This window comes from Rattus norvegicus, chromosome 3 (genome assembly GCF_021556685.1).
Source record: "Rattus norvegicus strain SHRSP/BbbUtx chromosome 3, alternate assembly SHRSP_T2T, whole genome shotgun sequence".
Lineage (NCBI taxonomy): Eukaryota > Metazoa > Chordata > Mammalia > Rodentia > Muridae > Rattus > Rattus norvegicus.
Window position 1 is genome coordinate 20,405,127 of NC_141536.1, and position 1,153,433 is coordinate 21,558,559.

General features: G+C 42.3%; 10 protein-coding genes, 4 long non-coding RNA genes, 3 other non-coding genes and 3 pseudogenes across 107 annotated transcripts; 10 read left to right on the forward strand and 10 right to left on the reverse strand.

Annotated features, from left to right (window-relative positions):
• Window positions 1-1,548: 1,548 nt before the first annotated feature.
• On the reverse strand, window positions 1,549-11,099 carry Pdcl (phosducin like). Of its 2 annotated transcripts, none has more exons than XM_087654239.1 (4): window positions 10,134-10,459; window positions 9,211-9,387; window positions 7,665-7,846; window positions 1,549-3,899 (listed from the first exon to the last, which is right to left on the reverse strand). In XM_087654239.1, exons 2-4 carry the CDS (start codon window positions 9,380-9,382, stop codon window positions 3,348-3,350), a joined length of 906 nt encoding a protein of 301 aa, XP_087510365.1. In that variant the 5' UTR covers window positions 9,383-9,387; window positions 10,134-10,459; the 3' UTR covers window positions 1,549-3,347.
• Window positions 11,100-12,175: 1,076 nt separating this feature from the next.
• Nme2-ps2 (NME/NM23 nucleoside diphosphate kinase 2, pseudogene 2) lies at window positions 12,176-14,187 on the forward strand (annotated as a pseudogene).
• Window positions 12,918-78,219, reverse strand: Rc3h2 (ring finger and CCCH-type domains 2). 7 transcript variants are annotated; one of them, XR_015683112.1, is made up of 24 exons: window positions 77,985-78,219; window positions 74,568-74,603; window positions 71,052-71,348; window positions 68,558-68,675; window positions 65,780-66,013; window positions 59,802-59,977; window positions 54,832-55,032; window positions 54,121-54,253; window positions 53,880-53,998; window positions 52,409-52,521; window positions 43,032-43,337; window positions 38,600-38,814; window positions 36,292-36,725; window positions 35,219-35,386; window positions 32,023-32,169; window positions 31,468-31,681; window positions 31,022-31,106; window positions 30,691-30,772; window positions 30,470-30,604; window positions 30,049-30,156; window positions 29,801-29,949; window positions 28,492-28,516; window positions 26,105-26,165; window positions 23,260-24,526 (listed from the first exon to the last, which is right to left on the reverse strand). XR_015683112.1 is itself a non-coding variant. In XM_087652771.1 (24 exons), the coding sequence occupies exons 3-24, from the start codon at window positions 71,280-71,282 to the stop codon at window positions 24,524-24,526; spliced, it is 3,438 nt and encodes a 1,145-aa protein (XP_087508897.1). In that variant the 5' UTR covers window positions 71,283-71,348; window positions 74,568-74,603; window positions 77,985-78,219; the 3' UTR covers window positions 23,260-24,523.
• Snord90 (small nucleolar RNA, C/D box 90) lies at window positions 54,340-54,450 on the reverse strand. Its single transcript, XR_015685121.1, has one exon. It is a non-coding gene; the product is annotated as a small nucleolar RNA SNORD90 (small nucleolar RNA).
• A 2,350-nt stretch (window positions 78,220-80,569) lies between the features above and the next one.
• On the reverse strand, window positions 80,570-85,599 carry Zbtb6 (zinc finger and BTB domain containing 6). 2 transcript variants are annotated; one of them, XM_087653539.1, is made up of 2 exons: window positions 85,063-85,574; window positions 80,570-84,450 (listed from the first exon to the last, which is right to left on the reverse strand). In XM_087653539.1, exon 2 carries the CDS (start codon window positions 84,439-84,441, stop codon window positions 83,170-83,172), a length of 1,272 nt encoding a protein of 423 aa, XP_087509665.1. In that variant the 5' UTR covers window positions 84,442-84,450; window positions 85,063-85,574; the 3' UTR covers window positions 80,570-83,169. The 2 variants fall into 2 exon arrangements, with proteins under 2 accessions (XP_087509665.1, NP_001102423.1); NM_001108953.1 differs by having other exon boundaries at window positions 82,113-84,450; window positions 85,520-85,599.
• Window positions 85,600-85,643: 44 nt separating this feature from the next.
• On the forward strand, window positions 85,644-97,727 carry LOC108350365 (uncharacterized). Of its 3 annotated transcripts, none has more exons than XR_015684288.1 (3): window positions 85,644-85,732; window positions 90,907-90,975; window positions 96,252-97,727. It is a non-coding gene; the product is annotated as an uncharacterized LOC108350365 (long non-coding RNA). The 3 variants fall into 3 exon arrangements; XR_015684289.1 differs by having other exon boundaries at window positions 85,644-85,903; window positions 96,252-97,480; XR_015684287.1 differs by having other exon boundaries at window positions 85,644-85,779; window positions 96,252-97,480.
• On the reverse strand, window positions 86,797-99,406 carry Zbtb26 (zinc finger and BTB domain containing 26). 3 transcript variants are annotated; one of them, XM_087652775.1, is made up of 3 exons: window positions 98,902-99,361; window positions 98,028-98,150; window positions 86,797-91,475 (listed from the first exon to the last, which is right to left on the reverse strand). In XM_087652775.1, the coding sequence occupies exon 3, from the start codon at window positions 91,463-91,465 to the stop codon at window positions 90,143-90,145; it is 1,323 nt and encodes a 440-aa protein (XP_087508901.1). In that variant the 5' UTR covers window positions 91,466-91,475; window positions 98,028-98,150; window positions 98,902-99,361; the 3' UTR covers window positions 86,797-90,142.
• Window positions 99,407-99,490: 84 nt separating this feature from the next.
• Window positions 99,491-217,564, forward strand: Rabgap1 (RAB GTPase activating protein 1). Of its 6 annotated transcripts, none has more exon segments than NM_001107841.1 (26): window positions 99,491-99,677; window positions 123,459-123,657; window positions 126,282-126,504; window positions 127,291-127,495; window positions 129,568-129,742; window positions 131,036-131,193; window positions 134,442-134,552; window positions 134,877-134,943; window positions 136,998-137,100; window positions 138,879-139,048; window positions 147,523-147,697; window positions 153,641-153,734; window positions 158,738-158,888; window positions 184,201-184,314; window positions 188,641-188,715; window positions 191,741-191,866; window positions 192,327-192,470; window positions 193,845-193,886; window positions 194,128-194,256; window positions 206,619-206,711; window positions 207,079-207,189; window positions 212,050-212,154; window positions 212,653-212,736; window positions 213,170-213,241; window positions 214,407-214,604; window positions 215,831-217,560. In NM_001107841.1, coding segments are annotated over 25 exon segments (3,198 nt in total). In that variant the 5' UTR covers window positions 99,491-99,677; window positions 123,459-123,507; the 3' UTR covers window positions 215,954-217,560.
• On the reverse strand, window positions 136,162-175,295 carry LOC147995439 (uncharacterized). Its single transcript, XR_015684293.1, has 5 exons — window positions 174,984-175,295; window positions 173,380-173,722; window positions 155,411-155,486; window positions 143,693-143,807; window positions 136,162-136,458 (listed from the first exon to the last, which is right to left on the reverse strand). It is a non-coding gene; the product is annotated as an uncharacterized LOC147995439 (long non-coding RNA).
• On the forward strand, window positions 166,802-170,505 carry Gpr21 (G protein-coupled receptor 21). The gene is given in 2 exon segments (NM_001396821.1): window positions 166,802-166,875; window positions 167,222-170,505. A coding segment is annotated over 1 exon segment (1,050 nt). The 5' UTR covers window positions 166,802-166,875; window positions 167,222-167,598; the 3' UTR covers window positions 168,649-170,505.
• Strbp (spermatid perinuclear RNA binding protein) lies at window positions 194,042-360,398 on the reverse strand. Of its 11 annotated transcripts, none has more exons than XR_015683443.1 (19): window positions 358,665-358,803; window positions 306,143-306,312; window positions 300,328-300,548; window positions 296,220-296,385; window positions 290,363-290,507; window positions 280,571-280,662; window positions 279,418-279,513; window positions 278,138-278,249; window positions 277,434-277,531; window positions 277,119-277,230; window positions 262,441-262,533; window positions 261,602-261,801; window positions 254,632-254,790; window positions 252,566-252,700; window positions 246,792-246,932; window positions 241,023-241,146; window positions 236,305-236,349; window positions 230,489-230,622; window positions 194,042-194,243 (listed from the first exon to the last, which is right to left on the reverse strand). XR_015683443.1 is itself a non-coding variant. In NM_001429553.1 (19 exon segments), coding segments are annotated over 17 exon segments (2,019 nt in total). In that variant the 5' UTR covers window positions 306,146-306,312; window positions 350,087-350,164; window positions 358,665-358,817; the 3' UTR covers window positions 232,943-233,821.
• Window positions 230,997-242,739, forward strand: LOC147995440 (uncharacterized). The gene is made up of 2 exons (XR_015684292.1): window positions 230,997-232,943; window positions 240,877-242,739. It is a non-coding gene; the product is annotated as an uncharacterized LOC147995440 (long non-coding RNA).
• On the forward strand, window positions 311,704-311,833 carry U4l1 (U4 spliceosomal RNA like 1; annotated as a pseudogene).
• Window positions 360,399-385,196: 24,798 nt separating the features above from the next.
• On the forward strand, window positions 385,197-385,724 carry Rps16l1 (ribosomal protein S16 like 1; annotated as a pseudogene). The gene has a single exon (XR_015683456.1). The product of XR_015683456.1 is annotated as a ribosomal protein S16 like 1 (transcript).
• Window positions 385,725-418,658: 32,934 nt separating this feature from the next.
• On the reverse strand, window positions 418,659-425,232 carry LOC120101537 (uncharacterized). Of its 5 annotated transcripts, XR_015684297.1 has the most exons (5): window positions 425,001-425,203; window positions 423,552-423,716; window positions 422,152-422,312; window positions 420,575-421,421; window positions 418,659-419,616 (listed from the first exon to the last, which is right to left on the reverse strand). It is a non-coding gene; the product is annotated as an uncharacterized LOC120101537 (long non-coding RNA). The 5 variants fall into 5 exon arrangements; XR_015684296.1 differs by lacking the exons at window positions 418,659-419,616; window positions 423,552-423,716 and adding an exon at window positions 424,004-424,655 and having other exon boundaries at window positions 421,176-421,421; window positions 425,001-425,191; XR_015684298.1 differs by lacking the exons at window positions 418,659-419,616; window positions 425,001-425,203 and adding an exon at window positions 424,004-424,264 and having other exon boundaries at window positions 421,176-421,421.
• A 7,787-nt stretch (window positions 425,233-433,019) lies between these two features.
• Window positions 433,020-455,796, forward strand: Crb2 (crumbs cell polarity complex component 2). Its single transcript, NM_001135761.2, is given in 13 exon segments — window positions 433,020-433,192; window positions 439,405-439,728; window positions 443,412-443,607; window positions 443,691-443,830; window positions 444,234-444,419; window positions 444,596-444,709; window positions 446,881-447,753; window positions 447,839-448,347; window positions 448,804-448,969; window positions 449,856-450,633; window positions 451,129-451,245; window positions 451,967-452,093; window positions 453,196-455,796. Coding segments are annotated over 13 exon segments (3,852 nt in total). The 5' UTR covers window positions 433,020-433,095; the 3' UTR covers window positions 453,421-455,796.
• On the reverse strand, window positions 441,951-442,057 carry LOC120101933 (U6 spliceosomal RNA). The gene has a single exon (XR_015685188.1). It is a non-coding gene; the product is annotated as a U6 spliceosomal RNA (small nuclear RNA).
• Window positions 442,668-442,774, forward strand: LOC120101945 (U6 spliceosomal RNA). The gene has a single exon (XR_015685199.1). It is a non-coding gene; the product is annotated as a U6 spliceosomal RNA (small nuclear RNA).
• Dennd1a (DENN domain containing 1A) lies at window positions 455,669-943,714 on the reverse strand. Of its 50 annotated transcripts, none has more exons than XM_087652783.1 (26): window positions 943,462-943,714; window positions 886,427-886,497; window positions 802,399-802,442; window positions 783,639-783,690; window positions 779,622-779,671; window positions 769,918-770,037; window positions 695,732-695,801; window positions 689,613-689,693; window positions 686,156-686,209; window positions 670,280-670,390; window positions 653,848-653,948; window positions 633,639-633,684; window positions 612,485-612,586; window positions 593,526-593,651; window positions 545,590-545,655; window positions 514,390-514,494; window positions 514,040-514,127; window positions 512,063-512,103; window positions 509,939-510,010; window positions 508,407-508,463; window positions 500,875-501,006; window positions 478,162-478,218; window positions 472,360-472,448; window positions 461,079-461,207; window positions 458,137-458,395; window positions 455,687-457,943 (listed from the first exon to the last, which is right to left on the reverse strand). In XM_087652783.1, exons 2-26 carry the CDS (start codon window positions 886,466-886,468, stop codon window positions 456,711-456,713), a joined length of 3,327 nt encoding a protein of 1,108 aa, XP_087508909.1. In that variant the 5' UTR covers window positions 886,469-886,497; window positions 943,462-943,714; the 3' UTR covers window positions 455,687-456,710. The 50 variants fall into 50 exon arrangements, 48 of the variants coding, with proteins under 48 accessions (NP_001421158.1, NP_001178676.1, XP_087508909.1 ...); XM_087652781.1 differs by lacking the exon at window positions 783,639-783,690 and adding an exon at window positions 915,910-916,046; XM_087652784.1 differs by lacking the exon at window positions 783,639-783,690.
• A 61,433-nt stretch (window positions 943,715-1,005,147) lies between these two features.
• Window positions 1,005,148-1,035,522, forward strand: Lhx2 (LIM homeobox 2). Of its 10 annotated transcripts, none has more exons than XM_087651510.1 (6): window positions 1,005,224-1,005,768; window positions 1,019,219-1,019,421; window positions 1,019,984-1,020,041; window positions 1,020,350-1,020,753; window positions 1,025,790-1,025,995; window positions 1,034,611-1,035,522. In XM_087651510.1, exons 2-6 carry the CDS (start codon window positions 1,019,388-1,019,390, stop codon window positions 1,034,896-1,034,898), a joined length of 990 nt encoding a protein of 329 aa, XP_087507636.1. In that variant the 5' UTR covers window positions 1,005,224-1,005,768; window positions 1,019,219-1,019,387; the 3' UTR covers window positions 1,034,899-1,035,522. The 10 variants fall into 10 exon arrangements, with proteins under 10 accessions (XP_087507633.1, XP_087507636.1, XP_087507630.1 ...); XM_087651509.1 differs by lacking the exon at window positions 1,005,224-1,005,768 and adding an exon at window positions 1,016,972-1,017,798; XM_087651512.1 differs by lacking the exon at window positions 1,005,224-1,005,768 and adding an exon at window positions 1,017,956-1,018,123.
• The last annotated feature ends 117,911 nt before the right edge of the window (window positions 1,035,523-1,153,433 follow it).

A 1,153,433-nucleotide genomic window follows, 5' to 3' on the forward strand; every position in this document is an offset into this window, starting at 1 on the left:
AGAGTGAATTCCAGGACAGCCAGGGCTCCACAGAGAAACTCCAAAAATCTCCAAGGCCACCCCCAAGGGACACACTTCCTCCAGCAAAGCCAAATCTCCTAGTCTTCCCAAACAGCTCCAACAACTGGGGACCAAGTAGTCAAAAACTTTGAGGATTATTTCTCATTCAAAACACTGCAGACCTCATGGGGCTGTACCACATGCTGCTACTCAGCACGCGACAGAAAGAGTCCAGTAGAGGGGAAGACATGTTGTCTATCTATTGGTGCGTCCATCAGGCTCCAATAGTTAGTCCCAAATTCAGGATCACATAGGTGCCCCCAATTAAGATCTATGGGACACTAAACAAAACCAAAATTAGTTAACAGGGGAAATGATTGATGAAGGTGGGCCCAGCCACAGTGGGTGGTGCCACCCTTAGGCAGGTGGTCCTGAGTTGCACAAGAAAGCAGGCTGGGCAAGTCATGGAGAGAAAGCCAGTAAGCAGGGTTCCTACTTCAGCTCCTCTCCAGGTCCCTGCCTTGAGTTCCTGCCCTGACTTCCCTTAGTGATGGATTATAAAGTGAAAGCTGAAATGTACCCTTTTTCCCCCAAGTTGCTTTTAGTTGTGTTTACTATAGCAATAGAAAGCAACCTATAATGCTATTAATGCTGTCTTCTAAGAGGCTATGTCATGTCTATCATATCACCTTCAAATATTGGTGTTTGTACCCATAACTCCATGCTGCTGTCAGCCTTAACCAGGTAAGCTCCTTTTTTTTTTGCAGCGGGCACCCATTTCTGCAGAGATTCACAGCTAGTCAAAGGGCTGAGGAAAAGGACTGACTGTTCTTTGGTCAGCCTGATAGGGCATCTACACTTCCTCCAAAGCTCAGGGAACAGACTAGATGGGGAGTCAGAAAGAATGAGTTAAATGAAGGAGAAAGGGTGTGGAACACTGTCTTCCTGGACTCTTCCTGTTGCATGCAGATTAGCAGCATGAGTGGGAGGGTAGGGAATAAGAGAAGATAATGGGAGAATATGGTCAAAATGTTGTTTATATATTTTTTATATATGATAGAATAATTATGTCATGGATGGAAGAGGGGCTCATGAGGCTTCACCCCTTCCTAAGGAGCTATTGGCAGTTAATGGTTGCTGAGGAAAGGGGAGACATTTCCTTTAGTAGTGTAGCCGTAAGTTGCCCAGATCCAGTCAATATAATCCCTTACTCATGTCCACTGAGTTTAGTGGACTGTAACTAAACTCAGTGGATCATCCAAACTCAAAAAGACCTCAAAGTGAAATAAGAACTATTTGGGAGAAGGAAGATCAGCAGGAGTGGAAGTCAAGAGAGCAGTATGGTAAATATAATCAAAATGTATTATATCTGTGTATGAAATTATCAAAATTATTTTGTGAAGAAAAAAAATTTTAAGTGTTTCTGCCAATTTTTTCAGTGACTCTTCTAGACATCTATACTATGAATGATGCAAAACACAGTGCAAATCACAAAGATGTTAAACGCTTTAGCAAAATGCTGGGAATTTAAACATCTGATATACAGGCTGAGTCAATATGGTATAGTTTATTTAGATGGTGAATTATAAAGCAACTGATTTATTCAGAACTTTTACAATATACCAAAGTATTTTAGTATGCACTGCTACGTAAAGTAGAACACAGAATTCAGTAACTATCAATGTTATTAAGAATGGGGAAAAAAACTGGAAAAAATAAACTAGAATATTGACATCAGTTGTCTCTGCTCCTATGATTGTCTTCACTTCTACAATGAGCTCCTTAGTCAGAAAATGATACTGTTTTTGTTGATTAACTCCAACAGGTACTTTCAGGATTCATTTCCTGCTAGCTTCTGAGCAACCAAAAAACTCATGTGTAAATACTAAAGCTAATATTTACTTCCAGATTCATTTCTTTTCCCAATACTAGAACATATAAAGAGTAATCAAAAGGAAGAAAAAACTTGAATGATGATGACTTTTATAAATACACACATACACATAAAGCTAGAAAGAGATCTGTAAAAATGGTGACAGTAATTATCAGTAGTAAAATTTTATGGCTTTTAAATATCTTTTTAACTTAATTTTTATTGTATGTTCTATGATAAACATGTTTCATAATAGAAAGTTTATAATAAAAAAGTTTGCTATCTTTCTAAAACCCAAACACCAGATTTCAGCAAATCAATGGAATATCAACAGTTATTAAAATATTACAGAAGAGTATTTAATAGCATGAAAAACTTCTGTTAGTAACTGATCACACTATCTGACAGTATGCTCAGAATGATCCCAATGTCATTTAAAGACAAACCAAAGCCTATGAATCCATAAAAAAAAAACCCTAGAATACATTAAAAAAAAAACCCTATATATGAATGGTACCAAAACATACAGTATTCAGGTGGCAGAATTATATTTTTAAACCATTTTTGCATCTGTATTTTGGCCAATTTTCCTCTAGTAAATATGAATTTTTTTCTAATAGGCAAAAAAAGCTTTTTAAAAAGTTAAAAAGGTTAAACAAAGCATTACCTTGCTAAATAACAGAGGAAAAGATGCTGATGAGCAGGATACAGAAAGGTCCTCCTACTGAGGTTTTCAAGCTCTATACACACCAGTGTCAGTCAATAGGATGCCTGCTTCCCAACATCATGACAGCAGTCAGCAAGAAAACATCCCTTCCTGTTCATACTTCATTATGCTGGACTGGACCAGTGACTCCCTCAGCAGAGACCACTGCTAACTACAGCATCAGGCACCATCTGGAACCTTTAGTTTTGACAGTGCTGGGTGGGAATCAGATACCTTGGAGCTACGTGTATGCTAGGTTAAGAGTTCACCACTGAGCTATATTCCCAACCTTGTATGGACCCTGGTAGAAAAGGATCTGGAGAAAATAAGTACAGTCTGATTGCAAGTAAACATGATTTGCAATCAAGTGATTATGGAAATGCACTGTTTACACTGCACAGAACACACTCACTAGGGAATTCTACTCTCAGACCTGGTGGAATTCTGAGGTCATCAGAAGACAATTTTCAAGACATTGCCTTCAAGGGTGCCATGTCAATATTGACTGGAAACAATTTCAGAGATGTCACGCTAGAGATGTAAACAGCTCAAGAACCCAGCTTCCTGTCTATATAATTAGAAATCGCTTTACTGCTAGCCACAAAGTGAGTCAGGATTCTGATTTAATCTGAGTTTCTTGACTTTCCACATACTAAACCAGACTACAAAGAGCAGCTGTAAAGCCAGAAGACAGGAAGGACAGAAATAAATACAGACATGTGTCCTCTAGCCCAAACAATGAGACAGCTACAGAACTGGATTATCAGTTCAATCTATTTCTAGATCGCTGTCTTCACTGTGACAGGTGGCAGAGTTTCGCACAGATGTCAGCACCAAGACTTCCTTTTCTGGGAGCAATCCAAATTCCTGCAGGAAAGCTTCAAGGTCTACAGCAAAGAAATCTTCGCCCAGCTGGTCAGTGACACGAACAAAATTGCCAATCAATTCACCCGCCTTGTAGATGAGCAGAGCAGGAAGGGCATTCCGGGTAAAACGACTGCTGGCCCCAATAACCGAGCTCCTCACTCGGCAGAATTTGACAGTGGGGTACTCTGCGGCAAGGCAGATCATGCAGCCATTCATGGCTTCAGTCCCTGGGACACCATCTTCATAAATATGAACCATGATAAGGGTGCTTTTCTGTTCTTTATCAATCATATCTAAAAATCCTTCTCCACTGGGGATCTCAAGCACTTGCTTGAATTGGGGCCCTTTATGAAGCTGCTGCCGCATCTCGTCCATCCTCTGCTTCCGATACTGCTGCAGAAACTCTTCATCATCCAAATTCTTGTCCATCATACCACACTCCTTCAGAGTCATCTGCAGGAAAACCAGCAGACATGGAGAACCAAGACAGACACGGAACATATGTGACTGATGTAGATATGTACCCAGTACTTAGAAACATGAGGTTTCACACTAGTGTCTTATTCATATTATGTCATCTCTCTTAAAATTTGTATGGATAGAGGTGTATTTTATGTGCACCAGGTGTATGCTGGAGCCTGTGGAAGCCAGAAGGGGGCACTGGCTCCCCAGGAACTGCAGTTACAAAGGTTGTGAGCCACCACACAGGTGCTGGGAACCAACCCTGGATCATCTATAAAAACAGGTACTTTTAACAGCTGAATCTTCTTTCCAGATCGTCTTTGAAATGTTTTCATTACTTTGACTTTCAGGGGAAGGGAGCATGCTCATACCATGCTGCTCCTGTGGAAGTTAGAGGACAACTTGCAGGAGTTAGTTCTCTCCTACCATGTGGTGCTTATGCCCTTGGCCATCATGATTGAAGTCACCTATGACTGAATTCTTGAGTTAATCTCATTGGAAGAACTTTAATAACTCCATTTTGTAAATGTAGGTATTAAACCAAAGATTTTACATTATTTGCACAAATTCACACAAGTATAAAGTACAAGACTAGGATTCAAACTAGAACTTTTAAAGATCTCTTTTTATCTTTTAATTATGTGTATATATGTATGTGTGTGGGGAGGTATGCATGTGCCTACATAGTTCAAAAGAGGGTGTCAGATTCCCAGGAGCAGTTGGAAGTCATCTTTTGAGTTCTGAGAACCACACTAGGGTCTCTAAGAGCAGTGCCTATTCTTATCCACTAAGCCATCTCTCTAGCCCCTTAAACTAGATTTTAGAAACTTAAGTTTGAAACTTCAATACCATTTTGCTTCTCATTCCAGTACAGCAGCACCACATAGTACCATGTCCCCTCTGAGCATTTCTGTCAGTCTAGACTAAGTTCTAGTCACTCTTACCTCTTTTTGAAAAGACAACATAATTAAGGAACTTCCAAAGGAACACAGCTCAATCCACATGACACATGACGAGTGATAAATTGCACTTTAAGGTTTATTCATTTTATGTGTGTTTTGCTGCATATATTTATGTGCACCAAATGAGTGCTTGGTGCCTTTGGAGGTCAGATCTCCTGGAACCGGAGTAATGGATGTTTGTGGACCACTTTGTGGGTGCTGGGGGATCAAACCCAGGTCCTCTGCAAGAACATGTGTTCTTAACCATTGAGCCAGCTCTCCAGCCCAAAATTTTTTTTTTCAATTTTGAAACAAGGTTTCCCTATGTAGAACAGGCCAGCCTGGTTCTCACTATGTACTCCAGGCTGGCTTCAAACAAACAATCCTGAGCCTGTCTTAGCCTACCATGTAGTGGAATTAGACATATACTACCAGGCTCAGCTTTTTTATTGCCAGTTAGCTGACTGTAGCTGTCTTACTTGTGCAGCAGCAGCTATGGGTGTCTCATAACCTGCTTTTGTCTCTAGGTAATGTTAACTACCTTATAATGACTGAGCATGGTAGCTCTCCACCCCTTTAATCCCAGCAATCAGGAGGCAGGGACAGACGGACCTTTATCATCTACAGCCTGGTCTACACAGTGAGTTCTAGGCCAGCACAGTGAGACTCTGTCTCAAAAGAAAAAAATAATAATAATTTATAAATATTTCCTCATGCTTCAAAACATTTTTACAAATTGATATACATAGATCATACTGACCTTCCTTCAGCCTCATTTCTGTCAGGCAGACAGTTTCCAGTTCTAGTCTACTATAGGTGGCCTAAGAGGACAGGGACAGAATCTCTTACAACTGACCTGTGGTCACATGACTGCTGCTTCATTCTGGTGTCTCTGCTCAACAGCTATGAGCAGCAGGCACACTATGCTATAGCCAGCTTCCCTGACAGATCTTTCTCCTGGCCTGGTGCAGCAAAACATCTCTGACTAACCCTGTAAGACTAGAGGTGGTAAGCAGGGGCCACACTAAACTGGAACACTGGATCAGAAGTGTCATAACCAGCATCCTTCTCAATTCTCTTTACCAATCTTCTTCCCATTGCTCTAAGTTTGGCTGATTTGACTGCGTCTTTTAGCTAGCCTTTGTCTAGATTTTATGCCCTGAAATCATTCCCCAGTCAAAGTGATCGACTCAGTTTTATCTGCACCCTCATGTTGGCTGATATTTTTAAATGTCAACTTGTTCTTGCTTGCTGAGCTCCAGTTGAAGGAGAAGAGGGGGTAAGTAAGGAGGTGCCCATACCATGGCTCATACAAAGCAGACTGCCCGCCAATCTACTGGAGGTAAAGAACCCAGGAAACAACTGGCTACAAAAGCTGTTCGCAAGAGTGCACCCTCTACTGGAGGGGTGAAGAAACCTCATCGTTACTGGTACTGTAGCACTCAGTGAAATCAGATGCTATCAGAAGTCCACTGAACTTCTGATTAGCAAGCTCCCCTTTCAGCGTCTGGTGCGAGAAATTGCTCAGGACTTCAAAAAGACCTGCACTTCCAGAGGGCAGCGATTGGTGCTTTGCAGGAGGCAAGTGAGGCCTATCTGGTTGGCCTTTTTGAAGATACCAACCTGTGTGCTGTCCATGCTAAACGTGTAACAATTATGCCATAAGACATCCAGCTAGCACACCGCATACGTGGAGAACGTGCTTAAGTGTCCACTATGAGGGGAAACATTTTATTCTCAAAAAAAATTTTTTTTCCTCTTCTTCCTGTTATCAGTAGTTCTGAATGTTAGGTATTTTTTCCATGGGGTCAAAGATACCTAAGTATATGATTGCAAGTGGAAACATAGGGGACAGAATCAGGTATTGGCAGTTTCTTCACGTTCATTTGTGTGTGAATTTTTAATATAAATGCAAGATGTAAAGCATTAATGCAAGCAAAATGTTTCTGTGAACACATTTCAACAGTTCAACTTTATAACAATTACAAATAAACCTGTTAAAATTTTCTGGGGGCTGGGGATTTAGCTCAGTGGTAGAGCGCTTACCTAGGAAGCGCAAGGCCCTGGGTTCGGTCCCCAGCTCCGAAAAAAAAACAAAAAACAAAAAAAAAAAAATTTCTGGACAATGCCAGCATTTGGATTGTTTTAAAATAAGTAAATTTCCTATTGACAGCAAAAAAAAAAAAAAAAAAAGTCAACTTCCTGTTACACTGTGTGCCTGCTCTCCATGCAGATGGAGGTCAGAAGACAACAGTGGAGCTAGTTCTCTCCTCCCTCCTTTACATGGGTTCTGGGGACTGAACTCAAGTCACCAGGCTTGTCTAACAAACTCCTTTCCCCACTGAGCCCTTCTTCTGGCCCCAGTGCCTGACAGCTTTAAGTCACTGCTAACTGATCTGAGGCACTCAGGAACACTTCTTCCATAGTCAGAAGGAACAAGAGAGACCTTTAATGCTGATAAGGTAAGAAGGTGTCAGGGACCTGGGCTCAAGTATCTCCCTGAATGTCTATTCTATTTACTGTCTCCACAAAATAATCATGAACACAATTAGGAAACTAATATATGCTCCAGAACGCCAGAAAGATAAAGATTATGACCTCATCTAGCAAATGAAAGCATAGGCTCAGGAAGAGACTTTGCTATAACAATGTACAGCTGAGTTGAGAGCAAACCCAGATGCACCCCCAAGTTATGACAGGGCTCCCAGCTTTGCCCTGCATTTCAATGCACCTCAGGAGCCAAATCTACTTTCCTCCCTTCCTGAATCACCAAGCCCATTTCCAGCAGCCAGGGAAGCCTTGAAGAAGCCATTACCTTCCCACTGATTTTCTCCTGGAGGTCCTTCTGTTTCTGCTGCTCCTCCTCTTCATCCAGATGGGACCTGCAGCTCATAGACAGCTTTTTGATCAGCCGCTCCATCTCCCGGCACTGCTCCTCCCTCTGTTCTGTCTCCAACTGCTTGAAGCGGCGCCAGTCATTGATCACCCCTTTTGGACCTGAATAGGACAAGCATAACTGAGAACAGACCAGGGGCTTTGGGCCGCTGACATCTGTGACAGGATTCACATTGGCATGGAGCCTGCTGTATCTATGACACAGTTAGCAAGGGCCTCTGTATAGCCTTACGTGGGGCACAAGGAGGTCTACTGCAGCGCACTTTGCAGGAATTAAATGGCCAACCTAATGCTCAACATTCTACAAGTTATGATTCATCTACTCGAAGGTAAAGAAGAAACATGTAGAAAGAAGGGAATTTGACACAGAGAGGTCCTGGTAGCCCACATCTGCAACATCAGCATTCCACACTGGAAGATCACATGTTCAGCCTGAGTTACAGTAAGATCCTCCCTCCAAAAACCAAGGGCTATGAATACAGTTCAGCTGCAAGAGTACTAAGCAAGCATTCACAAAGCCGTAGATTTGATCCCCAGCACCCAAAGGCAAGAAGGGGTAAGATCAGACAGTTCTACATATCTTGACATAAAAGATACTGCAAAAATAATAATAAGCTAGGCATAGTGATGCATGCCAGGAATCCCTACTGAAGAAACTGAGGATGGAGGATCATTTGAGATTAGGAGTTCAAGGCCAGCTTGAACGACATGAGACACTATCTCTAAAAAGGTGGCAAAAATTTCAAAACCTGTTAAACATAGTAGGAGAGAAACTAAATGAAAAAATACTGTTGCTGGCTGAACTACAAGCATTACCTCAACCTAAGCAATCTGACAATATTAGGATGTTACAGTGGGTTGGGCTGTGGACTGTGGTAGAGCACTTGCAAAGCATGAACAAAGCCCTCGGCCAATCCCCAGAAGTAGAAAGTTACAAACTAAAAACAATACACAGTAGTATAAGAACCACTGAGATGACTCACCACACAGGGATCCTACAGTATAAGCCTGGAGACCTGAAGTAGATAAATCCCTGGAATTTAACTGTGAAGATGAGAGAACCCACTCCAAAAAGTCCTCTTCTCTCCATACTGGTATCCAAGCATTGTAACCAAGCATATAGGCCATGCATATACATACAACAATAAAACAGACTTTAACTTAAGAAAACTATCAGTGTAAAAACGACATTTCTAGGAATCAATCATATATTAACCAGTATACTCATATACACGATTTACGGGTTGTCAAACACGCTCCAGCAAGTTCCCTTCCATTGCTGATATGCATACAGATTTGCATTGCACAGAGAAAGGGCAGAAGCAAGCACAATGAAGGACTACACCATGTTATCTCTGGAAGGAAAGTGGGACTGGAGTTGGAGAAAGGAGAGCAGGACTTCTAACAAATATACATTTCAAAGGCCACTTTTCCAGCCCATTTCCAGAGCTCAGAGCCTTCAGTACCTGTATTGACTGAAATGCCTTCGCCTGCCAGCTCAGCCTCCGCAGGCGTGGAACTACTGGCTGGGGCTCCCCTGCCTCTGTCTTTGTCTTCATGGTCACTGTCCTCATCCTCACTGGTGCTGTAGTAGTACTGCAATTTCTCCCCCAGCAACTTGTCATCCAGGGTTGTCATGGCGCCTAGAAGAGAGCAATGTATCTGGCTGGAGCAAAGAAGACACGAACCAGACAAGGTACACTTGGACTGACTGACTCCCCACAACGTTATACGACTCTGAAGGTGTCTTCATAAGCAGAATCTCAGCAAACCCCAACCCTGGATCTATGCCATAGTTTACCAGGCTTTTGCTAGAGCAGGCAAAACCAAGACTTAGATAAGGCACATTCTTTGCTGAGCTCTGTCACAAACACTGGAGCTGTTAACAGGCCCACAGATGTGTGATTCCAGAAGCCTTAGAGGTACATTACTGTCTACTGGTGTGGACTGGGTAAGAGGAATTTACTGCTCATGGTTTTTACTCATACACACTTTTAGTTTTAAGACTGCTAGCTAACAAATCAGGGGAAAGTCCTCAGGGAAAACCTCAAAAGAGACTACCAAGGGCAGGTATACCATTGAAACTAAGTCATTCACTCCTTCCTTGCCTCACTAAGAGCCTAGATAAATGGTCTCAAGCTGGACCAAATCTGACCAGCTAAAGCAAGTCTCCACAACAAAATTTAAGTAAGAGTCAGATGTTTAAAGAACACCTAGGACCCAGGTATTTTGAGGAAAGATTCCATTCAGTGCTTTAGAAGTCTGTTTAAGAATCCAGCAGGAATGACTAATCAAAAACAAAAACAAAACGTCCTTCCTCTAAGCATCCCAACACTGGGCTGCCTTCAGAAGAGACTTAGCACATGGTATTTACACTATTACAATGTACCTCTCTCCCACACAGTCAGGATCTCTGTGCCGGCTGAACAACAAACAATCAAGAGGACAAGGAAAGGAAGAAAACTTTTGAAAGCTCCTTGTCAGGGATGTGCCAGAGGGCCACAACTCCGTCCAAGAAACATCAGTGCTGTGCAATGGGTGAAACAGGGCCAGAGTGGAGTGTACTAAGGAGGCTGGGCTGCTGAGAGGCGAGGAGGCCAGCACACTGGCAAACAAAAGTGGCATGCATGCGCAGAGCAGATGGTAAACCTCAAGTGGGGATAGTAAACTTGAAGAGCTGGAGGATCGTGAAGAGGGTGGGAGCAGCAGTGAAGTGAGCTGGGCAGGGCCAGTGAAAGGCTTGCAAAAGTGTTAAAAGAAAGTAGGACAGTGAGGAGGGCGGGGCTGAGCAGATGGACCAGAGAAGGGCGGGGCTAAGCTTCCAGGAAGGCGGAGCTTATGGGACAAACGGGCAAGAACAGAAGGATAAGTAAAGCAAAGCTAAAAGGCCAGGGTGGAGAAAAACGAAGCCATAAGGAAGGCGGGGTTGAGGAGGCGGAGCAGTGAGGAAGGCAAGGCTGAGGAGGGACGGGCTGAAGAGGAGCAGCCTGGAGAATGGAGCGGGAGAAGGGCGGGCTGAGGAGGCGGGGCAGCGTGGAAGACGGAGCTGGGTAGGGCAGATGAGGAGGGCGGTACTGATGAGGGACGCTCGGAGTCTCGAAGGGAGTTTGAGACGCACGGGAGAAACTGGAATCCAGGAGCCCGGAGGCAAAGTAGCTCGCCCAAGGCGCGCAAACCCCTGTCCCCACCCATGTCTAGGCCCGCCGCTTCCTCCCGCCGACGCCTGTGCACTTAGTTACCTCGCTCACTCAGTCTGTTCCTTCTGGACTAGCAACTCGGGTCACCAACAAAGAACGCTCGCTTAGAGAAAGAGAAGTAACCGAAAGCCTTAAGCAACAGAGAAAAGCTGCAGTGGACTCTGCGGACCAATCACTCGGCCTTCCGGCGTCACGGCGGACGCACGCTGTCCAATCACAAGAAACTTATCTCGGCGTCTGAGGAGAAGCTACGGGTCTTAGCTTAGGACAAAACACCTCGGTGTGTACTTCTACTTTAAAATAAGAAAACTTTATTTCTGTTCCAAGTTTCTAGAAAAGTTACACATGAATATTGAAGCGAAAAATAGCTCAAAAACATTAATTTCTTCAAGAATAAGTAATTCAAAGGGCAAAAGTTGTATGACAGCCTGAATTGGATTATTGGACAAGAAACGGGCGTGGACAACTGAAGAAATTTGAGTAACTCGTATCAACTAATATTGGTCAAATAGTTGACTCGACAGTTTACAGAGTACTTCAGTTATGTATCGTGATAACCTTTGAAAATTCTAGAGATCAAGGAAACTACCCTATTTTTTTTTCTTTTTTCTTTTTTTTTTTTTTTTTTTTTTCCCGGAGCTGGGGACCGAACCCAGGGCCTTGCGCTTTCTAGGCAAGCGCTCTACCACTGAGCTAAATCCCTAACCCCGAAACTACCCTATTTTTGAAAACTTTTGTTAAACCTCAGATGATTTCAAACTGCTTAGTTGGGGTGTCTAGTATACAACTGTGAAATTGCTCTTAAAACCGTGTGTAAATTAAAACATATGATATGTTCGATTTATATAAAATACAGGGCTCTTAATTTGAAGAAGGAGGTTCTCTATTCACGTTTCTAGGACCACCTATGTGTTACTGCAAATTTGTCTACGTGCACGTTTTCATCAGAAGCTATTTGTTCAGACTATGAGAGACAGCATCCTCCAGTCCCCGCACCCCCAACATACCTTTAAAACTGAAAGACCCCAGCTTAGCAGCAGTAACGCCATTTTGCAAGGCTATATTTAAGATGACTGGTTCAGAGAAAGGTTAGAACACTGAGTACACAGCGGCTGCCAAACAAGATGTGTTTGGTTGAAGGCCTGGCAACAGGAGGACTGCCGTTGAGCACCTGACAATGAGAAAAGCCCCGGGAGAGGTCCCACACCCTGGTGGGGGGGCCGAGTCAGCCGTTATGTTCCAAGAAGGTAGCTAAGAAACTTGCCCCCAGGCTGAACCCTTGGGGGGCCGAGTCAGTCCTTATGTTTCAGGAAGGTAGCTAGGAAACTTGCCCCCGGGCTAAACCCTTGCCATATTAAAATCCACCAATTATATCCCTGTAACCATGCATCTGCTTCTGTATGCTTGCTTCTGCTCCCCAAAATCCTATAAAAGCCCATCCTTGGTTCCGTGGGGCGCGCCAGTCCCCCGAGTGACTGAAGCGCCCGCAGGTGCCTGTGCCTGTGTATCCCGACAATAAACCAAATCCTCTTGCTGATTGCATCCTGTGGTGTCTCGGTCTGGTCATTGAGTTGGAGGGTCTCCATCCCGAGGGAAAGTTCTCCCTGAGAGCTTTTCAAAAACAATTCATTTTAAAAGCTCCTATGGGAGCTTTTACATTTTTGCGTGAAAGATAAATAAATACCTTACCTTATTCAGCTGTATGTGCATAGTAATGTTATGTGTGTGATCTGCTTTAAATGGCACAGCCGGCGCTCAGAAAGAGTGCCTCTGGGCAAAAGAGATCCCTATAAATATTTTTTTTAGTGAATATTTGAAAGCCTGTAAAATGACTTAGCCAGCAAAAGTACCTTGGGTCCTGAGTTAAATCCTTGGGATGTGCATGGCGGAAGACAAGAAGTGACGTGACTCTGGAAAGCAGTCCTCTGAATTACACAGGGTCATCCCCCACCCCCATGTAATAAGTAAATGTAAGATATGTTTCACATATACATTTAATAAATGTTTTGGCTTTGATTTTACTTTTATTCAGTTCTCCCTAATATGGCAGTCTTCTTCACCCTCTGCAGTCCTTGAAAGTTCACCTCAGTGCCGCCCAGCAAGCCTCCATTTCCCTGGGCAATTTCTTCTCTCACTTTCAAAAAAACAATTCATATCTTTTCTCTCAAATTTCAATACCTCTTCCACTCTAATAACTCTGACTCTTTCTTCCCCCCGAAAAGCAAAAACACTCAGAAGAGACCGGCATTTGATTAAATACCCAAAATGTACCCAACATTCTCTTACATCCATTTACTAAATGAATCACTGGTACGGGAGTTCCCAATTCCTTGAGCTAATAAATAACACTGTTCCTCTCTTTCTCTCCTGCTTTAACAGGCTTCTTTTCTACAGCATATTATACTTTCTCATCCTTAAAAAATATAAGACACTTTTAAAAGTCTAAAATTGAGGGATATCTATCAATATTATAAAAATGTATATCTTGTAGTCTAATCATTCCACTTACAGATTAGCCTATCCTACAGATAAGATGAAGGTATGTATATATTGTTACATTTAATAATGGGGTTTTACTTTATTAATAAAGTACTTAATAAGAAGTATGGAGGCTCATGCCTGCTCATACTCAGAACGTTGAAAGAGAAGAGTCAAGTTGGGCAAAAGAGACTCTACTTCAAAACAATAAAATAAATAGATCAGTGCCCTCTCCCCACGCTGGCTGGTGGTCGTTCTAGTCTTTTTGCTTCCATTGCTCATCGCAGGCACCAGCCCACCCACCAGCTTTCGGACTGTGGCCAACTTCGAGCTTATCTTCCTTGCCATCAAGCCAGATGGCGCGCAGCGCCGCCTGGTGAGCGAGATCATCAAAGGATTCGAGTTGAAGGGGTTCTGCCTGGCCGCCATGAACTTCCTTCGGGCTTCTGAAGAACACCTGAAGCAGCAGTACACTGGCCTGAAAACCGTCCTTTCTTCTCTAGGCTAGAGAAGTACATGAACTCAGGGCCTATAGCGGCAGTGGTGTGGGAGGGGCGCAATGTGGTGAAAACAGATGATGCTGGGGCAGACCAATCCAGCGGATTCGAAAACAGGGGGATTCGTGGGGATTTCTGCATTCTAGTTGGCAGGAACATCATCCATGGCAGTGATTCAGTGGAGAGTGCTGAGAAAGAAATCGGTCTATGGTTTAAGCCCAAGAAACTGATTGACTATAAGTCTGGTCCTCATGACTGTGTGTACAGGTAGACATGGAGAAACCAGAGTCCTTTTCAGCACTACTGATGGGGCTCCTGGACACCGCTCTTCATCCCACTGACTGGATGGACCATCTTTTCTAAAATGATAAAGACTTTGGAACTGGTAAAAAAATAAAATAAAATAAATAGATCAGTATATATCAGCCAAATTTCTACATAAAAAAAATCACACAAACAACATTATATATACATAAAGACAAAGATAGAAGTCACTAGCAAATATATAAGACATAAGAGTTATCTTTGCAGAGCAAATGAAAACCAGTAGAAAGAACACTTTTACAGTTTTTATATGCTATTTTAATCATTTAATGAGCATTATCTGTTATAATATTGTCATAGTTATGGTTCTATTGCTCTGAAGAGGCACCACGACCAAGGCAACTCTTAGGAAAAAAAGCATTTAATTGGGCAGCTTGCCTACAGTTTAAAGCAGTGATTCTCAACCTGTGGGTCATGATACCTTTGGGAATCAAACAACTGTGGTCAAATCATAGTAATGAAGTAGCAAAGAAAATAATTTTATGGTCGGTGGTCACCATAACATGAGGAACTGTGTTAGAGGGTGCAGCATTGGGAAGGGTGAGGACCACTGGTTTAGAGGGTTAATTCATGATCATCGCAGTCCTGCATGGCGCTGGAGCAGTAGCTGAGAGTTCTACATCCTGATTCATAGTCAGAGAGACACTGTGCTTGGGGCGAGTTTTTTTTTAAACTTTTTATTGATTGATTGTGAATTTCGCATCATGTCCCCAACCCCATTCATCTCCCCATCCTTCATATCTCATGCGCTCGCCCTTTTTTTATTATTATTCTTTAATCTATTTTTCTCCCTCCTGGTCCACCCTCTGACACTTCCTTGTCCTCCTCCCCTGTCTCCAAGAGGATGTCCCCACCCCCGACCCCACCCCATCAAACCTCCCCCTTCCCTGGGGCCTTAAGTCTGAGTGGTCTGTGGCACTTCCTTCAGGCTTAGAAATCAGAATGAAGAGCCTGATGACCTATGGACAGCAGTAGGAACACGTAAAGGGAACTGATTATTTCAAGGATGCTATACTGTCTAGTTTTGTGTGTCAACGTGACACAAGCTGGAGTTATCACAGAGAAAGGAGCCTCAGTTGTGGAAATGCCTTCATGAGACCCAGCTGTAAGGCATTTTCTCAACTAGTGGTCAAGGTGGGAGGACCCAGCCCATTGTGATTGGTGCTGTCCCTGGGCTGATGGTCTTGGGTTCTATAAGAAAGCAAGCTGAGCAAGCCAGGGGAAGCAAGCCAGTAAGTAACATCCCTCCATGGCCTCTGCATCAGCTCCTGCTTCCTGACCTGCTTGAGTTCCAGTCCTGACATCCTTTAGTGATGACCAGCAACATGGAAGCAAGCTGGATAAACCCTTTCCTCCCCAACTTGCTTCTTGGTCATGATGTTTGTGCAGGAATAGAAGACAGATGGCCGTGGTGGTACCCACCTCGCTACGATTAAAATTAGATTTCTCATTGTCACAAAGAAGCCTTAGCATCTGTGGCCCCTGACGAAGGGTTTATATTGCAGTGATGAAACAGTCTGACCAAGAGAGGAAAGGGTTTATTCAGCTTGCACATCTATACCACTATTTATCAACAAGGAACTTAGGGCAGGAACTCAATCAAGCAGGGCAGGAATCTGTAGGCAAGAGCTGATACAGAGGCCATGGAGGGATGCTGCTTACTGATTTGCTCGACATGGCTTGCTCAGCCTGCCTTCTATAGAATCCACAACTACCAGCCCAGGGATGGCACCACTCAAAATGGGCTATGCCTTCCCCCATTGATCACTAATTGAGAAAATGCCTTATAGGTGGATGTCATGGAGGCATTTCCTCAACTGAGGCACCGTCCTCGCTGATGACTAGCTTGTGTTGAAGTTGACACACAAAACCAGGCGGTTCCAGGAATTTGGAATAAAAACCTTTTTTATCTTCCAACTTGTTGGCTTGTTGCTAATAATGGTTCTACCATCAATTTATCTATTAAATTATTGGCTTTACTGTGTGGCACTGGAACGAGGCCTGTTACAGTTATGTGATGTGACAACCCACTGTTAAATGTTGGGTTTTGCAGGTGTAATTAAGGTTACTAATCATTTGACTTGAAAATAAAGAAATTATTCTTGTCAGTGCAAAAATACAGTTCTCATTTCAAAGGGAATAAGAAGAGAGTTTATTCTGGAGCCAAATATGAGTGACCATGACCCAGGATTCAGGCTGTCACAAAGACCACATTCAACAGTTTCATGAAGACAGCATAGTTAGAGTAAAGAAAACCATTCGGGTTAGCAAATTATAGCAAAGCAGGGAAATCTCTGCTATAGGCGCCAGGCACCACCCAATGACATTTGTTGTTTTTGGATTGGTAGATTCTAGGGCTCTGTAAATATATTTCAAATAGCTTTGCATGATAGTCACAGAATGTGAGGTCAGACAGGAGGTAAGTGAATGGCTATTAAGGGTGCTAAGTATAGTCTCTAAGATTATCTGGTTCAGGATCTACAACATTCCAACTCTCTACATCATAACATCCTAACTAACCAAGTAACCTTGTAGCACATTTAAACATGGGCATTTTTGTTTTGTTTGTGTGTGTGTGTGTGGGGGGGAATTCTAGCATAACAGAAGCCAGAAATCACTGACATATATGAGGAATTCAATAATATTGGTTGCTGGTCTAAATTTGAAAAGGAAACTATGTGAAAAGGAATTGGACAATATAAATAAGCAAAGAAACTCAATGTTGGTGACCTGCAAGACAATGGGACTTGTGCCATATTGCGAGGAGCAGAATGAGTGGGTAGGTGGATTCTTCCTTGAGGCTCCAGAAAGGAATGGACATTGCTTTTGGATTGGTGGATGTGAAGGCTCTGTAATAGCCTCACATACAGACATCTTCATTTCAGTCTTAGAGTTTTGGCTTGCAGAAAATGCGAAATAATAAACTTGCATTGACTGGGCATGGTGGTACATGCCTTTAGTCCCAGTACTCAGGAAGCAGAGGCAGTTTAATCTCTGAGTTTGAGACCAGGCTGGTTTACAGAGTGAGTTCCAGGACAACCAAGGATACACAGAGAACTCCTGTCTAAAAAAAATTAAGTAAACAAACAAATAAGTAAATAGTAAACAAATTTGTATTACGTTAATAAAATGCAGTCATAAAAAAGAGGGAAATGTGGATTAATGTCTGTATGTAGGTGGAGGCAGGCACAAGATAAGACAAGGCCTGAGATTGGACAGTAGAAAAGGAGAGTGGGCACAGAGTTTTTGTGAGGCGGGAGAGATAGAAGAGAGGAGGAGGAGGAAGATGGAGGAAAAGCAAAAGAATGTCCCAGATCCATGTGGCTTTAACAGACACAGGTAGCTATGAATATCTTATAAGGGATGGATAATTACGAGACAACTTGTCTTATCAAGATGGGAAGTTTATATTAATATCAATTGGCTCTGAGTTTATTGTGTGTACGTTTTGTGGGGTAAAAATTTACTGATATAAATCTGATTGATAAATTAAAAGAATACAGTCATTTGTTGTAACAAAGAAAAATACTGTATAGATGAGCCCAGAAAAAAACCCACTACACACAGGTGTGCACATAAATTCATAAAGACAAACACATTTTTAAATGTTTATAAAAGATAGAAAGTAACTGAGGAACACACCGGTTGCATGCACACATATGTCTACAGGCACCAATATGCACATATGTACATATGAACATTCGTAGAAAGCTGTTTTTGTTGATTTGGTTTGATTTTTCAAGGCAGGGCTTCTCTGTATAGTCCTGGTTGTCCTGGAACTCACTTATCTCAAACTCCCAGACAAACAGCCTGCCTCTGCCTCCTGAGTGCGGGAGTAAAGGTGTGTGCCACCACAGCCAGCTTTCCAGGCTTTTGGAATGACTGGACAACCAAGTTTCCGTTGAACAAATAGTATCATGTGACATAAAGATTTATTATCCTTTTCTGTATATTAGTAAAATATATTAATGGTATTCTCTATTTAGAAGAATAAAGGTCATATTTGTTTTGTGATGATGAAAGAATTGGCATTAGCAAGAAACACTTCAATCAGATTTACTATCACTAAACAAATTTAAAAAATTTGAAGTAAATAAGTAGAAAAAAAATCATTCATAAATGCTTAGATTCACTGAGGGGGTTTCAAAACTTGCTCTGCTCGAGTTTTCCAGTGAAACAAGATTTAGCTTTCTATCAAATTTCTTGTTTTTTTATAGTGTTTATATATATTTATAACAAGTCTTTGTCTCTTATTTTGTTACATAAATTTAGCCACTTTGACTAATGAAGGACTGTGTGCATGTATGATGGAGATCTGACCAAGATGATATTGCCTGGTGACTCATAGCTTTCTTAGTTTGCGGACATACACTGTATGATAGATATGTGCTCCAAAATCTCCTAGCGATGTGTGCCCCAGAGTATGTCCTGCTTTCAGTAATACAAGACTGTATTTAAGGTCTACCTATAGTTGAATGACAGTAAGCAGTATGAGGTATGCTTGAAATATATAATCTAACTATCTGTGACCCCCATCACCTGTGCCGCGCACACATGCTTCTCTCCCTGTTCTTTTTCACCTTCTTTTTATTTGGGCAGGAGGTTCCATTAGTTACAAATTAATGTCTTTTTTTAATTTGAATCCAGAAAAAACAACCTTAAAATGGTATCTTTGGTATGGGGTTTAAGTGAAATATTCTTTAGATGTTGTATTATCTTAAAGCAATAATTAAATTTCTGAATATATCGTGAAAAAAAATCTCACAATTTTGGTTTCATAACTTTAATACTACTTTCACTAAAAATATAAATAACTCACATCTTAAAAATGTAAGGGTAATATCTCATTTTAAGTACATTTCTGGGCTGTGATGGTTCAGCTGTTAAGAGTATTTGCTGCTCTTGCAGAGGACCTGGTTCAGAAGTTTCCTTAAGCACAGGCACACACAAGCTGCACATACTTGTACTCAGGCTAAACACTTACATAAAATAAAGCTTTGATTTTTTTATAAGACACTCGTGTTTTCCTTATTTCTGTATATGGCAATTATAACAGAGCTCCATTAAATTTTAAGAGACTTGGGGCTGGGAGAGATGACTTGGTGGTTAAGAGCACATACTGCTCTTGCACAGGACCAGAGTTCAGCTCTCAGCACCCACCTCAGGCAGTTCATAACTGCTTGTAAGACCAGCTTGAGAGGATCTGACACCTTTGCATGCCTTCACAGATGCCTGTATTCATATACTAACAGGGCCCCAGACCTTGGGACAACTGACTGAATACAATTCCATGGTGGAGGTACCATTTAGGCTGTAAAACTCAACACATTGACAGCCTCACTTGCCAAAACTAAAACAAAGGCCTAATCCATCAAAGTCCATCGTTAGGGGAAGTCTCTATAATGTACTAAACTTTCTTTTTGCCCTCTGTAGTTCTGCTTCTGGGTAACTGTTCTTGTTAAGCGAAGTATATCAACCCAGAACGTGTTTTTGCTTAAAAACTCACCCTGAGAAAGGTTCAGGGCTATGTTGGGATTACAAACACCCAAATGTAGTTACTGGCCAGCTAGTAAAGACCTCCTGTTGGCTTAAACCCATATTCAAGTAGTCTTCTCTGGTGAATACCCCCACAATAATATGCACACATCCCCACAGAGAAATATACACAAATATTTTTAAAAAAAATTTAAGAGACCCTATAAAAGAATATAAAATCCTTAGTCTGACAACCAAGCTCATAGGGGCCTACTGAACTGACAATCAAGGAACTTGTATGGGTCAGACCTCCTCTGCTTTACAGTGACACCAAGGTATTTATCTTCTCAGTAAGGGGGCACTCCAGGAACACCTCCAAACAAGCTTGCCTGTAGCCACATAGCAGGCCAGTGATGGGGACATGAGGATACGTTTGCTTGCTCTTAGATGAGCCAATCTCATCCAATCTCCTACCATGAGACATCCCACAGAGGCCCATCTGGCAAGGAATGGACAGACTGGTCTCCAGCTAACAGCCAGCAAAAGTATGAGGCCTTCATTCCAAAGTTCTTAAGGAAGGAAATGCTGCCGACCATCATAGGAGTGAACTTGGAAGCCTATCCTTCCCCCACTGGAGCAGTGAGGTGATGGGAGTGCCAATTAACTTCTGGACTGCACTTTCTGAAAAGACTTTGAGGATCACTTTAAGTCACATTCAACTTCCTAATGTACAGAATCTGTGAGATTCTAAGTGCTATTTTGTTATTGTTTGGGTGGTAATTTATGTGACAGTAGAAAACTAAAACAGGAAACTATTTTTATCATCATGTATACATTTTCACAAACTCAACTTTCTAAAACTTTGTGTGTGTGTGTGTGTGTGTGTGTGTGTGTGTGTGTGTGTGTGTGTGTAGGTGTTTTGTCTGCTTCTGTGTCTGTGCACCCTGAGTGCCTCCTGCCTGTAGAGGCCAGAAGACATCAGATCCCTTGGGACTGAAGTTAAGATAGTTGTGAGCTGTCATGTGGGGGCTGGAAAATTAAACCCAGGTCTTCTGGGAAAGTAACCCATGCTCTACCCACTGAACAATCTCACCAGTCCTGGCAAATTGAGTTTTTAAGGAATACATCTAAGTTGAGCTTTAGAGTACAAATCATCTTCTTCAGACTAGACAAGAATACCAACCTATTTGCTCAATATTTCAGAAATAAAACTATATCCACACAAAAGCATTTATAAAAATGTTCATAGCAGTTTTATTTGTAATAATAAAAAATCAAAACAAGTTAAATGGCTTTTAATGGATGATGGGAAAACAAACCACGGTATATCTATACCACGGTATATCTATACCATGGTATACTACTCAGCAAACAAACTATTAATACATGCAACAACTTGGATGGTGTTCAAGGTATCTGCACTGAATTCAGAAAAAAAAAAGCCAGCTTCAAAAGGTTACATATGGTATAATTTCATTTATTATAACATTGTCACCATGACAAAATTACAAAGATGGAGAACAGGGTTCAGAGTATGGGAAGAAAAACAATGTGAATCTAAAGGGCTAAAAGAATGAATGAGAGAAAACAGTTCTGTTGTCTTAGCAAATTTACACTTGAGAAAACTGCCCAAGAACCACCTATATTCCTGACTGCTTGAGTAGGCATACACAGGTAAGTACATACAAAACCGAGGATCTGGTTCTGCTATTACTAGTTGTGTAAGATACTACCATGGGACAAACTATGTAAAGGGTATATGGTAATGTCTGTACTTCCTGTAACTTCCTTGGAATCTGTAACTATTTAAAAATAGAGTTTAAAAAAATACTTCTATTGATCTCCATTCCCTTGGACTTAGTTATCTATTTTAAACTACACCTTTCCTTACTTCCCATCTGATCCTCAATGAGGTTGGGTTTTTTGAGAAAAGACCTGGTCATATGGGCACCTGAGCTACTATTAAGCATATAATTTTATTTATTTATAGACAGATTTCTGTGAAGCTCTGGCTGTGCAGAAACTCACTTTGTAGACCCAGGCTGGCCTCAAACTCAGAGATCCACCTGTCTGCCTCCCAAGTGCAGGGACTAAAGGTGTGTACCACCACTGTTCTGCTAAGTATATAATTATTTCAAGAGGTACTAACTATAAATCTCCCTGAAATTTCATTTCTTTCATAACACTTCCTTTCCTTGCTAGGTGTTAAAGGTATATACCTATGACCTCAGCACCTAGGAAACTGTAAGTTCAAGGCCAACCCGAGCTACACAAGACCCTTGTAATAACTCCCATCCTCTGCCTGGATCACTTCTTCGTGGCTTTTCTCCTTGCTATACTCTGAAGTCACACTGTGAAGTCACTCAAGTCTACATGTAACAATTATGAGACTGCACGTAACAATTATGTCTGTCCTGAGTTTGTAATCTTTAAACAAATTTCAACCCCTAATAATGTATAGATGCCTTTTTTTTTCCGCACAGCAAATGTGTCAGTTGTCCTTCACCATCCTCCACCTCTGCTTGATCATGTAATCAACACTTCTTACCTACAGTATTGACCTGGCCTCCTTGCTGGTCTATCTCCAGCTACATCTTTTACATCACTGCCAAAGTATCCTTTCTAAAATCGTAAAATCATTCACTTATGTAACTTCCACAGTACTCAATGTCTATCTACCTCTTCTAGCAGTGTGAACTTGAGCAAATTCTCAAAAGTATCTGTCTTGTCTGGAAATGGTGACAACAATCTACAGTATAACACTTAGAACTCCGAGAAGTGGTTGTTTATATTATCAGTCAGTGAAGCCCTATCTCTTAATCACACTTTCTACTTAGGTGAAAATGATCCTACTACCATCACTATTACCTTTTTGAGAAACAGAAAGACAGCAGAACTCTGACTCTATTACTTTTTGATTTTCCCAAATTATATAACATCTCAAATATAAAACAATTAAAATATCAAGTGGGTCTGGAAGGTAATCTGAGACTGGTAAAAAGGTTAGGCAGGATTTGAAGTCTAGCCAAAGGTTGTCTCATAGAGAAACACTTCCTCTTGCTCAACGTAACTACAACTGGCCCTTTGGTTGTCTTTCCCATTTCTACACTATGAGCATCCAGGGAAAGTGCTCATTTCATTGACCTATAGTCTTAAAGACCAGCACAGACAGGGGCTTAGGACATCAGCTGGGTGATAAAGGTACTCTGGAGTCAATAAAAATGGTACTGAGATTTTAGGTCATCCTTAAGAACTTCTCTGAAGCCTACAGAATACATCTCTCCTATCTGTCCCAAAGACTGTAAGTTCAGTATTATCTATTTTACACCATCTCCCATTTAGAAAGTGCTCTATATTGAATGAAATGTCAGACATACATTTCAATTTCTTTGGGTCTATTTACTTCCCAATGATATACCAATGAAATAGGTGATTAATTAAGGCCCTAGTTAAGGAGTGGCTTTCCAGCTTTATTAAGATATATCAAGAAAATCAAGACAACTAATACATACCATAAACTTAACATTGACACTAAGCAAACAACTTTTAAGGTGGACAAATAATTTTATTTTGTGCATGCAAATACATGTCAAGTACTGCAAACTTTTTCCATCAATTTTCTCTCAAACACTGAAAATCATGATGCTCTATTTTGTGAACAGCCAAAGCTAATATCTCTTCACTTCAGTGCTACAGCAAAAACACACAGAATTCACTCTTTGCTATTCACTATCATCACAACCCTCATTGTTCCATCTCTGCCCTCCCCCCATATACAGGCCTTATAAGTCCTAGTCTTCCCCCATTTAATCCTATTCCTATAGCACAAAGGGAAACATTACAATTTGGAAATTCAAATTGAAATAAATGGAATAGAATTTATTCCCATATATATTCCCCATTTCATTGTACAGAATTATTTTATAGTTTTAAATAGAAGCTGAGTATATGCCTTAAAAATGAGCATTAAATCCATCTTAGAGATGGTGCCTGCTTTTTACATGATGGGTGTACACCATCTTTAATTTCATTTACATTTCAATCGAACAATAGATTTGCAAAGAAAATGTCTAATACAGACGTAAAAATATTCACACTAAGCTTCACAATCGGTTGTACAATTGACAAACAGGCCTCTTTTCCCAAACTTTCCAGCTAAGCAAATTTATAAAATGTAATCAATGCAACAAGAAAAACATTTCTTTCACTTCCAGGGAAAAGAATTTGCAATAAACAGTATAAATGCAGACGGCAGTTGCTGCAAGCTAACCACGATACTCCCAAGTGGCTGTACAGTGGGTATGTGCAGTACAAATAAAAGCCACGTGTGTTGTATCACAACTACAGTATAATTGTTTGCCCAGCTAAGAGAATGCATGCACTTCCATGCCTTGGGTTATAAAGTGAGGCCTAATTCTTGACAGGTTGATGGAATATATGCAAATGACCTTGGCTCTTGGCAGTACTAAGTGCAGCCAGTGTCTGTTTTCCACTGGTTTGGGGGATATTTTTAAATTTTTATGTAAGAGAAAAAAAATAATTGCCAGTTTCAGACTTGGGGGAATAATTCCCCTTAGAGTAAAAATAAGTCTCCACTCAAATGTGGGGTGTTCCGATCTGTGGTTTGACTCCTTGTACTCCCTTGCCAGCAAAGGGATACAAAGAAATAGCTAGTGTAAAGGAGTTACTAGCAAACTTAATCTCTAGAAAACGGGATACTCCTTGAGCATGTTCATCTGCGTTCTGCTTGCAGAAGGGGCCATTCAGTAGACGGAGTTACAGTAAGTGATCCCATTGGTACTCTTCATTCACTAAAACACAAGAACAGTTCTCAGACATCAATATATATCTGCAATGCAACTTTTCTCCCTAAAGATTAGTCACCAACACTGGTGACAATCTGCTTAGAAAATGACTCAAAGATGTGAGGGAAGAAATACTCAGATTCATGGCTGAGATTGCATACTGAATCTGATGGTTACAAGTTCTATCCCTGGCTAAAAAGATAACATGGGCTTGATCACATCTAAAATTCAAAAGTTGGGTAGATGATTTTTAAACAATTTTTTCAAATAGTTAAATGATCCCACACAGAAGACCTACAAATTACTGTATTCTGTAATCTTCTGCATATAAAATCAGGATGTGCTTTGTTAACTTAGCATCAACTTGAAATCTGGGTCAAAGTGACTGGGATCCATACAACGGGAAATTTTTAGTTTTTGTTTTTGTTTTGTTTTTTTTTAATGAAGTTTCATTGAATTCTCTTACTAGAGTAAGTAGCTATGAAAGCAAAGAATCAGTGCCACTGGCCTTAAGAGCTACCTTTTCTTGAAAATTACAATGTACAACTGTTCCCACATACATTGACTCGTTGCATGGCACTGAAATAAGTCATAGTGACAAAGTTAAGAGAATCTGATTTGTATAGGTACCAACTAGAAGTACAGACAGAACTCTCAGAATTCATAAAATGAAAGGAGCCCACACAAAACTAATGCTATGATATTCACAGCATCTGAATGTGGCATAGACTAGGAATTGGGACTCAGAAAACTGGCAAGTTAAAAAAAAAAAAAAAAAAGGAGACCTATACTATTTCCCTGCCTTTTCAGACTTCATATTACTTTTTTCCTGATTAGACCCAGAGGCAACACAAGTAGTTTAGATACCAACATTACAGAGTTTCTTTCTATTGCCTCTAATCCCAAATGTTTCCATGCCATCTTGAAAAAGGGTCTAAGAGATGATTGCCCCAATTTAAAAAGCCACATTCTAGGTCTATTTGTACTATATTCCACTGTGACATCAGCAGGTACCATTTTGAAGAAAGGTCAGATGAACTGTTCTTTCTTAAGTGGCAGAGATCCAATAGCCTGATTTCAAATTAAATCACTAAAAAGAGATAATAGGCTGTCACCACATAAAAGATGCAATACAGAATAATGTGAACACAGAAACAATTCCTATGTTGTTAGTGAGAAAGAGTAGACATTCAAGAATGAGAAGTTATTGTTTTGTGGGATCATCTGCTGAAAGACAAGCACTATAAATGTTTGAGACACACCAAAAAAGTTGGCAGGTGTACACATCCACTGATGAAATGTAGTTTACTGAACAAGTAGGCAAACACCTAAGCATCCCAACCCCTCCAGCAGAGCACAACCACGTTTCAAAATCTCAACTTTAAAATTAAAAAGATAAGGTTAAATACACAAGATCAATTTATGTAGTATATAATCACCCTCAGAAAGTGCTGAAGATGTTCGTGTAGTTTTGTTGCACAGAGGGCTCTTTCCCTGAGGGCACATAAGGAGCTCTCAACTGTTAATAGGTCTCTATTTTGTAACAAAATAGCAATTTTAAAATCTTAAAAAAAAATACATTACCTTCAACATGGAAGATCTCACTATTAAATATCCATGAAATAGACAGACTGGTTTACATAACCTTTTTGGAATTACAAACAGAAAAAAAAAAAAAAAAGAAAGAAAGAAAAAAAGTACATTGGAAGCATTTCAAATGTAATAAGCTCATATTTATAGAAAGGTTCTGATATAAATTATATAATAATCATGTTCCTGTAATACCCTAGGCTAATTTATAATGTCAGAAATAAGTTAATGTAACATGGTTTAAAACTCTTGTTCCTCTTCATTTCAGGTTACAGAGTGAAATAAATAAAATGTCTTTGTAGGGATGGGGAGCACTGGCCATGGCAAAAAGGTACAGTACTAACCAAAGGAAACTAAGTCGAGGCTACTGTGCTGTTATGTTATAAACAAACATCTCCATACACTTGAGTATTAAATAAATGTGTAAGATCTTCCATACTGACACCAGAATATCAAAACTACCCCTTTGTTTCTCAGGTATTATTTACAACGTATCAGTCACCTTATGAGCATGTTCATTAAGACAGGTATCAAACACCAGTATTTACTCATTCCAATCAAGAAATTTCAGGGAAATGTTAACCCTCCCACCCCTGGAAATGTGCACAAAACTTTTATCAAAATCTTCTCTGATACAATGCTGTGGTTTTTGTAAAATAACTAAATAGCTCAGACGACCAATAACATGATCCTGTTTAAGCATCTTGCTAGCAGGAGAAGCCCTTACATACAGTACACCTGGTGAAAGATCAGCTTGGCTTAAAATATTCCAGTACAATTTTCAGAGTAAACAACTTCACAGAAGTTAATTAAAAAATAATAAAAGTCAAACTAATCTTAAAGAAATGGAGGAAAAACAAAAAGACAAACTATTAGATTACTACCAGAAAGGAAAGCCCAGATTTTAAATACTGACTGAAATTTCAGCTTCAATAAACTACCACCCACACCTCTGGGGCAGGGCTGGTTGAACACGTTGAACATACTGCATACTTCAGATGCCAAGTGAAAACTTCAGTCACATTATGGCAGGGCAGAAATTATTCATGTTTTTAACTATGGGTAATGTTAGCCAATGTTCTACTACTACATGGTTCAAAGTCTTATCAACTTAACAGTCAGAAAACAAAAAAAAAAAATTAAACCCAACATGAAGTAACAATAAACAATATCTAACTAAAATAAAGCAACGAACACCCAAATTAATTTCTTTAAATTAAAGACCCAGCAATACCATCTTGTTAGTCAGTGCAAACGCTACATACAGGGTTTTCTCAAGAAAGCTGAAAGCACCTGATTCTTTTGCCAAGTCATCAGATTCAATAATGTACAGGCTTAAATCTGCATTTTAAAAAAATTGCCATTAAATTAGTGCATAATTTATCAAAATTGTAAAAACGATTCTGCATAACTTAGGAGAATTTAATATCTAGTACATCAGCTGAAAGACTTAGGCACTTGGTTATATTTTTAATTAATTACTTCAACAAGTAGCCTGTGTATAAATATTAACAAAGCAGAAACTATTCTTGAAAAATGGAAAATTAAAAAACTAAATGCTACAGATAAAAGCACTGCACCACACTTCTACATATAATGCAGTAAAGAAAGCTACTATATAACCCTGTAAAACTCTATGGTAAGAACATCTAACTCCACTCTCAAAAAAAAAAAAAGACAGAAAAGAAAAAGAAAAAAAAAAAAAGAAAAGAAAAATCCATGCAAAGTCCAGTGAAAAAGATAAAGAAAGCAGCTGGAATGAGATGGAAACTTCTCTCGGTGAAACATAAAATAGAAATAAGTTAGTTAATTAACTCTACTTTCACTAGATGTATCACTGTAGGATCCTGCTAGTTTAATAACTGAGTTGTTAATTTACTGTAGAAGCCATTTAAAATAGGAAATGGCTCAGTTACTGCACCGGATTGCTACAAACTCATAAAAAGCTGCTTGAAGCTTAAGTTAAATGTTGTCCAAATTCCAATAATTTCTGGAAAGTGAACATTACCCTAGTAAAGTAAATCTTCATTTTTTTTCATAATGCTAATGCAAGAGGGCTTGAAGTATCAAAGAGTCCACAGGAAATGGATGCCCCCAGTAATATCTTTTTTTTAAAAAAAATATACATTATATAATATATATTATATATATAAAAAGCTAGTGTAAATGCTTCCATGATGTGGTCACAGATTTGAAAGATGAGCCTCCTTTCAGCTGTTAACCATCTTCCCATTTGCAATAGGTTTTAAAAAGTCGTTTTTCTCTTCAGACATAACGTGAGTTTTCAGAATGAGGTTGCCAACACTGACAGATGTGGTGATAGGGAGGCAGCTTGCACTGCTAATAGACACTGGGCGTGGCTGGCTAAAGCAAGATGTTACCGGCAGAATTGGTTTTTGCTCCTCCCTGAGAGAAAATGATAGTGAAAACAAATTAACTATGAGTACAATTTAAGAGCTATCATATTTGTTCTCTGAAAGCTATTTCAAACTCTAACCCCACAGAAAAAGCCTATCTTCTTTTTTTTTTTTTTCCGGAGCTGAGGACCGAACCCAGGGCCTTGCGCTTGCTAGGCAAGTGCTCTACCACTGAGCTAAATCCCCAATCCCAAGCCTATCTTCTTTGTTAAAAAATGTATTAAATAGGGGCTAAAGAGATGGCTCAGGAGTTAAAAGCGCAACTGCTTTTCTTCCAGAGGACCTGTGGTTCAATTCCTAATATTATGCAGCAGTTCACAACTGTCAATAACTCCAATCTCAGGGGAAGCAATGCCCTCCCTGGCCTTTCTGGCCACAAGGCTTGCACATGGTGCATAGACATATATGCAGTAGTCAAAACACCCATACACATAAACATTAATAAATAAAAATTAAATAATTTTAAAAGTAGATCATATTCTCCAAATTTATGCTAAAAATTACACTTGATAATTTATGTGTCATCTAATCAGTATTTCAAGATCAGGGCCAAATCTTTGGCAAAAGTAATAGTCAAGAACATCATGATTTTTAAAACAAGGAACATTTAACACAGGTTTTTTTGTATGCTTTAGTTTTTAAAATAAGATTCATTTTATGTATATAGTGCTTTGCATTCATGTATATATGTGCACCACATATGTACAATGCCCAACGCCCGTGGAGGTTGCAGGAGGGGGCTGAATGCCCTGAAACAAGAGAGTCATTCATGGATGATCATGAGCTACCATGTGGGTGCTGGGAACCAATCCTTGGGTCCTCTACAAGAAACAAGTGCTCCTAACTGCTGAGCCACCTCTCCAGCCCCTTGTGGGTTTTTTTTTTTTTTTTTTTTTTTTTGTCCTGATATGGACTCCATTGACAGCCTAGAAAATGTGAATAGCAGATGCTGCTTGTGCTTTCCCAGAGTTGAAATAATCTAGGACTGAATCTCTTATCCTAAGAGCTTCAGGTTTGGTCAAATTGAAGAACTATATACCGTGATGTTAGAGAGAACAGAACTTTCATCCCCAAATTAGGTTTTGGCTTTAAATTAAACTGCTTTACTAGTTCAAATTTCCTTAAAAACACAGATTGATCAAATCATTAGTTTATTATACAAGGTTTCCCCCTAAATAGAAAAAGGCAAAACAATGAATCTAACAGCACATCTACCTCTCCAAGTATTTATCCCCTATGCCCTCTAATTATGAAGGGTCTGTCTAACACTCACAGAATCACATGGTCTTCACCTAAACTCTGTCTCTTCTGCTTTACGGGGTTCTTTTGGTGCTGCTGGACAGGATGACCATTTTCCACTGCAGTTCCATTTAGCAACTGATCATTTTGAGAACTGATACCAAGTTGTATGTCCAGAATTTCCTGAGGAAAAAAAAATGTTAATCCTTCATTATGACAGTATTTTATGCATTTTAATTTGCAACAAAACAAAACCACTACTTATCCAACTATGGCACTTACTTCAATTTGTTCACTTTGGCCATCAGGCTCATCAGTATCAAGGGCTGAAAGTTCTAACTCAATATCTCTATCAGGCTTGGTATCTACAGTGTCTTCTGTGTAATCATTCTGTAAATAAAGAAAATATTAATTTTATACCTGCACAATCTCTTTTAAATTAAAATAAGAAGCATAATGATATGGCTAAAGAATTAGTTCAGAAGTCTGAGAGTGTATGTATGTATATGTGTGTGTATATTTCCCCCCCCCCCCCCCCCGGAGCTGGGGACCGAACCCAGGGCTGAGAGTATATTTTTATTTCTACTCTACTCTTTAAGTAATCAATCACTCATTAGAAAAATCCAAGAAATAGTATACTCCAATACATAGCTGCAGAAAACAAAGACATTAAGTATGAAGCTGGGAGGTTCAGTTTCCTTACCTCTCCATTTCTCAGTTCAATTTCCTTGCTTAGGAGATTTAAAGTAAGATGACGGCCTTCATCCAGGGAATTCCACTTTTGTTGCATGGCCAGAGCATTAGCTTCCCTCTGAAGAAGTAATGAGTTACTCTTGGCCTCCATGAAGAGAGAAAAAAACATAGGCTTAGCTTTCAATAATTATTTTACTTTTTAAAAATCAAAGCTAAGTAGATAGAGCCTACCTGCTGAAGCTCAAGGCTCAAGAGGTCTCCGGTACTGGAGTGCTTTCTATGACCAGATAAATCGGTAACAATGAATCTGTCCCTTTAAAAAGAATGAGGTTTACTGTAGTTAAAATGAGATACAAAGCAACCAAAGCATTAATGTTCTTTGAAACTATCAACACTGAATGTATTTTAGTCACTATTCCAAATGTGGAATTTGTTTCAGAAAGTTTTTACACAGCTCAAATAAGCAAGGCTTAATCCATGGACAACCAGTAATGGCTTCTATATTTTATAGTTCATGTAAATTTGAGAGTAAAGCAGCTTAAGGAAATGAGAGTACAGTTACCGTTCAATATAGTGTGCTGATGATGTGGCATCGTTACCATATGAACTCCACCTTGAATCGACAGCATTAACATAAGGGACATAATCTGCAGGAGACCCAGAGAAACAATTATTAGGAAGGCAGATAATAAGCCAGACAAAGCGGTACACATCTGCAATCCCAGCACTCTATAGAGGCTGAGGCAGGAGCACTGCCACAAGTTTGAGACCAGCTGGGATAGAGTGAGACCCTGTCTCAAACAATTAAAAAGACAAAAGAAAATTTAAAAATCAATACATAAATATATACGTTTTAAAATGGCAATGCATTTTTTTCCCCAGTAGCCAAAAGTTCTGTTTAAACCATTTCCTTCTCATATTATTCCAGTTATTAAGTGAGTTCTCTACCTCACGGGTTAGGAATAAAAAGTACATGGTATTAATAGTCTTGGTATTAAAATGGATTACCTGATACACTGATGGGCTTAGTTGCACTTCCTTGGGAAGCAGTTGCCTGGACGGGATCTGTTGTATGATAACCTGTTCGGGAGGATCGGGAAATTGCACCCCATTTTGAGATAATGGGTCCGTCACTAAAGGGAATAATTGGGTCTTCTTCTTTTGTCCTTCTCTGAGCTTCAAATAAATGCACTCTTCTCTTTACATCACCACTGTCCAGGTCCTACACAGACCAAAAAATACCCATGAAAGAGCTGCTGGCAATTGCTATAGCTATTGATAAAGTATGTTCTCTAAACACATAATTAGGCTTTTCTGGTCAATTTTATACTAACTTTAGAATTCAATGGTATTTAACAACTATATTAAACTACCAAACTATAGTTAAATAATTGAAACATTACATAAAATTAGTTTTGTTGAAATATTACCCTGCTACTTATAGATAAGTTATACAGCCAGAAAAGACTAAAGTATACATTTTAAAACTTCAGATACCAACATTATTATCCCTACTTCCAAACCCCCACCCCCAACCCTTTTTCCCAATCAAGCAAATCATACCATCAGCACAGCATTTGAATTGGCAATTACATCTTTGGGCTCTGAATCAATGGCATTTATACAAGAGCCTATAGTGCCACAAGACCAAGGAGAATAATGGGAAAGATGGTCTTCCTCAAATTTTGTGCCACTCCCACTCTCAGAGAACTGATTAAAAAGAGAAAGAAAAAGAAGGTAAATTAGCATGAAACCTAACTTTACAAGCTTGTAAACTAACCAATACTAAGTTACTACCATACAATTAAAGAATCATGTAGATAATAATAAAAATCTTTCCCATTACTAATGTTGGGCGTGTTGGCTCACTTCCATAATAAACATTATTTGGTCGTCTAAGACATGGAGTTCAAGGTAAACCGGAGAGAAAAAAAAAAAAAAAACAAAAAAAAAAAAAAACCAAAACACTGTCCAGGGAGCTTGGGGATTTAGCTCAGTGGTAGAGCGCTTGCCTAGCAAGCGCAAGGCCCCGGGTTCGGTCCCCAGCTCCGAAGAAAAGAAAACAAACAAACAAAAAAAACAACAACAAAACAAACAAACAAAAAAAACAAACAAAAAAACCCCCAAAAAAACAAAAAAAAAAAACGGGCTATATATTGAGTTCCACTCCAGCCTGGCTGCATGGAGCAAAACTTCTCTCAAAAGGAATGAAGCAAATAAACAAATCAGCTCTAAGCAATAATATTCATATATAATAGAAAATATCACAGCCTTTCCCCCTTTGTCTTGTAAGTTATTTATTCTAAACTTTTACTTTTGTCCTATTTAAATTTTAAAAAATTATTTAAATGTTATTTGAAGTATTTATTTAGTATGTATGTACACAGGAGTCAGGATGTGTCAGTAGAAGCCAGAAGACAACCTGTGGGAGTTGGTTCTCTCCCTCCACCACGTGAGTCCCAGACCTGCTGCAAGCACTCCTACTTACTAAGATTCCTTACTGCCTTAGTCCTCTTGCAAAATCCCTGACTAGTACTATCACAATCAATTAACACTAACATGGTGTGTGACGCTTGAAAAAAAATATAAGGAAAAATAAACACAAAACAGTTTATATCCAAAAGCAGTCTGTAATTCTCTTAAGACCATGTAGCAAATAAAAGAACATGATTAATACATCGTACAATATTAAACAGCAAAAGGAATTTAACGGCAGTTCTGAAGCTAATAAAGGGGGGAAAAGGCAATATAGTAATATTAACAGGACCCTAAAGGAAGAACCATTAAATCTAGTTTACTAATTATAGAGATAGAGAAACTAAGGAAAAATCAAACATTTTGACCTAATTAATGCAATCTGTCAATAGCAGATCTGACTATCAAAGAAATACTTCTTAAAATATACTGCATAAAATGAAAATAGATCCTTTAAAAATGATCTCTATTCATCATTGCCATGCTGTTTACTTGATTTGAGGCAATCTGGTTTAGTGAGATGATTATGAATAGATTAAAAATGCATTGTTTTATGACACACTCATGAACACAGGTATGACTCTAACCTTGTAGTTTAGCTTATACCTGCACATGCAGCACAAGGAAGGCTAATGCAGGAAAATTACCATGTATCTGAGGACATCCTGAGCTACCTAGTGAAACTGTCTCAACATACAAAATCAGGGGATGGAGAAAGGCTCAGCAGTTGCTGCTATTCCAGGAGTGGTTTGGTTATCACCACAGAGGGGGCAGCAAACAACCTTCTCTAACTCTGGCTGATGTCTATGGGCATCAGTGCACGTGGCATTCTCTCTTTGTCTTTCTGTCTCTCTGTCTCTCTCTCTCTCTCTCTCTCACACACACACACACACACACACACACATACACACACACACACACACACACACACTTTAAAAAGTAAAAGAAACAACCACACAAAAAACGAAACCGGAACAAAACAAAATCCATCAAATTAAAAACAAATATGCATGTATACCTAGAACTATGACACAACAACCCAATGGCAAGAAGTACAAATGAAACAAATTTGGGTAATAGATAATTATGGAAACGATACGATAATTATATGCAATTAATGTAAGTCTTTAAAATTTTGTATGTCTGAAGCTTTTCCTAATGAAAGAAATTTTAAAAACTGTTTTTGTTTTCTTTGTACCAGAAACACTAGAGGTCAGGAATAAATCAGAGAGAGTGTGTGTTAAAAAGTTTTTCTTGGGCTTAAGAGATGGCTCAGTGGTTAACAGCACTGACTGTTCTTCCAGAGTTCTGAGTTCAAATCCCAGCAGTGTGGCTCACAACCATCTGTAATGAGATCTGATGCCCTCTTCTGGTGTGTCTTAAGACAGCTACAGTGTACATATACAATAAATCTTTACATTCTCCAGTCAGATGATGGTGGCATAGACCTTTTAAGAATGCCTGTACTTGGGAGGCAAAGGCAGGCAGATCTCTGTGAGTTCTTGGCCAGCGTTCTCTACAGACACAGTTCCAGCACAGCCAGGGTTTCACTGTGTAACCCTATCTTGAAAAACTAAAAATTAAAAAATATATTGTAAAATCTGTAAATACATTGTATTTAGAGAAATGAAACACACATGCAACATACAATAAAAGAAACAGGTAGAATAGAAATCATTCTGTCATGGCCTTGTTTTCATCTTTTGTTATAACAAGAATAACTGACAGGAATATAAATAGCAGAAGTAATACAGCAGGCATTTCTCCACTTCTTGTGAAACAGAAACAAAATATTAGAATTTAAATACTAGCTTCTTATAAGCTGAAAGAGCTTACTCACTTAAGTAATTACATATCCTCCCTGGATGATAACCTATAAGACAGAAATAATACTCAACCCTCTAAGGTTTTTGTGAGAATTAAATAAAATAGCATTTTTAAAGTAGTTACTAAATGTAAGGTAGGTTTAGATTTTATTTGGAAGCATGCACCAATCAGGGGTTAGGATGAAGCTCAGTGGTAGAGGATGAGCAAGGCTCTGGGTTTGAGCTAGCTTAAATCCAAACAGCAAACATAACAATAGAAATAGAAAGTATTAAGTCTACTGGTGCAAAGCTTTTGGAATTCTGGTAAAGAACTCTTATCTTGAGACTCTCCAAACATTTAGCCATAGTCTAAATGTTTACCAAACTAAATTAAACTCCATACAAAACCATTCCAAAATATCCAAAATAGCCTTAGTTAAAGCTGTTTGACCAGTAGGTTAAATAAAAACCTTTCTTACATCCGATCTGAAGTCTACACTGAACAAAGGAGAAGGTGGTGTTGGTGACTGTGTTGCCACAGGAAGAGTTGAAGAGACAGGTGTCTTCTGGGTATGATACTGTGTCCACTGATCTGGCTTTCTTCTTAACTGTTCCTCACAACTGCTTTTTAAATGACCACAAGGTTCCTAAGAGGAATAAAAGAAAAAAAGTTGGTCACCTGTAGAGTGGTAAATAAATTTAACAATGGTGTAAGAATAATGTAAAAAAGTTTGATCTTGTTCACACACACACACACACACACACACACACACACAAAAGAAAAACTGCCTTAGTACCTAGTGTTTTCTCCATTCTCCATATACTTGACAAAAAAAGGTTAACATATACTCAGCTGATGTCAAATAAAATGTGAGAACTCATATATGTCAATCTATTGAAAAGAGGCCTTGTTTTAAAATTTCTACATCAGTTCCTAATTAAACAAAACATTGAACATTGGTATGTATCAAGTCTAGACCTAGGAGCTTTATGGTTTTTAATTTATTTCTCACAACAGCATAACTTCAAACATGAAAAAACAAAAAAACCCGTGCCACGCAAAGGTCAAGTAACTTCTCTAAATCACACAGTTAGTAAGGGTCTATCTGCTTTGATTTTTTTTTTAAAGATTTATTCATTTATTATATATAAGTACACTGTAGCTGTCTTCAGACACACCAGAAGAGGGCATCGGATCTCTTTACAGATGGTTGTGAGCCACCATGTGGTTGCTGGGAATTGAACTCAGGACCTCTGGAAGAGCAGTCGGGTGCTCTTAACCACTGAGCCATCTCTCCAGCCCTATCTGCTTTGATTTAAGGCATGACGAGGATCTTAACTAACACGATAGCAACATTTCTTTTTTTTTTTTTTTAAATTGGGTATTTCTTTAATTACATTTCAAATGTTATTCCATTTCCCGGTTTCCTGTCCATAAGCCCCCTATCCCTTCCCCCACCCCTTCTTCTATCTTCTATAAAGGTGTTCCCCCACCACAACCCCCCACACACATTCCCTTACACTGGGGGTTTCTATTTTCAATATCACTCACCCTTGGTAAAGGCACAGTTGTCCTTGGGTCATTTGGTGGCTGACAAGTCACTGAATAATAACCATCTAATGAGTTGTATCTTTCCCGTAAAGATGTCTGATAGACAGATGAGTGCATCACATCCATTGGAGGTAAAGAATTGCTTCTAATAATGTCATCTCGCTGGTACATAGCTGGGCGCCAGATGCGCCTGCTGTCATACACAGGAGCATACATCCCAGAGGGTACTGGAGGAACTGGTCCATACTGCTGCGGAGGAGGAGGTTGGTAAGGAGAAGAATTCATTCGATCTCGAGGGGAAAATGTACTGTAATGATCAGCATATGGCATGGAAGCAGGTGGGAGGGAGGACTCTGGAACATTATTGGACCTCACAAAGCGAGGAACACAGGGAGTCACACCAGCTGGTACCGTTGGAGGTGGTGGGTAGTATCCTTGAAAATTGAAAAGAGGAATATTCAATATAATACACCTTAGTAAAAACCAACATTTTAAAATGGTTTAAATCTAAGGCAGCCTTGAATGTGGGAAAGTATAATCAGCATTGATCTTTATCTTGATATACAAACTGTATTACTGTTAAGATACCATTATATTAATATGAACATTCAACATTGTTAGAACTGTTCCTTAAAAAGCAAACTACAGTGAATTTGGCAAATGGCACACTGATTTCCATTTAGTGCATCTTTTGCATGAAGTTTCTAAATAAGTAATTATATAATTGATGCTTATGAAGCACTTTGGATTCATAGGTTAAAAGATCTTTCAGAATTTATATTATTCATTTTCTTTTCGAATTGTACAAAATAAAAAAGTGTGGTGGTACTCTCCTTTAATCCCAGTATTCAAGAGGCAGAGCAGGTGGATCTCCTAAATTTGAGGCCTAGCTAAGTCTATGATGTTCAGATCAGTCAAGGATTTATATAGTGAGACCCTGTCTCAAAATAAATAAAAAATATAAAAGCAGGGTTTTAGAAATGGCTCAGTGGTCAAGAGCAGTTACTCTCTGTTCTTACAAAGAACCAGAGTTCAGTTTCCAGCACCCACAGAGCAGCTTACAGCCATTTGTAACTCCAGCTCCAACAACACTGCACACATGTGTTACACATTTATGTAGGCCAAAGCTTATATATATAGGAGTAAAAATAAAACATTTTTAACAATGCATAAAAATCAGTCATATTTTATGCACCATTTCATCAAGGTCATTCATAGATTCTGTATTTGATTCATACAAATGACAACTATTAGTATAGTATCCAGGCAAAAGAAGGAAATAGGTTCTACCATTTATAAAAATCAATTCTGTATGGATTAAAGGTTTCTATGTTTCACCCTGAACTATAAACCTATTAGAGGCAAACACGAGAAATACTTTAAGGTACTGGAAACATAAAAACAAAGGCAAATCAGGTAAGCAGAACTATATAAAATCATTGGAAAAAAAAATCATCAGGCTGAGGAGACAACAACCCAGAGAATGGGGAAAACTATTTGCAAGGTACACATATGACAAATGCGATTAAAAACAAATCAACTTGATAAATATAAGTAGTAAATTAAATAAATATCTGTCAGAAGACATTCAATGGCAAACCAGTATAATAAAAATGTTTAACATCAGTAATATTTTGGGATACAAAATAAAAGCCAAAACGAAATATCGCCACACTACGGTAAGAATGGTTATTACAAAAAAAGGGCCCAAACAACAATATGGATCAGTTGGTAACAGCACCTATTATGTGGACATAAGTTTAACCCAAGTTCAATCCTAAAACCCCACATCAGGGAAAGAAAAGAACTAACTCATAAATTGGCCTGTGACAACAGTATACACACTGTGTCATGCATATACTCCCTTTATCTTCCTCCACCTCTAACAAACACACACACAAAAACCCCCAAAGATAATAAGTATTGACCAGGATGCATAGTAATCCCTGTAAACTGCTGATGCAAATGTAAAAATCTTATTCGCTTAGGTACATTAATGGTGCACATGTTAATGAAAATATACCAGTATTAGAATAGCCTTTATTGTTCTGTTTTGCTTTTTTGTCTGCCGAGACAGGGTGGCCTTGAACTCACTTCTGTAGATAACTAGCTTTGATTTCTTGATCTTTCTGCTACCATCTGCCAAGGGATAGAATTACTAACTAGAATCAAAGATTTCTTAGAGCAGGAAGAAAATTCATAGGTCACGGAGTGAAATTAATTTATTAATGTAGATAGTCTAGACACACATTTATTTAAGGTAATAAATACACACATTTGCTTCTTAGATTTGACTAAAATTACTTGCCTGTTTGTGGGTATTGTGGGACTTCAAAAGGTATCTGAGTCCTTGGATCTTGAAAATACTGGATGTTTTCAGAATGCTGAGGATATACTGGAACTCGAGTTAGAAATGGGCTGGATTTGGGAGGCAGGGAATTCAGCTCTGTTCCAAAATTAGAGGGCCCAGCGGAGGTAGCTGCTGCATTACTTACAGGAGTCTTGGGTGGAGAACCAATTTTACTGGAAAGAAAATATAACAAAAGCAAAGGATAACTTACTGTTACCACTGAGTCTTCCTTAGAAAAAAATTTCATAAAATTATATGGCAAAACTATCAACAGAAAACATGTCAGGTATTTCTACGGGGATAAATAAATATATCTGGCGAAAAATTTCTCTGCCACCTCATACTGTAATTCCCAAAACCAAATAATAACAGATCTCATGTTTTGGTGAGAGTGACAGGATACACAAATGAACTCCAGGTGCTACAGTAACTTTTCAGCTGATTTGACTTATTCTTTTAAAGATTTTTCCTGTTGGAAAATAAAAAAATTAACTAAAAACCAACAATCACACTTAGTAAGTTTAAAAGGTAAACAATACAGACTTTAGGGATTAAAAAAACCCAAAAATTAAAAAACAATTTGATTAGCTAAAATATAATCCAAGAAAAGCCAACTTTTGTCTATTTTGTTAACTCTTATGTGTCTGGCATCTAGAAAACAGTTCCTAGCTTGGAGGAGGCACTAAGTAAACAAATAAAATATATCCCAGCACAAAGTACTTAAAAATGTTTGTTGGGAGGATATAATTTTTTGTTTTATGATAAAAAGATTTTCTTGTTTGAATAAGCACATAATGATCCCCAGATAATCTTATCAGGATATCCTTGCTCACTTTCGAAACTTTAAAAACATTGACAGAGCTTTAAAAATGTTTTGTCCAGAGGTAATGTTGCTAATTATATAGGAATTCAATGTATTACAAATCAATCACATTAAGTTTTTTTCCCAAAGTAGAATATATGGGCTGCCTTTGAATACAGCACAAAAGACTCATCTAGCAAGAGCTTCAGTGGTAGTCTGTATCGAAACTAAAGTGTAGATATCTAGAAAGTTGCGCACTAATGTCTTGGCTCGGAGTTCAAAGATAGTCTTTTAATAAATTAAACACAACGGTAAGAAAACTAAGGTTTCCTTATAAAACAATGAACATTTATGAAGCTATTACTGAGTACCTAACAGACCCTAGTCTAATGTTCTGTATGTTTTACCCATTCTTTCCATGCCACAATGTTATATACTATAAAGCCTAAGTTAGTACTTTGAAATGGCAGATTAACTTATCAGAAACCAGGTACTAAAATTAAGGACAAAGTAACTTAATTCATAGGCTCATGAAACCATCATGCAAGCCATCATAAACATTTGGATGTAAGGGCAAAGTAAATCTGCCCTATTCTTAACAGGGAACCAGATGACTATGATTTTATTATCCTATATGGCTTCTGAAGTCCAGGCCCTCTTCCCAATAGGTGCTCCTCATGTTCCCTCCATGGTTTTGTCTGTGCTGCTTCCTCTATCCGTGAAGATCTCCATGCTATTTATTACCCATACTTTCAGAAACAATGCAGTTACCAGAACTTCATCTTTAAAAGCCTCTCACAGCACTTCTTTCAAAAGAATTGAGTACACATATTCCTGTATACAAAATCTAAATGAACAAGTAGTTTTCTTTTATAATTTTAAAAATATTTTATTACATTTAATTTACTCATGTGTGCATACACATGTAGAAGTCGGAACAACCTGTAGTACAGTCTCTCCTTACAACACTATGTCATCAGGACCAAATCAGTTGTCAGACTTGGCAGATTTCTCCTTGTCAAACCATCTTACCAGCACATATAAACACTTCTTTTCCCCCCAATCATTTATTTTGTGCTTATATGTATTCATGATACGTATATGGTAAAGAGTACATATGAAGAAGGGCAGCAAGAGACTTTATCAAAACACTCAATCATTTTACCAGCCCTGTCTATTTCTTAAGTGGTAGAGCCGGTACTTAAAATGTAGAAGTTCCTGGGCTTGATCCCAGACCAAAGGAAAAAAAGTTAAAAATTCAAACTTTAACTATAATTCATTTAACTATAACTATAAGGTATGTATCACTGCCTTTTGATATGCCCCTAAGGTCTTCTACCTAGCATTAGAAACCTCAACCCATTAGCATTCACTTCCTAGTTCAATTCCAACCTTAGTTCCCAGCAGTGACTACTGCATTTGTTTCTGTTTCTATAGGTCTGCCTATTTTAGACATTTCCCCTAAAATGGCATTTTGTATCTACCTTCTTTTAGTCAAAACAAGTTTTTTTCTCTTGGAGCTAGATATTGAAAGTGGACCTTGCCCTATATATCCATGACCCATTTTTAACATTCTTCTCCATTGTTTTTCTTTTTCCTATTTTTTTTTTTTTGAGGTTGGGTGTATGTGTGTGTGTGTGTGAGACAATGTCTTACAACTTTGTCCAAGCTGGCCTTGAGTTTACTCTGTACCCTAGGCTAATGTTGATCACAAGATCTTTCTAACTCAATCTACCAAGTGCCTGAGACTACAAATATGTACCACCAGGCCTGGTATAGCATATTTCCAGAGTTAATCAACATGTGGAACATAAGAGTACATTGTTTTTATGGCTGAATAACAGAACCCATTGTATAAGGTTTTATAATCTTACCTTGCCAAAACCTTTAGTAAGTTTCCATAGGGCTAGTAACAATCAATATTTGTAACCTTATATTAGGCATCAGTCAGTAACTTAACTCTTCAGATACATAAATATCTGTCCGGTGTTAGGGACCAAACTCAGGGCATTATGAGTGCTAAGCAAGCACCCTAGCAATGACATCTAACTGCCAAAACATTCAGTTCTCTATGGCTAGCCCTAATACTTTACATATTCACCAACAAGCTTAAACCACATTGGATTTTACCCTCAAAACTTTCATACTACACTAGAAACATACAATACCCTTATCTTTTAACTAATGTGCTTCATTTGTGTAAATGCTGTGCCTATATCCAATAGCAATATGAGTCTGTAAAAGACAGAGATACCTATTTTTCAGCTATGTCTAACAGTGCAAGTGACAATGTTTAGGTACTCAGTAACACTTGTGAAGTAGTCAATATTTTTGACGTCTTTTTTCTCAAATACCTCCCACTGAACATCATCCTTTTAATAAAAAAATTCCAATTATAAACTGAACTATTCAAGTTGAAAGTATTATATTTAATTTATACAATCTCTATAACATTAAGTCACTAAAGTTTGTTGTGGGAGGACAGGTCCTTGGTCCTGTAAAGGCTCAATGTCCCAGTGTAGGGGAACGTCAGGGAGGGGAGGCGGGAGGGAGTGGGTGGTGAGGGAGTACCCTCATAGAAGCAAGGAGAGGGGTAATGGGGTAGAGGATTTCCAGAGGGGAAACCAGGGTAACCGAGATAATATTTAAAATATAAATAAAAAAAAATCTAATAAAAGAAAAGTTTGTTGTGTGCCAGACATGATGCTTTTTTCCCTAGTAGGCATATATTAGTACTGACAAACTTACTCAAACACAATGAAATCTGAAAATGCTTTAACTTCAATTTCTAAATTGAAATTTCTAAATTTGAGATTTCTAAAATATAAGATTTCAAAGCTGGGAGTAACTTCAATTATCCGAAAGTTTCAATACTTTTCATAAGGTAAAAAAATTCTGCTGATTTTTTTTTTTTCAAATGAAAGTCTAATGTTGTCAAGCAACAATAAATAATGGTAAAAATGAAGCTGGAATTTACTGAGTGGCTGCTAATGGGCAAGCACTGTTCAAATTTTAGTACAGTATTAATTCAAAAGTTTCACAATTAATATAGGAAGTACTTGACCACTGAGCTACATTCCTAGCCCATGAAGAAGATATTGTAATTTTTTTAATACTTTGAGGTAGGTAGTCTGGTTTAATATCAAATAGTAGGAAAAACTGAGCCATAATCCGAGCTCAAAGAGCTCTGCCCTTATTTATATACCATGACAGAGAATGCCACAGCAGGTGACTAAGACAGGACTAGTCATTCAAGCTCCTTATCTGTTCAGGCTTCTACTTAGTTCCTTTTTAAAATCCCTATGGAATTAATACTGACACACTACAAAATAACTTATGGAAACCCTAATTTGGTCCAATCTTAATAAATGTACTTGAAGAAAACAAAATTCAAGAGTCCAAGTTTTCAAATTTATAGAACTAGTTAGCTGCATGGTAAGGATTAGAACTCAAACTTTGTGGAATTTGGTGTTTTCTTCTTTTACATGAAATACATAAAAATTTAATTTACTATTGTACCTCAGAATGAAAAAAGGAGGTCATTTCTAAAAGGGATAAAGAACTCCATCATTTTTACCCAATACCTACTTTTCAGACACAGACTCTGCAGAGGGCCCAGCATTCTGACCATTAGTGCCAACTTTCCCAACTTTCTTCACAGTCTCCAAAGTCCTTCCTGCACTGTCAGCACTTCGTGGGATTAGCTGGGAAACACTGCTTTCTGTATTTGAAATTCCATTTGTACTTGGAACAATTTTCCCAGTTGTTTCAGTACTTCCTATGACAGAAATGACATTTCCGGCTGTGGTTGTGACAGTGCTGTTTACAGCAACTTTATTCAGAAGAGGAAATGTTCTTACAGTCGCGCTCATCTTTTTGTTCCTTAATCGGTACCTGTTTAAAAATAATCAGCATGTTTGTAATACTGCTCTAAATTTTAATCTGAAAGTATGTTTAAAAAAGGAAACAGCTCTGAGAAGTTCTTCAGCTAAATACCAAATATTCTACATGTCATATATACACGTAACATACATACAAGTACAGGTACATAATTATTATAGCAAGCCAACTACACATGCACTCGAAGCTTTCTGAAGAGTGGGGTTTTATTTTTATGTGGTACAAAAAAAAGTACCAAATTCTGAAAGTTCCATAGAACAAACAGGAAAGAATACAAGAGTTAAAAGAATTCTCTGCTGTTATTAAGTTACACAGAGTATAATTTTAAAAAAATAATAGCTCAAACTTGTATCTAAATTTTAATACACCAAAATATAGAAATTTTATATTATTCCTAAATGAGTTTGTGTCTGTAAGGGTCACAGATTTTTCTGATTTTACATTTATAATATTGTAATACACAAAGCAATTTGATCTTGGATTTCATATAAAAATACTTCCATTTGTATACTAAAAAATTTATTATGGGACTGGAAAGATGGCTGAAGGTGTTAAGATCACTGGCTGCTTTTTTAAAGGACCCAGATTCAGTTCCCAACACCCACATGACAGCTCACAACTGTAACTCCAGTTCCAGGAGATTCATCACCCTTTCCTGGCCTTTGCAGGCACTGCGTGCAAGTGGCACACAGTAACCTAACAGTAACCTAGTAAGCAAACACTCATACACCTAACAGAATTACTTAACTTAAACAAAACAAAACTCATTATTACATAGTCTTAGTCCTGGCCCTTCCTTCCTATATAATGTTCTGTCAATATTTCTAAGTGGTCAACACAACAAAAACCATTTGGCATCACTATGCTTACTCTTACTATCACATTCCAACATGGTGATCATGATGAATAATCATGTGTTTAATAGTTTCTTCACCATCTATAAACAGCTCTATCATTTAATCCTTTCACTGTCTCTGGCTCTCAACATACCATTAGAAGAAGACGACTCAATAAAAGATGAATACTCATAGACAAGACTGGATAATGGAGGAACAAAATAAAACAGCAAAGACAAAAAGCAAAAAGTCAATAGTGACTAGATTATACACTCTACAGGTATCGGGGGTCAGAGGCCCAGAAAATAGTTCTTAAAGGAGGAGCATAGACAGACTTATATTTCAGAAAGGCAAATTGTTACCACCAAGGGGTTAAGGAATCCCTGTTTCTTTAATATATTCTCTGAAATGTCTTTATTCTACTCTTCAATGTTCTTAAAGAAATGTCCAGTTACTTCTTGCTTTCCAATTTCAAAATTCAATTACACATCCTCTCTCTTTTCTCTTTAAAATTATGTCTGAGCAACTGGATGCATTAAGTATGTGTGAGTATGTCTGTACACATGTATCAGCTAGGCTCAGTTAGTTAGAAAGCCTGAGCCATAATGCTATTGCCTCCGACTCTCCTTAAAGCTGTGGTACAGGCAGCTGCAGGGATACTTAGTTTGTTACACTAGTGTTGATATCCAAATACTGGTCCCCATGATTCTAGAACAAGCACTTTCAACCAGTAATCCACCTTTCGAGTCCTGCAAGTCAATATTCTTAAGGGTGGTCAAACAAGCAACAAACAAAATTTTGTTTGTGAGACTCTAAAAGGAGGGAGAAGTAAAACTATAACAAAACATGCTAATGTGTGGAGAAGGTATATGTACAGGTCTCCTGGTCCCTCGGGCCATGGATTTACAATCTAAGCCTCACATTTGAAAAGGCCAATTCTTTTTAAATTGTTGATAAGCACCTTCAAGTACTGCCTCATTCATTTTATGAGCCACTACCAACCACTAATCCCCCCTTGTATCTGACTCCCTAGGCATAGAATGTACAAGGAATGGTTCCTCCTTATAGAACCTATCTAACAAACTCTAGCTCTATTACTTTGTATTTGTTCATAAACAACCAGCTAAATGTTAATGTTGGGGGGACACAACAATCATGTTGTAATGACCAAAATTTGCAAATTTAAAGTCACCAAGCAATTCATTGATGTATTTCTTTTCTAAGTTTACTTTTTCATCTTTAACATCCTTTCTCCCCCCCAATAGCTCCTCCAAACCAGACAATACTGCTTCCTTGTTAACATAGAAAATACTATGATACAAAGAATTATCTATTACCAATTCCACTTATTTCTTGTACTTGCAACAGTACATTCTTCATAAGACAAAGGAACAGAGTTCCAGTTCCTAAAGTCAATGTACTTGTGTTCCAGGCCTCAAGCCTATCTGCCTTCTTAAAGACTTCATTCCTGTAATTATTTTTATTTCTCTCTCACACTGCAACTTCAGGCCTGTTTTAATGGCATATCCTCTGAAAACTATTTCTGGAATATCCTATAAAAAATGTCTATCTACTAGATATGTTTTCTATTTATTTGCTGTATTTTAGTCTCTAATGTAAGCCACCCAGGACAGAGGTTTTTGTCTTTTTCCTACATACCTCTCAATTATATATATTGATACACTGTGCAAACCAGATATTCCAAGACACATTTGTTACCTTAAATGAGTGCTCAACTTCAATTTTTGTACGGCCAAGAGAAGTACAAAGTTCTCTGCCCTAATGCCTGCTTCACTTAAGTAAACAATACAATTCAGTTATTTCAAATAGACAACTTGGAGTCACTGTTGATTCTTTTAGGAAAATTAGTGGCTTCTGTTCTTAAAACATTTTTTCTGTCTCTCTGTGTACGTGTGTGTGTGTGTGTGTGTGTGTGTACACACATATGTGTGGAGATGCCCACAGAAATTAAAGGATGAGGCTGAATCTCCTGGAGCTGGAGCTATAGAAAGAATATCAAATGCTCTTAACTGCTGAGCCATCTCTTCAGCTCCCCCCGACCCTCCCCGCTCCCCATCCCCTGATGACCCAGACAAAGTTTCTCTGTGTAGCACTGACCTTATGGAACTTTGTAAGTTTTGTAAAACCAGGCTAGCATTAAACACAGAGAGATCCACCTGCCTCTGCCTCCCAAGTGCTGAGATTAAAGGCATGCACCATCACATCTGGCCTGTTATTTGTTGGATTTTTTTTTTTTTTTTGAGCAGATAGTTAATATATCCATCTTGTCAGTTCTACTTTAAAAGTAAATTCTAATAACAATTTTTCATAATTCCTATTGTTATAGTCCCAAAACTTACTTTCCAATCTTGTACCTAGACCATCATAAAGTTAAAGCCATATACACATTAGAGCAATATTTCTTACTTTAAATGAATAAAGCTCTGTAGTAGCTTTCTACTATGACCAGAATACAATACAAATTTCTTACTATGGTTGCTAAATGTCTGAAATCATTTATTTGCATATTTACCATTCCTCTCTTGATACTGAGCATATAGCAATCTATTATAAATACTTCTTGAATTAACTATCTTAGGTTTTTCTATTTCTCAGAAGGCAGTTTTTAGGGACCCCCCCCCCATTTGTAGCCTTTGCTGGCTAACTTAAAACTTGCTAGGTAGACTAGGCTGTCCTCCAGCTCACAGAGATAGAGATGCACCTGCCACTGCCTCCTATGGGTTGAGACTTAAGGTAGATGGCCCCATACTGACCTACAAGGACCCAAAACAAGGACAGAAAGACTCTTGGATGTCTACATTTTATCTGGCTGAACCAAACTGTTAAGACTGGATTCAGTGAGAGACTCTGACTTTAAAAATTAAAAATGGAGAGGTACACAAGCACACACATACACATACACATGGAATACACCTTCACAAACATGTATACACACAGGGACATAATAGTTTCACACATATAAATCTCAGTGAGGCAGCAACATATAATTTTAAAAAGTCAACTTGCTTTTTACATTTATACATTGAAATATATTGTTTCTTTTTTAATCCTTTGTATGACTTTTTTTGTTTCTTTCAAATGCAATACAAAGAATAAGACTATAAATATAAACAAACTGCAAAGTATCTGGTTCTTCACAGTAAACATTGAGTTTACATGAGAGAGATTGGCTAGCTACAAGGAAGATAAAAATGCATAACCCAAAAGATAAATGATATCCAATGAAAATACACAGATAAATGAATAATTAAGAAAAAGCAAGTTAGCTGAGTAGTGGTGACAAGTCCCAATATTGTCATGAAAAACCAAAATAAAAGAAAAAGAAAAAAGCAAATTTATAACTATTAGTAACTGTGTAAAAGAACATTGCTATTTCAATGTGTTCTTCAAAGTTCAAGGTTGGAATTTTTTTTCTAGACAGAGTTTCTCTGTGTGGCCCTGACTATCCTGTAACTACTCACTCTGAGGACCAGGATGGCCTTGAATTCAGAGATTTACCTGTCTCTGCCTGAGGAGTGATAGGATTAAAGGCTCATCTTACCACCCTGGACTTAAGGTTGGAATCTTAATCCTCAATAAAAGTTTTAAGTGGTGAGACACCCTAAATACTTGGTCAGGAAAACCAATATGGTACAGGCATTTTCTCAATTGAGGTATATCTTTTCAAATGACTCTAGTTTACATCAAACTGACAGAAATCTTACCAGGACAATGGATTAATACCTTTATACCATGAGAATTGGCTCCTAAAAAGAAGGGAGAGTTCAGCTCCATTTTTTTCTTTTCTCTCTTCCACATATATTGTTTTGCCCTTCTAGCTTCTACCTTTGGAAACTCTGTAAGAAGGCTCTTACCAGATATGGCCCTTGATTCCTAAGACTTCCCAATTTACAGAACAGTGAACCAAATACATTTTCTCTGTTATAAACTAGCCACGACAAAGAGATGAAGACAAGTGCTTTGGCAACGTGCTGACAGAAGGAACCAACACTGCTCAGGCAAGTCACAGAAGGAAGCCTACAGAAGCAAGAGGATACCTGAGTATGATTAAACACAGACTGAAGGGAAGATGTACAAGAAGAAAAACTAAAACAAATGCACACCACAGGGGGATGGTTAGTATAAATTGCCAACTTTACAGAGCCTAGAATCACCTAGGAGACAGCTTCTAGACACATCTGTGATGAACTTTTAAGTAAACTTAGGTGGGAAGATACATCCAATGGTAGCTGGAATTATTATATAACCTGGGGTCTAGGACTGAATAAAAAGGAGAATTTAAGATTCACTACTCTCTGCTCCCTTACTGTGACTGCCATTATGATTTGCCATCGTGATGAAATGTACCCTCAAGCTGTGAGCCAAAATAGTCCCTTCCTTCCATAAATTGTATTTATTATTAGTACTTCATTATACCAACTACTGCTACTTCTTACAGAAGATTGAGATGACTTGTATGATATGCCTAGATCATTTGTTTTTTTAATGGCCTTGAAACAAGTTTGTAGGAAGAATATGATAAAGTTTCTAACTTTGAGCGAGCCAAGTCCTAGAACACTGTTAACAGGGATTAAAAGGCCATTTTAGTAGAAATTTGTAAGACCACAATGCTAAGATAAATTTCAACAATGAAGGCTCAGTTTATGAGGTTTCAGAGGGAAATAAGAACTCAGATAACTAGGCTAGAGACCCTGTATATGATATTCTGGCAAAGAATCTAGCTGTATTCTGCCCAGGTATTATGAAGTAGACTTAGGTTAATTCAAAGTAATGGACTAATTTGTTTGGAAGAGAAAATTTTAAAACAGGATAGTAACCAGATTGCAGCATGGCTATTTTTTTTTACTGCTCCCAACCAGGTTTTTTTTTTTTTTTAAAGATTTATTTATTTATCATATACAAGTACACTTCTTCAGACACACCAGAAGAGGGCATCGGATCCCATTACAAATGGTTGTGAGCCACCATGTGGTTGCTGGGAATTGAACTCAGGACCTCTGGAAGAGCAATCGGTGCTCTTAACCGCTGAGCCATCTCTCCAGCCCCCCTTCTTACTATCTTTAAGTAGAAGATAGTTTAAAACAGCAAAAGGTGGAACTGAAAGGTATGAAAACTGAAGTTTGCTGAGGAAAAGTATGAATTTAACCTTACAAAGCAGCAGCATGGTTAAAGAGAAACCTGGTGCTCTGTATTGGTTCAACAGTAATGGCTTCCTGACAATAAGCTTCCACCTACTAATGTTGAAGTCTTCACCTTCTCAAAGTCAAATTGTAGGAAGAAACAGACGAAACAGAGAAGACGAGCTAAAAGGACCTCCTGCTCCTTCATAGCTACTGCCCAGGGAGGTTATTTCTCTAGGGCTACACACACAGAAACTACTACTACCATGGTCCCAAGGGGCCAGGCTGCATCCTTCCAGTGTCACAGAGTTCAGTTAGTCATTAGGGCCAGGCACTGTAATTTTAGGAATTTTTTTCCTTTGAGTCAGGATCTCTGTGTAGCCTATGATGGTTTAAAATCTGCTGTGTATACCAGGTTGGACTCCAGCTCACTGAAATGCAACTGACACTGCCTTCCAAAGATGAATTTCCTGTAGAGAGGATGGATATGGCCATTACATGAAGCAGTGAAAATGTAAACAAAGTTGAGATAGAGACACCAAGATTTTGGAGTTGCTAGGACAATGGGTAGCCACTGTTGGGTATCTGAATTTGTTTGATGAGCCAAATTGGTATAGAGCTGGCCCAAGAAAGTGGCTCTCTGCTGGAGCTAGACAGATGGGACTACTCAAATCCTTGGGAGTCCACAGGATTCCTGTTAAAACCCCAGATGTAGAACATGCACCTATAGGTTTGCCTGCTGACTTTCAGTTTGGTTTTCCTTGACCTTGTAGTGACCAACCTCAACCTCTCTTTTTGGAGTGAGACTGTTTACTTTGTGTGACTAGGTTGAATTTAGGTTGAAACTACTTGACACATTTTTTTTTTCTTTTAGGACTCAAAAGGGGCTGAAGAGGTGACTCTGCAGCAAAAAACACTTGCTGTTCTTGCAAAGGATTTGAGTTCAGTTCCCAGCACACACAAGAAGGCTCAGTTACCTATAACTCTAGTACCTAGGGATCTAACTCCTCTATGAATACTGCACACATGAGGTACATATACATACATGCAAGTAGAACATTCATATACAAAAAGTAAACAAATTTTTTAAAAAATGTAATTGCCTTAAATTCAGATGACACTTTGAAAATTTAAATAGTTGTTGGAGTTGTCAAAAAACCAAGGGATCCTTTAAAGTTGAACTGAATGCACTTTACATTATGAAACAGTCACAAGCCTCTAAAAACAAGGCTAGGTTGAGGGTTAAAAATGATCTGTTTCAGCATCAAACTGGTAAGAGAGGACTCCTGACGGTTAATATTGACTGAAAGCTTTACAAAATATAGAATCATTTCAGAATGTCTATGAGGAACCCTGACTAATTGGGTGGGAAGACTCACCATAACAGCAGGTGGCACCATAACATGATGTAGAGTCCCAGATTGAATAAAAAGAAGAATGCAAGTCGATTCAGCATTTATGTCTAAGTGCTTCCTAACTGTGGATGCAATGTGCCCAACTGTGTTTCCTCATGACTCCCCCTCCATGATGGTGAACTGTACCTCAGAATTGTACAGCTTCCATCCTCCAGCAGCATTTGTCGCATAATGTATTACATCACCAAGGGAAGGAAATAAGACAAGTAGTACATAATGCTTTATTGGCATATTATCTAAAAGATGAATCATGGCTTTCTGAAAGGAAGGATTGAACCAAATTGTGTAATATAGTAAAGCATCATCTAACAATTTAAAAACAAAAATGGCAATAACTAGAGAGTGCCTTAGAAGGCATTTTCAGTAGAAATGGGAAAGTTTGGGTAACATAAATAGATGAAGTAGTAAAATGGATAAAATGAGTTGATGGGTTAACTGAAAAGTAAAAATGGTACCTAGCACAAAATATAACCAATAAATTGGGTCTTATAATTATTGTTCTCTCTATTACTGCTATTGTAAGATCAAAGAGACTAAAGATCAGAGAGCAGAAAAGAGAGGATAACTGATTTATATGTATATATATACTTAAAGCTAAAAAAAAGTCCATTTCAGTTATTGATAAGCTGGATATATTTCCTAGAGCATTAGTTCTCAACCTGTGGATTATTACCCTACAGTTGAATAAAATGTTGAATAACTCTTTCATAGGGATCATCTAGGACCACTGCAAAATACATATATTTATGATTCTTAAGAGAAGCAAAATTATAGTAGCAGTGAAAACAAGTTTATGGTCGGAGGTCATTACAACATGAGGAACTGCATTAAAGGGTCGCAGCACTAGGGAGGTTGAGAACCACTGTCCTAGAACCCCCCCAAAAATGGCGTAATTAAGAGCATTTACTGCTCTTCCAAAGTTCAGATCTAAGTATCCACTCAAAGAGGCTCACAACTACCTGTAACTCAAGCTCTGAGGGCCCTGTGTACTCTTCTGGCTTCCATGGACATGCACACAGAGATACATTCACATATATATGTAAAAATTAATATTTAAAATTTGTGTTGATATGAATTCTATACACAGAGAGCTTTCAAAATCCAGCTGTTTTGGTTTACCTGGCCCTTTTGTCTACCCCTTACTTTCCTGGCCTCTGGGTCTCTTGGTTTCCCATCCCCTCCCATCTCAATATAAGACCTGGCTCAGGGTCATGTTCACTCTGGACTCTCCCAAATGTCTCTGCCTCTGGCTAGACTCTCCCATTTATCTACAATAAAACTTCTCCTCTACCATACCTAAGAGCAGTCATGTCCTTCTTTTTACTTTCTTTTTATTCAGTAACTTATAGGAAAATGTTAAAAAGAGCAATAGCAGAAAAAAAAATAGTCTATATTAGCATTTTGCCTGAGATTTTGCTGGTATATTCAACTGAACTTGAGCAAATGAGACTTTCATTCCACACAGGTAAAAGAAATACAGATTCCAGCTATTAAACAGTGTCTAAATGTGACTCTTTTCAAATATGACCCTTTAATATTAATCTTGTACCTAGTTTAATCTGATGGGTTCATAAAAATGGCTATTTTGCAATTCACACTGCCTGTATCTTTGAAACATCACAATATAGGGCTCCCTCAATAACCCTACATGAAAGACATTTTTCCAGACTTACTTTTCAAGCTCTTCCTGAGAATGGGCAAATGTACAATTTGTTCCTCGTGGACAACCCCCTTGTTGTCGTAAATCTCGGCACATACTAGTTTTATACTTGCTGTTTGGCTGTGGCTACACAAACAAAACATTTAGCAGATGGAAAAGGTATCAGTTATTATTCACTCTTTAGACTTCAGAACTTAAAAGACTTAAGTCTTTTTCACATCAGACACGTAATTCTCATGCCGAAACAAGTTCTATCCATTATTTCCTACTTTAAGAGTGGTAGATATCCTTGAGGAAGCCTTCAGGTCTTCTTTCTGAAGGTTATCTGAAATTGATATATTTCTTACATTTTTGGTTGTGAGCCTAGCCTTTAACGGCTGAGCCATCTCTCCAGCCCATCTATCTATTTCTTAATCTTCGAATTGTGAAAACAAAATTAAATAATTTTTAAAGGTATTTAAAAAAATGGAAACTATGATGATCTTTACCCATTTAAAAGCTTCCCCAAAACAGTTGGAGTAAAAAAATTATTACTTTATAGTTGACTTCCATGCACAACTCTAGTCACAGGCAAATAGTGAGGGAAGATATAAAAATGCACTATTCAACCCTGTGGTAGTGGTGCATACTTATAATCCCAGCACTCAGAAGGCAAAGGCAGACAAATCTCTGTAACTTCAAGACCAGCCTGGTCTATAGAGAGTTTTAGGACAGCCAGGGCTATACAAAAAAACCCTGTCTCGAAAAACCAAGAAAAAAAAAAAAAAGGAAAAAAAGTGTATAATATGTATCAAACTCTTAGAAAATTTTATTATTGTGACCTTAAATAAAAATATTATTCATTTGATATTAAATACTGTGGTAGTCTAAATAAATTAAAAATTTATTTAATAAACTAAAAAGTTAACAGATTTTGGAGTACTTTTGGCCCTACCTTGTTAGATATTGATAGCATAACTTTTAATATAATATTTAACTGAACAAATGAAAAGACATTTGGATAAGGGATTGTATTTCCACTTCTCCTTCTAAAGTACACTACAAATATTGAGGAATTTCAAATTCCATATATATTACAAAACAAATTTATTTGAGAGACAGCAAAGGAAAAAAAGAACTTCAGCTGTAAAAAGGACTAGACAAAATGTGTGGAAGAAATCAATGATCAAACATCTTGAAATTCAGTGAATTCATGTTCAAAATACCTCTAAACTCTTTATAAAATGAAATGCTAACCAAATACAATAAGAAGGGAGTTTCTCTCAAGAGTACAGAATAAAAATTTGCAAAGGCTATGTATGTCACTCAGTGTCAAAGTCTGTGCAGCTACACATGCACATACACATGAACATCCTCCTCTCACACACAACGTCTAATAGGAAAGGGTTAGAATCCAAGTCCATTTGCCAATAAAATTGTTAGTATGTTCAGGATGAAGCTGTGTTGGATACAGCAGTAGTTAGAAGTGTAATAAGTCAACTTACCTGGGGTGTCTCATGACCTTTCCTACTATAATTTTGTATGAAGTCCACAAGACCATGAACCACTGTTTTAACAGCTACCATTGCATTTTCCAGTTGCTCCCAAGTTGGTGAAACAGCATCTAAATTACGAACCAAAGGGATGGGGTAGGGGTTGAAAGAGACAACATATCAACAGACATTCCTTGAGCTATTTCCCTCAGAGTTCCATAAAGTACAAGCACTGGCACCTTTCCCCACATACCTGGATTAGGATCTATGTTTGCAAGAAGCTCTAAATGAGGCCTCAGTCTATTTAAATTAGCGGGGTCACCTGTTCGTTGCAAAACAATTGTCAATTCTTGGACACTCTTTGCAAATGATTCTGGAGACTGTAGCTAACAAACGGAAAAAAAAAGAGTGGTTTTTACTCTAGATTTTGAACTTATTTATATTCAAATGTTTTCCAATAGATCACCTTACTTAGTTTTCAAGTGTCTTCAGATTTCATAATAGGACAATCAATGATGAATTAAATTTTCACCTCAGAATCTGCCCTATGAAATTCATCACTAGACACTTAGAAAACATTATTTATCAGCTATACTAGCTCTCTGGGGTCACAATATAGTTATAAAAGATTTCAACTTTACAATGCTACAAAAACAAAATATATTCAGTAGAAAGTGTTCCACATTTTATACTTAGTTTCCTCCAGGGGAGCGATGTGAAGTACACTAGTCACATCATGAGACAATGGCACTGACTTACAGCTCTCAGTGAGCACATAAGCACGAGGGTAAAAGCCAATAGTCCACAAAGCCCAAAGTACACAAATGTTCTAAGTCATCATGCTCACTAGGTTAGATATGGGTATTTTCTACTCAGATGGGCATTAGGTTATTAACAGAGAAGGGTCGGTCTATGCTATAGTATTTTCTGAGATAGGAAGAACACAAAATCTAATCTTACCAACCTTATCAATGATAGACTGCATGTGTGATTTATGAGCCAAGTCCCCATATAGCAGTGAAGACCACTGCTCAGGTGAAATACGGAGTCCTGCTTCCATGGCAATATGAACAATTTGGGCATCATGTTCTCTGCGTAGTGCCTCATAACTCCGAAATTCCTCCTTCAGCTGCATCAGGGAAGAGTCTTCATCCCTTTTAGTAACCTAAAAATGGGAAGAAGAAAAAAAAAAATCAAACTCATTAGAATTGGTCTGCTTTTTCCTCTTATCCAGTTCATTTACTTTGGGTGTGGGGATTGGGACATACCAGATACCACAAAAAGTAGAAAATGCCAATACAAACTCCTTTTCAGAACAAAACAGAAACTATATAATTACATACGCAATCCTTTTCTTGAGTTCATCAGCATTTGGCAGGAAAGAAAGACTTAGAAACAAAAAATTACAATAAGGGTGGTGTTATAGGCTCTATGGTAACATAAACAAAAGGCAATTAAATATGACAAGTAAACAGAAATTTTTCAGAAAATGTTTTCCTTAGCTGAAGACTATGTGGCCTACATCTCTAAAAATAGAATTTCTTTAGGAAAAAGGGGAAAAGCAAATTCTAAAAACCAAGTGGTAATGCCAGGCAGTGGTAAAATATGCCTTTGATCCCAGCACTCCACTGAGGAGGCAGAGGCAAAGCAATTCTACACAGTGAGTTCCAGGACAGCCAGAGCTACACAGAGAAACCCTGTCTAAAGGATGGGGAAAAATAACAAAACACCAACCAACTAAACAAACAAACAAATCAACCAACCAACTACCATGAATGAACAGAGGACAGAGTTAAAAGTTATAATATATATAAGAAGACTCACAAATGCTCTTAAATACTATGGTAAATTAGATAGTAAATCCTGAAGGGAATGAAAAGTCACTGAGAGTTTTTACAGAAGCACTATTATTAGGTACCTGTCTCTAAAACATCATTTTCCTTGCTTAGAAAGTTTTTTCTTTCTTTTTTTTTTTTAAAAAAAACTGTTTTAGTGAAAAAGTACCGCTTGTTTGGGGAGAAGCACAGGCTGAGTATATCACATCTTTCTAAGAGGGCTGAAGTAGATTAGTAGGAGCAGTATTTACTGTGGTTCTTTGAGAAATGAGAGAGATATTGCAGTTTCAGAAAGTAGAATACTATTTCTAAGGTTGAGAACTGTGTGCCTAGAACAGTGCTATCTGAAGTAAGTGTTCTTTTAATTCTGACTAAGTCTTTGTGTGTGACGACCGTGGGTAGGTCAAGAGGACAACTTTAGAAGTGAATACTCATCTTCCATCTTATTTGCTTTGTCTTCCATCCATCACTGAATGAGCTCTGAGACTTAAGACTCAAAGTACATATAAAACCACACCAAATTTTGAGATTCAAACTGGACAAATCATTTATCAATTCAAAACTCAAAATTCCCTGCTGCGCGTGATGGCATATACCTAAAATAAAAAGCATTCAAGAGGCTGAAACAGAAGAATCATGAGCACAAAGTTTGGCTTGTGTTATATAACAAGATCCTGTCACAAACAAGCACAATTTTGTTTTCCTAATTGGTAAAAGAAAAACAAAACAAAACAAAACCATCCAGCTACCTTAGTGGTTCTGTGTACTGAGCGGGTCTCAATCACAGACTCAAAACTGCAGAAATACCCTTGTCTGAACCGCCCAGATGCTAGGAATATGGGGTATAGGCTTCTATGTCCTGCTTTAGTAACTATTTTTATTTCTGCTGCTGGCATATCAGACAGTGGCAATATACCCCAATAACATGAGACAGAAAAATCTATCAGAATAGGCCATGAACTCTTTGGAAATCTATAAATAGGTATGTGTTTGAGATACTCAACGTTGTAATTAATATATTCTTTTGTTTATTTTATGTGAATGAGTATTCACCTGCATGTATACATGTACATTACAGGTGTGCTTTGTATCCATGGAGGCCAGAAAAGGGTGTCAGATTCCCTGGAACCACCATATAGATACTGAAAACCAAACCCAGGTCTTCTTCAAGAGCAGCAAGTATTCTTAACCACTGAGCCATTTATCACACCAGCCCCAATCAATACTATCTTAAACTTTAATATGAATGTGTATGGGGTGGTGGTGGACGTAACTTAGAAAGTCGGTATTCTTCAATAACCTACTTTATGAGAACATCAGAAAATAAAAGAATCAATTATTAACTTAAATAGGAGGGGGAAAAACTATCATAGCACACACCTAACCACCATATAGTGTACAGTGTATACATTGTGCCCCATGGGTAGCCAAAGCACCTAAGCAGTTGAAGACTTGGGTAACTAACAGAGCCTGAGCCATTTAAAGTACTAATAATGCACAGAGATCCTGTGTGAAGGGCTAAAGTTGTAGCTGAGTTGGTGGAGGGCTTCCCTAGCATGAACAAAGCTGGAGTTTGATCTCCAGCACCACATAAAAACTAGACACTGCAGTGATGCGCACCATCATCTCAGAAGTTGGGAGGTAAGAAGAAGAGGATCAAAAGTTTACAGTCATCCTCAGCTACATCACAAGGTCAAGGTCAATCTAGGATATAAGAAAACCTGTCTTGAAAAACAACACAAAACAATCAGACCTATTTATGAAGCTTTGAAAGATATACTCTCAAATCTACTGAATAAGGATTCCTGGTATTAGAGCCCAAAAACATAACATATAGATGCCTCGAATGCTGTGCTTTCAGTTGGGAACCACTACACTATGCATGAGAATCATTAATTATCCTTGTTCTAATTCCATGTTCAGTAAGCAAACAATCTGTACAGAAAAGGATCTATCCATATATGAATATTATTTATTTGGTATGTATATATGTGGGCATGTACGTGCCATGCATATGTGTGGACGTGAGAGGAAAAGTAACAGTCATCAGCACTCTCCTTCTAACATGTGGGATTCAGGTTTCAAACTTGTCAACAGGCTCAGTAGAGAGCATCTTTATCCACAAAGTTATTTCACTGCCATGTATTACAATTCTTATTAGAAATTGCCTGATGGGGTTGGGGATTTGGCTCAGTGGTAGAGCGCTTACCTAGGAAGCGCAAGGTCCTGGGTTCGGTCCCCAGCCACGGGAAAAAAAAAAAAAAAAGAAATTGCCTGATGATCTGCTGTATTTGATCATGATTATAGCAATCTTAATCCCGAGGAAAGATCATACAGGCACAAAAACCTAGTTGCTAAGTTGGTAAAGGTGATTGAAGGACAATGGACAGTGATGGCTGGACTGAAATTAGTTTCCTAAAATTAAATGTCATTTAAGTGGTATCTTTTGGCCCTTAAGTTTGCCTATCTTTAGCATCTTAAATTGTATGACAGTAAGGATGAGATGAAAAAAAATTGAAACACATTGTAACCTAGTGTGATGTAAACACTGGGAACTATTAATATGTAACAATCATAAACCAAAGAGTAGTTTGATACCAAGAGAAAAAAAAGGGTTGGATATTTCAGTGAAAAATAATGGGAAAGCCTAGTCAGTCAAGTGAGAATAACAATGATCTCTATAACTTGGCTACTTTGTGTAAAAACATGATGTTTGAAGAACCAGAGCATCACTTAAATCATTACCTCCTTTAAGGACATGAACTCAAGTACCACAACTATCAGGTAAAGTATGCAAACTTCATTAGCAAAGGTAAATAAATCCATCTGAACATACTTCCATCGTCAATCACCAGTTCTCTTAAGTAGAATACTTTCAAAGGAACTTTTTAAATCTTAGAGCCTTAAAATTAGCAAAGGAAGGTTGACACTTGTGATTTACTGTCACACAAGCAGTGAGGTGTGAGCTAACAACTCACACTTGAATAACTGTTCAGGTTTGCTCTTTCACTACCCATGTAAAGCTAAATACTGGCCCCCAAGGCCTGGCTGCTCATGGGGACCAAAGAATTCACACATACAATGTGACCTTGCTTCTTAATCTACAACTGTGGTTAAATAAAGATTCCAACAGTCAAGAGTTGTGCACAAGAGACACTGGCAGGCTTGGGGTCTGAGAACCACAGGAGGGATAGAGAGAAGGTGTTTTCACACCATGGGTAACGTGAGTCATGGCCACAAGGGCAAGCCAACTGAAGTTAACAGCAGCCCAGATGGAACATGGCAAATTATAATTTGGAGTTATTGATGGGGAAATAGATTTTAATGTCTTAGAGGGTAGATGTCTGCCCAGCTCTAGTGCTTATTCTTTTTTCTTTCTAATATATGCATAGCTGTCTTCAGACACACAAGAAGAGGGCATCGGAACCCATTACAGATGGCTTTGAGCCACTAGGTAGTTGCTGGGAATTGATCGCAGGACCTCTGGGGGAATTGTCAGTCCTGTCTTAACTGTCTTAAGCCCTGAGCCATCTCTCTAGTCCTTTTAAGGCTTATTATAATATTAAAAGTTGTATGTCTTTTCTCAGGGAACTGAATAATCAAAGACAGGGTGGAAGCCCCTGATAGAGTAAATGTTTTCCACAACTGATAACAGATGGAAAACAGGGATTTAGGTAGCTCCTCATCTATCAGTGACCTAAAATTCCATTTTAAAATAGTTTTCACATGCCATCAAACAAAATACCATAGAGCATGCCAATCTTCTCAACTTTTGAATTTTCTGTGGACTAATTTTACATTGAAGACTTTCATCAGTACATGAAAGACAAAGAAAACAATGAATTTCAAATACTTCCTCTTCTTGCAAAGCCTACAATGTGCTTTGTTAAAGCAACGGATATAAAGAAGAGAGGTGTCTCAGTTCATTTTTACAAGTTCCTCTAAGAATCTAAAGTTAGGATTTTACATATGTTCAATTCAATATTTCTTCTTTAGAAATAGTCTATTTCTGAAGGTCACTAGACTGGTAACATGGATTCTTAGAAGCCTCCATCTCAGGTATAAACCTGTAGTCTTCAGATAGTTGTATAGTGCTTACCTTAAAACAAGAAGCTCGGTACAGTAGCTGCACAACATGGCCAATACTTGTTTTTGATGCCTGAGGAAATCTTGGTTCTAGTCTTTGCACAACAAAAAGTACCAGAACTTTCCTAGAGAGAGCAGAACCATCTTCTAATGCCAGCAATACCAACTTCAAGGCTTCTTCTTGCATAGCTAGAAACAGTAAAGGAGCAAAATTATATTTGGGTATCAACTTATGGTGGTATAATCTATGGCTAATTAGAATGCAAAGAGGAAATCAAATATGTAACATCAATCAAGTGTCAGCAAAGCAACTCATGAGGTAAAGGTGTTTGTTGATCAAGGCTAGCAACCTGAGTTCAATCCCCAGAACCCAGGTAACTGTGGAAGAAAAGACTCCACAAAATTGTCCTCTGATGTCCACTCATGTTATGATGCAGTTAAACAGATCCAACATACACACATACAAAATTAAGTTTGTTGCTTTTGGCTTTTCAAGGCAGGGTTTCTCTGTGTACCTCTGTCTGTCCTGACTCAATCTGTAGCCCAGGCTGGCCTCATACATAATTGCTTGCCTCTGCTTTCCAAGTGCTGGGATTAAAAACATATGTCATGCCACCATGTTCAGCTCACAATATTAAACTTTTTAAAAAAATTTATACTTATGTGAAAAATTTCCCTACATGTGTGTGCATGTTCCATATGTGTGCCTTGTGTCCATAGCAATTAGAAACATAGGTGTCACAGGACACCTAAAAGTGGAGTTTACAGATGGTAAGCCACTATGTGGATACTAAGAATTCAACCTGAGGTCCTTGGCAAGAGCAAAGAGTGATCTTAATCAGTGAATCACCTTTACAGTCATATAAATAAAAAATTTAAAAGTTACCAAGGGGGGATGAAAGGGGAGACATACATACTTTGCACTAATCAATTAGAACACAGATGTGAACAGAACATCCTTTCTTTTATTTTTATTATTATTTTTAAGATTATGTATACCTCAGCCTGAGTCTATACATCTAAGTACAGATGCATTTGCATTATCAGGCCAGAGGTCTGATCACTTAAGAGACTTGAGTTACAAATGAGTCACTGGACATAGATTCTAGGATTCAAACTCTATAATAGCAGTAACTGCTCTTAACCACTGAGTCATCTCTCCAGCCCAGGGTACAAAAATTTTAATAAAATATCTTCTGTAGGTATACAACAATCAATTAGATAATGATTTTGATGAGAAAGTAATTCATGAAAACAGAACTACTTTGACAGTGATAATTCTTAAGGACATACAAACTTGGTTTATGTACAAGACAGTTTCTGTGCCTGTCAAAAACTATTATGTCTATAATTTAAGTAATACTGGCCTTTAGGTAAAGTACCTAAAGAAGACATTAATTTCACTTATACTGCTTGCCTGCTTGCTTGTTTGCTTGATTTATATCAGGGCAGACAAGTTTGAGGCCTGCCTGATCTACAAATCGAGTTGCAGGACAGTCAATTCTACACAAAGAAACTCTGTCTAGAAAAAACAAAAAGATAAAACAACAAAATAGGCTTATATTATCTTAGCCATAGAATTCTTTCTTGCCTATTATAATACAAGGGCCTTAATTCCACCCCAGCAATGTAAAATAAAAAGGTGGTTTGCAATATCCAAAGGCATTTAGTACATTCACAATGTTGTACAACCATTAACTGTACCAAGTTCAAAGACATTTTTCACTGCTCTAAAGGAAACTCATAATCATCAAGAGCTCATTTCTGGTAATATTTTCTCCTCGCCAATCACTCATTTCCTATCAGGTTTCCTACAAGTACCACAGTATTTTCAAACATCATCTACAAGCAGCATGTATCACTCCACGGATATAATCAAATTTTGGTTTACATTTCTTTACATGGTTAGACAGTACTCTATGAACACATTATGCTTTGACTATGCCTTTATTAGTTGACTGACAAAAAAACTTTTACCTTTTCTTTACTATAAAATAAATGGCCTATATTCAAGACTATCCCTATCGAGATAATACAGGGAAAAGTTCCAGATAAAAGAACACTAAAGATCTTTGGGAAGGTGGCGGGGGGGGGGGGGGGCAGCGATTGGGATGTAAAATGAATAAATAAATAATGGGGGGAAAAAAGAACATTAAAGACCAAAGCACGGTGGCACATTAGTGAAATCAACACTGAAGGTCTTTGAGACAGGTCTTGAAATCCCAAGCTGGCCTCTAACTCATCTTTTTACTTGATCCTCCCAAGTGCCTAAATTACAGGTATGAACAATGATGACCAGCTTGTGCCCACCTTTTAATTATTGTAAATATTACTATTATAAACACTTGTGTCCAAGTATCAGAAGGCCTAGTAAACTCCTTAGTAATGTTTAATTTTAGGAGGCTTGCCAAAATCTTATCTGTACAGGAAAGCAACATTTCCTATGTCATATTTTCCGCATCATTACTAACTTGTCAGGTGGATTTTTGGTTTTAATTATGACAAATCAAACATGTACTAAGTAGCATCTCGTTATGGTTTATTAATTTTGTGAGTGTGTGTGTATGTGTGTGTTGTAGGGTAACTTCGGTCATGGTCTAGCAACAGAGCTGCTAAATGGTGGTACATGCCTTGAAGCCTAACACTTGGGAGAGCAGAGGCAGGCAGATTTCTGTAAGTTCAAGGGTGGCCCGGTTTATAGAGCAAGTTCCAGGACAGCCAAGGATGATTTACATTTCCATACTAACTAAAGACTTTCAGTATCTTTTGTAGCAGTGGTTCTCAACCTGTGTGGGTTATGACCCCTTTGGTATCGTTTCCCAGGTATCCTGAGTATCAGATATTTACATTATGATTCATAACAGTAGCAAAATTACAGTTATAAAGTATCAATGAAATAATTTTATGGTTGGGGGTGTATGTGTGCTGGCTAGTTTTATGTGTCAACTTGACACAAGGTGGAGTTATCACAAAAAAAGAAGCCTCCCTTGAGGAAATGCCTCCATGAAATTCAGCTGTAAGGCATTTTCTCAACTAGTGATTGGGGGGGGGGGGTGACCCAGCCCTTTGTGGGTGATGCCATCCCTGGGCTGGAGGTCTTGGGTTCTATAAGACAGCAAGCTGATCAAGCCAGGGGAAGCAAGCCAGTAAGTAATATCCTTCCATGCCTTCTGCATCAGCTCCTGCTCCCTGACCTGCCTGAGTTCCAGTCCTTGCCTCCCCAACTTGCTTCTTGGTCGTGATGTTTGTGCAGGAATAAAAACCCTGACTAAGACGGGGTGGGGAGGAGTGCGGGGTGGAGTCACCATACATGAACTGTATTAAAGGGTTATAGCATTAGGAAGATTGAAAACTACAACTATAAAGGCTTGTTTTCTATCCATCTCTTATTTACATGTTAAGTCTTTGATACACTTTTAAATCAGGCTTTTGTCTCTTTGAGGTACAATAAGAAATATTTGTACTACTAGTACTTTTACAGATAAAAAAATAAAACAAATATCCAAAAGAAACATCCTTAAATTAAAACCATAAAGAATGAGGTTTTTCAACTTTGTACTGTGCAAGATTTAAAGCATATCCAAAATAGAAAAACATGTTAACTCTTACTACTGTAACTGCTTTCAGAAAGGTTTGTCTACTTTTTCACTTTTCTAGTTTATTTTACTTGTTGTGCTTTGATGTAAGTCCAAGACAAAATATTACTTTACTCTTAAATACTTCTAATAGGTGATGCTTTTTAAATTTTCAAAATAAAATCATTATCACATCTAACAAAAGTAACGAGGGGTTGGGGATTTAGCTCAGTGGTAGAGTGCTTGCCTAGCAAGCGCAAGGTCCTGGGTTCAGTCCCCAGCTCCGAAAGAAAGAAAAAAAAAAAAAAGTAACGAATTTCCTTAATCTTAATATCTAGTTCCCATTTTATTTTTCCCATCGTCTTAGAAACATTTGCTTACAGTTGATTTAAGTTTTCAAAGATAATTAAAAAGGGCCTAATTCTTTGGCCATATTTCATTCCAGTTGTCTTAATGTTTCTCATTAAAAATTATTTCCTAAGGAATGGATACAGAAAATGTGGTACATTTACACAATGGAATACTATTAAAAAACGATGACTACGTGAAATTCTTGGGCAAATGGATGGAACTTGAAAATATCATCCTGAGTGAGATAACCCAGTCACAAAAGAACACACATGGTATGCGCTCACTGGTAAGTGACTATTAACCCAAAAGTTGGGAATATCCAAGATATAATTTATAGACCAGATGAAGCTCAAGAAGAAGGAAGACCAAAGTGTGGATGCTTCAGTCCTTCTTAGAAGGAGGAACAAAATACTCATGGGAGAAAATACAGGGACAAAGAGTGGAACAGGGACTGAAGGAAAGGCCACCCAGAGATCATCCTACCTGGGGATCCATCCCATATGCAGCCACCAAACCCAGTCACTATTGCTGATGCCAAGAAGTGCTTGCTGATAGGAGCCTGATATGGATGTCTCCTGAGAGGCTTTGCTAGAACCTTACTGATATAGATGAGGATGCGTGCAGCTAACTATCAGACTGAGCACAGGGACCCCAAAGGAGTTAAGAGAAAGGACTGAAGGAGCTGAAGGGGTTTGCAACAGCAATTATCAACCAACCATAAGCTTGAGCTCCCAAGGACTAACCCACCAAAGAAAGAGTACACATGGAGGGACCCATGGTTCCAGCTGCATATGTAGCAAAGGATAGCATTGTCCAGCATCAATAGCAGAAGCCCTGTGAAGGCTTGTTTCCCCAGTGTGCCAGGGAATGCCAGGGTGTTGAGGTAGGAGTGGATGGGTGAGAGTGAGAGCATCTTCATAAAAGCAGGGGGAGGGGGAGAGAGAGGGAAAGGGGATTACACCTGAAATGTAAACACATAAAATATCTAATAAAAAATAAATATTAAAAAAAATCCTAATACTGTCTCAAAAAAACAAAAACAAAATAAAAGTTTCCTAAGAGCTGAAAAGATGGCTCAGCGGTTAAGAACATTTGCTACTTTTCCAGAGGTTCTGTGTGTAGTTCTGAGCACCCCAGTCAGCTCAATATTGTCCATAACTCCAGTTCCAGGATATCTGATAGCCTCCTCTGGTCTCAAGTACCTCTATATGTGTGACATACACTTACACAGACAAAATTAAATCTTTACAGAAAAATGTTTCCCAGCTGAGACAAAAGTAATACAAAGTTGGAGGCCAGCCTGTACTATTCACAAAGTACTCTAGGCCAGCCTTAACTGTTTATGAGACTTATTAAAAAAACAACAACCAGGGGGCTGGGGATTTAGCTCAGTGGTAGAGCGCTTACCTAGGAAGCGCAAGGCCCTGGGTTCGGTCCCCAGCTCCGGAAAAAAAAAAAAAAAAAAAAAAAAAAAAACAACAACCCAAAACCATCCAAACAAAATTTGTTTCTTATACAAATTCTACCCAAATTACAGTTCTAAACCAAGAGATAACAAATCTCCAAGAAACAAAGTACTTCATAACTTGGCATAAAGATTGTTTTAAACAGGATATACATAGCATTGATCATAAGGGAATTTCTTGCTGGTTTAATATTTTTAATGTTTTCCAAATATTAACTATCAATTAAAGTTTATTATTTCTATAATGCATCCTCCCCCAATACTTTACCTTCCTTCACATACTACTATCTGTAGAGTTGTAGGCCCCTTCTTAGATCAATTTAATAATTTGCAAATTGGAGATGAGTCCTTTCTACTATCTGTAGAGTTGTAGGCCCCTTTTTAGATCAATTTAATAATTTGCAAATTGGAGATGAGTCCTTTATCTCACTGACGCCTAGGGATTAAATGAGAAGTTTCTTCCAAAGCACTGGCTATAAGAATAGACTATGAGTCACACAATACTATGTCAGGATATGCAGGATTTTTACTTGGCCCTAAAAATTGGCATCCTCAAAGTCTGATAGCCAATAAAAACACTAAAATGATGATCTATTTTACCTGGCCCTAGAAACTGGCATCCTCGAGCCCTGACAGCAGCCCACAGGTTGGCAGACAGCTGCTGAGGGTTCTGGTGCTGCAGTATCAGTTCTGTCACAGTTCTTTCTCCTAGTGAACGGGCCGCTCGCATAGCTCTGACACGACCTTCTTCCTCCACCAGTTGACAGTTTACAAGTGTAACTAGTTTCCTTTGCATTGGACGGCTCAGGGCACTCTGGTTCAAACTAGCTACACCTTTAACAAATGGAGACATAAGAAACAACATTTTCAGTTAAAATAAAGACAATTTTTATCATCTGTATTTAATTATTAAATGATATTTTATTTTTTAAGTGAATATTCTGTCCCTGTTTATTACCATTTCGTAGTAATAAAGAACCTAATTCTTTTTTTTTTATGCCCCCTCCCCCCTCCCCCCCGCACCCAAGAACCTAATTCTTAATGCTTCAGATTTCATTTCAGTGCCTCGTTCTATAGGCTTGATCTGTCCAAATCTATATTGGAATTTACCTTACTCTATGTTTATAGTATAGTTTAATAAAGAAACTAGAGGTAAATTTACAGACAAGTGAATACAAGTTTTAACCTTAAAAAGTAACAATAATAGACATTTTTAAAAATGAAATTGCCCAGAAGAAATATGCAACACTGTTTAAATATAGTTCCCTTCCTTTGAACCTACAACGGGGCAGTACTCAGAAATCCTCCACTCTTCTATATCATACATTTCTTCCCCTACCCTGCCCCCGTCCTGTTAAATCATTTCCTTCAGCAAATTACATTAGAACAAGTGTGCTACCATTTCATCTGTCTTAAAAATGGAAATAATTTTTTTTAAAGTATTCTTTTTCCTTTACTAGCTGTCTTATTTCTTTACTTCCTTGTATAGTAAATCTTCTATTATCTGCCTTCCTCTCTCACTGTTCCCTTTTTTGAAGACGAAGCCTAGACTGGTCTCAAACATGCTATGTACCCATGCTGCCCTTAAACTTCTAGTTCTTCTGCTTTCAGCCTGGCTATCTTGTACATTTTTCTATATATACTATTTTCAACTTCTTGCTTCACAATCTGGAAAACCTGTTCCAATTAAAGTTTTGCTACACTACCTCTTACATCAAATTGCTCAAGACAGTTACATGCACTTTACTAAATCCACAGTTAATCCTCAACCCTTACTTTGACTTTCCAGTAACTTTCAATATAAATTACTTTACTCTTTAAAGCACTTTGTTTTGGTTACCAGAACATTCCATTTTCTTAGTTTTTTTCTATCTAGCATCCTTTGACAGCAGTTTTTAACTCTTACCCTGATCTACCTACTTAAAGAGACTTACTTATAAATGCATTACTTAAATGATCTCATCTAGTCTTATTGCTCTAAAAAATTTCATATCATAATAATCCCCAAAGTTACAGACCATGCACTTCATGCTTATTCAAAATTCATACATCCAGTGGCATAAAATACCATCTAAGTCAGTGATTCTGTGGGTCACTATTTCTTGGGGGTCAAGCAACCCTTTCACAGGGGTCACATCAGGTATCCTGCATATTAGATGTTTATAACATGATTCATGAACAAAATTACAGTTATGAAGTAGCAACAAAAAATAATTTTGTAGCTGTTGCTTACTGTAACATGAGAAACTGTGTTAAAAGTTAAGTGTTAAGAAGGTTGACTGCTCTAAGTGAATCTTACATGGCTCAAATTTACTAAAACCAAAATTGACTAGAGCTTTTTATTCAAACCCGATCTACCCAAAAGCTGTGCCAAGCCTCTTTGCAGGTGCTCAAGCAAAAACTTCAGGAATTGCACTTGCCCCTTCTACTCTGTCTCTCAAACTCCAAATCCAGGAAACATTCTTAGGGAAATATTCTTGCCTTACCTTCAAAATGCATCCAAACTTGGTACCAAGCTCTACTTTTATTAACTGCTCAACTGCTTCCTAACTCTGTGCTTTTTACTTTTGTCCTTCTACACAGTCTGAAGAATAAAGTGACCCTTTAATATCAGTCAGATTATGTCATCACTCTGTCCAATACCACTTCCCAACTTCATTAAGAGCAAAAGCTCAAGTCTTTAAATAGTCTGAAAGTCAGCACATGTTCTTCCCTCATGATATTTTACCTCAACTTTCCTTGAAACAGTCTCCTCACTCATATTACTCCAAGCACACTCCTCTTGCCATGGGAACAATACACTGAATGGCTACTCCTTCTGCCTAGAAAACACTTTTCCAGGAACTACATGGGTACCTATTTCACTTCTTTTACCTCAATTTATTTTCAAAAGCCACACTCTAAACAAGAACTTCATTAGACATTCTTAAAATCTACAGACTTACTTAAGAGTCTTTATCCTTTCACACTGATATTCTAACTCCTATGTATTTTTTTATATAAATTATCACTTACACTATATAACCTAATTCATCATACTGTTTATTATAGTTTTTCCTTTTACTGAAATACAAGTTTTACATGTAGGTCAAGAATGTATATTCATATAAAGTATCGAAAGCTTCCCAAGCCCATGTTCTATTAACAGGCACAAAATAAATATTTGACTCATTCGAAAACTATTACATTTATAAGGAATAGCTAGCTAACCAGAAAAAAGTGATAAACTACAATTCTGCTTTTGTTAAAGCAATTAATTATTATACTTGCATATCCATCCAATAGACTGCAGACTCAGTGACAGGCAGTGACTTGAGCTCAACATTTAACACTTAATCAGGTCTCCCACAGCAATACAAACACTTCTTATGAACTTACCTTTACCTCCACTTAGTGGTTTTAAGTAGAGTGCCAAATCCTCCACACATTTTTTTGCCACTTCATAGTGTTTATTCTCACCTAGATTACTTAACTTTATTGACTGATGATCTGGTACCTACAGAAAAAAAATGCAGAGATACATTCATTCAGTTCATGCAACTTCTCTTTATGGTGGCAGACATCTTTTTTTTTTTTTTTTTTTTTTTGGGTTCTTTTTTTCGGAGCTGGGGACCGAACCCAGGGCCTTGCGCTTCCTAGGTAAGCGCTCTACCACTGAGCTAAATCCCCAGCCCCTGCAACTTCTCTTTATAAATCTGCTAATAATCTTAAAATAAAATTGTAATACAGAGATACTACATCAAAGCCACAAGTGAACTTAAAACAACGCTGAAAAGTTAACAGTATTTTATAAATGCTAATCTTTTAGAGTTCATAATTGTCATAATTATAAAAGATGTTAATATGAGGTGGCTGGAGAAGATAGCTTAGAGGTTAGGAGCATGTATTTCCTTTCCAAAGGATCCAAGTTCAATTCCCAGCACCCACATTGGGCAGCTCACAGTCACTTTTAAATCTAGCTCCAAAGGATCCAAGATCTTTGGCATTTTCAGGTACTATACTTAGATGCACATACGCACATACAGAAACAACATATTAGATTAAAATTTTTCAAAAGATGCTAATATAAGAGGAAGTTGTGGAACCAATAAAGTTGATACTACTTTATTTGATTTACCTATTAAATTTATAATTTATGATCTATCTGTCCTTGGTATAAGTACCAGAGATGTAACTCATTGATAACAATTCGCAACTAGCAAACGTGAGGCTCTCAATTTAACCTCTACCACCAGAAGAAGGATAAAAATAAGATAAAAAATGTGGGTAAACTTGCCATTAAAAAATTTAATTGATATCAAATTCCACATCTGCAAAATAAAAATAACTACATGTTTTATAATGTTATTATAAAAGTTCAATTCAGTTCCATAAACACCAACAAATATAGAGTATTTCTCATGTGTTTACACTATGGATCCATCAATAATCCAAAAAGAAAATGTCTTGTTTCAAAGAGTTTAAATACTAGAGACAAGCCAATAAATAAATGAATAAACAAATACTATGTTAGAAGGTGATCAATGAAAATACAATACAACTGTTGTAAACAGAATGAGAAATATGGAGACGACTAGAAAGATTGCTTGGCGGTTAAGAGCCCTTGCTGCTCTCCCATATACTGTAGGTTCAGATCCTAGAACCCATGTTGGACAATTCATCAATAGCTTTAACTTCAGCTTCAAGGAACTCAAAACATCTTTGGAGCATCTGTGTGCACGTGACATTCACGCACAGAGACACACAAAAATAAAGATAAGGATTTAAAACTGTGCATATCCCTACATACAGACACATACATGGATAGACACAATGACACAAGAAAGAACTGGAGGTAGGGGCTGGGGATTTAGCTCAGTGGTAGAGCGCTTACCTAGGAAGCGCAAGGCCCTGGGTTCGGTCCCCAGCTCCGAAAAAAAGAACCAAAAAAAAAAAAAAAAAAGAAAGAACTGGAGGAGGGTTGCAATTTAGTGGTGTAGTCATCATAAACTTCATGAAGAACTGCAACATTTGTAATTTCTTCAAAGTGGAGAGGAAAGAATCGTTCTAGGCAAAGACACTTTCAAAATCCCTATGCATTAATACACATATCTAAGAACTGGTCAGGAGAGCAATATAAATACAGATAGTGAAGAGATGAGCCTGAAAAGATTTGTATTACAATGCACAGATCCATAGGTTATTTTTACATACTAAAATAACACATTTATTCAGAAGGAACACTAAGACTTCCTGAGCTATAGGAGACAGGCAGTAGCTATCGCTATTGCAAGAAAGAAAGTTATTTTATTGAACTTTAAAGTGTGACTGTTGGCAAGAGAGCATTATTTTATGACCCAGTAAAAAAAAATATGCTTCCAATTAAGCCATGACCCTACTGATTACAGAATTACTGCTAAGATTCTAAAACAGTGAAAATAGATATTGAGCATTAGTAGGACAACTTCACTTATCAAGATATTAAAGAAATAAACACAGTGAGTTATTACATTTACCAACTAAAGTTACAAATAAAACCAACGAAGTCACCATCTAAGAGCTTTAGTCTTTTTTCTATCTAAGCCTCTGATTTTATTTCTTTTCATGATCTAACAAATAAATATGGTTATTCATACACAAACAGTTTCTCAACTACCAAAGTACTTATATACCTAAATTCTGGACTTGGTATTAAAACCAGAACAAAGGAATATATAACTGTAGTGGGATTCATTATTTTGCTTAAGAATTTAATTGGTATCTTTGTAGGAACACACCATAAAAAGTAAATACGCCTTTTAGGTTTCAACTACCATTCAACATACACTGTACCAGCTAATGAATTAATCTTGACAACTGATACAATAAACCAGTAAAAATACTAGACACCTACCTGGGCTCCAACTAACTGAAGAAGTGCAAAGTTGACAGGGAGCACATCAATGTCTGTGTTTATGGCAGTCTGGTCAAAAGGACACGCTTTTCGGTGAAGTTTATTCAAGCAGGTCTTGCAAACAGTGTGTGAACAACCTAAACTGATGGGTTTGTGCACATTCTCATCAAATTCATTATAGCAGATTGGACAGGACAGAAACTCTGTCCATTGAGCGGCCTGCACAGGCATTGTGGAAGCTGATGCTCGGGTTAGCAGACTAGCAGATCATTATTTTGCTGTGTAGTGTTTTTTAAGCTGCAAATGGACAAAAGCAAGATTTAACAATATAGTTATTAGTCATTCACTTAACTGTTAAAATCAACTACTCTAGAATCTAAAACATTTCTATATATAGGATTTAGATGTCTCTATAACAATAAACAACAAAATAGATGTTGAATTACATTTTGCAAATTTACCCAGAGACAATTTATTAATACTATTCCTTTCAAATAAATTCTACTGGTTGTTCATGCAATAGTAATCAAAATTTTTGAGTATTTTTCTTAGTGACCAGTACATTCTATTTTTATGTTCTACGTTTTTATTTTGCATGAGTATGTGTTCATGTGTACGTATGTGGGCCCATGTGTGCATGCTAGTCAGTTCTCTCCTTCCACCATGTGGAATCTGGGGACAGAGCACACAGATCATCTGGCTTGGCGGTAAGCATCTTTACCACTTCACACACCCCTTCCTCTATTTAAGAACACAACTATGTCTGGTGGTGGTGGCACATACGCCTTTAATTCCAGCACTTAGGAAGCAGAGGTAGGTGGATCTTTGCAAGTTCAAGATTAGCATGTCTACAGAGTGAGTTTCAGGACAGCCAAGACTTGAAAAACCCGGACTTGAAAAACCTAAACAAATACAAAACAACAACAACAACAACAACAACACACAAACTACTGGACCATTAAAAGTTTGAAATGTTTTCCTTGGATAACCACTACCTCAAAATATACTGATATGGCTTAACAGCTAGTAAGCATCACAAACTATTGATCAAAATAATATTGTATGGATGGGGCTGTAGCTCCGTCAGTCAGCTCAGCAGTCAGTATTTTTCAATTCAAAACTTATGTTAGTCTGACAAAGGCCATCAGGTAAACAACAAATCTAGGTATTTAGGGTAATTAAACCTCCAAATGCTTTCACATAAATGCTTACAAAATACATTAGATGTACAGAATGCTAGATGCTTAGAAAGAGTAGTCAGTATCAGCAGAAACATATTAACAGCAGCACTCTCCAGGACCCCTAGAGACAAACAAAACTTTAGTGGCCTTTACAGTGCTTTAATATTTAATTTTTTTTTCCTTTAGCCAGGCAGGAGTGGTACATGCCTTTTATCTCAGCACTCAGAGGCAGAGGCAGGGGGAATTTCTGAGTTCAAGGCTAACCTTGAACAAGAGCAAGTTCCAGGACAGCTAGGGCTACATAGAGAAAACCTTTCTTAAAAAAACTTTTTTAAAAATTAAAAAAAAATTTAAAGTTTACTTGGTAAACATGAATTACAGGTTGTAATATACAAAAAAAAAAAAAAAGAATCCCATACAATGTATAAAGCTTTATTAACAGCTCTAATGAGGAAAAAATTATATATCAATATCAACATATTTACTTCTAAGCAATTCAGATTTGTCAAATTATAAATTATTTTTTCACTTTATCCTCAAACTATAAAGCTGATTAGAGCCACCAATCTAAAACCAGTCTACTACCAACTGTAGAAATTGCCAATAAGCAGGTGAGCAAATATTTTTTGAAACTAAAATATTTGATGTTCTACTTTCTGGCTGTAGAATTATAAATCCAGGCAGAAGATGAATTAAAATCTACAACTAGAACTCTGAATTAGTAACATAAAATGGTATTTTGCTAAACAGACACTTGTGTAGAAACACTAACTCTACTGAGTTAGGGTATCACAAACTACTTGGCAACAGCAAAGAACTAACCCCCTTAGTTCTCCAAGACCACTGGGACAGCCCTCTAGACGCACCTGACAGCTCTATAATATATGTGTGTTTACATACACACACACATATACATGTACATATGTTTATCTAAATAAGAGCATATAATACTAATTCATATTAGAAACTAAATAAATGCCTGTAAAATGTAAAGAACAACTCTAAATCAAACTAACCACACTATCAATTTTGCCCCCTGTTATATCCCAGATTCCAATAGCAAACTTACAAACTAAACTTTCCTTATATATGATATGATTTGATTCCTAAAGATCTTTTCCTTTAGTATTGTGGTCAATAAATTCTAAGTTACTCAAATAAAAACTGAACATTTTATCCAAAACATAGAAACGGGCATAACCATTACAATATTTAATTAGTGACATAGAAATTTCAACTCTCTATTTAAAAGTTTATCTACAAAATACTTTTACAATTACCCGAAACTATTCTTTTAAAACAGGGATTCTCTGTCCTGGAGCTCGATCTGTAGACTCAGCTGGCCTTGAACTCAGAGATACTCCTGCCTCTGCTTCTTTGGTGCTGGGGCTAAAAGGCCTGCACCACCACCATCCAGCCCCTCTTTTTTTTTTTTTACACCCAGACTCTTACTATCTTTATAGTTTTAAAAGCACATACATAAACAATGCAGAGCTCAGTATACTAATTTATAGAACTTTTAGGCATACAGTGATATATTTTAACAATGACTCATTTGATTCAGTAGAAATCATAATTGCTGCTAACATTAATAGTGACTGGTAAAGCACTTATCCCTAAATATACTTCCCACATGTTTCAAGTTGCGATACAATGGATTAAAAGGCCCAAAAGTCTAGATGCCTACAGAGACTGAGAAAACATTCTCACTTTGTATTAACTAATTTCCGTACCTAGTTTTTAACACCAAAAAAGTACAAGATAAAGCACAGGAAGAGAAACACTAAATTAGAGGCAGAACTTAAAACAGGCTCAGAACCCCAAGCTGTAAGTTCCTTGGTATGAGTCCAAATTCACGATATACAAAGAGTAATGAACTTTTTTTTTTTAAGGGAGGGAGGGAGAGGGGGAGAGGAAGGGAGGAGGGACAGGGAGGAGGGAGGGAGAAGGAAGGTGGGAGGGAGGGACGGAGAGAAAGTGAGAATTGGACATGTCTTATAGATGCAAATTACAAACTTCTTTACCAAAATAAAAACCATACTAGCTAAACACTTTCATTTTCTGTTACTTATATTACACAGTCAGTTCAGGACCATGACCCTTTTAAAAAGTCAGAATAGAGTATATGCCTTTTTCACTACTTTGTGTGTAAAACATAGTAACATAACACAGCATTTTATAATTTCTTATAAACATACACTTAAGAGGTTGGTTCTGGTAAACAATCATTATTTATATTTGAGTACTATATTGGACTACATTGATACTTCCCCATATTAACGTATCAAAGTAATTAGCTTTGTTCACGGATGTAGCTCAGTGGCAGAACACTTGCCTAATGTTTGTGAAGCTTTAAATTCAATCCCCGGTACTGCAAAACAAAACAAAACAAAACACAGCTTTAGATTTAAAGTCATACTAAAAGCATCAGAAGTACAATGTAAGATTTAACTTAAACAACAAGCAAACAAAAGCTAATGGAGATTTCTGCAAACTCTACAGCTCAGCATTCACGTACAAGAGATTGTGGAGACAAAACCAGCTATACCACAACTGTTGCTTTGTTTCAATTTATAAAATGGATGAGATCAAATTTTACTCTTCAAATTAGGGGCTGAACCCAATTTTTAAAGTAAGAGAGAACTTTCAATGCATTCTAATAGGGAAATAACTTCCAATTTTAAATAACAAAGTTATGCCTCGTTAGTGATGGCTAGCTAAGACTGAACTTAGTTATTCTGCCTCCAGATAACTTTATCTTTCTTTTCTTTTCTTCTTTCACTGTATGTAGCCTGGCTGTCCTGGAACTCAATCTGTAGACCAGGGTGGCCAAAAAACCACAGAGATCCACCAGTCTCTGTCTCCCAAGTAATGGAATTAAAGGCTTGCTTGCGCCAACATGTGGCTAACCTTATCTTTCTTATTACTAAAGCTTTTAGTACTCTAATTATTCTGATTCTAAAAGGAAACCACTGGGAAAGTTTTGGGTTCCGTATGTATGTATGTATGTATGTATGTATGTATGTATGTAGTCACTGTATGGCAGTTGACGCTATAGATACTAAGGAAGCTCACGGCAAGAGGACTATTGGCAAGCTAAAGGTTACAGGCTACACAGGGAGTTTGAGCCTAGACTGGGTTAGAATGAGACCCTGAATCAACGAATAAAAAAACCAAAAACCAGCCAGGCGGTGGTGCCTTTTATCCCAGCACTAGGGAGGCAGAGGTAAGTGGATAGCCGTGAGTTCAAGGCCAGTCTCATCTACAGAAAAGAGTTCTAAAACAGCCAGGATTACATGTTTAAAAAAAAAAAAAAAACTGTCTTGAAAAAAAGTTTAAAAAAAAAAAGCAAAACACACACACAAAAAAAATTACAACAACTTCTGGTTTTCAAATTTTTAAAAAAGAAAAAACATAGCTGAATCAATTGTGGTATATTTTGTATAAGCTAAGTGAAATATCATTTTAACATGTCATCATGTAAAAACTTAAACATTAAAATGTATTAGAGTTCTATTAAGTCTTTGAATTGTAGTATATATTTTGCATTTAACAACACATTTCAAATTACACTAGTTTTATTTCAAGTCCTTAGCTATCACATGTGGCTATCAGGTATACAGGTAAATCTAGACAAACACGGTAGAACAATACTCAAGATCTGATTTTTTATTGGAAATTGAAGTAAAAGTCACACTTAAGAACTTAATGGAATTAGAAAACTCACAAAGATGTATGTAATTGACAACACTTACAAGATTGGGTGCAATTCATTTTTAATTTCCAATCAGTTTTATTTTTAACCATAGACTTCCCTTTTCCATCTCCAGGAAGTGAAATTTCAACCCAGTTCAACCAAAAATAATTAAGTACTTATTACAACCTTGTTAAGTAAGGGATGGTGGTGCACACCTTTATTCCCAGTGTGCGTGAGGCAGAAGCAGGTGCTGTTCTCTGTGAGTTCAATGTCAGCCTAGTCTACATAGTGAGTTACAGGACAGTCAGGGCTATTTGTAGAGGGGAATCTTGTCTTAAAGGACAAAACAAAACAAAACAAAAAACAAAACAGACAAATCTTGTTACAAATTTACAGCACTCTTACCAATCACACAATGTACAGATTCTAGTTTTAACTATAAAATCCCGAGTGTAAAAATAATGCCTCTGCCAACTGGAAGGCAGAAAATTGCAAACACAGAAACTAAATTAGTGAAACATGAACAAGAATGGTAAGTCCTCTTGCGCGTCATATTAACACAATAACCAACTGGGGTGATTCAAAGGCCCGACTACTGAATTAGACTTCAACTCAACTCAATTCTCAAAGAATAAAAGTCTGTTTAATATGGTACCTGTCTTCTCTAAACAAGACTAAAAAATATATTAAACGTTTTGTCCTTCTAACAGTTCTCCAAACTCTGAAATGCTGGGAAACATGAATCACCAAATCAACAAAACAATGGCAATCTTGGAAAATAGCCTTTAATAGGATGAGATAGTCTCTGGTTTTTCAAGGACCATGTTAGTGAACAATTTAAGATATGGATTTTGATGTCAGAATAGTGATGTAGTTTTTTAACTAGATAAAGGTAGAAACAGGAATCTACAAACTATTCTTAATGATTCCAAGTCTTAGGCTGTGTAACCATAAAGAGACTAGATCCACCAACTAAAACATTCGCTTCTTTCCTTCTGTCAAATAATATCACTTTAGTGTCGTTATTAGCTTTCTCTGGTTAACTAAAAGTTTTTACTCTAAACTGTGACTACCAAAAATGACAATAAGATTAGTCAAACACTTTAACACTTTATTTCGAATTTTAAATCAACTCTAATTACAGTGGTTGAAGGTGAGAAGAAATTCCTAAGGGTCTTAGGTAAGAGATTGGGATTAAAAAAAAAAATCAAGGTGGAGCTTAAACAAAAAATCTAAACAGATTGAGAATCACTGAATTTGATTACTTTAAAAGTCTGTGATTACTTTAAACTATTTTGGTCTGAAGGCTGTGTCTGCCAGTATTACTCCAGTAATTTCAAGAATGGAAATGACAGCTACCCTTATCTCCTTCCTAAAGACAGAAAAGTACAGCTGTTTCTCTTAGAAACAAAGATGCTTTCTACCATTCTCCTAAGATGGTGGAAGTCTCCTTATGAGGCTCCCCCAAGCAAAATAAGAAGAAAGAGGGGAAGAAAGCTATAGCAGAATTCCCTGGCTGTGCTTCATGCCATCGCTCCTAGTCACATCCCCTGGTCCAGCCATCTCCCTCCAGGGAGGTTAAGCCCTCCCTGGGCATTGTTTGGCCAGGGTTCCTATTTACACCACTCAGATCGCCTCCACCATCCCAGCGCTTTGGTCTCGGTAAGCCGGGTGGCTGAAAAGGAAACGCTAAGACAGGACCTGATCTCGGGGACCTCCTCGAAAACCCCTCTTCCTAACTGGGGTAAGCAAAGAAGGAAGCCGGCCTCCGCTCGGGTGGGCTCCTCAGTGGTGAGAGGCGTCCCTTCAGCCGGTGTCGGAGAAAGGTGGCCATTTGAGCGTTTCGCTTCGCATCAAAAAGCCCTACCAGAGCGAGGGGCCTCCTCGGGCCCCAGGTTCCGCCGTGTCAGGTGCGGCCCGCCGCTCCCAAACCTCGGGGTACCGGCGGCGGCCACGGTGCACAGGCCGCCGGGCAGAGACAGCTCCCCGCCCCACCTCTGGGGACCCGGCAGCCGGGCCAGGGCCCCAGCCGCATCTTGTCCGCCCCCGCCCTACCTGAGGGGCCCGGGCGGGGTCGCTAAGGGCCGCTCCCGGGGGCCCCGCGACGGCGCGGCTCGGCGACGGAGGCGCCTCGTCTCGCCGGGGCAGAGCTCGGCGGCGGTTTCAGGGCCTCAAACTCCATCGGGAGCTACAGGGACAGCCCCGTTGGCGGCGGCGAAGGCCGCGACGGGGCCTCCTCCTCCTCCCTCCCTCCGCCTCCTCCTCCTCCTCCTTCTCCTCCTCCTCCTCCTCACCACGGAGGCGGACCTGGAGGGATCCCGATTTAGCTCTCGCGAGAAGATACTGTTCACTTCACGCGAGATTACGCAAGCCCGGGAGTTGGGTTGGAAGGGAAGCGTAGTGGCCGCGCCACCTAAACTGCGCATCAGTTTCCCTCTGAAGAAGAAAGCCACCTTCGTCACATGACAAGGGAACCCCAGAGTACTGTGGGAGATGATGCGAGGACTAGGCAAGACGAAGGGCCTTATGGGAAACTCCCTGTACATCTAAGCCTCGAGCCAGACCAGCTGGATCGAGCCAACGTTAAAATTATCATCCATAGATACATCTATGTTACATCCTACTTTACTCTCTTGTAGTGAGATAGTAACCAGATTAGCAAATAATTCTCCAGTTTACAAAGATCAGGATCAAAGTGAAAACGTTTGGCAAACCCACCTACGTCATCTAAAATCCCAAATGCCTCAAAGGAGGAAAAGATGAGAATTTACAAGTTTTGGAATTGTAACTCAATTTTTTAGAGGACTTATGGCAAACTGTAAGGTAGGAATTATCCTTTATGTTCTTATAAATGAAGAAAGACTGGAAATAAAGACAAGAGAAGCAACAATTATGAACTACTATATGCCAGGCTGTATAACTGATATTTTTAAAGGATTGTAGTCTTATAAACTACTAGATGCCAGGCTGTATGATAACTGATATTTTTTTTTCCTTTTCTTTTTTTCGGAGCTGGGGACCGAACCCAGGGCCTTGCGCTCGCTAGGCAAGTGCTCTACCACTGAGCTAAATCCCCAACTCCGATAACTGATATTTTTAAAGGATTGTAGTTTTATAATTAATTTACTTATCAAAGTAATCCTAGAAGGTTGATACTGTATATCCTTTGTTAATGATGTGCAACTGAATGTGAAAATACTCAACATCCATAATAATGTGTACATAAATTAGAATATGGAAAAGAAATTTAATGAGGCTTTAAATATATATGCATTATGATCCAAATGTTATGGTACATCCCTGTGAACCCAGCAATTGAAAGGCTGAGGCAGAATCAAAGAATGGGCTGCACTGCAAGAATTCATCTGACTCCTTAATATTTGTATACACACACATACACACATGCTCCATAACCACAGCAGCTCACATCTGCTTACAACTGCAGCTCCAGGGACACAAAACTTCTGGCAAGTGTGACAAGAAAAGATCAGGATTTATTTTTTGTATTTTGTTTAGCATTTTTTGTGAAAGATCCACCTGTTTGTTGTTTTGTGGTATATGCACTTAGCCTTGATTGTCCTGGAACTAGCTCTGTGGACCAGGCTGACTTCAAACTCGGAGATCTGACTGTTTCTCATGCTGAGATTAAAGGCTTGATCCACTACCATCTGGCAGCCCTACCAGCTATACTTCCACTCATCATCCATTTCATCCAATTATGCTAATCAAAGAAACTTTCCCAACAATCAGGTGTACATTTTGGTATCTTCTTGTTTGTTTGCTATTGTTTCAAGATAGGGTTTCTTGTGTAGCCTGTATACCAGGCCTCCTGGAACTCAGAGATCTGACTGCCTCTGCCTCTGGAGTACTGGGCTCGAAGGTGTATACCACCACTACCTGGCACATTTCTTCAACTGGACAGTGATGAGTAACTATACACACACACACACACACACACACACGTTCCCTAACCTACTGTGTGTGCATTTTCCATTCTACTTCTATTTGATATACTTTTCCATTTCACATAGGAAACACTCCCCAAACATGGAAAACCACATTAAAATGGCATCTTCGTTTCCCTACTGTTTTTTTAGACAGGGCTCAAAAACCCTGTATAGTCTTGGCCGTCCTGGAATCACTCTGTAGACCAGGCTGGCCTTGATCTCAGGTATCTGAACACCCCTATCATTTTTATCCACAGAATTATTTTTCCAAATTGATTTCAAATTTCTTACCAATTGTTTGTTTACCTCCACTAAAACACAAGTCCTAAGATAGTTGGTATTCTTTGTTTACCTAACTTTTAGTACAGACATAAACCCAGTAGGTAGTTCTACAATGATTAAATAGTCAGGAGAGACTGAGTCTTTGGGCTTCACAGATGGCCAGGTGGTTAATGTAGCTGACTACTCTTGCACAGCAACTGTGTGCAGTTCCCAGCTCACAGCTGCCTGTAACTGCAGCTCCAGGAGAGCCAAAGCTGCTAGCAAGCACATGGCCACACACATACACATAACTAAAAGTATAATAATAAATCATATGTACACATACCCCCCATACACATAATTTAAAATAAATTATTACTAAAGAGAAAATGGTTCCTTTAAAATTCATGGAAATACACAAGCCCAGAGTTCTCCATTCTCACCTCCAGTTTACTGTTTCATCATTAACTCATAATTACATCCAATGAAAAGAGCAAAGGATTCTCTCTGCAACAAAGTAACAATACCTTCTCAAGATCTTTTACACATATCAATGCAGTACATACAAGGTTCAACCCAAATATACTGCTTTTTCTGTCATATTATAAACAAACAGCTAAAAGTATCTAAAATGAATAAATGTTACCCTTTACTTTGTCATACCTGCTTATCTTTACAGATTCTACTTCGCTGAATTTTTCAGAAATGTCATGCAAACTGATACTCTCCCAGGAATTTTTTTTTGTTTTACTTTTTTGTTGTTTTTTCCTAAAACAATGTATATGAGGCTGGCCTCAAACTTAACTATACATAAAGAAGGCTGGCCCTGAACTGAATTTCTTGCCTCTATCTCCCAAGTGCTGGAATTACAGGCATGTGCACTTTGCCCAGCTCCTAGGAATGTTTTGAAACCAATCTGTCCATGAAATGGAAATAAATAGTATAAATAACAACCACTTTATAAAATACCCTCCCCACAAGCAAAACTTTCAAAGTGCTCACAAACTGATTTTACAACACTCTTACAAGGCACGAGTAAAACTTAAAACACCTTCAATCAAAATGTTCCAAACACTAATATAGTAGATGCCACTTTCTAAAAGAAAAAAAATCCATTGTTTACTATATAGTTTACCCTCTCCACCCATCCCTAGCCCTCCCTTCCAAAATTCAATTCAGGAAGCAAAAATAAGAGAAGTACTTCAGTCACAAATTGTTTCTCTGAGGGAAATATGTTCACAACTATAACTGACCATTCTTAAGTCATGTGGGAAAGGAAATTAGCCACTGAATCAGTCCATTATCTGGTGGAACAAAATGTTTACCTTAAAAAAGTTCTGTTTCCAAGAGAGTATTCAAATAGCAATGTTTGTAAAGACATAAATGTCTACTCTGTTCACATGAAGAATATAAATTTGTAGAAATTTAGACTTAGAAATAATTCTACAAATTATGAAAATCAAAGTTATTTTATATAAAATTAAGAAAAGTTGAAGGACAGGTGACCTGCTCAATGTCATTAATTAGTGACTTGGGTTATGAAGTAACTGTGAGACTTAAATTTTTTAAAGTCTCTCCCAGAGTTAAAAATTCTATGTAGAGCATTATTCCCACAAAAGTATCACAAAAATTATATATAACACCTACATGATTTTCACAAAACTCTTATATAGTACAAAGTATAGTACATGTTAAAATACAGAAAAGAGTCAATGAAACTTAAATATAGTAGAAACTCTACAAAGAGCTGAGTTATGTATAGAAATAGGACAGCTCAAAAGTGAGTTAGTTCTTCCTATGGTCAGGGAAGGTGATTTGCCCTGCAGTAAATTTTGCTCTTCATCATTAAGGGCAAAAGTTTTGAATGTACAGGCATTCATACAAATGAGACATTATAACTAATTCTAATAACTTTTGAAAATTAAACTATTCACCTGGTAACTGCTGGAAAAGAAAATGCATACATAAGCAATTCAAAACAAAAAAATGGCCCAGACATAATCTCAGTGCTCAAGAATCAAGGCAAATTTGAGGCCAGCTTTGGGCTACACAAATCATGCCAAAAGTAAAATAAGAGATACAAAAAAGTAATGACATAAATCAAGCTCAACGGCATTATGTTTAGTTAAAAATATCTAAAGGGAATATAAGGTTCCAGTTTTATATCACCACAGATTAGAACAAATTATACTGATGAAGAAGTCTTAGTAGAAATTAGAGTTAGAAGGGTTGAACTACAAAAAAAGCAGCAAAGGGAATTTTGAAAGGTGATGGAACTATTCTGTGTCCCAGTTGCAGACAGTAAGATACGTATTAAATTCATAGAAATGTAATTCTACATAGGAGGTCAATTTTAGTGCATGTTATCCAAAACAAATGAAAGAAAAAACCCTAACAGTACAATAATGTCTTCGATGAAAGAGGGAAATTTAAGAAAAGTAACTTGCCAATCTTTGCCAAGAAAATACTTGCATTGGCAAGAGTTCTTAATCTAATTATATTATACATAATCAGGAAAAGGGTCTAATTACATATTCTTTTGGACATTTAAGTAATGCAATTCTATGAACATTCTACTGGTCCCATGTGAATCTGAATTGTGTTTCTTTAGTTTAGGACAGTATTTTGGTGTTCTGGTTATAATTCAAGAACACTGGTTAAATTTTAAAAAGAAAATTGCCAGTCCTATAATAGCAATGTGCAACACTATGCTTCCAAATCTATTTGCCATCTTACCTCATTAAAGTTCTATATAGTTCAACATTAAATCACTTATCTAAAAACTACAAATCAGAATCTGCAATTACTGCTGAACAGAACACAGTGTTTTTAAGACAACGTAGAATCTCATAAACTTAATCACACCATTCACAACTTTGGAATTTTTAGAAGTTCAGAATGAATAACATGAAAGAACAAAAATCAATGATTCAGATTGGGGGGGAGGGGGTGATACACTACAAATACTGCATTTTTATAAACAGATGTATCTAACAAAGTGATTCCATTCACTTCAAAAGTCACTGATTTGATTACAGTAGATTCTGGCATTTGAGATCAGGCCTAGACAGTTTTTCACCACTGCTCCTGCCATGAACAGAGGTTAAGTGCTTTTTGAGAGCAGATTTGTGTTTGAAATCCATATCACAACAATGACATTTATATGGCCGGTCACCACTGTGTATGTTCAAGTGGTCCTGAAGTGTGCTTTTGGCAGTAAAGGTTTTCAGACACACAGTACACTGAAAGGGCCGTATACCCATGTGTCCTCGAATGTGCCGGTTAAGATTTTTCTTCTGTGTAAATGTTTTCCCACACTGCAAACACAAAAACAGTTTATGCATCTTAAGGTGGCGCAGATAGTTTTCTACATGAAGAAAGCCCCGGGGACACCGGGGGCACTGGTGCCTCAAGGAAAAATTCTCATCCAGATTCTGAATCTCATTTATTGTACCATGACTTCCGTCAGAATTCTCAGAAAATAACCCTTGATTTGTATTTCCAGGAACTTCTGTCACTCTGTTCTCAACTGTAGAATTGATCACTGAATGTTGTGTTTCAGGGAAATACATGCCTGCGTTGGATGAGGTACAGGGCTGTGGAAACTGCCCGTTTTCTATATCATCTGTATGGATGGATTCCACATGAAGGATACAAATTTCATTCTCTTTAAAGCCACCATCTACTGTTGAGAGCTCTGGTGACTTCACTCCCCTTCGCTCTGATGTCAGTGTCTCTGCAGCAGATTGTAATGCATCGCCTTCCTCCTCTTTGACAGGAGGATCTAGGTTTACAGGACTATCTTCTGAAATTTCAATGATCTCACAGTCTTTATCAGAATTTTCTTCTTCATTCTTAACATCTGTATCTGAAGATTGACACAAGTCAGTGTGTTGGTTATTTTTCATAGAAAGATCAATTTCCAAATACTTTGACAAAGCTTCTGTGCATTTTTCCACAATGTGAACCATCTGAAGGTAACTGGCAGCAGTCAAGTATTTCAAAAGCTCTTTTCTTTTTACTTCAAGTGCTCCAGTATAGCAGGACAACAGCAACTTCCTGCCAACTTCTGCACTCTGCAGAATGGTAATTCTGATGTGTTTTGACTGTGTGAGTAAAAACTGATCTCTCATAAAAGTGGAGCAAGCAGCCAAAATCACCTTGTGCCCCTGGAACTCAGTATCGTTAATATAAATCGATACATCACAAAATAAATTCTGCTGTCTCAAGAGATTCATTTTCTGTAGGACCACATCTCCTTGCTGTTCAAACTGGAAGTGTAGAACCTCAGACTCAGCAGCCATGGTGACAATCTATGTAAAACAGAGCACAAGCATTAAGAAAGGATAGGCAATGTTTTTCCATGTTATTATGGTACAGAGTCCCCCACTTCCCAGCATGTATTGGAAAAATGAAGACCCAAACTCTATTTTGAGGGCCAGGAGTGAAACTGTTCCCAAATCACTATCTATAAATCCATAAACTCATAATGCATTTCTGTATCATGGCACGTAAGTTATTAAATACCAGTAAACAGCAGTGACACCAAAAAGTACACTTAACCCCTTAAATTAGAAAATGCAATCTTCAAATTGTCCCACCGCTATTATTAATCCCCAGTCTTGGCCATTGTAATGACTTCCAACAGGTCTCCTAGCAAAGCACTCTTTAAGTATTCTGAATTATCCTTTTAAATTCCCATCAGAATTAACATTGATTAAAAATGAGGAGGAAGAAAGAAAAAACACTCTGAATTATCCTTTTAAATTCCCATCAGAATTAACATTGATTAAAAATGAGGAGGAAGAAAGAAAAAACACTCTTATGCTTATATCGTCCATCTCCCCCCCCCCCCCGCCCCTTCCTAGACCGCCTTTCGTTCTTAAAAAGAATGCAAATTCTTTCAGGATTTCACCCTAACCCACCTTTTATAGATTGATCTTGGTCCGTTTTTCATACACCCAGCTCCTTAATGTTAAATTGCTCAACATTGTACAGATAAAACACGGGAACACCCATTTGCCTATCTATTACATTCACGCTTCCAGCTCCATTTCCCTACTCCGTTAGCTCCGTTGAGCCCAAAACAGAGACTAACGTGACTCCTCCTCTCCCAGGGAATAATTTTCCTCCTGATTCTGTGTTCACCCAGTGGGCAAAGCGGCCCACACAGCAGGAGGAGCTGACGGGAATCTAGACCGCCTGCCTGCCAACTCCCTCCAATGAGGACCACGGTTCCCACGCCGAGCCTTCCGGAGTCCCGGCCGGACCGGCCAGGCGGGTGCGGCGCCAGGCTAGAGCTGAGGCCACAGCGGGGTGTACTCCCACGCAGCGTCGTCCTTCAGCCTCAACCCCCGGCATGTCTCCGTCACTTTCACTTACCGACTCGCAAAAATGGCTTTGAGGCTTCCGCAGCAACGGCAGCCCAGGCCGGAAGAAGGACTTAGCCTGGGAAAAAACGCTTCCGGAGTCAACCAGCTTTATTCTTAACGGAGATTGTCTGGACGCCCCGGAAGAACATCCTGAGATGCTCTTTCTTCCTCACTTTTTGAGCTGCAGGAAAGACAGAAAAACGGCTGAATACCAGCGAGCCAGGTATTTTTCTGGCCATTCCCTCTCGCTCCGGTATGAAGCTGGTTACGGTGAGTGAAGAACGCTCAAGGCCGGAACCGCCCAGGAGTTGAGGGGCGGAGCCGAAGGAAAAGACCTCGCTGCTCTGTATTGCAGCTGGGCTACTCAACATCAAGACCTGGCCCTAACCTCTGGGTACAGCTCCACCACTCTATTTGCCCTCCTCTCCTCTCCATGTCGCTTCCAATGGCATCCTCTTCACCCTGCTGTTTTAGACAGCCTGTCGCTATAATAATGCCATTATGTGCCCTGCTCCTAAAGGATTCTTTGGGTGATGGAAATTAAACAGAAGGCTTTGTGAAACCTTCCCAATTACCCTGTTGGCCATTCCACTAAGGCTCCGCCCAACAGCTGCCTAGCAACAGTTTGCATAGCCATCAGCCAGGTACCAACCAACCTGACCTATAAGGGCTGCTTTCCCTCTTTCTCCAATCTCCATTCTCCGACCATCCCAGCCCATCACCAGGTCTTCCCGCAGGCCTCCTCTTCTCTCCTTCTCTGATCCCCTTCTTTCTCTGCATCTCCCTTTTCCAGGTCCCCCTCCCTTCCCCAAGTAAACTTCCTTTTGTACTAGGCCTGTATCATGGTAGTGATTTCTCAAGGTCGTTTCACAAAACACACTTCCATACTAGTTTATACTGATTACACGCTATTTCCAAGTTGCACCTCAATTCGTTGGGATCCAGTTGGAAATGATTTCTTCAAAACTGCACTTCCATACTCACATCGAAATATATGCCACACAAAGGGAGAGGGGATTATTTAGGACAATAATTACCTTTCTTTGCATTCTCAGAGTTTATCATTCAGTAAGTCCCTATTTGCAAAGTGAAGGGATGGCTGACCATAATTTTGTACCTGTTGCTTGGAAAAAAGCCAGGGCTCCAGAATGCTAGGCCAGGGGAAACGCTACTACTGCATTTTTCAGCCCCCTGCCATCCTTAAGATGTATTTTAAAGAATTTAAATTCAAACAACTGAGAAACAAGGAGGGAAGGGAATATGAAAATAAGTCAATGACACCACAAGTTAATTGTCAAACTTTTATTAAGGAAACTTCCCCATTAAGTAAAGAGGTAGTTCAGAGTATGTCTAACATACAACAGATTTAGAACAGCCATTCATGAGCTGAAATAAAATGTTCTAAGTTGTTTGTTTAGGACAATATTTTAGAAATGGTAACATTAGTCACCTTTCACTTACATATTTTCTAAACTAATGCAAAAATCACACCTGATTTACCTCAGAGCCACTTCAGTTTGGAGCTTGTTTTCATAATTAAATAACATAATAAATAAATAACAGTAATTAAAAAAAAAACAAGCTACAATAGCTTCCTTTTGAAGTTTTCCTAGGAATCCTTATAACACACTGGTATGGTGGCACATACCTTTGATCCCAGGCCCGGGGAGCAGAGGCAGCAAAGGCTACATAGTAAGATCCTGCCTCAAAAAAAAGGGAAAAAGAAAAGGAAAAGGAAAAGAACCAAACCAAACCAAATGCCGAGTAGCTAAGGTTCACCCCTGCTCCATATAATCACTAGTGTTAGAAAGCCTTCTTCTTCCACAATAAAACATTTGTGCTTTCTCTTTGCTTTAAAATCTGGGAAACATGTAAGCAAAGAACCCAAGTCCACCAAAATTAAATATATCACCAAAAATAAGGCCTCTCCAGCCAAGAACTGGAGATCACAAATTAGTTAAGTGGTTTGCACTTGCAAATAGAACCAAAAATTTTACTAACAAAAAACCCTAAGAAAGCCGACTTTAAGTCAGTGGTTCTCAACCTTCCTAATACTGTGATCGTTTAATACAGTTCCTTATGCTGTACTGACCCCAACAACAAAATTATTTTCATCATTTCATCATTTTTGCTACTATTATGAATTATAATGTAAATAAATCATAATGTAAACAAAAAATTCCTATGGTCTTAGTTTAGGCAACCCCTCCCCAAAGGGGTCACGATCTACAGGTTGAGAAACACTGTTTTAAATGATGAAAAAAAAAAGGCAAATTTATTCTAGTTAGGACATAAACTCGAGACCTCATCTCACTAAAATCACTTGACACTGTGAGCCCTATAAGAACAGGGACTATAGCAATATTACCTCCCATTTTCAGAATATAACATAGTACCTGGAAATTCCAGTTGGTTACCAATATTTCTTAAGGCTGTGGGAGTAGCTTGGTACTAGAGTGCATGCTTAACATATATGAGGACTTGGTTTCAAACTCTCCAGCATTAAAAAAGGGGCAAAAAAAGCGCCTCTGAGTGACTGAAATAAGTCAAGAAATAGCCTCCAACCAAGCAGAGAGACAAGTATTATTTGAATCCATGCTGTTTTTAAGTCTTCAAACTATGAACAGTAACTGGACAAGAAAAAGCATATGGAACCCCACCATCTTAAAATGATGTTCAGAGAAAATATTTTAACCATTGAATGAGTAGAGTCTCATTGTTGCATAGAATTGGTGCTCTTTGGATGAATCATGAAAAAAATCAGAATGCTAGGAAGCATTATTAGGCCATTCATTGACTAATTTTGGACATAAAGCACCCAGCAGTCATATTAGCTGACTGTACTCATATTTAACTATTTAGTGGAAATTATACCTCAAATCTGAGCCATATGTAAATATATCAATTATGTTAATTTTAATTTTTGGATTATCTGTCCATGTACTCTCATAGCTTAGAAATAAAAACAGAAGGCCAGTGGAAATAACATTTCTTAGACAAAATCAGTTTCATATTTGGACCATTTTTACATTATTCAAACTTACCCTTCCTTTAATAGCCAAAACAGTCAGTCATTTAGAAATAGTATAGTCACTGGGTTCAACTTCCAGCACCACTACCATAAAATAACTGTATTTATTTAGGTCTTTTGAAGGAGGGCCTCAGCCTCACTCTATAGCCCAGGCAACTCTCCTCTAACTTTGTAAATTCTGAGATTACAGGTACAAGCCACCAAAATAAAATAAAGTTTAAAAAGTGATTCTCACAAGTCCTTCTGTGACATCATGTTGGTGAAGTCTTGTCTGTCTCTAAGTCAAAGGGATGAATATACAATAGTGGAACAAAACGGGAAAGTTTCTGTTAATGTGTTACTGTTCCCATCTGTTAAAGCCAAGGTATAGTGGAAGAGATGTACTGGGGATAATGATTCCTATTTAGTCAGGTATATTTGGGTCAGTGGTGGCCAGCCTACCTGTTTGACTCTAAATGCCCCTATTTTAAAAAATAGAGATAGTATAAGCCATCTTCTGAGAGTTTCTAAGTTCTCCAGCAATCATATCACCTCACTGTAACCCTTGGGTAAGAAGCAGGCTCAAACTAATGTCTAAAATTTACTTCAAGATAAACTATCACAGGTAGCAAAAGTGGACAGTGTACTGTGTACCTCTAAATGCAAAATTTCTGGTAGTTCCTCTGTATCACATTTAATTTTTTTCATCAATTCCAAGATGAAGGTACACGTGAAAAGACCAGAGACATTAACTCTATACTGGACAAGTAATGGCCGAACGTACCTTTCTTATGTATAGTCATAGTTTAGACTCCAACATAGTCCATTATTCTTTAGCGCACATAAGTATGCCTAAAGCACTTCCAATTACAAAAGCATCAACAGGACACATATGCAAGCAGCTGGCCTCTTGTTAGGTCCTAATACTTAGGAAGCCTTCCATTTACCCACTGTGTTTTATTACATTTCTCTCATTTACTGATTATCCTCCCCATGGCAGTTCCTACTTTATTTGCAGAAGTTGCTGAAAATATTGTATTCTGGGTTATAAGGAAATTTCAGTGGGCAGTTAGTGTTTAAAGTACAAACCTACACACTTTTCCACAGCAGCTCCAAAAAAGTACAAATGCCAGGGAGAAGATTCACTCGTCAGCCTTAGCTGAATCACAGCAGACAAACAGAAACCCCATCACATATTTAGGTCAACAGCAGTTATCACCTCCTATCCCAGCCTCATTCCCCCCGCCCCCAAGGAAAAATATTAACTTTCCTAAACACAGCATTTATTAGTAGGAAGTAGATAATGTTATTTGTTGGTACCTTCAGAATGTGCTTGGTAAAAATGTAAAATAGTGTCAGTCTAAGACATATATCAACACTAGGTAGACAAATGGAATTATTCCTTCGAAAAGGAAAACAAACATCACAGGTTAAATAACTCAAAAGAGAACCAGGAGAGGGCCAAGGGAAAGCAAAGCCACAGCACCTGGTCTGCTAGTGCTTCAACTCACTCACTACCACCTGCTTGGAGGCTTTGTAGAAGAAACTACCAAGTGACTTCTAAAAAGGCTCAGAGATTACTGCCATACTCTGTCAGCTCTGGCTGTCAGCACTGAGCCCTGTTCAATTTACACATGTACTGTCACTCCTTAAGCTGAGGACAGCTTGGGTCAGTTTACCTGCATCCAGGACCTGTGTTGCATCAGGTTGTGGCTGACAATTAGAGTCTGTGACTGTTGTACATGCAAAAGAGTCAAAATCCACTGTGAGGTCTTGCACACTCCTCTCATTGGCATTATCAAAGCTGTTTTTGCCATGCAACTGTTTAAGGTGTTTCCTCAACACTGGCTTATGTGCAAAAACCATGTCACAATAGTTACATTTATGGGGCTTATCTCCACTGTGAAGGTTAAGATGGTCCTGTAAGGAACACTTCTGAGAAAAGGTTTTCCCACAGATTTTACACTGGAAAGGTTTAATTCCGGCATGTACACGCATGTGTCGATGAAGATTGCCTTTCTGAGTGAAAGTCTTGCCGCAGAGTAGACACATAAAGAGTTTGTGCATTTTTAAATGGTTGGCGTAGTTCTCCAGGTGACGGAATACCCTGGTACACTTTGGGCATTGGTGATGCCACTGTAAGCCTTTGTCTACACCTCGAATATTAGGCCCAAAGACATCTTTTGAGGTCATGATGATGTCATCATTGCCTGTGTAAGAGAGGGCGTAATTGTGGAGATGGCTCTGGTCTAGTTCATTAACTCTGTTTTCCACAGTTGAGTTTATCAGGGAGTGCTGGGGCTCTGATGAATGTAAAGCAGTGGGTTCAGAAGAAATGTACTGGTTCTGATCTTTTTTACTTCTATCCTCTGATACATCCCCAATAGATTCTACCTTAACAATCTGAATATCACTGTCCTCCATATCCATACTGTCTTCAGATGGATGAATACAAGGTAAGTCCTGTTTGGGAGAGCCTCTGGCATCTCCCTGCTGTTCTTTCGACTGGGGAGAAGCACTCTGTGGTTCAGATCCCTCTTTACTATCCATTGGTTGTTTTGGCTTTATAAACTTCCACAGCGCCTGTGTGCACCGTTCTACAATGTGGCTCATCTGAAGAAAACTTGCAGCAGTCAAGTAATTTACCAGTTCCATCTCAGGGAATTCCAGCACACCACTATAACAGGATAAGAGTAATTGTCTCCCCACTTCAGAACTCTGTAATATGGAGATTTTCACCTCTCGGGAATCATTCAGTAAAAATTGGTCTCTTAAGAAGGGGGAACCTGCAGCAAAAACAATTTTATGCCCCTGCACCTCAACATCATCTATGAGAACTGTAACATCACAAAATTTATTCTCTTCTCTTAATTTGTTCATTTTTTGTAACATTGAATCTCCATAATTTTCAAACTTGAAGTGAAGGAGATCTGATCTTTCAGACATTTTGGCAGACCTAAAGGACAGAAATGTAAAAAAGGTGGAATGTTTAAAAATTTAAACAATTTAGAAACCTGGATTTACCTTTCAAAACCAAATGTGTTGTCATCCCTGTTTTGTATGTCTCCAAAAAGCTATGATAACAGCCTTCAATGGCTGTTAAATTTACTGCTTACCATTACCAGGTGTCAACTGTACCCAAGGAGTAGACATATAGAAGTGTAACTACCTGGGCATTCACTCAACCTTTTAAGACACTTAACACAAGAACAATGCTTGAGTTAATCCAAAAACTTTATTTTCCACTTATCAAATGAGAATTCTATTCAAATGAAAACTCCAGAACCCAAGTAACAAGAAGACATTTCTTTTGCATAAAACATGTTTCACCTGCTTTTTCCTAAAACAAAATGTTCTTTTCCTCTGTTTCCTATTATTATTATAGTACTATGATTGTTGTTGTTTGTTTGTTTGTTTTGCTGTATGTATATATGTGTATGGCTGCTTTGCCTGTATGCATATCTGTGTGTCATATATGTATCCCCCAGAGGCCAGAAGAGGGTGTCAGATAAACTGGAATTGGAGTTAGAGATGGTTGTAGGCTGCCATGTAGATGCTGGGATTCGAACTGGTGTCCTCTGGAAAAACAGCAAGTGTTCTAAAACACTAAGCTCTTTCTCTCCAGTCCCTTGCTTTCTATTTTAAAGACTCTACAAAGATACTGCTTACTGAGAACCACCATATTTGGTATGCATTTATTCATATAACCGTTTCTGTGATAAAAGTCACAGACTTTTTAAAGAGACAGTTTTGGTCAATGTCAAACACAATTCTTTATCCTGTGCACTATGGATAAATCTAAATGGAAAATAAAACAATGACCTAATCTGTGATGGTATGAGTGGGAATAAGGTATAAATTCAATACTTATTAGATTGTTCTTTCCTTCTTACCCCTATGTGTCTGTCATTTTTCATCATGTGGACTACTAGAACTGATTTCTAAATGTTCTCTTTGTCTTTTAGCTCCTCTTCTTTCAAACAGCACATTTCAAAAATGCTAGGCTAGCCTCTTGGTTATAAGTCATTTAACTGGGGCTAGAGAGATGGCTCAGAGGTTTAGAGCACTGTCTGCTCTTCCAGAGGTCCTGAGTTCAATTCCCAGCAACCACATGGTGGCTCACAACCACCTATAATCAGGTCTGGTGCCCTCTTCTGGCCTGTAGTTGCATACATGCAGGCAGAAAGCTGTATGATGTATACATAATAAATAAAAAAAAGTCAATTAACTAAAACTAATAATGGTAAATAAGGGTATAATACAGAGGTCCCTCTGCATAGGGTTGAGAACATATATAGCTTAGCAGTAGTAGATAATTTACCTCGCCACATGTGAAACCCTGGGTTCAATCCACAACACTGTGAAAAATGGGAAGGATGAATTAGCCAAACCTACACCATAATTCTAGTCTACTATCCACTAAAAGTAACTGGTACTCTCCTTTTATAAACCCATCTTCTATCAGGTCAATAGGTATATCAACTCTGTCTTTGAGAAACAGTTCTATAAACTCCCCCCACCCCACCCCCCGGAGCTGGGGACAATAGGTATATCAACTCTGTCTTTGAGAAACAGTTCTATAAACTCTTTTTTTTTTTTTTCCCGGAGCTGGGGACCGACCCAGGGCCTTGCGCTTGCTAGGCAAGCACTCTACCACTGAGCTAAATCCCCAACTCTATAAACTCTTTATGTTAGGAAATCCAAGCTGAATTTTGTATAGTCAACAGTTCCACATAGTCAAGTAAGACAACCAACTTTTCCTGGTCAAATCTAGATTTTCTTTTTTTGAGGCGAGGTCTCTCTATGTAGCCCAGGCTGGTCTAGAACTCAGAGATTCACCTACCTTTGCCTCCTGAGCACTGGCATTAAAGACGTGCTTACATCATTATGCCTAGCATCTCAATCTAGATTTTGAAGCACAAAATTCATCATCTTAATTTTTCACAGAGTATCAAGAGTCCAGATGTTATTCTTATTCCTCTGTGACGGATACGCAATGCATCTACTTGCTCTAAGCTCCTCACACATTACACTATTCTAGAACACTGCATTCTAGTCAGCCTAGCTCTCTAGTTCTGAGAGGCCCTTGTCTGTCCACTTTGAGAAAAGAGTTGTCTCTAAGGCCCTCAGCACAGTACTTCTATATATAACACTCACACTGCTTCATCAAATACTTCCTTCCTGTTTGAATTCCCTGGCATTAGGCAGCAACATCCACATCCTATTTCTCTTCTATTCAAAGTGGTGCAGACTATTATCACCTAATACCAACACACAGGAAGGCTCAGTGTGCAGTAGTTAAGCCTACAGTGTTAGGTTCACAATATAAATAACTTTGTTAAGTAGAACAGATTAATATCTATGGAGGCATTACAGGTTTGGGACCACAAGGGCCTAGAAAGAAATGAAAATACTATTAAGAAACAAGCAAAAAATAGAAAAAGGTATTTCAGAGACTTCGATAACTAATAATGAACAGAACATTAAAAACAAAAACAAAACCTCAAGCTAGGCACAAAGGCACAAACCTGTGCACACAGTACTCAGAGGCTGAGGGGGTTAGAATTCAAGTTCCAGGCCAGCCTGGGGTACATAGTGAGATCCTACCTCAAAACAACAAATTCCTAAATCTCACAGTTTAGCTGAATGTTGTAGAAAGAAGTAAACTTTAGGAGGGTGGGGCATGTTCATGTTAATAATCACAAGGTATAACTTTTTCTCCTGTGTGGCGGAGAAATCAATGAGTCTCAAACATCAGGAATATTACCTGTATTTTGAAGCATCCAAACTATATTACCATTTGTCAGTTTTAGTGGCAGCAGCTTTAAAATATTCATTCTGTAACTGGGCCAGTGAAGGTTAGAGGTTCCAGTTCAGAAAGAAAGAATAAAAATGGGGGTTGGAGATTTAGTTCAGTGGTAGACCGCTTGCCTAGCAAGCGCAAGGCCCTGGGTTCGGTCCTCAGCTCCGAAAAAAAAAAAAAAAAATGGCCGTTATGTCAAGTGCCCAAACAAAAGTGCCATTCTTTTTTTAGAGTTGAGCTGATCTTGAATTCATTAAGCTGACCAGTATTTCCCTAGTCATAATCAAAAGTGAACATTGTTTCCAGCTAGAGTGAGGTAGCACTCAGAATGTTTTATGACAAATGTATTCAGTTTGGAAACTTGGCCCTTGTTTCTCTACAGATGAACTAGAGTTCAGTTTCCCTTGCATCCCACTCACAAGTTCTTATTATCAGGAGCAGCCAAAGAGGCATCTCAAGAAAAAGTCTACTTTTTAATCTTTCTACTGCAGTTCAAAAAAGTTAGAGAAGTTTGTTTACTTTAGAAAGTTCTTCCTAATTATCTACTGGCCCAACTATCCCTTTACTAATCTAGTCCTAGGTTACACAACTTTAGTTATGACCTTTCCCAAGAGGTCATTACCTATTTGAGGACAAGGATCAACTGTTCATTACACTTTATACAACTCACTAAACAAAACACAACATTACAGTGACTCCTTGATATTCGCTATGAAATTATTAATGGCCTTTAATAGAGATGGTTTTCAATATCAAAATATCTTCTTTGAAGATCTTGAAAACTCTTTAAATCACGTAGGACCAAATTTGCAATACCTTTTTTTTTAAAGAAAAAAATCTATTAATTAACTAATTGCTAAGTAATAGACTGTGTCCTGGGTCTAATTCCAGCACCATATGTATTTGCACAATATGTAATATAAAAGTAAATGCATGTGTACACACTCCCAAACAATATAAAAGGATAATAATCATTTAATAGGATTAATTCCTTTTACAGAATGATACTTAATTTCTGCTGAATTTGTGTCATATTCCAAATATACTGCTAGGTGCTTTATCTAAATTAATTCACATAGTCCTAAAAATTTCTACTGGTAGGTTAGTATAACCCGTATAGGAAAATAAGCTGAGAGAATATAAATAATATGATTAAATTAAAAGAGATAGGAAATGCTGCTAGTCAGGTAGTGGTGGTGTTCACCTTCTATCTAGAACTTGGGAGGCAAAGGCAGTGGATCTCTGTGAGTTCAAGGCCACCTGGTGTACAGAGTGAGTTCCAGGACAGCAAGAGCTACAGAGAAAAACCCTGACTTAAAAAACCAGAAACAGGGCTGGAGAGATGGCTCAGAGGTTAAGAGCACTGACTGCTCTTCCAGAGGTCCTGAGTTCAGTTCCCAGCAACCACATGGTGGCTCACAACCATCTGTAATGGGATCTGATGCCCTCTTCTGGTGTATCTGAAACAGTGACAGTGTACTCATATACATGAAATAAATAAATTTAAAAAAAACAAACAAAAAACCCAGAAACAAAAAGGCAAAAAACAAAAACAAGAAAAGAAAAAAGAAAGAAAATGCTAACTGTTAGAGCTGAAATGTGCTCAAGTTATGAATCAATATATGAAATAATGGAGCATTACATTATGATCTGAAGACTTTAGACTTTTGGGTCTTTTAGTTATATTTCAGCAAAATCTTTATGTCTAAACACAGTAAGTACACACTAAAACCAAATGTCTGTTAAGTGCAGAGGGCTATAATGACAAGCCACTTATATACTGACTCATACCACTGGTATTATTACAAGAGCATTTATTCTTGACTTTATCTCATGCCTTTATCCTACTATTACTGATCTCAGGTTTTGTTTTGATTTTTTTAGGGACTTATTTTATTTTTATTAATTTGTATGTGTGTCTGTCTGCAGGTACATATATGTGCATGCAGGTGCCAATAGAGAACAAAAGGGATCCCTGGAGCTGGAGTTGTAGGTGATTGCAAACCGCAGGGCAGGTGCTGGGAACCAAACTCCAGGACTCTGCAAAAGGAGCAAACACTTAACCACCGAGACACGTCCGCGGCCTTGGTCGGTTCACAGCCATTTTCTGGTTGGTTTCTGAAGCATTACTAAATTGTGCAAAGGTAAATATAGTCTTAAAAGGTCTGGTTTTGGTTTGTTGCTACGCTTCTTCCAGATTTAATTCCACAGAAAAGCCTGTCTCTTTTCTCGGTTTCATTTCCTCCCTGTGGTATGAATTCCTAAGTCTCTATCATAATTACTAAATTTAACCAACTTCAACCTCAACTTAATACCCTCGGAAATACGGCTGTAGGAATTTAACATTTAAAAATGATGATAGCCAAAATGCAGCAATCTGAAGAGAAGAATATATAGGGAGCAACGGACTGAATGACCTTTTACCATTCTAACAAATCAAAACAGAAATGACAAGACTGTGACTGTATGGAAACATTCAAAAGAGAAGTTAAAACAAAGAACCAGCTAATCAATGTTCTTGCTCACTGAAGTGAAGAACAAGAGAGAAATGATCAACTCTACGATACTTGGCTTGAGTGGCCGGATATCTTTGTGCGTCCTTCAGTTGACCTAAAGACTACAGAGGGGATGATTGGAAGGCTGCTCATTAAAATCCGTCAAAATAGCCTTCGTGGCCCCAGGGTAGCTGGTTAGAAACACGTCTAAAGCTGGAAAAGGAACCTCGCTGAGATAGTAAGTAGATTGTAAATGAAAACATTAGAGTACAAGAGGTACACCTAGGTTTGCATAGAGCAGAAGGGGACCTTAGGACAAAAGAAAGAAAAAAACATATACACGATATAACATAAACTCATCACTTACCTCTTCTCACCCTCACTATCCTTGCAGGTCTCCTTTCTAATCAAGAGGCCAATTTTTCCTTACAATGTCCCACTCCTTGACTCCCATCTAGTCACAGCACAATAGTACAGTGAGTCTAGCATGGCCTCTGGAATCGTATTTCTAAGGTTAAAACTCTGCTCAGCCACTTACTCAGGGTTATGGCCACAGGTCAACTGCTTATCCAGTCTGTTTCAGGATTCTTTTCAACCAATAATAAATGGTGCTGCTAAGGAAAATTAAATAAGCTCATCATTAAAGAAGACTTAATTGTTTTATGAGTGTTTGTCTGCATATATGTATGTGCACCACTTGAATACCTGGTACAGGAAGGTCAGAAAGTATGATATCTCCTGGAACTGGAATTATGATGGCTGTGAGACACCATGTGAATGCTAAGAACTGAACCCAGGTCTTCTGTAAGAGCTACAATTACTGAGTAATCTTTCCAGCCCATTAGTTCATTTTCAAAAGAGCTTAGAATGGTACCTGTTATGTTTTCTTTAAACATGTGTTGGGGAAATAACAAATCTTTCATGTTTCTTCAATTTAATATCAAACTAATTGAGGCTTCTGATATTTTATATTTCATTACCTCATCTACTAAAGTTTTTTTTTTTTCTAGTCCTAGTAACAAAAAAGATACTTTTCTTTTTTCTTTCTCATTTCCCAGTGGCTGAGAATGATCCAATGGATTCTCTTCAAAATTCTCTCTGATATCTGGGTCACCCTAGTTGCTTCAACCCTGTGTTCTTTTCTACCTCTTACTGATGGACCCAATTTGAGTTCCTGCTTCATTAATGTAGGCATCGTCCTTTGAATTACCTTCTTTTTCAGTGCTCCCTCTATGATGCCAACTCTTCTCATGGCCCACATGCCACGAAGCTTAGGCTGATCTCCACATTTGAGTTTCCAACTCTTACGCTGGACAGCTGCCTGTGGCTATCCCTTTAGACGTAAATTCAAACACAAAAAATGATTTTGTAATTCTTGATAGCTATTCTTCAAGTGTCAACTGCCTAAATTCTAAGACCTTTTCTTCTCTTTCAAAGTATGACACATTAGCACTTGCCTCCTTTCTTGGAACAATACCATAACTCTATTTTAGATTTTATTGCATCTCACCAGGATGTCATTACTTTTCAAAATAATCTCAAATATAACTACCTAGATTTTAGCTAGGAGAACCCAGAGTCCACTATTTCTATTCTCCAAGCTTCCCAGAGAACTTTCTGAAGTAGGAATCTGACTATATTAGTTTCCTGCTCAAAGAGCTTCAAAAAAAGATAACCCATCTCCTTTAGGATTAATTAAACCTTTCACTATCTAGATTTCACTTTACTTATCCAACTCAAATTCCATCTTATGTACACAACCTACCCGTCCCTATTCCTTCTTCTCAGACAATACATAGTCTGTTATTTCTCCATACCACTACAGCTTTTCTTTTTTCGGGAAAAGTACTTTCACATGTTCTCTTTATAAGAAGTAGGATTTAGAGGCCACTCTCTTTCTACAGGCTTCCCAGCAACTGTCCTTAGAGCAGTTGATGAAAGTAACTACTATTGCATACCCTCCACCCTCATATGAGCATCAATTTGTTATTAATACAAATATCTATATATGTATATGATTTAAAAGGTGCTGTATGTAACTGGCGGCTGAGCACGGGTAAAACCCATCGAAACCTGGCACTTACAGTAGTCTCGCGGTTGGCACTGAAGGCCTTGCCTTGGCTAGCTCCCGCCGTTCAGTTTTCTGCCGGCCTTAACTGCTGCACTTTTTACAAAATGCCAGAGTCTGGCTTCCTGGCCAGCTACAGGGCCGTATGTACAGGGTCCCAGGAGGCGGTCCCTGGAGCATCCTGAGACTCCCCACTGCAGATTCGGGAAGGGAAAGAGGGTAGGATGCAGCATGGGCCAAGTCCAATGGCTCAAGAGTCCGGGGGCCTAGACCTGCTCCTTGGCTCCCATCCCAGGGCAGGTTGCGGCCGATCCAGGTCCCCACGGGGGCTCCATTTCCAGAGACCCCGCACCCTAGCCCCGCTCTCGGGTCGCCTCCGAACTTACAAACCCGGGGGAAAGGCCGCCATCCGGATCTGGCAAAGCCAGGAGCTCCGGCCCCTCGGGGCTCCGCGAAGGGGGAGGGGCAGACAACCTGAGCCAAAGGGGGACCCAACGGAACCGGAAGGGCAGCCCTGGCCGGACAAAGACAACTTCCAGGTCCCATGGTCATCTCCGCCAATCGGAATGCTCGCAGGACGACGGGCCCCGAGAGGGACTTTCCGCATTGTGGGCGGGGCGCGGGGCGAGGTTGGGGAATCCGGCCGCGGAGAGTCGGCTCTGTGAGCTCCGCAGTTGCGGCTCTTCTGTAGCAGGTGGGCCAGAGCTCTGTTCTTCGCGGCTGCAGTCACGAAGGGCTCCCGCCGGCCGTTGTCTGCATGGGCCTGAGCAGCCTGTCTGCGAGCAAGCCGTGGTAAGTCCCTCCCGCCTAGGGATGTGGACTCGCTGCTTGGGAGCCTGGAATGCAGAAAGCTGTTGGGTACCCCCTCCCTTGTGAATATTGGTGTTTCTTAGGAAATCTTCCCTTTGTGTTCCCAAGTCAATCTCTTGCCTTCCTTGTCTTTGGTTACCCTAGCCGTTCACAAATCTGTCGTTAACCTGAATACCTTTCTTGAGCACCAGAGCCAGCCACTTAGACCGATTTCCTGTTGTCGGGTGTTTAGTGTGCCTTTCTGTAACAAGTTCACGCCCAGGCCTACCCAGCTATAGTACTTGGTTGGTGAAAAAATCATACAGGTCCTCTTCCCAATGAGAATTTCTGGAAATCATTCTGAATTCCCTTTGCTTTGCCAATCCACTTGCTTATTGCGTTATATCTTATTTACCGTTTGGTGGCGTTATTATGAGAAACAGAAATAATTATCAGATTTTAATCTTTTACCAAGCTAAGTGGCTTTGTACAATGTTGTATAACCACTATTCCCGCTTTAATTCCTTGTATTCTTTTGTGGATATCCACTTTCCGTATTATCTGTTGAAAAGGTGAACTTTTTGCCCATTGAGTGGACATTTTGGAAATCACTTCACTTTATGAGAGTTTCTTGCTGGGCTGTCTACAGTACTGTGATCTATGTTTATCTTTGTGTTAGTATCATACTATACTGTTTTAATAACCAAACCTAACTTTGCAGGCAGTTTGGTATTTATTGTGAGTCCCCCATCTTTATTCAAGACTGTTTTGGTTCTTCAAGATGTTTTTCCCTTCCATTTGAATTTAGTATCAGGAATTGGACCTAAGGGCTTTTCACTCTATGCAAATACTGTACTACTGAGCTACATCTTAAGCCCTACTTTTGTATTGATTTGAGGATTGACTACCATTTCTTGGGAAACAACTGTTTGAATGGTTTTTTGTTTTTTAATTTTTTTTAATCTGTAAGTTGCTTTGAATAGTATTAAAATTTTTTATGTTTTCCGACCATAAACATAAGATGCCCTTCAGGCCTTTTATATTAATTGTTTTTAGAAATGTCTTCTTAGTTTTCTGCATTCTTGGTCCATTCACACATTTTTATCAGGATCTGCCTCCTTAATGTTCTTTTCATATTGCTTATTGCTAGTGTCTAAAAAATACTTTTTAAAAAAAAACTGCTTTTTTTTGTTTGCATAGCCCTTGCAATTCATTTATTAAATTGGTTAGCCCTCTTGTGGCCTTTTTTGATTTTTTTTATTACACAGTGGAGTAATCTATGCAAAAATCATTTACTTCTTTTCCAACAGGATGTTTTTTTTTCTTGTCTAATAGGGCAAATAGTTTTGATAGTGTTGAACAGGAATAGGAATGGACATCCTTGTTTTAGACTAATGTGAAGAGGAATTTTTTTTTTTGGCTTTAAACCATCGAATATATATGTTTCACTATGAATTTTTCATAAACACCTTTATCGTGTCAAAGAATTTTCTGCCAATTCCTAACGTTCTGCAGCAGGCTGTCTTGAATAAATGCTGTCTCTGCATCAGTTGAGATGATCAGATGCCCCACTCTTTGTACCAATGTATTCCTTAAATTTATTTTGTTGAAACACTTTGCATCCTACATTAGGCTGAATCCTATTTGGTCATGGTAAAATTCTTTTAATATGCTCTTGGATTTAATATGTTTATATTTTGTTAGTTATTTTTATATCTACTCTTCAGTGATACTGATCTATATTTTTATGTAGCTAGAATGCATTTGACTGGTTTTCTGTGTCAGCAGTGCTGGATTTACAGAATGTGTTAAGAAGCATTGATTCCCCAAATTTTTGCAAACTCTTCAGGAAAAAAACCCTGTTCATTCTTTCTTTAAACATTTCATAGAACTCACTGATAAAATTGTATGATATGAGACTTTCCTTGTTGGGAAATTTTGGTTGCGAAGACAGTCTTTACTTGGTATAGGGTTATTGAGATTTTCTCTTTTAGAACCAGTTTAGATTGTTTATTGTTTCAAGAAATGTGTCCGTTGCTTTTTTGCTAATTTTTGATATATAAATATTACAATAGTCTCATTTTTTAAAACTTTTATGTTGATAGTGATATATCCCTAGTTTCATTTCTTCTTATTTGTATATTGTTCTTTTATAGTCTGGCTAAAGGTCTGTCACTTTTGTTGGTCTTTTCCAGAATTTTTGTTGATTTTTTTTTCCCTTGCTCTTTTTAACCTTTTGTTTGTTTGTTTGTTTGTTTCTTTAATTTCCTTTTTTAATTTTTGTGTTAGCTTTGGTTCTTTGTTTTCTTTGTTTTGAGACAGGGTCTCTATTCTAGCTTGGCTGGCTGTCCTAGTACTCACTGTGTAAACCAGATTGGCCTCAAACTTACAGAGATCCACCTCTGCCTCCCAAGTGCTGGGATTAAAGCCATTGACCACCATGCCTAGCTTGCTTGTATGTGAACACACACACACACACACACACACACACACACACACACACACACACAAACACACATACACATTTTTGTAGATCCTTGAAGTGTAAGGTTTAGGTTATTGATCTGAGTGTTTTGTTATTGTTGGTTTCTTTCTTTTATTGTTATTGTTGGTTTCTTTCTTTTATTGTGTTTTTTAATTAGCCAGAGCTCAGCCTTGAATTTGTAATCCTCCTGTTTCTGTCTTTCCAGTGCTGGGATACAAGTATGTCCCTTCTACTCTACCATATCCACCTCTGAAAATGTTTTTTAAAATGTAGACTTAGAACTGAATTTCCCTCTGACGATTGTCATAACAACAGCTCATAAACTTAGCATGTATGCTATACTTATTTCTGAGTAGCTTAATAATTCCCTTTGGCTTTTTTCTCTCACCTATTTTTTTTCTACATGTTTGTGAAGTTTATCTACATGTTTGTGAAGTTTCCTCTTCTTGATTTCTAACTTCATCTTGTTATGTTGAGAGAAGATTCTTTATGTAGACTTAAAATACATTGAGGCTTGTTTTGTTGACTAGCATGTTGCCTCTCTGGGTGACTCATAAGTTCTTAAGAATGTTTATTCTGTGGTTATGGTATGGAATGGTCCGTACATGAATGATAAATATAGTTGGGGTTTTTTTCTTTTTCTTTTCTTCCATATGTCTAGTCTACCCATTGTTGAACATATAATATTGTAATTGTTTGTTTTGAATTCTTATTTTGGAAAGACTTATCTTGGTTTCAGAATTTCCAGTATGTCATGACCACCAGGACGTGACAGACCAGAACAGCCAGAAAATGAGTACTCTTTCTTCTAGATTTTTTTTACTTCTTCCAATGTTGGGGATTGACCCAGGGCCTTGTATATACATGCCCCTTATTGTTTCTTTTGTTCACTGAGGTGTAAGTATAGCCTAGCTACCATTGTTTAACTCTATTTGGACAGAATTTTTAGGAATTTTAAGGGAATGCCATCAGTATTGTTTCCCTTTTTTTCTATTTGGAAACAAAGATTAGGACATTCAAAAGCAACTGCTTGTATGGAAAATAGATATCTACTGTGTATAGTCAGGGAGAATACAGGTTCACAAAAGAGCCTGGGAAAAGTTTTTCCGAAGTTCATCCCAAAGTCCAGCACAGAGAGAATTAATATGTCAACCAATCAACCAAAAAGATTAAAACTAAGCTGGAGAGATGGCACAATCATTTTAAGAGCACTGGCTGCTCTTCCAAAGGACCTGGGTTTAATTACCAGCATCGCAGCTCACAGCCATCTGTAGCTCCAGTTCCAGAGTGTCTTATGCCTTCTAGTCTGTGGGGGCCACTAGGCACACAGGTAGTACACAGACTGTCCTACCTAAAAACTAGTTAAGGGAGACTTTGACTTTCTATAATAACCACATATGATTTAAGTGTCTTAGTTTTTAGTAACTTCAAATATTATAAAGCAGGTTCGGGGTGTGTGTGTGTGTGTGTGTGTGTGTGTGTGTGTGTGAGTGTATGTAATGGCACACACCTTTAATTCCAGGACTTGGGAGACAGAGGCAGGCAGATCTGGCAGCATGGTTTACAGAGTGAGTTCCAGGACAGCCAAGGTTACATAGTGAGACCCTGTCTCTTAAAACGAAACAAAAGAAACAAAAAAGCAGGGCTGGAGAATTTAAGAACACGTGCTGTTCTTCAAGAGGTCTCAGATTCAGGTCCTAGCACATGGCACCTTATACAACTATGTATAACTCCGTGTGCTGGTTTCATGTCAACTTGACACAAGCTAAAGAGACTGGAAAGAAAGAAGCCTCAATTGAGAAAATGCCTCCATAAGATTGTGCTGTAAGGGGCTGGGGAGACCGCTCCCCAGTTGAGCACTGGCTGCTCTTCCAAAGGTCCAGAGTTCAATTCCCAGCAACCACACAATGGCTCACAACCATCTATAATGAGATCTGATGCCCTCTTCTGGCATGCAGGTGTTACATGCAGATAGAACACTCATATACATAAAAATAAAATAAAAAATAATTAAAGAAAAAGAAAAGATTGCTCTGTAAGCAAGTCTGAAGAGTGTTTTCTTAATTAAAGGTTGATATTGGAGGACCTGGCCCACTGTGGGTGGGTTACCACTGAGCTGGGGGTGCTGGGTTCTAAAAAGAAAGCAGGCTAAGCAAGTCATGGGAAACAAGTCAGGAAGCAGCATTCCTTCTGGCCTCTGCATCAGCTCCTACCTCTAGGTTCCTGCCCTGTTTGATTTCCTGTCCTGACTTCCTTCAGTGATGAACTGTGATGTGGAGCAGAAGCTAAATAAACCCTTTCTTCCCCAAGTTGCTTTGGTCATCGTGTTTGTCACAGCAATAGTGACCCTAACTAGGACACTCTAGTTCCAGGGGATCTGATTCCTTCTTCTTGCCTCTGCAAGCACCAGACACACATGTGGTGCATTTAACATTCATGCAAGTAAAACCAAAACTCATAGAAATAAAGATAAATACATCTTTCCTTAGAAATATAAAGAAAACATGAGGACTGTAAGGAAATAGTAACGTATGGCCAATTCCAAAGAAAAAAATAAGTCCACAAATTGCCCAGGAAATATTTAACTAAAAATAATATGGGGTGTTGGTGTTGATCAAACCTAATGACCCATGCAGTTCAGTCACATCTGTCAAAGACTTTAAAACAACTATGTTGTGGTTACTCAAAAAATTGGAGTCATGAATGAAATCAATAAAACAATAATGAACAAAATGAGAATATCATGAAAGAGAAAGAAATTATGAAGAGGAGCCAAAATAAAATTGTGGCTTTGAAAAGTACAGCAATTAAAGTAAAATACTGATTGATGGGATTGGGTAAGTGGTACACTCGTTTGTTCAAGTGCTTGCTGTGCAAGCAGGAGGACCCAAGTTCAGTCCCTAAACAAATAAGCCAAGCCTTGAATGCATGGATTCCCAGTGATGAGGAGGTAGCGTCTGCTGGATCCCTGTAGTTTGATGGCCAGCCAGTGAATCCTCATCAGGGAACACCAGAACAATGAGAGACACTGTTTGCAAAAGCAAGATGCACAATACATGAGTAACAATATGATATCCTCTGTCCTCCACAGCACAACTCACATGTATGTACTCTTATACACATATGTATGCTCCACACACAGAGAAATGGTTGGAGCACTTCTAAGGCATATTTGAGCAAGCAACAGAAAGTTATCAGGAAGCTTGGAAGTTTGCATGGGGTGTATTTTAAAAACCCTAGTTCCTTCTTCCTTATATTTAACTTTTTTGATCCTACACCAGCCCCCAGAGTCTTACTTTACCTCCTGTTTTGCCTACCAGTATCACCAGAGTTTTCTCTTGAAAACCCCAAATATGATATTGTTACTGGCCCTGCAAAAGGCACCTTTCCATCTGTAGATTGGGCTGTATTTCCCTCCTTTTGAGCATTCAGAGAGCTCACTGTTCTGGCTCTTGTTTACCAAAGTACTTTACCTCATAACAGCCCCACATTCTACACATACACTGTACTCATACAATATGAGGTTTCACAAAGCCACCTGCTGGCAAAAGCTAAGCATATGCAACACTCCAAATGAGTGTTCTGTGAATGATGCTACTCGGTGACATTGGTACGTACTGAAATAGACTAAAGCCTATGTTTACATGGTGCCCCTGTCTTGAAACAGCAACAATAAAAAGACTCTACAAGAGCTGAGAATTTAGCCCAGGTGGTAGAGTGCTTGCCTAGTAGGCTAAAACACCCTATGTTAGATACCGCACACCAAGGTCCGAGGTCATCTGCTAAAGTGAATTTGAGGCTAGCTGGGAGTACATAGAAAAAGAAGAGGTAGATCTGTAACAAGCATGGTTACTGAATCATCTCATGCTACACACAATAAGTAATACTGTGTTAAATAATTTGCATTGTATCTAGTATCAGGAAACAAGTCTAGCATAACATCTTCAGTGACATTCATTGAACCTTCTGGTACAGCTTCTAGTTTACAAAAATGTAGGGTTTAGAACACAAACTCGGTGACTTATTGCACACTTTTTGGAGCAAATATTCAAATCCAGGATTTTTTTTACTTTCATTTTTTTTAGTTATCTGAAAAGAGCCATTTATTTTCAAATTGCACATTTTAAAAACACTCAACGGCATAACTAGATGCAATTGATGGTCTAATAATTAAATGTAGTAATCACAAGTAAGGTAAGTGTTATTAATTGAAAAAAGAGATTACCAGACTGGAATGTTATTCCAACATTTGGGAGATGGAGGCAGGAGGATCAAGAGTTTGAGACTAGCCTAAGTTATATGAGGCCCTGTGTCAAAAAAAGACATCAGATTATTTAAACCGATCTTGTCAACTGAAATGTTAACATTGGTAGTGAAATGTGACATTCCTAATTTGTTTCTATTTTTAAATTCTTTCTCCAGACATACTGATTATGTAATAAAGTTTTATTTAAGAAAACTTAACCTACACATGTACTTTGACTATACTTATGAATCAAGAAATACTTGGATGTTGACCATCAAACTAGTAAACATTGTTAGGAGTACATGAGATTATACTTTCTTATATTATTTGTATACTTAAAAATGGGTGCATATAAGGAAAAGGAAATATTACTCTTGTCCCACAGGAGTTTAGGTGTTTTGTGAAGGACAAGTCACAAAGGGAACTGTAACAGGGAAGGTTTTCTTTTTAATTGCTTTCCTGGTTCACGTTGTAAATGACTCACTAGGGAAAGAGTGTACCACGTTCAAATAAAGAACAAGCAGCTTTAGAAGTATAAATTACTAAATCTTGAATGGCAGCAGTGCCTGGCCTAGCAACAAAGATCTGTAATCCTAGCTACTCAGGGAATCAAGACCAGAGGATGAACAGTTCAGGGCTTACCTGCTCTACAAAGTGAGTTCAAGGCAGACAAAAGTAACTCAGTGAGAACCTGTGTCAAAATTAAAAGTAAGTCTGGGGTTTAGCTTTGTGGTAAATGCATGGTGTTAGGTTCAATCCTCAGTAACAACCAAGTAGTATCTTTCAAAAAACTTGCACACCTGTTTTGTTCTCAGCTACATTGTGTGTTCATTCCGAACAGGAACTTTAAATAAACTTCGCTTTATTGCTGTTGCTTTGTATTCGACTTGTAATACTTTTTCAAATAAAATTCTCATCCTCCAGTCACAGACTGAAACAACCTTATTCCTTTCTAGTTTCCTCAGTACCTGAAACCATACAGTGGTATGGAGTCTAAAAGTTTGATTTATAGATCGGATTCGGTCACACCTTCGCAAGTTTGAAGTAAAGCTGAACTGAGAGACATGTTTTTATAAAATAAATTATCACAATCCCTGTTCTGTGCGCCTCAGTAAAGGTTGGAGTAGTTGACTTGGCGTTAAGTGCTGCCTGGCAAACAGGGCTTGCTTCAGAAAGGTGGACACAGACGCTTCCCTGCCCTAAAGCTACGGGTAGGCTACTGTCCTAGTGGTGGCTGAGTACGAGCCCTGCGCGCAAGCGCGGATCCTCCGGCAGGCTCCGAGCCCAGGTGGGGCTGCGGGAAGGAAGCTCCGCCTCGCGGGAGGATGCGGGGCCTATGAAGTGGGGCGGGGGGCGGGCCGGAGGGCGGAAGGAGCCGCTTCACGTGAGCAGTGGGGTGGGCGGCGGGGAGGCCCTGGCGGCGTAACCTCCCGGACGGCGCTTGGCGACAGCAGGTCCGGTACAGTCACGGTTCCCCTCCTCTCATCCTGGTCTCTACTCCGGAGGCCCGGGGCCCTTCCGCCGCCCCGGCTAGAATCCCGCTGCCTTCTCTCCCCGCCGGGCGGGGTCGGGCCGAGGAATGCAGGGGTCTCCCTCGACGGGCCGAGCCCTGAGGGAAGGGGAGCGGAGATTGGGTGTGGGGGAGCGGCCACGGAGGGCGGATGGCGCACGCGCGGGCCCTACTCCGCCACCCCCAACCCCAGGAACCCCTGCCCAAACCGGTTCCCCCTGTCTGGGTGGGTGTCTCCAAGCCTTGCAACTGCTGCTCCCTTATGCGAGATCTCTCCCCTCCCAACAAAGCCAGTTTCTCTTCACTTTTATGTTTTCGTCTTGGACTTGTTTGGAGATCTGCCAGTGTCCTCTGCCTCAGTTTCTCCCGTTGCCCACTGTGTCGGTGTGTATGTGACAGAGATTGCCTTGGGCCTCGGCTGGCTTCCTCGGCTCGCCTAATTTGAAAGACTTACGCTCTTTCAGCGCCGCTCTGCTTTCTCTGACTGGTATTTTCTGCCTCATTCTCTCCACCTGCGTTTAAAGTGTCTCTGGCATCGCATTCTTTCAGTCTAAAAGAAACATCTGCCTGTTCCTGCCTTGATTTTCAGCACCCTTCAGGGTTATGTCTTAAGGCTTTCTCCAGCCTTCCAGGGGTGCGCTGTTCATACCCTGATGGTAGTCAGGTCCATAGTCTTTACTAATACCTACAGTCATGCTCATACCTGTGGTACTCGAAGGAAAAACTTGGAAGCAGGTGTCCTAAACAGACTGTTAAACTCATGACCATGCTTGTATCGCTTCTTTTAAAAACCGTGCTCCAACTTGAATTTGAGACTGGGGGCGGGGCGGGGGAAGTGGTCTGTAGGGCATGGGTCCCCCTACCACAGGAGAAGGATGTCAAAGACAGAATTTTGCAATGTATTCGATATTTTCATTTCGATCAACACCTATATTTACATTCTTGTGAATAGAACGTGATGTAAGTATGTGGGCTTCCAGCTACTTTGTTTATTTAGGCAGAGAAACAATGGACGATAGTGAAATTGTCAAACTGAAAAGTCATTTGGAAAAAAGGCTCTGGTGCCAAAGAAGTGCATGTATAACTTTTAATGTAAGTGAAGGACCTGTTGTCTTAAAAGAGTATATTCATAATACTATAGATTATATTGTATATTGAAGATTTAGCCAAAGCTTAGTTAGGAAATGAGAATGAACAAAGGATAGGATTATTTATGATCTTCCTTAAAGGTCGGAATTTGAATTAAAATTTGAATGATTAATTTCTATGTATATACATTTTAATTTACATGACATGCTCAGCAGCTGAAGTAGGAGGATCATGAGTTCATGGCTGGCTTGGGCTACATAGCAAGACCCTGTCTCAAAGAACAACCACAAAAATAAATAAACAAACAAACAAACTTACATGTTTGATACAAAATATCAGATCAACTTCATGATTAAAGTTACCACATTGCTATGTTGTGGTTTTTTTTTTTTCAGTTTCTTCGTGTGTGTGTGTGTGTGTGTGTGTGTGTGTGTGTGTGTGTGTGTTTGTTTTAGTCAGTATGACTAATGGTGCAATTCTGTGATCTACCACCAAGATACACTAAACTGTACAACCTTGTTTGATTTACTTTTTAAACTCAGTTTTCACTTAACTCATTGGCCTTACTAAGCTAAATCTTTGGGAACTTATCAACTGTGTGAATTTTGGCATGGTATTTTGTTTACAACTTACAAGTGATTAGCAGCAATAGTGTGACTTTAAAAAAAACCATTTATTTATTTATTTATTTATTTATTTATTTATTTATTTATTATGTATACGTCATACAGCTTTCTGCCTGCATGTATGCACCTGCAGGCCAGAAGAAGGAACCAGACGTGATTATAGATGGTTTTGAGCCACCGTGTGGTTGCTGGGAATTGAACTCAGGACCTCTGGAAGAGCAGACAGTGCTCTTAACCTCTGAGCTATCTCTCCAGCCCCTAGTGTGACTCTTAAATATGGGATTCTTCCCTTTTCTCCTTCGTATTGAGAAGTGTATTGTGCACATTATCCACAATGGAGGCATGATTTTCTAAATAAGTGAACTTTTAAAGTCATTTTCTTTAGTAAATTTCCAGCTAGATAAAACCTACTATTAAAGATAATTCCCTAGTAATTGTTATAACAAGTCACTTTTGAGGGATTATTTTGTTTAAATTGGGGCTAATGTTGAGTATTTTCATGAGAACACTCATATCCTAATGTTATGACAGGCTGCCCATCTTTGCAACTTCTCAGGTATATCATTAGATTTTTTTTTTTTAGCAAGTAAATAAATAAATAGACAAGAGTCAATCTTTTTCTGGAATTAAAACATTCATCTTCAGGTCCTTGTTTAACCATGTACCTAAATCATTTTGGTACTTTGTATGTATTGTTTTCTCTTTTTAAACCAATTATTCATAGTTAGATCCTGAGGAAAGAAATTTCAAAAATAAAGAATAGATACCCATGTAAATTTCCAAAAGGAAAATCTTATCTCACCTAAAACTGCTTAGGAATGTTTTCTTGATTTTGTTTTTTTCACAAACTGGTTACATGGCCATCCTCCTCTACTTCTGTCCTCTCCTGGTATTGTTAGTGTTTTTAAAAAATGTAAGCAAATCAATATTAGAATGGGTATTTACACTTAGATTGCAGCCACTGTTGATGACTCTTAAAAGCCTTGTTTCTTGTGCAAAAACTGACCGAATATGGAAGTGAACAGCACATGAACATGTTACTTTATACAGTCTGGCTTGGAGGTTTCCTTTCTCTATCAACATTTACCATAATACTCTGAAGATTCTTCTTCAGAGTAAGAGTTTTGTGAGGCCTAATACTCCCATCCTTTCTTTCAGTAACTAAAGTAAAATCAAACCCCAATTCTGTCTTGTAAGTTCATGATGCTTGCTAAATAGTATTACCTTGACAGTAAAATATCACAGTAGATTTTAATAGTATAGCTATGTTGCCAAATTTAGGGGTTTGTACTTTCCTAAGGACCCAATGCATAATTGTTAAGGATTTCTGGTTAAGAACTTATCAGATCAGTACTTACATCACAAGCCAGTAGTCTCTCTCTAGGTCAGTGTAGCCCTGGTCTTCTGTTGGTTGCTGGAAATACTAAAAGGCATCTCACTGGAAGCTTTTGTTGGACTTTTTATGCTATATTAACTATGAGTTTCTGTGATAAATTTAACATAGTGTTACTCAAAGTTTAACAGTAATTTATTTTTGAGCATTCTCTTCTCATTTCCCATTATCCATTTTGGGAATTACAACCTACAGTGTACAGTCTTGATCTACTTCTAAGGATGAGTCTTGAGTTATGCAGACTGAGAATGGGGTTTTGTTGTTGCTGTTGTTTTTTGACATAGGGTCTCACAGTCACACTATGTAGCTTTTGCTGTGCGGGACCCCAGTATGTAGTCCAGCTGGCCTTGAACTCAAAAGGATCCACCTGCCTCTGCCCCTCAAGAGCTGGACTTGATTAAAAGTGAGCCACTATGGCCAACTCAGCTCTGGGGATGTTAGAAGTATAGTAAGTGCATTAGACTAAATGTTGAGTACATGTACAGTGTATATGGAAATGGCCAGTAATTTTAATATTTTTGTAATGAGCTCAGTTCTTTGAAGGTGTCCTGATTAATGAACTGTTCAATGACACAGGACTTTTTTTTTTTTTAAAGATTTATTTATTTACTTTATGTACAGCATTCTGTCTGCATATGTGACTGCAGGCCAGAAGAGGGCATCAGATCTCATTACAGATGGTTGTGAGCCACCATGTGGTTGCTGGGAATTGAACTCATGACCTCTGGAAGAGCAGTCAGTGCTCTTAACCACTGAGCCATCTCTCCAGCCCGTCACAGGACATTTTTTTGTGTCTAGACCTCTGATTACTTGCAGAAGAAAAATTATTATCTATTGTAGTGAAATACCTATTACATCCTCTGTATATTGAGGTTAAAAAAAAAGGCCGGTTTCTGTCAAATCTTGAAATGCTAATAGTTAATCGGTCCTTTGCTTAACAATATTCTAGTTTTGGTCTTAAGATAAGGTTTTTTTCAGATAGATTTAATACATGAATGGAAGTTAAATATTTGTGAATTTTGTATCTTTTTATACAAATGCCTTTTATAGTAGTGTGAGATGCTAATAAACTCCCTATCATGTCCTTGGTACACATCCCTTTGTCAATATTGACCAGACATTCAAACATTATTGGTCTGCTTTCAACATAGTCCTCTGAAAAAACAAGTTTTACAGAAAAGAGAAACTTTGTTACATTGCTCTTAGGTTTTAGCCTTCTACAGAATGACTTGTTTGCTTGATATTAAGTTCACAGTCAGTAAAGGGAGGTGAATGATCAGACGTTTCAGATCTCTTTAGGTGGATATTCTAAATGTAATAGATTAATTTTCTTAATTATGCATAAGGACGAGTTATGTTGACTAACTAAAAGGGTAAAAAATTTTTTTGAAAGGCCTTGCAGTACTTTAAAGCATTTGTTTTTTTATATTTATACAGTGTTAAATTATGTTATGTAAATTATATTATGCTTCTAAAATCTGTTCAGAAAAAAATGAAAAAATTTGCTAGTAGAGCTTGGAAGAATAAAATGACCTTGACAATAATTCATTAATATTAAGCTAATTTTCCTATTGTTTCTGGCTATTGTGAAATGGCTTTCAAATAGCAATTTAAATATTTAGTTTTAGAGATACTGCTTTGAAGTGGTCTGAAGCCAGCAGCATATTTAGAGTTGTAGAGAGAAGAAAACTTAGTTTTCTGAAGTAGCCATAGGAACATCAGAAGACCATTTTGGCCTTTTATACCTTCAGTATCAGCATTATTGCATTCAGCTAATGAACACAGGTAAAAAATTGTCATATCGAGGTATAGTGGGAGGATTATTAACTGTTACAAGAGAAAGACATGGATATCCCCAAATCTTAGACTTAATTTAATATATGATTAGAGATAAAGCTACTCAATAAATTTGAGATTCACTTTCTCCATTGATTAAAATGGACCTACTTAATATTGTAAAGTACCTGGTGTTTTCTCCTTTCTTAGATAATTCATAAAATAATAGGATTCTGTCCCCTTATTTTACATAGCTAAAATCACAATATTGTGTAAGGTTTTAAGGAAAAAAATCAAAATTTAAGTCTTACTGATTTTTTTTAATCTATTACATTATTACTTTTAGATAAACAAGAAGGCTTGATTACTCATTAGAAAATGAAAATATTGACTTTCTGTAGGCATTATTTTTTTTATATTCATTTTGTAAGGGCATTGTTTAATTGCCCGTCTGGTCCCTATAGAGGACAGAAGAAGGTGTCCAGGGGATGTGAGAGGATATGGCACTGGGATCCCAAACCACATCCTCTGTAAGAACAATAAATACTCTTAGCTGATGAGCCTTCTCTCTAGCCTCTCGATTTGTGAATTTTCAGAATGTTAGCCTTGGTGATATAGATAAATAAATTTATATTTGAGTCTTGTGATTAAGTCTTTAAACAAATCCTTTTTCTTAAAAATAAAAGTGATGCATGTCTTCTACAACATTGACTTTGATGACATTATTGTAATGAAAGAATTCACCTTAAAAAAAAGATAGATATTCTGTAATCCATTGCCTAAGAGGTACAACAGTCATGGACAGAAGAAAGAATGATGGCTGCAAGAGACTAGAGATGAGAGAAATCCTAGATGGTGGCGGTGTGGATGGGCTTAGTGCCACAGAACCTGACACTTAAACATGTCTCAGACGGTGAAGTTGTGGCACATTTATATTTGACTGTGATGGTAGAAAGGATTGCAACTTGTGGAACATTTAGAAAAAAAATTTTTTTTCTCATGAACTTTTAGAATTTTTTAATTTTCTTTTCTAATTTTAATTTCAAGTATACCCGAGATGTCTTTTTGTTTTTAAATTTAAGCTGCAGTTAATGAGGCTTACTTTCACATGATCCTGTTATTTCACTTAACTTCAAAGCAACAGCCCTAAGTTAAGAGTCAGATTTTAAACAAAGTCATACCTATTGTTTAGCCATAGTGGTGGAAAATAGTCTATATTTTTAAAGATGGGGGTGGGGTGCCCTTTTCAGTGGGTAGGCTGTGAGAAATGCATGGGAAAACTGATGCAAGAAAAACAAGTTTAAAACTGACAATGCAGAGAGCAAAGACAAATGTGTGTATTTCCTTGTTACTCTGCTTATTCAGTTTTAGTGTTGGGGACCAAACCCAGAGCCTCACATGTGCCAAGCCTGTGCTCTGCCACTGAGCCCACTGTAGAATAGACCCTTACTGGGGTTTTTGGGTCTGCGTTTTGCATGTGCCTGTGGAAGCTGGAGGTGAACACCGGGGTTTGTCCTCATTGCTTTCTTGCATTCACGTTTTAAGGTAGGTTCTCTTGCTGACCCTGAAGCCCATCAGTTAGTTACCTGGTCAGTGAGCTTCAGTGTTCTCATTGACCCACACCCTGGTGTTGGGGATATGGGCACATGCCACATTGCCTGGCTTCTTTTCTTTAAAATGAGCCAAAAGGATCTGAATTTGGGTCCTCTTGATTGTCATGGCAATTAATGACATTTGCTGCTGACCCATCTACCATTACTTATTTTACTTTAAAAGATAAAAACACTGTGGGAATTGGCCTTATAGCATCTTTGAGTATTGTTTTGTTACTTTGTGTTTTAGTTCCTGAACCGAAAGTAATCTTAACCAGAACTGAATTTTAGAAGAATATAACTGAGAGCAGCACAGAGGACAGGCTGGAATACATAAAGAATGGAAATAGGATCACCAAGGAGTGAGATGCAGCTCAGAAAAGAGCAGAACACCTAGGTGCCTGGCTTAGCACCAAGTTTCATAATTTCTCTGTGAACTAAAGCAAATTGCCCAACCTATCTTAGCTTTGGTCTGTCTTACAAAGTTAATGTCCATCTAACAAGGTTAGTGTGGCACTGACAATAATGTGTTTGAGTGCTTTTTAGTTCCACGATGGGCCTAAAATTGGCACTTAGTAATTAATACATATTACTTTCTTTTTAGATTTACAAGGTGCTTTAAGTATCCTCCTTAAGATCCATAAAGCTAGACTCTTTTGCTTATTGGACAACACAGTTTACTTACTGAGCAATGAAAAATGGTGGGAAGTAAGAAGGAGGTGATGAGTGTGCATGGTCCATAGGAATCCCAGGGTATATTTTGAGGCTCAGTGTTGTTTAACTGTCTTCTTGGCCATGACATTTGAGGTTTTGATAGAGTCAGAGCTGATCTAGGGTAGTAGCTGGGGTAATCCTAGCACCCTGGAGGCTGAGATAAGGACCTAGGATTTTAAGGCCAGATGGGACTGGCTATGCCATGAGATTTTTTGTCTCAAAAGAATGTGCTGTTGTTGGATTTGGGTTTTTTATTAGTCTTCTGTAGCAATATTTCCAAGTACTTGCATATAGTGTAGTGTATTGATTATTTGTCTTCCTATTACTATACCTAACAATTACACTCATGCAGTAGTTGTTCCCCAGTATCTTACAGTGTATAAGAGTCAAAGACCCTTGTGAAATTGGTATTTGCATATTATCTGGACAGCCTTGCTTTTCCCACATACTTTAACTGATCTCTTAGAATACTTGATACAATGTAAATACTTTTGTTAATGCTGCATTTTTAGGTGCTATGAGGGCAAGTACATGTTGAGTATGGGTGTGATTTTGTTTTATATATTTTTGATCCTTAGTTGAATGCATAAGTGAGGAATACATGGATTTGGAAGGTGGTGTATCAACCAATCAACTTTACTGAGCTTTTCTTTTTTTTTTTTTTTATTAACTTGAGTATTTCTTATATACATTTCGAGTGTTATTCCCTTTCCCGGTTTCCGGGCAAACATCCCCCTCCCCCCTCCTCTTCCTTATGGGTGTTCCCCTCCCAACCCTCCCCCCATTGCCGCCCTCCCCCCCATAGACTAGTTCACTGGGGGTTCAGTCTTAGCAGGACCCAGGGCTTCCCCTTCCACTGGTGCTCTTACTAGGATATTCATTGCTACCTATGAGGTCAGAGTCCAGGGTCAGTCCATGTATAGTCTTTAGGTAGTGGCTTAGTCCCTGGAAGCTCTGGTTGCTTGACATTGTTGTACATATGGGGTCTCGAGCCCCTTCAAGCTCTTCCAGTTCTTTCTCTGATTCCTTCAATGGGGGACCTATTCTCAGTTCAGTGGTTTGCTGCTGGCATTCGCCTCTGTATTTGCTGTATTCTGGCTGTGTCTCTCAGGAGCGATCTACATCCGGCTCCTGTCGGTCTGCACTTCTTTGCTTCATCCATCTTGTCTAATTGGGTGGCTGTATATGTATGGGCCACATGTGGGGCAGGCTCTGAATGGGTGTTCCTTCAGTCTCTGTTTTAATCTTTGCCTCTCCCTTCCCTGCCAAGGGTATTCTTTTTCCTCATTTAAAGAAGGAGTGAAGCATTCACATTTTGATCATCCGTCTTGAGTTTCCTTTGTTCTAGGGATCTAGGGTAATTCAAGCATTTGGGCTAATAGCTACTTATCATTGAGTGCATACCATGTATGTCTTTCTGTGATTGGGTTAGCTCACTCAGGATGATATTTTCCAGTTCCAACCATTTGTCTACGAATTTCATAAACTCGTTTTTGATAGCTGAGTAATATTCCATTGTGTAGATGTACCACATTTTCTGTATCCATTCCTCTGTTGAAGGGCATCTGGGTTCTTTCCAGTTTCTGGCTATTATAAATAAGGCTGCGATGAACATAGTGGAGCACGTGTCTCTTTTATATGTTGAGGCATCTTTTGGGTATATGCCCAAGAGAGGTATAGCTGGATCCTCAGGCAGTTCAATGTCCAATTTTCTGAGGAACCTCCAGACTGATTTCCAGAATGGTTTTACCAGTCTGCAATCTATCTATCAATCAATCAACTTTACTGAGCTTTTCTAGTAAGCAAGCATATGAAGATAATATAAATAAAACATAGTCTCTTGCCCACAAATAGTTCAGGTATACTGCATTGTGACCATGTATTTCCAGTGGGTTTATAGTTAATATTTACTTCTACAATGACTACCTAGTAAATAGAGTATATACCATAATTCTTGCGTTAAGACGTAAAAGCAAACAAAAGAACTTAGAAGCACTAGCAGGAAATAATGAACATTTTAGAAGGAAAATGAAGGACTGACTTCTTAACTAGGTCATTAAATTTTATTGGGGGGGAAAAAGCTCACTGGGGAAATAGAGGCACATTCCTTACTTAGGAACCACCATGTACAAAGACTTAAGAGCCTAAAAGTTAGTAAACTATATGAAAGATTTGATTGTGGTATGATTTGATTGTATGGTAAGATGAAAATGATAGCTGGGCTCAAGACTTTGAAGACTAAGTGATTCAAAGTTATTGGGTTTTGTTTATTTTTTCTACTTAAATTTTTTAAATTTGTATGCGTGTGGGTGTTTTGCCTGCCATGTATGCCTGTGTACTACATATATACCATTGAAGCAGGAGGAGGGCATTAGGTCCTCCAAAACTGGAGTTATAGATGGCTGTGAGTCATCAGGTGGGTGTTGGGAATTGAAACTAGGGTACCCTGGAAAAGCAGCTAGTGTTTGTAACAGTTGAGCTATCTCTCCATGCCCATTTTATTTTTATTTTGTTTTCATTAGAGAATTTGTTAAAGTGTCATCTTAAACTGTAAGAGTGTCTGTTAAACATCACAATTAAACATGCCAAAGGAGAAGCTGCATGCATGTCTGTGTACCATGTACATGCTCGCTCTATCTATCTATCTATCTATCTATCTATCTATCTATCTATCTATCTACTTATTTTATGCATGCATGGAGGTGGTCAGATGACTAGTTTTTAGGGTCTGTTCTCTCCACCGTGTAAGTTCCTGAGATCAATGCAAGTACTCAGGTAAGGCAGTAAGTACCTTTATCCCCTGAACCACTTCACCATCCCTCATTCTATTTCCACTCAGGAATTAACAGGGATTTTGAGGAAAGTGGAGAAGGATTAGCTATAGGATCATATGTAATATTTAGAAATTCTGTAACTCAGAAATTAACAACTAGAGAGTCTAGAACAGAGGTTCTCATCCTGTGGGTCGAGACCCCTTTTGGGGGTTAAACAGTCCTTTCACAGGGGTCACCTAAGACCATCTGAAAACTACATTTACATATTTCCATTATGATTTATAACTAGCAAAATTAGAATTACAAAGTTGTAATGAAGATAATTTTATGGTTGGGGTAAGCACAACATGAACTGTATTAAAGGGTCACAACATTAGGAAGGTTGAGGTTGAGAACAAGTGCTCTAGAGAGTGAGACTTTTAGAAGAAGGATAGATGAGGGTATCAGACAGTTGATAGTGAATAGAAAGATAGAAACAATAACACAAATGCTTATGTGGAACTCAGAGAAAAGATAGGTATAAGTAGTATCAGTGTATAATGAGATGAGCCACAATTCCTGGCATCTGTGTATAGTTTTCTAAAAGGGAAAATTTAATAAGAGTGAAAAAGAAAATGTTTGGAGGTGTTGCTTTTTAAATTTTGTGGTTTCTTGTTTCGGGAGGTGGGATGTTATCCATGTTAGCTCAAACCCTGTACTCAGGTAGTCCTCTACCTAAGCCTCTTGAATAACTGGGACTATTGTGTATGAGCCATTGTACCTAGCTCGGAAGTCAGGGTTTGGTTGGTTTTTATGACAAGGTCTTACTATATAGCCATACATAGCTGTTTTGGAACTCATTATGTAGACCAAGCTAGCCTCAGACTTACAGAAATCCACTTGCCTCTGCCTCCCAAGTGCTGACATTAAAGGCCTGTACCACCATGGGTGTCCACAAGTAAATTCACTCTTATTAGGTAAGATTACTTTTAGAAACTAGAAACAATACAAATTTTTAATTTGTATCCAGAAAATATTAATAGTTCTTATTGTAAGTACTACTTTCCTTCAAAATACACTAATGGAATCTATAAGAGATTGAGAATGAATGTCCATCTTCATTCAGTGAGAGTTAGATTCATTTGATTTGTGTGTGGAGGGAGCCACGATGCATGTAGAAGTCAGAGGGATGACTCCTGAAGTTGGTTATTTTCTTCCATTAGTTTTGGGAATAGAACTCAGGAACTCAGGTAACTAGGCTTAGTGTCTACCAAACACCATGACACGGTGCTCATGTCGTGTATATTATATAGAGATGGGAGGCCTGGGGCTTTATTTCTGTTCATAACGTCCATGTATGGCATGCATGCAGTTTGGGATTTGGTCCATAACACTTTATAAACCAGGTGTTGCACCATTTGTATTCCCAGAAGGGTGCAGGGGTGTGGTGGTGTCATAGTTATTCTGTGCCACAAAGTGAATTAGTGGCCAGCCTGAGCAACATAGGACTCAATTGCCTACAGTGACAACCTATTGCAACAAGGCCACACCTCCAAATAGTGCCACTCCCTGGACCAAGCATGTAGAAAGGATCATTCTTGCCATGTTCCATCTAGGATTAACACCCAGACCTCCAGGCCATGTTTTCATGACTCACTTACCCCATGGTGGCTTTTCCTTTCTCCACCTTCTGTCTCTCCTCCTGTCTCCTCAGGTCCTCTTCAGACCCCAAGCCCAGGAGCTGAAACCCCACTTACCTCTCCTCTGCCCAGCTATAGGCTGTCAGCATCTTTATTCAACCAATAGTTAAAGAGAAAGGTCATAGCATTACTTGATATAAGTGAGAATTCTCTTGTCCCTGAGGCAGCCAGGGCCAGTATTTAACATTACAGTACATAGCAATAGACCAACTCTCAATAAATGTGCAATTAAGAAGTCTGTATGTTTTCTTTCAGTAATATGTTGTCTAAATTAGATTGTTTAAATTAGCTAATGAATTTTAAAAAGCTTTAATATTTGAGTGCATATAATATTTTGTATGTATATACATATATATATGTATATCTTCACATAAAGCCCTTACTCAATTTACAGTAGCTCTGTGACATAGATATATCATTTCTCTTACAGAAGGTGTATAATTAGACTGAATAATTAAGGAGTAGTATAACCAGTGTACATAGTATAATTGATGTGTGGTAAGTTTTTTTTTTTTTATTGTTTTGGTGCAGGGGGATCAAACTGCATCTCTCATATGCTGTGCAAGTGATGTTCCAGTAAGCTATAACCTCAACCCTAGGTCTAGTATTCTAATTTGGATTTTTCCTAGCTTCAAATTGCAAGCTTTACTGTCACAGATAAGAACAGCATTCAGGTGGTCATAGGTTTGAAGCAAGCCTGGATTATATAACAAGACCTGTCTACATTCCTCCTACATCTCCCCAAATAAAATGTAAATAGTGTTACCTTCTCACTGGGTACCCATGTCTTTTCTCTTTATCTGGTGTTTATCCTACTTGTTTAATAAACATTTAAACATCTACATTATTCTAGTAGCTAAAGGTAACAGCCATTAATGAAATAGGAAAAGAAGCTTGGGTTTCAGTTTACATGGTATTTAAAAGCAAAAGAATAAAATATATTAAATAATGGAGAGGTGTCTTATAACTGATGAAAACAGAATTTTGGAGAAAAAATTAGTCTATAGTATCTTAAGATAAAGCTGTAACATTATACCTACACATACACACACACACACATATACATACATACATACATACATACATACATACATACATACATATATACACACACACACACCAGAAGTATATATCACTTTCTGTGGTGCCTCTTTGTGGTGGATGCTGGGAAGGTTCTTACCTCCTATCAATGGAGACTGGAGAGAAGGAGTCTCTTTTCCTGTGTAGTGTTTCAATAAACCACATTCCTGCTGAATGATAGTTTTAGACAGTTTTCCTAGGCCTCTGCTATTGTTGCACTATTAGCTTCAATTTAAAATAGACCGTAGATTAATTCAGCATGAAAACTAACTTAAAATACAAGCTCTAAAAGAAACTTCTCAGCATTGAGGCATTAGACATTGAACAGGCATGTTTGTCTTAATAGAGCTCTTTAGGACCTATAGATAACAGTATAGTTTTTGTCAGTTACAGTACTTTGACCAAACTACACCACCTCACCCATGATTGTTTTGTTATCTGTAAAATAGCAGTGTGAAGATTAAATTAAGGTACATTCACCATAACATTAAAAAGCAGCATATTGTTAAAACAAAAATTTTGACTGCAATGGGGACATCAGTAAGGGAAGCAATGCCTTTGACTCAAGTAAAAATGGACAAGTCACCTGAGAAACTCCTGAAAGTAGAGGGAACAGGCTAATTGGGGCTGATCATGTTCAGAAGCCAGGAAACCACTGTAGGGTGGAGTTACTAAGTCAAATCCTGAAGGTACTGGTCTGTAGTCTCAGCAAAGCTCTAGGTTAATGCTTATCCAACATGTCTCTTAATTTGGTACCCTAAATCTACATCTATTTGGCTGTATAAATTTGTCTCTCTGCTAAAGTTTTGATTTATTTTCCTAAGATTACCTTAAAGATGTTTAACTTGCATCCATTCAGTGGATGAATGAAAACATCTTTCTTTTGGATTTTCAGAAGACTATTTAAAAATACTTGTCAATTTCTGTAGTCTTGGCTACCCTGAAACTTGAACTGTAGACCAGACTGGCCTCAAACTTATAGATCTGCTTGCCTCTGCCTCCTGAGTACTGGGTAATTTTCAGTCTTGTACTATGTATTCTTTGAGGTTTTTTTTTTTTTTTAATTTTTAAAAAATTTGATTCATATTTTTGAGTGTTTTGTCTGCCTATATTATGTATGTACACCATATATGTGCCTGGTACCCACAAAGGCCAGAAAACACAGGGTCCCCTGGAACAGGAGTTGTAGATTATGAACTACCATATGCATGCTAAAAAGAGAGCCTGAGTCCTCTGCAGGAACTGAAAGTGCTCTTAATCATTATACTATGCTCTTAGCCACCTCATTTGATCATTTTTGTAACAGGGACTTACTACATACCCAAGTCTGGCCTCAAACATACAACCATCCCCCTGCTTTGTCATCCTGTTAGGATTATGACTGGGCATCACTCTACCCTTCCTAACTATAAATTTATATTTGGTCTTGTAAATTATATTCTATTTATTTCTTGAAACAGAGTCTACCAGTGCAGCTCTGGCTGGCCTAGAACTCCACTACATAGACCAGGCAGTCCTGGAAAACACAAAGATCTGCCTGATTCCAACTCCAGAGTGTCTAGTCCGTCTTTGTTTTCTCCTTTCTTTCTTTTTTTTGTTTGTTTGTTTGTTTTTGTTTTGTTTTTGTTTTTCAAAATAAGGTTTCTGTGTGTAGCCTTGGCTGTCTTAGAACTCACTTTGCAGACCAGGCTGACCCAAAAGTCACAGAAATCCACTTGCCTCTGCCTTCTGAGTGCTTGGATTAAAGGCATGGACATTGTTTGGTTCTCAGTCTTTAATCTTTAAGCAGGAGAAGAATTACTAAAAGACAACAGGATGTCCAGAATAGAGTTTATCCTTGTCTGTGTCATTAGCTGGTTAAATGATTTTCCTTGGGGTTGCTATTTCCTTATGTTCAATATTATTGGTGTTTTTTGTTTTTCTGCTTAAACTTAGGAATGGTGCAATTCTAAATGATAGGCATTTTGGTTAAGCTTTAGAAGAGAAAATATAATGTGTGCTTAGTCAGTATATATTCAATTAAAAATTCAAAGCCCAGGTTGGAGCAATGGCTTATAGTAGTTAAGAGCATTTACTGCTCCTGGAGAGGATCTGTATTCAGTTCTCAGTGTCTATATGGTAATTTACAGCCATCATCAACTTCAGTTCCAGGGGATTTGAAGCCCTCTCCTGGTATGCACACATGTGTACACACACAAATAAAATGATAATCTTTAAAAAATTCCAAAGTGTAAGCCAACACTTCAGTTGGGAAGGTTAAACACTTAGCTTCATTGATGTGGTGAGCACAGAGCTGTAGCTGTTTCTTTTTATCATATTTATATTGATTTAAGTCTAAGAAATTAAGATATAGGAAGATTCAATTTTTAATAGAGAATATTTCCCAGTTGTAGTTTGTCTGCTTTCTCTGTCTTGAATTTATCTCTTTGTATTAATGTGAAATATAGTTTGCTATACCATCCTAGTACTTTAAATTTCAGTATTGATAATGTTAGGAAACGTAATTATTACACTTATACAATAACCAAGTGTTTTAACTTCATTTATGTATAAAGCATTACAAATTAAAGGCCAGAGTACTGTTGAGTTTGTCTTTTCTTCTGGAAGCCAAGACCTGAGTTGCAATATGTGCCAAAGGCAGCCCTATAAGTAGGTGGGGTTATTGTGAAAGGAGTGTTTTGATTATATGGAATCTGAAATACCTTGACCTACATAGCACAGAATGTCCTTATCAGAATGAATGAAAAGCTTTTTTTTTAAGAGCATAACTAAATATGCGGCAGACATTTTATATGAATCTTTATGGTTTGTGTTTTTCAGGCATTTAAAAAATTTTAACCATTCATGAGTTGAGCCTCATTCTTGAGTTATGGATGACAAGGCCTCTGTTGGAAAAATCAGTGTCTCTTCAGACTCAGTGTCCACTCTTAATAGTGAAGATTTTGTCTTGGTTTCCAGGCAAGGAGATGAGACACCATCTACAAATAATGGGAGTGATGATGAGAAGACGGGACTCAAGGTAAAGTTTGACAGCCTAAATGTGACTTGCTAAACCTTGTGTATAACTTGGAGCTAATAAAAGAGTATGTTGGGGAGAACACAGGATTGATACACTTTACAATGGTGTTGAATTTTGTGTATACTTAATGAGTTACTTTTTATTTTAAGGATTTTTATTTTGATTAGCATATTACATTTTTTAAAAGCCCCATCAAAACTCTTTATGGTATAAACTTTTTAAACTTCAGGATTGTTCCCTTTTCCCAGTACTCAGGAGGCAGAAGCAGGCAGATCTCTTGTTTGAGGACAGTCTGATCTACAAAGTGAGCTCCAGGGCAGCCAAGCCTGTTACACAGAGAAACCCTGTTTTTTGTTTTGTTTTGGTTTTTATTGTTTTTAAAAAGATAGATGGCGGGGGAGAACAGGAACAGGAAGGCGGAGGGTGCCGTTTCTGGTGAGTCTGAATGACATGAAGAAAACTGTAGAAGACAGGAAAGATTTCCAAAGGCAGCAGCAGATACAGACACCAAAAGGGTGGAGGCTCCAACAGAGTATCCTGACCTGAAGACTGGCAAGCCTCTTGCATGCTTGCTTCCGTTGGAGCTTAGTAGCAAACTTGAACTTTGTTCTAAATTTTACCAGTTTTGGAAGTTTTGAATAGGAATATGATCTAATTTACATTTTAAAAAGCTTAACTTGCTAAGAGCAACTTCCATCATGACAGCATAGCCTACTCCCCAGAAACACTATGACAATTATTAAAACAAAAAGAAAAACGAATGTTAAAGTCTTACATGAAAAGTCTTCATCATGAAACTCTGGTAAGAATCTCTTACTTTAAGCATCCCCAGGGCTGGAGAGATGGCTCAGCGGTTAAGAGCACTGACTGCTCTTCCAGAGGTCCTGAGTTCAATTCCCAGCAGCCACGTGGTGGCTCACAACCATCTGTAATGGGACATAAATAAAGTCTTAAAAAAAAAAAAGCATCCCCATCTTGTTCTTCCTCTCTTACCTGACAGACAAAAAACTATGTCTGCTCTACAGACTTGCATAATCAAGAAGATGGCCAGGGTGGAATGAAGGAATGGTACCAAAACATACTGTATGGAAAAAATTAATAAAATAGAAAGAAAATGGTGTTCGGGATGGTCGTCTTCCCACTCCTAGTTCCAGAGCAGTGACTCACAGTTCTGCCTTAGGCACTGGAGAGCCATAAAACAGCTCTGTGTCTTCATTGTCAACAGATATAAATAAGAAGTCCTGAAGTGGGCTCATCAGGATCCTGAGTCAGTATAACATCTTGTCTACAGTGTCTAAGTTTCCAACCAAAAACAACAATGGTAAACAACAAGCAGACAACAGAAACTTCTAGTCAATGACCATTGAATTTAACTTGCAGTGTTTCTAGACCAGCCAGAGCTACAGAGACAAAAACCAAACCAAATGAACTGTTTCAAAGTAGTCTTTTGTGCTATGACCAACAAATTATACAACATCATGCTTCAGAACAGATGTGTGTATAACAATGACATCAAATACTACAGATAATAAGGAGGGCTGGAAAGATGGATTAGCAGTTAAGAGCTCTGGCTATTCTTGCTGAGGACCCAGGTTAGATTCCCACCATACGGGTGTATGGTGGCTCACAGCTTGTCTGTAACTTTAATTCAGAGACTTTGCCAACCTATTTTGGCCTCTCTGAGCACTAGACAGGCATTCAGGCCAAACAGGCCCTAAGGAGATAAAGAGCTGAAGATTCCAGAGCTAAAAAGTATGATAAGCATAAATATCTGGTGATGTTGCCTTCAAAATATCCTCTAATGCAGCATGGTCTTTTAACTTTTTCTAAATTTATTATTATCATCATCATCATCATTATTTTTTGTATTTCGTGAGTAACCAGTAGCAATACTTGGTTTTGTTACTTGTTTTTTGTTTTTTTTTTGTTTTTTTTTTTTTTTGGTTCTTTTTTTCGGAGCTGGGGACCGAACCCAGGGCCTTGCGCTTCCTAGGTAAGCGCTCTACCACTGAGCTAAATCCCCAGCCCCTTGTTTTTTTTTTTTTTTAAACGTTGAACAGTCTTACTTGGATTTGCTCACTTCCTTTTATGACCAACTAAATGATAAACTATTATAGCCCACAATATAACTTAGTAAAACCCAAAAGAAACAGAAAAATAAATAAATAAATAAAGTAAGTCATTATTGGAATACAGTGCTTTTATTCCTCAGCCCTCCATTGACCGCTTTACTCATATGTCTCAGCACTTTGAAGGCCAGTTCATATCAAGTAAGTCTTCCCAGAAATAAAGGAGACTTATTTATAGGAGTAGTCATAAAATTTATGTGAAACTTTACTGTAGCTGACGTTTCTTTTAACTTTTAGAAGGGAGAACATTTCTTTAAGAAAAGCTATTAAAAAGACAATATTAATGTTGGTATGTTACCTATTTATGAACAGTACTTTTAGGTTCGTTGTATTTTTTATGTAAAACAGCATCTGTGGTCTTTGTTGCAGATCATCCATTTAAAAAAATTCAGAAGATATCCTTATAATTAAAGAAATGGTGATACTTTGCTTTAAAACATGAACTCAAACTAGTCCTGGCCTCTCATTTTGCTGATTGCATGTATTTGTGCTTAGATTGTAGGGAATGGGAGTGAACAGCAGCTTCAGAAAGAGCTAGCAGATGTGCTGATGGATCCTCCCATGGACGACCAGCCAGGGATGGAAAGGTCACACCTGGATGGGGAAGGAGATGGGCCTCTTTCTAATCAGCTCTCAGCTTCATCCACCATTAATCCTGTGCCCCTGGTAGGGCTTCAGAAACCAGAGATGAGCCTGCCAGTGAAATCTGGACAAGGAGGTTAGGATACTACATTGCTTGTGTAACTTAAGATTATTGTTTTTAATACTTGTGTGTCTTCTGTTCAGTACTAGATTCAAGAACAGAATGAAAACCATTGTAAGTGCTGTACAGCTCCATATTCTAGATTTGAGATGTTGTCAGATGAATATGACGTTCTGATTTTTCCTCTAACTGTATTTCTATTACAACAAAGAATTAAAAACAGTAGTTATAGGATACTGAGAAGGAAGTCTATCCTTTTTTCAGGTGGCTTACAGAGTCTTCCAGGAAATTTATGATGAGTTCAAATCCAGCCATTAGTATAAAACCTTGTTTCAGAAAATCAGAAACAACCAAATTTTCCAGGAAAGAAGAATTTTGATGACGGTGTTAGCAATAGATGTTTGCTCCAGGCATAATCTCTCAGAAAGCAAGTTGAAAATGGAAGGATACAGAGCAGGTATGCAAGCTCATCTGCAAGAAGAGCTCATTAACTTGGAACTGGCATTAAAGGAGGTAATGCAGAAGCTAGCAGTGTGTTGGAAACATTGTAGCTGCAACCAGAAGACATCAGCACTTTCAGAATACTTGGATACTACACGTATATTTGGTTTAAAGATAAATTATAAAATCAAAATCAGTAAGGAGATGGAATCAGGAGTCATATCTGACTCTTAGGTCGCATTTTGGTTTGTAATTAACTTCACTTTGTAAAAATCGTGGTATTAGAGTTCTAGTGTAGATTGCTCACACTGACATGCTTGCTGTTCTTATCAACACTATTATTTTTTCTGTTTCTTTCAGATTCTGAAGTGTCAAGTCCTTTCACACCAGTGGCTGATGAGGATAGTGTAGTTTTCAATAAACTAACTTACTTAGGCTGTGCCTCAGTAAATGCTCCCCGGAGTGAAGTGGAAGCCTTGAGGATGATGTCTATCTTGAGAAGTCAGTGTCAGATTTCTCTGGATGTAACCCTCTCAGTGCCGAATGTATCTGAAGGAACTGTGAGGTAAGACTGGCCCTGTTGAGTGCTCTGGCACAAGGAAGCACTGGGAAATCCTGTGTGCCATACGACTCTTCTTGAGTTGCAACCCTCATGAAAAAAATGCTCACATCCCAATCCTCAGTGGAGTATTAGACGTAAATGACTTAGGGATAGTTGAACCATAGTAACCATGAAAGATGTCCCCTTCTTTTTTAAAATGAGAAATGAAATCAGAGACCAGAGAAGTCCTAGAAATGGGTATTGCTTATACTAATTCAAACTAATCAAAGATAACCAAGTCAGATGATTGCTACCAACCAGTTAAAAACAAAATTGCTGAATAATTATAGAAAATGTGTTTCAGAAAAATAACAAAAATAAAAAAAAACCCTCTTAATTTTACTTTCTTCTTGATAAACAGAGTCAAAATCTTGGCTCATCAATACTTTTTTTTTTTAAAAAGATTTATTTATTTTTATGTATGTGAGTACACTGTAGCTGTTGTCAGACACACCAGAAGAGGGCATCAGATCCCATTCCAGATGGTTATGAGCCACGATGTGGTTGCTGAGAACTGAACTCAGAACCTCTGGAAGAGCAGTCACTACTCTTAACCATTGAGCCATCTCTCCAGCCCCTCATCCATACTCTTTATACAGGCTGGGGGAATCGCTGTGTTATCACAGGGATATATAAATTCAAAGCATTGTGACTCTTATAATCCCAGTGCTGGAGAGGAAGGGACAGGTGTATTGCTAGGGTTCACTGGCCAGACAGCCTAGCCTACTTAGCAAGTTCCAGGCCAGTAAGTCAGTGAATCTCTGTGGGTAAATGTGTCTTACAATCTCTCACTTGCTTGTACTTAGGCTTGTGTGAGCACACACACACGGTTATAAATGTCTCAAGAGCAACAACATTGAAGCTGTCTCACATACACAAAAAAACTCTTTGTGTATAACTTGTGTATAACTATGCTCACTGAATGATTAAAAAGAGGAAGTATTCATTTTGACAAGTAGTTTCAAAGGTTTCAGTCTAAGATCAGCTGTTCCAAGTCGTTAGGTGTGATGAAGCAATATATCACAGCAAAAGGCCTTGGTTGAGGTAAACTTACCTTATGGGAGCCATTCAGTGCAGAGAAACCAAAAAGTGGCTGAGAAAAGATGGGCATGCCCCAGTGACCTATTTCCTCTAGCTTTGACCTATTGTTCAAAGGGTTTACTGCCTCCTAAAGTAACAGCAGCTGCTTTGTACATGAATCTGGGAACACAGTATATACTAAAATGATATAGTGTATATGTGTATGTCTGTGTATGTGTTTGTGAATATATGTATACATAGATCTATGATTCAGTCAACATTTTTGCTCGCAGTGAAATTACTCCATTTAGTTTTATAGTGAGGAAAGTACTAATATTAGTATCAGTTATTGTATAGGCATTTCAGTGCTTTATAAGTGGGTAGTTCGCTGGATCTTTTATTTCTTTAGGATAGATTCCTAATACACTTAGTGGATCAAAAGCCTCCCTATTATTACTGCTTTTGTCGCATGTAGAAATAATTGACCCAGTTTATCCTCTGGTCAGCGATTTCTATGTTTTTCAGTACTCTTAGAAACATTCAGTGCTCTGAACAGTGTCTATAATATTGTAGCTGTCACATGTCACCAGAGGCCAGCCTGGTCTACAGCGTGAGTTCCAGGATAGCCAGTACTGCATAGAGAAACCCTGTCTCAAAAAAAAAAAAAAAAAAAAAAAAACTAAAAACAAACAAAAAGAATCAGATATGCTGATATTAATACCTTTCTGCATGTCTCTCTCAAGCATATAACTGTTTAGATTTTGTATCATGGAATTATGTGATGAGTAACCTCAACATTCACATGTGACATATATCACATCAACATGGCTACTATACTAAAAGTGACTTATATAATCATCTTTCTGGACAGATATCCTAATACTAATATAACAAATTTATATATATATATATACATATATATATTAAAATATAATGAATAGACAATAAAAATAAATAAAGTCCTAATATAAATACAAGTTGCTCATAATTAATCTCTTCCCTTTTTGTCTGGGTAGACTTTTAGATCCTCAAATAAACACTGAAATAGCAAACTACCCTATCTACAAAATCCTCTTCTGTGTTAGAGGGCATGATGGGACTCCTGAAAGTGACTGTTTTGCATTCACTGAAAGTCACTACAACGCAGAGCTCTTCAGGATACATGTCTTTCGCTGTGAAATACAAGAAGCTGTAAGTTTTTTGTTTTGTTTTGTTTCGAGACAGGATTCCCTGTGTACCTCTCAATGTCCTGGTACTGATTTCATGTCCAGGAAGGTTTCAAAAAAGAGAAATGCAAATGAGATTTCACCACTTTCTCTGTTGCTACAAGTGCCACAGGACAGGGAGATGGCTCAGTAAATTAAATGCTTGCTGCACGAACATGAGGACCTGAATACCATTCCCAGCACCCACACTAAAAAGCTAGTCATAGTAGTACATGTCAATAACCCCAGCATAGGTGGGTCCTTGGGCTTGCTGACCAGCCATTATAACCTAAACAGTGTTCCAGGTTCAATAAGAGACTCTGCCTCAAAAAAATAGAAAATAGGTAAAGACACCCAACTGCACTTCTGACCTCCGTGAACATATACATCAGTGAGCACACCTGTGTACGTACGTTCACATGCTCCAGTAAGCATGTGAACACTCGTGCCTTTGCACATACAGTGCAGCAGAGGGTGTGATTTCTTGGTTGGAATAGATTCACACACTTATCCAAACAGGGACACGTTTGCAAGTTGTTCTGTTACGAGTGGGTCCTAAACTTGTTAGACCTTGGTCCTAAACCAAGCCATGCTTGGTTATTAAATTGTTTTTACATAAATTCTAGCATTTAGGGACTTTTTTGTTAGGTTTCTAATATTTTTAACTTTGGTTTTTTTTTTTTATTATTTCTTTTTGATGATTTTGTTTTAGAAACCTAACAAAGTAGGTAATTGACTAAAAAAATCTGTAAGGGAAAGACCTTCTCCCAAGTAAATAAACATTTGACCTTAATAAAGTACTTTCTATTTATTTTTAGATATTTGTTATAATTGCATGTTTGTGTACATGATGTTGTACACAAGTTAACAACTTGGCATTGGTCCTCTCCTTCCACTGTATGGTGTTTCAGGGATCCAGCTCCAGTCAGCAGGCTTGCTCCAGAAATGCCTTCACCTGCTGCATCACTCATTGACCCCAAAACGGACTCTGTATAAAGTGCAGACCTCCTCAATAGCAGCCTGGATGAGTCTACCGCTTCCCAGATCAACAGACAGAGCATGCCTAGCATTCGGGAATGGTCCCTTTTGTACCACCCCCCGCCCCTGCCGCCCCACACACACACAAAAACAACTGCTGTTCTGAGCTGTATCCCTAAAAGTTGATTTTGCTTGTTTCATGTGAAGGAAATCTAGCAGCAAATACTTTCGTGAGTCACTGACGGGAGAGTGTTTTCTGTCTTAATGATAACAGCCAATTTCCTGACATGTCTGCTTATAGGTAAGCCGGATACTTTACAGTTTTGCCACCGCCTTCCGCCGCTCTGCCAAGCAGACCCCACTCTCAGCCACAGCTGCACCACAGACTCCTGACAGCGACATCTTTACCTTCTCTGTGTCTTTAGAAATAAAAGAAGATGATGGTAAAGGTTATTTTAGGTAGAGCATCTCAAATTATTTATTTTGCTGAATTTTAGTACACTATTATTTGTGGTACAGAACAAACTAGGTCAGATTAGATACATTTGATACTTAAAATGGATACTACTACAGGGAGTAAGTTGATGGCAGTAATAAAGGGACAAAAGATAGATTTATAATCTTTTTTATTTTATTTTAAGGTTTTGTTTTTGTTTTGGGTTTTTTTTTTTTTTGTTTGTTTGTTTTTTTTTTGGTTTTTTTTTTTTTTTTTTTTTTTTGGTTTTAGGGTTTCTTTTTTAGCCCAGGCTGGCCTCGAATTCACAGAGTTCACCGCCTCTTCCTCCCACATGCTGGGATTAAAGGCATGCGCCACCACTGTCTAGCTACAGTGATAATGTTTAAAGCATTAAAAAAGTTCATCTTATGAGTATCTTTTACTATATTATTTTAAGTCAGAATGGCTGACTGACAGATGATAAAAATTATGTCCCAAGATGGCCAAAGTTAAGTAGACAGGGTTACTGTTGCTATGGTGACCAAAGCAGCTTGGGGAGGAAAGGGTTTTTCAGCTAGCCCATCCACATCACAGTTTTTATTACTCCAGGAAGTCAGAACAGGAACTCAAGTAGAATAGGAACCTGGAGGCAGGAGCTAAGGCAGAGCCCATGGAGGATGCTGCTTACTAACTTGGTCCTCATGCTTACTCAGCCTGCTTTCTAATAGAACCCAGGACCATCAGCCCAAGGGTGGCACCACCCACAATGGGCTGTACCCTTTCCCATAAGTCACCAAAGAAAATGTCCTACAGGCTTGCCTATAGCAGATTTTATGGAGCCATTTTCTTAATTGAGGTTTCCTCATACAATTTTAGCTCACAACTTCCACTCGGGTCAAGTTGACATGAAACTATCCAGCACAATTTGTCTTTATTAATTCATTCATTTATCCTTTGAGAATGAAAGTCATTGTGTAGCCCAGGCTGGCTTAGAACTCAGAATATAAGCTAGCACTTGGGAGACAGAAGTAGGCAGATCTCTGAGTTTGAGGCCAGCCTAACAGCCTGGTCTTCAGTGACTTCCAGGGCAATCACAGCTAATCTGAAAAAAGCCTGTCTTGAAAAACCAGTGGAGACCAAAAAAACCACCACCACCACCACCACCACCACCACCACCACCACCACCACCACCACCACCACCAAAAAAATCCCACCTCAGAATGAAGCTCAGGCCGGCCTCAAATTCATAGTAGCCCTCTAGTGTTAGCCTCCCACGGGCTGAGATTATAAGTCTGAGCTGCCATGCCTGGCTGGTTTGGTTTTAAGTAAAATATTTCTTTGAATAACAGGAAGGACACTGAAATAAACATTAAATTTTTTGTTTAATTGCTGCTACTTTTAACAGTGTGGCCATTTTGAAGTTCATTCCCTCTCCAGTGTATAATTTCCTTATTTGTAAAATACAGTGGCTACATGCAAATCCTTTGTATCTAAAGTTGAACTATGTTTGCAAGATGACTGTTTTTTCTTCCATGTAGCTCAGATCATAAAATGAGTGGTCATAATTAATAATTGCATATACAGATCTCTATGTCATCAAATGGTTAAAATCAAATTATGAGAATATATGTGATCTCTAACAATCACTTTCCAGTGAAAAAGAGATAGTAGCTGACTAGTTTTGTCTGAAACTGCTGTCTTTGGAGTTGCAATGCCATCTGGTGGCCAGTTTTATTACTTGAAAAAGAAGTCAGTCTTACATTGTTATAATTACAAAGCAACTTATAAAAACTTACTCCTGAGAAACTTTCAAAATGATTGGTTCTTGTTGTTTGCCTGTCTGTTTACTTGCCTGCTTGATTGATTGATTTGGTCTCATTTAACTTTTCAAGCAACCCAACCAGATAAAATTGTGCCTCAGCTTCCCAAGGTTAAGTTTTGATAATCTCTCTCTTTAAGGTATACAGTGAGGATTAAATGTAAAGGTAACATAGTTTCAGGACGAGAAATACAAATTGGCCCTCAGTAGTCAATAGAGTGAATGCTCACTGATTACACTTTCCATTTTGCTTCCTATTAATGCATCAGGTGACTTTTATTGAGTAATATTGTTATATGGCACTGAATAGTAAACCCTGGGCATATTAGGCAAGCACTGTACTTCTGAGTTGTAATTTACTTAGCTCATCAGTGTTTCAGACTGCTGAGAGAGATTGTTTACTTACACTTAACTATTCTTAGACCATAAGAGAATACTGAGGTATTCTTAGACCATAAGAGACTACTGAGTGCTGGCCTTCTTACAGTGCTGTTCCCAAAGACAAGGACAGACAGTGCTTTAAACTGCGCCAGGGTATCGATAAGAAGATTGTCATCTGGAGAGATGGCTCTGAGGCTAAGAGCTCTGCTCTTCCAAAGATCCTGAGTTCAATTTACAGCAACCATATGGTAGCTCACAACCATCTATAATGAGATCTAGTGCCCTCTTCTGACATGTGGGCATACATACAGGCAGAAAACTATATTTTTAAATGTTAGAGCCTAAAACACAGCTGAAAATGAGGCCTGTCTGCCAGAAGTATTGAACAGTTTGGAGTGTAAGATTTTTCTTTGAACGGGTTTATCATTTGTAGATTCCTTTGCTAGGATTCTTTGCTGTGTAATGAGTGTTACAGAATATTAGATGGGCAAATAACACAAATGCACATGCACTTCAAGGTAACATCCAAGTGATAAATACTTAACACTTTTCAGATACTCGTTATTTTATCGACCAATAGTTCTGTTGCCATTAAGTTAGTATTCTAAAATGATTAAGACTTGCTGCATAATGGCTGGTCACCTCTGGCACGGTTAACTTTGAGAAAAGTGCTCCTAGAGTTGGAGAGTATATGGGACATTAGGTGACTATTTTTGTAAAGTGGCTTTTTAATCTTTATTAAGCTGGTATTTTTTAATTGGATTTTTTTATTTACATTTCAAATGTTATTCCCTTTCCTGGTTTCCCCTCCATAAACCCCCTTCTTGTTTTATTAACAACAACATTAGTATTAATGTAAGGTCAGCACTACCTAAGAGTAGTAACTTCTCATGCCTAGGCAATAAGAAATTATTATTTTTTCATCCTGTGATTCGCTTTCAGTTCTATTTTTCTTTTTTATTATTACTTGTGAACCAGAGGAAAGAATCAGAAATTTAAGGTCTTTGTTATCATCGTATCTGAGAAGATAACTATTAGCAATATTAATGAAAAGTGCTGGCCTTCTTACAGTGCTGTTCCCAAAGACAAGGACAGACAGTGCTTTAAACTGCGCCAGGGTATCGATAAGAAGATTGTCATCTGTGTGCAGCAAACAGCTAACAAAGAACTTGCCATTGAAAGGTAAACATGTCCTTTATGTTTACTTTAAATAGGAGTTCTGTTTTCTTATCTGTCTAGTAGAATAGTCATACACTTTATTAAAATTTTACCTGTAAAGTATATCGACCTCTTGGTTATTCTTTTGTACTTATCATAGTGTTTCTTACTCTTGAAATCACTCTCATAAATCTTTAATACTGCTGATCTCTAGTGTGTGATAATAAAAGACAAAATTGGCTTAGCTCAGGTAAAGATAATTATGATGACAATATTGGTTTTATTTTAAGTTATGTTATTAGTTTTATCAAAAATTTACATCAGTCTTTTTCTTTTTCTTTTAAACAGGTGCTTCGGTCTTCTCCTTAGCCCAGGAAAAGATGTCCGAAATAGTGATATGCACTTGTTGGATTTGGTGAGATTTTTTTGTTGTTGTTATGTGTTCTTTTGGTTGTGATTGGTTTTTATTAAAGTCTATAATCTATTTCTACTCTATTAGTATATTATTTTACTTTATCACATTAGACTCAAAACATGTTTTATATATATAAACACTTATATAAAAGTGTTCATGTAAGCTATAAAGCAGTGCACAAAGATGAGGGAATTTTTTTATTCCTGACATGGGATTTACAAGTCTAATCTTGAATATGTAGGTCAGCCTTCATGTCTTGACCTGTGTAGTGGGAATAATATTTTTTATTAGTTAGGATTGATGTAAGAATCAAACTGTCACATCCTTTATTTTACATGTAGGAACCAGGCACAGTGGCACATGCATTTAATCCAAGCACTTGGAAGACAGAGACAGGCAGCTCTGAGTTTGAGGCCAACCTGGACTACAGAGTGAGTTCCAGGACAGCGAGGGCTACACAGAGAAGCCCTGTCTCAAAAATTAAAACAACAACAACAAAAAAAAACCCAAGTAGGAGTAATTGTAGCATATGCCTGTAATATCCCTTGGGAGGTAGAGGCAATCACATAGTATAAGACCTTATTTTAAAAGAAAAAAATCAAATTTAAAAAAATGAAATAAAAAAATGCAAGTAGTAGGAGGTATTATTATTGCTACTATATGAAAATCATTATTTGCAAAACTAAAAATTATAAATTTCACCAATGATTTATATGTATTTATCTTATACATAACTTTAAGAACAGTTATGCAAATAATTGATGTGTTAATCTTAGCTATAATCATTCACATGCATCTCTCTCTGCCTTTAAACAGATCTCTGATACTTGAGCAGCTTTACTCAAGGCTACATACATCAATGCCTTCTCTGTTCCATAGCACTGTTGAGTAGAAGGCTGTTTTCTTCTCTTGAGTTTCAATATAAAATATGAAACAAGATGCCACATGAAAAGCTGTCTACACTATGGATGGTGCCTGTAGTAATAAATGATGCCTTTGATAGTGGATAATCCATAAATCTAATTGACTATAGTGGCCGTGTTTATTTGGCTGTTGACATTGTACATGTCAGGAAGAAAAGACATAGAATTGAATGCTAAACACCATAAATTATTGATAGCATAAAATATTAATAGTTAGAGTCATTATTAATAGCATAGGAGTCCAGAAACTAGTCTTGAATCATGTCCTCCACTAATCAAATTTTGTACTCCAGTTGCTAATATGAAAATTAGGTTTATTTATTTCAGATCATCAAGATAAAAATGAATATAAGGTTTTAGAGGGCCATTCAGATTTCATTAATGGTTTGCTGTTTCATCCCAGAGAAGGCCAAGCAATTGCAAGTGTGAGTAATTACTGTATCTGCAGTGATGAACTTGAAGGAAGGCAAAGAACTCATTGTGTTCTCTCCTCTGGAAGGAGTGTGCTGGCATCCTGAAGAAGTTTTAAGTTGATGGTTGCAGAGGCAAATGGCAGTAGTCTGGTTTTATGCTTTTGCAGCATAATTTGTCCCTTGAATCAGAACAGATACCATTAATGTCAGTACACTGGTACTTCAGAAACACCCTCAAAGTTGAAGTAATTACAGGAAGCAGTTGATTAATTTGGGATATAACATGGTCAGATATACTTTTCACATGGACCACTCTATTTAGTTATTTTCAGGTGGTCTTCAATTAATAGAACTTGGTTGAAACCACTGCTTTTTCTGGTACATGTCAAATCAGTTTCAAATCACTCTGTCTTCATTGATTTTGAGACATTGTCATCCCCTTCTTTCTTAGCATAGAACTCTCCAACAGTGTGCAGTTTGGAAGAGACCACAGCAGTTGTTGTGGGTAACTTGAAACGTAAAGTCTTTGCTGCACTTCAGATTCCTGTATGCGTTCAGAAAATTCCGTGACACACACACATATATAAATATACTATAAACTCTAAAAAACCAGTTCAATCCTTATTAAAGTTATGTATTTGAACTCCTAGTTTTTAAAAGCCTCAAGATGAGGGTTATTTGACTTGGCATTAAGGTCTGTGTTTACTCTTTCTTTTAGGAGTCTATGGGCAAAAGTTCAGATGGAAAGTCATATGTTATTACTGGAAGCTGGAATCCGAAGTCCCCACATTTTCAAGTTGTGAATGAAGAAACTCCTAAAGGTAGTGCAGAATTTTTTTTTTAGGACTTATTTATTCTTATTTTAATGTATGGATGTTTTGGTTACATGTATGTCTGTACAACACCTTCATGCCTGGTGCCAACAGAGGTGAGAAGAGAGGGTCAAATCTCTTGAAACTGCAATTACAGATAATTATGCTGCATTGTGGGTGCTGGGAATTAAACTTAGGTCCTCCAAACGAGTATCAAGTCCTCTTAAACACTGAACTGCCACTGAGATCATACTGTTTTGTTTTAGTTTAGGATTTTGGGTTTTGAGACATGGTCTCTGTGTAGCCCTGACTGTCCTGGAACTTACTAGGGTAGTCCAAACTTACCTCAAATTTGCAGAGATCTCTTGCCTTTCAAGCACCAAGATTAATGTGTGTTCAACCACCACACCTGGACTGGCCTTTGACATTTTTGACATACACATTTTTTTAATTAGGAAATCTTGATGAAACAATTTAAATAATTCTTGAGGTTCTTACTAAATTTAACCTAAAAATCGTAAAATTTTTGCTCATTTTTCTTTTCTTCTCCTCTCTTCCTTTTTCCCTTCCCTTTTTTCATCATATTTATGTATGTGTGTGGATGTGTGTATATGTATGTATGCATGTATGTTTACGTGTTGGGGAGGGGAGTGTTAGCCAGGGTGCATGTGGAGGTCAGTGAGAGTTGGTCCTCTTCAAGTATTGATCTGGGAATTGAACTCAGGTCATGAGCCTTTTCCTCCTGAGCCCTCACTGATGGCATCTCTGATTTCTTTTTTTTTTTTTTTTTTTTTTTTTTTTTTTTTGTTCTTTTTTTGGAGCTGGGGACCGAACCCAGAGCCTTGCGCTTCCTAGGCAAGCGCTCTACCACTGAGCTAAATCCCCAACCCCGCATCTCTGATTTCTTATAAGCAGACTTCTAAATTTAGTTTTATAGAAATAAACCCTGTATATATGGTTAAAAATTCAAAGGATTATATATAGAGAAAAGTCATCTGTCATAGTTCATTCCCACAAAGAGAATCTATAGCTGTTTCTTAGGTTGCTTCAGAGATAGTTTCTGCAGGAATAGTTTTCTAAGTCAGCCTACTGAATACTGCATAAACAACTTTTCTCATCCAAGCATGGTAGTACACACTTTTAATCCCAACACTTAGGAGGTAGAGGCAAGTAGATTTCATAAGTTAAGGGCCAGCCTGGTCTACAAAGTGAGTTCCAAAACAGCCAGAGCTCAGAAAATAACCTTGTCTTAAAAAATTAGAAAAGAAAGAAAGGAACAAAACAAATGAAAATATGATGCTATATGTAACATTCCTGAATGTTGTTTTTTAGTCATTATGTTATTTATAAATGGATAAAGGATATAAGCAGCTCTAAAGAATGGAATGCCTTGCTGGGTGTGGTAGTGCACTCTGGAGGCTGAAGCAGGCAGATCTCTGTGAGTCTAGGTCAGGCTGGACTATAGTAGTGGCAAACTGTTTTTTTCAAAAGTTATTATTAGCCACATTTAGGACTTGAGAATTTACAGTATTTGTAAAGGTGACTAAGAGACTTACAGCACTTTTGCAGATACTCTGGCTATACATTTTCTACTACTGTACTACTACTTCTAATCCTACTTCTGGGATACTACCTAGGCTCAGAGTTCTTAGTGGAAAATGATTTCAGTTACTTGTCTGGTTTACTGACAGTATTTTTATTGTTCATCTTAAGATATCTTGAATACTTATAATAAGAACAATTACTTAAGTGATTACATATGTTTTGTCTCGTTTCTCCCTCTCTAGATAAAGTGCTGTTCATGACAACAGCTGTGGATTTGGTGATAACAGAAGTACAGGAACCTGTTCGATTTCTTCTAGAGACAAAAGTTCGAGTATGCTCACCTAATGAAAGGTTATTCTGGCCCTTCAGCAAACGGAGCACTACTGAGAACTTCTTTCTGAAACTGAAGCAGGTACGTGACCAGGGTGCCTAGAGGATAAGGAAGGAGGACCACACCTGAGGCTGGCTGAGGACTTATTGTTAGAGCTTCCAAACAGCCATATGCCTTTTTAGTGTACCAAGAAGGGAAATCAGTTCTTAGCTTTTGTTCACATTGTATAATCTTCACCTTTCCTGAAGCTGCAGGGTTCCTTATATCCTCATTGACCTGATTCTGAAGAATATTTAGCATTCCTCAAGTTGTGGATATGAGAAAAGTATGTCCTTATATGTCTTCATACAAACATCTTTTTCATTTCATTCAATATGGTGTTTTACACTGAATGTAGGGTTCTTTTTACTTCAGGCTATTGAAGGGGTTTTTGATTTTTGGTTTTTTAATTTTATACTTGTATTTTTTCATTTCTGGAATTTCCAACTAATTCTTTGTTGTGCTTTTCTTTTGTTTAGTGGGATTTGTTTTCTTCTAAAATTTTTGTTATTGTTATTTTTTGAGCAGATTTTCTTTGACACAATTGAGCATAACATACAATAGCTCCTTCAAAACTCACTGAATGATCCTTAAGGAACAATGAGTAACATCTTCTTAATTTGTCTGTGTTGTAATTTCAGATAAATTATGTGTGACCATTTACATTGTGTTGTGTTCTTGTTTTCTTTTTTTTCTTAGATGCCAGTTAACTTTTACAGGAGTCAATTGCTCTGTCTTTTCTGCAATGGCAGTAGTTGAAATATGGTGTGTTCTTTAGCCTTACTTGGCTCTCAATTTTCCCACCATACTTTAGTTCTTATTTTTTTAATCTCTTTGTGGCTACTTCTGCTATTGCTATTATCTCCTTGTACCTCTCCCCCTCCTCCTCCATTGTTTCTCCCTTATTTCTTTTCCTTTTCTTCCTTTACCCTCCTTTATTCTTGTTGAACAATTACTCTTCCACTGACCCTCAGCATCAGCCCCACCTCTACTCTACTTTTCTGTGTAGCCACAGTCCTGGGAAAAAGTCTTGGTCCTAGTTGACCTAAATTGCTAATTTGAGTTCTCATCTCTTTTTACCTTTCTGCAGCATTTGACATACGTGATCTCTTCTTTCTCATTAAATATCCATTCCTCTCTTCATTTCTAGGCCATCTCAGACCTACCCCACCCTCAAAGGTTATACTTACCTGCCTACCTTTAGTCTTGCAGTTCATGGCTATTATCAAATAGTTTCTTAGGGCAAGAATTTTACTCTTATTCCTTCTGCCCCCCGTATCTATTGTTTGAGGATACCCTGTTCACTCTCAAGGCATACCCTAAGTCTGACCACTTCTCTGCACCTCAATTCATTGTCATCATTTCTCACGTATGTCATGCTGATAACCTTTTTAGTCATCTCTCTGTTTCTGTCTTTGTCCCCTATGATTTATTCTAAACATTCCTGCTTTAGGTCAGATCATTTTTTTTTTCTACTCCAAACACCTATTCTTTTTTTTAATCCATAATCCTTATCAATTATTATCCTACTATTAATCAGATTGTAGCTGACGTGCTGCTTCCTAGGTTCTGCAAATATGTCTTTCTCTTCCTTTTCCTGGCACAGTCTTCTCTAGGCATGTTCTCGAGGACTCAGTCTTCAGCTGTTTCTTGTCAACTACTCCTTCCTGAAATGCTTTCCTCTGGATTATACTGGGTAATGCTCACCTCTGCATCCTTCTCCCCCCCCCCCCCCATTTAGTACAGTGAGCAAGCAAGTGAGTGTGAGCATGTGTGTGTATTTGTAATATGACATGTATATAACCAGCAGTCATTTTTTATGCTATAGTATATATCATGTAATATATTTTGTGTTTCTTGGCCATTTTATAATCTCTACTAAAGCAGTATTCACTGATTTATCCTAAGGACTTAGAACATAGTAGTTCTCAGTGTTGGGGTCCAAAACAACCCAGGTAGTCACAAGAGTCCAGCTAGGCAGCAAAACTTACACAAACATAGACGCTCACTGTATTTTTGAGCATTCATCCTGGTAAGTATTTAAGCAGATGACAGATGTGTATGGAACTCAGTCCCTTACTGATCTATCAGGGCCACAAAACAGACCTGGGAGCGGAACTCTGACCCTGATCCAGAATGTAGTAGCAGTGTGTTTTAAGCTCAAAACCTACAAGTGTCTCTGCCAAATCACAGCTTTTATCAATCAGAATCTTTGTCCTTTCGTTGTTAGAAACAGTCATTATGTTTGGGGAACAAAAAAAGGATGAGGAGGGGCTAGCCATCTGGAAAGCTCTCCTAGAGCTTGGAAACTTGAACTTAATTTCACCATATGATCAAAATGGAGTCTGAAAACAAAATGACAGTACTTAAGATAAGTCTTACTTGTTTGATCCCAATATCAGTAATTATTTTTATTCATTTCAGTATTTGATGAATTGAGTTTAAATACTTGTAACTTTGACTTTCTAGTATACAAAATTCAAATTAAAATATTATGTGTGTTTACTTCAGAGTACAATGTGCTATGCATATAAATGTTGAATCTATTATATCTGTCTTAGTTTGGGTTTTACTGCTGTGAATAGACACCATGACCAAGACAGTTCTTATAAAGGACAACATTTAATTGGGGCTGGCTTAAAGATTCAGAGTTTCAGTCCATTATTATTAAGACAGGAGCATGGCAGCTTTAAGGCAGGCCTGGCACAAGAGGAGCTAAGAGTTCAACATCTTGTTATGAAGACAAACAGGAGAAGACTGGCATCCTCAGGCAGCTAGGAGGAGAGTCTCAAATACCACCCCCACAGTGACCCACTTCTTCCAACAAGCCACACTACTCCAACAAGGCCATACTTCTAAATGGTGCCATTAGCTGGGCCAAGCATATTCAAACCACTACAATATCCAAATTAGTTCTGATGAGTATATTTAGACAAAATCAAACAGAGTTGGAACTGCGTTTCTTTCCAGCATTGTCTGTTTCCATAGGAATAAGAGATTAGCATAAGATCAGCCATCTAGGTTTAACCAGTGGCTAGCTTTATGACTTGAACACCTTTCTTCAACTTTGTCTCTTTTTACTGAATTCTAAGTTGGCAACAATAATAGAGTCTACCTCATACTATTACTGTGACAATTATGGAAAGTCCTGTCAAGTTTGGATTGGAGATTCACTGCATTTTGGTTGAGATGTAGTATGAACCTCTTGGAATGTGACTAAACCAGAAAACTCTGTTGTAAAATGATAACATTGTTTAACACTTAATTATTTACCCATTTGGAAAGCCTTATTCCATTGAGGCCAGCCTCAAACCCACAATCCTATCTGCCTGAGTTACCTGAGTGTTGTGAGATGCAGTCTGTGCCACACTACCAACACATGTTTAGATGGGAGAACAGCACCCAGGGAGTCAAACCAGCTCCCAAGCATTATTGCACATTTAGGGAGTAAGGGGGAATAGTTCCTAAAAGGTCTACAGTGACTCTAGAGAAATGTCTCAGTACTTAAGAGTACTGTGTACACTTCCAGAGGATCTGAGTTCAATTCCTAGTACTCACATGGTGATGTCTAACTATCTGCAAGTCCAGTTACAGGGGGTCCAGCTCCCTCCTCTGGAATCTCAGTCACTTTGTACACATGGATTGAAAAAAGTGTCTGGAGTAAGAGGCAATAAATAAAAATTAATTGCATTATGGGTTTGTTTGTTTGTTTGTTTTTTTGCATGAATTTATGTTTGTTTTAAGTTTCTTTAAAGTTCTGGTTTATCAGTCTTACGTTAGTGGACATAAAGTAACTCTCCTGATTCTGCATTTTCTTTTCCTTGGGATTTTTCTGTTGTACTGAAGTTAAGAACTGCATGACCAGCTGGGATGGAAAGATGGCTCTGTGCTTAAGAACACTTGTTCTTCTTTTTTTTTTTCCCGGAGCTGGGGACCGAACCCAGGGCTTTGTGCTTGCTAGGCAAGTGCTCTACCACTGAGCTAAATCCCCAACCCCCACTTGTTCTTGCAGAGGACCCGTGTCCACTCCCCAGCACCCGCATGGAAGCTACAGCCACATAACAATCCATAACTCAGTTCTGGCTTCTGTGGACACTAGGCATGCATGTTGTATTACATATATACATGTAGGCAAAACATTGAAAATTGCAGATGTTTGTTTTAAAAGACTAAGTTTCCAGGAATATTATTCTTTTGGTTGGATATAGACTATGTCTTCATGGAATTTTTTAACTCTATGAAGAGATTAAAATATATATTTTATGTTATTCTAGTGCTGTTAGCTTAACTTTTTTTAAGCTATAATGACGAATTGTTAGGATAAATTGGCCAGAATTATACCTATAAAATAGTTTAATGGATTATTCTATGCTCCTCTCTGAAAGTTCTAAAGAGAAGCTGAATTTCCAACATTTTCTTTGTGAAAAAGCAGTTGTGAGAAAGCTGATAGGGTAACAGGAAGTTCTTAATACTTTGTAATTTTATCCTTTTTGAATAGGTCTATCTGATGTGGTGTGGGGTTGTCAGGCAAAATTAGGAGTGGGGAAATGTTGGTAGATGGTAAAGAATTGGGACATTTTTCTGTCTTGCAACCCTCATACCAAACTGTTAATTTTATGTGAACTATAAAGATAACTTTAAACATGTTTTATTGTATTAAATACTTGTAAATAATATTAATCTTACCTTTTATAACTTCATATTCCTGTTAGAGCTTTACTGGCTACTGTATGTAGTGTGTACCTTTGACAGCCATCTAGTAAGCGTATGTACCATTCGCATGGAAGAGGAAACTGTTGCCCTGAAATGTAAAACGACACAGTTTACAGAATGGTTCTGAACACAGTCTTCTTCAGCCTTCTGAGTGTGGGCCAGGATTCTTCCACAGAATGCTAGTTTTGTCTATTTAAAAATAAATAAATATAAATATATGTAATTTTAGGGAGGGGGGAGCTGAAGAAATTATTCAGGGTTTAAAAGCTCTGTCTACTTTTATAGAATATACCTGGGTTGGGTCCCAGCATCAATTCGATGATTCTCTGCTAACTGTAACTTCAGTTCTGGATGATCCAATACCCTCTTCTGACCTTTGTATGTACCAGAATTAGGGGTCTAGCAAGATGTTCCAGCAGGTACAAAGCCTTCCTGCACAAACAAACCTGAAGACCTATATTTGATGACTGGATACCATGTAAAAAAAAAATCCCAATGTCATTGAACATCTGTAATCCCACAACTAAAGCTAGAGGGGAGAGGGACAGGAGAATAGTCCAGAAGCTAGCAGTGTGGCAGAAGCCACTAGATAGTAGGAAAAAACTGACTTCTCAAAACTGTCTTCTGACTTCAAGATCTGCACTTAAACATAATAACAATTTCTTTATTGCCAGATAAACTATAGAGTTAATCTTGTACATAATTGTTACTTTGCAAATGAAGTTAGAATCGGCAGAAAACGTCATAGAGATAAGTAATTAATATAGCCATAACTGATAACCTGATCTGCTTGTTCCTATTATATCTGCCAAATTTGGGGATTGGGAAGATGGCTCAGTGGCTAAGAGTACCTGCTGAACAAGCATGAATATCTCAGTTTGAATTCCTAGCACTCAGGTAAAATGGTGGTCATGACTCCCACACGCCTGTAACCCCATGTTTGAGAGTATGAAGCAAACCTGGCCGAAATGGTGAGATTCAGGTTCAGTGAGAAAGCCATTTTCAATGAAATATGGTGAAGAGTGATAGAGCAGAATGACAAGTCCTGTTCTGAATGACCTCTCTCTCTCTCTCTCTCTCTCTCTCTCTCGCTCTCGCTCTCGCTCTCTCGCTCTCTCTCGCTCTCTCTCTCTCTCACATATACAAACACATACACCACACACACACCACTTTCATATACTTCACATGTATACCACAATACAACACATGTTCATGCATGTCAAACATGACACATGCATATAACACACATATACCACAGGCATAACATATCATATACCACACACACCACACACATACATATACCTCAGACATGACACATTCATATACTATACATATGTAACACACACACATACACACACACGTGTACACACAAGTTTATAAAACAATTTTTTTAAGAAAGAAAAAAGTACATCTTATAATGTTTTCTTTTAGTGGAGTCACTGATGTGTGAGATTTTGTTCCATTCTCCACATTCTCTTTCATTGCCATTGTCACCTTAAAGATTGGCTGAGTCTAAGGTTAGATGGCCTGTTTCAGGAGAAGGCACTTAAGAATCTCGGTGGTACAGTGGTGACTATGGCAAGTTTTATCTTCTATTAAACGATGGCAAACATTTCTCATGTCTAATGGTAACTTTCCCTTTTTTGTGTATTTCCTATTAACATCATTTAGTTATTTTTTTCCTCTTTATTTGTGTGTGTGTGCATGTGTGCTCACATGCGTGTGAGCATGTGTTTAGATACCATCTCAAACCAGGGTAAACTCTGCCTTCTACGTACTGGGGATTATAGGTTATTTATGTATTTATTAGGTCAACCGCTTTAGATATGGTATTTCCCCCACTTTTACTAGTCTTTAGTTTTAGTGAGTCTTCTAGAGTTTACCATATAGTTTCTTTTTATATATTTGAATTTATCAAGTTTTCCTTTTAAAGCTTCTGAATTTGGCATAAAAATTGGAAAGTTTAAAATACTTTTCACACTTTCCTATTACTGTCATGATGTTTCTAGATCTCTGATTTATTAGTGTAGTGATCCTCTGTACAACAGTAAAATGTGGGTCTGACTTTCTCTCCTATGGGCCATCTAGTTGTTCATGTGAAATTCATTAACTATTACACTGTTCAGTGGTTTGTGATGCACCCTTTATTCAGTTTACTTCTTGGTCCATTTAGTAAAGCATTGGTGTCAAAGACTTTATGTCCTTGTATCAGGTAGGTCACCTTTCATTCAGCAGATAGTTCTGTGTTTATGGGCTTTCCTAGTAATATTTGTTTTTCAGATAAACATTACCACTAGGGGGATGGACAGACAGTCCAGTCAGAGTCTCAGTCTGTCTCTCTCTCTCTCTCTCTCTCTCTCTCTCTCTCTCTCTCTCTCTCTCTCTCTCTCTCTCTCTCTCATCCCAGCACTCAGGAGGCAGAGGCAGGAAGATCTCTTGAGTCTAAGGCCAGCCTGGTCTACAAAGTAAGTTCCAGGACAACCAAGGCTACATAGAGAAATAGTATCATGGGGAGGTAGGGGAGTTGCATATCTCCTAGACCTGTAGGCCACTTTGTAACTGCACAGAGCCAGAGCCCTTTACTAATAATAAGCAGCTGTGTTAGAGACAAATATATTTGTCTAGAAAACTAAGCAACCCTAGAAGCAGTTGTTAAACTAATCAGATATTCTGCGATCTGGCTTGGCAAGGTGTGTTGTGCTTACTCTGTGGTCGTGCTTGGCCTCTACTGGCAATGCAACAGGGACTCCTGACCTTTAGGCTAAGACTTCAGGATGATGGGAAAGACCATATTGCTGTCATCTCAGCCTTATTCCTAAGAGTGAAGTAAGGCTTCTAATGGAAAGCCAAGTAGAGGTCAGGGTGGTCTGCTCCAGTGTTCCTGTACCTGTAGATGTCCTTGTCCCCCACCCGTCTGCTAGGCTGTGTGCCTTTCTGTGCTGTCAGCACCCTTTCTCATGCTTCTTGCAGGGTACCTCTACCTGTCCTCCTCATTCACAGTTCATTTTCTCTTCTCCAACTGACAGTAATAGGGATAGTAAGGTGCTCAAAATATGTATTATGCTGACAGAATTGTATATGTCTCTGATTTTTTTTAATCAAGCCCATATAGACTGTTTGTGGTGCTTGCCTAAAAGTAAAAGCCAGAGTGTAGGCTGAGGTTACTTGGCAAAAGTTGTTGGGAATTTATTGATGTCTTTCCTGCTGTTCATCTCCACATACTGTCCTCCTACCCAGCTTTGGGGTTAAGGAAATCTTCTGCATACTGTTGGCACTAAGCAAAAGAAGGAAAGGATTTTCTTAGTACTAACCTTTTAGAATGTAGTGATGATTTTGATATGTGGTTTTAAGTAGGAAACTGAAGACACCTTAAATTTATTGGAAAAACACAGGACATTTGACTTTCACATTGACTAAATATTGGTGATTAAATATCTGATGATTTATTTTAATGACAGATAAAATTATAATACGGCAATCTCAGTTAAAATGTTTTCTTAAAAGGTTGGGTTTTTTGTTTGTGTTTTCCTGGTTTTAGAGACAAGACCTCTATGTAGACTGGCTGGATTTGAACTCACAGAGTTCAAAGCAGGGAACAGCCTGCTTCCTGTTCCCATATGCTGGGATTAAAACTGTCTACCACCATGCCAGGGCCTTAACTTTACTTTTCTACTTGATAAAGGTTATATTTAACTGGAATTCAAGAAAACGCCATTTATTCTTGCATCCAATACAAAACTAAAAGTGATAATTAAAACAATACATAATACATTCTACATAATACATTCTTTTTTGTCCTCAAGATAAAGCAGAAGGAGAAGAAGAATAATGCTGACACTTTATATGAAGTTGTGTGTTTGGAAAGTGAGTCAGAGAGAGAGAGGAGGAAAACTACAGCCAGTCCTTCAGTTCGCCTGCCACAGTCTGGATCCCAGAGCTCCATGATCCCCTCTCCTCCAGAAGACGATGAAGAAGAGGGTAAGTGTAGAGAGGTTGGTTTGTATATATAAGAAGGTCTGTGCATACTGCTATAACTTCATCTCTATGGGGGACTGGCAGTGGGATGTGGTGTTGGAACTCAGTGAGCACTTATTAGAGGCTCTCACAGGCAAGCAACCAGGAGAAGCTAGAAAATAGTTGCATTATCTGTTCTCTATTCCCACCCCACTCCCAACCCCAGCATTTATTTTGTGTGTATGTTTTATATTTGCACCACAGTGTACCAAAGAAGGTCAGGACAACTTGGTAGGAACCTGCTCTTTCCTTTTACTTTGTGGGTTGAGGGCATTACCCTGAGGTCAACAGGCTTAATAGCAAGCACCTTTCCCAGTGAGCCATCTCACCAACCCACATTTGGGCATTCTTTAAGATACTCGTAATTAGATTTGGAAAATTAGATTTTATAATCTGTTGGTCACTATTTAAAGATAATACAAAGAATTGGGAGCTAGAAGGAAGTTTTTGGCATAGGAAAAAAGAGAACATTTCATAGTGATTGTCATAACAATACAAGGGTTTCATTTTTTTGTTTGTTTGTTTTTCCTCCATCTTTATTAACTTGGGTATTTCTTATTTACATTTCGATTGTTATTTCCTTTCCTGGTTTCCGGGCCAACATCCCCCAACCCCTCCCTCTCCCCTTCTACATGGGTGTTCCCCTCCCCATCCTCCCCCCATTACTGCCCTCCCCACAACAATCCCGTTCACTGGAGGTTCAGTCTTAGCAGGACCAAGGGCTTCCCCTTCCACTGGTGCTCTTACTAGGATATTCATTGCTACCTATGCAGTTGGAGCCCAGGGTCAGTCCATGTATAGTCTTTGGGTAGTGGCTTAGTCCCTGGAAGCTCTGGTTGGTTGGCATTGTTGTTCATATGGGGTCTCAAGCCCCTTCAAGCTCTTCCAGTCCTTTCTAAGATTCCTTCAACAGGGGTCCCGTTCACATTAACAAAAATAAAGAGATTCAAGAAATGATTAACTTTGTTTAAAAAGATAAATACCCATGATTGTATGTACTTTTTCAAGATGGGAATAAGCACTGACTTTTTTCAGTTCTCATTTTTATTTTTTTATGTAAATCCTACTATCTTGTGATTAATCACCTTATGGTCAGTTTTTAGGACTATTAATTTATAATTTCTAATGATTAAATTAGAAATGATTAAATTATTGTGTAGTAGCAAAATGCATGATTCTCATAATCTTCACAGTAAGCCTGAAAACAGAAATTATTATTGTCCTTGTTTTTTCATATAAAGAAGTAGAATAAGAGATAAGTAAATTTGCCAGGCTACACAAATAGAAATTGGCAGTCATAATGTGAATCTGAATTTGTGTGCTTTGAATCTGAGTTGAAGACTGTTATCATCGTCTGCATTTGGCTCTCATAAATCAATGACATGCATAAAGACCCGTGTATTCTTTTTAAAGTTAGATACACTTTGGCATTCCCCTGCCAAACCATTCCAAATTGTCAGCCTGCCTGCCTGCTTTCTTTCCTTAACTTTCCTTTCCTTTTCCTCTTCCCTTTCTTTTCCTTTCCTTTCTTTTAGATTTATTCATGTATTTTATGTATGTATAAGGGTGTTTTGTCTACCTATATGTCTGCACACGAGAAGAAGGCATTGGATTCAAGTTATATAGATGGTTATGAGCCACTATGTGGGTCCTGGGAATAGAACCCAGGACCTCTGGCAGAGTAGCCAGTGCTCTTAACTGCTAAGCTATCCATCCAGCCCCTCAAATTGTGTTTTTCATGGGGACATAGACTATTCTCACTGTTTGAGATTTTATATATCTGGTAGATTTAAAACTTGCAGTTCTCTTTTAGGTCAACATCTTCTACAATGGAAGAATAGGAAAATGTCTACATAAACTTCAATGAGAATCAGCAGTACAAACAACTTAGATTTAAGAAATAATGACTGTCATGCAAGGAAAATGTTCAATCTCCTTTCCATAGAGTTTGAGAAATAAATGCTGGGTGAAAATAAATGTTGGGCCTAGTAAATAATGACATCAGGACTGATAATACCCAACACTAAGTTGTGAAAGAGAGATTCTAGTTCTTTTTTTTTTTTTTTTTTTTTTTTTTATTAACTTGAGTATTTCTTATATACATTTCGAGTGTTATTCCCTTTCCCGGTATCCGGGCAAACATCCCCCTCCCCCCTCCCCTTCCTTATGGGTGTTCCCCTCCCAACCCTCCCCCCATTGCCGCCCTCCCCCCCACAGTCTAGTTCACTGGGGGTTCAGTCTTAGCAGGACCCAGGGCTTCCCCTTCCACTGGTGCTCTTACGAGGATATTCATTGCTACCTATGGGGTCAGAGTCCAGGGTCAGTCCATGTATAGTCTTTAGGTAGTGGCTTAGTCCCTGGAAGCTCTGGTTGCTTGGCATTGTTGTACATATGGGGTCTCGAGCCCCTTCAAGCTCTTCCAGTTCTTTCTCTGATTCCTTCAACGGGGGTCCTATTCTCAGTTCAGTGGTTTGCTGCTGGCATTCGCCTCTGTATTTGCTGTATTCTGGCTGTGTCTCTCAGGAGCGATCTACATCCGGCTCCTGTCAGTCTGCACTTCTTAAGGACTAATGGCACCTGATAGTCTATGGGGAAGGTTGTGAATGCTAGAACATACATTCTGCAGAGAAACAGGAGTCTGTTTGCCCTGTGCTGTTTCCCTAGTGTAGACCACAATATCTAATATGCAGTGGGTACTCAGATAATACAGGCGGGAGGAGTTAAGTCCTAGGATCCACACCTGTAACAGGAAATTTGTGACAAATCTGGAGTGAAGGGATCTTGACTTTCTTTGATCTTCAATCAAAATCTTTCCAGTTCAGCTTTCCCACCAGGAATGCTATTTGCCCCTTTGGAAAAAATGACTATTCTCCACAGAGGTTTCTCACCTAGAGTATATCTGACAAGAAAGCTGAACTTAGAAAGCAATATTCTGACACGTGAAATAACTTCACATTCCCTTTCTCTACCCATAGCCCATGTACCTACTTGGGATTCTGATGACAGATTCCATGGTATTACTGTTGAGATTTATTCAGAGTCCAGAAAGTAGGAGAGAATCGTGGAAGATAGATTTTTAGACTTACCACACCATGTAAAATGTAAATTTTTCTTGACATTACAGAGATTTCATTGTATAAATAGGTTCACCAGTGACACCCAGCACATTTTAGTACATTTTTTATGTCTTCTATCACAGGTTGTATGTGGTGGATGTTGTAATAAATGAGAAGTTACATAGTAGTATCGTTCTGGCATACGAACGAATTTGGTGGAAATGGTCCTTAGTGTCGTGAGCCTTCGTTATTCACTTACAGAAGTATTTCATTTATAGTCAGTCTGTCTTCCCCTTGTCTCACGATCAAAACTATGAAAGTATCCAAAATACTAACAGTGTAGGAAGTTTAATAATAGGTGTCAAACATTTATGAGCTTCATTTTAAAGTTGCTGCTTTGTAGTAGTTCTGTCTGAAGGGGGAGTACATGGTAAATGCTCTTCTCACAGTTTTGCTCAGTGAGGAGGGAAGAGGACAAGTACTATAGTACCCAGTTAATGAGAATGTAAATTTTTAGAACTGTTTGAAAAGACCATTGGCTTACAGAAGCTTTGTAATTTTATGAGGTCCCATTTGTCGATTTTTGATCTTAGAGTGAAAGCCATTGGTGTTCTGTTCGGAAAATTTTCCCCTGTGCCTATGTGTTCAAGGCTCTTCCCCACTTTTTCTTCTGTGAGTTTGAGTGTATCTGGTTTTATGTGGAGGTCCTTGATCCACTTGGACTTGATCTTTATACAGGGCGATAGGTCGATTTGCATTCTTCTACATGCTGACCTCCAGTTGAACCAGCACCATTTGTTAAAAATGCTCTTTTTTCCATTGGATGGCTTTAGCTCCTTTGTCAAAGATCAAGTGGCTATAGGTGTGTGGGTTCATTTCTGGGTCTTCAATTCTATTCCATTGATCTACCTGCTTGTCTCTGTACCACTACCATACAGTTTTTTTCACTATTACTCTGTAATATAGCTTGAGGTCAGGGATGGTGATTCTCCCAGAAGTTCTTTTATTGTTGAGGATAGTTTTTGCTATTCTGGATTTTTTGTTCTTCCAAATGAATTTATAAATTGCCCTTTCTAACTCTATGGAGAATTGAGTTGGAATTTTGATGGCAATTGCATTGAATCTGAAGATTGGGGAAAGACCCTTTACCAATCCTACATCCAATAGAGGGTTAATATCCAATATATTCGAAGAACTCAAGAAGTTAGACTCCAGAGAACCAAATAACCCTACTAAAAATGGGGTGCAGAGCTAAACAAAGAATTCTCAGCTGAGGAATACCTAAAGAAATGTTCAACATCCTTAGTCATCAGGAAAATGCAAATCAAAACAACTCTGAGATTCTACCTCACACCAGTCAGAATGGCTAAGATCAAAAACTCAGGTGACAACAGATGCTGGCGAGGATGTGGACAAAGAGGAACACTCACTCCTTCATTGTTGGTGGGATTGTAAGCTGGTACAACCATTCTGGAAATCAGTCTGGAGGTTCCTTAGAAAATTGGACATAAAAAATTGGACCTGAGGACCCAGATATACCATTCCTATATATACCCAATAGATGTTCCAACATATAACAAAGACACATGCTCCAGTGTGTTCATACCAGCCTTATTTATAATAGCCAGAAGCTGGAAAGAACCCAGATGCCCTTCAACAGAGGAATGGATACAGAAAATGTGGTACATCTACACAATGGAATACTACTCTGCTACTAAAAACAATGGCTTCATGAAATTCGTAGGCAAATGGATGGAACTGGGAAATATCATCCTGAGTGAGGTAACCCAGTCACAAAAAAACACACATTGTATGCACTCACTGATAAGTAGATATTAACCCAAAAACTTCGATTACCCAAGATACAATCCACAAACCACCTGAAGCTCATGAAAAAGGATGACCAAAGTGCGGATGCTTATGTCCTTCTTAAAAGGGGGTACAAAAATATTTATAGGAGGATATATGGAAACAGAGTTTGGAGCAAAGACTGAAGGAATGACCATTCAGAGCCTGTTTCACCTGGGGATCCAGCCCATTCATATACATACAGCCACCAAACCCAGACAATATTGCTGATGCCAAGAAGTGCATGCTGACAGGAGCCTGATATAGCTGTCGCCTGAGAGGCTCTCCAAGAGTATGACAAATACAGAGGCAAATGCTAGCAGCCAACCAGTAAACTGAAAATGGGGTCCCCATTGGAGGAGTTAGAGAAAGGAGTGAAGGAGCTGAAGGGGCTTGCAGCCCTGTTAGAAGAACAATACCAACCAACCAGAGCCCCCAGGGATTAAACCACCATTCAGAGAATACACATGTCTCCAGCTGCCAAGGGTCAAGCCCTCAGTGTAGGGAGTGTGAGGGCAGGGAGGCAGGGAATGGGTGGTTGCAGAGGGGGACACCCCCATAGAAGAATGGAGAGGTTGGTTCTTTACTGTTTTAGATAAAAGTGTTACATATTTTTGCATATAAAACTGCTTACTGGGGTTGGGGATTTAGCTCAGTGGTAGAGCGCTTGCCTAGGAAGCGCAAGGCCCTGGGTTCGGTCCCCAGCTCCGAAAAAAAGAACCAAAAAAAAAAAAAAAAATACTGCTTACTTTGGAAAAAGAACATTTCACATTTTGAGTTCTCTATTTTATAGATAAATTAATTTTCTATGATTGACATAATAAATACATAGAAAGAAGAGAGAATTAAACAGGTTATAAAAGCATTGTACCTGAGATAGGAATATTGACATTGTGTATAAATACTAAAGACATATAGCTCTATTTTCCCCATAAATGTTTACATTTGTCCTTTATATTCCCGTGTTTGTTCTCCCCCCTCCCTAACCCCCCACTTGTTACAGATAATGATGAGCCTCTGTTGAGTGGATTTGGGGATGTATCCAAAGAATGTGCAGAAAAAATTCTTGAAACATGGGGAGAACTGCTGTCAAAATGGTGAGTTATAGTCTTGCTCTGCTTCAACCTGTCACTTCTTACCTAATTTTCAATCTGGAACCAATAACTGAGATATCTCACTCAGTAATCTCTTAGACATTTATAAGGATAACAACAAACACATGACTCAGTCTGAGATCATAGAAACCTAACAAAGTCTCACTGATAAGAAAAATGTCCAGACACGAAATTCATAGGCAGAGAGGAAGAGAAAGAGAAAGATCAGTTGGTCCTGTACATTGGAGAAGGTAGGAATGACTGGCTGGTTGTTTATAACCTACAGAACTTGCCACCTCCACCTTCACTCTTTAAAGCCAGAGCTGCCTCTTGCTTGCCAAGCTCTCACTGAAGGAGTATAAGGAGTTTTCTCTACAGTGTCTTTGTGCGAATGAGACTGCCCCACAAATCTACTTTTTGGGATTGCGCCCTCCACTAGAGGGAGGGGTGAGGAAGTGACCTGATTCTGTGGTTCTGACATTACATGCAGTCAGACATCTGTTGATCTGCAAATTCAGACATCCCTACAACCGCAGGTGCGAGAAATTCTTTAGCGTTTCAGATATATACTTCTAAAGGGTAGCTTTTGTGCTATGTAGGAGGCAGGTGAGACCTGTCTTGAAGATACCAACCTCCATGCTAGTCAGACCAAATGTTTAACAGTTAGCAGGCTACACACGTGGTGAACTGGCTTACAAATCTACCATGATTGGAGATGGTTCTTTTTAGTCTGTTTCCCTCTCTTCCAATTATTAGTTATTAGATTAATTAATAATTATTGTTATTAATTATATAATAAATAATAGTTAATTGTTAATAATATAGTAACTATTAGTTCTTAGATAGTTTCCCCATGGAGTTTAAGGATGTCTAAGTAGAAAAATAGGGGACAGAAGGACAGAAATCAGATACTGTCAGGTTTTTTTTATTGCCATTTGTGTGGGAAATTTTAATATAAAGGTAAGGGGGAAAAAAGCATTAATATAAGTCAGAGTGCTTCAATGAGCAAAACACCTTTATAGCAATTCTAAATATGTTAAACTGTTATGAAGAAAAATAATTGTTAATATCCAGTAATCAGAGGAATTTAGAAGATAGTCGCTGTGGGGTGTGTGTGTGTGTGTGTGCTTTACATAGTAGAGACTTTGAGTAGGGTTTTTCCTTACCTGTGATACATATAATACCGGAAATGGCAAAGCTGAGTGTCCTGAGCATGAGATGAGTGCCTTGCTGTATCCATCATTTTTACTACTAAAATAAATAGTTTAGGCTTAGGCTGGGAATATAACTCTGTAGTGGGGCACTTGCTGGGGCCATGCTTGAGGCCCTCAGTTTAATCATCAAAACTGCAAAACAAAATGTAAGTGATTCCTGCACATGTCTCCAATCTCAGAGGTAAAATGTGGAAGGAGGAAGATTAAGACTTCAAGTCCAGCCTGGGCTATATAGCAAAATTGTGTCTCAAAACAAAGAGTTTGCCCAAGTGTGGTGCCTTTTAAATCCCAGCACTCGGATGCAGAGAGAAAGGATCTCCCTGAGTTGAAGGCCAGCCTAATCTATAATGAGTTCTAATCCAGCCAGGGATACACAATTAGACCCTGTCTGAAAGAAAAACAACAAAAGAGTTTGACAGTAGTGTTAGGAAGCACTATTCTTTAGCCTGCTTACAAACAGTTTACCTTTGAGTGCTGATAAGCAGAACTTGGGAACTGGTGAGACATATATACCATATCTTTTCTTCCTTGATAGGATGTCCTGGAAGGAAAAAGCTAAATTTGAAAGTGATCTGATCATGTCTCTGCTCTGGTCATTAAAGTTCCTTATAGGCCTTGTACATTAAGGTTTTTTCTCCCCTTACAAGTTTTGACTATTAAACTTAACTGTATTTTTGTTGTCAGAAGATGTCATGCCGCTCAGGGTTAGCATTACACATGGACATCATCTGCTCTGATACTGACAGTGCTTTACTCTCTGGACAAAACACTGCATTGGGAAATGTCAAATATGTATAAAAGAAAATGGCAAACCAAAGCATGTGTTGTCTTTAGACACACAACTGTAATACATGAACTGTGCAAAAGCCCTTGGAAATGTCTCTTCTTTAAATCTTTTTTTTTTTTTTCCCTATTTTTAGGAGCTGGGGACCGAACCCAGGGCCTTGCGTTTGCTAGCAAGCTCTCTACCACTGAGCTAAATCCCCAACATGTCTCTTCTTAAATTTTGATTTCGTTACTAATAGGAGACAGGATTGCTGATACTTGTCAGTTTCAGCTCAGTGAGCTGGAGTGTGTAAACTGCTGCAGGAATTTTATATGTGTGAAATGTTTCTTAGCTAAACCAGCATTATATTGTATTATACTGTATTGTAATTCAGTGTTGACAAGATTTCATAATAAAATAGTTAAAAGCCATCTCTACAGTGTTCACAGTCCAGAGCTCATTTTTGTCCTGGGGTTTATTCTATGGACCAGGCTGGTCTAGAACTCACAGAGGTCTGTAGGCCTCTGCCTCCAAGTGCTGGGATTGAAGTTATGTGTCAGCACACCTTGTTAAGACCTCATTCTATTTCTATGAATCCAGCCCATTTTGTATAATGGCTTCGTTTGTTTTGTTCTCAAACTTTGTTACTCATAATGTGTCCTCCCATTCTTTTAAATATAACTGAATTCCCATCTGTTTCTGCTGCCCTAAGATTATTTCAACTGCTTTTGCTTGTTTTTTTATGTCTTCAGATATATAATAATCTAGTCTGTTTCATCCATCTGAACATTCTGCCCATCCTATATGTTCTAGGATCTTATGGTTGTAGTGATGATAGTTTAAACATTTACTACACACCTAGCACAGCACCATATTGTGTGCACTCTTCCAACTATAAGAGTATTACAGACTTGTACATTTTTACATATAGGTTAGGCATTCTAATAACTAACCTGGCAAACCCAGACTTTGTTCACATAACAAGTCTAATCCTGACACTAAATTTATTTATTGAAAGTTTTTTTTTTTAATTATTTTTATTGGGCTGGAAAGAAGGCTCAGCAGTTAAGAGCACTGACTGCTCTTCCAGAGGTCCTGAGTTCAATTCCCAGCAACCACATGGTGGCTCACAACCATCTATAATGGGATCCGATGCCCTCTTCTGGTGTGTCTGAAGAGAGAGACAGCGTATTCACATACATAAAATAAAAAAATTAAATCTAAAAAAATGATTATTTTAACTATGTGGGAGTGGGCAGAAGTGTCAGTCTGATCCCCCTGGAGCTGCAGTTAGAGGCAGTTGTCAGCTGTCTGATATGGATGCTGGGAATTGAAGTTGGGTCCTCAGGAGGAGCAGTATGTGCCCTTAATTACTCAGCCATCTCTCTAGCCCCCTCCAAAGTAGATTCTAATAACAGCACTAGTATCTATATGTTATTCTCCCGGCTCATTTACATGTGATCCTTAGAAGATAGGAGCACCAATGTGCTCAAGTATAAAATAGTACGCTAGTTATATGTAGACTTAATAATGTCAGTGGCTAAAATTATTCTGAAAGAAATTTTACTAGTCTAAGTTATGGTCAGCAAATATTTCTGTGAGGAGTTAAATAGCATATATTTAAGACTTTGTGGGCATGATAGTCTGTCACAACCATTTACCCTCTGCTATTGAAAAATCAAAACAATCATAAATAATAATTAGAAAAGGACACATAATTGTGTATCAGTTAAAGTTTATTTACCCCAAGGCCATAGTGTTTCAAACTTTTAATTAGTAGCATAAAGACTAATACTATTTTTTGTAACTCTCCATATACGCATATATTCAAGGAAAAATTTATATGAATTGCCCTTATCTCTCACATCAGGATACAGAATCATAGAACAAATAACAAGCAATTTTTAAATATACTATTTATTATTCTCATAGAATTTGGGTGATGTTAAAAACCTCAGACATATTTGTAATGTACCTGCGGTTCAGTGACAGGAGCATTTCTAGATCAGGAACCTACTTTAGTAACTCATTAATGGTGGCTTTCCAGTCACAGGGGAGCCGTGTGCCATGTCTCAGGCTCACCCGGGCCTTCAGTGAACTGACCAGCCTCCTTGACCTCTTTGCATTATGGATTCAACATGTGCCTTTATGAGAGGATCAGTTTAAGACTCAAAGCACTGAGATCATGCCAGTGTTTAAAGACCGGCTTTATTTTGTTCAGTTTATACATGGAATCTGAAAACCAAGGCTTTTGTAACTTGTATTATTGCAGTAAGAAAGTTCTTAGCTGCCACATATATTCAAGCTGTTATTTGAAGAAAGAGACATAAAGTCTACTGAAAACATACCTGAAATATTGTAACTGAGAATGTATAAATATACAGTTCATAGTTGCTGTTGTTTTATGCTCATTAATTGCAATTTTTTGAGGATTTTTTATTTTTTCATGTGTATGCGTGTTTTTGCTATTTGTGTGCAAAGTAGAGGTGGGCAGAAGGGAGAACTGAAGTCACACATTTGTGAACCAGGTGACAGTCTCTGTGGGAGCAGCAAAGCATTTCTCTAGCATCTAATTATAGTTTTACCCTAACTTGTACATTAGCCGTAACCAAAAAACGTCTCTCCAGTTTCCAGTTACTTTTTGTTTGATTGGTGGGTTGGTTGATTGGTTGGTTGGTTGATTGGTTGGTTGGTTGGTTGATGGGTTGGTTTTTCCTGACAGGGTTTCTCTGTTTGTAACCCTGGCTGTCTTGGAACTCACTCTGTCGACCAGGCTGGCCCCAGACTCAGAGATTTACCCGCCTCAGCCTCCCAAGTGTTGGGATTAAAAGTGTGCACCACCACTTTCTAGCTTCCAGTTCTCTTTTTTAGGTAATGATTTAGTGGTTTACAGGTGCCATGTTAAGGCTTCATTTTTTATTATTACTGTGTTACCTTCTCATATTTTGTAAACTATTTATTTTCATTAAAATATCTTTCAGAGCCTCTTTCTTTGCCAAAGTAATGAATTACGGCTTTATTTTTAGGCATCTCAACTTGAATGTGAGACCAAAGCAGTTGTCATCCTTAGTGAGAAGTGGTGTTCCTGAAGCTCTCCGTGGAGAAGTCTGGCAGCTGCTAGCAGGCTGCCACAACAACGATCACTTAGTGGAAAAGTACCGGATTCTCATCACAAAGGTCAGAAAGTATAAAGTTTATAGTGAACGGTCACATGTTTTATACTTTATCTTAAATAAGTATAAAGATGTCTTTCTGTTGACACAAAGATAAATGCCCAAAGTTTACTTCCTCGGTTGAGTTTATCTCAGTGGGAAATGTCCTTCCCACCTGGATTAATGTTTTGAGCCATTTATGCAATGCAGTGCTTACAATGTTTAATTTGGTTGGGGTGGACTTTTGTTTACTTGTTTTTTTCTTATTTTTCTTTCTTTCTTTCTTTCTTTTTCTTTTTTTTCTTGTTTGTTTGTTTTTGAGACAAGGTTTCTCTGTTTAGCTAGCCCTAGCTGACCTAGAATTCATTCTGTAGATCAGGAACTCAGAGATTCTCCTCTGAGTTTGCCTCCCAAGTGCTGGGATTAAAGATGTGTATCACTAAGCCATGTTCTTCGTTTGTTTGACTTTTTTTTTTTAATTTTTATTTATTCATTTATTATATATAAGTACACTGTAGCTGCCTTCAGACACACCAGAAGAGGGCTAAACTGCTGGCATTATATATATAGGCCACTGTACCCAGCTATAGGTTTATTTTCCTTAAAAAAATAAATATGAAAATAATCTATAACCCTACATTTAATCTAGTTCATTTCTCTAAAGTGAGACACTTATTTTCACAGTATCCTCTGCTCAAATTAAGGCATTCTTCAAAGTTTCACAAACAAACCACAAAAAGAAGTACTCCATGTATAGCATACAAAATATATACATGTATAGAATGTAAATGGTTTCTTACAAGGTTAGCTGTTGTTGTAAAAAGATAAAAGATAAAAAAGTAAGGTTGTCTTTTATCCCTCACTAGGTCTATACCGCAGTGCCCCAAGATATCTGCTGGATATCTTGCCAGAAGCACACATCCCAACTCCGTGGTGGCCCAGACCAGCCAGCAGCCCCACACTCCATTACACGTAAATCTACACATGAAAGAACACACAACACAATAACCTTTGACCCAATTAATAAGATATAATTGCCGACCTAAACATACAGAACCCAGAACCACCCATCCCTTAAGAACATTAATAACCTCTTGCCTTCTCCCTCCTGTCTCTCCTTTTTCGTTCCAGTCTCCTCCTCCTCCTTCAAACTCTTCTCCCCCCACCCGTCCTTCTCCTCCAATGACAGGCCTCCTTCTATCCTGTTCCTGCCCTCACCTGTACTTTACAAATACTTGTGGGGAGAAGGTTCTGAAGTCACCCGAGTTCTGATTTGGCAGCTGTCCTGGGGGCAGTGGAATTAGCATCAAAATACGGATAACTCCAGGGCAAACCACAACAGTTAGCCAGTATTTGTGCCTTTTGTACCTATATTACTAGGTTTGGTTTTAGTTTTCTAAAAATTGTGGTAGTTTCTCTTCTAGGAAGCAGGTTCTCTGATAGGTAATAGATACATTTGAACCTGGATTATGAAGATACAGATTCATTTTATTATTTATTTTGTGTGAGTATGTGGGCATGCTAGTACCCTCATACATGTGTGGGTGGGGGCAGAGGAAAATAGTTAAGGGTCCATTCTCCTTATCTGTCTTTTCGGGGGCCCAAGTACCACTCTTAGGTTCTCAGGCCTAGGTTCCTTTAACCACTCTGTCCAACCTGAGAATTTTTGATAAGAGAAAGAGGTAAAGTAAAATCTTTATAAAGAAAATATTTAAATTTTATGGGGAGTTATTTTATTATCTTTTTGGAACTGTTAACATATCTTATAAAAAAAAACCCAACATACTGAAAGGACATCTGATCTTCAAAAGAAAATGTTATGTCCAACATAAACAGAACTGTGGGCCTAGGAAGCCAAACTGAAGAATGGTTGAAGTTCCTTTATTAAATATGCCTGACAAAACACAGTGGGAGTCAGAAAGGAGTGGTAGAACCATGGAGTGTCTTTTTATCTCTGGTGTACAGCTTTTGAGACAGGTTCCAGAAAAGAGTCTGTTTCTATCACCACCTCCAGGGCTCAGGAAACGCTGCAGAAGATGGGGGTGGAAAGGATCTAGGAGCCCAGAGGGAAGGGATGGAGTACAGTGTCTTCTAGGCATAATGTAGCTCTTGAACTCTCTCAGCAGCTGAGAGTCGGACCATCTGCCCCAGACCGCACTTGATCGTGGCCTTGTGAATTCATTCTGTCAGGTAGGGAGGAGACAAGGTCCTATTCCTCCTTGTATCTGTGGCACTTAAAGATCACTGAGGGAGACTCATGTTTTCTTCAGTGATGCAACTACTGGTATGTGGCCCAGCTCCTGAAAATAACCCTCTTCTTGTGCTCCTGTAAGTGACTCTAACTTAATTTGTTGGTTTACAAGAAGAAAAAAAAAAAAGTAGAAAGGCCATAGTAGTTGAGAAGAAGAAAGAAGTCAACAGGAATAGGAATAGGAAATAAACGATAAGATACGGGAGGGTAAATATGTGTATGACAATGTTTGTCATTACATATAATCATATGTGCTCATGTACCTGTAAAACAAAAGTATTGTAGTCAATAAGTTTTTATAAAAGGTAAGAATCGCTGGGCGCTGGTGGCACGTGCCTTTAATCCCAGCACTCAGGAGGCAGAGGCAGAGGCAGAGGCAGGAGAATCTCTTGAGTTCAAGGCCGACCTAGTCTACAGAGTGAGTTCCAAGGCAGCCAGGGCTACACAGTAAAACCCACTTTCCAAACCCCCTCCCCGAGAAACAAAGCAAAACAAAAGCAGTAAGAATCTTTGGTGCAGGGTCTTCCTGTGCTATTGTCTGGTTACATGGAAAATCAAGGACTGCCAACAGTGTAGCATACTCAGTTGCACACCCTGGATTATATATTGATTGTACTTTTATGATTGTTTTAGAGTGTGTTCCTTGTACTTATAAACTCTTGAGCCATGTATTGATAGTTACTCATGTAATGCCAGCACTAGGTATGTATTGATAGCTTACTTGTTTAATACCAGCACTAGGTATGTGGAGGCAGGAGCCATTCAAGTTCATCCTTAGCCACAGAGTAAGTTTTCAAGCTAATCTTAGGGTGGGCTCCCTGTCTCCATCCACTCTGCATACAGTAATAAAGCCCCCCACCCCCCAAAAAAAGAAAGAAAGAAATGTTAAATGTTACCAAGGCTTAAAAAAAACAAAACATGGAGTCTGTTATATAAAATATGCCCTTAAGGTTGTTTTGTCTTTTGAGTTGTTTTTTGTTTTGTTTTTGTTTTTGTTTTTTTTTTGGAGACAGAGTCTCACTATGTAGCCTTAGCTAACCTGTAGACCAGGCTGGCCTTTGAGAAATCCACCTGCATCTACTTCCCAAGTTCTGGGATTACCACACCAGAACAAGCACTTAAAGATTCCTCCTAGTCTCAGGAAGTGAGTCCCTCAGCCTGCTTCACTGCCTGTCGTCTCATTACTGTGTTTGAATCTGGTAACATGTCAGCTGGAGTTTGGCATGAAGGGAACAGAAGGCATTTTCTTTCCAATTTGCAGATTGCAGAACCTTCCTCAGTGCCTTCTGTCTCTGGCTATGTTTTTTAATATCTTACATTTTATGTCAGTACCTCTTACTGTTCCTTTTGATTTAATGTTTAGTTTTCAAAATTTATAGGAAAACTGCCTCTACAATAAATTCATTTTAGAATGAGTGACTAGTAGGTCAACAGCACACCTCGACACTCTCCTTTCCACCCACTCGCTCCTTCTCACTGTGTGTCTCCTCTGTGCTGAGCTTTAACGCCAAGTGTAAGGCTTTGCTTCAATTACAAACTCACATCTAGACCCTAAACTAGCAGCACTTGTATGTCACTAGTATTTTATCTTTAAATTGCTTGTGCAGTAGAAACCGTGAAGGCCCCAACCACATCTCACAAGTCTAGAAATAGAACGCACCAATGACATGTCAGCACTGAGCAGATTGTTTCCTTTTTAAATAAAATTATCTCTCTGGAACTTCATAGGCAAGGACTGGAATCACAAGAATGCATCTCTGGGCACTCAGCAATGGAGGATTGTCTGTTCAGCAGGAAGCACATGGAGTTAGCAAACCTGAGCTAGCAAACAAAAAAGTCTCACACTTCCATTTATAAACTCAAATGAGGTTCTTCACCTTGGACCAGTCATTGGAATATCAAACAAGCATGGTTTCCATATTTTTTAATTCTATATGCACACATTTAACCATCAGTGATAGAGATCTATCAACTTTTCCTTATCTTTATTTCCCAAATATAAAGTCTAACAAATATTTGCTTAACATTTACTTTGTATTATATATTATAAGTAATTTACAAAGGATTAATGTATGCAAGAGTGTTGTATATAAATACTTATCCCTCCTCCAATGCTGGAGATTGAACCCAGGATCTTGGTCATGGTAGGCAAGCATCCTACCATATTCCCCATTTCCCTGCTGCACCATTTTATCTAATGGATTCAGCATCCATTTTATATCTAATAAAGATCCTGTAACCAATTTTCCTTGGATACTAAGATACCATTCAGGCTTCGCCTCCCTGTCATATCAGCATGATCAGCCTGTGATCACAACCATAGATCCTGGGAGAGGATGGCCAGGAGCAAAAGAGACCTCGGGCAAGCACTCAGAACTGACCCTCAGGCAGCTTCAGTGAGACAGCTCATTTTAGTTGGGGGAACAAAGGGGATTTAAACCATTGAGGGGTGAGTAGGGGCTATCAGGGTGAGTGTATATCATTGTCTGTCAGGAGCCAGGGTGCTGGGGATGCCTCATTAATAGTAGGCATTCCAGGTGCTGCTAGACATGGCCTTATAAGGCAACAGGAAATAAACCTAGTTGTCAGGCTCTGTGACCTCCTCCACATATCTTTGTGAAAATATTTCCATTCCATTGAGTTTCTGCATGTCAAATCTGACTAAGAAGTTCTAAGGTTTCCTGAATTCCAAGAATGTGAATATATTGTCTTGGACATTTTGAAGTTGTTAGTATTGGGGTAGGTTGGTTGATTGGTTGGTTGGTTGGTTGGTTGGTTGGTTGGTTGGTTGGTTGGTTGGTTGGTTTAACCCACAGAAGTTTTATATCATTTAGCCTGATACAGATTGAATATCCCTATCTAAAAGCTTGGGATCAGAACTGTTTCAGATCTGGGGTTTTCTGTTTCATGGTGGTGGTCGTGGTCCTGGTGGTGGTGGTTTGTCTTGGTTTGATTTAGTTTGGATTATGTTGACTTAGCAGTTACACCACCATCATATGACGATTGAAGTGCTCTGAAACCTTAGGCTATTGCAAGTATTTTAGTGCTTGCTTCTAGGTCCTGAACTTAAAGAATAGGAATGCATACCCAGTTATTTAGCTTCATTTAAAAGCTCTTGAAACCTAAAAACAGAATTTTTATTGTATTTGGCTTGTGTTCAGGTTTTTTTTTTTTTTGAAGGATTGTCTTTTTCAGTCAACTATAAACAAATACAATTTCGTGAGAGTTTTAGAAGAAAGTACATAACTACTGAATTCAGATGGCATTGATGGTTTCTCATCGAAGATTTCTAAAAGATCTTGTCTTCTGAAGTCACTCTGGAGGTGTGTAGTCTGTGTAGATGTGGGAGTGTGATGCTGCAGGTGCTGGGAAAGAGCTCTGTTCAAATATGAGAAATGTGGGGTGACTCCACAGTGATACTGAGGTGAGGCTGGAAGCCTACGCTAGAGGCCACATCTTAGAAAGTGACATTAATGGTTTTGTGTAATAGGAAAAAAAGAATTGAATCATTTTATTTCATGTTTATTTTACAGTTTGTTTTTCCAGTGCTGGCTTTATACACACAAGGCAATTGTTCTACTGTTCAGTTGTGGTTCCAGTCCCAACTAAAGCCATACATTTAGGTTTAAACATCAATATAACACACAGAGGATGTTGGTGCAGAGGCAAGCCAGTATCTGTGAGTTTAAGAGCAACCTGCAGGGTTGGGGATTTAGCTCAGTGGTAGAGCACTTGCCTAGCAAGGCAAGGCCCTGGGTTCGGTCCCCAGCTCCGAAAAAAAAAAAAAAAAAAGAACAAAAAAAAAGAGCAACCTGCTCTATATAGTGAGACTCTGCCTTAAAAATTAAATAAAATAAATAAATGCAAATTTTAAAAAAGCATGTAACAAGGTTTCATGTATCTGACAAAAGGCAGGCTGTCTTGCTTCAAATCCTAGCTTCACTGTTTTCTACCTGTTTTTGTTGGGCAGTTTAATATTCCTAGGCATAAAATGTGATAATAGAAACTTGCTTATGATGATTAGTATTAACAAATATAACATAGTCATATTACGTGTAAGCGACTGCCTATTTACTGTTATTTACTTACCTATTATTTTAGTTTTATAATATTATTTTGGTTTCAGTAAAACCTGGCAAAAGGTGTGGCTTGAATTGGGGTGCTGGGATCACTTTTCAAAACCTTTAGAGGTGCTTAAAGCATTAGATAGTGCCAGGTCTGTAATTATTTTACCTACTCCTTACCTTAAATAAAGTATAACTTACAAAGTAGGCATAGGGAGAAGTTAGAAATAATAGATAATCATAAAATAGCTATAGTATGTTTGTCTCAAACTGTAGGACTTTTCCATTCTGTGTTTTCAGACTACAGCTGCGCTAAGGTAATGGAGTATGCCATTGGAAATCAGGAGACTGCTGTACTGTGTAAAAGTACTCAGAGGCAGAGTCCTCAGCATGCCTCCTGCTAGTAATTTAGTGTGCAAAGGCACTGGGAGGGGGAGGAACAGGAGTCACCTTAATTTATCTGTGAGTGACAGTGATTTAAATACAAAAAGCTCTGAGCCAGGAGGCTGTCCCTTCTGTGCTGCTGTTCTCTGCTTTGGTCTGTCACATACTGTTACTAGTCTCCTTGAACATGTTTCTGGGATCCTTACTTTCCTGAAGTAAAGTGTTCATGCTTCACTGAACTGTGATTGTAAGCATCCTTTGCCCACAGTAGGAAAGCATGTATAAAATAAATAAATAAAAATTCAAGTTGGATCACATAGTGCTTTGTTCAAGTATGTAGATCTCCTGGGATTATTACGGTTGCCAGCATTTGTTTTCTTTTACTCTACTGAGGGAGTGAGACTTTATTCAGGCAAAATTATATCATTCCCACAGTACCCAGTTATTAAAAAGCACCATTTATGACATTATCCAAAAAAAAATTAGTGTTATTTCAATTTGCATTATTTTAGGTAAGTAGAGACAAGATTGCACTATAAGATGCAAAGACTTGTACCTGAATACCTGTGTGCTGCCTCAGGTTGTCACTCCACTCAGGTGGAGCGCCTGACTGAACTGAGGGAGAGGCAAAACAGCACCATTTCCTAATATTATCCAATGTCCAATAAATGATCAAAGAAAATTGAGGCCGAATATTGTGTTTCAGCTGTAACTTCTTGTACAGCTGAATTATAATTCCTCGGTTGTCATGTACTGTTAACAAGCTTACTTTGTAGAACACTGTTCTTTGTTCTTGGGGAAATGGTACACAAAAATAGGACTTTCCCTCTCTCTCCTCTGGTACTGTGCTTCAGCCCAAAGCCTGACTCCTCCCTCTCTTCCCATCCCCTCCTTTTCTTCCTCCCTCTCCATCCCCACCTCTGCCCATTTTTCTTAATGGCAATCTGAATTCTGCTCATTTACCTACGAGGAAGATTCTAGACTGACAAGCAGCTTTCAAATACTGCACTGCAGGCACACCAAGTCAGTACCACTGTGCAGTCGGGAACGCTCCTCTCTGGGAATGAATGCTAATGAGCTGTCCAAGATGCTAGAGTGTATGTGCTTGGGCACACAGGTTTTCCTTCCCTACCCCCTTTCGTCCTTTTCCTAAGCCCCTTCTCTGTGCTTTCTCCTCCTACTTCTTTAACCCCTCCCTCTGTGCCTTAGTTCTGCAGTAGGCAGGCTTTAAGCAAGCACATTCCTGCATTGCAAGGCTTTCTGATAAGGATGTATTGTGGCTTTTGTTTGGATTTCAGCCTGCAGAATCACAGGTAACATTCTGAAATTGAGCTAAGCAGATAAATTATATTAAGGTGTTTGCAGAGATAAAGTAGTACATTGGAATTAGTGAAGAAAATTAATCTTGGTTAATTTTTTTCAGTGATAATATAGCCAAATGTTTTCAGGATTACCATAAGGAGATTCTCCTACAACAGGTTAAATAAAAGAAAATGAGGTTGGGTCTGTAATTTCTTTATGTTAATCTTGGAAATCCCCTTTATGGAGGGGACTGCTTAGGGTAAAGTGGGAGGGGTGCTGGCAGTCAGAGCTAGCTAGGTTCTTTGTCTAGGTTGTGGAATGCAAAATGTAAAATGCTCTTTCATTTTCTTCTATCAGCTGTTCAGAGGAGACTCATTACAACTCCTGCTGAAGCTCCTAATCTTCCTCCCTCTGCCCCTCCCCCACCCTCGTTTGCCCGAAGACACAGTCCCCAGTTTGCCTTACTTCCTTGCTATGTGTATGGTCAACCTGGCAGTGTGGATGCGTCTGGGACTGGCCAGACAACTGCTGTTGTCTCTCCCTATTCCAGGAAGAATTTAAAGGGGAATTGTACAGCAGGCAGTATACCCAGCACAGCAGCAACCCCAGGAACCTGGTGACTAGGGCTCCTGGCTTTGTCACAGGGATGCAAAGCTGACTGCAGGGACAGTAGCTACTCCTGGGAACAGCAGCCAGGTGGTAGCATGAAGTGAGAGCCAGTTCCTGAGCACGAGATGAACTCCACCTGGGATGGTAATCAGAGCAGCCATCCTTTCTGTCTTCTGGCACTGGGCTACTTGGAAACTGTCAGGTTCTGTCTTTTGGAAGTGCTGATCGTTGTCTTTCTAACTGTATTGATTATTTCTGGCAACATCATTGTGATTTTTGTGTTTCACTGTGCACCTCTGTTGAACCATCATTCTACAAGTTATTTTATCCAGACAATGGCATATGCTGACCTCTTGGTTGGGGTAAGCTGCCTGGTCCCTTCCTTATCACTCCTCTACTACCCTCTTCCGATGGAGGAGGCCATGACTTGCCAAGTATTTGGTTTCATAGTGTCAGTTCTGAAGAGCATCTCTATGGCTTCTCTGGCCTGTATCAGCATTGATAGATATATTGCCATCACTAAACCTTTAACCTATAATACCCTGGTTACTCCCTGGAAACTACGCCTCTGTATTTTTCTGATTTGGCTGTATTCTACCCTGGTCTTCCTGCCTTCCTTCTTTCACTGGGGTAAACCCGGATATCATGGAGATGTATTTCGGTGGTGTGCAGAGTCCTGGCACACCAACTCCTACTTCACATTGTTCATCGTGATGACGCTGTACGCCCCAGCTGCCCTCATTGTCTGCTTCACGTATTTCAACATCTTCCGAATCTGCCAGCAGCACACAAAAGAAATCAGCGAAAGGCAAGCCCGATTCAGCAGCCAGAATGGGGAGACTGGGGAAGCCCAAACCTGTCCAGATAAGCGCTATGCCATGGTCCTATTCCGAATCACCAGTGTGTTTTATGTCCTCTGGTTGCCGTACATCATCTACTTCTTGCTGGAGAGTTCTACTGGCTGCAGCAGCCGTCTTGCCTCCTTCCTGACTACCTGGCTTGCTATTAGTAACAGTTTCTGCAACTGTATCATTTACAGTCTCTCCAACAGTGTTTTCCAACAAGGACTAAAGGGCCTTTCAGAGTCTGTGTGTACTTCTTGTGCAAGTCACACCACAGCCAAGGACCCTTACACAGTTAGGAGCAAAGGACCCCTTAATGGATCTCATATCTGAGGGGGACTCATATATTCAGTCTCTCTGTTTTCAAGGAGAGAGGATGGCTTTGGTTCACTTTTTCCTTCCATCTCTGTGCTCCCAGTTCACTGGAGATGTAGGAGCAGCTACAAACTGTCCGGAGAACCTTCATAGTTTGCAGAAGTTGTTTTCTAAATGAGATTTAAAATTAGAAGAATCAGGATGATGGAAAAAAATCAATCTTGATCCAGTCTTTGAAATGTCATGGAAGTGACTATAGTTCTAAGATTCAAAAAGAGTAAAGCCATAGTTGATACCTCTCTCTCCCCTTTGGCATGCCTGAATCTGGATGTAAAAAGAGTCAGCATGTTTAAAAAAAAACAAAAACAAAAAACAAAAAACATTTTGTTGCCCCTTTATGGATTATTTCATGCAAGTTGCAATTTATATGCAATTCTAACAGGAAATATTAAAATATATTGATGAACTAGCAAGGATTTTCTTTATCTGTGCCAAAATATAACTGTACTGCAAGTTTCAACATTCATTTAGACAGTGAAATGTTTCGTTTTCTTGCCTCTTGAGAGAAATCTCCATAGGATAAATAATGAGAGCATTGGACATTGTTCTGTAGAGTTTTGAAATGGAGCAATTGTGCAGTGAAGTCACGCAGTGAGATCCAGGTGCTTTCCCCCCGTGTTTCTGAGCATTGTGAATGCGTGTGCAGCAGTGACAGTGCTCTTCCAGGGCTTCTGTCTGTGAATACTGAGAATCTATACACTGAGCTGGGTTTTTAATGACAAAATATTTAATCTAAATAAATAATAGATGGATAGCTGCCCAATTGTAATGTGAAAACATTTTTTTAAAGTGACTGTAGTGTTTTCTGTTCTTATCCAAAGTCTTCAAGGAAAACCGAGTTCGCTGATGCAGTCAGCCCAGGGTCAGTGTAAACTTGTCTGCCTTCTAAAGAGTCAGCTACTATCACAGCCACCAATTCATTTTGGAAAACATTTTTTGAACCCTATTAAGGAGACCTTGGAGAGGAGAAGGGGGGATTCTAATTGGGCCAAGTCTCCTTCCTGCTATCCTCTTTAGAAAAGATCCTTTGACATGTAGTTCTTGCCTCACTTGTGTGGTTTTATTTTGTTTTTCCAAAGCAAATGTATAGAATATTATTGTTTAGAATTAGACTGTTGTGTGTTCATATGTAGTGTTAACTTTTTAAACGTGACTATCTTGAAAACGAGAATTGTCTAAAAGAAGAGAAGGCTGTTGGCAGCTAGTGTCAGAATCTCCTCTACTTTGTGCTAGTTTTCATTTTTATTGTCAGGAAAATTAATTGGCCTCTGCCTTTGGCTAGAGGTTGTAGTTTGCATACAACAGTTATATGTAATGAAATGCACAATGGAGGAAACCCAGGGGTTGCTGGTAAAACTGGATTTCCAAATCCAAAAGGACACACGTATTTTATAAAACAGGCTGATATGCTTCAGCCTTTCACCCTGATGTTAAAAGACTGTTCTTTTTGAAAAGAAGACATATTTCTTTCCTTAGACAAACAGACACACACACACACACACACACACACACACACACACCATTCTGGTATTGCACCCTTGCAAAAAGGCAAGTAATTTTTACTTGCATATCCATAGCAGAATATATTTGTTGTGTTTGCTGTGTATCCCTGACTTTCCTAAAACTCAATACTTAGACCAGACTGGCCTTGAATTTACAGAAATCCACCTGTCTCCACTGGGATTAAAGATCTACCATGCCAAACTTCCAGCCAGTTTTGATTTTATGTTTTAGACGTTGATTTTATTTTAACCTCAGATATGTTATGCTTTAAATTTTTAAAAGAACATTTGAACTTCAGATTCAAAGTCCTAGGGGTTGGGGATTTAGCTCAGTGGTAGAGCGCTTGCCTAGCAAGCACAAGGCCCTGGGTTTGGTCCCTAGCTCCGGAAAAAAAAAAAAAAGTTCTAGAGGCAGGTTGATCTCTGTGAGTTCAAGGTCAACTACTCTATATAGGGAATTTTAGAACAGCCAGAGCTACATAGTGAGATCCTGTCTAAAAAACAACAGCAACAAAAAACAGAAAACGAAAATAGATTCTGAGTTCTCCAAATCTTGCTTGTTCTTTATATGTAGTATTAACAAGTTTGACTCTGATGTTTCAGAATTTAGAACTCATGCTAAAAATGTAGGGTTAGAAATAGCTTTGGTGGATATCTGCTTCAAGGAGAAAATGTTTTCTCCCGGATTCTGAAAAACGGTTTGTAGTATATTTCTTCTTGCATTGCAGAGCTGAAAGGTTAGCTCTATAGATTTGGTTTGGATGTGTTTCATTTCCTTCTGAGTAGTCTCTTATAGCTCATGTTGGCCTCCCCTAGTTCTTCCTCCCCCTCACAAGTGGAATTACAGATGTGCCACCACACCAGCTTTCTTTTTCATATATGCTAGGAAATTTAATCTTTTCATATGAGCATTGTGCTTATGAATTTTTAGTTCAGCAAACATGGGGATCTTGGAGATAGTCTTTATTAAAATATATTAAAACTGTAGTAAGAGCAGACTTGACTCTTTTTTTTGGTTGGGTTCCATTTCGTAACAGTGAAAAAGAAAAATGTTCTGGTAATATCTAAGCTGATATGTTAATCTAAACTTGCTCTTTACATAAGTTTTTTTTTTAACAGTTGCTTAGTTTAACTAGTATTAAGTTCTGGTTTTATTAAAGACTTTTTTTTTCAAAGTAGAATTTATATTGCTTTTTGAGGCACAGACCAAAGAAGAAACTAAGTAAGGTGTACTGGAAAACATCCATCTAGACCCTCTGTACCATAGGTACTAGCAGATGTCTTTTCAGATTGTCTCATCTTCATTGTGCTATGTCAGTGTTTAGGCTTATGGAATCAGTTCTGTTGCTCCACTCATTGTCTGCATGGCCATTTTATTTTTAATTTTTGCTGGGTAAGAAGAGATGAAGGGGGGGCAGAGTTACACAGTTTTGTGGAGGGGGCAATTCTCTACATGATATACTCAGAAAGTTTGTGTTTAATCTTTTTATTCTGCCACATTTAATGCAACATTTGATGACATTTTTTTGAATACCAATCTGACTAGTTCAGAGTCAGAAAAAAATACCTATTTTTAGACTCATACCTCAAATAGCTCATTTAACTCTGTGGTATGTTACTAGTGTCAGAATACACATATACTTTTAGAGATAGTGTAAAATTACTGCATACTAAAGTTTGAAGTAAGATCATACTAGTTGTTTAACTTGAAAATGAATTGTGTTTTTATAAAGTAATTTCAGTGAAGATGTTTGTGCCTCTTAGAAGTGAGGAAGTAGCTGCATGTGAGCCAGTGCCCACCTCAGAGAGCACTGAGTAGCCCAAATGTGTACTAGAATTAATCACAAGCTTGCTTCTTCTTACTCAAAGTCCTATTTTGGGCAGGTTTTCTTTTAGCCGTATTGCTGGATAAATTCTATTTGAGCCTTTTATAGTGACTTTCCCTTTGTACTTAAATAGTTTATTTAATATTTTTAGGATTGGAGAATCTTGAACTTTCATACTATAAATGAACTATCTCCTTGAGTGAAATGGCTCAGATGGTAGAGTGATTTGGGAAGGGTTTCCTCAGCTTTTCAAACATTCATTTGGAAAATGTACAGTGACTTTGTAGGGAATGTCTTAATTTCATTGACCATGTACTTCTGTATTAAACAAATCTGTGAAATAAATTATTGGCAAACCAAAGTTTATTGTTATATGATCAGTTTGGAAGACATTGGAAAAACTGTAGCATCATAGTTTTTTTTAAGCCAATAAGTCATGGAATAATACGGAATAATTATGTAGTTTTGCATAATTTTCCTGTTTCAGATTGGAGAAAAATCAAATGTAAAGATTCTAAACTATACATAGTGTTGATACATATTGTTGATATAGATTCTACAAATGAGATAGCTATTTCTTATGACTGACTACAAATGAGTCACTGGCATTTCTTTAAAAATTTGGGTGGTAAAAGGACATCTGACATAGTAATAGTGAACTTTGAACTAAGAATGTAGAAATGTAATTAGCTGGTAAAATAGAGAGAGAAAGATGCTTAAAAGTTCTTTCATCCTTCATAGGGCTCCATAGAACTGAGTTAGATAACAAATGTGGACAGACCATGAAATGCTTCAGGAATAAAAGTTACTCTTGTATGTATCTGCCTTTGTTTCACATTTAAGCTGTATATTATGGTGTGCTTCCATACATACCACTCATGGAGGCTCAATGTTAGATCACTACTCCATGCTATTTAGCAATCCCTGAAAACCATATGATGACTTGATACTTCCTTTATTGTCTGAAAATGTAGTCCCTGCATCCCCAAAGTCTAACACAGAACCTGCTCCAGAGCAGTAGTCTTGGTAAACAGCTAAATAAGAGTTTTCTAGGTCTGTCTGCTTTTCCTGGCATTGAGGGTTTTGTTTCCAGAAGAGGACATTTCCAGTGAAGTGTCATCTCTGTCTTATAGAAATTTTTATTCTTGAGATGTTTTGTATGGGAAAGTCTGTAAACCTGTGAAACCTGAAAACCTGTGAGGTTTTCAAAGGACCTCACAGACAATTAATTCCACCTGGAGAAATTGAACAAGGCATCCTTATGAGACACATGGTTGGTTTTTTTATCTGGGGTAAGTTTATATAATGGGAGTCTATTTCCTGCAAGTATATCATTAAGCACACCTTGTGCAGATGGTTACCTGGTGTAGATAGACGTTCACAACATTGTTCTGTGATGTGAAGGATCAACACTGTGATTGCAGAAGCCTTGCCATTCAGACACAAGAAGAATCTGTGGCCAGTGCTAACCTGCCTGTGCTCTATTGAGCACTGTTTTGCTTTCATCGAAGTTTTTTTGTCACTTGTCTTCTCATCTGACCCCTGGAAAGTCTTGCTAGCCTTTGAATGTCTTCTTTTAAGATGGTTTTATGTCACTGGTTTATATTCAACATTTTGCAGCTTTCTGTTTTGTGGTGATCCAAAGAGCAGCCGATTTCATTTTGTTTGCTTCTGGGGCAGTTTGCACCGGTCTTGACATAGTGTCTATTGGGAAAAGCAAAGGATATGGAATCTCTTAGGGAAATTGTGGTATCATTTGGGCACTGGTGAAATAGATAAGCCCATAGGGTCATGTGTAACAAAGAAAAGAAGGGCAGTAAAGGATTAGAAGTACCTGTTCTTTTTGTTTTGTTTTGTTTTGTTTTGTTTTTAAATAGATGTTCTTATTCTAACATTTTACATGGGAAGTGAGCCCAACTGCTATTGTGATCAGGATTGCAATGAGTTGGAATTTAGTTTGAATGGGCCATCACCTGGACATGCACAGCAATACATGTGCCTAAATCTAGTCATAAGGAATATAAGCAACAATTACATGTAAACCTCAGGCTATTAGGTTTTGGGAGAATTTCATAAGCACCTTATTCAATCTGCTCAACACGTTGTAAATGCCCAACAGGTTGTACGAGCAAGTGATTATATTTAACCTTATGTAAAACAAATTAGGAAGCAGAGGCTTAAATATACTCAGCTTCTACGTGGATGGAGGATCTTGATTATAACCCAGGCCTTTCTGACAGCAGTGTCCAGGTGGTTACTTATTTATTTCCCAGGGGAACCTAACAAGTATTTGGTTAATTTCCTTCTTTTGTTGGTCAGGAATGTTTAGACTTAGACAGGTTAAGAACTTGCATAGTTAGGAACTTTCACAAAGTAAATGAAAGCACTTTACCCACTAAGCCAACTTGCTAAGTATATTTGCCATATATATTTTGCCCTATGTTACCCAGACTGCCCTTTAATTTCTGCCTCAGGCTCCTGGGACTACTACAGTAACTGGGACTGTGGGTATGCACTTGTGCCTGCTGCTTCTCCTTTAATATTACAACTATTGGAGAAGCTTCTCGGAAAGTAATCAGAGGCAAAAACAAAGATGTGGGCTTCCTAAGGAGCCCTTGAAATTAAACTCCAGCTGATACAACCTGAAAAGAATTTGCATTCATTACTGTAGAACAAGGTACAGTTTAAAACAAACAAAAGTTCTGAAATTCAAGTATAAAAGATACTTTAAAACATCTGACAATGTACCCACATACATGAAATAAAATAAAAACATCAGACAAGCTCGAAAATAAAACTAAGTAGAGATAGCTAGTAAAATAAGAAAGGCAAAAAAGGGATAGTAAATGAAGAGAAAAACAGGCTCAGTTAAGGATAAGGGACTAACACAGTGTAATGAAAAGGCAGGCCCAGGGCAGACATAGGGAGACGGCATAGTGCTTCTCACTGAAAAATAGCAACTCACAGAGGATGGTGAGAAGTCCTAAAAGCTTGGTGTGAGGGAGGAAGTCAGAATTTTATGTCCAGATATGTCAAGTGTGAGGATAAAATAAACCCACTTTATGACACGGTGTATTTGAATATATTCACCAGCCTTACACACATTCTTAGAGTTTTCCTCAGAATGAGAAAGGAACAATATGTAAAATCCAAGGAAATGTCTCCAGGAAGGAAGAATTCTCACAAGAAGGGAAAACCCTGGGGAAGAGGCTGTTGAGGTGAACTAGAGAGTAGCTGTCAGAGACAAGCAGGGAAAAGGCATATTAGTTGGAGGTCTGTTCTTAAGGAGTGGATACTGGGGTTTTGGTATTGTGGATATAAGGGAGCCTCGGACATTCCAAAGAGAACTGTGTATTATTACTGAGCTGTACATCATGAATGACAAAACAATACACTATCACTAAGCTATATACACCTGGACTTAAGACTCTTTCAGGCTGAGAGATTATAAACTGATATTTGCATAGTATAGATGGAGAGAAAACCAGGATAAAGGAAAATAGGACAGCTTATGAAAAGAAAAAAAAGCAATAAGGCAGAATCATAAGATGTACTCTGACTTATTATAAATTATACTGACTTAGCCAAAAGTGGTAGCAAAACTATTGAGAATTAGAGGGAATGAACTTTTTGAAATAAAGTTGAGTATTTGTTGAATGTTTAAAAGAAAACCATTTTAGTAATTCTAATTTAATGGATTAGGTTATATAAAAATATAGCAAGGAATATAAGAATTGACTTAGACTTTGTATTATGTACTGTGCAATGTATGATAACTGTTTTTATCCTTTGTGTGCATTTGTGGGGGAATGGCAGGAGTATAGAGGTCAGAGAGCAGTCTGTAGGAGCTAGTTCTCCTTTTCTACTGTGTGAGCCCTAAAAATTAAACTGCGCTGGGCTTGGCACCAAGTCTCTGCCGAGCTATCTCACAGAACCCAAGGTTTTTAGTTATTTAGTTGTTGGTGATGGTTGGTTGACTGATGGAGATGGGGCTCCCACTTTACAAGTCTCACTCCCTAGCTTGCCTGAAATCCACTGCATAGACCCTGCAAGCCTGGAACTCATAAAGACCCACCTTCCTCTCTGACTCCTGAGTATTGGAGTTAAAGTCCATACAGCACCATATCAGGCCCAAGATTTTGTGATGTATGTAAAATTTTAATCATATACTTCCAACAATATACAGTAATGCTAAGTTGTTGATACTAAGAAAATACTTACTTGATGTACAGTTGATTTGGTGATAGAAATGAAATTGAAATAAGTGTTTAGAAGTATTTAGTTACCAGAAACATTTGTTTACATTATGACTTTGCACATAATTTTGTGCCTTCTGATTTAACTCATAACTTGCTACCCTTACCAACACCATCCCAGTTTTACTCAGAATGATTCTCTGCCTGTTCACTTTCATCAGCAATAGTTTTTAGATTGCCTGGTCCTTGGGCTCTCCAGATGTATTGCTATGCAGGAAAATCAACAATAGCCAAGCAGGAAAAGGTTGAGCACACTGTTAGCATTTATGCCTTATCTACATGATTTCGGGCAGTTTTGCCAAACATTGGCCAGTTTTCCTGTGGGAAACGCGAGCCCTAAAAGGAAGTGGACATAGCTAAAGGGCTACATGCCACATGGGACAGACTTATTTTTAGAAAGGCATTATAATGCCATATTTGGTTTGAAACAATGTGACAACAGTCCATTATTTTATTAAATATAGATCTGGCTTTTCTGGAGTCAGCCACTTTCCTCTTACATTGTCTATCATAGATAGATCCATAGTGCAAGGATTTTTACATGCTCATCCAGTTGGTGCAGGTCTAACTGGACATGCAGATTAGGTGCTTCTTGTGCAGATATTTCCACAGAGGCTTGCTGTGCATATTTTATAGTTAAGACTCTGGTCACATTACGTGGTTATTTTTTGTGGGGAAAGTTGTTTATTTTACTGGATGTTTGGGAGGGGAGTGAAGAGGCAGAGGCATATGAAGTTTACTGTAATTGTCTTAAAGGAAGAACTCATTAAATGAGACAGTGATAATAAAAAATCTGAAGTGAATCAGATTTGAAGACGGGTTTAAAACAAAATAAATCTAAGCAGCAGAAATACTTGCTCTTGAGCACTGCAGTGTTTGGATCAGTATGATTCGTAGGTTAAAACAAAAACTCTTATTCTATCATTTGTATTTGAAGTGTCAAGTGTTTCTGTCTTCTTTTCCCTATAAATTAAACTCTTATTCTATCATTTGTATTTGAAGTGTCAAGTGTTTCTGTCTTCTTTTCCCTATAAATTAATTTAATTGTAATAAAGTATGATAATGGATTTCTGAATTGCTTTCTGTCTAATTACAGACCTCCTCCTTCTCTCTAGACCAGGCATACATCCCAAACAACACAACATGCCAAATACATATTTTGTCTTTTGGTTTGTCTGCCAACATTGTCTATCTCAAATCTGGTAGGAAGGGGTTAGCACTGATGTACTAGGCCTTGTCCCTAGTACACTTTCTTCCACATAGTGTTTCTTCTTATAAACCCAGGCAAATAGGCTAGGCTTATAATCAGATGGTTAGAAATACTTCAGGGTCTAGCTTGGGTAAATGAACTTCCCAGGGTTGTGAAAACTAAATTTAAAAAAAAAACAAAACAAAAACAGAGACACACACAGACTTTTTTTTTCCTATTCTTTTTATTTTTATTTATTTATTTATTTATTTATTTATTTTTTTTTTTTGGAGCTGGGGACCGAACCCAGGGCCTTGTGCTTGCTAGGCAAGCGCTCTACCACTGAGCCAAATCCCCAACCCGCTTACTATAGACTTTAAGATCTATCCATTTTACTGTTGTCTAAGGACAACAACTCCAGAATCCACGGGGTGGCCTGATTTAGTACTTCCAGTTACCTATATGTTTATGTTCATAAAAGGTATTTCTAGGCTGTTCTGTGTTTTAGGTGATTGAGATTTGGAAGGGAAACCTTTAAAACATTAACTACTGAGTGCCTTCATAGTGTTTCATATATTTAAATATGTGTAGATCAACTAACCTCTCTTTGGTTCAGCTTTTAAATTGTGCTGTTAACTTTAAATTGGTGGCAGTTTTATTGTCATCATGGGTTCCCCCCACCCAGCCCTCTCTGAAAGCAATTCCCTTAAATATATGTGAAAAGCAATCTCTACTAACAATTTTCTACTAAAATCCAACAACTTTGATTTCTACCCAAATCCCTTCTCTTGTATTAGTATAGAAGGATAACACTATAGGACAGAAATCCCATGGTTCCTAGTTAAAAAGCAAGTAAGGACTTGAAGAGCAATTTTGGCAGCCATGAGGGACCAATAATGTATGTGTTCAGTTCTTGAAAGCTCAGATCAACCATGGAGGTGTTTTGTTTTTTAGCTTTTTATTGTTATTAAATGAAGTCATTATTTATGCTTCTTTCTAGGATTCTTGTTTTGACATTGAAAAGATAATAGACATTGGCTCACTCTCCATGGAGTAGAAAATGCTTACAATTCTTAGACATGGACATTCAGTAGTGTGGTAGTTAGTGTTCCCACCTCCACAAACGTAAAGGTTTCTAATCAGTGCTACCTTTTGCCCCTCCTTTCACTCTCTCCTTCCCTTCCCTGTCCTCTCCCTCTGTCCCTCCCTCCCGTCTTTACCTTCTTCTTTTTTTCTGTCAATAGTCTCAAAGCATCCTGGAGCCATAATTCAGTAAGATGGTATTGTGAGGACTAAGATAATTATAGCCTAAAAACATTTCAGTAATTATGATTTAATGAAATTTAAAATGTTCGCTTCTAAACTGTGGTGTTTTCTGACTGACATTACATGGCAGGTTCTTATTGTTAAAGTATTTGGTAATTTCTTTATATTTCTGTGAAATTTTTTACTTTTCTAAGTTACATTACATAGATTTTATATTTTAAGAAGTTTTTCTTTCTATTTTTTGTTTCATGTGCATTGGTGCTCTGCTTGTGTGTATGATTGTTTATATGAGGCTGTCAGATACCTGGGGACTGGAGTTATAGACAGTTATAAACTGTTCTGTGGGAGCTGGGAGTTAAACCTAGGTTCTCTGGAAGAGCAGCCCGTGTTCTTAACTGCTGCACCATCCCTCCTACCCCTATTTTATGTTTTCCAATGTACTTTTTATCAAATAAAATTTTTGTGTATATTTTACAGTTTTAAAATAAGTAAAATAAAAGTACATCTGCCTATAGTCAGGCCAAATCAAAAAGTAAAATTCAAAATACTTAAAAGAATACTGATTTTTTTTTAACATTGTGTGTATGGGTCATTTAATCTGTGTGTAAATATGTGGACCATGTGTGTGCAGCAGTTTCAGAGGACAAAGGAGGGCATTCTTTAACCTGGAACTGAAGCTATATGTACTTGTGAGTGGAAATGGAGCCCAGGGACTATGGAAGAGCAGCCAGTGCTCTTAACCACTGAGCCATCTCAGCAGTCCAAGTACACTAATTTTTTTTTTAAATGGATTTTTTTTCTTTTAAAGATAATGCCTAGTCTTCTCATGTCCTCCCCTAATCACTTATAAACAAGCCACATACATGGTAAGATTTTTACCCACTTTGTTTTTATGTTTAAAAACTTATACATGGTCCATACTCAGGAAGCAGAGGCAAGCAGATCTGAGTTCGAGGCCAATCTGGTCTGCAGAGTGAATTCCAGGCTACACAGAGAAAAAAACCCTATCTTGAAAATCAAACAACTGGACTGGAGAGATGGCTCAGCAGTTAAGAGCACTGACTGTTCTTCCAGAGGTCCTGAGTTCAATTCCCAGCAACCACATGGTGGCTCACAAACATCTGTAATGGGATCTGATGCCCTCCCTGGGTGTCTGGATACAATGAAAGTGTACTCACATACATACAATAAATAAATCTTAAAAAGAAAAAGAAAATCAAACAAAGACAGAAAGCATTGTACTTACTATATAGTAGTTTAGGTTTGCTTTTGTTAACTTGACCCAAGCTACAGCGATTTAGGACGAGGAAACCTCAGTTGAGACTATGCAGAACTCTAGGGGTTCTTCACCGTGATTGATGTAGGAAGGCCCAGCCCACATTAGGCAGTGCAGACCCTGGTTGCTGCTCCTGGATACTGTAAGAAAGCAGGCTGAGTATGAACAAGCCAGCAAGTAGCATTCCGTGATGGGCTCTGCTTCAGCTCCTGCCTCCAGGTTCCCACCCTGTCTTCTCCTCTGTGATGGACTGTAACTGGAATATCTATCTCTTTTTGCTTTTGTTCTTGTGGTATTTACCACAGCAATAAAAGAGAACATGTTATTAGGGGAAGGTATAAGGTTTGGGGTTTTTTCCTATTTTCATAAATCTTGATAACTTTTATCTAAGTACTTCATATGATTACTGTACATAACTTCTATTTTTTAGAACTCTCATGATACATCCCTTAATGTAAGTATAGTATTAAGACATTAATAGATAAAGGTGTTACAACTAGTAGTTTTTCTTTATTTTTCAATCCCATCAAATTATAAAAGCTATTATATATTTTTATATATATAATATAAAATTGAAATTCAACTTGAAAATATTTAATATTTTTGATATTGCCAAATATTATAACATCTTTGTTTCTTTCTTCTTCCTTTTTTTTTTTTTTTTTTTTTTTTTTTTTTGGTGTTACCTTGTTTTCTCAGTCAGCAAGGCAGGTGCTGTATCACTGAGCTGTAGCCCCAGTGGTCAGCCCTGCTTCTAAACATACAGCAGAATTACAAGTTAGAAGATGCATGGGCAGTCCACAGAAAGAAGCTGTCTGTCTTCAGTACCACTTAAATTTTATTAATTTTTTTTCTCTTTGGGCTTTTATCCCATCAATTTACATAGAGAATTTTAAAAATATATATTTTAGAATCACTTTTAACAGCTATAGTTCACTTTTTAAGACAGAGCTGCAGATTGAGGAAATAGCTTAGCAGGTAAAAGTTAGGCTTTAGATTGGCACACAAGGCTGACAGCCTGAGTTAGCCCCTCAGATCTGCTTTTAGAGGTAGATGCAATCAGCTATAGTCTAAGCACTTCTGTGGTGAGATGGGGGACAGGGAGAGACAGGAGAATCAGCACATAGATCTCAGGACATCTAGGTTACAGTGATAGTACATATGAATGGCGCTGCCTCAACAGTGTAGAAAGGAAAGAACTGACTAGAAAAAGTTTTCCTGTTTCCACATAGTGTGCTGTGCTACATGCTTTACTTATATTAACACAAACACACGTGTGCAAGCATTGGCATGCACACACACACACACACACACACACACAACAACAACAACAAACAAGATTATGCAACCAGTATAATACACTTTATTTATGAAAATACATTTTAAAGATAAGACATGGGCAAGGTATGATTGACACATACCCGTAATTTCACTACCCAGAAAGCTGAGACCAGCCTGAGCTCTATAGTGAGACCCTGTCTCATGGATAAATAATGTATCTGAGTGGGTTGCTTTTCTATTTTATGAAGTGTTATATACAGTTTTTTGGCATTATTCTTAAGAACTTTTGATTTGGGCAACAAACTACTTGGGAAGAACAATCCCATCACTTGTTATTTCTCATGGCAGCCTTCTGCTGCATTTTCTCTGTTTGGGTACTTTGCTTTTCTTCCTGCCATTCTTAGCTTTCTATTTTCCAGATTGAGTTTACAAAGATTATGTATTCAAAGCACTTCCTCCAGTTCCCAGAGCCTTATTAATCTTGAGAAGTTACCCAGTTGCCCTATTCTCACAGTAAGGTATAAAAAATAGACAGCCATACCACTGTGATTTGAACTAAAACAATTTTGATGTGGGAACAAGAAAATACCACTTACTATAACTTCCTTAAATTTTAATCCACAGACTGCCTTAAAGGGGCCTTTCTCCCAGTCCCACCACCACATATGACAGAGCTAAGGATGAATCACTAGAAATGAGCCACATCTAGCTTCTAGATTTTATTTAGTGACATGTACTAATGAAAGGAACACGAACTGTGTAGTGGTTTTAAGGATACTGGTCAGGCATTTCGTACAATGCCCTTCAAGAAATTGGTATTTTTCTCCTGAAGTGATGAATTTGAAAGATAAAGATAAAAAGTAAAAGCCATTTTTGTAACACGAGGAGTGCCTGCTAACAGAATGACTTCCCACTGTTGATGCTGATCTTGGTTGTCTTTGTGAGACCAGGTTTCTGGGTCTCTCCCCTGCATGATTACTCTTTGTACCGAGCCCTCATTCCATACTGTACTTTCAGTCCTCCGGAGGAAGTGTGTCCATGCTTCTGATGGAGTATTGCACTCTCCTTCCTTGAGGACATAGTGTGTACTCAAGCTATTTGAAATTAGCCTGCCTGGGTGGTATATCTCTTTACCCCACTTATTTAATCCATTTTATTTTTAATGTAGAAACTCAAAGGTATTTCTCTCATACTCAGGACTATAACTTAGTATTACTTTATCCCTTCGTTGCTTAAATTATTTGGCTTAAGTCATTAGGAGCATTTTCCTTGTCTGTCCGTATCCTTCTGACAGACTCATCCGTGTAGGCATTGTCTTATGGGTAGCATTAGTGTTATGGGTTACTTGGCATGGTTTGTGGTAGTAATAAAAGAAACCTGCATGTTTATTTTTCTCTTTTTGTCAATACAAAAATGCTGCATGGTTTTAGGGAAGGGGTGTCAGTCTTGATTTCACCATGGAGCTCTTGTTCCTTTTATTAGCAAATAGTAAACTTGTAGATGCTGACTGTGCTGTGTAATTTACCAAAGTGATTGCAGGATGGTATAGCCTAGTCATTATGTGTGAGAGATCCAGTTGTTGTATTACTTCACCAAGACTTGGTATTTTGATTTTAGCCAGCCTATTGTGTGTAGTTTCTGAACTATTTAAACTGTCTTATTTTGTTGCTTAAAATACAAGAGACAAGATACAATTATTTACAGTTTCTTGATAATTGTAAACTGCAGCAAGTATTTTTTTTTTTTTTTGGTTCTTTTTTTTCGGAGCTGGGGACCGAACCCAGGGCCTTGCGCTTCCTAGGTAAGCGCTCTACCACTGAGCTAAATCCCCAACCCCAGCAGCAAGTATTTTTAACACTCATTACTATATGAAAAACCAAAAAGACATACAGGTTACAGCAGGATCTAACATTGTTTCTGGGCTGAACATACATAAACTTCAGTTGACAGCAGCAGCAGTTAGGTGAATTTAAAATCATTACATAAATCTTTCTGGTCACATTGTGAAGGACATGGATTTGTTTTCAGAACTTTGTGAGATTTGTAATGTTACTATTCTGACAAGAACTTATTGAACTGATCATTAGAATTTTGGTGGGTGGGTTCATATGGGTTGCCAAATCAAATAGATTAGTTCCAAATTCTTCAGTATATTTTGCAAGACCAAGTATTTTAAGCCAGTGGTTCCCATGGGACTCTAGTTTGTTATCATTTTTTTTTTTAGCAGGTTTCAGAGATTTACCATGTGAGTTCTCATTGTCAGTTCTCATGATCCATGGGCAGGGGCAGTAGTTGGTTGAAGACTGTTAGGGAGTTTGGACACCTGCAAGCATTACTGATACCTGCTCACTTTTGTTGACTCAGAGACCATTTTTCTCTTCTGGAGGAAGAAATGGGAAGTTTCCTGTAGGGCGTTTGCACCCTGGACCCTTGTTTGGTCTTCTCTTGCATTCTTGTGCAGAAATTCTGGTTAAGGGCCTTAGCTTTTCCATTTGATAATGTGCATGTGAGCTTTGTGTCAGAGAGTACATTAAGTATTACTTTAGCTCGGTTTTTCATGATAGAAAGCACCTTGCCTCCTCCTTGTGGAAACTTGAATGTTTTTCTGTGGAAAACTGATTTTTTTTTTAGCAGTTCACTTTTCTTTATACAATAGAAAAGTCATTAGCTTCACTTGTTTGCACTGCATAGGGAATATAGCATCAGATATGTGCAATGAAATGGCACTTTTCTTCCACCTTATCCACCACTATTACTCTTACTTATTAGCCCCCTGAAAAGGTAATAAAAAAGTACAGGCATGGATGTGTGTTATAGCACTTGAACTACATAAACAATGGGACCCTTTTACACAGATCCAAATAGATATTCATCTTATTAATGCTCCCGGTCCCCTCTTCCTCTCTTTCTACAGGAGTCTCCCCAAGACAGTGCTATCACCAGAGATATTAACCGCACATTTCCAGCTCATGACTACTTCAAGGACACAGGAGGAGATGGACAAGATTCCTTATATAAAATATGCAAGGTATTTTGCATTAAGTATTGGTATTGGTTTTGAATGGCAGTTCTGCTTCTTTGAAATTATATAAAAGACAAACTACAAAATGTAATTTGGGGGCTTGTTTGAGGGGTTTTGTTTGGAAGGCTTTTGGGCTTTTTGAAACACGGCTTCATGTTGTCTAGACTGTCTTCGGTGTCATTATGTACCAGAGGCTGGTCTTAAATTTGTGTTCCTCTTGTCTCCAGTTTCTAAATCATTGGGAGTACAGATGCATTTCACCATGCTGTCTACAATGTGTAATTTGTATTTGATGTTGAGAATTGAAAAAGAAAGACAGCAAAAGAGATGATCTGAAAGCCAAAGATAACACAATTTTAGATCATCAAAAATCAGGAAGTAATGAGGCTGGAGAAATGACTCAGTGTGACAGCATGCACTGTGCTTCAGAGGACTGAGCTCAGTTCCCAGCACACACACCTAGTGCCTTACAAATCCACGATCTCTGGCCCCACAGAACCCAATGCCTGTGGACTCTGCAGGTACCTATATCTGTGTAGGTCACGTTGTTATGTTGAAAATCGCTCTCAAACAGGTAGCGTTTTTTAAGTGTAACAAGGAAATAAATAGAAAAGAGGGCAGAGAAAACAAAAGAAACAGAAGGTAGAATGAAGGCCATCTACTGGGTGAGAAAAGCCATTGCATTATGAACTCAGAACCACTGGGTCTGCACAGGATTGTGTCTATCAACAACTGATCATGGATAGGACCCTGGTCCTATGGGATCTTATTTTTCCCTACTAAACTTTTGCTTACTGAAACATTCTGGGAGAGTCCTCCTCAGTTGTGTACCCACTGGTGAGCCTACCAGGCTCCAGTGTAGAGTTTCAAATCGAATCCCAGTTAAAGTAAATGGATCACCAAACCAAAAATGTATAAATGTGGGAAAGGGATTTGTCACAGTGTTTGTTGACAGGTGTAGAGAGGAGTAAGAGAAGTTGAGTGGAAATAATTAGAATGTATTATATACACGCATGAGACTGTCAGAGAACAAGTTTGGTAACCAGAGAGAGACACGGAATAACTGAAGTAGTCAGTATAGCTAAATGTGAAGCTTAGCAAGACAAAGGTCATGAACTTTCCTTATGTAGTTCTGCGTTTCCCCAATTCTTGATAGTACATATTTAGATTTTTTTCAAATTTGGTGTGTAAAGCACCTAGGGAGCCATAGAATGTTTATACACATTGTAAGTGCAGGAGTTGGCTCCATGGATACACCCAACAATAGTGCCAATGCCTGTTCAGACGGGTTTGTAGCACTGCGGCTCAATGAGTAAGTGATGGTAAATACTGTGAAAAAGACCAATGACTGAACACTATGAAAGCAATAGCCTGTTCAGTTGTAATCTACTTTAAATTATATTTATTCTCATCTTACAGATAAAAGAGTATAAGTAGCATACATCAGAGCTACAGAGTTAAAAGAGGTTGGGAACAGACATTTTTAGCCTTGTCCTGACTTCAGAACCAGTCTTTGATATTTTTCTTCTCAGAGTAAGATAGTTTTTTTGTAGTGTGTCCAGGCAAGGCTCAAAATGTGTTCTTAATAAACCTCTACTTAGGATTAAAAAGAGAAAACTATCAGCTAGTTTTTAAGATAGAATTCCTGAGAACACATTAGATGATTTGAACTATTGGGACATTTAAACTTTAGAGAAGTCATTCTTGAGTTTATAGTTTTAATTTCTCCAAGATACTCAAAGCTGTTATTATGTTGTAATTTTCTTAGGTCCTTTAGCAGTTTCTTGGTTTTATCTTTCATACATTGCCTCCAACCATTCCTCACCATATTGCAGAATTCTCAGAAAGTGTCCCTGTGTTCAGTGTCTCTGCTTCATATTTCTGTGTCTACTTCCCATCCCTTGATCTTCCACCTCTCAGCCTCACCAGTAACTTTGCTCTCTTTCTTTCTGCCTGCCATACCACAGAGACTTTCCCAGGAGCTCAGATGGTGGTTCCCCATCTCTACATGGTCCTCTTGAGGTCCCTCTCACTCTCAGACTAGCAGCTCTCAATACTGGATAATGTGCCCAAATCTGCCTTAGCTTAAGGTCTCAATTCCTAAGTGCTAGTTAGTCTCTGTCATAGCCTTGGAACAAAGTTGGACTTTCCAGTTAATTTAAAAATGTGTTTATTGTGAAAACTTCCCAACATAGAGAAGTTGATTATTGGGATGAATTTCTGTATATTCCCTTCATGTCCATCTCTCTCCACATTGCTTCATCTGTCTTTTAATACTTGAAAGTGAACTGTTGTCCCTCTCAGCCCTCTAGTGCCATCTCTATATCCAGAATTCCATAAATACCTTCACCCAGCTGGCGGTGTAAGAATCCATGAGGACTCTCATCTCAGTTGCTGCAGCCCTTGATTGATTAACGTCATCTTTTCCACCATTTCATATTCCCAGGTTGTGTGATATGATGGTTAATGACCCTTAGAGTTGTGCTCTGCCTCTGTGCTTACTCGTAAGCTCATTGCTTGCCGCCTTATGTTGCTGGCAGTTCAAAAAGAACTGCTTTGAATTCGTAGCCCAGCCTTTGGGGTCTAGCCTAGTTTTGTGCCATCTCAAAATTTGCTTCATGTTTACCCCAGAATTAGTTCATTTGTATAGCTTCCACCAAAATCTGACTAAGTACTATAGTCATAACACAGTAGAATGAAATAAAACCCCTTATTCATTGGTGACATGAATGTGCCTGTGCCTGTGTGCATTCATTTACTCCATCATGAACTCAAATAGTATATTCCCTTCTGTTCTCTACCTATGAAGGTTCCATATATATGTATTTCAGCCTGCTACATAAAATTGCTTAAGCTATGCTAAGCCCTTTGCCAGAGAAGACTAAGTAAGGATAATAATAAGTCAATATTATGATATTAGCAGTTTGTGTAAGTAATATGAACACAATCTGACAAACACAGGCCTCTGACTTGTAACTGCTGTTTTCCAGAGAACTGTATTAGTTATTAGCCATGATAATTTTCAACATACGCCTAGCAATATTGGCCCTAACACTAATTTTTATTGTAAGGTGTGGAAAGTGGTATGCTTCCTGGTATTATAAACAGATTCTCTCTGAAACCTTCTTTTTGTATCTTTGGAAAAAAATTATACATGCTTCTCATCTTGTAGCCCTCTCATCAAACAAGATGTGATAAGGAACCCTAATAAAATGACAGTGAATTCTACCCGAGGTTATGAACAGAGGACTGTTATCTGTAAAGCTGTGGTTTCTCTAAGCTAATGATAAAAACTATCCTGATAAACAGCCTGAAAGACATATTCCAAAACACCTAATTTTAAATTCCTTTCTCAGGATATAGGAACCTTGGTACACAGTATTGGGAAAATAAGGGAAATTTCAACAGAAACAAATTTATCATAAAGGAGATAGAAACCATAGGATCCTACATCATTACTTTATGACAGTGGTTCTCAACCTTCCTAATGCTGCGACCCTTTAATACAGTTTCTCATGTTATAGTGACCCCAACCTTGCAATTATTTTCATTGCTACTTAATAACTGTAATCTTGCTATTGTTATCAGTCATAATATAAATATGACAGGTTGAGAACCACTGCTTTATGGGCATCCCCCTTTCTAACCTAGCTTACATGAAAAATACTATTGGTAACCCAAAAAAATAAAAACAATAAAAAGCAAGTGGAACAGAGAATGGACTGTGGGGAATGTTAGGTGTCAGTGTTCTAGTCAAAAGAGTGTTCACAGGCAATGGGAATACTCATCTACCGCCAAGGAAATTAAAATGATTCTAGAGCCATCACTCTTATCAGAAAGGTTCTCACTGTCTTCACCGAAGCCTCTTATACAGATAGATGATTGAGTAACTAATTAGTGCCTAGGTGAAGAATACATTGTCCCAGCCCTCAGAACACTGTAGAGTCGTAGAGAAGATGGGCATTTAAAATGTGGCCTAGTAGATGCTATGACAGCCATGCATGTTTAGCAAGAACCTCGGAGTCATGAGGAAAAGGGAATTAGAATGCTTTGGGGGACTAGAACTAGGAGCTGTTAGAACCTGATTAATGCTCTACTCATTTCTGGTAGACTTTGTCCTTGACCACAGGAGGCAGTATGGTGACAGTGCCTTTTACCATAAAGACAACCCTGGGATTGGAGAGATATATTAGCTTCATTCTTTCAACCTCAAAATGTTTCAGTGAAGCTTGTATAGCATCCCCTTGGTTCCTGTCTTCAAGGTCTGAGAGAGAGCAGGCATGGCCCATGAATGTCTAATTCATTTAAGCACCCTTTTTTTCCCTCATGCAGGCATATTCTGTGTATGATGAAGAGATTGGTTATTGCCAGGGCCAGTCCTTCCTCGCGGCTGTGCTGCTTCTCCACGTGAGTAGCTGGGTCTGTGTCACTGATCCATGTGCCTGACTTAAGCAAGGCTTAAGGTTGGGCTTAGCCACATTCTTAGACGGAATCTTTAGCTTGTGTGTTTACAAACTTACTTTAACCTTAATGGCACTATGAAAAGAGATAGAATGAGGATAAATAGCAGTGTTGAAGGCTAGTGGAAGCTTAGATTTTTCTCAGGAGATTTAGATTTCTGCATTGGTTGACCCTTGGGAACATTCTGTAGTCTGTAAAGTAGCCACTATCATTAATATCTGTTTGGAAATGTATGTGCTGGGAAGAGAGCATGAATTTCTTTAGTATCATTTTATTCTTGGATTCATTTAATAAAGACCTTTACTCTCCTACTTTTCCTTTTTTTATCATTCATAGAAATGTCAGCTGAACAGACATATTAGTCTTCGTTTGACTTCCAGCTACTGATTTATCTCTTTGTCTTCATTTTTCATTTCAGCAAAAACAACTTAACTATCTTTTAAAAGAAAGTAGCAAACATTTGAGCTTGTGTCTTATAAGGACCAGGGCATTCTGCATCATAATTGTAATGTGATCACATCCCACACTGATGTCCTGCCTTGCACTCAGTCCACAGTCAGTGCCCCTCCTCCCAGTGGACATATACTTCATTAGCTATTGGTTATTCTGTTGCATCAAACATACTAAGTTGAGTGTTTTAGCAGCGAGCTATATCCCCTGTCTATATGTGGTTCCTTTACAGCCATTACTCTGACTGTGATCCAGCAACAAGTCAGGTGCTGTATTTGTTTGTCTTCTCTCCTTATACTTTTTCTAAATCACCCTAATATCTCTGTTTGTTTCAAGACATTCACTTTTTAAAAAGAATATTTTAACCCTATCGCCTCATAAAATGTGTCATATTCTTTTTTTTTTTTTTTTTCCTTTTTCTTTTTTTTGAGCTGGGGACCGAACCCAGGGCCTTGCGCTTCCTAGGCAAGCGCTCTACCACTGAGCTAAATCCCCAACCCCGTGTCATATTCTTAATTTTCAGTGTCATTAACCTTCTTCTGTATAACGTTGCTTTGGAGGTACTTTAAAACCATGAAGATATAGTAGAACATTGCTGTTAGAGGGATTATATATTACATGGAAGCCGAAGATTTTCAAATGTATGGAGTTTAAAGAGACATAAGTGTGACTACAGTAGGAGGAGAGAAAGAGACAACGAGGGAGGAAAACAAGGGCTCACCTGAGAACAACCATGCTAGCCAAAATAAAGTCCACGTGTTTGCTCTGAGAGGGCAGGGACTCTTAGGATTTTAAGCCATTTTGTGAAGATGGCTTTTTTACATGTAAAAAAGAAAAACACTATTGTCTCTACTGTAAACTCTGCTTGGAGGTGTGTGTAGCAAGCACAGCAGAGTTAGGGAGAAGAGTGGGGTTAGTTCTGGGTGACTGGGAATATACTAACACTGTGACATTGATAAACAGGTCAGGTTCTTTCTTCTTTATCATTTGTTGTCTTTGCCAGACTTTATATCTGTCTTGCACACCTATGGGGTTTGTTTGTTTGTTTGTTTGTTTGTTTGTTTGTTTGTTAAAATGGCTTTCTCAAATTTCGCTCCTGTTTAGAACTCCTATTTGCCTTAGTTTTAAGTGTTTGTTTCCCTGTAAGGGAAATGGGCAACCCACCATCAGAAACGCCACACATATTGAGCCACTTTCCCTCACATGTGGAAAGGGGAACCACATTCCACAGCAAAGATATCAGAAAAGCTAGCATTTTGCCCCAAATACCCTGTCCTTTCCAGTAAGAATCTACTAGGCTTTGTCTTGTGTTGCTCTTCCACTGTGCTTGCTTCTCTCTTGAGTCCTGGGTTCCAGCCACCTCCAATGCCATAGTCCACAGAAGCACAGCCACCATCTTGATTTTTCTGAACCTTGCTACTGTCAAGTAAAACCTTAAAAACATTGCCAGTGCTTTCCTTCTATCTGAAACCTAGACATCTCTCCATATTCTTGGAAGAATGTTCCATAAAGCCATGGAAGATGCACTTACTCTTAGGTGGATGTTTGTAGACAGAACTGCAGGAGCGCCTTGGGTCATTCAACACCACTGCCACCACCGCTGTTGCTGCTGAGCAGTAGACTGAGAATGTGGTGGGGAGGGGGGCTCTTCCAGAACAAGCTAATTTTTGCCTTGTTTTCTGAGACAATCTACTTTTTAAGATTTATTTTTGATTTATGTGTATTTGTGTGTGTCTGTGTGTGCCTATATGCATGTAGGTGCTTACAGAACCTGGAAGAGTACAGTGGATCCCCAAGAACTAGAGATAAAGGTGTTTGTGAGCCACCATTTGAGTGGTAGGAGTCAAACCCAGATCTTCTGCCAAGAGTAATAAGTGTTCCTAACCACTGGACCATCTCTCCACCCTCACAGCAGTTTTACAATTATTTCCTATTATTTACAATAATAGGAAAAACAATTTGCCAGAATGATATTATGGCAAGGGAAAGAAAAATAATTGAACAAAGGCCTTATGAGTTCAGAAAGCTGAAACATAGCATGTACCAGACTGTACCCACCTCTAATCCTGTGTTCCCAGAGGGCCTGTTCTGTTTTGGTTTTGGTTTATATTGTTTTGTTTATATTGAGACAGGGTTTTTCTATGTAGTCTTGGCTGTCCTGCAACTTGTTCTTTAAACCAGGCTAAACTCGAACTCATAGAGATCTACCTGCCTCTGCCTATCAAGTGCTAGGGTTAAAGGAATGCGTCACCAGCAATCTGGTTGATGGGCCTATTCTTGACTCTGTGCAGGAGGCACAGGCTTTGCTGTCCTGGGCACTTCCAGTGGTTCATAATTCATCGCTACATTCCTGCTTTGGGAGAGGCAGTGGCAGAACAGGCGTTATTAAACATTCCTAGCCTGAGTCAATTAATGCTGGGTTTTTGTACACCACTCCATTTCCTGATAACACAATGGAGTACAAGCTGAAGATACTGAGATAATTGTTTTGTTTCCTACCCCTTCACTGCCTCTGTTACAGATGCCTGAAGAACAGGCATTCAGTGTTCTGGTCAAGATCATGTTTGACTATGGTCTCAGGGAACTTTTCAAGCAAAATTTTGAAGATCTACATTGCAAGTTCTACCAGCTGGAGCGCCTCATGCAGGTAAAGGGAACTCAGACTGGATTGGATGAATAGGTGCAAACTAGTAACAGAAGGACTGGGAAACACGGGCTTTTATTCCTGTTTTTTCTCACTGTGTAATGAGGATAGGAATCTTATGTGTTTAAGTCAGTCTTAGATGGAAAGAAGTGTTCACCAAGGCTACAAAGGTATCTGTTTAAGAGTCCCCTACCAAAGTCAAACAAGCTTTCCAAAAACATTTCACCACTTGGAAATGAACACTGGCTTTCCAAATCTTTGTCATTATTCTGGGGGAATTCCTCTTTCTTTCGACTAGTTTGTAGGCTGAAAAGAACTGATAAGTGCTATGAACACTTAAGAGATACTTAGAAAAACAGACGTATATGGTTTTTCTAGGCTACTGCTGGCAGATTTATGAACCTCCTGAAAAATAATAGCATAATTGCATATGTGCCCAGCACTAATAAGTTTGATGTTTCAGGAATATATTCCTGATCTGTACAACCACTTCCTGGATATCAGCCTTGAAGCACACATGTATGCCTCCCAGTGGTTCCTTACACTGTTCACTGCAAAATTCCCTCTCTACATGGTCTTCCATATCATCGACCTGCTCTTATGTGAGGTATGTATCAGAGGCACAGGACCTAGACTTGGGTATTGAGTACACTTTAAGTACTATCAAGTCTCCTGTCCTCTGTTTTGTTTTGGTATTTCCAAGTCTGGGTTGAGGTGGTTATTCCTGAGGCTAGTGTTCTGCTCACCTTTGTCACAGAGGCTTTCTGCTAAAAAGACACACGTCCCACATGGAGATGAGATAGATTTGGTTTGGCTCTGAGACACTGAGTAAGTGAAACAAGAGGTTTCTTTCTTGTGTATAGGAAGACAGATTGACAGTACCCTGCTTTCTTACAGTCTTAGCATTAGAACTAAGCCACAACTCTCAAACCTGCATTTGCATCAGGAGCTGGTACTGTATGTGTATGTTGGTTTGTTTAGGGTTGTCTGGATGCAGAGAGTGCCGGTGTGTGCCACATCTCCTGCCCTGAGACTTTGCTGGAGGTCTCATCCACCATTTCCATGGATAGGGGTGGGCTGAGTTACATGACCATGCTAGCTAAAAGAGAGATGTTTTGAGGCTGGGTAGGAATTTGCTAAAAGTAGAGCACTGTCACTAAAAGGAACAAGGCAGTGTGAAAATGCCCTTAGCCATGACATAGCTTGAGATTTGAGGGGTCTATATGTTTAAGAAAGGAAAAAACAACTAATTATAAATAACGTGCTTATGGCAGAAGCTTTAGAAAATGTGATTAAAAACTATTGAAAATAATTTAGTCACACTGTCTCTACAGTTTACTTATAAAATTTTGGCATATATTCTTTCACCATTTTTGCTTTACAGAGCTGGACCTAAAGGAACATTTCAGAAGAAAATGAATTTAAATGTATCACAGATCTATTTTTATAATTTGAAACAAATCTGTAATTCCATCACTTAGAAGGCAGAGACTTCAAGTAGAGCTCTTTGAGTTCAAGGACAGCCTGGTCTACCGCGAGAGCTCGAGGACAGCCAGGCTTACACAGAGAAACCCTGCTCAAAAAGAAACAAAGAGAAAGAAAAACATACTAGTTATAGGAACCAAGGCCCAGACACTGTTAGCTTGAGTTTAGTTTTAAGACAGTTGTTAACATCTTCCCTCACCTGTTCTTTACCCCACTATTGCCATTTTGTTCAGATAAGGAAGACAGATTAAGAGACCTGTAGGGAAATTCAGTTCTGGGGTACATGGGGTTGCCATATTTGTAGGCTACTATTTGGTGTCATGGACTATTTCGGAAAAGCATTCATTCTTCTGAAGTGTGAGGATAGGGCTGGTAAAGGTCTTCTCTGAGGAAAATTGTAGATTGGGTCTCCTTTAAGCACCTTTCCTTGAAGGCCCTGAAGCTAATTGAACAGAGCAGGTACAGAGAATAAAGCTGTCTTGTTCTTCTCTTTCAGGGAATAAGTGTCATCTTTAATGTTGCCCTTGGATTACTAAAGGTACATGTCAGTGGTGAGCCAAGATGTCTGCTGTCCTGCCCTGTGCCATTGTGTGTTTAGATTTCATCTCACGCTAAGAGGTTGTGCTTCTGTGATCTGCCACTTTCTTTGATGGAATGTGTGCAAGTCACTCTACAAAGACTAAAACATACTGCTGGGATTGTAAAGTGTTTTTATGTATCTTTCTAACAGACTTTCCCCCATTACATGTGGTTGTTTTTTTTTTCTTATTTTCTTCAAGACTTCCAAGGATGACTTGCTGTTGACAGACTTTGAGGGTGCCTTGAAGTTCTTCAGGGTTCAGCTCCCTAAAAGATACCGCTCAGAAGAAAACGCAAAGAGGCTCATGGAGCTAGCCTGCAACACAAAGGTAAAGCAACATTTGCATTAACTTCCTTTTTCAGTCGATGTCTCAGGTTTTCTGATAAAATTGTTAATGCTTATAATATATAATTGATAGTTCACATAAAGTGCCCCTTTTTCTAAATGTTTGCTGCCAGAGTATTTTGGAAATTATTTGGCGCTTTTTGTTGTGTTCGTTGTTTTAGTGGGAGTAGCATTGTTGCTGTTTTTATTTTTACTGAACAAACCTGGCGTTAGAACTCAAGTATACTACTTTCCAAATTCATGTGTATTTTATATGTAGCTCATATACACAGCCTGAAGATAATACAGAATGTTTTTGTATAAGTGTACTTGTGCTTTGGCTGTGGTGTCTCATGGAGTCAGGTGTGATGTCATGTCGGTAGTGAAAAAAAAAAAATCGTATTCACTGAGCTTGGCGATATACACCTGTAGTCTCAGCACTTGGGAAGTCAAAAGGCAGGAGAATCCTTAGTTTCAGGCCTGCCTGGGCCACATATGAGCTCCAGGCAAACCTGATCTATATAGCAAGACTAACTCACAAAACCAAAATAAAATAGTGACAATTCTTAGAGCAAGCAGTATCTCCCATTCTCAGATTATGGAATTACACCCTGTAATAAGGATGCTGTGTTGTATACCTTGTACCTTTCTGTTTTCAAAAAACCTTCATATACACCTTGGCTTTTTTGTATCTGTGCATTTCTTGTATATGGGTTCAATCAATTGTGGATTGAAGATATTTGGAGAGAAATGCATGTGTGTAATTTTTCCCTATTTGTCAATATTCCCTAAATATTGTATCTAGATATTTTCACTAATCTAGAGATTGTCTCTCTATGTGTGGTAGGATGCATGCACGTTCTGCACGAATACTTCATGACATGCTCTGATTTACCTGTCTAAGGGTTTCCTGGACCCAGCTCTCTGTGGACCCTGAGGGATGGCTGTATCTTAACATTTTTGAGTTGTTGAACCTCATTGGCCCTTATGATCTACACTGTAGGAAGAGTGTTACTGTCCAGTTTAAAGACAGTCTGAAACAGAAGCTCTTTAGACTTTGACCTGGTCAGGGACAGAATTTCATTTTCTTGACTTCCACTGTACTGTCTTCACCCTTTGACATTTATGGAGAAGCCTCATAATCTTATAACTTTACATGGGGCTACAATTTTTACAGGTTTATTTTATGGTCAAAAAAAATGATTCCAGTGTACTAATGTTCTAATAAGTTTGTATTTTCAAAGCTGTAATTCAGAGGCTTTAATTAGAAATTTCAAGGTAGAGATGGGGTCAGAATAAAGACTATGTATTTAGGTTCATGTAAAATGTGGTGCAGAGTTTCATGTTGCCGTGTGTGCTGAGTGTCACTGTCTGTAGACCAGGGTTGGAATGGCCTTCTGGTCTGCTTCTGGAGTGAAACAATTCATCTTAGCATAAGAAAGGCAATGCTTTCTGATTGTTTACAACATGCCAGATGCCCTAGCTAAGTGTTTCTGTGTGTGGGTTACCCACGATAGTAACTGCCTAACAATTATAAAATGTTCAAGAAATGATGACTACTGCTAGAATTTCTTCAAACAGATACTGTACAGTCAGGTGTGAATGCCAAACACCCATTCAAGCTCTGACACTGAGAATCACTCATGTTCCTCATCATGGTTCAGTATGTGAGAAGGCCACATCCATTCTGTTCCCTCTGTCCCTGTCTTGATGTTCTTGGGGGCCTAGGACAGAACAGTTCTTCCACTTTTGATTCCTCTTATTCACAGCCTGCATCTTCACACTCCCCAGCCTGTCACAAAAGTATACACTGACTGACCACCTCACTACCAGTGATCCTTTATCTGTCGTTTCAACCTTTTTCCTTTACTGAAAACTCTTAAAGGCATCTTATCTTACCACAGAAAGCAGACTGGGGTTCCTGCCAAGATTCCAAGGTCTCCCACGTTCCTACACAAGGCCTTGGCACGCAGGCACGCTCTCGCGCTTTCCCTCCCCTGACCCCCCTCTCTCTCTCACCTTACTTTCTGCCTGAGACCCTACTGGCTTCCTTGTGTTCTCAGACTTACACTAAGCATGTAGACCCTCCATGCTTTACACCAGCTAATCTTTCTGCTTGTGCTGGCTATGTGCTTTATCCACCACTGCTCCATCCAGTCTTCACCTCAGACATGAGAGATGTCTTCTCTAGTCACAGTATCTAACAGCTTCCTTCCCAAAGCTCTTCTGGCCTTGTTGAAAGATCAAGTGGACAGCAGAGGGGAGACTAGTTCTTGCTGAGTCCTTACTATTGAGAGTAATGTCTGACATATAAATACTTCTTGCCTAGGGCTGGCTGGCTGGCAGGTTGATTATGCTGTTGATTTTCAACCTATTCTTTTACAAAGGTTTGAACAAGTCTTAGAAAGAGGTTTGCACTCTAAGTGCCATTAGCGGAAAATGTCAGTAAACTGATATTTTATTTCTGTAGTTCAAATAAGAAGGGACCTATGTCTTTATCTTTGCCTATCCATTTCAGTGAAGTAAGGCAAACACCCTCCTTTTCATTTCCGATATGAAAGTTCTTCCAGACCTGGAAAAGTCTGCACGTTTGCGGCATATTTTGGATGGTTCCCCTTATTTGTACTTACTTTAAGTGAGGCTAATTTTTCTTGAAATTCATTCAGCACAGGAAGCCTGCAGTTTCAACAGGCTGCAGGAAATAAGGCTTTTCTGCTAAAAGATGGAGTAAAGTATACACAGGGGTAATCCAGTCTTGCTACTGTACTGAGGAAAACAGAGAATGGTTGAACTAAGCTATTGGTACAGTGGATTTACTGACAAATTCCTCCTGAGCCCTGTATCCTGTGCACTACCAGTGGGAGGAGGCCTGAGGTAGCACAGAAAATAGACACAATGCTCTCTGGTATTGGACTCCACTACCATTCATTGATATCCTGTTATTTTTAATGTTTAAAATTGTGCTTTGTGTACTGGGTTGTGCCTCCTGATTGATATGAACATTGTCCCATGTGCCTGCAAACAAATACTTGTGCGTTACGACATTTCAGTTCTGTGATAATGCTTTTAGAATCTCTGTAGTTAGTTTACAAGCATCTTCCTCTCTACAGATTAGTGTTGGGTAGGGAGGGCAAGTGCCATTGTTGGGACAATGACAGGAGGCCTCTGACCCTGCATTCCTGACACTCTCTTACACTTCCTTTTCTTCCTGCAAAGGGGCAAAAATACGTTTGATAGGACAGCATCTGAAATGGCCACAAGATGGCTGTATTGCTTAAATAGCATGAAGAGCCCCAAGATCCTTAATTTTCTCTACATTTATTCTGGGCATATCCATTTGGTTTCTTGATCATTTTACTCCCCCAACCCCTGTCCTTAGATGAGCTAGCTCTGGGATTGAAGTGTTTTGCCTTTTGAGGAGTTAGAGCCCATGCTTCTAGTGTTATGCTCAGCTTGTATCAAGGCTTACTCACCAACTAGTCCACCAGTGAGTTCAGTTTGTTTATGAGTCAGAAAACAGGAAACTGTCCCCACTACTATACAATATCTTAACATTTGAGGGTATCCCCCTCATGAGTTTCCTAGGAGCTCCATGATACTTTCATACTTGTAAGTGTATCCTGCATAATTTTTAAGAGTAAGGGAAGTGAAAATAGTTTCTAGCCCTTTTAAGTTTTGATTCAAGAAATATGAAAGGGGTAGACATCAGAATTAGGAGGCTAGAGGCAGGAGGATTCCTAGTTCCTGACTAGCCTTGACTAAGCTTCATAGGTGTTACTTGCTGTGGAGGGAGGGAAGGAGTAGGGTCCCAATAAGTGTGAGGTGTAAGACTAGTTTAGGTAAGAAAGTCATGCTGTGTGTGAGGTGGCTCAGCTAGTCTTTGAGGTAAAGTGTCAACACTGCTCCTTTACAACAGAATCCTGCTTTGGCAGCATGGAGCCTCATGAACTATGTATCTGTGGAAGTTGACCTTTCAGGCATGACATGAGTGTGCAGGACTAAAGGCTGCCTGTAAGAAAAGAAACCAGTGATGATCAGCATCTCCATACCAATGAAATCTTAGCCATTTGCTGTTGGGAAAAACCCTTTAGCGTGCAGGAGTTAGTTACTCATGAGCTGAAAGCAACACTAATTTGTGCTTCATTCTCTATCCAGATCATTTGTGTGGTTATCTAGGAGTGGAACTTTAAGTATTATGTGTGCAGTGCCCTCAAAGCACCTACCCCACCCTTTTATTTGCTCACATACTCTAAAAGCATAATGCTTCACATAGTGAAATGAATCTTCAGGGTAAGCTGTAGGGTCTGTTTAGAAATGCCTAGACCAAGGATCTCAGTAAGTGATTAAGATTAGAACTCAGGCTGGGGATTTAGCTCAGTGGTAGAGCGCTTACCTAGGAAGCGCAAGGCCCTGGGTTCGGTCCCCAGCTCCGAAAAAAAGAACAAAACAAAAAAAAAAAAAAAAAAAAAAAGATTAGAACTCAGATCTGGGTTCTAAATAGGACTGACCTCTGTCAGGGTGAAAACTCTTTGAACACTGTACCCAAAGTCATACTACCCTCTAAGACTAGGTGATTCATACATTTTAGAACTAGATTTTTATGAGAAAATGTGTGCATTTCTAGCGCCTCTTTTCTCCACAGTGAGCCCCCCATGCTGCTGGGTAGTGCGGGCAGCAGCGCACTGGCCTCCTCATTTAACAGAGCCAGCCTTGACTGTCTGCTCTTGGGGCCTTGCCTACTGATTTTTTCTTGTTCTGTAGAAAAACATTCAGATGAGATTCAAAAGCAAGATTCTGTCTCATGATCTTTAAAGGAATCTGAGTATGAATTATTTGAACAAATAAAAAGTTAAGAGCTTTAATGTAAAGGTTAATTACATCAGATATTCTAGACTGCCAGCCTTGGGCCTCTATCTGCTTGTGTGATGCAGGGTAGATTAGACAGCAGTGTTGTAGACAGATAAAGATACCATAAGCAGCCACTGTACGTGACTCTTGTGGCCTGCCTAGCCGGTCTCCCTCAAGTGAGGTGTTAGCACATTCATGATGTTAGCTCAGGTCAGCACAGTTTTAGTTCTTCTGAGGGATGAAGACTGTGTTCAGTAACAAGCATGTTACAGAGATGGCAGGAAACAAGAGTCACCCAGACTTTTCTTGTGGTGTTGGTGAATGCTGGATGTTTATACGTGTCACAATTGATAGTAAAATGAGGTGATAACATGTACCCCTTCCATCTCCGAAAATTGTTTTCAGGCATAAAATAGTAGGATTGGAGGCATCTCACCATCTATCTAGAAGAGTCCGTGTTAAGTCAAAAGCACAACAGTGCCCTAAGCATCCTCTAGCCAGAAGGTGGACCATTGCCTAATTTCCTGAGTTGTCTTCACCAACCTTGCAGCAGGGTCCCTCCTGCACCAGACAGAACCCTTGTTTGTTCCCCACAACCCACCTGATCGCCCAGACACTAGGCTTCAGTCTGACTGTGTAGCTCTCTAACAGTCAACCTCCTACCTTTACCAATCCCTCTGTGTCACACATACGCATGCACGCATACCTCTTATCTCTGTAAAACTTCCTGAATGCATTCTGGAAACCTTTTCCAGAGACCAGGCAACCTCATATGTCTCTATGTAAATGGACTTTATGTAGTTTATGTATGCAGTGCTTACTCAGAGGACTGCTCTGCTTCCTAATTCAGATAGTATCTTAGGGTTTTGCTGCTGTGAACAGATACTTTGACCAAGGTAAATCTATAAAGGACAACATTTAATAATTGGGCTGGTTTACAGGTTCAGAGGTTCAGTCTATCATCATCAAGATGTGCATTACCATCTAGGCTGGCATGGTGCAGGCAGAACTGAGAGTTCTACATCTTTATCTGAAGGCTGCTAATGGAAGATTGGCTCCCAGGTGGCTTTGAAGCCCACACCCACAAGGCCACACCTACTCCAACAAGCCACACCTCCCAACAGTGCCACTCCCTGGGCCAAGCATAAATAAACCCTCACAGATAGGTTGCCAGATAATAACTGCAACAGCAAGGAATAATTACTGTTTATTGAAAAGAACAGCCTATCGGCTTCAGAGCCTTCTGAGCAACGAACATGACGGTTTTTTGTCATGATATCCTTTTAACACTCAGAAGCATTATTAGTAATTCACAGATGAGTGACTCATCAGCCAAACCAAGACTGGAGCTGTGGTGTGTCACTCACAGAGCTAATAAGCAGGCTGCACCTAGAGACCAGGTCAGCAGCTACTCCCATTCTGTCTCCATCTGCATGGGCCTTAATACCAAGAACCAGCCTCATTGGGGTTATATTGTATAGCATATATTTATAGTTAAGAATGCATTATTCAGTTCTCGTGACAGATTAATGAGAGGTATTTAGGACTACATTGGAACTTACACCAAAACACCAAGCTGGGGGACATTGAGATAACTCCGCAGGTAAAGATGCTTGCCACCAAGCATGACAGCCTGAGTCCAGACCCCAGAATTCACATGATAGAAGTAGAAAGCTAACTCCTGAAGCTGTCCTCTCACCTACATAAGCAACACATGGTGCACATGGAAATGGCATGCATGGGTATATGTGTATATACACAGAAAGAGTGTAACTAAATAAATGGAAACTAAAAGAGTTGGTCTACAGAGTTTGACTGAAGGGATGAGTGCAAGGCTCTACCACCTCTCAGTGGTGCTGCTTCTCAGAGCCACGTGCTGACATGAGCTTGCTCCTCTTAAAATACAACCCACACTTAGTCCAGGAGTAGTTTGGTTGATTTTTCTTGAAAGAAACTTTAAACAGAGCAAGTGTTCAATTTCAGTCTTGCTGAGGGTAATAGTACCTCTTTATGTGACCCTTTAATGTTCAAAGCCTTCTGATAGGAGTTAGCTACCAGAAACCTTCTGAGCTCTGGAGCAGAAGGCATAACCCATCCTTTCCTGAGTTTAAGTACAAGAAAAAAGTGAGTCTAGATATTTGAATGGAGACCGTGTCTCTGTTGGTTAAGTATTTTAGTGCTTACTGTGTGACAGAATTTTGTAAAGAATAGTGTTCTGTCTTGGCAGAATTTGTGCATTTGTATCTAGTGCTTTGCAAAAAACATGGTTTGTGGCAGACTCTGAAGGCAGACCTGATCCTGTTCAAGCATTAACTTGGCACTGGTGGCATGGTGGCAAGCAAAGGAGACACAGAACACAGCACAGTAAGGATGCAGTAACTAAGAAGCTGTGGACTTGGGAGGCTCCGTGATGGAGCCGAGTTGATGCTTTAAGGACATAACGAGCTAGCCTGGTATGTGTGAACTGTTCCTGCTTCAAGGGCTTCTGCCCTTCAGTTAACAGGGGAGCCAACTCTCTTTCCTGGGAGCTGGGCTCTAAGGGCAACCTGAACACCAGTAAGAGCTAAAAGGAAGTACATGTGTCATTGGTGGAGGAAGTCACAGTAAGGCAAGAGTGTGTGGGAGAGACAACAACCGAGGCTGAAGGATGGGAAGAGACTGAGCTGGTAGAGAGATTGGAATTTTAGACCTGGAAACTCCAGGGAAGGTGGGAAAGGCTTTGTGTGCATCTAGTTCTAGATGGGACACCTTGGTGATAGACTGAGTAAATCACATCATCATTAGACAAGAAACAAGCATCTTAACCCAAAATAATTCTTACGGTACTTTTTAATTATAAAAATAAATAATAAAAGTAATTCATGCCTATGCAGAAAAAATACTGAAGAGCAAAAAGTTGCATGCATGAGGTAGACCCAGCATTCACCACACTCACTGGACACTGAGAGTGCTGAGTCAGCCAGCTTCAATCAAAGATGATAAAATATAGGAATTATTTTGAAATTAGCCTTTCAAAGTATTGGTTATGAAGAAAGTATTAATTCTTTCTTGGCCTTGATTGAGGGTGAAACATTGAAGTCTCCTGGAAGTCTGTGAACTTGAGGAGATCTGTGAATACAGAAGCTGGTGTCTGCTCTTCTTTCAGAAGATGCTCAGGGGAGACTGTCTGTGCTGTCCGCCCTCACTTCTTCTTTTTTTTTTTTTTTTTTTTTGGAGCTGGGGACCAACCGCCCTCACTTCTGTTTGGCCCAGACTACAAAGAGCTCTGAGTAGAAGAGTATGCTGCCTGCAAACCTCAGTTACTTTTCTGTTTCATCACTGTCTTATAGGATAGGTACATTAATTTACTGATCACACAGATGTTTATGTAAGTGTGGTTTCTGGTTTGTGTATGTGTTTGTGTGTGTTTGATGTTGATAAGTCACTTAGCACAATAAAAGTTTCCTCTCAAATTGGGTAATACAGAGATGTGTGGTAGAGAGGGATATACATCTCCAGCTTGTGGTCTGCTGTATTTAAGTATGGGCCAAAGCTAAAGGTTGTGCCCCGGCCAGTGGCTTTAGGAGAGCAATGCCAGACTCCAGGAACAAAGCTCCAGTTCAGGCACATCTGCTTCCAGCCCATGCGGAGGACCAGAGTCAGTGACAAGGGCTCGAGGACCCACCAGGTGATGAGCTAAATGAGACAAGGATGACCAGGAAAATACACAGACCTGCATCCAGCTCACCCACTCTGCTTAGATTTGTCTGTTCTTACCTGTACCTGTGGGCCAGAAATTGACTAGAAAATAAGTAATTTAATGTTGGTAACTAACTGATGGTCTGAGAACAAGTCCGCACGAGGCTTGCAGTCATTTCTAAACTGAACGTCTACTGTGTCATGCAGACCAGACATAGCTCCTAGTTTTTAAACTATAGTGTTCGAAACAGAGAATGAGTTAGTTGTTTAAAAGGAATTGAACAAAGGAGAGCTGCATCCTGAAGGTTCACTCTTTTTTTTTTTTTTTTGTTCTTTTTTTTGTTTGTTTGTTCTTTTTTTTCGGAGCTGGGGACCGAACCCAGGGCCTTGCGGTTGCTTGGCAAGCGCTCCACCACTGAGCTAAATCCCCAACCCAGGTTCACTCTTCTAAAAGAATTTCTTTACATTCCAAATGTTGCCCCCCTTCCTAGTCCATTCCTAGAGTTCTTCACCCTATCCACCCTCACCTCTGCCTCCGAGAGGGTGACTCCCACCACCACCTACCCCTTTTCCCCCAAACACTTTCCCCCACCATCTCCCTTTCCTATGGCTCTACAGGATCAGGTGCATCCTTTCCCCCTGAGGCAAGACAAGGCAGTCCCTAGCTACATATGTGCTGGGGGTGGGGGTGGGGGACCTATGGGAGCTCCCAGGAGTCTGGGTTTCCTGATACTGTTTGTCTTCCTCTGGGGATGCCATCCCCTTCAGTTCCTTCAATCTTTCCCCTGACTCTTCCATAGGGGGAAGGTTCACTCGTAATTGTGGTTAGAATTGCTAAAAGAGAAGTTCATGTCAGTTCAGAGGGAACTCCTGATAGGCATGGGAAGAAAGCCAGAAGAGAAAGAATGAAGATTCTCCAGGAAAAAGAGAAGTGGTTGGTCCTGGTGAAACATGAAAATCTAGGGAGAAGTAGGATCACCGAGGATGGAAAAGAAGCACAATTGCTTCAGGAAAGTGGAAGGTTCCAGCTTGTGGCTTACAAGAGGAGGAAGCTTGAGAACTGATGATGGTGGCACAGTGAAATCTGTTTCTAAGGGTAAGAGAGAATTGTGCCTGTTGGAGGCAGCATAGAAGAGGCCAGCTAGTACTGTGGAAAGGGCCTAGGGAACTTTAGAAGTTTAATGGACTTGGGCTTTGAATGGAATCCAGTGGCTATCCATTCACGCCCTGATTTACTGATACCGCTTTTCTTCCTCCTCTTCCTCTTCCTCCTCCTCCCCTCTTTCTTCTTCCTTTCCCTCCTCCCCTCTTTCTTCTTCCTTTCCCTTCTCCCCTCTTTCTTCTTCCTTTCCCTTCTCCTCTTTTTCTTCTTTCTTTATCCTTTTTTCTTTCTCCTCTTCCTCCTCCTCTCTTTGTTTTGTTTTCAAGATAGGGCTTTCCTGGCTGGTCTCTGAGGTCCACCGCCTCTGCCTCCAAAGAGCAGGAACTGAAGGTGTGTGCCACCACCACAGGCACTGCAGACTCTTCAGACACTTCACTCACAAAACAACCTCTTGATCACTCTCTCGGGTGATGACTGAGGCTAGGGTTGTATCTTGGGTTTAGCAACACTACTGGTATGTCCCACAGAAAATGGTGGCACTGCTGCTGCTACTGCTGCTGCTGTGACAATGAGTACTAGAGACAAATAGAGCCCCAAATTCATGTGAGCAAAATGTTCTGTAGAACACTGTTGTAGTGAGAATTTTGGAATTTTGGTTTCTTTAAAAAACAGAAGTACTATAAGAACTCGTTTTTGTTTTAATACCAAGTGTGGGATACGGGGCTGCTTCATATTGTCCACAGCAGTTGACTATAATTTGCCTAGTGCTCTAGCAAGGTAATGATTTTGCCAGCTGCAGATAGTTTCTGCAATTATATGACATTTGAGGTTCTGGGGACTTTTTAGAGGATATAAAATCTAGGGTCCCAAGAGCCACCATGGGTTGTTGGTTGTTGTTGGTCATGGTTTGTTAAGTAGTTGCAGAGAAGAAGAAGAAATTAGATACCCTGACAATGAAGATCAAAGTTGCCTCAAGGAACTCAGCACTCCTAGTCAGCAAGTCTAACAATATCATCACCCTATCTAACCCTTGACTTCACTCAGGGATCTCTTTGCTTTCCTTTCTCTCCTTTTATTCTCCTATCTTGTGTTAGGGAGTTAGGTAGGAGAATGGTAGAAAACAAAAGAACCTACAAAGTAGCAAAAGACAAGTGGCACCTAATGTGGCAGAATGGGAAATTTGATTTCAAATGCCATGGAAAAAATTGCAGGGGACAAAGGAATGGATATTTTTTTCAGGATGCCATCAAAAAAATTTACTGTGGCTGCTACTGCTTTGCTCCCAGAGTGGATTTCCTGGTAGTTGTTTGTTTGTTTTGTTTTGTTTGGGGGTGTGGTTTTGTTTTTGTTTTGCTGTATTTTCTTTCAAAGAAGGTTCAAAGAATGGCTGTGCAACTGGAAAAATTGAGGGTGAAAATGGAGGGGCCTGGGAAACAAACAAAAAGGTTGAAATGGTACAACAAAAGGATTCACTAGAATTGGTTATGCAACTGGAAGAAAATATTGTGGTGGAAATGGAAGCTCTAGGGGTGCAAGGAGCACCAGAAAAGGGAGCTTGAAAAGGCTCATTGCCCGTGACTGAGCAAAAGAACAGAAGTTTCCTGCAGGGGGAAAGAGAGAAAGAAACTGGGCTGGTGGGCAGTTGGGTCCAGAGGAAAGCTGAAAAAGTAGGAGCACAATCTGATAAAACAGCCTGCTTGAAAAGAATGGGTTAATCTTGAAACAACTGTGCTACCACAGTGAGAAGAGGAGTGACCCAGAGTTATGAGATCACCATCAACTTTCCCAGTAGCCTTATAGCATATGCCTGCTAATGGTGTGGAACAAGGTTATGACAAGATAGGGTGGCTACTTATAGAAATGAGGGTGGTTTAAAGAGGCTCTGCTCTTATATGGGATACATTTGCCTTAAGTGAAACAAATTCTAAATAACTGGGCTACTCGAAATAGAATTATTCCCCAATACTGGAAGGAATTGGTGTGACAGCCATACTAGAGGCCAGTCTACATTTCTGGAGGGAAGAAGCTGTAAATATTGAGCAGTGAAATCTAGTGAGGGGAATGAATACCGTAAAAGATCAGTTGCTGAGTGAAAGGCAGTACTCTTCAGACAAGAACAGATTCAATTAGATGACCCTACTATAGAACAGTGTCACTTATTGGCTTTAAGAGCTTGGAATAAAGTCGAGGAGCCCAGGAAATATATATCTTTTTTACAAAAATTTTACAGGCTCTGGAGAAGCCCTCACTGATTTTTTTTTTTTTTTAAATAAGGATTAGTCTTACCAGTGAACAAAGCCATATTAGATCCTGACGTAGAGCAGGTGTTGATCGATACCCTGGCATATGAAAATGGAATACCTGATGTGAAATGTTACTAGACCATTAAAGGTGCAAGCAGTGCCTGTGGGTAAGGAGTGCAGGCAGTAGTCTAAGGAGACACGACCGTCTTTCTGACCCTTCCCTTACTTTATTCAGGTATCTCTTTCCTTCTCTATCCTTTTTGTATTCTCTCCTCTATAGTGTTAAAGGGTTGAAAGGGTGGAAGAAAGAAGAACCCACAAAGTAGCAGACCAGTTACACAGTAACCATATATTCCTGGCAGTCTTGGGCTTATGTTTGTCTATGAAAATTTCCATCCAAAGTAGTAAATGCCATGGCACATTGATTGGGTCTGCCCACGTCATTAGGCACCACCATGGTCAGGCTCTTCATCTGTGCTGTGACTTCCTTGGCAGATTAGCCAAAAGAAGCTGAAGAAGTTTGAAAAAGAGTACCATACCATGCGGGAGCAGCAGGCCCAACAGGAAGATCCCATCGAGCGGTTTGAGGTTTGTTTTATGGCCTTTTATATCATCAACTTATGCCCACAGCTAGCTTTATTGGCTCTTTTCAAAAATTCAGTTTCACTGTTTCAAGACTGGTTTTCCGAGTTTCCAAAACGTAAGTAAGAGCTGTTTTGCTGCAAACCAGCTACCAAGGTCGGATGCTCTCTCCTCAGTCAGTCAGAGACGGCTGCTTGATGAAAGTGTCAGTTAGACTCTGTGACGAGACAGAAAATTAGAAATTGCTTGTTTAGAAACATGATTGCATGGGCCATGTCTCTTTATTCCGTAGGACTTGAAGACTTAATTTGAACTATCATTTCCATTTGATTTGTTTTTTATGTCCAAAACTGGCTTTTTTTCCTTCATGCAGCGGGAAAATAGGCGGCTACAAGAAGCCAACATGAGGCTGGAACAGGAAAACGACGACTTAGCCCATGAGCTGGTCACCAGTAAAATCGCACTGCGGAAGGACCTGGATAATGTAAGTGTGACAGAGCTCAAGAGAAAGCTCACGCCAAGGACATCTGAGTCCTCCCTTGAAGTTCAGTGTTGACTGCTGTAGATGCTTATCAGCCCTTCCCTTAGAATCCAGCTCTTTTGTCAGCCTTTCTTTCAGAAATACTTCCAGTGTGCCGTCCTCCATGTGTTCACTTCCTGCCTTCCCAAACACTGAGAAGGTGTGCTGGGCTCTGTGGGGAAGAAGGCATCTTTCACCAGTTCCCATGCTATTGACTAGCAGCAGCAGTTGTTCAAGCTTCCTGGATTCCACAGGAAGAGGTGCAGAGGTTTCTTTTATTTCTCTTCCTGTTGTGAGCCTTCTGGGTTTCTGCTCATGGGGATTCCATTCAGTGCTGAGCAACCTATTACATTTTGTTTGTATTCCTGATCCTGACAGAATGACTGTCTGCTTTGTGTACTGCAAGTTTCTGAAACTTCAGAGGAACTAGTCTCATTCATGACTTAGGATTGACAAACTTATTCTGTGGCAACATAGGTTTTGAGGGCCTGTATTCTCTATTGCTACTATGTGATTCTAATGGTGATAAACAAAAGCAGTTCACAGATAAATGAGTGAATGGCTGTTTTTTTAATAAAAATTCACTTATATAAAAATTGGACTGGATATTGTCCCTGAACTACAGTTTTTGCAAGCCCCGGGATTTAACCTCTCAGTATCTTGAGATGACGTCTTCGTTGGTTTGCCAGGATGCAAGCAATATACTTAGGCTTCGAAGACCTTATAAGCTTCTCGCATTCCTATATGCATTATATCTCTAGAAAGAATATGAACTTCAGAAAGTCCTTGACATCCACCCAAGTATTTAAATCTGTGCATATTATATTTCCTTGGAAAACATGTTCTCTTATTGATTGCTCAGGGTTGTTAAAGCATTAAAGAAAAATATGGCTGTATCTACTGGTTCTTTACATTATCTCAGAAATTAAAATTTTCAGACAAACCTAGTTTGTAAACCTAGTCTGCTTTCCTAGCCAACTGGATACTGAGATCTAGGCGGGAGTAGAAATAATGGCTATGGCACAGGTATAGTTCAAATTGCATAATTTGGCATGCTGTACCAAGAAAGCACCCCTGCTTATCAGACATGACTGAGAAGGCTTCTGTCTCCAGCCATCGTGCAAGGCCATTAGCTCTCCGTGACTAACACCTGGGCTCTCACTGCCCTTCTAACTAACATACGCTGACTTGTCAGGGTTAAGCTTCTTCTCCCTGTTTAGAAACCTTGAAACCTTGTTCGCACTGCTCAGGCATTTCTGCCTGGAGCATAGGGAAGCTTGTATAAATAGAGCAGAGCCTGTTTGAATAGAGCTCCAGAGTTCATCTCACAGTCCCCTCCCGGCTGTGGATGGTAAGGAAAGGCAGTCAGTGTTTAACAATGTCCTCAGTGTGCAGCAGCAGCAGGTTGGCCATTGCACTCGCTGGGTGCTCAGCTTAAGAAATTGTATTTTCTCATTTGTAAGAACATGTGGTAGAAGTCATCAGTAGTTTGAGGTAGTCTTGCATTGTTGTTGTTTGGTGTGGGAGAGTGGGGGTCTTTTTTTGGGGGATTGTTTGTTTGTTTTAAAACAGGGTTTCTCTTTGTAGCTGTGGCTGGCCTTGGACTCTGTAAACCAGTCTGGCCTCGAACTCAAAAGATCCTTCTGCCTATGCCTCCCCAGTACTATGATTAAGATGTGGGCCACTGCTGCCCATCTTAGACTTTTGATTCATGAAACCTGTCCCTGAGCAGTGTCAACCTTTTTTTCATGTTGGCTCATCTAAAACTGTAATCATAAAAATAGGTTACATTCCTGGGCCCTGAAGTAGAAAAAAATGCAAACTGTAGCAGTCTGTCCTGGTCCTGGTCCTGTGGCACCAGGCAGATTACAAGTATTTCCCAACTCAGTTAATCCTCATTCCCTCCTTACCAGGCAGAGGTAAGAATAGCTTACTTTTTTTTTCCTTTTGAGACAGGATCTTACTATGGAGCTCCCACAGACTTAGAATTTTCTATATAGACCAGGGCGGCTCAAATGCACCACTACACCAGGCTAAGAATTTTGTTTTTATTTTAATAAGTATGAGGTACTGAGGTGAGGAGTGAAAATACCCAGAAAGCTAGACACATCTGGACCTCACTGGATTGTCTGAAATCCTTTCTGTGATACTATACAGTTGCCATTATAGACAAGAACCAGTCAAGGAGATATGATTTGATGTTTTAACTACATGGCAAGCACAAGCGAAGGAAGGTTAGTGAGTCTGACCTGTGAGAACTAGCATGTTTTTAGCACTGTTGGGTGCTAGGCACTGTTCCAAGCACTCTATAACACCATCTTTGTGAACCTTCAGAACAGGATCATGACTCCCTTTCACAGATCACAAAATGGGAGCAAAGCAGGTTGACCGTCTTAAAGAGATAGGTTGTCCAGCTAGTCATTGAGCAAACCCATCACAGTGAAAACCCAGATGGCCTAAGTCCAATGCTTACACTCTCCAATCAAGAACACTGCCAAATAAGACTCAGGAGCACCTGGCCACCTCCCACAGTTCTGAGTAGACTCTTCCAAACCATTACTGAAGACGATAGAAAAAGAAGGTGGGGTGCTCTCATATTCTTTTAACTTTCAAAGGCTCAGTTTTTAAAAGAAGTTCATTCTTTTTATTATTTCCTCACATCTGAACCCTCTCTATCACTTTTGTTGTCTTCTGCCTCTCTGTGCTATTGTTTACACAGCTGTAGAGAAATTTCCAGTCACTTAACTCCTTGGTGACCCCAGAAAAGCTTTCTCCTCTGTGCGTAGGGTAACAACTGGAAGTAACATTGGGGCTATAAGGAGAAGCAGCATATAGAAGGTATCAGTCCCCTGTAGCTTGGTTGCTCCTCTGCCTTGAGACTGTTTGTCATTACAACAAAAAACAGCACAGCTATTTGATGGGTCCAGCAAGTTGCTAGACTTCTTTGCACTACAGTTATTAAGTCTCTTTGCCAAACATCAGCTGACTCTGCATGGGTTGGCCTAATTGACATTCTAGGTGCTCCATCTCTATGCCAAGACATACGGATGTACAGTGTCTTCATTACAGGAGCTTTATAATGAATCTTAAAAGTCATTTAAGGCAACTGGCTCTGTTGTTTTTAAAACTCACTTGGCTGCTTTGATGGGGACTTTTACAGAAATACAAAGGACTTCTTCTCAGAACAGCCTCTGAGCCCCCTGCCCGTGGCATGTCCTTTGTGTTAACATGTCCTCAGCACCATTAGTGGTTTCAGTTGGCAAGGCTGGCCCCTGTTTAGTCTCCTAGAAAACGGTGTATTCTAAGTTGCACATTCCAGTTGATTACTAATCACTGAAAAGGGGTTTTGTGCAAAACTCTGTTGCCTCTGACCTTGTCAAAATCTTTGATTAATCTAGCTGGGGTGCATTTGTTTTCAAGGTCTTTAGACCAGACTTAGACAGTGATGGCATCATTGTTAGTTCCTCAGGCCACTACAGTAGTGAGGATGAAACCCAAGGCTTCACACATGCCAGGCTGGCCCTCCCCTAGTGAACTGCAGCTGAGCTTTCATTTTTTGGTTTTGAAATAGGGGTTCTTACTAAATTGTTCAGGCAGGCCTTGAACTTATGATCTAATGATCTTAGTCATGAGGCTTACAACCTAATTTTCAGGATATTAGGAGTTGACTTCCTGGATAATGGAACTATACAAATTAGAGAATGTCTCTAATTTTTCACATGACAACTGCTAGAACTTGTTTGGATTTGTTTTTAAGACAGTCTCAATGTGATTGGTTAGGTTGAACCTGGCTAATCTGGAGTTTAAGGTGGTCCCCAGGGGTCTGTTACCCCAAATGCTGGGATTACAGGTGTACACCACCTAGCTGTTCTTTTTTAGGAAATTGTCTTTCCCCACCTTGTCCTTGATGACCAAGTATGTATCTGAAGCTGCTTGGGCTTCTTTGCTGGTGTCTACATATCTAGCAATGTCCCCTTTGCATTCCTGGTACTGGGTTATGCCCACCTCAACCCTACCCTTGTCACCTAAGTAGATGTTTTCCAGTAAAATTCTTCTTTCCAAAGCCAGTGGTTTTTTGTTTTGTTTTTTTTAACTTATTTTTCTGTAGTATTTGTTCTGTTAATGTTTTAAGTTATTTCTTCCTACTTTGGGAGAAATTTAGTGTGTACTTTTTTTTTTACTATCTTAAAAATTCTTATAATTTATTGCAAAGCTTTTTAAAAATCAGTATCTGAAATTCTGGGTAAGCACTGTTTTTATAACAGTCCTGTTTGCTACTTCTCTAATTTACTTCCAACTTTATGAAGTTTGGTTTCACATCATGGGAGCATCCACATGTATTTCTATATGTGTTTCCTTCCTTGTGAGATAGCCCTAGAAGTCACATCTCTACTGACCAGACATTTGTGTGTGCTAGAAAAGACTATGGCCACTTAAATTTCAAAGAAAGTGGTTCTTCAATGGAGATTAAATAACTAACAGAACACATACAAGACTAATCAGATGCATGTAAGAAATACAAATCATTTATTTGGAAGAGAAAACAATGACTAATACAATTCAGCTACCAGGCCATGGTTCATGCTAGCATAGGCACTGCACTGGATGGAAAGGGGCTCTGTAATTTATTCAAGTAGCACAAGTCACTCAAATAATGGCGACTGCCCTGTACTGCACACACTGTGAGTAACTAGCCTAGGGGTGACCTTAAGCGTGCCATTCCTCTGTCTGGACTGGCTCACTCTGCCATCTTACAATAGGATCCTGACCTTTCAAGGTCTGAGCTCATGTATGCTTAGTAATGGCATCTTCTTGGTGTCTCAGGCAGAGGAAAAGGCAGATGCATTGAATAAGGAGCTGCTAATGACCAAGCAGAAGCTGATTGATGCAGAAGATGAGAAGAGAAGGTTAGAAGAGGAGTCTGCACAGGTGAGGGGATCCTTTCCCTCTCCCATATACTTCTGGATTTTGACAATACTGGTGGGTTCTGTTAGAGGTGCTTTCTTGATACTAGAGAACCTGGAGACAGTGGCTTCAGAGACCATTTTAATTTCCTCCATAAAATGTCATGGTTCCTAAAACCTAAAGCATAAGTTAGTATATCATTGAGGTGGGACAAGTTCCTGTGTTATCAGCATGAAAAGCAATGGCAGGATGATAGCATCTGCAGGAGAGGAGGGTGCATCTGAGAATGTCTAGTCCTCCCTCCCTTGTCCTCTCATGCCCCTCATAGTATACATGATGAGAGCCATGGGTGCTATGGGACCCAGGACAAGCTCCCACCCCTCTCCCTCTACACTTGCACAGGACCTTCACAACTATTCGTCTCAGGTAGGTCGAGCCAGGGTGAGCCTGAAAAAGCACTAACACTGCCATCTTCTTCTTTTCCTGGGCGTGAAAAAAAAAAAAACCAACAACCATGTGCAGTTAAAGGAAATGTGCCGCCGTGAACTTGACAAGGCAGAATCAGAGATTAAAAAAAACAGCTCTATCATTGGTGACTATAAGCAGGTAAGTTTCCATTTCAGGGGCTGGGCTGGGCACATAGTGGGTAGTGTGTGCACTCTGGCTTCAAGCCCCTGTTCTTACCTTAGTCTCACAATAAGGAGGCTTAAGTTCTAACTAGACATGCATGCAGAGTGCCCAGCATATAAGAGGTATACAAAAGCCAGCATTATTTAAGATGTCAGGTGATGGAGTGTGTCTAAATATTGACAAGCTACTCCCTCTTTAAGGCTGGTAGAATTTTTGCAAACAGAACCAGATTGATCTCGCTTCTTCTATACGTGGGATCTCACAGTGGTCTGTAGACCACTTTGTAGGTTGGTTCCTATTTGTACTTCCGTCAACCTCACCTATGCAGTTAAGAGGATATTCTTTCTGCTGCTGGAATAACTTACGCAGATGACATTGAGCCAAAGTCTCTGGTTTTATATTTGTCTAGATTTGTTCTCAACTGAGTGAAAGGCTGGAAAAGCAACAGACAGCCAATAAAGTGGAAATTGAGAAAATCCGGGTAAGACTTACTAAAGAAATTTCATACCCTCTAGTTCAATGTATAGCCTATCCCTCCTGACATAGCAGGTACAAGGGAGCCAAGCTAAGCAGTCTGTAGGCCTGGCTCAGGTTCAACAGTTTACACGACTGTTTCTCTAATAAGACCAAATGTGCTATATCTAGTTTTATATCTTGCCCTTGGGTGCCCAAGAGTGCAAGCATCACTGGAAAAGCTACACTAAGTGCTGCTTGAGGTGGGGTTCTGAAGCCAAAGATCCCCTGGACTCCTATCTTCTACTCTAAGGGATCTGAACACAATCAGTATTTTTAATATTTTGTTGCAAATTTGGGGGCTTTTTGTAACTCAAGGTTTTTTCCTCTCATGGATATTGAATTCAGGCCTCCTTACACACACTAAAAAGCCCCTGCTGAGTTAATCCTCTTACACCACGTTTAACATTGTGTTGCATATTCTTCAGTCTTTCCTGATCTTAGACTAAGATATAAAATTATATTCACTCTGGGCTAGGCTTTCGGTAAACATTTCTATTTCTAAATTTGGGATTCATTATTTTTCTCAGTGGCATCCTGTTTTGGTGACTTTGGGAGGGGTGGGGATTGTTTTACATACCTTTTTTGAGGATTTATTTTTAATGAGTTATGTTTTTGGAGGCAGATGCTTATGGAGGCCAAGGATCCCCCTAAAGCTGGAGTTTTGAGCAGTTGTAAACCACGTGATGTAGTGCAGGGAATCAAACTTAGATCTCTTCTTTATACCATCATTAGTATTTATCCATTTTTCCCTATTATTAAAATGTTTTCATCCAGTGTTTAGAACCTGGAAGCTCCCCTGAACAAGCACAGACCAGCATATCTCATTGTTCTAGTTGGATACTTTCTCTGTATGCCAGCTAATGAGTGAAGACCCTTGGATATGACCTTTTGATTGTGTATAACTTTGTTTTCTTAGCCTAGAATTCCTCTGGTGTACAGTGGACCAAGGGGATATTTTTATTGCTTTTGATATAAAACACCAGCCAGGAAATCTTCGAAGTAGGTTGTCTGACATTTTCCCAAGGTCACCAATCTTTTCTAGTACTCACAAGGGACACTAAAGCACATGCTGTAGCATCTGACAGGGGTGCCATCTTTTGGGATCTCTTCACTTCTGGTGTTCACTTCAGCAAAAGGTAGATGACTGTGACCGCTGCCGAGACTTCTTCAACAAAGAAGGGCGAGTGAAAGGTGCCAGCTCAGTCAAGGGGGTTTCAGATGAGGACACAGACGAAGAAAAAGAAACACTCAAGAACCAGCTGCGGGAGCTGGAGCTGGAGCTGGCACAAACCAAACTGCAGCTGGTAGAAGCTGAGTGCAAGATCCAGGTAACAGCAGTGCCATGTAGGCACACACACTCCCAGAAATGACTTGTGGTTTGGGATGTCATATCTCTCCCACCCCCCAACCTCACCACCACTTAAACTCTGACCATTCCTCCTGGGGAGAATACTTATTACCTACCAGAGTATGTTTAACCATTTCAACATACTAAGAATTAACAACAGAACTTAAGTCTTTTTAATACAACATAGAGCAGTATTTAAAAAATACCTCCCCTCAATAAAATCCAGGGTGTAATCCCTCTACACCTTAGACTTCTGGTGTCCATATAGAAACATGATTCTTAGACCAGTGCCACCACTTTTAATCCTAGCACTTGGGAGACAAGCAAGTGTATCTCTGGGAGTCAGCCTGGTCTAGAGAGCTAGTGCCGGGACAGCCAAGGCTGCACAGAAGAACCCTGTGTTGAAAAACAAAATGGGGTGAGGGACGGGGAGAAAAATGGGAGTCCTAATCTTTTGTCAGGTTATATTGAATACTAAAAATATTTATACATGACGATGGTAACTTAACAGAATGCAAACCTTTTTCTTCTAACACCCATCACTAAACTCATTTTGTGACCTTATGAGCCTCCAGCCATCCTACTGGGGCACCATGAGTGGCAGGAACCTGGATCAGGTCTAAAACCTCAGACCAGCTTTCCCAAGCCAAAGTCCATTACTGGTGGACACATCATCCTCTTTTGTCTGGGTTGTACTAGGTACTGAGAGAGGGTTTGTAGGACTCCCCAGTACAATCAAAATAAAAGCAAAACAAAACCAGCATCATCAAGATAGCAGTATCTAAGCTATGGTCAAAGAATGGACAGACAGAGAGCAGCTATAGAAAATCAAGATCAGGGGTTGGGGATTTAGCTCAGTGGTAGAGCGCTTGCCTAGCAAGTGCAAGGCCCTGGGTTCAGTCCCCAGCTCCGGAAAAAAGAAAAAAAAAGAAAATCAAGATCAGCATTCTGGCTGAGGGGGCAGCTCAACCCCAACCAAAGAGACGAGAGGCCTGCCTACTGAGGAATCTCAGAAAAGGGATAAAGACAGACACCATACTAAATGTTTTTGACTTAACAGGTATATTAAAGTGCTTTAAAGTTGCACGAGACAGTGACTTAAGAGGCTCCAATTTCAGATTCGAGTTCCCAAACCTTTTGGCACTGTATACCTGCCTCAGAAGAACAGATAGATGCCAAAAATCCTGACATTTGTTATTTTCACAGGACTTGGAACACCACTTGGGCCTTGCCCTCAGTGAGGTGCAGGCTGCCAAGAAGACCTGGTTTAACCGAACACTGAGCTCCATAAAGACAGCAACGGGCGTGCAAGGGAAAGAGACGTGCTGAGAGCAGCTGCTGCTTCCACACACCTCAGAAAACACACCACCTTTTGTTGCCTTCTTTGGCCAGATGTGTGATTCTGTGATATGTTGCAGGACCAGAATGTACTAGGTCAGAGCTGTATAGTATGTTGGTAGGTCAGTGGGCCAGGGCTCCTGCAGCAGGCTGCCAACCCAACTGACGCTTTGGGCATGCACCAGAGTCCTTCCTCCTAGTGCCATTCAGGCCTCTTTTCTGTATAGGAACACTTCACACAGCCAGAGTTAGGGTATCCCCCAATGTATTGGGTTTTCTTTTTAAACCCTTTAAAAAAAATTGTGTGTGTGTGTGTGTATGTGTGTACATATACACATGCAGACACTCTGCCCTTTTGAGTGGGGAGCAGGGATTCAGAGATTAGAGTAATTCTCATCTGTCATTGCCAGCAAAAGCTCCCAGAGACATGAAAAGCACTTTGAGTAAAGGGTCTCGTAGTCACAGGTCAAGTCACCTAATTTTGTTAACTAATATAGTGCATAGGTTTTGATTTGGAATTATTCACATTGCCGAGCAATTCTATGCAACTCTCATAGTCTTATTCCCTTCCTCCCTCCCTTCCTTCCTTCCTTCCTTCCTTCCTTCCTTCCTTCCTTCCTTCCTTCCTTCCTTCCTTCCAAAAAAGCATTAGCTGCCAAAACTACTTCTATAGGCTGGAATGGGCCACATGACTGTGAGACTGAATCAATCATGACATGGACAGCTCTTTGTTAAAGTGTCATGTGTGTATATATGTGTGTGTGTGTGTCTGTCTGTCTGTATATATGTGTGTGTGTATATAAATATATAAATATATATATATATATATAAATACCTTTCCCGGCACCCTGCAGTGACAGTGTTTAAGTCCCAGACAACCTGCTAATCTACCACTGCCATCTGTGGTTATGGGGCACTTCCTTTCACTCAAGGTTTATTGGGCTCTGGTCTTTAAGAGCTCCTTGACCACTAATGTTTTGCATAGCAGGTTGTTCAAGTAAGGAAGACTGAATACATGAAAGTATGTACACACTGTAAGATCTTCCTTTCCTGGCTCAATCTTTGTCAGGCCTCTGAAGCCTCCCAGAGTAGCCAGGTATCGATCTCACTGGTCAGGTGATGGGCTGTGGATTCTCACCTTAAAGCTATGAAATGGTGGTTTTAGCACCTTTTTAAAATTTAAAAAAAAAAAAAAAAAAAACCTTTTGACTCTTAATTTATATGCTGACAAGCAGTCTCACAAGTGGCTCATCTTCTCTGCTGTATGGTCTGCTCTGTGTGGAGGTAGCTTGGGTTTGTATATAAGGACACGAGTTATTTCCTCTTCCCCTGTTGGCTTTACTAATGCTTGATGAGGTCATCTACAGTGGGGAGATAATAAGTGGCCTGCTCTTCCCCAGACCATCCCCTACCACTTCCAGTATCTGTCCTATTCAGTTAACCCAAATAGCTGTAAGCCCATCTAAAACTAGGTGTGTGGACATTATGTGCTAGGGTAGTTTGTGCGTCAACTTTATGAACTGAAATATAAACCAGTAAAATTGTATTACTATTTCTTTTGTTTTAACAGCATATTCATTAAATATTTTGGTACAAACAGCATTGCTTTGTACAAAAGTAGTTTATTATGATTGCATATTCCTTTCCCATCCATTCCCCAGAAGCCGTCAAAACCAGCATTTGTCCATATCAGGCAGAGCAGAGATGTGCCAACCACATAGGTTGTGCTATGCAAGAGATGGGTACCCTCCCTGAGAAGTGTAGTGCTATGGTTGACGGGTAAGATACCCCAGTGCTTAAAATATAAGGAAGGTTTTCACAAGAATTAGAATTAGGCTTGGAAGGTGAATTGTCTAACCTGTCAGAAGATGGGAGAAAGAAGAGCAAGAGCTGGCAGTGTAAGAAGAGAAGCAACTGAAGGCAGTGCTAGCTCAGGCACAGGGAAAGCAGAAACGAAGGTTCTTTTCTCTCCCTGGCTGGTCCTCTCCACGTTTCCACGCCCTAGGTATACAGAGACCCAAGGACTAGCACTTTTTGCTCCACCTCCTGTTTCTGAATCTGTGTTGCCTTCTAACCCTGTCCCCTCTCCACTTGCTGTTTGACCTGCCTACCAAAACCATCTAAAACTGTCTTAGAAGTACGCCAGAATCCAGACCTGGTCAGGTGATCCCTCCTGACTTATACATATAAATGCTGTTTTTAAAAGAGTTATTTTATGTATAGGATTACATTGTGGCTCCACAGAATCCCTTTGCAGATGATTGTGAGCCACTGTGTGTTTGCTCGGAATTTAACTCAGGACCTCTGAAGAGTAGTCAGTGCTCTTAACCGCTGTTATACGCTCTTATAAGGGCCAGAGAAATGGCTCCAGAACACAGTTCACAGGGTGGAGGACATGCTTCTGGGTTCTCCATTTGCTGGCTGGCTCTCGGTAAGGGTCCCACGTTAGGGAGTGTTATCTTGGTAGAAATTTCCATCCTGAAGCTATACACCACCATCCAAAGGATGGGAACCCCAAAGGAATCCACACAGCAGTCAATCTTGGCCTAAAACAACTCAAGGTACCAAGATCCTGAATTGGGGATACACCTTAATAGGACATCATGGTAAGGGACGAGAGCCACTGGCTCAGAGCACTAGATGCTAAAACACTTGATTTTCTTCTAAGATTCACTGAGGGGAGGGAGCATGGACATAAGCTGGAACAACGTGATTAGAACAAATTGACTGGGATGCTGGCTTAAAGAATAAAGGCACAAGTGCTAGGTTCTTCACTCCCTAATTTATAGGTAAAGGAGGGCCTGGATAAGGTCACACAGCAGTCATGTTGCCCTACAGTTCTAACTCCCAACAGACAGGGTTGAGGATTACTTTATACCTGCCTTTTGCTCAGGTGATCTCTTCCCTATATGTACATTAAATGGAAATGTGGACCCCTAAGAAGACACAGCCCTGAACATGTAGTATACTCAACCTTTCTCTGCCTGCCTGCCTGCCTCATAAGGGTTGCTGTCACTGCAAGAGACCCTTAACTCCTGTCACGTATTTTTCATCCTCTCTTCCCTTCCCTAGTTCCCCAACAAACTTTTTGCTGTGGACTGAGCCCATTACAAAAAAGAGTGCACTCTCAGGCCCTGGGAATGCAAATGCAGTAGAAACAAGCTGGCTCTTTTGAGTCCCTACCAGCAAGTCTTTTAAGTTCAAGCTGATAGTGTGCAGAGAAAACATGGAGCCCTAAGTTTTAAGGAGCTTCAAGACAACACCCAGTGCAACTGTCTACTTACCCAGCCACTGAACCAAGCGTCACAGTAGTCTCCAGAAGGTTTCCCAGAGCTGGCTGCTGGAGGACGAGCTTCCCCACCTTTGGAGTCAATTGCTTGCTGCTGCCCTGCAGATGTTCTACTCCTGTTTCTGGTAATGCTTGCATCTTGCTAACTCATGGGACAGTTAGAGTGAAGGATCTAAAAGGTTTAGACTGAGCACCTATGCAACATGACAACACCACTCAGGGCCAATTGTAAGTTTGAAACTACACAGGCCCCCAAATCACTGACCATGTAAGGACACATGCACACATTTCCTCTGTATGAAGTGAAAAACCTCCAAGATGAGCTGAATTTGTCTGAGGAAAGGGAGTGGGGCTTGCACTTGATTCAATTTTATTGGTATGTCTGTATGTGTTTGGGTAAGTAACCATGTGTACAGGCCAGAAGAGGGCATTGGATCTACTGGGTGAGTACTAAGGCTGAATTTAGGCCCTCTAAAAGACCAGTGAGCCCTTTTAACCCCTGAGGCATCTCTGCAGCTGGCACTGTAACTTTTCAGTAGAGTGAGTCCTGCACAGAATAGTCCAGGCCATTCCTATTTTACACAGCGTTTATTTTTATTCATCCAAATGGGAAAGAAATGCAACATGTCAAGGCATTACAAACCGCAGCAGCCAGACAAGGAGTCTATGGCAGAGTCCAACATATTCCACACAAAGGAGCCGCAGTGTGGGTGCTGCTCGCAGGGTCCCTTTGGATGAAGGCCAGGCATCTCTGGGCGAGGCACTGATGATAGTCCACACATGCAGGCTGCTGCTTCAAGCACGTTGACACTTGGAAAGTCCAGAGTCTACATGTCACCACAGGCCCAGAAAGCATGGGGCAGTCCGTGGTGCTTGTGGTTTCCAATGTTTAACAGTATACATCATGAAATTATTGCCAAAGACTTTGTACTGCAAATTATGCTATTTACACTGTATACTTGGGAAAACAGTAAATACAAATGGGCATTATAAACAGACTCCTAAGCACTAACTTGGCCAACATCAGACCCAAATAAGCTAAAGCCAGGAGAAAAATGCCACCTGTAACTCTCCAAAAGGCAGGTTTTCTCCTGGACAACAAAGTACTTGTTTTTTGAGCCTTGGTGTGCTTCATGAGCCCAGTGCTACTCCCAGTTCCTGGGATACAAAGCAAGGACCCTAGACAGGCTAAGGATGCTCTGGCCAAGTCCGGCAGTTTCTGCAACTAAATATGCTTTTCCAGAAACATGAATAAGGGTAGGTAAGACCACCCACACCACTACCGTGGGAGTGGGCTAGGAGGAAAAAACAGCACTCAACATCCTTAGATTCTTTGTGAGGAGTGAACACTACCTGATGGCACCAGGCAGCCTGAGCATAAAAGATGAATGTTAGAGAAGGGGCTTCATGCATATGGTAGCAGCAACATTTCTATCCTTGGGTCAGGTTAACAGTAGAGTACTTGTGGAATGTAGGCTCATGGGGCTCACATCCAAATCTTTCTTCACAAATGGATACCACTGATACCTTGAGGGTCAGCTGGTACATGACTATGTTCAGGGGACAGGTTTATACTTAGATCCTTGTGTCCTGTTTCTGATTCACTAAACAACAGCCAAGTTCCTTGGCCAGAGTGGGAAGGTACACTCAGCCAGGAAGGGTGGAGCATATCAACCACTCAGTGAAAGGCAAGAAACCAGAAATTAGAATTGCAACTTTCCACGTTACAGGAAGAACCTGAAAGACAGTCTTTATAACTACCTTAATACTCCTCTCCTTACTCTTGATTCATTTCCCTGACTGACTGACTGACTGACTGACTGACTGACTAGGAATAAAAACATTTTTCTGGCTCCAAGTACAGTGTAAATAGCTAAGGGACATAGATTTTTATTTAAAATGTTGACCATCATCATGGCATTAAGCCTGTAACTGAAGGCTATGATACAGTCAACAGGCAAAGGTCTATCATTGGCTGATTCCATGCCAAGTGACAAAAACCACCCTATGAGGCTATAGCGCTTTTCAGAACTTGGCTGCCAAATAAAAGAATATTCCTGAGCCGAATGTGGTGGTGCATACCCTGTAATCCCAGCACTCAGGAGGCAGAGGCAGGCAGATCTCCATGAGTTTGAGAGTAGCCTGGTCTATAGCTGGAGTTCCAGGACAGCCAGGCATACACAGAGAAACCCTGTCTTGAAAAACCAGAAAGAGAATATATTCCTAGTATCAGCTATAGACAGACTTGCACACTATCAAGGCAAAGCCAGACTCCCTTCTATTCCATACACAAATCATCTTCCCTCCCATGAACCCAGAAACTTCTCTAGAAAATGTTGAGGAATGCTTCTTCTATCACCAAAAGAGGTATCCCATATCTGACCAGGCAGCAAGACCCCTGTGGCATGATTCATAACAATAGCAAAATTGTAATTATGAAGTAGCAAAAAAAATAATAATATTCTCCTGGTTGCGGTTTACCACAAAGTGAGGACCTGTATTAAAAAGATAGCAGCATTAGGAAGATTGAGAACCATTGCACTAGAGGGAGTGAAGACAGGCTTGAGACACCCAATATGTCTCCTAAGCATACCACCTTGCAGAATGTCTGCAGATGACAAAAACTGACTGAAAGCAAGCAGTTGTTGCTGAAACTTTCTAAATGAAAGCTGCTTTCAACCTGGCTAAAAGCTGCACTGAGGAAATTACCTGGAAGAGAGGGTACCCTCCAGGCCAGGATGCACCAGGACAGTAGTCAGCTGTCAGTAGAAAACTGCAAGGACTGGCTTTAAGTGTGTCTACATTCCATACAGCTTTCTTGCTCTGTGATTTGGTTCTAAAGGGGGTAAGGATGGGGATATGTGTTCACAATTTTACCCTAGAAACACCGGGCCAAAGCCAAAATTGGCCTGGATACAAAAAAAGAGCAAGGTTGTTAGTGATATCTAGGCTCACAAGAGAGAAAAGGCCTGAAGAATTGTCATGTGACACCACTCATTCATCACGAAGGCATCCTGGCACAAAAACCTTCCAACATTCCAGCTGTACTTTTCATCATGATTCTAAGAGTGCCTCACCCCGTACACATCTGACCCACACTAAGCAGAGTTATCATTTGTAGTCACAGGCATGTCTACCATGATCAGAGTGACATTATTCAATGTAATGTGGCTGTGGTCACTTGACCCTCCTAAACTCATCTGTCAACTACCCACCACCTAGAGAATACTCTGCACTCCTCAGCCTGTCGTCACCCCCACAGAGGTTGTAGCTGAGACACAACCTCTCTACCATCTGGACCTGTTCTCTTGGAGAAACCGCATCATCCTCTAGGTCTAACTACATAGCTGCTGCCTCCCGTGGGCTTTCCCCAACGCAAACATCTTCCCTACTCTGGGAGCTCATCATGGACCTTCCTGAGCCCTGCTGTCTCACTCTTTGCCCAGCAGTGTGTACCTGTCGCTTCCTGCTGATGGGATCTGCACTTTCCTGTGCATAGGAGAGCTGGAACCTGCCAAACGGCAAATATAAAAGGGTAAATAATCTTCTACAGTCTAAGGCCAGGGCTAGCTTCTGGCCTGGTATGTAAGTAATAAGTGATTAGACCCTGCCACACAGACCAACGCCTATACCATCTGAGGTAATTTCATGCTGCAGAGTTTAGAGTGTGGTAGCAACTGTGTGCCCCACAATGCTCACTCCACCCATCCAGCTCTTTACCATTCTCCAATGTGGTGAGTAAATTCTGGAAGGATTCTAGAAAGGAAAAGGTTGTTGGCATAGGGTAGGAGGAGAGCTCGCAACAGATTTTCATTGTAACAGATGAGAAGATGACATCTATATGGCCCTGGAGTTCTCACTGACAGATTTGGTATCACAAATACCTTTAACTTTTCCAAAGTTCTGACCTAGGGCCTCCAAATAATAGCTACCTCCAGTCTAGTCCCCAAAAGAGGTACATAAATTCAGTAGCACAGAAATCCATCCTGATTCACTCACTGGTATAGTAGCAGCCTACTATGTAATAGGCCCTACTTTTGAAGAGCATGCGCGCGCACACACGTGCACAGACACACACATACACATTCCCAGCACTAAAAAAAAAAAAAAAAAAATGCTCCTTGTGATTCCCACCTGGTTTCCTGTCCATGACACCCAAGAGACATGGCTAGATGGACATTAACCCTTTAGTAATCACATATCTTTTTCTTCCTTAAGAACCTCTATAGAGAAAATTGCTTTCCAATGGCTAGCCTATACTATACAGACACCCCAAAAGGCACTTGCCCTTACACAGGCTAAATTTTTAAAATTAAAAAAAGAAATCTAAATGAAAGCAAAAGACTCCAGTATAAGAGAATATCTAGTACCTATCATGTTGTAATGGGCAGACCCAGCCTTGTTAAAAATAAAAGGGGTGGGGCGGGGGGAATGCCTGATGCCGTCTTCCCACAGCACCATTGGAGCCCTTGCTCCACCCCAGGGGCTCTAAACATGACCTTCCTGGTCTGAGGCAGCACCACCCTCCTGATAGGATGGCCCATCACATCTACTTATGAAGAACAGACGTGGCCCTCCACAGTGCAATGGAGCAACCAGACCTCTGAGCAGAGACTGCTGCTGCCCATCTCTGCTACAGCTCTGGCAACTCCCTCCATCCTTACTGGGCGTGGCAACAGCCCCCTTCTCAACAGTCCAACCATGAGGCTCTTGGCTGGCTGCTCTTTCACAATTTCCCTACCACACTGAAGAATAGTAATCACAAAACAGCACCCAGGGCTCTTCAAAAGGTGGTTCTGGAAAATAACTCCCACCTACTATCTCACCCTATTAACCATTTCACGAGACGTAACAGGCTGCGCCTTCTTCTGGTCACAGACATCCCTGCCAAGGTCCCCTCCAGAATCCCCTCATTGCTCTGTGCTATACCATCTGAAGGTCTGAGTCACTTGGACAAGGACTACTGCAATTCTGACTCTGCCCTTCCTATGCTCTAAGTCAACTCACCCCATGGCTCTTCTTCCCATGCTCTTCAAAACTGAAAATGGGCCTATTAGACATCAACCCTGAAACCAGGAATATGATCCCTATGAGCAGGTAGAGCAGAACAGCTGGCTTTGGCAATTCTACTACGGAGAACAGCTCTGATTCTGCTTAGACCTCCTGACCTCCCTTTCCTGCTCCTTACACCTGGTCATTTGTCATTGTTCAGTTCTCCTAGGCTGAAAACCTCATCATGTGGCATTCCCAACACTGAGCACAGCCAAAGTAGAGGGTTAAGAAATGGAGTGAAGGTTTCTCTCAGCAAGTTTATATGCTGAAGAAAGAGGAGCTATTTCCAGCAGTGTAGCCCAGTCCTTTCACAGGTGATTAAAATGGACATCCCATGGCACAATTTCTTCTACACCACCCAAAGCAACTAGCTGTGGTGTTGCTTTTGACAGGGTGTCACTGCACAGCTAAGACTATTATGAACTCAGTCTTCCTCATGCACCACCAAAGGCTTCAGCATATGCTATCAGCATCCCACAGTCACACTTCTTTCTTACCTTGTGTTCTTCTAAAGCACCTCACCTGCACTCCTGTAGCACCTTCACGTCAAACTGTCCACTAGTTGTCTTTACCCTTCTTGAACCACATATAAGTAAATAAAGATCCTTTAAAATAACTGGTAAGACTATCCATGTTTGCCTAAGGCCACCCCTTCATTGGCCTTGACATCCTGGTCCTTTGACCTTGTTTCTAGGTGACGTAAGCTTTTCTGAGTTCCTCAAGTGACAATCTCCATATTTTGTTTTAACATCTCAGAGGAGGATATCCATTATTTTTTCTTAATGTAGACTCAAATATGTAGGACAGATTCTACACATGTGGACTAGCCAACCCCCCCCCCAAAAAAATAGATCACATTTCTAAAAGCCCAGAATTTCTCCAAGCGCATCCACTAAGATGTACTTCATTATATACGGTTTTGGTAACATTACAAGACTATTAATATTCCACTGTGCCACTAGCAAAAAACCAGGCTTCCTAGCTTAGAGCTGATTAGCAATCCATTTCCACAGGAATCAGGGAGAACATGAGCTAGGGCAGGAAAGGGAAAAGAAGAGCTCGATTGGTTCTGTTTGTTCCATTTTATAAGGCACACACTGTATAGTCCCCAAAGTCTAGAAGAAGGATAAGTAGAATGTGCCCCAAACAGAAGAAGGACACATATCAAATGGCCTTTGGGAAGTAGGGTGGTGAGGAATGCACAGGACCAGCTGAGCAGGACACAATCAAGAGCATGCAGAGCCTGACACCAAGCACTATGTAATTGAGTAAAGTCACTTTACTAATAAGAGCAAACTTCTAGGTCCTTCAGTTGCAGGACTCAAAGCTAATTCCTAGTGGAGTTTCTGTTAACCCTCAGAGCAGCACAGAAAAGTAATTTCCTCTGTGTGGCTCAATACTCACTAATTAGAAGCCACAGTGTTTTGCCACAAATAAGCAGGGTGGTTTGCAAAGACCTCTGAGGTTTTAGTTCCATGAAAAGCATTCCATGCATCACTACATCTGCAGGACTCAGAGCAAGAAATGGAGCACAGAAAAGGAAAGTGCTACAGTGCTCTGGGTTCTATCCAGATCTCTGTTCCTTTACACTGTGATGCTCTGGAACTTGGTTAGAATAAGAATCTTTCTTCCAATTCCCCCACTGGAGCACAGCATGCTTTGCAGGAAAAGTGTCAGTTGGCAAAGATGATAGATCAGGGGCATAGATCGGATCCCCACATTTTCCTGCCCCTAAGCAATTGGATGAAGTCGGGAAGTAGCCTGCAAGCATCATGATGAGAAACAAATACATCCAAAGACCCTGCAGCTCTGAAGTCATGTTCACTGAACCTTGGGCCTAAAATGGAGGGAAGACTCACATTCCAAACTGTCAAGTACCATTCAATCAGCATGGGTCTTTTGATGTGCTACCTTACTATATACCTAACCAGGTCTACCTCTCTATATCAGACACCATGAGCAAACCCCTCAAACTCCATGATCACCTTTCTCAAGCATAGAATAATACGTTCCCAGAAAGAAGAGCTAATGAGAACTCTTGGTACTTCATACAAATAGAACAAGCTTTAGACACAAAACCTTCCTCTGTTCAACAGCCCACTTTTTCTTCATCCTATGTTTGTTAGATATCCTTTTATCATCAGTGACCCCTACCCCCAAAAAGCAAAAAATTCCTGTATTCTGTTCTGCTCAGAGATATGCTTAATACAGGCGGCCTAGAAATCAGGGCCAGTGTACACTGCTTATTATAATTTGTAGCCTACTGAGCAAAAAAAGGAGCTTTGGTACAAAAACACAGATTTGATTCATTCCTGTCTCTAGCAGTTAACCCTGAACATTAGATTCATGTCTAGATCAGAAATAACAGCACCTCCAAGAGGGCTGCCTCAGAATTAGGAATGTTCCAGTGCCACACATGCCCACAACACCAAGTCTAGCAATGTTCCTTTCTCATTCCCATTCTGAGTTGTTAAATCTGCTCACTCTCCAAAATAGATCTTCTGACCCCAATATAGTTCCTGTCAATTTTTGTGGTAGTTATACAGTTGTCACATGAACACTGTAGATGACAATGTTATAATGTCAAAATGTTGGCCAAGCCTAAGTCCTACACAAAGGCTGCCTTTAACTGAACTATTTAGGATAGTTAGTTGTACAAAGGAAACTAGGAAGAATAATCTCAAACAAAGAAGCGGGCCAGCAATGTCCTAACTGCCACTGTGCTGAGGTCATGTACCACTGAGCCATGCAACAGCAAAGACAAGACGCGGACCATCCCTGTGCACCGCAACAGTGCAATTGTTACAATGCCCCTTTGTGTAGCAATGCAGCCACTTGCACAAATGGGTAAAGTTCTAGGAAGAAAGGCCATGATCCTCCTCTGATAACTGGTCAGGGTTGTTTTGTTGTGGTTTGGTTTTTTAGATTGTCGTCGTTGTTGTTGTTGTTGGCAGGGGTTTGTTTTGTTGATGGTTGTGCATGCATGCCTACTTTAACAACCTTTCTTCAAATGCTGGCTAAGTGAGATGAAGAATCTAACAACAGTTTCAGCTAAGCAGGAATATGGTAACTTCTACTAGGTAACAAGTTTAACTCACCGGCCTCCTTAAAGGTGATCAATCCTTGACCACAATTTTTCTAAAATTACAGCATCTCGGAACTTTCCACTTAACTCACCTCCTACCAGCCTGGGACTCAACCTGTCCACCCTCTTCTTCTGAGATCAAGTCTTTGCAAGCATGTGTGAGCCAGCACTTCCATAGTAGATAAAAGCCCTTTATTCAGTTCAGCAGCAGCAATTTACCAACAAGACACGTGTCCTTGTATTAAATAGAAACTTCCCAATTGTATCCAAATAGGTAGATAGACAGATACAGGAGACTAGACTAATAGTGCCCTAAGTGTGTCAGATAAGAGGAAGGCATCACATGCTGATGACTGCCGATGTGTTCCACTGAATGTCCAAGCATGAAACAAGAACTCGTCACAGAAAATGAGTCAACAGAAATTGTTAGTATGCTTCCTATGATAATTTGTTCTTTACCAACAAACACAAAAGCGTTGAAAACTAGATTCTGGCCGTTGTGGGTTTTGTAATTACTACAGTGTGGGTAGGAAACTGGAATTGGCAGGTAGATGGTCTAAGTTCAGCCCTTGTAAAATTCTAAGCACCCATAAATCCTAAACAAGTATTTATAAAACCCTGGGCTGCAAGTTGGCTGATTTAACTGCTGCAGCAGAAATATGAGCAAACCTGTTCTGCCAAGTCTGGCCTCAGCCTGGAAGCTGCCCAAGCCTATGAGCACAAAGGAGTACGCCCAACTCTACCCTGAGCAGGCCATACGCCTGCTGCTTAAATCAGCATAGACTCACCTCCCTCATACCCATCCTATCACCTTAACCAGAAGAACAGAGTCAGTGTTCAGAATACTTGCTGTGTGCCAGGTACCATTAAAAGCTTTGAATATATAAAGTCATGAGATATCCAAGTTCCACAGAAATGGGCTGGAGTGAGAGAAATGCTTTGGCCCAGATTCTCATATGGTTTCTATTCTATATCTCTAACTATGCTGTAAATCTTATATAACCCAAATTTACATTATGGTTCTATTTTTAAAAACTTCCAAATATCAATGCTTCAAACATTAATGGAAGCTGTAAGATCCCCAATTGAAATAATAGTAGGTGGAAAAGGATACTTATTTATATAATTAATCCAACATGAATTCTTTACTTAAAATAGTCTTCTGCCAAATACTATTACGAAAAGGGGAACTCATCTTAAATCGGCTGTACTGTGCTCTGTAAGTTAGGTGGTACAGAAACACACACCAGTGTTGAAGTTCATCAAGATGCCAGGTACTTGAGTCTGCTGTTGTCACTGACAAACCACCCATCTCCCTCCCCAAGCCTCCTAGTCACACTAAGAAATCATGATCCCTAGCTATCTGACACTAGATGTTGCAGAGAATAAAGCTAAATGCAATAGCATCTGTCTGTCTCTGGGTGACTTGAGGCATTAAAAGAGTGGAAATGAAAGGCAGACCATTCAGAGTGGGCTGCTTTCACATGTCACCCTTACAATGTCCCTGGTTACAGGTTCCAAACAGTTTGGGAAGAAAAACATCTCTAGCTCATTTTCCTAACATATTACTGACTCTTCTCCTCCACTATCATTAGTGAAAAATAAAAACCAGGACAATTACAGCAAATGGTTTCTTATAATGATAACACTCACCTGCCACTGAAAGAATGTAGTAAGGGTTTACATTTCCCATTGAGTTCTTTGCAGGACTATATAAAGAGCTGCCAAAAGCAGGGCTGCAGTGGTGCTGAGCTTCTCATTTTCTGACCACACACTTGGGCAGAACATGAGTGGCATAACCAAAGCAAAGTTCAGGCATAACCAGAACAAGAATACCAGGGAAATATGCTACCTGAGGAAATCCTCAAGTAACACCAATTTCTGTGGTATTGAAAAGCCTACAAATATTCAGTATTTTATAATTAATCTACTAAGTGAATTAATAACTTTTGCCACCGTTAATATACTATCTCCCAAAGTAGGGTATTTATTTACAGCAAGGCCAATTCCATCAGCAAGGAAACATTCAGTCTTAAGATGCTTCCACTGGTCAGAGCCTCTGTTCTGATCCCCAGTCCCAGAAAAGGACCTGGCATCAGCAGGCACAGGACTGCAGTGCACTGCTCTTCTCTGCTCTGCTTTGTACAGCCTTTAACAGAAGCCGACCTCATGAACTGCAGGTTCTGTGTGGGAACAAAGTTCCAGCAGCCTTAATGCTAGCGATGAACAGAAACTGCTATAGAAAGAAACGTAAAACATAAAATTCATTTATGCATGCACGCACACACACAGCTTTAGCATATAACAACTAACAAACATAATGAGGTTTATTTGTGGGGTAAGGTTTGGCCTAATCCTTACAACCTTTTAATGAACTCTGTTCATGACTGAATATAAGAAATAATATTCTAGCTACTCAACTTAAAAAAGACAGACAGATTCCTTAAGCAGATTTGGTTTCTGCAGACTCAGTATTTGCTTTTCTTAGCCTCACTCAAAGTGATTCTTTAAATAATTAGTTTAACTCAGTCAATTACATATACTTCCCACAGTTTATAGTTTTGTCTTTGATTCTCTATTGCTTTTTTTTTTTTTAATGGCTTCTAGCTGTTGCTGTATTGAAGCATGCAACACAGGTCAGAGAAGGTTATCTTCTTGAGAGATTGGCACTTATACCCCACAACCTGTGCAGCAAATGCACTTGAATTCTACAGCATGTCACCAGCATTACTGCTTCTGATATCATAGCTCCATGAACAAGAAGAGAGTGCCCTGTCGTTTTAACTCTCCTTAGATAGTGCTCCTACAACTGAATTCAAACAGGTGCTTCTGTATGTATAAATTACATATACATTATATCCTACATTTCTATCCACATGCACTTGATTCAGTGAATGTGAAATGTTTCTCTTGAATATAAAGCATTTACAATACAAAAAAAAAATGCTGGAAATTACTATTTTACATTTAGACCATAAAAATTTAAAGTTAATGCAAGTGACATAAGACCTAAGAGATCAAATACATCATATGATTGTCATATATGCAGGTTGTGTTAATTGGTTACTGTTTTCTTTAATCAGAAAATAAAAGAGCTTACCTTTGAATACTGAGATCACAGCTTACAGTCACTATATCTCAGCCTATTTTATACAAGTGATATGGCTACGGAGGTCCGAGGAGAACGAGAATAAAGTGAGATAAACGTGCTGAAAACTGCTTAAAAGTATTAACCTGAAATACACAGAGGGTCCAACACCAGTTTTAAAAATACATTAACAAGGTATTCCCAGCTCTTCAATTAATTACGGTGACTGATTCATGATTTTTCAAACATTCACCCATTTTTTTAAAAAAAGAAGAAAAAAGAAAATGCATATCCAAGTAAAACCACTAAGTATTTCATTCCCAAGGGAAACAGTTTGAGAGATTACAAACTATTTCAGGAGCTACTTAAACCCAACCCCTTACTTCGCCACACTATGCACCGAACCTCATCGGCATGAGGTATGTTGGAAATCTATGGAGCCAATATGGGGCACAAGAGATGCAGCACTTCTGCAGCCTTAAGGGGCACAGGTTGCCAGCCACACCTCTGGTGAAGCGCCGGCCCCCACCAAAAGATATGGCTTAAGGAGGACACCTGTCTCAGATTAATTATAATACTGTTAACTGGCAAAGTCAGAAAAGTAAAAGCTCGAGTTACATGCTAAAAACGATTAAAAAGTGTCAGACGATAGCACAGCTCACAGATTCTAAGTTCTACATTGATCTGTAAAGTCCCTGACAAGAGCTACACTGAAGGGCTTACATCTAGATATTGCTACATGTCCAAAAGGAGAGCTTTAAAACAGACATCGTGGCTTTGGACAAAGTATTGCTCTTCATTAAAATTCTCAGTCATTGATTTCAAAAAGGGTTAGAGTGGTGGATCTGAAAGCTGGAAAGCCTTAGGGGTCACATTGCTCTTAAGACCAAGATATAAAATTGTCATTCAAGCCAGACAACCTGATGGTTCTAGAAGTCAGAGAAGAAATCTTGAGGACCCAAGTGAATAATAAATGGTGCGACGCTCAGAGGCTGGCAATAGGGGCTGTCAATGAAAAAACCACCTACAGTGGAGAAAAGAGCAGAGAAGCAGAGCTGTATGTTAATCTCACACAATTGGAAGAAGCTAAGAGCTTCATTTATATTTCTCTGCTCTTTCAACTGTAAGTGGAATTTTCATTACAAAATGAAGGGTTGGGAAGGGCAAAAGGTGGGAGGACACTTAATTCATTACAGAATTTAAACAGTTGAACTTGCATGGTTACCACTTCTAACATAGGTCAACAGCTCCATTGTTTTAAGTAAAGCAGAGAAATGTAAAAGTTTGCAGCAACTGGGCAGGTTTACAACATGGTTAGTAACTTCCAACAAACAACAAAATTAAGAAAGGGAGAAGACTTGGTAGGAACCATTTGAAATGACGGCCATCATGTTGGAGAACAGCACAGCTTCCTCCTCCATCAGAGAGGGGGTGAGTTATGAAGCAGAGTCACAGACTGCAAATGTCTTTTCTAAAGAGAAATCTCAAGGCAGATTCCAGCCTAGAGTCCAAATTTGATGAATAATTTTAAATAACAATACAACTGCAACTGCCAATTAATAGTATTTCAAAAACAGGACCACTGTAAATGTTTAATTAATAAAAACTGGATACTAGCAGCCATGCTTTTTCTTCTCAGTGATGGCTCTGTTTCATCCATAGGTCAGCAAAACAAATCAATGAACATGAAAATTCCCAGCTGAAAGGGGCCCTGCTCCATTATGTCTTGCCACTAACACACATGATGAGAATGACAAGTTAAAGCTATTTTCAGCAAGTGACAAGGTTTTATTAAAGTATCACCCACCACTAGTAGAAAACAAAGGTCAAGGAAAGGAAGAGATGATTGTATAATACACATTTGAGCAGCGATGCAGCACTTGTGCCCCCAGGCTCATCTTGCCTTCCTTTCCCAGGGAGCCTGATACATAAGTTTAGTAAGACCACTGTCAACTGATGGGCACTGCTTGGTTTTGAAAAGAAATTTGACAGAAAGGTAGTTACTTCCTAAGTCATTTTTAAGAATAGTGACTTACGTCTACAGTGGACTACATTCGTGCCTGAATGGGGGTGAGTACCTTAATGAAACCATTACCTTCTAGTAACATCATCAGCTTTCCAAACACAGTGAGAATGCAAGTGAGGACTTGGGTCTGCACCCTTCACAGAACAGCACAATGTTACTGGCTCCCAGTTTCCACCAGTATAATCAGGCGTCTTAAAAGTAAATGCTGACCCATGGCTGAAACCTGTCACTTTTCACAGCAGCACTCAACAAGAACTGGGACAATCGGAGAGCAAGTTTTTATGGGGATCCTGTTGCTGCTTTAGATTCTGATATCAAAGAAGAGGAAAGGAGACCCTTCAAGGATTCCAAAACAACTGCTAATCATCTATCTACATGGAAAAAGTCAAGGAGTGAACACAGAGTCTTACAGAGTGAAGAAGGCCACAAGAACAAAAGAGGGTGATTGATTAATTTATTTTTTTTTAAACTTGGAAATTCGTAAACTGAGATAATCACAATCCTCCTTCCCCATCTTTGGATGGTGCCATCATTTTAATAAGCAATGCTGGGATAACAGAATGTAACCTTATCAGGGGATGCCCTTGTACAACTGGAGTACATAGAGCTTACAAAATGAATAGATTGAGAAATCATCTTTGCTTTGTTTTAGCGGCTTGCTTACAAATAAATGGGTTTCTAGGGCCAAGTTATTACTAGTTTTCAATTCCTTGAAATTTGATAACAAAACAAATCAAAAATAATAAGCTAAAACAATATTCAAACCCATATTTTATTGGCTTTAATTACACACTTCGTTATTTACAAAGTAAAGGTTTAAATGAAAAGTTTCTACTTTATTTAAAAAAAAAAAAATAACTACAGCCCAAATTCCAGTGCCCTGGAGCAAGCACATATCACTCAGATACCAATCAGTGACTGCATCAGGAACCAGGCAGTACTCTGTGTTACAACAAAGCAGTTTATTGTGATCAGTGTTGAGACTCTATACATCCTTCACAAATTTAACTTTACATAATCTGATACTCTCTTAAAACGTCAACTTTGAGCTGCTAGACTTCCCTACAACGAAGGGGCTGGTATAAATTATTTCCAGGAATGAGGTACCGTTTCACAGAACTGGTTTCTTTTGTTTGTTTTCAAGTTTTAGAGAACTGGATTTGCATTTGTTAAAATCAAAAAGTAGGAAAGATGTTCTTTACAAATAATTTTGATCAAGTAAGTATGTGTTCAAAGAAAGCAGGATAAAAAGGCTTTTTTCTCTAACATTCTGCATTGTACTGTATTGTTGTTCAATAGGAATGAGCTTCTGTCATTTGCTAAAAGAATGAGTAGTGGGGAACAGGATATGTTGGGAATTTCATAACGGGTAACAGAACCATTCTCTTGGGCAAACCTACAGAGAAAAGAAACGGAGAGGACTCCAATAAAAATTTCAGGTTAAGAATTCTTACAGTAATTATCATTAACCATTTCCAGATTAGTCAGCCCACTTCACACCGTTCTGGAAGAGGCCCACAGGTCTCTCACAATCAAGTGCTCTTCTATCTTAGACATGATGCTTTCTGCTCTAAAATAAAAGGCCTGTGCCATAGAGTGACATCAGAATGACATCCGAGAGAGCAGGCATGAATTCTAAAAATCTAAATCAATGCCAGTTAAACATGTGTGTCCTAAAGTGCCTAATGCATATGGCACATGACATATTAAAGGAAAAAAATGTCAGGATATAAGGCTTTCTGTGTGGGCCTCAACTCTCAGAAAGACAGCTTTAATCAAAGCACCACCAGGTGTTTGTCTTCTCAGTGGCTACCATTAATTTGGCATGGCAAATCTGGAAAGATTAATTGTTTACTTAATTTGTAATTAATACGTTCTTGTGGCCTCGCAAACTCCTGCATACTAAGGAGGATTTGAAATCTACCCCTGCCTTTATGCTGATGTTTGCCCTAGGAGAAATCACAAAGCAGCAACAGCAGGTATTCAAGAGCACCAGATGATCAGAGGGAGATACCCCACATGCAACAGCTTTACAAAGGCCAAAAGACATATTTACCTTACAGCCAAAATAAAGCATTGTTTTAGTAGATTTGCATCACAGTAACATTTAAAAACCATATCTTTTATGTGAAAAATGGGGCATCAAATCACACCAGCTTTGGAAGTCAGTTATATGGCACATGGAAGAGAGGCGCCTTCTGAGGCTCAGAGGCCACAGGGTGAAAGAATGTTAAGGAAAGACCAGAGAAGAAAAATTAAAAAGACTGAGGAAAACATGAATGTAACTGAAAGTCTAAAAACCAAATTCTTTAAAGAAAAAGTCTCTAGCAATGCTTTAGTAGAATTCATCTTGTTGTTTTCTGACTGACACACAGACTCAGGCATAGCAAATAAGTCAGGTGTGCTCCATCTGGGTTAACCAACTGGCCCCAATTTGTTAGGATGAGGCATTCAGGACTTTAAGAAGCTACAGAAAGGGCAAATGCCAAAACAAAAAGAGCCAGTCTGAATTCAGAAAGAAATATAAGTAAAAACAAATACTTGATCTAGTACTGAAGTATAGTTCACAATAAGGAGAAGCCTGGGCCACATGAATGTGCCAAGAGATACAACCAGGCAAAGGACTTAAATCTAGGCTCTGCATTTTTACCCAAACAAAACTTCCTGCAGACAATTGAACCTTGCGAAACTACTTAAATTCTAAACTTCAGTATAGCAATGTCAGAAGGACTTAAATTGTCATCAAAATAAAAATGGTAAAGCTGAGGTGTGAAGAGAAAAAGGCACAATGTGAAGGTCTGAGCTCATGTAGAGGATCCATGCCACAAATAGCAATGCAGGAAGGACCTTTGCCTTCTGTGTGCATGCACACCTAGCTGGGGCTGTACACACACACACACACACACACACACACACACACACACACACCACACACCACACACCACACACACACACACACACACACACACACACACACAACCTTTGCTCTCTTTTCTCATTGACAAGCATCCTATAGATGATGGCTGATTCCGTAACATACAGCACCTGAGTTACGAGGAATGTCTAAGAGCATATCACTGACTCCAAACCTACTGCCTCCATTGCCACATAAACCTCATTCAAAAGTTATCCAAAGGGCCATTAGGGTTCATTCACATATCTACTGGTATTTTTTATTTTGACCAAAACCAAAAACAAGAAACAAAAACAAAACAAAATAAAACAAAACAAAAACCTAGCAATAGGCCTAGGAGTTTCTAGCATCAGTTACTGACTTTCTGCATAACATTGGCGATGAAACCCATCATCTCTGTGGGACCAATGACATCTATCTAGTCCCAAAGCAAAAGGCATAGCAAAGACTAATGGGTACAAATTTGAAGGGATGACTTTCTTTTGACTCAAATCACCTACATTCATAAAGTTCTATACACAAACTAACACTGTGGCCATGTAACTGGCAGGTGGCTGGGCTAGAAACTGGGGTGTGGCCCTTCAGTAGCGTTTGAATGGAGTATAGGCTGGCTGTAAGAAGAATTACTTGGAATATTTAATTTCAATATGGTCAGAAACAGGCAATAAGAACAAGCAGTTCTCCAGTCAGGCAAAGCAGAGAGAAGAGCAACTTAGACCAAACCAAGAACCACAAGGTTGTGGCATTTTCAGAAGGAATTTAAGTTGGGACACTTGAATGAACTGTGAGATCCTCCAACTTGTTTACTGAAATCCTGGTTACAAACTATGCTTTGAGTTGCTGTGACAAATTTCCTAAGAGGAGGAATCAGTAAGAAAGTGTACATACCATATGCAGGGGCAGCTGTGCTGTAACCATATGGAGTTCCATAACCTGGTGTTAAAGAAGAAGGTGGCAATCAGTCCAGGCCCAACTGTCAAACACTTGGAGATCTGCAGACTCTAGAAAGCTAGGAACACCCTACAATTGTAGTCCTGGTCCTGCTTAGTTGCAGAAGCCTCACACTATGACCTACTCAGATCTCCTTAATTTACTTAACTTATCCTCCTCCTCTGCTCCTGCTTTGTTCATCTGTGTGTTCTCTCTCTCTCTCTCTCTCTCTCTCTCTCTCTCTCTGTCTCTGTCTCTGTCTCTCTCCTCCCTTTCTTCTTATTCTCCCTCCATCTGTACTTCTACATGAACTATAATCTATCTACTTGCCTCTATGCCCCACTAAAGTGGCAAAAATCAAATCATATCTTTGCATCACCTATACCTATCATAATAAACAACTGTTAACCAAAATAATTCTTAGAACAATTGCAATTATCAATTTCCCAAAGACAGAACACAGGACTTTTCCATGGCTCGTTTTAGAAAACAATGACAAAGCATGCTGTAGCCTGAAATGCCACTAAAGTGAATGCATGAATCAGGCCATGAGCCTAGTAATAAGGTACATTATTTAAAGCATCTGAATACCAAGCCACAACACAAAGTCTCTCACTAAAAGTTGGTAACTTGATATATCAGTCTCTCTCTCTCTCTCTCTCTCTCTCTCTCTCTCTCTCTCCCTCCCTCCCTCCCTCCCTCCCTCCCTCCCTCTCGCTCTCTCTCTCTCCCCCCTCCCCCCCCTCACTCACACACACACAACCTTGATTATTAGTAAAAACTACTAAGACACAAACTTTTTTGAACTAGTTAATTCTCACACTAAATGCTTATATATCCTTAAACAAAAGAGGACCTAATTTGCCATATTCCCATCTTTTAAGTTGGTAAACCCAAGCTTCCTTATAGTGTTCTAGTAAGGTTTAACTACACCGTATTAACAGAAACTGCAATTTTCTGGGATCTTTCTGAGAAAACTTAAAATTATATAAATATGAAATGGTTTGGTCAAGTCCCAGGGGAAACATTAACTTGTCTCTTAACTGTGACAAAGTGCACAATAGTAATCCAAGTACCACAAATGCTAAGGCAAGAGGATCCAAGTTTGAGACCAGGCTGGGTAGGCTTCATGCAGTAAGATTCTGGGGCATCTTAGACTGTAAATCCTGTCTCAAAATAATATACAGGAACAAAGCAGGCTGGGTATGGTGGCTCACATCTTAGTCAAAGAGTTGGGAGACAGAGTCTCTGTATATTCAAGGTCTATAATTTAGCAAGTTCCAGGTCAGCTAGGGCTATAGTGAGACCCTGACTCAAAGCACAATACTACATAAATCCTTACTGAAATCAAGATTTTTCATTTTATATCTCAACTGTTTGTTCTAGAACTATTTATGCTTATACTGATCAGAATAGCTTATCATTGATACTGGAATCAAGTATCAACTCCCCAGGACTACTGCCACCTCTTTTCCTCTATATTGGATTACGCTCAATCAAACATCAGTTTCTTGCCACACTGACTGGACCACAGGCTAGATCTTAGTCACCTTTGCTCAGTTTTTATGAAGCACTAAAGTGTATGCCAGAGGGATGACCACTTTTTACTCTGCACTCTGTTGTCGTACACCATCTGTTGTTGTATAAATATAAAAATGAAAAAGTAAAGTTTTCTTTTACCTCGCTAGGTCCACACCCCAGTGTCCCAAGATATCTGCTAGATATCTTGGCGAAAACACATCCCACTTTCCTACACTCAAACCCTCACATAAAAGAACACACAACACAATAATCTTAGATCCAACTGATAAGATATAATTGCCCACTTAAACATATAAAGCCCGGTACCATCCATCCCTTAAGAACATTGATAACAACCTGTAAATACACAGAGCAGAATCTTAACGACACCAGCCATGTTGTCCTGCCAGGACTTCTTTGCCCCTCTCTCCCTCCTGTCTCTGCCTCTCTCTCTCTGTCTCCTCCTCTTCCTTCAAACTTCTCTCCCACCCATCCTTCCTTCTCCTCCAATGACAGGTCTCCTTCTATCTTGAACCTGCCCCTCACCTGTACTTTACAAATTCAATGGGGAGGTGGTTCCAGTAGAGTCACCTGAGTTGTCTAGACCTCTGTCCTTGGGGCAGTAGAATTAACATCAAAATACAAATAACTTCAGGGCAAACCACAACAGCACTCCATTTAAACTATTAAACTTGGTGCTGGTACACTCAATCACAGTCCACACTAAAACTGTAGATTTGAAGAGGATGCAATAACAGCTAAGGTATACATAAGGAAAAGCAAAGAGTAGTTAAGTTGGCCACTGATCAGTCCACTAAGACTGTCCGAGCCTCAGTGTTAATACATAGCAGCTAAATGGGCAAGAAAGTTAAAGTATATGTAAATAAAAAAAAAAAAAATCTATGCCAATCACTGAAACAAATCAAGGTCTAGATTAACCTAAAGTTAATTTCTTATTCAATTAAAGAACTATTTTCTTTCCTTTTTTTTTTTTTTTAAAAAAAGCTTCAGGAGACAGGCCTTGTACATAGGTCAAAGTAATGGTTTAAGACAAAAGCCATTTATGAACCAAAGCTGACAACCAGGAAACACACACACTCCCTCTCATCATTACTGTACTAAACACAGCTGCATAACCTTCAGGCAGGAAGCAAGTAACAGAAGATCTGGCAATGGTAGATGTTACCAGACTGAGACTGAGAGGAACACACTATCAAAACACAGGCTCACCTCAATAAGTAACCAGTGCCGAATAAGGCTAAAGCTAATAATTTTCAATAAAGTACGGAAAATTATCTTAATATTAGACACAAACTGAATCAAAGTCCATGCCCATTTCCTTTCACACTTACTTTACTTTATCCCACAAAAAGGCACAATTGAACACCTAGTTCATCTAGCTAAAAACAATGACAGCGCCCTTCAAATTTTTTATTCTTCAGTCTAAATACCTCACCTATGAACAATGCTGCTTCCTGTGAACTGTTGACCCATCTTTTTAACCCATTTACCAGTTTCCACTATCCATTATACAGATGACCCATCTACAACAGCCTGCCAAGCTTGTGCCTTTGTGCCCACTACACGCTTACATCTGCTCTTTATCCTAGAGGAGAAATATTTATAATTCACATCTAATTTTGCTGTTCTCTCCTTCAAACCCTTGATGACTTCCCACTGTTCTTAAGATTTAAAGACCAAATCCAAACCATGGATCAGAATCTAACTAAACTCATATGGGAAATAAAGAAGCCAATCTGTATAAAGTACTCTGAAATGTTTAGGGGTTTCTGACATTTAGGAAATTTCCAGGAATTGTGCTAGCGCTCAATAAACTATTGCCTATGAAAAGGCCTCACTTCTCTAATCAAAAGCCTCTGATAGTGGTCTCTGCACACGCAGCTTGCTCTTTCAGGCCAGCCTTCTCACTGAACACCTACTAACTCTCCACACTGCCTTCCAGTGTCAGTTCTCCAGGGAAGCCTCCATGGACCCACTAGATCATCGCAGTACTCCCTTACATTCCCGTGACATTAGTGTTCACTATCCTCCCTCAGACTTTTCTCACATTTAAGTTTAATTGCTTGCTTACCATGCCTCACCTTCCACAATATAAGCTAGACAAGTGTAAACTCTATGTCTGGTATGTTTCAAAGCAAGAAGACTCTGTAAGACATTTCGTCCAGGTATGCAAACGGAGTAAACTAGTAATTCATAAGTGACATCATTCAGAATACTTCCGAAATGGCAACAACATGCACAGTGAAGCAATTCTAAGGAAGAGCTTACACTAGATAAGACCTAATATTCATATAAACCTCATCTCAGTCAAAAAATACAAATGGCTTGTCAAGTGAAATTTTTCACTCCATCATTGCAAAGAATGTCACTTCAACAAGCCACCTGGACATCCATGACTAAAACAACATATGGATTTGAACGTTAGGCAGAGAGTGGGCAGCTTTCTGGCTCTCCCTCAAATCCATGTGGTAAAACAAAAGCTCAACAGCTTCAGGAATACTATTACCTGCATTGAAGTCCTTACTCTGCTGCTTATTTCACCCAGACCTGTCAGCCTTACCTGTAAACTTCCACCCAAGGAAACACTGAGAATTAAGCACAAGTAAAGTAAATTATATGGAAATACTTGGAATATTACAGGCTCTCTATAAATGAGTTTCATCTACGCCATACCCCCTGAATACACACACACACACACACACACACACACACACACACACACACACACACGCTTCTCTTTTTTGTTATTGTTGTATTTCTTTCCTTTGACTATTCTCAAATACTGAATTTCATAAGGCTAATTTAGTCAGGATTCATCTCTATTAAGAAACTTGAAACTCCATAGCAATTCTGATATGGTATCCCCACAGAATACACTCTTGTTCTGCTGCCTAAACACAATAATTTGTAGAACAGCTTTTAGAGACTTCTCTGTCACAATGTGTTCACCTATCCAAGGTCAGTCACGACTCTCCCTTCTCCCTCCAGTTACTCAGCAGACGACTTCTGAGTTCTACTGACTCCTACAGATATGCAGTATTTCCAGGACAATACAGAGCTCTAGAGAATGAGGAAATGCTGTTGCTCAGGCCTGGAATCAAAGAGGCCATTGATCTGTAGTAAGTGGTACCAACCTGGAGCTATATATCCAGGAGCTGCTGTAGCTCCCACGAACGCTCCCCTTGTCAGAGTTCCTCTTCCTCTGCCTCGAACTGCCTGGACTGCTGCAGATACTGCCGTATTCACAACACCCTTTGCCTGTAGTAACAACAACAATAATTCCATGATGGAGAGAAAGAACTTTCTGCCTCTCATCTACTGTGAAGCTTCCGCTGAGACAGTAAAGCATCTATGGTTAGACTTCAGTTGACCATCTGCAAAACAGATATGGCACCTACCTTAAAGAACTATACTGAAGAATGTGCTAATTGTATGAAAATATTTGAGTAACTTTGTTTCAACATCTTTAGTCATAAGGGAAATGCAAATCAAAACAACCCTGAGATTTCACCTCACACCAGTGAGAATGGCTAAGATCAAAAACTCAGGTGACAGCAGATGCTGGCGAGGATGTGGAGAAAGAGGAACACTCCTCCATTGTTGGTGGGATTGCAGACTGGTACAACCACTCTGGAAATCAGTCTGGAGGTTCCTCAGAAAATTGGACATTGCACTACCTGAGGATCCAGCTATACGTCTCTTGGGCATATACCCAAAAGATGCCCCAACATATAAAAAAGACACGTACTCCACTATGTTCATAGCAGCCTTATTTATAATAGCCAGAAGCTGGAAAGAACCCAGATGCCCTTCAACAGAGGAATGGACTCAAAAAATGTGGTACATCTACACAATGGAGTACTACTCAGCTATCAAAAACAATGACTTCATGAAATTCATAGGCAAATGGAATGAACTAAAAAAATATCATCCTGAATGAGGTTACTCAGTCACAGAAAAACACACCTGGTATGAACTCATTGATAAGTGGATAATAGCCAAAAAGCTCAAATTACCTAAGATGCAATCCACAGACCACAGGAAGCTCAAGAAGAAAGATGACCAAAATGCAAATGCTCCTACTCCTTCTTAAACGGGGCGGGGAGATATTCATAGGAGGGAATATGGAAGGAAAGTTTAGAGCAGTGACTCAAGGAATGGCCATTCAGAGCCTGACACACATGTGGCACATATACATACAGCCAGCAAAACTAGATAAGATTGATGAAGCTAAAAAATGCATGCGGAAAGGGACTGGATATAGATCTCTCCTGAGAGACACATCCAGAGAATGTCCAATACAGAGGTCAATGCTAGCAGCAAACCACCTAACTGAGAATAAGACCCCCTTAGGGGGAATTAGAGGAAGTATTGAAAGAGTTGAAGGAGCTTGCAACCCCATAAAAACAACAATGCCAACCAACCAGAGCTTCTAGGGATTAAACCTCTACCCAAAGACTATATATACATGGACTGACCCAGGGCTCCAACTGCATATGTAGCACAGAATAGCCTTGTTGGGGCACCAGTGGAAGGGAAAGCCCTTGGTCTTGCCAAGATTGGACCCCCAGTGCAGGGGAATATACCCCTATGGAGGAGGGGGAAGGGAGAGAATGGGGGCTTATGGACAGAAAACCAAGAAGGGGAATAACCTTTGAAATCTAAGTAAAGAAATATATAAAAAAAATTTTAAAAATTAAAAAAAAAGACACAGTCTATATCCAAGTAATGAAAGTAATCAAATTGCAGAGTGACTCAACATAGATCTAATTTATGTTATTACTACCAGACTCCATTGGCTAATTAATAAATACTTTAACCTAGAATAAACATTAATTTATTTTGTAAGAATGCTGTTCATGCATGCTTATGTTTCTCTGTGTCTCTGTGTGCTTGTGTACACACTACATGCATGACTGGTGTTTGTGGAGGTCAAAAGAAGGCATCAAGTCCCCTGGAACTGGAGCCACCAGGTAGGTAGTGAGAAACAAATGCAAATTGTTTCTTTAAATAACAGCGTCCCCCAGTAACATACAGAATGGCTGTGGATCGTGGGAACAATACTAGTCCTCCTTGTCTATAAGACAACTTAGTTGGATAGTGGTACACGCTGGAAGGAACTTAACCAACAGGGAAAACTCTACCAGTAATCTCACTTTAACTACAGTTACTAAGGCTAGGCAACAAAGGGGGGGGGGGGGAAGACTGGTGATTGCCCTCTTTCTATGACCTTAGATATAGAAGATCTGCTATAATCTCAAAAAAAAAAAAAAAAAAAAAGCTAGAGAAACAGTTTCTCCCTGTTAGTCTTTCTTCTGTAACCCCAGCACTATCTAATCATCTAGAAATAGTTATAGAGGAAATCATGACTAACATCTAAGAAAAAGAGAAAAGATCTGAGAATGGTGGTGCATGTCCAGAATTTCAGAACATAGGAGACAGAGGCAGCAGGATAAGTTAAAAATTGGCCTGTGCTCTGGAGTGAGAACTTGTCTCAAAAACTCCAAAGGCAGCCACACAAGGCAAAGCTAAAAGAAGGGGGGGTGGGAGGAAGAGGAGGAAAGATTTAACAATGGGGAACTAAAGGAACATGCAATTGCTTCCATGTTTTTCTCAGTTGTTCTCTTACATTTCAGACTCAGATCACAAGACTACAAAACATTCTCAAAAGCATCCTATGCTCCTTTTTTTTTGTTTAAATCCCTAACATATTTGTTTCTAACACACAATGTCTTCAGATTAGTATCACCACCAGCACTCAATATGAAGAAGACAATTTGTCTTATATTTTACTCACATTATTATCTCTTCCCCTCATGTCTAAAAGTATCTTTGTGATACAAAAATGAAAGGGTGGAAGAAAATCTTGTGCTAATGTATATAGTTATCTGCACACACTCTGTCCTTTCTCATCCTCCCCACCCCACCCTGTACAAGGACATACCACTATAATGCCCAAATCACCGCCATTCTTCACTATACCAACAATGACTTCACTCCCCATAAAATTATGGGCATAAATCAAAAAAAAAAAAAAGTGCACTGAAAAGAGAAGTATTGTCTTAGTATGTATTATTCAGAACCTATCCCAAAGAAAAGGTGCTAAGTCACTAAGAATAAACAATTTCAGTCAGGTGCTAGTGGCAGCTGCCTTTAATCCCAGCACTAAGGAAGCACAATTCAAGGCTGACCAGGTAGGTCTACAAAGAGGTAGTGCCAAAACAGCCAGGGCTACACAGAGAAATCTTGCCTGGAAAAAGAGTCAGTAAACAAACAATTTCATAAACAGTTAAAGTGACACAAAAACAAATTTGATGGCAGAAATCGCAGGATCACCTTAACAAATACAGAAAGGGCTTTTGAAAAAGTTGAACATCTCTTCATGATTTAAAAAAAAAAAATTCCACTTTACTTGCCTTGGACTGAGACCTCTGGCTACTGTGGTGAGATCAGTCATAAGAAGGTCTCTTCTCACCAGAGGCAGCACTTGGAAAGTGCTGGCCTTACTAAGCTGCCCCTGGTCCTGTCTGCCTGCTGTGAGGTAGTAGCCTGTGAAGTGGTGCAGGTATGAAGGTGATGCTCACCCCCCTTGCCACCTGCAGCAATCAAGAGAGTTGGGTCACTGGGTCATGAAAGCAAGAGGTCCTGTACCTTACCAGGGCAGCACAGTGGCACTGGCCCTGGTGGAGGAGGGACAGGTAACCCAGTCCCAAGGGTGACCAAGCATGAGAGACCTGACCCTGCCCTCTGACTATGGTGGCACTAAGGTGGCCTAGCCTGGGCAGTGATGGGAGACGTCGCCCTGTAGTGTAGATAAGGGGGAGCTAGCAAGCTGACAGGCTCAGCTATCATCTGACACGATGTCTACATCATCTATGAACTATTGAGGCTTGTGAAAGAGCCAGTCCTACTGTTACAAAGCTGAAGGTTTTCCACCACATAGGGCAACAACAGGATAAACAGGAGGAGGCTGGGTGAGGATCTAATATTGACAGTGTGATAGAAACCTCAAACAAGATTGATGACTCATTGCCATGAACATTCATAAGTGAAGATATATGGACAGGGTTATATCATAAGACGAACCGTGACACATGACAACTTCCATGATTGATTGAGATGTTTCCTATACTTTGGTTTATTTTGTATTTTACTTGGAGGAACTTGCAAGGCAGAAGGCAGACATGAGGGGCAGGGAGATGAGTGGGACTTGGATATAGGATGTGCAACTCACAAAGGAACTCCAATGGCATAGTAAACTAAATAAGGAAATAGGGCTACATGAGATCAAAAAGCTCCCACTACAAAGCAAAAACACTGTCAAAAAAATGGTGTGCAAAATAAAATGGGAGAAAAGTCTTGGTCAATTATATATCAGACAAGGAGTTATCAACAATTTGTAAAGAACTCTAAAATTTAAATACCCAAAAAAAAGTACTCAAAAACAGAGGTTAATAAATTGAATAGACAACTGTTAAAGAAAAAATATAAATGGCCATAAATGTTTTAAAGAATGTTCAACACATCCTTAACCATCAGAAAGTAACAATGAAAACTACACTGAGGTTTCATTCATCTCAACCAAATCAGAAAAACCAATGTCAAGACAACAGGGCTACAAGAATAGATAAGTGGTATTGTTTGCGTAGTATGCCCAAGGTTCTCAGATTTATCCTACCAGTACTACTCTAGCACCCTAACAACATACAGAGAAACAATGAATTCTAGCAAAGATATAGATTAAGAATCCAACTCATGGGGCCTGAAGAAATAGCTCAGCTGTTGGGGGCACTGGCTAGATCATCCAGATTCATTCCCAAGGTCTTCATGGCAATTCACAATTACCGATATCTCAGTTCCAGGGGATCATGGTGCACATATATATGCACACAGGCAAAATACTCATACACTCAAAATAAGTATTTTTAAATTAATATTTATTCACTGCTGGTTATAAGTTTGGTAGCTACTATGAAAAATCATATATAAGTTCTGCAAGAAATTAAAAATAAAACTACAATATGTATCACACCTATACCATTCGTACAGGTATAGTCCCAAATGATTCTAGATTCTAAGTCTGTACGCTAAAAAGATACTTATACATTTATATCTATTGCTAGAGTATCTACAATAGTCAGGATACAGAATCAGCATAGAAGGCCATCAATAGACTAATGGATAAAGAAAATGTGATGGGTGTATGGGTATGTGTACAGGGATATTATATTTAGCTGTAAAGAAAACAAAATTAATTCCAGAAAAATAGAAAGAAATGGAGATCGTCATGTTATGCAAAATAAGACCATTTGGAAGAAGGTACCAGTCAGGGGGAAAAGGATTGGAAGAGCAGAGATGGCAATGGGTTGGAGGAAAAACAAATACAATGCCAAATATGTGTAAAAATGTGATAATGAGGGGTTGGGGATTTAGCTCAGTGGAAGAGCGCTTGCCTAGCAAGCGCAAGGCCCTGGGTTCAGTCCCCAGCTCCGAAAATAAGAAAAAAGAAAAAGAAAATGTGATAATGAAACCCATTACCTTATACATCAACTAAAAATCTGACAGGGATAAAAGAAATGGCTCACCTCACTGCCGAGTTTGGTTCTCAGTATCTACTTCCAATGTCTCACAGCTGCCTATAACATATGCAACTCCAGCCCACACCCTATTCTGGGCTCTGTTAAGTACCTGTTCAATATGGTATACATTCAGAAAGACAAAAATAAACGTGTAGCCCTGGTTGGTTGGAACTTGATACGTAGACTAGGATAGCCTGGAACTTAAAGGAATCTATCTACCCACCTAACTTCTCAAGTATTGGGTTTACAAAAATAAAATTTAAAAAGTAAAGGAGGAAATGAATGGAAAATTCGAGATTATTACAAAGATTGCTTAATTCATACCTGAGGAATGATCTTCTTTTTCTTATTATTTGCTGCATTGGGTCCAGAAAACAGCTTTTCCAGGGCAGCTAGCGCTGCACTTGCCTTGGCCACTTTCTTGTTTGGACCTGCACCTCTGAATTTCTGTCCATCTACTTCTACCTGAAATTAAAAACAGCATTTTACACTTATCTCTGAAAACTCCCTCTGTGTAGTTTTAATTTAAAAACATCATAGGGCTGGAGAGAGTTCAGCTATTGACAGCACTTGATGCTCTTGCATAGGACCCAGGTTCAATTCTCAGCACTCACATTGTGGTTGACAACCATCTATAACTCCAATTTCAGGGGATCCAACTGGCAGACCAATGTCATATACATACACGCAGTCAAAGCATAAAGTAAAATACACATATTGGAACAATGTAAAGTTTTTAAAAACCACATCATAATGAAGAAAATATTTTCAATCAAAGAGTGTTCTTAATAAAGGCTAAAAAGAAGGTATATTCTTTTGTTTTAGGAGGAAATATGCTATAAATATCTGTAAAATCCATTTGGGTCATAATTTCTGTTAGTTTCACTATGTCTGTGTTTATTTTCTGTATGATCTGTCCATTGATGAGAGTGGTGTGTTGAAATCTCACACTAATATTGTGTGAGGTGCAATGTGTGCTTTCAGCTTTAGTAAGGTTTCTTTTATGAATGTAGGTGCCCTTGCATTTGGAGCATAGACATTTAGGATTTAGAGTTCATCTTGATGGAATTTTCCTTTGATGAATACAGTGTCCCTCCTTATCTTTTTTTGATAACTTTTGGTTAAAAGTTGATTTTACTGGCTATCAGAATGGTTACTCCAGCTTGGTTCTTTGGACCATTTGCTTAGAAAGCTGTTATCCAGCCTTTTGCTCTGAGAAACTGTCTGTCTTTGTCTCAAGTGTGTTTCCTGTATACAGCAAAATGCTGGGTCCTCTTCACATACCCAGTCTCTAGTCTACATCTTTTTATTGGGGATTGATCCATTGATGTTAAGATATATTAAGGAATAGTGATTGTTGTTTCGTGTTATTTTTGTTGTTAGAGGTAGAATTATGTTTGTGTGTCTCTCTTCTTTTGGGTTGCTTACAAGGAGATTACTTTCTTGCTTTTTCTAGGGTGTAGTTTCCCTCTTTGTATTGGAGTTTTCTATCTATTATCCTTTGTAGGGCTGGATTTGTAAAAAGATATTGTGGGGGTTAAGGATTTAGCTCAGTGCTTGCCTAGCAAGTCCAAGGCCCTGGGTTCGGTCCTCAGCTCAAAAAAAAAAAAAAAAAAGATATTGTGTAAATTTGGTTTTGTCATGGAATATCTTGGATTCTCCATCTACATTAATTGAGACTTTTGCTAGAAAGAGTAGCCTAAACTGACATCTGTGTTCTCCTAGGCTCTGTATGACATTTCCCCAGGATCTTCTAGCTTTCATAGTCTCTGGTGAGAAATCTGGTGTAATTCTGATAGGTCTGCCTTTATATGTGACTTGACCTTTTTCCTTGCTTTTAATATTCTTTGTTTTGTGCATTTGTTGTTTTGACTATTATGTGATGGGAGGAACTACGTTCCTGGTTCAATTTTTATGGAGTTATGTAGGCTTCTTGTATGTTTTGGGCATCTCTTCCTCAAGGTTAGGGAAGTTTCCTTCTATAATTTGTTGAAGATATTTACTGGCCCATTAAGTTATCTACTCCAAAATTGACCACGGTGTTGGTCACAAAACAGGCCTCAACAGATACAAGGAGATTGAAATAATCTCATATATCCTATCAGATCACCACGGAGTAAGGTTGGTCTTCAATAACAACAATAACGACAGAAAGCCCACATGTGCATGGAAGTTGGACAATGCTCTACTCAATGGTAACTTGGTCAAGAAAAAAATAAAGAAAAAATTAAAGACTTTTTAGACTTTAATGAAAATGAAAGCACAGCATATCCAAACTGATGGATGGGACACAATGAAAGCATCACTAAGACGAAAACTCATTGCTCTGAGTGCCTCCAAAAAGAAACTGGAGAAAGCATACCTTTGTTTGACAGCATAACTGAAAGCTCTAGAACAAAAAGAAGCAAATACACCCAAGAGGAGTAGAAGGCAAGAAATAATCAAACTCAGGACTAAAATGAACCAAGTAGAAACAAAAAGAAGTATACAAAGAATCAACAGAACCAGGAGCTGGTTCTTCAAGAAAATCAACAAGATAGATAAACCCTTAGCCAGAGTAACCAGAGGTCACAGAGAGTATATCCAAATTAACAAAAACAGAAATAAAAAGGGAGACATAACAACAGAATCTGGGGAAATTCCAAAAATCACCAGATCCTACTATAAAACCTATATTCAACGAAACTGGAAAATCTGGAGGAAATTTTCTAGACAGATACCAGGTACCAAAGTTAAATCAGGAACAGATAAACCATCTAAACAAGTCCATAACTCCTAAAGAAATAGAAGCAGTCATTAAAAGTCTCCCAATCAAAAAGGACCCAGGTCTGGATGGGTTTAGTGCAGAATTCTATCAGATCTTCATAGAAGACCTCATAACAATACTGTCCAAACTAGTCCACAAAATAGAAACAGAGGGAACACTACCGAATTCCTTCTATGAAGCCACAATTACTCTTATACCTAAACCACACAAAAACCCAACAAAGAAAGAGAACTTCAGACCAAATTCCCTTATGAATATCAATGCAAAAATACTCAATAAAATTCTTACAAACTGAATCCAAGAACACATCAAAACAATCATCCATTATGATCAAGTAGGCTTTATCCCAGGGATGCAAGGACAATTCAATATATGGAATCCATCAATATAAACCACTATGTAAACAAACTCAAATCTAAAACCACATGATCATTGCATTAGATGCTGAGAAAGCATTTGACAAAATTCAACACCCCTTTATGCTAAAAGTCCTGGAGAGATCCGAAATTCAAGGACGACACCTAAAAATAAGAAAATCCATATAGAGCAAAACAGTGGCTAACATCAAACTAAACGGAGAGAAACTTGAAGCAATACCACTAAAGTCAGGGACTAGACAAGGCTGCCCACTCTCTTCCTACCTATTCACTACAGTATTGGAAGTCCTAGTCAGAGAAATTAGACAACAAAAGGAGGTCAAAGGGAATGTATTGTATAGGAATCTAATATGTATTGGAAAGGAAGAAGTCAAATTATCACTATTTGCAGATGATGTGATAGTATCCTTAAGTGACCCCAAAGTTCCACCAGAGAACTACTTAACCTGATAAACAACTTCAGCAAAGTGTTGGGGTATAAAATTAACTCAAACAAATCAGTCGCCTTCCTCTACTCAAAGGATGAACAGGGTGAGAAAGAAATTAGGAAAACGACACTCTTTACAATAGTCACAAATAATATAAAATAGCTTGGTGTTACGCTAAACAAACAAGTAGAAGATCTGTACAGCAAGAATTTGAAGTCACTGAAGAAAGAAGTTGAAGACCTCGGAAGATGGAAAGACCTCCCATGGTATGCATTGGCAGAATTAATATGGTAAAAATAACCATTTTGCCAAAAGCAATCTACAGATCCAATGCAATCCCCATCAAAATTCCAAGTCAATTCTTCATAGAGTTAGAAAAAGCAATTTGCAAATTCATTTGAAATAAAAAACCCAGGATAGGGAAAACTATCCTCAACAATAAAAGAACTTCTGAGAGAATCACCATCCCTGACCTCAAGCAGTATTACAGAGCAATCATGATAAAAACTGCATGTTATTGGTACAGAGACAGGCAGGTAGATCAGTGGAATAGAATTGAAGACCCAGAAATGAACCTACATACCTGTGGTCCCTTGATCTTTGACAAAGGAGCTAAAACCATCCTGTGGCAAAAAGATAGCATTTTCAACAAATGGTGCTGGTTCAACTGAAGGTCAGCATGTAGAAGGATGCAAATAGATCCATTCTTATTGCCCTGTACAAAGCTTAAGTCCAAGTGGATCAAGGATCGCCACATCAAACCAGATACACTCAAACTAATGGAAGAAAAAGTGGGGAAGAGCCTCGAACACATGGGCACTGGGGAAAACTTCCTGAACAAAACACCAATGGCTTATGCTCTAAGATCAAAAATCGACAAATGGGACCTCATAAAACTGCAAAGTTTCTTTAAGCAAAGGACACTTGTCATTAGGACAAAACATTAACCAACAGATTGGGGAAAGATCTTTACCAATCCTACATCCAACAGAGGGCTTATATCCAAAATATACAAAGAACTCAAGAAGCTAGACTCCAGAGAGCCAAATAATTCTATTAGAAAATGGGGTACAGAGCTAAACAAAACATTCTCAGCTGAGGAAAGTCAAATGGCTAAGAAGTACCTAAACATCCTTAGTCATCAGGGAAATGCAAATCAAAACAACCCTGAGATTCCACCTTACCCCAGTCAGAATGGCTAAGATCAAAAATTCAGGTGACAACAGATGAGGCAACGATGTGGGAAAGAGGAACATTCACACCTCTATTGTTGGTGGGATTGCAAACTGGTACAACCACTCTGGAAATCAGTCTGGAGGTTCCTCAGAAAATTGGACATTGCACTACCTAAGGACCCAGCTATACCACTCCTTGGCTATTTCAAATAATGCTCTAACATACAATAAGGAAACATGCTCCACTATGTTCATAGCAGAATTATTTATAATAGCCAGAAGCTGGAAAGGACCCAGATGCCCTTCAACAGAGGAATGGACTCAAAAAATGTGGTACATCTACATCAAAACAATGATCTCATGATATTCATAGGTAAATGGATGGAACTAGAAAATATCATCCTGAGTTAGGTAACCCAATCACAAGAAAACACACTTAGGATGCACTCACTGATAAGTGGATATTAGCCCAAAAGCTCGAATTACCCAAGATAAAATCCACAGACCACATGAAGGTCAAGAAGAAGGACAACCAAAGTGAGGATACTTCAGTCCTTCTGAAAAGAAGGAACAAAAATATTCATAGGAGGGGATACGCAGCAGATACCGAAAGAATGGCCATTAAGAGTCTACCCCACCTGGGGATCCAGGCTATTCATATACAGGCACCAAAACTAGATAATATTAATGAAGTCAAGAAATGCATGCTGACAGGAGCCTGATACAGCTGTCTCCTGATAGCCTCAGCCACAGCATGTCAAATACAGAGGTGAATGCTAGCAGCAAAACACTTAACTGAGAATGGTGTCTCCCTTGTAGGAGTTAGCAAAAGGACTGAAGGAGCTGAAGGGGCTTGCGACCCCATAAGAACAATACCAAACAACCGGAGCTCCCAGGGACTAATCCACTACCCAAAGACTACACACTGACAGACCCATGGCTCCAGCTGTATATGTAGCAGAGGATGGTGTTGTTGGGCAACAATAGAGAAAGAGAAGCCCTTGGTCCTGCCAAGGCTGGATTCCTCCCTCAGTGCAGGGGAATGTCAGAGGAGATGGGAAGGGGTTGTGGTTGGAGAGGAGGAACACCCTCATAGAAGAAAGGGGGGCGGGGATGAGATAGGGGGTTTAAGGCTGGGAAACCAGGAAAGGGAATATCATTTGAAATGTAAATAAAAAATACCCCCCAAAAAAATGTACTGAGACTCTCTAAAGATAATACATTATAATCTCAAACATAAGAGAAATAATTTAAAAATAATAATAAAAGCTATTGGCAGTCTAAAATGCTTTTTACTATCTGATATGTCTATGGGGTGAAAAGTAAGGTGGGCACACAGATAGGTACACACCTCCATTACAAAGCGCTTGTCATGGCTTCCACCAGTTTCTGAGATGAGTTCATACTTGAGACCTCTTCTTTTTTCATTGAGCTCCATCACAGGATTTTTGCCACTTGCTGTGAGGATAGGACCCTGAGTTCTTACCTAAAAAGGACAGGGAAGAAAGGTTTAACACTGAGTATCTTTTTAACATAATTATGCTAAAAAGTAAACTCATTAATTCTACTTTAAAACATTAAAGGCTAAAATGAATCATCTGATAGCAAAACATCACCATAGATGAGGAAGATTCTGTAAGGGGTGGGTAAATACTGTGGTCACCTGAACAGCCTGCCTTTGAAGTAGGACTGCTCCATTTGAACTACGTTCTGAGCTGTAACTGTTCATGTCCTAACATGGCAGGTAACTAACAAAGCAAGACAGCAACAGCAATTTGCTTGAAGCCTTGAAAGTTACTTTTCATCTTTATGAATGCAAGAAATAATCTCAGTTTTGCATGTGGGAGGCATTGTTTCTATATGCCTTTTGGTCCCTCTAAACATATCGGAATACACCTAATGAAAAAAACAACAGGCTATAAACTATAGATTCTAAAGAACCAATATAAGGCTGGAGAGATGGCTCAGCGGTTAAGAGCACCGACTACTCTTTCAGGGGTCCTGAGTTCAATTCCCAGCAACCACATGGTAGCTCACAACCATCTGTAAAGAGATCTGATGCCCTCTTCTGGTGTGTCTGAAGACAGCTACAGTGTACTTATATCTAATAAATGAATAAATCTCTTTAAAAAAAAAAAAAAAGAACCAACACAGGCACCCATTCCCTGGATCGTCACTGTGAAACTATATATGTTACAGATTAGTTGCCTGCTGTAGAAACACAAGAGAAGGGATTGACTTCTGTTTTAGGCTGTTGAGGTGAAATCTCACTTTGCAGAGTTTTACTCTGTATGTCTGCTATATGTCTGTTTTCTCCGCCCACCACACCCCCCAAAAAATTCTTAAAAATATAAATGTGAGCTCTTGCTATTATTCTAAAGCCAAGTCAAGAGAATACAGTCGATTCTCTTCCTGTATATATATTTTACATATTCAATACTTACATTCATCCCATTCTATTATCTGGAATCACTAGTGCACCATCCAGGACTCATTCTTATTCTGAAATACACAGTGGGCAGTCTACACCCACTATGGGATTCACACATTAGTGAACTTGTGTATCTTACATACCCAAGCTTGTCAGACACCTCAAAAAAATCTGTTTCCTACACTAGACTTTGTAAGGTTTTATCCTTCGGTTAATAGTGCTAGTCTTGCGGCTGGTGAGTTGGCTCAGCGGTTAAGAGAACTGGCTGTTCTTCCAGAGGTCCTGAGTTCAACTCCCAGTACCTACATGGAGGCTCACAATTTGCTATAATGCAATCTGATGCCCTCTTCTGGCACACAGGTGTACATGCAGATAGAGCACTCATATAGGTAAAATATATAAACAAATCTTTTTTTAAAAAAGTGATAGTCTTGATACATCATTATGACATTCTGTAAGTATTTTCCTGGCCAGTATGTGTTTTAAATTAAAGTTTATCTATTTTTTATAGGTATGCTAACAGATTCTTTTTAAGAATTCAGTAAAAGAAGATCAATATATAAAGGTACATGAAAATGATTACCTTCATAAATATATTGAAAAATAAATCTGGCACAATTAAGGCCAAACAAGCAGATATGGCAATCCTCCTATAATTCCAGCATATGGTGGAAGCAGGAAGGTTACTAGTTAGTTCAATGTCAACCTCCGATACACAGTGAATTGGAGGAGACCAGCTTGGACTACTAGAAGCCCAGTCTCAAAACAAAAAAACATGCAGAGAGCTCCAGCCGCGACTCAGTGGTAGAGTGTTTGCCTAATGTGCACAAGACCTAAGGTCTGATAACAAGCACCATCCAAAGAAATAAAGCAGAATATCAGTAATATATGCCTCTATGTGAAAAAGCTTATTTTTTTCCACATCTCCAAGGTTTCCCAGAGTATTCACACTATTTATTCTAAAGAAGAAAAGGACGCATGTATACCTCTAAGGTACTGGAGGTCTCAGTTGTACAATTTCCAGTATTATTGCTTGAGTTTGAAGATACTGTATCATTTTTGCTTTCATTATCTGATTTTTCATCGGAACTCATACATTCAATATCTGCATCAAAACCTGTTGGGTATCCCATTGCCTGTAAAACCTGTACAAATTCCATTAAAACATTTTTATTCAGTTACCAAAGATGAAAAAAAAAAATAGCTGAAATTCTTTAACAATTTACTAAAACACCTGTAAAGAACAAGAATGATGCTACATCTGTAAAAGCAGCCCACACTCCCAGGTAACACTACATGAAGATGGGAACACATACTCAAAGTACCTAGCCAGAAGACTTAAGAAATGCAAGCCTATGGGCTGGGGAGATGAGATGACTTAGGGGTTAAGAGCACTGACTGCTCTTCCAAAGGTCCAGAGTTCAATACCCAGCCACCTGGTGGCTCAGTACCATGGGATTTGATGTCCTCTTCTGGTATGTCTGAAGATAGCGATAAAAGTTTGGGGGGGGGGGGGTGCGCCAAGGACAGAGACACAGAGAGATCGACAGAGCTTGATTTAAAATTAAAAAGGAAGAGGAGGAGGAGGAGGAGGAGGAGGAAGAGGAAGGAGGAGGAGGAGGAGGAAGAGGAAGAGGAGGAGGAGGAGGAGGAGGAGGAGGAGGAGGAGGAGGAGGAGGAGGAGGAGAAGAAGAAGAAGAAGAAGAAGAAGAAGAAGCAGCAGCAGCAGCAGCAGCAGCAGCAGCTTGCACCTAAAGTTGCTGCTGCTTCATTTAACCTGGAGATGAATAATAAAACATACAGCACAGTCAAGCTCACCCAATGAAAAATAGCACCTGAAAAAGAAAATTAAACTAGAAAGAAAAGAAGACTTGAAAGCCACCTGGAAAAGACTTCATAAATATTTGGATCTGGGGTTTCTCAGTTTTCTGAAACGAGGCTTTCACATGCAGCCTATTTGTGCTTGCATGCAAGCATGTGTGTGCAAGGCGCATGTAAATCATTGTTGAGCTCTCTTTCCATATTACACTCCTGTTAAAATAAACAAGGCAAGCCTGGACTACAACCCTAGTTTCAAAACTACACAGAGAGAGAAACCCCGTCTCCAAAACCCAAAAACAAAAGGGGAAAGTAGATACTGTATCACTCAAGGAATAATTACATTCACTAGTATGTTTTTAAATCTCTTTCAAAGTAGGTTAATACTATTTTGAGTTATTAATTAAAACCTTTCTACTTTATTTCAGGGCCTTGCCAGGCTACATAAAATGCTCACAACTGAGTTATTCTCTTAGCCTTTAATTAAAGCATTATGTTCACAGATAATGTCCACAGATACAAGGTTAGGGGGAAAAAAGATCACCTTTTAGTTGTTGAGTATATAAGCAATGTCGTACTTCTCCACTATATCAACTATACTTAACAGGTAACTCAAAAAGCTGTTAACAGTGGGCAAATTAAAAAAAAAAAAAAAGCCTTTGTAGAAAATAGCATCTGAATATAATATTTTATCCGTATAGATAAAACAGTAATACTCCAAACAAAGCAAATTTGAAATTAACTCATCTGGTTCATATATGGAGGACCTAGCATTCTCATCATAAATGAATTCCTTGTGTTTATTTGGCATTAAAGCCAAGAATTCCTTTTGGCATCTTAGGTTCTAAAAGTGCTCAGACAGCACGTTACATTAAGTCCACTAACATCACTTGGTTAGTGACATCAGTATTTCATAAATAAAACACCTGCTCTGCTGAGTCCTGCTAATAATGCTCTCCCTGAGAAACCTAAACCTGGACAAGAGCCAACAGTACAAAACTACCATTAATAATGCCTACCACAGGTCAAAAGCCAAGTACCACAAATAACAGGGCTTGTTTCCTGTGGTATAAAGGCATATAGAAGGGTGTGGCTCAGAGCTGGAACACTGGCCTAGAGATTATTAGGCCCTAGATTCAAATATTAGAATCACAAAGCATGGGAGAAAAGGATGCCCACCTTAACATAGACAATTTAAATGTGCAATGCTAATCATTTAATACCACTTCTTTCTTTGCTTTTCTTCACTTGTCCTAAGTCATTTACTTATTATTAACATAAGTTACAACAGCAACACACTTTAGTACATAAAAGTGATATATTACCTCTTGAGGGATACAGTATCTACTTTCCTTTTTTATTTGTTTTTGGTTTTTGGAGACGGGGTTTTTCTGTATAGTTTTGGCTGTCCTGGAACTAGCTCTATAGATCAGGCTGGCCTCAAACACACAAAGATCCACCTGCCTGCCTCTGCCTCCTAAGTGCTGGAATTAAAAAAGTTATGTACTACCACTGCCTGATTCAGTATCCACTTTCAATACATAGAGGTACCTAGTAGCTTTTAAAATTACAGATAAGGGGGTTGGGGATTTAGCTCAGTGGTAGAGCGCTTGCCTAGGAAGCTCAAGGCCCTGGGTTCGGTTCCCAGCTCCGAAAAAAAAAAAAGAACCAAAAAAAAAAAAAATTACAGATAAGGGCTAGAAAGAGCTTCAGCACTGGCTGATCTTGCAGAGGACCTGAGTTAGGTTCCCAGCACCCATGTAATGGCCTACAACCACCTGTAACTTCAGTTGAAGGACACCCAGGACTCTTTTTGATCAACTTCAGTTAACAGCAGACATACATAAACACAGGCAAAACACTAAATAAATAAATAAATAAATAAATAAACAAACAAACAAATAAATTCATTCATTCATTCATTCATTCCTAGGATAACTAATAAAAGGCAGACATGATTCTGAGTGGAGCTCTTGCCTGGCATATATGAAGACCTTGATTCAATCTAGAGGGCAAGTTGACAGAAAAGGGAAAGGACTAATAAGAAATTTCAAGTTATTTCCTATCATGCATTTTCTTAGAATATAAGTGATAAGTTCTCAGCTCTCTATAATTAATAAAACTCTTCTTGACTAAACTCTAGCTCAGATTTTCTGGGCTTTTCTTTTTTTTTAAATTGGGCTCCATCTTTGATCCTTATTCTCAATATTCCATTGTACCAGGAATCCTGCTAAATTAAGCTAGTTTTGTTCCTATCTAATCATTCACAGCATCCAACCAAATCTTCTCATCTAACAAAATCTCATATATGATGCCCAATTACCCTGGCCTTCCTTCAGAAAGAATTCTGCTACTTAAGGGTTGAACAGATGGTTCAATAGTAAAAACTCCTTGCTGCACAATAGTGAGGGGCCTGGGTTTGGATCCCAGCACTCATGTTACAAGCGCAGCATTCTACACATACCAGTAATCTCAGCTCCATGTGGGGCAGTGCAAAGAGGAATGGATGGAATTTGCTGGCTTCAAGCAAAGCCCAGAATAAGCAAACCCCAGGTTCAGGGATACATTCTGCTTCAAAAGAATAAAGCCGGGGCTGGGGATTTAGCTCAGTGGTAGAGCGCTTACCTAGGAAGCGCAAGGCCCTGGGTTCGGTCCCCAGCTCCGAAAAAAAAAGAACCAAAAAAAAAAAAAAAAGAATAAAGCCTAAAGTGATAAAACGCTTCTGGCCCCCACATATACATGCGTAAACATTTGTACAGACCAACACATGCACGCGCACAGACAGACAGACACACACGCACACACGCACACTCACACAGATGCACTTTAAAGAAAACAAATCCTTCTACTTTTGTTGTAGTCAGAAATCCTGCTTTATTGCCCCTGATGTTTTCACTTAGTAATTTCCCAACCATTCACCCCTCTCTGATCCTTGGTAATGAATTTTGGAGTGAAAATTAGGTCCAATTATTATATACTGAAGCATTTTTCTTACCACCACCCAAATGCAATATTTCCTGTGTAAAAGCTATTTTTACCTACTGAACAACTGTCATACACACTGAGACCATGTCTTTAAAACAAAAAAGTTGTCACTCCTTGTCCCCTTCATGTTATCCTTTATCCACAGCAATCACGTTTATTTTCATGAGAATAATTATTATGTTAGGTATAGTCTCTGTCAGGGGCTTTCAGGAAACAGAGCTGCAGGAGGAGAGGGAAGCTGGAGCTGGGGAACTAAGTCACACTAACATGACAGTGACAGATTTCTACTTGGTATTTTGGTGTGGTGTGGTGTGGTGTGGTGTGGTGTGGTGTGGTGTGGTGTGGTGTGGTGTGGTGTGGTGTGGTTTGATTTTAGATTCTGGAGAGGTAAAGTTCCCATCACAATGCTAATGAAAAGAGAAGTGAAGGACGGACTACAAGCTTTATCAAAAGATCGGTCTTCATAAATGGCAACACTGTCTCTTAAACTCACTAGTAAATATGTAGACAGCCTTCAAGGATAGCATTTGGCAGTTTATTGCTGATACCTAATAGGATTCCTGATACATTTTAAATGAGTTATCCATTAACTTTGACCCAGTAATTCCATCTCTAGAATGGATCTTAAAGGATAATCAAACAGATCAAAAACATAAAGCAAAAAACTGAAATATCCAAAACAATTACTTCATGATAGCTTGATAAAAATGAAATTTTCAGCCACAAGTTAATAGTAGAACCACGTTTGATAGAAAAATAAATGTTTAGATGAGCAAACCAACAAGAAATAACAATATATACATTTGTATATACAACATATTTATACTGCTCTTAGAGCCGATTTGATTTGAGAATTAAGTTTCCATTTCCAAAATCCAACATAAAACATACACCAGATTATTTTTTGCCAAACCCAAGTGAATCCTCAAGTACTGCCCTATATTCATATACAGAAAGATTAAATGGAATAAAGGCTAAAAATAGCTCTGCATCAATTCAGCTTGGGTTTTTCTACCCAATTAATACAAATTCCATGTTTACATCAAACTTGGTAAACGTTCTTGAATTGTGGAATAGCAACCCTAAGTAAAAATAAAGCTTAGGGGAAAACGTATCTACTATACTTAATGTAAAATCATTACTATTATTTCTATCTCTTGGAATTAAGGATGTATCGTGCATTCTCTAAAGTATAATGAACACACATCACAAAAAGAAGAGAAAAATAGCCAACTTTTACAAAGCAAGATGTACAATAACAAAAACTCCCTGAAAAACTTGTACTGAGCTTAATCCTTGAATTCCATAAAGTAGAAAGAGGACAGACTCTTGGAAGTTGTCCCCTGACAGTCGCTCACACCATCACATGTGTACACCCTCCCCAACATACACATACACACATACACACACACACACACACACACACACACACACACACACACACACGCAAATGTTTTTTTAAAAAAAAAGTGAAAATTTCAGAAAGAACTCTTTGCGCCTCATTGTTCAACATGGAAAGCAAACTCTAGATAGAATACAGCTGCCCAATAGTGTAAGAATGGGGAAACCCAGAAAGGACCACAAGCTAGTTCAGATTTACTACTGAACTGTACATTCTACCCAAACTCCAATTAAAGAGAAAAAGTATGAAAGCCATCTACTTCTAAAACACAAATTTAAAAAAAGAGGTTAACTCTCTCTGATCAAATGCTATTAGATTTATAACTGATGTTTCAGATGTGTGCATAAACACCCCTGAAATGTGTAAGAAAGCAAAATGAAAAAAAAAAACATAAAGGCTATACAAAGCCCCCTCAAACCCCATTTACCAAAAATTAGGTTAAAATAGTCCATCATGGTATATCACTGCATCAAATAAAAGTAGTTAACATCTAATTCACTGCATAAAAAAAATTGTCACTATACCAAGACAACAGCTATCAAAGAAGAAATGCCCACACACCAACACAATGTGATTCTCAGAAATCAACTGGCTGTTCTTATATCATAGACAGTGCAGAATTTAGCTTTAAATTTGTGCTTCATTCTCAGGGTATACACTACAGCTCCTTTGCACTGGTGAGTATTGTTTTTGTTTCCATTTTGTCAACTTCAGTCAAGTTTATATCATCTGGGTAGAGTGAATCTCAATTAAGAAAATGCCTCCATCAAGCTTAGTCTGTCAGTAAGGCTTTTTATTTTATTATTACTAATGTGGGAAAGCATAGCCCACTGGGAACAAGGCCACTCCAAACTGAGAAAACCTTAGCAGCATCCTTCATGACTTAACCTTTTTGTTTTCCCTCCAGATTCCTGCCTGCCTTTCCCTTTATGATGGATTGCATCTAAGCTGTACACTGAAATAAGCCTTTTCTGTCCACACTGATTTTGGTCATGGTCTTTATCTCAGCAATAGAAAACAACTAGAGCAGTTCTCAAACTCTGTCTCCTTTTTGTTAATCTTGGGTTCGATTTATAGTCTCATTTTAAACTCATACCCTCATCATACTTAAGAACCGAACATGTAAACAAAGCAGAATATTTTTCATGCTATTATTTTTCTACAGTTCTAATCACTACCTCACATACAATACACTTTCCATATGTGTGCTAACTATGTCTCCATCTTATCCACAATAAACTCCATAAACTCTTACCTTAGCATCTAGCATAGTGCTTGTTCTAATGTCCATGAAAACATACTAAGTCTGTTTCACACCATATAGTCTTACAGGATAGAATTTAAGTATCAGTCTTCAATGCACCAGCATGATCTGTGACATGTTGGCATTTACTTTACAGTAAATCAAGTTTATTTATTTATTAAGGTATTTCATTACTTAGAAATTGTCCATTATTTAGAATTTTGTTCCAAAATCCTCAAAATTATACCCTATAAGAAATATTCTCTATTCTAAAGAACAGAGCATCACCACGAACAATGTGCTATGTATAAATATCTTTGACTCAGAAATATGATTCTAACATATCTGTTTTTTCTATTTTCTAAACTGCATATTATATTACAACAACAAACATGACCCATAGGTGAAAAAAGTTTCTTTGTTATTGTCCCTAAAGCTTTAAAGACACAGGTAAGAATGCTATAAGAACAAAACAAGAGAGATACTGATCAGTAAAAGAATACTGTACCTTCACTGCCACATGAAGCTTTGCTGTTTTCTTGGATGGTCCTGAGGCTTCGTATGTTGTGCCGTCCACATCTACCGACATTGTGAAGACTGGGGCATGGACCGGGCCAGACTGCGACAAAAGCTTATACTGAAGCCCAGGCCTGATCTGATTTAATCTCATTAGTGCATTCATAAGGTCTATTGCTTTACTATCCAGAACTATGAAAGAAAGAGAAATTAAGATTAAACTAGAAAGATTAAAATTAAACTAGAAAGCCTTTTGCTTCAAGCTATACATCTGTTGAACCTATTAACCCCTATAAATTCCCTATGTGATGATCTAAAAAGATGGATCAGCACTTAAGAGCACTTGTTGCTCTTGCAAAAGGTCTGGTTTCAGTCCCCTGCATCCACATGGAGGCTAATCACATCTCTAACTCCATTGCTAGGGTACCTGAGGCCTTCTTCTGATCTCTGCATGCACCAAACATGCACAGGTTACAAACACATACATGAAGGTAAAACATTCATAGACATAAAATAAACAAATCTAAAGAATGTTTTTACATTTCTCATGTGTTTACAAATGAGAAAACAAATACAAATTCAATCTATAAATCATCTTTAAATTTTTTATACATTATAATAGGTTGGTAAAAAATAATGTCACATTAATTTCTATTTGTCAGCATTGATATCTTAAGCAATGAAATTTAGAAGCTCGAAGTCCTTCAATTGCCAATTTAGTTGACTAAGGTCTATTCTTAAAATTCAAAGTCAATACAATTCTTCCTTTCTTATTTTTCTGAGGCTATAAACCTTCTCCAGTTCCCACCATAAGAATAAGGATTTACGTACTTTTCCTTAAGTTTCGTTTCATCTTCTTGTTGGGATCTTTATCATCCCCTAATCCATCTTCAAATGGCCTCTTTAGAGCTGAAGACCCGGCACCTACAAACAATTACAAGAATTTCAATGTCAGTTATAACCATGATCCTTATTTAATGTCTGAGTGGAAAAAACCTCAAAAACCACAATAAGATCACTCAAGTTCTTCAGTGCTCAATTAAAATACGTATTTATAATCTAGAGTGTGCAATGTTCTTTTGAAACCATTAATTAACATTTTTGCAAATATCTATATTTGTTCAGTTATGCCTATGCTTATATCTATGCTATGATATGGATGCTTCTACACTAAAACTTATATGCTGAACCTTAATTCCCTATTCAATGATGCAGTTGAGAGAGAGGTTATGTGAGAGGCCAAACCTTAATAAACATTAGTGAACTTGTATAAAAGATGCCTGGAAGAGACTACCTCTTCCATAATGTGAAGAGATACAGTAGGTACCATCTGGAATCAATGAACTATTACCAAGTACTAGGCAGTGATGGTGCAAACCTTTAATCTCAGCACCCAGGAGGCAAAGACAGGCAGATCTCTGTAATTTTGAGGTCACCCTGGTCTACATAGTGAATACCAGGACAGCCAAAACAACATAGTGAAACTTTGTGTCAAAAAAACACACTACCAGACAACCAAACATGAAGTCTGCTGGGCTCAGCCTTAAGCTTAGACTTCCAGCTTGCATAACTGTGGGTAATAACCCTTTATCATTTATAAATTACCCAGTCTTAGGTCCTTTAGTAGCGAAACCAAACAGACTAGAATGGCATATATTCACATCTATTACAAACATGAACAGAAAGTCTGTCACCTATGTATCAGATGATTAAAAGTAGTTACCATTATAAGAATTCTTCTACCCTTTTAATTATTTCTAAATTGCTTTTATCAATTGTAAATATATTAAAACCTTAAGCTTTTATAAATCTGATCATCAAATTTTAAGTTCGTTTGCAATTATGAGTCTTCTGCAAGATTTTATGCAGTTTTCTATGAGGCTTTTCTCCCACTATCAACTTCCTACTTGACCAGAAGAACATTGTGTATTATTGCCTATTTGCATAAACATTTTATGTGTCTTTAACTGCATCTTGCAGTTCAAAGGTATTTTCTCTTTGTCTTCTATTTTATAAATAACCTTCTATTTCAACAAGACACTTAGGAATAACATAATAGAAAGAAACCGAAACTGATTGATACTAACACAAATGTTGGAGGAAAGAACACTTAGCAACGCTCCCAGGTGTCACTAGGAGCTTTGCTGCAGGTGATCAACCTGTCTATTTAAAAATAAGTTACTTCAAGGAAAAACATGTAACAGTAAAATTCTCTATTTCAGTATCAAGATTTATTCTCCCTTGGCATAATCACTGAGTTCAGCAGTTGTTTGAGTCAATATCTTATAATCAACTCAATCTTGATATTCTCCAACAAAAAGCAATGTCTGCTTAGCGTTACTGTCTCGTCTGCATATAACTGTGAGCTGCCTTCTAGAACTTTAAAAGGGAATCATGTTTATCCAAGCTTTTTCCCACTCATTACCTTATATTAAAAGCAGCTCTTTAACTGACTAGAAATTAAAAGCTGGTTGAATTCATGGATTTAAGTATTCCAGCTACGTGGAAAGAGCTCTGTGGCGTCATCTTATCAACCCTGCCACTGGAAAAGAGCTCATGATCACAGTGATCAGGAAAAACACAGCCTTACATTTAGCAAGACATGTTAACCTTCATGGTCTAGCAATGAAGTCACTTCTGAGGCAAAATATTTTTCATAAAATGTAAGTGCTCACCAACAAAGGTCTGATACCATCCCCTTAAATTTACATGTAGTAACTTAATCTTCATAAGCACTCAAAACCCAGTACCTCTTATCATTCCCACTATAAACTCATGACTGCATTTATTCAATAACAAATATCTTCAGCATTTACCGTGTACAGGCAATTTCAGGTATTTAACATGTAACAGAGACAAACACGCCCTTGTTCTCAAATAGCACAGTGGTGGAGACTAATTACCACATGCCATATAACAATGATGCAGGCACAAAGAGGAGACTGTTTCAGTACCAAGGGCCCCACTTGGTGTTGTTTATGCATACACTTACACACACACATGCACTCACACACACCTACTAATGATGTACTTGAAAGGCTAGTTTCTTTACCTGTACATACTATGTGTACAAATCCATCTAGAAACATTGTACTTAGAAATCTCAGAAAACCTTCAAATTCCCAAACTATACTGGGCAACATGTACTCCCATCTCTGAACCGGTTTAAATTTCACCCCTAGTAGCATTCAAATAAAGACAGTTTCTACTCAAGTGTATTCCCAACGTGTGCAACTGACTATGCATATGTTAAGAAAAGAAAAGCAGATTCAGCCTGATTAGGTTTGGGTGCCAAGTGAGGTAAAAAACTGTGTAGTAAACTTTTAGGGAAAATCATTGTATTACCATTATGCTATGCATAAATGTATGGGTATTTGATTAAAATTAGATGCATTATTGGAAGGGAAATGCACAGTAGAAAAAAATAAATGACCTAATCTATGAATCAAAACACAGTACTGCCATTTATAATCAAAATCTTTTTCTTGAACCCCAGAAAAACCCCAAACAGTAACTGGAATCCTTAAATACATTCATTCATATGTCAATTTTGACAGTGTAGTCCTCTGATCTGCACTACTGTTTTGCTCTAAATTATCTTGCTTCTTTTGCTAGTCTGTGTGAATCCTTACCTTCAATGAATAAGAGATCAAGAACCTTAAACATTTGGCCCAGACTCTAACCACCTATAAAAGTATAATAAAAAACTGTAAGAAGTGTTCTCAGTAATCAGTAAGAGAACTCAAAACTGACTCAATGAATTTTGGCCAAATATAGAAGATGGAAAATGTCCAGTGCCTGGGAAAAAAGAACAGACACAGAGGATGAAAGTGTCTAGATTTTCAGAGCTGAAGTGATGACTTAGCAATTAAGAATATGGGGCTGGGGATTTAGCTCAGTGGTAGAGCGCTTACCTAGGAAGCGCAAGGCCCTGGGTTCGGTCCCCAGCTCCGAAAAAAAAAAAAAAAAAAAAAAAAAAAAAAGAATATTGGCTGCTCTTCCAGAGGACCTACGTTCAATTCCCAGCATTTATATGGGTGGCTCAGAATCATCTGTGACTCCAGTTCCAAGGGATCTGATGCCCTTTTTGAACCTCTTCAGGTATCAGGAACATACATGGTGCATAAGCATACATGCAGGCAAAACACTCATGCATATAAAATAAAAATTAAGATTTTTTTTAATTTAATTTTAAATATCTTAGGTCTGAGCTGTTATTAAGCTACAAATTCATGTGATGGTGATGAAAAGGCACTGCAGATTGAAGGCATAGGAATCAGATAGAAGTACAAATTTAGGGCCATTTTTGGTAAAAAGGAAATTTGAGACAGACTAAATAAATGGTAAATTAAGACAAAAGGATGAGAATTGAATGCTGAGACATTTTTAATATTAACAATTCAGAAAGTCAAAGAAGAACAGATAATGATTAACTGGTACTAAGGCCAGAAGAGCCAAGAGAAAATAATCATGTGATACCCAAATGAAAAGTAGCATTTCATGTCACAAAAGCATCCAGTAAAACCAAATGATATGAATAGAAGTCAGCAAATATCATACTCTGTTGGAGGAAAGGTAAACTGGTATACTGGACAAATGTGTAGGCCATTTGATACCTATAACATTTTGAAGACACTTCAGAAGCCATGCATGAAACTACTTGTAGCAATTCTATGGGTGGCTGAAAACTACTAAATAACTTAAATATTCTTCAAAAACCAGACAAATAAATCATGACATATTCAAAATAGATACTATAGAGCTATTAAGATGACAAACTAGTGCAACACCTACAATTAATCTCAAACAATACTGGGCAAAAAGACTAAATCAACAAAAGATTAAGCTGGTACAACTCAATTTCTAGACAGGTTAGGGCAAATTAAATTACCAAAGAAAGCACATGCAGATGTTACAGCTAGAAAATCTAGGAAAATACTGCCCAAAAATCATAATTGATAGTTCACATAGCAAGAACATAACAGGATGGTACCTGAGGAACAGACAATATTGTCTTAACCATGGCAGTGATTATATAACTTTTAAAAATAACTCTTTGGAGTGCTAGAGAGATGACTCTGTGGTTAAGAGCACTAGGTGCTCTTCCTGAAGACCTGAATTCAATTCTCAGCATCCACACAACAGTAAATTATTAACTCCTGATCCAGGGGACCTGAGGCCTTCCTTCTGGTCTCAGCAAGCACCTGGAATGCATATGATGCAGACATAAAAGCAGGCAAAACAGCAGTATACATAAAACTTTCTAAAGTACTCACCCATGTCAAAGTTGCAGCAGGATATGGGTTCAAAGCAAACCACTGAATGAGGTAAGGGAAAGGCCGCAGGAATATCTGACTAGTGATAAGGAAGAAAGCTTCACAGAACACGCTCAAGTCACAAGCAAAAGTGCAAAAGAGAGGAGGGAGCTAAAAACAGAGGCTGTTGTTGCCAAAAGTGGTGTTTTTAAGATCTGAGAAATGGAACTCTGTTGAGGAGTAGAAATTAAGTAAATTTACTTTGGTTTATGAAAATAACAAAGAGATAACTGCTAAAATATCCATTCATAGAGAAAGAAGATACGCAGGCAGAAAGACTGATCATCAAATAAGATGCTACACAGACAGTAGACTGAATGGTGAGAATGTATACACGTTACTGTACACATTATTGCTCTAAAATAAGAGGCGGTAACAGAGGAAATATGAAATGAAAGGTGTTCAGAGAATGTCTGAGGAATCAGACAACTCTCACAGATAGTGCCCATGTGTTTTTCTGCAATCGTGGTTCAGCAGTGTGCTATGGCTAGAAAGTAGACTTCAGCCACAGGCCCAGTAAGAAGGATAAAGAACCAGAAGCTGCACTCCAGGGAGTGATCATGACGATGAGCCACAGAATACGGACTGAAGACAGAATAAGACCATGAAGAGAATTCAGGGACTATCACTGCTCAAGGTGAGCCAACACAGTCTCTCGAGCAAGGGGCCAAGGTGCAGAAAAGATGGCGGGCAATTGGAATATGAAAGAAAAACATTGTATGAGTGAACACTGAAATTAAAAATTATATAAATAGAATCCTGTCCCTGAAACCAGCCACCCCAGCCCTAAGCCAGCCTGGAACCACGTGATGTACAAACCCAGAATCTACACCAGAACTCCAGATAGACACTCCCAAGGCTAATCCATTGACCTTCCTAACTGACAGCTACTCACCTGATACTGGGCCTCAGGACAGATTGACATGCAACCTAGGATTCCATCTAAGTGTACCCAGAGCCAATTCCAGCCTACCCATCCACTACCCCATTCAGAATGAGTGGCCCCAATACTGAAATCCACGTACCATTCAATGGTTCCACAACAAGTTAAGAGTAAACAGCAAAGATCCAAACACCTATCCAACAAAGGAAAGACCAGGTATCCTAAACACCTCAAACAGACTAACTCCAGCTGCCTAGACATCATCACAAAACCACAAACAAAAACAACACAGTATGTTCCCTTTAGAAATTAACACCCCAACATAATATTCCCTGTGAAAAGCAACTTTGCTGATGCACAAAACAATGACTTTAATATGGCATTATAAATATGATCAAGGAGCTCAAAGATGATATGAATAAATACATGTCTAAATAAAATGTAAAAAGTAAAACAAAGATTTGAATGAAAATAAATATGAAAATACAATTTAATGTGTACTCTCTGGAGAAAAGACATACAAATAAAATTCCTTCAGTGAAAAAGCTACGGAAAAAGCCCACCAACAGACTGAATCATATGGAAGAGAAAAATAACATGTCTCAAAAATGAGGTAGAAGAAACGAATCACTCAGCTGGAAAAAAAAAGTTAAATCTAAAAACCCAAAGAACAAACTATCCAAGAAATGTGGGATACTATGAAAAGACCAAACCTATGAATCCAAAGTATAAAAGATGGAGAAGATACCCAGGTCGAAGGCACAGAAAATGTTTTCTAAACATAGTAAAAGAACATTTCCCAAACCTAAGGAAAGAGATGCTATCAAGGTACAAGAAGCATATAGAAAACCAAATAGGAGGGCTGGAGAGATGGCTCAGTGATTAAGAGCACTGACTGCTCTTCCAGAGGTTCTGAGTTCAATTCCCTGAAACCATCTGTAATGAGATCTGATGCTCTCTTCTGTTGTGTCTGAAGACAGCTACAGTGTACTTAAAAATAATAAAAAGATCTTAAAGACAAAAAAAGAAAAAAGGACTGAAGAAGTTGAGAATGGGGATAGCAAGCACACAGACTGTCCCATAATACAGTGATAAAAACACTAAATATATAGAACAAAGAAAAGATATTAAGACCAAGTCACATCAAAGGCAGGCCTATCAGAGTAACAAGTTGTTTTAACATAATTTAGTTATTTTATTTGAAGTTTATTTTATTTTATGTGCATTGGCATGAGGGTATCAGATCCCCTGAAACTGAAGTCACAGACAGTTGTGAGGTGCCATGTATGTGCTGGGAATTGAACCCAGGGCCTTCTGGAAGAGTAGCCAGTGCTCTAAACCATTGAGCTATCTCTCTGTCCCATTAATTTTTCAACAAAGAATTTGACAGCAAGAAAGACCTGGTCTGATGTTCTACACATTCTGAATGACTACAGATGTCAGCCCAAACCTATACTCAGCAAAATGATCAGTCATAAACGAAACAGAGGGCTGGAGAGATGGCTCAGCCTTTAAGAGCACTGACTGCTCTTCCAGAGGTCATGAATTCAATTCCCAGCAATCACATGGTGGCTCACAACCATCTGTAATGGAATCTGATGCAACAGTGTGCTCACATACATAAAACAAATAAATAAATCTTTTTAAAAAAATGAATCTCAACATTTAAAAATAAATAAAACAGAAACAAAATTTCACAATTAAAACAAAGTTAAGGAATTCATGTTTACTAAGTAAATTCAACAGAGGATACTAGAAGAAACAGTTTGATCTAAAGAGAAGATTAAACATACCCAAGAGATAGGAAGAACAAAAAAAAAAAAAAAAAAAATCCCAGAACAGTTAACCATAAGTCTAAAAATAATCAATTACACCAAAACAAAATAAACAAAACTTAATAAACACAACTCAGTAGTAAATAGCAGCAGTCTCAATTCCCCCAATAAAAACAGACTAACAGAGGGATTAGAAAACAGGATGAGCCTTTATATTGCCTACAAAAAACACACTTCCCCATATTAAAGACAGACACTTTAGGGTAAAAAGATAGAAAAAGATATTCAAAGCAAATAAAACAAAGAAACAAACAGGCCAACAATAGACAGCCTAACAAACCAAAACTAGACAGAACAGATAGGAAAGGCAATTTATACTCATTAAAAGAAAAATTCACCAAGAGGATATTACAATTCTTAACACTTACACAACAAACAAATTCATAAAAGAAACTAAAAACTAAAACCCACACACTGACCCTAGCAATGAAAGTGTGTGACTTTAATACCCCACTTTCACCAATAGGTTATCCAAACACAAACTAAATAAACTCTCGAGTTAAATGACATCATAAATAAGTGAACCTGACAGAAAACTCTATGCAAGCACTAAAGAATTCACTTTCTTCTCAGCAGTTCATAGAACATTTCCTAAAATTGACCATATATTAGGATACAAAGTAAGTCTCAACAAATATAGGAAAACTGAATATCCTGCATCCTATCTTATATCAAAGGTATGTTCAACCCAATACAAATGGTGAAAAATAGAAAAACTCATGGAAACAAAATGACACGATATTGAATGAAAACTGGACCAAGTGAGAATCAAGAAGGAAATATGCTGGGTGGTGATAATTTGTGCAAATTTAATCCCAAAACTTGGGAGGCAGAACTCTGAGTTCAAGACCAGTCTGAATTACAGAGTGAGTTCCAAGGCAGCCAGAGCTATTTAGAAAAACCCTGTCTCAGGGATTTTTTTAAAAGGGAGGGGGAAGAGAAGAAGTGAAAAGGGGGAAAAAAGGACAGGAAGGGGGGAAAGGGGAACAGAGAAGGGATAAGGGGAGAGGAACATGAGCAGGGTGAGAAGAAGGGGAAAGGAGAAAGGGACAAGGGGAGAAGGGGAAAGGGAAGGAGGGTGAAGAAGGAGGAATGAAGGAAAAGAAAGGGAAAGGGGAAAGGGGGGAAGAAGGGGAACAAGGGAACAAGGGGAAAGGGGAAGGGGGAAAGAAGGAAAAAGGGAAAGGGGAAGGAAGAAAAAGGGGTAAAGGGGAGGAAAGAGGGGAAAGGGAAAAGGAAAAGTAAAGAAAGGGAACAGAATTTAAGCCAGGCGGTAGTGGTGCACACCTTAAATCCAAGCACTTGGGAGGCAGAGAGAGGCAGATCTCTAAGTTTGAAGCCAGCCTGGCTTTGTTCTACAGAGAACTCCAGGACAACACAGAGGAACCCAGGGGTGGAGGGGGTTATTTAATTGAACCAAAATAGAAATATAACATATCAACATACCAAAACAGTATGATACACTCAAGGCAGTCCTAAGAGGAAACTTCATAACACTGTGCCTACCATCCAGAAGTCAGGAAAGATCTCATATTTATAGTAAATGATAATACACTTGAAAACTTAAGAAAAACATGAACAAATACCCAGAGAGTAGAGAGGAAGAAATAATCAACACACAGGGCTGAAATTAATGAAACAGGAAAGAAAAACATCAATAATCAATGATATAAAGAGATGGTTTGAGAGGTGGGGATAGGGGTCAAAAACAACAAGATTGGCAAACCTTTACCCAAATTAACTAGAAAGAAGAGAAGATCCAAATTTAGAGATGAGGGCTAGAGAGACAACTCAGAGATTAAGGGCACTAGTTACTGCTGCAAAGAACCTGGATTCATCATTTCCCACACGGTGGCTCTTAATAATTACAATTACAGATAATCCAATGCCTTTCTCTGGCTAACACCAGGCAAGCACAAGATACACAAACATACATGCAAAATTAACACAAAAAAATAAGCACTCATACACATAATATAATTTTAATTGTAACTAGAAATGAAAAGAAAGACACTGAGCAAATTCAGCGAATCATAAGGTACTATATCAATATCTCTCAAATTGTTTCACAAAATAGAAACCAAAAGAACATTTAAAAATCTTTTTAAGGGACTGGAGAGATGGCTCAGCGGTTAAGTGTACCAACTGTTCTTTCAGAGGTCCTGAGTTCAATTCCCAGCAACCACATGGTGACTCACAACTATCTGTAATGGGATCTGATGCCCTCTTCTGGTGTGTCTGAAGACAGTGACAGTGTACTCACATACATAGTATGAATAAATGTTTTTTAAAATTAAAAATTTTTTTAAAATCTTTTTAAAAAGTCAGTATTTCCAAAATCAGGCAAGGATCCAACAAATGAAGAAGACAATAAGTTACTATCTCTGATGGGCATAGATGTAGAAATCTTTAATATAATATTTGCAAGGCAAATGTAGGCATATATCAAAAAGATCATCAATCATGATCATCCCAGAGATGTGGGTATAGTCCAGCATATGTAAATCAATAAACGTAAGCCATCATATAAATAGGCTAAAGGACAGAAAACACATGGTCATCTACCTCATTAGAGGTAGAATAGGCCTTTAGTAAAATCAAATATCCCTTCATGATCAAAGTCCTGAAGAAAACTAGGGTTACCAGGGACATATCTCAACATAATAAACTTACAACAATTTACAACTAACCCAAGAGAAACTACAAGTATTTCCACTAAATCAAGTACAAGATCGCTATCTCAATTGTCCTTCAATATATTACTCAATCTTAGCTAGGGCAATAATACAACTGAAGGAGATCAAGAAGATTACAAATAAAGGAAGAAGTCAAAAAACTAAAAAAAAAAAAAAAAAAAAAAAGATGTATGTGCAGACAGTATGATTTTATACATAAAAGACTCTAGAGATGTCACCAGGAAATTTCTACAGATCAGAAATATATTTTGTAAACTGGCAGGATACGAAATTAACACACAAATCAAGCGACTTCCTATATCGAAACAAACATGCCAAGAGAGAAATAAAATAGTCACTCACACATGCACACACACAAGATCTCAGAATGTCTTAAGTATGAAAGTAAAAGGCATACAATAAAGACATTGAAAGGGGAATCATATGGGCTGGGGATTTAGCTCAGTGGTAGAGCGCTTACCTAGGAAGCGCAAGGCCCTGGGTTCGGTCCCCAGCTCCGAAAAAAAAAAAAGAACCAAAAAAAAAAAAAAAAAGAAAGAAAAAAAAAGAAAGGGGAATCATAGACAATACTAGAAAATGGAAAATCTGCCATGCTCATAAATTGGTGAGGTAATAGTGTGACAATGACTACCCTACCAAATATAATCTACATATTTAATATAACTCTAAAAAAACCCCAACATAATTATTCATAGAAAATAAAAAATCTTAAATATCATATGCAAACATAAAAGCGCAGGATAGCTAAAACAAAGAACTAAACAATGACTTTATGAAATTCGTAGACAAATGGTTGGAACTGGAAAATATCATCTTTAGTGAGGTAACCCAATCACAGAAAAACACACATGGTATGCACTCATTGATAATTGGCTATTAGCCCAAATGCTTGAATTACCCTAGATGCCTAGAACAAATGAAACTCAAGACAGATGATCAAAATGTGAATGCTTCACTCCTTCTTTAAAAGGGGAACAAGAATACCCTTGGAAGGGAAGAGAGAGGCAAAGATTAAAACAGAGACTGAAGGAAAACCCATTCAGAGCCTGCCCCACATGTGGCCCATACATATACAGCCACCCAATTAGACAAGATGGATGAAGCAAAGAAGTGCAGACCGACAGGAGCCGGATGTAGATCGCTCCTGAGAGACACAGCCAGAATACAGCAAATACAGAGGCGAATGCCAGCAGCAAACCACTGAACTGAGAATAGGACCCCCGTTGAAGGAATCAGAGAAAGAACTGGAAGAGCTTGAAGGGGCTCGAGACCCCATATGTACAACAATGCCAAGCAACCAGAGCTTCCAGGGACTAAGCCACTACCTAAAGACTATACATGGACTGACCCTGGACTCTGACCTCATAGGTAGCAATGAATAGCCTAGTAAGAGCACCAGTGGAAGGGGAAGCCCTGGGTCCTGCTAAGACTGAACCCCCAGTGAACTAGACTATGGGGGGAGGGCGGCAATGGGGGGAGGGTTGGGAGGGGAACACCCATAAGGAAGGGGAGGGGGGAGGGGGATGTTTGCCCGGAAACCGGGAAAGGGAATAACACTCGAAATGTATATAAGAAATACTCAAGTTAATAAAAAAAAAAAAAAAACAAACAAAAACAAAAACACGTCCCATAGTACAACTGCTGCACAAACATCATAGGAGCAAACAACCTCTTTTTAAAGTTTGATTGACAGTCCACTGTACAAAATGGATCCCACACCTGACACTATTAAAATGGTCAAGAACCTGTGGCTAGACAGGTACAAGCCCTAACAGAAAACATCTTACTAATATTCTGCTAAATGGACATATAAGTAAAACAACTCCTAATGATTTGTTGCTATACCATCAGATCAACGCATTGTTCAACTCTCATCACAAAACTTTTTCTGCACAGCCATTAACACAGAGATAGACAACTGCTCAACATGCAGGCACTTTGAAATTCTTGGCCCTAGAACGACCTATTATCAAAACCCTCCACTCAAGGCTCAGAGATTTGTGTAGAAAACAGGGTGGGAAGATTAGAGCCAGAAGTAGTGGATGGCAAAACATTGTTCCAACTATAATAAGTCAAATGCAGATTTGAAATTACAGGGATTATGGCAAATGTAAATAACCAAAAGAACAAGATAAAGCCACACAAAATCTCAGCACAGAGGAAAGAAGGTAGGCATGAAGCAATTGATTGCTGCTGGCAGAAGGAGAGTCAGCTTTCTCTAACGGTATATAGACAACACTCCTGTGCAGACCCTACGCTCAGGAGTAGTCAGCCAACACAACTGGACTTGAAACAAAGGGAAAAAGGGAAACAGGGAGATGGGAAGGGCTTGCAGGGAAAGGGAGACAAGGAGACAGGAATAAAGGGATGGAGAGAGAACGAATATGAAAGAAAGCATGAAGTTGGGTGGGCAAGAAAAGTGAGGGAAGGTCTCACTCTCAAGTGGGATGGATATGATCGAAACTGCATTCTATAAAATTCTCAAAGGATTAAAACATTATTTTTTAAAAAAATATACTTCATGTGAAGAGAAAAGGAATTCTAGGAACAAACAAATGTAAATGTCAGGAGACCTGGTGATAAAAGCATTGAATTGTTCAACCAAAGTACAAAATGTTTAACTGTTTCACCCAGTCACATAGCTAAACAACTGACAGCTAAGATAGAAACCGCTTCTCTGGTTCTGTTTTATGTTGTGAATTGAGTATCACGCATTTCTTAAATTGAGATTAAGATCTTTACATTTTAAAACAAAAAAACCCTAAGTAACATAACAATAAAAATATAGTTTTACTACCTGCTAGAGGGAGAGTACTATTGTGAATAAAGTGAAATAAAAATTTGCTCTTAATCATAAATAATATACTTGAATTATTTTGTTTATAGAAAATGTCCGATGTTACACTGGACATGTTAAGTTTTTTTCCAATACTTTCACCAACAATGAAAGAAATAAGTGTTGGCCTCCTACAGATTGTACTGAGCACTTCTTTCCTCGGGAGCTTAGGATACAAAAGGCAGTGGTTCTTAGACTTCTTAGCTAAGGACCGTCTATCTGTGTGCTTGAAGAGTTGCTAAGGCTCAGCGCTTCTTTTTTATTATGAGTCTGCATGAAGTATGATAGAAATTGAAACAAAAGAATATTCCAGTAGCCAAGATAAATCATATATGATCTCCTAGAAAGCTGTGTTTTCATGAAAGGCATAAAAGGCACAAAAGACGCCCCCCCCCTTCCTTCAAAACTTTTATTTTTACATAACAGCTTTGAATTTTGTTGTTTGTTTTTGGAGACAAAGTGTTGCTCTAAGTTCGGCTGCCTTCAAATTCGCAAAGTACTTGCCTCTGCCTTACAAGTACTGGGGTTATAGTAATGTGTTTCCACAGTCAGCTAAGCAACAATTTTGATCTTGTGGACTAAGAAGACTAGACTGGACTATCTTATCCAAATAAATACATCGGGTATTTATTTTTGTAATGGCATAATTATTATGATAATATCAATTAAAGGAGGTAGGCTATATCTTAGATAAAGAATATCTAGTATCAAATAACCTGCCCTTTTTATGACTGATGAGAAGATAGAAAAACATTTGGGGACAATGAGGGCACACCGGGTATATAAATTCACATTTGAGTATGTATTCTATTCCAGGCCCTGTGTTAAGACATTTTAACCTGACACCAGTCTTTAAATAAAGTAAAAAAGATGGTAATATCCCTACTGAGAAAAACGGTCAAGGCCAAAAATTGGGACATAACAGAGAAATAATTAGAATCCCACTATTAAAATTGGCCATTTTTCTTTTCAGAGTAGATGCGTTTAACAGTCTTCTTCGGGATTAAACCATTCCATCCAGCAGTGAAAATCCTTAAGCAGGGAAGATGACGACGACAACAACAAAAAAAAAAACAGCTTCAAGAACTCCCTGAAACTGACCAGATTCATTAGAGCCCTTCCCTTCCAAGGTAAGCAAAGCCCAACTATAAAGAAAACTCTTGGACAAAAAGAACTAACTGCATGGAAAAAATTTGGAAAAACTGAGGCAGCCAAAAAGACATTCTCTAACCCACTGAGTTATCTATAGGCTGTGCAGTATGCTCCAGGTTCCCAGCTTTTATGAGTTGTCACATGTGTTGGGGTGAGCTTTGATGATGCAGCTGTCTGAGTTATCTTTGTTCCTGTAAGTAACCCTTCATCAACATTACCATATGTAACCCCAATAAAACTCATTGGTTCACCAAGCTGGACTTTGGTAGTATCCATACTTTGGTCTGTTGTGGTCTCTCTGTCTGTGATAAGAAGACAAGTAAGTTTCAACTACCCAAGAAGTTTTCTCACACAACAAATGAGTACAAGCACACAAATACAAATGGAAGGTAGTCATGAATTGTCCAATAAATTTTCCTCATCCCCTTTGTTTTTTTCTTCCTATATGAAAACCTGCAAGCTTCAGAAAGTTCATCATACTGACCAGTGACAAAGATAATATCTCTTCTTAGGTTATGATTTATCTCCTCTCCTTAGACCAGAAGCCTAAAATATATATGGTCCTTAAGTCTATGTAGTAACAAAATCTAGCAAAACAGGAAAATGATCTGATCACTAAGACAAACAAATGAGACAGCCAGTTCATGCCACTATTGTTTGGGATAGAAGCCAACTAAGTTAAAGAGAAAAGCAGTGATTTGGACGAACAAATACTTTAAGTTCCCAAAACAAAGTACACACCACCACTATCAACTCTAATTACAAAAACAAAAACAAAACTTTCATACTCACCTTCTTTATCAGTAACTGACCAGGAATACTTCTGAAAAGGCTTACTAGATGGAAGAGGGTCCATCTCCAGTACTTTATAAATCTGGCCAAAGGCTGATAGTCTAAGTGCATGCTAAAGAAATAAACATCATATTTAATCAAATCTCAATAAACATTCTAGCTTATAGGACATCTAACTCAAATGTCATTCATTACATACTGATGTTATACTGATAGAATTCCCTAATTTAAGCATATAAGAAAAGCAACCTCACAATTCAGAAAACGAAAGTTATAGTATCTTTCTAAGCAATCAGTAATATACTAGCCTCATACCTGTGCACTATGGGTGATATCTTCTTTTTGCTGAGTGGTCATGTAGCTTAGAGCATCGGTTGGGTCTCGCTCACAAGGATCATGAAGACCAGGACCACCTTTGGCCAAAGAAAGGAAAAATAAAAATTTAGAACTGAGTTTAGAATATAATAAACAAAAGAGAAGGGGAAAAGCTAAAGAATTAATTAAAAGTCTGCTCAATTAAGGACATTCTTTCATTCACAGTTTTAGCACTTCACTGTCCTTATTTTATACGAAAATAACCTAATACCAAGTTGAGTCATACTCCAAGAATTTAGAATATCATTGAGGAATCATCCCTGATCTGTAAATGGATTTTATATTTAGTTTTCTGTAAATGGATTTTATATTTAGTTTTCCCATATTTAATACTGGACTGCAATTAAAACAAAATTCATACTCTTAAGGATTTACATTTCCAAATTCTGACTTCCAAGTAAAGCAAATTCAAAGCATTTCTATTAGTACTTTTTATGTTAGTACATATAAAACACAAATTAGAATTACTGAAAAAGCTTTACAGCACTCTTCCACACATAAACATTCTAGTTGCTGAAATTCTAAAGGACAGAACTCCTACACATCATTCTCCCCTGCAGAGGACAAACATTTAGCATATGGTTTGATAAATTAACTAAAATGAGATTTTTATTATTCTTCTGCCTAGAGTTTGAAACCCTTACCAGGAAGTAGTATTCCAGATGCCAAACACTCCATTACTCGTCTCAAGGCCTCCCCAGCGCCCAAAGGTCTATTACAAGTACCTATAGACTTTTCACATATAAGCTCTAGTGGCTAGAAGATATTAAATTACAAATTAGTACATGCACCAAGTGTTAAAAGGATTCCAGTTAAACGTGAGCTGACAATTCTATCTAAAAGAGAAGCCAAAAAAGTGTAGACAATTTAGCATTTAAGGAACATTTAACCCTTATCCCATGATTATCTACTCTAATCCAACCATTTTTTTTTATATTTTTAGTTGTGAGCCTAGCTTTTTGACAGCTGAGACATCTCTCCAGTACCCAGTTTTTAAACCAAGTACTTTTAGATATTTTCTAAAAACATTTGAGAAAACAACCTTATTTTTAATTACCCTAATTTTTTTTAAAAACCTAAAGTGATATAATAATTTACAATTAACAAGTTTTAAATCCTACTTAAGTTAGGAAACACTCAACTATAAAAAGAGTTCATTCAAACAGCTTACTTCAAGAGCAATAATTACAATAAACAAAGAAACGCATCTCTACATTAGATAAAATGAAATTCATGATGCTGTACAAATAATCATAGTTGTTCATTATTTTATGAATGAGCCTTTACAACATTAAATTATTTTTATAAATTTTAAAATTCTAGTCCTGACTGGGTCAGGCATAATTTCCAAATTAAGTCAATGTTACAATATATGTTATGTCCATAATTAGTAATTAGTATCAGGAAAACACTGCGCTTAACTTAATGGCAGACATACTTTAAAGTATATATTGTAACACTGCACTTGAATTAACATGTTAGGATTTGTGTCTACATTTCATGAGAAATTCAAAGGACACCATTCTATCAAATAATCTCCACACAAATGGAACAATACACTGAGGGCAATGGGTCATCCAAAAAGGCTATCATGAGCAACGAGTGATCCATGAGTGATCAATGATCCATACAGAATTCAAGGAAGAACAGCACCTACTTCTAAAAAGCATAAAACCTTTAAGTCAGAAACAACAACGACGATAATGATAATAATATAGATTTTAAAATTTATATACATATCAGGTCTAAAACAAATGACAAAAGAGAAGTTATATGCATAAAAGATTTCATAAAACTGAATATTTCTAGGTCAAAAACAGACAACATTTGCCTTAACTAACTCAGAATATAGTAATAGTAATGACATTTCATGAATTTCATCTGGTATAGCTTCATATTTTTTTAGTCACATTTAAGTACTTACCCATCCTTTCAATGGTGCCCATGTGGGTACTCTGTTGCACAAATCACGCAGAATGCGGAGGACAATTACACATGATTTTAATCCATTTGCCCTTGCCTAAAACAAACAAAATAATTCCAATATCCCTGTAGCAATCCATTCCTCATTTGAAACTCACTGATCATAGAAAACATTTTTTTATAGGAGATTTATTTATTTATTATATATAAGTACACTGTAGCTGTCTTCAGACACACCAGAAGAGGGTATCGGATCCCATTACAGATGGTTGTGAGCCACCATGTGGTTGCTGGGAATTGAACTCATGACCTCTGGAAGAGCAGTCGGTGCTCTTAACCACTGAGCCATCTCTCCAACCCCATAGAAAACATTTTTAGAGTAATACCAATTAGCAAATAATTTAGTGGTATTCAAGCAAACCAAAAAAGTGAAGTTGTGAAAAATAGCAAGTTAATGGTTTAGAAAGGCAGGTTTTTAACTAAAAGGAGAATAGAAAAATTCCTTTTGTAAACTCATGGCAACCCTATTCCAGGCACTATATTAACATTCATCTTTTCTGTATATTTTATAAGCCACCCTCTACTACTCAGAATAGTAAGTCAAAAAGAATTACATGATAATAAAACAACATGGAGAGACAGCCAGTGTATAAACTGCTTCCTATGCAAGAATGCAGATTTGAGTCCAACACTCAGAACCTGTGTTTTAAAAGTCACTTAGAATCACAGTATTAGAGAAGCAGAAATAGGAGGATCCATGGACTTGCTGACCAGTCTGACTAGCCTGTGTGGGGAGTTGCAAATCCTAGTGAGAGACCTCTTCCCAAAAATGGCAAGGTATATAACTCCTGAGAAATGACACTGAAGTTGACCTCTACTGCACAATGATACAGACAGACACAGACACAGACACAGACACAGACACAGACACAGACACACACACACACACACACACACACACACACACACACACACACACACACACCAATGAAAGACACTGTACCCAAAGGAACTGATTTACTCTGACAGTAACTCAATGAACTACAAACTATTCCCATTTCACACAGCACACACATCGAACTAAGTTGAAAGTAGTCCACATATAATCTACACATGGCTATACAGAAACAGTAAAGAAATAACAAAGCGCCAACCTGAAACCATTTGGCATGTCGAAGAGAAGCCAAGGCATTCAGGCATTTCTGCCTGTCCAATAAGTCCGGAGGGTCTTTCATCATAACATTTTCTAATAGTAAAATGGGATAAAGGAAAACAGAAAATTTTGAAAGGGTGTTCTTAAAAAATTATCAGTCACAACTTAAAGCACCATGAGTGAATTTATAATAAGACTCCCAGAAAATTTTGTAATGATTTTGTTGCTTCTTTTTAAAATTAAGTACACATTATTTACAGTCATCAGATTCTGTGCAAATGTGCAAGGAAAAGTAAAGGAATTCATTCAGCAAAGGAATCAGTAACCACTACTTCTTATAATCAATCTGTGATCTTATTAATGAACATGTGCACCATCATAGATAGCAAAATAAATACAAGCACTGTTTTCTTTGGCAAGCTACAAAGAACAATATCTATGAATAGTAGCAATAAAAACTTTTTAATAGAAAAATCTGAATAATTGATCAGGGTCTAAAAGAGTTGGAACTCTTATACAATAGTAAAGTAACCAAAAATAGAAATTTGCTTCTAGACAAATCCAGTCACTAGAATGACAAGACTAGTAATGAGATCTCAAATGTTACTTTGGGTTCGTTCACTATTTCTTTTTGAAGCCCAAATTTTAAAATTACAAATATAAAATAGAAACATTTATTGATCTCTCTTTTGTTTTAGGGCAACTCATAATAAACTGCTACCTAAAAATGGCCTTTTGATTTGCCTTACTATTTCACAATTGGTTGAAGTGGTCAAAAGCTGCAAAACTTAATCATGATTAACAATAAAGCCCACATACTTGAAATGTTACATGATACTAAATCCAAGGTTTCATAATCAAATTCATTTCTGCTGAGCTATGGAAAAGTGGGATTTTTAATTTTTTAAGTTGTGATGCACTACTTCAAAGTATAGTTTGGGCTGGAGAGATGGCTCAGCAGTTAAGAGCACTGAGTTTAATTCCCAACAACCACATGGTGGCTCACAACCACATGGTGGCTCACATCCATTTGTAATGAAATCCAATGCCCTCTTCTGGTGTGTCTAAAGACAGCTGCAGTGTACCCACAAGCATGAAATAAATGAAAGCATAGTTCCACAAATGGATGCCTAAAAAAAGTTTCTCTAACCCCTAAAATTTATTATTCTCTCTTAGGAATGCTCTTAAGCCAGGCAATGGTAATGCACACCTTTAATTCCAGTACTTGTGAGGCAAAGGCAGGCAGATATCTGTGAGTTTGAGGCCAATTTTGTGTACAAAGTTAGTTCCAGGACAGCAAGAGCCACACAAAGAAAGCTGCCTCAAAAAGAAAAAAAAAAATGCTTTTAAATATAAGTGTCCCAACGCTTCTTCTCAATATTCTGCTAACAGTAGATATTGAATACACTGCATGGTCCAAGGGATGTAAATACTTTTAAATGGTATACAAGAGTATGGATATCTGTTTCTTTAGTTATCAGTTACTCTACAGTGGCAAACAGTGTTTATTCTACTAGTTAAAATGTTACTACATCTAAAAGCATAATGCCCAGCTAAAACAACAACTGTAACAGGAAGAACTGTGGGTTCCCCACTGCTGCAACATTAAGGACTAACTGTTACACGGTTATTTTCTGTTAAGTGAGCTCCACAGCAGATGTCTACATTGTTTCCCATTAACAACTGCCAACAAAAATCACAATGGTGAATTTCATTTCATTACTCAGTTCTACTCATAAAATCAGAAGCCTCAAAAAAAAATTATGAATCATACAACTGAGTCCTTTTAGTGTTTTATCATCAAATTGTTTTAATAGAATCTCTTAAAAGGTAGATTCCCGAACAAAGGTTGACTAACTGTTAAGAAACACAATCCAAATGGCTTATTTTTTTACAACTTCAATATTTAAATTAATAATAAAGCAAGGTAAGTTTTATTCTACCACCTTATGGAGTCAGGATGAAGGGAAACAAAAGAAGAGGTGCATAGGAAGAAGAGACAGAAGAAAAATATCTGGGACGCCAGAACTTTTCGTTCACCTCCTAGTGTTTTATTCAGTGGTCAGAGATTATAAGTACACCCCCTAATTGTGACAAGAGAAAGATAATTTTGATGACTTCTTTCATCACAAAATCAGATTATAACCACAAACTCTAACTGGAAATAAAATCAAGACATCAGCTAGCTACAGACAGCCAACATTTGGAAACAACAGATTTTACTAAAATGAGATGAAAAAGCACTGAGGACTTGCAGCAGACTCCTTTTACATCAACATCAACATCAAAATGGTCATGTTTCTTCATGTTCTGACAGTCAAAAGATCCAAAATGTTTCACTATTCATGAGGTTGGAAACAGCAGGGGTGTAACAATACATTTATTTTATCTTGAACAATTTTTGTATGATGTGATACATAAGCATATGGCACTACAGTGCTACTTACCAGTCCCTTATATGGCTAATGATGTAGTTTTATATATTTTCACGGATTTAAAAAAAAAATTCATTCATGTGGTAGTCACAAAACCACTGCTGGGAAAAAAATGCCACTCTTGATGGAGCCTTAATACGGTGTGTAGTATTGTATGTGTTTCTGTGTGTTTGTATATGTTTCAACTTTATTAGGCTAGCAAAGATTTTCTTTTTTTTTTAAAAAAAAAAAGTCATTAAATTAAAAACAACAGAAAATCGGGAGCAGGTAGATGGATATCTGTGCATTCTGGATCAGCCTGGTCTACAAAGTGAATTCCAATCCAGGAATGCATAGAGAAAACCTGTCTCAAAAAAAAAGGAAAGGAGGGAGGGAGGGAAAATTTAAGTATACAATTGTGATCCATTTTACTTGCTTTGTAGAAAACATATGAAATAGCACAGGAAGATGAACAACTATTAACAAAAATGCAAAGAAAAAATGTTTTAAATGTTTTTTAAATTACTTGCTTTGTAGAAAACATATGAAATTGCAGAGGAAGATGAACAACTATTAACAAAAATGCAAAGAAAAAAATTTAAAAATGTTTTTTAAACCTACCATCAGAGTATGAAGGTACATGAGCATTCTGAATAATGGAAACATTAGAAAGAGGTCTATTATGCCTATCCTTGCTCATTTGGTTAGATCAGTGACCAGTAAACACCATTCTGCTGCAGATGGTTGTCTTTTCTCAGTATCCTACATTCCAGGCGTGACTATATCTATATACATAGAACCTGGCCATTCAAAAGCAGAATAACTGAGCTGGGTTGTCATGGCAGGCTCCATGGAAATTTGCATAAAGCTGAGTTCTCACCTCATCCTGATATAATTGTTTTTAGTATGTCTGAAGAAATCCTGAAACCTCTTTTCTCTCAATTCCTTGAAGCTTTCTGAAAAGACATTATGCCTGAACTATTATTGTTCATGAAAAAATATAAGAACACAGTAATATGAACAAACAAATGCAGCAATAAAATGGAAGCAGGAAGGACTGTCCTCTTAACTTGTCTAATTATGCCACAAACACTATCAAGCAATGGAAAGAAAATGACCAAAGGTTTGCTCTGCACGGTGCATTTCTAGCACCAGGAAAAGGCAGAAAAATAAAGCCTGCAGCACAATTATGGACTGTAACAATCTACTACCCTGAGCTTAGTGGGACACATGTCAGTGAACTTCTGCAAAGAGTCAGAAGTTCAAGTTGACATCAACAGGTGAAAAGGAACCAAAGCTAAGAAAACTTCTCTATCAAGCTCTGAATCTACTTCAATACAAAGAACAAAAGTTGATTTTAGTATAAGCCAGAAAATGCTTTATTTTCACCATCTGCTTGGTTTAAAACTACAAAGCAAACATAAGTTTAGAAACAATTTATCACACCCCAAATAGCAAATACATTTCTAATTTAAAAATTGCATCCAAAGTTGAGGCTGTGTAATTTAAAGAAAACAATCTGCTAAATCGTCCCTGCTCCAACTCTATAGACAGGAATGGGAAAAAGAATTCTATACTAGACTGCCAGGTTAGCTAGGAAAATGATATATTCCTGCTTATAATAGAAAAAATAGCTATCTCCTTCCTAGGGCCACTGTGAGGTTTTTTTTTTTTTTTATTTTTAATTTATTTTATTTATATGAGTACATTGTAGCTGTCTTCAGACACACCAGAAGAGGGCATCCGATCCTATTACAGATGGTTGTGAGCCACCATGTGGTTGCTGGGATTTGAACCTCAGGAAGAGCAGTCAGTGCCCTTAACCACTGAGCCATCTCTCCAGCCCCACTGTTGAGTTTTTAAATAAACTATATATGAGGAAAAACGTTTAAGACAGTAAGTCATAAAAAACCATAATAGAAATATTACTCAACGAAGATGTCCCGCACACCTACCCCCAACCCTACCAGACCTCTCCACCCCCTGGGTCCTCCAGTCTCTTGTGGTTAGGAGCATCATCTCTGACTGAACCCAAACCTGGCAGTCCTCTACTGTGTTGGCAGCCTCATATCAGGTGGTTTATGCAGTCTGGTTGGTGGTCCAGTGTCTGAGAGCTCTCGGGGGTCCAGGTTAATTGAGACTGCTGGTCTTCCTACAGGGTTGCCCTCCTCCTCAGCTTCTTCCAGCTTTTCCCTAATTCAACCACAGGGGTCAGCAGCTTCTGTCCATAGGTTGGGTGTAAATATCTGCCTCTGATTCTTTCAGCTGCCTGTTGGGTATTTCGGAGGGCAGTCTTGATAGGTTCCTTTTTGTAAGCATTCCATACCATCAGTAATAGTGTCAGGCCTTGGGGCCTCCCTCTGAGCTGGATCCCATTTTAGGTCTGTCACTGGCCCTCTTTTCCTCAAGCTCTTCTCCATTTTTGTCCCTACAGTTCTTTCTAAACAGGAACAATTATGGGTCAGAGTTTTAACTATGAGATGGCAACCCTATCCCCTATCTCTCACTTGATGTTCTGTCTTTCTGCTAGAGGTGCATTTTTTTTTAATACACTGGACTGCATTTTTCTGCTGACTGAATATTCACTGAGCAGACTCATGTGTGATATTCTCTGGTAACCTACTTCTATATCAGGTATCATTCTAGGTACTTAGGATAAAGGATAGGGGTAAGGGGAGGGAAAAAAAGATACCTGCCTTCTAAGGAGCATAAGTTACACAATAAGTCAACTCATTATTAGTACCACAAAGTATCCTATATACTCATAATTCTGGATTTCAAGTGTGGTTTAAAATTTAGGTATATGGACAGGGCGTGGTAGGGCAGATCCGTAATCCTAGCACTCAGTATACTTAAGCAGAAAGATCTCTGTGAATTCAAGGCTAGCCTGTTACATCAAGCTGGTATACATAAAAGAACTAAGTTCCGGGCCAGCTAGAACTACATAGTAAGTCCTTGTGTCAAAAAAATAAAATAAAATACAAACAAACAATAAATAAATAGTTTGGCTGTGTTAAGATTTGGCAATCTGAATCTAGTATGCCCACATTACTCTCCTTTTAGTAGCTGAGGGGTTTCTGCTTTACTACTTTGAATGTAGTTGTATACCTCACTGTATATAAATTCTCTGATCGAACCCTGCAAACAACTTGCTATTTCTGTTTTCTATACTCTGAAATTAAGAAGCTTGACCAATGTCACACAGCACAATAGAGTGAAGACCTTAACACACACATTATGCAGCAAGATCTGTGCTTTTTCTTCTATGCCTTTAAAAAAAAAAAAAAAGCAATGCACAGTAATAGAAAAATGGTCATTCCACAAGGCCTCTTAATCCTAAATAAACCCTAACCCTAACCATATTGAAGGGTTAGATTATGTAAACACAGCATAGGAGAACTCTTACTTGTGACATCATTCTTTTAAAAAGGGATATTCTTTATGTACTCTCAATAATTTAAAACATAAATGGTGGTTTGAAATAAATAGTTATATACACTACTCCACAGAGAATACTGAAGATAATTTTAATGCCCTACCCTAGCCCAGTCCTCTGGCTCTGAATGTTCCCAACTTGCCTTTATTCTCATTTAGATTCAGCCAAAATCATTCAGAAAGTTAAGAGAAGAGAGGGAAGAAAAATAGTTGACTTGTGTATCTACTGTAAACTATGTATTCGGGAGTGGTATAAGCAAGCCACATTAGTATGACAAAAAGTCTCGGGGTAGAGGACAGGTGCTCCAAGATATTAACTTTGAAAAAGAAAATGTATGGAAGGGAAGAAAATGCTATCTTTCAGTGCCAGGAATCCCTGAAAGCTAAATGTGCCTTGTGTTTCCATAGATGCAGAGAATTACATCAGAGAATGGTGTCTAAGTGAACAAACACTGCATAATCCAGACTGCAGATATCCAATTATGCTAGATGCTCCAAACTGCACAGGAATATATCCAAAAAGGTATCTATGACAAAGCCAGATTAGACAAAATGAATAAACTGTAAAATACCAAGTTGGTCACCACAGCTGGGATATTAGGAACAGCACCAAACAATGGAGTACTACTCAGCTATTAAAAACAAAATGACTTCATGAAATGCATAGGCAAATGAATGGAAGTAGAAAAATATCAATCTGGGTGAGGTCATCCAATAACAAAAAAACAAACCTGGTATACACACACTATCAAGTGGATATTAGCCCAAAAGCTCGAATTAACCAATGATACAATTCACAGACCACATGAAGCTCAAGAAGAAGAATGACCAAAGTGTGGATACTTCAGTCCTTCTTAGAAGGGGGAACAAAAATATTAATAGGAGTGGATACAGAGACAAAGTTTGGAGCAGAGACTTAAGGAAAGGGATCCAGTCCATATACATATGGCCACCAAACCCAGACAATATTGCTGATGCCAAGAAGTGCATGATGACAGGAGCCTTATATAGCTGTCTCCTGAGAGGCTCTGCCAGAACATGACAAATACAAAGGTGGATGCTCGAAGCCAACCATTGAACTGAAAATAGGGTCCCCATTAGAGGAGTTACAGAAAAGACTAAAGGATCTGAACAGGTTTGCAACCCCATAAGAACAACAATACCAACCAATCAGAGCTCCCAAGGACTAAACCACCATCCAAAGAGTACACATGGCTTCAGTTGCATATGCAGCAGAGGATGGCATCAATGAGAGGAGAAGCCCTTGGTCCTGCAAAGGCTATACCCCCCAGTGTAAGGGAATGTCAGGACAAGGAGGTGGGAAGGGATGTGTGATGGTTTGCATATGCTTGGCCTGGGAGAGGCGCTATTAGAAGGTGTGGTCTTGTTGGAGGAAGTGTGTCACTATGAGGGTGGGCTTGGAAACCCTCCTCCTAGCTGCCTGAGGGTACTCAGTCTGTTCCTGGTTTCCTTTGGGTGATGTAGAACTCAGCTCCTCCTGCACCATACCTGCCTGGATGCTGTGATGCTGCCATGCTCCTACCTTGATGATAATGGACTGAACCTCTGAACCTGTAAGCCAGCCCCAATTAAATGTTGTCCTTTATAAAACTTACATTGGTCATGGTGTCTGTTCACAGCAATAAAACCCTAATTAAGATAGGGTGGGTGGATGGGTTGGGGAACAGTCTCATAGAAGACAGGGGAGGAAGGATGGGATAGGGGGTTTATGGCCGGGAAACTGGGAAAGAAGATAACATTTGAAATATAAACTAAAAAAACCCAAGGGGGGGACAACACCAAAGCAAATCTTTTTGCCATCAAAAGCACAATTAACAGTAGCTGATTCCTTAGTATGACCTGATCTCACCAAGCTCTTGAGAGTCAGCACATAAGTTCTTTAGAACCTTAGTAACTTAAAACACCTTAAACAAATATTGTGACTATATCATAAAAATCTCATTCTATGACTCCAAAAAGGCACAATACACTAAAAGCCTGTTTTCAGCTTCTCTGAACCAAAAACAACACATTAGGCCTGAGGGAATCAACACTGAAAGCTATTACAAAATCCCACACAAAAACACATAAGAAAAAAAAATCTTTATATTTTCCTAATACCTTCAAAGAGGTAAAGGAAGAAGCAGATACAAACAACTCTGAAAAGAAAAACAGTGTTTGGTAACATCTATAATTACAAATGTCATAGAAATGCTTGGTTTTGTACTACAGGTTCAAAGAGAATGTAGCTTACCAGAATTAACGCTTATTTTGATAAACCAGAAATCAGAAATCATTCATCCTCTGTTTTAAAAAATTAAGCCATTTAAGAGAACAGTTCTTCTGAGTTACCTCAGACGTCTATACAAAGAGTAAAGTACAGGCATTAAACCCAATTATAGATGGGATGTATTTTAAATATGACTCAAAAACGTATCTGGTTTCTGATAACTATATTAGCCTCCTGACACCCCCATGCACACACGAAGACATTTTTTTTAAAAAGGGTGACCATCTATTTTAATTCCAGGATTCTGTAATTCATGTCGAGAAGCCAAAAATCTACCACAGAGTTATGTGTGCCTTTTTCTATCCTTATTAGCAATTTGAAAGAAACTACAAAAATGATCTATACTCCTTTCCGCTTTAGTGGTACTTATGATAAAGAGGTATACAATGAGAGATATGCTGGAATCGGACAGATGGAAATTAGCAAGTATCCTACTGGCCATCTACAGTGTCTCTAAATGATTTTAACAGAGTGGCCAGTTGGTCAAGAGTCCAACAGTGAGAAATGTCATGTGGCACATTTCTTTGAACAAGACAGAAAGTACAAACAAGATAAAAAACATAGGAAAATGAAACTCATCACATGTTCACCAACTTCTCAAAACTATCAATAGTTAATTTATCAGTCTACATTTATGAGGGTGACAATGTGATAAACCAATTCTTTTAAACATATATCTTATTCAAACTGTTAACAGGGTCAAAAGCTTCTCAAGGGGTTGGGGATTTAGCTCAGTGGTAGGGCGCTTGCCTAGCAAGCGCAAGGCCCTGGGTTCGGTCCCCAGCTCCGAAAAAAAAGAAAAGGAAAAAAAAAAAAGCTTCTCAAAAGTTTACTGAAGGCAAGCACATTGGCCCATACCTTTAATCCCAGCACTAACAAGTTAGAGGCAGGCAGATTTCTGTGTTTGAGGCCATCCAACTCTACATGCTCAGGTTCAGGTCAACCAGGGCTATGTAGTGAGAACTATCTCTAAAATAAAAATATCTGTGCGTGTAGATGTGTATGTGTGCACATATATTGTATTATGTGTGCATAGGTATATGTACACTTTGTATTATATGTTCATATATGTTACATGTTATATACATTTTAAATCACACTTTGAAGATTGAAAATTATGAGTAAAATATATTCACTAATTCTTTTCCTTTATTCTATAAGCCCAATCTACATACAATACAACTTACAAGGGTATACAATTATTAGAAGTCTAACACAAAATGCAAGAAATTTCAAAGTCCACAACAACAAAAAAAAAAATCAATAAAAAATTTTGAAAATAATTCTGGTTTGTACTACATTTAATCCTGAAATCTGATCACTAAGCCAGTATAACAGAACAGCTTAGCTGACACCAATGACTTGAAGTTATAAACAAAGGAAAGCAAACAAAGAAAAAAGCAGATCACTAAAAATGATAGAAAATTTAAAGCATAGTTTTAAAAGCCTACATGATAAACGCAGTTATCTGAAAGTACAAAATACACTCCAAAACAATAACTCTAAAATATCATAGGTGGCTTACACAAGCAAATTAAGTCTATGACCTCCTAAATCCCAAGGCAGAGTTAAAACAGTACTGGAAAAAAAACCATTACATGAACAAAATGAAACATAGATATGTATGTATGTGTAGATATATACACACATGTACCTCCATCCTTCTTCTCCAATTCGTCCCTAATTAGAGGGGAAGTAAGTATCACCTTCAAAGTCAGTGTTGGCTCTTTCGTGTTCCGAATTATAATGGACGCTTCATTTATACATTGTTCCACTTGGTATTTCTCTTCTGTTAGTTTCTGAAAGTCACCAAGATTTCAAAAACAATCACATTAAAATTTCTAAAAGGAAATACTTGAGCTAATTTAGTGACTATTAACAATCAGTATCACTGAGTATATAAGACCCACAATTGTAACTAGTTCCTTACTTTGGAGATAACTTCTCTTTCAACTTAAGCAAACCCATTCTCAATCCCGCATAAAGGGACCATAATGTCAACCATGCAGACAATTATATTTAAAACCATTTTGCTTCCATGTAAAATGTGAATAGCAGTGTAAGTGTAAGTGACAGTAAGTGTAAGTAAGTATACTTGAAATGATTACAGTAAAGTATCACATAAATATGAGTAGCTGAAATGCTCTCTGAAAGAATAGTGCTGTTGGCAGAACAATCTAAACTACTACTTGCCAAAGGACTTATGAATTCAGACAATATAAATTTCTAATGTAAACAAAGAAAAGTATGAATGAAAAAGATGTCTGCTTAGTCACATGAAAGAATCAGTATAAACAGTTGCCTTGTATAATTAAAATAATCTCAGCAATCTTTCCATTGAGACTTATCATTATGAAATAAGCCAAGTAACATCCACAGGGGATTTACATTGCAGAGTTTCTCCCTTCTTCCTTCTTCTCCTCCTCCTTCCTCTTCTTCCTCCTCCTTTTTTTTATTTGTTGAGACAGGGTTTCTCTGTGTAGTCCTGGCTATCCTGAAATTTACTCTGTAGACCGGGTTGGCCTCAAATTCAGAGACCTGCCTGCTTCTACTTCCCAAGTGCTAGGGATTAAAGCTTGTGCCACCACCACCTGGCTGCACTGCCTGTTTAAATAATACAATGATAATAAACATATAATCCTTGGACTTTCATAAAATATCCAAAATCATAAACTGAATATTAGACATTAAGTATATAATTAAATAAATCAAATAAAGTGTTTTTCTTTTTTCTTCCCTTGTTTTTTTTTTTTCCTTTTTCTTTTCTTTTTCTTTTTTTGGGGGTTAGGAGGAGCACAGATTCAAGAAAAGATTTCTATGTGTAGCTCTGGCTGTCCTGAAACTTGCCTTATAGACCAGGTTAGCCTTGAACACAGAGATCCACCAGCCTCTGCCTCTCGAGTGCTCAAATTAAAGGTGTGCACCACCACACTGAGCACAAGGCATTTCTTAATGATCAAGCTTTAAATTAACTGACATAAAATAGCCTGAAGAAAATAATACAAAGTATGCTCTATTAAAACTGTCATTTATTTTAAAAATACCATTTTAATACTAAATACTTCAAAAAAATCGAAAGAAAGAAAACTCATTACACTTATGTTGAACAAAAGTCAAAGAAAGAAAAGAATATATACCATGAATGAAACAGCCAGAAGCAAAATAAACAACAACAAAACTATTCACATTCATTCTGCCAATGGGGGAAAGAACATTAAAGTTATCTACTAGAGGGATGGAGAGATGAGTTTATTATAGAGTGCTGATCACACAAGCAAGTAGACTCAAGTTTGATCCCAGCACTCACATAAAACAATAGATAGGTGACCTGGCTCAGGGGTTAACAGTACTTACTGCTCTTGCAGAGGCCAAGGGTTCAGCACCCAGCACATAGGGTGGCACACAACCATCAGTAACTTCAGTTCCAGGGTACCTGAGACCCTCTACTAGTTCCTCAGGCATCACATATATGGTACACACAATATAATACAAATAATAACAGGCAAGTGGCATGTGCCTAGAATCCCTGAACTGGGAAAATGGGGACAGATGGATCCCCAGGGGCTTGATGGCCAGCCAGCCTACCTATCCTAATTAGAGAGCCCCAGATCACACTGAAAGATTCTGTCTCAAAAAACAAGGTAAAGAGTTCTTGAGAAAGAAAAATACACCAAACTCCTCTGATTTCCATATGAAAGTGCTTGCTCACACACACACACACACACACACACACACACACACACACACACACACATTCTCTCTCTCTCTCTCTCTCTCTCTCTCTCTCTCCCTCCCTCCCTCCCTCCCTCCCTCCCTCTCTCTTGAACTTGGATAGATGGCTCAGTTGTTAAATCACTGGCTGCTCTTCCAGAGGGCCAGGGCTCACTTCCCAACATCCACATAGCTAGCTGCTCACATGTTTCTATAACTCCAGTTCTAGGGGATCTGACATCTTCAAACAGATATGAATGTGGGCAAAACACTAATACACATAAAATGAAAATAAATAGGTTTTTTAAAGATATCTATTGGAAAATTAAAATTTCCAATTATAAGATATATCCAAAGTTATAAATATAATGAATTTGGTCTTGACTAACTTCAATCACTAACTTCGAAGACTACTTGTCATTCTCCGCCTCCTTTGTTCGGAGAAGTTCTAAAATCAACCTGGAAAAAGAGTACAAAGAAAAAGGTGCATTTCCACCTCAATGAGGATAGCAAATAACTGAACTGTTCCTATGTAGTAAGTGTTAACCTGTAGGAAAGGTCCTTTTAGAAATTATTATTTTACACACACACACACACACACACACACACACACACACACACACACACATCACTAAACTAGTATAGTAGGAAATATGTGAACACTAAAATTTATTTCTTGAAATATTATAATAATGCATGTGTGTTTTGATATACACAGAAGGAAATGTGTGTATATGTATATAACTGATTCTTAACATCAGTGGAAAATTAAATGGCTACTTTCCAGTGAAATGTACCTTCACCCAGATACAGAAAATTCATTGTTGGAAAATTACAATGACTATTTTAAATTGAAATACATGTCTCATAATATCCACCACTGGCCCTAAGTGTTCAAGTCTCTTTCATCTCTTCTAGAGATTAAAAAAAAGACCTCAGAATTTTATATCGTTTTAGTCTTTGCTAGTCTGGAAAGCCCAAAGTTCCTAAAATTTGAGTTGGTCTGCAAAAATCTATACTCTCTCTTGGGATTTTCCCTTGAAGATTTACTAGATCAACAGTAACATTTTAAAACTGTGGTGCACAGAAATAAAGATTCTCACTTGAGAAAGAAATCAAGTTCAACCTACATAGAGAAAGCACTAGTATGTAGACAGAAACTATCAAATCTGCTGTATCTTCAAAGCCACAGAAAACGATGCCAGATGGGTGGTTGTGGTGGCACTTATTTTTAAACCCAGCACTCCGCATGTCAGAGATTGTAAGTACCTCACCCTAATACATAAGAGAATATTACTCAACAAGTACTAAATTATATCATTTGCAAGGACATGGATGGGACCAGAGAGCATCATGTAGGGCAAAGCAAGCCAGGTTCACAAAGACAAATAATACGTGCGCTTCATTTTTTAAGGTTTTACTTATTTTTACTTAGTGTGTATGAAAGGTTTACCTGAGTGTCTAAGTCTACCACATGTATGCATTACCCATGGAAGCCAAAAGAGGGCATCAGATAGCCTGGAACTGGAGTTACAGATAGTTGTGCAGTCACCTTGTGAGTGCTGGAAACTGAACCTAGGTCCTCTGCAAAGAGGCAACTATTCTTAACCACTGAGCCAGCTCCCCAGACCCACAACGTTTCTTTCTTCCTTCCTTTCTTCCTTTCTCTTTCTTTCTTTCTTTCTTTCTTTCTTTCTTTCTTTCTCTCTTTCTTCTTTCTTTCTTCCTTTCTACCTTCCTTTTCTTTCTTTCTTCCTTTCTTTCTTTCTTTTTTCCTATGTCCCCTTTCTTATGAGACAATAAACATTAAAAGTGGGACAACAGCAGGGAGGCTAGATAGTTGAGTGACTAAAGATGCTTCCTGCCATGCCTGAAAACCTGAATTCAAGCCTTGGGAAACTAAGTCTTGCAAGTTGCCTTTTACATTCCACAGCAAGCAAATAAATAGTTGAGGAAGGGGTTATTTGTTTGATTTGAAGATGTGAAACCAAAGGGCAGACTATTTAAGAAGGGACCAGGAGAAGAGAGAGAATAGCAAAAGAAGGAAACAAATAGGTGAATAGGATAAAAGTACATGGTCAATATGTATCAGAATGACCCAATACAATGAATATACACTGATTTTTTATATTTTTTAACTTTAAAGGGCTAGAGAGATGGCTCAGAAGTTAAGAGCACTGACTGCTCTTCCAGAGGTCCTGAGTTCAATTCCCAGCAACCACATTGTTGGCTCATAACCATCTGCAATGGGATCTAATACCCTCTTCTGGCAGGCAAATATATATCAAGATAGAGCTCTCATATACATAAATTTTTTAAAAAACTTAAAAATAAAAAAATTCACACCTAAATTATTCAAAACCAAAACCACTGACTTTTTTTTTTAAGGTACCTGCCTCATTTAGAAGAAATACAAATTTAGAAAGAAACAAAGGAGGGCTAGAGATGGGTCAGTGGTTAGGAGCTACTCTTCCAGGCCATCCAGGTTCAGTTCCCAGCATCCACATGTCAGTTCACAACTATCTTTAACTCCAGTTCCAGAGGATCCAATGCCTTCTTCTTGCCTCTAATACACACAGGCAAACACTCATATACATAAAATAAAAATTTTAAAATACATCATATTTCAAGAATAAAGAAAGCAGAAAGCAAGCATGGACAGTCTGTGATGATTTGAATATGCCAGGCCCAGGGAGTGGCGCTATTAAGAGGTATGGCCCTCTAGGAGTAGGTGTGGCTTTGTTGGAGAAACAGTGACAAAGAGAGCTTCCTCTTAGCCTCCTGGGGATGTTAATCTTCTCCTGGTTCCCTTCAGAACAAGATGTAGAACTCAGCTCCTTCACCAGCAGCCTTGCCTGGCTGGATGCTGCCATGCTTCCCACACTGACAATAATGAACTGAACCTCTGAACCTGTAAGCTTGCCCCAATTAAATGCTGTTCTTTATAAGAATTGTCTTGGTCATGGTATCTCTTTACAGCAATGAAAACCCTAACTAAAACATCACAGAATGAAAAATGACCAAGAAACTATAATCCAATTAATCACAAGTAACACATAACTGAAATGAAAGACAATGTCAGCTTCCTAATCAGTGGTGCACACATCTCTAAGACAGGTTAGCAAGTTTATATTTAGAGTAACCAGAGCCCAAGAGCATGGCAGCATTAAAACTTTTTAAACTCAACTCAATGTGAAATTATTTTGGAAACTAAACAGGAATAGTGACTTCCCATAAACTTAGCAGATTAGTGACTTTAAATTAACTATGACTTGCAAGAAGGTTCAAAAGGTCAAAGTGTTTGGCATGCTAACTTCTCATGGGGTTCAGACCCCAGAACCCACATAAAGAGAAAAGGAGAGAACTGGCCCCACAAGTTATCCTCTGGCCTCACATCTGCAAACACACAAAAAAATTAATTAATAAACTAAAAACTTTAACCAAATCTTCAATTTTTTAAAGTATCATTAAAAAATTATCTACTGGTTTTTGGACTGTTTTTGATCTTTCAACTTTGTCATATTTACCAACTCTTCCAAAAGTTGTATAAGAGACATACATAGTCTAGAAGTGAGGAGATACAGAATCTCACCAAGACACACCCGAAAGGTTTAAGACTATATGTTAATGGCCTTATTTTGGTAAATACATCCTGAGTATAAGTCACCAGAAATATGGATCCCTCAGACCAAATTCTTTTTTGAAATGTATCCCTGACTTACCAATTCTTGTTAACAGTCACCAAGGTAACTGTTTCTTATCTCTTTACAAATTCTCAAATACAGTTAAACTATTCTTACCTGAATTTGAATAGGAAGGTTATCTTTCACTGTATTTAGCAGAGTTTCTGTGGGTTTGTCTTTACACATTAAGACCAGCTCCAGGTCCATGTCATCTTTAATCAGCAAGCCTTTTGCAACCAAGCCAATCCTCATTACACCACACAATGTCCGGCCACCTTGATCCCTACAAATAAAAACTTATATTATTACTTCTATAACATACTTCCCAAGCTACAATTAATCATTGCTTGACTTCCTACATAAATGGATAAACTATTATATACACCCAAACATCCAAATATTTACAAGTTAAAACAGATTTAAGGCCTACATGTTTAATTTTTCATAATGACTGAACACAGATCATTATTACACACTACGGGTATTTTAATTCATTATGTAATCTCTATTACTTACATATCCCAAGAATATTGAAACCCCACAAACATTTTTTCAAACTGTACTTTTTAAATTTCAGTAATTTTGAAAAAAAGAAAGACTAATGGAAATGGCTCAGTGAGGAAAAAGTATTTGCCATACAAAACATGATGACCTGAAAGCTAATCCCAAAAAAAAAAAAAAAAAAAAAAAAAAAAAAGCTGAATACAGCAGTCCATGCCTGTAATGCCAATACTGGGGAAACAGATATGGAACCATTCCCTGGTGATTGCGCCAGAGAGAACACATGATACCCCATCAGACTCTGGTCCCAATATGTGAAGTCTACACACCATGTATTCATGCATGTACATATATACATCATACTCCCACAGCCCCCACCACTACCTCAACACACATTCTAAATAAGTTTATTTTTTAAAAATATGTTAGTTGGCTGAATAGCTAGATGGGAGATGGCTAGATGGGAGAAGGGAGTATGGTTTAGAAGCAGTTAATTCAAAGTAAGGTAAATTGAAAAAAAAAATATGGTGGTACAAGGAAGACAGAAAGTTATAAATAAGTTGCCATTCAGAGCCTGAACCATCTTGAAGATTCAATAAACCTTAAGCCTATAAAGACAGTGCAAGTGGACATAGAGATAAGTGACCCAAGAATACAGGCAAACATTAGAACCCATCAGTCATCATACATTATTTCTTATTCTATTGCCTTATCCTCTCTGGCTCCCTAATGTGTATAGTCCCTTCTCCATAATCATCCTCAAACTTTGCCTTCAAACTACTCCGTTCAAGTTCTCAATACATCATTTCAATAAATCCTTCCTTACCAGCCTTACCTCTACCACCTTTAATCTACTATATATATAGAATACTGCATAATCTCCTAAAAACCGCAATTTTGGATGGCACTCCACATATTTTCCTGTCATGTCCCCATGAACATTTGGACATTCAACATTATAAATACTTGACTTCTTTGAGCCTGTGTCCCCATCCATAAGACAAGACTAATCTATTTCTCATATAGCTGTTCTGATATAATTTAATGTAAGCAATGAACTTTGAACTTTGGCAGGGTACAATGTACATTAAAACCTCAGTAGATAATTGCTGTTTCTTAAACAGTACCTATATTTATTTCACATCTATACCTCTGCTTTTGCCCTCAATGTTACCCAGCAGATCCTCTGAGCCATCAAAATTCTACCTCCTTAATAAAGCTATTTATTTTTCTTTTCTTTAGGACAAAGTTTCTTGGTATAGCCCTAACTGAACTGAACTGGCTATCTACACCTTAAACTCAAGAGATCTTCCTGCCTCTGCCTCCCAACTGCTGAGATTAAAGGCCTGCCCCACCACACCAGGCTCGTAAAGCTTTTTCTGATTACTAGAAACAGCAGCACTTTATCTCTCCCTGCTCTGTACTTTAATTTACCTAAATGAAACTGAGGTATAGTTAGTTAAATAAAGTTTAGCTCAATGGTAAACAACTAACATGTTCAAGTCCACTCGCAGTTTAGAGAAGAGAGAACGGGAACCTGAGGGTACAAGGTGCAGAGACTACTTTTGCCAACATACACACATTCCATATTCATTCATATTCTTTCTCTCCCTTTCTCTCTCTTTCTTTCTCTCTCTCCCTCCCCCCTTCCCCTCCCTCCTCCTCTCAGTAATCTTCAAGCTAAAATTCACTAATGACTCTGAGTTAACTCTCTTCATGAGCAAATTTGAAATGATGAAAATTTAATAAGAAAAATGTAAGCAATAACAGACTACTTGATTTATTGAATCTAATACAAAAAATAACATGGAATAGCAGTAGGCATACAATAAATATAAGTAGCTATTGTTAGTTCACTCATTAAAATTCTCAATTATAATCATGGTGTGTTTGATCTTATCATTTACACGTAAATGACAGCATGATTGAGCAGGAAAACTAAGTTCAAATTTAAAAGTGCGGAAATTAAATAGTGAATTTGAATATAACAGCTACTGGAAAACAAGCAAACTAATATAATTACTTAAAACAGTAGCAATATTCCCAGTGATATAAAGTGGGACACCTATTGCCATTGATTTGATTTCAGAGTCAGTCTATAAGACAGGAGCTGTGCAAAAGTGCCTAGTCTCATATATTTATGCTCTTTGGAGCACTTAGGATAGACCAGGAGCCTAAATACATGTTATCTATGGAACATAGCTATAAACCTGAAAGACACGTTGGCCCCTGGTTTACAGAGAGAAAAAACAGATCTAGTCCGTACTCCTTGAGTTCAACCATGTAAGAAAAATTACAGACAACCTTGCAAAAGAAGAAAAAACATCAGATGATGCCAAAGGTATAAACTTCTAAGAAATATATAATCAAAAATAATAAAGAGTAGGGAAGGGCATGTTGTATATATGTGTATATATACAACCAAAATTTTTCAAAATTTAGAAAAAGCAACATAAATACTACAATTTCAATCTGGAAACCATTAATAACTTAAACAGAAACTATAATATATACAGAGAGATCCAAGTATACACTACAACAACCACTGAAAAATATTATTAATTAGCATGAGCTCCAAATTAAACAATTACTAATTTAAACCATCACAGTTGAAAAAAACTGAGTACTTACAAGAGCCCACAGTCACTCGCCATGCTCGTCAACAAGACGCTCACTTGCTGAAGATTGCTTGTCTTGAAAGTGAAGGGGAAGACTGCACTATCTTTCTGTATAGACCATTCATTCATCAATCCTCTCTTATTGTTCCTTGTCTACTTAACACAATAATATGTAGACAGAACTGAAAGCTGGAAGGAAATTCTGGAACCTATTTTCCACTTACATAAGTCATAGCTAATGCAATGTTTTTAAACCTATAAATACAGTATAACCACTAAAATAAACTTCATTTTCCAAAGTAGGTATAGAGTTACTCTAATCACAGTAACAGTGCTCAAAACAGTACCTCCAAACTGGCAAGACATAAAAATCTCATGATCTGATTGCAGGCAGCACTGTGGTTTCATTTATGTATAACTACTATTACTACCTCACAACACTTGTCTTGCAACTGTTAGCTCTGGTTTCCTTATTAGAACAAATACACAAAATGTATATTACCAATATGCTACATAGATGCTGATATGTACTGTGAATTTACAAGGTAAATACTGTTAATGCTGCAAGTACATTTTCCTGTACTCTTCCTATACACGATACCAAATGTCTAATAGAAACAATATTTTTTGTTTTGAGACAGGGGCTCTCTTGTCTGACCTGAAATTATATAGAGGAGGCTGTCCTTAAACTCAGAGATCCACTTGCTTCTGCCTCCTGCTAGGACTAAAGACATATGCTACCATGCCTAGCTAGAAGTATTTTTATGACTTCCTTAAAATAAAAAACATTACTGTTTATTTTAGAATTAAGACACTGTGAACCAACACAGCAAATGATATAATTCTCAACTATTAGAATATTATCAAAAGGTCATGAAAAGGATTATCTTCTTTTTTTGATGCTACTCATTACTCCTGTTTTCCTATAAATTTAACTCAGAAAAAAAAAACAAAGAACAAACACACACAAACAAAAAAATCATGAAACATTTACTACCTTGGTTATGTCACATATAAGATTCAAAAACAGCAAGCACACCACCAACTCAATCCAGAGGGTCCATAAGCTCTTCTGGACAAAGCTGGACAAAAGCTTCAACACTCACTTGGAATAGTTTTCCACAGCGTCATCTTTCTTTACTTCTGTCTCCCCCTCAGGTTTTGTGCCTTTGTTTGTTTCGTCCAGCCAATCTGAGACATGTTTAAGAGCACATTCAACAGTAGACACCATATTTTGCACAGCTTCAAGTTCCTCTGGAGAAGGATAGATTGTTGAATGTTTCACCATAACATGGCGATCATCATTGGCAAAAGATCTAATAGATCTCTGTCAAAGGGAGGGAAAAATAAAAAAAAAAAGAATGTCATCTCCTAAAGTATATTTTAAGTCAACATAACACCAACTGATAACCACTATAAAGCAGTTAATGTTCAAAGAATAAAAATAGGTTCATGAATGGGAAGTAAACTCCTATTTTATTTAAATAGCATATCCCAAAATAGAAGTTATTTCACATGGTAGGGTTCATATCAGTCACACTGTAAACACTCCGTCTTTCAGCTCAATTTGTGGCTTTCTGATTACCCCTTCCAAAAAAAAAAAAAAAAGTGCTAGAAGTTCTCACACCATTCATTAATACAATATAACATAGAAATAATACAAGACACAAATTTATAATATGAACCATAAAACAATATAATGTGTAGCATTTGCCATCTAAATGTAGCATTTAACATCCAAAACCTTAGGTAGAAACAAGAGCATTCCAAATTTCATTAATAGGGAAAATACAAATTCAAAAGCAATCAACTTACCCAGCTAATTTGTACTGCATTCGTATCAAAATCACTAAAAAAATTTATTCAAGTAAGCTCCAGATAAACACATTTAAGTATTAAAATAATTAGACCAAAACTATACAAAAAACAGAAAAATGATCAAACGAATCTTAAAACTCAGAAGCAGCAATGAAAAAGAAAAATGAATCAAATTATATTAAAACAAAATTTTTACAAACATCTAAGCTTAAATCTAAAAAAATAAACAGCACATTAAAGTTTTTATGTATTTATATATTTACATACATGTATGAGAAGTCAAAGATCTATAAAAATTAGTTTAGGGAAAGCTATATTATGCAAAAAGCAAGTAATTCACCAAAAAGACAACACAAGTCACATTGTGTTTTTCTATATTGCACAAAAACACTAACAGGAAAAAATCCCACCTTAACATTTTTTCAACACTTTGATCTATACTATAATAAAATTTCATTTCCATAAAAGCAAATTGACTTGGCAAAATTTTTACTATTTCATTTTAGTTTAGGTTAGATTTAGTTTTTCAAGACAAGGTTTTTCTCTGTATAGCCTTTGCTATCCTATAACTCACTCTGTAGACCACCCTGGCTTTGAACTCAAGAAATCTGCCTGTCTGTGCCTCCCAACTGCAGGGATTAAAGACATGAACCACCACCACACACATGGCTTAGTAAAATACATTTGGAAGTAAATGAACATTTAAAAATTCAACATATTTGCTAAACAATACATTTTAAAATACACTGATAATTATATTTTGGGCTTTTTCTTCTAATTTATAATGCCTTTTAAAATCCTCTTATTAGGGGAAAAATTTATAGAGTATCCTCTAGGACCAAAACATAAAGGGGGGAAGGGGAGGCATCAAATCTCACCTAGGCACCAGGCCAGTGAGATGGCTCAGCTGGTAAAGATGCTTGCAACCAAATCTGACAACCTGAGTTTGATCTATGGGACCCACACAGAAGGAAGAGACCCAACTTCTCTAAGTTGTCCTCTGACCTTCATATATATGCCATGGCATACAAATTTATGTGTGTGTATGCACACACACGCGCACACACACAATATAAAAATATAATTAAAAATTTTAGAGGAAGGAGAGGGAGAGAAGCCATGGCAGGTGATGTTAGGATTGTCACCGCTCTGTGTATTTACAGGTTGTTATTAATGTTCTTAAGGGATGGATGGTACTGGGCTTTGTATGTTTAGGTGGGCAATTATATCTTATCAACTAGGCCAAAGGTTATTGTGTTGTGTGTTTTTTATGTGACAGTTTGAGTGTAGGAAAGTGCGCGGTGGCAGGAGGCTCTGGGCTGCCAGGGAAGTTGGGATGTGTTTCCACCAAGATATCTAGCAGATATCTTGGGGCACCGCAGTGCCAGACCTAAAGAGGTAAAAGACAACCATACTTTTTTTATTTTTTATATTTTTACAACAACAGATGGCAAACCAATGTGACGGGCAAGAATCCACTAGTAATCCTAAGAGTTGAGAGAAAGTTTTTATTTTCTAAGAGGAGGCCAGCACCATGTTAAGTCATGTGATAGCTCAAGCACGGGAAATTTAACAAAGAAACAGGGAAGTAGCCTGGGCTGGCAGGCTGTAGGTCCCCTGCTGTATAAGTAATGGCAGATCAGAGAGTTAGAGATTAAAAGCTGCTTTTTAAAGAAAGTTGTTTAGGGGGCTGGGGATTTAGCTCAGTGGTAGAGCGCTTACCTAGGAAGCGCAAGGCCCTGGGTTCGGTCCCCAGCTCCGAAAAAAAGAACCAAAAAAAAAAAAAGAAAGTTGTTTAGAAAGTCTTTCTGGGATACTCATATTCCTTCTAACATGGGCTCCACGGGAATTTTGGGTTGAAATCCTAGTTAGACATGCAACTCCTTAATGACAGGTATTATTAAAAGGTGATTAAGTTTGTTTTTAGAAAGAAGAGAGGAAGAGATTACCTAAATCAGGTGGGGATTTTCACCCATGGTTCAGAACTTAGGGAAAAATTAGTCACTAACTCCAAGTAGAGAGTTATGATGAATGTTTATAACACCAGGCGGAGTGAATGCAGACATATATTGTAGAAGTTATTAAGGTTAAATAAAAATCTGTGGCTCCGGGTAGAGAGCTTAACAGATGGATATATTTTGAGCTAAAGTCCTGGTTTGATAAGTTGCTAATTGGTATTAGAATTGATAGGTGTTTAGTTTGTTTTATGAATTACCCCACTAAAGACCACATGGCTTGTTGATGCTAGCAAGGGTTTGTGGTTACTTTTGATATTTACCACAACAGGAAGCTCAGATTCTCTTAACATGGGCTCCACAGGAATTTTGGGTTGATTTCTTGATATCACAGAGTACAAAAGCCTATCAGGCTCATTGTTTAGCTTACTTCCTTTTTAAAATTGTTTAATCTTCATAATGGGTGTGACTGAGTTTTTTGGTTATATTATTACTCTGGGAGAGAGTGCAAGATACAAGCTTTTCTGGTTACAGACTAAGGTTTTGTCTTTGTGTTTTTAAAAAGTATGATTAGGCTCTGGAAACCTCGGAGTCATACTGATGAGATTTGATAGAGGTAGACTGCCTAAAAAAATTGATTCAGGAGAATCAAACAAAAAGTATTTCGATTCTAAACTTTTGTCTTGAGAGTTGTATTTTACAGAGTGTGCCTACTTGGATTCCTGGTCTCAAGAGCTTTCAGCTGGGTTCAGTCAGGACACATCAGCTACAGCATTTGCTTCATTCTTCCTACCCCCTACCACCTACCCCCAAGGATATCTCAACACCCATGTACATCTTGAAGAAGTTATGGAGGAGTCGTCGTCCCAAATCCCTGGACTTTTAGGGGGATGAAAGAGGTTATTCCAAAGTTGTTATTATGAGGAATTTAAAGTTGGTTGTAATTTAACAGGGAGGAATTGTCTGAGTTGTATAGTCATAATCTCATTTGGTAACTAAGCTAAAATCATATCTTTGCTTTGGTGTAGAATTTATTTGTCAAAAAAGTTTAAAAGTACAAGGTTCAGAGCCAGTCCTTCTATTGATGTTATTACAAACTTCTGAGTTGATTACTACACATGTGAATTAAGGGCCAAATAGCAAATTCATGACTCTGACTTTGTGAGAGTACTTTCAAGATAATATTAAGATATAAAGACAACAGTCGAGATTGTCTTCTATAGATATATGGTTTCCAAAAACGTCAGAAATCCACAAAATTTGAGATTTAAAGTTATTTATCTTTTGTTGAGACATATCTGCTCCTATCAGATCCCCTTTGGCAGATTTAATGAAGAATGTGAACATCTCGACCTCCAGGTGAGGCAATACTTTGTGGCTAAGCAGCCACTTGACAAAGCTGCCTGTTTCATCTGCAGACTAATACTGTCCAGAAAAGGACAAATTATGCAGAATAGTTGACTGATAAACTCTGCCAAGATAGGGTGATCAGCCCTTCAAAATCTGCATTTCAAGAGTCTGTCAGTTGATTTTGGGCCAGAAGGCTGAAGACTTCCCTCACATGTTGCTAACAGGGGACTGTGCTAGTGGAGAGTGTTCTCTACAACCTCTCAGTTCTGGAAGCCGAGTTAGATTTCCTATGTGTGTAGTTATTTGGTCATTCAAAGATTTCTGACGTGTTTGAAGCCTGTTAGTCTCATAAACAACCCAAGCTGTTTGAAGAAAGATAGTAAATTTGAAAGGGTGGTCTTTCAGATGGCGTACGATCTGTATAAAATTATAGTCTTTTAGGATAGGTGACAAGGTGCGTTAGGTAATGGGCAAAATTGATGGACTTGGTGTTGAGTGTGTCTTATGTTTTAAAAATTGTAGAATGGTAATAATTGTATTCAATTTATATATAAGTGAAAAGACCTTTTAACTGGACAAAAAGGGGGAAATGTTGTAGTTTGCCCTTGAGTTATCTGTATTTTAATGCGAATTCCACTGCCCCAAGGACAGTCAGGTACTCAGGACTTAAATCAGGACTTAAGTGACTTCACCAGAACCGTCTCTCCTTTGAATTTGTAAAATACAGGTGAGAGGCAGGTACAAGATAGGAGGCCTGTCGGGGCTGGGGATTTAGCTCAGTGGTAGAGCGCTTGCCTAGCAAGCACAAGGCCCTGGGTTTGGTCCCCAGCTCTGAAAAAAAGAAAAAAAAAGAAAAGAAAAAAAAAGATAGGAGGCCTGTCATTGGAGGAGAAAGGATGGGTGGGAGAGAAGTTTGAAGGAAGAGGAGGAGATTGAACAGAAAAAAGGAGAGAGACAGGAAGAGAAGCCATGGCAGGTGACATCAAGATTCCACTCTGTATTTATTAATGTTCTATTAATGTTGCTATTAATGTTCTTAAGGGATGGATGGTACTGGGCTTTGTATGTTTAGGTGGGCAATTATATCTTATCAATTGGGTCAAAAAAAAATAAATTAAAAATTTAAAAGACCAAAATACCAGAGATAATAACCTCATCTACTACCATGAGTTCAAAGTCTCACAAAAAAAAGCCTTCCTTGTTATTCACTTTAACACTCCTTAGAATATCCAACGAATAATTCTATTATCCTAAAAGCATGTTAAAAGTACCTTTCGAGTCAAACCTGCTATAGAAACTTCTCTATCATTCATGTCACCAGAAAAGGCCCCATACAAATAATCTAATTTTCATGAGAAAAAATTCTGAATTTCATGTAAAAGTCCAGTAGAACTTAATTAATTTTAAGATCATGATTACTGAACTTTTGTTGGCTTGTTAATGCCAGTTTTATTATAAAGTATTAACAAGCATTCCTTCTCTTTGTTACTAATGAGTTATAGCATATATTAGCATAGGGCTCCAACAACGTGGTTTCTAATCCTTTTTTTAAAGATTTGTTTCGTATCAATTTTGTATATAGGTGCTCTGCCAAGGAAACCAGAAGAGAACACTGGATCTTTTGGAACTAGAGTTACAAATGGTTGTGAATCACCATGTGATCCCCAGCTCCCTCCAATCTTCTCTTTAACAGAAGAACAACCATATTTATCTAAGGTTTCTCGTACTCTCACTTTTAACATTTGCAATTTTACATTATATAATCATTTATAACTAAAAGATAAAAGTCATCACTCACCATGGTTTCCTATGGTATTTTAGCTTCTTTTTACGATCCTTTTCTCTCTTTCTTGTCGTCTTCACTAGACACTGTTTTGGGTAACAGTACCTCCTCATATGCCTGAATCCCCTGACTGCTCAATGTCAAATATAAGCAAAGATGTTTGAAAATTGCTCTCTGGAAAGCACCTGCAAAAAAATAAAAGAAAAACAAATGTTCAAATTGTGTACAGTTAGTTTCAAATCTAAATATGGAACCCATAAATATGATCCATGTTGACTTAAATTAAAAAAAAAAACTTTACAGAAAAAAAATCACTATATCTCTTTTTTTTTTTCTTGTATTTTTGTGTGTGTATGTGTGCGCCCATGCGCTTATGTGGGTACTCAAGGAAGCCAGAAGATAGAGCTGGAGTTATAAGTAGTTCCAAACTATGTAGATGATAGGAACTGAACATATTTTCTCTGGAAAAACAATACTTGTTCTTAGCCACTAAGTCATCTCTTAAGCTCCTTTACTCTTTTTTTTTTTTTAAAGTAATTACATTATTGCAAACAAAATTTGGCCTAGGTCTAAAAGTCAAAGTGATACCAGCAGAAAAGCAACTTTCCTGGCAGTTACAGTGTGGCAACTAGATTCCTTAGCTCTCCTTGACAAATGTATTACTTACAAGGGAAACCATCTAGAAAGGCAATACTGCTACTGATGGTAACAATGCTTCAACTAACCTTAATCAAATTTACAATTAAAAATCGGTACTTTGTCTGACCTACATGAAAATTCATGCATAAAGTGGCGGCAATACCACTGATTTACCATGATGCTTTTCCACTTAATACTGTCATTAGACTGACAGTTCATGTTAGCATATATGTTTACCCTTTGTTTTTAGAATTAATTAGGACTGGCTTTCTAACTCTGTCCCCTTAACTCCATAAAAATCCTTAAGCATGCCCTTTACCTGTATTATTATTCATGTCCCAGACTTAAAAATTCAGACAGACAGACAGATCGACACACACATACACACACACACACACACACACACACACACACACACACACACGGCAGACACAAAGATACACACATACAAAAAAACAGAATCCTGACCATAGACTTGCCAGTTAACCTGCACAAAGAACAACTGCTCTGCATGCACGAGAACCTCTGAGAACTTCACGTTTGACAACATAACACAGTAACTCAGAATAAAAGCATTATCTATAAGATCATATTGGGGGAGGGCATAAAATGAACTTACAAATCTCACTCAACTTCAGTTTATAAATGAAATAAAATATAAAACTGAAGTCACATCACTAACCAGATACAAGGAACCATCTTACAGGCATGTCTACATGGGTAACATACAGCCTGTGATAGCTACAATTGAAGCCCAACAAATAGCCATGAACTTCCTTTAAAACATTAAAATTTAGTGAATTTTTTTCATGACTCCAATAGTATGGTTTCATTTTCAAGCATAAACTGTGTAAATCAGAACATGTCACAATGTCAAAAGATTGGGTGCATTTGATAGAATCTCCAAGGTTTTTGCCTCACTTTATCAGTATGATTTTAAGGGGAAAATGGCATTAGGAGAGACAAGATAGATTAACAGATAAGGGCACTGGCTACCTTTTCAAAGGATCTGGGTTCAATTCCCAGCACCCGTATAGTAGCTCACAACCATCTATAACTCTACTTCCAGAGGATCCAATGCACTTTTCTGGCCTCCATTAGCACCATACATGATCATGATGCACAGACATACTCTCAGGCAAAACACCCATACACATAAATATTTTTTTATATAAAGTCAAATTATATTTAGTACACTGAGACAGAAAAAAAAAATCCAGGACTACACAGAGATGTCTCATTGATTAATTAAAAGTATCAATTTAGGGTTGGGGATTTAGCTCAGTGGTAGAGCGCTTGCCTAGAAAGCGCAAGGCCCTGGGTTCAGTCCTCAGCTCCGGAAAAAAAAAAAAAAAAAGAAAAAGAAAAAAAAAAGAAAGAAAGAAAGAAAAAGTATCAATTTATATAAGACTCATGTTTATTGATTAATTTGTACTTGGTATGTTATGTTTGGTAGAAAATACAAAAATGAATCAACTCAGAACACCAAAGAGCAAATGCGCACAAATTTATTATCAACTCTTAAAAAATTAAATTTTCTAGACAGAAACATTAAGTTTCTGTATGATATTAGTGTACAGAGGATACAAATATCAGTAATTTTCCTCCTTGAAGGCATGATTAAGAATAAACACTTTTTTAAAATCTGTAAGTTATAGCTCAATACAGAACATGACAAGGTACAAGCAGACCTAGCCCTTCCCGCATTCTCTCTGCCTTGCTAAACAGATTACATTCCTAAAACCTAGTCTACCTAGGTCTATTCCTCTATTTGGCCACTCCCCTTCCTTAGTCCTAAGGCTATCAAGGTCCAGCTATCAAAGTGTTAAGTCCAGTCCCACTTTGGCTCATCTAATTAATATGCCCAACCAAAACAAACCAGCTATTCCTAACACATTGTTTCCCTTTTTTTCTTTATAAACTTTCATTTGCCTATGAACCATGTCTGTGTCCTCTCCATCCAGAAATAGTCTTTTGCATTCCTTAGAGCAAATATAAATATCCCTTATCCCCTTCTTTCTCCCTTACCCCTTTTCTCTCCTCTCCCTTGTCTCCTAGCCCGTCTTCATCTCTCTGGGGCAAAAAGGAAAATAAAATAAAAAATAAAAATCCCCTTGTGTTGAGAACTTAGTCTTGGCGTGTCCTGTGCAAACTCTGGTTTTTTCACTTACTTATTTTTAAAAATCCAGCTGCATTCTCCACCAAACAGACAAAGCAAAACTTTTCCTCTAATGATATGAAGGCTTAATTCCATTACAACACTGGACAGAAGCCTAAAGGTCCTTTCTGAATTAACAATATGAACAAAGTACAGCAAAGGCTGCCATGCTAATCTGAAATACACCATACAAGCCAATGAACCAATGAGCAAAACAGATAAAGATCTTCACATCACAAAAGAGGTCAAGAAAGTATATTCCTTCCCTAAAATAGTCTCTCGCCTTTTCCAATACTTGGCACACCTTTCTACATTTGACTGAACAACTTTCAGCCAGTGATATATTTTGCTTTAAGGAAGCATCAACATGTCAATAAATTTCAACAAATATTTATGGATCATCTATAACCCAAGCACTCTCCTGAGAATTTAGAAACATGTCAAAAAAAAGACAAAACGAACCAGTTGTTGCCCATGTACCAAGTTCAAAGGAAGAAAACTGAAAATGACAAATATAAAAATAAGTAATTAAAGCAGAATGCTAGAAAGTGTAGAAACTCAAAAAGGACTGAACAAGCAGGAACATTCAGAAACACAAAACACAACCATCAGGCTGCACAAAAAAAGGCAGCACCAAACAAGGTTTTCAGGGATTATGTAGGTAGTCACAGTTGGAACATACAGGACAAAAGTTAGCAAATATGTTTAAAAGAGTTAACATTTTATGATTTTCAGACTAATTTTTCAGCTACTCGACTCTACATAGTACAAGTGGGAGTACAGAAAACATGAATCAATAGCTGTATTCCAATTAGATTTTATGAACACTGAAATTTCTAATTTTCACATCACAAAATATCAAGTTTTGTCAGGCAGTGGTGGCACATGCCTTTAAATCACAGTACTTGAGACAGAGGCAAGTGGATCCTATGTAGACCTGGTCTACAGAATGAGTTCCAGGACAGCCAGAGATACAGAGAAACCCTGTCTTGAAAAAACAAACAAACAAACAAAAAAAAAACCAAACAAAAAAAAAAAAAACAAACAAGCTTTTAAAAACTCAGTGTACTGGTCATATAAAAGTACAATGTGCCAGCCAGGTCCCAACAATCAGGAGACAGATCCAAGAAGATCATCCATGAGTTTAAATTAAGGCCAGCCTAGTCTACATAGCAAATTTCAGCCAGGGTTATACAGCAAAATTCTGCCCACTCCCCTCCAAAAGACGCATCAAATAAAGACAGCTGGGTATGGTAGTATAAACATAAAAACTTATAATCCTGACACTCAGGTTTGACACAGAGAGTTCAGGGACACCTGAGCTACATAGTAGGACCTTGTCTTTAAAAAAATAGAAACCGGGGTTGGGGATTTAGCTCAGTGGTAGAGCGCTTGCCTAGGAAGCGCAAGGCCCTGGGTTCGGTCCCCAGCTCCAAAAAAAAGAAAAAGGAAAAAAAAAAAAAGAAACCATCACCAAGTATATGGCAAATCTGAGTCATGATCAGTCTGTCCTAATAGGGAGTCCTCTCCAAAGACTGTGTGTGTGTGTGTGTGTGTGTGTGTCTGTGTGTGTCTGTGTGTGTCTGTGTGTGTCTGTGTGTGTCTGTGTCTGTGTGTGTCTGTGTGTGTCTGTGTGTGTCTGTGTGTGTCTGTGTGTGTGTCTGTGTCTGTGTGTCTGTGTGTGTGTCTGTGTGTCTGTGTGTAGTATAGAGTTTTAAGCATGAGAAATGACAAGCTATGATTCCTGTTATAAAAAGCTCTTTGATGTCTGGACAGATGGCTCAGAAGTTCACCCTGGATTTGGTTCCCAGAATCCACAGCAGATGGCTCACAACCATCTGTAATTCCAGTTTCAGGAGATCTGATATCCTCTGGCCTCCAGGGGGTCCTGCAAATATGTAATACACATAAATACAAAGGCACAATACATACATGCACATAGCTTTTTTTTTTTTTAAATAATCTTGTGGAGGACAGAAAATGGGAAGAGAAGACCACTTCTGAGACTTATTGATCAGTCTAGCAGTACAGTGACTTCTCAGTTTTAGGGAATTGTTTCCAGGAAACACTGCCTTAATAACAAAAGCCACAGACATTAGAGTCCCAAGGATAAAGTGATATAGGGTATAAATGACCTATACACAGCACTCATACACTTTAAATCACTTCTAGATCATTTCAATATCTAATAAGAGATGCCTTATAAATCTTTATTATACTGTATTGTTTAGGAAATAATGACAAGGAAACACTCTGGACATGTTAAGCCTAACTTTTTTCTTCAACTTCAAAGGCTCTGACCTGTGCAACTAGCTTGCACATAATGTGCAAGAAGCATAGAATTTAGGGTAAAATCAGAAATATAATTTTGGACATACTTTGGGATATTTATTATATATCCAAAGTAAGCAAGCTGGATATGGACACAGATTTAAGAAGTCAAAATTAGTAAACGTGGCAGTTTTCAGTGAAACCAGAAGGTTCCACAAAAGTGGGTATACTAATGAGTGGGCAAGAAAGGAGACAAGATAGAATTATGGGGGTGGGGGTGAACTAAGAAGTAGAAAGGAAAAATGTGAACTGTACTGCTCAGAAAATCAAGTAAAGAAAACATAGAACACTCAAGATCTAAAAGGAAGACAATGAATGCAGCAGATGAATGGAATTCCTGAAGTATGTGGATAAGTGTGGTCTCCTTATACAGTTTCCTGGTCCTGGTCCAGGTCTTTGGTTCTCCTGCCTCAGCATACCAAGTACAAAGATTACAAAGTGTACACAAAGCTTTGCGCAGTGGCAGTATCTTAGCCAATGAGGTTTATCCGAGGCGCGATTATTGCTAATTGAAAACAAAGTGTATATACAAAAACACATGGCTTAAACCCAAATTTTAGTCTGTTTCCAACTATGGATGTCTATCAATTCAAAGATAACTCTTTGGAAGCCCTATATACTATCAAATAAAGTAGTTTTACCATAAACAGGAATTCAGTCTTCTATACTACTCAATTCCAACACTTCAGTCCATGCTTGGAAAACCTCAGGTGTCTCTTCAAAACTTCAATGACTTTTCATTTCCTAAGTAACTGGGATCCACTCAGTAAGAATGGCATCTAACCAAGGTCTTTTATGATGGAATGCTTACAAAATTCTCTACCCACCACTTCTCATACTGCTGTAGTTCCAGGCCATACAGGGAACAGATAAATTCAGATTTACATCAAATCTGTTTTTCCATAAATTTAAGTAATTCCTGACAATATAAGGTGTTTCTTCCAAAAACCTTTTAAATTCTTTTATGACACTTCTATTGCTGGATTTTAACTAAAATTGCTTGCACCTCTATCTTCATAATACCTAGGTACATCTTATACTTGGGGGACTCCTAAGATCTAGTTATCTTTCCTTAGAGAATGCTACAATCATTCAAAGGATGAATTTGAAGGACAGCATTACCCATAGTGCCTTCAGAAAACTTTTGACCCATCCTCCATCAGTACAAATCACATTGTTTGACTTAGATAAGTTCTCTGAAACCTCTTCTCGCTGCCCCAGGATAATATTTAGTAATTCGTTGATACATATTCAACTCTATTCTTGTCACAAATCTCGGAATTTAAAAAACACAAAGATGGCCCTTCTAAAAGTCTAGCCTGTTATTCTAAAATCCTGTCCTCATTTTCTTTCCTATTTTACATAACTACTCCTCACTAAGTCAGGACGTATAATCTAACATGGCTACCATTTTTTTTCCACAGTTCTTCCTCCCTTTTCATACCCTCACTCCTAACCTTACCCAATTCAATTTTTATAATCATCATTTGAAACTCACATCAGCAATTCCTTTCCTCGCCTGACAAAATAGCAAGCCTGGTTAAATCCAACCCTCTAAGCTGACAGTAACCTTAGGCAGCTAAAAATGGGAAGAACAGGAGTCTCACCAGCAAGCTAGTAAGAAATGCATGTGCCACCACTGTCTGGCTACTAGTGGGTGTTTTAGCAATAAGTTTTAACTTTCAAAGACTCAATAAGAAAAATTCCCCTCAAACAGGTGGTGCTATACCCCAGGGGGTATTTAAAAAAGCTAAATCTGTGGCTGGAGAAATGGCTCCAAGCACTGGCTCTTCTTAAAGTAAGACTGAGGAATTCAGGTCCCGGTACCCACATCCGGCAGCTTACCCACAAGTAACTCCAGCTCCAGAGAATTCCATGCCCTCTTCTGGCCTTCATGGATACACACATATATGTACATGTGTACATACATGGGCACACACACACACATACACACACACACAGAGAGATATACACACAGAGACAGAGACAGAGAAATATAATTTTGGACTTTTTATATTTATTATATATCCAAAGTAAGCAAGCTGGAGTTGTTTTTTGTTTTTGTTTTTGTTTTTTAAATAAAATGCTAAGTTTCCTATTGTACTATCCTGGTATTAGGAAAAACAAGATCTTTGGTGGTTACCAGCAACCTGGGGCTCTAAGATATGCTCCAGTGTTCAAGGACTTCCCCCAGCTAATTGGCAAACAAGAATCTTACTGAAAAAAGCTAAATGTTCAACTTTTTCACTTGTTATTTTTATTAATTTTTATTTTGTGTAAAGGGGAAAGGAAAGTGTACACATCCCACAGCACACATCGGAAAGCCAGAGTTGAATCTCTCCTTCTACTATATGGGTTTTGGATAGCTGAACTTTCTCACTCTTAATTGTTTCTTCATCTCTTCTCTTGAACATGGAAACCTCTTCCTACCATCCTGCATTTAACAAGTTACCCTGCTTCCTATTTCATTCCACATGCCCAGAAGCAGTACTTTTTAAACCATGTATTTTTTCCCTTTCTTCCTAGTGTTATGAACTGCCTCCACTCCTAATACAACCTTCTGAACTTCAACCCTACTAGTTTCCATCCTTTTGTGTCTACAAAATGAGCCTAACACTCCTGTCATTTTCTCCACTTTCTTTTTTTTTTTTTTTTTTTTTTTTTTTTTTGGTTCTTTTTTTTCGGAGCTGGGGACCGAACCCAGGGCCTTGCGCTTCCTAGGCAAGCGCTCTACCACTGAGCTAAATCCCCAACCCCTTCCATTTTCTATTGGACCACCTTCTATCAGCAATTCCACATCATAATGGCACCCATCTTTACAATGAAAATTTCACAAATCTTGCCCTCTTGCATGGTTATAGCTACAAACCAATTTTTCTCTTCCCCTTTTAAGGGCCCAATTTTTTGAGCTTATACTTTTGACTTTTTCCTCCCTTCATGTTCCTCTAAAATCCACCCCAATCAACTTGTAGCCACAGTACTTCTACAAACAGGTCTGGCCATGATCCCCTAGAATTTGCATAATGTTCAGTGCTATAAATGATTTAATTCTCTTGGTTGACATTTCAGCAACAGGTGACAGAATAGACTGTCCCTTACTTGTCTCACTTTTCATCCCTTAGCATCATCCTTCTTCCATCCAAGATACCAGTCAGTCACTCTATTTTTCTCCCAACTTTATAAACTATTCTGTCTTATCTTTAAAACCTTTGAGTCAATGGTTCTCAACTTTCCTAATGCTTCTGCCCTTTAATACAATTCCTTATTTTGTGGTGTCCCCAACCATAAAATTATTTTGTTGCTACTTGGTAAATGTAATTTTGCTACTGTAATGAATCATGTAAATATTTGATATGCAGGATACCTGATATGCTTCTCCCAATAGAGTAATAACCCAGCAGGTGTCTCAGAACCCAGCGGCTAGAGTCCTGTAAATGCCATTTGTACACTAAAGCCTCCAAAATTTCTATCAACCCAAGTTTTAGACTCCAAGACAAGCACATAAACAGAGAAGTCTGGATGCCTAGTAAACAGTTTAGTGTCCCAAACAACTCTACAAACACAACAGAGTCCATTTCTCCTATCTTAGGCCTCAATAACTCCTCCTCCTCCTCCTCCTCCTCCTCCTCCTCCTCCTCCTCCTCCCTCTTTCTCTTGTCACTTCTTGGTGACAGCTACTCAACAACTCCATCCCTCTAACTGCTCAGGATAAAAACAAAGAAATAATCCATAACTCTTCTCTTCCTTCCACATTCCACATCTGATTCATCAACAAATCCTTTCATCGTTACCTTCTGGCTCTCTAAAATCCTAGCAATCGCATCTTCCACCACCAAAATCCCTCATCTGAACTATACTATTGGTTCCAACCTGTCTTAAGTTCCCACATAGTATTTGTTCTGAGCACAAAGTTGCTTCTTTTAAAATCTCAAATTAAGCTATGGCATGGCTCTGCTTAAAACTTTCTAACAGCTGCTTCATATATCAGAGTAAACACTTGTTAATAATTAAAGCTATCAATCTCCAGAGGTCTGACTCCCCATTTTTGCCTCCTGTCACTATCCTCACTTGCTGTGTTATATCCACAGTGCAATCTCTGCTAATGGTTCCTACCCTCAGACAGGTATCTTTGCTAGTAGTTTATCCTTTGTAACCATGTAATTCCATCCTCCATTGTCTCAGCAATTTGCTCAAAAGCACATTATCATAAGCTCAACTCCTTAACTACAGACAATAAAATCACCCTTCAACATACATCTGCTGTATTAGTCTCAAACAGATATATCATTGGTACATGAAAGCTTTATTGTTTACTTGTTTTCTACCACTATAATAGTTCCTGGCACAAAGGAAAAATTAGAATTTATCAAAGTATTTTCTTATATGGCACTGTATTTAGTGCCCACAAAAGTACTGAAAAGTAGTGGGAAAAAATAAATAGCATAAGTGTATTTTATAATATGAAAGCACAGATACACAAACATTTTCAATGGCCTTTCTACAACCACAATGTGTTGCTGGCAGAGCCATCCCTGCAACTGATGTCTCTAGAATCCTGAGTTCATATCAAATGTTTCCAGAAGTATATGAAAGAACAAGTGTGCATTTAATTTTGCATAAGAATCTTTAAAAGCTCAACTTGACATCTTTTCCTTTAAACTATACCTGAGCATGAAACAGCAACTTAACTGTGTAAGCCACAGCACCTGTTTCTTCTCATTAAAAAGCTGGGATATAGGTCATGAGATTGCCTTTAGAATTTACAAGATTCTGTGAAAATTCTGACCAAAAGAAAAAGAGTATGTGTCGACAAACAGTTCAGTGCTACAGTATTAACTGTCCCCTGCACCTGATGCATCACACTTATTCCGGACATCTTGGTAAACAAGCCAACAGTATTAATTCTCAAAAAATCTTCTGCTGGCATTCTGCAGAACAGCATGACAAACTATCTGAAGATGAAATAAATACAAATATCTCTCTTAATTAGGCAGCTTTGCAAAAATGACTCAAGAACTGCAATAAGGCTAAATTAGCAATTTAAAAGAAAGAATTATTTTGTTTACACCTTGACAAAAAAGGTTTCATTTATACAAAAGTACTGAATATTAAGAAATGTTATTAGACCATTCAATAATACAACTTAACTTCCAGCTCTTGTCAGCAATCACTCCCCTTGCCAGCACTGCTCATCAGGTTAAAAGCTGTGAATCTGGGTCAGAAAAGACAGAGACCTTTTCAGGACAACTCAGTCTATCTCCAGCTCATGTGTCAGTATGATACCCCAGCCTTTCCCCAAGCCCCTTTTAAAATGAATTATGACATAAATCACAAGGTTAGCACTACTAGGAATCCATGAAAAGCCACAAGAGAGGAAAAAAAGTTGAATACTGTCAGATATAAGCAAAAGAAAAATATGACCGACTATATAATTAATGTAAAAGCAACAGATTTGTAGTGAGGTTTCATTCTAGCTACAGTTGAGGAATGAGCTAGTAGTTCTAAACAAAACCCAACTTCTTGGAGTCTCAATTTCTTCATTCATAAAATTATAGAGTGAGATTATACGATGGCTCAGCAGGTAAAGGTGTTTGCAGACAGCCTGACAACCTGAATCCATCTTTGGAACCCACATGGTGGAAGGAGACCAACAACTCCCAAAAGCTATCTTCCACAGATATGACCTAATATATACATGTACATGCATAAACATATACAATAAATAAATGTGATATTTTTTAAAGTTAGACTATACTGGGGTTGGGGATTTAGCTCAATGGTAGAGCGCTTGCCTAGGAAGCGCAAGGCCCTGGGTTCGGTCCCCAGCTCCGGAAAAAAAGAACTAAAAAAAAAAAAGTTAGACTATACTAAAATTTCTAAATTTTGATGGAGGAATTCCTTACACTTATAGTTCTCTCTCCAAATCCATGTGTGCATGAATATTCCATTCAAAAGTTTCCGGCAAAGAGTACATAGCTCAGTTAAACAGCTTGCCCATCCCAAAGATTCCCTGGCAACATAAAGATAAGTAGAGTGAAAAAGACCCATAGAGAGGGAAGAGGGAGACAAAGAAGAAAGGGAGAAAGGAAGGCAGGCAAAGCAAGAAGGAGGGAAGGAGATCTTTGTGTTCAGAACTGAGATGAGTTGTTTTAGGCCTGGAAAGGCAGGTGACACCTATCAAAAGGATATAGTATCAAGGCAGCAGATGATGATAATGGTGACAGAACAAGTTGGTTTTGTATCAGTATCTGTCTTTTCTCTTAAAAACAATGATGAAGGCTCACTGAACATATAATATATTCTATATTAAATGGGTGCAGTTTCTGACAGTACTTCTAAGTCATATGTGCCAGTCAGAAGCTATCTAGATTTTTATGAAAAGAACCTGATTGATGAAGGAATTGCAAATGAGGCAACATATAAAGATCATGACACATAGATGTCAGCTACAAATGGAGGGGCTAAAGAAAAAGTTTACAAAGTTGGACTTAAACTGAGAAACAGTCTCTTACCATTTCAAAAGTTGTCCAAGTGTGAATAAACCGTACGGATGAAGAAATAATCTTTAACCAAGTGCTTCTTGTGTGTTAAGCAAATACTCTACTACTACACTGTATCATTAGTCCCAGTCACTTTTTCATACTGGTACCATAATTTTTAAAATATAAAATATCAAGGTCAATTAACACTGAAAAAAGGCCAAGCAGTAGTGGAGCACAACTAGCACTCGGGAGGCAAAGGCAGGCAGATCTCTGAGTTCGAAGTGAACCTAGTCTAGAGTGGGTTCCAGGACAACTACGGCTACACAGAAAAAACACTGTATTGAAAAAAGAAAAAGAGAAAAGCATCTGTTTTAAGATAATGATCCACTACATGCATGTAACCACATAAGATCACTAAGGATTAACGTGGAATGTTTTCTTTATTATTATCTCCAAAATAATTAACTGAAATGTAAGCTAGAAATGATATATAGTATGCAATTTTAAAATGCCAATGGAACTAGAAAGATAGCTCAGAGGTTAAGAGTACTGGCTGAGGGGTTGGGGATTTAGCTCAGTGGTAGAGCGTTTGCCTAGCAAGCACAAGGCCCTGGGTTCGGTCCCCAGCTCCAAAAAAAAAAAAGAGTACTGGCTGCTATTGCAAAAGACCTGGATTCAATTCCTAGTACCTACATAACAGCTCACAAATGTCTATAACTCCAGATCTAGGGAATATGACACCCTCACACAGACATACAGGCAGGCAAAACACCAATGCCTATAAATTAATAATAAATTATTTTTTAAAAGAGATGCCAATGTAGTATGGAAAGACTCTAAGTGGTTATTTACAATTACATCACTATTTACAGTTAATCCAATTACATGGTATTACACTCCACATTAGGTACAAAGATGAAAATAAAATTTGGTTAAAATATGTATCCTTTATACATTCTGCTAGTCCTAGATTTGTGATTCCCCATGTTGTAGGCAATGGAATGAATTAATGAGCACTTAATTACAATAATAATAACACATTAAGTAGAATACTATTGGTTTACTATGTACTTGGCATTATTGTAAACAGACTGAACACATTAATCTTCACAAAATTAAGAGGACTTTTAATTTTCACAGACCCAAACTCAGAGATTTTTATAATAATAATGGGGTTTAGCGAGATGGCCCAGTGGTTTTAAGAGTACTAACTGCTCTTTCAGAGGACTTAAAATTCAGTTCCCATAATCCCATAAGGCAGCTAGCTCACCTATAATTCCAGTCCAGAGGATCTGGTGCCCTTCTGGTTCCATAGGCACCAGTTTACTAACAAAACACACACACACACACACACAACTAAACTAAAACTAAAAGGAGGGAGGGGGAACAGGAGGAGAGAGAAGACAAGACAAAATTATCCACAACAGCCAAGTATGGTGGAAAATAACCATGTATCATCCCAAAATGTGTGAGGCTGAGACAAGGTTGCTAGTTCTTAACTAGTCAAAACTCCCAAATAAGTTTAAAAAAAAAAAGTAATTACCCACAATATAAGTAAGAAAGTGGCAAAGTCATAATTTGAAAGTTCTATTGGAAAGAATTCCGCATTTAAAGAGAGCCTCCTACTCTTGCAAAGGACCTAAATTCAGTTCCCAGCACCCATGTTGGATAGCTCACAATGCTTTATAATTTCAACTCCAGGGGAATCCAATGCCTCTTCTTGTTTCCATGAGCATCCATCCACATGCCACATTTGTTCACAAATACACTTACAGAGATTCACATTTTAAAAAAAAACTTTGAAAATTTTTAGAATTTTATTAATTATGTGTATGTGAGTAGAAAAAGTATATGCATTTAAATGCAAACACATGCAAAGGCCAGAAACATCAAATCCCTCCGGATCTGGAGTTACAGGTTGTTAGCCATTTAGCCTGATTGATGTTAAGAAACAACAAGAATAACACTCGCTCTTAACAGCAAATGTCACTCTGAATAGGTCATCTCTGCAGCCCCCTAAATTAACCTATTTTTAAAAATCTTTGTTAAGCTGAGTGGTGGTGGGAGGCAGAGGCAGGCAGATCTTAAGACCAGCATGGTGTACCGAGCAAGTGTCAGAAGACATGAATTCAGTTCTCAGCACCAACACCAACAGTTCACAACTGCCTATAAATCCAATTTCAGAGGATCTAACTTTTGGCCTCCACAGGCACTTACATACATATGGTCCATATACAAAAAAGCAGGCAAACATACATATACAGTTAATACACGCCCTTAATCCCAGCACTGGGGAGGCACAGGCAGGCAGATCTGAGTTCAAGGCCAGCCTAGTCTACGGAGCAATTTCCAAACAGCCAGAGTTACACAGAAAAAGTCTCCAAAAAACGATTTTTTAATATATATTTTATATATGCATATATTAATGTAAATGGAAAAAGGAAAGCAGCAAGGTGCGGTAGCTTTCTTGAATCAGGACAGGGGAATCAGAAGGTCAAGATAAACCTAAACTGGGGATGGGGATTTAGCTCAGTGGTAGAGCGCTTGCCCAGCAAGCGCAAGGCCCTGGGTTCGGTCCCCAGCTCCGAAAAAAAGAAAAAAAAGAAAAAAAAAAAGATAAACCTAAACTAACTACATATTTAGTTGAGGAAAGCCTAGGTCATAGGATACTTTCTCAAAAAAGTAAAAAACAGAAAAAAGAAAAAAGAAACAGGTGGGGGGTGGACAGGGGCACCCTGAATTCTCCGGAATTCAGACAAAAAAATTAAAGGAGTTAAGAACTGCTATATTTCTGAATAAATTCAAATATTAAGTTTTAACATTACTGCATATCTAATATTTAAACTTTTCTTTGTTAAATATTGAATATATAATCAATTATACAACTAAAATAGGCTATAAATTACGAAGAGGGCAAATCACTACATAATCAATCTATATACTGTCCAAATTTTAAAGGGCACGTCATACCAACTAATATTCTAATAAAGTCAGAGATGTAAAACTTTTTTTTTTCTTTTGGAAAATAACCTTAAAAACTTCCAAAGAAACTAAGAAGAAACCACATCTCCCTGGGTGAGGTGGGGTGGAAGGGTGTTACAATGTCTATACTTTCAAACTCAGAAGTTGTAACTTTTAAAGTTCAAAAGGTCAAAATTTAGTGGGATTAAGTGCCTAATCCAAGTTTTGCAGCTAGTAAATAAGGTCAAAATGTGAAATCAGGTCTTCTTAGTTCTAAAATGTATATTTCAATGATAATCAAGTTCATTCTTGGAGAAAAATAATCAAGTGACAAAAAAATTTAAAAAAATAGAATGATAATGAGTATTTAGGTTAGAGGAAGAAAAAGACATCAAAAGGAGTTAAACTAAGCAACATCTTGGGTCTTCAGTCTGTCCTCTTGCCTCTTTCAGGTCAGATCATCTCCTCCCATGTGGACTGTGTAGCTGTGACCTACATTAAATGTGCCACAGTGAGAGGTGTCTCCTATAATTCCAATGAGTTCCTCTTCCCTGAATCCATCTCTATCCCTTTGCCTGTGTCCTATATACTGCCACTATATACTAAGTCTCCATGGGTAAGTGAAAATAGTAACATGTTACGCCCTCAGTAATCATTTGTGTTTAACAAGTTTCATCTCCATAGACCTTGGCTTCCCCATATATAAAATGAGAAGTTGAATTAAATAACTTTTAAAGATAGTTCATATCCATGTTTTTAAAACAGATTTTCTCCAATTTAAATTTATTTTCAATTTTTCAATCTTTCAGAAAAATGTAAATACATTACCATCTGTACACATTTCATTTAACTTCACTAGGAGCTATTTCAATATTTGTCTGTAGCAACCTTTATAAATGAGCTCCTGTATCCCTCAGACCACAAACCACTAGTAGCTCCTTTGTTTTTGACAAAGAGATAAATAACACTATTACTGGTCACAATCCACAAAACACACTCCTAAAACCATATGCAAATGCCTTAATCCAAATGCTGAAATCTCATAACACTAAAATCTGATGTTTAAAATCCTAGAAATCATAATGGCAAAATAACAAATGACCTCTACACACACACACACACACACACACACACACACACACACACACACACACACACTTTACTGGTGGAGATAAGCAGAAAAAACTTAGTATGACTTTTAGATATTATTGAATTTATTTAAAGATCAATGAGATGAAACTCTATGCCTGGGATCCCTTAGGTAGAAAATGAGGATTGAATCCTGCCAGTGGTCCCCTGACTTCCACATGTGGGTTGTGGCATATGTATCAGATCAGTATGTGCTCTGTCACCCAACTGAAATACAAAAAACTAAATACAATGCTAACAAAATGTTAAACATACTTTACAAAAGACAGGTTAGAAAGAGGACAGTAAACTAGCGTTTCTATGCTAAATTGGAAGCACCTAGTAAATTAAGAGATTATTGCCACTAGTCACAACTGCCTCTACAATTTGTGGTGAACACTCTTATCATTTCTTTGGGTAGTCATATCTGAAACCCAATCTTAATGAGGCAGAGCCAAAATTTAGATGGTGATTTAAACGCTAGTTCAAGTACAGCATAGTAGCCCAGGGCTGAGGAAGTAGGAAGAGAAGTTGTTCATGCCTAGCCTGGACGGCATAGCAAAGCATGATTTTAGAAAATAAATAAGCTGGTGGGATGGCTCAGCAAGGACTGTTACAATTTAGCAAACATTTTGAAGGTAAGACCACAGGATTTTCTAGAAGACTGGATATAGGATGTGAGAAGAACAGTTATTGAAATGAACAACTAGTGGATTACATTGCCTTCCTCACACATGAAAAGACCCATGAGTACAGTATATTTTTAATGGAAATCTGAACCAGAAAGGTCACGCATTGCCTATGAGACTATAAAATTATACAGTCATTTTTTGGAAAAGACTGATTTGCAACCATGTTCCACTCTAAATGTTTATTAGACATCCTAGTGATTAGGCAGTTGAATACACGACTTTGAATAAACATTCTCCAATTGAAGTATCTCAGCAAGAGATACTAACTTATAAGCCAAGGTAAATGCAGTTTTTGAAGATAATATTTGAAGACATACAAGTCTAGATGTCCTCAATAAGCTTTGAAGTTTTAAAACGAAAAAAGAAACATGTGAAACAACAAAGGAAAAAGAAACTGATAAGGATTTGTCAATAAATTAAGAAGTAGGAAGACAGAAGGTAGACAACACTTCATGCTGAAAGCCAAGAGTACTTAAGGAGGTATGAGGGGCTGGGGATTTAGCTCAGTGGTAGAGCGCTTACCTAGGAAGCGCAAGGCCCTGGGTTCGGTCCCCAACTCCGAAAAAAAAAAGAACCAAAAAAAAAAAAAAGATTAGTATTCGCGTCATGTAACTTAAGGAGGTATGAGAGTATTCAACTGCCAACTGTTGTTTTTAGATCAAACGAAATGACTGAAAACTGACTAATAAATGTAAGCATGCTTGTGTTACACATGACCTTGTCTAGGACACTTTCAGTTGAAAAGCAGAAAAGCCCTGATACAAATGGGCTTGAGAACATGATGGAGAAACTCTGAAGTAGTCATAGGAACTATAAAAGGCCACTGGAACTATGAAATCCTGCAATCATTTCTGCAAAATAGATTAAATAAAGTTCTTCAAAACATCAAATATAATTTATGTGACTGCTCAATTATATTGCTAAGTATAGACTCATACACATTTTTAAAATATGATCCAAAAAATGTTGGGTGGTAGTATATGCCTTTAATCCAAACACTGAGGAGACAAAGGTGGGTGGATCCAAACTAAAGAACAGCATGGTATAAAGAATGAGTTCTCGGACAGCCAGGGCTACACAGAGAAATCCTGTCTCAAAAAACCAAGAAAATTAAAACTTAAAATAATAAAATTAAACATAATAGTCTTCATAATAACCAAAGCATGGAAACAAGTCTAATGTTATCAACTAAAGAACAATTAAGCAAAATGTGGTATATGTATATAATGGAATATTATTACCTGGTCATAAAAAGTAACAAAGGATTGATAACATGTAATATGAATGAGCCTGAAAACCTCCTAAGGTTTCAATATAAAATGTCCTTCATAAGATCACAGTTTGCAGGCTGCAGAGATGGCTCAGTGGTTAAGAGCACTGACTGCTCTGTCAGAGATCCTGAGTTCAAATCCCAGCAACCACATGGTGGCTCACAACCATCCGTAATGGGATCTGATGCCCTCTTCTGGTATGTCTGAAGACAACAATAAATCTTCAAAAAAAAAAATAAATCACAGTTTGAACACTTGGTCACCAGCTGATGGCTTTGGTTGGGAAGATTTTGGAACCTTCAGGATGTCTTGCTGGAAGAAATGAGTCACTGGAGGCAAGGCCTTAAGGTTTTATAGTCTGGTCTCACTTTCTGTTTTTTCTCCTTCCTGAGTATGGACACAATGTGTGAGACCTGCCAATTTCCTACTTCCCTGCCTTCTGTTCTGTCTTCTCTACTACGATGGACTATACCAACATGAAACTGTATGCCAAAACCAATCCTTTCCTTCTTTAGTACAAGAATATTAAACAAAAACAAAATTAGGCAAAGAAATCAGACAAAGACCATGTATTACATGATCCCATTTATTTAAAATGTCCAGAACAGGTAAATCCTATAGATGTGGCAAGTTGATCAGAGTCTTGAGAGGAAAACAGACAGAAAATGCCCAGGGCTTTTATAATAAAAATAATAAAATAAAAATGTTCTAGAATCAGAGGTAATGGATGTACAAGGATGAAATACACTAAAGCACAGAATCATACCCTTGAATTTTATATACGGTGTCTTAAGTGTTCTATTGCTGTGAAGAGACACAATGCAAGGAACGCATTTAACGCATTTAACTGGCACTTGCTTACAGTCTCAAAGGTCCATTATCCTCATGGTAGAGAGCATGGCAGCAAGCAGGCAAACAAGGTAGCTAAGAGTTCTACATACTGATCCTTGGGTAGTAGGAAAAGTAACCCTAGGCTTGCCTTGAGCTTTTGAAACCCCAAAGCCCACCTCCAGTGCTCTCTTTTATTACAAAAGAAGCAGAGAAGGCAAATGTCTTGACTTAGAAGCCAGCCTGAACTACATAGCAAGCTCCAGGCCAGCCCAGGCTACATAGTGAGACCCTGTCTTGAAAGAGAGAAAAGAGAAATGGAAGGAGACAAAGAAAGAAAATGACAGAAAATGGTTGCTTAAATGTCAGTTAAAGTGAGGTCAATTGTGGGGTTTTTTTCTTTGTTTTGATTTTTAAGAATTATTTATTTACTTTATGTATATGAGTACACTGCTGCTGTCTTCAGACACACTGGAAGAGGGCATCAGTTCCCATTACAGAGGGTTGTGAGCCACCATATAGTTACTGAGAATTGAACTCAGGACCTCTGGAAGAGCAGTCAGTGCTCTTAACCCCTGAGCCATCTCTCCAGTCTTAGAGGTCAATTGTTTTAACATAAGATAAATTATCCATTTTATGGAGAAACCCTGTCTAGAGAAAAGAACAAAACAAAATATGGTGATACAAGAAAACTGAGTAAGGGGATTCCTACACCACTATCCTAAGTAGCTAGAAAGGGGATAACAGGTAGTACATAAGAGCTTGATTTGATAAAAGCCCAGGTAGTTCTACAGTTAAGAGGAATGAGGGTGGGGATGGTAAGATAACTTAGAGGTTAAGAACACTGGCTGTTTCTTCCAGAGGTCCTGAGTTCAACTATCTATAAAGGGTTCTACCCTTCTTCTGGCATGTAGGTGTCCAAGCAGACAGAGCACTTCTACATTAAAAGAAAAAGGAAAAGAAAGAGAAAAAGAACAAGAAAAGCATCAGTACATAGTACTTCATTGTCTTTAGTAAAGTAGGAACAAGTTTTAACAGGTGAATGGAAGTGAGGGTGTTACTGGTTTAAAAAGAAAGAAAAACAAGTCCATTTGTAGTGTATAGCTTTTCCCTATAAAATAAAAGAGAGAAGAGGCAAGATGATCTTAAACTAAAGGTCAGCTTGAGTTATGCAATCTGGACTGTATGTAAGGCAGAGAAAGAGAATCTTGCAACCCAATTATCTAGGAGAGTGATAGTGTGGACTGAGTGTTGACTGACTGGCAGGATTAAAGGCCCACCGAGATTTTTAATCTCAAGAATTTGAAAATATGGTCAGTCAGCACAGTTAAGTTGTCTATCTGTGTTTCCAGCTATTTTCCAATGCATGGTGCTAGGAACCAAACCTGAGTCCTTTGCAAAAGTAACAAGTGCTACTAACTACGAACAATCTCTCCAGCCCTCTCCTACTTCGTGTGTATGTGTGTTTGGGGGTTGGGGGTTGGATTTCCAAGACAGTGTTTCTCTGTGTAGCCCTGATTGTCCTGCAACTAACTCTGTAGACCTGGATGCCCTAAGAATTCAGACCTGAGATCTGTTCTGATAGGATTAAAGGCATGCAACAACACCACCCAGTTCTCCTATATTTCATTCCAATTCAGAGTCAGAAGTCAGAAGACCAGGAAGCATAATCTTAAGATTCTATCCACTCCCAACATCAAATAAAATACTAAGTACTGAACATTTAATATACAGAGCTTTCCCCTCTTTTTCACATGGCCTTTTCCACCAATGCAATGCTCTCAAAATCTGTGCCTATCCTATTTGCCTCTAGAAGTGAATACAATGAAATGATCTGTTTACTTTTTGTAGATCAAACTGGCCTAGAAATCCACCTGCCTAAGCCTCCTGAATTCTGAGATTAAATTCTGAGCACAACTTAAAAATGATCCTTTCTCGTTGGGGATTTAGCTCAGTGGTAGAGCGCTTGCCTAGGAAGCACAAGGCCCTGGGTTCAGTCCCCAGCTCCGAAAAAAAAGAACCCCAAAAAAAAAAAAATTGATCCTTTCTCAAAAGAAAACAAACCTGTCACCTTTCCCCTTTCCTAGGCTAGGGCTCCGCACGAATTAGCCCAATCTCGCTGTTTCTCTGCACTCTACCAAAACCATCCTGACAAATGTCTCTTGCAAGTATACAGGCTTGCTTACATTTTTAAGTTACCAGAACAAAGCACACCATTCTCCTCCTTTCTTCTGTTGTGCTTCTATGGGGCACATAGCTCCTTCACACTGCTGCACTTGATTTTCGTCTTTCAAAAACCCAATTCAGCTACCCATTTTTCCAGGAAGTTATTAACCTACTCCAACCTAAATAGTGATTCATCTTCTTCCCTTCTATGCTATTCCTATACCCTGGTCTTTTTTTTTTTTTTTTAAGATTTATTTATTTCATGTATGTGAGTACACTGTAGCAGTCTTCAGACACACCAGAAGAGGACATCAGATCTCATTACAGATGGTTGTGAGCCACCATGTGGTTGCTGGGAATTGAACTCAGGACCTCTGGAAGAGCAGTCAGTGCTCTTAACCACTGAGCCATCTCTCCAGCCCCCTATACCCTGGTCTTATCTAGAAAATTATCACACATGTAACTAGAAATGGTTTTCAATGTCTAGGGAGCTTAAAGAAGACCATACACAGATACCTATTCTGGAATAGTCTCTTTTACCCTTCCCCAACCCAAAGACACCTCAGAACAACCACAAAATCCAAGCTTCCATCAGGAGCTACTGAGGAAGGACCGAGCCAATCAGGATCTACCTCACAGAAATAGACATTAAATTAAAATAGAAAGTTGGTATATTTGTGTGGCTGAGAAATGTTAAGACAAAAATAAAGGCTGTGAGAACAGTCACAGGTTTTTACTGGAAAGAAAAGGCAAGCAGGTCCTCAAAAAAAAAAAAAATCCCATCATGAGTGGGCAGAGTGAAATGGTTTAATAAGAAAACACAGTATTAAAGGCCTTTGGACTGTTGCTTTAGTCCCACCTAAGCCTCTCCAAATTCCTGCCAATACCATCTGTAAGCAAGACCCCTATTTCTATTATTCACAGCTAAACGTTCCAAATGGTATTTTACTGAACTTTCCTATCTCTCTTTCCTACTAGCAACATGAAGGCAAGCAGTGTCTTATTCATGTCTTCATCTACAGGACTAGCAGACCCTTAAAAACATCAGGTGCTCAATGACCATCATTAAGAACTACTAAGACATCCTAAAAACTGTGTATTTTATATATAAATTTTATCAAAAATATATAAAAACATACTGTTCTTTAATTAAAGAATGATGAGATGAGGAGCTGGAGAGGTGGCTCAGTGTAAGAGCACTCACCACTCTTGCAGAGGACCCAGGTTTAATTTCTGGGACTCACATGGTCATTCACAACCACAGGCAACTCCAGTTTTCAGGGATCTACCACATTCTTCTAACTCCATAAGCACCAGGGACATGTGTAACACATATACATACATTCAGGCAAAACGGTCATAGACATAATATAAATCTAAAACAGAAAACAAGAATAATGAAATGCTATGAGAAAAATTGTTTTGTTTTTCAAAACAGGGTTTCTCTGGATAGTCCTGGATGTCCTCAAACTAGCTCTGGAGACCAGGCTGCCCTAAAACTCAGAGATCCACCTGCCTCTGCCTCCTGAGTCCTAAGAATAAAGGCATTCACAATGCCAGTCAAAATTAATTTTTAAATTAATCAAAATAGATGAATATAAAATTAAGACTATAAATAGAATATAAAATAGAATGTAAAAAGAAATAGGCTTGGTCAGGTGTGGTAGCACACACCTTTAATTCTAACACTCAGGAGGCAGAGAAGCAGGCAAATTTCAGTGAGTTTGGGGATAGCCTGGTATACAAAGAAAGTCCAGGATAGTCAGGGAAACCCTGTCTCAAAAAAAAGAAAATGAAAAAAAGAAAAAAATTGATAGAAAATGTGAGAAATAAAAGGCAGGCAGTGTCTTATTCATTCACTTAGATTTGATAATTGATGTATATTGATTGTAGAATATATACATAATTATTTCAGTTTTTTTAATATCTAAGATTTTTATAACAAATTCTGAGAGAATTATAATAGTAATAAATTGCATTGACCTATACAGAAACAACTTACATATGAATATACACTCTGTATAATAGATTATATATGTGGCCCTCATCCTTACAATGAAAATTCAAAAGAAACTCAACTGGTATAGTTGGCGGTAGGTTTTCAAAGTGCTGACTCCACTTTCTCATTTAGTTGTTTCTTCTAAGAGTGACACCATGAAGCACTCATGGTTTGTTTAATCCTAGCACACAGTCAGTAGAGGTGGGTCAATCTATTTAGTCAAGTGAATTTGAGGCCAGCTTAGGTTACATAGCAAATTCAGACCAACCAGAGCTACATAGTGAGACTACCTCAAACGAGCAAAGAAAAAGACAATAATGAAACACAAATAAATACAAAACCAAATAATTTCAATTTCATGCCTCCTTTAAAACTAGTTTTATGGGGTTGGGGATTTAGCTCAGTGGTAGAGCGCTTGCCTAGCAAGCTCAAGGCCCTGGGTTCAGTTCCCAGCTCCGAAAAAAAGAAAAGGAAAAAAAAAAAGAACTAGTTTTATACAGAATAATCCATATCAAGACTTCTATTATTCATCAAAACAACCAAAAAAGATCTTGAAGCTTTATGCTCTTAATTTTCTTCACTAGGAAAAACAGACATAACCACAGACTTCTAAAACTGGTCAAAAAGCCAAAAACAACATTTCTCAAAAAAAAAAAAAAAAAAAAAAAAAAGAGTGGTGATGTTTCTAGCAAAGATCACCAAACAAATGATTTCTCTGTTAACATTGCTCAAATCCTAGGCTTATCCAATGTTCTTTCTGTTGTCTGTACTTGTTTTTTAGTGGATTTTTTGTTTGTTTTATTGTAGGGAGTGGGATGTGATACATGTACATGATTCCTACATATCACACACAAAGGCCAGGACAGAGCATTGATGTCCTACTCTCTGGCTTCAGGCAAGGTCTCTCACTAAACTGGAAAGGTCAGCATGTCACCTAGGCTGATTGGCCAGCAAGTTCCTGCTTCCCCCAATGCTGGAGTTGCAGGCACACACAAGTGCGCGCACACACATACATACATACATACACACACACACACACACACACACACACACACACACACACACACACAGAGCAATGTTTTCTTTTTCATGGGACTGGGCATTTGTGGTCCAGTTCTTATGCTTGCATAGCAAAATACTCCTGATCCATCAACCCATTTCCCTAGCCTGTCCTAGCTGGTACTTAACATTTTCCTCCCCTTTTCTCAGAGTAATATTATACCAAGTACTAACCTTATCTAGGCAAATAGTTTGCATCTATTTAATGACTTAATTTTTATTTTTACTAGACATTCATGTTATTAATACAGGTAGGAAATCACATTATTGCCAGGATTCAAATGATGTTATCTTATTACTAGTAATAGCTGAACTTTATTAAAAGGACTTAAAGATTATTTCAGGCAAATAGAGAGGCAATAACAAAACATTCTATTGCTAGCCAATGGTAGGACAAATTTTATATGTAGGTTTTCTTAAATCTAGTTTTACTTTTTAATTCAATATGCATATGATAAAATAGCAGGCCACATAAGACTTGAGTAACTACATTCTTGCCAAACCATACAAAAAATGGTAGCCTGAATGATGCAAACCTCAAGCTTCAGAAAATTTATGACATAACCTACTAATTTATTGAGCCTATCAAACAAAATGCAAAAACTAATGCATCTTCAGTATCTGTGTATCCTAAAGATTATAGGTCATAAACAAGGTACAAAAAGAACAGTTCTTGTGGACTTGGTTATAGCTCAGTAGCAAGCCAAGCATGCAACAAGGCGCTGGGCTTGATCTTGAAGAACACATTGACATGGAGAATAAAGATGGTATTTGTTTCTCTGATCTAATCCCATTAATAGCAAAACTAAGCCTAAAAGGTACTTTATTATATACAATAAAAAATAATGATTCTATTAAAATTCAGCTAAAGTCATCTTTTCTGAAATAAATTAAAAAATCTCTAACAAGATAGGGTTCCAAGAAAAATAATCAAAAACGTTTAAAAGAAAAAAAAATAAAGCTTGCAAAGTTTAGTATGTTAAAATGGAATATACAGACATGATGGCAACTTTAATCCTAGCACTCGGGAGACAGAGGCAGGCAGAGGCAGGCAGATCTCTGTGGGTTTAGGGACTGCCTGATCTACCTACATATACCAAGTTCCAGGCCATGGCTACACAGTAAGGACTTGTCTCAAAAAGGAATAAGGGACACCCTGAAGTTCCCATGTTATTTTCTGATTAATAATCCACCTGTACACATACTTAACATTCTGCAACAGCCCAGGATTTCCAATACCTAATATTCAAATTACCAAAAAGTCTGGACTGAAAAATATACTCTCCACAATACTTTAATAGTGAGGAAAACTCTGGATGTGGGGGCACATGTTACCTAAGCACCCAAAAGGCTGAGGCAGGAGGATCACTACTAGTTCAAAGCCAACCTGGACTACATAGCAAAGACACTGTCTCAGACATTAAAGAGCTGTGTTAGCTAGCCCGCACTTTTAACTGTAGCATTTGAAGGCATAGGTAGGTATATCTCCGCAGGCTTGAAGCCAGCCAAACCTACAGAGCCAAACTCTGCCTCAAAATAAACACTACTTCACAAGAAATACATTTACTAAGAACCAATGGCTCATGTCTGTAAATCAGAACTTGAGAAGATCATCTAAAGTTCAAAGACAGCCTGGGCTACGTTGTGGGTTCCAGGTCAGCATTTAATAGGGGACATTTAATTGGGACTAGCTTACAGGTTTCGAGGAGGTTCAGTCCATTATCATCAAGACGGGACCATGGCAGCATCCAGGCAGGCATGGTGCAGGAGAAGCTAAGAATTCTACATGTTCATCTGGAGGCTGCTAGCAGAATACTGGCTCCCAGACACCTAGGAGCCCACACCCACAAGACCACATTTACTCCAACAAGGCCACACCTACCAACAGTGCCACTCCCTGAGCCTAGTGTACACAAACCATCACATTCCACTCCCTAGCCCCCAAAGGCTTAGTTCAAACCTAAGTCTGTGGGAGGCCATTCCTAAACATAGCATAATGCAAAATACATTTAGTCCAGCTTCAAAAGCCCCCACAGTCTGTAGCAGTCTCAACAATGTTAAAAGTTCAAAGTATCTCCTGAGATTCATCCAATCATTTAACTGTAATCCCCAAAGCAAAACAGGAAACCAGCTGGGCCAACTCCAAACTCTGCATCTCCATGTAGGTCAAAGCCTCCTTTTTCATCATTGTTAATTGCAACAAACTTCTTTCTCCTGGGCTGGTCCCACTCCCTGGTAGCAGCTTTCCCCAGCAAATAGCCCACAGCTCTGGCATCTCAAACATCTTGGAGTCTCCAAGGAAACTTCTATTTTACAGTTTCTTGTTTTAGTGTCTGGGATCCACAATGATCAGAAGATCATTCAAAGGACTAGTGACACTTCTCCAGCTCTGCCCTCTGTAGCACTCTAAGCTCAGGTTGACTCTACTCCACTGCTGTACTTGGTGATCATCCCATGGTACTGGCATCTCCATTACATTGGGGCCTTCCACTGCAGCTAGGCCTCACCAATAGCCTCTCATAGGTTCTCTTCATGGTGCCAAGCCTCAAATCCTCAGGACCCCTTCATGTATGGACCTGAATTTAGCTGGGTGGGATCTTACCCCCAAGGTCACCACTCCCTTAATTCTATTTAATATCTTTGAACTCAGGATTCAGCTCCGTTTCACTTCCTGATTTCCTTTCTAACTTTACTATGCTTATTCAAAATGCTCTGGAGATTTAACCTGCGAACAAAGTCTATGATGGGCGTTTCCAAGACTTCCTTTGTCAGTGCAATTAATCTGAGTCTCTTCACCTTAGTCTCAATCAGACTCTTCAGACAAGGGCAAAAAAATAGACATGTTCTTCACCAAACTACAAAACAGTCTCTAGCCAGGCCACACTGAAATCTCCACTAAGCAGTACTGGGCCAGGTCTACACAGTTCAAATCACTCGCAAAGTGATTCCATATTCCTACTAGGATAGCCCATTAAGCCCCACTTAAAACATTCCATGACTTTCCAAATCCACATTCTTCCAAGTGAAAACATGGTCAGACCTATCACAGCAATAACCCAGTCCCTGATTTCAACAACATCTTAGTTAGGGTTTTACTGCTGTGAACGGACACCATGGCCAAAGCAACTCTTATAAGGACAACATTTAATTTGGGCTGCTTTACAGGTTTTGAGGTTCAGTCCATTATCATCAAAGTAGGGAGCAGGGCAGTTTCCAGGCAGGCATGATGCAGGAGCAGCTGAGAGTTCTACATCTTCATCTGGAGGCTGCTAGCAGAATACTCTAAAGTGTAATTTCTAAGGAGTTCAAGTATTCCATTAGTTGATATATCTAAAGAATTGTCTCATTTATGAATGTAATGATTATAAGGCAATGCAAATTCCTAAAATACTTCCTGAATCTTTAAAATAAGACCAATAAATAAGTCATATTTTTTCTGCCCCCCCCCCAAAAAAAGAAAGAAAAAGAAAAATCACAAAGATGTTATATATACTGTTTTGGCTTTGCAACTTCCCAGCTAGTTTCCTGTTTTATGTCTGAATCTCAGTTGTCTTGTGTGCAGTAAGAATACTACCACCTACTTTATCTACTTACTTGACTGAAAGAACTATAACAAGAATCAAGAGTTCAATGTGTATAAAAATACTCTACAAAGTGAAGCAGAACTGTTCTAGCATTTGTTTGGTTTAGTTGCTGGTGTTTTTAAGATAGGATTTCTTTGTGTAGTCCTGGCTGTCCTGGAATTCACTCTGAAACCAGGCTGGCCTTGAATTCACAGCAATATACCTGCCTCTTTCTCCCTGGTGCTGGGATTAAAAGTGTACACTACCACCAACTCTATTCTAGCATTTTTACTGAAACTATTATAGCTTTTCTATAGACTGCCACCTTTACACCAAATTCTGCTCTCTATTACTTCCCAATGGCACCTGCAAAAATATCTCTTTCTTACATTAAGATCCTATAAGTGAATTATACTAAGTACTAAGAAATGGAGTTATCGGAGCTGGAGAGATGGCTCAGCAGTTAAGAGCACTGACTGCTCTTCCAGAGGTCCTGAGTTCAAATCCCAGCAACCGTATGGTGGCTTACAACCATCTATAATGGGATCCGATGCCCTCTTCTGGTGTGCCATAAAATAAATAAATAAAATAAATTTCTAAAAAAAAAAATGGAGTTATAAATGATCCTATGCAATGTTCACCTCACATGCTTCTAAGAAAATTTCTTGTCCCACATTTCCAATAAGAAAAACCATGGGGAATGCACTGAAGATAGAATCCCCAATTCGCTTAGGTCCCTAAATGTCTTTATAAAGGACAGTCATGTGCTAATGTGAAATACCTGTCCTAGGCTATTTAATTCATTGAAATCAGGGAGTTTACTCACTGTATTTTCAGGACTATTTAATAAAGCAGGTAACTAACATACTGTGTAAGAAGAGTACAACTATAGAATCCCTAATAGAAGCAGGTTTCTAACATCCTCATACAGAAACTTATAAAAGATACCTATGCTGACAGTTTTCCAAACATGTATTATTTGAGGATAGAGTAAAGGATAGTAAGAAAGTAAACAGGCTCTGAAGCCAAAATAACTCAGGTTCAAATTCCTACTTCACCATTGCTAATTGTGTGACTTTATAATGGAAATTCAACCTCTCTTATCACTGGTAAGGATACTGCGCCAAAAGTAGGAATGAATACAAGCAGTATTAACACGTCACCAAGCTACTGTGTTTAAATTTAAACACATGATTTAAAGCTGCTCAAAAGAATGCACGGCACCCAGCATTTAGTAAATATGAAGAAGTTCTTATTAAAAGCATAGTCTACCATGATCCTGCAGAGTTTCACAAAGCCAATCATGTATCAGTGAAGCACTAAAATATTACCAAAGAGTACCCTTGACATAGTGTGATATGATGTGTTCTAGGAAACAAACAAATGTAGATTCCCCTACAGACAAACTAAAAGCCATCTAATTGCCAGCAACAAAAGCAGAGAGTTACTTAAAAGATGCACTTCGTAGGTTCTGGCTATTTAATCAAATCATCATAGCAACAAGCAGAATTGTGCAGAAAAGCCCAATTTTAACACAGACTGTCTTAACCTCTGATAGAACTGGTTTTCAAGACAAAAATGTATCCTAGCATCACACATATGCACATGGATTTGTAAAAGAACTAATATTCAATTAATCCAAAGATGTGAAAGGAAACTACCAAAGAAATTTTCAGAAATTTTTACACTGCCTCCAACAATAAATCATAATGCATAAAAATCAAAAGAACTTCATTAATTTACACATATACAACAGGAAAGCCACAAGAGCCATGTCTGTCATAAAAACTCAAAAAAAAAAAAAAAATCTGCCCTAGCTTCATTTCTTTTGCTGTAATAAAACAGTTTACAATTCCAAGTTATAGTCCGGTAGCAGGGGTCTTAAGCAGCCAGTTTTATCACATAATAGTTAAGAGCGGGGAGAAATGAACGTATGTTAATTTCTCGCTTACTTGGGCTCAGCTCAATTTCTCTACTGGAACAGTGTAGTACCCATTTGCCTAGGGAATGGTGCCAATATGATGAATCATATCAATTAACAATTAAGGCAATCTCACAGGCCAACCCAAGGAAGACAAATCTCCAAGTGTATCTTCACAGGTGAGTCCACCTTGTGTCAAGTTGATAATTAAAATTAATCAGAAGAAGGAGGGGGGCAGAGAAGGAAAATAGGAAAAGAGCACTGGTTGCTCCTCTATACGACCTGCATTCAATTTCCTGCACCCACATAGCAGTTCACAAACACCTTTAACTCCAGTTCCAGGAGACTGGACTCCCTCTTCTAGCTTCCTTGGGCACCAGGCATCCAAGTAGTACATAGATATACGTGCAGGCCAAACTCTCATACACAAAAGTAATTTTTCTAAATTTAAACAAAAGTCTAGTGTGGTGGCAGGCACCTCTGAGTTCTAGGCCAGCTGAGGCTACATAAAAAGACCTTGTCTTGGGGTTGGGGATTTAGCTCAGCGGTAGAGCGCTTGCCTAGGGAGCGCAAGGCCCTGGGTTCGGTCCCCAGCTCTGGAGGTTTAAAAAAAAAAAAAAGACTGAGGAAAAAGACCTTGTCTCAATAGATTGATGGATGGATGGACGGACAGACGGACGGATGGATGGATAAAATGTCTGCAGCAGAGGCAGTCATATTTATGCTTTTTTACCTCTAAAAACAAACAGTATGGAATGTTTTCTTAGTATGAAGCCATCTATTGTGGTTTTCCTAGATTACGTTTATTCTCACTGATAACATTAAGTATTCTGACTTTACTTGTATTCATACCACAAATGGAGGGCCAATAGCCCACATTTTACTTTTTATAACAGCATATGTCTTGTGAATATGGCTTGAAGACGGAGAGAAGAGCAATGACATTTTTCTGATATAACATTCTTTTAAGAGTAAAGTAATATATCTCCTACAATGAACTAGGAACCATGTACAATTTTAGAAGTCATCAAAATGTGATTTATTATTAAATATCTGAATTATTAAATATTTTAGTAAAGTATCCAAAGCTCTCTTCTAGACTTTTTTTTTTTCTTTTTTTTTTTCAGAGCTGAGGACCAAACCCAGGGCCTTGTACTTGCTAGGCAAGCGCTCTACCACTGAGCTAAATCCCCAACCCCTCTTCTAGACTTTTCAAGACACCAGGCACTCATATGGTTGAATATATATACACCTAGGCAAAATATTCATACATATAAAAAATAAATCTTTTCTAAAAATAAAGAAAAGCATCAAAGGATTCTAAGGGACATCTAAGGTCATAGAACTAGTAAACGACTGTCCTCACTCAAAACCAGATCTTCTACACAGTATTCTCCTGCTCAGATTGGCTCAAGTCTTCAAGTCCTGCTCTCACTTCAAACCTTCCTCCACAAAAATCCTCTCCAATTATTCCTTTGGACTTCTCTTCACACAGAAGTTAACTAAAAGTAAGGTCTATTAGGTCTTACACTCCAGTTGTCTACACCAAATTCAACAGTATACTAGACCCATTATACTAGACTAGAGCATTTTGATGCTTTTTGTTTTGTTTTGTAGATTTATATATAGGGGTATTTTGCCTGCATGTTATGTGTACCATGTGCACACCTGGTGCCTGTTGTGGTTTGCCCTGGAGTTATCTGTATTTTGATGCTAATTCCACTGCCCCAAGGACTGCAGCCTAGTCATGTACTCAGGAACTCAGGTGACTTCACCAGAACCTTCTCCCCATTGAATCTGCAAAATACAGGTGAGGGGCAGGTACAGGACAGAAGGAGGCTTGTCATTGGATGAGAAGGAAGGATGGGTGGGAGAGAAGTTTGAAAGAAGAGGTGGAGACTGAAACGGAAAGGAGGAAGAGACAGGAAGGAGAGGGGGAGAAGCCGTGGCAGGACACTATGGCAGGCTACGTTAAGATACCACTCTGTGTATTTACAGGTTGTTATTAATGTTCTTAAGGGATGGATGGTACTGGGCTCTGTACATTTAGGTGGGCAAGTATATCTTATCAATTGGGCCAAAGGTTATTGTGTTGTGTGTCCTCTCGTGTAGCGATTTAAGTGTAAGAAAGTGTGTGGGCCGCCATGGAATTGGAATGTGTCCTTCTGGCAAGATATCCAGCAGGTATCTTGGGGCACTGCAGTGTGACCTAGAGGGATAAAAGACAACCCTACTTTTTTTTATTTTTTATATTTTACAACAACAGGTGCCTGTGACCAGGTGACAGGTTCTCTGGAATTGGATTTATGGGTGGTTTTGAGTCATCATTTGAGTTCTGGGAACAAACCCAGGATCTCTATAAGAGCAGCAAATGAGCCATGGCTACCTCCAGCCTGTTTTTTAGTTTTTGAAATAAGGTCTTCACAGGTAAACCAGGCTGTTCTTAAACTATTTACGCAGCCCAAGCTGACCTCAAGCTAGCTTTGAAAGTTCAATTCCTGTCTCAATTTTACAAGTGCTTGGGACTACATCCAATTCTATGTAATGCTTTCTAAATAAAACCATTTTAGTGTTAAATATTAAAATCCTAACTGGAGTCTAGAAGGTAAATCAATCAGTAAAAGTGCCTGCCACACAAGCTTGAGGGACCTAAATTCAGCTCCCCAACATTCACATAAAAACCAAGAGTGACAGCACATATCTATAACCCCCCACCATGGAAGAGGAGAGACAAATGAAAGCCTGAAGCTCACTAGCAGCCAGTTCAGCTGAAAAAATAAGTTCCAGACTCAGTGAGAAGCAGTCTCTAAAAATAAGGAAAATGGTGAAGACACTTGACCTCCACATGTAAGTAGGCAAGTAGGCACATGTACACACATACACACACACACACACACAACCACCTTTTTCAAGCCACATTAAAATCAAAGGAACCCTTCATTTTCTTTAATATTATCAAGTCAATGAATTGGTGGAGGAGTAAACAGGAACCCCAGAGGATGTAACTTTATAAAGAGTTTAAAGCAAGTAACACTAAGCTCATTTTCTAAATTACATTCTACTTTTTCACTCTCATTTGTTCTTCTCCTGGTCAGCACAAAATTCCCTTCCATTTTAGAAGGCACTTAATTTCTATATCCGTATCTTCCTGTAACTTCTGCCACAAGCACAGTAACTATCTTAATTACTTGCCTGCTAGTGTGATAAAATATTGTGACAAAAGCAACTTATGGGAGAAAGGGTTTAGTTGGGTTGCAGTTCCAAAGGAGATACAGTCCATCACAGCAAGGAAGGCATGGCAGCAGGAGTATAAGCCCAACCCATGTGGTATCAGCTGTCTAGAAGCTGAGAAAAAGCAGAAAATAAGGACAGGCTTTATAAACCCTCAAGCCTGCCTGCCTGCCCTCAGTGACATATTTTCTTCAGTAAAGTTCAACTTTCTACAGATTCCATAACTTCCCAAAGAGCACTGGGGACCCAAGTGTCCAAACACGTGAGCCTGTGGAGGGCCCTTTACATTAAAAAAAGTAACCTCATTAATACATATTTATTGAGCTCTGCTGCCTCTACCTCCACTAGAATGTTACACTCAACAACTTAAGGGATCATGTCTATCTTATTCAGAACAGAAAAACCCTATCTCAAAAAACAAAACAAAACTGCATATTTCCATTTCAATTTGTATACAATTGCATATAATTCCAAAATTGTAATTTCATTTCAACATTTCAATGGAGGTAGGGGCAGCAGAGGCCAATAAATTTTATAAATTAGAAATGTTACTGTTGAGGTTTGAATGTGAAGCATCCTTTAATACAGTTCCTCATATTGTGGTGACCACAATAATAAAATTATCCAATTGCTACTTTATGACTATAATTTTACTACTGTTATGAATCTTAATGTAAATATCCGATATTCAGGCTATCTGATATGCAACCTCTGTGAAAAGGTCTCAAAGGAGGTAGGACCTATAGCTGGAGAACCACTACCATACATTTATATAATTCTTAAAATGATACCACAAAAAAGGACTTATTATTTCTTAGGTAACAGCATGAGACACTGTACCTCAAAAATAGAACTTTTGTAAATTCCAAAGGTGATAATATATCCTCTGAAATTAAGTACCCTCTCCCCTTGAATGGGCTTATAGACTGGATTCTCAGCCTCAAATTAACATTGGTATTACCTCTATTACCTCTAAAACTCTATGTTTAGGAACCATAACATCAGACCAATTATATTACAATCCCTCAAGGAAAAAAAACAACTCAAGCATCTATGGTTTTTCTATCTTTCAAGTAATTCCAGTGCTCACTTAAGAGTGAGACTGAACAGCCTCCAGAGCTGGAGAGTGTACGATACATTTCAATAGCAAGCCCTGGAACCCTGAGAACTGATGACCTGGGCCCAGGAGTTGAAGGGACAGGTAGACAATACTAGTGAAGGGAGAGATCCTTGACCTCATCAACAGTTTCCAAATATCCAGCTACTAATATATTTGCAAAAATCTTAGTCTCAGATTTCATCTGTCTTCAAAAAACAAAAAGACTCAAAGAAACCTCCAAGAACATAAAAATGGAACTATTCCTTTGGCTTGTCAAAATCTTTCAAACAGAAGGGATATTATACCCTATTTAGTTAGCCTAGAATCAAAAGGACTTATTCTCATAAATTTAACACATAATCCATTAAGTACATAAGGAAGCTTTTCTTTTTTTTTTTTTTTTTTAAGTTTTATATATATGAACACTCTATCTGCATGTACACCTTCGAACCAGAAGAGGGCATCATATCCCATTTTAGAGGGTTGTGAGCGACCCACATGACTGGAGGGAATTGAACTCAAGGCCTCTGGAAGAGCAGTCAATACTCTCTTCACCTCTTAGGGGCCAACTCTTCAGACCCTAAAATTATGTTTTTCATGAATATCAAGTATGTAGTTCAGGTGCAGTGCTCTTTTCCATCTGCATGGAGAAAACAGTGACAGCAGCAGAACAAAAAACAGTTGGGCAGAGTTAGTATAATGCCTTGCCAGGCAGGAGGCAGGTATCTCTGTCTGAGTTCAAGGCCAGCCTGGGGGGTTCTTGTTTCTCTTTCTCTCTCTCTCTCTCTCTCTCTCTCTCTCTCTCTCACACACACACACACACACACACACACACACACACACACATCTGTCTTGAAAAAAAAGAGAGACAGATATTAAAATGTACAGAACACTGAACAAACCCAAGCAAACCACATACCACAACTTAATTCAACACATCCAGGAAGCAGTGGGTAAGTAATGAAATCTCAGGGATTCTACAAGGATTTTATTAAGTAACATAGACACACCTTTCTTTTTGTCTTTAACTGTGCCTGTGACTTTACTGAAAGTGTTTTTGATTTTTAAGACTGTTGGGAATGGGGGATAGAGGGATCTAATCATACTACATAAATTATTGAGTTAAAAGAGATTGTCAGCCCAGGAAATAAAATGCTATAATGTAACAAATATCTGACAGTTACATGTCACTTAAATATTAAAGTAATAAGGTCATTTTTAAATATGTGTACTCTTTTTACAAGTTCAGAACAACCACAAATTATGGGGCTACAAACCACCAGTTTTTCTAAGGAAAATTGTAGCCTATAAAATACTGGCTGCCAGTACAAATGAGTTTTTTCCTCAAGCTTTGTAAACCACAATAGTCTTTCAAATGTGACTATAACCATATTATTCAATCAAGAGGCAAAGCTTCTAGATGGCAATGCTTGGCCTAAAAAACATTTGTATAACCCTACAAACTGCTCCATGCTGTCACTTTTGAAAAGAGATCTCGAATTTTTTAACATTACTATTTTACCACGATTTTCTTAGGTAATTAAGTGCTTTTATAACTTTTTTGAAGTCCGTGTTAGGGGCCAATGAGATGGCTCAGTGGATGTACGTACAAGCAAACACGACAACCTAAGTTCAATCACTGAGACCAACATAGTAGAAGGAGAGAACTACCAAAAGTTGTTCTCTGACTTCCACAAGTGCATCTATAAACAAGCAGAGATGTAGAGATGGATGGATGGATGGATGGATGGATGGATGGATGGACGGATGGACGGATAATATAAAGAAAATCAGCTTTGGAACTCAGTTATCAATTGCTATTTTTTTAAAAGAGAGAAAAATCACCATCCAACATGTCCCCACATACAGCTATCCCTCAAAAACTGCAAAAATTCCATTACAATCCAAAAAATATTTCCTTCAATTTATTGCCTAAGTAAAAAAAGTAAAAGATGATCCTGATAAAAGAGCAGAATAGATTTAATTCCCAGTTCTACTTCTGCTGTTCTCTCTCTGAACTTGGACAGAAAACCAACCATTCCTCAGTGTGATCATTTATTAAAAAGAAATACTTTTGTTACTTCATGGTGAGGTTTATGTCATAGATATGCAATATACATAAAGAAGATTGGCACAGTACCCTAAATATATCCAAAATATTAAGAAGCCTACATGTCTTGTGTAAATAGTGTATCAGAGATAATACTGATCTCGAAAGAAAAAAAAAAAAAAAAAAAAAGACTGTAAGCCCGAGTGTCTTCTAATGCTAGCTATTGTATAATAGTTTCCTCCAACCTTAGGAGAAGCTCTTTAAACAGAGACAGTAAAACAACTCAAAATAGCCTCAGGAAGTCCCTGAAACTGACCAGAGTCACTAGGCCCCTCCCTGCCAGATTAAGCAATAAAAACTTGAAAGTCCCTCTTACACAAGAAGCTGGGCTGCAAAGCAGACTCTTTGAGAAGCTGAACTGCAAAGACTCGAGACCAGACAGCTGACTCAAAGGAGCAGAAACCAGCTGAGCTGCCTAGACAAAGTTTAGACAAGATACTTGGAAAGGACACTATCAAACCTATTGAGTTATCTAAGGCTGTGAAATGTGCTCCAGGTTCCCAGATTTTATGAACTGACACCTGTGCTGAGGTGGGCTTTGATGACAGAGCTATCATTGAGTCATTTCTGTTCCTGTAAGTAACCCCAATAAAGCCCATTGGTTCACCAAACTGGATTTTGATGGTATCCATACTTTGATCTGTTTTGCATTCCCTATAAGGGTAAATAGATATGTGTGTTGTGTCCTCCCCAGAAAAAGTTTTGTTACAAAATAGGCTCTTTAAATTTTTTAATCCTTTTAACGATTCAGTAAGAAAACATGTAAGCACAAGGTGTTTGTGCAAAAGGCACCTTACAATGCATTGTAAGTTATTTCTACAATAGAAAATGTTTGCATGGAAATGTTTATTCTAGGTATGTGTTTCTTTCCAAAGAAACATATACATATATATATATATATATATATATACATGTGTGTATACATATATATATATGATCCATGTGATCTTAATCTTGCTCTCCAATATATGAAACAGCAATGATATATGCTGATTTAAGTTTTTGAAAGGACAAACAAAACTTCTAAAAATAGTAGAAATAAGGCAGGTGTGGTAGCACATTCCTTTAACCTCAACAGTTGGGACACAGAGGCAGAAGGATCTCTGTGAGTCTGAGGCCAGCCTGGTCTATATGAAAATTCCAGACCAGCTAGAATAACATGGTAAGACCCTGTCTCAAAATAAGTTAATTTCTTTAAGCTATACTAGAAATAAACTATACCAATCTATTTTTTTAAATAAGATGACAGTAAAACTATAAATTACGACTTAACTTTATAGATTTTTCTTTTTTTTTTTTTTCGGAGCTGGGGACCGAACCCAGGGCCTTGCGCTTCCTAGGCAAGTGCTCTACCACTGAGCTAAATCCCCAACCCCAACTTTATAGATTTTAATATACCCAAATGTGGACAAGTCATTGACCCACTATTCATATATGATTTCCAATTCAATTAAAAAACTTAATGCCAGGGGCTGGAGAGATGGCTCAGTGGTTAAGAGTCCTTATTGCTCTTCCAGAGGTCCTGAATTCAACTCCCAGCAACCACATGGTGACTCACAACCATCTGTAATGGCAGCTACATCAGGCAGCTTTACTACTACTTGTAACTCCACCACGGTTCTGTCACTGCTGCCTTTTCCCCATGCAGATAAAAAAGAACACTACACCTGAAATGCTTCTTTATGTACTTTATTGTAATGGTTTGTTTAATTTGTGAGAATAAGTCCTTTTGATTTTAGGCTAACCTTAGACACATGCACATATATACACATATATACATGTAAATGAATAATATAAAACCCTAAGGCCTGGGCTCAGCTGTGAAGATCATTGACCATTACAGAGGACCTAAGTTCAGTTCCCAGTACCAACATGTTGGTTCACAACTGCCTATTAACTCCAGTTCCAGGGGATCCAATGCCCTCTTGTGGCTTCTGTGGACATATACATGTACACGGTGGACATGATCTTGAAGGGTCATATACGTACATTTTTTTAAATAAATATTAAAAGCCTACTATCTGTCAAATACTAGATAGTATTAAAATATCTAAGAATCATCTGAGAAACTACCCTTTTCTAGCTACCAATTTGCGTGAGGTAAATTGTTCATTTTCACATACTTCAACCAAAATAGAATAAACACAAAGATTTTCTATTAAGCTATACTAAATTAAAATGTAAAAATCAATAGCTACTTTTCTCACTCAATTTTCTTCTAGGTTGTCTTTTTTTTTTTTTTTTTTTTTTGCAGTCACCTCAATGCAGTCACCTCAGCTGCTGCCACCCACCATTGATGGCATTTTTTAAATTAGTAAAACAAAAGAGCTCAGTAATTTAGAGTGTTCACTGCAACTATGAGGACCTAAATTTGGATCCCAGTACTCTTATCAGGATGCTCACAACTGTCTATAACTTTAGTTATTGGGGATCCAACAGCCTCCACAGACATATTAGTACATGCAAGCACTAAGCACACACAATTTTTTCAATTATTCATTTAATAAAATGAAAATAATTTCCAGTATATACTTTCTAGATATCAATAAATAGTAACACATATAAACAAAAGATGTGTAAGATCCTCAACTTTTTAAGAGTATAAAAGGGTCCAAAAAAAGTGTGAATCCAGACATGGTAGTACATGAGAAGAATCAGATCTCTATAAGTTCAAGGTCAGCTTGGTCTACATATCAAGTTCCAGGACAGTTATACAGTAACTCTGTCTCCAAAAATATAAATAAAATAATTTAAAATAAATTAAATTTTTAAACACACACACACAAAATGACTATGTCAGCCAGGTAGTAATGATGCACAACTTTAATCCCAGCACTTTGGAGGCAGATCTCTGTGGGTTTGAGGACAGCCTGGTCTACAGAGCTAGTTCTAGGACACTAGCACAGCAAAAGCTATTCAGAAACCGTATCCAAAAAAAAACTTAAGGAAGACAGACAGATATGTTGATACCATACAATTTGTGAGCAAGTGATAAATATTTGACCATTTTTCAGTGTCCTCCTCCAACTAACAACTTCAATTTTCAGTGAAGGGCTTTGACATAAAAGCATTGTCATCGATCCTATTTCATAAAGATAACAATCACTTAGCCATATGACCTGTTCTAAGTAATCAAAACACATATACATACACACACACACACACACACACACACACACACACACACACACACACACAGACCAGAAAGCATTTACTGAGTTCTGATCAAATGCCTGCCTGGCACTGTGCTATATTTACATTATCCCTTCATTTTCAGGACCCCACAAAGTAGCACAGAGCAGGAAACAGACTCAGATTTACTTGCCAAAGGCCACAGGAAATAAGCAGTGGAATCTGGACTTAAAATCCAGTCTGTGTGACACTAGACTTCAGGGCTCTCTACTTTTACCAGTTACCTTCATTGTCCTAAAATCAGTACAGATTCTAGAAATCAGACCTTCACTTACTTTCTATGTCCTTGACCAACCCACAACTTCTCTGAGCCAGCTTGCTCATCAACAAGATAAGAGGGTTAGTCCTGTAATCTCCCAAGTTCCCTCCACAGCTAAAATTCTTTTTTTTTTTCTTTTTTCTTTTTTCTTTTGTTCTTTTTTTTTTTCCGGAGCTGGGGACCGAACCCAGGGCCTTGCGCATGCTAGGCAAGCGCTCTACCGCTGAGCTAAATCCCCAACCCCCACAGCTAAAATTCTTAAGAGTGATTCCTCATAACCTCAACCCCAGTTATAAAACAACCTTTGGTATGTTTTGCTGAACTAAATAAATAAAAACTTATAAAAATATTAATGAGAAAATTAATAGACTAGGATATAGCTTTCCATGGTTTATCATTAGTCATTATCATAAAATAGATAAGCATGAAGTATACACTTTTCATTCATTCCAAACAGCCAGACTATCCTTCTTTTACATAAGATTGGGTATCCTTGGAGCTGGAGAGATGGCTCAAATCACTGTTAAAATCACTAACTATGGAGAGATGCTCAGTGGTTAAGAGCAAAGACTACTCTTCCAGAGGTCCAGAGTTCAAGTCCCAGCAACCACATGGTGGCTCACAACCTGGTGCCCACTTCTGGTGTGTCTGAAGAGACCAACAGTGTACTCACATAAAATAAATAAATCTTTTTAAAATTAAAAAAAAAAATCACTAGCTATTCTTACAGACATCCAGGGTTAGGAGCAAACAATTGTATGTAACTCCAGTTCCAGGGGTCTTGACACCCTCTTCAGGCCTCTGTACACACAAACATGGTATATATATAAATACATTCAGGAAAAACATAAAATGAAACAAATTATTTCAAAAAAGGAGAGGTGGGGGTCTGGGCATCCGTACAGCTGACATCTCTAAGGATGGTAAACACCATCAGCATGATACAGTTATCACCTACCTATATACAGGATTTATTCTAAGGGGCAAATGCCTCCTCATTAGCTTGTTTAACACCACTTACCCTTTGAAGTAAATGTACAATTATCAGTGTAGACATGGAGACATTTACCAAGCATTTCTGAGAAAAGGAGGGTAAGCTGCAGGAAACTGTGAAACTGACACAATGACACTTCCATAACAACAACAAAAAAGAGGGGAAAAAAGGAGGGAAGGAGGACGAAGACACTGTCCAGGTAAAGTTTTACTAGTTTATGCAATACTGATCTTGTCTAAACTACCAAAATTGAGGCTTCTGTCTCTAACAGCTGCAGATTTCTCCATTTAAGGTCAGCCTGTCTGTAGAGAGTTCTAGAACAGCCAAGACTACACAGTGAAACCCTGGTCCTGGGGGGATTGGTGAAAGGTCAAAGCTGGGCATAGCAACTAACATCTGTAATCCTAGAACTACAGTAGATGAGGCAGGGGAATCGCCACAACTCTAAGACCAATCTTGACCCTGCCTCAAAAATCCAATTTACAATTTGGCATAGTGGATTACACCTTTAATTCCAACACTTAGGTGGCAGAGGCAGGTGGATCTCTCTGAGTTCAAGGCTAACATGACCTATACAGCAAGTTACAGACCAATCAGGGAAACATAGTGAGACACTAAGAAACATACCATTTAAATAAGCAAATAAACAAAAAGAATGTTACAAAGCTACTGTTAAGAAAAGAGGGCTGGAGAGATGGCTCAGTGGTTAAGAGCACCGACTGCTCTTCCAGAGATCCTGATAAATCTCTTAATTCTATCTGAGGCTGTCTGTCCTCCAGCCTACCCACATGTAAATAAATAATCTTAAATCTGAAAACAAGTTCCAATGCTAGTACATCTACTCTAAGCAATCTGTCTATAAATCCACTTGTTTATAATTTAAATAAGAGTCACATAAATGGGGCAAGGTGGAGAATGTCTGCAAACAAACGTCAGACACTACACTACAAATTTCTTATTTCTATATTAATGACCAATAAGAGTTCCAACAGCTGTTTCCTATATTGTTTTCCCTCCTGGACTGAGAAGCTCCTAAGGCAAATACACCATTTTACTAAGACACTACTTAATACCCCATACAAGATGACTCCTCCTTTTTTCGGTTTTGCCATCTCACTCCCAAATTTAGTAAAGAGATTCAACTTTTTGAAGCAAATTCATATGGATTTGAATTATAAAATTAAATCAATCAGGAGTTATTGAAGCTTTACTTTTCTCCTCTGGGAAACAGCAATCATTCTGAAAGAGTAAAGACTGAGAAATGCACAATGCTTATCTGCTACCGGTATTAATATAACTGACTTCTATAAAAAAATTTTTACAATAATACATTCACTATTAAGTGGCAAATAGAAGATTTTTACTCCTTAAAAGCATCAGACATGGGGTTGGGGATTTAGCTCAGTGGTAGAGCGCTTGCCTAGGAAGCGCAAGGCCCTGGGTTCGGTCCCCAGCTCCGAAAAAAAGAACCAAAAAAAGCATCAGACATTAGCAGTAAAGCATCAAAAATGGGTCATCTCTAATACAAAACAATACAACAGTCACCTTTACTTTGCAAGATTTGTTTGTTTACTTCCTTGGTTTTGTTTCATGTTTGAAATAGGATCTCATTATGTAGCCCTGGCTAGCCTGAGCATACTATACAGTCCAGATTAACCTTGAACTCAAGAAATCCACCTGCATCTGCCTGTAATGCGCTGGGATTTACAAACCCAGCTTTTTCTTTCTTTTTCTTTTTCTTTTTTTTTTTTTTGAATAAGTCTAATGGTTTAAACTATTTAATGTTTTCTTACCTTAAAATGATAGACATGTTTTCATGTTTTCAAACTACATTACATAAAGTGTGCTTGGCCTTGTGAATACACTAGATATGTGTCAACTTTAAATGACTTTTCATGAAAACTATTTATTGCTTTTCAACATTATTGGTGCTAATGAACTAATCATTGAGGATTTTCTATTCCAAATGTCTTTGTTTCCAACTTTTTTCTTTTTTAAAACAAAGAAAATAGACTAAATAAAATAAAAGTAAAAACTCCTGAAAGTAGGAGAGGTTTCAAGAAAAGAACACTCCTGGGTTGTATTTGTAAATCAGAAGCTTGAGAAAGGTAAGCCTGGAGCATGCTTAATTGAAGACCAAGAAATCCATTGTTTATGTGAGCCACACCTGTAATCCTACCTAGCATTTGGAAAAAAAGGCCTCCAGAGTATCATAAATTTGAGACCAGCCATGACTACATAAGTGAAACCCTGGGGAAGAAGGAAAAAAAAGGGAAGGAAGGAAGAGCACAATAGGACAATCTACATCTTGCCTCTATTCCGCCATTAGCTTGGTATTTGACTTTGGAAGAGTTATCTTAACCTTATCAAACAAAGAAGGCTTTAAAAGTTCTCACAAAGAAAAAGGTTTAAGAGAGAAATGAATCATGCAATAAGATCAAGGTCACCCCTCTGATGCAAGTGTTCAACTAATAAACTCAATAATGCCTTTTTCCTTTTTTTTTTTTTTTTTTTTTCTTTTTTTTTCGGAGCTGGGCCGAACCCAGGGCCTTGTGCTTGCTAGGCAAGCGCTCTACCACTGAGCTAAATCCCCAACCCCCGCCTTTTTCCTACTATTTAAAAATGCATTAACTAGAAGGCACCATTTAGCTTATATATTTTAAGTGTACTTATTAATCTATATTCTTTTGCAAAACAAATCCATTTTTATAAACATTTCCTGCTACAAAACTCAAATAAACAGAAGTCTAAAAGAATCTTACTCTGTTCTTAAATGTATTTAAAGCAAAAGCTAAATCCTGATATCTTCCCGTGTGTTTTAAGTATAGTTCTAGAAATGTTTTGGCAACTAACACCCTAACTACCATTAATTAGGTTAGATGGCCTAATCTCTCCCAGTGTGATTCTAAGTCCTAAGGGATTTTAAAAGGGGAGATTGCTCAGCACATAAAAGTATTGCCACCAAGCCTGAAGACCTAAGTTCCTGCGCTCCATCCCCAGGACCCACATAGTAGAAGCAAAGAATAGATTAGTATGTCCTCCAGCTTCTATATGCACACCATGCTTAAGGGTACCCATACGTATGCACGCATACATAAATAAGTGTAAATTTTTAATTTTTTTTAGTTTAAAAGAAATACAGCCTATCATTTAAACCTTTTAATTTAAATAGGCAGTACCTTCATATTGACAAAGTAGTCAAGGATTTTCATCATCTGATGTCAATTCAGATAGACACTACTTAGATATCTATACCCAGTGAAGCAGTAGTAAATAAAGGAGAGTTCAGAGTTATATCCAGCCACTGAAAATATATGAACTGTTTTTACCCTATGGAGCAAGTTTGGAGCAAACTTGGTGAAACAAGTTGAACCACTGACCGCTTGGGTAACTAGACACTTTCAAAATCAATTAGCTAGACTTACAGCCTATTAATATATTTTAAAAAGATTGGGCAAGGGGGTTGGGGATTTAGCTCAGCGGTAGAGCGCTTGCCTTGCACGCGCAAGGCCCTGGGTTCGGTCCCCAGCTCTGAAAAAAAAGAAAAAAAAAAAAAAAAGATTGGGCAAAAGTTGAAAATTTTTCTGAGAAAAATTCACTTTAAGATGTCAATAAAGCATTAAGTAAGCAGTGGTAGGACATTCTCTTTATTCCCAGCACTCTTGATCTCTGTGAGTTCCAGTTCCAGGAAAGTCAGGGCTACACAGAGAAACCGTCTGGAAGAAGAGGAGAAAAACAAAAGGCACGTAAGTGAGAAATATCACACTGACAGTGAGCTTATAAGCCCAGCGTTCCAAGCTAAAGAAAAGTTCAGCATTTAAAACCATGAGATAAGAAAGAGGCTAAAGAGATGGTTCAATGGTTAAGAGCACTCACTGGCTTCTCTCAGAGGATGCTGGTTCAATTCCAAAGCCTCTTCCACAGGCAAGGTATCGACCATGACAAATGCTGCTACTAGGTAAAATAAAAATTAAACTTGGAGGTTGGAGAGACAGCTCAGTAGTTAGTGGCTTGCTACTCTTCCAGAGGCCCCCAGTTTGCTTCTCAGACCTTAACTCATATTGTGCCTAATTTTTCCTTTAAAAGCAAACATTATAGCCAGATGGTGGTAGCACTCACCTTTAATCCCAGCACTTGGGGCAAAGGCAGGCAAATCTCTAAATCTGAGGCCAGGCTAGTTGGTCTAAATAGTGAGTTCATAATAATATAATAACTGAGTCAGTTACATAATAAAACCCTGTCTTGAAAAAAAACTAAAAACTAAAAACATTATATGTTTCTTAACTTGTAATAATTTTTTTTTATTTTTAGACTTTATTTTTATTTTATGTGTCTTGGCGTTTTTCCTACATGTATATATGTTCCACATGTGTGCCCAGTGCCCTCAAAGTGTGCCTAAGCTGTTCAAAAAACAGCTTACTGGATTCCCCAGGAACTAGCATTTCAGATGGCAACCATCATTTGGGTGCTGGGAACTAAGCCTGGATCCTCTCTCTGCAGAACAACTACTCTTAAAAGTTGAGCTTTCTCTACCTTCCCAACAAGTATCTTCTTTAATCTCCACTCTAGCTGTAAACTAGAGGATGTTTTCCAATTTTTGATATGAAATCTATAACATAGCTGATTTTGTATAATTCTATGTTTATCAAAAAGCTAGCAAATAAAACACCATTTTAGAGTCTTCCTTATTAATACATGTGATATCTACTCATCCATGCTAACCTTGACCTCACAGTTCACAAAAGATGGAAATGCACACTGATGACTTACACTGTTTATTCTCCCTAGTGCTAGCTTACACAAAAGTTACACCATCTTTCCCTTTAGTTCACTAGCTTTGCAAACTGAAAATTAGTTACCCAGAGATATTCAAGAGCTATTCAATATCTAAAACCTCAAAAAGCTAAAATGTGAATGGACTAAGCTGCACAAAAGCCAGTAAGTCAGTGCAATGATTGATGAGCTTCAAAATTATTTGAACTACAGACACAAGTAAAAAGACACAAGTACAAATGAACACCTGCTAGCAGGGAAGGTAGCAAGCCTGCACTACTACAATGACTTCTTGAGAAGCTGAGGCAGGAGAAACCAGCTTCAAGGCCAGCCTAAAAGCAAGACTTTGTCTCCTAAAAACAAAAATCAAAAACTTAGATTCGGTAGTTCAATTCCTATAAATCTAGCACTCAGGAGGCTGAGGCAGGATTATTCAAGGCTACCCTGAATTATCAAGGTTACACAGTGAGGTCCAGATTTGCTAGAATGAGACCTTGTCTCCCCAAATTTAAAAAAAAAAAAAAAAAATGGCTAGGGAGATGGTTCATCAGGTAAAGGGTCCTCCTTGCCTCCAGATGTCCTGAAAGCCTCAGCCTCAGCATAGTAGGAAAAAAAAAGAAACCCCCACAAGCTGTCAGTCCTCTGATCTCAACACACCACTGTAGTACAATCACACACCATACACACACACACACACACACACACACACACACACACACACACACACACACACTAACCTTTTTTAAATGACTGCCTCCACTTACTGTAAAATGAACTTTTTCAGTAAAACATAACCAAAGTGACAAGCTATAGTTAGTGTTTTGTTTTTTATTTTGTGGGGTTTTTTTGGGGGGGGGGTGAACTCCCCCCCTTTTTTTGTTTTTGTTTTTGTTTTTTTTTGAGACAGAATTTCTCTGTGTAGCCCTGGCTGTCCTGGAACTTGCTCTGTAGACCAGGTTGCCCTCAAACTCAAAGATTCTCCTGCATCAGCCTCCAAAGGCAAGCACCACCACAGCCCAATTCATAAGCTATAGTTTTCACGACCAATCTATGTAGGAAAATATAGTATTCTTTGCTCAACATAGTATTATTGAGTCCTAAGAAATTTTAGGTCTGGCACAAAACATGCTTTAGAACCTACATGCTTTCTGAATCAAACCAGCAAAGAAAGCTTAATAACAGCATTCTAAAACAGGCACTGGGGGGCAGGGAGGCATGCTCCTCCTTTAGGACAATAACTAGTTAGCATGTCAAAAGGTCTAGGTTGGTTAAATTCGTAAACAAATTTCTGATTTGCCCAACTGCACTGTGCAAAGCTTAGCTTCTGGGAAACGCAAACAAGAAGTTCTGAAGGTGCTGTAACAAACTACATCCTATCCATGACCCCAAACACCTCAGAAATTATACAACTTGCTGTAGAATTCTCATTTTTCATATGAAAATGAATAACAAAAATCACACAATGCTGTGATAAAATCAACTGTACCCTTTCAAGTTGTGCTAAAGTTAACTAGAGAAAGCAGGTGTATATGGTTTTTGTTATGTTAAAAATAAGAGAACTTGAATACCAAGTAATGAAAATTTAGAGCTTCTTCCTTCATACAGCTGCACATATATAGTCTTCTTTAGGGCATGAATTGGACTTCCTAAATACAGTGTGCCTAAAGAACTTGTACAGCAATAATTCAAATTAGGGATGAAAATGACTAGTCAGATTTTTTGGTCAGGTTAAAACTAAAAATTAGATTAAAATTAACAGGCTTTGGGCATAAACCATTTATTTAATTGTTATATCACTATTAATCTGATTTCATTATGTAAATTTAATCTATATGTATAAATACATATAAATAAAGTTTCATAAAATTAAAGTATAAAGTTAATCATATGTACCTGTCAAAAAAGTCTTTCAATAGCTAAACTAATTTTAAAAAGCCAATCTTTCAAAACACAAATGAAAACAGAAGAACAGTAAGATAGGTAATAAGTCCCACATAAGACAGTAAACCAATGAACAGATCAGCTAGTACAGTAAACCTACTATTAAAGACAGATATTACCACAATCAAAGCAAATTAATGTCTAATAAAGCAATTCACTATCTGCATGTTTGCTGTGGCAGTCCTGAGTAGGCTCTTTATAAACCAAGGACAACATTCAAAAGGCTTTAAATTTTTACAAATTGCTCCCTTTTAAGCAGAACATACACTGTCCATCAATAAATGGAGCTAGAGATGGCTCAACAGGTAAGATAAACACATACTGCTCCTTCAATAGACCCAACTTCACTTGCCAGCACCCACTCAGTCATAACTATGCAACTCCAACTCCAATGGATTCAGAACTCTCCTCCCCTCTGTACAACCTACACTCAGTCAGTCAGACAGACAGACACAGATACACACACTTACTTAAAATTAATAAAGACAAAATACTTTTTTAAAAAAGAAAAAGTGGGCTGGAGAGATGACTCAGTGGTTAAGAGCACTGACTGCTCTTCCAGAGGTCCTGAGTTCAATTCCCAGCAACCACATGGTGGCTCACAACCATCTGTAAAGAGATCCGATGCCCTCTTCTGGTGTATCTGAAGACAGCTACAGTGTATTTATATATAATAAATGAATAAATCTTTAAAAAATAAATAAATAAATAAATGTTTAAAAAAGAGAAAACTCTAAAACTGGCAAAGTACTGCTTCTAAAAACCATGCTAGAACTCAGTGTCTGCAGCATGCTTCAATTTCAGCAGAATTCATATAAACAGTAAATTCAATTGTAAAAGTAATGGAGGAAAGGTAACTACACAGTAGAACAACAATGACAAAAATTAATTAAAAGACATCCTTGATATGCATGGAATTCTCACCTCCAAGTTCCTCACAACAAACTTATCTAATGACAAGAAAATTTGAGACAGGGTAGTTATCCTAGAACTCAGTATGTAGCTAGATCAAGCTAGTCTCTAACACAGAGATCTGCCTCCCAAGTGCAGGGAGTAAAGGAATGTGCCACCTCACCTGGCTAATGATCAATCTAAATATTTAACCAATCTAAAGACCACATGGGTAAAAGAAAAAAGGAGCCAGTCAGTGGCAGGGCACACTTTAATCCCAAGAGGCAGAGGCAGGCAGATGTCTGTGAGTTCAAGCTCAGCCTGGGCTACAAAATGAGTCCCAGAACAGCCAGGGCTACACAGAGAAACCCTATCTCAAAACACCAGGAAGGAAGGAAGGAAGGAAGGAAGGAAGGAAGGAAGGAAGGAAGGAAGGAAGGAAGGAAGGAAGGAAGGAAGGAAGGAAGGGAGGGAGGGAGGAAAGGAGGGAGGGAGGGAGGGAGGGAGGGTGGGAGGAAGGAAGGAACCAACCTATCTTCATATTAACAGCAGTCTAGTCTTCCGAAAATAGACTTAAACTTGTGACACAAGACATATATTATCTCCCAGCACCCAGGAGGCAGAAGCAAGTGTATCTCTGTGAGATGGAGGCCAGCCAGGTCTATGTACTAAGTTTCAGGATAGCCAGGACTACACAGGGAGTCTTTTTAAAAAAATAAAAACATAAAAACAAACAGACAAACTTGTTTTCTATAAACAGAACAATACTATTGGAAGGTAGAAAAGGAGTCAGATTTCTAGAAGAAAAACAAGTACAAAAAGGATTAAGTGTCTTGTCCAGCAAGTCATCAGTGAACATAAAACCAGAATTCAATTATTTAGTCTGCAAAATATAAATAACCTCTCTTTAAAGTATCTACAAATTATCACAAGATGTAGATTTTTTTACCCAATAATACATTTCATCAAAATACTATTTCAGAATTGAGTATTATGAGCAAGGAAATATTGCTTACCGTACCCCCCCCCCCAAACCAATAAAATGAACAGGGTGGACTTTAAAACGTATCCATAAGGTGGCATGTGTGATGGCTCATGTCTGTAACCTAGCAGGCAGGAGGGTGTTTCTGGAATTTGAGGCCAGCCTTGGTGACATAAGGATTTCAAGGCTATCCTGGGCTATAAAAAATGAGTCACTAGCTCTAAAAAAAGGTGAAGGGGACAAAAGAAAAAAGCAGTGGCCATATTAGAATTTTTTCAAAGGTTACTCTACTTATCTCATATCCTACTATTCAAATTTCCTGCAAAGGAGCAATGGAAGGGCAGATATGCTCACTATAATTATATTCTATACATACAGCAAATCTCAAGAGTTTCGACCAATGGCATATTAAAATACACTTCCCTCCAAAAATAAAATCTTGTAACAATGCCTTCTGAAAATTACTCCCTATGTTAAACACTTCAAATCTGGATTTTAAAACGATTAACTACTACTACTACTACTACTACTACTACTACTACTACTACTACTACTACTTTCTTCTCCTTCTCCTTCTTCTCCTTCTCCTCCTTCTTCTTCTTTAAAATTTGGTGAGCTGTTTGGTGAGCTGTTTCCTCTCCTGTTACGTTTAGGCAAGATTCCCACTCACCCTTAAACTTGTTATTTGGAAGTACAATACCTACATGAAGATATTTTCCAACTGACAAAAGGATCACCCCATAAAGTGTCCAAAGCAGACTTTTTCTTTGAAATCATAGTAATACTCTATACTATAGCAATTCAAGGTACTTCATGACCAGATAAAATTTACTTTTTTGCAAAATCTAAAGGCAGAAATTTCAACTGTCAAAAGGGAATTCACTTTCCAGGATTCTAGGAAACAGAGCTTACTATAAAAGTCTCTAGGAAGTTTGCTTAATCTTCCCAATCAATGAATCAATCAGTTTCTCTCTCTCCCACCCTGTAACACATTCTCTCTCCATTCTCTCTCTCTCTCTCTCTCTCTCTCTCTCTCTCTCTCTCTCACACACACACACACACACACACACACACACACACACACACACACACATTCTAACATAAGCCACAGATCACTAAAGGAGACACTGAAGTGTCTGTGTTCAAGATCCTAAAGTTTAGTTCCCATGTACCTGAGAAGTTGATGGTAGCCTTACATCCACCCAACTCAAGAAGTGTCTTCTCTCATTTAAAAGTAATATTACATATACCATCAAAGCAAACTAAAATACATAAGAACCTAAAGGCTTCAGCTGAAATTTACTTGAATTACTGGGTAAAAAGGCTGACAATCCAGTGTCAGTTATTAACATTTTAAAGGTTAGAATCTAAAGGCTCTATTTCTGCCACTTTTAGAAGCTTACATATTTTTGTCAGCCTGTAGCATGAGACTCAGATATTACATCATCCAATGCCTGAATATTGTCCCACTATCCAGAAAGCTTCTGGGTACCCGAGACACTGCATACCAAGGTATCCCTTTCTGTCTGAGCTCTTGATGTTACTGGCCTCTGGGACTTGCTCTCAGGCAGCTTCACAATTCCATTTCCTTTTACCTTTTGGGTGTATTCTTCATGATGTATAGCCTACCTGTCTATTCAGTCCCTGAAGCTAAGTGAATACACACCACATACCACCCAATTAGAAAGTGGGTGGTCAGCTCTCTTAGTCCTTTTCCATTCACTTGTGGAACTAAAAGCAGGGTTTCACCATCTCTTTGATCCTAAAAGAATTAACTTATAATATTGTATGACATTGATGTCCTCTATTCTCTGTTAATATTAGTCTAGGATCCATATCCTATGTCCATTGTCCCAAATTTCTAGTTCCTCTAAGCCTGAAAGTAATCCTCTCTAGTTTTTTCTCCTCCCATTGGACATCTGCACTCTATCCTTTATTATCTCTCAGTAACCTAATAATTTTGGACCCTTTACTGTCTTTTGGGAATTTTTGTTTGTTTGCTTGCTTGCCTTTTTCATTGTTGTTTTTGTTTTTCAATACAGTGTTTCTCTGTATAGCCCTGGTTGTCCTAGAACTCACAAGGTTGGCTTCTAACTCAGACCTCTACCTGCCTCTGCCTCTCAAGCACTGGAATTAAAGGCCTGCAGCACACCACTGCCTGGCCCTTTTAATATCTCAAAACTAAAAAATTCAATCTTTCCTCACACTTCCACACCTTGAATCTTCCGAACTCTTAGGTAACACATTCTGAACCCTCTCTGACAGTCATTTCCTGCTTTAAACATAGTCATCCTACCTACTTCACTCACCACACCAACTCCATACAATTGTCCCTTCTAGTTACAGCCATGAATCCCTACACCTCATCTGTCCTTTCCTTCAGTATTCATTCCTTTACAGTCTCTACTACAAAATACCCTTTCTTTCCTTCCTTCTGTCCCCTGCCTACTCCCTTCACTTCCTCTACACCCTACTACTGATTTCCCTTCAAACACACCCCACTTCCATCTTCCTCATTCCCAACTTCTCTCCACACCTCCTTCCCTGGGAATACTTCCATTTTTTCCTACACCTTACCTACCATTCCCAGAAACATTTTCCTCTCCCTCCCTTCTGCCTACCATTCCACTCACTATCTTGCCTCACACCCCATCCCTTTCCAGGGTGCTCGCAACCGCAAGATTCCCTCGTCTGCTGTTGCCCACTAGTATTTTTCACACAAACACCCTCCATTTCACTCACTCCTGCTGCCCTTTACTGCTACACCTCCTGCCTTGACACCTCTCTCCACCCAACCTAATACCTCCACCTAACCTCCTTGTCCCCATTTCTCTCCCAAACCCCTCAAACTCAGTCCCTGTGTCAACCACTCCTCCCTCCGATTAGCTCCATCCTGCTCGCCCCTGAATACAGGACAAATACCAAGCCTTTTCCCCCTAGCTTGTCAACCCCTTCTTGTCTCCCTCCATACCTCCCGGCCAGATACTCACTAGGGAACTCCTGGAGTCCTGGGCATACACACAGACATCTCCTGCCTGAATACCCTCAATTTCACCCGCCACCATTTGAGAGAACCCCCTCCCCACTCCTTCCCTCTCTCTTTTGGGGCTCAGCCTGCCCGCCACACTCCCAGCTACGGACCCCTCCTCCGCCATTTCCCTTCAGGCGTCCGGTGGCTTCCCGCTGCCTGCCCCATTCCCTGCCCCTCACACGCAGCGCTAACCAGGGCATCTGCTCCTTCCATTTCTGCCTAGAGGTGCCCATCTTGTCCCTCCCTCCACCACCTCTATTGCCCCTACCCGCCCCAAATCCCCCAACACACTCGTCCGAACCCCAAAACGGAACGTCCTCCTTCCCTCTCGAGCCCAACCTAGGCCCCCATGGGTCCCCCAGGCCTGCCCTTGAGGCCCTGGTCACCGTGGGGCCGGGTCCCTCAACGTTCCCTTCTCCCCCAAATCTGCCCACACCCTGTGCCCGCCCCCCGAGCCTCTCCTCGGCTCTTGCCCGCAACGTCCTCCAGCACCTGCCCGGAGCCTGGAACCCTCCCACCTCCCCAGAGCTCGCGCCCCGCAAGCTGCCCACGCCCTTGGGAGGTTCAGGGCCGGGACCCGCGACCCCGACCCCGAAAGCAAGCAAGGCAGCCCACAGTCCTGAACCGGCCGGGTACCGCGGCAGCGGCCACAATACTCAAGCCGCGGGGCTGGGATTGCGCCGCGCTCCTCGCCTCAGCAGCCGCCACCGCTGCTAAGGACGCACAACAAACAATGCGGGGCCCGGGCAGGCTCCGCCAACTGCCTCAACCGCCGCCTCAACCGCCACCCGCCCGGGACGGCTCGCCGCGCAGGCGCCGGCCCCTCCGCAGCCTACCCGCGCCGCCGCGCTCCGCCCGCGTCCGCTCCCCGCTCCCGCTCCGCCGCCGCCGCCACCTCGTCCGCCCGCGTCTCCGGCTCCTCAGCACAGCGGCGGCGGCTGCGGCGGCTGCTGCCTTGGTGGCGCTCGCGGATCCGAGCTCAGGTTCGGCAGCGACCGCGGTGGCGGCGGCGGCGGCGGCGAACACGTGACGCCGCCGAGTACTCCCATTGGCCGATCCAGGGGGCGGGCCCCGCGGCTGCTGAGGAACGGAAAGCCCGCCCCATCGCCCTCCGCGCGCCCCCTGCACGCGCGCTCTGCCGCACCTGAGAGCTCCGGCCAGCGCCCGCCACCGCTGCGCCGCGCTGCTGCCTGCGTCAACTGCGCACCTGGGAGCGCGCAGGGCGCTCAGGCCTACGGCCGCTGCCTGCACCTGCGAGGCCGCTTACGTAAACTGCGTCCCACCCACCTCGCGGCGTCTGGCTCCGGCCGCAACCGCACCTGAGCCCTACTGTGCCTGCGGCGTAGCGTTGCTGGGCGGAGGCCAACTGCTGAGAAGAACTAAGAGTGCAGAAACTTCGTAACTGCGGGTTCTAAGAGCCGCTCGGGGCCGCAAAGATAGCGGGCCTCCCCAGGTTCTGCGCCCCGGTGCAGGATGCTTCCCCAGCCCCAGCCTTTACGCTAACGGAGTAAGCGCCGCAATGCCTCCCGGGTGGAGGAGGGGCAGGCAGTACCTTGTCTGAGTCAGAGACTCGGATCCCTCCTTGATTCGCTTCCCTTCCACTTGCGTGTTGTGTGACCTTGGCCAAGTTACCGAACCGCTCGAGCTTCAGTTTCCACTTCACAGAAACTAAAACAGTAATTCCTATTTAAGAGCCGTTGAGCAGATGGCATAAAACAATAGATATGAATTTTCCTGGCACATAGCAAACACTGAACAGAAATCAAAATCTCCTCTCTCTACTACGCCCTTAATGGCCCGAGAAATCCTTTCCCTCCTTATTTCCCTTCTTAAGACTGGGGTAGGCTGGCTAAATACCTGCCCACTTTGTTCTGGCAGTGGTACTAGAGAAGAAATAAAGGTTCAAGTTTTATTTTACAGCTCTTGGTTGGCATGTTCTTAGTGCCTAGCATTCTCCCAGCCAGCTCACCCCCTACGGCATATGTGTTGCATGCCCCACACTGTGCAGGGTGCTAGAATACACTAAAAAAAATAAATAAATAAGTCAAGGCCCTTAGCCTAAAGCAAATTCCTAGTGCAGAAACTGATCATTTAATTTGAGCACACAGTGGGGGACTGACCTCCCACACTCACCCTGGAATGTCCACTTCTCATCTTGCTCCTGTACCAGACTCAGATAACAGCTCTGGACTGGGAATGATGTTCAGTGATACTTACCTGACATGGACAGGGTTCAGGGCTGCATCCACAGCACCTCCAAAAAAATATGACCTATGTATTTCATTCACAGAATAATATGTTAATACTTAGAGTTAAAAAGCTTTGACAGTATGGCCTTCAACTTCACGGCATACACACTTCCCTTTGCCCCTCCTTCAGGCCAACTTGACCCTTAGGTAACATCAGAAACCATCCTTTCCTAGGTCTGTAACACCTTCTAAGCTTCCTGAAGTCGACAGTAAACCTCAGATCACTATGTCTGAATGGCACCTTATTCTAACCTTCTGGAAACTTGGTTGTTCCTTCAGTCCAAAACATACTCTGTCTGGAGTTCCTTGGCTGCCCTCAGACACAGGTCTAGACTCTCCCTGCTTGTGCATCACCCAGTTCAACAATGCATTGTTATGTCGCTGAGCTATAATTTAGCCCAGTCTCTTCCCTAGATTGTAAGCATCTTGAGGATAGGTTCATCCCTCTGCTGGAGTAAGTTAGGAAAGACCACATACATAGGGGATGAGATCATTATAGCTAGGTTTTACAGTATAAAAAAGGAAGTCTGCCAAGGGAGACAAGATGCTGCAGTGCAAGATCCAGGTTTGCTGCACACTGGCTGTGTGACCTTGGCAGATCGAGGTCTTAGTGCCCTCATCTGACAAATCAAACATAATTTTGCATATCTCAGTACTGTTACAAGGAGTCAGTGAGACAACATTTAATATAGGTGGCCCTTTGAAATCTAACACTTATAAATTGTAATACTTTTTTTTTAAGAAGGAAGAGTACATGGTATTAAAGATTCAATAGTATCTCCTGTTTTTTATTAGACTTATAACTCCAAACACTCAGGACAAAAACGGACAAGTGAAGGTAGGCTAGTTGTCGAAGCAGTTATAGGTGTTGCTGCCCAGCCTCACAAATCTGAGTTAAAATCCCAGAAGCCGCCTGGTATAAGGAAAGACCTCACAAGTTAACCTCTAACCTACTTCCACAGGAGTGATAAGCACATGTGTGTCAACATTCATACATGCACAGCATAAAAATAAAAATAAAAAAATTAAATAAAACATTGAAGAACAACTAAACAATGCAAAAGAAAGGATAAGGTAAAAGTTCACATTTAAATGACCTTCACGGGGCTGGGGATTTAGCTCAGTGGTAGAGCGCTTACCTAGGAAGCGCAAGGCCCTGGGTTCGGTCCCCAGCTCCGAAAAAAAAAAAAAAAGAACCAAAAAAAAAAAAAAAAAAAAGCTAAATGACCTTCACATCCTCTGTCCCTGACTCCACTCCATCTGCTATTTGCAGAGAAAATTTTGTCATGTCTTATTACGTGTCCGGAGAAAGATGAAAGTTGTAACCAGATGTGGTGATGCCCTAACATTTGGAATCCTAACTTGCAATCCTAACATTTGGAAAGCCAACAAGGAAGGATCAGAACCTCAGAGCCAGCCTGTGTAATGTAAAACTGTCTCGGGGTGAGATATGGCTCAGCTGTAGAGTGCCTGCTTGTCTAGCACATGCATGAAGTCCTGGGATTCATCCACAAGACCGCATGAAGTAAGCCTGTGATCCTAGCAAATGACAGGTAGGGATAGGAAGATCAGGACTTCAATGTCATCCACAGGTATTTAGCAAGATCAGAGACTGAAGCCAGCTGTACTACATGAGGCCTGGGTGATGGTGGTGGTGGTAGTTTTGTTGTCCTTACATTGTTTCCTTGGTTTGGTATTATGTCTTGGGTTTGTTTTGTTTTGTTTTCTAAGACAGGGTTTCTCTGTACAGTCCTGGCTGTCCTGGAACTCTCTCTGTAGACAAGACTGACCTCAGAGATTCTCCTGCCTCTGCCTCCAAGGTTTTATGTTTTTTTAAGGAAAGAAGGAAAAGGGTTATGAACAGCTCATGTGCCTCTTTTTTTTTTTTTTTTTTCTTTTTTTCTTTTTTTTCGGAGCTGGGGACCGAACCCAGGGCCTTGCGCTTCCTAGGTAAGCGCTCTACCACTGAGCTAAATCCCCAGCCCATGTGCCTCTTATATGTATGTTATATTTGCATAGATAAAACAACCAAAAGTATTAAACATCAATTACTACGGATTTTGCCTAGAAAGTAGAATTGGACATAAAGGCAGAGAACTTTACTTCCATATCCTTAAATTTTTAAATTATATGTATGTATACAGAAATTTGTGTGGGTAATGTGCATATGAGTAGAGGTGCACAGAGAGACTAAAAGTGTCAGAACCCTTGGAGTTGGAGTTACAAGCAGTCGTAAGCCACCCATTGTGGTTGCTGGAAACCAAATTCAGGTCCTCTGCAAGAGCAGCACCCACTCTTAACCACTGACCATATCTCTCTAGCTCCTGCTTTAAAATTATTTTTCTGCTTTAAACACTTTAAGAATACAAACAGCCAGGCGTTGGTGGTACACACTTTACTCCCAGCACTTGAGAGGCAGAGGCAGGTGGATCTCTTGAGTTTGAGGCCACCTGGTCTACAGAGAGACTTCCAGGACAGCCAGTTCACAAAAAAAGGGGAGATTATTGTATTCTGTCTGCATGGGTGTTTTTCATACAAGGTGTAACTATGTAATTCTAGCTGGCCTGAACTCACAGAGAGCCACCTGCCTTTGCCTTTGAGTGCTGAGATGAGGGGCATGTATTGCCACACCTGACTGAATGCATCCTTTTGTTTGTGCATTCTTCTTTGGTACTTTTCTGCATAGTGTTGTATCTTAAGGATCATTTAATTAAACTACACTCCCTATAGTGGGTGTTATGTTCTTCCTAGTATTTCCATTATTATAAACAGTGGAAAGATAATGGATGTTGTAACGTCCTAAAGCTTAGACTCATCAGAGGCAAGAAAGACACAAATAAATGTATTTTTACATTTTTTTAAAGGAGGAGTGGATGGACTCTAGTCTAACTTCCAGACACATACTTGATTCAAAAGACACTGAAAGATGGCCAAGGAAAAAAATGTCCTCAGCAATGCAATCCAAGAGATGTGGATATTTAAATTTAACATATATAAAAGCAAATAAAACGCTGGCCTAGGGGATGTTATATCTCAGTGGGTAGAGTGCCTACATAGCATACAGAAAGTCCTGGGTTCAATCCCCACCGCTGCATAAATCCAAGCAGTATATAACCTATGCCTGTAATCCCAGAGTTTGGGAGGTAGAGGCAGAAGGATCAAGAAAGGAAGGTGGAGGAGAGGAAGAAAGTTTAAACTAGAAAAGCACTAGGCACAGTTAAAGTTCTCCACAAGCAGGTCAGCACTGACCCAAGGGCTCGATAACAACTTAGCAATGACAGTAACAGCCACACCTCACTTGTTTTAGACCTTCCAAAGCCCTTGTCCTGGCAAACCAAGGTAGGTCTAGACATCTCTATTCTTCTCTCCTCACCACTCCTGTCTTCCTTCTCTTCTTTTACAAAATCAGATACTGAACAACAGCCAGGCCTCTCTCTGGCGCCTGGATGCCCCCTTTTCTACTCTCTAAGGGACATCACTCCATAGCTTGTCCCTCTTTGATGTGGCCAGTCTCTCGCTACTGGATTCTTTCCATTATTAAACAGTCCCTTTCATTGTTTTTTGTTTTTTTTAATGAAATAGGATCTCCAGGTCATTCATGTGGGTGCTACAGCCTGAGAAGCACTGTCCCAAATGCAACAAGGACAGATACAGATCAAATGAGGCCTCCAGTGCCTAGGTGCAATTGCCATTGCTGACAAGACATGCCAAAATGGCAAATAACCCCTGCTACAGTCCAAACAAAACCAGGCACAACCTTCACTCACTTTGCATCGAGTTCTCCTCCCTGGAATAGTAAATCATGCTGGAATGGACTTTGTTCGTTTAGAAACTGGAGTGAGTTGTTAGGTAGATAATTACACAGTAAACTTTTCCCTACATAAGAATTCAAAAGCCATGCAATGTTATGCACACCCACTGTAGGACACCAAGCGTCTTTGGCTTCCTTCCACTTTAATAAATGTCGCAGTGACTACCCAGCTTCATTACAGTGTTTGTAAGCTAAAATCAAGAATCCAGAGCTCCTGGCTGTCACCCACTGGCCACCTGAGACCTCTCTGGATGTCTGCTCTGCTTCTGTCTATTGTTCCTAACTACTGAATTTTTCCCCTAAACCCAAGCCCAAGTCAGTTTCCTAACAGAGGTCATGTTAACCCCTGAGCTTGAATAAGGAATAGACTGTAGGCCCTATGTGAACAGAATTCATTGTCTTCTCTTTCTATATTCCATTAAAGACACGTCCTACATTATCCACATAACAAATACCTGTTGGGCTAATGTGTTATAAAAATTACCATTTATTAATTGATTTTTTTCAAGATAGGATTTTTCTTTGTAGTCCTGGCTATCCTGGAATTCCAAATTCTGCCTCCTAAATGTTGGAATTAAAGGTATGCATTACCACACAACTACATTCTTTTTTTTTTTTTTTAATGACAAACTGATTCCAAGAAAGAAGAATCTACAAGAATAATCCAGGGACTCGAGGTCAGGAAGCCTCTAGTTCTTCCACAGTTGGTTCTGGCAATCTGAATGCATCTATTGGAGCCAGGCATGTGGTTCCTGCTTATAATCCCGGCACGTGGGAGACTGAGGCAGGAAGATTGCCACAAATTCAAAGGTAGCCTGGGCTACATACAGAGTTCAAGGTGACCCTGAGCTAAATCTGCAGACCCCTTGTAAAGGATTTCTAAAAATCAATTTTCAGTGATTCTGCTGGACTCAGGTGATTATCTAGACTTTAGATTCTAAATAATGTTAAATAATGAGTTTCTCCAAATCCCTCTCTCTGTTTTGCTGTCCCTCCTTCCCTTCATTTTCTTTCTTTCTCTCTCACTTTCTTTCTTTCTTTTTTTCCTTTTTCTTTTTTAAACAGTCTCACTGTGTAGACCTAGCTGGTATGGAACTCCCTATTCAGACCAGACTGGCCTCAGACTCACAGAGATCTATCTTTCTTGGCCTCCCAAGTGGCACTAGAGGTACACTATATTCAGCGTCTCCCTTTCGGTATTGTTTATCTATTGTTGGTTATTGTTGGTAGACGCTAGCCAAGCTGCTACCCTGAGTAAGACAGCACGCTGTAATCCTCTGGACTAAAAGGCAAATGGTCAAACTTCAAGATGGCTTCTGAGGAATGGTAGATTTCTGGACCCATTTCCAGAGCATCCCCCTGAATCCTACCTCAGTCCCTTTGTCACTGTGCCACAGTGTCCTCCTTTCAGTAAGGACTTCTACCAAAAGAAGTGGGGGTGAGTCACACAGAAATTTCTAAAGGGTCTTTGCTCTTGCTGAAAGAACCACTCTAAGGCTTGCAGGATGTGTAAAAACCCCCATCAGCCAAGACACTTTGTTTTTTGTGAGGGTTTTAATTAAGATCAGCCTACTAAGGGTTTGTTTGTTTTGTTTGTTTGTTTGTTTGTTTTAAGAGAGGTCTTTCTGTTAGGAGGAAAAAAATTGGAAATAAGGCTATCTTTTTAAAGATTTATTTATTTATTATTTATGAGTACACTGTTGCTGTCTTCAGACACACCAGAAGAGGGCATTAGATCTCATTACAGATGGTTGTGAGCCACCATGTAGTTGCTGGGATTTGAACTCAGGACCTCTGGAAGAACAGTCAGTGCTTTTAACCACTGAGCCATCTCTCCAGCCCATAAGGCTTCTTTCAGTGAACCTTGTACGGCAGCTTTGATTTTGAGATCAAATAAATGATTAATGCAAATATTTAAATCACTAAATCGTATAAATTTTAAATAATCCCTAAGCCAAACACAGACCCAAACATGAATAAAAAGTTATATGAGGTTCATAACATGTCCACAATAAGGAAGTCTTTACATGTCATTTTATACAAAACTGGACCAGGCCCCTTTGGAGCAATGATCATTCCACCAACATAAGCAGAAAATACATAAGCTGAGCCTGAACCTTGGAACATAGAGTCACGTCAAAAATCAAGCACATGCTCAAAAGCTGAACAAAGCCACTCTCAAGGCATAAGGAATCAGTTTAAAGGGTCTCTCACCTGACAAAGACCAGACAATGAGGTCATGAGGAAGAAAAACTATAACACATAATATATATAGACTTTGAATATAGACAGAGCCACGAATTTATAATGATGCTATTGTTTTTAAATCAGCAACAAAGAAACAAAACAGTTCACTGCACTGAATGTTTCTAAGGCTACAATTTGTTATGTAAAAATTTATCATTCCATTTATGGTGAGCATTTAAGGGGCTGGGGGTGAGTGGCTCAGTGCTAGAGTCCTTACCTAGCAAGCTTAAAGATCTGGGTTTCATCCACACACTGCAAAAATAAGTTCAGGGGATGGGGGCAGAGGGGCAGTAACACAGGACTAGTCAGACAGGATGAAGGGATGGGGCATTTAAGTTTTTATGGGAGAAGAATTCTAACAATAACAATGGCCTTTCATTCAATGCCCTGTAGTTTACAGAGCATTTTCCTGTACCGGATCCCACTACTGCCTGTATTCAGACATTCTCAGATTCTTTGAGAAATACAGCATCTTCTCCTTGGTCAACAAGGGGAGGAGCGCCACTAAATGGTGAAATTAACAAAAACTGGAAAGGTTTGCCAGGTTTGTTTGTTTATTGGTTTATTGTGTGTCTGGACATACATCTGAAAGTCAAAGGACAACATTTAGGGGAGTTAGCGCTCTTCCTCAACCACGTGGGTCCTGAGACCCAATCTCAGGTCATCTGGCTTGCCCACAGACACCTTTACCCACAGAGCTATTTTGCTAGTCCCTTAAAGATTTTTTCTTTTTTTAAAAGAAAAGAAAGTAAGTTGAATACTTTCTATTAAAGTTTTCATTAAAAACTACATTTTTTTTTCTTTTCTTTTTTTTCCGGAGCTGGGGACCGAATCCAGGGCCTACCACTGAGCTAAATCCCCAACCCCTTAAAAACTACATTTTGAGTCAGGCAGTAGTGGTTCATGCCTTTGACCCAGTGCTCAGGAAGCAGATGCAGGCAGATCTCTTGTGAATATGAGACCAGGCTCGTCTACAGAGTGAGTCTAGGACAGCCAGAACTACACAGAGAAACTCTGTCTCAAAAAAAAAAAAAAAAAACAGAACAACAAAAATCCCTAAGTTTCAAGGGACTGGAAAATGACTCTGTGGTTAAGAGCACTTACTGTTCCTGTCATGTCCTGCTCATCTGGGTTCAGGTCCCAGATCCTGCTTGACTAGATACAACTGTAACTCCAGTTCTAGGGCTTTCTTCTAGCCTCTGTGCATTCACGTGTACATTCCCACACTCACACATAGAAATAAAAAGCAAAATAAACCTTAGAAAAAGAGAGCTATGTTTCAAGGGAATCCAACTGAAACTGCATGACTTTCACCCGACCCTTCCCTGATGTCTGAGGCTTCTCACAGCAAAACATACTGAATACCATTTTAAAAAGGACAAAAAGCAAAACAAAACAACGAGGACTGACCCTGCATCTCTTTTATGCTCAGTTGGTCCCAGTAGTCACCAGCTAGCCCGGATTCAAAGGGGTGAATGATAGAACTCAGATTTGGGGGCTACGATGATACCCAGGAGTTAATTACCAGGCAAGAAGGAAACAAGACCCACAGACATGCAAAAGAAATGAGAGATGCTTTTCCTCCATGACTTACTGTATTCCCCCTGCCTCCCATGTCAGAACTAGGACGCTAGGAAAGTGCTAAACCACTGAGCTGCAGGCCCAACACTAGGTATGTCTCCCCCCCTCGCCCCCCCCACCCAGAGCTGGGGACCAAACCCAAGGCCTTGTGCTTGCTAGCCAAGCGCTCTACCACTGAGCTAAATCCCCAACCCCCTAGGTATGTCTCTTAAATCCCTCTCTTTCTCTCCAACTCCATCTCGTCCTGGTACCCCACCCCCACCCCCACCCACCCCCACTCCCACTCCACTCCCAGCCCCCGAGACAGTATGCTCTCAGCTCCCTCCTTCCGATACTGGCTAATTGTTGCGCACTCCCTTGGAGTTTTCCAGAAGACCAGACAGGCAAGATCAAATGAGCGACTTAGAAAGGTGAAGCCGCTCTGTGACTTACTGAAACATTTAAGGGAACGCATTGCCAGGTTCTCTGGTCATGCAACCCGTATCACTACACTCCTTTGCGCTGCTCACTTCTTCAAAGGGGGTCACAGAAATTGCCCTTGCTGAGTTCCAAAGAGTTTGAGTTTCTTTAAAAATAGCTCACTCTTCAAGTGCAAAAAAATAACATCTGAGACATTTGTTTAAGTGTGAAACACACCTTTGTCATGACTCAGTACATGCTGAACGGAAGTTTATTAAACTTTCCAAAAGGGAAAAAAAAATTCCCTTGAACTAAGGGAGCATTAGAGATGACAGCTTGGGAAAAGGAAAGAAGGGAGCCGAAAGAAGAAAGACAGGTGGAGACAAGAGCAAAGCAGCCAGGAATCTTCTCATCTCTGAGGTGTTCACATGCTCTGGATACGTCCACCTTGGATGACCTTCCTCATCTAGCAAATGGTGTGGGCTGGCTGCCTGAGGCCTCATTCCAATGTCACCTCTGTGCAACCTTCTCTGACCCTTCGGGCAGTTACTCATGCTCTCTCTCTTCTCAAAGCACCTCGTACTCACATTTGTGATTAGCGCATTGTACTGAAATTGTCAGCTTACAGATCTGTCTCTCTCGAACAGTCGGAGACACTAGGTGAGTCATCTGTGAACCTCTCTGCCTGGCACGGAGCAGGTGCTAAGGGAACATGTGATAAGAAATGTGTCTGGATGCTTTAAATCTTGAAATGACTGCATTCATCCGGAGTTTGGCCTCCATTTACAGACAATGGGAGCACTGTCCCCCACTGCTACCTAAGGCGGGCTGCTCCCCTGTAAGAGTCCAGGCCCATAATTCTTGCGGTTATCCCTCTTCATCTAGTATCATAGGTAATTGTCCCTTTATTTCTTTTTATTTTTCTTTTATTTATTTATTTTTGGTGTCGGGGTGGTACTAAAGATTAAACCTAGGCAAGAACTCTACCAAGTAAGCTGTAATCCATAACTTTCTATTTCTAGTGGACTATTTCCACAAATGTACAAGTACTCTTTTTAATTCCCTCCTTCAATCCTTCCTTTTATTTATTTATTTATTTCGAGACAGGGTCTCATGTATCCTAAACTGGCCTCCCTGTCTCCTAAATGCTGAGATTATAAGAGTATGCTACTGCACCCAGGTTTTTGCAGTGCTACAATTCAACCCAGGGGTCATCATGCACGCAAGGCAAGCACCCAACCAGCTGAGCTTCATCCCAACCCAAACCTTTCTATGCTCTGTAGGCAAAAATACTTTCAGACTCATATCTGTGCAATTATCCTGTTCTCACAGCTTCGTGTCTGTAGCACTAAGGACTTCCATCCACGCTGCTATCTTGAAATGGTCAGATCTGCTTCTGCCTCAGTTTATCTGGCCCCTCAGCAGTATTCAAACCATCTATCTCACTTGTTCTCTTTGGAAACTCTTACTTCCAGGACTCAATAAACCGCCCCCTCCCCAAACTTTCCATCTTGCAGGGCCTTAGCTTGGACCAGATCTTCTCCCATTCCTTGCTCTGCATATTGAAGTGACCCAAAGAAAAGGCTTGGGGTATGTGTTTTTCTTCTAAAGTCATCTAATCTCTCTAAGACTTGATTAAAATTGTTGATTACACTCAATTTTTTTGTTCTGTTTTTTTTTTTTTATTCTTCAAGAGGTTTCTTTGTGTAGCCTTGGCTGTTCTAGAACTCACTCTGTAGACTAGGCTGGCTTCAAACTCACAAACTTCACCTCAAACTCACCTGCTTCTGCTTCCCAGTGCTGGGACTAAAGGCGTGCACCAGCACTGCTGACTCAAATTTCCTTTTCATTGAAAATTTTATTTTGGGCTGGAGAGATGGCTTAGTGGTGAAGAGCACCGACTGCTCTTCCAGACGTCCTGAGTTCAAATCCCAGCAACCACATGGTGGCTCACAACCATCTATAATGGGATCCTATGCCCTCTTCCGGTGTGTCTGAAGACAGCTACAGTATAGTTATATATTATAAATAAATAAATCTTTAAAAATTATTTATAAAAATTGTTTTATGTCTATAGATGCTTTGCCAGCATATATATCTGAACACCTTTAACATGAAATCTCTGCAGTGGCCAGTAAGGAATGTTGTATCTTCCAAAATCAGAGTTATAGATAACTGTGAACTGCCAGGTAGGTGCTGGGAACCCTGGTCCTTTGTTAGAGTAACAAGTGTTCTTTTTTTTTTTCTCCATCTTTATTAAATTGGGCATTTCTTATTTACATTTCAATTGTTATTCCCTTTCCCGGTTTCCAGGCCAACATCCCCCTTGCCCCCCCCCTCCCCTTTTACATCAGTGTTCCCCTCCCCATCCTCCCCTCCCATTACTGCCCTCCCCCCAACAATCACATTCATTGGGAGTTCAGTCTTGGCAGGACTGAGGGCTTCCCCTTCCACTGATGCCCTTACTAGGCTATTCATTGCTACCTATGAGGTTGGAGCCCAGGGTCAGTCCATGTATAGTCTTTGGGTAGTGGCTTAGTCCCTGGAAGCTCTGGTTGGTTGGCATTGTTGTACATATGGGGTCTCAAGCCCCTTCAGCTCTTTCAGTCCTTTCTCTGATTCCTTCAACAGGGGTCCCATTCTCGTTCTCAGTTCAGTGGTTTGCTGCTGGCATTCGCCTATGTATTTACTGTATTCTGGCTGTGTCTCTCAGGAGAGATCTACATCCGGTTCTATAACAAGTGCTCTTAACCACTGAACCATCTCTCCAGCCACTCAACTTTCATTTTTATAATTTACTTTATCACTTTTAATTATGTATACACACACGTATGTGCTCATGAGTGAGGATCAGCATGGTGAGTGCAGTGCCCACAGAGGCCAGAAGCATCTGATCCTCCTGGAGCTAGAGTAACATGTTGTGAACTGCCCAGTGTGGGTGATGGGAATTGAACTTGGGTCCTCTACAAGAGCAGTATTCAATTTTTACCTCTAGGTCAGTTCTCCAGGCCAACACTCACATTTCTATCCACACGCCCAGCCTAACTCCTACTGCATGGCCTGCTACTTCCTTCACTGGGACATTAACAGGTATTTCCCATTTACTATGTTCAAAGCCAAACTCTGGAGCCTCACTACTTATCTACCCCTAACTGCCACCATTTGAATCTCAGTAAAAAGAAGCACACTTCATCTAGGTGCTACCTTTTCACCTCACCTCAGTCTCTCCATCTCCATACAGCTCACACAGCAGTTCAGAAAGTTTTGTTCCCTCTGCCCTCAGAGTACACCCAGAACCTGACCTTTGTTCCCCACTTCCCCTGCCACAAATGCATTGTATCCAAGCAACAACCTTATCATTGGTCCTCCAGCTTTCGGTCTTTATCATCCCAGCATCTAGAATGACGCTTAGAAACACAAGATCAAGGTCAGACCTGCACGTGACCTGCCAATAACTTCTGTCTGTACACTTGAAATAAAACTCAGACTCACTATTATGGTTTGCAAAGTCCACACACTGCCTCCCGCCCCTCCCGCCTCATCATCTTTTACTTTCTCCCTCCTCTGTGGGTGACCCTTGCTAGTTCTCAAACAGATGATGGCTCATACTTCTGCTTCTGCCTGGAACACTTTCCTTGCTGCCTCCAAACATGCTTGCCTCACTCCCTCACTTCATTCAGACATCTGCTCTCATTTTTATTTATTCAGAGCCCTCCTTTGAGAATAAATGCCAAACCGGAAACACTCCCTGACGCGTTATTCGGCTTCCTGTTTCTTCGTAAGTACTTACGAATTGCACTTTCTGGATATATTGCTTTGCTCTTACTCCATGCTTCTACAGACACCTAGACCTATTAGCTCCACGAGAGTCCTACAGCGTAGCCGTCGATCACGGCTTTCCCCGCAGTGCCTAGAAGAGCGTCTTCTAGGTAGAACTAGCAATAGCCACTTGTTGAATGAATAACCTCACTGATGGGCTGAGTGAATACAGCAGAATGAGATACAAATGGCTATTCTGTGACTTCCGAGTGTAGGCTTTAAGAGGCCTTGCGGATTGTTACCCCTGCTCCCGTGGAACACTGCCCTGAGACTATCGTGCTAAACAATAGACTACATGCCAGAGCTAGTGGAGGGAGCACAGGAAAACCTGCAGAACAGAACTTCCCTGCCAACACACAGAATCCCAAGACACAATAAAGCATGTCTTTAATCTCCTAGACCTGAGGGCTCTTTTGTTACACAGCAAATGCAACTGATACAATTTGGCCTCCACCATAGGTTCTGCTGCTCCCATTTGACCAACTCCAGTTCAACTCCGAAGATCACCAGGACAGTCATCACGTGCGAGCTCCCACTGGAGCTAGGACTTCATTCAAAGCCTTTGGAACTTCCCGCTTTCTAAGATGATGTCAGATTCCTGTTCTGTGCCTTACCATGCTTTCTGTGACCTCACCTCTGAATGCATGTGGTACCCCCTGAAGGTTAGTCCCCTGCTAAGAGACGTGGTTCTCAAACAGTCTCTGAAACTGAATCACCCAGGGAGTTTCAAAAATTCCAGCGCCTGGGCTCCTCCCCCAGAGACTTAGATTTAATTGGCTTGAAATGGGACCCAGGCAACAGCATTTGTAAAAAGCTCCCAAGTGAATGCTAATGCGTAGACAGGGTGGAGAACCGTAAGGCTAGAGATCCAAAAGTGTATTTCGAAATTGCTGACCTTGCCATCAAGGAAATTCTAAAGCTTCAAGGAAATATCAAATTATCCTCTGTGCCCGCTTAGCATTAAGTAAGCGATATTGTGTTCTAAGTTTTGGGAAATTGGTAATAGACTGTTAGGGGAATGTTTCTTAATTATTTGAAACAGTAAATTATCAATATTTTATATCCTCAATTTTAAGGCTCATCTGTCTTCTGTCCTTGGTGTTTTTGGAGCAGGCTTTATCTTATCACAAATGCGTACATCTAACATCTCTTACGTCCATAAACAGTGGTAGTGTAAGTGCAGGCTAGCCTTATCACTGCCAGTGATCACCACCAGAAAACCATCTATGAGATGCAGCTTCTTTTTTCTGTGTGAAAAGTGCTATGGCCTCCCTGATGCCCGTCGATTGTCCCTCGGTCTGCAAGGCTGAGCTTTTAAATCTCATCTTATATGTAACTGCTACAACTTACTGGGCATTTACCAGCATCCTAGGACTTTACAAATATCTCATTTAAGTCCCACAATAACCTAGAATGTGCCCAGGCTTTATGCACAGGAAAGCTGGAGCCCAGAGATGTTAGCTACGTAGCTAGGAGGCTTGGGAGGAGGTTATCACCCTTGTTTCTCCAAATCAAGTACAGATCCCTTACTATGGCATCTGATGCCCCTTTTCAGACTTTCCAAACCTGTAAGGCAAAGGTCACACACATCTAAAGCTGCTGGCATAGGAAACCGGGAACTGGAACCGCAATCTCTGTGCACTTAGTTTATGAACACAGCATGTCTGACCCTCCCTGAAACCCACAATGCGAGCATTTGCAGCAGCATGGGCTGATTTTACTGCTAAGCACTCTTCAACTTCCTTCTGGATTTTCCTTTGGGTATCATCACTCATTCCTCTACATCTGTAGTCTTGGCAAGACCGTCAATTAAGATTTTCCCCATCCTCCCCTGTGAAGGAGTGGTCCAGAGACACTAACCAGGCCCTTCACACCCCATAGGATTTGAAACTTGATTTTGGATTGTTGGCTTGTTTGACTTTTTTTTTTTTTTTATTTAGAGACAGGATCTCATACAACCAAAGCTGACTTCAAACTCAATAGGCAAGGACGACCTTAACTTCTGATCCTTCTGCCTGTCTTTATGTCCCAAGTACTAGGATTGCAAGTCTGTGCCGTCACGCTAGATTTATGTGGTGTAAGGAATGTAGCCTATGGCTGCGAGCATGCTGGACAAGTGTCTACCAACTAAGTTACATCCCCACCCTTGTGTGTGTGTGTGTGTGTGTGTGTGTGTGTGTGTGTGTGTGTGGTGTCTGGTTGGGGTCTTTTGAAGAAAGGATTTCACCCTCACAGCTTTCCCAGGCTGATATGAAACTATGTAACTCTAACTGTTTTCAGACTGTTGTCAATCCTTCTGCTCTGCCTCCCAAGTGTTCAATTTGCAGACACAAGCTATCATGCTTAGGTTACTTTGTTTGTTTGTTTGTTTGTTTTTCCAGATAGAGTTTCTCAGTGTAGCCCTGCTGTCCTCAAACTCAGAGATCTGCCTGCCTCTGCCTCCAGGGTGCTGGTGTTGAAGGCATGCACCATCACTGCCCGACTCAACCTTACATTCTTTATATATTTTTTAATTAACTAATTTGCTTTTGTGTTTATGTGTTTGTGTGTGTACATGTTTCTCTGGGTATGAGTACATGTGTGTTTGAGTATATCTGTGCTCTCGGTAACCGTGGAACTTACTGATTCAGCTAATTTTGCCTGGCCCCAGGGATCCTTCTATCTCTGCCTCCCCAACACTGGGATTACAAGCGTGTGTCCCTGAGTGCAGCCTTTTACTAAGTGCTGGTAAATTCAAGTCTTCATGCTTGAGGAGCTTGAGGAGTACTTCATGATGACACAGTCTTCCCAGCCCCTCCCCTTCTTTACTGAGGTAAACTATATAAAGTATTTATCAGTTTAATTATTTATAAATATATAATTCAGTAGCATTAAATAACTCATAATGTCATATGATGATCACTAATATCTATAACTTGTCATCTCTCCACTGCTCTAATGAAATACTGAAAATAATAGACTATGGACTTGCAGGGGGAAAGTTGGTCGTGTTACAGTTTTTAGAGGTCCTGGTTCATGATCTGCTGGAGATGGTAGTAAGGCATCATAGCAGAGTATTTGACTAATTACGTCATGAGCCCGGGAACAAAGAGAAAGGAGTAATGCCAGAGTCCCACAATCTTCATTTGCTGGCATCTTCTCAATGACCTAAGGACCTCCCAAAAGATCCCTCCCCCTAAAGATCCACAGTATCTTCCAATAGCACCACACATGCACCTATGCTGTGCCCCTTTGTTGTTGTTGTTTTGTTTGTTTGTTTTTATTTCCAAACAGGGTCTTACTACGTAGCTCTGCCTGTCCTAGAACTTACTATGTAGACCAGGCTGGCTTGGAACTCACAGAGTTTCTCTCTGCCTCTCTCTGGCCCCTGAGTGCTGGAATTAAAGGCGGTGTGCACCATCAACAACCAACTCTAGCCTGTGGGCATGTGGGGGACAGTTACTCAAACCACAGCAATACCTAAAAATTTTTTAAAGTCTCCAATATTAATTCTGTGCTAATTTACAGCAATTCCTTATTCTTTCTTTCCCCTGCCCTTGGTAACCTCCATTTTCCATTTCTATGAAGTTGCCTGTTCTTCATCAAGTGGAGTCATGTATTTAATTTACACCTGCCTTTATTCTCCCTTAGCAGAATGTTCTCTGCGCTCCTTTGTGTGGTGCCGGGTATCAATATGGTCCTTCCATATTCCACAGTCACATTTTGTTTCTCCATTAATCTGTTAATAGACACTTGGAGCTTTTCTACCTTTCGGCTCTTACAAATACCACTGCCATGAACAATAGTTCAGCCCCTGATTCTAGTTCTTCTAGAGTCCCTGGGTCGCATGGTAGCTCCAGGTAATTTCTTGGATCTGTCACCACAGTTGTTCACAGTGGTCTGGTCATTTTATGTTTCCATCAGCACCTCCTGGGGGGTTCTGTAGTCATCATAACTGGTCTTTTCTCATTAGAACTTTAAAATTATACTTTTATTTATTTTGTGTGTATAGGGGGCACATGTATGGAAGTCAGAGGAAAACTGTTGGGAGCCGGTTCTTTCCTTCCACCATATAGGTAAATATATTTATCTCATTTTATGTGGGTATAAGTATTTTGCCTTCAAGGAGACACACACACACACACACACACACACACACACACACACACACACACACACACACACACACCTTGTGCATTCCTGATGCCCATGAAGGTCAGAAGAAAAGACTGGGTCCCCTAGAACCAAAGTCATGAGGGTGGTAAGTCACCATATAGAGTCTGGGAACCAAACCTGGGTCCTCTGCAAGTGCAACAAATGCTCTTAACCCCTGAGGTCTCTCTCCAATCCCTATTCTTCATACTGACATCCCAGAATATATGCAGCAGTGCCTCCCAGTGCCTTTTGTAATACTTGGTCCCTTTTATGACTAGATAATATTCTATTATATGAATAGTCTACATTTTGTTCAATCATTCATCAACTGGGAGAGGCTTAGACTGCTCCTGCTGTGGGGCCATTGTGAACAATTCTGCAGAGATTTCAATGCAAGTTCTCATGTGGCCAGCCAGTGTTTATGTGGCTTTCAGTTCTCCTGGATGTATGCCTGTGAGTGGAGTTGCTCAGTCATACAGTAATTCCGTGGTTGTCTTTTGAAGAACTAAGGCAGTGCTTACCCTCTATAATAGATAAGGAAATGAGACCCTATGAAGTAGGTCTCTTAAAGCCACACGGCTAAAATATATGGCTAGGTTTTGAGACTGGTCTGGTTTCCAGACCGATAATATATATCACTGTCTTCTCTGGAGACAACATTCCTTGTTCTAAAAGCAATCACTCTGCCTGTATCTCAGTTGCCAGAGGACTTGCCTAGCAAGCCAAAAGATTCAGCCCCTAGCACTACACCAACCAAGCATGGCGACACACACCTGAGCACTTGAGATGGGGAAATAGGAGGATCACAAGTTCAAGGTTATCCTCAGCTACTTGAGTTCAAGTCCAGCCTAGGCTACACAAAACCCTGTCTCAAAGAACCCAAATAAACAAACACATAAGTAAATAATTACTAAAAGTATGTGATTTGCCAGCAATTTTGGTATCTGAAAATTAATATCACCCACAACTGTCAACAAACATGTTCATCCTTATTAACCTATTATTAATAACTACCATTTTCTGAGCTTTAAGGCTGGAAGGCTAAACTGGAGAGATTGTTCAGCAGTTAAGAGACCTTGCTGATCTTCCGGAAGCCCCTTGTTTGATTCTCAGTACCCACCTCAGACAGCTCACTCCTAACTCCAGTTACAGGGATCCGATACTTCAGCCTTGTGGGTACTTGCACTCACCTGCACACTCCTCAACACACATAATTTAAAAAATGTTAATTCGGTCCCCAGCTCCAAAAAAAAAAAAAAAAGAAGAAAAAAATGTTAAACATTTATAAAGCTCATACGTGCAAAAATAAATAATTAGGTCATGTGGTGGTGATGCATGCCTTCAATCCCAGATTGAGATTGGGAGGCAGAAGCAGGAGGAGCTCTAGGAGTTTGAGACCAGCCTGGTCTACAGAGTGAGTTTCAGAACAGTCAAACCCTGTCTCAAAACAATAATAATGATAATTAAAAAATGAAAACAAAACAATCCCTACAAGGTTCTGTGAAAGCTTTGGCATTAGTGTCCAGGTTTGTATTTGGCTCTATTTCTGAGTTTTTTGTTTTGTTTTGTTTTTTGCTTTTGTTTATTTAAAAATCTATTTACTTATTTTATGCATATGAGTACACTGTAACTGTCTTCAGACACACCACAAGAGGGCACCGGATCCCTCTGGCATCAAAGATGGTTGTGAGCCACCATGTGGTTGCTGGGAATTGAACTCAGGACCTCTGAAAAAGCAGTCAGCACTCTTAACCACTGAGTCATCTCTCCAGCTCCCTGGTTTTTGTTTTTTTGGTGTTTTTATTTTATTTTAATTAATTTACTTTTCATTTATCATCATCATCATCATCATCATCATCATCATCATCATCATCATCATCATCATCATCATCATTGGTTTTTCAAGAGAGGGTTTCTCTGTGTAGCCCTGGCTGTCTCACTATGTCTCACTATGTAGGCTGGGCTGGCCTTGAACTCACAGAGAACCACCTGCCTCTGCCTCTGCCTCTGCCTCTGCCTCTGCCTCTGCCTCTGCCTCTGCCTCTGCCTCTGCCTCTGCCTCTGCCTCTGCCTCTGCCTCTGCCTCTGCCTCTGCCTCTGCCTCTGCCTCTGCCTCTGCCTCTCCAGTGCTGGGATGCACCACCACTGCCAGGCTTTAGCTGTTTCTAAGCAATGTGACCATCTCTGAGCCTCAGTTCACTATAAAATAGGGATGGTATTGGGAAACATCTTACAGAATCATCACAAGCTAGCATTAATTAAGTGTGTTATAGATCAACAAATATCAGTTTAAATGAACTTGTTCAGCCAGGCGGTGATGGTACAGGCCTTTGATCCCAACACTGAGAGGCAGAGGCAGGTGGATGGATCTCTGTGAGTTTGAGGCCAACCTAATCTATACAATGAGTTCCAGGATAGCCAAAGCTATGTAGAGACCCTGTCCAGAAAATCAAGACACAAAAACTAACAAAGAAAACATTGTGATACATTTTATAGATTAGGAAATTTAGGCTTAATGTTGATGCGATCTAGCTGCGGTTCTGCATAGTGTTAGCATAAACAAGACTTTCCTTCTAGGCTGGAGAGATGGCTCAGCAGTTAAGAGCACTGGCTGCTCTTCCAGAGGTCCTGAGTTCAATTCCCAGCAACCACATGGAGGCTCATCTGTAAAGGAATCCAACGCCCTCTTCTGATGTGTCTGAAGACAGCAACAGTACTCATATACATAAAATAAGTACATTTTTTTTTTAAAAACGACTTTCCTTCTCTGCTCTTAGGACCACGTGGACACCTGGAACTTTTCAGTCTTGTGAACCCCAAGTGTGTTCTGGAGACCCCACTGACTCCCACCTTACACCCCCCTTTCCTCCCATATCAAATTGCTTGCATTTGCCATGATCTCTCTTCCCTCACTCACTGCTGATCGCCACAGTTCTGGCTAACTTCTCAGTGCATGCGTCCGTGCGTGCTCCAGGAGTACGGTGGGATAAGGGTGTGAGAGCACAGGTTCAGCATTCACAGTTCAGTCGTCAATGCATCACTGAGGTAAATGCCTTTATCCCCCGATTCTTAATTTCTCCAAACTTCAACCTGCCATACTTTGCACGATTCATGAAGACTTGAAAGTGCATGTAAGATGTCTGCTGTGGCTGCCTCGTACACCAAGCAATCACGGCAAATGCTCAGATCTCCCTGGTGCTGTTAGCCTTGTAAGCTGGCAGAAAGAGGCCGAGGCTCCTCCTACAAGACAAAGCTCAAAGGTGGAGTCTAGTGGGCTGGGAAGCAGCTTGGCAGCTGGGGTGAGAGTAAAGAGGACTCAGGGGTGACAGAGATCAAAGGCTAAATTATGTAGATTATTCCTTTGTTCCTTGTAGTTTGTACTTGCCTTGGTGCCTCCTGGGGCACAAGGGGGCAAACTCACTCCATAAGCACACTAATGCACAAACGCATTTGGCTGCCACCCTAGATGCACAAGTATACCTTGCTATACCACAAACACACACACAGCCATGGGTATATATGCTTGTTAACATGTGTTCATGGACACATGAAACACAAACTCAGTTTTGTGCATGGGCAGTCATGCAGACGATCGTATGCACAGGAACAAATGTAAGCATACAACGATACGGGTTTTGCCAGCGCGTATGTGTGCACATGTGTGTGCACAACCGCAGACACCCATGAATGTGTACACAAACGCTTGCCCCACATGTACAGGCACACCCCTTTAAAATCCTTAGCTCTAAATGGAAGCAGAAGCAGAAGCAGAAGCATATGTGCCTCTCTGTCTTCAGGCGACAGGAGGTTTCAGAAAGACAGCCTTGCAAAAGAATGCAGCAAAATTGGCAGGGGTTCCGAGCACTGCAGGAAAGATTAAGGAATAGATGGCATCTTTGTGGGGTTTGCAGGAGATAAGATGCTGTCTCTTAGGAAGGAAAGACAACCCTGAACCCACTAATCACCCACCTGAATCCACATTCAGCAAAGGTTTATACCAGCCCCTCTCTGCCATTGCTAGTCAGCACCAGAGAAGCTTCAGTTTAAATAGTGAACAGAACACCTCTAACAGGATAGGCCTTGTTCTAAACCTCCTAGTTTAACTTCCAGCAATACAGCAGATATTATTTTATCATTATTACTACTTAGTCTGGTGAAACCCAGAGTCCTTACCCTCTCCAAAATGATGGGACCCTCAGAATTCAGCTTGACCTTCACCTGGATTCATTCTGGTGCTACCACCAGATTCCCTTCTGACGGTCTCTCTTCTCTTTACAGACTCTGCTGCTCTCTTTTTGCCTGTCTCTGACTTAGGGGTTCTTTCCCTCATCCACAGGCTGCCACCCTCTCCTTGTGAAATGTTGACTCAGACTCATAGTTTATGCTAGAGAACGTTAAAAAGGTTCAGATGGACGGAGGTCAAATTTAAGACCTGTCTCACTGGGAAAGCACTTTGTCCTTTGGCTCTGCTGAAGTACAGTTAACACTTGACAAACCCCACATGGAACAAAATGGGCCAGACTGGAGGTGGAGCGCGGAGAGGGAGGGCTGAGTTAGGGAAGATACCCTCCAGCTCAGGCTCTGGAGTAAAAAAAAAGCAGCTTTCAAATGAGAAGCTCTTCCGTTTTAATTTTTAGAATTACTCATTTTACTTCATGTTATAAATGTCCTGCTTGCATGAACTGGTGTGTGCCAAGTGTATGCCTGTTGGATCCCACCCCGGGACTGGGATGATAGATGGTTGTGAACCATTACACGTGTGCTGGGAATCGAACCCAGGTTATCTGCAAAAAACGAATTCCCTTAACCACTCCCCTGCCTCCCAAATGAGGAGGTCAAAATGGCAAAAATGCAATTTGGGGAAGTTAGAAAGAAAAGGTCATTCCCAGGGTTAAGTTTATGGTCAGCCTGCTCTGGGCCCAGCCTCTAGGCTCAAGCCAGGCCTCTTGTCTCCTAGCCTCCTTTCCTGCTGGACTCTGGGATGCAGGCTAGGGAAACATTCTTCATAGAGCAGCAGAACCAAGAGAGCAGAACTCTGTCCCCCAGCAGCTTCCTCGAGCCCATTTATACCTCAGGCTCTTTCTCCACACTCAGAGCCTCTAGCTAACTGACTGAAGTTTCCCATCTCACCTCCCACCCCTCCACCAAGACAAGGTTTCACTGTGCAGCCCTGGCTACCCTGAGACACAGTTTGTAGATCAGGCTGACTGTAAACTCAGAGATACACCGGACTCTTCTGGGATTAAAGGTGCATGCCGCCACAGCTCACTACGGTATTCTTTTTTTTTTTTTTTTCCTTTTCTTTTTTTCGGAGCTGGGGACCGAACCCAGGGCCTTGCGCTTGCTAGGCAAGCGCTCTACCACTGAGCTAAATCCCCAACCCCTCACTATGGTATTCTTTAAACAATTCCTTGCTGTTGTTTCCTTTCCTTTAAAAACAATTTTTTTTCTTTTTTTTTTTTTTTTCCGGAGCTGGGGACCAAACCCAGGGCCTTGTGCTTGCTAGGCAAGCGCTCTACCACTGAGCTAAATCCCCAACCCCTTAAAACAATTTTTTAGTTTAGTTTAGTTTATGTTTTTAGGGTTTTTTGCCCACATGCCTGTCTATGCATCATTTGTGTGCCTCCTACATAGACCAGAATTGGCCTCCAGATCCTGAAACTGGAGTTACAGACAATTGTGAACCACCATATGGGTGCTAGGAATCGGCTGCAAGAACAGCAAGTGCTCTTAGCTGCTGAGCCATCTCTCTAGTCCTCTGGGATTTGTTTGTTTGTTTGTTTGTTTTCTGTTTTTTTTTTCTCTCAAGGCAGGTAGCCCTGACTGAGTAACTCACCTTGTAGCCCTGACTATATATATAACTTATCATGCAGCTCTGGCTGGTTAACTCACCATGCAGCATCAACTAGTTAACTTACCATGTAGCCCCGACAGGATTACTCACTATGGATCCCTGACTGGCTAACTCACCATGCAGCCCTGACTAGATAACTCACTACGTAGACCAGGCTGGCCTCCAACTTGCACTTGGTCATCCTGCCTCTGCCTCATTAGTGCTGTACCTACAGGCATTGGTTAGTAGGTCCACCTTGAACAATTTTTTACTTCTGTATTTAACAGAAAAAAAAAGTGCTGTGAGAGGCTCTCCCCTTCTGTATACAATTCCTTAATTTCCTTAAGATATTTGAAGAGCAGGAACACGGATCTTTACCTCGACTTTATTGATAAGTCGCATATTTTAAAGGGTTTGACATCTAGCCAAAGAGCTCTTCAAAAAGACCAGACACAATCGACCTCAAATGTGCAGTCTACAGTGCGTCTCAAGCCACATTGCAGATTTTCTTCTTCTAAAGTTTAAAGGCTAAAATAGAGCATCGCACGCTGCTTTAATTTGCATTTTAATAATTAGCAAGTGTGTGCGTTTGCATGCTTATTAGTCATTTGGATTATTTCTACTTTCACGGATTTCTTCACCTTTTCAACAGACATTTTAAAATTATTTCTTTTACGTAGTCTATTGCTATCTGCTCACTGCAGGAAATTCAGATCACACCATGAAGAACATAAATCCAGCTTGATCGCCACGTCGGACTGTGGTATGTTTCTTTTTAGCTAGCAAAGGTAGAGACAGAGATTACAGAGAAAGTTGGACTCAGAGATTGCACCTACGGTATAGAAAAGCAAACTGAGATCCTTGTTGGTGCACCTCATAGACGGCCTTTGAATTATAAAAACAGCAGACTGTGGATGTGCTTACTAATTTGTTCATTTGTTTTCTTTTTGGTTTTCTCTTTTTCCTTTTTCAGTTGCATGTAGCCCAGGCTCGTCTTAACCTTAATACATAGCTAAGGATGTCCTCATCCTCCACCTCCTAAGTGCTGGGCTCTCAGGCATGTGGCACCACACCCAGCTTAGCCTCTGGATATAGAGCATTTGCAGCCCTCTCAGAACCTGTAAGCAAAAATAAATGAACCAATAGCAGTAATCTTCTTGTTATTGGGCATTCTTATATAAACATAATTTTAATATAAGCACAAATGTATGTAAGTACAGACTTAAATTATTTTTATTTTATGTGAGTGTTTTGCCTGCATGTGTATGTGTGAACCACATAAATGCCCAGTGCAGATGAAATTCAGAAGTAGATGTTGGATCCCCTGGAACTGGAGGTGCAGATGGTTGTGAGCCACCATGTGAGTGCTGGGAACCAAACCTGGATCCTTTGCAAAAGCAGCAAGCGCTCTGAACCACTGAGTCATCCCTCCAGTCCCTGTAAGGACATATCTAATCATTGGCCTAATTGGGACAATTAGTTCCCTTCTGATTTTCGCTCTCATTAGTAACAGAGTGATAAGCGTCTTTATCATCATTTTTTACTATTGCTCTAGACATCGATTCCTAGACTGGTACCTAACCAGGAGCAAGAATCTGATAAACATTTGAGGTTGCAGAGCCAGGTTGAACTGATACTGACATGTTCAATTAATCAGCGTGTGCTCTGACACAAAAGCTGTCATTGAAGATGTACAAATTAGGAACACAAAATTTCTCATCGGAATGTCTCCCAGGAGTGGCTGGGTCAGAGCAGTTGGGTAGCTGCTAAGGTGTTTAATAAAGCCCCAGTTAATTAACAAGAGAAAGATTCCTCGGTGGTTTGCTTCATGGTAGAGGGCAACGAGAAGTGTGCTAGAGACAGAGCCAGACTTGACTGCAGGTTTCTTTCGGAAGCTTGAGAGTTAAGAGTCAGAGGATGACCAGCTGGTTCTGACCCTGGCTGGGCTACTGAAGAACAGCCAGAGATCCCAGTCTGGAATCCCCAGCCCTCCACATGCTCCAGAGTTGAGAACATATTGGCCTTTGCTCTTTAGTGAGTCCACTTTCACCTACCATTCTGCTACATGAGATCCAACAGATCTTGCTCAAGCATGCAAGGAAAAAGAGGTGGATTTGAGTTCCCCATTCAGGGGAAAGAATAGATTCAGACAGACCTTACAAAGAATTAGGTGGTGCTGTTTAAGATGAAAATAAAATCCTATGTGATTTTCCATTTATCAAAACAACACAGGATGTGAATAGCCTCACAGGTGTGAGGACCTGGGTTAGGTGGAAGCCAGGACCAACACCAAAGGTTATTCTCTGACTTCCGTGTATGAACTGTGGACCCGTGTGCCATGCTTTCACACATGAACACACATATACATGCACGCTGGCAACAAAATGAAGTAGGTTGGAGCTGGAGAGACTGTTTATCAAGAAGTTTGCTGTGTGATCATGGTATCCAGTTTGGATACCAGCATCCGTGCGATAAGTCTGGTAACTTGCACACACATATAACCCCTGCTCTCAGGGAGATGATGACAGGAGTGTGGTGGTTTGAATATGCTTGGCCCATGGGAAGCAGCACTATTAGAAGGAGAGGCCTTGGGGTTGGGGATTTAGCTCAGTGGTAGAGTGCTTGCCTAGGAAGCGCAAGGCCCTGGGTTCGGTCCCCAGCTCTGAAAAAAAGAACCAAAAAAAAAAAAAAAAAAAAAAAAAAAGAAGGAGAGGCCTTGTTGGAGTAGGTGTGGCCTTGTTGGAGGAAGTTCATCACTGTGGGGTTGGGTTTGGGCTTTACTCAAGCTCTGCCTAGTGCTGAAGACAGACTCCTTCTATTGCCTATGGATCAAGATGTAGAACTCAGGGCTCCTCCAGAACCACCTGTACACGGCCATGCTTCCCATCATGACGATAATGGACTGAACCTCTGAAACTGTAAGCCAACCCCTATTAAATGTTGTCCTTTATAAGAGTTGCATTGGGTTGGAGAGATGGCTCAGAGGTTGAAAGCACAGACTGCTCTTCTAGAGGGTCTGAGTTTAATTCCCAGCAATCACATGGCGACTCACAACCATCTGTAATGGAATCTGATGCTCTCTTCTGGTGTGTCTGAAGACAGCAACAGTGAACTCACACACATAAAATAAATAAATAATTATTAAAAAAAAAAAGAGTTGCATTGATCATGGTGTCTCTGCACAGCAACGCAACCCAGACTAAGACAAGAAGGATCACTGCGACTTGCCAGGCTAGCTGGGAAAACAAGAGCCTGAGATCAGAGATAGACCCTGGCTCAAAGAAGTTGAGGAGGCCCTTTTCCGGTGGCGGCGCTGCGCGGTGAGGAGTTCGTGTTCATACTTGTAGCTATGTGGTCCAAGGGTCCGCTGCAGTCCGTGCAAGTCTTCGGATGCAAGAAAACAGCCACAGCTGTGGCTCACTGCAAACGAGGAAATGGGCTTATCAAGGTGAATGGACGTCCCCTGGAGATGATCGAGTCGCGCACGCTGCAGTACAAGTTACTGGAGCCTGTTTTGCTTCTGGGCAAGGAGAGACTTGCTGGTGTGGATATCCAGGTCCGTGTGAAGGGTGGTGGTCATGTGGCCCAAATTTATGCTACCCGGCAGTCCATCTCAAAAGCTCTGGTGGCTTATTACCAAAAATATGTAGATGAAGCCTCTAAGAAGGAGATCAAAGATATCCTCATCCAGTACGATCAGACCCTGCTTGTAGCTGACCCCTGTCGCTGCGAATCCAAAAAGTTTGGCGGTCCCGGTGCCCGTGCCCGGTACCAGAAATCTTACCGAAAAGCCAGTCTCAAGGATCAGGGTTTACCTTTGTAATAAACATCCTAGGACGACGACGACGACAAAGAAGAAGAAGAAGAAGTTGTTGTTGAGGAGGGCATCTGACACTCTTCTAGCATTTATATGCACACACTAACACAGACACACACACAAATAAATAAATATTTAAAAATCATATGAGTGGGGGGTTGGGGATTTAGCTCAGTGGTAGAGCACTTGCCCAGGAAGCGCAAGGCCCTGGGTTCGGTCCCCAGCTCCGAAAAAAAGAACCAAAAAAAAAAAAAATCATATGAGTGGGGGCTGGAGAGATGGCTCAGTGGTTAAGAGCACTGACTGCTCTTTCAGAGGTCCTGAGTTCAATTCCCAGCAACCACATGGTGGTTCACAACCATCTGTAATGAGATCTGATGCCCTCTTCGGGTGTGTCTGAAGACAGTTACAGTGTACTTACATATAAATAAATAAATCTTTAAAAAAATCATATGAGTGAATGTATATGCACACAGAGGCATACCCATACACATCCACATGACCGCATACACACAGAGTTTGTAAACATATAGGAGACAGTCTAGCTGAAAACACATCTTACCACAGGGGAGAGAACTGTGAAGGAGGCAAAGGAGTGATTCCACTTTTTAACCATCAGACCCATGGGTCATCTCAACTTTTATAAATAAGTCACTAATATTGTGCTTAAGGGGGAAAATAAAGCCCTTTGTTTAGCTGGCTCCCCCTCTGCATTTGTTTCACAAGCTTCCTTATGGTAAACTGTGTTTTCTTTTCTTTCTAAGCACATCACAACATTATGTGGCTTGAGTGACAAAGTAGACCTGTGAAAAGAGCCCCTTGTTATCATGTCCATCTCACCGGTCTGATTTGTGAATTCAAGTCTTTGTTAAATTCACAAAGGAAAAAAAGCATAACCAATGTTAATAAAAATGCTAGAAAATAGGCAACTCATATTTTGCTACTAACAGCATAAATCTGTATAAGCCTTCTGGGGAGCAATTTGACAATATGTATCAAAATTCTTTAGACTCTGTATAGTCTTTATTCTAGTGATTCTTTTGCTACAAATGTATCCCAAGGACACAATTAGGATGTGCACAGAGTTTCAGCTGCTAGGATAATCATTTGGAAGATGCTCATGATACTGAAAAATTAGAAACCACTTAAATATACAAGAATAGAAAATTACTTAAATAAATTATGTTCCATTCAGTAAATGGTGGCAAAGAAGCTCATTTAATGATGAGAAGCACAGTTCATGATACATTCTAAAAAGTAGGTCACTGGCAGTTTGTATTACAGGAGTCCATTTTTGCTTTAAAAAAAAAAAAAAGGCAAGCATCAGTAGCAGCATGCATAGAAAACAGGTGAGGCAAGCACTCAGGGTGTGAGCACGGTTTCTCCCAGGGGGTGAGGCTGAGAGAGGTCCTTTAAGCTCTCCTTTTAAATTGTGTTTTCAGCATCAGCCTTCTCTTCACCCCCAGCTAAATTTCTTGCAGTAAAAGTGCATCTGTTGGAATAAGAAAAAATGTGTATGTCAACAACCCGGATTGTTTTCTAGTAACTCCTTCAAAAATTTTTGGGGGAGGGGTGCAGGGAGAGGAGAGGGTGGAGAGAGAGAGAGAGAGAGAGAGAGAGAGAGAGAGAGAGAGCATGAATGCACATACCCATTAATGTGTACATTCCAGTCTATATGTGGAGGTCAGGAGGCACATTTTTAGAGAAATTTTTCTCCTTGTACCTTTCCCTGGGTTCTGAGGTTCAAACTTGGTCTCAGTCTCTAGGCCTATGTAGCAAGTCTTCACTTACAGAGCCGTCTTGCCAAGCCACCTCTCGCCTGTATTATTATTATTGCTATTATTATTATTATTATTTTATTTTGAGACAAGGTTTCTCTGTGTAGCCCTGGCTGTCCTGGAACTTGCTCTGTAGACCAGGCTGCATCAAACTCACAGAGACCCGCCTGCCTCTGCCTCCCAAGTGCTGGGATTAAAAACTTGCAACACTATGACCCGCATAAATTTTAAAGATTCATCTCTTCCTCCTAAAACAACTTTTTGTGACCTAACCTTTGTGCTCCCTCCCTCTCTCCTAGACTGATGCTCCCTACAATCGACTCTGGCCATCTCCTGAAGCCAGCTTTTCCAAGAAGCCTGCTCTCATCTGGACTTGCTTCTGGTTCCTGGACCCATGGCTCACAGTGAGCTTGCTGTCCATGGTCATGAGACTCTTGCTTCCAGAGTCAGTTCATTTCTCAGGGTGTCTCCAAAGTGGCTGCTTGGTCGGTCTCTGGATCTTTAAATAGATCTGGCTGCTTACACAGCAGGTATTTGGGTGCCTCAAACCCCAGCAGCTCTCAGAGGCTCCTCCCAGTAGCCTTCATGCAAAGCTTTCCTACTTCGGGATCTCACTCAGCTCCTGCTTGGCTTGCTATCCCCTCAGCTCTGTCCCACCCTGTGCTTTACCTGTGTCCCACCCAGTTAGGAGTATCTTTTGCTCGCATCAATGCTCTGGGTCATAACCATGGCCACCCTTTCTCAGGCCTTCAACCTTGTATGAATCAGTAGTCAAGCAAAGGCCAAGGCTGATGAAAACCATGGCTCTTAGGTACTACCCAGATTACATGCTAGACACACAGCATCGATGTGCAGTCGTTTTAAGTCTGTAAAGGCAGTCATAACCATGGCTACTCCTTTTCCGCATTGTTCTCTACAAGCCCCAATAGCACTTCACTCCGCACGCACCTCCATTCCCCAGAGTGTTACAGAGAGGCTCAGAAAGGTAACGCAAGCTTCCAAGGTGGCAGAGCTGGTGAAGAAGCAGGAGTCTCATTTCACACCAGCCCTTGTGTGACTGCCAACTTCATGGCCCAGCCACTACCCACTGCTTCTCTTACAGCCACAGACAGTATTTCCAGTGAGCTCCACCAAGATTAAATGGTTCAAGGTCATTTCACCAGAATGCAGAAGTGCCTGAAATCTTGGCCATGGTCACGTGAGGTGCAGGCAGGAAAGCAGATGTGTAGGATGTGAGTGAAGACGGAGCCCCTCCAGGAAGGAAGACCTGTAAGAGAAATACAGGCTAGGAGTGATCTTTCCAGGATCCCCTCTGTGCCAGAAACTCTAGATCATACCTGCCCCTGCCCCTGTCCCTTTGGCCTAAGGCTGAAGGACCATACCAAGTTGTGTCTGCTGAGATAGGCAGAAGAAGGATTGTCACTGTCCAACTACTTGTCCTGTGATGTCATGGGCAGAAGGAACGGTGCCTCTCGTGCTTCAGAGATATAATAAAAACCTCATCTGCCAGGAGTTAAGAGGGCCTGTTGCTCTTGCAAAGAACCCGGGTTCGGTTCCCAGCACCCACATCAGGGGGCTACCAACTGCCTGTGATTCCAAAGCTCTGTCATATGACACTGTATGGCCTCCACATACACCTACACATATGCAGAACACGTAAAGTCATAAAGATTCGTACCTATAAACAAAACAAACAAATAAAAAATAAAATAAAAGCTGGGCCGTGGTGACACACACTTTCATCCCAGCTCTGGGAAGGAAGCAGAAACAGGTGGGTCTCTGTGAATTTGAAGCCCACCTGGTCTACAGGGCAAGAGCTAGTTCTAGGACAGCCAAGGCTACACAGAAAACCCCTGTCTCAAAAACCCCAACTCAACAAAAACGTCACCTACCTGAGGCAGCAAGGTGGACCTGGGCCTGGAGTTATTGGCCGAGGTCCTGGAACTGTCTCTATTTGCTCTCCTAGGGCTGTCACGACTCCCCTAGGGGCTGTAGGGTTATGCAGTGTAAAAAACTGTTTGGAGAACTAAGAGTCAAGAAAAACCCAGGGCTGAGGTTCTAGAAACCAGTCTGGCAGTTCCCCCAGAAGTTAAACCTAGCAACCCCATATAAACCATGGTAGCCACCCAAGAGGAGGAAAATCATCTGCGCACATGAATGCTAGCAGCTCTGTGCACAATAGTCAAGAAATGGAGATAGCCTAAATATCTATTAACTGTTAAAGAGAGAAACTGTTAGATTTCAAGCCTGGAACGGATGGCTGAGGTGCCTGTTTAACATATCAAGGCAGACAGGGCCGCCAGGTTCTCCAAGCATCCCTCAGTCCCTACCTGTTACCCACCCTCTGGCTGGCACAACCCACCCCCTACCCTGAACTCTGTAGCCCAGGAAGCTGATCTGTTCTTCCCTCGATAATCCAACCATTTTGGCATCCCACCCACTGCCTTCTTTATACCTTTGGGCCTCCTTGGCTCTCTCCCCTCTCCTTCCCCCAGCCCACCTCCTTTCCTCACATGACTCAGATTAATCTGCTCACATCCATTCTGGACTTTCCCAGATGTCTCAGCTTCTGGCCATGCTGTCCTGCACATCTAATATCTAATAAATTTTCTCCTCCACCATACCTAGGAGCAGTCATGTTCCTTTCTTTTTTATTTCTTTTTTCATTCACAAACAAAATGTGCATATCTACACAATAGAATATTACTCTGCCATAAAAAACAAAAACAAAACAAAACAAACAAACAAAAAACCAGAAGGACTAACCTGTGCTACAAAAAGAATGAACCTTGAAAAAAACCAGACACAAATGTATCAACCACATTCCATTATAGGAAGGGTTAAGGCCAACTATAGAGACGTCTAGAAAACAGAGTGTGGCTGTTTTGAGCAGGGAAGTTGAAGCAGTGACTGCTGGTAGGTATAAAGTGCCTTTCTGAGTTCTGAAAATATTTTTGGGGGCCTGAAGAGATGGCTCAGCAGGTAAATGTACTTCCTGACAAGCCTATGTTTTGTCCCTGGAACACACAAAGTAGAAGAAAAGAAACGACAATCAAAAGTTGTCCTCCTGGGGTTGGGGATTTAGCTCAGCAGTAGAGCACTTGCCTAGCAAGCACAAGGCCCTGGGTTCGATCCCCAGCTCCAAAAAAAAAGAAAAGAAAAAAAAGTTGTCCTCCTACTCCACGGGGACATCCTGACATGTACATGTAAAACACACATACTACACACACACACACACACACACACAGAGAGAGAGAGAGAGAGAGAGAGAGATTGAAAGAGAGAAGTTGAGAGAGATTTGGAAATGCTGAATGATTATGGGTTTCCGACTTTACTGATATGCTGAAACACTGAATTGTACACTTCTTTTTTTTTTTTTTGAGGTTTTTTTTTTCTTCCCATCTTTATTAACTTGAGTATTTCTTATTTACATTTCATTTTTTTTTCTTTTTCCAGAGCTGGGGACCGAACCCAGGGCCTTGTGCTTGCTAGGCAAGCGCTCTACCACTGAGCTAAATCCCCAACCCTCTTATTTACATTTCAATTGTTATTCCCTTTCCCGGTTTCCAGGCCAACATCCCCCTAGCCCCTCTCGCTCCCCTTCTATATGGGTGTTTCCCTCCTCATCCTCCCCCCATTACTGCCCTCCCCCCAACAATCCCGTTCACTGGGGGTTCAGTCTTGGCAGGACCAAGGGCTTCCCCTTCCACTGGTGCTCTTACTAGGCTATTCATTGCTACCTATGAGGTCAGAGTCCAGGGTCAGTCCATGTATAGTCTTTAGGTAGTGGCTTAGTCCCTGGAAGCTCTGGTTGCTTGGCATTGTTGTTCATAAGGGGTCTCAAGCCCCTTCAAGCTCTTCCAGTTCTTTCTCTGATTCCTTCAACAGGGGTCCCATTCTCAGTTCAGTGGTTTGCTGCTGGCATTTGCCTATGTATTAGCTGTATTCTGGCTGTGTCTCTCAGGAGAGATCTACATCCGGTTCCTGTCTGCCTGCACTTCTTTGCTTCATCCATCTTATCTAATTGGGTGACTGTATATGTGTGGGCCACATCTGGGGCAGGCTCTGAATGGGTGTTCCTTCTGTCTCTGTTCTAAACTTTGAGGACATTAAGTTGTGCTTTGCTGTTCGCTGGGTGCTGGGACTGAGCCCCTCAGGGCCTCACAAATAGAAGCTAAGTGCTCCCCCACTGAGCTACCCGCTGACCTCAAACTGAGTAGGTAACTGAGAACGACCTTGAACTGATCCTTTTGGCCCATCTCTGGAGAACAGAGATTAGAGGCCTAGACCACCACTCTTTTTAATTTGCTCTTGGGGATCGACTCAGAACCCCTGGAGGTGCAATCAGGCCCCCTACCAGCCTGGGGATGCTCACACACATCCCTCCGGTGCTTACTCCTGGGGGGGGGTCTGTGTGTGTCTCTTCCTGTGTTCCCTCTTAGTGAATCCTAGCAACAGCCCTCTAAGGAAAGATCCTTTATTGCCTGGATTTCATAGGTAAGGAAACCAAGGGAAGAGGTTTTAGGAACTTGCCCGAGCTCAACAGTTCCGTAGGACTAGACTCCGGATTTCTCCCCTATCAGACCTGGGGGTCTCCCTGAGATACGCTGTCTTTTTCTGTCTCCTGTCTTTCTGACTCAGCTTTTGCTGATGGGTTGCAGCCTTGCGCTGTCTTCGCCCTCTTGTCTGGCTTGCAGCGGCATTGACTTTTCACAAAAGCGCAGCATCTGCGGCGGAGAAATCTTCAGGCTGCCAGATGCTGCTTCACACCCTCCCTGAGGTTGCCCAGATGAGAGGCAAGAACCGCCTCAAATCGAGACAAAATGCATTTGTGGTTTTGAAGGAAAGTCGTTAGAGACAAGACTCTTGTCCAAGGCCAAGGTTGCTTCAATTCTGTTTACTTAAAGTAGAAAGAAGACAATCCCTGCTCCAGCGTGTGGTTCTGAGCCAGCTTGCAGGAAGGAGGGGGGTTGTGTTGTGCTGTTTTGTTTTCTTTCTGCTGAGTATCCACAGCAGAGAGCAGGTGAGAGACAGAAGGAGACACTGCAAGCATCTTGAAGGCAGAAATAATGGGAGAAGATAGGAGGGGTGAGAATAAGTTTGGAGGCCAAGCTGGAAGCAGGGCTGAAAGGAAGGGTGGGAAGGCAGGCGGGGCTTGTGAGAGGGGGCCTTCAGAGCCCTGTTGGGGGTTGGGGGGTGGGTGCGATGGGGCTGCGTGGGTAGCCTAGGAGAGCCCAGCAGCTAAGACTAAGCTGGGCTCACAACTCCCCCCATAGTCTCTTCCTAGGCCCCCTGCCTCCAACCTCTCCCTTCCTCATCTTCCTCTACTTGAACCGGGTTTCTATTCCTTTCTCACAACACTTACATGGCTCCTAGGACAGAGAATAGAGAGGCATCCAGGAGAGGCGTTTCAGACTTCTGTGGGCTCAAAGTGCTAAATGCCAGGCTGAACTTTGGTTTGGTTTGTTTTTTCTCCATACAGAGGTATTGAACCCAGGACCTTGCTAATTGCAGGAAAGCCTACTTGTATAGTGAGGTACATTCTCAGGACCAGACACCAACCTTCCCTAAATGAACTCTGCCTTCCCCCTTCTAAATGTTCTCCTTTTCACAGATATGTGTTGACACTTCCTCAAATAGTACATTCTTTTTTAAAATTTGTATCTATTTTTAATCGACTCTTTTTTTTTTTTTCCTTTCTTTCTTCAAGACAGGGTTTCTCTGTAAAGCCATTGGCTGTCCTGGAATTCACTCTGTAGACCAGGCTGGCCTGGAAATCAGAGATCTGCCTGCCTTGTTTTTGTTTTTAAAGAGTGATTCTTGCTCTGTAGCCCAGGCTGGTCTTCAAACTATCCCTCTTGCCTCAGCCTCTTGGATGCTAGAATTACAGGTGTTTCACACGGTGCCTTGTAGGATGGTTTCTTTTTACTTATACAGTAAGGCAAGTGTGTTGAAATATGAAAGGCACATCTGAGAATGGTGACACACGTCCATAATCCCAGGATCTGAGAGGTAGAGGCAGCAGGTGCTGGTTAAAAGTTGTGCTTGGTTATGCAGTGAATTGGAAGCCAGCCTGTGCTCCAGGAGACCATGGCTCAAAGGACAATGGCAAAGGACCTTTTGAAAAAGATAGATATTCTATTTTTTATCTCTGTGTCTGTATATATGGAAACATGTGCTTTGGGGGGCCAGAAGAGGATGTCAAATCCCCTGTAGTTGGCATTAAGGCAGTTGTGAGCTGTGCATTGTGGGTGCTGGGACCTGAACCTGGGTCCTCTGTAAGATCAGCAAGCACTTTTAACTGCTGAGACATGTTTTCAATCTCTTGTTTATTTGCTCCTCAGTAACCTGGAGCTCATCAACTAGACCAGGCTGGCTGGCCAAGCGAGCCCCAGGGATCCTGTCTCTGCTTTCACAACCGTGGGATTACAGGTGCATGCCAATATGCCTGGCTTAAATCACAACACAACACAACACAACAACAACAACAACAAAACCTGTGTGTGTTGGTGGGGGGAGCCACCCCAGGATTACAGAGAATGACTCTGTGAAGTTGGCTCTCTCCTCCCACCCGTACATAGGTTTCAGCTTGTGAAGCAAGTGCCCTTATCTGCCCAACAACCTCACCAGCCCATCCCTAGGTTTTTATGTGCATTCTGGGGAGGAATTCTAGGAACTCAGGTCCATGCTCCAGTTGCATCATCTGACTGACTGAGGCATCCTCCACCCTAGTTCCAGCCCCATCCGGCTTCTAATACATCTCTTTCCCATGATTCCACTGTTCTTCACGTTACTCCAACTCCAGTAGCACAAGATGTTGCAGGGTGGACAGTCTACGGAGGAGCTCAGAACTGAACTCGGGGTTCAGACCAGCTGTAAGGGAACCTGGTACCCATACCACTCCTTCTTTATTCTCACTCTAGCCATGATGGACCCCCTCCCCCACCAGACCTTGCTGGCCTCATGGGAAGGGACAACCAAAAGTTGTGTCAGATAAGTCTCATTTCATTCTTGTCACAGCTTATGTGAAAAGGATCATTATACCATCTTAGAGAGGGTGAAACCAGATGGATTAGGGAACTCAGCCAAGAACATACAGCAAGTCAATGGTACGGCAGGATGAAGGATTGAGGTCAGGTCCCAAAGCACTAGAGTACAGCATATAGACAGGGGAGGGCAATAGAGTAAATCATAGTAATCTTAGGATTTACCAAGTTGAATTTACCAGCTATACTATTCATCTACAACAACCTGCTCACCTGGATGTACTAACACACGAACACACACACACACACACACACACACACACACAGAGAGAGAGAGAGAGAGAGAGAGAGAGAGAGAGAGAGAGAGAAACAGAGACAGACAGACACACACACACATACACACATATACACACAGAGACAAACAGACACAGAGAGAGAGAGAGAAACAGAGACAGAGACAGACAGACACACACACATATACACACAGAGACAGACAGACACACAGAGAGAGAAACAGAGAGAAACAGAGACAGACAGAAAGACAGACAGACAAACACACACACAGAGAGAGAGAGAGAGAGAGAGAGAGAGAGAGAGAGAGAGAGGCCCTGCAGACCAATCCAATTATAGGCTGAAGAATCCACAAGACAGCTCTTCACATATTGGCTACCCAAAGTCACAATCAGGAGGACACCCTTTGCTTCTTATGATTATTAGTGGTGGAGCAGGGACGTGGTTATCTATTCCAGAGCTAGGTACTGGGGCTCTGTCAACTCCTCCTTGTGTCTTAGGCATTAGTAGAGATGCATGGTAGCAGCTCAAGGAACAGGAAAGGATTTTGTCAGGCTCTGGAGTCCTGGCAATGCCATAAAATTTTATTTGGCCTCTGAGGAAAGTCACATCTCCACCCTAACCCTACCCCTCAGGATAGACAAACATTTTGCAGGAAGCCTGGGGAGGTTCAAGGGACTGTGTTTTCCTAAGTAACAAAAAAGTGAACTTCAGCTGCTGGTAGTGGTTTCCAGGTAGAGCTGGAGCCTCCTTTATTGCAGGAGGAAAGTTTGGACTGAACAGCTTCTCCGCCACGTAGCCGGTGGGACGCACACGGCAAATGCAAAAGATTTTTGAGAAACTAAAGACCTGAGACTACAACATTTTTTTTTTTTATTTTTTTTTTTTTTGGTTCTTTTTTTCGGAGCTGGGGACCGAACCCAGGGCCTTGTGCTTCCTAGGTAAGCGCTCTACCACTGAGCTAAATCCCCAGCCCCGAGACTACAACATTTTTGCCTTTGCTGATTTTTTTCAGACTTATTTGCTCCCATGGGTATCACAGGCTCTGCCTGGTCCTGCTGTGGTAAGAGTGTGGCAAGCATTGCACCTAAAATAACAGCTTTGAGAAGGTGTAATTCACAGACCATGCAGTTCACCCTTCTAAAGGGCACGGTTGGTAGGATTTTAGTGTATTCTCAGACTTGTTCTGATTCAGAACATTTTCAAAAATAAACTCTGTATCCATGAACAGTTGTTCCCAATTCCTTCTTTCTACCAGCCTCTGGCAACCACGGATCTATTTTCTGTCTTCCTGGATTTACCTATTTGGGACACTTTATACAAAGAGAATCATATAATGTGTGATTTTATAGAACGTCATACTCTGAAGTCCTAACTCTAGAAGCTCAGAATATGATCTTCTTTGAAAATAAGGTCCTAGGAGATAGAAGAGTTTAAGATGAAGTCAGTAGAATGAGCCTTAATCCAATATGACTGATATTTGTCCCCAAAGAGGAAAACTAGATACAGAGGTAGAGAGAACGGTGTGTGGGGATGAAGGTTCAGAGCGCCAGAGACTGACAGCAGCTGATAGAAGCTACAGGGTTGGGGTTTAGCTCAGTGGTAGAGCGCTTGCCTAGGAAGCGCAAGGCCCTGGGTTTGGTCCCCAGCTCCGAGGGGGAAAAAAAAAAAAGAAGCTACATAAGAAAAAAGTGTGGGAACATACTTTTAGTATAATAGCTTAAGCCACCCAGTTTGCGGTTCTGTTGTATGGCAGCTCCAAGACACTAATAGACATGTTGTTTTGTGTCTGGCCTTTTTTCACTGAGCATAATTTTCTTAGAGTTTAACCATATTGGAGCATGGATCAGTACTTTTCTTTTTTATGGCTGAGTAATATTCTACTATGTGGATATACCACATTCATTTAGCCACTTACCAGTTAACCAAATTTTGAATAGTTTCCAGTTTGATGGCTGTTATATAATAAATCTGCCATATATATTCACGTAAGTTTGTGTATGACTGTTTACCGAGCTCCCAGATGTGACTAAAATACCAGCTAGAACTTGAAAGAACTGTCCCTCTCATGAAAGTGTTTGATTTTTTTTAAAAGATTTATTTATTTTATGTATACAAGTACACTGTAGCTGTCTTCAGATCAGAAGAGGGCATCGGATCCCTTTACAGATAGTTGTGAGCCACCATGAGGTTGCTGGGAATCGAACTCAGGACCTCTGGAAGAACAGTCCGTGCTCTTAACCGCTGAGCCATCTCTCCAGCCCGAAAGTGTTTGATTTTAAACTCAGAGACCATTCAAGTAACACCCACACCCATGGGGACATGGGCTCATATACATTCATTCACACACACTATGATAGTTAATCTCCATTGTCATCTTCCTGGAATTTAGAGTCACCCATGGAAACAGACTTCTGAGGCTCTCTGTGAGGAAGATTCTAGATTAGGTTAATTGAGATGTGGATGGCATCATCCTATGGGCTGGGATCTGCTCTGAATGAATAGGAGAAAAAGAAGGAAGGAAGGAAGGAAGGAAGGAAGGAAGGAAGGAAGGAAGGAAGGAAGGAAGGAAAGAAGGCAGGCAGGAAGGAAGAAAGCTGAGCCCAGTGTTCATCTCTCTCTCCTTCCTGCTGAGGTTGCCATTGTGACCAGCCAGCTGCCTCAAGTTCTTGCTGCCACGCCCTTTCTGACTGACATGATGGACTGAGTTTGCCCCTTTCCTCTTGAAGCTGGGTTTGTCAGGCATTTTGTCAGAGAAATAAATAATTAATTAATTAACACACACACACACACACACACACACACACACACGTGTCATATCACCACAACAAATACTCCTTTGAGGCCCTTTGCTCTTCCAGAATGTGGCTGTTCAACAGAGAATCAGACAGAAGTCCCATGACACTGAGGGAGATGAAATTTCCAAAGAATACAAAATTTGAATATCATTGAGAACAAAAACCAAAAATATTCAAAGGAGTACAAATGGGCCAACACAGTTTCTATTGATTGCCACAGGATTTCTGGAAAGGCACGGCTTTACCAGCACACAAGTTAAAGATGTACACGTGAGGAAAAGCACATTTGACATCTATGCAGGGCTCAGCTGGTGCAAAGACTGGCTGCCTGGTTCCTCCAGAGGACCTGGAAGCTTACATAAGCAAAACTGCTTAGATCAGGGCGAGCACAGGAAGATTCGATTTCACTGTGTCTGTGAGCAAGCAGGATCAGAAGCTATTCTGAGCAGCCACAGAGGAAAAGTGCCAGAAATCATAAATACAGCAGTCAAACCCGTCCAGCGGCCAGATCAAATGTGACATTCCCAAAGAATGTGTGAACAGGGTATCTTTGAAGCCGCTGATACTCAAAGAAGAAAAAAAAAAAGAAAGAAAAGAAAAAGGCAGAAAGCACCTTAGTGCAGGCAACTGTGAAGGCCATAGGAGTGAAGGCTTGATCCCAGACAGCACAGTCAGGATGAAGCAGAAGAACAGCAGCTGGAAAGGTGTGGGTCTGAGCCGCCCATTGAGCAAATATTGATTCTGGACACTGTCTCTGCCGATCATTTGTACGCGCTGTTCTTTGGCCCCTCGCCCTTCATTTTGTTCATCCTCCTGTTCCTTCCGTTCTTACTGCTCCCTGGATGTGCCGTGCTCCTGGCTGTGGTGCCAACTTCTGCAGGGCAGAAGTCTGCCCTAGCTCATTTACCTCACTTCCAGAGGACAGGGCAGCTCCTCCTCCCTGGTTACCTCCTTCTCCTCCAAGCCATTCCTATCCATTCCGTTGTCCAGAAACAACTTAAAAGTTTTTGCCTGGGGGAAAAACTAGAAGAGAACTGCCTAGGTGTCCTAGTCCTGACTCCTGCACAGTACAGAAGGAGGCACTTCCGATACCCTCTTGCTCAAAACGTTTCACTCAGCGCCAGGTGACTCCCAGTAACAAAAAGAGCCATGTTAAGTCTTTAAGTACCTGCCATCAAGCTGGCTGCTCTCCCTACCTCTGCTGCCTCCAAGGCAGTAGGATTCAAGCCTAGGTCTCCAGTAAGTCATCTCCGTTCCCAAGCATGGCTAACATGCTAAAGTGTGGACAGTGCTCAACGTACCTGCTGGCATGGTGAGGAGCCAAAGACTAGCGTGTGTGTGTGTGTGCGTGCGTGTGTGTGCGTGTGCATGTGTTGTGTGCGTGTGTGTGTGCGCACGCGCGAGTGTTTAAAAACAGCTTCTCATGTAGTCTAGGATGCTCTTGAACACACTAGATAGCTGAAGTTGACCTTGAACTTTGACCTTTCTGATTCCAACTCGTGTGTAGTTGACATTAGACGTGTGCACCTCCGTTCCTGATTTAATCATGTTGAGGATTGAACTTAGGATTTTCTTTATGCTAAGCAAACTCTTTACCAACTGAGCTATATCCCTAAACCCTTAAATGCTGTCTTTATTGAAACTGTCATCCATGCAGCCCACAGTGGTGGTACATGGCTTTAATCCCAGCACTCAGAGGCAGAGGCAGGTGGATCTCTTGAGTTTGAGACCAGCCTGGTTGCAGAGTTGCACTACAGCCAGGGCTACAAAGGAACCGTAATCCATGTACCACAAAACTCATGCTTTTAAATAAATATAATCCAATGGCATATTCAGAGTTGTACAACCATTACCTCTATTTCCAGACTATGCTCCCTTCCTGTTTGCCCTAGCAATGACCTTTTTTTTTTCTTTTTTTTTTTTTTGGAGCTGGGGACCAAACTCAGGGCCTTGCGCTTCCTAGGCAAGCGCTCTACCACTGAGCTAAATCCCCAACCCCTTAGCAATGACTTTTTAAAAAATTCTTTATTTGCCTATTCTGAACAAGTGGATCATACAGATCGTACTCATTGGTGCCTGGCTGTTTTTCCAGGGTATAATTTTGTTTGTTTTGTTGAAACAGCCTCTCTGTGTACTGAATTTAATGTTTTTAAGGCTCATCAATGTTGTACTATATTCTGTTTAATAGTCAAATAATATTCCTTTATGTAGATATACCACATTTTGTATATCCACCTATCAGATCAAATTTTAGTTCTTTCAACATTTTAGTTCTTTCTACTTTTTTTTTTTTTTTTTTTGGTTCTTTTTTTCGGAGCTGGGGACCGAACCCAGGGCCTTGCGCTTCCTAGGCAAGCGCTCTACCACTGAGCTAAATCCCCAACCCCTTCTTTCTACTTTTTAACTGTTACAAAAATGCTTCGGGGTTGGGGATTTGGCTCAGAGGTAGAGCGCTTGCCTAGCAACCGCAAGGCCCTGGGTTCGGTCCCCAGCTCCGAAAAAAAAGAAAAAAAAAAATGCTTCTGTGAGGAGGTTGGGGATTTAGCTCAGTGGTAAGGCCCTGGGTTCGGTCCCCAGCTCCAGGAAAAAAAAAAAAAAGACAAAAAAAAAGCTTCTATGAACATTCATGTATAAGTTTTCATGTGGGTACATGTTACCACATGTTACCACATGTTACCACATTTCACTTTTAAGTAGGTTCTTCACCAGCTTTGTTTTAATTTGATCTGTGTCTTCCTTGTCTTGTTGCAATGATAAAAAGCAACTTATGGAAGAAAGCATTTGATTTATCTCATAATTCAAAGAAGTTTGAGAAGACTTCCTCGTCGTGGGGAGGCCACTGCAGCAGGAGGACGAAGCAGCTGGTCACATCCTGTAATCAGGAGTCAAGGGACTGGCGAATTCTTGTGCTCAGCTCGTGCCACATCTTTATGAAGTCCTGGAGATAAGCGTTTCTTCCAGCTAAGCAAGCAGTCTACCAACTGTACTACGCCCCCAGACTGATCTCCCTCATGCTCCACTTGCTGTTACTGGCTTCTCTTCCTGCCTCTTGGCTTCTGCCCTCGCAGAGACAGAGCTTCTGTCCTCTCCGAGGCTCATTCTCAAACCCCGAGAGATGTGTCTGAGCAATTGGGATCTGGCTCTCCAGAGGCACATCAGAGCATACCTTAACTCACTGTCCAGGAAGTGGGTCAGATGGGCCAGACAGGCAGTTTCGGTCTAGCGAGGGCTGTGGGCGTGGCAGCTCTTAGAATAATCCATCATCTTGCAGTATAGATGGAGAAGTAACAAATGAGGCTGTGGAGGTGAATTTGGCTTGAAAAGCACAGAGGACCCTCTTGGCACAGAATATCATTAATTATTGATGGCGTTAACAAGACCATTATTGTTCAACTAGAAGAAGTTCTGCTTTCCCGGAACCCGGGGCCCAAAGGTGGTAGTCATCAAGTGCAGCAGTATTAGATCCCAAAGTTCCTATCAGGTAGGTTTCCCAACACACTCAACCTCTCTCTACTTTCTCCCAGGGGTGGGGTTTGCTTCTTCTGGATTCCTCTGAACCTCTTCCTTGTCCTCACCAGAGCCGCTAGGCACATAGCACTCCCTGACCCTACTCCTACACATGCAAAGCCCAGACCAGATCGCCCTTAGGTTCCTCGGGGTTCCCCAGGCACTTTCACTTTAAGATTACTTTCACTGGAGACACAGTGTGCCAGAAGGCCAGGGAAGAATCTTGTTCTCTCTTCAGCACTACCCACAACCCAGCTCATATGTGCCAGGCCCATGGAGAAGAAAAACTCTTCCTCTGTTCCAGTCCAAATCCACGGGTACAGCCTGGGTCATAAGCTATACTAGAACAATGACCCCAGGGCCACATCGCACTGTCTGACAGGAGCCTACCTCTGAGTGGGTAGCGGTTGAAAGGGATCACTGAAAACCTCACAGACAACCCCAGTGATGTCCTTGGCACCCAAGAAAGTGAAAGCAACTAGGAGTTGGAAAGAGAACAGGGGCTGTGTGACCAGCTTTCCTTGTCCCTGATGCTACCTGTGGGACCCCAGAGATGGCCTTTCCCACAGTGATTCCATGAAATGGGACACTGAGAACTCAAATGATACTGTGAAGGGTTGTGTGCTGGGCTTAGTCAGATCCAGCCCCTTCTGATACGTCTGATTCAGACGGTATTAAAGAAGATCCAGGGGCGATGGCTCAATGGTAAAGTCCTTGCCACGCAAGCATGAGGATTTGAGTTCGGATGCCCAGTGCTCACATAAAGGCCTGGCAATAACAAATGAGGGTCCAAGCTCACATACACATGCACAATTTAACAAGACGACCACCTCTCAGAGCTCTGGCACGGGTGATGGAACCCCTGAGTTGTGCTGCTTTTGATGAGTGTCTGACTGAGATTCATCAGGGCTGGCTTGGGTGTAAAACAGAAATTCCCTGAGTTGCACAGGTCATCATGTATGTGTTTTATCTCTCTAATACTCACTTCCCATGGCCTTAGAGACAGTGTCTGTTATGCTCAAGTCCACTCTTCACCTCTTAGTTTCAGTGGTTCAGTGCCTGAGTCCAGTCCTCTGAGCCAGGGGTAAGTATTAAACAACAACAGTAGCAGCAAACGCACCTGAGCCAGCAGGTGTGTGAGCATTCATGTGCAGATCCTTCTACCTCCACTTCCCTAGCACAGAGATCACAAGTGTATGCCTCTCTGTTTGGCATTGTGTGTATCTGTGTTCTCAGGTGTGTGGATACATGTGGGTCTGAACCAATGTATGTGTGCATGTTTATGGAGACGGACATCAAGTGTCTTCCTCTACCAATGCACATTTAATTTACTTAGGCAGAGTCTCTCTGGGCTGAGCTTGCCACTTAGTTAGCCAGGTTGCCCTAGTGACCCGTTTCTGCTCCTTGAGTGCTGTGGTTACAGGTGAGCTGCCATGTCTTCCCAGATTTTGTTTTAAGTTCACAGACAATTTTATTGGGGTTTTGAGGGCAGGTAAGCTATAAATCTTGGCAGCTGCCTGGAGAAGGGAGATGGAGAAAAGAAAGAAAGCCATGTCTTTTGCAGTGGAAATTGGCAAGTGGCCCCATGGCAGAAAGGGAAGGAGAAAGCATGCTTAGGGTGCCCAGCCACAGTTCTGAATCCAGATGCTGCCTAGACCCAGGCTATTTGTTCTGGTACAAATGACTGTATCAGGGCGTGTGGTCAGGCACAGACATGGGGAGCGAGCGCTTACTGAGAAAAGCACTCCTTTGGGGCTGGAGAGATGGCTCAGCAGTAAGATGACTGGCTGCTCTTCAAGAGGACCCGGGTTCAATTCCCAGCACCACAACTCACGGCTGTCTGTAACTCCAAGGTCTGACACCCTCACACAGACATACATGTAAGCAAAACACCAATGCAAATACAATTTAAAAATTTAATTTTAAAAAGTAAGCATGAGGAGTTGGGGATTTAGCTCAGTGGTAGAGCGCTTGGCTAGGAAGCGCAAGGCCCTGGGTTCGGTCCCCAGCTCCGAAAAAAAGAACCAAAAAAAAAAAAAAAAAAAGAAAAGAAATTGGGCTTGCAAGCAGAGTAAAGAGTGCCCCAAAGGAAAGAACGCCCCAAAGTCGCACCCAGCTTTTTTATGACTGACAAGGATCAGAACTCCAGTCCTTATGCTTTTGGCAAGGGCTTTATTCAATGAGTAAACTCCCAGCTTATGCTTGGCATCTTTAGTGGGTTCTAGGGATAGAACTCAGGACCTTATGCTTTGAGGGGGTGAGGGAGAAGGTGAGGTTTGAGACAGAATTCCTCTGTGTAACAATGCTGGCTGTCCTGGAACTTGCTCTGTACACCATGTTGGCTTTTACCTCACAGAGATCTGCCTGTCTCTGACACCCGAGTGCACCATCATGCCTGTATGGTCCCCATGCTTTCAAGGGAAGCACTTTACCAACTGAGGCCTTTCCCCGAGCCCTTGAGCTGAGTTTCAGTTGACTGTTATGAAATTCTTACCACAGGGTCCTCATCTTTTAAAAAAAAGCGGGCATGGTGGTACACTCTTTTTACCCCATCACTTGGAAGGTAGAGGCAGGCAGATCTCTGAATTTGAGGCCAGCCTAGTATACAGAGTTCCAAGACAGCCAGGACCACACAGAAAAACCCTGTCTTGAAAAACAAAATAGGGGTTGGGGATTTAGCTCAGTGGTAGAGCGCTTGCCTAGGAAGCGCAAGGCCCTGGGTTCGGTCCCCAGCTCCGAAAAAAAAGAACCAAAAAAAAAAAAAAAAAAAAAAAAGAAAAACAAAATAAATAGTTTTGTATGTGTGTACTGTTAGGGGGAGGGGTCTTGCATGCCACAACACATGTGTGGTGGTCCAAGGACAGACAGACAGCCTTGGGTGTCAGACTTTATACTCTGCCTTGTTTGAGAGACGTCCATGGTAGTTTGAATAAGAATGAGCCCAATACATATTTGAATGCTTAGTCACCAAGGCATAGATCTGTTTGAAAGGATTAGAAGGATTAAGAGGTGTGGCCTTTTTGGAGGAAGCATGTCACCCAGAATGGGTTTTCAGATTTCAAAAGCCCATGCCACCAGCTCGCTCTTTCTCTCTCTTTCTCTCTCTCTCTCTCTCTCTCTCTCTCTCTCTCTCTCTCTCTCTCTCTCTCTCTCTTCCTCTGTTTAGCTACTTCTCCAGCACTGTGACTCCCTATATGCTGCCATGTATCCTGGCATAAAAACAATGGGCTAAGCCTTTGAAAATGTAAGCCAGCCCCCAGTTAAATGCGTTCTTCTTTAAGGGTTGCCATAGTCATGGTGTCCTGTCACAGCAATAGAAGAGGGGCTAAGACACTGTTCTTTGTTGCTGGCCACTGTACACCAGGCTATCTGGCCCATGACCTCCCAAGGGCTGTCCTGTCTCTGTCTCCCATCTCACCATAGGACCACTGGGATGACAGACATGTCCTGATATGTTGAATTTCAATTTCTGGGTATTCAAACTGAGGTCCTTATGTTTCTTTGGCAATCACTTTATCCTCTAAGCCGTACCTCCAGCCCCACTATCTCTATTTCTATAATATGTATCTATTATTTGTATCTTTATATCTAGTTTGCAGCTAAAATTGAGGTCCAGAGAGACTAGGTAACTCTCCTCAGACCACGCCACTGGTAAGATGCAGGGTGAGGCTCACAGAACATCTGGGCCAAGCCCTGGAGGGTTTTGCTTCTCAAGGCAGAAAGGTGCAAAAAGGAAGATGAAGGAGAGACAGAAGGAGCTGGAGAACCATGGTGCCTGTGAGATAAAGGGACTCGTGAGAGCTTCCCAGGGGTGGGTTGTCAAAGGAACCTTTTAAAGCAGGATAGTCCAAGGCCCCTTTGAAGTTGTGTGAATTTATCTCTTAAAAGAAGTATCCCTAGGACTTGTCTGAGTCTGCTTCTGCTGCCTCATGCACAAATACCTTTTGCAGTTGGTTTGGGAGCAGACAGAAGAGGGTGTTGGCCGAGTTCCAGGTCTCAGTTAGAGCTCAGGAGGAATGAAACACCAAGCCCAGGTCAGCCGCCAACCCAGACACTAGATGAATTTAACAGCTTCAGTGCAAAGGGGAGGAGGGGTGTGAAAGTGCAGGCTATTCCAGAACTCTCCAAAATTCTCAGGCTAAGCTTTTTCCTTCCATGGTGTATGAAATGTAGATTTGAGTACATGTATTTGAACTGGGCATGGGAGGAAGGCCAATCTGTTAAACAGAGAACCTCGCCTATAAAAAAAAAAAAATTAAAAAAAAATCCTCCGAGTGCCTGAAACTCCAACTGGGGCTGGAATTTGAGGACTAAAACTGTGAGGTGGGTTAATGCCATTTCTAAGAAAGAGCTGAGGGAGGAGGGGTTTGGAATCCACAGGCACCGAACAGGCACAGGTCTTGGGTCACAACTGGATGTGACAGTCAGTCCGATGAACTCCGGGAGCCTGGATGTGGCTCTCTGATTATGTCTTTGCTTAGGTGGAAAGGGCCCCGGGCTTGCCTAGCTTCATCTGCAGACGGGCCTCCTAGCCTCTAAGAGTAGAGGGCAGGGAGCCAGGAAGGACTTGGCAAGAGCCTGGGAAGAAGGAAGCCGAGTAGCCTGGTAAAACGATGAGGAAAAGGCTGGAGTGGGAGGGCAGCCCAGGCCTTCGGGCCTGCAGGATGGATAAGGCTGTCCGGAGCAGCAGCCAAGGCCAGAAGGAGAGGATAAAGGAAACAGGGAGGTAAACTTGATCTGCTGCCCACCTGGGCAGTCTCAGAGGCATCAGGTTCCCCTGGTCAGCTGCCCGAGGAGGGCCTGGTCCTAAACAGGCCTGGGTCTGGCAGCTGTGGGGCTCCTCCCCCAGTTCCTTAGGACAGCTTCCCCAAGACTCCAAGAGTTCCTGAGGCCTCTCTTCCCTGTACTGTGTCTGTGCCCCCATCACTCACTCCCTTGGACTCAATTCCCACCCAGGCGTCTCTCTGCAGAGCCCCAGACCCGGGCTCGTTTGCCTGGAGCGGATTGCTCATACACAGAGGACTCCCAAACAGAACTTCTTTCTGCAGCTTCTGGTGCAGGGCGCGGTCTTAGAAGTGTTCCCTTCTCCCTCATCCGGGGAGGATGGTCCTCAGGGTTCCAAGCTTGCTGACACATTCCCAGGAATCCTCAGGCACTTCACCATGAGCTGCCGTGATTCTGAGACCCTGCTTCCTTCACAGCTACATGTGCTGGGAGGGGGTAGTCAGCCCTGGGCACAGGGCTTGCAGACTGCTCCCTCCACCAGAACAGCAACACTTCCAGCTCACTTACAGGCATGGGTTCTAAGAGTTAAGTTTTCTCTTGGAAAAGCCTCCATGTAACTCAAACAACATCCAGAGGTCCTGGCATGGAGCTGAGCCCCAAACCAACCAACCTAACAGTGACTCATGTTGCCCGTGGGACTTATGTCCTGTAGCTACGGCTCTCTAGACCTTGTAGGCAAGAGCACACCGGGAGGCAGTGCCAGATTATTCACATACCACACCAGGCATTCTCTTTCTGTTTTATTTCTAGCAGTCACCTCCTAGCTGATCCTAGTGTTCTGTATTCCTATGGTGAAGAACTTATAGATCGGTTCCTCACATGACTTCTAATAGTCACTCTATTAGGGTTCTCTGGAGTCTCAGAATGTATGGAATGTATATATTAAGGGGATTTATTGCAATGCTTTACAGCCTGTAGTCCAACTAACCCAACAATGGTCAGCTGTGGATGGAAATCCAAGAGTCCAGTGGTTGCTCAGTCCCACAAGGGTAGCCGTTTCAGCTGGTCTTCTGTATACACTGGAATCCTGAAGAAGCAGGTTCCGACAGATAAGCTGGCAGGTATGAGCGAGAAAGCAGGGTCTTCCTTCTTCCAATGTCCCTAGGAGGCCTCCAGTAAAAGGTTAATCTGAGGTGGCTCAGATTAGAGGTGTGTGCCACCACACCCAGATATGAAACCTGTGTGGCCTTGAACTCAGAGATCTGTCTCCTGGGCTTGTACTACCTTGCCTGGTCCTAACTTTTTTATGGCCTCAAGATCTTCATGTCAAGGTCTGGTTAGAAGCCTGTGTCTTCCAGCCTCAGTGGATGCTGTGCCTCCTCCATTGCTGGATTGTAGTTCATTCTGGATGTAGTTGAGTTGACAACCAGGAATAGCCACCACAGGCACCAAGTGGACTTTGTCTCTGCGCCAGGCATCATGAGCCTCTCTGATACCTTTGTCCACTTTAAAACTTTCAGATTAGGGGTTGGGGATTTAGCTCAGTGGAAGAGCGCTTGCCTAGCGAGCACAAGGCCCTGGGTTCGGTCCCCAGCTACAAAACAAAACAAAACAAAACAAAACTTTCGGATTAAAACACTTGTTTTAGCCATTGTTTTAGCTATTAAGGAGTGGTGACTGGTGCCTTTAATCCCGATACCCAGGAGATAGAATCAGGCAGAGCTCTGTGAGTTCAAGGCCAGCCTGGTTTGCAGAGAGTCCGAAGACAGCCAGAGTCACACAGAGAAACCCTGTCTAGAAAAAAAAAATTAAATAATAAAATAAATAAATTGCTTTGCTTTATGTGTGGTGTTCTAAACCTTTATGTGTGGTACCCCATCTATACCCACAGCCCTCCCGCACCTCCCACACAGACACAGCCCCCATACCACCAACACACACATGTACATTCACACACGAACATGCACTTGTACACGCTTGCACTTGTGCACACTTGCCTACCCTCTGGAATCAGAGCAGAAGGAAACCTCTTTCCCTCTGACACCTGTCCAGAAGGTGCTGGTTTCCCTAGAAGAAGTAGGTAGGGGCTTCCTCGGGTCACCAGGATTCTTCTCCGGGCCAGTTAATCCTCGATTAGCCCTTCAGCAACTTCCTTCAGCTCCAAGACAGGGAACCTTCAAGCCTGAAACTTTCTAGCTCGTCTACCCTCCAAAGCCCCTACTCCCCATCTCTGTGCTTCTTGGGGGCCAGCACCTAAGGGACTCTCACCAGAACTGCCTCACTGTGACCCCACTTCTGGTGACTCTGGGACACACGGCAGCCCACAATTGAATAGACATCTCACCAGGGAATGAATGACATATTAGTGTCCTCCTCTTGAGGTCACCTCGTAAACTACTAAGAGCTCAGTAGCATCCCGGGCCCCTTTTCTTTAGTCTTAGTTTGGGGGAGGAACCCTACCCTCTTTTGCAGAGGCCTGAGAGAGGAGAAGGTTAATTTCCTCTGCAGACTTTTCCAGGCTTTCAGCTGTGCTGGTCAATCCCACCAAACCAGTTTGACCTGTCTTCCTTTGAGGGCATAGTCTCATACCCAGGATGAAGGCTCCTATCAGTATATCCTGTGTATGATGCTTGCCTAGCTGAAGGCCCTTCCCAGAACCCAGCTGAGAAACCCAAAAACCGGGATGGGGTTATAGCTCAATTGGTAGGGTGCATCTCTAACATTCACACGATATGGGCTTGATCCTCAGCAACTTATAAACTTGGTGTGGTGGTGTACACCTGTAATCCCAGCACATGGGAGGTGGAGACAGGAGAATCAGGAGTTCAAGGTCAGCCTGGGTTACATGAGATCCTGTCTCAAAAAAACAAAATAAAGCAGAACAAAGCAAAAATAAATAAATAAATAATAAAACAAAACAAACAAACAAAAACAGATCAAAAACCAAATGGACAATCAAAACCCAGAAACTGCAAGTCATCCTTGCTGTGTTCTCCTCTTTGCCCATACTTTGTTCTTCTGACCACTTGGCATTTAGACACAGGAGTGATCCTCACTGATTTCTCTGCTCCAGTTCCTACTCTGCCCTTTCCTAACAGTTGGTTCACCATCCCTTCATATCCTCCAGTGGCTTCCTATTACCCAGAGAAGAGCACACAGATCATTCCTTTCAAATCCCAGGCTCTAGAGTCTGGGAAAATAGCTCAGCAGATAAAGTATGTGCCACACAAACTTGAGGACCTGAGAATGATCCCTAGAGTCCATGTAGGAAGCTAGGAATGGTGAAGTGCTTGTAATCCAAACACTATGGAGAGATGATCCTGGGGCTTGCTAGCCAGCCAGCCCATCCTAAACACACACACACACACACACACACACACACACACACACACACACACACACAAATATTTCTGAAAAATTCTAGGCTTCTAACCAGAAGGGGAAGTTAGTCTACCTTGAGTTTATATCCTAACCCCCAATTACAGATTGATAATACTAGTGAGTCCTAAATTCCAGAGCGTAATATTGAGGGCTGTGAGTCTGAATCAAGGTTGAGTGGGAATGAGGGACCTGTGATCCATTAGTAATGCCTGTCATGAACACAGCAATGGCAAAACTGCAAGGCTTTTGCTTCCCTGTTCTAGTTGTTTCAAATCATCCACACTTCTGTTGGGACTCCCCGACTCCTCTTAGCTCAGGATTGGGACATTGGAATCCATAATCTAGGCACCACAGGTTCTACAGTCTTCCCTAACCTTGCTGTCAGATTCACCACAATTCTGCTTGCCATCAAGTTGTCAAGACTGCCCATTTTTCCATCCTTCTGATGAATTGGAATGACTATGACTGTGGCTGGCTGGCCTTGCACTATGCCGCTGGCAGAATTAACAATTCACAATTAGTAGTAGCACCCTTTCGCATTCAGACATGTCCTGGTTTGTATTGTGAATCATAAACACTTTACTTATAAATCCAGCATTGGTGACACTGAAAGTCCTTGTGTCATGGTTAGATATGTCAGGAATTGCTAGGGTGCAGTGGATTCAAACTGTTGGGAGGAAGAAGACAGGAGGGGGGATGAGGTAGGATTTCTGGTGCTGTAGAATGTAGATCCCTTGTGATCAGAGGAAAGAGAACCAGAGAAGAGACATGGCTTTCAGTGGTCTGCAGTTCAGGTCATCAGGAGAAGGACCGTGACAGAGACAACCACAGGGGAGAATACGATCAACTCAAGAAGAAGGCTCAGACACCGCCTGCCTACCTATTGGCTTTGGAAACTAAGATCTAAAAGGAGCAACAAAGAGGAAGTGCGCATCCAGGCTCACCCCTACCAGATCCCCTTTCAAGCTCAGAATAGACTTTGGGCCTCCTTTTCCAGAAGACTATGACCTTCTAGAAGGTCTTCTCTGTCACTCTCCCATGATTCATCTTGGATAGACTCGTCCCTCTGTTAAAGTCTCTCTAGTGTCCCCTCCACAGCCTTGCCCTTAGATGACCTAATGTCCATCCACCTCCATCTCATGACTCTAAACAGAAGTTGACAATAGGCACTTGAAGTCCCTTCATTTGCACGGGATGTGTGGTGGGCGCATTTTCATAGCTCTCGGTGGTGCCTCATCTGTAAGTCTTCCTTGGCTGAATGAAAGAGACCATCTGCAGCCTCCTCAGTGAGTGTTAGAATGTGTGAGGAGACACGTGGAGGTTAGAACTGTGCTCAACTCACCATCCCTTCTGTTTTCAGTGTTCAGTTAGGATTTACTCAAGGGCAGAGATCAGCCTTCTCTTTGCACCTTGAGGAACTTCACAAAGAGCCAGGCACACAGTGAACAGCTATTGCATGAATGCACCTTCACTCTCAGTCACCTCGTTCCAAATAAGACCTGAGGCACAAGGTGGCCTATGCTGTCAGCTTTGTCAGTCAAGGGGACTGAAGTCTCTGTGGTGTGACCCTTCTTTCTGCCCATGGTCTCATGGTTCCCAGTATCTGCTTGTCTCTAGTGATAAGAAAAGCCTGTGACTATTGGAATAGAACTGAAACTTGATTCAGGTGACTTCAGAAACCTGTCCTGTCCTTGGGACTCAGCCTCCTGGCTTGTGAAGGCCTTGAGGTATTCAAGAACCATATGTGAACTGATTTCTGGGTGCCCCCCCCAGGCATGTGTTTTCATGGTTATCCAGGGAGGTGCTCTGGGTCCTGGGTGCTGGCTGTCCACCCTGCCCAGGCCTCTGAGGGAAGGGCAAAGGAGCCATGTTTTACTTAAGCTGTCTATGCTCTCCATGCAATCCCTGGGAGCCTGAATAATTGACGGTGTGGTCAGCAGCTGACCACTGACTTCCAAGAGTGGTGTGAATCAATCTGGTCAACATTTACTGCCCAGTCCCAATAGGCCCAGAGGTCAGAGGTGAGAAGCGGTGCTCCCTCCTGGGTCTTAATCGCACAGTGACACCTGAGAGTCAGCAGAGTTGTTCACTTCTGCCCTACTCAGAATTATCCATAATTAAAAAGAAAAAAAAAAACTCCTGTATCCTAAGCTGGCCACTGATTCACCATTAAATGACCCTGAACTTTTGATTCTCCTGCTTCGGGCAAGTGCCAAAAGCTTTAGGCACTTTAGGGACCAAACCCAAGGTTTCTCAAAGGCTAGACCAGAACTCTGTCAACTGAGCTACATCCTCAGCCCCTTCTTTATTTATACCTATGAGGAAGCTGGATTCAGTTCCTCATGGGGAACTGCACAGGACTACGCTATGTCAACATTGTATGGGTGTCCACAGTGGGTTGTGGGGGGAAATGAAGTCTGACTTGAGGGTGTCTCCAGGACTGAGGTGTGCATGGGGAGCTCTGAGAAAATTCAGCAGTTGAACAATTGAGTCAGGAGTGATAGAAAGTGGAAACTGGGGGACCCCAGCTCTAAGTGGTCCTCAAAGGCATAGGAAAGGATTGGTTTTTTTTTTTTGTTTGTTTGTTTTGTTTTGTTTTTTTAGGGTAGACAATGATTACGGAGAGAACGAGAAACAGACTCTAGGAAGCCACCACCTTCTCAGGGATGGGCACAAGGAGAGGAGACCTTAAGGACAAAGAAGGAGCTGGTCAATGCCAGAACAGAGAAGGGACACGGAGGTCAGGGGGAGTCAGGCTACAAAAAGCCAGATCTAACAAGTGAGCTGATGGGTGGCCTCATAAAAGCAGTGTGTTGGATACAGAGGGAGAACCTGATTTCCTTCCTGGGAGGTGTCTTGAGATAGCTCGAGCCAGGATTGATGGGGGTGGAGATCAGGCTCCCACATACGGACTTCCACATGATACCTGCCCGAGGCTCTGGCCACGATCAGGAGGACCCCAGCTTTGACTTACAACAATCATTTATGGGGCCATTATGACAGGTAAGCCTCTTTTAGTATAGTTCCTGCTGGCTTCTTCAGTCTCAGCCACCACCACCGCCTCTGGCTTCCCACTGTTGGCATACGTGTCCACAGAGAACGATCCTCCTCCTCTCTGTGTCTGTGAGACTTCTCTTGGTTTGTCCACGTTTACACATTCACTTATTCACAGCTGCCCACCTCGGCTTGCACCTATCTCTGTGGGATTTGGGTAGGAGTGGGATAGAGTAGGTCATGAGGAACCCTGTTGCCTGAGGATGGGGTCGCACGTGGACCATGTAGCCAGCCCTCCCTACCCTCCCCCAGATTGGCTTCTTCTGTCCTGTGGGGCACAGCCTTGGTGCATCGTTCACTGGAGACAACACCTGCTTTCTCTGGCTTACGGAAGAGTCCCCTTAATTAGACAGGTGGAGGAGGAAAGCCTGGAGGAACAGGACCACTCCTGTGGGACCACCCACTTAGAAGGAGCTCAGGGGTGCTGGTGTCTAGAAGAAGGGAGGGGGTGGGTTTGTCCTCAAACCAACAGGGGCCTTGAAAAGCAAGGCTTACGTACAGTCGGAGAAGGAGACCTGCTCCAAAGCCAGGAGGCCACAGTCTAAGGTGATGACGCTTACCTTTCCAGCAACCCAGACCCCTTCAGACATCAAGTGAAGCCTATAGATCCTTTCTCAGAATGGTGCTTCTTAAATGCATAAAATCAAATACACAGGATGCCAGAGAGCAGCAGTTACGTTGATTCTGCCCATGCTCCCCTTGACCTTGAATGTTAAAGAATGTAAAAAGACAGGATGGATATTTACTCCAAACTCTCCTGCAGAGACCTTGCAATTAAATAGAGCAAAAGGCATAAGACTCACGTGGGGTGCAAGCTGGTAGGAAAGGGGTTCCTGATGAGAATCACTTGAGACCCGGGGTGTGCCATGGTCCAAGGCTAGCTTCTGAAGGGGCTTGCTGCCTGGGGAGGACTGGCCCCAGTGTTCCGGGAGGAACCTTTTGGAAGATGATCAGGTGGCCCCTGACAGAGAAACTGGAGAAACAGGCTTGATGGGGACTCAAAGTGCTAAGCCTGCCAAGGTGCCTGTGGGAGGTCAATGCCTGCCAGCTGGTCCCTAAGGCCCCTGCTGGTACCTACAGCCACAGAGATGACACATCATAGTCCACTGTTGCAGCAGTTTTTAAATGTCCAATGGACTCTGGGCCCTGGTGCCACTAAAGAATCAAGCCCATGGGAGGGTATGCACACTTAGCCACCCAGCCCAGAGTCCCTAGTCCCTCAAGCAGATGCTTGCTAATTGGGGTGGTAAAATGTTGTAACAGCTGGTGTGTGTGTATACATGCATGTGCCTCAGTGTGTGTGTGTGTGTGTGTGTGTGTGTGTGTACATGCACGTGCCTCAGTTTGTGTGTGAGTGTGTGTATACATGCATGTGCCTCAGTGTGTGTGTGAGAGTGTGTGTGTATACATGCATGTGCCTCAGTGTGTGTGTGAGTGTGTGTATGTGTGTACATGCATGTGCCTCAGTTTGTGTGTGAGTGTGTGTGTATGTATGTGCTTGTGCGCGAGCAGTGTGTGTGTGGGGGGTGTATGCGCCTGTGTACAGAATTGAACTCAGCATTTTTCTCTTCTATGCCATCTGCTGGGACCTAAGGCCTACAGCTGTTGCATTTACTGACACCGACTTCTGATGAAACATGGGATGAGGACTTATTCTAACTTCAGCTAGGGACATTGGTTCCCTATCTCCTGCCAGAGTGGATCCCTACCATATCTGTCAACTTTACTCTGGCACCTTGAGACCAAACACAAAGACACATCGGAGGGTCCATCCATCTGTGTTCTCCTCCTGGGATCGAAGCTAGGTTCACGTTGCATATGGCTGGCAGATGGAGCATGGACAAAGGTGACCTGTGTCACTTCTGGGCTCATAGAACCTACCACCTGCCATTACCATCACACAGTCCTCCAAGTCCTCCTCTGATGGACGGTTCTGGGGCTCTGGGAGGTATGCCCACAGAAAGAGGGAGTGTGCATCCAAGAACCATGTTCCATCACTCCCTGGAGGGGACGGCCACCCATCAGAACCATTCGTGGTGCCACTGAGAAGGAGCCGTCCCACAGCCCCTCCAAAAATGGCTGCTCGGCAATCTATTCTCCACCCCACCTAGCCTCAGTTTCCTTAGCCACATGAAGAGGCTAGCCAGGGGCTGTCCAGACACCCTTACAGCTGGGAGGACAAACGATAGCATGGTCGAAGGGATAAAGTGATATGCACGAACACACGTGAGCCCTGTCCTGAGGCTGTGTCTACACGGACAAGCTTTTCTGGATACCTTTTCTCACAAACACCTAAGCACGGACGGCGGTCAGATCCTTGCTTTTGATCTTCATCGGTGGGACAAACACCCACGCTACAGACCAATAAAATACACTGACCAAGTCCACTGAAAAAATATGCTTGCTTTTGTGTGTTTTACCATTTCCTGGGTAAGCAAAGGGGTCACCTTTGAGTCCAGGCTCTGGGAAGCCACCGGGCAGCACTCCTTCCAACCCTGTAGGCACAGCAGAGGCTAAAAATTTGGCATTTGGGATCCTTGGAACCAAAGGCAGTCGAGTTGATACTTCTAGTTCAGTTGAGGCTGGTAAGTGGGAGAGCCCATGAGGAAGGGGAAAGCAGGGAATCTCAGAACTGTCTTCAAGGACAGTTTTTGTTCGTTTGTTTTCTCATTCTAGAGACAGAGTTGGCCTCACAGAGGCTACCGGGACAGGCAGGAGCCTGTCAGTCATGACACTGAGGTTACAAAGGTGTGTTTGGTACTGTTCTGAATTCTGTGCAGTTGTGAACACCTTCAAAACTCATGACAACCTCGGGGAGGTTCCCATTTCACAGAGAAGGTCAAAAATGTGTTCAATATGACACACCAGGCACAGCCTGGTTTGGTGTTGTCCGTCAGCTGCTTTGGTTCTGTAAGCACCGCTCTAGACTAAGAGGAGTGCAATGTCGTCGTCCCCCTCCCCCGCCCTCCAGGAGTGCAGTTGCCCCTCCCCCGTTATTTTTAGCACCATTAATTATTGTAGTTGGCATACAAAACAATGAGCTTCCTTATGACATTTTCATATGTGCATATTACTGTATTTTACTCAGTCACTGTGGTAATCACACACAACACACAGGCTGGTCTCCCACCACAAACTGTGGTCCAGCCCTGTTTGGGCAGCAGTAACGAGACAAAGCCTGCACAAAGGAAGAACCTGAAAAATGGCGGCAACTATACAACTTGGTCTTGCCCTGCCCTGTCTCACTCCACCCCCAGGCCCTGTCACCGATGTTTGACAGAGAGGCTCTTTGCAGGGAACCAGGAAGAGCTCTTCACCGATCCTCCCCGGCTTGGTCCAGGCTTTGCCCAAGTCTTCAGCTCCTCTAATTACTTATTTAAAGACTATCGATTCCTTGGGCTGCTGCTGGGAGGCCTGGCGGAATCGCATGTCTCGTAAATAGCAAGAGAGCCATGGCCCAATGACTGGAGCTGCGGCCTGACATAACCAGGCAGGGGGTTATTTTCGCCCGGGATGCTTGTGAAATATTCATGTGCTGATTTAAATACCGACGATGTCAGAGTCGGAAAGGGCCAGTGAATCACATCGGCAAAGCCTGCTGGCATCCAGGAGGTGCAGTTGAGACCCTGGGGGCACGGAAGAGTGCCCAGATGGGGTAGGCGCAAGTTCAACATGATACAGATGCACACAAAACTGTGCAACCTGGAGAGGGTTCCTAGGGGATTTTCTAGGCCTCGGAAGGGCAGACAGGAGCTAGGAGGCTGAAATGAGGTGGCCATCATACTGCACACAGTAGGCCTGCAAAACTGAATTGCTTGAGAATCAGCATGTCTATCTCTAGAGATCCATAGATCTGGCAAGTTTTAGGGTGATGGTGGACAAATTTTATGTATGTTTTACGAGCATGGAGGATTTTTGTTTGTTTGGTTTTGTTAATTTTTGAACTTGGTCTCTTATAGCCCAAGCCGTTTTTAAACTCATTTAAGTACTCAGAGATAATCTTGAACTTTTGATCTTCCTGCCTCCACCCCTTAAGAGCTGGGATTGTAAACCCTGTGGAGCCTCCAGGCTTCAAGGTCATTTTAGGCAGTGCTGGGAATTGGACCCATGCACTCTACCAACCGAACTACATTCCCAGCCAACTAGCATGTGCTAACTTTTACTGAGTGCCAACTGCTTAAACAGGCAAAAGATATCGTTACCTGAGGCCGGAGATGCGCTGGAAGATGACAGGTAGGGCCTTTTCCTTCCTCACATTTGCTGATGACCTTGCTGTAACCTGCTGTGGCGGAATTACTCGTAAGGCATCAGGGATGCAGAGCTGAGAAGAGAATGTGCACACCCATCTTACAGATGCGGAAACTGAGGATCGGATCACAGAGAGTATGCCTGGGCCTAACCAGGTGTTCAGGGAAATTCTAGAGCTTCAGCAGGGAATGATCTTCCTGTTGAACACTTCGTATAAGTCAGTGGTGGAACACGCTTGTCCTCTCCCCTCCCCCAAAATTGTTGCAGAAGGTCACTAGAGCCACACCTGTCCTAAGCTGTGCTCTGTGCTGGGCAACTCCACAACGTTCTCTTACTGATTTCTCCCAGACGACCGACCTGGGAGGTGGGAACTCCAACTGCAAATTTGAGAAGCAGATGGGAGGATTTCAGAGCTTCTGGGATTGGGATTAAATCCAGATCTATGTGGCTGTGGCATCTATGCAGGTCCGTCACCACCAAATGGCCTGGCCCTTACGTGCTAGTGGACAGCTCAGTCCATGGAGGGCGTGTGTGGCAGCCCATGGTCATGCAGATGCATGCACTTAAAACCCAGGCCTCTCTCTGCCTCACTGATGGGTATTTAATCACCCAGGATACCTCAAAAATAAATCCACAGGCCTCACACCAGACCGCTTCACTCAGAATCTCCAGAGACAAGGTGACATCTGAGTGGCTCTGGTGTTCACAGCTTTCCACAAGGCTCTGCTGTGCAGATGACTACCATGTTTTGATAACTCTTGGTGGAAGCTGCTGACTGTAAGGTGTCAGACGGAGGGCAAAGCGTCAATCTATAAGTAATAACCTCGGTGTGACTCTGACAGACGAGCTCCCCAGGGCTTCTTCCTGGACCCGAAAAGGTCTTACATTGACGTCAGTTGCTGTTGCAATCTGGGTGCTGGATACATGTGTCCCCAAAGAGCCCCACTGTTGGAAACTGAGGCACAGTTGAGGTGGTGTGGGCTTAAAGAGGTGAGGCCTCATTACTAGAAATTCCACTGTCAGAAGATACTAAGGGAGAGGTGGTTTTTACATGGTACTTGTGGGAAGCGGCAAAGAGCTCACCTGCACTAATGGTTCTTCCAAGGGCCCTGTTTGGTTCCCAGAATGTGTACGGTCCTCAGTTAAATGCTTCCTTCTCTTAAGAGTAGACGTGGTCAGTGTCTCTTCACAGTAATAGAACAGTAGTAAGACACTCTCCATGCGTCTGAGAGTTACCTTCCAAAGTAGCTTTGGTGCTACACGCTGTGGATGCAACCACCAAAAGATCGCCGACCACCCCAGGGTATAGACTAGCAACTGTGACGGTGGAGCAAGTGGATGGCTCAGAGCATGGACACACAGCTGCCAGGAGGCTGCCAGTGCCCATTTAACCCATCGTGGGGCTGCAGCATGTAGAACCCACTGCCAAGGGCAGGTCCCTCCTGAGTGTTGGGGGATACAAAGAGGAGCCCAAAGGCACATGGGATGTAGGAATTAGGATGGTCTGTGGCAAGGAGGGGGTGGGGATACAAAAGCTCTACAGATGGTTCATCTAGTTCTTAAAGATTGGGGCAGCACGTTGGGGAAGTACCCAGAATCATGAAGTTCAACTTGCAGATCTGAATGACGGCTTGCCGAGCACGCTGCTGTGCTGTGCTTTGCAGTTCATGTACTGTAAGATCCCCTGGTTGTCGCATTAACTTGTTTATTGTGTATATATGAGGAGTGCCGTAAGTGTCAGAGGACAACTTCCCGAAGCCGGTTTTCTCCTTGCACCATGTTGGTGCTTGGGGTTAAACTGAGGTCATCGGACATGACAGCAGGGCCTTCTAGATGACCCACCTGACTCCTGGGATTGCATGTCTATGTGCTTGCACATTTGGGGTTCCCCCTTCTCACCCTTTTTTTGGGGGTATGCTGGTGATTAAACCTAAGTGGGTGCCGGTGATTAAACCTATAACTTTGTGCACGCCAGACAAATGCTGTACCATTGAGCTGTACTCTTAGGCCTGTTTCGAGCTTTTCTGTGAGGTAGAGGCCATTATTACATCCATTTATAGCAGAGAAAATAGATACTCAGAGAGATAATGTGACTTGCCTGAAGAAACACATATGTCACAAAGGTAAAATTAGAAACTGAGTCTTCTTTTTCTTTATTGATTTTTTTTTTTTGTGGATTTCACATCATGCACCTCAGTGATGAGTGGATCATCTCCCTTTCCTTCCATATCCACCCTTCGCCCTTGCAACCTTCCCCCAAAAGCAAGCAAACAGAAATCTCACCGAGGAAGCTGCAGGGTGTCTGGGCTTTTCACACAGGACACCCTTTTGTCCAAATAGCTTTTTTTTACAAATGATCTTTGCAGTGAATCATTGGTCTGGTTTTAGGCCTCTGGCTTTGGCTGTGCTATCCATCCTGGATTCTCACTGGGACTCCTCCTGGATATCTTATACCCTAGATCATGGAGATCCCCCAGCTTTAAATCTGCAGGACGGCCCTTCCATAAGCTCCAGCTCATTCACAGACAGGGTAGATGTAGGAGTGGGCCAACTTCCAACCCTGGATTTGAGCAGAAGTTGAATGGGTGAGCCTGTCAACTCTCTCACACTCAGGCTACCAGGGCCAGCTCTACTGTCTGCCCAGATGAGGTTCCAGGTCCGGGTGGGGGTGGCATTGTCCTGAGCGCAGCAGCAGGTAAGTAGTGGGGCCATCTCTGCACAACCATCAAACATCAAATGGCCCCTGGCAGCAGATCAGGGGTGTCTGCATAGCCTTTGGTGGTGACAGACCCCTGCAGCTGTAGGGCCACAGACTTGGCCCACGGGGAAGCTGGCCAGGACCTCCCCATGTCCTCAGGTGGCATCACCTGCCCCTCTCACCAGTCTGTTCATCCTGTTCTCTAGTTTCATCTCCATTGTGCACAAAATGTTTTGCTTCTCCTTCTCTTCCATTTCTCCATCACTGACCTGCTCATCTCAGTGGTACCCAGGGACTCTGGATGTCTGGAGGTGGCACTGGGTACAGGCTGTCCTCCTGGGCTGCATGGTGCCAGGTGAGGGTCGTCTTGTTCTGAAAAACCATTCTTAGGAAAGCCACCAACTTTGGTGGAGATCGCCTTTAATCCCAGCACTTGGGAGGCAGAGGCAGGTGGAGTGTGAGGCCAGCCTGGGCTACAGGGTGAGTTCCAGACAGAGACACACAGACACACACAGACACACAGACACACAGACACACACACACACACACACACACACACAGAGACAGACAGACAGACAGACAGACAGACAGACAGACAGACAGAACAGCAAAGCAAAGCAAAGCAAAGCAAAGCCACGCTTATTTAGGACCTGTTTAACCCTTGCCAGAAGGTGCCAAGCCTGGAGTTAGAGGAAGAGACAGAACCAGGCCGTGCAGTCACATAGGCATAAAGTATTAACTACTGAGGAATGCGCGTTTGGAGAAGGCTCCTGACCAGGGTTATAGATGAGAAGGTGGCAGATCTGAGATTAGGCCTAGGAGCTTCCTCACTCAGGGCATTCTTTTCACCCTTGGTGGTTCAGAGGAAGACACCCAGGGCATGAACTTCGACTGCCCTTGGCTTTGATGCATGGGATCTACAGAGCAGGTCCTACCCAACAGCCTGGGTGTTCACGTCTCCCATAGCCAAGAAGGCAATCTTTAAAAAGAGTCAGGTCATTGTCTTTATTTAGACAGCAGAGGAGAGAAAATTCTAAGGTGAAGGGAAAGGTTTGTTCCTGCTGGACACACACACACACACACACACACACACACACACACACACACACACGTTTGGCTGAGTCAGCATGCAGACTTCCCTGGCCTCAGCACAGGATCAGCAGACATGACAGCAATGGTGGAGGGCAAGTGCCTGGTTTGGTTGTTTGTTTTGTTTTGTTTTTGAGACAGTCTCTCTCTGTGTAGCCCTGGCTGTCCTAGCGCTAGCGCCGTAGACCAGGCTGGTCTCAAACTCGGTGATCTGCCTGCCTCTGCGTCCCAAGTGCTGGGATCAATGGTGTGCGCCATCCCCACGAGGCAAACACGCTCTGGGCTCGTCTTCTCTTCCCACCTCACATTGTAAATAACAGAATTTTTTTTTTTTCGGAGCTGGGGACCGAACCCAGGACCTTGCGCTTCCTAGGCAAGCGCTCTACCACTGAGCTAAATCCCCAACCCCTAAAAGAATTTTTCTTACATCTACCTGAGTTGTGTGCATGTGTGTAGATGTGGATCGGGGTGTACATGTGAAGGTCAGAGGACAGCTTGCAGAAGTTGGATTTTTCCTTCTGCTGTGTGGCCTCCGGCCAGTGGAGTCCGGTCATGAGGCCTGGCAGCACCTGTACCTGCTGAGCCATCCCTCAGCTCCCCTCCCTGCTCAGTTTTAAAAAGATATACAGGGTCTCGCACGTCCCAGGCTACCGCAGACACACTCTGTAGTGCAGGAGGGCCTTGGATTTCTGATCCTCCTGCCTTTGCCTTCTGAATGCTGGAGCTGCAGGCTTGCACTACAAAGCCTGGCTTACCCAGCGCTGTACGTGGAACCCAGGACTCTGAGTATGCTGGACTAGCACTCCACCCACAAAGATACACCTTCAGTCCCTGTCTGTGCTTGGAAAGGCCACTCGTCTGACTCGTACAGCGCTCAACAGTTTAGAAAGCACTCCAAGGAACTCTGTGGTCCCAAAGCGATTTATGATTCTAAAGTGCTTTGGGGATTATAAAAAGCTAATCCACAAGAGCCTCCCCACTGTGTCGACATTGACCAAAGGCTTTGAAAGAACAACACAGTCGGTACTTTTGGAAGTCCCATGCAGCCTTCAAGAGAGGCCTTCCAAGTCCTCCGGCTGCGAGCACTGCTTCCATGGGCATGCTGGCTCATCACAATTGGCTCCACAATCCTGAGGTAGTTCTGAGCCCTATTTAAACAAAGACATTGAGTCACAGTTGAGCAAAGCATTGTTGAGCTGGTTAGTAGAGTTTGTGTTTGAGGCACTGACCCCTTGATAAGATCTGTATCCATTTGAACAGAGGATCAGGACAATGGCCCCTTCTGCCCTGCTTCCTGTGAGACCACACTCTGGTTTTCCTACTCTCTCTCTGCTGAATCTTAGGGACGAGTTGTCCCTGTTCTAACTCTGATGTGTGGGTGGGGAGACAGAGCTCTGAACGAGGTAATGGTCCCTTGATAGGTCAGCAAGGCCATATGTGGGTCAGCCAAGAGAGGTGGCCTCTGGGGTGGGCAGAAGCGAAAAGACAGGCACTTAAAGGTGATGCTAAGAAATAAGTTCTTCATATGGAAGGGATTTAAGGAGACATAGAAGGCGTGTGGATTGAAAAATGCCTGGAGTCTCAAGCTATCTCTGGCACTGGACAAGGACTGAGAGAGGAAGGGCTGGACTCTGGCTCTCTCCACAGTTTGCCCATGGAGGGAGGGCTCCTCTGTTCCTTGGCTGTGTGACCTTCACCAGATAACCTACCTCTCTGATCTTAGGCTTCCTTATCTGTACCATTGGCATAGCAGGAGTGATTGGTTGAGAGTGTGTGGGGAAACTGTGATATCACCCTTTCAATGCACTCGGCACAGTGTGGGTCTGGCACTGGTCATTCCGTTCCTGCGTTCCTGCTCCTTCCTGAGAGCCCCTTCACCTGTCAGAGAAGCCGGGCCCCAGGCAGCAGGCAGCCAGCTCGAGGACTGCGCTTCCGCACCACGGAGTATTTATAGCTGTGTGCTGTGAGCCGTTGTTGTTTTTCGGTTGCATATATATTTTTACATTCTCCACCGCGTCGCACATGGTTCCTCGCAGTGCCTGAGAAGCAGCGGGGGTGGAGGGTGGGGTGAATCGATGCAGAGCTCCGCAAGTGTAGGAGGTGGCGACAGATGGCCCAGGACAGTACCCAGAGACCTGCGAACTCAGCCTGGGTCACTTCTCTCCCAGCTCAGACATGGCTCCCCTGGGCCCTGCCTAGAGTTCAGACTCCTTCACTGTGGTTTCAGGCCCACACCAGCTTCCTTACCACCATGGTTGGTTCTCTTTCCTCCCGACCAACCACGGAAGTCACTTTCTTTTCTGAACGTTAAGGTTGCATGAGGAAAGCCAGTTGGACTTAGCTCTACAAGTCGCTGGTCTTCAGAGTAAGACCCTAGGTAGATCCCTTGCCTTCTCTGAACTATGAGATTTCTAATTCCAACCATGTAATTACGGGAGAGATTATGTGTAAATTCACCCAGCTTCCTGGAATATCCTTCCAATCCCCTCTCTACCTCCACCCTGAGGAGTCAGTCAGGGACCATCTTACCAGAGAGCCCCCAAGCTCAGCTTTCAATTACTGGTCACTGACCATCTCCTGAAGGCCTTGGGAGAGCTTTTGGTCCATATGAGGACAGCTCTTCCCTCAATACCGAGCCTCGAGTGTTGACTGGTCCTCATTTGTTCCTCAGGGACATGGGCATTGTCCCCTACGTCTACAGCAATGAAACCAGCCCAGGAGGAGACTCAGCTTCTTTCAGATAGACACAGAGCCATGACTTCAGAGTAAGTCCTTTGGTCTCATCCCTGTGCACACAACCCCTCCTGAGTGTCTTCTGACCGTGCTCCACCCTTCCTGCTCACAAAGCCCTGAGCTCCCAGACTCCAACTGCATCCCGGCCAGCCTCTGGTATCCAGGGTCCCGTTCCCCTTCCTGCCTGGAATCAGGCCCTCAGAGCTGGCTGTACAACACTGGTCCTGACTGACCGCAGTGGGTAGGGCTGGTCAGTCAGGGCACTGTTGCTAGGCAACAGCCTGGCAAAGAATTTGGAAGTCTCCTTGAGGGGAGACAAGGGGTCTTTTCCCAGGGAGCTAGAAATGGAGGGAGGGAGGGGAAAGGGCAGTCTCATCTGGTCTCATAGTCCTCCCTCCATGCCCTCACCTTTCACCCGCTCTTCCACCAGGACCCCATTATCTGTATTCTATTGCTATCCCCATTTGTTTCTGTCTTGAGGTACAGGTGTGCCTCTCCCCGAGACATCTCAGGTTTCCTATCCTGGCATGGTGTGTGCTCAGCACCTGGTCTTTGCTCTCATGGTGCTGACTTGTTTGCAGTGCTTCCTTGATCTCATTCGTCCTGTGGGGACGGAGCCCACGAGCTCTTGGGCTGTCAGGAAGGCCAAACAAAATCTCAAGGAGCCAGCTCAGATTCTGCCTCGATCCACGTCTGATCACTTCACAGGCCTGACAAGGGAATGACCGAGGGTGGGGTGAGGCACCGAGCACCACGAGTTCATGTTCTGGTCCTCCATTTAATGCTGCCTCCCCTGGCAACGGAATTATTGTCTGACCTCACTTTTACAGTCTGTATAATGGGGTCATGCAAAAGTGACTTTCCTGGATGGGATACTATGTGGCTCCTTCTAGGCACATGGTGGGCTAGTGACCCAGGAATCTATTGTTGTGACCAGGGTAGGGTGGGAACTGAGCCCCCACCCCCCTCCAGAGCCCTGAAATTCCCATGCACCCACCTGCATCTCCCCCCTTTTCTCTTCTACTCTTCCTTCCTGGTCTGCCTGCTGTTCCCTCCTCCAGCCGTCTGCTCCTGCTGTCGCTCCTCCGGAAATAACTGCATTCTTTATTTCTCCTGAAGGCTTCAGGAGCCGGCTGGCTGGCTCCCAAACAGGGCTCTCCAGGGGCAGACTTTCAAGGACCCCCCTCCTACTTAACCCCTGCTCCAGCCACACACCCATGGACCCAACTCCTTGCAAAGGTCACCATGGGCTGCATGCAGCTGCAGCAAGTCAGCTGGCTCCCTAAATGACTCTTCCCAATTTTCGAAGGAGCCTCTGTCCCTGGAGGCCAAGCCCATGGGCTGCCTCTGCAGTGTTTCTGCTCAAAATGCCTTGGGGCCCAGAGAGCACCCCCAGGGGAGACAATCTTGGTTATGCTGAAGACATCCGACTGCCTCTCCCGGCACTTAGCACACACTGCATTCAGTTTTGTGGGCATGTTTGTTTAACGACTGACTCCCTTGATTGTCCCTACACAACTCTGCCTCCACAATCGCAGGGCCGTGGTGGGCAGGTAGGTGGGTGGATAAGCGGACGTGCGGCTTGATGGGTGGACGGAAGGAGCATCTGGGGGAGATGATCTTTGTTCGTCCACTGAGGTGGACAGATCCTGGAGGCAAACAGCTAGAGTTCTAGAAACAAGTAGGACCCTCTTTCTAGGCCTCAGGGTCTAGGCCTCTGTGCTTACAGTAGCCATGCTTGGTGACAGCCAGGCGATCTCACCCAGGCATTCCTGGAGAAACCGTGACCTGCCTGAGGCTGAGGTTGGCCACTTCTACAGACTAGACGGGTACCTGCCTCTCTTCTTTGTCTCCCCTGCTACTCAGGACCTGCTCCAGAGCATGGCCTCTGGAGACCCGCCACAGCCCGGGTCATGGGGAAGAGCCCAGGAAGAGAGCTGATTGGCTGGTGCTGAAGTGAAAGATGAATTATCTGCCCCTAATCATGTCCTCACCTGAAGATGTCGGGGCAGATGCCAGGGGCTCTCCTGACAGGCAGCAGGGTCTCATGCCAGGACTTAGTGCACAGTGTGACAGCAGTGAAGATTCTCCAGGCTGCTCTCGGCTCTCGATCGAGTGGTTCTCCCAGCTATGCAACCCACTGAGGTATTTCTGGAAAAGTCATTTGAGTGCCCTGAGGTTCTGAAACTTACTTCCTGACTGGCTGCTGGTTTGTCTGCTCCAGTTCTGACTCAGCCAGACTCCGCCTTCCCTTCCCCCAAGTTACCACCTCTGCTCTGCAGTGGCCTCAGCATCTCACGGATCTGGGCTCTATGTGAACAGGATCGGGATCAGGGCTCAGGCCATCTGGGAGGAGAATCAGGCTCTGTTTGAACCAAGATTAGGGACTATTTTGAATCAAGAAATTGCATGGTTTCAATGTGGCCTATGCCCTCAGAAGAGAGCCTGAAAGGAAGGGACAAAGTAGGCAGAAAATACTGGTCAACCTTACAAGGGTCCTGAGAGCTGTGCCTTGCTGGGGCGGTGGGGTGGGGGTGGGAGAGGGAGACTGGGCATCCTTGCTCTGTATTGGTTATGCACTGGCTGCCAGTTGTCTCTAGAATAATCCCAACCCCACTGGGCAGTGCTGGTCAGGATTTCCAGCAACTCCCTCCTAAACACCGGTTTAGTTCTCCTGTGTTCCCTCCATCCCCCCCAGGGCTCAGGGCATCCTGATTGGACAGAACCCCAGTCTCCAGTGTCTAGCAAGGGTTTTGGCCAGGCGACATAAGCCCCAAAAGAAGAGAAAAACCTGGAGAAGGCTGGCCATTCCACCTTCCTCAGAAGCCCAGAGAGGGCAGGCCACCTGCCTGGGTTCACACAGCTACAGGCCGACCCAGATGGCAACCCCTGACTGGTTCAATCCTGAATCCTGTGCACTCTTAACAGCAGGCAACCAGCTTATTAGAAAGCAAAGGCCTGAGGGGAGGAAGGTCCCTCCCTCCCCCAGTTCCCAGAGCACAGGGCCCTGGCACCCACCAACTTTAGCCTCTATGGCCAGCCCACCAGGCATGCTGCCCAGGAGAGGGAGCAGTATGTTGCGGGCAGGCAACCCTTCTTGGGTAATGAGGCCCAGCCTGTGGTTTGCAGGCAGGCCTTACAATGTGAATAATTCATTTGCAACCAAGTCTGGGAATTAGAAACCCATCCTAGATGATTTATTTAACAGGGGGCCCGCTTCTAGGGAGAGAGGAGAAGGACTTTGAACTATAAAAGGGACGCACAAGTCTCCTAGCTGGATTTAAAGAGACAGACAGGCCTGGTTCCCAAACCCCAGCTCTGCCGCTCTCCATCTGTGTGACCTTGGATGCATGGCTGGACTCTGTGCCTCAGTTTGTGTGAATGTAAAATGGGGGCATCTGCAACTAAGTTTGTTGAGTGCATAAAGGAACGCTTATATATGATGTGACTTGACTTAACCAAGCATATACTTTGTGGCCTGCCCCATGCTAAGAGATTACAGTGTTCCAAATTAGGAGACTGAGGCTCAGACAAGGATCCAGTGCTCCAAGCCTAATGGCGGCAGATGGACATTAGGATCCTCTGAGGCAGGTAAAGGCAAACTAACTGGGCAGAGTTTTCAACCCAGACAGACAACAGACTTTACATCTCGCCCAACTCCCCAGCTCTCTAAAACCACACACTGTGGGCTGGGTCTTGAGGGACAGGCAGTGATAGCCCAGCCTTGAGCTGAGAGAAATGGCACCTCCTGGGCCTCTGAGGTGGCAGGCACTTGCTAATAACTAGCCCTGGGGCTTTCCATGGGGCTCATGGCCTTGGCCTGGTACAGGAGGCCACTGTTCACTGCTGGGAACTCCCAGGCTCTCAGAGGGGCGAGGCAGGGCCAAACTTGTCACCCTGACTCAGAGCTTGGGGGGCGGGGGAAGTGCAGCTATGTTCTGATGGGATTGCACACGGCTCTGTGATCTGCTATGTACATATATATATACACGTGTGCTTGTGTGTGTGAGGTTGCACGTGTGCGTTTGAGTGTTTCTGAATGCATGGTGAGGGGGAGGGTATGCCTATGGGTGTGTCAATGTTGAGTCTGTAGATGTGACCTGAGGATGTTTCTGGATCTCATAGGTGTGTCACATCATGTGTGCCCTGTCTTTAGAAGTGCTGGGCATACTCTGTTAGGGTAACTACATGTTCTATGAGCATTTAGGTGTGGGGTGAGATAAGATATATGTACATGTTCTGGCACATAGGTATGTGACTATGATTAGGTTTGTATGTACTTGGGCACTCAGGGGTCAGCGTGTGGATGGATAGCTCTGCCGGCCAGGTGAGCCTACGTCTGTGTGAGGAATGTGTGTGGCTTGTGGGATCTTGAATTACACATGTGCAGTTTGCATGCCTGAGTTTGGAGAGTATTTCCTCTGTGTGTGTGTGTGTGTGTGTTATGATGTAGGAGGAGAGATGTGAATGGTACGGTGTGTTTGTGGTTGTGGTGTGCCATGTGTGTATGGGAAGGCATGTAGGCCTCCATAAATTGTGAAGAGAGGGCCTAGAAAACTTGACAGTCCAGAGTCTTCCCTTTCAGGCTGCTCTACAATGGTGTGTGGGTTCTGGGCCCCCTCAGTTTTCCTGAGAAACAGGACCTGTGCTGATTGGGTGGAGCTGGTGCATTTGTTCAGTTCAGCTGAAGAGACAGGCCTGCTGGCCTGCGGACAGCTCTTTCCAGGTTAGTGAAAACCGGCTGGAATTATTTTCGGCTTACAGTGTTGCTCCAGTCATTGAATAAAAAAGGGTTTCCTATTTCAGCGACTCCATTTGTTACTTGTTTGTTTTTTTTTTTTCATAAAAAATTGAAAAGATTGCTCCGTTTGTAAAGATGTCAGTCATTCTCCCAAAAGATTCCTCTGCCGCTCACTCCTCTCCCTTAGCTGGCACCGTCCTTTCAGACCATAACCTCCACACCATCTCATAGGGACATTTTGCACCCTCCTGTGTGTTGTTGGCATCTGGATCTCAGAATGGCTCCTCCCTCCCTTCGACTGCAGGTGCGCTACCATGTGTGTTTTGTTCCAGCTACACTACCTTAGGTCCTTTCCCTGAACGTCTGTGGCCTTATTTTACTAGAGGCCACCTCAGCTCTGGCGCTGGGTTCGCATGTCTATCCCTCAGGTGAACAGCTTCTGATCTACCTGTCCGACAGGACGCACTGCATTCTAGCAATTCTCCGTCCATCACCTGCCGCTGCAGGCCTGAAAGCTGGTTCTCTTGCGGGTGGTCGGCACACAGGAACATTTGATGTTAAGCTGCAAGCGCAGGGCTCAGAATCACAAATGGGATATAATTTCCAGCTTATACTGCTGGGTTACTGGATTACTGAATCCTGTACTGATTCTGGATCTGAGACACTTAACTGAGACTCCAAACGCAGTCTGAGCTTACCACTCAAGGCTCTTTCACCGGACTGAGCTAGGAGAGTTAGTATCTTCACTTTCCCAAATACTTTACCCAGCTCCAAACAGCCACCACTCCCAGACCCGGAATTCTGAGAGGTGGGGGCAGGGTCTACAAAGCGGCTCGTGGGAAACGCCCACCTATGCTTTTTCCGGAACTCGCCGGGAGAGCCCATTCCTCTAGTCTAAACGATGTGGGGCGCCGCAGTCCCTTTCTTCTCCGACAGGAGCAGCGGGACTGCTTGGATTTGACCCTGAGGATTTTGACCCTTGGTGAGTCACTCCACACCGAGCAGGGTAGAAAGGGAAGCTGTAAACTTGCCTGTAATTCTCGACCTCTGCTTCCTCCACCTCTCCCCCACAAGCAAATCCCACTGCAGAATAATGAGTCTATTGAAGGCACCTTGGGGAGGAGTGTAGCCTGTGCTGTCTTGGAGCGCCCTCTGGTGGCTAAACAGGGACCTACAGTTTGTCCTTTATCTTGGTCATCTTCCTCAAGTCAAGGCGCTAGTCCTCGCCCTGCCTGCCCTTACCCCCATCATCATGATTTACCTAGCAGAAACCTTGGTTCTGCTCCTACCGTCTCCATCTTCCCAGCCCCCGCAGGCACCCAATGTCTCAACCTAGACGTTTTCCAGCCAGTTTCTCTTGGTGCAACACGTCTTCCACAATCTGTGCACAGCAATTGACCACGCCATTTCCAGTTTTATCCTTTACCCTGGCTCCCCCTAGCGGCCCTAAGGCCAAATTTAACTTCTTTGATACCTTCAGGTTCTGCACCAACAGCCCCACTCTTGCCCCCAATCTTACCTTACTCTGCTTCCTGGCAATGCTGTTGGCCTCAGACTCAGTCGTTACTGACATTCGCCCCTGGGTTTTAGCCAGGTGTAGATAGCTGCTGCTTCTTCATTTGGAAAACTCCTATTCATACTTCATGGTTCCAACTCACATGGAAAATTGCCCCCAGAGAATCCGTCTCTATCTGGGGCTCCATGGGCTCTCAGCCAGTACCTTTCTGCTCAGTATGCCTTCTTCACCAGATGACTGGTCACTTCGAGAGTGACTCTCACGGAGTGACTCTCACGGGAGTCTTGACAGGTCTCTACACTGGTGACTGCAGTCCATGCAAGGCCTGTGGAAGCTCTGACCAAGTATGGTTGGGGATCTGAACTCTTCCCTGGGGTAGTGACTCTAGAACCCGGCAGTAAAGCATCAGCAGGGTGTCAACAGTTCTTCATGATGACATATCATTTGAGGTGGGGTACACTCCTGGAAGCAACCCCTACATCTTTGTCACACTCACTGGGGGAGAAAGGAGAGGTGTGAAGTAGGGCAGGGGACTACTGGTACAGCTTGGCTTTGGCTAACCATGGGCTCAGGGCCTAGGCCACAGACATAATTCCCAGTTGGGAAAACCCCTCAGGCTGCTTGCCCAGAACCCATTACCCTCACCTTGTGCTAGTGGGGAATTTTTGTAGTCTTGAATATCTAATCCTCCTGCCTCTACCTCAGAAGTGCTGGGATCACAGGTGTGCATCACCACACCCTGCTTTTGTGCTAGACGTAGAAGCTATGGCTTCAAGCATGCTAGGTAAGTCCTCTTCCAAGCATGGCCCTTTGCTGGGTGTTTTGATGATTGTGAGACAGGGGATGCCTCTGGCAGTTAGTGGGTCTTGGATTCAGGGTGATGTATTTGTACGACAGCTTAGGAATTTCCCATGGACCTTTCATATGAAGTGCCATTTAAAATAATAATTAAAATTATGTTTATGAATATTTTTCTTGCGTCAATGTCTGTGCACCACGTGGAAGCCAGAGGAAACTGCTGGATCCTTTAGAACTGGATTTTTAAACCATTAGTTGTCAGCTGCCATTTGTATGCTGGGAATCAATCCCAAATCCTCTGGAAGAGCAGTTGGTGCTCTTAACCACTGAGCCATCTCTCCAGCCCGGGAGTGTTATTTTTGATGGGCAGTACCCAAAGCACCAAGTGGCTTGCAAAGGAATAGGGAGTGTTAGCTGGGCAGTGGTGGCACACGCCTTTAATCCCAGCACTTGGGAGGCAGAGGCAGGCAGATCTCTGTGAGTTCAAGGCCAGCCTGGTCTATAGAGTAAGTTCTAGGACACCCAGGGCTACACAGAGAAACCCTATCTTGAAAAACAAAACAAAACAAACAAAAGAATAAGAAGCATTTTCCAGGGGCTGGGGATTTAGCTCAGTGGTAGAGCGCTTACCTAGGAAGCGCAAGGCCCTGGGTTCGGTCCCCAGCTCCGAAAAAAAGAACCAAAAAAAAAAAAAAAAAAAGAAGCATTTTCCATAGTTGTGACTACACATAGAACGTGCTAGAAATCCAGCCACCACACAAATTGCAGCACAATGGCTCCTTGTCTCTTTTGGAAGCATACTGAATTCTTTGGGGAAATTATATATGTGTGTATACTCATTATGAATTGTGACAGGACACACTCCTTACCTTTTGTCCTTGAAAGGTTGCTGTCACATTCAGGATTCTATGGGTAAAAGCAAATTTCTGATTTCATTACGTTCTCCAGTGTAGCCAGTACATTTATTTCCAATTTGAAATAAGTATAGCTTAAAATGACTTTCTCATTTTTAATTTAACTAGCACTTGCTTGACTGTTTCAAACACTTTAATCCTTAAACACAGTTTATCCATAATATAGTTCTACCTAACAAGGGCTATTTCTCCTCCTCTTCTTCCTCTTCCTCCTCCTCCTCCTCCTCCTCCTTCTTCTTCTTCTTCCTCTTCCTCTTCTTCTTCTTCCTCTTCCTCTTCCTCTTCCTCTTCCTCTTCTTATTCTTCAACTTGGAAGTTAATGAGGCTTAGGGACACTAAGTGACTTAGTCACAAAAGCTGGAGAGTGGGTGCTGGGGATTTGAACTGGTATCTATGCTCTCACCCCTGTACTCCTCTCTGATGTGTTAGTTCTACTAAGTCAGCCACTAGCAGCCAGCTCTTGTTCTCAGATGTGTCCCTGAACTCCTTGGCCTCTTATGACAACCCATGCTCCAGGCTCGCTCTGTCCACTGCATTCTGCACAGGACCACTAGGTGGCAGCTTCAGGATTAGTGCTGGAGTTGGGTGGGCTCCTGGGTGAACCAGTCCCAGTCTGCTGCCTGCCTGACTCCTCTTCACAGCTCACTCCCCTATCTCCCACCCCTATCGCCACCCCCAGGCCCTGCTAATTAACATTCTTGGCGCCATTCAGATCTTCAGATCCATGGAGCAAAGTACAAGTACCCGGTAAATTCTCACGAGGCTGGAGCTGTTACTCCTATTTGACAGAGGACACAATAGACTCAGAGCGAGTAACCACGTGTCATGGGGGGGGGGGGTAGGTGCCGATTTGTTTAGCTGTGCTTCCCCAAGAGTGGAGTGTGATTTCCTCAAGACGAGTGATAAGAGTCCCAGGTCAATAGTCGGCCGCTGGGGTGGGTGTCCCAGAAAACAGGGCAGGCCTCTCATCCTGAAGAGAAGGCTGCAGGGTCAGGATGGGCTGGCCAGCCAGGCCCACGGGTTTTAGCGTCTTCCTGAGCTCTGGGGACCCAGGGGAGCCGGCAGTCCTCGGCTGGTGACACCTGGTGACTACTGGGTACCAATACCCTGTGATGCTCATTGTCCCAATCGTTGCTTTGCCAGACACAGCAGAGTCCAGGGCCTTCAGGGACAGAATCCACCATCACTGACCTGGGCCAGAGGGTGCCCTCGATCCCTTTAAAAGGAGACGCTGCCCCAGTTGGAGCAGCGGGCCATGGAAGAAGAGGTGCTTTTTAATGTGCCAGTGTGTTTTGAGATGATGAGAACTCCTGGCTCCACCCAGTGCAGCATGTGCCTGTGAGGTTAGACAAAGAGAAGGACTTTTCAGGAAGGAGGGTGGGAACAGCATCGGAGCACTGTTTTCTGTGGAGCAGCCACTCAGCGCCTTGGACAGCAGGGACATTTCTAAAGTTGCAAACTTCAGAGACAAGGATCAAGGGCAAATGGGGAGATGAAAAGGCTCCGATTGGCTGCTGAGGGTGTGGGAAGGGTAGAAGGGGGCCAGGGGGGCACCTGGTCCGGGGCCCAGTGACTACCTTACTGATAGCCTCAAGGACAGGATCTGTGTGGTAGGGTGGGACCCAGGAGGGCAGCAGGGACAGGAACCCCTGTGAGAGGAGGGGAGGGGCCTTGATATCTCAGGTGTGGAAGGAGCAGGTTAAGTAAGGACAGATGGGAGCGCTGAACTAGGAGCACCGAACTGAGGCCAGGCGGGAGGACCAAGGCCTGAAACTGCCGGGTAGCTGAGCTCTTGCGGGAAATCGGACTAGCCCCAGGCATCCTGGCCCGCCCCATGGACCGGACTGCCTGGCAAGAGGGCTTGTGCACTGAGACCCAGGGTCAGGCCCAGGGCCTTGTCTGGAGCTGAGGCCTCCGAAGGGGCTGGAGTCTGTGAAGTGCGGTGGGTCAGACCCTCCGCGAGGATCCTGCTCCGGGAGGAGCAGTGGGAGGCGGGGCGGAGGGGGAGGGCTGGAGGAGGGGCCGGGCCTCTGTCCACCTCGTCAGTGCTGGTTGGAGGGACGAAGGGGCGCGGAGCCCGCCGAGCAGAGGGTTCCCATAGGCAAGCAGAGCCGGCTGCCATGGCGCTGTTGGGGCCTGTGATCTGGGGCTTTAGACGAGATGTCTACCTCCTGTTGCTGCTACTGCTGCTGTTGCTGCCGCCCTGGGTCCCGGCTGGTAAGTGAGGCTGGGCCTGGGGGTGAGTGTGGCTGGACTGGCCTGAGAGAGTGCTGGTGCTAGAGGGAAGAGTGTCCTGGGCCCTAGTACATGTGGGGACAGTGAGGGTGTTTGGAACTCACTTGGAGACCCCGGAGTGTTCTGGTAGCTTCATACTGAGGAGTCTATGCAGTGGGGCCAGGAGGGTGAGGGCTGGTGCGGTCTGTAGAAGCCAGTCTGGGAGACCTGGCGTGGTGTGGTGTAGTGTGTTGAGGAAAAAGCTGGGAATCTTGGTGTGAGATGCCGGGCTAGATGGAAATGTGTGAATTGGAGAAGTTTCAGAAAACTCAGGCACTCGCCATAGAGTCTGCCGGAGTCATGTGTTGACCTGGGGTGCAGGTGCCGTGGAAAGTTGCCAGACGGCTGAAAGTTCTGTCTGAGGGGATTGAGTGTAGAGAGTTGTGTCCTCGCTGAACTGGCTGTAAGTTGTCCGGCATGTTCAACTCGCCTTTCCTGGCAACAGGAGGTGTGGGTGGGGGGTGGGGCCAGATTAGAATAGGGGAGGGGGAAAAGAACCAGGATTGGGGAAAAAGCTTACCCACAACGATCCCTTCTACGGGTCCTCTGCCAGCACTTGAGGGGCAACCAGTAGAGCTGTTCTGGGCCTTTGGATGGCAAGGGATTTGGGATCGTATGTGTGTGTCCCCTGTAGCAGATCTCTGGCATTCCTCAACTATGCTGGAAGGGCTCCCTGAAGCCAGCCCAGGCAGCCAGTGTGTTGGCTTTGTCCGAGTGCATTCAGCACTGAGACTGGAATTCCTACTGGGGGGTCTGGAGGACGCTTTGGCTTGGTCGCTATAGTTACAAGGGCAGTGGGGAGGGCCTGGTTACCCCTGCAATCGGTGAACCCCACCAATGGCATCCCCCCTGCTTGCCTACCCAAGCATTTATTGCCTATTTCTCTGGGGAAAGAGGGTGGATGAGGACCCTCAGCATAGTGAGGACCCTGTGTTTTAGGGAGGCGGCTGATACCTGAGGTAAATGAGGGTGGCGGAACCAGGCAGCTCCAGGGGGTCTGTACAGTAAGGCATGAGGTTCTGGGCTGTGCAGTTTGGATCTGTTCCACGAACAGTACACAGATGCCCATGACAGCTGCACAGATGTGTGGCGTGGACTAGGATACACATTACAACAGGGCAAGTGTCCACAGGCACATGCCAGGTCTCCCCTGGGAACTCACTGATAAACTTGCTAATGAACTACTGTGTATCACCACATACATAGCACATGCCTGCATGCACCAGTTGTGTAACACACCAGCAGGCCTGCCTTGACTTTTATGCACTTACACGCAGGATTGTTCACACATATGGACTGTGAGGTGGGCAAACAGAACCCCAACAGCCTCTCTGGGGATCCCTGAAATGGGAGCTCTACAAACATTAGTACCCAGAGCTGACTGAGCTAATAGAGGTGCTGGGGACTTTGTGACTAATTTCCATCCCAGAGGAGATGAAAATTCTGGAGACTCTGGACCAGACCCGATGCCCATCCCTGCCAGGCTCTGAGCTGGGCCCCTCCATCCCAGCCACTCCACAGCAGAGGATTGCTGGTTGCTATGGAGAGGATGAAGCATCTTGGACTACAATGGAACCGCGTTGGGTTCTTCCCACCCCCACCCCTTCCCTGAACACCCAGGGAGCACAGTGCACAAAGGGGCAGCCAGTCTTCTCTAAACCTGGCCCCTCCTCCAACTTAAGGGGTGGGGCTGTAGGAGAGAAACAGGGAGGCTCCGGGGTTCCTGGGAAGGTTTGCTGATGCGTGATCGCACCAGCCACTGTGCAATTTTAACCCTCCCGGAAACCCCGGGGGAAGCTAGCTTTCTACCTCTCTGTTTACAGAACAGGTGGGCAAAGCCAATAGAAGGTCCCAACTTGTTTAGGGTCACAAGAGCAGTGCGCAGCGGCAGGGCCAGGATCGCCGCAGGAAGTGGTACTCTGGTGGTTGGTTACAGTTCTTCTTTGTACTTCTGTTAAGTTGGGCCATCATTCCTCCCGAGGATTGTTTCCGGACTGGATGCACTAATGCGGTGAATCTGTAGTGTAGAGGATGGGCAGGACTCCCTCAACACCAAGAGGACTGTATTATTGTGTATTATTATTATTATTATTATTATTATTATTATTATTATTATTATTATTATTATTTGTGTGTACATGTGTGAGTGTGTGTGAGCATGCCCACACACACAAATCCAAATTTGGAGGTCAGAGGGCAACTGTGGAACTGGTTCTCACCTGTCACCTTTATGTGGGTTCTGAGGGTCGGACTGAGGTCATCAGCTCTCCAATAGCTGAAGAGACATCTCATTAGTCCTCAAGAAAACTTTAGACAGGAGCACATTAATAGTCACTAGGGAAACTGTTCACAGTACAAGTGGCAGGTTTCAACCCTCCCTGCAGGTCTTCCCTTCACTCAGATCTCTGAGACAGGGGACTAGCAACCCCAGTGTGTACCACGCTGGGCTCTGCATGGGAGCACTTAATGTTCGCCATTACTGTTATTAAACTATGCCCAATGGCCTCAGGGGTGAGCATCTCTAAAAGTCTGTCTAGGCTTCTCTGCCCTCTGGGGTGTCTTTCCCTTTTCTAGATGAGTAGGAGTGTGTGTTGAGTGTCCCTTTACTGCAGTGTACCCCATGGGTTTTATGTCAACTTGACACAAGCTAGAGTCATCAGAGGGGAGGGAGCCTCTGAGACTCTGAGAAAATGGTTCTGTCAGATTGGGCTGTAGGCAGACTATAGAGCACTTTCCTCATTAGTGACTGGTGGGGGCAGGGCCCAGCCCGTTGCCAGTGGTGTCACTCCTGGGCTGGTGGTCCTGAGTTCTATTAGAAAGCAGAGTGAGCAAGCAGCACCCTCCATGGCTTCTGCATCAGATTCCTGCCCTGTTTGAATTCCTGCCCTGACTTCTTCCAGTGATGAACAGTCATGTGGAAATATGAGCCAAATATACCTTTTCCTCCCCAGTTTGCTTTTCGTTTTGGTGCTTCATTGCAGCAGCAGCAGCAGCAGCCCTGAGGCTGCTGAGGAACAGAGAAAGTGAGTAAACTCAGATACTAACTAACTCAGGTAGAGTAGAGTTCCTAACCTGGGACTGGTGCTGCTAGGCTCAGGGTAGGCAGGGTGCTGGTCTCCCAGTATACTTATGCTTCCCAGGGTGCAACCCAGGGCCTCCTCATAAGCTAGGTAAGTGCTGTACCAAGAAGCCACACACCATTCCCTAGACCTCTAAGACTTTTCTGGTGAGGGAAGGAAGGGGCTGGGACATATTAGGTTGACAACTCTTTGACACACAATTTCACATGCTTCTGAAGATGCACGTTTTCAGGATCTTTATGGTGGAAAGCAGTTAGTTTTTTTTTTTTTTTTTTTTTTTTTTTAAAGTCCTCCCTTTCCAGCGTGAACCAAACCTTACAAAGATGGCAAAAGATGCCTGGCCCTAGTACACAGCACTCACGAGGTGAAGGTGACTTCAGGCAATGACTGCGTGTGTTATTTTCCCGCCTGAGAACAGGGTGGGGCAGGGCGCAGGTCGAAGGAAAGGGCCAGCATTCTGTGTCGGTGTCTGTTAATCTCTCCTCTGCCAGGTCAGCCCAGACAGTCTGAGAGGTCAGGAGGGATTTGTAAAGATAAGCAGTGGCCCCTTGTTGCCCTGGCGACAAAGCCCCGCCCCTCCAGCTAGTCCCTAGGGAGAACTCCTCCCCTCCCCTGCCCAATCTGCCTCCTGGGCTCACTGTGGGCTCTTCCGGCCACCCTGGAGTGCGGTGGGACTAGAAGTGAAGAGTCTCTGAGTTGTAAAACAGCAGATAAAACTGCGGACGTGACAGGTATCTGGGCAGTGAATGAAAGTCCTGGATTACGCAGTCTCTGGACCTGTTTGTTCCCTCCCGCTTTGCTCCTCTAGAGGCGCCTTTCAAACCGTGGGCGGGGCTCTGTCTCGCTGGGATTCCTCACAGTAACAGCCCTCTGCTGGGCTCTGGGAGGACCCTTAGAGGAGCAAAGCCTTCTTCCCCCGATGCTGTGGCTACTAATATAGTAGGCTCAGAGCTAGGGGCAAGCTCCAGGTTGTGGTAAGGGATTCCTTGGGCCACAGAGATAAGAATCTGTACTTTGACGGGATTACAATGGGAGCTGTTGGCATGGGGCCAGTAGTCAGGCGCTTTATAAAAGGAGTTAAAACCACTCTCCTCTTGGGGCCTTTTGGGCCAAGTGCCTCTGACCATCATGGCCACTGGCTCCCTGGATGTCAAGGCACCATATACATCATTTTGGGGCCCTTCACTATACTGAATCTGTCGGATGCTTCAAACCATGCTTTTTCCTGATGGCGTTCCACCCACTTCCCGCAACGGGTCCGGACCATCTTCCCATCTCCCAACAAATTGTCTTCTTATCCCCATAGGGCATCTATCCTGGAACACCCAGACTTCCCATTCTATCCAGTCACAGAAGCAGAAGGCCCCACCCACGGCAGGCCCCCTTTCCCATATGTTCAGGCTTGGCAGAGGGTTGGGACAACTGTGAGTCCAGGGGCCTCTTAGCCAGAAAGTATCTCAGACTCCAGAACCTGACCTCCTATTTGGCTCTGGTAGATGCTAGGCCCCAGTGTGGAAGGAAGAACCCTGGACACTTGCGATGGCACTGCAGGGCCATGTCTCCCTGGGTTCACTATCCCCATGGCTTGCTGTCCTCCATCTTGCTTGAACTGCTGAAGCTCGGTGATCTGGCCAGCAGATGCCCTGCCCCGTGGAATGTGGATGACGCCTGAGAGGCTGCCAACCTTATCTGGATGGGAGGGGGTCTTCACGGTCTGGGGGAAGGGAAGGTGCAGGGGTGGGGGTGGGGGTGGGGAGGGCTGATGTTGCTCACTGCTCAGGTCTGGTTAGTGTCCGAATGACAACAGGGTGGGGGGGGGGTAGGTCCTGGAACTCCAGGTGGTGGGTAGAAGGGCTTCTCTCTCTCACATTTGTGTCTGGCACCTGAGGCTTTGAATCCTTCTTTTACTCAAAAGGAGGAGGGTGTTCAGTAGAAGCCTCTGACCCAAGGTCTCACAGATCACTGTTCTCTGAGCTGGGTTTGGACTCAGGCCTGATAGTGACAAGGCTCTCAGGCTGGGCTGAAAGGAAGGAACTAGACTCAGGGAATTTGTCTTCTAAGTCAACACCAAGTGCTCCAGGTGTGTAGACCCTGGTCAGGTACCAGTGTGTAGGTCCACTATACCTGCTTTGTCTCGGGTATTTGCTGTGGGGGATGGTATGAGTGCTAGAGACCCTTTGGAAGTCCACATGCAAGCTGGTGAGAAGGCGGGACCAGGAGGGAGAAAGGCTGAGCCAGGTCCTGCCTTTGAAGTTGCCCATTCTTTTCCTGGGGCTGAGATGGGAGTCTCAGGTTTCAGTGAGGGATGGAGTTACCAGACCCCCAGTGGGGGGTTGAGGTGGGTAGGAGCTGTTCCCTCTTCTGACTCCTCCACCACACTTCAGGCTGCTGAGGGGACACAGGCCTGCAGATTGGAGAGGCCTGGTGAGCTCCTCCCTGGTGTGGCTGGAACAACCTGGCATTGCCATCTATTCCTTGCTAATTTATCATGTGACCCCAGCAAGTCTTTACTTCTGTGAGCCTCTCCTGCTTGTCTGTGAAGAGAGCACAGGACCGTCCCCGCCTCCTAAGGGTGCTGTAGGGGGTTTGCTTGGGCAATATCTGTTGTTCTACCCACTATCCCTGCTCTGTAGACACAACTAAAACCTTCCGCAGGGCCTCAGGCTGTAGCTCGGTTCAGAGGACGGCTGCCTTTCACCAAGGAAGCCCTGGGTTTGATTCCCTAGCACTCAGTAAACCTGGATCCGTAGTGTACGCCTGTAATCCCAGCACTTGGGAGGGGAGGCAGGAGGATCAGAAGTTTAAGGTCATCCTTGGATATATAGCAAGTCGCAGATCAGCTTGGATTACAAGGCAGCCCTTCTCGAAAATAAGCACAAAACAAGTCAATGGAACCGCCTCACTTGCAGGGGTAGATATCTCCATTTGTGCTCAGCTTGTAGATGCCCTTGGTGTGCACACGGGTTCTTGAACGTGGGCAGACCTGTGTTACTGTTAGGCTTCTGACTAACAGTTGGGGAAGAGTGTATCATGCAGAGCCTGCCTATATTGCCAAATTGTTTTCTTTTTTAACAGGGCTGGTTCCTTCAGAGACCCCAAGTGTCTGTGCCTCAGACCCATGTGCTCCAGGGACCAGGTGCCAGGCTACAGAAAGTGGTGGCTTTACCTGTGAGCCCTTAGAGCTTGGAGGCTGTGCTGCTCAACCGTGCCACCATGGTGCACTGTGTGTGCCCCAGGGCCCAGATCCTAACGGCTTCCGTTGCTACTGTGTGCCTGGATTCCAGGGACCCCACTGTGAGCTGGACATCGATGAGTGTGCCTCCCGGCCTTGCCACCATGGGGGCACCTGCCGAAATCTGGCAGATCACTACGAGTGCCACTGCCCCCTCGGCTATGCAGGTAATAGTATAGTAGTGGTCACCTTGGAGGGCTGGACTGCGAGTGGGCATGGGGCCCATCAGCATGGATGATTGATGCATTCCAGTTAAGCTGTGGCTCAAGTCTGGAGATGCCTCAGGCTGGCTGGCAGCTTTGTTAACCACTCTCAGGTTGGCCGCACAACAGTTGTTTCTTGGTTAACCTGGCAGGTGGGATCAGTGCCTGTACGTTTGAGTGTCAATGTGGGGCCGGGCATCAGTTACTTGACAAATACTGCTTTTTGTCCCTGCCACAGAACCGAGTGTGGTCCCCACTTGGAGATGGGGAATGAGCCTCAAGCATCCCTTGCAGGGCACACCTGTCTGGTTTGGCTCTTACGAGGATGCCCAGATGGTTATCTCCAGCATTTCTTCAGTCTAGACCTGTTTCAAGCTGCTGTGTAGACCCTGTATGGCTCACCTGATGGGCCCTGGTATGGCTCAGGCTCAGGAGACCTCAGTCCTCTAGACATCCTGAATTCTAGCCCAGGATCCACTGGGATCCTTTCCTGTTCGCGATGGGGATGAGTCTGTAGCCATGCCTGTTCCCTAGAGAGGAATAGTATAGACACGCGTGCTCAGAGCCATGACCCACATGGACACGCATGGCTCTCCCAGGGAACACCTCACCCCAGTCCCTTCTATTTCTACATCTGCTTTCTAGAGCTGCCTAATGTGAGGAGGGAGGGGACAGCTGGGGACAGGTCCTCAAAGGATGTCCAATTCAGTGTAGTCTGGAGTCTGCAATGTAGATATACTGGGTTCTCCATCAACCCTTAACTTAGACATTGTGCTCAGACTGTGAGGCAGTTTGAAGTCCCCTCTGAGCAAATAGTACAGACTGGGGGCCAAGCTGCAGGAAGGACATGGAGGGATGAGATGGCACCATGGTGAGAGTCGATTAGGACCCTGGTCCCGGTATCTTTCCTCCCTCAGGGACTGACTATCTTTCGGTGAGACTGTAAGTCCCAGCCATTGGCATGTGTAGGGTAGCTCTAGGCGTGCTCTGGCCACCTTGCTTATGTCCTCATCTGTGTGTCTGTCAGCAGGCATGAGAGCACGGTCTGTGCAGGATTCCGGCGAATGTGATGTGAGCAGGCAGCGTTGTGTGACTCATTTCCCTCCTGCTCACAGCAGGGTGGGGGAGTTGGATTCCAGGCCGCCTGGGCCTGGCTCTCCCTGGCACCGAGGAGAGGAGTGGGACTGGAGGGTCACAGGAAGGAGGAGTCCTGAGGCTGGCCAGACTGGGAAGCAGGGAGGGCTCCAGCTGGGGTCAGCTGGCTCCTGAGCCCCTGTGACAAAACCTACTTAGGTGGGAGGGGAAAGGCCATGGGCATCTACACCAACAGGATCCGTCTCATAAATCCTCACACCTGGAGATTCTCCATCCCCCTCTGTCTCCACCCATATCCAGGGGAGGGCCAGTGTGTACTCAGAGTTTCCCCAGAGGCATGGGGACAATTCCTAGGTAGAACGAGAGACTAATAGTTTTAAAGTCAAGACAGCATAGGAATTGCTAACCCTACTCCAGAGTGGCCCTCTTCTATAAGGTCCCTTCCTCACATCAGCTCAAAGCTACCAATGGGGCTCGGAGCTGCAGTGCTGAGCTGCAGTGTTGGTTACTCTTCCCATGGCTGTGGTTAACTATTAACGAGGAGCAAGAGAAGCAAGGAAAGGGATATTTGGGCTGAGGAGATGGCTCAGTGGTTAAGAGCACTGGGCTGCGGGGCTGGGGATTTAGCTCAGTGGTAGAGTGCTTACCTAGGAAGCGCAAGGCCCTGGGTTCGGTCCCCAGCTCCGAAAAAAAAAAAAGAACAAAAAAAAAAAAAAAAAAAAAAAAAAAAAAGAGCACTGGCTGCTCTTCCAGAGGTCCTGAGTTCAATTCCCAGCAACTACATGTGGCTCACAACCATCTGTAATGAGATCTGATGCCCTCTTCTGGTGTGTTTGAAGACAACTACAGTGTACTTACATAATAAATAAATAAATAAATAAATACATAAATACATAAATAAATAAATGGAAAGGGATATTTGTGGGGATGCCGTCCATCATGGCATGGACCACACAGCAGAAGGAACATGAGTGACCTGGTCACACTGTATCCTCTGATGCTGGCGCTCTGATTACTTTCTTCCTTTTGTTTGTCTCTCCGCCTCCATTTCTTTCTTTCTTTCTTTCTTTCTTTCTTTCTTTCTTTCTTTTTTTAATGTGGAACGATTCACAGATTTGCGTGTCATCCTTGCGCAGGGGCCATGCTAATCTTCTCTGTATCGTTCCAATTTTAGTATATGTGCTGCCGAAGCGAGCACTCTCCCGCCATTTCTATTCAATCCAGGATCCCAGTCCTGGGGAGGGTGCTCCCCAGACTCAGGGTGGATCTTCCTTCTTCATTTAAACCCTCCTGTAAACTCCCTTACAGATGGAGCCGGAGCTGTGTCCCTTAGAGGATTCCAAATCTGGTCAAGGTGACTGATCACAAAGATCGACTATTATTATCCAACCAACAACTTATTATTATTATGTATTAAAGATTTATGTATTTTATGTATACAAGTATGCTGTCCCTGTCTTCAGACACACCAGAAGAGGGCACTGGATCCCATTACAGATGGTTGTGAGCCACCATGTGGTGGCTGGGAACTGAACTCAGGACCTCTGGAAGAGCAGTCAGTGCTCTTCCCCCCCCCCCCCCCCCCCCCCGGAGCTGGGGACCGAACCCAGGGCCTTGCGCTTCCTAGGCAAGGAGCTCTACCACTGAGCTAAATCCCCAACCCGCAGTCAGTGCTCTTAACCACTGAGCCATCTCTCCAGCCCTACTTTTTTTTCCAAGATTTTAATTATGTTATGTGTATGCAAGAGGGACCCTGGTGAGGGGATGGTAGGGATCCCATCTGAACATCTTCATGAAAGCTAAACCAAGTGCTCGCTTCGGTAGCACATATACTAATATTGGAACGATACAGAGAAGATTACCATGGCCCCTGCGCAAAGAGGACACGCAAATTCGTGAAGCGTTCCATATTTAGAAAGAAAGAAAGAAAGGAAGAAAGAAAGAAAGCCAGCAAGCAAGCTAAACGAAGCAGGTCTGCTCTTAGGGCAGGTGTGAACTGCGTAAAGTAGGTGCCAGGAACAGAACTCTCTGGAAGAGCAGGAAGCTCTCTTTATGGCTGAGCCTGACCTCTCCTGATGAGCAGGAGTCTGATCGGGCTCTAGTACCTGATGCCCTCATGCCTTTCTTCCCCACTCTCCCAGGTTCTGTCTTTTCTCCATCTTTCCCCCAGGGCATTCTGCGTCTGCCTCAAGACGGGTGCCACCAACTGTCATGATTGGCTTTATCTCAGTTTTCAAAAAGCTATTCCTGAGGTAGCCTCTGCTCCACCCATTCCCAGCTCTCTAGAACAGGCCCTGGCTCCTGTCCTCAGAGGATCCAGTTGTATCTCTTATGGAGGTCACATTATTAAACAGTAGCCCTTTTCGGGTCCACCCGCGGCGAGGCTGTCAGGGCAAGGGGAGTCTTCTTGTTTCTACCCGGCTGCCTGGGTCTATGGGCAGCACTTCCTCTGAAAGAGCGAGGCATATGGGTAACTAGAACAGATTGGGGCTGCTGGTTGGGCTCCTTTTGCCCCTCTAGATGTGGTCTCCGTATCTCTTGTCTCTGTCCAGGCGTGACCTGTGAGGCGGAGGTGGACGAGTGCTCATCAGCGCCCTGCCTGCACGGAGGCTCGTGCCTGGACGGTGTGGGCTCCTACCGCTGTGTGTGCGCACCTGGATACGCCGGCGCGAGCTGTCAGCTGGACGTGGACGAGTGCCAGAGCCAGCCGTGCGAGCACGGTGGCGTGTGTCACGACCTGGTCAACGGGTGAGCCCTTGGCGGGGTTCCCTGGCTGAGGGGAGGTGGGCTGCGGGATGGGCACCCGCTCAGCTCCCGCCCACTCACGCCAGTTTCCGGTGCGACTGTGCGGACACGGGTTACGAAGGCGCGCGCTGTGAGCAGGAGGTGCTGGAGTGCGCCTCTGCGCCCTGCGTGCACAACGCATCCTGCCTCGACGGCTTCCGGAGCTTCCGCTGCCTCTGCTGGCCAGGTGTGTGTGTGCGCCTGCCACTCCCCCACTGTGTGTGTGTGTGTGTGTGTGTGTGTGTGTGTGTGTGTGTGTGTGTGTGGTAGGGAGGGAGAGAGGGGGAGAGGGAGAGAGGGAGGGAGGGGGAGAGGGAGGAGGGAGGGAGAAAGAGAGAGCAGTTTGGGCCCTCTGAGACCTGCATGTGCAACCTACTTGTGTGAGTCACAGTTTACTGATCTGCAAACAGGGTTGCTAACAGCACCTGCCCCTTGGGTTGTACCAATTGGGAGCTAGCTATACTAGTCCCTATCGTCCTCTGTCAATATTCGCATCCTGATGTCTCTGTTGGGCCCTGGGTTGGCTTGGGTCATGGAGGGGAACTGCTTAGACACTTGTGTTTCCTGACATGTTTTCATGTGTGCCCCAGGCTTCAGTGGAGAGCGGTGCGAAGTGGATGAGGATGAGTGTGCATCGGATCCCTGTCATAATGGGGGCCGGTGCTCGCAGCGCTCTGACCCGACCTTGTATGGGGGTGTTCAGGCCATCTTCCCCGGAGCCTTCAGCTTCAGCCAAGCCGCTGGCTTCCTTTGCAGCTGTCCTCCGGGCTTTGCTGGTGAGTTACCTGCTGGAGAGCAGGGTCTAGAGCCCCAAGGATGGATCCAGCCTGGCCAATACCCTCCTCTCTCTTTCTCTCTGGGTTTCAATCTCCCTAGTTGTAAAACAGACCCTTTCGGTTCTGGTCTGGCTCTGAGGGTACAGGCAGCAGTCACAGCTGAGCCTTCTTAACAGGGGATGACTGCAGCGTGGACGTGAATGAGTGTGCCTCAGAGCCATGTCTCAACGGAGGTAGCTGCCAGGACCTGCCCAATGGTTTCCAGTGCTACTGTCAGGATGGATACACAGGTGCTCAGCTGGGGTGGCTCTGGCACGGAGGTGATGCATACGGGAAATGAGGCTAAAGGTGGCCGTGGTGGCACAGGTGACAGCTGAGGTGTGTGTGTGTGTGTGTGTGTGTGTGTGTGTGTGTGTGTGTGTGTGTGTATGCTGAGCTAGAATCCCAACTGAGGGGGAGAAACTGGTCAGTTTGAGTACAGTCAGGAGGGAAGCGTGCTGTGGGTGGTACTAAGGCTGCCCGGTGATCCTCTGCCCCTGGGGAATGTTGGCTGGTGACTTCCGCCCTGTAAGTACTGAATGTCTGTGAAGCCAGAGCCAGCTGTGGGGACAAGGGACTAACCCGAGAGGCCTGGCCTGGAGTTGGAAATGAGGCTCATATATGGATGTATGGTGGCTAGGGCCCTGAACCCTGCTATTAACTCAAAGAGGGACAGAGCCTCAGTTTAAGACAGGAGGAGGCAATACTGTGTGCAGGTGCATGGCTTCAGAAGGACTTGCTTTGGCTCTGGGGAGCTGTCAGAGGCTGGAGTGTGAAAGTTCTCTCTGCTAAAACACCCAGGAACTGTGCACAGACTTTCCCTCTCTGGGGTCCCTGCCCCCACTGGAATGTAGGTAGCACTCCCCCACATGCCGACATTCCTGCCGGGCACACATGGTCTCTTTTCCCTGCAGGTTTCTGGAGGCAGGCGAGTTCCTTTGCTTGGGGAAGGGACTGGAGATACATTCCCTTCCTCCTGTCTGGGCCACTCAAACATATTGGGTATCAAAGCCCCCCATGTTGGGAGGCCCATGCCCTATTCACTGTTCCTATTGCTTGAGTCCCTCCCTTACACACCCTCCCACAATGGCCAGCTCCTCCATAGTCTCACAAGAAAGGGTTTACCATCCCCACCATGGACATGGTAGTGAAGCCTGGAGAGGGGTGTCATGAACAGTGTCTAGATCTAGTGGGAGCCTAGATCCTTTCCAGTTACACAGTTAGTCACAGGGAGGGAGAGCTCTGAGTTCAGAGTCCTGGAGGAGAGATCCTAGCTGAGAGGCTGGGCTCTCCGCCCAGCCTCCCTTGAGACACCAGAAGGCTGTGGACCCGAAGGTCAACCTGGCATTGCTGAGTTGGCTCAGAAGGACGCAGGCAGGCCAGACTGGGAGCCCTGTTCCTAAGCCTTGGTGCATCTGTAGGTGACCATGGGGCTGTGGGTGCTGGGACCTTTTCTGGGGAGCCTGGGCTCCTAGCAGGTAGGAGGATTGGGGCCTCTCAAAGGAAGAGTTGGCAGTGGGTGCCCGATGGTTGTGAGGAGGAAGGTAGAGGTGTGTAGTCTGACCTGGCCTAGTGGACTCCTGGGCCTGTGTCTCTACAGCTGAGGCATGGGGTGAGGATGGCCTCGGCTGTGTTGTGGAGGCTCTGGCTGAACTGGGATTGCTTTTTGGCCTTTTGATCATGAAAGGGAAGATGGGGTGACACCTTCCCAGGCAGTGTCCTTGGACAGAAGGCAGGGTAGAGGGACTGAGGAGTGAGCCCTGGGGTGCTCAGTGAGTTCCAGGTGAATCCCTGTGGTTGGTCCACATCTATAAGGACTCTGCCAGGCCCTTTCACTGGGTACCAAGGACAGATTCAGGCTCCAGAGGGAAACCATAGCTGAGTAAACATATGTTCAATAAAGGTTTCTAGGGAGCCCTGTCTGAGTGATGGCAGGTTTGGGTCTTTGAGCTGATCAAGCCCTGAACTTGCTATTATCCCAAGTATTTCCTGTAAAGTCATGCCTCAGCTTCCCTTACTATTTTCAAACTCCTCCTCATCCTGCATAGCCCACAGAGGGCTCCAACTTTATACTGTAAGGGGTTTGCAGGTGAGTGGTGGGGTCATATGCAGCAAAGGTGTATAGCCGGGTGACACCTTGGAAAGAGACCTCTGGCTACTCTGGAGATGGATGGGGAGGAATTTCTGAAGGCAGCTGACCTGGAGGCAAAGCAAGAGGCATGGGGTGGAGCCAGGCAGCGCTTCCCTGAGTCAGACCCACGTGGCATGGAGACTTTTCAGACTTGGTCAGGGAAGGGAACCCTGGGGGACCTGGTGTGTAGGTGCCGAGGTCAGCAGCACCATGAGACATGTGAGTTCTGGTTGGAGACCGTGGCTCTGGCATGGTGTACTGACCCTTGCTTGGCTGATCTCTCTCCTTTAGGACTGACATGTCAGGAGGATACGGACGAGTGCCAGTCGGAACCATGCCTGCACGGTGGGACCTGCAGCGACACTGTAGCAGGCTACATCTGCCAGTGCCCCGAGGCCTGGGGTGGACATGACTGTTCTGTGCAGCTCACAGGCTGCCAGGGCCACGCCTGCCCACTGGCTGCCACCTGCATCCCCACCTTCAAGTCTGGTTTCCACAGTTATATCTGCCGTTGCCTGCCTGGGACCTATGGGTCTTTCTGTGACCAGAATACCACTTTCTCGGTTGTGTCTGGGAGTTCCGTGTGGGGATTGGTGCCAGCTGGTGCCTCCCTGGCTTTTGCACTGAGATTTCGTACCATCCTGCTTGCTGGAGCCCTGGCTACTCTTAAGGACTCACGGGACAGCTTGGAGCTGGTTCTGGTGGGGGCCATGCTCCAAGCCACACTCTGGAGACGTGGCACTGCTGACCTTGTCCTTACACTGCCAGACCTAGCCTTGAATGACGGGCATTGGCATCAGGTGGAAGTGACACTCCGCCTGGGAACCCTGGAGCTGCGGCTCTGGCATGAGGGCTGCCCTGGCCAGCTCTGTGTGGTCTCTGGCACTGTGGCTACAGATCCTACAGCCTCGGTGGCTTCTGGGTCTCCGGAGCCCTACTCCATCCATTTGGGCGGCAGGGCCTTTGCAGGCTGCTTCCAGGATGTGCGTGTGGAAGGGCACCTTCTGCTGCCTGAGGAGCTCAAGGGAAGTGTGCTCCTGGGTTGTGAGCGCACAGAGCCTTGCCAACCTCTGCCCTGTGCCAATGGAGGGGCCTGTGTGGACCTGTGGACTGACTTCCGCTGCGACTGCCCGAGACCTTACCATGGGTCCAAGTGCACTGATGGTGAGAAGTTTTGGGGTGGGGAGGTAGCATTAATGCTGAGCCCCTAAGCCTGCTGGCCTCACCTCATTACCGCTTCTCCCTGCAGAGGTTCCTGCTGCCACCTTTGGCTTGGGCGGTGTCATGAGCTCAGCCACCTTCCTGCTCCACCAGATGCTAGGCCCGAACCTCACCTTGTCGTTTTTCCTCCGCACTCGTGAGCCCGCCAGCCTGTTGCTCCAGTTTGCCAATGATTCAGTTGCTAGCCTAACTGTGTCCCTGAGTGAGGGCCAGATCCGGGCAGAGGTGCTGGGTCATCCTGCTGTGATCCTCCCTGGGCGCCGGGATGATGGACTCCGTCACTTGGTGGTGCTCAGCTTTGGGCCTGACCAGCTCCAGGACCTGGGCCAGTGGCTGTATGTGGGTGGGAGGCTCTACCCTGATGATACCCAGCCCTGGGGTGGGCCCTTCCGAGGCTGTCTCCAGGACCTACAACTCAACGGCATCCACCTCCCCTTCTTCTCTTCTCCCATGGAGAACTCAAGTTGGCCCAGTGAACTGGAAGCTGGTCAGTCCTCCAACCTCACCCAGGGCTGTGTCTCTGAGGACACGTGCAATGTGAGTGCCTGCAAGAGGGTCCCAAGCTGGGATCTGTGCTATGACATAGGGCAAGCTGAGGCGCAAGACAGCCACATGAGCCGCTCACATTCCTGTCACCAGAGTGGCAGCATGGGAGTACCCCATCTCCTCCCCGTCCAGTTGCTTTTCCTTCCTAAGGTCCCCTTTGTATCAGTCTCAGGTGACATCCTGACCTAGACAGAGGATGTGCCCCGGCCTTTTCTCAGCTGCCACTTAGAGGAAAGAGGCATGGAGGTTCATCAGCTTCGATAACCTAGTACAAACTAGGCTAGCTCTTCAGTGGCTGGGTCCTCAGGCGAATGGCTTCACCTCTATGGGCCTACCATCTCGTCTGCAATGTAGGGGCAATGACCACTTTCCCTCGACTCTGTGATGAGGTCTTGGGGGTGGGGTGCTGCTTTACGAGTGCTCATTGGTGTCCTGACTCTTCCACAGCCCAATCCCTGTTTCAATGGTGGAACATGCCACATCACCTGGAATGACTTCTACTGCACTTGCCCTGACAACTTCACGGGGCCCACCTGTGCCCAGCAGCGATGGTGCCCCAGGCAGCCATGCCTGCCGCCTGCCACCTGTGAGGAGGTTCCAGATGGCTTTGTGTGTGAGTTTGTGTCCTGGATTCTGGGTACTGTAGATGGTTAGAAATCCCTTAGGGTTTACAGGATGTTGGGTGGTGGATCAGTAATGCCACCATCCCCAATATGGAGGGTCACTGCATTCTGAGAAACATGGGAGGGGCGAGGGGAAGGGGGCTGAGCATATGCTGGGGTTTCCAAGGCAACTTCAAGGAAGCCACAGGAGAGGCAGGTTAGAAGGAGTGTGTGGCATGCAGGTTTTAAAGTTCTTAGGACAGCTGAAATACAGATCATGGAAAGTGCACGCAGGAGAAGATGGTGGGGGTTTTGAAGCCCTCCAAGCAGCTCAGAGACCAAGGGGCTCACGTTGCTTAGGCTAGCCGTGAACTCACCATGTAGCATGAACTTGCCATGATTTGAACTTGTGCTTCTCCTGCCTTAACTTCCCCAGTTCAGGGACTACAGATATGGGCCCCTATGCCCAATTTGCTGGGTGCTAGGAGTGGAATCCAAAGCCTCCCACATGCTAGGTAGTCTACCAGCAGAGCTACACTGCCAGCCTTACAGAGGGTAAGGGGGAGAAGGGTGTGTGTGACTGGACCTGCACCTGTATGCAGTGAAGAGCGAGCCTCCTTCAGGGAGGAAGGGAACAGGCTAGACTTGTGAGGGGTTAATATTAATATGTCTAGGGCCTTCAGGGTAGCAGGTATTGTGGTCCCCTTAGGACCACCCCGGAACTGATTCCCTCCAGGTGGAGAATGCATAAGGGGTGGAAGAGGGAGCTGCAGTTTCTGAGATCAGGTGACAGGTGGGTGCCTGCTCTGGTCAACAGTTGTGGATCATGGACCCTACCACCTGCACTCTTGGTGTAGAGGTCTGGCAGGTCATTTCCCAGTGGCTCTCTCTCTGCAGGTGTGGCCGAAGCCACGTTCCGCGAGGGCCCTCCTGCTGTGTTCACAGGCCACAACGTGTCCTCATCGCGCGCGCTCAGCAGGGTCACCCTGGCCTTCCGCACACGCGACCTGGAGGCTGGGCTGCTGCGCGCTGCCTCTGCCGCGGGTGCCCACTCCAATATCTGGCTGGCGGTGCGCAATGGCTTGCTGGCAGTAGATGTGGCGGGCTCGGTGCTGCCGGCGCCCGGGCCGCGCGTGGCTGACGGTGCCTGGCATCGCGTGCGCCTAGCCCGGGAGTTTCCACAGGCCGCCGCCTCACGCTGGCTGCTGTGGCTGGACGGCGCGGCGACACCCGTGGCTTTGCACGGCTTGGGCGGCGACCTGGGTTTCCTTCAGGGCCCGGGTGCCGTGCCTCTGCTACTGGCCGAGAACTTCACGGGCTGCCTGGGCCGGGTGGCGCTCGGCGACCTCCCCTTACCCTTGGCGCCACCGCGGTCCGGCGCGATGTCTGGGGCACGCGAGCACTTCATGGCTTGGCCTGGGTCTCCGCCGGCAGTGAGCCTAGGCTGCCGGGGCGGGCCAGTATGCACGCCCTCGCCCTGCCTGCACGGCGGTGCCTGCCTCGACCTCTTCGACGTCTTTGCTTGTTCCTGCGGCCCCGCCTGGGAAGGACCCCGCTGCGAGATCCACGCTGATCCATGTCGCTCATCGCCCTGTGTCCGGGGCCAATGCAACACGCGCCCGGACGGCCGCTTCGAGTGTCGGTGCCCTCCGGGTTTCTCCGGCCCGCGCTGCAGGTGCGGAAGGCAAGGGGACTTGACCTGAGGATAGCTGTGGCAGTGGGTACTGCTGACTGCTGATTTATCATGGGTAGTTTGGAGGGAATAAGTTCTCCGTAGCTAGTTCAGTTTGGTGCCCATAAACTACTACAGGTTAAAATTTGAATTTCAGGACAACATTATGGTTTGGGGAGAATTAGGACAGAACTAATCAGGGAGCATGATTTTGGAGCCTTGCAGCAAGCTACCTTAATGATGTTGTTTTTGCAACTCCATTTCCTTCTGGTTCCAGAGCTGTCTAGCCCTGGTCTATCTCTCCTCCCTCCTTCAGTTTAGGAACTGTTTTGCACTGTCCTTTAATGTCAGCACTTATCAAAGGCCTCAGATCTTGTGGGGTTGTGTGGGGAGGGGGGAGATAGCAGAGTGACAGCCCTGTATTCCTTTGCTTCCTGGGGAAGGCTGCTGCACGATGGCCAGCTCCCAGCACCTCACCGGCCTTTCATTTCTCTGCAGGTTGCCTACCTTGCCTCAGGGGTGTAGCCTCAACTCCACCTGCAAGGATGGTGCCCCTTGTGGGGGTGGCCCCTTAGGCACTAACTGCAGTTGCCAGGAAGGCCTTGCTGGCCTCAGGTGGGTCTGGAGACCAGGGCCTGGGCTGTTGACTTGGAGCTTGCCCCGGGGGTTCCCAGCCTGGGCCAGGGCAATGAGGTCCTCCTTGTCTTGTTCCTCATTGACTTCAGTGCCAGATGATCCACCAGTGTCTTTTGGTTCTGCGGTTCCAAAAAAAAGACCATTATCTGTTGGGCAGATACTGGGTGGTCAGTAGTTTTCTTTTTTCTTCCTTTTTTTTGTTTTTTTGTCTGTCTGTCTGTTTTTGAGGCAGGGTTTCACTATGTAGCTGGCTGTCCCTGGAACTTACTCTGTAGACTAGGCTGGCCTCAAACTCAGAGATCCATCTTCCTCCACCTCCCAAGTCCTGGAATTGAAGGCATGCACCATCACTGCCGGCGCCCACCCAGTTTCTTAAAGCCCTTTCTTTAGTCCTCAATGGACATGGACAAAATGCAACTTCTGGGCCCCTAGGAGGTGCAGTTGGCATCCCTGTTCTGCAGCACCACCCCCTCCCACCCTCTCCCCTCCCCCCACTTATCATGGAGTAGGAGCCTTCTCAGTCGTGAACAGTGGGCCCAGCTGAGTGGGTAGGTGATGGAAATCACCTTCAGCTCTGGTCACCTGGCAAGGCCAAGCCAAGCTGGATAAACTTTGATGCTGGAGGGGGAACAACGGCTAGGGGAATGGGAGGCAGCTGTGGGTGGGAGGACTTTGCCTTCTCAGCCACTGTCTCTTCCAGATGTCAGAGTCTTGACCAACCCTGTGAAGCCAGTCCTTGCTTGAATGGGGGCACCTGCCGGGTGACCAGTGGCATATTTGAATGTACTTGCAGTGCAGGATTCTCTGGCCAGTTCTGTGAAGTGGTGGTGAGTGGTACCCAGGGCTGGGTGGCTAGGGTTCTTTCGACAGTGGGCAGGGAGGGCATGGCCCCTGTGGACTTAACAGTGGATAAACTTTGTTGAGGGTGGGGAGAGGATACTTAGGCCCCATCTAGTACTCCATGTAAGAGTTATTTTCATCTCAGGGAGAGCTTAGGGAGCCCCCATCCATCACACACAGTCTGGAGCTTCCCAATGGTATCCAGGGTAGTGGCAGTGGGGACAGGTTGGGATCTTCCAAGTGTACTCTGGGACTGGCTTTCAAGACTAAAAGAACATGGAGTGTATAGTCAGTGTCCTTGGGTTCCAGAAGCACATCAGTCTTGGGCACTGTAGGTATCCCTCACCCCAAGGAGGCTCAGCACAGAGCTTTAGAGAGGCTGTGAGCCCATGGTGGGTGCTGATGTAGGGGGTTGTGAAAGGACAGTCTGGGGAGGCCCCTGGCAGGCTGGCTGTAAGCAAGGAGTCCCCTTTGCTTCTGGGAAGAGCTCCTGGCAAGGTGAACCTATAGGCTTTGCCTCCTCACCTGCCCACTATCACTTTATAGCTTTGGGGCCCCCTTCTTCAGGGCTGAATGCTGAGATTGGGTAAGCAAGTGGCAGACAGTAGTAGCAGAAAAGCCCAATATGTAGGGAAAAGCCTGGGAATGGGAGACCCTGATGTTTGGATTGCTGGGGTTCTCAGTCTGGGACTTGGAACCTTTAGTGGGACACCCTGGGACTCTGTGACTGGAAATGGAGAAAAGCTGCCCTTACCCCCAAACCAGGCTGTCAGAACAGCAGGCAGGCAGGCAGGCAGGCAGGCAGGCAGGACATAGTGAATTCAGTCTTTCCTTATCATTAGTGGACTCAGTTCACTCCAGCTCTGCTCTCTGTTCCTGCTTTACTTCAGCTGACTGTTGTTGACTTCTTGTGACAACCCTCACAGGAACTCCTGGAATGTCCACTGTTTACCCTCCTAGCCAGGGCTATGCCACACTCCCTAGCATTGGCTGGGACAGGTGGCTTCTTAGCTTCTTTGCTTGGACATCTCAGGGACTCACTAACTCTGGGAGACTTCCCTGAGTTTTCTTGTCTCCCATCTATTGCAGAAAACCCTGCCTCTGCCTCTGCCATTCCCACTGCTGGAGGTAGCAGTGCCTGCAGCCTGTGCCTGCCTCCTCCTCCTCCTCCTGGGCCTCCTCTCAGGAATTCTGGCTGCCAGAAAGCGCCGCCAGTCTGAGGGCACTTACAGCCCAAGTCAGCAGGAGGTAGCTGGGGCTCGTCTGGAGATGGACAGTGTCCTCAAGGTGCCACCAGAGGAGAGACTTATCTAGGCTTGGCTGGCTGCTATGTCCTGAAGGCCCTACAGGGTCACCACAGAACTTCTACCTGGAGACCCAAGGAGACTGTTTCCAGAGATGGGACATCCACAGGATGTGCCCCGGTGGCTGGCAGCCCTTGCCCTGTCCATCCATGGACTCAGGAAGTGGGAAACGACTCAGGGAAGCAGAGAAGGCTGTGAGGGAATGCACCTCTCTGACCTGCTGGGCTGTATACAGGGCACACGTGGGTGTCCATGGTATGACAGGGTGTGTGCGTGTGTGTTTGTGTGCATCTTTCTGTTTGGGGAAGAAAGGAGAGGAAGAAAGAGAATATACATGGGGATGTGTTGGTCAGCAGATTGTAATGTGTTATGACTGTGGTAAGAGCTTCATGTCTGGGGACAACCCAGATGGATACCTCTGAGACAGGGGCAGCCCAAGGCTGCACGTTCTCTCACACTGAACTGGCCACAGCTTACCCAAGCACCTAGACTTTGGTCTTGACATCTTGTTCTCCAAGGACAGCCCTTATCCTGGGGAAGCTGGGAAATAGAGGAGTATCCTTGGTTTCCAGAACAAAAGCCCTTTGGGGTAGATCTGACTTGACAGTGCTATGGCCATGGCTGTAGGGCAGGTCTGCAGGAACCATGGAGCAGCTGCCCTGGGCTGTCCTGCCTGCTGTGGGCACTTGCTGGAGTGGAGCAACCTGTCTGCCTACCTCACGAGGGAGGCTATTCTGAGGATCCGAGAGACAAACAGGCAGAAAACTTCAGAAGTCATTAAAATTCCATTCTGATGGAAAGAACTGGTGCCCTTTTGGGTGTTGGAAAGTGGCTCACCTGCCTAGAGTTGAAAGGACTTCTTGGGACCTTGGAAAGGAGGCAGAAGGATGGAGATGTCTTTCTCCCCTGTCCCTGGCCCCTGCAGACTCACCATCTTGTGGTTCTCCAGCGCAGGCTACCCCTTTGCCTGCAGTTCTGTTGCCAAGGAAGACCTCTGTTGTGTGCCAAACAGCAGTACCCGGCAGATGGACCGCAGGCAGCTTCTGCACTGGTGCTCGTCCTGTGACTACTCAGTGTGCTTGACTTCTGATACCCCCTGCCCCAAGCACTGGCCTGCAGGTTTAGCCTCCCTGAAACCTCCCAGAGCCCTCTGACTTGGAGAGGTGTCCTTTGTCTTCCTTGTTTACCAGGAGTTTCCACGTGCAAATGCCAAGTGACTTTTACACATGGAAGCTGGCTGTTTCAAGGTTTCAGCCGGCTCAGAAGGCAGACGTGGGCTTTGATATGAGACCCTGGATGCTAAGCTAGGAGGCCTGCTTGGTTCTTACCCTGTAGTGGTGGGACCACTTCGCCATCAGCTGTCTCCATGTCCCTTGGGAGAGGGAAGAGGAAACAGGCTCCTGTGTGAACTGTTGCAGTTGCCAGCTCCCAAGATGTTTCCTGTGGAATGCCAACTCGATGAAACATTCCAGTTCCACGTCAGTGTCACCAATGTGGCCTACACAAGTACTCACTTGGGGTAGATGCTGTTCTTGCTGAGATATGGCGGAGGGGTGGAACTTGTTCGTTCGTATAGTCCTGCCCCCTGCTCATCTATAATCCCTCACTGGGAGGGATGGTGGCTCAGAGCCTCAGGTATGCATAGGCTGGAGTGCAGTGGCCTCTACTTCTGCAGGATGGCTGGTGGAGATGAGTACCTGCTCAGGCTCCCCATGCCCAGAGCTCCTTGAAGGACTCGGGACTACAGTCCTCTGCCCAGTTTCAGTGACCACATCTAGAGTTCATCATTGGGACTGCAGCTTCTACCCGGTGAGATGGACAGGTGACAACAAACATGTGCAGTGGGCCACAGGTGTCTGCTGCTTCCTAGGCTGCCCCACACCTCGTCACCCTACTGCCCACTGCTTCATCTTGTGTGGAGCCCAGAGTTTGCTGGGGTGGAGGAAGTGGAGCTGAGACCTGTCCTGAAACACCAGGATGCCAGGAGGCTTTCCATGACCCAGGAGAGACTGCTGTCTAGTGGCTGAGCACACCAAGACAGAGCCCTGGGCGGGATGGGGGGGCTCTGGCCTAGGCCTCAGGGACCCATAAACCTCTCAGACACAGAGAGGGTCCCTAAAGTGATAGGGACCTCTGATGACTCCACCCCCGTGTTCCCAACCCCCAGAAACCCTGGGGTTGGCTGTCTGACCATTTACACATAGGAAATGAGAAATCAGGTCAAATGTGCACAATTTCCTGCATGTCTCTGTGGATGTTTTCTTAAATGGTTAGTCTGTGTTTTACCTTGGTTTATTGAAAGGAATCAATTTTCAAGATTCATCAAATCAATAAGGTAAAAAGGAAAAGCAAGATCAAAGAAACAATAACAAACATTTCATTATAACTTTGGTGACTTGGACTCAGGAATTTCTGCGCTGGCGAGAGGCTGGAGACAGTGGGGAGGGCTGGGCCCCACCCGCCCCAGGCTCAGAGGCCATGTGTATATTCACTCCACGGGGCCCCTGGGGGCCTGGGGCCCCACCTGATCTTGACCCAGGAGCTCAAGCAGCTGCCCTCTCTTTTGCCTGTGTCAGGAAGCTTGTCCTTTGAGCTGGACTCCATCACTGGTGCCCATAAGCTCCATGGGCAGGAGGCTGAGCCTGAGCTTTGATTGACAGGAAAGCCCAGAGGTATGGAGGTGGCAGAGCTAAAGGCAGCTCCTTCGACTCAGGTTTGGGGGTCGTCGTATAAATTAGAGTTGCTGGTGTTCCCGAGCCCTGGAAGGGCTGGCTGGGGCTGGGCTTGTTGACCATTAGGTCTCCAGACCGCTGGCCCTTTAGGAACAACTCGAGTTTGGTGGTTAGGTGAAGACTCAGCAAAGAGTGTATTGCTTAGTGAGGTTTGGAGATGACCACCAGGGAGAAATGCCAGCCCAGGAGTGGTCCTCATTCCAGCCCCCCAAACACCTATGTCCCCCAAAGATGTGCTTACACAGTGCGTTACTGACATCTGCCCTGTGGGGTAGGGCCCAGCAAAGGAGGAGAGCTGGGCTTGAGAGCAGCCTCGAGCTTCTTGACTCCTCTTGGACTAAGGGAGGGAAGGTGGTGGGACACAGCTGGCCCAGCTGACATATAGTGCAAAACCCACACAGGGTGCTGAGGGTGGTGGCAGGCAGCTCTCTCCTCTGGGACGAGCTCCCAGGGCCAGGCCTCAGAGATGGGCTATGGAGGAGAGGGGCAGAGTCCCTTTGCCCCGGTGAAGCCTGGCCAGGAACGGGACACTGGGGAGGCACGGTACTGGACAGTGGCATAGGCATGGTCACTCGAAGGTCTCCCACTGCCTGCGGAGCTGCTCCACAGAGGTGGAGGCTGAGGCTGGGGCTGGGGCTGGGGCCGGGGCCGGGACTGGGCTTGGGCTCACATCTTGCTTGGTTTTCCGTAGCAAATCCTCAAAGGGGTCTCTGGCCTGTGTAGGAGCAGAGGGCTGCAGGGTTGGCTGTAGATTCTGTGGTGGTCTAGGAGGCAGCAGTGGGGATTCACCTGGCCTCAGGGCCAACCCCTGCTTGGCCTCAGCAGCCCTGGCACTTGAGCGGGGCAGAGGCAATGTTCGGATCCTGGAGGGGGCAACGGCTGGGGGGCCAAGTGGCTGCAGGGGACTAGTGTGGGCACCCATTGGGATCTGGCCAAAGAGGTTGGGCATAGAGAGAGCAGAGAGGGTGGGCTGAGACCTGTGAGGGGCACAGAAGCTAGAACCAGACAATAGGATGCTAGGTGCATATGCTGGCCCTAGGGATGCTGGAGGCGTCCCAAAAGGTCTGGCTGGTGTAGAGCCCAGGGACATGGTGGGTGGTACTACTGGCACAGAGGGGACAAAGGGATTGAGTGGTGTCTGTGCAAAAGGGGAGGGTGTCACTGTTGAGGGGAAGCTGAGCTGGGGGGTGAATGGGGTGGCTACACTGGGGGTAGTAGGATAGGATGGGATGGTGCTGCCTGACCAGGCTGTGTTAAGTGGGTCCAGGAGAGCAAGCAGGGCATCGCTGCCTGTGCCTGCAGCTCCTGGGGCTGGGCTGGGTGACTGCACAAGTTCTGTGGAGCCTTGGGGACCAGCTCTCGGGAGCAGCCCTGACAAGAGGGCTGGACTCAGAGCAGCTTGTCTTTCCAGGTCCATCTGTAGTGGCTCTGAAGAGAAGTCACCAAGTGGGCCGCCAGCACCCTGGAGCTTGGCTGGCCGGGCAGTGGGTGGTGGAGGCACAATGCCAAGCTCAGGGGTCTTTCTGCCTTGTGGCCTGGGAATGGTGATGCTGCCTGGAGCTGGCACGGGAGTCTCCTCCTTGATGCTGGGGCTCAGGATGCCCTCCTGGTTCTGGGGTCTGACAGGCAGTGCTGGCAAAGTACCAAGCAGAGCTGAGGGCTTCTCAGGGGAGGTCATGGAGGGCTTGCTGGGGATGGCCATGTCGTCTTGTCCGAGACTCCAGAGCTGAGTATATGGATGAGCAAACTTCAAGGCTGCAGCCATGCTAAGGCCCCTCTCACTTCTGCATAGGTCCAGCCTCTGTGGGAAAGGAGGGAGGAGGTGATGACCACTGGTTGGCCCAGGCAAGGGTAGAAGGTACCCCACCCTTCCTGTTTACCGAGCACATGGCTCCTGAGATTAGGAGGAACTGCAGGTACCTGGGACACCTGCAGAGACCTAAGCCCATCTGGACTCCAAGCCCCATCAGCTACTGTCCCCACTCCCACCACACCTGGTAATCAAAGCTGCCTGACTGTTCCCGCAAGTCTCTGGGGACCCGAAGATCCTCCAGGCTCTTGGCTTGGCCCAGCGGCTGCAGTGGTGCCTCCACATCTAGGCTGCTGAAGACATCTTCTAGAAGGTCAATGCTGGCAGCTCGGTCAGGTGGAGCAGGGGTAGGCCCCCAGGGCTCCCGAGTTGGCTGCTCTGGACTCTCGGTCTCATCACCTTCTGCGCTGTCTGATTCTTTCAAAGTCCTGTATGGCTGTGGCCTAGGAGGAAACAAAGCCAGATGGACTTTCCTCTAGGGAATCTGTGGGAGCAGCAAGTGCCCCCAGCCCCTGAGACACCAGGCCCCAGGACCAATGTTTTGTGGTTCTCCTGGGGCTGGATTGGGTTCTTTAGTGTGACTGGTGCCTTGGGTGGGATGCTGTGACTCTTCACTTGCTCTGATGGAGTGCTGAAGTGCCCTTGGCCCCAAGGTCTTTGTATGTAACACATACAAACCACACAGGAGTGGAGGGGCATTGCAGGCAGATACATGCATTTCTTTGTCCCACCTGCTTCCTGTATAGTGATCAACCTTAGCTTCAGAGTTGGGGGCAGAGCATGGCTAACCAGGAGCCCTAGCATCTCTAGGGAAGCTTGTAGGCCTCAGCTTGTATGACTTACGTTTGAGCCCTGGTTCCATCCCTTGCTGGGGGGGAACCTGGGTAAGTCAGTGAACCTTTGAGATCTCAGCTGCTCAAGTGGTGGTGCGTTCCATGAACAAGCAGAGAGGGCATGCAGAGACTCATGCAACCGACGGCACACATGGCCACAACCCCTCTGTAAGTTCTGTGAATCCACACATCACTACTTTTTGGGAGAGCTGGGTGTAACAGCTAGCTGCTTTTGCTTTCCCGCTGAGCCTGAGGACACCACTGAATTGTGGGGAGGTAGTACCAGCCCTGACCTCTGTAAAGGCTGGCCAGTGCAATGAATGCCTCCCTTCTAGGGTCAGGCTGGCTATGCACATGGTGCTGGTGACGTGGGTTGAGGGCGCCACCTGCTGGTCACAAGCAGGCTGACACCAACGGCCCATTGAAAGATCAGGAGGAAGTCCCAACTCTATTCATTCATCAGACTTTTCTGTCTGGGACTTACACCCTACTTTACAGATGAGGACATGGAAACCCAGAGAAGTTAAGTAAAACAATTCTGTGCATCACAGAACCTAGAAAGGGGTAGAATGGAAGCGAAGTTCGAGGCTCTCCTAAGTCCTTTCCTCACTCTGAACAAGGAATTCAAGAGCCTTTAATCTAATCTGAGCACACAGGAAGGGATAAGGAAGAGTCATTACTTCCTAAACACAAGGAGACAGTTGTTTTTAACCCTTTGTGTTGTGAATTAGGATGGAATGGCTCCCTTTTAAACACACAGGAAACCCTGAACTGGCTCTGGGTACAGGCTAAGGAAATTAATTTTAATCATTGCTTAAATAACAAGACACTGGGGGTCTCCTGTGTCTCAGTGGTAGAATGTCCAGCATGTGAGGTCCTGGGTTCCATTCCTAACATCATAAAACTGGGGAAAAATGTCAGTCAATCATTTAATTCAGAGGCCTGATGGGGTAAGGCCTAGGGCAGAGTCAGTTAGGAAAAGCTGAGCGGGTTGCTTTTCCTGCAGGGGAGTTGAGGTTGCCACTCAGATGAGTATATATTGTTTCAATTTCTCTTTCCTTTCTAAGTAGTAAGAGCTACATCCGCGGACACATTAAACCTGTGATAGCACAGACATTCCTGCTGAGGAAAAGCTGATTCTTCAAACATTTAAAAGAAAAAGATAAAAGAGAGAATGAGATTACTGAAAAGGTATGTGTAAAGCTCAGGGACCGTGGACTAACAGGGATGAAACACTGCTATTGTCCCAGTGAGCTGGCAGCAGGGAATGAACAGAGGCAGAGCAGCCTTGACTTAGAAGGTTTAGGATGAAGCCACAGGGAAGATCTGATGCTGGGAACTTGCTAAGGTTAGGGGTCAAAGAGCTGGGAGGGGCTTAGGGGTAGGGATAGTAGAAGGAGACAAGGGCCCCTGACTGCGAAGTGGCCAGTAGCTGGCACTCTGGTAGGTTGTGGGCACATTTTTGAGGTTCCTGGGAAGTTCATTTGTATGTAAAGTAAGCCTTCTTTTCCTTGAAAAAAAAAAGCTGTTTGAAAATTGTATGTAGCTTAGGTTATAAAATAATATAACTAAGATGAAATTATTTTTAAGAAACCCAGGTAGGGCTGGGTGGTGGTGGCACACGCCTTTAAACCCAGCACTCGGGAGGCAGAGGCAGGTGGATCTCTGATTTTGAGTTCCAGGACAGCCAGGGTTTCACAGAGAAACTCTGTCTCAGGAAGGAAAAAGAAAAAAAAACCCAGGTATACCATAACATGTGTGTGTATGCATATATATGTATATACACATATGTACATACATACATACATACATACATACACACACACATACATACATTTAGAAAGGATCATGTAAATAGCTCAGAGTGGCCTGGAACTTGCTATGCAGCCCAGGCTATCCTCAAACTCACAGTCTTTCTACCTCAGCTGAGATTACAGATGTGCATCACCACACATGGCTGATACACATGAAACACCTGTTTCATGGCCTTTTACTTAACATCTGCCTTCCTATCTAAGATGCACTGAGTAAAGTAGGGTCAGGAGTCAGGCTTACTGTGGTCAGCAGTTCCACTGATGGTGATTTCCCCTTGTAAGGAATGGGGACCAGTCTCACAGCCCTATGGGCTGGTACAATAGGAACCTGAGAGAAGGCCTGTCTACATGGCATCCACCCTGCAAGTTGGCACCCAGAAACTTTTCTCCCCATGGCAGCAAGCAGCCCTAGTCCCCCATGCTCCCCACTGCACCCAAAGAGTCACCAGGCCCAAGGAGCTGGAAAGAGGAAGAGAGACCATTCAAAGGGAGCAGAGAAGAAAAGGCTTTCAGTGAAGCCAGTGCTGGGAGGCTTGTCCCGTCGGCATTCCTCATCAGAGGAGTCTTCAGAGAGGAAGACAGCATAGTGTCGCAAGGGCTTTACCAGGCTGGACAAGAGAGAAAAGAAGAGGCAGTTAGGGTACCATGAGAGCAAGGGGTAAGAGGAAAGTCCCAGGGCATCCATTGGGAGGAGGCTGCCTTGTGTACTGAGGGCTTTGAACTCTCACCCAGAATGTCTGACAGGGTTGCACACTTCCAGAAGGCTAACCCTAACTAACAGTGAATGTTCACTGCTTTTCGTTTACAGTACTAAGTACTTCCAGCAACAGAGCTGGGTACTGCTGGCTGAAAGCAGTCTTCCCATTGCTTATAACGCTAATGAAGAGGATTTCAAAGCATGACACGGTTACTATTTTTATGACTGGGCTCTCCACACCTGTAGGCTCAGGCTCTACCGATCCAATCAGCTGTGAGTTGAAAATAAGTGGATGTGGTGGTGCAGGCCTTTAATCCCAGCACTGGTAGGCAGAGGCAGGTGGATCTCTGTGAGTTTAAGACCAGCCTGGTCTACAGAGTGAGTTCCAGAACAGCCAGAGCTACACGGAGAAACCCTGTCTTGAAAAACTAAACAAAGAAAATGCTTGGAAAACCTGCACCTGTACTGAGCATGTGCAGCCTGTACGTCATCATGTTCTTCCGTAACACAGCCCAACAGCGTCCACGCAGCATGCATAGTGGATTAGTGTAACAATGTAACCCAGAGATGGTTTACAGCATACAAGAGGGTGTGTAGGGCTCACAGCACTTCATAGAACAGCCTGGGCATCCTGGATTTTGGCATCCAGACCTGGTTCCCTGAGGATACTATGCCCCTCATCTACTTGTGGGAAACTGCACAGGAGAACGACAAAAAAAGCAAATGCTTACATTCCAGCAATGGCTAGTGGGATGGTGGGAGACTCCACCTTCTGTTTCTGTTTCTTTCTCTACTGCAGTAATCAAGGGGGAAAAGTTAAGGGAAAAGTGAGCTTTGTGGAAGCAGCCCCCGAAAAAACCCTTTTCTGATTAGCTGCCCTCTCTGGAGTCTCCCTCGGATGCTTCTTCAGAGAGTCTTTTTTATCTGTGATGTGGAAATTAAATATTCATTGTTTATAAAAAATATATCTCCCTTGTCAGCCACCTGTGTGCTCTAGTTCTATAAACAAACACACACACAGCCCAGACAGTCCACACCTGACTCCTATCAATTATATACTGACCAGCAGTGCCCACGAGAGGTCAACAGGCCCAGGAGAGGAGAGCCCCAATTGTGGCAGGTTCAAATCCTGGCTTCACCATGGATGCTGTTGTAACTAACACCTCTGCCTCTGTCAATGGCTGGGCTCACTGTGAGGAGACCCGAGAGGGAAGAGTGAAGTTTTGAGGAGACAGTGAGAGACACAGGGGGTCAGGCAGGGCCACCTGCTCTCAGGAGCAGCCTTCCTGCACTTTCCCTGTTGGAATTCCTTTCAGGTTTTATTTAGGGAAGGGCAATACATTCTAAACAAGTATATACCAGTCTGAACAGGAGGCTGGGGAGGGCCTTGGGGTGGCCAGCGTTGTGATCTCCATTCCTAGAGCTAAGCTGTTATTACTGAAGTAGCTCCCAGAGCCATTCACAGTCTCAGCACTTCCAGCCACACACCCCCATTTTCTCCGCTGTCCCCTGCAGGTTATGGAGCCTCAAACTGCCGTGGAGGTTGTGCCCAGGGTCATGCACCGGGAGGTGGCAGGTGCAGGGCCCTGAGAGCCTCCCCTTGAAAAGTGTCTCATCTGGTCTGGCACAGAAAGAACTAGGATCCTACTGCACTCACAGCCAATGAGGCTAAGTAGAAGGGACAAGTTAATCCACTGCAGAACAGACAGAACAGGTGAGAAGTACTCAGATGCTGGCGTAACCCGCTACTCCGGCCCCCATTGCCTCTGCATTCTAGCATGGGGCAGCTTCTAGCTGGTGTGGGGCAGGAAGCCCAGTGTTCTCACTCCACTCTGGGCAGCTTGAGGCACATGCTGGGCACTGAGGCCCCCTTTCCTATTCATCGCCGCTGACAGACGTCCTCTGCCACTCAGCTCTTGCGCCTGTCTATCCTCAACACACTGACTGCTCTTAAAGACCTGACCTAAATATCACCCCCTAGGAAGGACCTGTCTTCCCCAGCTCTCCCTGGCTGGGGGTCTGGGTGGCTGGGGGTCTGGGTGCCTTGTGGATCCCAGTTAATCTTGAATTCTGTTCTTGACTGAGCTGAAGGCCTGGGGCTTGACCATTTTTGCTTTTCTCCCTCCTGGGGCCCACATTAGTGGTTGAAGGAATGAGGGCTGGGATGCTGGGGATCCCCTCCTCTTCCCCCTGGAGCACCTAACACATCACACACTTTCCATTACTTCAAGGCTCTGACAGATGCACCTCCTTTTGGATTCTCTGCCTGCCTCCTGAGATGCTCAGACACAGGTTATCCAGAACCAAGAGCAGAAGCCTCAAGGCAGAGCTCAGGTCAACAGCAAAAGCACTGGGAGGGCCCTGGGGTGGGCAGTGCTGTGATCTGAGTTGCTACAGGCAGCCTGTTACCACAGGCTCTGCAGCACAGCAACCCACCATGCAGGACCATCATACTAACTTGACGGAGTCCACCTGTCCAGTCGTCTCCCCATCTGTCTGAGCACCCACCTACTCCAGGAACACTTCTCGCCTGTGTTTAAGCGGATCTAGTGCTAGCTGGGCATAGGGGACTGTTGATGTGAGCAGATAACCAAGTCAGGAAGCAACTAGTGCCACCCTAGCTCAGGTTGTCCTGAGGGTGACAACACTGACCGTGGGTATACACAAGACAATATAAGCCCCTATCTGGGTCCCATAGAGTCAAGTGCTTGGTGACTCTGAAAGTCTCTCTGACCCCCACATACAGCATGGGTTCCCTTCCCTGGTAGCTCACATGGTGACTGACAGTCACTAAGTCTGTCACATTCCCAGAGAGCTTTGTGCTGGAAGAACTTTGGTGTCATTAAATCCCATTTGGCTCCCAGGGCCTCCCACCCACATGCTGTGAGTGCAGGAAGCAGGAGAAGGAACTCTACTTCTCATTCTACAAGCTGGCCTCCTCTAGCTGACTGTTGGCCAGGTCGGGCCAGGCTTGGGTGTTCATGGCACATTATTACTTCATGGGTGACAGGACAGTGGAATGAAACAAGCCATGTTTTTAGTCACCCAGAGTGTTGTCACCCAGAGTGTTGTCATGTCCAGTCCATGGGATGGTAATGACTCAGACAAGAACTCAAAGCTGTCCATACAATTTCTTACTAATTCTTCATGACAAAGAGGCCAAAGCTCAGAGAGGTGGAGTGCCTTGCCTGGGGTCACACAGCCCTGAGGGTGGTGCTGGAATGGGTCCTGCCACCTGTTTCCTGGAGCTGCAATGATGGAATGAGAGGTAGGGGGTTTCCCCTTCCACTTTTAATGAAAGGTGAGGTTTCAAAATAAACTTATTTAAATTCAGCAGCTCATGCTCTCCCATGAAAGATACAGTCAGATATTTGTCAGGGATAAAGGATGAACCATCGAAAACGTCCAGGTTTAAATTTTTTATTAGCTTAAGGCAGAATATAAAAAATTGTACCTCTTCCCTCATTAACCCAATTCAGCTACTACCCTGCAGTCTGCCCCCCACCACTTGCCTGGATTTTATTACACACAAAGGGGCTGTCTGGGAAAAGGCAGGCCTCGCTGAACTTGGCTACCCAGCAAGGGTTGTGATGTCACAGCAAGAGAGAAAGGCTCTGTCCATCATGGCTTGAGCCTCTCATCCCGTTGCCCTTGCCTTGTCCACCTGCAGTGGAGTTCCCTGCAGATGATCTGGGCCCTTTCTAATGTTTGGTTTAACGTGTCGCTGGTTAGCGTGTATATGTGACAGTGGTGACAGGCGAGGCTGTTCCTTTTTAAATACCATGTCAGAGCCACGGCGTCAGGAAGCCGGGATGTGCTCTGTGCTCTGTGCTACGCCAGGATCGCACTGGCTTATTTTTTAATGAGGAAGATCTACATCTCGAGAGTTTTTTATGTGTCACATCGCATGGACAAATCAGCCGCACGTCATGCTGGCCCGAAATGAAGTGCTGACAAATGTAGATGTTTCAAATTTAATTGACATTTAAATGCACTTGAGATAAAGTGGGAGGAATCATCCAGGCCTTGGTCTCCTGAGGTAATGAAGGGACACCGTGATCATTCTAGAAGAATCATTTCACTGTGGTACATGGGGTCTTCACTTCGTAAATGCTCTGGTTACCTTGTGTTCCTTGGTGACACAGCCCTCATGGGGTAATGTATATAGAAAGGCACTGGACAGGGTCAACTGTCCACTCTCTACCTCCTTTCCCTTGGCAAAGTCCTTGGACCTTTGGTTCTCTGAAAACATGGGTGCTGTCGTCTTTCAGAAAGTCTGAGCAAAAAAGTGAAATAGTCACCCAGGCCTTTGCCTAGTGCCTACCAAGTACTGAACCCTCTGCTGCTGTCCCATGCTGCCTCATAGGATGCTGTGGGCATCTCTATCCTGGTCAGGATGAAGAAGTGGTCCTATGCTGGCTGTATCTCAGCACATGGGTGTCATCCAGTCAGCCTGACTTACAGTTTCCAAAGCTCTTCAACCCATGATATAGGGCCAGTCCCCTAACCACAAGGTTGGCAGCAGTTGAAAAGGCAGAAGAGGCTTTGAAGCAAGGCTAAGTACTTCTGGAAGTCGAACCTGGAGCTGCTCCTGAAAGCCTGAGTAATGACTGCTGTGCTGACAGAGAACTAGGTACACAGGGATCTTTGTACTCAGTTTCATGGATATCTGAGGAGGATCGAAGGTCATTGCCATCATCGGTCACCATCAGAACAAGGGTATTCTGCTGTGATAATTCCTACTGTCACCAGCAAGAATCCAGGCCCTTCCACTCCCTTGGTGACTGGCTCTGCTCAAAGACAGTGGGGATCAGGGGTATCCATGGCTCAGACTCTCAGGCTCCCTGGACAATGGTGTAGACTCCATCTTTGATCCTGAACAGAGTGAATGTGGTTTGATGGCCAGAGTCCCTCTAAGAGGATCAAGGATGGGAGTGTTCAGAAGAGGGAGGACCTGGGGTTGGGGACCTCAGAATAGTATAAGGATGGATGGCTTGGGTAGGCTGAGGTGATGTGTGGCCAGGTGGCTGGGCTGCTATCAGGAACAGGAGACTTTTTTAGTCTCCACCAATGCAACCACTGTGGCCATCCTTTCTTCCAACAGAATTCTCTAATGCCCACATGGCATTAGACTCGTCGTCTGAGCATGGCCTGAGACAGTCCTTGCCAAGTTACCAGGAGGACACACACAGGAATAAGGCGCTATTACTCTCAGGGGTCTGTGTTGGAGGGAAGGTGGAGATCGGGAGAGCAGAGACACCTATCTCAGCCCTTTGCCCTTAGGACAAACATGTCCGCCTGAGGACCATGGAGATGGGGCTGCTAGGTATGTGACTCAGCCTCAGGGCAACTTGTTCCACTTGCTAGAGGGCTGGCTCCTGTGTGTTTGAGAGGGGGTCACATTGAGAGGGCTGGGCTCAGGATGGTTAGCCAAGATACACAAGGGGGCTGGGAATATAACAAGATATTGAGCCAGGGTGGCAGGGAATGTGTAAGAGGCTGGGGGCTCAGCTAAGTGGTAATGCCTTTCAGAGGTGACTGAAAGGCTGACTCCTAGAGGCTTTACCTATAGTGACAGCAGATGGGAACCGGCCTCCCTGTATGTGGGTACAGCATGTGAGCTTTCCTTGACTGGACCTTTGCAGTCAGTCACGTAAGTAGCCACTGAAATAAATGGGCTACTGCTGTCTCCAGTCAACATTAACCATTGTGTGTGTGTGTGGGGAGGGGTGGTAGAGGTGGGAGTGGCAATGCCGCCAGCTTAGATACACTTGGATGAGGGCTCCTGTTGGTTCTTGCTTTTTTAGTCCTGGTTCCAGTGCCTCGTCTGGCTTTAGGCTTCTCTTTGTCTCTACTACCCAGAATCCACTGGGGAGGGCAGTGAGTCAGGTCAGGGGCCTCTCGCTCTGCTAATTGGGTCTGTGACCTTCTGTGAGGGTGTTTGGACTTCTGGTTGCTCAGGCAGTGGGTATTGGCAGCCTGCCAGGGGTAGCACCAAGACAGCTGCCCCTGTTCCCTGGGGCCCAGGCCCAGCTGGCATCCTGGAGACTTGCTGCTGGGCTGGTGGCAGCTCCTAGCTCTTACAGGGTCAGAGGAGGCGAGGTGCTAGCAGCTTCAGTCAGTTCACGCACACCTGGCATACAGTGAGTGTTCATTGGGAGTTTGTGGTTGTTTACTTGCACCTGGTTGATCTCCAGGCTAGTGGACTGTGAGTGGCAGGCAGCTGCCTTCCCCAATTCCTATATTCCTCCATTCAGGAGACACCTTTGAGCAGAAGTCTGGGTAAACACTGGTTTGGCAGCCAGTGTCAAGGTTGAAGTACATAACTTCTCCCTGGAGAAGCTCAGAGTATGGGTATGTGTATGTGCATGTGCATGTGTGCACAAGTGTGTGTATGTCTGTTCACGATGGGGGCTGGAGCACAGGAAGGAAAGTCTGTGGTCCTATGTGACCATCCAGGTATTGGAGGACTGAGACTGGCCATTGCTGAAGAGGTGAGGAGGAATGGGAGGTCATGTGCTTCAATTTAGGATGTAACTGTGGCTTTTCCGGATATACTGGTTATGGGCTGGCATGCCACCTTGAACATGGGGAAGTTCATTCATGCACCGGTCTCTGTCCAAATGACTAACTCAGCATGGGGGTAGCTCTGGGCTGTATAGGAGGGAAAGGGCTCCAGTGAGATCTGACACCAAGGAAGGGGAGGCATATCCAGAGTGTGAGGGTAGCTTGTCTTCTGCAGTGAAGGACAGCGGCACAAGAGGAAGGGTTCTGAGATGCAGACTTTGGTCATGGTTCTCACCAAATGCTTCTGGCAATGGCTTCCGATCTTATTTTGCCTTCTGAGGCCTTGGTGCAGGGGCCATGGAGTACACCTGAGACAAATGCAATTGCACACTGCTGTCCCTCAGCAGTGTGGGCTCCACTTGGTGCAGACAGTCTGTTCAGCCAGCACACCTGCAGCTGTCTCCATCTAGAGACTTTCCAGGGCTGCTGGCTGCCCAGAGCCCAAGGGATGAGACAGTGTGGTTCCTGTTCACTGAGTTGGACAGGACAGACATCCTCCTCCAGCACTAGCTTAGTCATCAAGAGGCAGAATTGAAGCCCAGCTCTGCTACTAACTAGCTGTGTAACCAGTCCTGCTACTAACTAACTAGCTAGCTGTGTGACCAAGGGCAGGATCAAACTCTTGAACTTTCAGCCATTACCATAAAACAGAGCTCAAGTCCCCTACCTTCCAGTTTCTCATGAAGATGTAATGAAATGTCATGTGTGGAGTGTGCCTAGCACACAGTCTGCAGTGAACGGCAGTATTGGTTCCATATCTTATAGCGACACAAAATGAGAGAACACGCAGTAAGCAGGGTATTACCCCAGCATCTTTGTTCCTTTTCTTTTCTTTTTCTTTTTTAAAAGATTTATTTTATGTATGAGTTCCCTATCTGCATGTATACCTGCATGCCATAAGAGGGCATCAGATCCAAGTATAGATGATTGTGGGCTACCATGTGCTTGCTATAAATTGAATTCAGGACCTCTGGAAGAGCAGCCAGTGCTCTTAACTGCAGAGCCATCTCTTAGCTCCCAACATTTTTCTAATGAATGAATCCTTGGGAACAAAAGCTAAAGGTATAGCATAGGGGCAGGATTAAGAAGGAATAGCCTTTCACCCATATGCCTATAAGTTACAAATGACATAAGTTATCAAGATACAAGAGACAAGCCCATACAATTGGATATCACAGATTGAGGAGCTCCACAACCATAACTAGGCAAAGCCTGGACAGTCTCTACACGAATACTTATGTGTAGCTGAGTCAAAGTCGTGGGGTTCAGAGTGAACATGCTTCTTTCCTGACCTTCAGGCTGTCTCTAAGGCTACTGTACTGTTCTGAGAAGCAACATTGCTTAAAAAGAGATCTGCTGGGAGAGGTAAGCAGCCTTACAGTTCCCAGGTTGGTTGAATCTGGGCTCCTCTTTGGTATGAGGGAACTTAACTAATAGGTTGTGGCCAGCAGAATCTGCATCTGCATGTGACTGGAGAAACAAGCCATGTAGTCTAGAGAGCTTGGAGGGTAGGCGATCGGAACAGGGCATTTCAGGTCCACTGCCATCTGCAAGGATCTAATTTCGGGACCCATAGTTGGCCCCACTGCTGCACCAGGAAGGGACTAAACACAAATGATGTCCCTCTATATTCTCTGCCACTCAGTGAGGACTGCTGCTCCTGATCCCACTGCAGCCTTCCAGTAGGGAATATGAGGGGATACCTGGAGATTAATGTGGGCACTAGGCCCTTGCCTTGGTCATACATGTGTGGAGGCCAGAGGCTAACATCAGATGTCAAGGTAGATGCTCTCTACCATTCTGAGATGGTCTCTCACTGAGCCCACAGCTCACTGGTTGGCTAGACCGGCTGGCCAGTCCTCCCAGTGCTACAGTCAGACATGTGCTCTTTGCACCCAGCTTCTGTGAGGGTCCTGAGGACCTACCTGAACTCAGGTCCTTATGCTGACTCAGCTATCTCCCCAGCCCTTAACCCCATGTTAATCAGTGAATGGTGACTGAAAAACAGACTTTTCCTCCCAGAAATCTTTTGAAGGGCTTATCCAAGTGCTAAGAAATGGTCCAAAGGGGCTAGAAAACCTTAATTCAGGAAGGAAATGTCATTTTGGGTAAATATAAGTCAAGAGATGAGTCAGCATGGAAACTCCCTCTGAAGGCATCTTCTGTGTGCCTAGCAGGTTCTTAGAGATGTCTCCTGAATGGATGCACATCTGAATGCACATATGGAGCAATGGACAGAAATGTGTCAGCAGGGAAGGAGAAACGGGCCTCAGCCAAGAGCTGTTGGCTACTGCTGGAGCTTGGTGGACCTCAGAATGTTCAGCTCCTAAAAGCCTCCGGCTTGTTGAATCAAGATATCTATTGAATATGGTAGAAGTGAGGGACAGGCAGGAAGGTAAGAGGATGGAGTCACCCCTTCAGCTGCAGCCCAAATCCTCTAAGAGTCCAGCACACTTTGATATCCCCAGAAAAGATAAAGAACTAGGACTCAAGACAAGCCACAGTGAGTCCATGTGTGCCACCAGGAACCACCCTCCACAAAGACCACTAGATGCTGGCTCCTGCCTCCCAGCCCCTCTCCCCAACATGAAGCTGACAGATTGGTGGCGCTGTTTTCCTTCCCTTCCAGAACAATATTTGAGGAGTCTGTTTTATTAAAATATTTCCCGCTGGATGCTTCCCGTGTTTCACGAATGTGGTCTTGCCAGCTGGGGCTGGTGACAGCTGAGAGAAACACATCCAAGTGCTGTTGTGACATGGCATTTGGAAGTGGAGGAGCATGGGGGCGGGAGGGGGGTTAGGGGATGGCAGCAGGGAAGAGATGCAGGGAAACACCCGGGTGGCACCAGAAATGTCACTGGCATGATGAGACACAACCTCGACTCTTCCTCATTAAGACATGTGAAGAGAAGCCCTAGCAGTGACGTCTCAGAACATCCCCTGCTGCCCGTTGGCCAGCCTGAGCTGCAGTGGGGTGCCTTTTGATTCGTGTCACTGTTTGCCAGCCCTCTGAACCAGCCCCCACACTCTTGCCCAGTTCATCTCAACCTGATGCTTTCTGGAAGGAAATCTACGACAATTGGATAGGCACATTACACGAAAATACTGAAGTGATGCTGACCCGGCTAAGGCAATTACCGGGAGGAGCTACCTTCTTGACACAGTCGGCTTTTTGCACACACTAAAGCATTATTCCTGTCACTGGGCTTGGAACAGGAACAGCATAAATAAATGTGCTTGGTGAGTCCAATCTCTAATCAGGAGTGCAAAGTGGAGAATGTGTTTCCATAGGATGTGAACTGCTGCCAGTCTTTGTGTGTGTGTGTTTTGTTATGGAAGGGTGTCTTTAGTTTATAACTCAATATCTACAGGCCCGTGGCCTCTATCCTAGGACACTTAGATCAGCTATGAAGAGGTGGCTAATTCCATTCCCTTCAGGAGAAATCTTTAAGGCAAGAGGAAACCCAGAACCATGCAGCATTCTCACCACAAGGGGGCAGTCATAATCCGTGGCAAAGACAATGTCCCTCAGTGTTCCCACCACATCAATGTGTAGGCCCAAGTTGAACCTGCCCTAACTTCAGGTATCCCCTCTTCAAATCCTCACATATTCAAGCACCTCTAGAAACACACACACACTCTCCTACTCTGGTGTTCTCCCCTAATGATAAAGACCATTCATGAAGGCTGGGAGAAATGAAGTGAACTGAGCTAGGCCATAGCCTGACATTTTGGAATTATTTCCCTATTTGGTATCAGTTCTTTGTAAAGAGAGGCATTTTCCCCTTCCACACAAAAGATAGCCCCCCATTCAGTCCTCAAACAACCCTAGGCCAAGATGGGTCTGTGATATTTAAGATATTTCTGAAGCTGTCCAAGGAAGCTGGTGAGTAGCTGAGTCTAGGGCTATGCACCCTGGGACAAGGAGAAACAGTGTTTCTCCAGGTGGCTCTGGAGTTGGAACCATCTGTAGCTTTGGCTCTGCAGGCTCTGTCTCTATCTATCTAACAGCCACTCAGGATGTCACTGAAGCTGGCTCTAGGCTGGGTCTCAGGGTGCCCAGATGTACTCTGGCTCAGGGGGGACTTTGAAGCAAGGTGCTATGGCTGAGGAGAGACCAAGGTAAGGATGTCTTCTGGATGAGCTCAAGCCACGGAGACTCTGAACAGCAGCAGGCCTACAATGGGGGTTGGACTTGCCGGGCAGGTAGCTGCTTTGGCAAGGTAGCTTACTCTCACCTGTGGACTCTACACCTTCAGTGTGAGAGGCCTGGGGCCTTCTTTGGAATGTGGCTGAGTGCCTTTGGGCTGCACCACTCAAAGCACAGCCCAGGTTCCTGATGTGACAACGGAGGCTCAGACTCTGACCAAGCTCTGTTCCCTGTCTGGCCTCCTTATTTAACACCTGCTCAGGATTTCAAGGGAGCCTCCAAGAGGAAGGCTGGAGCTACAGGCTTGGTCACCACAAACCCTGGCTCATTGGGTTTCTGTACTCACTGCTCGGGGCTTGAGATGGACGTCCTCCGGCCTTCCACAGCCATGTTGCTCTTGGGTCTCTTGATGACATGCGGCCGAGGCGGTCTTACCTAAGGATGAGCATGGGGAAATCCCCAAGAAGGAGTGAGTTATAAAGGTCCCTCAGGCCCACTGTGAACATTTGGATGGACTGCCCCAGGAGGCCTGGTTACAGGTTGTCTAGGTCTGGGCTACCATGGTCTCACAGAAGCACCACCACTTACCATACAGCATATGGATACGCTCTCTGGAGTTTAAGCCAGAAAGGCTCTCCTCATCTGCAGACCCAGTGGCCTCTCACTGCTGACTGAGGTGTGAACAACATGGGAGGCAGAACAACAACACCCTATTCATGGAATTCAGAAATCTGTGTGTGGAACAAAGAGGTTCCACTCATATTTGTTTAGGGTAGGGACACACACACACACACACACACACACACACACACACACACTCAAAATACTCTTTTACAGCTGAATTACAGGATACTTATTTTCCTCTCTAAAGGGAAGGGGCGGGGTTGGGGATTTAGCTCAGTGGTAGAGCGCTTGCCTAGCAAGCGCAAGGCCCTGGGTTCGGTCCCCAGCTCCGGAAAAAAAAGAAAAAAAAAAAAAAAAAAAGAACAGTAAAGGGAAGGGGCAGCAACTGACAGCTCCACAGGGTACCCAGCTAAGTTAACCTGCTTCTCAGGGCACTGTATGCCTGTCTTCCAGTAGGGCTCAACTGGACGCTGCACAAAACACAACTTAGGGGTGGCAGTCGGCACACAAGGGCATCAGGCAGCTTCCTACACTCCCTTCCTACTATACTGTGGGTAGATGGATTGCTCTGAGCTGCCACCTCTGAATACCACAGTGACACCACAGAGCCTATGGTGGATGTTAGGCTGTGAAATGCTGGTACTCTTAGAATGAGTGTCATTTGGTCTAATCAGTATTATGTGGATTTATGTGTGGTACCATCACCTCTGACCACTTCTAATGTCAAAGAGATCTGGGGAGAGAGCTGAGAATGTTTCTCTGTGGCTCTTGTTGCTCATGTAGACAAGCCAGCATTGGAGACTGCATAGGGAGCGTGCATTCTCTTCAGCTGCAATGAGACACTGGCTGACAGGATGGGAAAGACAGTGTGCACACTCCATTATCTACTGCCCTTCTTCAGAACTACCCTACCCCGGCCCCAATCCTATCCCCAGCAACTGGTGGGGGACACAGAACAATGGCTTAGGAACAAGATTACAGAAGTTGGCTACATACAAGACCAGTCTTGATAGAGTATCATGGAGCCCTCAGGTCTGCACATGTCTGACCAAACCAAAGATTTTCCTATGGAGCGGCCAGTCTGAGCTCAGACTTCTTTGGCAAATCAGAGATGAGGTAAAGGCCAAGAACATTCCACAAAACATGCTGTCTTCTTCCACAGAGCTATTGTTAAGACTTAACCACAGGGTGTGGGTAACACACTGCTGTGAACATGGCACAGTGTAGGCTCCAGAAATGCTTGCCTGCTTCTTTGTGATCGAGAAGCCCCCTTTTATCAATAGTGAAAGGAAGGGAAGGAGGTGCCTGTAAGAAGATAGACTGCCGATACAGTCTTAATCCTTTCAGTCATCCGGTGAGGTGCCTGGTACATAGTGGGGCCTCAGCAAGATTTGCAGACAGGTCAATGTTTGGAATCTAACAGCGCTACATACTGCTGTGGTTGTCACTGTTACTAGAAAGGTACCTGCTACTCAACAGACATTTGGTCAGCATTTGCCAAATAAATACATGGCTATATCTGTACCCATGCTTATACGGGGGACCTTGGGTTCCTGAGACTCTGCCTGCAAAGGAAGAGAAGACAGTTGGGTGGAAGGGCTCTCCTGCCATTGCCAGGGACTGAGTTCAGGAGGGTCAGACATTATGGCCTGTCAGCTTGTCCCACACAGGGCTGCTCCTTACTACAATGAAGACAGGTTAAGAATGTGAACTTGCTACTGAAATGGGGGGATTAAGTTTGTGGCAACTTCAACTGAACTTGCAACGTGGTGAAACATGGGGAAAAAGAACAACAGAGCTAATTAGACGAGCTGAGCTGTCAGAGTGCTGCTGAATGGCTCAGCGCCAACAAACAAAAGGAATGGGCTGGCAATCAGCAGGATCGATGGAGGAGACTGCTTCATTAGGGATGATAAAACAGACAGAGGAGGGAGAGGAGCGAGGGGTGAGGGAGGGTGGGAAAGACACAACAGACCAGAGACAGTCACCCCTGTGGTTATAGACCCACCCAGAGTCACACGTTCCTCAGTGGTGTAGGATTATCATTAAAGGCAAACACCCAAATGCACCAGGCTTGGAGACTGCAGTGTATATACAGTCTCACAACCAGACATCCACAAAGGCATGCATAAGAGGCTCTCTCTCTCTGTCTCTGGGTCTCTCTGTTTCTCTGTCTCTCCCTGTCTCTCTCATGCGCGCGCGCGCGCGCACACACACACACACACACACACACACACACACACACACACACACCATGTAGTGGCAGGCCACAACCAGGCCTAGACACACACAGGCAACTGGTTTAATCAGAGACAATGCAGACAAACCCTGGTGTATTTTAGCAGTACCATCCCTCTTCTGGAGTGGTTAGGAAGGGTGAAGTCTGGGCGGAGGGGAAAAACCACTCTCATACACAACAGGGGCTGGCCCACCATTGCTAAGATCTCAGCAGCACCAGGGGAGAGAATGCTAAACAGGGCTTTCCAGATCTGTTCAGGGGGACTAGAGGGGAAAGTTGGGAAGCCAGCCAATTCCCCACCGGATTCAAAACCTGAGAAATCTAAGTCGGCAGGGTTAAGTGTGTATTGAATACAAAAGCACCAAGTACATTTGATTTTAATGGTGAGCAAGAAATAATAAATAGAGAGCTTATAGTGTTTCATATGTGGGCCTACAGCAGGAGGCCTCTCCCTTCTCCCTGGTGGCTCCAGCCACTGCCCTTCATCCAGGGGACACCAGCATGATTTTCTTTCACTCTTTCCTTCGCCTTATTAAGATCCTCTGGTTCTAGTCGAGCTCCAGCCACAGGTGCCGGGCTACACAATCCCTCATCAAGGCCGAGTGCCTATCATCCCATGGCTTTGCACCCAGGCCAGCAGCTGCTGTGCTTAGCCATGTTTACAGCCAGTGACCTGGCAAATCCTGACATGGAATCATGTCAGGCTGTCCTCTCCATGGCCCTTAGGAGTTCTCGAGTGTCTTTCCACCCAGTGTAGACTAGTGTCTATGGGACATGTTGGCATGAATGCGTCCAGAATAAATAACAGTCCCTGTGGCCTGGGGACCCTGGACCCTATACCATTGTTATCTTCTAGCTTCCTAGTCTGTCTCTCAGTGGTTATGCTTGCAGAAGAGGGGGAGCCCAAGAACACAGCCAGTGAGCCACCTCACCCTGGCTAAGGGCAGAGGCAGATGCTACCCAGTCTTCTTTTGGGATATCATTGCTTCCTCAATGATGCTTGGGCACCTGACAGTTTACTCAATCCCCACAATAGTAAGACTAAAGTCCACAAGAGCTGTCTCTAGTACTTGAGTTTTTCTCAGAGAGCTACCATGCCTTGAATCACATTGAGCCCCTGGCTTTCCTGGAGCCCAGGCCTCCAAGGCTGCCCGGAGCTCCCCACCAGCTACCTATGGCTGTCAAAACTCCAGAGGTAGCTCTGGTCTCAAAGGCCAGCTGGTTTCTTACTATCTCTGTAGTCCTGACTATGAACTAGGGATGTCTGACATGACGTCTGCCTTCTGTGGGCTGAAAAAGAATAGATGACGGGGTAGGTGCTCAGTCCTGGGCACATTCAAGGGTGCTTATACTTCCCAACTCTTATCCCTGCCATGACAGAACACGCCCAGAGACCTCACAGGAAGTCCATCTGGCCAGAGCTCAGTTAATATTTTCCAACTGAAATCTCTGTCCCAGTCCTGTGTGCTGAGATCATCTCATTTCCATGAGACAGACAGAGGTTTAGGGAACTGGGAATACCAGAAGGATCTACATTTCTATAGTTTGGTGATCCTTGGAAAGGGTTAACCTACCAAATGACTTTTCTGAAACGGGCAACCACAATACTTAGTACATGGCACTACTGTGAGTCTCAGGTGGGATGAGGTCCGCCAAATGGCTCATAAATGCCAAATGCCTATAAAATCCTAGGTAAACAATGGCTTTTGATAAACTGGGCCATTATTTAGAAATAAGTGGTAAGGTGGAAAACCTGTTAGAGGAAATGCCTTTCAAATAGCACCCATGTTCACCTTTACAGAAGGCCATTGTGAATGAGGGCCTGGTATAAAAAAGAGGGTGGATCAAATAGCTTCAGTCCTTGCCCAGTGTCATATGCCCTGAGCATTCAAGTCCAGTTCTGATGAATCCCTAATCCACACGGCTAAGGCTTGTACTGACACATTTGCTACATTATATGAGGTTTGCCCAGAAGTGTTTCCTGTCCTCCAAAGTGTGTCTTTTTGCTGCCCACTCCTTCCTTCCTACGGATGACAGGGAGTAGAAAATTCCAACCCGTTGGCAGCCATGCCTCTTGGGGTTTGTGTTGGTCACATTTTCATACGGCACTGGATGGTTCTACCACCTCATATTGTTAGATGGCAGATTCCCAGCTTATAGGTGGAGCCATTTAAATTCCTTCTGTAACCCAAACCTTTGACTTCTGCTTTCAATGGTGAAGAGGAAGAAACAGAACCACAGGACATCTGACATTTACCCAGACAGCAGCTACCCAATAGATGCTGTATATATACACCACGTCAAACAGACATCTGGCTTAGGCTGACCCTGGCATAGCATGGTCTTTGTGCCTTCATAAGACGGCTCTGGAGGGATGCCCTGGGAAGGGTCTCCACACTAGTGTTTGACGTTTCTGACTATAGCCGACTGACCCCTGTGCCTGGGCATGGCTCTCTTGGACAATAGACTGATAATCCTTCCTTTTGGAAGTAACCCCCACTGAAACATCCTAGTAGGTTTCTCACTCTGATGAAGTTAAGCCCCAGCATGGTCATGGTCTGTGTACATGGGAAAAGACGCTCACTGATGCTTAGCACTGATGCTAGAAGTCAAACCAAGGAGCCTGGTCACGCTAGGCCAGCATTCAGTTGCTGGGCCAGGTCTCCAGCCAAGGCATTTCTCTTTAAGACACATGGGCTTTTCTCCATGTCCTACCCTATTCACAGGTGTCGGCTGTTTGGTACTGTACTTTGTTCTGTGTTCTAAGCCTTACTTAGTACTTTTCGTGAGCAGGATCTCTTCTCATGGAGCTTAGCAGGGGACAGTACCTGTATCCATTTAACAGGGCACTATGTTTTCTGCTCTTGGGAAGATACAGCAAAAGATATTTTCCAACCAAGACCTAGGGGGAATAAGACCCCTGCTGTCAGACTGTGGCTTCCTCTGTGAGGAAGAGGCATTTGCAGTGAGCCATTAAAGCTCAGTGGCTAGAAATACAGCTCTCCCTGGGAGATTCGCTTAAATGATGCGAAGCTGCACACAGCAGCCTGGCTACCCATGGCTACAGCCTGCAAGTCACTGAGCTGATTCAGAAAAAGGAGAGAGAAGCCCAGAAAATGCAAATTCTAGTTCAGTTCATGCCATGTAGTGAGGGAAGCTGAAAAACCCATTTCCCAGTTTCCTTGTGCCAGGGAGGAGAGTCCACACTCTTGAGGTTTAGTGAGGCTAGGGGAGTGGGGACAGGCAGTGTTAGATGGGGAGAGCACACCACCGGCTGCTACTCACGGGCCTTGAGCGCTGGATCTTGGGAGGCGGCGGCCGAGTGGGATGGAGTCTTTGTTGCTGCATTAAAGTGGAAACTTAAAACATCAGTTCACATTGAGATGGCCCTATGCATCTCTACACATGGCCTGGGAAAGTCTTGAGGTAGCCATACTAGAGCTGGAGTCCGTGGGGAACCTTGCTCCTCACCCACACTGTCCTGGCCTCCCCTCTGGCCTGGATCATCATGACTGTCTCTCAGCAGGATCCCTGGCTCTGATCTTCATTTTTTTCCCTCAGGTCAGGGAGACTTTATAAACTGCAGCATGACATGACACCACACCACACCACACCACACCACACCACACCACAGCACACGCACTGTCAAAACTGTCAGTGGACACTCCTGCCCTCAGCTGGCGTGCCTAGATCCCACTTGCAGCACTATGTAGACCTTTCCCAAAGTTCAACTCATGCCCAACGTGGGAAGACCTTAAAGTGGCACTGGGCTCTGATGCCTCACTTCCTATCTGTCCCTAGAGGAGGAGTGACCTCCCTATTCTGATTGGCCTGGCAAATGTAGTTTTGACCCTCAAGGCCCAGTGCAGGTCAGATGCTGTCTCTAGTCCTGTAAGTGAACAGGCCTCTGTGGACATGTGATTGGCTTATGGTAGAGCATCTGGCCCCTAGTCTCATGCTCTCATTTTACACAGTCTTATTTCTTGGAGGGATCTATTGCTGTGCTTGCAGGAGGCTGAATGGAACTTGGGGAGGGAGGAGCCTGCTCTGCTGAACAAATATAATTTGAAGAACATGCTTGACTTTGGCAGTCAGGATGTGGATCAATAGTGGGCTAACTTCCTAGCTTTCCTCATGAAACTTTATCTTAACAGCCTGATGACATATCTTCTTGAACACAAGTAGGAAAAGGCAGGCAGAGCAAGGGTCAGAAAAGATCTAAGTTCAAGACTGAGGACCTCTAGTTGGCTCTCATCCACTCAGTCACTTAATTCACAAAGATATGCCACCATTTGAATAATGACTATGCCAGCAATGGACAGCACAGGAGCCAATGTCCACATGTGGATATTAGCACCAAGATGTGCTGAAAGTGTGGAATATACACTAGAGTTCAGAGACTTAGAAAAGAATGTAAAACATCTCATTACTAATTTTATACTGATTTCATGTTGGGAACTTTGGGTGAAACATGTTATTAAAATCGACCCCACGTGCTCCTTTTACACTTTATATGCCTTACTCAGAATTCCCCATGTGATTCAGAGGTGTGGCTTACATTACATGTTTTCTCAGTCAGTGCCAACTGGGGCCTCACTTGGTACGGTCTCTGCACCTGACAACTAGAGGGGTGGGCCTAAGTGGCAGGCATCCCTGTAACCTGAGGGTCTTGGTAGAGCAGTACTCAGGGAGCAGGTGTGGGTGAAAGAGAACTGTGGTTTCCTAGCTCTTCGGTCATTAGCTGGATGAGGGCTAAGTTACCTGGTGTCCCTTCTGAAGTTGGGAATGTTGCCTAGGCAGATGGGCATGGCTGCCATGTTTTTTTCCTCTTCATGGCTTACAGGACATATGTAGGACAGAAGGACAGAAGCTCGCAGAGCTTCTAAGTCAATTCTAAGGAAGAAGAGAAGGAAGAGGGCGTATGGGTTCTCTCTTCTCTCTGGCCAGGTAACTTACTGTTCTGACCCTGCCACCTCTCCTGCTTCTTTCAGGCTTGGAGGTTTTTTGTTTTTTTTTTTTATTTTTTTTAAAGATTTATTTATTATATATGAGTACACTGTAGCTGTCTTCAGATACACCAGAAGAGGGTATCAGATCTCATTACAGATGGTTGTGAGCCACCATGTGGTTGCTGGGATTTGAATTCAGGATCTCTGACAGAGCAGTCAGTGCTCTTAATCACTCCAGCCCAGGTTTGGAGTTCTACTGCTGCAAAACCACCTTGTCTTCCTTTTCCCACTGTCCTCATCTTGTGCCACCTTTAGCCTGTGTTATTTCTATCCCTGCAGGTGGCAGAGGGCTCAGCAGGCAGCCTCTGGGGTTAGATAGAACCCCAGCTACCTGCTTACTCCCCATGGGCCATGACATAACTATTTCAAGCTTCCCTGCTCCCATATAAGCAGCATGGGCATACACATCTCTACCCTAGAGGTTCTGAAAAGGGTTAGTGAGATCTTGCACATGCCTGGCTGTGGATACCAGTAGCTGCCACCGTTATCAGGTTTCCCCAACTTCCAGCCTCCCCTCTCCCAGCCCATCTTCTGTGCCTAAAGAAAAAAAAAAAAAGCATGTCCAATCACTCTGCTTGCCATCTTAAGTCAACCCAGGGGAAGGTGGCTCTCTCTCAAGGAGTCTCCTGAGAAACTGGCCCCGTGAGGTGCATTGCCCAAATGGGAATTGTCATACTCTGGCCATGCGGGTATGGGAAATGCTGTGCACTGTCTGGTCTCTTCTGGAGACTTACGGTGTTTGTCAGCACAGCCACCTGCTGCGTTGTTCAAACAAACACTCAACACCAACCTAGAGAAGGTTTCTTTGTGTGGTTTTGGCTGTCCTTGAACTCACAAAGATCCACCTGCCTCTGCTTCCCGAGTGCTGCAATTAAAGGCGTGCACCACTACCACCTGGCTCATCCTAAATTCCTTAGAACAGACTCTCCTTCCACGCACTGGTTCTCTTACAGCTGAACTGATCAGGGGGTGGGACAGCAGCTTGGTAGCCACACCCAGCCTAGAAGCTGGCAGGACCGAGTAGGAATTTAAAGATGCCAAGAAGGGATAATGCAATACAGCTGTCAATGACATGACCAAATCAAAAGACTGCTCAACACAAAGCCCAACCTAAGCAACCAAGGACAGGCCTCCCTGCTGCCCCTCTGAAATCAGTTTTCCCTGCAGGTTATCATCACTGAGGATAGAGCTCCAGGGGAGCTACAAGCAAGAGGCAGTTGTACACACCAATCCAAAGCACAGCTGTGGGAGCCCAGGCTAGGGCCACTTTCCCAGGGTGGCTGCCAGGAGGAGAATGAAGTGCTCTCAGGGCTGTGCATTAAAGTCCCCTGGGGCTAAGGGAGAAGGAAGGGGGTAGTAGCACCAATTATGGGGACACCCTGCCACCATGTGTATGGGACTCTGGGGACCAGTGGGAAGCAAGCAGGCATCTGGAGGACTGACAGAAGACAATGGTGAGCAGTCTTTCTTGGGCTTCCGATTCGATTTGTGCAGTGCTCTCCTGATTCTCCCACAGAGGCTGGGCTCCATCCAGGCTTGGTGAACCTGGGGCCTTAGTGTTCTCATCTATGAGTACAAGCAAGGCAGGGCTGGAGAAGGCTTCTGCCTCCTGGGGGAAGAAGTGGCAGGGCTCCTGGGCTACAGTGGCTGCAGTTTCCCAAATGTCCCCAGATGGATGCCCCAGAGGACAAAGATGGGCATGGGGAAGAGCTGAGAACAGGCTGTAAGGGGTAAATGAACGGTTGCAGTTCAGGTAGGAAGAGGGGACAAAGAAAACCAGGAAAAGATGAATGTAGAAAACCACATTGCTTTTCAGAAGTCAGCTTTAGTGGGAGGCCAAACCTCCCACTGAGGAACTGAGGAACCTGGCTCAAGAGCAGCATGTGTCGGGCCCAAGGAGACGAGGCAGGGTTAGTGGCAGCCATTACCATGAGCTGGGAGCTCTCGGAACCCCTGCTCCACCCACTGTGGCTCCCTGTAAGCAGCTCATGGGACAGAGCCACAGTGGGACCTGCTCACAAGGAACAGAAGTGAGAGGCAGAGATCCACTGAGTGCCCCCACTGGTATGGAACATGATTCTGAGGCAGTTTGGGCTCAGGCCTCTTAATTTCAAGTTCTCATTGTCATGGTCACAATGGAAGGCCAGAAAGACTGTAACACAGAGCAGAACAGGGCCAGAAGAAGAGTGGGGGCTGCAGGTCCTGAAGGTCAGTCAGCATAGCAGACCTGCCTTCTCAAAGAGCACGCATTAGAAGGGCTCTTCCCCTGGATGCTGATGGAACAGCTATGTAGGTCTAAGGCTCATGGAAGAACAAGACAGCACATTCCCTCCAGCAGTGGATACTCCAGTGAGATCTGACTTTCATCAGGGAAGAAGTCTTGGTGGACCAAAATAGTCTTTGGGTTAGAGGACTCTTCACAGCTCTGCTTCTGGGCAATCAGAACTGGGCTCTGTGCATGGGTGTCTGTTAGGTCTCAGCTGACCACTCAGGAGCTGCAAGCAACTCCTCTGTCAGACCACTGTTGTGAGCTCTCCAAGAGCACAATTAGAGCCATGAGAGGCTCAGAGTGGAGTCTTGAGGATGAGACTGAGCCACCAATTGTACATTCCTGTCATATTCTCAGGTCTTTCTGGAAAAATCCTGGGGACACAAGGATCTTGGTTTTCCAAGGTATGGACTGACAGCTAGGCAGGCTCTGCTGAGGGACACTGGACTTCAGACATAAAGAATTTCTACCTTGTTTCTGTCTTTTGAGCCCCCTAGCTCCGTGAAGCAAGGTAGGGGTTTATTTCTAGTTGAGAGACAGGAATCAGAAGCTCAGAGAGGTTATATTACTGGTATGAGGTCACATGGCAGTAAGAATCAAGGCAGGCATTCTTAGTCCAATGACTGTTCTATTCTTGTCCAATTGAATTTCCCAAGTCATCTGGAACCCCCTTGTCCCATCTGTGTTAGGGATGTGTGCCTTAAAAGAAAACATTGACAACGGGTGACTTTTCCCCCTTCTTTTCTATTCATCAGATAGCGGAGCCTATGCTGTACTGGTTGCAGGATCCATGGGAGGATGGGCCTAGAGTAGAGAGGTCAATCACAAGGCAGGGGAAACAGACGGAGGCCATGATCAGCACAGGTGCAGAGGAACCACTCTTTTTACCAAATGTGGGTGATCGAGACTTTGGGTGCATGATACAGGGGAGCCACAGTGCTCCAGGAAGAGGAGAGTGAGGCTGGATATGCAGATGTGGCAGGCTTAGACTTGGAGGGACTTGTAGGAGACAAGTACAAGACAGCCTTGAAAGTTGGGCTAAGAAGGGTGGCTTTTCTTCCAATCTAGTGGGAGGGATGCAGTCAGAACACAAGAAACCTTAGTGCTCGTGGAGCATAAAATGGATAGGAAGCCAAATGCTCCTCTTTAGGCATGGAGGTCTGCCCAACTTCCAGTCCTGGACCTCTGGAAGATGTGAGCACCAGAGTAGGGAGGTCTGAAAGTGTGATTGGCACAGAGGTCCCGGAAAAGAGCAGGACTCTGTGGCCTTTGTCAGTCTTGGCCTGGCCCTGGGTATTTTTCTGTCAGTTGTGTGGGCCAGGTAAGTCTGCTCATTGGATATGAAATCCACATTTACAAGGACAGCATCTGATTTGCAGTTAATTTGTTGATGCAGCAAAACACATTGTTTCTAAAGGTCAGGGGGAAAGTGGCATTGGAATAGCAACTTAATTACCTGGGTGGCACGGATGAACGGGCACCCCGCACAGATGATGCATCCTGTGCATGGCTATGGGATGGAAAATGTTCATCCGCTGGGCACTGACTCGGGCAGGGGGCAGACAGCTTAGTGTACATGAGAAAGGAGGGGACATCTCGGATGTCTGGGAAGCAGCTTGTATGTGTCACGGGCATTGCCTGTCCATCTGGCACATTTGCTACCACAGAGGGTCCTCTAACTGCTGCTTTGGATTACATAGTTCAAGTCTGGCTTAGGGACACACAGAGACGAAGGAGACAGGCCTGCAGAGGAGGGTCATCATCTTAAGACAATTTCTGGCTGCTTGTGGAGGGGGAGTTCTATGATGTCTGTATTGGGATAGGGGGCTGCTTAGGAATGGACACGAGGGGTTGGAGATTTAGCTCAGTGGTAGAGCGCTTGCCTAGCAAGCTCAAGGCCCTAGGTTCGGTCCTCAGCTCTGGAAAAAAAAAAAAAAAAGGAATGGACACGAAATCCCTCCATCCTTAATGGATGGCCATTCTAGGACTAACCCTTCAATGTCCTTAGGAGGTAAAAGTCACATTTCACTGTGGAGAAAAAAGGAACGCAAAAGGATATAAAATGTTAGTTAGTAGGTGGGGTAGTCATTGAAGTCAAGGAAGACAAACGCTTGGAATCCAAGGGCTGTGCATGCCAAGCTTGGGGTATGCAAGGGGGAAGAGAGAAGAAACAACTTTCCTTGGGAGGGTATTTGGAGAGGAGTTCTGCCAGAAAAGGTGGGCATGACTAACGGGGCAGTTGCCTGTGAGAACTGGTCTCCAAGGCTGGTCCTAAAGATGACCTCCATTATTTCTGTGCCATTCATGATCTGCATCGTTCCTTCCCCACAGACTCATCTGGCGCCACCGAGGAGGCTGAGAGGAAGCTGGATGGGGCCTGGATTTCTCAGTTTGTCCTGGGAATGTGCTGGGAACAGAGCAGGCGTGAAAGAATTCACAATTACACTCTGTTGCTATTTAATGAGGGAAGAGTTCACCTGGTTAATTTTCCTGGCTAGTATTCACATCAATACTCTGACCTGTGTGTGAAGCGGACCCTGTTGGGAGGGGAAGACAAAGCTTTCTATGGCTTTACAAAGGGTCTCTGGGCCAGGAGCAAGGCTCTGCTACTCTTTGGGACTGGAAATCTGCTATTATGCAAGGTATGGAAATAAAAGAGGGCTTCTTTTGATATGCCTCCAAAGGGGAGTGTATTGAAGTGATATTTTTGTGGAGTGTTTCCTTTGAAATGCCCAGCCAGTCTCCGAGGCACGGCTCTCTTCTGTCCCCCAACTCCTGTCATTATTTCCAGTTCTCTTTACCCAGCCATGACTGAGCTGATCCTGCTTGCTGGGGAGGATCAAATGCTTGTCTCTGCTTCAGAGTTTCAGCCAGGCCAGCTGGAGCATACCAGGCCCTGGGGATATGTTCTGGACCTGAGTGGCTCAGCAGGACACGAGAAAGAAGTGGGGGATCCTTGGTCCCAAAGCATTTGCAGAGGTAACAAGCTCTTGTCTGGTGGATATTCTTGCAAAAATGCTGAACAGGAAGGATCCTGACCTCCTGACTGAGGATAGAGTGGCCATCTGCTTGCTGAGAGCCCACCCACACAACATGGTAGGAAGGAGCTCTCTGCAGAAGAAAAGTAGGGGGTTAGGAGCTCCCTTGAAGGGCTGGGGTACCCAGAACATGCCGGTCGTGCGGAACAGTCTGGGCTGAAGGCTCTGCCATGGTGGTTGTACTGCATAGGCAGGGAAACAGAAGTCTCTCATCTTCCCTCACAGCGTCTGGAAGACAGACACCTGAGTGCACGTCAGCCTCTGCCTGCTTGCTGCCTACAGGGTATTTTCATATGCCCACTGCTTGCTGTTCTGAGGTGCCACCTGTGTGAGAGCTGAGAGGGCATCTGGGACTAAAGGTGGTCCTGAAGGATAGGTGCAGTTCTTGCAGAGGAGTCTGGGCAAGTGGTCTCCTGAGAGGCTGGGCTCAAGATCCAGGGCTCTCTGCCATACCGTGCCTTCCACGCGTGTGTGCGTGCTGTGCTGAAAGCCTCTCAGGCCGCTCTGAATAGCTGCGCACTCTTTCCAATGTTGACAGGAGTAGTATTTTGTAGTGGTGCTGGTTAATTTGTAGTGGCATTTGTGGTTTGAAGCCTTGTCAAGATTCCTGATTACTTCCCGTGCAAGGAGCTCTGCTGACGGGGAAGTTCACATGCTGAACAAAAGCAGCCAGGCAGCTGGGAGGGAAGGCTGCATGGTGGCTGGGTGACCCAGCCAGCTTGGGGGACAGTGGCAGGGGAGGGAGGAGGCCCAGACATGGGCCAGGGGGAGGGGAGCCTTTTGTTTTTAGTTGGTGCAGGTGCAGGGCCTGAATAGGTGGCATCCCATTGGCTGTTGGAGGTCGGGTACCAGATGCGGCTGGTGGCTGGGCAGGGGCAGGGGGCTCTGCTGACTGTACTATTCTTCACCCAAACAGAAGCAGGAGGCAGGTGCCTTTCTGCTCCCTCTACTTGATGGCCATCTGGGATGCCATCGAGGGTGTCTGGGTGACATTGTCCAGGAGTCCCACTGGTGGAGAGGTGAGAGGAAAGACCTTCAGATGTTCTTTGATACCAAGAGGGGCTGCTGGCTCTTGGCCCAGGTTGTGTACCAGGTCTATGCTAGGAGCTCAGCAGATAACTGGTTTCAAGAATGCTACAGAGAAGGCAACATTGCTTTAAAAGGCAGAAACAGTGAGGCTCAGTGACTCATCTAGACCAAGCCTCACAGGTAACAGGTGGCACAGACATAATTTAAGCCCAGGTATGCCCACAAGTGCACACACTTTCCCTGATACACAACACACATAGAGCAGTGGCAGGCAGATAGTGATATATGCTCTGTGAGCTCAGGGCACTGCTCCCCCAATCCCCATGATGCTGTTCCCTGACATCCTGGAGCTCTCTAATCTGTGAAGTCTGCTCGACCCCACGGGAAGGTCTGTCTGAAAAGCAGCCTGCATTTCTCTAGGCCTGTGCTCTGCTTGGAGAGTTTGCTCAGTACATTAAGGGCCAGGGCCAGCTCAGCAAAAGCAAGACTCATTTATCATCTCTGGAATGGTGTCCACTCCAAACAGTACAGCAGTAGGAAATAAAAATAAAAGCTTCCACCTAATTTTGCAGTGGTACAGATAAGAAAACTCCATGACCTCTCACTTCCCAGCCCAAGAGAACTGGTCAAATTCCTATGCTCAGCAAGCTGTCAAGACCCAGGCCTTGTCCCCCATGGCCTCGCCTCAGCCTATCACAAGTGGCCCTCTTGGCCATCCCTCAGAGCAGCTGCTCTACCTCACTTGTGCCTATGTCCTTCTCAACACACTGGTTACACTTCTCACTCACCCACCTGATAGAATCTTGCCCCTCAGGGCTGCTCTCCCCGAGGGTTCTCCATTCTCCCCACTCCTAAGAGCGGGGAGCATCTTGCTTCCTGTCTTCCCTAAGAGGGGCAGTCTTTGGTGGTGGTGAGGAAAGTTGGGGGTTCACACAGAGACTTCTGGTTTCTGGTACAGGCCCGCCTATGGTAACAACAGTACAATGCTCACCCATGAGTGGGTACCTAGCATCAGGTCCTTTCAGGCCTTTACCAAGCACTTGCACCAACAGATTATCCTCATCACTTGGGCTACTTTGTCCTTAGCACCAGTCACATTCCTAGCTTGCTTTTCATCAGGAACCCCTCCCCACCTCTTTCTGAGATAGAAAGGTAGAACTCTGTAGATCAGGCTGGCCTCAAACTCACAGAGATCCAGCTGCCTCTGCCTCCTGAGTGTTGGGATTAAAGGAGTGTGCCATCACCATCAAGCTAGGAAAAACCTTAACCTAGAGGTATTTTAACTTACCAGGCTGAGCTCTAGGGCTATTTCCCAAAGCAAGAGCCTTTCTCTCTCTCTCTCTCTCTCTCTCTCTCTCTCTCTCTCTCTCTCTCTCTCTTTCTTTTCTTCTTTTTCTTTTAGTGGAATGCTCGTATGGAAGCATTAGAAAGCTTAGATATGAAATATCCCTAAATTTCCCCAGTGTGTCAGTTAAAGAAAGACAGTTGGGTTTGCTAGACAGGGGAGTGGATTTATTTTATTTTATTTTATTTTATTTTATTTTTTTCCGTGTCTAGGAACCACTGGATGGAGAACTTGGTTTCAAATTCCTGGACCCTGGAATACCTTCCTATCTGTGTCAGAGTCTACCATCCAGAGCCTCAGCAGAGTTTAAAATCCCAGCTAATAGGTTAACAACTGTTTTTCTTCAGCTTCAAATGAAGAATATCAGAAGGCTGGGGGAATATGCAGCTTTCCAATTTGTACGGACTGCACACAGCTCCCTGCAATGTGTGTTTGACAGGACTGACATTTTGTACCGCTGTGAGATGGGAAAACGTGTGACATTTTTATTCATGGTGGCGTACGCCCTTGTAATGATCAGCTCTGGTCGGTGTGCTTACCGCAGCAGCCCCGAGCCCTCGGAGAACAAACAGGAGCCCAAGGTGCCAGCAGTTCCACTGCCTTATTAAACACTGCCAGGATCCTAACGAAGACCAACTGCTGGAAAATCTCACTGTCAAATCCTCAAGGACACTGTCAGCGCACAGCTAACTGCATATATTTTTCATTTAAAATACTGAAATCCAGCATTGTGCCATTACAACCAAGGGGAGGGGTGCCCACTCCAGCCATTCTGTCAGCTACTTCTCCTGAGCTCCAGATGTTGGAGCCAGATGCCCAGTGGGATTCAGGGCTCAGAGAGGGGTTGAAGAGATGGACACAGGCTCTGTGAAAATGCAGCCCTACTTTCATGGTGGGGGGCTGAAAGTTATAGGGTTCCCAGAAGAGTCACTTAGGAAGTCTACTCACTAGCAAGCCAAAGTGAATCTGCATAATTAGAAAATTCTTTTGGCCCAGCCAGCCATCTTCCTGGAGGTGCAACCCATTACTTCCTGCAACTTGGTGCTAATCAGCCTTCTGCTCGGTAGCAGACCTCAAGACATCTGCAGGAACACACAGCCACAGTAGGTGTCACACCTTGGCAGAAAGGCTGTGTGTCAGGGTACCCACCTGCAATCTCACCAGTTGCCTCAAACCAGAGGTCTCAAGGTTACCAGGCAGGAGGACTCTCTCTCCCTTCTGGTGGTCATTTCTAACGCTGATGCATGCTGATGGATGGAAGCCAGTTCGCCTAGGTGATTTGTTTATGGCTGTGTGGTAATAATATATTGATGTACTTATTTTGTAAATATGCATTATTTATACAGTGCTTCTATATCCATACTCCAGCCCATATGCACTAAGATACAGCACTATTTACTTATGGGATCCCTGGTGTAAAAGGCCTAACAAGCTTCCCTGTGTGGTTCCTATGGGTTTGCAAAAATGGCCAGTGGCTGGCTTGAAACGACCCATGTTCTCTACCCAGCAAGACACAGGCTTATATTTTTAAAGCCATGTCTATAAGTTGGTTATCCCAGAACATCGTGGGATAGTGAAGAGCTGACCATCTGGGGAGGGAGATCACAAGAGCCTGGGATAGAAGGAGGAAGCCATGAGGAGTAAAAAGACACATGGGTGGGAGAAGAAACTGGGCTGTAAAGACAGGAGGGCTGCACCCATTTCATTGAAGGAAGCACTGGAGCTCTCAGCTGGCCTGTGCCGTGAGTGCAGTCCCTCTCTCACAGGCTATGCTGCAAACCTCAGCTGAGTATGTCGAGGACACATATAAACCAGTTCTAGCTTTGTGTTGCTCTGCCTCAAACTCCAAACTGCCCTGTGGAGGGCACTTAGCTGACTGCTGACTGCTCTGCTCTGCCTGGGAGTCTCCACTCATGAAATCAGCACCCTTGGTTGAGCTCCCCAAGCTCACCTGCAATATTAGGGATGTCTTTAGTTGTCTTTCTAACTTACCTATTCTGTCCCAGTAATTCAGGTCCCAGTTGTCAGTCCCTTGAACACAACCTGTTCCTGGCTTGAAGTCATGCTTGGGGTATAATTTAAGCTCCCCCAAAGCTTGGCTACTGCCCAGATCTTACCTGCTGGCCTCTGGTGACCATGTTGGCCCCTATTTCCCTGGAGTTCATTCTCTTGTCTGGAATGCTCACTCCCACTCTGGCTCTATCCAATACATGATGAGTATTATGGAGAGCTTCTCTAGATCCAGTTGGAATGCTCCCTCCTCTAGATGGCTGCTCTGTTCTCTACTCCCAGACTTGTGCCCATTTCATTTCATTTCCTCTTTGTAGCATTTGTGGACTGCTTCTCCCAACCACTGAGCCATGAAGGCAGACAACATCTAATTTTCTGTGACCCAGGGGCCTTTGCACCTGCCATGCCTCAAACATGTCAGATGAGTGAAGGGGTAAATCCTGAAAGGATTACTGTTGTGTTGGCAGAAAGACCAAGTCCTCAGATTGTCGCTCATAAGATGGTAGTGATGGCAGAAGGCTTTCGATAGAGAAAACTGCTGCTACTCCCCAGCTCTGCCAGGTGGGGAAAAGGAAATGAGAACACCCATGTCTCTGCTGTGCACATTGCTAGACACTTGGTGGGCATTCAGAAAATGCCTGTGTTAAAGCAACTGGTGTTGGGACAACGTAAAGTTCAAAGTACAGGCAGAATGCATGAGTCTTAGACAGGAAAAAGAGAAATGCATCAAATTGACCTTGATCTAGTCAACCAAATACCCAGGGAAGCAGGCAGAGTTGATGAAGAGGGCTAGGTGGAAGGTGAGGAGAGCCCAGGCTTTGGCACTGGATGGGTATGCCTAGCTTGAACTCTTGCCTTGATCAGGTTGCTTGACCTCTCTAGGAAAAACACTTGCATCCACTGTGTACAGCTCTTGAAAGATTAAGTAACATGAGGCTTGGAGAGCAGTCCGTCCCAGCACAGCAGGTCCACACTATTATGAGAACCTCCTCAGTGCATCTGATCCCTTCTTATGCTGTATCTCTTGGTTGGTCCCTGTGACTCCCTTCTCAAGGGCATCTGTAGGTTAATAATTCCCCTGCATAGGCAGTGTCCAGATCACTACTGGATGCAAGATATGTGATAGGTAGCTCCTGGCATGCATAATGGCCACTGAGCAGAACTTTCTGCCAAGCCAAGGACACTGAGAGCCAGGCAGTGGTGGTGTACACCTTTAATCCTAGTACCTGGGGAGTAGAGGCAGCAGACCTCTGAGTTTGAGGTCAGCCTGGTCTACATAGGGAGTTCCAGAACAACCAGAGCTGTATAAAACCCTGTCTTGAAAAGCCAAAAAAGAAAAGAAAATTAGACTAGTGACATTAGGAGATGCCATAATAAAAGTGGTGCTAGAAACTGCCGGCACATCAGCCCTGGGGCTCTCCACCAGGTGATGCTAGAAGTCAGCACCTTGGAAAGGAGGACAGGATACAGTTCCCAGGCACAAAGCCCATTCAGACTTTCTTCCTGCTTAGAACAAGAATTTCAACTGGTCAGGCCACTCAGATTCTATTCCTTGGTAGTTTTAGTCGGATCTTTCTTGAGGTTATACCTTGGGCTAATACAACCACTTAAAAGGTAAGCATTCTCTAATTAAGCACTGGACAAAGCGAGTGCTGGCTAACCAGGGTAGTTTAGGACTAGGAAGTGTAATTTCTCTGGCTTGGAGTCTTCCCCATGTAACTAGGACATGGCTGGAAGAAGCTGCTCCCACTGGTGTTAGGTTAAAGATTGTAGTCTAGCTACTGAGCAATGCAGCTAGCTGTAGTGACGTGCTCAAGTTGACACTGAGGAAGTGATAGGTCCCTATGGGATGGGAAGGAAAACAAGACTGAGACCAAAACAATTGGGGTTTAAATTCAAATGGCAGAACAAGGCCTTGGGGATGCCTCTTAGCTTGCTGACTTTGAATCGGGGAGCTACAGGACTAGGGGTTCTGTGAAATAAGAAGTCCAGTGACTGCAATGCCTATTTTTATAGAGTGGCACAGTCCCGGCTATGATTCACTCCTTCACTCCTTTTACCTGGGATCCTCAGTTCTAATCTCCCTGGCTGATACACACTGACATGCCTGCATGCTTGTTCTCTTCCCTCTGTTCTACCCCACGGTTTTTCTTTTCTTCTTCTCTTCTCTTCTCTTCTCTTCTCTTCTCTTCTCTTCTCTTCTCTTCTCTTCTCTTCTCCTCTCCTCTCCTCCCCACCCCTCCCCTCCTCTCCTCCTCTCTCTCTCTCTCTCTCTCTCTCTCTCTCTCTCTCTCTCTCTCTCTCTCTCTCTCTCTCTCTCTGAGACAGGCTTTCTCTGTGTAGACCTGGCTATCCTGGAACTAACTCTGTAAGATGGCCTTGAACTCAGAGATCCACCTGCCTCTGCCTCCTGAGTGATGGGATTAAAGGCATTCACCACCACGGCCTGGTACTTTTTTTTTAAATCTGGCGTTCTGCTTGATGTGTGCCCTTGACTCTGCATGCTCTTGTAATCATAGGTTCCCCTCAGCTCTGGATAAGAACTTTTCTCTGGAACAGGATAAGAGGCAAGGACACTTTCCTGTTGGATCTCCTGCACACTGTTTGATTGAGTCCTCCTCTCTTTGAAAACCACCTTCCAGCTCCTTTGCAGGAATTACTCCTTTATCTCTGAGGTGTGTGCATTCATGGGATGTGTCCCCTGTGTGCAGGAGACCTTTAGCCATGGTGACTGGCTGGGAGATGGGCTCAGTCAGTCACGGCCATATCTTGTGTGGAAGTTACTTCTTTTCATCTTCATCTTCTAGTTAGAAGGATGTGTTCTGCAGTGGTAAGTCATGTGATCACTGCATAGGAGAGTGTTAAGAGTGACACTTGAAAAAGTGGGAGAAAGGCCTGGCTTACTTGATTTGGTACCAGAATTAGACCATAATCATGGCCCATACAAACAAATAATTTCTTTTTGGAAACTGAATTTGGAAATATGTCTTGAGAGCCCACATACCCCAAACAATATAAATTTCTAATATAAGCCCTTCCTTGGTCTTCAGAGCTGGAGTGGTACCTGACCTAGCCAATACCAGTCAACTCCTACACGTGCCCACACACTTCTCCTGTATTCACCACCTTCACACACACCAGGACATTACCCAGCATGCTTTTGAGATTAATGGTAGCTTTGGCTTATGGTATCTCCACCAGGTGCAGAATACCAGTATACTTGTCTTGGCACCAACTGAGACACAGAAATGTTAAGGAGGGCCTAAGGTCTGGAAGGTAACCAGAAACAAAGCCTTATTGTGGTTCCATATCCTGAGATCCTGGGCCACTGGCTCAGCTTCTGCATCAGATTAACAGTATGCATCCATCAAGGAATCACCATGTTCTCAGCAGAGCTGGGGAAGATCCAAACTTCAGGTCAGAACATGGCCTGAAATGAACTCTGACTTCTGAGCCACACACTCTGGAAGAAGTCCTTATTATCTTCTTGCCTATCCTGTTCTCAGAAGGAGGGGGATAAGCCTTGAGACCCATCCCTAACAAGATGGCCTGGTGGGTCACATGGCTTGGTCCACTGCAATGGCAGCAGCAACTGTGGCATCTGCTAGAACAGAGACCTCAGGTTTTAGCACAGCACCTGGCAGGAAGTGAGAAACTCAGTATTACCCTCTCCCTCAGCTGCTCTTAAGAATGGCCAAATGCCAAGTATGTAAGATAGGTGCCCTTAGGTCCCAAGAGGAGCTGGTGGCAGCAGAGATGTTCTGTCACCTTGACTTTCCGCATCCATCCTTCACCTGGGCTGAGTGTGAGTGGAGCTGGTGCAGTTTGACAGGTGCTATTCTGAGGCAGGGTTCTGAAGGCTGCTTCCACACTACATCAGGAGCTCTGCCCACATTGCTGAGTTCTCTAGTATTGCTAGCTCCCCAAAATAAGAGGAGCACTTCTTAAGTGCTGCATGTTGCAACAGAAATCTACTGACTTTCTACCTCAGCCTCTGAGTTTCCATCATCTGAGCTCTCTTATTATTATGACTGTCAGACTCATTGGCAAGTACATGTAGAGTGCATGTGGATGCATGTGTGGAGGTGTGGACACCTACTTGCCTGTGCATATGTGAAGCCAGATGTCAATGGCTGATGTCTTCCTCAACTACTCCCCACCTTGTGTTTTGAGACAAAGTCTCTCAGTGAGCCTGGAGTTTGAAGTGTTGGCTAGACTGGCTGGCCAGTAAGTTCATAGAATCTGCCTGAATAGGTCCACCGAGCCCTTGGGGTAGTGATACATACATGCCTCACTAACTTTTTACATGTGTATCAGAGATCAAATCCCAATCATGTTTGCATGGCACTTTGCAACCAAGCTACTCTCCAGCCCCCTAATATGTGATTTTTCAGACAGAGTCTTCCCCATGTGACCTAGACTGGCTTCATACTTATGGCAATCTTTCTGTCTCAGCCTCTGAAGTTCTGGGATTGCAGGCCTGATGTCTGCAATTTATATTCTATGTAACTCAGAGACAAGGGCCTCTTCTTCTGACAGCTCTTCCCTCCCCCTCTTGAATAGGTCCAGGTAACTTTGGGGTATAGAAGAGTGTCTTACTCCTCTGACTTGTCCTTCACTTTCCCATGGGGCATGTATGGTTGACCGTAGGACCTCATAAAGACACAACACAGTACAATGTGACAGGATCCAAGTTCTTAACACTCAAAGCTGCCTCAACTTGTAAATGGATCCTTATTTATGGAAAGGGAATTTGCAAGTAGTGTTTGAGCACTAATAGATTATCCAATTTTCTCCCCAAATGAACAGAATAGCAACTGAGATGAAACCAAATAACTTGAGGTACACATATGGAGAAGTCAAACAATAGTTAATTAGTTACAGTCCAATTTAATCATCTATGGTAATAATAAAACCAATGTGTGTTTACAGACTGCTAGCTTCATGCCAGGTCCTGTTGAAGACTGTGAACCTCTAAGAGGTTTATGTAATCATGGGGGAAGATTGGTACTAAAGAAATGATCACAAGACTCTGTGAGAGATTGGTGTGTGCAGAGTCCTGGGGTAGGGTACAGAGAAGGACCTAGAGGTTCCTACAGGAGCCAGGAGGCTTACAAGGGGACACGCTCTGAGTTTGGACACAGAGGTAAAGGACCTCCTGGGTTAGGTCAAGGGGAAGATGGAATCATTAAGGGAGACTAGGAACATGGTGGTGAGATGGCAGTCTTCAAAGGCCATGGGGTACTGCAGTGGGAGTGTCAGTCAGGAGGCACAGTGCATGTGATGGTCATTTGGCTTGCTATCCAGGCTGTTAGAGAAGTAATGGAGAGGGGAGGACTGAAGTGTTCAGGGTTGGTGTGGGTGAGGTTCTGAGGTGGGAGCTGAGGATATGGAAGGAGTCTGGCAGGGACTGTATGCTCCAGTTTGGGGTGGTGGTGGTCTGTGTTTGAGGTGTCATGAGAATGCAGGACACCTCTGGAGGTGTGAGTGAGGAATGGCACTTCTACAGAACTTCTCAGGATACTCAGAGCCAAGGGTTTTGAGGACATTTGTTGTCTTGGTAGCATTTCGGTGTAGCTAAGACTGGCAGTAAAGGACAGGCTCATGCTTTTGGTTGTATTTCCAGAGCTGGTCTTAGGATGGTGTTCAAACCTGTCACAGCTCACCAGAGAGCTACCATGTTATTTGATTAGGATACTGGTTTAAACATGCATGGTGGTGTATGCCTTAATCCCAGTTGGAGGGAGGAAGATCATGGCAAGTTCAAGGCACCAGTCTGGTCTATACAGCAAGCCAAGCTCTAGGATAGCAGGACTTTGCTTCAACAAAACAAAACAAACTTTTAAATTATTTTATACGAATGGGTATTTCACTTGTACGCATGTCTATGCCCCATGTGTATGACTGGTGCCCATGGAGGCCAGAAATGGATGTTAGATCCTTTGAAACTGGAGGCACAGATGGTTGTGAGCCTCTATGTGGGAGCTGGGAATTAAGCTCAAGTCCTTTGGAGGAGCAGCCAGTGCTTTAAACCATTGAGACAACAATCTAGCCTCTAAACAGCTTTTGAAACTTTACATTAAAGTTCATATTCCCTTGTTCAAACAGAAGGAGTAGAGGTACATTTCAAGATGTGTGTTTTGGAATCTGTACATTGGAAAACAAGCAATTACTCATTTTGCAGATCAGTGAATTGTGGGAAATGAAGCAAGTCTGGAAGGTCTGAGAACTGGTCCTCCCATTTCTTTCTCAGTGAGCCTTGGCAGCCTGCACTCAGGGCTAGCAGCAAGCATCCCTGGACTTCAGCATTCGTCCAGTTCTCTAGCAGGGAGGGAGGGTTGCACTCAACCAAGAGGAGCAGAGGAGTTGTGCTGGTTCAAGAGTAGACATGAGTGAACCATGCCAGCACAGCCAAGCTGTTTCCTTACCAGCTTATGACACATTTCAATAAGCACAGATATTCAAAGTACTTGGTAGCCTGGCCATTTGACTAGATGCAGAGAACAACTTCTATAGAAAGTGCTGCCACCTCTGCTGACTTCTGCCAGGGGAGAAGGGTCAAAACATCATGTTGTTCCTGTGGGTGCTCCCACTGCTGGGGAGGTCCCTGCTTCCTTACCCCTTCTAAAGCCAGGGACAGGAAGGAAGTCCCAGTCCCCATCTCAGAAGAGTGAAACATGGGATTTGACTCTCTAGCCTCTTTTCTCTTTCTTTTACTTCTACCTGGAGAGAAGAGCTTCTCTGGGGGTCTGGGAAGGAATCGGACATGCCCTATCCTCCCTTCCATAGTCGGACATGCCCTATCCTCCCTTCCATAGTCGGACATGCCCTATCCTCCCTTCCATAGTCGGACATGCCCTATCCTCCCTTCCATAGATCCCTCTAAGTAGGTGTTTTAGAACAGCTGTACCACTGTTTACTGATCCTGTGAGGATTAACTTAGTCCTTTAAATTCTGAAGCAATGACTTAGCAACCATTTGGCCTTAGGACTTATGTAGTATTCTCCTTTTACTCATTTCTTTTGAGTCAGCATCCTATGTAGCCCAGGTTGGATTTGAACTCTGATCTTCCTGCCTCCATCCCCCATCAAGTGCTAGGATTACAGGGGTGTAACATTCAGCCTAGCTTTAGCCTTTATTTAAAAGGTATGCATTTTAGGGGCTGGCAAGATGGTTCAGTGGGTAGAGGTGCTTGCTGTCCATTCTGACTACAGGATTCACACGGTGTAAAGAACTGATTTCTGCAAGTTCTCTCCTCTCCTCTCCTCTCCTCTCCTCTCCTCTCCTCTCCTCTCCTCTCCTCTCCTCTCCTCTCCTCTCCTCCTCTTCCTCCTCCTCCTCCTCCTCTTCCTCCTCCTCCTCCTCCTTCTCTCTCTCTCTCTCTCTCCCTCTCTCTCTCTCTCTCACTCTCTGTTCATTTGTAGGCCTATCTCTCCATCATTATGTCCTACACGGGTGGAGACTGGGTGCTTACTTATCTTACGGTATGTAGATGGAACAGTATATATACAAATAGAGGCCCAGTCCCAGCCTTGAGGAGAGCAGCGGGTAAGAAACTATCTTTTTTCCCTGGCAGTGGTTTCTCTTGGCATTGAGATCCCCTCTTGTCAGCTACTCCCATACTGCTGAGGACTCTGCAGAAGGCCTTTTTCTGTCACCCTGTAGGATGTGTCCACTGGGCTGTCTTGTCTAGGCACCAGCACCAGGGTTGTAATGTAGAAGGGTTAATGTCGCGATTACAACAGCCCTGGTTTTTACAGTCCAGAGAAGTGAACTTTTTGTTTGTTTTATTTTGTTTCATCTTATTTCTTACTTTTGAGACACAATGTCATGTGTATCCCAGACTGGCTTCAAACTTATGTTGTTCCTGTCTTAGTTTCCTAAGGCCTAAGATTATAGACATGTATTACTAAACCCAACTTTAGTTAAGCAAGTGGGCTTGAAAAAATCCATAGGAATGTAAGCCCAGAGTGAGAATGTCGAGATGGTTAGGTACGATCTGACTGGGGTTTGAGTGGCCATACTGACAATGTGGGTCTGAGCAGGTCCCTTCAGGTCTTTCATCTCTTGACCCATAAAATAAGGTCAATAGTCCCTGCCTTCATATAGGATATTGTGAGGCCTGTTCCTCCACCTGCAAGGAGAGGATTTACATACTAGGGTTATATGAGTAGCACTGATGAATCATAAGTGAACATTTAGACTTTATTATAGATTAGAAAAAAAAAACTGGACTGGTATGCTAAATCTGTGACGTTAGAGATACCATAAGAGGAAGCTACAGTCTGGACGCAAACCAGGTTCAAACAGTTTAGAGAGCAATGTGCAAGTAAGGAAAACACAGAAGGATGTAGCACATAATTTTTAACTGTTAGAACTCTTAAATCTCAGACTGGCCAGAAGGACTGTACCCCTGCCATCAATGGCCCATCAGAGAAGGTCCTAGGGAAGGACTGAAGGACAACCCACCAAGGGGCAAAGCTGGAAAGAATTAAAAAAAAGGGTGTCTGTGGTTTCTCCATCCCCCTCCTCCCTGCTAATCTGTCACCTAATAAGAAGGGGCCCAGCTCAAGTGAGCTAGCTGGTGGTTCACTTACAGCAAACTGATTAAGAATGTTCAACCAACAGCAGACTGTAGACCTTTCCAGAGAAAATAAATAGAGTGTAGACTGTATGCAAATGTGTTTGTCACTTTGACAGCACGTCTCAATTAAGGCATCTTGCGGCTGTGGGTAGGCTCTGTGGCTGCAGCTGGAAGGGAGAGCCCGCTGCATGGCTGATACTAGGGGCTTGACCTTAATCCGTATGCATGCATTAAAAAAAAATTCCTGCCTTCCTGTACACTTGCATAATGCTGGCAGCCACGTGAGGGAAGTGACAAATGGGGGGTGGGTGAGCCACTTTCATCCTCTCCAGTTTGCAGACCTGTGAAGGCACAGACAGCTCTTATTTCAACAGAGTTTGGGGTGGCTTTTTAATTGTTTATCCCCCACCCGTGTGAGCACACACACTCTTATTCTGCATTTAGCTGGGAATGACATTAAAGCATTTCTCTATTTCTTGCTGAAATGGAAAGAAGGTCTCTCTATTTCACATAGGGCCTCCTTTTTTGTGTGTTTTGAAAAATGGAATGTTTAACACCATGAATCCCCCCAACCCCCACCACCTCCTCTTTCTCTGTAATGGGCTCCCAACTCCAGTGAGGGATCCTTTCATGGGCAGGTTTGAATGTTCAGGAATGAGGACAAAGGAAAGCAGGAAGCTGACTCTGGAATGCCATGCTGGTGACAACAGGGCTGTGCTTTCAGCAAACATGGCCAGGAACTGGGGTGTGGATTGTTCCGATGGGGCCTAAGCCCCTAAGGAGACAGGTCCTCAGGGTGCAGACACTGGTGTGCTTTGAAGAGAACTGCTAGTTAGTCAGTGCTTCTGCTTTACGGGATGTCCTGGGTCCTATGACATCCCTTTAAGTATAAAATTAGAAGAGGGGCAGATTTCCCAAATTGATGAGGTACGGACATAATTATCCGAAAAGACTGATTAGAAGATAGTGGTTTCATGTGCCAGTTCATGCTTTGCAATGAGAGCCTACAATGGCTGTTTTGCTAATTATTTTTCCTTTTACACTTTTATTTCTCTTGCATGTGTGTTAGCTTATGTATGTGGAGTGTGTGTGTGTGTGTGTGTGTGTGTGTGTGTGTGTGTCTGTCCACGCCCAAATGTGGAAGTCAGAGGACAAACTGGGAGAGTTGGTTTTCTCCTTCTATCACACAGTAGCTGGGGACTGAACTCACATTGTCGGGTTTGGTCATGGGCATCTTTACCTGCTGAGCCATCTCAAGGGCCTGGTTCTCTTTAATTTTAAATAGTTCAATACTTGATATATAATGGCTCCTGATGAATGTCTCTTAACATAAGAAATATTTTGCATGAAGGATTCTAGGCTCCTTTTGAGGTGAAATAGCAATCCTACTAACAGTAAATACAAGTTATACAGACAGGTCCCTGCACATATGTAGTAGACATGTAGCTTGGTCTTCATGCTGGTCTTCCAACACCTAGTTATCCCTGACTTGGGTGCCTGCCTGTGGATCCTGCTCCCCTAACTGGGCTGTCTTGTCTGGCCTCAGTGGGACAGGATGTATCTAGTCCTGCAGTGACTTGAGGTGCCCAGGTGTGTTGGTGCGGGGGGTGGGGGGGACCGCTCCATTCTCAGAAATGAAGGGGAGGGCGGGATGGGGGAGGAGTCATGTGAGGGGTGGACTGGGAAAAGGGGGGGCTGCGATTGGGATGTAAAGTGAATAAATAAGTAAATAAATAGGTAACAATAAAATAAAAATAATCATAGAGTAAAATCTAAAAATACACCTCATACAGACTAGCTTTATCATACTTCATCTAGAGAATGGCTAAAGAATCAGATGACTTAAGTTCAGTAATACAATGTAGCTTGTGGTCCTTGGTTAGAGCCCTAGGACCAGAAAAACAATGACGACTACAACAGGAAACCTTGCGGACTCTTGTTACAACCATACCTACGGAGCCATGTTTCAGATACCAAATCAAACCAAAAGCACCAAACTGCACACACCACACACACACACACACATTTATATTTAATAAATTAGAACAGTCAATTGAAGAGAAGTAGGGAAGGCTACATAATCCTTTTAATTGAAAAATATAGCCACAGGTAGGAAATGGATGAAAATTTCAATTTCTCTAAAGAGTACAATGTATTAGTTAAGAGGAAAGAAATAAAACCAAATGAACAGACAATTTTTTAAGCACTCAGGTCCTTGCAAGCAGTTGGGTAAAGAGTTGTATTTCTAGAACCACAGCAAGGGTGTTTACTCAGAGAAACACAACCCCCAATATTGATTTTCAGGGAGTACATTAATAAAGAACTCCTAATTGACTTTTTTTATAAAGCTTTTGCTTGTTGCCTTTTATTTGAAGGTGCAAAGAAGGGCCTGGGACGCCGAAGTGTTCTAATGAGATGCTTAGCTAACAGACACGTTAAAGGCAGTACCTAGGAGTGGAGGGGGAAGACAGCAGGTACATTTAATGACTCCTTCTAACAGTGGAGCTAGTAATGTCCAATGCCAAGTTGTTTCCACCCACACTTTTGAAAATTTATCTTCAAAAAATGTTTATGTCAAACACTTGATGGTGTGAAGAGCATGGAGTTGCTTTGCTGGAGAGCTTGGTGCAAACCTGTGACCTGCTCACACTCCAGCTCTGACACAAACAAAACCATGAAAACCAAACAGCCCTGTGAATGGGCAGAACACATACCTGCCCAAAGTGGACTGTGATTGGTCTCCGGTCTTCTCGAAGTTTGGGGTCCTTGGCCTCTGCCAGTGGGGATGGTATGGTCTTTGGCAGTGGATCTTCTGCAGAGGATGCACAGCCATTCTCGGTGATGTCCTGTGGGAAGAAGGAAGGTCTAGGCTTGCACTGGGGTCCTGGTCCTTTGCCCTCTTGCTTCATTCCCATAAGCCAAGAGGTCTGCTAAGAACTACCCCCAGGCTGTTCTAAGTCCGCCCCCCTGGGAGAGGCGGAGGAACAGAAGCTAATTTGGCCTTCTGACACTGATGTACCAAAGAAGCCAAAACTATCCACGTGAAATTATAAACATAATTTTCAGTGAAAAACCTATTTCATTCTGTATTCTTCTATGGCTATTTTCATTTTCACACATTCACTTTGTCTATATGCAGACATTTAAAAATTACTTGTAATCACAGCTCATGCATAATTTTATATCCTGTTTTTCTCCAATATAAGCATCACCATGGTGCCACACAGTCATTATAATAATAATTTTAATGGATGCATAATATTTTCATTTTGCAGACATCTAATGATTTAATAACTCATCCCATCACTGGTGGGTGTGTTTTTTTCTTTCTAAATGCTAACAATACATGTCACATTTTTCTTCCCTTTTGTAGTATTGCCTTTGTAGAAATTCCTAAGAATGAAAGCATGAGGTCAAACAAACACTTTCTAAGGCTTTTTATTCATTCTACCAAATTGCTTCCCAATTTACACCAACTATCTGCAATGGGTGTGTTATCAGTTTCACGGTACTTGTTAGCCTTATCATTTTAAAAATGTATTGCTAATTTAATAGGTGGAAAATTAGACCTCATTGTTGTTTTAATTTGCATTACTTTGATTATTTGTGAGTGTGGCTTTTTTTCTGTCTGCTTACGGTGGCACTACAGATCACTTTCCTGGCCCTTTCTTCTCTTCCTTGTGTTTCTGAAAGGGCCTAAGGGTTTCCCTGACCTGCAGAGTATCTACAGGATGAAGAAAATCTGTTAAAACCTAAACATTTACATTTCATGTGTGTGTCTGGTGAATGAAACTAAGAAAACTCCCATGTGTAAGGGGTAGTCCATGGCTTCTTTGGCTGTGCTTGTCAGCTGAGCATTGGTGTAGACTAGTGAAAACATGGACATGTTCCCCTTTTGCAATAAGCATTATATGTTTTATTGAGGTCAAGCAAGTGCTTAGGACTAGTCAGAGAATAAAGGTACAAATAAATAACATTTAAGTAATCATTTTTTTTTCTTTTTTCTTTTTTTTCGGAGCTGGGGACCGAACCCAGGGCCTTGCGCGCAAGCGCTCTACCACTGAGCTAAATCTCCAACCCCCAAGTAATCATTTTTTTAATCACAAAAATAACCCATGCTCTGAATTAAACAATATAAATAATATAACATCCAACTTTTCCCATTATAAAAACAATTATACATTTCGGTCAAGGAAGACGCTTCTGATCATTGGCTACCCTTTCTCAACTGAGAGAATCATGAGACAGAAAAAGAAAGTGGTTACTTAGGAAGTAATTATGTACTAAGGAGGAGACATAGGTAAGACCGCTGAGCCTCAGTTTCCCTATAAGTAAGTGGGGACATGGAGCTGGGGATGAAAAGGAGATAGATAATGTAACATAAGTGTCTAGAGTATCGTTAGCTACCCAATAAACTACTGGAATGAAAAGAGAGCTTTATCCACGCATATGTGTACATCTGTATGTGTGTGCATGTGTGTGAGTGAGTGTACAATGTTACATACCCAGCTGCCTACTTCCTGGCTTCCTTTCCTAAGGAATCAGCTGCTGTACAAGCCAACCTAGAAGTCTCTGCTCGGTCAATGATACAGGAAGGTGATGACCTTTTAGCCTTACAAACAGGGCTTGGGCATGTGGCCCACTTTGGATTGGCCAGTCTAAGCTAAGCTAAGGCTCAAGTGATGAAAGGGGCTGCTGACAGCCAATTAGAAATGGATTGTTTGGAAAGGGGCTGCCCTAAGGTGCCTGGGTCAAATGGAACAAAGTAGAGGAGGGGCTCCTTCCGTGTCAGAGAGCAACTAAAGGGCAAAAGGGGCACTTCGGGTGTGTGTGGGTGCATCTAGAGGATTAACACAGGGTGAATGAGGCCAAACCTTAATAAATTCAATTTTGGTCCAGGAAAATATCCTTCTACCATGTGTGCGCGGCAGGAAAATATATTAACTAGGAAACTACTAAATAATTATTTTAAAAAGAAAACATGATCGTTTTGGGGAAAAGTGCCTTAGCTTAAGCTTTAAGTAAAAAGTGCAGTCTTTTAGCCTTATCTGTTCTACCAACTAGCTGCCTGGTCTTCTAGACTCATCCACCCTCTGCAACGGTTTCTTTGTTTTTACAACAGGGAGATTCCCAGTTGTTTGGCCAAGGCCCACTGAGAATGGTTTAAATGAGATGAGCTGTGAGGAGGCCTTGATAGAGCCCAGTATAGTGCAAACAGAGGGGTGTGTCGGGGGCTCCTACTCCTGGTGGCTATTTTTCCAGATTCTAGATTTCCATTCTCATACTCAGTGCTCAGGATGATCATGAGATGAATAGGATTATACTTCCTTATAGATGAGACAACAGGATTCAGATAGGGTAACCTATTTGAGACCACAGAGCTACAAAGTAGAAGAACCTAAGATAAGGAGCAGTGACATCTAAATCATATCAACTCCTAACTAAAGCCCAAGTGAAGGTATCTTGGCCTGAGAGGGTGGGTACACGCTATGCTGGGCCATTAGTAATGGCTTCCTCTCCTTCCTTCGCAGCCCTTCTTGCTAAACTGTCACAGGCTGCCATACCTTGGCCATCTATTGTAAAGCTCTCCAGGCTATATGTTCCTTGGGATCCACATTTTCTCAAGTCTAGCACAGCTTTCTCATAAATCTCCATTAAGCTGAACCAGACATTTGGAAGGCAAATGTGACTAGGTGTCTAAAAGCCACATCTTGTTTAGTTAGAATATTCAGACACCCCAAAATTTCTGTACTTTTTTTATGGCTCCCCCATTGAGTGTTTGGCTTCTTCACTATTTCCTTCATCTGGGGAAGGACGACTGCTTCCTTGAGGATACCACAAGCAGCGGAGGGGGAGGAGTTCCAGTCAAGAGAACAATGAGAACAGTGATCTTTTTTTCTGTCTACCTGCAGACATATTGCATGAGTAGGAACTAAGGGAGCAACTCTGCATTCCTTGATTAAAGAAACGGTGGCCCAAGAACTGACTGATTTATCAGCTAAGGGAGAGGGATATGGGTACTCTGACACCTTCCTTGGAGGAAGGCAAACTAGAAGAAGTTTATATAAAATGCTGCAAGATGCAAATGTCCTATGGCTCACTAATTACATTTCTAGAAATGTTTTCAAATGAAGAAACCTAGAAGTAATTCAGGTGTCCAACAGAATTGGTTAAGGTGTGTGTGTGTGTGTGTGTGTGTGTGTGTGTGTGTGTGTGTATGTGCATGCACGCCTATGTGTAGTATGTGTCTACATATGCCAATCTAATAAAATTTATGAGCTTTTTAAAACAAGGACACATGGAAGAAACATTTTTAGAAGGCTGAGACATGTTCAGGGCATACCATATGAAAATGCAGATGAAAACAGATATTTTTCTTTTGCTGAATTTCCTAATATACATGTGATTTGTTGGCAAACAGGAAAAAACAAACAAACAAAAAAGACCCCAAGCCCTTGACCTTCTAAATGCTGTTTTTAAAAAGCAAAACAAGGGGCTGCAGGGAGGGGTGGGCCAATCCTTCCTGAAGGGTCACACAGGAGGAAGAAAGACCTACAACTCAAGAAGTCAACTCAAATGATCTTAGGAGCTGGGGACAGGCTTCCTGCTGTAAGAAGCAAGGCCACAAGAGGCACTCACAACTGGAGTTGGGAGTAGGGCTAGCATTCTAAGAACATTCCACTTTTTGCTGAGTAGGCTGAGGTCAGCAAGGACAGGATTTGTGCTGTACCTGTCTTTTCCCAGCCTACTTCCCATAACAGCAAATGTAAATTAAAGTATGAATATTGATACCAAACTTGTAGCCAAAATTGGAGTCTTGGTGATTGAGGCTGAAGCATATTTTAATGTGTCTAAAGACAGGGAGCTGACAGCTGTGTGATACAGTGTGAAAATGTCTGTTCTGTGAGTCTACCTGCCTTCCCTGCCCCCCACACGCTTGCTCACGCCCTTCATTACGATTGCAAGTGTTTGGCTAGAAAGTCAAGCCAACTGTGAATTTGCTCCTTTCAATCACACACACTAATCAAGCTCAACTTGTTTAAAGAACGGTGATTTAGAAACTCTCCAAATGGCTATGAAATGGGCCCATTTGGTTAGAGCATTTTGATACTAAAGAAAAAAATTCAGGGATTCCTTAAGGAACATAAATACACACACAATAATCTTACAATTTGTTGGCAAATGGGGGTGGGGAGGGCATGGACAATTTGCCCTAAATATCATTTTTTTTTTTTTGGTTCTTTTTTTTTTTTGGAGCTGGGGACCGAACCCAGGGCCTTGCGCTTCCTAGGCAAGCGCTCTACCACTGAGCTAAATCCCCAACCCCTAAATATCATTTTTTAAAAGCAAAAACAAGGGGTTTTAGGGAGGGATGGGCCAATCCTTACTGAAGGGTCACACAGGAGGAAGAAAATAGAACTACAACTCAAGAGGCCATCATAGGGCAGCAAATTTTTAGTGCCCCCTACAGGTGAAGAGGAAGAATGTGCAGCTACTGGATTTAAAGTGCATTCTCCAGACAGCCTGAACCAGGGAAGCAGAGTGCAATTTGGTGAAACTCTTCTGCAGGTCAAGCCTGGTGAGGACATACTCCCAGAGAAGTGCCACTGTCTCTTCGGAAGCCATGGCTGGAATCCCTGTCATTTTGTCTTCTTCCTAACTCTGAGCAAGTTGAATTTCAAAGGAAGCTAGGCTACAACAGAACTTGGCCCCTTTGTTCCATTTATCCAGAGAAATATGTTCTCCATCTTTCTTTTTTGTTCCAGGGATGAAGCAGAGCAGGCATGGAACAAAGCCACACTATAGGATCTATGAACAATCACTTGCCAATGGTCACAGATACCCTGAAAGCTGTTTCAGAGGCTTTGAAACATCTATTGCACAGATGAACAAGGGATAGAAAAGGGGCCCTGTTCAGTCACATTAGAGATGGACCCTCCAAACACCTTAGTGGTGACCTCTTCATAGGTCGGCCCCACATTCTCTATTTGCAATTCAAACCCAAGGCAAGAGCAAAGAGGGCAAGACTAGGTTCTTGATTATGTGTGCAAGGTCACCATTGCTATGCAGAGTTAGAGGAGGCCAGGTGGCAACCCAGTGCATTGGAAAATTGGGTCTTTGCTGGCAACTGCCTCAATTTCATAGCAGAAACCAAACTTGCGATGTTTGTGTTAGGTGTATCGGGGAGCCATAGAGACAGGTTCCACGTTGCATGAAGGGGGAGGATGGAAGGGGGAGAAAAAAAGCCCAGGAAATATTTTCCACTACAGTGAGATAGGTCGGTAGAAGCTAAATCCTAAATTAGCTCAAGAAAGAGAGCTGGAGAGCACCAGAGACCAGGGGCCTGTGTGTACTGAACAATGCTGGGGTTTCAATTACAAAACAGCTCTTCCAAGAACAACTGCGAAATATCAAGTCTGTGGAAACCTGTAAGAGCCAAGGGGGGAAAAGTGAAAATTGAAAAGGGTGCACTAATAGATCTGTCAACAGTCCAGTGGTGACAAGCCACATTTCTATAAAATGCCTCCACCGTTTGTGTCACCTGAGGTGCACTGACTCTCTGTAGAACAATATCTCCTGAAGCTATTCTTGAAAAGCCTGGTGTGGGCTGGTGAGGGAGCAGGGGAGGGCGGAAATGGCTTTAAAGTCTATGAAGGAAGGAAAGGTGGAGTGTGTGGAGGGAACACGATCTAGACTGTGTAAATGAGCCTTTGGGTAAACACAGGGAAAAAAAGCTGAGCTTTGCTAACTGCTGCAGAGAGACTGTGTGGTGGGGAGGAACTCTTTGAAGGGCAGTCTCTGTCTTCATGGTCAGCATGAGCAAGGAGACCCTTTTGTCTGGCGCCTGAGGAGGGACCCCACCACTGCTTATTTCAGGCGATATACAAAACAACCGTACTCTACACTCTAGACACTGGTGGGGGAGCCCCTCCTGGACACATGTACTTCATCTCCATGTGACTGGGACGGGATGAAAAGGTATGATTAGTGACTCAGATAATATCTATGTAAAGAGTCCCACCTGCCATTGTCTGCCAGGGTGAACAGACTGCCATGCAGTCTGTGTGGATTGTGTTACAAGGTTTGTATCACAGGATGAGAACCTCAGCTGTTAAGAATTCATTGTCAGCCAAAGCTAGGAATTTAAATGCTTAGTAAGAGCAAATCATTTTCCAATTAAAAGAAAGGAATCAATTCCTTCGACCCATTTCAAGTTAATGAGGATTTTTTCGACTTCATAAAGTTGAAACTGCTTTCAATTAAAAACAGAACCGACACAAATTGCCTAGATAGTGGTACATTTAGGGGTGTGGGGAAAATGACCCCAGATATCTTTTGCAAAAGAAAACACTGTTTGGGGGAAGCAGTGGGCAGTACAGAGTGGAAGTATTCTGACAGTGGAGGTCAACAGATCTGAAATCTAATCCTGTCTTTGCTAGGCTCACGCACTGTGGCCTTGAGCGAATTACCTCACCTGTGAACCAGTCTCTTCACTCACAGCTTTGCTCTATGGATTTGGGGTGACAGCTTCTACTCTGGCTCATTTTGAACAAGGAGTGGCAGTCTCACAGATTGGAGGACATGCTGCAATACTATTACATACACACCCCTGCCCCACTCTGGTTACATTGCTGTACTCCCCAGGGACTCAGGTTGGGGAAATTTTAGCCACAGCAACTACACACAATTTTTCTGATGGACCATAGAGACAATCAGTCTCTGTGTGCATGTACCCTAGGCATAGGCTAGGCTACTCTTGCTCTGTGCAGTGTTGGGGGAGACCCATGGTATTCCCTTCCTGCTCACTCTTTGTGTGTATCTGCAAGAAAAAGGGTGGGCCTTTCTCTGGGTATGCTTTTGGGCTTAAGTTAAGACCAGACCGGGGGCAGAGGGTGGCAGCAGGATGGAGTGATACCAGGGTGGTGGCGGTTATGTTTGAGAGAGCCAGGGCTGCTGGACACCTGCAACCCCCAGGCCTGGTGGGGCAGGCTGGGAGACAGTGGTAACTCTGAACTCACTCGCCTTTGTGGGTTTAAGCCCACAAAGAGTCTTAATGTTATTTGAAGACAATTTTTTTGTCTGTGAATATTTATAACAGTGTGAAACTCCCGGACAGCTGGTAATGCATTTTGAAGTGTGCTAACAACACTGTATCAAACAGCCTTCTATTGATCACATCCTACTTTTTTGTGGCCACGCATTTCATACACGGTGCTTATACATTTTGAATAAGAACTTCAAGTACCTTTTGCTTCAAGCGGTTTTTCACCTCTTTTATTCCCATTTTTGCATGATCTTTTGCCTGCATGAAAAATTAATTTAAGTTAAGATTCCCTTTCTGTTTCCAGCCGGGTCTATGCTTGATTTCAGTCCACCATGAATCACCTTCTCTGATTACTAGAAAAACGAAGAAAAAATGGGATCATCAAGTTGAAAAATATAATGGCTGTGAAAACAAATACAAAGGTAAAAGGTTAAAAATAGTCCTAAAAAGAGCTGCAGAGATTTGATTTTCTGCATTTTGATGGCAGAGACTTTTTTCTCCTTTTCCTTCCCAGGCCTTTCTTCTGCTGGCTATAATTATTTACCTCAGCAGCCTGGTGACAGCTACCAGTAAAAGAACAGCAGCTTTACCTGTCACGAGACTCAGAGCCCGACTATACTTCACCAGGGCTGGGCTGGGCCGGGCCGGGCCAGGCCTTAGGGTCCATCTCCTTTCCAGATTGAAGGGTTGAAACAAAGCAGTTGCTAGGTTTTTATAGTACTGTTTCCTAAATTTCATTTTATAAGACACCCTGGCTTCTACTTTGTGTCAGTTTTGACCTGTGCATCTCTGCTGGTAGCCGCCCATCCAGTATAGAAACTAGAGCACAATTAAAAATGAAAATAAAGTAAAACCACCCCATGTATGTGGCTTGGGGTCAAAACAAGCAAGTAGAAAAAAGCACAAGAATAAATGCTTGAGGCTTGGGAGAGATGGAGCCAGGAACCCGTGTGTCTCCTGTGGCAGGGTCTTATAACACCCTTCCTATAGGACAATGGTAAGAGAGAGGATGAAGAATTTGGGACAGAACTGAGGGTGGTCTCTCCACTGTGCCCATGGTTATAAAACGGCAGGCTTCCCAAGGCCTCTACACTACCTGTATGTAACCATACATATAACCTGCCATGGGGAAGTTAAAAATGAGGGGTCATCTCCACACCATGCACACAGTCCTGGTTACAAAGTAGCAATCCCAAGCAATTCTCAGAACACTGAGACTGCTAAGAAATGACATGGCCACCCTGAAGTCACTTCTGCAACCCAAGCATTGATACGCTTGAGAGTCAGTTTCTATGAGGCATCGTGGTATAGATCTTTAATCCCTGCACTTGGGAGGAAGTGGCAGAGGAATCTCTGTGAGTTTGAGGCTAGCCTGGTCTACATAGTGAGTTCCAGGAAAGCCAAGGCTACATAGTGAGACCTTGTGTTACAAACAACAACAACAAAACAAAACATCAAGCCAAACAACAAAAACCCCCAACCAAACCACCACCACCTCCTCCTCCTCCACCACCACCACTACCACCACAACCACTACCACCTCCTCCTCCTCCACCACCACAACCACCTCCTCCTCCTCCTCTTTCTCCTGCTCCTCCACCACCACCATCATCACCACTTCCTCCTCCTCCTCCACCTCCCCTCCCCAACAAAACCCCAAACAAACCAAACAAAAAGAGTCTGGTTTCATGAAGGAACCCACCCATGGCTTCCAGATTTTGACCAGTACTTACAAACTTGTAGACAGTCTTCATGGCTGGGTTAGCTTTTGTTTTTACAGTATTCAGAATCGCTCCACTTCCTTTCTGTAATAAAAATGTCAATCAGCAATGTGGGCTGGAGGGAGAGTGGGCCAGCACCAACAAAAAGGGTTTCTCTTTAAGTAAGCCAGACAACATTTCCAGAGCATGTGATATGAGAAGAGAAGCAGGCCCAGGTGGTTACTGGGGTTAGTTAGGGCTATGGCAGACTCTGACTCTGTCTCTCTGTCTCTCTCTCCCCCATTCCTTCCTCCTCCCCCGTGCATACACAGGCACACACGTGTGTGGGGACTGGGGAAGAGGCATGTGATAACTAGTCAAGGGGAGACAGTAGACTCAATGTTTTGCTCAGTACCTGCCCCTGTCTAGGCTATCTGAGGCATGAGTTTCCTTTTGATCATCAGAAGCTCTTTAAAACACTTCTACTTACCATAGTGTTCTGTCCTATTTCCTAACTGTGAACCACCTAGCTAACTCCACTCTAGGGAAGAAAACAGGGTCCTGACTAACTAGAACCCCTGGCAACATGGTTTGTCACTTTCCCTGGGGAGCATGGGAGGCAGACATGGATGAAGGCTTTCCACGGCTTAGGAGGCAGCCAGGTGAAGTGCACAGGCCATTTGTAGTTGTACCTACAGCATGTTACAAGGCTGAAGGGCTCTGAGCCAAGGGAGGGTTTCTCTGAAGACCACCAGGCTTTGTGTGTATGGGCGAGGGACACAGAAGGGCAAATGCCACATTTGGATGGTGAGAGCTGCATTGGTTACATGCAGGAAGTTTGGAGACCAGAAGACTGGGGAGGGTCTCAGAGCAGAAAACATTTGACCTAGACCATGGAGGTTGAGTGCAGACTGATATGGAATATAGCAGGATATGAATATTCTCAGAGTATGAAACTACATTAAAAAGTGCAAAAGTTGGGAGCTATGGGCGTGCTCTTGGGACGAACAGGGGTTCTTGACCCATGGTGGAAATGAGGCTGGCAGGCCAGATGGGGTGGCACGAACAGAACCTGGAATGCTGGGTCCAGGGTATCATCATGCTCTGGAGGACTCTGAATCAAACATGTCATATAAGGGATGACAGTAAGTATTGACTTTAACTTTCAGCGCAACTTTTGGCAACTGTTTGCCTTAAAGATTTTGAGTTTTAATGAAAGACAACACAGTTTGACCTAGAAAGCGTTCTATGTTTTAGGACAATAGGAAAATTCTATCCACTCATCTATTCCGTTCTGGCTTCCAAAATTACTCAGAACGCTGTTTAAAGGGTCCTTTGGAGTACTGAAACTCCCTTTATCAATCAATCAGCAGGTCCTTATTGCTCGCCTCTGATGTGCCAAGTGCTGTGTTTGGCCGTCCAAGAACAAAGGCAGTCTTTCATGGAGTAGCTGCTTACTCTGGCCAACTGCAGCCACTTTCACGGGACCTGCCTTGGCAGCAGCTGTGGTTGGCCTGGAGCAGGAGAGAACACTTATCACATTATGCTGGAGCGTCTGTTTACGTACCTGCCTCCCTAACAAGATGGGGAGCTCCCCCAGGGCAGGACCTGCCCCCCTCTGGATTTCCAGGGGCCAGTTGTCCCTGGCACACAGTAGGCCTTGAGAACATACTCATTAGAAAGCCATAGAAAAGTCAGGAAAACTTTGAACTCCTTAGAGGCCACAGGAGCCCTGAGCACCTGGCTCCCAATTCAACAAGACGTTGTTCACAATTGCAGTAAGGAATGAAGAAAAGTGTCCCAGAGGAGCCCTTGAAGTGAAAGACACTGCAGTGTAGCAAGGGAGATGGATCTTTGGCTTTGCTGGGATCACAACTGCCTGGTAAAGGAAGGTAATGTTCTAGAACAATACTTCACTTCATTGGCCTTGGCTGGCCTGAAGAGGAGGGAGCCTCTCCAGCCTCATTTTCCCCATTAAGGGAGACCATTTCTTTTTAGTCCATCCCACAGGAGAGTGGTCTGGCATTAAGACAAAAGCATCTTCAGCTGAGAGAATGGACAAGGAAAGCTGCTTTGAGGCAGCTTTGTCAGTGGCTTCGGAGAGGAGCTGCCAGGGCCATATAGGAAACCAGGTAGCTCTGAATGGGGCACACTTACCCGGACTGTGGACAGCCACTGATGGTACAGTTTATCACTGCCTAGGGGAAGAGAGTGAGAGATGCTGTCATTTAAAGATGTCTTTAACTTGCCTTCATGTGGCTGGAAAGCTCACAATGCAGAGAAAGGCCAGGAGGTCTGTGTGTCTTACTCTCTGAGGTGTGAGGCAGTGAGTCAAGTCACTGGTTTTCATTCTCTGGTAGGTTTTGTATAAATGCCCACAGCTCCCACATCGCCCTCCTGTGCTTCATCAGCACTGCCTGCAACCCTGACTGCAGGGAGCTACCTTGGGCTCCTGAGCAAACAATCTGTCCATCTTCAAGACAGTAAAAAATGTGCTTCCCTTCTCTTGCCACCATTCCTTGCCATCTGTGAACTGAAAAGACAGCTAATATGTTGCATCCTCTGGAACCCTCTTCTCTTCTTTTAATTAATCTTTTTGGGCGTGTGTGTGAGAAACAGTGTTATGTAGTTCACATTGGCTTTGGCTTTCTGTTATTAAAGATGACCTTGAACTTCTGATCCTTCTAGCACAATGCAAGTTTATGAGGTAGGGTTTGAGCCAAGGATTATTAGGGAAGCACTTTACTATCTTCAGCTTTCTTCTTCCCTAAGAACAGCTCAGTCACTGGTTCAGGCCACATCTGTATTCTTTGATGCACCAGAGCTGAATGCCCCAGTGTAGGAACCCTGTGGACACGAGCTACCAGGTAGCTACCTGCCTGATGACAGATGTGAGTGAGCCCTGTTCACTGCATCCTGAGGGGCAAGGAGGTCTCAACATGAGGCTTTATTTAGCAACATATAGAGCCCATCTCCTAGAACTGCTCTCCCATGGTCAGGACTTGACTCATGAGTCTGCTCCTTCATTAGTTCGAGTGGTGCAGGGAGATAACAGAGCACTGTTCCAACCACCCACAACTCAAGTCTTCCTCCTCCTGCACTGGCTTCATTTGTGTTTGTCTTAGTCATGAATCTTTTTTTCCCAAGGTTCAAAGCTGGAGCTCACACTGCTTAGCTCTGAGTTTAGTGTTCAGGGAATGCTTGTCAACAGTCTGCTGTGACTGGCCACAAACTGCACTGGTTTTAACAATTGTGGTGTGGGCTGGCTGGGCCTGTATCATCAACAGGTGGATGTGAAGCTGCCTCTGCAAGCTTGTCCTGCTCCCAAGATCATCAGCACAGCCCAGACTAAGGGCTCAGTAGTAAGAGGGTGTCATTATTCTAACTCCAAAGACTGAAACTACATGTATTCTTATCTCTGCCATCGAAGAACAAACCAATGGCTAGACTGGGACTCAGGTGGTGCTCATTACTGACACCTCCCAATACCCTACATGCTTTCCCTGAAAATAGAAAGGATGATACTTTTGAGACCAGCCACCCAGAAATGATGCTCATATCTTGTTTACTTATTTGTTTGAGAAAGGGTCTCACTGTACCGTGCAGGCTGGTTCCAAATCCTGGGCTCGAGTGATCACCTGCCTCAGCCTCCCAGTGGCTGTGACTATATATCACTGTGTCTGACTTAATGCTGTCTCACACTGCACAGAAACATGTGTTGAGCTTGACCCTAGAGCAGGGATTGTTTTGGGGAATTGCAGAACATGTCCTAATGACTCACTTTCTCGATACAGAAGCCCTGTGAAGTAGTCTGTGGCACCATCAGTGACTTGTCCCAGGTGTCACAGCTAGCAATGAGGTAGAGACCCCATTTGAGTTCAGCTCCCCTACTTTAGAATCTGGTAAGTGTCCCTTGTATCATGCTGGTCATGACACTCTGCCAGACTTTTCTACTCAGTAGAAGCAACTGCTCTGAGATGAGAGGCTTCACTTGGGCTAAGCTATGGGCATCCTATCACAAAACAATGAATTTCCCAACTCTTCCCAGGCCAAGGTTGAAGTCAGTCTCCTCCCTACCTCTACTGAAAAGGAAAACAAACCCCTGTGCCAGGAGGGCCACAGGCAGCTTCTTACCGGCATATTCTCCCATGCTGATCTCCTCCTCAAAGACATCACTGAAACCTTCACCGGAATTGAGAAGGTCTAGTCGGCCATCGATAAACTGGATGGACAAAAAGCAAATATACCACTTCTTGTCTATGGACAAGGGAATCATTCAATTGGGCACTGTGGTACATGCCTAAAACCAACCAAGAAGCAAGGAAGGGCCTGTCTGGCACCGAAGCCTTTTCTACAAAAACCCTTTCCCACCAGCCCTCTCTAGGCCCGTCCCTTCCCAGCCTTCATTCTTAGTGCCTAAGGTAGAAACCATTGCAGAAATGCCAACTAGGGACCTGACACAGGCCCTGAGGGAGGCTGGGCACCTGCTTGAAGAGCTGCAACTGTGTGGCATTCTGTAGGAACTGTCTCATGGCTCCAGAGCGGTAGTGGGACACGAAGGCCTCCTCACTGAAAGTGATGGGTTCTTCCTGGGAATGAAGAAGGGACATGAGGTCAGAGCAGGAAGCCCCCTTCTGCAGGATTCCACATCTTCTGCTCCTTTACTCCTTCCTATACAAGTGTGGTCATCATCAACTGCTCTAGTCAATGGTGGGGACGCTGTCTCTGGGAGGAAGAACCACATACAGTACACCAGATCAGAGAGTCTGGTTGGCAGAGCCGACAGCCAAGATCAGCTATGCATTCACCCCTGTGACCAACGACCACAACCTATAGCAAGTTAGTGCTGTGCCAGCCAGTATGACGATTTCCAAACTCTTCCTCCTATATGTAGAGGTAGAGCATGATGTCAGTCAACAGCTCATGTTGAAGGGACCCTACTAAGGCAGAGCTGCACCTTCAGAGCTGGGGCAGGGAACAGCACTGGGTTTTCCTTATTGGAGGCCTTTTCATAGATACTAACTGTGGAAAGTGGTTTTAAACTATAATCATTTACAAAATGATTATTTTACTTATTTGTTTTTGAGACAGACTCTTGCTATATAATTCAAGCTGGTCTTGAACTTGTGAGAGTCCTACTCAACCTTCTAAATGTTGGGATTACAGGTGTGTACCGCCATGCCTGGCTCACAATAGCTTGACCTATAGCAAGTTATAATTTACAAAATACTGACTGATTAAAAATAAAATAAAATTTACTACCTATACAAGTTTGTGTTTAAGTTGTTTGATGAATAAATTTTTGTCCCGAAAGTACATCGAGTCAAGAAAATGATACCTCAAGTTTTAAAATAAACAAACAAACAAACAAACAAACAAACAACCAGGCCCTATGTAGTTAGCGCTTTACTTTCTTTGAACTCATCTGCAGTGCTTGTCTATGCAGACATGCCTTTAATTGTGTTTTGCATTCCTGGTTCTGAAAGATCTGCGTTTTACATCTTGAGCTGTGTTAAGGGCACCCCCTCCTTTCTTGGACTTGGTGGAAAACACAAAGATGTTTGAAGCTCTGCTTTTATCCTGTTTTAATGAGTTACGTGTTAAATTTACTGTCTGGCTCCTACAAGTTCCAGGAACTCCTTACACTTCAATCTAGCTAATATTAATTCAGCAACTGGGCAGCTCCACTCCTCAGGCTGGAGGGGTGGCCCAGAAACATAACAATGGAGGCAATGCACTTTTATACAGTTCACCCCTCCCTGATTTTACAAAGGATCTGAGGCTCTTTATGCAAGCACCTATGACAACAAATAAGAAAAGTGATTGCTGAGAAATACACATCGTGAGATGGTTTAGAAACAGTTCTGGACGAGTTGCTTCTCCGTTCCTCAACTTGAGTTACAGAATCATTTGGAGCTTCCTAGCTGACGAGGCAGGAGAATGCTGCAGACTGTGCTGTGAACAAGCAGAGTACACCTCTCATCCCCAGGGAAGGACGTGCAGCTGCTCACATTACTTTGGCAAGGATTGCCCCTTCTCTGCCAAACCAAGTCCAGGTAGACCTCACCCTCTGCAAGTCTTTCACCTTACTACTGGGGCCATGTCAGGGGACACTGTGGGGCCAACACAGCAGGGCAATATTCTCTCTAGGTGACTTTACACATACTGATGACTTTTGACACATCTCACTAGCCTAGAACCTTACCAGACCACATCAGGCACCTAAGCCTCACTGTCTGCACTCAATTACAGATCCATTATCTGCATTCAAATCGGTGCCTCCTTTTCTTGGCTGTCAGAGCTTCACTGATCCACAGTTGACCGGTCAGACTTCCAATGCCCTTCCCATCCAGCCTGGGAGGCATCTCCCACATTCACTCACTGCTTGCCATCCATGACCTTGGCACGGGACCAGACTGCAATGGTAGGGTGCACCTTCATGCTCTGTCCTATCTCATTCATCCTGGTCCATATCAGTTTTGGTCAAAGTTCAACCACATCACCATCCTACTCAAGATTCCTGGTCCCCTAGGCGCTGCCTTCATGTGATGACTGGATTTGTGTTCTTTCTGCTGTGTTTCATGTGAGCAGACAAACTCGTCTGCATCACAATGTGTGTGACACACAAGGGTCTTGTACGGAAGAGGATGGGAAAACACTGGGAATGAGCTTTGATGTGTGTGTAAGGCTAGCCCGCAGGAGAGCGGAATCTCACCTTTTGGGTTTTTTATCCACTCATTGGAGTTACCATCCCCCTGATCAGATATCCATGTTATAAAAACTGACAAAAGGACATGGGCATGGATAGGAAACCCACAGGGAAATGTGACAACAGGGGCTTTTTCTGAAAAGGCCTTAAAAACATCAGTGGTGTCAAGCAGACACTGCTAGAAGGCAACTGCACTGTCGCCCAGAGCCTGTCCCCGGAGTGACTCTCCTTCCAAGATACCAACAATGGTCACACTTCACAGGTGGGCTCTTGTAGATGTCCCATAAATATGTCTCAGATGGACAACACAAAAGGTCAAACCTTCAGGATGCAGAGCTCCAGCCCTTCAGACATAAGCCCTTCTGGGAGACAAGCAGGACCCAGTGAAGGCTCCTGCCATAGGACCTGGGCAAGCAAATGAAGCTCACCCTTCTGCTTTACACACCAGTGTCTTATAGCTGTCATGGCTACCCCCACTCCAGTCTTTAACAGACCACAGAAGATAGATATCTTGCTATTCTCTCTTTTACAAAAATTGTAGGAATTGCTGGTTTAGTTCTCTTATTTGATTGATTAAACCTTTTGTCTTCTTAGGTGACACTGTAGGTGCTGAAGCAACCTGCTGATGGCAACGTTAATTCTGGGGAGTCAGGCCGTGAGCATTTGCGCTTGGATGGCATTAGTAGAGAGTTTTCCATCTATGACCCCAAGGACAGTAAAACACAGCTGCTCAACCCCATCAAGGACTCTGTTACAAAAAGACAAGTTTTCCCTCTTGGGTTATCTTCTTGACATATGGAATCAATCGAAAACTCCATCACTAATGAGTTGAATCTTTGTTAGCAGGTGAAGCCTGTGACTCCAAAGGTTTGAGTCTTCCAGAAATAATGGCTTCATACACACAGCATCTTTGGTGCTGGTGTGAAAATACAACCCCCACTAGGTTCTTCAAACAACATCCTTTGTCCTGCTGACTTCTCTGTTCCTTAACAAATTTAATTGTTATCAAAATCCTATTTTTACTATATGACTTTAAGACAAAAACAGGACTCTCCTCTTTATAGACTGTTTAAATTTTAAAACCCATTATTTTTGGAAGATTTATCTATATATTCTAACATTTAAAAATAGCTCTTATAAGCCAGATTTTGTATAAGAAGAATAAAAATATAAAATATGGGTCTTAAAAATACTAGGTACAGGTTGGGAAGTATAGACTATATAAGACTGAGAGAATATTCTGACTATGGCAACATTATTTGTGTGTGTGTGTGTGTGTACACGTGTGTGTGTACACATAAGCATGCTATATGGGTGTATGAGCCTATTCTTCTGGGTATATGGAGGCATAGAAGGTTGATGACATCAGGCATCTCCCTCAATGACTCTCCACCTTATTTTTAAAATAAAAAATATATATTTGTATATGTGTACAGGAGGAGTGAGTATGTGCACTAGATCAGTGGATAACCTGTGGGAGTTGTTTCTCTCCTTCCACTATGTGGGTCCTGGGTTCTGAAATCAGGTAAACAGCCTTGGTGGCAAGTGCCTTTACCTGTTTAACCATCTTGCTGGCCCCTCTCTACTTTCTGAGATACTATCTCTCATCAAACCAGTACTGTGCTGTTTCAGTTTGACTGGGAGTCCAGCGAGCTCTGAGATCTGCCTTTCATTGCTGAGATTAAAAGAAGGCCAGGCTCTACTTTTACGTGGTTGCTAGGGACCTGAACTTGGGTCCTCATGCTTGTGTAGCGGGTGCTTTACTTATTGAGCCAAAATGTAATGTTTTTACATATATTACACATGCCTTAAAAAGGAACCTGACATGTTTCAGCATGGATGTATTACGGATATTATGTTAAGAGAAATAAGGTTGGGGATTTAGCTCAGCGGTAGAGCGCTTGCCTAGCGAGCGCGAGGCCCTGGGTTCGGTCCCCAGCTCTGAAAAAAAGAAAAAGAAAGAAAAAAAAAAGAAAAAAAAGAAAAAAAAAGAAATAAGACTGTTAAAAAGACTGGTAATTGTGAACGATCAAATTCATCAAGAGAGAAAGAGAATGGAGGCTTCTGGGGCATGGGGGTAGTTGAGGAGGTTTAAGATTTAGAAGATGATGAAGTTTGAGAGATGGATATGGCTTCATGCCAGTGTGAGTGTACTGAAGGGCATGGCACTGCATGTATGAAATAGTTAAAAGGGGAAATTTTATAATAAAATTTCTTAATTACAATTTTAATAAAATCTATTAGTTTAAAATTTTTTATTAATTTTTAAAATATGAGTACACTGTAGCTGTCTTCAGACACACCAGAAGAGGGCACCAGATCCCATTACAGATGGTTGTGAGCCACCATGTGGTTGCTGGGAATTGAACTCAGGACCTCTAGAAGAGCAGTCAGTGCTCTTAAGCACTAAGCCATCTCTCCAGTCCCTCTTAATTACAATTTTAAAAGATCAACAGAGTATGTCAGGGTAGAAGGTGAGATTGTTCATTTGGTATGAATATTTGGCCTGAATTTTTCCATAATAGAAAGTTAGCTGTTTCATTCAAAGGAATCTTATCAAGTTCAGGGGACAGACAAGTACAGTGTAGAGGGGCATCTGGCACACCAGAGGGCTGGGATTGTTTTTGCTAAAGGAACCATTACAAAAACTTGAAACTCTGGATTTAGTCTCCATAACGAAACTCAACATGGTAAAGAGTGAATGCATCCTGGAGTCAAAAGGCCTGTCCTGATCCCTCACAGAACTGTCAGCCCTGCAATCTCCAGCAACTCAACCTGTCTTTCACGATTGGTGATAACAGTGCCAATGCAATGCCACAGTATCACTGATCAAAGATAGATGGCTCCACAATGGATTTCTCACAAATCAGGGTCCTCCATGAGGGCAGAGACTGGTCTTCTCATGGCTGGTAGCATGACAAACATGGCCCACTATAAAATGAACACTCTTGAAAAAAAATGCTGCTAAAATCTAACCTTTCTCCCTACCTTTTCCTGCCCCTATTTCTTTAAAAATCTATCAAAGTGTTTGTATATTATTTATTCACATTCTAAGAAAAGAAGAAAATCAATGTTAAGTTATCAGCATAACTTTTGCTGTTCAATTTTACATCATGTGATAATGGTTGTAAAAATACTAACTTGAATGGGCATAATATTTCATAGCTGGAACCTGTGTTTTTGATTCTGTGTGTGTACAAGACTGTGGGTGTTGGGAACTGAACTCTGGTTCTTTGGAAAGACATTACATTGCTCTTAACCACTGGGCAATCTCTCCAGTTCCTGTGTTCTTAATTTTACTTTTTTTTTCCTCTTTTTTCCTTTTTTTTGGAGCTGGGGACCGAACCCAGGGCCTTGTGCTTGCTAGGCAAGCACTCTACCACTGAGCTAAATCCCCAACCCTGATTTTACTTCTTCATACAGCTACAGTTCATACATTTTTAACTTAGTGATCAGAAAGAAAGAGGGGCCATGATTGCTTTGTCTCTTTCCTTTTATGTCATTTTCATAGTTGGTCTAAGTACAGTGCATGACAGCTCCTGCATCAGACCCTATGATGCTTATATCATCAAGGAACCACAGTTCTGCTGTGCTTGAAGCAAGTTCTGGTTTGAACCAGAGTGTGGTCATGGGCTGATGGTCCCACTCACTCCACTGAAGATTCACTTGTCAGACGTGCTATGTAAGCATGGTAATGCTATAGGACTGAGATGGCCAGGCTTAGCGCCTTTGCTGGTATCCATCTCCACTGCCCCACAGGACTTCATAGAAAGCATATGTTTACAGGACAAGTTTTTTTTTTTTTTTAAAGATTTATTTATTTATTATATATAAGTACACTGTAGCTGTCTTCAGACACCAGAAGAGGGCATCAGATCTCTTTACAGATGGTTGTGAGCCACCATGTGGTTGCTGGGAATTGAACTCAGGACCTCTGGAAGAGTAGTCAGGTGCTCTTAACCGCTGAGCCATGTCTCCAGCCCACAGGGCAAGTTTTAAGTATTATGATACAATGGCAGATTATCAAAGTAAGCACAGATCTTGATTGACTGCATAAAGGACAGGCTACCGAGACCAATTTGGGGGGTCATTCCCACACCCTATCCCATCCTCTCTCTTCTAGGTTAAGTGCTCAGCAGGTGGGTCTGTAGCTGACTATCTGCCTCTCCGACTTAGGATCTTAGCTGGGTTTTGGGGTTTCTGGACTCCTGAGCACAACACTCAAGGTTCTTGGGTCTTCCATAGCTGCCTTGTTAGTGGAATCTAATCTGCCTCTCTTACACTCACATATTCTCTTCCAGGGCCTCTGGGCTTTTGTCTTGTCATTTTCCTCAGAAAACTTTGCTAGGGGACTCAGCTTGTGAGAGGGCTCCAGCTCTTCCACAGTGTCTCTATAAACACTACCCCTGGGCAGACAGGCTTTCCCAGAGCACTGCAAGTTCCTAGGGGACATGACAGACTGCTTATTTGCTCCAGATAGGTGGATGAGAGAGACACACACAGATGCTTCCTGAGCCAGCTGTGTTTTTTTGCCCCCATGTCCCATACTTAGCCATCATCTTAGCATAGGCATAACTACCTGCCTTATGGGATTGCTTGACAACCGGGCTGGGATAGACAGAGTGCTCTAGGTCAATCAGTCTCAACCTTGGCAATTACCTGGGGTGCTTCTAACTTCTCAATCCTACAACTTTACAAACTAACTGCAGGGTAGAAGCTGAAAGCCACTGGCAGAGGTAAGAGCAACCAGCCTAGGCCAATCCTAAGAAAGCTGGAGACACTGGGAGCATTCATCACAAGCAGTGCCCACCTTGGTTGTATTTTACTGAAATACTTCCAAATTCCCTGTTGGGGCTTCGGTAGCCCTCTTCAGGTAGAAATACAGGCTGTGCTAATCTGAAGGCTGCCCTACACAGGTCAGCTGGGCAGCTGCCCAAGTGAATTCCCCTGTGTTGTGGAGTTGGGGGGGGGGCGGCAGTGAGCTCCCTTGCTATAACATTAGCAGTAGGAACATGGGAAGAGGGAGCCTGTCAGTGGAGAACTCATTCTGTGACAGCCAGCATGTCCCGCCCACCCTTGCCAAGGCCTTCACTTATCATCCCTGTCTTATGAGAGAGGAACACCCACATGGAGAAGCCCATAGCCCAAGTCTCAGAGGTCTCCAGTGTAATGACTCTCAAGTCTAAGCACAGAACACACTGGGGTCTTGAGATGGATGTAGGAAGAAGATCACCCCACAGCCAATCAGATAACCCTGACAGGGCTGGGCCAGGCCACTCTTGGAATGACAGGATCAAAAGAGCTTTCTGTAGCAAGTGTGGAGTAGCTGAGGCATGCTGGGGACTGCCTCCCTGTAACAAGCCCTAAATAAAGAATCAATGTCTCCTTGTGAAGTCTCCTTGCTATTCGGATGATTTTAAGTTAGGGCAAATGTGGGCGCCCACCTAGAGCTCCTCAGATGATTTGTGGGCCAGAGATGGCCGGGCTGCTGGTATTTGCCCATTCTGGCCACAGCTCCAGTATTGACAGGCCCCCTGCACATTCTCGCTAGATTATAGTAAAGACATTCGAATCACAGGCGCGCCAGCCCACGCCTCAGCTCATCTGTGCCAAGAGCCCCTTTCTTCAGCATTAACGGAGACAAACAGGGAGAAGTCAGGAAATTCTGATTAGCACAGGAACACAGATGAGCGGGGAGGCCTGTGAAGGCAAGGAGACACAATGAAGTTGGTCTTCATGCATACTAGCTCAAGATTTTCCTCCCCTAAGACATGCAGATGGGAATCAGCTCTTGGAAGAAAGCAGGTGCAGTGATTAAAACCAACTACCTCTTGCTGAGCACTCAGAGAGTGTTGGCTGGTTTTACATGCATTATCCTGCTTATTCTCTATGGCAACCTGGGAGATAGGTTTTATGATGACCTCCATTTCACAGACAAGGAAATCGAGGCTCTGCCAGGTGGGGTTACCTGCCTGAGGTCACTGAGTTGGGCAGAGGCCTGGCCAGTGTTTGGAGGCCAAGTCTTCCTGGTTCCGGTATATATAATAGGATATTATTTGTTTTGCATTGAGATGTAATCACAGGATTATATTTGTGACCTTGCTGGCAGCCGGAGCTGCTCTAGAGGCAACTCAGAGATGTATTATAGGGCAGTGACACTGACTAGGCTGTGGTTCCACTATGCCTGAGGTAGCTGTTCACCTCTTGGAGCCTCACTGATACAACACAGAGCCAATCTCTTTCTCCCTGGTGCTCTGAGTGGTGGACTCTCTATGTGGAGTAAGGTCCACGGAGCAGTGGTGGCTCATTCCTGCAGTACACTGATAGCTCTCTTTCTCAGGGCGGAAACCAAATGCTACACACAGAGCTATCAGGATCAAGTAGCTGGTGACTGTGACACCTAGGCAGTGTCAGAGTCAACTCAGCACTACTGGGGGCCAGATCTGGTATAACACAGTGATTCATTTAATTTTAATGCTTCCTTACACAGGATAGAGATGAGGGTCTGTGTACTGGCAGCAGGGGAGGAGGGGAATGTAGTTTGGGAAAGCCTACACGAGAGGGGATAGGTTTAAGGGTTTCATGGGTCCCTGGGAGAGATGATCAACAGAGGAGCCAGTGCTGGTTGTGGCTATGCAAACCTGCAGCTCACATATGTAAAGACATGTGAATAAAACAGAGAAGCCCTACCTCCTGAGTCAGGCAAGGAGCAGTCAGCTACTAGTCCCTTGGTGGCATGACCCTTGGAGGAGCTGTCACAGCAGTGCCCACATACTGAACTATATGGCTAGCCTGTTGACTCCTGGCTCCTCTTTTCATTATCACCCTCTCTCATGTGCCCTGTCTAGTGCTGCATCTCCTGTACCTGGCACTGGCCTGGTGCCTGGGAAGCAGGAAGCTTCTAGCTGTGAACAGCAGCACTGTGAAGTGTAAAGAGCATGGGATCAACACTTGACGTGGCTTTGCTTCCTTTCCTTGCCTAGGCCTCAGCTCAGTTGGGTGGCTGTAAAGTCTTCATGGAAGTTTCAAATGCTTACATGTTCTGTTTCTACACATAGGGGTGGCTCTCTGAGATCTTTTCTAGGTTTATAGAGAAACAGACCACCACATCAGCAATCCATGCAGATGCAGCAAAGGAAGAAACTGGAGGGTCCACCACCTACAGGGTTTGGAACTCAGGGCAGGCCCCAAGTCCTCTGAGATGGTTTCTCATGGTGAGATGGGAGACACTGCTTTCCAGCTGTGTGGGGAATCACAGTGATTTATGCAAAGTGCTTTGCTGAGGGCACAACACCTAACTTCTGGTAGTTCTCTGTCTGCTGCACACATTGATTCTGCTGCATGCAGCCCTGACTCCATGCACATATGTACAATCTACACCCAACATATGGATACTGGAAGCAAGACTAAACAAGAGCCACCGGAGAGTGGAGCTTCACAAAAGCTGTCTGGGGTGCAGCCCTGCTTGGGGCCTCATGATGATTCTTGTTGAAAATTGGCTTCCTGTGACAGCTCTATGGAGAAAGGCCCTTTATCCCTCTCCTTCAGAGAGAGGAGATATTCCTGGCCCAGTTATATAGACTAGGAGGAACCACAGGCCGGGATTTCTCCCATGGCACTGCAAAACCCTCAGAACAGGCTCACTTGCCCAGACAGGGCTTTGTTGTGGATTTCTGGAGAATTCAAGTGACTGCCAATAATCTTCCAATGCAGGCGGCTTCTCTGTACGGTATGGCCACTACCTAGTTCAGAGCCCAGTGTCTCTGGGTGCTGAGTTTAGATGACCTTGGGCCTCAGCCTCAGAGGGGCTCAGTGCATCCCAGAACTCCAGAAGAAAAGCAAGAGAGCCTCTCTAAGCCTGTTTCCTCAGGTGTACAAGAGAGAGTTCCTTCACTTCATATTGGAGGTCTTAAATCACATGTCTTGTCAAGGAGCTTCTACCTGTAAGAACATCCAAAGGCCAGTAATGCCCTTCCTGGCTCTTTTTAGATGTCTTTTGAGGTTCATATGACATCTGAGGTGGCAACACCAGCACCCTCCCTTCAACAAATACCTATGGTCAAGGTGATCCTGTCCAGACAAGGTAGGGAGAGGCCATATAGGGAGGGGTGATGCAAAAGAAAAGCACCCACGAGGGGCAGGGGTGGGCTAAATGGAGTGGGAAGAAAGGTTATGAGCAGAGAGTGGGCTCGGCAGAAAGCAGACAGGAGCTGCTGTCTTGGGCATACAAGCACATCATACAGGGTGAGTGAGGAAGATGCTCCTTCCTCATTGGTTGCATTTTCCTGAGAGCTAGTGATTCAAGAAATGGTGGGTGCTGGCTCTGCAGAAGACACAAAAATTCACTTCTCAGCACATTCTGACTACACTTTCCCAAGCATTTCCCACCCAGCAACGAAAGAGTCCTAGGTAGAATTTGCAGCACAGTCCTGAGGAGACTTTGTTTACCCAGAGCCTCAGCCCATAACAGTACCATTTACTGGCTCCTAGCGCCTGTAGAACCAAGTAAAGTTCAGAGGTGGAGAGAAGTCTGATGGCCAACCACAGCTTCTCATTCCCCAAATACCTTGTGTTCCAGTAACCAGTTCTCCAAAAGGTTCCATTGACCTCTGCTTTTTCATGTGCCACATCTTCTCCTGGGGAATTATTCATGCCTTATAAAACCTAACTCGAAGATTTAGCAGAACGTGCCATGGTCTTTGTTGAACCTCCTGTGAGTCTTGAGACCCAAGCTCTCCACTGCAAGAGCATTTGTGGCTAGTCTTGCCTAGTCACCTGTCAGTTCCTACCCCAGAGGTGTCTTTCTCAGGGACAGAGGTGTCTGGAGCTCCCTGCACAGTGCCAGGATAACAGGGATGCTTGAAGAAAAGGCAAACAGTGCACAGCCAGTCAGAGGATGTGAGGAAGGCTAGGAAAGGAGGGAGGCAGGGAAAAGAGAAGGTAGTATATGCAGGGAGGGGTGAGAGGCGGAGGAGGCAGGGAACCCCGGCTAATTAGACCACATGTGCAGAGCAGCATCTGGCTCCAAGTACAGCAGTTTCCAGCGCTCCTGGAGTTGTCGTGGAGACGACCACATGACCCGCCCGGAGCTGAGGCTCTGGGGCAGCAATCCAGATGCACTCCTAACATATTCTGACAGAGAGCAGATGGGCAGCGATTTGCTGGGCCAAAAATGCCAGCTCTACTCCTCTCCAGACCCTATATGCCCTCACTGATCATTTTCATTGTGTAAAGTCACTTTTTAAAATTTACCTCAATTTTTCTATTGTATGTATGTATGTATGTATGTATGTATGTATGTATGTATGTATGTATGTTTTTTTCTTGCATGGATGTCTGTACCCACAGAGTCTAGAAGAGGATGTCAGATCTTCTGCAATTGGAGTTATAGAGAGTAGTGAGCCACCACGTGGATGCTGGAAATGGAACCAGGGTCTTCTGAAGAGCAGCCGGTGCTCTTTATCTGATAAGCATTTCTCTAGTCCCAGTGTAAAGTCACTCTTAATGGACCCCATCCACCAGTTCTCCCACAGATCAGTGTGGGCACCACTACTTGTGTACCCACCTCAACAGCCTGGTCCTGTGGCCTAAGTGAAGAGATATCACTACTTTTAATAAAGGGGCTCTTGAAGCCAGGTTTGTGTTGCAAAACTGCCCCAATCTCTCCATTTAAAGTGTATAAATCTCCTAACTCTGTGGTCTTACCTAACAGAGTAGGCAATCCTTTGTAATGTGTGGGTACTTGACCTTCAGTGGCTGAGCTCCTATTCTACCTGCACTGGCCTTGGACATGCTGCCAGCTGCTCTAAATTCAGTTTAATGCTCTGAAGTGGGGTTTGCAACATCTACTTTCACATACTTGTTTTAAAGGAGTCAATGCATCAATAATGGAAGAACCCTGAAATTATAAATTTCTGAATAAATGTTAAGCTATTGTTATAATGGTTAATTATGACTTGGATAAAAAAATTAAAACTTAAAGATTCTTTTTGAAATATAGCCCCAAGTCTTTCACGTATACACATATATTACTGAAAATGGGTCTCACTACATATTCCTGGTTGGCTGTGCAGACTAGGCCGGTCATGAACTTGAAGAACTTTGCTTGCTTTTTTAATTTTTTTCCCTGAGACAGGGTTTCTCTGTGTATGTAGCCCTGGCTGTTCTAGAACTCGATCTGTAGACTGGGCTGGCCTTGAACTCACAGAGATCCTCCTGCCTCTGCCTCCCACTTGCCACCATACCTGACCTAGTATTTTTCTTTTAAATGTTGACTGTGTGTATGGTGTGCTTGGGTATGTGTGCAGGTCAGAAGCCACTTATAGGACTTGCTTCTCTGTTTCTATCACTTGAGTCCTGGGCATGGAACTCAGGTCATCAGGCTTGGTAGCAAGAGCCTTTACCTGTAGAGCCAAACCTAAAAACTGTCAAGCAGATCACTCACATCAGCTGAGAAGGGAAATAACAAGATCTTAGGGTTGACATTACTGACTGTGTGCATGGCAAATCTCTCTCAAGGTCACTGGTAAGGTGGGAAAATGTTTCCTGTTGAAGAACCAGGAGGCAGGGTAATTTTGTTTCTGGTGCTTATGAGCCAGACAATTGAACTCTAGATCTTTATTTTACCCATATGTATACGGGGAGAAATTGCATATTCCTGTTGTAAATTGCCCAGCACCTGGGAGCATTCATTTTCATCCTCCCTGTTATTTGATGGGATCAATTACAACTGAGGCTGGGTAGGACAGTGGAAAGCACAGGCTCAGCCAGATGGGACTTAGTTTCCTCTTCTGAAATAGCAAGGGAGTGAGAGGAGCTGACTTGCCAAGATGTTGCATAGTTTAAAGGAAACAGTGAATATGGAAGGTTTAATATCTACTCACGGCTGTCCTAACAACCCTCCTTTTCCTTACTGGATGAATCCTACATTTCAGAAAAAGCCAAGCTTTTTCTGTGGCTGTGGTCTGGGCACTGATGCAACATTGACTAAAGGGAAATGTGCTTTGTTTGTGATGTCTAAGAAGTAAAGGGAAGGAAGGATGCCACTGGTGAAGGGGGTGGGGGCTGTCCGAGGTCCCAGACGGTTGCCTGAGTGGCATGCAGCATGGCTTGTCCAGGTGTACGGGCTTGTTTATGAAGCACTGTGGGGCTCCTGCTGCCACACAGTTGCCTGCCAACCGCAGGTGTGGGGAAGGCCTGGCTAAAAATACTGCGAACATGGGTTTAATGTCACCCAGCAGAGACTAATGATTGTTTTAAGTAAATATTAATTATGAGTTACCCAGACAGTGCCAGAGTGGCATGCATACTTCTGTGTCTACATATGTAGGTAAAGCAGTCATTTAAGGAAAGGGCTTCTTATATCACAACTCTGGTAAGTTCAAGAGCTTGTAGGCTCTGATTGTGTTCCCGGTTAAAATAATTGGCGATGTCTTGATAAGCATCAAGCAGGAATTTCTTTTTGTAACAGATGATATCTCCTGGACCAAATAGCTGGTTCAGCTCTATTGAACCAAAATTTCCATGAGCACACTGGAGGAAACCCAGATTTGGTTTAAGGTCCAGTATGCTGCATGCATATCTTGGCCCCAAGAACCTACTCATATTATCTGCAATGATATTCTAGGATACCGTGCCCTCATGGCCATGTTTTCTATCCCGCACTTTTCACCTGGGGTGGGAAGCTAACATTTGCTGATCACTTTGAGAAGGTTGTTTGTATCTCATAGCTCCATGAATTTTTACCCAGGGAAGTTTTGTTCACTCTCTCTTGGACAATAGCATGGCCTGCACACAGCTGCTTATATAATTTTGAGGTACTGTCATCCTGGGTAAAAAGTAGGGTGGTGGCTGTGGTGGTGATATGTGTTGACAAGGATAATGGGTACTCTTCAGTTTCCTGTGCTAGAGTCTTTCTGGGTGTTTCCTCCATCTGTACTCAATTATTTAATACTCACAGCAACCCCATGAAACAGATATCACTGATGCCTCATTTTACAGTTTGGGAAGAATGCAGGCATATTCAATGATTCCTGTTCCACATGACTATGCTCTAGGCCTAGGTGGTGTAGAAGGAATCTTCCTACCCAAGGCTAAAGCCTGCGTTGGGTAGCCCTAGGTTCTGATTTTCTAGACCCTGTCTTTGACTTCCTAAGTCTTGTTACCATGCGCCATTCCCATCAGAGATGGTCCTGAGAGAGGAGGGAACGCTGCATTTGACCCTCTCAGATCTGGGATGGACCAAAGTGGATCACATGCTTCAGAGACTGTATGGCCACATTACTGAGCCTTCAAAAGGCATTTAGGAATGGTCAGGAGGATAAGCACTTAGGGAATGGAGTGAAAGTCTGTGCCTGGGATATATGGGGGTCGGACTTCTGGCCATTTGCCTGTTGAGGTTAACATATGGAGTAAAGGAATAAAGGGAAAGGCAGCCCTTCTTACCATGGGGTAACCTTTGGAAATACGGAATCACTACAACCATTATGTATTCCTAATAATGATGATGATGACAGGCTTCTGAGAGCCAGCTCTTCATATTCCAACTGTATTTACTCTAGTTATCAGTAGATATGCTGAAAGCTTTGGGGGGAAGATCTCGATGTCTCCGTACTCTGGAATGCATAAAGATGTAGTGCATTCATACATGCATAATACAAGCTTGCTTTTTTTCAGCTCTGAGCTTTGAGCCCAGAGCTCCTTGCATACTAGGTGAAGGATCTACTGCCACATTATCAACAAAGCCTGTGACAAAGCGTATGTGCACAAATGGGATGGGCAACCTACATGGCAGCATGTAGTTTTCACTGTAACATTATAGCCTGTGTGTTGTGTCTGTGTTTTCTAATTTTCATTATGAAATTCTTGGGGAAAAGAGCCAGCAGGGGAATCATGGTAGCAGGATGGGTATGTACAAGTGGATGGGAGGCCACACATGGCAAACTTCTAATCTAGTATATTTAATGTTAATGCAGTGATGGGGTGGTAGTAAAAGTGATTTAGTTATAGGGTCAGTAAGGTGGCTCACTGGTTTAAGTCACTTACTGTCAAGTCTGATGATCTGATTTTAACCCTGAGACCCACATGGTGGAAAGAGAAAACTGACTGCTGTAAGCTGGCCTTTGACCTCCACCTATGTGAGAGAGGTGTGACCCTAAAGCACATGCACTTTTTAAAAAGTGAGTTAAAAACTATTGTTTATCTGCTATGCATTTTGTAAGAGCTGCAATGGTAATGACAAAGCCAGTCTAGGTCCCTTTCTCGTAGAATGTGGGGAGCCACACAAGTAAACAGTGTTTGTGACAGGCATGAGAAGGTGCCTGGAGACCTGGAAATAAACCCAAAAAGTCTGCTGACTTTGCTCAAGTCCCTGGGGGGTGGGGGTGGGTTCCCAATCATGCAAGTTTGAATCTTTCCTGTTATCTGCCACCCTTCAAAAGATCACCAACATCAGTAGCCCTCATTTGCTCTTAAGAGGAGCAGCTAGGCAAACTGATGCCTGCAATCACTTTCCTTCACATCCTAGTCATTCTTCTTAATCCTCCCCATTGTTAGTCGCAACCCAGAACATTGTTAAAAGCAGTGGCTGTGAGCTCAGCTCTTTTGATGACACCTTCACCTTTAAGGTGGTTGCTTCATTGATTGCACACAGCTCTGGAAGGACACTGGAATTCCGGAGGATTGCAGTCCCCTTGTTCAGAAAGATGGGAGCTCAGGGGTGGGAGGTAAGGCCGAGTTCCTTGCTTCCCCCACTTCTGGCCTTGGTTAGTTTGGAAGAAAGGAAAGAAAAGGTGCTAAGGAGTATGCAGATGGATGCCAGTGTTTGGGTTGGGTGGCTCCATGACCTTCCCTTTAGAAGCTGCCACATGGTAACTGGCGGGTTGGCAAGGAACTGTCAAAGACCGTCCCAAAAAAGCCTGGAAAGAGCTGTATTTACAAGTGATGATTGGAGAAGGTAGAAAGTCAGCTACATTAATTTTACTGGCCATATATTGCCTGGTTTCAGGATAGAGTCTCCTTAGGCTCCAAGTAGAAGCTGTTAATTGGGTTTATGAGCAGTGAACATGTTTGCTTTAGAAGAGACACAAGGTAACAACTACTCCTGCAGATGGGTTATCTCACATGCCAAGGTTTTTATCCTGAGGCTCTCCAGACCCTTCCTGACTGTCTAGGCTACCTCCCAGCTTCCTCTTCTGTCCCAACAAGCACAGGTGTCTCCTCTCTGGGATGCTGCTTCAGGCTTGCTTCACCTCCTCCTGCTGTCTCACCTGAAAGGGACTTTGAACATCACTTTAGCTTCTGTCTACCCTGCCTCTGTGAGAAGCTCTAAGGCTGTTTCTGGGGAATGCCAACCCTCAATGTCCCTCCAGCTACAACCCCTGCATACCAGAAGTTTCTTTCCTGCCAGCTGCTCCCAGCTTCCTGCAAGCTGTACCCAGGCTGTGCGTTAGTTCCTTCAGCTCATGCCATTCTTTTTGTCTGGAATCTTTCCGTATCACCCTCTTTTCTGTATCAGGTTAACCACTCCTCATCCTACAGGTAAAGTTTAGCATCATGACCTTCACAAAATTGCTCTTTTTCATATACTTTTGGGTCTTCCTCTCTGTCATGCCAAAGATCAGGTACCCGTCTATTCCTGTTTTTACTCAAGGACATGAGCTCTTCAGCTACAGGGGTAAACTGTCTTACTGGGTCCAGTGCTCCCTCACTCAGCACATGACTTGGTGTACAAAATAGGACTGAACATAGGGTGTGTTGAATGAACTGTCCTTGCTCTTTTATGGGAGGGAGTCTCATGAAATGAAGTGGCTTTCAGTAAAGCGAAAGAATACCAACAGAGCTTACAAGAGACCCACATGGTCCCTGAATTCTTCCTATAGCAGACAGTGCCCCAGCAAGGCTGCAATTATAGACTCGAACGCACACACATGCACACATCATTTAAAAAAATTCACAGAATGCACTTAACTCGGATTTTTTTTTTTCTTATTGGAAACCTGTTTACAATCTTGTCCACTGTCAGTCTTAAATGTCACTCTCCAGAAAGATGGCTGCTGCCAGGAGGAATTTATTTTCAAATTGAATCACAGCATGTTCATGCAGGGAAGCGCCTCTTTTGAATCTCCAAATTGGAGGGAATTCAGGGAAGAAGAAAAAGTGAGGTGATTAGAATTTGCAGAGGCTGATTCAGAAGGAAAAATTATGAGGCTAAAATATGTGAGGGTGAGCTAAACAGCAGCTATTAGTGATGGAGAAGGAGGGGGTGGGGTGGCAACCATCTACCACCTAGAAACCTACCAGAGTGATGAGCAGGCACAGCAAGGGTGGGGACAAGAGACAGGGCCCAGAGAGCAAAGTGGCAGGGAAAGCTGAGGCCACAGGAAGCACGTGGACACTGTTTTGCTCTCCTCCCTGGGCAGGGGAGCTGGGTGCTATGGCTCTGTCCAGCCTCTGCCCAGCAGCCACCATTATCTTTGCTCTAAAGGGATTCAACTGTGATTCTGTGAGACTAGGAAATCCAAACAGGGAATAGTGGGTCAGGCTCCTTTTGTCAGTCACCCAGCCACTAAGTGGTCAGTCACTCAGGAGAGGTTTGTAATAAGCATTCCTGTTCTTACTAGTTAGAGGGGAAGTGGTCAGTGAAGGAGCCTTGCAGATGGAGCACGTGTGTGTGTGTGTGTGTGTGTGTGTGTGTGTGTGTGTGTGTGTGTGTGTGTGTGGTGGCAGCTTAGGAATAGATCATCAGCTTTTACGACACATGGAATGCAGTATAGACATCAACAGGGTCTCAACTTGTAGTTCAGGCTGACCTGTAACTCACTATGTAGCTCAAGTCTGGCCTTGAACTCCTGGCAATTCTCCTGCCTTAGCTTTCCAAGTGGTGGTATTATGGGTGTGAGTTACAATGCTTGGTTCATTTTTAAACACAATATTTTAGACTGTGCCCAGTTTAGGCTCCTTGTCTCTTACCCTCTTAGCCTGGCAAGCACGTACTCAGGTTCCACAGCCTGGCTTTTGGGAAGCCTACTGCATGTCTACAAAGCAGGAAAGACTTCATAGTTCCCCCACTATGTTAATAGCTAGATGCACAGAGCCTATCTGAACTAGCATGGGTCTAGAGAAGGCCAATTTATCTTACAGACAGGTACAGAGTTACAATGCAGCAGGGTGCCATGGGCAGGTCTGGGGGCGCTGCAAAAACCTCCTGGGGAAAATGACATGTGTCTAGAAGTGGAGAGTAAGCTGAGTGGGATGGAGGGACAGAAAGGACATGAGATGGCTAAGTGGCTAAGACACAGAGAGCGGGGTATTGATACAGGTCACAGGGCAAGAAGGAACTGCCATTATCCTAAGGCACCAGGGACCATGAAAAGCTTGGGTGGCCAGGGAGAAGGTAGGTGTATAGATGGCCACAGTCTGGAAGGATCCCCTGGCCTCTGCTCTTCTGAGGAGACAGGGTAGAAGCAGGCTCCTGTTCCACAGGCTGCCTAGGGAACCTGGCAAGGGGGCTGGGGGGGGAAGCTAGTGAGGAAGCAATGGGAGTAAGGGTGATTTTAGGTGTGAGTTGATAGACACCACAGCCTAGATCTAGCAGACTGACCATCTCATTGTTAGGCAAGAGCCCTGGAGAGCCAAGTAGGAACATGGGATTCACTGGTGCTGGCTCCTTCCTGAGTCCAGCTGAGGCCTGGGATGGGGTTATGTTTGGGGCATGGAGGAATCCCCAAGAGTAGGGCCTGGCACTCAGAAGTGCTCCATGGGGCAGGAGGATCACATCTGAGCTTCTTTGTCCACTGCTTGGAGACCTCCAGGTTGTTCCAGAACACAGAAATGTTCACTCAAGCAGACTGGACATCACAGACTATCTCTGCTTAAAAAAACATAGGGTCCCAGATGGGCCTCAGGGCTCAGACACTGGCTAGCCTAATGGCTACACACATAGCTCTGCCAGGTGACCCATCTGTTGGGACTGATGTTCCCATGAGGTGGGTATGGTATGGGGCAATGCAGGTATGGTATGGGCTGGGCTGAGGCTCCTGGCTCTGTCACTTACAATTTGTGAGATTGGGAGAGTCAGGAGTTCTCCAAGCCTCAGTTTGCCTTGTGTGAAATGGGCTGATGCAAACCCACCTCCCAGGGCTGTAGGGAAGGTCAGGTGACTTTATATGAAGTGTCTGATTCTGGACAAGACATGCCACAGAGACCTTAAGGTTGGTAGTTGTTCTTTAAAAAAAAAGGCTTAGTTTCTTAGGATTAAATACCAAACTGGCTAGTTCTCCTAGTATTTGTTGCCACATTCAATAAGTGCTATTAAACAATATATTTACTCATTTTACAATGTGACTAAATCTGGTCAGAGTCGCTTGTTTCTGTCTGAGTTGGCATCTCTGGTCTGTGGGAAGTCTGTTTTCTTATCCTAAAAGTTTCACATCCAAGGAGCCCATGCCAGGAAACTCTAGTCTTTGTGTTCCAAGGCATTTAGTGAGCCACTATCTATCAAGCCATGAGGTAAAGGGGAAAGAGAGATAGATCTGGATTGCAATCCCACCCTCTGGCAATTGGGTAGCCTAGGGTGAACCCACAAACCTCTCTGTGGGGATGGAGGACTCTGCCCTTGCATGAGTAATTGTGGATATCAGAACTTGTGCATGGGCACCATCCAGGATCCCTCCTGGAAGTTGTCTGATTCTTTCCCTGCCTTCATGGAGGCTGCCCTCTAGTCACCAATACTTACTGAGCACCTTCTCTGTACTGTGTGCTGCACTATGTACTAGAAAGTTACAGTAGGACAGATGGACAAAGTCTTGACTCTTCATGTGAGGATCTGCCTGTTCAAGCCCTGCCCACTCCACCCTGCTTTCCCCCTCTCACCTTGCACGTTCCAGCTGTATAGCATTTGTGGTACGTGACTGACAGGGCAGGCTCTACGTCATCACTGAACCTCTTCTGCTCATATTTTGTCTATGAGGTGGTCATGGCTCATTTGCTTGCCTCCTGTGAATCCTGCCCCCTCTCTATGTGACAGCATCTTGCACTAGCCTCAGTGTGTGTTATGGTGCAACAGGAGACCAGAGGAAGAGGTGGCAGAGGCTCCAGACCTGTCTTACTTTCTCTACCTTCTCCTCAGCATTGGTACCTGGGGCAGGTGATGCTCCCATCCCCGTGTTCTTCCACCTCTTTTGACATATAGAGCTGGGCATGCCCTCAGAAAAGTTGCATTTTGAAGCCAACAGACAACATAAGTCAGTGTGAGGTAATGGTGGCTGTAATGATCTGCAGTTTCTTGCCTGGGAGTGGCAACTCCTCTGGCCAGGAACTGTTCTCTTCCTTCTCAGGCTCCTCAGCGTGAGGAGAGGGCTCTGCAGTCTTGAGATGAGCAAGAGTCAACTGCTGGGAAAACTGTGCCCCTCAGAATGAAACTATCTGGTGCTGAAAGAGTTAAGCTGTGCTCAGATTGTAAGCAAGCTCCATTTCTGCTCAGCACTATCACTGGGTGTGAGTCACAAGGCTTAGCAGGTGTGGGCAATAATTAAAGGCTTCAGCAATCTACCTGGGCAAGGTATTTTTGCCTCTTATTCCAAAGAGGAAACTCTCTCTATGGAGAGCAGAGGAGCTCATTAATGAGACTAATTAGGTGGAAAGGGGGTAGAGGCTGGCATCAGCTGCAGCTCCGAGGAGCGAATCATTAAGCTCTGTAATCTCCTCTGTGGAGCAGAGGCAGACCAGGCTCAGGATGTGTAGGGGCTCCCGCACCTGAGAACCCAAGCACATGCTTTGGAGGGCTGAGGGGCCTCACCCAGCCCCTGCCATGTTCTGCTGGGAGACCTTGCCCTCCCTACCAATGTACACACATACATTCTCTCTCTTTCCCTCTCTCTCCCTCCCTCTCTCTCTCTCTCTCTCTCTCTCTCTCTCTCTCTCTCTCTCTCTCACACACACACACACACACACACACACACACACACACACACACACGGGGTGGGGTGGGGGCATGGGTTCAACCAAAGACTCTTCTTCGGGCTCCTTACTCTGTTGAGCATGTGCTGCTTTACAGCAAGGCTCCACGAACATAAGGAACAGAACAAGAATCTTAGTTTCCACATGTGGAGGATAGACTCTAATGTCTGGGTGTCCAAATTTTTTCCAGCCACTGCCACTGTTAAGCCAGTCCAGGGGGCTGATTTTGTTTATGACTCTCCTCTCTGGTCTGGGCACAGAGGCTGACACCCCTATCACATTCCAGGTACCACCAGTTCTGGCTGTGATGGGTACATGGGGAACTAATGGATGGGTGGGAATGATCAGAATGGGCAGATTTGGGTGGGCACTGCCTCTTTTCCTGTTTGACTTAGAGGTTCATCCTTGAACCTATAAAGTTCTCACTTGTTAGAGGACTAGAAGGTGGTGGAGTGTGTAAGAGAGAAGCATCTAAAAAAAGGGCTTGCTGTCAGTCACTGTGAGCTTGTGTAGTTCAGCACCAGGGACATGGGTAAGCAATTCCAAAGTTCCCACATAGCATGGTGTCTTTGGTAAGGCCTGTGAAACACTAAGCTCTGTGAAGGCTGGCACCATGGGGGCATCTAAGTTGTTCATATAGTATGTCATTCTGGCTTTGGGCCATGCCACTTCCCCTACTTGAGAGGCGAGGAAGGAAGCAACTGGCTAGTGCCCTACCTTGGACATCACTCAAAGCACCTTTTCACCTGAAACTGCACCCACAGCTCACAGGAGCCTCTCAGCAAGTTGGTGCCAATGAGCCTCTATGTGTACAGCCAGCTGGCTATGAGCATCAGCTTGTGGGAGTCATCCTCTTGAGGCCCTAGTGCTCAATGAGCCACTTGGTGAAGCCTTCCAACCCCTCATTCTGCTTGCTCCATTAGTACCTATCCTCTGTGCCCCACAGCTGACAGCTGGGTCCACCTCTGTCTGCTCTGGGCTTTCTGCTTATGCAGCGTGACCAGCCTCCTCACACTCTTGCAGCCGTGACTTCCCTCCCACAATGGATGGTATCCCCTCAAATTGTAGCCAAAGTAAACACTCCTGTCAGCTGCTTCAAGTACCTGGGCACAGAAGAGGAAAGAAACTAATGCAGCAATGAAACCTACTTTTCCCGGGGGTGTGTGTGTGTGGTGCTGTTAGACCCCACCTAGGCAGAAAGGTGGTAGTTTTTGACTTTGGGGGCCAGCCAGGGCACTCCATCCTCTGATCACAGTAACTGGTCCAGTGTCACTCATGCTTGACTACACAGGCCCACCATATCTTGTGTAAACTGATGCACGACTTGCCTCTTCAAGACTCACTTCAAGCTAAAGAACCGCAAAAGATCCTTCTACCTTAATTGAAAAGCAAGACGTTTCAAAACAAAACAAAACAAACAAACGGGTAAAGAAAAGTCAAACAATGGGCCAGCAATGAGAGGCTAGACAGCACTGTTGGATCTCTTAGATCAGCCATGTTGGGAGCAGGAGACAGCCTGGACTTCTCAAGCAGAAGCAGAGGACCTCTCCCAACCCCTTTTTGTCAGTTTCAGTGAACCTTCTACCATCTATAATCATAAAAGGAAGGATGCCAACCAAGGGTTCAACTAAGCCTGACGCCCCTCCAGTCAACCTATAGCCTTGTTTATTTCTAACCAGTATTATGGCTGTTTCTACCTATCTTGGAGTATTTCTCTTTCTTGTGATTCTCAGTTAGAACCCAAGGCACAGTTCTCGGCTGTCTTCACTGATCCACAGGGCAGGACTCAAGGCCGCTCTCTGACCTCATAATGAACACAACTGGCTTTCCTGGATGAAAATGATCTTTGGACCCCCTTTTTGGGGGGGATGTTCCTAAATTTCCCCCCTGGTTTTGAACCATCAAAATATAAACACATATATATCTTACATAAGTTTATGTTAAAATGATTCAAGAAAAGGGTTAGGGATCAAAAGATCTCCTTAAGATTATGCAAACACCAAGTCCACTGAAGAGAGCTTGATTCTGGACACCTTTAGCCTTATGTTTTACACATATTTTACTACCTGTATTGTAGTATGAAAAAATCTGAGGCTCAGAGAGGATCAAGGAAGCTGCTTTCACCATAGAGTTTGACAAACATCTCTTTCAGCTCAACTGTCTTCATGGGACATGCCTGCCTTCCAGAATCCCCAACCCATAGACAGCCAGTGTTTCCACATGTCATATTGCTGGTCAGAGGGTGAAGCAACTAGTAGGTGGGATATCAAGGCATGTGCTAATACTAACACTCCATGTTTCATGCTCTTGTGGTCTGAAAACACTACACAGAAGATCCAGGAATAAACAATCCATAAGTTTTAGATTGTGTGTTGTTCTGAGTTGCAGGAGAAAATCATGTGCTCATCCCATTCTATTTTACCCTCGATGTGAATCACCTTTGTCCAATGTGTCCATACTGTACAAGCTCCTGCCTGTTAGTCACTCAGTAGCTGTTTCTTGAACTCCTGCCATGGTGTGGCAGAGCTTGTGGCCAGACACATAACATACATCACCTCATCTCACCATGCAGGCATGCCAACTCACACCACCAGAGGGTGGTGAGTGGACCACAACCAGTTGCTTTGGAGAAGCACAGCCATCACAGAACCTTTAGTATAGTCTCAGATATATCTGTTATACATTATTACTAGGTTTTGTTAATTTCTTCTGTGTCTAATTTACAGACTAGGCTTTGTCACTGGGTTATATGTAGAGGTAAAAACAGTCTATATGTGGGATTCATGCTGCCTTGTATGACCTAAGGGTGCTGGACTAGAGAGAGAATACTGAATTTCTCATTCAGTCCAGATCCCACCTGCTGGCAGCGATTGGCTCAGGGCAGAGTTGTGGATGTACGCTCATGATTCAAACTGCTTCTACAGCGAACCTTATTGTGCTCCCCCTCCCATTGCCTCCGTGACTGCTGGCACCTCTGAGCCCCATGCTCTCCCCAGAGGGGGCCAGGTTGGGTAGCAGCAGTGGTTACAAGACCAGAGGGAGCCTGGACAATCGTAATAAATATGTAAAATCCAGAATTCATTATCTCTTGCTAATTCTAAATGCAACAGACGCCATGTCCTCCGAGACAGAGTCCAGCAGAGCCAGGATTATAGCAGACAATTTAGAAAATGGGCCCAAATGTTCAGTCCAACTCACAAAATCACCCTTTTCTTGGTGGCAAGATACCCACAAAGCTCACAGCTGTCTATTCATTCTGTGACCAAGGGGCCAGCCCTAGGCCACCTCTGTGGCAAATTCACAAGGTACATTTCTGAGGTCCTCAAATGGCATTGGGTGTGACCTTCTAGTCACAAATCTGAAACCAGGGAGAGAAAAGGCTATGGTTCTCTTAAAGACACAGTTAACAGGACCTATTACTATACAGTAAAATGTCCTCAGGGATGGAGGGAGGTACTCCACAAGCCAGAGTTGAAGTGAGCATCCTTCATGCTTGAAAACAGACCCCTTCATGTGGCACCTGCCTTCATCTATCATCCCCAAAGAAAGAGAGGGCCTGCCGAGCCACACGGGGGAAGTGGCTAATGCTTACAATTGGCCAGGCAGGAGGCCTGTGGAGGCTCCCCTGTAACCCTCCCATGCTCGAAACAGCTCCTATGGTGAAGGCTTCAAAGGTAGAGAAGTGAAAAGAGATTTCCCCTCTGCCCTGTGCCTGTGGAGAGAATGTCTTTCTGTTCCCTGTCTCACACATGCTCATATATGTGCACCCACACAATCCCCTGCAGGAGAGACCCAAGGGCTGGAAAGAAGGGATTGTGTTGAGAGCACAGATGAAGGTCACACATTCGATCTGATGTTACAGGTCTGGATCTGTCACTCAAATTACTACGATTAAAGGAGACAGAGGACAGAAAGAGGTACAGGATGAGGACCCTTTGCATAGCAGGGGCATACACACGACAGAAAACCTGCTGTGAATGCTAACCGTCACCAGGTGATATGGGTAGGTTCTCCACCAGCCTCAGAAACAACCAGAGAAATGGCTTCAAAGGCACTCGACAAGGCCCCTGGTCTTCTTTACCTAAGCTCCTCAGTTTCTCCTCTATTGGCTTTACCCTAGTTTATGAGCTCCAAATATAGTTCTTTTCCATGTGGTACTGAAAGGTCCAGCTAAGTCTTGTCCTTGTTAATACAAGTGGGAAGATTATTATCAGTCACTAACACTTTAATAAAAATTAGTTCATTTGTAATCTAAAAGCAGTGAAGAACAGTAGACATACCAAATTCTGTGTTTCTTTTTCTATTCTCTCCTCCCTTTTCCTTTTTGAGGCAGTACCTTATGACATAAAGCAGTTTGTCCTCAAAGGACTTGAGCTCTTTTTTTTTTTTTTGAGACTTTATCATATTTATGTATCACCTGCATATATGTCTGTGCCTTCAAAGACCAGAAGCGGGCAACAGAGCTTCTAGGAATAGGATTATTGACAGTTGTAAGATGCTACGTGAGTGCTGAGAATTGAACACAACAGATGCTCTTAAACACTGAACCATCTCCCCAGCCCTGGATTTGAACTCTTGGTCCTCCTGCCTCAGCTTCCTTAGTTCTAGGATTATAGCTATTTGCCACCACACATGTCTTTGCTTCTCTCTCCTTGGTGGTGTTGGAGATTAAACCAGGGCCTTATGATTATATACTAAACATACTCTACCCCAGTGCTGCACACATCACCAGTCCTTGTCTTCCTTTTTCTAGTGCTAGGTAGTGTGGGGGTAAAGCTTAGGGGTCTACCGCAAATACAGCTAAGTGCCAGTAAGGTGACAGAAAACAGTCTCCTATGGGCTGAACGACCACAGCTGACAGGTGGGTGAGAAGCAGCAGCCAGCATGGTAGGTGAGGGGCTTTGAATGTAGTTGAATACTACCTGTTTCCATCCCAGCCACCGTCTTGAACAGTGACTGGAATTTAGTAGCAGGAAGGTTACAACATTCTCAGGAGATTGGAATAACTGTCTGAAACTAACAAGCAGACATGTATTTGGGACAAATAGAAATTCCTATATTTTGATTTAAAAAAAATCAACTTCAGAAGTTCCTAGTGAAGGCCAACCTGTATCAAAGTACTTTATTTGCTGGGGGTAAGAGGAAGAATTTCATGTTCAATGCATTCTCAACAATGGTCAGTATGTAATATGCTTCAAGAAGAGTAATACAAGACAACCACTGTATTAATGAGGACAGAAAACCTTGGCAACATCCTGGTACAGTAAAGTCTAATAGAAATATGTAAATAGCCAGACAGTGGTAGAACACACCGTTGATCTCAGTACTTAGGAGGCAGAGGCAGGCAGATCTTTGTGAGTTCAAGACCAGCCTGATCTACAAAGTGAGCTCCAGAATAGCCAGGGCTATTACACAGAGAAATGTTGTCTTGAAAAAACAAAACCAGAACCAAAAAAGAGAAAGAAGTATGTAAACAGTAAATATAGAAGGCTCAGAGATTAAAAGCACCTGCTGCTCTTGCAGAGGACCTGGGTTTGGTTCCCAGCATTCACATGGCAGGTCACAAGTGCCTATAATGCTAGTACCAGGGAATCTGATGCCCTCTTCTGTCTCCACATGCACCTGCACTTAGAGTGCACACATATATAAACAGGCAGACATATATGCACATATTAAACCTTAGAAAACCGGTGTACATGTTACCCCAAAAGCCATCCCTATCTGGACTAAGCATACTTTAAGATCTCCGTCACCACAGAGGGGCCTAGAAGGCTAGAGGAGAAATTGGACTAAATCTAACAAGCTTGCTCTGGAGATCTCTTTTGTAATATATGGTATCTGAAGGAGGGATAGGGCTCAACTAGAGCCTACCAATCCCTGATGGTGAGGACTGCCCTCCCTCGACACTGCTGGGACAATCAAAGCAAATGACATTGGTACTGTGGGACTGTAGAACATCATACAAGGGCTAGATGACAAAAGTGTACTGCTTTAGAGTGAGTCTTTCTGATACTGAACAGTGTATACACTGTATAGAGATTGTGTATAAGCAGCAGCCAGAGAATAAATATGCTGACAGGAAATGGATGTCCTCTGAGGTCCCTATTAACTAAAGATGAATAGAAGGGCTCAAGACTTTCAAATACTAAGTGCAGCTATTAAGTAAAACTGTTGAGTCTAGTCAGGAAACCAGAACACACCCATATGGTGATACCTTTCAGACATTTTTGGACTGGAGGTACCTGTGGAGTCCCATTGTCAGATGCAACATGGACACTGCACTTTGCAGCTCATGCCTTTGAGGAGCTGGCAAATGAATATGCTGAATAAATTGTGTTACTTTGCCACCTCAGTCCTGAGGAAAAGTCCTCTGACACCTGTCTATGTGAAGCCCTGTGTGTGGGCTCCTCTCCTATCTCATGGAGAAAGGATTCTTAAAACTGCATGTTAATCTGCAGCCAGAGAGGCTGGCTCAATAAAGTTCCAGGGAAACCTAGACCTCTCCAACACTCTCTGTGACTGTCTCCTCTTTCCTCCAATATGCATAGCTGGTTCCATATCAACAAGTCTCCTATCCTTCCTGAAACCTGTTCCCATATAACTCAGGGTTTGGGTGAGGTCACTATTGAGCAGTGACTGGGCTACTGACCCCGGGGCTGGCTTTTTCTACCTGCAGAAGAGGGTCACATAAAACAGGGTTTGTTCAAGGAACTGTCTCGGAGCAAGAGATGGTAGTGCTCTTACCTGGACAGGCCCTTCATACAGCTTCCTTTTCCCCTTCATAGTACCCAAGTTAGGTGGGCATACCCAGAACATTGTCATGCTTGTCACAGTGGGGCTGTTGGCTTCCTGGGAGAGCCTGAGATATAGAAAGGGCTCACTGGGTAGAAAGACTCACAAAAGAGACAGGTAATTCCCCCTGGTTTACTCAGGACAGAGACTAGGGAGGGGTAGTTTTGGCAGCCTTGTAAGCTAATTTAAAAGGATACTGTAGACAAAAAGAGAACATGTTGACTAGCTCAGGGTGCTCCCATGCCAGAGGTCTTGGAGTGATGGGAGGAGAATATGAAGGGAATGAAGAGAAGGGGGTTCGGCTCCTGGATGATGCCAGGTAGAGAACTGAGACCCTGTCTCATAAGCACTGGATACACAGGTAACTTTTAGTGTAAGATCTGTCAGGAGTAATTGTGTATTTTTTAAATATGTATTTTTTTTGTTCAGCCTTCATTTTAGTAAAACGAAGCATTGTGGAGCTGGCAAATCATCTCTGCATCCCAAAGCCTGTGCGACATGTGATAATGACTGTGAAGCACAGCTAAGCCTGTTAGCAAGAATGACCAGGAAGCAGGAGCAGGATTGATGCATTACCCTCCGCCATGGGCTCTTTGTTTGAGGATCATTAGGAGAGGAGCCATTAGAACTATGCTAGCCGGGTGGTGGGAGGGAACAGGTTGGGGAGCGCTGTGGTACCCATGGAGAGATTAGTAAATGGAATTCAGAGAAGAAAGCAGGGCTCTGCTTACACTATGAGACTCCTGGGGAATAATGGTGACACCTGTGGCTCCTGCTTCAGAAATGGTAGATGCAGCCACAGCCTTGCCAACGTTCAGTTGAAGGCTTCAGGTAAGCACAGAGCCTGGGTGGTGTGCTATGGGGAGGTTCACACTGTCTGACATAGGGTCTGAGGGAGGTAGGGCAGCTCTCACCATTCTCCATGTCCTGACTGTGGGCAATAGCAGAGAGTGGGAACTCTACTTCCTTGGCATCTACTTCCCACTGTTTTGCTTAGTCTCTCCTCCCAGTAAGCACTCAGACTTCTGAGGGGTTAGTGGTGGTGAGGACCTGTCAACCAACATGGGATACCTAGAGAGTGGTACCATCATACCGAGATTCCCCACTTGCTGATTCTCATAGGTGTCTGACTCCTTTGTCTTATAATGACATAAAAAGCCCATTCCAGGCAGCCCATGTCTTACACTGCTTGGTTCAAGTCTGGTACTTCTCAAGCAGATGTGTATCTTGAAGTAGCTTAGCAGGGGCCACGGATCTGATCTGGGAGTTGGAGTTGGACACTTTAACCAGTGGTCCCTTAAGAGTGGCTTGAGAAGCCCTGGAGGCTAAGACAGCATATGAAGGAACAGAGGGGAAAGCTAGGCAAGGTACCAATGGGCCTGAGTTGTCTCACCATCACTTTCTTAGTGGCTTCCAGTTCTTCCTCCTGATGGCAGTGTGAGAACAGCAGACTTCTTGGGGGGAAGGTAGATGATCTGTCTCTGGAATCTACAACATGCTGCTAGGGTCTCTGGGAGACCTCCTCCCAGGCACTCATTCTTAGAAAACAGGGATGCAGGTTGGCAGACAGAGAGGCTTGATGTTCCCTAGAATATAGTAGGACACACACTCTGCCAGGGCCTGAGGGACCCTTCATGACAGTTGCTTGCTTCAGTGCTAAGAATCTACATGATCTTGTATTGTTATTGATCAAATTGGATCTATCTATCAAGTTGGCAGGGTATATGTGGGGAGGGGGAGGGGCATGCATATCTTTCAGCTGTACAGATAAGAAAATTGAGGTCACATGACCTTGGGAGATTTCCAAGAAGGCAGGCCTAAGGCTGGAATCTAAGACTCCTGAGAGGGAATTCCAAAGCTTCTTGGGGAGGTTTGGCCAAACATGGCTCAATGTAACAGACTATGTCTTCATGGTGCAGCCAAGAATGGCCTCAGCCAGAGCAGTCAGCCAATTGAGAATATGGCCCGGCAGTCCACTGCCAGTCTCTGCACCACTGCCCTACTCTATCTTTGTAGGTATTCAGAGAACTCCTACTTACCCCACAGCACCCATTCATCTCCTCTGATAAGCCCTCGGCCTTCCTTGCTTTGTATTTTTCTTGTCCACCTATTAGTCCTATATTGTCTCAATCTGTTTTTAAATTTATTTTTTATTTATTTTTTTCATGTCTGTTTCTCTAGCAGGGCTTGAGGATCTCAGGGACAAGGGGCTGTGGTCTTACTTTTTTTTTTTTTTTTTAAATAGTCAGGAATGAACAGCACTGATCATACACTGGGTACCAAAAGAATGCCTGGTGTTAGTAAGGTCAGGGCTTGGGGGAAACAAATAGTTCCAGGAGAGTTAGATCCCTAAGGCATCTCTTTCCTCCTTGCAGCTGTCTCAGCACCAAAGGACCAAGGCACCCTTTTCTCCTATAACGTCGTCGTCGTCGTCGTCATCATCATCATCATCATCATCACCATCACTATCATCATCACCACCACCACCACCACCACCACCACCACCACCACCACCACCACCATCATCATCATCATCATCATCATCATCATCATCATCATCATCATCATCATAATGGATGGATGCAGTGCATGCCTGAAATCCCAGTGTGTGTATGGCTGGAGGCAGGAAGCTCAGGAGTTCAAGGCCATAGTCATAGGAGTTTAAATCAAACTGGATATATGAGACCCTGTTCAAAATAAAGGGCTCCAAGTCACCATTCTCTTCTATTGTGGGAGGAGCTGGAAGCAAAAAGGAGTGGGGAAATTACCAGGTTTATATGATCTGAGACCACAAAAGCCCACACATAAATAGCTGGACAACAGGATGACTCCAGCATTTTTAGAGATGGTCAGGAACCCTGCTATTAGAGACTTTGGCCCACCTCATTCTTCCAACTTCTCATACTGAGCTATCTTCATGACCTGTGACACATATGGAAAGTAACTATCTGAGGATCTTAAAGCGCTATTTTTCTATTGTTTTAATGGCTCCAATAAGGGCACCATTGTTCCTGAGTGGTATACACACTTCATTCTAGTAATTAGCTGTCAGAGAGGACCCGACAGCAGCCTAATGTTGTCCGCTCCAATCATATTAATGAAATGCAATCCACTCAGATGTCCTGAATGCATATCTGTAATTGCATTAAGCAGAGAGACTGGGGACATCAGGATCAAACTTCAGTCTCTGAGCAGAGCGTTACGATCAAGCACATTAATCCATTACCTCTTCAGAATCTGACAGCCAATTAATATACCAGGCCTTCATACACCAGGCGAAGGATTGATGTCCCTGTCATGATTTAAAAAAAAAAATTAAAATGACTGTTTGTACTCAGGGATGTCAAAGTAAATGCTGGGTGTAATGTTTCTAATCAAAATCAATTGTTCAAAGGTGGAAAGGTAAGAAGGAAACTTTGGGGAGCACTGTCATCACTTCCAAAAAAGGAGATTTAAGTCTGAAAAGTCACGTGGCTTATCTTGGTATTTTAACAACAAAAAAATAGCTAAAATTAGGTACAAGTCAGCATTCAAGTAACTCAACCATATTGAGTGATTTCTGAACAGGACATGCTGAGGGTGGATTTTTCCCTTTAATACAAACAGGCCTTGATTTTAAGGCTATCACCAGTATTTACAATGAAGCTTAAAGATATTCTGAACTAGAGTCTCATCCTGCATTCTTACCTCAGAGAGCATGCTTTGTTTATTACCAAAGCCGCTTTCTGCAAATGAGAACTTCTGCAGGCCCAGGAAGGCAAAGTTGAGCATGCACACGTCTTCAGGTCTGTGGAGCTGTACACGTGCCCTACGAGTCAGATCCACTTGGAAGAGTGCTCAGGTTAGTGGTGCCTTCTTTTATGGAATCCAGGTTAATTAGATACTGCTATCAGGATGCTGTCATCCATGGGCTGAGGCACACAGAGGGAGAGCTTTGGGAGCCCACTCTCTGCCCAGAACACTGTCTACCTGCAGCTCATGCATGCTGAGTATACACTGCTTTGGTTGTCTGGGATTAAGGACCTGAACAAAGCCTGTTTGGATTTCACCCATATGACTGGGGCCTATATGTTTCTGTGCTCTCTCATTACCACTAACATGGTGCCACCTAGCTAGCACTGCTACTCACTTTTGTGAATGGTCTTTCCCCAGGGTGAGTGACAACACTCATCATGAGGTATGATGTCCTGCACAGAGAACTGGGTTTGGCCTGTCTTCTGCAGGCGGTCTATGTTCCTTTGTAATAGCTCTTACCCTGCAGTGTGGGAGCTGTCTGACCTCCTGTGGTGATGTGTGGAGCTCAGAATCATCTACCACACTTGGTAGTGACTCTAGAATGCTTCCTAAAACCAATAAGGGATACGTAAGTCCTTTGCTGTGAATTACGAAGCAGAAGTTTATATGAGCAGTGTCTGAGAGTCCTGTGCGGTCATTTAAGTTGTGAAAAGTGAGAATGTGGTCTATCTTATGAGGCAAACTGAGGAAACATTGCCTATTTTTAGTTTTGTTTCCATAGTCTCATCTCCCTTTTACCTCAAAACAACATAGACTCTTACAAAGAAGTCCTGCAGCTGTTTTGCGGCTCAACAGGGAAAGTGCTTGTCAAGAAAGCCTGATGGTTTGAATCCAGTCCCTCAAAGCCATGGTAGAAGAACCAACTTCCAAAGTTATCCTCTGAACGCACGCCCTACACTCATATCATGTGCACGCGATAAGTAAAATAAAACACAAAGCTGCAGTTATCACCTAGAACCCATGTCAACAGAGAGAAAGGGTGTGATCATTACACAGGAGCCAGCGAGGCCACTTGGGGAAGTGTTCAGGTACAGGGCTCTTGTTAGAAGGATGCTTGTCGTCGAATTCCAATGTTGCTGACTAAGATACGGCATGATTCGTAAAGGCCTGAGTGAAGAACTGCTGGGGAATTCTGACTACAAAGAGGAGCTGGTATGCAAGGATGAAGGGAAACTTGAGTTCCTACTGTGAGCCCTTGAAATATGCTAGCTTCATGTACATTCTTTAGCCTTTGTCACCATCCTTATGAGGTAGCAAATTTGATCTTTGCTTTACTGGGGAGCTTAAAAAGGTAAAATAATTCTGTGGCGATCATGAGCAGAGTTCACTAAGTTACCAATTGCTCAAGTATAGGGCTGAGATTTGAATCCAAATCTGGGTCCTGAAGCTCATCCTGTGTCCAATACCATATGTTCCTACTATAGGGAAACATTTTCCTCTTTACAGACAGTTTTAACTCCTACCAAAGGAAGGCATGACTCATAGTATTTGAAAGCTTGGGCACAGAAGGGGCCATGAAGCAGAATGGTGTTATAGGAGGGGCCAGAGCTCTGGAGACTACCAGGTCAGGGTTTGGGCACTTGATAGATGAATGGATTTTGGCAAATTATTTAACACTTCTCATTCTTGTCTGCTCACCTGAATCATTGGGCCTAGTCATATAATATGAAGAGGATGAGCTCAGATGCTTAAACTTCGAGTCTGTTCTGTGGCCATGACTGCTCCCTTCTTCCTGGCTCTTCTGGAGTACAAGGAGGTATGTCCATCTCTTTGTAGGTATTAACTCAATTAATACGCATAGTAAACCCAACAGATATTATTATTCTCAATGCTGTGTTTTATAGCTGAGGAGATGTAGCACAGAGAAATGGAAGTCTTACCATAGCTACTTGAAGCTGCTATTCAGACCCTGCCCATGTGCTTAGCTACCACTTTCTTTCTCAGGGCTGATCACAGTGGCAATCACAGATAGGGATGTGCTAATTTCTCTTTCATGACTCACCAGTCCCTCTTCAGGGGAAGTAGCGTTAAGCAGCATTTAAAGATCTTTGTTTTTCTCTCTTGAGAAAGGTCTCACTATGTTGCCCAGGCTGTTCTTGAACTCTTGAGCTCACAGCGTCCTTCTACCTCAGTTTCTTGAGTGTTCGAACTATAAATCTATATCATGATTCCCAGTTCACGCTAATTGCCTTGACTAGGTTTCCCCTGTTTATGTTGAGCACACAGCAAGCATCCTGCAACTACCAGGTGAACTGACGTCTCAGGGAGTTCCCATTCATTCTAGCCACTCAGACATATGAAGGGAATGCCATCCAAAAGCTTACTCACTTTCACAGGTTTCATCATTTCAACTATCTTGTTTCATTTTGTTTTCAGACAGATTTCACTGCATAGACCAAGCTATCCTTGAACTCAGGACTTTTCTGCTCCAACCTACCCAATGGTGGAGTGCAGGTACGCACTATCACATCTAGCTATAATTCTGTATAGGTCAACAGGCTGACAGAGTGTTTTCCTCAACTGTTCTTCACATTATTTTGGGATTGGGACTTTTTGTTTTTTGAACCCAGAGCTCATAGATTTGGCTAGGCTGCCTGGCCAGCAAGCTCCAGGGATCCACCTGTCTCCATCTCCCAGCACTGAGATTATAGCCACTGGCTGCCGTGTCCAGCTCTTGACATGAGTGCTGGGAATCCAAACTCAAATCCTCGTGTATGTGCAGCAAGTACTTTTTAACAACTGAACCATATCCTTAGTCTTTCACTGAAACAAATTTTAAATTATTATTTTATAAGTGTGTGTGTATGTGTGTGTATGTGTGTGTGTGTGTGTGTATGTGTGTGTATGTGTGTGTGTGTGTGTGTGTACGCATGTGTGCATGCAGGTGCATGCTGTCCACATTGTATGTGGAGGTCACTGGACAACTTTTGAAGTTATTTCTATTCTCTCACCATGGGTTCTAGAGATCAGCAAGCACTTTTACCTGCTGGGCCATGCTGCTGGTTCTATAAGCATTGTTTTGTTTTCTTACATTTCCCTTTATTTTTGTTTTATATGTTTGATATTTTGTCTGCATGTATGTCTGTGTACCATGTGCATGCAGGGGCCATGGAAATCATAAGAGGATGTTGGAGCCCTGGGACAGGCACTTTTAAGCCGATATGTGGCACTAGGAATTGAATTCAGGTCCTCTGGAGGAGCAGCATGTGCTCTTTACTAACAAGCCATCTCTTTAGGCCACTGCAACACTGTTAAATGTGCAATTCAAGGTGTTAGCTCACCACCATACATCTCCACTTTTCCATTTTTTAAAAACTGAAATGATTTGCTGGTTCCTGCCACAAACCAGCTCCGAAGGCTTATGGCCCACCACATGAGCCTCCCTCAGTTACTGCTAATCCCTAATTTACTATCTGTGTCTGTAATCTTGACTTGTCTTTTTGTGACTGGCTAATGTCATGTGGTAAAATGCCCCCATGTTCACCCACACTGCTGCCATAAACTGCGTCCTCAAGCTGTATAATGTTGCTGTATACACACATACTACATTTTGCTTATCACTCATCAGCTTTGGGACACCTGGGTTACATTCAGATTTCACAACTATGAGTGATGCTGCTAAGAATGCAAGGGTACAAATACCCCTTCAATAACTTACTTTCAGCTCTTCTGGGCATGCATCCAGAAGCAGACTTGCTGGGCATATATGTCAGTCTATCAAACTGTTTTTTTTTTTCTTTTATAGCAACCATACCTTCTTACATACCTGCCAATAGTGAATAAAAATTCAAATTTTGGGGGCTGGAGAGATGACTCAGCTATTAAGAGTACATACTGTTCTTACAGAGAACCTCAACTCAGTTTCCAGCATCCAATCTCAGGTGATTCACAGACTACCTGTAGCTCTAGCCTCCATAAACACCTGCAAATGCATGCACAAACACACACAAACCCAACTCCTCTATGCTGTCAATAACACTTCTTTTCTGGGGTTTAGTTCTAACCATCTGGATGAGTACTGTAGCTATAGCTGTGATTTGTATTTACCTAATGATCACTGAGGCCGGGCTGGTTTTCATGCGCTTATTCTCTTCCGAGAGAATCAAGTCCTTTTCCATTGTTGAATTGGGAGGGCTTTGTTGTTGAATTTTAGGAGTTCTTTATATATTCTGGATATTAATCCCTTATTAGGTTTATGGTTCATAAAAATTTCCTCTATAATCTAGGCTTCCTTTTTATATTGTTGATAATTTTTTTGACACAAAGTCAAATTTGTTTGTTTTATTTTTGTTGTTGTTGTCTATGTATTTGGTGTTACGTACAAGAAGCTTTGGATAAGTCTAGTCCATGAAGTTCTTGCCTTCTGCTTTCTTCTAAATGCTTTATAATTTTAAGTATTACAATTAGGCTCTTTGGTCTATTTTGAGCTTCTAACATGATAATAGAAAAAGAGGTCTGAGCACTGGGGACAAACTTCCTTGGGTTCCTTAGGGGACAGTGAGCTTCTGTTTGCTCATTGATCACCTCCTAAGGCTGCTGTGCAGAGTGTATTCTCAGATTCTCAGGACTTTTAAGTGAGGGTTAAGACCTTGGGTTTAAGCTCTGCTTATTTTTTTTTTCTTTTTTTCGGGGCTGGGGACCGAACCCAGGACCTTGCGCTTCCTAGACAAGCGCTCTACCACTGAGCCAAATCCCCAACCCCTAAGCTCTGCTTGTTAGCCATGATGTGGATCACTTACCCTCTTTTGTTCTATCTCATTACTCACCAAAGTAGGACAATAGCACTACCTCTTTAGAGGGCTTCAAGGAACAGTCAGGAACGTACATTAAAGAACCTAGACAGACAAAAAAAAAAAAAAAAAAAAAAAAAAAAAAAAAAAAAAAAAAAAAAGAACCTAGACAGTCCTTTGTGCACAGGAGACATTTAGCAAAGGGCTTTAAGAGGCCACGAAATCCATGATGATCTTTGGGATCTTATGGGAGTCTTTGTTAGTTTGGGATCTTATGGGAGTCTTTGTTAGTTTGTTTTGGTTTTTTTGAAACAGGGTCTCTGTGTAGACTAGGCTTGCTTTGAACTCAGGTATCCACCTGCCTTCCTGTCCATGTACTGGGATTAAAGACACATGCCACCACTACCCAGTTGCTTATGAGATTCTTTAGTATCTGTTTTCATCTTCTGCTTCCAACTTCCTAACATGTAGCCATTCTGTATCAGTCACCATGTAATTTGTTATGGTTTCAATTAGAAATGTTCCCGATAAGCTCATATGTTTGAATACCTGGTCCCTAGCTGGTGGTTATTTTGGAGGAGTTTGGGGAACCCTTGAATATGAGGCTTAGCTGGCAGTGACAGGATAAAGTGGTATTTACAGTTCATAGTCCAACCCCAGGCAGGCCTTCACCCTCTGCTGACAAGATATAAGTAGCTGCCTCATGTTTCTGCTGTCATAGACATGCGCCGTTCTCACAACCACATTTCCATTGTCATGATGGACCATGTCCTTTCAAATTATGAACCAAGTTAAACTTTCCTCCCCTTTTGGTGCTTCTGTCAGGTATTCTGTCACTGATGGATCTATGACTTCTGGAAAGGCTGCTGGCAGGTGACTTTCATTACCAACACCTGGTCCATCTTGACCTTGTGGGAGCAGTAGAAAGCCCCCTTAACAACAGCACAGATAAGAAACAGATTCTCTTCAGAGAAGGTTCCCATGGGGTAGATCTTGGGCAACTGCAAGTGTAATTAGATATCTGGCTTTCTGATACTGGCCACAATTATTCTGCTACTCCCATCTAGTTCCAATGTTTCACAGGTCAGGAAGATAGTTCTAAAATGCATATGGAATTCTCTCCCCATCTTTAATAGATCTTCTGCTTCAAAACAGTTCATGGTCAGTAAGTTAGAGACATGTGGGTTTAAGTTCAATATAGTCAGACTCCACATAACAACAGGATATGTGCTGAGAAACACATTGTATGTGATTCTGTGTGGAACATCATGCATGGATGATACAGCCCATACTGTGCATACTGTGGTGATTTAAATAAAAATGTCCTTCATAGGCTGTATTTGACTCCAAGTTAGTGGTGTTGTTTGGGCATGCTGTGGAGCCCTTTAGGAAGTCCATCACTGGGGGCAGGGTTTGATCTGTCACGTCCTGTCCCACTTCCAGTTTGCTCTTCCTGCTTTGTGATCTCTCAGCTTCCTGCTACAGCCATCTACTGCCATGCTTTGTGCATCATCATGGGCATTCCCTCTGAAAATGAAAGCCCAAATGAACTCTACTGTCCATAACTTGCTTTCCTTTTCTTTTCTTTCTTTCTTTTTTTTCCAGAGCTGAGGACCGAATCCAGGGCCTTACTGAGCTAAATCCCCAACCCCCATAACTTGCTTTTCTTTGTGGTGTTTTAATCACAGCAGCAAAGGCCAAACCCTACACAATTTTGGTACATGCAGTGTGTGTCATGGTACAAAACAACACTAATCTAAATGAAACACAAGAAAAAATAAGACAATCAAGAGAGGGAGTAGGAGATGGTGAAATGACTCAAGTGGGTAAAGGCACTTGCTGCACAAGCCTGGTAGTCTGAGTTCACTCTCTGGAACCCACTTAAAGGTGGAAAGAGAGAGCAGTAAAGTTGTTTTCTGACCTCCACACACATACTGTGCCATGTGCTTCTCCCATCATGCACATGCACAGACATTCACTAATAATAGTCTTTAAAGGGATAAGGTAAAAGTGAGATGCAGGGGGCTGCTGCCAGTGTACCACAGCAGAATGCTTTATAGTGAACTTTTTCAACAGTAAAAGGGACAACTCTAAAATGGTGATTAAACCATAATAAGTGGATGCTGTCCAACCACAGCTGCTGCTACCCAGCATTGTAGGCAGTATTTGACTGGACATGGTATACTTTTGTGTGACTGGCAGTAGAGGTTTGTTCACACCAGCATCACAACACGATAGCAATGTGCTGCACGATGACATTACAATGGCCACAACAGCATGAAGGGCAGGATTTCTTTCAACACTATTATAATCTTCAGGAGACATCAGCATGTATGCAGTCTCCGATTGACTGAAATGCTGCTATGCAGTACCTGCCTGTACTATAATTGCTGTACAGATTACATATTTTCAAGGGGGTAACTGAGCCAAATGACTTCCCAAGGTCCCTTGACCCTTCTGATTCAAAGACAGTCATTGGCCCAGTGGGACAGGACATCTTGACTGTAGGAATGCTCACAGACTCTCCTTCCCAGGCTCCTCTTCCATTTGCATCTCTCATATCTCTTGCAGCCCACTTCTGTGGCAACAGTGTGGGACTCATTCTTTCACTTACTCGGCTGCATTCTTAATTCCTGTCTGTCTCTGATAGACACAAGCTCCCTTTCACCATCTGGCAAAACTGTACTCAAATGTCAGGGTCCAACAAAATATCCTCCATTGTGCCCCTTGCTCTACCTACTCTCTCCTCCTAGGTTCACTGTATGGGTCCCTTTTAGGATGGCATCTTGACTTGCTTTTCAAACCTACTGAGAGGAAGCTTGTGGAAGGCAGGCTATGAGTAACTTGTCTCTCTTCACCTCCTGCAAGGCCGGCAGAGAAGGGACACTCAGGGGTGCAAAATAAATGCTCAGAAGGAGCCACTAGAAAGGAACAGAAATTTAAAAAAATGTTTAAAATGTCTCAGGCTTTATAGACTTAAAGACCGTTTGTTTCTCAGAACATAAATCCCAAGCAGCTGACTGTAAATTCTTTGTGGACTTAAAGACATCATGTACTTTCTGCTCTACTGAATACAGAATCTGAGAAAGGCTGAGCCAGTGGGCCCTGAGAGGCCTGCTGACCCTACTCTGGCATGTCCAAGATAATGAGAGGAGGGGATCACCTGGGGCCAGCCCTTCTATATCCAGACCAGCTTTTTGTCCCTGCAACTCAGTGGACCACTGAGGCAATTCCTCAGGGGCTTGTAGGTGATCCATCACAAACCAAAAGTCTCTTTTGCCCCACTGAGCTAGCGCAAACTTCGCTACCATGCCCCCAAAGGTTCTGCTTAGTGTCTGTGGTCCCACTTGCCATGATAGGCCACAGCATGTACACTGAAAAGGCTACAAAAAAAGCAGTAACAATTCGACACAAGACCCCGCCCCAGCCTGCCTTGCAAAAACAGCCTGGCAAAAGCAGTTTACTCTTCATATGAAATGAAGTCTTCAGACAGCTACATATTTCAAGATAACTGAAGGAACTCCGTGATAATTGGCATCAATATCCAACTTATGTTACCTAACATATTTTAGCAGCTACAACTCTCTGCGTGATACATTCTATATGGACAACTCTATAGTGATTGGTAAATTACAATATGGATGAGTACAAATGCTTGTAGGAAACGGCCTTTATGAAAATATGTGTTGTTTCACACAGAACCCACATGACTTGCACAGGCTGTTGGGACTGAGCTGTACACAGATCTACCTTGGAGGAAATAATGCTTGCCTTGTGTGACACAGGTTGACTTTGTCTTCAAACAGTGGACTTTTGAGTGGGGAGTCTCAAGCATGTCCTGGACATCTTGAGACAGAGTCAAGGCAGCTTAAAAAGCGTTAACACATCCTTACCAGAAGCCCTAAACAAATTGAGTCTTATTTAATTAGATATTGTATTTGGGTGTGTGGCAGGGGGTGGGGTTGGGGGAGGGGGAATAAAACAAAATTCTTTCATTAACAAAACCAAACTCCCTTAAAGGCAACAATATGTTCCTCCCTGTCAGGATGGAATGGAATGAAGTCTGTATTTTAATTGGGGTCAGATGAGGAGCCATTTGGCTTTGGATGCTTTGTTTATCAGCCTCATGGCTGAACCGGAACGTGAAATATCCCATTGCACAACCATTTCACTTAAAAGCCTACTTTCTCACATGTTAAATGCTGTAAATGTAGCCCCAACTAGCTTTGAATTTAGAAATGGATATTTAAAGACCCGGCAATGACATGATGCTCCGGCATGGCTGTGGGTCACTGATACTGCTCATTCTGTCCGGCACCAAGACTACCATAGACAAAGGCCTCAGGATGGGGGAGAGCAGGTCAGAATGGTGTCCACTGGTTGGTGCTCGGAGCGAGGGAGGGAGGGTGCCCCCCACCCCCATGCACCTGAGTTGAAAACCTCCAGGAACAACAAACTTTACTCTGGCTTCTTTGAAGAGCAAAGAATGCTGTGTTAACGTTATAATCCCATCCTAGCACTTGCAAGTGTTGTGAGGCTGGGCAAGGCAAGGGCCTCTCTACGCTTTGGATACTTACTTCACCCACACAAGAGAAAACAACAGTACGCGCCTGACGGGGCTGCTGTAGTGACTAAATGACAGAAGGCGCTTTGAGCAGTGCTGACAGGAAGTAAGCACAACTTTTGAGTTATGATTATCCATTCATATTTCCTCATCTATGCTCATAACTTGTTGAAATTAGGGTAAAATAATTTCCTTTCACAAATGAGGAAATCCTCTCAGGAGGATAAGTTACATATCCAGGAGTCACACAGCCAGAAACTCACATGGGTGGGATCTGAACTGAGTCTTATCACGAATCTTTCTACTAACTCAAACTTCAGAACCTGGAGACAGTTCAAAACTTCTGATTCTGTGTGCTTTTTAAAAAGGAAACACATTACTTACACACACACACACACACACACACACACACACACACACACACACACACACGGCATGCTGGGTTAGTATTCTATCCTTGAGCCTCATCTCCAGCATGAATTACCTAGGGTATTTTCATATAGTAATCCGGCTTAGGCGAACAAGTGACCAGTGCTCTTTTGGCCATGAGGCCCTGAACTCCTTCCCAAGAGGAAATTCCAAACAGCCCTTACAACCTACAGAAAGATGACCCATGATCTGTGCAGCAAGGGACTCTGATGTAAAAGGTTACATCTTCATCATCACCACCACAGATAACAACCAGAACTCAATATATTAACTGGCTCATTGTGTGTTTATATGCAAAGCTCTAGGCTGGGAGCCATTTGATTTGATTACATGAGATTTTTACTTGTTCCTCCCAAATGAATTTAAGCAGAAAAAATTAATATAGAAAAGTTATTTTTTTTAAAGTAACCAGTGGGGGAATGAGGGAGGGAGGGAAGGAGGGAAGGATGGGGGAAGAGAGAGACAGAGAGAGATTGATTGATTTCTATCCCCACCCTCAAACTTTATTTATCCATTTTCCCCTAAAACATATTTATTCTGAAAAAAAATGTCTTTTTATCTTTCAAGTTCTTGCATCAAAATCCATCTAGAATCTCGGGATTCATTTTCTAACATAGTGGCAATGGGCTAATGATGACATTATGTGACAGCTCTGGAATACTACAGGCAAGAGGAGATGAGTCTACTCAAGAAAACACCACCATGGTGACTCCAGGCAAGGCTAGAGCCAGGGCTCTTATGTCAGGGTTCTGGAAGGTATTGTAGGGAAAGCAGCAGCAGTTGTGGGAGGAAGCACATTTATATTTTAAACTTTCATTTCAGTGGTGGCGGTGGAGTTGCACTTTCTACTCCTGACTAGAGAGGCTCAAATGCCAGCATGTCTTTGAAATCAGTGTTTGTGCACTTACAGAAAATATGACTGCTGTAACTGAAATGCATTATTCATGGTTCATGAATTCCAAGCTGACATGCACTAGGTTCTCTCTGTTTCCCCATCTTCTGAGGAACGCTCTGCTCTGGAAACTGCCTGGATGAGCTTTGGCCACAAGTTCACAGCAGGTTCTTGATTGGATGGTAACTGCTTTTCTTTACAGTTTTCATGTAACTGTGTCAAGATCTTTTGACAAATTAAAAACAAAAATTCAAATAGACATCTACATGTATGTAATTTGTAATTGTGCAACTCCATTGAAACAAAAAAACCAAACCCGTTTTAAAAGTTATTGATTCTCATTTAAAGCAAAGATAGCATGAACGTCTAAATAATTATCAAAGAAGCATCAAAGATAACCAAGAAGGGACTAGTGAAGTGTGAAGTGTTAATTGTATCTAAAAAAGTAGAAAAGAACAGAGAAAAAAGATTGATACACCGATCTTCCAATTATCATCATGTTATTTCTAACACATTTTTCAAACTTGGAAAAAACCCACCTAGAAGCCACTTCAGAGCAAAGCCCCATGTCCTTTAAACAGCTCACATCTGTAATGCATACTGTTTATTAAAACAGACTAAAAGTAAAACTAAAATGTACAGCTTTGACCAAGCACAGTGAAGGACCAGAGAACAAGGCTGTTTGTGCCTGACTGGCAAGGACATGGGTTCTGAGCAGAGGTTACTCTCTGGAGATCCTTGTTAAGACACTTGTATGTGGGGGATGTGGAAGTTAACTTTCTGAAGAAAAAAATGGGATGGAGCCACAGGTTGCTACGACTCCTTGAAGGGTCCCAATCCCCATGGTACAATACTTTAGATCTAAGACGACTCCAGGAAGAGACAGCAAAAAGGAACTGAGGCTAGGGTAGTGGCTGCCCCACTCCCCATCCATATCTTCACAGAAATCTTAACAGGTGATGATGCCCCTCCCAAACCTGATCCTTCTGAATAACCTTATCAGTCAGAGCTTTCATGGGGGCATGGTGATGGTGTGGCAAGATACAATTGGCTACGGATTTAGAGGCTTGGGATTGGCTCACACACTATATGAGGTTATTCACTGCCTATGGAGTCTGATTCCAGGAATTGTCGAGTGACTTTGTCATTTCCCATAACCCCTCCTCAGTGTTATTCCCCACAGTGTAGTACAACCAGAGAGCTGAAAAAGTACATGATTGGGTTCTGTCTCCTATCACCAACAGAAAGGCCAATCAAAGAGGACTTAACTATATTGAGGAGGATCATGTATGTCTAGGAAACACCTGGGTGGCAAGTGACAGGACACTGGTCAGGCGACACATCGGCCTAGGTAGCATATGAGCTGCAGGGTCACCTAGGTCTATCTTCTAAGCTCCCATTAGAGTCTTCACATGTAAAATGAGAACAGGAATCTTGGAAAGGGCAACTGAGAGGAAGATTTGATCATGAAGCAGTTTTGATCCTTTACTATGTCACTGCTATGCTATTTCTCTTCATGATCCAGCTTCCTAGCCTGCTCTGGTCCCACACAGGGGATGCTCCTTTATTGCGCTTGGTAATAGCTACAAACATCTGCAAAGGTTCTTTCTCATCAAGCTTCAGGAGCCCTTCAAACTCACCAATGTAGCTGTGGCTGCCCCAGCTGCAGGCTGCAACCTCCCTGCAGACTGCAACCTCAGGGATATCTTATGTTCCACTCTTCTCCTGGGCCAGCAGTTTCACCTTCAAACACTCAGCTGCAGAGTTCAGAACTGTTCTTATTTCCATACTTCTCTGACAGCCAGGCACCTCACTTCTCGGCCATGATGCCATGGTTCTGGAAGACATCCACCTTATTTTCCCTTTGTTTCACTCATTCTTTGAGAGCTCTCAGAGTCTGTGCTCACAGCCTTGGTGCTGACTGCTGCCCAGGTAAATGGGACAGGTCTTACTGATCACAATTGTGTAGACCTTATGTACAGACAGAAACTAAACCAACAGAAGGATATAGGTTGTAGCACTGTTCCTGTAATTAGGTAGAATGCCTTTTTTTGGGGGTGTGTGTGAAAAAGAGCCACACAGGATGGGTACAGTAAGGACTGTCATTCATTCCTGCTTAAAGGTGAGACAGTGTAGGTTTAGAGAAGGAAAACTAACTGTATGACAGCACAAAGTAAAAGTGGGCCAGGAAGAGGAAACCCCAGCTTTTTGGACTCCATCCCCAGATACTGCCACTCTGCACAAACAGAAATAGTGTAGTTTCATTGCTGCCAAGGCCAGAGTGATCAGGACAGATGGAGAGTCCCACTGAGTAAGATGAGACCCCCTCACAGTAAGCATTTTTAAAGGAGGGATTTGTTGCTTCAAAGGGACAGGCTCCCTGGTACTTGGGTCTTACGAGGTGCTGGAGAGCTTCAGGGAGATGCCACAAGAGAGAATCAAGAGCATCCCTGTGGGCTTGGGAACCTCAAAGGCAAATGCTGTTTAGGGCATGGTCACCTTAGAACAGGCTAGAAAGTAGGCTATGCAAAAACCCACTGCCCTCTCTCCTCTGACTGTGGAAGCCCTCCTCATCATGCCAGGCCCCACTCAGCCCCCACATCTTCTATCCCATCACAAAGCCATCCCAGAGCCTTTCTCTGCATGGATCCCTCCACTATGACCCAATCACCATGTCTATGAGGCTCTCTAGTTAACAGTCCAGGTAGCTAAGGCAGTGACATTAGGGTTCATTCTCCTTTGACCTTGGAAGGTGCCTTAGTTAGGGTTTTACGTCTGTGAGCAGATACCATGACCAAGGAAGTCATATAAAGTACATCATTTAATTGTGGCTGGCTTACAGGTTCAGAGGTTCAGTTCATTATCATCAAGGTGGGAATGTGGCAGCACACATGCAGGCATGGTGCAGGAGGAACTGGGAGTTCTACATCCTCATCTGAAGGCTGCTAGCAGAATACTGGTCTCCAGGCAGCTAGAATAAGGGTCTTAAAGCCCACACCCACAGTGGTACACCTAATCCAACAGGGCCACACCTACTAGTAGTGCCACTCCCTGGGCCAAGAATATATAAACCATGACAGAAGGGGCCTTGGGAAACTTCTTCACTATGCTAAGATTGAACTACCTCCATCCCAGGCTAAAGAGAGTGAAGTTTTCTGCATTGCTGACAGAAGAGAGATGAAGCCTAGTCAGTGGACAACTCTCATGGCAGAATAACAGTCACCCTCAGGGCACACTTGGTTCTACTGCTGTCTGGAGCACTCATGAATCTGAACACTGGAAAACTCGCCTCAAGTGCCCAGCATTTGGTTTCCTCTTGAGAAACGTGGTTGATGCTAATATTTGTGCATGTGCACTTATAGCTGCTGTGAGTATTACACTTGACAATGTGACTCCTTGGATACCAAGCCCATATCTGCTTGTAGTAGAGTGAGGCTGGAATAGGGTTGGCAGAGCAGAGGACTGCAACCTAGCCCGGGAGGGGTGGGGGCTGAGGGCTGTGGTCCCTAAACAAAGCCCAGGAGTTATCAAGGCCTGGTGACTTGAGGTCTCCACTTTGCTTGTATGTGGAAGCAGTGTGCGGTCAATCACGCGGGAAACCAGAATCAGAGAGAAAAGCGACAAAGGGAAAGAGGGAGAAGAATATAGCGAATCCAGTAGGTCAAAGTGTTCCTGGAAAATAAAAGCTCCAAACAAGAAGCAGCAGAATGGCAAAAAGGCAAACAGACGATCAAAAGCAAGAGAACAAAATGCAGGCCAGGAAGTCAGTGCCAGAGAATTGATTAGTCAAACATATGAATCTCTCACGCTGAAGCAGAAATATCACAGCCTGGCGCCTCACTGTGGAGCCCTCTCCTCATAATGGGAGATATGAAGAGGCTAGGGAATAAAGCAACTTTCATTTTTCTTCCATGAACACAGAGGGCCAGGCCCCTTGAGGACCTCGCCTTGTGCTGGCTTCGAGGGGAAGCATGGCCCCTAGCCACGGGGGTGGGGTGCGAGTGAATGGGTTGGCACTTGGCGCACTTCACTTGAAAGCTCAGAGGCTGCCACAGATGCCGATCTCAGGCAGGAACAGCATCCTGGGACTAGGATTCAAATGAGGAAAGGTGAATGTCCTTCTCGGCATCGTGGGGACTCAAGTTCCTTGTCTCTTTTCAAACAAGCTCCTTCCTTGCTGCATGGCTACTGGCTAGTCTAGCAGTCAGCAGCATGGGAGCATCACAGACCTCCCTCAATAAAGTGGGAATCTGAAGCTTAGCAGAAATGCCTAACAGCACTGTGTGGGGTGGCTCTGAAAGCTGGCACAGGCTTGTTGGCAAGGGTCAGGGGTAGGTCTTCTAGAAACTGCAGAAAATGCATGTTGCCATATTTTGAAACACCTGGTCTCCTGGACTCGAGACATGAGTTATAGTGACCTGTAGGAATGTGGATCATCCTAAGCCATTAGGACTGAAATGTTACCTGTGACCCACTTGTCTCAGTGTCTGGGTGGTAAGGTACACTCTTCTGCTGACCTCATTCCAGTGTACCATCCCTCTCTTCTACAGGGAGGCGGGCTTGGTCTGGAGTCAAGGATTCAACTTGGAAGCTCAAATCCCCCACCAACCCACTTTTATGTTCCCCTACACTGTCCATGTGTTACTAGGAAATTCAGGTAGAAAATACCTTGCTAAAGGTGGGCGCCAATGGACATGTGAGATGAGAGAGACTGGAGGCAACTAGTGGACTCTCAACAGATTGTGGTGTTATGCTGGGATCTCACCCCTTTCCTTGGCTGTTAAGAAGGCCAATGAGGGCTTATGGGCTGAGGGCAGCAGAGGTGGAGAGCCTCTGGATTTTATTCATCTTGTCTCTTTTACTGTTGGAAAAACAAATGAGGCAATTTGTTTCCAGTGCTTTGGAAGCACTGCTTTGGCTTGGTGCTGTTCCTAGCTCAACATAATGAGCCCTACTCTGGGCCCACATAGAAAGAGCTAGCTGGCTGCCTCAGAGACAGGATGCTGGGTTCACCATGACTTGAAGGTAGAGCATAGCGGCAAAGCCTTGCTTACACAGCTTACTATGGTGCCTCCATCTTAAGAAAGAACATTTCCATCTTCAGTGCAGCCTTGTTCAACATCTGCATCCAAGGTGTTAGTGACCAGGTTAGTTCCAGAAGAAACTTTTTTTTTTTTTTTTTGGTTCTTTTTTTTCGGAGCTGGGGACCGAACCCAGGGCCTTGCGCTTCCTAGGTAAGCGCTCTACCACTGAGCTAAATCCCCAGCCCCAGAAGAAACTTTTAAAAACAGAATTCCTACCTTAAGCCCTGTAGTTACTGGGAAAGTTAGGCTATGTAAGCTGTGTGTGCACGCGTGCATGCATGTGCATACTTTCCGACTCTGACCACTGAAGGCCTGTGGTGGTAGGCTGTGCATGTGGTACTTGATCTGACCACTGAAGGACAGTGGTGGCTTTTGTCTGTGGTACTTGATGGCTCTGACCACTGAAGGTCTGGCATCAGCAATCCCAAGGAGCAGCGAGCATAGCACAGATGGCTCCCAGACCTGGCTTGTGACTAGCATGCTTCAGGAAAGGAAATCCTGACTCCTTCAGGACTTGGGTTGGAAGTACACACAACAAACCTGAGGCTGCTAGAACAGTTACGAGTCAGCAGTTAGATCATCTATCTACCTTGTACAGGACACAGATGAGGCAGCTAGCTTGGGCTCTTCAAAAGTGCCAATGTTAGAAAGACCAAGATAAAATATCCTGGCTGGCTCCAGGATAAAGGAAGCTAAGAAGATACCATAAGCAAATGTAATGTGTGATTCTTTCTCAGTCTATTTACCTCCCTACTATCCATCCATCCATCCATCCATCCATCCATCCATCCATCCATCCATCCATTTTTTTGAGAGAGGGTCCTACTATGTATGTCTGGCTGGCTTGGAACTTACTATGTATACTAGGACGGTGTCAAACTCACAAAAAATCCACCTGCCTCAGCTTTCCAAATGCTTGGATTAAGGGTGTGTACCACCATGCTCAGCTTCAGCCCAGTTATTTATTTTTTTTAAAGAGGTTTGTTGTGAAAGATACTTTGGAGCCCACTTGTAGGACTGAATGTAGATTGTGCACTATTTACTTACAACATACACTCTTCTATCAACAAAATAGTTTCTGTGAGTGGAAATAGCCTTATGGTTGTAGAAGGGAGAAAGAGAGGGAGAGGGGGAGAGAGGAAGAGAGAGGGAGAATCAAGAATCAAGAATCACAGATGAAGAGTAAATAGGTATTCAATATATATATTGTTTTCAACCTCCCATAGCTTTGGATTTTTAAATAAACAGATAAAGAAAAAGAAAAATGTTAAAATTCTATTTTAAAGAGATGTTTACTTATTATAATTTACGAATAAAATATCTGGAACTGCCTTAATATATGGAACTTTTGTATTTGAGGAAAAATGTCTGAGTCTAGAAAATTGTTATATATACTTGTGTTATATATACCTAAAAGAACAAGGTGCGTAGTATATGGAAAAACCCGGGTAAATAAGAATTTAAAACAGTAGGAAATGAAACAAAATAAAATCAAGAGGACAGTGAATCAGTGAACACAGGGCAATATTCATGGTAGAAAAACAGATACTTGCCTAACAGTCTGAGGAAAAGTTGAATAAAAATAAAATTTATAAAGGAGAATTAAAACAAAATTCTTTTTTTGCATGTGTTCAGGTGAGTAAGGAATCAGCAACAAGGAAAATTTAAATTTATATCAAGTGGGGAACAGGTAACCAAATTCAACAAAGGAATCATAATTGGTGTCTGACTAAGGATAATGTCTTGGGTGTGAGAAAATATGTATGACAAAGATTATATAAAAGAAGAAAAGTATTGTATTGGCCACGTAAGTTTAATTACATAAGGCATGAAATGAGTTGGAAAGAAATGTGCTAACCCTGATGCAGATTGCCTGGGGTGGGGTTGGTCACTGAGTGATCTTTCACCTCCTTATGCTTTTCTGTCTTTCACAAATGTTTCACAATGAAAGTATATTACTTTTATCATCAGATAAAACCAACAATACACATTGTTATTTTTAGATGCTGTCTCAACTTGGCCTTTGGCCCTGGTATACATTCTTATGATTGCTCCTGTCATCATGACAAGAAGAGAAACTTCACAAGTGACTGGATAGTCCCGAGTGGCATTAGGGATTCACCTACGTGGGATGGGTTTTAACTAGCACAAAGGACCCTGTAAGTAGGAACATTCAAAGGCAATTAGTTGGTAACAATATTATAAATAGAAAAGGAGCCAAATAAATGTTTCCTGGATATCATTAATTTAGTTGTAAAATAGATTCAGAGTTACTCTGATAACCCCACATAAAGAAGGCACTCATTATAAAGACAGCCATGTGTTAAACAAGAAAATGTAGACACAGAGATGGCTCTGCTGTATATAACCAATATATTCCCACAGAGATGGCAGTTCTCAAGATATCACCCTCAAAACCAAAAGCTGCAGCTAGGAAAATAACCCCAACACAATACTAATCAAGTTGATCCTGTCTACTCATCCCCACATCCAGAATCCAGCGCCTCTTGCTCTGGCTCTGTTGACACCTCACTGTAGGCTCCTTCTGAGAAAAGTGGGCATGGTGATGCTTCACAGGAACAATGAGTGCCTAGACACACAGAGAACACAGAGGAGGGACCATAGCAATGCCCTGGGAATCTTCTCTCTTGCTTTTAAGAACAGAACACTCCAAACTGTCACCTCTGTTAGCTTCCCTGGAGTGAAAGTTCTGGTGTGTGAGTGCGCGCGCTCACACACATCTGGGATCACCTTACCCAAGACTCTAACCTGTCTCTAACAGGCTCATACAACCCTGGCCTCTCCTTCAAGGACAAGTGTTCCAGTCTCATTTCCCGGGCCAGTTCCAGTGGTCTCATCTCTGAGAAGCCACCTGGAGAACTGCTAGGTAAACAAGGTCACATTGCAACTGGAAACAGTGAGGCTGTGAAGCCTGTGACACAGCCTCCTTGAGTCCTGGTAGTATGGCTGACAGAGTGGGCTGGAAGACCCGAGGGCAGACTGGAGCTCTTGATGTCACCAGCAAGGTGTTGACAATTAGTTAAGAACTGATTTGACAACCACCATTAGCTGTGTCAGGACTGCTCACAGCATTACAGTGGAAACCTCTGTACATTTCTCTGTCCCTCTGCCACTCAATAAAACTAGTTTGAATCAATGATTCAGACTGGTTAATGTGGACTATTAAGAATTAAAATAACGATTTTGCTGCTAGTGTTCTCATTGCTGAGAGAACAGGCCACAATTAATTCACCTTCCGCCCTTTATTATACAAACTACATTTTTTTAAAAGCATAAAATAAAGAAAATTTCAAATGTGATTCTCCCACCCTAATGCAGATCAAGCCTTCCCCATCCCTGGGATAGCTAACAGAGATATAAGCCCTACTGCCTACATGCCACCCTGAGCTTTGGGGGAAGTACATTGTAGGTTCAAACTAATTTTACAAATACCCCAGGAATAGGAGGGAAATGGTTACATTGGATATCACGCTTCCTGGAATATTGACAGGCAAGTTTTCATATGGAATATTCACTTTTTTTTTTTGGTTCTTTTTTTTCGGAGCTGGGGACCGAACCCAGGGCCTTGCGCTTCCTAGGTAAGCGCTCTACCACTGAGCTAAATCCCCAGCCCCGGAATATTCACTTTTAAGTAGAAGACAGCCTTGTGGTAAAAGGGCTTTAGAGTCTAACTTGTCTCTCAACCCTGGCTCTAATACCCACACTATAATCATTGTGGGCTAGAATAAAAATCTAGTTTTAGAAAAGATCAAGAAAGGGCCACATGACACTTTAGTGCTTAAAATTTTCCTTCAAGAGGTTCCTTGGCTCTTGTAGGGATTGAGGCCAGCCTGCATTACAAATTGTAGTGAGCCCTTATCTCAAATAAAAACAAAAGAAATACATAGAAACAGATCACCAAAGCCTGGTCTCCTTATTGGGAGACAGTGTCAGTTGAAAGGGCACAGGTTTAGAATCAATCAGGCTAGTGCCTAGTTAAGTCATACATGCACAAGCTACAAAGGTTCACGATAAATATCTGTGTTTCAGTTTCCTCACTAGTAATGGTTCTGAACTACTGGCTCCCTTATCTCCACCCCATGAACAACATACTGTGAACTAAGTGATCCATGGGAAATACCCAGCTCATTGCCTGACACACTGGAAGGCACCAAAGCTACCAGTGTCCCCTCCCCCAAGCTGGTTCTCCCCAGTCCTGCTGAGGGTAAAGCCAGAAGTTCTTACTACACAATGCACAGGGTCCTCATGGCAGGAGGCCACAGGAATGGTACAGCTGGATGTAAAAAGATGACTAAATTATCCAACAATGGCAAATACATATAATAAACCTATCCCATGAGTGTTTTATTTGGTTTTAAAGCCCTGCTGAGCCCACATCCTATCCCCTTAAACTTGGGGTCTGCATGGCTTCTCCCACAGGGAAAATTGGTGGTGCCCTCTCTCCCACTCAGACTTGCTTCTTGTGCCCTCTGCCCAAGGATGACAATGTCACAAGGGCAAGGGAGCTGCACAATGCCCACAGATTTATGAAAATGCGCATGAGAAAGAGGGAGTGCTGTGTGGAGCGTGTCATGTGGGCAGGCCTGGTGCACGGGAGCAATTAGAGCCAGTTTGCAACAACTCAGTGCTGCTCTATTCAATTGCTTAAAGAATTGCCATGGCAACAGCAGCCACACATAGTAAAGTGGCAGCAAGATGGAGCAAACACTTGAAAAAGACTCTCTCGTTAACCCTCCTCCCTTCCCCAAAACGAATAAAGGGCCATTTTGCTTCTCTGAAATGGCCTTCCTATCAATGTCCACACTTCATACCAAAGTGGGCGACCAATGCCCATCCTCATTTTTGCCTTCTTGCTTTTATTTTATTTTATTTTTTTGGCATTAATGATGACAACGGCATCCTTTTAATGAGCTCCTACTATGTCCTAGGCTCTGGGCTGGTGAAAATAACATTTAATGATTCCACCAACTGGCATATCCTGAGTGTACACTGAATCTGCACTGGGGACACTCGAAGTCCTGGACACCATCCCTGAAGGCTAGAGAGATGGAGTCGCAGCAAAGTTATTGAGAGGGGCAGCTTTGGAGTTGAGCCTTAAACCAGTATATCATAAACCCAAATGTGTGTTAGAGACACAGATGATTAGGAAGTTCTTTCCCTCAGAAAGTTCAACATCTAGTGGAGGAGACGAACACAAGGCAGGACGTCCATGAGGAGGATACCACCTCCTACCAGCTGATGGCTAATTTGTTCGCTCTGTAGTCATACAAGTGATAGCACAAGGAACTGAGTGCTTAGACTGAGCCCCAGCAACATGCCCTGCGCTTTGTGGATCATTTTACATTCCTGTCAAGGCCACCTCTCAAGACCATGGAAGGCAGTACTTATTCATGGGAGGACTAAGATGTGGAATCAAACCTCAAACAACTGTGGCTTTCCTGAATCCAAGTCACTCTGATTTAGACGCCTGCAGTGTTTACTCTGCTGTAGCTCCCAGCAGAAGAGCTGCAGTTTAGGTACATAGCTTGTTTCTGGAACAGGACATTTGAAGCCAAGAGGCCCTTTGTCATCATAAAATTAGCCATGAAAATGGCCAGTGAAATCTGAGTGGCTGTTGTTGAAGCACTCTGAGCAAAGGGCTCTGTTTCCCTCATCCCCTCAGTGTGTGACAGGTGCAGGGGCCATTCTAGTGTGATCCACAGAACTGACATCACAGTGAATAGTGACTTTTCTCTCAGGCTAGAGGTCTAAGCTCTTCAGAGATGACCACAGTTGAGTCATGAGACTCCATGAATGAGAAAACTCGAGCAGTCAGTTCTTTGTGCTTGAGGAAGCAGCAAGATACAAGTTGGGGACTAGAAGATGCCATGAGGGAAAAGGAGAATGAAGGATCCAGAGGTGTCATGTGGGTGGAATCATACAGCCATAAAGGGCTGCCTTGCCACTGACTGACTGGTGTCTGTCTGAAGAATGCTGCTCATGTCAGACTTGTCATGGGGCCTCTGACAGAGCTGCATGTAGTAGGGATTCAAAAAACGGTATTTAGATAAATAGGCAAAACCCTCAAAAAAAGTATTTGAAACACAAGGAAAGGAACCCAAATCTATTTCAGTTTTGCCTGTGGGCTTGATGGCTTGGCTTGCTGTGGGGATAAAGCCAGTATGCACCTAGAGATAAAGGTTGAAGGTCCACAGCAAATATAAACAAGCAAAGGGACTGAGGTGTAAGGCAATAAATAGTGGAAAGTACAGGCTAGATATGCTCTGTCTTCAAGTGTTTGGAGGCCACCAATCACACGTTAACAATACACCGCTTGACAGACCAAGCACATTACATGCAGACTTTGCAATGTGTCACCCATGGGTGAATAGTTAGCCTTCTGATAGAGGAGTGGATGAACCTTCTGTCCTGCTTCTACAAAAACCACCTCAGACTGATGGAGGGCAGGCAGGTGGCTGCGATGGTTGTCAGCATCTGTTGTGGAAACTGAGGAACAGAACCAAATGTGTGCCTCTAACATAATTACCTTGCAAGAGAAAGCTAGTGATTTCAGCCTAACTGAGAATGATCCTATAACTGGAACTGGGGAAGGATGGACAACTCACTACCACGTAGCTCGTATTGTTTAGCCTTAGATGCTGGTTTCAGAGAAGGACAGACTTACTTGTTTCATAGATAATAAATCTGCTCCTCAGAAGGAACATGTGTGCCCGGGTCATACTTTTCACGGCAGCAAAACAAGGATCTGAAGCCAGACAAGCCTCCCACCTACTCATATGTATCACTCAGAGTGGTACCAAGGGTAACCCTGAGCTTCCAGGCTCACCCTACTAGTGCCGCTGCCATTCTTTGACTCTTGTCTCTCTTTGCCCCAACCATTGCCCAACAGATGCACATACACCCCTCCCTACCTGGATATCACACAGAAAATGGAAACTGCGGATTGGGAATTCCCTCCTGTGCCCGTCTTTACCTAGACAGCCATCCTTGTTGGCCTCTGTACTGGCTGGTTTTGTGTGTCAACTTGACACAAGCTGGAGTTACCACAGAAAAAGGAGCCTCAGTTGTGGAAATGCCTTCATGAGACCCAGCTGTAAGGCATTTTCTCAACTAGTGATCAAGGGGGGAGGACCCAGCCCATTGTGGGTGGTGCCATCCCTGGGCTGGTGGTCTTGGGTTCTATAAGAGAGCAAGTCAGAGCAAGCCAGGGGAAGCAAGCCAGTAAGTAACACCCCTCCATGGCCTCTGCATCAGCTGCTGCTCCCTGACCTGCTTGAGTTCTAGTCCTGACCTCCTTTGGTGATGAACAGCAATGTGGAAGTAAACTGAATAAACTCTTTCTTCCTCAACTTGCTTCTTGGTCATGATGTTTGTGCTGGAATAGAAGCCCTAACTAAGACGGCCTTTTTTGCCACTGACACCTTTTTATTACTTAACTTCTCTCTCTCTCTCTCTCTCTCTCTCTCTCTCTCTCTCTCTCTCTCTCTCTCTCTCTCTCTCACTGTGTGTCTGTCTGTATTGCACACATAAGAGGACAGCCTTGGGTATTCGTCCTCAGGTGTTGTCTACCTTTTGTTTGAGGCAGTCTCTCACTGATTTGGAATCCTGTCATGGAGGCTGAGCTGACTTGTGAGCTCCTAAAGATTCTTCTCTCTCTTTTCTGTTTTCCATCTTACCATTGCTCTGTGTGTGTGTGTGTGTGTGTGTGTGTGTGTGTGTGTGTGTGTGTGTGTCTGTGCACATGCACACACACACAGCAACCAGTTATTTTTAAGTAATTTGTTATTTAATTTCAATTTATGTATATTAGTTTCTGCTAATATGTATGTCTGTGTGAGGGTGTCAGATGCCCTGAAGCTGGAATTATAGACAGTTGTGAGTGGACATGTGGTGCTGGGAATTGAACCCTCATCCTTTGGAAGAACAGCCAGAGCTCTTAACTATTGAACCATCTCTCCAGCCCCTACTTTCAGCTTTTTATGTGGGTTCTAAGCATCTGAACTTTGGTCTTCATGGCTTGTAAGGGAGTGATTTATAGACTAAGACATCTTTCTAGCCCAAGCTGTTGCTTAAATACTCTTTCTCATGGGCTGAGGTGTTTTCTGGGTTTTCTTCTCACTCCTTTGGATATAGCTTGCTGGCTTCCTTGCCAATTCCTCTTTGCTAGTTCTTTGTGTGCTTTTCCTTCTTGCCTCATGCACTCTCTCTGGTGAATTAGTATACAGCTGTTAGACACCTCTTACACCTAATCCCCACCGCAGACACACACTTAAAGCTGATAAAGTGAAAGCTCTTGGTTACCAACTGATGGGTCAGGCTCAACACATCTTTCCTCTCTCACCTGTGTGGATGGACAAGCCCCACCAGTCACTGGGGTGGGCCTTGCTTTGCTTTTCTCACTCGCTTCACTATTACTGATTCTTGACTCTGCAGCTGGCATGCTCTGTCTGGGATGTCAGATCCTCTTCTGTAATACCAAGGCTACCACCTATCTTTCAGGTTGCCATGGGCATTGAAGGAGAAGACCCATAAATGTGCCTGCCACTCTGCCTGGTGCATAATAGGTATAGAAAATGCCTCAAAATTAAGTGAAAACACATAATTATTCAGAAAGCACATTCTAAGGAGCAGGAGCGGTGCTGGCTGTCAGGACACGTGACCACGCTCCACCTGCAGTGATGAAAGGGAGTCATGAACTCAGTATCAAAGCCATTCCCTGCAAAGGAGAGGATTCCACCAAAGATGTTAAATTAGGGAACTAAGTTCCCCATGTTATTCTCATTATGTTCCTAACAAGCCACCAAGATGACGGGACCATTCTTTTCCTAGGCAGCCTCTCTAGTTCACTGTTCTTCAGGAAAACCAATATTGTTTATTTTCCTCAGGATGCTTTGACAGAAATAGATAAAAAGAAATAACTGCCATACATTTATGGTTGGAACAACAATAGAATTTTTCTACAGGCTCCCAGGTAACCAGAGCTCCTAGAATGTAGAAGTCATCCTCAGCTACTCCCTGACTGTCCTTGTCACCCCACTCCTAAATTCTCTTCCTCTATGGACTCTGCCTCTTTGCTACTATTGAGACAGTATGTAGTTATGTAGCTATGTAGTTCAGGCTGACCTGCACTCAAGGCCCTCCTTTCCCAGTGTTTGCGGCCGTAGAGGCATGTGCCACCATATGGCAAGGCCTCCATCTCTCCAGCCTGCCTTCAGTCTGACCTCTGTGTTTCACTGCCGTCATGGTATCAAATCTTCCCAGGACTGGGGAACAGTTTATCTTCCTGTTGTCCTCTACCTAGGACTCATCTCATTCCAGACAGCGTCCATGGCATTCTTGAGGTGAAAATGTTCACTAATTTAACTCGTAGAGTGGGCCCTGAGTTTTCTGTAAGGCATAGAAGGGATTCTTGCTGTTATCTTTTAGAAATACACGATACTCACAGCCCAGTACAACACCTCAGGCTTAAAAGGGAACCTTTCACTGATCAAAAGACTCCTTTTCCTGGCCCACTTCAGCTGACCAGTTCTTCCTCTGGGAAGCTGCCTTTGACCTAGCCACCCAAAATGGACCCAATCCTCTGCACCAGTCTCTTAGCCAGCACTTCTAGTGCAGTCTCCTCTAACAGCACACGGCAACTCTATGCATGCTTGCTTTCCTTTGAGCATTTACTGCCAAGTTACAGACGATCACTATTTCCAAACCAATAGAGATACAGCAATATGCACATCAACCTCATCCATGGCTCTAATGCCCAAGGAAGGTCTCTTTCTCTAAACATTACAGAACTCCTGAAGACAAACACCAGATATCTTTTTTAGGATAAAAAAATCCAAAAAACTAAGAGGGCCACTTTGCACAGCAACAGTCTGTGAGCCCTGACCCTTCTCTCCCCCCACCCTCTATGGTGCAACTGAGAAATGCAGTCTGTGGGTGCTTAACACATGCTGAATAGTAACAATGGACTTTTTATATTCACAGAATATTGTTGTAAACATTTCATCACTCCTCTCTTGCTGAAAAATTCTAAGTTTAACAACATTTGCCTGATAAAACTAAACAAAAATTCTGCTATTGGAAAGAGACAAGTGGGACACAGACAAATTTTGGTGAATAGTGCACTTAGCCAAAAGAATGGGGAAGATGGGACTTTTGTACATCATGAAAAGGAAGATAAAACTGAAGCTCTCTCTTAGAAACAACAGAATGAAATGACCAAATACAGTTCCTGACACTTCTCACATGGTGCCTTCAGTCTAGGGCTGACGTCACATCCATCCTCCCAATTATATCCACCTGCATGACAGAAGAGCACTGTGGTCTGAAGCTATTTCATTGTTCTAGGGGTTTAGTTTTTGGGTCACACTCATGAATTCACAAAAGGTGAACCACGTCATGAGAAAGCAGTCATGGATTCAGATTCAGATTATTGATCTTACTAACTGTTAACTAGAGCTGCCACACATCGTACCCTTGCCATGTAAATTTTTAAAAATGATAGCAGCTAGGAACATGAATGACAAACTGGAGAATGCCCACGAGTCTATGTAGGAATTTCTAGGATCAGAAGACACACCCATCACCATTGTCACACAAAGTAGGGATAGACATAAAGTTAGTATTTGAGGGGAAAAATGACCAAGAATATTCCAGAATTTAAAAAGTCATAAGCACCAGGACCAAGAAGGTATTAAATACGAAGCAAGATAAAAATGCTTTTACATATTACAGTAAAACTGTAAAGATCAAGTGAGAAGCTCAGAAAAAAGGTAAGTTTTTATAAAATGACAAATGGATTGATAAGACTGTTCCACAATAAAAACATGAAAGAAAATACGTCTTTAAAGTATAAAAGAAAAAAATTGGTAATATATAATTTCATAACCAGATAAACTATCCTCTAAGCATAAGAATTTCAGACACAGGGAGATCAAAAGAGTTTGCAGATCTTCTAGAAAGAAATAGCAAGAAGTAATTTAACAAGAAAAGGAAAAAAGCCCACAGGGAAATTATAGTTTGTACAGAGGTTGATCAATTATAAAATAACTGGTGAACTTCTGTCGGTATTTTGTTGTTTTTTTTTAAAGTGAAATTAAAGTTATAGTAACACTAAGATTAGGCTATCGGGTATGCAATGAGTATAATGTTAAAGCCTTTGCCTTATTCCACAGAACACTAAATTTTAAAATAGTTTATTTATATGATTTTCATACATGTATTTTTTTGTTACTATTCTGTGATATTCTCTTCTAAAAAAAATGTATTCTCCCAAAAAGTTTTTGTAGTGGGCCAAAATGTGTCTTTCTCCTGTTTTATAGATGTGGTGTGCTGTAACATTTATAAACAGCTTGCACTAAGCTAAACTCACGTTCTTATCTATTCTGTAGAAGTCTTGGGTTGTGCTTTGGTCACTTTCTCATCTGAATTGTTTTTCTTTCCTTTGTTTCCCTTCCTCATTTGAGTTTTGATTTTTAAGAATACTTCTCTGATACAATTACATATTTACAGAAGAAATGCAAGAATAGAAGGAAAAGTTATCCTTCACCTTTTACCCAAATTGCCTGGCTCTGTGACATGACACAAAGGTGCATCAACTCCCCTGTCAGAAATGTGATAGAACACCTTAGAAAGAGCAGCACATTCTTGTCACGTAAGTGAATAAGACACACGGACAGTAACACTACGTGGACATGCCACTTTACCCTCAAGACTGGCTTGTCTATGGGGCTGGTTGGCAGAACAGAATAGCTTCTGAATTTGTCATGTAATGATGAAGGAGGGTGAGACTGTAAGACTGGGATGGCGAGATGGCATGTGAGCAGTGGGGCTTGTCGGCAAGCCTGGGACCCACAGGGTAGAGGCACAAGTTCTTAGTCCTGTATACACACGCTGTGGCACAGTTCTCAGATAAATAAACCCCCCAGGAGGTGGACACAATGGGTATATCCTGATGCATGGTGAATGGAGTTAACTGGCAGATATTCCAGGACCATGTGTCTTTTCATGAATGAAATTCTATATATTCTAATAAACCGAGTCAAATGAAATTCATGTTATACACAAATTATTCTCTGACACTAATTCTACTGGAACAGTCTCATATCATCAAGACAAGTGTTACAGTGCGTTGGTATATTTTCTTAAGAATGATCACTTACATAACTGGAGTGCAAAGATCAAAAGCAGAAAATCATCATGAAATGAAAATCTCATCTCAGATCTGATCTGATTCAGAATTCACCAACTGTCCCCAAATGTCTTCTTATACCAAAGAAAATGCTGGCTCCCACATTCCATCCTGCCTCTCCTGTGTGCTTTAATCTGAAATAGATCTTGAGCCTTCCTTTGTTGTGAGACATTAACCTTTTGAAGAGTACAGGCCTGCTATCTGGTAGAACGTCCCTCACTTCAGGTCAAATCTTCTGCTCATCTCTCAATCTGTCACTTTTGTAACATGCCATTAATGACAGAAACCTTCCTGAATGTGATTCAAGGGTGGAGGTAGGTCTTTTATGACTGTATCCTTTGGAAAAAAAAAATCAAGTAAAATCTACATTGGGAAATCTAGAAAATGGAACTTACCCAACTGCCCTGAAAAAGTTCCTACTTTTATGAGAATTAGAAACTACAAGGTTATCAGAAAACTCATCCACCATTGAAAGAAATTGGCTTTACATATCTCTCCACATCATAGGACCGACGTACTCCCCACTCATCTTTAGAGGTCTGGGTATATCTTCTAAGAACTTCAATGTATATTAATCAACAGAAAAAGGAGCGGCGAAGACTGCAGCCTAAGGCACAGCATGCATCAAAGATGCTGCATCTTAGACGTGGATAAATAATGCAGACTGTCGGCTTCCCACACTCAGAAACAGCCATCGTGCGCATAGCACATCTAGGATGCCTCATGGTGGAGGCTCAAAGTTACAAGCTAATGTGTGACAGAACCATCTCATTTTTGGCTTCCTTAAGACTCTGTGGCGATGTGGAATTGTTTTACCAGCGAAAGGAAACACAGTAGCCCCTGTGCGGGGTGAGTGCTGCCAGGCCTCAGCTCAGCTGTATCCTGGTATTTTCTACGGCACCAAGTCCCATGTCTGAGTTGTAATTCTTCTACTCATTGCTGTTGGCTGTCAGGAGCCCAGCTCTGTGTCCAGTATACAGCAGGGGTGAAAGATGAGTTTCAGAAAATATTTGAAAAATGCTTTTATTCATCATAGTTGTAGAATTCCTTCACCCATCTGAACTTTACTCTGATTAAAATGAAAATGGTGAGAGGGGTGTGGTGGCTCACACTGTAATCCTAGTACTAAAGAAGCCAAGGCAAGCAGATTACCAGGAGAGGAGTTCAAGGCCAAACTGGGTTAGTAAGTGAGCTCTAGGCCAGACAGAGCTATATATAGTTCAAGATGCTGTTTCATAAGTAACAACCAACACTGCCATCCAAAAAAAAAAAAAAGTGATGGAAAGATAGTAAGTACACCCCATCCCAAGGCTGTGGAACTCACAGTAATATTCCAGGACCATTGTGAGCTTTAGAGCACAGCAGGTAGGGGTGGAGTGGCACTGGGTCTGGCTTTCTTAGGTTCCAGGGATGACCAGTTGTCAGCTGTACTGTCTGTGACTTCAGCAAGATGGGTCCTTAGAGAGGGGGTACAGACTTGAGATGAGTTGTATGCGCCCGTCTTGTGGGGCGTCTCAGGGAGGGAGAAGCACTCCAGCAAATTTGGGAGCTACTGGGATAGAGCACTTGATACTTTACTGCAGAAGGACCACCACAACATCCTAAAACTTTTCAAAGCTGTTTGTCCTAAAGAGGCCTGCAATTCTGTCTAAGGATCTAGGTCTGAGAGTAATGACTCAAAACAGTGAAGAATGGTAACTCAGAGTCAAGTTGAGTCACTCTATCATGTCCATAGCCACCTAACAATCCTAAAATTCAACATATTAAGGTCAACATTTTGGGGTCCTTGTGAAGTCTGAAGCAGCTAAAATTGGAGAATAGTGGAAACTGATTTAGGCTTTAAGTATAATACTACATATTTCATACAATATGAAAGTTAATGCACCATCTATTTTATAATGTCATTCAGTTTGACATAATTTATCATACTTATATTTATTGATTGATGACAGACTATATGTAACTAAGTTATGTAGCCTAGCGAGATGGATGCCTGTGAGATTTGTACCTTTAGAAATAGCCACCGTCCCCTGCCACTCCTCCCATACCCCAGCAACTCATGGTCTCTAAGATTCTGTTTGATTTATGTATCTGCATATGCATTTTGTATGTGTACTCTATGTGGGGGCTTGCATGCCTGTGGAGGCAGAAGGCACCAGCTCTCCTAGTTGGAGAGTTGGGTGCTTGTGAGCTGCCTGACATGGGTGTTGGGAGCCAAACTCGTCTTCCACAAGAGCAGCAGTGCTCTTAACTGCTGAGCTCTGGTTCTAGTCCCATCCACCCACTCTTTCACTAGTTTAGTTCCTCACTCCTTAAAGTTCATCAGCACACATTTTATCACTGCAGAGTCTTAGAGTCACTATCACAGTACACGCGTAGGAACCATGCATGTTAGATCTGGAACACTCTAATTACCCCACCCATGTACTATAACACACAAAGACACTACCATGTAGTGGATATTTGGATTATTCTCAAATTTTGAAGACTAACAACATTTTCATGTCTCTTAGCCCGAATAAGCAAGAATTTCAACTTTATAAGATAACACCGAACTATTTATTTTCCAAAATCGTGGTTTAATTTACTTTTCGACTACCAAGAGTGCTTATCATTCCATACCCATCAATGTAAAGTACTGACCTCATAATCTCTGCTGATCTAATGATCACAAAATGTATCACTGCCTTGGTCTAGTTTTCCTCGTCACTGAAAAGCTGGGCATATCTTTCTCAGTTTATGAATCATCCATGCTGCTTCTCCTGTGAAATGTCTATTCAAATCTCCTAATTAAAAAACCTGCAGTGGCAAAAAGATTAAGGGGCTGGCATAGTCTTATCCTGGCCGCCCCAAGAGACCTCTGGCTTCTCAGGGGAAAGCTTCAGGGCTCCTTTCCAGGAGTGAGAGCCCTCCTTGGGGGAGTTTACCAAGCAGCACACAGGCCAGAGAGAAGGGAGAAGTTCTAGATCAAAACAGGGAGATTGCCTGGAAAACAGCAGAGGGCTGCTTCTGATCTTCACAGCACCACCAGAACTGCCAGTTCTGATATTCAAAATGGCTTTCTTGAATTTCATTTCATTTCATATGACAAATAATGAGAAAACACCGAGGTCAAACCTTACATAAAACTATTATGGGGAAAAAAAGAGGGCAGAAAAATATCCCTATGTATCATGAAAGTTTGTTGAAAAGATATGACCATAAAATGTATTAAGACTCTATCCTGGTCCTGGAAAGATGGCTCAGGGGTTTAGAGCATGTACTGCTCTTTATCTGAGCTCTGTTCCTGGCATGCATGCCAGGAGGTTCATGATCATCTATAATCCCAGCTCTAGGGATCAGATGCCTCTGGTTTCTAAGCTTATGTGCACGTATCCCCACACAAACATACACATAATCATAATTTTAAAATAATAAAGATATGAGGTTGGAGAGACGGCTCAGTAGTTAAGAACACTGGATATTCTTCTAGAGATCTGGTTCAGTTCCCAGCACCCACATGGCAATTCACAATTGTCTACAACTTAAGTTTCTAGTTTCAGTGCCCTCCCCTGTCCTCTATGGGTACTGCATGCACATGGTACATATACATACAGGCAAAATATCCATACCTACAAAATAAAAATAAAATAACAATAAAAAACTAATATACCATGTTAAAACTATCTTATATCAAGGAACAAAAGAACTACATATATCTGAACCATAAAAACTTAGAAATCTAAGAAGAAAAAGGATTTTGAAATTAGAGAAAAATCCATTTATCAAAGAATGCCTTAAGGAAATGATTAGTAATTTAAATAATAATATGAAATACTAAAAAGAAAAAATAAGGATCTTAAAGAAACTAAGACAGATTGAGGACAGGGAAAGAAGACTAAAAACATGGCTAGTTAGACTCTGTGGTGGGAAAAAAGAAAAATGCTTTCTTAAAAAAGATTTTATATATATTGTCAGTGTGTACTCTACATACCAGAAGAGAGCATTGGATGCCATGGGACTACAGTTATAGACGGCTGTGAGCTACCATGTAGGTGCCAAAAACTGAACCCAGATCTTCTAGAAGAGCAGCCAGTGTTCTTAACCACTGAGCTGTCTTTCAGCCTAGAAATTTTTCTTGAAATAAGGAAAAGATATACAATAATGCATGTTTGCCACATAACTAAAACATTTCAAATATCTTGTGGGACTAGGTAGCATACACGAGACCTCAGACCTGAATGACTACTCTAGACCGTCTAGGCAATCTGCTAGACCAGAGAATTGGGGAGAGAATGAAGAGAGAAACAATAAACCCATGGGCACCTAGTGAGAAAGAACACACGCCCGACTGAAGAAAGAAAATTGATTCCCTTAGAACTTTAACACATTTGCCAGATTTAGAGACACTTAAGACAATTCTCAAGGAAGTATAAGCCACAGTTCCTAGCCAGAAAAACGACAAAAATGACTTCTACATAAAAGGGCACAGAAAAGTTCGTATTAGCATTTAACTTCTGTGCTGATTGATTTTTGTCAACTTGACACAAACCTAGACATATGTGAAAAGAGGAACTCTCAACTAAGGAACTGCTTCCACCAGCCTGGCCTATTAGTATGCCTGTGGGGCATCTTCTTGATTATTGGTTGATGTGGGAGGTCCCAGCCCATCGTGGGTAGGGCTGCCCTGAGCAGGTGGTCTTCGGTATATAAGAAAGTAGGCGAGGCAAGGCATGGTGAGCAAGCCAGTCAGCAGCCTTCTTCCACGGCTCCTGTTCTTGCTTGAGTCTCTGACTTCTCTCAATAATCAATTATGATTGGGATAAATAAACCCTCTTGTCACTAAGGTGCTTTTAGTCATGCATTTAGTACAGCAATAGAAAGCAAACTAGGACAGCCTGTGTTTTTGAAATTTATGTCTATTACTTTGGTCACAAGACATGGAGAAATCAAGCTGGTATTGTACAGGAAGCTTCTTCCCTGCTGGCTTTTATAATGCCAGAAGGTAACTTATGTAGGATGTTGGGGGAAATGTCATCAACATCTTACCCAGCTGTGAACTATGTGAACTACAATAATGCTTGGCATTGCAAGATATGGCCATGGGTGCAACAGTGACACAAATGGAAAGGGAACCAGTCACTTTCCAAGTGATTGATTGAAGGCTTACTCCACAGGAGGAAATAAATGCCATGCTATGGAAACTATCACCAAGATCAATGAGAAGCAGACACAACAGTGTAGACAGGCTAGGCCCCAGTTTCTCTCCAGCCCCTACCTCATCATCTGGGAATTTTGGCCAGTCCCTTACTTCATTTGCTTGTTTTTTTGTACATCTTGCCATTTGAAACACACTTTCATTGCTCCTAACTATTCCTTCCTACAATAAATAAGTTTTGAGGGCTGGATGTAATTTATTTTGGGTGTGTGTAGGGTCGTTGTTATATTATCCAGGCTGGCCTTGAATTCCTGAGCTTAAGGGATGCACCCATCTCAGCCTCTGGCGTACCTTCAACTATAGATGTGCATACCTAGCTCAGGGACTTTATTTTGCTCACTGTTGTATGTCCAAGCATCAAGAAGAGGGTGTGTAGAGGAAAGCCTGGGAAAACAGTTGCTCCCATTCGCTTAAGTGATTTCAACACTTCATGCTTCAAGTTTTATATCTGGCATATGAGGAATAACACTGCATGTTTACTCAAGAAAATATAAACAAAGGAAAAACAGTAGAAACCCATAAACATCAGTTGCCTTTCTCTCATGCTACTTTTGTTTGACACTTGTCCATGAAGGGTAACACCAGTCACCTCAGTATAAAAGTTCCCTTCAGAGACTAGATGATGATGACCCTTTTAAGTTGGCAGCTGACTTGTCTGGGACAACCTCAAACCTTCCATGCCATCCATTGTTAATGCTGTAAAGATGAGTGTAAAAATGCCGTGCAGTAGGAGAACGGGCGAAAGGAGGCTAAGCAAGTGGCATGTGCATAATACCAGTGAGCTGTGACCGGTAGAAAAGGGGCTGAGTGAAGACCTGCCAGGTCACATCACTAGCAGGGACCAGCAAACCAAACATAAAATAATCTCCAGCTAAGGGCTTTTTACACTCCTGCCACGCCTCCATAGAATGTGACTGCTGCTAATGTGGGCATTGCTGGATAAAAGACTTCTTGTGGCAGGCAGGGAAGAACATGTACTGGGACTTTACATCTGCTATTGCATTTGATTCTCAAAGTAATTTCATGACGGTGGCATTCTTAGCCCCACTCAGCAAATGAAAATCCTGTGCCTCAGGGGGAGGGTCTTTATGGTTTCACAGCTTTTTAATGCTGGCTCTCCCAGAATCCCATTTTTTTCTTTAACTTGTTCCAATGGAATCAATAATACATATAGAGTACTTCTCTAACATTGGGATTACCCAGAGCATGTTTTACAAGATTTCCTCACCTGCTAGCCTCTAGGAGGAGGCCACATACAATAACAAATTGAACATTTACTTGCTGATCATTGCTAGGCAATACATGCCAGCAAATTCACTGAAGTTTGGGGGTAGTCAATCAACATGTGCAGGTTTCTGACAGTCTTGTTTAGCGCTGGGTTAGCCCCAGGAAGTTTTAGATATCTCCTTGTTTCAGAACAAAGTAGGAACAAGCCAGACATAGATCATTGAGGCCACATGGAGGTACTTTTCCTTGATTTATAATTGAGAAAACAGGGTTCAGGAAGGTATGTTAACTTGTCTGAAGTCACACAGCTAGAAGAGGTAGAGCTCAGATTTGCATCAAGTCTATTGAAAACCCCAGGGGCTTCGTTATGTTATTCATCACGTACTAACTGCTAAGGAAGAGGGGTCCATAAATAGCCAACTATCTGGCTGAGACTCGTCCCTACACTCCTGCCTTGCCTTGCACAGACATGGCTGACCTGCCATTTAACAGGGTCTGCTGCTCACCTGGTTTTGCTACTGAAGCATCAGTTGGACATGGAAGGGGGTACACAGGAAGGGGACACATGCATGTTGCCACTCTACTATTGCTACCAGTGTAGGTAGGCTGCCTAGCCATGGCTTGTCCTGTATGATTCAGCACCCCCTGGCACCTACAACACTGTGCCAGCTTTCTCCTTGCTCTTGCAGGTGCTATATCCTAATCCTGCTTCTGAGGGTCCCTTCTCAATCACACGCTTTAATCCAGTCAACTGATCCTCAGCCTTGGGGACAGCACCATAACCATTGCTGGTCTCTAGGTTCCCTCTGCCACTTTGAGTCTCAGATCCTCTGTAATGTGTTCAGCCATGTCCTTGTATTATTACCCTTTCTTTTGTCCTGGATAGAACCTGACATGCTGACTAGTTACTGGACCTAGGGAACAAATGGCAACCTATGGCCCTAAGCTATAAAAGCCCAGTGTTAGTTGGGAACTGGGTCTCAATACTACCTGTTGGCTCAAACTCTGTCTGATCAGACAACAAACGCTTAGGGGAAAAAATGAGCTTGTCTTTTTCCGAGCTTCACAGTTAGAACTGGAGTAGGAAGAACACAGCTGGTATCCTAATTCCACATTCTACATCAGCCACATCGTTTCCCCCCAAACTGCCATGAGGAGTAAGAGCCAGGTAGGATATTAACAGAGGTCTGGCAAGGGAAGGGTTTCTGAAAAGTACTGGGCTAGGCAGAATTAACCTTTTATTGTTCTTTTCTAAGCTGCAGGGCTTTCGAAAGGTACACTGTAAATACACAATAGTAGTTGTAGTAGGTGTCATGAACATTCAAAGTCTGTGGGACTAAAATCCTACCAACCTCCAACTCTTTAAGGAGCACATGCTGGAAGTGCTAGGTTATGGACCATGTTCCTTCATGGCCTTCTCACAGGCCGGGAGCCAGCCACCCATCTTCATCTCCCGTCACATTCCTTCCTGCCTGTGCCTTGCTCCTTCGGGGCCCCTACTCTCTGACTGTGCTGCTTCCTCCTGTTCCCAGAGATTCCCATCTAGGCTACCTTCTCTGGGAAGCTGCCCTTGTGCTCCTGTACCCGACAGTGATGAAGATCCCTGCTAGCTCCCATAATACTCCACTCCTCTAACTGTAGCTCTCTGCTCATTTCCTGCCTCCTCCCCTGCAGTGTCCTTAAGAATCGTGACTGAGAGGGGGTTGGGGATTTAGCTCAGTGGTAAAGCGCTTGCCTAGCAAGCGCAAGGCCCTGGGTTCGGTCCCCAGCTCCGAAAAAAAGAAAAAAGAAAAAAAAAAAAAAAGAATCGTGACTGAGTCTGAGCCTGCAGGCTAGTGTGTAGGACAGGGTGGGTAGCTGGTCAGGGTCATCAGAGGATCACACATTTCCAGATTTTCAAATGCCTGTAGCATTTTCTACTATCAAGGTTTGATAATAGACTTAAAATTTTCATTTACAAATTAAAATAAAACTATTATTACAGTTACCTTTAATCAACTTTTTATGAATGTAGTTACTTTTATTATGATGAGAATAATTGATTTAAAAAATCTTAAAATTAGCCGACTGTGAATGCTGCCGTGAGAAAGCTCACTACCACTAGGTGTCAGCCCAGGAATAGAGGAGAAAGCCTGAATTCAAACTCGTGTTTTACTTATTCATCCAATTATCACTATAAATATCAAATATTTAAACAACAAAATATTAGGCAATTAAAATTATTTATTAAGGGAATGTTTTTAAAAAGATATATAAAATTTTGACATTTCCCCTTTGCAGAATAGTTTATAAATGGTGTTATTTTAACCTGTATTTGTCAAGAAACATTTGCACAGATTAGAGGAACTAACTCCTAAGAGGAAAACCAACTCGGTTTTCTTCTGAAAGGCCCCCAAACTGCATGTAACACAGACCATATGGTCATCTCCACTGTGGAGCATGTGCAGGGCAGAGTGCATGGCCCCCACAGTTAGGCAGATGGAGGGGTTGGATCCTGGTTCTGCCATTCTGAAAACAATGCGACGCCACTTTTCCCAGCCTCGGTTTCTTGTCAGTAAAATGGGGCTATCCAACTCTGTATGGGGACAACAAAGGAACTGTAGTATGTAAAAAGCCCCAACAGAATAAATGCTCTAGTCTTTTCTTCAAGACTTTAAGTCTTACAAAAAGTGAGATTATAAGAGCTAGGATCATTCATTCAAAGGATACCTGATGAGAATGTCCTACGTATTGAGAAAGTTCTGTGTCAGAGACACTTGTGCAAACATGACACTCCATGCCTTCCTGTCTGGGTCTCTAGTTCCTCCTGGGAGGTGGTGACAGACTGTGGTGTCATTATCTATTGCAGAATGTATCCAACGAACTCCTCTCCTAGAAAGTCAATGTGCTTGGAAGTCCAGCAGCAGGAAAGGAGAGGAAATCTACCATTTTATCCTCTATTTATAATTACCACAAACACCATAGAAGATGTTCCAGTCTTCTACTGTATGCAGGTGTAGGAAAGAATGGTGTGCTGTCCTGTTTATGAGAAGCTCATAGCCTGGCCATGTAGGCAGAGTCACAGACAGCTCCAGAGTGTTAGGTATCATTGGAAATGAATCAGAAAGATTTCCTTTTCAGGGACTCATTGAAAAGGCAAAAGGTCCTATAATGAAACAGTTTTGATTTAAGCATGGTAACTGTAACCACCTAAGGTTGCTTCTACTTCCAACAAAGATACATTTACTACTGCTACAGCCAATCCTGGAGCCAAGCTCTCTTACTGCACACATAACCTAGAAGAGAATACAGACTGCATGATGACTTTACACATGATTCTTTCCAAATCCTAAATGACTCTGGTCAGCTTCCATGCAGCTGCCTGGCCAGGCCTTTTGTTTTATGTTGTTGACATGCTCACTCTGTGTGTGTTAGCTAGTGTGTACATCCTCAGATGATGTTATAGGTGACACTATTTGTTTGTTTCAAGATAGTTTCTCTGTGTAGCCTTGGCTGTCCTGGAACTCAGTATGCAGTCCTTGATGGCCTCAAATTCAGAGAGCTGCCTGCCTCTGCCTCCTAAGTGCTTGGATGAAAGGCATATGACACCACTACCTGGCTACATTTTTTAGAAAAATTAAGTGGCTACACTAAAACATGCTCACCATTCCAAGCACAGAAAGTGGTATTAGCCATTTATCTGTTCACTAACAATCATTGGCTAAATGCTCTGTGAGGGGTAGCAGGCCTGTCAAACTCATTGTAAAAGGACAGCACAAGAGAGGAGGCAGGATTATCAAATAAAACAGTCAGGGCCTGTTCTGCTGAGACAACCTGTAACACACTGCTATATTTTACTTTTTCACATCTTCTTACACTTAAGGGCTTAATTTTTTCAACTGGGCAGTCTACTTCTCAAACAACAGCTCTAAGTTCATCATCTGGCACTTACTGTGTGAGTCTGAGGTACAAAGCCTCAAGAGTACCAGTGTCTGTGCTGTGGCTGATTTGGTGAACCACAACCACTTTTCTCTATGGCAAAATATCTCTCTCTCTCTCTCTCTCTCTCTCTCTCTCTCTCTCTCTCTCTCTCTCTCTGTGTCTCGTTTCAATTATATTCTCCTTAATATATTTTAAAAACAGACTCTAATGAATGTCCTCATCTTGAACCACACCTCCTGGGAGCAATGACACAGATAAACAAATAGCAAATGCTTATTAAGGAAATCATTTAAAGTGAGATTTCGTTTAATGCTAGCATATAGCATTTAAGATAAAAGATGTATTTCCTCTGCTAGCTCAAGAGCGAAGACAATGGCTGTAAGCTCTGTGCTCTGAATGGCTATAGGCGCCCTCTTGCACACAGATGCCAGTGTTCTAGAATGCTGCAGCCCCTTTCTCTCTTTTTCCCACTTTACTTCCCTGTCACCCAGGAAAGGCCGACTTTTAGCCAGTACCTTTATTAGCACGGCACTGTGTGGACGTTTTATATGCACAACATTTTTCTCAATAGTCATACAAAGTAGGTGCCATTTCCACTTATAGAGAGGAATTGTGAGACTCAAGAGTGGAAGGACTTCTAAATGCATCCACTAGTAGATGAGAGAGTCAGAGCCAGGTATCCACAGCCATGCTTCCCCTCATGCTGAGGCCTCCGAGGCTCCCTAGAGTCACAGAGCTGCTGTGGTGGCTCCAAGAGCACAGTGCCAGAAGCATCATTCCCTGCTCGATTCTTAGGACATGATCTTGAATTCAGATGACCAGTAGTTCAGATCGAGGCAGGGGAGAGGGGAGAGAGAGTGACTGTGCAGTCTGCTCTGAACTGTTCTCAGTGCACCCCCGTAGCTCAGGCTGCTGGTTCCGGCTGTAATTCCCAGACTGCTTGCCCACAAGTGGGAAAACAAGATAGCTTTTCATAAGACTTTCCTACAAATCTGGGCTTCACAGTTACTGCTAAGCATGTAACAAAAGCATGGGTTCTACGAAGAAACCAATTTAGTGGCTCCATGGGGTTAGGGTGTGGCTCAAGGAGTATCTGTATAAAGTCCATTTTAGCTCCTCAAAGCAAACAAAATGTTAAAACACTGCATTACCACAAGACACAGCACCTGCACCCCAGGCACGATGCTTGTGCACATGCTGTAGAATTAGTCACAGGAGCCGATAGGTGAGACAACTCACCTTTATGAAGCCAGAGTTTGTAAGAAAGATTGTGAATAGTCAACAGATAAAGGGAAAACACAGTGGGGTTTGTTCATATATAGACTATTACTCAGTCTTGAAAAGGGATGGCATTTTGATATCTACTGCAACTTGGATGGACTTTGAATTTATGTCACATGAAATAAGCTAGACAAAGAAGGACAAACACAGTCCTATTCTACTTCTAAAAAAAAGTGGGGGAACATAGACAGTAGATTAGAGGTTACCACATACTGCAGGAGACAGAGACAGGAAATTACTGGTAACAAACTTTCAGTTTGTCAACTTTCAGTTGACAGTGTTGGGAGATTATAAAAACTTCCAGGGGTGAGGGTTGTGTAGCCCTGTGAACGCAGCCATACCTGAACTGTGCAACTGGCAATGGTCAACAACCATGATGCGTAGAGTCACGGGGCCTATGCCTGGTCACAGGTACCCATTCCAGCCTCATTTTCCTGTTTCTCATCTGTGTTAAGTGTAGTTAGTGTCTTAAGGTTGCTCAAGTCCTTTTGGGCTCAAGATGGAAATATTGGCAATTAGTCGTTGCCCTATTAGAGCTCTAGGAATCTTTTGTACAGCACAGCCCATCATGGGCCTTTGGTGTGTTCCACTCTGAGTCTCTCCTCATGCGAGTCAGCTGAAAATGTCCTTTTCCCCACACTGGGACAAGTAGACCCCCAAAGGCTCCTGGACACATCTGAATTTCTTTTACCCGGAAGGCTTAGTAATAAGAGCATCGCACAGCTTCATTCACTGAGATGTTGGTAGAGTATTACCTAAAAGACTGAAAGGTGAGAACAATGTAGCAGCCCAGCAGGGGAGTACGGCCAGAGCAACAATGGCTGCGCTTACCCCGTGACACACAGTGTCACATGTGTAAGATGCCACATTCAGTGTGGGACAAGCACTTTAATCTGTTGAGCTCTGGATACCCTTTGTATCATGGGAAACAAGTAAATGCAATGCATTCACACACACACACACACGCACATACACACAACACACACGCACATACACACAACACACACATGCACACACACACACACACACACGCATATTTGGTGGAGTTGTGGTGATGCTTAATTTTTTAATTTAAGAGTAATTTCCGGGGTTGGGGATTTAGCTCAGTGGTAGAGCGCTTGCCTAGGAAGCGCAAGGCCCTGGGTTCGGTCCCCAGCTCTGAAAAAAAGAACCAAAAAAAAAAAAAAAAAAAAAAGAGTAATTTCCTATTTCTCATCTCTCCAAGAGTAAACATAAACACGGGTTTCTCTCTGCAAGCCAAGGAGTGAGAACAATGTGACTTAAGCAGAATGCTGATACGTGTAGTGCAGTGCTGACCTGCTGCAACACAGCCTGGTGCAATCATGCTTGAAAGCCAAGTATCAATCTGCCTTTATCCTAACTTCTGTGCCTTCGAGGGGTTTTAGGTGGATAAATATGACTCAGCAAAGTCATGTACAAAACCAAGGGATGTAAGGAGGACGACGTGAGTGTTCTTCATCTGAACTGGAGTGGACTGACTGAGATGGGTACCAAGTACTCATACAGCTTGTTCTTAGCATTCACCCCAGCACTAAGGGCAGGGTCTGGGCTCCTGTCACCTCAGGGAAGGCAGGCCAGTGGGTTGGACCTGAGAGGGCCACGCTGGCTAACTAAATAAGAGTACCTGTAATGTTCCACCAACCCGTGTTCCACAGCCACTTCTCCAGGTGCTAACGTGCCCAGGTTCTTTGAGTAGACATTTCACCAAGACCCATGTGGCCAGATACAGGAGATGTACCCTCATAAGCACTTACTCAAGGTGAGGAAGAGTTAAGAGACTGCACAGAAGGAACAAATGAAAGCTTAAACTATTTTTTCAAGAGTTCGTCAAAACAGGTCAGTGCGTTTCAAAAGGGATAGATCAATCTTGTTCAGATTTCCTGATGATATTATTTTAAACAAAGGAGGAAGGTAGACTATTCTTTTTCAAATGCCTGTGATAAAGAGGAGAGATAAAGGAAACCATTCAAGACAAACTCAAAAATCACACCGTTACCCACACCCTGAGAAAGTTGTACTCCTCTACCGAGCAGATAATATGCCCTTGGCCTAGCAATTAACATCATTTGTCTTTTATCCCCTTCTTGCCAAAAAGGACCCCAGCCCTAACTAGTTAATCCCTAACACACACTGCTGCTCCCAGAGTTGCCTGGCAACTACCAGGAGGCGTGTCAGAGAGCAAGAAAGGCCTAAATAAATGAGCTGGAGCCTGTGCTGTGCTTGACATGGATAAAGAGGTTCTCCGAATGGGGCTTCCTGGCTGCTTGTGGTTCTGTCATTTAAGTGGGAAGAACAAGTTGGCTTGGGCAACACTGTTAAATGCCCTGGGCTTTGCCACTGATATTTTCCAGGTAACTGAAAAGTGGGTCATATGCCCCTGTGATTTGCAGATATCTCCCCTCTTCCAGGGAAAAGCTATCTCCAGAGCCTCCAGACAGGATAAGGAGCAATGCATGCGCATGGAACACAGGCCTGGGCCAACCTCTGCCTCCCAAACTCCTCTGTCCCCTCATTTCTTACACCCATTCTTCTGCCCATTGGTCCAAAATATACCGGCTAACACCAACACTCTCAAGAAACAGAATTATTAGAATGAAACTTGTGAGAACTAGAACAAAGATGGCAGGGGAGTGCAGTGGGAGAAACCTTGTCTTGGAGTCTCCTCCTGGCTCTCCTACATTCTGGGAAGTCATTGCCAAGTAGAGCCTCTGCTCCATCTGTAAATGGACAAGACAAAGGTCCGGTAAATAGGAAAGACCATGTCTGGGAAGCCACTTGAAGGTGAATTATGCCCTGATTTATGGGAAGCCACTGAGGAGGGATGGACAGGGTTATTCTCTCACTTTTACTTTCTGACTATGGGAAGTCCCTTTGAAACATCTGGCCTTGAAAAGACCCACCTAGCCAAGGCTAGGCTCAGTACAGAGAAGCCTCAGCCAGAAGGCTTTTGACATGGATAAAACAAAGCTCAAAGGCACTCTGAATGTTCCAGTAAAGGAAAAACAAAAACAAAACAAACAAATAAAAAAACCACAAAGGCTCTCAAGTGAGCTCTAAGTCATGGCAGGAGCCTTTCAGGCCAGATCTCTACCTAGGCAGGCAGGGAGCAACTGGCCCTGCAGGAGCTGCATCCTAATAAATGCTTCTGGTTGGAGAGGAATCCTAGCAAGGACAGGAGACAGGCTGCTGTTCCACGGCTGGCAGGCAGGCCCTGGGCTGGGCTTATGCAAGTTTCACTACAATCCTGCAAGGATCAGGCTCCACATGGAAAGAAACAGGCTCAGAAGTCTGAAGGAGTCCTAAGTCACAGCTGCCCAGGAGCAGAACAGACAGCAGCAGCTCATGCTTTCAGAGCAATGCAATTGGTTACTCTGAGGTCACCAGTTTCCTACCACCACACAGCACTGGTCTGGGTGGGAAGACACCATAGCCATTTGGACAGCAACACAGCACAAGGAGTAATGGCAAGTGTGGCAGAGGGATGGGCAGTGACTCCTAGGCTGCTCAGGGCCCTCCTCTCTATAGGTGCTCTCGGCTCTCAGCCTCCTGCTCCTTCCCCTCAGCCTCTCAGGTTCTGCTCTGCACACGGCCACCCATTTTTTTTCTCCCTCAGCACCAAAGCTTGAAATGTTCTTGGATCCTTTTACTTAGGCAAATCCAGGCTAGAGCAAGTGCTTAAGAAAAATCATTCAGGACACTGCAGGCCAAATCTTGCCCTCAATGGGCAGGATGCTGTAGAAGCCAGCAAGAAGGTAAGAAAGAGTAATGGGAGAGGAAGAAAAGCTTTGTGCATTATGAAGAGAGGAGAAAGTGGAGAGGCGAGGGAGGTGAAGAATAGTCTGATGTGAGTAGCCTGCACTGCCATCTGAAGCCAGGGTGAAATCCCAGTCTGCACTGCTGCTGAGGGCCATATCTGGGTCTATGGTCCTGAAACAGCAGGGGTCTGCTGTGCCCATGTCCATAGCCCACATTACCACCAATGGCCATGCAGACAGCTCTGGTCTGGGCTGCTTGACTGGGGCCATGTTGATTCTGAGGGTTGAATAGAGCTGGCCCTGCTCCTCAACTGTGCAGTGAGGAGAGCTGGTCCCACTGCTCTCTGGTTATAGCACTCAGGAGAGTGACCCCCACACCTCGCTGGGCAGCACAGTAGAGCTGGCCCTGGTAGAGGCTGCAGGTGAGCTGGAGGGGAGGGCATGAGAACAGGAGAACATGACCTACATCATAGCTCTCAAGGACAGGAGACCTGGCTCCATTGATCACCTGGGCAAAGCAGGAGAGCTGGCCTTGGTGGTGAAGGCTGGCAGGTGAAGGTGGTGGAGAGCTGCAGGCTGACCAACTCAGCTACCAACCAGGCTCAGACCTAGAGCTTTGAGTTGGCCCACCCCAACTTCTACTCCATCCATGAACTGCAGGAGCCTGTGAAGGGTTCAGTCCTACAGAACCAAAGCTGAAGGATCTCCACTACACAGGGCATCAACAGAATCTCTGAGAGGAATCTCAGTGAGGATCCAGTACTGACAGTGTAGCAGAAGCCAGATTCCTCAAATCAGACCAATAGCTCATTGCAAAGAATATTTGCAAGCAAAGAAATGTGGATAAGAGGGTATATACTGTGTGGTATATGGCAGCTTCTGCTGCAAGATTTTTTTTTTTTTTCTCTTTAGGCAGGGAGGTTGCAAGAGCAAAGGGCAGATATGGAGGAATGGAGGGATGCATGAAACTGGGGTACATGATGTGAAATTCACAAAGAATCAATAAAGAAGTTAAAAAAATACTCTAATAGTAAGAACTAAAAAAAGGAAAAAGAAAGAAAAATCATTCAAACTACATATGAAGTTAGAAAAAGATGTTCTCATTAGTGTGGCTTAAACTTGGGGAATGTTAGCAACGCCAGTAAGACCAGCATCAGAATAATGAGTGGGCTTTGGCCCTGATTTCAGATCACAGGTATTAGATAAAAACCTGTTAGTGGACTTACATATTTACCCGTTGGAAGCCTCCCAGGTTAACTGTGGTCCACACCAGGGGGTTCTCAGTGACACTTGATAAGAGATTTTATATGATGTGAAAGTACTTACTCATACTAATGGCAAAAACCGACTAGTAAGTGGGATGCTGGGTTGTTATGTCAAGGATAGCTCAACTGCCTAACAGAATAAAACAAAACAAAACAAAAATAAAACCTAAGACCCAAGCAAAATGAACCAAAAGCAAATCAAATCTATCACTGAGTGTATGTGAGTGTGTCTATGTGCTTGAATACTGTGGCTCATGGAGGCTAGAAGAAGGTATAAGTTCTTCTGGTGCTGGACTTACAGGTTGTTATGAGTCACCTAATGTGGGTACTGGGAACTGAACTCAGGTCCTCTGCAAGAACAGTATGTACTTTTAACTGCTGAGCCATCTTCTGAGCATTAATTAGTGCAGTTTTATAAGCAGACAACTACAAGATGTATAGTCCTGGGGACGTGTTCCCATCCACAGCACTGCCGGCCCCATGCCCAGATCATCACCCAACACGCCATTCACTCTCCCAGCCTTGCAGCCGCTTCTCATGCTCATGTGTGCTCTGCAGACATTGTAGACAATCTTGCACGAGGTATTGAACTACCCCATTTTTCAATGAGGAGAAACTGCTAGAATTAAATTTATGGTTTAAAAAAATCACATAGGTAACACAGTGACCACTGTTCGTGCAATGTTTAATTGGGAAACTTCTGGCCTTCTGGTGTCCCTCCTTTACAGACAGAAGCCATCCTTGCACAGATGAATGTTAGTGCAGGTGTGACAGGCCTGCCATATCCTATGGATTCTAAGATGAGAACTTCTCCCCACCGAAACACGGACCATCTTATAACTGATGTTGTGCTCTCTTCTCCATAATACCCACAGCAAAGGTGTCTTCTATGACCAAATGACAATTTAGATTCAAGAAAACATGCTGCATCTATAGGCAAACCTGTCGTTAGTTCCAGACAATGTATATATGTATGCATCACATGGGGTTACTGAGATATATAGGCATCTCATGAGTACATACTGTGAACATTTATGGGAACTGTGCCAATTGACTTCCACCACAAATCCATACTATACCGCCATGGCATCAAGCTTTCCCGACTGTACCAGAGATGCCATCATCCTCTCTCAGCCTCCCAGTCTCTGGAGCCACTTCGACATTATATGCCATTTCTCTACTATCTCCATCTATTACTAGGTCAAGCCTCCTTTTCCATCATGGAACATTCTGGTGTAGCCCATCACTGTCTTAACACTCAACCCTGCCATCAGTGGTATCATATTTCCATGCCAAACAGAGTAAAGCGCACACTCTCACACCAGCATCCAAGCCTCTGCCAGATCTGTTTCAGCCCATCTCTACCTCCAGACCACAAACCTTGGTTTGCTCAACAGCTCATACTTGTGACAGGGCAGGGCACCTCTGTTCTGTTGTTTCAAGCCTTACTCATCAGGTGTCACCTTTCCTAAATACACTTCAGGGGTGTTTGACGCTAACAAGAACCAGAAGGGAGAAGCAAGGTATATCCACTTCTGCAGGTGAGGAAAGTAAAGTTTAACCACACAGGGTGACTTGTTCAAGTTTTATGCCGCTAAGACGCCCTGAGCCAGGTTTAAATCCCTAGGTTTCAGTGCTTTAACCCAGAGCCTGTCAGGCAAGGGCGACCAGAATTCTTCTTCTGGAGGCACATGTGTCCAGCTCAGATCCAGTAATGTGTGCTGAATTCAATAAACTCTGGATTCTAGACATGCATGTGACAACTGTGAGGCAAGTACCAGGGTCAAAATGTGTCCAGCTTTGTGGATCCCACCAGGCCTGGGGAAGGAAGGACTGGGCCAGCTCTCCCACTCTGCTTTGGGGGGGGGGGTGAGTACAATATTTTCATTTAATTATACTAATTTTTAAAACTTGACTTGTTTGTCTGGACCCAAGATTATGTCAGAGTTGGAGCCAGCTCCCTTCCAGACAAGCAGGACCTGGGAACTTGTTTTAAACTGACAGACATTAGAAAGACCTAGGAAGAACTAGAAACACTTTGACTACAGTTGGTCTCTCACAGTCTGCCAGGGCTGCACATGCACTCTGCTCAGCCAGAACGCACAGGTAGGCTGGGTAGGAGGACACCAGTGGAAGCTCCAAGTGGGAGCAGTCAGAAGTGGTGGAGCTGCCTTTCGTTTTGGGAAAGACCTGACCTCTGTGACTATTCAACATTACCTCACAGGGCAGGCAAGGGAGATGATGGTCAACTGGGCTCAGGGATGTGGAAGGGCTGGGCATGTAGGTAACACTATTACTCAGTCTTACTGTTGTGCTCATTTATATCATGACTACATATAGGGAGCCACCAAAATGTGAATTTGTAGGATGAAGGGTCCTTAAAAAGACAAGGAGCAGTGAACTGTAGGGCAAAATTATGAGCATTGAGGCTGTTGGTCAATCATTTCTCTTCGCTGAAGCCTTGGTGTCCTCATCTGAAATGTGGACTTGACTGTCACTATCTCATAGTTGACCTGTGAGTCTTCATGAGAGCTGGACAACCATGAAGGGAGTGGCATAGCATTTAACACACAGGCACTGGGGTAACTTCATGTCTTCCCTTCATGGTAAGAGGGAGGGATTCAATGTAAAACTCCTTCACCCGAGACCCTCCATTACACGCATGCATGCATGCATGCGCGCACACACACATGCACACTTCCTCAAGGTGAACCAAGGATTTGTCCTATCTGGAGGTGGCTTCTTGGTCCCTGATCAAATACAGATGCTGTTATGTGCCAAGAGGCTACTTACTGGCTCAATTTTCAGTGCATTCCGGTAGCTGCCAAAGAAAGCAGCCTGGGCCTTGAGGAAGGCTCTGGCCACCCCATCGCCTGTGGTTGTGGAGACCTTCTTCAGCCTGTTCTTCAGGGAGGAGATCTGGTGAAACATGAAAGAAGACAGTGTGAGAGCAGGTCATAGAGGACAGATGGCTGAGCCTGGCACCAAAGAGTCTCTGATAATTCCCAGAGGGGGTCAGTTTGATGGAAAAATAGGTGTCCTCAGCATTAGGAATTGCTGTGGTATATTTCACAAATCTTTAAATGAGTTTGATGGTATAAATGTAAGATTGTTCAACAACCAAAACCATCCAATTCTATAACATTTCCACCACTTCCAGAAGAAACCTCATGTTCCCATCCTAGTCCTAGACAACCATGCATCTACCCAACCCCATCCTGTATAAGTCAAGTACATGGAACTACAGGACCAGTAGGTATCTCACGTGACTAAATTCTTTCATGTATCACAATGCTCAGCTTATGGCAATATACATGAATTGTTCATTCCTTTCTGTGGTTGAACAATATTCTACTGCACACCACACCTTATTTACCAGTTTCTGCTTTGCGGTGATGAATCCTGGTAGCCATTATACAGATTCATGGTATGGAGACAGCAAAGGTTTGAAGGTAAGAACCTACCTGAGTAGCAAAAGTTGCTTGTGTAGTGAAGATTAGCTGAGAGGGCCTGTAACCAAGTACAGGGACTCTCCTGTGAAGTTGCTAGAGGGGAGGGTCAAGTGCCTGGGCTACATCAAGGTCAGAAGGGATAGGGACAAGCATACAGGGGTCAGCCACTCTACTTCTATAAAGTGAGGGGTGACAGAATACAGTCTTTGTCTGAAAGTAATTGGACATCTATCGTGTGTGTGTGTGTGTGTGTGTGTGTGTGTGTGTGTGTGTATGCGTGTGTTACACAAGCATGTAGTATTCCAACATGGAACCACAGACTCAAAGGCCATAGTCTGGGGGGCCCAGAGGAGTGATGCAGGCCCCTTGGGCCCTTGGCCTTCAGGAAGGTTCTGCCCTGGATTTTCAACTTGAGATAGAAGTATGAAAAAGAAATGCTCTACTAAAATGTTAAAAAAAAATTACCTACTCCCAACTCCCCAAATAATAAAAACCCTGTCCCTCTTGAGGACTAGGGTGACATTTCCATCCTTTGAAATGGTGCCTGCCACTGTCACTCTTCTTTTGGCTCCTCAAAGGCCTTGGGCCACCTGTGCTGAGGATTATTCCGCACTTAACCTTCGCTGGCCTTTCCCTTTCATTCAGGAGGTGTTTAATTACCTTGGACTCACACACTGCACTTCAGGTGAGCCTCTCCTAATGGCCTCATTACCATCTTGCACAAAGGAGGAGTCGCTGGCGTAACTGAGCAAACACAAGTGAGCTCCTTCCTGTCAGCCCCCGCTGGTCTGAAGCTAGCCAAGTGGTCCCGGGCTCCTGACACCCCGTGAGCACCTAGGCCAAGACTTCTGAAGACCTCACTCATCCTGCACCATGGAGAAGCTTTTGTCTTGACCTGCCAGCACTTCAAACTTTGAAACTGCAAGTCTATGTGTATCTAATGGCTCGGAATTGCATTCTGTCTCTTAAATAAAAGCAAAGGAAGAAAATGGAAGGCTTAAATAACCCACCATCATACATCTAAAGCTGAACTTGCCCTGAGTGCTCCTGGGGTGCTGGTCATATCACTACATAGGGGCTTGTCAGGGGTAATTTGGGGTGGTAGAAGTGTCAGTGAGGATGGCTTCCTCCTTTAATCAGTTGTCACAGGAGGAAGACAGAAAACAAAGGGAAGAGAGCACAAGATTGCACTCAACAGTTCCTCTCTGCAGTAGCCTTCCTCCTCTGCGATCCACCTTGGGCACAGCAGTACCATCAAGCCAGTTCCTGGGCCCCTGGCCAGGCCAGACTCTGCCTCTTCATCCCTGCTCACAGCTACTCTGACAGCTCATCAGCACCACCCTGAACCTGCCCTCACCTTTCAGTGCACATGATCTTGCCCCTTCGAGGTGTAGCTCAATTCATTATCTGGGTGGGCTGTCTGCTTTTACCTTCTTCTCAATGCCACCTACTCACTGCTGGTAATCTTGTAAATAACCAAATATAATGATTTTATCCCGGGGCAAATCCTCTGTCACCTGGGCCCTCCCCATTTGGAACGGCTGAGCTGCTTAGACCTGGTTGGACTGGCTGTCCTGCTTGACATTATACTAACTGATATGAAACCACGTCAGTCCAGAGCATGCTCGCAGACTTGACTTTTGTCTGTGCCCGTCTTACTGTGATACCCATTCACCCTTTGAAAGACTGTGACCACAGCCTCATGATACAGTGCTGGGTAGTTGGGAGTGGCAGAATTTTGAACCATCATGAAAAGATGTTCCCCAAACACTGTCAAATGTGGGGAGATGGGACTTAAATTGCAGAACAGTATGTATAGCATGAATCATTTACTAACTCATGTAATACATATGTGTGCAGTAAAAGTCAGAAGTGTCTGCACCAACCATTAACTATGTAAGGGTACTTTCTGTTTTATAAAATTGATTGTTTTGATTATCCCTCATAAAAATGCATGTTATTTTCATTATAAAGAAGTAGAGTGAGGTATTTTTCTTTAATAGTCAAATTAGCCACTGCCTTGGGGTAAGGGAAAGAAGGTATACAGATGTTACCCAATCTGTGATACCTCTCTTGACCACTAAGCTAGCCTGTGACCATGTAGGTGGTTCTGCCATGAGCTGCGGTCTACAAGCCCCAGTTACAAGCCCCCAAGTACAGCACTTCCTATTGAACAAAAGTGAACAAGCTTGAAAAGACATTTACAATCACATGAGCTAGGACCACATTCCTCAGGATTAGGAGCTGATTTCAACTGGAAAGGACCTGGATTTGGGACGGGGCATAGGGAACAGAACTGGTACCTGACTTAGCTCAGTGGCAAGGCAAACAAGTGGCTGCATACTGAGTGAGTGTGAGGGAACACAGACAGCAGTCACAGTGGGTAGAATGACACAGGTGGCATTGCCCTCCTTCAGCCTACTTCTGTGCTGTGCCTCTGTGCTGGGTCCTCAGTGTCTGACTCTGTCTCTGTCTCTCTCTGTCTCTCTCTCTGTCTCTCTCTCTCTCTCGATTTTACCAGCTCCTCCATTCCCACTGACTTCTCAGGCTGCAGCACAGAGTTGCAATCTGCTCAGCTAAGGCCTGGGATTGGTGATCCAGCTTCCTGCTTTCTTCACCTGTTGAACTTCAGATCTTTTACTTCTATTACTAATATTTTTTATTGAAACCTATAACAAAATCCACAATAATAAATGTTTTCGAGCCTTCAAACTTGTGGGAGGCCCCCATCAAGTCCTGTTGATCAGTCTCAGGGCTCATAAGCCTTTTCTCCGCTAATAACCAAGGCTGAAGTGTGCTGGGTTGGAGCTATACCATGAATGAATGCAGCAAGCACACAGAGCTCCTGGGCCTTTTAATCCAGTTCCTAGCAACCAGTAGAAATACGCTCACTACTGGTTTAAAAGGGAGTTCTACGCCTTATATAAAATCATCTACCATCTCATTATTTAGCTTTTCTTTTGTGTGTGTGTGTGGAAAGTGTCTTGTGTCTCTCTATGTAGCCCTGTCTGTCTTATAACTAACTATACAGACCAGGTAGGTCTTGAACTCACAGAGATCTGCCCTTGCTCCCCCCTCCTCCACTCCAATGCTGGGATTAAAGACATGTGCTATCACTAACTTCCTTTAGCTCTTTATATAGCAGCAGATTGCATATCTTTATCTCACAAAAGAGGTGGATAAACCTTGCAACACCTAGCAGCACTCAATAACATATATACCTCCTCACTTTGTTGCAACTTGTGGCTTGGGGGTGGGGGATGCTATGAAATGTCATATCCAAGATATTCTTAACCACCTTTTGCTACCAGTGCTGACACTTTACGATACTTCAAACATTTTGTTATTGCTCTGAGAAGTCCTAGCAAGGCCTGGACCTATGTCATTCTGATAAGGTTCCACCACCTCCATGGTTACTCACTGACCTCTAGTCTCACTGGCTATTTCCTATTTGGAGTGCTCTTACCTACCACTACCCTCTTAACTTACAGTTTAGAAGAGTTTAACAATGATGGGAATGATCTACATCTTGCCCGGTGCTATTCAAAAGCAGATTGCTCAGAGCACTTGAAATGTGGCCGGTATGACTGAGAAACTGAAGGTTGTATTTTATTTTATTCCATTTGAATTTAAATGGCCATCTGTGACTAGTGCATACCATATTGGATGGAACAGGGCCCTGTTCAAATGCTATATCCTCATTCTGATACCTCAGGCTAGACCAAGGTTCTCCTGCCATGGAGCTACTATACCTTCTCCACCACCACAGGGCCATGAGTAATGATGAGTTTGACAATAGCAATTCAGGCCTGTATTTTCTAACAGGTCATCCAACAGGACCAAGGTCACCTGCAGGGTGGGCACATCACCTAACTAGAAACATAGTTCTCAAGTTCTCAAGTCTGGCTCAAGCCAATCTGTGCAGGAGCCCTGCACAGAGTTGTACTAATTGCTGGGTGAGTGAATTGTTGAGTCCAGTGTTTGCTAATTTGACAAATTAAATAGAAGAAGAGACAGAGGGTCATATTTCCCCTCAAGCAATTGGTTTTCTTCCTTTCTTGAATAAACTAGACATTAGACTTTGTTCCAAAATCCCTGGGGCATGGCTGGGTCCATAGGGCAAAGTGACTTATTTTTTCTTCTGCAGAGCTGGGAAAATACCAGCTCACGTTGTCCTCTTGCCACTAGCAGTAAAAAACGGTCTAGTCTATTTATGTATTGGTGAGTGCACTTATTGATGGAGGTCAGAGACCAATGCCAGGTGCCCTTCTTTATCATCCTGTACCCCCCTTTTGGTGTGCCTATGTGAGGGTGTCTTCACCGATCACTTTCCACCTTATTCCTCAAAGTGAGGTCTCTTGCTGAATCTAGAACTCATGGATTTGGTTAGTCTTGCTAGCTAGCTTGCTTTGGGGATCCCACCTCTATTACCTGCACCCTGAGATTACAAGTGGGCCACTAAATCCTCCTGGATTTTATGTGATCTTGTGGGATACGAACTCTGGTCCTTGTATTTGTGAAGCAAACTCTGTAAACTGCTGAACCATCTCCCTAACCCATACACCTTATGTTTGAACAGTCTCTTCTTGAACCTGTTTGGCCCCTAAGACTCAGGGATCCTCCTGTTTCTGCCTCACCAGCTCTGAAATTCTTGGTATGCTGTTGTTCCTAGATTCTTTTAAGTGGTTGTTGGGTATCTCAACTCAGGCCCCTGGTTTGCATGGTAAACACTTTACCACTAAGCCATTTCCTCAGCCCCCCTAGTTAATCTCTATGCCTTTGTTAGCTCTTGTCTCAAATTTGAAGCAGAAAGTCTTGGTATGTGATGGTAATTTCACAGCACTCTCTTTCCAGTGATAACTTCTGAAAGAACTATGGACTCCTCAAAAGAAAGAAACAGGAACTCCCTACTAGTTAGTTATCAATAGGGCAAGTGTTTCCATGTCCAGCATTGGATGAAGCCTTCAGAAACACTGGGTGAGGTAGGCACCATTATCCCTGCTACACAGATGAGGAAACTGAGACTCAAGGCAGAAACCAAAGTCAAGTCTGGGTCTGCTCCATTTCACAGCCTGTGCTAGCTAGTTAGCTTTCACTGCTGCCAGGGTTTCTTAGGAGAGCAAATTGCACTTGTCTACGACACTGGCTTACTTTCTTCCAGCCAACCTAATATATCTCCATTACTGCTTCCGCTCAGTCCCTGCTTTTCTATTACTTCCTTGAGAACATGGTTGGACCTTGACCTCAGTTGGGTTTAATTGCTTCTTCTGCATCCCATTTTTTTCCCCTCACAAAAACCTTGGTTCTCTGTGGGGGAGTGTAGAGCTATGCTTGTTATGCAGAGCTCTGTGTTGGTACAGGGGATGACCCTGGGGATCCTGATCTCTGTTCCTTCCTTCTCTCTTGACAACTCATGGGCTACATGTAAGTCAGAAAGTTAGAGGCAATGTCCTAATTCTAACTAGCCTTTTGTCAGACAAAAGGATCAATTTTCATTATGTGAATGCTTACTCTACTCTACATGCCATAATGGTTCTGGTTAGCATCCCATGATAAACTTTTAAATCCCTAGAAGGCTTTTCTTGGAGTAAAAAGTATAATTCAAAACCAAAACCAAGAGTCCTATTTTGCTAGTTAGTGCGCACTAACTAAGAAAGAAGATTCAGAAAGGGTCTATCATGCACTCACACACTCCAGCCTCTTGCCACTGAGAGAGACACATACAGAGGCTGAGGTGCTCACACTTTCCTACACTCCTGTAAGATCCACCTGCTCCAAGCCCCCTCTCCCTTTTTTTGGTTCAGAGTAAGTAAAATTGTCTTTGCTTTTTCTATAAAACAATTCTGCTTTAACATTAATTCATCGCATGTGTGCGCGCGGACACACACACACACACACACACACACACTGCAGCTAGGAAATCCTAACAACTATAGATTACAGGATCTGAGCTCAAAGTGACATATATTTATATTAATAAGTAGCCATTCAAAAAAAAAGATTATTTCTAACCAATATGTGCAAGCACATGCATGCTTTTGGGGGAATATTTCCAATGCAGGGCTCCCCCTAAAACTCCTGGCAGTCCAGGATTAAAGGTCAGATTTAAACCATCACCATGCTTCACAATGCAATCTGTGCAGTGCTGCGTAATGAAATGGTTCAGTAAAGGTGCTCATGGAAATTCTTTTAATTAGGTCCAAGGCTTTTCAGTTGTCAACATGAATAAACCAAGAAGATTTGCTTACAAACTGAACACACAAAATAAAAATGTAAGTTACCTTTGAAAAAAGCAGAGGTTCTTTCAAAAGGAAAGTTGGACACTTAAAAAAACAAAAAACAAAAACCCATAACCTCTATCACTTTCTAAAGTCATTCAACAACACACAGCCTAGGAAACAAGGATGTCTCATGATCCAGGATACTACTGCTGAGCCCTAAGGAAAAGTGATTAGAGGAAGGCTCAAGTTAATCATAACGAAAAATGTTTGTCCAAAGACTGATTAATTCCTTCAAAAGTAAAATTTGTCTTACAAGTTCACTGTAATGACTTCTCTATATAAGCCTTTCTCTGGCAGACCAGTGAACGTGCCACAGCAGTACCTGAAAACTAAGGGACACCTACTAAAAGCACACCCCGATTCACTCCCCGATTACTATCTGAGGCCCAAGGGTAGGCCTTGTATTGCAGGAGCATCCCTAAGGCATGCTTTTCAATGCTGTGTTGAGTTGACAAACCAAACCACACCTATCTGGGAATTTCTGTCATCAACTCACAGCAGATTCTAGAACTCAAAATGTACAAAATAGCACCATGAGAACATGGTGGCTTGCTCTGAGAAACTGGGGTGCACCTGCACTGGGCTCTGAGAAAAAAGGAAAATTCATTCCAATTACTACCATAGGTTCTCATTTAGATGGACACAAAGATGTTCAGAAATGTCATTGGCCTTGAGACTTAATGTAGAATGGATAGTGGAAATGAACAATGTTAGTATGCAAACAAACAAACAAAAACTATAAGTCAGTGCGTTTAAGTTAGGTGTAGGTGCATATCTTAGTTCCGGAACATAGGAGGCTCAGGTAGGAAAATGATTTTAATTCAAGAGTTAACAAGCAACTTGGGTAACGTAGCAAGTTTAAGGCCAGCTTGTACTACACAGCAAGACTGTCTCAGAACAAACCAACCAAACACCAATGCCTTGAATAGTCAACCAAATGTATGTTTAGTAAATATGTCAGTCTATTGATATACACTGTTGTTTAGACAGATGTGAGTTCAAATTCTGCCATGGCTGCTAGTTATTACCTATGCCTATAGGTGGATGCCTAACCTTTTTTCTTTTTCTTTTTTCTTTTAAATAACAAAGTGATAAAGTACTTTTACTTTTTTTTGATAGAATTTTTACACACATCAAATGTCAAGACTTTCAAAGCTCTTAGCACAGTGACAGGCACATACTAGGTGCCTAATAGATGGTGGCTTTCTTCTACATTAGCCCAACTCTATAGCATAAAAGTCATAGGTTCCCAATAAACATTTTCTAGGGCATCAATTACTGGTAGTTTCTGTCACTCATTATGCTGGGTTTAGAGGATTTATTTGTGACCCAAACTTGGTGTGTATTTGGGAGTTAATGAAGTGCTTGGTGTTTACCAAGATAAAAGGGGAGTCTGTCTCAGCAACAAGATTGGGCTAAAGGGCTATGGATTTCATACTTAGGGAGGCAGCCAGGCCAGATCCATGGTGGATCACATGAGTATATCCACACGGACTGAGATATATCCCAAGGGGATCTGGGCATCTCCACCTCCTCAGGGGAGGGAAAAAAAAAACAAAACAAAACAGGAAGCAGGGTGGGGGGTGGGAAGTGTGTATAATAGATGTGTTCACAGTGTCCCTGCTGTGATGAACAACTTGATCCACTTACAGTTCCAAACACATGATGCATAAAAGAGCTGACAGAAATTCAATTCTTGCAAAGAAAAGCATCTGCTCTCTAGTGGGAACGGCCAAATATTAAGCAGTTTTAAGGCAGGGCAAAGACCTGGAGGAGCGCACTTCATTATCTAGATAGCGTGAGCAGGGAAACGCAGAGCATTACAAACCAAGCAGAGGAACCCACATTCCAAGCATTAATTACCCAGAGTAAAATGATTCAAGTTAAATCTTTGTTACAACAAATATTAAACCCAGCTGTGTTTATGTCGCAGTTGTGAAAAAGAAGGAAAAAAAAAGAAATCCATGTACAATATCTGTGAGCTCTGCCAGTTAATTGAATTCGCTGGCAGCACTTCCTCCACGGCAAGCCAAACATCCTCAAAGATAAAATGCAGCTTTAAACAGACCTGGGGAGAACGGAGTCAAGAAATTTCAACCAATAAAACACAACTCTTTACTGGTATAAAAGTGAAGTAAAATTCAGTAATGAAAGGAAGGAAGTCTCTTAAATATTTACTGCGTTCCAAAGCTCAGCGTTGTGGTTTACTGCTGAGGGCTCTTCTGATGTCCCACAGTGCTCCTGCCCCAGAATCTTTAATGAAGCCCCATAAAGTCCTCAATTGTTGACAAATCATATACACACACTCTGGCCAAGGTGCACTGGATCAGGATGGCCCTTTGCTTCCTGCATGGAATGCACAAATGGAGTGGACACTGGTGGTAGGCAGCCCAGTGCAGAATGAAGACAATTCCTTAAGAGCAGACAGGGTGACACGGTTCGTGAAACTGTCCCCCAAACTCAAGTCCTGTATTAGTAGATGTGGGACAGAGGGAAGGAAGCTGAGAAACAGTGAAAAGCAGATCCCCTTAGTTTGTGATACACTATGGCATGGGACTCAGCATGTCACTGGATTCTTAGTTTGTTTCCCACTCCCCCCTGGAAGTCAAATGTGTGCTTATGATCACACTACTCTGGTCCTTCCCACGCGGCTCCTCTGGCTGTAGTGGACTGTGACCCCCCTTTCCAAGCTCATCATGGTCACAGATAGCACCAGCACTCAGCCCCACCTTCTGCTGGCAGGACTGCTGCTCCTGATTTGGTTTTAGGTCCCTGTATCCCCAACACACTGAGCACACACTCAAAAGCCTTTGAACAAATAAGGGGCGAAAACGTTCACTTTTTAATTTAGCCACAGAACTACCTACTGGAGATGCTTTGACTGAGAGGTCTGGGACTCCATGGACAGAGGCAGAGCTGCTGGTACAAAATAAAGGTGGGCAGGAGGGTCACAAGAGACAAGATGCCCCAAGGCACTTTTACTCCATGTAGAGAAAAAGGGGACACCATGGTAGGACTGTGAATCAGAGTGGTACTTGTGTGCTGGAGTATGCTATCATGGACAACATGAGGGTGGGCTGCAACCAGAGAAACAGGGACAAAATAAGCCATCCTGCTATCCACTAGTTCATCTAACCAACCAGCCTGTGACCTCATGGAGAAAAGGGGTGTCTTAATCATAAAATCTGGACCCAGTGAATGTCCCCCCCCAAATCAGTCAATGGTCCATCAGACAGTACTAACACATGCAAACACACCTAAAGGATCAGATCTGGAGGAGACACTAGCAGAGTAGGAGGCATCAGCAGTGGCAGCGTCCTGCTCCCTCTTTATAAAAGGGTAGAAAAGCTAGCAGAGACAAGAAGGCCAACTCATGAGTATGATCTGGGCAGCTGATCATATGAACTGAAATCAAGGGCCGTCTTACTCCAAAGTTACCCACTGCCTATGTTCATAAATCACAAGAAATGAGCTGGCCATAAAGCTCAATACTGGCATTTCTAAGGCCTCTTCTTTTAACTTCATTAAATCAAAACTTAAGGTAGGAGAATGGATGTATTTTGGATGGGCAGTCTAATGTGTTTTGACATTCTATGCATCTCACTAAGATCAAAGGACAGGTCGCTTCTTCACCCTACCAGCTGGCTCCTGGGGTGTTTGCTACAGTCATGCTCCCTCCTCCAGGCCCACTCTCTCTACAGCGTTCATGAATGGAATCTTATCTATCTTCTTGACTCTGGTTTCTTTTCACTCACTATAATTCATTTAGAGAGTCTCACATTGTCTTGTGAATCCTGACTTTGTTATATTTGTGACTTAACAATAAAGAATAAAGGCTACAACAGTATATCTACATTAACCCACAGTTAGGCAGTTACAAGTTACTGTGTGTCATGAGCAGCACTGCCACTTACACTCATTGAAAAGCCTATTGGATGCTTGCTTTTCTTTTTCTTAGATAAACAGGAAGGAGTGGAGCTGACTGGCATTGTGGTAGACCTTCGTTAACTTTCTAGAAAACCAGCTGTTTTTTTTTTTTTTTTTTTAAAGTGGCTATGCCATTTCCTACCCTCATGAGCTGTTGTAACAGCTCCAGGCAAGTCGTTTCATAACTCAGATGCTTCTGGTGCCGGCTCTAAGGAGACGGCTCAGTGGTTAAGAGCACTGGCTACTCTTGGAGAGGACCTATGTTTGATTTCTGGCATCTACATGGTGGCTCACACCTGTGTGTAACTTCAGTACTATGGGAATCAGCACTGTCTTCTGGCCTTTTAAGACACTATATGCGTATGTGCATAGACAGGTAAAGTATACAGATAAAAACAAATAAACCCAAAAATGATTAAAAAAAAAAATACTTGTGTTGGAGTTCCTGCTTGGATGGAAAAGTAACCTGGGACCTGGGAGCCCAGCAACCACACAGCTGAGAGGAAGCCTCCTCAGCAGAGGGGCTGCAGCCCCAGAGGGAGGACATTCATGGCTGAGCTGGAGTGCTGCAGTGTGATGACTCTAGCTTTGTTGCTCTTCTTCAGTGTTGCAGCTCCCAGGGGAGGGTATCCCCAGGTGAGCTGAGGTGCTCAGGGGCCTCAGACCCACTCTTCTTTGTTTCTTGGCTTCTTGAGATCAGAGAGTCACACAGGGCAGAAAAAGCTCATAAAAGATTTATTGGGAGGGACGAATCCAGAATTGGCGGCTCTGCTCCTGGGTGAAAACAGCGAAGAACTAAAGAGTGGGCAAGGCTTATATAGGATTTCTTAGGGGGTGGAGTTTTGCAGGGCAGAGATTTCCAGGGTGAGAATTGGTGGGACTTCAAGTCTTGAGTTTGGGGAGCTCAGGGATTGGTGGGTTTTCCTGTTATGAGATTAGCATAATCTGGAAATGGTCCTATTGAAGAGCCAGAGATATCACCTCTTTGTGACAGAAAGGTTGGAAACTCATGTTACAACAGTTAGAGAAGTCCGAGGGCGGAGCCTATCTGCTGGAGCTCCTTAGGCGGAGGCCTGGCCTCTTTCCTGCCTTAAAAGAGTTTACAAAGTTTACGAAGGGAGTCTACCAGTTGGTGTGACTAGTCAACAACATGTTGTGTCAACTCTTATAAAATTTTAAATTTATTGGTGTGTGTGTGTGTGTGTGTGTGTGTGTGTGTGTGTGTGTGTGTGTGTACACGCCGGTGCATACTTAAGGAGACAGAGTCTTACTGAGCAGCTCAGCTGGCCTGGAATTCACAGAGATCAGCCTGCACCACCACACCTGGACTATCTTGCTTTCTGAGATAGGATCTCTCTGGGACGTGGGACTTGCTGATCAGGCTATGCTGGCTGGGCAATGAGCCCTAGAGACCTCCCTCTATACCTCTTCATTGCTGGGATTCCTAGTATGAGCTGCTACATCTGTCTTTAATCCAACTAGGAGCTAGATTCAGGTTCTGATGCTTGTGTAGCAAGTATTTACCAACTGAGATGGCTCCCCCAGCTCCTACACAGTTTTTAAAGAAGCAAATACATGTTCACTATGACAATCAAGATTCAGAACAATGCCATTCTTTCACATTTCCTTTGGGCAACAAAGTCCTGAAAATCTCCTCATCTGATGTCTACCTTTAGCTGTGCTTATATCAGAATGTCTTATTAGATCCTTTCACAATCATAAAACACTGGTGATATCTATTTTGTTGGGTAAGAATCAGTTGCTTCTTTTTATTGATGGGTAGTATCCCATTTTATGAGCATGAACCTGCTTATGTGCTTGTCTGACAAAGGATATGTAAATCTTTGTAAAAAATCAGGGTAATTGTAAATAAAGCTGCTGAAAATATTCATGCACCCGTATGTGTATAAGTTTTTATTTTCTACAGTAGATACCTAGTAGTGTGTTTGGTCATATAGTAAATGTATGCATAAGATGTAGGGTTATAAGTTTCTATTTTACCATACACTGCTGTGGTATTGTTTTACTCTCCACCTAATGATGCTACACATTTTTTCACGTGCTTGTTGGCTAAATGAACACTGTTGTGATGTTTTTCTGGAGTCCTTTGTACACCTTAATTATTAAGACTCTCATATTACTGGGCCTTAGTGTTTCTTTGCATCCTTTGGGAAGCACCTTTTTCTTTCTTTGAAATCTGAACTTACATTTACTTACTTTGTGCGTGTGCTGTGGCAGAGGGTTGCACTTGTGTCACAATGTATGTGGAGGTTAGGGGACAACTTGCAGTTTCTTCTTCTCCCGTGTGGGTCTCTGAACAAACCCAGCTTTTAGGCTTGGCAACAATCTCTTTGATCTATTGAGCAAACTCTCCTGCCCCAAAGCCTTTTTCTTTATTAACAGACTCTCCGGGATGTTTTCTATGTCTGTAGTATGTCTACTTTGTTAAGTGCCCATGTTTGTAGGAGATAAGCATTTGCCATCCCCAGGTCTACTTCACAACCTTTCCCTTTATGATGCATGTCTTGGTGACCTAACTGAGAGATCTTTGCCTACTTCATATTCATGAATATTCTCTCATGTTTTCTTCTACTTGTTTTGTAGTTTCATTTTCTATCTTTCTACACATACTCTGTTTTGAGCTAATATTTGCATGAGGTAGAAGTCCAGGTTCCTCCATGATAACCAGTTGTTTTAGCGAATTTATTCTGGGGACAGAAAACTCAAACAAGACCAAGCCTGTACTCATGTGAAGGTTTAATTCTAATCTCTTCCTTTGAGTCTATGAGCTGGGTGTCCATCTCCACTGTCTTGGTTACTGTCACTGTGCCGTCCATCTTGCAGGCAGGTAATAGAGTATTGCGCCTCTAGCTTTCCTTTTCAACACTGTCTTCCCTGCACTAGTTCTTTAGCATATATGTATATATATACACATATATACATTTTAGAACTAGCTTGTCAAGCTTCCCCCAAAAAAGCCATCTGGAATTTGGGCTGGGATTATATTGACTCTATAGATCAATTTAGGCAAATTAACATCTTAAAAATATTGAGTAAAAAATATTGAGTCTTCCAATCCAAAACATGGAATATCTCTCCATTTATTTAGGTCTTTCAATTTTTTTCCTCAAATGTTATATAGCTTGCAGCATACAAATCTTACACTTTTTTTTTGTTAAATGTATTTTATTTTGTATGCTATTTTAAATGGCACTGTAAAAAAAATCTCATTTTCAATTGCTCATTTCAAGTATATAGGAATATATTTGAATTTTGTACAGTGACATTTTCCTGTATCCTTGCTAAAACCAGTTTTCAAACTCCTAAAGATTTTCCACATACAGGATCATGTTGTGTGAGCAATGGCCGTTTTACTTACTTCTTTGTGTATGTGTTGGTCAACGGTTGATATCCAATGTCTTCCTCACTCTGGGTCTTACTTCTTTTAAGTCAGGGTCTCTCACTTGACTAGGCTGTGCAGCCACTGGGCTCCAGGAATCTGCCTGTCACTGGCTTTCCCCTCAGCCCTGGGTTAACAATGCACTCCATGACACCTGGGCTTTATAAACATGGGTACTTGGGATCAGCCTTAGGGCCGCATTCTTGCACAGCGGTACTTTGCTAATTGACTCCCTACCCCTACCTAACCTTTTCTAACCTTCAGAGATTTTATTCCTTTAATTTTTTCTTGTCCTAGTTAGTTAGCTGGTCTGGGACTCTAGTGGAGAATGGGAAAAGGAGACATCCATTTGGGTGTCTACACTTCCGTTTCCCCACCAGGTATGACGTAAGTAGTATGTCTTTCCTAGGGTCTCTTCTCTTACCATGAGAATTCCTACTTGCTAAGAGCTTTCATATGAATGAGCACAGAATTTTTCCTAAAATTATATATTTTATGCAGCTTTCTTGATCTAGTTTCCTCTCCTAGTGTTTTCATTGAGCAGATCACTGAAACTGATTTCCAATGTGTATTAACTTGATCACTGTGTCTTATCATCATCTTATTTTACTGGACTCAATTTGTTAATATTTTGTTTTAAAATTTCACATCTTTATAAGGCATGTCAGTACATAGAGTCTTTTTTTTTTCTTTTTGGTTTGGTTTTATCTCAAGGTAATGCTGGCTTCATGAAATAAAATTGGGGGCTTTTTTTTTTAACCTCAATGTTTAGAAAAACTATGTATTTACCTTCAAATGTTTAATCACAAGTGCAATTTCTTTTAAAACAGAATAATGGCATTTACATTTTTTCTTTTCTTGAGTCACTTTACAATTTTGAGGGATTTTGTGGATTTCACCTAAATTGCCAAAATTATAGGCATAAAGATAGTCTTAATAACTTCATTCTTTTTTCTGTTTTAAAAATAAGCGTTTATTTTGGAATTTTGCAGATTATAGAAAGCTGTGAAGACAGTACAAAGAATGCCCATATCTGTCTCACTCAGTTCTCCCTGTGATGTCTCTTGTATGGTCACTGGAAGTCAGTTCATTGAAGGAAGCCAGGGGTGCGGTGTTGGTGCACTGCTCTGAGTTAAGCTCTCAGCCCCACTGCGATTCCTCTGTTTTTCCCCCTACTGTTCCTTTCCGTCTCAGGATCCACACTGTACTCTGCTGCCACACTTCTGTCTCCTCTGATATATTACTAGCTCCTCAGACTTTGTTTTTATCAGACTGACACACACTGATTATGCTATGTTGCAGAGTGTTCCAAAATTTGAGTATGTGTACTATTTTTCATAATTAGAATACATTTTAAAAACACCAGATATGAAGAATCTTTTCTATCATTGGGTTACAATGATAGCCACAAAACACCATTGTGATGTTAAACTGAACCCAAAACTTGGATGTTTATCCATGAAACTTATTATAGTTTTCTTTGCAAACCACATTTTATTTAATTTTTATATTTGTATTAGCACAATGGGTTTCATGATGACATTTTTATAGTTCTTATCATTCCTACCTATGGCCCTCCCCATCCATCCATCTACATGGCCCCTCTTGCCGGACCTCCCTTTGCGTTCATATTCATTCATCTTATTACCCTCTGGGCAAACTTTTTTTTTTTTTTTTTTTAAAAGCAGATTGCTCAAGCCTACATGTTAGTGTGAATGCTCTCCTGGAAAGAAGAGCACTCTCAGATATTTCTTGCCTTTTCTCTGTATGGAAGACTGGTTTCCTCTCCCCAACTCTCTTTTGATTAGTGACTACACAGTATATGTTTTTCCATTTGTTTACTTAAGACTTTTTATTTATTAATGTGGCATGTCTGTGGGAATGTATGTTTGTGAATGGGTACCCACAGTCCCTTGGAGCTGGAGTTTCAGGTGTTTATTAGCCACCTGATATGGGTGATGGTGCTAAGGTCCAAACCTGATTCATGATTGAGCAGCAAGCTCTCTTAACTGCTAAATCAGCTCCGATTCTTTCACTTTTTAATCTTAATCTTTATATTTAAAGAGGAACTCATGAGGTTGGGGAAATGGCTCAATAAGCAAGCGTGATGACGTAAGTGTGGTGTAGTTCCAACCTGGAGTGTCATTTGTAGGTTCATATTTAGAGGCCTAGCCTACACATCTGACTCAAGGCATGCTGTTTTGCTTTTCCAGTCATTGTGAAGAGTAACCCTCTGAAACTGTGAACCAGAATAAGATTTAACTCCATTAAGTTGATTCTGTCAGGAATTTTGCCACAGTAACAAGAAAAATATTCATAAAAGGCATGTTTAATGTTACTGTCAATAGCAAGTGAAACCCACCATCCTATTAATGCTTCTGTTTGTGTGTGATTTTTTTGTTTTTTGGTTTTTTTTTCTGAGTTTTTGAAAGGACTCTAGCCATCCTGAGCATGGCAGACATGGCTCTGGCAGGCCTTTCCATTCTCCCCCATCCCCCTGCCTTACTAAAAGATTACTAGATGGCATTCCTAAAGCTAGTCCCCCCAGTGTCTAGTCCTTATTTGGCTACTTCTCTTGAGGCTGATTACCAAGTCCAGCTATCAAAGTACTGAAGTCCAGTGATCAAAAGCCCCTCTTTGACTGCTCTAATTAGTATGTCCAATGACAATTAAGTACCTCACTCTAACATGGGGTTTCCCTTTTTACCTTTATAAACTGCCATGTGCCTAGACCACAGCTGTCTCTTGTCTATCCAGAGGCAGTCCTTTGTCCCTCTGGGACAAACATCCTTTTCCCTCTCCCTTGTTCCCTTTCCCTTCTTCGTTATCCTCTAACTTCTGTCTTTGTCTCTTATTCCTTGCCCTTTGTCCCTCTGGGGCAAATAAATCTCCTCTGTGGTGAAAACTTAAGTCTTGGGGTGTCTTGTGCCAAACTGGTACCTTCAGCTTCTCCATGTAGCCTTGGCTGTCCTGGAACTTACTCTGTAGAGCAGGCTGTCTTCTAATTCACAGAGAGCTGCCTGTCTTTGCTTCCTGAGTACTGAGATTAAAGGCATGTGCCACCGCCGCCCCCCCCCCCCCCCCCCGTGCTGATGTGTCTCTTTTATTTTTCCCTGTAAGTCACACTGTACACTCAGCATTGGTTTTATGAATCTGTCTTCTTTTTCCTCTGGTGGTTTATGAGTTCACAATATACATCTCTGACTTGATACCAGTCGCATACATACAACATCACAACAGTTTCTACAGAACATAAAAACCAGTGAAGCACACTCCCATGTTCTACTTTGTGAACCTGCTGCTGTGTACTTTACTTCTGTTTATGCAGTAACACACACTATATTTGCTATTATTTTTTTTCCCTTCAGAGCTGAGGACCGAACCCAGGGTCTTGCGCTTGACTAGGCAAGTGCTCTACCACTGAGCTAAATCTCTAACCCCATTTGCTATTATTTTAACTTTTTTTACTTGACATGTGTCTTACATTGACCTACACAGTTACTGTTTCTGGCAGTCTGCAGTCCTCTGTCATATATGCTTCTTATTATGTTAGTACTCAACTCCCAAGACCTTCCTTTGACATATCTTATAGCTCAGATCTGCTGACAAATATTTCAGTTTTTTTTTAATCTGAAAAAAATGCTTTAAAAAGTTTAACTTTATTTTTGAGAGCACACTTTTAGTGGACGGAAAGTACTTAGATTGAAAACTTGTCTTTTGATGAGTGGTGGTGGCACACAACTTTCATCCCAGCCCTGGGGAGGCAGAGGCAGGTGGATCTCTGAATTTGAGGTCTACAGAGAGAGTTCCAGGACAGCCAGGGATACACAGAGAATCAATCCCTGTTTTTTTTTGCTGTCATCAAACACCATGACAAAGGTAACCTGTAAATGACAGTTGGGCTGTGGTTCCGGAGAATTAAGTCTATTGTGGAGGAGTGAAGGCATGGGGCAGGCGGCTGGACAAGCAGCTGGGAGTGCACATCTTGTTTCACAAGTAGAAGGCAGAGACAGCCAACATGAAATGGTGCCAGTTTTTTTGAAACCTGCCTCAAGTAACATACTTCCTCCAGTCACACCTAATCCTTCCTTCAGGTCACCTAATCCTCTCAAACAGCCACCTAGTGGGGACCATGTATTCAAAAGCTGAGACTTATGAGGGACATTCCATACAAACTATCCCTTTCATTGAGCTTCCCAGAGCTCTTTCTTGGCTTTTCACTTTCATCAGAACGGTTGAAAACTGACTATAAACTCTTTACACTTAGTTCTGTCTTCCCCAACTTTTCTCACTTTCCAGGACCCCAACTGCATGTATGTCAGTCCTCTTGAGACTCCCTAAAAGTTAATGTTCCACCTTTGCTTTTTGTTGTTGTTGTTAAATATCAGATGAATGTTTCTACGTCTGCCAATGCACTTTCCTGGCATTTCTCTTTCAAGGTAGGAAACTGAGGCTGAGAGGGGAAAATAATTTACTCATGTTACTCCATCTTCACAGCCCCCTTGTTTCATTAAAAAGGCACCTTGAGGTTTGCCATCTTCAGGAAGTCCTACAGTGTAAGAAAAATTGTTAACATTGAGCAGTGTCCACCACTGTTACCCTGATGTACACTAGGCCCTGAACCACACTGTCTCCCAGCCCTAGAATTACAACATGAGCACTCAGGAGTCAGAACTCACACATAGTACCTACCACATCATTTGGGAGGCTCTGAAGGTCATCAAAAGGGGTTTCCAGGGTGTTGGTGTCCACATTCAAGATCACAACATCATCTAGGGCCATGTTTCTGACCTTCTGCAAGTAAAGAAAATCCAGAATCACTGGAACTGTCACCAGGACACAGGTTACTCCCTCTTGGCCTTCTTTAGGGAAGAACAGCACTGCTGGATAAAGGCTTACTCTGACAGCCTCAGGGATACATGGCTTATCTTTGTAGTTCTTTTAACTGCCATAAAAATTCTCTGATTTGCATGATCACTGCCCCTTCCCCCCTCGACAAATCTCAGGCGTGAAAGCCATTTTACAGAGGCTAGGTAACATACCCTGAGTCAAACAGCTAGAAAAATTCTGCTGTTATTTTATATGTATGTATGTATGTATGTATGTATGTATGTATGTATGTATGTATGTACACACACATACATATATGTATGTGCATGTATATATATATATGTGTATATATGAAAATTGTTGCTGACATTCTGATCCTAGCTTCTAGGCACCTAAATAAACATTTCAAGGATCTTCCTAGCAGGAGGATGGCTTATGCTTGTCAGAGACTTTTTAACAGTTCATAAAAAACATGTCATTGACAGCTGATGAAAACAACAACAACAACAACAACAACAACAACAAAACAACAACAACAAAACATGTCAAGAAACTGAATCCTAGAATCTTTCCATGTAATGGCCAGTGTCTCTTAAGTCCTGCTATAGATGTTTCCAGGAGCCTATGGATCATCTTCCAAGCATCTACTAGGTACTTTCCATTGGTGGAGAACCAGAGAGGTTCAACAAGGTGCTTGACTAATGTATTTCCTCTCTCTTCTGAAGCCCACCATTCTATTAACTGCTGCTTTACTTGAAGGGTGGGTGCAAATGAGAAGGTGTTAACAACAGCTGCCGAGCACTGTGTAGAGCTGTGACTTAGTGAGCACAAGCCCTGCTTGCAGAGGAGCACACTGAGACTCACTCCAGGACTGAGCAGCCTGATGCACCCCAGCAAGTTAAATCTTTGGGTTTATCATAAGGAAGTTACATGAAGGCCAACCACAATCAACTCTGCCGCTAAAGCCACACACATTTCAGAGCTCTGCTCCACTGGTGTTTTCTCTTCCATCAGGAGCTAGAAGGCGTGAAGTTACTACCCATTTCAGAGATAAGAAGGGGAGGCTTCACGAAGTGATGAAGCTTGTTTATGGGGGCACATCTAACAGAATGGCTTTATTGGAAAAACCACTATTAGGGAATAGATGTGCCCCTCACTTCCTACTAGTCCCCTCTAGGCACCTCTAGAACCTCTAGAACCTCTAGTGGTTCTCAACTTTCCTAGTGCTGTGATTCTTTAATATAGTCCTTCATGTTGTGGTGACCCCAACCATTTTTGTTGCTAGTTCATAACTGTAATTTTGCTATTGTTATGAATCTTAATATATGTTTTAAAGATAGAAGTTTGCCAAGGTGGCCATGACTTCCCACAGGAAGGTTCCCACAGGTTGAGAACCACTGTTGTAGGCTGTTGTGAACTACAGAGGTCATCTCTGTTCTGGGCTGGGCACTCGGGTCTTATACATGGCGGTTATTACCTTTTCATGTGTGTTGGCAGAGAGCTACAGCCTCTTGGTAGTGAAAGCGTGGCTCTTACTTTAAAAGGTGATGATTATCATCACAGGCAGGATCAGATCATAGATGAGAGACACCAGGCTGCAGGTACTGAGCTGGGGACCCCAGCATCTCTTGCCTTGCCTCATCTGACCCTCCCAATAGCTCCAAACAGAAGGGAAGAAGGCAATGGTCACTGGAGAGCAGTCCTGGGGCTGAAAGGTTCTGTGAGTGGGTGTTGAGAGTGGATCGGAATTGGGCCTTGTTTCTGTGTTCCCAGAGCTGCCCCAGCAGCACAGACCAGCCCTTGTGGGCTCTCTGAGGCTGGGCTGGAACAGGCTTTTGATTTCCTTCCACTCCTGGCTGGAGGACTTGCCGGTTAAGCTGTGTGGAGTGTTTACTTTTTCAACAATAGCAGCAGGCAGAAGAAGAGGAAAAACCCTGGCCTCCTTTCTTGACTTAGCAGGCCAGGGTCCCCTTAGTAACCGGATTGTCCCCAGCACTGGGCTCCAGGCAGGAGCTGGGTTGGCAGTTTCCTCTCATGGGACAATGCTGCCCTGCCGGTGGCAAGGCCTCTTCTAAAGGAGCTGGCATGGGCTCAAGGGGCTTCCTGAAGCTCAGAGTTCCCAAGGAAAGAATCACAGGCAGCTTAGCTAGAGGGTGCTCTCCCCTGAAAGGCTGTGGGTGGGAGTGCTGGTGGAGAAGGATGGCTCCTGAGTGTTAGCTCACTTCTCTTCAACATCATGCTGGAGAGAGCCTATTATCTTCAAGGCTCAGAGACTAAGCAAATTGCCTGATGCCACATAGCTAGGGAGGGCAGCAGACCTGGGTATGGAAAAGAGTCTAACTCTAACTCTATCTGAAGAGACTAGATCCATGGATCCAGAATTCTGGGATTCATACTGAGCACCTCTGCAGGTGGTCAGTCACAGTTGACTCTCTCTGGGCCTTTCTTTCTCTTGTGCAAAACCAGACTTGCCTTTTGTAATATAAAAATTACATTTACCTACTATTCAGAAAGCCAAGGCTTACCATTTAGAGCCATTACTCTAAATTATTTCCTTTTGTGTTTCCTTCTTTCCTACCTCTGCTCTAAATCCTTTGCACTTCCCCCACCCCTTGGTTTTCCACATTGATTACAGCATAAGCAATGCTCCGCTTCATTAAAAGCGAAGTGACAATTACTAATTGCTCCAGAGTGTTCTGCTACATGGAAACAAACTCAACCAAGGCCACTTGGCTGAACATTACCTCCAGTGTTTAAGACATTAATATATATCACATGGTCATGAAGTCTGAAGGCTGGAAGCTCTGTGCTTCAGGACAGATTCCTAGAAGTGGATTTTAGTTCCCATTCCTTAAGAAGTGTCCCTGGTGAATTCAACTTGGAGAGATATCTTTTCTTCCAATTATTTTAAAGCCATTTTACCCACAGCTTGTGTTTCCTACTCTAAGTGAAGAAAAATCAGCAAAGACACGAGCAGATGTCAAAATAGTCCTCCAAAAATCCTTCCCAATTAGAACACTTAGAGTACCGCAGCACACCGAGACAGCTCGCCGGTAGCTTGTCCCACCAACACATTCCCTCTCTTTTTAGTTACAGCATATGCCAAGGCTCCTGCCAGCTGCAAACCCTTCCCCCACCAACTCCATAGGCTTCTTCTCAGAACGGGAAGAAGGGGAAAGAAAACAACAAAAAAAAAACCCCAAACAACATTGATATACATTGTCCAAATGACATTTTTTTAATCCAGAAACACTGCACCCCATCAATATTATTCTTAAATAATAAAATAAAATATTAAGATTTCTTTCTTCTGTGCTTTTGTCACAGTCTTAGCTTGATCCAGGCAAGGGACAACTTAAGAGTAGCCGAGAGGACACCAATTTTCTAAATGTCACCTCTAGCTGATCCAAACCATATGGGATATGTATCTTTAAGCACTGCACTGGATAGGACATCACGAATCCTTCAGGTTCCCAGTTGGGAAGAGAACAGGACAATACTAGCAGTGTCCTCATTGTGCTGTTCAGTTTTATGCCAACTTAACACAAGCTAGAGTCACTGAAGAGGAGGGAACCTTAATCAAGTAATGCTTTCTTGCTGGGTGACGGTAGTGGCAGTGACACACGACTTTAATCCCAACACTCAGGAAGCAGAGACAGGTGGATCTCTGTGAGTTTGATACCAGCCTGGGCTGCAGAGCAAGTTCTAGGACAGCTAAGGCCATACAAAAAACCCTGTCTCTAAAACCAACCAACCAACCAACCAACCCCAGAAACCAAACCAAACCAAACCAAACATGCCCTTTGTAAGATCAGGCTTCAGGCAAGCCTGTGGGTGTTTTCTTATTTAGTGACTGATGGAGGAGGGCCCAGTCCATTGTGGGTGGTACCACTGCTGGGCTGCTCATCCTGAGTGCCATAAGATAGCAGGCTGAGCAAGCCATGAGAAACAAGCCAGTAAGCACCACCCTTCCACAGCTTCTGCATCAGCTCCTGCCTCCAGGTTCCTGCCTTGCTTGAGTTCCTGTCCTGACTTCTTCTAATAGTGGACTATGATCTAGAAATGTAAGCTGAATAAACTCTTCTTTATCCAACTTACTTTTTGGCCATGGTGTTTTGTTGCAGCAACAGTAATCTTGATTAAGAAACTCATTGTGGTATTTAGAGGTGCTGATGTATGGTAGGGTTTCTTCACGATTTCCAGAACTTGTTGGCTCTGGGCTCAGGCACTCTGAGAGCCCGTTGCATAGTGTGGTTATTAGAACCCAGCTTCCCACAATCAGAACATCATGCAAACCCAGGTTTACCTGTAATAGTACTTACTCAATGATCCTCTGCCCTGTCTCTAGGTTTCCTATTTTAATTTCTACACCAATATTTGGCCCACAGCAGACAATTCTTAAAAGGGCGAGTGAATAAATGAGTGAAGGTGGGGGATGGGAGAGAGAGAAGGAGCAGAACGCACAGGTGAGCAGCACGGATTCCACATCTAGCCTGTTGAGTTACACAGCTACATCAACCTGAGCAAGTCAGTCTTCCCTGGCCTGTTTTTCTTTCTTCTGGGTTCACATAAAGACACTATCCTATCAGCTTGCTATGAGTATTAAATGGGTTAACATTTAAAAAGTATTTAGTGGATGGCACACAAGAACTGCAAGGTAAGTGTTTGTTAAGTTAAAAACTAATGTTCTTTTTTGGGGTGATAGGAATGTGCCAAATCTTTATTGTGGTGGTGGCTTCAAAACTATTAAAATTAATTGAAACATTGCTTTAAATGGATGGGTTGTTGACATGAACTATACCTCAGTGTAGTTGGTAAACTCATCAGAATGATATTCAGAAGAGAGAATAAACTCACAGCAGCCCTGGAAAGGCAGGGGTGGGTGTATGATTGTGAATGGTACTCAGGACAAGGAGGCACTTCCCAAGGCCACCCTGAGCCCTTTACGTCAATGTGAGAGCTTTAAAAAAAACGTTTGCGTCTTGTGTTCTCTTAGGGCATGTGTTCCCTAATGCCTGGGGAGGGGACCGGGCAGCTGATGAAATGGCAGGACTCACAGCAAGGCCATATCAAATTAAGAGGAAATGATGATTCTTCACAGAATGGAGAGATGTAAAACGTGGCATGTAGTAATCCTGGCATAGGAAGCCAACTGACCGCAAGTTGAGTTGCAGGGCCCAGCTATAATCAAGTCAGCCTCTTCTGACTGACTGCAAACAACGGAGTGTTCCTGCACCAGGATGGAGGTGTTGGGGGTCACTGTGGGGAATCTTTTCTGTTATTCTTATACCAGGACCTCCCCTGTGGCAGGACCCTACCTCACTGGTCTGCAGTGTCTAGCACAGAGTCCGACACAGGAACATATTCCTTAGCTGGGGAAAGAGCAGACCAGCTGTGACTCACTCCACTCTACTGGGAGTCCAGACTTGCAGCAGATGTCAATGCGAACCCACTGTAAGCAAACTGGAGTCTGCTCCAGGAAGTGCGATGGGAATAACAATGATGATGGCAATGATAACAACCATGTAAAATTACCATGATTAATTAGCACAGGATGAATTCACGGTGGACAAGGACAGCAGGCATTAACTCAGGAACAAAGATGGCAGGCCTTAGAATTGGACCACTTCATCCAAGTCTTGCCTTAGTTTTGTGACTTCCAGCAAGTTCTCCTGAGCTGCTGTTTTCTCATCTACAAAGTGGCGATAAGGCTGCCCAGCTGTGTTGTGGCTTAGTGCAGCAGTGTGTAAGGAGCTCAGCACCAAGTCTGACTGTACTAAGGGCCAGCACATGAGCCACTGCTTCAGAAAGTCTCTACTTGTGATTCGACAGGATGCCAGTAAGGGGTTACAGTTCTGAGCAAACAGAGTAAAGCATATGTTCTGAGGAAGGCAGACACTAGGCAGATTCTACTGTCATGATTTTATGCTATTAATATTAAGACTCCCAGCAGCCTGTTGTTTTCCTGGTTCTGGCTCATGTCTGAGGCTACACTGAATCTGAAGTCCAGTTCAGGTTCCATGCTGTGGGCAAGTTTCTTAGCCCTTGTATCTGCTGAACTGGCTGCTCAATGAAGAAGTAACAGCGAGGACAGTGGTTACCAGTAGACTGGAGGAGGCTGGGTAGAGCTGCATAGAAAGGGCTGCTGGCACTAGAGCTTCCAGGGACTAAGCCACTACCTAAAGACTATACATGGACTGACCCTGGACTCTGACCTCATAGGTAGCAATGAATATCCTAGTAAGAGCACCAGGGGAAGGGGAAGCCCTGGGTCCTGGTAAGACTGAACCCCCAGTGAACTAGACTGGTGGGGGGAGGGCGGCAATGGGGGGAGGGTGGGGAGAGGAAACACCCATAAAGAAGTGGAGGGGGAGGGATTAGGGGGATGTTTGCCCGGAAACCGGGAAAGGGAATAACATTCGAAATGTAAATAAGAAATACTCAATAAAAAAAAAAAAAAAAAAAAAAAAGAAGAAAGGGCTGCTGGCATTGTAATGCCATCTCTGCATCTGGATGCTCACCATATACTTAGGACAAGTATACTTTGCCCTTGAAATCTCATACATTAGCAAAAATCTCATATATCAGCTTATTTGAAAATTAAATGAGTAAGTATGTATTACAATACTAAGGATAGTGACTGGTGTATAATTAGCACTACTTATAAAAACTATTCTTGCTATAAAAATAAAAAAAATTCTATTAAAAATTTCATAGATAGTATACAATGCTGTCAGAAAACATGTAGGCAAAGACAGATACCTATAGGGTACAACTACTTCTTTAGGCTGTCCTGCCTTCCTTTAGAGATGCAAAGCAGAGACTGACTGGGGTTCCACTGAGACACTTTCATGTTCCCCAGACAGCCTGGCAGGAGGCAGCAGAAGGATGGAGGGAGGAGCAGCAGCAAGAACAAGAGAGGCTGGTCTGGATCTCAGGGGCCCAGGAGAAGCTTTTTGAAAATGGTTGAGTCCCATGTTTTTAATCTGTAACATAGATTCTTGCTACATATGACGATAAGAGCATTTTAAAAAGAACAAATATGTATTTTGTGCCTGTATAGTCAGTCATGAGCAGAGTCATTTTGGACATCTACTTTGCACAGGAACCCTATGGCAGCACCAAAGAGCCCAACATGGGATAACTGGGGGGGTGGGGGAGGTGTGCAGGATGAAACTTGTTTTTTTCTTTTTTATCTTGTTTACTATTATTGTTGCTATTGTATGTATGCCATGGGTCAGCATATGGAGGCCAACCATGGAGAGTTAGCTCTTTCCTTCTGCCATGTGGACTGCAGGGATTGAACTCAGAACCTCAGGCTTGCACAGCAAGTGCTTTTACCCACCAACATCTCTCTGGCTCCTGACACGCTACCCCCCTTTTGTTGTTGTTGTTGTTGTTGTTGTTGTTGTTTGTTTGTTTTTTTGAGCTCTATGTAGGCTTGGCTATACAGGAATTCACTCTGTAGGCAAGGCTAACTTCAAATTCAGAGATCCAGTGCCTCTGTCTGGAGTGCTGGCATTAAAGGCATGTGCTATCACCATCCAGAAGCACAGTTTTGCTGGAACTCGTATCCTCATAACTATGCCCATTATGGCTCACTAGTCCATCCCTTTGGGAAAGGGTAACCGACTTGTCTCCTGACTCAGCTAAGATGCCCACTCAAGTCAGACTCTCAACAGTGTTTTGTTTCCTAATTCCAAAGGTAGAGGGTATAGTTAAAATAAACCCCAAATGACATCTCAATAGTTGTTATCAAAAGTTTATACTAAGTGACTATCCCTGGGCTTATGTAGTCATTTCTCCTGTTAACTGTATGCCTGGGGTTACAGAACCTCAAGGTCACAGCAAATCTCGAGGGGCTGGCAAGTGACAGAAGCTGCTATGCATTCTTTATGCATCACCTCTACCTGACATCCACAGCAGCACAATGATATCCACTCGTTGCGGCCTCCTGATGCCCAACCCTTTGTGTATATCATCTTAATCTCGGATAACCTTATATGACAAAGATGGGTACTGAGGAGTAAAGACAATAGCTCAGAAGCATGGGGGGGGGTTCAGCTTTGAACACAGGTGAACTGCATTACCCCTATTTACTTTGACACAATTGTTTCTTCTGACAAATATAATAGATCTCAAGAGAATTTTCTCTGGAATATCATACCCACTTGATAGATGAGAAAACCAAGGGTAAAGAGATGAAATAGTATGCCTGTGTTGTTAGAACTGATGTGTGTCAGAGAAAGAACATGAACATGGTTGCAGTGTTCTTTGTACTACCCGGCACACATAAAATATAGCCAAATGCATGCGCATACATATGAGCACATAACAAAGAACAGCTTGGGGAGCTGGTGGCCTCCTAGAAGGAAAGCAAAGACATAAGAGGGAAGAGGCAAGTATAGATGGGAAGAGGAGAGGCAAATGGGAACCTAAGCTCTTTATTCTTCCTAAAATCTTGGGTACAAACAGAGGAAAAGTGACACCTTTCCTCCCTCTCTCTGCCCCAGAGGTCAACAAGCTGCCAAGCAGTTGATAAACGTGGTAGTTTTGCTTTGGAGCCCGGAGTCACTGATGGGCTCCTTCCTGCCCCACAAAATTAAAATCTAAGTCCACAGCTCAGAGAGCCTTAAGAACCCACTGCAATTTCCCAGCATGCTTTAAATAGAAACAGAAGCTTGGCAGGAGAGGGAAGTGGAGCACACACTCTCAGGTCAGGGCCACCCCACTCACAGGGTAGTGAGCACTGATGCTCATTAACACAGCTAGAGACCTCATCTCAGACCAGCGGAGGGGCTGCTCTCTGCAGTGGGGCCTCTTCTGAGTGGCCACTCACATTGGTTAGTCATTCAACAAGAGCTGTTGGGCTGTAAGGACCCAGGGACAATTATACCATGATCTCTGAACTCTAGAGGCTGCTGGCCTCCCTGTGCTGTGATGGATCCTAGGAAAACCCTGACATGGAGTAGACCTTGCCTCACTAGAATATCCACAAGTACCTGGAGCCTGTCTGAGTGGCTGGAAAGCCTCAAGGTTGGTGTTTCAGCTTTTCACTTGCTACCTCTAGGCAAGGCACACAGCTCTGGTTTCCCCTCTCTGTGGCCTGGGAATCAAGACTGGGGGAATCGGCCCAATGCACAGGTTCACTCCATAGAAAGCCAGTTCAATATTGACAGGCTTTCCCCTCTTTAAGCTGAGTTCTGCCATTTCTCCTTAAGTCACAGTCTTCAAGTCCATCCCAACTTAGCCTACATCCAATGGAGTGTAGGGTGAGACCTCCATACCCTTTACTCCACCACTGCTGGAAACTCCGTGTTTCCCTGTGTAAGAGTCAAGGAATTGATATTCTTTATTCTCTTTTTCTGTTGTTGGGACTGGGGAAGAGGGTATTTAGTGAGACAACCTGGCTCCTTCCAGCTTCCATATTACTCCCTGCTTTTCTAGGAACTCTTCCTATAACAAGGTATAGTCTCTAACTCTGCAGTCAAGAATAAGGGCCAATAGGTTCAAGGATACTTGTCATGGTGTTCTTCATGTGCTAGCCCCTTAAAATTATGCTTTTAGCCTACCTTTTCCATACAGACCTGTACCTAGAAAATGGCTTAAGAGCTTTATAGAGCCTGGGGCCCTTTATTAGGAAATGACACAGCTGGTGCTGAGCACACACTGAGGACAGGAGCTGGGTCATACATATCTTTTGTGGCCACCATAGATAGGTTGCTAAATAGTTAAGTGTACCTTAAATTAAGATTAGTATAATTTCTGCCTTTGCATGTTAAAACATTTCAGAGTAGTAACCTGGGTCAAATCCTAGTCTTTCACTGTGTGACTTTGGACAAGCTACACAACTCCTCTGTGCCTAAACTTTATCACCTGGAAAACAGAGCTATCATTACCAGAACAGACTTGTTAGGAAAATGACATAGTTAGTTTGTAATGTATATATCTGCTATTTCATAACAGTACCTGTCCAATTTGAAACAATGAGGCATGGATTTAGGAGCTTCACCAGGAGTGTAAGAGGATATGGACCCCCTAATCCTAAAATGGTTTGGGGCCTCCCTCCCATAAAACAAGGCCTCACTCCTTCTACACAACTGCCACTGGCCATCATTCATTCATCACTAAGCACAGCAAACCCTAACTCCCATCTCCACCTGCCTTTTATTTGAAATGTCAATTTTTAAAGAGTGGAGAGGTTGGAGACCCAATTTAACAAGCATGCTGAAACATTGTTTATTGCCCCCATAAACATGGCTTAGTGAGAATTACGGACTTAATCAGAGGGAATTGATCTCCCATGAAAAGGAGCCCTTGGAATTTAAGAAACACCACCTTCATCATGAAAATCTCTTAACTTTGCAAACAAACTATAGGTGGCCTTAAATATGTGGGTAGTTAAGGGATGGCCAGTGCTGTGATCTGTCTTGTATAGGAGCCTCTGAACCCCGAAGGTCCATAGCACTTTGAAGATGTAAGAAAAATAGCTGGAAATCCATATCAGGAGACACGGCTCGAAAAATACAACAAAGTTCTGCTGAGTGGGAAGGAGGACTTCTCTGGATGTCAAGGGCTGACAAGAGAGGGTCCAGCACCATGACAAGGCTGTGTAATACAGAGCTGGGCTGACCGAGGCCACCTCACCTCCTGAGGAAGTATGTGGCAACAGAGAAGGTTTAGGGATCTGTTTTCTGGAGGAAAGGAACTCTGTAAAATCAAAAGGATGCTGCATGGCTTTTGTAGAGATTGTTTTCCCTATAAAACAACCAATTCCAAAGGATGAGGTTCTGGGAGCCCCAATTTCCTAGAATGAGAATTTATTAGTGCTGCTCTGATCACTAGGAAAGGTTTTCATAAGACATCCACCTTGTACAGAATGTATCAGTCTGGCTGCCAGAGGCAGGAAAGGCAGCAGATATAAAATTTTATTATTTCAATGCCCCAGTAGCAGCCAGGAGGACTTAATGAAATTGCCAAGATTTACAATCTGAAACAGCTATTGCACAGACAGATATGGTTAGGGGAGCTGTGCCCTCTGACCTTTCAACCCTTTGATCCTCTCACGGCAGGTGGCCTGAAGCCCCTCCTGGGCATCTCCGTCTCTTCCGACACTGTTGATCCTTGACATGCAATAAGCCTGAGTCTACACAGGTGACTCACGTGCTGATCACCAGCAGCTGCTGCTAATGGAGCACTCGCCCCAAGGTGGGAGAAGAGGTGGATAGGCAGGGTCCAGTTGTGCTGAAATCATGTCCCATGGTCACTGCTCAGCAATGGGTAATGACTATCATTTCCAGAAACTGTCCTTAAAAGTGAAACTCTGCCCTCCTGCAATCCCCCTACCCCCGAACACAACAACTCACCTATTAAACCATAAATCTAAAAACAGAAAGGAAAAAAAAAGGGGGAAAAAAACCCCAACCCTTAAGTCCTAAATGTATCTCTTAGAACTTCCCCCAAAACCATGTGCAGCAAATTTATACCAACGAAAATCAAAACAATTTTTGGAAACCTAAAATTGACTGTTTTCAGTTCCATGAAATTTCATTTAAAAAACCCCATATGCCAAAATGTCCAAATTCTCTTATTTTTAAAAATTGGGATGACTTCCAAAAATCATAGCGTTTCTCTCCCTCTCTCTCTCCCTCTCTCTCTCTCTCTCTCTCTCTCTCTTCCTCCCTCCCTTCCTCTTTCCCTCCCTCCTCTTTAAAGCTAGGGATGGGTAGTGCAAGAATGCACTTATCAAGTTTCATAATTTAATTCATGTGGTCAGTACAAAATATTGTGAGGTACACACTGAAGAGGACCCTTCTCACCACTGGCTGCTGGGCACTGGGGTTTGGCATGACCTGGAGAGGCATCCACGAGCTTTGGTCTGGTCTTTTTAGTTTCTTTCAGGTACTGGTTTATGGAGCAAAACATTTTATCAGGAAATACTATGGCGGTGTTGGTGGTTTCCAACAAGACTTAATAGTACCACACTTAAGGTCTCAAGCTAATGCCCAGTTTTTGTACAAACACAAGGTGATGTCCAAAGCTTTTCCCGCCAAGGCCTATGCTTAGTTAAAGTATAGCCTAAACCTTTTTGTTCAACTTTAGACTAATCTTGAGCTTAACTGAGAACCAAACAATAGGGAAAAAGAGGTTTACCACTCCAGTTTTATTCACTGTATTTGTTTACCACAGATAATGGTTTATGGAGAAAGTGGTTAACAAGAAGTAGGTGAGGTGTAGTTACTCATCACAGCTGGGCCACTTGGTACAAACTATTAAAATTACTCAATAATACTATTTGCCATTGAGGGACAGCTTGCTCATGTACCCCAGAGTTAATGGTCACTCTTTGGGTACATGCCTGCATTAAGCTGATGCGGATCTGAAGGTGCACAACGGTACAAGTGACCTGTACCAGTTACAGAGACAGTATTGGACCTGGGACTCAAATATGACTCAACTACTACTCCAAAAGCCACAGTCCATCCACATTATTCTCAACAAAAGCAAAACACAAGCCAAAGACACATAGTAATTTGCGCAGAAAATGACAGATTTCAGCTTGCTTACACACTGCCCTGGCCCATTTAAATGCCTTCCGAATCAATTATTTTAGGTCATTAAGAGGAAGTTTAATTTGGTTGACAAACACCCCTACTGTGGTGACCTCACATATCAACAGTAAATGCCTGATGGTCACAAATTCGTACCATGAGCTGCTGAGCATGGTGTTAAACAGAACCACATGTGCCCAGATCCCAAGTGGGATTTGCCTAGGCCAAGGGAGTCTCTCTTCAATCATCACTGCCATCGAAACACTCCCATCAGGCTTTACCCCAATCACCCCAAGGATTTTATGAAAAGAAGTCCCCAGACCCATGGGGCTGGCCTCAGTTAAAAGTCTCTAAGTGAATGTCAACTCAGGAAAGTTAATCACTGTAAAACAGAGGATAGAAAAGAGGGCAAAGATTGTCTTGGGGAAGATGAGTTCCTTAATTCTTTCAAGAAGGAATTCCAGTCCACGGCTAGGAAGTACTGGTAGTCATTTCCATTTGTTTGCACCTATCATGTGCTAGATGTGGTGAGCATGCATTTTGCCATCTTAACACAGCCAGAGGCCCTTCTAAGGCAGTGACCAGGCAGCTGAAGCATGGTGCACATTAGTAGATCTAAACTTCGCCTATTTGTTTCCGAGAGGCAGCTCCAAAGAGGCCGGGATTAAAAGCATTTTCACTTAGGGGACAGACTGTGAGATGACTCATGCCTTTCCCCTGTTAATCTGATTCCTATTTTACACAAGAACCTGGTTAGAAGGCTCTTGTCCTGGAAGAGAGTTGGACTCAGGTCTGCAGGGCTCTTTCCACTCTGTCCTGCTCCCGCAGCCTACTTCTTATCTTCATCTGAGGAGAACTTGATTCATTTAAGCATCTCTTTGGAAAGGGTTTATTAACTCAGAGATTCCTCTGAAATCAATTTTAACATTGTTGAATGGCCTTGCTTATAATGGCAGGCTAAGAGAAGAAGGGGGAAAAAAAAACCTGGAAAACAAAAGCATTATCCACTGTGTTGCATGATTGCTCTGTTTCTCTACACTGTGACTGACACTCAACCACTGAGAATTAAATTGAGAATGGCAGAACTTTAGGAGACCCTTACCTTTGTCAGAAGTACTTGCTCCCTTTGATTACACAAAGTACCACGGGGTCTTTAAGCTGTTTTCTATGAACTGATCTCAACATAGGCTAAGTGGTATATTAAAGGCAGATGCCACTGTGAAGAGGAGATAGCTTCCAGGGGGAAACCCACCCACTGAACCAGACCTCTTTAGATACCCTGGTGAACAAAACCTGTGCGCTTGTGTTCTTAATTCCTTATTCGATGATGGTGCCGATGACATTTTAAAGAAATTTGGGCACCACCATCCAATTACTTCTTTCTTTACAAAATCAACCAATCTCTAGGGTTTCAGTCATCTAACCTTTTGCCTCTTACATTTATACTATCCAACTATGAACACTTGATTGAATACTTAGAACAAGCACTTCACACTCATTAAACTAGTTAATTCTCACAAAGCTTTGAGATGCTATTGCATTTCTACAGATGAGACAAGGAGCCCTGGAGAGACAAGGAAGTAGGTGCCATCATCTGGAAATAGATCTTGTCTGAGGAGGTTGCTATACTGCCACAATGAGTCCTGTGATTTCCTCTCCCAGGACACCTAGAGTGAGGCACTAAGAGGAAAAAGGGCGACTTAAGTGTGGGGCAGGGCCAGGCCTACCCCACAGAGTCTTAAGAGACATGGCACAGAGAAGCAGCTGTGGGTGGACAGACCCATATTTTACAGGGAATCATTTTATTTAAAGTCTTTGTTCCTTCTTTTGCAAGGTGTATTTTGTAGAAGGGCTGAACCATGTTCCTAAGGGAAAGGAGATACAGTCCCTACTATGTCACCCATCCCCCATTGTGTAATAACTCACCCCTCCCCCAGCATGTAATAACTTACACCCCAGTGTATGATAACTCAAAGATTTGGAACATTCTAGCTGCTGCCAACCCCCTCTTTCTCCTGATCAAGTTCTCTTCATGAACCTGTTACCATATTCATCAAAGGAGATTGTTTTGTTATGCAAACTTTGCTTTCTTATCGCACCAACAACCAACCCCCACTGGTATTTTTCTATGACTGTAAGGACACACACAAGCCACCATTTGTACTTGAACAAGTTTATGGCTCAGAGTTTTATAAACTACACTGTACCTCTGTTTACATGTGGAATCTTGGGAAGCAGCAGAATGCTTCAATGGTTAACAAGAGACACTCAGCTTTACTCAGTACTGAATGATTTAAAAATAATAAATAAATAAATAAATAAATAAATAAATAAATACATACATACATACATACATAAATAAAAAACACCAAAGGATTAAAGATTTGCTATACCATGAAAAACATGAAAGAAAAAACTAGCTAAAATACTGCCAACTTAAACAATAGACACCCAGGCTCTTTGTAAAGCAAAATAACCCAAAATGTCTATAAGAGAATCCTACAATTTTACGTCAAAGCCCAAGAGTGAACCAAGACCTTCACTGCAGACACAGACAATGTGGCCTCTGTATCCCACAGATCAAGACAAGCTTGGATCTGACAGTCTGATTCTCTCCTCAGAAAGATGCTTGGTGAGTTTGTAGAACCAGGCTCCTAGGGGCCACTAGCCAAGCCTTCCAAGGGAAAGAGGTACGATTACTGTGTCCCAGCTGCATGCTCTGAGTAGCATCATATGCTTCTTGTAATAGCTAGTAAGGAAAGCTAGGGCTAGGTGTACACAGCTTGGTCCTGGATCTCGTGCTCCCCATTCCCATGCCCTAGAGCTATCACTGAGGACATCATCTAAATTTGTAACTTCAAACTAGGGTGGAGCATGAATATTTGATGCATAAAAACACTTGAACACACAGAGCAAGTGAAGTACAGTGGCCCATGCCTTTGATTTCAGAATGTGAGAGGCTGAGGCAGGAGGATTGCTTCCAGCAAAGTAAAATAAAAGCCAATAACAGCCAGAGAGGAAAGAACAACATTGAGCAACAGTGGTGCTTAAATCCTTCAAGCAAACTATCATTCCAAACACCTCGGCTGTGGCCTGGTAGCAAGAAACCATTCAGAAGCACGGGTTAGGGACGCTAACACATCTGAATTTTATACATGGGGTTTTGGTGTGTAATTTCCTTAAGAATTACCTTGATCTTTACAAATATCAATTTACTTTATTAACAGTGTGAAGCAGTTTCCAAGCATTTTATATGGCAGGACTGGTTCTAATGACTTACAAGGAGAAGGCCTGACCATGTCCCTCCCCTATTTACACCCTTCAATGGCTCTCTGTTGCCCTATAAAGTTCAGACTCTTTAATGCAGCTTACAAGGCTGAGAATGGCTGGCCGCCCCCTATCCCCTTTATGCTCCTGTTGCCGCGGAACTCTTCATGGTCCTGTGAAGCCCTGGTCCCACTCCAGGCTCTGATGATATGCTTGGCTCCCTGTGTTCTGGGCTTTCCTGAGCCTGGTCTACTTACTGTTGGGCTTCAGCTCCCATGTTTCTTATCTGACAAATGTGGCCTTCAGCCCTCTAGGCTAGGGTCAGTGACTCCTACCACAGCTGGTACCCACACAAATTCACTGTTTACTTCTACCTGTCTGCCTCTGTTCCAGAAAAAAACCCAAGAAGGTAGAGACTAGGCACAGCTGCTATTATATACAGACCTGGGATATAAAAGCGCCTCAGCACCTTACCATGGGAAGGACCATGCTCATCATCTACAGAACTCTGCTATCCTAGATAAAGAAAGCAAGATCCAGAGGAACGAAACATCACAATTTCCACAATTGCCCCTGAGAGCTCTGACACAGAGCCATAATAGAGTGCCAGAACTTCTCAAGAAAAGAAAGACAAAAACAAACACAAGAGAAAAATGCAAGGATGTGGTCAGGCAGGGGTCTGAAAGGACACTGATTGAATCTTGTGAAATGTTATTCTCAATCCTGGGACAATGCAAACCAGGGGACACTGGGCAGTTGCAACCCAATTTTGCTATGACTGTTCACATATTATGATTTTATAGCCACCAACTTAGCAATATAAATGACTTTAAGGCCACTGAAGGAGACAAGGCAGCCATGGATGCTGACTCCATGGAGTTCTTCACGTGCTGGGCTCCATACTGCTTCATCAGGTCTTCCCAATGATTCCATACAGGGAACTCTGCCCCTATCCTCAATGTGCAGGTGAGAAAAAACAAGAGGCTCCTCACTTGATATCCTTGCCTAAGATCACCTGAGCAGGAAGTAGGAAAGTCAGACTCCAGGACCTACATCCCAAGCACTCTGCTTCTGCAGGTCTCAATTATGAGCTAGTCTTAGCCTTTATTGTGAAACAGGACTCTATAACCACCTTTCCCTCCACCTTCCTGACCATCCTACCATAAAACACCTTCTAGCTGCACCCCTCCTCATCTCACTCTAAGGTTTGCACAGAGCACTATTTTGAAGCCTGCAAGGAAGCTCTTCATTTACAAATAGGAAAAGCACCATCTACAAGACATGACCTGGCACCTGCTACCAGATATGGCACAGAAGGGGGATTGAATAAATGTGTCTTGAACTAAATTGAGATCAGTTGAATGAAAGGAAATAGTCAGTGTGTAATCTGGCCATGTTTTGGGATTTCCTAGCTGCCAACTAACATGATCATTCTCTCCAAGAAGCAGTTAGGCCCATGCCAATACCCTTGGCTATTCTGCTCATGTGCCACTAGCCTCCAATTGCTTAAGTGAGAGGAAGAATATCAAGAGGCAGAAGGAGGGAGGGAAAAGAAGAACAGCTATAAACTTGTCACTTAGGAAGAAAAGTGGACTCTTTATAGTGACAAGGTTACCATTTAGCAAACAGCAATGGCATCTTGCTCAAACTTGAAGACTAGAAGTAGGTCTTTCCTCAAAATAACCTTCCTTCCAATGAGAATACTAGGTTATAATTTATGTTTCTTTTTGTGCACAAATTTGAGTGTCATAAAAATGGTTAAAAAGTCTTCCTATGGTAGCTTTTTCTAAACTTTTATGAACATCTGCCACATTCATTTGAAGTTTAAAAAATCCTGGCACATATGCAAAGGCATAATAAGGTGCCTATAGCTTTCAAGAAAAAATAACAAGCCAGTCAAAAATAAGCCTTTTGCTGAATTGCCAGTAAGAAAACTAGTGTAGTGAAGAGCCGGGCCTCCCCATTCCCTTCCTTACAGAGCTGCTTGGATGCCAGGCCACACCCCTTCCTTGGCATTGGAGACCTTCAAGAAAATCTCCGGACATGCTGAAGCACTGAAGGCCATGTAAGAGCTATGTAAGTCCAGCAAGCACACAGACTTACATAGGACCTGAGCCTGAGCTAAAGTCCAGAAGACGCAGAGAAAGAAGTGTGGTGGGGATAAGGGACAACACTTGTAGGAAACATTTTTTGTTGGGGTTTAGAAAGCTACCCTGAGGCTGGAACAACTTCCATTTTTGTTTTTCTTTTGGTTCAGCACAGCAGGGCCACCGCTTCCTAAATCTTCTCACCTAAAGCCCTTAAAGACTGGCCAGAACAGACTGGTACCTGTTCACCTAAGTGTTCAAATCTTAGCATACCATGCATTGTATGATTCACTATACAAAAAGGCTTGCTCTGTATTAAAGTCAAATAAAGTTAAAAAAAACTTTTAAATCTCTCTTTTGAATGTGTGCATACATGTGCACAGAGGTATGAGGGCCTATGCCTATGTGTGGAACCCTGAGGAAGATGTCAGGTACCTGCTCTATCATTCTTAACACAAAGATAGGCTGGAAACCAGCAAGCCACCATGTGCCCAATAGCGCCGGGTTTATAGGTGCCAGTGGCCTGGCTTTCTATGAGCAATGTTGGCACCGGTGACCTGCAAGCACTGATGCCTGCTGGAAGGCTTTAAATTATGCTCAGTTACAGCTCCTCAAGAACTAACTGCACACTTCTCAGAAGGCTGTGGCTTCAGACAATACCACCCACTTGGCACCCTGCTGAAGAAGCTAAGACTACCATAGATGATGATGATGTCTTTGCTCCCATAGGGTTCACATCCCAGAGGACACACTGTGGGACTTGGAAATAAACAGCTATTGTTTAGAGTAAGAGAAGGAGATTCCACAAGTAAAAGATGAACATGATAGCATACTTTCGGGAATTGCCAAAGAAGGGCAGGACTTCTATGAGGATTATTTAGTACAAGCACTGGCTCATACACATTCTTACAGTAAGGGCAGAAGGCTTGACAGCAGTGGAGAAGCCATGGGGATGAGCATGGAAGGTGTGCCACAGTGATCACACCTGGGAATGCACAAGACAACCACCACCACAAGGGGACTAAGAACTAAACCTTATCCTCATTTTTGTACCTCCAGGACTGAGCATAATTCTTGGAACACACAAGGCCTACATTTTGCTATCAAATCAGTGAATAGGGCTTTGTAAGAATCCAAGAAAGCTAAGGAAAAGAGCCAAGGAAGGCAGAGGGAAAGGAACAAGATTGGAGATGCTTTATATAGAGACTTGTGAGTATTTGTTGAGAATGCTTGTACCTCGACTTTGGGGAATCTGCAGGCAATACCTTTCAAGGAACTAGGAACATCAGAAGGGAGTTGAGAGCACAGAATGTGTGTCTGCAAATAATAAATGGTTGGGGAAAGACTGAGACAGCTCGAGTTCAGTGGGTACCTGAAATCCAGAGAGAGGCAGAGCTGTCATCAGAGCAGTGGCACTGACTTTGACTCAGTGCTGAAGAAAGAACCTTGAACAAGATGGCTGGAGGGCACATAGAGAAGAAAAGCAAGCTAAGACCAGATACTTTAGAGAATGCTGAAAGTACGGGGACAGAAGAAGGGTCTGGAAAAGTCTATGAAAGAGCAGACTTGAAGGCAGGAAGAGGAGAAGGGAGACTGCAGACACTGATAGACCCAATAGTCTTTAGTGCTTTAAACTGTAAAGCAGTTGGCATGAAAGGTCCATCAGAAAGGATTTACTTTTAATTTTTTGTATGGGAGCTTTGAATAGACCCTTTCACTTCAAAGGTAAAACACACAAGCAATCTCTTCAGTCTGATTTAAATACATCATCCAAGATAGTCCATAAACTGTGTACTGTATGTGCTTAGGGCTGGGTGATGACAGGGAGGGACTGTTAACAGAATGTAGGAGCCACATGGCCGTCCTGTCAAATTAGAAATTTGAGCAGATTTCTGTGGTCTATTTTGATCAAGATTCTCAATGTCAAACAAACAGGTTTTTCGATAACCAACTCGTTTCATTTTTGTAAGCACAATAGCAGAGCGTGCAACAGTTAGTGGCGAAGCAGGTGGTCCTCATTGTCAACGAGAAATGAAAGGAACAGAAGAAAAGTAGCATTTCCTTTAAGACATGCTAAGCACCACGGCAGGCGAGGCTGGGGACTTCCTCCTAGAACCTACGCTGTGCCACACAGGCAAGCTAAGTAGCCCCACCCTGCTCTGGGTAGTGCAATGCCTGTCCTTTCCCCAGGAAGGGAAAAAATAAAAACAAAAAACCCAACGAACCTGGAGGTCTAGTCTACAAATCAAGGCATGAACAAAAGCACAGAAAGGCCACTGAAAGCAGTGTGCATGATTGGTACAGCCATGCGGAAAGCGATCTGGCAGCAGATACAGAGCTTTGACCAAGCAGTTCTGCTTTAGGGATTCTGCACTAGGGATATAATGCAGAAAAAAAAATGAAGATAAAGCCTTATGCATAAAGATATTTGTTGAAGTGCTATTTATAATAGTGAAAAAAAATCATCTGGCAACCTAAGTGCTCAATGGCAGAAAAATGGTTAAGTTGTAGGAATGACAGAACAAATGTTGTTACTGAGGGTGGAGAAAAAAGGCAGGGATTCTCATATAATAATGCTGATAGGTAAAGACAACATTATATGAGCTAAATATCTACAGGATGAAGACTAGAGGGAAGAATAGTAAAATGCTAACAGTAGTTCATTCTGGAATAATGGCAATGTGGTTAATTTTAATTTTCTTCTTCATAACTTCTATAAATCATTTGTATCACATTTCCTACCATGAAAATTTAACACTGTTACAGTGACTTAGAATAAATGCAATCATGAAAAACAAACAAATCCTTTCCAAACAAACCTTATCCAAGTCCAAATAGTATCTTTCTTCTACCTCCCTACCCTCTCTTATTCACCCAGGGAAAAATCCGCCATCTTTAACCAAAGCAGGGAAGTGCAGAATGCAGGAGACAGTTGGAAGGTCTAGGTTGATGGATGGGGTTTGTGCACTGAGAAGGACAGGGGGACGCACATGAGCAGTTGGTTCAGCTGCTCCTGTGTGCAGAGCTACACATCCTGAGATCCCAGTTTTCTGCTACACAAAGCAAACTAAAGCCCACATCAGGGATCAGGGAGGAAAAAAGCCCACTTACCTCCATTAAACTTAAATGGATTCCTATGAGGTAGGGCATGGGAGCACTGTGAAGAGAAACAGAGACACACAGCTGCTTTAATGTCTGTTGCTTCCGACAGAAAATTACAGATGGTTCACTATTTAGAGAAAAGCTGTTTTAATAAACGTATGCACAGTTACATTTCCTTTCACAACAAAAATCTTAATGTGACATTTTGTTTCCAAGCCTAGAAACATCAAAGAATTTAAAAATGCAGGCAGCACTGGGAATGGTATGGGTAGCAGGAAGAGCATCAACCTTTGTGTCAGCTATCAACCCCAAACAGCAGCTAGGCAGCTTTCTGGCCTCAGTCACCTTATCTTTAAAATGGGATTCTTGGCTCAACCCCAACTACTGTTACTAGACAGAGATAAAGACTCATGGTACAGAGGACCTGATACTAATGGGAGCTATGGTGTCAACAATTATAATGGAAAAATGTGAAAGTTGCATAGGGAGCACAATGAAGACGCATACAACTTAATATTTGGAAAGCATCCAGCAAACTTTTGTATGCCATGGCACACATACAGCTGAATGCCATGGCACACATGTAGTTGGGTGACTGGACAACAGAGACCTGTACTGTCTGCTTCCTTTGCAGAGCAGAGGGAAGTCCAGAGGTTCTAAAATCTACGCATTCTGTAGCTCTTCTCCCCTTTCCTCTCCTGCCTTTCCTCTCCCTCTCCCCCTCTCTCTACGTATGTGTGTGTACATATTTATTTTTTAGGTTTCTTTTCCTTTCTTTTACACATTTATTCTTCTCTCATATTATATCCTGACTGAAGCTTCCTTTCCCTCCACTCCTCCCAGTTCCCTACCACCTCCCCTCTCCCCCAGATCAAGTCTTGTTTCTCTTCCAGGAAAAAAGAAAGAAAGAAAGGGAGAAAAGGAGGAGGGAAGGAAGGAAGGAAGGAAGGAAGGAAGGAAGGAAAGAAGGAAGGAAGGAAGGAAAGAAGGAAGGACGGAAGGGAGTACAGGGAGGCAGGCAGACAGACAGACAGATCAGGCTTCCCAGGTAAATCCACTAAACATGGCCTAACAAGATAGAATTGCAATAAGACAGAGCACAAAGCCTCATATCACAACTGTAGGAGCAAAAGGGTCCAAAAAGCAGATAAAAGAGTCAGAAATACACCCCAACTCTCACTGTTGGGAGTCCCACAAGAATACCAAGCTACACAACCCTAAGGAACATGTAGAGGACCTAGCTCAGACCCATACAGGATCCCTGCTTGTCTATGAACTCTGGTTAGTTGATTCAGTGTCTTGTGTTCTCATGGTACCCTCGACCACTCTGGCTCTAACAATCCTTCCTCCCCATATTCTGCAGGGTTCCCCTGGCTCTGCCTAATGCTTGGTCTTTAAAGATGTCTCTGCGTCTACTCCCATTGGTTCCTGGATGATGTTCCTCTGATGACAATTAGGCTAGGCACCAATCTCTGAGAATATCATTAGGAATCATTTCATTGACTTTTCTTGGTTGGGTCTCTGGGCTGTCCTGCCTCTGGTTCCTGGCCCTCCAGGCAGTGTCTGGCACGGGCTCTCTTCCCTGGAGTGGGCCACAAGTTGTACTAGTCATGGGTTGGCCAATCCTACAAGTTCTGTACCACCATTGTTCCAGCACAACTTGTAGACAGGACAGACTATGGGTTAAAGGCTTTGTGGCTGGGTTGGCGTCTCAGTTTTACTGCTAGGAGGTCTGCCTGGTTATAGAAGATGGCCAGTTCTGGCTCAGTATCCCCAGTTACTAGGAGACATCACCAAGGTCACTCTCACAGATTCCAGGGAGTTACCACTGCACTCATATACTCATCTATGGTATTTCCCTCTGGTGATAAATGTGATAGTGGTTATATGAAGTCACCTTTTCCTATCCACATAATAATCCCCATTCTACAGAGGAGAAAAAGACTAAAAGAAGCTAAATTACTTATCTAATGCCACAAAGTCAAGCAAGCAGTAAGTCCAGCCTGGTTCTGACTTGGTTCCCAGGTTGCCGATTACACCTTGTCTTCTTTGGGAGTGGAAGAGGATGGGCAGGAAGCAGGGAGGACAGAAACGACTGGCAACTTTCCTACAATACCAGCAGGGTTAGTTTTTAATGAATTTAGAGTCAAGACAATTGGCTTGGACTAGGCTGTCCAGGTACTTTCCCTCAGGGGTAGCTGTGGAAGTCACAGTGGAAGGACAGGGATTCCTGGCTGGATGCAGACCTGGGAAAACAATGAGGCAGGAGATGACTGCAAACCAGGAGCTCATGCTGCATCTGGAGATCAGTGGGGAGGCAACTAAGGTTCTTAGACATTATATTTAAGCTTAAAAACTGCTCAAACACTTAAAAAAAGAAGAAACATTGAAATTCCCTCATTACAACTCAACAAATAGAATTCTTCAAGCATTCTTCAAAACACAAAATGTCCTCGTTACTACAGATCTCAGCAATCAGGCATCTTAAGAGCCTGGAAGACTGACTTGAATATTAGCCGCTCAGTCTGAGAACTATTCTTCTAGACGTTGTATTTGATAATAGCCAAAGAAAGAATTCTACAAACAAACTACAGTGGAAAGAAACAGAGCTGCCTTTTCTTCTAGCATCTTCTTCCATCCTTCCCCTCCCCCCTTCCAGGTACCTGCGGGGCACATGCAGCTTCTCTTTGCTTCAAGAGGCAAAGAAATGCCCTGTGATATTTTTTGCCTGAAACTGTAAACCATTAGCTTAGCTGCCAGCCACACTGATTCTCCAACTTCCCAGTGTGCCTGGCTTTGCTGCCTGAGCTTTCTCCAGTGTACACCAAAATGAATGTGTTTCTAATTAAGTAGCTTCAGGAACACGACAGCTTCAATGTCAAAAATACAAAGTCTGAACCCCGGCAGGAAGTCTTAAGACTGCAAATGTCTCATCTAGTGGAGCCTTGCCTAATGTAATGAAAGGAAGCAGGAACAGCACAAAATTCCAGAAAAAAAAAAAAGACCACTCATTAATGTGTCCAGAATATGGCCTGACACAGGGAGAGAAGCACAATCTCACAATATTGAACTAAATCTTACTGACTTCCCGGATCTCACATGTAAGCACATAACTGACCAGTAACCATGTGTTTCAAATAGAATTTCAGAACTAAAATCCCAACAAGTGAGTTAACAAACAGAGAAAGTCAAACAACTGTGAGAAAAAGGTGAAAATAATCCCGACAGCCAAAGCCCTTGGTGTAATTTAACCACAGGCTGTTCTTTAAAGAGGAAACATTCTCTAGAAACTGGAATATGTAGGTTTTAATGCCATGCTACTTTAGTCTGCATGCTAGCCTGGCAGAGTTGGGGGAGCCTTATGAAAATGACTTAGAGATGCCAGAAGGGACAGAGCAGGTCTCACTCTTGGGACACAGTTGGGAGAATAATTACAGCCTCTTCCAGAAAAGCAGTTTTGCAGCCAAGCATTGTTAGGCCTGCACGATCTGTATTTAGACAACATTTAAAGCACGTGCATTCTGAATCTGATCAGTTCTGTGCTTTGCAGGAAAGCAAATCTGGACAAATACCTTCATCTATTTTTCTTCCATTGTTATCATTTGCTTCCAACACCTCAAATGCTTCCCAGAATCTACATTTTTTTTTTGCTCTGCAAATATGTAATTACAAATTCTAAGTGGGGGTGGGAGAGGAAAGAAAAGGGAAGCCGCCTCCTTAACATTTCAACATGGCAAGTACAGAAGTGGGTAATTCTAGGTATGTTCTGAACAAAATTTCTATTCTCTATACACCTCAATAATTATAGCTACTTATACATTTTCTTGGAGACCCTTTCCTTTGCCTTTTATTATATGAGGTAACCCATGATTAGATCATCTAATACATCTATTCTTACTTGGCTCATCTTTTTCTAATATTATCCTAAATTAATGGTTTTATATCTTTGAAATTAACTGCATGTATTTTTTTGTTTTCTCATTTTGCACACTGACATTTTTTTGTATTGCTCTACAACCACTGTGCTGGTTATTTAAAAAGCTGCATAATATTCCACTTAGCAGGGTGGACCATAATTTATTGAATCTAACTCCTGGAACTAGACACTAAGTTGTTTCTAACTTTTCATTAATATAACAAACAACTTCATACATGGAGTTCATGAATTCCCAGACAGAGATTACTAAACAAAGGATTGGATTGTTTGCCATTTACCTTTTGCTATATCCTAACCAGGTGTTTTCAAAAGGGCAGTGCCTCTCCAACAGAGTTCTTTCAGGATTAATGCAAAGACTGGAGACAATCCATAAGGTGGCCAGCACTGGTGGACTCTGAAGTCCAAAGGGGTTCTCTTCAGACTCATGGTGGCTGGCAGCCCCTGACTGACAAGCCCCTCTTCCTTCCTTCTGTCTGTCCTGTTGTTTATGATGGTCTCATTGTATAGCTCAGACTGGCCTCAAACTCATAGGAATTCTTCTGTCTCAGCCTCCCAAGTACTAGGATCATAGATGTAGGTTAACATGCCCATCTAAGATAAGGGTTTCCTGTTCATCGTAGGTCCTGACAGGCACCTGACAGGCCAGCAGTGAGAGAATATTCCATGAGCATCAAGAGATGCTAACTCCCATTTCCTTTGCACACATGCATTTGGACACACGCTCTTGGTACCTGTGCACTGCACACTGTTCCGCAGAGTTGCGTGTCACTTTCTCACAGAGGTCCTTTCTCTTTAATAAAATGGAGAAATTGGTGATTTGTTGCATTCTGACCACTTAGAATGGGACATTTAAATGCTCCTTTCTCGCCCCTAGGCATATATCAAAAGGAAACTATGGCAAAATAAATTTGGTGACCTACTCCTACAAATATCACACTGGGACCTACTTATCTGATTAATTTTCTTTATTCAAGTCATCAGTGTGTATGTTTCTCCAGGGTAACTGAGTAAACCAAACCAAAGTCTACCCACTTGGAGCATCTTCCTGGCTCATTTGCCATTCTTTTAGAAAACATGGATACAAATGCGTCTGCCTCGGTAAAGACAATTGCATTCAGCTTATATGCAACATTAACAGGTCTTTAGATTCCAAGTCAGCTCTCACTGCCATTTTGAAGACGGTTTAAACAGGAATTAACATAACACTTACAAAACCAACAACACTCATAATTAAAATGCTGATTATATTAGCAGTTATGACCAAGTTCGACTGTGTTACAACTGCTGTGTGGCTGACAGTGATTGTGGGATGCCATTGTTCATCTGTGAATAGCAGAGTACGGGATGTCTACACTGGCCCTTTGTTCTCTGGGAATAACTGCACTACCTGACTTCCTCAGTTGTATTCTGGGAGAGCGTAGCCTACTCCACTCTTTTTTTCTTTCTTTCCTTCGTTGCTGGTGTCAAGGCAATGACAATATAATGACCTTTACCTGACAGGTATCTTTATTTTGAATCCTAAGGAGGAAAGGAACTGATATTATTGAGTGACTATAATCCAGCCACTTTCATGTATTGCATACACAATTCTCAAGGCAACTCTGCAAGATAGTGCTATTATTCTTATTCTTGGTGAGGAAACACACTCTGAAATAAGGTGAAATAACTTGCCAAGGTCACACAGCTTGGAAGCTCAAGCCAGGATGCTCTCATGATGTCATGCAGCACCTTCTCTATACTGAGGCCCAAGGGGAAGACGTGGGTACTTGAGAGACTTCTCTAACCCTGTCCCTAGAATGGACTCTGGCCTGGGACAGACAGTACAGTTCATCTAGGTACATTCTTCCTCCTGAAGAGGCATTCATATAAACTGAAGACTTATTAATGGTCCTGCTATCCCATTCATTATCACTGTAATTCCACAATTTGTTTAATTCCTTTCCCCCAGATAACCAGAGCCCTCTTAATTATGTTCCCCTGAGGTGAGCTGCTACTAATTGGAAATGAGGCAGGTGAATAAAGGAACACTGGCTGCTCAAACGTATAACACACAGCTCCCCAGACAATGGGGAGGAAAGCGCACCCCAGATGAGAAAGTCTGCTTAGATATCAGGAAGGAATACATCCTGGGGCAGCCCAAGGATTTAGGAAGCCCACTGTCCCAGTCCAACATGCATAATGTAGTTAGCATCACCTTTCTTATGTGACACATCATCTTTCCTCCTAGAGGCAACACCACCTTTCTATTCGATGCCCTTTTCAGGCAAATGGGAACCCATGAAGCTGCCCTCAGTTTGCTAATTTTTTTAAAAAGATTTATTTATTTATTTATTTATTTATTTATTTATTTATTTATTTATTCATTTAATATATATGAGTACACTGTCACTGTCTTCAGACACACCAGAAGAGGGCATCAGATCTCATTACAGATGGTTGTGAGCCACCATGTGGTTGCTGGGATTTGAACTCAGGATCTCTGGAAGAGCAGTCAGTGCTCTTAACCACTGAGTCACCTCTCTTTAAAAGGCAAGGAAAGACCTGAAAGAAGCCTCACTTACTTGAGCTTTCTCATTCTTTGTTTGGAAAAGAAACAAAAGTATAAACACAGCTTGCCTTACAGCTTTAAATTCTGATCTAAGTGAAGAGGCCTGGCTTTGTTAGAGAGATTAAGGACAAAAGGAGAAAAGATCACAGCAAAGACTATAGCATATCCTGTTGAAGAACATAGATCACTATAGCTCTGGTCTTCTGAAAGTGACAGAGTGATGGCTACCATGGTGGCCAGAGTAGTACTAAAAACAAGGGCAGTGACCATTAGCTGAGTGTGTGTTGTGAGTTGTGTGAGGCTGAGGCCTGACCACCATTAGCTGAGTGTGTGTTGTGAGTTGTGTGAGGCTGAGGCCTGGTAGCATCTCTATGTCCCTCATGATAGCGAAGGACCAGGAAAGCTAGGCTTCAGGAAGTAGGGTCCATCTCAGGAAGCTGAGGCTATGCAGGTAATAGCTGCAGAACTGAGATTGGAAACCACATGACCTAGACTGGGGTAACTCAAGTTCATCATGTCCCAGGAGACAAATATTGGCATTACTAGGAATGAGAAGCAGGCAGAGGAAGGATGGCCTCCTAATGTCAGGAATGACATTAGCCTGAGGTGGTGCCACAGACCCCACTTCCCACCCTCCACCCCCATGTGTCTATGCACCTTTCTCCAAGGCCCTTCCATCACAGGAGTCCTCTAGTCCCAGATGGCCTCTGAGCTCTTAGGCCTATGTTTCTTCTCTCTTGCCTAAAGCCCCACAGGGGGCCACTGTTCAGATCACCCTAGTGCTCACACCTTCCCTGTAACAGGCTTGAGCTTGGCTTCCCACTGGAGACACATACTATGTGAGTCTGCATGTTTCTCTTGATGTCAGCAACAGGCAGACAGGACTTGGTTTCTTTGAGGTATACAGTGGTGCCATGGAGAATAGGGAGAACAAAGACAGCTGAAAAGCTCGGAACACATTGGACACTGTGGGGAATCCTTAAACCATCCAACGTACACTACTGTTTTATAGATTTACAAGGCATTCTCAGTAATGTATCCACAGTCACTCTATTAACAGTGATACCATCCCAACCCTATTTTCCATGACCTATTATACTAGTTAAGAATAACTCAACCCTTATGCTACATTTAGCAACAACAAAAGGTTACCTTACTACCTAGAATTGACTCTTGCCTTCATATGTTCACCTGTGGGTGCATATGTGTATATGTGTATGTGTATTTGTAGGCCTAAGAATGCTCCTGGGTATCTTTCTCAATTGCTCTGTACCTTATTCATTAGGCAGACTCTCTCAATGAAATCCAGAGCTTACCAACTGGGCTAATTTGACCAATCAGCCTGATCCAGAGATTCCCTAGTTTTTGCCTCTTTGGGGCTGGAATTACAGCTGCCCCGCCATGCTTGTCTGGTATTTATGTGGGATTTGGGGATCTGGACTCTAGTCTTCATGCTTGCATGGTGAGTATTTTACCTGCTAAACCATCTCCTGAACCCTGATGCTCTCTTTTGTCCTAAAAAGCTATCTAAAGCAATTTATATGAATATGTTCAATACAGTCTCCAAAGAAAGAAAAAAAAATGTTGCCCAGGGAACAACAGAAGCCACAGTGATGTTCATACTCTGAGCACTCTGGCTGCCAACCCAAAGCCATAAACAGGACCAGAAGGTGATGTTTAGAATCCACAAAGAACAATAAACTACAGTTAGTCCTCATGTCCACAGGTCCTACATGCAAAAATTTAACCAAATGTGGATCAAAAATGTTCTAAAAATAAAATTCTAAAAAGCAAAAATTGAATTCGCTGCAAGCCAAACACTGCTGAATCCAGGTGGGTAAGTGTGGTGTATTGCACAGCCTGCCATGGCCTCCCACCACTTCACAGACCCTGGTCTCCCTGTTGTAGCCTTTGCATTGGTTAGGTTCTTCTATGCTGTGTAGTTAGCTATGCCTCAAAACTGTATATTTTTTTCTTGCCACCATTTCTCAGCAATACAAAGTAGGAACTATTTACATGGCTACGTTAGGTACCATAAGTAATCTAGAGATGGCTTACAGTATATGCAGGGCTACATACACATATGCATAACAGTACACATAGGACTTGAATGCCTATGGGTTTTGATATACTCTACAACACAATAGAACTACTAGTCACTCAGAAAGCTTGATTCTTAAAAAGGTCCCTAAATAAGGAAAAAGGGAGAGTATTATTTTTTTTGTGCCTCTACTATGTGGCATTTTCATGGGCCCATCAGTCTCACTAATGAACATTAGCATGTGTTGTGCATGACATTGGCTGGGGAAAGGGTCATGAACAGAAATCCATCTAGTTCTGGTCTATTTGTATCCTAGAGCTGGCAGCATATTAAATAAGGACATCACTGTATATGCATCTCTTACAAGGAGATTTGAGTTAAGTTTAGTATTTGAGAAGAGATACAAAGGAAATTGCATTCCTTCTTTGCGGCAACTATGAAGGCTGGTCCTCATAAATTACAGGAAACTCTGTGGATCAGAGAGGTTAAGTGGCTTGACAAAAGCCACAGCTGGGGAGAGGCAGAGAATACAGCTTGAAGTGTAGAACTGGCATAAATGCCATGGCTTAAGAAAGATTCCTGAGGGTAAAGGTATTGATCTTCCTTCCTGGTTCTCAACATGGGACTCCCTGATTTGTGATCAACAGTAGGGGAAGGGGGCTCCAAGAGGAGCTCATCAACAATTCCAGGTTAGAAAAGGAGGTAGAAGGAAGCCTATCTTCTATGTGCAGGAGGAGGTAAAGGGCCTCTGAAACTTGACTATGGAGGCAGACTCAGTGTGAGTCAAGCTCAGAGCTGAAGATGGCTGAAAGACACTCATATTTCACTAGCAAATCAATGAAAATGGAGAGAGGGAGGCCAAAGTCCCTCTTCAGCTCCTGGGGTGGCCCACAGGGAGTGTGTGAAGATGCTTTTTAAGAGTACCATGTCAGTGGTCCTAACCAAATGAATGAATGAACGTTCATTACAAAGATGAAAATCTGTGAGGTCAACACCGAGGCCTGGAAAACTCTGCCCTTTGTGTTTTCTCTGTCTACCAGAAGGAAATGGATGTAGAAACCATCAGGAAAGCTCCATAGCTAAGGCCGCAGCAGCAGGAGAAGTTAGTCATGGAGAGGACAGTCAAGAGACAGGGCTCGCTGAGCCACAGAAAATTCAATGCCAGAGTTGGCTCCTAAAGAGAAGTCTCAGATGGTAGCCACGAGCAGTCCATGAATGCCTGGTAGAAATGCAGGAATGAACAAGGTATAAGTTAAATAAGAGAAAGGGGTCTATGGAGAAATAGAAATGAGTACTAAAAAACACAAATGCAACTAACTGGTAAGTGCCAGATTTTCTCTTTGAGTTTTTCTAGCTCTGAGACATCCCACATGCTAGGATCCTTAGCAGTCAGTGGCCTGTGCAACCTAGCTTCTCAGATGAATGTTTATGGGAGACTTTACAGTCACCGAGATTACTTGGAATCTACACCCATTTGCATGCTTCTGCTATTGTCCCCAGTGTTAATCACTGTGGGGACAGAGGTATGTATCCCTAAAGCTCTGTTAGAAAGTGCACTGATGCACTGCAAAAGCATCCCTTGTTCCCTTATTCTGTGGTCTGTGACTCCCATGTTCCTCTTGTTCCCAGTGACAGCCCAAATGACTTGCTGTAGAGACCGCAACATTGTGCCTCATCAGTTTCATGGAGAAGGAAGAATCATGCTACAGCATGTCATGAAAATTGGAAAAATTAGGCTGATCATGAGCAAGTAAGCATAAGTTAGAGCTAGCTTGTTCCACGACACTGGGTCAGCAGGTGGGCGTTAGGAATGGGTCTGGCAGGGCACGTTCAGAGGTTCAATACGGGAGCAGAGGAACACCGGGATGGTCAGGGGAATGCTCAAGGTATAGGTGGTTAAGTGAGCTCTACCATCAAACCATGAAAAGGTGCATTCCTGTGTTCTCTAACTCTCCTATGGCTTGAAGAGGAGTTTCCCCACCAGTTCATGTTGAGGTTTACATCCTCAATGTGGCAGTGTTTATGGGTGGGGCCCACTGGTGATGAGAAAAGAGCTCTCATAAATAAATTAATTCCAGGTCTCATAAAATTAGACTGGTGACGTTGACAACAAGTAGCCTGTTAGTAGACCAGGTTTCTTCTTCTCTTTTTACTATGTGACTACTTTGCTGGACACATGCTGTTACCTCCCTGCTTTCTAATTTTGTACCACAGACCTTTAACAAAAGTGAAGCAGATGCTAATGCAAAAGACTTCCAGAACTGTGAGCCAAAACAAACAAACAAACAAACAAACAAACAAACAAACAAACAAACGGAAAACCCTATTCTCTTTATAAATTACCCTGTGTTGGCTGTTTTGGTATAGCAAGAAGAAAGGACCAAAAAAGCCATCCTGAGACTCTAGCAACATCAGGAAGCAATGCTTTTGAGGATGATGGTGGCTGATGATGGCTGACTTGGTACAGCCCAGATACCTGGGTGTGCTGGCAGTTCTGCAAGAGCCATGCTGAAGGTCTGCTGCAGACTGTTCATCTCTGTACAGCACTGTTCTTTGCTGCGTATCCTTTCCAAAGGTTAAAATATTATGGCAAGAATATACTGCCTTTCTAGTAGCAATAAAAAATTAACACTGATTGCATTTGGAATTAGTGGTTTCAGATATATTACACACATTAGAACTACATAGCTATTCAATCTGTATGGTCTAGTGAGATAGTTGAAACATACTGTAAATCATTCAATTATATACTTTCTTTTTCTGTAATTTATTACTATGGAAAAGTTTCCTTTTTAAACACTTTTATTTATATATTATTTGAGTGTGCCTGTGTACACAGGAGTCTATGGGGGCCAGAAGAGGGAGTCAGATGGCCCTAGAAATGGATTTGAGGTAGTTGTGAGCAAATATGTAGACGCTGGGAACCAAACCTGGGTTCTCAGAAAGAAAACTGACTGCATATTTTCAAATGGGTAAATTTTGTGATATGTAAGTTGTATTTTGGCAGAGAAAAAACCTGAATGAATTATTGAAAAGTCAGTTTTCTTACAGAATCCACAGGGTGCTAGTTATTGAGATCCAAAGAATCTATAGCAAAGACAAAAGCCCTGTCTCCTCCATTTTCCAACTGAAGGCAGTTTACTCAGGAAGTACAAAAGCATCCCCTGAGAGCTTCAGGCACGTTGTATTTCGGTGTCAATGAAGGAAGTGGAGGTGTTTCTTAGTGGAGGGCTCCGCAACCATTAGCACTTAAGTTCTTTTTGCCCCCTTGGTATCAGATTCTTTGAGTAGAGCAGAGAGACATATTTAACTGTATTCTAAGCAATGACTTTGGAGGTGAAGAAAATGGGGTTCAGAGAAGCTACACCCTCAGGTAAGCACATATTCAGGTATCAGAACGATTTAGACCCAGGACTTTGATTTGTAGCCTTGACTTCTTTCCCACTCAGGTTCTCTATTCAAACCTTGGGGTCAAGTTCAGTCAAATCATTGTTGAGAATCTACTTAGAAATCTATAATTTTCCTTTGTTCAACTAATACACATGTGTGTGTGTGTGTGTGTGTGTGTGTGTGTGTGTGTGTGTGTGTGTGTGTGTGTGTGTGTGTCTGTTTGTTTGAGGGAGTTGGGGAGAGGACATCTCCAACAAAATCCAGTTTAAATTCATAGCTTGATGCTGTATGCTGTATAGCTAAAATTCCCTTCCGTGTGTTCAGTTCTTGGCTGTATAAGTTGTATTAAAAACTTTTTAGCATGTACACAAAAGCTATGTGTTTCCTTCTTGCATTAAGTACCCATAAATACTTACTGTGTACTTGGCACTGGTCATAGGATGATAAGAGCTCATAAATAGTTTTAGATTTAAGAAAACACTACTTCACAAAAGGAATTGGACATCCCAACAAGAGAGGGAGAACGGAGATTAGTGAATGGTTTTCTTAAGGGGAGAAGTAGCAAGGAACTTAGAGGAACAGTCTAGTGCTCAAAGGAGGCCTCTCTCTCTCTCTCTCTCTCTCTCTCTCTCTCTTTCCTCTCTCTCTCTCTTTCCTCTCTTTCTCTCTCTCTCTCTCTCTCTCTCTCTCTCTCTCTCTCTCTCTCTCTCTACTATATTTCAACAACACAGGCAGGATCTATTGTTTAGGGAGGAGAACCATTGTGTTAGTAGTAATGCATATTTTCCCTTAGCAAATTTACAAAGTCTAACAGGCTTGGTTTCCTCAGAGGTAGTAAACAAGGAAGCTTTGGTCAAAGCCAGGCCACCACCAGGCCATCCTTTCATTCTATTTTTGTCTCTGGTAACAAGACTATGAACTATTCCATTTGGTTGAACACTGATTTATTCCTCTGTAATATTTCATGACCTTGAGTGAGGATGACTAGAAGAGATCCAGTTATGATTTGCTGAATGTTACTTTAATATATCTAGGCTGATGGCCTGTCACCCACTTGGGCTGTGCATCCTTCAGTAAAATGTACTGAACATTTTTTTTGTTTGTTTTTTTGTTTTTTGGTAAATTTTCTAGGTCACAGGTGGGGTTGATTCAGAACCCCACATGCAGCTCAAGTAGGAAGCCTAGCACAAATCAGCATCTCTCAGAGAATTTGTACACCTCTGCCCTGGGGCAAAGAATGGCTTCTACAATACCAAGAAATTGTCTGACCCACACACACTCATTTGACATTTCAGTTCAATCATAAACTTAGAAAGCATTAGCAACTTAGCTCTTGACCTAGCTGTCCTTTGGGGTGGGAAGATGAACTTGTCTTTCTCTGCCTTGAAAATATTTTATCATTAAAATATGTAAACAAACATCTAGATTATACCAAGTACAAAAATTCAGCTTAGGGATGGTTTGTGGCCCTTATTTTGGGCTTTTTCTGTAGGGGAAAGAAAGGAAAAGTTAAGCCCACAGGCAATCTCACACGGCTTTTGTTTTTTACTTTCTACCCAATCAGCATGGAACTTACTACTGATTAAGTACTCCAAAAAAATAGTTGAGTGAACATAAATAATTACATAATGACAATACAATGTAAATGTCAACAAGGCTAGATGAACTTCTTCATAAACCTTGGTGATAACTGCAAGTTGTTCTCTGACACTCAGACACTAGTGAGAAAAGAATTGGCATGGGGAGACCTTAGATTTCAAATGAAGTCCATATTATCCCTTCCATGAGTGAGAGTAGTGCAGTCTAACCTCTCTGAGTCTCAATTTCCTCCCACATACAAAGGGTCTAATAACTTATAGCTCAATTCTGAAAACTTATGATGATGTTCAGAAAGGGCTCACCATACCACATTCTCCATAGATGGCGAGTGCTATTATGAAAAGCAGTACTGATTCTCATAAGCAAGTAAATCCTTCTGTCCCCAATGGAAGGCTTTCCAGGATGGGCCAAACTCAGAGAGGCAGTCAGCTAAGGTAGGCAACATGCTCATTCTCACTTTCAGAGTCAAGGGAATGGCACAGATCTAAAGGAACCAGCAGCACATGCTTTTAAATATTCATAAGGGCTGGAAATGTCTTACTCCTTCCGCTTTCTCTGCCATCTGCTTTTGTTTCTTTTCTTTTCATTCTTATGCCACAGCTGCAAATGAAAACAACCATACAATAACTCAAGTTAAATACAAAAGTCAAAATAAAAACAATCTCATGGGAAAAAGAGAAAAGGAGTTATAAAGTTTGACTCTTGAGCTCATGAGGCAGCAGAAGCAAGAGAAACATGTGATGTCAACTAGACCTTCTGGAAACTAAAACTCATGCCCTGCGTTTGTGGTGATGGTGACAAGAGCAATCACTTATACATGCAGCTGCCCTGTAATCTCTGGTAACTGTGTCTGTGACTCACATAGCTACTCCCCACAATAGGTAAATTGTACACATTTCGCAGAAAAAGACAGTGTGCATCAGGGGTGAAATAAGAGATGAGACTGAGATTTGAATCCAGATCTGTGTGAGCTCAAATCCTAAACACTCTCTACTCCATTACTCTGTCAAAATGGGGAAGGGACATGGAAAAATTAATTTGGGAAATATTTAAGGGAAGCCATTTGTACTAAACTGATTTATTCCGATAATTAAAATTTGTGATTATAGCTCTAATTAAAGTTAACTCAGATAATTGGTTGTTGTATTTGTGAATGTGCAATTAGAGTCTTCCACATAATTGCAGGGTGCTCAGAATCATCCTTTCATTTATTAACTGCATGCAAGCTACAGCTTTGCTCTTCTAGCTTCTGCTCAACCAAAGGCTGTATACAGCTTCTGGGGTCCCAGGAGTCCAAGGACCATGACCTGTGATGCTCACAGCAGGGGATAGGTTCAGCCCCATTTAACATGTCTTTGTCCAGAGGTCAATGAGTATCTCATCTTCGAGCACCATGTGAGAGGTTCGTGTGGCCAGCACTGTTGTCCTGAAAACTCCTAGCAGCATGCACCTGAAGAAAAACTGGCAGCAGTGGTCCTCATGTGTTAATTACACTTGTGAAGTCTATTATGCATAGAAAGGGCACCTGCTGGCAGTGAAAATGACTAGAATCCGCCCTTCCTGTGCAGTGAGCAAATTGAGAGTTCATTTTTACAGGAGATAATAGTTTTCAGATTCCACTTGTGTATCCCCTGCAAGGGGATGTACTTAACATTTAAATCATCTGCAGAGGAACAAACCTCCCACAGATTTACATGTTGAGGGCTCCCAGTCCTTTGCTTAAATGCTAGTTATCCCTGCTGGCTCCAGTCACCAAGGACTCAACTTAACCTGGTGACTTTCAAGGGTAGGATCTCAGTGAACAAAGTAATTAACACTGATTTCATTTTCATGACATTTTTACTTTCTGCCCAGACTAAAGTAATCAACTTAAGCATTGACTGGGAGTCTGCCTTCTTCTTTTGTGGCCTTTCCTTTCATCACACGTATATTTTACAGTTACAAGCCGATGCCAACCCCCATTGGCCTGAAATCATCCCTTGGTCAGATGTCATGAAGTTCTCTGTGAATACAAACGACTAGGAGAAAGATACCTGTCCTATAAACACAAGGAGGACTTATCACAAAGCTATTTAGGCACCAAAACAAGAGGAGCTGAACTAGAAGATTCTGCACCTTCCTCAGAAAGCCTTCTATTCCAAGTCTGAGCTGCTACCATGCCTATGGCTCTGCAGACAATGACACTCTTGAACTCTGAAGTGAGAGATGTCATTGGAAAGAGGATCTGGTACAGTCTTCACCAAAAAGGCAGAGAGCATAGAAGACAGGACAGGCAGTGGCTAAAATAAACAACTGGCTATGTTAAATAACTATTTTCTAAAAGAAAGCAATCAATTATAAAAATTGTACTTCATTATAGAATAGAAAATATAATAAAAAAGCATGCTGAAATAGTCTCTTCTCCATCACAAGTCATTGTTAAATATTTTGATGTTTCCAGATCTCTGTTTCTTTCCATGTACACAAATATACCTGACTTTTAGGATGTGTACATATATGTGTACATTTCTTGCTTGTGATCGAGGGACTGGAATCACAGAGAACACAGTATATATGTTGGAACAACTTACTAAACCCTTTGGGGCCACGGTTTACTGATCTGTGAAGTAGAGCTAACATACTTGTTTTGCAGGGTTATAGGGAGGATGGAATGAAGTCACAGAGGTAAAAGACATGGTCCAGTGATGGGGCCTTGGGGCTGTTATCACCAGAAGTCACCAGAAGACTTTCTTCTCTGTGATTTTGAATAACAGAGCTGCTGGGTGTGGGGTGTGTGTGTGTGTGTGTAGTGTGTGTGTGTGTGTGTGTGTGTGTGTCTTGCTATACAACTTTTGGGGGATTTGGTATTTGATATGTAGCCCAGGCTAGCCTTGGATTTGAAGCAAACCTGTTTCAGATTTCTGAGGACTAGGATTACATTAAGTGTGTGCTACCACACAAAGCTTAAGCTGATGGTTTTAAAATAGCTAGTAATTTACTAATAAAACTTTCCAAATAATGAAATGCTGAAGTTGAACTTTGGCAAAGGGACACTGTCAATTCTCTGGGCCCTGCCATCCCTGAACTCCAAAGTCCATGCACTCCTGTCTAAATACAGTATTAAGCACTCCAGGTAGCTCCTTGTGCAGGACTCCACATTGTCTTTGAACACACAGCTGCACCAAAGAGTGTGTGTCTGTCTGTCTGTCTGTCTGTCTGTCTGTCTGTCTGGTGAGTAATGTTTCTGTGAGGCTGTTAGATATGGGGGAGGGGTTCTCCATGTAACTGTGCTGGGGGTCACTCTGTGATGCTGTCTCCTACCTTCCCCAGCCCTTCCTTCTTTTTTCTTCCTCTCTTTTCCCTTTCTTGGGTGTGTCTTATGCTTTTTCTTTCCTTTCAACTCCTCTGTCCTCTTCTCTTTGATCTTCTGTTCAGTCCTACAATCTTTCATCTAAACAATGACAACACAGACTACCAGATGACAAACATGTTCTTTCTACTGATGTACGTGTCAATGGAAAAATGAAGAACTAATTGGTTTAGAAGCTCAAAAAGAGGCAAGCGAAGGTCTGTCTGAGGACCCAGGGCTTGCACACCTTTATAGTGAGAGGAGGGAGATTGCAGGAAAGGGAGGAAAAAAAAAATTCTGATGTATCCCTGTTAAGTTCAGGAAGCTAATCTCAAGCCCAGGTAGAGAGGCTGTCTTTGGATAAACCGTTCTCCTTCCTTCAAGGGCAGGAAGACCTTGGAATTCAGGCACACCATCTGCCCCTCAGGTCTCACCTGAATAAGAAGCCTCATCGTTGGCTTGACCATGACAGGTGTAAAGGAGTCAGGAATAAGAATAAAGGATTAGTGAAAGCTGAGGATGGGTGACACCATATTCTAGTAAGTCCTGCCTGCAGTGGCCTTTAGAATTCCAACAGAATCTATCAAAGGAAGAACAGATAGGAAGGTGCTAGGGTACTCCCTTATCATATCTGTCTTCAACACTCCATCATCTAAGCGCCTCTTGATGAAGACTAACATCTTTGCCTCAACTAGATGTTTCCCAGTGTTTGAATACAGCATAAATATTCATCACACTGAGAACTTCCTAACAGTCCAGTGTAAGCAGGAAGGTAAGCAAATCCAGTAGGCTCAGTGAATAGGACGGACAGAGAGGTAGCTACAAGGAGATCCAGACAAAGCTGTGGTCAAGTCAGAGGGCATGAAAAGCACGAAGGAGAAAGGAGCAGTAGAAGGGCTTTTAAATGGTTACATGGTGTCAACAGTCACCCTGTTGGGTGTCTGACAGTGTGTTTCACGTTAAAAAGTACTTTTATACAAGTAGGAGTTTGGAAAGGATTTGAGGAGGTCCTTTTCAGGTAAGGGCAGAGATTCCTAGAATTAAATTCACATTCTCTAAGCTGTAGCCAGGCAGCAATAAACTTGAGACAAGGTGTTGTCCTGTTAGCGCAGCCCTGTTTGTACTATTTCATGGGTTCTCTGAGGGAGGTTGGTTACCTCTACATAGATGATAAACACAACCATTGTGAGCTCAGAGTGAGTGGGAAGGACTACAGGGATAGGTGTGGAAAGGAGCTGAGGATATGAAAAAAAAATGGGTGACATAGCCTGTAGATAAGCAGGCAGCAGTGACAGGGCAGTGGGGGAGGTTCCTAGATGCTGTGCTAGGAACCAAAGGATATAGAGGATTTGGCACCACGACACAGCTATAGGGACAGGAACTGGATGACCCTCACCTTGACCCAGAGGCAGAAGGGGGACAGCACGACACTCCATGGTTTCCTAGGGGATATGAGACAGAACTTGCATAAAAGTGGGGTGCCAAGGGAGCACTGGGGTCTGAAAATACTCCTGAGGAAGTCAGGGACCCCAAATAAGGTAAATCTATTTCAAGGACTTTGTAACTTAATTCTTCTGTTTAAAAACATATAATACTCCCTTATCTATTTCACAAGGAATCAAAAATGGAACCAGACCAAGAGTATCTAGAAGGCATCTTTAATAAAAACTATTTCCAAAATTCAGGAAAATGCAAAAAGATAGGGCAAATGCAGTGTGGGTTCTGTTCTTGATGATTGACTCAGTTAATCACTTAATCAGAACACTAGCTGCTTTTGCAGAGGACCGGGTTCAATTCCTCAGTACCTACATGATGGCTCACAACCATCTGTAATTCTAGTTCCAGGGGATCCAATACCCTCTTCTGGCCTCTGTGGGCACTAACATACATTTAGCCAAACACACATAAAAATAAGTAAATAAAAATTTTTAAAAATGCTGGGGCTGATAGTGTTGCATACCTTTAATCCCAGAACTCGAGAGGCAGAGGCAGGCAGATTCTGAGTTCAAGGCCAGCCTAATGTACAGAGCAAGTTCCAGGACAGCTAGGGCTACACAGAGAAACCCTGCCTCAACAAACCCCTTACCCCCTATTCCCCGCTGCCTCCACAAAAGAAACAATCTAGCCTTTAATAACTCATACATCAATCTATGAGGGGAACTTGGAAAAAGTAAGAACAAGAAAACCCACCAGGATCAGAAAGATCTCAATATGAAGAAGTAGGCCAGTTTATTTGTTGACCCTAAGCTATGTCTTTGTTGTACCCGTGGCTTCTTAGAAAGAGGCTGAACCCAAAACATCCACATTGGGTTTACCATGAATACCTCAAGGCTTCTAGGACACAAGGTGGCTGGCTACCAACATGAACCTTTTCAGAGAGGACTAAAGAAAAGCAAACATAGGGTTGACTGGCCTCTACCATTCTGAATCAATGCCAATTTCATGAAGTATCTAATTACAAGTAGGTCCCCAAAATGGAGCCTTCCTCTTGAAGCTCAACTTCTGGCAAGACAACCAAGGGCTTTAAAGCATCCCTTTTCAGCATCCATTGATGTGAACTGTTCCAAGATAATGCCTCTTAATACATTACAACAGAGAAAAATTATTCATAAGGAAAACAGATCCAAGTCAGACAAATAGACTATCCTTTTGGCATACTCCCAAAGGCAGGGTGCTTCAGTAGGCACTGTGTCTCCCATGAGCCATCCACCCCTATATGTTGTTTTATCTTAAAAATATGTCTTAACAACTTGCTTCTTTCCTCTACTGATCCATGTTCAACAGTGAATTCCTCACAAAGCTTCAGAGGGTTATACGGCTAGGTGTGGTGACACACGGTAATTCTAGCGCCCAAGAAGATAAGGGAGGAAGATTATGTTGAGTTTGTGGCTTGTTTAGGATATACAGTAAAATCCTGTCTCAAAAAAAGTCAAACAAACAAACAAACAAACAAATGAACAAAAATAGGTAGGAGCAAAAGGCCAGGGGGAAGAAAAAACAAAAAGCAAAATAACAAGACCTCAGAAGGCCCAAACTAAAAGCAAGTCTAGTGGGACGTGCCAGGGCATGGCTGAAACCGGAAGACCTTTCGGATCCCTGCTCCTACCACCAGTTTCCAATATGTCTTAGTGGGGAAAAAAGTACACAGTTTTTTGGTGCTTTGGCTTCTTTATTGTGAGAAGTGTTAAAAGTATTAGCTTTTCTCTTGACCCCGTCAGAATGCCAGGACATAAAGCACCCTGCTGTCAGGTATTCCACACCCTGTACTTTTAAGACTGTTTTTAATTTAGTGTCACCCACAGCAGTTACAAGTTAAAGTCTTCATATGTGTGGGTCCTTCCTGGATGAGGAAGGACAGGTGCTCAGCAGCCTTACCAGCAGTAGTCCAGCAGATGTGGGGGCAGCACAGGGATGTACACATGCTGCCAGTACATGGGGTAGAGCATGGCAGCAGAGCCGTGGATGCAGGCCGTCAACTGCAACAAAGAGGAGCCAAGAGTCAGACCACAGGGCAAAGTTGAGGGAGGGTTGTGCTCAAGTTAAGGATTCAAAGTCACAACAGAAACAATTGCTTGTCAGACATGCCCACCCTAGTGCAATGCAACAGACTCTCTTCAAAAACCTTTTGTTCCTATCCCGATTTTAAAGCTAATGCAAGGCTGGGGGTGGTGTGTGTGCGGCTCAGTGGTGATTTTGCCTAGAATATCTATGTCTGCAGTCAAGTCCAATCCTCAGGACTACATCAAAACACACACACACACACACACACACACACACACACACACACACACACACACCCCAAAACAGAAAAACCAACTAAACAAACAAACAAACAAACAAAAATACTCTGAATAAAAGGTTTTAAAGCTCATGCACATTAAGAGTAGAAAATTGAGAAAATGAAGGTAATAAAAGAATTGGCATTTTTCTAAAGAGTAAACATCCTAGGGCATTGTACATGTAAATACTTATAGTTCCTTTTCTAAAGAAATTAAAACTCTAAATATAATGTTCTTTCTCTTTATATATTGACATTATCTGATACCATTTTCCTACATCCTTAAATGGAAACACCCGTTCATTATCCCCAAGGTAGTCTTTATACCCATTTGCTACTTTCTATCATCAAGTTACACGACTGTATTTAGATACACAACTTCTAGGTGTAGATTCCGGAGCTTATGGACGTGTCACAGTGCTCAGCAGGCAGGGAAGGTAGGCAACCACCTGTGTGCTTTGCCAGAACTAAGCAATGACGTCAAGTTTAAACTTACTTCCTTCTTACTATTTTTATCCCTCTGATTAACATGGTGAATATTTTTTGTCATGTTCCTGACTCTATTTCTTAGATAAATGGCCTTCCTTTCTCCTTCCTTCCTTCCTTCCTTCCTTCCTTCCTTCCTTCCTTCCTTCCTTCCTTCCTTCCTTCCTTCCTTCCTTCTTGAAGACCTTTAAAAGGAGTGCTGGTATCTTTTAAATCAATCTATAAGCAAGCACTGAGTATTTGTAAAGGTGTTTTTTGGCAAGTTAGCTTTCATTTTCAAGTTTCTGAGAGAAAAGGTTTGAATGTGTGGACAAGGTTTTTTGTAGTGATGAGCCCCACTCCTTCAAAGAAAGACCTCCAAAATGTCTGCAAGCATTTAACTCCTGAATCTATCTGCCAATTAATATGGGCTTTAGACCTGAGGTGAGAATTTACTTCTTCCTAGTAGCTGATTAATTGTTCTAGCATGGTTTGTGGGCTTATCCTTCCTCATTTTTTTCCAACAGCATGTTTTGTATTCTTTGTCTTTATTCTTAAGAGCTGGAGATGTCAAACAAGCAGTATTTGATGCAAGTAAAGACTGATAGGTAAAGGTAATGAAAAGCAATACAATCTCTGTAAAATTCAATATGGGAAAAGGGAAAGAATACAACCTTGGGGACCCAGCTACTAAGTAACGATAGCCTAACAACACCTGGTATTTCTGTGTTTATGTTTCTTTGGTTTCTAGGAAGCCTGTTACCTTGAGGCTGTTCCTTTCTTTTCTTTTCTTTTTTTGGAAGCTGGTAACTGGTCTTTGCTGACAGAAGGACATTTATGTGGTGAAAGAGTGATGTGCCAAGACCCACTTAAAAGAATCCAGGTTAGTATAGCACAACTAGCTTTAAATTGAATATGCTGCTGATGCATCTTCACATTTGTGAAAGCTCTGAACGGAAGCTAGGTTACTATGCCCCACACCCATTCTTGTCTTCAGACCTCATTCTTTAAATCAGGTATATGTGGGGAGTAGATCCAGGGAGTGTGGAGAGCTGTTCACAGGCATTGAGGTTCAGTCACCAGTCCCAATCTATTCTGTAGGTTCTCTGATAGAGGCAACTGCTGAAGAGAAACACTATTGCCATGGCTATTCTCTGTAGGTTTTGGAAGGACAAACATAGTTGGTGGTGTGGTGCAGAGAACACACCATCTTTACTCATGCTGGAGGGTTACTGTGGCCCTGAGCACCAGTCCTTCTGCACATCTTTAAGCAGCATTCTTGCTCCATGCAGGTCCAGTCACATCACTTGTTGCTTGAAAGCCTTTAGGGCACAGCTAGAATAGAATGCCAGTGCCAGATCTGGTTTATCTGTTAAGCAGCATCTCCAACCCACCTCAGCAGCCTTCCCAGCTTGCCCTCAGAACATACCGTTTGCAGAAGTAATGGAGTGATGGACCCCTTTCCTTCCCTCACTCTTGCACCCATCTCTCAAAATTTGCTGGGTTTATTCTGCTGGCAAACTTTTCCCTTAGGCCTCTGAACAAGCTTCCCTCTCCTCTCTGTAGCCTTGCCTTGACTCTTTGTTACTAAACGAACTGTAATAATGAAGTTTGTCCCCTGGATGTGATGTACGCAAAGACCCTATCTTTAGACCCTATCTTTTTTTCATCTCCACATTTCTCAACTGCATACATATAAGTATTTGTCAATTCAGTGTGCACCCAAAATGAATTAAAAAACAGACAAGCAACTAGATTCTGACTTAGACTATTTACAACATAAAGATAGCCAGTAGCTTGGCTTAGATGTTAGGCACTGTCCAACAATTTCATTAACAATGAGAGTTCCACAAACTCTCATTCCAAAACAAGGACAAGCTTAGAAATACAAATATACCACTTTCGGAAAAATTGAATCATCCACCCATACAATCCTATGCCTATGCTGTAGTTCTACAGCACATTAAATAAATAAATTGTAATATATACACTGCAAAACCTATTTGGTATTAAGGTAACATCATCACACGAATATGTTTTTAATTATCGTAAGTTATTTACTAGGATGAGTTTGTTTGAGGTGGGACTTGATTCCCTGTTTCTTATTTGTTTAAATTGTTTTAGGTTAAATCTTATCTTCAGAGAACATTTTCCCCTGGGAGACAGGGTTTTTCTGTGTAGCTCTGGCTATCCTTGAACTTACTCTGTAGACCAGATTAGCCTCAAACTCAGATATCCACCTGCTTCTGCTTCCCAAGTATTGGGATTAAAGGTGTGTGCCACCGGTACCTGGCTCTAGACAACATTTTTGACTTGACTCCTAATCTCAAAATCTACCAGATTGAATGATAAGTTTTTAAACTAGCTATCCTTCATTAAAACCAAATAGACAAACCTATAAGCATTTTAGGGTGTCACATCATTTCATTGGGGATTTTCTAAGGCCAAATCTCTAAAATTTGGGTAAGATACATTCACCCACTTGATTAAGAAAACAAGCCAAGCAGAAGATTATCTGGCTGTTTTCCAAAACATGAAGTGACACTCATTCTGTGTATGGTTAAGAACAGTGGTTAGGCTAACTGCACTGGGGTCTCTGTACATCTACACTGACCCAGAAATGATGTGCAGAGTTCTACAAAGTATCACCAGCTACATATAGGAGTCTGAAAGTCTATACTAAAATCTTAATGTAATGAAAGTATACAATAAGGATTATAGGCAACAAAGGGGTAGGTGAAGATTTAATTGAAGGGCAAGTTGAGGAAAATGATTCTATCAAATATCTCACTTGGTAGGAGTATAGAAAGATTGTATGTGTAAAATTTGCCCAAAGTCATTAGTCACAATGAATATTCATCAGGAGCCAATTATCAATCCCATTTAATGACACCCCAAAGATTTTGCCCTGAAGCAGCGGAATAGTCTAAGGCTCCAGACAATACTAGACAGATTATACAGCCAGCAGCCAGTCTAGCCAGGACAGGCTGTAAAGTAAACCACTGGTGGGTGGTGGCGGCACTTTAGCAAGTTCTGTCCTCAATTAAAGGTGCACAAGGTCAGCTGTATCTTAGAGCTTTATATATGGCTTCATTAGTTTCCTGTTTGGCTGGGAAAAGGAGAAACAACAATGTGGGTAGGACACGAACAGGGAGTGATCAATGATGTAGATGAAAGAAAGCACAAGATGCCATGCCTACTCTTTTTTTGTTTTCAGTTTAAGGTACTTCTCAGAGATAGTAGACAAATTTGTGGTTAAATCATAAGGTTCCAATGTTTCACCTGAGTCCACAATATAGGATTAAAAATAAGACCCCCATTCTAAAAGAAAAATCCCTGTAGCACACGTAGCAGGCACAATATTAGGATGGAGGTCCATAGGAAGCTTGTTTTAGACGTATGCTCACATGGGTACCCAGATACTCGCTCTACCGAACTTCATAGACAGGGAAACAGTTTAGAAGTGAAATAACTTGCCTAAGGCCACGTGGTGACAAAGTGACAGAATTGGGAGTCTCACACAGGTCCTGTCAGATGATAATGGCTCCTATTTCTACAACACATAAATTAACTTAGAAAGCATCTTTGTGTCTACCTGGTGCTATCACTGTACAGAGCATTCCAAAACACATGAATATTGTCCCTGTCAGCAATGCCCAATTATTCAAATACTCATTTGACTTGCTATTAGGTGGCCAAATATGTAGGATAGAGTACCAGTAACAGGAAGTAATCATTCTTTTGTTTTTTTAAATGAGAAAAAGAACAAACTTCATTACATGCCTAAGACATGGGAGTATTGGACTAGAAAAAGAATAATTTGAAAAACCACACATCTGATCACTTCCTGGGGATTAGTCAATTAACTAAGGTGTCACTGTGACTTTAATCCCCAGGGAATTCTAGGTAATGACTGCTAGTTATGGAAAGGTTTACATGCTGGCCTGGACACACCAATCAGTATGTCTTGCTTTTTGGCATGTTCCTTCTCAAACACTTAAAAGGGAGTCTTCCACTAATCGTCTTTTTGATCTGAGCAAACTACTACCTCTCATGGATCTTAGTTTCCTAACATCAAGATCCGTGTGCTCTCATAGCTTTAACTCTAGGTGAACTTCCATTCTTCGACATGAAGAATGCCCCTCATCTATCTCTCTTGATCTGCAGCTGTACTGGCCAAGCAGAAGTCAGCCAAGGTCCATTTTCAAAGCCTGTTTCTCAGCTTTGCTACCACAAGGACCCCATCTCCCCAAACTCCCCTACAGTGGAGAGCACAGCCTTCCTCTATGTCAAATTCATCTCTCCTCAACATGTGGAAGAGCTCAGAAGACGGTCATGGGAGGAGACCCAGAACAGGGCTCCAGCTGCAGACCCACAAGGACAGGGACCATATTCAAAGTGTTTTCTTATTTCCTACACTGCCTGACACTGGGCAGGTGCTGGGTCGAGTGTTTGAGGAACATGAGACTGCCCTGGCTTAACATCAAGAAGCATGCTAGGCAAGGTCACCTGACATTCTGGCAAGCTGCAGCCACTCAATAGGTCACTTCCAGAAACTACATTTTTGAGAAAGAATTGAGACTCTAGGATCTAAAGGCTGGCACAGGGGGATCGGATGGTTGCAGTCATTCTTCACATCCTTGAGCTGAGAATGTTAAACAATCAGACTGACACCTGCTTCACAGGGTTACAGGCATCTGGACTTCCCCTCTGTGTTTAAATAAAAACAAACTGATGAAATAAAGAATAGAGAAAGAACTGCAGATTTGTAACTTGAAAGTCCATGCTTTTCAACAAGATTCATCCTTTGGCTTAGAGAATGTTGTGTCTTGGGGAACTTATTAGCATTCTCCGCTTGAGAAGTGGGTTCTTTACTTACAGTCTTTGTGGCTGTCAGGAAATAAGTGTTGCTGTGACCCAAACAGCACTGTGATTTTTGCTTTTAATTACGAATTGTTTTCAACTGGGAAATCTACTGTAGAATCAGCAAAAAGTTTACAGGTATTTTCTTCATCATGTAAAGAAAAACTGTTAAATTGTAAGTGGTTTGAGTTGACTCTGTTCCAATTGTATTGACTATATTAGGAGGGGAAGAGTTGGCTTTTAAAGTCAATCAGTCCTCCCTTAGTTTAGACAGACACCTAATTAATGTGTGAAGAGAAGAGTGAAGAATGTCCTGCTTAGAAGAGGAGACGCAGTGCTCTTATTTAGAGGAGTAAGGGAAGAAATCTTTCTTCAAGTAGCTTCTCTTGGAGTTGGTGGATCTCAGCTTAGCTCTCCTCCTCCTCCATTATCTTTAGGGGAAGGAAAACACAAAGCCAAGCAAATTCCAATGTGGTCAAGTAGAGTCAGGCCTGGGAGAACTCCATGGTCCAGTGGAGCAGCAGCTTCTTCATTTAATTCCTTCTTTTTCCATTTTCTTTTTATAGCTACCTCCTAGCTAGAGTAATTAGAGCAAGTTATTAATCAGAGTAAAAAGCTTTCCTGCCAAGATTTGACACTTCAAAACATCAAAGCAAAAAAACTGCCAGAGAAAAGTGTTAGCTCCCAAAGCTGCGACAGAAACTACAGCAAGGTACGTCGGGAGGAAGCCACCACAAGAGAGGAAAGCACTTCTTTTCATCTTTAAGGTGAAAAAGAAAAAGGCAAGGTTGCATGATTAATAAAAAGTCACATAAAGACAGACAGCAAGTGTGTAGCTGCACTTTTATTCTGTGCCTGTGACAGACACTGCTGAACAAGGAGATGGCCGCAGGATCCCTCCTAATGCGCATCTGTCATCAGTGGATCAAAGCTGGCACTCAGGAAAGAAATCAGTTGGCCGTCTCATTGAGTCTAAGTGGACTTATATTTACTTTCAAACCTCTCAAGATTATAGTTTATGTTTAACTAATGGATTTATACTAGTGTTTTAGTGATGCCTTTTTTCTCTCCAAAGAAGCCTAGCAAGATGGATGTGGTGGCACACACCTTTATTCCCAAGACTTAGAAGGCAGAGACAGGCAGATCTCCGAGTTTGAAGCCAGTGTGGTCTATAGAGTGAATGCCAGGACAACCCAGAGATACTCTCTCAACAACAACAACAACAACAACAACAACAACAACAACAACAAAAAAACCACATACCAAAAAAAAAAAAAAAACTAACATAAGCACTATCAATGAAGAAAGAGAGAAGTGGGTGGTAAGTTCCTAACCTTGTATGAGTAGACGAAAAAACTCCCTTAGAAAGTTAGAGAAAACTCAGAAAGACTAAAGCCCAAACCAGTCACTATCATGACTATCTTTACATGGGAAATGTGCTACACACACACACACACACACACACACACACACACACACACACACACACACACGTTTAACTCATCCACCTTCCATAACAACCTTATGAGGGAGTTGTACTAATGTTTCCATTTTGCAGGTAAGCCTATGGTCACAGAGCTCAGGTTTGAGCTAGGAAGTGAACCTTGGGAAGCCAGGCTCCTGAGTCTGTGCTCTCTATTCTCATGAAGCTGCCTCTGTGCTCTGATCTACATTAATCAGACAATTATGGAGCATCCACTATGTGTACACACCATGCCCTCAAGCAAGTTAAAATAGACAGAGAAAGATCAAAATGCAAACAATCAACTTCAACACAAAAGCATTATGAAAGAGGTGCTATAATAGAGGTTCAAGTATGTCAGCATATACAGAAGGAATCCCTGATTCTGCCTGGGGCGAGCATTGAGCAGCAGAGACTGGCACATCAGAGCTTAGTGAATGAAGACAGAGAGGCTGCTTATGCTCCTTCCTTTGGGAGGCCAGGTGAGCCATGTGATATAGCAGCTCCTTGGGCCACTCAAGCTCTATTGAATGACCACCCTTCAGCCAGTGACTGCCTAGTGGGATGTGAGCAAAGAAGCAAAACCTTCATGCTGCTATGATTACTCTTTGTGGCTTGAGGATTTCACCATCACCACCACCAGTCATACACACAGAGTGTGCAAAACACTCCAGGATCTCTACCACTTTTTTCTTTGCCTCTGAGAGTCAGGTCAGGAGTCATTGCCTATAAAGATGACATTTAGTGACAAGTGGCATTCATAGAATGAGTAGCATGTAGTCAGTGCTGGGTTATGATTTTACCTCATCTATGATTATGAACCCTTTACCAGTCCCACTTTTAGAGAAAACAGCAGAGAGATGTTAGAGGTCAATTGCCCACGGCCATGTGGCTAAAAATGATTCAAGGGGATTAAATGTATGGCAGAGATAGGCAGAATCAGAACAAAATGACCCTGACTTGAAGTCTGATTCTCTCTCCTCCAACCCTGCTGTCCTTTTTCTGAGGAAGATTCTACCAACAGGACTGTCTGAGGCATCTAGCTGGGAGATTCAGTAGCCAATGAGCTTTCAGGAAAGCAAACCCATGATTTTCTCTTATGTTTGTACAAATCCTTGTGTGCATGGCCTAGTGACCATACTTGCCACTTTCAAAACCATTGGAGGAAATGATAAATCTTTGTCCTACCAACATAGTACATAGTGCTTTGATGTTGCTTCCATAACAAATGCCTTTGAGATGTCTGCCAAAGTGAGCCCCATTTACAGATTTTCAAACATATTAACAGAGAAGTCATTTTAATATTGCCCATTTGTGTTTCTTGGGTAGAGGTATGATTTATGACTCATAAGAAATAATCTCTTACTGCTAAAACCTCAAGAATACCCAGGGCTGGGAGACAACATTGTAGTGACTAAACAGGTTGTTGCAGAAGCTTGAGCATTTGAATTTAGAACACATAAAAAAGCTAGGTGCGGTAGTACATGCTTGTAATCCAGAGCTGGGGGCTGAAGACAGGAGGATCCTTGGTGCTCACTGGTCAGCCAGCCTAGTGCAAACAACTAGTTTCAGGTTGAGTGATAAACTGTCTCAAAATAAACAAATAAACAGCAACAATAGTAATAATGGAGAGAAATGATTGAGGAAAGGCATCCCAGTGTCAGCCTCTAGTTACCACGTTTACCTTACAGGTGAGTACAACTGTTCATACGCAGGTACACACGCACCCCCACCCACCAAAACTTGCGAAGAGAAGATCTCTCAAAGAACTAAGTGCTAATCTGTCTTTATGACTTCTTCTAAACAAACACATACAGTATCTGTTATATAGTTCTAAGTGGAGATGAGGCAGTGGTACACAACCGACAACACCAACAAGTTAATATTGTTTCTGCCGGGGGAGAACAGTGTGCTCCATGGTCTCAAATCTGGCTGCATATCAATCAATAGGGAAATCTGGAAAAACAAAACAAAACATCCTAGGTTCTGCACTGGACCTTTTGAGCCAAAGTGTTTGGAGATGCTGTCTGTGAACCTGCTTATTTAGCATGTATTCTGGGTGTTTCTAACAGTATTTGGAATTACTAATAATCTGAATCCTATGTCTAGTTCAAAGCAGTGTTCAGTGTTTGTTCGAACTACAGAAGAACTGGCAATAGAGGAGGATGAAAATCAGTGTGGCGACTGCAGTGGGCTGAGGTTGAATTAAAGGATCACAGAGTCTACTTTAGACACACTGTATTGTACTCTAGTCTCCTCAATATCACAAGCTTCTTTTTGCTCCAGTTACAGTTCAAGGTGAACAGAAGAAAACCAACTTATACATAATTAAATGAATACAGTTCAAAAAGCAGTTAATTATATTTGTTTTAAAAAACTGACATAAATAAAACAGCAATCTTTTCTCCTACTATCAGTGGAGGTTTCCTTCATTTACTTTTAATGTTTTTTCATATTCTCTGAGCCACAATAAAATTTTATGTAATGGAGATTAGAGAGGCTAGGCCACTAGTTAGTTTGGCTGCTGAGTCTGTATTTCATGCCACATCATTACATTTTGTTAAGGATTTCCCTCTTCACCAAAAGGATTAGCTTGCTTCTCACTTCTTTGAATACTCTTCTTAGGTTGTCAGCGTGACTAGGTTAACCTCAACCCCCACCCCCTCTCTCAACATATAAAAGATGAACAAACAAAATGTTCGATTTATTTTATTTTTAAATAGAACAGTAAATTTAGTCTTAGACTTCACTGTTTGGGAAGTCTCCAGTTACAAGGTCTTGGCTTCCCTTGAGCACAGTTTGAAACAAAATAACGCAGTTTGTTCCTACGGCTGGAACATGCAGAGTGGAGTGTGCAGGCAAAGAGGCCCTGGCTCAAGTCCAGTGTTTCAAACCTCCTTAAACTGCCACTCTCTTCTTTGCTTCAAGGGCTACAGATAAGCAAACAGGATTAGTTTGTTCAAGTGCAAAAGAACTAGGAAAGCTTTGCACATGCTGCTAAGATGCCTGGCCACTGCCTGGGCTGACACAGCCATGTAAGGTGGAGTTCCTCCAAAAAGAAGTGAAAATTAGAGCAAATCTGAAAATGTGCCTCAGCTACAAACTGTCCTTTCTCAGGTCACCAGAGCAGATGGTGTGCTCAGACAATGGATTGCTGTCTGCGCGAGTGAGTGTGATGGGGCAGGCAAGGTTGGGAAAGGATCCAGGACTTCTCATGAACACTGAAACATCTACAAAGGCCAAGCTGGGGGTGTGGCCACAAGACACAATTATCACCTACCATTTGTCCAGGGCATCAGTACACAGGCCCTACCTGAGTCCTAAATTCTCTGGGGTAATATTTGCGTTTGTCTAGCTGAGAAGAAACGGAGAAATAGTTTTATGCTAGTTTTTTTTTTCCTTTTCTCTAAATGAGGGACCTATACATAATTATGTGTGGAAGCTCAACTGCATAATTATTTTGCCACCCAATAGTACTTTCTTTTTAAGTGTTTGTTTAAACCCATCCCCTGGATAGCCTAAATAAATCTCTTAGTAAAGTAAACATGCTTTTCATCAATTAACTAGAGAGTCTGGGGTTTTGAAAGTTCTTCTAGCACCCCTCATTTATAAAGGAGCAGTTATAGTCAAGAAACTGAAAGCCGGAAGGAAGTGCAGCCCATAGCCCCTGCAGCCACCATGCTAGCTCAGAGTCCTACCCCAAGCCTCTGGTCAAGGTAGCTGGGGAGACTGGGCAGACATGAAGTCTAATAAAGCACTGACCACGGTAGAGGAAGGGGTCTTGGCCAAGAGAGGGAGGTGTGTATCCCTTGTGCCCAGAGTTGAGCTGGGCACATGTCAGTAGTGTGTATGTGTGTGTGTGTGTAGATCCATGATTAGTAGAATCAAGTCAAGAATGTTTACAGGTGCACAAGTATCATGAGGAACCCATAACAAGAGGAGAGTTACCAAGGAGGTGGTATGAGGTAGGCAGAAAAAGTGGTTTTTAATGTAATCTCTTTAGCTCATCTTAGATAAGGTATTTCAACTTTTTGGTTGTTGATATTTTTATGATCAAAAGGGGAATAAAACCAAGTTGTTCCTGGGGTTGCTACAAAAACTAATGAGACTATGATACTCACAGATGCCATAGACACACACATACAAATATGCCTGTGGATATATGAGTATACACAAGAGTATATTTTAATACAGCACTTCATACAGTGAGTATATGACTCACAAAGGTTAATGAAAAAGAATCTTGAGAAAGTGGTAGAAGACCAAGAGTTTGCCTCACAAAATACTGAGTGTGGGTCTACATGAAGGTGATGGAGACATTTATCTCAGATGCCATCTGGGACCTTCTCTGGTAGTCCTGGAGCTACACAAAACTTCTAAATACTATGTAGTCTGGCTTACTCTTCATCTAAATCGGCGCAACCAGCTCATCCAGTCACCTTATCCACCAGCTCTTATCATTTTGGCTTTTTATAAGAGTTTTCTAATTTTCTTCATAGGGTGGATACACTTAGCAACCTATTTTATTCTCTGGTTCTAATGGTGGTTCCTACACAAAACAGTCCCAATCAATATGATCTGGTGGCAAAAATAAGAATTTTGAAGGGGCTGAGATTCCCTTGTACCCATAGTTTCTGACTATTTCTTCCTTTCTAGAAGATTCCTTCTACAGAGAACTTCATGATCTATTTTGTGGCTCTGTCTCTTTCTGATTAGTACATTGGCTTCAAGCACTCCCCCCCCCCTTCTGAAATAAACAGGCTTCTCTGTAAAATAGAAATAATTCTAAATATGTGGAGTGATATCATTTCTAAGATATCAAGGTATCATTTCTAAGATGTTCTTATCTTTGATATACTAGCTGTCCACAGTATTTCCAAAAAGCAATGAGTTAAACTTGGAGGTGAAAATATGGGAGAAAAATAGGATCCTAATGTTCCAAGAAATCAGAGAACAAGATTTAGCCAAGCCTTCCCTATTTATCATTTATAAAGAAAAACAATCAATAAACATTAAGTGAGCAAAGAGAACAAAAACTTACATTTGTCTTATACAGAATATCACACCATTATTGACCGGGACACCTGGGAAACACATTATCTGACTCTGAACTAAGCAGTGCTAGGCTTGTCTCCAGACAGTCTGTATTACAGAACTTGGACTCTGGAACGCTCAGTAGCCTTTACCTTTCAGATTCTGAATAGCTGTGAAGAGCATTAAGCTGTATGTTATCAGGCAAACTAGAGACCATGGTTTGTTGAGGTACTATGGCCACATCAGGATCTCTCATGAGGGTCCTCAGAACACCTCAGGCTGAAACAGCCTTCACATCTGCCTCATCCATGAGGTAAGTAAAAGCTGTGCTTGATGAAGTCAGAGGCAACAAGAGCAAGACCTTCATTCAAATCCTGAATCTGAAGAGGACCAAAGGCTTGAACCCAAATCCTGTCTGCTCAGCACAGAGACTCCACAGACAGAAGAGAATCTGGTAGGAGCAGAATCCCTTCTCCCAAGAAGAGGGTAATTTCATTACCAGTCACAGAGCCCAGACCTCAGCTGCAGTCAACTATCTATAAACAAACAAAACCCCACAACCCTACCCACAAAAAAAGTAAAAATAACACACGTTTGAAACCTTAGCAATGATTCTGCTTAATGATTCTCCTTACCATTAACTCAATCACACAACACAGAATTAATCCAGTTTCTAAATAATCATTTTTTGGTTTTGATTTGAAATATTAAAATCTGACCTCTCATTAAAGCATTTATTGATTGATTATAAACATGTACACATACTACATGCAGACCATGTCCTACTTTACAAACATGAGGTCAATTGCTCAATCAAAAACTACTTCAGGGGGTTGGGGATTTAGCTCAGTGGTAAAGTGCTTGCCTAGCAAGCGCAAGGCCCTGGGTTCAGTCCCCAGCTCCGAAAAAAAAAAAAAAAGAAAAAAGGAAAAAAAATACTTCAGTAAAATGGTGAGTGAACAAGAGCAGAGAGACTGGACAGGAAACGTGATTTTTGAGGAATTTTGTTCTAAAGGGGAGAATATGAAAGGAGTAAAGGGAAGAATATAAGTGGGATGAAGTAGATCTGACTCACAGGAAGTTGTCTTTGTTTTTGAAAGTTACATTCATTTATATGTGTGTGCATGCATGCATATGTGCATGTGGAGGCTGGAGGATGGCCTGCACTAGTAAGCTCGTTCCTTCTAACACCACCACATGGGTGTTGAAGACTGACCTGGGTTATCAGCCTTGGCAGCAAGTGCCTTTATCTCTAGAACAACCTCCCTAGCGGTGCTTTGTCATTAAGATTTAGGAGTTTCTGTATCATGTTGGTGTGTGCTTTGGAAAGCACCAGCAGAGAGAAGCAAAGACTGGGCAGAACTAAGTTCTTACTTCTCTGCTGGAGCACTTCCTGGGGGGGTGACATGGAGGCAGATAGAGAAAATCCTGCTCCTTTTCCCCACTCCTCTCCACTGTCTTCGCTACTCTCCTGGGTACTTTAGTAGCTACTGGATCTGACTTAGGTCTCCTTTACTCAAGTGAAAGCTTCAGGAAATCAGGAATTTTTGTCTATTTTTGTTTGATGTTGACTACTGAAATATACTCTGGGACAAAGTCATCTGGACACGTAGAGTGACTATTGTAGAGGACAGTTTACCCACAAGGGTGGGCGCAGATACCAGAGGTTGACAGGTGTGACAAGGCAGCTGGACTCTCTTCTGGATTCTATTAGATGGGTACAGAATGCTGGGTTAGGAGTTCGAGACATTGCTTCACTATCGTCTCATATCCAGAGTGTAAAATCTTAGGCATATTTATTTTTTTAAAAAATTATTTATTTAATATATATGAGTACACTGTCACTGTCTTCAGACACACCAGAAGACACATCAGATCCCATTACAGATGGTTGTGAGCCACCATGTGGTTGCTAGGAATTGAACTCAGGACCTTTGGAAGAACAGTCGGTGCTCTTAACCGCTGAGCCATCTCTCCAGCTCCACATCATTGATTCTTTAACATTTTTATAGGAACTACTTTGTCTCTATCCCTTGAGCTTGGCATCTTATTTTTCTTTGATAAAAGTTCTTGAAATAGAACACATATAAAAATAAGTACATCATACAAATAAATTTTAAATTAGGAAAGTTAAGCCACAAAACCTGCCACCTAACTCAGGGATTAACAATCTAATAGTGACAAGACCCAGTGTGGCCTGCTGTCATTCTTGTACCCAACGCATTGTTGGAAGTCAATCCTAGCCATTAGTTTATCTACTGTACATGACAAGGTCAGAGTCCAGTTACAAAGAAAGCTTCATGAGTCCAACACAGTATTCAATACTTGATGTGCTGAGAAGAGACTGTTGGACCCTAATCCAGCTGAAGACTGAAAATAGGCTAGGGTGCACTTCATTGATGGAGGGCCTTTTCAATTTTCAGTATGTTCATATTTAAACATTAATTCATTTGAAATTTAGTTTTGTATGAATAAAAGAGACACAGTCTTTTTTTCCTTCCACAGGTGGACAACTACTGCTGAAATGTTTGCCTGGTTTTAACAGAAGGTTCAGTGCCTCCTTTGTTATTTATAGAGCCCTTGTCTACTTGTGGGCTGTTCTAGGGCCTCCATTCTGTACCATTAGCCTGCCTAAATCCCCAGTCTAACTACTAACACCACAGACCAATGAATACAGCTTTACAGAAAGATCTACTAAAGCAAGCTATCACAATCCATTCATTTTCTTCAAGTATGACTTTGGCTCTTTCTTTTGGCTTTTCCAAAAAAGAAGAAAAGAAAAAGAGGAAGGGGAAGAGGGAGAGGAAGGGAGATGGGGAGGAGAAGGGAGAGGAGGAGGAAGAGGAGGAAGAAGAAGAGGAGGAAGAAGATGAAAGGAGGAGGAGGAGGAGGAGGAGGAGGAGGAGGCAAAGCAGCAGCAGCAGCAGCAGCAGCAGCAGCAGCAGCAGCAGCAGCAGTTTGGGCTACATAGTGAGATCAAGTGCAGTCTGGATTATGAAGCAAAAACCCTATCTCAAACAGACTAAAACAGGGAATGTGAGATGGCTCAGCTGGGTAAAGCACTGCCATGTTAAGTGTGAGCATTGGAGTTGAGAGCTCCTGATCTCACATAAAATAGCTGGATGGGGTGGTGGCTTGCTAGTCATCTCAGTAGGCAGGAAGATGAGACAGGGTTAAACAAGATGTCCGAAACTTGAGTGCCAGGTTCAATGAGAGACCTGGCCTCAAAATATAAAGTAGAGGAAGCCACGTGGCATTATCCTTGGGCCTCTACATGCACATATATGCATGGCCAGCCACATATACACATTTACTTCCAAACATGCAAATCTCACTCACACAGATGCACGCACACATGCACGCACATGCATATGCACACACACACCAGATACCACACACCCAATTTCTTCAAAAACCCATAAAACAGAACAAACCATCAGAACCCCTCTGAGATAAATGGCAAAAGGTTTTAACAGAATACACAGGGGAAATAAATTTATGAAAAATAGTTACCTCTATCCAAAGATTTTAAAGTTAAAACTTAATGTATCATGTTATACCTATTTTTACTGAAAGATTAAAAGGTAGCACAAGCATACAGACAACATATACAAAGACACAGCCGAGTCTGCAAAAGCTGTCGGGAAAGTGGTTTACTTGTATACAGATTGACAACATTCACTGTTCACAGGCCCAGCCTTCTGGGGAAACAATCTGGCAGCCCCCAATTCTTGGTACTTATCAAAGCCTTTGACCAGAGGTCCTACTGCTTAACATATTTATTATTTACAAAGTCCCCACGTATATGTGAGCTGTTTCAATAACAGGGAGCTCAAAGATGTTTGTTGCAGTATCAAATATTAGAGGATTTATCTATTAACAATCTAAATGACAACTGAGAGAAGACTAGTAAATCATAACTATATCATTACAATGGAATATAGTGCTGGCATTTTAAAAAAATGACAAAAACAAGCTTATGTGGAGATAGGCACAAAATTATTTATAATTGATCATGAGACTGTAAGAATAAATGAAATGGGCTTTGACACTGTAAAGGGACATGAATAATTAATGACAATGATGTATTACCATATGAGGGGAATGTGGCTGATTCATTTTCCTAAAATTTTCTTTAATCTTGCCGATACATCCTTCAATTAAAATTAGATGACTGCAAAGCCGTCTCGAGACGGTCTACTCACGGTACTCAGCTTGCTGCAGATGATGAGGATCCGGCGCTCATACAGCATGCTGGCGTACAGATGCAACATGTTGTTCACATCCACAGCCACAAAATATTCTGTCAGATTTCTCTAGGAAAAAGAAGAAAGCAAGTCTTGTGGCTTATTTTGTTTGTTCTTATTATGACTAGTATCTCATAAAGGCAGGAGAAAGCAAATAATCACAAGGCGTGTGCTCTTCTTCCTGTCCCGCTCTTTCTACCTGCAAGCCCCAGCTCCACTCATGTGTGAAATCATGAAATGCAAAGTTCAAAGAGGCCTTGGAGATGAGCAGCCCAAGCAACTGCATCTTTGTGTGGTGATTATGGGTTACAACTTGAGGTCCTCGTACATAGCAGTGTGTTGGCTTTTCCTGTCATTCCAAAGGATGAGAAGCATAGGAACTCTACAATCTCAAAAATGACGAGAACAAGGCTGAGGGAAAGTCTCTAAGATCAAATGGCCTAATAAGCAATGAAGACAGGGCTCTGCACTCATCTCTGGACCCTAGGTCCTAGACCTTTTCAAACGTATGGTGCCATGCATCCTAGTGAAAGTGTCTAAGCTCCAGGAACTACCCAGTAGATCCTAGCACAAAGGCAGGGCATTGCCTGCCTCATCCTTTCTGTGTGTGTCCATAGCAAACTGGCTCTGCTAGAATTATAGCAATCTCAAAACCTTACACCTCTCAAATATTTCACTCAAAGGGAGAAGATGTAGATAACCAGCAGCAAGTTGTGACAATAAAGGATTTTAAACAGCTTTTGTTTTCCCCCCATATCCTGGAGTTCATTCCTTTAATTAGCATTATGGACTAGGATTCTTCAGATTTCAGCAGGGAAATGGATAACATTTCATTTCTACAACCTTTCTATATCCACCTGACATTAATAATACACAGGAATATGCTAATTTCTTTAATGTTACAGGGTTTCAATGCTGCACAATGCAACTCTCAGGAAATGAAAGGAGGAAAGGTAAGCTGTTGCCATGAGTGGCAGTTTATCGTGATTAAAGATCTACAACCCATAATTTAAGTAAACCAGTGGATTTTATATGCAAAAGACCATAAAGCGCTTTTCTATAATATTATGGTTGAGAATAAGAATGAGCACTTATCTCATGATTTATTACTGTTTGACCAGAGTATTAGCCTAACCACCAAACTTCACAAAGAGCAAGTGAATTGACAGCTCTACTCCCTTGCACTGTCCCTCCTAGATATTGCTTGTTCACTATCTACCGCGATAAGGCTTTACACATCGTGCTTCAACCTTAAAACCATTCCTTGTACTAGATGTCACTTTCTCTATTTAAAATTGTCAAACAGAAGCACAGAAAAGTGATGTAATGTAACAAGGTTCACATGATAAGTGAACAGCAGAAGACTCGGTCTAGGGTTTAAATATATAATACCTTAAAGTGTAAGTTAAAATATCATATTCAAAAAATATTGAATATAGGGGAAAATAAGAGGAAATATATATGCAAAGAAGGGGGAACTCTCCTGCCCCTTAGGACATTGTTGCCCCATTTAGAGAGGAATCCTTACATGCCAGGCCATGTGTGCTTTATCTAGTTTCTTTCTATTCCTCCTAATAACCTTTAGGTAGACATTACTATGTCTCAATGGAAAAATGAAAGCTTAGAAAGCCTTAGTTGTTTTTAAAGATCACCCAGTTAGAAAGGGCAGAGCTAAGAGCAGGTTTCTTGAATCTAAAAGTTATGTTAACTGACATACCAGTTTGCCTCCTAACAACTCCATGAAAAAAATAAAATGAGCACTGAATCCAGATGAAACTGGGTAAGAAGCATTTCTCTGTGCAGTGGACTGAGGAGCGCTGAGTTAATGATGTCAGGGTGGGGTTTGTTCCCGAGACAGTGACACGGCAGAGCAATTCTCACAAACAAAAATACAAGGCCCTCAGCTGAGCATTTCAGAGAGAGCTTAAATGCTGATGAATTATATGAATTTTTCTTTTAGAAGAGGATAGAAGTAACAAGAAAATAGAAATGAGGAGCTTAAAGAAGGCCAGAAAGCCCATTAGCACTTTTGACAGATCCAAAGATAACTCTGAAGCCACCAAAACGTGGCCTCAAGAGTCTGCCAAGAAGCTTCACGCTGAGGAGAAATATGTTACACAGCTTGCCGTCCAAATAGGGAGACACAGCGTCAGAGACAAATCCTGTGCCTTATTTTGGTGGGAGGAAAAAAAATTCACAAGGATACTTTTGTGGACTGGGAAGGGTGTGTTTTTGAAATAAAACACAACTCGAATGAGGCAGTCCCCCATTCCCAGTCGAGATTGGAGGGACTTAGGTGCTTGGTCCAAAACTCTACACAGGTATGTTAAAAATATGTAACATTTAGCCAAATTCTTTCTAAACTGTCATGTACTTTTTTTGGTATTTCTCATCCCATCTGTGCTGATCACCAAGATATTTGTGTCTAAACAGAAGCTGTCTCTCTTATCTGCTTCCTCCCCTGCCTCTTTCCTTCTGGGATGCCACCCGCCAGAGTGGGAGGGAGTGCCAACGGCCCAGCCCAGGAACTTCTTGGACAGGGAGCACTTGCAGGACAGAGGGGGTTCTGGCTCACTCTTAGTTTCCACCAAGATTGGGCTCAGAGGGAGCCCCTGGGAGTTAGGGATCTCCCTCTTGTTGTTAAGTGCTCATAGCTTGAGCTCCATGGTAAACCTCAACTTCTCAGAGTTGCCCTGTCATTTCCCACCCATCAGGCCTTTACTTCCTCTCAGAATATTCTTCTCTGTTCTAAACATGTTCATTTATTTAAGGAGATCAGCCCTGTGTCACCTCCTCCTGGAAGGGTTCCTGGACTCCTCTGCCAAATGCTCCTTTGTGTTTCCATGGCAATTTGTCCCCATCTTATAGTAACTCAGATTTAAGTATGTTTTTCTACTAGGCTGAATACCTTTGGATAAATTACAAATCCCAGCATCTAGCAGTTTGTTCAAAGAATAAATCCATATGTGGAAGAAACAAAGTGAAGACTACCTGTCCTTTGGCTCTGGTGTGAGCAGGGCACAGGAAAGTGGTCTAGCAGAGACAGTGCAGTGTTTTAGGAAGAAAAAGCACCTGACTGCAACTCAGGCTGAGTCAGATAAGGTGACCAGTTACTCAGTGCTAGTGAAAGGCCCATAGAAAGGAAGACAGGATCACATTTGGGTTTCAAAAGGAGCTCCTTGAGGCTGCAGAGACAGTTAAGAGCACTGGCTACTCTTATACAGGACCTGGGTTCAATTCCCAGCATCCACATAGCAGCTCACAAATTTCTTTTACTCCAATTATAGAGGATCTGATACCCTCTTCTGGCCTACTGTGGACACCATGAACATATGTAATACACCAATATACATACATGCAAAACAGCTACACACATAAAACAAAAGTTAAAAAACCTCTCAAAGCCTATAGCAGCAGGGAAAAAGGCAAATGGGAGGACCTGTTAAGCACTTACCCGGTTACTGCCACACTCCAGGGGAAAGAATCCAAATGTGTAAACAGTTCAAAAGAAAGCTTTAATTATACATGTTAAAAAACAAAAAAAAAACACAAAACAAAAAATCAAACAAAACAAAAACGAACAAACAAACAAAGCTACTCTTAACCACAGGACTTGACAAAGAATTAAGATTTGGAGAGGGGAGAAAGAAAGGCTCTTTGGCTCTATGACCTCCATGGTTCCAAGACTCTGTGCCTTCTGCTTGTCCAAACATTTCATTGCCTATTTATTTGAATGTAAACACTCCTTCTAAATAACCACCATTCCTGTTGAACATGGTATTTCTGCTTCCTGTTCCTCAGCATGAAACCTTGGATCATTGCAACCTCATCACAGGTAAGCCCCAGTCACTGCCCATTCATCCTGTGCCACTTACTACCAGGTAATACTCCTGCCAGGATAAGAGAACCTTACTAGGAGGACTGTTTCCTGAGATCTGTACTCTGGTCTTAGTTTTGTTTTTTTTTTTTTTTTGTGCCAGTGTGTTGCTAGGCTCTTTTCCTGGCTTGGACTTTATTATACACTGCTCACCTCCATATGAAGGTGCCAGTCTGACTAGAATTCAGATCTAACGGGGACTCCAGACAGTGCAGCATGGAAGGTGAATTTCTGAGGAAGTCTGTGCTGCATCAAGTCCTTGAACCCTTAGCTTCTATTTCTCAATGTTTCAAAAGGCCAGTGAAGGTTTCAATGCAGACAAATGGGGAGCAACACCTGGCAAACCCCATGCCCCGAGGAGCATCTCCCAGGGGCTGCTCCTTCCTTGCTCTCAGTTGGCTCTAGCACCAGCCTAGGTGGCTGGGGGCTTCACACTCACTGTGATCCATGCCTGAGGTTATGAAGCAGGTGGAGGTTGGGGGTGGGGTTGGAATGAGCTGGGCCCAGGAGGGGATATCATGTGGCTTAGAGAGAAAGAGACTTAGGTTCAATACCATAGGGAAATGAGATAATCCTCAAACCAAAGAACTGACTCTAAGCTGGGTACTCCTTAGAGCCTTCAAAGCAGATGCTAGTCTGCCCCAGTCTGTCATTTGATTAGTCTCTGAGACTCCAATCGCAGGACAGAATAAAGACTCACTACAGCCACTTTAGAGGCTGATTCCTGGGCCAGCGGCTTGGCTCTGTAAACGGGTCTCAAGTGCTAAAATAACTCTTGCTCAAATATTTTACAATATGACTTTTTTCTTTAAAGAGAGGCAGGGTCTTGCAACATTGTCCAAACTGGTCCCCAGATGATAAGCTTCAGGTTTCCTCTCAACTGAGTGTTCTAAGTAGCAGAGAGTACAGGTATGCTCTGTCACCAGGTCTAACTTTTATAATATGAAATCAGCCTTTACGTGATCTAAAAAACATATTTAAGTTACCTTAGTGGCACCAGTTTCTTTTTTTTTTTAATTTATTTTTATTTTTATTTTTATTTTTTGGAGCTGGGGACCGAACCCAGGGCCTTGCGCTTGCTAGGCAAGCGCTCTACCACTGAGCTAAATCCCCAACCCCTGTGGCACCAGATTCTTAAAAGGAAATTACATTTTTGGGGTTCTAAAATAATCTGCTCAAAAAAAATCTGCAAACTTATTTGAACAGTCAAATGAGAGAAGTGAATTACAGAATAGAAAGCAGAGTTACCAAGGTCAGTTTTATATCCTCTGTGCAAAGGAAAGACAGTAGACTAGACAATGCTCTGAGAACCCACAGGAGCAACCTCAGTGTTTGATAACAGGTCCACACCTTCCGTCTCAACTTCATTGACTGTGAAAGCTACACTGACTTCATGAATCTTCTCTAGAGCATGGTGCATCTTTTGACAAAGTGGAGTCTGGGCAATGTCTCATATAACCGTCCGGCTAAACACTTTCCTCACATCATTAGCTACTTGGTATGACACTGACCAGATAATTAAGACAGGTTTGTTTAATACTTCAAATTAAGGCCTATATGATTATCCATTAATCAAAAGTAAACTTCAAAACCTGGGTGCAAAACAAAATATCTCTTATGCAGTCAGCTTACAATGTAATTATTACTACACATCTGTCCATGATCTGTGACTTTTTCTTAAATGCAGGTCACCTGTTTAAAATTTATAAAGATTTATGCTCATTTAATTACTGACTGCATAAAATTTACTCCTACATGTGTTATCTTGATAGACACAGAAAACCCTGATGAGCAATTACATAGTAATCATTTTTCAGTGAAAAGCAAGAAAATATTTTTACAAAGAAATTGAAGAAATAATGAGAATTAACTTCAACAAGGAGCTAAAAGTGGAAAGAATTAATTTTCCATGTTTGCTTTTCATTAACAACTTGTAGACAAATTGGCCCAAAAGCCAGTTGTAAGGAGTTGTTCTTTTTCCTCTCTCAGGGTCTGGCACTTTTTTAGTTCATTCATCCATCCAACCAGTCAGTCAGTCAGTCAGTCAGTCAGTCAGTCAGTCAGTCAGTCAGTCAGTCAGTCAGTCAGTCAGCCAGCCAGCCAGCCAGCCAGCCAGCCAGCCAGCCAGCCAGCCAGCCAGCCAGTCAGCCAGCCAGTCAGTCAGCCAGCCAGTCAGTCAGACACTAATAGCATGTAGTCAGGCATCTACGAGTTCCAGGTACTAGCCTTCCATCCTTAAAAGGGCAGATGGCATTAAGCAACTGTCCATGTGACTAATCACACTGCGTACACTAATGCTCTCTTAGGGTGTACAGGTGGCACTGAACCTGCACCTAGAAGCATCTCCACGCTGGGACTAGACTCACCCAGGTATGAATTCTGGATTTTGCACTCAGGGACTAAATAAGTGAATTTACAACTCTGTGTTTCCCTGTTCTTCAAAGGGACTAACAACCACATCACTGGCTAATGTAAGAGCTTAGGAAGTAACAAATAGTGCCTGGTCTGAGCCACTAGACATGGAGGGCATTAAACAAGTACTAGCTCTTCCTTCTTTATGTATATTAACCTTTCTCTGATGTCAGAAAACATAATGTTGTTAGGTTTCATGTTCCAAAGGTCATATGTCCTTCAGTTGCTTACTTTCTTAAATTTAGATCGTCCTTTAACAGAGATAACCATGTGTCTTCAGAAACCTCTTCTATGTTAAGCACGGGGCTCCCACACGCTATTCACTACACCAGTGATGACAGAGGCCCACAAGACATATCCCAGAGAGGGATGACATTAATTTGTACAGCCAAGAATGTCAGTTAACATCCAGAAAAGACAAGCCATGGGGAATTATGTTCCTCAGCTTACAGTAACACTGAAACCTCAAGGAGGTTGAATAAGAATCTCCAGGAAACTAGAATAAGGAGAAAAAGAAAGTTCTGGTGGCACTCAGCACTGCCCTTGAAACTTACCATTTAAGACTTCTGCTCTTCGTGTTTCCCTTTATTAGCTAAGAATGCTGAGGTTCTAAGAAGACAAGAAGCCCAAGGGCCCTTGGCTGGTGGGGCCCCATGTCTGGCTGTCTCTGAAACCAATGTTCTGTCCATGACAGTACAATGTATCACATTAACAACCCTGTGGTTATTGCTTGTTTCAATTTGCAATGCAGCCATTTAGTCATTTTAAATTAATCCTTGAAAAATCACCAAGAGATTAAAATGCAAATTTCAACATGGCTAGAGCTCTACAGTGATTCTGTGTCAAACTCACACAAATTGGTCTCACAAAAGTTCAGAGTCTCCTTAGAGTAAAAGCTTCTTTGCTTTGTTGTGCATTTCAGATATAAAATTACATTTTTCCCCTCATGAATATCACAAGTCAACCCTAGGGGGCCAAACCTTCAGAATGGGGGTTGCTACACCCCACTGACCTGCAGACTAAGGCTAGCGACCACAGCCTATGAGCGCTGGGCTCTGTGCATGTGAAATAGGGCTCATGTCTACCTCTCACAGAGTAGCTGGCAGGGATTAAAATGGAATGGTGTGTGTTAGGAGACTGGCAGATTGGTACTACTATTATGCTTAGAAACAAACCTTTACTGGTTTGCAAAGATGGATTTAGGAGACAATGGGTCGTATATAGGGAATTAGTTCATTAGTGGCAAAACCAACAGAGAAAATCTAAATTTCAAAACTAGTGAGGATGGAGGAGGTGACACAGTGCAGCCATGAGCTGGAGGTGTGTTACAGAGAAGAACATTCAAATAATATCTCTAACCTTAGCAGTTAAGGTGCTGAGAATTGAGAAATTATAAAAACTCCCAGCTGCGTTAAAAACCAACTTCTTAAGGAAGATGAGTTAGATCTAATAGCTGATCATGTTATTATTTAGCACAGAAGAAACTCGACAATCCATCTAGGCGTTTCCTCAAAGAGAAACTTCTCTTTTCTCCTCTGACACCACCCTCACAGGAAAAGTAAAGTAAAAGCATTTTTAAAGTTTTGAATCCCAGAGAATAAAGAGAGCTGTCAATCTTCTAAACTGTAAAATGATGTTACTAATAAACTGGTTTGTCTGAGGGCCCACTGGGCAGTGACTGAGACATTTCAGGCTGTCATAGCTAATAGGGTAGGCCAAGGAGGAGACTGAGACCATCACATAGGAACACCCAAAGATGCACAAAAACAAAAACAAATCCAAACCAAACAACCAACCAACCAACCAAAAACCAATCTAATGATCCACAGACAGACACAGGCAACAAAAGATTACCTGGTCCAAGGTGGCATGAGAGTTGATGGAGGATAAAGGAAAGCTAGGCACTAATAAGGGTGAGGTGGGTAGGTGGACATGACAGAAAGGACCAGCTCAGCTCACACAGAGAGCCCAGGCAAGCTCAGGAAGTGAAGTTGCTCAGCCTCCAAAGGTTAGAAAGAAAGGGCACAGTGATTCATTCCCAAATCTCTTCTCTCCAGCCCCCAGTTCCTCAGCTGGCTTCCTGCGCCTGTCCAGAGGGAGTAATCTGATTAGAAGCTCCTAACCAGAAGGGCTTGGGATAATAGGTAAAGCTGAGGACGGCTCCAAAAGCACTAATTAGAAAAGGGGACTAACACAGGGTAACCATAGCACATGTTGTCACCTTATAACCCACTCACCTTCCTTAGCACTGGTAACAATACACCCACTCCCTAGCAGAAAACAGACTAGTCCTAAGGAAAAGGTTCTGCTGATATGTGAGAGTCTCCATGTCTGTACTCAGTCAAGCTCGGCTGATGAGCACAGAACTTTGGGTCAGATGTTCAGTACCTACTCTTAAATGTGACAAGGCACATGTCAGCCAGAGCTCAACAAGTGATTCACAAGACAGACAGGAGCCAGGACTGGAGTGTGAGAATGATGCAGGAGCTGGCATGGAATGCAGCTTGTGTTGCACCAGCTCCTCAGGAGGGCTGTGAGCTGGGAGGGGAGGTTGCTGGTGTCTACTGACAAGTCTGACAACACAGGAGGGAGAGGAGGAGAAAGAATTAAAATACTTTTTAAAATATGGAAGTTATAGTCTCACAGATAAGATTAAAAAAAATTAACAGTAAGATGGCCAAAGTAGAAAATTTTACAGAAAATTGTTGAATACAGTAGAGGTTGGTCTAAAAGAGAAATGTGGAAAACAGGAAAGAAAATGGACATTAGAGGATCAATGCAGGAGGTTTAAATCCTATCTGTCATGAGGGTGGGGGCAGGGGTGGGGAGATAAAAACAAAGCAAAGCAAAACAAAATAATAGTGTAGAAATACAATAGCGTACTTGTAAGCTTTATGATGTGAGGCTCCAAAGTGGATAGGTGGTCAATGCCCAGGACAATGGGTGAAAATGAATCCATTAAGGTACTTCATGGTTCAATTTCGGGGTATTAGAAGCCGATAGATTTTAAAAAACAATAGGGATCAAATTGGCCAAACCTCCTAAGCTACAAGGATCAAAAGAAGCCACTGATCAGGCCTTCACATTTCTGAAAGGAGAGTGATTAGCAAACTGGAATTCCATATTCATACCATCTAATCATGCAAGTTCAAAACCGTTGGTTGCCTTCAGCATCATACTCTCTCAGGACACTGTTGGAAAATGTTTCTTCAGAATGACAGAATAAAACCAAGAAAAAGGAGATATCAAGCCAAAATCTCACCTACAACAAGCTGTTCAAGAAAAGAGCCATAATCTAACTGCTTCAGCAGTTCATTCAAATGGAAATACTGACAGTTGATTTAGTATACTTGTCTTCCCCCCATGAAGATAGGGAAGAATGGGAGAGGAGAAAGACTTAGGTGAGAGACAGTGTTTTGTGTCTATGTGGGTTTCTGGGGAGGGGCATCAAAAGTCTTACCTCACATAAGAAAATTAATAGATGAGATATGAAATTAAAAAATCTTGAGGTGTAGCAATAGAGACATATTAAAAGTATGATAAGAGCTGGAGAGATGGATCAGTGGTTAAGAACAACGGCTGCTTTTCCAAAGACTCAAGTTTTGGTTCCCATCACCCATATGGTGGCTGGCTTATAACTAACTGCCTGCAACTCCACTTACAGAGGATCTGATGCCATCTTCTGGCCTCCTTGGGCACCATGGTTATGTGGGATATACTCACACAGTAGTACAAACATACACATAAATAAAAACCAATCTTTAAAACAATGATGGAGGGGCTGGAGAGGTGGGTCAGCTGTTAAGAACACTGGCTGCTGTATATGTAGCAGAGGATGTCCTTCCAGGCATCAATGGGAGGGAGAGGCCCTTGGTTCTGTCGAGACTCCATGTCCCAGTGCACAGGAATGTCAGGGTGGGGAGGTGGGAGGGGGTGGGTGGGTGGGTGAGAGAGCACCCTTATAGAAGCAGGAGGAGGGGGGATGGGATAGTGGGTTTCTGGAGGGGAAACCAGGAAAGGGGATAACATTTGAAATGTAAATTAAAAAATCCAATAAAAATAGAATCTTATGTAAAAACAAACAAAACACTAGTTGCTCTTCCAAAGGTCCAGAGTTCAATTCCCAGCAACCACATGGTGGCCCACAACCATTTGTAATGGGATCTGATGCTCTCTTTTTGTGTGACTGAAGACAGCTACAGTACACTCACATACATAAAATAAACAAATCTTTAAAAAATGTCTATTGTACACTGAAGTGGTAGTGGTGTACACCTTTGGGAGAAAAAAACAACGAGGGAAAATACAATTACTAAGAATTATTTCTAAACTATTTGAACTACTTAACAAAAATATTAAGGTTGATAGTATGGCTCTGTGGTACAATGCTTGTTTAGCAGATGTGAAGTCCTGTGTTTGGGTACTGAGACCACAGCCACACACATCATTAAACAAACAGAATAGATAGACGAGAACAACTTTTAGGATAATTTAAACCACAAGTAAAACAATAGTGAACAGTATCATTTTTATACTTAAAAAATGCCTATTGCAAATACATAGGCGAATGCCAGCAGCAAACCACTGAACTGAGAACGGGACCCCTTTTGAAGGAATCAGAGAAAGGACTAGAAGATCTTGAAGGGGCTCGAGACCCCATATGAACAACAATGCCAACAACCAGAGCTTCCAGGAACTAAGCCACTACCCAAAGACTATACATGGACTGACCCTGGGCTCCAACCTCATATGTAGCAATGAATAGCCTAGTAAGGGCACCAGTGGAAGGGGAAGCCCTTGGTCCTGCCAAGACTGAACCCCCAGTGAATGGGATTGTTGTGGGGAGGGCGGTAATGAGGGGAACACCCATATAGAAGGGGAGCGGGAGGGGTTAGGGTCTGGAAACCGGGAAAGGGAATAACAATTGAAATGTAAATAAGAAATACCCAATTTAATAAAGATGGAGAAAAAATAAAAAAATATAAAACTATTAAAAAAAAAGTCCATTGCACAAATAGGTTCTACACCACAGTCATCCTATAAAGTTACAGAGAAAGTTCTGGGTGATAGTCATCAAATTCTGGAGAGAGTATAGTTTCAAGGTTGGGGAAAGAATTGTGATAATTCGGGCTTGCATTCATTTTTAATATGCACTTCTGTATTGATTTTTTGGAATGGATTTTGAATGAGATGGGCAAATGTTTTTAATATAGCATTAAGTAAAGAAGCATCTATGGAGTTATGCAGTTAATATATTCCCCATTGTGTGTTGATAAAATGTAGCTTCTAAACATTGGGTGTTTGTTTGCTTTCTTTTTTAAACAAATCAAAGGAATCTTTCAGTCTCAAGTAATACCCAACTCTCAATTTAAGCAGTGATAAATTAACCAGATCTAAATAACACAGGGGCACATAACCAGGACTCTGGTCACCCATCCATCTATTTCCCTAGGGCTCCACAAGTACCCCCAAGGCTCTGGACAGGACTGTCTGAGGCTACAAAGAAAGGAAGGCAGAGCTTGAGAAGCACTTCCTCTGAAATGAGGTAATCTGAACACGCACACACACACCACACACGCTTTTTCTATAAACTAGAACCTTGAACATGCCGACAAAGTAGATGAACACTGCTGTATTTATAGAGGCAGGAGTAACGATGGCAATCTTTTAATCTTCTCAATTTATTCTCTATCCATATTACATTTATCTTAACTTCAGCCACACTTTTCTAGAAAATTTTTTCACTTTCCAAATTTATTAGAGATATTTCCTTATTTTTTAAAGTTTTTATTTTAATACATTTAGATTACAATCTGATCTTTTCCCTTCCCCCCTCCAGCCTCTCCCAATTCATCTTTTTTAAGTTCTTAAAAAGTCTTGGTTTATTCTGGAAATCAGTCTGGAGGTTCCTCAGAAAATTGGACATTGAACTGCCTGAGGATCCAGCTATACCTCTCTTGGGCATATACCCAAAAGATGCCCCAACATATAAAAAACACGTGCTCCACTATGTTCATCGCAGCCTTATTTATAATAGCCAGAAGCTGGAAAGAACCCAGATGCCCTTCAAAAGAGGAATGGATACAGAAAATGTGGTACATCTACTCAGCTATCAAAAACAACAGCTTTATGAAATTCGTAGGCAAATGGTTGGAACTGGAAAATATCATCCTGAGTGAGCTAACCCAATCACAGAAAGACATACATGGTATGCACTCATTGATAAGTGGCTATTAGCCCAAATGCTTGAATTACCCTAGATGCCTAGAACAAATGAAACTCAAGACGGATGATCAAAATGTGAATGCTTCACTCCTTCTTTAAAAGGGGAACAAGAATACCCTTGGCAGGGAAGAGAGAGGCAAAGATTAAAACAGAGACTGAAGGAACTCCCATTCAGAGCCTGCCCCACATGTGGCCCATACATATACAGCCACCCAATTAGACAAGATGGATGAAGCAAAGAAGTGCAGACCGACAGGAGCCGGATGTAGATCGCTCCTGAGAGACACAGCCAGAATACAGCAAATACAGAGGCGAATGCCAGCAGCAAACCACTGAACTGAGAATAGGACCCCCGTTGAAGGAATCAGAGAAAGAACTGGAAGAGCTTGAAGGGGCTCGAGACCCCATATGTACAACAATGCCAAGCAACCAGAGCTTCCAGGGACTAAGCCACTACCTAAAGACTATACATGGACTGACCCTGGACTCTGACCTCATAGGTAGCAATGAATATCCTAGTAAGAGCACCAGTGGAAGGGGAAGCCCTGGGTCCTGCTAAGACTGAACCCCCAGTGAACTAGACTGTTGGAGGGAGGGCGGCAATGGGGGGATGGTTGGGAGGGGAACACCCATAAGGAAGGGGAGGGGGGAGGGGGATGTTTGCCCGGAAACCAAAGAATTATTATTAAGTATTAAATAAATTTAAAAAAAAGTCTTGGTTTGTAATTTTACCTTAACAATAAATTTTAATTATTTTTCTACTTTTTGTTACTCTTTTTTTAATTTCTTGAGCTGATTTTCTACAGTAGAAAACCTAGACCTTTGCACATATCAAGCAAGTGCTGTGTGCTGAGCTATGTGCCCAGTCCTTTTAATTTCTCAAATTCAAATTCAACTTCATTGTTCCTACAAAAACATTCCAGGCCATGAAATTTCCTCTTTGGGGTGCTTTTGACCACATCATTTTAGATGGAAAGGAATTTTGGCACCTGCTATGATACAGGTAAACTTTAAAGGCATTATGTTAAGTGAAAAAAGCCAGCAAAAAAGAACGAACAGTATATAATTCCACTGATACTTGGTGCTTGAAAGTAGGCAACAATCACAGGCTGAGTGTAGAATGATTGTTTCTACACACTACAATTTTGAAAGATAAGAGTCCACCTTAAACCAATCAAAATGGCAAAGATCAAAACCTCAGCTGACAACACATGTTGTCGAGGATGTAGAGAAAGAGGACACTCCTCCATTGCTGGTGGGATTGGAAACTGGTATTAACCACTCTGGACATCAATGTGGAGGTTCCTCAGAAAATTGGAAATAGATCTACCTAAAGACCCAGCAATACCACTCTTGGCAATATACCCAAGAGATACCCCATCATGCCATAGCGGCACATGTTCCACTGTGTTCATAGCGACCTTGTTTGTGATAGCTAGAAGTTGGAAACAATCCAGATGTCCCACAACAGAAGAATGGATACAGAAAATGTAGTTCATTTACACAATGGAATATTACTCAGCTATCAAGAACAAGTCCATCCTGAGTTTTGCAGGCAAATGGATAGGATTAGAAAATATCATCCTGAGTGAGGCAACTTAGACCAAAAAGGACATGCACAGTATGTTTTCACTAATAAGTAAATATTAGCCCCCACCCCACAAGCCAAGTGCAGAATACCCAAGATACAGTGCACAGAACTCAAAAAGGTCAACAAGCTGAAGGGCCCGAGTGAGGATGCCTCAGTCTAACTTGGGAGGGAGAAGAAAGCAACCACAAGGGGGGAGGAATCTGGGAGCAAACGGGGACTGGGCTGGAGGGACTCACAGGACTGGGGTGGGGGGGTGTAGATAAGATACCCTACAGTGGGGAGAAGGAACTTGTAGAGCCCACTTCCAGCAGAAAGAGAGAGCATCAAGTGAGGAATGGGATTGCTATTCCAAAGTTAAAACTCTGACCCATAATTCTTCTTGTCTGAAAGAACTGCAGGGATGAAAATAGAGAAGAGCCTGAGGAAAAGAAGGTCCAGTGACAGACCCAAAGTAGGATCCAGCTCAAGGGGAGGGCCCAAGGCCTGACACTATTACTGAGACTATGGGGTGTCACAAAAAGGGACCTATCATAACTGCCCTCCAAAAGACCCAACAAGTAGCCGAAAGAGTCAGATGCAGATATGTGCACTCAACCAATGAACAGAAGCTTCTGAAACCTGCGGATGAATTAGGGAAAAGCTGGAGAAAGCTGAGGAGGAGGGTGACTCTGTAGGAGGACCAGCAGTCTCAATTTACTGGACCCCTGAGATCTCAGGCCCTGGATCACCAACCAGGGAGCATACACCAGCTGAAATGAGGCCCCCAACATATATACAGCAGAGGACTTCCGGGTCTGGGTTTATTCAGAGAAGATGCACCTAACCCTCAAGAGACTGGAGGCCCCAGGGAGTTTAGAGGTCTGGTGGGGTGGGTGGGGAGGAGGTATGGAATATGGAACAGTTGGAGGGTGGACTAGGAGGGAAATAAAATCTGGAGTGTAAAATTAATTAATTAAAAAAAGAAAAGAAAACTTTTGAAGACCACTAGAATGTGAATGTGCTCAAAACCACTGCACTGCGTCTTCTGAAGTGAAGGAGAGCTGATCTCATGCTACTTACATCTCACCACGTGCCTCCTGGTGGCAGCTTTAGACTTCCTTCTACATTTTACAGTTTATAATCACAGTAAAGTATAGTATACTAGGGTAGACATGTCACTCAGCTTCTTCAGAGGGCAAACATGAAACTACAGATCTGCCACTTTAGTTCGCTGCTTCTTAGCCCTTAGAAGGTATCCTCTTACTTCACTTAGTACAGGTTTCCTGCGACACAAACACAGAAGCATGGTTCTATTTACGAACTCCTGCCCTTGTAAACTTTCACATGGGAATTTCTTTCCTAAGAACATTTCATCTTATGATAATAGAAAGGAGAAACTAAGTCTCTATTGTGAGGGAACTTAATGGAGATTTTTGTGGTGGACAACAATAATTCTTATTAGTGAAAATGCTGAGATGCTTTTCTAATAGGTAATTTTAATCTATGTGAATATGCCCTATAAAGACCAGAATAAATTCCCATCAACCATTAATAAGTGATTACTTTGAGAAATATGAAAACCTTGTGTCTATACTTTATAGATGTTTTCAATTTGCTTTTGCTATTATAACCCATTGATTTTTATACTTGTTTCAGCAATCCACTGTTATTACACTAGAAAATATATCCTTTTCTTTTCAAAACATAAGCAGTAAACAAAAAAATGCAATGGTCCTTTTCAAGTACTCACATTCTCAGGTATGCTGGGAAGCTCTCTGCTATCAGGCACAGTGAAGTAAGAATGCTGGAAAAGAAAAGACACGAGCTGCATATTTTTTCAAGATGATTTAACTAGAACTTCATTCCAAATTTAGGTGAATGTTCTAAAGCATCTTCTTTATTCAGATGAGGGAGCCACATGGCTGTTGTAAGAAACATCCATATTAGAGCTGCTTAGGCTAATGTTGGACCAAGCTAGTAGCATTAACTCGTCAGCAGGAGAATGAATGTCATGGGAAGATGAATGAAAAAAAAAAAATCAAAGAAGCTTAAGTCTAAATACCCACGTGATATTTTGTGACTTTCTGAACACAAAGAAGTGGCCAGTTCTCTAACTTGCTGTTCAATAAGGCAGAGAACTCTTAGCAACCAGATAACACTAGAATCACTCGGTAAGGGGTTGGGGATTTAGCTCAGTGGTAGAGTGCTAGGCAAGTGCAAGGCCCTGGGTTCGATCCCCAGCCCCGGGGAAAAAAAAAAAAAAAAAGAATCACTCGGAAAGTGACAGGATATCCCAACCAATCCTGCTATTCCATTTCAGCATCTGAGGTCACATCAATCTATACTGTAATCAAAATCTGCTCAGGGCAGTTCCAGCCAAAGGCCACTCATGCCACATGAAAGGGCTACAGATTGGTTGCCAATGGAGAATAAGCTCCTGACTTGCAGTGTGATTGCCATGAAGCCTAGGAGAGGTTGAAGGCTTGACTTCAAAGACTTGCAATGAGGCGTCTCCATGTTTGTAACAAGCCCATATCTCTAAGTTAAATGAAAACTGGCTGAACTAATGCCACCTCCTCGGCTGCTTTTAAAGGCTCAGAAGATAATGGTAAGTGGCACTGGAAGGAGCCTTGTGCTGGCCAATTAAAGATGGATTGTGAAAGGCCAGGAAAGGTCATGGGCAGAAAGGTTCAGCTCGGCCGTAGCCTAAGTTCAAATCTAGGCCTTTCCCCAACCCTTACATCCTGTGTACTGGGAGAATAAGTAGGTTTGTAGAAGAGTGAGTTGTTTAGGTGTTCTAAAATAAAAGGCCCTGGAGACAATCTACACCAATGATGGTAACCATGAGCTGCTAGTCTGACACTTAAAAGATATTTATTGAAACCTGCTTATGGAAAACTTTGTATTAAAGACTTTAGAAACATCACTTCTAGTTGCCAAAATAAAATTTGGAGATACATATTATCTCCATATTACAAATATACAAATTAATGTTCAGAGAGGCAAATAGTCTAAGATCACTCAGTGAGCATGTGGAGGATCTACGCTGAAACCAGAGCCATGTCTGTATCCACAGAGTCTTTATGTCTCTGCACTTATACACATGAACTTGAGAAAGCACTTCTGCATGAGGCATTTAATCTTCCAAAAATGGTTCTTTACTTACTTGCTATTTTATTTATTTTGATACAGGTTTCACTATATAGCTTCAGCTTTCCTAGAGACTGCTACATAGACCAGATTGGGTTGTTAGGCTTGTACTGATTCTTCCTGCTTCTGCTTCCCGAATGTTGGGATGACAGGCATACACTACCACTCCCGGATTAACAACTGGATTTTTATTTTACAATCATTATCATTCAAACTGCTAGTTTGCATTTCTATCTTTCTCAATCACCGACATCAGTTACACAGGAACATTCTATTATAGACAGTGGTTACAGATAACAAAGCCCAGGCTATATCTTTACAAGGCATTGCACCAATATTTTAGTATTTCTATTCCAAATGAAATACTAGATCTTCAAAACAGAAATGCATTTTGGGAAGAAAAATGTCTAGTGGGGGGGGGGATCTGCCTTTACAGATGCAGTGGATTGTAAAGAGTGAGCCAGCATAACTCCAAACTAACCAGTCCCCAGGCTGTCCTTTGAGATTCTGTCTTGCTCCATCGATCATGAAATGCTGGGGACCAGGGGAGGTCAGAAACATTCCTAGAATCCACTGGAATGAAACAGCTGCACACCCAATAGTTCCTGCTGCCCAAGCTGGCTTGTCCTTGAGGCCTGACAGCATGTTGCCAGTGCAGACATTTGGTGAAGGAGTGGCCCTGCCTCCCAGGCAGCTGGTGACCTAGCCTGGCTGCTCCACAGCTACCTGTCTGATGCTATTACAGGATGAAGCAGTGAGATCAAGCTGCTTAGGAAAAAAGACTGAGACAAAGGCAGGGTTGCTCTGCTTCAGTGATGACTGGGTCTACAGCTCACTTGCTCATCTTTTCAAGCAGTCCCTACTTCCCTAAGAGCAAATCCTCCCTATGTAAAGTCCCTCCCGCTTCCCTGCATCCATCCCTTTTTCCTTAGATCATAAAAGCTAGTTCATCATTTATAAATTGCATGACTTTACATGCACGCCCTTTCCTCTAAATCTTTCCCCTATGACATGAGTATGTTAGCATCTATATTGGGAATGATTTTGAACATAGGAGGTGTATATTAGTATAAATTAAGAACTTAAAATAGGTTTGCTATTGTTATTATTACTGGCAATCCTGTGGCTTTTGATACCATTCTGGTAAAACTCATTAGTTTTCCTTATGAAGTCAGACACCTTCCTGATTCCTATAACCAGCACTGTAACTGCTTTTTGAGAAGCTGGAAGAGAAAACTCTCTAACCTGCCAGGGTTCTGGGATAGAAAGACAGGTCTGCATGACAATAAGTGCCTGGCCAAATGGTGTCCACCAAAGAATTCTGATAAAGGCAATGACAGCTTCCATCTAAGAGATAAAGAATTTAGTAAATGAATTATGGAAGAGAGCTTACACATCTCTTCTGATGTCCTGTCTGACAGATAAGGAAGCTGAGCCCATACAGTTAAAGGCCTTGATTCAATCACTAGCAAAGTAGACAATTGGAACAAAAATTTCCCACTAAGCAACGTGCAGGATGTACCTCAAAGCATTAAATAAATAATGAATGCTGTAGGCTAGGAACTATACTGAGTATTGTCCTCTGTCTTCATGGGATAGAGAGTGAGAACCAGCTTACTCCCACAGGATGGAACCAAGTCTCCGGATCATGTAAGGGGACTGGGGCCCAAAAGAAAGGCTAACTCAGCCTGAGTGATTAAGGGAGGATTTCTCAGAAAACAGAATCAGAATAGTTCTGAAGGATGCATGAGTTAACAGGCAAACAGAAGAGAGGTATTGTGAAGACTGAAAGTCCAGAATGGACTTTAACTGTGACAAAGGGTGATACAGGTGGCCAAAGACAGGGGATGACAAGGCTGACAGGTCCAGCCATTCTGTTCCTTGAATCTGCAGCTAAGGATATGACTGGTCATTTGGGAAGCATCTATTCTTCAGTGAATCTCAGAAAGAGGGAGAATCCCAGGGCTCGGGTTAAGTAAGAGTGTGTGGTTCTGGTCTCCTCTGAAGGTCCATACAGACATGCTTGTTTGGGGTGGCCACCATCTTGCCCCACTTACCACGCTGAGGTGAACAGACACTCCGGGGTCTGGAATGGGAAGTCTGTGCAGAGTTTCAAGAAGTTCATTCCACTGACTTTCCTGAAAGAAAGAAAAGGTCCAAGTTATAAAAGCTGGACCTGAGGTGAAGTCTAGACCCAAAGAGAAACAGGTGGGAAATGCTGGCCCCAAGACAAAAATAGGTTTGATATTCAAGTATGGTTGGATAAAAGACACTGCTCCAACATAAGAGCCAAACCGATCCTCCCACATCAAATTCGACATTTTCTATTCAGTCAGACACCTACCATGACCACCTTTTATGGATCATATACCATACGCTCTCAGCAAATCTATCCCTCCAACTCCATAGCAACAACTTTTAAATGCAAACAATCTGAGCTTCCAGGGCGGGGGTGGTTGGGAGAAATAACAATGACACCATGGATCTAGTCTTCATCATATTACCCTCAATTAATTTTATTGAGTGTTCATTGTGTACATGTAGCAGACTCCAATTATGGAAAGTTAGAAATAAAGCAAGTTCACCAGCATGTGATACAGGACAGCAGCCGTGCATTTTAATTAGGGAAACTGAGCAGCTGAGCAACATACAAAGCAGCACAAATTATTCGGCTCAAAACAGATTCGCCTTTAAGATGCTCAAAACAACAGTGCTTACAAAATGATCCAAAAGCCACTTTTTTTTCCTGTGGGAATTCTGTGTGCTAATAAAAGGTTAAGTTTACATGGGCAGTCATGTCCTAACTACTGGATCCTTCTAGTCATCCACTTAAGGAGTGTAAAGAGTGAAGGTCTGAACTATGAAGTTCTAGTCTCCCATTGGATAGAAGGCTGCACAGCCCAGAGAGGGAGGAAGGATTGCTGTATTCAAGTCCACAGCCCTGTCTGCTTCTGGCAGGAAGCCTGAGATGAAGTAGACTCACCAAGCTTCCAAGCTTGTTTTAGTCTGTGCTCTGACAATCAAGTCTCTTAGAGGACACAGGTGCTTGAACATGTGTGCACAAGGTGAGTTTTGCTCTGAAGCAGTCTCACACCTACAGAACAATTTTAGAAACAAAGGCCCTTTCATTTCTTCCACTGTTTGAGAATGAGTTGTTGGCAATCATACCCTATCAGCTACACACGCACGCACGCACGCATGCACGCACACACGCACGCACGTGCACAATCATTCTTCTCTGAGCAATCATGTCTAATCACCACAGCCAGGAAGTATATGTGCCTCAGCACAGTGTGCCATCTAATCCTGTCTGGCTGTGCCAGCTATTCCGCTCCCTACACCATCATGGCAATAAAACCAGTTTAGAGGCATGAGTGACCTTCAGTAGGGTAAGTCTTGAGTTCTGCTAAAAACACCTTTGTCTTTTCTAATCTATAGGACCTTGACCATTTTGCAGAATGAGTCTCAGCTGTCAGATGTTTCCTCATGAATCTCAACTTGTTCTTTATTGATGATGTTTTCTTACCACTTGACTATATCATCTCAGATCTCTACTGAGCACCCCCTACACCAGCATTTAAAAAGCATTTTGTAGCAAATATTTTATATAAGTATTCCATCCCTCAAGTTTTGAGTCAAGCTGCTTATTTATCTTGCTACAAGTGCTTTCACTTGCCTTCAGTATTTGATGTTCCAGACTAAGATCTTGGCCCTTTACCTTGCCTTCCTGTCTAGAGGACATATCCCTATCATTTTCTGAGTACTTTCTTAATTTGGGATACAAAAGTTATTTCAGCATCATCTTACACTTTCTTTGCCTCAGTCCTGGAAGTAGCCCTTTCTCATGTCGCCAGGACTCCTTTTCTTGGGGAGCATTCACAAGCCAGGTCTGGGAGCCAGGGGTTTGTAGGCTTGCTGTTCCTTGGGATTGATGACACCAGACCTTCAATGGTCAGAGTCATTAAGTAATGCCACAGCCCACCTTAGGCCTTAGGCGGTCAAAGCCAGAAAGTATCATACACACAGACCACCACATGCCTTCATATCTGAACTTACTTTTGTCTTCACACACTTAAAGCCTTAGCTTCAGAATGATGTCTCCAATTCAAGGCTAACACTAGAATCACTCCTGTTCCTTCTCTTTGCATACTGAGACTATACTGTTCAAAGATAAAAGACTCACCCCTATCTTGGGGCTTTACTGTCCAATGCGTGCTTTCCATGCTCTGGCACCAAGCACTGAGCCACCACTGCTGGTTCCCTTCCTTTTCAGCTCTCTGCAGTTCCCCACTGAGTTAGCACATCTCACATCACGACTACTCCCACTCTACCATGTACAAACCCTCATCTCCTCTGGCTCCAACACCTCAAGCGGGCCACTGCCCAGATCAGGTCCCTTGTCATCCTTTCCCTGCAGACTCCCTTTCTGCCATATTCAGGATCTGACCACACTGTGGCCAGGACCTGCAGTGAAATCCTCATGCACCACCATAGGCTACAACACCTGGTGACTCTCATGGTCAGACACACACACTTCCCCAAATAGAAGTTTACCTCATTCCACAACTGCAAAGCTTCTGAATGGGAGAAGGCAGTTTTTAGTGAACAAATATGCTGGGTTTGTCTAAGTCTTGGTTTCCATGGATATATTGCATATATTTGTTCTTGTGTGTGCATGTGTATGTGGAAGCCACTGGTCAATGTTAGACGTTTTCCTAGATTGCTGTCTACTTTAGTTGTAAAGACAAGGTCTCTCAGTGAATTCAGAGCTCATTTATTCAGCTAGGATTTATGTCTAATGAGTTCCAGCAATCTGCCTGCCCTTCCCCTGAGTGCTAGGATTAGATGCAAAAGCTGCTGTGCCTGTCTCTTATGTGGGTGCTGGAGATCTAAGCTAACATCCTCATGCTTGTTGATCAGGTACATAATCAACTGAACCCTTCTTTTCACCCTGTTCTAATCTGGTAATCAATAATTTTTGAACAAGCTAGTTGTAGACAGAGTCTCTGCTCTGCGTTATAATTCATTTGGCCAGAACGAACTTTGTAGGCATCATGGGTCAGGAAAAATAGACTCCATAAGCCATGAGACTAATCTTAGCTTCCCATACTGTATAAAACAGGGGTTCTCACCAGGCCCAAGGATAAAAGCACTGAACCCATGGGGTTATGCTCAGTTTATAGCACCTCTCCTTTCTTAAGCCTGCCTTCCTTCCTTTTTAATTGTTTTGAGACAAGGTCTTAAGTCTTCAAACTCACTTAATGGGCAAGTGAGCTGCTAGCTCCCTGAAACTCCATTGCAGGTAGGGATGGTTTTGAATTCCTGTTCCTCCAAGCTGCCTCTCGAATGCTAGGATTATACGTACTCACATTTTTAGAAACATTTAAAAAAGAATAGTAGGTTATACTGTTGCTTTGAACACTGAATGGAATATAAATGTGGGATATGACAGCATGAATCAGTCTCCAGTTTAGAGATGCGTTACATGCTTTTATTTATTAAAGACACCTTTCAAATTGAGTGGAAACCTGAATGTCTTACCAAAGCTAAATGTGCATAAGAAATCAATGAATAGATCTCAAGGCAACCTGCTACCCCATTCATCAAAGATGCCAGTTCCTCTATGATAGAATTCTTGACCTGATGCTCCCTTTCACATTGCGTGTGTGGTAAGCAAGAAAGAAGTCATTTCTATGAACCATCCCTGCCATTTGCTGTGCCCTCTGGAATACATTTGCTAGTGAGTACAACTCATTCAAAGAAAAGATTTATCTATTATATACTCACTTCCCTCCCCAAATGGCATTTCCCAAAGTATGTTTCAGGGAACCCTGTAAGTCAGGATTCTGTTTGTGGTGGACTAAAACCATTTGGGGTAAAATGAGAAAGAAAGGATTGAGTAACACACGTGCCCACTCTGGGCCTTCTGAGAGACTATGCCACACGCATCATATGGAGAAAGAGGAAAGAAAAAACAGATTTGGGGCACTTTAAGACCAAAAATACAGAACAATAATTTTTAATAGAACATTTTCAGAACTAGGAATCTATAGAAGAATCAAAAGAAAAAATATTTTTGACATTTAATAATTATGCTATGTCACTTTAACTTAAATGTCACCTTTAAAAAAAACCCCAAGAACTTAGAAACACAGGGAAATATTCAATTCACTAATAACAGTGAGATTTTTAACTTAGACAAGTAAATGGCAAGTTTAACAAATGCTATCAGTGACAGTGTGGGACTCAGCTGTGTTGTAAATCTTTTGGAAAGTAGTTTGGCAAACGTAGGGATGGTTCTGGTGCTAAGGTCCTCGTCCCCAGTTGGTTCTTGATCTGTCAGTAAAGAAGCCATGGGCTAATTGCTGGTTGGAAGGGATAGGTGGGACTTCTGGGTCCCTGGAGAAAAAGATAGAAGAAGGGGAGGAGGAGGCAGGGAGGAGGAGGGGGGGTTGCCATGCTTTGGAAAAACGTCAAGTAACTATATGAGGTCTTGGGAGGAGGGGGACTTGTGACCGCTCCTATAGGCAGGTGGTCTGGGGAGTTTAGAAGGGACTAGATGTTTCTTAGCAACTAAAGTTTAAGGCAGGAGGGAGGTGCAAAGATAAGAATATTGTTAAGGGAACACTTTTCCAGGCAGGAGATCGCAGTGCCCAACAAATTAAAGGTAAATTGGAATTGAATAACTATGTGTGTATGTCTTTTATCCATGGATTCAAGGGAAGCTGGATGGGGGCTGGTAGCATGGCCTGTTCCCGGAGCTTAGGCAGGGTAGCGGAGCTACATGCAACAGGCAAACATTTTATAAATACTTATGACCACACCAAGCTTACAACTGCCTCTCTGGCATTCTCTTCTTAGAGGAATAATAAAAATTGAAGAAAATGTTTTATATATAAAGATTTGAGTGATTGGTCATCCTTTTCCCACATGTCCCCTTTGTGTGTTGGTCTGTGTATGAGGGGGTTATATATGTGTGTGTGTGTGTGTGTGTGTGTGTGTGTGTGTGTGTGTGTGTGTGTGTGTGCGTGTGTGCGTGCACGTGCGCACATGTGAGTACACATCACACTTACAAGGATCAGGGTGTCCTGCTCTAACATTTTTTTCTCTTGAAACAGGGTCTGCCACTGAAGCTGGACTTGGGCTGGTAGTCACCATGTCCACCATACCTCTACCATGCCTCTACCTTCCACACTGTTGGGGTGACAGGTACATACATTGCTACATCTGACCCTCGGAGTTCTGCTAGGGTTTTAAACTAAGGTTCCCAAGCTTGCACAGCAAGCATTCTTCCACCAAGTTAGATCCCTAGCCCTTTGTACTTCTTATAATGAAAACAAAAATCTCAAATAATTAGAAGGCCCCATAGAAGAAACTATTTTGATAAGCAAAAGTATAGGATATGTTACCCATAAAAATACTTAAACAGTATTTTCAATAGTGTGGGAGAAATGATTCTGTGACAATACTTCCCAAATCTGTGAATAGAAATACAGACAACCTGTTAGCCATGGTGAGAGCTTAGGTTAGCATACCATTTCCTCCAAAATTGATTAAGGTATAGCAGAACTGTGGAAGGAATTTCAGACCCTTACAAAAATTAGTATAAAAATACCACAAAGTGGGGCTGGGGATTTAGCTCAGTGGTAGAGCGCTTACCTAGGAAGCGCAAGGCCCTGGGTTCGGTCCCCAGCTCCGAAAAAAAAGAACCAAAAAAAAAAAAAAATACCACAAAGCTTTATCAAAATGGGGATTGGGGCAGCTGGTAAGTCACCTGCCAAGTAAGTGATCTGTTACATGGCATGAGCAATTCAGCTTCTGCCTTTGAGACAAATATATTGTGAACTTTCAGGGTTGTTAGGAAAATGTGACATTAACACTGTGAACAGGAGCAACCTAGCTATTATATCCTTATCTCAGAAGAAAAAACAAATAAACTAAAAACAACTAGAAATTTTAGTTATGTTTATTTTACGGATGATGTAAGGCATAGTAGGTAAGAGCTGATTTTCTTTTCTTTTCCATTATTTTCTGAATTTCCCAACCTTTTCATGTTTGGCATACATTACTTTTTTCATAAATGTTTAGTAAAACATAAAGCATATGTTACTTTCATAATCATAAAATTTAAAAGTTTATGTGTTAAAAAAATTTAGTTTTATAAAAAGGCAAATACCTGTTGTTTTGTTGTGTAATCTGCCAAGATGTTAAGGAGCTTATAAAATACCTCAAACCAGGGGAGGTAGCTGGGGAAGAAAAAGAAACACAAGAAGTATTAGTATGCAGGTCAAAAATTCAAATGTGAACTTAATTCAAAATATTTCAGGTTTTCTCTACATCCTAAAGATTCTAGCCAAGGCTGCTAAAATCCAAACTGGTTAAATGTTAATTATTTCTGGGCTTTTAAAAAACATGCCTTTATGAATTGTCCATTATAAATTACTCCTGTGTCTCAAAACGAGACCTGGTTCAGATAGAAGAAATTCAAGCTAGAGTGCAATCAGGCACTATGTTTTAATAGCCAGGCCTTTCCCACCACCCTACAGTCTCTAGAAACACATCCATTCCCAACTCCACAAGGTCTCTAGCTACGACTGGACACGCAGGAGTCTAGGAATCCCTGCCTCCTAGGCCTCAGCCTGCATTGTTTCTTGCCTGGGCTGGGGGGCCCCCATATTAGGCTTTGTTCATAGCCTAATGCCTCTTGTTTCATCTGCCTGGGCAGGGTTGACACAACCCAGAGGCAAGACAAAATGCAAAACCTCAATTCTGGAAAGCTTGAGCCTCCCTACTGGAGTGATTTGAACATCTTTTGTTCTTTCCCATTCTGATACCTGCTACTAAGAAATGCATAAAATGAACTGGCTACCCCCTGCTGCCCACCCCACCAAGAAAAACCCCAAATCTGCACAGCACAATCAATTATTGCAGTAGCATCCCATTGCTATAGGATCCAGCAGCCTACACTTCTCAGGTTTCTTTGACTTTCTCTTCTCAGGATCTTGATCAACTGTATGAGTTCTCTAGAGGTGTGCAGCTTTGCAATGGATATACCAGGCATCTCTGAGCTTGCCCCAGGCCAGCACACTTTGGCCCTTTTCTCCCTCTGGCTTTCAGGAACTAGTTTAGTCAATTTCTGCTCAGTGTTCTAAAAGCCTCCTGCCCTCCGGAACCTACTTTTGTGCCCCAATTCCTTCCATGGTGGTCATGCACACACTACTATTACAATGTCCTTCCCCACAGCATGGTTTGTGTTCTCAACAGACTATACAGACAAAGAGAAACACCTTCCTTTACTATATCCTCAGCACCAAACCAAGAATGGATTGTGGCCACTATGACATGCACGAACGCACACACGCGCGCACATGCCCACACAAACTTAAATGAAGACTAGCAGACAGCCCTTTAGCCCCGTGGAAAAGTTAGTGAGATATATTCCCCACTCCCAAGAAGCGTACCCTGTCTCCCACCTGCACCCTCCACACTCTGCAAATGGCTCTGTTCTCTCTTAGAGACAATCTCAAAACTTCTGAGAGCAGGCATAAAAGAAGCCTGCTGCTCTGCCTTGCTCACATCTGCAAATGGAGTCCGTTACTGATAGACAGGCCTGGACCTAAGGCAGCGCCCAGATGTGACATCCTGCCCGGGAGAGGGGATCAGCACCCTGTACAGATTACTGCTGGATCACTGAGGTAATAAATGAAGTGAGAGGTAATAGAGAGGACAGATAAAGTGCACAAGCTCCTATCTGTGACGTCTGTCTGAAGCCAGAACATGCTACTGTAAAATTTAAGTAGCTTATCAAAATATACTGATAAGCAACTTAACTTTTCACTTCTATGACAGTATTATCACTTATGTTAATATGTTTCCATCATCTCTGGCAGCCACATATGGACTCTTCCAGAGCAAATGGCTGCTGCCACTCTCCCCAGCGCTAGCTCTGGCAGAGCAATGTAAACATTCAAAAGGGATTAGGCACTAGATAACGTGCTCTCTTCCTCTTCTGCTAAATAAACCTCCATGAGCTAAAAGCCATTAGAGTAGAATAAGGAATCCTTCTCCCACGAAAACCACACAGATTAGAGGACTCTCAGTAAACAAACCCAGGCAATGATTACAAGTATTTCTTTTCCTGAAAGTAATACCACTAGGTGACCCAACAACTGGAAGCCATGAAAGAGGAAAGGGCAAGCAGGGGAGCCCCAAGCAAGGCAAGCAAAGCTCAGCTCCTTTCATGAATGCACACAAGAGGCAGTACAGCAGGGCAGCCTGCTTCTCCCAGCCGCTGGAACTTAAACAGTTTGGGACGACTCGCCAGCTCACAGCTGGAGCCTAGCGTGTCCCTGAAGCCTCAGGAGCCTCACCTGGTGAGGATCACAGGATCCACAGAGCCAGCCCACTTCACTTTACCAGTCTCTGCCTCACCAAACTATTTCCTTTGGCTAGGTAGATAGGATCATTTGCCATACCCTACATGGGTAGTTACCCAGGAAGCCAGGCACTTCTCCCTCTTCTGGCCTGACCAGGCACAACTGCTCCCCTGTGTGCTGACAGATGAATGTCTAGTGATGGCAGTGCTAGGGTTTTGAAATCAAACTGCAGCTGTCTTCTTCAAAGTATCCCAGCTTCCCAGCTAGGAGGTCATGATTCACAGCTGAGCTCTGTCTGCTGGCACTTCCTGTCCTGCTTCATTAGTGCTACACCCCGGCCGCACTACCAGGAGGCTGCAGGTGAAGACATGGAGTCCCTACTCCATCCTGTGGGTGTCTGTCAGCAGTGAGTATACAGTGCTTCCGAGTCCACAGAGGAAACAAGCACTCTATTAGAAAGCTCCTCCCTGGTCACCTCCAGGGCCCAAAACCCTTAGGTCTGGGTATGCTTGCGTCCCCCTACAGAAGAGCAAGCACTATGGCTAAATGGCAAATAATAAGAAGGGCACAGTTCTGGTCCAGAAAAGAAATAAGCATAAGAGAAGGTTTCTAGGAAGGGGAAGCTGGCTATCTTTCCCAAGCACTGTTGCCTCAGGCCTTTGCAGCGATAGAGAATCTGAATGGATCATTATCATGACCCTACCAGCAGAGAGGGAAAGGCTGCAAGGAGATAGCTGCCTCAGCCATCATCCTGGGTCCAAGCTCCTCTCACAGTTCAGGTAGCTTGGCCCTCACATCCAGATCCGACTGTCATTGAGGAAGTGCTGTTTTATGGGAATCCACAGAAAATCTTGAAGGAGTTGAGGTAGTACCATGGAGACCCCTCCACAAGGCTTGATGAGCATTGTGGACCAATATTCCAGGAACCACTCTAACAATAGCCAATTCACAATTGTCCTTAAATGGCCTGATGGTGTAGCACCCGTGGTTTGTATGGACATAAAGAAGGTAGCCAGAAAGTCAGCACAGGCTGGACAAAAACCTTTTACTTTTCAATGTGTCAGCTTGATGAGCTCCTTAAGTCCAACTGATATCAGACTCAGTCTTCTGATCTCCCCTCACTAAATGGACGATGGTTAGGCTAGCGTCTTACCCAGTGGTGTGTATGTGTGTGTGTGTGATAGGATTATATATCTGTATTACATATTCAGCTAACCACTTGAGATGGAGAATGGAAGCTGCAGCAGGGTCCTGGAGCTCAAAGGAGAGAAGTAGAGACAGCAACAGAGAGGGTGTGCAGAGAGTGAGCAGAGAGATCATCTGGGAGGCAGCCCTGTGTGGGAACGATGAGAGGAGGGCATCAATGCAGGACACCTAGGAATTATGCAAATGAGATGGGAAAGATGTCTATGGTAGAAGGAGGTGATAGTTTCATCTAAAGTGTTAGTCCAAATACAGTGAGGGAATGCAGCCATGCTGGAAGGAAGATGTAGCAGGAGCCTGGTGACATAGTAGGTGAATGATCAAGGAGTTAAGCATGCAATAGAAGCCCAGGGTCTTGATGTTAGACACGTGAATTAGAAATATGGTTAAGGAAGAAACAAGAATGAATCCTGGCTGATTACAGCTGTGAAATCATGACACACAGAGATAGCTAAGATCCAGAAATATAAATACAAATGTGTGCAATCAGATTGCAGGCAGGAAACACACATACACATACTAGAGTGAATGACAGAAAAGGCCTGTGAGAAGAGATGTTTTGATCATAATGGGCACTCTCAAGGCCTAGATATTGGCTTCAAAATAACATTCTCTACGAAGAATGAGGGTTCTCTATAGAAATGTCTGCTTCTGAGGCAAGAGCTAAGAAGTGCTTTATGCCACATTGAGCAAGGCAATGTTTACTGCATGGTCTGGACATATCAACAGGACACAAAAGTTGGTGAAGAAATACCCCTGACAGGATCTGTGACAATCTGAACATCGAAGCACACACTAACAAAGGGATTATATAGAGTCCCGGCAGATAAAAATGACAAACAGAACATTTGCTGAGTGATAAGGCTACTTGCATAGTCTGAAAGTAAGTTTTCACAATCAAGTTGTAAATCACAGGGGAAACAGAAAGGAAAATCCTGAGGTTACAACCTTCATCAGACAACAGAAAAGTACAAAATAGTATGTCACCAGACAGAATGCCACAGCAAACAGCACAACTTTATCACAGCTTTGGCATGGAAGCAGAGCCTCATAGCGAGGAAGAATTAGATAAATCACACTCATCAAGCTGATACCGGAGGTCACACTCCAATATCAGAGCCTCGCCGTTCATAAAGGTGGAAGAAACACTGAGGACCTGAGCCAGACTAGCGCACAGATACTACTAATAAATGCAATGTTTATTCTGAACTTGATTTCTTAAAAATGTGAATAGTAAAATCCAAGGATGTCACTAACATTTTCATTTTTATGATTGGTATGTAGTTATGTAGAAGAAAAATGTTTTCTAAAATGCCTACTAAAAATATTTGCCTTTATTATTATTTTAGCAATATGTCTCAAACAAGGCAGAAAAAAAGCTATCCATTGTGTTGGCTAGTATTTAAAACAATACATATAAAAGAATGTTCTCCTCAGTCAGAACAGTGTGACGACATCATCTGGAGTGCATGCCGTAATGGCATTAGTTGGAAAGCAAGAGAAAAGTTCAGAGCGTGGCCAGAGAGTCGGCCAGGCGACACTGGGAAAGTGGTGGCAGCTGTGCAAACCACACTTCATCTCAAAGAGGCTGAGCTTCAGCTGGACGCTGAATGAGCGGGACCCAGTGAGGTGGAAAAAGCTGGAAGCAATGGGCACAAAGATCAGCACGAACAGAAAAATACCTCTCATAAACAAGGGCTAGACAAGGGCAACGGTGAAAGCTAGAGGGCATGCAGGGCTGGACTCTGAAGGACAAAACTAATGGGCTGCTTGGTTACTCAGCAACTAAGATGGGGAGGGACCAACAGGACAAGGAAAGAGAAGTAAACATCCTGGGGATGAGTACTCAAAACCAGGGGAAAGTGGCTACTTCTCTCTGCAGTAAACTCAGCTCTGGCAGAACCACTGTCTGACTTGCTTTCCTGAAAGGAAAATCTTAGCTAATATAATCCAGTCATCCTTAAAACTTGAAAAAGATCAATAAAACATCCTGGCTCTAGTTTAGAAGAAAATAATAAAAGGAATTTATTGTAAAATTTTAGCAAATAAATACTTTGGGCATATTATATGGGAAGATAAAGTGAAGTAACAACTCCCTTGCAGGGCACTGGACATCTGGATATGGCAACTTGAGAACAGTCTCTCAAAGACTTGGGGACCTCATCGATAAAAAGAAGCAACAGGGTTGGAGAGATGGCCCAGTGGTTAAGAACAATGGCCATCTAGAGGACCTGAGCACAGTTCTAAGCCTCCAAGTGAGGTGGCTTACAACCATCTGTAACTCTAGCTCCAAGGGATCTGACACCCGCTCCCAGACTCAGTGTGTACCTGTGGTCACACGTAGATATGCCTAGACATAGGCACACACCTACACATATTTAAAAATATTAAAAATATTTACTAAGGATGCATGCAGCTAGCCACAGTGCTCCAAGTCTTGTTTCTCTTCTTCCTCCTTCCTTTCTCCCTTCCCTTCCCTTCCCTCACCCCTCCCTCCTCCCTCCTCCCTCTCTGAATAGCTCTAGCTGCCCTGAAACTCACTCTGTAGACCAAGCTGGTCTCAAGATCTGCCTGCCTCTGCCTCCTGAGTGCTGGGATTAAAGGTGTTTTCCAACACTGTCTGGCCACATCAAAGTTTCTTAAGTTTTTGTACAGATAGTTAAGTATTTGCCTGAAAAATTTTATGTGGCCTAGGCATAACAATGTGTAAAATAGGTGTACAAACCAAACATCTAACAATAAATCAGAAATTCACCTTAACTGTTCTTTAGTAAACTTGTAAGTTTACTGTTTACTAAATATAAAAGCAAATCTGCATGTTAACCAGATGGATGCGCTTGCTTACTTTCACATACAAAAATTAAATCCACAGATAGAGCATCATTAATGTTTTTCAGAGTTCATTATCATTTTTGTTTGTTTGAGAGAGGGGTATCGCCTGTTGTAATCATTATTTTTACTTTATAATCATCAGTGTGGAGAATGCTGCTTTACACAAATATTCAGTACAAAATAGCAGCAGTTCAAACAATTTTTTAAAATCAAATATTCTAATGCTATACAATCTGATGATATGCTAATTTTATACATATTTACGGTAGGAAAGCATTAAAAGTATTTGCTTTCCTTATATAAGTAAGCCATTGTCCGATAAGAGCAGAAAAGTTTGTGTAGACAGTGAAAACCCTGCAGTTCACGACCTAACAGCACTGAATCTGAGCTGATATGCTCCCACAGTGTTGCTGGCTGTGTGGCATGATGGATGAGTAGTGTGGTACAGACGAGCCTGCCAGAAATACCAAGATCCATTTCGCATTTGGTCTTGAGTTACTGTTTGCCTTTTGGGTGTTCAAAAGTCTTTATAGTTGACAACTGTATGCATACATGCATATATGACTTCAACATTCAGTCATCGTTTAAGAACCGGTACCTAACTTACAGAGCTGACACACAATGAGAGGAGCCCAGTCTAGTGCTTAAACCCCACTCCTGGGCTTCCCTGCTTATTGCTCTTGCTGATTTTGGCTGTGGGAAGTTTTCTTTGGAGTCCTGGTTTCAGAGTCAGAGGTTCCTCACGCACACTACAGGAGACATACATCCTATGTCAAGCAGAGTGAGTCAGAAAGCGGAATCATAAGAAGAAGAAAATATTCGCCAACAAGATGTAGCTACCTCATACAGAAGTTGCCACTCTGTTCTTCTAGCATCTACCTCTGATCCTCTGCTAGTGTGTCTGCCAGTGTCTCAGTCAGAAAGACATCAGCTGTCCATGGGGTAGATTGTAACCCACATCCAGGATGTGGGATTTCACAGACACTTTAGAGAGCTGGACACCTGCTCAGCGCTGACAAACGAGGACCTGGCAGCACCAGCCCAGATAACAAACAGCCAAGAGAAACAAGATAAAAACAAGCATGGTGACACAACAGCTACATCAAAAGGACATGATTTCAATATCAAAGGACAAGAGAAGCCTTTGGGAAACTAAAGTTCTCAAATACTTAAAGAAAAAAAAAGTCTTCTTTTCTGGTTATGCTATGCAAGTCAAACATGAATTGTTATCAAGGCAGAGAAACCACAACCCCTTCCCTCAGAAACTCATCTGACTCATGAATTATTCTGTCTAAGAATTAATGCATTGTTAAAATTAAAAACTAGATTTTGTTGAAGTAAATTTATTTTCAAATTCTTAGATTCACTCTTCTTAGATAAAATTCTAAATTTTCCCTCATTTTTACTATCCACTTGTGGCATTTGTTTAACTGGATACATTTTAATCGAGAAATATGAAGATGTCTCAGGCTTCCCCTATATAAAGACTACCCAGACTTGACTCTACATGCTTGATGTTTTTACTCCTCTATTAATGTGTTACTGTTCAACTCTTTATGTGTGCTTGGCCATGCCATACATTCTATGACCCACAGCTTCCTGTGACAGACAGCAATCATTGCTATAGTAACTACAAAGGCCAGGATCACTGGCACCATAGGATAATAGTCAGTCTGCTCTTGTTAGGACATGGGGACCCCAACTTAGCAGGCAACATTTTTTTAAATTTTATTTTCCTGGGTATTTTATGTATTTACATTTCACATGTTATTCCCTTTCCCCACTCTTCCATACTCCCTTCCCCTGCTTCTAAGAGGATGCTCCCACTCCCACCCACCTACTCCAACCTCAATGCCCTGGCATTACCCTACACTGGGGAAATGAGACTTCACAGGACCAAGAGCTTTTCCTTCTATTGATGCTGGGCAATGCCATCCTCTGCTACATATGTGGATGGAGTCATGGGTCCCTCTATGTGTACTCATTGTTGGTGGTTTAGTCCCTACAAGCTCTTGTGGGGTCCGTTTGGTTGATACTGTTCCTCCTATGGTATTGCAGACTCCTTCAGTCTTTTTTCTAACTCCTCCATTGGGGTCCCCTTGTTTAGTAAATGGTTAGCTGCAACCATCCTCATCTGTATCAGTAGGGTTCTAGCAGAGCCTCTAAAGAGACACCCATATCAGGCTCCTGTCAGCAAGCACTTCTTGGCATCAGCAATAGTGACTGGGTTAGGTGGCTGCATATGGGATGGATTCCCAGGTGGGGCAGTCTCTGGATGACCTTTTTTCAGTCCCTGATCTACTCTTTGTCCCTGTATTTCCTCCCGTGAATATTTTGTTCTCCCTTCTAAGAAGGAATGAAGCATCTACATTTTGATCTTTCTTCTTCTTGACCTTCATATGATCTGTGAATTTTTTCTTAGGTATTTCAAGCTTTTGGGCTAATACCCACTTATCAGTGAGTGCATACCATGTGTGTTCTTTTGTGATTGGATTACCTCACTCAGGATGATATTTTCCAGTTGCATCCATTTGCCTATGAATTTCATGTAGTCATTGTTTTTAATAGCTGAGTAGTATACTCCATTGTGTAAATGTACCACATTTTCTGTATCCATTCCTCTGTTGAAGGGCATCTGGGTTCTTTCCAGCTTCTGGCTATTATAAATAAGGCTGCTATGAACATAGTGGAGCACGTGTCCTTATTATATGTTGGAGCACCTTTTGGGTGTATTCCCAGGAGTGGTATAGCTGGGTCCTTAGGTAGTGCAATGTCCAATTTTCTGAGGAACCTCCAGACTGATTTCCAGGGTGGTTGTACCAGTTTGCAATCCCACCAACAATGGAGGAGTGTTCCTCTTTCTCCACATCCTCGCCAGCATCTGCTGTCACCTGAGTTTTTGATCTTAGCCATTCTCACTGGTCTGAGGTGGTATCTCATAGTTGTTTTGATTTGCATTTCCCTGATGACTAAGGATGTTGAACATTTCTTTAGGTGCTTCTCAGCCAGTCACTATTCCTCAGTTGAGAATTCTTTGTTTATCTCTATACCCCATTTTTTTTTTAAAGGATTATTTGATTCTCTGGAGTCTAACATTCTGGAAGCAACAGTTTGGTTAGGAAAATAACCCAGAATTGAAAACCAAACATGCCAACATCTTATTGGAATCTGACAAATAATTTGAACATAGGTGATGTAAATGCTAAGGGTAGGCCAAAGGAATAGCTACAAAAGACTTCTTACCCCTTCCCCAAGTGAGCCCATCAATTATTCCTCTTCTCATCATCTTACTGGAAACCTAATTTTCCAAGTGCTGATGAGCCCTTAAAGCATCCTGTAGTAGGCACTGCATTTGTATTTTCTCCTGCTCTTTTCTCCAAATGTACTGAAGAGAAAAACTCTGATACGACTTCTCTCATCCACTCTCCACTGTCTATCCCTTCCCTGTCTTCCTGACTGGTGGTGGGCAGGGAAGGAAAAACTTAGACTCCAGCTAGAACCTTCCATTAAACACACCTCCTTCCCCATCATATCCAGCCTCCTCATCCCCCCAAATACTCTCACTTTTAGGCACAACAGAAACGGATCGTGGGTGCTGGCCTAAGTTTTCTAATCAAGCCTTAGTACTGAGCTGTGCACACACCTCTATAGGAGATAAGCACACAGCTCTTTCCTGAACTTCAGCTTCAGTAAAGATCTCTGTGGAGTTCGAAATGGCAGTTTCCAGCCCAGCATCACGTTACCTGTTTTCTAGTTTGTGCCTCATGTTCTGCACAGTGTGAACACCTCACACCAGTGGAGAATGCAGTAGCATTGGGTCAGTACAGTGATAGAGAATCACAAGCGGGCAGAGCAAAGATCTCACAAGCCTTCCCAGAGAAGTGACTCTACCAAATGCACAGCAGGAAGTTCACCAGCTGTGGCTCAAGCAAGCTCCTCCTTCCCCATCTGTGGAATGGGGATGTGACCAACACCTACCCTTGAATGGCTGAGTATAGTGTTGAAACACATCTCCAGCTGTGCCTGGAGTAGCACTAACTTCCTTCACCCAGATATTGCTGCACTTTTACTGCTAATGAGACCAAAAGTCAAAGTAAGAGAAAAACACACCCCCTTTGGGAGATCAAAGCCAGTCCTGCCCAACCTGATCCTTCTGCTTTGCTCGCAGCTGCTAATCTTGAATTGTAAATTTATTATAGTATCCAGTTAAGCTCAGAATCTCTGATTTATGCCCATAATTAATATCCCATTGTGATAGCTATTAGATAGACACAGAAAAATATATTGTATGTGCCAAATGAGTACAAATATTAATGAGTATTATGGAGTATGTGCAACACACACACACACACACACACACCTCTTGTGAAATACTTGTAGCTTACATAGACCTGCTGAAACATACACTTGAATTTGATTTGGGAAACCAGGCTCCTTTTTCTCTTGATGGGTGCACCATAATTGCTGCTTTAAGAGGGAGTGTCTGTTGTCTTCTTTCCTGAGGTAGTAAGACTGTGATTGAGGAAGATTGCTCTAGAGGAGAGCATAGGCTGCTGTAACCACTGGTGAAATGCTGCTATTGGGAGACCTTAGGAATAAGATCACCTGCACTGACAGCAAGCTGTAAGTCTTGGTATTTTCCACTGAGTCCAGAAAGGGTGAGCACACAGGCCTTTCATCATGTTCCCAGGAGTTTATGGGGCGGCCCTCTCCTATACTCACACACCTGCAAGTTTTCCCATTCAGATCATCTGATTTTATGGCTGGAATTACAACTACAATATAATATAATGGTCCAGTGAGATTCTGAGCCAGGCCCACCTTACCAAAGTTTTCATAGCCTAAGAGAGACATATTCTGTCTCTACAACTAAACAAAAAAAGAAAAAGAGACAGGGGCAAGAAACAATTCCATAAGAAGTTCTGCCCTACTTTTAGTAGTAAACAACAAAACTAATTATCCCATGGAGATGCCACTTGACACCATTTTAGAAGAAGTGAAAGCTAATAGGGAAGGGGGGACACTCATCAAGTGTTAGCTGCCTTGATGTAGTACTTGTTGTAGCAACTCTATGAGGACTGTACTATTTTACAGAAGATAAAACTGAGTCTCAGAAGCAGAACGACCTTCCTATGATGGTGTGGCTACTAAAGCACAAAACTAGCCCAGTTTGTATTCTCAGTCCTACTTGTTCCATAACAGTAGTGACCCTGAGATGAGACATGGAATTCTTACCTTGCAATTCTCACTGTAACACCCTGATACAATCGAAGCTTGCCTCCAAAACTCTTAAGATATTAAGTACCCTGAGCAAGCCAACTTTGGCTACCTCCCAACAATTCTACCAGCCACGTGTCCGCTCTTCCTTGTTTTAAGAATTAGAGTACACATTATATTGGAAACACAGGGGGCACATGTGGGGGGCATTTCAAGTTTCCAGTGCACCATGCTGTGCCCTAGTGTACATTTTTAAAGAACTTACTAGAAAGACCAAAGCTTATGTCACAGGCTGTGTAGTCTTTTAAATTTACAGCATGAAGCTATGTGTGCATGCTTGTGGTGACCGTTGCGAAAGCACTAGATTAAACAAGGTACCCAGTTTCTATGAACAGCACTCATTTACTTCATCTGCACCCACATCTTTGCTTGAATGATCTCTCATTCCATCGCAATTCTCTCTATAAAAGTGTCTGGCTGTCTCTTAAAGCCATTTATGCTCAATGTTTCAGTGCCTTTCCTTGGCGACTTTTTCCATTTGCTTAACTTCTTTGGGGGAAACAGTTCTGTCTCAATTCACAGAACAGCACACCAATCAACATAAGCAGGTAGGCAGGTAAAGAGAGAAGAGAGAGGCAAGCATGAGGCAAAAAAAAAAAAAAAAAAAAAGGGTGGGGGGAGTATGAACATAGCTGGTTCAATAAAACTAATGTTTTAGAAGGCAAAAGGTTTGGAGTAAAAAGAAAATGAACCTAGCACCTATCCCCAAGCAATCAGAGGGTCTCTGAACTTGAATTTATAACTCAAACACTCTGGGCCATATGCAACTTGAGACGCACAACTGGTAGCACTACCAGGGATTTATAACTTATGACTTGTTCATATTTAATTTGTAACCAAACACTTCCCCTTCCTCTTAGCTACCTTAGAACTCTTGATTAACTCTTGTTTTCACAGGTCAGAGGTTAAATAAAGGAAGGGAAGCACTCTGGGGTGAGACTGCCCAGAGCACCACATCCAAGAGTGACCCTGTGCAGGAACATTAAAATAAGTGATAAGGCCAGAGATTGCTCCAGACAGCTCATGTTCAAAGGCTCCTTTGGGTGCAAGGCAGACCAGAGCAAGGAGAGTTGACAACAAAGGCAGGCAGGAAGCTAGTCTGCTCTAAGTTACTTCTGGTGACTGCATGGGTCTCTCACTAAGACAGTTCTCATAGTGTTTCTGCAAGTAAAGCTGTAGGTTTTGAGGAAATTAAAGAAGAATCTGTTCAAGTTAGGTAACCTCTCTCTTGCTTCCCTAGGCCACAGCAATCTGTGCTACTTAAGAAGAAAACGTCTACCTCTACCCAATTCTGTAGCAGTCCTGCACTGGGCAGAGGAAAGCAGCACTGTCCACAGTAACCCTGAAGAAGAGAACAGAATTTGTCCAAGTATGACAAGATCCTAGCTCCAAGAATCTTTGCTGCTGTGCTGCTCAAGATACATGAAAGAGATCAAAATATCCTAAGAACTTCTCTTAATTCAGGGATTTACCAAAGATGGGAGATCATCTAGAATTTGCTTAGTGACCCAGTGATTTCAAGTAGATGCCAGAAAATGGCTTAGGAAAGCAGAGCACAGAGAAGCTGGGTAACTTGCTGAATCATATGGCTTCAAAGATCAGGGTAGCACCCAGGTCTGCATGAGTTGCTCTTCCAGATACTCATTCTCCAAGGAAGCAGTACAGTCCAGTGTCCTCTGGACATTTTACACACAGTACACTTACTCCATTAGTGTTTCTAAGCTGTTGCCAAAATAGAACAACCTTGTCTGGCAACAACCTTTCATTCATTTCCTAACATAACCCAGGTTCCTGGGCAGAGGTGCTGAATGACGACTAAGACTGTTTCTGCCTGTGAAGCTATGGTAAAGTTAGGAATGTCCTGAGAGGCAAAAAGTACAATACTTAGAGAAATCTAAGCAGCCACAGGGAGGAAGCCATGCACCCTGTACCATAACCAAAAATAGCCACTTGGTGAAGCTGAGTTTTCCCTTATTGTACCCCTCAGCAGAACAGACTTACGGAGACCTGAACAACTAGAGCAACTGGGAATCCAGAACACAGTGATCAAAAGTGCAAAATCAGATTGCCATCAGTCTGCATCTTTCTGCTGCAGCCATGACAGAAACTCTACCACCCAACCAGTCCTGAGTTTTCAAATAACCTTCATGATTAGGGATTGTTGTTTATCAGAAGCCAGGGAAGACCTTTGCAATATAATAAAAGCCTAAAATTCACACTATAGACCCCTCTCAAAATATGATTATTATTACAAACTTTGAAAAAAACATTAAAAACCTAACTTTGGAAAAGAATACCCAGTCAGTAAAATTCTTGGCAGAAATCAGTTCCTCTAACATAATTCTTAAACTCCTACAGCAGGAAAGAGCAAGAAAGCTGCCTTCTAGTGAGTAACTACTAAATGTACATGAAGACCAGAAGATAAGTATGTTTTAACCTTATCTTTTTGTCTGCATTAAATCTTGTAACTTAATTTTTGGTAGTATATTATATAGCTATTTTTTATAATCGTAAAACAGACACTTAAATGTGTGCTAAGAGAATATTTAAATAAATTACATTCAATACAGGCAACAGAAAATTATGTTTTGGCTTGTTTTTTAGTCACGTGAGAAAATACCTATAAAATAAGATAGAAAAATAAAAAGATAAGAGGAGGAAGAGGAGAAGCAGGTCATGTTCACTTTACTATACACAGGCATGCACACTCTCAGAAAGCCAAAATAAAACACTACTAGTGTTTCTTTCAAGGTTATGAATGACAGAAAACCTTTTCTTTCTTCTACATTTTTTTGCTAGATCTCCTATAGTTTGAGTCTCAAACAAGTGGTATTTTAAATGTTAAAATGGAAAGCCTTTTTATTTTACCATGACACTCACAATTGAAAATGCCTTAAGTGTACAATAAGAATGTTTACAATAAGCTATGAGATTTCTATGTCTAGAAAAGTATTTAGCACACAAAATAATTATAATATATTTAGATATAAAAGCAGGCTCTGTATAATCTTTTCTCATATTCTCTCAGTGTCTTACAACAAATACATATCACTGTTTGGATTATAGTGAAGGTCACTGGTAGATGCCCTGGATTCAATATCTAATATCAATAAACAAATAATTTTTATATTAATTTAAAGAAAGCCTTCTTGAAACAAACTCCTCCAGGCTTCCAACTCCTGGTGTTTTTGTTGGAGCTGGGGAGGCAGGCTGTAAGGGAGCAAAGTAGACGACTATTTTCCTGCTTCATTACATTATCTTCACTCATGTGATGATCCCGTTCCCAGACAAGCCCCCAGATGCAATGACAACTGATGCTCTAGTAATTGCTCTTTCCCTGAACCTCTCCTATCAGTTGTAGCTCTATGGCAGAAGTGGTTCTCTATAAGTTTTTCAGTGACTTTCCTTAGGGTTCTTAGAGCTGTCTGCAGTAAACCCTGACATTCTTCTTGAGGAAAAAAGAAAAGGGGGCTAAACTCTACTTTCCCCTATTATACCTGGAGGCCAAATCTGCAAGGCAAGCTAGATGAATGAGAAGTCACTTCCATCTAGGGGGAACAAAGACCCAAAAAGCTACAAATAGCTCACTTAGGGCATGTATGTGACAGGCGTAGGTGGGGCGGTGAGGATGTTGTTCCGTATGATGGTTTTGGAAAGGGAGGACGGCAGTGGAAGAAGGAAGCTTGGGTATAAAGGTTGGGGCAGTCCACTTATAAGGAACCTTCCAGGCTGAACTCTAAACTGAGAGCAGAAGAGAGATCAGATAAAGGACAGAGTAGAAGACAGATATATCTGGAACCAGAGAGACTAGAAGGCTCAAGACCAGCACAGGAGTGGAAGTCCTGGGTGCGTGTGGTGGTGGTGCTTTCCCCAGAGTCACTTTCCTTTGGAAAAGGACAGACTTCCTGTTTACCTAAAAAGGTGGAGTTTTTGAATAAGTTAAACAAACTACCACAAAAGTACCTGTTAAAGTTCAAGGAAAATATCAAGCACTGAAAAATAGGTAGCTTCTGCTTTGATTATTAGGTTAGAGATGCCTAACTGCTCTCTCAGGAGAAAGAATGGTGTCCAGCCTTATTTGCAATGGCTTTTAAATGTTTGTAAAATGTGCAGTGCTCCAAGTATATAGTTTTCTTTTTATGATTTAAAAGGAAGAGTGGGCTGAGCTGATAGGGATTTCTAAATTAATATTTATTCACTAAATAGATAAAGATTCTATTTCAAAGACAGTAAAAGCAAAGGAAAGTTTTAAGATGTGAGCACACTTATATTAACGGAATTAAGGAATGAATGACTCTCTGCTACAAATGCTTCCTTGTGCTTTCCTGAATGAAGAAATAACATATATTGTACTTAGCTAAACTAATTAGCTAAGACCTACCCCAGAGGATTTATATGTTTGGTGAAAAGAAAGACAGCAACAGTAAGACAAGACCTAAAAGCTAGCCTTAAACACACATAAGGGTATTAGCACTTCTGCCTTTCACAAAGGTTCCAGCTTAACTGTTTTATGGCTTTCAAGGAGTAGAGCTCCAGTTAACTGAAAGACCAGCTTTATCAGAAAGGACATTCAAGAGAGAGTAAAGTTGTCTGACTATCTCAGTCCCATCAGGCATGGCCTTTTCCTTACCTGTGTATGAGGTGGTTGTTCTCAGAGGGAGCTGACAGATGAGCAAATCCGAGCAAATGAGAGACCTTGATTTGTTCAAGGTCATTATTACACTAGTAATGGGAACTGAAGCAAGGGCTCAAGTTCTGACACCCATCATTCTTCTGGTTTAAAAAACTACACAGGCATAAGATGAATCACACTCATTCTGTCTCTATGTATCCTTAAATGCATTATCTGCATGACTACATAAGAACTATCCTTGGTTAAAATATATACTTCCAGTACCCCAGAATGTTCTCTTGTGCCTACCCACACAATAGTCAAATCATCTGTTCTCCACCTGTTTTTTCCACCATTGTTACCTTTAAAAACCTCACTTCTTTTTAACATAAAGGAAATTCAGTCACCTGACAAAAGCACTTGTGGGTGTAGTAGTCACAAGGCAATAAGAACAGAGACATAACTTTTCATCTGGCTTCTAGCATAATATTTAAGCCATTGTTTTTTATTTTACTTTTTTCTTTGTTAATATTTTGCTATCTACTGTTGCCAATGAGGGACAAGTTTCAAGGGTAGCACAGTTCCATGGGCATCACCGTGCCTCACATTCATGGTACAGGTGGTCATTTATTCTACATGAGAGGATATTATAAGAATGCGTTCAGTCCTCTAACACATTAGAACAGCAGGTCATCTACAACCTCACCATCTATGTTAACATTAATGCATGTGTGAAATAAGCCATTTCTGTTCATGCTGGGCATAAGAACTCTGTATCATGCTTTCCTTTAGCCCAGAAGTCTGGCCACACTGTGGATCTGTCCAGGTTTTGCTTCTAGATCAGAAAAGTCAGAAGCCCAGTAGTCGGTTAACTCTTAACTATTTTGTTCTCATTTTGTAGAAGAAATGTGAACCAAGATAATATAAGGAACTTTCCTTGAGCAAGATATTCACAGAATCTGAAGGACATCAAAACAAGCCCACAGTCAACTGTCCCAAGTGAGTGGCAGCTGTCTAACACTACTCTTATCCCCTTCCTATTCCTACTCTTTCTCCCACCAAACAAAAAGAAGGAAGGTTCTCTTGTCTGAGAGAAAAGAACTGAAGGGCTTCTTCAATAACTAGGACTGCCCTGAAGCTCAAATTTACTTTTGTATTGAATCTGCACAGTCTTATCCTAACCAGGATTTGAAATGATATCTGCTCATCTCTGTCTTCTGCAGTTTGATAATTTCTCTGACATCTACAGGACTTAGAATTTTATGACTCATTTGGTCATCAAACATTTATTGGTAGTAAGGCACTTTGAAGCAAATGGGTGAATCAAGCACAATCTCCAGTCTCGGTGTCTAGTGAGGAGTCAGACCTGTAAGTCGGCAAGTGTCATGAACAAAGTCTGTGAAGGAAGTAGCATAGGTACCCAAGATCACGCCCACGAGGTGGCTCCGTGTACACGGGAGGCTCTCGACCCCGCCAACAGACGTTATAAAAAGAAGGAGCTGCAGAGATGGCTCAGCAGTCAAGGGCACTGGCTATTCTCCCAGAGACCCAACTTTAGTTCCCAGCAACCACATGCTGGCTTACAACTGTTCGTAACTCTAGATCTGGGGATCTGATGCCATCTTTCTCAGACTTCCGTGGGCACTACAAACATGTGCTACACAAATATGCATTCACACAAAAGATCTATTCACATAAAATTAAAATAAATAAATCCAAATGTTTTAACATTTGAAATGGTTACATAGGGAAAATTTATTTTATTTTTATTACCTTTTATTATAGGTGGGTGGACAATATTGGGGACTGAACCCTGGACTTTGCAAATGCTAGGCACTCTACCATTCAGCTACATTTCCAGCCCCCGCTATCGTGTGTGTGTGTGTGTGTGTGTGTGTGTGTGTGTGTGTGTATTTAACAAGAGGACAGCAGAAGATCATCTACTTTATAGATTGACAGCTAAATGAAGACCATGTGAACCTCAAATCCAATAGTGGTCTCCACAAAAGGCTATCTGATTTTTATGAACAATTTCCTTCTACTTTTTTCTGTTAGTTCTTTTTAAGGCACTTTTGTCTGGATCCAGAATACAAAATCAGAAAATAAATGGCAAGTCTTACAACTGTGAACTTCAATCAGCTCATTACAGACCAAAGAGACATATTTGAATGCACATTGCTACATTCATTTACCTATTCTGCCGAGCCGTTCAATTACAGTATTGCAGATTTTATATGTATATGTATATATATATATATATATATATATATATATATATATATATATAAATACAGCATGTTTCTTTCAAAAGCTGGTATTTGGAGGAAAGTGATTAGAACAGCATGCTATGATACGCTAATACAGTGGTTTCATTTAACAGACAATGGTGGTCTCTGAAATGTTCCCAGTACTTTAAATCACTGCACTTAGAATTCATGACTACAACACATCTCAACTTTTTTCATTATTGCTGTACAATATACTCTGCTGTCACTGTGAATGCAAACAAAAAGCACTGCTACAAGAGTTTTATTAGTGTTTGTAATCTTTTTAAAAAGCCATTTTTAAAGGTGAGGCATGGGTACACTAGGCTGTTCAGATTGCATGAATGCTGAGAAGGATAAAACACTATAATCAAGGGACAAAAAAACAGAGTGGAGAGAAAAGGCTGAATGGAGCCTGAGGAAAACCTTAAGACAAAATTTAAGATCTCCTCTGAGGGACAGGGCACAAAAGAGCAGGAGTTTGTTCTAACCAGAAGCAGCTGTTGCACTGGAATTAGGAAGCATTCCTAATGAATCAGCAGTTCTTATAACACATACACCCGACTTTGAAATGTGAGGACTCTGAGATGAGAATTTCTTTTGATATATTTTTTACAGGGACTCATTAGACAGTGAAAAGGCAAAGATTGAACATGTTCCTCTCTAAATTACTATGGCTATCTTCTCTGGGTCAGTTGCTCAAGGTTAGGTAGGCTGGGCACTGAAAAACAAAGAAGAAAAAACATAAAGGGAGAGCAGCTTTTCTACCAGCACCCTCTGTGAGTCACCTTAAGGAGACTTCATAGAGAGCCATGTAAAGGCCACCTCTTCCTAAACACTGCCACATTACGTCAGTTCAGGCCTGTTCTGTTTGAAGGAAATTAAAGCTATACCGACAAGAAAAGGGTCCTTCCTTTTGCATTAAGAGAGAGCTTGGAATTCTAATTCAATTAAGATCTGCTTGGAGAATGCATGTTTTTTCCCAGATTTCCATTAAACAATTACACACCCTTTGTGTTTCATATTCCTCTTTTTCCTTGCACCAAGATTCTCTGCCATAGAAACTGATGAAAAGTTCATTTAAAGGTATATGCTCTTTTTATTATATAGCCTATCAGGCTCTCTTCAACTTATCAATCATCCTCCAAGATTTCTCCTCCTATCCTTCTCTATCCTCTGTCCTTCCCTTCTGTTATGGGTATCCAGGATTTCTGGAGCTTAGGTACAAAATCCAAGAGGCTGGGGAGTGAGAGACATGGCAACACCAACAGTACCTGATCCTTAAATTTGAAAAGGAAAAGGACAGGGTACGTCCTACGGAAATTGTTTCTCACGAACTCTGAGGACCTTTTAGACACTCTCCTTCCAACCAAAGAAAAGAATGTAGAGAAGAAACACAGACACCTGAGGACCAAGAGAAATGAACTCTGTTATTATCAGACAGGAGAGAAGAGCAGAAATGAGCAGCTTCTTAGAATCTTGGGCCACTTGCCCCTCCCCTACAGAACCAGAGAGATCAGTACTATTTCAAATTCTCAGCAGTTAGAAGACACAGGAAGTTTGTCTGAAATGGGGTGAATGTTAGTGAGACACACACATACACATGCATACATATATACATACATACACACACATAATCCCAAGCATGCGACACCCTCATAGTACTTCCTCCCACGTGACTTACAAATCACAGATACGATTATGAATGCCCCTTGTCCATATGACCTTGCCAGAACCTCCCCCTTGGCAACAAAGCACTGGGAACCTTTCATAAAAAAAGGAAAGATTACCTAGTGGAATCTTAAAATCACAACCCTCTAACTTGGACAAAAAACTGTTTCCTTTGCTCTATTCCATTAATCTCACCACAGAGTAGGCATCATATGCCAAAGCTGGCTCAACTGTAGGGCTACATTCCTGCTCCCGCAGAAAGGCATCTGGCTCCCACTTACCCAGCTCAGTCCTTCCTGGGAACCTATGGTCAACTTGGCTTTCTGGGCACAGTTTTGCTCTGTGTGTTTGCTGGACAACCACACTCACTTTGAAATATTCACTTGATATGAGAGGATTAAGTATATGAAGGACTGGCAGCAGGAAGAATGCTCAGACACGTGAAATGCAGACAATGACTGCTATGCCAAGAAATCCTCCTCATAGCTGCTTCTGATAGCAAAACTTATAGTGAGTTTTGGTTTGTTTTTTAAATGACAGTAAGTGCTTGACAAAAACTTGAATGAAAAAGAATTATAAAACAAGTTCTACAGGTTTGAACTTGGCAAGTTACTTAACCCTTGTTTTCTTTTCTATAAGATGGAGTTATCTACTCAAAAGGGTTGTCATACAGTACAGTTCATGTCCTAAGTTCAATACAGCTTCCAGGCTGAAAGTAATAGACAGCAGCTGCAGGCACTGTTCCTAATGACTCCAACAGCGGACAGTCCCTAGGTAAAATGAGGAACTGTCCTAAGGCAGGAAAGCAGGACATACAGAGAAGTTAACAAATAGAGATATATTATCATAAACATGACTTTTAAAATATATACATATGTGTATTAAATTTGCTTGCCAAATAATTAAAAGGAAATGCAGCAGAATTTCCACTTTTTTAAGGCTTTATTCAAAATAATTAGCTTTAGTGAGTATGTGAGCATGCCTGTAATTCCAGCACTCAGGAAGGTAAGACAGGGAATGCTGAGTTCAAGGTCAGTCTGGGCTCCTCAAAAGGTAAGCAAATAAACAATCAAAGTTAATGATTTTCTTTTTGTAGTATCAAAAGTTACATTTGTTTAAAGTCAGTTTCATTTATTTGCTGTGGATGTCAATGGTTGAATAACGTGTTTTTAAGAGTCTATGCATACTAAACAAAATGCAGAGTTGTGGAGCCCAGTCCCAGTGGACACATCTACAAAGTGGAACTCAGCTGGCTAGGCTTGTGAGGCAAGCAACTTTACACACTGAGCCATCTCAATTTGGCATCTTTATTTAAAATAATTTTTTGTGGTTTTAGTTAATCTATTCGGTACCACTGCTAAATAATATTGTGCTGATGCCACAATATTTTGTTTATGGCTGTATAGTAAGACATTAAATTAGGTAAAGAGCATTCTGTAGATTATACTATAGTTCAGATTGGTCTTCAACTCACTACAACCCTCTTGCCTCACTCTCCTGAGTGTTTGGTTCACTCCTTTTACAAACACTTTTACCACCATAACCTAGCTATGCTGACATGTGGTAGGGACCATTGTGTATTGTTGACAGTGAGTCTCTGGTTCCAAAGGTGTGCTGTGTCTCTTATTTATTTAGTTCTTTTTGAACACAACACAGCAATATTTATGAAATATTGTTGATAATTCAATGTATATGATTCAAAATGATTGGTTATTTAATTGGTAATTGGTTATTTAATTGGTTAGTAATTATCATACCCATCTTCTCAAACATCTATCATTTCTTCTTTATTTAAAAATTTAATGATCTTTACTCATTTCTGTGTGCATGTATGCAAGTTTGTACACATAAATGTACCATGACACACGTGTGGGATCGAAGGACAGCTTACGTAAGTCAAGTTTTCTCCTTCTACCACGTGAGTCCTGAGGACTGAACTCAACTTGTCAAGCTTGCAGTAAGTACTTTTACCAACTGAGCCATCTTGCAAGCCTAACATGGGTCATTTTATGTTTTAAAATCTTAAATACTCCTCTATTAATTTTGAAATACATCATAAATTGTTATAGGCTGAATAACCCACCTGTGCTACAGAACACCAGAGCAATCCCTCTCACCATCTGACTGTGTTTTGGCATCTTTTATATAGTCTTTCTCAGCCCTCTCTGGCCTCCCCTTCTAGATAATAGTGAACACTATACCACATGTTCCTTTTAAGAGATTGCTTATTTTTCCTCCCATGAGTGATAGCATGTGGTAATTATCTACCTGTGATTGACTAATCTCACTTAACTTGATTAGCTCACAGAGCCATCCATATTATAAGACAAAATTTCCTACTTTCCCATAATTGAATAATATTTGTGTGTGTGTGAATTCAAAGATGAGATAATTTTGAAAACTCTTCCAATAATTAAATTCTAGATGCTTTATGTTCGCGTACATCTTTCTTTTAGATTTTAAATTATTTACATGTCTGTGTGCCTATGTGAACGAAGGTGCACATGAGCATGTGCAGCTGGGTGCCCTCTGAGGCCAGAAGAAGGTGTCAGATTTCTTGTACCTAGAGTTACAGGTGCTTGTGAACCTACAGACACGGCACTAGGACCTACATTCTGATTCTCATGCTAAAGCAACAAGCACCTTTAACCACTACACCGTGTCTCCAGTCCCACAAGCTTAAAACACTTGCTAGGGTGGTGAAAGTTAAATACTCCAGAGGGGAAAAAAAAGGTCTAATCTATCCTAGTCAGACTTCCAGATAAAGATAAAACCAGAAGGAAACAAGTCAGACTACGAAGAATTAGCAGCTCAGGAGATTCTAGAATAGTTGGAAAAGAAATCTCAAACAAGATTAAAAAAAAAAAGTCCACATCAGAGACAAGGCCCTGAGGGAAGAACAAAAACCTAGATTAAAAACAGCAAGAGAGAATAAGTGAATTGGTTTAAGGGCAGCAAGTAGACATCTGTGGCAAGCAAACAAACGAATGAAACAGAGGAAGGGACGCCTTTGAGTAATGAAGAGCACCTCTGACCCGTCTTAGCAGAGATAAAGTACTTGCTTTATCTTAGGAGCAGCAGAAGAAAGCACAGCATCTCCTTTTCAAGTATTTTGAATATTGATTTGTTTAGCCAAACATAGTGGTACATTCCTTCAACCTCAGCACTTGCAGGTCAGTCTGATCTACAGGACTACATAGAGACCCTGTCCTTAAAACAAAACAAAACAAAACAAAACAAAACAAAACAAAACCAGCCTGAAAGAGTTGTTTCTCTCCCTCCAGCATATGATCCTAGAAACTGAGGTCAAAGCACAGGTAACTTAGACAAGGAAGGAAAGGTATAAAGAAGGGGTGTGGGGTGGGAGGGGTGTTGTCAAAGACAACAGTCATAAAGTCTTCTATATGAAATCCAAAAGGTGCAAAAACTGCTAAAATTTATTAGGGGTCTTGGCAAAGATTGATATTTTAAACCAAATGCATATTTACACAAAAGAAGAATGAACATAAAATTAAAAGTATACTTAAAGAATCTATAAAAAAAATCATTCTTAAGGGAAAAAATGAGCCAAAGATGTAGCTCATTATGGAGAGTATTTTAAATGTCATCAAAATAAAACTTAAATAAATTGATACCATGTTTAACATAGAGCTGTTGATTTACCTCAATGAATTCAAATCAAAATGTCAACCTGGATTTTATGAAAGTCAACAGCAGTTAAATTTGTATAGGAAGGCAGAAACCAAGAAAATTTAAACATTGCGAGAAAAAGAAAGGGTGAAAAACTTTCTAGAAAGCTACAAGAACTATAGTTAATTAACACAACAAGATATTGACACCGAGATAAACACATTAACTAATGCAGGACAGAAATAAGACCCAGGTATACAAGGAAACTTGATATATGACAGGGTTGGCACAAGAACAAAACAAAACACCAAGCAAACCCAAGGGAAAGAGAGGATACTGAACATGTGTTAGAGCTGAACTCAATACTTAAGTGGGAACAAAATAAATAAAACTGGATCCCAACTGTGTACTATCCATAACAAAAAATTCCATGTGAATTAAAATCTAAATATGGAAGATGAAAATTTAAAGTCTTTGTCACAATAGTGGACAAAGATATTACAAAAGATATATCATCTCATCTCTCTCAGGAATGGAGATATTCTTAAATAGGCTGGGAACATTAAGAAGCAAGAATAAAGGAGAAAGCGATGCTCACAACAGATATACCGACATCTAGAACCCTAGAACCTCCTTAGAATTTTAAAGCCTTCTCAGTGAACTAGGATAGAAGAGAACTACTTCGAATTAAAGGGCATCTCTGAAAAAAATCTATAGTTTATATTATTACACTTATATTATGATGCTGTTCCCTTTACAACTGGGAACAAGAAAAAAATATTGCTCTCCACATTTCTGTTCAGCATTCAACATAACGCTCAAGGGCCTATCCACAGCAACAGGAAAGAAATATAAATGAGAACCATAAAATCCAAAAGGAAAAATCACCACACGTAGGAGGCATTACTGTTTACACTTCCTAGAGAATCTAGAAAACAGAACCCATACCTGACATTAGCAAGGTCAGGGATACAGGGTCAACACCAAAACACTGACTGTGCATACAACAGTAAGTAACTGCAAACACAGCAATAGAACGGAAAGGTTCTATCTATATAGTTAAAAAATAAAATACCTACAAGTAAGTGGCAGAAGACATGCACCCAGCAAGTGAAGAAAGGCTGAGGAGAGATTAAAGGCACCAAAATGAGCACAGATACCATGTTCATGGGCTAGGCAGCTCAGTGTCATTATATTTTCTATAAATTGAGGTGTGGGGTCAATATAATTCCAATCTGAATTTCTCCAGATATTTTTACAGAAACTGATTAAACTATTTGTAAAATGCCCTCTCTCAAAATAAGAACAATATAAAATTTATCTTTTAAAAAACCTTGAAAAGCAACCATAGTAGGAGGATATATGTGTAAAATCAAAAAGTCATTTCTCACTCTAAAGCCACAATAACTAAGACACCAAGGTATAGGAACTAACAAATACCTGTATAGCATAGGATACACCCATAGGATACATTCATTACCAGAGAACCAAAGCAATCCAGGAAAAAGTGTTTACAAAAGTATTAAAAAGACTGGGTAATTGCACACCAAACAGTGAACACAGTACCTCATAGCAAACACAAATGTTTGTTTTAGATAGTTCTTTGGCCTGTATGTAAATTTCGCAGAATATAGAGTAAGAAAATATTGCAAGACATGGACAAAGTTTTCTTATAGCAAAACCAGAACTAACCATAACAGGAAATACTGATAAACTTCTTCAGCCTAAAAAGCTCTGCCCATCAAGCCACTAGTGAGAAACTGAAAGGGGCTGCAGGGTGGCTGAGGATTTGCTGCTCGTGTGGAGGATCTGAGTTTAGCTCCAAGCACTCAATGGCCACTCACAACTGCCTATGACTCCAGTTTCAGAGAAACCAACGTTCTCTTCTAGCCTCCAGAGTTCTTAGGCATATACATGATACACAAAACATACATATAGGCAAAACACTCATCCATACCAAATGAAAATAAATCTTAAAAATCAAAAAGGAAAAAGAGAATGAATAGGCAAATGCTCTTCTGCAAGAATATATTTCCCAACTGTAAAGACCTAGAACTCAAACACTAAAAATAATCAAAGATTGGACCAGATTCTTCATGTGCCAATAAATAAAATTTTTAAATGCTCATTAGTCACCAGAGAACTGTAAATTAAAACTATCATGAGACACAATTGAATGTCTAAGATAAAAAGCCAATAACACAAAGGGGGGGGCATATAGAGCAACTGGAACTCTCAAACACTGCTGATAGGAATGTTAAATAGTATACTTCCAGAAAACGCCTGAAAATCTCCTATAAAAACTAAATAGACAACCAAGTACCTTATATACCTGGCATGGGAATACTGGAGTGAACTCAATATTTTCTACAATATAAACTAATTTTTAAATGACAAAAAGAGACCCATCCTGTGATGAAACAATTTATTTTGGTTTACCTAAGAATAAAAATGCATGGCAACATTCAGCCTTGCATCAGAAAGTTCACAGAAGCTTTGCTCCTTAGTCATCAATAGGTGGAAAGGCCACAAGAACAATATAAACAGTAACATAACCATGCAGTGAACTAACACTCAGAAATCTAAAAGAAGGAACTGCTGTTAACCCAGCAGCAGGGGTACATCTCAAAGCAAATGCTGGCTGTAAAGAAGCCTTGCACAAGAATACATGTGATTTCATTTATAAGCAGGGACAGATGCAAGAGGGACAATAAACACTGAGGAAATATTCTGGGTGGTCGGGGGTAGGAAATGGTAACACTACATGTTTTGATAATGATTTGGATCACAAACGCATCCCTGTTTGGCAAGATTAGAAATGACAGAATTAACATTTTGTACTTCCAGTCAGCTAGGCTTACTGCCCAACCCCACTTGGGCAGGCTGCAGAAGTCAGTCAGGCTGACCTGACTCATCATGGCGGCTTGCCCCACCCACACAGGGCAGACTACACCATTATAGACAGAATTTGATGAAGAGGTGGGAAAGAAGAAGAGCAGAGCTGTGCATGCACTGTGGAGAGAGGTGGAACTGGAGATGACATGTCTCAGTGACAGGTGTGACAGAGGACTGAGAGACCTACAGTAGACCATGTGGCTGCCCAGTGGGGTCAATAGAATGCTGTGCAGCACCTGGAGCTTATGCACTTAGACTCAGCCCCTAAACATGCTGTCTAGCTGTGGGACTGCCATGGCTCTGGGCAGTGACAGACCACTGCGGTCTGTAAGGCCACAGGAGAACATGTTGGTATCTGTAGTCCATGCTGTAGCCGAAGATCCATGTGGACATACACGGTCTGTGCCACTGACTGAAGCTTGGTGATGTACTCCAGTTTTGCTGCCACTGGGGGCCATATTTATGTGAGTGGCCTAGGTCACTTGAAGCCATGCTGATGTCCACGGTCTGGACTGCCTCCAAGGGCCTTGTCTGGATCTATGGCACAACTGCAGCCAGAGGCCATGTTCCTAGTGTGCGCTGACATCACAAACCAAGTGGAAGCCCATGCTCCATGTTCCCACTCACTATAAAGAGGAAGGAAGCTACTTTTGCAGTGACTGCAGGTGCACAGTTGACAAAGAGGGACATGGAAGGTTTCTGTGATGACCCTACTCTCTCCTCAACCCCACCCCTCAACAAGTAAGAGACTAAAGAGGAAGCCATTGAAGAGAACTCTTAAAAAGTGTGATAGATGCTGAAGTTAGCAATTGTTGGCTTCTGTTGGGGGTATAGGAGGAGAAAGACTCAGTTCTATTAAAATAAAAGGGCAGGTCATTGAGAGCTTGACCATGCTCCAGTGAGTATAAAGGCAATATAAGTTGGACTTTTAAATTTTTGTTTGTTTGTGTGTGTGTTCGTGTGTGTGTTCGTGTGTGTGTGTGTGTGTGTGTGTGTGTGTGTGTTTTCTTTTTGCTGGGAAGTGAGTGATATGGGGTTTATGATATGAAATTCCCAAAGATTTAATAAAAATAGTAGGTTGGGAGAAAAGTTATTTCATTGCACATAATTTTTCTCTAGAAAAAATGGGAAAGACTAAGAAAATAATTGTTGAGCTATGTTTCATTGATTGTAACACAGACATCAAATTTCCTATATAAATGGGAGCAAATGAAATGACCTGGTAATAACCTGGAAAATGGTATAGGGAAAGAAAAAAGCCAGACAGGGGAGATCAGGGCTGATTCTAAGTAGAGTGGTCTGGAAGCTTTCCTAACCAGGTCACACTTGAGTACAGTCCAGAACACAGGCCCCAGCGTGCTAGCTGACAGTGAATAAAATGAGGCAGGAATATGAAATAAGGAAAGGTAAACAGAGTCAGATCATGAAGGACCTTGTACTGCAGAGACTTCTCCAAAGTGAAGCCAAGAACTTTTAAACAACTAGATGCGGTGTTAAATACAGGTAGATAATGAAGCTAGCATTATGTCCATTTAGTTACATGCTTGCCTGGCATGCACAAAGCCCTGGGCTCAATACCCAGTGCACACACCTGTTAGTCCCGGCACTAAGGAGATGGCAGGATGATCAAAAGTTAAGGGTCAGTCCTCAACTATACAGTACTTTGTGACCTGAGTAATGCGAAAGCTTTTCTGCTCAGGGAGTACTACAGAAGATGTGGAGAGAATGTGAGAGTCAGAAGATAGGAAGAAAGACTATTACATGCTACATGCTACCTTCAAGGTCCAACACAGTCACTGCAGGCATGAACTCACGGCAGCTGTAGCTGCACTAGACTTATACAAGACTATACTTGAATATCACACATTGATAGGAGGGGCTAGTGGGACTCTATCCCACCTTGCTCAATGATTGACTATGATGTACTAAGTGGGAGAATCATAGTCTTTAGTTGTGTACTGATCGGGGACTCAATCAGGCTCCTATAGTTCAAAATCAGGGTCATACAAACAGGGTCTAAAGTCCTAGTCAAAACAGAAAGATGTAACCATGAGAAAGAGACTTGCAGGGGGGAAGAGGGATAGGTGGACAAGGGTGGAAGGGAGATAAGAGAAGGTGGGCAGCAATAAGGATGCACTGTATACATGTATGGAATTGTCAAAGAATAAATTACAAGTAATGAATAATTTTTAAGAATATACTTAGGTAAGAGCAGGGAAGAACTAAGCCTGATGCCTTAAGTATTCCTTCATATGCAATGAGCTAACTACTTTCCTACAGAGTGACATTGGCTTATGTAACCTACTTGAGAAAATAGAGAAAGGTTATTCAAAGCCTTTTCTATACTACAGATGAAGAACGCCAATGAAAGAAAAAGCATCTAGGAGGTTGTTCTCATTTCCTTCCAGTTGGTGAGATAAAACACTCTAACCAAAAGCAACTTAGGGGAGACAAGATTTTATGTGACTTAAATTCCCTGTCACAGTCCATCACTGAGGGAAGTCAAGGCAGGAACTAAAAGGCAGGCCTGCTTGCTATTCTACATAGCATTATGTCTGACCAAGGAACTTACATCATAGCCAAAGAATCAATGGACAGGAATCATAGAAGATGCTGTTTTTTGGTTAGCAGGCAGACTTATACTCAGCTAGCTTTCTTATACAGTTTGGAACCACTTGCCAAGGGAATGTTGACACCCACAGTGGGCTGGGTCCTCATATATCAGTTAATAACCAAGACAATCCCCATAATCTAGGGAATTCTTCAGTTGAGATTCTCTCTCTAGATAATGTGTCAAGCTGACAGTTAAAGCCAACAAGGACAGAGGTTAAGATTAGAATAGGAATACTAACAACACTATCTCACCATTAGGAAATGGTGGCATTGCCAGGCAGTGGTGCCACAAGCCTTTAATACCAGTACTTGGGAGGCAGAGACAGGCAGATCTCTGTGAGTTCCAGACAGCCAGCGATATATAGAGAAACCCTGTATCAAATAAACAGAGAAACAAAAAACAACAAAGTGAGCAATGGTGGTGTTTTGGATCAGAAGGATAATGCTGGAGGAAGAAAGAAGTCATCAAATCCTAGATACTTTTGAATATATAGTGAAGCTGAATTTGCTGTCAAGCAGAGAAATCTAGGGCAACATTAATGTTTTTTAAAGATGGTGTTGCCATTAGATGGATAGGATAAGAGAGGCTAAGAAATAAACAGATTTTGGGTATTCATTTTACAACTTCCTTTACAAATAAGTTAGACTCTCCAATATGCATCAAACAATTCATGTAATAATTATTTACTTATGAAAGTTCTTTTCTGGGGCTGGAAAGATTGTTTGGTGGGTGACTGCCTGCCTTATAAGCAAGAGAACATGAGTTTGGATTCCTAGAACAAAAAACAAAACAAATCCCACCCCCCCCAAAAAAGACAAAACAGGTACAACATGAACCCCAGCACTGGGGAAGTTGTATACATGCAGTTAAGTAAATTCCTGGAGCCAACTGGCTTAAGGAATCTAGCTGAATTGATTGATTCTGGGTTCACTGAAAGACTCTGTCTCAAAAAGAAGGGATAGACCAATCAAAGAAAATACATGTCAAGCCTTGTGCTTCATATCTGTTTGCATACATGTATAATAAGCATGTGAACATACCCATACATGTCCAACACTCATATCATGCAGTTAGTTGTCTTATGGATGGAGGACTGGAGATAAGGAGTGGTTAAAGGAGACTTGCATTTACCATTATTTGTTTAATTAAATATGTTTATTATTTTAGCTGCTTATATAAAAACTAGTGATGTGCTTACATAGTATTTTTGAAATCTAAATTTTGGCGTATAAAAATATCAGTAATTTTCCTCATAGTTTGGTATGCTGTGTACTTAATTCAGAGCCTAAACATATTCATGACTTGGAAAATAAAATTTAAACAACCATGTACAAAATGTGAGCATATGAAAAAACAGAGTTTGTCCCCATAGCTGCATACAGATGGTAGGGTTATACAGACTTTCTTCTTCTGTTCCTTTACATCACCTTTTCAGTTGGGCAAGAGGAAGTTGGATGAGTAATGAACAAATACTGATTATATAATATAGAACAAGAAATTTAAACCAGAGAAAAGTAAAAGGTCCTCAAGCCTTCAGTTGTCTTTTCTTCTAGAACTTTCAATGCCCAAGGTGCTGCGCTTTTTAACTAAATTCTGGATTTTAACTGGATAACAGGATTTTTTTTTCATGATGTTACTGGCTGAAGAAATTTGCTTTCAGGTATTTCACAGAAAATAAATGACCCTGAAATAAACATATAACTTGAAATTAACTTAAAGTGCCAGGATAACTAGCTCAGTCTCAGACCCTGTTGGCTGTCAGTAGGCTGCCTACTGTTCTGTGGCATTGACCTTGAGCCAGCTAGTCATCACAGCAAAAGCTGCCACTCCACAGCCCAGCAGGACTGAAGTGGTCAAACTGTTCTGTGTGGAAGAGTGGCAATGCCAGCCTTTCTGCAACCCTTTCAGGGTGGAAGCTTAACTAAGCACACAGGTCTCCTGCCAGCTCAATGGCTCCTCTATGTGAAGCCACCTCAGCTTACAGGACTTCTCTTCCCAACTTTACTCTTGCCATGTCTGAGCACCAGTGTCCCTGTCTCCAGGGAGAAGGTATGTATGCCATTCTCATGCTCTCCAGGTGTGATTCATAATGAGCAACTAATTCTCACCTGGGATCCATTTTCTTCACAAATTTCTAGCCTAAAATTCCTTGAGTCTCTGTGCATGGCTGCCATTGAGTCAACTTCACTACATTCTGAAATTTTCTCAGAAAGCCAAAGGCTCCCATGCCCACTTGAATTTTTGAAAATACTCACCTTTATCTAGAATTAAAAAGTTTTAAATCTTATGTATAGATTCATGTATAAGATTTATACATACCTACACCTCAACAACAGCCTAGTCATAAACTCAATTCTGGCCAATACAACTCTTGTGACCTGAAGTGCTATCTCCTAAAAGCTGAGCACACTCATGAATATTGCAAATGTATAGTGAACAAGACTTCCCTCAGAGCAAATGATCTAAAAATGTGCTGGAACAACAGGGTTGGAGAGGGTGGGTGTACTAAAAAGACAAAATTTACTTTTTCCCCCCCAGCAATCACTATGTGCTGGACATTTGCCTAAACTAGTCAGGGTATAAATTTAGGATTGTCACTACTGGTTAAAAAAAAAAAATCTGACATTTAGCAAGGTTTACAAACTTTCAGCAACTGTTTGGTGGGTCTAATATCAGAATGTGAGCTAGTTAATTCGTTTTTCATTCTACCACACCGATGTCAAATCTCAGTACACCAAGGTTGCCAAAGCACAACGACATCACTCAACTATGCCAGTGATGTGCTATTTCTCTTACTTTATTCATGTGTATGAGCATTTTGCTTGCATGTATTTCTACATACTACCACATGAATGCCTAGACCTACAGCAGCCAGAAGAACATGTAAAATTCCATAGAACTGGAGTTATTGACAATTGTGAGCCATTGTGTTGCTGATGGGAACCAAACCCAGGTCCCCTGCAAGAGCAGCAAGTGCTCTTAACCACTGAGCTATGTCTCCAGTCCCGAGTTTTAAAAAACGCATATCTCAATATACAAAAGTAGGAAAAGACAGCAACAGGGTATTTTGGTATGAGAGATTTTTATTTGTTTGTCCCAGTCTGTCCTTTTATACCATCAACCAAATATCTAACAAGGCACTATGTAATAAGAATTTTGAAGGCTTTTGCTCAGTTTTAGGAAACAATCAATTAGTTAGTTGGAAAATCACTGTCAGAGCCTGAATGCCAAAATCTGAGGCTGAGTTCAACAAAACTATCTCTAGGGAATTCTTTCTAGTCACTTTCCAGCCAAGAAAAGATAACCCAAGTGCAGCCGTACTGTTGAGTCAGCTAATGAAGGCTCATTGAAAAAACTTCAGCATCATACTAACTTGGTTTGAGCTTTTAACAAGTTCTAGTCATTTGTATGTAGTGGTGGGGGCAACCTGTACCACATATAAATCAAACTAAAATATCCTGGAAGCAACCATCTCTCCCTCTCAGTAGGAATTTGAGAATGTTTTCACAAAAGGAATCAACAAATGTGTATTAACATTCACAGGTCAAATTACTTGATTTGACAATTTTATAACATAATTTATAATCTACAAAAATATCACACATTATTTCACAAATACATATAATTCTGCCAATTAAAATTATATATATATATATACACACATACATTTTCACATAAAATTCAGCAATGTCCTCCAACCCCACCACTACTAGGAAATACTATGTTTGCAAAGCAGAAATACTGCATGCATACTGAAGAGGGGCAAAGACTACCACCTGGCCTTTCGTGTATGTCAACAACCTTCCTGTTTACTGCATCTCTTACACCTTATCCTTTAGTCTTCACTTGATCCCCATTACTAAGTCTGCTTTGCCTCTGAAACCACTGCCTAAGACTCTCGAATTCTGAGCCAAATATACAGCTCATCTGATAACTTCTACTTCTGTCCTTAGCCCTTGATTCATTCCTGCTTCCCAGCTTGTGCTATGGCTCACATCAAGACTAAAGGCCTAGGTCTCTTCCTTTTATTATTCAGGAGCATGGCTGATTGTAGAAAGCTCTACATATTCACCCTCTCTGTGCCTGCCTTTAGGCTGTTGCACATGGCTGAGTGGAAATTCCACTTAGATATATTTCTAAGAATGCCGCGACTACTGTCTGCTAAGGTCTCAATGCCACCCAGCCCTTCTCTTTCACTAGTTACTCTCCCTGAGTATTTTAAATCTTCTGTCTATTCAAATTTCTGGTCTTCACACATTTTCCTTCTGACACAATATCTCAACATTTACTCATCAAGAAAATGGAAACCAGCAGGCAGACATGGCCTCAACGTTCCAACAATATATTCATTAAGTGGTAAATACAATCAGAAACCCTAACACTGGGCCTGGCCACTGGTGTCCTTATTCTAGTTCCATTCTTTTGTAAATTAATCCCTCGGTGCTTCTGTTCATTCATTTATAAGCTTCACAGACTTGTGGTGAGGTTAAAAAAGCTAAATGTATTTGGAGCATTTAGAATGGTTCTGGAAGCCTGGCAAGATGGATCAAACAGCAAAAGAGCTTACTGTTAAGCCACTGATTTGAGTTCCATCCTTGGATTCCACATGATGGAAGGTGAGAACCAACTCCTTCAAGTTGTCCTCTGGCTTCTACATGTGCAATTTTGCACACCCATGCCCCTCTCCCATGCACACTAAATAAATATTTTTAAAGTTTTAAAACCAAGAATGGAGGCTGACACAAGGTAAGAAAATCATAACTATTAACTAGTACTGCCTCCATGATGATACCTACATGCACCAGACACCAGTTGTGTACATACACAGATCTGTACCTCCCCTGACTTCTGGGTAACAGAGGAAATGTTGCATTTTTTAAACTGGGTTTAGAAACGGATTTAACAAAACAAAATTAAATGCAGCCTGCTGTAAGGAAAGTCAGATGGCAAACTTATTAGCTCCAAATCCAAAGGATATTAAAATGCAGAGTTGAGATTATTCATCAGTCCAACTTTGTAACTATACTATACTGCCTTCAAAATTTCTAACATTTAATTTGGCAGAAAGTTCTAGCTAAATACCTCAGCTCCTGTTATAACGGTGAAGCTCAGGGCTGGCCAATGAGAAACTCCCTCAAAGCAAAAATGGGCACACCACTCCAGAAATTATGGAAGAAGAGCTGCTTTCTGAAGGTGGCAGGAAAAGCTCTACCACCAAGAAGATATCAATCGGGATATTCTGAAGGGACATATGCAGAGTTAACAAGGGGCAGGCAACGCCTGGATGGTAAGAAAGAGTTAGAGCTGCTGCAGGAAGTCTCTTGGACATGACAAAATCTGTTTAATAAAAAAAGAGAACATATTAAGACTATTTGGAATGTGGGCCTGAATCAAACAGTACAGCATGAAAGTCCACAGATCACCTGAGGACTCGAAGCAGAGTCCTCTTAAGTGAGGAGTTAGCATTCTAGCAGCTGTCAAGAAATCCTGATCCTTCAAATGTTATAAAGAGGTAATATGAAAGAACTCTAAGGAGTCGCTATGGCTGTGTCAGATAAGAGATTGTACTCTGTTCAGAGCACCTGGAATCACTAAAGAGACATCTGCTATCATCTGTGAATCAGAGATTAGAGCCCAGTACCACTGGTTCAGGTCAGCTCAGAACAGCATTTCCATCTCTCCATTGCAACTCTGGAGGAAAGAGTGCAGACTGCAGACTTTTCATCAGTCCCTGACATAAACTCCTCAGTGGGTCATTTAAAACTGCATTTAAAGACATTTTGGAATGAAAATGTAAAGTAAGATTAAAAAAAAAAACTAGACTATGCAAGCACACTACCCCATTAGGCACTACATGTTGCATTTAATTCTAACACTGGAGAGAGTAATCGTGGGTAACGTTATTATCAAGGGGCAGTCCTGTTCAGACAGGTGAAGAGCTCATACAGGCTCACCTGTCTGAACAGCTGCCAGCCTTTGCCATGTACCTTTTCATTTGTGCACAGGAGGGAAGAGAACCCACACCAGTGGTGTACAACACAGCCATCCAGAAGTTTAGTAAGACTTAAAATTTACTGTGTAAAATTACAAGCATCTTGCCAGGTAGGTGTCCTGAAAGTGATCAACGTAAGGAGAAGCAATATAGGGGCATTTTAGAGTGAAGGGTAGTTGGTGGCAAGCAGTACCTCACCATTCTGCAGGTCACTTCAAGTTATTCTGGTAGGCTGGGGCAGGAGTCCTCCTGCACCGCAGCTGGCTTTGATCATGAACACCAGCTTGAGCAGCAGAGGATGCTGAGGTATGCAGATGGCTCCCTCCAGGCTACCCTGTCTACCACCAGTCTATGGGATGGGGGAGTAACACTTTCGGAGTTGGCCCTACTACAAGAGAGTGCTCTGGCATGAGAAAAGTGGCAGTTTCAGATACCTTCCCACTCTGGGGGTGACTGTAGCTATCTAAGAGGGGGTGATGGGAGGATATCATACTGCACATTGACTTCATGGATCCTCTAAAAAAAAAAGCCAGAAGCAAATATTTTTTCATAAAAGATTTTACTTAATTTTCAAAATTACTTTTTCATTAGAAAATGAATTTTGCTCAAAACTTACATTTTATGGATTAGCAAGAGAAATAAGAGTACAAAAGTTCCTGTAAGAAGTGGCTGTACAGCTTCAACACCTGGGCTAGCAGCATATCACACTGGTTGGAAATTCTAAACCTTACACATAAAAACTGCCTTGGTCAGAAAGACAGAAAGCACAGCTCCCCTTCAACTATTCTTCCATTCAGTTGCTCCTTCACTCACTCATCCACATTAATGCCTGGACAGAGCAGGTGACAAACCAGCACATGCTTGACTACTAGTAGTCATTTAGTAAGTGACCTAAAAGTACTCTTTCAAGTTTATTTGTTTGTTTGTTTTAAATTAAACCTAACTGAAGGTGCCCAGTATCTCGACACTTACATAGACACTTACCTAAGGCCAAGGTGCTCAGAGAATGAATGCTCTTATCTGGACCTAAAAGCTGTAGGACTTGTGCTGCTCTGGACCATGCTGGGTTCAAGCCTGGTATGTGATCCTGGCTACTCCCCAGAGCCCACAGAAAAAAAGCACATTTTTGGCTGTCCTTTTTCTCAAGACATGACCGGCAATCCTGGCGAGTGGCAGGAAAGCACACACAAGGGCACACATAAGGGAAAATTACTTCTCCTGCAATCACTGTTTTTCAGTTAGCATCTTCACAGGTCTCTACTCCTGGGTCAAATTAGAGCTGAACAAGTAGAGAGTGGGCACATGGACAACACTTAACTTCAAAGAGGAAAGAACACTCATGATGCCCATTTGCTTTTAAAGGTTCCCAGATAGCAACAGTATTAAGCTCTCATCTTCAGCATTAGCAGAAAGGTTGTTCAAAGCCTTAAAAGGGAGGGGGAGTGGGGGAGCCTGCCAGCATCACGGCTGCCTTGAAAGCTGCAGCCTGCTGCAGCCACAGTCCATCAGTTTCATGCCTGTGGTTTCCTTTCATTCTCAGTCAATTTAAATTACTAATAATCAGGAAACCTACATGACAAGACATCCATTAAAGCAACTACTAATAAAATCAAAACTAAATATCAAATTGGATCATGGTACGGCCTGCTCCTGGGTTATCATTTAAGCTTGCATACAGTGAAACCTAATACACTGCTCCAAAGAACAAGACTAATTGCCTTTTTGAGTTCTCCCAGGGAAGTTTTGTTAACAAACAGAAGCCACTTAAGATCTTAGATGCATACATGCTTGATGGGACAGAGAGTGAGAGATAAATGTTTATTTAAGCTCAATAAACCACAAGGCCAGCTACCTTACAATATTCACACAAGTTGTCAGTAGTAATGTATAATCTGGCTTGCAAGTCTAGTGCAGAATAACTCTGCTTACTGAATGAGCATGACTACTTTTTCTTTACCAGGCAAAATCACTATCCAAATTATTCTAAGGCTAAACACTGGTCACTGCATCAGTCAGAAACTCAGCAGTGCTGTACAATGCCATGTGTAATGATTCATGGGGAGACACAAGACCTGTGAGTGAGTGACTGTGTGCTCTCAGATCTTGTCAAATACCTTGGGAAAGTAGTATCTCCCTTATTTGTTTTGTTTTGAGATGGATCTCAGTGTGAAGCCCAGGCAGTCTTGCACTTCTAGTCCTTCTCCTGCCTTGGCTCCCTGCACAGGGATTATAGTATGAGCAATCATATCCCATATCCCATATCCTGGAAAGAAGATTCTCTGGGTCTTCCTGGCAAACTGAGGGACAAATGGGAATCAGATATTAAACCTGACTGTAAAATCACGAGAGCAGAGGGCTTCCTGACAGCTACAGTAGACCTGTACTTGTCTGTCCAATGAATAAAGTCTATACCATGGGCCAGATGCTGACGAGGAGATTCGTATGTTAAACAGGGGCTCATTTCATCTGTAAAACTGCTGTGAAGGAGCATAATAAACCTAAGGCTTTCAAAAATAAAGTCACTGTTCAAAATCACAGCTTCTGGGTAGGATGGAGATTCAATCCTAGACCTGTCTGGCAAAATGTAACTTCCTGTTTTCTTCCATTAAGAAAAATATAAGGGGTTGGGGATTTAGCTCAGTGGTAGAGCGCTTGCCTAGCAAGCTCAAGGCCCTGGGTTTGGTCCTCAGCTCTGGAAAAAAAAAAAAATATATATATATGTGTGTGTGTGTGTGTGTGTGTGTGTGTGTGTGTGTGTGTGTGTGTGTATATATATATATATATATATATATATATATTGTTTTTCTCTAAGACTGAATTGTATCACTGACACTACATACATTCAAAATCTTAGTCCATCCCATAAAAGGGGGGCATGGCACCATTACATGTCTAGGTCCCATTTTTATTTGGGATTTTTACATTGTTTATACTAACTAATTGTGAGTAGCCTCATGGGTGAATGGATCACTACAGGAGCCCTTTACAGTTTCTCAGAGATTGCCTGGGGAGAACTCCAGTTGTCCACTAGCTTTTGCCAGCATACATGGTTTAGTTCTCCCTGCCTCACTTAAATGTTGGAAGTCTGTTGCTGGAATGGCCCCTGTCCCTCCAGCATGTACAGTCCAAATTTTTGCAGAGCAGCTATGGAGGCAGTTTTGGAAATACAACTCTTAACAACTCTCCCATCTGGTTTTCACAGCAGCCCTTCCTCCAGAGCCCACAGAAGTCACAGTCAGCTCCTGTTTCTCTGGGATGCTAGCTGCCTTTTCATGTTGCTGAGTGTACATTATGTCTGTCTGTCAGCAGATTGGGGAATGGTCTCCATCCTGAAAGATACATTTCATAAATGTCTTAAAAGCACACACACTAGTGAAGGAAAAAAGGAAATTCTTCTGGTTTTGGACTCTGGCTATTTGCTCTTTGCAGCTGAAGGTGTCAAGGGAATGAGATTTCCCAGGTAGATGCACTAATGTAAAATGCATTAGTGTTAAGGTGGGGGCTCCCAATCCACCCAGGGCCAAAGGGTTAATATAAAATGACAGAATTTAATGACTGCTATTATGGTTGCCAAGCAACACAGAGAAGGTGTGCCATAAAGGCCTAATTAATGAATGAGGTAGCAAGAGTTTCTGTTAAGTTGGTAAGCAGTTCACAGTTCACCATTGGTTGGCTCTGCCCAGATGGTAATGTTCTTAAGGTTTCTTAGCTCCACTGAGCAGCAACAAAATAATATGATGATAGCTGCAGTACTGGCTCAAGTCCTGGCATCCTTTCTAGTCATGGCAGAAACTACAGCCTCCTGCAGGTTCATACAGGGGAAGGTATGCTTGCATTTTGTTCCTCTGATGAGCCAGATCCACAAGATCGTGACAGTGGTTCCTTTCTGTGTGCCCTTCTCCTTACAGTGGTAACACTGAGAATAGTCAAAATTTGGGACCAAATTAGATTGCCCATAGAACTAGCTTTCTTGGGGGATGTGGGGAGGGGAGTTTTCAGAAACAAGTCCAGATGGCAGTGAAAAGGACTGAGGACCAATAGCTAAGCTTCCCACTCCACTGAGCTCCCCATTAGTGCTACATATCATCCTGAACTTTCCTGGATCAGAATACAAAGTCTGTCCTGGACTCTAAGCCTTCTTCCTCAGTTCTGTCATGACCATGCTGTCACTGGTGGATGCTGATCAGGAAGATATCTCCTGTCATGCTCTATGAAGGTATCAAAGCACAGAGCCCTTCCTTAAATAGCTGTTATCTTAAATTCACTTAAAAAGAAAAAAAAAGGAAATGAGGCTTGGTTCAAATCTGAAGTGAGGAAGCCAACCCTTAAGTCCTATCTGTGAAGCTTGTTCCCTATTCATTCTGCCACAGGGCCTCAGTAACGACTAAGGCTCATAGTTTAAAGGCTTGCCCTAATTTAATTTCCATGCTGAAAATAGACAATTACTCTGTTTTGTACTGTCACGACTGTCGATTAAAACCACAAAGTTTCTTTAAAGAGTACATCTACTACATTCAAACATAGCTCCATATCATCATGCATTCCAACAGGAAGGTGCAATGGACTGGCAAGAGAGAAAGAACAGTTTTCTTCACCCCAACCACAAGCTAAGTCTTGAAGAAAACAAGAGAGAGACAGGGGCAAAAGGACAGAAGAGGCAGCTGTCTCAGCCTGAAATTCAAGGGAAAAGGCTCTTACTCTTCAATGGAGGAGGGGCTGTGCCTGCTGAGGGGGCAAAGGGGAGTCCCAAATGAACAAAGGTAAAGAGAAGAGTAAGAAAGATTGGTCTGAGACCAGCTAAAGTGTTCTCATTAATGGCCTGCAACTTCAAATATAATCAAAGTAGGGGCCTCAGCTCTGTCTAGCAAAGGATCAGAAGAATCGCTCTCTGATCCTTTCATTAACGGAAACCCATTCTTTTCACAAGGCCCAGCAACTAGAGACAAACACTCACTTTTCTGACTATGAGGCTATTTATAATACATTCAAATGCTTTTCAGAAGAATCTTGGGAAGTCAACTTCATCACTGTCAACGTTTTCTGCTATGTTGAGCCATGATTATTTACAGATGACTCTCACTTATCTATGGAGATGTTTGAAATGCAGGATCAGCCTCCTGCTGCCACCCATGATTCAAGTATGCTGCTTTAGTTTGCTGTTTGAGAGCTCATACTTGGGGAGCACCAACAACTCAGTGTTACTTCAGGCAAAATGCAATTACAAGAAGCAGCAGCTACTTCCACCTCCTCTTCCCATCAAATACTCCATGAGCATTTAAAAGGGATTTAAGTACAAAAATCAGGACTTCGGGTGGTGGGTGATTCCCTTCCAAATGTATAGATTCTGCTTCAAATAGCAAACTGCTGGGCTGCTCTCTCAGCACGTCCCCTCTTCTTTACCTTGATCCCACGCTTCTTACCTCACTTATAATGTGTCCTCAACACTGTCACTAAAGTGGTTTTCTCACACATAAATATGACTATGACACTCTCTGATGATTTTCTAGACTTTTCTTCACTGACTTCAGAGTCAAGCTACAAGTCCATGCTCACAGCATGTGAGGTCCTTGATCTTAGCAAGGGGGGGAGGGTTAACCTCCCTCCCTAAGTGTGGTCAGTGACACTGAATGGCTTGACACTGCAGAAACCCTGGGCACTCCTGGTTATAAGCTTATGCTATCCAACCTACATAGAGTGATTTTCCTTATCCCCATCCTTGTTCCAATTTGCCATCCATGTTGGGGAATCCTTAGTAGCCCTTGAGGTCTCACTTCCCACTGTTACTAAGCAAGGCATACAGTCTCCTGCAGGGCTTTAAGGTTTTACAAGCATTCAAGTTGTAACATGCTAAGATCACTGGTTTGATCATAGCTCCTATAATCCACATCTTATCTCTGTATCTCTACTGTTAACTCCATCTCCAGGCTCAAGGTAGAATGCAGACAACATTTACTGACCTGATGATTTGCCATTCCTGGTGAACAGACTATACCTAACATCAAACCCACTCTAGTATGAACTTTGCTTCTAGTCAGAATACTAAGAAAATTCAAGGTTTCCCTTAGTTCATTATTCTTGAAGGCATTGGATTAGTCTAGGCTTTGTATTCTTAGCATCAGTACCCACTCCCATGTTTTAGAGTCCATTGGGTTCTTCTAATTAACCTGCATTTCTCATCATAGCCCTCAGACATAATTCAGCAATACTATAAAACAAGCCCCATTCATCAAGACATACCAAAAGAGTGAGGAGCCATAGTGCACACCTGTGGAATATCTAATCAACCTCTAAACCAGCACACCTAAACTTCCTAATGAGCCTAAAATAGGAATTTCACTCTTTAATGGCACTGAAAAGCAAACAGTGTGTGCTCAATGCTGCTGGCTCCAGGCCAAATATGACTTCAACTCTGGTACAAAGAGTCAAACCACCAGGCATGATCAGGGAAGAGGAGTAGGGATGAAAGGGTGGACAGAGAAGAGAAGCAGAGAAGAAGGGGGAGCACCAAACTGTAAAGCAGAAAACAAAAACAAAAACATGAACATCTACTGAGCTTCCTTCAGAAGAGAGGCTGGGCTTATTCAAAACAAAAGTGAGGCACAGACAGGAGGCTGCAGCATGGACGTGAGGGCTGAGGGCAGAGAGCCCAACGAGGCTGCTGAGCCTTCGCTCCTTCAGTGCTGTGCTACAGAATCTAGATCCTGTCCTCTTAGAGAGCAGGTAATCCCCTACCAAGAGAGGTGCAATTTGCTCTTTCCTCTAAAGGACAGTCTGACAATTAAAAACCTGAGGAGAGCAACAATATCCCCAAACAACCAAGCAACAGATAAACAGACTGTCCCCAAGGGTTTTGCCAGCTCACCCTAAACTTGAAATTCAGACTTTGACTAGTATTTTCAATGGACTTTTAAGGATTTAGAAGCATAAAATTAGCTTTATAGATTACCATTTAAAATGGCTGAAAATAAAGCCAGGAACAAATCCATCTTCAGGAAATTCTTACTGAAATCACAATTTCAACCCACTTTTACTTTTACTGTCAAACATACCTGCCATTGCAGGGCCTCTCAGTACAAGACACCAATTATGCCACAAGCCTAATTGTCAAAGCTTCAGCTAGAACTGAAAATTTAGAAGTTGAATATGAAACACTCTTGTGACCCTCATTATATTCTTGTTCGAAATCTTTACTATCGGTAGTGTAATTGTGAGTTAAATGCTAACATTCAGTGATATTCAGAGACAGATTTTACAAAGCCTTTAGAAATGCCTGAAAGCTTTAGAGCCCAGGTCTCTGATGTGACAATGCTTTGCAAACTGACCTGGGGAAAAGTCTGCTTCTCTCCAGCATGCAAAGGCAGCTGCCTGGACCACAGGCTCTACAGTGTGCTTTGGAAGTGGTTCAGCATCGCTCTCCTCATAACTCAAATCCTGGTTTGTGTCTGTCTTTATAGGTCATTGTTGGCCAGATGGAAAATATTAAGGGGAAGATATTGCAACTGAAACAGCAGGCTGTAGTAGTGCACAGTCGCAAGGCCCCAGTTAAGCACAAGCAGATCTGCAGGTGGGCTATTCCCTGCCACAAACCAGCTCTGGTGCATCCTCTGCTCAGCAGCAGGAGGGCCTGGCCAGCTGAGAGCCACCACTGTGCCAAACAGACTGTGCAGGGTCTCACTGCTCCGATGCTTCCAGAGAAAGAAGGAGAATCGATGGGTTCCTTTGTAAACAACTTGTGCTTTTAGGCTGTGGCCAACTTCAAAGGGGAATAACTTAATCCAGTCACAAATTATGCCATGCACATCTTCGGGCTGATTTTTTACTTGAGAAATTATGTGATCTCCTAAAACTAGATTACTGCAGGTAAATGACAAAGGAAAGTTAAGCATGGCATTTAGCAAGCAGGAAATACTGTACAACCAAATGTAGTTGCTATTTCCTGCTTAAACTAATTTTCAGCAAAATCTGATTTCTTATATTTTTGGTTGTAAGCCTAGCCTTTAACAGCTGATCCATCTCTCAAGCTCAAAATCTGATTTCTTATGAGTGAATGAAGACTTCAACATCAAAGTTTATGCTGTGGTACGATGTTCCTTCATGGGTCTGTCTCTGTATATGAGGCCTGGCTCAAGTGTGGTCCCATCCACACATATTTGTGCAATACAAGCTTCAAGTTATTACTAATGACTAGAGTTTACCAGTGGCTTAGCTTGTGTTTGGAAGTGATATAGGGTAACAGCTATCATCAGGAATCCTACTGCACAAAGAGCCAGGGCAGCTCAGTAGTATCTTACCTAAAATTAAATCTAAATCTGAAGAAGCACAGAGTTTATGGTGCCTGTCTCTCTCTTATGAACATGAAGGAATAAAGATAGCAGAAGGAAGAGCCTCTGGCTTTGGCAGTTACCAAGGTACAAGCACTCAGGATAGGCAATAATAAATTTGTGCCCAACACCCAAAAGGGAATATCCTACTTAGGTATTTCTTGATTAAAAAAATATAGAGTAACTGAAGAGATTTTAAGATTTACTTATATATAAATGTTTTGCCTCCATATTTGTGTGTATATATACTCTAAATACAGTGCGTTCTCTCTCTCTCTCTCTCTCTCTCTCTCTCTCTCTCTCTCTCGTGTGTGTGTGTGTGTGTGTGTGTGTGTGTGTGTGTGTGTGTGTGTGTGTGTGTGTATGGATGTGTGCGCATGCAAGCTCACAGACTTGCATGGAAGAGACCATCATATTCCCTGGAACTGGAGCTACTGGTATTTGTGAGCTGGTCCTGGGAACTGAACCCAGGTCCTCCACAAGAGTTAACAAGTGTTCTTTAACTAATGAGCCATCTCTCCAGGCCCCACAATATAGTACCCAGAGACCATAGAAACTGTCCTTTGAAAACGCTTAGTGTCTGTAAAACTTTATAAGGACACTCAAAACAATTTTGGGGAGACAGTTCCAAGAAATTTTCACAGATTTGAAAATGTATATCATACCCCCCAAAAAATGTTTCATGAGCTAATAATGTTGGAAAGAGTCTAAGAGGACAAAGTAAAAAGGTCCAGGGATCAGCACAGAGGATCTGCATTCAAGTCCTAACAACAGAGGAGCCACAGAACTTCAGCTCACGGAACTCTGCATTGTCTGCAATTTACCCAGTTGTCATAAGAATTGAGTAGGATGGTGAATGCTAAAAGTATTAGGCATGCTGTGCTCCAAGTAAGGGAGGTACACAGCAATAAAATACAGATGTGCTGGTACAAAACCACTGGAGGAAATCTAATGAGTGTAACAGCTGCTCTTATTTTTCCTAAAACTTCTTCATGATTTGATTGTCTAAGGTTAAAAGCAGGAAACATTGAAGTTCCTTGCATGTTTATGATGCAACTTCATTTCTATCAAATAAAAATTGATTTTAACTCATAGTTCGAATGGCATTCCCATACACAAAGGAAAACAAAAGTAGTGCTGAGGCCCTGACACCAGTGAAGGAAGGAAGCATGGGCACTCTCTGACCAGCCTCCAGCCCAGAGAAGATTTCAGATCTACCCAGCTGCATCCTTTGAAGCTGTTTGCTTTTGACATCATAATTACAAGATGATGCAAGGGCTGTGAGATCACAAACACATGATGACTTAAAGAACAAACATCAAGAAACAATCTTTTTCTTGCCAAAGACCTTCCAAATGATACGAGGAAAACACCATCGGGGGAAAAATTGTAAAGGTAGAAGAAAACACAATGAAAACTCAACATTCAGGTTTTCAATTATACGATTTACATTGGCAAGCTAAAGAAAATGCACACAACTGAGGAAGAAACTTTGCTATAAATCCATTAAAACAGGTGTATACCAAACTCCTCAAGCACTAAAGAAAAAAAATCAAAGAACACATGGACAGATATACTATGTATGCTCTTAGAAGAGGAGGACTGAAAAACTGGTACAAAAACTTTCTCAAGTTCATTTATACATTTATCCCAGGAAAGAATTAGAAGAGAAAACAAATTTATAAAAGAAAAATTGCTGGAAAACTCAAGCTATCTGGTTTCAAGACTTGTTATAAGCCATGGTAATCCATCTGGTGGTGATAGACACAGAGGATCATGGAATAGGAAGGTCCTGAAACAGACTTCCACAGTGCAAATTTCCAAAAGTGCAAAGATTATTTAAGAGAGGAATCTTTTCAAAAGTGTGTGTGTGCACGCGTGCCCACACTGATATCCATGTGTATATGTGGGGGAGAATAACTCAACTTAAAACTTTAAAAATCAATCAAACAAAAAAGACAACAACAACAAAAAGCCACCCCCCAAAAGAAAAAAACAAACAAATAAAAACTATAGAGACAGGTATGGCGGCATATATGCTGGTACTCAATTTTAATTCTAGCTCAGAGTCAGGTGGATCTCTATGAGCTTGAGGCTGGCCTAATCTAAATAGCAAGCTCTGGGACAGGCAAAGCTACATAATAAGAGACCTTGTCTTAAACAAACAAACAAATAAACAAACAAAGACTATCAAAACCACATTAGAATGGAGCTAAGGTCTACAGGTAAAGCATAAAATGACAAAACTTTTAGGAAATAAAATGGAGCAGTCATCGTGATCTAAGTTAGGCAAATAGATCCTGGAAATATATTTTAAAATATTAAGATTGATAGCCACTGATAGGGCTCAACAAGTCTGATGACCTGAGTTTGATTCCTGGAATACACTGAGGAAGGGAAGAACAAACCCTTGGAAGTTATCCTATGACCTCTATAAACCCACCATAGCACCAAGCATGTCCACCATTTTCCATTTTAGTTATTTTTCTGTTGCTGTGATAAAATATCATGAGCTTTAGAAGAGTTTATTTGGGATTATGTTTCCAGAGTATTAAGAATTCCTCATTGGTAGAGAAGGATGACAGCAAGTGGCGGGCATGGGGGTAGGAGGAATAGGAAACCAAGAGCTCACTCAGGTCTTCTACAGCAAGCATAAAGCAGAGAGAAGAAAGTGGAAATGGTATGCGGCTTCTAAACTCCCAAAGCGCCCTTCCTCCTAGTAACTTACTTCTTCCACAAGGCCGCATCTTCCTATAACTTTTCCAAACCATGCTAACAAATGAGCACCCAAGCCCAGGGAGGACATTTTCATTCCAATCATTGCATACTACTCTCTGGCCACATTGGCCTATGGCTATATCATAATCCAAAATGCATTTTAGTTCAACTTTTAAAGTTCCCCTAATCTTCAATAGTCTCAACACTGTTTAAAAGTCCAAAGTCTCTTCTGAGCCTCAAGGCAATTTCTTAATTGTAGACCCTATAAAGTCAAAAAGTACTCAACATACAATAGCACAAAATATACATTACCATTCTAAACAAGAGGGTGGGTCAAATAAGGACACACTGAACTAAACCAAAACCAAAACCCAGAAGGATAAATTCCAAATCCAAGAGGTCAGTGTCCCTTGTCCATTTACATGCCTCCTTTATAGTCACCTTTGCTGCCTACAACATACATCTCTCTCTTGGCTGGTTCCACTCCCTGTGTGCAGGTCTCTCCACAGCAGACATCACACATCTCTAGCATCTCCAATATCTTAGGGTCTCCAAGGCAACACAGGCTTTCCTTTCATAGCTTTACACCATGGCCTTTCAAGGCCTGTAACCCTCTCAGGGTCTTCCCACTTGGACTCTGCTGCCACACTCTCCCAGGTCTCAATGACTGAATCCATGACCCCTTTGAGGTTGTATCTAAAGGCAGGACCATGTGGATGACACTGCAAAGTTTGACTGTCACTTGGGATAGACCCTGTCTCCTTTGACATTAGCAGCATTTTTACTTTTAAATTCAGTTGATTTCTAACAGCAGAAAACTCCTAGGCTCTTTCACAAGTCAGAGGCTTAGCTGGGTGGAGTCCTGCCCTCTTGGTACCTGTTTTATTTTTCTAACACAGAGCGGGCATTGACTTAATAGCACTAATCGCCCCAACAAATACACCCTCTTCCCAGCACATTCTTGGACTATAAGATTAAGCTTCCTAGATATCTTTTTTCCTACAAACTATACTTCTTTCTGTCCCACTTGTTCTTTTTCATGTGGGCCCACAGAAGTGTTATTAGTAACGATCATGCTACAGATTCAATATTATGTTGTTTTGAAATCTTCGCCAGTAGAGAAAGTCCATTTTTAATTTAGCCCAAGCAAGTTCTTAGGACAAGGGCAAAAAGCAGCCAGATTCTTTCCTAAAAGATCAGAGGAATGACTGTTCTCCTCTGCAGCCTCCTGAGTTTGAAGTGAATGTGTGTGCATTGGTCTCAGTACTGCTGTGTTTCAGGCTTCTGCTAGGATGGCTCTCTTTAAGCTCTGCTTACATGAAGCAACTGCCTTTTTAGTCCCAAGGTCCAAAATGTTCTACATCCATCCAACAAACATGGTCAGAGCCCTCACAACAACACCTGACTTTCTGGTACCAATTTCTCCTCTACACAACATATATACAAAATAGAAAATATATCAATATTTTAAAAAGATTTATATGTTGCATCCTTCTACTGCTCTCAATTAGTGAAGACCATCCAAAACCCAGAAGAACCAATTATTAAATCATATCGCTGACAAAGTATTTCTGTCATAAATAAAGAACTCTTTTAAATTCAACAGTAAGGAGACAAAGTAAGTTTTAAATGATAAAAAGAAAAAACAAGAAACAAGAAACAAACAAAACCAAAACAACCTCTGACCAGCCATTTTGTCAAAGATATACAGAGAGCAACAAACATAGGTAAATCAGTCTCAAATCACAGAGCATCAGAGAATTACAAATTATCACCGCAGCAAATGCTGCTACTTATAGAAAGTAGGTGACATAATAAACTGGGGATGAAAATAAAACTCTGGTGAAGATTCAGGACAGCTGGAACTTACATTGCTGGTGCAAATCTAATCCAAAAGGACACAGGCACTAGAAAACCACAAAGCAGCCCCCCACACACCTGAACACCTTAGCACACCGCCCACATTGCACACACTCCTAGGCACTTACTTAAGAGAAAGAAAAACATGATCACACGAAAATCTGCAGCCACATGTTTAAAGTAGCTTTATCATAACCACAGAAACCACAAGCAGCTCTGATATCCTTCCATGGTCAGCAGGCACACTGTGCATTTCAGGGCTGCATCCAAATACCTACTCATCACACCAGTCAATCCCATGGATAATAACATGGGCAAGCCTCACATGGACTTTGCTATGTGCAACAAGCTGATTCCACAAAGGAAGCACATATGATTCAATTGCAACTACATTTCAGAAAATTCAGAACTATGACAATCTGTTGTCATCAAGGATTCAGAGTAGAAGAGTCTGACTGCAAAGAGTGGCGTAGGGGCATGGGTAAAGAGTTACAGATTGTTTTGGGAACAGATACAAGATTATGAATTTATCAAAACTATACAAGAGGACACTAGAAAAAGTAAAGTTTTAAGTGTGTAATTAAAAACTGGGCTCTGGGAGGAAAAGAACCCTCAATATAGTTAAGTTTCACTCTGAGTTTCAGTTTCTTTGTCTGCATAATGGGCATAGCAGAGCCCTTCAATAAATATGAGTTGTCACTAATTTTTAAGTTGTAGAAATATAGGATATTGCACTCAATTAAAATTCAGAACCATTTAAAGGTTATATAATATGATATTCTGAAATAATGGAAGTCACCCAATCAGAGGAAGTCTCCCTTTGTAAAATATAAACTGAGGGTAGGGTTGGGACACAGTAGTGAAACACTAGCCTAGAATTCATGAGGACCTAGAGTCTGACCAGCATTGCAAAAATAATGTATATAAACACAAGAAAGGAAGGAAGGAGAAAAACAGGCATGGTTATATGGGCCTGTTAGAAGGCTGGAGCAGGAGGATTGCAAGTTTGATGCCAACCTAGGCTATATGACAAGACCCTGCCTCATTAAATCAATCAGTCAGTCAATTCACAAACACTGATCACATATATAATCATCTGCATTTCCTTATCAAGGGTCAACATTATAGTTAATTGAAACTTGTGTGCCTGTCTTCAGATCCTGTGCCAGGTAAATGTGGAAAAGTTGATGTTCCATATGTCACTGACCTCATGGAGTCTACAGTTTCATACTCAACACCTGCCAGCACCCAGATGGAGAAGTATATATGGGAGGAAATATGAATTCTAGAGTCAGAGCTAACTTTAAGTACTGACAAATAAGTAATGCCTATGTGATACACCCTCCTGCTAATTGTTTTGCTGGGTTTTATGAGACAGGTTCTCTCTATGTAGCTAATGATGGTCTAGAAGTTGTGACTCTTCTGTCTGATTCCTAAGTGCAGAGTTGCAAGTGTTTGCCTCCATGCCCATCTTTCCTTTTCTTTCTATGAAACAAAGCTATGTGTCCCTGGAAGAGCTGCTGAAGGGAGGAATGTGCACAGAGGCACAGAAGCACTCCTCTAAACAGCACTGGCTTCCAGCATTAAAGGTTCTACCTCAGTCCCTGATAACCACAACATCCCAAAAGAGCCTTGCAAATGAAGCTTGGAAAAAGTCCTACTTTTACTTCACTCGTCGTACTAGATTTCAAAACCTGTGTTAGGATGGATTACTGCGCGGCAGCATCATGTTATTATTTCTCCCTCAGAACAGTTCCTTGTGGGATACATTATTGTCCTCATTTTTTTAAAGATTGGAAACAAAAGTCCAGGAAAGTAAAGCTATGCTTATGCAGTGGTAGCTAGGAAAAGAAGAAATGGGGCCTGATCCCTCACAAGGAACAAATGGCATTCACTTAAAGAGCTGGTAATCTGTCCAATCTTAAGTATCTGGCAAAACCCAAAGTACCCCCTTTTGTACCATAGCCATATATAATATATATTTTAAACAATTCTTCCAAGGGCTACATCTTATTTTCAAAGTTTTTATTATCAACCAAGACTCCCAAATCACCAGAAGATTTGTACCTTTAACAATAACAAAATCATGCTAACTACTTCCATGAGACTGAACTTTCTCCACTAATAGCAGTTCATTTAATGAGGCCATTTAATGATGCAAAAGGCACCAATAATTTCAAAAGTTTTTCTGGAGTGTTTGAGAGCCAAGCCACAAGTTGTGGAAGAGTTGGAACTTACAGAGAGATGATACTCAGTGTACCCCTGAAGTCACACAGCTCACCAGGCTGAGTAAAGTGACACTGGAATCTCTCCATGATGACCTAGTGGCCCTGCTAGCTCAGGAGTCCAGGTTACAATATTCTTTAATGATGAAAGGAAAAATCCAGCGCTCTGAAGACCCGAGAGATAGCTAAGAGGAAAGAGGAGATAACAGGGGCCTTATCTATGTTGAAAAATAAATGAGGATTTGTGTTTAATATCCCACCTAAAACTCACAAAAATGCCAATAATCAAATGCAATGTAAGTTGATGATATGGTTGTGTATTAAGAAGACAGCACAAAACCTATCTATCTCCCTTATTATTCATTACAAGCATAATCATGGGAATAATGAAGAAAATATTCAAGAACATGGATTATGCTGACAAGGACCTAAGAAGATCAACTGACCTCCATAAGATGGTTTTGGTTTGAATTTTTTACAACTCTCGGAAGATATGAGTCTTAGCATCATGGGTAACCAGCCAGTCCAATTCCCTCATGTATACACTTGTAGTTGATCAAGTCAGGCGCTGCACTTAGCATCATGTGGTTGATTAGAACAGCACATAGGACTTAGACCAATTCTTCAAGCCCCAAATCTTCCCTGCATAGCAGTTTGATGCCAATGGTCTCTGCCTTTATTGATCATCACTGCCATGAAATCAGCAATCTTAAAGTCAATTACAGCTTATCAACTCAATTTATTCAATACTTTCTGACAAAAAAATTTATTAAGTTTCATTTGGTTAGCTAGTGGGGTATAGTAATCCTCCCTGAGTTACAACTAGTTTTGTGCTAGATTAGAATTACTTTTAACATCTAATATGGAAAACACTTTTACATTTTTTTTAAAATTTGACCTTGAGTTGAACCTGGTCCTTAAAGGATAACTATGTAACTGAGTAGTTCAAATTATTTTTCTTAAAAAAAAAAAAAGTCCCAGTTGAGTTTGGGGAAGTGGGTATGGGCATAACAGAATCAAAGATTTTTCATGTGCATCCCTTGATTTTAAAATAGCATTATATAACAACAGAAGGTCTCACTCATTTGCTCTACCCACAGAAGAACATTTCAAAATCCATTCTTCCCAGAGGATTTTGCAGCCATCAGCAGCACTTCAAAGGAGGCAGACAGTGGATGAGCATAAATCACAAGCAACTCTCACTTTATGAAACATTTTGCAAACAATACTCTTGAATATACCTGCCTCTCACAGCAATCCATGCCCACACCTCAGAAGTGAGTGATGAGAGCACATGTGAGAAATGCTATTCATGTTTTGTCACTTGCATTCTGAACCACTGGTACCAAATACACCAATACCCTTCTGAGAAAGTTACATGAAAAAATCCTGTCAAAGACCATTTAAAACAGCCTACTAGTTCAACATGCTCAGCTGAGAAAGCTTCCCAAAAGAATAAAAAATTGAAACAAGAGAAACAATATCTAGAACGCAAAACCCTGAGCATATCAACAGCCACCAGGGGACTCATAACCAGAATTTGGTAAGAGGATTTTAAGATTAATAGACAAAATGAAGTTAAATTTAAGACACATTTAAGTTAATGTTCAGTACAGATACAAAAGAGCAAAAACCAGTCAGGAAATATAACTCAAAACCTTAAACAATTGTTCATAGATTTTTCTTTTACAAAGTAAAAACCTGAAGATAAATAATCATCACAATTCTCCACATTGCTGACATCTGGGCCAGATTACATCAAACACTGTCTTCCTGCTCAACACAGCACAAGAGAATTTTTTAAAAAAGAAAAATTTAAACTTGTCTATAGAGCCATGAAAACTGAAAACCAGCTAGATCAGCAGCTTCTGGGTACGTGTGGTTTGTGTGTGTCTGCATGAGCACATGCATGTAGTGATGGTTTTATTTGTTTTGTTGTTTTTCAATTTTTAATTTCAGGCATTTTTAACACATTCATGTGCTTTATTCTTCCCCTTTTCTCCATTCAGTAGCAGTGCAATGCTCCAAAATCTTCACTTAGTCATTAATGGAATAAGTCTTATATCTTTAAGTGCCAAAGAAATTAGCCACTGGTAAGAAACCATTTGAAGAACACCAGCAACTTTTGTTAAGGCTGTTGTTCTATAGTCAAATGCAATTCAGAGCAACTTGAACTGAACCTTTCTACTATCAAAGAGAGTAATTCACTGGGTTGCCTGGGATTTGGTTGGCAGACCATTCCAATATTTATCTGGGGACAACTTTCACCTTTGGCTAGAAAATACTAACACAGAGCTTGAAACTGACCAAAGTAAGAAAAGTAAATACTACTGCAAGGCTTAGTGGACTCTCTGAGGTGCTTACTAAAATGGTGGTGGCTACAAAGTTTTTCTACAGCATGCTCATGCATGCCTTTGTATACATGTTCTAAACAGCCTACTGAGCTTTTAGCCAGAACATAGTATGAGTCTTCACCAGGATCCAGAAGTATTTTTAAGAACAAAGTGTTTTTAAGGACCCAATCCAGCTTTCCTCTGATGTCGACACTGCTTTTCTTCAGTAGCTAGGAAAAGAACTCGGTCATGTTTTTAGAACTAACCTCAGTTTCAATAATTACCTTGTCGACACTGAGCAAGCACTGAGTAAGAGAAGCAAGTGACAAGGCCCAGCTTGTGTCCTAATTGTCAGGACTCTGGGTTTTCTTATTAAAAATAAATGTTAATGCATTTATCTTTCCTAACTTACACAATTAACTTTTGAACAAAGAAAATTACCGGATATAAATAAAACTAAAGAAGAAAGCAAATTTGAAAGCACCTGGAAGGAACAAACTGAGAAAGAAATGTGGTTACCCCATGGAAAAAATCTCGGGCCAGCTTTGATAGGACCTGTAGCTGAAAGTTCTTTCAGGTTTTCGGTTCCACTCTTCTGAGATGACGAACTCACTCTATCTTTTAATAAAAGGCTTGTATCTGTCTTTGATGTATGAAAGACACTCCCAGCTGGAGGAGAGCATAGGAAAGATCTCAAATATTTGCTTCAGCTGCAGAGAGCTATTAATGAAAGTTTAGAAAATGAAGTAGCATTTAGGAGGGAAATCTTTAGAAAAAAATGGCATGCCCTCACTCTGAAAAATCTTGGTGGAGAAGGCTTCAGTAATAAAAGTCTAACAAATAATCTTCTCTCATACACACCAGAGTTCTTCACCCTCTTCCACCTAATCCAGAACACATTCGTAATCCTCTGCTCTTACAGAAAAGGGGCTTCAGAGAATTTGCTTTTCACACAAAACACCAAGGGTGAAACTCACATACCAAATGCAGAGGCCATAAAACCCAACAGAATCAACCAGCAGTTCCCCAACGCTAGAATTTTACAATAAATTCTTAGAAAAACAAAAACTCTGTTTGTGTAAGAACATGAGCCCTCACAGTGAAATCTGGGCAAAGGGGACCTCAGCATGGGCTCTGCGACTTCTGCAATAACCTCTGCTTGCTGGTGCTCAGGCTGCTCTCCTCTTGCTGTCAGAAGAGACAGGAAGAAGAAAGCCTGGATCTCTTAACCACCTACCCATTTAATGATTTTTACTGACAATCTAATGTACTCTCAGTTCAACACACAGGAAAAAGAAAACAAAGATTCAACAACATCACCAAGCAGCTTCCCATCCCTCTCAACTAACCTACAAAATGACTACTTTGCCTGAAGGCCAGGAAGAGTTATAGAGGAAGCAAATTACATCAGACCTTTTCTTATGATTTCTTTTGAAGAAGAACAGGAGAAAACCACATAAAAACACTAAGTTTGTTACTAGAAAAAAGATATTGCTAACCCCTAAACTAGGTTATTATATAACATGATTACATATATGTGAATGACTCTACGAAGTCTGTATTTTACACATGTGGGAAAATGAGGTCTCAATATCTGTATTTTACACATGTGGGAAAATGAGGGTCAGACAAGTCAAGAGGTAAGATGTGATAGATGGCTAATAAATCAGAACTTAGTTTTAATTGATACATAATATTTGTACTTATGAGTTACAGTATGATAATTTGATGCATAAGTCAGAAATGAATCTAGTTTTGGCTAAAAGTAAAAGCTCTTTCTTTAGAATGTCAAGTACTTAAACACAATAGTGTCATCTACCTTCTGTGAAAAATAAAGTGTTTTAAGGAACAGAGGAAGAGAGATTGCACATTCACAAGCATATTTATCTGTGCATGTGTGTATGAGTAGGCAAATACTGGCATAAAAATAAGTTATCTCAGCAAAATATCCTCATTTTGTAAGTACCTAACTTGGGGTCATGTATTTTCCAGGTACTCTCTATTGCAAGTACACTTTTGTGCCCTCCTAGAAAATCCTCACTTCTTCCTTACAACGTTTCAATATTCCTGGGCCGATGTGGCATCCCTGTTTTCTCATTACACATGCCTGGCTGAAATCATGCTAAACCTCAGCAGCTTTCTGAGGTGGTAAGTCTGTTGCAGAATTTGTTAAAAAGTAATAATTTCAACACCACAATATAAATAAATATTCTACTTGAATAACCAAACTTTTATACACTGATAAGGAAAAGAGATATCAAAATCTTTATACTCAGATATCTCACGAGGACAACAGATAGTAAGACAGCCTCCAGGCCCACCATTAGCATCTCGACAATATTCAAATCAATTACCAGCTGAAGACATGCTCCCTCTTTCAGCCCAGTTTAACCATCTCAAAGTTACATGTAACAGATTTCAGACAATATAACCTTCTGAATCACAGAGAAGAACCAGAGGAAGTATTTGTTTCTTGTCTCCTATGTTTGTAAGGCCTATACTTGTCCCTTTAACAGGAGAAATTCCTTAACCTATTTCACTCCTCAGTTTCCTCAGAAAGGGAAGAAAATGGGAGAAAAATCTGGTTGCCCTTTTAGCTTGAGGGAAGCTCAACTTTGTCATGCAGAGCTGCACGGTAAATGGGATGTGGGGATGACCACAAAATGATTATCTCCTTTCAGTTCTCACTGCATGCCAGAGCAACCCAACACCAGAGGATTTGCTCCAGCATTTCTGAGGGAGAATGACAGGATGAGATCATCCATGAGAGAAGAAAAGGCTGGCTCCTGCCCTCCCCCTTCTTTCTTGTCCTCAACAAGAAATTAATATCTCAAGATAACTCCGATGTGTCTGTCCCAGCCAGAACACTTGAAAGGCATGTTCAATTAGGGCCACAGCATTGCTTCTGGGGTGAAGGGCTATCACCCTGCCCTGGAGTTCAGTCTCCTCTGCACACACATAAACACAAGTGCACAGCGCCCCAATGCTGTTGTCCCCTCAGCTTTCCAGCACTGCCAGTTGGCAAACCCAAGCCAGGAAGTTGTCAATTCCAATTGCGTTTAGGCCATGTAGTCCTATTAAAGAAGGCTTGCTGGTTAAGGGGCATCCTCTGTTTCCAAAGCATGGGAAAAAAAAAAAAAAAAGGCTGTGCTTAGATTGGAGCTGGCAACTTCTACTGACTAGAATTTTCAAGGGGCTGTGAATGAGTTTAACAAAGGAGGTCTGTGGCTAGTTTCTGGCTGAAGTCCATGTCAACAGTTTTTAAGGTCACAGGCCACACTAACTAACATTTATTCCCAGCAGACCCTGTTCTAAACACAAGCTGTACGTAGTACAAATTTGGAATTTTTCTGTAATCCCTTGAGATATTCCTGATCCTTCCACATGTTTCTGCTCAATTAAAAACAATTCTCACTTCCCACCACAAGAGAGGCCATATTTGTAATCTCAGACTATCCTTAGGGTGGATGAACAAAAACCTGGCAAATCAAAGGGTTTGAGTGGGGAAGGGAAGGAATTCAGCTGGATCACACTGAACAGTGCAGACAGCTCCCCGGGGGCTCAGTTTTTGAAAACATAAAGCGGGTTATTGACAGAGATCCTGAGGCCATAAAAAAAGCAGGTTTGAGGCACATATTGGGAACAGGCTCCTCGTCATTTTACACAAACAAGACGCAAACTTCTAAGAAAATTAAAAGGTCAGTTAGGTGGGTAGAGAATGATGACAATGAAAAGGGCAGACTCTGAACACCGCCACTGTGACTGCAGAGTGATTTTACATTGCAGATGAACTTTAAACACTTCTGAAATCAAATGCTTGAGCTCAATATGAGAGTTTACTGCAATTTGTGGGCAACCCTCACCATCACCCCTGGCAAAAAGGTGCTTTGCAGCAACAACACATTTTATAATGATAGCAGCTTTAAATCTTGTAAGGCCACATGAGATTGAGCACCAAAGATGCACCGTGCACTGTGTATGGCATGTCCACAAATAAAAACTTCCAATCCTCCACACCATCGTGGGAAATACAAAGCTGAGGAAGTGGTGTGACTTGCTCATGGTCTGAGCTAGCAAGGGGAAAATGTAAGGCCAAGTGGAATCCCCAAGGTCAAATCTCTTCTACAGACTTAAGGGGAAGCAGCACCATGTATCATTGTGCTGCTTCCCTCTCCTGACATTCTGAACTTAGAATGCTGACATGCATTGATAATTCAACTTTTCTAAATTAAAAAATTTGTAGACTATGGTAAAATGAGTGTTTAGATCAAAATGAACAGATGAAAACCTCCAAAACAGCTACTTTATTAAAGACACCCAAAGAAAGATTTATTCAAATGCTCAGGAAATTACCTATGTCCATTGTTAATACTTAATTATTTTTATTTTATGTGTGTGAGTGTTCTATTTGCAAATACATATAAGTGCACCATGTACATGCAGTGCATTTAGAGGCCCGAAGATGGCATGGGATCCCTTGAAATTGGTGCTACAGATAGTTGTAAGCTTCCATGTTTATGCTCAGAACCAAACCCAGGTTCTCTACAAGAGCAGCAAGTGCTCATAAACACGGAGCCATCACTCCAACCCACTCATCATGGTTAATACTTTAATGCTCAATGATTCAATCCATTTTTCTTATATATTGCTTTATAAAATAGAGATCTCATTATATAAAAATTTGTCTCTTATGTCTTCTTCTTTTTTTTTTTTCTTTTTCTTTTTTTCAGAGCTGGGGACCGAACCCAGGGCCTTGCGCTTGCTAGGCAAGTGCTCTACCACTGAGCTAAATCCCCAACCCCATGTCTTCTTTTTTATATAGCAATTACGCCCTAGATGTTTTCCATGTCATCAATGAATAATCTACACCAATTGTAATGGTTCATGGTATCTAATTTAACTAATTCTATAAATTACGCTTTTAAATTATAATTTTCATTCTATACACTATGCTATGTACCCTCACAAAAATGTTGATAAATTATGTATGATACAAATGACATAAAAACTATGGCATACAGTCAGAGCACAGTCCAAGCCTTTCTTGTAAACATATTTCTGAATTTTCCTAGAATATATTCCCAAAAGAGGGAAGAAATGTAAAGGTTTTAACTGGATATATAGGAACACTGGACCATTTTATAAACTGACCTATAAAGTCAGGTGCCATTAAATGTCTTTTTAAGGTGGCACTTGATGGCACATAAGCCCATACACATCTCATCTATGATGTAACAAAAAGAATACAACTGCTCCACCTGCTAGACACCATTGCAGTAAGCGGTGCTGTGAGGAACCGATGATTACCTTCCCAAACCCTTCACACACACAGGCACAGGTGTCCACCACTGCCATGCTGGCTATTAGGAGGGTTCTGTGAGAGTCTCGAGCTGGCCCATGCTGGCTATTAGGAGGGTTCTGTGAGAGTCTCGGGCTGACCCAGAAGTGCTCTTCTTCCTGAACTGTCTCCGCCCTCTCATCACTTTGGATTCGTCTATGTTGCTGTTTGCTTTCCTTCCTACAGTTTGTGGCGCACTGTCAGAGCCAGGCATCCAAGACTTTTTCTAACTCTAAAATGTTTTTTTTTCTTTTTTAAAAGTCAAGTATTTTAAAACTACCCATTTTTGATATATTTTGGGCATATATATATATACATACATGTATGTAAATCATGTATTTTAAATATATATATAACTGAATAAATGAACAATAGGACAACTAGCCCCACTTATAAGGCTCCACCCACGTTACTTCAAAATGAAAGTAAAACAGAATGAATTAGAAACCATAAATGATGTCTGCCTGGATTAATTCTGCAATAAATATTGCTTGATATTGATATAAGGGGTCAGACATATCACTATGTGGTAGTCCAACACTTAGGAACTAAGGTAAAGGGCAAGACCCTTCGTTTGGCCTGAGATTGTTGACAGCTTCAAGTCCTATCGAAAGAGAAACCTATTTAATTTCTAGTGAGGACATTGATATAGGATTTTCTCTTTAATATTTTAAATTTCCTTGAGTTTTAACATAATTGTCTTTCCTAACGTAATATGTACTGGGGTACAATTAGAATGGTCATATGCTACATTATTTCCCACACTGTACAGCACTACTTGTTCTAATAAAGAGCAAAATCCAGGATAATAAATTAAGCTGGATATTTCCTACTTTATTCATCTAAAATTTTCTGTATTCATTGTTTTAAAAAACTACACACTGTTCCTCATTGTCAAGATTAGCTAATAGTCTACTTGTTAACTTAAAAAATAGTTGAGTAGGATTTTCCCTATAAACAAAAATAATAAAATTATTTTTGGCAAATAACATTATCACTGTGCTTTTGAAAAGAATACACATCTCAGGAAAAAAATGTATTTTTAATCACTAGGAATCTCTTCCCTTATAAAACAACAGCACAAGAACAAATTACATAGTCTAACACATTTCCAAGAAAGTATATGAGATATAATGATCATACAATTTAGTAACTGAAGGGGCTCAGTACAAAACTATGCCTATTTCATATGCACAAGTCACAGAATTAAATACCCCAGTCACTGGGTGGTAGGATGACTTACAGTTCTGGGGTTCTAAAATCCTTGAGTGAACAAGTATAACCTTTCATACTTTCAAAAATAACATCTAAGGACCATAGAGATGACTCTAGATCATCTAGGACACCTGCTGCCAAGATGGCCACTTGAGTTCCATCTCTGGAATCCATATGGAGGAAGGTGTTGTCACTCGTGATTACATCATGAATACGCGCGCGCGCACACACACACACACACACACACACACACACACACACACCACACACACACAATTAAAATTAATAATAATTAACAAAACAATCTCTTAAACAATAAGTGGCTCACAGTTGAATGTTAGAACTATGGAATTTTCAAACTTCAAACAGTACCATGCACATTGGAAGAGAAGTCTAACATTTCCATCCTGCAGGTGAGAGATGTCAGACTTCCTTAGTGCTTCTCAAACCAATCACAAAGGGGTCAAACAGATGACATAAATCTAGATCTGCTCTGCATTTGCAACAATGCCTTGCCCTTAAGAGGGCAGCCTGGTCATAAACGGTGATTTTACGTGTACAGCATAGATTAAGCTACTTCTACCTCTTGTCCAGTCAAAGCAAAGATAAGGCTGAGAGGAAATAAAGCTGCCCCTTGCAGCTCAGCGGCACCTTGCTGCCGTGTAGAATGTGGTAGTACCAAAGGAAACACAATAAGTCAGGGAAGTAGCAGTGTCTCATTTCTCTGGAGCTTGCTCCCTCTTAGAAATGAACACTTTTGCTAGCAAAGACTTGAAGCTCCAATTCCTGTACCACTCTGGGCTTTGGTCACCTAAGAGAAGGCTGGGGTAGGAGGAGGAGATGGCCTAAGGCTGGCTGCCAACGCCAGCTACTGCTGCTCCCACAGCAGAAGCCACATCTGTCTTTCCCACTGTACAGACTGCTGCTTCAATAGCAGGTCACTGGGAAAGAAGGCTGCTTTTTATTTACTTTCCTTTCTTCTCTTCAAAGGTGACTTTCTTTAAACTGTACAGCTTGTTACTGCTGGTGAGTTGTGACTCCCCAGGGGATTATGTTCTAAGTGTGTAGGCATTCTTATAGGGAAAATGCATACTATTCTCGAACACTTCATTGTTTTATTAATTAAAATAAGGGAGGCATGTATCCAACAAAGTGATATATATGATCAGAACCCACCACCGTGAATTGTTTAAAAATCCTGAGGGCCAAAGAAGGACCCTGGTATAGAAACAAACACAACTGCAGGCAATCCCGGGGACTGCACACTGATAAAAACTACGTCCAGGCGTCACAGCCAGTGAAATGATTAACCTGCCATGCCAACAGGGCCCCCTTTCTCCTAAATGATCATCCAGAAAAGAACAACAGCATGGTGAACATCTTACTTTCAAGGAAATAATGACAAAAGAAATCACACAGCTGGAGAAAGAAACAGAAACACTAAAAGGCAGGGGGAAAAAAGCCTTCTGTTGAACAGTTTAGAGCATCCAAGTTTCTAAGATTTCCTTTAAGGCACTGGACAGAAAAGCGGATATCTCTCAGCTTTGATGCCCAAACTACCCTAAAACGTCAGCCTATTCATTTTGTATAGTAGGATACCCTTGGGCAAGACAACCATAAATAATTTAAAACAGGAGATTCCATCTGCTTCTGGATATTTCAGCATCATATGCTTTCAAGGTAAAAATCTAGGAGCTGTCCCCACAGCTCCCTTCCCCAGCCACAAGCACTTGTTTTAAACTGAAACATCTCTCACGGAGCCCAAAAGAATGCCTGCACTGCACCTGCCTAAGGAAATGGTCCCCCTCACCGTTTTCCTTGACTGTACCTGTTGCTTAAAGAACACTGGAAGGAACAGCTAGAAGACACAAGCCAAAACTCAAAGCTAGACTCCTTGTTGCCTCTAGAGTTTCTCTCTGTGCAAACTGAGCTTTCCAAGGTTTATGGTGAAAAAACAAAAACTGAGACCAATACCAAAGAGCATGGAGGTCACAGCTGTTCCTGCCATTCAGTTAGAAAGACTGTTGAAGGAAGAAGATTCCACCAAGCACTACTCAGGCTCATAAATCCATGTGTCAACACGCACAGAGAGGACATCTGTCTCCAACAGGGACTGGTGAGCAGTGCTGAGAAGTCCTGTGGAAATCAAGGTACTATTCCCAAAGTGATGTGCAGCATCATATTCAGAACAACCTTGAACATGCAGCAACAGTTGAAATGCCACCTCAACCCAATCGTCTATGGACTGCACTCCATAGAACTAAGTCTGAAATCTGGGAAATGGAATAGGCTTCAAATCTTACTCATATCTTACCAGCACTTTCACAGCCTGACTTTTCAATTATGAACTGATGAACTTGGTTCTTTCATGCAGATACACTCTTTTTGTCAGGGCCTTAAATGCCACTTCTCATTGGTAAGAAGCTTCTCTCCTATCTGCTACCTGGGTTTAACCAAATCCCATTAGCAATGAGAAATGAACAGTGTCTAATTTGTGATTCAAAAGCACTCTACATAAACACACATACATTAAATAATATATTTTGTACAAATCCTTTCCCTTAGGTAGAAAGAAATGCAAAAGTGAAATGGGAGAAATATTTGGAATCTCTCAGTATATTGTACTTAAAGGCATAATCACTTTAAGATTTGGTAAACGCTGAGAAGTACTTACTGCTTTAATTTTGTAATATGAAGTTCAGCTCATCAAAATACTGGGCAAATGTGAGGTTTTCAAATGGGAACTTGTAGGCAGACCTCTGAGCAGTTTGACATAAATAAAGCACAAACAGCAAGATCTATGGGTGGTTCCTACCAGATAGGAATACATCCTCAGATACTGCCCTGAATAAAGATCAAAACTTAAAATTTTTGAAATGATACCTTGATAAAGGGGTTATTTCTGGGCTGAAGAAGTGGCTCTGATTAAGAGCCTTGCTGCTCTTCCAGAGGCATAGGAGTTCAGTTCTCAGCACCCACTGGCTGGCTCAAAACCACTTGCAACTCCAACTCCAGTGGATCTGACATCCCATTCTGGCCTCTGTGGTAACCTGCACATGTAATCACACCCCCAACACACACATACACACACACACACACACACACACACACACACACACACACAGAGAGAGAGAGAGAGAGAGAGAGAGAGAGAGAGAGAGAGAGAGCGCACTTTAAATTTTTAAAAAAGAGTATTTCTTCCCAAAATGTATACTAAGTTTTATTTGGGTAAAAGGACAATTAGTTGATCTCTCAAAAAGCTGAGATCAATATGTGCAATGTAGCATACCTAAATGTTACAATCTAAAGATATTACAATTACTTTTGTGACCTCATAATGAAGGACAACAGACTGACTCATAACTGTTCTCAAAGTTGGCATTTGCAATTTAGTACTAACAGCAGACTGGTGCCTGTGCATGCCTTTAATCCTAGCACTAGGGAGGTAGAGGCAGGCAGATCTCTAGTCCCAGGGCAGCCTGCCTGATCTACAGAGTTCCAGGGCTGCACAAAGAAACTGTGTCCTAAAAACAAACCAAAAAGAAACCAAACCAAACTAAACAAAAAACCCAAAACAAAACATCAGAAATTTAGTATTAACTATCATCTATTCTTTTGTGGTAAGAACGAGTCAAACATGGCAGTATATAATGAATTTGATGATACAGTGACTGGCTATCATTGAGACTTGTTCATACTCCAGTACAATTACATTTCTTTTAAAGTCAACTGAATTTTTCAAAGATTTTTTTTATATAAGCACAGGCTATATAAATATTCTATCTCAAAAATCAAACAACAGAAATCCTCATCCTTCCTGGGTGCATTCTAAGAAGGGAAACAAAAACTAAGAGTAAATTTAAAGTGTATTTTCTAAAGGCTCTCTACATTCAAAAATGAATCTCTGGAAGTCTCAAAGGAGCACTTCCCATCTATAAGTTATAACTAGTACGAAATGACTTTAGTAATAGGAACTTCACTTACTTGTACCAGCAAATACTTTACTTTTACTCTATTAAATAACTAGACCCATCCTTTCATTTCAAGTCTTGACTACCTTCTTGTTTCTTTCTAGATGCACCTCCCTTTTCTGAATGGCAGATAAACAGTATCTCAGTCAAGTATTACTCTATAGGTTGGAGATACACAGTTGATTAAGACATAGTCTTTACCTATGAAGAGTTGACTATACAATGGAAAAGGATAAAGGGAGATCAACTATTACAAACATGACTGAGGTACATAAAGACTGAAAGGTGTGTTCAGAGGAAGGAACAATGACTACTCAGAGTTTGGGGAGATGTGTGAAGGCAAGGAGGTACAATGACTCATAGATACCCGAAGTATAGTTAGACTGGGAGAGCAGCCAGAGAGAAAGTGATCCTAAGAAGCGAAATTTACCTACAGTAGAGGCTATGTCCACACAACTACCATTACTGGGATGGCATCCCTCAGGAGAAGAAGGGAAGATAAAGTAAAAAATGGCTTATGCACATATTTGAGTCACAGCACCTTCCACATTGTAACCAGTGCCTGGGCATCAGGCTTACTCAAAGAAAATAGCAACAAGGATAAGACTAATATTTGAGTTAGCCACAAAACTGTAGCCTCTGTTTCTAGGCAACCCTCTCCAGTCTCCACTGAACATGGTACTAACATCAGACCTTCCATTTTATATGCTATTCTCGATTTAGCAATGTTCTCAAACCAACATAAAGGAAGTATTATACATGTGTCCTTTATATATAGTCATTTTTCCAGTTTCATTAAATACCTAAAAAACACCTTCCAAATTCATATAAGATTCTTTGTTTTTTAGGGGCTAAAAAGAAGGCAAATTTGACAAACTGCCATGTGCATGAACACAAGGACCTGAGTGCTGGTGCACTCTGAGGCCACAGACATCAGATCTCCCTGAAGCTGGAGTCACAAATGCTTGGGAACCCCTGACATGGACGCAGGAAATGGAATCTGAGCTTTATGTAAGAGCAGTAAACACTCTTAAACACTGACCTATCGTTCCAGCCCATACCCTTTTGTACCCCTAAGATTTTTACTGGCTAGTAAGATGGCTCAGCAAGCTAAAGCACTTGCTGCCTAGTCTGATGACCTAAATTTGATTCCTAGAAGCCACACAGTGGAATAAGAGAACTGATTCCTAAAAGATGCCATCTGATCTCTGTGTCCACATTTATATACATGTGTGCACACATAAAATAAATAAGAATAATAAAAATATTTTAAGGGACCATTTTTAACCACAGTTGTGACTTTTTTTTTGGCAATAGCAAGTCAATAGAAACAAGATACTATGGGGTTGGGGATTTAGCTCAGTGGTAGAGTGCTTGCCTAGCAAGCGCAAGGCCCTGGGTTCGGTCCCCAGCTCCAAAAGAAAGAAAAGGGAAAAAAAAAAAAAAGAAACAAGATACTAAACCTTGGGAACACTCCGTGTATGACATACTGCATGCTACTTATGACCATTCATATCCCTAGCCAGTCTGGAAGCCCTTTAAAGCAGAAACAGATAATATAGCAAGCATTCAGTTAATGGCTTGCAAATCAATGGATTATACCACCAAGTTTTTCTCGAAAGTTCCAAGCAAGAAAACAATTGCTGCCAGTTTCATTCTAAAGAACAATAGCACGAGAAGCTACTCATTTAATGTTGTTTGGGTTCTCTAAAAGGAGAGAATGTATAGAATGAGAGAGAGAGAGAGAGAGAGAGAGAGAGAGAGAGAGAGAGAGAGAGAGTATGTGTGTGTGTGTACACATGTACAGGCTATAATCCAGCTAATCTAACAATGGCTGGCTGTCAACCAACAGAAGGTCCAAGTCCAGTAGTTGTTCAGTCCATGAGGATGTCTCAGCTGGTCTTCAGTGAACACTGGAATCCTGAAGAAGTTGGGTCTAATGCCAGTGAAGGAACAGACTTTGCTAGTGAGGGTAAGAGTAAGCAAACAAAGAAAGCAAGCTTCTTTCTTTTGTGCTATTTATATAGGCTGCCAGAAGAAGGTATGGCCCAGATTAAAGGTGAATTTTCCCACCTCAACGATCTGGACTAAAAGTGGGACCCCAGTTCAAATGATTTAATTCAGGGGAACAACACCCTCCAAAGTATACTCAGACATTGGGTTTTAGTTAGTTCCAGATTTAGTCAAGTTGACAACCAAGAATAGTCATACCAACTCTACCTCTTGTCAACATGACACATAAATTTATCTCCTTATGTCATGTTTAATTTCCAACCAAACACAACAACCAGGTCATAATTACTCCTAACATGATATAACTATCCACCATATAACCATAAACTCATTATATATTTAACAAGGTCATAATTATGCCTAATATGATGTAATAATCCCTTCTACAACCACAAATGCATTGTAAATTTAGAACAAGTGACAATGACCCTTGAGGGCCAATCTCTTGGTATCAAATTTAAATATAATAAACATTGATATTACTTAATTGATATTACATTATCTAATAAAAATTTTTGAAAGAAAACACAAACTTTCTGTACAAAAAAATCTTAACAAAATACAACAAAAACACACATATCAATAGCAATCCTTTTTCTACAATTGCCCACGTGTCCTTAGCTGGTATTTATAACTACCGCCCCTCCACCACCCATTCTGTACTTCTTCCACTCTCAGCAAGCACCTTAGCAGGTCCTGGCTCTTTTCCTGGAGGAATGACTGATAGCGTCATTCCTGAAAGGTCTGTGCTCAATGTCATCCTGCCTAGAGTAGGCCGTTGTAGTTTCACATCGACTTTAATCACAGAATATGGTAGCCCCAAGAGAAACTCTATAGGATCTTCTATACTCCAGATATAACCCTTCTTACCTCCATTATGGACAAGCGATACAATTTCCCCTTGGTAACCTGGACCAATCATACATCCTAACAGTGTTATTCCTTCCTTAACATCTTGGCCTAAGGGTATCAGAAGCTGCCCTAAGTGGCCAAGGGGAAGTCTGAGCTTCCAGTTTGATAGAATGTTTGTAGTATCTCTTGGTGAGAGCACATCCTCCTCCAGAACCAAAACTATTAGGCCAGCAGAACTTAAAAGTCAGAACAAGAAGAGGTAAACATTTCCTACAGGGTACTATTGCCATTCCCACCCCCTGATTCCTGGACCCATGGATTATGGCTATGAGAGAAACCATACCAAATGCCAGATTGCTTCTTCAAAGACTTCTGGAGAACCTTGCCCAAGCCCTTCAGGCTGCTGTCACCTAATTGGTGCTGTAATTGTGCTGTCTTTAAAAGCTGATTCCACCTCTCTATCAGGTCAGCCGCTTCAGGATGTTGGGGGACATAGTTAAGACCAGTGGACTCCATGATTGTGAGCTTACTGCTGCGCTTCTCTCTGCTCAGAAGCAATATTGTATGGAATACCATGACAGTGGATAAGGCATTCTATACATCCACCACAGATGAAGTGGTTTTGGCAGATGTGTTATGTTCAGGTAAGGCAAATTTATAACCAGAATAATTACTACTCCAGTAAGGACAAAGCAATGTCCTTTCTAGGGAAGAAGTAGTGCAATGTACTCAATCTGTCACCAGGTTGTTAGCTGGTCACCCCAAGGAATGGTGCCATTTCTGTGTTCAGTGGTGGTCTCTGCTGTTGGGAGATCTGGCACTCAGCAGCAGCCTTGGTAAGTGGTAGTCCATGTTGTCAAGTCCATATATAACCTTCATCTTTGCCACCATGGTCGTTTTATTCATGAGCTCATAGGGCAATGACAGGAATGGATGGGCAAAGAGGCTGACTGTCCACAGGGGGGAAAAAATCATCCTATACTTGATTATTGAACCCCTTCTCAGCTGCTGCTGAATATTTACGTGGGACACAAGTATTTTAACATCCTTTGCCCATTTGGAGAGATCTACTGACACACCTCATCCATTGATAGCTTTCTCACCCATTTTCTAATCATGTTCTTTCCAAGTCCCTAACCATGCAGTCAATCTACTAGCTACAGCCCAGGAATCAGTGAACAATTGTACATCTGGCCATTTCTCCTTACAAACAAAATTTGTGACCATGTGTACTGCCTGAAGTTCTGACACTCTGAAGATTTCCCTTCATCAGTAATTTTCAGGGCTGTCCCAGAAAGGAGTTATAATGATGAGGCTGTCCACTACTGGGTACTGCCTGGATAAGGTACAGTAAACCAGACTCTAGACTTCTATTCCTCAGTCAACTGATCATAGGTCACTTTCCATGAAGCTACAGGTGCACACTTGGCAGCAGATACCATTTTAACAGGCATAGAAACCATAGACATTTTGGGCAATATCTCCATGTAATTTACTTGTGCCTTCAGGACCTGCCCCAGTCTCATCACACATTTAACACTCCCATTTGATTATGGAAGTGCTGCTATGCAGGTCCTACTTTATGAATCAGTGAGTCAGATAACATCCAGCTAAGGTGGGCAGCTCCAGTCACACGGTAACTTGGTGGCCCGTTGTTAAAGATTCAGGCTCCTCTAAGGCCCAATAGCAGGCCAAGAGCTGTCTCTCAAAGGGAGACGAGGTGTCTGCAGATGACGGTAGAGCCTTGCTTCAAAATCCCAAAGGTCTTTGTGATTCACCTATAGGGACCTGCCAGAGGCTCCAAACAGCATCTGCCACTGATGCCTTGGGCACCGTTGGGTCTGCTGGATCATATGACCCAAATGATAGAGCAGCCCGCACAGCAGCCTGGATCTCTTGAGGAGCCTTCGCCTGCTGCAGACCCCATACAGAGCTGGAAGCTCTCTGAATCGTGTGGTATACGAGCGAAGTAACATACCCAAGTGAGGAATGTGCTGTCTCCAGAGTCCAAATAGACCTACTAAACATTGTACTTCTTCTTTTGGTGGCAGGAAAAAGGGACAATGACTTATCCTTCTTCTTAGAAGAAATATCTCTACATGCCCCACACCAATGAACTCCTAAAAACTTCACTGAGGTAAGAAGGCCCCTGAATTTGTTTGGGTTTATTTCCTATCCACTGACACACATATGTTATCAACAAGCCTAAAATGGTTGCTGTCTCCTGTTCACTTGATCCAATCAACACAATGCCATCAATATAGTGTTATAATATGATACTTTGTGGATTTCTTCTAAGTTGTGACACAGGGCTAGAGAGACAATATATCCTTGAGGAAAAACTGTGAAGGTTTATCAAATTGCTTCTGGTGGTCCTTATGGACAGGTATTGAGAATAGGCATTTGCTAGATCAATAGCGCCATACCATGTACCAGGAAATGTGTTTATTATTCTGCTCAAGTAAAGATATTACATCTGGTATAGCACTGCAGAGTCACTACTTGATTGAGTTTTTGATAGTCAGCTGTCACTCTCTGTCTGGATTGGCCAGTTAGGAGAATTAAAGGGAGAGTTAAAGGGAATCATCACCCCTGCATCTTTCAAGTTCTTGATGATGGCATTAATTTCTGCAGTTCCTCCAAGGATGTGATACTGTTTTTGATTCACTATTTTTCCTGCCAGAGGCAACTCTAAAGGCTTTCGTTTAGCCTTTCTAACCATAATAGCCCTCATTCCACAGGGCATGAACCCAATGTAAGAATTTTGCCAACTTCTAAGTATATTTCTCCCAACTATACATTCTGACACTGGGGAAGTAACCAATGGATGAGTTCAGGGATCCACTGGACCTGATGTGACTCAGACTATAGCCCAAAAGCCATTAAACATCTGACCTCCATAAGCTCCTACTTTAACTAGTGCTACAATGTTTCTTGGGATCACCCCCAATTCTTAATTCAAAACCAGTATCCAATAGACCTAGAAAGTTGTATTGTTTCCTTTCCCTAGTATACAGTTAATCTTGTAAAAGGCTGTAGGACTCTCCAGGGAAGGACTGTAGAAAGGCTAACAGTAAAACTCTTAGGTGTTTAATCAAGGTCCTTCCTCAGGGGTTTTGGATCTCCAAATGGCTCAAGTCTGGAAATGGGTTCATGGACCAAGATTCCCTTTTGTCATGATCCAATGGAGCCTTTCTTTCATATATGTGAGAATGTTTCCACTTATATAGATCAAACAAAAATGAAATATGCTTCTTATCTATTTCATGTCTAGAAGTACCATGATTGATTAGCTAGTACCAAATGTCCACAGAAGTCATGCCACCATAAAATTCATTTTGTGTTTGCTGATCATTACAGATCAGGCCATATGGATATTGCTTTGTCTATGCTACCTATTGCAATAACTACAATCACCTTGCCTTTAGCCATTCAGTGCTTTGCACCTGGCCCCTGCTACTTTGGGTCCCAATTAAACCCAGTGCATTTAATTCATCTAGTTGAGCAACATCATCTCCAACACTAAGGTCTAGCACAGGGAAAGGATGACAACAAAATTCTTCAATGTGCTGGTGCCCCTCTCATCATTTTGTGTCATATAGGATTAGTCAAGGGCATGTCTTTTGGGCCTTTCCATTGTGCAGGATTAGGTTTTACACAGCATACCCTCTCTACGATTTTTCTGAGCCTTAAAATCCCTTCATTAACACTAACTCCTTTTCTGTAGGCCATCTTTTGGCAAATGCCTCAGCCAACCATTCAAACAGACATTCAACACTTTTAAAAAACTGTGTGAGCTTCCATATTAAACCTAAAGTCTCTTCTCAGTGGTTCCATATCAATAAACTCAGCCTAGTCCAGTTTTATATTCCTTTCACCATTATCCCATACCCTTAAAATGAAATTCCACACATATTCCCCAGACTTCTGTTTGAATAGCAAATTCATTAAGTTCTTCAGGAGTTTAGCAACATCCTCATGGACTACACTTTCTACCTCCCCTCTAGGAGCCTGTTTAGCCTTAAGTCTGGTTAGAGCAACTATAGGTGGGTGGCCCTGAAAGATATAAGTATTGTCTTGCCTGGCATTTTCTTCTGAGAAAGTCATTGTTGTCTTAGCAGACAGTGAAGGATTGATCTCCTCAGTCAAGGGTGTAAACAACAGTATTTCAGGGAATAAGAGTGAGAGTACATCTTCTGCTGTGGGTGGAAAGACTATTTCCTCAATGTTAGATAAATTCTTGAGAATCTGAGGGGTCAAAGTTCTCAGATTCAATAGGTTCCTTCCACATATCCCCATCCCAATCTTCAGGGCCCCATTCTTTACCAATTAATGCCCTTACTTTAACTGTCCACGCTGTCCAAGGCTGGGGCTTGATTTTCATTGTAATTCAGACAATCTTATAATAATTTTCCCAATCTTGAACTCTGTGGGTGCTGGAGAGATTCCTTACAGGGCACACTTAGAAACCTTTAGACTGTTTATGTGATTCTGGAACCAGTCGATTTTATTACTGAGTTGACTGTTGTTCTTCACTATATTCTGAGATCTTAGAAGCTGGTTAATTTTATCATGGATCTTATTCTTTTTCTTTGTCTACTTATACAGACATGGTAGGAACAAATGACCAGCATCCTCACTTTCCGTATTTTTCCACAAACTGTCTAAAGTTAGAGTCACCAAATCCAATGCCTCTCACATGTGGTGAATAGGGATACTTAAATGTATTTGTCTCCTTAAGTTTGTAAAACAGTGCACACCATGGGCTTTCAGTACTCTCTGGGCTCCCAGGAGAGGCTTCAGTAACTGTATGTGTTGGCAAACTGGAAAGTCTGTTCCAGATACTTAAAAAATTCAACTATACACTTCTGTTGCTCTAGAACCACTGCTGATTCCACATTCTGTATTAAGTCAGGGTTCTTTAGAGAAACAAAACTTAAAGAATGAATACATAGAGAAATTTAGTAGAATAACTTAAAGGAAGTGGTCCAGCTAAGTCCAACAAAGCTGATAACTAAAATCGGTTCCCTAATTGTTTCTTGATTATGTCAATAAAGATGGCAAAAGTCAATCGCTAGGCGAAGAAGGTACAGAGGTCCAGGACCCAGGAGGAAGAGGTGGAAAAGATATAGAGAAAGGGCTTTTTGGCCAGGTTTTGGAGAGAGGAGCATGAGATACACAGGTCTCTGGGCGCTAACAGTTTGTAGCCTCTGCAGGCAGCAGAGGCTAAGGAGGATGAGGCAGGCTATTCTTCGCCCAGCCATTGAGTTTAGTTTTAAACTATGAAGGCTGTCTGGTGTTTTCCATCTGCAGCAACTCATGTGGGTAAGAGAAAGGGCACAGTCTGGGCGGTTGTTGGAGGTTTGGTGGGGCTAACTGTAAGGGCTGAAAGATCGCTCGCTAATAGTTTCTGGGGCTCGGGGAACCAGCTGGCCGTTGGTGGAGCTATGTCGGGAGTGGGACCAGTGGCAGCTTGTTCTCGGGGCCAAGCTGAGAACAGAGCCCTAAGAAGGTGATAGCATGGTATTTTAAAATTACACGCAACAAGTAGTTGTTCAGTCCCCAAGGTTGGATGTCTCAGCTGATCTTAAGTTTACTGCAGAATCTTGAAGAAGTAGATGGCTCTGATGCCAGTAAGGAAATGGACTTGAGCAGGCAGGCAAGAAGAGCGCTTCCTTCTTCTGTGTCTTTTACCTAGGCTGCCAGCAGAAGGTGCGGTCCAGATTTAAAGTATGTCTTACCATCTCAAATATCCAGAGTAGAAGTGGTACCCCCACTTCAAATGATTTAATTATGAAAAATTCTCACAGTTGTGCCCAGCCATTGGGGGTTATAGTTAATTCCAGATGTAGCCAAGTTGACAACCAAAAATAGCCATCATACCTGGCTATATAAAATTGAACACCGGAATCAAAGACACATACATTCATACACTTATTTGTTTATTTTTGGTGGTGGTGCTGAGGATCAAACACAGGGCCTATGCCTCAAGGCAAGTCCTGTATCACTAAGCCACACTCTTGGAGTATTAAATTCACAGTTTTAAATAAATAGTTTTCCATTCCCAGAAATTTGGATAAATATGACGATGGCAGAGTACTTGGGTGCCTCACTTGAACACACACACAGACACTCCAATTTGAGAAGAAAAAAAACATAACTCCCCAAATCTGAGGTATAAACTTTTCCTTTTGTTTGTTTTTGTTTTGTTTTGATACAAGGTCTCACTTTGTAGCCTTGGTTGGTCTGGAGCTCACTATGTATACCAGGCTGCTCCAAACTCACAGATCCACTTACCTCTGCCACCCCAGAATAATCCTTTCTAACAAACTCAGGAATCAGGACTAAACACTAACTCCTCCAAATGTACAATGTAAATATGCATTATCTTGGACATGGCTGAAATTCAACAGTCAGAAATGGAAGAGAAAAAATGTCCTCTAAATAAAAACATTAGATAGATGATAGATAGATAGATAGATAGATAGATAGATAGATAGATAGATAGATAGATAGATACAACCCAACCCCATGTTGGCATGCAGGTGATTCCACTGGCCTGCCCACAGGGACCTAAGCAATTGCTTGTGTTATCACCTGCCACTGCCAGGTGCAAAAGGTATGTGTTAGGCCTGCCCACCACTCTGCACTGTGATCTCTCTCTCTCTCTCCCTAATGTTCCTTCTATCTGTTCTCTGCAGATGCCCCCCACCTTTTCCCCCTATCCCCTCTCTCTACCATCATGGCTCTGTTCCCCTCTGTTGGCCTGTCTACAGTCCACTTGCCTGTTTCTATCACTTTCCTAGACCCTCACTGTTCTCCCTTTCCCCAATAAACCTCTTTCACATCAGGTCCGCTGCATGGCATAATTACTCAGGGACACACTTTGGCATGGGCAGACCTTAACCTCTCACCACACTATATTTCATTACCCAGTCATAAGTATAACCACTATCATCCAAGTCTATCTAGCTCCTGGGTAGATAGTAAGAAACTCTGGCTATTCAAGAACACAGTCCTTGCCCCACCCATCCTGAGGACTCTGTACAGCAGGCCTCTGGTGCCTAAATCAGAAATTCTAAGAAGTTGACTTCACTAGCTAGGAAGAAAAATACTGAGATCCATGTAGAGAAATGTAAAGCTGTGGTCCAGGCTGACAGGAGCAAAGAAACCTCATAAATTGGGCCCTTTGTCCTAGTTTGGTGTGTGGCTTTGGGGAGTAAGTTACGTTGGGAGGGTCCTTTACTCAGTGAGAAGGTGAACAAAGTGCAGACTATTACAGCAAGAAATGCTCCTTCTAAAATCCACAGACCGCCTGGCCTTTTACCTCTGGCTGGGCCCAAGCATGGGACCAGGGTTTTGTCATGGACGCCTCTCTGCTGCCCACACTGGCTGCTCCACAACAGAGAAAGAGACAGGAGGCAGACCCTGCAACACCTACTTAAAAGAGGCAGATGGAGAGGAGAGGAGAGTGTGTGGGATGCCTTTACCTCCCCCTCAGGAGGCTCCCAGCAGGAGTCCAGAGCCAGCAGCTCCAAAATCAGATTTCCACACATCCTCCCACCCCAGAATGTCTTACCCCTCTGGCAAAAGGAAACAGAGCATTAAGCAAGTGTGGCTCTGGTGTGCAAGGGGATTTCAGAAGGCCTGAAGATGTCTTCTCATACTTCTGCACTTTTCTGGAACTTCTATAGAGGTAGTCAGGTTGGAAGTTATTAAGACACTGACCCAAAGAGGGCAAATGTGCTACTACAATCAGTGTCTGCAGGCTGTCCTGAGCTAGACACATACTTTATTAATAATCTTACATACACAAAATGTCCCCAGGGAAGCCTAACAGACTAATTTCTGACAGCTCCAGATAACAGCAGGAGGGATTGAAGCCCTGATGACTCTCCAGTTTCTGGATACCACTAAGGAGCAATGAGCCCTTCCCACCCAAGGGACGTGATGCAAATAAATAAATACAATTATCCGCAGGGCTCAAGAACAAGAGCAACACCACAAAGTCCTTCTCCCCAAGTACAGTGACTTGTGGGGAACAGATAAGACACCAAAACAACAGTTGGAAAACTTAATTACAGAGGACTATGCAAAAGCTGTCAACTGTTTCAAAGAACCAGCCAATGGCTGAGGCCCTTTCCCCTTACCTTAAGATACAGAAGCAGCTCTTGGCTCCTGAAGATAAGCGGCAGAACCCGAATCTCTGTTTGCTGTCAATGTCAGTGAGCACAAATGTGAAGTTCTGGCCAACTTGGCTAACTGAGAGGCTGTGGAGAAGACAAAACAAAGGGAGAGATGAATGTGTGCTAAGTTTCCAGATAAAGTATCTAATCATCACAAGTCATTGAACCTGCTACACTTCCTTTGCGGAACTTTGTAAATGAGCTAAAAATTTACACACTTCAAGGGAGCAGACAAGAAAGTGGAGGGAAAAGGAAGGGAGGGAGGAAGCAAGGACAGAAAGGGGTAAAGGAGAAAAAGGAGAATAGAAAAGAGAGAGAAGAAAATAAGGAGAGAAAGGAGCCTGCTCTAATGTCCATCAAAATTCAAAATCATCAATACTCTCCAATGTGCCTGACTGAGTTCAGGCCCTGGGTACCCGGGTGAATCAGCAATCGATGGTAACAGTCTATCCCTCGTTTGTAGAGGACAAGAGCTGGCACAATGGATAACTTGGTGAGTGGAAGCCTTGTGTGACTCCAATGGCCACAGCACAGCTCACTGCCACCAGAGGTGTTAAAGTGTCTCCCGTACACCAGCTCCAGTCAGATATGTAATGTATCACTTCACCTAGTCTCACGGTGATTTTAGAATCTCAGTAATGTTCCCACTTTTTCAGAAAAGAGCACCAAGAGTAGCTAGGGAACTGAGTCAAGCTCAGTGAGGGCTAGGAAGAGCCATCATGGACACTGGAAAGGAAAAGGGAGAGGGCTATGTCTTCTTCTCCTGAATCTTTGATACTTTCTCAACTTTGAGGAACATATTTTATTATCTTAAAGGGCAGGCGTCTCAAGATGTTAAGCAAGTTAAAAAATTAAAGTGATGTTTCAAGCCATTAAAAAGCCAAAAATTCTTGTATCAGTATAAAATAAGCCAACTATGCATAAAAGCAATGTAAAGCAAAAAGTATCCAGTAAATAATTTAAAAGACTACCAACAACCAGAATAGTCTAAAGTAAATAAATCTAAAGTAAATAATCTAAAAGACTACCAATAACCAGAATGATCTAAAGCTCTCTTAGGTTACAAATACTTCAAACTACACACTGAAAATCCACTTACCAGTTATCCAGTATATCACTTTTTTAAAAAATGTAAATATTTATTCTAGATTCTAATACGTAAGTTTACACTAATATTTTAGAATCTGGCAGTGAATTAAACCAAGGAATTCAGCAACTTGCATGGATCACACATATACTATATTTCACAAAGTATACTCAAGTTGATAAGACATGACTTTGATAAAATATTTAAACTGCTGCCAAGGTACCAATTGTCAGTAGAAATGAAAAATCATTTAACAGGTTTTTTTCAAAGACAGGGATTTACTGTCTTTAGGTGGACTATGAATTAAAATCTTAAATAGAGAATAGACTTTCTTTCTAAAGCTCCCTTATACAAGTCACAAAAGAAAAGTAAAACTAAAGAGATTTTCAAGGTATCCCAGCACAAAGGTCAAGGGCCTTGCCTACTTATATTTAAGGGAACAGTTTTATCCCTTGGAGAGTGCTTCAAGTACTCTGAAAGACAAGAACGTGCTCCACTCTCCTTACATAGCCAGGGAGGTGAACAAAACAAGGTAACAATTTCAAAGCCACGTGGTAATAAAGCAGGTGTAAGTAATGCTATCCCCACCTTACAGCTAGGGGAAGGAACACATTTCCATAAAAGTTATAGAGCTGTCAGGGGGACACCAAATGCTACCTTCTTGTGGCTGTTATGTTTTATCTATAAAGCTTGGAGACTGTGTTACTATGGTGATTTAATACTATATTTTAAAGGGGGATTATATGATTAATTTTAACAAGGTTGAGAAGTGAAGATGTGTGAGAAACAAGATTCTAGCTCACATAATTGAAGTGATCCAGGAGGAAAGTGGGCCTCAGTGGGGGAGGGGGAAGCATGTTTTTATTAAAACACATAATGCAACAGGTTTAGATAAGTCCAAGATACAAATAAGGCCACGTTTTTGTGAAGTGTTACTATGTGATCCTACCAAATGTGATTCATTATTTTGCTTTTGGGGTTTGATTTTATTCCTAGAATGTGCAAAATGAAAACTAAAAAAGAAGGCTATTGATAGGACTGAAAAAAACAAAAACAACAACACAAAACAAAACAGATCTCTAGGAAAAGGACCTAGTATGAAAATTACTTGATCTGCAAATTGGCTGCCATTAATTTCCTACTCTTCACACTGTCATTAAAAATGATTTTTAAAAAGGTATGCATAACACTATAAGATCAAAGAAAGATTCATTGTTGATTGGCTTAGTACAGAGACCAGCTCAGTAACCTCTACCTAGGCCTTAACTTAGCAAGTTTCTTAAACCCAGCTTTCAGCAGCTCAGTTTCTTCACATGGAATAATCATGAGAAGCTATCATTCAACCCAAAGTATGTTTTAGGAATCAGTAGTATATTCACTTATTTTAAAAAGCCAGTCCTTAGTAGGAATAATTAATAAAAGGTAGGAGGCAAGCTGTTACTAACTTACTGAAGATCAAATTCACAGGAAGGTCATGATTTACAGAGACTCCCTGACCAATTCAACTTTGTAACACCTGAGCAGTCCTGGGGGACCAAATGACTCAAGTTTGCATTAAAATGAATGATTCTTTTTGGGAATGCTGCAATTTAGAAGGAGACACTTATTATTCACAATTGAGTCACCTTTCTAATTCTTGAAAGGTTGAAGTACAGGTCATCAAAAACACAAAAGCAGTAGACTCAATTTTTTTTTTCTCTCCCCTTGGACAAGATCCAATAAACCAAGTCTGTCAGGGGCAGTCAAACAGAGGTTAACTTGAAGGGTTCTGAATCTCCAGGAATGTATCACTCACTCCACTAGCTGTGGGAACCTATGGAAGTATTCACTATTTTTTTTTTATAAAAAATGACTAGGGGGTCTGCTTCCTCAAAAGCCTTTTAATATTAGCATCTGTACTTTCTATAAGAATCAGAGATTTCACAATGATTAAAGCAAAAGGAACCATAGGAACCATTGATCCAATTTTCTTGTTTTATGGATGGGAAAACTGAGGCTTAGGGTTTTGTTTTGGTTTTCAAAGTAATTAGGACTACAGCAAAAATCCAAGTCAACTGTGGTTCAATGTCCTTTCTATCCTGCCATGCTACTCTAAACACAAGGCCAGCCCTCCCCTAGAAGTCTCACCTCAGGTTAAGAAACTAAATTATGACAAGAATGCAGAGTTGTCTTGGTAAATGGACTGTGCTTCTCATTAAGCACCAGAAAGCACATTTGAGCACCAGCAGAAATAAGCCCAGCAGACCAGGACTGGGATCACCCTTAGGTACTCCTTCCACACTTACATGAATGTACAAAACAAGGGAACAGATCAAGAATAAAGCCCAGACTGTAACCTTCATGCTACCCTATAAATGCTCATCAGCTGTTCAAGGTCCTCCTCACCCTATATTGTTTAATATTGGCATTGCAAGAACAGCACTAAGTATGTGGATACATAGTTTGAATCCAGTCATTTAGTAAGAAATGAGATTTTACATGTCAGACTCACTTTAAGCTTGCCCATTTTACATACTGAACTGCCAGTATACAGGGTGATATGTGCTAGAAATATATGCTGAACAACAAAAAGAGAAATTTAGCACTCATATGGCTATCTAATTGAATAGCAGCTTCTCAGAGATGTCAACAATGACTCAAACAAAGGATGAGATGAGATGGCCAGGCCAGGCTCAAGAAACTGGGTATTTATAACAAAGGAAAAAGCTATGCAAAGATCTTTGGAGTTGAAAGGAACTGGGCACATGTAGGAAAGAAAAGCATAGGAGGGGCACCCTAAAGCACGAGAGACAAATAGCAGCATCACATGAGTTGCTACATAAAGCGAGCACCAGGCCATGTAGAATATCTCATACACAAGTCATATTAAGATATTTATATTATCCACTCTTATTATTATTATCTCTTATTATCCACTCTTTTGGGTGGATATGGATGGGGTGGGTGTTTGGAGTAATAAAAGGCCACTCAATAGTTCTAGTCAAAAGAAAAGCGTTCATCTTAAACTTCTAAAACAATGTCACTTACAGAGCCGAACACACTAATTAGGAAAGCCACATAAATGTTTGAGTTGGAGGCATATATTCAGAAGTCATCTGAGCACAGGTGACACTGAACACTAACGGAAATGATGAGGTCGATTTAGGAAAAGAACTCAGAGAGGCAAAAAAGTGTCTAGGACTCATTTACAGAAATACCAGTTGAAACAGTATATGGAAAAGGGATCATGAAAGGAAAAAAGAGATAACCACCAGGCAGAACCAATAGAAGGGAAGGTCACCGGTCCTGATGCAACAAGATGAGAAGGGAAATGTCTATCTCTTTGAGTGATAAGAAGGCCTTGATAAGAGCAGTTGCACTTTTGAAAGACAAAAGCAAGAGAGGCCGAAGCAGGCTGAGGAACAAGTTAGCGGTTACAGAGAACTCTTTCAAGCACTAAAGTACCAGACAGTAATTGAGTGGGGAGAGTCAGAGGCACATATTACTTTGGGATGAAAAAAAATGCCAAAAGTTGTTTCTAAGCCACTGAGAATGACACAGAGCGAGGAGATAAACTAGTGTGAGCTCTGTTTTGTAGAAGCAGCCTAGGTTTTCTATGCACAAGTTGTGTGAGAACAGACAAGTTACTGTACATTTCTGATCTCCTCTGTAAAATCAATCATCACACTGCAAAGTGATTTTAAGGTTTATAAACCAAAAATATAAAGTAATTATCACACAGTACACAACGAAACAACCAGGACTAGTAAAGCTATAAAATGCAAGGTCCCGAATTAAAACCCTGATACCCTTGCCCGCTGTGGCTTACTAATAATCATCTGCAGAACTGTCTACTGCCAAATTATCAGAGTCCTTGAGTTTGTGGACTGAGCCACAAACCTTTATTAAATTCTATCTCCTATCCTGACAGTCCATGAACCACAAAGCTTCCCTACGTGTGTGTGTGTGTGTGTGTGTGTGTGTGTGTGTGTGTGTGTATATACCATGCATTTGCCAGAGCCTCAAGCTTCTTATCATCCCTGCTCAGAAAACCAAGTGTTGAGAATGGCACACTCCCAAGAGTTCTGGACAGGAGCAATAAGTTTGCAGACTGCTTCAAAGAATGTAGCCCTTATCTCCCCAAGAAAACCACCAGACACTTCTAAGAAAGAACAAAGATCTTCCCTGACCTTGCCTACCTAAGCCTGACAAATTAAATTATCAATAACCACAGAATTTAAACATATCAAAACTAGAGGAACTATAGAGAACTTCCTAGTTCATAGGACAGAAGTCATTGGCCCCCTTCCTGGACATGGCAAGACAAGAGGAACATCCCAAGGACACTTGTATCGCTCAATAGGTCACTCCACACCCTGTCACCAGGGCCAATTGCCATGCTATTCACTAATGTTATGGAACTGACCATGAGCTACAGCTGAACCTACCATTTATACTTCACTATAGGACTAAAGTCCAGCAGGACAAATGTATGAAGCAGAAACAGAATTAGAAGAAGATCTACACTAATACATTAACCAAGACAACACTGTATCTATGTGGAAACCATTCACTCAGTTACCTAAATTTTCTACTTTTCTAGAGTAACTATATAGTATTTCCAAAATAAATTACTTTATGCTGTGTTAGCTAATGGCAGCAGTATGGTAAAGTGCAAAAGAAAGGAGGGGGGGATATTAGAGGTAGCAGCAAAATGAAGGGCTTAAGAAATAGTTCCTTCCACACACTAAAGGCAGAACCTTTAGCACAGCACATGACCCTAGCTAGGCCTCTGCTGCCCACATGCAGATCCTGAAGCATGGTAACAATGTAAATAGCTTATGTTTCAGCATAAGGAAAGAACGCCGAACAGTATCCAGCAGATAGCAGATACCAGCTCAAGCACCAAGTACTATCTGAGCTACTTTGCATTTGTGGCTGTATCCAAAAACCACAAAATGGTGTCATTTCATTTTGTATACCTGTCATTGGTGAGTATAGAATAGAGGCACGCCTCTCACATCCTCTGAGAAAATGTTTTCATCATTAACAGTGAATCCTTCTTAAAACAATGCAAAAACTCAGTAGTTACTTTACTCCTTCTGCCACCCAGGCTTCAGGATAGTAGTGGGTAGAAGGAAGTCTGGACAGGAATGAATTCCTTCCCCAGCACTGAGACTATGGTTAGGATGATAGGTAAGACCTTTTCTTTTGTGGATCTTGACCTCTCTCCTGTAAAATGGGATGTCCGGGCAGATGCGGCACTCTCAGACCCTGTAGGCACACTCTTAGAGCCTCTTGTGCCCAGGCTCTCATGGTACATGGCAGCCTCCCGAGTAGGCTCCATCTGCTCTGACTGAACATCTCCAGGCTCACTCAGGGTTTTCTCCTCTGCTTTGCTCTGTGGTGCATATGGGGTGTTAGGCTCACTTTTCTCCATACCTACTTCCTACTGGCCTGGCAGACTCAACACAAGTCTCACCCACCAGAACAAGTTCTCTCTGAGCATGTTAGTTATCACCCCATCCTTTCAAACAGTGTTTAAAATGCCTTTACAGAATGTCTTGAACTAAACTGGGAAATACAAAAAGGAAAGAGTTTCAACCCTGAGACATTACTATATTCTGCATATACCTCAGCACAATGGGATCTGTCCTGAATAAGCATTTGCTTACACACAGATGATTATCTGGTCACTGCTGAAACAGTACGGAAGAAGTAACCAGCCAGGTTACCAGACAAGAATCAATTAGACACTCAAAGCTAATCTTTCTTCCTTTCCTCCATCCCCTGATTTTGGTGACTACTCCTTCTCTGCAAGGTGATCTAGTGGGGGATGAAGCTTAGAAAAGGCTGTAAGCCTAACAGGACCTTGGGTGCGTCATGATCCCTCCACACTCAGACAATTTCAAATGAAGTACACATTCTTGCTCTTCTCTCTTACAGTCAGATGATAAAATGAGAGAATACATGGGAAAGGCTCGCTTCTGCAGAACTACTAGCATTATTATTTTTGATAAGTCTTAGTTTCAGAAAGAACAACCTTAAAACAGCACAGGAGGTGGCAAGACATCAGTGCTGACAGGAGATTTGATGACCACTGTGCAAGTACCACTCTTGTACAAGTACAGAATAGAGTGTCAGAAGGTTGTATGTCTGTTCCCTAAGGTAGGAAAACACAGCAGCAGAGATCAGGAAGTACCTTTACCCGGGCACTGCTCATCCCATGGCCCATGCTGGTCTATTTGCTAAGTCAGACAGTTTCATAGACCTGAGCACACTTGTGAGCCTCAGAATTTGGGTTCATTTATTTGACACTGCTAACAACTAACTTAAAAAACAAAAACAAAAACCTGACATTAAAACCTCTATATTCCTCATAAATGAGTCTAATTGTGATGATGTCTTCTATATTGAAGTTATGTCCACCTAAAAGGAACAAAAGAAGAGAAAATACAGTCTCCCAAATAAAATGGGATCTTCTTTACTTTGTTTGATTGGCGTATCTGTAGAAATTAATTTAAGGAATATAATAAATGTAAAGACAAACTATTGTGTACTAAATATCAAAATATATCCCTAAATAATGTTACAAAAGAAAAAATAAAGAGCACCACTGGTGTAAGTGATTTGCACAAATGTGTTTTATAAGAAAAAAAAAGTTTCCCACTAACAATGAAGAAACCTCCAATGTTACAGGTGACAAAAAGGAGGCAGAGAGACAGAGAGGAGAGGATGCTTCAGAATTATCCATAGAGGAGTACTACTTTTATTTCAGAACAAAATCATCCAGATGATCAGGGAATCAGGGTGATGTGTGCAGTGTAAATGTGAGGTGTGTGTTTGTATGTACACAAGTGCATACATACTGCATTGCGGTGGGAAGTGTCTTCTAATGTTAGTTTACAAAGTTAATTAATTACAAAGTCAATTAAAGAACACTTATCCAAGAAGATCACCCTTCTAACAAGCAGCCCTATCAAAATATCTTATATAGTTTGCTAAATATTTAGCTATATTTAGCTTTGTTAATTTGTATAACTGGCTTTTCATAATTTGTAATACAGTTCTTAGGTGGCTAGAAATTTTATACATTGCCAATTCATATACATAAATGCAAAATTTCATTGAACATCTGTCAACAATACCCTACACTTCTTGCTATTTTTTAATAAGAAGCAATAGGATAAGGAGGAGAGAAGGGACTCTCATTTAAAGACAGACCACTCAAGGCTATTCTGTTCTGAGCAGGGACCTGCTACTAAAACAGCTTGGTGCCGGGTTTTAAAAGCTCTGAGTCTAAAAGCACTACAATGGATGATTGGCTTAAAACAACAGGTGAGAGGCAGGTAGCATACTGATGCTGAGTGGCCAGCAGCATTCCAGAGCTGCTTTTAGGACTCAAACTCCTTTGGATACTAAGTCTCATCCCACACCACTCTTGACTTCATTTATGCCCAATAAACCAAGATACTAGTATTACAACATCTAGAAATGAACTCAGTAGCACACCATCTACATGCTCTCTACACCACTCAAATCCTTTATAGCTCATTCCTTATTTATGGAAGCTAAAAATGCATGATAGACTCTTCCTAAAGAAGGTTTATATTATACAGCTTTCTTGGAACATGTTATGAAATTTATTAGTCATAATTTGTATATTTTCTACAAGATCAATAACACTAAAAGTGGAATTAAGGGGGGGGGGACCCATAATACACATAGTCTCAGTTCAATTTCCCAAGAAAACAAAAAAGAGACAAAAAGTAAGTAGACAAATGAATGATCACAAAGAAATGCTTCACTGGAATAGAGACCACAACAAACAGTTCTTGAAGATAAAATAAATATCACTACCTTTGCTAACATTAAAAGTTGCAATTAAAGAAAGTTAGATGAGGTCTTTGAAAAACAGTTGCCATCGTGCAGTGGATGATTTAACAAAATAAAACAAGCCTCGTACCATTTCAGTTATCCTAGAGTTCTTATAGTTGTACCTTTCCCTATAAACCATTTCTTGTGCTTTGAACACCAAGGACTGTTTAGAAGCTCGTGAATGTTTTAGTATTCATGCCTATAGAGAATGGCAATTCCCCAGAGGTGCCACCTTCAGTCACTTGTAAAACACTACCTAGCAACTTATCTTTTAAGCAGTAAAATGCTTCTAAACAAGATAGGTCCACATCTTTTTAAATTTGGAGTTGAAACCAATGGCTAACAAACAATAAAGCCAGATGGTCATATATTATTTGTTTAAGCTGAGTATATTAATATTTGAATGCAAATTCAATAGTATTGAGTTAAATACCAACCATTCTTAATCATGGTCTAAGTCTGATAACCAAAATCAAAAATTTAGTACCACACAAAATACATCTTACAAACTGTGCAACACATAGCTCTAAGCTTTAAACTTTTTGATAGTGTCAATAAAATTCCCAGAAAAGGAGAATACTGCAACTCTCCCTGGAGCAGAGGTGCATTAAATCATGGTTAAACAGACAGAATGTTAAGAATGGCATGGCTTTTATTTTCTATAGCAGGTTTATTACTACCCCTTTTTTGTTTTTACTAATAAAGTGTGAAAATCTGACACTACCTGTCCACATAGAAGGGAAAACAAAACTTGGTCAAAGTCTGTAGAACTTCCTGTGGAAAGAAAGAGAGATAATTTAAACATCTATTGGGACCAATAAATCTAACATTAATCATAGAACACCATCTAGCAACTTTACCCTAAAGAAAGAGGAGACAGATGAAGAAATATGTGCTTTATCAATTACACGGGAGGAGTATGAGGCAGTCAATCATGAGAAATAATAAACATGATCAAACTTCATTAAAAATGAAAAATTAATCAAGAATCACACATGGGCAAGCAGCAGGAGCCATGCAGGAAAGCTCCGAGGGGAGGGAGGTGCTTGGGTTGCCTCGTGTTAACACCCCTCCAGGGACCATCTCCAGCCTGACCATATGGATCAGAGTGAATAACACTGAGCCACATGGGTTTGGCCTGGCAGGGCCGCTGTTGCTGGCACTGTTTTTGCCTGTTACCTAGGAACAGAGGGGGCCAGGATTAGACAATGCTTCCAAGCATCAATAGGCCAAATTATAGAAGAGTAGAAAGCCAACTTGAAGTTAATTGTTACTGGAAATTCTTAACTTCACTTTTACAGTTTAAAACTTTATCTGGTTGCTTTATCAAGAAGTTGTCATACAATAATTTTGGAATCAAACTATGACCACTGATTTTTAAACATCATTATCTTAATTAGACATACTTACCTACTTGAAACCTATAAAAATCCAAAGCAAACATCAGTATGAATAAGTGATTTTATAAATGCTGAGGCACATTAAGGCAAACACACTATTCAGGAGAAGGGCATGAGAAGAAGCAGCATCTCAAAAACTTGTTTATAAAAGACAGCGTTCTTACATTAAGAGAAGAACATTGGGATATGCAATATAATACAAGTGGGGAACTTTTCCTAACAGACACATTTTACATATACATACACGAGCACTGCTAAATATGTGTGTGTGTGTGTGTGTGTGCGGGCACACACACACACACACACACACACACACACACACACACAATTATTACTCTCTTTATAGAATTTCCTATAGCTTGACTTAAATTTGACCACAGGTTTGAACAGCCTACAGTTGGTGCTTAACATAAGGTCACTGACCAATAATGCTATAAATTTTTAAAAAGTATTCCTTTCATGAATTTGATTTTGTTTTTAACTATTTAAAAGCCCAACCTCAAGACAAAATGAAGAACACTTTTTTTGGGGGGAGGGGGACATTGGGAAACTGGTTCAAATTAAAACAAACCTGCCTGTTGCAAGTACTAATCCAAGTGATAAATTAAAGATCAGTTTATAAATGTAGCACTTTTCTAACCAATAATAATGAATTATCAATGCTAACAGAATTGATGCTTCTCGCTTCATTTATTTTTAAAAACAGTTCTATCATTCAAGAAATAAACCACATCAATCTAATAACCCACTCAGTGAAGCAGAAATCACATTGACTTGCTCTGTCAGTGTTCTGCCAACACAATTCAATTGAGAATATCCTAGTTTTAATATCATCTTGGATTGGGTCCACTACATACATCTCAGCACTGTTAAGGCATGCTAGAAAACTGTAATGACTGAAAAAGTAGCTAAGAATATAAGCATATTTTAGAGGAATTACCTATCAACTGGACATTCTTAGTGGCATTTAGCAGTCTACCTATTGTGGCTTCAAACCACTAGTGTGTAGCTAAAATAGGGCATTATATAGATCAGTTTCTCTGTACATATTATTATCAATCAGATGCTGAAAGAGAAATTGTATAAAACACTCATTTTAATGGAATTATAAGAATATATAATCCACATACAAAGCTCCCATCACACCATGAAAACACCAAAAAGCATATCTCAACTTAATACACATTCTTTAAAAAATACCATGTGCTCATTCATTGCCCACACCAGCAGCTACAAAGACTGCCATCTTTTACTCCTCAAAAGTTTCAGGTACAGAAAGCACTTCTCTACTCTATGCTGGAGTTGTGCCTGCAAAAGGCCTCAAAAGATTTTTGAAAGAAAGGACCCCCATGGCTACAAGAAAGCATTGTGCTCTACAGCTGAGTCAAAGGAATCGAATATGCCCAACTTATTACTCACTACAATATAGAAACTACTTACCACTTTCTTATGTCAAAAGTAATAACCGACCATGAACTTGACTGTCAAGTAATATTCGAACAAATATGGAAATGACCAGTATAGGCTGAGTATAATCTACCTCCCACAAACTCTAAACTCTCCTTTCTATAAAACAAAGTAGTGGAGTAGGAGAGACAAGAGAAGAGGTTATGTAGAAAAATGCAGGCTCCTGTTTACATATTATCGTATGTTTCTTCAAGTTTGTGATGCCATAAGAGCTTGATATTTCAATTTAAGTCAAACAAGATGGTAGTGTGCTGTCAGAGGGGGATAATGAGCACCTATCTTGTAATAGACAAAATCACATGATCACAGCCATAACTAAAATATCTGCTTCTGAGTCTGGGGAGAGAAAAACAAGAGAGGGAAACAACCAATGTTTTTTGTAAAGAAAAGCTGCCAATTTTATGCATACTGATGCTTGCATTATATACAAATATTCAGTTACCTTATTCTCTTTGTCCAAAGAAAAACACAATTATTCAGATATGGAAAGATTACTCTCCAAGGGAGGAGGGAATAAAACCCTGATTTGAATATTTTTTTGAGCCTTCTAGTTATTGCAGAGTATCCCTGAATCTTTCAACACTAATTTTACTGGGGAAACAATCATCGACCAGTTACCAAACCCCCTTCTCTGAACAACTATGTCTGGCTAGGAAACTTGGTTTGTAGATGTCAATTTTGCTGTTTTTCTCCCCCACACAAGCTCTTTCAGCCAGTCAACCTCAGCTCAGCCGCCATTCCTGGAACATAAGGGGGTTTTGGAAATGCAGGGCAGCTGATGAAATGTAAACGATCTAATTGCAGAGGCAGGGGTGGGGACGACTGTGTGCCAGTTCCCCAGATCAATTCCCAAGTTTATAGTTTCACAAATCTTCTCATATACAGTCTGATTTTTCAACAGTTTAATGAGCAAAAATAAATAAATAAATAAAAGTGAATCTATAGTAGCCAGTCACCACAGTTAAAGTGCAGGGCATGAACTAGATCCCAGGAGGGAACCAGTCCACCATGTCACCACTGGCTTTAGGACATTCGCCACCTGGTTCCATGTCCCCAGGTTCCAACTCTTTTCATAATCAAAACACTGCTGACATTATAAACCCCAGATGGGTTTTCTAAAATCTCTCCCAATCAATATATCCAACACATAACTTATTGGAGACAACTCTGAGCTCATTGATTAAGGTGAGTTCAGTAGCAAAGTTTTCAAAATAAATGAGACAAGAAAATAGCAGTCAACCTCTTTGTGTCACCAGACAATTTATAAAATAGGCAATTTTCAAAATGCTTTCTTTCTAACAAAATATATGATTTTTTTATGTGGGAAGAAACTAGAGTGGGGAGGGAGCAGTTATGCATATATTAAACAGCCAGCTGTATGGGAACAGGAAAGCAACATCCACCAGGAGACCAAGTCAACACAGCCAAGGCAGGATGACACAACAGAAATCAGAAAAGAGCTCAGGGCTAATCTTGGTCCGCTCTGGGTACATCTTACCTAATGGAAAGTCTCACTGCAGGTCAGAAAGCCCATCAAGAGAATTTTTCTCACTGTGGAGAAAGAGGGGGTATGTTCTAACACTGAGCCATTCTCTCAAGAACTAAGTCAAGTTTTATATCTATAATATCTATTATAGAGCCCTATGTGGGAGTAAAGCTTTGAAAACTAAATTCGATGAATTTATCAGACTGTTAATCACAGGAAGGTTTGACCGTGTCTCTCTAAATGTGGGCTTTGAAGGGATGTAGGCAACCCTGTAACAGATATCCTTTCCTAGATCAAATACTTTTTTTTCATCTTCAACAAAACATACAAACAAAAAATAATTTTTATTTGGCAGATGAAAACAGCAGTCAGACTTGGACATACATACCTCACAAGTGCCCTCTGAAGGACAAATGTGCCAGATGACCTTATCCTGTCTCCTGGAAGTAAGGAACACTGAGATGAGGCACAGCTGGTATAATTAGAGGACAGAGGGGGGAAGATGTGCAAGAAAACATCTAAGAAGTACTGTGAATAAATGAATGTATCTTACAATACATAAAGCTACAATTAGCCTTTCAGTGCATCCTAAAAGCTTAGAGCAGCTGATAATTTACCTTGAGGTAAGGAAGGATAAAAAGGAGGGCAGCCAGGGGTAGAACAGTTCCTCAGTTTTTTTACATCTAATTTATTTGTTAATTTCAAAATCATAGGTACGTGAGGAAAAGAGAAGCTCAAATTCCTACCATACTGTGTTCAGATTGTTTTTTAGAGTGTGAGGAAAAACTGACCCTCCCACTCCTCGAAGTGAGAGCAGCTCCAATTCACTGATGGGACAGGAAGGAAGCCTTTGACTGATATCGAAGCTAAAAGTTACAGAGCACATACAATCTAAACACACAAAAAGCTAACAGAATTTGTACTTTACGCAATTTCAAGTTAAAGCCAGGGACTCTAAGGGAATGCTAACAAAGGTTCTTAATGTTTATGATTAAAAACAGTAAAGCAGAAGCTCCTGGAAGCTTAATTAGCATTAAGTTCAAGGATGTTAATCAGTTAGGAAACTGTAAAATCAGCAAATAAAATTTAATTTTTTCAATATAAACATCAAATTAAATTCAAGATCTACATCATGGTTAAAATCTCTTCTCTTTCCTCTCCCAGTGAGAAAAGGGGCTTTGAATAAAAGGTTTTATAAGGATGGGCTTTCAACACGGAACATAAAAGCCAGGTCAGTTTTTAACACTACTGCTCAAATGCACTGTGTTAACTTTCTCTTTTAGGAATATTCAACATTCACTCCTAGCTTCCTTTTTATAAATTTCAATTTTTAGTAATGCATATAATTATACCTAGCATTTAGAATCAACATAGTAATACAAAGATAACATTAAAATCAAGTGAATTCATCATAATCTATAAGTGTATCATACAATTTCTTTCATATAATAAAACTCATGCTGTGACCAAACCTAGGACCTTGGGCATTTCAAGAAAGTATTCTACCACAGAATGTCCTTCTCAACATTCTCAACATATATTAATTTTTTATACACATTATCAAGAACTTTTAAAGATCCACCTTTGCACAGCAATGTATGACCTCTCAAGTCCAAAGTTAAAAATTAGGTTTTTTATTTTTTAAAACAAATTTAGTTTATCATCTTGTGTTCCTTCCTTTCATCCGAATAATTCCCTACAGACAAGTTCACAATATTAAAAAGCATCCTCTATTCCAAAAGTTCATCTAATGAACTTTAAACTCCACAGCAAAGAGTCAAAAACCAGAGAGGCCTGTGTCGAATGCCAATACAATTTTTAAGGTTATTGTCAGATAGTTCCAAAATGAACAAATGATGTGGTTATCATTTCATATAATTGACATTTTGTAACATCAGGAGTACAGAAGTAGACTTCACTTTAGCCCTCTAAATTGTTTAAGGCTGATCAATTCCTTAATCATTTATATTCCTGTTATCTGAGCATGTGTGTTACAACAATTCTAAAAGGAAATGGAAAAGGCCTCAAGTCAGCAAATACCAAAGGAACAGAGTCTCTGCAGTAAAACCACAAACACAATTTCCCTCAAGAAGTCATTTGCCCTCAGGAAAATACTATTAAGAGGAAGGAAGGAAGGAAGGAAGGAAGGAAGGAAGGAAGGAAGGAAGGAAGGAAGGAAGGAAGGAAAAGAGAGGCAGGCAGACGGACAGACAGAAAGAAAAAAAGAAAAGGAAAAAGAGCACTGATAAAAATACTATTTTGTAAGCATATTAAAAGCTGTCAGCTTTTAAATATTTTAAATGCACACAAAAATGTGCACAGATGGGCATCTTTTCTGCTCACATTAGTCTAGAAAAAAATCTTTCATTATCAAGCTCAAAGTCCTTGAATTTTTTAAACTTAATTGTGCCTCTATTTCTTAGAATTCACACCCCAAGGCCAAAGCTTTCCTGCCACCAGTCCTTCAAATCTGACTTGGACATTACACGGGAGGAGGCTCCAAGCCTCCCTGAGGTCTCACTCCTTTTACAACACACGAAAAAGCAGTCGATAATGGGCCCATGCTGAATTCACTGCTCCCCGCGTCTCCTCTTGGGACACAAGCCTAGCAGATGTGATAAAAACTGTGTCAGAGAAGTGGCTCTAGTTTGTGCCTTAATGACAACTTAAACCTCTAAACCAATACAACCAAAAGATGAACAGAGCTGCCTGTTACCTCTCTCTGCTGCCAATCTTCCAATACCTTGGAACTAAATTAGCGCCTCTCCCCACAACTTCCCCTGCCACCCCTCAAAATCTATTCTAATTTTAAAAGATAAATGAGTTCAGAAAACACACTGGTAGCACAAGTGTCTGGGTGCTGTGTGTGTGGATGTCCTATAATTAAGCACTGACACATATATCATAGAGTTTGTATTTTCTCAAGGTATGATTGAGCATTCAAATGTCATAAAAGACTGCCTACTAAACTCCCTCTGATCACCACCCCAGTACCATATTCACATATACCGCTGGGAGATTTACAGGCTCCAAAAAATGCTTAAAGGTCTAAAGATTATTTTTAAACATGTTCAAACATAGGAGAGGTGATATTCTGAGTTAATGAAACATTCTAATTATTAAAATTTATACAGGACAATTTCTTAAACCATGGGTGGTTATACTTTTCTTTTAACTCCTAAGAACTCTTTGTCTTATCTAATGATATGGTACTATAAAACTCTATTTAAATGTGTACCTCTGATAACATTTTCTAAATTCTATAATTCAGCCTTCAGATGATGGGTCTTTTTACCCAGTATCTTGAAAGCCTATTCAGTCACAATTGCATACCCACTTAATCAGCAATCATTGTTCTGGGATGTGGGACTTTGTTGTAAAGACAAGCACCAAAACCTTTAAAAAAAATTTTTTTTTCAGAACTGGCATAAGAAAAAAGTGATCTTTGTCAGACAAGGACAAATTTATGCAAATCTTTTATAAACATTCACAAACATTTATTTAGCTTTTGAAATGTTGGCCTCATTTGAGAGCATGAAAATGAGGGGGAAGTAGGAAAACGCAAAGGACAGCTTAGAAGCTGGCACGCTACATAAATATTCAGAAGGAAGATTATAGGATTCATGTTAGGCTGTCTTAGGCTTCTCCAAAGTCCACATAGAATAGCAAAGAACAAAACTAACGAGAAGTGCAGCAGATGTTAGACAATGCATCGGCCTCTTTTCCTCTCTCACTTGGCTATACTTGGACGCTTTTATATTTCCTTTCAATATGGTTAGGTCATTCAAGGATTCTCCTATAGACTCTGTATTGTGGCTACAGATCTATAAGCTGGGGGTCTGTCAGCTTTCCAAAAGTTTCCAATGAAAAGGCATTATGCAAATTCTACCTCTCTTACCCTCTTTCAGGGGGGAAAAAAGCCTCCAGTATGCAGTCATCAGAGTATTGGAAGCCCCAGCCTTCATTTCTGTATGGCTGTGTTTGCCTCAGGGCCACGCTGCTTGTTTTGACAGTGGATCCCCCTAGATAGTTGGGATTAGTCGAGCTTGTTTGGATAAACTTGAAATCAAGGCCTTCTCTAGGTAGACAGCTAGATGTAGCTACCGAGTTTCCAGCTGCCTCCTCCTTTCATCCCCAAACAACTGCAGATTCACAGTAGCTATCACAGCCACAGGCTATGTCACATACATAAGTACAAAATTAAAGGCTGCTAAAAGAAGCCTTTGTAAGTCTTAGTGCTAAAATAAGGAATCTGTACTGCTTGGTTTATACAAATTATTCTAGCACTACCAGTGTGGAACTGAACCTATCAGTTAACAAGGCATGTTAATCAAGGCTCCCGGCTTCTTCTGATGGACAGGATCATGGTTTAGTAATTCACCTAACCTCCACTTATTAGCTCTTGCATGAGGATAATAGCTGAAAAGGTTGAAAAGGAAATAGCAGCCTTTATTTATCCAGTGCCAGGGAATGTTAGATACCATCAACAAACACTGCAAGCAGAAAACGGGAATCAAAGTGTAAATATTAGACCTGCTTTAGAAAGAGTATGATTTACAAATTGATTAAACAGGGCTCCACTGCAGAGTCATCTCTATTTCAGAACTAATATTTCTCACAACTTACAGTGAAAGGAAACGAGAGGAGGAGTCAGAACTGAGGAAACTTGTAGTCAGAACACAGTGATAGCATTCTGTTACCAAGACAGAAGGCAGGTGATATGAAACACTAGCAAAATAAGAAAACTATGTAAGAGGTTTCCTAAAATCTAGCATTCAATATTTTACTCTTTTTTTAAAATCTCTTCATCTTCAGAAGGCTAGGGAAATATAAGAAAAGAATTCAACCATATATATATATATATATATATATATATATATATATATATATATGTTTTATTTTACTCCAATTCCAACATACATGAACTACCAATTACCTGTGGCTACCTGAGAAAAACTAAGGGCAGCAACTGGACTGACATTAGTTTAAACATATTTTGGAATTCTTCTGTTCCCCATAATGTTTGTAAGTCCTTTCCCTCTCTTATGTAATGTCAAATCACACGAGGCCGCTTTCCACAAAAGCTGTCACTCATCACCATATGCTCTCAGGAGTCAGCTACTCTTGTCACTATTTCAAAGAGAAGCCTAAAGTACTGAAGCTCTTCTGGAGCTTACTGTCATGGGCTTCGTTTTTTGGACGATTTAGAACCTACAGATCTGTTTAAGAACATATCAGGGCTTGAAGTCAGTTACATTTTCTATCACATAGTCTACTTTTAAAATCCCTAAAAAAAGGTCAAAAGGAAACAATAATCATAATTTGAAAGTGACCAAAAAAAAAAAAAAGGAACAACATTTCCCCACAGACAGGCGTGGTAGCACACACTACAATCCTAGCACTCAGGAAACTGAGGCAGGATGGTGAATTTAAGAAAAAACTGAGCTACACAATGAGGCACTGTTTCAAGTCGTCGCCGCCGCCATCGCCGCCACCACCACCACCACCACCACCACCACCACCACCACCACCACCACCACCACCACCACCACACCACACACACTTAAAAAGAAATGAAAAGAAACAACCTATTGTTTAGAAACTACCACTAGTTTTCCAGTCAGAATCTGACCAGCTGACTCCATTGAGCAAACCTGAGCAAAATGCCAGCCATACAAAATTGAAAAGGAGAATGAAAAGAACAAGAAGAGGAAGAGGAGGAGAAGGAGGAGGAAGAAGAAAGAAAAAAAGGAGAGAGAGAGAACTAATATAAAGACTCAAAAGTATCCCAAACTCTAGAAACCCCCAGGACAGAGATTCTTAACCTGTGGGTCATGACTCCTTTGGGGATCAAATGACCCTTTCACAGGGATCACATATCAGATATCCTGCATATCAGTATACATTATGATTCAAACAGTAGCAAAATTACACTTATGAAATAGCAATGAATTCATTTTATATTAATGGTTACCACAACCTGAGAATTGTATTGAAGGGTCACAGCATTAGAAAAGTTGAGAATCACTTTCCTAGAAGGTAAAAGGACACAGCTAACCATACTGGTTCCATGATAAACCAGCAATCCCATGTGATTGTTGCTACACAGGCAAACGTCTACTACAGGCCTTTTAAACAAAAAACTTCTTAAAATATTCAACCAACTGTAGGATTCTTTTCCAACACCTAGCATTCACAACTATTTGTGGCTAGACCTATCACCAAAGCATTTCCTCCTTTCGTTCACAATCCCCAAATGAGTCCATGGCTTTTCTAAGCAAACAAACAATTGCATGTCTCTGAATTTGTCACCATCTTTCCACTTGATATTCATTTTGTTTGCAATTATTTCTGAAGCAGCATTAGCGGGGAGACAGTCTTCCTAATGCCCCACTCAGCATTTTCTCCTATACCATTTCTTGTCCAATGTTCTGTTAGATGAAGAAAATGGATGGCCTTCTTCCTGCACCCCTGTTGAACTCCTTTCCATATAATGTTTCCCGGGACTTTCTCTTTCTTCTCTCTTTGCAGCCTCCTCTACTACAGTTTCTATAGGTAAATCACTCAGCTCAGTTCTGTTCTGGACAGCTCCCCAGTTCTAGGCCCCAGTTCAACATGTCGAAGATCCAGGCTCACCATCTATACAGCTCTGACCCATTCCATCTGAACACGAAGGCTCTCAGACCACTGATTCTTTCAGGGGGTAGAAGATCCATTTGTCTGACTCACATTCAAACATTCACCATGGATATTAGATTCCAAGAAACACCTTTGGGTCCCTGAAACCTTTCTAAGTGCTTGAAAATATGACAGAGGGTAAAGCAGCACCTAAAGTCAAGTCTACTTTAAGACCATCTTAGAAAGACAGCAATTTCCTAGGTGTGTCATTTCAGCATGTTGCTGAACAGGTTGTTTAGTAGCAAACAATGTGCTACAAACCAGGAATGAGACAGACACCGTGTAAGGTGAGACCCTTGCCCACACGGAGTATAAGATCTAACTGGACAGAGGCAAATGAAATAAATGCACGGATGGATCGTTCTGAAACACTCTAAACAAAATAACAGAGTTTAGATGTATTCTGATTTTAATATCTGAATTTAGACATAAGGGTCATGAATAACTTCTCAGAAAGTGACAGAGTGGGAGAAGTTCAAGGAGTGAGCAGAAATTCATAAGGTAAAAATGAAGAAGAGATAGAAAGAGGGAGGCAAAAGCATCAGCAGGAGCAAAGGCCACTGAGCGGGACATGAGCCTTAAGGAAGCTGGCAAGAAGAGAGGCAATGGCAAGTAAAATGGGTGGCAGAGGTCACAGCACGAGGATCCTATGTCCTGGAAGGGAGTGTGGACCTCAGGCTCATGCACTGGGACTCAGTTAGAGGGTGTAGAGCCTTTTGCATCACACCTGCACATAACCTTCCAACTCAGATCCATTCTTAGCCTATACAGACTCTAGGCACTCAAGACTATTCTCCATGAATTCTTCCTGTCTCTTGAGTTCCTATAAAAAATCAATGAAAATAGCTGGCAAGCCAGAGACTGGAATTTACTAGAAAATCAAGTGTTAAAAGTTAAGATTGGGGTTGGGGATTTAGCTCAGCGGTAGAGCGCTTGCCTAGCGAGCGCAAAGCCCGGGTTTGATCCCCAGCTCCGAAAAAAAAGAAAAGAAAAAAAAAGTTAAGATTTATGCATGGCATCAAAAAATGAAAGAAATGGAGAAGACTATTCAAGCCAGTATAAATGTATTAGTAGTTTTTATTATTTATTATTTATGTCTACAAATATGGATTATATAATTTCAAAGACTACATTGATATAAAGTATAAATTTTATCTGAGTATGAAACCAGCATATCTAAATTTTGTGGGGGGTTTTCTCACATGCCAGTGGTCATCTGTTTTCTTAGAGATGTGTAAGTGGCAATTAGAAAGAAACTGAGACTCAGGTCTTATAAAATTAGCTTCATATAGATTGGTGGAAGAACAGAAGATACTGTGTTGTCTCATACCTTATTTGATTAGCATTCTGTCAACAAATACATAGGTACAGCTTGCGAAGTGGCCCACTACGCTGGTTGAAGCTAAAGCCTGTCTCCTGCCTTACTTTCTAGTTGCAATTGTAGAAGTAAAGATTTATGCTAAAGGTTCTTAGACAGGAGCAACCTTACTCCTCTATCATATCTGTATTTCCCTATAATATGTAGCCTAGGATGCTTAAAGGCTTAGGTTAGATACTGTGGAGAGAATGGCTTGTCTGGCAGACAAATAGTACCTGTTTGACCTAGCTGACTTGAGATGAGAAACTGAAGAAGAATGCTGGAAGACTTAGTTTTCAGTCACCTGACTCCGGGCTCATCATCTAAAGTATTTCTTTGCATTCTAGGACTTAATACAATTTCCACATATTATCAACTTCGTATAGAGCATTAAATACTCCTCTATGTTTTATTTCCCTGGTGTTACAAATAAAGATTTCATATTTTTTTTATTTCTCCTATCTGGCTTAAATTCTGAACTCACAGGTCACAGTGTGAACGCTACTTAGTTGTTTAATATTATGAATAAAAAATTTGTATCTTAACATCCATGCACAGTGCCACACCCAAGACCCAGTCCAAAAGCCATGAACATAAAGCAGGCAAGCATTACATAGGCAAGTGTTAAGTGTCCTGGGTTTTCTGATAGAAATACAGACAAGGCAGGGAATAGAGCAATGTCTTAGCAATTAAGAGCATTAGCTACCTTCCAATTCCAAGAACCCACATAGCTCACAACCTTCTCTAACTCCAGTTTCAGGAAGTTCAACACTTTTTTATGGCCTTTGTGGGCACATAGTACACAGCATGTGGGTAAAATATCCATGCACTTAAAATAATTTTATTTAAGTAACAGAAATATGGTCATGGCAAAAGAAAAGTACTCTAGAGATACAAAAGAGGTGACTTGTAAACCACCACCTTTAAAAATCAATCAGTATTTGCCAGGTAAGTGAGCTATGTAAGAAGATTTTATGGATAAAAGCAATGTGAAACATTTTATTTCATGTTTGCCAAGGTTGATAGGTAATAAATAATCCTTGATAAATATAATTTTCTTCAAAGACAACCCTGGATATGATTTCCAACACCACAAACACACACACAAAATAAACAATCTCAATATTTTTATAAATTCCTTTCATTTTCACTCACCAATCCCTGCCCCATGTACAGAGTCTGGCTTCTTATTATGTCGCATTTGAAATCTGAAACTGACTGAAGTTAGTTAGAAATTATAATGGCCAGAGGAATCTTTACTATACTACATATAACCATTTCAAAATGAAGGGTGCCCTAGTAATACAAAGCCCATACACAACCAAAAGGGCTCATTTATAAGGATGGAGAAACCTATTAATAAATTTCTGAGGTTTTTCAGCACCAGAGTCTTGACATATAGATTTTATAACTGTAATAAAAAGTTTAAAGTACTTGAAACCCCTTTGTCACCATTTTAAAAGTTTTCATTTTTAGTACATCTCAGTACATAAATATGCAAGGATGGTTCCCCATTCTTTCTTTCCTAGGCGGATAACTTGTGATTTCCTTTCTGACTTCAAAGTTTACTCTGAACAGTATATAGGTTTATCAAGGATCCATAGATGGATCTGGAAATCTAGAGGCAAAGGTTATTTATTATACTCAGCTTCAAAAATTGATAAAAGCATCAAACAACATTAGCTTGCCAACTTAAATCTACTTCTAATTACAATGGAGAATCTACAATTGCTGGTTAAAATTAGACACAGGTTGTTTTCTGGTTTTGTTTCCACTTCATGAACTTTTATTAACTTAATCTTGACCCAGATCCTGTAAGGTCTTTACTGTGCTGATCTATAGTTTACAAGAGAGGAAGTGAAATTTCAATGTGTAAATAAATGGCAGAGCTGAGATTTAACCTCAGACAATCTGCATCCAATGGCATGCTCCTATTTACCACTCTCATGCCTCAGCACTCACACACGTGATACTATTCACTAAGCCCTTCCCAGTCTAACACTGGCCACAGCCATTTTTATGCCTAGAAATCTAGACTGACAAAAGAAACAGACACATAGACAACAGAATGTGAGGAGTAAATGTTCCACGTGCTCTCCAAACTGAGGCTAGGTTAATAGTTGTCAGAGCAAGCTTCTCAGGCAAGGTGACAAAAACTGAGCAGAAGTGGTCTGCTGTGGGAGTGAGAGAACAAAAGGAGGAAAATATTCTAACCATAAAAAGCTGGAACAGCAAAACATGATACAAAATGATCAAAGTATACATCTATATCATAAGTCATAACAACAGAAAACAGGCACTGAAGTTGAATCAAGGTCAAATGGTAACTAGTCTTCAAGCCTAGAAATTTGGACACCTACTAAATTATCAGCAAACATCACCAAGAAGTCTAATTACAGATTTTGAAATGGAACTACAAGCTTAGAATCCCAGAACTCAGAGGTCACAAGTTCACAAGTTCAAGGCCATCCTGGGCTACACAGTGAAATAGTAACTCAAAACAGACAGATAAATAGTAAGGGAGAAAATGAAAATGAAGAATTTTACCTACAAAGCAGTGGTGTGATACGACTTATGTTTTAGAACACTATCTCTAGCCATCTTATAGACCACCAGATTTTCAACCTTCTTAATATAACCCTATAATACAACTGTAGTTCCACATGTTGTGGTAAGGCCCAATAATAAAATTATTTTGATTGCTACTTCATAACTGTAATTTTGCTTCTATTATAAATTGTAATGTAAATATATGCATTTTCCCATGGATTTGGGAGCCTATAGAAAAAGGGTCTTTCATGCCCAATGGGTCATGACCCACTGGTTGAGAACCACTGTTATAGAAGCTAGTGACTTTGGGTCATTGGGTTGCTGGCCATGAGGAAGACTATACATGGGAGGGGGCAGGTAAGCATGTAAATGCAAAAAAAAAGAAATAGAAAATTTGAACAGACCAGAGATCAATTTAAGGATGAAGATGAACAAGACTTACAGGTGCCTACACAAAGGGCAACAGTAACCAATGACAGACATTCAATGAAAAGCAAGACAGACAGCTCTCAAAAGCAGAATCAGGGAATTGGTACAGCCAATAAGAACTTGCTGTCAAGCCTGCCAACCTATGCTCCATCTACAGAACCTACATGGTGGAAAGATAGAACTGATTCCCATGAGTTGTCTTCTAGCCTTCACACAAAAGTTCACATACCTGAAACAAATAAATATATGTAATTTAGTTATTTAGTTTAAAATTCATCAAAAACTAGACCTAATTCACTGTAATATTATTGAGTAATTTGCTAAAAATAAAGCCAACTATCTCCTAGTACCCTCAAACACTTAAATTTTTAAAGGTTTGTTTTATTTTTATTATTTTATGGCTGTTTTGTGTGCATTTATGTCTGTGTACCATGTGGGTGCCTGGTTTCTACAGAGGCCAGAAGAGGACATTAGCTCCCTAGAATTAGAATACAAAGAGCTGTGAGCCTGCGTCCTCTAGAAGAACAGCCAATGCTTTTAACTATCAAGCCCCAACACTTACATTTTAATGTTTTTTTAAGGGGTGGGGGAATAAAGACAAAACAACACTTCTATTAACAATACACAAGGATGACATTATGGCATATCTATTATCCCAGCATGAGGCAGGGGACCACAACTTCGAAGAGAACCTGACTACAGGGCAAAATTCTGTCTCGACAAAATTAAATGAAAAAATCATATACGGACCAGTAGATACTTGATTTGGATACATGTATGCATCTTCAAGCCAATGAATTGTGTGGAGAGCTGTAATACAATATACTAAAACAGTCACACTTCGTGCAAGCGTGGGAACTGATACCCTGGTCAAAGAGAACTCTGCAGCAAGGCAATTTAATAGCTATTGGGCTTACAACCCCTCTCAGGTTGAAGGGATTCGGAATTTATATTTGTGCATACAAAAATTACAATTCCTCCTAACACCAGAATACAAAATCACTTATTACTTAGTTTCATTCTTTCATTCTTTCATTCTTTCATTCTTTCATTCTTTCATTCTATCTATCTATCTATCTATCTATCTATCTATCTATCTATCTATCTGGTTTTGTGCTGTGGTAGTTGTCACTGTTGTGTTTTCTTCCTCCATTTTCATCTTCATCATCTCAACTTATATTTCCTCAGTATAGTTACAGCTGGGGTCTTAGAATATATTACAATATCTAAAGCTTGATTAATGTTGCATTTTATCCAACTAAAGCCAAAGTGGTGAAGATAGTACTTCAATTTTCAAAAAATATTCTAACTACTTCTAAAAGTATAAAGTTGGATGTGGTCATGCACTCCTTTAATCCCCAGCAAGTGAGGTCCAGGGCGTCCAGGGCAGCCAGGGCTACCCTACCCTATCTTACCCTACCCTACCCTACTCTAAGAAACCACATAGAGGGATGAATGGATGGATGGGATGGGATGGGATGGGATGGGATGGGATGGGATGGGATGGGATGGGATGGGATGGGATGGGATGGGATGGAATGGAATGGGATGGGATGGGATGGAGAGAAGGAGGAATGGGATGAGAGAGAGAGAGAGAGAGAGAGAGAGAGAGAGAGAGAGAGAGAGAGAATAGTTGATATAGATGTAGATATAGATCTATGAAAAGTGACTGGGATATTTAATTAAAAGCCCCCTAAGTCAACAGCCAATCTTAGAAAGCACATATGTAACATGGGTCTAAAAGGTAGTATTTCTTTAAAGTAGCTCTCTAAGATTTCCACTTGAGCTTCTCTGTACCACTCTTTAATGATTTTCTTATCATCTATGACACCATCATTCAACATTCCCAACATCAGGTATCTAACAAGGCCACTATTCCATGAGGAACAATGCACTTAGACATAAGTTACTTCTACAGCCTACTACTGACCAGAGCCATAGTCTATTGCTGTTTTCTTCCTCTCTCCTTACATAGTATCTGACCCATACTCTACAAATTTACCAACCTCTCTCTGTACAAATCAAACCTACTCTCCTAGACTGGTTTTTACCATCAAAAACAGCAATAAGGAGAAAAAGGCAAAAAGGGTAGTTCCTTATTACTACATTAATGTTAAGACTGGGATGTTGTAGGGGCTGAGGAGATGGGTCAGCGGTTAAGAGCACTGACTGCTTGTTCAGAGGTCCTGAGATCAATTTCCAGCAACCACATGGTGGCTCACAACCATCTGTAATGGGATCTGATGCCCTCTTCTGGTGTGTCTGAAGACAGCTACAGTGTACTCATATACATTAAATAAATAAACAAATCTGGAAGAAAAAAACTGGGATATTAAAGTGTTTTAAAGCTTAATCTTAAGCAAACCTATGAATGAAGTGCAAATGAATTCAGATTCTATTCTGTGGTGTCTAGTACCACAAAACACTTGCCATTTCCAGCTATATGGGAGGCAGCAGGTATAATGATTTAGCTCACAAGTGTAAGACCAATCAGTGAGATCCTGGTCAAAGACAGACAAACAGAAAACTTTCAAACATGAAAAGGAAGCTATGGAGGGAAGTGGGGCAGACGGGCAAAAGGAGAGCAAGAGGGCCCAGGAGGAAAAAGGGTAGATCACCAAGAATAAATTTTATTTTTAAAAGTCTTAATTAAAAGCAATACTATTTGGGGGCTGCTTTAAAAAAAGGGGGGGGGAGTTTCCAAGATCACACAAAACTCACAAATCTGAATAGACTGCACCAATAGCTTCATAGCATCCAGCAAGATATATCAATATATAATAAATTCTTCAACAGAATGCTGTATCTGTTTCTGCCTATAAATATTTGAAACAAAGTAACATGAAACTTTTCATATGTTGGACCTCATCAAAAGAATGAAGCAATCATCAGTAGGCAAGTAGAAATGAGGTTTCCAGAGAAATGGGGTATGCTCAAGTCTAATTCCTTCTTCTGTATGTAAGTCACAAAGCTCAGATCTCAGTTCTAACCTCAACCTCTACTTATGACTATAACAGATCAGGGCATTCTTCTCAATGCTTGCCTGCCTGATAATAACAGGAAAAGTCAAATAATGTCCTTTGTTTTGTATTTTGTGTAAGAAATATACACTGTGTTGTATAAAGTAAAACAGGGCTACCTTTTGAGTAAAAATTTTAGGAAGTGCAGATTACATATATAATTTTCTTATTAAATGGGATTATTCATTCAATCAATATATAATAAATTCTTCAACAGAATGCTGTATCTGTTTCTGCCTATAAATATTTGAAACAAAGTAACATGAAACTTTTCATATGTTGGACCTCATCAAAAGAATGAAGCAATCATCAGTAGGCAAGTAGAAATGCTCATTTGCATACTATCACTACTATCTCTCTAATCAGAACCTTCTAATCAATCTACCAAGGTTATCCGTGGATAATTAGAAGCTTAGGAAATGTTTTCTTTAGAGCATATCTATAACACAAACATGAAAATCCATATTTAAGCAATTACATGCTACTTTAAAAATCACAATTTCTATCACAATTAGCCCAAACTATGCACCATATTCGAGTTTTTAGTATTGATGCTTATTTTTTAATTTTTGTCAATTGTGAAATTTCGAAATCACATAGACCATATGAAACCACAAAAGAAAGAGCACCTTTTTATTTTTCCCAATGCACCATGTTTCTACATTGCTTACATAGAATTGTACAAGAAACACTGTTAGTTTCTATATAAAGACTTCCATAAATTCTTTATAGTTTCTATAAATGCTTAAAAATTACTGGTTTCATTATAACTTGTGTTTCAGTGCCAGTGGAAAGAAAAATTACCTGTGACTCTATTAGCAATCTGTAGATTCAGGGATGGGCAGGTATGCACAGACCCCTCTTTCCAGGGAACTCTGACACTATTTCATCAAAATTTATATGTGCACTTGGCGAAAAAAAAACATCTAGTATCCTCAAATCTAATCATCACTGTTAGAATAAATAATTGCATATGTTTTATAAGAAATAATCATATTATGACTGGTATGCTTTAAAATCATATGTAATGCCTGTTTCACTTTTTATAGTACTGTGCTACTTATGGAAGTATCAGATAAGTTACTATATTTTTATTCCATAATATCTTATATCATACATTAATATTACCAATTTTTAAACAAAAAAATGTACTGTTTTGAAGTCAATAATGGGCTTTTGAAGAGAGTAGCAACCATTTCCAAATATGTAAATTTAACTATTGTTTTCTGCTTAATTCAATTAGTACTTATTAAAATGGTGCTAACACAATAAAGTTTTACCAATTCTTTCCAATAATTAGAAATGAACAGAGTAAACAAAATGACAAAAGTAAAAAATGGTTGACTATAGAAGTATAGTTATACGCATGATTCAAAGACACACCTGGCTTTCCTTATTTCCTGTATCTGACTGGCATGCTATCTTTGAGAACTGAGAGGGCTGCATTACTCTGCTTATTGATGGAGGCTAAAAAGAACAGACTTTTCCCATAACCCAAAGTAAGCCCAAATCCACCTTTAATTTCATAACCTTAACTCTTAAAAAATTGCCTATTTTATTATATGAGATAATTTTTTCATCTCACAATAAGCTGTTGGAAGGATTTTTTTCAAAAGTACGAGATCCTTTTCAAGTCAGAACCCTACTACTGTTGATAGTTTGGTATTTAAATTATTAAGCTTTAACAAAAGAAGATGAGTAAACAACATGAACTCTGAAAAGCCCTTGCTTATCCCATTTTTTTTGTTGTTGTTGGTTTTGCTCTTTTTGAAAGTAAAGGCAATGCACATCTTCTAGGAATTAACAAAGCCTCTATTTTCAGGTTTAAAAATAGCAGGCTTACTAGATTTTTAGTGAAATATTGAGTGCTACAGTGATTTAATGGTCTTAAACCATACATGTCATTGTGGTCTGACTGTGTCACAGACAAGTTAAAGAAGGAAAAAAATGGGGCACAGAGAAATCACTTTGTCAGTAATTACAATCAAGAGCCCTACAATGTGGCTCAGACTGCTCATTACTTCTTCTTTCTGTATCAAGACCCTTATTTACATTTCAGATTACATTTTTTATGAAACAGTAAGATCTATCAGAGCTGAGAGGACCGAAATAATGAGGGGAAAACATTTTAATAAAACGTGTTGGGTCTGCATTACTTCCGTGACAGAAAGAAAGGCTTCCTCTATAGTGATGGATCATTTATTCTGCTTCTAAACGAGAAGCAAAAAGATGAAACTGATGAACTTTTACTGCCCATTTGTCTTTAGCAGACAATTAAGACAGAGAAGATCAAAATGGATTATCATGCCATGCAGACAACTGGCCCAACAGTAATACATCTCTGAGACCACAGATTTGTAACTCTCTTTTATCCCTCCCCTTTCTTCTTACTTCTTTTTCCACTCTAAAGGCAGTGCTAGCTTTGTGGCTCAAGGAGAGCCAAAAGGCTGGCCATCATTATTCAGTCACAGATGTCAATCTAACCTCCCTTTTTTCTCAGTTTCTAAAGCAGTGAGGCACAATAATTTGTGACAGATTCTTTTACTGTAAGGTACAAAGAACACACAGAATAAAACATCTAGCATCAGCCAGCGTCTCTGATCAAGTGTGAGGGAACATGGAAAATACACTATATGTAAAAACAAGCTATGGTAGTTTAGGCGAATGAGGAAAGAAAACTGGAGGGAGAGGGTATGGAGAGGAGGGAACCAGAGTGTTCACATCCACCCACACAGTAATAAGCACTATATTGGACAGAGAATTGTCTTAAATATTCCTTAAGGACTACAACATAAACGTTTTAATAGCTGAAATGCTGTAGTTAAAGTTTACACATAATAGAAATATTCCCAAGAATCTTTTATACTGGTATATGGAAGAGACAGATAATTTGAATAGTATGGGGAGAGACATAATTGGTTTGCTCAAATGAATGATAATGTAAACAGAGCCTATGAATTTATAATATAATGACTTTAAAGGCAAATAAAAATAAGCATTCTTCATTCTCTTTCATAGTAGATAGGATTCCTCAAGTACACTTTTGGAAAGCTGAAAATAATATTTTCCAAAACCAAGTAGAAATGTCTCATTTCCTGAGTTGTTTGGGGTCAAGAAGGTAAAGTATATATCTCAAAAGTCTGAGAAGATGCTAAATAAGACTGTGTTGTACATATTCCTGTAGGTTTCCCTTAACCCACAGGTCTGGGTCTCAGATCCAACACTGTGTCAATCCTCCAAACAAAGAAGTCAGACACCTCTATCCTGTGAGCACCTTTAAAGATAACCACAGCTATTACTTCATAAATGCTTACTACAGTTTTAATCATACAGGAAATTTGTATAAGGCTATCTATGGACAAGGGTAAAGGACTAAATTTACTACACAGTTAGCATCACATTAGTCAACTGGACACCACAAGCAATGACATTGCAGAGAACAGTATTTCTCTGTGGATATTCATATGCATGTATAGCACATACACACACACCCTCCTCAAACACTTGATGAATACACACATGTACTCAGGAGAAATGAACATAGATGCTAAAACTCCTCATTGTGCCAGTAGTTTTCCTGAGTAGTAAAATACTGGAATGGTTTATATATTTTCTTTACACTTAAGCTTTATTTTCCTTGATCTCTACTTTCTAGAGTTTTGTTACAAACTTATTACCTATGCAATTTCTAAAGTTATATACTTGAAAAATACCATGTTACCCAACTTCTTTCAGAAACAATAAAGAAGTCTTTAAAGGACTAGGCCTAGATGGTACCCATTTGTTCTAAGCTTTCTCCTACAGAACAGTCTCCCCCTGAATAATGCAACTCAGGGATCACAAAGGTTATTTACCTACTTAAAAAACTTAAGAACAATCACTTCCTTTAGAGTTATGACTACCGGTGAATTACAAACAATAGTTTTTCATCCTATAGATAATTACTTAAAGAAAGATGTTCAGTAATTTTATTAAAGTTCTATAAACTTTGGATTGTATTATTTAATTATAAGGACTTAATCTCATAGCAACTTAAAACATGATTTAAAACTTTACTAGATGAAGGAAAGGTGAGGTAAGATTTTAAATTTTTTTTAAATCTTATTTTAATCTTGAGGTCAGACACAAAGCAAACCAGATGGGCTCTCCTAGGTTCTTATCTCCCAAAGCCTTATTATAAAACTTGCCATTGAATAGCTTATATGCCTGATCACACTGTCAACCCTGTTTTCAAAAAGACTGTAAGACACCTTGCTCTCTCTATGACCATTATCCTAAATGGTTCTTTCCCAAGTCCCTCATTCAATGACAGAAAACCATGAATGAATGCATCAGGAGCAAGCTTTGTGCACAATATTCCTTGTGTGAAAGCTCTGATAAAGTTGTCAAAAATGAAGTGTGATAGCATTGTTGTTAATGGTGCTTTTTTAAATATTTAAAAAGTATGTCAAATTACAAATTTGAACTAAAAATGCAATGAGTCAAATAAAGCTACAAAGTGCCCTCAGTATTCCTTAGGGTATATAATGGAGAATCAACATATAGCCTGGAACCAGCTATAAAAGGGAGAGAGACATGTGACCGTCAGCACTGTTGTTGTTTGCAAAGTGCTGGAACTTTAAAAAGTAAAGGAACCACCTGGGTAACATCAATACTCCCTCTCACGAGCAGCACTACTTCCTCCCTACAAGTACCTTCTTATTCCAAGATGACAACAGACAGTGTCACCTCTACTGCAAATCGTTATAAATCGCTCTCCCTTTTTGGTCACACTGCTTGCCTACTTAAATAGTACATTTAAAAAAAAACATACTTCAGTTTACAGGCAGCTCTGAAAGAATTTTCTACTAACCCATAGGCAGCAACACACCTAACATGGAATCTCTTGCTTAGTTGCTAAACATAGCCTTCTGAAGGAAACACCCCAAATACAGCATTAATATTTTCAATCCCACTTCACTGTGCCTTTACTTTTTGTCTTTGGTTCCTAATTATCATTTCTATTCCTTTCTAAAACTTCATTTATCTCTTTCAGTTAAAAAGAACAGTAATAATATGTTGAACAACTCTGAAATAAATTTTGTCATGTAAAAAATTAATTACGCATTCCAAACCTGGTCACTGTAGTCCTCCGGGAATTGCCTCTGCACCTCAGGATCTGTAAATAATTGACAGATAATATTAATTGGCTTTGGATTAGTGAGCAAGCAGAGGATCACACATTAATATTTGATCAGAAGATGATAGCAGCCCTGGCAGGGGATCCAAGGGGGGCAGCTGAGGCTGCTATGTTGATGAGCACAGGAAGGCCTCAGCAAGGCACTCCCACTGCCCTCCTCCAGAAATACAAAAAAGAAAAATTTAAAGGCCTGATGCTTCTGTTAACTTTAGAGTATTTCCTAATGTGAGAATCTTGCCAGCTGCAGTTTGCCCTCAATATTTTTTCCAAAGAAAACGAGTCTTAAACCTGCTTGACTTTTCTTCTCTAATCAGTAGCCTCCTTTTCATCGTTACAGATGTTGGCCTGATAAACCTAAAGTACCAGACACAGACTCGGGAGAACAGGACAGCAAGGCAAGAATTCTTTCAAGGAATAAATGTAAAAGTCACCCCAGCTCCGAAAAAAAAAAAGAACAAAAAAAAAAAAAAAAGAACTTCTGAAATGTAAAAGTCAGCACTTTGGAAAATAAAACATATCCTTCCCCAAGTGCTTATGAAAACAAAGCCACAACTAGGGAAGTTTCCTTCAAAACAAAAGCAGCACTTTTTGTTTGTCTGTATAAAATCAAATATTATAAGAAGTGACATAATTAGGCTTGAGTAGAAAATATAAAAATATAAAGATGAAAATATCTCTTCTGATCACCTCTGTAGTTACTAAAGGGGTCACTTCATTCTTAAATTGTAACTGTAAGACAATGCTCTGTTAAGTCAACACAGACATGTACCATGTAAAAGCTAATAGCATTCCAACTACAACCCATTAGGAAAGCAGGTAAGCTTTTCAGTAAAAAAAAAAAAAAAAGATTTGGGGCCTGGAGAGATGGCTTAGCAGTTAAGAACACTGACTGCTCTTCCAGAGGTCCTGAGTTCAATTCCCAGCAACCACATGGTGGCTCACAACCACCTGCAATGGGATTCAATGCTCACTTCTGATATGTCTGAAGGCAGCTACAGGGTGTGTGTGTGTGTGTGTGTGTGTGTGTGTGTGTGTGTGTGTGTGTGTGTGTGTGTGTACTAATTACATAATTAAAGAAAAAAAGATTTAGCTCCTCAGAGAAATGCTGCAAGGGGACAGAGGACAGAATAATGTATATATTCGGGAAATTATCTATCAATGCAAAAGTCAATAATCTTACAGTATACACTGCTTGTGTCTTTGAAAGTTACATTAAAATGCCAATTGACTTCCCTGTAAACATGAATCCTTTCAAAGGTTCAAATCTTCCAAGTCACAATTAATTCTTCAGTGAGGAAAGACCAAAAATAGGTGAGTGAGCTAAACTAGCTACTTTTAAATTTTTGAAATATGTTCAAAAATCACAAAAGCTATTGGATTTTATTTAAGTATATAATTTTCCCCAAAGAACAGAGATACTCACAAATACTGAAAGGATTGCTCCCCACATAGGTAGTAGTACATAATGCAGACCATTTTTGGCCTCTTTGGGTATGTTCTGGTTAGCTTTGCAATGAATGGGTATTATTACAGGAAAGCATGACCAATCAAAATGCGGAATTTGGATCCCAATCCAAACAGAGACAACTCCCACACATAAGGCTCAGGGAACACTGCAGAAAAGTGGGCTAAAAGATTTTAAGAGCCAGAGAATCAGGGGGTTTGCTGTGAGACTGTATCTCCTAGTAACCTCAGAAGCTACACCCATAAAGTCTCACCAACATGACTGCCTAACATGAGCTGAATATGTACAACAACCAATAGGCATGCAAAAGTGAATGGGGAAAAGATCACAAGGCCTCAACCCTATCCAAAGAATTACACACAACTAAGAGATACTGGGTGTGGGAGAAAGTATTCCACTGGTTACCCAGTGCTAAGTGATGAGTCCTAAAAACATATATACAAGTAACATTATACAGACTGAGCAGGGTATATTTAGGAATACACACACACACACACACACACACACACACACACACACACACACTATATGTGTATTTACACAATCACATATAATAACAGTTAATGAAAAAAAGAGTCCAAGAATTTGAAAGAGAGCAAGAAAGGGTATATGGGAGGGTTTGGCGGAAGGAAAGGGAATGAAGAATTTATTTAATTAAATTATAATATCAAAAATGAAATAAAAAAATCAAATAAAATTTTTAAATAAATTATTTAAATACAAAATTTTTAAAAAGACAAGTGAAAATCACTTTTTCTCTTTACCCTGGCCTTCAACTACTGAGACTAATGGTGTCTTGGTGGTGAGCTAGAGAGTTCTAGAGCAATGCTCCCTGCAGCACCATTGGGAGCTCCCCTCCGGAGCCAGGCAGCAAAAGCATTGCCTGCCTTTGGCCTGTCAGCTTGACCTACACAGGATTCTGCTCTCCTGAGATAGGAGGTCGGAGAGCATTAGCTAAGCTAATTAGCAAGCAAAGTCTAGATTTAGTATCTTTTATCCAAAATGCTTGGGACCAGAGTCTTAAATATTTGTGAGGTTTTCATATTTTTGGAATATTTGTATTTTTATGGGTTGAACATTCTTAACCTAAAATGCTAACATCCGATGTTGGAGTATTTCAGATCCATACATGGTCAAACTGTGTGGGGTCTAACAAAGAAAAGTTAGCAGCAAGATGTGACAGACAGCCCAAGAAACCTGGTGGGTAGCAGCACTTTAAAAGGAGGAGGAGAAGGAAGAGAAGGAGGAGGAAGATAAAGAGGAGGAAGAAGAGGAAGAAGAGAAAGAAGAAGAGGAAGAGGAAGAAGAGGAGGAAGAAGAAGAAGAGGAGGAGGAGGAGGAGGAGGAGGAGCAGCAGGAGCAGCAGCAGCAGCAGCAGCAGCAGCAGCAGCAGCAGCAGCAGCACAGCAATAATAGTCCCTGAAACCAACAAAGCTGCCTGATGTTTTAGTCTAGAACAAACCCAAAAGCAGCAGCTCTAGGTCACTGAGAGGCACGCCCAATTAGAGGGTGGGAAAGTCAGAGTCACCCACAACTTGCTCCTTTTCTCCCAAATGCCATGTGGCTAACATAATTCATCAACCAGAAAAATTCGTTCATATAACTGCATATTGGATCTTTACTAGCACGCCTTCTTTCTTGCAGTAGTTTCTTGCTTCTTGGACATCATAAATTATCAGCAGAAATAAAAGCTTTATTTTTCTACTGCCATCTTGGGAAAGGATAAACAATAGAAATCAAAATTTGTGTTACAGTCTTCAAACTTTCCTGTTTATGTGTTAGACAAAGTCCTTAAATCTCTTTTTTAAATCTCTAGTAATAAGAAACAATATTAACAAGAAACCCATTACTTTAAATTGATGTCTTAAATGTTTTTATATGTATATAATAGAGTAGAGCTGAGGAAAGAAAATAGACAGAACAGTTTAACATACTGAAAGTAAAGATGGCCAAGGCAGCCAGTAAGAAGGCCATCTCAAGCACAGTACAGCAAACTCTGCTTCCACAGTGGGCAGCCTCTGGTCCAGGGCCATCCTACAGTGAGAGCCCCAGATTCTAACAGAACAATGCTCCAGGACAATACACCCACTATTGTTTACTACAATTCAAGCATGAGACTTTTGTTTGGTTTTCTTTAAGGCCCCAGAGGTTTACATAAAGCAAACTTCATGGGTCCTTAACATTCCCTAAAACAATACTTTTTAAGCCAATGCTTTTTAAGACCAAAGTCCAATCTATAACGTTCCATTGAATTAGTTCAAAGATCCAGTGTGATGGCTGATAAAACTGTGAAAGCCATTTTGTAAAACTTAGGACAGAGACTGCAAACAATTTATTTGTCTTAAAACATCTATTTTGCACAAGAGGCTGCAATGTTTTTTCACATTGAGTTGATCAGAATGCCATAATGTCACCAAAATACTGACATTGGAAACATGTGAGTTACAAAGGTCCAAAGACAATCTGCTTTTCTCAAGAAACACAACACCCGCCTTACTAACACTTTCAGCATGGCACATACAAAACATAGCACCCTGCAGTTAAGCAAACCGCCTTTAAATTTTCTGTCTGGCAGCAATCCACATGCATGTCTGTATGTTTTTACAAGTACTCTATGTATTTCATTGCGTCAGCTGCATTTCTTTGAGTTTTAAATGGTCTGGGAACATTTTATGAAATGTTCTATATATTTATATGGAAAATAATGCACACTGGAAAACAGCATCCATCTGATATTTGCATATCCATTTTTTATCCACCATCTAGCACTGTAATTTCTAATGTTCCAAAACACCTTTTCACTCAGAAACACAGCACTGCAGCCCAAATACAGTGTCACCAACCAGTAACTCTTAATGAGAAAATCTTCAGGTCAGAGTACCACCACGGAAGAGCACAAGCCAGCAATGTGCTGATGCAGGTCACCATAAGAACAGTAGGGAGTACATGTAAATCTTTTCCCCAAGAACTGTCTCTCAGACAGAAAATTAAGAACATAACAACATACACTTCTCTTTAACCTCCAGTCTTGGCAACTTTCCTCTGATTCAAATTTAAAAATCAAGTATATTATCTCCCAGGTAAACACTTTTCTTTTGTTATTGTTGTTCTGAGACAGGGTCCCTGGCTGTCTTGGAACTCACTATGTAGATAGACCAGGCTGGCCTCAAATCAGAGAGATCCTCCTGCCTCTGCCTCCTGAATGCTGGGATTAAAGGCATACACCAGCATACTCAGCAGGAAAACACTTTTCAATTAATTTTTCTTTTACTTCTGTATTTGAAATACCTTGTCAACACTATAGATCATCTGATAAGAATCCACACATCTTTTAACTTCCTGACAAGGTTCCCATGTCACAGCAGTATGGAGGACATTGCCTTCTCACAGCAGCACAGCCACTACAATACTGTCTCCACAACAGTACCATTTTTCATAAAGGCCACAAGACAAAACTGTCACAGTGTAGGACTCGCAGCAGCACTATTTCACTCCAGCAGAGAACATGGCTGTGCTGAAAACAGAGAGCTCCAAAAAAGAAAAGACTGGCCTTCCTCAGTCTCAACAACCTATGTTTTCTTGTCTCCAACTATACATACTTTTAAATATTTAATAAGATATACCAGATTGCCACAGGATGTTTAATTAATAGAATAAGAGTTGGGGCAAGACTCACTGGAAAGGTGCTATAAATTATTTTATGCAGCTCCCAAACCCTTGCATTTGCCTTAGGCTTAAAGTTCCTAGAAAACCTGGTAGACAGTTTTTACAACAAAAATACAAAATAAATCATAAAAGTGCTGTGGTTATATATAAGGTCTCATTTGCACATTGGTAACTAGTATGTAAATACACACCCTCACACACAGATCATTCCAAATTATTTCTGGTTCTCTCTCCCTCACCCAGGGCTGACTACATTTAAAGAAGGCATGGCATATTTTCTAATCGATTATTGAAAGTATGCTGACACATTCTGTATGAAATATGTAACAACTGTATACTAACTGAATGTTACCAACTTCCATAACTGGGGCTCTCTGGAGGACTCTAGAAGAAGCTGCTCGCATGGCAGTTCCCTCCGACCCTACGCTGCTTTCACTTTCAACATACTAGGGATCAAGGCAGAAAAACTTAGACTCAATGCCTACTAAACTGTCCAATCTTTGTCTCTAGGATGTCTCAGGCAATAAAAGGCAAGCTACTCAACACCTTTGATTCTTATAATTATAAAGGCCTGCCCTTTAAAAGTCAGGGTTTAAACATAAACTATCAGCCATATAATCTCATTGCTCAATTTCATGGAGTTTAAGATACTATCTTTCCCTCCTACAACCATAAATGCTAATCCAAGCTGTAATCAGATTTAATTTTCCAGATGAGAAGATGGGAATCTGCTGCAAACAGGGTAATCATACACTCCACTGTTCTTTCTCCAATGGTATTTTCCAATTTTATACACCAAAACTGTAGGCTAAAAAAACAGTCCTAAGAAATCCTAACAGCTTTTCAGGATCAGCTCAATCATTCTCTAAACATGTTTAGAAGTAAACTTTATGTTCAAAAATTCCTTATACAACGGGAAGCTGAGAGTGTCCTGGGAATGTGATTACAAACTAGACTGAGCCAAATAAAAGGCTTCAAAGATGGGTATTCTCATTAAACCTAGCAAAGCTACAAAACTTACTATGCTCACTTTATAACCACAAAATACTCAATACTCAATAAAATACTCAAATTGTTGGGTTAGCATTTTAGGCGAACATAATTATTCTAGCAATGCACTTATTCTATCATAGTTAAATCTTACACATTAAAAAAATCACATTTTGGGGTTGGGGATTTAGCTCAGTGGTAGAGCGCTTGCCTAGGAAGCGCAAGGCCCTGGGTTCGGTCCCCAGCTCCAAAAAAAAAAAAGAACCAAAAAAAAAAATCACATTTTAAAAGGAATATTTTAAATACTTTACATAGTTTAAAAATCAGTTTTCCTTTTCTTGACAATGAAACAGTAAGAGTTTGTCATATTTTTATATTTTAAGTTAAAAATTACTAGTCCTAAAATGGAAATTTGATCCTAAAAACTCAGAAGAGTATAAATAAATAACCCACTAATGAGAAAAACATTATCTCTAATTTCCTCAAATGAACATTTATATGGTTTCTGTATTCCAATAGAATTATCCCCTAAAATTTTTATCACCTACTGCATATATTCACTTTTTGCCCTGACACATGAAAACTGTACGACATAAAAACTCTGAGCTGATTTTTAACCATGACTCAATTCTAGCAATCATTTCCTCTCAGCACTGGAATTTCAAATTCAATTACATACTATTTCACAGCAGCCAGTCTGATAACATAGACACAACATGTGGCCACTGACATCTATTTAAAAAAAAAAATAGTGCTTCTCAATGAAGGACAGAAAACCCACCTCTGATAAGCAACACAGCATTCACGTGCTGATTCCTTCTCAGATTAACATACTCTGCTCTCCCGACACACCCTGCTCCGACATGGCTATTAATGCATAAACAGCAGACCTATTGTCTTCAGCTGTGGAGTTATGAGTGTAGTACAGTTACCAATTAAGTGAAGCAACAAGTCCTAAACACATCAGCTGCTCTGCAAATAATGAGTTCTTTGACATCACAGAGCAAAATCTAGAGATTTGATCGTGCTGTCTGGAGAAGGCTGAAATATTTTAACTGGGAAATGCCGCTACTTACTGATAACTTAAAATGTGTCTCATAACTAACTTCACTTACAAAAGGAATATAAGTCAGATCCTTAACAAAATTTATACCATATCCACCCAAAGGGATGGTCTCAGTTAAGGTTATCATACACCAGTTTTCAACCTAGGCATTTACATTTAAACGGTTATAGTTTCTTTTTACTTAGTTCAGAGTTTAAAACTAATTTCCAAGGTCTATTAAATTGATCAATAACAAGATATAGATTGACATTACGTTTTTTTAAATTGTTACAATCTCAGTTTGATTGAAGTTTTCTGTGAGTTACAATTTGTTTTATTGTAGCTTGATGTTGCTCTCTGCAGCATTGGGAATAGAACCTGGGGCCTCAGACATGTAAACCAAGTGCTCCACCATTGAGCTACATACAGCCTTGGCCTTATCCTGTCCTTTTGAACGAATAACCAAAATGTCACATTTTTATGTCTATGTAATTATTTTAGATTTAAATTAGAGCTGTGTTTTTTATAAGCCAAAGGTGGCATTATTACATATTTTATAGATATATAACATCTGTGATTATGTGGGGAAAAAGAGACAACTTATTTACTCAAAACTGCTGATAGAGTACCAGTCATATGTCAGTAGCACTGTGACAGGCGTGTTATACAAAATATCTGTTTTTCACTTTCATAACAAAGTTATCCTTGGGGACTATCATGTCAGTTTTATTATAAAGAAAGCAATAAGTTTGCCTAGGTTTTACCAACTTGTCCAACATTTAAAAGTCAGTATGCATTTGTGATACAAATGCTACATGTCCAGTCCAGGTGATGAACAACCCCCCCCCCAACGAGTTTAAATTTAACAGAACATAAATAGAGAACACAGTACTTAACAAGCAGCTGCCTTGGAGCTGACAAGAGCTAAAGCAGGGATTAGCCTAAAGGCATAGAGCCTTGTCCAAAAGAGAAGAGCAAAGGCTTCTTGGAAGAGAGGCTGGGAAGTGGGGGAATCTAGATCTCGATCAGCAGTCAAGCCCATGACGCCACACCTCATTCTGAACAGAACACAGAACAGAGCCAAAATATTTTATGGAGTCAGGCCCCATGTTTTACTTAGCTTGTTTCCCACAAAAATCTTTTCCGTTACAAATAAACTACAAATAGACTAGAAAAGAATAGTCTCTTCAAATGAATAAAAAGGCCTATTTCAAAACATCCAATTGAAGAAAAAACCTTTGACTGCCATGAGCTTCCTAAGATTGTGTTGGCATGTGGTAAAAACACAAATAAATATTAATTGCTGAGATACTATTAACCCCAAAGGAGAAATAAGCAAGCACAATAAATGACATGACTATAGGCGTATAGGTGTACCTCATGTTGGAAATATGGGTGTTCCTGAAGTAAAACTTTATAAACCCAATTTCAACTGTTCCCATTGCCTTCTAATGCTTACCTAGAATGTTATAATTCTCTATGAACCGGGTTTCTCTATGTTCAATGATTGCAGCTCTTCAAGTCACCATTTACTTGCCTCCTGGCATCTGTTTGCTAATGATCTGTAAATATCATGCACTAGGGACTATCCTGATTTTCAGAAACCCTGAGGTGAATCTTTGTAAACTGAAGGCTCTTTCTGTTCATTTCTTTGCTTTTTGAGTTTTCAAACTCAGTTTTAGAAAAAGAATCTCACCTAAAACATTTCCAGAACAATTATAACACCACTAGCTACCACTTACTGGGTGCATAGGCACACCAACCATCACTACAGGCAGTTTAAACTTATTTAATCAAACTGACCATGCAAAGTTAAGAAAGGAAGGAAGGAAGGAAGGAAGGAAGGAAGGAAGGAAGGAAGGAAGGAAGGAAGGAAGGAAGGAAAAGTATCTGTTTTATACATCCAAACTGTGAAGCTCATTTAGAGCAAATCAACAATAAGTAACAGAGGCAGGATTTGGCCAGTGCCCTTCAAACACTGAGGAATCCAGCACTAGTTTTCTTCTTTGGCTTTATTTATTTACATCCTCCTGTTGATCTAACTTCTCATCATTATTGTGACTCAACACTAAGAACACATCTGGACAAATAACAACAACATGTTGTCATGAAACAGGCCTTAGCAGACTATGAATGAGAGCTTCCTCCACTCCTTTGCCAAGCTCAGGATATAAAGAAAATGATTCCAAAATAATTAGCATTCAGTTATAACAAATACAATATTTAAGAGATGGGTTCATGTTCAAAACTTAGAAGAAATTTGAAAGTTAGAGATTATTCTTGTATCATCAATGAGAATGCATTTTGCTATAAACAAACAAACAAACCATAAGGAGGTTAACAAAAATGGTTTTCTGGCTCAAGGAAATATTTCCAAGGACCTCTAAATAACACTGAGAACCTGAGAGACTGGACCAAGCTAATGAACACAAGGTAAATAATAAAAGGTGTTATCCCTGCGAGCAGAGCTGTCACCAAGATATTCTTAGACACAGTGACTCACCTGCAATCCAAGCACTCAGGAGACTAGGGAAGGAGAGTTAAGAGTTTAAGGCCACCTTGGGTACACAGAGAGCTCCAGGCCAGCCCAACTGGTTGGTGAAATTGTCTCAAAAAAGCCAAAGTAAAACTAATTTCTTCATGGAGGGATTCTCTGTCCCTGGGAAAACTATTGTCTACCCCTAGCTTACAATCAGAGAATTGGTACCTAACCACAAGTTTTTGAACTAAAAACATGTAATATACAATTTACAGTTTATCTGATCATGATTTAAAACTCCGGTACCTGGTATCTGTCTAGAAAATTATCTATTTCATCCAGATTTTCCAATTTTGTTGCACATAGGCTTTTGTAGGAGGATGTAATGATTTTTTGAATTTCCTTGGATTCTGTTCTTATGTCTCCCTTTTCATTTCTGATTTTGTTAGTTTGGACACACTCTCTGTACCCTCTGGTTAGTCTGGCTAAGGGTTTATCTATCTTGTTGATTTTCTCAAAGAACCAGCTCCTGGTTTTGTTGATTCTTTGTATAGTTCTTTTTGTTTCTACTTAGTTGATTTCAGCCCTGAGTTTTATTATTTCTTGCTCTCCACTCCTCTTGGGTGTATTTGCTTCTTAGTGTTCTAGAGGTTTTTTAGATGTGCTATCAAGCTGCTAATGTATGCTCTCTACAGTTTCTTTCTGCAGGCACTCAGAGCTATGAGTTTTCTTTTTAGCACTGCTTTCACTGTGCCCCATGAGTTTGGGTATGCTGTGCCTTCATTTTCATTAAATTCTAAGAAGTCTTTAATTTCTTTATTTCTTACTTGAGAAGGTTAACATTGAGTTGAGCATTGTTCAGCTTCCATGGGTTTGTGGGCTTTCTGTTGTTTTTGTTGTTGTTGAAGGTCAGCCTTAGTCTGTGGTGATCTGACAAGATGTATGGGATTATTTCAATCTTCTTGTATCTGTTGAGGCCTGTTTTGTGACTGATTACATGGTCAATTTTGGAGAAGGTACCATGAGGTGTTGAGAACAAGGTATATTCTTTTGTTTTAGGATGAAATGTTCTATATCTGTTAAATCATTTGGTTCATAACTTCTGCTAGTTTCTCTATGTCTCTGTTTAATTTCTGTTTCCATGATCTGTCCATTGATGAGAGTGGGGTGTTGAAATCTCCCACTATTCTTGTGTGAGGTGCAATGTGTGCTTTGAGCTTCAGTAAGGTTTCTTTTCTGAATGTAGGTGCCCTTACATTTGGAACATAGATATTCAGGATTGAGAGTTCATCTTGGTGGATTTTCCTTTGATGAATATGAAGTATCCTTCCTTATATTTTTTGATAACTTTTGGTTAAAAGTCGATTTTTTTTTCAATATTTGAATGGCTACTCCAGCTTGTTTCTTGGCACCCTTTGCTTGGAAAATTGTTTTTCAGCCATTTACTCTGAGGTAGTGTCTGTCTTTGTCACTGAGGTGTGTTTCCCATATGCAGCAAAATGTTGGGTCCTCTTCACATATCCAGTCTGTTAGTTTATGCTGTTTTATTGGGGAATTGAGTCTATTGATGTTGAGAGATATTAAGGACAAATGATTGTTGTTTCCTGTTATTTTTATTGTTAGAGATGGAATTATGTTTTGTGGCTCTCTTTTTTTGGGGGGGTTCATTGCAAGGAGATTACTTTCTTGCTTTTTCTAGGGTGTAGTTTCCCTCCTCGTGTTGGAGTTTTCCATCTATTATCCTTCGTTGGGCTGGATTTGTAGAAATTTGGTTTTGTCATGGAATGTCTTGGTTTCTCCATCTATGTTAATTGAGAGTTTTGCTGGATACTGTAGCCTGGGCTGGCATTTGTGTTTTCTCAGGGTGTGTATAACATCTGCCCAGAACCTTCTGGCTTTCATAGTTTCTGATGAGAAGTCTGGTGTAATTCTGATAGGTCTGCCTTTATATGTTACTTAACCTTTTTCCCTTACTGCTTTTAATATTCTTCCTTTGTTTTGTGTTTTGACTATTATGTGATGGGAGGAATTTCTTTTCTGGTCCAATCTATTTGGAGGTGTTTATGGGCATCTCTTTCTTTAGGTTAGGGAAGTTTTCTTTTATAATTTTGTTGAAGCTATTTACTGGCCCTTTAAGTTGGTAGTCTTCACTCTCTTCTATACCTATTATCCTTAGGTTTGATCCTCTCCTGTCCTGGATTTCCTGGATGTTTTGGAACTTTTTGAGTTTTACATTATCTTTGACAGTTATGTCAATGTTTTCTATGGTATCCTCTGCCCGTGAGATTCTCTTTTCTATCTCTTGTACTCTGTTGGTGATGCTTGCTTCCTAGGTTTTCTATCTCCAGCATTGTCTCCCTTTGTGATTTCTTTATTGTTTCTATTTCCATTTTTAAATCCTAGATGGTTTTGTTTAATTCCTTCACCTGTTTGGTTGTGTTTTCCTATAATTTTTTAAGGGATTTTTGTGTTTCCTCTTTAAGGGCTTCTACTTGTTTACCTGTGTTGTCCTGAATTTTTTTTTAAAGGAGTTGTTTATGTCCTTCTTAAAGTCCTCCATCATCAACATGAGATGTGATTTTTAAATCCAAATCTTGCTTTTCCTGTGTGTTAGGATATTGCTTTGGTGGGGGAACTGGACTCTGATGAGGCCAAGTAGTCTTCTGTTGCTTAGGTTTCTGTGCTTGCCTATTGTGGTCAGGTTGTCTCTTGTGTTAGCTTGTCTTGCTGTCTCTGTGGCTTGACCCTCCTGTAAGCCTGTGGGTCAGCACTCCTGTGGACCTGTTTTCTTTTAGCTGGATCTGGGAACAGAGAGCTGCTCCTGGGTTTGTGTGTTCTGAAGCCTCCAGGCAAGTCACTCAGAGCAGAAGAGTTGGTCTTACCTCTGTTCTCAGGTGTGTCAGGGCTCCTAGGGACTGGCTTTCAGCTCTGGGCACAGGCTGAAACCAGAAGCTTCCTGCGGCTGACTGCTCCTAGGTTTCTCTATCCAGGGGGCACTAGGCAGGTCTCTCTTGGCCCAGGAATGTGAGGAAAAGTAGTGGTCTCCCCTGAGCTCGAAGGATTGTCTGCATTTCTGAGAGTCCAGCTCTCTTCCCTACAGGATTTGGGTACAGAGAGCTGTGGCACTGGTTCAGTTCCATCACCAACAGTTTTAAGCCAAGCCATTATGAGCAACCCACCCAACTTCTGTTTTGTAACTATCAATCCCTAACACTAACGAGCTAAATCAATTTCCTTTCCTAGAAAACACTGGCATCTTTCTTCTCTTCCTCACCCTCTAAATCATAGCCTTTCAAACTATGTACTATCACAATGTATAGATAAGTGCTTATACATATCAGCATTTAACCACATTGATACCTTTTTAAAAATTTAAACAAAAAGAAATGTGTCCACAATCAAAAAGTACAATGGATTTTAAATATGGCTGCCAAAGACAAGCATAAGCTTATGTAAGCATACAGCATGCTCACGTATATATGAGGATATAATAAGCATGTGGCATATTCACATATGGTGTTCCTGACCCTTTCAAGGCCCAGCATCCACAACAACCTAGCCGCCCCTCCAGAGATGCCCTTCTCATTCTTACTGCTACCCAATGCAGGCTACTTCAGGAGGAACCTCTATGGAAATGTCCTCTCTGCCTCTCCTCCCACTGGCCTGGCGCTAAAGTATATGTCCTCTGGTTGCCACTTCCAGCTATTCTTTCTTCCTCTCCAAAACTCAAGTCTTGGCCCTCAGCTCCTCAGACTATACCCCACACTACTGTTTTATTGTCATATACTAATTCCAAAGCCACCCCTACTTCCCAGAACCTGTACACACTCTGACACTATTCCCACCACAGCCATTGGTTTATTGTCCATAACAGTCCGTCCAAATTCTGTGATGTTTCATTCCCTGGCTTCCTCTCCCCACAATTTTGAGCTCATCCAACCTCATCTACCCACACTGCTATGCTGAACATGAAATATCCCACATCAACTCATGTGTTAAATGCTTCATTGGTTCATGGCTACTGATACTTTTATAAGGAAGTTCTGGAAAATTCACAAGGTGGGTCTATCTACAGGAACTAGGACAAGGTAGGTGTGTCTTTGAAGTTTGCAATTGCTCCTGCATAGTTCCTGCCTCTCTTTTCTCTGAGCTTCCTGTCCATCATATGTTACCACCTCCATAATATAAATTTTCTGAACCTATGAGTCAAAAGTCAACCCATTTTTCTTCTGTTTTCTCATGTTTTGTCAGAACAATTAGAAAAGAACTAATAGGGCCTGAGAGATGGCTCAGAGAGTGGTTAAGGGCATCGACTGCTCTTCCAAAGGTCCTGAGTTCAAATCCCAGCAACCACATGGTGGCTCACAACCATCTGTAATGAGATCTGATGCCCTCTTCTGGTGTGTCTGAAGACAGCTACAGTGTACTCATATATAGTAAATAAATAAATATTTAAAAAAAAAGAACTAATAGCCAGGCCTACATTCATATTTTAAACATTACCACTACTGCACTAAAACCCCACAAGGCTCCTGTTGCAAATGTCTCAATGCCCAGCATGCCTTATCACCTCCTCTTTCTGTCTCAACACCCCTCAATCCCACATGAGCATACATCTCAATCTTTCCACTGCTTTCATCTGTACATGTCCATGCTGCCTTCCTTCACCAACTTACAATCCATTATTAAAACTATTGCTTAATACACATCCTCTACCTCTGTGCCCATGCCTCACTTTGTTTTTCTTATTTTCCCAAAGCTTAAACATTGTTAAATGCAGCTTTTCACCTGTCCCTTTGTGGCTGACTTGAGTTAGGACAATTATGCAATTGCACTGACAACCTCACTGAACATTTGAGAGTAGCTGTTAGCTTCACTATAACTTGGTTAATTATGTAAGTTCAAAAAAGGGGACTTTATATTTCTTAATATCATTTAAATATGACAAGTATACCTAGTAATAGAAAAGAATATACTGGGTTGATTTTTATCACATGTGGGGAACTGAGGGGTGAGGGGCATGAAAAGAGATAATTCACCTTTATCAAACAAAAAAGTGCAGTGGCTCCAAATAGATATCAGATCATCTGGCAAATAAAAGAAGCTACACAAAATCCAGGGAGCCAGGCATCACCAGCTTTCCTTTGTAGCTATCAAATACCAGGTTTCGCAAGGACACAAAACAAAACTTTTACCTAGCCCTCAAAATTCACCGCCCCACACACCAGCTTCCCATGTCTTTCCAAAGGTTATGTTAGAAAGGACTACCTGGTGTGTGCTTCTCCTAATAGCTGCAGTGGAAAGGAAAGAAATCACAGTTACCCCCAAGATCATTACTGAACTGGATTCAGAGAGCTATACCTGTAGAAACCAACAAAAATTATTTCACAATTCATAAAAAATCCCATGGAACTACTCTACAGATCCTTTTTACACAGTGTTACATTTACCATGATAATTTACATAACTCACATCAAGCAGCGATATTCCAATTCTTTGTTCTCTTTAAAAAGAAACAGCGCAGCATTTTAAATTAATGATATGCTTCTGAATACAATCCTATCAGGTATTTTTAAGGAGGTTCATAACAGGGACATTGATAATTTACCAAATAAATTTACTGCGATCAGTTCTATTCTAAAAATTCACAGAAACTATTAATGAAAGCAAACGTTAATTTACTATTTTTACCCCTTCCTTCTCCAGCTATTTATTGGAACTTAACTCATAGAGAGTATCATTTTTAACAGTATGCTCTGAAAATGGTATAGGGCAACTACTGTATAATTATCTCACAAGCTGCAAATTTTCAGCATTTTTGTATACTTTATAGTGTACTTATACACACTAAAGAATGTAAACTCAATGGTCAAGTAAACAAAAAAGGTATTCTTTGGTTTCAAAACTTCATTAAGCATAATAAATTCAATTAGACACAGTATGAGGTTTTCCTCAAAGCCATACAATAATAACACAAGTATTGTATTGTTCAAATATTTTCATTGTTATACAGCTTGTCACATTTCACTCTTAATAGGAACTGACTCAAAGAGATCTTGGAACAAAAGTATCCTAACTAAGCACCAGTTCCCAAAGTGTCATGCTAAAAAAACACCACTCCCCAATTCACACAATTCAAACAATCAACCCTCAGACAATCACTTCTTTATTATCAGAACAATGCACACTACTTTTCTGGGCCAAAGTGATGCTACCTTAGAACAAATGAAAGGAAAGCTAAAGATGCATTACCTAGTTTAACACCAATAGCAATAACACACTTCAAAAACTGACCAATTACATGTTATTCACTGAATGATATTTTTGTGACTCTAACAATGATGCAACTTTACTGAAAGCAAACACATTAAAATTCCTTAAAGGAATTCCTAATGCTAACAGTCTTCATTTAAAATTAAAAGTAAAAATAATTTAACCTATAAAAGACCAACTCCCATTACAGGAAAAAAAAAAGATTATGGCTAGGCAGAAAATTTAATAATAATCAAAGTGAGGGTTCAAATAAAAGAGTACCTTAATAACAAAAATACTATAAGCAGCTATATTGTTTAAAAATATTTCTTCAAGATATTATTTGCTCCCTTGTAGTATCAAAGCAACTGATTTTATACGATCTAAGCACTGACTACAGATGTACCTTCTGTTTTTCAATCACCAGGAACCATGGACCAGCATAAGCATAATTCCTAACTAGATAATCAGCAAATGTGTAAAGTCCAACACCACCCCTCCAAGCACATTTGACCACATAACTGTCTCAATAAACAACTGTAACACACTGTACAGACCCACTTTGGAATGACAGAAAAGTAAGCCATGGCAAATGATCTTTGTTCTGCAGATCAGGAATAACTTCCAATACAACATCCTCTTCTCCTGCCTCTAAAAAGAGAGCAACAGTACAGTTTTAACTTATTAAATTATATTTACTAACAGATTTCATGCTGCCTTATTCGGAAACTAAAGCGCAACTATAATTTAGCTTTTCAGGGCAACTTAGCAATCTGTACATATACTCAAACCAAAACTGCTATAACTCAAGAACAGGAATGTTAGTCTCATCTGTTCAAAGAAAAAAGAAGAGAAAAGAAAGTTACCAAAGACCCTGGTGGCACTGGGCCCCAAAGGAATATAGCAATGTTCCTTTTCCATCTTTATAGTCATTGGCAACCATCATCCCTAACTTAGAGCTGTTTGTCTTGCTTTTGTGTTACTAGGGGATCAAACTCAGGGCCTAATACATGCTAGGCAAGCACACTACCACTAAGCTACACCTTGGTCCTGGCCCTTAGCACGAGACAATCTATAGATAGTTAAATGATATTTCTTCCTGAGGTCCTCTCTCAAAGCTAAAAAGAGAAGACCATTCTTTTTTTTTTTAATTCTTTAATCTTTTTTTTTTTACAGTCCAAACTTTATACCCCTCCTGGTCTACCCTCTGACTGTTCCACATCCCACATCTCCATAACTCCCCATCTCCAAGAGGATATCCCACCCCACCCCACCCCCAACCCACCAGCCCTCCCCATTCCCTGAGGCCTCATGTCTCTTGAGAGTTAGGTGCATCTTCTCTGATTGGGTCCAGTCCCATAGTCCTCTGCGGTATATGTGTTGGGTGCCTCATCTCAGCTGGTGTATGATGCCTGATTTGGTGGTTCAGTGTCTGAGAGATCTCGGGGGTCCGGGTTAGTTGAGACTATGGGATCACTCTCCTCTTCAGTTTCTCAGACCCAAAAGGATGTGCATGGTATATACTCACTAGTAAGTGAATATTAGCCAAAAAAGTACAGAATACCCAGGATTACAGTCCACAGAACTCAAGAAGGTTAACAAGATGAAGGGCCCAAGCAGGATGCCTCCCACTTGGGTGGGAGATGGCAATCCCAGGAAAGAGAGTAAGGGAGGAAGGGAGGGAAGGAGGGAGGGAGGGACAAGGAAAAGAAGACAAGGAGGGGAAGAAGGGAACATGATCAGGTATTGGGTCAGTGGGAAGAATGGAAACCTCAGGAGATAGGAGGGGTAGGGAACCCTCTAGAATGTACCACAGACCTGGGAGGTGAGAGACTCTCAGGACTTAAAGGGAGGGAACTTAAATGAAATGCCCTACAGTGGGGAGAGGGAACTTGTAGAGTCCACCTCCAGTAGAAAGACAGAGTACCAAGTGGAGGGATGGGGTTGCCATCCCACAATCAAAACTCTGATCCATAATTGTTCCTGTCTGAAAGAACTGCAGAGACAAAAATGAAGAAGAGACTGAGAGAAAGGAGGTCCAGTGACAGGCCCAAATTGGGATCCAGCTCAAGGGGAGGCCCCAAGGCCTGACCCTCTTACTGAGGCTATGGTGTGCTCACAAAAAGCGACCTATCACGACTGCCCTCCAAAAGACCCAACAAGCAGCTGAAAGAGTCAGATGCAGATATTTACACCTAACTAATGGACAGAAGCTGCCGACCACTGTGGTTGAATTGGAGAAAGCCATTCTTAGCAGAATTGCATGGACTCAGACAAGAAAACAGTGCTGAATCCAGAATTATCCAACATCTCATTGCACTCCAACTTACTATGGTCATCCCAGGGATAATAGCACTGATGTCTTAAAGATGAGATGGCCTCCAATGTCACAATCCAAGCTTCAGGAACAAAATTTATGTCCAGTCTTGGTCCCTTGTGATTAAGAGTTGCTAGCATCTTTCTTAGAATTGCTCTGCTATGAAACTCTATACCAAAAACAGCAGAAAATCTAAGATTGTAATGGGATTTCAGCACCAAGATTACAAATACTGAACAGCCTGGCCTGGCCTGGCCTGTCCATGCACGTACTTGGCAGGGGTGGGGGGTGTTTGAGGAAGATGGTCCTCTTATCTGAAGTGTTGTGACTTAGTGCTAATTATCCACAGCCACAGGAGAACTAAAATATAAGCTGGCCAGATTTTTACATTTTGTGTGTGTGCATGCATGCAAATAAACATGCCACGGCTTAAGCATGAAGGTCAAAGAACACTTGAATAAGTTGGTTCTCTCCATCCACAATGTAGGACTTAGGAATCGAACTCATGTCACTAGGCACCTTTTACCAGCCAAGCCATATCACCAACCCCAGACTTTTAATATAATTTTATATCCAATTGACTACTGCTTTCACAATCTAATAACTTTAGTGAGTTAACATACTTATTTTAATATTAAGCTATTTTTCAGAGTCCCCTCTGAAAATTTTCTTGAAAAACTTTGTGATATTAACTTGTTTCACCTTTTAGGAAAAATATAATGTGTACAACCTTCTAGAACATAATTCAGCATTATACACTAAAGGTCCTAAGAATGTGCTGACCCTTTGACCAGGTAATTCAATTTCTAGAAATATGCTATAAAGAAATGCTAATACATGTGCATATAATGATGGCCATTATAATACTGTTTACAATAGCAAAAATATTTACACAACCTGTCTTAGAATAAATTGACTAAATAATGACACATCTACATAAAAACTATACTAAATCCATTAAAAATCATATCACAGATGTTCCCAAATTGTGTTCCCTAAGCCAGCAGAGTTGGCATTGCCCAAAAAGTCTATAAGAAAACATAAATTATTAAGCTTACAGCAGAGTTACCTAAACTCTAGACTTGGGGTCCAGCAGGCTGTACTGTAACAAGTTCACCAAGCAACTGTCATGTACATTACAGTTTTAATATATGGCAGAATGATATTTAACAACCATCTACTGAAATTATTTCTCCATTCTAAAAATTTTAAAAACCACTACTATATAACGTTCCATCTCTTTAAAAAAAAAAAAAACTACTCACTACACAAACACATGCACATATGCACTTAAACTAACACACACAGATACTTTCACTATCTTAACTCTTACCATCACACCAAAGCACAAAACAAATGTTGAGCGAGTCTCTCACAAACTCCACTTCTTGCTAGTTATAATCCAAAATTCAGAAACTGAATTCTGTGGATTCAGGTAACACAGTGGCTTGGTTACTTAGCCTCAAAAAATACAATGAGATTCAGATAAGAAGTGCATGATAGTCATCAGGCTAAATACATTTGTGATAACATATTCATTATCATCAAAAATCTAGGGCTAGCCTTAGAAACTATTTTCACTTTTTATATGTTTGACAAGTAATTGTCTAGTACATGCTTACTTTAAATAGAAACTTAAAAGATTTTCCTGTCAAGCATGTGGATCATGAAAAGCAAAGAAGCGACTTTTCTGCTTGGGTGGTGGGTAGGCTAGCAGGATGCATCAGAAAGTAAAAGGATTTGACTTGTTTTTAGTGCAAATCTGATAGCTTGAGTTTGACCTCCAGAAATTACCTTAGGGAAAGTATGCAACTTGTCTTCTGTTCTTTAAACATGCACCATGGCATATACCCCTCCCCCCTACCAATAATAAAACAATCAACAATTTTAACGATTGAGTAGAAAAGTGATAAAACAAGAAGGACAATAGCACACAGGGCCCCAAGGCATCAGTACTATTTTGTATTAGCTACTACAGTGCAGTATCTTCAAAGATATCACCAGCTAGTTTCATCATATGCCTCTTCTCTCAGACTAAGGAGTTTACACCCCTTCTTCTTTAATAGGGCTGGCTCTGATTGGTTCTGAACAATAGGGTGCAGAAGAAATCATATAGTCTCTTCTGAGCCTAAACCATTAGCAACTGACAGTTTCTGTTTCTATCCTTTTAGGATCTTATTGCCATGGACTTCTGAATGAAGAGAGAACACATAGTCCATTAGAGACCCAGCAAGATGCTACTGTTAAAGCCACCTAGGTAAAGTTAAGAAGCACCCAAGTGAAAGCATCTTGGAGATACCAGCTTTTGATAAATAGCTAACCCCATCCAACACTGAATGAAACAGAACTGTCAAGGGAAGCGCCCCATAAAAACACAAACAGGAAAAAAAGTTAAACAATTATGTGAAGTCACCAAGGATTTTGTTGTTGCTGCTGTTGTTATTGTTGTTGTTGTTGTTGTTGTTGTTTTTCAAACTTTATAGTAATAATCTTTGGTAGGACTGAAGTTTTTAATTTATAAATCAATTGAGTAGTGCAATGGTATTCTTAACTCAGAAAATATATTGTAGGGCTGTAGTGGCCCATGCCTTTAATTTGAGCATGTAGGAGGCAGAGTCAGGCCAATCTCTATGAGTTTGAGCCGTCCTGATCTATTTAGTGAGTTCCAGGTCAGCCAAAGCTACACAAAGAAACAATGTTTTGTCCTACCGTTTTCACACTGTGTTACAACAGCCTTGTACAATGAAGTACAAGGAAGGGCACTTCAGAATATCCTGGCTAGCACAGGCACTGTCTGCAAAGATGTACATGATAACAAAGCAAGCCATTGGAGCAGGCAACTCTTCAGGAATGATATTCCAACAACTTATCCAATTCTGCTTTGAATATTATTCTAGGTAATTTTCTATACTTCTTTTTCAATTAACTTGGTAATGTGTGGCTTACCTAAAAATATGTTTCATTTAAAATTCTTCAGAAAAAGTATTCTCTTACATATAAACAGATTGAAATACAGATAAAATAAGATTATTGGAAGTATCTCAATGTTGAGAAATTTTTGTATTACATTCATCTTTTCAAATTAAGTTTCATTATAATTTTTCCAATATAAATACCATACTTATTAAAAATAGCAGCTAACAAGAAATTATCATTTGGTTCTTATTCTAAGACTATAGCATCTGTTATTGATCAGTCTGCAATGTCTGATAAAACTCAATGAAAAGACATGAAAACTGGACTCTGTGACTTGACCAGATCTTTCTTTATGGTGGATTACTATTTTATTTGAGCCTTTGCCACTAATGCCTACAAAACAGAGTAGCTATATGCAAAGGACGACTTAAGCTTTCACAAGATCCCCCATCAACTCTAAGAGTTCCAAACAAACTACTTAGTAGGATTGCTCTCTGGTGCCTTTTATAATTCACTGCTGTCTCCAGCTTTGTGAGGGACAGAACTGAGCTCCTTGGCCAACAATACACAGAAGACGGGCACACAAAGTGCCATCCCAATGGACACAATAACACTGCAGCAACTACCACCAGCTCCAGCCCTGCCCTGGCTTCTATTATCATAATTTATGCATCCTTGGAGACTGTCTTATAAAACGATGATTAATACTGAGAAAGTCAACAGCATCAAAGGTTTTGAATTGACCACTAGCTTTAAAAAAGAAAATCTTACCCAGTTACACAAATGTTTATCAAATCGATATAAAACATTCACTAAGAAATGAAATTAGTTACAGAACTAACACAAAGGTAAATACTATTGTCTTACTCCTTAAATACTTTGGCTTCCTTTTGTCTGAGTCTGGCTTTAGAGAACCTTGTGTATAAACTGGGTATTTGTGAATCTGTATAGCATCTGATTTTTCAAACTAGTAAGACTAAAGGTCATAAAACCTATGAAAAGTGACAAAATTTAATAAGAACAATAACTTAAACAATTAGAGGGTTTCATTATGATAGATACAATATAATGCTTGCATCATCATCACCACATACTTTATATAACACAGACATCCCCACACTAAATTCAACAATATTGCAGATATGTTCTCAAGGTATTAGAAAGAAAAGCGCTGTGGCACATAAGCACACAAAAGTGAAAATTATTTTGGATTAGAAATAGAGTGTGTCTGTAAAAAGAGGGTGAAACAGTTATTTCAAGATTTTATATGTGGCATTTATAAGTAACAAGGATACTAGATCAAGAGCAATATTACATTTCTTTAGAAGCGAGCTTTAGCTCACTTCACTGCCTTACCTTAAACAGTGTTGCCCAAAGGCTGCACTAGCCCATGCTATGTGTAAGCCAAAAGAGTGGCTTTCAAGTTGATTTTTATACTATTACCCACATTAAGAAATATGTTAAAATTCAGTTAGATATAGTAAACTGCCAACTAGTGGGCCATATCAACAGTTTCATATGCACAGGGAGAAACAAAGAGAAAAAAAAGTCAGTAAACTCATGCCATAAACCCCCTGTAAGATTCCATCTATGCTCTAATGTCACTCTCACACTAACCTTACAAAGCAAGTAATATTCATTTATCTATTTATCCCTTCAACCAATATTTACCAAGTATTTACTGAGGGTCAACTTCTGTGCTAAGCATTCAGAACAGCGCAGCCATAAACAAAGTCTACAGATGAAGACATTAACGGCATAGCATACCTTACGAAAGGCTGTGTCTCTCTGAAGGCTAGAGTCTTCCTGAAAGAGTTGTCACAGCGTCACAGACCTCAAGGATCAAAGAAATGGAATAAACAAAAATAGGCAAAACTGATCTGTGCAGAGAGAACAGCAATGGCTAAGAAAGTAGCAGCTTTGTACTGGAAACTTGTCAGATAAGATTTTAAAAGATCAGTATGTCTCTCACTACACACTGCGGAACTAGTAGTAGGAAATAAGGCTGAAGAAGGCTGCTAGTGCCAAACCATGCCTTCATGGGCAAAATAAAGAAAATTTTCAGTTGTGAATGGGAGCCACTGAGATGTTGACACGGGAGAGGAAGGCAGAGTAGGGATCTGTAGGAAACACTCAAATTGAGCAAGCAGGAAGCAGAGTTAGTAAGAAGCCCACAGCAGTGTGAGAAACAGCACAGTTGGTGGCAACGGAGCTGGAAAGAACATGCCTGAGACAGATCAGCAGAGTCAGATGTGAAGATGGGGGCTTAAGGAAGGGGACATCAGGAAGACAGTGATAATGTAGCTCAGCTCCCAGAATTCAGTACAAGAAACTTAAAATTGGGCTATAACTGGGCTCTTAAAATGTCTCCCAAAGGCCCATGATGTAAGTCTTGGTCCCCAGGCTGGTAACTATTGGCAGGTGGCAGAACTTTTAAGATGTGGAGCTTTGTAAAGTACTCAGGTCAGAGAGGGCATTCTGCATAAGGGTCTGAACCCTTCCTCTTTCTCTCTTCTGCAAATTGTTCTACCATATACTCACACAATATGCCACCTTGCCACAGGCCACCCAATTACAGATTGTAATTTTCAAAATTGTGAGCAAAAATTGGTTATGCTACTTAACACAAACAGCCTATAGAAGGAATGAAGTTTAGGTGAGTTTGAGGTGTTCACGAGGAAATTCAGCAAGGAAATCAGAAGCCACTTGAAGTAGAAACATACGGGTTCTTTGGAAAGTCAGTTGTGTTAGAGAGTGTTCTGCTGGGGTAAACACATGAAGTAGTGTTTTCCTGAAGAAGACACATGTGAAAAGATGTTCTGTTAAAGCAAGCACGTGAAAGGACATGTGATGAAGGATTCTTTGCTAATGACACACATGTATTGGTTCACCTACATTATGTAATTGAGCTGCATTTGTCAGGACTCCATAGAGAGTAATGCACAAAAAAAAAAAAAAAAAAAAGGAAAGAAGAAAGGAAGGAAGGAAGAAAACTTCTGGTGATGTGCTGAAGTTTCTTGTTGCCTCTGCGGACTCAGGCTAACTGGTAGAGCAATGTCAGCTGAGAAAGACACACTTGCTGAGGCAAGATTCATGGAGGACTTATGACGTTTGAAGTATGTGTATAAATAGGACTCAACAGACTCAACAAAAAGCTGTGCTAGGCTTGCTGGTAGAGCACTTGTTGGTCTCAAGTCTTCACAGATCTTCACTTCACTAAGAGAAGCACAGCCGAGAACTTTTCCCAGTGTTCCTGCTGGCCCTGGTCCCTCCTGCTGACTTGTGCCAAGGCTATGGCCTGGCTGTCTCTGCTAAGTAGTGCTACCGCTGCTGATCCATGTTTGCTATCCTGACTACTGAACTGAACTGTTGGTATATCCATAAAGTGTTTGGGAATAGATTGAGCTTCTGCTGCTAACTTCTGTAAACTGAACTGCTTATTTCCTGACAACAAAAATCAGATTTGCTAAAAAAAAAAAAAAAAAAAAAAAAAAAAAAAAAAAAAAAAACAAAACCCACTTTCTAAACTTTGCCCATATCCTTTCTTTCCCACTACTTCTGGTAGGTGGTGGGTTAAAAGAGAGGTTAAAGCATTTAATAAACATCATTAAAAGCAGACTTTAAAAACTTAAAGTTACAGTCACTGGACACATCTAATAAATGGATAAGACTGAACTGCAACCGAACCACATCTACATAACACCACAATCAAAATTTCTTCACAACACGCAGGTCAGCACAGGGATCGGCATGGAGGTAAAGGGGAATCCCCACTGCGAAGAGTCACACATACGGATACCCACCTGAGCTGGCTCCTACAATAACTCTACTGAAGGGACTGAGGCCTGGAGGGGTGAGATGAATTACAGAGGCTGACAAAGTTCTCACTGTGTCAAGTACTGTACTAAACACTCAGGAGAGATCAGCAGTAAAAAAACAGTGTCCACACAGAAGACTTTAAGCGGTAGAAGAAGTACCAGAATTTAAAGTCAATCTTCTCAGGTTCAGAACTTAAAATCAACAATCAACCGTCAACCTTGAGAGCATCATATCTGAGAAAGCTTTCAGATGATGACCACTGGCAGACGAAGTGCTCCTGAAGGCAGAGTGGTGCTCCATGCTTCTTTCAAATAGGCTCTAGCACAAAGCCTCAGAAGTTGTTTAATCAACAACTATGACGAAATTGTGTGTTTCATTATTCTCAAATCAGTCTTCAGATTTGAAAATTATCAATGAGATACATGATATTTCTTTTACAATATATTTAAAGTTTTTTCTAATGGACTAGTGGCTGTAGAGCTGACAAGATCGAAAATGAAGGTGAAATGGTCTTCTATGAATTTCTGTCTCTGCTGATATTTTCAGGCACTAATACATCTCAAGAAGGAGTTTTCTTCATGTGATTAACCAATTAGAAAGAACACAAAGAGGCAAGCAAGACAGCTCAGCAGAAGAGGCACTTGCCCTTAGGTCTGACTAGTTGAGCTCAATTCCTGGATCCCACCAGGTGGCAGAAGAGCCCCAACTAGTGAGAGTTGTCCATTGACCTCCACATGCACACCATGTGGCTCCAACACATACAAATAAATAAACACAAGTAGATATCAGCACACAAAGGTCCAAAAGTTTACCCTTTGAAGGAATGAAATTTCAAGAGCAAAAGTATTACTAATTTATCTTTTATAAATTTTTCTTAAAGCCAGAAAGAATAAAGATAGCAGGAAGGCAATCTCAGTTATGTATTATAAGAAAATATAACAAAGAAACCTGGGCTCCATTTGCCAAATAAATACATCAACCTTTTTTATTTGTATTTGTTTGTTTGTCTGTCTGTTTGTTTGTTTGAGATAAGATCTATGTGGTCCTGGCTGGCCTGGAACTCTCTAAATAGACCAGGCTAATCTCAAACTCAGAGATCCATCTACCTCTTCATTTTGAGTTCTCAGATTAAAGGTTTACACCACCACACTGCCTCAACATCTTTAAGTGTACAAGAAGCAAGTGACCACATTTCACTGAATCTAAAATACCAATGACAGTAAATGTTGGAGGCTTGAGGCAGCTCAGTTGTGAGATACTTGTTGTGAAGACCTAAGTTAGATTCACAGAACTCAAAGAACAAAACACAGTGTGGGTGTGCTTGTAATTTCAACACTGAGGAGCAGAAAGCAGGTACAGACAAACAGACAGACACTCACACACACACACACACACACACAGAGAGAGAGAGAGAGAGAGAGAGAGAGAGAGAGAGAGAGAGAATAAAATGCTTGCTTAGTCTATATAACACCAGAAAATTAAAAAAAACACAAAAAACAAAAAAGCAGCAGTTAAATTTAGGCACAATAATTTCTTACTGGGTAAAAATTAACTAATACTGATAAAATTTAGAAAAGAATTTATATACACTCTAATATAAACATAAAAATAAAAGCATCCCTAAAATGTCTTCATACTCCAAATTTCCAGGTTTTCCACACATTCCAGGCTCTGTCACTGACAGCACTAGTGACACATTTTATATTTAAAAGCAACAACAGAAAGGATCAAAAGCTCTACTCTTGTCTCGAGATTTTGTCCCAAGTTGCAAATGCCTGTCTATGACAAAGGCTAAGCCTGCTAGAGACTGTTAACAGAATCTTCAGTTGATCACATTCACTTGATCAATGATCCTAAAGTGTCGGTTTACGGCTTTCCAATCATACTACCAGGGCAGACAGCCAAGTTTGCCCATGCTGAGGCAACGACCTCACAACGTTGAACTGCCTGGCTCACAGCAAGCTTAAGCTTTATCTACTGTAAGATGCTTTCCAATTTCCAACTAACTCAAGGAGAAACATGATGAATTTTATCTAATTCTCAATGAGTGCACATGTATAACGTCTTGACTAGAAAGAAAAATGTGGGCAATTGAAATTTTGTGCCCAACTTTTCTCTCCTTCCTGTAGTGAATTAACATGTGGTTTGTTGGCATGAGTTTTCGGTGTTCTCTAGGACAGTGGCAAAGAAAGAAAGAAAGAAAGAAAGAAAGAAAGAAAGAAAGAAAGAAAGAAAGAAAGAAAGAAAGAAAGAAAGAAAGAAAGAAAGAGAGAGAGAGAGAGAGAGAGAGAGAAAGGGAGAGAGAGAGAGAGAGAGAGAGAGAGAGAGAGAGAGAGAGAGGAGAAAAAAGAAAGAAAGGAAAAAGAAAGGAGGGAGGGAGGGAGGGAGGTGGGTGCAAATGGCCCATGACAACTCTCATGTTTGGTTTTAAAACCCAAACACAAATCTACCAGGTCCCTTTTCTCTTATATTGAGAAAGGCAATTCCTATATGGGGATTGTTTTAGCACAGGTCTCTAAGTGAGGCTGGGCTGACCCTGAGCACAGATAAAGCTAAAAGAAACTAGGAGGAAGTTCCAAACTTGTTTTTCTTGATTATGGAGTTTTCTAGAGTAGACCTTTGGGTTAGCTTTTTTTCCCTTTTGTTTAGTTTTTAAAGCAGCATAACATAGAGAAAGTTATCTAAAACTGAAGATTCAAGGATAATCTATAGATTCTCAAATCATATTCCACATATCTGGCTCATAAAGGTTTTTCTAAACCCCTCTGCATGTTCTCCCCAACTTTTGGTCTCTGTGGCACTCCCTCCTTTCCTTAGTTTCCTCCCCAGCCTCATTATCAAACCATTCTTTCTTTATCTTACAGCCCCATGGTACTTGAAACTTCTCAATGCTCTCCCAAACATTTACACCTTTTACCTTTTGCCCCACAAAATGTTCAAAGTACCATCTACCCTGGGCTTCCATCTGCTATTCCTCTTCTCCACCCTGCCCCATCTGCCACATCTCTAGAATCTTGCAACTTTAACACAAGCATTTCACTACTGTCAACTATGAGGCTCAAATACCAACTATTCTGTCTTTGCTGGAAGCATATAAAAAGATATTTTGAAAATTCAAGGGCTTGGGCTAGGAGGCAGTATTGTGACAAAGTGCTTTTGTACCACTCAGGAACCCCTAGGTTCAAACCCTGGCACCACCACCAATAAAGAAGGAAGGACGGAGGGAGGAAAAAAGGAGGAACAGAAGAAAGAAAGAAAGAAAGAAAGAAAGAAAGAAAGAAAGAAAGAAAGAAAGAAAGAGAGAGAGAGAGAGAGAGAGAGAGAGAGAGGAAGGAAGGAAGGAAGGAAGGAAGGAAGGAAGGAAGGAAGGAAGGAAGGAAGAAAGGGAAGAAGGGAAAGAAGGAAGGAGGGAGGGAAGGAGACTGATTTGACTGATTTGGATTGAGTTCAAAGGCTAGGGCTATATTTAGCTCAGTAGCAAGGAGCTTGCCTTGTACAAGCTTGCATGTCCAACACCTTGGGTTGATCGTTTACCTCATGAAAATTAAAATATAAACACTCTTCTCTCAAACTGTTGATGTTCCAAAGCAGTGCACGAACAGGCTGCAAAGTAGAGTTAACTGTAGAAATGACTTCAGAACAAGAAGCTAGGAGACAACTTTGTAATTCTAGCAATAATGATCAATCATATAGCACAGGTTAAAAACTATGTAATAAATATGTAGGCACATAAAGATCTCCAAACTCTTGGTCTAGTGAGATGGCTCAGCAGATAGAGATGCTTGCTATCAAACCTGACAACCTGAATTTGACCTCCAGGATCCACATGGTAGAAGGAAAAGAAACCTAGCGCGCTCTCTCTCTCTCTCTCTCTCTCTCTCTCTCTCTCTCACACACACACACACACACACACACAAACACACACACAGAGGGAAGGAGGGAGGGAGGGGGACAGGGAGAGGGAGAGAGAGAAAATAAACTTTTAATGTAACAGAAATTGATTTTGGACATTGCAAAAAGAAATCCAAACTCTTACAATGCATGGCAAATACTGGAAAAAAAGATCTGGGCATAGCACACAGGAGACTGAGTCAGGAGAATTATCATGAACTCAAAGCCATCTGAACTACACAGTGAGTACCAATACAGACAGCTATGCATATTAAGACACTAACTCAAAAGAAAAAGTTAGAAAGAGTGAAATACTGCAGTATAATTAAAAAAACGCTTGTTGTGGTTCCCACAAGTTCCCACTCTGTGCGGGTCTGCATGCTCTAGCTGTTTCTCTGTTACCGCTTCCACACACTATCCCCTGGGCAGGTTGTTACCATTCATGATACACACATCTCATTCCATGGGCCGTGCTACCATGGTCCCACGCTATGCTAGCCCCAAGCATTCTATAGTCTAGTACAGCTTCCTGTCACAGATGTTCACAGTCTCAACACCCAGTTAAGACTCAATAAATTGGAACCAAACATCTAGATTATATGTTAAATGTTTAATGTACAATATATCTACACAATTAACTTACAACCAATTGATAAGGATATAAATGGCCCACCTAGATAAGATATAGTTTGTTCATCTAGACATACAAAATCTTGGTCACATCCATCCCACTAAGCTCCATCCCATCTCACACTGCTGATGGCTACTCTCTGAGCCAGGCAGCAATCTCGCTACCCATCTAGTTCCCAAGGCAGGTTGCCACCATGTCAGGCATACACATCCCAACTCCACGATGGGTCCAGTGTGTCCCGTCACCACACGCTCTCCTGTACTCAATTAAGTCACCACATGAAACCTTCGATCCAATTGATAAGATATAATTGCCCATCTAAACAGCCCAAAATCCTGTACACATCCATCCCTTAAGAATATTGATGGGGTTGGGGATTTAGCTCAGTGGTAGAGCGCTTGCCTAGCAAGCACAAGGCCCTAGGTTCAGTCCCCAGCTCCGAAAAAAAAAAAAAAAAAGAATATTGATAACAACTTGTAAATGTACAGAGAGAAATCTTAACATCCACTGCCATGTTCTCTCGGCTGCTCCCTCTCTCTGGCTCCAGTCTCCTCCTCTCGCTAAAACTTTTCTCCAGCCTATCCCTCCTTTTCATCGAATGACAGGCCTCGTTCTATCCTATAACTGCCTTCACCTGCATAATGACATCATCCTACAGAGAAATATTTCCATTAAAAAGGAGCTCAACATGACTCAACAAACTATTATAAGAAAATTCACATACAATTATAAATATAAGTTACTGGTTTTCAAAAGTCTGTATTACACAGAAACACCCACATGATGCCCTCTTTGGCCTCTATCACTCTTATATTTACTATGTATTTGCCATACAATGAAAGAATACTTGTTACTTAACTTCTCTCTCAGAAAGAGAAGGCTCAGATCAGGGTGCCTAAGAAAATAGATTTTCTTGCAACCTTTGGGCAATTTGATTAACCATTTAGGTATTAGTTGCTTTACAAGGAATTGGGATAATATTATCTTTCTCACAGAATGAGTGATAGTTCTAGCAAAACTGCCATTTCCAGTGAAGATGAACTAAGATTTATATTGGTATTTACATTTCTAAAAATAGAGCACATGAATAAAGAAAAAAATGTTCAAGAATAGCAAAGCAATTTTTAAGTGTGAAATTTTATAAAGCTAGAAAAGAGTCTACAAAAAAGGTGAAAAGGACAAAACTTTATTTTCTAAGGTCCAAAATAGAGGATGTCCCAGTGGTCACTCAAAATTACACCCATGAGAGAGAGGAGATGGAAACACACAAACCTCAGAGACAGCCTGTTTATAAATCCCTGAGAAGGGGGAGGGAAGGTAGAGAGGGTGAGGGAAGGACAGGGAGAAATCAAGGGCAGGAGAAAAGGAGGGGAGAGTAGAGGGGGAATTGGAAAGGGAAGATATAGTTAGAGATGGAGGAGAGATGGAGAGGGAGATTACTGGTAAAGCAAACAGCATAAAGCCAAATCAAATCCTCTCTAAAGAAGGATATTTCCTAGGATATTTCACCTCACACCAGTGAGAATGGCTAAGATCAAAAACTCAGGGGACAACAGATGCTGGCGAGGATGTGGAGGAAGAGGAACACTCCTCCATTGTTGGTGGGATTGCAAACTGGTACAACCATTCTGGAAATCAGTCTGGAGAATCCTCAGAAAATTGGACATTGAACTGCCTGAGGATCCAGCTATACCTCTCTTGGGCATATACCCAAAAGATGCCCCAACATATAAAAAAGACACGTGCTCCATTATGTTCATTGCAGCCTTATTTATAATAGCCAGAAGCTGGAAAGAACCCAGATGCCCTTCAACAGAGGAATGGATACAGAAAATGTGGTACATCTACACAATGGAATATTACTCAGCTATCAAAAACAACAACTTTATGAAATTCGTAGGCAAATGGTTGGAACTGGAAAACATCATCCTGAGTGAGCTAACCCAATCACAGAAAGACATACATGGTATGCACTCATTGATAAGTGGCTATTAGCCCAAATGCTTGAATTACCCTAGATGCCTAGAGCAAATGAAACTCAAGACGGATGATCAAAATGTGAATGCTTCACTCCTTCTTTAAAAGGGGAACAAGAATACCCTTGGCAGGGAAGAGAGAGGCAAAGATTAAAACAGAGACTGAAGGAACACCCATTCAGAGTCTGCCCCACATGTGGCCCATACATATATAGCCACCCAATTAGACAAGATGGATGAAGCAAAGAAGTGCAGACCGACAGGAGCCGGATGTACATCGCTCCTGAGAGACTCAGCCAGAATACAGCAAATACAGAGGCGAATGCCAGCAGCAAACCACTGAACTGAGAATAGGTCCCCCGTTGAAGGAATCAGAGAAAGAACTGGAAGAGCTTGAAGGGGCTCGAGACCCCAAAAGTACAACAATGTCAAGCAACCAGAGCTTCCAGGGACTAAGCCACTACCTAAAGACTATACATGGACTGACCCTGGACTCTGACCTCATAGTTAGCAATGAATATCCTAGTAAGAGCACCAGTGGAAGGGGAAGCCCTGGGTCCTGCTAAGACTGAACCCCCAGTGAACTAGACTGGTGGGGGGAGGGCGGCAATGGGGGGAGGGTTGGGAGGGGAACACCTATTAGGAAGGGGAGGGGGGAGGGGGATGTTTGCCCGGAAACCGGGAAAGGGAATAACACTCGAAATGTATATAAGAAATACTCAAGTTAATAAAAAAAAAAAAAAAAAGAAGGATATTTCCACCTAGACCTTAAAATATATTTACGCTTTTCAATATACAATAATTGGCATGAAATAAAAGATAACCTAGCAAACAAGAACAAAACAAGAAGACTGAAAACTAAAAAGTCTCACAGACATGAAAAATCAGACCCAGAAGGAGTTCAACTTAGTGGCATCAAATACAACGCCCCCCCCCCAAAAAAAAAGCTTTGAAAGTCCTAGGAAGCAAAGTTCGTCTCTGACCTGCACATATTTTCCTTTCCCTATTGCTCTCCTTTCTGACCCAAGAAAAGGCAAAAAAACTAAATTTCTCTTCCTTAGTTAGTTTCAGCACATGCCTTTAATCTCAGCACTTGGAAAGCAGAGGCAGGCAGAGCTCTCCATGAGTTCCAGGTCATTCTGGTCTACAGAATGAGTTCTAGGACAGTCAAGACTATACAAAGAAACCCTGACTTGGGGGTAAAGGTGGGGGTGGGATTCCTCAAAGCAATCACCAGCCTCAGGCTATCACTCAACTGTTCCATACCTTCCTGTCTTATACCTACCACAAAAGAAATCAACTTTTTTTTGTTTGACAACAGATAATGTTAAGTCTCACTTCAAAAGGGACCTTGGAAAGGAAAAAGTCAACCCTGAGAGGTCAAGAATCTGAAGTGATGAGCCTTGTGAAGCACACTGGTCACTTTTCTCATTCATGGGACAGAATGACAAAAACAACTTGTATACTTCTATACCCTTTTACCCTCCTCCTACCTTCTGAAGCATTTAACTCTCTAAGGAGAACCCACACACACATATGACTCAAATTTAATAAAAGGGGGATGGGATAAGCTTCCAAATTAAAATAAAATTTGAAAGATATCCTAACATTCAAATGACAATAAATGCACTGTCCTGTGAGGGGGGGGATTTAAATGAGGAAATGGTAGGCACAAGAAAGTGACAACTAAGACAGTGGTTATGTTAAAGGTAGGAGCTGAGACTCGGATGGACCGACCATACAAAATAATATTCAACAAAAAGAAAGGCACGGCTCAACAGTGAGTTCCAGGTCCCAGTGAAAGACCCACAAGTGTGCAGCCCCTAAGAAATAGCACTCAAGGTACCTGTTAGTCTTGTCATGAACATGCACACACCCAGAAGAAAGGAAGGGAAGGAATAAAATTTCTAAGTTTAAAAAGAAAGGAGGACACTTGGTATATACTCATTGATAAGTGGATATTAGCCAAAAAGCTCAAATTACCCAAGATGCAATCGACAGACCACAGGAAGCTCAAGAAGAAGGATGATCAAAATGCAGATGTTCCTACTCCTTCTTAAAATGGGGAAAATATCCATAGGAGGGGATATGGAAACAAAGTGTAGAGCAGTGACTCAAGGAATGGCCATTCAGAGCCTGACACACATGTGGCCCATATATATACAGACACCAAAACTAGATAAGATTGATGAAGCTAAAAAAATACACACAGAAAGGAACTGGATATAGATCTCTCCTGAGAGACACATCCAGAGCATGTCCAATACAGAGGTCAATGCTAGCAGCAAACCACCTAACTGAGAATAAGACCCCCTTGGGGGGAATTAGAGGAAGTATTGAAAGAGTTGAAGGAGCTTGCAACCCCATAAAAACAACAATGCCAACCAACCAGAGCTTCCAGGGACTAAACTGAAAGACTATACATGGACTGACCCAGGGCTCCAACTGCAGAGAATAGCCTTGTTGGGGCACCAGTGGAGGAGAGAGCCCTTGGTCTTGCCAAGGTTGGACCCCCCCAGTGCAGGGGAATATGGGGGAGGGCACTAAGGGGGATGTATAGGGAGAATACCCGTATGGGGAAGGGGTAGAAGGGGAATAACCTTTGAAATGTAAGTAAAGAAATATATAATAAAAATTTTTAAGAAAAGAGAGAGAGGAGGAGGAGGAGGGAATTCTGACATCTGACACAAGATGGGTGAACACTGTGTTAGAGGAAATAAGCCAGGCACAGAAACTAAAACACCACATGGACTTACTTACAGATATTTTTAAAGTTGAACTTAGGCTGGAGTCAAACACTTGGTTTCAAACTGTAAGGCCCTGAGTTCAAACTTTGATAGGGGGGAAAAAAGTTGAACTTACATACAGAGTTTGTAGTTACCACAGGGAGAAGACATTGTTGGTCAACAGATATGGAATTTCAAAGAGACAAAAGGAATTTAAGTTTTGATATATATATATATAGCATAGTGGCACATATAATCAACAAGTACATTTAAAGATGTCAATTTCATTAATGACCATAAAATGCAATGAAAGCCATGCAAAATCACCAAGAAGACAAAAATTGAAATCTTTTGTTTCATTTTTTGTTCTGGGAATCAAACCTAAGGCCTCATGCTTGTTCTACCACTGGGACGTGTGCACCAAGTCCTGAAAAGATTTTTAATAGAGTACTAGTGAGGACATGGAGCAAGAGGCATTCACACACAGCAGATGGGAATGCAAACTGGTCCAACCACAGTGGAAAACAGCTTGGCAATCTATGCTCGAGTTAAATATACACGTACACTAGGACTCAGTAATTCCACTCATATGAACATACGTAGCTCAAAGACATATTCCCCAGAAATATTCATAAAAAGCTCTCTTTAGATCAACTGTGGTACAGTCAAATGGTGACATATACTAAAGAAACAGGTAAACACATAGATAAGCTCTTAAATACAATGTTGAACAACAGAAACCAAAACATTCAAATTACTCATGACTTAATTTACAAAACTAAATAATTGTATTTATATATGTTCAAAAACAAGCAAAACTACTAGATGCTAAGTCAAGATAACACAGCTTTTCCTCAGCTTTCCCCCACGGTCCACTCTTCTGATAAAGCCAAAGCCCATGTCTAAGTGACCTTCATCTAGCACCCATCGCCACATGCAGACCATACCATGGTCTGCACCTCCTAGATCCCCCATCAGCTATCCTGCTCTCATTCTGCATGATGACATGATGAGCATCACAGAGGGTAAGACTACTGCCCTTGTTAAAGCAGCTAGTGCTAATGCTCAAACTTTTGGGCCCAGTTTACAAAGTCAATGCTGAGAACCCTATCTGCAGTGCAGGAGCTGGTGGATTTACCTTAGAAAATGTCCTGCCCCCATTGCAGCAGCTGAGAGGAACAAAGAAGAAGCAAAGGAAAAAAATAACTGGAGGAGTCTGGTGATGATGTGGGCATTCGTCCTTTACACTATAAACTGTTATGGTAATATGTTCAGTAAAAAGTTAGACTCTGAAAACAAAGACTGGTTGTTTTTTAAAGAGAACTTTGAGGCTAGGAAAAGAAAAGATGAAGCAGTAAGGTTTGTAAGATGCTGGGCAGTGTCCTATTCCTTGGCCTGGATGTAAATACACTAATGCTTTAAATTTTTGATATCATTAGGTTAAGTGATATCTTTATTTACCTGCTTGCTCCTGTGTTTTATTTTATAGGTACATTTCTATTTTTAAATTTTACAAATAAAAAGTAATTGGCTATATTTAAAAAAAAAAAAAAAAGCGGGCTGGAGAGATGGCTCAGCGGTTAAGAGCACTGACTGCTCTTCCAGAGGTCATGAGTTCAATTCCCAGCAACCACATGGTGGCTCACAACCATCTGCAATAAGATCTGAGAGCAACAATGTACTGATAAATTTAAAAAAAAAAAAAAAAGATTTATTAAAAAAAAAAAAAAGCTAGGCATGGTGGTGTACAACTTTAATCTCAGCAAATGAGAAGCAGAGGCAGGCCTCTGTGAATTCAAGACCAGCCAGGTCTACAAGGTGAGTTCCAGAACAGCCAGAGCTACTATGCTGTGAGACCCTGTCTCCAAAAATAAAAATAAAAAGAAGAAGAATGTTATGTGTTTTTAGTAGACTAATTCCTTTGGAATAGAGCTGGTGGAAAAATTACCTTTAACAATCAAAAACCTGGTAATTCCTAATCACCAAGATATATTCTGAATTTATAAATAATAATGAGCTGGTTGTGGTGATGCACTCCAGTAGGATTTACTGAGGAAGAGGCAGGAGGATCAGGAGTTCAAGGTCAGCCTATGCTACACATTTTAGGGATGGAGAGATAGTTCAGCACTAAGAGCACTGGCTGCTCTTCCAGTGGACGACCTAGGTTCAATTCCCAACATCCACATGGCAGCTCACAACTGTCTGTAACTCTAGTTCCAGAGGATCCAGCACCCTCACACACACATACATGTATAAAAATGAAGAAAGAAAGAAAGAAAGAAAGAAAGAAAGAAAGAAAGAAAGAAAGAAAGAAAGAAAAGGGAGGAGGAGGGGGAGAGGGAGAGGAGAGGGAGAGAGGGAGAGGGGAGAGGGAGGGGAGGGGGAGGGAGAGGAGAGGGAGAGGGGGAGAGGGAGGGAGAGGGAGAGGGAGAGGGAGAGACCAAGCATGGTAATGTACATTAATCCCAGCTCTCAGGAGTCAAAGGCAGGTGGATCTCTTTGAGTTTCAGGTCAACCAGGGCTACATAATGAGACCTTGTCCTAAATTAAATAAGTAAATAAACAAACTTATAATAAAGCTAGACAGAAAGCCAGAGGAAATTCAGGGGAAATAGGAGGAAAAGAAACCCCTCACCCAAGTCTGATGGAAGCTTCTCACCAGCTGACTCAAAAATTTAAGCACAATTAACAACAGTTGCTTGAAGATTGCCCACACAGAGATAATACTCCTTTTATAGAGAGATGCTTCGAATAAAAATATAAAAATAGCAATGGACCATGCTGAAGGCCTAAGTGTACATGGCTTTTCTCTCTTTCCAGCTGCACACTTGCAAAAATTTTCTAGGCCTATCATAACAAATACCATTTACAGCAAGACATGTCCTAAGCACGTTTTACAGCCTGAGTGATCCTTGTTTTATCTTATCAGACTAAATTCCTACACAAAGCACCTCTAAGACCATTCTGTAGCCTCATTTATTGAAAAGGGTGAGGGGATTCCTCAGTAAGTCTGAGGTTCATAAGGCTAAGATGAAAACAAGATAACTTGCCCCAGGAAGCCCACACCATGCTTGGATGTGTTTTACTTTCTCTGAAAACTTCTCTATTAACCTTTGTGCTTAACTGCACATTAAAAATTTCATTTTCGTTAACATTTATTTATTACTGCGTGCTGTGTATGTGAACACAGGAACTTCTGTGCCACAGCACAATTATCTCCTTCCACTTTGTATTCTGGGAATTGAACTCAGGTCATTGGGCTTACATAACAAGCATTTTACCCACTATCTCAACAGTCCCTAAAATCTCATCTTAATAAACTCCAATTCTGGACTGAAGAGATGGCTCAGTGGTTAAGAGCACTGACTGCTCTTCCACGGGTCCTGAGTTCAATTCCCAGTAACCACATGGTGGCTCACAACCATCTGTAATGGGATCTGATGCCCTCTTCTGGTGTGTCTGAAGACTCCTGGCTTCACCAGAAGTCTCTAAAAAGAATACTCAGGCTGCTTCATTACTCTCCAGATCACACCCCACTACCTATAACAATAATAGATGCTTTCAGAAAGGAGTGAGCTGAGAATATCATCAGTTTCACTTACAGTGAATATTCTGAGATTGCCTCCCTGTTATTTAACTATTTAACTAGAGGGAAAAACAAAATACAAATTAAAAACAAATTAGGGCCTATGAGTTGCCTCAAAGGGTAAAAGTACCTGCCACCAAGGCTGGACACTTCAGTTAGATCCAGGGATCCACATGGTAGAAAGAGAAGGGAAGCTCACAACTTGTCCCCTGACCTCCACATGGTGGTGGCACACATGGGCTCACACACAAACACACCCTTTAGTCTTAACAAAGATCATTATTATAATAACTCACGCCTATGGTTCTAAAACCAATACTCAAACAAATGCATCTATTTGTGTTTTATCACTACTGTTATAGAATAAGCATTTGGTTTTTATACCCTTGACACAAACTGAGATATTTAACCAAGGGGAAAAAAGATAAAGGCATTACCTACTCCAAAACACCAAAAGAAACGAATGTGTTTAACACATGCAGATCTCCACCAAGTGACAAAACATTTGCCATTTGCTAAGTTTTAACCAGCCATGAGCACTTGCATTTAAATTTTCTCTTTATCTACACAAACCATAAGATAGAACTACTTTCCCCATTTCATAGATATGAAAACTAAGACTTAGAGAAGTCAAGGTTTAGAGGACTTTGCACAACTCACACAGTAAGTAGGAAATAAACCATTCAGTCTGTGGACTGGATCTTTCGGTCCTATGCAAAATACCTATTTTCTATATATAATTTTCATTTCACACCATTTATTTAACCTTTACATTCTGAACCTAAAGACTATAAACTGCAAGGAATATCCATATTTGTACATAGAGTCACACACATGAAGGCTCTCAAGACCCAATACTGCATGAATCCACAAGCCGCCTGCCTGGGCAGCAGCACTGCACCCGAAGAAGTTTAGGCTTGCATGGGTTTACTCGGTCAAACAAAACGGACTCCTCAGTGATAGAGCAGCAAGCCAAAGCACTGCATATAGCAAGTCTACAAAGCATTAACTGGATTAATTAGCCAGGGATTTGAGAAGCAGCTTGGAGCTAGGAAACCAAAACACTAAATTGTTTAAATACTTTGGCAAAAGATCAAGGTCTCTAGGCAGCACCGGGTCTCCTTCCTTCCTTGTCCATCCATATTTTAGCACACTTAACCTTTAAGTCTGAGGTACTTTTTCATGAGATATGAATGACATTGTCAAAATACCAAAAAGAAAAGAGAATTAAAAAAAAATACAAATACTGCAAGCTGTTACCAATTCTGCCAACCTGCAAGAGCCCAGGCAGCATTAATTACAAATCAACTGCTTAGGATATAAACAGTTCTTATCACTGGCTCACTCTCCCTCTAGAATAACTGCTTTACAGGAATAAAAAAAAAAAGCACAAATGTCCCTGCCATTACACTCTGTGAACTAATCAGGACAAAGAAATAAAATAAGCCAGGAGAAAATGCAGCAAACAGAAAATGTGAAACAGGAATCCCAGCCAGATGAATGCCTGGAATGCTCCAGGAACCACGCTGCCATTTAGAAATAACGAAAAGGAAGTGTCAGTGCAGGGACACTGCTGAATGGATTTCTGGTTTCCAGGAAGTAAGAATTTTTACAATGCAACTGATTTTCCACATATACATGTGGCAACAAAATGATAAAAGAAAGCACTGATTCCACAAGCACAGTGATGGGAGGAGGGGATCTGCTCCACCCTGAAGACATCTTTGTAAGGCCAAGCACCCTCACCACCACCCCCACAACATACAAATTCAACACAAACTCAAAAAGTTAAAGTCGGAAAGGAGAACCCTGGCAGGCTGTTGGTGAACTGCAAATTAGGATAGCCATTTTAGAAAACAACACAAATGTTCCTCAGAAAAACAAAGTAGCTACCATATGATCTAGTAATCCCACGTTGGGGTATATAGCCAAAGGAATCTTCAAACGACGTTTGCAACTAGGCACGGTGGTGCACATTTAACAATCCCAGTGTTGAGAAGCTGAGGCAAGAAGATCTTCACAAGTCTGAGACCAGCAGGTCAAAGACGGAGAGGGAGGAAGGGAGGTTGGTCTGCACTCCCATGTTCGTCACGGCTACTTACAATAGCACACTAGGGATAAATGGATCTTAAAATATGGGCTTTATATGCTAGAGATTAAGGGAAACTTCTGCTAAAGAAAATAGAATCTCTGACCTATGTAGAGATCTGACACTCCAGTTAGACCCAGTCAATTAAATCACCTGGCCAAGGGATCGCCCAGGAGGGTGAGCTCACTTTCTCACTAAAGAGAAAGGCAGAAATATTTTTTTCTTTAATGATAGTGTACTTTTCCTTCCAAAATTCCCACCCCACCAGCACAGTCCTTAGGAGTCACTAGGAGGGTCTGCCCACCTTTTGAACCCTGAGTCAGATAAGTACAACTTTTTTTTCCCTGTCTTTCTTTTGGATGCTGATGAAAACCTAAGAACACTGTAAAGCTCCCTCCCTGCCATGGAGCTGCTTCTGCTCCATGGATGTCTGTCTCTGTCTCTGTCTCTGTCTCTGTCTCTGTCTCTGTCTCTGTCTCTCTCTCTCTCTCTCTGTCTCTCTCTCTCTGTCTCTCTCTCTCTCTCTCTCTATCTATCTATCTATCTATCTATCTATCTATCTATCTATCTCTATCTCTCTCATTCATTCTCCTCCTCTGGATAACTGCAACGATTCACAGCTGGACTGCCCTGTGTGCTTTTTCTTTAAATGCTAATAATTTTTCCTTGACCTTCTATTTGCTTCCTTAAATGTTTTAATGGCACTAAGACTCTCAGTTTCCCTGGTATAATATATACAATGAAATACTCCTAAATCTTTTTTTAAAGGGGGAAGGGGGATAAATTCTGACATATAAAAATGGCTGTGGTAGTTTGAATGAAAATGGCCCCATAGGGTCATAGGGAGTGGTATTATGGAAGGTGTGGCCTTATTGGAGTGGGTGTGGTCTTTATTGGAGGACAAGTTGGAGGAGGGCCTCAAGCAAAGCCTGGAGTCTCTCTCTCTTCCTGCCTGTCGATATGGATGTAGAACTCTCAGCTCCTTATCCAGCACCATGTCTACCTTCGAGCTACCATGCTTCCAGATGGACAATAATGGACTAAACCTCTAAAACTTTAAACCAGCCATAATTATGTGTTTTTCTCTATAAGACTACTTATTATGGTCATGGTGTCTCTTCACAGCAATAGAAACCCTAAGACAATGGGTGAACCTTGTAGTCACTACAGTATGTGACATAAGCCAGGCATTGTGAGAACAATATGACCTCATGTATGTTACATCTAAAAAAAGTCAAAAATCACATGAGCACAGAGTAAAATGTGAGTTCCAGAAATTAGGGAGGAAAGGACCAAGACAAAGCAAAAGGTTTCAGTGGGATAAAAGCAATAAGCAAGAAGGATCTACTGTACAGAATGGCTGCAGATAATAACATATTTAAAAACACCTAACAGAGGACTACACAGCTCTGGCCAAGAAGAACAAATAGTATTTTAAGTGATGAATGTTAGTCTTCCTGATCCAATCATTCCACAATACATACACTTACCAAAATAGCACACAGTATTTCTATCTGTCTGCCTACCATCAATTAAAAGCTACATTTTTAAGAGAATATCAAAAAAGAATCCTTCCAAAAGTCAAGTTAATCTTGGCCCTGCCCACAAACTACTTATTGTTCTCATTCTTTTTCTTGGATATCTTTGAGTTTTCATCTTAATTTAAACAAAAGATGGGAGGTGGGATCTAATAATCTTTCTATTAAAAAAAAAAAAGACCTCCATGATACTTCACTCATTATAGAGCCAGGGGCTGGGGAGTAGGTGAGGTATAGGGTAATAAAATAGAATAATTAATTAATTTCCCATCAAAATTTATTCTGCCTTTAGATGCCTCAGAGCTTCTGTGAATGTAGAATATAAACATGGTGACACATCAAGAATGTAGGCTCATACCTATCATCTCAGCACTCAGGAGACTGAGACGGAGTATCATTGCAAGTCTGAAGTTATCAACCTATGGGTCATGACCCCTTTGGGGATCAAACAACCATTTCACAGGGGTTACATATCAGATATTCTGAGCATCAGATAGCTACATTATGATTTGAAACAGTAGCAAAATTATAGTTATGAAGTAGCAACAAAAATAATTATGGTTGAGGATCACTACAACATGAGAACTATTATTAAAGAGTCACAGCATTAGGTTGAGAACCACTGAGCTAAAGAGTTCCAGACTAGCCTGAGTCACAAATGAGACACCCTTCTTCCCCCAACCCCTTCTAGAGGGGGGGGGTGGGAATGGAAAGAACTTTAACTACCAAGCCGCCTAGTGTGGTAAGAGCAGTTTTCTGAACCTTCACCAGTTAAACCGGTAGACAGAATGTACTTCACAGATTACTGAGGGTTAAAAAACTGTGTGATGTAGCCAGCAGGCGGCTTAACACAGAGTAGCTGTTCAGCTATTATTTCTCACTAGATTTGGACACAATTATGCTGTTTCAAGTACAACACTGGTTTTAGTTTGTTCTTGAACCTAAAATTTAATGACAATTACATAAGCGTATGTACTATATGCCTATCTTTGTCGAAGGTCCTATGTTCAAAGCACTCATGTGTCAATTGTACAATTCTACAAAAAACCTAAGACAAATTAACAAGTCTAAAACATAAGTAGGTTAACAGTATAGCAAGGTTCATATAAAATTCATGAGTAAGGGTGTTTCATTTACTGGGTTTGGCAATCTATACAGAAAAAAAAATGGAAGTTTTTTTTTCAAAATAATTATGGAAAGGAAAAATATGGTTTTTAAAAAGGCCTAGTAGCTTCTGAAAGAGGAGGAGAAAGAAACAATAATATTCATTAAAATACCACAAGAAAAATAGCCAGGAAGTCAGAGGTAAAATGCATTATAATTTAAGTCTAAGTTTTTAATATCTTATATTACAAAATGTTTTAAATGGCTTAATATCATATACTGTTCAAGATTGAGGAAACAATAAAATACTATTGCAAGCAACAAAGTTTTTAAGCAGATATAGCCTTTTAAAGTATTTTAATACTATCTTACAAATAGAGTAAGAGTAGTTAACTCATGTTACAAAATTGACCACATTTTTCCAAAAGCAGCTTCCTTTCATTTCACTACAGTGGCTAATTTGCTATAATGATGCTTCAGAATATTTATTACATAAACCAAGCTAGAGTAATATTTCTGTAATATTTTATAGTTACTTTACCACATATTTTTAAAGCACTTTGAACACTTCTAACATTTAATTTCCCAATTTAATTCTCAAAATAATAAAATAGACAGGTGAGAGATGATTCCATATTATTAATGAGAAAAATGAACATAAGAAAGGAGCATGTTGTAAGGATCAGAGTTGAAGTCTTGGTCCTAAGGCAGAGTGTGAACTGGCTGGGGCCAGTTTCCATATTCTAGGAAACTAATCTAAGAAATGTAGCAGTCACCTACATTTACAGACAACAGGATCTCATTGCTCAACAAAAACACAAACACAATTAATACCCACTTTGTTCCCCCAAATAATTAAGCTTCTTTTCAGAAAAAAAAAAAAAAAAGGTCAACCTAAAGGTGAAAACAACTTAAAATATCTAATTATGGGGCTCAAGAGCTGGCTCAGCGTAAGAGAGCTGTCCGCTCCTGCGGAGGACTCTGCTTTGTTTCTCTGCACCACTGGCAGCTCACAATCACCAACTCCATTTCCAGAGAGTCCGACAACCTCTTCTGGCCGGTGCAGGAACTAGGCACCAAGTGCACACACACATAGTTCATATATGCGCAATCAAATACTTATAAAAAATACAAACTTCTTTAAAATAGGTAAATTAAAATATTAAATATAAGTAGTTTTTCTGAAAATTGGAAAAAACATACTAACTTTAAAATTATTTTAATTACATGAAAAAAACTGCAAACAGATTCTACTGCTAACTCTTCTATTCCAATCCTCACAGTCAGACCTCTTTTCGTAAAGACCATATAAAAGAAGGATAAACTTAAGAAAGTTGAAATCCTGCTTAACTGCAATGGCCAGGAAGAACACTTGGTCTACTTTGACTTCAGGCAGCATGATGGCATGCAAGCAAAACTCACATCCCACCCAACTAAATTCCTCTGACAAGTTTCCTCTTTGCAATTACCTGAACTAATTTGCATTTCAAAAACAGAAGATGTGGCTGAAGATTGCTCTCTATTTCCTTCCTCAAGCCAAGCCTCTCAGGTGAGTCCCACTAATAATCTCACTTTAAAATAAGAATGATAATAGTAATTAAGCAAAAGCTGGGCTGGAGAGATGTCTCGATGGTTATGAGCACTGACTGCTCTTCCAGAGGTCTGGAGTTCAATTCTCAGCAACCACATGGTGGCTCACAACCATCTGTAATGAGATCTGATGCCCTCATCTGGTGTGTCTGAAGACAACTACAGTGTACTCATATACATTAAATGAATGAATGAATGAATGAATGAATGAATGAATGCAAAAGCTAACTCCCAAGGTCTCTAACACCAGCACCTGAACTACAATATGCACTTTTCACCAAAGCAACTAAAGCAAAAAATTTTGTTCCAATCTAGAACCTGAATATTCTAGAAGTAGAACTGAGACATTATCTATTTTATATATATGGACATTTTGTATGTGTTGTACATACACACACAAACACACCATACATACATACATACATACATACATACATACATACATTCATACATTCATACATTCATACATTCATACATTCATACATTCATACATACATGTGTGTGAGTATGTGTGAGTGAGTGTGTGTGTGTGTGTGTGTGTGTGTGTGTGTGTGTCCACAATGAGCACTGGAAATAGACACAGGAAGTGTCTACTGGTGGTAGGAAGTTATGCTTGAAAGATCGCATAGACACTGCTTTGAATCAACACAAGGTGAGTAGTCAGCAAAGAAAGTCAGTGGAGGAAAAGAGAAGTCAAAGGGTAATGCTCCAGGTGCACTATGTCCTCATAAAGTCCACTGCACTGTGCTCCCTGTCCTCTACTGTACAATGGTCCCCTCCACCTCCAACCCTAACCATCTTAAGACAGTTTCATCGAAACTGCACTCCTTGCATTCAAGACAGCTTAACCAGGATATTAGACCACTGTCCAGGACACAGAAGGGATTCAACTTGGCACATTAAAAGCCAAGAAAAAAATGGACTACAGCCCACCTTAAAAGTATCTGGTATTGGGTAGACACTCTCATAATTATAGTTTCCTCACTCAATAGGTCAAATTTCCCTTACTCTGCTTTACCAACTAATTGCTAAGGAAATAAACGGTATCTGACAAAATCTGACATTTTATTCTGATGTGTCATCTAGTCATTGAGCATTCAAAGCATATGATGAAAACTTGGCTCTACAGTTCATATTGCTCTTCTAAATCAAATGATGTAAGATGCCTATGAAGAGCTACACCTTCAGCATATTCCCTCGTATATTCCCTCGTTCTTGTGCAAATACAAGTTATCTATCAACATATTAGCATTTCAATCACCCTTGCTTTTTCCACAACTGGAAGAAGGTATCTTCATTATTCCTATTGAGCATGTGCTGTCTATGAATTATTTCTGAAACTAAGCAGTAAACGTTAATTTAAATAAATGAGAAACCAGAACTATTTTCAAAAATAAATGTAGGACTATGGTTCTAGCTAAATACTCCCAAACGTTATAAGTTTTTCAAAGGTTAATCTACTTAAGATTAAAATAATTACTTCAGAATTGTTATTTTAATAGATGGAAATAGAAAATAACTCCATTTTGACACTCTATTTATATTTTTTAAGAACCGAGGATCAATTTATATTCCTGGAATAAATAAATATATCCACCATTCTTAAAAAAAAAAATTAAGTCTCCTTTAAGCATCCCTTTAAGGTGCTGACCATAAATGGTATAATTTGCCCTGGACATCATTAAAATGTAAAGTTAATGAGGATTCAGCTGAAAACAGAAGGAATGTAACCTATTTTCAGGCAAAAGTTCTAACACAGCAATCAGAGGGAAAAGCTCTTTGATGTCTCTTTGTCTCTTCTCATTAATTTTTTTTTGTCTTAAAAAAAGAACCCGAGCTTAAAAAAAAAAAAGCACCAAAGTTTAAACATGATAATTATAACAGAACTCCAATGAGGTCATCAGAATATTTTTGCAGAAAAAAACAAGAACAGTTCATACACACAAGTGCATGCATACAATATTCGCGTGTACACGCGCGCGCACACACACACACACACACACACACACACACACACACACACACACGTGCGTACACACACAGAGATAATACCTACCTGGTAGAGTTGTTATGAATGAAGTGTTCAGTGGGACCACTGATGCAAAGAAGGTCCACAATATTCTCTCCTTTGCTGTCCCCCTAGTCCCCAGAAGTCTAGTGCTGGTGAAAAAGCCGTACTTAGAGAGTAGCCATTATTATTACCACATATGATGCATTCTCTTTCCGGCTACAAAAATTACTATATTAACCCTAACCTTCCTTCCAGGATTTATGCAACACTCGGCACCTCTTGTCACCAGGCAGGTGGGGCTTATCCAAATAACCAGTATGGAGTAAACAGTCCCAAGTGACATTTTATCATGTGAACTGCCTGCACAGGTATAAATATTATATCCTCTCAGTTTTATTGCCTCATTTTACAATTACACTACTAAAGAGCAAAATAGCATGCAGAATGTTAAGTGGCATTCTGCTGCTTGGAATTTCCTCCCAAGGCTCCATTCAGAATAACAAATGTAGGAGCCATTTCATCTCTGCTCTATCTTGAAGAAAGTCATCACCTTTACTTGAAAATACACAATTTCTGCAACCCATTTTATGCTAAGTAAAATCTTAACCCAAATGTGATAATTACCAAGAAGGTACTCTGGCACTTTCCAGAGAGACCTTGTCCTGCAGTAGTTACTGTACACCAGCTCCACACTCTCAGCAAACAATGTCTAATGCAAAAGAAGGGGACTAGTCCGTAAACGACACAAATATTTGGCATTTCTTTTCACCCAAACAAATCAACAAACCTATCAATTCAATAAAATAATCAATTTAAATGTTAAGAGACTGGAATAACAAATGTTTCTCTGGCAATTTTCATTTTAAAGGCATTTCCACATAAATTATCTCATTTTCCCTGCTTCAGCTATTCCATAAATATGCATTAAGTCTTCCTACAGCCCTACTTACAGCACAGTTAAGAACATAGTGAGAGGCCCCTATCTTCACAGGGCTTACAATCCAGTTGAAAAGCTCAGACTAACTGATGACCACACAAATGAGTTAATTACAAGACAAGGTCAGTTCTGTATGAGCAAACAGTTAAGACAACACGTTTACTTCAAGGAGCTGAGAAGAGTTCCTTAAAGATGTGATATCCAAGATGAGATCTAAGAAAATGAGAGAATTGATTTAAAAAAAAAAAAGTAGCAAGAGTATCAGTAGGATGCTACATGATGTGAGAAGGAATATTTGATTCGAAAGACATTAAGATAAATCAGGCAAATTTTTCTGTAACACTGACAGGAAAGCAGATCACCACAATAAAGGCAGTAGATAGTTCAGTTAACAGAATGGGGGAGGGGGGTGTTTTTTAATGTGATACATATTAGAGGGGGAAAGATCTTGGATTAACAGACGCAGACATTTTGATTTCAGATGCCTCTGAGGCATCAGAGTGGCTAGAAAGCTCTGAGGAAAGGTGTGCATACCCCATTTATTCAGCATGTGACTCCTAAAAAACAATTTGAATTGTGTCCTCATTAGAGACAAGGAAATGAACAAAATCCTAAGAACCCTTTTTAAAAAACAAAGGGAATGGCAGAGATGTAGAAGTTTATTGAAAAATCAAAGGAAAGACAGACTCAGTCTGCCTGGACAATCAGGCAAGCATATATAAGAAAAATTATCTTGACAACAAATAGCAATTCCTGAAATAGAGTAAGAGAAAAGGCAATTTAAACACAGCAACAGCTTCTAGAATTGACTGTCAGCTCACAGTGGCTGAGTGTGAACTGCAACAGAATGTCAAAGAAGCCATGAAAACCAAATTTATATAATTAAAGATTATAAATTAATAAACTATTCCAAAAAATAAGTTTAATGAGATGAACAAACTATGGAAACTGACTCAAGAAAAAATAAAAGTCTGAACTGATATAAAACAAAGAAATTGTATTACTAATTCAAAAACTTTCTTAGAATGCACAGCAAATATTTAAGAATTCACTGTAAATACTTTCAAAACTCAGAATATAAAGGAATAACTTCCCAAACCATCAGTAAAGCCAGTATTACACTGACACTAACGGTAAGCTACAGAGGAGGAACCTGCATAACTCTATTCTGAAGGCAGCAGACCATCATGCTGTACTGTTAAAAATAAGTTTCCATTTACTGAAGAGCTAAGTTGCTGACTTTCAGTCAGTTTCCTGGAGCCTGACCTGCCCCAACCCATGACCTTGACTTGTTCTGAGAATACCCTACCCTCCCTAATCACATAAAAACCATTCAGTAAGTTAGGTTTTTTTTTTTTTTCCTGGAGATTTTTCTGTATTTGCTACTGCCCTATTATATTTCTTCTGTAAACCTGCTTTGCAACTACTCATGATTTCATTCCTTAAAAGGGACCCAAGAAATGGATTAGGGACTGTTCTCTTTAACTGAATTTAGGAAGCAGTCCCTGGCCAGGTCTTGGGTGCACCCCAATAAAATCAAGATAGCTTCAAATTTGGCTCAAATTGTGGTAGTGGTCTTAATCTCTCCTGGTGGAATTAGTAAGAACTACAATTAACTCTCAACAATATACCAGCATTAAAATCTAGCAATTCATGAGAATAATATACTATGACAAGTAATCTTCATCCTAAGAATGCAAGGTTGGGTTAAAATTGAAAAATGTGGTTACAAGAGGATGAACAAAATCTCAATAGACACAGAAGAGGCATTTCACAAAGTCTACATCATGTACTTAATGCTATCAATGAGTAAACTAGAAATAGAAAGGAACTTCAGGGGCTGGAGAGATGGCTCAGCAGTTAAGAGCACCGACTGCTCTTCCCGAGGTCCTGAGTTCAATTCCCAGCAACCACATGGTGGCTCACAACCATCTGTAATGGAATCTGATGCCCTCTTCTGGTGTGTCTGAAGACAGCTACAGTGTACTCATATAAATAAAATAAATAATTTAAAAAAAAAAAAAAAAAAAGAAAGGAACTTCAACAAACTGATGAACAATAGCTACAAAAAGCTTTCCCCACAAAGGCCAGTAAACTAATTAGGTAAAGTTGCAGGATAAAAAGTAAATATACAAGCAAGCACATTTCTATACATCAGTAAAATTTTTAAAAAAGGAGACATTTAAATTTAATTTAAATTCCAGCTAAAATAACACCAAAAGGGAAACATAAATTTAATACACACTATGGTAAATCTTCTATTCTAAAAACAAACACAATAGGAAAAAAATAAAGGCTACCTAAGCCAGTTGAAAGATACTATAGTTACTCACTCAAAGAATGGACATGGCTAGGATGCAATGCTTCTGAAACAGACCAACACATCCTCTTATCTATAGAAGTCTAGATGACCTTTTGTAGAAACTGACAAACTGATGTCAAAGTTTATACGGAAATAGCCCAACAATCTTGAAAGGAACATAAGAATTCACAGAAGTCAATTTCCTAATTTACTACAAAGACAAAGGAATGGATGGAAACAATGTAGTTCCAGTAAAAAGACATAAACAGGATTGAATCCAGAAAGATTGAGGCTTGCTCATGGTAATTATCAATTGGTTGTTTATTTTTTGTTTGCTTGTTTGTTTTTGATTTTAACAAAAGAGCCAAAATAACTCAATAAAGAACAGTCTTTCCAACAGATGGTACTATGGCAACTCTATATCTACATGCAAAAGAATGTCTTAGACTTAATGTCTTAGAAGGGAGGATCTGAATCAGGAAGTCTCACACATAGACTAAGCTAGTATGGAACTCATTATGTAGCCCAGGCAGTGGATCCAGTTCTCAACTTGTGAAGATTCTCCTTCCTCAGCCTCCAAGCCCTATGAGTACAGGTACAGTACCTAGCATATTAACTTCCTTCACAGCATACATGAAAATCAATTCAGACTTAATTATGACCCAAAAATATAAGCACCACAATTCTATGAGTCTTTGAGAAAAACAGAGGATTAAGTCTTCCAAACTTTAGGATGGAGACTGGTTTCTCAGATACAAAACACAAATAGCAAAAGAAAACTTAAATAAATAAAATACACTCTACTGGAATTAAAAACAATTTGCGTTTCAGGTGACACTATTAAGAAAACGTTAACCAGCCAGGCAGTAGTGGTACATGACCTTTAGTCCTATCACTCAGGAGACAGAAACAAACAGATCTTGCATTTGAGGCCTGCCTGGTCTATAAAACAAATTCTAGGACAGCCAAGGCTACACAGAAAAACCAACCCTGTCTCAAAAAACAAACAAACAAAGCAAACAAATAGACCAAAAAAAAAAGCATAATACAACCTGTAGTGGTTTGAATAAGAATGGCCCTCAATGGCACATATATTTGAATGCTTCATCATCAGGGAGTGACACTGTTTGAGAAGGATTAGGAGTCATGGCCTTGTCATTGGGGTGGGCTCTGAAGTTTCAAAAGCCTGTACCAGACCCAGTCTCCCTTCCTGCTGCCTGCAGATCAGAATGTAGAACTTTCTGATACTTCTCCAGCACCATGCTCCCCTCCATGATGATGAAGCCTCTGAACTATAAACAACACCCAGTTAAATGTTTCCTTTAATAAGAGTTGCCTCGGTCATGGTGTCTCTTCACAGCAACTAAGACACACCCAAAACCATTCATTAAGCAGAATTAAACTGGATTTAAAGCAAAACAAAACAAAACAAAAAATCCCAAAGACCAATTACTCTTTTTTTTAGTTAAAAATAACCAATAACTATCACAGGGTCATGATTTGATTCCATGACTGTTGTGCAAAAGAGCAGAAAGGAAGGAGAAAACATTTCATTTTAAACAATACTTTTGTAGGAAAACAGAAACAAAACAAAGCCAAACAACTTTAAATGTAAAACACTCACTCTACCCAATACTCAGATTTTAGGAATTTTTTCTATAAAATCTTAAGAGATTTCACTTTAACAGTATAAATGTTTAATGCTTGGGTTAATCAGTCTTTTATAAGCCCTGGCATAAAGAATTTATAACATAAAGTGGGAAGATATACTTTGATGATTTTATGTAACTTTAGCACTGGCTGGCTTTATTGCTTTGTGTCACGGTGGCAGGAGCTCTGTGGAAGAGGAGTTGCTCACTTTGTAGTAGCCAGGAAGCGGGGGTGGGGGGGTGAGTTGGAATATAGGAAAACAGCACAAATCCTTTTCCTGGACACATCCCCAGGGATCTACTTCCTCTACATAACCCCGCCCCACCTATCATTTCCAACACAAAAATAAAATCAAATGAATAATCTATCAATGGATTATATTAGAGTCCTCATGATTGGCTTCATCAGCTGGAAAGCAAACCTTCAACACAACAACTTTGGGGAGAAGGCTCCACGGCAACTAAGCTTTAACGATCTTCCCTAACCTCTCAAGGTCTTAGTCATTTCATAATGGAAATTGCCTTTAGTTTGTTTCCAAGTTTCCCCAAATTTTAAGTTAAGTATTGTTTAACAGTTCATGGCCAAAGTCTCTTGTGAGAGTTAATATAAATTCTTAACTATGAGCCACTAGAAAAATCAACAACAACTTATACGTCCCAAATACAATGCTACAGAGTGAATAATCCCAACCTAAAAGGGGAGAAAGGGAGAACAGAAAGGGGGAACAGAAAGGAGAACAAGGCCAATGCAAGAGTCTGAAAAGTAGGACCAACACTGAATCCTCTGCTCCATGATGGGTTCTATTTGAAGCCCTAGGTGGTAGAGAGTAAGATACAAATGGCCTGGGCAACCCTCCCCTACTGATACTGTGTCTGCAGCCTAATGGCCTCTCTCTTGGGCTGGCTCCTCTTGCTAGTCACAGCTTTCCTCAAGATGATGCCCCATATTCCAGGTATCTCTGATTTCTTGGAGATATCACTGAATTTTTTGGCTTCATATATTGCTGTCTCAGGGACTGCCCACAGAGAATTCTGATTCTGCTAACCACTACCCGGCCTCCTAGGCTTTCTTTTGAATCTAAATGGAACTTTCACAACCTTAAAGTTTTGTATTATACATGGCTGCAAACCTAGCACCATACAGGTAACACAAAGTCTGTCATTAAGTGGCACAGTGTCCACCCTTAGTCCATGGCTGCAGCAGCCTCTGAGTGCCTGAGTGGTTAAGCATAGTAAAATGAATCCTTGGAAAATAACTTCCTACGTAGCTCAGAAAAGGCAGTGTTCTCTCCTTAAGGAAACTTAACCAAAAGGCAAAGCCTTCCTGAAACTTCCTCAAGGCATCTTTCCTCCTATCCCAGTGCACTACAACTGCCTTCTTAGGTGGCTTTAATGCCTCTAACAACCATACTCGCCTTGTCCACAACTTTAAATGTTCTCTTTTTCCAGCTAAACTGCAAGGTTTTCAAATCTTTATGCTCCTTAGTCTTGCTGTATTAGCTAAAAGCAGCCAGTAATATACATGCAACAGCCTACACAGACAGCTAACTTGAAACTTCCAGGCCTTAAATTTATCATCACAAACTTAACCTCCCACAAAGGGTTTGGGAATGAATAAAATGTAGACAATTACTTTGCCAGAAAGTAAACAGGGGTCTACAGACCAATTACCAAGAGTTCTGGTCAACATCCAAAGCTTTGTGAGCACAACCTTTACTCCTAGTTTCTATGACCTTTCTGGTCTTCAGAATTCTTACAAGATTTGCCCGTTAAACTCCACTTACAGCATTCTAGGCCTTTTCTTGGCTGACTCTCCTAAATTTTCAGAATTCTGACACATAGCTTCCAAAGGCTCTGAACCATAGAATCAAGTAGTCATAACAATCCCACTTCTCCAGAACCAATTTTTTGTGATAGCCTTCTGTCACTATAACAAAGCTCCTAATCTAAGCAATTCACAACTTAAAATGTGAAAACATTTATTTTGATTAACAGTTCATTTCAAAGGTTCTAATTCATGGTTTGCTAGGTAGCTCCCTGGTCTTGGGCCTGTGGTGGGGAGAACATTACGGTAGTGAGAACTCTGTGATAAAAGAGCCACAGGAAAAGGAAGCTGGGGACAAGGTATGCCTTTTATGGGACTGCCCCAGTGACCTACTTCCTCCAAGTCAGCCTATGCTCAAGTTTCCACTACTTCACAATAAGGGCATCCAAGTACTAAACCTTCAAGTGGACAGTTCCGTTGTTGAGCTAAGTCTTCATGACCCAGTCACTACTAAATGACTGCATCTTCCCATTGGACACCAAGGTTTCATTCAATGTATGAATCTTTGGAGTGATATTTCATATCCAAATTATGCCCCTTTCAGATCATGATAGGGTAACAATAAAGACAACACCTCTATAAAATGCCAGCTTCTCCAAAAAAAAAAAAAAAAAAAAAAAAAAGGCACTGAGTGTGATGGTTTTTACATGGTTGGCCCAGGGAGTGGCCCTATTACTAGATGTGGCCTTGTTGGAGTAGGTGTATCACTATGGACGTGGGCTTTAAGACCCTCACCGGAGCTGCCTGGCAGTTTGTCTTCCACCAACAGCCTTCAGATGAAGATGTAGGGTTCTCAGCTCCTCGTGCACCATGCCTGGATGCTGCCATGTTCCTTGATGATAACGGACTAATCCTCTGAACCTGTAAGCCTGCTCCAATTAAATGTTGTCTTTTATAAAACTTGCATTGGTCATGGTGTCTGTTCACAGCAGTAAAGCCCTAACTAAGACACTGAGCTAAAACATCTCTCAGGTTAAAAAAAAGCATATCTTTCAAAACAGGTATTATAATGTACCTAAATGAGCTGCTTCCTATCTTTTCATGGAAAACACATAAGAATACTTTTAGAAAGTGGTTCATGTTATCTAGGAAGAGAAATGCCAGGAGAAACAAATATTCTGCAACAACTCAATTTTTTAGATTTTATAAGGTCTGGACTTGAGCCTGATCTCTCTCAGCTGAGGAATCAACATTTCCTGTTGCTCTTAACAGGTGACAGGTAGTGAACTTTCACCTCAGCTCCCAGCTAATTACTACCCTGAACTGATTAATTATGCTTGTCTATGACCTCTGCAGAGAGCTACTGCACATCATTAGACTAGAGGATTAATGTCTCACCTGAGATCTTAAAATATAAAATAAAATTCAAAATGTGAATTCAAACAACAAACAAATGTTCAGAATTCAAAACAACAACAACAAAAAAGATCATCCAAGCAAGCCACTGATTTAATCAATGGAAGCAACTGGTTAGTTGCCTGATCACTTTCTCTCCTCATTGGTCTCTTGGTGTCTTTAACATAGGTACTTGGATGGTCCTGGGAATTGCAACCACCCAGTGGTAATAAACATAGCAGATGGGAAATAGAAGGTAATGAACTGTCATGGTTAATCTTGGTTGTCAACTTGACTAGATCTGAAATCAAATAAGAGACAAGTCTCTGGGCACATCTGTGAGGTGTTTTCTTAATTAGGTTAATTGAAGTGGGAAGCTTCATCTTAAATGTGGGTGTCACCCTCCAGCATCAACCTAGATACAAGGTTTGGGGGGAAAGCTTTTGCTTTTTGCCTGATTGGCTTCATATCCTGTTTGCAAGTTCATCTAATCTGCTGCTGCCTCTGCAACTTCTGCTGACAGATCCACTGATATCAGAACCCAGCTTCTTCTGCCACCAAACAATCTCTAGGCATCCTCCAAGCCCACAGTGCCAGAGTGGGGCTGCTGAAGCCCTGAACCTCAGACTGAGCAGCTGCAGAGTTCTTAGCCTCTCCTGCCTGAAAGTAACCATTGCTGGACAATCCAAATCATAACATGTAAGCCAGTCCAATAAACCCCTTTTTAAAAAATATTCATTCTGTCATTCCTGTTCTCCTAGAAAACCCTGAGTAGTATATGAATGAATATATAATATAATCTAAATCTCTTTTTTTACCATACTAGAGAAAAAAGAATAAATCTCCAGAGACACTCAGAAAGCACTTGTAACCATAGAGTAGCAGGTGAAAACCCCTTTAAAATGGTAGTTACAACTTTATAAATGAGACAATTCATAGTAACACTACCTCACATATGAAGACCAGAAAACCCCACTGAATGAGAATTCTATAAAATAGAAGTATCTTTAAATGACTCTTTTTTAATTAGATTTATTAACTCAGGATGGGGGACATACTATGGCACAGGTGTAGAGGTCATAGGACAACTTTCAGAAATTGCTTCTCTTCCCTTTTCTTTCTACCATATTGGTCCCAGAGCTCAAACTTAGGTCATCAGACTTAGAAGCAAGTGTCTTTACCCACTGAGCCATCTTGTCAGCTCAAATGTCTTCTTATTTAGATAGCTACCTAAAGGATAAGTTAGCCCATATGGAAGAATTCAAACAGCATGATTCATAGAAAGGGTCACACCCCAAAAGGAGGTAACTTGTATCCAAATTTGGGGCCTTAAACTTCTTGAAGAAAAGACAGGTTTTAGGGCTAAGGAAAAGACAAGCAAACAGCAAGCAGAGAAGTACACTCAAACAATAACAAGAGCAGATTAAAAAGAGCACAACTTTCTAAACCAACAGTTCTCAACATGTGGGTCATGATTCCCTTGGAGGTTACACAACCCTTTTACATGGGTTACATACCAGATATCTGCATTATGATTCATAACAACAGCAAAATTACAGTTATAAAGTAGCAACAAATAATGACTTTACAGAAGGGGTCACTGTATTAAAGGGCTGAAGTATTAAGAAGGTTAAGAACCACTCTCCTAAACACTGGCTCCTGCTGACCAAAACGAGAACAGAGTACTGCAATTTTTCAAATAATAACTTGAACAATTCATCAAGTGAACTGGATTGAAAAGGAAACATTAAATCTAAAGCCAGATAAATAAAATTTAAAGAAAAACACTGTGTGTGTGTGTGTGTGTGTGTGTGTGTGTGTGTGTGTGTGTGTGTTCATTCTACTTGAGGTACCAGTGGGGCGTGCAGAAACAGCTGCTGAGAGGGCCAGGACCAAACTCTAACATTTGGAGTCTGGACAAAAGATGACTGAGCAACTGTCAGTTAAGAGAAACCCACAGGTAACCAAGCTCTCGCCATAAACGGTCTGATGGCTTACAAAAATATGTCTGGGTAAAAAGAGAACAGAAAAGGACAAGTAAAGCAGAAGAGTGGGGATATTGGGAGGCTCTGAGAAGAAGCAGTTAACAAATAGCAAACACACATAGGACACAGCAACAACAGCACACCAAATAGCCTCTATGACTCCCATAGAGCACATGGCCCTGAACATCTCTCTACATCATGCTATTTTCCTTTGCTACCAATGACTAACAGAACAAACCTGGCAATTTCTTTATAAAATAAAACAAGAGCACGGTATTTTCTGTCTTCTATCACAGAAGACACAGATGTCAACATTACATAAATAAAACAGTTCTGGTGTTCTCCCAGTTATAAAAATATGCTAGTATCTACAAGTGTTTTTTCTTCACTTATAGTATCTGGATTAAGTAAATAATATAAACAATAGTATTTGCATGGAATTTATAGTAATTTAAAAACAGTTTTATCTACTGTGTATCATTTCACTCAGTCCCCATATTGTCTAGTGAGATAAAAAGGGAACGGGCCTAAATTCAGAGGTTAGCAAATAGGTTCAGAGAAGATAACTAACCAAAATCATATCTAGTAAGCACAAGAACTGAATAGACATCCAGTTTTGTTCTGTTTTTTTTTTTTACTCCATGGTCTACTTATTCATTTATTCATCCACTGTAGTTGTTTGAATATGTAATGGCCCCCACAGACTCATGTGTTTGAATGATTGACCTGAAGGGGTGGCACTTTTAGAAGGTGTGGCCTTGTTGGAATAGGTGTGGCCTTGTTGAAGGAAGTGTGGTCTTGTTGGAGAAAGTGTATCACTGTATAGGCAGGCTTTGAGGTCTTATATTTGCTAAAGCTACATCCAGTATGGACACAGTCCCCTTCTGCTGCATGCAGATCAAGATATAGAACTCTCAGCACCTTGTCCAGCCCCACATCTGCCTGTATACTGCCATACTTCCTGCCATGACAAAAATGGACTAAGCCTCTGAAACTGTAAGCCAGTCCCAATTAAATGTTTTCCTTTATAAGAGTTGCCTGGTCATGGTGTCTCTTCACAGCAACAGAACCCTAACTAAGACATCCACTAACTCAGATATTCATTGAGTACTTCTCAGAAAATGCTATCCAACATCTTGCAATGTTGCTGTGAAGACTAAATAAGAGAACACAGTATAAAGACCATACAAACATTAACAATTTCAAAAGCATCAACACTACATCCCCCATATTAAAGACATTACAGCCTCTTCTATCTTCCAAATATAATGTGTAAGTAAAACATGTGCAAAATTGGTTGGAACATGTTGGAAAATACATTTTTGGGTGAGGCAGAAATGGCTGAAATAAAGTCAAACGCATTCAGGAATGGATCATGGAAAACTTAGTGGCAAGCTGGACATTAGCCTAGATGACAGAGGACCACAGAAATGTATAAGGAGGCGAAACAAATTTTCAGCTGTGTAGTTTAACGACTGAACACACAGCACCATTAAGCATAGCTCAGAAGATGCATAAAGTCCAAATTGGAGGCTATAGGACCTAGCAAGGAAAGAGAGGATGCACACACAGGAACGAAATGAGAAGCCACTTCACTCATACTCATTCTACTGGTCGGCTTTGTGGAGTCTCTCTGATGTCTGCGGGAACTGAGCCAATCTCTCTTAAGCACCTTAGGATAAACAAGTGCTAACCAATACCAATGCTCTAAGGCTGTGGTTCTCAACCTTAGCTGTGAGTTAAACAACTCTTTCATGGGGGCCATATATCAAATATCCTGCAAATCATATACTTACAATTCATAACAGTTGCAAAATTATAGTTATGAAAGTATCAATGAAAATAATCTTATGGCTGAGAGGCACCACAACATGAGAAACTGTATTAAAGGGTCGCCGCCAAAAACCACTCCTCTAAAGACAACTGGAAAACTCAGTCTCATCCCTGGGTCTTTGGTTCTACAAAGGAATAAATAACACAGTGTAATTACTATTCTTATTCATCTATGGGGAACCTACTTTAAAGTCATTAGTTCATTGTTTCTCTTAGTCTGAATAATTCTAAGTAATTAAAGTTTTTGCCAGTTACAAAATTCTCCACATTGAGAGGTAACCTCTGATTTCAGAAGCTTTATACTTTAAGCAAAAACTAACACTCATTAACAAGATACCTGTTGTGATTAAATAAATACAAACTGTTTGCAAAGTTTATAAATAGGCAAAACAGCATGAAAGTAAAATTTACCCCTTAACACAAACCTTATTTCCTAGCCTGTATAGGAGATGGGACAGTCCCTCCTTTGTCCCAGCTTCTGAGCTCCCCAACTCACTGCCTGATAAACATTTACACCCCACTTTCTGCTGCTCAGTCTCAACTAGGTCTGCTCAGAGTTACACGGCGGTTGAGCGCACGCCTGCATCTTCTGCCTCACAGCTACACACTACACTGAGTCTCAAAATCCACCAGGTTGTGACAGCTAAAAGCACTAAAATCTCAAGAACGCTGTTCTGTAGAAAACAAATTCATTTCCTTTACAAAAAGCTCTTACATCCTTGGTAAAAGTTGCAATTAATTTATGGAAGCCTGAAGAATCTACAAAGGATATCAGAAAAGGGGCAAGAGTTTCATCTGGCCTGAAACTGCAAAGTTCATGTCTAATTTGACATGAGTCAGACCACAGACTGACAATCTTGGAAGGAGGATCCTAACAGCAATCCACTTCTAGGCTTTTCACCCCACTTCCAGGCTAAAATCCCACGCAAGTCCCTGGCTGAGGCCTATATAGTCTATTCTGCCACCTTCATTTCTTTAAGAAAACTTCTCCCTCAAAGATTCAAGTTTCGATTTGGCAGTTAATTTCAGGCTGCAGTTAAAAGGCACTAGCTGTCAGTCAGATCTCTCCCCCAACCCCCTCCTGAAAAGAAAAACTGACAGATCACAGGAGCTTTCTTTTGTAAACCAATTCTGGAACTTTCATGCTTCTTATTTGTTAGGTTAAAGGTTAAATTGCTGACCTGTGCCCTCCTGCTTAGCCGCCTTCCCCTTTTTCTGTAAAGCTTTATTTTGGGGCTGTATTTACATGGATTAGTCCCTTTTCACGCTAAGAAGGAATCTGTTCACAGCCAAAGCCTTAGTTCTGGTTGTACAAAAAGCAGCCACAATTATTCACCACCAGACAATGACCATATTGTGGATTTACAAAAAACCCACCCCAGCCAGGGAAAGATCTGTTCTTACTGCACAAAACAATAGAAGAAAAATCTTATCAAGCATTCAAGAGAAAGCAAACAAAGCAAGCCCACTGTGAACTTGATGAAGATGTCAAGCTCCTTTAAAATATATATATATAACTCAACAAAGGGGGGTTTTCTTGTAAAATCTTGGGAGTGAGACTTTTTCTACTCTGAGTTTCCCTTCCTGGTTAAACACAGTCAGGAGCAGCAGACATTGACAGCCAAGACCAATACATGCTGCCATTTTCTAAGCACACTTACAAATACTTTTTTAAATGCACAATGCAGAGAGGCTTTCTTCTCCAAATATGTCCAGTGCAAATGCCAGGCAAAGTGTTTTCAACCAAGTACTGCACTACACAGGCCCTTTTAGCAAAAGAAAAAACTTGTCTCAATCTCTAAGAAACACAGGCTGCTTCCCCAGCTCTAACTTACAAATACTTAATTTTTATTTTTATTTTTTTATTTAAAAGAACTTTGGAATGCTAGGCATGGTAATATAGGGCTGTATTTCTAATACTAGGGAAGCTGAGTCAGGACAATTATGAGTTCCAGACCAGTGTGACCTACACAGAAAGATGCTGTTTCAAAAATACTTACATACATAGAAATACTGGGTTTAATGAAATGATAGTTCCAGCAAGTGTGGTGTAAGCATCATTTATACCCAGTCTCTTTAGATGGATTTGAATGGCATTCCCTCACCACAGAAGCAAACCTTCATCAAGAACACTTTATATCTCTCACAGCTGCTGGCCAAGTCCAGCCCTGGGCCCAGGCCATAGCAGTCTAGCAAAACACGATAGCAGTGGGGTTGGGGATTTAGCTCAGTGGTAGAGCAAGCGCAAGGCCCTGGGTTCGGTCCCCAGCTCCGAAAAAAAAGAAAAAAAAAAAAAAAAAAAACCATGATAGCAGTACAAAGACTTTTCTCCATTATCAGGTCTCTAGGTAAGTGCCTTCTCTTCTCTTTAGACTAACATGACCTAAATACTCCATCAGTAGAAATATTCCTTGCATAAAATAAGGAGGAAACTAGAAGGAAGCATTAAATGCAGTCTAATAATTATGACATAACTGCTTTAAAAGTATTAATATTTTGTTATGTTTTGATTTACTTTTATTTTATGTATGTGGATATTTTGCTTGCATGTATGTCTGTGTACCACTTGAATGCCTGATGCCTTAGAAAACCAGAAGTGGGTGTCAGATCCCCCTAGGACTAGACAGTCATGAGCTGTCATATGGGTGCTTGGAATCAAACCCAGGTCTCCTGCAAGAGCAGCCAGGCTGCTCTCGAACCTAATATTGCTACTTTCATTTACTTTTTATAATGTTTTTTGCCTTGTTTTGTCTTAAGTGAGCAGACAAAATGGCTCAGTGGCTGAAGATACTTGTCACCAAACCTGAAAATCAGATTTCCTCTTCCCACACTCTACAAACCCACACGGTAGAAGAAGAAAACTAGCTCCTACAGGATGTACTCTGACCTCCACACTCACATGATGGCACGCAGGCAAGCACATACAAATGTACATGCAAATAAACCAATTGGGGAGGGGGACCCACATTAAGGTTTGCTCTGGGTTTGGACTGGAGAAAACACTGTCCTGTGTAATACAACTTAGCTTTGCTTGGCTACTTCAGCCATCTTTCTATTCAACTTCCTCTCCACCTGCCCACTTTCCTCCGCCAAAGGCAACAACAAAAATTTAGCCAAAAAATGTTAACTAATTTAAGAATTATTAATGTGTTTCATTTCAAAAGGCAAAGGACTTGATAGGGGACCATAGGGGACACTTGCTGAGACTAAAACTCTTCTGCAACAATCAAATTATAATAAGGTTTCATGATAAACATTAAGATCTAATTCTTCCTTATTTGAACTGTACACCAATAACACAAGAATAATCAAGCTTAGAAATGGGACACGGTGTAGTGATGGTACTCTACCTCCTTTTCTAACTTTCTGCAACATTTTGTCCTTTTGTAGCATTTGTAATAGAGTAGCAGCAGCTAATGTTAAAACAGCCAATTCTGGCCAATGCCCCTGCTTAGAAGACGGACAGCAATTAAGTTATTTCTAAGCATAGCCAATGTGCAGGGTCCCAAAGTTTACTTCCTTCCAAAGTAGAAAATTTATGGTCCTAAGAAAATTAAGGTGGCACTGCAAGGACACAAACACAAAGTAGGAAGTACTTAAACTCTTTACCAACTTCTAGGACAAGATTAGGGCACAAGAGGGGATTCAAATGGAAATGCTCGGCTGCCTCTCTAACAATGATAAACTCCCTCAGAGTTAATAGTTTCTCCCTGAGAGATTCATCTTGCTTTTCAACCTAGAGGTATATTTTGGAGAAAAGGAAGAAACACATGGTGGGGCTTAGAGCAAAACCTTTTAAATTCTTTGTCATAAAAGCTGCAGAGTAAACTGCATTTCCTTTACTAATCCTTCAGACACTTGTTAAGCTCTAGTGTGCTGACAACTTTGCCACTGCAATCACATTTTGGTTTCTAACAACTTGAAGAAAAAAAAAAGAAAGAAACTTTGGTTGTACTAAATTGTATTACCATCTTCCTTGAACACAGTGAGAATTTACACTGCCTTCACAGACTGTTGAAAGAGGCACTCCCCAGGGAGAAATAACTTTTGGCACCTTGCATAGAAAACTAAAGTTACAAACCCAGGCTAAAATATCTCTGTGTGGTAACACAGTCTCTCTCACACCATCTCAACCAGAGTGTGTGTGTGTGTGTGTGTGTGTGTGTGTGTGTGTGTGTGTGTGTGTGTGTCCTTCCCTCTCTCCCTCCCTCCCTGCCTGCCTGCCTCCCTCTCCCTAAAGGTACTAACTTTGAGATCAAACTCTGAAAAACTTTTTAATTAAGTATATGGAGCTTTTTTTAAAAATAGTTTTTCCATACTGTTGGAAATATATGAACAAAAAAGCCCTTGAAACCAAGAGTTTTAAACCTTATAAGCCTCCAAACTGTGAAAAATGATACAGCTGCACATTTGTGTCAAGAGACTGAAGAGTGTAGAACAGCAATTTCATCTGACAAGGGAGGAAAAAAAACTAACTAGTCACTGTGAATTGCTTGCTTAGTGCCCTACTGAATCTTCAGGCAGCCCTATAAGATAACATTATCAAGTTGATCTTTACAAAGAGAAACCTCAAAAGGACAGGGAGAAAGCATATCTGCCAAGGGTAGACCCCACATACACACTAGCTGTAGAACTTTCAGATACAAATCACTAAAACCACTGCTTTGCTACAGGACAGAACAGAGAAACAGTTTTTAGTGACACAAATTTCCATGATGCCAGACCACCAGGCTGTTTCCCAGAGGTGGCAGAAACAAGTTAACGTAAGAGGCACAGGCTGCTGTGTAGGGCTGGGTAAAGCCTCATTGTCCTCTGGAAAGTCTGATGGACATGTATTAAACAGAGGGGAAAGGCATTCCTCTCCTGGTAGGACAAATGCAAGCATGCCTGCCTTTAAACTTTTTATCCTAAGCACATCTGCTCAGAAAAGGCAGAATAATGTCTTCTAGAAAAACTGCTGGAGAAACCCAGAACGCATGCTTCACATAGACGCCCTCCCTCCCTAGATCTATCCATTAAAAAAAGAGAACACAATAAATGAAGCAGCCATTCAGCCTACTGGAGATGAAATATTTATCAACAACAAAAGTGCAAAGGCTCACAGAACTATCCAGGCTCTCTGTGTTCAGCTAGAATGATGTCAACTCACTCAATGAACCAACAAACATGTCCTAAGTACCTACTAGGTGCCAATCACTGCTCTGAATGCTAGGGATATACTAGTGAGACAAATAAAGCAATCTGCCTTAAGGAGCTGACATTCTCAGACTGTGCCTGAATGTACAGGGTCACTCCTTCAATCAAAACCTGATTGAAAGTCATATCTGATTAATAAAAATGAATACATATTGCCCCACAACTCTACAAATATTTCCCCTGTGTCTCAGTTCAGGTATCTATTGCTGTAATAAAATATTCTGAGCATAAGCAATTTGGGAAGAAAGGGGTTTATCAAAGTAAGTCAGGGCAGAAATTAAAAGCAGGAACCCAGCGGCCAGAACTGAAGCAGAGACTATGGAGAAATGCTGTTTACTGGCTTGTTCCTCAGGTTTTGCTAAGCCTGATTTCTTAAGAGTCCAGGATTAAGCTGCTCAAGGATAGAACTGCCCATAATGAGCCATCCACATCAATCATCTATCAAGAACATGCCTTACAGATTTGCTCACAGGTCAATCCTATAGAGCCATTTTCTCAATTAGGATTTCTTCTTCACAGCTGACCTTAGCTGAATCATAATGGCATAAAAAGATGCCAACACATCCTGCTAGGACCCACCTAGAACAGTACCCAAATAATATTATTATAATAAATATTGTCAAATGGATATACTGTCATCTTTATGTGTATGAATACATGCTCATATGAATGTCTATGTGTAGATATGCACTTGTACACAACCACAGATGTTCTTTTTCAGGTACTATTCACCTTGTATTTGAAACAGGGTCTCTCATTGGGTAGAACTCATTGACTTGGCTAGACTGGCTAGTCAGTGAGTATCAGAGATCAACTTGTCTCCACCTCCCCAGCACTGGGATTGCAAGTATTTATCTCCATGGCCAGCCTCTCTTATGTGAATTCTGAAATTAAACCCAGGTCCTCAAGCACTTTACTGACAGAGCTGCCTCCCCTGTGATCAATTTTTAAGCCTTTCAAAATAAGGACACATATAGCAGAGGTCAGTTTTATATGGCTTACATTGGATCTACATGAGAGACTAGGAATTAGGCAGAGATAAGAGTTGATTCTAGGTAATAAAGGTGGCAAATTTCCAAAAGGTCAGTTTCATATTAACCCTTTGGACTTGAGACATAAGCCTGACAGCTTAAAATACAAGTTTTGCTGGCTTTTCTCTCCCACCTGCAGGCCCCTGCTGATGGACAAGTTCAAGGTCTGATCAGAATATACCTTAGAACAGCTGCTGGTCAATCAGCATCCTATCTGTCTTCAAACTTACTAACCCTACATTGGAGGAGGAGGACACTTCAGCAGCTTTGAAACCCCTTGAGAAGAGACTGGACTTTTTGGCTTGCAGAGTTTCCCCTTTGCTGTGAAGAGTTTTTCTCTGTGTGTCTGCTGCATATGTGTTTCCTTACACTCAATACATTCTTCAACTGCTGATTCTGTCTGCTGGTTTTTAAGATTTCTCTGCTACCTGTTGCTCTTGTTTCCTACCTTTTAATTCTTTAACTGTCAGAAAAAATGAACCTGATCAGGACTCCCTAGACGGCTTCATTTAGCTGAGCACTGATTCTGTAGCCGATCCAGAGGAGCCCAAATAAACCTGAGTCACCCCCATCTCCATTAAAGGAAAAACTGGGGCAGTTTATTCCAGAGTCTACCTCAGGCAAAAGGATCCTTTAAAAGCTTTAAATGGTTGTGCTGGGGCTGTTAAAAGAAAGAAAGAAGGGGTTGGGGATTTAGCTCAGTGGTAAAGCGCTTGCCTAGGAAGCGCAAGGCCCTGGGTTCGGTCCCCAGCTCCGAAAAAAAAGAAAAAGGAAAAAAAAAAAAGAAAGAAAGAAAGAAGCTCACTGAAGCCTCTCCAAAGCCCTAGCCCTGGAGCTCCTTAGTCACCCAGAGCCCAGCCTCCAAAGATGTGGAATCAGAGGCCACCATAGGACTAGGTGATGCTTTCTTTGCTCAGGCCCCTGGTGACCTTTCTTTGTCCAGTTTCTAGGATCAATCCAAATCTAACACACTCTGTCATAATAAGAAGTGTTCTGCCATATGTTTTGTGGGGGCTTTGTTTTCTCATAATTGATCTTCAGAACAAACAGTATGAGATACTATCATCATGTCCATTTTACAGTCTAGGGACTAGAGCAGTCTAATCCTTTTTAATACAGTTCCCCAAGCTGTGATAACCTCCCCCCAACCATAGAACCATTTTCATTGCTACTTTATAACTGTAATTTTGCTACTGTTAGGAACTGTAATGAAAATATCTGATATGCAAGATATCTGATATGTGACCTCTATGAAAGAGTCATTTGACACTCCCAGGGGTCATGACCCACAGGTTGAGAACCACTGAACTAGAGAGAGTTTAAATCATTTGTTTGAAATCAAATAGAACATACTCTAAAACAAATGCTAGATTTAACCCTTCCAATCTCCTCAAGAAAACATTCTCAATCAGATTGCGCCAATAATATTCTTGCGGAGTTTTGGGGGGTAGGGTGTCTTCTATTAATCAAAATTAAGTAGGAAGAGAAGATAAACTAAACAACTGCTGGTTTTCAAGTTCGTTGGGGACTATGAGAAAAACAGTATTTCTTCATGTAGAAAATCTTCCAAATAGTCATGTCCCTTTTCCTTTTTAAGTACCACCCAAATAAACTGATAGAAATTCCTTTGATGCTCAAAAGCTGCTTCCATCATTCTGAATATCTGATCATTACTTCTGAGAATACAACGGGGCTAACCATACACCAACTGGGGACCACACTCCAGAAAGGGACTCTTTTAATAAGTCTCTGACGCAATTTACTTTCTTGGCATCTGGGTAGACAGTGTGAATTAGAACACTGGTGACAAAGGCCCAGTCACAAAGTTCTTGTTAAAATTTAAATGTGACACACAGGAGTAAGGAAAAATCCACAGGTTGATCATATAGGTTATTATTATAACCAGAACTCAGAATTAGTCCTCGATTTGCTAAAACACACACGGTTTTCTCTCTCCATCATGCCTTTCACAATAATTACTACTCTAATATTTGGACCCTTTCAAAAAGAAACTCTAGCAAAAGGAAGGTTTAATCTGTTTATTACAACTGCCAAAGTTTGGTTGTGAAGAGGGTTTCTGGTTTTTGGTTTTTAAAACTTTTTTCAAATTAGATATTGCAAATTAAGTCAGTACAAGAATGTCTAGTTTACACTCTTTTCCATGTTACACATTTTAGTACATATTATCTCTAAATTAAAAAAAAAAAATGAGAGGCACGCCTGCCTCCCAAGGGGGGATGGTCAAAGGCCTGACCATAGGACACCACTACACTGAGCAAGTATGTGGTAGAGAGATGGGAAAGAAAGAGAAGCAGAATAGTTTGTGAACTATGAAGAAAGACAAAACTGGAGACGCAAAGACCTGTGAGAAACAGCATGATGTGAGTAGCCTGTGCTGCCACCTGAGGCCATGTCTGGGTACATAGCCCTACCATAGCAGGGGCTTATATTGATGTCTGTGCTGCCACCTGGTGCCATGTTCATATCTGAGGGCTAAGCTGAGCTAGCCTATCACTCACCTGTGCAGCATGGGAGAACCAGCCCCACCCCTTGGTAACTGGTACTTGAGGTGAGCTGGCCATGTCCCTCACCTAGGCAGTGCTGGATAGATGGCCCCAGTTGCATGGGTGTAGAGAGGTGGCAGGTTGACCAACTCAGCTACCATCCAGGACCAGATCTAGGGCTTTGAGTTGTCTTACCCCAATATCTAACCCATCTACGAAGGGGCAGGTCCAGCAGAACTAAAACTGTAGGATCTCTATGACACTGGACAACAACAGAATATCCAAAAGGGGTCCCAGCAATGACACAGTATTCATAGTGTAACAGAAGCCAGGGGCCTTGAACAAGACCAAATACTCACTGCAATGAAAATTTGCAAGTAAAGCTGCTTGAACAAAAGGGTATACTGTGTGACACATTGTGACACACCACAGCTTCAACAGTAAGACTTTGTTTTGTTTTGAGAGAGAGAGGGGGAGGAGGGCAGATATGGAGAGACTGGGAGATGAGTGGGACTGCAGTACATGATGTGCAATTCATGAAGAAAAAGTTTTTAAAAACATGTCAAGTAGAGAGATGTAAGTCCCATTAAACAATGACAATCTGTTATCCAGCTTAACTAACTTCCTCAATGTCAAACAACTGGTGAGAGACAAAAGAAATCTGAACTCAAGCCTTGTGATTTCAAAACCCATAGAGTTGCCATTACATTGCTTTTAGTACTTTATCCCCAAAGTTTCTTAACACCATTGTTATAACAAAGGCAGTAATTAATATCCATCTATGTTTCTCTCTTCAAATGAGGTTCATGAGAGCAAAATTTTCTACTATGTAAGAATATATTATAGAGGGGAAAAAAGACCTAGATCTAGGGAGCAAGTTATTAAAGCCTCCTGCTGGGCAAAGTAGGCCCATGATGATCTTTTCAGCAAAGCTTGCTGCTTCTAATCAAAGCCTTGAACAGACTGTCTTCAACATAAAGAAGAAATGCAAAGTACATTGTGAAATTAGTACCAGAAGTGCAAAGACAATAATATCATTTCTTGAAGGTTTCTGTATTTCTCAAAGCCTTCTATGCATCTAAACACAAGATCTGGATCTGTTCTACAGAAATAGCATAGCTGCTACTCTATGGTCCAGCATAGGGCTGAGTCTGTAGGGAATGTGTACAGGACAGGTGATGAAGAGTTCAATGGCAGTTGATTTTGGTCATGGAGACTTATGAGAAATGGGCCTTGCATGATGGCTTTCAAGAAAGTTGAAAAGCAATCTTGTTTATTTTTAGACAGGATCTCACTATGCAATCAGCAACTAGTGTCTCTCCTGCTGCAGACGCCCACATGCTAGAACCACGGGACAACTCCATTGAAGATCCACATTTCTAAACCCTGAAACTATACCTTAATTGTTTGGGTTGAAAATCTTTCCAAACTAAAGTAAACAGCTTGCTACTCTTTGAGAAGCATATTTACTTCATGGCATTCATTCCTCCCTTCACCAGACTTTCTTCTAAGGAAATCCAAGGCATCCAAATGGCACTGAATTGACAGCATGCCCATGTGTGCATATAGGCATGTCCATGTACACATTCACACCAGTCACCAGATTAAAACCCCCTTAGTCAGATGTGGTGCCACACATCTTTGGAAAACACAGGTGGAACTCAATGACTTTGAGGCCAGCCTGGTCTACATAACAAATTCTAGGATGGCAAAGGCAACAATGAGAGACCCTGTTATTAAATAAAAAAAAAAAAATCTCTGAATATGGTTCAAGGTAGGTATATGATCCAGATGGGACCTGCTTCGATCACAGACCTGGCTCTCAATATATTAAGTAGGCAGTCTCAAGTTTTCTTTGCAATGTTGCCAAGAAAAAAACATGGGTAGCTTTTTGTTTTATTTGTTTTTGTTTTTTGAAACAGGGTGTCCCTAAATAACAGCCCTAGCTGTCCTGAAACTTGCTTTGAGGACCAGGCTGGCCTCCAACTCACAAAGATCCACCTGTCTCTGCCTCCCAGGAGCTGGGATTAAATGTATCCACCACCATACCTTGCTATAGGTAGTTTGTAAAAAGCAAATTTAAACAATGATTTTCCCCCTAAGGTTGCTACCTACCAACTGGATAGTTAAGCAACTCAGATATGAGTTACACCTGAAATGATGGCTCAGAACCCCGTAAGATGCTCTTGTATCATGTGGGGGATTAAAGTAGTGGTATGCAGGTTGGGATTTCTTCATAGGTAACTTTATCATTGCATAGGGACTCAATAAACATGACCAAGAGCTGAGAATGAAGGCAAATCTCTGAGATCTGGTGAAATCTGAAGACATTTTTACCACTGGATTTGTCAGTATAGAACACTAATAAACTCCCTTTTATTCTTAAGACAAATTTAATCTGAGTTCTGCCACTTCTAATAAAAGAATCCTGAATGAAACAATAAAAGTTTCAGCATGATCAATAACTTTGGCGAGAAACCTAGTACAAACAAATCCTTAGGCTATGCAAGAACACTTAGAGCATAAGGCAAGGGCATTTCTATGAATAAAAGGCTTGAGTTTAAATGCAAAGATCCAGAAATCCACTTAAGCTACTTGTACTTGCTTGCTACTCTCCAGCTAGGCCTCACTGATAACAGTTGCTGAATAGCTGGAATACTGAGATATGAACTACTGCCTTAAACACAAAAAATTTAAAACAGTTCACATTTATAAAGAACTCCCCATGTCCTGTGCAATGCACACTCTCATCACCCCCTCAGCTGCATGGAGCAAGTGCTAGTTGTACTCCCTTATAGCTGAGAAAATATTAAAACAAACAAACCACCTCAAAAACAAACACATAAAAATATATTAAAAAACTTTTCAACACCTCCTTCCTTACATGGATTTTAACACTTGAACTCCTGGTCCACCTACATTCCCAGGACCTGATAATGTGAATCTCAAAGACAGCAAGAAAGGCCACTAGTGTGAATAAAGCAAATATTATGAGATGCTCTTTGCATCTCTTGACCTAGATGGCCCCTAAAATGCATACTTTAGTAATAAGCAAAAAAGTCTGGAATCTGCTTCCCAAACAGTAAGCATTAACTAAGAAAAAAGTTAGGGCTGGAGAGATGGCTCATGGGTTAGAACTGCTGCTCTTCCAGAGGTCCTGAGTTCAAATTACCAGCAACCACATGGTGGCTCACAACCATCTGCAATGGGATCTGATGGCCTTTTCTGATGTGTCTTAAGATAGGGATGATGTTATACAGCCACCCAATTAGACAAGATGGATGAAGCAAAGAAGTGCAGACCGACAGGAGCCGGATGTACATCGCTCCTGAGAGACTCAGCCAGAATACAGCAAATACAGAGGCGAATGCCAGCAGCAAACCACTGAACTGAGAATAGGTCCCCCGTTGAAGGAATCAGAGAAAGAACTGGAAGAGCTTGAAGGGGCTCGAGACCCCAAAAGTACAACAATGTCAAGCAACCAGAGCTTCCAGGGACTAAGCCACTACCTAAAGACTATACATGGACTGACCCTGGACTCTGACCTCATAGTTAGCAATGAATATCCTAGTAAGAGCACCAGTGGAAGGGGAAGCCCTGGGTCCTGCTAAGACTGAACCCCCAGTGAACTAGACTATGGGGGGAAGGCGGCAATGGGGGGAGGGTTGGGAGGGGAACACCCATAAGGAAGGGGAGGGGGGAGGGGGATTTTGCCCGGAAACCGGGAAAGGGAATAACACTTGAAATGTATATAAGAAATACTCAAGTTAATTAAAAAAAAAAAAAAAGATAGGGATGATGTACTCATATACATAAAATACATCTTGAGGGCGGGGGGAAGGAGAGAGAGAGAGAGAGAGAGAGAGAGAGAGAGAGAGAGAGAGAGAGAGAGAGAGAGAATGGCTTATATTCTGTTTCTTCCTGAGAACAGCACTTTAAACTCCCTCGATAGGAGCAATTTGAAGTAGCAGCAATACAATAAAAAGCACCAGTTCCAAGCACAGATATACAATTAATGTAAAATTCAAAATGTGATCTTGTTGGAGAAAAAGCAAATTGAGGGAAGCACAAAATGTTCATAAGCTGAGTGGCAGGTATTTTTATTTATTCTCTGAAACGCATACATACATATATACATATATATTATTTCTATCACAACATTTACAAATTTCTTTTTTTTAACCATCTTTATTAACTTGAGTATTTCTTATTTACATTTCGATTGTTATTCCCCTTCCCGGTTTCCAGGCAAACATTCCCTAACGCCTCCCTCTCCCCTTCTGTATGGGTGTTCCCCTTCCCATCCTCCCCCCATTACCACCCTCCCCCCAACAATCACGATCACTGGGGGTTCAGTCTTAGCAGGACCAAGGGCTTCCTCTTCCACTGGTGATCTTACTAGGATATTCATTGCTACCTACGAGGTGGGAGCCCAGGGTCAGTCCATGTATAGTCTTTGGATAGTGGCTTAGTCCCTGGAAGCTCTGGTTGCTTGGCATTGTTGTTCATGTGGGGTCTCAAGCCACTTCAAGCTCTTTCAGTCCTTTCTCTGATTCCTTCAACGGGGGTCCTGTTCTCAGTTCAGTGGTTTGCTGCTGGCATTCGCCTCTGTATTTGCTGTATTCTGGCTGTGTCTCTCAGGAGCGATCTACATCCGGCTCCTGTCGGCCTGCACTACTTTGCTTCATCCATCTTGACTAATTGGATGGCTGTATATGTGTGGGCCACATGTGGGGCAGGTTCTGAATGGGTGTTCCTTCTGTGTCTGTTTTAATCTTTGCCTCTCTATTCCCTGCCAAGGGTATTCTTGTTCCCCTTTTAAAGAAGGAGTGAAGCATTCACATTTTGATCATCTGTCTTGAGTTTCATTTGTTCTAGGCATCTAGGGTAATTCAAGCATTTGGGCTAATAGCCACTTATCAATGAGGGCATACCATGTGTGTTTTTCTGTGATTGGGTTACCTCACTCAGCATGATATTTTCCAGTTCCAACCATTTGCCTACGAATTTCATAAAGTCATTGTTTTTGATAGCTGAGTAATATTCCATTGTGTAGATGTACCACATTTTCTGTATCCATTCCTCTATTGAAGGGCATCTGGGTTCTTTCCAGCTTCTGGCTATTATAAATAAGGCTGCAATGAACATAGTGGAGCACATGTCTTTTTTACATGTTGGGGCATCTTTTGGGTATATGCCCAAGAGAGGTATAGCTGGATCCTCAGGCAGTTCAATGTCCAATTTTCTGAGGAACCTCCAGACTGATTTCCAGAATGGTTGTACCAGTCTGCAATCCCACCAACAATGGAGGAGTTGAACCCCACTTTTTAATAGGGTTATTTGTCTCCCTGTGATCTAACTTCTTGAGTTCTTTGTATATTTTGGATATAAGGCCTCTATCTGTTGTAGGATTGGTAAAGATCTTTTCTCAATCTGTTGGTTGCCGTTTGGTCCTAACGACAGTGTCCTTTGCCTTACAGAAGCTTTGTAGTTTTATGAGATCCCATTTGTTGATTCTTGATCTTAGAGCATAAGCCATTGGTGCTTTGTTCAGGAAATTCTCTCCAGTGCCCATGTGTTCGAGATTCTTCCCCACTTTTTCTTCTATTAGTTTGAGTGTATCTGGTTTGATGTGGAGGTCCTTGATCCACTTGGACTTAAGCTTTGTACAGGGTGATAAGCATGGATTGATCTGCATTCTTCTACATGCTGACCTCCAGTTGAACCAGCACCATTTGCTGAAAATGCTATCTTTTTTCCATTGGATGGTTTTGGCTCCTTTGTCAAAAATCAAGTGACCATAGGTGTGTGGGTTCATTTCTCGGTCTTCAGTTTTATTCCACTGGTCTATCTGCCTGTCTCTGTACCAATACCATATAGTTTTTATCACTATTACTCTGTAATACTGCTTGAGTTCAGGGATAGTGATTCCCCCGGAAGTCCTTTTATTGTTAAGGATAGTTTTAGCTATCCTGGGTTTTTTGTTATTCTAGATGAATTTGCAAATTGTTCTGTCTAATTCTATGAGGAATTGGATTGGAATTTTGATGGGGATTGCATTGAATCTTTAGATTGCTTTTGGTAAAATGGCCATTTTTACTATATTAATCCTGCCAATCCATGAGCATGGGAGATCTTTCCATCTTCTGAGATCTTCTTCAATTTCTTTCTTCAGAGGCATGAAGTTCTTATTATACAGATCTTTCACTTGCTTGGTTAAAGTCACACCGAGGTTTTTTATAATATTTGGGACTATTATGAAGGGTGTCATTTCCCTAATTTCTTTCTCAGCTTTTTTCTCTTTTGTGTAGAGGAAGGCTACTGATTTGAGTTAATTTTATACCCAGCCACTTTGTTGAAGGTGTTTATCAGCTTTAGTAGTTCTCTGGTAGAACTTTTGGAATCACTTAAATATACTATCATATCATCTGCAAATAGTGATATTTTGACTTCTTCCTTTCCAATCTGTATCCCTCTGATCTCCTTTTGTTGTCTGATTGCTCTGGCTAGAACTTCAAGAACTATATTGAGTAAGTAGGGAGAGAGTAGGCAGCCTTGCATAGTCCCTGATTTTAGTGGGATTGCTTTAAGTTTCTCTCCATTTAGTTTGATGTTGGCTAGTGGTTTGCTGTATATGGCTTTTACTATGTTTAGGTATGGGCCTTGAATTCCTGTTCTTTCCAGGACTTTTATCATGAAGGGGTGTTGAATTTTGACAAATGCTTTCCCAGCATCTAATGAAATGATCATGTGGTTTTTATCTTTCAATTTGTTTATATAATGGATTACGTTGATGGTTTTCCGTATAATAAACCATCCCTGCATGCCTGGGATGAAGCTTACTTGATCATGGTGGATGATTGTTTTGATGTGTTCTTAGATTCGGGTTGCAAGAATTTTATTGAGTATTTTTGTGTTGATATTCATAAGGGAAATTAGTCTGAAGTTCTCTTTCTTTGTTGGGTCTTTGTGTGGTTTAGGTATAAGAGTAATTGTGGCTTCATAGAAGGAATTTGGTACCATTCCGTCTGTTTCAATTTTGTGGAATAGTTTGGATAGTATTGGTATGAGGTCTTCTATGGAGGTCTGATAGAATTCTGCACTGAACCCATCTGGACCTGGGCTCTTTTTGGTTGGGAGACTTTTAATGACTGCTTCCATTTCTTTAGGAGTTATGGGGTTGTTTAAATGGTTTATCTGTTCCTGATTCAGGTTCGGTACCTGGTATCTGTCTAGGAAATTGTCCATTTCCTCCAGATTTCCAAGGTTTGTTGAATATAGGCTTTTGTAGTAGGATCTGATGATTTTTTGAATTTCCTCTGATTCTGTTGTTATGGCTCCCTTTTCATTTCTGCTTTTGCTAATTTGCACATACTCTCTGTATCTTCTGGTTAGTCTGGCTAAGGGTTTATCTACCTTGTTAATTTTCTCAAAGAACCAGCTTTTGGTTCTGTTGATTCTTTATATAGTCCTTTTTGTTTCTACTTGGTTGATTTCAGCTCTGAGTGTGATTATTTCCTGCCTTCTACTCCTCCTGGGTGTATTTGCTTCTTTTCGTTCTAGAGCTTTTAGGTGTGCTGTCAAGCTGCTGATATATGCTCTCTCCTGTTTCTTTCTGCAGGCACTCAGCGCTATGAGTTTTCCTCTTAGCACAGCTTTCATTGTGTTCCATAAGTTTGAGTATGTTGTACCTTCATTTTCATTAAATTCTAAGAAGTCTTTAATTTAAGTCTGGGCGCTGAGCTCTCTCTTCCACAGGTTTGGGAGCAGGGCCAGAACTACCATGTCAAGTGTACTCAATTGGAAAAAAAGTAAAATATATGGTTTTGGTTTTTTGGTTTCGGGGTTTTCTTGTTTGTTTGTTTTGGTTTCGTTGTTGTTTTTCTTCTTTATTTTATTTTTCTGGTTATTTTATGTATTCACATTTCAAATGTTATCTCCTTTTCCCCTTCCCCCATACCACCTCCCCCTCCCCTGCTTTTATGAGGATGCTCCCACTCCCACCCACCCATTCCCACATAATGCCCTGGCATTCCAGTTTTTCTTCATAGTTTTGGCTTTCAAAACTCACTTTGTACACCAGTCTGTCCTCAAATCTACAGAGATGTGCCTACCTCTGTCTCCTGAGTGCTGGGATTAAAGGTGGGTACCAGCCTTAGAATAAATGTTTTTAAGTAATCAATCTTTTGAGGAAAAATAATTTGATCTGACTATGAGACTAAGAATCAAAATCTACACCAGAATACTTCATAAAGTAGAATCATTTTCACTGGAAAACTCAAGGGAAGGTAAAGAAAGAGTCGCGAAGGTTTAACTAGTGCCAACTTGCCAGAAAAAGTAAGATTTCTCTGTCCATTATGAATAAAGTTTTCTGTCTAATAATTTTCTATAAGCCTGGTTTCTCTTCCCGGCGCTAAGATCATCTGATTTCCCTAATCACTGCATGTACATGTGCTTAGACAGTACCTGTAAGGAAGCTGCCATATAGATGAAGTTAGACACAAGTCTACAACTGGGAGGTTGCCCATACTGTGCAAAGTCATCTCAATTTTCTCAAATCTAATTTAAAAAATTTCATAAGATTAAAGAAAAATTAGAGGCTAGGAAGAAGGTTCAGTTGGTAAAATGCCTACCACAGAACTGAGTTTGGATCTCCTATGCCCATATAAGAGCTAGGTGCAGAAGTGCATATCTATAACCCCAGCACTGTGGAGACAGAGCCCACTGGTCCAAAAGTCTAGTCAATTTGACAAGCTCCAGGTTCAGTGGGAGGCCTTATCTTAAAAAACAAATTAGAGGGGTTGGGGATTTAGCTCAGTGGTAGAGCGCTTGCCTAGCAAGCACAAGGCCCTGGGTTCGGTCCCCAGCTCCGAAAAAAAAAAAAAAAAAAACAAATTAGAGAGTAATTCAACAATGACTCTGACCTCTGGCCTCAATACACACACACACACACACACACACACACCATAGTCATGCACGCACAAAGAAAACTATATTGACTGGAATATAATAAGAACTTAAAAGACAGTGATATTACTGTCATTCTTTAAGTTTGCTGGATTCACTTTGTTATTAATGCAAGAATATGATGGTAATTTTAGATGATCTCCCTCAATATTTTAATCTAAAATAAAACTTGATTCTGAGAAGAGCTCCTACATGCTAGGTACTGTGGGTGTATGCTTACAATCCCAGCACTCCAAGATCAACACAAGTCCAAGTCGACCACAATCTTCAGTGAGTTCCACGGTAAAGCTACATAACCAAACCCCGTCTCAAAAAAACAAAGACAACAAAAGCATACCAACAAAAAGGTTTCTGTACACTCACAGTGCCTACATAAACCAGACGGCACAGTTTAACTTTCTTTCCTTGTGTTTTTTGTTGCTGTTGTGTTTGGGGTTTTGGGGATTTTTTTTTTTTGGTCTTGGGGGGTTTTCTTCTTGGTTTGTGTTTATTTGTTTGTCTATTTGAGACAGGGTTTCTCTGTGTAGCCCTAGCTATCCAGTAACTTACTCTGTAGACCATTCTGCCCTTAAATTTAGAGATCCACTTGCCTCTGCCTCCTGAGTGCTGGGATTAAAGGTGTGTGCCTCCACAACATCCAGGCCCTTGTGGGTTTTTCTTTTTCTTTTATCTTCATTAATTTTAATTATGCAGAGGTATATAAGTCAGGTCCTCTGAAGGTAGAGCTACAGATGGTTGTGAGCAACCTGTATGGGTGCTAGGGACCAAACCGGATTCTTCTGGAAGAGCAGCAAATGATCTTAAACCCTAAGGGAACTTTAATTAAAAGGAATGCCTCCATAAGACTGGCCTGTAGGCAAGTCTATAGTGCATTTTAATTAGTGATCGATATAGAAGGGAGGGCCCAACCCATTGTAGGTAGTGTCCCCTCTGGGCACGAGATCCTGGGTTCTAATAGGAAGCAGGCTATGAAAGCCAGTAAGTAAGCAGCACTCTCCATGGCCCATGCATCAATCAACCCCCTACCTCCAGGTTCCTACTGTGTTTGAGTTCCAATTCTGACTTCCTTCAGTGATACCATGCAATGTTGAACTGTAAGTTTTTTGTCAAAATAGACCCTTCTGTCCCCAAGTTGCTTTGGTTATGGTGTTTTATCAGAGCAATAGAAACCCTGAGACACTCCTGATCCATTGCTCCAGCCTCTCAACTTTATTAATCTCTAATAATATGGAGCATCTGCTGTCAGCACAGATTCAGATGAAACTCCAAGACCACAATCATGGGGCAATAAAAGCTGAAGTTCTAAATCACAGACCTGGCTCTCAAAGTCGTTAAGCTGGCAAAGTCTCAGTGTTCTTCACGATATTGCTCAAACAAAAATGTGGACAGCTATTTAAGAGCAACTTTTAATGAGGAATTTTTTTCTTAGGGTTGCTGCCTAACACCTGAACAAATCAGCTTCCAAAGCATTGTGACCAACACTGCTTTCACAAAATCCCAACAGCATCTCAACTTTGGCACCCTTATCTTTTTTAAAAGTGCCCATTGAGCTACTGCATTACAAATGCTGTAGAGGGAGTGGACATAGAAAGAAGTGATCTGCTGGGCAGCCCTAAAAAACCTGATGCTGCCACTCTCCCAGTGCTACACATCTACCCAGGCAGAGTGCCTGCAGCAGGCTCAGAAAGGCCAACTGTAATGAGACACTTGTGTGGAAATGCACGCCAGAGTTTCTGCATGCCCAGCACCATCTGATCATGGGATAGGCTGATTATCTCTTGCAAGAGAGCCTCAATTCAGTGTTGGGTGCTTCTGCAGTGTGGGATGCCTATCTTGGAAGCCTTATGGAAATGTGAGTTCTCCAGCAAACTGGCCAATTAGAAAGCATTAAAAATATATAACAAAACATACCAAAAATCTACTTAAAATTTACCAATTTTCGGGGGAGGGGAATTGTTTAGAGTGTCTGTTTATCAGTGTTTGTTGGGGTTTTGATTGTATTGTTGCTGTTGTTTGGAAACGATTTCATGGTAGACCAGGCTGGTGTCACTACGTAGCCAAGAAATAGCCTTGAACTCTTCATCCTACTGCATGATGCACGACAATAATTCCAAGAACTGGAATTATCATTATCATGACTGGATTTCAGCTTCTGTTTAAAAGGTCAAAATCTGGTGCCTAAATGACATGCTTTATACACAAAAACACTATCATTTACAAAGGAACCCTAGAAGCATATAAAGATTTAATTGTAAGTAAACAACATTTGGTGCAATAATTTATAACAACTAAAGCAGTTTCACAAAACTATATTAATAAATTTTAAGAATTTGAATTGAAAGGAATCAAAAATACATATAGAAGATGTTTAGAAAAAGGATTATATATTTTATCCACACACAGAGAGATTTCAAAGAAGTAAATATACCAAAATATTAATGACAGTTATTATTAAATGGTGATTCTATCTTCTTTATAACCTTTCAAAATTTAAAATTTTTCATATATGCTCAAGAACTAATCCACTAAACAAGATGCTAAAATTTTAAAGATGAAGAGCCAAAACACACACACCAGAATAATCTGCAGTAAATATTAAATGCCTTGAGAAAAGCATTTTTACTATATTCATATTTTATTTACAACAAGAATCTATGACAATTGAAGCAAAAATTGTAAGACTAGAACTCTCACAGACATTTATAGAGCAAATGTACACTAAACCTTTCAATTAAAGACCCATAAAGTAGTCTCAGTGCTTTTTAGCCCACCTTCTCACAGCAGGAATTTAATCCCTCCAGGGGGGTGCAAACAAACTTCAAAGAGAAGATTAGGCCCAGACACTAGCACTGTGCAATGTAAGGTTTATATCTAAGTTTGCCCGGAAACACAGAAATGCAGATCTGAGGAACAAAGGTAGATTCTTTGCAATCATCTAAAACAGCCAAATGAATGCCTAAAATAGTAACAGAAAAAAGAAAAATACACAAAGAACTATCAACAAGAAGGTTGTAGAAGGAGCCAAGGTGTCTGAAGTCAAATATTCAGCTACAGTTCACTCACTAGGAACAGCAAAAGGAAATCTGACAAATTACCACAGAGCACATGTCCATTTCCAACGCTCTGTACAGCCTTAGGAAGGTATCCATCCCTGCACTGTTAAGGTTCTTGATGTAGCTTCTATACAGTACTGACAAAGCACATGCCTCTTTCCATTTCTCAGAGCACAGCACATATATCAGTTAAAGGTCTTCACTGATGTACACACACATCAATGGAAAAAAGACCTGTCTTTAAAGATAGTGATGTTTCTGTTCTTTCTCATCTTGGTAATATTAGCTGATTTTTGAGGAGCATGTAAAATACCTCACTACTTTATGAATTGTTTTAAGTAAAGTGTAACTACACGTGTGTGTGTGTGTGTGTGTGTGTGTGTGTGTGTGTGTGTGTGTGAAGGTATTCAAGACACCACACCAATACAGTATTCAATCTATCACCAGGAAAATGAAAACAAAACAAAACAAAAAACCAAACAAAACAAAACAAAACAAAACACAGCCATCACACTGATGAAGATGAACTCTAACTATGCCAAGTACCAATGAAGTTATAGAACAGCAGCACCACCAAACATTACAGATGAGAATGCACAGCAGCACAACCCACTATGAAGAAGTTTACTATGACACAGAAATCAGATATATAATACAGTCAATGATAACATATGTCTACACCCACCAGATACATGTGCAAGAAAAATCACAGCAGCATTTGCAAAAGCCAAAATTGGCATGTGACTTCAACACTGCAACTTTACTATCAGTAACAGAATGGACCAAGCTGGGTGTAAGAGCTCAGTGGTGGAATGCTTGCCTTGCATGTCCCAAGCACCAGTAAACACAGCAGCAGCAACAACAAAACTGGAGTACAACTCTATAAATATCACAGTGATAAAAATAAATGACTGCAGTGACGTACAACATGAAGGGCCCTTATAAACATAACTGAGCAAAAACATACCAAAATTACATAAAGAATAACTCTATGTCTTTAGAATTGACAAACAGGCACAATTAAATTATTTTTTTAGGGAGTCATACACATGTAATAAAACTATGAAAACAACAAAGGAATGACTCACATAAAAGGATGGTGGTTGCTTCTAAAGAAAGAAAGGGAGGGGTTTCAGGGTATGACTAAGGCCATCTCTAACATTTACAGATCTACAAAGGTAGAAAAGAGACATACAGACCATATATCTAAATAGTTAATCCTTTAAGTCAGATAGCTAGGTATGATAGTGCATGTCTGTAACCCTAGTCCTTGAGAGGTAGATGTGGGAGAACATTGAGTTCAAGGTCATCCTCAGTTACAAAGTGAATTTGAGGCCAGCCTAGGATACCAAAAATACAAAAACAAAAACAAAAAAAAAGCAAAGTTATGAATCAAGTTTACAACTATTAGATATATTTTCCTCCTACCATGATAAATATACCTTTAGAACTAACTGGAAAGTGAAACACAGTATATAATTTTGAACTGCTAAGCATTTGATGCAGAAAAGTAGTGGTAGAGGAAATACTAGCTATTGACTGACTACTCATGGCCCCTTCCAAATCCCACACAGCAAGGGACCTTTCACACAAACACAAAGTTACCCAACCCTAAGTTCAGCTATACCTATTAACTGTCCCATACCCACTCCCCATGTAGGAGCACCCTAAAGCCCTGGGATAAGTACACTGGCAGCACAGTTTGCCCTCAGGAGGACGGATCCTATAGAACAGACTCATATAGGCTCTGGAAATTAGCTCAAATCCACTTGTGTAAGGAATCCTAAGATCTTGAATTCTCCCAGAACAGTCTAGGGTGAAAGGGTTCAAGCAACAAATGGCATACTTTATAGACCTGACAATTTTGTGCCCCTCCAAAAGTGGCAATGTGAAAGGAGAGCCAATGAGGAACTCCTAAGGCACTGCATAAGATGGAGGCAGAAGGGGTTGGGGATTTAGCTCAGTGGTAGAGCGCTTGCCTAGGAAGCGCAAGGCCCTGGGTTCGGTCCCCAGCTCCGAAAAAAAAAAAAAAACCACAAAAAAAAAATAATAATAATCTGGGGCTGGGGATTTAGCTCAGTGGTAGAGCGCTTGCCTAGGAAGCGCAAGGCCCTGGGTTCGGTCCCCAGCTCCGAAAAAAAAAAAAAAAACCACAAAAAAAAATAATAATAATCTGGGGCTGGGGATTTAGCTCAGTGGTAGAGCGCTTGCCTAGGAAGCGCAAGGCCCTGGGTTCGGTCCCCAGCTCCGAAAAAAAAAAAAAAAACACAAAAAAAAAAATAATAATAATCTGGGGCTGGGGATTTAGCTCAGTGGTAGAGCGCTTACCTAGGAAGCGCAAGGCCCGGGGTTCGGTCCCCAGCTCCGAAAAAAAAGAACCAAAAAAAAAAAAAAAAAAAAAAAAGATGGAGGCAGAATCTTTGTTGCCAAGACTAGTTTTGGCATAAAACCATACAACATTCTTAGCCTGAATAACAGTCATGTACTCATTTGTGTTATTTTGTTAACCCACACTTGTAAGTTTTATGCATTTTTTAAACAAAAATGGGATAGCTATCATATGCTTGCTGATAAGATACACTGAAGGCAGAAATCACCAATACGCAACCTGGGTGTAACCATGAAGACACAGTCAAAAGGATGCAAATACAGGGATGAAACAAAAGAACTACATCTTTGATGCATGTCATTAGAAGAGATGAATATAGCCACAAAATTATTCCAACATTTCAAACATAAAACTATTGGGTTCCATGAACCCTGTACTAGAGTCTGGACCAGAAGGGAAAATGTCATAACGAACATTCTTGAGACAATTGATTCAACTTAAATATAACAACTGATGTTACATCAATGTTAAATTTTCTTATTTCAACAACTGGACTAGAATTATAAAGGAAAATGTCCTTACCGTTACAATATCTACCCTTGAAATACTTAGGGGTAAAGAGCCACATCTGCAACAAAGATTGCATATGTAGTGACAAAGCAGATGTAACACAATGGTAATAATGGGCTCTAAGAAAGGGCACATGCAGCAAACTGCTCTTGTAACTTCAAAATATTTTCAAAATAATGGATTCACCTCCCATGTGCCAGGATTACAAGCAAGCACCACCATGCCCAGCTATATATCCTTTAAATACTAGAATATTTTGATTTGTGGTCTACAGGTCTCCTTTGTGACTTTGCTAGGCTCTGCACCCCAGCAGCTGTAATAGCAGGCAGGATAAAGGCTTCGCCGCTTATTCTTCCAGCTCACTTTGTGACTTTCATTTTTTTTTTCATCTTTCAAAAAATAAATTTTAACTTTCGGGAAAATTCCGTAACACTGAAGAGGGAAAATTAGGTAACTACAGAAATTCATCCTTGAATTTATCTGTAAGATCACAGCTGTTATCAAATGGTACTGAATGAGGTCCACCCACAGAGAAGTGGCTGCATGCACACCTGATTGTTGCTCCTAAATCCAGTGCTCTCCCTGTACAATAAGAGACACCGCTTAACAAGGACCTTAACTTTCTACTTCCAAACAACCACAAATTTGTAATCTACTTTGCATGGAGGGAAATCCTTCATTTTAACAAACAGCAGTGATGCCGTGCAAAGCCCTGCAGGTAACATGGGGAGACGTGTGCCATACAAGTACTGCCCTCAAGAAGACAACTTAGCAGTGTGAAGTAAAATTAAACAAGAATCCCAGCTATTCCACACAGAAGCTACATGGCCTACTTTACACCTCAGATTCTAATTTCTCATTAGGACTTATGGGGATGCCATTGGACTGTCTTTAAGGACTACATTGTAAGTGTTAACAATATAGATGCTCAGCTGACAGCACATGTATAACAGAATAAAGGGCACTTGATCAAAAGTCACTATGTATATAATTATAAGAATCTAATGAGGGGTTGGGGATTTAGCTCAGTGGTAGAGCGCTTGCCTAGGAAGCGCAAGGCCCTGGGTTCGGTCCCCAGCTCCGAAAAAAAGAACCAAAAAAAAAAAAAAAAAAAGAATCTAATGAAAATAAGGCAATAGAAAACAGTACCAAAGGCATAAAGCCAATGAAGGGCATAAATTATTACTTCAAATTTCTAATCCAAGTAAATTTACTCTCCTTAAACATCAAATACATGAATGTTTCAGTGTGAGGACCAGTATCTCCTAACAATCAGCAAATGGTATCAAGAAAAAGGGTACAACATTATTTTTCTCATTAATCCAAAAGGATTTTAGGTCAAGAAGTGACCTACAGGGGGCTGGAGAGATGGCTCAGCAGTTAAGAGCACTGACTGCTCTTCCAGAGGTCCCGAGTTCAAATCCCAACAACCACATGGTGGCTCACAACTATCTGTAATGGGATTCAATGCCCTCTTCTAAAGGCAGCTACAGTGTACTCCTATACATAAAATAAAATAAATAATTCTTAGAAGGAAAAAAGGTGATCTACACAAGCTGGTCAGTGGTGGCACAGGCCTTTAATCCCAGCTCATAGTAGGCAGAGGCAGACAGATCTCTGAGTTCCAGGCTAGCCTAGTCTACAGAATGAGTTCTAGGACATCCAGGGCTACAAAGAGAAACCCCCTCTTGAAAAAGCAAAAACAAGGGTTGGGGATTAGCTCAGTGGTAGAGCTCTTGCCTAGCAAGCGCAAGGCCCTGGGTTCGGTCCCAGCTCCAAAAAAAAAAAAAAAAAAAAAAAAAGCAAAAACAAAAAAGAAGAAGTGATATACACAGCTGTACAGGATGTTGTAACCTCATCTGAGACCCCACTGTTTAGGGCACTTAGGAAATCCGAATAAATGCTAGGGCAAGTGGAACTTCCTCCAACTAGTCTCCAACCTTCTTTTATCAACAGTTTTGCTAAATTCAGTCTATTTCAAGCAGTTTAATGGCAAAGAATTCCCTTTCTATTAATTTGAGTCCTGCAGTCTAATTCCATTAGACTTATTAGACTGCATTGCTCATTACCAAGGCCTAATAAGTTGGTTTCCAAACATTCGTGACAGACGCAAACCAACACCCAATGATAAAAACAAATAAAGCCACACTTCAAGCCTGCTAAAGCAGTGGATCTCAAAGTATTCACTATGCTTTTTATTCTCCAGTCTTCCTAGGATAACACGAGTATAAAAAAACAAGAAAAGATACTTTTAAAAAACTTAAAGACATCACATTCTTCATCTATTTTCTGCTGGGTACAGTTATTCCATACAATGAAAAAAATATATCGTTATCATAATTAGATGAACAAGTACCTGAAAGCGTGCCACCTGTCCTAGGATAGGCCACTTCCACATACACTTCAAATGTAGTCTCCGGGTTTTGTCTACAAAGGAAACAAATCATGATTACTAACTGAAGCACCATTATGTAAAACACATGAAATTTGATGTGAAGTAGATCTCAACTGAATAGCTGTAAAAGTTTGGGTAGGGTATTTAACTTCTGGGTCACAACCTTTATAGTGTAAAAGATAAAAATAGCTGTCCCCAAGCATTGTGTAACTTTAAAAAAATACGCAGAAGTAACCTGGACACAATGTCTGGACATAGTAAGTTAACCATGACTATGACTTGACATGTGTCGTGTCTAACTTCCACAACTGCATCTCCAAAGCTGTAGGTAGAATTTTTTTTTAGAAAATTCAGCTCAAAGCACCAACACTTTCAAGCAGCACATTTTGCTACATTACTAGATAAAACACACATATGACAAAAATGGCATGTTACTTACAGCTTTGGAATACCAAATGAGAGAAGCAATCACCTCACTAGAATATTGTGAACATGAGAAGTTAATCTAAATTTAAGACACCATTTGCCTGCGTTAGCAATACCATACATATGAATGCTTACTATTATGTTCCTTTACCTTTCTAATCTCATGAGCAGTCCTAATAAATTCATGGAAGATCACAGCACTAACAGAATGTTTATAGTTGTTACTTCTGCTTTATAAAAATGTGTGGTTATGTTATCTGTTCTGCTATAATGAAAAGATAACTACTTCAGACTGACTAAAAATCATTTAGCAAGCCAGGCACAGTGAAACATGCCTTTAATTCCAACACTTGGGAAGCAGAGGCAGGTGATCTTTGAGGCCAGCCAGTTGCAAGCCAGCCAGAGCTATAGAGACCTTGTGCCCTCCCCCAAAAAAATTATATTTTCAAATACTTAAGTAAACTATATTTTAAACCTGACAACAAAGCTGAGAGAAGAACTTTTCTGAATTATTTTAATAATATCTAAGGGCCTAAATTTAAACCAAAGAAAAACTTAGAATGTTCCCAGAAAAGCCTACATTTCCTACATGAGATTATTTTATCTCATATGATCTCTTCTGTGGCAAGGTAAGGTGTAGGGGTGTTACTCTCACTGTACAAATGAGAGGCCTGATGAAATACGGTCTAAAGAACTTGTCTGCCTTCCTTGGCTGACTGTCTATGTTTCATTGACTAGAAAATAACCTTTGGTCCCCAATATTGTCACATCCTCAGCCCACTATAAACGATTGCCATTGTAAATGGTAACAACTTTTTTTCTTAGTAACACATAAAATAACCATCCATCATATAAATAGTACCATCTTAAGAGTTAAGAAAATAAGGTAATACTTACTCTATTTCTGTAGTAGAAAGAAAAATGTTTTCTAATTTATGAAAGATCAGTTTTTTGCTATAAAAAAAAAAACTCAGGCTTTTGCTTTAAATAAGTGCCTTGAGTAGAGAGTTGATATTCTAAAATTCAAGGTATTTAAATATATTTTGTTAAATATAGTTACTAAAAAATAAGACACTAAATCAGAGCATCTTATTTTTAAAAAAAGTAAACTTAAGTCTTTAGGGCTTAAGCTTGCATTCTTTTTCCCACCAAAAGGGTAGAAATGACCTTTAAAATTGGCACCGAAATGTATATGAAATAACACATGGTAACCTCCTTCCAGTCAGAAACCTCAAGGTAGAGAATTTGACAAAAAGAATGCTTCTCGTTCACAAATAGTAGGTGGTAGAATGTGAAAAGCATTAGGAAGATTGCCACCTAAAAATCTTTCTTTTACAAATGGCTGGGTTTTATCTCAGAACATTGTTCTCTGGGTTAAAACAGATTTCAAAATGTGCTTTACACATGGCTGGAAGTAGTGGCACACCCTCTTAATCAGGAGAATCTCTAAGTTCGAGGTCAGCTTGGTCTGCATAGTGCTAGAGTTCTAGGACAGCCAGGGATACATAAAGAGACCCTATTTCAAAAATGTGTTCTAAGCACTCCTAGGTCCCTGTGGATGCTCCTTTTTTTTTTTTAACCTCGTTTCCACTCTTCAACTTTTTTTAGATGTTATTAAAATTAAAATGATAAACATGAGCATGTAAAAGTGCTACGTTCAAATTCTGAAACAGTTACACACCCATGTCTTAGCATGGGTCACAGCACACTTGTACAGGCCCACTCTAAGGAAAGGAAGCCCTAACTAGCTGTTCTCATTGCTTCTGGTCCTTCTTTCTTCCTGGAACATACTTCAAGCAGACAGCATAAAACCATCATATCATTGCAATAACTTGCCATGGTCACCAAAGACCTACACAAGCATCTGTGCATCAAAATGCCCAGTTCTTAGTGCTTGTCTTATCCTCCCAGCAGCTTTGGAACAGCTGATCAATAGCTCTCCTCCTTCAAACACAACTCTTCCTTTCCCTTTCACGAGATTGCTCTGATGGATCTCTGCCATTCTTACTGGTACTTCTTTGAACCTGATAAGACTCTACTGTCTACACTCATTACCTAGATGATCTCATTCAGTTTCATGGCTTTAATTACTGAGCAAATGCTAGCAAGCCCCTAAATCCTATCTTCAACATGACTTCTTCCCTGATTCCAGATTTCTTAAGCCTACTCAACACTTATGCTTAGACATCTCAAACACATTTTAATTTAACTTAAGTTTTTATTTCCCAAACTTCTACTTCCTAAACTCTACCAGTTATCCAAACCAATAAAACTTATTTTCTCTGACCTCTTTATATGTTACTAACAAGCAGTCAGCAAGCTCTGCTTGCTGCTATCAGATTCTGCTATCAGAATGGATCCGGGTGAGTTAGGAATTTAACTTTTAGCTCAGTGGAACCATGTGTCAGTGTTCTGCTCCAGTGCGTACACACACACACACACACACACACACACACACACACACACACACTCTCACTCACTCCAAAATTAAGTAAATAAAAATCCAGAATAGTGTGCTTCATAGCACCACAGTCCGACATTACCTCCGACAGTCTCTCTTTCATTCTTTTCTCCATGTGACTATACCCCAATTTTGCAGGCAGCAGTCCACTCATTCTAAAGTTCAGATTGTGTCAGCCCTTCATGCTAAACATATCCAAAGCATCCCACATATTCAACTTCCAATTCTAGTGCTAAATGGGTACAAAACTATACAGATGCATTGAATGCCATTGAACTGAGCACTTTTAAATGGTTACAATAAAAGTTTTTATTTTATGTATATTGTCATAATTTTTTGTTAATGGAGTTAAAAAGACAATCGGGAGGCAGAGCCTACATGATCTGGCCTCTGCCCACCCATCCAACTTCACTGCAAATCTCTTTCATCTGGCTCACTAGACCCAGGCACACTGATCTTTCTACGGATCAGAAACATGAGCTCATCCCCTGCCCAGAAAGACCAACTCCATCACACTCTCCAGCACCTAATTTAATTCCCACATTATACCAGTCCCAACACTGGTTATGGTTAGCTTTCCTCTTCTATACATAAGCTGCTGACGAACAGGGATTTTGTTTCTCATGTCAGGTAGTGTTTCCCCCATACCTAACCAAGTAAATGTTATAAGGAACAAAGGAAGTAGAAACTAGTCTTCCTGGAATCTAAAAGAAATGATATCCAGTTCCACATGCTTCAATCTTTAGTATGAACTACAATTAATCTGAGGACTAATTAAAAGACAGACTTCTTTCTCCCAGAATCTTCCTAACAAGTAGCTCATGGTTGTTCTACTTGACTCATGACCACATTTTAGAACCACTGATCCAGTCAAATGGAATTCTCCCAAATAATTCAGTGTATGCAACTAAAATATACATAAAATGAACAGAGTACATCTCAGTGCCTTTCAATGGTAATTTTGTATTAAAAGATATGTTTCAAAGAAAAAGGTCATTTGTAGAAACAAGTATCCCTGCCTTTCTCTCTCTCCCTCTCCCCTTCACTCTAATGAGGATTAAGTAATAAGTCTAAGATTCTTAGCTTAGCAGGCAGAGTTCTACTGCATGGAGCCAAAGATTACAACAGTCAAGTCAATGTTTGTCTGTCTGTCTGTCTGTCTGTCTCTGTCTCTGTCTCTCTGTCTCTCTCTCTCTCTCTCTCTCTCTCTCTCTCTCTTTCTCTCTCTCTCTCAAAAGAAAAAAAAAGCAGAAGCTGACTAAAATGCTAAGAACAAACTGGTCTATAATTATAAGCTCTAGTCATGCTTACCCATGATGGTTTACATGTTGCCTTATGGAAGAAGTGGTGACTAATGTTGTGACAGGTTATATAACATAACAAATATACATAAGTTATTTTAAGGGCCAGTGAAGCCAGTGCAGATGGAGGCATTTTTTTATTTCTCTGCAAATCAAAAAGTAAATTAGAAAGTGTCTCCTCTAAATGCAAATGGCCAAGCAATCCTTTCTTAATTTTCTCATTAAACCTATAAACAATAAAGGCCATAGCAACTTGCACAGGATCTCTGAGAGCACCTTGAGACCGTTTATTCCTCCAACACTCTTCAAGACACTCAGTATTTTTAACTACTTGGCTAAAGAAGCTGAAAATCCTATTTCTGTCCTATTAACACTCACTGCTAATTTAGAACACGTAATGATGCTGAGAATACCATGTTCAGAGCCAATTTTCCAATATGGACCCAAGTTTTCCCAGAGCCCTTTGTGATACATCTTAGCATATTACCATGGAAATGTCCTGGTTCTGCCATGATGCCCCGTTATTAATTGCCTTTTACTCTTACACATGCCTCATCTGGGACTCTGCCTATCTGTCAAGCATATTCTTTGCCGCTCACTAGCATATCCTATGGTCTTGCACTGTAAATTCTAGCCATAAAGAACCAGGCTGTCTCTATCAAACCAAGTTCCAATTCTAGTAATAGTATTATTACTGTACAACTACCATCATTCACTAACTAGTTCTTGGAGTCTGTGATCATAAACAGTGTTTTTGCAGAAACTCACATAATTTTCTACAACCCCTATAGGTTACATTTAGCCCTGGAGTGGAAATCAGATCTCAAGCCTCCCTATGATGGCTAGTTATGTCAACTTGACACAAGCTAGAGTAACTGAAAGGGAGGGAGCCTCAATTGAGAAAACACCTCCACAAGATCTGGCTTAATTAGTGATGGGCTGTGCCACCCCTGGGCTGGTAGTCCTGGGTTCTTTAAGAACATAGGCTGAGCAAACCATGTGATGCAAGCCAGTAAACAACACTCCTCTCCTCCATGGCCTCTGCATCAGTCAGCCCTTGATCACAGGTGTTTGCCCTGTTTGAGTTCTGGTCCTGACTCCCTTCAGTAATGAACAGGGTTGTGGAAGTACAAGCCAAATAAACTCTTTCCTCCCCAAGTTGCTTTGGTCATGTTGTTTCATCACAGCAATAGAAACCCTAACTAAGACACTCCTTATGCCTTTTTCTGCCAAGTTTAAGTGCCTCTCCTCTGCACTGTGCTTCCCACTCTCCAGGCTCTTATTGACTTCAACCAGGACACAATTATGGTTATCTGGAGAGTTTTAAGAATCTTGATGCCCATGCTATACCTTACTTAGACCCATGGTTCTCAAGCTTCCTAAGCTATCACCCTTAAATACAGTTCCTCATGTTGTGGTGACCCCAACCATAAAATAATTTTCATTGCTACTTCATAACTGTAATTTTGCTACTGATATGAACCATAATGTAAATATATGATATGCAGGATATATGATATGTGACCCCTGTGAAAGGGTCATTCAACACCCCCCAAATGGAGCCAAAACCCACAGGTCGAGAACCACTACTTTAGTCCACAAAAATCCCAAGCACCTGCATTTTTTTCTTAGAATTATTTATATAAAGTTATTATTTATATAGACACACCAGGAAAAGGCATCAGATCCATTACAGATGGTTGTGAGTCACCATGTGGTTGTTGGGATTTGAACTCAGGACCTCTGGAAGAGCAGTCAATGCTCTTAACGGATGAGCCATCTCTCCAGTCCAGCACCCTCATTCTTTTTAACTCTTCAGTTTATTTCAAAGTGCATCTAAGGTTGAGAAACACTGTGGTGTCTCGATTAAGCATCTGTCCACCCCAACAGATTGGTAGCTCCTTGAGGGCACTCATAACCTTAGTCTGACACCTGACAAAATAAATATTTCCTGGATGAGTTTTCTTCCAGACTGACAAGTACTTTCCAGCCTCATTTTCTCTGGGAAGAGGTAATTTACAGAGCTCACTGCTCTCACCTACTATTCTTTAAAGATGTTTTCCTTTGGAATCAAAAGTATCAATAAGTCACACCTGCTGCCAACAGTCCCAGTTCTTACACACTGGAAAGTGACAGACACAAACAGCTAAAATGTATTTGACAGAATACATTCTTGCTTCTGGGAGAATGAAGACTGAGAATTAAGTCAAGGCAACATTTCTATTCACTACCTCTCCAGTGAACACAAATTCTCAGTGATTCACAGGAAGAGCCTTGCTCAAAGCTCAGAGCCATGGTCTCAGAATGACTACATACAATCAGCTTGAAGCCACCAGACAGAGGAAAGCTTTGACAATATTCAGGCAGCAGGACAGTTTAGGCTGTTCCCCCACTACACCCTACCCAAAGCATCATGATATTGATCATTCTGCGGGATCGGCTTTCAATTAAGATCTGCTTTCCTTCAGTTAGAACATAGTTAGGAGATTAACAGAAAAACACCAACTCCTCAGAAAATGAGTCTGGGCACAGTGCAGGGTCCTTGTTCTTTTAAGTGCACAACCCCAAAAATTCAGTGTGCAGAGCCCTCATGTCACTGCCCTTAACAACTCCAAGCCAGTTTTGAAACAGTGCTTCTTACAAACTGAGATGTGAAGAGCCAAGGTATGAAACTCATACCAAATGGCACTGTCTGAACATTGATAACATGGTCAACAGAAATGGTATACACATCAGAGCTTGCTAGCAAACATCACCTAATAAACATTGATCCTGCTAAACTAAACAAACAAGAAAAAGGTAGTGTTAATATTCCCAACAAGTCTCCATTTGTTTCAGTGGCCTCTAAAATTAAAGCTGTTTTTCCAGGCTGAAAATGCTCTATCAAAGGGTTCTTTCTACCCCATAACAAGTTAACACCTTCCTAGGAGAATGCAGTCATTGTTGAGACTTGTTAAAAGTGATTAACTTAGTTGTGCAATTATACAAACAAGCCATTTCAAGACTTTACACTTCACTTTTCATTTCTAATAATATTCTCAGGATCACATTAACAAAGATACATAGATAATGCTGTGAAAGGAGTTAGGAAGCTTTGACTTCCTTCTATCACTAAGGAAAGAGTCTTACACCACCTATGCTACCAGGGTGACTAGAGGAGTCCAGCTGCATTCCAAACAGGGGCCCAGAGGCTGAGCATTCCTCAGCAAATGAGCAGAGTTCCACAGTGTTCACAAATTCTTTCACAGGTCAACCTTGCATGGAAAATTTAGACGTATCAACAGCAGTATCAGCATATGCAAAGACAGTATTTCATTATCAATAAATACATTTGCCCTTTAAAAATGTAAAAACTGGAGCCAGTGAGATGGCCCAGCAGATAAAAGCACTTACAGTACAAGCCTAGTGACAGTAAACAAGTAAAAACAGAAAGAGAAAACAGACTCCATTAAGTTGTCATCTGACCACATCTGTGCCATGGCATGTGTATATATACATACATGCAGGCATGAACTCATGGCTGGTTTTGTGTGTCAGACACAAGCTAGAGTCACCACAGAGAAAGGAGCCTCAGTTGGAGAAATGCCTCCATGAGTTCCAACTGTAGGACATTTTATCAATTAGTGATCAAAGAGGAAGGGCCTGGCCCATTGTAGGTGGTACCATCCAAGGGCTAAAAGTCTTGAGTTCTATAAGAAGACAGGCTGAGTAAGCCATGAGATGCAAGTCAGTAAGCAGAACCTCTATATGGGCCTCTGCATCAGCTCCTGCCTCCAGGTTCCAGCCCTGCATGGGTTTCTTTTCTGACTTCCTTCAATGATGGATTACGATGTAGAAGTATAAGCCAAACAAACCTCACCAACTTGCTTTTTAGCCATGGCGTTTTGTTGCAGAAAAAATAAATGTGTCTTATTCAATATATTCAATATTTATATATTCTCTCTATATAAAAATATGTATAGGGGCTGGGGATTTAGCTCAGTGGTAGAGCGCTTACCTAGGAAGCGCAAGGCCCTGGGTTCGGTCCCCAGCTCCGAAAAAAAGAACCAAAAAAAAAAAAAAAAAAATATGTATAATTAGAAAAATGAACTGTAAATGATTTTTTTAAATCATTTACCCACGTATTTCTTGGCTCTGTATACTGAGACAACCTAGAAGGATCAATACCTAATAGAATGAGCACACTGTGTACCAAAACTGGCTTCTAAATACAATCTAGAAGAAACAAGGGCTCTGCAGAGAAATAGCTGATGGCAGGATTGGGGAAACAAAGTACAAGATGAACCTGGAATATCTTTTTTTTTTTTTTTTTTGGTTCTTTTTTTTTCGGAGCTGGGGACCGAACCCAGGGCCTTGCGCTTCCTAGGTAAGCGCTCTACCACTGAGCTAAATCCCCAGCCCCGAACCTGGAATATCTTAATTGTACCAGAAAGTAGTGGTCAAAGAATGGCAAGGATATATCAAAAAGGGCAGAAGCTGCCTTGAAACGGATTCCGCTGGTCAAACTCGGGGTAAATTGAGAATCGAAATTATGATATCCTTAATAACAAAGTCCAACCTACTAGATTCAACAGAAAACCATATTGATAAAAATGAAGTAGTTGTAAGCTTAAATGAAAAATCAGGCATTGACACTGTTTCAAAGTATCACCCAACAAAACACTAAATACATCTGTGCCATGGCATGTGTATATATACATACAAGGAAAAAAGTACCTTTTCAAGGCAAAATTTGGTCAAAAACAAACTGAATGAAGACATCAAAGTGACAAAAGGCACTAGTAATGAAACAAAGTGTTAGGGTTCAATGAGAGGGGTGGAGCCAGGGTTTTGGGTTGGTCTTGGCAGAGACAATCAGCCTGATAAAACAAACATTCAAGCATACCGCTCTTTAAAAGAAAATTTGATCTGATATGTTCAAGGTGTCAAGATCCTGAAAACCAAGGAAAGAAGCAAGAACTCTTCCAGATGAAGGGAAAAAGGTGACCTGACAGCTAAAGGCAAGGTGTGAAGTGTGAACTGGGCCCTGGGCTACTGAAGGTGTTACTGGGACAATTACTGAAATTTGAGTAGGGTCTAATGATGATGATGAATGGGTTATGATTTTACTGTTGCACTGTTGTTACACCTGAGACTGATCTTGCTTAAAGGACAAGCACCCTGAGGTGTTCAGGGATGCTGGGTTACCACTTTTACACCTCACTCTAAACTAGTACTTTTCCCTGTTAAAACCTACTATGTTTTTTTGGGTTGTTTTTTTTTTTTTTTTGTTGTTGTTGTTGTTCTTTTTTTCAGAGCAGGGGACCGAACCCAGGGCCTTGCGCTTCCTAGGCAAGCACTCTACCACTGAGCTAAATCCCCAACCCCTATGTTTTATATTTACAACTTTTCTCTGTATCTTAGTTGTTTAAAAAAATTAACAGAAACCTTCATTAATACTAATTTCCTTGATGTGCTTAAAAGACTTTCTCATAATACTAATCTGTGGTTTAATTGCAAAATATCACAAAGCTTGTGTTCAAAATTCCAGGTAGATTCCTCATTTGCAATACAATTAGAACAAACCATTATCATTCAGTTTCCTCTCTATCCAGAGGTAACATCTGCCCTGCTCATCAGAAAAATTCTTTCAAGGATAACAACTAAGAAAAATGAAGAAACAGCCAGGTGTAGCAGTGTATGCCTTTAATCCCAGCAATTGGGAGACATAGACAGGTGGATCTCTGTGACTTGGAGGCCATCCTGGTGTACAGACAACCAGAGCTATGTAGAAATCCTGTCTCAAACAAACAAACAAACAAAGAAAAAGAAAGATGAAGTGCTTTGTATACTAAATTGGTATAAAAGGTATTACTTTTTTTTTCCTTTTCTTTTCTTTTTTTTCGGAGCTGGGGACTGAACCCACGGCCTTGAGCTTGCTAGGCAAGTGCTCTACCACTGAGTTAAATCCTCAACCCATAAATGTTATTACTTAAAAAAAAAAAAAAAAAAAATCTGTTGGGCCAGCAAGGGGGCTCAGTGGATAAAGGCATTTTAATTAAGTGTAGGCCTGGTAACTGAACCTACATAAAAGAAAAGTTCAATTTCCCAAAACCTACATTTAAAAATGCCAACTGCAGCTATGTTCATCTGTAACCCCAACTCCTATTTTGGCATGGGAGGCAAAAGACACAAGACTAATCTGGAAGGCTCATGTACCAGCTAGCCTAGAGTACACAAAAACAAAAGAACTCTTGCCTAAAAACAAAGGAAAGCAGTCACTCGCTAGAGTCATCCTCTGATTTCAACAAGTCTTCTTTCCCTCCCCCACCCTGTCTCTCTTTTTAATAAAAAATAAAAATAAATAAATCTCTTCACCTTACCAACAGATCTTGTAAGTGAATCTACACACCATTGTATATTTCAATCATATGCTTTCAAATATTATTACTAAACACAATCCAGAGAATGAATTAGAATCCAAACAGAAACATTAGTCTAGGGAATGAGCATACTGACTTTTAAGACCAAGGGATAGACCGTGGCACTAGAGGAAAAATTCACATTTTACCAAAACTAAAAGAAAGTCACTACTCTATACAAAGGAAAAAATACTGAGCAAAGGCAATGTAAGAAAATCAGTGGTCTCTGGATACTAAGCTGCCAGCCCTGAGTCAAGAACAATATATCTGTACCACACTGCATGCTTAACTTGGGAGCCATGGGCGGGTAGGTACTAACTAGCACCTATCATTTTCTCTGTTGCACACACAGTATGGGGAAACTGAGTTTAAGGAGAAGCAGAACTCCAAATAAAGGCTGATTTTCAGACTAAAACCCATGTCTTTCTGCCACACCATGCTAGCTATCCCCAAACTCCTCCTGAATGCTTAGAACATTGATACTGGAGAGGCCTGGACAGGCAGGCAGCAGGGAGAAGCAGATGCCACTGAGACCTCACCAAAGCTTCACTACCTCCCCACAAATGTGTCCCTAAAGTATCTGACATACTATTTTCAGGGGTTTACAAAGCTATTTACAGAAATGTGCAATAAGAACTACTTATTTCACTGATGGCTTCCACAGTCTATCTTAGCCAATCCTGTGAAAAGAGGGCTATTAATGGATGATTAGCCCCACTAATAATAATGGCTAATCTACATAAGAACAATGGGTTTCTAGTCCTTGTTAAGGGTTAAACAAGACTATATGTCAGGTATTGCTATAAGCACTTCTATATTATCTTATTTTCTCTTCCAAAGAACTCCACTAAAGAGCCCATCACAATTATTCTCACTTTATAGGTGAGGCCACTGAAATACAAGAAAGTTTTAAAAAGCTGCCCCCTAGCTTGTAAAAGACAGAGATCAGTTCAAGCAATGTGAGTATCAGACTCCAACCTCTTTTTATTTATTAAATTAGCTTGATGCCAACAATTTACAATTGCATCTACATAACTGTACTTACTCTAGTATGCACACACCAGAATACACATACTACAAGTGCACAGCTCTATGAATTTGGGCAACTGCATACACCCCTGAAATCCCTTCTTCCACTGATTTTTATTTTCAAGAAATATATCTGGATATACTCCCTTCAAAAACTATAATGTTATTACCTGAAGGTAACTGTAAAGGTCTTCAGAACTGAGTAGTCAGACCTCCCAGAGAACTGAGGTCCCAGGTCAGGAAGACTCAGGAACTAGAGAGATGACTCAGATGTTACAGACATCTGCTCTTAGAGAGAACCTGAGTTCATTTCCCAGCACCTTCATCAGACAGCTCATAACTACCTTTAATTCCAGCTCAAGAGGGATCTGACACCCATGCTCCCCTCAGGTATCTGCATTCAATGCACATACATAATTATTAATAATAAAGAGATACTTTAAAAGAATATAAAAAGACCCACCAACTCAACAAGCTAAAATATACAGTAGCTGACATTCAATCAAAACATTTAGGGCATTCAATAAATTGGGAAAATACAACTCATAACAGATATATCAATTAGAATTAGCAGAAATAACTTTCAAATAGTTACTAATAACTTCGTTCTACCTATACAAAACCTTAAAATATAGAAGATTCAAAAATAGTCTAAACTAAATTTCTTGAGATTAAAAAGAAATTAAACCATGACTAATGGTTCTATCATATAATTCTAACTCCTTAGAAAGATGAAACATTGTAAAAATTTGGTGAGACTCTGTCTCTAAGTAAAATATAAAGAAAGAAAAAAGATGGGCTGGAGAATAGCTCAGTGGTAGAGCACTTGATTCACACAAATAAGGCCAAACATTCAACCCTGAAAAATGTACTAAGTAGAATAAACAGCAGATTAAACTCTACAGAAGAAAAGATTAGTGACCTTAAAACACAACAAGCAGCTAGGCATGAAAATGCATGTTCTGCAATACCCATACTCAAGAGGCAGAAGGAGAAGATGACCAGGAGTTAAGGCTGGGCTACATTTAAGCCCAGCTTAAAACACAAAGGAAGACTCTGCCTCAGAAAAATAAGATGTAACAACAAAACCTATCTAAAATAAAGTGGGAAAGTGGGAACAGGGGGAGGAGACTTAAGGGTAAGCAAAACCTTACACTGACCCCTGAGTCAACAGCATACCACCTAACATACTGGACTCTCCAAACAAGAAAGATGAAGTGAAAAAAAATCTGAAGGAAACAATAATGAGAAACATTCTAAGTTTGATTTTAACTGCACAGTCCAAAATCTCAGCCGTGAGCATAAAAACCCGGAAGAAAACAAGGCATATCAGACACAAAGTACTCAACACTTAAGATAGAATATAAAAATGAACTACCAAGCATCAGGAATAAGTGACATTCGTCTGTAATCCCAGTACTAGGGACACTGAAGCAGGAGGATCATCACCAGTTTGAAGCCAGTTTGGGCTACCTAGTGAAAACCTCTAAAAAAATATGATGATGGTGGAGGTGGAGGAGGTGGTGGTGGTGGTGGTGGTGGTGGTGGTGGTGGTGGTGGTGGTGGTAGTTGATAGGTGTAAATTCAATAACTATACCAAGGAATAAACATGAAAATGATAATTACATAGACCAAACAAGGAAGGCCCATAAACCCCTCAGTGATACAGGTTCACTAAAGAATTCTACTAAACAAATAAAGACTTAATGCCAATAAACTATAAGATCCTCCCAAAAATTGAAAGAAGGAACAATTCTCAATATATTTATTTATAAGACCAGTTTTACTCTTATCCCAAAAGTAGACATAGGGTTGGGGATTTAGCTCAGTGGTAGAGCGCTTGCCTAGGAAGCGCAAGGCCCTGGGTTCGGTCCCCAGCTCCGGAAAAAAAAAAAAAAAAAAAAAAAAAAAACCAAACCAAAAGTAGACATAGTACAAAAATAAAGATATGGACTATATAGGCCAATATCTCTCATATACAGAGACGCAGAAACTTTAAAAACAAAATATTAGTATACAGGGGTCAATGAGATGGATCGGTAAGTAAAAGTATTTGTCACCAAGTCTGAAAATCAATCAATCTCTCGCTCTCTCTCTCTCTGTCTCTACACACACACACACACACACACACACACACACACACAGAGAGAGAGAGAGAGAGAGAGAGAAACATACACATACACTAAATATTAAAATATTTTAATAAAAATTATTAACAAATAGAATTCTACAATATTCATCCTGATCAAGTATGGTTTATTCCAGGAAAGCAAAGCTGGCTCAGTATTTGAAAATCAATATCACCTAATATTGATTAGTATAACCCAATACTAATAGGCTGAATTATGAATTATCAATTGATGCAGAAAAAATACTTGACAAAAATCAACACCACAATTTTTAAAACTTTAAAAACCTAAAAGGAACATTCCCATCCGGATAAAGGACATCTAAGGAAAACCTGCACTTGAAGCCAGAGAAAGAGTTCAGCAGATAAGAACACTAGCTGCTCTTCCAAAGAACCTGGGTTTAGTTCCCAGCACCCATATGGCAATTCACACCCATCTGTAACTCCAGTTCCGAAGGATCCAACATTCTCTTTTGGCTTCTGTGGGTACTAGGAGTGCACATGGTATACAGTCATTCACGCAAGCAAAACACTTATACACATAAAACTGAAATTAAAAACACCACCACCAAAAAGACACTGCAGTTAATATAGTTAAAGTTAAAAGGCTGAATCTGTTCCATTTTTGGGAACAGCACAAGGAAATCCCTCTTTTGTTACACGGGAGAGCTCGGGAAGAAAAGAAAGGGAGGAAGGGACAAGGTGAAGGGAGGAAGAGAAATAAGCTTGTCTCTATGGACAACCCGGTCTAGAAGAGACTTTGATGTTAAAGTTGAGATTATTTCATCCCCCTTTGTCTGTCTATTGTTCTTCCATTTCTGTCTAATCTTTGGAGAGTTCTTCCTACTGCTCCTTCCCCAAAGGTATCCAAAAGTCTATACCATCAAATTGGGTTGTTAATAATACGTGAGACTCCAAAAGAACAAGTGGGAAAGGAGAGGTGGGAAGGTGAACACAACACTGATAGATTTTATTACATCAAAATCAAGATTCTCTGTTCAACAAGGGGGACAAGGAGAAACTGACTTAAAATTGGGACATTTTGTCTATCTGGTTACTTCCCCCCAACCACCTCCCCAGAACTTTGGACCAAGCTCTCCAGCAATATCTGTTTTTAACATCAGCTCATAAAACATCATTGTTCTATGTGAAACAGTTTGAGAATAGCTATAAATGCATCCATTTTTAAAAAACAAAATGCAAGAGCCTCCTTCCCAGTTTAAAAATAAAAGGCAACTGGACATCTGACAAACTTAAATCATTCTCCCCTCCCCCAGAGTCCATCTGAGTCTCAGAGATGAGGTGGCCCAGGACTGGTCTTAGAGCTCAGATCTGAGAGCTGCTTTCATGGATCACCTCAGACACTTTGGGACTGAGGATTCCTAGGTCCCAATGACTCTGAATTGAGGCCTAGAAAACTGTTAAGGTTACCCCACCCCACCCCACCCACCCAAGATGATGTACATTACCAGCCAAGTTTGAGACCCTCTTCGTTAAATAAGTGTCTAAAACTGACAGGGGAGCAGTGGGAGGCCCCGTGAAGTAGAAAGAGTACATGGGAATGGAGGGAGATGAGAAAGCCAAATTGAGTGTTTTCTGAGAGACCCAAAGAGGGGTCTGGGGCTGTGGGGATGCCAAGTGATTGTACAATCTCTACTCCAGAGTGTGTCAGTATCAATGTTCCATGATCCTTCCTAGACACCTACGCAAGTGTCTGCTGCCTCATACAAAAATATTAACAAAAGGGAAGAATCTTAATTTTCAATAAACTCTTCAGTTTGGTAGATATGATTACTCATCTAAGTAGATCACAAAATACTCATTTTTAACTTGTAATACTATTACTCTCATTTCATTCCTGATCTAGCTTTACTCCCACACAGCGTTTAGCTACAGCTATTCAAACCTATTGGTACAAGTAAGGCAGTGTCAGTCCAAGTCCAGAGACCCTCAAGCTCAACTTTGAAAAAAAAAGACAAACTTGCAAAAAAAAAAAAAAAACCAAAAACAAAAACAAAACCCTTCACAGGAGAGTTTACAAAAGCCAAGAGTTTATACTGTAAAACAGAAAGAGGTACAGCTGAAGTGATGCGAGCTAGAATGATGGAAAATGTTTGCCTTGGTTCTGGGCAGGCTGACAAGTCTAAATGTGGGCAGGTACAAACTGTCTAGAACATGGTCTGAAAGACTCCCTTCTATATAGTATCTTATGGCCTCAACTCTAAGCAGACCACTCTATCATTCTAAGTCTTTTACCTACTTATAAAATATTAAGTAACATCCAAAGATGTTACATAATATGAAGATTCATGATTTAGGTCAATTTAAATGCTAATGTCTCAAGTTCCTAACTGGTAAAAGTCCCACCAAACAGAACTACTTTTACTTTTCATGTCTAAATGGTTTTTGTTCTGGTGCTGCTAGTGGTGGTGTGGGGTTTTTCACTGGTTGGGTTTTTGTTTTGTTTTGGGTTTTTTTGTGGGTTTTTTTTGTTGTTGTTGTTATTTTGGTTAGGTTTTTTGTTTGTTTGTTTGTTTGTTTGTTTTTTAGACAGGTTCTCATGTGTCCCAGGCTCACCTCAATCAAACTCACTAGATAGCCAACAAACACCTTGAACTTCACATTTCTTTCTTCTACTTCCCACATGGTAGGATTACAGACACACACCATCATACCCAGGTTTTATGGTGCTGGTTAAACCCAAGACATCATACATTGTGCTGATCTGAATAAGAACAGTCCCCCATAGGCTTGTATATTTAAATGTTTAGTCACCAAGGAGTAGAAGGAACTCTTTGATAGAATTAGAAGGATTAGGAGTTATGGCCTGATTGGAGTCGGTATGGCCTTGTTGGAAGGAAGTGTGTCACTGGACATGGCCTCTGAAGTTTCAAAAGGCCATGACAGAACACCAAAAAAATAAGGCCTTTTAAATCAACATGAACAAAGTTAACATAAACTCAGAAACTCGAGCTGCATGTATGTGCATGCGAGTCTGTAGCTCTCCATATATACTATGGCCTCCAGTTCAGCATTTTTATAGCATTCCTGAGTGTGTGGAAAAAGTGGGTCTCTGATTCTTGTGCCTTCTCTTGGGCTCTTTTCCTTTCATTACCTTGTCTTGTCCAACTTTGATGTAATAGATTTTATCTTATTTTATTTTGCTATATTTTATTACTATCTCTTAGACTGTCCTTGTCTAATAAAAAACAGAAAAGGATCCAGATAGGAGGGGAAGGAGGTAGGGAGGAACTTGCAGGAGTAGAGGGAGAGGAAACAATTATCAGGATATATTATGTAACCAAAAAAAAAAAAATCTGTTTTAAATGAAAAGATGAGGAGACCATGCCAGGTCCAGTTTTATCTCTCTGCTTGCAGATCAGGATGTAGCTCTCAGCTACTTCTCTAGCACGACACCTGCCGTTCTTTCACTATGCTTCCTGCCTTTAAAACTTTAAGGCAGCCCCCAATTAAATGCTTTCTTTTATAAGAGTTGCCTTGGTCATGCTGTCACTTCACAGCAATAGAAGAGTGACTAAGAAACGCATGCTAAACCAGTTGCTAACATTAAACTAAATGGAGAGAAACTTGAAGCAATCCCACTAAAATCAGGGACTAGACAAGGCTGCCCACTCTCTCCCTACTTATTCAATATAGTTCTTGAAGTTCTAGCCAGAGCAATCAGACAACAAAAGGAGGTCAAGGGGATACAGATCGGAAAGGAAGAAGTCAAAATATCACTTTTTGCAGATGATATGATAGTATATTTAAGTGATCCCAAAAGTTCCACCAGAGAACTACTAAAGCTGATAGACAACTTGAGCATAAAACTAACTCAAATAAATCAGTAGCCTTCCTCTACACAAAAGAGAAACAAGCCGAGAAAGAAATTAGGGAAACGACACCCTTCATAATAGACCCAAATAATATAAAGTACCTCGGTGTGACTTTAACCAAGCAAGTAAAAGATTTGTACAATAAGAACTTCAAGACTCTGAAGAAAGAAATTGAAGAAGTCCTCAGAAGATGGAAAGATCTCCCATGCTCATGGATTGGCAGGATTAATATAGTAAAAATGGCCATTTTACCAAAAGCGATCTACAGATTCAATGCAATCCCCATCAAAATTCCAATCCAATTCTTCAAAGAGTTAGACAGAACAATTTGCAAATTCATCTGGAATAACAAAAAACCCAGGATAGCTAAAACTATCCTCAACAATAAAAGGACTTCTGGGGGAATCACTATCCCTGAACTCAAGCAGTATTACTGAGTGATAGTGATAAAAACTGCATGGTATTGGTACAGACAGACAGATAGACCAATGGAACAGAACTGAAGACCCAGAAATGAACCCACACACCTATGGGCACTTGATTTTTGACAAAGGGGCCAAAACCATCCAATGGAAAAAAGATAGCATTTTCAGCAAATGGTGCTGGTTCAACTGGAGGTCAACATGTAGAAGAATGCAGATCAATCCATTCTTATCACCCTGTACAAAGCTTAAGTCCAAGTGGATCAAGGACCTCCACATCAAACCAGATACACTCAAACTAATAGAAGAAAAACTAGGGAAGCATCTGGAACACATGGGCACTGGAAAAAATTTCCTGAACAAAACACCAATGGCTTATGCTCTAAGATCAAGAATCGACAAATGGGATCTCAGAAAACTGCAAAGGTTCTGTAAGGCAAAGGACACTGTGGTTAGGACAAAACGGCAACCAACAGATTGGGAAAAGATCTTTAGCAATCCTACAACAGATAGAGGCCTTATATCCAAAATATACAAAGAACTCAAGAAGTTAGACTGCAGGGAGTCAAATAACCCTATTAAAAAATGGGGTTCAGAGCTAAACAAAGAATTCACAGCTGAGGAATGCCGAATGGCTGAGAAACACCTAAAGAAATGTTCAACATCTTTAGTCATAAGGGAAATGCAAATCAAAACAACCCTGAGATTTCACCTTACACCAGTGAGAATGGCTAAAATCAAAAACTCAGGTGACAGCAGATGCTGGCGAGGATGCGGAGAAAGAGGAACACTCCTCCATTGTTGGTGGGATTGCAGACTGGTACAACCATTCTGAAAATCAGTCTGGAGGTTCCTCAGAAAATTGGACATTGAACTGCCTGAGGATCCAGCTATACCTCTCTTGGGCATATACCCAAAAGATGCCCCAACATATAAAAAAGACACGTGCTCCACTATGTTCATCGCAGCCTTATTTATCATAGCCTGAAGCTGGAAAGAACCCAGATGCCCTTCAACAGAGGAATGGATACAGAAAATGTGGTACATCTACACAATGGAATATTACTCAGCTATCAAAAACAATGACTTTATGAAATTCGTAGGCAAATGGTCGGAACTGGAAAATATCATCCTGAGTGAGCTAACCCAATCACAGAAAAACACACATGGTATGCCCTCATTGATAAGTGGCTATTAGCCCAAATGCTTGAATTACCCTAGATGCCTAGAACAAATGAAACTCAAGACGATGATCAAAATGTGAATGCTTCCCTCCTTCTCTAAAAGGGGAACAAGAATACCCTTGGCAGGGAATAGAGAGGCAAAGATTAAAACAGACACAGAAGGAACACCCATTCAGAGTCTGCCCCACATGTGGCCCACACATATACAGCCATCCAATTAGACAAGATGGATGAAGCAAAGAAGTGCAGGCCGACAGGAGCCGGATGTAGATCTCTCCCGAGAGACACAGCCAGAATACAGCAAACACAGAGGCGTAAGCCAGCAGCAAACCACTGAACTGAGAATAGGACCCCCGTTGAAGGAATCAGAGAAAGAACTGGAAGAGCTTGAAGGGGCTCGAGACCCCATATGTACAACAATGCCAACCAACCAGAGCTTCCAGGGACTAAGCCATTACCTAAAGACTATACATGGACTGACCCTGGACTCTGACCTCATAGGTAGCAATGAATATCCTAGTAAGAGCACCAGTGGAAGGGGAAGCCCTGGGTCCTGCTAAGACTGAACCCCCAGTGAACTAGATTGTTGGGGGGAGGGCGACAAGGTGGGGAGGGTTGGGAGGGGAACACCCATAAAGAAGGGGAGGGGGAGGGGGATGTTTGCCCGGAAACCGGGAAAGGGAATAACACTCGAAATGTATATAAGAAATACTCAAGTTAATAAAAAACAAAAACAAAAACACAAACCAAAAACAAAACAAAACAAAAAAAGAAACGCATGCTAGCCAAGCATCCTAACAACTATGATTTCCTCAGACTAAATATTCCATAGATTCAAATTCAAAAGGTTCAAAGCATATAACAAACAGAAAACAAACATATAAGACAGGTGTGTTTATTATCAATTATACTGATGAAAAGGTAGGATATGAGTCAGTTAGGGTCAGGAGTAAGGCCACTGGGATTATAATCCAGGCCACTGGCTCTAAAACTACAGGCTCCTAACTGACCTACTACAGCCTAGGATGTCACTGCACAATATAAAAAACAAAGGCAAAAGCATAAGTTCCCACTATATTCAGAAGTCTAAAACCAAGAAAAGGATAATAAAGCATGGCATGGAAGACGATTTGCAGTTCATCCTCAGAGAAACCCTTCTAACCTTATCTGCCCACCATCCCTGCCATAGTCATTTTGAGCTTCCCATGGGGTCTAACCCACTCACAGACCTTGTGCCTGCATTTGAGAAGGACTAGCTCAATGTTACTACCTACTGTGCTATTTAACTTGAAGGCTTCACTGTATTTTGAAGGCGTTTTTATTTTATGTGTATGAGTATTTTTCCGCTCTATACAGATATGCAAGGTGAGTGCTTGACTGACCAAAGGCCAGAAGAGGACAACAGATCACCTGGAACTAGAGTTACAGACAGCTGTGAGCCACCATGTAGGTGCTGGGAACCAAACCCAGGTCCCCTGCAAGAGCAGCAAGTGCTCTTAACCACTGAGCTCTCTCTCCAGCCCAAATATATTACACTTAAGATTATGTACTTACCCTCAATTTGCCTACATGACAATACCATGAGATAAAGAATATCTGTACCTTTTAATTACAATCATTGTTGTAGGGCTGGGGATTTGTCCTAATGGAGAAAGAAAGGGTTTGCCAAGCATGAGAACCTGAGTTTAGTTCCCCAGCAGCCACATAAAAGCCAGGCAGAGTGCCATACATTTGTAACTCCTCCCCAGTACTGGGAGTAGATGGACAGATGGGTCCTGGGGGATTGCTGGCTTACCAGGCTAGCTGAAACAGTGTACTCCAGGCTCCATGAGAAGCCCTATTGAAAAACATAAGGCAAACTTATGGTTTCTGCCTGCGCCCAGAGCTGACCCTGTAACACAGCTCTCTATACCCAGATCCCATGGGTAGAGAGCTGGATTCTCAGAGGTGCAGATAATCCTGAGAGTACAGGTGAGACCACCTCTTCTGCTCACATTCCTGACCCAAGAGGAACCCACCTGGAGCCCTCTGGACTCAGGAACCAAGGAGCAGAATGGGACAGGATCCTCCCAGTTTCCTGCCTGTACCCAGAGCTGACTCTGTGACATAGCTCTGTGTACCCAAGTCCTGCTGGAGGAAAACCACTCTCCGGGAGTGCTGACATAGAGGATTACAGGAGGTCAAGTCACTGTCAGAGACAGCAAGACCAGCTAATACCAGAGATAAGCAGATGGCAAGAGGCAAGCGCAGGAACCTAAGCAACAGAAACCAAGACCACTTGGCATCATCAGAACCCAGTTCTGGAAACACAACAAGCGGTGGATACCCCCAACACACCAGAAAAGGAAGATTTTGATTTAAAACCACAACTAATAAGGATGTTAGAGGACTTTAAGAAGAACAAAACTAACTCTCTTAAAAGCATACAAGACAACACAAGTAAACAAGTAGAATCCCTTAAAGAGGAAACTCAAAAATCCCTTAAAGAATTACAAGAAAAAACAACCAAACAGGTGAAGGAATTGAACAAAACCATTCAGGATTTAAAAATGGAAATAGAAACAATAAAGAAATCACAAAGGGAGACAACCGTGGAGATAGAAAACCTAGGAAAAAGCTCAGGAGTCATAGATGCAAGCATCACCAACAGAATACAAGAGATAGAAAAGAGAATCTCAGGAGCAGAAGATACCATAGAAAACATCAACACAACTATCAATGATAATGTAAAACGAAAAAAGCTCCTAGCCCAAAATGTACAGGAAATCCAGTACACAATGAGATTAAACCTAAGGATAATAGGTATACAAAAGAGTAAAGACTCCCAACTTAAAGGACCAGTAGATATCAGATATCTTCAACAATATTATAGGAGAAAACTTTCCCTAAAGAAAGAGATGCCCATAAACATACAAGAAGCCTACAGAACATCAAATAGATTGGAGGAGAAAAGAAATTCCTCTTGTCACATACTCAAAACACCAAATGCACAAAACAAAGAAAGAATATTAAAAGCAGTAAGGGAAAAATGTCAAGCAACATATAAAGGCAGACCTATCAGATTACACCAGACTTCTCACCAGAGACTATGAAAGCCAGAAGATCCTGGGCAGATGTTATACAGACCCTGAGAAAACACAAATGTCAGCCCAGGCTACAATATCCAGCAAAGCTCTCAATTAACATAGATGGAGAAACCAAGATATTCCATGACAAAACCAAATTTACACAATATCTTTCCACAAATCCAGCCAAACAAACGGTAACAGATGGAAAACTCCAACACGAGGAGGGAAACTACACCCTAGAAAAAGCAAGAAAGTAATCTCCTTGCAACGAACCCAAAAAAAGAGCCTTAAAACATAACTCCACCTCTAACAACAAAAATAACCGGAAAAAACAATCACTTGTCCTTAATATCTCTCATCATCAATAGACTCAATTCCCCAATAAAACGGCACAGATTAACAGACTGGATATGTGAAGAGGACCCAGCATTTTGCTGTATACGGGTAACACACCTCAGTGACAAAGACAGACACTACTTCAGAGTAAAAGACTAGAAAACAATTTTCCAAGTAAAGGGTCCCAAGAAAAGCTGGAGTAGCCATTCTAATATCAAATAAAATGAACTTTTAACCAAAAGTTATCAAAAAAGATAAGGAAGGATACTTCATATTCATCAAAGGAAAAATCCACCAAGATGAACTCTGAATCCTGAATATCTATTTTCCAAATGCCAGGGCACCTACATTCATAAAAGAAACCTTACTAAAGCTCAAAGAACACATTGCACCTCACACAATAATAGTGATAGACTTCAACGCCCCATTCTCACCAATGGATAGATCATGAAAACAGAAACTAAACAGAGACACAGTGAAACTAACAGAAGTTATGAACCAAATGGATTTAACAGATTGTCTATAGAACATTTCATCCTAAAACAAAAGACTATACCTTCTTCTCAGCATCTCATGGTACCTTCCCCAAAACTGACCATATAATCGGTCACAAAACAGGTCTCAACAGATACAAGAAGATTGAAATAATCCCATGCATCCTATCAGAACACTAGGAACAAAGACTGATCTTCAATAACAACAAAACCGACAGAAAGCCCACATACACATGTATTGTTCATACATGGAAGCTGAACAATACTCTACTCAACGATAGAAGGTCAAAGAAGAAATAAAGAAATTAAAGACTTTTATAATTTAATGAAAATGAAGGCACAACATACCCAAACTCAAGAGACACAATGGAAGCAGTGCTAAGAGGAAACTCATAGTTCTAAGTGCCTGCAAAAAGAAACTGGAGAGAGCACGCACTAGCAGCTTGACAGCACACCTAAAAGCTCTAGAACAAAAAGAAGCAAATGCACCCAAGAGGAGTACATGGCAGAAAATAATGGGACTCAGGTTGAAATCAACCAGTTAGAAACAAAAAGAACTATACAAATAATCAACAAAACAGGAAAATCTGAATGAAATGGACAATTTTCTAAAAAGATACCAGGTACCAAAGTTAAATAAGGAGCACGTAAACCATCTAAACAGTCCCATAAAGAAATAGAAGAATCATTAAAAGTCTCCCAAACAAAAAAAGTGCAGAACCAGATAGGTTTAGTTCAGAATTCTAGCAAACCTTCATAGAAGACATAATACCAATACTGTCCAAACTATTCCACAAAATAGAAAGAACACTACTCAATTCCTTCTCTGAAGCCACAATTACGCTTATACCTAAACCACACAAAGACCCAACAAAGAAAGAGAACTTCAAACCAATTTCCCTTACAAATATACAATGCAAAAATACTCAATAAAGTTTTTACAAACCGAATCCAAGAACAGATCAAAAAAAAAAAATCATCCCTCAAGTAGGTTTCATCTCAGGGATGCAGGCATGGTTGAATATATGGAAATGCATCAACATAATCCACTATATAAACAAACTCAAAGAGGGAAAAAAAACCACATGATCATCTCATTAGATTCTGAGAAACCATTTGACAAAATTCAACAACTCTTCGTGTTAAAAGTCTTGGAAAGAACAGGAATTCAAGGCCCATACAAAAACATAGTAAAAGCAACATACAGCAAACCACTAGCCAACATCAAACTAAATGGAGAGAAATTTGAAGCAATCCCACTAAAATCAGGGACTAGACAAGACTGCCCACTCTCTCCCTACTTATTCAATATAGTATTCGAAGTCCTAGCCAGAGCAATCAGACAAAAAAAGGAGGTCAAAGGGATACAGATTGGAAAGGAAGAAGTCAAATTATCACTATTTGCAGATGACATGATAGTATACTTAAGTGACCCCAAAAGTTCCACCAGAGAACTACTAAGCCTAATAAACAACTTCAGCAAAGTGGCTGGGTATAAAATTAACTCAAACAAATCAGTACCCTTCCTCTACTCAAAGGATAAACAGACTGAGAAAAAAATTAGGGAAATGACACCCTTCAGAATGTCACAGATAACATAAAATATCTCGAATCAAGCAAGTGAAAGATCTGTATGACAAGAACTTTAAGTCTCTGAAGAAAGAAGTTGAAGCTCTCAGAAGGTGGAAGGATCTCCCATGCTCATGGATCGGCAGGATTAACATTGAAAAATGGCCATCTTGACAAAAGCAATCTACAGATTCAATGCAATCCCCATCAAAATTCCAACTCAAATCTTCATAGAGTTAGAAAGAGCAATTTGAAAGTTCATCTGGAATAACAAAAAACCTAGGATAGTGAAAACTATCCTCAACAATGAAAGAACTTCTGGGGCATTCACCATCCCTGACCTCAAGCTGTATTATAGAGCAATAGTGATAAAAACTGTATGGTATTGGTACAGAGACAGGCAGGTAGATCAATGATAGAATTAAAGGCCCAGAAATAAACCCATATACCTATGGTCACTTGATCTTTGACAAAGGAGCTGAAAGCAACCAGTGGAAAGAAAGCATTTTCAACAAATGGTTCAACTGTTGGTCAGCATGTAAAATAATGCAAATAAACCCATTCTTATTGCCCTGAACAAATTCATGTCCAAGTGGATCAAGGACCTCCACATAAAACCAGATACACTCAAACAAATAAAAGACTAAGTGGAAGATCCTAAAACACATGGGCACTGGGGAAATTTTCCTGAACAGAACACCAATGGCTTATGCTCTAAGATCAATAATAGACAAATAGGATTTCATAAAATTGTAAAGCTTCTGTAAAACAAAGGACACTGTCTTTAGGACAAAACAGCAACCAACAGATTGGGAAAAGATCTTTACCAATCCTACATCTGATAGAGGGCTAATATCCAATCAATACAAAGAACTCAAGAAGTTAGACTCCAGAGAATCAAATAACCCTATTAAAAAATGGGAGACAGAGCTAAACAAAGAATTCTCAACGAAGGATTCTCCAATGGTCAAGAAGCACCTAAAGAAATGTTTAATATCCTTAGTCATTAGGGAAATGCAAATCAAAACAACCCTAAGATTCCACCTCACACCAGTCAGAATGGCTAAGATCAAAAACTCAGGTGACAGCAGATGCTGGCCAGGATGTCAAGAAAGAGGAATACTCCTCCATTGTTGGTGGGATTGCAAACTGATACAACCATTCTGGAAATCAGTCTGGAGGTTCCTCAGAAAATTGGACACAGTAGTTCCAACATATAACAAGGACACGTGCTCCACTACGTTCATAGCAGCCTTATTTATAATAGCCAGAAGCTGGAAAGAACCCAGATGTCCCTCAATAGAGAATAATGGATAAAGAAAATGTGGTACATCTACACAATGGAGTACTACTCAGATAACAAAAACAATGACTTCATGAAATTCATAGGCAAATGATGGAACTAGAAAATATCATCCTGAGTGAGGTAACCCAATCACAAAATTTAAAAAAAAATCCACATGGTATGCATGCCCAAAAGCTCAGATTTCCCAAGATACAATCCACAGACCACATGAAGCTCAAGAAGGATGACCAAAGTGCACATGATTCAGTCCTTCTTAGAAGGGGGAACAAAAATATTCATAGGAGGAGATACGGAGACAAAGTTTGGAGCAGAGACTTAACGAAAGGCCATCCAGAGACTGCCCCACCTGGGGATCCAGTCAATATACACGCAGCCACCAAACCCCACAGTATTGCTGATGCCAAGAAGTGTAAGCTGATAGCAGTCTGATATAGCTGTCTCCTGAGAAGCTCTGCCAGAGCATGACAAATACAGAGGCAAATGCTCGAAGTCAACCATTGGACTGAGAACCAGGTCCCCATTGGAGGAGTTAGAGAAAGGATCAAAGGAGCTTAAGGGGTTTGCAACCCCATATGAACAACAATGCCAACCAACCAGAGCTCCCAGGGACTAAACCACCACCCAAAGAGTGCACATGGTCAGACCCATGGCTCCAGCTGCATATGGAGCAGAGGATGGCCTTGTTGGGCACCAATGGGAGGAGAAGCCCTTGGTCCTGTCAAGGCTCGACCTCCCCAGTGTAGGGGAGTATCAGGGCAGGGAGGTGGGAAGGGTGGGTGGATGGGTGGGGAAACACCCTCATAGAAGAAGGGGGGAAATGGCATAGGGGGTTTATGGCTGGGAAACCGGGAAAGGGAATAACATTTGAAATGTAAATAAATTTTTAAAACTCCAGTTAAAAAATAAAGAAAAAAAGGCAAAAAGCAATAGAAAAGATTTAGTAGCATCAACCCCTAACCTCCTCCACCTGCACACACACTGCAAACACACCTGCACACATGTATACATATACTGTCCTATAGAAATTAGAACAGTAGCTTGCCTCTGGAGAGGTAGTACAAACTCAAACACAAAACTTCCTTCCAAGTGTATGTTTTTTATCAGTTTTCCTGCCTCAAATATCTTCTATCTCTTAACAGTATCCTTTTCAGGATGCATCTAGACCTGGCAAGTTGAAGACACTTAAAAGAGATTTGCTGAATGAGTGGTTAAGTGAATAACAAATGCCTCCTCCTCTCTGGAGGCCTCTCTTGACTCCCTTACAAAACCCAGTTGCTCTCTCCATGTCCTCACAAGGCTCATTTTCAAAGCTTTATGATATGGCTTCCCAGGTGGTATGCTATGCTACCTACTTACACATACATATGTAATATTACCCGCTAGACTGGCAACCTTGCTTTGCTTTATCCCTGTATTCCCAAGCCCCTAAAACAAAAGGACTGGCTTTTAACAAGCACTCAGTAAGTTTGTTAACTGAATGAAATTCCCTGAGGAGAGCGATGAGTAAGCAACCCATGATTCATATTAAAACTTCTTTTTCCTGGAGAAATAAACAATATTCAGAGCTGTGATACACTTAACCATGCACTCTATAAATATTTCTAGGTTTCAACTATCATCCAAAGCATCTAAATTTAACTCATTCAACACATACTTATGAGTAATCTAAATACATACGGATAATGGCTCTTAAGGGGCTTACAGCCCAGTCAAGGAAACATAATAAAATATGAAGGAAAACAGGCAACTGTGAGTACTGGCATAAGAAAATACACAACTAGGGTCCAAGTAATTGGTAAAACCAAATGCTGTGGGTTTGCAAACTGAAGATATCATTTCAAATGAAGCCCATGGTCCACATTATCTATGGACAGTGTACACTGAATGAACAAGTTTCTTCATGGTCTGCAACAAAATGAGAAAAATGAACAGTGCAGAGTTTTTTCTTCATGAAGTATCTAATTCAATTATAAAATCGACATCTTCCTCCTGCCCTTGCAGTGTTAAAAAACATGTATAATTTATTTTCAAAAATTTTGGTGACAGGAGAATAGCTGTTTTTGCATGACTCTATTTTCATGTTTTTGGATACAAACTTTCCAAACGCTCAACAGAACATCCTGAAGAGATGGGACATGAAATAAACATTTCAAGATCTGACCTGGTGGAGTAGATTATAAAGAGGGAAAAGAGCATGAGCAAACTGTGGATCCCCATGGAGATGTGGATGCCCAGGAAGATGTGGGTGCCATAAAGAAGCTAATGAACAAGACCTAAATCAACCTGACTGCAAGCTGGAAAACCTACAGCTGCAAATGCTGCTGTGACAATCTGCCAGTATTAAGAACCCTTGGAGCCCATAGGAAACAATCATAAATAATGGATTTTCCCCATCTCCTCAGTTCCCCATCTCCTCAGTTCCCCATCTCCTCAGGTGTATTGAGGATCTTGCAAAAAATGAGGAAGATTCAGAAGAGAACAATGAATCTAGTAAAATAATCAAAATATAAAGGCTAGTTGGTTCCCAAAAGGTATTGTTTTAATTGGGCTTCAACTTGGAGAGAAAAGGGTGTTTCTTCTTACAGTTTGAAGAGAAGTCAAAGCAAGAACGGAAGGCAGGAATCTAGGGGCAGAAACTGAAGAAGAGGCCATGAAGGAATACTGTTACCTGGCTTGCCCTGTATGACTCACTCAGTTTGCTTTATAACCCAGAACCACCTGCGAGGGTGAGCCCACTAACACCAACCATTAATCAAGAAAATACCCCCACAAACTTGCTACAGGCCAAGTTAATGGAGGCATTGTCTCAGTTGTAATTTCTTCTTCCCAGATGATTCTGGCTTGGTCAAGATGACAAAAAAAAAAAAAAAAAAACCTAGCAGATATTATTCAATCCAATTCAAGCTTCATTCTGCTCTGATGAGGCTCCAGGAATATCAGCAAAACTAAGATTCATACTAAGGAGGTAATGGTTAATTTTCACTGTCAGTTTGACTGAATTTAGAATCAACCAAGACCTTTCCAACACTGTGTTCCTTTAATACAGTTCTTCATGTTATGGTTACCCCCAGCTATAAAATTACTTTTGATGCTACTTCGTAACTGTAATTTTGATACTGTTATAAATTGTAATGTAAATATCTGTGTTTCCTGATGGTCTTAGGTGACCCCTGTGAAAGGGTTGTTCAACCCCAAAGGGTTAAGAACAGCTGATGTAGGAGCTGAGAGGATTAACTGAGGAAAAAGATCTGCTCTGCATGTAGGTAGTACTACCCCCTAGGCTAAGGACATAGATGAAGTGAAAAGGGCAAAAGAGGAAAGCCAGCATGGAATGGGCCTTTTAGTGCCACCCAACTAAAACTGCCCACTATTGCCGGGCCCACAGCTCCATGCTCCCAAACCCCGTGGGAGAGAGAACTGATGACTGAGACATGTGGGCAATCCTGAGACTGCAGGGCAGGAGAGACTGCCACTTGTGCCTACCTTTGCCCATATCCCTGGCTGAAGAGGAAAGTGTATAAGGCCTCTGGGCACAGGAAAATAGGGGGAATCAAGCTGCAGGAGCCTTGCGGTCCACATTGCACCGAATCTGAAGTCAAACGGCTCCCTGCACCCAAATCCTGTGGGAGGGAGAGCGAGACGTTCAGAGGGACAGACACCCCTGGGAAACCAAAGGAGACTACTCTCTGCCCACATTTCTGACTCTAGAGGAAAACGCCTTGCGCCATCTGGGCCCCCTGTGCACAGGGACCCAGGAGAAGGAGGGGCAGGCCCTTCTGGTTGCTGCCCTCACGGTGAGCTGAAACCCAGCCCTGAGGAGCGACTTCAAGCCCAAGACAAGAGGTAAGACCAACATTTCTGCTCCAAGTGACCTGCCTGGTGGACTCAGGACACACAAAGGTAAAATTCCTCTGGGACCGGACACTTTCGGTTTCTAGCTGGCGCCCAAACCTCGATGATCCCAGCCCACAGCTCCCAGCTCCCAAATACCATGGGAGAGAGAGCTCATCGCCCAGACATGCCGGCAATTCTCTCAGAATGTGGGCAATCCTGAGACTGCAGGGCAGGAGAGATCACCACTTCTGCACCCCTTTCCCACATGCCAGGCCAAAGAGGAAAGTGTATAGAGCCACTGGGCACAGGAAGATAGGGGCAGTGAAGTTGCAGGAGCTCTGCAGTCCAGACTGTCCCCAGATCTGAAAGGACCTGGTCAAACAGCTCCCTGCACAAAAACCCCGTGGGAGGGAGAGCTAGACCTTCAGAGGGACAGACAAGCCTGGGAAACCAGAGGAGACTACTCTCTGCCAACATTTCTGACTCTAGAGAAAAAGACCTAGCGCCATCTGGGCCCCCTACACACAGGGACCCAGGAGAAGTAGGGGCAGGTCTTTCTGGTTCCCACCCACAGGGACAGCTGAAAACCAGTGGACAGGAACGGACTACACGCCTGAAAGCGGAACACTCTATTCCCATAACTGGCTGAAAGAAAACAGGAAAACAAGTCTACAGCACTCCTGACGTACAGGCCTATAGCATGGTCAAGCCACTGTCAGAAATAGCAGAATAAGGAAATACCACAAACAACCTGATGACAAGAGAAAAGCGCAGGAACCCAGGAAACAGAAACCAAAACTACATGGAATCATCAGAGCCCAATTCTCCCACCAAAGCAAACAATGAACATCCAAACACACCAGAAAAGCAAGATCTAGATTTAAAATCACATTTGATCATGATGATGGAGGACTTTAAGAAAGACATAAAGAACTCCCTTAGAGAAATGCAGGAAAACACAAGTAAACAAGTAGAAGCCCTTAGAGAAGAAACACAAAAATCCCTGAAAGAATTTCAGGAAAACACAATCACACAGGTGAAGGAATTGAAAATGGAAATAGAAACAATAAAAAAGCACAAACGGAAACAACAATAAAGAAAACCAAAGGAAGAGACAAGGAGCCATAGATACAAACACCACCAACAGAATACAAGAGATAGAAGAGAGAATCTCAGGAGCAGAAGATTCCATAGAAATCATCGACACAACTGTCAAAGATAATGGAAAATGGAAAAAGCTACTGCCCCCAAAAATGCAGGAAATCCAGGACACAATGAGAAGATCAAACCTAAGGATATAACAGGTATAGAAGGTATAGAACAGGTTGGGAGTGAAGGCTCCCAGCTCAAAGGACCAGTAAATATCTTCAACAAAATCATAGAAAAAAAACTTCCCCAACCTAAAGAAAGAGATGCCCATAAACATACAAGAAGCCTACAGAACATCAAATAGATTGGAGGAGAAAAGAAACGCCTCCCGTCACATAATACTCAAAACACCAAATGCACAAAACAAAGAAAGAATATAAAAGGCAGTAAGGGAAAAAGGTCAAGTAACATATAAAGGCAGACCTATCAGGATTACACCAGACTTCTCACCAGAGACTATGAAAGCCAGAAGTTCTTGGGCAGAAGTTATACACACCCTGAGAAAACACAAATGCCAGCCCAGGCTACAATATCCAGCAAAACTCTCAATTAACACAGATGGAGAAACCAAGATATTCCATGACAAAAACAAATTTACACGGTATCGTTCTACAAATCCAGCACTACAAAAGATAATAAATGGTAAAGCCCAACACAAGGAGGCAAGCTACATCCTAGAAAATGCAAAAAACTAATCATTTTGCAACAAAACAAAGAGAAGACAAGCACACAAACATAATCTGACCTACAAATACAAAGATAACACCAAGCAACAATCACTATTCCTTAATATCTCTCAATATCAATGGACTCAATTCCCCAATAAAGAGACACAGATTAACAAACTGGATACATACTGAGGACCCAGCATTTTGCTGCCTACAGGAAACACACGTCAGAAACAAAGAAAGACACTACCTCAGAGTAAAAGGCTGGAAAACAACTTTCCAAGCAAATGGTCTGAACAAGCAAGCTGGAGTAGCCATTCTAATATCGAATAAAATCGATTTTCAACCAAAAGTCATCAAAAAAGATAAATAGGGACACTTCACATTCATCAAAGGAAAAATCCACCGAGATGAACTCTCAATCCTAAATATATATGCTCCAAATACAAGGGTACCTACATACATAAAAGAAACTTTACTAAAGCTAAAAGCATACATTGCACCTCACACAATAATAGTAGGAGATTTCAACACCCCACTCTCATCAATGGACAGATCATGGAAACAAATTAAACAGAGACATGGACAGACTAACAGAAGTTATGAACCAAATGGACTTGACAGATATTTATAGAACATTCTATCCTAAAACAAAAGGATATACCTTCTTGTCACCACCTCGTGGTACTTTCTCCAAAACTGACCATATAATCGGGCACAAAACAGGCCTCAACAGATACAGAAAGATAGAAATAATCCCATGTGTCCTATCAGACCACCACGGGCTAAAGCTGGTACTAAATAACAACAAGGAAAGAACACCCACATACACATGGAAGTTGAACAATGCTCTACTCAATGATAACCTGGTCAAGGAAGAAATAAAGAAATTAATGACTTCTTAGAATTTAATGAAAATGAAGGTACAACATATCCAAACTTATGGGACACAATGAAAGCTGTGCTAGGAGGAAAACTCATAGCGCTGAGTGCCTGCAGAAAGAAACAGGAGAGGGAATATGTCAGCAGCTTGACAGCACACCTAAAAGCTCTAGAACAAAAAGAAGCAAATACACCAAGGAGGAGTAGAAGGCAGGAAATAATCAAACTCAGAGCTGAAATCAACCAAGTAGAAACATTCTATACAAAGAATCAACAGAACCAAAAGCTGGTTCTTTGAGAAAATCAACAAGATGGAGAAACCCTTAGCCAGACTAACCAGAGGACACGGAGCGTGTGTCCAAATTAACAAAAGCAGAAATGAAAAGGGAAACATAACAACAGAATCAGAGGAAATTCAAAAAATCATCAGATCTTACTACAAAAGCCTATATTCAACAAAACTTGAAAATCTGCAGGAAATGGACAATTTCCTAGACAGATACCAGGTACTGAAGCTGAATCAGGAACAGATAAACCATTTAAAAAAAACCCATAACTCCTGAAGGAAAATAAGCAGTCATTAAAATTCTTCCAACCAAAACGAGCCCAGGTCCAGATAAGTTCAGTGCAGAATTCTATCAGACCTTCCTAGAAGACCTCATACCAATACTATCCAAACTATTCCACAAAATTGAAACAGATGGAGGGCTACCAAATTCCTTCTATGAAGCCACAATTACTATTATACCTAAACCACACAAAGACCCAACAAAGAAAGAGAACTTCAGACTAATTTCCCTTATGAATATTGACGCAAATATACTCCATGAAATTCTTGCAAACCGAATCTAAGAGCACATCAAACCAATCAAACATCATGATTAAGTAGGCTTCATCCCAGGCATGCAGGGATGGTTTATTATACGGAAAACCATCAACCTTATCCATTATATAAACAAACTGAAAGATAAAAACCACATGATCATTTCATTAGATGCTGAGAAAGCATTTGACAAAATTCAACACCCGTTCCTGGAAAGAACAGGAATTCAAGGCCCATACCTAAACATAGTAAAAGCCATATACAGCAAACCAGTCGCTAACATTAAACTAAATGGAGAGAAACTTGAAGCAATCCTACTAAAATCAGGGACTAGACAAGGCTGCCCACTCTCTTCCTTTTTATTCAATATAGTTCTTGAAGTTCTAGCCAGAGCAATCAGACAACAAAAGGAGATCAAGGGGATACAGATTGGAAAGGAAGAAGTCAAATTATCACTATTTGCAGATGATATGATAGTATATTTAAGTGATCCCAAAAGTTCCACCAGAGAACTACTAAAGCTGATAAATACCTTCAGCAAAGTGGCTGGGTATAAAATTAACTCAAATAAATCAGTTGCCTTCCTCTACACAAAAGAGAAAAAAGCTGAGAAAGAAATTAGGGAAACGACACCCTTCATAATAGTCCCAAATATTATAAAATTCCTCCGTGTGACTTTAACCAAGCAAGTGAAAGATCTGTATAATAAGAACTTCAAGCCTCTAAAAAAAGAAATTGAAGAAAATCTCAGAAGATGGAAAGATCTCCCATGCTCATGTATTAATATAGTAAAAATGGCCATTTTACCAAAAGCGATCTACAGATTCAATGCAATCCCCATCAAAATTCCAATCCAATTCTTCATAGAGTTAGACAGAACAATTTGCAAATTCATCTGGAATAACAAAAAACCCAGGATAGCTAAAACTATCCTCAACAATAAAAGGACTTCTGGGGGAATCACTATCCCCGAACTCAAGCAGTATTACAGAGTAATAGTGATAAAAATGGTATGGTATTGGTTCAGAGACAGGCAGATAGACCAGTGGAATAGAATTGAAGACCCAGAAATGAACCCACACACCTATGGTCACTTGATTTTTGACAAAGGAGTCAAAACCATCCAATGGAAAAAAGATAGCATTTTCAGCAAATGGTGCTGGTTCAACTGGAGGTCAGCATGTAGAAGGATGCAGATCGATCCATTCTTATCACCCTGTACAAAGCTTAAGTCCAAGTGGATCAAGGACCTCCACATCAAACCAGATACACTCAAACTAATAGAAGAAAAAGTGGGGAAGAATCTCGAACACATGGGCACTGGAGAAAATTTCCTAAACAAAACACCAATGGCTTATGCTCTAAGATCAAGAATCAACAAATGGGATCTCACAAAACTACAAAGCTTCTGTAAGGCAAAGGACACTGTTGTTAGGACAAAACGGCAACCAACAGATTGGGAAAAGATCTTTAGCAATCCTACAACAGATAGAGGGCTTATATCCAAAATATACAAAGAACTCACAAAGATAGACTGCAGGGAGAAAAATAACCCTGTTTAAAAATAGGGTTAAAAAAAAATAGGGTTCAGAGCTAAACAAAGAATTCACAGCTGAGGAATATCGAATGGCTGTGAAGCACCTAAAGAAATGTTCAACATCTTCAGTCATAAGGGAAATGCAAATCAAAACAACCCTGAGATTCCACCTCACACCAGTCAGAATGGCTAAGATCAAAAACTCCGGTAACAGCAGATGCTGGCGAGGATGTGGAGACAGAGGAACACTCCTCCATTGTTGGTGGGATTGCAGACTGGTACAACCATTCTGAAAATCAGTCTGGAGGTTCCTCAGAAAATTGGACATTTCACTACCTGAAGAACCAGCTATACCTCTCTTGGGCATATACCCAAAAGAAGCCCCAACATATAACAAAGACACATGCTCCACTATGTTCATAGCAGCCTTATTTATAATAGCCAGAAGCTGGAAAGAACCCAGATGCCCTTCAACAGAGGAATGGATACAGAAAATGTGGTACATCTACACAATAGAATATTACTCAGCTATCAAAAACAATGACTTTATGAAATTCGTAGGCAAATGGTTGGAACTGGAAACTATCATCCTTAGTGAGGTAACCCAATCACAGAAAAACACACATGATATGCACTCATTGATAAATGGATATTAGCCCAAATGCTCGAATTGTATTATGCTAGATACACAGAACACATGAAACTCAAGAAGAATGACCAAATTCGGATGCTTCACTCTTTCTTTAAAAGGAGAACAAGAATACCGTTGGCAGGGAATAGGGAGGCAACGTTTAGAACAGAGGCTGAAGGAACACCCATTCAGAGCCTGCCCAACATGTGGCCCATACATATACAGCCAACAAACTAGATAAGATATATGAAGCAAAGAAATGCAGGCTGACAGGAATCGGATATAGATCTCTCCTGAGAGACACAGCCAGAATATGGCAAATACATAGGCGAATGCCAGCAGCAAACCACTGAGCTGAGAATGGGACCCCCGTTGAAGGAATCAGAGAAAGGACTGGAAGAGCTGAAGGGGCTTGAGACCCCATATGAACAACAATGCCAAGCAACCAGAGCTTCCAGGGACTAAGCCACTACCCAAAGACTATACACGGACTGACCCTGGGCTCCAACTGCATAGGTAGCAATGAATAGCCCAGTAAGGGCACCAGTGGAAGGGGAAGCCCTTGGTCCTGCCAAGGCTGGACCGCCAGTGAAGGGGATTCTTGGGAGGAGGGTGGTAATGGGGGGAGGGTGTGGAGGGGAACACCCATATAGAAGGGGACGGGGAGGAGCTAGGGGAATGTTGGCTGGAAACTGGGAAAGGGAGTAACATTTGAAATGTAAATAAGAAATACCCAATTTAATAAAGATGGAAAAAACTGGCCACTATTATATACACAGATATATACATATGTACATATATCCACATATGTGTATACATGTATACACATATATATGTAATGATAATAATAAAGAAACAATTCTATAAATAAGAGGCTCAAAAATAAAAGAATACTGAATCAAACCTTCTAAGACCGCAGGTAGTAGAATTATTGGATATAGAAAATGGGATGTTTAGTTAGCTTAAAGAAATAAGAAACTGGGGTTGGGGATTTAGCTCAGTGGTAGAGCGCTTGCCTAGGAAGCGCAAGGCCCTGGGTTCGGTCCCCAGCTCCGAAAAAAAGAACAAAAAAAAAAAAAAAAAAAGAAATAAGAAACTGAAATGAGCAAAGGGTAATAATAAACTATGACGTAACAAAACCAAACCAAAACAAAATGTTTCTCAAAGTAAGAATAACTCAAAAAATATATAAATGGCTACAGAAATGATACAATCAGAGAGAGAGAATTAGTGAATCTGAAGAAATTATATAAAATAGGGCTCAGAATGAGAAACCATAAAAATAAAAGCCACAAGAAGGACAGGATATGGTGTTACATGCCTATAAGTCTAGTACTTGAGAAGCTGAGGCAGGAAGATCTGGGAACTGGAGGCCAGTTTGGACAACTTCGTCTATCTGAAGAGGGAAAAAAGTGCAAAAAGGTTCAGGAAGTATAAGATTTATCACTATTCCCAAGGGGAGAAAGGCATGGTGCACAACCAACAACTGCTTTTAATGCCTTATCTACCTTTCCCGGTCCCCACCTTCCCATTGTTCTTGGTGGGATGTATATGAGCATTCTCCAGGACAACACACTCACACCCTAGAGCAATCCTATGACTACATTGCAAGATTTTAAAAAGGAATTTATATACTTGTATTCCAGATACATGTCAAGGGTACATTCCACGCTGTCCCCACAGCTAGGCATCTGTAACACCGGGGTAAAATTCACAGAATCTAGAAAAGAAACAGTAGCAGGCTGGCTAGGGTAGATGACTTAATGCCACTCAATACCACTGAAGTAGTGGTGAGCTGGCCACTCTTTCTCCATTATCCCACAAGATGGAATCAAACCAGCCCCCAAACTAATTTAAGGCCAGGCAACTGCAATGCAAGGAGAGGAGAGAAACAGGTCTTGCACAGACGGACCTTCTCTCCAAGAAGAGGAACTACATCTTCTCCTCCCACACTAGACTCAGACTCTAGATGCAGACATGAGGGGACATGAGGGTACAGCTGAACAGGGCTAAAAAAACATCAACACTGTCTGCCATGACCAAAACTGAGGGCTGGCGAAAGAGCACAGGTGGAAGTTCAACTCCAGATCTCACCTCTGAGTGCAGGAGTGACAGCACATTAGGGTTCAGTGTCTGCTACATTCACTAACGAGACTGACAGTCTTTCTTCATTTTCGTCATCATATCAGGAATGTACTTTCTCGTATTTTTAATTGGCACTTTCCTAATAAATGGTGATACCGAGAAGTTTTTCTTGTGTTTATTTGCTATCATGTGCTTATCCTCCTTAATTATGTTTATTCAGATCTTGGGTTGTTGATCTTAGCAAGCCAAAGCCTATACAATATATGAAATTTTTAGAAATCTGTAGTTTTCATTATTTTAATGGCATATTTTGAAAAGCAAAAGATTTTATTTTTGATAAGGCCCAAATTATTATAGTTTACTTTTTTGATTTACTTAATGTAAATTTGAGGCTAGAGAGATAGCCCAGTGGTTAAGAATACTTGCTGATTTTACAAGAAAATTGGGGTTCGGTTCCCAGCATCTACATTGGGCAGATCACAATCACACAACTACCTCCAGGTCCAGGGTATCAGATGCCCTCTTCTGGCTTCAGTGGATATCCCCCCCCCCACACACACACACAAATAAATATGAAAATAAATTTTATTAAAAATTAAATATAGCAGTAGTTTAGAATAGGATATGGGGATAACCAACCTTATTACAGGGAGAGGGTATCAAAGACAATGCTTTCTGCATTGATTTAGTAAATAAATGAGCACCTACCATCAAAACTATCTCCTCAAAGGACATCAAAACCCACCATGAAACCAAGTTATTAGCCTTGTTAGATTCCTATTTCTATTAAGCACACAGACCACTAAACTCTGTCCCTTCCCCCTTGATTCAAATCTTGAATCTCACTTTGCTCTACTGTCTTAAAATAATTCTCACAACTTCACCTCTTTTACCCATGCCAATAATTTCTAAACATCTACCTTCTCTCCCCAAGAACAGAGGCACGACAGCAGCAGTCAACATTTATTAACAGCCTAACTGTGTGGCAGGCCCTATTTTCTAACTGTGTGTTACATATCTTTCCTAGAATATCATTAGTTTACACAACCAAATTCATCCCTCTGATCTCGAGGCCAGTTCTTCCTTCTCATTTATCAGTTTCTATGGAAAGAGATAAATAATTGCTGGTCCCAACCCCTGAAATAGGGTACCAATAATAGGTATACAAGTCCACCGAAGTCCAACTTTGGGAACCAGTAAATGAAAGCAGCCATACCAACAGGAGTCTCAACCCAGCATGAATGATGACTTCTCCTTAGATGCATGGATTCTTCACTTCAGTTAATCTTTCACCCTCTGTATAGGCTGACATCTCATGAGACAACAAGATACATGCAGATAGGGTAGAAGTGTATAAAGCTGGCAGAGACTTCTCAGGTCTGATGACCCTCCCTAACCCTTTCTATGAGACAGGTCAATATGCCCAAGCTCAACAGTTACTTCTGATGAAAATGATAATGGCAGTGTGCACAGGGAACAGCATTCAATAGCTCACTAATGGGAAGGTGTGGTCTGTCTTCATTTATTCCAGTTTCCCATCCCTCTCCCAGAGTCAATTAATTTAATGATTCTCCAGTAAACTTGCCAGAACTGTTGGAGGTTTTAGACATAGATTAAGGTCTAAAATGGCTATTTCCCAATTTGCATTTTAAAATAAGATAATATAATTTAAAATTTTCTTACTATAAGTTGTTCATAACCTGTCCTCACCTGTTCTTCTCTATTCTGAAATACAATATAAAATAGCATCTCATTTAGAGGGAAAATGTAGTTTGAAGTTTAAAGTATAAATATTTCATAGCATTTCACAGAATACCATGACACTGAGATATTCCACCACCTGAGCATGCTTAAGCACCACTGAACTAATAATTTGCAACTTATATTCTGCTAAATTGTTCTTGCCTGTGCAACGTGAAACTTTTCCTATGAGGAAGTCAGACCAAGATGGAAGGTCAGTCCAATTTACCTGAGAAAGTACTAAGAAATAGGCCACCAGGACACCATAAATTTCTTCCTCCTTAATTCCTGACCCTAACTGCCCATCTTGTAGTGCCAATAAGCAGACAGGTAGACAAAAGCAACTTTCAGTGATGAGTGGACAAGTGGCTAGGATTTATATTCTGGTCACAGCAATCAAAATAACCTGGACTGCTCTTTCCAGTTAGACAAGCACATTCTAGATCCCCAGGATTTACTGCACAAAAACAGCATAACAACACAAGCCAAAACCAAAAACACATATATTTATAATCCCAGAGAGAAATGCTAAAGTCAAATGATTTGAGGATTATTAGTCCTATGAAACTATGACCAACACAAATAGAGGGGGTTGACAAAACTCAGGGTTATATATGAAGGTGCACACCTTTAATCCCAGCACTTTCGATGCAGAAGCAGATGGATCTCTGTGAGGCTGAGGCCAGCCTAGTCTACAAAGCAAATTCTAGGTCCATCTGAACTATATAGTGAGACTCTGTCTCAAATAAACAAATAAATGAAACCCAAAGCTAGTAAGATAACTCAGCAGGTAAAGACATTTTATGACTAAGCCTAATGATTGATTTACTTAAGTTTGATCCCAGAACCCACATGGTAAAAGAAGAGAATTCCAGAAAATCTGACCTCTGACCACTACACATATACCATGGCGAGTGTGTGTGTGTGTGTGTGTGTGTGTGTGTGCGTGCGTGTGTGTGTGCGTGCGTGTGTGTGTGCGTGTGCACACACACGCACACACATACAACACATAAATATTATGTTTTTAAAAGTCACCATCAACAAGGCATGATGGCACAATTCTTTAGTCTACAGAGTAAGTTAAGTTCCAGGACAGCCAGGACTACACAAAGAAACCCTGTCTTGAAAAAATAAAAAAATAAAAAAAAATGTTAAAAAAGAAAGAAAAAGATGTCTTTTAAGATATGCACTGTGCCCTATATACCAACAAGTCTGCCCTTCCTCCCAAACCTCTATCTGCCAATTAAAGAGTCCTGAAGTCCCTTTGGTTCTCTGCTCATCACCTGAAAACTAATTCCCAAACTATCTTCAGTTCCTGTCTTATTAGCTTGGGCTTCTTTGCTGTAATCAGACATGACCAAAAGTAACCGGGGAGTCAGAGGTAACTGGCTTATACTTCCATGCTGTAGTTCATCATCCGGCAGGAACTCACACAGGGCAGGAACCTACAGACAGGAGCTGGAGCAGAGGCCAGGAGGGGTGCTGCTCACTGGCTTGCTCCCCATGGCTTGCTCAGCCTGCTTTCTTACAGAACCCAGAAACACCAGCCCTGGGATGGCACCACCCATAATGGGCCAGGCCCTCCTCCACCAATCACTAAGAAAATGCCCTAACAGCTTGCTGGCAGCCTGATCTAAACAAAGCATTTCTCAACTGAGGCTCCCTCCTCTCAGATGATTTTAGCTTTGTCAAATTCATATAAAACTAACCAGCATAGTTCTCAGTCTGCTCATGAGCTTCAGGTCCAACTTTTAACTCTAAAAGTTACCCATGGACAGTAACATGAAACTTAACATAACCCAAATTAGCATAGTCATTTACTCCAGGCAATCTTAATACCCTTCCTCTCCTATGGCCCATATCTCCTAGCATTCTTACGTGTGTGTGTGTGTGTGTGTGTGTGTGTGTGTGTGTGTGTGTGTGTGTGTGTGTGGTGCTGGGTACTTTGCAAGTGCTCTACATCCCCAATGGTAAAGTTGAGGGGCAATTCTGCCACCCTAAACATCCATGTCCACATAAATTACTAATCAAGGTTGAGAAAAAAGGCATTTGTTACCTGCTGTCAAGAACCTGGTTTACTTTTTAAGCATTCCTACAAGCCTGCTGTTGCAGTGTCTCCTACAACTTGAGCTTGTATTCTGCAGATAAATCAAAGCAAAAATGATAGCCCAGAGACTAGGAGATAATGGAATCAATTCAGTAAAGTAGTGACAAGGGCCTGCCAGGATTGCATCACAGATGACTACACAGACTGAAACAGAAAGCAGGGGAGGGGACCCTAGAAGGCAAGGGGAGGAACTTCCAAAAATGAAATCAATCAATCACATTATTTCTCCCCCTCTATCCCCCTCCCCGCCTCTGAAACATGTTCTATTACGTAGTTCTAGCTGGACTAGATGGACTAGGAAATCCTGGAAGAGGAAAGGAAGAAAAAGAATACTATTTTAGGAAACAAGATCCCCCAAAGTAATGGCAGACTTTACTGTACTGCACAAATAAATGCAAAACTATTTAAATATACATTTGAAGCTAATAATAAAGGTAGGATTAGGATAATGTTAAATTCTGGATCAACTGTAAAAAAAGCTCACTAGGCCCTAATGTTAACATCCTTCTCCAAACAGGAAAAAAAAATATTATTCTAATGCCCTATACACCCTAGTAGAAATAAATTCTTATTTTTAAATATTCAAAACAAACACTCTACATCTACAGTTAAAACAAAGATGAGGCATTGAAAACTTGGCTCTGGTCATACATCAAAATTTAAATAATGGCACATTGCTATCACCACTCATGAGGCAGAGGCAGAGGCAGGAGGATCATAAACACAGTCTGAACTACATACGTGAAATCCTGTCTCAAAACACTAAAAGGGAGGAAGAAAGGAGAGAGGAGGGAAAAGAAGAAGTTAGGAAGGAAGGAAAACAAAACACAAAAAGAAAGGCACTATAAAGGCACTCAGTTTTCATCTTAGGGAATCAGTAGTTACTGTCTAAGATTAATTAACAGACAGATTTATCTAAGGTTATGGGTGAATCAACAACTAAAAATAGGATTGGTTAACGGAGTTTGTCTCCAAACAAGAATGGAAAAGTGCAGGGTAAAGGGCTTATTTTTTTATGAACTTATCAAGATTTGATTTTGTGTACTTAAAACTTTGATTTAAAATTTTTTGAGAAGTCTCGGGCTGTCCCAACAAGCCTGCAACTCACCGCATAGCAGAAGATGACCTTGAACTTTTGATCTTCCTGCCTTAATCTACTAAGTGCCAGGATTAAAGATGCACATCAGCGCACCTGCTCTACGCCATGCTGAGGATCAAATCCATGCCAGGCAAGCACTCTACTGAGTTACATCCCCAGCCCAATCAAAATGCCGTTTAAGGTGTGACAAATACATTCTGTTGACAAAGATATAAGCGTAACAGCACTTTGTCACAGCACTTTCCTGTGACAGTGAGAGCTAACACAAATCATGTGGAAAAGAACATCGAGCAAAATTACAGAATGACTTCGTGTTCTTCTTCCAGCACTGGGAATCAAACCAAAAGTTTTGGGTATGCTACCCAAGTTTCACTGAAGAGCTATAATACCCCCCCCCCCCCGTCCTAAACTTTCATTCGACCCACTATTCCATCCTAAAAAGTACAATATACATATTGTACTCAAGAGTATTGAATTCTGCAACATTTGTAACTTACTCATCCTATGAAACGGGCTGAATAAATCATGGTTCATCTACTTAATGAATGCTATGCTGTGTATAGAGAAGGAAAGGTGGTTTCTACACATTGCTAAGAGCCATCTCTTTACAGGATGAAAAAAAGTCAAAAGGAGAATGCTACTACTACTCATTTGAAGGCCTGACTACTCATTTGAAAATGCATGAATATACTGCATGTTTGCCTTTTGTAGTCACTTTTAGTGAAATGACAAAAGTCTAAAACCAAACTAGTTACCTATGGAGAAGAGAAGCAAAGGGGAATGAAGCAGAGATTCTTCCATGAATATACCTCTCCTGTAGCTTTATCTTTGAAGCCATATTATATGTGATGATAAAAACAAGTACAATTGTCTTTTAAAAAGCAATTCCAGCAGTTCCTTATAGAGCTGCAGCAAATAGCTCTGTTAGGTCTGCCCACCTTTCTAACTCAGACTCTTAACCACCTCCTCCTCCTCCTCCTCCTCCTCCTCCTCCTCCTCCTCCTCCTCCTCCTCCTCCTCCTCTTCCTCCTCCTCCTCTTCCTCCTCCTCCTCTTCCTCCTCCTCCTCTTCTTCCTCTTCTTCCTCCTCCTCCTCTTCCTCCTCCTCTTCCTCCTCCTCCTCTTCCTCCTCCTCCTCTTCTTCTTCTCCTTTTTTCTCCTTCTTTCTTCTTCTTCTTCTTCTTCTTCTTCTTCTTCTTCTTTTCTTCTTCTTCTCCTTCTTTTTTCTTCTTCTTCTCTTCTCTCTCCCCCCCCAATACTGGTTGTAATCTCTTCATTACTCTTTTTCTCTGAAGCTATCTATCCCCCACTTCCACCATGGTTTTCTCTCTCTTCCTTTTCTCCATCTTCCTCCTTGGGCAGGTGCTAAAATTTACAGCTTGCCTGCCCTAAGGTTGTTCTTTTAAATTCTAATAAAATTATCCATGAGCTTAAAAAAAGCAACTCCCCAAAAGATTAAAACTGTTTAAAGCCAACTATATTTTAAGTTGGTGACACAACCACAAAGAAATGATTTGACTATACATTCTTTATAACCATGGATCAAAACAAATAAAAGCCTACCACATTAAATAATAATGGGCCTTCAAGATGACTCAGTAGGTAAAGTACCTGCTAAGCAACTGTCTTAGTCAGGGCTTCTAGTCTTGCACAAAACATCATGAAGCAAGTTGGCGAGGAAAGGGTTTATTCAGCTTACACTTCCACATTGCTGTTCATCACTAAAGGAAGTTAGGACTGGAACTCAAGCAGGTCAGGAAAGAGGAGCTGATGCAAAGGCCATGGAGGGATTACTTACTAGCTTGCTTCCCCTGCCTTGCTCAGCTTGCTTTCTTATAGAACCCAGGACGGCAACACTCACAATGGGCTGGGCCCTCACCCCCACCCCCCTTGATCACTAGTTGAGAAAATGCCTTACAGCTGGATCTCATGGAGGCACTTCCTCAACTGAAGCTCCTTTCTCTGTAATAATTCCAACTTGTGTCAAGTTGACACACAAAACTAGCCAATACAACCACCTATGTAAAAAAAACTAAACACAGTGATTGCATTTGTAATCCCAGCCCCAGTACCCAGTAGAGTGAAACAGGAGGCAGCAACAGCATTGGCTGAAAGCTTACCTATGCAGTGCAGTGGCAGAAAGAACTAGAGACCCTACTCAAAACCAAGGTGGAAGGAGAGAACCAATTCCCAAGAGCTTTTCTCTGACCCCTATATATGCAAATGGTACATGACTGCCTCACTTTCTTTCACTTTTTCTCTCTCCCTCCCCCTTCCTAGGTGGGCAGGCAGAAGGGGAATAAGCATAAATCTATTATAGTCTTGAGAGATAACAGGTTTCACAGGACTCAAGTTCAGTTCCCAACACCCATACTGGGCAGTTTTCAACTACCTGTAATGCCAGTTCCAAGGGAAATGGCTCAGCAGGTTAAAGTAAATGATTTATAAGCCTAGCCACCTGGGTTCATTCCGTTCCTAGAACCCACAGAAAGGTAGAAGATGAGCTCAGACTTCACAAAGTGGTCTTCTGACCTCCACATGAACACTGTGGCACACAAGCCCATACATATACATCATAGGCACAACAATAAAAAATAGCATTAAATAATAATAAATAGTCTAGAATAAAAAACTACAGGAAATGCCAGAGAGTTGTGAGAAATTAAATCTTTGAGCACAGTGTGGGAGACTGAGACATAAGGGTGATGAAGGTAAATAAAACTGCTGTATCTGAAACTGGGAAAGACTGATGTGAACACAGCAAACAATCCACACTTCACTAAGAAGGCAGGCCTCATTACATAGCTCAGACGAGGCAGAAACTCAGAAATTCTTTTGTTTCAGCCTCTCAAGAGCTGGGCTTTTTAAAAATGTGTGGCACCATGCCCAGAATAATACAGCTCATCTTTAAGTACACACACATTCATATTCTCTCTCTCTCTCTCTCTCTCTCTCTCTCTCTCTCTCTCTCTCTCTCTCTCTCTCTCTCTCTTTTTCCTAGTTTTGACCTCTTGAAAACCCTAGAGGTAACAACTGACCCAATAGCAAACCTTCCCACATGAAAAATAAAACTCCTCACGGCCAAACCAAGATCACTAAGGCCATTTCCCACCATAAGTAGGTAGGACTCCTAAGAAGATACAGGTCTGGAGCAAGAAACACTTAATAACCCTAAAACATCTTATGACAAAACCAAAAAAAAACAAAACTCTAAGAAACTCCTAGGACCCTGTCAAAAAGACATTAAGCATTTACTTGAAACTCCCAATAAACAACAACCAAAAAAGGGACAAATTCAACATCAGCAAGGATAATAACTGTGATAGCTTGGGGGGCCAAATAAGATTACATAAGTGCATTTAAAGGGGCATCCCCCCAATAAAAAAATTATCTTCTGGGGGTTGGGGATTTAGCTCAGTGGTAGAGCGCTTGCCTAGCAACCGCAAGGTCCTGGGTTCGGTCCCCAGCTCCAGAAAAAAAAAAAAAAAAAAAAAAAGAAAGAAAGAAAAAAAATTATCTTCTGAAATTCAAGGAATCTGTATGAAATTTAAGGAAAACAAGCACCCATCCTATATTTCTGGTGTGAACTGTATGAAAGGTCATTGAAAGGTTGATATGGAAAAGGTTTTCTTTATAGTAGCATTCAAGCATTCCAACTGACAGAAGAGATAACAGAAACAGAATATGGCATCTGACCACCCTAGCCACTTAAACCAGGAGAGTAAACCAGATACCTACCATGTGCCACCTGGTAAAAGGCCATTATCACCTATCGATTCTTGCCAAGAAAATAAACTTGAATCTCACCAACTCACTCATTCTAACTACCAAGTTATAAAAATATAAAAGATAGAGGAACATATTAAACAAACCATGAGGATTTAATGGAATACATAGAACCAACAGTTCACTTTTCTATAAGAACTAAATTGCAGAGACAGGAATGGTGGTATACACCTCTAATCATAGCACTTGCGAAGCAGAGGCAGGCAGATCTCTGTGAACTCGGAGCCAGCCTAATCTACATAGTGAGTTCTAGGACAGCTAGGGCCGTGTAGAGAGACTGAGAGAAACTGGAAAAAGAAAAAAAGATTTGAGATACCAACCAGATACAGTGTATGACATCAGCATATTCAAACAAAACTGTTTTGTAAAATGAGAAGAGCAAGAGAGCACAGTAAATAAAGATTCTTGCCATCTGAACAAGCCTGAACATCAAGTTCTATCCCCAGAACCCACAGGTGCGAGAAAACGAACTCCACAAAGTTATCCTGACTTACACACTTACACACACACACACACCTACACACACACATACACATACACACACACACAATCATCATCATCATCCATGATGTACCCATACATCATATGCAAACTCAAAATAAACTAAACATTTTTAAGCCAAAGAATCATGAAATGCTAAATATATATTTAATAATACTAAAGAACTCTTGTATTTTAGGTGTAGCATTATTGTTTAAAAGGATCTTTCAGATCTTCCAGGGACAGGAAAATATTTAAGGATGATGTGTCATTTGGAATTTGATTCAGAATAATCCAGAACACTGGAAGGTGGAAGGAGTTACAAACCATTACCCATTAATGAAACTAAAGCTATAAATTAATGGGTTGAAATTGAGTAATAAGAGTGATTTGGGAGTTCATTATGCTGCACTATTTTTACAAATGTTTATTTTCCTATATATAACCATTTTTTAAAATATAACTCTAAGCACCATGGGAAATGACTGAATACTGATACCAGCTAAGATAAAATATAAATTATTAATGTCTTTTAGAAAATGGAATAAGGGGCTGGGGATTTAGCTCAGTGGTAGAGCGCTTACCTAGGAAGCGCAAGGCCCTGGGTTCGGTCCCCAGCTCCGAAAAAAAAGAACCAAAAAAAAAAAAAAGAAAGAAAATGGAATAAAAATGTCCAGTATTTATGAGAACATGAAATGTTCTAAAGTGTTGCAATTCTGATTACTTACATGCTCATCTGATCTCCCCAACTAGAAGAGGAAGAACAATATTCAGATATCAGGGTCTCAGGCCTTCAAATAAATCCAGTAAAACATACCATGCATCTTAACTATCTCACTAACTGAATCAAGTATTTTTTTTTAAAAATACATTGTTGTAAATACATTCATTATATATATGTATGTATATATATACATATATAACACATATGTATATGTATGTATGTGTATATACATATGTCAGCATGTTTTTTCCTCATCAACAATACTCCTGATAGCTGTCTAGATAATCACATCACATCTCTGCTGAGGGCTAGACCAGGTTTTGGTTCTCACAACCGTTACATGACATATTCACTTTCTTTTACAAATTTTACATTCACACACACACACACACACACGGAAGGAAGGAGTAGAAGAGAGAGAGACTCAGAATTTAGCACTAAGAGACAGTATGTAAGTTCTAACTAAGCTGGTTATGTCATAGACATTTGGGGAAGGGGGTTGTTCCTTCAGCACTAAATCCCTTAGTCCAGCTTCTCTCACACCCTGGAGTACAAGCTCAGCTAGGACTCAAACAGCATCTTCTCTAGATTGATTTCCTTCCGTTCAGTTATTCACAAGGCCTAAGCAATATCAACACAACATCCCTGAACCCTTTCCTGTGGCTAACAGTTCAAAAAGTGTTTCTTTCTGCTGCTTTCTCTTTCAAAATCTGCCATAGACAGATTCCCTTCTTGCAGCTTAAACCAGTCTACTTTAAGTCTTGTCTATCAGAGCTCATGCCTTCACTGTGGGGCTCTTAAAGGTTCCTTCCCTTCCCCACGTGGTAATGAGCACCTTTAATCCCAGCACCAGGGAGGCAGGAGGCAGAGGCAGATGGATCTCTGCTCAAGGCCAGCCTGTTTTGCAGAATGAGCTCCAGTACAGCCAGGGGACACACAAAAACAAAACAAAGCAAACCTTCCTTTCTCAATGCAAACCAAAATAACTTCTCCCAAGTGTGAATGCACCCTGCGCCGATCCTTACCTTATGAACATCCCATGTAAAATATAACTTAACGAAGTTTACTAGATCATCTTCACTGATCCCTTGGGTCCAGAACCTCCTGTCACATCTACCTAAAATCTCCCTAAAAATCCATCCCTTTTCTTTCCACTGCCAAAACCTCAAATCAGGCCTTCATCCCCTGCAGCATAAACTACTGCACAGTTCCACAGTCCATCCGCATTCCTTTCCCCACACACACTCCTGTCAGTAAAAACTAAGTAAACACTTTACATATATCCACCTATAAACTCAAATGGTTCATTATTACATTAATAAGTTAGAAAATACAGAAGTCCTGAAAGTTAAAATAGGTCTTTTCCCATGTTCCACTGGATCTTCTTGTGCAACCCAGGCATGCCATTGTTTGGCCACTTCACTCTAAGCTGCTGCTGCTAGTAGTTTACTTAAAAGCCCCAGCGAGACCTCATTACAGCTCTCACCCAATTCTTCAATGGCACAAGCCTATTTTTTTCAAGTCCATATCTTGTAATCTGTGTCTGTGTATGTATGGGGGTGGGAGGGGTATGTATAAAACTCATGTCCTTCCTGTATTTCAGCAACACTTTTTATCTCCCTCTGACTTTTGCAAAGTCTTCTCTGTCTGGATTGCCATTGCTCATGACAGCTGCTGATGTGTATTTAACTAAATGGTATATATAGCCTAACAGACAAATTCTTGGAATGTCACCTGTCTTTTCAACAGGAACAAATACATCCTGAACATAATTCTTCCTTGCTTTTATTTGGAACAGCTTTTTTTTTTAAGATTTATTTATTTTATTTATATGAGCACACTGTAGCTGTCTTCAGACGCACCAGAAGAGGACATCAGCTCTCATTACAGATGGTTGTGAGCCACCATGTGGTTGCTGGGAATTGAACTCAGGACCTCTGAAAGGGCAGTCAGTGCTCTTAACCACTGAGCCACCTCACCAGCCCTGGAACAGTTTTTTAAAAGAAAAAAAAAAAAAAGAGTCTGGTATTGAGCAGTGTCAACACAGACCTTTAATCTCAGCACTCAGGAGGCAGAGACAGGTGGATCTCTGAGTTCAAGGTTTACAAAATGAGTTCCAAGGACAGTCATGACTACAAAGAAAAATGCTGTCTCAAAAAAAGAAAAAAAAGGAAAAGAAAGAATCTAGTTTCTTCTCAATACTTAAACGCATAATGAAAATATATTCTGGAGAACTGTGCAGTTGGGTAATATTTGACCATCACAGAAAAGCCACTTTACAGGTTTTTTTTTTGTTGTTGTTGTTTTCTTTTTTTCGGAGCTGGGGACCGAACCCAGGGCCTTGCGCTTGCTAGGCAAGCGCTCTACCACTGAGCTAAATCCCCAACCCCCACTTTACAGTTTTATTGTATACCAGATCCTATCAATCCTTATCCAAAATGTCCTTGTGTGGCACATGACTATGCCTAGAATGAATGAATTCAGTAAGAGTAATGGAGATCGACTTTGGTTGGTTGTTTCTTCCTTATTTATCTTTCCAAATCCCAACAAACACCTCCTAAGCAAAAAGGATGTTGCAAGTCCAGGGATTAGTTCTCCAAGGGCCATGAAAAAAGTTAACCTTTGAAACTGCAACCAGCATTCCAGTCAGAAACTCATACAGACTTAACAGCCTGAATAAAAACATTTACCGTCCCTGTTTCAACCTTCCTGACTGCAACAGCTCAGAATGGAAGCACAGAATAACACAAAAACACTGTTCGAAATTTCATAAAATGTCAACAGGCTGGAGAGATGGCTCAGCAGTTAAGAGCACTGACTGTTCTTCCAGAGATCCTGAGTTCAACTCCCAGCAACCACATGGTAGCTCACAATCATCTGTAATGGGCATTCAATGTCCTCTTCTAGTGTGTCTGAAGACAGTGTACCCACATAAATGAAATAAATAAATCTTTAAAAAAAAAATTCAACATGCTGACTCCAGGCTCTACTAACAGAAAGCCCAATCTCTGAGACTACCTTCCAGCCTTCCAGGTCCTTCTACCATCTGCTGTGGCTGGAATAGAAGTACTGTGCTGGAAAGGGAAGAGCTATTAGGGGAAGAAAGCACAAGAAAAGTCACATATCAACTCCCAGTGAGAAAGAAAGAAAGAAAGAAAGAAAGAAAGAAAGAAAGAAAGAAAGAAAGAAAGAAAGAAAGAAAGAAAGAAAGAAGGAGGAGGGAGGGAGGGAGGGAGGGAGGGAGAAAAAAAAAAAAGCTGTTTGCCCATGCTCAAGTAAGCAACCCTAATTGAACTCAGTGGGATAGAGACACTTACACAAGGAGAAACTTGAAAGTAGTTGGAATCTAGGAGAAGAAAAAGTAATGGTGAGAAATATGATCAAAATATATCAGATATATGTATGAAATCTTTCCAAAATTTCCAATTTTTAAAAAGAAGCAAGTCTTTTCTCCATGCTTGACAACATTGAGAGGGGCTCATGTCCACTTTTAAGCCATCGGATCTCCATTAAGAACCCGCTTCTTTTCCAAGTCCTCCCTTTCTTTCAGTTCAAGTCTCAACCTCTTCTGATAATCCCATCTTTTCTGCTTTGACCCCATGTTTTCAACAGATTTAATTTGGATTAAATCAGAGCCACATGGAGGTACCAATTTACATCAGACGGCACAATGCTTTGGAAAATTATCTTAAGAGTTATGAAATTAGACCTAGCAATTCTACTTAGGTATAAATACTCAGGGAAAATGAAGCATATGTTCACACTAAATGTTCATACTAATATTTAGCAATGAAAAGGGAGGAACAACCAAAATGCCTAACAACGTGATGAAGGAAGAAGTAAAATGTGGTACATGTACACAATGGAATATGCCCCACAGGCCAGCCTGGTCTACAGGGTTACAGCCAAAGCTACACAGAGAAACTCTGCTGAATATAAATATAAAAATACATACATACATACATACATACATACATACATTCATACATAGTTAAAAGCCAGGCAGTGGTGGCATACACCATTAATCCCTGTACTCAAGAGGCAGAGACAGATGGTTTTATGCTCTGGACTGGTCTACAGAGCAAGTTCCAGGCCAGCCAGGACTACACAGAGAAACCCTGTTTCAAAACAAACAAACACACAAACAAAATATTACCCACAAAGAGAATACAATAATCCTTGAAACAATTATACAAAGGAAACGTAGCTATATACACAAAGGCTTAGGTATCATTTCATGTATATGAAATGCCCAGAACAAGTAAATTTATAGAAACTGAAATTAGATTAGTGATTACCTAGGATTGGAAGAGTTTGAAAGAATAAGAAGTGACTAGTGCTACAGTTTTGTTTTGTTTTGTTTTTTTAGGGTAATAGAATGCTCCAGAATTACATCATGCTGTTCACTCACACCTCTAAGAGACATACTAAAAACATTTAGCTTAAAAGATTTTATAAGACCTAGGGTGCTGCACACTTTTATTCCCAGCACTTAAGGATGTAAATGCATATGAGCCTCTGTTAGTTCACACCCAGACTGATCGACAAAGAGTTCCTCCAGGCCAATCCAGAGTACATAGAGAGATCCTATCTCAAAAATAAATTACTAAGTTTTATAGTATTCCCAGCTTAACCACGCTCTCATTCTGACCTCACCTAAACCCCCTTTTACATCATCAGCTCCTAAATCTTCCCCAGGGTTCTCTTGCTTTACCCTCAACTTGAAATAAATTCTTGCCCAAACTTGACATGACTACTACCTCGTCATTTTTTACTTCTGAGTCAAACGTCATCTCTACAGTAAGACCATCCCCCATCACTCTATCCAAAACAGGACAGCCATTGGGCATCCTCTCTCAGCATCTCCATTGCTTCTCAACACATCCACATTACTTTGTGAACTTACTCAGTTTACCTATCAGATCCACTAGTCTGCTAGTACCACAAAAACAAGAACCATCTATCTACCAGGCATGGTGACAGATGCCTTTAATCCCAGCACTCCAGAAGCAGAGGTAGGCAGATCTCTGTGAGTTCAAAACCTGTCTGGTCTACAGAACAGGACAGCCAGAAATACACAGAATACTCAAAAACAAACAAACAAAAAGAACCATGTCATCCCCACATTCCTCACATTTAAGTAACATTTTCATCTCCCTAATAGGCCTGCCCTCATATGTACCACTCTTGGTTGATTATCACAGTCACCATCACCACCCTTACCCCTTTAGGGCCCTTATTCATCTTGCAATGAAAGCATTCTCTCCCCCAAAGCCTTCTTCTCTTGACACTCCTTTGCACCCCCAGGGTAGCCAGCCACCTTCACTCTACCACCTAGTCATTGCTGGTAGGCCTGGTACCATAGCAATTATGTTGTTATACCTAGGGTTTGAAGAAGAAGAGGGGGCAGGGTGCTTTTATTTTGTACTTGTGCCTACTACTTTTAGAAAGCCTTAGGGCAAAAGAAAATCTTTTCATTTTTGTACCCCTAGGACTTGGCACATTGTCAGGCACAGTACTACTATGACTGATAACAGCTAACATTTATTAGATGTGTGCTTGACACTTCTTGGTTGTGTAGTAAGAGAGTAAATGAATTAATCAGTTCCTCCAATACCAACCTCAAGGTCGGTCTGATGGGGACAGCAGAATAGCATAAGGGCTAATTCAGACTACCACAAGGCCAAAGCTGTTGGCCTACCCTGTTCCTATGCCTTCAAATCTTAAAGTATGCTTTTCTCAGAGTCCATTAATGTCAGGTCTCTTCAAACTCACTTAAAACACTTCCTTCCATTACTTACAACCCACTTCCTGGACTTGGTGCCTGGAAGCAATTTCTAGGATGTCACCACAAGCAATATTAAACTGCCTCACAGTTTCCTGCTGTGCATCTGCATTATCAGTTAAATTGCCTCATATTAACCACATTCCAGTCCACAGGGATCACTGAAACACTAAATAAGATTTAAACATACCTGTCCAAGAATGTCACTTAGCACTGTTCCTTTTATGCCGCTAGAAAATCTCTGCTTGGGCTGAAAGTTTAGATTTCCAGTGAATTACCTGAATATTGGTGACCTCTTTCCTTTGTCACTTAGATGTTTGGTTTGATTCAAGACAATGTGTCATTATTTAAAATGAACACAGACTAAACAAACTCTTGTTAGTAAAAATAAGTAATGTTCTGCCCAGACCAAGACAATCTGCCTTACACTTATTAAATACAAAAACTTTGAAGAGTTCTAATAGCAAATTGCTCTTTTTAATTCTATATACATTTCAATCTGAGAACTTAATGTCTCAGCATCTTAATTCAGATCCTATTTATTAAACACAGCTTATAAATTCGTCCTGGACAATTGTGCCAGTTCAAGTTTGACACAGGGAACTAAAAAACATATCTGGGGGCTGGGGATTTAGCTCAGTGGTAGAGCGCTTACCTAGGAAGCGCAAGGCCCTGGGTTCGGTCCCCAGCTCCGAAAAAAAGAACCAAAAAAAAAAAAAAAAAAACATATCTGATAGTCCTTGCTCTCAAGAAATTTGTGTCTCACTTAATATAAGCCAATTGAGGAACAAGACTTGGCACTGCCATCCTAATGCGGTTACAAAAACACAGAGAGGTGCCTGACCTAGGATGGGGGTACAGACAGCTGGTAGGGAACTGATATCTTAAGCCTGTGGACTCCTACTCTCTCGAGTGAAAACAGTAATTAATAAGTAGGACCAGTGGACAGTTGTGTTTTATGAAATGATTTGCATTAAACATTACCATAACATGGTACCCAGCACAGAGTCTGCTGCAGCAGTTCCAGCTTCCTACCCTGAACAAACAGTAAATCACCTCCTGAATCTAAGAATGCACATGCTTTATCACGCATCATACTGCAGACACCAGCTTCACAATTACACACAGTGTTAGGTTTTAATCGATTTTTTTTTCTTTTTCTTTTTTTCTGAGCTGGGGACCGAACCCAGGGCCTTGCGCTTGCTAGGCAAGCGCTCTACCACTGAGCTAAATCCCCAGCCCCCGATTTTTATTTTTTAATACTGGGACATTGTTAAATCAGTCTTAACCCTTGGCCGTTAAAACTTTGTTCTCTGTTACCTGAAATGTGCCTTTCTATGACATTTCTGGCATAAAATACATAAGACTTGACAAGAAGGTGTAAAACAATCACTAAGTTCCTAATACAGGCCTGGCAGTCACATTGATCCTGTGTTTACCGCTCATAATGATCCTGCAGGCCCCTTCTACCCTAGGGAATCCAGATTCACAAATACACTGTCTCACTGCATGAGAAAGCTGGAATTTGAACCCAGATCTGATCTACACTGAGATAAGCAAAAGAAAGAGGGGCCTAGAGAATGATCAGTGCCCCCCCCACCTACCTACCTACCTACAAGGGGGTCAGCACAATTAGCCTCCACTTCAGCCAAGTGAATAACCTGAACACCTTCTGTTCTGCCTGACAGAATGGCCAGTAGCAACCAAAGCCATTTTCTCCAATGACAAGGCCTAAATTATTTCTTTACCTCCTGTCCCTCCATACTCCTATGACAGAAACTGCACAATTAATACTTGCTATTAAGTCACAACTAATTTTTATAACTTCTATTTTCATATTCTCTTTCAATCTCATCACAGTCTAACATATTTCCCAGGCCTTTTCCTTTTCTCTTTTAACCATTAAACAGTCTAGTTTGAAGATCAATAAGGCCATTCTTCATACTAATTTCACACTTGATGCAATTACACGCTTTGGTAAATTCCCTTACCCAAGTGCTCAGATATTACAGTGATGCATTCCACCAAACACACTTACAAAACATACTTGTCAACCTGCTACTGTCAAGAGTGAGAGCAGATAACAGCTAGTCACCTGAACTCATTCTATTTTATCGTTCACTCAAATGCCTCCAGTCCAGCAAGTCTCTGAATTTCTCTGGAACAAGAAAGGTAAGACACATCCTTGTGTTTTCTCTGCAACTCTGAGGTGACTTACAGAAAAGTGTTTATACGCGCTGTTGAAATTCCAAGTTTACAACCCTTACTTGAAGGCTGGAATTTAGCCTGGAGTGCCTTTTTAATCCAATAGTTCACAAACTAAATCACTTTACCTCCCCAGATTCTCAGACTCTTGTTTGTGTTATATTCTAACCCCCTCCTCCCTTTCCTATAAAAAAAAAAAAAAAAAAAAAAAAAAAAAAAAAAAAGGTCTTCTTAAGCTTCCACATCCATTTTCATGAGCAAACTTTTCTAATTTCATTCAGCAGGTATCACAGGATTCCTGCAAAATATATAAGACACCTTTTGTAAACGAGAACCCTAACCGCTGGAGAACCTGAACAGCTGGGCAAGGGTCACACTGCATGTGCACCACTTGGACATGAGATGCAATGTTTGAATAATTATTAGATTTTTGCCCTTAAGGCCCTTCCTCTTTCAAACTTCCCTAGTACAATTCTCAAAATGCTGAAATAAACACATTCCACGGACTTTCCTTTAAGAGGGTTTATGGTATCTTGTGAATGCTGTTTTCCAGAAAAGCCTATGCTATCAACTTTGTTTTTAAATATCCTTAAGCAATTCTATTAGTCATAGAGGAAAAAAAGTGAACATTTGCTAATGATTAGAGAGAAAGCATCTGAGTTCTAGGGCTGAGGAAGGGAGTGCCCAGAAGAGGTCTTGGCTGGAAGGAGAGATAGAGACCAAAGCAATAACACCCAAATTGGACCACAGAAAAGTTGTACTTTCTAAAGTCAACTTGTAATGTTTCGGTGGGTACTAATGTTACAAATATCAACATTTTCACCAGAAAACTAAGGCTCAACCAGGGACTCCAAGCAAATGAAGGAGTGAGGGAATCTGTCAGATTGGATTATAAAACCTTTGCAAAATCAGGTGCTCAGTTACAACCTAAAGGTTTCTTCCTTCATAGCCTTCGGCCCTTGCTAGTATAGACAGTCAGATAAGAGGAAGAGACCGCAAAGGGCCTTCCTGTGCAGGCCATCCAGTCCTTAAATGTTCTAGAAGCCCCCTCCCTCTAAGAACCTCACACCACTTCTGTAATCGTTACAGGCCTCAAGCAGCCAGGCTGCAACCTCAGGACCTGCCAACTCTCGGGGTCGCCCCAAACACACCCTTATGAGGACTTGCTTCCGGAGACCTCCCCCCTCCCAGCAGCTGTATGACAGTTTTCTAGGGCTCCATACATCCCGCCAAAGGAGCCACCGCGTCACGTCAGCAGTTCCCGCCCTCAGGTGAGGAGGGGGACATCTGATCATCCGCGTCCCTCCACCCCGCGCGCACCCCGTCCCTGAGCCCTCCCGCATCGCCATGGCAACCGTCCCCCTCCCCGCCTGACGCCTCCACGCGGGGCGCCCCTCCGGTCCGGGCAACAAGTCCCCCCCAAGCTCGGTCCGCGGCCTGCAGCGATAGCCCAGCCTCGCCTCCCCACGCACCGGGCCCGGCTCCGCCCGGCCGCACTCACTTGATCCTGGAGCCCATGGTCCCGGGGCCTCCTCATGGACCCGCGGGCCCCGCTCGGCGCTGCGCTGCTCTGCCCGCCCGCCCGCGGCCGACCGGCCTCCCTCCGTCGCTCTCCCCGCCCCTTCCTCCCTTCCCTCAGGCAGGGGCCCGCCCGCTCGAGGCTCGCGCCCTTGCCGCCGCCGCTACTGTCGCCTCCCGGGGTTAAAGTACTCGCTACAGCCGGGCGAACGCCATGGTCGCCCGCGCGCGTCCCCGGCGCGCGCCGCCCCCCGTCTCTCACACCGCCGCCCCCTCCCGCCCGCGCCGCTGACCGCGGGGTCTGCTGGGAAGTGTAGTCCACTCGCAGGAGGCTGGCCCGGGTGGTCGGGGAAAACCGTACCAAGACACAGGTCTACCTGAAAGGCCTGAGGTTTCTCTAAGAGACCTAGGGACCTCTGTCTCACTGCTTTTCGTCCAGAAGAAACTTCCATCTGTCCCCAGAGGCCACTAAAGAAGCCTTCATCCACTCCTCAAGTGTAGAACTCTTGACAGGCTAAAGTTTGGGGTGTCTGAATTGGAGAGAAACAGTTGTCCTCCCCTCACGTATCCTTTAACTCAGGAACCCACAATTACTCTAGTTTCACTGAGTCAGGCTTCGGGGTTCTTGTTTCCCGAATTTGAAAAATGAAGTTCACAGACCATGGAGGTTTAGCTTTAAAGAGCTTTGTTGTTGTTTTGTTGTTGTTGTTGTTGTTTTGTTTTGTTTTGTTTTGTTGTTGTTTTGTTGTTGTCGTCGTTTTGGGTTTTTGTGTTTTTTTTTAAGACATCCATAAGTGGGAGCTTGGGGAGGTGGGGGAGGAGCCTGCCCTTCCCAGGAAATGGGGTACCATAGAACTGCAGGCCAGGAGCTGAGGATGAGTTAGTCCAAATGTTTAACCTGTGGAACCAATGATTTTATTGGACTTTCTTATAAAGCATGAGTGAGGGTTGCTTACAGGAGTGTGGGTGACTCCAAAGCAGCTGCACTAGAAGATATCAACCCTACACGCCCTCATGATGGCGTACTTCTTTAATCCAAGCTCTTGGGAGGCAGAGGCTAGCAGATCTCTCTGAATTTGAGGCCAGCCTGGTCTACAGAGCTAGTTCCAGGAGGGCCAGGGCTGCACAGAGAAACTCTGTCTTTAAGAAGAAAAAATAAAAAAGTCTACCCTTAGCCTCCTATAATCTGCTACAATCTGTGTTCTCTAGCACCTCCCCAGGCCCAGAGGAACGTGCAATTAAAGTAGGTTGCATACAAATGGCTGGGAGGACCAGGTGGGAGTCTTCTCTGATAAAATGTTACCAACCAACAGGCCTGTTCCTGATGATCTTCAGCAAGCAGGCTCAGCTGTGATGACCAGGTTCTACAACCAATCACCGAAGTGAGAATATTCTGGAAATATCTGAGGGAATTTCCAGATTAGTTTAATTCAGAAGGGTGGCTTCTTCCATGGACTGACTTAAAAGAACAGGGAAGCTACAAGGCAGTCTCTCCCTCCCCTCCCCCCTTCCCCCCCCCTCTCTCTCCCTCTCTCTGCTTCCTGACTGGATTCACGTTGTGTCCAGCAACTATGAGACCCTACGTAGCCTTTTTTTTTTTTTTTTTTTTTTGGAGACAGGATTTTACTATCCAGCTACCCGGCCTTGGTTGGCTCAGAACTCACAGAGAGATATACCTGCCTCTGCTTCCTGAGTGCTGCTGGCCTTAAAGGCATGCGCCACCACACCTACTCTTTGCTTGCTTTAGTCAGGTATTTCATCACAAGAAAAATGGGACTAATAGAGGACCTGAACGGTGGCTCAGCAAGGGTCCCTGCTTCCTTTATTGGTCATTATAACCTGAAACTTCCTCTGATCACAACAGTCCCTGAAAGAAATTAACCAAAAGGAAACTATTTGAGAGCCAGGATCATCAACCTGCTACCTATCCCTGCCAGGCCCCTGAGAGACTCACTTTCATGAACCCTGATTTCGTGTCCTCTAGGTCTGGAGGGGTCTCGAAGTAATAATGACAGATCCATTTAGTGGGGGCATGAGTGCATATCCTCTATAAATTAGGCACAGTCTGCCCCAGGCCAGGTTCCTGCCAATCCTCATGATGATTGTCCTCTGTTTTGCAAAGAGGAAATTGAGGCATATTCCCTGGGGTGATACAAGTAACAACAAGTGAAGCCAGGGGGTCAATGTCAGTGCTGAATAGTTCCAATCACAGACAGACCTAGACATTCTTGAGGCTGACACTTTTGGACACAAGTCAAAAGACGCTCCAAGCCCTGCAGGTCCCATTTAGTCCTGGGCCGTTTCTTTTTCGCCCTCTCCTCCTTCAGTTTTCTCTTCTGAAACATTCATCCCTTCTACCATTTTAACCTTTATAACTCCGTGAAGTGCTCCCCTTGCTCTACAGGCATCTCACAGTTGGCTACAGTAGCATCCTAGGCTACCAGCCAGGCAGGGAGCTAAGAAAGTGCAGTGACTAGTAGAAAAACTCCTCCTCTGGGAGTGTCCTCCTGATGAAAATATGGTCTCCCTTTTGTCTATGCCTGGAGGTTGTTGAAGGCAAAGGGTGAACCTTTTTGAATTAAAAAAAAAGAAAAAGAAAAGAAAAAGAAATGTGCAAACTGCCATTTTGAATTCAAAGTCTTTGCACCCAGACACCAACACAGACTTATAAACACCCCAGGAGCAATGTTCTGCTAGACAGGCAAGGGCTCCATGTGTTTACTCACCTTGTTTCCTATGAAACCTCTCCAAGGAGCAGTTGTTATCAAGATCTTCTCTAGAATGAGCAGTCAGTTCAAAAGCTCTGTGCAGGAGACTATAAATAAAACAAAGTTATTTGGTGGAGGGCAAAAGCTGGCTGCTTTTCAAAGAAGGTTGTAGCCAACCTGGCCACAAAAATGTCTGAGTGCCTACTGGGTGGTGGTGAGTGTGTATATATGTGTGTTGTATGTTGGAAGGGGAGGCAAAGGGTGGGGCTCCTGTATCTGCCCAGGTGGCCTCTAGACAGCAGGGTGGTCCAGGGAAAGAACATAGAGTGGGAGGGAGTTAGGAGTCTGGCCTGTAATGTGGGCTGCAGCACTGTGAATTTAAGCAAATAATTGGGCAATCATCAGTTTCCACTTCCTCCTCTGTAAAATGGGTAGAGAAAACGAGGAGAAGCTCAAATCATAAGACAGACGGTGATGTAGGAGCAACACTGTAGGACCTGGAACCAGGCTCCTGGGTTCAAATCTCACTTCTACCTCTTAGAACATATGTGAACTTGGACAAGATCTATCTAAGTCCTCAGTATCTCAGTTCTTTGTAAAATGAGAACGAGGATTATATCCTATAGTGAACATGAGAGTTAAATTAGTGACTAGCATATGCAGTAAGCACTCAAAGACTATTGGCAACTAATGTGTACAAAACTCTTAGCATGGTTTAATGTTTATCTTCATTTGTTTGTTTGCATTGCTGGGAAATAAACTCAGGGCCTTGTGCTTGCAAGCACTCTAGTCCTGTTATGTCCCTAGCCCTCACATTTGTTATTAATAACAGTACGCATAATAAGGATTGGAAAGATAGTTCAATTAGCAAAGTGCTTATTTTGCAAGAATGAGGACCTGCGTTTGATTGCCAGAATCTATGTTTAAGAGGAAGAGAAAAGTCAGGGATAGTGACGTACATGTAATCCCAGTACAGGGAAGCCAGAGAGAGGTGGGTCCCTAGAGCTATATCTCAGTTCTGGACCATTAGAGACCTTGTCTCAAGGAAAAGGTACATGGTGCCTGAGGAATGACATCTGAGGTTTCCCTCTAACCTACACACACACACACACACACACACACACACACACACACACACGTGTGTGTGTGTGTGTGTGTGTGTGTCCCAGCATACACACAAATATGCACACATGCTCACACACAGAAACATAATAGTTCTGTACTTGGGCTCAGGAATCCAAAATCCCTAACCTTCCTTTACTGCTTATATTCTGTCAGCTTCTATTCAGCTCCACGGTAAAGGATAAAAATCAGAAATAACAGTAACTGAAACAAAAATAGAAACTTGTCTCTCTTTCCTGTAAGGAGTGGAAGTGAAAATTACAGAGCTAGGATGGCATTCCATATCCTTAAAGCTCTAGAATTCCATCTTGCTGCTCTCTTTCTGATTTACAAACATTATCTTCCACTTCCTTGTCTAGGCTGGCTGCTTGAACTTGTGCTGTCAGTCTGCTACCAGGAAGCAAGAACACATCTGCCCCAAGCTCTGACCTGTAAACACACATCCGCACCACTCACAAGTGCTTACACCACTTAGCCCAAAACTTAGTCATGAAACCACCTCTTACTAGAAAATATGGACTTTATTCCAGACAGCCATGTGCACAGCTGAAGAAGGCAGGATTAGCATTTCCAAGAAACAAGCGGAGGGCAAATGTTGCTAGACAACCAGTGTTGGCCATGTTTGGTTTTGTGACGTTGGACAAGACACTGCATTTTTCCAAGTCTGTTTCCTCACGCTCAAAGCAAAAGAATCAGGCCAAAATCTCTTCCCGAAGTAATTTCCACTTCCAAAATTCTATAATTCAATGGCTCATTGTTTTCTAAGGTTTGTTTATTTGATGCCATTCACATAAAATGAGATCTCCCTGCCAAGTATGTGGCAAAATCAATTGTCAGAATTAAAATCTTCCAGTGAATGCCCCCATTCTCCTCCCCATTCCCTCCCTCCATCTGCCTCCCATGACTATTTTATCCCCACTTCTAAGCGAGATTCAAGCATCCCTGCTTGGGCCTTTGTTCTTGTTTGGGTTGTGGAGTGTAACATGGGTATCCTGAATTTTATAGCTAATATTCACTTATATGTGAGTACATACCATGCATGTCCTTTTGGGTCTTGGTTACCTCACACAGGATGATATTCTCGTGTCATTCATTTGCTGAAAAATTCATGATGTCTATGTTTTAAATAGCTGAATTATATTCCATTGTATAGATGTAACATTTTCTTTATCCATTCTTTAGTTGAAGGACATCTAGGTTGTTTCTAGTTTCTGGCTATTACAATAAAGCTGCCATGAGCATAGTTGAGCAGTCGTCTTTGTGGGATGGTAGAGCATCTTTTGGGCAGATGCCCAGGAGTGACATAGCTGAGTCTTGGGGTAGAACTATCCCCAGTTTTCTTTGAGCCCATCAAATTGATTTCCACGGTGGTTGTACAAGTTTGCAGTCCTATCAGCAATGGAGGAAAGTTCCTCTTGCTCTACATCCTCACTAGTATGTGTTATCATTTGAGTTTTTTGATCTTAGCCACTCTAACCACTATAAGATGAAATCTCAGAGTTGTTTTGATTTGCATTTCCCTGATGACCAAGGACTTTGAACATTTTTTAAGTGTTTCTCAGCCATTCAAGATTCATTTGTTGAAAATTCTCTGTTTAGCTCTGTAACCCATTTTTAATTGGGTCATTTGGGTCGTTGGAGTCTAACTTAAAGGGGGGAGGGGTATCAGGATCAGGTGTGGGGAGGGGCAGGAGAGATGGCCAGATGTCCACAAGAATGAATGGAAATCTGCAATTGATGAGGGTGAGGAGGTGGTTATAGGTTAGAGAGACCTGGGATAAGGGAGGCACCCAAGAATTAATGAATGACCCGAGATGTGACTCACAGTATTGTGGATATGGAACCTGAAAAGGCCACCTCCTGTAGCCAGGCAGGAACCCCAGTGAAACCATAAGGACACCAACCCACTCGCAAAACTCTTGACCGAAAATTTATCTACGAGAAATGCAGGGATGGGAGATGGAGCAGAAACTGAGGGAACAGTAGACCAATAACAGACCCAACTTGAGACCCATCCTATGGGCAAGCACCAATCCCTGATACTATTAGTAATGCTCTGTTATGCTTGCAGACAGGAGTCCTCTGAGAGACTCCACCCAACAGATGGATGGCTGGATGGATGGATGGATGGATGGATGAATGGAAGGATGGATGGATGCAGAGACCCATAGCCAAACAGTGGATGAAGCTTGGGGACTCTTATGGAAGAGTAGGAGGAAGGATTTTGGGCCCCGAAGGAGATAGGAACACCACAGAAAGACCAACAGTCATCTAACCTGGATCCTTGAGGCTCTCAAAGACTGAACCACCAACCAAAGAGCATACACACACTGGATGTGGGTGCCCCTGCACATATGTAGCAGATGTGCAGCTTGGTCTTCATGTGGGTCCTGAACAACCGGAGCTGGGACTATCTCAAAAGGTTTTGCCTGTTTGTGGGATATGTTCTTCTAGCTGGGCTGCCTTGTCTGGCTTCAGTGGGAAAGGATACACCTAACTCCGCAGAGACTTGAAGTGCCAGGGTAGAAGGATACTCAAGGGAAGCCTCCACCCTCTCAGAGGAGAATGGGAGGGCAGATTGGGGAAGGGTTGTGGGAGGGGGTGACTGGTAGGAGGGACAGTGAGCTGACTGTAAAGTGAATTTAAAAAAAAAAAAAAAAAAAAAAAAAATTCCAGTGAGAAGAGGACTGGAAACTTTGCCCTGCAGTCTGTTGTTAAAATAGTCTCACTATGAGGATAAAACAGATAAAAAGTCCACAGCATAGTGAGTCTTCCTGCATTGATATTCTGATGCCCCGAAGTGTCCCAGCTTGGCTCAAACCACCGTTCTCGTTGGTTTTTCTACTTAGTACTTAGGTAGCTGTGTTAGCAGAACAGTACCATGCACCATAATTATACAGCACTAAGTGACAGAATAAATGGTCAATGAGTCAGGACTCTGTGGTCTGTTGTTTCAAGTACATTTGCATCATTACATACATCACTTTAAGCTGGGTACAGAGGCTGACACCTGTAATTTCCGCACTTCAGCCGAAGTCAGAGAATTGCTGTAAATCTGAGGCCAGGCTGGACTACACATTGAGACTTTGTCTCAAAAAAAAAAAGAAACAAAATCACCACTTGAAAAAGTGCACATCAGTGGTCTTTAGTTTAATCTCATCATCACTACCTAATTCTGGAAGACTCTGTCCACCCACCCAAAGGAACCACATCCCACTCATAGTCACTTCCCCTTCCAATCTGGCAAACAAGAGTTTACACCCTGCCTCTGTGGAGTGGTCTATTCCAGAAACATTGTGCAGGTAGAATCACGCGGTGTGCAGCCTTTATCCCTTACCTCTTGCACTTCCTGTAAGGTTTTGAAAATCCATCTGTGTCATCGAATGGGTGAGTAATTCTTTTTTGTTGCCAAATAATGTCTTTTGGCTGTCCATGCCACATGTTGTTGATCCACATATTGTAGATGGACATTTGGGTTGTTTTCTGTTCTGTTTTTTTTTTTTTGATATTATGGGTAATTAATGCTGCTGTGAACGTTTGTGTACACAGTTTTGTGTGGACATATGTTTTCAATTCTCTTGGGTGTTGTGATTCTATTCTGCCGAAAGAGTCCATAGCTCATTAATAGGGGTGCTGCTCCCTTCCCCCAAATGGAGCTTGTTTGAAACATAGAATCATAACCAGTTAAATGGGTTTCTTAATTTTAGAATTTCTCTGGCTTTTGTGTTTAGCCAAATTCACCGTGATTCTCCTTAAATGAGAACACAGACAAGGTATACCAGTAGCTCAAGGAATAGGCCCAGGAGTCAAGCAGTCACAGGTTGCTAGTTGAATGAGCTTGAAAGAAGTCTCTTAAATCCTCTCAACCTTGATTTCTTCCTTATCAAGGGGGTTCCCACCTTGTAAAAATGAAATGGGGAAGATATGGGCTTCCTGCCATATATTTGGTATTCAACATTCAACTAAATGTTCTAATTGATAAAGACAAGAACCACATTAGCTTTGTCCATATTCAGATCTCAATGTTGAATACCAATCTCAGAATGCATGCAGTGGCCAGTAAATACTTATTGAATGTGTAAATAAATGGCCTCAAATCTCTCATTTTGAGGCACTTATCCCAAGAACAACTCCCAAGAGCGAGATTTGAAAACTGCTTTCTTAAGTTTGGGCTTAGTGCTTACTGTAGAAGCCTGACTTAAGTTTGATCACCAGAACTCATGGTGGAATGAGAGAATCAATTCCCAAAAGTTGTCCTCTGGCTTTCACAAACACACTGTGGCACATATACATACCTATGCACACACATGCATGCACACCACACACATATATACACACACCACAATCAAGGGTATGGGAAATAGTTCAGTTTATAGAGTACTTGCCTAGAAAATAAAAGGCCCTAGGTTTGAGTCCCCAGAACCACTTAAAATTGGTTGTGGTACCACATAGCCATTCTCTTATGATACATGAGAATCTGTTTCAAAACAACTAAATTTGGGCTTAGTATGTTGGATTACTGCATTGGAGGTGCTGGCAAGATGCATCAGAGGGCAAATGTACCTACTGCCAAGACTGACAACCTAAGTTTAATCCCTGAGATACCCACATGGTAGAAGAAGCATGGGTTGAAAGAGAGAATGGACACTGAGGTCAACACACGCACATATGTGCACAAACATACACGCACACACACACACACACACACACACACACAGACAAATGAATTAGTCTGTTGGTTTATTTCTTATTTTTATGCCTTTTTAATTGTGGTAAATTGACTGACTGTGGTTTAAAAGTGACTGATTTAGTGTCACTTTTAAGTGTGCCATTCAGTAGTATTTGGTGCTTTTGCACTGATGCAAACATCAGTACCCTACATCTCCAGAACTTTCTTCATCTCCCCACATAGAAACTCTGTACCCACTACTAACCAAACAAAATAATAATTCTACCTCTACCCACTTGTTTTCCTTCCTGAGGCCCCACATGACATTTTTAGACTCTGTACCTTTATGAACCAGTCTTTCCTTCTGTAAGATCAAGTAAGTGACTGGTGTGTTTCACTTAGCACAGTGTCTCCCAGGTTTGGTTTTCCTGAAGCACATGTCAGCATGTCCTTTCTTAAAGTTGAATAGAATTTCACTGTGAGCATATATCACATTGTATTTATTCAGGAATCTGTCGGTGGGCCTCACATTCAGTTATTTTGGTTATACACCCAAAAGTGAAATTTCTGGATCATATGATAATTCTATTTTTAACTTTTTGAGGAACTGGCATATTGTTTCCCATAACAGTTGAACCATTTAACAGTGCACCGAAGTTGGGATGCTTTCACATCCTCTCCAGTCCTTGTCATTTTTATTTTGCATGTATGAGTTTCCTAGACTATGTGAATTAGGTACCTCATTGTGATTCTGATTCACACTTCTCTGCTACTAGTAATATTGAGCATCTTTTATGTATTTGTTGGCTATTTGTAAATATATCATCTTTGGAGAAATAAATAACTATTCCAGTCCTTTGTTCATTTGTAAGTAAGGTTCCTCTAGGTTTCTTTGTGTTATCTCTTTCTGAGACAGAGTCTCATGTCACCCTCACAGAGATCCACCTGCCTCACGATTTGCCACGTGCTGGGATCACAGGCATATACAACCATACCTCATTAATGTGGCTCTGGGTTAAAGCTAGGGTTTCCAGCATGCTGTTGTGCATAAATAGCAAGCACTCTACCAACTGAGCTACTGTTTTGTTTTGTGTTTGAGCCATAAGAGAGTTTCTTATGTTCTGACTATGAAAGACCCTCTTATATAGCTTGCAAGTATTTTCTCTCATTCTATGGGTTGACTTTTTAACAGAGTCCTTTGTAAAATACAAAAACAAAACCAAAACACTTTTATTTTTAAACACTTGATGTAGTCTGATTTATTTTTTCTTTTCTTGTCTATGCCTTTGTAGTCATACTCAATAAATAACTGCCAAATCTAGTATCATGAAGTTTCTCCCATGTTTTCTTCCAAGAATTGAGTTGTTTTAGGTCTTACATTTAGATCTTTTGTCATCATGAGTAAATATTTTGTATCAAGTGAAAGGTTCTCTCTCTCTCTCTCTCTCTCTCTCTCTCTCTCTCTCTCTCTCTCCATTTATTTGTTGGCTGAGGAGTAAAGAGTAAGTGAGAAGAACATGCACGCCATAGCACATTTGTGGAGATCAGAGAACACTTGTGGAAGTCAGTTCTCTCCTTCCACCGCGTGGGCCCCAGGAATTCAACTCAGATCATTAGGCTTTGCAATAAGCAACTGTATCCACTACGTCACATTACCAACCTAGGATAGGGATCTCTGCCTTTGTTTGTTTGTTTGTTTGTTTGTTTGTTTGTTTGTTATATTTAGACATGGTCTCTCTACCTCTGACTATCCTAGAACTCACTACATAGACCAGACTGGCCTCAAACTCATAAAGATCTGCCTGCCTCTGCCTTTCAAAGCAAGATTAAAGGCATGCACCGGCTGGGGATTTAGCTCAGTGGTAGAGCACTTGCCTAGCAAGCGCAAGGCCCTGGGTTCGGTTCTCAGCTCCGGGAAAAAAAAAAAAAAAAAGGCATGCACCATCACACCCAGCTGGCTTTTGAGCTCAATCAGTCAAACATGCTGCAGCACCATCTTCGCCTTTGAGGCAAAACTACCCTCCTTTATTATTGAGCAATAGGAAAGATGTAAGTCATCGAGCATCTGCAGGGTAGTATAGTTGACCATAATAAATCAATAGTGACAGATCTGGAGTGGACAGTCCACCCTGGTCAGGACTTCTGGCCATATACAAAGAAAGACCCAAGCAGCCTCTGTGTGGTATTTAAAAGAAGGCAAAGATCTTGTGGTGGCTCATGCCTTTAATCTTAACACTCTAGAGACAGAGGCAGGCAGATCTGATTGAAGTCTAGCCTGATGTGCACAGTGAGTTCCAGGCCAGAGCTTCACAATGAGAAAACAAAACAAACAAAAACAACAAAAAAGTTGGCCTAGTGGTAAGATCATTGAACAGTAAACAACACGTAGTTCATTGGTAGTATATGCTTAGCACACATGAAGCTGTGAGTTCAATTGTGTGTGTGTGTGTATGTGTGTGTGTTATAAGAGTATGTATATAGAATGACATATATGACATACATATACATATATATTGACATAATATGTGTATATAGATATACATACATTGAGAATAAATAGCACGTGTAATTTCCTGGCAGTGTTTTCAACTGCCTATCCATAGATTTAAACTGATTGCTATTAGAAAAACTAAGGATGGGTTTTGGAGCCAGACTTCCTGGCTCTGTGTAGAATCTTGGAAAAACTGTTAAATATTCTGTAACTTATTTGTAAAGTATAAACAGCAGTATTTTCCTCAGTGGGTCACTATAAAAATTAAATGTATTACTACATGTGGAGTAAACAAAGTAACCTTGCACTTTGTGATGGCTCAACGGTAGTGGCTATGTATTCTTCTTTCAACAACCAATCAAGGAACAAAAGCGAAATCTAAGAAAAGCCAGAGAGAACTGGCTAACTGTCAAAAAACGTTCACCCATTTACCAGTTCTCTCCTATGTGCCAGGCTCTGTGCTGAGAAACGTTCTTGTTTCCTACAGAGGCCTCTTCTGGCCCTGTCACTCAGCAGACATTCCCCTTGGATCTACGGTGTGCATGATGCCTTACGATTGATGCTGGGGAATGGATATTATAAAGGTTTGTATGATCTAGACATAGTACAGGATCCGGCCTGCTGTGGCCCTTTTACTTGCCTTGCTTATCCCTTGATGGCTCACACAGAACACCTTGTAAGAGGACCCCTGTTCTTAGGATTGTTCCCTACCCTGCCCCTGGCCTCAGGGCTCTGGGCTCTGCTGTTTTCCTACTCTCCCATTCTTTCTTCTGCACTGTTCTCCCTGCAGCCTGAGGATTGTATATGTATAGGCTTCCCAGCCAGACTTGACATTCCTCAACCTACTTGGGTTATCCATTATACTTGCCAGGTGTTCTAGAACCCCCCTGATGTAAGGTTGTTTCCATTTCGACCTGATGTACCCAATATGCTTTAGGGAAGACGCTTCTGTCTTGTAACTGACCATCTAACATTTTGTAAATGGTGCTCTTAGGTCCTTTGTTCACCTGGATAGTTCAATGGCCAGAGATCTACATATAAACTTTTAAAGTCAACACCACTTTACAAATGCGGCAAAAACTCAGTGGTTTCTTTCTTTCTTTCTTTCTTTCTTTCTTTCTTTCTTTCCTTCTTCCTTTCTTTCTTTCTTTCTTTCTTTTTTTTTGTTGAATCATCAATACACTATTGACCCTTGATACTCCTGCTACCTATGTCATTACAGCACCAAATTGATACACATTGCTTCTTTGCGTGCAATATATATGTATTTGTGTATGCCTGTGCTCTTATGTGTGCATGTGGGAGCCAGAAGATGTCAAATGTGCCCATAAATCATTCTCTCCTTATTTTTTGAGACAGTTTCTCACAAACATGGAGCTCACCAACTCAGCTAGACTGCCTGGCGCACAAGCCCAAGGGATCCTTTCTACTTTCCCAACACTGGGATAACAGTGCATTCCCAACAGGCATGCACTACCATACCCAACATTTTTACATGAATGCTGGGACTCAAACTCAGTTCCTTAGGCATTTTACTGACAGGACCATCTTCAAAGCACCTACAAACAGCTCCTTAAAAGTGACATCATTCAGAAATGTGGTGAATTTTGGGTATGCATACATCAAGCTGACTCTCAGTACCCTTGAAGTGGGTGTGATGCTTTGGATCTATTGATTTGCTTGATTTTTATTTTTCAGAGCTTCTGGGCCTAATAAATAGTGGTATCCTGTTTTTACAAATCTTCTCTAGATGCCTATAGAAGAGCCAGTTTCAGTTTTTACGATACTCTTGAGAGGTTGGTACCATATACACATTGTCACACATTTGCAGGAAAGAATGTAATTTGCCCCCAGCCCTCACGAGGTGCAGCCAAAAGGGGTAAGGACTGGGCCTGTGCCAATTCTCAAGCTGCCTCTTCCAAAGCAATTTATGCACAGCTCTCAAACTCAAACTCTCCTCTCTCTCTCTCTCTCTCTCTCTCTCTCTCTCTCTCTCTCTCTTTCTCTCTCTCCCTCCCTCTCTCTCTCCCTCACTCCCTGTACAGCTAAAAATATCCTGAACAACATCCTCATTAGCTAATACGCATAAATTATTTTTGCTTTTTTAACATAATTGGTTCATTCAAAGGAAAAGGCTTCCACCTACTTGAAAGGAGGTAAGCTGCTTGGTGAAGATCTTCTGAATTCAGCAAAGGTGCTGCCTGTGGATGCCCCTCTGCTGCTGGGCTTGTGTCACTAGCTGTGCGGCAGTGTAGCGGAGTGGAAAACAAACTCCCTTCCTTCACCCACACCTGCCACATTGGAGCTGGGGGACTTGGGACAAGTCTCTTCCTGTTTCCCAAGCATCAGTCTTTTCAGCTGTTAACAAGAGGCATTTACCCCCGTAGGGTTTCTCTGAAGACAAGTGAGATCACCCTGGAGGTCTTGCCGGGTCTATGTGGCCCCTGGAAAGCTGGGAGACAGCCAGAACATGGTGGTGCACACTTGGGAGGCTGGGGAAGAAAGATCATGGAGTTCAAGGTCATCCCAGGCTACCTAGCAAAATTCCATCTCAAGAAACAACAAACAAAAAGAAGTGGTATTGCTCCGAAGCAGGAGCGATAGGACAATGTGGTGGTTGAACACCCAGAGCTCAGGACCAGAAAGACTGTAGTTCAAGCCCCAGCATGGATCACGCTGTGGTTCTTTGATGCATCTCCAAGGCTGAGTTTTCTTGTAGTGAAGAAGGCAGAATCCCTGTAAAAGGCTCAATAGCGAATGATGGCTGTACTCACAGCAAGCCTCTCTACCCAGGGTCACAGTAATCGAGTCCTGCTTCTAGGACAAAATTCACATAGATCCGAGAGAGAGGCAGAACACGTGTGCTCTGGCTAGTTCAAACCACACTGTCTGTCCCAAATTCTGATCATGTGACTGACAACAGTTTACTGGCCTCTTCACCCTTGAAAGCTAAGGAAAAAATAACTCATGGCATTTTAATATGAATGTAATGTATTTTTCCTTTTTTTTTTTTTCCTTGAACAGCGTGGACCGAAAGCCAGAGCCATGTGTGTTTGAGCTTACAGCTGAAGCCTCCCTTTTCCTGACCCTGTCTGCATGGTAATAAACTTAGCCTTGGCAGTTACCCAAGTCGGTCACATTTGTACAACGTCGCCTTATCTTTGTGTGGTTTGTGTGTTATTACCCTGGATGATAACAGCTAACTGCATATATTACATAGCTTATTATGAGATAACTTGTGAATAACTCTAAGTTACTGCTTTTCCAAGGATAAAGATGTACACATGAGACCGTGCATACATGTGCATATGCACACAGACACACATGACATAGGGTTGTTACGTACATTTTCTAGAAAGCTATAGCATCCTGACTAGTTAGGCAAGGACTCCTTCTGTAGGGAAAATCCAAACATTCCTCAAAACCATAGTCTCAAAGAGGAAGCTGTGAGCAGCAGCCACTGGGACTTTCATTACTCGGAGAGGGGTTTGAAGGCAGAGATGAGGGCCAGAGATTCTAAAATATTGGTGCAACCTTGGTCTTAAAGAATTAGGCTGATGTAGCTCTTCAGATCCACCAAGATGATTTTAAGCAAAGTTCTTTCTCACCTCCAGTGAAAGCCTCAGTTTCCCCAGCTGTCACACATACCTTGCACAGTGCTGTGAAGACTGACGATAAATGAAATGAAGGCTGAACAGTACATGAGGCACAGAGTCAAACTCTGGGTGATCCTGGGAACAAGGTAGCTCTTATACCTCGAAAAGAAGTGCCAGATCAGACGGGAGGGGTGCACAGTCGCAGCTCACACACACTACAGGAATGTCCCTTCCTGCTGCTCAGAGCTTGTAGGCTAGGAAGCGCGCAGAAATGTGTGGCTCTCCATCTGGTTAATGTTCACCCGTGTTTCCTGCTGGAGAGTGTCACTTTTTTCACCTCACCTGGTTTGTTTACCCAAACAAGCTGCTCATTAACAACGTGGATTGCATTTTCTGTAATTCTGTTGACAGCACAAATGTCTGCAGTTAGCTTGGGAGTTTGGTGTCACAGGATCCCACTAGGCCTAGCCAGCAGGGCCTCTCAGAAAGAATGCTGAGCACTCCTGGGGTCTGGCGGGGAGGAGGGCAACTGAGCACAAGACAGCTAGCTGGCAAGAACAAGCCAAGGGCTCCAGCCTGGGAAGAGACAGGGCTCTCCCTCCTGGGAGAGAGGCTGTGCTTTCTAGAAAACAAAGGTACACAGAAGCTCAGTGGGTAAAGTGCTTGCCAAGTAGACATGAGGGCCTGAGTTCATTCCCCAGAATCTATGTGGAGCCAGGCCTGGTAGCTTTCAGTTATATACCCAGCACTCCTACAGCAAGATGTGAAGTTGAGACAGGAGAATACCTGGGAGCTCTCAAGCCAGCTGGTCTGAAGTATTCAGTGGCAAACCAAAGACCCTGTCACAAACAAGGTATAAGGCAAGGACAGACACCCAAAGTTCTCCTGTGAATCTACACATGCGATCACTCTCACACATGACATATACACACAGAGAAAATTTGAAAAAGAAAACTTAAAAAGAAAAAACCAAAAGACAGAGATTCGTCAAGTATGAAGGCAAAGGTCAGAATCAGACAGAACAGACAGGATAGAACTCCAGACAGAAGTACAGAATAAATATGACCAGGTCCCTGAGGACCTCTTTCCTGGGTCCAGCAAAGACCCGGGAATCCAGCACCTCCAGCAAAAAGAAATAGGTGTGAAAAATAATTGTCTTTTAAAGAGATTGGTTTTATTTTTAGTTATGTGTATGTGCCCATGTGGAAGTATGTCCATGTGTAGGTGGGTACCCACAGAATCTAAAAGAAGCTATCAGATTCCCTAGAGGCAAAGTTACAGACAGTTGTGAGCCATTCAGCATGGGTGCTGGGAATTGTGCATAACAACTCTATGCCATGTGTGTCTGTGTGCATATGCACATGTGTGTATGTTCTCATGTGTGCACACATGCAGCCCTACTCTTAGGGAATTTACCATTCAGGGGAAGGTACTATTAATGAATAGGTGAGGGACCGAGGAGGTTACTCAGCGAGTAGAAGTACTTGCTATGCTAGCATGAGGACCTGAGGATCTGAGTTCAAATCCTTAATACCTATGTAAAAAGCTGGGCATGGCTGCATGTGCATGTGACCCCCAGTGTTGGGAAGCAGAGACTGGCAGATCCTTGAGAGCTTACTGGCCAGCCAGCCTGGATGCAATGGATCGCTCTAGTTCAGTGAATGACCCTGTCGTAAAGGAATAAGCCAAGGAGCAATAGTAGAAGACACACAGCAGAACAGACCAAGGCCAGCCTTGTCTGCATAGCAAGTTCCTAGATAGCCAAGGCTATAGAATAGAGAGACCCTTTCTCAAAAAAAAAAATAGCTTACATGACATAGGGCCCTTTAGCTTCCTTTGGAAATTGAGACCCAAAGGAATATGGAAGGGGTTAGAGATATGGCTTTGTAGGTAAAAGTGCTTGCTAGACATGTATAAGGACCTGAGTTTAGATACCCAGAACCCACTCAAAGCCAGGTCCAGTGATGCGATGACTGTTACTCTGGCATTCCTGGAGTAGAATGGGAAGCAAAAACAAGAGAATCCTCAGAAGTTGTCAGGCCAGTTAGATTAATACATGCAGTGGCAAAACAGGAGACAATCCCATTTCTAACAAGGTGAGAACCAACACTCAAACTTGCCTTCTGACCTACCTCCATATGCATGTGAAGGCAAAAGGGTTAAGGCACTGATGTTAGCAGACATGTGCAGGGAACTTGGTCAATTCTGAGACATTTCCTAAACCCAATGCTTGTATTAACTCCTTCAGTCCTCTCACCTCCCAAGGCAAGGAAGGCACTTGGTCATCTGTCTCCCCCCCCCCTTTTTTTTCCTTTTCTTTTTTTTTCGGAGCTGGGGACTGAACCCAGGGCCTTGCGCTTGCTAGGCAAGCGCTCTACCACTGAGCTAAATCCCCAACCCCATCTGTCTCCCTTTTACAGGCAGAAACTAAGGTATCAAGATTTTCTTTCTCACATGCATGTATGTTGTGTGGTATGTGTGTTCCCATGTGTGTGATCACGAGTATATGTGTTAGTGTGCATGTGTGTGGGAACCCAGCACCAGTGTTCAATGGAAGCCTTCCTCAATTTCTCCCCATCTTTTTCATTGAGGTAGGGTTTCTTAACTGAGCCCACAGCTCTTCAGTACAGCTCTTCTGGCTAACGCTTGCTCAGGGGATCCCTGGTCTCCACCTTCCAAGTATGGAAGTTACAGGTGCGCCAGCATACCCACCTGACATTCAATGGATTCTGGCATTCTGAACTTCAGTCCACACACTTGTGCAAGCACTTTAACTGCTGAGCACCTCCCCAATCTTGAGGCACTATAATCTTGAATGGCTATGGATGACAGCGCCCAACAAGCCTCCCCCTCCCTTGTCTCTCCTGACCACTTTCTGGTAGTGACTCAATGGCTATTAACACCTTCAATGCACCAGACGTGGTGCAAACATGATTTTCTTTAATCTTCCCATGGACCACTGGTCAGTGGTTTTTAAACCTGATTTATAGAAGAAAAGGACACTTAGGGAAGAGAAACTCATCCAGCCTTCTGGGCCAGAGATCTTGAACTCAGGCCTGCTTGGTTCCATATGCTCAGCCCCAACTCCCGAGTCAGACAAGATTCCAGAGCAGAGGGAATAGGAGTCTTGGCTCCTTCTTTCTGGCTCCCACCTGTTCATGAGTCCCCCACACTATGTTCACAGCTGGTTGATCCCTCCCACACATAGCTCAAAAAACTCAGGACATGTGGGAGAATACATCCAGTGTAGACTGTGGTCCTTAGAGTTGGATGTGAAGGTAAAAGTCCCTCGATGCTAGGATAACTTTGAAGAATGAATGGGATCCAATCTGAGTGATGCTGGACACATAGAGGCCATTAAAAAGTCATTCTTTGCTCCCTTCTTCTAACACATTCTAACTAGCCAGTGAGATGTCCTCAGCTTGTAAGAATGCAACTGGTTCCTGTGGGCACCCAATTCCATCCACAAATCAAAGTAAGGTGACCCTTCAGGGATGGAACATTGCCCTCTGCTCCAGCTTTTTTGCAAAGTGTGGGATCCTGTGCATATCTCCAGCCACATACAAATGGTCGCTAATAGCAGTAATAAACCACCCAGCCTTCATTCTGACATGTTTCCCCAGGAAAGCAAGCCTGAGGCTGCACAGGCATAGGAATTCATTTTCCCAATGGGTATTTACTTTGGAAGAACTAATTTCCAGGAAGTTATATTACCTATAAGTACAGGGGTACCAGATAATTGGAGCATATTCCAGGTTTGTGCAGGACCCAATGTTCAAAAGAAGGAAGACCGTCAACCCCAAGAATGCTGGACTAGAACCCACAAGTGGGAGAAAGGTCCAAAGAGAGGGAAAACGAAGCAGGAAAAATAATAAATAATCCTAGGACCATAGATGTAGCTAGAGTGTGCATTAAATGTGCTCAAGGCCTTGGAGTTGAAACCTACTTTAGTCCTTTGTGTTGTTATCATAACACTCTGGGCAAAAGCAACATAAGGGAGGAAAGAACTTAATTGGCTTATACTTTTGGGTCATAGTTCATCACTGAAGAAAGTCAGGGCTGGAACTTAAAGCAAAAACTATGGATGACTTAGAAGGCTTGTACTTTGTCTTCTCATACAGCCCAGAACCATCCACCTAAAGATGGCACTGCCCATCGGTTAATAGTCAATCACTCACAGGCCAAGTTGATTTAGACAATACCTTGATCAGGGTTTCCCTCTCAGATGAGTCTAAGTTTTGTCAAGTTGACAATTAAAGCTAACTAGGACAATACCCAACACTGAAAACAAAAACAAAAATAAAACAAGGACATGCCTAACTACCTAGCTTGATACAATGCAAGAAAGACTCAACAAACAGGAGGCAATGGCCATTACTTAGAACAATGGAAACCAAGCCTGGGCACTCTCAAGACTGCTATTGAACATTTTGTAGCCTTTTCAGACAGCAATATGATCTAGATGTTGGAAAATATTTTACCATGATCTTTGGTACAATCATTTCCTCTCAGAGAATCCACCTGATATTAACAGTCAATGAAGGGGACAAAATAAGCATACAAAGGAGGCCTGAGAATGAGGCTCGGTTGATAGGGTCATTGCCTAGCATGCACAAAGCCCTAGATTCACTCTCTAGCACTTCAGAATCTAGGGGTGATGGAGGTATACCTATAATCCTAAAACTCAGGAGGCCAAGAAAGGAGGAACATAAATTCAGGTCATCTTTGGTTAGATAAAGAATTCAGGGTAGCTGCCCACATGGAGAGCTGAAACCTAGACCCGAGGAGCAACTTCAGGCCCGAGATCAGAGGTAAGACCAACTTTTCTGCTCCAAGTGACCTGCCTGGTGGACTCAGGACACACAACCACAGGAACAGCTGAAAACCAGTGGACAGGAACAACTACACAGCTAAAAGCAGAACACTCTGTTCCCATAACTGGCTGAAAGAAAACAGGAAAACAGGTCTACAGCACTCCGGACACACAGGCCTATAGAACTGTCAAGCCACTGTCAGAAATAGCAGAACAAGGTAACACCAGAGACAACCTAATGGCAAGAGGCAAGCGCAGGAACCCAAGCAACAGAAACCAAGACTACATGGCATCATCAGAGCCCAACTCTCCCACCAAGCAAACACTGAATATCCAAACACACCAGAAAAGCAAGATCTAGATTTAAAATCACATTTGATCATGATGATGGAGGACTTTAAGAAAGACATAAAGAACTCCCTTAGAGAAATGCAGGAAAACACAAATAAACAAGTAGAAGCCCTTAGACAGGAAACACAAAAATCCCTGAAAGAATTACAGGAAAACACAATTAAACAGGTAAAGGAATTGAAAATGGAAATAGAAACAATAAAGAAAGCACAAAGGGAGAGAACCCTGGATATAGAAAACAGAAGGAAGAGACAAGGAGCTGTAGATACAAGCATCAACAACAGAATACAAGAGATAGAAGAGAGAATCTCAGGAGCAGAAGATTCCATAGAAATCATCGACACAACTGTCGATGTCAAAGATAATGTAAAATGGAAAAAGCTACTGGCTCAAAGCATGCAGGAAATCCAGGACACAATGAGAAGATCAAACCTAAAGAAAATAGGTATAGAAGAGAGTGAAGACTCCCAACTCAAAGAGCCAGTAAATATCTTCAACAAAATCATAGAAGAAAATTCCCCTAACCTAAAGAAAGAGATGCCCATAAACATACAAGAAGCCTACAGAACTCCAAATAGATTGGACCAGAAAAGAAACTCCTCCTGTCACATAATAGTCAAAACACCAAATGCACAAAACAAAGAAAAAATATTAAAAGCAGAAAGGGAAAACGGTCAAGTAACATATAAAGACAGGCCTATCAGAATTACACCAGACTTCTCACAAGAGACTATGAAAGCCAGAAGATCCTGGACAGATGTCATACAGACCCTAAGAGAACACAAATCCCAGCCCAGGCTACAATATCCAGCAAAACTCTCAATTAACACAGATGGAGAAACCAAGATATTCCATGACAAAAACAAATTTATACAATATCTGTCCAAAAATCCAGCACTACAAAGGATAATAAATGGTAAAGCCCAACACAAGGAGGCAAGCTACACCCTAGAAAAAGCAAGAAACTAATCATTTTGCAACAAAACAAAGAGAGACAAGCACACAAGCATAATCTCACCTACAAATACGAAGATAACACCAAGCAACAATCACTATTCCTTAATATCTCTGAATGGACTCAATTCCCCAATAAAGAGACACAGATTAACAAACTGGATACACAATGAGGACCCAGCATTTTGCTGCCTACAGGGAACACACCTCAAAGACAAAGACAGACACTACCTCAGAGTAAAAGGCTGGAAAACAACTTTCCAAACAAATGGTCTGAAGAAGCAAGCTGGAGTAGCCATTCTAATATCGAATAAAATCGATTTTCAACCAAAAGTCATTCAAAAAGATAAATGACACTTCATATTCATCAAAGGAAAAATCCACCAAGATGAACTCTCAATCCTAAATATCTCTGCTCTAAATACAAGGGCACCTACATACATAAAAGAAAACTTACTAAAGCTCAAAGCACACTCACTCTCATCAATGACAGATCATGGAAACAAATTAAACAGAGACAGGGACAGACTAACAGAAGTTATGAACCAAATGGACTTAACAGATATTTATACAACATTCTATCCTAAAACAAAAGGATATACCTTCTTGTCACCACCTCATGGTACTTTCTCCAAAATTGACCATATAATCAGGCAAAAAACAGGCCTCAAAAGATATAGAAAGATAGAAATAATCCCATGTGTCCTATCAGACCACCACGGGCTACAACTGGTATTCAATAATAACAAGTAAAGAATGCCCACATATATATGGAAGTTGAACAATGCTCTACTCAATGATAACCTGATCAAGGAAGAAATAAAGAAAGAAATTAATGACTTCTTAGAATTTAATGAAAATGAAGGTACAACATACCCAAACTTATGGGACACAATGAAAGCTGTGCTTGGAGGAAAATTCATAGCTCTGAGTGCCTGCAGAAAGAAACAGGAGAGAGCATATATCAGCAGCTTGACAGCACACCTAAAAGCACTAGAACTAAAAGAAGCAAATACACCCAGGAGGAGTAGAAGGCAGGAAATAATCAAACTCAGAGCTGAAATCAACCAAATAGAAACATTCTATACAAAGAATCAACAGAACCAAAAGTTGGTTCTTGGACAAAATTAACAAGATAGATAAAACCTTAGCCAGACTAACCAGAAGACACAGAGAGTACGTGCAAATTAACAAAAGCAGAAATGAAAAGGGAAACACAACAACAGAATCAGAGGAAATTCAAAAAATCATCAGATCCTACTACAAAAGCCTATATTCAACAAAACTTGAAATTCTGGAGAAAATTGTCCATTTCCTTGACAGATACCAGGTACTGAAGCTGAATCAGGAACAGATGAACCATTTAAACAACCCCACAACTCCTAAAGAAATAGAAGCAGTCATTAAGTCTCCCAATCAAAAAGAGCCCAGGTCCAGATGGGTTCAGTGCAGAATTCTATCAGACCTTCATAGAAGACCTCATACCAATATTATCCAAACTATTCCACAAAATTGAAACAGATGGAGCACTACCGAATTCCTTCTATGAAGCCACAATTACTCTTATACCTAAACCACACAAAGACCCAACAAAGAAAGAGAACTTCAGACCAATTTCCCTTATGAATATCAACACAAAAATACTCAATAAAATTCTTGTAACCCGAATCTAAGAACACATCAAAACAATCATCTACCATGATCAAGTAGGCTTCATCCCAGGCATGCAGGGATGGTTTAATATATGGAAAACCATCAACGTGATTCATTATATAAACAAACTGAAAGAACAAAACCACATGATCATTTCATTAGATGTGGAGAAAGCATTTGACAAAATTCAACACCCCTTCATGATAAGTCCTGGAAAGAATAGGAATTCAAGGCCCATACCTGAACATAGTAAAAGCCATATACAGCAAACCATAGCTAACATTAAACTAAATGGAGAGGAACTTGAAGCAATCCCATTGATATCAGGGACTAGACAAGGCTGCCCACTCTCTCCCTATTTATTCAATATAGTTCTCGACGTCCTAGCCAGAGCAATCAGACAACAAAAGGAGATCAAAGGCATACAGATTGGAAAGGAAGAAGTCAAAATATCACTATTTGCAGATGTTATGATAGTATATTTAAGTGATCCCAAAAGTTCCACCAGAGAACCTCATAAACACCTTCAGCAAAGTGGCTGGGTATAAAATTAACTCGAATAAATCAGTAGCCTTCCTCTACACGAAAGAGAAACAAGCTGAGAAAGAAATTAGGGAAACGACACCCTTCAAAATAGTTCCAAATAATATAAAACACCTCGGTGTGACTTTAACCAAGCAAGTGAAAGATCTGTATGATAAGAACTTCAAGCCTCTGAAGAAAGAAATTGAAGAAGATCTCAGAAGATGGAAAGATCTCCCATGCTCATGGATTGCCAGGATTAATATAGCAAAAATGGCCATTTTACCAAAGGCAATCTACAGATTCAATGCAATCCCCATCAAAATTCCAATGCAATCCTTCATAGAGTTAGACAGAATAATTTGCAAATTCATCTGGAATAACAATAAGCCCAGGATAGCTAAAACTATCCTCAACAATAAAAGGACTTCCAGGGGAATCACTATCCCTGAACTCAAGCAGTATTACAGAGCAATAGTGATAAAAATGGTATAGTATTGGTACAGAGACAGACAGATAGACCAGTGGAATAGAACTGAAGACCCAGAAATGAATCCACACACCTATGGTCACTTGATTTTTGACAAAGGAGCCAAAACTATCCAATGGAAAAAAGATAGCATTTTCAGCAAATGGTGCTCGTTCAACTGGAGGTCAACATGTAGAAGAATGCAGATCAATCCATTCTTATCACCCTGCACAAAGCTTAAGTCCAAGTGGATCAAGGACCTCTACATCAAACCAGATACACTCAAACTAATAGAAGAAAAAGTGGGGAAGCATCTCGAACACATGGGCACTGGAGAGAATTTCCTGAACAAAGCACCAATGGCTTATGCTCTAAGATCAAGAATTGACAAATGGGATCTCATAAAACTGAAAAGCTTCTGTAAGGCAAAGGACACTGTTGTTAAGATAAAACGGCAACAAACAGATTGGGAAAAGATCTTTAGCAATCCTACAACTAATAGAAGGCTTATATCCAAAATAGACAAAGAACTCATGAAGTTAGACTGTAGGGAGAAAAATAACCCTATTAAAATGGGGTTCAGGGGGTTGGGGATTTAGCTCAGTGGTAGAGCGCTTGCCTAGGAAGCACAAGGCCCTGGGTTCAGTCCCCAGCTCCGAAAAAAAGAACCAAAAAAAATGGGGTTCAGAGCTAAACAAAGAATTCACAGCTAAGGAATGCCGAATGGCTGAGAAACACCTAAAGAAATGTTCAACATCTTAATCATAAGGGAAATGCAAATCAAAACAACCCTGAGATTTCACCTCACACCAGTTAGAATGGCTAAGATCAAAAACTCAGGCGACAGCAGATGCTGGTGAGGATGTGGAGAAAGAGGAACACTCCTCCATTGTTGGTGGGATTGCAGACTGGTACAACCATTCTGGAAATCAGTCTGGAGGTTCCTCAGGACATGGAGGACATTGAACTACCTGAGGATCCAGCTATACCTCTCTTGGGCATATACTCAAAAGATGCCCCAACATATAACAAAGACACATGCTCTACTATGTTCATAGCAGCCTTATTTATAATAGCCAGAAGCTGGAAAGAACCCAGATGCCCTTCAACAGAGGAATGGATACAGAAAATGTGGTACATCTACACAGTGGAATACTACTCAGCTATCAAAAACAATGACTTTATGAAATTCATAGACAAATGGATGGAACTGGAAAATATCATCCTAAGTGAGATAATCCAATCACAGAAAAACACGCATGGTATGCACTCCTTGATAAGTGGATATTAGCCCAAATGCTTGAATTACCCTAGATGCACAGAACACATGAAACTCAAGAAGGATGACCAAAATGCAGATGCTTCACTCCTTCTTTAAAAGGGGAACAAAATACCCTTGGGAGGGTATAGGGAGGCAAAGTTTAGAACAGAGACTGAAGGAACGCCCATTCAGAGCCTGCCCCACATGTGGCCCATACATATACAGCTACCAAACTAGATAAGATGGATGAAGCAAAGAAGTGCAGACTGACAGGAACCGGATGTAGATCTGACCTAAGAGACACAGCCAGAATACAGCAAATACATAGGCAAATGCCAGCAGCAAACTACTGAACTGAGAACGAGACCCCTTTTGAAGGAATCAGAGAAAAAAACTGAAAGAGCTTGAAGGGGCTTGAGACCCCATATGAACAACAATGACAGCCAACCAGAGCTTTCAGGGACTAAGCCACTACCCAAAGACTATACATGGACTGACCCTGGTCTCCAACCTCATAGGTAGCAATAAATAGCCTAGTAAGGGCACCAGTGGAAGGGGAAGCCCTTGGTCCTGCCAAGACTGAACCCCCAGTGAACGTGATTGTTGGGGGGAGGGCGGTAATGGGGGGAGGATGGGGAGGGGAACACCCTTCTATAAGAAGGGGATGGGGAGGGACTAGGGGGATGTTGGCCTGGAAACCCGGAAAAGGAATAACAATTGAAATGTAAATAAGAAATACCCAATTTAATAAACATGGGGGGAAAATCTGAAAAAAAAAAAGAATTTAAGGCTTCTGATACACGAGAACCTATCTCAAAATAAAAATAAATGCAGAAAACAGCATAGTGTAGCATAGTGATAGGTTCAGTCTCATTGAACACCTGTATTCCACTCTAGGCATGATTTTGTCTGAGACCTCAGGATGTCCAGAGATAGACAGACCCAGTTCTTTCTTGGGAAGTTTGTATGGTAAGATAGTAGGTTCCTGGTTATAGAGAACTACATTTTTATATTGTATTTCTCCTTTTAGGACTGGGTACCACATCCAGGGCCTTGTTCATGCTAAAGCTTTACTATCCCACCAAGCTGCCTTTCCAGCCTCCACCTGCAGGTGCTATTCTTACTTTCTCTTGTTCACTTGTTCATTCATTATACAAATTTTTATTTAAAAGTTTCTGTGTTTAGGCATGTGACCTAGTAATTTTGTCCATATACATGTGTCCCCCATATAGTTGAAAACAGGAATCCAAACAATCACTTATATACAAATGTTCTCAGCAGTAACATTCATAGTATCCAAAAGGTGGAAACATACCTATCAGCTGATGTGCATATATATATATATATATATATATATATATATATATATATATATATATATATATATATATCACTAACCTTCTATTAAAAAGACCTAAGTACAGATATGTGCTATACTGCAGAAGGCCTCATATATGTTATGCATAGTGAAATAAACCAGACTCAATGGTCATGAATTGATTTTATGATTCCATTTACATGAAGTGTTCAGAGTGGAGAAATCCAGAGGGAAAGAATATTAATGCACAGTGCTTACCAGGCATTAGGGCAGGAGAAAATGGGGTTGGGAGAAGGTGGTGCAAGAATAGGGAGGACAATTGCTTCATGGGTACAAAGTCTCACCTGTGGAGGTAGCAATGCTTTGGGACTTAGAAGTGATGGTTATACAGCAGGGCCAATGTAGTAATTTCACAAAATGTATATTTCAATTGTAAATCTTAACTCCCTCTGGGTTAGCACAGTCCTAAGATATGACACAAATCTCTGCCTCTGTAGCTTGGGGAAGGCTATCGGTAAGTGAGTAAACATTAGTCAACACAAGACAGAATCATTTCAGCTTGTGATCCAGCTAATTCAGAGTAAAGTCCTAGACAGGATGGGCAGTAAAGGAGTGACTTAGGTCACATGTTTCTGAGGAGGTAGCATTTAAGTAGAAGGAAGAAGTGATGAGGCATCTGAGGGGGAGATCATTCCGGAAGAGCAGGCGAGAAGGTGCAGGAGCAAGCATGAGCTTGGTGTGCCCTAGCCAGTGTGGCTGTGATGGAAGCAGAGGGAATAAGGAAGGCACTAGAAGAGGGAGAGTCCTGGGGCTGCCTGGAATGCTTTCTGCAAACTGGGTCTACCTTTGTAAAAATGGTAGACAGAAACCGTGGAAGCAGCTGGTAAACAGGCTTGCTAAGCTAGTCTGAAGACCTGAGTTCAGTCCCTGGAACCACCTATAGTAGAAGGAGAGAAGTGACGGCCACAAGATGTTCTTTGACTGCTGTGAAGGTAGGGGTGTGTGTGTGTGTGTGTGTGTGTGTGTGTGTGTGTGTGTGTGTGTGTGTGTGACTGAGACACATCTGTCTCCCTATTAAGCAAGCCTGGGAACAGCATCACATTTGGGTGTGAGTAGTGAGGCAAGGCTGAACCTAGGCCAACAGCTTTCACAGCCCTGGCCCCAGAGTTCCAATTTACATAGTTATCTTGGGACTGGAGGAAGGGCAGGGGCTGAAATCCTGGAAAAGATGTTTAGGGTACAGCATGTTGGAAAGTCCCAAGTTAAATACTTTGATTTCTTTCAGCTTTTCACAGAGAAAAAGAAGCAAAGGTGAGATGTTTATTTTCAAAGCAAGCAACATATTTCTTATGACAATATCTCTACTTAATGGCCCTGTCATGTCTAATAACTTAGAAGATAAAATACGTTCCTTTGATCTGAGCTAGTCAAGAAGAATGACAGCTGGCAGTCTGCACAAGAAGTTAATGCCTTGTCTAATTGTGTTGACTTCTCATTATTCAAAAGTCTCACAACTAGTAGACGATATTTTCTTTTAATTTTTCAAATTGTTAACCATTTCCTGGCTCCCAGCTCCAGTACCTACTTAGGACTTTTTTTCTCATCTGGACCCATAAATCCCCCCAGCCAAATCTTAATTGATGTTTGTGGTTTTTTTTTTTTTCACCTAGCTAGCAGAGGTCACAGGGCCTTTGTACATGAGGCTTGACCTCAAGATAGAAAAGAACACCAGCAAGGTAACTCAACCAGGGACCTAAGTTCAGACCTCAGAACCCACATTTTAAAAGCCAGGCATTGTGGTATACACTTATTCCAACACTGGGGTGGCAAAGATCAATGGCCATCTAGTCTGAGAGGGCTCTAGGCCAGTGAGAAAGTCACGGTCTCAAAAGATAAGGTAGACACCACCAAGGTGACCAGGAGGTAAAGGTGCTCGCTGCCAAGCATGGTGACCTGAGTTAAATCCACAACTCACAGGGTGGAAGAAGAGAACCAGTTCCTGAAAGTTGTCCGATGACCTCCACAAGTGTACTGTGGCACATACGCTATACCCCATACACAGGCAAAAATAGATGGATGGATGGATACATAGATAGATAGATAGATAGATAGATAGATAGATAGATAGATAGATAGATACATACATACATACATACATACATACATACATACATACATATATAGGGGAAGAGAGAGAGACAGAGACAGAGAGACAGAGAGGTGGTGAGAAAATGGATGCTGCGTGTGGAAGGATACCTGAGGTTGACTTCCACAGATAAACCCATATGTACATGAACATACACATACCCACAACATTTTTAAGTGATTAACTTAAAAGTAGAAAGTGAATAAATATGAATCAGTCTCAGACCCTGATGAGGACTCATTGTCTTGCAAGAAGAATGAGTACTTAACCAGTTACAATATTCTGAGGACAATCCTAGGATCTTGGAGAAGTCACTTCCTTTCTCTGGGCCTCATTTTCTCCAAAGAAAAGGCAATTTACACACATGGCAGCAACTGGCAAACTAGAGGTATCATTAGAATGATCTGGAGTTCTTGGTGAAATCTAGGCTGCTGGGCCACACAATTTGTGTCTGCTGGTCTGGCTCGAGGACACACATCTCTAACCAGGTGCCAATGGATGCTGATGCTGTAGGCAGTCCCTGTTTGAGAACCAAGTTCATATGCTGATGGGAGAAATGATTTGAGGTGAAGTGTATAGAATGCCCAGGGCAGCTCCAGGCTAGGCTTTGTTCAGTCTACATAAACCATAGACCTGGTAGGCACTGTGAAGGGAAGAGAAGCCTTCCTGCCGCAGGCAACCCAACAGAGGTCTGAGGAGAGAAGATGCTGTGTCTCTCCAAAAATTAGTCTGACCTCTCCTCTGCTGAGGAGGTCTCTTCTCCTGTTCCCTCTTGAGGTTATTTGCTCTGTGTATGCGTGTGTGCACATGTATGTATATGTGTATATGTGTCTGTGTTTCTCTCTATGTGTGTAATATATAATATGTGGATGTGTGCATGTGTGTCTATGTATGTGTGTAATATGTAATATGTGGATGTGTGCATGTGTGTCTATGTATGTGTCTGTGTGTATGTTTGTTTTTGTGTGTCTGTGTTTCTATGTGTGTCTCTGTGTGTGTGTCCATGTTTTTCTGTGTTTGTGTTCGATTCTTTGTGTCTGTGTGTGTCTTTGTGAGTGTCTGTGTGATGTGTGTACAAGTACATGTGTCTGTGTGTTATTTGTAGGGACATTTAAGTCAGAATTGGTGCTAGAAGAGAGAAGAGGCAGGGACATTTTCTTTTATTAGTTAATCCTGCGAGATCCTTGTTATAAGCTGAACTCAGCTATAAAATTGTGATAAATTCCAGATGAATAGATTGTCACACATTTATTCTCTCTCTCTCTCTCTCTCTCTCTCTCTCTCTCTCTCTCTCTGTGTGTGTGTGTGTGTGTGTGTGTGTGTGTGTGTGTGTGTGTGTGTTCTGAGATCAGAGGATAACTACTTGTGGAAATTGGTTCTTTCCTCTCTGAATGGACATTGAACTCAATCTCTATTTAAAAAAAAAAACCAAACAAACAAACAAAAAAAACCTGCTGAGCCATCTCATTGGCCCACACCTTGTTTTGCAGGCAGAGTCTCTCACTGAGCTAGACTTCACCAAGTAAATTAGGCTGGCTGGCCAGCAAACCCAGGGTCCCATTTGTCTCTGCTTCCATAGTGATGGGATTACAAATGAATTCCAGCACACCCACAATTACCTTTTATGTTTTGAATTTTATTTACTGGGGATGAAGCACAAGTAGACCATGACAGGGGACACCTGTGGGAGTCAGTTCTCTCGTTTCACCCTCGACAGTCCCTGGGATAAACTCCAAGTCATCAGTTTTAATAGTTAGCACCCCCTACATACAAATACAAAGCTGCTCACTGGGCTCCATAACCCACTGGTGTTAAGCATGGGTTCTGGGGTAGAACTCAGAGCTTTGTGCTTGCCAGGATAACACATTACCAACGAAGCTATTTCTCTAGCCCTGCTTGTAGTTTATATGCTTTTGCTTTGCTGTGCTTATAATTAATTTAAATCTTATATACTTTAATTGAAATAAAAAACCCTTCCCTTGCTTCCCCCAGCCCCTTCCACACATACTCCTTTCATGTCTCCTTCCTCCACTCTCACATTGATAGCCTCTTTTCCTTTGATTATTGTTGATACATATACATCCATATGGCTTTGTGTGTGTACAATATATAAATACAACCTACTGAAGCAAACCCCAGATGACCCACCAGGCGTGGGCAGGGCAGAAGACACTCAGAGGCCCGAGTGCCACTAAGATAAGCAATACGTTATGAAGAGATGGGAAAGAGAAAGAGAACAGTGCATACAGTGAAGAGACATGGAACTGGAGACTTGAGGGTAATGAGGAACAGCCTGATGTGGGTAGCTTGCATAACCATCTGAGGTTATGAGATCCCAGCTGGTGCTGCTGCCCAGGGCCATGTTGATGTCTGAGGGCTGTGCAGAGCTCTCCCCAACCCTCCCTGGAGTGGTGCAGGAGAGCTGACCCTGGTGGTGTGGGTGTGGGAGAGCTTATTCTGATGTCATGAACTAAGTTGGCAGGCTGACCAGCTCAGCTACTACCCAGGCCAAGATCCAGGGCTATGAGTTGACCCACCCCAACATCTACTCCATCTATGAACTGTTGGAGCATGTGAAGGGGCTGATCCTATAGCTTCAAAGCTGCAGGATCTCCATGACACAGGGCAAGAACAGGATATCTGAGAAGAGTCCCGGGGAGGATCCTGTATTGATAGTATAGCACAAGCCAGAGACATCCAACCAGTGCAGTGCAGTGACTCACTGCAGTGAACATTTCCAAGTAAAGCTGTTTGGGCAAAAGGGTGTACTGTGTGACACAGCTTCCATGGTGAGGCTTTGTTTTGTTCCTTTTATTTTTTGTTTTCTATTGTGGGGAGGTTGCAGGGACCAGGGGGGCAGACATGGAGGGACAGAGGAGATGCATGGAATTGGGGTGCATGCAGTGAAATTCACAGAGAATCAATAAAAAGTTTAAAAAGTTGAAAAATAAATACAACCCACTAGATCCACTTTCATCAATTGTATGTGTGTGGTTTCAGGGCTGACCACTCTGCACTAGACAACCAACATGTGGCTCATCCCTGGAAGAGACCAGTTCTCCTTCTCCCAGCAGTCATTAGTCTTCCGAGGCTCTTCGTCTAGGGGTAGGACCCCACTGAATTTCCCCCCTTCCACATTAGCACGTCCATAGATAATTGCCATTGTTCAGTGTTCTTTATGCAGCCATTTCTAGTTGAGGTTGCTCCATGCCTGACTTCCTAGTATTCTGTCTCCTACATTCTTTCTGCTCCACTCTTCCTCAGTGTTTCCTGAACCACGGATGTAAGGATCTGTAGATGTGACCATTGAGGCTGAGCTCCCCCTGATCCATTGTCTTCAGCTGTAGTTTTCTGAGTTGGTCTATATTTGATGTAAAGAGAGGTTTCTTTGATGAGGGGTGATAGCTAAAGGAAAGGTGGTTCTTAGGGTTTTACTGCTGTGAACAGACACCATGACCAAGTCAAGTCTTGTAAGAGACAACATTTAATTGGGGCTGGCTTACAGGTTCAGAGGTTCAGTCCAATATCATCAAGGCAGGAACATGGCAGCATCTAGGCAGGCATGGTGCAGGAGGAGCTGAGAGTTCTACATCATCATCTGAAGGCTGCTAGTGGAAGACTGACTTCCAGGCAGCTAGGGTGAGGGTCTTAAACCCATGCTTACAGTGACACACCTACTCCAACAAGGCCACACCTTCTAGTAGTGCCATTCCCTGGGCCAAGCATATTCAAACCACGACAGTTTGTTGTTTCTGTGTTGTTATTGTTGTTGTTGTTGTTGTTATTGTTGTTGATAATGATGATGATGGTGGTGGTGGTGGTGGTGGTGGTGGTGGTGGTGGTGGTGGTGGTGGTGATAAGATCTTGCTGTGCCTGGGGTTGGGGATTTAGCTCAGTGGTAGAGCACTTGCCTAGCAAGCGCAAGGCCCTGAGTTCGGTCCCCAGCTCCGAAAAAAAAAAAAAAAAAAAAGATCTTGCTATGCCCTGGCTGGCCTTGAATTTGAGACAATCCTCCAGCCTCAGCATCCCAAATGCTATGGTTATGGGCGTGTGCTTCCCTGCATGATCTCCTTCTAGTTCTTGTTTCTTTCTCTCCCTGGAGCTTGGATAGTAAAATAACAGGCATGCAGAATAAGGCATGCTGAGTGTTAATAAGGTCAACACCACTTCAATCGCTGGTTTGGTTGCAATGGCTCTACTGTGTGCTCAGGGCACTAAGCTGCTGGAAGCCCCTGTTAAGTAGATTCTCATTCTGTCTTGATGCCCATGCTACTGACCAGAAACCTGGCTCAGGATGCTGGATCCAGCTTTGCTGTCAAGCTACTATGGCCTGGCTTTACAAGAAGCCAGTTTCTAAGTCTGAGCCTAGTCTGCCTTTCCCCACATGTTTCCCCAGGTGTGCTCTCCTCTCAAAACAGATTACCTGGGCTTGGCTGAGGTGGGAGAAGATCATGCTGAGTTAGTATTCTAAAGCTGCAAAGCCAGTTCTCTGTGTGCCAGTGTCTCCCCCAAGAGCCTCTCACTCTCCGTGTGCTGATCTTCCTTCCAACACTGGCCTTTTTTGCTGATCATTTCTTTACAAGTGGTAAAGCCTTGAGCTTTGAGTCAGACCGAGCTGGAGCTGAATGCTAACTCTGTGTGACTTAATCACTTGAGCATCCGTTTCCTCAACAGTAAATGGAAATAAAATTAGATCAGCAAGCAGGGCGTGGCTCAGCAACAGGGTTTGCTTGGCACGCTCAGGGAAAGATGGCTCTGGGTTCACTACAGCTACAAAAAGGAAAAAAAAGGGGGGAGGGGATCAGAAGAAAGGAAGGAGACACGATAGTCAGATGCAGTGTTGCAACCCAGATTGAGCCATGGGACAGAAAAGGAAGATGTTAGTGGGACAACAGATGAAATGCAACAAGTGTAATTTAGATGTGGTGTCAGACTAATCTTGATTTCTTTGGGTAAATGTGCTTCGGTTATAGTGCCTGGTGCTAACCTTAGAGAACGCTGGGAGGAGTCTAGATGGGATCTCTTCGTGTTGCCTGAAACCTAAGCATCCAGAGTAAATGAATAAAGTGGGGATGGGGGTACCAGCTGTGCATATAAAGCTCTGAGCTCTAGACTAGTTAACTTCTTTTAAATGTAAGTTATTACTTTTACCATAATGATGACCCCATTTATTCTGTACAACAGCCCTAAGAGATAGCTCAGTTGTAGACACAATAAACAGCAGGGTCCAAATTCAAACCCAGCTGCAATCTGACTAATACCCACACTCACACACTCTCTGCCTCCCACTATTCAGGGCCAGAGTATAACAAGGGATGATAAATAATAAGGAAGAAAGGAAAGAAAGATATTAAACAGAAAATTTAGACCCAGAAATTCTTGAGCTCAAGTGCTACCTCTGCTGTGGACCCTGGGAAGTTATTGAACCCATAAGCCTCAGGTCTTTTATTACTAATTTTGGAAAGGAACCCTCATACATAACAGAGATGGCAAAGGCATAGCGCAGAGGAGGGGCTCAGTCAATGCTAGTTCTTCAGCAACGTAGTTTTTTACAGCATTTGACGCCTGCCAAGCTGCAGAACACAGCTCAGAGATAACAACTCTGACCCTACCATTTTTTCATTACCCAGACAAGTCACATGACACCTCTTAGTTTCAGATTGTTTGAGAATAAACTGAAAAACAAACAAACAGATTTCTGTTTCATAAGCTAGGTAGGGAACACACTTACTATGCAAATGCAAGAGCAATGTTTGATACTCAGAACCATGTCAAAAAGCTGATCTAGGCAGCGTACATCTATGATCCCAGTACCTGGGTTGTCAGCCCAGCCTCATTGCCAAATAAGAGATCCTGTCTCAAAAACAAGGTGTACAGCTCCCGAAGAAGGTCATCTGAGGTTGGCATCTAGCCACACACATATACAGCATGCTAACCCACATACACATGAGCATGCACACTCATGAACACACATGCACGCGTGCACACACTACGATCTTTGCTTTAGGGGATTTCTGAGGGCATCAGGGGACATATTTCAAAAACCCCTCAGCCGCTGTCATGTGCTAAGTGCTCAATGAATGGCAGATACCATTTAAGAGATATCTCTGAATATTCTAGAAACACACAGCAGGGCTTCACCTCTGTCCTTTTGGTACTTGGAGAGGTTGTGTGACATACCTTTGTCATAGACATGCAATGGATACAAACAACACTAGCCAGTCTCCGTAGATTATAAAGAGGAAAAAAAGAAGATAGGAGCTTGAAAAGGAGATGCCGGGGAGGATCTAGAAGAAATTGGTGTGGGATGGGAGTGTGGGTGAATATAATCTAAGTACATTTCGTATACATGAAATTCTCAAAGAATAGATAAATAAACAAAAATTTTAAAATGGCATGGGTTATGCCCAGGCAAAAGTCCCTCCTGTCACTGGAGGACCATGCAGACTCCTCTTGCCCACTGAACACAATGGCCACAAACAAGACGATGCTCAGAATCCCTTCGCGCTCACAATGAACACACACAGGAGTGAGAATTAAACTCCTCGTGTTAACAGCTGAAGGTGTAGGTTGCTCATATTGTAGCAAAATCTTGCTTACTCTGACCTGTACTATAGCCGAACTCAACAGTGATTAAAATTTTCTCTTTTTTCTTTTTTTTCGGAGCTGGGGACTGAACCCAGGGCTTTGCGCTTCCTAGGCAAGCGCTCTAGATTAAAATGTTTAACCTCCTACAATTCTAAAAGGAAGCTTGAAACATAACAGATCTGTCGCCCTCAAAAGCCACTGGTCCACATCAGTGCAGGCAATGAGAGCAAGAGCATTCATCTAAAGCCACACACCGACCGGGCGGAACTGAGTCCAACCTTGAACCGGGTCTGCTTATTTACAGCATGGCTCCCAGCCACAGCTGCGCCATGGAAGATGAAGTCAAGCTGGCAGGTTGGGCCTTCGGGAGATTTCTGGGAAGGGAGCTGTGCTCGAGGGAAGTGGTGACAGGACTGAGCTTACTTTGTTCTCTGTCCATCTCTGCCTTACATCTTGCTTTGCTTTCTCATAATCTTACTATCTGAAACCTCACACCAACCGTGTAAGCGATGTGAATGTTCTCAGAAAACATGTGCTAGGCATATGATCTTGGCTTAAGCTCCAGTGCTTTGTAAGATCTGTTTTTTTTTTCTCCCCCAACCAGACAGACGCGTCTCTACCCTGCAGCTCCGTTGAGTGTTGTGTCTTCTCTGTGATTTTACTTTGGAGTCTTATCTGATTTCCACATCTTAGTCTTTCGGTGGCCCCAAATAATGCTATTTATTGTTACAAATTTTATTTGAAGCGGGATGGTAAAACCACCCTCCCGTGTCTAACCCAGAAGTCAGGTGTAAGTGAAAAAAAGAAGCCTTTTGTACACAGATTAGCAATTTTCTAGTACTTTAAATGTGTCTTCAACGGCAAACTTTTTTTGCTGTATCACTGTATACTGGGCCGGGGGGCTGGGGATAATAGGAATGAATATGTTGTTCTATATGTTGTGTTCTTTATGTTTCAAAGAAGAAGTATGCTGTTGTGGGGAAGGTCATGGGACAGCATCCCCAGAATCTGGGTTCCATTCTGTATTTTGGCACTTGTTTTCACCCTGAAGATCTTTTTCTTTCCATCCAAAATGGTGATGGTAACAATTTTTTGCCTCAATGTACCACTGCAAGGTTTAGATGAGGTGACGTCTGGAAAGTACAGTGACCAATGGTTGTTAAATGTCAGAGGGGGCTACTGTGGTTAACCTGTTTCAGGCATAGTGGAAGCTCTATAAATGTTTGGTTGAAAGAAGGATAGAAAGCTGTATGGGAAAAGGAGGGATCTAGCAAGGATGACCTTGGTAAGAGGGAAGGGAGGCTGCTGGGCTTAGCCCCACCCCCTTTAAATGTAGAAGATCCCCCAAGATTCTGGAGACGTTGAAGCCACCAAGATATTTTGGTCCCATGTTGTAGTGTAAGAAGACATGCTTCTCAACAGCAGCCTTCAACTGAACAAGCAAGCATTACCATCAGCATGTAGTGAGAAGCTAGCAGCTATGTAATTTAGAACATGGGAGCAAGCCACCCTGCAGGGCAACGACTTCCTCTGTATGCTTAAGCCTGAATTTGCTTAGGTTCTGATTCTAGAAAACAAGTGCCCAGGCGAGGGCATAGCTCAGCACTACATTGTGTGGTTGTTCTGTGCAAGTCCTAAGTTCCAGCACCAAAATATAAAAATAAAAGCGGGCCAGTTGTGATAGCACACACTCTTAATCACAACACTTGGGGAAAGGAAAGCAGATCTCTGTGAGTTCGAGGCCAGTCTTGTCTATATAGTGAGTTCCAGAACAACCAGGGCTATATAGAAAGATCCTGTCTTGGGGTTGGGGATTTAGCTCAGTGGTAGAGCGCTTGCCTAGCAAGCGCAAGGCCCTGGGTTCGGTCCCTAGCTCCGAAAAAAAAAAAAAAGAAAGATCCTGTCTCAAAATTAAATTAAATTAAATTAAATTAAAAAAATAGGGATTGGAGATTTTGTTCAGTTGTTAAAGTACCTGTCTATCATCCATAAGGCTCTGGGTTCTATCCACAATGCTCCATAAATGGCATAGTGTCACTCCTGTAAGCCCAGCACCATGAAGTGGAAATAGGAGTTCGAGTTCATCTTTGGCTAGATATTAAGTTTGAGGTCAGATAGGTAAAGTGCTTGTCACATAAGCAAGAGAACTACGAGCATCAGATCCCTTTGACCTATTGAAAACCAAGCAGTACTAGCTGAACTGGTAAACTCTGAGTTCAAATGAGAGACTCTGCCTCAATACACAAAGTGGAGAGCGGTCAAGGAAGACTCCAGAATGTCAACTTCAGGTCTCCATGTGCTTATACATACACATATGTACTCAAACACAGGCACGTGTTTAAAAAGAAGGAAACAAGATAGATGATGATGATGGTGATGATGGTGGTGGTGGTGGTGGTGGTGATGATGATGATGATGATAGATAGAGCGATAGATAGACAAACAGATAGGCAGATGATAAATAGACAGATAAATGGTAGCTAGATAGCTGATAGATGATAAATAGACAAATGAGAGAGAGAGAGAGAGAGAGAGAGAGAGAGAGAGAGAGAGAGAGAGAGAGATCAAGCCCAGCTCCTATTCACAGATAAAAACATTATGTAGGTTGCCTGGGTACGGTCAGGCAGATCCAGATTTAAAGTCATTATTTTATTGTGGTAGGAGCACTTTTACTAGAGCATGTATTTAGAGGTCAGAGGACAAATTCATAGTATTGATTCTGTCCTCCATCCTTACGTGGGTTCTAGAAATTGACCTCAAGTCACCAGGTTTGTTCTACAAGTGAATCTACCCACTGAACCACCTTACCAGCCCCCAGATCCAGGTTCGAATCCTGGTACATCACCTTGCCTCTGAGTAAGTATGGCCACATTACCCACCTTGGCTCAGATGGAGATGGCACCCTAGTGACTTATCGTTGTCCTCAGTTGACAGATTGAGGAACTGAAGTCGAAAGCTGGTAAAGGGCTGAGCTAGCACCAGAACTCTGTCCACTTTCCACCAATGCCCCTTTGGTTCAGAGCCCTCCATTTTAAATGCCTGGGAGGGCACAGGGAAGGGAGTAGTCCAATTTTAAAAACCAATTTGAATGATTAGATTTGACAGCAAAAGGCTTGGCACCAGAAATACATTTCACCATGCTATTGCCGAATCTGTTTAATGTATTTTGAACCAGCTTAACTCACCTAGTTAAGAAATCCATCAAGAGTTTAAAATGTAAAACTAGCAGCAACGAGGCACTGCGTCATTGGAAAAAGTCTGTGCATAAGTTTTGCTTCCTGTGAGGGTGGGGGTGAGGCCACCCTCACCTCTGAACTCACCCAGGGTCCTTGGATAGAAAGCACTAAAGGCTTGAAGAAAGCTTGTGTCTGAAACCATTTATTTTCATAACAAGGACTTTTCATCTTCAAAGCCCTTTACAAGCCATAATTAATCTTCACAACACCTAAGTGAGCTGGATGCCCAGCATTACTTGGGTTTTATAGGCCAAGGTAGCCCAGGGGAGACTTTTGAATGGTGAATGACCCTTGGACACTTGACTCAAAAGGGACAATTAAGCTGCCCCACCTCAGCCTGGCAGGCAGGTCCCATATTTCCCAACCCCAAACCAGACCTTCTCGATTAATCTTCAGAAAGTATTTCCTGATGCCAAAGCAGGCCCTGGAAGAAGACATAGAGCTAGATACAGATAAAATCCAAGCCCTGGTGTTATCACTATTTAAATATGGCTGACTTTATTGGTATTATACATTAACTCTATTTAAATAACAATAAATAAGAACGCTCATATTTCCACACTCACACTGAGCATTTCAAAAGCTCTTTTCTATAGAACATTTCCCTATTTATTGGATTTTTTTTTGTTTGCATTTCAAATGTTATCCCCTTTCCCGGTTTCCCAGCCATAAACCTCCTATCCCATCCTTCCTCCCCATTCTTCTATGAGGGTGTTCCCTCACCCATCCACCCATCCTTTCCCCCCTCCCCACCTTGACATTCCTCTACACTGGGGGGGGGTGTCCAGCCTTGACAGGACCAAGGGCTTCTCCTCCCATTGGTGCCCAACAAGGCCATCCTCTGCTACATATGCAGCTGGAGCCATGGGTCTGACCATGTGCACTCTTTGGGTGGTGGTTTAGTCCCTGGGAGCTCTGGTTGGTTGGCATTGTTGTTCTTATGGGGTTGCAAACCCCTTAAGCTCCTTTGATCCTTTCTCTAACTCCTCCAATGGGGACCTGGTTCTCAGTCCAATGGTTGACTTCGAGCATTTGCCTCTGTATTTGTCATGCTCTGGCAGAGCTTCTCAGGAGACAGCTATATCAGACTGCTATCAGCTTACACTTCTTGGCATCAGCAATACTGTGGGGTTTGATGGCTGCGTGTATATTGACTGGATCCCCAGGTGGGGCAGTCTCTGGATGGCCTTTCCTTAAGTCTCTGCTCCAAACTTTGTCTCCGTATCTCCTCCTATGAATATTTTTGTTCCCCCTTCTAAGAAGGACTGAATCATGTGCACTTTGGTCATCCTTCTTGAGCTTCATGTGGTCTGTGGATTGTATCTTGGGAAATCTGAGCTTTTGGGCATGCATACCATGTGGATTTTTTTTTTTTAATTTTGTGATTGGGTTACCTCATTCAGGATGATATTTTCTAGTTCCATCATTTGCCTATGAATTTCATGAAGTCATTGTTTTTGTTATCTGAGTAGTACTCCATTGTGTAGATGTACCACATTTTCTTTATCCATTATTCTCTATTGAGGGACATCTGGGTTCTTTCCAGCTTCTGGCTATTATAAATAAGGCTGCTATGAACGTAGTGGAGCACGTGTCCTTAACAGATATCTATAGAACATTTCATCCTAAAACAAAAAAATACCTTCTTCTCAGCACTTTATGGTACCTTCTCCAAAACTGGTCACAGAACAGGCCTCAACAGATAAAAGAAGATTGAAATTATGCCATGCACCTATCAGATCACCATGGACTAAGGTTGGTCTTCAATAACAACAAAAACAACAGAAAGCCCATATACACATGGAACCTGAACAATGCTCTACTCAATAACTTGGCCAAGGAAAAAATAAAGAAAGAAATTAAGGACTTTTTAGAATTTAATGAAAATGAAGGTACAACACACCCAAACTCATGGGACACAATGAAAGCTGTGCTTAAGTGGAAAACACATAACTCTGAGTGTCTCCAAAAAAGAAACTGGAGAGAGCATACATCAGCAGCTTGACAGCACACCTAAAAGCTCTAGAGCAAAAAGAAGCAAATACACCCAAGAGGAGCACACAGCAGGAAATAATCAAACTCAGGGTTGAAATCACCCAAGTAGAAACAAAAAGAACTGTACAAAGAATCAACAAAACCATGAGCTGGTTCTTTGAGAAAATCAACAAGAAAAATAAACCCTTAGCCAGACTAACCAGAGGGCACAGAGACAGTACCCAAATTAACAAAATCAGAAATGAAAAGGGAGACATAACAACAGAAACTGAGGAAATTCAAAAAGTCACCAGATCCTACTACAAAAGCCTATATTCAACAAAACTGGAAATCTGGATGAAATGGACAATTTTCATGACAACATTTCAGGTGATCTTTATGACAGTCATTTTGGCCCAGGTGTACTTATTGAATGCCCATTTTGTGCCACGTTGAAGACAGGACAGAGGTGAAGGCAGATAGGAGCCTGCTTTCACAGCAGGCTGTTAGTAGTGATGAGAGAAACACCATTTTCGCTGCCCTACCCATTTTTTGAGACAGCGTCTTAGAAAGCCCAGGCTAGCTTCAAACTTATCACCTAGCCAAAAAGAACTACCCATCCTCCTGCTGCCCTCCCCGCTCCTGAGAGCTGGTATTGCAGGCCTGCGACAGCAGCACTATTTCTCCTCCTCCTCTTCCTCCTTCTAATAGATGTTGGATCAGAGGCTTAAAGCCATACCGACAGTGAACACACAGTGGAAGGCCAGCTTCATCCCAGATTCATTTGATTGTGCAGCTTGTGCCCAACCAAGTACAAAGAGGCTTGCTGCATCATTGTTTTTTTTTTTTTTTTTTTTTTGGTTTTTTTTTTTTTTTTTTTTTCCCCCCCGGAGCTGGGGTGCTGCATCATTGTTACAATGACAAAGACCTTGAGGCAAACCAGAATATCCACAGGGAAGGTGACAGACAACATAGGAAGTATTTGAAAAATATCACACCAGTCAAAAGGGAACGGCTTGCTTTTAGTTGTGTCAAAAGAAACAGATGAAGAACATGAGGTCGTGTCCACAAATTTTGCAAATTACTAAAAGCAATGCTACATGCTGTATTTACACATAGATGTGAATAAAAGCTCAGAAGAGTGATTGAAAGGCCACCTTAGGTGCACAGAACCAGTCCTTTGGAGGTAAAGCCAGGGTTGTGAATTAAAGCCAGAACAAACCCTTGGGAGCTAGATGGAGACACGGGGTGACATAAACCGAGGACCTAGCTGATAGACTAGATTCATGGATGTGCCTTCCTAAAACCAACAGCAGCAACATACACCCGCTGCTCTTTTGCAGGCTCTGTTTGCTGCCTTCAATCTCAGTGTTGAAATTGCCTTTCGAACTTGAACCAGCCAAAAAAAAATTCTAAACGAAAAACAGGAATAAAAAGAGCAAAGTCTGAAACCAACTTGAGAAGTGAACAGTGTGTTTGGGCTGCACATGGGTGCCGAGAGCATGTGACAGCCTTCATGGAGCAGGGACCAAGAGCAGCTGAGCCACGAGCCCTTCCTCGGCCAGGCCTGGCTGCTGGGCCAGCTCGGGGAGCTATGGGGCAGCAATGGAAATCGCGGTTGGAGGTTGCCCACAGAAGCTTGTTTACCGACTCCTCAAAGCCACACTTGCCTGCTTCCTCGTTGGTTTCCTGCCACGACATGATCGATTCTTACAGATACATTTCTCTAGAAGTTGAGTGGTGCCAGGCAAACTGTGCCAAAGCAATCTCATTTCCATGTGTGGTCTGGGTGGATTGGGGGAGGCTGCAGGCAGAACGGCTCCGATTTCAGCAGCATGCTTGGAAGAGCGGCACCTCACCCACCTGAGCCTCCCTAGAGTGGTCATCTGACTTAATCCTTCCCCTGTTGGAACCCAGGGCTCCGCACTGCCTGAAAGACAGCTGGAACTCCTGTGCAGGGCGGCCACAGGGGATTTGGTGTTTGCCTGACTCCCAGTCTTGGGTGCTGTGATCCCTTCTGACTGCTCTACTGAGCACTTCCCTCTCTCTAATGTATATCTCTTTTTCAGTCCTGTTTGAAACAACCGGAATGTTCAACCCTGCCTTGTCCCCGAAGCTAATCCACACCCAGATTGGAGAGTCAAGCTGAACTGTGGCCAACCTCACCTCCCTTTCCTCCCGCCCCTCCCACCCAGAATTCCTATGTGTACCATGCTTCAGACAGGATGTTTCTTAACATTCGAAATGTTCAGCTTATAAAAGATAGAAAAAGACAAATATCATATTCTGTTTTAGTTTCTGAGACAAAGGTCGCACTACGTAGCCCAGGATGACTTCAAGCTTCACTACCCCACCAATTTCTCCATTGTTTCACCAGAAAATTTGTTATTTTCTGGGTTTTGTGTATCTTTTGGAGAGAAATGTTTATTCAAGTCCTCATTTTTTTAAATTAGTGTTTTCTTTCATTTTTACCTAAATGTTTGGTTTTAAGTATGGGAGGAAGGAGTGAGCCTGGGGCCTCATGCACACCAGGCAATTGCTCTGCTGCTGAGCTACATCCCCAGCCATCATCATCATCATCATCACCACCACCACCACCACCACCATCATCATCATCATCATTGGTGGTGGTGGTGTTATTGTTACTTCTATCTATCTATCTATCTATCTATCTATCTATCTATCTATCTGTATGTGTGCATGGGAATGTGGCAGAGGAACACACACTTGTATGTGCACATGTGGAGGCCAGAGAATCAATATCCCGTGTCTTCTTCTTTGGCTCTCCACTCTATTTTTTGAGACAAGATCCCTCATTGAACCTGAAGCTTGAAAATGAGCTGAACTGACTAGCTATCCTAACAACTTCCCCAGTACTGGGATTACAAGCACCTGCCACGAGACCCTACAGTTATATGGTGTTAGGCATCCAAACTCACATCTTTGTCTATAGCCAAGGCAAGTGTTGAACTTTCGATTCTTCTGCCTTTGTTTCTCGACGAGGCCTGTACCATGAGGTCTGGCTCTAACTAAACTTTTATTTGTAGTACAATGCACAGACAGCAAAGCACACAGATCACAGAGAACAAGAACATTGACTCTTCCCTGAGAGAACACGTTCCTTTTTCCCTGCCTTGCTTCCCTTTTTTTATACACTGGCTGAGCTCAGGGAAGCTGGGGTGAGGCAGAGAAGGTGCAGCCTGAGACAGGGAGGTTCCTAGTCTAATAAGAAAGACACAGCAAAACACCTATAATCCAGCCTGACATGTACAGTGATGTGATTGGGACACAGCACCATTTAGGCATGTGGTTCTACTTACCTCTCTGTCTCTGTCTCTGTGTGTGTGTGTGTGTGTGTGTGTCTGTGTGTGTGTGTGTGTTTGTGTGTCTGCCTGTCTGTCTCTGCCTCTCCCTTACTCGCACACACACAGAGGTGGTGGGGGAGTGCAATCATCCCCCCTCTCCTCTCAGCCCCTAAGAATCTTCCTCAGTTGAGCCTTTCCCCTAGACGGGCTTGGAGACCATCTGGGGTGGCAAGAACTGGCAGGAACAGGGCGGATGTGGTGAGGCAGGCTGGTAACCATTTGTTTTCACCTGGTCCTCATGCTCCTGAGACATTAGAGCATCTCCATGCTTAACCCCTGCTGCCAGCTGTGCAGTCTGGAGAAGAGAGGCAGAGGAGACTGTGGAGAACATGTGTGATTCTTTCTAATCTTTCGCCCAGTCACTCAGCCACCACTGGCCAGCCCTGACTTGCCTGGTGCAAGACCTGCCTGAGTTCAGACAGGCAGGCAAGGCATAGCCTGAGACAGGAGGCTGCTAGTCTAATAAGGGAGACAGAAAGCAAGGTACCGCTGATCCAGCCTGGTGTGTCTGGTGATGGGAGCTGGGCAGAGCACCGTGTAGACATGTGATTCCAGTTTGGTTTAGGCAAGCCTGGACTGGGAGGTAGTCTCCAGAACTGAGCTGGAGAATCACCATGAAGGACAGTAGGCTCTGGATAAGCACGAATAAAGACAGGACACTATATACACAAAAGAAGAAATGACTGAGAAGCTAACAAAGAGCCTATCATATCCAGGAAGCTGTGTTCAATATGGCTGTGGCTGTGTGTGTGTGTGTGTGTGTGTGTGTGTGTGTGTGTGTCTATTGTATATATATATGGTTATATGTGTGTGATGTGTGGGGCATGTGTATGTACGACTGTCTATGGGGGGGTGTTCTGTATGTATATGGTTGTGGGGTATTTGTGGAGTGTGTGGAAATATATAGATAGATATAGATATAGATGATATAGATATAGATATAGATATAGATATAGATATAGATATAGATATAGATAAAGATATAGATATCTCAGGAAGAGGTAGCCTAAGCTGGCCACTCTGGCCCTAGATGTAGTCTTAGCTGCCAAGCGGCTGCTGGGATTTGATCAGTGTTGGGGTCTGGAGGTGGAGTCCAGAAGTAGAGTCAAACCCTTGTGTCTGGTCCCCTTGTGTCTAGGGGAGCATGGCAGTCCCCAGTGGCTCTTCTGCTCAGTTTTCAAAATGCTGTCCTAGATAGGAAGGTCTCCACATCAGTTTCTGACTCACAGCAGATTCCAGGCTCCCTCCTGCAGCGTTGCCTTATGAATGTGTAAGTGTGGCATGTTACTGCACCTCTGGGATGCTTTCTTCACATGTAACACGGAGTTCTGGTATTTACCCTGGGGACCTGGAAGGTTTCCCCCAAGATAATGTTAAGGGTTTGGCTGAAAGTCAGACACTTGTGGGCACTGTCATTCTTGTATTCTCTAGTGGCCCTGGTAAAGGCATCGTCCTTCCTTATGTGATGGTGGGCAGCTTACCCTCAGTGGGACCGAGTCTCCCCACTGTTCTATGGGGAAGGGTGAGCAAGTCAAGGACTCCCCACAGTGTCTGGCAGGCACGCAGCAAGCTCACAGTAGCACTTTGTGTGTAAGCAGCAAGCCTGCTGCCGTACCTTGTCATTTGAGTTTCTCTAGAGACTCCCAGTTTTTGGAACTCACCACCGAAGCCAGAACCTGTGGATAATATCCTGAGATTCAGTATAGGTCCAAGTCTCTCCTAGCTTCCATAGAACACAATTTAATAATACCACTAGCAACTGTAGTTTACCCATTCGTTATAGATGGACCAGATCTTGAGCTGGAAAGGCTGGATGAACTCTTGGTGTGGATAAACTGACCACTTTACTTCCTGGCTTCCTGGCTGGCCAGACTTCAGTTCATGCTGCAGCCCCACCTACCCGATCCCCAACACCTGCCATCACTCACCTATTTATTACACTGCTTTGGACCCAGAACCCCACCTGGAGTGTTCCAGACCCTTACTTTCTCACTATCTTGGTCCTGAGTATCTGGCATGCCTTGAGCCAAGACTCAGTGTCTTAGGAGTGTGAGAGGCTAGCTGTGTTCTATAACCCTCCCCACTCCCCTCTCTCTCTGCTCCAGCTTTCACTTTCTGCCCTGTCCTTCAAACTGCAGCCATGAAGAACATCTCAACTATTGTAAGCTGGTTCATAGCTTGAGCCAGCCTTGCTGGCTTTCACCTTAGCTCAGACATTAGATGTGAAGTGTGCCTGCTGGCATTTCGCAATCAATCCTACCAAGTCTATTTGAGGAGTGAGATGTGGATTGTGTTCAGTGAATTATTCAACTGAGCTTCACACCTTAAGATGATGAAAGAAACTCTGGGTGGGAGTGGGCCCTTCACTTACTCAGCCGACAACCCCTGATACTGCCTCTGTGTCTGGGGCGGGGATTGGGGGGGGTGTCACCAAGGGAGGCTGGGAGAAATCACTGTTGCAAGCAGACGTGTTACTGGCTTTCCCTAGGTAGATGATATAAGCAAACTTCACGTCTCTGAGAAAAGAGCCAAGAGCAAAATTATTTCTCCTCTTCCAACAATTCCATATGATGCTTCCAGGTCTGGCAAAAGCATTCCCTCTGTTTAGAACCACCACATAGTTGCTTTCCAAAAGAATTCTAAAGTAGCAAACAGCCCTGTAGGGGGAAAGTGCTGTGTCCTTCCCGAAGGCAAAAACTGAAGCCTCTGACCTACCCAAGTCACCAGCTGAAGGGAAGGGCAGAACACTGAACTTCACAGTGTACCATGCTGACATTTACTAGGCTTTCTATACCCTACTTACCATGATTTTGTTCCTCTTTTGAAATTCTAGCCCTGGTGGGGGATTGCCTTTAAGAAGGAAGACCTAGGGGTTGGGGATTTGGCTCAGTGGTAGAGCGCTTACCTAGCAAGCGCAAGGTCCTGGGTTCGGTCCCCAGCTCCAAAAAGAAAAAGAAAAAGAAAAAGAAAAGAAAAAAAAAAAGAAGGAAGACCTAATAGCATGGTGGTGAACATCTTTAATTCCAGCACTCAGGAGACAGAGAGAGGCAGGCAGATCTTTGAATTTGAGGCTAGCCTGGTCTATGGAGTGAGTTCCTGGACATCCAGGACTACACAAAGAAATCCTGTCTTGGATAACCAAGGAAAAGGAGGAGGGGGAAGAAGCAGAAGAGGAGGAAGAAGAGGAGAAAAGGTATCTCAAGTTGGGTGTGGTGGCTCAGACATGTAACCCCAGCAAAAGAATCTGAAGTACAAGACCCTCCTTGGCTACAAAGTAAGTTCAAGGCTATCCTGGGCTACATGAAAAGGAAGGAAGGAAGGACAGAAGGACAGAAGGACAGAAGGACAGTAAGAGAAAGAGGGATGGGAATGAGGGAGAGGGAAAAAGAAGACAGGCCCCATGCTAAGACTAGTATTTATTAAAGATAGCCATTTGAAAGCAGGGTCTTATGGGGGTCAGCTAGATGACTCAACAGATAAAAGGCCTTGCCAAGCAAACCTGACAACTGGAGTCTGGTCCTCAGAACCCCCATAAAGGTGGCTGTGGAAGAGTGACTCCACCAACTTGTCCACTGACCTCCACATGCACACCACGCCACGCACTCCAGAATAGACATACAGAACATGCATGAGCATACAGTGAGAACACCAATAACAATCTAGGGGGCTGCAAACTTGACTCAGTGGTGGAACCTCGCTTGACTTCCTCTCTGCCTAGGACCAGAAGAAATAAATCAGCATATTTTCCCCCAATACCTTTCCCCCCTCTATACCAAGGTAATGCATGTCTATTTTTAACCATTCTAACATTATTGGAATGTTTAAAAAATAAAAGTCACAGGTATTGCCCTCCCCCAAAATAACAGCTGCTAACAATATGGGACATATTCTCCCAGTCTTTTGCTATGAAAATATCAATAATGCACACAAAAATCATACTGCTTGTTAGTATTCAAGCACAGAACACACCTTTCTTTCAAAAAAAAAAATTAGGCAGGTACCTTACCAACTGAGCCATTTCCAAAAGACCCTGAGCGTTTTGTTGTTGGTTAGCTTTTGCCTTTTGTTGTATGTTTTGTTTTGTTTTTCAAGACAGGGTTTCTCTGTGTAGCCGTGGCTGTGCTTGAACTAGTGCTTTCAACCGGGCTGTCCTCGAACTCACAGAGATCTGTTTGCCTCTGCTTCCTGAGTACTGGGATTAGGCTTTTGCTTTTCAAAGTACTGGGGGGATAGGGCTTCTGCGTTAGGCAACCCCTCCAGCCTTGAGCTGCATCCCCATCCTTAACTTCATTATTTTCAGTACCACACACTAACCCGTCATATGGATTTAAGAGATTCTCACCATTCCTCTTTGGGTGAATATTTGGGATACTGCCTAATTTTTTCTGGCAACAAGCACCATTAGAAGAATTTTTTCTCAAGATTTATTTATTTTTATTTTATGTTTATGGCTGTTTTGCGTGCATGTGTGTTTCTGTGCCACATGCCTGCAGTACCTCTGCCGAGGCCAGAAGAGGAGCCTGATCCACCGGAACTGGGATTAGCTGATAGGTGGGTGCTGGGAACCAACCAGAGTCCTCCCTAAGAACAAGTACTCTTCATCTCTGAGCTATCTCTCCAGCTTCCCACTAGAAAGACATTCGAGCTTCACCCCAAATACTTCACTTAAAATACTTAGCATAATTTTAGCTACTGACCTCCATAAATGGCTCTTCAAGACCCTTTCCTCCTACTGACTCTGCAGTCTCTAGAGTGACACAGGGGTCATGTGTGTGTGTTGAGAGCCCTACCTCAGAGCCCCATTCAGTGCCTGGAGCTCACTGGATTTCAACAGATCATTTTCCTCAAGCCACTAAAGAGCAAAACTGCTGGATGGATCTATGCATGCTGGCATTTCCTCCCGACTACAGAGCACATTCCTAAAAGGAAAAAAAACGTCAGGTCAAAGGATATGTGTGCTAGAGGTAGTCAAGTTTGCTTCCTTTTGTTCTTTAACTTTCAACTTGTCTTTTGCATAAGGGCATGGGAGAACTGTCCTCACATGGCAAGAAAGACATTTTGGGCAACAGGAGGGTCGGGAGACCTAGTCCATCTAGTTCCACACTGGGTGCTGAGGAACCAGTGAAGACTTTCTGCACCTTGCTAATGTAGAGTCTCACCTGCTCCCCAGAAAAAGAAAAGCTCTATTGCTCTGCTCCAGCTAGAGAGGACAGCCCCTCCCAGCCCAGTCATAGCTGTCCACTCCCTGTTGCACCTCACCTTGCCTCTGGCCCCTTGGTCTCCTAGCTGCCTGACAGCCAGCAATTAAAAGGGAAGCCTTTGAAGTCTTTGTCTGCCCAGCCAGCCTCAATATGGACACCCCTGCCCTCTCCTCAAAGGCAGACCAGGGAGGAACACCCATCCTGATTCTAAATGTTGGCAAGAATACCTCACCTGCACAGAGCTGGCAGCTCTGGCCGTGAGCCAGGTTTGGTGTGAGGAGGAGCTGGAAGAGCGGGAGTTGAATCCAGAGGTTGGTCCTCTTTGCTCCCAAACCAAGTGCTCTCTGGCCACCTGAAGGGAGAGTCACGGAGTTTCTTTCTTTCTTTCTTTCTTTTTTTAAGATTTATTTACTTATTTAATGTATGTGAGTACACTGTCGATGTCTTCAGACACACCAGAAAAGGGCATCAGATCCCATCACAGATGGTTGTGAGCCACCGTGTGGTTGCTGGGGATTGAACTCAGAACCTCTGGAAGAGGAGTCAGTGCTCTTCACTGCTGAGTCATCTCTCCAGACCCTTGGAGTTTCAATGTAGACATGTAACACACCGCAACATGAAAGGATACATGTGCACACGCATACTATGCACTGGAGTTGTCCAATTAAAAATGATTTAACTAACTTCTCTAGATGCTGAAGAATGGACAGAAGCTGGGACCCTTGTGGCAGAATTGTGATCCCAGCTACTTGGGAAGCTAAGGCAGGAAAATTAAAAGTTCAAGTCCAGTCTGGAATAAAAAGTTCAAGGCAAGCCTGGACAACATAGTGAAACCCTGACTCAAAAAGTTAAAAGTGGGGTTGGGGATTTAACTCAGTGGTAGAGCGCTTGCCTAGCAAGTGCAAGGCCCTGGGTTCGGTCCCCAGCTCCGGGGGAAAAAAAAAAGTTAAAAGTGTGTGGGGTGGTAAGAGGGTTGGACAGATCACTTAGTGGTTATAAGCACAGTCTTTTCTTTTCTTTTCTTTTCTTTTCTTTTCTTTTCTTTTCTTTTTTTTTTCGGAGTTGGGGACCGAACCCAGGGCCTTGCGCTTGCTAGGCAAGTGCCCTACCACTGAGCTAAATCCCCAACCCCTTCAGTCTTTTCTTCTAGAGGACCTGAGTTCAGTTCCCAGCACACATACATATGTTCCTGTAACATCAGTTCCAGGGAATCCAATGCCTCTGGCCTCTGTAAGCACCTGCATATATACATATACAAACCATGCACACACACACACACACACACACACACACATACACACACACAAATATGCATATAATTTTTAAAGATTTTTTTAAAGGGGGGCTGTGGGTACAGGTCATGGTAGATCACTTGTCTAGCATGTGTGAAACTGTGGTTTAGTCCCCAGCACTATCCAAAAGGAGAGAAAAAAGTTAGGAGCAATCTTCCCTGACCTTAGTGTGGTCACTTTAAGTTCCACTCCAAAACTGGCCTTTGAGATCTGCAGAACACATCCAGTCACTCCATGATCCTTTTATTAAAGGCATCCTTGGAAATAGCTGGGGGTATCATCACCTGTGTAGACACCCCTTCATCAATTGTGTAAAGTGGAATGGATATTATATGTGCAAGAAGAACAGGAACAATGGCCCATGGTTCCTCCAGATGCAAAGCCCTCAGGTAGCTGATTACCAGGGCTAGAGTGAGACACTATCTTACAGGAGCTGCAGGATCACCTAAGGGGTTCTGGACTTTGCCCCAGTGTCAATGGGCAGTTCCTTAGCAAAGGTCTATGGGCAGAAAGGAGAGACTTTGGTTGTAGGACGTACCAGGCCCCCAGGTTCCCAGTCAGATGACTTTGACAAATGATGTGACCTGGGCCTCAGTTTCTTCACCTGTGACCTGACAATAGTGTGCACCTGATAGTGTGGCAAAGGGAGATGCTCCAAGGGAAGCCCCTAGTAAGGGAGCTGCTCAGAAGGCAAAGCTTTGGGTGACAGACGTGGTTATTACACACTAAGTGTGACAGCATAGAGGACAAAGGTAATGTTAAGTGTATGTACAGTGCTGGGGGAGGAACTGCCACATGGTTCCTCAAAACTGAGTCCAGTGTGACTTCAGTTCCCTGCAGAAACCCTCCCCTCCCCTCCCTGTGAGCTGGAGGACAGACAATCCTGGTGACAGAAAGGATGGCTCCCCAGACATCTCAGCCATAAAGCTTGGACCAGGGATGGGCATCTTTGATGTGCAGCTACAAAGGTCTTGATGTCCTTGCCTAGGGCAGCCATGTCTACACAGGTCATGATACCCCCAGCTATTTCCAAGGATGTCTTTAACAAAAGGATCATGGAGTGCCCAGATGTGTTCTGCAGGTCTCAAAGGCCAGTTCGGGAGTGAACTTGGTGGAACTTAAAGTGGCCTCACCAAAGTCAGGGTAGATTTCTCCTAAGCAATGCTGTTGAATCAGGGTCCAAAGCCTGAGGAGTGAATAGACAACCAAGATGGTGGTGGGTTTGAAGAGGAGACTCAGAGGCAAAGGCTGGATGAGGAAGGTCATGTGACTGGCAGAGCTGGGGACAAAGGTATAAAGGATAGAGGAGATGCTACTGAAGGGAAGGCAGGAGTCCATTCCTGATGGCCTTTACCTAAGAGAGTAGTCATGAAGATCTATAATGACTCAATGATCAGGGCCCCTCAGGACTGAGAAGTGAATTTTTATAGCCTTTTCCTTGTGCGTGCAATCATACCAAGCATGAGCTCAGATCTGAGAAGAGTGTATGTTACACATTGCTGTGTTATTACTATAATAAGCATAGTTAAAAACATGGTGATTAATTATGGGCAACAAAGACTTCTGACACTTTCCTACTATCATTTCCCAGCATAAAAGTATCAATTGGGTATATCTTTCGTTTGTATTGCATTAGAAAGTTAGAGCAGGCACATGCCTTTAATTCTAATACTCAGGAGGTAAAGACAGAGTTCAACACACCCAGTCTGCATGCTGAGCACCAGATGCTGGACAACATAGTGAGACCCTGTCTCAAAACAAACAAACAAATTGCAGTTTGAGAGATGTCTTAGCCATTAAGAGCATTGTCGCTTGTACAGACAACCTGAGTTTGGTTCCCAGAACTCAATATGCTGCTTCACAACCATATGTAACTCCAGTTTCTTAAGATCTTCAACCTTTTTCTGACCTCAGAGGCACTCATACACATTAAAAAAATTCTTTTTTTTTTTTTTTGGTTCTTTTTTTCAGAGCTGGGGACCGAACTCAGGGCCTTGCACTTCCTAGGCAAGCGCTCTACCACTGAGCTAAATCCCCAACCCCAAAAAAAGACTCTTTAAAGCAACAGTTTTTATAAAAAATGAATGCTATTTGAGGAATGGGGAGAGTATTCAGTGGGTAAAAACACTTGTTTCCAAGCAGGAGGACCTGAATTCAAATCCTCATCATGCATGCAAATAGCAAGGCCAGACCATGTGTACCTATAACTTCACCACTGGAGATGGAGATAAGCAGACCCCCAAGAGCTCCTGGCGAGGGCTTGGTTCAGTGAGAGATCTCAGACTAAAACATAAAACTGGAGAAATGACTCAGTGGTTAAGAGTATTGGCTGGGACTGGAGAGATGACTCAGCCATTAAGAATATCGACTGCTCTTCCAGAGGACCTGAGTTCAATTCCCAGCAACCACATGGTAGGTCACAACCATCTGTGATGGGATCTGATGCCCTCTTCTGATGTGTCTGAGAACAGCTATAATGTACTCAGATATATAAAAGAAATAAAATATTAAAAAAAAATACTGGCTTCTCTTCCCGAAGACCCAGGTTTGGTTCCTAGAATCCACAGGGAAACTCACAGTTCCAGATGTTCTGATGCCCTCTTCTGTGCCTCTGTGAGCACCAGGCATGCATGTGGTACATAAACATTTATGTAAGCAAAACACTCATGCACATAAAAGTAATTAATTAATTAATCACTGGTAAGGTGGAAAATAATTGAAGAAGACATCAAGATCACTCTCTGGACTCTTTATACATACAACACACACATACATACACACACACACACACACACACACACACACACACACACAAAATAATTCAGCGAAATTTGACTTGGAATTAGGACAAAATTTCCAGTAATTTCTGAAGTGACCTTAAAGATACTTCTGTCATTTTGCTGTGTGCTTATGTGAAGTCATGTTCTCAGCACCAACAATTACAGAATCAAAATATCAATCAAGTCTGAAAATTTTTGAAAATGTTTTACCTTCTGCAATGTCAAATATTTGGCTAAGAGTTGATTTTTAAGTAAAAATAAGCAAATTCATAGATGCAATTCTGCTTTCATTTTTAATAAATGAATGATAGGATTACATATATATCTAAGAACTTTTATTTTTTTTTTTTGGTTCTTTTTTTTCGGAGCTGGGGACCGAACCCAGGCTAAGAACTTTTAAAATAAGTGCTTCATGCTTTATTATCAGTTGGCATTTGATTTATATACCTATGTATATTTATATACCTAAGATCTCCGAAGAACTTTCTCAGGTAAGGGCCAGTGAGTTGGCTCAGCGGATAAAGGTGCTCAGCACCAAGCCTGACAGCCTGAGTTTGATCACCAAGACTCACATGGTGAGGGGAGATGGCAAAGATGTGCTTGCATGCGCGCGCGCACACACACACACACACACACACACACACACACACACACACACACTTATACACAATAAATAAATGTAAACTAAAGCATTACTCTTTGCCACAGATAGTGACCATCACAGAAAACCAAAACTGATCAAAATACAGAGTCGTGGAGCCCTGTCCCAGCTGATACAATTACTTCACAACTCCTGTACCTAAGGCTCAAGGGTCATTGTGGAAGAGAAGGAGAAATTGTAAGAGAAGGAGAAACAGAGAGTTTGCATCTCCTAGAAATGTCAGAAGCTACATCATAGTGTCTCACCAACATGGATACCTAGACATGACCTGAATGAGGCAGATGTTAACAGACATGCTAATGTGGATGGGGGGAAACTCATGAGGCCACACCTCTAGACAAAGAACTACAGGTAACTAAGTAGTGCTGAGAGCAGAAGGAATATTCTTCCCCAGAGAAAAGAACACTAATCGGTTGTCAAACACTATGTGGTCAGCCCTAAAAACAGGGATACAAGTAACATTTACAGATTGAACAGGTTACATTTATGTATTTAGAGGGGTGTGTGTGTGTGTGTGTGTGTGTGTGTGTGTGTGTGTACAATTAAAGAAAAAGGGACCATGAAGAATTTGAAAGACATCAGGAAAGGGTACAGGGGAGAGAGAGTTTGAAGGTAGGAAAATGAAATGAAAAATGATGTAATTATATTATAATCTCAAAAATAAAGGAATATTTTTTAATTCTTATCTTAACTATGAGTTTTAAACATGCATTTTAAAAATTGATTGATGGATATGTGTATGTGTCTTTATGAGTGTATGTGCAGGCACATGCACCTGTGTATATATGCATGGAGCACAAGAGAGCATTGAATATCCTCTTCTCCTCACTTCTACCTATTCCTTTGAGTTGCTCTACTAGGCTGCAAGATGGCAACCCAGGAGACAAATATCTATGGGACACCACTGCCCTGGGCTTTGGGAACTAGAGGACATTGTCTACTCTGGTTGTGGCTGATCAAATAAGATAACCCTGCAACCCACACACACAAAGAAAAATCATATATCTACCTTTCGGAGTCTGTGAATAAGAATTCATTGGAAAATGATTTATTGCAGATATAATTAAATTAAGACCTTGAGAAAGGATCAGGATATCCTGTATTACACAAGTAAACCAGAAATCTGATAGCCAGTATCCTTATCAGACATAGACATAGATGCAGGGTGTGGATGTTAGGAAAGAAGCAGAAGTAGAAGTTATCCAGCGACAAGCTACACCTGAGATCTCCAGAAGCTGAAAGATAAATTCTTTTTAAAGAACACACTCTTGGGGCTAGGGCTATAGCTCAATTGATAGAGTGCTTGTCTAGCGCGCAAAGCTCTGGGTTCAATTCCTAGCATCCCATATACTGGGCATGGTAGCACATGCCTGTAATTTCAGAGTTCAGGAGGTAAAGCTAGGAGAGTTCATGGTCACCACCTGAAGCATAGCAAGTCAGAGGCCAGGTTAATTATCAAAATTAAATAGGTAGGGGGCTGGGGATTTAGCTCAGTGGTAGAGCGCTTACCTAGGAAGCGCAAAGCCCTGGGTTCGGTCCCCAGCTCCAAAAAAAAAAAAAAAAAAAAAAATTAAATAGGTAAACCTCTCCTCTGAACACTCAGAATGGTGAGACAGGAGGATCTCAAGTTCAAGATCTTCTTGAGCTATATAAGAAAGAACCAATATCTGAGAGTATATCTCAGTGATAGATCTTTGAGCTTCAACCCCTGCACCGTGCAGAAAAAGGAAGGGAAAGTGGGAGAAAATAATCTTCCCTTGGGAATGGAGCTGTAGTAAAGCAGCATGTATGAGCCCTAGTTGTGTGAGGGTGGAGGTGTGGGTGGAGGTGGGGAAGCATTTGGACACGCCCCAAACAGAAAAAAAATCATTTCCGTTGTTTCGAGCCTCACATTAAGGTGATAAGCTATGACAGCCTCCAGCTCTGCCTGCCCTTTGTCGTAAGCCCTCTTTGGGGGCGGCCTCCTCAAAGCTTACTCCTTTAGGCTCCTGTGCCTAGCGGTGGCTGCCAGAGCCATGTTACTAAAACACACGACCTTGTATCATTCTTGTCTGAAGCTTGTACTTCTGTTCCAAGTGACAGAAAACCTAACCCAAACTGGCTTGAACAAAAAGGGATTTATTGGCTCGTGAAACTAAAAGGGCCAGGGGCTAGAGCTGCCTTCATCTTGGCTGGATCTGGGGCTCAAACGATGTCACTGGGGCTCCTTTTGCTCCGTTGTGCAGCCTTCTGCTGTGCTGGCTTTGGTCTCAGAATCCCCATGGTCCTGAGATTGTGATAGCAGCCCCAAAGCCTAAATCCTGTCAGATTAGAGACCCGCAGAAAGGATTAAAGACCTCTCCCAGGTCCTCAAGCCCAAACCCTGGATCAGCTCCCATTGGATGGAATTACCATCCCTTCTCCAATCACTGTTACCACCGGAGTGGAATGTAATGATTGGCTTAGGTCACATGTCCCCTCCCATATCATGGAGCACTTGCTTCTACCAAAAGCATGTGAACTGAGAGGGAGGAAGGGAGGAAAGGAGTAAAAGTTGTCACATTTTCACATTTAGGTGTAACAAATGCAGTGGATTTTGTAACAAAAGCAATGCTAAAAATAATAAAGTTTAAAAACGATCAACTGTGTTTTCTCCATCCCCCTGTTCTCCAATGTTCTTTGGTGGCCCCTGACGAAAGGATCAATATACAGGTTTCCAGTCTCTACTCAACCTCCCAAGCATATTGCTATGTCTTGCCGTCTGCCTTTGCCCATATAGATACTTTTGCCTACATATTTTTCCTGCTTTCCTTTACCCTTATCTAATTTTGATTTCTTCAAGAATTTACAGGAGTATTCATCTCCATGCTAGACCTCAAAACATCCTAAAGTTCATCTTCTATGACCCTTGCTTGTTGGACTGAACTGACTGTAAGGATCAATTTTCTCTGCTGAATCATATGCCCCATCAAAGCATGAATTCACTTAAGTTTATTTAACAAACATATAAATGCTATTCCAAAAGCTCAGCAGCATTCTGAGCCTTTGCAAACATGAACTCTTTTAAACTGTACATGGTGACATATGCCTGTTACCCTGTATTCAGAAGAATGAAAAAAGATTGTGACTATGAGGCCAGTATGAGCTATATAGCAAGGTTCTATAGATAGATAGATAGATAGATAGATAGATAGATAGATCCTTATTGCAAGCATATGCAGTCAGTTCTATTATTAAATGTGACATAAAGATGAGGAAACTAGGGCACAGTAACATTAGAGCTAAATCATCAGTTTATTTCCTATGAAAAGCTCAGGGACTCTATAGATAGATAGATAGATAGATAGATAGATAGATAGATAGATAGATGATAGATAGATAGATAGACAGATGATAGATAGATGATAGATAGATAGATGATAGATAGATGATAGATAGATAATAGATAGATGATAGATAGATGATAGATAGATAATAGATAGATGATAGATAGATAGATAGATAGATAGATGATAGATAGATAGATGATAGATAGATAGATAGATGATAGATGGTAGATAGATAGATGATAGATAGATAGATAATAGATAGATGATAGATAGATAGATAGATGATAGATAGATAGATGATAGATAGATAGATGATAGATAGATAGATAGATAGATGATAGATGGTAGATAGATAGATAGATGATAGATAGATAGATAATAGATAGATGATAGATAGATAGATAGATGATAGATAGATAGATGATAGATAGATGATAGATAGATAGATAATAGATAGATGATAGATAGATGATAGATGATAGATAGATAGATGATAGATAGATAGATAGATGATAGATAGATAGATAGTTGATAGATAGATGATAGACAGATGATAGATAGTTGATAGATAGATAGATGATAGATAGATAGTTGATAGATAGATGATAAATAGATAGATAGATGATAGATAGATAGATAGTTGATAGATAGATGATAGATGATAGATAGATAGATGATAGATAGATAGATAGATAGATAGATAGATAGTTGATAGATAGATGATAGATAGATGATAGATGATAGATAGATAGATGATAGATAGATAGATGATAGATAGAAAGATAGATAGATAGATAGATAGATAGATAGATAGATAGATATTTAAAAAAACGAAACCTACGAAACCTACCTTAGGGCTTGGGGTATGGCACAATGGTAGAATGTTGTCTAGCATATACAAGGCCCTTGGTTTGATCCCAGCATTCATGTAGAACCAAAAAATGTTAATGTTTTTTCCAGTTGTCTCTTCTGTTCCCAATCTCAGAGGAGGTGTCTGCATCTTTAAGAGTTTCCCACTTCCCAGGGCAACTCAACTTCTGGAGACTGAAGAAAGGGTGTGGCCAAGGCAACATAGGGGGATACAGTGCAAGCTGGCCTCTGTCTAGCTCTGCTGTTATATCCACATGCCTTGAGGAGGGGTCTCAATATGGACCTCTCAGTCTGTGAGGGATATGTAACTGCCTCAGATATCCTTCTCATCCTTATCAGAGGATTGTGAGTATGAGGCCAGACTGAGCTGCCTAGCAAGACCCGATAGATAGATAGATAGATAGATAGATAGATAGATAGATAGATAGATAGATGATAGATGAATGATAGATAGATGATAGATAGAAAGATAGAAAGAAAGATAGATAGATGGAAAGAAAGAAAGAAAGAAAGATAGATAGATAGATAGATAGATAGATAGATAGACCGATCAATCCTATAGTAAGCATATGCAGTCAGTTCTATTATTAAATGTGGTCTCATCCCCACAGTCAGGTGCCTGCCTGGACTCCTGGGGACTTTGAGATTCTGAGACTTCTTGCCCTCTATCTCCATTTACCTCCATTTGTGCAGAGCCACCTGCTTCTCCCCACAAGCCCCCAGGTTGTAGAGGGATACCTCAGTTTCCCTTCCTTCTCATGGTTCTTTCCATTTCCATGTCTTCTCCTAGGCTCTGTCTGACTGCCCTTCTTCTCTACTACATCCCCTGGGGTGTGTCTTTCTCAGAGCCCTTGTCTGTCTTCCAGCCCAATTTGCTCTTTTTGTGGTTACCTGGTGTGTCCAGGAATGAGCATGGGATTGCTTGCTGCCTTAACAGAATGAGAGAACCCTTCTGTGTCAGGGCAGCTTCGGAGCCCTTTCACCCATGGCATCCATCCCGAGAGCTTACCACCCCCCCCAGCTCCCACTGCTCCCACTGCTTCTTAGAGCCCCTTCACCCAACCCGGGGAGCAAGAACCCTTAGGGTCACATGGGCAGGGTGTCTGTCTGCTGCCCCAAAGACCAGGTCTCTGTGGTTTCTCTTAATGAACCAGCCTTCAGTGACACATTCATTATTCCCGTTCAGAGTCAAAACTGATTAGTTACACTTACCGTCGCAAGATGTAATGATTTTATTGTTTATCTTCAATTTATTTTGATTAACATCTCCGTTCTTTTCATTGCAAGTGCAATTAGGTGCAATCTAACAGCGACTACTTTAATTTTGTTGAAATTAAGATGAATAAGTGACGGCTTATGGTGCTTTGTTTAACAAATAAATCATAGTTAAGAGGAGTTTATTAGTAATAAATGGGGGGGGAAAGACAGCTTAATTAAAATTCACGGAGCCAGCCTCTTGATGAACATCCAAAAACCAAATCTGGATTCCAAAAATCGGAAGAAGCTGAGGGTTAGAAAGACCCTTGCTGCCTCTGGACATGAGGATCAGAAAATGACAGACGGACTGATCCTGTTTTTGAAGCTGCTGCTGAGAGAAAAGCTTGCAGAATATTATGGGCCTCCTAAGAAGGTCTTACTTTGTTACTGGGAGAAACTAGGAAGAAACAGATGTGGAGCAAGGAAAAGAGGCCTTATCACCCACTAAGAAACCAAGGGCAGTCCACATCCTGATTCCCTTCTGGAGACCACTATAAACAGGGGACAGGTCCCCGCCCCCATCTGTGCATATGGGGAGGGCCAGGTCACCCAGCCTGGGGAGTCCCTGCAAAGCCCAGACCCCAGGGCAAGTGAGCTCTCCTCCCCGCTGGGCTGAGAGGGACTTCCCCATCTCTTGATTTGGAAACAAAGTGCAGAAAGTCAGCCCTGGAAAGTTTCCCCGTGTGAAGTTTAAAAGCGCCTGTGCCGGAGAGGCCGGCTTTGAAGCAGCTCGCGGGCCCCTCGGCAGGCTCCTGCGAGTCAGAGGGCCGGCCTTGCCTCAGATCCGCCGTGCCTGCCTCCGCAGGGCTGGGAAATGGGAATTGTTTTTAAGTTGAAAAATTACTTGCTAAAGGAGCTAACTCCTTTACCACCGCCCTTCTTTTGTTCTCAGCTGTCTCCTTCTTCACTCTGCCTTCTCTTTCTTTGCCTCTACCTTTTAGCGAAAAAGAACCAGCAGGCCCTAGTTCAAACCCTAGAACAGGCGCATGACTCTGGGCCAGGGGGGTTCACCTTTCTGGACCCTAGCCGTTTATCAGAAAAGAGACGGTAACCGTGCCCAAGAGGCAGGGACGACTTGAAGGCTGGCAGGTTACTGCACGAAAGTACCTGACACCTACTTACCTGGCACGGAAGAGTTCCTGAACTCTCTATAGACCTTTCTGCCTGCTGCTGGTTACTTCTCCACAGCAAGTCTCCTCCTCCGTGGCTCATTTGAGTCCTGCTTTCTTTTCGACGATCTGAATGGAAGCTTTATTTTATTTCCGTCCTCCCAGTAAGTGTTACCGAAATGTCTGCCTCACACCAAGGGCTGTGCTACACCCTGGGAACCTAATAGGTAAATCAATTTAAGACAGGCCTACCCTCAGAGAACTTCTAGTCTCAAACACTCGTGAGACTCCCTCCTGAATGTCCTATGTTCTGAAGTGTCTACAATTGTTTTGTGAGTGCAGGAACAATGGAACACAGGGCCTGGCATGTGGCAGAGGCTCCCCGGCCACTGGGACAGCTCCTATGTGCCTGACTTGATGACGATGACGCAGAGAACTAACCCTGGATATGTGCTCTTAGGAAGGACACTTGGGTAGAGAAAGAGATGACAGAGGTAGACAGTGCTTAAGATAGGCTGGTGGGGAACGAGAAAGTCTAAAGGCAAAAGGCATGTCTTTGCTGGACCTGGCTTCTTCCGGTTCAGAAACATGAACCCCGGACTGAACTGATGGGAGATTAATATGAGCAGTTCCCACCACTGACATCCAGAGTCCTACAGATCCATAGGGCACGCCTCCTCAGCCTGGACCACTTCTTTAGCCCCATTCTCCTCCCACACACCCAAGCCTTGTTGGAGGCATTCTGACCGTGCTGGTTCTGTCTCTGTGCATTCCACAGTTTTCACCCATTCCTTTAGCGTCCCTTTCTAGTTGACTGCAACCCTAGCTTCCCCCTCAGGTCTCTGCTTTGATGGCCACCTTGAGAATGTCCTTCCTGATCCCATCTCACTTGATCCACCACACCCATCTGCTATCATGACAGTATCCCTGCATGCTAGCCTCCCTCCCCAACTAGGAGCCAGAGCATAAAGGCAGAAGCCATCCCTGCCTTGTGAGTTGCTGTCCCTTCCATAGGGCCTGAATGAAAGCTAGGGCAGAGTGGAAAGCTTCATAGACTGGCACATTAGACAAACCACCACGAATACCAACTCTAAAAGGAAAATTGATAATTGTTTCTATATCCAGGAAGCGAGCTTGGGGGAGGGGAGGAGCGTTACCTACCCAAGTAAGTGAATTTGAACTCATTTCTGTTTGACTCTGAAGACTCCGTCTAGGAAGTACCTCTTGATGCTTAAAACCCAATCATGGGGCCTGGTAAAGAAAATCCAGCAGGTGACACAGCCTGGGATATCAGACCCAGCTCCGGACTGTGCCCAACCAAAACCTGGAATAGGCGTTAAGACACCACAGTCACGATTCAGGAGAGGCTTTGGAGACCCCAGAAGAAATCACCCTTGACACTCCCTGCTAAATTAGTCTCAGGGTGCCCTGGTCGCCAAGCAGCTGCCACAGTGGCTGCCGCATTTGCAAATGTGTGAGGTTCAGAAGGGGATCCAGAGCCACTGGCACACCTACTTCCAGACCCTGCTTCACAACCGTCCTTATTTATTAGCGTGTTTTAAAGATAATGAAACTGCAATGGGTTGGGGGGGCAGGGGTGACTTGTCCAAAGTCCCAGAGCAGGGAAAGGACTTGAGTTGGATTCTGGGGACCTCTGCTCCAAATAGGAATAAGAAAGAACAACCAATCTTTCCGAGCAGAGGGAAAAGGGGGTAGTGAGTGGCAGGGGACCGGCGGGGATTGGGGGGGGGGCATAGAAATGAAAGGGAGGGAGAAAATGGTGAAAATGAGTGAGGGGTAAGGGGTAAGAGAGGCAACCCCACCTTGGGAAAGAGGCGCAGCAAGGAAGAGCTAGAGACGCAGGGAGGGATCGCAGAGGACAGCAGACAAGAAGATCGACAGACACCGGGGATGGAGGGAGACAGAGGGAGGCGGGCCGAGCCAAACGGGGAGCGGAGCCGGCGAAGCCAGTGACGGGGCGGGAGCGGGGGCGGGGGTTGGGGGGGCGAAGAGCCCAGCGGGCGCGGGACGGCGGCGGGCGGGGCGCCCAGGCCAGGACGCTGCGGCGCGGTCGCCTCCTCCCGACGCTCCCGCCGGCCCGGCCGCCCCCTCCCGCGCCCGCAGCCTAATGACCGCGGCCGGCCGGAGCCCACTGGAGGCGGCCGTCTGCTGGCAGCTCGGGGCTCACGGGGACGGCGCGCCACAGTCAGGGTGGCAACTCCTGGGACTCCGCGGACCCTGATTGATTTGTCAGCTCAGGCGAGCCAGCAGCTACTCCGATCGCTGTGCTGCCCGGGCTCCCGGGCCGGCCCCTCAGGCTGGAGCGCCCTACTGGCCCCAGGAGGGAGCCCCTGGTCTCCCGACCCGCGCCCCGGCGCCCCTCCCCTGCCCCCTGCGGGCATCGCCAGGCCCCAGGGCTGCCCTCCGCCCCGTCCCCCCCTCAGGGCACCGTGCCAGCCCCTCCAGCGTTCACCCTGCTGCTGCCCCCCAGTCCCGCACCGCCGTCCCCTGCGCCCCGGCCCTGGCCCGGGGCCGCCCGCAGAGCCGGCCACACCCGCTGCCGAGGGCTCACCAAGGTAAGAGGCGCCGGGACTGGGAGGGCTGTGCGTAGGGCGCTGAACTGGGCCACCGTGGGCACCCGCAGGTCGTCACTGAAGCTGCGGCTGCCACCCAGCCCGGAACTTGCAAGGGCCCGTCAGGGATACGAGATGAATTGTGAATTGAGACCCTGGAAGGAACTGGGTGATAGTTACCAGTCTTCCAGCCCTGGGAGTGTAGGGTCTGGCTTTTGGGTACGGAGCTCTAGTGTCCGCCTCTTTTAAGGAATTTAATCCCTCTCTCAGTCTCTGAAGTCACCATTTCCTGGTATCTCTTTAGAGGAATCACCCCATTTCGTCTCCTTTTCCTAAACAAGAAATAGGTCTCTATTCCTCTTCCAAACAAGCCTATTTCTCCCAATTAAGAAGAGGTTGATTCCTTTCTCACTCAATTTACAAAGATTTTCTCTCTACCCACAATTTACAACCATCTCGTCTGTAGCAACCTCCCATTGAAGGCTTAGACGCGCTTTTCTGTTGCCCCTTTACCCCACTTAATTAGATGTGCAGTTCTTTAACTCAGGGCAGGAGACTGGTGTTTTTCTGGTGTGGAGGGAACTCAGAGATACTTTTCACTCAAAGCTGGGTACCATAAGTCCATCTCAACCAGAACAGCGACAGCTGCCCAGTCCCAGTCAGGTGCATGAGTATTTGTTTCCAAGGGGCAAGAAGGAAAGACCTTACCCTCAAACAAAGAATTAAGGCCAAGGGAGGCTGTTTTAGCATCTTCCATGGCAGAAGACTCTCAACCTCTGGACAGGGGGCCATATCTCGCTTCCCTCCTGCACCTCCTTAACTTTAAAGTACTTTAATGAACACACAGAGAGAAATCATTTGTTTTTCACTGCGTGGTGAGCAGTCTACAAAAAGAAATAGGAAAGGAGGGAGAAAGCCTTAACTCTGATCCCCGCAATTAGTTCCCTGGGATGAGGGGGGGGGCAACCCGGGAGCCTCAGTTCTTCAGACACAAAAGCATTTAGATCGCTTTAGACCGGTTAATCCTGAGTCTGGCTCGGGTCTCTTTTGTTTCCCAACTCCATTGTGGGTTTTGTGCAGTTTCTCTCTGTTCGAGTGATTGACTAGCCAATGGATGGTAATTATCCAAATGTCCCCTCTGTCCTTTGACTGACTTCTCTGTATTATGGGCAACTGTCATGCATTCTGTCATTCCATATCATATTACACGTATTATCATATGAAGTCCCCCTCCTTTAAAGGAGGGAGCCTTGGCCCAGATGCTGCTGCTTTTAGAAGGAAGGGCCCCGAATAATTTGTGCTGGGCACAATTTGCAATACAGAACAGGGGACTCCGGAGATGGGAGGTTCTGCAGGTAATTTTTTTTCTTGGCTGGGGGTAGGGGTGGTCTCTGGGGTTAAGGTTCTAAGGACTTGCGCTGGGAACTTGTAGTAGGTTTGCCAGATGTATTCTTTGGGTCAGATCCCTAGAGTGATTTGATGGGTCTGTGGGTTCCTTATGGAGAAACTTAGAACCAGTTTTTGAGCCCTGGATATAAGAAAATTCTACATAACTGGTTCCTTTTGGGGTAACTAGATCATAGTGGCACATGTACAGGAAACCACAGCCCTTGGGATTCTAAAATGCACATTGTACCTGTGGCCCTTTACAGGATAAGTCCTTGGACTCTTGTCCCAGTTTGCTGCCAAGCAGCTTGAGTACTGAGGAACCCACATGTATATATTTCAAACCACCACATACTAATGCTAAAGCTTTGAGAAGGGACCAGCTTTTCTTGCAATGCTTTTGCACAGTAAACTTAGTGCCCCTTGGTGCAATTGTGTGTGCCATCACTTAAGAGGAAGGCAGGATTTATAACAAGGAGGCTTTGCAGACAGAGACTCTGGGGTCCTCTGAATCTGTGGACAGAACTAAGCCTTTCTTCTGCTAAAATGTGAAAAAAGTGTTTTATTATTGCAATGGATATGAAGCACTGCCCAGATGTACAGCCTCCCAGTTAATTACCTTGTTCTTCATCAAATATATGAGCAATAAATTCTCCAGGAAGGAGGTGTGGTGTGGTGTGGTGTGGTGTGTGTGTGTGTGTGTGTGTGTGTGTGTGTGTGCTTCTCTCTCTCTCTCTCTGTGAGTGTGTGTGTGTTGTGTGTGTGTGTGTGTGTGTGTGTGTGTATCTGTGTGTAAATGGATGGATAGATGAATTTAGGAGCGAGAACAACTCACATTCTTTTTAAGACCACAGACAGACCATTTTATGGGAAGCTTGATATACTGCTGAAAGATGCTTTGAATTTTTCAATGATCAAATATACATGATCAAGCTGTGCATGTTAGGGTGGTGAGGTGTGCTAACGGTCAATGGCTATTGATCAGGCTGTTAAGTATTTCTGTTCAGTTTTAGAAATATAGATAGATCCCAGATGATTTAAAGAATTGGATAACTAAGATACTAGCATTTGGTTTCTTTGGCAAAGAGAAATGGCTAGTCAACTGAAAACATCGCTACCATTGCTTAACATTCCAACTGAAAAGAAAGGAAGGAAGGAAGAAAGACCTTGGAAAATGGGAATTTCATTAGACATGTTCAAAAATGAAGTAAAAATATTCCAAATATCTTATTTGTGGTCTGCCCAAAGCAATCACTTTACTTGACCCAGCCTTGTTCACAGGCTCAGAGTTTACATCTGTCTGCCTGTCCATCCATCCATCTGTCACACACACACACACACACACACACACACACACACACACACACACACACACACAATTTTGCAACCAGTTTTGACCCATGCTGATGCATGACTGAAGAGATGGAGAGAGAACCATTTCTTGGGGTTCCTCCACCCTTTGCTTAGGAACCAAGCTAACTAGCCACATGGCTTTCCCCGATTAACTAATTTCTTGTTAATCTAAAGATCTATTTAGAAAGGTGTGGATTGGGTGAAAGATAGAGATTTAAAGATAATCTCTAATTGGTCTGGAAAATTTAGTCCATGATACCTAGGAACACACCCCACTTCCTTCTTTTATACCCTCCTCTCCCGCTCCTTTTCCTGTCTTTCTATCATTTTTCCTTCTAGAAATTAAAAAGTGGACTTGAGAGAAAGGAGTTGCATTTTGTCAGACACCGGGGGGAGAAGGGAGTGAAAATGAACTTTAAAAATTTTACTGTTATATAGCAATCTTATTTATATAAATGAGCCAATTAGCTATTTTGTAAGAAACTCACATTCAGGGAAATCATCTCTCATGCAGATTGTGAAACTTAAGCATACAGACAGGATTGATAGTTGGAATTTATTTTTATACCTTAAAAAGACAGAGTGTAGATTTTTAGTTTTTTCCCCTATCTGTAGAACATTCTTTTCAGCTATGTGCACCTCACCAAAGGAGCTCAGACATCCCTATTGATAAATCCCCCCTTGAGATGGAACCAAAATTGGACTCTCTCTCTCTCTCTCTCTCTCTCTCTCTCTCTCTCCCTCCCTCCCTCCCTCTCTCTCTCTTTCTCTCTCAGAAAGAAAGAAAAAAGAAGAAGAAAAAAAAGGTTGATCCATCCTGAAACGGATGAATCAGCTCTGATTGGGTGGACATGCCCTTTCACCTCATTGTGTCTGACCTATCACTTAATTAATCTCTCCCAGATGCAGAGCTGTTGACAATGCCAACGATAAGCAGTATTTGGAACAAAGCAGGAAGCTTTTAAAAGAACAAGCCACAGTGAGGTTTGAGGCTCTTAAAGATGTGTAAATCATCAGCTTTGGAGAGCCGAGTTTGTTAGAACATAGCTGAATGTCAGAAATGGTCCCATGTTTGCTTGAAACTTCCTGTGCCTTTCTTAAGTCACTGATGTCTATGTAGATTCATTTTCTGCCTCTCTCTTCTCTGCTCCTGCCTCACTTTCTTCTGCCTGTCCCTCTGTCTGGATTCAGATTATCTATGGCTAGTTTCCTGAAAACTGTCCTTTGCTTCTTAGCCTTGTAATGGACTCTTCAGATCCTTTTTATACTGTTATGGCTAACAAGGTGGCCAGCCTCAGAGGCTTTGAATGACAAAATATTGACCGCATTGGCTAGTACCTACGAACGTTTGTGCTGGAGACACCTTGGTGACATGCAGAGGACATGCATTAATTAAACAACTTGCTAATTGCTGTTTAAGTTACTATATAGAGAAAATAAAATGGTTTATAAAAGATGACAATCTGAAGAATTCATAATTTTTTTTTCTGAAAAGATTGTTCAAAAACAGATCCCAGAAACTGATTTTACTTGTCATCAACTACTCAGCTTCAGTTAATGGTAATATATGGTCTGGGACCCTTAGCTGAGCCTCAGTGATGGAAGAGCTGTGTTGGGTCTGGTGCAGGTGGCACTGTTTAATAAGCAAGGGAAGAGTGGGTAATGCTTGCACAGAGAAGTAAATGCAAAATAGATCACTCTAATTATGGCTGCCCCCAGAAATGAATGCAAGCTGAACCGGTCAACTGATTGGGAAGTTTCAAACAGATCCAATTGTCCACTGCCTTCCCTCCTCCTCCTCTTCTCCCTCCCCTCCTCCTCCTTTCCCTCCTCTCTCCTTCTCCTCTTCCTCTTCTCCTTCCTTTTTTCCTTGTTCACTTTTGAGGGCTGACACAGTGGTTTGAAAGTCAACTTGGAAACGCTTGTATGACTACAAACAGGCACAAATTAAAAACCCGTGTCTGCCAACCTATCAATGTCTGCCTTAACTGTCTGAGACCCCTTTATTGAAGGGTCAACTTCAGTGACAGTACAGGATCATCTGAACACCTCTTCCGGCCAGAGACACCCACGAGCTCACTGAAAACTAGTTTTCATATTTCACGGCAGAGTAACAGAGATTTGTTTTTGTTTTGTTTTGTTTGAATCTCTTTATGCTTGAAAAAATGAGTCTATAGGAAATCAAAGTGTGAATACTTAAGCAAACAGAATTTCCCATATACCTGCAAGGGCTTTAATGATTTCCATTCATGCAAAGATAATCAAGGGGACATTAGTTGTTTTAATTAATGGGAGAATAAAAACGTTGGGGGAGGGGGAGCCTAGGGGCTGGGCTTTAGCTGAAGCATCTGTGGGAAATGACTCATTTCTCACCTAAGGAGACAATGGCAGCTTCCCTGGACAGCAATAAAGATTTGCTAATCAGACCTAGGGAAAAGTTGGGCTGGTCTTTTGCTAAGAGTTCTGGATGAGATAGTAGTCATGTTGACATCTTTCTCTCCCAAACTCACTATTCTGGTTGGAAGGTTGGAAAACCTTCCAAAACCTGAACCCACACCAAAGAGAGGAAGTTTCTGGACTCCCAAGGAAGGTACAATTTAAGTTGAAGTCTAGTATGATCTGGGATGGTAAAATCATGTCAAGGTTGGAGAGCACAAACCAGGATCCCTTGGTTAGGATAACAGAAAGGATAGGGTTGAATGGGGTGCTAGGTGTGGGATGACTTGTAAGCAGTAGTAGTGTTGGAAAATGGTACAGTCTTTTAGCCTTTGGTGGAGGATCCCTGGAGAAACCAAACTCAGAATCTTGAGGCAAAACCTCTTTCTGTTCTGTGGAAGTGGTTACCAAACCCACCTTCAGGCTAGTGAACCATAGCTGGGCACCCCAATTTATTAATGCTGGTGTATGTGAAACTCATAAAAGATTTATTAGAGAAACTTGCATTCAGAATGGAGTTTAGGGTGTCTTGCATTCTGAGAGGGATGGTGGAGATGCCTTCCAATAAAGAAAGACGGGTGGGAAAATTTCCCAGTATCAAGTGCATGCAACTAGAAGAGATGTCAGCCACCTGGTGGTTCTTCTACTTCCTCTCCCATCACCACATCCCTACTTCCTCCTACAGAATCTTCCTGATTCTCATTTAACTAAGTAACTAAGGTTCCCTATGTGGGAAAATTTTATTGCTCTCTTTAATCTGAAAGACTGAGAGCAGGAGCTAGCAAAATGTCCTTTTTAGGACTGACTGTTATTCTGGACTAAGTTAAAAAGAACTGACCCTCTGGATACAAGATGTCCTCATAGCACATGAAATGCAAGGCCTCTTGTTGTAATATCCACTTTCCTTTTCATTCCAGGGCAGCGTGTATCTTTTTGTGGAAATTAGCTGGAGGAAGGAGGAGAATGCAATTAGCTATTGTGTATTTTGTTGCAATTGTTCTTTAAGAATAATTTGATCTGACAGATTTATATTGTTGGCAATGTTATTTGAGGAGGGCCCAGATACAAACTTTCCACACCCTAGTCAATAATGGTAAATTGTTTTTGCTGAAGGTGAATAATCTCTGACCTAGAATTCGTATTTCTTTTACCAATTCCCTGTAATAAAATTGAACATTTTGTCACCACTTTGAAAAACACTGCCAAACACCTTAAAACACATGTCACATGCCAGCAGCCCCTCATTTCCCTCCTCCGGGAGTTTCTACATCTGGAACCATAATCACAGATAAAAACCTTGACAAAATTGCATCTGAGCACATTCCTCTCCACAGCCCTTACTTTCTCATAACATTTAATACAATATTAATACCTGCTACTACCGAAAGGCAGGAGGGAGGCAAGGGCTGCCAACCTTCACATTTCCCGATGCATCGTGTTCAAACCTGAAATTCACACTTCGTGTTTCATTTTAAGTTCAGTGCATTTAACAGGGCCCTAGAGAGAGAGCGCGCATGAGCCCTGGTTAGTTCCCCAACCTTCTCAGCTGACGCCCAGGGAGGCTTTTTCTCCCCCCAGAATTGTTCAGATCGCTGCAGGGAGAAGAGGAGGAGGAATTGGGCTCCTGTTTGCCTGCCATGGGCCAAGCTACTTCTCTGTTCTAGTGTCACAGACATGGTGCTCCTCTTGGAAATAATGAAGGTCCCACAGACTTATATTGTGTCGATACTGGTGATCAAGCAGATCTCTGTAAGGTTGTGACCAAAACAATGTACAGATTTCATAGTGAAAGAGCACATTTGCTGCTGCAGACAACCTCTCTCATCAATATAAAACAGCCTTCTCTAGCCGAACAAGGCCCGCAAGCCTGGGGGTGGAAGACAGTCCTCATTGAAGATGATGGGCTCCTCCACAGCCTCTCTGACCCTCACCCCACCTTCTCCTGGTCCTGCCTCCTCCCCACATACCTTTGCCTAGTGGGGGAAAAAATCATTTCATTTTTCTGCTCTATAAGAGAGAAACAGGTTAGAGAGACAGCAAAAGTGCAAGAATCATTCCCCAATGGGGTCTCCTGGGGGCATGAGGGGTAACCTGGAGACGGATTTTCAGATGCTGGTGGCTTTGTTCAGTTGATGCTCTCAAAACAGATCAGGTCTCTTCCCACTTAAAATGTAAGCATCCAGGTTTCTGAAATGAGTAACCAGCATCAATAACAGGAGAGAGAGAGAGAGAGAGAGAGAGAGAGAGAGAGAGAGAGAGAGAGAGAGAGAGAGAGAGATGAACGGTACCAGCAAGCACAGAGAAGTTAATGCTTTATACAGGAGACAGGGGCAATAGTGGCGGGCCACTGGTTCTGTGACCGAAGCCAACAGCTTTAGGAAAACAGTCCTTTCCGTTGTGAGGCCGGGAAGAAATGTTGGCAGAGTCTGTTTCTCCCCCACAGTTGTTATTCAGAGAGGTTTCCGGAACCCTAAACCCCAGCTTCATCCTCAGAGCTTGAGGCAATCCTTCAGTAGCACCAAGCGGGGAGCCCCAGGCAGGAGAGTCTGGGGCCAAAGGGTGGGGCGGTTCCCCTACGCAGAGCCCTTCCAGGGTGGCTCCCCAGTCCGAGGTTTGTTCTTTCCCTCCGGGGAGACTCCAAAGGCTGTAGAAATCTGGGCGCCCGCTAGCTCGCTTGTCAAAAAGCAAACTGTCTTCACATACTCCAAGAGTAACATCCCTGCCTAGGAAGAGGAAGGAAAGAGGCAAAATAAATAAAACCAGTTAATGTTGTAGTTAACTTGCAAATCAAGTAAATCTGTTGGTGCCGTATTTGAGAAATAAACCACGAGAGCGTCACAGCAAACACACACTTCTGAACGTCTTCATTTTGATTTAATGGTATATCAGCGTCAACTATCGCTTCCTCTGCTGGTACACTCGGCCTGATGCCGCGGGAGGAGGGTGCCCATGTTTATCACCGAGTGAGATGACTAATTACACCTTGTCAATCACCGGCTATGAAGACATAAAACCAGCGCGCACAATGAAATAGTTGCCTGCAGCGTCAATTAGTTGGCGATTCCGAGGGTATTTGCGTGGCCCGGCTTTGGCCGCTCTAATAACGGGACAGAGCGCCGGGAACAGCGCGCAGATCAATCACCCTGGTTCCGCTGCGTCCGGCGCCCTCCTCCCCCTCTCCCCTCCTCCAGCCTGGCCTCACTTTTTCCTTGGACTGGGAGCTTCCTCCCTCCGCGGCCCCGGCCGGGTGGCGCCGCCAGCCCGGGGAGCCTCGGGAAGTTTGCGCGCCGCATCTCCGCAGCCGGCAGCCGGGAGCCCCGCAGCCTTCGGGGAGCGCCAGGGCTGGTGGCCCTTTTGTTGGAGAAGGCGTGGAGGAGCGCTTTTGTTCTGAGTTAGTCACGGTGGCCGGCTGGAGGCTGCTACCTCATTATGCGGCGGGTCTGCTAGTCTGCGGGGAAGCAGATGGTGGGGAGGTAGGCAGTGGCGACAGTGACCAGACCTGAATCCCGTTCACCTGTCACCTTCCACAAAACGCAGGGTACCGGGAACTAAGGGTTCTCTACCCGTGACAGGGAGAGGGTCGAGGGCATTTGTGAATCTTTCATTACCTGTCCAAGCCTGATACCCCCACCCCCACCCCATCCCTTGCCTTTCTCTGCGGCTCTTCGCACAGTGTAAGTGTCACTCACGTGTCAGGATCTGTGTTTACAGCCTGTTCCTCGCCTTGCCTAGTCTCCCAGGACAGGGCAAAGCGGTTGCACGACGTCCCCCAGTGATTAACAAACTTGGCGGCCTCTGAACCCAGGGCCCGGGTGCCCAGATGCCTCCCCGCGGCGGGAGATGCGCTTGAGCCTCCAATAGACGCTATTGCGTCCTAGCCAGATGCGAGGAATAAATAGAGAAGTGCCCCGGGTGGGAATCCCAACAGCCGGAGAGTTGAGGCCAAGGATGGATGGGGACTGCCGGTCAGAAAGGTGGGTACTGAATGGTGTACATCTCTTTATGGCTATAATTCCCTATCCTCTGGGCAGCTTTTAACCAGAACCATCAAGTATCCCCTCCCCAGCTCTGAAGGCAGTCCCTTGGGTCCGGCCAGCACCGAAGGCAACACCCCAGGCTTTCTACAAAGTTTCTTGCCCCTTGAACAACCTCCAGATCAACACTGGTGACTCTCAGATTCAAATTTCATTTCCTACTTTCTTTGAGAAAAAAAAATCTGTCCCAGATACCCCAGGATAAGGTGCTAACATATTCCTAGAGTTGACCGTGGGCCAGTGTCTGTGTAGGCGCTGAAGGACTGTCTGTGTGATTGCACATGCATGTTCCCATCTTTAGATTGATGGTCGTTCCCCAAAGTTAGGGCGTCTTTGCACATGCAGTGTGCACGCACACGTGTAACTTGAAGAGTTTTTGCAAATACACCTGATAGGACAGGAGATTAAGTAGGCTCATCTTAGCCTTAGGAGTGTTAGTTCTGGGTGTTCAGATGCCTCCTTGGGTATGATGTCCACCTGTATACCCCCTGCACTGTTGGACTGGTTATGGTTTTGTCAACAAAACTAAAATTCGGCTGTTTGTATTTATGCCAAAAGAGATGAATTTTCACACACGGATAGGAGCTTAGGCACCACAAGTGTAACACACTTGTGTGCAAAAGTTATGTGCACTATGTAAAAAGGTGTGACTTTATGCTGCCTCAACCGTGTGTCCTGTGAGATAAACTACAGAGGTCCTGGTCCTGGCTTCCCTTTGATTGTGCCAGGCAAGCAAACTGACATTTCAGACTACATTTCTACCCCCTATCACATGGAAAGAAAGCAACTTGCAAGATGAACCCAGAAAAGGAGTTTCAGTAACTGACTTGCCCTTTCCTTTTTTACCCAAAATCGCTTTTCTTTTCCTTCCCGAATGCCTCCCTATTTCACCAGACACCTAGTCATTGCCCTGGGTTCAACCAAGAGACTCAGGGCTTGCAGTTGGAATTTGCTGGGCAGACCATGTTATTGTTAGTTCTGGTGCAACCAGGTGGCTGGGTGGATTCAGACTGGGAGAGAGTGAGTGCTGGTGGGATGGAGTAGCCCATAGGAAGAGAATAGGCCTGTGGTCTTTAAGAACTGCCAAGTATATCCCGGTGTGAGAAGGTTTGAATAGGAAAAGAAAAAGATGGAGCGATTAAGAAATTCTCTGAGTGCCTACTATGTTTTATACATTGTCCATTCATTTCTTTCTTTCACCCAAACACCCAAAAGGAGGGGACCTTCTTGCTTCCCATTGAGAAAGTCAAACGTTGTAAAGGAGGTTGAGTCACTCTCTCAGGATCACACTGCACGGACGTGGCAGAGCTATGGACTCCTTGTTTCTTTTTCTGAGTTCCTAAAGACATGTCTTCAGACTGCAGAGCTTTTGGGAAATCCAGGAGCAATATGCCTGGCAGTACAGTCCCTAGCTCGCTTGGAACGAGGATATGCTCACTGGCCCCTTTACCCGTGGGAGTTACTGCTCTCGTGGCACTTGCGCCTGGTTCCCGGGAGGGCTGCGCCGCTGCCGGCAGCGCGGAAAGAGTAGCGCCCTAGACCGGAGCCTAGCTAGGCGGGAAGCAGCCGAAGGCTCTTGAAACTGTACTCCGGGTCGGTCTTCTCTGCCCCTCCCCACCCCCAGGTTCCAGAGGCCAAGTGGGAGAGTGGAGATCTCCCCAAGCATCCTTTGGCAGCGCTTTCTTAGGATAGAGACTCCAGGAAAGGTTTAATTTTCCTTCCTGAAGAAACACAGGAAACTGTTCGCATCTTAGAAACTCCAAACCCGCGCTCTCCCTTCTCCCTCCCTTGCGTCTCCTCCTCCAGCCTCGCCCACCAGCTCCCACCACCTCCTCTCTCCGCTCCTCTCCTCCTCTAGCCTCTCCCCTCCCTCTGGGTCTCCCGCCTTCCCGGAGCACGCGCTGCCAAGGCCTGGGGCGCCGGGCGGCCAATGGCACGGCGGCAGGACGTGATGTCAGGCGCGGCTGTAGAAAAGGCGCGGAGGCTTGCGCTGGCGCGGACTGCGGAGCCGAGGCTGAGCTCGGCGCGCGCTTGGGTAGTGTTGCGCGCGGCTGGGCCCGCGGCCGGCGGCTCCTCCTCCCACACTGCTCCTCCTCCTTTTTCTCCTCCTCCACCTCCTCCGCCGCCGCCTCCTCCTCTTCCTCCTCCTCCTCTTCAATTCTCCTGGTGGCTCGGCTCAGCTCGCAGGCTTCGCGGAGACCCCTACTCCAGTTCGCCTTTGGTTGGGAACACACCCCGGGGGGAAGAGACGTCCAGGCATCTGGGCCGCCGCGGGCACCTAGCCGTTCCTGGGTGAACCCCGACTGCAGCCACCGCTGCCTGGGGCAGAGTTTGCGCCCCTGGTTTGCGCCCTGGGCGCCAGAGCCCAGCGAGCGATGCCTGCGGCGTGAAAGCACCCACAGCGGGCGCCGACCTCTGCCCTGGTCTCCCGCCCCCACCTCACCCCCTGCCCTTGTGACCCTGGCTTCGGCGCCGCCGCCCAGGCGCCCCGCGATGTAGCTGCCCCCACGCCTCGGCGGGAGGCGTCCTGGCCCGCGGGCGCCCGGGGCCCGGAGCCCGGCCTGGGGGCGCAGCCGAGCTCGGGCGGGGCCGGGGCCGGGGCCGCGGTGGCGATGCACTGGGCGGGTTAAAGCCGGGAACGCCAGGCAGCTGAGGCGGGGGGCAAGCCCTTCCTCCGGGCAGCCGCGTCCCGGGTCCCGCCGCGATGCTGTTCCACAGTCTGTCGGGCCCCGAGGTGCACGGGGTCATCGACGAGATGGACCGCAGGGCCAAGAGCGAGGCTCCGGCCATCAGCTCCGCCATCGACCGCGGCGACACGGAGACGGTAGGCGCGCGACTGTGGAGTTGGGGCTGAGAGCTGGGACCTGGCGGGGCCAGCCAGCGCCTCTGTTCCCCGAACTTTAGGTAGAGTCCTCCGAGACGCACGGGACCAAGGCTGAGGGATCCTCGGACAGGGTGCGAGGCCCCGGGCGCCAGACTCAGGGGAAACCCGGTTGCTAGAGCGGAGGAGGGAGTCAAGGTTGAAACCCAGATCTGGACCGCGAGGGTGGAGGAGAACGTTGTTCTAGAAGTGGAAGCGCGAGGCCACTCTCTTCTCTCTGCTCCTGGCGCTCCAGTCCACAGTCCTGACTCTCCACCACTACTAGGCTGTAGGTGCTGGCGCCAACGCCTCGGGGGGGAAAAGGGAGGACCGGTGGAAGCTCTAGCCGGTTTGATTCGCTTTCAGTCTTCTGGCAGTCTGGGATTCTGTCCTTAGCTCAGTTTCAGGGCCCTGCGACATCTGGGCCAGCACTTTCCGTTGATCGTGACCCGTGTTCCTAACTGGCTAGATTTGGCCAGGCAATGGTTCAGAGTTCAGGCTCCGGCCTGGCTTCTGCGCTGAAGGAGACTCCATTAGGTTCTCTGTACCTGGCTCTGCCGTCCCGGCCCCAAATAGCCTCCCCCGGGGCCAGACTAGCAGACGCTGCCTAAGCAGCGGCTGCAGTGACCTTTAGAGACCGAGGAGGTGGGAAGTCTGGCCTGAGTTTATCCCTTCTAGAGCCACAGCTCGGTGACCTCCGGGTTTCCCTTGAGCCCTTCGTCCTGGATAAACCTCCGCTGTTCAGTTTGGTTTGGAAAAAAAAATTCACATTGGGCCTGTCTTGCACCCTCCTGGTAGGACGCTCTATATCCCACTTAACCCTCTCTCAAGACCCAAGCGGGGACCCAGAAGTTACTGGACCTTCCCCGGGCTGAACCTGTAGTCTAAGGATCAAGAGGATACTGAGGCTTGGGGCCAGGAACCCTGCTGTCTCTCTGAAGAGGAGAATGTGTGCAGCAAGACTTTTAATACTCACCTTACTTTACCCCCTTAGTTCTTTTCTGAGGCCCAGCACTTTTAATAAACACTTTGAGGAATTCCCTTGGATAGCTTGTGGGGAGAGCCTCCTCTGTCCCAATACTTAAACGCTGCGGGAACATTCCTGGGGCAAGGGCATGGGGGCAGGAACAGGAAGACCTAAGGCCTGAGAACAACTTAGAACTGTAAAGTGGTGCTGCTGCGGCTGGGCTCGGTGGTTGCCTGGATCTGAGTGGTGCAGCTTGGGCCTGTTAGACCGAGGAAATGGGCTGCCTAGATAGACCGTCCTCTAGGCGGATTTCAAAGATAGCCCGGGCCAGGGAAGGAGCTCAGGGCGAGTTTTCTCGGTGGGAGCACAGCTGTAGGCTGTCCCTTATGGCGGCGTTCTGTCTTTCTCCTTTTGCAGACCATGCCGTCCATCAGCAGTGACCGGGCAGCGTTGTGTGCGGGCTGTGGGGGCAAGATCTCTGACCGCTACTATTTGCTGGCAGTAGACAAACAATGGCACATGCGTTGCCTCAAGTGCTGTGAATGCAAGCTCAACCTGGAGTCGGAACTCACCTGCTTCAGCAAGGATGGCAGCATCTACTGCAAAGAAGACTACTACAGGTAGATCCTACCCAGACCCTGCTGGCCTTCAGGGGCCACACCTTCCACCTCCTTTGCTTTTACTCCCAGCACAGGTTGCCCTACCCAAGACCCTTCTTCTCCAAGCCAGCACCCACCAACATTTGGTGACAACTTTCTAAATTAGCAATATGGGGCCCCTTTGGAAAGAACCCTGAAAGTACGGGAACAGAGAAGCCAACGTTACCCTCCTTTCTGAGTTTAGGGTGCTTAAAGGGTCAGCTTGGGTGGGTGGGTGGGTGGGGTCTTCACACTACTTTTCTTTTTGAAGTTTCTTGACTCAACCAGTGGAGACGAAAATAAGACACCCCGAAACTCTGGTTGATGTGAGACTGAACTGGAGGGAGAGCTAGGATAGCTCAGCAGTTCTGGGTCTTTGGGGGTGAAGTGGGGAGTGAGGCTGGTAGTAAGAGTTGGCCAGAGTTAAAGAGTCAAGGTCTTCTTCCCTCCCCAACTTTAGAGCTAGGGTCTATTTATGGATTCTCTCTGTGTGTCTCTGTCTCTATTTCTCTCTTTCCCCATCTCTGTTTCTTCCAAATTACAGCGGTGTGTAGGATTCCCAGGTGCTGGTCTGGAGGGAAGGGGCAAAGGTTGAGGAAGGGGTAAGTGAGGGAGTTTCTCCCCATTCTAAGTAAAGTCTTTCTTAAGACTTGCTCAGATTCTGAATAAAGTAGACTCTCCTGTGGGTGCGAAGATAGCTAAGGGAAACTATTTCAAGCAGGACCAGGCCTGGGTTAAATTCTAGTTCCCTCTTCACTAACCCTCTAACTGGAGTCCAGGCTTTCTATCCTGAGGAGGGGACCCCACCCACCCCCCAGTGACAGCAGCAGCACCTGGAGGAGGAGTATAGGGATATGGGGGGATACCCAACCATTTGTCCCCACAGCCCCTCCCTCCATGGTCCCCACAGGCGGTTCTCTGTGCAGCGCTGCGCCCGCTGCCACCTGGGCATCTCGGCCTCAGAGATGGTGATGCGTGCTCGGGACTTGGTTTATCACCTCAACTGCTTCACATGCACCACGTGTAACAAGATGCTGACGACCGGCGACCACTTCGGCATGAAGGACAGCCTGGTCTATTGCCGCTTGCACTTCGAGGCACTGCTGCAAGGCGAATACCCGGCACACTTTAACCATGCCGACGTGGCAGCGGCGGCAGCGGCAGCCGCAGCAGCTAAGAGTGCAGGATTGGGCTCAGCTGGGGCTAACCCGCTGGGTCTTCCCTACTACAACGGCGTGGGCACTGTGCAGAAGGGGAGGCCGAGAAAGCGCAAAAGTCCAGGACCCGGGGCAGATCTGGCAGCCTACAACGCCGGTGAGTGCAAGATCGTCTGAAGCCTTGGCGGCGGTGCCGGGAAGATTTCAGTGTGCTTGGTGTGCAGTGGGTACTCTGGCCCCTGTCCCTAGGCACCAGTTAGAAAGGACTTTAGCACTGCGCTTCCAGTCTGCGCTCCTTCGGTTGAAGCGTTAGGTGAGAATGCATTAGTTCATTGGTGACCCAGGTGCAGGAACTTGTCACTGAGAAATTGTATTTCGGAGACGCCTTTGGTTTGCCTCACCCGCTTTGCTGTGCAGAAAGTGCGGGGTGGCGGGGAGAAAGAAAGGCGGCGCCGACCCCAAACAGGCTCCGAGTGGCGGTGTGGCCGAGGGTAGGAAGACCAACAGCTCTAGGCAGTGAAGGTCCCAAGAGAAAAGGCTGGCAGTGGCCGAGAGCACCATTGGGTTTGGCTTGCAGCCCGGTTATATGGAATGTCCCCAGGGCGGCAGGCTTGGAGCTGCAAGGGCTATGGGTCCTTCTGTCCAGCCGGATCTTCCAGGTCTCTTTCTTTCCCCTCCTAGCAAGCAGCCCTCACCAAAGAGACTGGAACTGGCAGGTCCTCACAGTGGGCTGTGAGGGGCTCAATTCGCATTTCTTTGTCATCCGGGGCTTTCCAAGCGTACTCCCGCACCATCCTGTCTCTGAACAGTTGCGGAGGTTCTGAGGCCCAACATCTGCCCGAAGTCTGCAGGGCCAGGAAAGGTTTAGGACTCGCCTGGCGTTCGAACTAGTTTTATTTGCAGTCATTTCCCCCTCTTAAGTTTGTAACAACAAACCCGATGCTTATTTTTTTTTCTTTCTCCTTTTCCCCTAGTCTAAATCACAAGATATGGGGGGGGGGGTTGCAAAACCAAAACAAACCAAGGCTGCGGGGTGGGGGGAGAAATTAGGGTCATTAGGATTTTAAATAGTCTGAACTCTTTAAGGAGGGAAATGTGGGCTAGTGGAGTAGGTCTTTTTTTTTTTTTTTTTTTTCGGTCCAACGAAATTGCTGGATAGAGGATCCTGGGACCTATTAGGGAGGGGGAAAATGCAACCCCTGATTGGATAAAGTGTTAAAGTAGTGGTTGGTTCGGCGATTTAAAATTTGTCGAAAGTACTACTAAAATAACGTTCTTTAGAGCTCACATCCTCATCACTCACTAGCCTTAAAATAGAGTAGATCCGGTTCAGGCCCGTTTCTCCCCAAACCACGTGGCCTCTATTTATCAGGTGGGTCAGCTTCCCTAAGAAAGGGGGGAGGTATGCTCCGGGGTATCTGGTGTTTGGGGAGTTGTCTGATGTTTTCTTGGACGCACCAGTTTGGCGCCTGGTTTGTTACTGTGCAAAAGGAGAGTGAGAGGTTTCAAGATTTATTTTTGCATTTTGTTGATCAGTCTCGTCCTTCTCAGGAGGCGGCAGAAAGATGTGGCTGGTAGCTGAGTTACAGAAAGGCCCCCTCTGCTACCTCATTTTTCTCTTTGGCCCCCACACTCTTTCAATCCCGTCCTTTCTGTTCTTTTCTTTCCACTTCTGTGTTTCTCGATTTGTCTGCTACTATTGCGCGCGTGGGTCTCGGCCTTACCCGGCCTGGACTCTTAGTCCTGGGAGGAACAGCGCTCAGGCCCACAGGCAGTGGCTGAGCGGCTCAGTTATTCGGGGCTCCCGGGACAAAGTTACTTGCCGGGCCTAGACCGACTTCCCTAGATCTTTTCTTTCGCCTCCTTCTTGGTCTCCCGGCGGGCGCCGGCGGAAGAGAAATGGCTACAATGTGGGCCTTGGAGTTGCTGGGGTTGGAACGTGGGACCCAGATAGTGAGAGTGAGGCTGTGGGCTGTGTGTGCGGGCAAGTGCTCTTGGAAGGATAACGCGTTCTTCGGATTGCGAGGACACCAGTTTGCTTGTGTAAGCGCCCGGTACCTAGGGGCCAGACACAGGGACACTTTGCAAACCGGCGCCCGAGGTTAGGGGGCTGTCCTACCGAGGGAAGGGGCATAGCGGAGGAGGGGGTTCCCTGGGCCTGGGGTTCCTGGAAGGGTGACCCAGGCCTCAGGTCGTAGGGTCGGAAAGTTCTTCCGGGGCGGGAGCTGTGGCCGCCCGCCTCCCACGGACCCTCTCTGGTCTTGGCGTGCTGCCCTCGCCCCAGAGGCAGGCCACAAATCTCCCCAAAACTGGAGCGGGGCTTCAGGTCGGGTTGGGGCTCACGATCGGTGGTCGGAGCCCGCTAGGGGCCCTGGACGTGCACTTTGCGGCGCTGTTTGAGCGCCACAGCCACGGGAGTCTGGGGCAGATCGGTTGACCAGCTCGGCCTCCCTGAGCCCCAGCTTTGTGTGTGTGTGTGTGTGTGTGTGTGTGTGTGTGTGTGTGTGTGTGTGTGCCTGGCGGCGTAATTACTGATTTGATTCCAATCCATTATTTAGACAATTGAACCTACAGTCTCGTCTTTAGTAAAATGAGGCGAAGTCAGATTTGATTACAGGTTCAGTCCCAGCGACAAGAGCTCGAAACCCGATGGGTTAATAACAGATCACGAGTAAATTATTCATGATTTTACGAGCTCTTTAGCTCCATTGAATCGGCCTAATTGAGAGGAAAAAGGGGGGGGGGAGAAAGCCCTGGTCCTCCCCCCCTTCTCTCAGTCCCTCGCTCCTCCCCAGACCTGATCTTGGGGAATCCCCACACGGCCCCGGGCTTTAGGGGCGCGAGTGAGGGGGGTCTGGATATCGGTGCCTCTTCCGCCGTCCTGGCTCCTCCAGGTCCAGCGCCAGCTCTAGCTCCAACTCCGGCCTTCATGCTGACCGGGGGCCTTGGCCGTCCACCTAGGGCTCCCAGACTCCTCTCTCCTGGCTCGACTTCTTAGCCAATAGCCGTTTGGAAAAGTCTTCTCCATAGGGTCCTTGTCTTCTTGAGCCCGGGGATTAGTTCTGTCACGCGGACTCCACACCACATATCCCCCTTATTTCGGAGACTCTGCATTCAGCGCTCTCTTTCTCCCCCACCCCTCCACTTCCCCTCTCCCGGCTTTCCCGTTCTCCCAGTTGCCACAGCTTCTAGTTCCCTACTCTTTTCCCTTGGCTCTGTCCATCTTCCCCCTCCCCAGCCCCCATTCTCTAGCTTTATACCTCTGTCAGCTCTTCCACCACCACCACCCCCCTCCGTCCCACCTTCCCCCATAGTAGGCCGCTCTCAGGGCACCTCCCTTGGGCCAACAGGGCGCCAGGGTCCCCACGGAGCTCATTAACAGCAGTGAGGCCCAGGTGGGGGCTGGGCAGAGGGATGAGCCCAGAGATTCCCCCTGGGGGAGGCCTGCCCCAACCCGGCAGAACTGGGGGCTGGGAGGAAGAGGAGGGTCCATTCCCTTGTGGTTTAGTGCTGCTGGCTAACAGGAGTCATGTTCTGATCCCCTTTAAATTCTTCACGCTGGATGTTCTGGATGGGAACGCTGGTTGAAGGAGGGGTTATCTGTATGCTTGGGTACACGTGGATACAAGCCCTGATGTAAGGTCGTTCCTAATTTACAGCTCACGCTTTGAAGTAGGATCCATCAAGGCAGTGGCATTTGGGTAAGGGTAAAGGGGTCCCCCGAGAGGGCTTTCTAAGTAGTGTTGTCGGGATAACCACTTAATTCTGAATTTTGGGCAAAATTTTACAAGTGTCCTAAGAAGCATATAAATGTTAGATAAAATTTTAGTTTCCTTTGGGTCCCTGCAATCTTTGAGACCTATGATGGTTGACGGTTAAAAAAGAATTATCTGTTGTTTATCAGAAATTCAAATCTAACTGGGCACCGATTGCATTTATTTGCTAATTTTGGCACCCCTATTCTAGGCATGGACTATGTTGAAAGATACCTTTCCAGTTCTGTAAAGTGTGGTGACTTGGGATGAAACGAGGGCTTTCTGAGGGATCCTCAATGCCCTCATCAGCTGAGCAGTTATTGACACCCAAATTTTCTAACCCCTTCCCAACCAAGAATCCCCCACAGACCCTAGTAAAACCCCTCGGGATGGGGATGGGCTCCCTAAAGAGTCAGGCTTTCTCGACTTCCCTGGAGGCGGTGCAGCAGGAAAAGGAGAGGGGGGTCAGCCTTTACCAGTGTGTGAGAGTGGCTTCCTTTCCTTGGTTTTAGTTTTTTCCTGCCTCTAAAATAGGAAGAGTAGCGGTGGGACAGAGACGCATATAAAGCCAGAGCCTAAGTTGCCATCTTTCTCCAACTTCTTTCCCTCCCAGTCTACCTACAGCTCTCTCCGAAGGATGGAGAAGCTTCTAACAGCTTCCCTGAACAAACCCAGGGAGCGGCTCACAGGGCAGTGCTGCGGAAGACAAAGCTACATCATATAGTTCCCAGCTGTAGACCTGGCGCTGGGGGCCCTGGAGCCCACGGGGTCCTTCGGGGAGGGAGTGTTGATGAAAGTGGGATGAAATCGAGGCTGTCAGTAACTTCTGGATGCTGGTGCCATTCACTGCTAAGGGGAGATGGAGACTGCAGGGTTTTCCTTGGCAAGTAACTTGGGAAACAAAAGAGTGCAGGACCACGGATGGCAGGCTCACACCACTGTCAGGGCCTGGCTTGCTGCCTTCCCTTTGTGTCTCAACATCTGTAAAAAAAAGAAAAAAAAAAAGAGTTGCTTTAACTGTCCAGCAGCTCTATGCTTGCAAAGAAAGCCTTTTAGGGGCTGGCAAGCTAGCTCAGTGGGTCAAGGGACTTGCCGCTAAGTTTGTAGACCTGAGTTCAATCTTCAGAACCCCTTTCCCCAACCACACACAAAATACCCGGAACCAAAAAGTCTCCACTGCTGCTCTTCAAACGACATGATGGCTTCTGGGGGTTTCGTTTTGTTTTCCAAAGGTTGACTCCACTATTTCCTAGGCAGGTCCCATTTTCAGAGAGCTTCGTTTTCTCCTTATCTAAAATGGGGATATTATTCCCATTTCAGCATTGTTTGTGCACACAACCGGGTTCCCGGACTAGATGTGTTTGTCAGTGGGCGGTGTGGACTTGGCGACCAGGCAGAGTCAGGAAATTCACCTGCTGCTTCTGCGTCCCTTTCCCAGCGCTGAGCTGTAACGAGAACGACGCGGAACACCTGGATCGCGACCAGCCCTACCCTAGCAGCCAAAAGACAAAGCGCATGCGCACCTCCTTCAAGCACCACCAGCTTCGGACAATGAAGTCTTACTTTGCCATTAACCACAATCCCGATGCCAAGGACTTGAAGCAGCTCGCGCAAAAGACCGGCCTCACCAAGAGAGTCCTCCAGGTCAGCTGGGCCAGGGTGGGGGCATCTGCAGCTGCCAAGGCCTGAGGCAGAATCTCACACGGACCAGGACTTTTGGAAGAACTTTCTGCCTGTCTGCCTCTGCCTTCTTTCTCTCCCTTTGTAGTTTGTCTTAGGATGTCAGCCTTTTTGCCTGCCATCACATATTCCCAGTTTCCGTCCTCATTTTTTCCTCTTTGTGTGGTCCTCTGTCTTCATACTTGATTTTTTTTTCCCTCCTGGTGGTAAACCATTTTTAGTTATCATCTATTACTCAAATGACTCTCCAACATGCTCATGTTTTAAGAGGCTCTAGTATTTCAGATGAATCCAGAACCCTCCTGCTTTGTCCCCACCCAAGGGACTTTTAGTGCCTTAAGTTTAGTGCCTCTCTGTCCATTTGCCCCCACATCATTCTTCCTTTTCTTGGATTTTCTTCTGATAGCTCTAACTTATCTCCTGGGTTGTTATTCGTTCGTTCGTTCGTTCGTTCGTTTTATGTTGTCTGCCTCCCAGACTTTATAGGGAACAAGAGTTGGAGATGCTGTGGTGTTCTAGACAGGATCTGGAACTTTCATGGGAATCCCACGCTCCCAAAGATGTTGAAAACTCTAGTCTGCAACCCCAATGTGTGGCACCATGTTGGAACAACAAATTTCAAACTTTCTGCTTTTCTGATACTCATTCATAGCACTTAACAAACCTCTTATGCCCCCTGAGCTTAGTTTACAATATGTGAAATGCACCAAGAGTCACCCAGCCATGCCACCGATGGGAGGTGCTGCTGTGTTGACACAGGTGACAACAGAATTACCTCATGCTTTATGCTTGGTGGATGCTAGTTAAAAAATAGCATTAAGTTAGTTTGTTATGTGATTAACTGGGATGAACAGTCCTGGTTGTGAGACCTCAGTTTCCCCATCATACAAGTCAGAGCCACCCCCCACCCCCAATAGAAGTTTAACCAAAACCGAAAAACAAAAGAAAATTTGAGAGACTATGCAACCTGACTTGTGTCACAGCAAGGACAGGTCCTGGATATTGAAAGCTGAGCAAGTGACAAATCAGAAGCCTCTCTTAAGAAAGTTTCAGTGACTGTCAGAAAGCAAAACAAAACTTAATGGGGTATCGGTGGTGGTGGGATGTGACTGACTTTGGTGGGAGTGAGGGTACAGACCCCAGTGGTTGAGGCACCTGGGTGGGCACCTGGGAAGTCTCTGGGCATCCCTTCAGTCGCTGGTGATGAATCAAGGGAGGTAAGGGAGGTCCAGGGGCATGCTGCTGCTTCTCTGAGTCTGCCCTTTGGTCTGCGCTAGGTAGCCTTGGGTTCTGGCCTGGACTCTGAGGGCCACACTGCTGGAGTCAGTGTTCACATTACTCTGGCCAGTTCTCTTAGACTCTTCCTTTCTTGAGGCTAGGTCCCCATCCCTCCTTGGAGACCTCCTGCTGTGCACCTCTTTTTTTTTTCCCCTCCCCCATCTCAAAGCTCTCTCATTTAGTTCCGGGATAGCCTGGACTGAGGACTTAATACTTTTCTCTGGTTAGTAGCTTCTCTCTCTTTCTAGATGCCTTGTGGGATGCTGGGAAGTGGGGGGAGATCTGGAGTTCAGAAAAAAAACCCGGGACTCACAAATGACCCCGAGGTTTATTTCACCAGCCGTATGTCTTGGACAAATCAGTTACCTTCTCTGAGTCATAGCTTTCTCATTTGTAAAAAGGTCACCAATGAGGGCACATCTCTCTCCCAGCTGTCTAGATTACACTCACAGTTCAGTCTTAATAGTCATGATACAGAAGAGTCTACCCCTGCTTCTTTGGAGGCAGGAGATAGGGTTCCCTGGCTTAGGAACACATAGGATTTCCAATTTAGCTCTCTCTTGTTCTTTTATCCCTTGGAGCTATGCTCCAGGGCACTTGGACAGATGAATTGGTCCTGGCTTGGAAGAAACTCATCTGTTGGTTAGAGATGACTACAAGCAATCAGTTTCTCCTTGGGGTAATTAGTTTGGGATGATGGTGGAATGGACCAGGCACTCTATGTCAAGGGTTAGACTCCCCTCCCTACAGTGCAGATGAGTACATGAAGCCCCAAATGATTTCTGCCTGCCCCAAGCCACACTTTGCTGGCCACTGCCCGACCAATGGGCAGAGTACCCTCTCTGAGCCAACCCAGGCTGAGTTCTCAAGAGTATAAGCATTGCTTGGGGCCTGTAGCTTGGGGTAGGGTTTCTTTTCCTTCCACACCTCTCTCCATCTCCTACATGAATCATTTTTCTTCTCTAAGAGCCTGACTGGTCATGACTGCAAAGCGTCTTTCTGGCCATGTAGCTACCTCGGACCTTACTCTTTTCCTGCCTACTTTACAGTTGAGAAGATTTAGATTTGTTTTTGTTTTCCAGGACAGGGTCTCTATGGGTAGCCCTGGTTGTCTTGAAATTTGCTGTGTAGACCATGCTGGTCTCAAACTCTCAGAGATCCCCCTGCCTCTGCCTCCCAGGCACTGGGACCAAAGGCATATACCGCTACCGCCTGGCAGCTGAGAAGGTTTTTAAGCCTGTGGTTACAGAACCAGGAAAGGTCAGAGCAGGGCTTGCTCCTCATCACCCTGACTTTCAATGGGACATCTTGGGGACCTAGGCTGGAAGTGATTCGGAGTAAGACAACTGTTGATATGGCTTTGGAAGGTGATGGACTGGTTCAAATACCCCCCCCCCCCCCGTTACCTGCCCTGAGGTTTGGTGCTCCTCTCTGACCCTAATACTCTACCCGTGAAATTTGAAGGAAACTAACTTACATGTGGAGGAAGCTGATGACTCCGATGCCTGCTTGCACGCAGTAGGTATCTACTAAGCATTTCTCAAAAGGGCTGGCTCGCCCATACCTGTCCTCCCAGCGGCTGGGAAGCTGAGGCAGAAAGACCTCAAGTTTAAAGCCAGACTAGGTAGGATGCATAGTAAGAACCTGGTGGTGGTGGGGAGAACGATAGTGCTTAATTAGCATATACACAGCCCTGGGTAGATCACTAGCACCACAAACAATCAAAACTATGTTACAAAATAAAATCAGATAAAATGATTCCGGAATCAGTTCACCAGCTTAGTGGTGTTAGATCCTTTCGTGTTCCCTAACGCATTTTCCCCCATGGTCATGGTTCGCACCTCAATCCTTCAGAAGGTTTTCAGGACAAAGGGGATTGAAACTGAGTTGTGCTCCCAGAGGTGGGCAATGCATGATGTGTAGGAGGGAGAATGGTGGTCCTATGGTGTATCTCATGTATACAGTGTGAGCCCCACCAACATCGTAGACCAGAGGTGCGGCATCCCTATTGGAACCTGGCAGCCGCTGCAATGAGGTCCTAGTGCAGCTCTCCCACTCCCACTCCCACTCCCACTCCCACTCCCACTTTGAATGATCCTTGGTGTTAACTGCTCCAAGCCTCGGTGGCCTCAGCTGTAGCACAGTTGGTAGATTGAGAACATAGCACACAGGAAGCCCCGGGTATATGTAAGCTGCACATGGTAAGCATGTCTATTACTCCAGTGTTCAGTAGAGACGGGAGGATCAATTCAAGTGAGTTCAAAACCAGCCTTGACTATGTGAGTCCCTGTCTCAAGTAATGGTAACAACAATAATGATAACACTAGCGCTTACCTTACTGGATATCACAAGGAGACCATGAAGGGATGTGATTGGGCTCCATGCATGTATGTTAATGTCACAAAGCATTGTGTCTTTTGTAGGGATTTCAATGTTTTTAGTTTTTTTTTCTCTCCTTGTTTTATAGTTGGGGAAACGGAGGTTCAGTGAGCTTTGGTTTACAGTTAGTAATGAAGCTAGGAGTTAAGCCCAGATTGGTCTTGAGTCTGGGGAATCTTTCAAGGCACGGGATTGTGACTTGGACCCAGCTGCAGAATGCAGAGGTTCTGGGAATGCATGGCAAAGCTTTCATCACGTCAAAAATTCCATTTGTCACCACCAGCACATGGCAGCCACAACACTCATGGTCCAGTGTTGGGGAAGGTGACCAGGAGGAGTCACAGTGGCTTCCTCGACAGAGGTTTGTTATGACATGCCTTGCCAGTGTGTGTGGACTTCCTAACCACATCCATGCCTCTGGTTCAGGGTATGCAGATGCCCTGGGCTTCCTGAGGAGTGGTCTGCTGATTAATCCTGGGTGGGTGAAGTCTCTGGAGAGATGCTTGGTGTGAATTTAAAAGAACATTCTAAGTGCCGATGGCTCAAAAACATTTTCCCTGTCACTAGTTAGTTGTCACTAGCCCAGGGGAGAATTCAGAGGGGTGCAGTAAGAACATGCCATGGGGATCTGAATGGATGCAGGAGCAAAGACTTCCCTGAAGGGCATGTGAATGACTTCATTCCCCGAGTCTCTGGTTCCCACACAAGATGGTTAATGTCCTGCCTGGCTTTAGACAACTTCAGGCCAGACATGAATACACTGGGAGGGAGTTTTGCAGATGATGGGCCTGCAATCTTTTGTTTCCTTCCTCATGGTCACGGGTATCCTAGCCAGGACCTTGAACATACTGAGCAGGTGCTCTTCCAGTGAGCTGTGCAGGAGAGGGAGCATCAGCCCCGAGAGGTGGAAAAACTCCCCAACATGTCGTAGCAATTCAGCGACAGACCTGGGGCTGAAACTAAGAGCTCTTGAGTTCTACTCAGTGCCCACTATTTTTAGTTCTTTGAAGAAACTTTTTAAAAAAGATTTATTTATTTTTACATGTATCGGTGAGGATGCCAGATCCTCTGGAACCGGGGCAGTCAGGGCTCCTAACCACTGACACATCTCTCCAAACTCTGAATAAACCTTTTCTTTTCTTTTTCTTTTTTTTTTTAAGATCACAAAATAATAGAACCGTCATTCAGACCCGTAAGACAAATAGGGAGAAATGTTGCTGTGAAAACACAGGCCCAGTGATTCATAATTTTGAGGCTAAATGGTCAGGGGCAAGAAAGGGACTTAAAGGATCCACGTGTTAGTTCCTCCTATCTCTGGATCTGGCACTAATATGCAGGCCTACGTCACAGGATTATTACAGGAACCATGAGCTAACTTGGACCAAACTCTTATAGCTTTGCTCGGCCAGTACGTGGAGTGGTAACGGCCACCATTAATACCTTCTTCGTGAATTGTAACCCCAGAGGCTGTAATTGACTTGTCAGCATTTGTTTCTAAAGCAGACTTTTTGGTTTTTTGAGACATGATATAGTTCGGATTGACCTTGAGCATGATAGGTAGCTTAGGATAACCTTGAGCATGACAGGTAACCTGTGATGACTGTGAATACTCCTTCCTCTACCTATATAGACAAATGATACCCCATCGGGTTTATGCTGTGCTGGGGCTCAAGCTCAGGATTTAATACATGCTAGTGCTCTGTTAGACTGAGCTAGATCCCTAGATTTTGGGGAGGAGTGTTGTTTCTCTCTCTGTACCTCAGGCTGGCTTGGCCCTCACTCCAGCCCCCAGACTGGCCTCAAACTCAGGACAATCCTCTTTCCCTGGGTGCTGCAATTTTTTGCCCCTTCTCTTTTGTTGCAAGACATTTCCCCCAGGATTTGGTCGAGCTGCTGGGTCATGCTTCCACAGCCTATCTGGTTGACACTGGACATATCCATTGATGCACTAAGAAATGTCACAGTCAGCATCTTTGGGTCTGAGGGGGCGGTCACCTTTTGGATGGCCGCTTTAGTGTTCTGGGAGACTTGGTGGAGGTTCCAGTGGGCCCCAGTTTGTCATTCGGGCTGGCCTGGAACTCATGATCTTGCCATCTCCTTGCTTTTGTCTTCCAAGTGCTGGGGTTGCCATCACGCCTGTCTCTCCCAGCCGTCTCAATGAGAGCAATCAGGGAAAGAGGTTAGCCAGACTGAAAAACAGCCCTTCAGACTGTTGGAGCCTAAACAAGGGCCACACTGTGATGGTGTATCTTCACTGTCCCGGGACTTAGCAGGATCCATTCTGTGCCAGGCTGAGGCACTGACTCTACAAGGCCCAGTACTAGTTGTGTACTGATGGTTTATACCTGAGCTTGTCCGCACTGTCCTGAAAGTGTAACCCCAGATCTCTGTGTGTAGAGTGGAGCTTGAGGCAGCTGACCAGCCAGGGCTCTGGCTTTAGGAGGATGGGTAGGTAGAGCAGATCATTCATATGCTACTCACAGCTGCCCTGGGATCCCAGCCCATGTGAGCCCCAAGAAGCCACAAGGACGTGTGCTCCAGTCTTCTTTTTGTACAAGTAGGAAACAGGCTCAGAGGAAAGGGACTAACCAGTCAAAGTTCACTTGGCTGGCCAGCGGCACAGGCAGGCCTGGAAGACAATGTCCAGTGCTCTTTCTGCTTCCATCACTTGCTCATCCATTCATTCACCTGTTTACTTGCTGACCTCCTCGGGCCCATAAGAAGGGAGAGCATGGGCATCTCTATGCCAAACAGTGCTTAGCCTCTGCACGATCATGGGTACGTAACTTTTAAATCGATAAAAATGGAGCTAATAATAGAAACCGTGTACCTGGCTCACCATGGCTGTTAACCAGGGATGGAACAGGGTGGCAAGGTACCTGGCACGACTCAAGTCACATGATAGCATGTCACCATTTCTAGAGTGTGATGCCCTAGCTGAAGCACTGTGTATATTACCAACATTTAATTTTTACCTTCTCTGTCACATCCCTAGGGTTGGACAGGGTCCCTGCCCCCAATATTCTTTAGGGAGAGGACCTTTTTGAAATGCTTATGAATTTGGTAAAGCCTCACACAGAGGGCCAGGTTTAGAGTTGACTTTAGATTTCCACTGAGCAGATTTCCCAGTGCCTGGGATCCTGTAAAGCTGAGAACCGAAGCTGTGAAGATGGTGTCATTGTTTACACATGAGCTGTTGGGGCAATGCCTGGGAAATAGCTAACAGGCAGTGGCTTAGGGCTTCCAGTCTTCCTCAGGTCCTGGGGCCCCTGAGGATAAACAGTGAACCCACTCCTGGGACCCAAAGGGCTCCTCCACTCCAGCTCCCGCCCACATGTGCTGGCCAGGACAGGGGCTGGGGAGCAGCAGGAAGGCTTTGGTGACCTTCATGAGACGGAGGAAGTCATATCCTCCATCCATTCCCCAGCGCCCCCATAGGCCAGATGAACACAGTCTCCCACTGCAGACTCCAGACCAGCCAGGAAGGACCTGAGTATCCTAGATGGGCAGTACTGAGGGTGGTCTTTGAAGCTTCACACTCATCTGCTAGCCCAGCAAAGGATTGATAAGCTTCCTCTAGGCAGAGAGCTGGAGAAATGTGCTTTCTCCTTGAGGGGATCCGTGTTCTAGGGAGTAAGCTTTGTTCCCTACTTCATGGGGAACATCTCTTTCCTTCCTGCCAGACTGAGCTGCTAATTGAGCCAAAATTGTGTCAGGACATCTGAAGAGGGGCTTGAGGCCACAGGCTTCTTGCAGCTGGGGTGGTCCTGAGGGGAGGGTGAAGTCAAGAGCTGGCCTATCCCACCCCTGCCGGAGACACTGGGAAGATAGGCAGATGTAGACACATCTGGAAACACGCAGCTGGACAGCCTGGAGTCTTCAGAATCCCCAAGGCACGTTGTTTTATGGGGAAGCGTCTGGCCAGGGGCTCTCTTACGCAGAAGGAAGTGGAGGGGCCCTGCCTTTTGGACTTTTTTCCTTTGGGAGGGATAACTACCCAATCCCCAACAGTGGCCTGGATTTCTGTTAGCACTGCACGGGCTCCTTCATACCACAAAGTCTCTGCTGTGGAGAGAGGGATGGGGAATGTGGGTGAGTTTTGTGCACATCTTTACTGATATAATCAGGGGTGTGCGTGTGTGTGTGTGTGTGTGTGTGTGTGTGTGTGTGTGTAGCTGAGTATGATGTACCCCAGAAAAAGTGAAAGTAATCCTTCAGACTGTCTCTCTGTTATTCTCTGCACTTCAGTGTTTCTCCAGCTGAGAGCAAAATGTGGGGTCCTAACCACTGCCTTCTTATTCATAACTGATTCAGTCTCATGTTCTTCGTGACATCTAGTATTTATGGACACTGACCATCAAACATTTAAAAAAAACTGTATTCATAAGAACTTGTGGGGCATACTGTCCACCCACCCCAAGCTTTCAATTGTCTATGGTCCAACTTTGGTTTTTGTTTTCAATGACAGATGTGACAAGAGTCACATATTTCAACAGTTTTAGAGGTTACACTTGAAAAAAGGACAAGGAAACCGGTAAAATGAATTTTAATATTTATCATTTAAACCAACACGTCCAAAATATTTTCTCTATGATCTGTCATTCATATTTTCCCCTTCTTTCTTGCTGAATCTTCAAGTCTCTTACGTGCTGTCCTTTCTACATTGGCCACATTTGACTTGTGGCATTTCAAGGTCGCAGTCTCAGTACCACAGCTAGGAGCTCAGCATTGAAGTGCCCTGGCAGGAAGGCGACCCGGTTGTAGCCACCAGAGAAAATAAAATTTTATTTTATTTTTGTAAAAAGAAAACATGACACGGGCTTTCTAGACCTCCTGCTAGGCCAGGTTGAGCTGAGTTGAGCGTCCCTGAACTGTGCATCCCCGCCTTCCCATAACCAGTCCTCCCCTGTCGTTCCACACAGGTCTGGTTTCAGAATGCCCGGGCCAAGTTCAGGCGCAACCTTTTACGGCAGGAAAACACTGGTGTGGACAAGACTTCGGATGCCACGCTGCAGACAGGGACACCGTCAGGGCCCGCCTCGGAGCTGTCCAACGCCTCGCTCAGCCCCTCCAGCACTCCTACAACCCTCACAGACTTGACTAGCCCCACCCTGCCGACTGTGACGTCAGTCTTAACTTCTGTGCCTGGCAACCTGGAGGGCCATGAGCCCCACAGCCCTTCACAAACGACTCTTACCAACCTTTTCTAATGACTCGCCACCCCCTTCTCCCCTGAGCCCCCATGATTTCTTTAAAAAAGAAATTATCTTTAGTTGAATTCCAAGTGTATTTTAAAAATAGCGGTTTGAGCAACTAACTAACCACGTTTTAGGATCTCGCCTGGAAACAGAGGGGGAAAAAAGAATTGTGCGTCGGGCTAACGCAGCGGTGTGTGCTGAGGAATTACTTGGGAGATATATCTGCAACACAACATTTGTGTCCCTGTACAGTTTTGTGGACTGAGCGAGGAAAACAACAAATAATTTAAGTTGGCTGAGAGCTTCCGTATTTTCAAAGACTGCCACGTGCCTTAGGAATACTGTTTTATCTTCATACTTTGGATGAATTGTTCGTTTTTTTTTCTCTCCCTCTTTTTCTCTCTGTATATTTATGACCAGAGCAAAATGTAAAAAAGGAAAAAAAAACAAAAAAACAAAAAAAGTTTGTTACTTTGAATAGTCCTAAAGAAGAAAAAGAAAAAAAAAAAAAAACAAGGAAAAAAATCAAATCCCCTCCAACAGTCGCTTTCTTGTTTTAGAATTTTAAGGTGGAAGTCTGTTCGGATATCAGAATTTGTAAAACCTAACCAGTAATAAAATCACTTATCGAAAAGACTCGGTGCTGGTACTAGCTAATGAATGAGGATGTGTGTTTTCTGAAGCTCAGAGACCAATTCCAGGGTATTCACCTACCTACCTCCTTAAGGTCATTTCTGTGTGTCAGGGTTAGGGATGGTTGATGACAATCCAAAGGCATCCAGGTCTTGCACTTAAAGAATTGACAGCAGAGAGAGGCAAGTGCATGATGTGCTGAATGTGTGTGTGTGTGTGTGTGTGTGTGTGTGTGTGTGTGTGTGTGTTAACTGCCTTTTGTTCATCCATGCATGCATCTGTTCATTCTGGTGTGTATGTGTGATATATGGAGGTCAGAGGCCCTCACACCTCTCTCTTCTGCCCCTGGAAGGGCTGAGAGGCCTCTTGAAAATGTGCAGCTTTTCCCTGGAAGAAGGCTATGCTGTCATTCAAGAGCAACCTTAGCCCCAGTTTTCCTAATCTCTCTCTCTCTCTCTCTCTCTCTCTCTCTCTCTCTCTCTCTCTCTCTCTCTCCACACACACACACACACACACACACACACACACACACACACACACACATGATTTTTTTAAATTTCTCCAAGAGTTGGAGAGATGATGACTCCATAGTTAAAAGCACTTGCTGTTCTTTCGGAAGACCCGAGTTCAATTCCCAGCATCCACATCACGCAGCTTACAAACACCTGTAACTCCAGTTCTGAGAAATCCAATGCTTCTGCCCTTCCTGGGAGCCTGCACTCATGTGAACATTTACACACACACACACACATCTTAAAAATAGTGAAGGGGATTGAGAGATGGATCAATGGTTTGGAGTACACGTTGCTCTTGCGAAGGACCTGGATTTGGTTCCCAGCACCCACATGGCAGATCACAACCATCCATAAGTCCAGTCCCAGAGGACCTGATGCCCTCTTGTGACATCGGACCAGCACCAGGCAAATACATGGTTCAGACACAGATGTGCAGGAAACCACCAACTAAATCTAATAAAGATGCTAATAATCTTTACAAAATTTCTTCAGGAGAAAAAAAAAAGCAAGTGAGTTTAGTTTCTCTACCAAAAACCCAGAGAAGAGGCACCCGGAGGGATGGAGCTTTGGAGCCAGATCCAGCAGACCTGACTCTGGACCACTGAGCCAGGGAAGCTCTCCCACCCCTTTCTGTCTTGGTTTCTTCTGCTGTAAGATACAGGTATGACTCTCGGAGGGCAGTAGGGGGAGGACAAAGGAAGGATGTTCAAGGTGTGGTGTGTGTGGCTTGCGCTGAGTTCTCAGTGTCTTTACTGAACGTAGCTGACAGAAGAGAAGGAGAGTGGGGATCGTGCTGTGTTTTCAGGCACTGCTTGCCTCCGACTTCGAAATACCTGTGGGTGGGCCAGATGGGTGCTTCTAGGGCTCATTCCTCTTGCTGACTCTCTGGATGCCAGCAGTTAGTCCTGCCATGCCCTCAGTACCCCACTGACGGGAAGACCCAGAGGAACGTTGTGGCTGGGGCAGAATGAGCAGATCTGGGGGGTCTCTCTCTTTCCTCCTTCAGCCATCATAGGAAGGAGTGGAAGGAGGAGGCAATGAGGCAGGCCCAGGCTGAGCACTAGAAGTCTGACCTGAACTATTTGGACATATTTTTAAAAAAACCAAACACACACATGCCACTATCGTTACCATCACTTGAGATCCAGCAAATAAGAACCTGGTAAAGTTTGGGGAAGCTTCTAGAGATGTAACATGTACACACCTGAACAAAAGAGGTTGATTAATGATTTCCGTGTGAACACACCCATACTGCTGCCACCTACGTCAAAACATGGGGCGTTATTACACCCCGAGCCTCTGCCGGTCCCTTCCCTGACCTGGTAGGGAAGTACCCTGGTAGCACCCATTCATACATCTCACACTTGGAGATTTTTTTTAATTATTAAAAATATCTATCTGTAGTTTGTGCATGGGTAGTTTGTCTGCATATATGTCTGTGTAACAAGTGCATGCTTGATGTCCACAAAGGTCAGAAGAGGTTTCGGATCCCCTGGGACCGCAGTTATAGATTGCTGTGAGCTGCACTGTGGGTGCTGAGAATTGAAGCCCAGTCCCCTAGAAGAACAGCCAGTACTCTTTAAGTACTGAGCCATCTCTCCAGCCCCTTGAGATTAATTTCATTTGGTTTCAGCCAAAAAAGGAGATTCAGCAAGATTAGTTCACTTGCTTAGGGTCCCAGACCCCAAGCTTCAGACTTAAAGCAGACACTGCATTCATGGTTATCTATGCAAGCAAGAGGGAGAGCAGCAAGGGGCATCACCTTTTCTACCTGTGCATTCTCTACTGGGACCACATGAGGATGCCAACAGAGGGCCTGGCTAACGGATGGCCACAGATACACAAGGACCCCCATCACTCCCAGGAACACATACCCAAGCACATTGTCGGGGGACCCTAGAGGGACAGACCCACCAGCTAAGATGTTTCTACCCAGACAGCACCTCATGAAGACTCAGATCCTATGCACATAGACAGACATAAACAGGTCCAGACGCTCCTGTGTACACTCAGCCAGACATCAGACCACCCCACATGGGGGTACCTGCACCCAGCCTCAGACGTGCACACACGTGAATGTGAGCAGTACCCAGACACCCCCGCATAGCCCTGTTGTGCCCCTTGCTCAGGCCTGGGCAGAGCCAAGCCTGATTACTATCTCATCTGTCAGCACTGCCACCCAAATGGAGAGGGCCTGGGAATGGTGCCCGGGGTCCCCCGCCCTGCTTCAGGAGCAGGTTTAGAAGACAGGTCTGCTACTGGCCCAGAGATGGGGGACTCTGGAGTGAGGTGTGGGAGGAGTTCCTCTCTCAAGATCCAGAATCGAAGTGTGTGTGTGTGTGTGTGTGTGTGTGTGTGTGTGTGTGTGTGTGTGGTGACCAGCAAGAATACTAGGACAGAAAGACAATAACAGAGAGACAGAGACAGAGACAGAGATGCGGAGCAGGAGGGAAAGAGATGCACACGTGGGCAGTAGGCAGGGAAATGACACTACACCGAAGAGATAGAGTTGGAGTGACAGAAAAAGACAGAGAGACAAAAAGATCGGGACGAAGGAGGACAGACTTGCGAATGGAAGGAGATTCCCGAACAGGCTCAGAGGCTGCAGGAGACCACTCTGAGGAACGAAACAGGAGAGTCCCTTAGTGCTGTCAAAGAGATACCCTGAGAATAAGGAGGTGGAACCTAGGTCAGGGCAAGGAAGAGCTAGGAAAAGCAGTTGGCACTCTGGTTGCCAGTCACACATTTGGAGAATATGGGGGACACCTTGTCCTGAAATATACACAGAGGCTCAGCATAGCCAGTCTCCATAACAAGCCTATCCCACTCTACCACTCCCTGTCCACAGGGTTGGGAGGTCCTGGGCAGATGGGCAAGCTCTTCTGTAATCTTCTTAGCCTTGAGTACCATGAATAAGGCACTTAGCTATTCTGGCCTTTGTACCTTCAACTGTAGTTGCACTATTTCTGAAGAAGTTCTCTGTGAGGGGATATGAACCCTCTCTGTCAATGGTTGTCTAAGTCCTAGAGAGGCCACAGGGGAGATGGGAATCCAACCGATGAAAGCTCAGAGTGGACAGCAGATGGATGACGAAGACCTTGAGCAGTGGGTTGCTCACTTGTGGACGGTGCCACCCTGAGGCATGTTGGGAAGCTTTAGTGACTGTTGGGATGGAGCTCAAGTGAAGCAGGGAGAACACAGGAAGAAGCTTGGGCAGTACCTTGGGGAGTGGTCCAGCTTCAAAGCCTATTCTTCTGGGCTAAAATGCTGAATCTGCCAATAGGTCCTTCCCCCTCCTAGATTTTTGCTGGAGTCCCTGATGTGGTCTGCTGTATAAATGAGCATCCTCAGGCTCCCTTATTGGCTGGGGGCCCATCAAGGGCTTCCCTGTGCTACCAGGCCACCAGAACTCTAGGGGCAAGCAGGCCTACAGAGCTTTTCTTCCATGTCTCTATAAGCCTTCGTTCTCCCCTTGGCTCAGTGACTGGGAACCCAGACAGAGATGATCTGATTTACAGTGTCTCCTTTGGGCTCCTAGGCTCTCTGGGAGACAAAAGAAGCAACACCCAGTCTCTGACCTGACTGAGAGAAGCAGCCTTTCCATAGGCTCCATGGGATATTCACAGCTCAGATGAGTCCATCCCCCACCATACCAGCTAACATGGCTGGGGCACGTGGGCAGTTCAAACCCCTTCCAACATCTTGCCGAAGTGGAGGATGTACCGGAGGAGCGGGAGATGGGTTTTTAAGACAGTGGAGAGCTGTAAGAGGCGGCTTTCTCAGGAGGAGTGGAGGACTTTTTGAGTTGCAAGATCAGGCAGCAGACCACAGTGTTTAAGGTGGCTGGGGACCAGAGGAGGGTGCAGGGGCCCCAGCATGGGCATAGCTGCACAGGAAGAGTTCCGACGAGACTGCTCTTGAAGGACACTCTTGCAGCTTTCCCAAATGGCCAGAGTAGGAATGCAGCTTAGTTGGTAGAGTGCTGGCCTAGCATGTACCAAGCCCTGGGTTCAATCCACAGATGCGAGTGGATGCCTGTAAGCACAGAAGTCATGAGGAAGAGCCAAGAGGATCTGGAGCTAAAAGTCACCTTCCATAGCGACCTCAAAGCCAGCTCTGGAAACAAGATAACAGCAAATAAACATTCTAAGGGACTCTTCATCACTTCCTGTGGAGAAGCCTAGCCCAGGGTATCTCACAGACCCTGAGGAAGGAGTCTTTTTGCATCTGCAAAGCAAACTTGGGTCAAAGGGCCCCCAAAGCGTCTATTGAAGAATGTCTATGCTGATGACCATGGGTAGCCATGGGAGCACACAGACCAGACAAGAGATACCATCTTGGGGGAAAAACCCACTCACGTATTAAATAAGAGAGTGGGAAGTGACTCTGCAAGTGGGAGAAGGGAGCATGTGCAAAGGCCCCAAGGTCCAGAGAGTTCAAAGCACGAGTGACTGGGGCTTTCACTTGGAAGGCTAGGATGGTGGGAGGTGGGGCAGGAAACATGGCAGCATGCTTGGGTCATTATTTCAAGATGGTGTGAATACTGAGTCAGGGCAGGAGTGTGTGTGTGTCGGGGGTGGGGGGAGTCAGAGTCAGGTAGATGTTCTAGTTAGGATTACTACTGCTGCAATGAAACACCATGGCAAACAAACAAACAAACAAACAAAAAAAAAGCAAGTTGGGGAGGACAGGGTTTATCTGGTTTATACATCATCATCTGTCACTGAAGGAAGTCAGGACAGAAACTCAAACAGGGCTGGAACCTGGAAGCAGGAGCTGATGCAGAGGCCGTGGAGGGATGCTGCTTACTGGCTTGCTCCCCATGACTTGCTCTCTTATAGAACCCAGGAGCACCAACCCAGAGATGGCCTCACCCACCCTGAGCTGGGCCCTCCTATATCAGTCATTAATTTAAAAAACACCCTATAGGCCCACCTACAGTGTATCCTATGGAGGCATTTTTTCAAATGAGGCTTCCTCCTCTCTGATTATTATACTTTGTGTCAAGTTGATGTAAAACTAGCCAGCCTGGCAGAGCTAAGAGGAAATTATCTAGCTGTGAGAGGAGATGGGAGACAGGAGGAGTAGGATGATACCTGGGTAGATGGGGGTCGTAGGACCCTCCACCCAGTGGGAGAAGGCATTGTGAAGGACAGGAAGGAGGGAATAGGAACTTCAAGTTTCAACACCTTTAAGACATCAAGTATAGGTCTATTCCACCCTAATCCTTGAGCCCCCCACCCCCACCCCAGAGACGCCCAGGCAGATGTAGCGGGCATGGAAGGCACCTGGCATACCATCTCTTCTGTGTCTCCTACCCGTCCTGAGCGAGGTGGTCATAAGCTGGCATTCGTGGCTCCTTGACAGTCAGTCCCTGCCTATATATCTGATGCAGGACTTGGGACCTGCACCAGTCTCTGGGCATGAAGCCAGCCAGGTGTGTCAGACTGCTGCACACTGGGTGGGCTCTGCCCTGGGGTCCTGTTCTTCATCTTCCCTTTCCAAACTCCAGCCCAAAGATGCACCCGCCATGAAACTTCTCTGTTTCGCATACCTGTCTGCCTCTAAACACAGTGACTGTTTTTCGACTTGACTGTTCATCTCCTCCAGCCAATGTCCACCCGTCCTGTAGCCTCTAACTGAGTAAAGAGACATGCGAGACAAGGCTGCAGGAATAATTCAACTCTCCTTCCAGCTGCTGAAAGGTTCAAAACTCCACACCCGTCTTCTTTGCACCCAGCACAATGCCTGGCACATAGCAGATCCTTAATAGACATGTCCTAAAGAGCTGGGGCATCCAGTGTCAACGAGCAGTCCTTCCAGTGTTGGAGCCAGAAGCTACTGCCGATTCTGGACAAGCACCCACCTCTCTGAGGTTCTAGAGTCTGTAATAGGTTGGTGTACAACCCAGGTAATAACACCTGTTTCATATTTTGTGGCCCCTGCAGAGTGTAACTCTCGCAGCCACAGCATTTTGTGGAGAGCCTGTAGCCTGGACAGGTTCTTGCCTTGGAGCAGAGGCTGTTTTGTTTGCCATCTGTCAGCTAGTTAAGCCTTTATGTGTCTTTGCTCCACAGAGAGAGAGGTGTGGGAGGCAGTTCCGCAGGGGCATGGCCTTGGTGGTTCGCAGACAGAGCCTGGGGGGGTGGGGGAGGGTGGGACTTTGGGGAGGTTCCGGCAGAGAGGGTGGCTGCCTGTCTTGGAGCTGTCCCAGGAGGCAAGGCCCTAGGGACTGGGGAGGGGGCGGAAGCCGGAGCCGAGGTGGGATCCGGCGGAGTGAAGAGCGTAGACATCCTGCGGGGGCGACTGCCATCAGACAGGCCAGCTCCCTAGGGAGACTAGAGCCGCAGGCGTCGGAGGTGGGACCTGGGGTCCTGCCTGGGAGCGTCTCAGCTGGGCGGAGAGCGCCCCCTGGCGGTGCACCTCGGCATTGCCCCGAGTCTCCAGTTCGTCCTCTCTTTGGAAGCCTAAGGTCTCAGGGTGAAATTCCCCAAAGACATCAGAAACAAGAAACCCTTTCCAGGCTGAAGATCGATCGTCAGCAAAGCTAGAGTGATCATGGTTAAGTGCCTTCGTGTACCAACTTCTGCAATAGGTGAAGAGGAGAGCTGAGAGAGTACGGAAGCCTAGGGCCTCTGGACCAGCACATAGATTTCCACGTGTCTGCCTAACTTTTAGACCTCTTCTTCAAGCCTTTGAACAGAGCTTTTCTGGACTCCAGTGTGAGGGACACCCCAAGAACGGGAGGAATGGAGCTTGGTCTGTGGGACTCACTCTGCTATTAGTGGCCTCCCTGTCAAGTGGTGTGTGTGTGTGTGTGTGTGTGTGTGTGTGTGTGTGTGTGTGTGTGTGTGTGTGCGCGCGCGCGCGCAGGGCTGCTTGCATTCACAGAGAGGCCTATGCCAGTCTGTGTGTGTCAGGTATGTGTTTCCACATCTAGGAACATGTTTGTGCTAAAGCACGTGATAATGTGAGTGTGTTTGTGTTTGGGTCCAGTGTGTCTCTGAATCTGTGCTTATCCTCTGTCAAGTCTGTATTGATTCTGGCTGAATACTCAGGTCTGTATGGGCCATGGGGCACTACCTGTTCATGGTACACAGGGTGGGTGTGGGTGTGTTGACATCAAGGAGGGGTGACCACCCTTATCCCCTTCCATACAGCAGACGGCTGGCTGACTGGTCCCATCCTGCATATGAATCAACCTCTTCATCCCCTCACCATGGCCGCACATCCAGCACTTCAGGTTTCCTTTGAGAGATGAGAAATCGAGGGTTAAAGGGTCTGGTTTAAGGACCCCTGGATCCTGAGATCATGGAGCAGAGCTCTGCTCAGCCTCCAGGCCTCAGCCTGAATTCTTTCCTCTCCTGGGAGGGCCCTGGGCACCCTCTGCCCAGTCTAGAGAAGGGGTGGGGACAGGTTTCAGGGCTGGGCTCTGAGGAGAGCAATACACAAAAGGCCCAGTGTCTGCCCTGCCTCCCCTTCCTGGTCCTGCTCCTCTGAGGGAGGTGAGGGAATGTCCATCATCAGCCTGGGCAGAGAGGCTTGTGACACTCCTGCTCACCAAGGGACCAGTCTGGGTACTGGACTCCCTTGCCCACACCAGCCCTCGGATGACTCTCACTGGGTGGGATGAGGAAGCAACAGCTCTGCCTGAATCTGGGGCTCTGGCGCCAGCTCTCAGCTGGCGCTCACCCAGACCCAAAGTGCTTCAGCTTGTCCCGCTCAGAGGAGGGATAGATGAGTAATTGAGATCAGGATGATACCAACAGAATGTACTAATAGGAGCATGTTCACGACTACTGTTTGCTGAGGCCTGACAGTGAGCCCTTGCTGGGTGCCTTCTACAGGTTCTGGAAGGCTAGGAGACCAGACCTGATGTTGGGGTCTTGGATGACCAGCTTCCCAGCTCTGTGACTTTGGGCAAGTTGCTTAACATTGCTTTGCCTCAGTTTCCTCTGCTCTAAAACAGCAATTTATTATATAAAAAATATTCAAGCCAGCTGTGGTGGCTCATGGCTCTCATCCTAGCACGCAGGAGGCAAAGGCAGGCAGTACTCTGAGGTCAGCCTGGTCTACGCTGTGAATTCCAGGCCAGCCAGGGTTACATAGTAAGACTGTCTTAAAATGGGGGATGGTGGTGATAGAAGGTCTGGAAAGGTGGTTCAGCCGTTACAAGCACAGGCCTTCTTGAGTTTAAGGTTCAGTTCCCAGTACCCACATAGAGACTAATAACTGTAACTCCAGGTCCAGAAGATCCAAGACCCTCTCCTGGGCTCCTGGGCACTGCACACATGTGCCACACATACAAACAGGCAAAAATACCCATGCAGGCAAAAACACCCATGCATATCAAATTTTAAAAATCTTTAAAATTAAAAAAAAAGAAATTAAATAACAGTAGTTCCTATTTGGGGATCTCCTTGGTGCTTTGTAGCCACTTGGATGGTAGGTCTTGTTATCTTCGCTTGATGAAGAGGAAACTAACTGAATTATTTGAAACGGTCTTTAAAAGGGACTGTGAGCTGAGCTTTGACTCTAAACTGATACAAAGTTAGGTTCCAAACCGTTCCTGTTTGTAGCATTGACAGAGCAGCTCCTGACTGGTTGGAACAACTCTCTGAGCCTAGAAAGGGTTTCCCCATGAATCACTTATTTGATTCTGTCCAGATCCTTAAGAAGAGTATTTAATATTACCCACATGCTGTTCTCCCTCCCTTCCTGGCTTGCGCCCCCTAGAGTACGGTATCGGAAAATTGTTCACATCTGGGTATTGGGGCAGGAGCCCACAGTGGCTCCATACCAGAGTGAAATAACGTAGACTTGTAAGTGAATGACACTGGACACCCGAGTCAGGGCAGAGGATTTGAGAAGAGCCACCTGAAAGCCAAATGTCTGTGTTGGAGTGGAAGGGGCAGGTGTGACGCTCCCCTCACCCACACACACATACAATCTATATCTACAGGGACACCTGCTAGTGTGCTAGACACAGTTGGGGGTGATTTAAGGGCTTTGTAGTCATCTCTTTTAATCCTCAGAATGTCTCATGTAATTCTAAAAACTTGTTTAGTACAAGTAACAGTCAACCTGGCTTTCCAGATAAAGAACTTTGGGTTGGAGCCCACAAGGCTTCGCAGCTAGCTGAGTTGGATCGGAGCTCTGGTCATCCACATGCCTTCTGCCAAAGGCAGGAGGGAATTGAGAGATGCCCCTGCAAAAACAGCAGCCTGGCCTGGCCTGGCTCTCCTTGGCTTTTAGAACCAGGAAAGAAGGCTCCAGGTGTAGCTATGACGGGCCCCCCACTTTCCTCTTGGCTCACTCCGGGTTCCCACAGCTCGCACCCCCGCTGCCCCAAGCAGGGCTGGGCTTGCAGCAGGATAACTGGGTCGGGCACCTGGGTCCAGGGTGAGATATCGGATGACACCTGCAGGGTGGCCTGGATTTAGGCGAACCCCAGAGCCACTCTTGCAGCCTAGAGGTATCCCCCATTCCTGACAGGCGGAACCCTGGCGGAAGGGTTGGGGGGGAGGATGCTGTGGCCTGCTGGGTACCCCCTGGGGCTTCCTCTGAGCAAGCCAGGAACCGCCCGCTACTGAGCCAGTGCGTTGTTTTTCCATCAACAAGAGGCTTACGTAAACTCCCCGCCGCCTCCCAGAGTTGCCAGCGCGGGGGAGGCGCCCTATCTGATCGGGGCGCAGCCAATGCAAGGGGTATCCTGCGTGCCCGGGCATAGGACACAAGCGCTCAGGAGGGAGAGCGAGGTCCCCTCCCCCCACACCCACCTGGGGCACCCCATCTTCACCTTATGATCCCAGTGTCCTGTCCTGCAGGAAAAACCCCTTCACCTGCCCACAACGAAGAGCACGTCCTAGAAAGATGGCCAGATGGTCAGCCACCAGCTCACCTGCTCGGAGCTCCTTCTCAAAGAAGGGCATGGCAGCGGGGCGTGGGGATTGGGGGGCAGATTGGCATCTGATGGTGAAGACTGGAGCAACAATAAAAAAGAAACCCACCAACAAAGCAAAAACAAAGACCATGTTTTATTTAGAAAACTTTTCAAAATCATAGAAAAGTTATTACAGACCCATGAACCCCCACAAGCCCTTCCTAGAGTTCCCAGTTTTTAAACTTCTGCCCCATTCCGATGCCTTCTCCAATGGATCTTTGCAGCAAAGGCACATTATTTATACAGATGGTGATGTTGAAGTTGAAGTAAGTTCTCCAAGAGACCCAGTGGAGCTGAAATTTAGACTCACATCTCAGCTGAAAACGGTTTACTCTGTGTTTTCTTAATTTTTAGAATTACATTTATTTGTGTGTGTGTGTGTGTGTGTGTGTGTGTGTGTGTGTGTGTGTGTGTGTGTGTGACTATCTGAGTGCATATGGTGGTCAGAGTACAACTTTTCTGGAGTCTGTTCCTACCTCCCCTCACATGGGACTAAGGTGGCAAACACCTTTATCTGCTGTGACAACTCAACACCACCCTCTCAACTCTACACACACACACACACCCCACACATCACACTTACACACAGACACACACTCACACACACACACAGACACACATACACATATACCACTCACACACACACAGACACACACAGACACACACACATATACCACACACACAGACACACACAACAGACACACACACAGACACACACAGACACACACAGAGACACACACAGACACACACGCAGACACACACAGACACACACATATATCACACACAGACACACACAACAGACACACACACAGACACACACAGACACACACACAGACACACACAGACACACACGCAGACACACACGCAGACACACATATATCACACACACAGACACACAGACACACACACACAGACACACAGACACACACACAGACACACACACAGACACACACATATACCACACACACAGACACACACACACAGATACACACACAGACACACACACATATACCACACACACACAGACACACACAGACACACACACACAGACACACATACACACATATACCACACACACACAGACACAGACACACACACACAGACACACACACATACCACACACACATCACACACAGAGACACACACACAAACACACACAGACACACACACAGACACACACAGACAGACACACAGACACACAGACATACAGACACACACACATGTGCGTGCTTTGCATTTTTAAAGTTATATTCTCCTACTTCCCTCATGGCTACCCTATACACATAGTCTGTGGCGATACCGTTCCTTACCAAGATGCATATCTTTCCACAGACATCCTCTGCCTGCGAAAGCCCATCTAGAAGACATTTCACACAAGGGCTTTTGTTCAGTGTGCATGACTCTGGGCTTCGCCACAGAGATTTTTTCCATGTAGGAAATTAAAAACTACTCCACTCTTTTAAACCAGTGTGTATTATTCCACTGAGTAGACATTCGAACATGACTTCACTAGCTCCCTGTGGGTGCGGAATCAGGCTGCTTCCAACCTATTAGCATTAGCAGAGCTGTGGCAAATGGTCTGAACTGCACATGTGTGACGATATTTGCATGATTGATTCCTAGAGATGAAAATTGTGGGTTAAAGGGTATGCAGATTTTTAATTTACTTAGATATTGCCAAATCTCTCCTCAGGGAGGGTGCCCCAGTGTTCCCTCCCACTTACAATGAATGGAAGTGCTTGTTTCCCACACCCGTGCCAACCCAGCGTGTTATCAAACTTTCTGATCTTTGTCAATCTGTTAGATAGAAAATGGTATCTCAGAGCTGTAATCTCTTCTCTCCTGCTACAAGGGAGGTTGACCGTGTTTTCATTTGACTAAGAATCATTTATGTTTCCTTTCCTGGGAACTGTTTGTCTATCTTCTCTGCCTATCTTTTTAATTAGGTTGTCACCCCCTCCCCTTCCTAATACGTAGGAGCTCTTAAAATAACAGAGACAGCAGCCTTTTGTCAATAACATATGATATGTCTGTAATGTATGTGCCTTTTGACTTTGTTTATGTCATTTTCTCTTGTGGAAATAAAAATAATTTTATGTGGCTAAATGTTTCCATCTTTTCATTTACAGATTCAGAGTTTTGTTTGAAATTCATTTTTTCAAAGGACTTTAGAGAAAAAACAGCAAAAAAGCTGACAGTGTTGGTACAAGCTTTTAATCCTAGCATTCAGTAGACAGAGGCCAGCCTGGTCTACAGAGGGAGTTCCATGGCAGCCAGGGCCACAGAGAGAAACCCTGTCTCGAAAAACCAAATATAATAAGAAGACTTCTCCATAAGAATGACTTTGAGGGGCTGGGGATTTAGCTCAGTGGTAGAGCGCTTACCTAGGAATCGCAAGGCCCTGGGTTCGGTCCCCAGCTCCGAAAAAAAAAAAAGAACCAAAAAAAAAAGAATGACTTTGAATGGGAATTCTCATTGTCTTTATTCCAGAGTTTTGTTTTGGGGTAAAGTGTGAGGCTGGGACTTGGCTATTTCTCTGTGGGTGGCCATCTGGCTTCCCCTCAACCATATATATCTTTTTACTTTTTAGTTGTGCAAACAAGTGGACACACACACACCCACACAGAGTCTGAGACTGCAGATTCATAATCCTGCCTCTACACTTCCCAAGCTGAGATTACAGGTGGCTCCAGCACACCTGTTCTTGAATTTAGTATCTGTGGGATTACACACTGAACACTCGTAAACGAACAGTACAGAAGTCCACCACAATTCTTTTTTTTTTTTTCTTTTCTTTTTTTCGGAGCTGGAGACTGAACCCAGGGCCTTGCGCTTGCTAGGCAAGCGCTCTACCACTGAGCTAAATCCCCAACCCTCACCACAATTCTTCTATCTAGTCTTTTCCTGTGGGTGTTTAAGTGGCGTCCAGTTTGGGACCTGTATTAGTTATTTTTCCATTGCTGTGAAGAGACGCCATGACCAAGGCAACTTATAAGAGAAAGCATTTAGATGTTGGCTTGCTTTCAGTTTTAGAGGTTATTTCATGATCACTATGGGCTACTAAAACCTCAAAGCCCACCCTGGTGACACACCTCCTTCAACAGGGCCACGCCCTCCTAATCCCTCCTAAACAGTCCACCAATTGGAAAACAAAACTTAAATATATGAACCTATGGGAGCCATTGTCATTCAAACTATAAGATCACTTTGAAAAGATCTTCAGTGAGCATGTGGATCAGGGCTTATGGTGGCTGCATGCATTCATACCTTGGGCCTATATTCAACTTTGAACTGCTGGGTCACGTATATGTTTAGAAAGAGCAAGTACTTGCTACTTTTGTTACACATTTGTAAAAATCAACATGACTAAATACCCATCCATATGACAACACAGAGCCCGGAAGAGCCTTCTCCAGGGCACTTCTGCTCCCTTTCCTATGTAGGTCAGAAGCACTGATTTCATCTCCTGCCTTCCCGTCCTCCTTTTAATCAACCACCCACTGTGGACTCCAGGCACTGAACTGGGCCCTGTGTACACAGGTGACTTGAGTGTGAGGGAGTGACTCATCGTATAAACATTATTAGGTTTCTACCTGTCCAGTTGACTGTTTCCCCACCAGGGGTAGGAAGTTATTATGAGCAGTTTGGAAAATATGTTTGGTGTGGTCCATCTTAGGGACCGTGGAATCCTCAGAACATTCAGGTCACTCACAGGGACAGAGGGCAGTGTCACAGACATAGGCAGATGCCCCTACGGTGTGTTCAAATGAACAGTCAACAGCCACAGTTTGCTGGCTGGGAGCCACATGGCTTGTAGTGACAACAGAGAAATGATGGTTTGGGCTTGTTTGTGTCCTGTGTGTTTTATTTTGTATTGAGATAAAGTCTCTTATATCTCTATGGCCTTGAGGTCACTGTATATCCCAGGATGACCTTGGGTGTCTGAACCTCCTGCCTCTACCTCAAAATTACACCATGCTCACTTTCAGTACAAGAGTCAGCCTCAGGGGAGCACTCACATAGCACCAGATACTGCATGGGGAGCTTGACTTGAGTCGTCTTCTCCCCAGACTCTGCAGCAGTGCAAGGTAGGCTGGGCATGAGCACTGTCTTGGAGAGGTTGAATAACTTCCCCAGCTAGTGCATGTCATGTGCAGTATATTTGAACCCAGGCTGGTCTGGCAGCTGCTTAGCCCATATTCTACATGTCTAGACTTCATTGCGTCTTTCCCTGAGACCCTGCAAATGGCCACATTCAAAGCTCCTCCTGGTGACTGGGGAGTGAGGGAATCCTCTGGAAAGAGGGGCTATGAGATCAACATAGAAAATCCACAGCATGCTTGTTTCCCAGCAGTGACTGACCAGAAAATGTCACCCTACTAAAATAAGACGGGATGTGAAAACTGTCAGAGCTTAGTCGTCGACTGACCGAAGATGTGTGCTTACGCTGTGGAGAAAATGTAATCTGAGTGATAAGCACACATATGCACACTCACATACAAATATAGATACACATAGATGTAAAAACATACACATATACCACACACACATACGAACATACACACAAACATATATCACACACATGTAGACACACAAACATATACATTACATAGATATACACTCACCCACACAGATAAACATTGACATAAAAGCACACGCACACATATACCACATATGTACACACACTATGCAAACATATACACTCTCACACACATAGACACACAAGCACAGATACTTCCAGATGTATGCTTATACATCACAAAACACACACACACACACACACACACACACACACACACACACACACACCCATGTGCACAGAATCAATAAAGTCAGGGCTGGGGACGCCGCAGCTCAGTTGATAGCTGTATCCATGGGTTCAATCCTTAACACCAAATAAAACCAGACATGGTGGTGCACCTGAAATCATAGAACTTTGGGAGGTTAAGGGAGAAGGATCACTAATTCAAGACCATCCTCAGCCTCACGGTGAGTTTGAAATCAGCCTTGGGTGACATAAAGCCTTGCTAAAAAGGAAAAAGAGAGAAAAATAAAAGGGGCGATTGAGGATATAGACCAAGTTCATGGAAAAGGAAATCCAGTGTCTCTCATTTCACCGTAGTTACTCATAAAATCAGTACAGTTTCACATCCGATGAGGCTGCTCATTGAATCTATCTGCTAACCTGATTTTAAATTCTAAAAGCCGGTGATGATGTGAGATGGTTGAGAGCAACCTGAGATGTAACAGGGATGGGGCACAACTGGGAAATAGACTGGGTCATATGCAGAGCCTGGCTAATGAGCCTAGCCTGGCCGCACCATCGGTGTGCATGTGAGCCACCAGAAAGTAGACCAGGTCACCCAGTGCCCAAGTGAGATGATGCAGCATTATGGATCTTTAGGGGACATCCTGGTAAATCCCCTGAGAGAAACGTGGAAAACAATCATTTTCTGCCTTAAAAAAAAAAAGTCCTTTTGGCGGGAGATGGGCTATTGAAGAACAAAATTTTGACAAGCAGCTTTCCCTACAGAGCTAAAACCAGTCCCTGCCTTACAGCATACACCACGTGACCACACATGGATGACAAGAGCTAACTCTGCCAGGTGTCTTCTGACCTTCGCACATGTTTAGGGTGGCCTGGAGGTCATGGAGACCCAACTCCTTCTGCCCTCTGAGTGCTGGAATCATAAGCATGCGCCACCACACCTCGCACTTTTGTTTATTTGTTTTGTTTTTAGTTTTATTGAGACAGAGTCTTATGCAGCCCAGTTGGCCTCTCATTCACTAGGTAGCTAAGACGGGTCTTGAACTTCTAGTCTTCCTGTCTCCACCTCTCAAGTATTAGGATTAGAGGCGTGTGCCACTGAAACAAACCTTTATTTTCTTCTAAAATTTAGTGTGTGTGTGTGTGTGTGTGTGTGTGTGTGTATGTGAGAGAGAGAGAGAGAGAGAGAGAGAGAGTGAGAGAGAGAGAGCGAGAGCGAGAGTGAGAGCGAGAGAGCGAGAGAGAGAGAGAGAGAGAGAGAGAGAGAGAGAGAGAGAGAGGAGAAGGGCTAGGAGGAAGGGAAAGGGGGAGGAGGAGGGGAAGAAAAGGGGAAGGAGGAGGGGAAGGGGAGGGGGAGGGGGAGAGGCAAGGACACATGCATGCCTTGACTATTGTGTGAAGATCAGAGGACAGGTTAGAGGTCAGCTGCCAAGATCTGAGAGATCAGGAATTGGTTCTCCTCTTCCACCTTTACACAGGTTCTGGGTCTGGAATTTGGTTTATCATGCTTATATAACCATCACTTCTACTCAATGAACCATCTCATTGGCTGACACCTAGCTCTTAATTTTGAATTTTAAAAGTGTTGTGTGCTGGGGTTGGTAAGAGTGCCTGCTTGGAAAGCCTGAGGACCTGAGCTCAAGTCCTCAGGGCCAACAGGAAAGCCAGGTGTGGCTTGGAAAACCTGTAACACCAGCATCAGGGGGTGGAGGTGTCGGATCCTGGAAATGACAGCTTCCTGCTAGTGAGAGACCTGTCTCAAGGCAGCAAGAACAATAGGGAAAGATGCTTGACAACATACTCTGGACTCTGAGAGTGTGCACATGAGACTGTGTATCCTCACATTCATGTACACGCACCACACACACACACACACACACACACACAGCGTGCAATGAACTGTACCGCCCCCCGCCATACACACTCTACTCCATATGTTGACGTTCTGACCATAGGTATCTATAGATGTGGCTGTATTTGGAATTTGTCTCCTTTCAGGTGAGAGGCCACGAGGAGAGGAGCTGGTCATTATGACTGCTGTCCTTATAAGAAGCAGGTTCTCAGGACACAGACACTGACAGATGTCACATAGCACCAGAGGCAGAGATAGTCAAGGAACATGGCTCTGATGGCTGCTGGCTGATAGAAGAGGCTGGGAAGGATTCTGCCTTGAGTCTCAGAGGGAGCCTGACCCTGCTCACCACTGGCCTTGACAGCTGACCTCTAACCTCCTGACCTGTGAAAGAACTCAGTGCTGGAGTTGAAGCCGTTCAGTTTGGGATTCTTTGCTAGCACCACCTTAGGAAAGAACTAGAGTTGGAAGACGATAAGTGTAAAATCACACTACTGATCCCAAAATTAAACACACACAGAAAATGCCTACATTGTTTCTAGATTTGAAAAAGTAGACCAGCTAGGTGTAGTGGCACATACTTTTAATCCCAGTACTCGGGGGTCAGAAGCAGGCAGATCTCTGTGAGTTCAAGGCCAGAGTTGTCTACATAGGGAGCTCTAGGCCCACCAGGGACTCATAGGGATACTCTGGCTCCAAAGAAGCAACAAAAACAAGGAAAAGTGGAGCAGGAGACTCTTCAACTGATCACGGCCGTTTCAGTGCATGGAAGTGAGGTGAAGCTGGAGAACGGTGGAACAGGGACATTAGTCTAAGCAAAAAGAACAAAGCAGCAACCCTTGTCTTCAGACGGGAGCACATGTTTATGCACGTGTAGTGCACCATGTGTGTGTGCAGGTGTGCAGGGCATGTGTGTGTGTGTGTGTGTGTGTGTGTGTATGCAGTGCATATGTGTGCTGGTGTGCAGTGCACCATGTATGTGTGCCGGTGTGTAGTGCACTGTGTGTGTGTGCAGGTGTGCAGTGTGTGTGTGTGTGTGTGTGTGTGTATGCAGTGCATATGTGTGCAGGTGTGCAGTGTATATGTGTGCAGGTGTGCTCTCACCTCTAGCCTGCAAAGGCTAGAGGACAACCTCAGGCACTGTCCCTCAGGCACTGTCCACTTTTGTTTTTGAGCAACTCAGGCTCATGCATTCCCAGAGGTTGATGCTGAACAGGCACAGTGGCCTTGGAGAGACCCAGCCCTGGAGTGGCCCAGCCCTTAAGGTCTCTCTGATTTAGATGTTTTTGGACCTTAGCCTCTTGGTAGGGGTGAACCCTAGGCGTTCTCAGTTATTCCATCTGGAAAGTGGGAGTGAGAACCGTCTAGTCCACCTGCTGATAGACTGTACCTTTGGCCACCTTCTCCCCAGGCTTGGAGGATCTAACAAATCCTGTGCCTAACGCAGACCTTGAGAATTCAAACAAGAAAGTGACAATAAGTGCGATAACTACGCCACACAGTACTGATGACGCTTGCGGACTGTGTTCTAACTACTCCACATACTTAGCTCATCCTGTGCTCCTGTGAAATGGGAACCCGCTTCTCATTGGGGGGCATGTGACATACAGACTAGACTATGTCACATATCCAAACATAGGCAGAGCTAAAGTCAGAACAAGTGTTATGGCCCCAGGTGAGCTTTTCTTGCCTTTCTCAAGGTGGATATTGCCATTCTCACCTCCCACATGGGTGGATGGGCCTTAGAGCAGACAAGGGCTCCAGGTACCAGATGACGGCGTAAGCCCATGTGGCTTCAGCCAGGACCCTACCCTGCTTCACTCAGCCCCAGGTCCTTCTGGTCTATGGTAAAGCTGCAGAATAGAATCTTGGTGTACCATTGCCCCTATGAGCGGGGAGAGATGGGAGGGGCTGTGTGAATAGCCTCTGGGGACAGAGGAGCTGGGCCTGGGATCACTGAGGACTTTAGAAGTTGAAGGGTGATCATGGTCAGTGCTCAAGGCCAAGTTCAGCCTCTTCCTCAGAGTACAGATCTCTGTAGCCTTGCCCAGGGATTACTTAGACTTATCTGCAAAGAGTTTTGGAGATGGAGCCCAGCCAGAGAGACCAGGAAGACTTCTGAACACCACCTTACCCACATTCTCCCTGCCCAGACTCACCATTGCATACTCAACACACAGCCTGCCATCCTCCACATTGGCCATTGTAGCCCAGTGGAGCCCATCGGCTGCCTGACAGGTCCCAGACACTTGCTTAGGAAATCAGAAGTAGTAAGAAAGGGTTCAGGGGAAGGGAGTCAAGCATTGCATGCCTTTAATCCCAGCACTGGCAGAGGCAGGCAGGTCTCTGTGAATTCAGGGCCAGTCTAGTCTTTAAAAACAAACAAACAAATAACAACAAAAAGGACCAGACTCACAGGGGCCCAGAATGTGTATTCTAACATTCAGCCAGCATGTAGAGGCCAGAGCCACCACTGTAGGATAAAGGGTTTTGGCTGGGGTCTGGCTCTGTGTGTGTGTGTGTGGACTGCACCACCCAGTGTGGCAATCCTTCCTTCTGTGAGCCACAGGCAAGGATATGTTGCAACAATTGGGATTTGGAATCCTGAAAAGTTATCTTTCCCTCCCACCCCAAATCTCTCCCGAGAACCCAAGCGAACAGATTTATTTTTAGCAATCCGTCCTTATTGCGTATTTTCCAAAGCACTCGATTTAGTTTTCCTCAACACATTCCCTTTGTTATACGGGGTTCATTTCTTTGTGTTTCATCTAGCTAAATGGTGTAGTTACAACAATACGTACAACACAGCCAGCACTGTTTGCGTACAGTCTTCACTGATTCTGGTAGCGCAGCTTAGTCAGTGGGAAGAAAGTTTGGGCTGAGTGGGGAAGGTTCTAGAAGCTGGAAACAGGTATTTCTGGGCAGGGTCAGAGTGTTTGGGCTTGTGACTAGAGGACAGCGGTGAGTCCAGCGGGCCAATGCTGATATCTTCTGCTGGATTTAGGTCATAAGTCTGTTAAGACCATCAGAAACCATTTAGGTCTCTGCCCAGTACATAAGGGTCCTCCAAGCTGCCCTGCACCCCCGGCCCTTTGTACCCACCATCTACTTGTTTGTTTGTTTGTTTTCAAAATGTTGAGGATTGAACTTAGAGCTTTAGCCATCCCAACTAAGAATTCTACCATGAAGCTACGCCCAAGTCCTCTATACATTCTGTCATAGCTCTGGTCTGCAAGGACGGATTCCCTATGCTATAGGGGGTTCTTGTAGGTAGGGACAGATCTCCCTCCTCTGTGCCCTTGGGTCCCAGTGACTGATTGGTATGGTGTCTAGTTAAGCCAGTGCTCTTGATTACTACATAGCATCTGGCTTATATCATCAGGGACGGGACCATTCTAACCAGGGTCAGGTGGCCTTCTGGAGACCATGGAAGGAGCCACAGGTTCCTGCAGAGGCCTGAGAGGTGGGTCTCACAGCCTAGACTGGGCTCAGACAGTGGTGGGTTAAGCCAGCCTCACACCCACGGCTATACATGGCTAACTGCCCTAATTGGATCCTTCCTTCTAGGCACCCCAATGTTCATCCCTGAGGCATTTTCCCTTCCTGTAACCTTCATGATAGCATGCTCTTGGCTCTTTCCCCATCCCTAAAGTAAGGGACTCTTGATAGGCACATGAAAAGATTTGTCATCATAATTAGTCACTAACACAAACAAACATGAGATGAGATAGCACTTTGGAGAAGAAGGGGTGTTGGGACGAGGGGAGGCAGGAGCCTCAGACACTGCCGAAGACTGCAAAATGGTGCAAGCAACTCTGGAAAGCAGTTTCTCCAAAAGTTCGACACAGGGCTGAGAGTATGACTCCACAAGCAAATGCACTTGCCCTGCAAGCCTGATGACCTGAGTTCAAATCCTGGAACCTGAAGTAGAAGGAGAGCACCAACTCCCTAGAGTTGTCCTGTGACATGCACTCAACCATGCTTTCTCTCTCTCTCTCTCTCTCTCTCTCTCTCTCTCTCTCTCTCTTCTCTCTCCTCTCTCTCTCTCTCTCTGCCTCTCTCTGCCTCTCTTTCTCTCTCCTTCATATACATACATACTACACACATTACCATTACTACTACTAGTAACAACAATAATAATAGAAATAATAATTTTTTAGAGAAGTTTGACAAAAAACCAACATATGACTCAGCGACTCCTCAGCATCTTCACCTAAGATGAAAGAAAGCATTTTTTACACAAAGATTCCTAGGATGATTATAAACAGCATTGTTTATAATACCTAAACCTGGGAATACCCATCACCATAAATGGATAGACAAAATACAATGGTATATCCACGCAATGGAATATTATTTAGCCATGAAGAGGATCCAAGATTCCCACTGCTTGGTGGCTAAGCTGTATCAGTGTCATGCTAAGTAAAAGGTGCCTGTTGATATATAATTGCATTTGTAAGAAGTTTCCCAAAAGGACACAGATATTGAGACAGCATATTATTGGTCACCTGGGGCTGAAGAAGGTGAGAAAAGGGATTAATAGTAAATAGGTCTAAGAAATCTTAAGGATGCCTAAAACTAAGGGTTGGTGATGGTGGTGCTACTGGGGAAATTACTACAATTCACTAACTTCTATACTCCAAGTGTGTGGATTTAACAATGTGCAAAGTATACCTTAGTGAGGCTTTTCGGAAAGATAATAGGTACATGGCTAATTAACAGCTGTGCATGCACACATCAGCATATGTCGAGTGCTTACTGCAGGCCAGGTACCACACTGATGAGTCAGCTGGAGTAAGAGGCAGCCATATCAAGGTAGTTAAGTTAGATCCTACTTTATGGGTGAGATTATGGAGATGTTAAAGGACTAGCCCAAAGCTGCAGAGTGGTGGCAGGAGCCTGGCAGGGTGTTGCCGTTGCATGTTTGTCCCATCCAGTAGGGTGATGGAGGCTCAGAGAGTGGCTGTCAGGATTCACATTCAGTCAGGAGGCCCATGATTGTGTCTTGTCCTCTGTGCCTATCGGTGTCACGAGTGTTCTCCAATCTCTTGTGACAGTGGGCAGAAAGCAGGATTTTCCCATCCCCACTCTTTGTACTTTTTATTTGTTTTATAAGACAGGTTCTTACTATGTAGCCCTGGCTGTCCTGGGATTTGGTATGTAGACCAGGCTGACCTCTACTTCCTTTATGCTAGGACTAAAAGCCTTTGCTGCCACATCTGGTTGTCCCGTCTTTGTTTTTGAGAATCAGTCACACTCCCTGGGCCCAGAGCTGATCTTGCTCCCAGTCTCTAGAAAGTAAGATTGAAACCTCTGACTCTTCATTTTCTCTGTCATAGCACCATATCCTCCACTTCCGGATTGGTCAGTCCACTCAGGGGAGTCATAGAGCATCCATTGCTACCGGATGGGGCTCATTTTGGCCAGTGATAACTTCTCCATGAAGAAAGCAGAGTTGCAAAGTGTGTTCTACCTGGATTACTTGAGCATCTGCTATCCTCGGTTGCAACAGCCCTGGATACCCACTGCTCTTAAAATGAGACTTGACCTAAAACCTGAGCCAAATCCAAGTGGTCCCAGAGGAGCCTAGGAGAGCCCAGCCCAGCCACAGTGGCTGAATACAGAGGCAATGCTTATTATGGGTCATCATACTCAGGGCTGTTTGCTGTGAGACTGAGGCAACAGCTAACACCTCCTTTGTTAGATGGTCCTTGCAATACTGCTTTCTTTTACTTCTGTTGTTCCAGAGCCCAGGATGGAGTCTTGGCTCTGATGGGCGTGCCATCAAGGATTTGTCGACTATGGAAGGTGTGTGGCTGAGGGACTGCAGCATGGACTGCCCTCTCCCTACTTACCTCCCTCTCCCAAGGTCACCTGTAGAAAGGTTCCTCCCAGGTAAGGGCTTCCTGTATCTCTTCCCCTATGGTGTCTCAAAACAAGCTCAGCCTTGTGTGGAGGGTAGGAAACTATAGATTCTTGGAAGCATCAAGCCTTGGAAGGTTTGAGTGGGTAAACCCAGCAGCCTCCTTGTTCATCAGCCCAGCTCCTCTGAAGCATGCTCCAAGCAGCCCCACCAGAGTCTACAAATGAGGTCCTGCCTCAGCTGCCTGCAGGGTCACCCCTGAATGGGTGCCCTCCTCAGCTCCTTCCTCTTTCCCCCTGAACTGTCTACTCTCTGTCTCTTATGATCTTCTCCCAAATGAATCAATCACCAAGTGTAACTGAATTATTTTGTCTAAATAGTTATGTAGCAACCTGTTGTTCTAACATTAGAGATACAGTGTTTACTCCAGGGATACAGGACGTGTTCCCAGTTCCATATAAGACATGGAACCAGCCTGACTTCATGTTACAAAATACAGATGAAGTAGTTACTATAGGACCACCTGCAGCTGTCATCCTTTTAAGAGACTGACTAAGAACTGGTGGCTTAGATATGCACAGGTTCCCCCCCCCCCGAGAATGCTGGGAAGAAGGCAGGTCCACAGTTGGACCAGCCTACCTTGGATCCCAGCTTTGCTTGTACCAGCTGGACCTTGGGGAAAGATGTTGCCCTTCTCTGAGCCCTGTGTGGTCAGACAGGCTGTGTGCTAGTCTCACCCAGCTGTGGGGAAGACAGGGCAGAGATGAAGGTAGAAACTCTCAGAAAACTGCCAACTCTGATGGAATGACGACCAATGGAGGCTGTGGAGTGTGCAGCTGAGCTCAGATATAGATGACAGGTGAAAAGTCACTTTGCCTCCCTGAGCCTTGGCTTCCCTGCCTGGAAAATGTGGGCAGTAATCTCCACTAGGTAGATGTCACATATTTGGTCACTGGACTCCTTTATAGTATTAAAATGGTTATGAATCAGTGTCCATTAATATTGCTTAATGGATTCGTTATTAGCTAAGTGATATTTACTGTAAAACATGAAAGTTAAAACTTAAAGCATTTACTGAGTTATTTTTAAAAAGACAAAGAACCCATTAGCTGTTAATATAAAAACATAATCGTGGCTGGAACAAGAGCTTAGCAAGTTATGTGTTTGCTGCTCAAGGCTGACCTATCCTTGTGGAGGTAAAAGGAGACACTGACACCATGTAGTAATCTTCTGACCCTCAGGTATGTGTTGTGCTCTGGCCTTCACCCTCCAGTAATAATAAAGCAAAATAAATTTAAAATCATGAACTTGGGGTTGGAGAGATAACTCAATGGTTAAGAGCACTGGCTGCTCTTGCAGAAGTCCCAGCACCCAAATGGCAGCTCACAACCATCTATGACTCCAGGTCTGGGGGTTCCGTGCCATTTTTACTTCTGAGGGTTCCTGCACATACATGATACACACATAAACCACAGGCACACACACATATACATGGAATTAAGTAAATAGTTTAAAAGTCCAACATAATCTTTATAAAAAGCAATATTTTTCCAAAAGAAATGTTTAATTGGAAACATGTTTTCATTGCATTTTTGAAACTCGTGGAGTTTTCTTGCTGGAAGAAAGCTAGATTCTCCTACTGGCTTTCGTCTTTAGTCTGCTGTGATAAACTGTGTTGATTGAACTCCACGTAAAACATCTGGTCGCATGCAAATACACAGCTGGAAGAGGGAGGGCATTTTCATAGTTTTAAACAAGATAATTGTAATATTTCTTGATCCTCCATCACAACATGACAAGCAGGAGACTTTTTAAGAGGTTAGTTAAGTGGAAGTTCCAGACCTTACCATCCAAAATTTTGGTGCTGGAAATTAAATCCAGGGCCTCTGACATGCTAGACAAGTCTGCTACTGCTGAGAAACACACCAGTCCCAGCTTGCTTGTGCATGATGTGTGTGTGTGTGTGTGTGTGTGTGTGTGTGTGTGTGCGTGTGTGCACACATATGTACGTTTTTGTTGGAGACAGTCTTTGTGTTGTCTCCTGTAGAAGAGGAGCCCTGTGTACAAATCCCCCTGCATTACCCAGCGTGTTAAGAAAAGTGTACAACGAGCTCACAAAATGCCTCAGCAGGTAAAGATACTACAGCCAAGCCTGTCAGCCTGAGTTCAATCCAGGGACCCAAAAGCGTGCACTTTTGGCATCTGACAGCAAGTGGGCCATGGGCTGAGAGTTTAGTTGGTCCACAGAGTCAGGAGAGGCTCACAGGATAATGGAGCTGAACCTGTGAATCCAAAGAGGCTGGTCTTTTTACTCAGGCCCAAAACTCAGAAACAGGTCAGGAATGTTCCTGTTTGGCTTCCCTGGAACTAGAACCCACCAGTGAGTCGACACACAGGGCCTGCATTCAGTAAACATTTCAGCATGTTTTTCTTTCAGCCTTGGAGCTTGGCCCTGGGGGGCAGACTATTCTAGCCCTTTCTGAGCTTGCAAGAGGATGAAACTTTAACTTCCTTCAGTAAGGGGCATGACTGAGGAATGTTCAGAACCCTAAATTATCTTCTCCATCCCACTGAAAAGCTGATACTGATGTGGGGTCTTGAAGGATGAATAGGAGTTTGGCAGGCAGAGACTGGACCTTCTAAGAAAAGCAAATGTAAGGAAGGAATGCAGCTGACTTGGGAGAATTGGTTAAACGCCGGGGTGTAAACAGCTTTACCAACAGGTGATTGGATCATCTAATCCCATGAATGGACGCATCCACATGGAACAGATGATTAGTGTGGGGAGGTACTGGTGGGAGTAGGTCATTGGTACCTTGCTTTTGAAGGACATACTTTGCTCCCTGGCTGTTCTATGTCTCTCTGTACCTGGTGTCCAGGACGGAAGCAGCTTTTCTCCAATTTCCTTTTTTCCCTTCTGCCATGATGTTTGTCTGGTAGCAATTTCCTCTGAATTGAAATGTTTCACCACCCACCACCCACCCCCCACCCCAAGGGAGGAGGCAGGCTAGTCAGATTCGAGAAGCTGTAAATAAGCTGCGATTTATAAGACATGCAAGGCCCCTCCCCAACATTGTAGTCACACTCATTTCGAGTCCCAGGCCAGTGCCCTATAGAGAGGGAGCAGGGCCTTTCATAGCAATGCTTTATCCTCATGACCCGATAACTGAGCCAGGATAAATCCTCCCTTTCTCAAGCTCTTTTCTGAGGTGTTTTGTCAAAGAGATGTGACAAGTTAGTCGGGTTCACCTGAAGCACACTCAGACACCCAGACATCTACACTAGCCCACGGTTCGAAGTCATCTCATACGTGGCCCGTTTTAGAAGGAGGTGCTCTCTGTCTCGTCAACTTTACCGAATACTGCACTGAATTTGACAGAAGTATGGTGGGGGTGCATTCCAGTGCCATGGTGGGGGTCAGCCGCCCTAGCGAGCCATCTGTGTCAGTAACCATTCTCACTACTGAGACAAAACACTGAACAACAGCAACTTCGTGGAAGAAGGGTTTACTCTGGCGCACAGTTTGAGGGCACAGTATCATGGTAGGTGAGCAGGAGGTGGCAGGTCACAATGAAACTCCAGTAGGAGACAGGGAGACTTACACGCAGATACTCAGCCGTGTTCTTCCTTGCTTCCTCTCTATTCAGCCCAGGACTCTGGTCCAAAGAATGGAGCCACCTGCATGGGTCTTCCCTCCTCAGTCAAACCCTTTGAAAAATCCCTCAGAGACATACACAGAAGTGTGTCTCCTAAGCGATTCCAAATCTAGTCTGCTGGCCGTGAAGATGAACCGTCACATCATCTGCACTTGCTTAGTGCCTATTGTATACAACACAGGGGATGTCCAAGTGTTTAAGACGATAGAGCAGCTCTCATCCCAGCTTCTAGGTGATCTTCTGCATGGCCTTCCTCCATTTTGGGTCTAAGCGTCTCCATTGGTAGCAAGTTCTGTTAGACCTAAAGGTCTCAGTCATCGCTCTCTGTGGTCAGAGCAGACCTAAAAGTCTTACATCGGTCTCTGTTCTGTCAGCAACCTCCCCTCTGGTCTTGGGCAAGCCCCTTCCCTCTCTAGACTCTAGTTTGCTCACCTGTAAAATGGGAGGTAGAAACAGTCCTTGGCTCTGACCTACAGAGCATGTGTGTTGTCCCCCAACCTTCCTGCCCAGCCCATGTCCCACGTCCCCAGCTTACTTAGCTTCTTCCAGGAGGCTCAGAGGCTCATCAGGATGCAACATACTTTAAATAGCATCTGCATGACTGGCTGGGGTTTTTTTTTTTTTTTTCTTCCCTGAGAAGCTTTCTACAAAGTGTGCCAAGTGGCAGCTGTCAGGGCCGAGGTGGCATTTCCCTCAGTGATGCTGACAGCAGCTGTCCCGGCGCAGGCTGAATGGAATGGAAATGACATCATGTTTATTCAGGAAAGACATTCCCAGGCCCAGATCAGTGTCAGCAAGATTCTGGGATGCAAGGAACGAACACTCGCCTGAGACCATCAGTCAGTGGGGTTCCTCTCCTGTTGCACACATGATGCTTCAAGCCATAAACACCTCCCACACCAACGTGAACCGTGCATGCTCCACCCTCTTACATTCAGTACTTGGAGACTTCCACATATACCACACCCCTCACACACACACCAGCATGAGCCCCACGCCCCACACATACACATCACACACACACACACATACACACACACACGCTTCATATCACACCCTTCCACATTCAACACTCAAGGACCTCCACATACACAAACACATATCAACACAAGCCACACACCTCATGCACACACCCCGTACCCAGCAACATAGCACACAGCACATCTCTCCACACTCAACAGCCTCAGACATCCACGTACACTGCCTGGCCCCCCCCAAAGTCCTCCACAAACACACACATAGGAGTCATATATCTCACACATTAGACCCTACACAAACACACAATGTAAACCACATTCTTCGCACATACTCTGGAAGGTACATATCACACCCTACATACTCAACACCCACAGACCTTCACATACATCATACCCCGGGTACAGACCAGAGCAGGCCTCACACCTCACACACATATCCCTGACACACACTCTACATACTTCTCACATGAGCACATGCCAACATGAGCCACATACTTCACAACCCCCCACCCCCACCCCACAGACATAGATCACCAGAAGCTCACAGACAGACACACCTAGGTGACATCCACAGATTATTGAGGTTACTCACATCCTGCATTCAGAACCATGTCCCAACCACACTCGGGTGGGGGTTCTGCACAGAATGGAGAGTTCTGTTCTCGTTCTCTCTCTCTCTCTCTCTCTCGCTGTGCTAGGCAAACATTCTATAACCAAGCCATTGGGTTTTGCTGTCTCTCCTCTGCTCAGCTCATCAGCTTGGACCCCAGATTCCACAATGCACCCCCAAAAAGGTAACGTGTGGCTCCTGAGCTTAGACAAAGAATTCATGGCTGCCATTTGTGGAGCGCCACTGTGTGCTAGGCACCTTTCTCACTTGTGTCATTGAAACTCCCCATTGACCCCCTGAAGTACAGTCTCATTCACACAGGATGAAAGGAGGCTTGCTCAAGGTCAAGTCAGAGGTCTGGTCTCCCTGGATCAGTACACATTCCAAGATGGCTGCCTGGCCCCACCTCTGACCTCCAGGTGCAGCGTGTTGGGGTGGGGGTGGGGTAACAGGAGAGTCAGGCAGGGTCTGGCGCTTCCGGTTGTGGGCCCTGATCATTCTTCCCCAATCTTCTTTTGCGGGCAGCTGAGGATAGTACAGAAGCACAGAACTTGGCATCAGGCAGACCTGTGTTTGACTTCCAACAATGCTGGACTTCCTCAGGCAAATGACTGGATGTCTCAGTTTTCTCATCTGAAAACGAGCTAAATGGAAGAGCGGTATACTGCACAGGCTTGCTGTGAGGGGCTCAGTGCTGCACTGTAAGCACTCGATGATGTGGGGGTCCACAAAGGAAGCAAGACTGACAAAACTACCACCGCGGCGAAAACTAGGGCAAAGGGGTTCATTATACTATCCTATTTTTGTGTATGTTTAAGGTTTTTTAAAATAATAACTTTTTCCTGTTATCTTTCATGAAGCTTAGCTATGATTAAGTAGGGCCTGCTCTTGGGAGGGTAGGGTAGGTGGGAGTGGGCAAAGGATGGGGGCTTCTCCAGAGATGATTGTGTCCTCAGCCTGGAGGAAGCCCACTGTCTCCCTTAAGACATACGTGGCTCTAGCTCTAAAGGACAGGCAGCTGTCGGGAGAACGCACAGCTTGTTCCCGGCTCTGCCCTCTTCCTTAGGCCACTGTCCTCTCTGGTGATGTCACTCTTCTCACCAGGCTAGGTCCTCCCATAGCACTGTACCGCAGTGAAGGCTTGACATGAAGGAAAGTTTCATTTCCTTGTTTTAATTTCTGTTCAATTTTTCTCTCTCTTTTGGGAAAAAAAATTTTGAAAATTTTTTTATCAGTTTTGGGGGCTTTGTTTGTTTGTTTGTTTTATTTTTGTTTGACACGGACTCTCATGTATCCCAGGCTAGCCTAAATCTATATAAATGAGGATGATCTTGAATTCCTGATCCTCCTGCCTCTGCCTTCCAAGTAGTAGCATTACAGGTAAGCATGTTCAAGCCTCACTTTTGCACTACGTTTTGTCATTGTTTGCTTTTAAAAAACAAAACAAAACAAAAGGAAAAACAAGGACTTTGCTATGTCACTCAGGATAGCCTGAAACTTGCTATGCAGCTTAGGCTGGTTTCAAGTTGCCGCTCCTCACAACTCAGCGTCCCCAGTGTTGGGTGACAGGTGTGTTCACCATACCTGGCATGTGGGTCTTGCATGAAAATATGTCTATTCAAATTGTTTACCCAATTTCCGACTTCCCGTTTTTGAGTGAAGCGTTTTTAAAAAATACATTTTGGAAACATACCCTCTTATGAAATATAAGATTACAAACACTTTCTTCTGCCCCATTTCCTTGAAGTTTTAAATTCTAATTGCTACTAGTAATTACGACTTAAGTGTTCCTGCTATGGAGAAAGGTGTGATAATCCAACCAAGGCTGTGCCATCATTTAATCAGGGGCTTGATGAGGGTGCCGGTCTCCAGCACGACTTGTCAGAACTCCTTGCTTCTACTTTATATCCAGTAGCAGGTCACTGTGAACTGCAATTGACCCACTCTGCCTTAGAGGCTGGAATTTAAGCTTTCTGTCTGTCATCTGCCGTCTAACCTCTCTCTACCTCCCCCTCCTTCCCAGCACCAGGAATCACCACTCCAGTCAAACGTAAGGTGCTTTCTGCCTCCACATATGAGGGTGAACACGCTCAGCTCCGTTTGTCTTTCTGCGTCTGACTGACTCTCTTCATGCAACAGAACATCCTCTGGTTCTGCACATTTGCTGCCAATGACAGAACATCTTTCTTTTCTCCTTTTATAGCCAATGATAATTCATTGCATATACACATTTTCTTTATTCACCTAGCCATTGGTGACATCTAGACTGATTCCGGATCTTGGCTATTGTAAACAGAGCAATAGTGAACCCAGGTGTGCTGGCATCTGTCCGATCTGCCGGCGCCAATAATCAGGATGGGTCAGTGGGTAGAACAGGCCCAGCCTGGAGTGCACTCTTGCAGAGAAGATGGAGGGTAGGGCTCTGAAGGATTCTGCTCTAGAACCAACAGCTGGGATAAAGGTTGCAGACCAGGAAAGGCTGAAGGCAGGGTGTCACCTATAGGCCTGGATGTGATCATTGCCATTTGTCCCTCCAGCGCTGTCCCTTACCTCTGTGAGGAGCAAGCCGTGGCACTGTTCGTAGGCCTCTTAATAAAGCAAGAGTTGTCAGGGAAAGTCGAGGCCAGGCCTTTTGGTAAACTGCCCTGCAGTCTCCTTCTCCTGGCATTTGGAAGATCTTCAACATAGAATGCAAAAACAGGCTCCCCAGCCACCAGGCCCACTTCCAACATCAGGCCAAGCATCTTTATTGACACTAGATGATGCTTCTGGAGTGGCAAGCATCTGAGGAGCATCAGAGACATGAGCTAAAGATGATGCTAAGTGGAAAAACTGACCTGGGAGGAAAGAAAGCTAATACAAGGGCAGCAAAGAATAAGGATGGCTTTCCACAGAAGTAAGTAATTAGCGGAACAGAGATTAAAGGATAAAACTAGCACTGGGGGCTCTAGAGATGGCTCAGTGGGTAAAGCACTTACTGTGTGAGCAAGAAGACTGAGTTTGGATCTTCAGCACCTATGTGAACGAGGAGTAGATGTGATGGCCTGCCTGTGAGTCCAGCCTTGAAGGATCTTGGGTTAAGTAGTTATTAAACAAGCTAATTAGGGAAGATCTGTGTTTGAATGAAAGACCCTGACTCAAAGAATAAGGTAGAGAAGAGATCAAGCAAAAACCTCAACATCGACCTCAGTTCTCCACATGCACACAATTGTGTGCCCCAAACATGCAAACACAGCATGCCATAACACACACATGCGCACACACACACACACACAAGGATGGAAGAAAAAATACCCAGCATTGTAAAACATTTGCCACAAAGTCTAGAACATGTCTTCTAGAACACAGAGCTAGATGATAAAGAACTAGAAAACTTACTGAGGGTTGAGATCTTTATATCCTGGAGCAGAAGGGGAATTAAAGGGAGGAAGGGAATAGACAGAAGCAAACAGAAATAGCAGCAGAGAAGTTTTACTGGATACTCACACAGAGGAGCCACCCAGTACTTAGCGTACACACACAGTCACATCATGAAATATCCAGAGATCCTAATGCTTGTTCAGAGGGAAAGCTCAGTCTACCAATGCAGAACTGGAATCATGCTACCGCAGCCTTCTCACCAGAACACCAGCTTCTAAAAGAAAATTAACACAGAGAAGGAAAGTGATTTTTGGCTTGGATTCTCTTGCCTTTGCCATCATTCAAACTCAAAGAAGTGAATATTTTGGATTTTTTTTTTTTTGAGACAGGGCTTTTCTGTGTAATCTTGCCTGTCCTGGAACTTACTCTAGAGACTAGACAGGCCTCACACCCACAGAGATCTGCCTGCTTCTGCCTCCCCAGTGCTGGGATTAAAGGTATGTCCCACCACGCCCAGCAGAGTATTTTTAAAGAGTCAACACTTTAATTTCGATTTCCATCTGTCCTCTGACGGTGAGCTTCTGCAATGTTCCCTACAGGCACTTAGTTTGGATGCTGTATGGGGGTGCTGTGGACCTTTAGCGGGGGCTACACAGCAGAAAGAGGTCATTGGGGTGGGCCTACATCTTAAAGGTTATTCGCAGCTTTTTTCAGTCTTCTGTTTCCTGATATAAAGAGCAGCTTCTGTTCCAGCCAACGTGACAGGTGTGGTTCTGCCATGCCTGCCACACTGTGACAAACCAGCGCTCTCTGAAACGATGATTCTCAGTGTGTCTGCCAGGTGTTTTGCTCACGATGATGTAGAAGTAACTAATACATGGCCCCCTACCCTAGCTCGTGCATGAACGGACACACACACACACACACACACACACACACACACACACACACACACGGATGGTGAATTAAGATTCATGCTACCAAAATAAGTCAACCAAGAAAGAATAAACTTGGCCCTGGAATGTCAGATCCAGTCCAAGACTGTAGTGTCTTTAAGTCCCGGGATTACAGACATCGAGAACAGGTTAGTGAACAGTCTGTCTGAAGAGAGAAAGGGGGTGGGAGGGAAATTTCTGAGAATCTGGTAGGTTGACTGGAGGAGGGATGAGGCATTTTATAAAAAAAAATTGAAAATATAGTAAAATGTGCATTAAAGAAGGCTCAGTGATGATTGAGTCTGATCTTGGGACCCCCACATGGTGGAAGAAAAAAGCTGACTCACGCAAGTTTTCCTCTGGCCTCCATGCCTGTACTGCAGCACACACACACACACACACACACACACACACACACATGCTTGCGCACACACCCCATCCAAAAGGGATTGTTTAGCTGACGTTTAGGAGCTGATGGTTTAGGAGCCTGTGATTCAGAACTCAGGAGGCTGAGGGAGAACGGTCATGAGTTCAAATTCAGTCTGAGTCACATAGTGAGCTTCCGGCAAACTAGGCTACATTCAGACTCTGTCTTAAGAAAAGAGAATCAGAGATGATAATTGACAGGAAGAAGATCTGCATAGTAATGGAAGCCTCAGAAGGCCACCGTGATTCCTGGTTGCCTGGCGCTGCCATGTAACCAACACCTCTCATTGGAATCTCCCCTCTGCCATTGACAGCTCTCTGCTTTGGGAACACACACTTTCCTTAACAGCTTCCCTCAGCCTCGGTTTTATCTCCTGTAAAGAGGGGAGGGCATGCTTTTACCCTGCTAGCTTGTGTTGTGGCTCCAGCACCTGCCTCCCCGTCCCGACTTCTCCTCCTTCATCCTAAGGAAATATTGTAGAATCTGAGGTGTAAGACTGGCTTTAAAAAAATTCAGTCAGAAAAAAAAATTTTCCTCAGTTCCCGAGAAACATTCTTTTCAAGCCATCAGTGAGGGGGTGTTTTGCCTCTGCGTGGCTCTGTCTTCTGAGGAATAATGTGTGAGTGTGAAGAAATGTGTGAGTAAGTGTGAGTGTGTGAGTGTGTGTGTGGTGCGGCGTATGAGAATGGTATGTAGACTTCTTTCTACAAGTGTGTGAAAATATGTGTGCATGCTCATAGATGCCTATGAGCGTGAGTGTGTATGTGTGTGCATGAGTCACAAGGGTGCCTGAGAACACACTGTGTGTGCACATGGGCATACTATGTGTGCATGTCCATGGACACCTGTTAGCAAGAGTGTGTGTTCACTCTCGTCTGCACATAGGTACCTGTGTGCATGGTGTGTATACACCATGTGTATGGGTGCCTGTAATTGCATGTGTGTTCATGTGTGTGTTTGTGTGCATGCATGGATGCCCGTGAGCATGCAAGGTGTGTCTGTGCATGTGTGTGTATCACAGCCTGGTGGTCCCTCTTTCTTTCATAGCTGGGGAGGGAGTGTCAGCTGGAAGCCTTCGTGCGGTGCGGTGCGGTGCGGCAAGCATCTCACTGGAAGTGGAGGGCAAGAGGGTGACTGCTTAATGACTAGATGTTAAATGTTCCAAACAATTTATACATTTAGAATCCTAAGTTTTCAAAACTCAGCCCGCCGCGCTGTTCTGCAGATCTTGTTTATAACACATTCTGCTAAAATTATCCCGGTGCCTCCTGCGCTGCCTGTGGCACAGATGCTGCGGAACCTGAAGCTGTCTGGATTCCAGAGACTCCTGCCCAAGCTATTTGCGTTCTCCGTAAATGAAACGTGAAACTGAGGAACCGTGGCGCAGAGGATTTTTATAAATATATGCCTAATCTTCACAGCGGGCACTGGGGTTCAAGTTTTATTTATGTATGTTTTTGCCTCTGAGGGCCCCAAGGGACTTGTTTTCCCTTGTGTCTGCAAGGGCTTCTCTCTGTTGGAGGAGGAGCCTGAGTAGAGCCCAGCTTGATTCCTAAGGACTCAGCCAATGTCCGGGAAAGTGATTTGAGCTCTGCTGCTTATGTTCAGTGATTCTTAACCCAACCTCAAGCCTCACCCTGCCTCATCTGAGCAATGGGAACAGTCCTCATTCCCATTGGGAAACGTGTAAAATGCCTAATAAAGCGGCCTCATACATTCAATAGACATTTACTAATTTGTTTTTATGATTTTTTAAAAGCCTGCTGCACGTTAGTTTGGGGTGGAGTACTTTCGGTAATTCAGACAGTCAGATTAAGCACTCCAGGCTCTCTCTGCCCAGGATCCAGACATGGGGAGATTTTGAAATCTCCCAGGTGACTTCAATGTGAAATCGAGTCTGAGAACCACTGACCTAGATAAGTGGCTCTCAGACTTTTATGTGCGGAGCGGTCCCCTGGGATTTGTTAAAGAATATCACAGGAAGTAGGTGGAAGAGCAGGGTTGCTAAGCACCCGTATCTCTAACAAGCCCTTGGGTGATGCTGTTGCTGGTGTGTGGACCACACTAGAGCCCAGCATCTGGGTACTGGAAGAGTTCCTGGGGGCACTATGTCACACCAGTTGGTGGCAGCTGCTGTCTGTGTGGCTCTTGTGAGAGGCACAGACAATTAAGCAGATGGTGACAATGATATATACTGTTCGAGAAGTACAGGGACCTACAGAAGATCACAGAAGGGTGCCGGGAACTGAAGGACCAGACTTTGGGGATTTAGGACAGCCTTCCCAGAACCGGCTAAGCTTTAGTCAAAGGAAGGGGAAGGGGTGCTGGAGAGAGTGCCTCAGGCAGAGGGACTGGTATGTGCAAAGGCCCAGATGCAGTAGAGCAGACAGGTCAGTGTGACTGGAGACTCCAGGTGAAGACAGAAGCTTAGCAGAGCTGAGTAGGGAGTGAGTGTGGGAGGTAGAGAAGCACTCAGGGGTTAGGGAGATGCCGTTGACGGTGTCCCATGGGAATAGCACTCATTTCACATATCCCTCTACTCTCCAATAACCAGTGAAGGGGGTGGGTAATGCCCCTGCTGTGTGTAGCACCCAAGGCTGCCTGGAAACATGGAGATAACCCTGCTGCCATTCCAGTTCTTCAAAAGCTCCTGATATGTGTGTGGTTGGGGGGAAGGGGACAGACACACAGATCTAGGGAATGACAGATCTGTGGGCCTGGGTAGGTTCTGAAAGACCAGGACAAGGTGACTATGGGCAGAATAGCAAGGAGGCTCGGGGGTTGGGGGTTGGGGAGGGTGGAGGTGTGTCCACAGACAGGAGGTCTGGGAGGGCTTCTGTCGGGGGAATTTAAAGGGTGATAGGACTTCAACCTGTCAAAGAAGACAGAGGAGAGAATGGTGGTCAAGCCATCAGGGGTGCATGAATGGGTCGGTAAGTGGCTCTGCTGCTGACATCACTGACCCTCCCCCCAGTACCTGGCACAAAGCTGGCACTGAAGTGTTTGTTAATAAGTGTTGGTGGTTGATACTATGTATTTTATGCTCTTGTACCCTGTATGACCCTATGTGGAGAGTAAGTCTTTGGGAAAAAGCAAGTCATAGGGTAGAAGAGAAGGATTCACATTCTCTCTTCTTTTCTGTTTTATTCCAAGATAGGTGTGTGTGTGTGTGTGTGTGTGTGTGTGTGTGTGTGTGTGTGTGTAGCCCTGGCTGTCCTGGAACTTGCTCTGTGGACTAGGCTGGCCTTGAACTCACAGATTTGCCTGCTTCTGCCTCCCTAGTGCTGGGATCAAAGGTGTACACCACTACCACCCCACTCTCTGCTTCCTTTTTTTTTTTTTTACCACGATGCAAGGGTATATAAAAATAGCCAAAAGGCATCTGTCTACACTCCAAAAAGAAAGCCCTCCCCGGGACTCGGATGACTAATACCTTGACCACAGATGTCCCAGCCTCCAGAACAGAGGATGTAAAGTTCCAAATGTTGAGCCAGCTACCTGTGTAGCCTTGCGTTATGGCAGACGGGTACAGGTATGGTCTGGAGGAAACAGGTTCTGCATGCACAGGTGGCCCTGTAAGCAACTGGGGCTTACTTCAGGTGGCATCGTGAGCTATTAGGACACTTCAGGAAATGATCGTGTGAGGGCGTCACAGGCTGGCTGGCTGACAATGGTTGTGAAGTATGGGTGCTTATGTGATGGAATAGGGCTTACCCCCCGGGTATCCCAGTAGAGGTTCTGTGTTCCACACACTCTGGGCTTCTGGTTTGCCACACGTGTCTATCTGTCCTCTGGCTTTTTCTTCCCCTGAATCAGGATGGCCAGCCTGACTAAGAAGACCTCTTACAGAGCAAGCCAGTCAGCATCCTCCTCCAGGGTCTCTGCTTTAATTCCTACCTCTGGATTTCAGCTTGAGTTCCTGCTCTTGTTTCCCCTGATGGACTGTAACCTGTAAGACGAGATAAAATCTTTCCAGCCTGCTTTTGGTCATGGTGTTAGGAGCATAGCTAGAACTGGCTTGCTCTCTGTGGCTTGCTCAGTTTGCTTACTAATACAACCCAGGACCACCTACCTGCCCAAGTGTGACACCACCCACAGTGGGCTGGGCCCGCCTATATTAGTTATTAATCAATCAAATGGCCCACAAACAGTCCATGTGACGGAGGCATTTCCTCAACTGAAGCTTCCTCTTCCCAGGTGACTTTAGTTTGTATCGAGTTAACATGCATAGTCTTTGACTAGCCCAGCTTTAGCATCGAATCATCTCTGGAACAACAAACAGTTGTCCATGGTGGGGGCATGATGTAGTCGTGTGACTGGAATGCTTAAGTGTGTGCATGTCCTCTGTCTGTGCTGGGAGGAGAAAAAAGTTCTCCAGAAGGAAAAAAAACATGAGCCCAAGAAATGAGAGATGTAGGTAACAAAAAAGAAAAGAAAAAGAAAGAAAGAAAAAAGAAAAGAAAAAAAGCATTACCTGCATTTAACCAAGGGCTGTGGGCTTCCAGGCCCTGCAGAGCAGTGGAGGGGTCTGGAAGCATGGTATGGTGGGATTTAGGAGAGGTGGTTCCCACGGTGATAGAGAGGATGGAGGAGTGCAGGAGAAGCCACTGCAGGGTCAGGCAAGAAGTATGGAGACTGACACTGAAGATGGCATGGAGCAGAGATGAGACAAGAGGATGATGACGGGGAACGGAACAGTCTAGACAAGTCCTATTCATTGCCTGGGAGTTGTCGTTGTGGACTGTGATGAGCAGAGACCCTGGAGAAGTCCCACATGTGGATCTACTGCCTCTCCTCCCTAGGTGCCTGAAAAAGGGAGGATCTGAAACTCATAGTCACACACTGTCACAATGGTAGTGTGTGACCCAATTTTGTGATATGACCAAGCGGTTCTGTTGCCACATTAAGAACTGCTGGGCTGAGCCCCCTTCTACATCAGAGCTTGGCAAGCTACACCTGCCTTGTGCATATGGCTTTGTTTGAATACCAGACCTGTTCTTTGATGGATCCTTTTGCCTGTGAAGCTTAAAATGTCTACTATGTGGTCCTTCTACAACCATGGATCTTCCCTCCCCTCTCAGTGCCATTGTCTCCCAGCCCCAGAGCCAGGGGCTGTGTATCAAAATCACTTCTGCCAAAGGGCAGAACACAGACAGCCTCTGTATTTTTAATCCAAAACTGAGTCCTGGTTGGCCAGGGTCCAGCAGGGCCAGTTTCAGCGTTCATTACCAGCTTGTATCCCAGGAGGCATGGCAAGTCCTTGTGTAGATAGCTTCCTGCACATCTCCTACACCACAGCGCCCACCACCCTGCAGTACCTGGACTCCATTGCTTATGCTCCCGTGGAGAGTGGATGTCAAGGACTCTACAGAAAGCTGAGGCTTGTTATTAAGCAGCAGCATAGAAGGAGTAGCAGGCTCTGTGCAAGCAAATCCTGACAATACAGATGTGAGGGGCCGAGAAAGAAGGGAGAGCAGGGGGACATCAGTACACATACCCCAGGCTGCTGCCACGTTCAGCCACAGTGGAAGGAACGGCATCATTAGGAAGGGACTGTGGAGAGCCAAGGAAGGTGGGAGCATGACTTTGGAGGCTCGAAGACTGGGGTGAAGCCAATCTGGTGGAAGGTGTTTGGAATGAATGTAAGAAGCTTTCGGGTGTGTCTGGGGAAGGAGACACAACCCAGATCCCCACTGTTAAGAGGAAGGATGAGGCGAACAGAGGACAGCGTGTCTGCGTTCTTCCCGTGTGTTCACGGAGGAGTGTATTCATCAGAAAGAAGAAGGTCTGTTTTACAGCATGGCTGCTGTGTGTCTGCAGCAAGCCAGGCATTAGGCATTCTCTTTGTATCTCAAAGCTCATTACCGAAGTAAGGCAAACATGTAGTGACATGCACAAAATGGAAGCGGACAGTTCAATGGCTATGTACAAACTGAACAGGCACACATGGGTACGTGTGCACAGGCATATGCAAGCACATGTGTACATGCATGCAGGTACACACAGACATACACATTTGTATACATTCACATGCATATGCATGCATGTACATATATATCTACATGCATATGCACATGGATGCATAAAATATACACACATGCATAGTAGCACATATGTAATCCACATGCACATATAGACACATGTATCTGCACATGGGTGTGTGTATATACATTCATAGACATAGATACATACTTGTAATCATACATGTATAAAGAGGACATATGTGAATATACTATACATCTATTTGCTTGCATACACACAACATACACATCTACTTTATAGTCATGTGACTGAATTTACATGTACATATGAGCACGCAGAGATACACACATGTCTACATATACACGTAGGCACAGGTATACATCCATATATGAAGATACCTGTAGGCACTTACGCACACATCTATCTTGCTAGTGAAATCAGGGAAATCCTCCTGCTGGGTTTATGAAGTAGCCTTGCATAGAAGAGTAGCTGATTAAGAGGCTCTGGTGGTCCTCAGCCCTCAGCAGTGTTGGGGCCACCAGTCCCCATAACTTCAAAGCCCTGCACTCTGCCAATGACCAGAGGAAGCTTGACATGGATTTTCAAGAGCCTCTGGATGTAAATGAAGTCCAGTGGGCACCCTGACTCAACTTCCCAAGACCTCAACAGGGGCTGGAGAACCATGAAAGCTATGGGATCATAAGTAGAAATTGTCAATTGTTAAGCACTAAGGTCAGAGCCTATGTGAGCAAGGGGTGTGTCAGCCAGGCTGGGTGAGCGGTTGATAGAGATGCGCATTTGAATGTTCACATCTTCAAGTATGTGTCTGGGGCGAGTGTTTGGGTTTGAGCTGATGTGGCCAAGGTTGTTGCATGTGTGCCTGTGAGTGAGCAAGCGTGTACCACACATGCATGTGCAGTACTGCCCCTTCCTCTTTTATTACTTCCTCCCTGGGTTTGATGTTGTGGGTGAATAAAATTTAAAGAGCTCTAAATTTTTTAAAAAGAGCCCTAAAGGGAGTGGAGCGCCAGTCCGTGAGTCATTACATGAACACCTGTGAACTGTTGATTTTAATTGGGCCACAGCTGTCAGGTTGCAGAGTGGGAGGGATTGGTCCCTTGGCTGGTCTGACTTCAACACTCCCCTCTCTTGCCAGTCCTTTGTGTATGTAGGAGGCACAGCAGAAGGGCAGGGTGGTTCCTGGAACCCCAGCCTTCAGACTCCCAGTGGACATCGGGAAGGGGATATGTGCCCTTGGCAGAGGAGCTGGCTTGGGTTTAGTTTTGGGTTACAGTTTCCCTCCTTCCCTTGGGGTAGCCAGGGATCACCCACCTGGGACCTGTGGCCTTCCACTTACGCAGAAATACAGAACCATGACTGCTCCTAGCTGCAAACTCACCTGAGTAGGAAAACCAGCAAAAGACTGCAGCACCTAGCACGGGACAGGTTCTCTTCTAAGTGCTGGACACGCACACCACCATCGACTCCTCACGACAACCTACTGAAGTGACACAAATTATTTCCACTCCATAAGGGAGGAAACAGAGGCACAGAAGAGTTAAAGACTTGCCAATGTGCCGCAGTGCTGAACAGTCAGTACTGTACACTCAGATATGTCAACTTCTACAAACGCTCACCCTTGAAAGGATTCACACACACTTGAAAAGTCATTCTCAGTGGCTCTCACCTTCTTGCTCACAGCCACTGCTAGACACTCAAAATGTTTGTCCACACATAGAGGCATGAACACACACACACACACACACACACACACACACACACACACACACTGACACAACATTTGCCAACGTATGTTCTCTACCCCCATACAAGCACACATGGGGCCCATTCTGCTTCAGACATGCACCTCCATACTCAGCACTCCCCGTAACCACAAATGTGGTGATGTGTGCCTGCCTACAAGCTGTCTCAGTAACAAAACACCTCCAAGACCCACCGACTTTTCCTTCTTCAAACAGGAAACACCTCCTTGTGGATCTGTATCCCCCCTACTAGGCAGCACCCCTCAGATCAGCTCCCCCAGCCTTGTGGCAGGGCTATGTGTGTTTCTTGTATGCCCACAGTGGACTGCATGTGCAATCCCCTGGCTGGTTGGATAGGATTTGGTCATCCTCACACCTGCTGGTCTACAGGGACTGGAAGGAAATGCTGAGCCCCCTCCTCTGTTCTTGCCAGTCCAAACTGCCGTGTCCACATGCAAGAGACATGTAAGCTTTGGGGCATAGTGCATGCCTTGACATACCTACCCTTTCTCTCTCATTCAACAAATCACATAGAGGGAGAACCGTGTGACCCAATTATAGACTAATCTTGTTCTTCTGAACTGACCAGCCCTTTGTGGGGCTAGCGCCTTCTTCATTCTAAGGTCACCTGGGCCTTCTTATCAAGCACCATATACATCTCCACCCAGCAGCAAGGTCTGCACTCCCTTCTGCCTCTGTCCTCTGCCTTCTGCCCTCTGCTCCTCAAGGTGTCTCTGTCACTTTACTCTATGTGCTGAAGGCTACATTGATCATAACCTGTCTTTCCTTGTCATCTCGCCTGGCTCCCTTTCCTCTGCCCTTGGCTGCTGGGCACAGCACAGTTTTCCGGCACTACCATCCCCTTCTACCACCCCCCAACCATCAACGAATTACATGAACCAGGCTTCAGGCACCTGACCTCTGGGTGGTCTCCCCGATTTGGGGCAGCAAGAACCCCTGTGAACTGTGCTTCTGGAGGCCCTCCTCATTGGCACCAAGGACCACTGTGTCTCCCTTTGTGAGCAGAACTTCTCATTTGAAGGCTCCCCCATCTCCTCGACCCCAAGCAAGCGTACAAAGATGTCTTCCTTCATGTGGGATCTCTGTCCTCCTACAGGGGCTCTACTCCTACTGGGAGCAAGCTGCCCCTGGCTCCTGCCACCCTTCACCTGAGCAGTAACTCCCGTCTCATTGCCCCAGCACACACCACTTGCTATAGGCACAATCACAGTATGGTTAATACAGACTGATCCAAGCCACTGGAGGCTGTCCTGTGAGTTAGAAGATAAAACCGGGGTGTCTTTCTAGCCCTACTTGCATGAGGAGCAAGAAAATCTACTCAATGTCTACACATTTACCCCATAGAGAAAATCCATGGTGATGATCCCTATTGACAATCCATCCGGTTGACTCATCCAGCAGATACCTAGAAAGACTGCTGGAGGAGACAGAGAGATAGTGCAGCAGCATAGGACAGCCAACTGTAAGGACACATGGTACCGACGAATGAGCCAGGAGGACTTCCTAGTGGAGGAATTAAAATAGCAAGGACTCAAAGCATAACCACAGGACCTCAAGCCACACCACAAATGTCTCAGCTTCTTTGAATTCTCCATTTCTGGAAACCTGGCCTCTCCACTTCTTTAAAACTGAGTGAGACCAGAAGTGGCTTTCCCCGAGGGATGACTCCTGTCACCCTCCCTTCCTTCACTGACAGAAGCTCTGTAGTACTTTCCCGGCTGACAAATTTAAGAAGAATGAATGGCTTGGGCCCTGTGCATCCTATAACTCCTAAGCAAGCAGCCCAGAGCCACAGGTAACAGAAACTCTGGCTCCCTTCCCTGGTCTGTGGGCTCGTCAGGTGACAGGAGCTCAAAGAGAGCCTGCCCCTCCCTACACACCAACTACTTGAAAATACAGTATTTTATTTCATACATTTTATTTATGGGAGGAACTCTCTGCATGGTTCCTGTATTTTCTCACATTCTCTCTGGACAACGGGTTTATTTTTATTTTACTTCATGGAATTTGTCTTTTGAAATAATTAACCACCTTCTTGCAGTAATTTTTCTTTACCCAGGAATGCAAAAATCACACAACACATTGAACTGTTTTTAATAGTCACCTCAAATTATGCAGTTGCTGTATTGTGATAAATATGTAGATGAGGGAAGTTGGGGTAATGGGTCCCTGGAGTCACTCATCCTAGTTTACAGAGGACTGTGGCTGCACCACACTGGGGCAGGAGGGGCTTAGCCAAGCTCTCCAAGAGGTTAAAAGCAAAGAGGCTCTCCCTTCTTCTGCCAACCCAAGATCCAGAACATAGTTCCTTCTTCTAGGCTGCTAATCCCTCCTCCAGAGAAAGCTGTGGTATATTTTATGCTCCCTTTAATCTCCCAAAGTTGGACCCAGATGTGCAAACAGACATAAGGTGCCCCAGGACTTATCTTGTCTAGGACATTGGCTCTCAACTTGGAATGTTTTAAAGGCAAGAGGACTGTTTCCTGACCTCTGAGACACCACTGTCTTTCTCTGCCCCACCTTCCCCTGACACACACTTCATTCCTTTCTCCTTGAGCTCAGCCAGTGACCTCACCTTCTTATTTCACTGAGCACAGTGGCAACAATTGGCTCTCTAGACAGAAGCCCTTGTGCAGAACAGCCCTTGCCTAGCTCTGTGGTGCAAATGTCCACATAGCTTTAAGCTGCTAACGGTTTGGTAAGTATCTAACACAAGTCCAGAGAGTTCACACAGCTGCTGTTCTCAGTCAGCCATTTTCCCTCAACCCTTCTCTGAAACCTTTCTGCCTGAGCTGGCTCCTGGACTGTCCTGCCCAGAGCACTTGCCTGGCTCCTCTTTGGAATGGTGTCAGCCGGGGAAAGCCCCAAAACCTCCCTTCATGGTTACCATGAATTCTTCCCCAGCTGCCTACCCCTTTCCCCTCTGCTCCACATATCAGCATTCAGACACAATGGCCTGACCTCCGGGGGGGAAATACCTTCCCATGACCCCTCATCTATGCATCTCATTCTCAGCAGGCCTAGGTAGTAGTGGCCCCTCTCTCCTGCTCATCCTTCAGCTTACCCCCATTTGTACCATCATCCCCACCACGCTGAGGGACATCCTGACCAAATTCACCAACTGTGGCTTTTGGATCCTTTACCTCTGCCTCTGGAAGGGATTGAAAAGCTGTGAGGAACCTGTTCAGCCAGCGCTGATGTGGTCCCTGCCTCATCTGCTAACTCTGTTTCCATTCTGCTGACTGACTGGCTGCCCCCAGATCCTCCAGCACGAACAGCTCTGGGAAAATGAGTTTCTTGTTTGGGGAACTGATAGAGTCCCAGTGTTCAGAATTGCACAGCACAATGTATTTGTTAGCTAATTGAGCGAATGAATGAATGAATGAATGAATGAATGAAAGAAATGCTAAAATGCAATTATAGATCTGTTAGCTTGCTTGTGTTTATCTGCTATGTCTTCTGTGCCAGAAGCCACAGGGATCCATTCCTAAGATTCATTTTACTGGAGGGACTCATCTGCAATCAGAGGTCTGTTTCTCTCTTGCATATTTTTTATGATAAAATATGAAGAAAATCTACATTCTTCAGCATGAAAGGTCCTGTTCTCATCTTCCAACACTGTACTCCATAGTCTAGCCCCTCTGCCCTGACCAAGAGGTACCCACATAGACAGCTGGGGACTTGCAACTCTCTAGCAGGTCAGGCTTCATCCCGTGTCTCTCAGTGTGCCAGGAGCACTGTTTTAGTCAGGTCACTATTGCTGCGAAAAAACACCATGACCAAAACAACCCACAGAGGAAAGTGTTTATTCAGCTTACTCTTTCACATCACCCTCCATTACTGAAGGAAGTCAGGACAGGAACTCAAACAGAGCAGGAACCCGGAGGCAGGAGCTGATGCAGAGGCCATGGAGGGATGCTGCTTACTGGCTTGCTCCTCAATGCTTGCTCAGGCTGCTTTCTTATAGAACCCAGGATCAATAGTCCAGCAATGGCTTTACCCACTGGGCTGGACCCTTCCCCATCAATCACTAATTAAGAAAATGCCCTCCAGGTTTGCCCACAGCCTGATCTTATGCAGGCATTTTCTTTTCCTCTCCAATGATCCTAACTTGTGTCAGATTGGCATAAAACTATTCAGCAAAAGCAGCATCACAAAAGATGGCTTAAACAAAAGCTTTGTCTCCACACCATCCTAAAGAGTAGACCTCCAAGATCAAGTTGTCAGCAGGACAATAAGAACTGTCCTGGTCTTTTCTCGGATTCACATATGGTCGTTGCTGCCTGTGTCTTTTCACTCTGCAAATACTTATATTAAAATCTTTTCTTATATTGGCACCAGTGTGGTGGGCATCACCAAAATGATCTCATTTTAACTAATTACCTTATAGAAGCCTTATCTCCAAATACAGCCACATTCCAGGGTAACGGTCTTAGACATATGGATCTTGGGAGGACACAGTTCAGTTTACAACACCTGACCTAGCTGGAACCTCTCAATATGAACATCCCCTTTCCTGATACCTACACCAAGCACAGTATCAACCACCATTTCCATGGCTCACACAATCCCTTGTGCTGCTCTCTACCCCACAAATCAGTCCAGTCAGGATAACTATATTGACTCCACCTTCCCTTCCTTAGACTACAAGGTCATAGAATGCAGAAAAAGACTGACTGTCTCCCAGCATCAACTGGGTGTGTCTGAGGACATATGGAAGCACTAGGAAGCAGGAAAGAAACAGGTAGTTAAGCGGTCTTCTGGCCTGGCCCTTGCTATCTCTAAAACAATATCCCACGGTAGTTGAGATGACAAACTGAGGCATCTCCTGTTTACACAGGCAAGGATGATACTTGGTTCCAGCTTTGGAGAAACCAAGGCTATAGAGACCCCACCCCGTGGTTCCTTTCTTTCGTTTATTTGCTGCTGTGAGGATCAAACCAAGCACAAGTATGTAGGTGCTGTGCATACACTGAGATAAACCTCAGCCATGTTCTTTGGATTTAAGTGTCTGCTTTTTCTAGTTCACTCTGTGAGTTTTGCTTGCTGTCATTTCACCTCTACAACCTATGGAAATCAGCACCCTGTTCTGCTACAGGAATCATATGAGACAATAGGGCTTTGGAGAAAAACCCACTCTGGAGTTGTGGGTGTTCCAAAAGGTCCTAGGGTCCATTCCGCTCTGTTCTGATAAAGGGATCTTTATGGTGTCATGGTATCGTTGTTGATTTATAAATAGTGACCTTGCAATTATTTCCCCTGAGCATAGTATATATTGCTGTTAAATAATAGAACTTCCCTGGTTTGGATTAATGGGAGTGTGCTTGTGAATTAGTGACAAGTCTGAATTATGGGACATTGCAAAAAAAAGTTGTATTGCTTTCAAATTAATGGGAATTAATGACTAATCATGTATTGTCAAAACGTGGGTCCTCAAGGGCAGCTTCAATGAAAAGATATGAACCGTTGGTAATTAAGCACTCACTGTGAGCAAGTGGGCTCAACAGAGTACTCATAAAATATATTGGGAAACTTTCTTAAAGAACTCAGCACCCAGTTCGATTGGTGTGTCTGGTCGCCTGCTCATAATACCCTCCCTAATTCCGATGAGAAACCCCAAGGAAGCAGGACCGTGACTCACCAAAGCGCAACTATGAATAGGTGGGAGATACTGTACAGAGTGGCAGGTGCCAACAATCAGGAATTTGTGGGCTGCTGGAGAGCCTCCAAGCCTGCTGTTAGCTCCTGGGCTGCCATCGTGTCCACAGACATATAACCCATACACACATGCATTCACACATATCCTTAACTACACTGCTGTATGTATACTTTCACAAAGCCACAATTATGTGACTCGCTTTGTCCCATTTTGTGCATACACATAATCTTACACACACATATACACACATACACCACCCCCACAATAAGGGCTTTTGAATATCCCATCGAAGATCTAAAGTCAAGAGATAAACCATCCTAGACAGTAGGCCTTGGGTTCTGCAAGACACATTGCATACATGTCTTCCCAACAAATGAGAGTGCGTCAGATGAATTCCCCATGTACCAGTACAGTCTGCTTGCAGAGAGGAGATAGTACATTTGGGTATAATGCTCTATTCTCCCACAGTTCAGAGAGGAAGTAGGGCAACCCAAGGGAAGAACAGCAGAAATGGGACAACTCAGACTGACAGGTGATGGGTACTGAGATCATGTGTGCAGGATCTTTGAGTAGTTCCTCTGCTGCTCTCTGTGAACTTCTCATGGAGGGGCTGGATTTACCATTGTCATCTAAAGGAGGTTAGAGAGATTTGGTCTCTTGCAGAAGGGACCATGGCAAGTGAGGACTTGGGATTCCAATGAGATCTGACTGTGTCTCAATTAACTGTCTTCTTCACTGAAGATTCTGAAGAGGTGGGCTTGAACCACCCAGGAATTAACAAGTATGGGGCTGGGATGATTGTTACACTAAAATGAGATAGAATGGAGAGGGAGCTGGTGTCTTGGGGCAGTACAACAGCCCACAGAAATGGAGGGAGGCCAGGCCCTCCAGGAGAACCCCAATATTGAAGAGGATAGAACTGATTTAACAGAAATTCATATCTCCCTAGAGAGACTCAGGTATCCAAAATGATGATGATGGTGGTGGTGGTGGTGGTGGTGGTGACGACAACTATGTTGCCACTTTATGGAGCATTTTTGAGACATTGCTACACATATCAGAAGCAACTTCACTTTGGGTCCTACTGCTAAACCTGTATAGGTAGGAAATATTAACCTCTATAGGTAAGAAAACTCAGATTTAAAGTTTTTTATTCCTCTCTCTCTCTCTCTCTCTCTCTCTCTCTCTCTCTCTCTCGTGTGTGTGTGTGTGTGTGTGTGTGTGTGTGTGTGTGTGTGTGTGTGTGAGAGAGAGAGAGAGAGAGAGAGAGAGAGAGAGAAGCGCAGATGTCCTGGAGGCCAGAAGGGAGCATCGGATCCCATGAAACCAGAGTATACAGATGGATATGAGCTACCTGTCATGGGTGCTGAAAATCAAACTCAGGCACTGAGCCATTGCTCCGTCCCTAGGTAAGGAAACCCAGGCTCAGGAAAGTTGCTGAATCTCAGAGCTGGTGGGAGATGTGTTGGATTCAAAGCCAAGTCAGATGCTTTCTTCCTGTAACCTGTGTGCCTGACTTCCTGCTCGGGGGCATGCTGGGACTCACGGTGGCTTCAACTTCGTCCCTGCCCAGTTGTATGAGTAGGAACTGAGGGTTTGGCAACCCTGCTCATCCTTCTTACAGATGATCAGAAATGCAGAAACTGGAAGAATGGAAAGTACTTGGGGTTTTGGGCAGCAGCTTGAGATTGAAGGAATGAGAGAGTACAATGTATCTATTGGTGGTTAGTTACAATGTATCTATTGGTAGTTAGTTACAATGTATCTATTGGTGGTTAGTAAATTCCCTTGCGATTTGTCCTCTTTCTTTAGTTGTAACTCTGTGTGCCACGCTGGAGCTCTTGAACCATTACAAATGACACTTGTGGAAATGAGAGTGGTGGTGCAGAGAAAGAACAACACTTCAACATACCATGGGGACCGACAGCTTTCAGCCTCAGACTGCACTGTAGACTTGTTGACAAATGTTTAGAGAAAATGTTTTAAATGCTGTGAGCTCACTCCCACCTATCTGAGAATGTCACCAAGTCACCAAGATTCTGAACCAAGAGAATGAGAGAAAGTGGATTTTTTTAAAAGACTGGTTTTCTGGTTTGCTATGCAGCTGAGGATGGCTTTGAATTTCGTATTCTCTGGTCTCGTGTCAAGTTCTTGGGTTACAAACATGCACTACTGCATCTGATTTATATACTGCTGGGTATCACACCCAAGAATTTATGTGTGCTAGGCAAGCACGCAAATAAAAAGGAATATGAATCAGAACCACGGACAGCAGCCAACAGCTGTGGTTGGGGAGCTGTCCTGGGTGCTAGGTCTAGAGCTGGCATACTCCTGCTCCAGTCAAAATATGTCTGGGGCATGTTGGCTCCAGTCCTGTGTTGCAGAAATATCACCTCATTTACTACACCCACTAGGCCTGTGCTATAGGAATAATTCTCCTCCCTACCTCCCCCCACTTTTCCCCCCTGAGACAGGGGTTCTCTGTGTGGCCCTAGCTGTCCTGGAACTCACTCTGTAGACTAGACTGTCCTTGAACTCAAGAAACCCTCCTTTCTCCTGTTCATGAGCTCTGGAATTAAGGTGTGTACTGCCACTGCCTAATTAATTCTTTCCATTTTACAGATGCAAAGATAGGTGGAGGAGGATATCTTGTCTACCCCCACCCCCTGCCAAACACACACCTAGATTGAGATAGAATGTGAATCTACAATTATCTGGGTAGTGATTTAGTCCTTCTTCCATGTTTCCTCCACATATCCCCAAGGACCTTCCATTCTCCTCTCTCACTGAGTGGGAAAACCATGTTGAACCTCTCCAAAACTGTCACAAGCATAGGCAATACTGGGCCACATCAAGGGAGGAGCAGTTAGTGCTGTGAGCAGGGTGCCTGAATTACATGTCTAGCCTTGAGCAGCACTTTGGTTGGGGAAGTAGAGTATGTAAGCTGTCTGGACAGATAGATGGACAGAAAGAACCCATCCAGCAGCTCTGGCCCTATCCAACTACCTCAGAGGCTCCAGCAGGCTCAGCTCCTCCCCAGTGGGCTTCCCAAGGGATATCTCATGCCATATGCTCCTTGAGATACACAACCAAGGGCACCACCCACTGCAGGCAAGATGAGGCTGAAGAGGTAAGCTCAGGCCTGACTTAGAAAATCCTTGAAGTCTAGAGTTCAACAGAAAATATGGAGACTAAAAAACAAAACCAAACAAAATTCAAAAAAAATTTCATGTATCAAGGATGGCCTTAAGCTCACTATGTGAGCCAAGGCTTTTCCTGCCTTCATCCCCCAAGTTCTGGGATTACAGATGTGCACCACCATAGCTGGTTTATGCAGTGCTGGGAGGTAGAGCCCCCGGCTTAGTGCAAGCTAGACAAGCTCTCCACCCACTGAGCCAAGTCCAGCCATACTCATCCATCTTTAAAGTCTTGACTCAGATCCAGGTATAGCACTTGACCGTTTCTAAGTACTTCCTCAGGTAATCTGCATCACAACCTTGGCGGGAACTCCCCTGAGGCAGTCGTATCATTCTTTTCCTTACTGACACTCATGGAAGAGGACTTATCACAGGTCACAGAGCTGAGAAGAGAGCGGTAACCTGTCTGTCTGGGGCTCTGCACTGCTGTCCCTGGCACCTGAAAACCACTGTTCTAGCCAGGAATTTTTTTTTTTTTTTGTCAACCTGTCTCCAAGTCTGGATCAACTGGGAAGAAGGAACCTCAGGTGAGAAAAAGCCTGTGAGCAAGTCTGAAGGCCATTTTCTTGATTGGTGATTGATGTGGGAGGGCCCAGCTCCCTGTGGATGGTTCCACTCCTGGGCAAGTAGGTGGTTCTGGGTGGTGTAAGAAAGCAGGCTGGCTTTTGCTGCCTGTTGTGGACAAGGAGTCAAGTGACATGGGATTTGGCTTGTTCGATTAAATTCCTGCTCCCCTGCAAAAAAGAAAAAAGAAAAAGAAAGCAGGTTTAGCAAGCCACGGGGAGCAAGCCATTAAGTAGCATTTTCCCATAGGTGCTGCTTTAACTCCTTTCTTGAATTCTTGCCTCGATTTCCCTTCATCGTTGATGGTGATCCACCATTCGAAAGCCCGTGGCACTTACCCCACCCCCACCCCAAAGTTACTTTTGGCTACAGTGTTCTATCACAGCAATAGAAAGCAAACTAGGTGAAGCCTTCCATCATGCGTTTGCTCAGGCCTTTGCAAAGGACCAATGATTCAAACAGAGGCCTGAACTGGGAGCTGAGCAGAGTGCCTATGCAGCATCCCCTCTGTGCCCTAGGGTTGGGGATCACACTAGTTGCAGCCATAAAGCATAGGGTAGGTTGAAATAAATGGTATTTTCTGGATTCTTAGGTAGGTGTATCTGCCCACATGAGTACTGAGTCTCTGAATTCTCACCCCGCTGCCAAGGAAGACCTCATCTTGGATAGCACAAAGCACGCCTCAACAGGGGCTTGGGTCACTCAGCAGTCTTTTGTGTTCAACTGAGAGTCCCAAAGACGGTGTTCCTTCCCTCCTGGGGCTCTGCACTGCTGCCCCTGGCACCTGAATTGCCTCCCTGACTGGAGCCTGCTCAACCTCCTACCAAGGAGCCTAAGGGTCGGGTAGTTGATACTGCTCCATGCTCTCTGTGTGCAGGGGGGCAGGTGTCTTGTGGGGATGGATGGAAACTGAGGTGGGGTATGATTTATCTTCCTCAGTCACACCTGTGGCTAGGGAGCTACTTGAAGGCTGCGACTGGGGAGCTCCACAAAGGCAGCCACCTGGAGGTTTCCCGAGCTCAGTCTCTCCTGGGAGGGGCCCAGGTGTGGGGCTTTGTGATGCTGGCCCCAAGGGTGGCTCTGCTTACTCATTGGGTGGGAGTAGGAGGCATCAGCCTGTCCCTGGAGGAGCTGAGCCACCAGCTGGCAAGGCTTAGCACGGCACTGTTCAACCCCCACACTCTTACCTGACAACTGGGCTAGTCTGTGTTAGGACCCAGATGGGGATACAATGTAACTCCACACACACATTCATGTCGGTAAGTCCAGTGTGCCCAACTGCACAAAGCTGACAGTGAGCCCACTGTTAGGTTGGGCCTAGGTGTTTAAGTGTCATATCATATGTCTGAGTATAAGCTACCATCTGAATATGAATCTGCGTGCAGATGTGTGCCTATATGGGTCGATACACTTGAGCTGTGTGTAAACTTGTGAGCACACAATGGATGTGACTGTGCATTAGTGAAGAGTCTAGCGCTCGCACACTTTGAATCTAGACTTGTACCTGTGGAAGTTTAAGTCCCAGCTCAGCTACTTCCCAGCTTTGAGACCTGGGGCAGGTCACTTGGTGAGACTAGTTTTCCTCGTTTGTATGATAAGACTGGAAACCGAACACTCATCCTAAGTGTGTGTGATAACTTAGAATGGAGCCAGGCAGCACACCTTTAATTCCAGCACTCAGTAGGGCAGGAGGATCTCTGAGTTTGAGGCCAGCCTGGTCTACAGAGTGAGTTTCAGGACAGCCAGGGCTACACAGAGAAACCCTGTCTCAAACAACAACAACAACAACAACAGCAGCAGCAGCAGCAGCAGCAGCAACAACAACAACAACAAAAACAAAAAGAACTCAGAATGGGGCTGGAATCATGGGAAACAGGTCACAAATGTTGGCCATGACTACTTGTTGCAGCTGTTCATGTGTGTTTCTAAGTACATGTTTATGGTCCAGTCTGGGGTGAAGTGTATAGGCTTGTGTTTTCAATATAAGCATAGGTGTATCCATGAGTTTAATTCAGCATTTAATTAATTGTGTGTGCATGTGTGTGCATGCGTGTGTTTGTGTGTGTGTGTGTGTGTGTGTGTGTGTGTGCGCGCGCGTGTGCCTGCCTCACATGCAGATCAGAGAGCAACTCTGTGGAGTTTGTTCTCCCCTACTTTTATGTGAATTTCATGGATTGAACTCATGTCAATCGGCTTGAGGGGCAAGTCCCTTTACCTGCTGAACCATCTTGCCAGCCTCTAACTGTATTAGGTTTTTGTTTGTTCATTTTTACTTTTTAAGACAGAATTTCACTCTATATCCCTTGCTATCCTGGAACTTACTCTGTAGACTAGGCTGGCCCCCAGCTTACAGAGATTCCCTTGCCTCTCTCTCCTCAGTACTGGAATTAAAGGCATGCACCACCATCTCCTGGCTGTCTCCTGTGCTTTTAAAAATGTATTCTTAAACTTCCATGATACCTTGGCAGTCAGTGTGGATGAGGCTTTTGTTCCTAACACTTTAAACCCCCTGGTGTTTGAATGAGATTATTCGTAACTCAAAACTTGATTTTTTAAAAGGATCTGAAACACACACACACACACACACACACACACACACACACACACACACACATTTGATCATCAAGATCCATCTGTGTATCCAGCTCAGGAGCTGACTCAAGCAGACAGAAATTGGTTATTCTTGACTGAATGTCTCTGCCTTTGAGGTGGGGGTGTACATCTGTATGAGCCAAAAGAACTCTTAGGAGCCTGAGACAGCAGAAGGGGCAAGCCCTGACTCCTGCCCTCACTCCATAGGACACAGGGCTATTGTTTTTGCACGCAACCTACAGAGAACATGGCCCTGGAACCAGATGGTGGGAACTCAGGACCCTCACCCTGTCTAGCTCATCAACTGTGGGAGGCTTGCCCTGAGCTGTACCTCCTCTCTGGTCTCACCCAATTCAGTGCTACAATTAAACAACACCCAGAACTCCTCCTGTTTAGGAGTGGAGGGTTCTGAATTGGCCACTCCAGCAGACGTGATACAGCCTAAGGCTTGGAGAGGAGGCCTGGAAAGGAGAGGAAATCCATTCAGTATGTTCAGGGAAGGTGGAGAGAGGGCCTGCTGTGCCACTCTAGAGAGATGGATAATGAAATCGAGAGTAAATGCTTAGCAAGTTGACAGGTGACCTTTTGTTTGTTTGTTTGTTGATTTTTAAAGAAGCAGGACTGTATTTGTCACCGGTGTTTACAGCATGGTCATCCACAACGTAGAAACCATCCAGTTGTCCCAGCACAGACAGGATACACACAGTGTGGCTAGGGAATAACATTTAGCCTTGGAAAAGAGTGAAGCCACATCACTCTTTTGTACGACCTTTAAAAGCACTTTGTTGAGTGAGGGAAGTTGGCCCTCAAAGGGTCAGCATGGTAAGGCTTCACTCAGGTAAGAAACCTACAATGGTCACATCATAGACAGGAGAAGTAGAATGGCAGTAACCCAGCAGGAGGAGAGTGGAGAGCTAGCATTTAGCGGTGGGGTGTCATGTAGCCCCTAGCAAACCAACACACACGTGCTCATCACCCACTAAACATCAGGAGCACTGCAGACTTCAGAGTTTTGACTTAGGGACACTGGGCAAGCTAGTGAGAGTGAAATGCCCAGTGTGGTGTCCTAAGGGGTGGAAGGAGAGGAGAGGTCCACAGAGGTGGACCTCAGACTTTGCCTGGGTGTTTCACTTGGTACAGTACACTGGAGACATGTCCACCTCGTGCTTGCCTTCCATCCTCTGGTTAAACATCTCAGAGTGTGATTGCTGGCTCCTGTGGTGGAGAGGGAAGGATTAAGGTCACATAAAATTGCTATACTGGTCTCAGGTGAGTGAGCATCGTTGTATTAAATTCGCTTTTTGTGCTCCAGCAGCTCATTTTTCTTTTATTTTACACAAACACGGCCCGCCATGGGCTGGTAGGAAGGAAAACACCTGGCCTTACCTCACCGTCTCAGAAGAGTCCCTAGTGCAGTGGGGAAAGGTTCCCAGCAGAGAGCTGCAGCGCAATGGCCCACGGGAGCCTGGGAGATTTAGCACTGGACCGGTGTTCTGGTTGAGCCAGGGGAGGCTGGGAATGGTGCCTCGCGCTGGTAGCTGGTAGCGGAACTCAAGACTGTCTGAAGGGGATATGGGGAGGTTCTTAAGCGGGAGAAAAACTGATTTGAATCACACTCCAGAAAGGCTCTTCCAGGTAAGAGGATCTGGCTTCTAAGAAACAGTCCCTGACAGAGACTAGACCAGAGAAGAGGAGGCCTGGCCAGGGCCCTGGCAGGGGTTAGGAAGGTAAGATGTAAAGAAGCTGGGGTTTACCAGTGGGGAGGGTGTAAGGCGGAGATTGGAGAGTCCGAGCCCCAGCTGCCAGGCCTTGAAGGCCCTGGTGCCCCTTAGGAAAGTGAGTGGGAAGTGGGGGGGAGGGGTTTGCAGAAATGGAAGCCAAAAAGAGACCTCCCAGCTCTGTGGCTGGGGGCTTGCCTGACGGAGAGCTACCCCTCCCCCCCCGCGCCCCGCCCAGTACGGATCTGATTCAGCTGTCACTCAAGCAGTTGGGGCCCTCGAAGAGCCGAAGAGCCGGGGATGGTGATTTGTGCTGGCCTTGTCGGCCCATTGTCCTGCTGGGATTTGGTCTTTGGTGAGAGTAACAAAGAACTCAGCTCAGGAGCTGAGGCTTTGGGCTGGCTGTGGGGGAGGGGACTGAGAGGAGAAGGAGGAGATCAGGGAACTAAAGCTTGGCCAGGCTGCTGCTTTGCACATTGCTTCAGGCCCAGTTTATTGCTTTAGGCCCTGACTGGAAGAGTGTGTGTGTGCGTGTGTGTGTGTGTGTGTGTGTGTGTGTGTGTGTGTGTGTGTGTGTGTGTGTGTGTTTGCACGTGTATGAATGGGCAGTGTGCATAGGGCTGTGCACCATGTGCTCAGGTAGGAGCTCTCTGGGCACTTCTGTAGGCTGCACTATCGTGGTTCTGCATATCTAAACTCATCTCAGGAGATCAGTACTTCTCCAGGGTCACCCTGAGGAGCACATCTATCTGCCTTCTGGTCATTCTGTGCAAGGGCTGCTAGACACACACACACACACACACACACACACACACACACACACACATCATTATGGACTTCTGGTTCCCTCAGCCTGCCCTCTCCCTGGTCAATTGGCCCTGACCTTGCTTGAGTGTGGCCTCCACTTCCTGCTGGGTCTAACCAAGCCAGTGCGTGGGTTTGGGGAGTGTGTGTGCATGGGGAGCACTGCAGTTCATCGATGGGCCTGTATTCGTGTGCACACGTGCATGTATTTGTGCCCACATTTGTGTGCCTGTGCTTTGTGTGAGCATCTTTACATGTGAGACTAGGCACCTGAGCATGTGTCCAAGTGGATGTGTGGATTTGTGTAACTTTTTAGTGCATTTGCAGACATTTTCTGTGGGGCGATTCATGTTAGCAGTTTGAAGGAAGTGGCTGCTGCCCTTTGGAGCCCAGGCAGCTCTAGGTCAACAAGTCACTCCTCCGAGGTTCCCCTGGGACTCCGAAGAAGCTTTTCATCCTCTGGGGGAACTGCTCCTAAGAGTTCAGCTTGTTTTGTTTCAAATACATCAGTGTGTGCTGCAGGGAATGACGGGAGGCTCCCAGACTCTTCATCTTCACCTTCTGGGATGTTGCACCGCTCTGTGCCAGGAGGGTGAGTGGGTGAGCTGGGTTCAGGGAAGGCAGCACACCTTAAATTACTTACAGTATCAGACAATATTCAGAAAGTGAGACTCAGGGTTACTGAAAGAGACTTTGCTCTGTGACGGGTTTATACAAGAAAGACACTAAGCCCAGAAGAAATCTAAGCAAATGACCAGTAATTCAACTCTATAAAAATAATTAGATTCCTGGGTTGGAGAGATGGCTTAGCATTTAAGAGCACTGGCTGCTCTTCCAGAGATCCTGAGTTCAATTCCCAGCAACCACATGGTGGCTCACAACCGTCTGAAGTGGGATCTGATGCCCTCGTCTGGTGTGCATGAAGACAGCATACTCACATACATAGGATAAGTAAATAAATCTTAAAAATAATTAGGTTCCAAACAGTGAAAAAAGTCAAACCTAAAAGACAAACAAGCTCATCAGAAATAATTATCTATATGTTATGCTATGGGCTGAAATTATTATCTGTAATATATAAAGAGTTCCCACAAATAAATAAAAAATAATGTCACAATCATCCCAAGGGGAGGAAAGTGAAATGGCAACTCAGTAAGGATATGAGCTAGAAAATATGGTCAGTTGTTTCAAAAGAATATTACAAATGGAACAAATGGGTAAAGCTTAATCTCTCTAGTAACAATAAAAATGTGGAAAACTGTATTTTGTTGGACAAATTTATTTAAAAAATAAAAACATGACACATACTCTTCAGCAATGGGAAGAAGGTGGAACATGAGTCATCCACATGCAATTGTTGGTTGGGATGTAAATTGTATCTCACACACACACACACACATACACACACACACATACACACAAAAGGATGTGTAAGCACTCATCATCAAGATGTAAACTACATCCGAGCAATCTGTCCTATAAGCTGTCTAGCACTGGATGCAGAGCATGGAAGTGTATAGAAGCAGGCTGAATGTCTTCCAGAGGCAATGTGACGGGCAGCACGTGGCAGATTTGGACTGAGGGGTGAGGGGAACCATTAAAGAAGGAAATGTCCCATGAAGAATAATAGTTGCTCAACACAAAATTAACTCAATACACAACAGCATTTTTGTAGATCTTTTGTCTCATTTTGTTGTTGTTGTTTTTTTTTCCTTGCTGGTCTTTTGCTTGTTTATTTTGATTTCCATTTTTGTGAGGTTTTTGTAGGGTTCTTGTGTATATCTGTGTTTCTTCTTTTTTTTTTTCTTCTTGTTTTTTCTTTTAAAGAGAGTAGAAAAAGATGAATATAAAGTAAGGTGGGAAGGGAGGTAGGGAGGATCAGGGAGAAACCGGGAGAGAAGAGAGAAACATGATCAAAACGGATTGTATGGAAAAAAAATTAAAAGGAAGAGAGAGGGGGAAGCTGCACTATACTGTCAATAGAAGTATAGTATGTCAATAGACGCACACTGCTGTGTGCCTCCTGACATAAAAATGCAAAGGCCTGAGTTGGTCCCCAGCACTGCAGAATAAACAAATGCAGTGGAAACCATGCAGCTCATATTTCCACCTGTGTTGCCCGCAAATTCTCCATGGCCGGTAGAGTATGGTGTGAGCGACGGAATGTGATGCCAGGACTAAGTCGTCACAAATCTGGCTTCTGTCTGTCTGGTTCTCGTGGAGGCCATGAGCTCTGGAAGGCAGAATGAGCAGACAACCTCTCTCCCCATTGGCAGGCTGTGATATATGTTAACAGTTGTGACCCTGTGAAACACACATGTATATGCACAGGCAGGAAACATCTAAGTGCTGAGATGGCTCACTGGGAAAAGGCACTGACAACCAAATCTGACGGCCTGAGCTCAATCTAGGATTCACTCAGTAGAAAGAAGAAGCAACTCCTACAGATTGTTCCTTGAACTCTGAGAGCACACACATGTACACACACATGAGCACACACACGTACATTCACATGAGCACACGCATACACACACACGAGCACACACACGTACATTCACACACTCACACACACATGTGCTCGCACATATACTCATAGACACACATGTGCACATTTTAATGTCTGGAAGTGTTCTGGATCAACCAAAAACTGCTCCTGGGGAGGTTTTATTGATCAGTGTTTAAGAAATAGAAATGTGTAGGAGAAGTGGGAGAGAGAGGGAAGGCATAGATCAGGAGCATCTCTTGAGCCTGCGTTTCCCTACTTAGAAAATGCAAGAGACTAAAGCGTCTCATCCGTCTGTGCCTGCTCAGCTTGGGGGGATAACACCTTCCGGCATGAATTGCTTTTTGAGATAATTTTGAGAGTTTGAAAGGCACCTGGGTACAGGACTCAGTGGTAGAATCTGTCTATATCGTATGATGGATGGCTATGTTTTTTATTCCCAGCAAAGCAAAGAAAATAAAAAAAATTCAAGCTTACCAAAGGGAGGGGGTAAGAGTCACATGTGGTTAAATAACTGATCACATTTGTTTAAATTGTTTTAAAATTATTCATTTTTGTGTGTTTTGCCTGCATACATGTATGTGCATACTTGTGTGCCTGGTGTCTGTGGAGGTCAGAAGGGCATCAGCTCCTCTGGAACTGGAGTTACAGATGGTTGTGGGTTGCCCTATGGGTGCTGGGCATTCAGGTCTGTTGCAATAGCAGCCAGTGCTCATGCTCCCTGAGTCAGGTCCAGCCCTGTTTCAGTTCTTTCCTGAAGTAATGTGTGCATGGGCATGTTCTCTTACTTATTGTTATTATAGTGTGTAATGTCGACTCGGCCTTGAACTCACTGCATAGCCAAGGATGACCTTGACATTTTTTCCTTTAGTTTAATTTTTGGCAGTCTGATACATTTATACAATGTATGCTAGCATCGTCCCAACCTCCTACATGGTATGTATGTATGTATGTATGTATGTATGTATGTATGTATATGTGTGTATGTATGTGTATGTGTGTATGTATGTATTTAATTCCTTGTTTATTTATTTGTGTGTGTATGTTTGTATTTAATCCCTTGATTATTTTGTGTGTATGTATGTATGTATGTATGTGTGTGTGTATATGTGTATTTATGTGTATGTGTGTATGTATGTATTTAATTAACTGTTTATTTGTGTGTATGTTTGTATGTATTTAATTCCTTGATTATTTTGCATGTATGTATGTATGTATTTAATTTCTTGTTTATTTATGTGTGTGTGTGTGCAGGTAGCCACAGCTGCTGTGTGACCCTATCTATCACGTCATATCGAGAAGACAACATTTCACAGAGCTTGCCTTTGTCCTTCAGCTCTCTCAACCTTTCTGCCTCCCTTTGACATCGAACTTCTGATCCTCTTACCTATACCCTCTGGGGTATGGGATTACAGACTTGAGCCACACTGTTCTCCCTTTTAACACTGGAGAACTGATATGGAACTGTGACTCAATATATACAAAACCCTGAGTCCACCTCTACATACACACATACACACACAAACACACACACACAAACACACAAACACAAACACACACACACAAACTCACATACACACACACACACACACACACGCGCGCACACACACACAGGGACCTGAGGAGGAAGGGAGACTCCTCGTGGGCTGTGGCATTTTCTGGCCTCTTATATTCCAAGGCTACCTGCACAATTAATCTCCTTCCCCAGGGTCATCAGCATAGTGAAAACTACACAGAATCTCACCCTGCACCTCCAGCCCTGCTCACTGTGACCCTATAGCCCCATTGCCCCATGTCAACCCAGCATATACAAAGTCAGCTACCCGAGTATCACTGTCAACCACACCTCAGCTGTTTATACCCACATGGTGTTACATGCACGGTCCTGTGACTTCTTCAGTCCACTTGCAATTCTATGTCCCATCAGCCCTTCCAGTAACATTGATGCCTCCCTACAGAGTCCTGACTGCAAGCCCATTGCTCACGGTGACCCTATAGCCCAGTTTGGGCCTGTTGTCCCACCCTAGATATAGCCTGCCATTGCCACTTTCCAGGAGCTGGCTCCATGTTATTGGACTGAGGAGGCCATGATGTGTCCTCACCTGGAAACAGAGCAAGCATGAAGAAAAGCCTTTGTCTGCTATGCTGAGGAGAGCAGAACCCCTGGGTGTCCCTCCCCTGAGTGGCCCCTCCCTTGAGTGCCCCCTCCCCTGAGTGGCCTCTCCCCTAAGTAGCCCCTCCCCTGGGTGCCTCCTCCCCTAGGTGCCTCCTCCCCTGAGTGGCCCCTCCCTTGGGTGCTCCCTCCCCTGAGTGGCCCCTCCCCTAGGTTTCCCCTCCTCTGAATGGTCCCTGCCCTGGGTGCCCCTTCCCCTGGATGCTCCATCCCCTGAGTGACCCCTCCCCTGGGTGCCCCCCTCTTAAAGGCACTAAGTAGAGCCTGTTCAGAGTTGTGTCAAACTCTTTCCATACCCTGGGGTGATTGTAGGGTCCAACAGAAATAGTGGGGTTACTCTATAGAGCCCTAGCAGTCTTGAGGGAAGGGTAGTTCTCCAGGCAGCTGGCCCCACCATGCTATATGTAGAGCAAGCCTGGGGTGTGAGCATTAGACAAAGGAACCCACACCAGGGAGAAGCTATGCCAGGATCCTGGATCTCAATTCCTGCCTCCTGGAGAATATCTGGCCCTCAACTGTTAGAAGGGCAGAAGCTCAGAACTCCTTCACCTTTCACCCACCAGGTACCTCACTGGCCTCACCTCCCAGAGGAGGTGATTACCACAGGCTCTTTACACTACAGACAGAGCTCATGAGTCGTTCAAGTCTGAAATCACCTAGATCTAATTCAGAATTGAAGCTCTGCTTTTTAACAGTCACAAGCCTGAGTTTCCCTCCCTGTAAAATGCAGATAATAATTTTTCACTTCTCATAGTGGTTGTGAAAAATATGAGGAGTTAAAACCCTGGCACATAGTAGGGCCTCAGCCAGCCGATAAGCCTTGGACAGTGTGACTGTCTTATTTAACACCGAGTCCCAAAGCCCAGCACACTGCCCAGCACACAGTAGGTGCTTAATATTTGTTCATGGGATTAATGAAGCCTCCTTAACCTCCAGCCCTCAAAGTTTGCCTCATCGTGTCTCCCTTCTTCCCAAACTCTGCTCCCTAAGGTTTTCCCTGCAAAGGTCAACTGGTAAGTCAACAGGACCAGAGTTGGCCACCTTCCAGAGCTGGGAGCCCTGAGTTGCAATGTCAGATCCTGGTCACTAGGGGGCAAAGTCTCTTAAGGTTTCTGCAGGGGCTCAAGTCCTTGCCACTCGGGGGCCACAGGGGACTTGAAAGGGTGCAGACAACTAGGTCCTATCTCCTTGCTTCTCTGGCTAAAGAACCTTGGTACTGCTCTCCTGAAACTCAACGGAAGAGAGCCTTACACTCTGTTTTACTTGGCTACTCAGAACGTGGCTATTTGTCAGGTTTGACCTGGCCTCATCCCTTGAAGTTTTAACCTGTTCACCAGTGTCCTGGCTTTACTCACTATGCAGGCACACCCAAACCTCAAGATTTCCTGTTGCTCCCAGCCCAAGAAGTCCAGGTTAGCAAAACTAGATGACCCGTTTGCTACCCATTTGATAGATGGGAGAGCTGAGGCCCACAGAAGAAGAAAGTTCCTTTTTTTCACCAAGCTGTTTAGCAATTGCCCTAGGGGAGGAAGACCATGAAGTCTTCCTTGTGTTCTATTCCCCATCCTGGAGAAAGTTCCTGCCCTGCCTCACTGCATCCTCTGCCACGACTTGACAAAGTTACACCTGTCAGCCATTACAGCTTCAGCGAGGGAGCCCTGGCAAGGGTGTCCCAGTTCACAGGTAACAGGTCACAGTTTGTCCTGGGGATTGTCTGACTTCCAGGCCCACCTCCTTTATACTAAGTCAAACTATGTATGATTGCCATTCCCACAGGCCAAAGAATTTCAGATACCTAGTATACTTAAACTATTGCTTTGGACACCCTCTTCCCCTGTAAAAGGAAGGAACCATTCTTGAACTATTCTAGTGGCAGTGAGGGGCAAAGGGTGGTTTCTTCAGGTACGAAATAGATTACTATTGCTAGAGAGATTGGCCTGCAAGGTCCCCCGAAAGAACCTGCGTAGCCAAGCTCAAGGACGTCTACCCACAGATGTCATGTACCCCGAGTGGGAGAGATTCAGGCCGCATGGGCTAGATGTCATGGGGGTCCCTCAGAAGCAAGCAAGTCCACATGGTAGGAATGTAGAATGTCACAGAATACAGTAGCTGGAAAGGCACAGAGGGAAGGTGGATGTTGAGGAATGTCATAAGATGCTTTGGAATGTCAGAGAATGTTACAAGGCATCATGGGTTCTTGTAAATGTCAAATGACCCTGTAGAGTGCTCTGCTTGGTCGTCAAAGTCGTCGGATGTCAAGGACCACTTTCCAGTGCTACCAGGCAATGCCGAGGAGGACTGTAAATGCCATGATGACGTGGACAGTCCTCCTGGTCCGTAAAAGGCTGTTTGCTGGGAAGCCACAGCATGTCTCGGGAACCTCAAGCCCGGGAAGTACTTTGGAGATCACACGGATTCACTTGCACGTTTTGCAGATGGGAAAACTGAGGGCGGTGGTGGTACACAGTCCGTGTCTGGTGGACATACAGAGGCAGAAACTGATTTGAGCCTCTGGCCTCCCAGGCTGAACAGCCTCCCTGGGCCAGGGGCTCTTGGGGACTAATTAACCCCCGTGATGGAAACAGCGGTGCCCAGGGGGTATTGAGCAAACCTCCCAGTTCTGGCTGGCACTGGCCCTCTGTCAGGATGGGAATTAACTCCACGTGTGGGGCTTTCTGGTCTGGAGCATGAAATAATGAGTTATTTGTGTGGAAATCAACAGCATACCAGCTCCGCAGCCTGGTGAGGGTGGGTGTGTTGCGGGAGCCCTTGAAGGTATTCTCCAGGCTCCGGGACACAGAAGGGAGCCTCTGGCCTTCCTGGCTTGTCACAGTCAAGGACTTAGAAGTGCCAGTTTTGTCTAGAGCTTTTGGTATGGGTCTAGGGGCTCAGGAATGGGGGGTGAGAAAACTAGAGAGGGACCTTTGAAGAGGAAGCGCTGATGTCACACTGTGCCTTTGTGTCAAAGGTCAGGTGGTAAGAGGGGATGTGAGCTTATAGTGTGAGTCTGAGACACCCACGGCTTTCTTGGAAGATTTTGGGAATGGTGTCATGAGGCCTTGAGGACGCATGACGGTGAAGTGAAGAGGGTCTCAGGAGGTGACATTCCCTGATCTTGATATCTGGCAGGAGACACCACTCATGATAAACCACCCACTGCCTCTCCCGCTTTGTCTCTGATCCCCACATCCTTCTCTGTCCCATCTCTTTCCTTCCCTGCTTCCTGGGCCCTTGGTCCATGACACCTCTCCCCCCACCCCACCCACATCACAAATCTTGTGACTATTGTGGAACCCTGTAGCTCCCTGCCCTGACGGTGGGAGGGGAGGAGTGTTAGAAAGAGCATTTCAGAGCCCTGTCTGCAGTGCTGCTGGGGCAAAACCCCTTTCTGAAGCTGATAGTTTAGGAAGCTTTCTTGGCACACAGCCCAAAGCCAGGCCAAGATGCTCCCTAACCCACGGGGACAAAGAGTTGGCAGTGGCGTGGAACTGCTTGCCAAGGAAGGTCCCCCTGATGGGAGCCAGGATTGGCCATGTCTGACCAATGTTGCCATCTTACTGAAGGCTGGGACTTTGCCTCTGGGGATCTGGGCTGGCAGTGGCTTAGGGTTTTAGGCATAAGATCTCTTCATAAAATCTTCCCTTCGCCCTGGGAGTTTGCCCTTGCAGCTGTGAAAATAATAAGGTCCCAGCAGAGCTCGATGGCTAAGTTTAGGAAGGACCCAGAAAAAGTGTTCAGGATGGGGTAAAGGGCTCAGGCAAGGACAATCCATGGTACTGGGTGCCTAGAGTCCAGTCAGGGGCTGTGGAGGGAGCACTGGGCTAAAGCAGGCTCCTGTCTGCTTTAATGAAGCTCTTCAAGCAGGGCTACCAAGGCATGCATTGTTGGGAACTCCATGTCTGAGTGTGAACATGTGTATTCAGGTGTATTTGTTTGGATGTATGTGGTCCTTCATCCATGTCTTTGGGATTTCCGTAAGAGCTAGAGATGAATATGGTAATGACATGCTAGGTAGTCTTGAATGACTACAAAGATAGCAGAATAAAGGTTTAGTGCTGGTATATTAGGTCCCTGCTATACACGCAGGGCCTGCATTTATTTAGCCATTCAGTGTTATGTGTGTTTCTTGCCCTACCAACTCTCTGTCCATCATTCCCAGTCTGGTTCTGAGACCTTGAGCTGTGATGAATTAAGAAAGGAATAGAGGACTGGGCTCCACAACTCTGAATTTTGATTGGTTGTGGTTTTCTGAAGTGGTGTCTCAGTCCATTGCAAAGAGAAGATTTTTTTGATGAGGAGTAAGGTCTGTACTCATCTGTGGGTATATTTATATTTACCAAATATAAAGTATGCTGGTTTAATAAAATGCCGGTTATAGGTTCTCCTTTAAGATCAATGACTTCACTAGCCTTGGGCAGTTGGCGAAGTTTCTAGTACCAGGCATGATTGCCCTCTTGTTGAATAGGTCTTAAGCCTAATTTGAGAGCTGTTGGGTATTGCCAAGGTTTGCACGCCATTCCTGTACCCTTAGGGTTATTGTACTAGTTATTGTTGTGGTTCATAGGTATCATAGCTGGGTAGGACTATGATTACCTCCCTCCTATAAAAGCTTGAATGGAGTCTTCTAGTGCCATGAAAACTAGACCTTAGGGAGGAAGCTCTCAGGTCAGATCCAGCTCAAGGGACTCTGGGACCTATGTCTTCAGCAACAGAGACTTCCTTTCTACCTATAGGGGGCAACCAAGGGCCATAGCAATAGCCTATGATACTCTTCCTCAGAGAAAAGCACACTAATTGATCATCCAATACCAAATGGTCAGGCCTGAAAACATATATACACAGGCAACACTATACACCGAGCAGCTATTTATTTATTTATTTATTTATTTATTTATTTATTTATTTATTTATGAATACACACATATGCTCACACATGCACACATGTATATACACACATATGTAACAGCAATTAATGGAAAAAGAGGCTATGAATTTGAGTAGGGCGGGGTATATGAGACAGATTGGAGGGAGGAAAGGGAAGGTGGAAATTATGTAGTTCTATTATAACCTAAAAAAAAATAAATAAAAGGAACTTTTTAAAGAAAGGAACAGATATGAGCTGAAAGAGAGAGAGAAGCGAAGAGGAGAGAAGTGGAGAGAGAAGCGGGGAGAGTCAAGAGGCTGAGGGGATCTGCAGGATGAAGAGTTGGGGAGTAAGGAATAAGAATGAGATGGGGGCTGGGTATGGGAAAGGTGATTGGCCAGGACAGCTGTGGGGAACCAGCGATCAGGGACAGGTTAAGGAGACATGTCATTCTGCATTCTAACCTGGATCCCTTCCCATCATCTTGAAGTCCGAATTCAGGCTGGAATTCACTTGCAATAACTAATTGATGGTGTTCTTCATGTCTTTGAAGACGGTTCTTGCTGAAACTGGACTGTCTGCCATCAGGACCCGTAGCTCCATCAACTGAGTCTTAGGAAGATGGCTTGGATCTGGGAGGGGAGGACATTTGAAGAGAAGGAAGTCATTGTGAACTAAGTAGACACCCACAAGAAAGCCTTCCAATGACAGGCACTGAGACCCTGGGCACCAAGCTCCCTGCTCAGAATGGCTAGGGAGGGTGAAGGGACCAGGCCTCCCATCCTTACTCTGGGCATGGGTCCATTTGCATATGACTTCTACCTCAACAGACTCACAGTCTAATGGAGACATGTGACACAGGGACAATAATAACAATGGCTTCTGAGGTTTGTTTGTTTCACTGACTTTATAGGAAGTCCTAGAGATCTGTCTGTTTCTATAGTGCTGGAGTCGCATGTGCCTGGCTTTTACTGGGTACTGGAGGACTTGTGGATCGCTACAAAAAGCACATGAGGTACCTTGTGTTTCCCTCCCTTAAGTTTTATGTTTTTTATTTTCAATTTTCTATTATACTTAGTGTAGTATAGCGTGTGTGTGTGTGTGTGTGTGTGTGTGTGTGTGTGTGTGTGTGTGTGTTTTGTGCAAATGCCTGGGGAATTTGGAAGTCAGAGGACCAGAAACTGCCGCCTGGTTCTTTCCTTCTGCCATGTGGCCTACGGATGTCAAAATCAAGTCATCAGACTTGACAAGAGGAGCCTCTCTCTGTTCCTCCTTTCCACTCCCTGAGAATCGAGGAACACCATCACACATGGTCTTTGAGCAGAAACAACTTGGCACTCCCTGAGTGGCAGTGTGGTCTTTATTAAGGCAATAAAGTCCCTTTTAAAAAGGGACACAGGCCTCTTGGTCCCCACCAGATGGTTCCTGCAGAAGGAGCTGACTCATAACTATTAGATTTTGTATGCTAATTAACGCCCCAGGATGGAGGATGGCATACCAGAAAGTTTAAGCATGGTATTATGGTCGGGACTTTGAGCCATATGATATATGCCCTACCTCTGGGGACAGATGTGGGATTCAAAATTCCATAAAACCCAAATAAAACGTGGACACCGACTGTGGTGGTTTGAACATGCTTGGTCCAGGGAGTGGAACTATTTGGAAGTGTGGCCTTGTTGGAGTAGGTGTGTCACTGTGGGTGTGGACTTTAAGACCCTCACCCTAGATGCCTGGAAGCCAGTCTTCCACTAGCAACCTTCAGATGAAGATATAGAACTCTCAGCTCCTCCTGCACAATGCCTGCCTGATTGTTGCCAGGATAATCCCGCCTTGATGATAATGGACTGAACCTCTGAACCTGTAAGCCAGCCTCAATTAAATGTTGTCCTTATGAGAGCTGCCTTGGTCATGGTATCTCTTCACAGCAGTAAACCCTAAGACACTGACTCAGATAAACTTCCCCGGTGGTCAGGACCATGCTTATTGTCACAGGCTTATGTAGTGAGAGGACCACAGGTCCCTCCTGTAGGAGGAAGCTTACAATATCCTCCTGGCCTCTTCTTTAGATAGTTCTGATTTGCATCTTCTTGGTGATCACACACCCAAGATTATTCTGAGTTCTCTGTGAGGGAGAAGTGGAAATCCCCCAATTTGTTACCAGCTGGTCAAGAGTGAGGATGGCCCAGGGAACCCCAAAGTTGGAACTGCAAGACCAGCAGAGTGTGTATGTGTGTGTGTGTTGGGGTAGGCTGTATTTTTAAATCTGTAATCTGTCAAACACTGGATAGTTGTGGAACCAGAAATGATTGCAGGCAGAATTAGGGGAAGGAAGGAAGGAAGGAAGGTGCAGAAGCCTGGACTGGCTTGGAAGGTAAAAGTACCTATTGCCAAACTTGATACTTGAATTTGATTCCAAAGACCCACATAATAGTAGGAGATACCTAACTCCCAAAATTTGTTCTTTGACTTCCACATGTGGCTGCCATGAGGAGCTGCTGTCCTCCCTTCACCCTCTGAGTCAGAGAAAGAAATCTAGATGAATGCAGAGAATGCCAGAGTGGACTGTCAGAGCATAGATGGAGCCTCTAACAAAGGTGCACAAGCTGCGAGGGCTAAAGTTATGTTTTGAGTTTAAATTACTGCGCTCGAGAGATCTACAAAACAAAGCTGCCTTTAACCTGTAAGTCCCACGTGCAGGAGGACAGGTCACTTCCTGGGATGCTAGGGGCTATTTGCTCATGTGAAATAACAAGCCATGTGTTTTCACTTCAGTAAACAAGGTTGGTTGTCCAACTGCACAGGATGGGCTGGATCACACGTAGGTGGGAGATGCGTAGGCAGGAAGTGCGACAGGATGTATGCTTGCCCCTGAGTGGATGAAGGTGGAGAGTACGTACCCTTGTGGGTTTAGACTTTTTAAGCCTCTAACTTAGTGGGTGCCATACTCTGGGAAGCTCGGGTATGGGCTTGCCCAGTGTCCCTCATCCTGGCCAGTATTTAACAAAGCTTGCTTCCAATTTGGTTCAAAAGTTGTAGTACTGGTCTTATTCTCACCCAGTGGAATTGACAATTCACTTTTGCATGGCTGCTCTAGCAAGGCAAGTTGGAAAATGAGACACTGAAATTCTTTTCTCCATTCTCTGGTCTCTTCCTAATGGACTGAGCTGAACAGAAAGCAAGCAAATCCATCCAGGCCAGGTCCCCAGGGGCAGAGCCAAGCCAGAATGGATCCAGAGGGGCTAACACAAAGTTCATTTGCCCTAAACAAAATTGCCTGCCCACTCCGTTAGTCCCTTTCCCTTTCTTGCTGAACAAAGTCAAATGAGGCTCTGGAAACCCTTTGGCCACCGTTTGGAGACCACTCCCCAGGAAAGACAGAAGAGACAAGGAGGATAATGCCTAAATGTCTTCAGGGAAGGCCTTTGCCTCCCTCATCTACCATGAGTAGATGATTTCTAGGCTCTGCTACCCAGTTTAGCCTATCCCCTATCTTGTACCTTTAGTCTGGGGCTGACGCATCTCTACCATCAAGCTGAGGAGAGGGGGTAAAGGGCATAGCATTCTCAAAGGCGATTAGGTGAGGTCAGGCTCTCAAACACCACGTCTGTCTCTTATAGCTTAAGAAAACTGGCAGAAATATTTATACCAGTCTCTTTAAATATGCCCTTGCTATGACTTCATAAAGAATTAAGGCAACACAAAAAACAATGAGAACGATCAAAAGGTTCTATTCCACCCGTCCCTGAGCTGTGCTGTGAACCAGCGAAGATGATTTATTATTTGTTTGTTTGAGACAGGATCTCAACTGTAGCCCTGGCTACCCTGGAATTTATTACATAGCTCAAGCTGGCCTTGAACTCACAGAGCTCCTCCTGCCTCTCTCTGACCCTCAAATTTTAGGAATACAGGGACATACCATTGTACTGACTTGATTTTTATATAGATTCCTAAAATAATTAAAATGATATAGGGTTAGGTAAAAAATTGAAAGAAAGTACCACAGGGACAGGAGGCTCTGATCCTGTTCTTCACGCACTGGCAACCCTGTAAAATAAGATAAATTAGCAAGAGGAAAGAATACTTAAAAAAAAAAAACTTTCCTATGACGTGGGAGCCTTCAGAAAACTGGTTTTACAATCAGGTGTGGTAAGGAATGGATAGCCACACAGAAGTGAACAAGGTTGGACAGCAGGATTTGATGTTTACAGAATTGAGAACCCATCACGGCCTCTGCTCAAGTCTTCCTTGGCAGCTTTAGCATTCTTTCCTAGGAATGGGGCAGGACCCCTGTAGAATGAGCACCTTCCAGGGAGAAAGGACAGTGCTTTTTCTAGGTTTTAGGACTTTGGGTGGGGCAGGTGTTTGTTTCTATGGCCTGCCTTGGGGAGAGGAATTCTGGTTTCTATGACTCATTTTGAAGGAGGAAGAGGAACAGTGCTGGAGGACAGAAGAAAGTCAAAGAGAATTTGCTTCAGAAACTTTTCAGGAAAATGTCAATAAATTTTATTTCTTTATTTGTGGGTTTTTGTTTGTTTGTTTGTTTGTTTGTTTGTTTTTCAAGACAGAATTTCTCTATGTAGCCCTGGCTTTCCTGGAACTTACTCTGTAGGCCAAGTTGGCCTTTAACTCAGACATCTTCCTGCCTCTGCCTCCCAAGTGCTGGGATTAAAGGTGGGTGCTGTCACCCTGGTGACTCTTCCTTCCTTAAGTTCTTTTTGTTGAGTATTTTGTGGCAGCTATGAGGAATGTTTCTCTGACAGTCCATGATTGATTATAGACTGATAATTTATTAATGATGATTGATTAATAATGTCTGCTGTGGGTGGAAAATGTTTGCTGTACACTTGCCAGGGTACCTGCCTTTGCAACTGGATAAGTACCAATTCCTTCAGGAATCCTAATCACTTGTATTTCAGGCATCACCTGGAATGTATGTTGTTGAACATTGAGGACCTGTGCCTCGTTTGGGGATAGTCTTCGTTATCTTCCTCTGCGTGAGCGTCGGCCTCACATCTATTCCATTCTCTGGCTCTCTGAGTCATAATCCACCAACCAAGACCTTGGACTTCTGTTCTTGGTTTGGTTTTCTTCTGTCTGAGGGTCTCACATTGTAAAGAGTGGTCTTGCTTTGATCTGGTTTGCCTACCTTCCTCAGTACCAGAAGTTGGAATCTTCCATACGTCTCTGTTTATATGGATCTTATAGGAATGCTGATCCCATCTAGACCAAAACTAAATGCCAAAGTACTTCAGGACTCTGGTTTGCTGCCCCCGACCCCCACTCGTACTGTCTCCATTTGTCTGCTCAGTCCCATGCTGAGCCTTCCCTAAGTATTCCCTGCCTCCTCTTTTTCCAATATCCCTCATTACTGAAAACTTCTAATTCAGTTGCATGACTTTTCCTTAGGAGACCCAAATAGAGCACCAATAGCCCAAAGAAACAATTTCGTCAAAGTCCAGCTAGTGGAACCAATGAATTTGTTGGGATTACTCACAGGGGCCCTGGTGGGGTAACCTCACAGGGGATCTTAACCCTGCACCATCATGGATGCATCTGGAGATGCAACCTCAATCGACCTTCTTCCTCCCATGTAGTCTGAATGTCCAAGAGCATCACAGCTGGGGTAGGATTACATGTGGTTGGTTGGGTGGAGCAAGGAGTGAATGGCTGGATCTCAGACCAGAGAATGTTAATGGGCCCTATCTTGTGGGGGTCCCTCGTGGTCGCTTACACAGCCTTTCTGATTTCAGGGTGGCAGTGGTCATATTGTGCTCAGAGGACAGAGTTGTATTACCCAAATACATCTCAAATACCCGCCTCTTTCCTAGGCTGTCTATTGCCCTGTGAAGATGACATCATAGAAGTCAGCCTCATTTCTCTTCTCACTGAGAACACAGACATGAGACTCTCCCCATGGCGGTTAGAAACCTCCTGTCTCATTCACTGAGAGAACCTGAGGGGTATGAGCCTCGAGGGCAGGGAGGAAGGGACTAGAGCATGCTGAGTGGGTCTTTGGATCTCCAGTCCCCTTCTTTACTATTGTAACAGACAGGATTAGCTATGGTCAGAGTAGGAATCAGGTATGTTTAACCAGCAGTGTTTGAACCCAGACCTAGGCTGCCTTCCTTGAGATCGACTCCCATCATTCTTTGCTCTCTTCCCCTTCTCCTCCTCATCTCCCTCCCCCTTCTCCTCCTCTTCCTTTTCCTCCCCCTTCTCTTCCTCCTCCTCCCCTTCTCCTCTTCTTTCTCCTCCTTCCCCTCCTCTTCTTTTCATTCCTTCTCTATCTCTCTTTCTCCCCCCCCATTCTTCTCTCTCCCCTTCTTTCTCTCCCAGAACCTAGGGCTTTGTATTTTTCCCCCTTCTTTTCTTATCCCTTCTTTTTGTTCTCTCCTGTTCCTCTTTCTCCTTTACAGGTTCCTTTATTTTTATGTACATGTCTGTGCACCAGGTCCATTTCTGATGCCTACAGCGGTCCAAAGAGAAAGATTCCCTGGAACCATAGTTACAGGTAATTGGTTGTGAGCCACCATGTGGACGCTGGGAGCTGAACCCCTGTTCTTCATAAGAGCAGCAACTGCTATTAACCATTGAGCTGTCTTTCCAGCCCCATGTTATGATTAATTTAGCTGTTTCCTCACCAATGAGTGTTTATCCCAGTGCACATGGTTTGTGCATGCATGGATCTGCAGAACAGATTACTGGAATAAGAATATGAACATTTAAATACGCACTGCCTGATTGTCTGGCAAAAACACTTTCTAAACTTCACAAACCTGCCAGTCGTAAATGAAACTTCTTTTCATAGTCTAACCACCAATGGATATTATTTTATGTTTTCTTCAATATGGGAACAAAATAACATTGAGTATTTTATTTTGGTCTTTTTCAAGACAGAATCTCACTATTAGCTCTGGCTGTCCTGGAACTCACACTGAATATTATTTTAATTCTAAGCTTTATGATTACTGACAACTTTGGGGAGATCTTATTTTTATTATTTGTTTCTTCCTTATTTAATATTTGTATTCCCCACATTTCCCATTGGCTTGTTCTAAATGCATCTGTATGTGTTAATTATTAATATCCTGTTCTATATGCTATGCATTTCCCCATCTATTAGCTTTTGTTTGATAATATAAAACTTTTATGTATTTATCCATATGTATTGATTCTATTTATTTATTTACTTATTTATTAATTTTGAATTGTGTTTATGTGTTTGTGCTGTGGAGCCATGGTTACAGGCCCAGGTGCCTGTGTGGAGTGAACACTTACGAGACTCGGTTGTCTCCTCCACCATGTGGGCCCTGAGGGGCACACTCAAGTAACCAGACATGGTAGGAACAGTCTATCTAGTGAGAAGAGCTACAGGCTCCACTGTGGTTGTTTGGTTTGTTTGGAGACAAGGTTTGATGAGGAGACACTGGCTGGCCTGGAACTCACAGAGATCTGCCAGCCTCTGCCTCCTGAGTGCCAGGATAGAAGGCATGTGCCACCAACCCAAGTTGTTGCTGTTTTTAATTTTCTAGATTCATTATTTTATGTGGATGAATGTTTTGCCTGCATGTATGTGTCACATACATGTAGGTGCGTCACATGCATGCCTGGTGCCTGCAGAAGTCAGCAGAGGGCATCAGACCTTGGGACTGAAGGTACAGGTGGTTGTGAGCTGCCGTGTGGGTGCTGGGAATTGAACTTGCGACCTCTGCAAGAGCAGCCAGTGTGCTGTTCAGTCCCATGTGTTGTTTTTGTTTGTTTGTTTGTTTACATTTTTTTCTGCATAGCCCTCACTGTCCTGGAACTTGATTTGTAGACCAGGCTGGCCTCAAACTGAGAGATCCTCCTGTCTCAGTCTTCCCAGTGCTGGGATTAAAGGCATACAACACCAGCTTAGGCGTTGGTCTTTAAAGCAGCATTTCTTTGGCTAAATCCCAACCCAAACTACAGATTGTTTTTGCTGTGAGCAGCAGCTAAGACTTATGTCATTTTTCTAACCCTATATAAGTCTCTTGAAACTTATTAAAAGAATGTGAGGTCCAGGGGTCATCTAGAGATTAGGGCAAAGTTTATACTCAGAACTAGGGTGGGGTCTCAGGGAAGGGGGCTTCCACCTGTCTGTCTGTTTTCCTTGGAAGTCTCCCTTTCCACTGCTGTGGAAACTGTCTTTTACTTCTTAAGTAATTCTGGGTTTTCTTTGTTGTTGTTGTGTGTACATGTGTCATTTATGAGTGCACATGTGTGGATACAGGTATATGCGTGTGGGTGTGGAGGCTGGAGGTTGATGCCCAGTGTCTTCTATCGTTCCTCTCCACCTTGTCTTTTAAGGCAAGGTCTCTCATGAATCCAGCTCACTGACTGACTGGACTGACTGGCCAGTGAACTCTTAGGATCTGTTTATCTTCCTCTGCCTCCCTCAGGATGAGGGTTTCAGAGGTGAGTAAGCACACCTAGCTTTTTACATAGATGCCAGGAATGCGTGCTCAGGTCCTTATGTTCATGCTGCCTGTACATTACTGACAGAACCAGTTCCCCAGCGCCAAGACTCCACAAAGTGCTAACTGAGCTCTGCTTTTCATTCCAAGCAAAGCTGTTGGAATGAAAAGAATTACTCGGTTCCTTCTCTCTGTCTGCCTGCCTGCCTGCCTGTCTGTCTGTCTCTGTCTCTGTCTCTCCAACTTCAATTCCTTTCCAGTTTCTGCCTCCCTCTGCATACCTCCCCAGTTCTTTTAGAGTATTTATTATATATATCTCGGTAGTTTTGTAAGAATGTCAAACACTTAGCCATTGGTAGAAATGAAACCTGCTTAGCCTGCTTGTGTTTCATCTTGGGTTACAAACAAAGGCAGTCTTGGTATGCCTAATAAGTAAAGAGATGAGCATTGGGTTGGGGATTTAGCTCAGTGGTAGAGCGCTTGCCAAGCAAGCGCAAGGCCCTAGGTTCGGTCCCCAGCTCCAAAAAAAAAAAAAGAGAGAGAGAGATGAGCATTGCTCATGGAGCATGGGTATAAACTTGAGGCACTGGAACTGTCTTTCTCCAGAGAGGAGTATAGTTTACTTCTAGTGCAGGCAAGAAAGAGGAAGCCCCCTTCAGGAAGGAGCAAGATGACTCAACATTGGCTTCACACGTACAACTTTATTTTGAGTTTTAAACTATGAATTCTATTTCCTCGACAAACACAGGACTCAGCATGCTTTGTATCTCTTACGAGAGTTTTGATGGTTGGTGTCTTGCAAAGGATTTATACATTTAGTTAAGGGGTGGAAATCCTGGGCCAGTCTGTTTGTCAAATGTCCTTATCTGGATTCTTAGCATATCTTTCATTACTGAAGTAACTGTGTCTTCTCTCCTTGTAGTCTGGGCCATTTGGGGTAGAAATTGATGAATGCTAATGATCTTTGCCAAGGCCTGCTTGTATTCACGTCTGATCAATTTCTGTCTTCAGCTTTATTGCCTTCCGTTCATACATGTATTCTTCCCATCTACTTGATTTGCATTTAACTTGATCCTCTTTTTCTCTTTGTTAAGTAGGAGCTTAGATCATTAATGTGCTGTTTGGTCTTCTGTTTTGATGTAAGTACCTGATGCCATCGGTTCCACATAACTGTTCAGTATGTTAGTTACATCTCTCATTGCTGGGGCAAAATCCCCGACAAGAAGCAACATTTTTTAATTGAAAAATATATTTTATCATACAATATATTCTGATCATGCTTTTCCCTGTCTCTTTTACCAGTTTCTCTCCACTCATGTCTTTTCTTCTCTCTCTCTTTAGAACACAAACCAGTGAACAAATTCAAATGTGCTCCTCTCACCCCCCCAAAAAAAGAAACATACAAAACAAACCCAAAACCACAAAACCAGATATCATAATATACAAGCAAAAGACCAATAAGACAGAAAAAAAAAAGCCTAAACAGAGCAATATTGAGGGCTGGAGAGATGGCTCAGTGGTTAAGAGCACTGACTGCTCTTCCAGAGGTCCTGAGTTCAGTTCCCAGCAACCACATGGTGGCTCACAATCATCTGTAATAGAATCAGACGCCCTCTTCTGGTGTGTCTGAAGACAGTGACAGTGTACTCACATAATAAATAAATAAATAAATAAATAAATAAATAAATAAATAAATAAAGCAGTATTAAACAACAGGTCTATAAAAATACCATTGAGTTCATTTTGTGTCAGCCACTGACTACTGGGCATGAAGCCTGCCTTGTATGATTAGTATATCCCTTGAGACTTCAATTGAGAAAACTAATTTTTTTTTCTTTGTAAGAGGGTATCAATTGTAGACAGTTTCTTGGTTAGGTGGTAGGAAACCCCGTCCACTTTCCCTTCTCAACATTGGAATCCTGACTAACTTGAGCCTGTGCAGGCCCTGCACACGATACAACAGTCTCTGTGAGTTCATGTGTGTGTCAGTCTGTTGTGTCTGGAAGACCTATTTCCTTGAAGTCATCTCCCCCCTCTGGCGCTTACAGTAATCACTCCATCTCCTCTTCTTCATAGCTTCTTCCTGAGCTCCAGGGTAAGTGTTTTGATGAAGACATCCTATTTGAGATGAGCGCTCCAAAATCTCTTACTCTTCTGCACACTGTTCAGGTGTGGGTCTCAGTGTTCGTTTCCATCTACTACAAGAGGAAGCTTCTTCGATGATGGCTGAGCACTACCACCCTATGAGTGTAGCAGAACATCATTAGGTATCATTTTATTGTTGCGATCCTTTAGCAGAACAATACTATTTAGTTTTCCCTTGGAGTCGTGACCTATCCAGTCTCAGGTTCTTGGTCACCCAAGCAGTGTCAGGCATGGGCTCATCTTGTAGAGTGGGCCTTGAATCCAATCAGAGAGTGATTAGTCACCCTCACAATATTCGTGCCACTATTGTGCCAGCATATCTTGCGGGCGGGTCACTGTTGTAGACTGCAGGATTTGTGGCCGGGTTGACAGTTACCTTTCTCCTTTGGTAGCATGCAGAGTATATTCTAGTACCATGAACACTGGTCAGCAAGGATGAAGGCTGTAGTCTAGGCATCAGATAGACTTCCCTGTGTTCCAATAAGCGTTGTCTTTAGCAATACAGTGTTGCCACCAGCTTGTGGAGAACCCAGAGATGTTGGTGTTTTCACAGGGACTCTGGCCAACCACCCACCTAGATGTAGTCCGTTATGGCACTGGAGGTTTTGTGCGATGGTGAGAGATGTCTAGTTAGGGCATTGTCTTTCCCTGATGAGGAACAACTTAAGGGCTGATGAGATGGCTCAGGTAAAGCCTGTAATTGGTGTTTGAGCCCCAGGACTCCCATAGTGAAAGGAGAAAACAGACTTCTGCAGATTGCTCCCTCCTACTATAAACAAACAAACAAAACAACGTTAAGAACTTAAAAAAAAATCAACTTAAGCTAGGAAGTATTTATTTCAGGAGATGCGGTTCCACCACAATGAAGAAGTCATTGAGGCAGGAGCTTGAGGTATCTGGTCACGTTGCATTTGCAGTTAGGAAGCAGAGAGACATCAGGTCTCTTCCTCCGTTTTATTCAGTCTAGGACCCCAGCCCTTGGAATGGTGCCACCCACAATGAAGACGAGTTTTCCATCTCAAGTAACCTAACCTGGATAATCCCTCGCCCACGTGCCTAAAGGCTTGTTTCCTAGGTGAGTTTATATCTGGTCAAATTAGCAATCAATATTATCCATCACAAATTACATTCAATAAATGTTGATATACTGTCTTTATTTTAGTTGTATTTTATTTTATTTCATCTTTTTTTTTCCCCAAGACAGGGTCTCTATATTTAGCTGTGGCTGTCCTGGCACTCACTAAGACCAGGCTGGCCTTGAACTTACAGAGATCTACCTGCCGTTGCCACCACACCTGGAATATTAAATGTATCAAATTCAGTTCCTTGGGGATTCTAGGAGTCAAATTCCGGGCTGTGCTCCCTTGGCCAGCTGAACTACATATCACTGGCACCTCAATGTGAAAGACCTAAAACTTTCCCTTGTGACTAAACATGTCCCTTATAAGTGCACGGCTCCCTTCTGAACCAAGAGATTTTTCAATTATTTTCCTGACAGTCAAATTTTGTTTTGGTTTTTTTTTTTTTTAATCCCAGTCTGCTAATAATCTTTCCTTTGATTCTATTGTAATATAACAAAACACTTTGTATAAGTTTAATTATTTTAAAGTTAGTAAATTGTTTTTATTTTTGTTTTTGTTTTTGTTTTGGAAAAGAATGTATATTGGTCTGGTGCTAGGAGGAATAGCCTTTAAAACCAATTAGAGGCCGGCTTGGTCTGCACAGCAAAGCTAGCCAAGGTGGCACAGTGAAACTTTTTAAAACAAACAACAACAACAACAACAGTAACAAAAACAACCAGGGTGGTGATGCTGTGTGCCTTTAATCCTCAGCACTTGGAAGGCAGAGGCAGGCAGATCTCTTTGGATTTGAGGCCAGCCTGGTCTACAGAGCTAGTTCCAGGACAATCCAGGCTACAAAAAGAAACCCCCCTTTTGAAAAACAAAACAAACAAACAAACAAACAAACAAAAACCCCCAAACAAGAACAAAAAGACTTACAATTCAATTAGGATTGGAACAAGTCTATTGACAGTGTTGTCGATTATCTTTGTGATTTATTTTTTGAGACAAGGTCTCACTGTGTAGCCCAGGGTTTCCTATGCTGACCTGAAACCTGCAACTCCGCCCCATCCCCCACCCCAGCTGCTGGGATTACAACCAGGTTTTTTATGCCTGGTTTCATCTTCTCTCTCTGTCTCTGTCTCTGTCTTTCTCTCCCTCCCTCCCTCCCTCCCTCTCTCTTTCCCCTCTCTTGCCTACTTATTTTTGTACTAAGAAAATGTTGAAATCTCCAAGTATAATTGTGGACTGTCTATTTAATTCTTTAAAATTCTACCCAACCTTGTCTTGTTTATTTTTTAATCCCTTAGTATGCATCATGTGTTCTTGGCGAGTTGACTCCCTTATCCTTATGTGACATTCTTCTTAAGGTGATTTCTCTTGTTCTGGTCTATTTGACAACATGCCAAATAGTTTTATGTCAACCTGACACAAACCGAAGTCATTTGAGAAGAGGGAGCCTTTTGTGAGAAAATGCCTCCATGAGGTTGGGCTGTAGGCGTAGGGCATCTTCTCATGTACTGATTGAAGTGGGAGAGTCCAGCCATTGTGGGTGGTACCATCCCTGGGTCCTGGTTCTATCAGAAAGTAGTCTGAGCAAGCTGACAGGAGAAGCCAGTAAGCAGCACTCATCCACAGTTCCTGCCTCCAGATTTCTGCCCTGACTTCCTTAAACATTGGATGACGATGTTCAATGATAATCCAAATAAATCCTTTCTTCCCCAAGTTGCTTTGGTCATGGTGCTTCACCACAACAATAGTAACCTTGAATAAGAGAGACAGTAATTCAGTGGCTCTAGTGTTCTTTCATTAGAATCTGTGCGGCATCTTTTCCCATTATTCCCCCTGGCTTATAGTGGGTTTCTTGCAGACAGAATGTGGTTGGTCTTGCAGCTTTTAAAAATGTTGCCTGACAGTCTTTACATGGTATTTAGACTGTGCACCTTAATGAAAATATTAAAAAAATCTAATTAAAATACAGCATTTTGTTAGCTATTTTATTATATATATAAAACACATATATATATTCACATATATATGGTTTATTAGAGTGGCTAACAGGCTATGGTATAGCTAGTTCAATAATGGCTGTCTACCAATAGAAGTCCAAGAATCCCGTAGTTGTTTAACCCACTAAGTGTTTCAGTTGGTCTTCAGTGTATACTTGAATCCCATTAGAATTGAGCTTGAAGCCTACTTGAAGTAGGCTCTAATGCCAGTAAGTAATGAACTTGCTACTGAGAGGGAAAGCAAACAGACAAACGACAAAAGCTTTCTTCTTCCTTGTCTTTATATAGGCTGCCAAGAGAATGCATGGCCCAGATTAAAGATGTGTCTTTCCACCTTAAATGATTAAAAACCACCCCCTGGGGGCTGCAATCAGGATGTAAAGTAAGTGGATGAATGAATGAATGAATAGGAAAAAAGACCCCCCACCAAACAGATATACCCAGCTACTTGGGTTAATTCCGGATATAGTCAAGGTCAAATTGACAACAGTGGGTAGTTGACACAGTGCCTGTGTGTGTGTGTGTGTGTGTGTGTGTGTGTGTGTGTGTGTGTGTGTGTGAATGCACATGCCTTGGTACATGTGTAGAGGCCAGAGGGCAACTTGCAGAGATGGGTTCTCTCCTTCTGTCTTCAGGCTTGGCTGCACACCAGATCATCTCATTGGTCCTCATATATTTATTTTCAAGACAGTCTTACTGTGTAGCCCTGGCTAGCCTAGAACTTACTTTGTAGACAAGGCTGGCCTCAAAGTCATAGAGATCCCCCTGCCTCTGCTTCTGTGTCTGAACTAACATATTTTTTTAAAATTCTCTGGAAGCTTGCGTGCTTTTGCATGTTGAAATGTGGGTGCATTCATGCTACAACATACATGCAGAGGACAACCTTAGATAATAGTCTTGCCTTCCACTTTGTCTGAGTCAGGGTCTCTTTGTTGTTTATTTCCCACAGGCTTGCTGGTCTGTGAGCTTCTGGGGATTCTCTTGTCTCCATTTCCCATCTCACCCTTGGATGCTGGATCGAAGCTGCTCACACTACATGTTTAGCTTTCACATGGGTTCTGCGGATTTGATCTCAGATCCTCATTCTTGCTAGGCAAGCACTTTTACCCACTGAACCACCTCCCTAGTACCTTAAGATTCTCTAGAAAAAAAACTTTTGATGTTTGCCCTGTTTGTTTGCTGGCTTATTTATTTTATGTGTGAGTGCTCTGCTGCATGTACACCTGCACACCAGAAGAGGGCATCAGATCCCTCTCCAGCCTTGTCTGCTCTATCTTAAATTACATATATTTGACTGATAGCCATCTATTTTCAAATAGTATTATTGTTTAAGTCTAGATGTGATGTGTCCCCAAGAGTGTTAGGGCTCAGTGTCCATGAGGTAGAGATATTTGTGGCACTTCTAGAAACTTGAGGAGATAGGACATCACTAAAGGAATTTGCTAGATCACTAGAGAGTGTCCTAGGGAGCGCGTTGGCCCTGGGCTTCTCTATGCCTCATCCTGCTTCTTGTTACCATGAGGTAACACTGACCACACACTCCTGCCCCTATGACATCCTGTGACCATGACCATAGAGTAAACCCTCTGAAAGTAGGAGCCAAAATAAAAAGTCACGCCCACTCTTTACCTCATTCTCTCAGGCATCTTGAGAAAAATAACAATTATATAGGTACAGTAGGAAGTTCACAGGCAGCGTACTGCTCATTCTATGTAGTATTTTGTCAAATATACATGCGCTGTGAACCTACAGTATATTGCATTTTCTCTTTACTCTAATCAAAAACTATTTCCATTCTTACCTCTTTCTGTAGATTATAGGTTGTAATTTCTTCTACCTAAATACGTATACTGTGTCCTAAGTGTGAAATATGCGGGTAATAAGTTTTCTGAATAGAAACATCATCATGTCTCCTGGATGCTTGGAAGGTATTCTCACTAGGTAGATCGCTCTGGGTTGACAGGCATTCCCCCTAATATTTTGAAAGAGATGACAGTCGGGGCCCCTGTCTTGTGTCATTTCTGCTGAGGGATCTGCGGTCCTCATCTTTGTACCTCTATGTGTAGCATGGCTTTTATCTCTGGCTGCCTCTGTGATTCAAGTTTTTCTTTTCATCTTTGTTAGCAGTTTGAATATGACATTTTATCTCTTTTTGTTTTTATTTGTGTGTGTGTGTGTACATGTGTGCCATTGCACACCCGAGGAGGATATCGGGTGTCCTGTTCCATGCTGTCCACCTGACTCCCTTCAGACCAGGGTCTTTCACTGAAGCTAGAGCTAGACTGTCAGCCAGCAAGGCCCACTGATCCTCCTGTCTCACCCACACACAGTGCTCGCTTTACAGGCATGTGTGGTCATGCCAGGCTTTGTAATGTGGGAACTGGAGATTCAAACTCAAATTCTCACATCTAGACTGCAAGCACTCTTACCCAGTGAGCATTTCCCCAACCCAACTCTCTCTCTGTGTCTGTCTGTCTGTTTCTCTCCTCTCTCTGTCTGTCTCCTTCTCCATTCCCCTCCCCCTTTCTCTTCCTCTTCCCTCCTCCCTTCTCTTCTTTCAGTATTTTCTTTGCTGTCATCTGAGCTCCTTGTGTCTATGGTTTCTCCTTTCTTGTCTTTTATTGATTTGGAGGCTAGTCCCAGCCATTATCTCTTCAAGTACTTCTTAGGACTCTTTTCTTCTTTCTCTTATATTTCCGGGAATCTAACTCATGGCTATTAGGCCATGTGATACTGTCCCACAGCTGCAGGTCTCAGTCCTTTTACCCTTTCCCTGGAGCATTCAGTGGGCTTACAAGGCTTTAACTCCACTTCCATGTCAGAACCCTGTGGTGGCGTGGTCATATATTTTCCTTCTACAGATGTTCCAATCCCCACACCACATGTGTATTGTTGTTGTTCCAGACAAATTAAACATACTCACCAGTTTCCTTCATTCCACCTCATAGTCTCATACATCTATCTTGGACCACTTTCCAGATTGAGGAACAGTTGTGTTGTTTCAGGGTCTCTCTGCAGCTCTGGCTGTCCTGGAACTCACTACACAGACCAAGCTGGCCTTGAACTCACAGAGATCAAAGATCTGCTTCCCTTCCAAGTGCTGGGATTAAGGTGTGCCTTCACCACCATGCCTGGCAAGGAAGTATTATTTAATTTGAAAAACTGCTATCAATGAAAAAATTAAACTTTTATTTATTTCCTGTCTTGCTGTTTGTTTGTTTGTTTGTTTGTTTGTTTGAGAAAGGGTTTCTCTGTGTATCCCTAGCTATCCTGGAACTTGCTCTGTAGACCAGGCTGGCCTTGAACTCACTTCTGTCTCCTAAGTGCTGGGATTAAAGGCATTTGCCCCACAGTTAGGCTCTGAAGTACTGTCACTTTGGCTTAAGTTTTGAAGGGTATTTTTGTCTTGTGTAGCACTCTAGCTTTTCAGGCAGGTTTAGAATTCTCATTGTCCTGTCCTCTGGCTTCTGAGGTTTCTGTGGAAAGTCCTTTAACTGCTGTTCTAAGCCAGTGCTTCATCCTGAGGCTTGATGAAGCTCCTATGTCTTGAGGTATTCTCTTCAACTGTTTTGAAAACCAAAACAAACCCAGCCCTTGTCTTTGGATGCTCATGTGTATGTTTGTTTGTGGAGGCCAGAGAGAACTGTCACGTGTCTCTTGGTCACCCCCACCTTATTTTTTGAGAAAAGGTCTCAAGGCATCTCATAGCTCACAAATACACACCCACATCTGGCTCTTTACATGGTGCTGAGTCCAAACTCAACCTTCACGCTTACCTAGCAAGCACTTTATTGATGGAACCGTCTCTCTAGCCCCTTCAATATCTTCAGCTATTTCTCCTACACTATTTCCTCTCTTTCTAGGACAATGATTACACAGTTATACCTATCTGAATATTTACTTCTGACCCTTCCCATTGAGAGACCAGATCTTGGGTTCAGACACCATCTTAGAGAACCTGACCTAAGGTTGAACTCAGTTAACCAACCAGCACCTAGTATCACTTTCCAGGTTACTCCCCAACAAGCCTGCCCCTGGCATTTTAAAGGGAACAAAATTCCATAACAGCCCCCCCATTAGATGTGCCAGGCTAGAACCCCCCTTGCTTGTTTGCTTACCTCTATGAATGCTTCACCTTTCCATTCTGCTTTGTCAGGGTCAGCATGGGCCCAAGCTTGAGCTTGGATAAAAAGACTACAGTACGATTGCATCTGAATCGGTGCGCTGGTGGTCTTTGGGTGGAACGGGTACTAGACCATCTCATAGTCTGTTAGCTGCATGTACACTATTAGTATCCCACTAAAGAGGGAGAGTTGTTGTTTTTGCTTTTGAAACAGTAGCCATTGAACCCAGGGACTATACCCATGTCAGGCAAGTGTCGTAGCATTGCGCTACACTCCCAGCCCCTAAAAGTTTTTAAGTTTTCTGACTTCTTTTATCTTTTACAATATTTTGTACATATTCTTATTTTCATGTCATGATGCTTAGAGATTTTAAATATTTGCCGAAAACTTTCATTTTGTCCACTTTTTCTATGACTTTATTTAATAGAATTCATTATTTTGAGATCATCGTCCTGTCATTCCCTTTGTGAATGAAGCGTCTACTTCATCTGTGGGTTGTTTCAATTGTCCTTGTTATGGATTATTAATCCCATTTGAGTTAGGTCACACATAGACAGGTGAAGAGTTGCCCACACCCATCGTAGACGGATGGTATGGGGGTTGGATTGCTTCAGATGTTCAGGGGTGGAGCTGGGTTAAGGCTTCCTGCCTGTCCTGTGGTTCTGGCCCTCATGGGCTTATCTGACGGAGAGAGTAGACAACCTTTACCACCTCAGCAATGAATGACTGGATTCTCTGCCCTGGAATTCGGGCTTAGATCTTTAACCTTTATGTGGCGAGCATCAATGGTTCTAACAGTCCACCTCCCCAACCCCCAAGCACAATGAAACTAAATTTCAGTCCCTCTCTTCCAGAAGTTCCTGGCTCAATCACTCAACTTCCTATATGATCCCTGTAAAATGCTACTGGGCAGTGATGGTGCACACCTTTAATCCTGGTGCTTGGGAGGCAGAGGCAGGTCGACCTCTGAGCTTGAGGAGACAGAGCAAGTTCCAGGACAGCCAGGGCTACACAGAGAAACCCTTTCTCAAAAAAACAAAGTAAAACAATCTTAATGGGAAACACTAGCCTGTGCCTGGATGTAGCGTGTAGTTTCTACTACCCCACTTTAAGCTCTGGGCCGACTGCCCTACCAGCCACTACCTGTTTCCCTTGGATCCGTGGATGAAAGACACACACAGAGAGCTCATTTTAAACCTGCCTTATGGCTCAGTGGCTGGGTTCTTCTAATCCTCCTGCGGCTAGCCTGTCTTTTCCTTTACTCCTTGCTCAACACTCTATATCTGCCCTTAGCTTAGTTGCATTTCTGGGGAAATTTCCACCTGGGGAAGGGGCCAATGGCCACTTCACCCAAGAGCTCATGTGGCTGGTAATTCTCCTTTCGAAGCATGGTAAATCCCTTTCCTCCTCTTGTGTTTCCTAGCCTGCCTGTGGGAACCTAGAAGTCCCGCCTCTTCCAACCAGCCATTGGCCTCTGGCATCTGTTTTGATCCACCAAGACCAAGAACCAATTGGAGAACAGGACGTTCAACATTCACATGCAGGTCCCCCCCCCCCCCAAGCTGGGCCTTGTGCTTGCTAGGCAAGCGCTCTACCACTGAGCCAAATCCCCAACCCCCACGTGCAGATTTCCAATCAAACCATCGGAACTACCCCCTACACCCAGGTTTTCTGAAAGAACAACAAATGTTCTTTCTTTTTTCTTTTTTTTTTCCTTTTCTATTTTTCGGAGCTGGGGACCGCCGCGCTTGCTAGGCAAGCGCTCTACCACTGAGCTAAATCCCCAACCCCACAAATGTTCTTTCTTGACAAGCCATCTCTGCAGTCCCTCCTATCTTTCTTTTCAAGAGTCAATGTGCTCTTTTAAAGAAAAGTTTTTATTGATTCTTTGTGGCTTTTACTTCATCCACCCAACCCCTTAGTATCTTCTCTCTGCTCTTATAACTTTCCCTCAAAAGAAAATAAAAACAAAAAACCAAAAAGCCCACAAAGCATAAAAAGAAAACATCTAGTTGTGGAAGCTGTAGTAGTGTGTCGAGGTATATCTTTTGTCTACACATCTTGCAAATGTTCATTGCAATGGTATATCTTTTGTCTACACATCTTTACTTGCAAATGTTCATTGCAATGAGTCATCTGTCTGGTCCCAGGCCTCTGGCTTTTGCTACACTATCAATTCCGGATCCTAATCCAGACTGCTCTCAGATATTCTGTGTTGCCCTGTGTCATGGAGACCCTGCAGCTTTGGATTTGCAAGACTGGCCCCTTCACACGCTCCATAGGTAGGGTAGATTTGGGGTGGACCAACTCAGAGCCCTGGATCTAGGCCTGAGTAGTAGCTGAGTTGGTCAGCCCACCTCCTCTCACCTTCACACACTGCTGCAACTGGCAAGGGGCAGTCGGCTCTCATCATCTCAGGGCTGGCTCACCTGCACCCATACTACCAGAGCCAACTCGACTGTGTGCTCAGCCCAGGTGTGCATAGTGCTGTAGCTGGTAAGATGTGAAGCCATCTCTCCTGCATGCTGCAGCCAGCCAGTGAGGGCCTGGGCCAGTTCTGCATAACCCCTGGATACCAATGTGGTCCCAGGTAGCAGTCCAGACATGTGGTCCCAGGTAGCAGTCCAGACATCCACATGGTCTTTAGTGGTATCATGAGCCATGGACATTGACACAAACCCCTGTTGCTGCATGGCCACCGACCCAGACATGGCTCTTAACAGTATCATGGGCTGGGATCTCACCGTGGCCTCAGGTGGCAGGGCAGGCTAGATAGGCTGTTCCTCCCACCCTCAAGTCTCCAGTGCCCTCTGTCTTCATAAAGCTCGAACTGTCCCACTTCTGCTTCTCCCCCACACACACTTGCACATTGTAGTGGCTTCTGCTGTGGGTGATGCATGCAGCTGCAGGACCTCTGTGTGACCTCATTTGTCTACACTGTGTGTTGTGGAGGCAGGCAGGCCTCTGGAAGTCCTCCCTAACCTGTACTGCAAGGTTGTGTCCAGTGTGTTTTCAATAAAAAGAAAGCTTTGTGTCCCCATCTTTCCATTCCAGGACTCAACCCACCAAGAGAAACAGCTGTAATGCATTTGTAGTGTGTGTGTGTGTGTGTGTGTGTGTGTGTGTGTGTGTGTGTGTGTAGCAGGGGTTGTTTTAGTTGTTTTGTATTTTGGTTTTGGTTTTTGGTTTTCCAAGACAGAGTTTCTATGTGTAGCCCTGGCTGTCCTTGAACTCACTCTGTAGACCAGGCTGGCCTTGAGTTCACAGAGATCTGCCTGCCTCTGCCCCCTGGGTGCTGAGATTGAAGACATACGAAGACACTGCCTGGAGTGATTTTGTGGTTTTCAAAGTAGCTCTTCTGTAAGATGTAATGCACGTTATCTTAGTTATGGTTTTACTGCTGTGAACAGACACCACGACTAAGACAACTCTTATAAGATCAACATTTAGTTGGGTCTGGCTTACAGTTCAGAGGTCAAGTCCATTATCATCAAGGTTCTGAGAGCATGATAGTGTCTAGGCGGGTATGGTGCAGGCAGATCTGAGAGTTCTACCTCTTCCTCTGGAGGCTCCTAGGGGAAGACTGGCTTCAAGGCAGCTAGGATGAGGGTTTTAAGACCCAAGTCCATAGTGGCACACCTATGCCGACAAGGCCACATAGCAAGAGTGTGTCTGAGAAAATACCTTCCCCCCAGTCTTTTTTGCTAAGACAGTTTGACTACAATGGGGTTCCATTTTCTTAATGATCCTGGAAGAATCTGACACATGAATGAAACTGTGAAACCATCAGCATTAAAACACAAAGCCATTCCTTCACTGCAAGTTGATTCTTTCTGTTCCTTTGTAGTCAGTCCACCACTCTTCCTCTGGCCTTGGATAAACATTGTTCGTGTCACTATAGTTTTGCCTTTTCTAGAATTTTCTATAAACGCAACCATACAGATACATTGTCTTTTATGTTCGATTCCTTTCGTTCAGCATAGTTTTGGATTCAGACATTTTTATGTCTATTATTCTGTTACTTTTTCCTGGTGATCTCAGCTGTGACCATATAGTAATTCTTTTTTTTTTTTTCATTCATAAGCTGGTGGACATCTCGTTTACTTTCAAATGGGGGTTATGAATAAGCATGAACATTTGCATACCAACACTTGCGTGAGCAGATGCTTTTATTTCTCTCGGGTAAGTTCCTGGAAGAGAGTGACTGTATTGCCAGATAAGTGTAGTTTTATCCAGTAAAGATGACCTTACTGGCATCTTCACAATTTTACCTTCCCATCAGCAACCTATAAGGGTTCTAGTCACTCTATGTCCTTGCCAACACTTGGTATTGTCAGGTCTTTTTAGATTTACTGTGTCATGGCATGTCCTTATAATTTTAATTGTATTTATGAAATGACACTAAATTATGTTTATATTAATTGTATTTATGTAACTGTGTCTTAGGTAGGGTTTTACTGCTATGAACAGGCATCATAACCAAAGCAACTCTTTTTTTAAAAGATTTATTTGTTTATTTTATTTATATGAGTACTCTGTTGCTCCCTTCAGACACACCAGAAAAGGGCATCAAATCCCATTGCAGATGGCTGTGAGCCACCATGTAGTTGCTGGGAATTGAACTCAGGACCTCTGGAAGAGCAGTCAGTGCTCTTAACAGATGAGCCATCTCTCCAACTCCTACCCAAAGCAACTCTTAAAAAGAACATTTTATTGGGGCTGGCTTACAGGTTCAGAGGTTCAGTCCATTATGACCAAGGCAGGAGCATGGCAGCATCCAGGCAGGCATGGTGCAGGAGGAGCTGAGAGTTCTACATCTTCATCTGGAGGCTGCTAGCAGAATACTGACTTCCAGACAGCTAAGATGAGGCTCTTAGAGCCCACTCCTTACCGTGACACACCTACTCCAACAAGGCCACACCTTCTCATAGTGCCACTTCCTGGGCTGAGCATATGTAAACCAACACAAAGTATAACCATTTACAATTTTCTGTGAGACATCTCAAAATTATTGATCATTTTTGTTGGTTTTCTTGTCTTACCATCACATTGTAAAGATCCTTAATATATCTTGGACCCACCCTTCCTCATGTTTTTTTGAAATTCTTGCTTTACTTTTATTTAATAACAATATTATAATTTTCATATGTGTGCACATATATATACATGCTGTGGCATAGTGTAGAGATCAGAGGACATGTTCTACCTTGTTAGGCTATCCCTGAGTGTACATTTGTCCCAGGTCATTTGTATTGCCTGTTACATAGGACTCTGTAACATGGTGAAAGCATGATTTATTTATCTACCCTCTGTGGGATTATTAAGACTAGATATTCTCGGGCTGGAGAGATGACTCAATGGTTAAGAGCACTGGCTGCTCTTCCAGAGGTCCTGAGTTCAATTCCCAGCAACCACATGGTGGCTCACAACCATCTGTGATGGGATTCAATACCCTTCTTCTGGTGTGTCTGAAGACAGCTACAATGTATCGTATACCTAAAAAATAAATAGATAAATAAATAAATAAATAAATAAATAATTCTTTTAAAAAAAGACTAGATATTCTCTGTGTTTTGCTCCCATAGTCTGCCATGAACCCTCTTGCTTCCTTCCTTACACATGTACATGTTCTCTAATCCACACTGAAAGAGCACAGAGTTGTACACCTTGACATTTCTTCCAACTTTCTCTTTAGCCCTATTTATCTTACTATTTCCCTAATGTGCTAACTTTCACATTTGAGTACTTATTTTCAATTTCCAAGATTATGCTGGGCGATGGTGGTACACACCTTTAATCCCAGCACTCGGGAGGCACAGGCAGGTGGATCTCTGAGTTTGAGGCCAGCCTCTGGTCTATGGAGTGAGTTCCAGGACAGCCAGAGCTACGCAGAGAAACCCTGTTTCAAATATGTGTGTGCGTGTGTGTGTGTGTGTGTGTGTGTGTGTGTGTGTGTGTGTGTGTGTGCGTGTGTATGTCCGTCTGTCTGTCTGTATGTGTGTGTATGTGTGTGTGTGTATGTATGTATGTATGTATGTATGTATGTCTGTATGTATGTATTCCAAGATCACTTAGGATTTATTTCATAACAGTCCATTCTCAGATTATGGGAACACTTTCTTCTCCAGTCTCCCAGGTTAATAATTATTCTATTTTAAAGTCCTGATCATGTTTGCTTTCTCTTTTTTATTTTGGAGACAAGGTCCAGACTGTCTTAAACTCACTTGCTCCTCCTTCCACCTGCCAAGCACTGGGATAGCAGGAGTGCAGTTGCTTACACAGTTATCAGGAGTTATCCTTACACAGTGCTGGGGATGGAACCCAGGGCTTCATTATACTTCTGTTTGCCCTCTTACTGGGTATCTTTGTTATTATTCTATTGTTGTGAAGAGACACCATTTAAAACACCATCTGGGAACCAAACGTTCGAATATATGAGTCCATGGGGCCATCTTATTCAAACCACCACAATGAGTCTAGGGCCTTGCGTTTGCTTAATCTGATGCCTCCCTTTCAAGTAGTTGAACATTCTTGGTTTTCTTACCCTATCTATCTCTGAAAGATGCTGTTGACCAGGAGGGGCCTGTCTCTGTCAATCAGCGTGAAGGAGTGCCACCAATGCTGTGTGTAGATGGTGATCTTGGTCCTGTTTCCTAGTGGGGATTGGCTACCTCAGGGCCCAGGCCCACCTTTCAGATCTAGTGCTTCCTCTCACCGATCTGGTGATTAGCAAGCACGGCTTCCACTCGCTCATACTCAGGATGGCTCTGGGCTGGTCTGCTGAGCCTAATAGGCCTTGGTCCTGTCCACTCTGGTCTTGGGCATCCCTGAAACCAGCCTCACTAAGCACAGGGTCTTTTGTTTCCTGTGTTTCAGATTGTAGACGCACCAGTCAAGTTTATCTACTTCCAGCATTCAGAGATCTATAAGGCCTCTGACTTACTGCAAACCCCTCTCTTGTTTCTTGCTTTTTGCTTTTTATTTTTACAACTCTGAATATATAAATGCATGCGTGTTTTTTCTTTAGAACCTTGTTTAAATGTACATGTATCTATCTGCTTGTGTGTGTTGGAGGGGGGCTGTGTATGCCATAACGAGTGTTTGGTGGTCATAACATAGGATAACTTATGGGCGTTGGTTCTCTCCTACCATGTGAGACCCAGGGGTAGAATTCAAGCCACCAGTCTTGGCAGCAAGCACCTGAATCCACTGAGCCGTCTTGTGGGCCCACATGTTTCTCTTTCTACAGTAATTAGAGATTCAGACAGGACTGTGTACCAGTCTTTTTTTCTTTTTCTTTTTTTCATTTTTTCATTTTTTCTTTTTTTTGGAGCTGGGGACCGAACCCAGGGCCTTGCGCTTGCTAGGCAAGCGCTCTACCACTGAGCTAAATCCGCAACCCCTGTGTACCAGTCTTTTATCCAGTCTTCCACCTGCCTTCCCTACCCTCGCAGATGGAGTCTCACTATGTTGGCCAGGCTGGCTTTGAACTCCTTCTGTTCCAACCTCCCATGTATCTGGGACTATGGGTATCCTCTGCCATCCTGTGCTTATCCTCTTGAGATTCTGTCGTTGCTGGGTCTTCTTTGGATCTCTGACCTCAGTTCTCCGTGCTACATGTATCTTTAGTGACATGCATCTCTCTGTCCCGAGCGTGGCCCCTGTCTCTTTCTCTCTCTGTGACCCCCATCTCTATTCATGTCTGTCTGTCCCAGTCCTTGAAGCCCCTCTGTGCCCCCAACCCCTTGATCTTAGTGGCTGTTTCTTATCAGTGCCAGGTTCTGGCCCCATGGCTGGCTGGCTCTGGAGCAGTTTGTGGGTAGGGGAGCCCCAGATTGCTGCAACGTGGAACAAGCATTTCCAACACATGCTCTCCCTGGCAGCCTGCCACCACAGCCCACTGCCTGCCAACATCACACTTCAACTTAAAGAGGGAAAACTGCCAGACCAATGTTTTAGCTACAGCCCCGTGTCACGGCTGCATGGGGAATCTAGCAGCAGCCCCTGCCAGGAGCTAGAACTGTAAGGAGGACTGGAGAAGGGGCCTGGGCTGCTGGATGGTGCTGGGGATCTGAGCCCCTGCCTTCCTTGGCCCCTCTGTTTCTGGGCACCAGGATATCTTCTTGGACTCTTCTCTGGGTTCCAGCTTAACCTGAAAGCCTAAGGGCCTCCCTGGGAGGAAGATCATTCCCTTCCCAGCCCTCAAACAGTTTACCAGGGCCCTGTTTCCTGTCCTCTTTGTCTCTCCGTATGGTGTCTCTTCGCCATGGGTAACCCCCATGTGTTGTAGTCACAGGGGAGGCTGTAGAATCCAGTGAGATGATTGCTTTTACTGGACAGAAGATTAAAATGTCAGAACCCTGTGTGGAAACTCTTACCCTGGCCATTGAAGAACTTGCTACATAGCCAGCGATGGTCCTGAACTTCTAATCTTCCTGCTTGTACCCCCCCCACCCCCCACCAAGTGCTGGGACTGTGGGGTGTGCCACCACACCTGGCAAAAGATCCAGTCTTACCTAGACTATGTCCTTTCCTACTGCAGACATATCTACCTATCAAAGCACACATTCTAACAATGGGGGTGGTAACGGTGGAAGCCCATGGCTACCTGTGCAGAGCGTCCTTCTCAGAATCATAGGTCACCAGTTTTTCCATGGTGGTCATATCCATCACGTCCTGGGGATATTCTTACCTCTACCTCTGCACATCTTTTCTAAGCTCAATTCCTGTCTTCATAGAGGGACCTTCTTGTCAATTCCTCTCTATGTTCAACCTAGGTGTCCCTTCTGAGCACTCTTCATCTGTCCATAAACTGTGTCAACATCGTAAAATACCCAGCACTGTGGAGGAGCAGGCACAACTGATGACTCCCAGTGTCGTTCTTCCAGCGTGGCATGTGCCTGCCCATCCCAGACCGGGGGCGGTTTCTCTTCAGGGTTACAGAGACACCAACAGCAGCAAAGGTAAGATCTGCACGCGTGCATGCCCAGATGCCCGCACAGGAGTGCTCATGTTAGCTAGGCTAGAGTCGCCATTCTTGAATACTGAGACTACCTGCCTACCTAACAGAGTAGCAGACACCCGTGTAGGAGCATCTGCCGGTGTGAACATCATGGACTTCCCAGCTTTGCCAATACCAGTGTGCCCATCTGTCGCTAGAGCCCACCTGGTCCCTTGGGATGCTTGGAAGATCCAGAAGGAACAGGTGTCACCGAGGACACATAGGTGGCAGGGGAGGTGGAACCGGAAGGAGCCACCTGATCAAACTGCCAGGCCTGGGTATGTACCAGCTGCCAATACAAACAGATAAGCACTAATAATCACACTCTCAGAAGCCAGCTTGCCTGTCCCGTTTTCCAGAGGACATCACCTGCACAGCTGCTCCTAATCAAGGGCCATTTAATTCGTTCCCAGATCATTGTCTGCACTAATTGTCTTAAACAAACCCAAGTTCATTGCACCTTATTCCCCAAGGGCCTGGAAGACTTCTAATTACCTGTAGGTGGTTCTTCATGCAGCCTGGCTTCATTAAAGATCACAATATGTTCCCCTAATAGGTTTCCCATTAAAATCCAATGGGTTCCCATCAAAATGAGTTATGTCTCCGGAAAAAAAAATCCACTAAAATATATTTTAATTAAAGTGAATTAAATATTGCATATGTCTGTGTCAGCCAACAGGTTGTACTTGAGGCTGACGCCAGGAGAAGGGGGGCAGGGGATAGGAAAAGACTCACAAGTGGAATGAAGGACTTTGGATTAAGGGATAACAGTGACTTGGCCATTCCTAGAAGGGAGACTCAATCCGTATCAATTTGAGTCTCAGTTTACCCATCTCCAAAATGCTGACTATAATCTCTAATTTAAAGTTATTTTGGTTAAGATCAGATGACAGATGACAGTAGGAGGATTCACACATACAAAGATGTCACTACTGTTACATGATATTCCAAATAAGTCTTGTATTAGCCAGCTCTACTGGGTGACAATCATCACTCGATTTAAGAGTCTTTAATCACAGACCTTCGTTTTTTACAAGGGCTTGGCATTTTCGCCACAGCCCTACAGCTGAAGTCACAGTCCTTCTCCGGGGCATGTCCTTCTGAAGGTAGAGAGTGGAGTGCGAGAGGCTGGACAGTGCCGGAACATGCTGAACCATGAGACTGCATTCAAAGCTTGTTCTGGCTCTCCATTTCTCCCCACACTGTTATGCTCTGCCACGACGCAGAGAACTATTCTTCCTCCTCGAGCAGGGCAAGGGTGGGGCTGCATAGTTCTCTTACAGGGAAAAGAAAGAATAACTGTTGATAGTACAACCATACCCCACAGTCTTATCACTGGGCACGATAACAGTGTTTTCCATGGTGCCTGATGAATAGAGCCTGGGAGGTGGGGGAATGAACATATAGACAGTTTCACCGCAGAGCTCCCATCTCTACGGAGGGTGCTGTTTTTCGAGACAAGGGTTTCTCTGTGTAATCTTGGCTGTCCTGGAACTCCCTCAGTAGACTAGGCTGACCTCCTACTCAGAGATCGGACTGCCTCTGCCTCCGCCTCGGAGTGCTGGGATTAAAGGCAGTGTGTGCGACTACTGCTTGGCTGGTTTTGTTTGTTTGTTTGTCTGTCTGTTTTAATGTTATCAGATCATAGGGGCCAGGTATCAAAAGCGCGAAGACTGAATTCTCATCCCTAGAAACCATGCAAAAAAGCCGGGCATGGTTTTGCAAGCCCTGAGCTGTGGGGGCGGAGACAGGAGGATCTGTGGGGCTTGGGGCCACCAGTGGAGCTTCAGGTCCAGTGGGAGATCCTGTCTCAAGGGAAGAAGGTAATGAATAATAGACGAGGGGACCCAACCTTTTCCTCTGGTCTCTTGAGTGCTTGCATCTACACATCCACCACACTACACATGCACAACACTATAGAGAGCTCTGTGCTATAAAATAGTACACACGAACAGGCTTTTAAACAACTGACCACCAAGTGTTATCACAGGATGGTTTCTGAATCTCTTGGAATCCAGACCCTTGTTTGTGAAATGAGAGCATAGATTAGAGTCATTGTTTGCAGATCTGAGCCAAGCAAGCCTTCACTAAACCAACCTCTCTCTCTCTCTCTCTCTCTCTCTCTCTCTCTCTCTCTCTCTCTCTCTCTCTCTCTCGTATGTTAGTGTTTTGGGGTTCAAGTAAACCTGATGAGAAGGGAAGGCTTCCCCATCCACTCCATGACCCTTTCCAGTCTCCTCCATTATCAGTGACCTATCATGAAGGTATATTTGTTGATGTTGATGAGCCTACGTCAGCATATCTTTATCACCCAAAGTCCATAGATTAGCTGAGGGTTCACTCTTGGTAGCTTTATGGGTTTAGACGGATGTAAAATGTCACGTGTCCACCACGATATTGTCACGCTCAATGGCTCTACTTCTCTAAAGCCTTTCTGTGCTCCGTCCATTCATCCCCACGTGGCTCCTCTTATTTAAAAAACACCAACAATAATAGTAACAAGGATAATGAAAATGACCAGATCTATGCGTTGCAATAAATGCTAAGATCTGAGAAGTGGTTTTAGGACAAGCAACTAAGTGGGTGAAAGCTCTTGTTGTAGAAGCCTGTCACCTGAGTTTGACCTCCTAGGACCCATCCTGAAAGAAGAGACCTGACCCCCCCCCCCCCACATACACAAAAAAAGTTGTCCTTGTATTCATACACACAGGCAACAACAATAAAAAAAAGAAAAAAGGGATGAAATGTTGATAAGGAAAAATATGTAACAATCCACACGTAGGGATTGTAAGGGAAGAAATATCTATGCAGCAAATGAAGTGGTTGATGGTGCTCCAGACTCCTTAGGAATTATCCTTGGCTTTAGTTATGTGTTAGACTCACCCTTAGAATTTAAAAAATTCCCAGGGCCTTGGCTCACCTCCTGGAGACTCTGATTTCATCAGATGGGGTAGAGGAGCATGTTGGTCAGGCTTTCCGGAACTTTCCGCTGGAAAAGCTTGTTCGAAAAGCCACTGCCCTAGAGCCTACTTGTCTACATGTTGTCCTTGGAACAGAGGATCGACTGCTCCGGAGAGCTTGTCAGAAATGTGTCATCTCTGGGTACACCCTGGATCAGGGCCCTTTCGCAAGGGCCCTAGGTGATTCAGTGTACCGTAAGTCTGAGAAGGCCGTCCCCAAGGGGCTGCCCCTCCCCTGCCACACAGCAGTGCGTCCCCCAACCTCTCAGCACAGAGCACAACGTGGTTGAACACATTTTCAGTCACGGATAGCTTTTGCCTCCCTTTAGTTCCGCTGGGACTCTGTCTCCTACTTTTCTTTCCCCTGAGTCTTCTCTACTGACCTCTAAAAGTGTGAGTGAAGACAGCACAGCACTGGCTTCTCGATTTCTCTGTCTCGCCCTTCATCTTTAGTCATCCTCACCTGATTCCATGCTGGTAGAGACCGTCTAAAGAACATCCGCATGACCACTGAGCTGCAAGAGGTGCTGGGAAAATAAGCGCCCTTCGTCAGAAGTGACTTCAGGGACCTGGGACCTGTGCGGCGCCACACTTGGTTTTACACTTTGGTGTCACTATCTTGAGTGGCATTTTTCAAGTTTATCACATTTATTTATGTATTTATTTTTGTATGTATGTATGTGTATGTATGTTTCTGTGGGTGGGGGTGGCGTGCATGTGTGTGCCATAAGTAATGTGTGGAAGTCAGAGGACCCCTCTGAGGAGTCAGGTCTCTCCCTCCACTGCGTCAGTTCTGGGGATTGAACTCAGGTTGGCAGGCCTGGCACCAAATGTCTTGCTCTGCTGAGCCACCTCACATGCCCACAAAGCTTGCATAGGGGTCTCTGTGTCCTTGGCTGGCACTGGCATTGCGCTTGCTCTAATCTGCATCATTTACTCTGCAAGTGATGTCTGACCTCTTCTCCCACTTTGGATGTGAGGAAACTTGCAGTTCACAGTGGTGAAACATCCCCCATGATGTTCTCCCCGCCCCTGATTTATGTCTTTTCTAGCTTTCTCCCTATTGGCAGTAGCACCAGCATCAGCCTGCTTTTCAATGCCTGGTTTGCCACCAGCATCCTTGGTCATTGCTTGTTCCCTTCCACATCTCTCCTCTGAAATATGTTTTGACACTGTCTCCCTTCTCTCTAACTCAAGTATCTCTTGTCTTTTCTCCTGCTGAAATATTTGCAGTCGTTTGGATGGTCGTTTTGCATGTGTGCTCACTTGGGCATGGGAATGTGGGGGGTCAGAGTGTGACGTCAGGATCGTTTTCTTTAATCACGTCACCTTATTTTGTGAGTCATGGTCTCTCACTGAGTCTGGAGCTTGCTACTTGAACTACACCGGCTTGCCAGTGATTCAATAGCATCGCCTGTTCTCCGTCCCTATTGTTGGGATTACACACCACTGGGGATCAGAACTCAGGTCCCCATGTTTACACAGCAAAAGCACTTTACCCTCAAAGCCATCTCCTCAGTCCTCCTGCTTGGGTAATTTTAATTGGACCCCATCTTGATTGTCTTGCCTCATCTTGATTCTAGGAAATCTAGAATGATCCAGTGAGTGGAGATATCAGATCCCAATATCCCTTAGCTCCAGAGTCTTCCATAGCTCCCGATCCTTCCAGGGGCCTCTGGACTTCTCTCATTTCCTCCCTTTCCTTGCACTCCCACCCCCTACCAGGTTGAATGCCCTATGGTCCTTTCACCTCTTTGACCTTTGTACATGCTGTTCCCCCTCCTCTCTTAGGCCATGCCCCCTTGGCCCATCTATATAGTTCATCTTCATAAATCTGACTTCAAGTTCCCTGCAGCCTTTGGCCCCATGCAGTCGAGAAGCTTGCTGTCTCTTGCGATCCCTTCACAGGGAGCTGCCTGGCTATGCCTTGTGCCTCCTGCAATGCATCGGGGTTACTGGCTCTCCCTTCATGCTAGCCCAGGCCATACCACCAGCTAATGCATCACTTTTGCCAGCTCCTCTGGGCCTTTGTTTCCCAGTGGGCCATGCTGGAGCTGACTCTCTTCCCAACTTTGCATCCAGTGACATTTGCCCCTCTGAAATGAGCACAGGAGTCATGGAGAGAACACTTACACCATGGGAACTGGCAGAAGCAAAGCAAGGGCTCTGGGTCATGCTGAGAGAGCTGGCTTAGCAGCACACAACACTGTCTACACTTTCAGTGCTCCCTCAAACAGCCACATTCTGGACACAACTGAAGCATCTCTTCTTTAGAACGAATCTGACTTTGTGGTTTGCTAGGCCAAGGTACCACATATCTCCCACATTTCATATGTTGGAACCCATGCCCAGATGGTATTTGGAGGTGGTTGGAATGATTTAGAGAATGATTTAAATGAGGTCACGAGGGTGGGTCCCCTAGGACAGTCTTGTAAGGAGAGGAAGAGAGCTGGCATACTTACTTGCCTTGACTTTCATGGAACATGTCAACCCATGGCAATAAATAAATAAATAAATAAATAAATAAATAAATAAATAAATAACAAAAACCAAACCAAACCAAACCAAAACAAAACAAAACAAAAAAACAAAGAAAAAAACCTCACCAGATGCCAGTGCCATACTTTTGGAGTCTCATATCCCATAACCACACACTAGATAAGCCCACATTCTTCACAAGCTATCCAATCTTGGGTATTAAATTATAGTAACAGAAAACAGATAAGGATAAGATCCTGACCCTGGCGGGGGCCTGATTTCCCAGCAGAAGACTCAGCCACAAGCCACTGTGCCCTGTTGAGAGTCAGCTCTTGAGATGTGCACTTCAGGCCCTGCCTCCCATGTGGGACACATTGAGTCCACTGACTCAGGCTGAACTTCTAGAACAATTTTTCTCATTCCTCAGCGATGCTGAAAGGACAGACTGGTTGGCTCCCCTGTTTCATGTACTTGTTCCCACCCTGTTCTCTGTTCCCAAGGGTCCTCTGCTAGGCTTCTCTGTGACCCAGGGAGCTCAGTTTCTCTTGTTAAATTCTGAATTGGCTTACTGGTTATTTATCCAACATTTTAATAGTTGCTGTGGTAATACTAGTTAATTAAAATCGATATTTAATAAATAGTTGCTATTTATTGGGTATTTTTGTTGTTCCAGATCATTCATAAAAACACACTACTACACATGCATACATGAAGGGAGTAGGTGTGTTCTAAAACCAGACCCCACCCCCATTATCTTAGGATTATGCTGTCCTCGTGAAGCCAAACATTGGCCTTGGATCCATCCTGGTTGCCCTTTGGCTTCGGTGACATATATATTACTGGCCTATTGCTCCTACAGAGTTCCTATATTCTGAAGTGGAGAGGCAGAGACTTAGGAACTTGTAAGGATGCTGACAAACCTGTCACCCTGGTGACAGTGTCACTGCAAGAGGTTTGTGTGGGCCTCAGGAGCAGACAAAAGCAGCCTTTGGACCATGCCCTACTGACTGTCAAGTTTCAGGCATTTGTTCATTCATTCATTCATTCATTCATTCACAGGGACCCTGTGCTGGCTACAGGGAGGTTAAGTGGCAGGGAGGACACTCAAGGCCCCATCCTTAGGGAGATTATGTTTAAGATTAGAAACAGATAAAAAAATCAAGTCAATAACACTGGCAATTACAAACCTCATTAAGTCTCCAAAGGAGAAACAGGATGTGGCTGAAGAACAAAGGGGACCCGTGCAGGAGGATCAAAGACATCTTTGCACTGGACCTGGAGGATGAGGGGGAGTCACTTCAGGGAAGGCAGAGGAGCTGGGCCAGCAGGTGGCACCGCATGAGTAAAGGGCCTGAGGCAGCAGGAAGCGGAGACTAGAAAAGGCCTATGGGCCATGGCTCAGCCATCACCGGCTTGCAACCTTCTGAGCTGTGACAGTGAGGAGCAGGCCTGGCACAGAATAGGGGACACTTAAACACTTTGCTGAAGGAGTGAATAAGGGAGGCCCTTCTGGAGGAGCCCTTCTGCTGAGGAGGAAGGCAGAGAGTGCCATGTAGCTGGTACCAGGAAAGAGCGAGTGTAGGTCACAAATTCAGAAAGAGGAGCAATGGCCAGAACGGAACCAGTAGGATGATCTAACAAGCATCGGGGGATGTCAGGGAACGGTGTGAACAAAGTGGGATCCACGTGGGATTTCTGGCAGGGATTTTCTGGCAAGTCCCAGGCGCCTGAGCAAGGAGTTTAGAAGGTTTTTATGGGTCTGAGTCACTCTGGACAATAAAAGGTTATCTAACACTTGCTGATTAAGCATTTTTACATACACCGTCCCTTCCATCTTCAGGACAGCCTATGGCAGTTGTTACATTCCCCATCGAACCAATGAAGATACTGAAGCAGACTCTGGTCTACAGAGCAGGTTCCAGGCAGCCAGCGCTACATAATGAGAGCTTACCTTGAAATACATACATACATACATACATACATACATACATACATACATACATACATACTGGAGAGGTGGCTCAGTGGTTAAGAGCATTGAATGCTCTTCCCAGAGGACCTGAGTTCAAGTCCCAGCAACCACATGGCAGCTTGCAATTGTCTGTAACTCTAGTTCTAGGGGATCTGGTGTCCTCACACAGACATGCATCCAGGGAAAACATTAATGCCCATTGCAATGAATAAACAAGTCAATAAAATGATAAAAATAAAAACCAACATTAACAAACCCTAAAGTAGGCAGAGGTCACCTCCAGGTTCCTTGTAAGGACAGAGATGTCACTCAATAGCACACAGTCTGACCCAGGGTTCGTGCTCTGGAAATGCACAACGCCGCCACCTCCCCACCCCCCCCCCCCCCGCCCTTGTCTCTTTGAAACTAGCCTGAACCTTGACATTTTTCATCTGTGTGGTACCTCTGACAACACCTGTCCATTGTGTCCCTGTCATTGATGAAGTTGTTCCAGAACAAAACTGGACGTGTGGCTGGCTGGTTTGAGGAGTTGATCCCAAGAAGTGTTAGCAGGAAGCAGGGGCTGGGAGGAGGGCAACTCTAGTGTGCTGAGGAGCTGAGAATGGACCAAAGAGCCATTTGAGTTTAAGCCCTCCAGAAAATTCTGGGAGTGAGGGAGGTCGGATGGAACTGCATTGATTCTAGACTGAGTGGCTGAGGTAGTTCTGGGGCACTGCCCCTTCCAGGACTGTTAGTACGCCCCAGCCAGAGCTGAGCACAGCCCTGTGGCCAATGACAGCCTCAGGCAGAGGCAGGGCCTAAGATTCTGGAGATCAGGGTTGGGGCATACACATCCCATCAACCCCACCAAGACACAATTTAAGGGAGAAAGGAGTTATTTAACCGTAAGGTTTGAGGGATAAAATCCATCAGGCAAAAGGGCAGCTTTCCTTGGGAAACACAGGTTACACCTGCACAGTTGTCGGCTTATGACCCATGCAGGGATTCTCACTGCTTGACCCAGGGTCTTCCCAGAACCATAGTGTAAGCCTCTATAGCTGCTCGCATTCTACATGTTTGCAAAACCAGCACCTTGTGGAGGATGCCAAGTCCTACCACCACCCTGAGATGTAGCTTAGCTATTCTGAACTATCTCTCCTTTCCGGGTCTCCACAGTGCTGGGATTACAGACACACATCCAGCCTTCTGAACACTGTCAAATCACCTCCAGATGACTGCTCACACCCAATACACTGTGGGTTCCATGCGCAGTGTAGTTAGGCTGTGTGGTTTAGAAAATAATGGCCAGGCCATGGTGGCACATGTCTTTAATTCCAACACTTGGGAGGCAGAAGCAGGTAAAATCTCTGTGAGTTCAAGGCCAGCCTGGTCTACACAGTGAGTTTCAGGATAGCCAGGGCTATACAGATAAGCCCTGTCTCAGAAACAAAACAAACAAAATGACGGAGAGAAAGAAGTTGAATATGTACACTACAGATGGGGGATTTTCTTTTTCAAATATTCAATCCAGAGTCTGTCGCTGTTGCTGATTTAGGGGTCATTGGCTAGTAAAGACTAATGGTGTTTGTCTCTTTGTCTATCCCTCCCTCCTTATTTTATTTCTTCTCTGCCCCTATACCTTGATCTCCTCTTCATCTTTCCCTAGTTCAGGAATACACACCTGCCTGCTTGTTTGTCTGTTCCTTATCCTATCTTCCTGTCTCTCTTTCCTAAGCTCTCTTCCTCTCCTCCATGGTTGCCTATGCCATGGTCTCTCACCCTTCCCCTTCCCCTTATAAGCCTACTTCATCCTCTCTGTGACCTGGACTTCGTTCTGCTGTCCCATTTTAATCTGGCCAAGCCCTAGGTCTCACTTTAAATACTCAGCCAGGAAGGCAGCCCAGCCCCTTTGTATCCCAATGCCCAGGGCACAGGAGACGGAAGCTGAATTGGCACAGATGGCCATTTCCAGTCTAACAAACTGTTATCAAGAGATCAGAGAGAGGAGACAGATATGGACCCCAGCGGTTCACACAGAGGAGTTGGGTCTTAGAAAAGAGATGGTGAAAGCCATCCAGAAGCACAAAGAATGACCACTACATCCGGCAGGACCTGCTCAAACATGGGTTTTGACTTCAGTTCCAACTGTGCCCTCCCCCCTTTTATCTATGATCATTTGAGCCTCAGGACAGTGGCCGAGACTCCAGACTTAGGAAAGAGCATTTATTGGGGGTCGTGTGGTGATCTTTTGGGAGCCCTGAGCTTAAGGCCCAACTATTTTTTAAGGAGAATAAGACAAGTCTCTTGATTTCTCTGAATACTTTTATCATCTGTAAAGCAAAATTCCGTGTTCTCATAGCTGTGATTTTTTAGGACCTAATTTAGCACATCCCAGTTGGCCTGGATTGGGACCTGCGGGGTGAGTGCTCCCTTCCCATCTCAGCACAGAAACAGCACTGAAGGGTCTGGGCCTCCCAAGGAGGAAGTAGAACCAGAGGCACGAGCATGCGTGTGCGCGCATACACACACACACACACACACACACACACACACACTCACACACACACGCAAACACCTGATCAAAATCTCCACTAATGTGGCCTCTGCCAGTGACTCAACCCTTGCCCTATCTGATAGTCAGGGTCGATTCCTAGAAGTTGAAAGTCATTCTTCTGCAGCTGTGGCCACAACTTCGTACCGTGAGGCAAGCTCTAATTCTGTCTCTCCCCCACAGAATCAGGAGGAAGAAGGTGACGATGCTTGGGGTTTTCCAGGGAAAGTCTTGGCTGTAAGTCTGGGGGCCAGAGTGAGAGGCCAAAGACCACTCAGGTCATGAGGAGAGAGCAGTGGAAACAAGCTCTGGACTCTGCCAGCTGACCCATGGGACCTGGGGCTCCTTAGTCAGATGCCATCTTCCAGATTTCACTTTCCAGAATAACTACCACTGGTGTGGCTCCATGCATTGCAGCGTCTATCCACAGCCTAGAAGATAAATAGACACGAGGACAGAAATCAAGTTGGAGAGTGGGCCCATGGTATCATCGGTCATGTCTAATCTTTTGACCTTGAGAAGTGACTTTGTCATCTAAAATGTTCACACTAACGAACCATGCAACCAAGGTCAAACATGCACACACACACACACACACACACACACACACACACACACGTGCACACATGCATGCATTCATGCACACATGCATGCACTCATGCACAGACATACACACATACATAGGCACACATGCATGCATGTACATACACAGGTACACAAACACGTATGCACATGTATGCACTTACACACACACACACACACACACACACACACTCACTCATACACACACACTTTCAAGTTGCCCTAATAAAGGGCCCAGAAGCTGGGCTAATTGCCTGACATTTGCAAATTTTTGAGTTTAATCTTTATCTCTGTGAGGGTAGAGTAGGGCTAAGGTGTTGTGACCTTACAGTGCCTATGCACTTTGCATGCTACTCCATCATTTCATCCTGACAACATGTGAGGTGACTGCTGTTCTATTCCTCCTTTCACAGACAAGAAGACAGAAGTATGGAGATGTTGAGCCACTTCCCTACAGGTAGTCAATCACTGCCCATTGAACTCCTCGAGAGCTGCTAATTCATCAAGGCCTGTGTTTGCACTCAGCAGATGTGCTCAGTGCATGATGGGTCACCTCACGTGTATGTACAGGAAGGAACCTTTGGTCTCAGTGTTCAGAGCACATGACACTCAATAGACATGGATTCATTCATCAGCACGTGACAGGAAGGGGACAAGGATGGGAAGCCTTTCTCTGCCACCACAAGTAACTGAGTGACCTAGCCTGGCCACAGTCACCTTCCTCTGTGAAATCCCCTCACACTAACATCTCATTACTGTATTTCCTTAGTAAATGCCTTCATTGGCTTCCAGTCTGTCTGCCCCACGATCTCGCCACTGTGACTGGCTCAGCCCTCACTCTATCACATTTTACAGGTAGATTACTTACCAACACAGTGTCCAGACTGAATAACAAGTGGGACCAATGAGCATCAGTTCCATGTGGGCTAAATCAGCAACATTAGTTTATACCACTAAATTCCCCTGCCCTAGTGTAACCAACTGGAGGGTGGGACTAGGTACAGTCAAGGCCCCACCCTCACCCGCAATCCAGCAAGTCACTGCTCCCACCCCACTTGCTCTGGTCTTTTAAAGTATAATTGAAGAATGATGAGCTTTTTGATGTATTTGGGGGAAATTCTTATTTTTTCCCAGAGGTTTAAAAACAAAAAACAAAATACAAACAAACAAACAAAAAACAAAACCAAAAACCAAAAACAAAAAAACAAAAAAACCAAAAAAACCAAACTAAGTCAGGCAGTGGTGGCAACACGACGTCAATCATAGTACTTGAGAAGCAGAGACAGGTGGATCTCTGTGAGTTCAAGGCCAGCCTGGTCTACAGAGCTAATTCCAGCACAGCTAAGCTGCACAAAGAAATCCTGTCGCAAAGCAAAGCAAAGCAAAGCAAAGCAAAGCAAAGCAAAGCAAAGCAAAACAACCCCAAGCAAACAAACAGAAACAAAACAAAAGAAACAATTAAAAAAAAAACGTAGTTAGTAACCCTGATCAGACTGATAATTAACATGTCTTCCAACCTGTTCTCCGTGGTTCTAAACACTGAGGGAAAGTCCAGTTCTGACCTCCATCTAGCCTTTCTGGTTTATTAATATTTTGGAGTTTTAATTTTAGGGCTGGGGAAATGGTTCGGTTGATAATGTGCTCATGATGCAAACCTGGGGATGAGAGTTAGGATTCCCAGCAGCCATGAAAAATGAAACCAACTCAGCGGTGCCTGGAATCCAGGTCTGGGAAGGCAGAGAGAGAAAGGATTCTTGGATTCCACTAGCCAACCAGTCTTGTCAAGTTGATGAGCTCCAGGTTCAGTGAGAGATCTTGCCTCAAAGAATAAGACAAAGAGTAACTAAGTAAGACACTATCAACCTCTGCCCTCCAGATGCCCAGACATACATACCTGCCCCCCAATACACACAAGATGTATAAACACACACAAGTGCACACATATACACAGTGAAATGTCAACACACCCATACACTATACAGTTACAGACACACAGACAACGGGTTTTGGTTAGTTACTTAGTTATTTGGTTGATTGGTTGATTGGTTTGAACAAAAGGGAAGGTTTTTCTTTTAATCATTGTGACTGGGCGCACAATGTGGGGTGTCATGGTACACATGGAGAGGTTTGAGGACAGTTTTATAGAGTCACTTTTCTCCTTCCACCTCTATATGATCAGGGATCAAACTCAAGTTGCTAGAATTGCATGGCAAAGCACCTTTACATGTGAAGCTGCCTCGGTAGCCCGAAAACATTTTAAGCTCAAGTTCTTAGAAATGATTTTTAGAGCTGCTTTAGGCTTATGGGAAAAGAACCACAAGATACATAGAATGCCTAGGTACTCCCCCCGCCACCACCCTGCCACTTCCCATACCGACTAATCTGTGACTAAATGTTGCATTTGCTTCAGCTGACAAACAATATGGAAACACTCTGATTAACTAAAGCCCACCGTTTACATGGGATCCACCCACCAGGTTGCATGTTTTATATGTAACAAAAACATATAATGACTAATGGATACAAATTTAATGTATTCAGTATGAGTAACCCCTGATGGTAAGTGGCAGTCATTATAGCATCGTGCAAATCAGATTCACTGCCCAAATCCCCTGGGCTCTACCTCTGACAGTCACAGACTATTTTACTGTCACTATGGTTTTATCTCTTTCAGGATTTCATGAAGTTGGAATTATAGAATTAGAGCCTTTTCAGACCTATCTATTTCAATTAGTAATTTGCATTTATTCTTTTTTCCATATCTTTTTTATGACTTAATTTCTGTTACTATAATAATGTCACTATTATATAAGTATACATATATAATCTACATAAATATACAATATATAATATACCTAAGTAGATTTTCTGTTGTAATCATTCTTTGTGTATATGTATACATGTTCATGTATGTGTGTACATGTATAGAGGTTGGAGTTTGTCTTCTGAGATAAGAGTCTCAAAACAATAAGCGTTTATGGGAGGAAAGGGTTTATTTGACTTACAGTTGTGGGTTTGAGTTCATCACTGAGGGAAAGTTAAGGCAGGAACTCAAATAATTAGTCATGTCATATCCACAATCAAGAACATAGATAAAGTAATACACTCATGCTGCCTGTTTGCTCTCTACTGATTCACTCTTCTACAGTCCAAGGTCCTTAACCTAGGAAATGGTGCTGCCCACAGTGGACTGGATCTTTCTACATTAATTGCCAGTCAAGACAACTCTCCAAAAATATACCCACAGGCCAACCTAATCTAGCTAATTCCCCAGTTGAAGTTCTCTTTTCAGATGGTTGTGGCTTGTGGAAGGTTAGTAATTTAAAACTGGCTCTCATATACACAGGACCTGGAGTTCACCAAGTCCTGCAATCCAGTAAGTCTTTGTAATCCATCTGACTCTGCTTCCCCAGCACTGGGATTACAAGTTCATGCCTCCATGTTGGCTTTTGCATAAGTGTTATAGATCTGAATTCAGGTCCTCATACATGAATAGAGCCCTACATACATGGAGCATATAGGGAGACTGAGCCCTCTCCTTATTACCCTACTTCAGCAGTTTTAAGTGTACAGCTGAGGAACAGTAACTCTAACCTCATTTATGCCGTCATCACCGTTGTTTGAGTCTCAAGCTGGAACTGGATGCATGGTAAACAGTAACTCGACATTTCTACGGCTCATTTGTTTTTTACTGATGAGCAGCATCCCACTGTCTGGTCAAGCTACAGTGTTTTTATCCAGTCCCCTTTTGAGAGACATCTTGGTGGCTTTCAAGATTTGCCAATTCTGAAGAAAGCCACTTCAAGCATCTGTGCAAGCTCTTGCGTGGATATGAATTTCTAAGTCACCAGAGAACATGTAGCTCTGTCTGACTTCATTTCACCAGCATTACTGAGAGTGACTAGAGCCAGGTCCAACACACCACAGAGGTCATTTGCACTTAATTGCCATAACATCCCTGAGACCTAGGGCTGCTACCCAAATTACAGATTAGCAAACTGAAGCTTGAGGAAGCGGAAACACACAGCTGTGTGGCCAATATCACCTCTTTGTGAACTCACGGGGCCTTCTGATTTGGAGACATGAGCTGGGGACAAATACTGTCTTTAGAGTTCTCTCACTGTGCTCCATTTTGATCCTTTGCTCCTCTGAACAAAACAAACAGATCTGCTTTCCAAATATAGTTATTCTGGAAGGGATGTTCTTTCCTTCCCAGGCACAGTCTATCATTGGAATAACTCTCCACTCTGAAGTCACAGCGTATGTTTTTGGCTGGTACACAGCAACCATGTGTCCTGAGTCCCCTTCTTCACCTGGCACCTGCTTGGGACTTGCTTGAAAACAAAACCAAAGGCCACAGGTAATAGATTCCTTTCTCTTACAGGAGAACCTTCCTCTCCTGGTGGGCCCTGTGACTGTCGAGTCCCTAGGGAGATGGAATCCTGGTGGAAGCCACTGTCCTGAGGTAGCAAACTCGGTGGTGGTTCCCATGATGCTCTAGGCAGATGAAGGCAGTGGAGCTGAGGCTCATGGGAGTCGTGAGAAAACACAACCAGAGCAGAGGTCCACCCCACCATCAGCTTAGCTCCCAGACCCAGGCACAGGCCTCCCTACGCTCCCACCGCGGGCCAGTTCCCTCTGTCCCCAAGCCCCCTTAAGTACCAATAATGGAAGTGCTTACTAGGCCCTGCAACAATTCACCCTTATCTTTTATTTATAGCTGACAAAGCTCCAAGCAGGAAAAATATAATCACACTTTAAATAATGGAAGTTGTAGGCATTGGAGCAACATGGGCAGTTACCGGAGCCGCCGAGATGCCTCCCCACAGACCCGACGGGGGCACGCCAACTGCATTTTTAATTTTTAAAACATATTTCTTCCCAAATTATTCCGCGTTTCTGAGGAGCCACATTTATGGGGGTGATAAATTACTGTAATAAAGTGCCTCTTCTTCAGATATATAGGACAAAGCCTTGCCGAGCACAGCCCAGCTCAGGCGGCCCCGAGAGAGTGGCGGGAAGTCCCACTGCCTCACTCCTCGCTTTAATTATTTGGCCAATGTGTCCTACATTTTTAATGCAGTCACAAGTTTTCTTTAAGCAAAGAATTCAAACAGGCCACCAATTTGTATTTGTAGTGGCGATGTGCACGGGGCCTTATGACTGCGAGTGCCTATGTGTGCACCCTTGGGTAGATAGGCCTGAATAACTGAGAATGAAAATGCACCTGGTGTGTGTGTGTGTGTGTGTGTGTGTGTGTGTGTAAGCTGGTGGATGCCCAGATATACATGTGCACACATTCACAGGCAGGAACACATGTGCAAATTGTGTGCATACATGGGTATTAGCTAAGCAAGCACATAGATGCCTTCTTACAGCCCTCACTGTCTATTGTGAATTGAGCCAACTCTTGTCACCTTCTCCCTTGCACAAGGAAGCCCAGAGTGTACATCACAGGCGTGAAGAAGAGATCGCCTCTTATTAGCTACAGGACCTTGGGCGGGCCTGTTGGTGCCTCCGTTTCCCCATCTGTAAAGTGAGTTCATACTAAGAGCATTTATCTCACAAGGCTCCTGGGAAGATTCATGGGTTTGGCACCTCACAGACTGTGGGGACTAAGTATGGACCACTTCCCTTCCTCCCCCCCGCCCCAGCCCTATCTTTCTAGGTGAGCCCTGCATGAAACTGAGCATGCTTCTTGATGACACAGAAAACCAAACAAGCAAGTGGAAGATTGGGGACCAAGTTAGGAAGATTTCCTTTGAAGAGAACATAGCCCAGTGGAGGGCTTCGGACCCAAGGATGAATCAAGGGCCATGGGCCACACAATCAGTCATGGTCCCCTGTCCTTGTTGAGTATATGGACTCATGGATAGGTGTGGGACAGGATGGACTCATGGATAGGTGTGGGACAGGATGGACTCATGGATAGATGTGGGACAGGATGGACTCATGGATAGGTGTGGGACAGGATGGACCCATGGATAGGTGTGGGACAGGATGGACCCATGGATAGGTGTGGGACAGGATGGACTCATGGATAGATGTGGGACAGGATGGACTCATGGATAGGTGTGGGACAGGATGGACTCATGGATAGGTGTGGGACAGGATGGACTCATGGATAGGTGTGGGACAGGATGGACCCATGGATAGGTGTGGGACAGGATGGACCCATGGATAGGTGTGGGACAGGATGGACTCATGGATAGATGTGGGACAGGATGGACCCATGGATAGGTGTGGGACAGGATGGACTCATGGATAGGTGTGGGACAGGATGGACTCATGGATAGGTGTGGGACAGGATGGACTCATGGATAGGTGTGGGACAGGATGGACTCATGGATAGGTGTGGGACAGGATGGACTCATGGATAGGTGTGGGACAGGATGGACTCATGGATAGGTGTGGGACAGGATGGACAGACACGGGGATACGTACGATACTTCCAGACACACAAACTCTATCTGCAGAGTCCTGTTCCTCTCCCTATCCCACCACCTCTCTCCCCGCAGGCTTTCATGTGCTGGTCCCTCTGCCTTCAATTCCAGTCAATTTAGAAGACCCCGTCGAATCCTACCTGGTATGGCTTGCCTTCTGAACCCCTTCCTCCCATCTTAGAGACTTCCAGTGGGCCCCAAGTGTGACACTTCCTGGCTTCCAGTCAGCTGGTGGTACAGTGACTGTAGGTGTGAGTCTCTCTGTCCCCACCAGCTCTGACCTCCTCACGGCTGTTCAGCATGGAGGCGGTGCCTTAATTGTTCCATCTAGCATATGGTTTGGTGACAGTGTCTACCTCTCCATGTTGCTGGGGGGGAATGATGGGTTGTTGTGTCTACATGGCTGTCCTGGAACAGAACCCAGGTCTATGTGACCCTTGGCAGAGAAGGCAGAGCCAAGCTTCACGCAGGTCAGTTGTCCAATGTCTGTGCCCCAGTCCCTAGGCTTCGCTCCATCCTCTCCCTGTCTCTGCTTCACCTTTGTCCCATCTGTCTCTCTGGCTGGCATCTCTCATCTCTCTGACTATCTCTTCTTCTCTGTGGATCTCCACCTCTGTCATCATCACTGATGCTCTCTCCCCTAAGCACGGCTACTGAAACTGTTCGGCATGCAAAGAAAGACACAGTGTTGATGTCTGACCTAAGTCAAAACCAAGCTCAACACTCACCCCATCTGAGAGTTAAGCCTATGATCTCTGATCTCTGTTCCCTTGGTTTCCCCACTGTCTCCTGAGGCATTTGAGACAGACTTTATAAGACTCTGGAAAAGGCTTAAGCCTCAAGAATCTTCCATTGTGTAGGCCTTTGCTGAACAAGTATTCTCTCTCTCATTCTCTCTCTCTTTCTCTCTCTCTCTCTCTCTCTCTCTCTCTCTCCCTCCCTCCCTCTCTCTCTCTCTCTCTCTCTCTCTCTCTCTCTCTCTCTCTGTATGTGTGTCTGTGGTGTTTCTATCTGTCTCTGTGTGTCTGTGTATAGTATATGGGTGCTATGTGCATATGCACATGTTCCTGTGTGTGCATGTATGTTTACATATGGACGTGTATGCACATGATGCACGTGCAAGTGAAGCCAGAGGCCAGTGTCAAGTTCCTTCTTCCATTACTCCCACTTTTGGGAACATGGAAGCCGGAACTCCGTGGCTGACCTAAGCTACCTACCATGCTTAGCATGATGATCTCCAGTTTCAGTCACTTCCCTATAAATGACATAATTGTGTTCTCCTGTACAGCTGAATAAGACTCTATTGTGTGTATGCAGCACATTTTCTTTCTCCATTCATCTAGACTGGTTCCCAGCTATTGTTAATGATAAATACTGATTGTATCTCTGTAGGAAAAGAAGCCCTGAGGTTGGGGATTTAGCTCAGTGGTAGAGCACTTGCCTAGGAAGGGCAAGGCCCTGGGTTTGGTCCCCAGCTCTGAAAAAAAGAAAAGAAAAGAAAAGAAAAGAAAAGAAAAGAAAAGAAAAGAAGCCCTTTGATATGTGTGATATGCAGTGGTATAGCTGGGTCATATGGCCATTCTGTTTTTAGCTTGCATTCCCCAGCAGTGGATGAGCTTAGAGATGAAACTCCAGGGGAATGGTAGAACTCAGTAGTGGAGCATGTGTTCAGCATGTGTAAGCCTGGGTTCGGTCTCCAGCATCCAAAGCAAAGCAAAGCAAAGCTGGACACCCCAAGTGTAAGCTTCAGGTTCCCAAAGCAAGCTGTCATCAGCTCAGCTGAGCCAGGAGACCCCAATGTACAGACCACAGGCTACTTGCAGCCCAGGAGAGCTATCAATGAAACCCAATGAGACCTGACAGAGAATGGTAAACTTATTTAAAACATTATAGGAAGAATGTATGAGAGAAACACACACACACACACACACACACACACACACACACACACACACACACACACACAGAGAGAGAGAGAGAGAGAGAGAGAGAGAGAGAGAGAGAGAGAGAGAGAGTCTTTCAAAGATTGGGGACTCCTATTTAGCATATTTCAGCTGGGACGCCATGGAAACCAGGGCAGTGGCAGACACTATCAGCCCAGGTTTTGCTTGTGTCAGGTCACCTAGCATGAATAAGGCACAGGGCCTAGAAAGGTGGGGGAACATATGATAAATCACACAGTGGGTGTCAGGGCTAGACTTGAACCCATGTCTCCCTGCTTCAAGGCCAGACCTGCTGATCCTGCCAAGAACGGAGTACTGATGGCTGCCCCAGGGACAGAGCCAGCCTCTTACCTGCTTTGGGGTATGGTTGAAGCATGTCTCAGGCCTCTTAAGGACCCCAGGGGGCAGGGCACCTGTGGGTGGGGTTGTCCAGGGACTCAGCTAAAATAAGAAGTGGCTTCCTCTGAAAGGCCTGTGTGGTCTGTAAAGGGGAAGGAAGTGGAGGCCGGAAACTGGAGTGGGCAGAGCAGTGAGAGGAGGAAACTGCAGCCTGCACCACAGAGAATGAGCTGGGGCACAGCAGATCCTGCAAGGCGGCAGCTCGGGGCCTGGAGCCAGCGGGCCTGAGAGCTTGTGTTCAGGGCTCCTTTTCTTTCTGTTCTCAAAGCACTGCCTTTGACCTTCTGATACTCCTTTAAGATACAACACCAAGATTGCTTCTAGGAAGTCTTTCCTGGCCTGCCCCCCCCTACACATAAGAGAGAGAGAGAGAGAGAGAGAGAGAGAGAGAGAGAGAGAGAGAGAGAAAGGAGGATTAGGCAACCACAGAGTCCTATCATATTATCATAGCTCATAGTGCTTACTGTGGCAACTGGTGAATCCTGGCTGCCTCGTGTTTACAGGGAGCCAGAGATGCTCTAAATGGATGATGTCATCAGATTTTTACAGAAACAATACTGGGATCCATTGATTTATTTTACAGGTGAGCAAGCCAAGGCTCAGAGACAATAACTAACTTCTCCTCCTGGTTCCACAGCCAGCAAGCAGCCAAGAAGAGAGTGTAGCCCACATCAAGCTGCACAGATAAATATTCTAGTCAGGCACAGTCCTCTTCAGCTAGAGCCTGGGCAGTACCTTCGGAGTTGGGCCACACATCTGTAGCAAGAGGGCTACCTTACTGTTATTTGTGATGCACCCCTTGGGTGACTGGGAGCTACAAAATGTTCTAAAGAAGAGAAGAAGCCCAATTGAAATGAGGAAGCATTTCTTTGTGACTATTTCTGGTAAACGTGTGAAGACATTTTCCCCAAACTACCTACACAGCTTCTGTACTGTTTTGGGTTTTCTATTATTCCTCTAAGTAATTTTTTAATTATTTAATTTAATTATTTAAAGAATTTAATCCTCTAAAAAACTTTATTATATATTCCCAGTGTTGTGGACTGAACTTGGGGGCCTCATGAATGCTAAGCAAACACTCTACCATTGAATATTCCCAACCCTGATCCTCTTTTTACCTTTTATTTTTTTTATTTATTTATTTATTTATTTTTTTTTTTTTGGTTCTTTTTTTCGGAGCTGGGGACCGAACCCAGGGCCTTGCGCTTCCTAGGTAAGCGCTCTACCACTGAGCTAAATCCCCAGCCCCTACCTTTTATTTTTAATGACGTATATATAGGCGTGTCTGTGCAGGAGTGTGTTCATGTGAGCACAGTTGCACATGGTGGCCAGAAGAAGGCCTTGGTTTCCCCCCAGACTCTGAGTTACAGAAGGTTGTGTACTGCCTATCATGGTACTAGAAATTGAACTCAGGTCCTCTGCAAGAGCAGTGAATTTTAGCTGCTGAGCCATCTCTCCAGCCCTAGGCTCATGCTTGCATCTAGCTTTATATTCTTTTTCAGAAAGAGAATCGCTTTTTTTTTGGTTCTTTTTTTTGGAGCTGGGGACCGAACCCAGGGCCTTGCGCTTCCTAGGTAAGCGCTCTACCACTGAGCTAAATCCCCAGCCCCGAGAATCGCTTTTGAGCCAGCCGTGTTGATGCATTTTTATAATCCCAGTACTTTGAAGACTGACAGGACGAGGATGAGTGTGAAGTTAGTGTGAGCTACAGAATAAGATCCTGGGGTGTGTAGCAGGGAGAGCCTTTCGCTGAAATGCTCATACCTGAGGTCTGAGTTGGTGGCACCCTGTGACAATCCAGCGCACTGTCTCGACTCTCTTCGAGGTCCCTTCCCCTTTCCACGGTTTCAAGATGTTGAGGTTTCCTGCTGATGGTTCTGTCCCCCAACCCCACTTCTCTTTATAAACAGAACCGGGAGAGGTTTGGTAATCAGGAAACGAATGAATGCAGGTGGGTCTCTTTAATGACCGTCAGGGAGTGTAAAAGATTCAATTCGAGTTTCAAACTCCAACCCCAGCTTCCTGGGTGCCACGTCTGCCTAGCTGATGAGGACCACTGACCACATGGGCAGGACTTGTCTGGTGTGGGCGATATCTCACTAAGAAACCCCTTCACTCTCCTATCATGTCAGTGAGCTTTGCAATAAGAGTGAGTTCCGGGATCCTCAGGTCTAGGCCTCCTGCTCTCAGCAAGGCCTGAGCTGCCCCTTGAGGCCTTGAAGCTACAAAGAACTCTGTGATGATAGCAGGTCAAAGGCCTCCTCCAGACGAGGAAGTGAAAGTGCTGCTGGGTGAGCCATGAGGGTCGCCTGGCACTGTTTGGTGCTGGAAGTGGCCAGATAGGAAGATGTGCCAGAGGGACGGGGAAGGCCTGATGTCACCTCCCTGTACTCCCTAGACGCTGGGATTGTTTGCTAAGAGAAGCGACTGTATATGAGACACTATCTCTTTCCCATGGGTCTGAAGAGATATTGAGAGGACAGAAGCTGGACACAGTTTGCAGGAAGGGCAGATGGAGCCAAAGGAGCAGGTCTCGGAGGCTACATGACAGGGTGCAGGGTCTGGTGCATGGTGGCCACCTGGCACTAATGATAGCTAATGCAGATGGGGCCATCCAGGCAGTGGTCAGGGTGTGTGCTGCTTTAGAAAACTTCTTGCTTTAGAAGGCCAGCTCTGCCTCTCCCTAGCTACAGCAGCTCAGAGAGATACTTGACTTCCTACCCCCATACCCCTACCTCTTCTGAGGTGGAAGCCCACTACTGCAGAATATTTCAGTGTGACCTGTCCCCACCAAAGCTTGTGTTGAAGCTTCAACTTCTGAGCCCTTAATCACAATATTAAAGCACTGAGGAGGTGTTGGGAGTCATAAGAGATTAATGTTTTCCTCACAAGACTGGCTATTACATAGCAAATTTAGCTTCCTCTGCTCCAGCCCTGGCTTCCTCTTTACACATTCTCCATCCACATGATGTCATTCAGCTTGTTGGGACACAATTCAGAACCCTGTCTTTCTCAGAATTTTACCCAGAGGATGCCCCTACCCCCACCTCATACACACACACAACACCCGACCACAAGTTTGATAGCCTTTCTCTCAGGCTTGGGCCTTGGGAGTATTCCCACCTATCTGAGTCCTTCCTCTGTTTTGTTCCAGCTGTGGGCCTTGAAGGGTCCATTGGGCTTCCTATTGCTCCAGAGCCTTCAACTGCAGCAGAAAGAGGGGACCTGGCCTGGGTTTGTTGTACTACGATGGTGGTGCTATGAAGGGGACATGTGGCACTGGAGAGGGGGGTGTTCTGCCATTGAACTCTTATCAGAAATCAACCATATTCAGGGTCCCAGGGGACTGCCAAGCAGCCTTTTGCTTTTCCAGTCCTTTGGCTCTGTGAAATGCATCATGGGCAAGGGAGCAGGGTGCTGCCTGTTGGTTGGCCTGCAGGTCTGCCTATCCCTGCAAACTGATTTCCTCAGGCTTCTTCATGAGCTAAGTGTCTTGCTATGTTGGGCCAAGAGGAAGGAGAATGGTGGTGTGGGCAAAAAGGGAGAAGTCCTGACCTCTCTCCCGATCTCTCTCTGGTTCTCCTGCCCACCCTCTTTACTGAAAGGACACGAGTGCTGGAGCCATTTTCCCAGCACCAGCTGTTCTCTGTCTTTAGCTCCCACAGAACAGCCCATCCATCCAAAGTTCTAGCTCCACATGCGGTCCCTGTGGACACTGTCAGACTGCCACAAGCAGTCCCCAACTCCCTTTACATCCGGCTCTGGAGTGGAAGCAGTTTCTTCAATTGCTGGACACCAAACTGCCCCACAGTTGGCTTTTCAGCCCTTCTCTTCCTTGTAACCCGTTTGAAATATTCAGAGCAGCTTCGGTTTTTCTGATTTTCTCTGTTGTTTTGCAGTGAGCATTAGGCGTTTTTTTTCCTCCCGTGAACGTTCCTCTTCTCCATCCCCAGTCTGTTCTGGAGGATCAGAGGCAGCGCTCTGAGGTCCTGTCACTGACAGAGTGGAGGAGGCTCTAAGTCCTCAAAGTTTTTTTTTTTTTTTTCAGAAAGCCTGCTCCCAGGAAGTCTAGGACAGGGGACATGTTTTCTACTTCTTTCAAAACTGAAAGCCAGTGGGACAGAAGACATCGTGGAAGGGAGCAGAGCACCATGCAGCAAGCTGCCTCTTACCTGTCTTCCTGGGACTTCCTGGGACTGAGACTAAGGTTTGAGAACCAGCTCTGGAGGGGATGCAGGTGGATTCTGTGCTCAACAATGGCCCCAGAGCCCTGCTCCCAAAGGGGCAGCTGCTGGGACAACTTTCACAGCAGAGAGCAGCTGTCCTGCCTCCCAGCAGTGTCTCCAGTGGCTGCTCACAGACATCCTGGAATTAGTCTCTCCATGCCTCTTCGTCTGTACCGAGCCCAGGCAGAGGTCATTTTAGCTACGAGGTCAGGAGAAACCTGGGAACTCATCCAGTCCAACATCATCCTCTATGTAACACAGGGGCAAACTGAGGCTCGGAATAGAGATGTCGTTTGGATTGAAGGAGGTGACACAGGTGAACTAAGACAGAGCCCAAGACCATGTGACCTACCAAGGCAGCTGTGGGAGCATATGTGTATTGTATGTGCTCACGTGTATCAGAGAGGGCATGTATGTTTACCAGCCATCACAGAGACTACAGGCTCAGTTCCAAGGCTTACACATATGTAAGCATACACATTTATGTGTGTCCCATTACACACACAGTGACAAGCTTGTATCTTACAGACCCACCATCATATACAGGATCTCACATGCAAGTACTGTACTATGTCTCACCACCGGGGTCTAAGCTCATAACAGCAAATGCACAGAGATATGCAACGGTTTACCAAAGTGGCCTCATATTCAAGGACACACGTCACACCCTGCAGGCCTTTGTGTTTACCCCCCAGAGTGTGTACAGAGCACAGCACAGCTTATGGGTATCATTCCTATGTGGATGCTCTTGATCACATACAACTTCTCTCCTGTGTTTCCTCCTAACTCACAAGTGGCCCTGTCCAAGTATAGATGCAGCCTATGCCCTCACATGAATGCACAGAATGCTCTCCAACCTTGTCATTTGTTTTTGAGTTCTAAACTGGACTCACGATCAGACTCACAACCCCCAGCTTATCCTTCTGAGTGTTGGCAAAATGTTCTCCCCATCACTGACTTCTTCACAGTACCTCGAAGCCATGTGTTTTGACCCCTTCTTTTTTTTTTTTATTCTTTTTTTTGGAGCTGGGGACCGAACCCAGGGCCTTGCGCTTGCTAGGCAAGCGCTCTACCACTGAGCTAAATCCCCAACCCCTTGACCCCTTCTTGGTGGCCCCTTGGAACCATCTGCCTGCCCTTGGAACTGAGGGAGCACCCTGGTCCTCCCACCTTCATCCCTAGAGACTTGGTGGCTGAGGTCCCAGGGGAAGAGGAATGGCTACCAAGAGCTCAAGGTTCTGGGGCCAAAGTCCTGTTTGCAGGCCCTGTAGGAAGTTGCACAATCTGCCCCAGCCAGCCAGCCAGTGACTCTTTCATTGTCTCTGGCTTCCCTTTGGCTGCAGGCCCAGTCCCCAGCAGCCCAGTGACCTGTTTCTCTGGAAAAAAGGCAGGTGCTCCTCCCTCCCCCACCCTGGGGTGGCCAGGGTGGTGACAAGAGCCACAAGGCCAGTCTCCCCTTCTCAGCCAAGAAGCTAAGGCCCAGGCTAGGTCAGGTTCTTGCCCATGTCACCCCACTAGCCCAGTAGGACTTGATTTTTCCTCCCAAACTCTTCACTGTCTTGCAGAAGCCTGACGGTTGGAATGGTGCTGAGCAGAGCCACTCTGAGTGTGGAAGGAGCTAACACTGAGTGTGAGCCAGCCTGTGCACCAGTGGCCGCCTTGGCTGAGGGGGATGAGAGCAGATCATATTGAAATGTCCCCAGCACATGGAGCTTACAGAATTGATCCATCCGCCTCGACTTCTAATAGTCTTTTTCATTTTGTAAAATCTTCAAGAAAACACATGAGGGGAGTTGGCAAAACATTTGAGGACTGTGAGGAGTCAGGACTGGCCCATGCTGGTTCACCCAGTTCTCTCTGAATCTTTATTCCATTCCCCTTCTGCACAACAACAAAGTGGGAGAGGGTAGAGATAAAGAGAACATTCCAGAAATTCCCAGAAATCTTCTAAAGCTATGAATAACCATGTTATGCCTGCTGCTTTCCCTCCCTCTCTCCCTCCCTCCCTGCCTCCCTGATGGAATCCTTAAACAGCCCGAGGAAGGTCATGGTTGCTTCTGTGCGGGTCCAGCGGCCCGGTGACAGGATGTCAGGGTCAGAGACGGGCCTATGTAGAGGGTGTACTATAGGGAGAGGAGACCAGGAGTAAAGGTCTGCATTGCTCTTTGATGAAGAAGGTTTAGATGTGGAAAAGGAGAAACTGAGGCAGGACTCTTCAGGTATTAGCTTGGGCTTGAGACTATCATTGAGACCCTGTGGTTTAGGAGGAGGATCCTTAGGTGAGAATCCATTATTTCCGACGAGGAACTAATCCTAGTGCTGGCCCAAGGGAGCCTCAGATCGAACCTAGAACATTTTATTGTGTCCAGAAGCAGGGACATGCTCAACAAGTGATAGGGACATGCAGAAGGCATAGGAGCCAGCTGTCAGGGACTTCTGATCAGTGTGATGGACTTAGAACATGAGAGTAAGCTGGGTTGGAGAGATGGCTCAGAGGTTAAGGGCACTGGCAGCTCTTGCAGAAGGCCTGGGTTCAGTTCTCAGCAACCACATGGCAGCTCACATGTCTGTAACTCCAGTTTCAAGGGATTAGATTAGATACCCTCTTCTGGATTTTGGATGCATGCGGCACACACATGTAGGCAAATACCCATAGACATAAAGTGAAAATAAATCTTTAAAGTAGTAGCAAAGGCAGTGAATTATAATGCATTGGATAGAGTAAATCTACCCTGCTAAAATAAACAAATGAATTAAGAGAAAGAGCTTCTTTATTGCAGATGCCATGTGATAGAAGAGGAAAGACGCCTTGTAGTTATTATTTCATGTGAGAAACATCTCTGGATACTAGAGGCAACAG

Coding starts and splice junctions, on each gene's coding strand:
- Pdcl (XM_087654239.1), bottom strand. CDS start 9,382: ATGACAACCCTGGATGACAAGTTGCTGGGGGAGAAATTGCAGTACTAC. Junction 7,847..9,210: donor AGGCATTTCAGTCAATACAG/GTACTGAAGGCT, acceptor TGTCCTATTCAG/GTCCAAAAGGGGTGATCAAT. Junction 3,900..7,664: donor AGGAGAAAATCAGTGGGAAG/GTAATGGCTTCT, acceptor GTTTTCCTGCAG/ATGACTCTGAAGGAGTGTGG.
- Rc3h2 (XM_087652770.1), bottom strand. CDS start 71,282: ATGCCTGTGCAGGCCGCTCAATGGACAGAGTTTCTGTCCTGTCCAATC. Junction 38,815..43,031: donor GCAGAGTCTGTGTCTGAAAA/GTAGGTATTGGG, acceptor TTTTCTTTCCAG/TAAAATTGGTTCTCCACCCA. Junction 35,387..36,291: donor CAACTGTGCCTTTACCAAGG/GTGAGTGATATT, acceptor TATTCCTCTTAG/GAACCTTGTGGTCATTTAAA.
- Zbtb6 (XM_087653539.1), bottom strand. CDS start 84,441: ATGGCTGCTGAGTCTGAGGTTCTACACTTCCAGTTTGAACAGCAAGGA.
- Zbtb26 (NM_001107840.1), bottom strand. CDS start 99,294: ATGGCGGCCTTTCCCCCGGGTTT. Junction 91,476..99,271: donor GCGGCCTTTCCCCCGGGTTT/GTAAGTTCGGAG, acceptor TCTGTCCTTTAG/GTCTGCCAAAATGTCTGAAA.
- Rabgap1 (XM_087652777.1), top strand. CDS start 123,508: ATGGATGACAAGGCCTCTGTTGGAAAAATCAGTGTCTCTTCAGACTCA. Junction 134,553..134,876: donor AAAGAACTTGCCATTGAAAG/GTAAACATGTCC, acceptor TCTTTTAAACAG/GTGCTTCGGTCTTCTCCTTA. Junction 134,944..136,997: donor ATATGCACTTGTTGGATTTG/GTGAGATTTTTT, acceptor TCTTTCTTTTAG/GAGTCTATGGGCAAAAGTTC.
- Strbp (XM_087654792.1), bottom strand. Junction 277,231..277,433: donor ATATCACCCATAGTGCACAG/GTATGAGGCTAG, acceptor TTATTTCTTTAG/CATGCACTTAGACTATCAGC. Junction 246,933..252,565: donor ACAAGCGCTTTGTAATGGAG/GTGTGTACCTAT, acceptor TTTTAATTTCAG/GTAGAAGTAGATGGACAGAA.
- Dennd1a (XM_087652781.1), bottom strand. CDS start 943,497: ATGAGGAGGCCCCGGGACCATGGGCTCCAGGATCAA. Junction 770,038..779,621: donor TTTCCCTTCTATGTGGACAG/GTAGTGTCAGAT, acceptor TCTTCTCCACAG/CCTCTCAGTTAGCCAAGTTG. Junction 695,802..769,917: donor AGCTGCTTCTGTATCTTAAG/GTAAGGGGAAAG, acceptor TTTCTTCCCCAG/CTACCTCCCCTGGTTTGAGG.
- Lhx2 (XM_087651503.1), top strand. CDS start 1,017,679: ATGCTGTTCCACAGTCTGTCGGGCCCCGAGGTGCACGGGGTCATCGAC. Junction 1,020,754..1,025,789: donor TCTGGCAGCCTACAACGCCG/GTGAGTGCAAGA, acceptor TCCCTTTCCCAG/CGCTGAGCTGTAACGAGAAC. Junction 1,025,996..1,034,610: donor TCACCAAGAGAGTCCTCCAG/GTCAGCTGGGCC, acceptor CGTTCCACACAG/GTCTGGTTTCAGAATGCCCG.